The following is a 1,000,846-nucleotide window of genomic DNA, read 5'->3' on the forward strand; positions in this document are numbered from 1 at the left end:
GTGGTAGCGCCTGTTGGTCCCCAGGCTGCTACAGAAGAGAGAGAGAGAAAGGCAGGCAAGTCTCCAAGAGCTCCAGGCAATGGGTACCGCAACAATCTGCACACGAAAGTAAGACCCACAGATTACCCTTCCGGACCCTGCCTCTGTCCTGCCTGGGACCGACCGGAGGCTACAATGGCAAGGACCAGCACCCGGGTGCGACTTTGAACAGACCAGTGAATAAAATAATCTGGAACCCGCACTCGGTGACTATGTGAGTACATGCCGCCGCCCTGTGCCCCGGTGCTTCTGTGGACTGGCATCCCCGTTTCTCACTAACCTACCGGGGCTTCCCAGCTCCACCCGTGGGGAGCAATACCATCCCGGCTGCACCTAAGACCTGCCCCGGAGAGAAACTGTGCAGCGGCGGCTAATCACCTGGCCGCATACCACGGGTGGCGCTGCTAGCAACCCCCATTCCCATCCAATACTGCTCCTGGAAGAGGGAAGAGTTGCAGGGGGAGGAGGTTGGTGGCGGAGGAGGCCGAAACACCAGTCACCGCAGTAACCGGTGACATGATCCCTAGGAACTCCGTCACCCTCCATCCAGTACCCCCTTGTTATACCGGATTATCAAACTCTTTTAATTAAACCCGCCGGGGTCACAGAAGCTGGGTCAGGCCACTCGCAGCTTGACCCCGATTACCACCGGCCTGGTGACTGTGTAAGCCCTGCAGGCTCCGGCGTGGGCATTTCAGATACACTGCTATTTATGGATGTATCTCTATGTAGCAGTAGCTTAATAATTTGCTTGGGGGTTCCCTGCCTGCAATATAGACAAAGGTTATTGAAACCTCTCAACTGTTTGTCTGGCCAGTGGCTTAATGGTAGAGCTACTTCCTATGAATAAGGTGTTCATGAGTTTGAGACCAGTGAAACATTGTTAATTTATGCAACGCAGAGAGATAATGGCCCTGTCCCTGACGAGGAGGAGCTATAGAGCAAAGAGAGAGTCGAGACAAAATCTCTGACTGCTAGGACAGCAGGGCTAAGCCCTCAAATAAAGGCAGACCTGCTGAATCCAGGACAATTAGGAGCTATGAATAAATAAAACATATGCTCAGTGATGAAGAGGAAAACAGGAAATTTGGCAAAGTAAATCTTTAAAGAAGATTTTTAGAAGCAGCTGCACATATTGCTGCAACCTATGTAGATGTCTGTGTTCTACTCTGCAGTGATGTTCTTAAACCTCATTGCATACCAAAGGAGGATCATGGAGCTGGCTGTCAGATGCAGCCTAGCTGCCCATACAGAACTCATGAATAGTTAATTACCATTGTTGCCCTTTTGATCTCTGTATGCACAGCACTAAACACTAATCACTAGACATGAGCGAACCGGTCGCGGTTCGGCTCGAGTTCGGTTCGCCGAACGGACGTCTTGTTTGAGTTCGGTTCAGCGAACGTTCGACGAACCGAACTCGAACCGCATAGGAAACAATGGCAGGCAATCACAAACACATAAAAACACCTAGAAAACACCCTCAAAGGTGTCCAAAAGGTGACAAACAACTCACAACACAACACAAACACATGGGAAAGTGACAAGGACATATACTCATGCGAAAACAAAAGAGCAGGACAAGGAAAAAGAGGAGGAGACACAGATATAGGCATGGCACACCCTTCTAAAATCATGTAAAACACCGCAAGGTGACTCCAAGCGGAGTCTCCCTTTTTTCCAAAAATTGGGCCACACACACACCCACCCCTTCAGTGGCAGCACTTGTGCCCCAGTTGTACACTTCACAGCTAGATTTGCATCAAGCACATTCAAAAATACCCCATACTTAACCGTCCCCAGGATGACACCGGGGTAGGTAGCAAAGTCTTTCCTGATCCCAGCTCTGTGCATCTTGGATCATTTTTAAAAACAATGTAAGCAAGGGTTACTCCAAGCAGAGTCTCCCTTTTTTCCAAAAATTGGACCACACACACACCCACCCCTTCAGTGGCAGCACTTGTAACCCAGTTGTACACTTCACAGCTAGATTTGCATCAAGCACATTCAAAAATATGCCATACTTAACCGTCACCAGGATGACACCGGGGTAGGTAGCAAAGTCTTTCCTGATCCCAGTGCTGTGCATCTTGGATCATTTTTAAAAACACAGCAAGGGTTACTCCAAGAAGAGTCTCCCTTGTTTCCAAAAATTGGGCCACACAGACACCCCATCAGTGGCAGCACTTGTGCCCTAGTTGTACACTTCACAGCTAGATTTGCATCAAGCACATTCAAAATACACAAGCATTTACTCTCCCCAGGATGACACAGGGGTAGTAAATTCCTTGTGGATCCATGACTTGTTCATTTTGATGAACGTTAGTCTGTCCACATTGTCACTGGACAGACGCGTGCGCTTATCTGTCAGCACACACCCAGCAGCACTGAAGACACGTTCAGAGACAACGCTGGCAGCTGGACACGACAAAATCTCCAAGGCGTAAGTGGAGAGCTCTGGCCATTTTTCAAGATTTGAAGCCCAAAATGAGCAAGGCTCCATTTGCAAAGTATGGCATCGATGTTCATTTTCAGATACTCCTGTATCATCCTCTCCAGCCGTTGACTATGTGTCAGACTTGTTGTCTCTGGTGGCCTTGCAAAGGAGGGTCTAAAAAAATTATGAAAAGATTCAATAAAATTGCTGTTACCAGCACCAGATACGGTGCTACTGGTACGGGTAGACTGTTGAAGATGACGAGACCGTCCCATGTTTGTCAAGTTACAACTGGGAGATTCACTCCCTGCACCTGCACGGTTGTTTGGTGGAAAAGCCGAGCTAATATCGAGTAACAGCTTCTGCTGATACTCCTGCATACGTGCGTCCCTTTCTATGGCTGGAATTATGTCACAAAATTTGTACTTGTACCGGGGATCTAATAGTGTGGCAAGCCAGTAGTCATCATCACTTCTAATTTTGACAATACGAGGGTCATGTTGGAGGTAGTGCAGCAAGAAGGCACTCATGTGTCTTGCGCAGCCATGCGGACTAAGTCCACGCTGTGTTTGTGGCATAGAGGTGCTAACCGTTCTTTCTTCCTCTGACATCTCCCCCCAACCTCTTTCAACTGAAATTTGACCAAGGTCTCCCTCATCCGCTGAGTCTTCCATGTCCATGGACAGTTCGTCCTCCATTTCTTCATGTTCTCCTGCCCCTTCCTCAACATTTCGCCTGCTACCATGCGCCCTTGTTGATCCCTGTCCCCCATGGTCCCATGCCTGCCGCGTTGGTGATGATGAACGTCTGGACCTTGGTGATGTTTTTGTGTCTTGCGCATATGAATCCTCCTGTAGTTCCTCCCCTTCCTGTTGTCCAACCCCCTGACTCCGAATAGTGTTTAGCGTGTGCTCCAGCATGTAAATGACTGGAATTTGTCATGCTGATAATGGCATTGTCAGCGCTAAACATATTCGTCGCCATGTCGAAACTGTGCAGAAGGGTGCATAGGTCCTTGATCTGAGACCACTCCATCAGGGTGATCTGCCCCACCTCTGCATCTTGTTAGCCCAGGCTATACGTCATGACGTATTGCACCAGGGCTCGGCGGTGCTGCCACAGTCGCTGTAACATGTGGAGAGTCGAATTCCAGCGTGTCGCCACATCGCATTTCAGGCGATGAACCGGCAGGCCAAAAGACTTCTGGAGCGATGCAGGTCGCTCAGCAGCGGTGGTTGAACGGCGGAAGTGAGCAGACAGTTTTCGTGCCCTGTTCAAAAGGCCATCTAGGCGGGGATAGTGTGTTAAAAATTGCTGGACAACAAGGTTCAACACGTGAGCCATACAAGGCACGTGTGTCACCTTGCCCAGGCGAAAGGCCGCACCCAGGTTTGCAGCATTGTCGCACACGGCCTTACCAGGCTGCAGGTTGAGTGGAGACAACCATTTATTAAACTCAGTCTCCAGAGCTGCCCACAACTCATCCGCTGTGTGACTCCTATTTCCAAGACATGTCAAGCTAAAGACTGCCTGATGCGGTCAGACTTGCGCTATGCTGCCAGCATAGTAATGAGGGGTGCATGATTCCTCCTGCGCAGTGAGAACGCTGGTGGCCTGACCAGGCAGGCTTGGGGCGGAGGTGGAGGACCCAGACGAGGTGGAGGAGGCAGAAGCAGTGGCGGAACTTGGACAGACAGAGGATTGACACACAAGTCGTGGGGACGGCAAGACTTGTGCAGCAGACCCTTCACCATCTATCACCATAGTTACCCAGTGCCCAGTCAGCGACATGTAACGCCCCTGTCCATACTTACTGGTCCAAGTATCGGTGGTGAAATGCACCCGTTCACACACAGGGTTTCTCAAGGAAGCGGTGATGTTGTGTGCGACATGCTGGGGTAGCGCGGGCACACCTTTCTTAGAGAAGTAGTGGCGACTGGGCATCTGGTACTGGGGCACAGCGACAGACATAAGGTCTCTAAAATCCTGTGTGTCCACCAGGCGGAAAGGCAGCATTTCGGTAGACAAGAGCTTACAGAGGGATAAAGTCAACCTCTTAGCTTTATCATGGGTCGCAGGAAATGGCTTTTTATTTGTCCACATCTGAGGGACAGAGATCTGGCTGCTGTGTGTAGATGGTGTTGAGTAGGGTGTCCCTGGAAAAATGCAGGTTTGTGAGGAAAGTGCAGGCGTAGACATGATGTTGCCTTCATCCAACATTGGTGCTATCGATGTCAGAGAGAGCTGTACACACGCACTTGTTTCCCCTTCCAAACCAACTGACCAGTGACGACCTACTAAGCAAACTGCCTGTTGCGGTTACAGTGGTGGAAGTTGTGCATGGAAAACCAGGTGTGACAGCTGTCCCCACAGTGCTAGAAGATGAAGAGCGCGCGGATGCACTGGAAGGGGCAGGCGGTGGATGGTTCGCTCCGCTAGGCCGCATTGCAGCACGGTGAGCTTCCCACTGGGACATATGATATTTATTTATGCGACGATTCATGGAAGAAGTTGTCAAACTGCTGAGGTTTTGCCCTCTACTAACAGAATCACGACAAATTTTACAGATCACATAATTTGGGCGATCTTTTGCTATGTCAAAAAACGACCAGGCTAGGCAAGGCTTAGAGGGCATGCGACCTGCTGATCCACCCCGACTAGTACTCAGAGCCACAGTGGTGGCTGAGGATGCAGTTGTAGACATGCTACCAGTACTTCAACTCTGTCCAGGAAGGCGCAAGGTAACTTTGTCGTCAGTTGCATCCTCCTCCACCGTCTCTGTTGACCTCCTCGAGTGCCTGACTATGGGTTGACAGTAGGTGGGATCTAGAACTTCCTCATCAATTGTTGTGCTTGCACTCCCCTCACCCTCAGACCGAGCCTCTTCTTGCCCTGACCGAATATTTAAGTTGTCATCCCAATCTTGTACCTGCGTCTCATCATCATCAGTATGTTCCTCATTGTCTATTACAACAGGTGTTTCAGTTTGTGAATAAGGGTCAACATTATGCTCAGAAACTTGGTCATCACAGCCTGATTCTGAGTCACAAAGGTTCTGGGCATCACTGCAGACCATTTCCTGGTCTGTACTCACTGTAGCTTGGGAGCAGACCTCTGATTCCCAGGCTATAGTGTGACTGAACAGCTCTGCAGACTCAGTTCCACCATACTGTGCAGGGCGGATGGAGACTTCAGAGCTGGGAGAAAGCAAGTGTGATTGGGATGACAACTCAGAGGACTGGTGTTTTTATGGATGCGGTAGTTGAGGTGGAGGAGAGGGCACTTGTTGGACCACTTGAGATCCATTCAAGCATTTTCTTTTTTTGGCCATCATCTACCTTTGTTCCAGTTGTTTGTGTCCGTAAAAAAGGGAGCACATCGGATTGTCCACGGTAAGTAGTAGACATCTTACTTTTGCTGGAAGATGGTCTATCTTCAGCAGATGTTAATGGAGCTTTGCCACCTTCCCCATGGACAAACCCTTTTTTTCCTTTTCCAACACGCCTCTTCCCCTTTCCACCAGCATCTGTCATTTTGCCACTCATTTTGATTGCGACAAGATTGTGCACTTAAAATGTGGTAGTAAAAATTGAGAGGTGGTGTAGATTGCAGCGGTGGTCTATCTTTATTAACAGCAGAATAAACAACAATAACTATCCCTGACAATGCAACTACGGTCCTTAAACTGGCAGCATAGTTTGCTAGTATAATGGCTTAGTAACAATGATTTTGAGTGTGCAATGCAGAGGTGCTGCACATAGATTTGCACCAGTGGGACACTAATGGAAGTTCAACAGCCACTTTTAGGATGCCACTAAGTTTACTCAGTGTTTGCTAGTATAATGGCTTAGTAACAATGAGTTGGAGTGTGCAATGCAGAGGTGCTGCACATAGATTTGCACCAGTGGGACACTAATGGAAGTCCAACAGCCACTTTTAGGATGCCACTAAGTTTCCTCAGTGTTTGCTAGTATAATGGCTTAGTAACAATGAGTTTGAGTGTGCAAAGGGCAGGAGGGTACAGTGGCAGGGTTGTGGGTCTGGCTAGAGGAAAGGAAGCCTCCCTTTCTATCCCTCCTAATGGGGAAATGCAGCGAGGAAATCCCTGACCTTAGCTACACAGACGCTATCATCTTGTGTAGCTGTTAAAATCTGTTTTCACGGACCTGACTGTCACCTATGGCTCTGACCCTGCCGGTATTAGCCCTTACAAGGACTAATAGAAACTTCTATCCCTATTCTGTATAGCGCTGTGTATAGAGCGTACACAGCAGTATCGGAGACAGGAGCTACGCCAGCGGTGACTGACACCAAGACGCAGAAGGCAGATAATGGCGTGCTGGAGGAAAATGTCCTTTTTTATAATGCATGGACATGTGACATGGACATCCTATCACACATGCCGTTGCTTCTCTGGCTAAAAGTCCACTTAGCTGTGTGTGTGTCTGGGATTGGCTGACATGCTGGCCCGCCCCACTACACGCACGCACTTAGGGAAGGAAGACAAGGGAAAAAAAAAAATGGCGATCGCCATTATCCAAACAGCAGTGATCTGAATGCGCTGTTCCCGCACACTATACGCTGAAATTTCATAATAGTGTGAGTTACAGAGTGACTTACACTATTACAGCGGAAAGCCAGCTAGTAATTAGCTTGTCTTTTTGCTGCTAGAACCATTCTCGAACGTATCTAGAACTATTGAGCTTTAGCAAAAAGCTCGAGTTCTAGTTCGATCTAGAACAGCCCCCAAAATCACTCGAGCCGCGAACTGGAGAACCTCGAACCGCGAACGGCGCTCAACTCTACTAATCACTAATGGCGTTTCATGCTTCTAACCCGCCCCAGGGCCGTGGGGTACTCGGTTCTGGGCGTTGGATAATGGGATTATGTCTAGAGTTGAGCGCGGTTCGCGGTTCTCCAGTTCGCGGTTCGAGTGACTTTGGGGGGGTGTTCTAGATCGAACTAGAACTCGAGCTTTTTGCTAAAAGCTCGACAGTTCGAATTACGTTCGAGAACGGTTCTAGCAGCAAAAGCAGGGCTTTTTACAGCCACAGTGTGCAGGGAGCCATCGCTGGCAGCCTGCGGTAAGCTGGTAACCAAGATAAACATCGGGTATCCAAGCAAAGCGCTTTGGTTAGTAACCCGATATTTATCCTAGTTACGTGTGCAAGAAGCCGACACTTCCCCGCTCAGCTCGCTCCGCCCCCCTCCTGCACGCGGTTTGTACATGTACACACACACACACACTCACCTGTCCCCAGCCATGCAGTCCACGACACTGAAGTCCTCAGCGCCACATGACCCCGCTAGGCTCCACCCACTTCGCACTCCGCCGCCAGCACACATGGCCTCGCTAGGCTCCGCCCACCTGGCACTCTGCACACATGGCCCCGCTAGGCTCCGCCCACCTGGCACTCTGCACACATGGCCCTGCTAGGCTCCGCCCACCTGACACTCTGCACACATTACCCTGCTAGGCTCCGCCCACCTGGCACTCTGCACGCATTACCCCGCTAGGCTCCGCCCACCTGGCACTCTGCACACATGGTCCTGCTAGGCTCTGCCCACCTGGCACTCTGCACACATGGTCCTGCTAGGCTCTACCCACCTGGCACTCTGCACACATGGTCCCACTAGGCTCCGCCCACCTGCACTCTGCACACATTACCCCTCTAGGCTCCGCCCACCTGGCACTTTGCACATATGGTCCCGCTAGGCTCCGCCCACCTGGAACTCTGCACACATGGTCCCGCTTGGCTCCGCCCACCTGGCACTCTGCACACATTACCCCGCTAGGCTCCGCCCACCTGGCACTCTGCTTACATTACCCCGCTAGGCTCCGCTCACCTGGCACTTTGCACACAGGGTCCTGCTAGGCTCCGCCCACCTGGCACTCTGCACACATGGTCCCGCTAGGCTCCGCCCACCTGGCACTCTGCCCACATTACCCCGCTAGGCTCCGCCCACCTGGCACTCTGCACACATGGTCCGCTAGGCTCCGCCCACTTGGCACTCTGCACACATGGCCCCACTAGGCTCCACCCACATAGCACTCTGCACACATTACCCCGCTAGGCTCCGCCCACCTGGCACTCTGCACACACGGCCCCACTAGACTCCGCCCACCTGGCACTCTGCACACATGGCCCCACTAGGCTCCGCCCACCTGGTACTCTGCACACATTACCCCGCTAGGCTCCTCCCACCTGGCACTCTGCACACATGGCCCCACTAGGCTCCGCCCACCTGGCACTCTGCACACATGGCCCTGCTAGGCTTCGCCCACCTGTCACTCTGCACACATTACCCCGCTAGGCTCCGCCCACCTGGACTCTGCACACATTACCCCACTAGGCTCCGCCCACCTGGCACTCTGCAAACTTTACCCCGCTAGGCTCCACCCACCTCGCACTCCGCACACATGGCCCCGCTCGGCTTACCTGCGGTGATGAAGTCCCGCCCTCCCGACCTCAGCGCTGTCACTGTCCTCCATGGCCACCGCTTGTCATATCACCTTCTCTCGCTTCCGACCCGAGACTGTGACTAGCGGTGATGTCACGGGCCGCTCGCTATACTTGGCTGTGAAGGTCATGGAAGTCAGTGACAGGTGCTGTCAGCAGTGCAGGAGATCAGCGCAGGTAATGTACCTCGCTCCTGACAGCAGCACTTGTCATCCCCTGCAGTGACCTGGGCTATTGATGTTAGCTCAGGTCACTGCATTGCTCTCCCAGCCAATGGAGAACATCCTGCTCTTCATTGACTGGGACAGTGTGGATCGTCATGGGAACCCCTTGGATTACAGCAGACCTGGATTTGATTTTCTTTCTAATAAATTGGTGAAAGATGGAATGTGTTGGGCAGTGTTTTTTCAAATAAAAATGTGTTTGTCGTCTATTTTTTTTTATTACTGACTGGGTTGGTGATGTCAGGTATCTGATAGACGTGTGACATCACTAACCCCAGGGCTTGATGCCAGGTGACACTACACATCTGGTATTAACCCCATATATTACCCCGTTTGCCACCGCACCAGGGCATGGGATGAGCTGGGGCGAAGCACCAGGATTGGTGCATCTAATGGATGCGCCACTTCTGGGGCGGCTGTGGCCTGCTATTTTTAGGCTAGGGAGAGTCCAATAACCATGGACCTCCCTAGTCTGAGAATACCAGACTCCAGCTGTCTGCTTTACCTTGGCAGATGATCCAATTTTGGGGGGACCCCCACGTGTTTTTTTTTTAATTATTTATTTAATTTAAAATAACAGCGTAGGGTGCCCTCAGTTTTGGACTACCAGCCAAGGTGAAGTTGCCAGCTGTGGTCTGCAGGCTGCAGCCATCTGCTTAACCCTAACTGGCTACAAAAATAGGGGAACCCCACGTCATTTTTTTTCATTTTTTTGGCTAAATACAACGCTAAGCGCCCCTTAGTGCCACATGAAAGGCACCAAAGGGTGCAAAATTATAAAATGCAGGAGAGTGGGACATTATGTGTCTTTCTGCCATTATAATGACAGAAAAGACTGATATGAAGTGTACAAGCACAAGAAAATCACCAGAGCGCTCTACGCTGTGAAAAGTAGTAGAAAATGGCACTGGAGTGAACATGTGACCGCCTCATGTAGGTTGAAGCTATGGATCTGTACCGCCCTGGGGGCTCGGCTGCTCTCCGCCGATCCGCTCGGATCCGGGCTCGGGTTGTCGGTGGCTCGAGCGCCTCCGGACCGAAGGCCACGTCACTCTGGAAATGGGGGGGGGAGTTCGGTTGTTTGGTTTGGGGTGGACCGATTTCACGGCCGGAGCCGCGGTGACCGGTAACAGTTCGTGACGCCACCCACGAGTCATGGTGAGGTGATGGGCAACACCGCTGCGGTGAGTGTGCGGGGGCTCGTTCGGGATCGGTGGTGGGTCGCAGCTAGGTGTTGACCCCTCCGTGGGTGGGGGGTTTGTTGGTCCCGGGGCCAGGTGGCAGGAGCGGGGGGTTGCAGGACGCAGGGGCTCGCTTGCAGCGAGGTGCCTGATGGCACTGGTGTACTCGCGATTAAACCACACAGAGTCAATTGTAAACCAAGTTCGGTGTAGATCGGTGCCCGCAGCCGGCTGCGTGTGTCCCCAGTGAGGTTGGTGATGTCGCCTTTCTCCTGCACCTTTAAATTTGCTATAGTGACTCCTATGCTTCAGCAACAGTAGTCCGCTCCCCGGTTTTTGGGTACAGGAGGAGCCCTTTTGCCCACAGTTGCTGGCCCTTTGGATCTCTGGCCCTTGGCTTTTGCTCTTATCCAGAATCGGTGGGCTGTTGCCGTCTATCAGGACTTTGGGTGGGAATGAACCCCTGAGATCCAGACCACAATCAGTAGATTTGTCTGAGCCCAGTTGCTTCTGGGCTATAACGGGGTTATGAATACCCTGCCTGGTGCTCCGGTTGACTTGTTAGCTCCCCGGTTCGGGTCCGAAGGGTCACCACCCTCTTCTCGATCCCTACGGTTCCGCAGTTCAGTCCCTGACCGGACTCCTGCAGACAGCCACCACCATCTGCCTGCCTGACCGTTCTAAGGGGTCCTAGGCTCCTTCCTAGGCCCCTGACTCTCAGCTCGCCACTTTTACTCCTCTCACTACTCCTCTCCCCACTCGACTCACTTGTCCTTTCCCTTCCTCAGACCAGCAGACTCCTCAGAGGGCGTGCCTATCCACCTGGCTCCGCCTACCTGGTGTGCCTTGCTAGACCTGAGGGAGGCGGTCAGGACTTGTTGGCTGCTGGTGCCTCATTGGGTTGGGGGTGTGTGTGGTAATGTGTGTTGTTACCTGTGACCCCTGGGGGTCCAGGGCATCACAGATCCTGGGTAAATTTATGTGTTTTCCCTCCTTCTGTTTTTTTGCAGTACGTAAGAAAATGGAAGGCACACGGATGACATACGGACCGTATATGGAACAGAAACGGATGCCACACGGATGCACCCGTATAAAAACCGAACCGTTTTTTGCGGAGCGCAAAAACGGATCAGTCGGGTGAATGTAGCCTTATTCTTATCTTCCATTTATAAACAGCAGGCAGGAATAAGTGAATAGTGCCCCCCAGCGTCAGAAAATCTCCGGGGTTTCAGGGGGTAGCTGAGACCCTGGAGATCATGATTTAGGCCGGTTTATCCGGTCCCCGCTCACGTGATCTCCGGTTTACACCGTATACCGATGATCACGTTACAGTAAATGACAGCGTCGGTAAAAAATTATTTATCTCCCTTCTGGCATGAACAAACATGATAAATCTCCTTCCCGATCCCCTCCGGTCCCTCGGTGTCGCCAAAGTGCCCCCCCCCGACCCCCTCCCGGAAATCCAAGATGGCCACGCGCACAGCAGCGCGCCGGCCGCATTCACCCTACTCCTCTGATTTCTGTCGCATGTGCCATGACACATGCGACAGAAAACTCCTCCCCAGGCCCTGCCAGGTCACCCACTATAACCCCACCGGTGTTCCCCAGTGTCCCACAGTACCTGTGCAGCGTTGATCCCCCGCGGCCCTCTCCTTCACAATAGACGCTGCCGCATGCATAGAGCGGCTGTCAGCTCAGCTTCCTGTGTTCAGACACAGTGAGTGGTGGTTATGCATCCGTAAGCTAAATGGGTGGCATGGTGGCTCAGTGGTTAGCACTGCAGTCTTGCAGCGCTGAGGTCCTGGGTTCAATTCCCACCAAGGTCACCATCTGCAAGGAGTTTGTATGTTCTCCCCGTGTTTGCGTGGGTTTCCTCCAGGTACTCTGATATCCTCCCACACTCCAAAGACATACAGATAGGGAATTTAGATTGTGAGCCCCAATGGGGACAGTGTTCCCAATATATGCAAAGCGCTATGGAATTAATAGCGCTATATAAATTAATACATTATTATTATTACTGCAATGCCCTGCTCATGAGGTAAGGAACATAGTTGATCAGGAGAGCTATTTACTACATTTCCAAATGGAGGGATTTGCTTTTATAGTTTCCCTGCTGAACGATTACCAAACATGAGAGTGCGTTATGCACCACAAGAAAACACATCTAAATAGCGAGCTCTGTTGTTTAGTATTCATTCAGCTGGATAACTGGACTTAAAGGGGTGTTCCATCTCCAAGATCTTATCCCCAAAATATAGTAGGTGGAATAGCAATAATATCAGCAAATACCAATATTTGGAAATAGAATAGTTCTTCTGATTAGGCATGCCCTTACCTCATGAGCAGGGCATTGCAGATTTGGTAGCAACCGTTATGACATGGACTCTGCTGCTGTGTATCTGTGGGTATCTGATAGACGCCATGACATCACAAACTGCTGGGCTTGATGTCAGGTGACTTTACAGCTAGTATCAACCCCATTTATTACCCCGTTTGCCACTGCACCAGGGCATGGGATGAGCTGGGGTGAAGCGCCAGGATTAGCGCATCTAGTAGATGCGCCACATCTGGGGTGCCTGCGGCCTGCTATTTTTAGGCTGTGAAGGCCCAATAACTATGGATCTTCCCACCCTGAGAATACCAGACCACAGCTGTCTGCTTTACCTTGGCTGGTGATCCAATTTGGGGGGGACCCTACTTTTTTTTTGTAATTATTAATATTTACAAAATAATTATAAAAAAGAGCCTGGGGTGACCTCCACATTGGATCCCCAACCACGGTAAAGCTGCCAGCTGTGCTTTTGAGGCTACAGCCGTCTGCTTTACCCTAGCTGGCTATCAAAAATGGGGGGACCCAATGTCATTTTTTTTTTAACTATTTTTTTAAATAGAAAAAATTAATGGGCTTCCCTGTATTTTGATTGCCAGCCAAGGTAACGCCAGGCAGATGGGGGTGGCAACCCGTAGCTGTCTGCTTTATCTGCACTGAGAATCAAAAATACCGCGGAGCGCTATGTCATTTTTTTTAAAGATTTATTTTTACAGCACTGTCATGTCAGACAATCAAATTACAAGGATGCCCATTTTGTTTTTAGTTATTTAAATAAATAATTAAAAAAAATATATATGGGCTCCCGCTGCATTTTTTGTATTGCTAGCTAAGGATAATCCAAGCAGCTACTGGCTGCAAACCCCCATTGCTTGGTGTTACCTTCACTGGCAATGGAAAATCCAGGGAAGCATTTTTAATTTTATTTGCTAAAAAACTTCAAAAAAAATGATGTGCGCTTCGCCATATTTTTGTATGCTAGCCAGGTACAGCAGGCACCTACGAGCTGCCCCCATCCCCCAGCTGCCTAGTTGTACCCGGCTGGGAACTACAAATATAGGGAAGCCCTTTTTTTACTTAATTCATGAATTTTATGAAATAATTAAAAAAAAAAAAAACTCGACATAGGCTTCGCCCCATTTTTGTGTCCAGCCGGGTACAACTAGGCAGCTGGGGATTGGAATCCACAGCACAGGTTAGCCCGAGTTTTCTGGGCCCCTCTGCTGCGAATTGCAGTCCGCAGCCGCCCCAGAAAATGGCGCTCTCATAGAAGCGCCATCATCTGGCGCTGTATCCAACTCTTCCAACAGCCCTGAAGCCGGGTGGCTTGTTGGGTAATCATGAGTTAATACTGGCTTTGTTTTACTAACTAGTATTAAGTCAGAGATTCTTAATGTCAGGCACGTTTGACCCGGCCATTAAGAATCTCCAATAAAGGGTTAAAAAAAAACACCACACAGAAAAAAAAAGGGAGCCCGTTTTATGACAAAATATACAACATGCTGCGATAGGCATTTCTCTGGTGCTCCCACCATTCCTCTATCATTAATAGTGTATATCCTCCACATCCCTTGTGGCTTTCCCATACATGACTGGCTGTCATATTATATATATCCGAGCCATCACATATTGTAGTGATTATCTTACTACTCATCTTTTACTGTGAGCCCCATTCACATTACACGGCAGTATACCACTGTCATACACATTTTTCCTTTTTCCTATACCAAGTGTCTTCCTTGAGTATACAGATACTTTTCTTCAGCCCTCTGGCTTCCAATGTGTTATTAGGACCTTTCTAAAGGCCCCATCACACACAGAGATAAATCTGTGGCAGATCTGTGGTTGCAGTGAAATTGTGGCCAATCAGTGCCAGGTTTGTGGCTGTGTACAAATGGAACAATATGTCCATGATTTCACTGCAACCACAGATCTGCCGCAGATTTATCTCTGTATGTGACAGGGCCTTAAGTCTTACCATACGGCACTCATCTGTCCCTGATGAAGGATCTTGCACGAGCCGCAACGTCGGACAGAATTGTTTATATGTGAAATAATAAAATAACACAAGCATACTACTACACCTGGATCCATTTTCTTAACTGTGTTTCGGGGTAACCTCTTTGAGTAAATAATAACAAAAAATAAATAAATAAATAAAAGTATTTTGTGACGCCACCTACGGTTCCAGTATGGTTACTGGGGCTGCAGATCAGACCTCTGGGGTGATGGTTAGGCAGCCAGTTGTTTACGCTTCCCGTAGGTGAAGCGGGATCCCCAGGACAGTTTTAGTAGTACACAGATATGGCAGTTTTTCTTCACAGCCTTTTCAACTGTCACTTTAGTGCAGAAACCTATGGCTCCTCAGATAAAAGAAATAAAGTATGTCACACCAATTCATTAACTCTGACCAGGTTTTACTTGCAGGTGTTATTAAAAAGGGGTTCAGTTTCTGATTTGACAGTTTTTGGTGATCTGGGAACAGTTCAGGATCTCTATGGCCAATTAGTTGTGTGGCCTCCCTGCTACGCTGTGTCTCTCCTTGGTACTAGGCTGCCTGGAGCAATACCTTGTCCCTCTCTCACTGTCTTCACCTCTATGGCAGGCGGCGGAAGCTTCTCTAAGGGGTACTGCTGTACTCACTGCGGTCCTTAAGCTCTGTGTAGCGGCTTTGCCTTCAGGTGCTGCTGCGGCCAGGAGATCTGGAGTGTCCCTGGCCTCCGGTCTTTATGGCTGGGCAGATTAGATCCCTCACAATCTCGGACGCCGGTGTCCGGTAATCAGCGCTGGTTCTCGGGGATTAATCGATCTGGCTCCACCTCCCCGGTTACTCCTCTTTTGCGTCACTTCTAGATCCCTTAGTCTGTCACACAGCTACTCGTACAGGCTTAGCACAACCCTCTCCATTTTTATGTCTTCCCTCTTTTCACTCGAGCTCAACTTCAACTGTCAACTGTCTGTCTGACTCCACCTCCAAACCTGGATTTAAAGGGGACTTCACCTGAACTCAGCTTGTAGAGCTCCCCCTCCAGGCTTGGAGTGGAAGTGTTGTTTGTGGAATTACCTGATGTGGAGATACTTCCCTGCCCCAAGTACAGGTATATTTGTGGCAACTGAACCCTGGGGTGCCACATTCCCCCTAGTTAAATCCAGTACTCCTGGGCTGGAAACACAAACTTATAAAACATTAGCAACAATAAAGAATAGTACAAAGTCTTAAAAAATAAAAATTACAAAAAACAATAAAACTGAGAAATGCAGTCTTTCCGCTGCAAAATGTGAGTATGGTATATATAAGAAAGTTTATGACCACTACCAGTCCTGTGGTCCATTGGTCCATATGTCAATAAAAGTTCAAGAAATGCAAACGTTCATGCAATAAGTCCTGCAGGCATAATACGCTTGACGGTTACGGATTTACTTAGTTGCAATAAACAAACAAAGAAAACATTTGTACACTTCACTAACTACTACACTTTCTATTTAATATTCTTCTATGTAACGGGATGGGGGCTGACCAAAGTTGCAATGGCTACGTACTGCCTGCTTCTCAACTGGTCGGAGTGGTGCACTGGTACCTAGTGCTGGTGCTATGCGTGTACTATCTACTAGTCTGCATTAGGATCTACGCAATATTGATATGCGTGAATGTTGTCTTAGTCTTACCATAGGACTGGCAGGTTTACCAATAGCAGGGTTCTCTGGTTCTACTGCGACAGGTAGTTCTTCTGAAACTTCGACAGGTTCTTCAGACTTTCTGGGACTTCTACTGGTTGAGCGGTAGTCAATAATGGTATTATTATGGCTCCATTGTACTGGGGCCAACTTTCAGGAAAATCACCAAATACTGTTCGTATCATCTTCTCTTTCTTTTCCTCCTTAGGTTGAAGTGTACAGGGGATGACTTCTTTTGGCTTCAACTGTTAAGGACATTTCTTAAGGTAGTCTCTAGAAACTGCCGCTGATGTTTTTCCCTTATCCTTGCTGATTAAGCAGATTTCTTGTTGTCAAATTTTGGAGGGCAATACTGTGTATGGTTCTGCTTCCCACTGGTCATCAAGCTTATGGGTCCTTCTTTTTCTTTTTAGAACCATCTCTCCAGGTATTAAATGAGCAGCTGGTGCATTCTTGTTATAATCTTTCTCTTCCCGTTCTCTAATTTAATCTAGGTTTCTTGCTACGCACTCCTGTACCTTTTTGTACTGCTCTTGGCGCTTAGTGTCCCATTCAGATTCAGGTAAACTGGTTTCAGGAATGACAATTCCCATCTCTAGGTCAACTGGTAACTTCCCGGGTCTTGCTTTCATCAAGTATGCTGGCGGGCAATTGGTGGAACTCACAGGAATGTTGTTGTACATGTCCACTAAATCAGACAACTTCTCTGGCCACATGCTTCTTTCTTCCAAGGGCAAAGTTTTCAATAGGTCTATAACCACCTAGTTCATTATCTCACACATGCCGTTGGTCTGTGGGTGATTTGGTGTGGTTCGGATTTTCTTACATCCATACAGGTTCCAAAACTCCTGGAACACTTCAGCTTCGAACACAGAACCTTGATCCATCAACACATGTTACGGGTACCCATGTGGTCTGCAGAAGAAGGCTTGAAAGGTTCTCGCTGCGGTTCTTGCTGTCAAGTCCTTTACAGGTACTACCACCAGGAACCTGATGAAAGCAAAGTGGATTTGCTGAAACGCATTGTGTAATAACAGGAGCTCATATTAAAGTTAATCTCTTTATAAAACTGGCAGCTACTTTAATAGCACTCTATCAGACCGAAATACTTATCCTGTTATATGCCTACTCCCTTCAAGGGAAATTCGGAAGAGCTGCTTAGAACATAGGACCTGCCAGGTCTAAGTAGAACATCTTAGCCAGAGGAAAGCACAGGTGCTTCAAGATCCATGGTGCCAGTGGATTCAGGCAGACAAGAGCGATACGAAGCCCGGACTCAGCAAGCACACCAGCGGTAACGTCAGTGGAGAAAGTTCCTCACCTGGAGGATTTATGCACACATCACTGGGGTTGTGCGGAGGCGCACAACCTCCTAAGGTGAGCAGTTCTATATTAAAACCTTAGATTAATTCCACGGGTGCTTCTCATATGCGCTACTTTTCTTTTTTAATCCCACATTACTGGCATCTGTGTACAGCACGAACAATAGATTATAATTAGGGTAGGCCAGGATTTCCTCACCGGTCAGGGCCTACTTCATGTGCTTGAAGGAGTCTTCTTCTTTCTCACCCCATTCAAATGGAGGGCCGGAAGTCTTGCTTTTTTTGGTTTGGCCTACAAGGAGATCTTGCAAAGGCGCCGCTATTTTCGTGAAGTCCTTTATGAACCTCCTGTAGTATCCTACCAGCCCCAAGAACTGAGGCACCTCCTTGATGGTCGTTGGCTTTGGCCAGTCTCTGATAGTAGTGACCTTTTCAGGGTCTGGTGCCACACCATCCACACTGACCACATGCCCAAGATACTGAACCTTTGGCTTCAGCAAATGGCATTTTGAAGGCTTTAGTTTCATACCAAACTTTGACAATGCTTCAAAAACCTCGGCCAGGTGCTGCAGATATTCCTCATATGTCTTGGAATACACGATGACGTCATCAAGATATATCAGTACAGTCTCGAAGTTTCGGTGCCCCAGGCAACACTCCATCAGCCTTTGGAACGTGCCTGGTGCATTGCAGAGTCCAAACGGCATGCTGTTGAACTCACACAGACCCATCGGCATCGTCAATGTGGTCTTCTCCCGATCTTCTTCTGCCATGGAAACCTGCCAATACCCACTGGTAAGATCTAAGGTGGAAAAGAAATTAGCAGCTTTCAGTGCAGCAAGTGATTCCTCAATGCGGGGCAACGGGTAAGTATCCTTGTGTGTTATGCGGTTTATCTACCTATAGTCAACACACATCCTCATTGTGCCATCTTTCCTTTTTACCAGGACAAGTGGGGCTGACCAGGGGCTACAACTATCTCTAATAACCCCAGCCTCCTTCATTTCCCATAACATATCTTTAGCACACTGATAGTGAGCTGGTGGTATAGGCCTGTATCTCTCTTTTATAAGTGGATGGTCTGCCTTGGGTATGCAATGGAGTACCCCTTTTATCCGCCCAAAGTCTAATGGATGCTTACTAAAGACCCATTCATATTCCTTCACCACCCGATAAACTCCGTGCCTTTGGTAAGAAGGGGTGGAATCAGTGCCGACATGCAGCTTCTGACACCAGTCCTCCAGCTTTCCCTTGGAGCTGTTGTCCTCTGCCTGAATTGAGTTGTTGTTGACAGTGAACAACTTGGCAACAGTAGCATATCTGGGTAGCTTGACCTCTTTCTCACCACAGTTTAAAACCCGTACAGGTACCCTCCCTTTGCGTACATCAACTATCCCGCTGGCTGTCAGGACTGTGGGCCTACTATCTGAGTACATGGGCTCTACCATTGCCTGGTAATCCTGCCCTCTGAGGCCTATCGCTGCCCGACACCAAATCATCACTTCACTTCTTGGGGGTAACACAATGGGGAATGGGTCGCTTACCCGTACACTGCCGAACTCCCCACCAGACAACTACCTGTTGTTTCTGCAGAAGGGCCTTGATCTCTTTCTGTAGGACCCTCTGCTGCTCGGTGCTGGCAGTTTCTGCAACCTGCTGCAGCAAGAAAAGAACTTCTCCTAGACAATTTTCAATAACATTAGTGCCTAGTATCATTGTTGGATTTTTTTCACGACAATCAGTATTCACCACAATAAGTCCTTGGCCCTTTAGCTCCTCAATCCCCACCTTTATCGTTACCTCCTTGAACCCTACTTGTGATACTGGCTGTCTGTTAGCAGCATATATAGTAAGGTCTGGGTCTGGGCGAGTGAGCTCAGAATCGGTCCAAAATATTTTGTAAAGGATGTGTGGGATCGTCGTCACCTGTGAGCCAGTGCCCAATAGAGCAAGTGTGGGAATGCCATCTAGCACGATAGATAGGAATGGCCGTCCTCCCACATATCTATCGCGCCTGTTCGATGGGCCTGGTTGTTTTACTCCTGGTGATCGTCTCGCATCCACGGGACGTCCTCAGGGCTGTCAGCCAACTGGATCCTCTCCGACGACTGCGGTTTCTGTTGGAGTTGCATTGCCTTTGAGAGCATGGCCACATCTTTGATCAGCTGCTGTACCTGGGAACGAAAGTCATCAGAGGCATCATGCATTACAGTCTGTCCATTGATTTCTGCTGGAGTTAAGGAAAGGGGTGCCACCTCTGAGGGAGAGGTGATGGCTTGCTGCGGCTGAGGTGCGGGGTCTGTAGTCACAGGGACTCGCAGCGCTCTAATGGCCCGGTTCTTCAGAGTTACAAAGTCTAGACTTGGATGCTCCATGACCCATAGACGCAGCTGTTTTTGATGGATTGGTGAATGTAGCCACTCAAGAAACTGTTCAATTAACATTTTATCTTCTTCTCGTGCACTTTCAGGGTCTACCTGCTTTACAGCGCCTCCTGAAGATTCAATGCATAATCCTGTATGCTATCCTGCGGCCTTTGTTTGCAGTTGTAAAACCTCATTTTTATCTCAGCTACAGTACGAGTTTCAAAAGCAGCTTTTAAATTAGCAAATATCTGGGTTATGGTCCTTTTATCTGTATTCAGCCAGGATTTAACCTCACGCTCTGCTGCACCCGTCAGCTGCCCCAGCAAGGCAGACACTTTTTGCTTGTCAGTCATAGAGTATATATCCAGGAGATTGCATATCTTTTCTCTAAATTCAGCTAGGGTATTGGGTTCCCCAGCATATCGCGGTAACCATGCTGCCACTGGGACATACGGCAGAGCAAGCAGCATGATCGGGGCTACAGCTTCAGGTGCTGCAGCTGCTCCAGCGGCCTTAGCATCGCCATGCGTCTCCATCCTTGCTGTGGTGCAGTTATGGCGGCACAATTACAGTTCAACACAGTCAATACATGGCACACAGTACCCGTTGATTAAGGACACGAATATCCTGTTCGTGACGCCAAAAGCTGACCCGCCCCAGGGCCGTGGGGAACTCGGTTCCGGGCGTTGGATAATGGGATTATGTCACGGGGCCTGTGCCCGGTCCCGTGGCCCTGGTGGTCGCTGAAAGTCAGTAAATAATAAAATAAATAAATAAATAAATAAAAGTATTTTGTGATGCCACCTACGGTTCCAGTATGGTTACTGGGGCTGCAGGTCAGACCTCTGGGGTGATGGTTAGGCAGCCAGTTGTTTACACTTCCCATTGGTGAAGCGGGATCCCCAGGGCAGTTTTAGTAGTACACAGATATGGCAGTTTTTCTTCCCAGCCTTTTCAACTGTCACTTTAGTGCAGAAACCTATGGTTCCTCAGATGAAAGAAATAAAGTATGTCACACCAATTCATTAACTCTGACCAGGTTTTACTTGCAGGTGTTATTAAAAAGGGGTTCAGTTTCTGATTTGACAGTTTTTGGTGATCTGGGAACAGTTCAGGATCTCTATGGCAGGTTAGTTGTGTGGCCTCTCTGCTGCACTGTGTCTCTCCTTGGTACTAGGCTGCCTGTAGCTATACCTTGTCCCTCTCTCACTGTCTTCACCTGTATGGCAGGTGGCGGGAGCTTCTCTAAGGGCACTGCTGTACTCACTGTGGTCCCTAAGCTCTGTGTAGCAGCTTTGCCTTCAGGTGCTGCTGCGGTCAGGAGATCTGGAGTCTCCCTGGCCTCCGGTCTTTATTGCTGGGCAGATTAGATCCATCACAATCTCGGACGCCGGTGTCGGTAATCAGCGCTGTTGCTCGGGGATTAACCGATCTGACTGCACCTCCCTGGTCACTCCTCTTTTGCCTCACTTCTGGATCCCTCAGCCTGTCCCACAGCTACTCGTGCGGGCTTAGTGTCGCGGGCAGAGGGGCCGCACTCGCTACGCTTGGGTCCGGGGCTGCTGCTCGGTGTCTCCAGCGGTGGGCCGGACCTGGGGACTCGAGCAGCGCTCCTCGCCCACGAGTGAAAAGGGGGTGGTTTGTTTGGGGAGAGAGTTCATGAAGCCACCCACGGGTCGTGGTGATAATGGGCACCACCGCTGCTGGTGACGGGGATCCCGGGAGCGATGGCAGGGAGCAGCTAGGATGTTGGTTCCCCCTCCGTGGGTAGGGGTTGGTGATCCCGGGGCCCGGTGGTGGTACGGGGAGGCAGGGTAGCTGTGGTACAGGGTTGCGGAGGCAGAGCGGTGCGGTGCCGGATGGCACTGTTGTACTCACTCAGGCACAGATTCACAGAGTGTCTGTTAAACCAAACGGCCTTGATGGACAGGTCCCGCAGCCGGCTGCAGTGTCTTTGCTCTCCCCGGACAGGTTGATGGTGGCTGTCTTTCCTTGCACCGCTGTGTATGAATTGACTCCAATGGTTTCCCACTGGTAGTCCGCTCCCCGGTGTGTATGTACCGAAGGAGCCCGCTGGCCCTTGGATCTCTAGCCTATGGCGGTGGCTTTTTATCCTCGCTGTGTGGACGGTTGCCTTCTGTCGGGTCTTGGGTGTTAGGGAACCCCTGGGGTTCCGGTCACTATCGGATTTGACCGTTGTCGGCGGCTCCTAGCCTGGTCGGGGTCTGATGGCCCTGCCTTTGTGCTTGGTGCAGCTCTGCTCCCCGGTTCGGTACCGGTGGGCTACCGCCCGTCCCCGGTCCTACGGTTCCGCTGACTTGCACCACCTCCTGCAGATGGCCACCACAGTCTGGCGACCTTGCTGACAGTGCCTGGGCTCCGACCCAGACACTAGCAGTTTCTCCTCTCCCACTTTCAATTACAAATTCCACTCCTCCACTCCACTTGAACTCCACACTCTAACTAACTGCTTTTCCTGCCTCCAGGCCTGTGAACTCCTCGATGGGTGTGGCCAACCGCCTGGCTCCGCCCCACCTGGTGTGGGCATCAGACCCTGGAGGAGGCAACAAGGATTTTGTTTGACTGATGTTGACTATCCAGGGGAGGGGGTGTATGTGATGTTATGTTTGTGACTACCTGGCTAGTCCAGGGCGTCACATTAGCACAGCCCTCTCCATTTTGATGTCTTTCCTCTCCTCGCTCGAGCTCAACTCCAACTGTCAACTGTCTGTCTGACTCCGCCTCCAAATCTGGATTTAAGGGGGACTTCACCTGAACTCGGCTTGTAGAGCTCCCCCTCCAGGCTTGGAGTGGAAGTGTTGTTTGTGGGATTACCTGATGTGGAGATCCTTCCCTGCCCCAGGTACAGGTATATTTGTGGCAACTGAACCCTGGGTGCCACACTTCTGTTCCAGGAGTCATGTGATTGCTGGGTTTGAGCGGGAGCATTAGCTGCTGGCTTTTTGGAGACCCAGTTATCTTTGCTGTGAAATCAGGAAGAGGAATTACTTCTGTAATTGGGATGGGTATACTAGCCCCAGTTATAGCGTAAATTCGATTTTTAGAGAAATATATAAATGTTGAAATGCCCTGTAAAGGCTTTTTATGACTTTATGGGGGTACATAAAGTGAAATAAATAAATAAAAAATAGGTAAAATACAGCAAACACTTGTCTAAATTGCTGTTGCTACCCCCGTCCATGGTTAAAAAAATGTGTCCAATATATATGCCTGCCCAAATTTGACAGCCAACCTCTGTGTTATATTTGAATGCAGATTGACAGACATGAGAGGCAAAGACCCACTCTTATTTCATGTACACTGTCTCTGCTGCTAGTGACGGATTATAGGATTACACGTCAACAGCCACTGGACAGCAGGATATTAGGGAGACAGCTAGTGGTCAGAACTTTTGAGAGATATTTGGGGGTTAAATCACCTCCAGCATTTTTTTTCAGTGCTGAAGTGGTGCTTTAAATCTAAACCCCCTGCCCCCTGTCATATACTCACCATCCAGTGACTTCACCTTCTACCAACGCCACTCTGGTCCCATGGCGCCATCTTCTGACAACAACTTCTACCTGTTTTTAAGTTAGAAGTTACATCACAAGCTCCCAATGCATCTCTATGAGAGCCAGAACAAGGCCAGAATGAGGCTCTAAAAGAGATGTAATGAGTTGTGACCTCCATGAAACACTTGAGCTACTGGCAGGTCACAAATCACCTTAGACCAACTGGAACACCACTGGAACAAGATTAAGCTGCCGTCAGGTGAGTATAACATAGGAGACTAAAGGCTACTTTACACGCTGCGATATCGGTCCCGATATCGCTAGCCTGGGTACCCACCCCCATTTGTTGTGCGACATGGGCAAATCGCTGCCCGTGCCGCACAACATCGCCCAGACCCGTCACACATACTTACCTGCCCGGCGAAGTCGCTGTGACCGGCGAACCGCCTCCTTTCTAAGGGGGCGGTCCGTGCGGCGTCACAGCGACGTCACTGAGCGGCCGCCCAATAGAAGCGGGGGGGCGGAGATGAGTGGCCGGAATATCCCGCCCACCTCCTTCCTTCAGCATAGCGGCCGGGAGGCAGGTAAGGAGAGCTTCCTCATTCCATAGCGATGTGTGCTGCCGCAGGAGCGACGAACTACATCGTTACTGCTGCAGTAACGATAATCGAGAATGGACCCCCATGTCACCGATGAACGATTTTGCACGTTTTTGCAACAATGCAAAATCGCTCATCGGTGTCACACGCAACAACATCGCCAATGCGGCCGGATGTGCGTCACAAATTCCGTGACCCCAACGACTCCGCATTAGCGATGTCGCAGCGTGTAAAGCCCCCTTTAGATTTATAGGAAATCTGTCAGGTGATTTTCTAGTACAATTCACTACTTTATCTTTAAATAGGGCGTAAGGAGACTTTTTAGAATCAGTAACTTTTATAGCTCTTCCTGATACCTTGTTGTAACCTCCGGAGCATTCACTGTGATGTAGTAAATGGTCAAGCATATGTAAATACCAACTGCATATTCACTGCTGCTCACTCCACCCTCTCAGTGGTGGAATCAGTGATAGTAAATCTGAACTGATTTTGAACAGCTGCCCCCGCCCACCTCTCAGCATGGATAGTAAATGTATTTATTGGAGGAGCAGTGAATATTTACATACACTTGACTAGCCTGCAGGAGACACTGAAGTCTATGGAGCTTACAACAAGCTAACAAGATGACGTTGAAATATAAAACTTACTGATTCTAAAGGCCCCTTTACACACTGAGACTTTCTAGCGATCCCACCAGTGATCTCGACCTGGCCGGGATCGCTGGAAAGTCTCTAACAGTCGCTGGTGAGCTGTCAAACAGGCAGATCTGGCCAACGACGCAGCAGCGATACGGACCTGCAGAATGACGTCGCTGGAAAGGGAACGCTAGCACGCCTATGGGCTGGGTCGCTAACGATGTCGTTGTTGTGCCGACCCGTGGCCCCGTTACCTTCAGGTCATCTCAGGGTCTTCACGGACGGCGCGTCCTGGGTCCTTCTGGTCACAGGTAGGTTGACTTCTATAGGATTCGTGACGCCACTCTCGGTATTGCGGTCAGGGCGACCGCCACTGCAGATTATGGGACACCTGGGGCTGATGGTACAGTAGGTGCAGTTAAATGTAGTGGCCTCCCGAGAGTGAAGCTGGCCCCAGGGCCCGGTGTAGGTGTGTAGTACCACAAGTCACAGAAGAACTCACACGCACAGTAGGAATGTCTTTCAGGGTTTTTACTCACTTCAGATGGCAGGGTGAGTAACCCGGGCGATGCTGTGATGCTCCAATAGGGGAACCAAGCTCCTTCAGGCTGACTTAGGGGGTGGCTGCTGACTCGCCTTCCTAGCCCTCTTGTGTTTGTGGTGACCCAGACTTGTAGTCCTACGGGGTCACCCAGTGAAGTTGCTTCCGCCTGTTCTCCCCTTTTTCGGCCCGTCTGCTTGTAGCCTGGACCAGGTCACTCTGGCTGCTTGCCTCTTGTGATCTATGAGCCCTCTCATTGCTACGTGGCTGCGGACTCTGTGGTGTTTTGGTGGAGAGTATGAAGTACCGCCACCTGCAGGTTGAGCAGGCCAACTGAATGGGCCCCTGCTCTGGGGACCTGTAACCCCATGCGGGCCTGGTCCTTGCCTGGCAGTCCTCGTACTCAGCCACCTCTCTGCACTCCGGCCTTAGATGGATTTCGGGCGGCACTACCAGGTGACCGTTCTCCCCTGCCAGCAACCACTGCACCTGCGGTGTCTGACTAGTGACAGCCTCCAGGTTTCCTCCTTGCGACTGCTCTCCCTGAGCTTCACTGACTGACTGGCTCACTTCTCTCTCCCCTCTGTGCCTGCCTACGCAACTTAGCAACCAAACTCTCTACCACACCCATTGAGTGTAGTTGGAGGCCACGCCCCCTCCTGGATTCCCCAGGGGTCCCTTCAAAGGTTAGTGTGGGAGACCTGGTTACTATGCGCCTGTGTAACCACAACCCGGTCAGCCTTCTGGATTACCTGTATTGTTCTGCCCCCAGCATGGGTGCAGTACTGTCACGCTCCCCGGTCCCCGTGCTGTGCTCCCCGGTCCCCGTGCTGCACTCCCCGGTCCCCGTGCTGAGCTCACCGGTCCTCGTGCTGCGCTCCCCGGTCCCCGTGCTATGCTCCCCGGTTCCCGACGGCGCGCTCCGCTCACCACTCCCGCTCCTGGTTCTCCTGCTCCTTCTCCCTCGCCAGGATCCTCCAGGCGTTCCCGCTCCAGGCATCCCTCTGCATCACAGGACACCCTGCCCGGCACTCCTGCTTCCTCAGCGCTGCTTCCTTCCCTGGTATCTGGCACTCAGGCCTCGCGCATGCGCGTTAGGGCGCGCGCGCGGTCATTCACCCTTTCTTAAAGGGCCAGCACCCAGAAACATGATATTGGCTTGCAGGTACAGGGTATAAGTGGATTCTTATTCCAGGTGGGCGGGGCCTGTTCTACGTGTTTGTTAGACTAGGAGTTCAGGTCCCCGTATTGTTTTGCTCTGTATTAACCCTGTCCTGTCTCGTAGAGCATGTCCTGCCACGCCAGCCGCTCCGAACCACGTCCATTACAGTACCCTGACGGTGACTTCGGCGGATGTCCCACCACCTCTGCAGCTCCGCCAGTCTCCAGTCCCTGGCTCCGTTGGGTGACCCGTCCCATCGCTCAGCAGGTTCCGGATCCCGCCTGACCCTTCAACCCGGCCTTGGACCCTGAGCCTCGTCACCCAGACTACCGTCCAGAACTCCGTGTGTTCAGCAACATCCACCTTTCCAGCTCCCCTACAGACTGTCTGGCTACAAATAGTGCTTCGGCTGCCGTGCATCAATACCCTCTGGCGGGGTGACCGACCTGGCTGCCTCCTCAATGGAAACCGGTGTACGGTCCAGAGTTTCCACCACCCGGACGTAACAGCTAGAACAGGCCATGGATCCCGCCGAAGCACTAGCGGCCTTGCAGCAGGAACTCGTACGACAGCTCGAGACCCAGACCCGCATGCTGTCCTTCATGTCTTCTGTGGATACCCGCCTGAACACGCTACAAGCAACGGCCACGTCCTTGGCATCTCAGGTTTCCACTGCACAATCCACGGCCGCAGCTCCTGTGGCAGCCTCCTCGGATACTTCCAAACTCCGTTTGGCCTCACCACCCCGGTACGCCGGAGATCCCAAGACCTGCAGGGGATTCATAAATCAATGCTCCCTCCATTTCAAGCTGCTGCCGCACCTTTTCGCCTCTGACCAAGCCAAGGTCGCGTTCATGATGTCCCATCTAGAGGGAGAGGCACTGGCTTGGATGAACCCCTTGTGGGAGAAGGAGGATCCGGTAACCACCGACATCCAGGAGTTCCTGCAGGCTTTTCGTAGCACCTTTGATGAGCCCGGACGCGCCTCCGCGTCTGCCTGCTCCCTCCTCCGGCTACGTCAGGGGACTCTGACGGTGGGCCAATATGCGATTCGTTTTCGTACCTTGGCCTCGGAACTAGGGTGGAACAATGAAGCCCTAACTGCCGCCTTCTGGGAGGGACTCTTGGGTCGTATTAAAGATGAGCTGGCTGGTCGTGACGTGCCTTCCACCCTGGATGCCCTGATTGCTCTAGCGACTCGAGTGGATCTTCGCTTTCAGGAACGATCCAAAGAGGTGTCCCGTGAGAGGCGTCCGATAAGGCACTCCTCTCCACCCCAGAAGTCCATCGCTCCCCAGTTGGCGTCACCTGGCGCGTCTACCTACGAGCCCATGCAGATTGACCGCCTGAGGCAGTCTGAGCAACGCAGAGCAGAACGACTAGCAAAGGGTCTCTGCTTCTACTGCGGTGATGGAACACACCTGCTACGCTCTTGTCCCGAGAAGCCGGGAAACTCCAAAGCCTAGGCTTGGTAGGAGAGGCCACTCTAGGTGCTGGGACTCTCTCAGACTCCGTTACCTGGACTATTCAAGTCGCTACAGAAGAGACCCGGTTCACGGCAGAGGCGTATCTCGATTCCGGAGCAGCAGGCAACTTCATCCAGCAGGCCACGGTGGATAAGTACCAGGTGCCTGTCCTCCCACTAGAAAAACCGCTGGTGATCGCCTCTGTAGATGGGAGACCCCTCTCTGACACCGTCTCACTGATCACCAAGCCTGTGGAAGTACGGATCGGTGCCCTGCACACCGAGAAGATCACCTTCTACGTCCTCCCGCGCATGTCTCATCAGATCCTGCTGGGACTCCCATGGTTACGGGCACACGAACCGTCGGTCAGCTGGAGTACAGGTGACATTACCCGATGGGGCTCCTCGTGTCACGAGAGATGTCTGAAATCCATCCAGCCCATCCAACGACCTCCGGTTCCAGAGTCTCTACCAGGACTACCTTCTGCCTACTGGTCCTTCTCGGACGTTTTCGATAAAAAGGAGTCAGAGGTACTACCGCCTCATCATCCCTATGACTGTGCCATCGATCTACTGCCAGGAACTACGCCTCCTGAAGGAAGGATATACCCCTTGTCCCCTGCTGAAACACGGGCTATGTCTGCCTATATCATCGAGAGCCTGGCTAAGGGGTTCATTCGGAGATCTTCGTCCCCTGCCGGAGCAGGTTTTTTCTTCGTCAAGAAGAAGGAAGGTGATCTGCGCCCTTGCATTGACTACCGGGGATTAAAGCAGATCACCGTAAAAAACAAATACCCTCTGCCACTTATCCCCGAACTATTCGATCGGCTCCGAGGAGCTCGTGTATTCACCAAGTTGGACCTCCGTGGGGCCTATAACCTGGTTCGCATTCGCTCTGGAGACGAATGGAAGACCGCATTCAACACTCGGGATGGGCACTACGAGTATTGTGTCATGCCCTTTGGTCTGTGTAATGCTCCGGCAGTCTTCAAAGAATTGGTGAACGACGTGTTCAGAGATCTCCTCTATGTCTGTGTCGTGGTATATCTGGATGACATCCTGGTCTTCTCTCCGGACCTACAGACCCACAGAGAGAACGTGCAGCTAGTTCTCCGGAGGCTTAGAGAGAACCGTCTGTACGCCAAGTACGAGAAGTGCGTCTTTGAAAAATCGTCTCTTCCCTTCCTGGGTTATGTAATCTCGGACACTGGCCTGCAGATGGACCCAGAGAAAGTGTCTGCCATCATCAAGTGGCCTCCTCCTTCCGGACTGAAGGCTATCCAACGCTTTCTCGGCTTTGCGAACTATTATCGTCAATTCATCCCGCACTTCTCTGCCTTGACTGCACCTCTCTCTGCCTTGACTAAGAAAGGAGCTAATCCTAAGGACTGGCCACCGGCGGCCGATGCCGCGTTCTGCTCCTTGAAACAGGCGTTTGCTTCTTCCCCAGTTCTCCATCGCCCTGAATTGAACCGACAGTTCACCTTAGAGGTAGATGCCTCCTCCTCAGGAGACGGGGCAGTGTTGATGCAGAACTCCTCCTCCGGAAAGATGGTCACTTGTGCATTCTTCTCCAAGAGCTTCTCGGCACCCGAACGCAACTACACCATCGGGGATTGGGAACTACTGGCCGTTAAGCTGGCCTTGGAGGAATGGCGCTACCTCTTGGAGGGAGCGGTATACCCTGTGATCATATACACGGACCACAAGAATCTGGAGTACCTGCGGTCAGCCCAAAGACTGAACCCGCGACAAGCCCGCTGGTCCTTGTTTTTTGCTCGATTTGATTTTCAACTCCATTTTCGGCCTGCGGATAAGAACGTGCGGGCAGACGTTTTGTCCAGGTCCTTCGTGCCCGTGGAGTTGGAGGAGGAGACGTTCCAGCCCATCATCAACCCCAGTAAAGTCATTCCGGTGACTCCTGTCGCTCTAACTCAGATACCCCCTGGGAAAACCTATGTCTCAGATACTGACAGACAGAGAGTCCTGCACTGGGGCCATGCCTCGAAGATCGCCGGCCATGCTGGTTAGAAGAAGACTTGGAGTACGATTGTCCATCACTACTGGTGGCCGTCCCTCCGTAAAGACGTCGCAACCTTCGTCTCAGCCTGTCCATCCTGTGCCCGGAATAAGACACCCAAGCACCTACCATATGGACGTCTTCTGCCTCTGCCCATTCCTTCCGTTCCGTGGCAACATATTGCAATGGACTTCATTACGGACTTACCCTTATCCTCCGGACACACGGTCATATGGGTTGTGGGGGATCGCTTCTCAAAGATGGCTCACTTCGTTCCCATGGCCGGGCTGCCCTCTGCCCAGGAGCTAGCTGACTCCTTCATACAGCACATATTCCGATTGCATGGCTTCCCCGCACACATTGTGTCCGACAGAGGAACTCAGTTTACCTCGCGCTTCTGGAGGGCTCTCTGCAAACATCTGGGAGTATCCTTGGACTTTTCTTCGGCCTACCATCCTCAGTCGAATGGCCAAGTGGAACGGGTCAATCAGATCCTGACCTCCTTCCTGCGCCACTACGTCAACATCCATCATGACGATTGGTCCACGTTCCTACCTTGGGCTGAATTCTCCCACAACCAACACATCAGCGAGTCCACCTCCAGCTCTTCCTTCCAGGTCGTTTACGGACTTCAGCCTTCTGTTCCGTTGCCAGTATCCTCGGCTTCCGATGTCCCCGCAGCAGATGCTCTGGTTCGGGACTTCTCAGCTATATGGAACTTTGTCAAGTCTTCCCTAGAACGTGCTTCTTTGCGGATGAAGAGACATGCGGACAAGAGGCGCCTGGATCCCCCGTGTTTCTCCCCAGGTGATCTGGTCTGGCTTGCATCCAGATATGTCCGATTGAAGTTACCATCGTACAAGTTGGGTCCTCATTACATCGGGCCGTTTAAAGTCATCAGCAAGATTAATGCAGTCTCCTACAAGCTGCAGCTCCCGGCCACAATGCGGATACCCAACTCCTTCCATGTCTCCTTGCTCAAGCCTGTTGTCCTTGGTCCCTTCTCCGCTGGTCTCGGTACTTCTCCTCCTCCCATCGCTGACGATGACATCTCTGCGGTAAGGGATATCGTGGCCATGAAGACCGTGCGAGGTCGACAATACTTCCTGGTGGACTGGGCGGGTTATGATCCCGAGGATAGGTCCTGGGAGCCCCGGGAGAATGTTGGCACTCCTCTGATTCGTGCCTTCCTGTCCCGGTTGCGGGGAGGGGGGCGTGGGGGAGGGGGTACTGTCACGCTCCCCGGTCCCCGTGCTGCGCTCCCCGGTCCCCGTGCTGCGCTCCCCGGTCCCCGTGCTGAGCTCCCCGGTCCTCGTGCTGCGCTCCCCGGTCCCCGTGCTATGCTCCCCGGTTCCCGACGGCGCGCTCCGCTCACCACTCCCCCTCCCGGTTCTCCTGCTCCTTCTCCCTCGCCAGGATCCTCCAGGCGTTCCCGCTCCAGGCGTCCCTCTGCATCACAGGACACCCTGCCCGGCACTCCTGCTTCCTCAGCACTGCTTCCTTCCCTGGTATCTGGCACTCAGGCCTCGCGCATGCGCGTTAGGGCGCGCGGTCATTCACCCTTTCTTAAAGGGCCAGCACCCAGAAACAGGATATTGGCTTGCAGGTACAGGGTATAAGAGGATTCTTATTCCAGGTGGGCGGGGCCTGTTCTACGTGTTTGTTAGACTAGGAGTTCAGGTCCCCATATTGCTTTGCTCTGTATTAACCCTGTCCTTTCTCGTAGAGCCTGTCCTGCCACGCCAGCCGCTCCGAACCACGTCCATTACAGTACCCTGACGGTGACTTCGGCGGATGTCCCACCACCTCTGCAGCTCCGCCAGTCTCCAGTCCCTGGCTCCGTTGGGTGACCCGTCCCATCGCTCAGCAGGTTCCGGATCCCGCCTGACCCTTCAACCCGGCCTTGGACCCTGAGCCTCGTCACCCAGACTACCGTCCAGAACTCCGTGTGTTCAGCAACATCCACCTTTCCAGCTCTCCTACGGACTGTCTGGCTACCAATAGTGCTTCGGCTGCCGTACATCAAGACCCTCTGGCGCGGTGACCGGCCTGGCTGCCTCCTCAAGGGAAACCGGTGTACGGTCCAGAGTTTCCACCACCCGGACGTAACAAGTACTCAGTGGTGCCTGACCAGGTCAGGGGCGCCACATTGTAACAATGTCAAACACACCGATACATGCTGCGCAGTGGGAAACAAAGGACCAAAGAATGGTCATGAATGACTTGCAGCGATCAGCAACCTCAAAGTGGGGGCCAGGTCGCTGATGCGTGTCACACACTGCAATGATGCTGGGGAGGTCGCTATTACGTCACAAAACTGGTGACGTTACAGCAATATTGCTAGCGATGTTGCAGTGTGTAATGGGGCCTTAAAAGGTCTCCTTAAGCCCTATTTAATGAAAACATTAGTATTGTACTGTAAATTCGCTTGACAGATTCCCTTTAAAGCACCACTCCAGCTGTGCAATAAAAAAATAAATTCTGGAGTGATACTTTAAACAATAATTCATTTTAAATAAAGTGATTTGTTTTAAAATAGATCAAAGTAAAATAACAGTTCCCCTTAAAAGGTTCATGCATACACAGCAATAGTGATGACAGGAGTTACAACTTTATCAAACCCAAAAATCTATTGCAAAAGCAACATGTACAAACAAATGCAATGGCTGTTGTGGGTTACAAGTAACAAAATGTGCCTACATGCTTTCCTTTCCTGCTGTCCATTGTATGCTGGTTTGGACCTACCAGCAGATCCATGCACCCAGAGAATCAAGCAGTTTGGGCGGCAGGTGAGCTGAATATTTCCTTTTTCCTATAAACAAATGCAATGGCTGTTGTGGGTTACAAGTAACAAAATGTGCCTACATTCGTGGCAATGGAAAACCACATTCTAATATAAAATGTGAAAGCTCCAGTTGTGGTGTGCCTTGTTGAAGTTTATCTTATTAAATTGAGAAGCATTCTGAACCTTTTCCACTATGTCAAAATGATCCTATAAAATCTAATTTATATTGAACAACATTGAACAAATATTAGGAGCACTAAAATGCTGCAAAACGTCAGTATGTGCAGGTACCCTAACATAATTCTTTAAACATTTTCATATCAGACGGCTCATTTTGTTCTCAATTTCTTACATATTGCACTGTTTTTTCAGTTCAGGTTTAAAGAGATAATTTGATTTTATGGAAAAATTTGGGTGTAACAAATTATCCGTGCACATTCTATTGTGGAACTTCCAACTGTTAAAACACTGAATTGAGCTTGTTTTCAAATAAATAATTTATGGTAATATCTAGGTTCTCAACTTTGCGAAACAGAAGTTTGGAAACTCAAAATCTGCAATCATTTGCAGTTTAGAAAACTGTTTTCACTGTACATAAAGTAACATTATCCTAATTTACCAGTACTGCTAAAGAGTCAGCAAATAGAGGTGCCATAGCTAAAGCATATTAGATTCATCATTTCTCATAGATTTGATGATTTGGGGATTTTTTTCAGGTTTTCACACTAAACATTTAGAAGGAATAACCAGAACAATACAGGAACATAGTATGCTAGGCACAAAGAACACAGTATGCAGATTAATATGCTAATTAAAAGGAAAAGTACATTTTTCTCTTACTATATGTGTGAATGAGTGACTAGTACAACACTCCTATTCAGCACTAATTTAATCATCAATCTCCAACGAAATCTAGAGGTTTTACTGAATGTGTAGTTTTGTCTCTGTTAAGATTACTTTAATGACAGTCAGCACTTCTTGGTCTTTTTTAGACTGCTATTAGTTCTGGCAAAAGTTTTACTTCTGCTTGAGTCATTCTTCTCATGCACTCTAAATGTTTTTCATTAGCTAAATTATCTCTCCAGAGAGGAAGGAGACAAACTCTAGCGCCACCTATTGGAAGTAGCAATCCTAAAAGTCAAAAGTGGCTTTTTAACATATGACTAAGGATTTATGCCAGATCATAACCGCAATTTGCAGACACTGTGTTTCAGGGTGATTATCCTTTATCAAGCTTTTCTCCCCCCCATTCACTTTTTGTGTCTCCCCTACTTCCTCATAGGCCCCCTTCACACGTCCGTGAAACACGTGCGTGTTTGGTCCGTGTCCGTATGTACCAGAGACACGGACAAACGTGGACCATTGTTATTCAATGTCTGTGGATACACGTACGTTTTTCCATACGCTCCGTGTGTCCGTGTGCGTGACACGTATGTGTATCCGTGCCTCACGGATGCTTGTCCGTTTTTGGCACGGAACACGCACACGCGCATCCAATGATAGTCTATGGGTGCATGAAAACACGTACGTGACACGGATGCATCTACGTGTGGTCCGTGTCCGTTTTTTAAACTATTCTTGTAATTAATGTATCTCTTTATTGCCAGGTGTCTTCAATTTGCTTTGAGCTGTATTTAATGTCATTTTGCAGCCTGCAGGCATTAAGGAAGGAGTGTGAGGCTTAATTTGAGCGTTTCTCTAGTTTGTTTTTGGTTTAGTGATTGAAAAACTAAACATGGCTCCACGTGTGGATACTGGACGCATAATTGCGGTAGTTGAGGGACACCCAGATTTATGGGATACACGCACAGATGGGTATCGTGACCGAACAATTGTAGAACGAACCTGGAAGTCGGTTGCAGCTGAGCTTTATCCAAACAATGGATGGGACCGTTGCTCACCTGGTAAAAGAGCTCGATTTGGTAAGTGGTTTTTTTTTAGGTGTTTTAACCTATTTTTTTTTTTTCCCAAAATTACACTTACAGATGCCAATTGTGAAAAACTTGTTAAGGCTATGTGTACACGGTAGAATGTAACTGCGGATTTTTCTTTTGCGGCAAATCTGCACCTTATTTTTGCCATGGATTTACCGAGGATTAGCCGCGGATTTTGATGTGGAATTTTTTATATCGTATTGCCCATTCTATACCCAAAATCCGCACCAAAATCCACAACAATAATTGACATGCTGCAGATTTATCCGGATCACAATTCGCGGCAAATCCGCCACGGAAAAATCCACAGCATGGACACAGCATTTCCAAAAAGCCATGCCGTTGCTGCAGATTTTCTGAAAATCAGCGGTAACAATAAGGTGCGGATTTTGCGCAAAATAAAAATCATCAAGTACATTCTACCGTGGAGTCTGTGATAGCACTAATTTTTTTTTTTCTTGTTTTTTCCCCCAACATATCCAATTGCCCTTTTTGTTTGTTTAAACAAAAAACCATCATTATGGTACAAATATTCAATTTCAAAACATGGATAAAGTGGAATTAGTGCGAAGGAGATGGAGATCTGCCCGGGACCAGTACAGACGGGAATTTAATCCCATTCCCTCAACTTCCGCCAACACACGCAAGAGAAGATATGTTTATTTTGAGCAGTTAGAGTTTCTGCGACCTATAATGGAGGTCACGCAGTAAGTATATATGTCAATTAACACTTGATAAAATGATTATCAAAATGAAATTAACATAACTAAAGGACAATTTACACGCTGCAACATCGCTTACGCTCATGGTAGTGATAACATAACCCAGATTGCAACGACTTTGGGGGGTGTCACATCACATTTTAAGATCGTCAGCGATGATGCTTCTTGTAAATGGAATTTTTTAGAATTTAAAAATAATTTGAAATTTTTTTCTTGTATTTTTTGACAAAAATAGAACTGATGACAATTTGGACGACTCCGACGACAACCCATCCGCCGCACAGTCAGCACCAGCAACTTCGGCTTCAGAGGTGGAACAGACAAATACAAACAACCCAGAAAGCCAAAACTCAGGAAATCAAAATACAGAACATATCTCAAGTGAGGCAGGAGCCCAGAGCACCACAAATCAGGCAACAAACACACCACAAGACACTACAACAAATATACCTCCATCCTCAATTCAAATTTCAGGGTCACGCTTACAAACATCAACATATCGTGCTAGAAGACTTAGACGACCAGAGGATTTCCGATCCCTCCCAGAAATTATAGACACCAGAGTCATGTCAATAATGAACTCGCTTTTGCCTGAAAACGATACCGAGAGATTTTGTCGCTCCTTAGCACCATATTTGTCCAAAGTACACTCGGACAACCAGGAACGCATAAGGGCTGCCATATTAACCTTAATATCGGCATGCCAAACCAATCCCCTACCAAATCATGTCCTATTAGCCATCGAGCAATGGCGCACTAATTATAATTCACCTATCCCTGATGTTTCTGCTCAACTAATACCACAAACTCACTCCAACCAGCCAACTACTTCACTTATAACCAACTTTGGCAACCAAGCAGCCCAAAATACAGAACTACAAAACATCATTAATAGACCTATACCATCTATTTCTACTATAATGTCTGGCCAAAGTAGCAATATGTTGACACAATTGACTCAACCTACTAATCAAATTGTTCCAATAAATTACCTACAACATCCTTTACAAACACAAAATTACAGAAATACTACTAACATTCAACCAACACAAATACCAAGTCAAATTCCATCATACCAACAGTCATTGTTTTTTGGCCAAACTCCAACACACTCATTCATACAGGGTCAACAATTTCCATCAAATATATCTTACACACAACAACCACACATTCAAAACCCAATAATGTTTTCTCAAAATCTGGCCCAACCAATGTATGCGTCATCGTCACACATGCTACCAACATCATCTTCTCAGGATTCAAATGTTGCCACATGTGTGAATAAGACGCAAACCTCAACCTATGTTTCACAAACTATCTCTGACCCCGAAAATAATATCCCTTCAACACAACAGTCAGTTGCTACTCTAGATGATTTAATTGACTAGGTGCCTATGTTACACATAAGTCTTCTTTCAGTTTTTGTGTTGTTATTTCAAAATATTGTTTTTTTAAAAAACATAATTTCTGGTATGTTGGTCAAACATGGCAAATTTAACGTAATTGTGAAAATTAACAAATGTCTGATTTACAAAAATTTTTTCAAGATTTTTCTTTAATTATATAAAAGAATATAAAACATTTTCTGTGTGTTTGTAATGGAAAAACTTATTGTACTTTAAATGTAAGTAAAAACTATATTTTTAAAAACTATATTCGTCAATGGCCATTCAACTGCTACAATGTATGCAAATTGTTTATTTTGTATGGATATTATTTTTGGTTTATGAACCATACAAAGAATGGTAATATCAAAAAAAATTGGTTTAAACGTTTATCAACCTCTAGGCCCATGATATTTTGGCAAATAAACATAATGACAGGCATCTTTTTTTAAAATGTTTGTGGTGATGTGATGTTTTTTGAAAATGAAACTATGACAAATATGGCTATATTGTTTCAAGTGTCATAAATGTTTTCATTTTTTCCATGACAATAAATGTTATTTTTTTTTTCAAAAATTTGATTCCCAGTTTTTTAATAAACATCATATTTATTTACAAGATATTTAATTGTTATGTTTTAATCCAAATATATAATTACACACATTTTTTTTTTTGTATGAAATTTTTTTTTTTTGTTTTTTTTTTTTTTTTTTTGGATTTTTAATTAGAAAAAAATTTGGCAATCGTAATAAATTATTTTATCAGAGCATAATAAATGGAATATTAATCAATAAAGACAGATTAGTTGATGTCACTAAGTTAACAGGATCATAAATGTTTGGTATACAAAAACAAACGCTCTAACCATGAAAATGTGTTATGTTTACATTGCTAGCATAGCTAATTTAAAAAAAAAAAAAAAAAATTAAAAACAAATTAATTATTGACAACATAATGCATATAGTTATTTCTGATTTGTAAAGCATTCAAACATGGTTGTGTGCTGGAATTCTCATTACGTGGAACATTACTTATATAATGAGATGTAGATGTGTCACTCGTAATGTTTCCCTCATGAATTCTACAAAAATTATGTAAAACAATTGTAGCTTTTACAACTGACGTAACATTTGTTGGGCTCAGTTGTATGGTTGTTAAATATATGCGCCATCTTGAAGCGAGAATACCAAATGTGCATTCAACATATGAGCGTGCTCCCTTTAAACGTGAATTAAAGTTAGATTTTAAATCATCAATTCCACGCCTTGGAAAAGGTCTCATGACATGTGTCGATAAAGCAAAACCCTCATCTGCTACCATAACAAAAGGAACTTGAGGTGTAGAAGTACCAGGCAGTGGTGATGGAGTAGGTAAATTCAACTCATGAGAAACCAAACGTCGGGCCAAGTGTGATGATCTAAATATTCTTGCATCTGATGCACTACCATATGCCCCAATATCAACATAAATAAAATTATAATGTGTGTCTACTAAGGCTAATATGACAACGGAAAAATATTTGTGAAAATTGAAAAATCGTGACCCTGAATTGGGTGGCTTGCATACTCTAATGTGCTTCCCGTCCAAAGCCCCAATACAGTGTGGAAATTTTGTCAGTTCATGAAATCCATGGGCTATGGAGAGCCATTTCTCACATGTTGGTTGAGGCATTACTTGATTGCGGAGATGTTCCCATAATGCATCACAGGTTTGCTTTATAATCACACTTATAGTTGATGTTCCAAGGAGGAAGTCAAAATGTAGCGCACCATAAGACATGCTTATTGCCAGAAACCTATGTAATGTGTAATAGAGAAACACTATTAATAATATTAAAGACTAAACAGGTTAAACAGTCATCATATAGGATAAATCTTGTAATAATTAGGGTTTACCTTATTTTTTATTAAATTTCTTTTTTAAAAAAATAAAAAATCCTTTCTATATGAAAAAGAAATTTAATAAAAAAGGTAATAATCGATATTGTGTTTGAAATTTTAAAATTTTTATAAATATATTAAGTTAAACATTATAAATTTTAATATTTCAAAATATTAATGTAAGAAACCATACCTTAAAGTAACAAGCAATCTTTCTTCTGGAGGAATACATAGGCGCATGCTTGTGTCCTGGAGCTGAATATGAGGCCTTAGTATGTCCAAAATTGAATCAAACTGTTCAACTGATAAACGAGTATATGCCTGGAATTTTGCAGGATAACGCCTTAACTCGAGATAAAGACAATGAAAATGTCCATGTGTAGGACGCATGAGGACAATAGGATACACCCACATTCTTCTATCAGCAATATCCGAAGACGGTATCATAAAACGCCTAACCCCAAATCTTCGAGATATCATCCATGCGAGAAACAACAGAGCCTCATTTGATATGGACATTATGAAAAATTCAACAAGACCCAGTATGGAAGCACACCAAAAAAACAAAATCCGGATTAGTGGCTCATTTAAGTTGGAAAATGTTAATTAACACCAGCATCAACACATTAAATCATTAATGTGATGACAATCCACAGAAAAACGTTCGTGAAAAACGGATGGCAAACGCTAGTGACACGGATCACACACAGACTCTAAAAACGGACAAACGGATGAATCATACGGACATACGGAGGCAACACGGATGTTACACGGAACAAGAATACGGATGAAAAAACGGACAACGGACATGAAAAACGGTCCGTGAAACACGTGCGTGTTTTTAACGGACGTGTGAAGGGGGCCATAGACTGTAAGCTTACGAGCAGGGCCCTCACTCCTCCTGGTATCTTCATTTTGTTTTTTTGTATTGTCTCAAGTTGTCTGTACATGTCCCCTCTGAATTGTAAAGTGCTGCGGAATATGTTGGCGCTAAAAAAATACAATTTAATTATTAATATTATTATAGTGCAAAATATGGGTATTTGACCTGGCTTATGAGAAGCTATAGTGTGGACCACGGGGAAGACTATTCTCCTTGCGGAGACCTGACAAACCAGTCTTGCTGTCAGTGAGGGGACTTATAGCTGCAATGCCTCTCTGGGAAATATTCAAATAGTCTCTTCAGGGAGGAAGGAGACAAGCTCTAGTGTCACCTATTGTAAGTAGCAATCCTAAAAGTCAAAAGTGACTTTTAACAAGCCTTTTCATTCGATTAAGGATTTATGTTAGATCAGAACCGCAATTTGCAGACACGGTGTATCGGGGTGATTGCCCCCCCTCATCAGTGCAAAGTATGAGTATCTGATCTGACTTATGAGAAGCTATAGTGGGGACGAAGGGGAAGACTATTCTCCTTACGGAGACCTAATAAACCAGTCTGGCTGTAAAACTAGCTACAAACTTAAGTATATAGTTTATAAGGCATTATTTCATGACCATGAATTTTAAAAAATATGCCATGGGCTCACCTGGTGAGATGGATTCTCTAAGCGGTGCCCAGCATTGATTGGAGTTTATTGTGCAGCAAAGTGAATCTTAGATGTATATAGGAAAAACGGGTTTTAGCCGCGCTAAAAAAACCACTGCTGTCAGGATATTTAATAAAAATCTCTTTTATTATAGCATTCCAACGCGTTTCAGAGACAGGGACCGTCTCCTTCTTCAGGGAAAAGAGAAAGTATACCTTTTCCCTGAAGAAGGAGATGGTCCCTGTCTCTGAAACGTGTTGGAATGCTATAATAAACGAGATTTTTATTAAATATCCTGACAGCAGTGGTTTTTTAGCGTGGTTAAAACTCGTTTTTCCTGTATACATATATTTTTTACCACGTCTTCACGGGGCCGCTGCTTGAACCATGTGGACACTCGCATGCTCAATAAGGGGTTGTGACTGGCACAACCTCACCAGGTGAGTGTACCTATCTATATCTTCATGCAGAGGAAAAAATCCAGCATCAGAAGGAGAAAAAGTAGTAATAAAACTTGAACTAATAAACTAATAAACCATGACTAAGACCGCAAGGTTGAAACGCGTAGGATAGTCCTGTGTTTCACTGTGTGTCCCCAGCTTCCATGCGTGTTGTTTCCTGTTTTTAATGGATCCAATAAAGTTCAAGTTTTATTACTACTTTTTCTCCTTCTGATGCTGGATTTTTTCCTCTGCATGATTGTGTTTCTCCGCCCGGGCCAGGGCGTTCCGTGCATCGGTGGTGGATCCTAGAGTGAAGAGAGGTGAGCTGAAATATTTTCCTCTTCCCATATCTATATCTTCATACGGTCATTGCCGGGTAAGACCCTATTTGCGCCTTTGTTTTCCCTTCTCCTGCAAAGTCTGCAAAGTGAATCTTGACAGACAACACATACAGTGGATATTGAAAGTTTACACACCCATGTAAAAATAACAGGTGTTTATCATGTATTTTGTCCTCCTTTAATGACTATGACCCATAATGACCCATAATCTGTGTAAATTGATTAAGAATTTTTTTTGAGAGGAAAAATAAATATATTAAAACAAAAATAATGTGGTTGCATAAGTGTCAACATTCTCTTAAAATTAGGGATGTGGCTGTGTTCGGATTTAGTCAATCAAATTTAATCTCATAATAAATAGTAGTCAGTACACAGTTGTCCTCACTTAAAGTTATCCTGATTAGCTCCACCCACATAAAGTTTAGCTGTTCTAGTAAAAGTTTCCTGACATTTTCTTAGTTGCATTTTACAGCAAAATCCATGACCTGCAAACAGCTTTAGGCCTCTGCCACACTCACGTGAAAATCACGCACGTGCCGAGAGACACGTATTTCCCCTGCGTGTTGCGTGCAGGTAAGTACGTGTCTCTGGTACATGCAGGCCACATATGTTCTACGTGTGCTATCCGCGATAGCACACGTAGAACCGGTAATTTACATACTCACATGGTCCTTCCTGCTGTCCGCGCTGCTGTCCGTGGTGCTGATCCTCAGTCTCCAGCCCTCCCGTCTCCCCGCTGCTGCTGCTGCCAGGCAGTGAAGTGAATATTAAATGAGAATAATGAGCGGCGGTCGGCAGCAAGTGGCAGCAGCGGCAGAGACAGGAGGGCTGGAGAAGGTGAGTAAATGTTTTGGTTTTTTTTCACTGACACGTGAGTTTTCTCCGGCGCGTGTCACACGGGACCACATCCACACTACACCCGTGTGGTACGGGTGCGGGCCGTGTGACACCCGTGCTGCCGGAGAAAACACTGACATGCCAGCGTTTAGAAAAACGCACACACGTACAAACGCACACGAACACACGTCCGTGTGGTTTTACGTGTGTGTGCCTGCTACAATAGGGTAGCATTGCTTAACGTGTCTCCGTGCTGCCGGTACGTGCAAAAAATGACAAACACATGCCGGCGGCACGGATGTGTGTCACAGGCCTAAAACACAGGAAAGGGATCTGATTGTTAAAAGTTACTATTCAGGTGAAGGTTATAAAAATTGTCGAAAGCATTAGCTGTACCATGGAATAATATAAACATGACCATCAAGAAGAATTTTAAATTTGGCACAATAGTGCCATTATTTACAACTGGACATTCCTCAAAAATTTATGAAAAAACATGAGGAAAATTGGTCCTGAAGACTACCAAGAGATCAATAGCATCATTAAACGTGCTGCAGGAATTTTTGGATAGTACTGGTTGTGTACTGTATGCGACAACAATCTTCTATATTCTTCATATGTCTGGCTTTTGGGGTAGGATGGTAAGGCAGAAGCCTTTTATTACAAAGAAAAACACACAAGCCTGGCTATGTTTTTCCAAAACCTACATCAAGTCTGCCAAAAGCAGAAAATTTGTTATGGTCTAAAGAAACTAAGGTGGAACTTATTTGCCATAATTCCAAAAGGTATATTTGGTACAAAGCCAACAATGCACATCACCAAAAGAACACCATACCCACAGTAAACCATAGTGGGGACAGCCTTATGCTTTGGTGGTGTTTTAGTCATGAGCAGAGCTATCTATTTATCTATCACATACTGAATATCTATAATTTATTTCCATTTATTTGTCTTTTCATTCTTCTTTCTAGCTGGCTATCTAACTAGCATTTTATAATGTACATAAACCTCTTCACCACCCAGCGATTTTCAGTTTTTCATTTTATCTTTTTCCTCCCTTTCTTCCAAGGGCCATACCTTTTTTATTTTTCCTTCCATATAGCCATATGAGGGCTTGTTTTTGTGAGACGAGTTGTAATGTTAAATGACACCATTCATTCTGTCACATATTCTACTGGAAAGCGGAATTTTTAAAGTGCAGTGAAATTGCAAAAAAGGCAATTTCACGATATGGTAAAACTGAGTATGATTCCCCAGGTAAGTGTGAGCTTGTAGATATTAAACATGTATGTATATATGTTTTTATTTTAAGTGGTGAAACAAAAATCAGAAATTTGCAAAAAAAAAAAAAAAAGAATTGCACTTTTGCAGCCATTTTCCGAAACCCGCAATGTTCTCGTTTTTCTAGATCTGGGGCTGTATGAGGGATTATTTTTTGCATCCTGAGCTGACATCTTTATTTATACTATTTTAGATTATACTATTTATTTTAGATAAGATGTACTGATTGCCTCTTACTGGATTTTACTATAATGTTGCGGTGACTAAAACAAATAATTTTTTACACTTTTTATTGTTTTTATTAGGCCCTTTAGGAGACTTGAAGCTGATATACGCCGATCGCTTCTGCTGTAGAGAGCGGTGCTGTACAGCAGAAATGCTGATCTCATGTGAATGCCAGTGCAGAACTATGTCATGACAGTGACAGGGGTCATCAGTGGATCCCTGACTGTCATGTAAAATCCCATGGCATGTAGCTTTGGGATTGTCATGATAGCACGGACCCTATTTTGGTTAATATGAGGAGGATTTTTCTGCCTGGTAACGTGAGTCAGCTGGCATGTAGCCAATCAGCTGACTGCGTGGGTGTTTATGAAATATTGATTGGTTATTGTCAATTTTGTGTGGAAAGGAGTTTGTATAAATATCTGGGTTTTAGTCAGCTGTGTCAGTCACAGCTGACAGGATCAAGTGATTTGTCATGAATCATGAAGTCACTGCTGCAACAAATTCTCAGGAGAGCTGGAGAGAAAGACGGCAATGAGAGCCTACCTTGGGATGGTACCGCTGAAGTGTCGGGTGGTATGGAGCGGGGCGAGGTGTCCGTAGTACCTGTTCCTGGTTCGGGTGTGACTCCGGTGGAGGTTTCGGTCGGTGCTCGGAGGTCGAGGAAAAGGAAAGAAGTGTACTCACCACCGGCATCTGGAGGAAGATCGGGTCGGAGGTTGGCTGGAGCGAAGAGTAGCGGCGCTTGGAAGAGGTCGGCGGCGGCATCGCTGGACCAGTCCCATGGTGAAGGAAGAGGCAGTCGGGCGAGATCTTCGCGGTCAATCCCAGTGGTATCGCGAGAATTGGGCATCACGGGCTGGCTGGTTGTCGCGTCATCACGAGGTGACCGCCGGCCAGGATGTCTGATGTCTGGCTTCCACCGCTCCAGAAGAAGATGGGTTCTTCAGGCCGCCGGCAGGTGAGGACTTCGGTCTGGGCTGTAGCTTGCCGTCGCTGCTGCAAAAGAGCTCTAGTGCAGCGGCGGCGCTACAGGCCTGGTCTTCGGAGGACTCCGGGAGCGAGAGCGGTGAGGCGGGATGTACTTCAGGGCCTACCGCTGCAGCCGGCGCAGCCATCGCTCCCCAGCTGCTGGAGACAACCAACAGGATTGGTGATCGTCCCTGCAAGTCTGAAGAGCTATCCTATTCCCTCGGTACTAACACTGGAGTAGGTAATAGGGACAGTGTTAGGGAGTTCATTTACAGCGTGCGCGCTGAGTTCATGCAGGGGGGAAGTAGGGTAGACACCATACACGCACATGTACAGCCTGATGCACATGAGGGTAGCTTTAATGGCATCCCTCAAACATTCTTTGAGGTTGCATTAACTTGTCAGGCTTCGCCTTTAGGTTTTCATCTGAGCAATGCGACAAAAGAAGATTTGGAGCAGAGAATATATGGATGGGTTTTCTTTGTCACTGTCAGGTAGGGCTTTATTGTGTTTGAGTGGGCATGAAGCCAAAGGTGAGAGTGAGGTTAAGAGGAAGGTTTTCAGATCCTTTCACATTTGGCTGCAGGCCTTCTCAATTTATGCGTAAGTTTTTAGGAGAGAAATTCCCTGGCAATTGTAGTGGGCTGTTTAAGCATATTGACGTGATTTAGAGGCCTATCGTAGTTTTGGGGGCATTGCTTGGCTTTCATACGATGAATCATTCACAAGATGTCGGTACATTCCAGGATGAGATGGGGTGAGAAGGATGTGGGGTTATGACTGAACTTGATGTTGCCACAGAGGGGTATTTTAGCAAAACAGGTACCTACTCAACAATTGAAAAAAGGAGTGTGTTTTGTTAATAATGAATTGACGTGTAAGTGGCTTAATAATTTCGGGTTCAGGCATGAGTGCTCATCCTGTGGTGGTTCTCCCCTTTTAGCCAGATGTTGTAAACGGGGTGGGTCAACAGGTTTATAATCCTTGGGAGTTTGTGCTTTTGAGAAAAAAAGAAAAAAACCAAAACAGACTCTTGTGAGCTTGGGAAAAATGCTGCCGTGGTTAAAGCGGTACCCAGACAGGGAGAAAGCCAGAATAACATATAAGGGCTTTAAACATGTTTTTTTTGTTCCGTATTTTACAGGTTTAGGATGTGTTTTAGTTAAGAATTTACCGTGTGTTAGCCCTACCGTGTTGTTAAACACATCGGAAAAGAGCTACAGTTAGGTAGGTTAGCAGGGCCTTTCCCTGGACCACCTTTTGTTAATTTTCGTATTTCACCATTAGGGATAGTACCTAGGAAAGAAGCTGGCTCTTTCAGGGTAATCCATCACCTTTCATATCCTAAAGGTGGGTCCCTCAATGACGAGGTGGATACCGGAGTAGCTTCAGTTAGTTATGTGTCGTTTGATATGGCAGTAGAGGTCCTTAGGCAATTTGGTCAGGGGGGCCCTACTGGCAAAATCGGACATCAAGTCTGCATTTCGGCTGCTTCCAGTACACCCTTCAAGGTTTAACTCTCTTGTTTTTCTTTTCTTTAATGGTGAATTTTATTTCGATAGATGCCTCCCGATGGGGTTCGCATTGTCGCGTTTTTATTTCAAATCTTTATCTTTATTGGGTAGTGCAGGATTCAGTATCTGCTGGTGGAGTCCTGCACTATCTTGATGATTTTTTGTTTATTGGCCACGGGGGCTCGAATTTATGTATGGAATTAGTTAAAAAAATTTTAAATGGTCATGGAACATTTTGTGGTTCCCGTGGCCAAGGAAAAAACGGTATTCCCATGCCAGAAAATAGAATTTTTAGGAATTTCAATTATGTGGCTATGGAATACAGCTTTCCAAAGGAAAAATTGTCTCGCTTGCAAAGCTTGGTAGAGGAAATTTCTGCTAAAAGAAAGGTTACCCTTCAAGAGTTACAATCTCTGTTGGGATCGATGAACTTTGCTCTCAGATTTATCCCTATGGGGAGGGTGTTCTGCCGACGGTTGTATGAGAGTATCAAAGGTTTGAATTCGGCAGATGCGCATGTTCGGGTGTCGGCTGAAATGAGGGAGGTTTTATTGGTTTGGCAGAGTTTTTTGTGTGAGCTAAATGGAATTACGTGTTTTCAGGATCGGTTTTGTTCTTCAGAGGATCTTGGTTTGAGCGTGTGCACAGATAGTGGTTTTGGTTTTTTAGTTTGTTTTGGTATGGCTTGGTCAACAGGGACCTGGCAGGAGAAGTGGGTTGAGATTGGTTTAAATAATAAGAGAGATGTTTTGGATTTGTTTTCAGTTCTTGTTTCTGTTTCTATCTTTGGTAGTATGCTTTCCAATAAGAGGATTAGTTTTCGGTCTAGTAGTGAAGGGGTTGTTTTCGGGATCAATACCCTTTCTTCAAAATGTTTTTGGGCAGCGAAGGTTTTGAGACAGCTGGTTTTCAGTGTTTGAAATATAATATTTGGTTGAAGACATCTCTGTTCAGGAGCTAGAGGTTGTTTCACTTTTATCTTGCTTGCAGCGGCTGACCAGTCTGAGGGACGGAGCGCAGGAGGGAAGAAAAGAGTTGCCCTGTCCAGAGCACTTGTGGGGAGTGTTGGGAATTTAATCCCAGTATATATTAAAAATTCTTTAGGTTCGAATACATGGGCAGCATATACTGGCGCATGGGAAAGATGGAGGAGTTTTTGTGAGGGAAGAGTTTTAATTGTTATTGTAGTAATTTATCTGTTGTGTGGGAATATATTCACTTTGAGCTGTCATTTGGTATTAGTTATGCAACACTACACTAAGCTTTGTCTGGGGTTTCCTTTTTTCTTAAATTGTGGGGTTTTGAATCTCTGTTTTCGTTCAGGCAGTTTTTGAAAGGGCTTAAGAGAAGCTCTAGGCAGGCTGATGTTAGACGTCCCATTTTGGGTGGAATTGCTGGAAGAGTTATGGGTTACCTTATGTTCGGTTTGTATGGATGACTTTGAAGCAGCTTTATTTAGGACTGCATGTGTGATAGCATTTTTGGCAGCTTTGCGTATATCTGAATTGGTGTCGCCAAGTAAGAAAGTGGTAGGTGGTCTATTGGTTAATGATGTGAAAGTATTTAGAGGTCATTGTTTGATTTTTATTGTATGTTCAAAAACTGATCAACTCGGCAAAGGGCAATTGGTTAAGCTATCAACTATTAGAAGTTCAAGGGTCTGTCTGGTTGCAAATCTCAGGCATTGGTTTTCGATTTGTCCGCATCTTGGTAATGCTTCATTTTTGCACAGGTCTGGAGATCCGGCTACTAGGTTCCAATTTAATGCAATGTTAAAGCGCTGTTTGGTTAGTTGCGGTAAGAGCAATTTAAAATTGTAATCACATTCATTCAGAATTGGCGCTGCTACAGTAGCAGCTAGCTTTGGTAATAAAAAAAAAAAAAAGTAGAATTATGAAGTTGGGGAGATGGACTTCTGGTAAGTACAAGATATATGTTTGACCGAATTTTTTGTTTAATTAATTATATTTATTTTCTGAACCCTTGATCGTGTGGATTGTTGGGCGTTCGTTTATTTATTTGGCCCAGAAGCGGGCGGCTGTGCGGAGGTACACAGAAAAGCTCTCTTTTTCACACGATCAAGTTAATTATTTTTTGGATTAGTTGTAGAGGTATCAGATGGGAGCACCTGATAGCTGAGCTGAAGAGGAGTGATGGGCTATATCAGTCACCGGATTTTTTAACAATCCACCTGGGAGGTGAAGATTTGAGTAGGGTGAAGAATCTTGAGTTTATCTCTCGGGCTGAAAGGGACATTATTTTTGTTAAGAACCTTTTTTCCTACAGCTTCCGTTGTATTTTTGGAAATCATTCCTGGATTGGTTGGAATTGTTCTCAGTTTGGATTTATGAAAAACATTAGGAGAAGAATAAATGGGGGTTTTGCTAAATTTTTCAATTCCTTGGGTGAGTTTTCATTTAGGCATGTGGATTTAGGGGTTTTTGAGGGTGGCCTTTATTGGCCTGATGGAGTACATCTATCGGACGGACATATGTATTTGTCACGCTCCCCGGGTCCTCTGCTCCGCTCCCCGGGTCCTCTGCTCCGCTCCCCGGGTCCTCTGCTCCGCTCCCCGGCTCACCTGCCACGCTCCCCGCTCCCCAGCCTCCAGTGCCCGCGCTTCCCAGGCCTCCTGGTCCCCGCTCCCGGCGCCCGTCGGCTTCCCAGTCCCTGGCCGGCTCTGCTGCGTCCTCCTCTCAGCTTCCTGCCCTGGCTTCTGACACCCGGGCCGCGCGCATGCGCATTAGGGCGCGCGCGCGGTCACTGACCCTTTCTTAAAGGGCCAGTGTCCACTGACAGGAAATGATGCATACAGGTACAGGGTATAAAGGGGGTTAATGTCCAAGGGAGCGGGGCCTGTTCTTCGTGTTTTCCCAAGCTAGGAGTCAGGTCTCCTTGTGTTCTGTGAGATACTTACCTCTCTGTCTTCTAGAGCCGATCCTGCATCGCCATCCGGTCCTGCTGTATCTTGAACCCCGAACGCTGCCCATCTGCCATCCTGACAGTCCGTACCATCTCGGTTCCCTGCGGTGACCCGTCATCTCGCTCCAACGGTTCCGGACCCCGCCTGACATCATCACGGCTTCCGAACCTGAGCTCCGTCACCCGGACCACCATCAGTGACCTCGTGGTCCCAGGGACTTCTCCATTGTGTTCCAGTGCACGGACTGTCCTGCTACCTAAAGTGCTCCGGCTACCGGACTCCTTTCCCTCATCGGGGAGTTCGGCCCAGTGGATCCACCTCCCGGGTCTGCCCGTCCATCTGGCCCTAACAGTATTGATATTTTCAATCTTGGACTTCAAAGTATGGTGGAAAAATGGCTGTGGTTGTGTGGGGGGTCACTAATGAGGCATTAGTGTCCTAGTGGGGTAAAATCGCCCATTTGCCATGGGTGGATTCTGGTATTCAGTACAGTAAAATGGTATCTTTAAGGTTAAAGTGGTATTTTTATGATGGTTATGGTTTTTATGAGATCTGGTTAAGTTTGGTAACCCTTAATAAAAACAATACGGCCAATTTTTCCAACCATATTCAAGTGTCTGTGTCAGTTTATTGGTATGAGAATGAATGGGTTCTGTGTTATCATGTAAAATCCCATGGCATGTAGCTTTGGGATTGTCATGATAGCACGGACCCTATTTTGGTTAATATGAGGAGGATTTTTCTGCCTGGTAACGTGAGTCAGCTGGCATGTAGCCAATCAGATGACTGCGCGGGTGTTTATGATTGGTTATTGTCAATTTTGTGTGGAAAGGAGTTTGTATAAATATCTGGGTTTTAGTCAGCTGTGTCAGTCACAGCTGACAGGATCAAGTGATTTGTCCCACCCTCCCTCCCTTATTTTATGTAATTTGTTTTTTGTTCGTTTATTTTTTATTTTTGTCGTTTGTTTTTATTAGAGGGGTAAAATCGCCCATTGGCCATGGGTGGATTCTGGTATTCAGTACAGTAAAATGGTATCTTTAAGGTTAAAGTGGTATTTTTATGATGGTTATGGTTTTTATGAGATCTGGGTAAGTTTGGTAACCCTTAATAAAAACAATACGGCCAATTTTTCCAACCATATTCTAGTGTCTGTGTCAGTTTATTGGTATGAGAATGAATGGGTTCTGTGTTATCATGACAACCCATCATGTCTTAGGTGGGGTAATCGAGGACATTTCTGCATTGACATACACATGACTACAGGTATATATGAACATGGAGTAATAGCCTGAATGTAGGGTCTGTACACATTGGCCATTATATTTTTAAGGTAGAGTGAATCCACATTTACTGGCCATTCTAATTATATTTAACTTTATTGGAGATTAGCAATACCTACTCAGTAATGATGTACATTCCCCTTATATGTGATGATTGTGTTGTTCATACTGTTTGATTTTATGCCTTGTGACTGTAGCATGTCACTTTGACATATTATCCTCTTTACCCCTATGTAGTGCATTAATTTTCCCTCATCCTTTCATATGAACCTTTATCTATAAAGTGTTTTAGTGCCATTTAATAAAAATTATTCTTATTTGCATATCTATAATATGTTTTATACCTTAAGGCCACTTTACACACTGCGATATCAGTACCGATATCGCTAGTATGGGTACCCGCCCCCATCTGTTGTGCAACATGGGCAAATCGCTGCCCGTGGTGCACAACATCGCCCAGAGCAGTCACACATACTTACCTGCCTAGCGACGTCGCTGTGACCGGCGAACCACCTCCTTTCTAAGGGGGCGGTCTGTGCGGCGTCACAGCGACGTCACAGCAGCGTCACTGAACCGCCGCAAAATAGCAGCGGAGGGGCGGAGATGAGAGGGACGTAACATCCCGCCCACCTCCTTCCTTCCACATTGTGGCCGGGAGGCAGGTAAGGAGAGCTTCCTCGTTCCTGCGGCGTCACACGTACCGATGTGTGCTGCCGCAGGAACAAGGAACAACTTCGTTACTGCTGCAGTAACGATAATCGAGAATGGACCCCCATGTCACCGTTGAGCGATTTTGCACGTTTTTGCAGCGATGCAAAATCGCTCATAGTTGTCACACGCAACGGCATCGCTAATGCGGCCGGATGTGCGTCACAAATTCCGTGACCCCAACGAGATCACATTAGCGATGTCGTAGTGTGTAAAGCCCCCTTTAGCTTCTTCAAAGTACCCCCTTTTACTCAGATGACAGCTTTACACACCTTTTCATTCTTTTCAGAAGGATTATGAGGTAGTCAACTAAAATAGGTTTCCAACAATCTTGAAGGAGTTCCAAGAAGTGCTGAACACTTGTTGGCTGCTTTGCCTTTATTTTGAGGTGAATGACTGTGGGAGGTTTGTCATTAACGCAGCACTCCATCAATTTGCTCCCTTTGCTTCTTGGTTGCACAACCCTTAAATTGCCTAGAGCTGTATTTTGGGTAATTGTCTGGTTGCAATAGAAATAATAGTCCCACTCAGTGTAAACCAGATGGGATAACATATAATTGTAGAATGCTATGATGAATAAATGTGCCTTGAAATTGTAATAAATCACTAATAGTATCACTAGCAAAGCACAAGAACACTATCACACCTCCTAATTCATGCTTCACAGTGGACACCTGACATGTACAAACCATCCCCTCACCTGTTCTGCATCAATTTTTAACACATCACATCACATTGTAGATTTTCACTCATGCGATGTTCAGTCCTTGTTCTGTTTTGCCCAAACATGCCATGTCTTGCTTGTAGTCTTTACGTAGTGACATCTTTGCAGCAATTTGGCCACAAAGGTTTCGTACAGTCTCCATTGGAGATTTGATGGTGACTCTACATCATTTATAAGGTCTGTTATCTGAGGTGCTGTCACGATATGGTAAATAGTAAAATTAAGTATGATTTAAGGCTGCAACTCTGATGAACTTATCATCTGAAGCTAAGGTAATTCTGAGTCTTCCTTTCCTGGAGCGGTGAGCTCCATTTTCATCAAAGCTATTGATGATTTTTTTGACTGCACTTGAAGATATCTTCCAGCTTCATGCAATTTTTATGAGTGATTGACATACCTTAAAAATTTTAAATAATGATGGACTGTCATTTCTGCTTACTACACTGTGTATTTTTTAATATTCCTGCTTAGAATAGTTGGGGAGTAGGGTTCAGCACTGTATGGAACTGTATACCAATAGTGCCTCTGCAAAATATAGATGATAGTCACAAATACTTTAGAAAGCAGGCAATGACACAAATGAACTCTAGACCAGGCATATCGCTTCATTGGATGACATGTAAGATTACTATCTAGTGATGCTTACTGAGAAAATTCCAAGGTTGTGTAAAGTTACCATCAAATATTTTGAGAAATCAAATGTTTAACATATATTCTGGGTTGTGTCACACATATCATTACTCCTTGTTTTATGTTAATTCCTGGTTTTGCTACCTCCAATCTGAGTCTACAATGTGCAAATCCCAGATCTGCCAGGTCAGTACTTTATCCTGTCCTCTGCTTTCTCTCTCCACGCCAATGTTTTCATTACCCTGAAGATCCCCCGACTCCTTATGGTATAAGGAAGAGAGCGGCATCTTAGGCCTTTTCACACATCAGTTTTTTGCCATTAGTCACACTCCGTTTTGTTACTGATGCGATGGATTCATCTCAGATTGTGGTAAAACTGATGCGACGGATCCTGTAAAAAAGGGATCCGTCGGAACAGGAGAGAGAGAGAGATTTCTTCAGCCAGACACTGTTTTACCCTATCTGAGCATGTTCTGTTTAACAAAACGTAATCCATCGCTGGATTCCGTCATAGGACAGATCCTGTGCCCATAGGCTTCCATTCTAAAAGACGGTGACAAAAAAACGTTCCTCTGGACATTGCTTCCGTCGGCCGCACAGACATTTTTTGACAGATCCGTTGTAAGACGGAATGCAGTGTCAGGTCATCCGTTGCAATCCGTTGCTAATACAAGTGAATTAGAAAAAAACAGATCCAGCGTTGGATCCGTTTTTTTCACATTTTGCCAGATTGCGACTGGTGGCAAAAAACTGATGTGTGAAAGGGAACCTTAGCTCTACACATACATCAGTTACATAAACACTTCTGTTCTATTCATGATCTGATCTCCTCGGAAATTGAACCTGTATCATTGCAACCATAAGCAATGAGCCGCATCTTGCATTGACAGATATAGGAGAATGTTCTATACATGAATCTGCAGTGCAGGCTCTGATCCCACAGGCAGATTATACTGGCATGTAGAGATACACACATCATCAAAATTGTTGGTATTCCTCGTTTAATGAAAGAAAAACCCACAATGGTCAAAAAAATAACTTGAATCTGACATAAGTAATACATTTTAAAATCTCTGAAAATGAACAAATGAAAGTCAGACATTGCTTTTCAACCATGCTTACACAGAATTAAGAAAAAAATAAAACTCATGAAACAGGCCTGGACAGAAATGATGGTCCCTCCTTAACTTAATATTTGGTTGCACAACCTTTTGAGGCACTAACTGCAATCAAAAGATTCCTGTAACTGTCAATGAGACTTCCGCACCTCTCGACAGATTCAAGTTATTTCTGTGACCATTGTGGGTTTTTCTTTCAGTAAACGAGGGGTACCAAGAATTTTGACCACGTGTGTACATTGTATTTCTATGTGTCTTTATTCTAGAGTAAAAATAAAAGTAAGATATTTTTTCTTCTATAAAATTACTAAAAAATAATGAAAAACAAACAAAATTATTATTTTTAAAGTACTCTTTTTAAATATTACAAAAAAAACAAATAACTTATTTGGACTTAATTTGTCTACCCAAAAATCAAACCCACTACCTGTGTTATTGCAGGTAGCACCAAAACCTATGAGTAGTGATGAGCGGACTCACAGATAACTGGAACTAACAGGGACCCAGATAACTGGGTCCCTGTTATCTGGTTTTTAACATCCGTTTCTGGACAGATTCTGGTCCCCATATGTATATGGGGACCAGGATTTGTTGATAAAAAGGTGGTAGCAGGGATAGGGGGATAGGAGCAGGCGTGCTGTAGTTACTGAGGCTCCGTCACTGCTGTAACTGCTTCCAGGCCACACATTCACTTCCAGGGCCGATATTTTACCTTTATTGAATATGCACTGCTTGCGTGACATCTGTGATTGGTTGCAGTCAGACGCACTGCCAGCCTGTGTGACAGCGTCTGCCTACAACAACAGGCACTGTCTGCGGGTCTATATTGTACAGTAAAAATAAAAAAATAAATTAGAAAATTAGCTTAGGGTTCACCCATACTATGATACCCAGCACAGATAAACCATACAACTAGAGGCTGGAGCCCCCAGCCGTGCACTTATCTTGGATGTGTATCAAAGTAAAAGGAACCAGCTTTTTTAAAAACAAAAAATAAAAATAAAAAAATGGCATGCGGTCCTCCCCAATTCAAAATAAGAGGAACCGCATGCGTCTTCTTTTTTTAATTGTTTAAATAAAACAGCAGGTGGCCACCCCCAATTTTGATACCCAGCCAAAATAAAGCCTGACAGCTGGGAGCATGTATTCTCAGGCTGGGAAGACCTAAGGTTATTAGGCCACCCTCAACCTAAAAATAGCGGCCTGCAGCTACCTGGGATTGTTGCATCCATTAGATGTGACAAGCCCGGTGCTTTACCCGGTTCTTCCCGATTGCCCTGGTGCGGTGGCAATTGTGGTAATGAGGGGTTAATAACAGCCCACAGCTGCCACTAAGCCCTAAATTAATAATGGGGAGGGTCTATGAGACCCCTCGTCACTAATCTGTAAGTAAAAGTAAATCAACACAAACACTGAAAAAATCATGTATTTGGAATAAAATACAAAAAACTACTCTCTTTCACCACTTTATTAACCCCTAAAACACTCCTGCGAGTCCGATGTAATCCACACGAGGTCCCACGATGATTTAGATTTGCACTCGAGTAAGTTTGAAACCGCACAGATCCGGACTTTTACAATCCGGGTCAGCCCCTCACTACCCATGAGCCACAACCTGCAATGATAAATATGTGAGCATTTTCTATACTTTAAGCTGCTGGGCAGCCTCTATACCCACAGGCAGATTGTACTGATACATAGAGATTTATTTTATGTATAAATGTATTTCTATATACCTGAATTAAAGAGTTAAAATAAGTCAGAGTTTTTTCTTTCTATAAAATTATGAAAAATAATTAAAAACTGTTACAATAGTGATATTTTGAATGTGCTTTTAAAAATTAATAAACATCACAAATCAGCAAATAAAATGGACATATTTGATGTCCCTGTATTCGTAACAATCTGTACAATAGAGTAATAAAAATATTTAGTGATCGATAAATGGCATGATTGATTTTTTTTCTCCATTAAACCCTTAAAAATGTAATAAAACTGTAACGCTGAGGTTTTCTTCACACATAGTGTATACACAGCGTTATTTCTATTGTTGTTCTGTAGGTGACCACACCACACAATAACAATTTTCTTTTTGTTGCATTTTTTATGTTTATCCTCTTATCTGATGCTCTTTTAATGTAGATGTAAAGCAGCGTTTTTACTACTTAGTAATAATACAGAAAAGCTGTGATTCTACACTTAAAATTGCAATTTTTTTTATTTACATGCGGTGTTTTTTTAGCCTCCACGTATATGCTTATAAAGAAATGAGTCATTAAAACCTCATAAATGAGCAGCATCGGAGGCAGGAGATTTAATGAATATCGATGAGCAGATCTGTACTGGAAAAGTCTAGTTCTGCGTGGGTTCAAGAACCTGAGCACCGATCCTGGGCCCAGAGTTCTCAGGGAACTCCGGATAACTATCCAGGTCCAACCACCTGGGTGATAAAAAAAATATCAACGAAAAAGGTAAGAAAATAAGAATAAAGCAAGCACTTTATACTTGCCATTCTCTGCGCAGCTTTAACTCTGCTTCCGAGGCGGCTCATTATCTTCATGCAAATGCACTGCTTCTCCCGCCCACTGACAGAGCTGGCATCTCTGATTGATTGCAGTCAGACAGCGCCCAGCGTGTTTGTCAAGGATAATGTTATCTATGACAACAAAAATAAAAATAAAGATTTTTTAGTTACAGAAAAGAACACAAATTAATACATGATATCACATCATAAATGTCAAAAATATATCACTTCCACATCGTGCCATCGGTCAGTCGACCTTACAATGACGCACATAATAACAGAAAGAACAAGTTTTCATGTAATATTCTATATAATATTCACATAATATTCACCAATCTAAAGGACAGAATCCAGAGGAGATATACATGAGAACCATCATGAAGAGACAAAAAAATAAAGTCAAACAGACAGATACCCACCTATATGAGTATCAGGATAATGTGTTTTCAGTTGTACATGGTCATCACCAAAATGAGTGAAGTTATGAAAATGTAGTCCTATATCATAAACAAAATATATGAATATCAAATCACAAATCACATGAACATGCGTATGAGAGAAAACAACTCTTTCTATATTCTCCGCTTATGCGCTACTGTAGTATGAACACAACCTAATATCTGTACCTTATGCACTTTGTCAGTAATAGTAAGAAGATGGCGGAGATCTACTCCAAAACTGGAGGCAGTAAATGACTGATTCTAGATATAAAATTCATATAAGAACATGTATCAACATCACATACGGATTATAGCGAGATGGACAATGAACAGGAATGAAATCCTCACCAAAATTAGTCAGAGAATGCTTTTTCAAAGCTTAAAAGGAAGTAATGCAGTTCCCTTGCTGTGGGGTTCAGGATTACCTCAGGATCCCTCAAAACTATAGACAGATGACATAGGGGTAAAGGACGTGTACATAAACAGGGAGAGAAACTATAATGATATATATGATGTTGGATGTACCATATCAATAACAATATTACCCTGAATTAAGTGAAGAAAATGTGATGTCCTCACTGAAGGGCTCTCAGTTGCCTCAAAATCAGGAAGGTACTATAAACAAATGATACCAGGATCAGTGATACTTATGTTAGGAGAATATCAACCATACAGGGTACATTTGTTATAAGCAATATAACATAAATGTTATACTGGGCTTTCAACCAGAAAAAAGGGGGCAAATACTACCTGAGTTCTTATGCGGCAATCAAATAGAAGTTTAAATGAAGAGGGGTAATTCCTTCACTGGAGGGTCACAACACGTTATGAGATCATATGAATGTACTATAGATAAATGATACCGGAATAGAGAATAATCATACATAGGGGAATAACACCAGTATAAGGCACATCCAATATATAACTTATCCCATCTGTATTGCCTTCATAAAGTCTGAGAACATATCATATAGGCACTGATGCCATGAGCAGGGAAAGTGACTCGTCCCAATGGGGCTCTATATGGGACCCTGCAAAAAGCGAATAATCAGTCACCTTGTACCAAGTGCACAGATTGATTTAACCCACATGGGTAGGCTGACATACCTGATATGTAGTAGTGAAAATGTGGGGTCACATAATAGGAAAACACTGTGATGGGAGTCTAGTGAAAAACATAAAGGAGGATGATGAATGGTGATCTGCTATGAAGTCGGCAGGGACCAAGTGAATACACGTACCTCTCAATGGTGATTCAGGGTAAGGGCCCCAGGGAGAAGTGCGTCCTGTTGATGCGGTGGTATTATTTATATCCCATACCGTTGGGCGTGCACCGTCTGCCTTCCTGGACGGTGGAACGCAGTGTGGGGCTGGTGGAGCGCACGCCGCGCATGCGCAGTACCACTGCATGGACTGCGCAGGCGCGGGGAGCGCGACACCCGCACAATGACGCAAGATGCTGTGATTGGATGTCAGGGATCTGGGGGCGTGTGTGAACCCGATGAGTGAGACCATACTACCAACTGGGCTGTGAATTGTACGTGGCACGAGCGCCGTGCACAGCTATTTGCACGACGTATGAGCCAGGCACAGAACACAAGCCAGTGTGTAAAAGTAGTGATGATATGCAGTGAGATCCAAGATCAGTACAGTGAAGTAGTTAGCATGCCAGGTGAAAAACTTGTTTCAAGAGCGTGGCAAGTTGCTGATGAGTGGTCACGTCAGTGCAAGGTGGTGAAGGGATCAAGTGGAAGAAAGTGCCTAGAAATAAAAAGAAAATTGGTTAGAAAAGAGGAAAACCCCACTAGTCCTTATACTGGAGTTGTACAATCACATATATGGAGGAAATGCAATATCACTATGAAAAACATAAAATACCTTTATGACACATGTAGGTGGATCCCAAAAAAATCATAGATATTAGACCCTTTTAATGCCTCCATAAACCATAAGAATAAAATCGACCATACAAACAAGCTACCCCTCCATGGGAGATATTATAAACACATGTCATGCTCCCTATTAAGGCCTCTGGGTTCCAGTGTATTCAGGGTGAAAATCCAATAGGATTCCCTTTCTTTAAGAGTACGTACTCGATTACCACCCCGTCGGGGAAGAGGGACATGTTCCAATACTTGATATTTTAACTGGGCAATTGTATGACCGTATGTAATAAAGTGGTATGGAATGGGTAATAAAACTTGCTTGCATCTTATTGTAGATTTGTGTTTACTAATACGGTCCCGGATATGTTGGGTAGTCTCCCCAACATATCCGAGACCGCAAGGACATTTGATCAGGTAAACAACAAATGAAGAATCACAAGTAAAAAACCCATGAATGGGAAAAACACGGCCTGACAAAGGGTGGGTGAAGGTGTCCCCCTTGGTAAGATTATTACACTGCACACAGTGGTGGCATGGGAAATTCCCCTTTTTTGGAGTACCCAAGAAAGTCTGCCTCTGGATAGTTTTATTGGAACCAATATCCGCTCTAACTAGATGATCACGAAGGTTACGGGGTCTCTTGTTACAAAACAAAGGGAGTGAATTAAATTCACTCACTTCCGGATAGGCCCTGCTCAGGAGTGGCCAATGTCTGCAAATGATACTCCTAATCAGGGGAGAGAAAGGGTGATAGGTGTTAACACAAGGAATCCGTGGAGTATTGCTATCAACTGTGGTTCCTTGGGAGGATCTCTTATTGGCAATCTCAATTGGATATCCCCTTTGGAGGAATTTATTACTCATTTCCGAGCCTCTGATTTCGCGTTGTATTGGATCAGATACAATGCGTTCAACACGCTTATGCTGGGAGATAGGGAGTCCTTGTTTTGTATGACGGGGATGGCAACTTGTATAATGTAAGAGGCTATTACGGTCCGTAGGTTTGACATACAGATCAGTGCTCAAGGTACCAGCTGATAATATAACCATAGTATCCAAAAAATTAATTTTGTATGGATCGGAATGAATGGTGAAAGAAAGACCTTGTCTAAAGGAGTTTAAGTCAATGAAGAATTGAGATAGTGATACAGAATCACCCCGCCAGATCATGAAGATGTCATCAATGTATCTTTTCCAAGTGACAGAGTGCTCCAACCAAAGGGGATGGTTGTAAATGTGGGTCTCCTCGAAATGTGCCATGTATATATTAGCATACGGGGGTGCTAAATTCGAGCCCATCGCGGTCCCCCGTTTCTGCAAATAAAATTGGTCTTGGAATAAAAAGAAATTATTTTCCAAAACAAGTCGGAGAAGATCCAGACAGAACCCATTCTGTAGTGAAGAATAGGAACTGTGCTCGGTCAGGAACCAATCAACAGCCTGTATACCTTCATGGTGTTGGATGCTGGTATACAGACTGTTGACATCAAAAGATACAAGAATGCACCCCGAAGGTAATGTCTCTACAAGTTGTAACTGCGACAAAAAATCGGAGGTATCCTTAAGATAAGATCTAATCTTGGTTATTAGCGGAGTGAGAATTCGCTCAACTGTAATAGCCAGTGGAGATAGGATAGATTCCGTGGAAGCTACAATGGGGCGTCCAGGTGGCTGATTCAAGTTCTTGTGAACCTTCGGTAGTGTATAAAACACTGGTGTTACGGGGTGTACCTTAATGAGATATTCAGCCAATTTCTGGTCAATGGTGTTGTTAGTGAGATAAAGGTCGACAGTATGCTTAATCAATCCCTGTATCCGAGATGTAGGGTCTCGTGGGATGGGAAGATAAGTGTTAACGTCACTCAATTGGCCTAATATCTCACCGATAAAACACCAGTGTTTTATACACTACCGAAGGTTCACAAGAACTTGAATCAGCCACCTGGACGCCCCATTGTAGCTTCCACGGAATCTATCCTATCTCCACTGGCTATTACAGTTGAGCGAATTCTCACTCCGCTAATAACCAAGATTAGATCTTATCTTAAGGATACCTCCGATTTTTTGTCGCAGTTACAACTTGTAGAGACATTACCTTCGGGGTGCATTCTTGTATCTTTTGATGTCAACAGTCTGTATACCAGCATCCAACACCATGAAGGTATACAGGCTGTTGATTGGTTCCTGACCGAGCACAGTTCCTATTCTTCACTACAGAATGGGTTCTGTCTGGATCTTCTCCGACTTGTTTTGGAAAATAATTTCTTTTTATTCCAAGACCAATTTTATTTGCAGAAACGGGGGACCGCGATGGGCTCGAATTTAGCACCCCCGTATGCTAATATATACATGGCACATTTCGAGGAGACCCACATTTACAACCATCCCCTTTGGTTGGAGCACTCTGTCACTTGGAAAAGATACATTGATGACATCTTCATGATCTGGCGGGGTGATTCTGTATCACTATCTCAATTCTTCATTGACTTAAACTCCTTTAGACAAGGTCTTTCTTTCACCATTCATTCCGATCCATACAAAATTAATTTTTTGGATACTATGGTTATATTATCAGCTGGTACCTTGAGCACTGATCTGTATGTCAAACCTACGGACCGTAATAGCCTCTTACATTATACAAGTTGCCATCCCCGTCATACAAAACAAGGACTCCCTATCTCCCAGCATAAGCGTGTTGAACGCATTGTATCTGATCCAATACAACGCGAAATCAGAGGCTCGGAAATGAGTAATAAATTCCTCCAAAGGGGATATCCAATTGAGATTGCCAATAAGAGATCCTCCCAAGGAACCACAGTTGATAGCAATACTCCACGGATTCCTTGTGTTAACACCTATCACCCTTTCTCTCCCCTGATTAGGAGTATCATTTGCAGACATTGGCCACTCCTGAGCAGGGCCTATCCGGAAGTGAGTGAATTTAATTCACTCCCTTTGTTTTGTAACAAGAGACCCCGTAACCTTCGTGATCATCTAGTTAGAGCGGATATTGGTTCCAATAAAACTATCCAGAGGCAGACTTTCTTGGGTACTCCAAAAAAAGGGGAATTTCCCATGCCACCACTGTGTGCAGTGTAATAATCTTACCAAGGGGGACACCTTCACCCACCCTTTGTCAGGCCGTGTTTTTCCCATTCATGGGTTTTTTACTTGTGATTCTTCATTTGTTGTTTACCTGATCAAATGTCCTTGCGGTCTCGGATATGTTGGGGAGACTACCCAACATATCCGGGACCGTATTAGTAAACACAAATCTACAATAAGATGCAAGCAAGTTTTATTACCCATTCCATACCACTTTATTACATACGGTCATACAATTGCCCAGTTAAAATATCAAGTATTGGAACATGTCCCTCTTCCCCGACGGGGTGGTAATCGAGTACGTACTCTTAAAGAAAGGGAATCCTATTGGATTTTCACCCTGAATACACTGGAACCCAGAGGCCTTAATAGGGAGCATGACATGTGTTTATAATATCTCCCATGGAGGGGTAGCTTGTTTGTATGGTCGATTTTATTCTTATGGTTTACGGAGGCATTAAAAGGGTCTAATATCTATGATTTTTTTGGGATCCACCTACATGTGTCATAAAGGTATTTTATGTTTTTCATAGTGATATTGCATTTCCTCCATATATGTGATTGTACAACTCCAGTATAAGGACTAGTGGGGTTTTCCTCTTTTCTAACCAATTTTCTTTTTATTTCTAGGCACTTTCTTCCACTTGATCCCTTCACCACCTTGCACTGACGTGACCACTCATCAGCAACTTGCCACGCTCTTGAAACAAGTTTTTCACCTGGCATGCTAACTACTTCACTGTACTGATCTTGGATCTCACTGCATATCATCACTACTTTTACACACTGGCTTGTGTTCTGTGCCTGGCTCATACGTCGTGCAAATAGCTGTGCACGGCGCTCGTGCCACGTACAATTCACAGCCCAGTTGGTAGTATGGTCTCACTCATCGGGTTCACACACGCCCCCAGATCCCTGACATCCAATCACAGCATCTTGCGTCATTGTGCGGGTGTCGCGCTCCCCGCGCCTGCGCAGTCCATGCAGTGGTACTGCGCATGCGCGGCGTGCGCTCCACCAGCCCCACACTGCGTTCCACCGTCCAGGAAGGCAGACGGTGCACGCCCAACGGTATGGGATATAAATAATACCACCGCATCAACAGGACGCACTTCTCCCTGGGGCCCTTACCCTGAATCACCATTGAGAGGTACGTGTATTCACTTGGTCCCTGCCGACTTCATAGCAGATCACCATTCATCATCCTCCTTTATGTTTTTCACTAGACTCCCATCACAGTGTTTTCCTATTATGTGACCCCACATTTTCACTACTACATATCAGGTATGTCAGCCTACCCATGTGGGTTAAATCAATCTGTGCACTTGGTACAAGGTGACTGATTATTCGCTTTTTGCAGGGTCCCATATAGAGCCCCATTGGGACGAGTCACTTTCCCTGCTCATGGCATCAGTGCCTATATGATATGTTCTCAGACTTTATGAAGGTAATACAGATGGGATAAGTTATATATTGGATGTGCCTTATACTGGTGTTATTCCCCTATGTATGATTATTCTCTATTCCGGTATCATTTATCTATAGTACATTCATATGATCTCATAACGTGTTGTGACCCTCCAGTGAAGGAATTACCCCTCTTCATTTAAACTTCTATTTGATTGCCGCATAAGAACTCAGGTAGTATTTGCCCCCTTTTTTCTGGTTGAAAGCCCAGTATAACATTTATGTTATATTGCTTATAACAAATGTACCCTGTATGGTTGATATTCTCCTAACATAAGTATCACTGATCCTGGTATCATTTGTTTATAGTACCTTCCTGATTTTGAGGCAACTGAGAGCCCTTCAGTGAGGACATCACATTTTCTTCACTTAATTCAGGGTAATATTGTTATTGATATGGTACATCCAACATCATATATATCATTATAGTTTCTCTCCCTGTTTATGTACACGTCCTTTACCCCTATGTCATCTGTCTATAGTTTTGAGGGATCCTGAGGTAATCCTGAACCCCACAGCAAGGGAACTGCATTACTTCCTTTTAAGCTTTGAAAAAGCATTCTCTGACTAATTTTGGTGAGGATTTCATTCCTGTTCATTGTCCATCTCGCTATAATCCGTATGTGATGTTGATACATGTTCTTATATGAATTTTATATCTAGAATCAGTCATTTACTGCCTCCAGTTTTGGAGTAGATCTCCGCCATCTTCTTACTATTACTGACAAAGTGCATAAGGTACAGATATTAGGTTGTGTTCATACTACAGTAGCGCATAAGTGGAGAATATAGAAAGAGTTGTTTTCTCTCATACGCATGTTCATGTGATTTGTGATTTGATATTCATATATTTTGTTTATGATATAGGACTACATTTTCATAACTTCACTCATTTTGGTGATGACCATGTACAACTGAAAACACATTATCCTGATACTCATATAGGTGGGTATCTGTCTGTTTGACTTTATTTTTTTGTCTCTTCATGATGGTTCTCATGTATATCTCCTCTGGATTCTGTCCTTTAGATTGGTGAATATTATGTGAATATTATATAGAATATTACATGAAAACTTGTTCTTTCTGTTATTATGTGCGTCATTGTAAGGTCGACTGACCGATGGCACGATGTGGAAGTGATATATTTTTGACATTTATGATGTGATATCATGTATTAATTTGTGTTCTTTTCTGTAACTAAAAAATCTTTATTTTTATTTTTGTTGTCATAGATAACATTATCCTTGACAAAGACCTAAATGGTCGAAACGTCGGATGATTTATCATTTGTCCTTTCGCACTAATAAAGAATATCCAACCTTTGAAGAATTTTTCCGTGTTATCAATTTTTAGTGTGCCAGAGCTATTTTTATTGAATTGATCACTTTATTTTTCTGTGCACCTACTATATACACAGTGAGCCAGACATATTCATTTTCCATCCAGCGCCCAGCGTGTGTCACAGCGTTTCTGACTAATCAATCAGAGGCGCTGTATGTGTGTGTCTAGATTGATGCAAAAATAAATAAAAACATTGGCATAGGTTCCCCCTGTATTATGATACCCTGCACAGATAAAGTATATGGCTACAGTCTGCAGCCCCCATCCGTGTGCTTATCTTGGCTGTGTATCAAAATAAAAGAAACCATATTTTTTTTTTAACAAAAAAAAAAATGGCGTGCGATCCCCCCAATTTTGATACCAGCAACTATCAAGACGACAGTTGGGAGCTGGTATTCTCATACTGGGGAGGCCCATGCTTATTGGATTCCCCAGCCTGAAAATAGCAGCCTGCAGCCACTCAGGATTATCGCATTTATTAGAAGCGACAATCCCGAAACTTTACCGACTCTTCCTGATTACTCTGCTGCAGTGACAATAGGGGTAATAAGGGGTTAATAACAGCTTACAGCTGCCACTAAGCCCTAGATTAGTAATAGGAGGCGTCTTTGAGACCCTCTATTACTAATCTGTAAGTGAAAAGAAATATACACAAATCCCAAAACAAATCCTTTCTTTGAAATAAAATACAAAAAAAACACCCTCTTTCACCCTTTTTTAACCCCCCAAACACGCAGGTCCAACATAATGCACACGAGGTCCTACAATGATTCCAGCTCTGCTACAACTGAAGTGAAAGCGTGCGGCCATAGAACATGACCACAAGTTGTGAGCTTCATGAACATCGACATCAATCTAAATGCAGACACAGTGCCTCTGATTGGTTGCAGTCAGACACACTGTCTCACAGGCTGGGGGCGCTGTCTGAGTGCAACCGACCAGAGACATCAGGACTGCCGGAAGGTGGGGGAAGTAGTTAATATGCATGAAGAAAAATGAACGGCCCTGAATTAGAGTGAGTAGCTTGGAAGCAGAGTTACAGCCATGTGGAGACCCATAAGTATAATGCTCTTGCTTTATTCTTATTCTATTCCTTTTTTCTTTGATTTTTTATTACCCAGTGGCCATACTCAGATAGTTACCCAAAGTTTCCTGAAAACTCCTGACCTGGGGTTAGTGCTCAGGTTTTGTTTTGAACCGGCGTGATCTGGACTTTTACAGTCCTGGTCCGCTCATCACTACTTAGAAGGCTATTTGGCATCAGAAACTTGTGTTTATTTCTAATGTCATGTTTCCTTCTCATAATTCAATTTAGTATAAAATGTTATGCTGAAAGCCTGAAACACATCCAATTTTCTAATAAGGGGATTGATTGACAAAAATAAGCTTCTAATGAGTAGATCAAGTCCACCTAATGAGTATGGACAAAGTAAAGAAATCTGACCCTTTTGTACAAAGACATTCCTTGCAATTTTTCAGATTTTTCTTACTGTCATTTATTCAAAACCACATTCCTTATGTTTTTTTTAAGGATCTTTACTTGCAGTCCTTTCACATTTATTGGATAAAAATCTGTCACAGCATATCATATCCAATGTATATACATTAGCCTCTACATATCATTTCAAATGTATGTACATTGGCCCCAGCATATCCTATGTGATGTATATACCCCAAACCATAGACACTGATGAGTAAGGGTTAACAATGAAGTATTGACTTTCAGGGTCCATATATCACCATCCCCTACAGCTTTGAGAATGAGACTATTTTCATTTTATAGAGAATCATCTTAGCTCTCTCATACATAAATTTGACTTGCAACTATTTAACATATGACTAGATATACAGATTCCTGTCAAGGCACTGCATTGTTACTGTTTTGCTCCTGGAGTTTAAATTATTGTTTTCTTACTGTATACTACAAATTACAACCTATTCTCACATTCCCTAATTTCTCAATTTATTATTAGGCAGATTTGCAAGCGAAAGAAGATTTCCCAAGAAAAGAGAAACAGCATCAAATAATTCATCAATAGCTGTTTCTCAGACAAGAAAATTACCAAACTACATCATATGAGTGCCATGACAGTTGTTAGAATATGAAATGTATTCCTGTCCATCGATTCAAAAGTCAAGAGGTAGACATCCAGGCAAAATATTGGAGTCAATAAATCAGCTCATCACAAGGTCTATCAGTTCTGCCAAGACAAACATGGCAGTGAAGGTGGCTCGTATACTTCATAATAGTGAGATCGCAGACATCTATGCAAACACTCTGCTATGCATATTACACAGGTCTGGAATGGTGGGCCAAAAAAGGTGAAGCCTTGATTTCAATATCGTCATAAGAAGCGTAAGCTTGAGTTTGCAAATAATTACGAAAAATAGACTGTAAAAGATTGGAGACAAAAGTCAATAGACTAGGCTTTGATGGGTGCAAATGAGTCTGAAAGAAACCAGGGAAAAAGAGGATATTGGACCAATAAATTGAAGGATCTGTCAAGTTCAGTGGAGGGAGCCTGTGGATATGAGGTAATTTCACAGCCACATGTGTAGGATACTTGACCAGAATCGATGGTGGTCTCAGTGCTGACCTATATGTGAGTATCATGCACAATGTGTTACTTTGTACACTTGTGTAGTGTGGGTATGAAAAGGATGACATAGTGTTCCAGCAGGACAACAACCCAAAGCACATCAAGACTGGAGAATAAATCATTCAATGATGATAAAGTATAGGTGCACATCCCCTGACCTCAACCCAATCAAACATTTCTGGGTAGTGTTAAAAAAAAGGCTGCATACATACCCAAATAGGTTGACCAGTGTGCACCATTATTTGGAATGTGCAGAAGAGACCTGTTATCAGATTTCTGTAACAATGCAGTTACATGACAGGAATCTGCATAATTATACATATGCTAAATAGTTACAAGTGAAATTTATGTATGTGATAGCCAAGATGATTGTCTTTTAAATGAAGGTAGTCCCATGTTGAAGCTGTAGTGAATGGAGGGATATGGATTCTGAAACTCAAAAGTTCAAAACATTGTTACTAGCGATAAACGAGCTTGCTCACTAATGCTCGATTCTCGATTGCGCATCAGGGTGCTCGAGTACTAGCATTACTCAATTGAGTATTGGGGCTGCTCGAGCACCATTCTCGAGTCCCCACCCCACATATTTTGAGGCTGTTAGACAGCCAATAAACATGCAGGGATTTTCTGCCATACACGATGATGCCATAGCCATGTTGGTATTACTGTGGTACTACTGGTATTACTGTTGGTACTGTTGGTACTACTGGTATTACTGTGATTGAAAAGAATAAACCAAAGCCGCAGCCAACTTTAAGGGAACCAATATGTTAAGGACCAAAAAGAAAAATTCCCATGAAAAATAACCTTTAATATATAATTTAAAAGGTATAAAATTTACCAAAGTGTAAAGCGGGCTTTACACGTTGCGACATCGCCAACGAGATATTGTCGGGGTCACGTCATTAGTGACGCACATCCAGTGCCGTTAACGACATTGCAGCGTGTAACGCAAATGAGCGACGATCAACGAGCACAAAAACATCAAAAATCATTGCTCGTTGTCACGTCGCTCATTTCCATAATATCGCTGCAGCGACAGTTACGATGTTATTTGTCTTTCCTGCGGCAGCACACATCGCTGTGTGTGACACTGCAGGAGCGACAAACATCTCCTTACCTGCCTCCACCGGAAAAGGAGGAAGGAAGGAGGTGGGCGGCATATACCGGTCGCTCATCTCCGCCCCTCCTTTTCTATTGGGCAGCGGTTCAGTGACGCTGCTGTGACGTCGCTGTGATGCTGAACGAACCGCCCCCTTAGAAAGGAGGCGGATCGCCGGTCACAGCGACGTCGCAGGGCAGGTAAGTGAGTGTGACGCTGCCGTAGCGATAATGTTTGCTACAGCAGTGAGCACCACATATCGGCCATACGACGGGGGCGGGTGCTATCGCGCTCGGCATCGCTAGTATCGGCTATCGATGTCGCAGCGTGTAAAACCCGCTTATCACTCACCCTAATAGCGTAAGGGCAACAAGACAGGCAAATCCAAAAAAGGAGGGGGGGATTTATCCCTAATTTACTCCTAATAAATACCCTACCTATCAATAGAGGTTATGACGCCCTAGGGTTGTGGCGCCCCCATTCACCGACGGGAGACCCTAGAGTAACCATACATTGCTCTTCACTACACTAATATGTGCACAAAACGTGAATTTAAAATGGAAACCTGATAGTAGAGGTTTTCAGCATAATAGTATGACTTACCTGGCAAAAGTGCATCAGATCCTCATAATCAGATGTCGTACCAACGCATTTCTCCCTGTTAGCTTCACGGGGTTCATCAGGGGACAGCTATAGATAGATTCCAGGACTAAAGATACATCCCAGTGGAAGCCAAAGTCCAGGTGGGGAAAATCCCTGTATCTTTAGTCCTGGAATCTATCTATAGCTGTCCCCTGATGAATAGGTAGGTAGGATATTTATTAGGGGTAAATTAGGGATAAATTCCCCCTCTCCTATTGGTATTTACCTGTCTCATTGCATCTACACTAGTGATGAGCGAGTACTAAAAAGCTTGGGTGCTCGAGGCTCGGACCGAGCATCCCAAGATACTCGTGTACTCGGCCCGAGCACCGAGCCCAATGTTATCCTATGGGAGACCCGAGTATTTTTATAAAATGACCCCCGGCAGCATGTAGAAACCCTAAAAATGTCACAAAAGTCTAAGAAGAGTGCTCAAATGACATGGCAACAGCATGGGGAAGACCCCTTGAAGCATTTATCACTCAAAAGTCACAGCTGTGAATAATTTTGTTCGCGTTTTACACCATTTTTACGGACTCACCAGAAAACCTTCCAAAATGACACCAAAATTAATTTTCATGGCAGAAATGTAAAGGGCACATACCCAATAGTGAGATAGAGCTAGTGTATGTTACTTTTGGAGATTACATGAAAGATTTTACGTGAAAACATTGTGTGGCACTTCGATGTCCCTGAGAAGAGACGTACATGAAGGCCTCTTGAGTCTAATGTGCCCATTTTGAGGAAGTGGGTCTATTGTAGTATAGCCCTTTGGCAGGGCAGCCAAAAATTGGGAGGCTCCACATTGTCCCTGGATAGAGACGTGCATGAGGGCCTGTAACCCTGAAGTGCCCATTGTAAGGAAGTGGGTCTATTGTAGTATAGCCCTTTGGCAGGGCAGCCAAAAATTGGGAGTCTCCACGTTGTCCCTGGATAGAAACGTGCATGAGGGCCTGTAAACCTGAAGTGTCCATTGTCAGGAAGTGGGTCTATTGTAGTATAGCCCTTAGACAGGGCAGCCAAAAATTGGGAGGCTCCACATTGTCCCTGGATAGAGACGTGCATGAGGGCCTGTAAACCTGAAGTGTCCATTGTCAGGAAGTGGGTCTATTGTAGTATAGCCCTTAGGCAGGGCAGCCAAAAATTGGGAGGCTCCACATTGTCCCTGGATAGAGACGTGCATGAGGGCCTGTAAACCTGAAGTGTCCATTGTCAGGAAGTGGGTCTATTGTAGTATAGCCCTTAGGCAGGGCAGCCAAAAATTGGGAGGCTCCACATTGTCCCTGGATAGAGACGTGCATGAGGGCCTGTAAACCTGAAGTGTCCATTGTCAGGAAGTGGGTCTATTGTAGTATAGCCCTTAGGCAGGGCAGCCAAAAACTGGGAGGCTCCACATTGTCCCTGGATAGAGACGTGCATGAGGGCCTGTAAACCTGAAGTGTCTATTGTCAGGAAGTGGGTCTATTGTAGTATAGCCCTTAGGCAGGGCAGCCAAAAATTGGGAGGCTCCACATTGTCCCTGGATAGAGACGTGCATGAGGGCCTCAAAACATTGTTCCCATTGCAAAGGAGCGGGTCTCCTGTCGTTGTAATGTCCATTCTGACAGAATGGGCGAAAAAATTTACCACTGGGGGTATACCTGAAACAAAGGCCTAACTATTGTAACGGTCATCATGGTGGCGCATGAGGAGAAGGAGGAGCAGTCCAGCGATTATCCAAAGTCCAGAAGTGTGTACCCATGGGTGAGTGGAGGTACATGGCAAATTCCCGTTACAAACTTTAAATTCCGCTCTCATTTGCTGGTGGTGTAATGAAGTCTGGCCCAATCCAACCCTTGTTCATCTTGTGCGTTTATCTGTAATGATTCCACCTGCGGCACTAAAAACACGCTCTGACAAAACGCTAGCGGCAGGGCAGGCCAGGACTTCCAAGGCGTAGAGAGCCAATTCATGCCACGTGTCCACCTTGGATACCCAATAATTGTAAGGCACAGAGGAATGTCAGAGTACAGTTGTTCGATCTGCAAGGTACTCCTTGAGCATCTGGGCAAACTTAGGATTTCTTGTGGCACTACCCCGCACCTCAGGGGCTGTGGTACGTGAGGGGCTGAGAAAACTGTCCCACATCTTAAAGACTGTTCCCCTACCTCTGGCGGATTGGACTTTTGCCCCTCTCGGCTGTACGCCTTGGTTGTCCACTGATTCCTGACCTATGCCGCTAGCGTTTTGTGAGGGGAATGCTTTGCCTACTTCCGTGACTATGGCCTTCCGGAACTGCTGCATTTTGGCTGACCTCTCCGCCTCGGGAATAAGAGACATAAAGTTCTCCTTGTAGCGTGGGTCTACCAGTGTTACCAACCAGTAATGATTGTCGGCCAAGATATTCTTAACGCGAGGGTCACGAGACAGGCAGCTTACCATAAAGTCAGCCATGTGCGCCAGACTCTTAACAGCCAATACTTCAGTATCCTGACCAACACAATGACTGAACATGCTGTCCTCCTCCTCCTCCTCCTCCTCATCTACCCTGTCCTCTGGCCAGCCACGCTGAACCGAGGATATGACTGGTGTGCATGTCATATCCTCAATTTGGCCGGAGAGTTGCTCCATGTCTTCATCCTCCTCCTCGTCATAGTCCTCCACTGCACGCTGTGATGAGACGAGGCTGGGCTGTGTGTTATCACCCACACCCACTAATGTTTCTTGCTCCAACTCATCGCACTCCGCCTGCAATGCATCATGTTTGTTTTTGAGCAGAGACCGTTTTAGAAGGCAGAGAAGCGGTATGGTGACGCTAATAATGGCGTCATCACCACTCACCATCTTGGTGGAGTCCTCAAAGTTTTGGAGGATGGTACATAGGTCAGACATCCATCTCCACTCCTCAGGTGTTATGTGTGGAGTTTCACCCATTTCCCGACGGCTTAGGTGATGCAGGTACTCAACAACTGCCCTCTTCTGCTCACATATCCTGACCAACATGTGCAGAGTTGAATTCCAACGCGTGGGGACATCACACACCAGTTTGTGAGCCGGAAGATGCAAAACGGCGCTGAAAGCCGGCAAGGCCGGCTGAAGCAGTAGGTGACATTCGAAAATGTGCAGACAGGCGGCGAACTTTTACCAGCAGATCAGACAGCTCTGGGTATGACTTTAGAAACCGCTGAACCATGAGGTTGAGCACATGGACCACGCATGGAACATGTGTCAGCTGGCCTCGCCTCAAAGCCGCCACCAGGTTCCGGCCATTGTCACACACGACCTTTCCTGGCTTTAGGTTCAGAGGTGTGAGCCAGTGATCTGCCTGCTGTTTCAGAGCTGTCCACACCTCTTCTGCATTGTGGGGTTTGTCACCTATGCAGATTAGCTTCAGCACAGCCTGTTGCCGCTTCGCCGAGGCAGTGCTGCAGTGCTTCCAGCTTGGGACTGGTGTGGAGGGTAAAGTGGATGAGGATGCGCAGGAGGAGGAGGAGGCTGAAGAGCATGACATTCCGGAGCTGTAGAGTGTGGGTGAAACCCTGACTGAGGTAGGGCCTGCAAACCTTGGTGTGGGAAGGACGTGTTCCGTCCCTCGCTCAGACTGGGTCCCAGCTTCCACAATATTAACCCAGTGTGCCGTCAACGAGATGTAGCGGCCTTGCCCACAAGCACTTGTCCACGTGTCTGTGGTTAGGTGGACTTTGGGTGAAACAGCGTTGTTCAGGGCACGTGTGATGTTTTGTGACACGTGGTTATGCAATGCGGGGACGGCACACCGGGAGAAATAGTGGCGGCTGGGGACCGAGTAACGTGGGACAGCTGCCGCCATCAGGTCACGGAATGCTTCTGTCTCCACCAGCCTAAAAGGCAACATTTCCAGCGCAAGCAGTCGCGAAATGTTAGCATTTAGAACTGTGGCATGTGGGGCGTTGGCAGTGTATTTGCGCCTGCGTTCAAAGGTTTGCTGAATGGATAACTGAACGCTGCGCTGGGACAAGGACATGCTTGATGATGGTGTTATTTCTGCGTAGGCAACTGCAGGTGCAGGACCGGAGGAGGCTTGTTCGCAGGCAGCATGGACAGGGGATTGGCTCGCATGCACAACAAGCGAAGACGTAGCAGTGACATCAGCAAGCACTGCTCCTCGACTCTGTTGTACTTCCCACAAAGTCGGGTGCTTGGCTGACATGTGCCTGATCATGCTGGTGGTGGTCAGGCTGCTAGTTTTGGTACCCCTGCTGATGCTGGCACGGCAGGTGTTGCAAATGGCCTTTTTAGAATCATCTGGAGCCAACTTAAAAAACTGCCAGACTCGGGAAGACCTAACATTTGTACAGGCACCTTGTGTCGTGTTGTTGTTCCGGGGAACGGTTGCCTGACTTCTGCCTGGGGCTACCACCCTGCTTCTTACTGCCTGTTGGGATGCTATGCCTCCCTCCCCCTGTGCACTGCTGTCCTCGCTCTGCATATCCTCCTGCCAGGTTGGGTCAGTTACTGGATCATCCACCACGTCGTCTTCCTCTTCCGCACCCTGCTCCTCCTCCTGACTTCCTGACAATTGTGTCTCATCATCGTCCACCCCTTGTTGAGACACGTTGCCAACTTCGTGAGAATGTGGCTGCTCAAATATTTGGGCATCTGTACATACGATCTCCTCATGACCCACTTCAACATGAGCTGGCGAGAGGCCAGAATGTGCGAATGGAAACGTGAACAGCTCTTCCGAGTGTCCAAGTGTGGGATCAGTAATGTCCGAGGACGTCTACTCAGCCTTGTGGTAGGAAGGAGGATCAGGTTCTGAAATGTGTGGTGCAGTATCACGGCTACTGACACTTGACCATGTGGAAGACAGAGTGTTTGTGGTGGTGCCAATCTGACTGGAAGCATTATCCGCTATCCAACTAACAACCTGTTGACACTGGTCTTGGTTCAAGAGCGGTGTACTGCTGCGGTCCCCAAGAATTTGGGACAGGACGTGTGAGCGACTAGATGTGGCCCTTTGTTGTGGCGAAATTAGAGCTTGCCCACGACCTCGGCCTCTGCCTGCACCACCATCACGTCCACTTCCTTGTTCGCTGCCAACGCCCTTGCGCATTTTGCAATGCTGTGCTGACGTGTATTCACTAGACTTGTGCGTTATATCCAAGTTTGTGCAAAACGCACACAAGTGCACCTGTACGCTGCCACCGACAGGCACACACGTGCGGTTTTTAAATGCAAGCACGGACGCACTAAGAACCTAACAGGTTTTTAGGAGCGACAATTACTGAGAAGTCTGACACTATCAGACACTGCTGACTGACGTGTATTATACACTAGACTTGTGCGTTATATAATAGTTTGTGCAAAACGTGCACCTGTACGCTGCCACCGACAGGCACACACGTGCGGTTTTTAAATGCAAGCACGGACGCACTAAGAGCCTAACAGGTTTTTAGGAGCGACAATTACTGAGAAGTCTGACACTATCTGACACTGCTGACTGACGTGTATTATTCACTAGACTTGTGCGTTATATAATAGTTTGTGAAAAATGCACACAAGTGCACCTGTACGCTGCCACCGACAGGCACACACATGCGGTTTTTAAATGCAAGCACGGACGCACTAAGAACCTAACAGGTTTTTAGGAGCGACAATTACTGAGAAGTCTGACACTATCAGCCACTGCTGACTGACGTGTATTATTCACTAGACTTGTGCGTTATATAATATTTTGTGCAAAACGTGCACCTGTACGCTGCCACCGACAGGCACACACGTGCGGTTTTTAAATGCAAGCACGGATGCACTAAGAACCTAACAGGTTTTTAGGAGCGACAATTGCTGAGAAGTCTGACACTATCAGGGCTGTTTTAGACTGTGTACACCAGCCCCAGATATGATGAAGGCTGGTATACGGTCACCACTAGGAATGGCTATATACCCTGCCTGCCTGCCTGCCTGTATACAGCAACAATAGTCATGAGAAGGACTCTGCTACTGTACTCCGACCTGGCTATACCCTGCCTGACTGTATACAACTATAATAGTCCTGAGAAGGACTTCTGGTCACACTGTTTGCAGCCCTGCTACGGAAATAACTATAAAGGGCCACAAACCTTTCCCTGAAGCATCAACACTCTCCCTACACTGACTGTCTGGATGGCTGTGTGCAGAGCACAGCGCGCCCGCCGGTATAAAGGCTCGGTCACGCTGTGCGGGCCGGCCAATCACTGCAATTTCACAACTAACAGGGCTGTGGCATTGCAGTGGTCTGCCAGCCAATCCCTGCATGAGGGCTGGCTCTCAAAAGAGCGCCAACATGCAGGGATGAAGACCACGAGTACAGCACGAGTATCGCGAGATTACTCGGTCCCCGCCGAGTAGCCCGAGTACAGTGATACTCGTGCGAGTACCGAGTAGTAACAAGCATACTCGCTCATCACTAATCTACACTATTCAAAGCAAGAAGGCCCGCGGAGACACCATCACATGTTTCTCAACGCTGGCAGGAAACTAGCCAGGTCTTTCACCGGGAAGGAACAACCACGGGAAGGGCAGTCTCCAGTCAAGGAGACCACCTATGCCAAACATGGTATCCATCCACAGACAGCCGTTTCGGGGTATTTGCCCCTCATCAGTGTGGAGTAGGAATCTGGCTAGTGGGACATTGCCTAGTAAAAGACTATGTGAGCAAGGATGGTTGACCTTAGGGAGATCAACATCCACCACTGCGGAGACACCATCACGTGTTTCTCAACGCAGTGATTCTAGAGCAATGCCCCCTGGGAAATATTCAAAGCAAGAAGGCCCGCGGAGACACCATCACATGTTTCTCAACGCTGGCAGGAAACTAGCCAGGTCTTTCACCGGGAAGGAACAACCACGGGAAGGGCAGTCTCCAGTCAAGGAGACCACCTATGCCAAACATGGTATCCATCCACAGACAGCCGTTTCGGGGTATTTGCCCCTCATCAGTGTGGAGTAGGAATCTGGCTAGTGGGACATTGCCTAGTAAAAGACTATGTGAGCAAGGATGGTTGACCTTAGGGAGATCAACATCCACCACTGCGGAGACACCATCACGTGTTTCTCAACGCAGTGATTCTAGAGCAATGCCCCCTGGGAAATATTCAAAGCAAGAAGGCCCGCGGAGACACCATCACATGTTTCTCAACGCTGGCAGGAAACTAGCCAGGTCTTTCACCGGGAAGGAACAACCACGGGAAGGGCAGTCTCCAGTCAAGGAGACCACCTATGCCAAACATGGTATCCATCCACAGACAGCCGTTTCGGGGTATTTGCCCCTCATCAGTGTGGAGTAGGAATCTGGCTAGTGGGACATTGCCTAGTAAAAGACTATGTGAGCAAGGATGGTTGACCTTAGGGAGATCAACATCCACCACTGCGGAGACACCATCACGTGTTTCTCAACGCAGTGATTCTAGAGCAATGCCCCCTGGGAAATATTCAAAGCAAGAAGGCCCGCGGAGACACCATCACATGTTTCTCAACGCTGGCAGGAAACTAGCCAGGTCTTTCACCGGGAAGGAACAACCACGGGAAGGGCAGTCTCCAGTCAAGGAGACCACCTATGCCAAACATGGTATCCATCCACAGACAGCCGTTTCGGGGTATTTGCCCCTCATCAGTGGGGAGTAGGAATCTGGCTAGTGGGACATTGCCTAGTAAAAGACTATGTGAGCAAGGATGGTTGACCTTAGGGAGATCAACATCCACCACTGCGGAGACACCATCACGTGTTTCTCAATGCAGTGATTCTAGAGCAATGCCCCCTGGGAAATATTCAAAGCAAGAAGGCCCGCGGAGACACCATCACATGTTTCTCAACGCTGGCAGGAAACTAGCCAGGTCTTTCACCGGGAAGGAACAACCACGGGAAGGGCAGTCTCCAGTCAAGGAGACCACCTATGCCAAACATGGTATCCATCCACAGACAGCCGTTTCGGGGTATTTGCCCCTCATCAGTGTGGAGTAGGAATCTGGCTAGTGGGACATTGCCTAGTAAAAGACTATGTGAGCAAGGATGGTTGACCTTAGGGAGATCAACATCCACCACTGCGGAGACACCATCACATGTTTCTCAACGCAGTGATTCTAGAGCAATGCCCCCTGGGAAATATTCAACGCAAGAAGGCCCGCGGAGACACCATCACATGTTTCTCAACGCTGGCAGGAAACTAGCCAGGTCTTTCACCGGGAAGGAACAACCACGGGAAGGGCAGTCTCCAGTCAAGGAGACCACCTATGCCAAACATGGTATCCATCCACAGACAGCCGTTTCGGGGTATTTGCCCCTCATCAGTGTGGAGTAGGAATCTGGCTAGTGGGACATTGCCTAGTAAAAGACTATGTGAGCAAGGATGGTTGACCTTAGGGAGATCAACATCCACCACTGCGGAGACACCATCACGTGTTTCTCAACGCAGTGATTCTAGAGCAATGCCCCCTGGGAAATATTCAAAGCAAGAAGGCCCGCGGAGACACCATCACATGTTTCTCAACGCTGGCAGGAAACTAGCCAGGTCTTTCACCGGGAAGGAACAACCACGGGAAGGGCAGTCTCCAGTCAAGGAGACCACCTATGCCAAACATGGTATCCATCCACAGACAGCCGTTTCGGGGTATTTGCCCCTCATCAGTGTGGAGTAGGAATCTGGCTAGTGGGACATTGCCTAGTAAAAGACTATGTGAGCAAGGATGGTTGACCTTAGGGAGATCAACATCCACCACTGCGGAGACACCATCACGTGTTTCTCAACGCAGTGATTCTAGAGCAATGCCCCCTGGGAAATATTCAAAGCAAGAAGGCCCGCGGAGACACCATCACATGTTTCTCAACGCTGGCAGGAAACTAGCCAGGTCTTTCACCGGGAAGGAACAACCACGGGAAGGGCAGTCTCCAGTCAAGGAGACCACCTATGCCAAACATGGTATCCATCCACAGACAGCCGTTTCGGGGTATTTGCCCCTCATCAGTGTGGAGTAGGAATCTGGCTAGTGGGACATTGCCTAGTAAAAGACTATGTGAGCAAGGATGGTTGACCTTAGGGAGATCAACATCCACCACTGCGGAGACACCATCACGTGTTTCTCAACGCAGTGATTCTAGAGCAATGCCCCCTGGGAAATATTCAAAGCAAGAAGGCCCGCGGAGACACCATCACATGTTTCTCAACGCTGGCAGGAAACTAGCCAGGTCTTTCACCGGGAAGGAACAACCACGGGAAGGGCAGTCTCCAGTCAAGGAGACCACCTATGCCAAACATGGTATCCATCCACAGACAGCCGTTTCGGGGTATTTGCCCCTCATCAGTGTGGAGTAGGAATCTGGCTAGTGGGACATTGCCTAGTAAAAGACTATGTGAGCAAGGATGGTTGACCTTAGGGAGATCAACATCCACCACTGCGGAGACACCATCACGTGTTTCTCAACGCAGTGATTCTAGAGCAATGCCCCCTGGGAAATATTCAAAGCAAGAAGGCCCGCGGAGACACCATCACATGTTTCTCAACGCTGGCAGGAAACTAGCCAGGTCTTTCACCGGGAAGGAACAACCACGGGAAGGGCAGTCTCCAGTCAAGGAGACCACCTATGCCAAACATGGTATCCATCCACAGACAGCCGTTTCGGGGTATTTGCCCCTCATCAGTGTGGAGTAGGAATCTGGCTAGTGGGACATTGCCTAGTAAAAGACTATGTGAGCAAGGATGGTTGACCTTAGGGAGATCAACATCCACCACTGCGGAGACACCATCACGTGTTTCTCAACGCAGTGATTCTAGAGCAATGCCCCCTGGGAAATATTCAAAGCAAGAAGGCCCGCGGAGACACCATCACATGTTTCTCAACGCTGGCAGGAAACTAGCCAGGTCTTTCACCGGGAAGGAACAACCACGGGAAGGGCAGTCTCCAGTCAAGGAGACCACCTATGCCAAACATGGTATCCATCCACAGACAGCCGTTTCGGGGTATTTGCCCCTCATCAGTGTGGAGTAGGAATCTGGCTAGTGGGACATTGCCTAGTAAAAGACTATGTGAGCAAGGATGGTTGACCTTAGGGAGATCAACATCCACCACTGCGGAGACACCATCACGTGTTTCTCAACGCAGTGATTCTAGAGCAATGCCCCCTGGGAAATATTCAAAGCAAGAAGGCCCGCGGAGACACCATCACATGTTTCTCAACGCTGGCAGGAAACTAGCCAGGTCTTTCACCGGGAAGGAACAACCACGGGAAGGGCAGTCTCCAGTCAAGGAGACCACCTATGCCAAACATGGTATCCATCCACAGACAGCCGTTTCGGGGTATTTGCCCCTCATCAGTGTGGAGTAGGAATCTGGCTAGTGGGACATTGCCTAGTAAAAGACTATGTGAGCAAGGATGGTTGACCTAAGGGGGCATTGCTCTAGAATCACTGCGTTGAGAAACACGTGATGGTGTCTCCGCAGTGGTGGATGTTGATCTCCCTAAGGTCAACCATCCTTGCTCACATAATCTACACTATTAGGATGAGTGTTACACTTTGATAAATTTCATACCTTTTAAATGATATATTAAAGGTTATTTTTTATGGGAATATTTCTTTTTGATCTTTAACCCCTTCACCCCCGGCCACTAAAACACCCTAATGACCGGGCCATTTTTTGCAATTCTGACCAGTGTCACTTTGACAGGTTATAACTCTGGAACGCTTCAACGGATCCTGGCGATTCTGACATTGTTTTTTCGTGACATATTGTACTTCATGTCAGTGGTAAATTTAGGCCGATATTTTTTGCGTTTATTTGTGAAAATTTAGGAAATTTGGCGAAAATTTTGAAAATTTCGCAAATTTCAAACTTTGAAAATTTATGCCCATAAATCTGAGAGATATGTCACACAAAATAGTTACTAAATAACATTTCCCACATGTCTACTTTACATCAGCGCAATTTTCGAAACAAATTTTTTTTCCGTTAGGAAGTTAGAAGGGGTCAAAGGTCATCAGCAAATTCTCATTTTTCCAACAAAATTTACAAAATAATTTTTTTAGGGACCACATCACATTTGAAGTGACTTTGAGAGGCCGAGGTGACAGAAAATACCCAAAAGTGACCCCATTCTAAAAACTACACCCCTCACACTGCTCAAAACCACATCCAATAAGTTTATTAACCCTTTAGGTGCTTCACAGGAACCAAAGCAATGTGGAAGGAAAAAATGAAAATTTTACTTTTTAACACAAAAATGTTACTTTAGCCATAAAATTTTCATTTTTACAAGGGAGAAAAGAGAAAGTACACAATACAATTTATTGTGCATGTTCTCCTGAGTACGCTGATACCCCATATGTGGTAAAAATCAATTGTTTGGGCGCACGGCAGAGCTCGGAAGGGAAGGAGCGCCATTTGAATTTTTGAACGCAAAATTAGCTGCACTCATTAGCGGACGCCATGTCGGGTTTGAAGACCCCCTGAGGTGCCTAAACAATGGAGCTCCCCCATAAGTGACCCCATTTTGGAAACTAGAGGCCTCAAATAATTTTTCTAGATGTTTGGTGAGCACTTTGAACCCCTGGGGGCTTCACAAAAGTTTATAGCGTTGAGCCGTGAAAAGAAAAAAAAAATTTTTTACCACAAAACGGTTGCTTCAACTAGGTAGCTTTTTTTTTCACAAGGGTAACAGGAAAAAATGCACCATAAAATGTATTGTGCATTTTCTCCTGAGTACGCAGATACCTCATATGTGGTGGAAATCAAATGTTTGGACACACAGCAGTGCTCGGAAGGCAAGGAGCGCCATTTGAATTTTTGAGTGCAAAATTAGCTGCACCTGTTAGCGGACGCCATGTCGGGTTTGAAGACCCCCTGAGGTGCCTAAACAATGGAGCTCCCCCACAAGTGACCCCATTTTGGAAACTAGAGGCCTCAAATAATTTTTCTAGATGTTTGGTGAGCACTTTGAACCCCTGGGGGCTTCACAAAAGTTTATAGCGTTGAGCCGTGAAAAGAAAAAAAATTTTTTTTACCACAAAACGGTTGCTTCAACTAGGTAGCTTTTTTTTTCACAAGGGTAACAGGAAAAAATGCACCATAAAATGTATTGTGCATTTTCTCCTGAGTACGCAGATACCTCATATGTGGTGGAAAGTAATTGTTTGGGCGCATGGCGGGGCTCAGAAGAGAAGGAGCGCCATTTGACAGCAAAATTGGTTGGAATCATTAGCGGACACCATGTCACGTTTGGAGACCCCCTATGGTGCCTAAACAGTGGAGCTCCCCCACAAGTGACACCATTTTGGAAACTAGAGCCCTCAAATAATTTTTCTAGATGTTTGGTGAGCACTTTGAACACCTGGGGGCTTCACAGAAGTTTATAGCGTTGAGCCGTGAAAAGAAAAAAAAAATTTTTTACCACAAAACGGTTGCTTCAACTAGGTAGCTTTTTTTTTCACAAGGCTATCAGGAAAAAATGCACCATAAAATGTATTGTGCATTTTCTCCTGAGTACGCAGATACCTCATATGTGGTGGAAAGTAATTGTTTGGGCGCATGGCGGGGCTCAGAAGAGAAGGAGCGCCATTTGACAGCAAAATTGGTTGGAATCATTAGCGGACGCCATGTCACGTTTGGAGACCCCCTATGGTGCCTAAACAGTGGAGCTCCCCCACAAGTGACACCATTTTGGAAACTAGAGCCCTCAAATATTTTTTCTAGATGTTTGGTGAGCACTTTGAACACCTGGGGGCTTCACAGAAGTTTATAGCGTTGAGCCGTGAAAAGAATTTTTTTTTTTTTTTACCACAAAATGGTTGCTTCAACTAGGTAGCTTTTTTTTTCACAAGGGTAACAGGAAAAAATGCACCATAAAATGTATTGTGCATTTTCTCCTGAGTACGCAGATACCTCATATGTGGTGGAAAGTAATTGTTTGAGCACATGGCGGGGCTCAGAAGAGAAGGAGCGCCATTTGACTTTTCAAACGCAGTGCACTGATCGGCCGCTGCAGGACGCACGGTCGGATGCGATAAAAAAAAGCGTTGGGGATACGTAAAAAAAAAAAGTCACGCCAAAAATTGACCATGGATGCAGATACGTTATGTGCATCCCTGATCAGCGCTTGGCGGGACGCACGGACGGATGCGATACAAAAAGCGTCGCAAATACGGAAAAAAGTCACGCCAAAAATTGAGCAGGGATGCCGATCCGTTATCTGCATCCCTAATCAGCGCTCGGCGGGACGCACGGACGGATGCGATACAAAAAGCGTCGGGGATACGGAAAAAAAAGTCACGCCAAAAATTGAGCAGGGATGCCTATCCGTTATCTGCATCCCTGATCTGCGCTCGGCGGGACGCACGGACGGATGCGATACAAAAAGCGTCGCGAATACGGAAAAAAGTCACGCCAAAAATTGAGCAGGGATGCCGATCCGTTATCTGCATCCCTGATCAGCGCTCGGCGGGACGCACGGACGGACGCGATACAAAAAGCGTCGGGGATACGGAAAAAAGTCACGCCAAAAATTGAGCAGGGATGCCGATCCGTTATCTGCATCCCTAATCAGCGCTCGGCGGGACGCACGGACGGATGCGATACAAAAAGCGTCGGGGATACGGAAAAAAAAGTCACGCCAAAAATTGAGCAGGGATGCCGATCCGTTATCTGCATCCCTGATCAGCGCTTGGCGGGACGCACGGACGGATGCGATACAAAAAGCGTCGCGAATACGGAAAAAAGTCACGCTAAAAATTGAGCAGGGATGCCGATCCGTTATCTGCATCCCTGATCAGCGCTCGGCGGGACGCACGGACGGATGCGATACAAAAAGCGTCGTGAATACGGAAAAAAAAGTCACGCCAAAAATTGACCATGGATGCCGATCCGTTATCTGCATCCCTAATCAGCGCTCGGCGGGACGCACGGACGGATGCGATACAAAAAGCGTCGGGGATACGGAAAAAAAAGTCACGCCAAAAATTGAGCAGGGATGCCGATCCGTTATCTGCATCCCTGATCAGCGCTTGGCGGGACGCACGGACGGATGCGATACAAAAAGCGTCGCGAATACGGAAAAAAGTCACGCCAAAAATTGAGCAGGGATGCCGATCCGTTATCTGCATCCCTGATCAGCGCTCGGCGGGACGCACGGACGGATGCGATACAAAAAGCGTCGTGAATACGGAAAAAAAAGTCACGCCAAAAATTGACCATGGATGCCGATCCGTTATCTGCATCCCTGATCAGCGCTTGGCGGGATGCACGGACGGATGAGATACAAAAAGCGTCGGGGATACGGAAAAAAAAGTCACGCCAAAAATTGAGCAGGGATGCCGATCCGTTATCTGCATCCCTGATCAGCGCTTGGCGGGACGCACGGACGGATGAGGTGTAAAAATGGACAGGGGATACGGAAAAAAAAAAAAAAAGTTATACTCACAGTACCCAGAGGACTAGCAGGAGGATCACTGACCAGAAGAGCTGCAGAGGAACAGATGGCAGAGAGATGGACAGCTTTACAGGAGCAGCAGGCAGATCAGCAGAATGCCCAGGAAGGACCCAGCGATGGACGCAGATGTGATCAGGCCGGTGAAGACAGGTAAGAGGACGTCGGGGGAGAGCAGAGGGGGAGAGGGGGGGGTGAGAGCAGAGGGGGGGGGGTGAGAGCAGAGGGGGAGGGGGGAGAGCAGAGGGGGAGAGCAGAGGGGGAGGGGGGGAGAGCAGAGGGGGAGGGGGGGAGAGCAGAGGGAGAGGGGGGGAGAGCAGAGGGGGAGACCGGAGAGGGAGCTGCAGAAGCAGAATAGAAATAATGGGGGAGGCAGTCAGATCGCAGGGGGAGCGGATCGGGATGTCGGGGGGGGGGGGTGGTTGGGGGGAGCAGATCGCGGGGGGGGCACGGCAGGGGCTATCACGGCAGCGCGCAGGGGCACCACGGGAGCGCGCACGGGCTGCAAAGTGAGCACAGTACTCACTTTGCAGCAGCAGCGGTGGTAGCAGATCGGGATGCCGGGGGGGGCAGATCGGGGCGTAGGGGGGCAGATCGGGGCGTAGGGGGGCAGATCGGGGGGGGGGGCACGGGCAGGGGCCTTCACGGGAGCGCGCAGGGGCCTTCACGGGAGCGCGCAGGGGCCATCGCCGGAGCGCAATACTTACCTTTGGAGCTGGCGCGGTGACAGCAGAGGCGGCGTCTGCGGCGGCAGCAGCGGTGGCGTGGTACCAAAAGTACCAGCCACTCCACGCTGCAGCCATGTTGGGGGAGGGTCCCCAGAGCAGCACAGGCCTGGGGAGGGCGGCCACCGGCAGATCAGACCGCCCCACTGCACACTGATTGGAGCGATTGCGCGTCATAGCACGATCGCTCCAATCAGTGCTGCAGGGGCTGGGGGCGGCATGTTTGAGGTCCACCTATGATATGCTGCAGCAGCTGCGGCATCTCATAGCTGGATCTCACAGGATCGCACTAATTCGGCATTATTTTTGCCGAAATTAGTGCGATCGATGTGGTTGGCGGTTCAGATTTGAACAGCCAATCACATCGATCGTCGATAGGGGGTGGCGATGCCACCCCCCCTGGGGTCAAGCAAAGGTCCCCTGCTGTAAGAAACAGCAGGGGACATCATTTGAAAGCCGTTGCTATGGCCACGGCAATCAAATGAAGTTTAGGCCGTAAAATTACGTCCCTGGTCGTTAAGTCACGTTAAAATAGGACGTAATTTTACGGCCCGCGGTCGTGAAGGGGTTAATATTACTGTGATTGGCCAGCATTATTCTGTCTTATATGAGACCCGGGGGTGCAATGATTGGCACACAGTTCTCTGGAAGCAGTTCAGGAAGAGTTGATCTAGGAAGCTAGGAGGGAGAGCTTAGATCAGAGCAGACATTAAGGCAGGGTTTAATTGCTATTGCAGTACAATGTACAGTACAGACCAAAAGTTTGGCCACACCTTCTCATTCAAAGAGTTTTCTTTATTTTCATGACTCTGAAAATTGTAGATTCACATTGGAGGCATCAAAGCTTTGAATTAAAACATGTGGAATGAAATACTAAAAAATGTGTGAAAGGAATTCCCAGAGATGCTTTGAACTTGTTGGCCCTTTTGACTTCACTCTGCGGTCCAGCTCACCCCAAACTATCTCGATTGGGTTCAGGTCTGGTGTCTGTGGAGACCAGGTCATCTGGTGTAGCACCCCATCACTCTCCTTCTTAGTCAAATAGCCCTTACACAGCCTGGAGGACTGTTTGGGGTCATTGTCCTGTTGAAAAATAAATAAATGTCCAACTAAACGCAAACCGGATGGAATAGCAAGCCGCTGCAAGATGCTGTGGTAGGCATGCTGGTTCAGTATGCCTTCAATTTTGAATAAATCCCCAACAGTGTCACCAGCAAAGCACCCCACATCATCACACCTCCTCCTCCATCCTTCACGGTGGGAACCAGGCATGTAGATTCTATACGTTCACCTTTTCTACAAAGACACGGTGGTTGGATCCAAAGATCTCAAATTTGGACTTATCAGACGAAATCACAGATTTCCACTGGTCTAATGTCCATTCCTTGTGTTCTTTAGCCCAAACAAGCCTCTTCTGCTTGTTGCCTGTCCTTAGCAGTGGTTTTCTAGCAGGTATTTTACCATGAAGGCCTGCTGTACAAAGTCTCCTTTTAACATTTGTTCTAGAGATGAGAAGGTGTGTCCAAACTTTTGGTCTGTACTGTATATTATAATCTTCCACCCTTTAGTGTCTTTAATATGGTACTAAAGGGTTTTAGCCTTTTTTAACCTAATAAATAAATAATAAAAAAAACGGCTTAGTTTTGCCCCTAATTTTGATAATCAGTTAGGGTACAGCAGATAGCTGGGGCTGGTATGAGCCTGGGAAGGCCCAAACTCTCATCAGAGTTGCCAGTTCAATATTGCACTCAGCAAGACTCAGCAATGCTGATAAGCATTATTGTCACTACCCAGGGCCTGTGAATAACTGTACTTTACTGCTATTCACAATCGCAGGAGTTGCATTTAGGGAACGTGAGCTATGGCGGATGAGCTTCATGGGAACATTTTTGATAATAAATTGTGAATTAGGGATAGTGTGGGCAAGTCTTTATTCAAATAAACTATTTTTTTATGTGTGTTTTTTTTTATTACTGGGTTGGTAATGGGGGTTTCTGATAGATGCCACCCCATTACTACCACCAGGGCTTAAAGCCAGCTGATATTACACAGCTGAAATCAACATAAAAAAATATTACCATAATACCCACCTAATCGAGAAGAGACCCTAAAAAAAAACAGCCCGCAGCTGCACTAGAATTATCTCATCCATCAGATACAGAAAATTTATTACACTTAATGGCAGATGGTAAATTAGACTCCTTTTCTTTTTAAAATACACGGTGCAGACTTATGTTACTTACAGTTTGCAGTTCATTGATTATCTGCACTTCTATTTTTAGCTATCGGTAAAACCTTCGTAGATGTTCTTATTGGGTTGTCATGGCAACGAGAAATGAAGGCTACCAGACTTTCTGGAACTATGGAAACTTTCACATATTACATATGAAGTTTTGCTTTGTTTATAACCTTTTGTACTAAATTATTTTTCCTCTGTGATATTTCCTATAGACCGATTACTCTGTAAGGTATTCTTCACCCAGGAGATATTTCAATTAGGACTAAGTAAATACAAAAGGAATATTCTAGCTTTACTTTTTACTTCACAATATAACTAAAGAAATAAAAGGGATAATGTTTTGAAAATTTTTTTTAATCAATTATCCAAATATTTATATTTGCTAATTCGTGAAATTTAATGTTTCAGATCATACAACTAATTTTAATTTAAGATAAAGACAACACTAGGAAACACAAAATGTTTTGAAATGATCATTCCCTTTACTTGTATCTCTCAACTTGGACATGAAGTAAACAGGTATACAAAACTGCAGAATGAATAGCAAGCTACTGCAATTTTTGTTTTAAGGTCCAGTCACACTAAGCAACTTACCAGCGATCCCAACAACGATAGGGATCGCTGGTAAGTTGCTAGGAGGTTGCTGGTGAGATGTCACACTGCGACGCTCCAGCGATCCCACCAGCAACCTGACCTGGCAGGGATCGCTGCAGCGTCGCTACACGAGTTGCTGGTGAGCTCACCAGCAACCAGTGACCAGCCCCCAGCGCCGCGTGGAAGATGCTGCGCTTGGTAACTAAGGTAAATATCGGGTAACCAACCCGATATTTACCTTGGTTACCAGCTCACGCAGCTACACGTGCAGAGAGCAGGGAGCAGCGCACACTGAGCGCTGGCTCCCTGCTCTCCTAGTTACAGCACACATCGGGTTAATTACCCGATGTGTGCTGCAGCTACATGTGCACAGAGCAGGGAGCAGCGCACACCGCTTAGTGCTGGCTCCTTGCTCTCCTAGTTACAGCACACATCGGGTTAATTACCCGATGTGTGCTGCAGCTAAATGTGCACAGAGCAGGGAGCAGCGCACAATGCTTAGTGCTGGCTCCTTGCTTTCCTAGTTACAGCACACATCGGGTTAATTACCCGATGTGTGCTGCAGCTAAATGTGCACAGAGCAGGAGCCGGCACTGACAGTGAGAGCGGCGGAGGCTGGTAACAAAGGTAAATATCGGGTAACCAAGGACAGGGCTTCTTGGTTACCCGATGTTTACATTGGTTACCAGCCTCCGCAGAAGCCGGCTACTGCTGCCTGCACATTTAGTTGTTGCTGTCTCGCTGTCACACACAGCGATCTGTGCTTCATAGCAGGACAGCAACAACTAAAAAATGGCCCAGGACATTCAGCAACAACCAACGACCTCACAGCAGGGGCCAGGTTGTTGCTGGATGTCACACACAGCGACATCACTAGCAACGTCACAAAAGTTGTTCGTTAGCAGCGATGTTGCTAGCGATGTTGCTTAGTGTGACGGGGCCTTTACACTAGGCTAGTACCCTAATCTCGCCGTGTGATGTGTATGTACCACTATAGAAATATTGCTTCTAGTGAAGGCCACTAGTATGTCCACACAATATGGTACTGCTTTAGGGTCTCAAGTACCCAAGCCACACACAGTATAATCTCCCCACGTTCCTCCCAACACACACATAGTATGATCTCCCCACGTTCCTCCCCACACACATAGTATGATCTCTCAACGTGCCCACCACACACACACACAGCATGATCTCGCCACATTCCTCCACACAAACGCAGTATGATCTCCCCATGTGCCCACCACACACACAGTATGATATCCCCATGTGCCCACAACAAACACAGTATGATCTCCCCACATGCCTACCACAAACACAGTTTGATCTCCCTACGTGCCTACCACAGACACAGTATGATCTCCCTACGTGCCCACCACACACACAGTATGATCTCCCTACATACCACTCACAGTATTATCTCCCCACATGCCCACCACACACACAGTATAATCTCCCCACGTGCCCATCACACACACAGTATGATCTCCCAACATGCCCACCACACACACAGTATGATCTCCCCACGTGTCCATGTGACGCCCTAGCAAAATCAGGGTGTCACAGAGCCTGCAGAAATCCAGCAAAGTGCAGGCCATTCTCCTCCTTGGCACCAACACAGTCTTCACACTGACTTGTTGAACGCCGCCGGGGCCGGAACCTTGGTGGGTGCCATCAGGGGTCGGAGCCAATGGTGGAGGACGGCAGGGAGTTAGAGGAGCGAGGACAGTTCTACAAGTGGAGCCCAGTCCACCGTACCCGCACTGCAGGCAGTGGAAGACGGGGCCTTTATTGACAGTGCCGCAGTGAGTGAGTGTGGCATTGGGGACCCGTGCTGCCCTGTGGTGGACAGGGGAAAGTGACTGGAAGAGGCTGCGTCGGCAGCAGGTTGCTTGGGTGGGTGAGCGGAAAGACTCGTTCCCGGTTAATACAATTGTCTTATTGTTAGTATGCTTGTAAATCTGTTTTATCTTTTATTTCAGTCCAGTTACAATAAATGTCGGTGTCCGACAGCCCGAGGACGGGCTTTGTTTTACCAAGGGGTGTGTGACAACCTAGCAAAATCAGGGTGTCACAGAGCCTGCAGAAATCCAGCAAAGTGCAGGCCATTCTCCTCCTTGGCACCAACACAGTCCTCACACAGATACACACCAACCAATCAGTCCCTACTCACCCCCTCCTCAGGAAAATGGGAGGGATTGGAAAGCACTGAGGAAGTGTTAGAGCAGAGTTTAGTCAGTCTGTGCGGAGGTCAGTGAAAAGCTGACAGGGGAGGCTTGCAGCTCCCTGAAGAAAGTGGTAGCTGGGGGTTGGGGCCCTGGACTACCAGACTAGGTGGCTGTAAGGGCCCTTGCTGTGCATCCGTGTGCGGGACCCGAGCACACCCCTGCAGAGGCTACCGGCATCCAGCCTTGGTTCACTATAAGGACTCTGTGTGACTTTAATCTGAATAGTGAGTACACCAGTACCCTCAGGCACAGTGCCGTGCTACGCCGCCCTGCCCTGCACCCCTCCAGCAGCTCCATCGTCATCACCCCAGCGGGCCCCGGGACTCACACCCCCTACCCACGGAGGGGTCAACACCTAGCTGCGCCACAACACCGCCACCCGGGAGCCCCCACCATCATCAGCAGCGGTGGTGCCAACAATCACCATGACCCGTGGGTGGCGTCACGAACGATCTCCATAGCGGCCCCGGCCGCGCACCCACCCGATCACCAACCCAATTCCCATTTTCACTCGTGGACGAGGAGCGCTGCCCAAGCCCCGGGTTTGGCCCACTCGAGACACCAAGGAGAAGGTACCAGACCCGAGCGTGATCTCCCTGGGCAGCCCCCACAACGGGGGATGGGCCCGCGCCCGCGACAACTACCACACACACAGTATGATCTCCCCACATGCCCACCACACACACACACAGTATGATCTGCCTATGTGCTCACGACACACACAGTATGATCTCCCCCCGTGCCCGTCATACACACAGTATGATCTCCCCACATGCCCACCACACACAGTATGATCTCCCTTTGTGCCAACCACACACACAGTATGATCTCCCCCCGTGCCCGTCATACACACAGTATGATCTCCCAACATGCCCACCACACACACAGTATGATCTCCCCTTGTGCCCACCACACATAGTATGATTTCCCTATGTGCCCACCACACATAGTATGATCTCCCAACATGCCCACCACACACATTGTATGATCTCCCTATGTAGCCATCACACACACAGTATGATCCCCCCACATGATCACCACACACACAGTATGATGATAAATCATCGAGTCTTCAAATGAATTTTTTTTGTAGTTCAGCCACTCCTGCAATGCTTTTCTCTGTTCCAAGTATTCTGTGGCTAATAGCCTTCAATGTTTGTCAGGGTAACCATTACCACTGCCAGCAATTTATTACAAACACCACTCACTCGCTACACTCGTGCCTCGGATGCTACTCTAAAAGGGGATTTCACATCCTCCACTCATTCATTTGCTCACCTATCGTATTAGGTTGACAGTGAGTTAAGTGCACACTTCAGCCAGTTCCAACATTTACACTACACTTTTTGCTGTCACCACTGGCCATTTTGATGGGCCAGCGAGACACCTGAACTGAGTCACACACAAGCACACAAGCCACCCAGCTTTCTTCATCATCTGATAGGCACTCTTCTTACACTAACATACACAGCGTAATACAACCAAGCTATTCTTACCCTCACCAGGGTTTATGGTTATGTTAAAGCAGTAAGGAACATACTTATTCAAATTTAGATTTAATAGAGAAAAAGAAGTACAGCGCTTAAAAAAGATACAAAAAAATCAAATCATAAGACATAAATACAGCAAAAACAGTATAAAATAAATGGGATAAAATCCAAATAAGTTTTATGAATTGGATCCGTGAGAGATTATGGTGGAGGACAACACCACTGGAAATATGCACAGATCTGCAGTACTCTTTGCTTCTTCTGGGGTCTGACAATGATATCAATATTCATAAGCTGAAATGTTATAAATAGAGTTGAGCGGACTTCTAATAATCCGGGTCCGGCGGATCCGTCGCGGGTTGGAAAATAAGTCCGGATCCGATCTTGGCCCATGTATGTGAATGGGGAGCGTATCTGGGACGAGGGGAGAGAGAGAGAGAGAAAAAACCCGGATCCGGATCGTGCAGCCAGATTCCCGCGTCCGGGTCGGACCCGGATCGGACACTGAAACCACTCGGATCCGCTCAACACTAGTTAAAAGGATCTTTTCAGACCCCTCATTCCTCACCCTGCTCAGTTAAGATGAGAACGGCTGATTAGATTCCATTCTAATCCAGTTTGTGGGCCATATTTACATGGTAGGCCATTCTTCCTCCAAGAATCTCCTAGAGAAACAATATGGCCATCATCTTACCAAATGTCCTTCAAGCATTTTTTACACACCACACATGAATATGATATATCCATAATTCAGGGAGATATTACATTCATGTGGGTTGCAAGTTACCACAACGTTGGCAATTTCCCCCTTGATCATGGATATATCCATGTATTCTGTAAAACTAGAATTTTATAAATATGGCATGGAAAATTTTGTACTTCTATTGAAATGTGAGGCCTCTGATGTGGAGCTGTTCTGTCTGCCTTCGGCAGGAAGCTTCAGTTTGTATTAATTCATACCTCTTTAATAATTGGGATGTACGCAGTCAAAGTTTGACCTGCCAAAAATTATCAGCTACTTAATAATTACTTTATATAACACTCCATGTCTACTGGCTATCAGATAATATGGTACATTTACCTGTTTACAGCGAGGAGTGCAGGCAGAGATCCAATGCCCTCAGTCTTTAATCTGTATAATTAGAACTCGATTTATGACAATGTAGCTAACTGGAGTCCCAGAGTCTTACCAATGGCTTTGTAAACCCTAGTCTGAGTGGTACATTTTAATGACTTTGTTTTCCATCTGTAATTGAATTTCTTTAGCTTGTAACAGCATGTGCTCCATTTTGAGACTTTCTGGCTTATGTTTGGATGCTTTTTGATTCATCAGGTCTGACAGTAATCATGACTGGATGTGACTTGCAAAATAAAACCTCAATGGTCAATTGAATTTGTTTCAATGGTTGACTTAGTAGTAGTGATGATGTGCAGACCCAAACTGTAAAAGTCCGGATCCGTGCAGCTTCAAAAGTATCTAGATCCTGGTCCCGGGCGCGGAGTTCTCAGGGAATTCTGGCTAATGATCCAGGTCCAGCACTTGGGTAATACAAAAAATAAAGGAAAAATAAAGAAAAAATTAATAATAAATAATAAATAATTCTGGCACAGCTTTAACTGCTCCTGCAGCTGTCCATTCACTTCTGGGGCCACTTATTAGGCTCATGCATATGCACTGCTTTCCCTGCTCATCGGCGTCTGTTATTGGTTGCAGTCAGACACGACCCCACCCTGAGTGACAGCGTGTCTAATGCTTCCAATCACACAGTCGGTGGCTGTATAGCGTACAGTAAAAATAAATAAATAAATTAAAAAATTGGTGAAGGGTCCCCCATATTGATACCCAGCACAGATAAAGCCGATTGCTACAGGCTGCAGCCCCCAACTGTGTGCTTATCTTGACTGTGTAGCAAAATAAGAGGAACCGCATGCTGCATTTTTTTTTAAAAAACAGCTTGTGGTCCCCCCTAAATTTGATACCCAGCCATGATAAAGCCCGACAGCTGGGGAGACTCATGGGTTTTGAGAACCCCAACCTAAAAATAGCAGCTTGCAGTCACTTAGGATTGCCGCATCCATTAGATAGAACAATCCAAGCACTTTACTCGGTTCTTCCCAATTGCCCTGGTGCGGTGGCAATTGGGGTAATAAGGGGTTAATTACAGCCCACAGCTGCCACCTACATTGGTAATGGGGAGGGTCTATTAGACACCCCCACTACTAGTCTGTAAGTAAAAGTAAATAAACATAAATTCCAAAAAAATACTTTATTTGAAATAAAAGACAAAAAACACCCTCTATCACCACTTTATTAACCCCCAAAACACCCATGCAGGTGCACCATGATCCACACAGGGTCCCATGACAATTCCAGCTTTACTACATTACTAAACGCACAGCGCACAATCATGGAACATGAATGAACGCTGTGAGGTTCAGGGAGAGACTGAATTGAATTGAGCAGTGACATCACTCAGGTTAGTTTTGGTCAGAGCTGAAGGTTCCCACGTTCCTCCACCTGTGATTACAGGTAACCTGAGCCCAGGTGACCTCAATGAACACTCAATGAGTTGACAGAACTGCATCTCCTGGCAGAAAACTGCAGTTTTTTTTGCCAAGAGATGCAGATGTAGTGCTGAAATTTGTACACCATCTTCCAGCACCCAATCTACACCTCCTGACAAAAACACCACATCATGAAGAGATAATTATACTTTTTTTGCCAGGAAGTGTAGATTAGGTGCAGTAATAAGGTGTAAACAATTCCGCACCAAATATGCGTCTCTTAGCAAAAATATGCACAGAAACGATTTTGATGCCATTTTGGTGACGTTTTCTTCCAGGAGGTGCAAATTTGGTGCTAAAATGTCTGCACCCCATTTCAATTCCAAATTTGCATATGTGCTGGGTATCAATATGGGGGGGACACTATGCCAGGTTTTTTTTAATTTATTTTTATACCATAATAGACACACGTATCATCTGTGATTTGAAGCAGTCAGCTGACACGCTGAAATTCAGAGTGGTGGCGCGTCTGACTGCAACCTATCACAGATGCCGATGGGCGAGGAAAGCAGTGAATATGTATGAGCTTTTTAAGCAGCCCTGGAAGTTAATGGGCGGCCACGGGAGCAGTTATTGTTGCGCTGGAGCCTTAGTAATATAGCACGCATGTTCCTATTTCCTATCCCTTCTACCACCATTTTTAATTGCCGGATTCTGGTCTCCATAGACTTATATGGGGACCAACGTCTGGCCAGATATCCAGGATCAGTTCCGGGCTAGAACCGGATTATTTTTAAAAATCCGGTTAGGTCTGCCGGTCTCGGTTATCTGCGAGTACTCCCATAACTACTTAGTGGTTAGTGGTAGGGCTGAAAAGATTTTTGATCCTTAACACTCGCTCAGAGCAGTTACACGCAACAACATCGCTAACGATGCCGGATGTGCGTCACGAAATCCGTGACCCCAATGACATCTCCTTAGCGATGTCGTTGCGTATAAATGGGGCTTTTGTCTTTAATATAAGTAGCTTGATTATCTGAAAAATACAAGAATGACAAATATGTAAAAATAGAGGAATTTGGAAAAGGGAAAATACTTTTTTTCACAACCCTGTAAGCCTTTAAAGAGGTTTCCACTACTAATTTGACCCCCTGTGATTTGTCCTAACACTTTTCTAATATACTTCTTCTACCTACCCTGCTCCTGTAAGCTGATCTCTCTAAGGCATCTATATACCTTTATTGATGTTTTAGCTTTAATCCTTTTGGTATGGAGACTGGAATCAGACAAACTGAACCTTGCACGTCACTAATGGAGGGAAGCTTCCTCTCTGTGAGTGACAGCAGTCTGGTCACGCATGCCCAGATCACAATTCATTCTACTCTCAGCTTGCTTTACAGTGCGGTGCTTTGATGTGCCAAGCGCTGCGATGTGCAGATTGTGCGATGTGAAAGCATTGCACTATAGATCAGGCAGAGAGTAGAGTGAAGTCTGTCCTGCGATGTGACGATCATTATATAATATATCACATTGCACAATCTGAACATCACAGTGATTGGCACCACACCGAAAAGCAAGTTAAGAAGAGAGTGAAGTGTGATATTGGCATGCGCAACCGGACTGCAGTCACTCAGAGAGGTGACCTTACCCCCACCAGTGACGCGCCCTGCTCAGTTTGGCGGAATCCAGTCTTCAGACCAGAAGGATTAAATCTAAAACATGTACATAGGAATATACATGCCGCAGAGTTCAGTTTACAGGAGCAGGGAATGTAGCAGAAGTATACAAGGGGCTGCTACTAAGTCTTTGGCTTTGTGATTTTTTTTGTTTCTATGGTAACAAATGTTACATCACATAGAAGCTTTATGTGCCTAATAGATGTTTTCAAAATGTCGTGTTTGTTGCTTATGGCAACAATGTTCTACGCACGCAGGAAAGCAAAATGGCAGAGTCTAATGCGATATTCACAGCAACTGAGAGCAGAGGAGTGATAAAATTCTTGTTTCTGCAAGGAAAGTCTGGGAAGGTTATTTATGGTGATATGTCGCAGACATGTGGGGATCAGTGCCCTTCATATTCCACAGTTAAGAACTGGGTTACCAAATTTAAAATGGGCCAATTCAGCACCAATGATAAGGAACGTCCTGGACAACCGAGTGGTTGCTCTTCCAGAGATCGTCGATGCTGTACATAACTTAATACTGGAGAATTTCAGCTACAACAATAGCAGACATCATGGGGATTTCCCGTGAACATGTTTGTGTCATTCTCCATGAACATTTGGATATGAGGAAGCTATCTGCAAAGTGGGTCCCCAAATGTCTGACAACAGATCAGAGAAGCATGCGAGTGAAAACTTCTCGACTCATTTGTCAGGGTTTCCGGACTGATAAGAACTTCCTGGATTGACTGGTCACTATGGAGAAGACCTGGATTTATTTGCATGAAGAAGTTCAGGTGCAAAAAACAGCCACTAAGGTGATGGCATCTGTGTTCTGGGATAAGAAGGGCGTGCTGCTAGTAGACTACCTTCAAAAGGGTTCCACCATCAATGCAAGGTATTATATTGAACTTTTGGACCAATTAAAGGCAGCTCTGAAAGCCAAAAGGCGCAGCAAGCTGTCCAAAGTAGTCTTGTTCCTGCAAGACAACGCCTCCGCTCACACTTTACAAGTGACTACAGCAAAACTGGCAGAGCTGGGCTTCCAGCTAGTTGACGACCCACCTTATTTACAAGATCCAGCTCCCTCCGACTATCATCTGTTTCCAAATCTGAATAAAACACCTCAAGGGTATCAAATTCCACACCATTTCTGATGTCATGGCTGCTACGGATGCATGGTTTGAGGCACAACCGAAATCCTTCTTTTTGCTAGGTTTACAGCACTTGGAATACCGATATAAGAAGTGTTTTGACATCAGTGGAGAGTATGTGAAAAAAATGTAAAATTTTATCATCCAACCTCGTTTCTTTCTGGGTAAAGCCAAAGACTTATCAGTAGTAAGAAAGTGTAAAGGCTACTTTACATGCTGCGACATCGCTAGCGATCTCATTAGCGATGTGAAATTCTAGATAGCAAGTGCGATCTTTTGAGATCGCACATGCGTCAAATGACCTCGCTAATGAGATCGCTAGCGATGTCGCAGCATGTAAAGTAGCCTTTAGTTAGGAAGAGTTAGGACATATGAAGGGGGTCACATTAGTAGGGGAAAAACCCTTCAATGTTTCAGCTTGCATAGAATCAAGTGTAGGGCTCTTTTCCACTTCCGATTTTCATGTGCAAGTACAATCCGATAAAACATCGGATTGCACTCGCCCTATTATTAAGCAGTGAGGTAGTGTCCTCTTGCTTATTTTTCTTTGACACGAATCGTGGTCTTGGTGCAATCGCAGCATGCTGCGTTTGGCATCGAGTCTCAGCTCACGCACCCCCATACAAGCCTATGGGAGTGTGTGAAACATCGCACTGCACTCGCTTGTTATGCAACTGCAAAGCGGTGCACGCAGAGACAGACAGCGGAGGAGATGGAGATAAAGTGTTCCCTCTATCTTCTCCACACCTGTGATGCAATTGCAAGATCACATCACAGTCACATAACCCTCAGCTGACACCCGCAGAGAAAGTCTTTAGCATATAGCTTCCGATGCTCTCGCATCACAAGCGATATGCAAGTGGAAAAGAGCCCTTAGAAAAAGGGTTGCGAGAAGCACATTATTCAACATTGGTTATGTACAAACTCAAATACGAAAACACCAGAATCTATATAAATAGAATGTAATAGGTGAGATGTTCTGATACAGATTTTGCAGTGCATCTTGCAGGAATACTTTTGATTAAAACAGTACTTCATTTGTATTTGGGAAATGATATTAATGTCAACTGATCATCGAAAGCATTATTTCATGTATACTGACTAGAGATGAGCGAACCAGTCCCGGTTCGGCTCGAGTTCGGTTCGCCGAACAGAGGTTTCGTTCGAGTTCGGTTCGTCGAACGTTCGACGAACCGAACTCGAACCACATAGGAAACAATAGCAGGCAATCACAAACACAGAAAAACACCTAGAAAACACCCTCAAAGGTGTCCAAAAGGTGATAAACAACTAACAACACAACACAAACACATGGGAAAGTGACAAGGACATATACTCATGCGAAAACAAAAGAGCTGGACAAGGAAAAAGAGGAGGAGACACAGATATATGAGTATATTCAAGGAAACATCGATGCCATTACTGTGCAACTTGAGCCCTGCTCATTTTAGGCTTCCAATCTGGATAAATTGCCTGAGCTTGCCACGTACGCCTTGGGGATCTTGTCGTGTCCTGCAGCCAGCGTTCTCTCGGAACCTGTCTTCAGTGCTGCTGGGGGTCTGCTGGCAGATAAGCACACGCGTCTGTCCACTGACAATGTGGACATGGCTCTCAGAGGACTTTTCTTTTCCTGGGTCAGCCAGGGGACGCGAAAGGCACACGTATTTTTGAGAGTGCATCATGCAAAGCATCTTTTTCATTTTGAAAAGGGGGATCAACTGATGCCAGTCAAGTGGGGTGTGTGTGGCCCAATTAGTGGCAACGAGGGAGACTGTGGTTGGAGTCCCCTTGCTGTGTTTCTAAAAGAACCAAGATGAACAAGTCATGGCTCTCAGAGGACTTTTCTTCCCCTGGGTCATCCAGGGGAGGTGAAAGGCATGCGTATTTTTGAGAGTGTTTCATGCAAAGCATCTTTTTCATTTTGAAAAGGGGGGTTAACTGATGGCAGTCAAGTGGGATGTGTGTGGCCCAATTAGTGGCAACGAGGGAGACTGTGGTTGGAGTCCCCTCGCTGTGTTTCTAAAAGAACCAAGATGAACAAGTCATGGCTATCAGAGGACTTTTCTTCCCCTGGGTCATCCAGGGGAGGTGTAATACTATTGTATGTACTGAGGATTTCGATTGCGTTAGGGCAATGACAACCAGAGACGAGTTCTTGGTGCAAAAGACGTTTTATAATATGTAACCGCAATATGTGCACAGAACAGAATATACACAAATATATGTAACCGCAATATGTAAACAGAACAAAATATACACAGTAATATGTAACCGCAATATGTACACAGAACAGAATATACACAGTGGAACATAAACACAGTAAATACCTGCCGGGTTCAGAGCAAAGGGGAATTCCCAGGGCCGCGCACTGGACTCCTCTAGGGAGACCGCCAGAAGCGAACCCCTATACAGGGGCTGTCCGGCAATCACCCCAGAAGGCCCAAATGTACAGCAGCCGGGACACAAAAAGGGCAACAGATATAGTCCAAAAAATTTCCGTACGTGATGTGAGTCCTAGGGTGGATATGAACGGAAGGGACCGGGCAGAAGTGCCGACCAGAGACGGCAGACAGAGTCCGAGCACAGTTGGATGAGAGGTGAAGTCCAGAGCCGGTGTCAGGTGTTTCAACCGGATCCAAACAGCAATCAGGAGATGAGAGGAGCAGGGCAGGAGTACACAGGAAGCAGTATACTCAGGCAACTAGACTAAGCTTAGGGGCGGGCTTTTAAACAGATGAACAGGAAGTAGGGCAACAGAACAGAAAACTCCATGTTAACAAAGGGCAAGATTCTTCAAAAGAAAACTGGAAATCCTGGAACTGTGACAGGAGGTGAAAGGCATGCGTATTTTTGAGAGTGCTTCATGCAAAGCATCTTTTTCATTTTGAAAAGGGGGGTCAACTGATGCCAGTCAAGTGGGGTGTATGTGGCCCAATTAATGGAAACGAGGGAGACTGTGGCTGGAGTCCCCTCGCTTTTGAAAAAAGAACAAAGATGAACAAGTCATGGCTCTCAGAGGACTTTTCTTCCCCTGGGTCATCCAGGGGAGGTGAAAGGCATGCGTATTTTTGAGAGTGCTTCATGCAAAGCATCTTTTTCATTTTGAAAAGGGGGGTCAACTGATTCCAGTCAAGTGGGGTGTGTGTGGCCCAATTAGTGGAAATGAGGGAGACTGTGGTTGAAGTCCCCTCGCTGTGTTTTACATGATTTCCGAAGGGCATGACATGCCTAAGAGGTTGAGTTTCAGCATCTGCAACTTGTTGGCTACAGAAAGGCTGCCTTTACACCCTTTTGAGACCGAGTATTTTCGAGACCTTATGCCCATTGCAGTGCCCCAAGAGCCAATGGCCAGTCTCCACTCCTTCACCAAGAAAGGCGTGCCCGCGCTACCACAGCAGGTCGCACACAACATCACCGATTCCTTGAGAAACTCTGTGTGTGACAGGGTGCATTTCACCACAGATACTTGGACCAGTAAGCATGGACAGGGGAGTTACATGTTGCTGACTGGGCACTGGGTAACTATGGTGAGAGATGGAGAAGGGTTTGCTGTACAAGTCTTGCCGTCCCCACGAGTTGTGTGTCAATCATTTCTCTGTATGTACAAGTTCCTCCACTGCTTCTGCCTCGTCAACCTCGTGTGGGTGCTCCACCTCGGCCCAAACCCTGTGTGGTCAGGCCACCCTTCCTTGTAACTGCGCCCAAGGAATCCCACACACCTCCTTACTATGCTGGCAGCAGAGCTCAACAGCATGATGCGGTCGACTCTTTACTTAGAAATGTCTGGGAAATGTGAGTCAAACCGCTGATGAGTTGTGGATGGTAAGCTCTGGAGAGTGAGACCGAGTTCAATGGTTGTCTCCACTCAACCAGCAGCCAGGGAAGGCCGGGTCCGACAATGATGCAAACCAGTCTGCTACCCTTCTTCAGGGCAATGTGACACACGTGCTTTGTATGGCTCACGTGTTGAACCTGGTTGTCCAGCAATTTTTAAAACACTATCCCGTCCTACATGGCCTTCTGCAGAGGGCACGGTGTAACGCCTGCCTGGATCGACACATTCAGATAGGCTGTAAAGGATAGGCTAGAGGGAAGCCACTCACCAAGCTGGACCCCCAGAACCCTGAAACCCTTTAACCCCTATACAGTAATTTGGAATTACACAGGGCCCAAGTTGATCAATACCTGTGGAAGGCTGCAGTTCCAGAGAATAGTAGTCACGCAGGGTCAAAACATTAATTGAGGAAGAGGAACAGAATGGGATGGCCAGGACTTAATCAGAAAACAAGCAGAGGTGAAATGCGGATCGGCCAATGAGGTACATAAACAGCAAGCAGGAAAAGTAGTCAGGTAACAAGCACACAAAATCATAAAACTGAACTGGGGGTAACAGTAACAAGAGGTTCATAGCTTTGTCTGGCAGTGGTCTGCAGACAGGAGGGGCCTAAAAAATTGTGTGGTGTATTCCCATTGGTTGTAGCTGAATGATGGTACTTCATCTGTGAGATACCCACCACCTACATTCAGTCTGTGGTACTGCATCTGTCAAGGTAACGCAGCCCAGTGGGTAGGCATAACCTGCATCCACCTGCGCTGCTGGCATCGACTCCTTTCCCATCATCAGCACTATGCACGAAAGGAACACGTTGTCACCTGGCGACCGGAGTACAAATTGATTGAGTTCACTACGTTGGTGACTTAACAGCCGTGTGCGGCAATGATGCAAACCTGTCTGTGGCCCTTCATCAGGGCAATGTGACACACGTGCCTTGTATGGCTCACGTGTTGAATCTGATTCTCCAGCAATTTTTAAAATACCATCCCGGCCTACATGGCCTTGTGCAGCGGGCACGCTGCTATGTGCTCACTTTCATCCTTCGCACCCAGCAGCTCAACAACTTTCATCGTTCCGGAAGTCTTAGGGTCTGGCGGTTAAACGCCTGAAATGCGATGTTCCGACACGCGGGAATTGGAATCTGCACATGTTGCAGCGTCTGTGGCAGCACTGCAGAGCCCTGCTGAAATACGGTATGACGTATACCCTGGGCTAACTTGATCCAGAGGTGGTGCAGATCATGCTGCTGGAGTGGTGTCAGATCAAGGACCTATGCACCCTTCTACACAGTTTACAAATGTCGACGAAGATTTTTAGCACTGGCGATGCCATTCTCAGCGTGACAATTCTGGTCATCTACAAGATGGAGCACACTGTAAGCATTTTTCGGAGTCAGGTGTTGGTCCAAGAGGAAGGGGAGGAAGTACAGGAGGAGTCATATGCAGAAGGGATAATAAGATCTACAAGGTCCAGACGGTGAGCGGCACCTAGGCGGAAGTCAAGGGACGGTGGGGGAGAGGGATTAACAAGGGCGCATAGTATCAGCAAAAATTGTTGAGGAAGGTGCAGGAGCCCATGAAGAAATAGGGGACGAACTGGCGATGGGCATGGAAGACTCAGCAGATGAATGAGAGCTTGCTCACATTTCGGTTGTGCGAGGTTGGGGGGAGAGGGCAGAGGAAGGAGGCACGATTCTCACCTCTCTGCCACCAACACACCAAGGACTTGGTCCTCCTGGATGCACAAGACACATGAGCGCCTTCTTGCTGCACTACCTACAACATGACCCTCGGATTGTATGAATTCGAAGTAATGCTAACTACTGGGTTGCCACACTGTTAGATCCCCGGTACAACACAAAATTATGCGAAATAATTCCTGCCATAGAAAGGGACGCACGTATGCAGGAGTATCAGCAGAAGGTGGTACGCAATCTTAGATCTGCTTTTCCACTAAACACCAGTGGTGCACAAAGTGAATCTCAACGCTTTGTCATGGATAGGAGGAAATGGTCTTTTACTTGTCCACATCTGAGAAACAGAGGGCTGGCTGCTGTGCTGAGACGGCGTTGAGTACGGTGTCCCTGCAGAGTTGCACTTTTGGTCATATACAAAATGAGTTGAAAAAGGACAGATGCTGGTGGAAAGGGGAACAGGTGTGTTGGAAAGGGGAAAAAAGTTTTTGTCCGTGGGTTTGGTGGTTAAGCAAAAGTAACATTTGCTGAAGAAACACCATCTGTTACGGTGGGACTGGCAGATTTGGATAAGGTGGTATATACTATGTTACCGCTATATAACGAAAATTAATAAGAAAAGAAAGAGAAAGGTATATATCCCCATCAGCAGTCAGTGTCCACCGTGCTCCCAGATGGAAAAGGAGAGGTTGGCAACTGGAAGGTTAGGTGGAGGATACAGAGCTGTGTGGCTATGAAACTAATAGTAGCCTGAACCGAGTTAGACGCCACTCGGATCTGGAGACTGGGAGCCCTGTTAGCGTCACAGGGTCAACACGCCCACCCAGCCCAGGAACTCCCTGTTAACATCACAGGGGCCATTGAGTACGCTGACCGTGTGCATTGGGGCCACACCTGTGGACAGCAGGCGCATCAGCAGCAGCAGGCCTGTTAATGCCACTGGGCTGCACAAGCAGGACTGGTAGGACAGGAGCTGGTCTTAACCGTTCTGCGTTACCAACTGTGGTGGCGGCCTGCATCGACGCCCTATCCCTGCCTACCTCTGGCCTAAAGCCGCAATGGGTTCAACACATGGAGGTGTTCTCTTTTGGAGCATAATAGAAGACTGCGCACCTCCTTGTTGGCTCCAGCCCGTTTTATAACCTGGTTCCGCCCCAAACCAGGGTGGACCACAATGCACCTCCTGGAGACAAAAGCAGAGTGACACGTCATGAGTGGCATAACTAGCGTCCTATTTGGAACCGCAACTTCAATAATGACCTCATGGCTGCCACGACACAAACACCTCACCAGTCATCGTCTGACCATCAATAATGAGGTGACAAGTCATAGGGGTGGGCCACTGCAAGCCATTTGGGAGTGGCCTGGCCACATCGTCAGGACATCTGATGCCCTGTGGTGTATATGGGCCCCCCACATCAGGGGCAGGGCCAAAGAGTTCATTTCCGGACCTAGTCTCTGATGCAGTAAGTGTCTGAGCATGCTCAGTAGCATGAAGTACAGTCTCTGAACAAAGATCAGCTTTAGCATGGTGTCTAGGCACAAAACAGGACTTAGACCCGGCACGGAGTGCAAGTACCTGCGCAAAGAGGCTTTTCGCACTAAGTGTGGAAGCATGCGCTGTATCCCGAAATGAAGACTTAGCCTCAGGAATGGCACAGTCAGGCTGAGCATACTCACTAGGCAAAACACTGTAGTTAGGCTGCGGCTGGGGTAAATCGGCACACGCATGCGCACTACCTGCCTCTCCACACTTAGACATGGAGGAGAAATTGCTCTTCGGGTGTGGACTTGGAGATGCTGTCTATGAACAGAAGGAAAAGCTAAAGGTGTGTGTTACAGCAAGTAGCCACCGCGGAAACACTTCGTTCAATTGTGAGGGGAGTCATTTTGGAGTGAGCATCCTGTGCCACAGACCAACATTCTTACGGTGCTGTCTATACTGCTTACCGTGAGAGGAGCGTAAAGTCTGTATTTCTGGCAACTGGACATCACAGTACCCGGGTACGGTAGGCTGTGCCCAGACAATAATGCGGGCATGCAACACTTTGTTTTATTAGCAAAACACATATCTGTTCTGGGTAGGCCGACTATTTATAGACAATAAGACTTGCTGCCTCTGCACTGTCAAATTGTCACGTACACTTTAAATCATAGAGGGACAGCGACACATGTTTGCATTGACTGTTGATTTTCAAGATTTCCATGACTGTGTTGCAGAGCTGTGTGGTTTGCATTCACACTGTTAACATCTGCCTTATCTGTGAGGCTTTAGGTAACAAGGGTATTCAGGGGGGGGTAATGTGTTTTGTCTATGTTTACGTAGATAACTGGGAAGCTCTTGTGATGCGCCACTGGTAAGTCGTGTTCGCACACACACACACAAACACACACGCACAAACACACAATTACTGCTACGCAGAGGGATTAGCAGGTAGTAGGCAACAGAATAGATTGTTCAATTATTTAAATTATATGCATGGTTCTTATTGTTTGTTTTGGTAAAGTTAAACAATCATTTATCAACCCAACTGCCTAGAGTCCTTTTCCTGTTGCCTGGTTTTGCTGCATACTGGGGAGCCCACCCTGTACACGACTTAAAATGAAGCATAAGTCGCAATGTGAATTTCACTGTGCTACAATGCGGCCTAGCGTGCCTGTGCAACCACCGCCTGCCCCATTAAGTGTATCTGCATGCTCTTCATCCTCTGTGACTGGGGACAGCAGTCTCACATGGTTTTTCACACTGAACTTCCACCCCTTTACACGCAACAGGGAGTGTTATTGGCAGGTCATCACTTGTTTTGGAAGTGGAAACAGATGGTATTGTTGAGCTATCAGACATCAAGAAAACCAACATTGGATGCAGGCTATATTATATCCACACCTGCACCTTCGTCACAGATTGGCTGGACTACCTGCATTTAATAATTGCATTCCAGAAATGGAAATGAGTGTAGAATGCACATGTGTTATACCTTGCTTGGCAGCAAAGGAACACTAACTTAGTATTACAGACAATTTTAGGAAGGCAGAAAAAGAGTCAGGTCTTTGGGCAAATTAAATAGCGTGGCAAAAGTTGACAGGTGGGTACAGTGGCTGTGTTCTGTGGGTACCAGGACAGTAAAGGAAGCCTCACTTTCTATCCCTCCGAATGATCAAATGCAGCAAGGAATTCCCTGAGTTTGCTATAAAATTAGCGTAGCAAAATGTGCATGAGGGTGTCATGCAGAAGTGCTGCAAATAGATTTGCACCAGTCGGACACTAATGAAATAAAACAGCCAGTTCTTGTATGCCACTAAATGGCAGCATTTTTTGCTATTATTATAGCTTATTAAAAACAGAGCAGGAGGGTATCATGCAGAGGTGCTAGAAATAGCTTGGCACCAGTGGGACAATAATGAAATACAACAGCCAGTTCTTGTATGCCACTAAATGGCAGCATTTTTTGCTATTATTATAGGTTATTAAAAACAGAGCAGGAGGGTGTCATGCAGAGGTGCTAGAAATAGCTTGGCACCAGTGGGGCACTAATGGACGTCCAACAGCCACTTTTAGGATGCCACTAAGTTCACTCAGTGTTTGCTAGTATAATGGCTTAGTAACAATGAGTTTGAGTGTGCAATGCAGGCAGACGTGCTGCAAATATCTTTGCACTTGTGGGACGATACAGAAGTCCAACAGCCACTTTTAGGATGCCACTAAGTTCACTCAGTGTTTGCTAGTATAATGGCTTAGTAACAATGAGTTTGAGTGTGCAAAGGGCAGAAGGGTACAGTGGCAGGGTTGTGGGTCTGGCTAGAGGAAAGGAAGCCTGCCTTTCTATCCCTCCTAATGGGGAAATGCAGCGAGGAAATCCGTGACCTTAGCTACTCAGACGCTGTCATCTTGTGTAGCTGTTAAACTCTGTTTTCACGGCCCTGACTGTCACCTATGGCTCTGACCCTGCCGGTATTAGACCTTAAAAGGACTAATAGAAACTTCTATCCCTATTCTGTACAGTGCTGTGTATAGAGCGTACACAGCAGTATCGGAGATTGGAGCTGCGCCAGCGGTGACTGACACCAAGGACGCAGAAGGCAGATAATGGCGTGCTGGAGGAAAATGTCCATTTTTATAATGCAGGGACATGTGACATGGACATCCTATCATACATGCCGTTGCTTCTCTGGCTAAAAATCCACTTAGCTGTGTGTGTGTCTGGGATTGGCTGACATGCTGGCCCGCCCCACTACACGCGCGCGCTTAGGGATGGAAGACAAGGGAAAAAAAATGGTGATCGCCATTATCCATACAGCAGTGATCTGAATGCACTGTTCCCGCACACTATACACTGAAATTTCATAATAGTGTGAGTCACAGAGTGACTTACACTATTACAGCGGAAAGCCAGCTAGTAATTAGCTGGCATACTATGAAGAAAAAGACATGGATCGCACATCCCAAAAATACAATGATGTAAAGCCGCTAGGCAAAAAATTAAATAGAACATGAGGTTCTTTTGTTACCATTCTGATCAGATTGTATTAAGCCCACTGCCACGTCACGGCAAACCTCTTGAGTGGGTCCCTAACCTGACCTTTTTGTGCGGCACTGTGCACTGACCACCGCCGCAGCGACAAAGCGCCAGCAGGGCGGGCGACCTGGTGCCTCACAGCACCCATGCTGCAAGGCAAAGCCCCCAAGGCTCCAGGCCGCGCCGCCCCACTGACACCACACCACCACAACAGCAGCCACCACACAGCACAAGCACACAGTGAGAGGAGCTGTGCACTCACCTCCCACTGGCTCCCATATGTGAACTGGGAGCAAAAAGAAGGCTGACCCCTCTTGCAGTCTCCTGCTGATTAAAATCGCCTGTGCCAAATGGGGAGAGTGCAGATCCAAGTAAAGAGGGGGATAGAATGATATATATCATACTATGAAGAAAAAGACATGGATCGCACATCCCAAAAATACAATTATCTAAAGCCGCTAGGCAAAAAATTAAATAGAACATGAGGTTCTTTTGTTACCATTCTGATCAGATTGTATTAAGCCCACTGCCACGTCACGGCAAACCTCTTGAGTGGGTCCCTAACCTGACCTTTTTGTGCGGCACTGTGCACTGACCACCGCCGCAGCGACAAAGCGCCAGCAGGGCGGGCGACCTGGTGCCTCACAGCACCCATGCTGCAAGGCAAAGCCCCCAAGGCTCCAGGCCGCGCCGCCCCACTGACACCACACCACCACAACAGCAGCCACCACACAGCACAAGCACACAGTGAGAGGAGCTGTGCACTCACCTCCCACTGGCTCCCATATGTGAACTGGGAGCAAAAAGAAGGCTGACCCCTCTTGCAGTCTCCTGCTGATTATGATTTTTGCTTGGATCTGCACTCCCCCCATTTGGCACAGGTGTTTTTAATCAGCAGGAGACTGCAAGAGGGGTCAGCCTTTTTTGCTCCCAGTTTACACATGGGAGCCGGTGGGAGGTGAGTGCGCAGCTTCTCTCACTGTGTGTTGGTGCTGTGCGGTGGCCGCTGTTGTGGTGATGTCGTGACAGTGGGGCAATGCAGCGTGGAGCCTTGGGGGCTTTGCCTTGCAGCATGGGTGCTGTGAGGCGCCAGGTCGCCTGCCTTGCTGTTGCTTTGTCGCTGCGGCAGTGGTTGGCGCTCAGTGCCGCACCATAAAGGCTTTAGATTAGGGACCCACTCAAGAGGTTCGCCGTGACGTGGCAGTGGGCTTAATACAGTCTGATCAGAATGGTAACTAAGAACCTCATGTTCTATTTAAATTTTTGCCTAGCGGCTTTTAGATCAATGTATTTTTGGGATGTGCGATCCATGTCTTTTTCTCCATGGCTTGTTATATAACAGTCTATCCCCCTCTGTTTTTTGCTTGGATCTGCACTCCCCCCATTTGGCACAGGTGTTTTTAATCAGCAGGAGACTGCAAGAGGGGTCAGCCTTTTTTGCTCCCAGTTTACACATGGGAGCCGGTGGGAGGTGAGTGCGCAGCTTCTCTCACTGTGTGTTGGTGCTGTGCGGTGGCCGCTGTTGTGGTGATGTCGTGACAGTGGGGCAGTGCGGCCTGGAGCCTTGGGGGCTTTGCCTTGCAGCATGGGTGCTGTGAGGCGCCAGGTCGCCTGCCTTGCTGTTGCTTTGTCGCTGCGGCAGTGGTTGGCGCTCAGTGCCGCACCATAAAGGCTTTAGATTAGGGACCCACTCAAGAGGTTCGCCGTGACGTGGCAGTGGGCTTAATACAGTCTGATCAGAATGGTAACTAAGAACCTCATGTTCTATTTAAATTTTTGCCTAGCGGCTTTTAGATCAATGTATTTTTGGGATGTGCGATCCATGTCTTTTTCTCCATGGCTTGTTATATAACAGTCTATCCCCCTCTGTTTTTTGCTTGGATCTGCACTCCCCCCATTTGGCACAGGTGTTTTTAATCAGCAGGAGACCGCAAGAGGGGTCAGCCTTTTTTGCTCCCAGTTTACACATGGGAGCCGGTGGGAGGTGAGTGCGCAGCTTCTCTCACTGTGTGTTGGTGCTGTGCGGTGGCCGCCGTTGTGGTGATGTCGTGACAGTGGGGCAGTGCGGCCTGGAGCCTTGGGGGCTTTGCCTTGCAGCATGGGTGCTGTGAGGCGCCAGGTCGCCTGCCTTGCTGTTGCTTTGTCGCTGCGGCAGTGGTTGGCGCTCAGTGCCGCACCATAAAGGCTTTAGATTAGGGACCCACTCAAGAGGTTCGCCGTGACGTGGCAGTGGGCTTAATACAGTCTGATCAGAATGGTAACTAAGAACCTCATGTTCTATTTAAATTTTTGCCTAGCGGCTTTTAGATCAATGTATTTTTGGGATGTGCGATCCATGTCTTTTTCTCCATGGCTTGTTATAGTAATTAGCTGGTCTTTTTGCTGCTAGAACCGTTCTCGAACGTATCTAGAACTATCGAGCTTTAGCAAAAAGCTTGAGTTCTAGTTCGATCTAGAACAGCCCCCAAAATTACTCGAGCCGCGAACTGGAGAACCTCGAACCGCGCTCAACTCTAATACTGACTCATTTGTGGATCTATAGTATGATTGTGTAAGTACTGTATTATTCAGCAAAGCATAGTATAGTTTTATATAGGGTTTGCTTACATTATGAAAGGCATTCATGATAGATGGGTTTAAGACTTTACATAATCCAATTATGCTAATCAGAGTTTGATCAGAGTGGGATCCTCTTACCTCGGACATGGAGAAAACAAAATTTCAGCCACAGTTTTTATTAGGTCAGTCCATGAAAATCATATTGCACTCGGATATCATCTTAATGCTGCCCGATTTTGTTCACGGACCCATAGACTTGAATGGGTAAGTGGTATATGATTCATAGAGGCAAATCTTGCATGCCGCGTATTTTTATGGATAACTCGGTCCACGAAAAATTCAGACATGTGCACTGCCTTGTTGAATAACAGTGGCCCGAGTGCAATTAGATTTTTTGACGGAAATCACTTGAACCAAAAACACATGCAATAGGCACAGTTCCATCTATACTCATGAGCTTCTTTTATTGCATACTTGTCAACACCAGAGCCTTATGATCACAGTCTAAACTTAGCTTAGAATAATTTAATAAATACATACCTACTTTCTATTTATAATGTGACTCACACATTGCGTCCATATCAAACCTGAAAAGTCTATTCCTACTGAAAGTACACACCAGAAAGTTAACTTTGTGAAAAAGTGATTAATGCTCTTCTGTGGTAGCACTTCTCTTTGTAAATCAAAGAGGGTTACTATTAATAAAACCCAGTGATTAATTTTACACTCAGGTTTTTAATTAGTTTTGCATATTATTTAATATTCCATTTAAACACTAAACAAGACTACAACAGTGTTGTGCACTGCTGCCACCTACTTCTTACATAGAGAATAGCTTTACAGATACTCCACTACTGAACATCACTTAACCTCTCAGACTGCTGCTGCTCATATTTTGTCAGGAGAGGGCTGCAGCCAATCATTGGCTGCTGACATAGTAGACAGTGCTCCGAACTCAGGAGCAGTGCCATGTCAGGAGTAGTGATGGGTGGACCCAGACTGTAAAGTCTGGATCCGTGCAGTTTCAAAGGTGCCCAGGTGCCGGACAGGGTGTTTGATCTGGCACTCAAAAAATTAAAAAAAAAACAAAGAAAAAATAAAGAAAATAAGAATGAAGTGAGCGATTCATACTTACCGAGGCGCAGCTGTAAACTGCTCCCGCTCGGCTTTATGCTGCTCCTGTAGCCTCCCTGGGCCACTCATCATTGCTCATACATATGCACTCTTTTCCCTGCTTTCCCCATCCACCGGCCGGCCTGGCGTTTGTGATTGGTTGCAGTCATTTGTGCCCCCAGCCTGTGTGACAGTGTAGCGCCCCTGAACCAATCAGGGCACTACTTGGTACTGCATCCTCACCAGGATGCAGGGCCTACCCCAGGGACCTGGAACACCAGTGCCAGTGACATCTGCACACACCAAAATCCCAGTTTCCAATCCATACCAGAGGTAATTGGCTAGTCAGACATCAAAGGGATGGCCACCTAGAGGGCGAAGCCAGTCCAGGGGACTAGACAGGCTGCTGGGAGGGGACAGTTTAGAGTCTAGAGGCGAGTAGAGTGAAGTGAAGAGGGTGGAAGTGTAGAGAGACATGCCTAAAGCTAGATCGTGTAACGGTGACCCGAGGGCACAGGAGAGTGATCGCCAGGGTAGGTACATCCGAGTACCACTGGGACCAGAGCACCAATGGGGCACAGGGCCCTAGGTCAGGCGCCAGCTTCATGTGGCCTGGCAAATACCTACACAGTGAGGGGACCTTCACAGACCTCACTGACCCACAGATCTGTTGGCATCAGCAGTAACGAGAGGATCAGGGTTCGGAACACAGTTCGGCCCTACAGGGTCCACACTGCCTGCCATGCGGATGAGGAGACTGCCAAAGGACAGTCGTCCCCCAAACCAGCTCCAATCTATGGGGACCCAACCACACTTAGGGTGCCGGGGACAAAGCAACCGAGTCATCAAACTAGCACTGGAACTACAGAGACCTGAACCAACCGTCCAAGGGTCCAACTGTGAGTAAAGACTGTTAACTTGCAACCCACGGTGTGGCCTCCCTTCTTCGGCGAAAGTCTTCACCATACATCCCACGGGGCTCCGCCCTACTAGCGGAGGGCCTACCACTACAGCTGCCATTACATCCAGCTCTAGGGATAACCAACTCAGCAGCGGCAGTTCCACCATCTTAACCACAACCCGCAGGTGACGTCACACCAATGACATCAATCTCCCCTGTAAATGCTCCCCATTAAAAAAGCGTCCCCAAGTACCCATAGCCCCAGGCGACACAACAGCGTCTGCCTGCTACCAATCACAGGCGCTGTCTGCGGGTCAGAATCTTGATTCATGATGTAGGAGGAAGCTCAGGATGAGCAGAGGAGGAAACATCGCTGGTGCAGCTCATCTTGAGCCTTCTGCTGCATGCAGCAGGAGGCTCAAGATGAGCAAAACAGGACACATCATCGCAGGTGAAGCTCACCCTTAGCCTCCTGCTGAATGCAGCAGGAGGCTCAAGATGAGCAGAGGGGACACATCATCATGGGCACAGCTCATCCTGAGCCTCCTTTTGAATAAAGCAGGAGACTCAGGATGAGCAGAGGAGGACACAATATTGCGGACACAGAGATGTGACCCTTTACCCTCAGATCCTTGCTTCTATTATAAACAACTCCATACCCCGGTTTATTCTAAACTGGGCTGCATTTTGAACATGCCCTCCATCACGTGACAAAATACATCATACCTGGAAGAAGCCCGTACATTCTAGCATCTACCTTCTACAGAACAGGAGAAGGACTTGGGTATTCTTGTTAAAAATAAGCTGAGCAGCAGCACTCAATGTCAGGCAGTACTCAATGTCAGGCAGTAGCTGCTAAAGCAAACAAGATTTTAGGGTGTATAAAAAGAGAGATTAGATCCTGTGATTCCAACGTATTGTTACCCCTCTATAAATCACTTGTAAGGCCACATCTGGAATATGGGATCCAGTTTGGGCTCCACATTTTAAAAAGGACATACAGAAGTTAGAGTCAGTTCAAAGGCGGCTAACTAGACTACTACAAGGAATGGAAGGCCTCCCATATGATGACAGGTTGAAAATGTTAAATATGTTTAGCTTCGAATAAGGACATATCAGAGGAGATCTCATTTATATGTATAAATGCATGTGTGGTCAATATAAAGGACTGGCACATTAATTATTCCTTCCAAAGACAGTACTAAGGACCAGGGGGCATACACTGGAAGAAAAGCAGTTCCGGCAGCTAAATAGGAAAGGGTTCTTTACAGTTAGAGCAGTCAGACTGTGGAATGCCCTACCACAAGAGGTAGTAATAGCAGATACTATAACAGCTTTTAAAAAAGAGCTGGATGATTTCCTCAGTACACAAAACATTGTTGGTTATAAGTGACTAAAGGGTACTTTACATGCTGCGACATCGCTAGCGATCTCATTAGCGATGTGAAATTCTAGATCGCAAGTGTGATCTTTCGAGATCGCACATAGGTTATTTTGCGCATGTGCGATCTCGAAATATCACACTTGCGATCTAGAATTTTACATCGCTAATGAGATCGCTAGCGATGGTGCAGCATGTAAAGTAGCCTTTAGGGACAAAATGTAGAATTGGTGGAGGAAGGTTGAACTAGATGGACCCAGGGCTTTTTTCAACCTATGTTACTATGTAACCTTTATTTTTAGTGCACAATCTAGATGCACGCAGGTCTGAAAGTGAATGTGTGACCTGGAAGATCGGTGAGTACACCGTTTGCACTCCTATCCCTCTATCCCTTCCACCAAAATTTTTAATTGCCAAATTCTGATTCCCATAGACTTATATGGATACCGGATTCTGGTCCAGAACCAATTTTTTAAAAAAAAAATTAGTAGGGACCCGCCAGTTCAGGTTTTCTGCGAGTCCACCCATCTCTAGTCAGGAGGTACGTATAATTTATTTAAATTCTACTAGGCACATTAGGGGGACATTGAAAAGAGGTTGTGCAATACTTTATTTTAAGAAAAAGCTGTACAAGTAAAAGGGCAATATGACAATGGAGACTCTGCAGAATCCATAGTAGATAATGGTGCAATTCAAGGCATAAAGTGTTTTCTATCTGTAATCAGAAGTTGTATTCTTCTTATGGCACCTGGGGTCTGGAGGAAGAGGATCATTTTTTAATTGTTTATACTGTTATTGCTAGATACATGCAGTAATAAAGAATTTGGTTTACTTAAAAAAATAATTAACAAAGGTTTAAAATGTCTATATACTGTATATGTACTTATCATGAGGACAAAGGGTCCTGGTGATGTGTAGAATGAGACTGGACTGAATGTAAAGGTGTTTATAGTGGCAATGTTAGTTTACACACATATCCAGAATTTTCACTTTTCTGTAGCATGCCAAATATACAACACTTGCCCATGACTATTGCCCCATGCTAGGTTATACTTTGCTAGCCATGCTTATGAAATAGCGGGTAATGTAGCAACCATTAACAGGCTTGGTACAAGCAATTCTATTTCCAAGAGCCCTGTGTGTGTACTGGTCTTCACCCTTTAACCCCTATACATGGATCTAGACTTACTTATGGGTCCCTCGACAAGGGTCAAAGAGGTAGCTGGTGTTTGCTAGTGCAAGCTGGTAAGAAAGACAGTCAGGTAGCTGGGTAAAACCCAAGAGGGCAGCAAATGTACAAAATCATCAGGCAGGAGAAATGTTGAGAGGTCATGGTCAAAACAGGAAAACACCATTACTAACAGCAGCAAAAAACACAGACCCTAACCAGGGAAGCACAAAGCTATATCTGGTAGGTCCTAGCAATAACCTGGAAGTTTTATTAGGGTAACATGCTGTCCAATTGGCTCTAGCAGGGAGCACATAACTCAAACTGGACAACACACACACCTATACTGTCAGATTGGACAGCACTGCATGTCCCAGAAACTCTAATCTTCATGGCTGGACAGAGCCTGCATTCCCACATCTGTTCTATCTCATGCGCCACCCGCAAAGTTACGGTGCCTGGTGACAGAAGCAGACATCGCAGGAGAAGGTCCTGGTAGAGATGAGGGCACCCCCTATTTTACAAGTGGTGTCTGGACCCTTCTGACCAGGTTTATTTGGAAAACAAAGATGAAACTTCCTGATCATGTTTTTGCTTCTATTACTTGCCAGAAACCAGGATCTCTCTTTTAGGTCATAACCCCTCTAATGCACCAAATATTGCAGAAAATATCTAACCTTAGAAGAATTCAGGATTCTCTGCACCTCATACTCCAAATTGCCTTTAACTACCACAAGTGGAGGAGGATTTATGACTGGGTGAGCTGGGGAACAATATTATTTAAGGAGGGACTTGTGAAACACATTGAGTGCCTTAGGCCGCTTTCACACTTGCGTTCAGCGCAATCCGCTGCTATGGAGAATAGGGCAGTCCGTTAACGCACTGCGCTATTCTCCATAGACTTGTATTTACGACGCACTGTAACGTAAGTGTCTGCGTTTCATCCGCTGGACGACGCTGCGTCGTTATTTTGATGCAGCGTCGAGAGGAGGAAACGCTACATGTAGTGTATTTTGGGTCGGGAAAATAACGCACCTTGACGGATTCCGTTGGAATCCGTCAAGGTGTCTAATGATTGTTTATGGTGGTGGATTCCACCGCTATGCGCTAAGCGGCGGAATCTGCTGACGGATTCCATCACGTTCTACTGAGCATGCTCAGCATGTCCAACAGAACGATATAAATCATTTAAAAGCACTCCTGGTCTCTCTCCCCCCTCTCACCCCCTCTCCCATACTCACCGATCACGGGCGCGATGCTGCACAGTTGTCACAAAGCTCTGGCGGCTTTTAATCTTTTGAAAATGCCGGCCGCTCATTATTCCATCTAGTATTCACTTCTTCCCCTGCCCACCGGCGCCTATGATTGGTTGCAGTCAGACCCACCCCCACGCTGAGTGACAGAGGTCTCACTGCAACCAATCACAGCTATTGATCTATATCGTGCAGTATAATAAATAAATAAATAATTTAAAAAAAACGTTGTGCGGTCTCCCCTAATTTTGATACCAGCCAAGGTAAATCCACACGGCTAAAGGCTGGTATTCTCACAATGGGGAGCCTCACGTTATGGGGAGCCCCCCTGCCCCCAGCCTAACAATAGCAGCCGCCCGGAATTGCCGCATCCATTAGATGCGACTGTCCCGGGACTCTACCCGGCTCATCCCAAATTTCCCTGGTGCCTTCGCACTTGAGGTAATAAGGAGTTAATGGCAGCAGCCCATAGCTGCCACTAAGTCCTAGGTTAATCATGGCAGGCGTGTATGAGACACCCACAATGATTAACCTGTAAGTGAAGGTAAATAAACACATAAACCCGAAAAAATACTTTATTTGGAATAAAAGATAAAAAAACACACTCTTTCACCACTTTATTAATTCCCAAATACCCCTCCAGGTCCATCGTAATCCACCTGAGGTCCCGCAACGCATCCAGCTCTGCTACATGAAGCTGACAGGAGCGGCCGTAGAACACTGCCGCTCTCTGTCAGCTCCATGCAGCAACTGAAGTGAGTCACGCTGTCAGCGGGGATGTCACTGAGTTAGTGTGTGCGGTGATGATAGGAGCGGTAGTGCTGGTGTGTATGCGGTGATGATGAGTGTGGTAGTGCCTACGTGTGTGCGTTGATGATGTGATGATGGAGGTGGTAGTGCCTGGGTGTGTGCGGTGATGATGAGTGCGGTAGTGGCGGTGTATGTGCAGTGATGATGGGTGCGGTAGTGCCGGGGTGTGTGCAGTAGAGTTGAGCGCGGTTCGTGGTTCGTGGTTCTCCAGTTCGCGGCTCGAGTGATTTTGGGGCATGTTCTAGATCGAACTAGAACTCGAGCTTTTTGCAAAAGCTCGATAGTTCTAGAAACGTTCGAGAACGGTTCTAGCAGCCAAAAAACAGCTAAATCCTAGCTTGGTTTCTGCTGTAATAGTGTAAGTCACTCTGTGAATCAAACTATTATCACATTTCAGTGTATAGTGTGCGTGAACAGCGCCTTCAGATCACTGCTGTTTCTATAATGGCGATCGCCATTTTTTTTTTTTTCTTGTCTTCCTTCCCTAAGCGCGCGCGTCTTGTGGGGCGGGCCAGCATGTCAGCCAATCACAGACACACACACACCTAAGTGGACTTTGAGCCAGAGAAGCAACGGCATGTGTGATAGGATCTGCATGTCACATGTCCCTGCATTATAAAACCGGACATTTTCTTCACGAACGCCATTATCTGCCTTCTGCGTCTTTGGTGTCAGACATCAGTGTCGCAGCTCCGTCCTCCTGAGTCCTATAGCCGATACAGCTGTATGCGCTGCATACACAGCGTTAGACAGCTTAGGGAGAGCACATTCTAGCAGTCCTTTTAAGGGCTCAAAGCGGCAGGGTCAGAGAGCCATAAGTGACAGGTCCTGCAAACAGCAACAGCGTCTGTGTAGCCCAGGTCAGGGATTTCCTCCCTGCATTTCACCATTAGGAGGGAATAGAAAGGCAGGCTTCCATTCCTCTACCCAGAGCACCACAATCCTGCCACTGTACCCTCTTGTCCTCTGCACACTCCAACTCATTCTAAGTAAGCCATTACACTAGCAAACATTCAGTGTACCTAGTGGCATCCTATACGTGGCTATTGGACTTTGCTATAGTCCCACTAGTGCAAAGACATTTGCAGAGCACATCTGCCTGCATTGCACACTACAACTTTTTTAAACTAAGCAATTTTACTAGCAAACACTCAGTGTACCTAGTGGCATCCTATACGTGGCTATTGGACTTTGCTATAGTCCCACTAGTGCCAAGACATTTGCAGAGCGCATCTGCCTGCGTTGCACACTCCAACGAATTATAACTAAGCCATTATACTAGCACACACTCAGTGTACCTAGTGGCATCCTATACGTGGCTATTGGACTTTGCTATAGTCCCACTAGTGCAAAGACATTAGCAGAGCACATCTGCCTGCATTGCACACTCCAAGTTTTTTAAACTAAGCAATTTTACTAGCAAACACTCAGTGTACCTAGTGGCATCCTATACGTGGCTATTGGACTTTGCTATAGTCCCACTAGTGCAAAGACATTTGCAGAGCACGTCTGCCTGCATTGCACACTACAACTTTTTTAAACTAAGCAATTTTACTAGCAAACACTCAGTGTACCTAGTGGCATCCTATACGTGGCTATTGGACTTTGCTATAGTCCCACTAGTGCCAAGACATTTGCAGAGCGCATCTGCCTGCGTTGCACACTCCAACTAATTATAACTAAGCCATTATACTTGCACACACTAAGTGTTTTTTAGTGGCATCCTATACGTGGCTATTGGACTTTGCTATAGTCCTACTAGTGCCAAGACATTTGCAGAGCGCATCTGCCTGCGTTGCACACTCCAACTAATTATAACTAAGCCATTATACTAGCACACACTCAGTGAACCTAGTGGCATCCTATACGTGGCTATTGGACTTTGCTATAGTCCCACTAGTGCCAAGACATTTGCAGCACGTCTGCCTGCGTTGCACACTCCAACTAATTATAACTAAGCCATTATACTAGCACACACTCAGTGTACCTAGTGGCATCCTATACGTGGCTATTGGACTTTGCTATAGTCCCACTAGTGCCAAGACATTTGCAGCACGTTTGCCTGCGTTGCACACTCCAACTAATTATAACTAAGCCATTATACTAGCACACACTCAGTGTACCTAGTGGCATCCTATACGTGGCTATTGGACTTTGCTATAGTCCCACTAGTGCCAAGACATTTGCAGCACGTCTGCCTGCGTTGCACACTCCAACTAATTATAACTAAGCCATTATACTAGCACACACTCAGTGTACCTAGTGGCATCCTATACGTGGCTATTGGACTTTGCTATAGTCCCACTAGTGCCAAGACATTTGCAGCACGTCTGCCTGCGTTGCACACTCCAACTAATTATAACTAAGCCATTATACTAGCACACACTCAGTGTACCTAGTGGCATCCTATACGTGGCTATTGGACTTTGCTATAGTCCCACTAGTGCCAAGACATTTGCAGCACGTCTGCCTGCGTTGCACACTCCATCTAATTATAACTAAGCCATTATACTAGCACACACTCAGTGTACCTAGTGGCATCCTATACGTGGCTATTGGACTTTGCTATAGTCCCACTAGTGCCAAGACATTTGCAGCACGTCTGCCTGCGTTGCACACTCCAACTAATTATAACTAAGCCATTATACTAGCACACACTCAGTGTACCTAGTGGCATCCTATACGTGGCTATTGGACTTTGCTATAGTCCCACTAGTGCCAAGACATTTGCAGCACGTCTGCCTGCGTTGCACACTCCAACTAATTATAACTAAGCCATTATACTAGCACACACTCAGTGTACCTAGTGGCATCCTATACGTGGCTATTGGACTTTGCTATAGTCCCACTAGTGCCAAGACATTTGCAGCACGTCTGCCTGCGTTGCACACTCCAACTAATTATAACTAAGCCATTATACTAGCACACACTCAGTGTACCTAGTGGCATCCTATACGTGGCTATTGGACTTTGCTATAGTCCCACTAGTGCCAAGACATTTGCAGCACGTCTGCCTGCGTTGCACACTCCAACTAATTATAACTAAGCCATTATACTAGCACACACTCAGTGTACCTAGTGGCATCCTATACGTGGCTATTGGACTTTGCTATAGTCCCACTAGTGCCAAGACATTTGCAGCACGTCTGCCTGCGTTGCACACTCCAACTAATTATAACTAAGCCATTATACTAGCACACACTCAGTGTACCTAGTGGCATCCTATACGTGGCTATTGGACTTTGCTATAGTCCCACTAGTGCCAAGACATTTGCAGCACGTCTGCCTGCGTTGCACACTCCAACTAATTATAACTAAGCCATTATACTAGCACACACTCAGTGTACCTAGTGGCATCCTATACGTGGCTATTGGACTTTGCTATAGTCCTACTAGTGCCAAGACATTTGCAGAGCGCATCTGCCTGCGTTGCACACTCCAACTAATTATAACTAAGCCATTATACTAGCACACACTCAGTGAACCTAGTGGCATCCTATACGTGGCTATTGGACTTTGCTATAGTCCCACTAGTGCCAAGACATTTGCAGCACGTCTGCCTGCGTTGCACACTCCAACTAATTATAACTAAGTTACATTGTCAGGGATATTTATTCTTTATTATTCTGCTGTTAATAAAGCTAGACCACCACTGCAATCTTCACCACCTCTCAATTTTTACTACCACATTTTCAGTCCACAATCTTGTCGCAATCAACATGAGTGGCAAAATGACAGATGCTGGTGGAAAGGGGAAGAGGCGTGGTGGAAAAGGCAAAAAAGGTTTTGTCAGTGGGGAAGGTGCCAAAGCTCCATTATCATCTGCTGAAGATAGACCATCTACTAGCAAAAGTAAGATGTCTACTACTTATTGTGGACAATCCAATGTGCTCCCTTTTTTACGGACACGAACAAGAGGAACAAAGGTAGATGATGGGCAAAAAAGGAAAATGCTTGAATGGATCTCAAGTGGTCCAACAAGTGCCCTCTCAGCCACTTCAAGTACCGCATCCAAAAAACACCATTCCTCTGAGTTGTCATCCCAATCACACTTGATTTCTCCCAGCTCTGAAGTCTCCATCAGCCCTGCACAGTATGGTGGAACTGAGATGGCTGAGTCTGCAGAGCTGTTCAGTCACACTATAGCCTGGGAATCAGAGGTCTGCTCCCAAGCTACAGTGAGTACAGAACAGGAAATGGTCTGCAGTGATGCCCAGAACCTTTGTGACTCAGATTCAGGCCGTGAGGACCAAGTTTCTGAGCATAATGTTGACCCTTTGTCACAAACTGTAACACCTGTGGTTATAGACAATGAGGAACATACTGATGAAGATGAGACGCAGATACCCGATTGGGATGACAACTTAAATATTCGGTCAGGGCAAGAAGAGGCTCGGTCTGAGGGGGAGGGGAGTGCGAACACAACAATTGATGATGACGTTCTAGATCCCACCTACTGTCAACCCCCAGTCAGGCACTCGAGGAGGTCAACAGAGGCGGTGGAGGAGGATGCAACCGACGACGAAGTTACCTTGCGCCTTCCTGGACAGAGTCGGAGCACTGGTAGCACGTCTACAACTGCATCCTCAGCCACCACTCTGCCTATGAGCATTATTCGGGGTGGATCAACAGGTCGCATGGCCTCTAAGCCTTGCCTAGCCTGGGCCTTTTTTCACATCGAAAAAGATCGCCCAACTCATGTGATATGTAACATTTGTCATGATTCTGTTAGTAGAGGTCAAAACCTCAGCAGTTTGACAACTTCTTCCATGAATCGTCACATGAATAAATATCATAAGTCCCGGTGGGAAGCTCACCGTGCTGCAATGCCGGCTAGCGGAGCGAACCATCCACCGCCCGCCCCTTCCAGTGCATCCGCGCGCTCTTCATCTTCTAGGACTGTGGGGACAGCTGTCACACCTGTTTTTCCACGCAAAACTTCCACCACTGTAACCGCAACAGGCAGTTTGCTTGTAAGGTCGTCAGTTGGTTTGGAAGGGGAAACAAGTGAGTGTGTACAGCTCTCTCAGACATCGATAGCACCAACGTTGGATGAAGGCAACATCATGTCTCCGCCTGCACTTTCCTCACAAACCTGCATTTTTCCAGGGACACCCTACTCAACACCGTCTACATACAGCAGCCAGATCTCTGTCCCTCAGATGTGGTCAAATAAAAGGCCACTTCCTCCGACCCATGACAAAGCTAAGAGGTTGACTCTATCCCTCTGTAAGCTGTTGGCTACCGAAATGCTGCCTTTCCGCCTAGTGGACACACAGGATTTTAGAGACCTTATGTCTGTCGCTGTGCCCCAGTACCAGATGCCTAGTCGCCACTACTTCTCTAAGAAAGGTGTGCCCGCGCTACACCAGCATGTCGCACACAACATCACCGCTTCCTTGAGAAACTCTGTGTGTGAACGGGTGCATTTCACCACCGATACTTGGACCAGTAAGCATGGACAGGGACGTTACATGTCGCTGACTGGGCACTGGGTAACTATGGTGATAGATGGTGAAGGGTCTGCTGCACAAGTCTTGCCGTCCCCACGACTTGTGTGTCAATCCTCTGTCTGTCCAAGTTCCGCCACAGCTTCTGCATCCTCCACCTCATCTGGGTCCTCCACCTCCGCCCCAAGCCTGCCTGGTCAGGCCACCAGCGTTCTCACTGCGCAGAAGGAATCACGCACGCCTCATTACTATGCTGGCAGCCGAGCGCAACGGCATCAGGCGGTCTTTAGCTTGACATGTCTTGGTAATAAGAGTCACACAGCTGAGGAGTTGTGGTCAGCTCTGCGGTCCGAGTTTAATAAATGGTTGTCTCCACTCAACCTGCAGCCTGGTAAGGCCGTGTGCGACAATGCTGCAAACCTGGGTGCGGCCCTTCGCCTGGGCAAGGTGACACACGTACCTTGTATGGCTCACGTGTTGAACCTTGTCGTGCAGCAATTTTTAACACACTATCCCGGCCTAGATGGCCTTCTGAACAGGGCACGAAAACTGTCTGCTCACTTCCGGCGTTCAAGCGCCGCAGCTGAGCGACTTGCATCGCTACAGAAGTCTTTCGGCCTGCTGGTTCATCGCCTGAAATGCGATGTGGCGACACGCTGGAATTCAACTCTCCACATGTTACAGCGACTGTGGCAGCACCGCAGAGCCCTGGTGCAATACGTCATGACGTATAGCCTGGGCCAACGAGATGCAGAGGTGGGGCAGATCACCCTGATGGAGTGGTCTCAGATCAAGGACCTATGCACCCTTCTGCACAGTTTCGACATGGCGACGAATATGTTTAGCTCTGACAATGCCATTATCAGCATGACGATTCCAGTCATTTACATGCTGGAGCACACGCTAAACACTATTCGGAGTCAGGGGGTGGGACAACATGAAGGGGAGGAACTACAGGAGGATTCATATGTGCAAGGGACAACAACATCACCAAGGTCCAGACGTTCATCATCACCAACGCAGCAGGCATGGGACCATGGGGAACAGGGATCGACAAGGGCGCATAGTAGCAGGCGAAATGTTGAGCAAGGTGCAGGAGAACATGAAGAAATGGAGGACGAACTGTCCATGGACATGGAAGACTCAGCGGATGAGGGAGACCTTGGTCAAATTTCAGTTGAAAGAGGTTGGGGGGAGATGTCAGAGGAAGAAAGAACGGGTAGCACCTCTATGCCACAAACACAGCGTGGACTTGGTCCGCATGGCTGCGCAAGACACATGAGTGCCTTTTTGTTGCACTACCTCCAACATGACAGTCGTATTGTCAAAATTAGAAGTGATGATGACTACTGGATTGCCACACTATTAGATCCCCGGTACAAGTCCAAATTTTGTGACATAATTCCAGCCATAGAAAGGGACGCACGTATGCAGGAGTATCAGCAGAAGCTGTTACTCGATCTTAGCTCGGCTTTTCCACCAAACAACCGTGCAGGTGCAGGGAGGGAATCTCCCAGTTGTAACTTGACAAACATGGGACGGTCTCGTCATCTTCACCAGTCTACCCGTACCAGTAGGACCGTATCTGGTGCCGGTAACAGCAATTTTATGGAATCTTTTCATAATTTTTTTAGACCCTCTTTTGCAAGGCCACCAGAGACAACAAGTCTGACACATACTCAACGGCTGGAGAGAATGATACAGGAGTATCTCCAAATGAACATCGATGCCATGACTGTGCAACTGGAGCCTTGCTCCTTTTGGGCTTCAAACATAGAAAAATGGCCAGAGCTCTCCAGTTACGCCTTGGAGATTTTGTCGTGTCCAGCTGCCAGCGTTGTCTCTGAACGTGTATTCAGTGCTGCTGGGTGTGTGCTGACAGATAAGCGCACGCGTCTGTCCAGTGACAATGTGGACAGACTGACGTTCATCAAAATGAACAAGTCATGGATCCAGAAGGAATTTACTACCCCTGTGTCATCCTGGGGAGAGTAAATGCTTGTGGATTTGGAATGTGCTTGATGCAAATCAAAACATCCTGTTTGCAACTAGGGCCCAAGTGCTGCCACTGATGGGGTGGGTGTCTGTGTGGCCCAATTTTTGGAAAAAAGGGAGACTCCGCTTGGAGTAACCCGTGCTTACATTGTTTTTAAAAGAAGCCAAGATGAACAAGTCATGGGTCAGCAAAGACTTTGCTACCTACCCCGGTGTCATCCTGGGGACGGTTAATTATGGGGTATTTTTGAATGTGATTGATGCAAATGTAGCTGTGAAGTGTACAACTAGGGCCCAAGTGCTGCCACTGATGGGGTGGGTGTCTGTGTGGCCCAATTTTTGGAAAAAAAGGGAGACTCCGCTTGGAGTAACCCTTGCTTGATGTGTTTTTAAAAGAAGCCAAGATGAACAGAGCTGGGATCAGGAAAGACTTTGCTACCTACCCCGGTGTCATCCTGGGGACGGATAAGAATGGCGTATTTTTGAATGTGCTTGATGCAAATCAAAACATCCTGTTTGCAACTAGGGCCCAAGTGCTGCCACTGATGGGGTGGGTGTCTGTGTGGCCCAATTTTTGGAAAAAAGGGAGACTCCGCTTGGAGTAACCCTTGCTTACATTGTTTTTAAAAGAAGCCAAGATGAACAAGTCATGGGTCAGCAAAGACTTTGCTACCTACCCCGGTGTCATCCTGGGGACGGATAAGAATGGCGTATTTTTGAATGTGCTTGATGCAAATCAAAACATCCTGTTTGCAACTAGGGCCCAAGTGCTGCCACTGATGGGGTGGGTGTCTGTGTGGCCCAATTTTTGGAAAAAAGGGAGACTCCGCTTGGAGTAACCCTTGCTTACATTGTTTTTAAAAGAAGCCAAGATGAACAAGTCATGGGTCAGCAAAGACTTTGCTACCTACCCCGGTGTCATCCTGGGGATGGTTAATTATGGGGTATTTTTGAATGTGATTGATGCAAATGTAGCTGTGAAGTGTACAACTAGGGCCCAAGTGCTGCCACTGATGGGGTGGGTGTCTGTGTGGCCCAATTTTTGGAAAAAAAGGGAGACTCCGCTTGGAGTAACCCTTGCTTGATGTGTTTTTAAAAGAAGCCAAGATGAGCAGAGCTGGGATCAGGAAAGACTTTGCTACCTACCCCGGTGTCATCCTGGGGACGGATAAGAATGGCGTATTTTTGAATGTGCTTGATGCAAATCAAAACATCCTGTTTGCAACTAGGGCCCAAGTGCTGCCACTGATGGGGTGGGTGTCTGTGTGGCCCAATTTTTGGAAAAAAAGGGAGACTCCGCTTGGAGTAACCCTTGCTTGATGTGTTTTTAAAAGAAGCCAAGATGAACAGAGCTGGGATCAGGAAAGACTTTGCTACCTACCCCGGTGTCATCCTGGGGACGGATAAGAATGGCGTATTTTTGAATGTGCTTGATGCAAATCAAAACATCCTGTTTGCAACTAGGGCCCAAGTGCTGCCACTGATGGGGTGGGTGTCTGTGTGGCCCAATTTTTGGAAAAAAAGGGAGACTCCGCTTGGAGTAACCCTTGCTTGATGTGTTTTTAAAAGAAGCCAAGATGAACAGAGCTGGGATCAGCAAAGACTTTGCTACCTACCCCGGTGTCATCCTGGGGACGGATAAGAATGGCGTATTTTTGAATGTGCTTGATGCAAATCAAAACATCCTGTTTGCAACTAGGGCCCAAGTGCTGCCACTGATGGGGTGGGTGTCTGTGTGGCCCAATTTTTGGAAAAAAAGGGAGACTCCGCTTGGAGTAACCCTTGCTTGATGTGTTTTTAAAAGAAGCCAAGATGAACAGAGCTGGGATCAGGAAAGACTTTGCTACCTACCCCGGTGTCATCCTGGGGACGGATAAGAATGGCGTATTTTTGAATGTGCTTGATGCAAATCAAAACATCCTGTTTGCAACTAGGGCCCAAGTGCTGCCACTGATGGGGTGGGTGTCTGTGTGGCCCAATTTTTGGAAAAAAGGGAGACTCCGCTTGGAGTAACACTTGCTTACATTGTTTTTAAAAGAAGCCAAGATGAACAAGTCATGGGTCAGCAAAGACTTTGCTACCTACCCCGGTGTCATCCTGGGGACGGTTAATTATGGGGTATTTTTGAATGTGATTGATGCAAATGTAGCTGTGAAGTGTACAACTAGGGCCCAAGTGCTGCCACTGATGGGGTGGGTGTCTGTGTGGCCCAATTTTTGGAAAAAAAGGGAGACTCCGCTTGGAGTAACCCTTGCTTGATGTGTTTTTAAAAGAAGCCAAGATGAACAGAGCTGGGATCAGGAAAGACTTTGCTACCTACCCCGGTGTCATCCTGGGGACGGATAAGAATGGCGTATTTTTGAATGTGCTTGATGCAAATCAAAACATCCTGTTTGCAACTAGGGCCCAAGTGCTGCCACTGATGGGGTGGGTGTCTGTGTGGCCCAATTTTTGGAAAAAAGGGAGACTCCGCTTGGAGTAACCCTTGCTTACATTGTTTTTAAAAGAAGCCAAGATGAACAAGTCATGGGTCAGCAAAGACTTTGCTACCTACCCCGGTGTCATCCTGGGGATGGATAAGAATGGCGTATTTTTGAATGTGCTTGATGCAAATGTAGCTGTGAAGTGTACAACTGGGGCACAACTGCTGCCACTGAAGGGGTGGGTGTGTGTGTGGCCCAATTTTTGGAAAAAATGGAGACTCCGCTTGGAGTCACCTTGCGGTGTTTTACATGATTTTAGAAGGGCGTGCCATGCCTATATCTGTGTGTCCTCCTCTTTTTCCTTGTCCAGCTGTTTTGTTTTCGCATGAGTATATGTCCTTGTCACTTTCCAATGTGTTTGAGTTGTTTGTCACCTTTAGGACACCTTTGAGGGTGTTTTCTAGGTGTTTTTCTGTGTTTGTGATTGCCTGCCATTGTTTCCTATGCAGTTCGAGTTCGGTTCGTCGAACGTTCGACGAACCGAACTCGAACGGGAGGTCCGTTCGGCGAACCAACCTCGAGCCGAACCGCGACCGGTTCGCTCATCTCTAGTGTGCAGTGATGATGAGTGCGGTAGTGCCGGTGTATGTGCACGGATGATGGGTGCGGTAGTGACGGGGTGTGTGCGGTGATGATGAGTGCAGTAGTGCCTGCGTGTGTGCGGTGATGATGAGTGCGGTAGTGCCTGCGTGTGTGCAGTGATGATGGAGGCGGTAGTGCCTGCGTGTGTGCAGTGATGATGAGTGCGGTAGTTCCGGTGGTGTGTGCGGTGATGATGAGTGCTGTAGTGCCTGCGTGTGTGTGGTGATGATGGGAGCGGTAGTGCCGGGGTGTGTGGTGGTGATGATGATGAGTGTGGTAGTGCCAGAGTGTGTGCAGTGATGATGATGAGTGCGGTAGTGCCGGGGTGTGTGCAGTTAAGAGAGGGCTCTCTCTCTCTTCGCTTAACTCAATGCGTTATTTCACAGGAATCCGTTGCCTTTATATCACACTATTTACAACGCATCCGTCACATGCATTACACAACGCATTGTGACGGATGCTGTTCAACGCAAGTGTGAAAGCGGCCTTAGAAGACGTTTCAGCTGCAGGCTTAATGACCTCGATTATTTCATAAGGACCAAAAAATCTGGGACCCAGTTTGGCAGAATGGGCCTTAATCTTGAGATTTTTTTTTGTGGACAACCATACCTTGTCCCCAACTCCAAAGCTTAGGCCTTTTAATCAATGTCTCCTATTAGCTGAATGTCCTGAGCCTTCTACAAGTTCTCTCTTACTTTGGACCAGATAAACATTAATTTATCTTCAGCATTTTCTACCTCTGGAGTATTCAACATGGTGAATTAAAAGGATCCAAAATAAGGATGCAGTCCAAGATTACAAAAGAATGGAAATGTCTTAATGGATTCTTGATGTTGATAGCAAATTCAGCTAAAGAAAATTGTTTACCCAGGCACACTGATAATCAGACATATAAAACTGAAGGTACAGCTTGGGTGGTTGATTAACTTGTTCTGTCTGACCATTGGTCTCTGGGAAGGAGGCAGAAGAAAAAGACAACTCAATATTGATCTTTTAACAGAATGCCCTCCAAAATTTAGAAATTAACTGAGTCCTCTGATCAGAAACTATATTTTCTGGAACACCACATATCTGCATAAGATGATTAATGAACAACTTACTTAGAGTTTTAGGGGTACTTCACACACAGCGAAATCGCTACTGAGATCGCTGCTGAGTCACGGTTTTTGTGACGCAGCAGTGACCTCATTAGCGATCTCGCTGTGTTTGACACTGAGCAGCGATCTGGCCCCTGCTGTGAGATCGCTACTCGTTACACACAGCCCTGGTTTGTTTTTTTATTGTTGCTCTCCCGCTGATAAGCACACATCGCTGTGTGTGACAGCGAGAGAGCAACAATCCTGAATGTGCAGGGAGCAGGAGCCGGCGTCTGACAGCCTGGGGTAAGCTGTAACCAAGGTAAACATCGGGTAACCAAGGTGGTTACCCGATATTTATCTTCGTTACCAGCCTCCGCAGCTCTCACGCTGCCAGTGCCGGCTCCTGCTCCCTGCACACGCTAAGCTAAGCGGTGTGCTCTGGTAACTAAGGTAAACATCGGGTAACCATACCCGATGTTTACCTTAGTTACCAGTGTCCGCATCTTCCAGACGCCGACTCCGTGCAAGCGCAGCGTCGCTTGCACGTCGCAGCTGGCTGGTCACTGGTCGCTGGTGATATCTGCCTGTTTGACAGCTCACCAGCGACCATGTAGCGATGCAGCAGCGATCCTGACCAGGTCCAATCGCTGGTTGGATCGCTGCTGCGTCGCTAAAGTGTGACGGTACCCTTAGAGTTAGGCAACTTAGACAGAAGGACAAAATACTGTTTACAGAACCTGTCAACCACCACTAAGATAACAGTCTTCCCTTCTGAGGGTGGGAGGTCTGTAATGAAGTCCATGGAGAGGTGGGTCCAAGGACTCCGATGAATCGGTAATGGCTGGAGACAACTGTCAGGAAGGGTTCTGGGCATCTTTGGACAGACACAAGTTTCACAAGTGACTTCGTAATCCATAATGTATTTAATTATGGTTGGCCACCAAAAATTTGTGTTTACCAGTTGGATGGTATTTTCAATAATGGTGACCTGCAATCACAGAATCATAAGACTCCTAAAGAATACGTAGGTGATACTGGGTTGAGCAAATAGTTTTTCCGTAGGAGTCATGTTAGGAGCTTGGTCTTGGGTGTTATGCTTGTTTAGTAGGTCCACTGGACCAAAGATACTGTTCACTGGGGGAGCGAACTGGACTAGCTACCGATTCTTCACTACTGCCACTGAAAGTGGCAGCAGGTACATGTGCTGGTAAGCAGCCGGCAGAGGGCAGCCCCAGTTGATCTGTGGTACCCTGCCAGCTGGCACCACTGACACACTACAGTCTCTGTTAGAAACATCAGCGGTGGCAGGTAGAGTAATGGATCCTTTCAGGATGGATGGATATAGCAGCAGCGACCGACGTGGATAGTTGCAGTGACAGTTATCAGGGTAGCCAGCCGGCTTTGAAGGAAGTGGCAGCAGCAGGTCAGCAGACTGGCATAGCACTGAAATATAGATCATTTCAGCAGCAGCACTCAGCACAGCAGCAGTGGCAAATAGCCAAACAGGTCCTTTTGCAAACAGCAGTGGCAAAAGGACCTGAGAGCTAGCAACGTACCTAACTCATTGCCCAGGCACTTCCCATAAGGGAAAGGTGCCTTAAATACCTGCGGCCTCTCAGCTGACTTAAGAGGCACATCCGGGTTATTGTATGCTGGCCCTTTAAGAAAAAGGGCATGGCCATGCACGCACCCTTCAGGCAGAACCAGGAAGCCTGTTATATGTGCACAGCCTCTGGGAAACAACATCATGGGCCGGGGACGGAGTGACCAGATGGGTGAGAGAGCCAACGTCCCCACCGGAGGACGGGAGCAAGACAGTGTGGGGATGCCGGTATGGGCGTTACATTGAGTTTCTTGGTATTTATTCTACAAGATTCTACTAGATTTAAAGAAACAGATGATACAACTATACCTTCAGCTAGAATAGTAACTGGTTCAGAGTCCTCAGACTGAGAAGGACAGAGACTTCAAGAGAGTGCATTGGCTATTATTTTCTTAGTACCAGGTCTGAATGTTACAACAAAATCAAATCTAGAAAAAAACAAAACCCATCTTGCTTTCCAGGGGTGGAGTCTTTGAGCTGAATCCAAATAAGTAAGATTTTTATTATCCATAATAACAGTGACTTTATGTTTGGCACCGTAGAGGAAGTGGCGTCATTCTTCAAAGACCCACTTAACTTACAACATTTCAGAACTACCAATGTCATAGTTATTCTCAGCAGATAAAAATTTTCATGAAAAGAATTCACAAGTTGAGTGAGAGAAGGAGTGCTTTGCGATAGCACTGCTGCAACTCCAACCCCACATGTATTGTCCTCCACAATAAAAGGACACTCAAGATTGGACTGTACCATTATCGTTTATTTAACACATTCCTTTTAACTCAGTTAAGGAATGGATTGCCTCAATCTTTCAACTAACCATATCTGCCCCCTTTTAGTCAAGGAGATAACACCGAGGTGCAAAAAAGTGCAATAGGGTCTTACCCTGTAAGGGAACAAATTACAGAATTAGGCGCACTTACCTATTGCGGTTGTGAAAGTCATAACCCCTGAAAAACACGTGCAGAGATTGTAACAGCCGTAGACCTTAGATTAGTCGTAGACACAATTGAAGAAGTAATCGGGTATATGCCGCGCTATCACCACGGAATCCAATGTTAATTTTGTTCCTTTATTTTTTTATACTGATACTGTTTCTTTGATGTCCTGATGAAGGAGACTGATGTCTCTGAAATGTGTCGACCTGTACAAAGAATAAAGGAATAACATTAACATTGGATTCCATGGTGATAGTGTGGCGTATATCCAATTTCTTCTTCTATTGTGTCTACCCTTTTTAGTCAAGTCAGTAAGTTGTTTGGCTATCTTGGAAGAAAAAAAATGTAATAAAAGAGAAAAAAAAAGAATTAAAAAAATAGTTTGGAAACCCAAGAAAATGCTTCAAGTGTTTCAGAGACTTGGGTTGCACCCACTCCTTAATAGATTGGAACTTAGATGGGTCCATATGAAACCTTTAGCAGACAAAATATACCCAAGGAAATTAACTTCTTGAACTACAAAAACATGATTTTCAAGTTTAGCAAATAATAAATTGTCTCAGAATCTTTGGAGTACAGTATATGCATGTGGGATGTGAGAATTACTATCAGATGAATAATCCAAGATGTCATCGAGACAGACAACCACATATTGACCACCAATATCTCTTAATATGTCATTAACAACATTTTGAAAAACAGCCTGAGCATTACTTAGCCTAAAAGGCATCACCAAACCATCTGGTGTGTTAAATGCCATCTTCCATTCATCTCCTTCTCTTATATAGATCAGGTTATTTGCACCCCTGAGATCAAGTTAGATGAACAAACAGACTCCCAACAGCTGGTTATAGAGAACCGGGATGAGTGGCAGAGAATACTGAATTTTTATAGTAATTGTGTTAACTTCCTGTTTGAGACCACAATATTACTTGTCTGATAGACTCCTTTTGCAAACTAGTTGTGACTGGGTCCTTCTCCCATATCACACAATCAACAGAGCGAGAGATGGCTGTACAATCCAAAGAGCATTTATTCTAAGCAAATCAAATGGTCCATAACATAATCCACCATACAGAGGATAAAAAACACAAATATAGTCCAGTAAGCGATAAATGTCCAGGTCTCTTTGAGGAGCCGCACCTTCAGCTCTGAGGATCAATCTTCATTCTTCAAGTTCTCCAAACAGACTGAATCACTAATTCCTCTGGTAAACAGACAGTTAGGTGGATTGTAGGCCCCCTCCCCCACACTTAGGGACAGAAGCGCTTCAAGGAGTTATTGTTAGGGCCAGGTGGACGGGCAGACCCAGGAGGTGGATCCACTGGGCCGAACTCCTTGATGATGGTAAGGGGTCCAGTAGCTGGAGCACTATAGGCAGCAGAACAGTCCATGCACAAGAGTATAACGGAGAAGTCCCTGGGACCACGGAGTCACTGATGGTGGTCCGGGTGACGGAGCTCAGGTTCGGAAGCCGAGAAGATGTCAGGCGGGGTCCGGAACCTTTGGAGCCAGATGACGGGTCACCGCAGGGATCCGAGATGGTACGGACTGTCAGGATGGCAGATAGGCAGAGTTCGGGGTTCGGGATTCGGCAGGACCGGATGGCGAGGCAGGCTCGGCTCTAGGAAGAGAGAGAGGTGAGTATCTCAGGAACACAAGGAGACCTGACTCCTAGCTTGAGAAACACGAAGATCAGGCCCCGCCCACTTGGACATTAAACCCCTTTATACCCTGTACCTGTTTGCATCATTTCCTGTTAATGGACGCTGGCCCTTTAAGAAAGGGTCAATGACCGCGCGCGCGCCCTAATGCGCATGCGCGCGGCCCGAGTGCCAGAAGCCAGGGCAGGAAGCTGAGAGGAGGAAGCAGCAGGGCCGGGCTTGGGCTGAGAAGCCGACGGGCGCCGGGAGCGGGGACCAGGACGCCGGGGATGCGCCGGCAATGGATGCTGGAGAGCGGGGAGCGGCGGTGACCGGACCGAGGAACCGGGAAGCGAGGCAGGGGAGCCGGGAAGCGTGACAGGTGAGCCGGGGGGCAGTGCAGGGGACCCGGGGAGCGTGACAGTACCCCACCCCCACGCCCCCCTCCCCGCAACCGGGACAGGAAGGCACGGATCAGCGGAGTACCCACATTCTCCCGGGGCTCCCAGGACCTATCCTCAGGACCATACCCTGCCCAGTCCACTAGGAAGAACTGTCGACCCCGTACGGTTTTCATGGCCACGATATCTCTTACCGCATAGATGTCGTCATCGGCAATAGGAGGAGGAGCCGAACTGGCAGCAGCGGAGAAGGGACCAAGGACAACCGGCTTGAGCAGGGAGACGTGAAATGAGTTGGGTATCCTCATCGTGGCCGGGAGCTGTAGCTTGTAGGAGACCTCATTGATCTTGTTGAGGACTTTAAATGGCCCGATGTAGCGAGGACCCAGCTTGTAGGATGGTATCTTCAATCGGATGTACTTGGAAGCAAGCCAGACTAGATCTCCAGGAGAGAAACACGGAGGATCCAGACGTCTCTTGTCTGCGTGTCTCTTCATCCGCAGGGAAGCACGCCCAAGGGATGCCTTGACAGAGTCCCAAATGGTTGCAAAGTTACGGGCTACAGTATCAGCAGCAGGGACGTCCGAAGAAGGGGATACAGGCAATGGGACGGAGGGCTGAAGTCCGTAAACGACATGGAAGGGAGAGCTGGAGGACGACTCACTGATGTGGTGGTTATGGGAGAATTCAGCCCAAGGAAGAAGCGTGGACCAGTCGTCGTGATGGGCGTTGACGTAGTGACGTAAGAAGGAGGTCAAGATTTGATTGACCCTTTCCACTTGGCCATTAGACTGAGGATGGTAGGCAGAAGAAAAGTCCAGAGTCACTCCCAGATGTTTGCATAGAGCCTTCAGAAGCGGGAGGTGAACTGAGTTCCTCTGTCGGATACGATGTGTGATGGAAAGCCATGCAAGCGGAAGATGTGATGTATATAAGCGTCCGCGAGTTCCTGGGCAGAGGGCAATCCAGCCATAGGGACGAAATGAGCCATTTTAGAGAACCGATCCACCACGACCCATATGACTGTGTGTCCGGAGGACAATGGCAAGTCCGTAATAAAGTCCATCGCTATGTGTTGCCACGGAACTGAGGGTATCGGCAGAGGCAGAAGACGGCCATATGGCAGGTGTTTGGGCGTCTTGTTCCTGGCACAAGAGGAGCAGGCAGAGACAAAAGCAGCGACGTCCGTGCGAAGGGATGGCCACCAGTAATGACGTACAATCGCACCCCATGTTCTCTTCTGACCAGCATGACCGGCTGTTTTCGAGGCATGTCCCCAGTGTAACACTTTTTGCCTGTCAGTCTCAGAGACATAGGTCTTCCCGGGCGGTATCTGGGCCAGGGCGACAGGGGCCACCGGAATGATTTTGCTAGGACAGATGATGGGTTGGGTAGTCTCCTCCTCCTGCTCCATGGGCATGAATGACCTGGACAAGACATCTGCGCGTACATTCTTGTCCGCGGGTCGGAAATGGAGCTGGAAGTCAAACCTGGCAAAGAATAAGGACCACCTGGCTTGCCGTGGGTTCAGTCGCTGAGCGGACCGCAGGTATTCCAGATTCTTGTGGTCCGTGTAAATAATCACGGGGTACACTGCTCCTTCCAGAAGGTAGCGCCATTCCTCCAGAGCCAGTTTGACTGCCAATAACTCTCGGTCACCGATGGTGTAGTTGCGTTCAGGCGCTGAGAAGCTCTTGGAGAAGAAACCGCAAGTCACCATCTTCCCGGAGGAGGACTTCTGCATGAGCACTGCTCCGGCTCCCGAAGAGGAGGCATCCACCTCCAAGGTGAACTGGCGGTTTAACTCTGGACGGTGGAGCACAGGAGAGGAGGCAAATGCCCGCTTCAGAGAGCCAAACGCGGCATCGGCCGCAGGTGACCAGTCCTTTGGATTAGCCTCCTTCTTGGTCAAGGCGGAGAGAGGAGCAGTCAGAGCAGAGAAGTGAGGGATGAACTGGCGATAGTAGTTGGCGAACCCCAGGAAGCGTTGGATTGCCTTCAGTCCAGAAGGAGGAGGCCAGTTGAGAATGGAGGAGACCTTCTTTGGATCCATCTGCAGTCCGGTATTGGAGATGATGTAACCCAGAAAGGGGAGAGAAGACTGCTCAAAGACACACTTCTCGTACTTGGCGTACAGACGATTCTCTCTCAGTCTTTGCAGAACCAGCTGCATGTTCTCTCTGTGGGTCTGGAGGTCCGGAGAGAAGACAAGGATATCATCCAGATACACCACCACACAGACGTAGAGAAGGTCCCGGAAAACGTCGTTCACCAATTCTTGAAAGACTGCTGGTGCGTTACACAGACCGAAGGGCATCACGCAGTATTCATAGTGCCCATCGCGAGTATTGAACGCGGTCTTCCACTCGTCCCCAGAGCGGATGCGGACTAGATTGTAGGCACCCCGAAGATCCAGCTTGGTGAACACACGAGCTCCTCTAAGCCGGTCAAACAATTCGGGGATGAGCGGCAGAGGGTACTTGTTTTTCACGGTGATTTGGTTCAATCCCCGGTAGTCTATACATGGGCGTAAGTCGCCTTCTTTCTTCTTCACGAAGAAGAAGCCTGTTCCAGCAGGAGAGGAGGATCTCCGAATGAATCCCCTTGCCAGGCTCTCTGTGATGTAAGTAGACATGGCCCTTGTTTCGGCTGGAGACAATGGATATATCCGTCCTCGAGGTGGTGTTGTTCCCGGGAGCAGGTCGATGGCACAATCGTAAGGACGATGTGGCGGAAGAACCTCAGATTCCTTCTTATCAAAGACGTCCGCGAAGGACCAATAGGCCGAGGGCAGTCCCGGTAGGTTCTCTGGAACCGGCGGTCGTCGGATGGGTTGTATGGTCTTCAGACATTTATCATGGCACGAAGATCCCCATCGGGTGATTTCACCAGTGCCCCAGCTGACTGCTGGTTCGTGTGTCCGTAACCAGGGAAGTCCCAGCAAGATTTGATAGAAGCTGTAGTAGGAGAGAAAAGGCGCAATAGGGTCTTACCCGATTTACAGGGCAGAGGGAAAAAGGGTTAAAACACACTCACCTGGCTGGGTTGTGCCAGTCACAACCCCTTAGAGAACGTGGATGAGTGCTTTAGTGGTTCAGCAGCGGCCCCGTGTCTGAGCAAAGGATATCAAAGTGTAGACTGGAGGAAAAACGGGTTTAAAAACCGCGCTAGGAAACCACGAGCAAGGATGTAAATGAATATTTTTCTTTTATTTAGATAATTCCAACGCGTTTCGGAGACCCATCTGTCTCCTTCCTCAGGGAAAAAGAATCTTACAGTCAATGAGGAGTTGTCCTTATAAAACAACATACAGACAAAAGGAAAAAAAGGGAAAAAAAAAAAAGGGAGGGGGGTGTAACCAATCTTGACGTCATCACTCCATGTGCTGCAGAGTGATGACTCATTTCCACGTAGAGAAAAGCTGCATCATGATGTAAACTTCACATATTAAAACAAATATTTAAAGTGCTCTAAATGTGAAAAGATAAATAAATGAGTATCTTATTTACCCAATAATTTGTCTGTGTCCTTTTTTTTTTTCTTGGAAAGTGAGAAAACTAAAAATGTGCATGTATGTATATATATAAATTATGTGCAAAAATATCATTTTACTACTGTCCCCTATCTGGAACGTATGCAAGTAAATGAGTCTGTGTGTGGGCACTTGTGTGATGTTGCTCTGTCATTGCTACATTTAGGCTGCTAGATGTGTGAGTGAAAGCTCAAAAAAAAAAAAAAAAAAGAAAAGAAAAGGGAAAAAGCAACTAAAAAAATGTGTGTATGTGTCCATGAAAAAATCTATATGATGTGAACATATAAAAATGTGTGATGCGATCTGAAAATAGCAGCATGTAATATATATAAGAAGAGAGAAAAGTATGTAAATATGTGTGATACGATTGAAAATAGCGGTGTGTGATTTAAAACTATAGAGAGGAAAAAAAAAAAAAATGAATTTCTCACTATGTCGGAGTGACTTTGTGAGAAAAGCTGGAGGGATCGTGAAAGGTGAAAAGCAGGCATCTATGTGCAAGTATTTAAAAACATAAAAACATAAAAAGAGGGGGTGGTGAAGTGAAAAAAGAAGAGCAAGTAGTGCGCATGTTTGAAGGAACGAGTACTATGTCAGGAAGAGGTGATGTGAGTTCAGACCGTGGGAAGAAATTCTACCGCGCAAGCACGCGGTACTAGTAAGAAGCAGATTCCTCTTTGCAGAGGGTGATTAGAGTTCAAAACGTGGGAAATGGTGTAGTGCGCAAGTGCAAAGCGCAAAGAAATACAAGAACAATACAAGTGTGAATGAGAAAAATTGAAAGCTGAAAGAGAGGGGGAGGGGAAAGGAAAAAGGGAGTGTTCCTCTAGAGGAGTATATCGTTGACATGTGAAGGTGTGCGCGAAGTTATAAACAATGAAAAATATGCAATATGAAAATGGAAATTTTAAGGGAATGAAAATAAAAATAAAAACTAAAAAGGATAATGAGATATAAAATGTCCATATATAAAAAAGGAAATCTTTTTGAAAGGAAGGGTAAAACAGTTTTTAAATAAGGATATAACCACGTTGGAATATTTAAAACACATAAATGAATACAAATACAGTAGTTTAATACTTATAAAAAAAATTATTATTTTTTTTTTTTTGTAAAAACAACTAAAATGCAGGATAACCTGGGTGATGGATTAAAAAATTGCTACCTAATAAAACTCAGAGACTCATATTAAAACCCAGGGATGGGAATAAAAATATATGAAGATTAAAAACTGAGTGTAAAAAATGATTCAAGAGTGCAAATGCCCTACTGTAAAATGTTTTTGAGAGATTACCAGGAGAACTTGTACCAGATGATTTAGTAGAACAAGTCAGTCACTTCATTCAGGCCAAAGGGTTTCAGGGTATTTAACCTATGTATCCAAAAGGTTTCTTTCCTGCTCAAGGCTTCTGCTCTGTCAGTGATATATATAGGAATCTGTTCTATGGGTGTAATTTTAAAATCCAGACTTTTATTATGGAAAATTGTGCAGTGTTTGGATAACCCATGTTGCAGGAAGCCTGTTTTTATGTTGTAACGATGGGAATTTAACCTGTTATGAAGTGCCTGACTTGTCCTACCCACATATTGCTTACCGCATGAACAGTCCACCAAATATATGACATGGTCGGACTGACATGTCAAGCGAGTTTTTATTTGATATGATTCAGAGTTTCCTGTAGAGCAAAAATGGATCCTTCCATGGCAGATGCTCTTACAGCAAAGGCAGTTTTTAGAGTTGCATCTATAGGATCCGCCCGAGATTATTGGTTTTGGACCCAATGCTTTGGTTCTCAGCCTGCTAGGGGCCACAATAGTCTTAATTGTGGGTGCCCGCCTGAAAGTGACTTTAGGTTTAGAGGGTAAGATGGGTTTAAGTATGGGATCATTGCACAAAATGTCCCAGTGTTTGGAGAGAACATCCTTGATGGTACCATTGTCTCCACTAAAGGTGGTGATAAAATTCAGGGCAAAATCTTGCTCATTTCTTTTTGTTATCAAGGGTTTCTCCCCACTGGGCTGTCCCAAAGTGGGGGGATCCCCAAGCTTCCTGATCAAATCGGATTGTTTGAGCTTGGATGTCTCCTGGTAGGCTCTCCGAACCAAAGACTTCGGGTACCCCTTTTCTGCAAAACGTCCCCTAAGAATCTTTACTTGTTCTTTAAAATCAGTGTCTCTTGTACAATTTCGTCTAATACGTTTGTACTGGTTTGAGGGAATATTGGACAGCCACTTCTCATAATGCTCACTTCCATAATGAATATATGAGTTCGCATCAACTTTTTTGAAATAATTTTTAGTGAGGATTTCACTGTTATGGTGAAAAATGGTCAAATCCAAAAAATTGATCTCCTCCTTATGCATTGTCGGTGCAAAAACCAAACCCCAGTCATTGTTATTTAAATCATCCATAAAAATACTGATATCAGAAATACCACAGTCCCAGATAATAAATAAATCATCAATAAATCTTTTGTATAGCACTAAACTCTTGTCATAATTGCCATTTTCTATAAACAACATTTCAAATAAACCCATAAAAAGGTTAGCGTACGAGCATGCGGCTTTCGACCCCATCGCTGTGCCGATACGCTGATGGTAAAGTTTGTCAAGAAAAGTAAAATAATTATTGTTGAGTATAAAGTCCATGCTTTTAAACAAAAAGTTTTTTTGGGGGGGAGGGATCCTAATGTCGCCTTCTAAGAAAAAGGAGAAGGAGAAGAGACCAAGATGATGTTGAATGTTCGAATATAATGATGCTACATCTATGGTTAGAAACATATATGACTTTCTCCACATGATTTTTTCCAAATATCCTATGAGGTGAGTTGAGTCTCTGAGGTAGCTATTAAGATTTAAAACCTGCGGCTGCATTAATAAATCGACATAGTGGGCTAAATTCGCTGTAAGTGAATTTATGCCCAAAATGATGGGTCTACCAGGTAGATTTTTGAGGTTTTTGTGTATTTTTGGGAGATGATAAAAAAAGGCCATAGCTGGATTTTTCAATTGTAAGAATTTCTTTTCGGATGAGCTGAGTATATTTAAATCGACTGCACTCTGAATCAGGGATTTATAGGCTGCAACAGCGGTGTTATATTTTTCATAGTCTACTGACTCATAATATAGAGGATCTGACAGAATCCTGAGGGCTTCATCGATATAATCTTTTTTATTTTGTATGATAATTCCCCCCCCTTATCAGCTGCTCGGATTACGATATCATCATTATTTCTGAGTGCATCTAGAGCTCTTTTTTCCTTGAATGATAAATTTTGTTTAAGGAGTTTTTTTTGGGTGACAGCTCTTTTGAGATCAGACAACACTAGGTCACAGAACGTTTTGAGAAAATGCCCTTGGCTCGTTAACGGGTAAAATTTGGATTTAGCTTTTACTGCCGTGTGACAGAAAGGACTTGCTTCAGAGATAATCGCTGGCACGATATCTCCTTTTAGAAGAAAGTGTCTCTTGAGTGTCAGTTTCCTGATGAAGCTCTGGACATCTAGGAAAAGGTCAAAATCCTTGGATCTGAATGATGGACAAAAAGATAAACCTTTGCTAAGTACCTGAATTTCTGTATTATCTAGGACATAATCAGATAAGTTGAATATGTTGTTAGTGAAGTTGTTATTACTCTGAACATTATTGTTATAAAAACTATCACCTATATTCAGGTTTTTAGGTTTTTTTAAAAGATTTTTTTGTCTCTTTTGTTGGAGCTTGGATCCTGCTCTGACTCCTCTGTGTTTTTTCTTTTTTTGGTTGAGGATTTTAGGACTAAAAAATCAGTCATCAGATTTGTCTTATGGTTTTTAGCTGACGGGAGAAAAGGAACAAGGGGTTGAGACATGTTTGTGTTGTCTATCACGATTTTCTCTGTGATTCCCGATGTATTTGTCGTAGCGACTGGCATCCGTGTGTTCAAAGGGGAGGCGAGATCATCATGGACAGACAGATCCAATAAATCAATGAAATCGTTATCTTGTGCAACTTCCATATTAGTATTTTCTTCTAATAGAGCCCTTTCTTTCCTGATCCTTTCTATTTGGAGCCTGATTTTCGCTAGGTGTGCTTGTATTTCCTCTGGATTGAGGGAAGCAGAGTTAGTTGGAAGGGGATTAATATTAATTTTGGAAGTAGAGGGATGTAAGGTGGAGGTAGTTTCAGTGATTTTTTGTCTGGAAATATTGGCCTGTGAAAAGACTTCATCGGCCAGCTGATCAATTTGATCTGGTGTTTGGATGGAATTATTTGGTTTGGAACAACTGATTGAAGTTTGTGGGATAGATATGCTCCTGTTGGGATCTGTAACGGTGTTCGACCGGGCTTTTGGCTGTTTGTGAAAACTGCTGTTCACAAAACTTCTTTTACTATTATAGTTATTGTTCATGGAGGAACTGTATCTCCTATGACTATTTGTCCTGGGGGGAAGAGTCTGTCCTTCATCAGGAGAGACAGTTTTGACCCTGTGCAGATCTTGTCTATCTCTTTGGATTTTTTTGGATTTTCTAATGATTGTGTCCTGTTCTAGTTGTAACAGGCGAGTATTTAAGGCAGAATTTAAGTTCTTATAATCAGGGTGTAGTATAAACAAAGTGAGCTTTTCATACAGTTCTGTAATTTTTACTGTGGAATCCACAGCAATTTTGGTATGTTTATCATGCAAACACAGCAACATACCTCTCATGAAAAAAAAAAAAAAAAAGGACACAGACAAATTATTGGGTAAATAAGATACTCATTTATTTATCTTTTCACATTTAGAGCACTTTAAATATTTGTTTTAATATGTGAAGTTTACATCATGATGCAGCTTTTCTCTACGTGGAAATGAGTCATCACTCTGCAGCACATGGAGTGATGACGTCAAGATTGGTTACACCCCCCTCCCTTTTTTTTTTCCCCTTTTTTTCCTTTTGTCTGTATGTTGTTTTATAAGGACAACTCCTCATTGACTGTAAGATTCTTTTTCCCTGAGGAAGGAGACAGATGGGTCTCCGAAACGCGTTGGAATTATCTAAATAAAAGAAAAATATTCATTTACATCCTTGCTCGTGGTTTCCTAGCGCGGTTTTTAAACCCGTTTTTCCTCCAGTCTACACTTAGCAAGATTTGATGGGACATGTGTGGAAGGACGTAGAGAGCGATGTTCTCGGTGTGCAGGGCACCGATACGCAGTTCGACCGGCCTGGTAATCCAGGGGATGGTGTCAGAGAGGGGTCTCCCATCCACAGAGGCAATCACGAGGGGCTTGTCGAGTGGAGTAACCTGCACCTGGTACTTGTCCATCGTGGCCTGCTAAATGAAATTGCCTGCGGCCCCAGAATCGAGGTACGCCTCAGCCGTGAACCGCGTCTCTCCCGTTGTCACTTGTACAGTCCACGTAACCGGGTCTGAGAGAGTCCCAGCACCTAGGGTGGCCTCTCCTACCAACCCTAGGCTTTGGAGTTTCCCGGCCTCTCTGGACAGGAGCGTAGCAGGTGTGTGCCTTCTCCGCAGTAAAAGCAGAGGCCCTTGGCGAGCCGCTCGGCTCGACGTTGTTCAGACTGCCGCACTCGGTCGATCTGCATGGGCTCGTGGACGGGGGCCCCAGATGCGGTTGACTGCAGTACGGAGGGCTTCTGCGGAGGAGGGGAATGCCGTACCGGACGTCTCTCACGGGACACTTCCTTGGATCGCTCCTGAAAGCGAATGTCCACTCGAGTCGCTAGGGTAATCAGGGCATCCAGGGTGGACGGTACGTCGCGACCCGCCAGCTCATCTTTAATTCGCCCCGAGAGTCCTTCCCAGAAGGCGGCGGTTAGGGCCTCGTTGTTCCACCCGAGTTCCGAAGCCAAGGTGCGAAACCGGATTGCGTATTGACCCACCGTCAGAGTCCCCTGACGTAACCGGAGGAGGGATGAAGCAGACGCGGAGGCGCGTCCGGGCTCGTCAAAGGTGCCACGGAATGCCTGCAGGAACTCCTGGATGTTTGTGGTCACAGGATCCCTCTTCTCCCACAAGGGGTTCATCCACGCCAGTGCCTCACCCTCTAGGTGCGACATGATGAAGGCGACCTTGGCTTGGTCGGAGGCAAACAAATGCGGCAGCTGCGTGAAGTGGAGGGAGCATTGGTTTATGAATCCCCTGCAGGTCTTGGGGTCTCCGGCGTACTGGGGTGGTGAGGCCAAACGAAGTCTGGAAGCATCCGAAGAAGTCGCCACGGGAGCTGGAGCCGTGGATTGACTAGTGGAAGCCCGGGATGCTGAAGACGTAACTGCCGCTTGTAGCGTGTTCAGGCGGGCGTCCACAGAAGACATGAATTGCAGCATGCGGGTCTGAGTCTCACGCTGGCGTTGGAGTTCCTCCTTTACGGCTGCTAGTGCTGCAGCAGGATCCATGGCCTGATCTTACTGTTAGGGCCAGGTGGACGGGCAGACCCAGGAGGTGGATCCACTGGGCCGAACTCCTTGATGATGGTAAGGGGTCCGGTAGCTGGAGCACTATAGGCAGCAGAACAGTCCGTGCACAAGAGTATAACGGAGAAGTCCCTGGGACCACGGAGTCACTGATGGTGGTCCGGGTGACGGAGTTCAGGTTCGGAAGCCGAGGAAATGTCAGGCGGGGTCCGGAACCTTTGGAGCCAGATGACGGGTCACCGCAGGGATCCGAGATGGTACGGACTGTCAGGATGGCAGATAGGCAGAGTTCGGGGTTCGGGATTCGGCAGGACCGGATGGCGAGGCAGGCTCGGCTCTAGGAAGAGAGAGAGGTGAGTATCTCAGGAACACAAGGAGACCTGACTCCTAGCTTGAGAAACACGAAGATCAGGCCCCGCCCACTTGGACATTAAACCCCTTTATACCCTGTACCTGTTTGCATCATTTCCTGTTAATAGATGCTGGCCCTTTAAGAAAGGGTCAATGACCGCGCGCGCGCCCTAATGCGCGTGCGCGCGGCCCGAGTGCCAGAAGCCAGGGCAGGAAGCTGAGAGGAGGAAGCAGCAGGGCCGGGCTGGGGCTGAGAAGCCGACGGGCGCCGGGAGCGGGGACCAGGACGCCGGGGACGCGCCGGCAATGGATGCTGGAGAGCGGGGAGCGGCGGTGACCGGACCGAGGAACCGGGAAGCGAGGCAGGGGAGCCGGGAAGCGTGACAGGTGAGCCGGGGGGCAGCGCAGGGGACCCGGGGAGCGTGACAGTTATAACCCTGCAGACAATACAATATACACACACAAGAAATACAAATAATGGATAGTGAACCACGCCTAAACATTAACCCACACAAAATGGTACATAACCCACCATCACAGTCTGCTATACAATCTTTCATGTCCTGATTTTCTGGACCACAAATGTTATATATTTTACCCTTGGGGAGACAGGACTTTGTACCAGGTCTAGAGAACAATCATCTGTCTGACAATCAATCTCTTTGTGGGGGTAATTCTTCAGATTTTGACAAGGAAAATACATCAGCAAACATTCTGAATCCTTTGCCACCTTGGCATCAACAAAGTTTGCTGCAGAACATAAAGGCCTGAAGCAGCACAGATTTTTCAAGGTAAGACTAACCAACTGGTACCAATAATTTTGTACAATCACAGGGAATCCTTGTGCAGGCAATCATCGTAAAAGCAGATAGCTGCCATCTGACATACGATTTCTGCCATACCACATGAGGAATTTATTTGTACAATTAGCATTTGTTCTAATTCTACTGTTTATTCTGAACAATGTCATATAGTTCACAATAAATTAAAACAAAGAGGTTATAACTTATAATAATAAATAATAGTGATGAGCGACCATGCTAGGTACTGCTCGATACTCAATCGAGCATCAGGGTGCTCGGGTTTGCTTGTTGCTCGGCCAAGTATCACAGGTGCTCGAGCGTCATATTCGAGTCCCAACCCCGAATGTTTTGCTGCTGTTAGGCAACCAATCAACATGCAGGAATTTCCTGCCATACACAGTAATGGTATGGCCGTATTAGCTACTGGCATTAATGAAAATGGCCTGCTGCATCGGTCATCAGGTCTTATATTAGCCACGGGGGTGCAACATTTGGCACACGCTCCTCTGGAAGCAGTTCAAGGAGCGTTAATCTAGAAGGCAGAACTTAGATTAGAGCATAGTTTGTACACTGACACCCTATAGTGCCTTTAATGTGGCGATAAAGGGTGTTTTTAGCTTTGTTTAACCTATTAAATAAATATCTAAAAATACAGCATGAGGTGCTCCCTATTTTGATAACCAGACAAGGTAAAGCAGAGAGCTGTGGGCTGGTATTATCAGGCTGAGACGGACTATGGTTATTTGGCCCAACCTAAAAATATCAGCCCATCACTTACATGCGCCTGGGAGACTGTAATTAGCAGTACAGTTATTTACAAGCACCGGATAAAATGCTTCTGTTTAATTGTTGACATTAGGAAGGACATCACTGTCCATTCATGATGAGGAATATATTGAAATTGTGCCATTGCCTCCATACAATATTTGTGATTATTTTAGTGGTGGACTGACATTGAGCAGACTACATGAAAGCAGTATCAACTGTTCTTTGTCTAGTATATCAATAAAATAAAACAAAGGACATTAGATAGTTATGTATTGTGAACCATTGTGATATTACCCATTGGATAAATTACAAAGAGAGGGGAGAGTGAATGTTGTCTCTAGCAGAAATCTTTGAAACATTTTCTATAAGGGATTATCCTCATGGGTCCATCCACACCTCTTCTACTTCTTCATGTCTGCAATGTTTATTGTAAGTTAATCTGACACATTGTCGAAAGATCACTTAGCACTTCAAACATTAATTTTGCTGCTGAGACAGGAGTAGTGGTACTCAGTAATATGTTTTTCTGGTCTTTGATAAGTAGAAGGCACTTCTATAGCTCCTGACATAACAGATCCTTCTAGTATGTTTAAGACCTTGATGATTTATTTCTGTGACGGCCATGACATTTCTGTGCCATTACATTTTGTTAAATATAGTAATTCATCTATTTATGCTTATATGATCATATTCATTAATTTACAAAATGTCATAAATTAAGTGTATTAATGAGAAATGACACAGGGAAAAAGTATTGAGCACTAATATATATATATATATATATATATATATATATATATATATATATACTGTATATATGCACTGCATTTCTAATTGCTCTTACTATTTTGGATCAAGTCCTGTACTTTGGATTTTAATTTTTGGAATAAAAGAAATTCATTTTATGCATTTGGAAGCTGGAGATCTTTTCTATTGTCTTTCTCTCTGTCTCTTTCCCCATCTGTCTCTGTCTCTTTCACCGTCTGTCTCTGTCTCTTTCACCGTCTGTCTCTGTCTGTCTCTTTCACTGTCTGTCTCTGTCTGTCTCTTTCACCGTCTGTCTCTTTCACCGTCTGTCTCTGTCTGTCTCTTTCATCGTCTGTCTCTGTCTGTCTTTTTCACTGTCTCTGTCTGTGTCTTTCCCTGTCTGTCTCTCTCTCCGTCTCTCTCCGTCTCCCCACCAACATCATATTACCTCACACTTATTATTATAGCTTATTATACTAACAATGTCCTTTGTTCCTATTGCAACCAATCACAGTTGCTATTAGTAATCTGTAGTTCCAGCCTCCATTCACTTTAATGGAGGCAGATTTTTTGGAGAGTAACTGTAAAGCGCGGGGTTAAATTTTGCTGTCAAAACATAGTCTTTGACGTTCCATGGGTCACATGAGGCGTCTGTGCAAAATGTCGTGATTGTAAATGCAACGGTGCGGATTCCTTTAGCAGACACATACACACACACACACATACATACACTCAGCTTTATATATCAGACTAGCTGTAGTACCCGGGCGCTGCCCGGGACAGTAACAGTCTCTCTGTCTCTCTCCCAGTCTCTGTGTGTCTCTGATGTCTGTCTCTGTGTCTCTGTTTGTCTGTATCAGTCTCTCTGTCTGTCTCTGTATCAGTGTCTTTGTCTGTCTCTGTATCAGTCTCTCTGTCTGTCTCTCGCTATCTCTGTGTCTGTCTGTCTCTCTGTCTCTCTCTATCTGTCTGTCAGTCTCTTTCCCCATCTGCCTCTTTCCCTGTCTGCCTCTTTCCCCGTCTGCCTCTTTCCCCGTCTATCTCTTTCCCGGTCTGTCTCGTTCCAAGTCTGTCTCATTCCAGGTCTGTCTCTTTCCTCGTCTGTCTCTTTCCCCATCAGTCTCGTTCCAGGTCTGTCTCTTTCCCCGTCTGTCTCTTTCCCTGTTTGTCTCTGTCTCTTTCCTTTTCTCTGTCTCTTTCCCCATATGTCTCTTTCCCCGTCTGTCTCTGTCTCTTTCTTTATCTCTTTACTTGTCTCTCTCTTTTCCTGTCTCTTTCCCTGTCTCTCTGTCTCTTTCCTTGTCTGTCTTTCTCTGTCTGTCTCTTTCCCATCTGTCTCTTTCCCTGTCTGTCTCTTTCCCCCTTTGTCTCTGTCTCTTTCCTTGTCTCTTTACCCGTATGTCTCTTTCCCCATCTGTCTCTTTCCCCATCTGTCTCTGTTTCTTTCTCCCTATATTTACTTGTCTCTGTCTTTTTCCCTGTCTCTTTCCTTATCTGTCTTTCTGTTTGTCTCTTTCCCTATCTTCCTCTTTCCTTGTCTCTTTCCCTGTCTCTTTCCTTGTCTATGTCTCTCTGTCTGTGTCTTTCCCTGTTTCTCTGTCTCTTTCCCTGACTGTATCTCTCTGTATGTTTCTTTCCTTGTCTGTCTCTTTCTCCGTCTCTTTACTTGTCTCTGTCTCTTTCCCTGTCTCTTTCCTTGCCTCTGTCTCTCTGTCTCTTTCCCTGTCTCTCTATCTCTTTCCCTCTGTCTCTGTCTCTCTCTGCCTGTCTCTTTCCCTGTCTGTCTGTGTCTGTGTGATGCCCCTGGCACTATCAGGTTGTCACAGGGTACTGCACACTCTTTCTCTTTAGTGCAGTATTCAAATCCCTCATGGTTCTGGGTCCCCATACTACAGTGCTGCCTCCAACAGCAAATCAAATCCTAGATACACCCTGCACCACACCCACCAGGCACACCAGTGGGCGGCTTGAGTGGAATAGGATCGCCCACCTATGGGTCAGGAAGGGGAGGTGAGGAGTGAAGAGTAGTAAAGAGGAGTTGTAAAGTGGAGGAGTACAGTGGAGGAGGCTGGGAGTAGTGGCTCCCAGGAGAAGCTGTCTAGGTTGCAGACAGTGGTTTGGACCTAGAGAAGTCAGACCCCCGGTCGCAGTGGATTGAAACTAGGTGCTTAGACCTGTTAAAGAGAATGGTCAGCAGCCTGGTCCTATCACTGGTCCGGGACCAAAGGTACGGCAGGGTACAAGGACCCTAGGTCGGGAAGAAGCTTCAGGCAACCCGGCAATTAACCTGCGGAGAACGGAGCCTTCATGGACTGTTCCCACTAGCCCCAGAATCGGGGCACTAGCGCAACAAGGGGTCCTTAAAATCTGAAAACTGCTTTGTCAAAAGTCCTGTTCCTGCCATTTTCCGCCATCTTTGGCATCAAAACGTGTATTCTCAACCATAAATGAGCGAAGCCGAAGCCCCGCCCCTCGTCATGAGAGTTTGCACGGAACCGGAAGTTCTCAGAGGGCCCCAGCGCAGCAGTGAGTAGCTGGCGAAAACCATGGGGACGTGACGGCTTGTAACAGCGGAAGTGGAGCAGGGACGCGAGGACTCTGCCATAACGTTCCTGGGTACCATAGAGACAAGATGGAGGCTGCTTGAGACTGGTCACCGGAGTGTGCTGCTCCTGGGCCTGCGACCTGGATCGCGCAGGAGACAGAACAACTCTGCAGGAGGATGCGGACGCAGTTCCTCTTTATTCTGAACCACTGGAGGGAAGAGATGAGGAGCCTGGCAATGGCTGTGCGAGCCCGTGAGATTGAAGTCCCACGCGAGGAGCGGGTAAGCGGCTACCCAGCCCCAGTTGATCCGGCCTATATGGCTGTGGGGTCCGGTCTACCCTCCTCCGATGCAAGTGCTATGCCACCGTCACCCTCGTCCTCGGCGGACACCAAGCTGCTAGTCCCAACATCGGCAGCGGAGCCTTCAGCCCCCATTTGCCAAGAACAAGCTGCAGAGTTTCCGAGCCAACCAGGCCAGGACAGCGGCTCCACCATCATTGGCCTGACCAGACACGGCCGCATCACCGGGCTTGTATCTTGATACGGAGCACCCGGACTCTGCACCCCCGGCTGCGGAGAAGTCGGTCCCTTTTCCCATTGTGGCGGAGGCGGAACCTGAGGAGCTGCCAGCTCCGCCGTCACGCAAATCCCAGCGGCTACTGGGGTGGCAGAAGTCTATCTCTGAGAGCTACCAGTGAGGCAGGTGAGGCCGGACGCTGATACCCCTTACTGGGAAAGAGAAAAGCAACTACAGAAATTGCAATTAGAAGTGACCACAAGAGATCAGCGACAACGGGAGATTACTGCCCGTAACTCAAAGAAAAAAAGAGAGTGTGAGAAGTGCAGCCTCCCGAGTCCGAGGGCCGTGGTACCGTGGTCTTGTGGAGCACTTTGACCCTGACCAAGGATGGGGTTCATCCGGGAAGCGGGCTTCACGGCTGGGGTGTTTGTGTCCCGGGGGGATGTGGCACAGCACCTCCCTAGGCGGCATCCTGGGCGGAATCTGGAGACGGGACATTGGTCTTATACACCCAGCATGCTGATATGCCCTAGATGTGACCAAACATGTGATGATTGATGAGAAGATCCAGTCGGCATCCGTGGTGCGTGATCACAAGGAATCGTGGTCTCGGGACCCGGCTATCTAAAGTTAAAAATGTTAGACATCTGTGTTTTCTTTTATTCTTTTTCATACCTTGTTATTTTTCTTGAGTAATAATAAGTAGTGTTTATATGAAAAATGATGATTACCTGTTTTAATCAACAGAGTACTTTACCTGATTGAGAAAGTTGATATAATGTTTGCACTAGGTGCATGGACTTCGTTCTTTCCATAGATATATCTTTAGTAGTAAAAATGGACCATGGCTGTGGGACTGGTTGCGGCCAGCACGGACTTGTGCTCATTATAAATAAGTTGCATCTCCTGTACCTACCTACCAGAGTCATCCTTTTAAATCCGGGACTTTAACCCTGTCACGGAACCAATTAGGAACCAGTGGAGTTCAGGTTTGTTTGGGTGGCGGGTTAATGGGATCTGGGATGTTGGGACTGGTCTGTTGCAGGAAGAGGCTGCAACAGAGCAGGTTGAGCTTCCGCTACTAACATAACCGGTAGAGTCGTAATCGTATCATCGGTGTAGCGTCGGTCATTTCCATGAATTGGGAAAGACCGATGTTACGATGTTGTTCCTCATTCCTGGGGCAGCACACATCGATGTGTGTGAAGCCGCAGGAGCGAGGAACATCTCCAACCTGCGTCCCGGCCAGCTATGCGGAAGGAAGGAGGTGGGCGGGATGTTTACGCCCCGCTCATCTCCGCCCCTCCGCTTCTATTGGCCGCCTGCCATGTGACGTCGCTATGACGCCGCACGACCCGCCCCCTTAGGAAGGAGGCGGTTCGCCGGCCAGAGCGACGTCGCAGGGCAGGTGAGTGCATGTGAAGCTGCCGTAGAGATAATGTTCGCTACGGCAGCTATCATCATGATATTGCAGCTGCGACGGGGGCGGGAACTATCGCGCTCGGCATCGCAGTATCGGCTTGCGATGTCGTAGTGTGCAAAGTGCCCCTAAGAGTTAATGCAATGTTTAAGTGATGTGACTCCCCTGTGAGGGAAGTGAACCTGTTGATAAAAATGTTATTTCTTTTTGCTTTTTTTTCATAGTTACAAAATAAACCTCTGGATGTCCTGTAGCTTGAGAATAAGCTACGTTTAACCAAGGGGGAATGTGACACCCCTGGACTATCAGGTCGTCACAGGGTACTGCACGCCCTTTCTCTTTAGTGCAATATTCAAATCCCTCATGGTTCTAGGTCCCCATCTTAGAGTGCTGCCTCCAGCAGCAAATCAAATCCTAGATACACCGTGCACCACACCCACCAGGCACACCAGTGTGCGGCTTGAGTGGAATAGGGTCACCCACCTACAGGTCAGTAAGGGGAAGTGAGGAGTGAAGAGTAGTAAAGAGGAGTTGTAAAGTGGACCAGTACAGTGGAGGAGGCTGGGAAAAGTGGCTCCCAGGAGAAGCTGTCTAGGTTGCAGACGATGGTCTGGACCTAGAGGAGTCATAACTCTGGTCGAAGGGGATTGAGGCTAGGTGCCTGGACCTGTTAAAGAGAATGGTCAGCAGCCTGGTCCTATCACCGGTCCGGGAACGAAGCACGACGGGGTACATGGACCCTAGGTCGGGAAGAATCTTCAGGCAACCCGGCAATTAACCTGCAGAGAACGGAGCTTTCATGGACTGTTCCTACTAGCTCCAGAATCGGGGCACTAGTGCAACGAGGGGGATAGGGCCTTCCACATAAGCAGCAAGTAGTGGAAATTCCTTTCCTAATCCAGCAACACGTCCGAGATAGATGTGAATTAAAAATTAATTTTATTGAAAAATTATTAAAATACCAATCATCAGAATGACATCCAAAAAATTTTCTTTAAAAAGAAAGCGTCTTACGCGTTTCTGGCCATTGTGGCCCTTAATCATAGACATGTGTTATCCAAATGAAACACATAATATATAGAAAAAAAACTGAGAAACAATTGGAGTATATGGTGCCTGAAACATCTAGGATCCCTTTATTCCATGCACTTCCAAAGACCCATAAGGGTGTCTTTCCACCACCCTTTAGGCCAATCGTGTCTGGAATAGGGTCCCTGTTTGAAAACATCGGAACATGGCTGGATGAGAGACTCCAGCCCCTTATGAAGTCCTCTCCAGCATACATCAGGGACTCTAAACATGTTCTTACTGTAATGCAGGAAATTGAATGGCAAGAAGGCTACTCATGGATAAGTAGTGATGTTACTGCTTTGTATTCGTCTATACAAAGTGGATGGGGTTTTTCACTTTTTTTGTGTGTGCATATTACATCTGATCATGCTGGCCGAGTGTGAGCCGTGCATACGGCTTGCACAGGGCTTAGCATTAACCATACCCAAGCACGGCGCTGGTCGCTTGAGTGGCTTGCACTCATAACTCACTCAAACTTTGAAACTTTGAAAAACGCATCACAAAACACTATAAAACTGCAACGTGTGCACATAGCCTTAAGGCCGCTTTACACACAACGACATCGCTAACGCGATGTCGTTAGGGTCACGGAATTCGTGATACACATCCGTTCTCGTTAGCAACGTTGTTGCGTCTGACACGTACGAGCGACCGCTAACGAATCTCAAAAATACTCACCTTAGCGTTGATCGTTAACACGCTGTTCAGTTCCCAATTATCGTTGCTGTTGCAGGACGCAGGTTGTTCGTCGTTCCTGCGGCAGAACACATTGCTATGTGTGACACCGCAGGAACGAGGAACCACATTGTACCTGCGGCTGCCCACAATGAGGAAGGAAGGAGGTAAGTGGGATGTTCGTCCCGCTCATCTCCGCCCCCTCCACTTCTATTGGGCGGCCGCTTAGTGACGTCGCTGTGACGCCGAACAAACTGCCCCCTTAGAAAGGAGGCAGTTCGCCGGTCACAGCGATGTCGCTGGGCAGGTAAGTAGTGTGACGGGTCCAAGCGATGTTGTGCGCCATGGGCAGCGATTTGGCCGTGACGCACAACCGACGGGGGCGTTAATGCACACTAGCGATATCGGTAACGATATTGCAGCATATAAAGAGGCCTTTAGTCTTTGTACAGATTTCTTTGTTTTGCAGTTTACAGTTCTGCATCGAATGTTATCTGCCCCATATAGTATATAACTCTCCCAGACTCTGACAATATATAGATATTTTAATGCAATTTAGTGAAATACCATTGATGTCTAATCATCCATATGTAGGATATATTTCAGTTAAGTAAATAACCGATCTTTAGGCAGGTGTGCCTATGCATTGACCTCACTCGGGGATTTGGCTTTCTCTCAGTTTCTTAGCAACAAACACAGTTTCCTCACAACAGCACGCACCGGCTGCAGAAAGCAGATGTACCTTGACAGACCAAGCTCTTCTGGTGATCTGATGGATATTTTATTTAATTTGCTAATAATAGCACTGGAACTCATTAAATATGTTCTTTCATCACTTCATATTAAAAGTACTTTATTTTTCAGGGTACAATTAAAGCTCTATTTTCAAAACGATCAACAAAAATGCATTTTATATGTGTGTGTGTATTTTTTATGGAATAGCTTTGTTGCAAAGATATTTTTACAAAACACATGGACAAAGGAAAGGGTTGAAGATGAATTCTTACAAAGAAACATAAGATTCTATAAGACATTAGTTCTGTGATCTGGTGTTGGTAAATATGCCTGATTCTGCTTTTTGTTTTGTTTTGTTTTTTAGTGAAGAGATTTGCAAGACAAGAACTCTTGATATAGATTGCAGACTTGTGTTTTTTTTTACAAAATATTGACCAATACCCCATGCATATTATACATTTTTTACATTATTTCACATTTAGTGTTGGCTGATGAATTAGGGTATCTATCCCTGTGGTGGGCATTCATATAGCAGATCTACTAGCATGGGTGACACTAATAGGCTGGATTCACATGATGGTACAACATCCAATGCGAGTGTGATACGCTAATGACCCTCAGCTCCCTCTGTGCTGCCAGTGTGAGCCAAGTGTCATGCAACTGTGATCCGATCCTGTAATTAAATCATTGCTGCAGAAGAGAAGGCAGGAGCTGCGGGGGAGAGGGAGGGATTAACCTCTTAACAAATGCAGGCGGTAAAATTATGTCCTGGCAGTCATACTGTTAATGTCCCCCAGCTGCTGTCAGCAGCTGGGGGAGATTGGCGCACATCTCATCTGATTTCTACATCTGACATGTGTGCTTGCCAGGCATGAGCGGAATCGTTATCCACCTGTGCCTTTTAACCCCTTAAATGGCGCTGTCAATAAGTGACAGCGCCATTATCACCGCGATCACACTTAAAATGTACTTACCGGCTGATACCGGAAGTCACATGATGTGATCACATGACTTCCGGTGGTTGTCATGGTAGCACAGGGTCATGTGATGACTCCCGTGATCAAATGACTAAGGTCCTGTAAATAAATTGCCGAGTACTACCTGTTACAGGAGATGACCATTTCTCTCGGAGTGAGCGATGGTGCTCTGATCAGGAGAAATGGAAGAGTGATCAGACTGCTGATCCATATAGTCCCCTAGGGGACTTAGTAAAATAAAAAAAAAGTTAAAAAAAGTTTTAAAAAAATAAAAAAACCCTAAAAGTTCAAATCACCCTCTTTTGCCCCATTGAAAATTAAAGGGTTAAAAGAATAAAAAATATACACACGTTTGGTATCACTCGTTCAGAAATACCCGATCTATCAAAATATAAAATCAGTTAATCTGATCGGTAAACGGCGTAGCAGCAAAATAATTCCAAATACCAAAATAACGTTTTTTGGTCGACACAAATTTTGCGGAAAATGCAATAAGAGGCGATCAAAACATAGCATCTGCGCAAAAATGGTACAGTTAAAAACGTGAGCTTGAGACGCAAAAAATAAGCCATCACTGAGCCATAGATCCCGAAAAATGAGAACGCTACGGGTTGCGGAAAATGGTACAAAATATATGCCACTTTTTTAACCCCTTAGATTAAAGTATACCTATTCATGTTTGGTGTTTACAAATTCACACCAACCAAAAGCATCACAGTGACACATCAGTTTTACCATATTATGAAAACTGTGAATAAAATATCTCAAAAACAATAGTGCAATCGCACTTTTTTTGCAATTTTTCCGCATTTGGAATTTTTTTGCCGTTTTCCAGTACACTATATGGTAAAACTCTTGTTTTCATTTAAAAGTACAGCTCGGTCCACAAAAAATGAGCACTCACATGACACATGACAATATTTACTGAAAAATAAAAAAGTTACGTCTCTCGGAAGAAGAATGGCAAAAAAAAACGGAAAACGCAAAATCGGCCGGTTGTGAAAGGGGTTAATCTCCAAATGCAGTCTGATGTTTCACTCGCACCCAAAACCTTGTAAGGGTGCGAGTGACATGTTTCTTGCTTACAATCGCAGCATGCTGCGACTTTTTGCTCATCCAGAATCTGGATGAGAAAAAGCTAACCATCTGCTATGCCTCATTGAGTAACATTGGTCCCAGTGCAATGTAAGATTTTCTTGCATTGCTCTCGTCTAAGTCATCTCGTGTGAGCGTACCAATAGACTGTAATGCGGGCTTTACACGAGATGAGCTATCGTGCGATGCATCGCCGGGGTCACGGTTTTCGTGACGCACATCCGGCATCGTTCACAACGTCGTCTCGTGTGACACCTCCGAGTGACGCAGAATCGCTCACAAATCGGGAGTTGTGTACTCGTCGCTAAGTTTTAAAAATTGTTTATTTAACATGCCGCCGGTTGTTCATCGTACCTGGGGTAGCACACATTGCTCCGTGTGACACCCCGGGGATGATGAACACAGCTTACCTGCGTCCCGCGGCACCCGCCGGCTATGCGGAAGGAAGAAGGTGGGCGGGATGTTTACGTCCGCTCATCTCCGCCCCTCCGCTTCTATTGGCCGGCGGCTGTAGACGTCGCTGTGACGCCGAATGTCCCACCCCCGTCAGGAAGAGGATGTTTGCCGCCCACAGCGAGGTCGCTCAGCAGGTAAGTACGTGTGACGGCGGTTTAACGACTTTGTGCGACACGGGCAGCGATTTGCCCGTGACGCACAAACGATGGGGGCGGGTACGATGGCTCGTGCAATCGCACAATAGATCGTAACGTGTAAAGCCCGCATAAGTCAGACACTCTACATCTGTGTGACTGGTGCCCTATACAAACTTTATATTTACAATATTAGGCAAATACCATCTCTATTAGTTTTGTTACCTGTGTAGCTAACTACAGCTGCCTTTTTTCTGTTATTTTAATTTATTTGTATATAATTTGTGTATTTTGCTTTGATTGTAGTATTCAAACTCACAAGACAATGATGACCATTGATGTGGATTACAACCTTGCTTATTTTGCTTAAAATGTGGACCAATACCTTATGCATATTATACTGTACATCTTTTTTAATTTTATTGAACCTTTTCTCATTTCCATACAGAAATAAATTAAACCAGTTACAATATGTGTTGTAAATGTACAGCAGATGAAATAAGTATTGAACACATCACCAATTTTCTAAGTAAATATATTTCTGAAGGTGCTATTGACAATAATTCAAACCATAGATGTCCATAAATTATGTAATGTGTAATTATAAGGAATGAGACATAGAAAAAGTATTGAGCCAAGCACCACATGTGGAGAGGTACACAAAGATCTGGAATCACCAGGAACAATTGTTACAAAAGAAAAAAATAAGTAATTCGCATCTGTGATGACTTAGAATTAATAAGAAAACTCTGGCCTCTTGTACGGAGGTGAACTATTCTTAATGATGTACAAGTTCCTCCACTGCTTCTGCCTCGTCAACCTCGTGTGGGTGCTCCACCTCGGCCCAAACCCTGTGTGGTCAGGCCACCCTTCCTTGTAACTGCGCCCAAGGAATCCCGCACACCTCCTTACTATGCTGGCAGCAGAGCTCAACTGCATCAGGTGGTCAACTCTTTACTTTGAAATGTCTGTGAAATGTGAGTTACACCGCTGAGGAGTTGTGGACGGTAAGCTCTGGAGAGTGAGACCGAGTTTCATCAATGGTTGTCTCCACTCAACCAGCAGCCAGGGAAGGCCAGGTGCGACAATGATGCAAACATGGGTGCGGCTCTTCGCCGTGACAATGTGACACACGTGCCTTGTATGACTCTCGTGTTGAACCTGGTTATCCAGCAATTTTTAAACCACTATCCCGGCCTACATGGCCTTCTGCAGAGGGTACGGTGTAACGCCTGCCTGGATCCACACACTCATACGGGCTGTAAAGGATAGGCTAGAGGGAAGCCACTCACAAAGCAGAACCCCCAGAACCCTGAAACCCTTTAACCTCTATACAGGGATTTGGAATTACATAGGGCCCAAGGTAATCAATACCTGTGGAAGGCTGCAGTTCGAGAGAGTAGTAGTCAGGCAGGGTCAAATCATGAATTGAGGAACATGAACTGAATCGGACGGCCAGGACTTAATCAGAAAACAAGCAGAGGTCAAATGCGGATCGGGCAACGAGGTACATAAACAGCAGGCAGGAGACGTAGTCAGGAAACAAGCGGTAGTCAGCACACAAAATCACAAAACAGAACTGGGTGGAACAGGAACCCGAAGTTTAGAACTATGTCTGGCAGTGGTCAGCAGACAGGAGGGGCCTAAAAAAGGGTTTTGTAGCTGAATGATGGTACTTCCGCTGTGAGACAACCACCACCTACAGTCATCCAGTGGTACAGCAGATCTCAAGGTAACCCAGCCCAGTGGCTGTGCGGAACCTGCGGCCACCGGCGCCGCTGGCATTGACTCCTCTCCCATCATCAGCACTATGTACGAAAGGAACACGGTGTCACCTGGCGATCGGAGTACAAGTTGCTGGAGCGTACTCTGGTGGTGACTTAACAGCCGTGTGCGACAATGATGCAAACCTGGGTGCAGCCCTTCGTCAGGGCAATGTGACACACGTGCCTTGTATGGCTCACGTGTTGAACCTGGTTTTCCAGCAATTTTTAAATCACCATCCCAGCCTACAAGGGCTTCTGCGGCGGCCACGCTCACTTCCACCGTTCACACCCAGCAGCTCAACAACTTGCATCGCTCCAGAAGTCTTTCGGTCTGGCGGTTCATTGCCTGAAATGCGATGTGCCGACACGCAGGAATTTGATTCTGCACATGTTGCAGCATCTGTGGCACCACCGTCGAGCCCTGATGCAATATGTTATGACGGATAGCCTTGGCTAAAGAGATCCAGAGGTGGGGCAGATCACGCTGCTGGAGTGGTCTCTGATCAAGGACCCATATATCCTTCTTCGAAGTTTACAAATGGCGACGAAGATGTTTAGCGCTGACGTTGCCATTAGCGGCATGACGATTCCGGTGATCTACATGCTGGAGCACACTCTAAACAGCATTCATAGTCAGGTGGTGGGACAAGAGGAATGGGAGGAAGTACAGGAGGAGTCATATGCTGAAGGGATAACAAGATCTACAAGGTCCAGACGGTCAGCAGCACAAAGGCGGCAGGCATGGGACGGTGGGGGAGAGGGATTAACAAGGGCACATAGTATCAGCCTAACTGTTGAGGAAGATGCAGGAGCCCAGTAAGAAATGGAGGACGAACTCTCGATGGGCATCGAAGACTGAACAGATGAGGGAGAGCTTGCTCAAATTTCAATTGTGCAAGGTTGGGGGGAGAGGGCAGAGGAAGGAGGCATGATTCTCACCTCTCCACCACAAACACAGCAAGGACTTGGTCCTCCTAGATGCGCAAGACACATGAGCGCCTTCTTGCTGCACTACCTAGAACATGACCCTCGGATTGTCCGAATGCAAAGTAATGCTGACTACTGGGTTGCCACACTGTTAGATCCCCGGTACAAGACAAAACTTGGCGAAATAAATCCTGCCATATAAAGGGACACACGTATGTAAGAGTATCAGCAGCAGGTACGCAATCTTAGCTCGGCTTTTCCACTAAACACCAGTGCTGCACAGAGTGAATCTCAATGCTTTGTCATAGCTAGGAGGAAATGGTCTTATACTTATCCACATCTGAGGGACCGAGGGCTGTCTGCTATGCTGAGACGGCATTGAGTAGGGTGTCCCTGCTGAGTTGCAAATCACGGGTGGACCACAATGCACCTCCAGGAGCCAAAAGCAGAGTGCCACATCATCAGTGGCATAACCAGCGGCCTATTCGGAACCGCCACTTCACTGATGACCTCCTGGCAGTTATGACCCAAACACCTCACCAGTCATCATCTGACAAACAATAAAGAGGTGACAAGTCATAGGGGCAGGCCTCTGCAAGCCAGTCCGGAGTGGCATGGCCACATCATCAGGACACCTGATGCCCTGTGCCCTATCTGAGCCTGCCACGTCACGGACAGGGCCAAAGAGTTCATTACCGGACCTTGCCTCTGATGCAGTAAGTGCCTGAGCATGCTCAGTAGCCTGAACAACAGTATCAGAAAAACGACTATCAGCTTCAGCATTCTCTCTAGGCACAACACTGGACTTAGACACGGCACGGAGTCCAACTACCTGTGCAAAGAGGCTTTTCCCACTAAGTGTGGGAGCATGCGCTGCAGCCCAAACTGAGGACTTAGCCTCAGGAATGGCACAGTGAGGCTGAGCATACTCAGTAGGAGAAACACTGGACTTAGGCTGTGGCTGGGGTAAATCGGCACACGCATACGCACTAGCCGCCTCTCCACACTTAGACGTGGAGGAGAAAGCAGCCAGCTGGACAACCCGAGGCCCGGCCAAAAATGGCAGCTGACGCCTGGGCGCAACTGGAACCGCAGCAGGCTGCAAGCATCTACGGCGGCACCAATTCATAACACCAACTACCAGCCAAAATAAGAGGTGTACTTCTTCTTGTGGATAATCTGATATGATCCCTTTTTTCACGGACATGACCATCGCTACCAAATGTAGATGAGGCACCAAAACAGCAGGTGCTTCAATGGATCTCAAGTGCTACATAAAGTGGCCTCTCCTCCACCTCAAGTTCAATATCCCAAAAACTCCATTCCTCTGTGATGTCAACCCAATTGCACTTGCTTCCTAACAGATCTCAAGTTTCCACCAGCCCTGCTGAGTATGGGGTAACAGAAATGGATGAGTCTGCAGAGCTCTTCAGTCACACTATAGCCTGGGAATCAGAGGTCTGCTCCAAAGCTGCTGTGAGTCCAGACAAGGAAATGATCTGCACTGATGACCAGAAGCTTTGTGAGTCAGGTACAGGCCCCGATGAAGAAGGTGCTGAGCATAATGTACACCCTCATTCCCAAACTGTAAATCCTCCTGGTGGAGACAATGGGGAACATGCTGATGAGACTCAGATACCTTATTGGAACGACAACTTTACTATTTGGTCAGGGCAGGAAGAGGTTGGCTCGGAGGACTCAGGATGAGGTGAGTGAAAAAACACAGGGTGATGATGAGGATGGAGACCCCACTTACTGTCAAACCAAAGTCACCCATTTGATGAGGTCAGCAGAGGAGATGGAGGAGGATGCTACTGACGACAAGGTTACGTTGCGTCTTCCTGGACAGAGACAAAGTATTGGAAGCACGTCAACAACTGAATCCTCAGCTACAACTCTGCCTCTGAGCAGAAGTCCTAGTGGCTCTGCAGGTCGCATGGACTGTAAGCCTTGTTTAGCCTGGGGCTTTTTGATATCGCAAAGGATCACCCAAGTCATGTCATCTGTAATATTTGTCATCAATCTCTAAGTAGAGGCTAAAAACTCACTACTTAGAGTACTTCATCCATGAAGTGTCACATGTGTCACAAGTGTCACATGAGGGTGTATTGATCAGCTTTATCCACTGTGAATGCAACATGCTTACTTGTCGTTCACTGCATGCATTGTTGCAGACTACCACATGGGGCTGCTGTTTTTTTCCATCAGCCTTTGACCGTTTGGTCAATATAGCAATAGCAAAACGGTCTTCGGCTGTGGACTTGGAGAGCGGAGGAGATGCTGTCTATGAACAGAAGGAAAAGCTAAAGGTGTGTGTTACAGCAAGGAGCCTCCGCGAAAACACTTCAGTCAATTGTGAGGGGAGTCATGTTTGAGTTTGGTGAGGAGGATCGTAACGCCTGTGAGCAGCATCCTGTGCCACAGACCGACATTCTTCCGGTGATGTCTATACTGTTTACCGTGAGTGGAGCATAAATCTGCATTTATGGCAACTGGACACCACAGTACTCGTGTACGGTAGGCTGGGCCCAGACAGTAATGCGTGCACGCAACACTTTGTTTTCTTAGCAAAACACATATCTGTTCTGGCTAGGCCGACTATATAGACAATAAGACTTGCTGCCTCTGCACTGTCAAATTGTCACTTAAGCTGGGTTTACATACTGCAACATCTCAAACGACATCGCTGTAACGTCACCGGTTTTGTGACGCAATAGCGATGTTGTTTGCGATGTTGCAGTGTGTGAAACCTATCAGCGACCCGGCCCCTGCTGTGAAGTTGTAATCGTTACAAATCGTTCAGGACCATTCCTAGGTCCTTTGTTTCCCGCTGTGCAGCATGAAGTTTCCCGCTGTGCAGCATGAAGTTTCAGTGTGTGAAGACTTTGCAGCGACTTTGTTAGCAACTTCCCTTTCAAAAGGCTGCTTATCAACGTCCCCAACAACCAGCTAGGTCGCTCTGCAGGTCCGGATCGCTGTTGAGTTGTTGGCCAGGTTTGCCTGTTTGACAGCTCACCAGCGACTTAGCAGAGACTTAGGGAGGTCGCTGTTACGTCACAAAACCGGTGACGTTACAGCGATGTCCTTTGCGATGTTGCAGTGTGCAAACCCAGCTTTACAGTTAAAATCATAGAGGGACAGCAACACCTTTGCATTGACTGTTGCTTTACAAGATTTCCAGGACTCTGCTGCTGAGCTGTGTGGTTTGCATTCACACTGTTATCATCTGCCTTATCTGTGAGGCTTCAGCTAACAAGGGTATTCAGGGGTGTTAATGGGTTTTGTCTATGTTTAGGTAGATAAGTTGTAAGCTCTTGTGATGCGACACTGGTAAGTCGTGTTCACACACACACACACGCACACACACACACAATTACTCCTGCTACGCAGAGGGATTACCAGGTAGTAAGCAACTATTTAGACAGTCCCTTGGTTAGGCAAAAGTTGGTGAGCAGGGGGTATAAATTGCCATTATGAGTGACGCAGCACAGGGGTGTAGGCTTTTGGAATTGTGAATAGATTGTTCTATTCTTTCAGTTTTATGCATGGTTCTTATTGTTTGTTTTGGGAAAGTTAAAGAATCATTTATCAACCCAACTGCCTAGAGTCCTTTTCCCAGTGTGTGGTTTTGCTGTATACTGGGGAGCCCACCCTGTACACTACTTGAAATGAAGCATAAGTCGCAGTGGAAAGGTCACTATGCTACAATGCGGCCTAGCGGGGCGGTGCAACCACCGTCTGCCCCATCAATGGCATCTGCGTGCTCTTCATCTTCTATTTTTGTGGGGACAGCAGTCACACATGCTTTTTCACGCTGACCTTCCACCCCTTTACCCACAACAGGGAGTGTGATTGTCATGTCGTCAGTTGTTTTGGAAGTGGAAACAGCTGGTGGTGTTGAGCTCTCTCAGACATCGAGAGAACCACCTTTGGATGAAGGCAACATTATATCCACGCCTGCACCTTCATCACAGATTGGCTAGACTACCTGCAGTTAAAAATTGCGTAGCAGAAATGGAGAGGAGTATAGAATGCACATGTGGTGTACCTTGCTTGACAGCAAAGAAACCCTAAGGTAGTATCCCAGACAACTGGAGTATGCCCTTAACAGTGGCAGTACATTTGTAAATTAAAATTGCGTAGCAGAAATGGAGAGGAGTGTAGAAGAATGCACATGTGGTGTACCTTGCTTGGCCGCAAAGAAACCCTAAGGTACTATCCCAGACAACTGGAGTATGCCCCTAACAGTGGCAGCACTTTTGTAAATTAAAATTGTGTAGCAGAAATGGAGAGGAGTGTAGAATGCACATGTGGTGTACCTTGCTTGACAGCAAAGAAACCCTAAGGTAGTATCGCAGACTACTGGAGCATGCCCCTAACAGTGGCAGTATAGAAAAAGATGAACTCGGGCACACAGGAAAAAATGAAAATTAGAGTCAAAGTGATGCTTGAATTCAGTTTGCTTGTTTTTATTGGTGCAAAGGTCAAAAAAACAGTTCTAACGTTTCGGCCCTAACATTTGGGCCTTCGTCAGAGATACTATAGAATGGGATATACAGAAAAGAAAGATGTGTTAGCAATCTCATACAAGATACATAGTACAAAATGTACATACCATATTTTCCGCTTTATAAGACGCACCTGATTATAAGACGCACCCCCAAATTTGGTGAAGGAAAAGAGATTTTTTTTTTGTTTTATTGTTAAATGGGGTCCAACTTATAATGCCAGTGTCCGTCTAACAAATCATATAAGGTATATGTCCCTCATAGCCCCCCATCCTAAAATTAGCCCCCTTAATCTGGATATGGCCCCCTTATATTGAATATAGCCCCCTTGTGCTGGGACATGTCCCTCTGTGCTGCCCATGGCCCCTATAGATGGCACATCTCCCCTGTGTTTGATATGGGCCCCATACAGCTGCCCATGGCCACTATAGATGGCACATCTCCCCTGTGTTTGATATGGCCCCCATACAGCTGCCCATGGCCCCTATAGATGGTACACCTCCCCTTTGTTTGATATGGCCCCCATACAGCTGCCCATGGCCCTTATAGATGGGACATCTTCCCTGTGTTTGATATGGCCCCCATACAGCTGCCCATGGCCCCTACAGATGGGACATCTCCCCTGTGTTTGATATGGCCCCCATACAGCTGCCCATGGTCCCTATAGATGGCACATCTCCCCTGTTAGATATGGCCCCCATACAGCTGCCCATGGCCCCTATAGATGGCACATCTCCCCTGTGTTAGATATGCCCCCATGCTGCTGCCCATAATAAAATAAAACACTCTTTCCTTACCTCCTCAGTGCTGTCCGCCCTCGTGTATCCCTCCTTGCAGTTGAGCTCTGGCTTCCTTACTTCCTGGTCCTTGCTGCCGGTCATGTGATCGGCACGGCAGAGTGATATCATCTCTGCGTGCCTTATCACAGACAACAGCAGCAGGAGACCGGAGATCAGCGCTGGAGGAGGTGAGTAAAGCTTTTTTATTTTACTATGGGCAGCAGCACGGGGGCCATATCTAACACAGGGGGGATCATGTGCGATCAAAGGAGGGCGCAGGCACATATAATATGCCCCGCTGCCCCAGCCCCTCAGCGTGATGCAGCTTCAGCACCACGCTGCTGGACAGCGGCTGTGCATATTATATGAGCGGGAGCAGGAGATCTAACGCTGCCTCTCACAGCTTTCCCTGCCCCCAGCAGTGCTCCAGAGCAGACCCTGCAGTATATATATATATATATATATATATATATATACTAGAAGGTGGCCCGATTCTACGCATCGGGTATTCTAGAATTTACGTATTGTGTAGTTCATGTATGATTTTTGTTATATATATATATATATAGATATTGTTGTGTGTAGTTACCAAGTGTTTGTGTAGGGCGCTGTACATGTTCTGGATGTTGTCTGGGTGTGATGGGGGGTGAGAGCGGTGTTGTTTGTGTGTTGCGTTGTTTGTGGAGCGCTGTGTGTCTGTAGCGTTGTGTGTGTGTTGCGCAGTTTGTGTGTGTGTGGTGTGTTTTGGGGGGAGGTATGTTTTGTGCAATGTGCGTGTTGTGCGGTATGTGCGTATATTTGTGTGTGCAGCGTTTTCTGTGTGTGTGGGTGTCTGTGTAGGGCAGTTGTTTGTGGTTCCCAGTGTGTGTGGTGTGGTGTGTTGTGCAGTGCGCGCGCGCGCGTATGTGTGTGTGTGTTGGGGGGAGGTGTGCACTTCCCATCGTGCTCCATCCCCCATGCAGCGCACCCCCCATCGTGCTCCATCCCGTATGCTGCGCACCCCCCATCGTGCTCCATCTCCCATCCTGCGCACTCCCAAACGTGCTCCATCCGCCATGCTGCGCACTCCCAAACGTGCTCCATCCGCCATGCAGCGCACTCCCCATCGTGCTCCATCCCCCATGCTGCGCACTCCCAAACGTGCTCCATCCGCCATGCTGCGCACTCCCCATCGTGCTCCATCTCCCATGCTGCGCACTCCCAAACGTGCTCCATCCGCCATGCTGCACACTCCCAAACGTGCTCCATCCCCCATGCTGCGCACTCCCAAACGTGCTCCATCCGCCATGCTGCGCACTCCCAAACGTGCTCCATCCCCTATGCTGCGCACCCCCCATCGTGCTCCATCTCCCATCCTGCGCACTCCCAAACGTGCTCCATTCGCCATGCTGCGCACTCCCAAACGTGCTCCATCCGCCATGCTGCGCACTCCCAAACGTGCTCCATCCGCCATGCTGCGCACTCCCAAACGTGCTCCATCCGCCATGCTGCGCACTCCCAAACGTGCTCCATCCGCCATGCTGCGCACTCCCTAACGTGCTCCATCCGCCATGCTGCGCACTCCCCATCGTGCTCCATCTCCCATGCTGCGCACTCCCAAACGTGCTCCATCCGCCATTCTGCGCACTCCCAAACGTGGTCCATCCGCCATGCTGCGCACTCCCAAACGTGCTCCATCCGCCATACTCCGCACTCCCCATCGTGCTGCATCCTCCATGCTGCGCACTCCCAAACGTGCTCCATCCGCCATACTCCGCACTCCCCATCATGCTGCATCCCCCATGCTGCGCACTCCCAAACGTGCTCCATCCGCCATGCTGCGCATTTCCAAACGTGCTCCATCCGCCATGCTGCGCACTCCCAAACGTGCTCCATCCGCCATGCTGCGCACTCCCAAACGTGCTCCATCCGCCATGCTGCGCACTCCCAAACGTGCTCCATCCGCCATGCTGCGCACTCCCAGACGTGCTCCATCCGCCATGCTGCGCACTCCCAAAGGTGCTCCCTCCGCCATGCTGCGCCAGCATCAGCCTCTCCGTCTCCAGCATCAGCCTCCCCATCCCAACCTTTCCTAGGTTCAGCCTCTCTCCTCTCAGCCTCCTCCAGCACGCCGTGCTCCTCTGCCGACACTCACAGATCCGATCGCATACACTCACACACACCCACACACACCCACCCGATCGCATACACTCACACACACCCGATCGCATACACTCACACACACCCGATCGCATACACTCACACACACCCGATCGCATACACTCACACACACCCACACACCCCCACCCGATCGCATACACTCACACCCACCCGATCACATACACTCACACACACCTGATCGCATACACTCACACACAAAGACACACACACTGACGATATTGCACATACGCGCTGATACTCACAACATCCGGGGATATCACATGCTTCCGGCCATGTGATCCCCCGGCAGGTCCTGGAAGCTCACAACAGCACAGTATCGCCGCCGAGAAGCAAGCGATATCCCAGGATGTTGTGAGTATTTGGATGCGATGTGATGTGTGAGGTGTGTGTGAGTGTGATCTGATTTGTGTGTGTATGTGTGTGTGTGTGTGCTGTTATGTGTGTGTATGTTCCGCAGCTGCAGGACCTTGATATGTGGATGCGATGTGATGTGTGTGTGAGGTGTGTGTGAGAGTGAGTGTGAGCCGGTGTACACTGGTAACTATGATACACATCGGGTAACTAAGGGACCTTAGTTACCTGATGTGTATAATGGTTACCAGCTTTCACGGCCTCCGTCAAGATCCCAGCATCGCAAGGTTATGTCTGGCGCTGCCGGGATCCTGACGGAGCCGGTGTAGAAGCAAGCGATATCCCAGCATGTTGTGATGTGTGTGTGAGAGTGAGTGTGAGAGTGAGTGTGATCTGATGTGTGTGTGTACTCACCTGGGAATCGGAGCTCCGTGTCAGTTGGGCCAGAGCGAGCGTGCATTGCGTGAGGGGGGCAGGGCCTGCAGAGAGCCGGGGCGAGAGGCCAATCTGTGTGGGGGGGCGGGGCCATGGCGAGCCCAGCGGCCAATCAGCTTTGTGTCACCGTAAGGACACAATTTCGGAGCATGACAGACAGATAGACAGACAGATAGACAGACAGATAGACAGACAGACAGACAGAATAAGGCAATTATATATATATATATATATATATATATATATATATATATATATATATATACACCCCCCACGTATATTCGTTTTTTAAGACGCACCCCCTACTTTCCCCCAAAATTTGGGGGAACAAAAGTGCGTCTTATAAAGCGATAAATACGGTAAATAGCCAAAGTCAATCAATTGTAGCGGGGTGGGGGTCCCCCAGGACTACAAAGACGCCGTGACTCAAATAGTCCGATCCAAACAGCTTTATTGTCCTTGCTGTACATGTAAATTCATCCGGAACACAGCCGGGTTATGCACCGACCATACGGGTCCCGGTCACACAGGCACCCCTTGCCATAGGAGACGGTCTTACGATGCCCCGTTCAGCTGGTCCAGGAGGATCCACAGACTTATAATCGCTCCACGCAGGCCTGGAGCTTTTCCAGGCTTCCTGCTCTGCAGCTTACAGAGCAGACTCTAATACAAGTTCATAGTGGACGTTTAACCACTTTCCTCACTCTCAGGCACCTGGTAGCAGACACCTCTTAGCTGAGGTTCCTTCTCAGCCCCAGGGCCCTCTGCAGACCACGGGTCTGTGTCTCCTCAAGGAGAGGTTCGGCCCTACAGCCCTGGTCTGGCTGCACTCACCTCAGTCTCGGCTCAGACTTAATATCGGAGCCCTGTGTTCAGCCGCCACACAAGTTGCTCCATGCAGAGCTCTCGGCTCTGCTCCGCTCTCACTCTCTCCCAGCACACACGCTGGAAGTCTAGAGCTAGTCTCTATCTAGACTGCCCTAGACACACTCCACCCAGGTTCTGAAACTGGATTGCTTTAACCCCTCGAGCCACACCCACAGGTGGAGGTCTGTGAATCTCAGCCCTGCAGAGCACCTTGGGATTATTAAAGGGAACCTGACCCTTATGTGTAGCAAGAAGCCTTTGTGGACTACATGTCCCATAGCAACCTTTTTCGTCTAGATATCGCAGATACCTTCTCCACTGTGACATATAGCGACCATTTACCACGTTGGTGGTCGCTACGTCACACAATATTAACAAGACATAAATACTGATGCATAGTACCAGATGAAAACAAGAGAAACAATACGTTCAATATTTGTATACAAAGAAGGTATTAAACTCAAAAGAATAGAGGATGAAAAACTCTCCCTAAAGAGAGTTGCATATGAAACAAGAAGACATACCTATATGGTCATAAACAGAATGAATATGTATTCACAAGTGTGGGAAATCCAGAGAAATGGGTGATGATTACCTGAGGCGTAAATGAAAACTTCAAAAACTATACCCGGCATGGGCTGTGTGTGAAATTGTAGGAAAATGACTTTTCCTCTATAGGAACAATGAACAGATGGAAGAGAGGAGAGGGAGAATACGGGGAACAAGAGGAGGGAAAGAGAGAGAAAGCACTAGAAGAATAAAAAATGAAAATAATGAAAAAAATAATGAAAATAATGAAAAAGATGAAAAAAATGAAAAAAATGAAAGAAAGAGATATGGACTAAACTATTGAAAAAATGGGAACAGAGGATAGGATTATTAGAAGACTTCGTATTCTCGATTGAGGCCAAAAGGTTACAGTGTTTTCAGTGTGTATATCCAAAAGGCCTCTCTCTCCTTCAGCTTTTGCACCATATTCCCACCTTTCCTAGGTTGAGATACGTGCTCCAGAAATTGGTACCTTAACTGCACCACTGTATGACCTAATTTGATAAAATGTGCTGGAATAGGTAGGAGTGTCTGCTTACATCTAATGGTGGATTTATGTTACTTATCCTGTCTCTTAGAAACCCTAAGGTAGTATCCCAGACAACTGGAGTATGCTCCTAACAGTAGCAGCACGTTTGTAAATTAAAATTGCGTAGCAGAAATGGAGAGGATTGTAGAATGCACATGTGGTGTACCTTGCTTGACAGCAAAGAAACCATAAGGTAGTATCCCAGACACTTTTAGGATGGAACAAAAAGTGTCAGCTCTTTGGGATAATAAAATAGCGTGGCAAAAAATGTCCAGGTGAGTAGAATGTCCGGGTGCTGTGGGTTAGTGGACAGCAAAGGAACACAAACTTAGTATTCCAGACACTTTTAGGATGCCACAAAAAGTGTCAGCTCTTTGGGGAAATAAAATAGCGTGGCAAAAAATGGCCAGGTGGGTAGAATGCACAGGTGCTGTAGGTAGCAGGACAGCAAAGCCCAGCATGGCGTTTGCACGGACCTGCCCAGCAGCTATGGCTATGAATGCCTGTAAATCAGCCCTGAAAAGGGCTGAAATAACCAGTAGTCCTTAATCCCTAAAGTGATGTGTAGATTGCACTGTATCTCTATAGCGCACACAGCAGCAGTAGCAGTGGGAGCGGGAGCAGTGACTGTCACCCACATGCAGCAGACAGATAATGGCAGCGACGGGGAAAATGGCCGTGTCTTACAGAGCAAAGACATGTGACATGCACAGCCTATGACACAAGCCCTTGCTTGTCTGGCGAAAATCCACTGTGCAGTGTGTGTCTCTGTGATTTGCTGACAGCCTGGCCCGCCCCACTGTACACATGGTTAGGGAAAGAAAAAAAAAATGGCGATCGGCATTCTATCAGCACTCAGCAGCAGCACTGATCTAAATCCCGTTCCCCCGCACACTATACGCTGAATTTTGATAATAGCGTGATTCAAAGTGACTCACACTATTACAGTAAAAAGCCAGCTAGTAACTAGCTTGGCTTTTTGGTGCTCGAACCGTTCTAGAACGTAACTCGAACTGCCGAGCTTTTAGCAAAAAGCTCAAGTTCGGCGAGCCTCTCGAACACCCCCCATAATCACTCGAACATGAAATTGGCGAATCTCGAGCCTCGAACATTGCTCAACTCTACTTATGAGTGACCATTAAATGATCGCAAAAGTGGTCAAAATCATTTGCCGTGGAGAGGTCATCCTGAAACAAAAAATCGTGTTCTGCTTATTAGCGATGTTGTTCGTTGTTCCTGCGGAACCACACATCGCTGTATGTGACACCGCAGGAGCGACGAATATCTCCTTACCTGCCTCCACCGGCAATGCGGAAGGAAGGAGGTAGGCGGGATGTTATGTCCCGCTCATCTCCGCCCCTCCGCTTCTATTGGACGCCTGCCGTGTGACGTCGTTGTGACGCCGCACGAACCGCCCCCTTAGAAAGGAGGCAGTTTGCCGGCCAGGGCGACGTAACAGGGCAGGTAAGTCCGTGTGATGGGGTTAAGCGAGGTTGTGCGGCACGGGCAGTGATTTACCCGTGTGGCAAAACCGACGGAGGCGGGTATGATCGCTTGCGATCTCGCTAGCGACATCGCAGCATGTAAAGCCCGCTTTAGTCCTGTGACCAGTGTCATTTTACAAGTTAGAAATCATGGATCTAGCTAGAGGATTACAGAACTGTTCCACTGCCCAATACTGAGGAAGTTTTCGATTTAGGGCTATAGAAAAAGTGAATAAATCAGACAGAGGGGGAGATTTCCAGCGGAAAGTTCTCAATCGTGAATTCTTCTGGATGTTCAAATTAAATACTAGGATTCCTTCAGGGCTCAATATATGCCAAGATATGATCATACAATATAATTGATCATAAAAAAATAATTGTTCATGTTTACATGTTTTCAATATGTTTTTTTTCACTTTTTGTACACATTTTATGGTGTTTTTCTCTATTCCCTGAGCACAGGTATCCAACAGATGTAGAGTAATTAATTAACTAATTGATTGTGGGATGGACCCTAGGCAAAAGGGAAGACTGTTTGTATTATATATAGGGGTATTGTACTGATTGTTATATATACATGAATAAGAACTAACGACACTACGTTGCTGTCTGTCCGTTTTTAACAATATGAAAATAAAGAAAAGGTTTTAATCTACTTTGCCTGTGATCCACTGGACTTCACTTCTTCTGAACTGCCCAATACTGAGACCAAAAATTTGCTTTAAGTTTGGAACTATCCGGTCACCTGGCTACATACCTTGCTGTGCTTGGTCAGCATCCTAAGCTTGCCGATATCGCTCTCCTGAGTGCTAACAAAAGCAGGATGCTACTGGCTGGGAAAGGTGGCCCTGGATGCTTCAAAGAAACGAAGATTCTAATTCCTGACAGGCCAGTGCAAGGGTGAAATTCTGTCACTTTTATGATCTTGTGTTCTTACTGGGAATGTACTATATGCTGTTTAGTGCTGGTGACCAAACATCTTACCGGTGCTTGGTACTTTCACCCTGTGTTGTTTGTGTAGTGCTCTGTCCATGAGGACGTTCAGTGGAATGAGACATTTTCCATGCAGTCCTTCTAAAGACAGCAAGGCCAGCGAATAAGAGCAACCACTTACCTTCATGTCTCCACAACCGCTATATGAACGCTCACCACATAGACTCCATTGCTGAGCATGAATAGAGTTTCCTGAACAATATTTTGAGAAGTATGTGAAATTATTCTCCGTGAATGCCATAATACACACCATGTTTGGAGGTCAAAAGGCACTGCATACAATCCCCAAAATGCCATACTAACAGTGAACTTTGGACATGGGAACATCATGTTGTTGGGCTGTTTTTCAGCATACAGCATTGGCAAACTTCATAAAATTGAAGGAATCATGAATAATTGTCATGCTGAAGGAATTGTCATGCTAAAGGAATTGTCATGCTGATAATGGCATCGTCAGTGCTAAACATCTCCGTCGCCATGTCAAAACTGTGCAGAAGGGTGCATAGGTCTTTGATCTGAGACCACTCCAGCAGCATGATCTGCCCCATCTCTGGATCTCGTTGGCCCAGGATTTATGTCATAACGTACTGCACCAGGGCTCGGTGGTGCTGCCACAGTCGCTGCAACATGTGGAGAGTCGAATTTCAGCGTGTCGGAACATCGCATTTCAGCCGGTGAACCGGCAGGCTGAAAGACTTCTGGAGCGATGCAAGTCATTCAGCTGCGGGTTGTGAATGGTGGAAGTGAGCACATAGTGACCGTGCCCTCTGCAGAAGCCCATCTAGGCCGGGATAGTGGGTTAAAAATGGATTAAAAATTCAACACGTGAGCCATACAAGGCACGTGTGTCACATTGCTCCAGCGAAGGGCCACACCCAGGTTTGCAGCATTGTCGCACACTACCTTCCCTGGCTGCAGGTTGAGTGGAGACAACCATTGATGAAACTCGGTCTCCAGAGCTGAGCACAACTCCTCAGCTGTGTGACTCACATTTTCCAGACATTTCAACGTAAAGACCGCCTGATGCCGTTGAGCTCTGCTGCCAGCATAGTAAGGAGGTGTGCGGGATTCCTTGTGTGCAGATACAACGTGGGTTGCCTGACCAGACAGGCTTTGGGTGGAGGTGGAGGATCCAGACGAGGTGGAAGAGGCAGAAGCAGTTCAGGAACTTCTACATACAGAGGATTGACGCACAACTCGTGGGGATGGCAAGACTTGTACAGCAGACCCTTCTCCATCTCTCACCATAGTTACCCAGTGCCCAGTCAGTGACATGTAACACCCCTGTCCATGCTTACTGGTCCAAGTATCTGTGGTGAAATGCACCCTGTCACACACAGAGTTTCTCAAGGAAGCGCTGATGTTGTGTGCGACATGCTGGTGTAGTGCAGGCACACCTTTCTAGGAGAAGTTGTGGCGACTGGGCATCTGGTACTGGGGCACTGTGACGGACATAAGGTCTCAAAAATCCTGTGTGTCCATCAGGCGGAAAGGCAGCATTTCTGTAGCCAACAGCTTGCAGATGCTGAAAGTCAACCTCTTAGCTTTGTCATGGCTAGGAGGAAATGGTCTTTTACTTGTCCACATCTGAGGGACCAAGGGCTGGCTGCTGTGCTGAGACGGCTTTGAAGAGGGTGTCCCTGGCAAACCACTGGTCTGTGAGGAAGGTACAGACGGAGATAGAATGTTCCCTTCATCCAAAGGTGGGGCTCTCTTTGTCTGAGAGAGCTCAACACCAGCAGCTGTTTCCACTTCCAAAACAACTGACGACCTGCCAATCACACTGCCTGTTGCGGGTAAAGAGGTGGAAGGTCTGCGTCGAAAAGCATGTGTGACTGCTGTCCCCACAGTCACAGAGGATGAAGAGCGCGTGAATGCACTTGATGGGGCAGATGGTGGTTGGCCCGCCCTGCTAGGTTGCATTGTAGCACAGTGAGATTCCCACTGCGACTTATGCTTCATATCCATGTGACAGTTCATGGATGAAGTACTCAAACTGGTGAGTTTTTGGCCTCTACTTAGACATTAGTGACAAATCTTACAGATGACATGAGTTGGGTAATCCTTTGAGATGTTAAATAAGGCCCAAGCTAGGCAAGGCTTAGAGCCCATGTGACCTGCAGAGCCACCATCACTTCTGCTCAGAGGCAGAGTTGTGGATGAGGGTGCAGTTTTTGACGTGCTTCCAGTACTCCGTCTCTGTCCAGGAAGGCGCAACCTAACCTCGTCGTCACTAACATCCTCCTCCACCTCCTCTGCTGACCTCATCGGCTGCCTGACTGTGGGTTGACAGTAAGTGGGATCTACAACCTCATCATCACCCTGTGTGTTCTCACTCCCCTAGTCCTCCGAGCCAACCTCTTCCTGCCCTGACCGAATAGTTAAGTTGTCATTCCAATCAGGTATCTGAGTCTCATCAGCTTGTTCCTCATAGTCTACACCAAGAGGAGTTACAGTTTTGGAATGAGGATCTACATTATGCTCAGAACCTTCTTCATCTGGGCCTGGATCTGACACACAAAGCTTCTGGCCATCAGTACAGATCATTTCCTTGTCTGGACTCACAGCAGCTTTGGAGCAGACCTCTGATTCCCAGGCTATAGTGTGACTGAACAGCTCTGCAGATTCCACCATCTCTGTTTCCCCATACTCAGCAGGGCGGATGGAGACTTAAGAGCTGGTAGGAAGCAAGTGCGATTGGGGTGACACCTCAGAGGACTGGAGTATTTGGGATGTTGATGAAGTTGAAGTGGAGGAAAGGCCACTTGATGGAGCACTTAAGATCCATTCAAGCACCTGCTCTTTTTGTACCTCATCTACATTTGGTAGCGATGGTCGTGTCCGTAAGAAAGGGATCATATCAAATTGTCCACGGAAAGAAGTAGACATCTTGTTTTAGCTGGAAAATGGTCTTTCTTCAGCAAATGTTACTGTTGCTTTACCACCTACCCCATGGACACAAACTTTTTTTCCCTTTCCAACCTGCCTGTTCCCCTTTCCACCAGCATCTTTCCTTTTGCCACTCTTTTTGTATGTGAACAAATTAGCAACTGTTTATTGCAGTTAAAAATTGGCTACTACAGATGGAGAGGTGGGGTAGCTTTCTTGACAGCAGTGCTACGCCACTGACTATCACACACTGATACTATGCTTAAGGGATTGCCTGGACTAGCTGCAGTTAAAAATTGGCTACTACAGATGGAGAGGTGGGATAGCTTTCTTGACAGAAGTGCTATGCCACTATCACACACTGATACTATGCCCAAAGGAATTGCCTGAGATGATTTGCACAGATGCTGTGAAAAACACTTGCACAGCGCTGGCACAGACCTGCCTAGCAAAAATTGATATGAACTGCTCTAATCTTACCCTGAAAAGGGCTGAAATTACAACTAGTCCCTACTCCCTAAACCGATGTCTCAATTCCCCTTTATAGCACCCACAGTAGCAGCAGCAGCGGGAGCGGTGACTGACACACAACCGCAGCACTGAGATAATGGCGGCGATGGGGAAAATCGCCGTGTCTTATAGGGCAAGGACATGTGACATACACAGCCAATGACACATGCCCATGCTTGTCTGCCAAAAATGCACTTTGCTGTGTGTGTGTCTGTGATTGGCTGACAACCTGGCTCGCCCCACTGGACACGCGGTTAGGAAAAAAAAAATGTCGATCGCCATTCTTTCAGCACTCAGCAACACTGATCTAAACCCCGTCCCCCTCACACACAATATGCTGAATTTGGATAATATTATTATTAACATTGAATGACAGTAGTACTGTGAAAAGCAAGCTAGTAACTAGCTACACTTTTGGTGATTGAACCGTTATCGAACGGTAACTCGAACTGTCGAACGTGAAACTAATCGTTCGAGTTCATCGAACGACTCGAACATCGCCAAAAACAGGTCGAACTTGAGATTGGCAAACAGTTCGATTAGAACACCACTCATCTCTACTGAGAACCCGGATGCGAGCAGCTCGGCTGCTAGCACGGGGACGGCACACTTGTGCAAGGGGGTTGGAGTGAATAGATGTCATCTGAAGAACCATGACAGCTATGTAAGGTGAATAGCACTTAGAATTCTCCTAACTTCAATACATCGATTAATCATCTGCGCCTTTATGAAACATTAAAAGTAGCAGCCTCCATGAAGAATCCCCCATACACATACATCCCCCATACACATACCGTGGGGAAAAAAAATATTTAGTCAGCCACCAATTGTGTAAATCCTCCCACTTAAAAAGATGAGAGAGGCCTGTAATTGACATCATAGGTAGACCACAACTATGAGAGACAAAATGAGAAAACAAATCCAGAAAATCACCTTGTCTGATTTGGCAAAATTGTTTTTGGCAAATTATGGTGGAAAATTGGTATTTGGTCAATAACAAAAGTTCATCTCAATATTTTGTTATATATACTTTGTTGGCAATGACAGAGGTAAAATGTTTTCTGTAAGTCTTCCTAATGTTGGCACACAATGTTGGTGGTATGTTGACCCATTCCTCCATGCAGATCTCCTCTAGAGCAGTGATGTTTTCGGCCTGTCGCTCAGAAACACGGACTTTCAACTTCCTCCAAAGGTTTTCAATGGGGTTGAGATCTGGAAATTGGCTAGGCCACTCCAGGACCTTCATATGCTTCTTACGCAGCCACTCCTTCATTGTCCTGGCGGTGTGCTTGGGATCCTTATCATGCTGAAAGATCCAGCCACGTTTCAACTTCAATGCCCTTGCTGATGGAAGGAGATTTACACTCAAAATCTCATGATCCATGCCCCATTCATTCTTTCATGTACACTGATCAGTCATCCTGGTCCCTTTGTAGAGAAATAGCCCCAAAGCATGATGCTGCCAACCCATGCTTGAAAGTAGCTATGATATTCTTTGGATGCAACTCAGCATTCTGTCTCCTCCAAACACAACGAGTTGTGTTTCTACCAAACAGTTCTTCAGACCATATGACATTCTCCCAATACTCTTCTGGATAATCCAAATACTCTCTAGCAAACTTGTACTGGCTTAAGCTGGGGAACATGTCTGGCACTGCAGGATCTGAGTCCCTGGCAGCATAGTGTGTTACTAATGGTAGCCTTTGTTACGGTGGTCCCAGCTCTTTGCAGGTCATTCACTAGGTCCTCCTGTGGTTCTGGGATAGTTGCTCACCGTTCTTGTGATCATTTTGACCCCACAGGGTGAGATCTTGCATGGAGCCCCAGATTGGGTAAGATTATCAGTGGTCTTGTATGTCTTTCATTTTCTTATTATTGCTACCACAGTTGATTTCATCGCACCAAGCTGCTTGCATATTGCAGATTCAGTCTTCCCAGCCTGGCGCAGGGCTATAATTTTATTTCTGGTGTCCTTCGACAGCTATTTACCATAGTGGAGTTTGGAGTGTGACTGTTTGAGGTTGTGGACAGGTGTCTTTTATACTGATAACAAATTCAAACAGGTGCCAATACTAAAGGTAATGAGTGGAGGACAGAGGAGACTCTTAAAGAAGAAGTTAAAGGTCTGTGAGAGCCAGAAATCTTGCATGGTTTTAGATGACTAAATACTTATTTTTTTTTTTTAAACATCTTTTTATTGAATTTTAACCGAATTTCTTTTACAATCTGCTCTTATACAAAGAGCATTTCATTGATGACATTATAATCAAAACAGTCCCGCCCACCCCTCCCCCCGCTCTGAGTGCAACCAGAAGCAACTTAAAATGGTAACTTATGTAATTGGTATGTGTCCATTGAGCAGTTCAAGAAGGTACCAAGAGGTCTGTCCAAACTGAGATTTAAGTCTATCCTTAAGCACTGTAGCCAAGTTAGGTATAAATAAAGACCATGTTTCAAAGAAACGCTTAGTCAACTTCTCCTTATTCGACAGTGCATCCAGCCAGTCCATTTTGAATATGAACATTAGTTTTGTTTGGATAAACGCTAGAGAGGGTGCTTCAGGATTTACCCAGAGATGTAGGATACTTTTCCTAGTGGCCGAGGCCCAAATAGTTAACATTGCCCTGGTACCTCTCGGAAGACTTTGTTGAGCCTCCTCCAACATGTTAAAAATCGCCCACTGTGGTGTCAGAGCAAACTGAATATTGTATGTGTTTTGTAAGACTGAGTGAACGCTTCTCCATACTCCCTGTATCTGAACACAGTCCCATAAGTGGTGAAACAGGTCAGTGTCTCTTATGCCACATTTAGAACAAGAGTATAAGGCATTTGTGTCCATTTTTGATTGAATTTTTGGAGTAATATATGCTCTATGTAGAATCATCAAGGCCATATCTGTGTAGCTACTGGACGACAGAAATTTACTTGCAACAGCGTGGCTTGTAAAAAATCCTTTACCTCGAACTCTGGCATGTCTACCTTCCATTTTGCTGGACCTGTTGTTTTCCCCTCCCATGTCCAAACTGTACGCAACATTGAATAAACCTGACTAGTCGAGGACGCCTGGCTTCTTGCCCTCCTAAGAAAGTTATCCACACTTCCTCCAAGATCTCCCTTTGGCTTGTCAACAAGATATTTTTGTGCCAAGCTACGCGCCTGAAGAAAAAGAAAAGGCTGACCCACAAAAGCTGGAAATCGGTGTGCCGCCTTCTCGTAAGAAAGCAACGACCAATCAGGCTCCATTAGATCTGCAGCATAAGCACAACCCTGCATTGACAATGTTTCATAAATCCTCGGAGGGCGACCCTGGAGGAATCTCGGATTTCCAATAAACGGTTGAAATGGGGAACTTGAAGTGTTAATTTTACCAAGTTTCCTCACCTTCCTCCACGTTTGTATAGTATGCCATAGTGTTGGATGATCCCTAACCTCACTCGGTATTTCCTCGTTCCCTAAATGCAGCAATGCTGTTAACGAGACTTGTGAACATAGCTGTTGTTCCAATTGTACATTGGCAAAGTGAGATACTCCTCGCACCCAGTCCACCACATATCTAAAATTTGCTGCTAGATTATATCTGCCCAGATCTGGAAGATTTATGCCCCCTGCCCCTTTTGGTAATTGAAGCTTGATTAAGCTGATCCTAGTACGCCCCTTGTGCCCCCAAATGAATTTTCCAAAGGATGAATTTAGTAGCTTAATATCTGATTTGCGTAGAAGCAACGGGAGAGTCTGAAATAAGAACATTATTTTGGGGAATGCTACCATTTTAATTAAGTGGCATCGGCCCGAAAAGGATATTTTCAGATGTTTCCAAGATTGGAGTAGATGTATTAATGAATTTATAAGAGGCTTATAATTAATTTGATATAGTAACAAGGGGTTTGCTGGGAGCTGAATCCCCAAATATTTAATGGACCTGGTACACCACTGGAAGGGAAATAAGTTGTTATCAATTTTACCCGATTTGTACATTGCCAATGCCTCAGTTTTTTTGTAATTTACCCTGAAGCCTGAGGCCTTTCCAAAATTATTCAATGTGTTCATTATCTCTGGAATCGCTTGAGAGGGATTGGCAATAAACAATAAAATATCATCGGCAAAAGCCAAAAGTTTAATTGTTGTCCCACCGACTCTCATGCCCTGAAATATTGCTAAATTATGTAGGGTCCTCAACATTGGGTCCAGAGCCAAATTAAACAATAAAGGTGACAAGGGACACCCCTGCTTCATTCCCCTCTGTACCTCAAATGGCTCAGAGAATGTATTATTTATAGATAGTCTGGATTTGGGTTCTGTGTATATCATCTTGACTGCTTCGCAAAACCAGGATCCCACCTGGCGACATGCCAAAAGATTATGTAAATAGGCCCAAGAGACCTTGTCAAAGGCCTTGTCCGCATCAAGGCTAACTACTATATGTTTGGTACATCTATGCTTCCTGCTATAAGAGATAGCCCCAATAGCCGTCCTGATGTTATAGGTGATGGATTTCCCGTGCACGAATCCCGTTTGGAAGGGCAGAATAAGATCTGGAATCACTTGTTGTAATCTACCAGCTAGTATTTTAGTAAAGATTTTAAAATCAGAGTTGAGTAATGAGATGGGTCTGTATCCCTCCACCTGTAGTGGGTCTTTTCCTGGCTTAGGTAATACTATAATGTTTGCCTCATTGAACCTGTCGGGAATTATTCTATCAGTGACTATCTTATTATACACTGCACATAGATGAGGACCGATAGAGGCTCCCAAGATCTTATAACATTCGTTACTAAATCCGTCGGGCCCTGGGCTTTTGGCTATTTTAAGAGTGCCAATAGTTTTTACTATTTCTGAAACATTTATAGGGGCGTTTAGTACTACTCTTTGTTCCTCTGTCAAGATGGGCGCTACAGTACCATGGATAAAATCAGCTTCCCCGTCAACCTCCCTCGGTTCCGCCTCATACAGCGAGCCAAAGAATGCCCTGAACTCCTCCACTATTTCCTCATCTTTTGTTACCATGGTACCATCTTTCTTTTTAATTTTGTGGATTCTAGTGGTGGTTCTAAAGGGTTTGGTTAAAGAAGCTAGTAATTTCCCAGGTTTGTTGCCCCATTTAAAGTATTTATGTTTCTGGTAGTCCAGGTTACTAAGTGCCATCTCATGGGCCAAGGTGTCCGCCGCCTCCTTGGCCTCTAAGAAATGTTGTTTTGTCGCATCTGTGTTATTATTTTTAAAATCTTTATATGCCTGCGTGAGAAGTTTTTGTGCTGATATAGTTTGTTCCAGGAGCTTTTTTCTCTTATGGCTGACATATGATATTATCTGACCTCTTACTACTGCCTTGGAGGCAGCCCAATACAAACCAGCGTCCCCACTATGCTCGTGATTATCATTCTCATAAAAGCTCCAGTAGTTTTGTAAAGAAGCTTTGAAATCCTCAGATTGATATAAATATGAAGGAAACCTCCACCTTCTTTCCCGTAGTATTGTGGTAGATAATAACAAATTAAAAGTAACCGGTGCATGATCCGAAATACAGATGTCTAGGATGTTGGAGGAAAGTAAATGTGGCATCAGTGCTGGGCTTAGTAGCCAATAGTCAATCCGTGTATGTAAGTCATGGACATGTGAATAAAATGTATAATCTTTATCTATTGGGTGCTGCATGCGCCATGTGTCTATTAGTCCCAATTGATTGACGAGATATTGCAAACCACTATGGAGCGCCAATAGAGGAGATGGCTGGGGACTTGACCTGTCTAAAATTCCATCATGAGCTTCATTGAAATCTCCGCCTACAATTAAATTAGTCATATCCCAACCTGTGATACTTTCGATCAATCTGGCTCTGAACTGTGGATCAGGAATATTTGGTGCATATATGTTTGCTAAGTTGTAGATAGTGCCCTCTATCTTCACTTTCACCAATAATAATCTCCCCATAGGGTCCTCTGAAACCTCCAGAACTTCATGACTAATATGCTTATTGATCAATATAGCTACCCCTCTTTGTTTTCTTGTAAATGACGCTTCTGCGCATACGGCATATTTTCTGCTGTGAAGAAATGGGTGATTGCCCTTCATCCGGTGTGTTTCCTGTAAGAAGACAATATGGCAATTTAAACGATTTAGATAATTTAAAACTTTTTTCATCTTAATAGGAGAGTTTAACCCGTTAACCTTCCAGGAGCACCAATACAGCGATTTAATCGTGGACACATTTGTGCTCTCTGTGTTAGTCATTTATCCTATTCCAGAAGGCGGAATTAATTGTAAAATTATAAACAACCTATTTGGGTTCCCTCGTCCATCCCAGCGAGTAAACGCGACAACCCATATGAGAGCTAAACTAAAGGTACGCACGCAGAGCCCCCTAACCCCTTCCCATCTAAACAAAAACCTTAATCTAATGGCAATGTCACCTGCCTCTCTGGCAGTCCTGACACTGAAAAAAAAAAGGAAAAACAGAATGAACATCAGAACTGTAGCACAGTGACGTCTCCGATTTAAGTGTCTGTGTTGACTGCTGGCGAAGCTCCATTTTCCTGAAGAAGGTAATTTAAAGCCAACTTAGGATATTCAAAAGTCCAATTCTTTCCCCCTGTAGTGAAGCGTAGAACAGCAGGATACAGTAGACTGAAGCGAATATTTTTTTCCGCCAATAGTTTGCATACTGGATTGAAGGCTTTGCGTCTTGTTGTCAAGGCTGCTGAGTAATCTTGGAACAAAAGCAGTTTAGAGTTATTGTAGGTAAGTGAGCGATTTTTTCTAAATGCTGTCAGCAATCTGATCTTGTCGACATTGACGACATTGACGACATTGACGACATTCTATTTGTGTGGCAGGGCTCGGCTGAGCAGCTCGATGAGTTCATGAGGCAGCTAAATACTAATAACTTTAACATCAGACTTACCTACAAAAGCAGTAGATGCAGGATCGACTTCCTTGATATTATGATTACTGTGGATCATAGGGGGTCGATCCAGACGGACGTTTTCCGCAAGGAGACGTCCGTCAACGCATTTCTGCATGCCTCATCCGCCCACAACCCATCAACAATTCGCGCCATCCCGACCGGTCAATATTTAAAGATGAGACGGATCTGCTCATCCAATAAGAACTTTGAGGCTCAGTCGGCTGATCTTAGGGATCGATTTCGTGAGAGGGGCTACAGTGGCAGAAGTATCCGGGCCGGTTACAATCGGGCAAAGAGGACCCCCCGGCTACAGCTGCTTACTGATACCCCAAAAAGGAAAGAACAACATAATGTTGCGGTGAGATTTATTGGAACATACAACCAGGAATGGGAAACCATGCGCCACATTTTAAAGAAACACTGGCCGGTATTAATGACAGATCCGGTATTAGCAGAAATACTTGCCCCGAATCCTTTGATGGTCTCCAGGAGAGCGAGGAACTTGAGGGACCTTTTGGTCCAGAGTCACTACATTCCTCCTAGAGTGAATCCATTTGGGTCTCGCGGACCTCCACAGGGTTGTTTTCCCTGTGGCCACTGTGTGGCTTGCAGTAATGTCCTTCGAAGCAATACATTTTATTCCTCGGATGGGGAAAAAAATTATAACATCAAGCACTACATCACGTGTGGTACAACACACGTGGTGTATTTTGCTACATGCACGTGCCCCCTGACCTATGTGGGACTCACTTCACGGGAGCTCCGCATTAGGGTCAGGGAGCACGTGAGGGACATTTCTGCAGCCAAAACAGAGGAGGATCCGACAATACTCAAGACACTGCCCAGGCACTTCAGATCCCACCACTCCTGTGATCCCTCTAAATTAAAAATAAGAGGGATTGATGTGGTAACAGGAGGGATTAGGGGTGGTGATCTTAAGAAACGCCTGGCGCAGTGTGAGACCAAGTGGATTGTGACTCTGGATACAATGGTCCCAAAAGGACTAAACGAGTCAGTGAGCTACGCTCCATTTTTGTAAACATGATCAATGACTGACCACATTCCCCTCTCCTGTGGTTCCATTGACCCTTAATGACACCCAGCCTGTGTGATTAAAAATTCTTTATAAGTATACATATTTATTCAGATATGTATCTTTTTTTGATATTGTCCTTCATTAATATACTGTGGATTTGCCATCTTTCCCCCTTACCTGCATCCTTTTTTTCCCCTTTTTTATACATTTTTATACATTTTAAAATAGTTTTTATGATTCTTACATTCCCCTTTGTATCCAGGCTTATGTAATGTTTATATGCCCTATGTTTTGATTATAGGATATAGAAATTAAAATCCTTATTTGACATCCGAGCAACAACATCTTCCTGATCTACACAGAGACCTAAGAATGGATTTCCTAATATGATGTATTTCTGTGATAAATATATGATATTGTAGGACTGTTCGGTTCACAGCATTATACACATAGGGACATAACATGGTATCCTTTTACTCTGCATGATACGGTCGTCTCGGTGCGCACGCGCCGGACCCAGGGCTGTTCGCTCGCAGCTGCCGCCGTCTGAGCGTCGCGCGCATGCGCGGGAGCCTAGGTGACGCGTCCCCGCTCCCGCGCATGCGCGAGTATGACGCGACGGCTGGCGTCTCGCGCGACTTCCCTGGTCACCTGACGCGAGCGCTGATAACGAGACTTCCGGGTCCGGACACACTCTACCGCTATTTAAAGCCTGGTGTCAGGGGAGAATGGTAGGAGATGCCTCTTCCCTGATGAAGATTTTATCAAATTGAAACGTACGTAGGCTCCACTGAGGCCCCTCTCTGACGGAGCCTCCCCCCCTATTCTCACCAGCTGATGTGTTTGGCTCTACTGCTATTTTTTACAGCCTGCCTGTACAGGGGTCCCTATGGGACTGTGGGTAATTATACCACATGTATTGCATTTATGGCCATGTTTAATGCTATGCCACAATATAGAAGCTAATATGCTTATGAATGCAGCTTATTTGACAGGCAATGTCTGTACTTTTTCCTGTGACTTGCAGTTTTTTATTGAATTGTTTTGAGCCAACATGTCACAGGCTGTATTACCTTCTATTACACATGGGGGGTCGCTCGTCTATTTTCTTAGCATGTTTTTATGACGTTTTTGGATGTTCACCCTTGCAGTGTATTGAATAAAGTTTTGTATGCTTTTGCACTTTAAAAACTCTTGTCCTCTTTTATATGATCTTGGAACAAAAGCAGTTTAGAGTTATTGTAGGTAAGTGAGCGATTTTTTCTAAATGCTGTCAGCAATCTGATCTTGTCTTGGAAGTCCAGGACCTTAAAAATTACTTGTCTGGGTCTGACCTCTCCATCATTTCGAGGTGGGCCCACTCTGTGGGCCCTTTCAATAGCAATTGGCCCTGACTTTAGATCCAATTTCAAAGCTCCTGGTAGCCATTCTGAAGTGAGTTTCAGTAGATCAGCTTGCCGAACCGATTCAGGGACGCCCACCAACCTTAAATTATTGCGTCTGGACCTGTTTTCAAGATCATCTACCTTGTCCAGCAATACAGCAATGTCCTTATTCCTGCTCTCCAGCATCTCTGAAATTTCCTTTACAGCGTCCTCCATGTCAGAGACCCTCTGCTCCACATCTGTTAGCCTTGAACCCTGGGCATTAACTTGGGTGACTATAACGTCTAATGAAGACTGGAAGGCTGCCAGCCGCCCATCAATCACCGGCATCAAGAGATCCATGATGGCCTTAGCAGTGGCCTGGGGTGGGTCTGTAGTTGCCTCAGGGGAAGCCCCTGGTGATGGGGGTGCATTTTGGTTTCGTCTTTGCGGTCTAATTCCTTTACTTGGTTGTGTGGAATTGCTCTTACCCACAAATTTATCCATAGTAAGAACTGTAAATATGGAGCTTCTTTAGAGACTGTGGTGACGTCACAATAACATAAGCTTAATTACATCTGTGTGGTAAACTTGGCTGTTTCACAATTATTTCCACGCTGTGTATGAGAGTGTATAGATGTTACTTGAAAAAGACCAGTCAGAAGGGTAGGAGGCAGGCCAGATGACTGATCCCACTTCTTTTTGTTTTTCACCCTCTTCTATACTGTCAGTGCTGGTGAAGTGGTGAGGTAGGGGTTAATCAAGTTGAGCTGTGATGCACTTCAGGCTTATCTGCCTCTGTTTACTGTTGCAGATTACAGGCCTTGTGAAGATGAGACCTGCAGGGATGTATCTGCCCCCTCCTCAGCCCCCTGTTTATCTCCTGACCTGCTCTCACAGCCGAATGTCTCCAGGGGCTCTCAGCTCCCTCCTCACTCACAGTATCTCAGATGGTGGGCCTGTCCACGGAGCTCTGTGTGACAGGTAAACACAGCGTGCAGTCCTGTTTGCTGAGCTTGCTGCTGCTCAGTGTTTCACTATTTCTTTTGTGGCAGGGAGGGGAGTGTGTGAGAGTTCACTGAAAACTATGGCTGCCGCTGGAAGCACTTCAGTCCCCTTCTCTGTCTCCTTCTGGATGTTAGTGCCCGATATTTAATCCCTCTCTTACCAGGTCGCGGGTGCTTTCCGTTTGCAGTGGCACAGCTGCAGGGGGAGCAGGGAGGATGGGCAGCGTTCCTCTGTGCAGCACAGCCCACAGCCTGCAGCCTGGTGCTTTGTGTCAGAGCACTCATTTCTTTGTGGTGCAGCATACACCTTTCACCTCCGGAGTATCAGGAGAGCCGGGCCTGATGTGCGCCCCTTGTCCTGGCCTTATCCCTGCAGCCTTGAGATGTTAGGATGGGCCTGGATAACGTTTTTGGCCTAGGCTGCTGCAGGAGCTCATGATAAAAGCAGCTACCTCATAGCTCCGCCTCCCGGAAGTCTAAATACTTATTTTTCACCATAATTTGCAAAAAAAATCTTGCCAAATCAGATAAGGTGATTTTCTGGATTTGTTTTCTCATTTTGTCTATCATAGTTTTGGTCTACCTATGATGTGCAGTACAGACCTCTCTAATCTTTTTTAAGTGGGAGAACTTCCACAACTTGCTCGCACTCGCACTGTACACACAGCAGAAGAATGAGCATCAGAGTGTGCGATATTCTGACTTGTATTTTACATTGAACAAAGTTGCTTACTATACATTTCAACCTTCTTTGATTGTGTCACTTTTGACGCAATCAAAGAAGGTTTTGAATTTCAAACAATGGGGCATATTTATTAAAACTGTCTAATTCTTACTCAGTGTAAACTTTTACTGATAAATTTGGAACTTTTTAGAACTACAGTGGAACCTTGGATTACGAGTATAATTTGTTCTAGGAGTATGCTCTTAAACCAAGCTACTCTTACAGTGGCATGCAAAAGTTTGAGCACCTCTGGTCAAGTGTGGTGCCCCAGGATCTGGTTGCCACAACAGTGTTGCCCCTCCAAAGGGTTAATGCTGAGCCTGGAGGTAATTGGGGAAGTCTATTGGCCAGTAAGTGCTAGCATTCAACACCGTTTCTCCCTCAGGCCAGCAGAGGGAGCTCTAAACCTGGAGTTCCAGGGAGCACTTCCTTAAGCTCTGACCTGAGGGAGGAGTTAAGTAGTCTGTTAGGAAAGTTCAAGGAGAGAGGAGCAGAGTAGACAGTCTTGTGAGCTGGTGTTTGGAGCTAGGCTAGCTCAACCCAGGAAAAGCAGGAGCTGTAGCGAGGCATGTAGAGAAGATTCTAGGGGACAACTGGTCAGAACCTGTTCGCCTGAGAAGAACACACTAAAAATTAGACATCGGAGTCTGTGGTTGCCAGGGCGTTAGATCCCCCAGTAACCGAATCCAAAGGGAACGAGGACTGTAGGTCTCCTGGCCCCCAAAACAACCCAAAGGTACAGCTGGATCACCAGGGCCCAGTGTGGACCCCAGCAGGGAAGCATCAGAGAGGGCCTGCGCAGCCTATCCTACGAGAAAGGGACGTACCACCAGTCCCAGCAGCAAGAGGGCCATTGCTAAACCCAGAGTGCAGGGTCCTCTAGAAGCAAAGGAAGAACAGGGAGTAGGCCTCAATACTCGACTGGCCAAGGAGATCACCCCAGGTACTTCCAGGCCGACCGGATCCCCTTCACCACCTGTGACGGTCTCCCAGGACTGGACTGTTACAAAGTAAAAGAAAAGAAGGTAAAGAGACTGTTGTTTGTGTTGGTTCTTACACTACCTAGTTAGCCCTGCACCATTTCCAAAGCACCATAGACTTTAATAAGCACCAACGGTTGCCCCGGGGTACCGCTTCACCTGTGGGGAGCAGAACCATCCCAGCTGCCATTACATCAGCCCCGGAGGCCCTATCCAGCAGCGGCGGCTCCGTAGCCACAATCCACAGGTGGCGTCACAAATATAATTCTACAAACTTTAATTAAAGTTACCACCCCCACTACTGCCATATTGGTTGACCCCGCCAGGGTAATGGAGTTGGACTAGTCCGGCTCGACACCGGGTGTCCCAAATCCCTTGGGTGGGTGAGTCACAAGTTTACTGATATTCTGAACAATTAAGCAAGTTGAAGATGAAATTATCTGTAAAAGCCATAAAGTTAAGGATAACACATATCCTCTGCATTTTAGACAAAAAAAATCTATATATATTTTTTACATTTTTAAATTCACAACAAAAAATAAAGTTGGCCAATGCAAAATATTGGGTACCCTGCATGGTTAGTACCCTGCAGCACCCCCTTTGGCAAGTATCAAAGCTTGTAAATGTTTTTTGTAGCCAGCCAAGAGTCTTTCAATTCTTGTTTGAGAGATTTTCATGCTTTCTTCCTTGGAAAAGTCTTCTTGTTCTGTAAGATTCCTGGGTTCTCTTGCATGCACTGCTCTTTTGCGGTCTCGCCACAGATTTTCAATGATGTTCAGATCAGGGGACTGTGAGGGCCATTGTAAAACCTTCAGCTTGTACCTTTTGACATAGGATAATGTAGATTTTGAATTGTGTTTAGGATCCTTATCCATTTGTAGAAATCATCCTCTTTTCAACTTCAGCTTTTTTTACAGATGGTGTTATGTTTGCTTGAAGAATTTGTTAAACTTTAATTGAATCCATTCTTCCCTCTACCCATGAAATGTTCCCAGTGCCATTGGATAGAACACAACCCAAAGCATGATTAATCCACCCCCATGCTTAATGGTTGGCGAGATGTTCTTTTCATGACATTCTGTCTCCTTTTTTTTCCAAACATTTGGTTTGATCATTGTGGCCAAGGGGTTCTGTTTTAACCTCATGAGTTAACACGACTTGTTTCTAAAATAATCAGTCTTGTTTAGATGTTATTTTGCATACTTCTGATGCTAAATTTTATGGTTAGGACACAGGAGATGTTTTCTTCAGATGACTCTTCCATGAAGGCCATTTTTCTGTAGGTGTCTCTGAACAGTAGAACAATGTACCACAACTCCAGAGTCGGTTAAATCTTCCTGAAGGACTTTTGCAGTGAAGTGAAGGTTCTGATTTGCCACTCTAGCAATCCTATGAGCAGCTCTCACAGAAATTTTGCTTGGTTTTCCAGACCTTATCTTGACCTCCACTGTTTCTGTAAGTGCCATTTCTGAATTACTTTTCGAACTGAGGAAAGGGCAACTTGAAAACGCTTTGCTATTTTCTTCTAGCTTTCTTCTGCTTTGTGGGCCTTCACCATTTTGATTTTCAGAGTGCTAGGCAGCAGCTTTGAAAAACTGATGGCTGTTGTTTTATTTGCACAAGGTTAGGGAAGCTGGATTTTTATATAGCTGTGAAATTTGCATCACCTGCCCTTTCCTAACTATGATAATGAACAAGCCACAAACCTAACAGGCTAAAGGCCACTTCACACATAACGAGATCGTACAACGAGATCGTTACTACGTCACAGTTTCTGTGACGCAAGAACGACTTCAATTGCGATCTCGTCACGTTTGACACGTACCAACGATTCACCCCCTGCTGCGAAATCGCTGATCGATGCCGAACAGCTTGGGCCATTTTTGGCTCGTTGGAGTCCTGCTGGGCTGCATGAATCTGTATGTTTGACACCCTATTTACGATTTTGTTGACGACCTAGAATGAGATGCACGAAGGCGTGTTGTTGCGTCCCCGTTTCCACGCCCCTTCTGCGCCCATTGGTTGGCGCTGAGAACAATAGTGTGTAGTTACGTCGCCATTTCCGCGCCCCCTCTCTGCAACGATTGGTTAGCAATGAGAACACTATTGCGCTCTGATTGGGTATCGCTTCATGCTTTGTTCCCTTTTGAGTCTTCTAGGAGCAAACCTGTGACTTACCCCAGATTCATTCGTGCTTTGTTCCCGCTTGCTTGGTTTTCGGATCAAAGCTGCATCTTCCCTCATTCGTTCCCGAGCGTGTCGCTGTATTACAGATTCATTCGTGCCCGCTTGCTTGGTTTTCGGATCAAAGCCGCATCTGCACTTGTATATCCCTCATTCGTTCCCGAGCGTGTCGCTGTGAGGATCGAAACTGCGATTATTAATAGATAGCATAGACGGCTGCATTTTCTGGACGTGGTAAGTCATTTTCGTAAAGTTTATGTTACTTGTTCCATGTTTTTGTTATAGTATGGAAAGTATTTGTGTTTATAGATAGTAATTATTTTTGCGGATCATGAAAGTGGTTGGTTGTTATCTGTATACATATTGCCTTTTGTGCGTCCATCGTCCTTTTATGTGTCCTTATCTAGTATTGCTGGTTATTTTGTCTCTCTGCTACAGCCGCCATTTTGTTTCTCTGACACAGTTACAGCCGCCATTTTGTTTCTCTGACACAGTTACAGCCGCCATTTTGTTTCTCTGACACAGTTACAGCCGTCATTTTGTTTCTCTGACAGTTACAGCCGCCATTTTGTTTCTCTGACACAGTTACAGCCGCCATTTTGTTTCTCTGACACAGTTACAGCCGCCATTTTGTTTCTCTGACACAGTTACAGCCGTCATTTTGTTTCTCTGACAGTTACAGCCGCCATTTTGTTTCTCTGACACAGTTAAAGCCGCCATTTTGTTTCTCTGACACAGTTACAGCCGCCATTTTGTTTCTCTGACACAGTTAAAGCCGCCATTTTGTTTCTCTGACACAGTTACAGCCGCCATTTTGTTTCTCTGACACAGTTACAGCCGCCATTTTGTTTCTCTGACACAGTTACAGCCGCCATTTTGTTTCTCTGACACAGTTACAGCCGCCATTTTGTTTCTCTGACACAGTTACAGCCGCCATTTTGTTTCTCTGACACAGTCACAGCCGCCATTTGTTTCTCTGACACAGTTAGAACTGGTGCACTTCTATGGGGGCGGCCATTTTAGTGTCTCTTTTACACCCCCCCAAAAAATGTGATTGGTTTATAGCAACTTTTCTCATCTTTACATGTTTTTTTGCAGTGTGGACAACATGAACGACATGCAGCGTGTTGTGCTGGGTGCTGCATTGATGTTTGAGGCCGGTCGGCTACATGAAGTGGAACAGAGGCGTTCCAAATGAAAGCGCCGCATGTGGACCAGAGAGTGGCTGCAGAAGAGGTACAAATACTCCCACATGCAACTGCTAAGAGAGCTGCAGGAAAATAATCCTCAGGATTTCCGCAATTTTCTGCGGATGTCAGAAGAATCATTTAGCCTTTTACTCGAAAGACTTACGCCAATTATTCAGCGCAAGAATACAGCGATGCGTGCTGCCATCCCGGCAGATGAAAGATTGGCAGTCACGCTGCGTTTCCTGGCCACCGGACGCTCCCTGCAAGACTTACATTTTTCTTCTGCAATTTCAAGGTCCCTGCTCAGCGTTCTTATTCCGGAGACATGTAGAGCAATTTTCCACAGTCTGCGTAACTACATTGAGTTCCCCAAAACTGTGGAGGAATGGCAGAAGATTGCCTCCGATTTTGAACACCTTTGGCAGTTCCCAAACTGTGGTGGTGCTTTGGACGGGAAACATGTGCGGATCACTCAACCACTGAACAGCGGCTCCTATTTTTATAACTATAAGGGCTATTTCAGCATCATCCTAATGGCCCTTGTGAATGCCAATTACGAATTTATTGCTGTTGATGTTGGCATGAATGGCAGGGTTTCTGACGGTGGGGTTTTAGAACACACAGGCTTTGGTGAACGTTTGCAAAATGGTGAACTGCACTTGCCCCCCAACTCTGACACTACCGCAAACCTTAACTTTGTATTTGTGGGCGATGAAGCCTTCCCACTTCATCCCAATCTCATGAAACCATTCCCCCAGAAAAGTCTAACGGCGGAAAGACAAAGGTTCAATTACAGATTATCAAGGGCACGCAGGGTTGTGGAAAATGCCTTTGGGATAATGGCAAATCGCTTCCGCGTTTTCCACACACCAATTAACCTGAGTCTACCATCAATAGACGCAGTTGTTTTGGCCTGTTGCGCCCTTCACAACTTTCTTCGACGGCGAGATGCTATTACGTACTGTCCAACAGGCTTTGTAGACTCTGATGACTTAAATGGCGAAGTGGTGCTTGGCGAATGGCATTCTGAAGATCCCGCAATCGCAGGACTTCAACCATTGGCGCCCGGCAGAAATACCGATGATGCGAAGGCCTGTCGAGAAAAGTACTGCCAATATTTTAATGGTCCTGGTGCAATTACGTGGCAGCATTAGATAAACTTGTATTGAGCACATTTATTATGCTGAGTTTTATTTTCTTGTATTGATTTGTTTTAGAAACTTCCCTTCTTAATTTTAAAATATATGGTTACTTGTATTATGTTCATCACATTTATACTAATTTTAAAATATATGGTTACTTGTATTGTTATGTTCATCACATTTATACTAAAATGTCATTTTTGCAAAATGATTACTTTAATAAACAGTTGTTTTTACTTTCCACAAGATTTGTTTGTCATTCATTCACTATTAAGGGCTACTGTGGGGAGCAGTACCACCATTGCTGCCGTTACATCACCCCCGGAGGCTCCATACAGCAGCGGCGGATTAAGGTGGCGTCACGAATATAAACTACAATCACCCCCACTGAAGCCATGACTCCGGCAACCACTTACGACCCCCAGACTAGTCCGGCCCGGCACCGGGTGTCATCACCGCTATCATTGGGCCTCCTGCTCCGGATCGCACATTGAGAGTGAGCGTAGCGAACAACAGCGTGCCAAAATATGTGCCAAACCAGTTGATTTCAACCACATATTACATATGGGTGCACTAAGAAGAAATTGCACAATATATTTTATGGTGAATTTTATCTTGATACCATAGTAGAAATGCTCAATGGTATGACTAAAATTTGTTTTTGGGTTTAAAAGTAAAATGTTCACTTTTAACTTCAACATTGCTTTTCTTTAGGTAAAACCCTGCAAAGGTTTATTTACTTCCTCAATTTGGCGTCCAGCTGTATGATGAATACATCATTTAGGGCTCTTGTACAATTTTGATTTCCATGTACCAATGCAATTAAAAAAAAAAACACAAATTATGAATATGAAGCCTTATATATATTTTCATTTGGGGTTTTTAAACGGGGACGTTTGTGCGTCCCCGAAACCTTCAAACGACATCTCTTTTTCGATTTTTTTTATAATTGTATGTGCGCTCGCAGTGTGTGATACCACGACCCCTTGACACAGCATTTGCGTCATGGCGCGATCTCATTTCTGCAGCAAAGATCATTCTGATTTGTTAAAAGTGCGTCGCACTTTCACCTTCAATCATAGCAATTGTAATATTTCACAAATCAACAATCCAGCCATGGCCGAAGATGTAATATCGGCGGCCATTGGCTGGAGCAGGATCAACAATGTCCACCCCAATCTGATTGGAGCTAGCATTCACGTGACGCTATCCGTCGAATCAGATGTGAAGAGGCGTTACCGCGGGTGACGCAACTGCGTTTGCTACGTAGACACACCAGCGAACAATGGCGGCACGCAGGAGGGCAACAGCTTGGGGAGAGGCGGAGGTCCGTTACCTAATTAGAGAAGTGGATGCTCGCGATTATGATTGCCGTGAGGCGCAAGAGCATCCACTTCTCCATAAGGAAGCGGTCTTGCGCAGGATCCAACGTGGGTTGAGGAGGAGATTTCATTTGGAGCGCACCTGCGCCCAGATCCGCAAAAAATTAGCGGATCTGCGGTACCGCTCCAGTGCCCGGATCTCTGCCATACAAGCAGAGTTACAAAACCAAGGTAGGCGCAGATGAGTGTGCCTTGGCAACGTATAATGGTGTTCTTAAATATATATCTATTTATATATATATATATTTATATATATATATATATATATATATATATATATATATATATATCTATATATATATATATATATATATATATATATATATATATATATATATCTATATATATATCTATCTATCTATCTATCTATCTATATATATATATATATATTTATTATAAAAATAAATATATAAATATATAATACATATATAAATAATATATATATATATCTATATATATATATTTTTAAATTAAATATATATATATAATTCATATTAATTTTATATAAATATAAATATAAGAAAATATACATATATAATAAATAATAAATATATAGATTTAAATGTATATATTTATGATATATATATCCTTTTACTTAATTAAAATTATATATATAATCTATTTTATAGATCGATAGATTATATATATATATATATATATATAATACATATAAAATATATATATATATATATATATATATATATAGATATATAGATAAAATTTTAAAAATATATTTAGATATATATAATAATAAAAATAAATATATACATATAATATATATATAAATAATATATATATCTATATATAATTATAAAAATATATAATATATTAACTATATATAATTATAAAAATAAATATATACAGATAATATTTAAATAATAAATATATATATTTTAATGTATATATATTTATTATATATATATATATATATATATATATTTTTTTTTTTTTTTTTTCCTTTTAATTCATTAAAAGTATTTATATAATATATCGATCTATGTAATAGATCGATAGATAGATTATATATATATAATATGTAATAGATATATATATATAGATCTATTGCTTTGAACGATAGATAGATTATATATATATATATAATATATATATAGATTATATATATATATATATATATATATAATATGTAACAGATCTATATATAGAGATCTATTGCATAGATCGATAGATACACCGACACTTGTGGTACGGGCTAATTACAATGACACTCGGGACACAGGGAAATTACACAGATAGTAGGCTCTCTACACCAAGATTTCCCATGAACTGACAACCCTCTATCAGCACACAGTTTTCATATGTTCTGATATACCTCTTGTCCTTGGCACCCAGCTTCGCCATGCTTGGCAAAACATCATTCCCTCACCACCCAGCTTTTCCCATATCAGAGAGAGCATGGCAAAGCCGGGTGCTGTGGGTAGTGGGTCTTTTTCCCTCAGCACAAAAAAATTCCATCTCCTGCTTGTATTTTTGTCCTCCCTCATATCTAGTTCTCCAAATACAATATTGGCCCCCACATAGCCTTCCATATAGTATAAAGGGTTCCACATAACCCTTCAGATATTAGAATGCATCCCATAGTCCTCCATGAACTGTAATGAATTTCCTAGAGTTCTCCATGAAGTTTCATTCACCCCAGAGTTCTCCATATATTATACTGCACCACATAGTCCACAATGTGTTCAAATTCACCCCCATAGTCCTTGTATAAGGTAGGCTACGTAGTCCGCCATATATTTCAATGTACCCCCCACAGTCCTATATGTATCATAACGCAACCACATTAAACTTTATATTTTCTTAAGAACCCCCAGAGGAGCAAGGGGCCGCAGAGGAGGGAGAGCATGTGCCCGAGCCCCCGGTGGATCTACAGCCACCAGAGGAGGAGGAGGAGGAGGAGTACCACCCACAGGGGCCACCGGCTGGATCGGCCCCCGGTAATTTTTTAATGTAACATTAACGCCATATAAAGTACAAAACAAAAAGCTGTTGAGCACTATAAAGTGTTTTTTGTTTTCATAGATGCTAGTCCAGGCTCCATAAGTGAGTCTTTATCGGACGAGGGGGATAACCGTAAGTCATGAATCTCCTACTTTGTAATAATAGGCAGAAATAAAAATTATGATTTATTAATTTTACCATTCCCTCCATAGGCATACCCACTTTGGCCGAAATCATGTCCTCCCAAAGAAGGATTATGTCAGCCCACAGGAGGCTGATGGCCAAAGTGGAGCGGCATGCGTCGCTGCTGGCACGTTATGTGGCTGGACAAGGGGAGGGCAGCAGCAACTAACGTTTTTTTTTTTTTTTGGTTATTGTGTACATATACATGTGTTATAAAAAATTTGAAATTGATATCTGCTGTTTGGTATGTCTCATTGCATAAAGCAAGTTAACAGCTATCACCACTCACAAACTCACCACTCACAAACATCATATTACATGTAGGCATCTGTATAGATGCACCAATCCCATTATCCACGAGGGGGTGACTAGGCTTTACTGGTTGTTTGCTGTACATGAGTGTGGGGGTTGTGTGGTGGTATGCCAATGAGGGTGGAGTATGGTACAATCTCTGTAACTACCGTGTTTTGCCAGGGCATCACAACCATATGCTGAATTAAGTAACGCAGGCAGCAAGATTGAACCAACATAAATTTATTATTACAATGAAAATATAACAATCAATTAAAATTAATCTCAAATAACAAAACAACAACAATAACAAAATTTAGTGGCCGTCTTCATATTGGTTGACATATTCAGGCCGGGTGGGAGATGACAGTTGGCTTAAAAATGAATCATTTGAATACCTGGGATAATGTTGGGGGGGAAACTGTGGGGGGGGATACTGTGGGGGGTGGTCAAGCTGCAAGCGTGGTGGATGCATCCTGTTTGGTGTACTTTGCAGGGGCTGGCGAGGAATCCATGTCGAAGAATGATGGGGCTGGTTTAACTTGCATATCGTGTCATTGTCATCAAGTTCTCCTCGGCCTGCCTTTCTTAGGACTTCCAACATTAGTCTTTCGGCTTGCTCCCTCTGTGTGGAATCCAATTTGCAGAGTCTGTCCGATGCAAATGCGGCAAAGCTATCCACTGGAGGGCTTTTTGGCTGTGATAGCAGTTGGGTTGCCAAAGAATAAAATTCAGCGGATGTCACAGGGGTGTTGGCCTTCTTTTTGCGTAACTGTCTTCGCCGCATTTCAGCAGAGGGTGCAGGTGCCTCATTATCCTCCACAATAGGCTCGCTCGATGTGGTGGGGTTCTCATTCAATTGGGGCCTCACCATATCTGTCTGAGGGTTCTGCGGGAACAGAAAAATAAATGTTAATTAAAAGTCATACTTTAATAGTTAGTAAATTTAATTAAAGTGTGACAAAATTGTATTGGAGTGTACTTATCTGAACTGGAAGGGATAACTTTTCCAAACTGCACAATAAATCATGGTAACAATAAGTTACTATTTTGTGTTCCTCAATGGCATGTACATATAAAGTTTGAATGCTATGTACCGTGAAGCAAATAAGGTACTTACATCTACAACAGCGGAGGTGTTGTCATCGATCGGGATGCCATCGTTTTCAATGTCTGCTTCCAGGTCTATGTTTCTTTGGTAGGAGCTTTCCATCATTCGTGGTAGCTCCTGGTCCCTTGTGAATTCCAGGAGATTGAAATACCACAAGGGAGAAACATATACCTGGTCAGTGCCGGCCCCTGACTTTTTTGATTTGTCCACCTTATTTGCTTCTTTCTTATATACAGTCCTCAAGCCTTGTATCTTCTTTTTTACTACTTTGACATCCACCGCCTCACCTCCACTGTGTTTTTTAAAAAGCTCCACCAGTTGGGCATAGGCGGCTTGTTTTTTTTTCTGTCAGAATATTCTGTGGATTTGATTCTCCACAAGCAGGGCAGTGATTGATACAAATCCAGCAGCTCATGCACAAAGTCTTCTTTGTTATAATAAGCCATCTGAAATAAAGAATGAAAAATTTATATGTAAACATAAAAGAAGTTGCAATCAACCGATCACAATTTTTGGTTATGGTGTGGCAGAGACTAAAATGGCCGCCCCTATGTGTGGCAGAAACACAAAATGGCGGCTGTAGCTGAGAGACAAAAGATGAAAAAAATCCAGCACTCAAAGCATTCAACTGAAATTGTTTTATATTTTATTCATGGATCTGTGTAATTATTAAAGACGTTTCGGTCATCCGACCTTCATCAGTTTACACAGAAAAGGTTCTGTAGACAGTATGTGACATTGACTGAAGACCCGGACGGGCAGCTTTTTCCTCTGGTCCAGCTTTTTCATATATTTCTACAGAACCTTTTCTGTGTAAACTGATGAAGGTCGGATGACCGAAACATCTTTAATAATTACACAGATCCATGAATAAAATATAAAACAATTTCAGTTAAATGCTTTGAGTGCTGGATTTTTTTCATTTTTTGATCTGGGGTGGGACCCTATCCAAGCACCAGCGACTATAGAAGGAGTGCCACATTTCTATATTTTATTTAATGAGAGACAAAAGAGCCAGCAATGCTAGGATAGGACACATTACAAACAGCACTATGGAGAGACCCCTCTTTAAAAGGCATTATACACACACAGATAAAAGCCAGCAACTTTAATTAACTCACATAATAAATATTAACATATATCTAACAGCAATCAACTCACATAATAAATATTACCATATATCTAACAGCAAGAACATTATTCCAAAAAAAGCCCACCCCCCCCCAACAAAAAAAAAGACCTACCTTTTCAAAGAAGTGTATATCAATGTAGAATCCAAGCGGAATCGCAAATACGATCTCACCGACACTCGAGAGCACTGCAAGGATACTCCAGGTGCAACTGCGGCTTCGATCCGAAAAACACACCAACAAAGCGACCGGGTACAATGGACGAAGGAATCAGGGTGGAGACGCAGGTTCTATCTCAAAGCAAAGCGCAAAAGAAGTGACAAAGGGTGGACGCGATCCAAAATTTAACCGCTAGATACGCCCCCTGCATGCCCAATCAGAACGCAGTATTGGCCGCCAATGAAAGCGGAGGGGGGTATGGAAAAGGCGACGCAAATGCACGCCTACGTGACTCACTGCATAATGGGATTGGAATCGTTAACATAGTAGCTGTGTGACAGGGTCCTTATCAATCAGAGCGGAGGGGGTGGAAAAGGCGACGCCCGCCCGGCCGCCCAATCAGAACGCAGTATTGGCCGCCAAAGAAAGCGGAGGGGGGTATGGAAAAGGCGACGCAAATGCACGCCTACGTGACTCACTGCATAATGGGATTGGAATCGTTAACATAGTAGCTGTGTGACAGGGTCCTTATCAATCAGAGCGGAGGGGGTGGAAAAGGCGACGCCCGCCCGGCCGCCCAATCAGAACGCAGTATTGGCCGCCAATGAAAGCGGAAAAGGCGACACAAATGCACGCCTACGTGACTCACTGCATTTTACTACGCCCCTAATGGGATTGGAATCGTTAACATAGTAGCTGTGTGACAGGGTCCCAGCGATTTGAAAGATCGTTATACGGGACGCATGCTCGTTCATAAACTCGTTATGTGTGACACCCAACATGCGATTTCAACAACGACTCATAAACGATCCAGAAAGTGTGACGTAGTAGCGATCTCGTTCACGATCTCGTTATGTGTGACTGGACCTTAAGGTCTGAAATGATAGTCAAAGTTATCTGAGCACACAAATCTCCAAGGGTGTTCAAACTTTTGCATTGGCCCATTTTCATTTTTGTAGTTTTTAAAATGTTAAAGATGAAAATATTTTTTTTTTGTTCTTACCTAAAATATAAAGGAAATGTGTCATCTTTAACTTTATGCCTTTTAGAGATCATTTCATTTTCAACTTGATTAACTGTTCTCAATAACAGTAATTTTGACCAGTGGTGCTCAAACTTCTGCATAGCACTGTATATCAAAGCAAATTTTCCCATAGGAAATAATTGAAACACAGACAATTCGTTCCACAACCCAGAAATATTTGCTGTATTTATACAAACTTATTACAGTAATACAGAATAATGTACTGTATTCTTATAAAATTACAATACACTAATACAAAATACTGTACAGTACAGAAAAAAACCCAAAAACAAATTAAACTACACTTTAGCTTACAATAAAATTGTTTGTGTGCGAGAGGTACATTATAAGCAATGTGCTGTACTGGTTTGCAGAAAGAAAGTACGGTACTGTATCCACAAATGCAAATTGATAGACATGCTGTATAGTATATACTGTACGGTACAATGTTCAAATGTTATAAAATGGTCTTTATTGAATAAACATTAAAAAGAAGATGAAAAAATCACATCCTGGGCATAAAAATCCCCATGGAGACAAGGATATGAAGATGGTACGTGTTTTGAGCATTCACCGCTCTTAGGCGGGCTTTGCACACTACGACATCGCAGGTGCGATGTCGTTGGGGTCAAATTGAAAATGACGCACTTCCGGCATCGCATGCGACATCGTAGTGTGTAAAGGCTTGATGATACGATTAACGAGCGCAAAAGCGTCGTAATCGTATCATCGGTGCAGCGTCGGCGTAATCCATAATTACGCTGACGCGACTGTCCGATGTTGTTCCTCGCTCCTGTGGCAGCACACATCGCTGTGTGTGAAGCCGCAGGAGCGAGGAACATCTCCTACAGGCGTCACTGCGGCTTCCGTAGGATATGCGGAAGGAAGGAGGTGGGCGGGATGTATACATCCCACTCATCTCCGCCCCTCCGCTCCTATTGGCCGCCTGCCGTGTGACGTCACAGTGACGCCGCATGACCCGCCCCCTTAACAAGGAGGCGGGTCGCCGGCCAGAGCGAAGGTCGCAGGACAGGTGAGTCCATGTGAAGCTGCCGTAGCGATAATGTTCGCTACGGCAGCTATCACAAGGAAATCGCTGCTGCGACGGGGGCGGGGACTATCGCGCTCGGCATTGCAGCATCGGCCTGCGATGTCGCAGCATGCAAAGTACCCCTAAGTCCCATGGATTGGGATTAGGACTAAGAGCGGTGAACGCTCGAAACGCGTACCATCTTCATATCCTTGTCTCCATGGGGATTTTTATGCCCAGGATGTGATTTTTTTCATCTTATTTTTAATGTTTATTCAATAAAGACCATTTTATAACATTTGGACGTGGATGCTGGAATCTCTCTTCCCTCTTTGGAATCTTCAGCCTGACCGGCTTTCTTCCCGTGCACCTGTCCTCCATTGAAGTCTCCATTAGACTGGGTGAGCTGAACTTTTTTTCCTTTTCTGTACTGTACAATGGTATACTATATACAGTATATAGTACATATGTACAGAAAGTTACTTCCAAAGTGGGTCAGAGCGTGGTGAAAGGATAGAACCAGACGTGTGCACGGTGAGTATTTGCTCTTCTTGCAAAGCATTGCTCTTAAACCAAGTTACAAATTTGTAAAAAGCTTTGCTTATCTTGCAAAACGCTGTCAAACCAAGTTACTCTTAAACCAAGGTTCCACTGTATTTAAAATAATTCAAATTGAGAAATATGTCTAATTTTTAGACTGCAGTCTAAATTTACACCAACTATTAGTGGGTTACCATGTTATTGCTATATTCCTGTAATGCCGCATCCCTTCCTCTCCCCTCCTTCAGGGACGCACTCTGACTCACTGCCATGGCGGGCTCCTTCTGCGCTGCCCGGCATTCTTGCTTACTCCTTCATGTGGTTCCTCCTCCGCCCACCTCCTGGAGTCTCTGCATGCATCACAGGACCTCCGGGAGCGTTCCTAGGGAGTGCGTGCTTGCTGCTGCCATCCTCTTAAAGGGCCAGCGCATCACTCCTAAGAAGTGCCCCTCACCCTATCGCTGAGAGGCACTAGATATTTAAGGCAAGTTCTCACAAGGGGAGTCGCCTGTTTAACACCTCTGTTTAATCACTTGAGTTCTGTCTAGTCAATTGTCAGGTCACCCTGTCCATCCTGTCTAGTAATGTCCTGTCCTGCTTGTTCCTGTCCTGCCCATACCTGGCTACCAGCTCGTCCTGCCTGTTGGCACATAGTTCCAGTCCTGTCTTGCCCGTATCTGCTGCCTGTCCATCCTGCCTTGTTGGTACTAGTGACTTTGCCTGCCTGTCCAGCCCTGCTGGTGCAAGAGACTTAGCCTATCTGTTCTAACCCTGCCATCTGCCTTGCTAGTGACTTTGTCTTTCTGTCCTGCCCTGTTGGTGCTAGAGACTCTGCCTGTCAGTGCTGCCTGTGTTGTCGGGCTTGAACCACCCTGGTGGTACCTATCTGCACTTGAGACTCAGTCCTGTCTGCTCCTGTGTCCACCCCTGTCCTGGGGGTCATCTGCCACAGTCCTGGCCTCTACCCCACGTAAGGGTAAACCCAGGGTCTCCTTGTGGTCCTGTGGGTCAATATCAGCTCACCGCAGTACCATCCTGAGCGTGACAGTTCCCTTCACTGAACTGTTTTTAACCAATACAATCTGTTGATATTTTTCTAAATATATGAGATTCATTAACTTTATTTGATTTTCTTGTAATATTTGTTAACTAGAGAAGCAGCCAAGAGGCCCATGGTCATAGTGGATAGGCTGGAGAGATCCACAGCTCAGGTGGGAGATTGAGTCCACAGTACAATATTCATACTAGTTGTATACTTCACAAATCTGGCCTTTGTGGAAGAGTGTCAAAAAGAAAGCCATTTTGAAAGCAAGTCATAAAAGTCCCATTTACAAAAAGTCATGTAGGGAACACAGCTAGCATGTGTAAGAAGGGGCACTTCTGAGATGAAACCAAAGTAAAACGTTTTGAGATAAATGCTATATGTGGTGGAAAACTAACAATGCACATCACCCTGAAAACACCATCCCCACTGTCATACATGGTGGTGAGTTCAATGCTGTGGGGATGCTTTTCTTCAACAGGTAAGCTGGTCAGAGCTTATGGGAAAATGGATAGAGATTAATAAAGGACAATCCTAGAGGAAAATGTATTAGAGACTGCAAAAGACTTGAAACTTGGGCGAAGGTTCACCTTCCAGCAGAGTAATGACCCCAAACAAACTGCCAGAGCTTAAATGGATTGTTTAGATTAAAGCAAATTCATGTGTGTGAGTGGCCCAGTCACTGTACAGACCTCAATCTTATTGAGAATCTGTGGCAAGACTTAAAAATTGCTGTTCACAGACACTCTCCATCCAATCTCACGGAACTACAGAAGAAATAGATTGCAGAAAAGAATGGAAATTATTTCAACCTTAAGATGTGCAGAGATGGTAGAGACATAACCCCCAAAATTTGCAACAGTAATTGCAGCAAAATGTGCTCCTACAAAGTATTGACTCAGAGGGGTTGAACACAAATGCATGGCAGAATTCTCAAAATTAGGTTTTTAAAATTTTTAGAAAACCATGTATCATTTGCTTCACACTTGACAAATACTCACTTCTTTGTTTTGGTACATCAGATAAAATCCCAATAAACTACATTTAATGAGGTTTTCCACTATTAATTTGACCCATTCTCAAAGGACCTAACTCTTCCTAATAATCAATTTCCCAACATATTTTTGTTACCTGTCCTGTTCCTGTAAGCCTGTGTCAGTGTGGCTATTTTAGTACTAAGTTGTGATGTATTATTGCTAATTCCGATCTGGGGACTGTAATTAGACATATTGAACAGCGCACATCATTGGTGGGGGCACGGCTGCCTCTTACTGAGTGACAGCAGTTTGGGCATGCCTGCTTAGATGAGACCTCACTCTCCTTTTTGCCACTATCCTGCCGATGATTTGAAGTACCGACCCTTCAGCTGATAATCGCTGCGATCATTGGAATGTATATCACAGTGCTTGACAGCAGAAGGCATGGCAAATTAGGGATGATTGAATACTTTGATTATCCGGCTTCACGAATATTTTCCGAATGCCTCGCCACTATTTGACTATTATTCGATGCGCAATGTAAGTCTATGGGAAACCTAAATAACAACTATTCGGAACTATTTGGGCTTCCCATAGACTTACATTGCGCATCGAATAGTCGAATAGCGGCAATGTATTTGGAAAATATTCGCGAAGCCGGATAATCGAAGTATTTGATCATCCCTATTGGCAATTAATTCAGTGGAGTTAGTCTACAGCATGAATGAACGATCTCAGATCAGGCTTTACCCTCTTCTCCCTCGATCATACTGAAGCTTTGAAGTGCCGTACCTTCTGCTGTCAAGCCCTGTGATATGCTTTCTAATAAGAAGCAGCATATCACAATGCTTACCAGCTGAAGAGACAGCACTTCAAATCATCAGTAGGAAAGAGGCAAAAATTAGAGTGAGGTCTGATCTGAGCATGCGTGCCCAGTCTGCTGTCAATCACTGAAAGGTAGTCCCACCAGTGATGTGCCCTGTTCAGTGCGTCCGATTCTGGTCCCCAGATCAGAAGCAGTAGAGCTAGAACAACAGAGTAATAAAACAGCCACACTGACAGGCTTACAGGAGCAAGGCTGGTAATAAAAGTATATTAGGAAATTGATCATTAGGAAGAGTTAGGTCATATGTGAAGGGGCTAAAGAAAATCTGTCAGCAGATTTTTGCTCTCTCATCTCAGACCAGTATGAGGTAGGCAAAGAGATTCCGATTCTAATGATGCATCACTTAGATTACTGGGTGCAGCCATTCTGACACAGTGAAAGATTTTAGATTTTGCATGTAGCAGTGCTGGGAGAGCTGCCTTCACCCACACCAGGCTTTCAGTGTACATTTCCATAGACAGAAGCTGCTAATCACAGAGGCGGGTGGAGTCGAACTGTAGCTCATGCTCTCCTCAGACCCACTAATGATAAAGCTAAGAGGCTAAAGCGGGCTTTACACGCTGTGATATATCAAACGATATGTTATTGGGGTCACGTCGTGACGCACATTATTTGACATATCGTAGCGTGTGACAGCTACGAGCGACTGTGAACGAGCAAAAATACCTTATCGTTGCTCGTTGACACGTCGCTCATTTTCATAAAATCGAACATCTTTCTGCGCGCCGGTTGTTCATTGTTCCCGAGGCAGCACACATCGCTCCGTGTGACACCCCGAGAACGATGAACTGCAGCATACCTGCAGCCGCCGGCAATGCGGAAGGAAGGATGTGGGTGGGATGTTTACGTCTCGCTCATCTCCGCCCCTCCGCTTCTATTGGCCGGCTGCTGTGTGACGTCGCTGTGATGCCAAATGTCCCTCCCCCTTCAGGAAGTGGATGTTCGCCGCCCACAGCAAGGTCTTTTGGAATGTAAGTACGTGTGACGGGGGTTACAACATTATGCGACACGGGCAACAAATTGCCCGTGCCGCACAAACAATGGGGGCGAGTGTGATCGCAAATGCGATCGCATGATTAATTGCAGAGTGTAAAGCAGCCTTTAAACTAACATTGCAAGTAAACAAAAAAAGACTTTGCGATAAGAGACACTGTATAATTACTTTTTTATATTTCTGTGTTTGTGCAATTCCCATTAGTAAAATGCACTCCATTTTTGACAATGCCATCTAGTGTACTTCTTGTTGCATGCATGCAATCCTTAAAGGAAATCTGTCGACAGGTTTTTGCTATATATTCTGAAGACAGCTGTAAGGCTATGTTCACATAGGGTGTTTTTACAGCATTTTTTGCATGGTTATTATATTGGTTTTATGGAAATAGATGCCAAAAAATCGCTGCTTTTATCAGCAAAGCCTATGAGATTCCAGAAATGTCATGCATACACACAAATACTTGCTTTTTTCATGACTGAAATGTCAACCTGCTTGGCTGTTGCTGCATTTTTTAAAGAAGCAGCATGTCAATTCTTTCAGAGTTTTTGCTGCATTTTTTCACCCATACAAAGCAATAAGGAAATGCAAAGACGCTGTAAAAGGGCAGCAAAAAGTGCCAGAAGAAACTGTACAAAAACTGAACCAAAATCACAGGTTATTTCCTGCCACGAGATGAACTTTTGCTACAGTTTAAGGCCCCCTTCACATGTCAGTGATTCTGGTATGTATGTGCTTTTTGTTAAACGTACCAGAACCACTGACATACGCAAACCCATTATAATCAATGGATCTGCTCACACATCAGTGATTTTTCACTGAACGTGTCTCCGTGCAGCGTACATGCATGTCTGTGATTCTGCACGGAGACAAGTCCGTTTTTTTCTGGCATCACTGATGACCCACGGACCACACTATGGTGTGATCCGTGTGTGATCCGTGAAACACGTACCAGAAAAACACTGACATATAAAATAATAAACATTTTCAACTCACCTTTCCAGCGATGCGCTGTGCAGCCCCCGCTCTCTGCAGCTCCTGCCCAGCTCATGAATATTCATGAAAGCAGGAACAGCCAACCCGGAAGTAGCTGCAGAGAGCGGTGGGCGGACGCTGCAGAGCCGATAAGTTCAGCACCATGGACAGCAGGAGCGAAGGCAGGTGAGTAATGTCCATTTGCAATCACGGATCACGGATTGCACATGGACAACCTACGTGTGCCGTGAATCATGGAACACGGAGGGACATGTGCATGTTTTACACGTCAGTGAAGAACGTCAGTGTTTTTCACTGACGTGTGAAGGGGGCCTAACTGTGGAAAAAACACCCTGTGTGAACACAGCCTAAAAGCCGCTTTACACACTGCGATATCGGTACCGATATCGCCAGCGTGCGTATCCACCCCCATCAGTTGTGCGACACGGGTAAATCTCTGCCCGTGTCGCACAACATCGCCCGTACCCGACACATGGACTTACCTTTCCGGCGAGCCACCTCCTTTCTAAGGGGGCAGTTCGTTCAGCGTCACAGCGACGTCACAGCAGTGTCACTGAACCGCTGCCCAATAGAAGCGGAGGGGCGGAGATGAGCGGGACGTAACATTCCGCCCACCTCCTTCCTTCCGCATTGTGTCCGGGATGCAGGTAAGGTGAGGTTCCTCATTCCTGCAGTGTCACACGGAGCGATGTGTGCTGCTGCAGGAACAAGGAACAACTTCGTTACTGCTGCAATGACGATATTTGAGAATGGACCCCCATGTCACCGATGAGCGATTTTGCACGTTTTTGCGACGATGCAAAATCGCTCATAGGTGTCACATGCAATGACATCGCTAAAGCGACCGGATGTGCGTCACAAATTCCGTGGCCCCAACGAGATCACTTGAGCGATGTCGTAGCGTGTAAAGCCCGCTTAAGAGTTAAGATTAAAATTACAGCCCTGTGTCTCTTATCTCAAAGTGTGTTTTTGTTCACCTGCAATGTTAGCTTATGCTTCCTGGCTTTAGCATTAGCCTGACTGAGAAGCCTGTAAACTGAAGTCTGACTCTGACCCCTTCTGAGATTAGCAGCTTCTGTCTATGGAAATGTACACCAAGAGCCTGGTGTGAGCAGGGGCAGCTTGTTCAGCTCTGCTGCATGCAAAAAAATAAATCTTTGAATATATCACAACGGCTGAACCCAGTAATCTAAGTGTTACATTGGTAGATTCAGGGTTTCTTTGCCTACATCATGCTGCTCTCAGATGAGGTAGCAAAAACCTTCTGACACATTCCCTTAAAACCACCACTGTTTTCTTTTTATCTCACCACTGCAGTGTTGCTTTAAATGTAAGTCCCCTGCCCTCTGTCTTGTACTCACATGCAACCATCTTCATCTGTTTCCAGCATCGCTCTGGTCAGTCTCTGGTGATTTGTGATCTGCTGGCAGCTCCGTTGTGTCTTTGAGTGATCCGGAGGTCACAAATCAATGCATCTCTGTGAGATACTCATTCTGCCTCCCATAAAGATGCATTGACATAACTTCTGACTTATGGCAAATCAGAAGTTATGAGGACAAGATGGTGCTGTGAGACCAGATGGATTACGCTGTAAAGGATGACAATGCCTGAGGTTAAGTATAAGACAGGAGGCAGGGGATTTACATGAAAATCACCCCTCCGGTACTCAAAACAATCAAACACTGGAGTAGTGCTTTAACCCCTTCACGATCTATGACACCATTTCCCGCTCCCATCGGCAGTCCCGTGAAATGATCCCAGGATGCTGATAGGTTGCCACAACAGCCTGGGGTCAGCTGATGACCCCTGTCATGAGGTAGTTTCTTTGAACGCCGACTAAGCGCCGGCATTCTTATGAACACAGCATTTCTGCTGTACAGAGCAGTGCAAAACATCGTTCTATACAGCACATCGGGGTACAAATACTTCAAATACCCTTAGAATACTAGTAAAAATAATAAAGAATAAAAAAAAAGTTTAAAACTTAAAAAAACACATAAAAGTTCAAATCACTACCCTTTTGCCCCATACAAAACAAAAGAATAAAAAATACATATATTTGTTATCAGCATGTCCAGAAATGCCCGATCTATCAAAATATAGAATAAATGAATCTGATCGGTAGAGAGTGTAACAAAAAAAATTAAAAATACCAGAATTGTGTTTTTTTGGGCATCTGCAACATTGTAATAAATTGAAATAAGAGTCAATCAAAGCATCATATCTACCCAAAAATGGTATTTGTAAAAATGTCAACTCGGGGCACAAAAAATAAACCCTCACACTACACCAGGTCCCGAAAAATGAGAATGTTACGGGTCTCAGAAAATGGCGACAACAGCACCATTTCTTTTTGACAAATTTCTGATATTTTTTTCACCAATTAAATTAAAAAAAAAATATATACATGTTTTCTATGTACGAACTCATACTGACCTAGGGAATCATATTACCAGATCATTTTTTACCAGAACATGGTAACTAAAAAAGCCCCAAAAACCATTCTGGAATTGCAGTTTTTTCCAGTTTCACCACAATTGACATTTTTTTGCCCACTTTGCAATACACTTTATGGTAAAATTAATGGTTTCATTCAAAAGTACAACTCGTCCTGCAAAAAACAAGCCCTCTTACGGCTATGTTGATGTAAAAATGACAAAGGTATGGCTCTCAGAAAAAGGGGATTAAAAAAAAACAAACGGAAAATTGGCGGGAGTTGAAGGGGTTAAAGAGACATTTGAGGGTATAATCTGCTGTGCTAGATGAGTGTGTATTGAACATTTGGAAGCTCAGGTATAGGGTCTAAATGAGCAGATTGTGATACTGAGATGCCCTGACAATATGGAAAGGAGTTTGCTGTTCACTGAGTAGCTACTCACTTGGGTAGATGTGTGTATGGGGGGTACAGTAGCATGGAGCTGCAGGACAACGAGGAAGCTAGCTGTTTAACAGAAGGCAGGGTAGAGGGAAGAGTGCCAGTTAAACTATTCCTGATTTGGCACACCCTAAGGCGGGCTTTGCACACTACGACATTGCAAGCCGATGCTGCGATGCCGAGCGCGATAGTCCCCGCCCCCGTCGCAGCTGCGATATCTTTGTGATAGCTGCCGTAGCGAATATTATCGCTACGGCAGCTTCACATGCACTCACCTGCCGTACGACGTCGCTGTGGCCGGCGAACCGCCTCCTTATTAAGGGGGCGGGACGTGCGGCGTCACTGCGATGTCACACGACAGGCGGCCAATAGGAGCGGAGGGGCGGAGATGAGCAGGATGTAAACATCCCGCCCACCTCTGTCCTTCCGCATAGCCGACGGGAGCTGCGGTGACGCAGGTAGGAGATGTTCCTCGCTCCTGCGGCTTCACACACAGCGATGTGTGCTGCCGCAGGAGCGAGGAACAACATCGGACCGTCGCGTCAGCATAATTATGGAATTCGCCGACGCTACACCGATGATACGATTACGACGCTTTTGCGATCGTTAATCGTATCATCTAATAATCTTTATTTCTATAGCGCCAACATATTCCGCAGCGCTTTACAATTCAGGAGGATCATATACAAACAAGTAACAATTATAGAAGATACAATATTTAAAGGGAAAAAAGGCAATCTTGCTCATGAGAGCTTACAATCTACAAAGAGATGTGGGGGAACAAGGTACAAGTGCTTATTTACAATAACAATCCGGCCATCTCAAGGAAATGGGGGATAGATAATGGCTTCCTGGACCAATAGGCCAGAGCCTTCTAGGCCAGTGCCATCTTGGATTTACACACTACGATGTCGAGAGCGACGCAGGAAGTGCGTCACTTTCGACATGACCCCACCGACATCGCACCTGCGATATCGTAGTGTGCAAAGCCCCCCTAAGGGGCACTTTGCACACTACGACATCGCAGGCTGATGCTGCGATGCCGAGTGCGATAGTGCCCGCCCCCGTCGCAGCAGCGATATGTGGTGATAGCTGGCGTAGCGAAAGTTATCGCTACGCCAGCTTCACACACACACTCACCTGCCGTGCGACGTCCCTGTGGCCGGCGACCCGCCTCCTTGTTAAGGGGGCGGGTCGTGCGGCGTCACTGCGACGTCACACGGCAGGCGGCCAATCAGAGCGGAGGGGCGGAGATGAGCAGGATGTAAACATCCTGCCCACCTCCTTCCTTCCGCATATCCTACGGAAGCCGCAGTGAGGCCGGTAGGAGACGTTCCTCCTGCGACTTCACACACAGCGATGTGTGCTGCCGCAGGAGCGAGGAACAACATCGGACCGTCGCGTCAGCGTAATCATGGATTACGCCGACGCTGCACCGATGATACGATTACGACGCTTTTGCGCTCGTTAATCATATCATCCAGCCTTTACACACTGCGATGTCGCATGCGATGCCGGAAGTGCGTCATTTTCAATTTGACCCCACCGACATCGCACCTGCGATGTCGCAGTGTGCAAAGTGCCCCTAAGGCTAAGAACACACATCTGTCTCTTCTGACATTTGTCGGATCCGGCGCGCTCCCATACAGTGTATATAGTACAGTGGCTGCACGACAAGCTCCGGTCACGTGCTGTCATGTGACCAGAGCATGTGGCCAGGAAGTTGCAGTGCAGCCACTGTACTGTATACATTTACGGGAGCGCGCCGGATCCGACAAACAGCAGAAAAGATGGATGTGTGTTCTTAGCCTAACAAGTTTGCTAACTTGGCAGATGAAGGGGATTTTGTTACAAGGGTATGTTACTTTCCTGGTGCTTGACTTTCATATATTGCAGATCAGGTTGATGGATTACAGGGTGAACACCCAACACCCAAGGTGCACATTTCTAATGTGCCCAGGGCGGCAGCCGTGGGTGAAGGCCTCAAAGTCTTCACCCCAGCACACTACAGACATTGGGTGTGTGTTTGAGGTAAGCTATCTACTCTTAGAGGGTACCTTCAGGCCGGAGGCCTCTTGCTGCTCCTCAGTTGTGTGCTGCCCCTGCAGCGGTCAAACCGCTCGGATCCAGGGGTGGTGATTACTCGTGGCTCGAGTGTCTCCGGACCTGGGGTATAGGGGTCACACCTAAACGAAGAAGGGGGTATTTACAGGGGAGGTATAGTTTGTGATGCCACCCGTGGTGTACAGTAATTGGGAGTACCGCCGCTGCCGTTGTAAGTACCTGGGGTGATGCAGTGGGGCAGCAAGGTGTCATTGACCTCCAACGACTCTGAATGGTGATACGGGGTGCCATACAGGGGAAGCGCAGGCTCGCTGGTTGCAGGGGTTAATTAGGTACTCACTCAGCAATAAAGCAGACACTGACAACAAGGCAAACCACGTCTCTGACTGCCGCTGCCTCTTGAGGGGAGCTCGTCTGGGTCCCGTCCACTGCAGCACTGCCTGGTGGTCCGTGACCTGCCTCCTGGCACAAAATATAGTGTCCTTTGTGGCCCGTCAGCTTGGAGCTTTCTGGGCCCGGCTCCCCACTTTTAGTAAGTGAAGGAGTCTATCTCAGGAGCTCACGCTTGGGATTTCAGTGGGCCGTTTGTTTGGAAAGCCCTATCCCCCTCGTTGCGCTAGTGCCCCCGATCTCTGAACTTTGTGGGAACAGTCCATAAAGGCCCTGTCCTCTGTAGGTTAATTGCAGGGTCAACTGAAGCTTCTCCCCGACCTAGGGTCCGTGTACCCTGTCGTGCCTTCGGTCCCAGACCGGTGATATCAGCAGGTTGCTGACCATCCTCCAAGACAGGACCCATGCACCTAGCCTCAATCGCCTGCGACCGGGGGTGTGACTCCTCTAGGTCCAGACCACCGTCTGCGACCTAGTCTGTTCTCCCCTGGGAGCTACAACTCCCAGCTTCCTCAGAGCTCCTCACAGCTTGTGGGCTATCACTCGACTAACTTAACACCTCCCAACTCCCTGCCTGACCCCTAGGTGGGCGGCCCTATTCCTGCTTAAGCAGCCCACTGGTGTGCCTGACAGGTGTGGTGTGAGGTGTATCTAGGATTTGTGAATGCTGGTGGAGGCAGTACTGCAGGATGGAGACCCAGAACTATGAGGGTTTGAATCCTGCACTGGAGAGAAAGAGCGTGCAGTACACTGTGACGACCTGATTAGTCCAGGGGCGTCACAGTTGCACATTGTGCGATATTATTTTTGGTACCACTCAGAATCAGTTCACAACACACTGGTAAAACTTCAGGTTTTTTACTTGTGCATACCAGTAACTAACAACATGAATCAAAGTCTAATGCTATGGCTAGTCACCTCCATTCTGCATTGCCACTTTTCAGGGGGCACGTAGAGTTAAATCCCTCGTGTCAGTGTTTTGCAGCTGGGCAACACTTTTCTCCTCAAAGTTCCACATTTTTGGTTGGTCCCACACTGTCTCGCACATTTCATGGTGGCTGGTAGGGACCCCTTTCTCCATTGCCTCTCTGGTGATAACCTTGCTTATTTCACCTAGTGAATTGTTATCTCTTCTCTCTCTCAGTATGCTTGCCTTGCTGCATCACACACTACATTTCGGTTCTAACTCAATCTAACCAGAAACTGCCTTTCTCTTTACTAAGCTCCGAACTTTCACCTTCGCTGTAACGCCACCACTGGCGTTCCCACACTGTGATACCTCCCTATCCCAGTGGGGATGCCGGCACACCCACTGTCCCGGCCACTCAGAAGTGGCTGCTTCATCCCCGGTCCCTGCTGCCGGCTCCCAGGGCCTGCGCATGCCGGACACATCTCCTGGGATGAAACTTGGGGCACGCGCACACCTATTCTTAATGGGCCAGCATACCCTATAATAATAATAAATCTTTATTGCTATAGCGCCAACATATTCCGCAGCACTTTACAATTCAGGAGGTTCATATACTAACAAATAACAGTTATAGAAAATACAATAATTGGAGTAAGGAAAAGACAACCCTGCTCATGAGAGCTTACAATCTACAATGCGATGGGGGAGGACAAGGTACAAGTGCTTATTTATAATGACGAATTAGTCATCTCAAGGAAATGGGGGATAGATAATGGCTGCCTTGACCAGTTAGCCAGAACCTTGAGTTTGCATTTGGGTGCCATGGAATTTGATGTGGGGCTATATTCTGAGAAGACGTGGAGTGGGAGGTTCGGATTAGTGGGGACATTAGTCAAAAGTCTTTTGCAGAGAGTAGGGAACGAGTGAGGTGACAGACAGAGAGGAGAATGGAAATGTAGGGGGGTGCCGCACTGTGGAGAGCTTTGTGGGTGAGAAAAAGCAATTTGAATTGGATACTGTGATATATGGGCAGCCAGTGCAGTGACTGGCACCGAACGGAAACATCTGAGTAGCAGTTAGCCAGGTAGGTGACCCTGGCTGCTGCATTAAGGATGGACTGTAGAGGAGAGAGTCTAGTTAGGGGGAGACCAATTAATAGAGAATTACAGTAGTCGAGGCGGGAGGGCCACAGTGAGGGTTTTTGTCGTTTCCATTGTGAGAAAGGGGCGGATTCTAGACATGTTCTTGAGGTGCAAGTGGCAGGAGCAGGCAAGAGATTGTATGTGGGAGGTGAAGGACAGATCAGTGTCAAGTATAACACCCAGACAGCGAGCCTGCTGCCTAGGAGTTATCATGGTGCCACACACAGAGAGGGAGATTTTGGGTTTAGGGAGGTTAGAAGATGGAGGGAATAGAAGTAGTTCAATTTCGGAAAGGTTAACTTTCAGATAGAAAGCAGACATGACATTGCAAACTGCAGTCAGGCAGTCACTGGTGTTCTGTAGTACAGCGGGAGTGAGCTCAGGGGATGAGGTGTATAGTTGTGTGTCATCAGCATAAAGATGGTACAGGAAGCCACATCTACTGATAGTCTGTCCAATTGGGACAGTGTAGAGGGAGAAAAGAAGAGGGCCGAGGACTGAACCTTGAGGGACCCCAACTGTGAGAGGAAGAGGAGAAGATGTGGAGCCAGCAAATGATATGCTGAATGAGCGGCCAGAAAGATAGGAAGAAAACCAGGAAAGCACAGTGTTCTTTAGGCCGATTGAATGGATCATAGAGAGAAGGAGATGATGGGCAACAGTGTTGAAGGTGGCAGAGACGTCAAGAAGGATAAGCAGAGAGTGGTCACCATTACGTTTTGCTGTCAATAGGTCATTGGTCACTTTGATGAGGGCAGTTTCTGTTGAGTGTAGGGGGCAGAAGCTAGACTGTAAAGGATCTACAAGAGAGTGAGAGGAGAGATAGCGGGTGAGGCGGGAATAGACCAGGCGCTCAAAGAGTTTGCAGATGAAGGGGAGATTAGAGACTGGTCTGTAGTTGCTTGTGCAGGATGGATCAAGAGTCGTTTTTTGTAATAATGGAGTAATGATAGAGTGTTTAAGGGAGGAGGGGAAGATACCAGAGGAGAGAGAGATTGAAGATTTTAGTTAGGTGAGTAGTGATGACTGGAGAGAAAGACTGGAGATGTGAGGGGAAGGGATCAGTAGGGCAAGTGGTAGGACGAGAAGAGGAAAGGAGCCTGGAGACTTCTTCCTCTGTGACTGGGTCAAATGTGGAGAGTGAACCGGATGGGATGTGGAGAGGAATGGAAATCACGACACTTTGTGGCTGGGAGCTGATCTCTTGGCAGATGTTTTCTATTTTCTCTGTGAAATACGAGGCCAGATCATCAGCATGAATGTCTGTGATAGGGGTCTGTACTTTGGGACTAGGAGGGAGTGAAAAGTGTCAAAGATCTTTTTGGATTGTTGGATAGTGAAGAAATAAGGGTGGTGAAGTAGGCGTGTTTGGCGAGGTGAAGGGCAGCGTTGCAGGCTCTTAACATGAATTTGTAGTGGATGAAGTTTTCTAGTGTGTGGGTTTTCCTCCATAGGCGTTCAGCACTCCTAGACCCTAACATGGAAGTGCGTCTCAGCCTATGGCTGAGAGGCACTAGGTATTTCAGGCCCCCTCCCCTTATGGGTGGTGCCTGGGTAATGTGGTCTAATTTTAGAGATGCGTTGCTAGTTGTTCAAGTGCCTTAGTTATGTGCTACTGCTGTGTTACTTACACCTGTCTGTTTCGTAGTACTAGCTGCTCCTGGTGCATCAATCCATATCGGCTGAACCTGCTGTACCGGCCACTCCTTCTGCATTATTCCATACTAGCTGAGTCTGCTGTACCAGCCATACCCTCCACTTCATCTATCCATAATGGCCATGCCTGCCGCATCAGAGCATCAGATGTCTCGGCTGCGCCTACCTTATCAGATACTGTCAGTATCTCTACCCCTGGGCACCGTGTCTCCCAGGCAGCCAAACCCACTGTCAACATCAGAGGCTCTGGTGAACAACCGGTGTGTACTTAACTCACGCCTCTCGATTGTACTGCAGCCCAGTGGGTCCACTCCCCACTCACACCCGCTCCCATTACACATATCAGCTACTTTTCTATAGCTACAACCCTTACTCTCCCTTCAATATATGGGTGGACAACAGGTGGTGGCACCTTGTGGCTATATCTAGTATTGCAGTCTTAGCTGTCTTACATTTACACTACAATACTTAATAATATTGCTATAAAACTCTATACCATACAATTTATATTAGACACTAAAGTTGTTATGTCTTCGGGGGTGTGGCCTGCTCGATGCTGCTGGTAACAGCCTGCCCCTATTATCTGCTTCTGTTCTGTCCAAGAACAAGGGCATGGTAGGGCATGGCCAAATCCCCTGTTCTAGGACTACAGGGAAACATATGATCAGGAGACTGGCTGTTATGAAGGCTAATTTCCATCAGCTAAGAAATTATCTATAGCCATAAAATTGTTGTGATATTTTTTCTGAGTACACAAATACCCCATATGTGGTTGAAAACTACTGTTTGGGAGGACGGCAGGGCTCGAAAAGGAGTACTATTAATATTTTGGACTGCCATTTTGATTGGAATAGATTGTGGATACCATGTCACCTTTGAAGAGCCTCCGACAAGCCAAAACAGCAGAGACACCCCACAAGTGACTCAAGAGACAAGTACAAACAGTACCCCTCAATGACTCCATCTAGGGGTTCAGTTAGCATGCGCAACCCCTAGATGGCGTAACCCCTTCACGACCATGGACGGATATATCCGTCATGGAGCGTGTCCCGTTATGCCCGCCCCCTGCCGCGGGCAGGCGGCGGCGGTTGGCACACATATCAGCTGTTTTCAACAGCTGACATGTGTGCCTGCTAGCCGCGGGTGGAATCGCTTCGACCCGCGGCCATTAACCCCTTAAATCTTGCTGCCAAAGTCTGGCAGCAAGATCTAAATGCGCGCGACCATGTTTTTTACTTACCGCCGCCCCCACCGGAAGTCACGTGCGTGATCTCGTAACTATCGGTGGTTGCCATCGTAGCACAGGGTCATGTGATGACACCTGCAGCTATGATGTTTCACTTTCGTTTTCCCTCGGCACGGAACAGAGGGAGAAAGAAAGTGACTGTATCTGCTGTTTACAGCTGTATAGCTGTGATCAGCAGATAGATAATAGCGATCGGATTGCTGATCGCTATAGCCCCCTAGGGGGACTAGTAAAATAAAAAAAAAGTAAAAAAAAAAGTTTTAAAAAATAAAAAAAAAACAAAAAACCTAAAAGTTCAAATCACCCACCTTTCCCCCATTGAAAATTAAAGGGTTAAAAAATAAATAAATATACACATATTTGGTATCGTCGCGTTCAGAAATGCCCGATCTATCAAAATATAAAATCAATTAATCTGATTGGTAAACGGTGTAGCGGCAAAAAAATTTCAAATGCCAAAATTACGTTTTTTGGTTGCCGCAAGTTTTACGCAAAATGCAATAACAGGCGATCAAAACATAGCATCTGCGCAAAAATGGTACCATTAGAAACGTCAGCTCAAGACGCAAAAAATAAGCTGTCACTGAGCCATAGATCCCAAAAAATAAGAACGCTACGTGTTTCGGAAAATGGCGCAAAACGTGCACCACTTTTATTGGACAAACTTGTGAATTTTTTTTAACCCCTTAGATACAAGTAAACCTATACATGTTTGGTGTCTACAAACTCGCACCGACCTCAGGCATCATACCCACACATCAGTTTTACCATATAGTGAACATCCCAAAAACTATTGTGCCATCACACTTTTTTTGCAATTTTTCCGCATTTGGAATTTTTTTTGTTGTTTTCCAGTACACCATATGGTAAAACTTATGGTTTCATTTAAAAGTACAACTTGTCCCACAAAAAACAAGCCCTCATATGGCAAGATTTACGGAAAAATAAAAAAGTTACGGCTCTCGGAAGAAGGGGAGCAAAAAACAAAAACGCAAAAACGGAAAGTGCCCCAGGGCTGAAGGGTTTAAATGGACAGTGGGATTTGCTGAAATGATTAAAATTACTTTGACAAAAACTGTGTATGGTTAAGGCTGCAAGTGCACATAACACTCAAGATAGCTAACGTGTCATCTGTGGTCATAATAGTCTTTAGTTAGAAAGGAGTAAACTTTTCACAAAAATATGTTACTTTTATATGCCAGATAAATGGACTAAAAGTTATACTAAATTCTCTCCTACATGTGTACAGCAGTTTTAAACCACCTTCAATTACTATGCCAAAGTGTAAGTAGGTTTACACTATGCCTTTGTTACTCTGCTTTCTTTCTGTAGATTTTGTACAATTAATCTGATATAATATTAGGGCAATTTCGAGCAGTCTCTTAGGCCTCTACCACACTCACGTGTAAAAAACGTACGTTTGCAGTAGTCCGTTTTTTGTGTCCGTGTTCCGTATTTGCAGTCCGTTTTTCCCCTCCGTGTAGTGTCCGTATGCATATCGTGTGTCATACGTGTGTACGTGTGTGCGTTTTCCTGTGCGTGAAATACGTCAGTGTGTGTTCCGTGTGCAGTCCGTTTTTTGTGCGTGTTTAACATGTTTCACACATTGAGATAATGGTGATTACTTGGAATTAAATGACACATAGGTGTATGTGATTAGGACATAAATATAAGTTAACTATAAACTGTTTCCTGCTTGTATTTTGCCTTGGAGCACCTATGTGTTGTGACAAAATTTTCGCAATGCCATTATCCACGGAGGCCTTAGTGTTTTTATGTTGGATTATATCTCGTCGTTTTGGCGTTAGACGGCACATGTTGCAATATGATAATGTAAGAAGAACCAGATTGTGGGTGCATCCACTAATGATGATGCGGCCTATGCATGGTCATTTCCATACTTTATTTTTTGAGTTACGGAATTTCCCAGATAAGTTTTTTTCATACTGCCGTTTGTCAGTTGAGAGTTTTGATTACTTACTAAATATTTTACGACCTCATTTGCAACATCAGGACACTTGGATGCGGCTTTCCATTTCCCCAGAGGAGAGATTTATGGTGACTCTGAGGTATATTTTTTTTTTATAATTTTTTGTAAATGTGTTATTTTTCACATTGAAATGTGTAATTGATCTTTATTGATGTAATATCTGTTTTGAATCAATGTTTGTGTTTTCTTTTGATTGCTTTAATTTAAAATAACATATTGTTAATTGTAAATCATTGTTTGTCTTGTTTTCATAGATTCTTGGCGACTGGTCAATCTTTTAGTGCTTTACATTTTGATTTTTTGTTGGGGAGATCAACCATTGCCGTTATAGTACGTCACACATGCGACATGATATGGCAACATTTAAAAGAACAAATGATGCCTCAGCCAAACAGAGAAGATTGGTTGAAAATCTCTAAGGGCTTCAAGGACTCTGTTGACTTTCCTAACTGCATAGGAGCTTTGGATGGCAAGCATTTCAGAGTTAAAAAGCCACCAAACTCTGGGTCACGTTATTTCAATTTTCATAAGTTTTTTTCCGTTGTTATTTTGGCATTGGTTGACACAGAATACCGTTTTATTTATGCAGACATTGGGGCCTATGGTAGTGCCTCAGATGCCCGTATTTTCCGTTCATCAAGATTAGCCCAACGATTGCAAGAAAATGCATTATTGATCCCCCCACCAGTTGCCCTACCTGGTACATCTGGACCGTTGGCATCATATGTGATGGTAGCAGATGCAGGATTTGCATTATCCAAACATGTTATGCGACCATATCCAAGGAGATCCATTGATGACAGGAAACAGTACTTTAATAATCGGCTAACTAAAGCAAGACGTTATGTGGAGTGTGCATTTGGTATTTTAGCTAACAAATGGCGCATTTATCAGACAACTATTCAGTTGCAGCCAAACTTTGTGACATCTGTCCTCAAGGCTACCATAGTGCTTCACAATTTCTGTCGGATACATGAAGGAGGAACTTATGTGGATGATGAATTTCAGATAAACCATGTTGTTAATCCAACAGGTGAACCTATGTCTCATAATTCCGTGACATCTGGTTTACAAATTAGAAATTTATTTACTGATTACTTTAATTTTTTTGATGATAATAATAATAGTGATGTTTGTTAAGATTGGCATGGATTTATTTCGATAAAAATTTATTATTTTTTCTTATACGAAAATGTGTAATTTTTTCTAAACATCTAAGAGCTTAAATCTTACTTGTATTAAAGTGAAAATGCGTTAATCATCAACTGACATTTCTGTTAACAACATGGATTTCTGAATGTTGTATGTATGTTTTTGTAAATTTCTGTGTTACTATCATGTTTTTTTTGTTATTTTAAACTTACAACATTAATAATGTTAAACGTCTATTGAAAAAATGCAATATTATTTATAAATTTAAATAATAAACATGATAGTTTTTTTCACAAACATATTTTTTTATTAATAATAAGCATATTAATCCATAAAGTAATGATGTTATTTTTTCACATCAAAATAAAACATGAACATATTGTTCATCTTCTGTAAAATTTTACAAAATGTAAATTTTTATGGTATTCTTTCTAAAATTAAAAATATACTTTACTTACAAGAGTACATTTTCAAAAATGTGTGCATTGCTTACAATGTTGTAAAATTGTCGACCAATTAAGTTGGTCTCATGTTGGACATTGACATAGACATAATAAATGTAAACTGTGTTTTGAGAATATAAGAAGTAATCTAACCATCAAATTGGTTGGGTACAAATGTGTTCCTAAAATTAAAAAAAAAACCATGCCATCAAACATATATGTGATCCGTCACTAAATATAATCACACATGTTTTTTTTTTTTTTTAAACTCAGAGTTTACACATTTTTGGAAATCCCTCTTTTTTTAAATTTTGACACATTCATCATATTTGTTGTTTGAATGTAAAGATTACCAAAAATGTGTATCATAAGTCAACAAGATCTTCTAGTGAAGTAACCTGAGTGTTGCTGAGTATGTTGTTTTGTGTGGCCTCAGAAATGGTATTTTCAGGAATGGAAGCAGTTGTTTGCTGAACAACATTCCTATTACTAACTACAGTAGTGTGTGGAACAGTCTGTTGCATGCTTGTTTGTCCCAACACATTGCCTGTTGTTGAGTACACCTGTGGATCTACATGGGTAATTGGGTATTGTGTGTGTGTATGTTGTTGACCTTGAGGATAGTTGACTGATGTTTGTAAGTGTGGTGTAGGTAACATAGTTGAGATTGGATAATGAGGCATCATGAATGATTGTGGGTATGTTGAACCAGGAAACAAGTTAGGTAAACCACCAATATTTGTGGGTTGAGTAAAGTAACTAGTACTTGGAGTGGGTTGTAAATTCATATAGTTTATGGGTTGCTGTGAGGTAGCACTTTGTACAGTGCTTAAGGCACCAGTATTGGTTGCAACATACCCTTGTCTAATTGGTGTTGGGAATAACGTACTTGAAGCAATTGAAGGTTGACCAGATTGTTGTAATACTGGATTATTGACTATTACAGTTGCCATTGTTGTTTGTGTTGAAATTGTATTTTGATTGTCTGTTGTGTTTGGGACTGTATGTTGTTGCATAATGGTACGCCAATTTTCTATGGCCTCATATACTCTCACTGGTTCCTGTTCTGCCTGACTAGCTGAAAGTAGGGTCAGCATAGCAGCACGTACACGTTCCTGCCTATCGGATGGAATTTTGGTTAAGCTAGAAGATAAAGACCGACAAAAGCGCTCGGCATCTGTTTCTGGAATTAGAGTGTTCATTATGTGAATAATGCGTGTGTCAATTATTTCCGGTAAGGATCTCATTTCCTCAGGTCTGTGGATTCTTCTTGCACGTAGAGGTTGTGGTGCAAAACGTGGAAGTACATTTGTTTGTGTTGATTGTGTAGCTGGTGTGGTTGTTTGTTGTGTGGATGAGCCTTGGGTGTTGGTTTGTGCACTCTCTGTCCCACCCTCATGTGATTCAGTTGCTGCATCTTGTTGAATCTCTGGATTTTCACTGTCTTCTCTGCCAGGTTCTTGTTCTGATGCTGAGGTGGCTGTAGCAGAGGGACCTGCTGTTGGTTGATCATCTGAATTGTCTAGATTATCCTCCGTTCTATAAGAAATGAGACAACATATTACAATCTTAACATTTATATTTGTACAATTATCTTATCTTCATGAAGTAAATGAATGTAGCATTTTTTTTTTTCTAAAAAAAAAAAAAAAAAAACTTACTGTGTTACTTCTAAGATGGGTGCTAGGAAGCTTATTTGTTCATAATAAACATATCTGCGTTTGCGGCCTTGGCTGGATGAGGATGGTATAGGGTTGTACTCCCTTCGGTACTGATCACGTGCTGAACGCCAACGCCTTTTGACCAAGTCAACTGTGTAATTTTAAAAAATATGTCACTTGCAACATTCACCATAAATCTGCACACATTAATTAAAATAATGTTTGCTAAATGTAATATACAATTTAACAAAATAATGTTGGCCAAATACTTTTGAGGAAAAAACATTTTTTTATATATTCTTCATTCAAAAGCATTTTTAGACATTCACACATAACAAAATAATATTTCTGATAAATTATCTTTGAAGTAATTGTCATATATATTTAAATTTTCCTTTTTTTTTTTTTAGCAATATCATTTGGCAATAAATTAATAGAAATATTATTTAATTAATGTAGGTCATGATATTGAAATGTTATTTAACTAAATTAAAAAAAAATATTAAAAATAACAAAACATGAATTGAAATTGTGATACTAAAATTAGACTAATAAAACAGGGAATTTAAAAACACATGACAGTTTAATCAGTTAATTAATTAACTTCATGAAGAATTTAAAGTCAGATTACAAAAATAAGTATACTTTGATTTTTGTAAGTTATGAAATGTTTGGTTAACTTTTAAAAAATTTAACATGAACTCAATATATAGAGTAGTACATATACCAATTCTTCACAAAGATTTTTTAACTAAAAGACAACATAACTATAACAAAACATTCACAGTTTGTAATTATTTGAAAAATCCTAATATATATATTAAATAAATAAATATAAAAACATACAACAACTTACCATATTTAGCACGCTTTGCAGGCGAACATCTAGCCCATGCATTATTGGGGTACACTTCCTCAGCTACTTGATTCCAATGGCGGTCAACTGTCAGTCGGTCATGGTAACCATCAACACGTGTATCCCATAATGGTGGGTGAGTCTCGACAGCTGTTATCAGTTTCTCCGTGTCCACCCGTGGTGCCATTATTATATTTCGAAGCCGAAATTGTGCTCAAAATATATCTTACAATACACAGAACTACAACTGCTTGCTTGCTCACTCCTTCTGCAAATGCATAGTTAGTTTTGTGCAAAAAAAATATGTTAGCTACGCCACCTGAAAGTATTTGAGATTGTAACAACCTTTCTAATTAAAACACGGACACGGACCACACGGATAGCATACGGAGGCCATCCGTATCACGTACGTGTAAACACGGACCCATAGGATTTAATGGATCCGTGAGGACGTTATGCCGGTGGAAAACGGACATGTCAGCGCTTTTTCGGCACGCTCAAACGTACGCACGGAACGGACACACGCTCCGTGCGCAAACACTGACGTGAGGCTTTTTATATTAAAAATACTGTGTCAACATCAGCACGTGTCTCCGGTACGTGTAAAAAATGCCAAAAACGTACCGGAGACACGGATGTGTGGCGCAGGCCTTAAGCAGTTTTTATGGGTCTGCTGTTTCCCAGCAGATGAGATTTTTTGTCTTTACATTTTGAATAAACTGATGAATTTTTCATTTGTAGAAATCAGTAAGACCCATAAAAGCAATAGAGATAAATGCATGAACATAGTCTTAGAAATGTTGATCCTATTCGTAATATAAAAAGGGTAATAGGGCCATCTAGTGGACAAAAGTAGTTAGAACAAATAAGAGGTAAAATATTACTATTTATATGTTGCCTTTTGTGTTTTTCATGGATATTTTGCTCTTTTGGCATGGCTTATGCTGCAGTTTTTATTTTTTTATTAACTGTCATACATCATGAATGATACATAGAAAAAGATACTATTAATTTATAAAACTGGTTGATGCTCTCATATGTTATACTGTGTATGTTAGACAATTTTTTTTATTTCATTTTTTACATATAGTATAATATACTGGTGTAAATTTATATGCCATTACATTAGATTGTGTAGTAGTAGTACTAAGTTATTAGGAAATATCTATACCATATAAGTATAAAATCTGTCAATCAACATGGTGACCTTCAAAGGATTTTTGGTTATTTGGCCATATGAGATATACCTAGGGTTACAAGATGGGGATCAGAGGTTCTTCTAAACCCTGCCATAACCTGTCTGCGTTTGTGTACTGCTACTGATGACCCTCTCCTAATTGCACGGGAATGCTTGTTTTGTCAGTGCAACAAGCCTGGCAATTATGTTCATGCCTACTCATGATACTCATACTCATAATGTGACCTGAAGTGGTTAATCATTTATTCTATAACATAATATTATCATAATTAGCAGTTGTAAAGAAAGAAGCGCATTTTTGTTCATGCCCAGTGGCCCTCTTTTGCTCATGTTTGCCACTATATAAGCTCCTGTGATAGCACAAATATTTGTCAGATGTTCTGCTGTAACATCAGAACTGGATTTGTTACACAAGACAGTGACATCACAACGGTGCCCAACTTAGATACTGTGACATCACAAGGAGATTCCAGGCTAGTAAGCTGTTGTGACCTGAAAGCTGCCATTCTGCTAGGTAGACTGCTGTGACATAACAGGGAAGTTTTCAATTAAAGGGAACCTGTCATATTGTACATGCAGTCAGATCTGTGGATGTCATGGTATAGAGAAGGAGCAGCTGAGCAGGCTGATTATATATACCGTGTTTCCCCAAAAAATAAGATGTTGCCTTATATTTTTTTGCCCCAAAAAATGTGCTAGTGCTTATTTTTGGGGTAGTGCTTATTCTCCAGGAAACACGGTTAAAGAGTACATTTACCCCCAAAAAAGGCTGAAATCCTCCCCCCAGAAGACTCATACATACCAGACCCCAAATGTCTGCGCAGCTTCCAGGTTCTCATGCGATGATCGGTGGCCGATCTCAGAAGGTACAGTGAAGGAAATAATTATTTGATCCCTTGCTGATTTTGTAAGTTTGCCCACTGACAAAGACATGAACAGTCTATAATTTTAAGGGTAGGGTAATTTAACAATGAGAAAAAGAATATCCAAAATAAATTCCAGAAAATCACAGTGTATAAATTATATTCATTTATTTGCATTTTGCAGAGGGAAATAAGTATTTGATCCCTCTGTCAAACAAAACTTAATACTTGGTGCCAAAACCCTTGTTGGCAAGCACAGCAGTCAGACATATTTTGTAGCTGATGATGAACTTTGCGCATATGTCAGGAGGAATTTTGGTCCACTCCTCTTTGCAGATCTTCTCTTAAGGGGACTTTACACGCAATGACATCGCTAACGACATGTCGTTGGGGTCACGGAATCCGTGACGCACATCTGGCCTCGTTAGCGACGTTGTTGCATGTGAAACGCATGAACGACCGCTAACGATCAAAATTACTCACCTAATTGTTGATCGTTGACACGTCATTCTAATCCCAAATATCGTTGCTGTTGCAGGCCACAGGTTGTTCGTCGTTCCTGAGGCAGCACACATCGCTATGTGTGACACCGCAGGAACGAGGAACAACCTCGTACCTGCATCCTCCGGCAACAAGGTGGGCGTGTCTTTCTTTCGGCTGCTCTCCACCCCTCCGCTTCTATTGGACGGCTGCCGTGTGACGTCGCTGTGATGCCGCATGAACTGCCCCCTTAGAAAAGAGGTAGTTCACCGGCCACAGCGACGTCGCTAGGTAGGTAAGTATGTGTGACGGGGAAGAATGATATTGTGCACCACAGGCAGCGATTTGCCCGTGACGCATAACCGACGGGGGCGGGTGCTTTCACCAGCGACATCACTATCGATGTTGCTGCATGTAAAGCAGCCTTAAATGATAAAGATTTTAAAGCTGTCTCTTGGTGACTCAGAGCTTCAGCTCCCTCCTTAAGTTTTCTATAGGATTAAGGTCTGGAGACTGGCTAGGCCACTCCATGACCTTAATGTGCTTCATTTTGAGCCACTCATTTGTTGCCTTAGATGTATGTTTTGGTTCATTGTCATGCTGGAAGACACAGTCACAGCCCATTTTTAATGTCCTGGCGGACTGAAGGAGGTTGTCACTCAGGATTTTACAGTACATAGCTCAATCCAGTGTTCCATTGATGTGGTGAAGTAGTCCTGTGCCCTTAGCAGAGAAACATCCTCAAAACATAATGTTTTGACAGTGGGGATGGTGTTCTTTATGTAATAGGCAGCATTTCTTTTCCTCCAAACACGGCAAGTTGAGCTAAGGCCAAAGAGCTCAATTTTTTGTCTCATCTGACCACAGCACAATCACTCTCAGAATCATCTAGTTGTTCATTGGCAAACGTCAGATGGGCTTGCCCATGTGCTTTTGTTGCGGGTGGGGGCCAGACCGTAGCTAAGGGGCTGCTCGGGGATGCTCAAATCCGGGGCTTTAAGCGGGCTTTACACGCTACGATTTCGCTACAGCGATCTCGTTGGGGTTACAGATTTTGTGACGCACATCCGGCCGCTGTAGTGATGTCGTAGCGTGTGACTCCTAGGAGCGATTTTGGATCGTTGCAAAAACGTCCAAAATCGCTCCTCGTTGACATGGGGGTCCGCTGCCAGTTATCGCTGCTGTCGCAGGGGCGAAGTTGTTCCTCGTTCCTGCGGCAGTGCACATCGCTACATGTGACGCCGCAGGAACGAGGAACATCTCCTTACCTGCCTCCGGCCACAATGCGGGAGGAAGGAGGTGGGCGGGATGTTACGTCCCGCTCATCTCCGCCCCTCCGTTTTCATTGGGTGGCCGCTTAGTGACGTCGCTGTGATGCCGAACGGACCGCCCCCTTAGAAAGGAGGCGGTACGCTGGTCACAGTGACGTCGCTATGCAGGTAAGTATGTGTGACGGGGGTGCCAGATTTTGTGCGCGACGGGCAGCGATATGCCTTTCACACAAACGATGGGGGTGGGTCGCATGCTAGCAATATCGGGCCGGATATCTCAGCATGTAAAGCCACCCTTACTGTGGCTCGAGTGGATACCGGACCCGGGCTCGAGCAGCAGTCCGTCGTCCACAAGTGAAAAAGGGGTTATTTACAAGGGCAATTGTCTATTACGCTACCCGTAGGTTGCGGTGATGAGATGGTGGTGCCTCTGGGGACCGTACCCGGGACTGATGGAGCGGGGCAGCATGGTGGGATCCCCTCCACGGGTACGGGAGTTGTAGTCCCGGGGCCCAGTTGGGAGTTGTGGTGGTGGCAGGGATTGCAGGGAATAGTACACTCACAGCTCAGTTGTCCTGGTGCTGGATGAGGCTGTATTGATGTGGATGGTCAGTAAACACTGATGTGGTGAGTTTAATAAACACAGAGTCTTTTGTAAACCAAATTGCTGGTAACTGGTGCCCTCGGCTGCTGTGAGGACGGGCCCCTCACCCAGGGGTGTAATACGGGTGCTCTTCTCCTGCCTGAGGTCTATGTCTGCTCCGTGCACAGGTCCGGACCGGGTCCCGACAGTCAGCACCGGGGGGCCACTACCCTTTCCCGGTCCACTTCGGATCCCCACCAGCGGCTGGCCTATTCTTGAGGCCCTTACTGCCCCTCTTCCCAAGCTCCACACCGGAGCTCCTTCCAGGCTCTACGCTTCCTGCAGACTGACTGCTCTACTCCTCCACTTCACTGTAAAAACTGGAAACTCCCTATCAAGTTCCCTCCCAGACACTTCAGACCTCCCTGCTCTGCCCACTGGTGTTGTGTGTCACTGTGTTAGAAACTCCCCAAGAGAGAGTGAGATCTGCACCAAAAAGATGAATGCAGACCTCTGTGACACCTTGGTTTTGCCAGGGCATCACACTTTCTTAAACAGTGGGACTTTGCAGGCATTGCAGGATTTTAAGCCATTTCGGTGTAATGTGTTACCAATAGTTTTCTTGGTGACAAGTGGTCCCAGCTGCCTTGAGATCATTAACAAGTTCCTTCCGTGTAGTTTTAAGCTGATCTCTAACCTTCCTCATGATCCTGGATTCCCCACAAGGTGAGATTTTGCAAGTAGCCCCAGATCGATCTTGATTGACAGTCAGTTTGTATTTTTTCCATTTTCTTATTATTGCACCAACAGTTGTCTCCTTCTCACCCAGTGTCTTACTTATGGCTTTGTAGCCCATTCCAGCCCTGTGCAGGTCTATGATCTTGTCCCTGACATCCTTAGAAAGCTCTTTGGTCTTGCTCATGTTGTAGAGGTTAGAGTCTGACTGATTAATTGAATCTGTGGACAGGAGTCTTTTATACAGGTGACAATTTAAAACAGATATCTTTAATGCAGGTAACGAGTTAATTAGGAGCATCTAAGTGGTCTGTAGGAGCCAGAACTCTTAATGGTTGGTAGGGGATGAAATACTTATTTCTCTCTGCAAAATGCAAATAGATTATTATAATTTATACAATGTGATTTTCTGGATTTTATTTTGCATATTCTGTCTCTCACTGTTAACATTAACGTACCCTTAAAATTATACACTGTTTATGTCTTTGTCAAAATCAGCAATGGATCAAATATTTATTTCCTTCACTGTATGCTCCACAGGGGTCCTCCCCTGCTTCCGGCAGCACTCACACACACATCAGATTGCATGCACACACATTAGATCGCACAAACACATCAGATTGCAAACACATTAGATTGCACACACAATCACACATAGATCGCACACACAGTCACACAAAATCTGATGATACCTATTGTTTCTGGCCAGCAGGGGAACCTTGGACGCAGTGCAGTAGAGCGCGAGGACCTGCTGTGGAACACATTGATGTGTTCCACTGCAGGTCCTCCATGTGTTAAACCACAGGGTCTTGCACTCTGCTGCACTGCATTTCAGGTTGCCCTGCTGGCCGGAAGCAATAGGTATTACCAAATGTGTGCGTATGTAATCTGATGTGTGATTGTGTGTGCGATTTAATGTGTGACTGTGTGTGTGATCTGATGTGTGTGTGTGATCTGATGTGTTAGTGTGTGTGTGTGTGTGTGTGTGAGTGTGTGTGTTTGTGTGTGTTCCCCAGCAAGTCCTCTCGGTTAGGGGATGGGGAGTATGATTGTGGGGTCTTCTTTCTTCTCTCTTTTGGGGGTGGCTACTTTCTATAATGAAGTGTCCTGCAGTAGTCTTCAAATTGTTTAGCTACATGGACACTTCATTATTGAACCACAACTAGGGCTTATTTTCAGAGTAGGGTTTATATTTAGAAGTTTTATACCAAAAAGGCTGAAAATTCCTGTTCGGCACTAAACTCTCTTCAATTAATTATCTCGTGGAAAATTCTCAACCCTACAGTAAAAGATTATACCTTTATATCACCGCCATACAAATTCTATTATAGACTTGATTTTATTATTTTTGCTTTCACTAGTTACATTGGCTCACATCACACCCCCATTTTTCTATAACTATCTCTATTCTACCACAGCCATATTTAAGCTGGAAGCTAAACAAAACTTTAATTGATAATGCACATGACCAAACAATCAAATACACTAGGTTTTCTTTAAAAAATAATACAAGATTCAGGTCCGTAAAGTCCTAGAATATGTGAGGTACACAAATCAGTGCAAAGAGGTGAACTAATTGCCTTAAGTTCCCACCTGAAAAAAAAAGAGATAGAGAAATAACCTCCGTCTTACATCAAATCAACACCCTAGAAACCAAACACAAGAGATCGCTAACGAATAGTACACAGTGCGAGCTCCCCATCCATAGAAATAAACTTACAGATATCCTAAGTCTAAAATCAACCAAACTTTACCAAAGATGCAAACACAAATTATATATGCATGGGAACAAAGGAAGTAAATTTACCTCTTCATCATGAAAAAAAATTCATGGAAAAATCTGTTATGAAGCAAATCCTAATAGAAAAAAAAACTTGCAGGCAAAATGGAGGACATAGCAAATCTTTTTAAAGAGTACTGTGTGTTATGCTTGTCAGGTGAGCAGAGATTTTAGCAAACCCACTGGGTTACAGCAGACAGAAAACCCAGAGGGGCTTAACTAAGAACCCAGACTTGGTTTTCACCAGAGCTTTAAATGGTGAGGGTGTTATGCTGCAGGTGTGAGTCTGGGCGCCACTCAGGAAGACTGATGCTGCGACGACTGGCCCCAATGATACGGAAGCAACATTCTTTCAGATAGACTAAAGCAGCAGCCACTGTCGAGGTTCCATCCGCGATGGATGGATGGATTTGGCAGCAGCAATAGTGATGATACTTTGTGGCAGCGGGCATCGTGTTCGGCAGACGGTGTGGCAGCTCACAGCAGCAGAGGCAAGTTAGGGTTAATTGCAGTAGTACAATGGAATACAAACAGATATTAGCAATAAAACTAGAACAATGTAACACTGGCAGCAGCACAGGGATAGGGGACCTGAGAACTAGCAATATATTAGACTTGTTGCCCAGGCATCTCCCATAGTGCAGGGGTGCCTTAAGTACCTGCAACCTCTCAGATGACCTGCAAGGTACTTCTTGGTTAAGGGTACGCTGGCCCTATAAGAAAGGAGGCGTGGCAAATGTGATCCCCTAGAGCAGAAACAGGAAGTCTGCCATGAGAATGCAGCCTCTGAGAGACACCGCAGAAGGGACAGATGGGTGAATAAACTGACTAGCATGCCAGGGGAGAGGGACAGGACAGAGTGGGGATGCCAGTGTGGGTGTTACACTATGTAAACCTTTAATCTTGAGACCCCTCCCTCAAATAAAGATTATGTAGAATCTTCTAATAAAATGAAAACGTTCTTAGGTTCCTTGTCCTTCTCCAAACCTCAGCCAAAAAACGGTATCTTTCTATCCTGTAAAATTGCATCTCAAGAAATACTAGATACATTAAAAAATATTTTTAATGGTAAAACGACAGCAGTCCCTGATTGCTTCCCTGTCATATACTACAAAAAAATAATTAAAACACTACTCCCTCACTTAGTGACCTTATTCAATTCTTTTTTTTTTTTAGTCTATCCCCTCCCATACAAGCACTAGAGTCCTTTATCTCCATACATCCCAAGGAAGGCAAAAACCCATTGCTGTGCAGCAGCTTTCATCCAATTTCCAAGTAAAACGCAGACACGAAATTATGGGCCAAACTTTTAGCTAGAAGGATAAGTGCTGTCATGCAAAAACTAATCCACACAGACCAAGCTGGCTTCATGAAAGATAGGGAAGGGATCGATAACTCCGCTAAAGTTCTACAGTCTATTTCATTCACTTTTAAAACAAATTCTCCCCTGAGCCTGCTTTTTACATTTTCAGAAAGAATGTAGATAGCACTCCTGCGCCAAAAAAATTGTTGTGTGATATAATGCTGGAAGCAGCAAAGGGTAAAGAATGCTTCTGTCAAGTGTGTACATAGTAGAACACCCACATGCAGATAGACCGCTGAGCTAATGTTATCACAAATTAGTCATACCAGCATACCAGCTGGATATATACCACATCAGTGAATTATCACACTTTAAAATAAATCTAGATAAATCAGAGGCTCATAACATCTCAGCCCCAAAAAGAGATATTACAGTCCTTCAAAATAACTACCTTTTTAAATGACCTTCTAGAAATATCAAATATTTAAGAGTCTAAATTCCCAGTAACCCAAAAGAAATACAATTTTTTCCCCTTACTCAACTACATAAAAACTCTTGCCTTGTCTTGGATTGGCAGGGTAAACGTAATTAAATCTTATATCCTTCCAAAAAATGTATATACTTTGAACATGCTACCTATTAGACTCCCTATGTCCTTTTTCTCTTCCTTTAACCCCTTAACAACCGCAGGCAGTAAAGGTACATCCTAACCTATATAGGTGTAGTCACCAGCCGCTGCTGGCGGTAGCTGCCGGTGATCCACACACATGTCAGCTGATTTGAACAGCTGATATGTGTGCCTCACAAGCACGAGTGGATCCATGATCCAACCACACCTGTTAACCCCTTAATCGTGATGACAAAATGTGACATCGTAATTTAGATAGCCACCACGGTAAATCTTCACTTACCTGGCCCCATCGGTGTCGCTGTGACATGATCACTGTGAGCCGACGGTTGTCATGACAGCACAGGGTCATGTGATGACTCCTGTAGCTATCATGACTCACTTCCTGTTTCACCCGGCCGAGTGCTGATTGTAACAAGAGGTATTTCTGGTGATCACAGCTGTGTAGCTGATCCTTATAGTCCCCTAGGGGAACTAGTAAAATAGAAAAAAGAAAAGTAAAAAAAGTTTTAAAAAAAATAAAAAAAACCCTAAAAGTTCAAATCACACCCATTCGCCCCATTGCAAATTAAAGGTATAAAAATTAAAAAATATACACACATTTAGTATCACCGCCTTCAAAAATGTCTGATGTATCCAACTATAAAATCAATTAATCTGATTGGTAAATGGCGTAGCGGGAAAACAATTCCAAACGCCAAAATTAAGTTTTTTGATTGCCACAAATTTTGCACGAAATGCAATAACAGGCGATCAAAACGTAGCATCTGCACAAAAATGGTACTGTTAAAAATATCAGCTTGAGATGCAAAAAATAAGTGATCACTGAGCCATGGATCCCAAAAAATGAGAACGCTACTAATCATGGAAAATGGTGCAAAACGTGTGCCACTTTTTTTGGACAAACTTCTGATTTTTTTAACCCCTTAAATAAAAGTAAACCTTTAGGTGTTTTGTATCTACGAACTAGTACCAACCTAAGAAATCATACCGACACATCACGGTGAACATGGTGAATAAAATATTCCAAATACCCAAATACAATCATGCAATCGCACGTGGAATTTTTTTTGTAGTTTTTCAGTACACTATATGGTAAAACTTATGGTTTCATTTAAAAGTACAACTGGTCCCACAAAAAACAAGCCCATATTTAATCCCATAATTGCAATAGTGACAGAAAAATAAAAAAGTTACAGCTCTAGGAAGAAAGGGATCAAAAACCAAACAAACGAATAACGGAAATCGGCCGTGGGTGAAGGGGTTAATCAAATTTTCTCTAATTATATCTGGAAAGAAATAAATGCTAGGATGCCATGAAAGCTCCTTATCCTTCCCTAAACCTCAAGAGATCTAGAACTCCCGCACCTCAACTACTATTACATAGTTATTCACCTCATTAAACAGACACAGAAAAAGACTTAGGTGTGTGGGTGGATGGTAAACTTCACTTTAGTGGACAGTGTCAGGCAACTGCTGCCAGGGCTAATAAAATAATGGGATGTATTAAAAGAGGTATAAGTGTTTATGAAAAAAATATAGTTCTACCTCTGTACAAGTCACTAGTGCGACCGCACTTAGAATACTGTGTACAATTCTGGTCACCGATATATAAGAAGGACATAGCTGAACTGGAGAGGGTGCAGAGAAGAGCCACCAAGATTATTAGAGGAATGGGTGGGCTGCAATACCAAGACAGGTTATTAAACTTGGGGTTATTTAGTTTGGAAAAACGAAGGCTTAGGGGGGATCTAATCACAATGTATAAATATATGGGGGGACAGTACAGAGACCGTTCCAAAGTTCTTTTTACACCTAGGCCTGCGACTGGAACACGGGGGCATCCGCTACGTCTTGAGGAAAGAAGGTTTAATCATAATCACAGACGAGGATTCTTTACTGTACGAGCAGTGAGACTATGGAACTCTCTGCCGCATGATGTTGTAATGAGTGATTCACTACTAACATTTAAGCAGAGCCTGGATGCCTTTCTTGAAAAATTTAATATTACCAGTTATGTATATTAGATTTTATGACAGGGTATTGATCCAGGGAACTAGTCTGATTGCCGGATGTGGAGTCAGGAAGGAAATTTTTTCCCCATTGGAACTTGTTTGCCACATTGGGGTTTTTTTTGCCTTCCTCTGGATCAACATGTTAGGCTACGGGTTGAACTAGATGGACTTAGAGTCTCCCTTCAACCTTAAAAACTATGATACTATGATTAGGTGGCTAAAATTAACACACCTTCAAAAACATGACTTCAAAGATATCCTTGAACTTTTGTTACTAGGCAGAGACTATTTATGGTTACTTGCAATACCTCCAAAGAACAATTACTTAGAAATACCATCACAATTCTAAATATTATAAGATACCTGACGAAGGCTCTCTCCCCACAAACTCTTACTGGTTCTGTTCCATATCTTCTTGACCCTAAATATATAGATATAAATGATTTTTGGTCCTATTTGCTAAGATACCCAATCTCCCAACTAAAAGCCACCAAAGTCCCCATGGAAAACTTATGGCCTATCAGAGTTAAAAAAAACACGCCATCAACTTCTTGCAACAAAAAAATGTGAAATGCATTTTTGAACAGATTAAAATCTTCCACCATTGAAGATTGGACCTGGATTGACCTTCTTACAAAATTCCCTTTCCACATTCCAAGGATGAGCTCTGGAATATATTCTCACCTCATCTCCCACACAACCAATTACAAACCTTTATTTTTTATTTCTTGGGAAACAGAACTTAATATTAAATCAGATGCTGAAATCAAAGGTACCAGATGTACACAGCTACAGGGAATTAAAAATATTGAAAATTGGAAAAGCGCAAGCGTGCAAAGAAAGTGAGGGATGCAGTAATCATTGGCGGTGCAGTGGGGCCAAAAATGAGACGCACGCTGCATGCATGGGTCAGGCACACCCACACACCATGTGCCACAACGTCACCTCCGAGGAGGATGACGTATGCAGAGGAGGGTGGGAGGGCCCGGACAGGCGCAGTGCAGACGGGAGTCCAAAAATAGTACCACTTATGCGTAGCATGCGCAATACGAGAGACAATAGGGATGCTTGTAATGTGATGTGGGCGCCGAAAACAGGCCCCAGTCACGCCCCTCTCAAGATGTCAGCGGAGGCATCAGTCAGGAGGGGTCAGAGACACAGGGGAGGCGGCGCTAGCAGTATAAGGGTGGTTTGTGTTAAAATAAAAGTCATTTTCAGTGCGTTTGTTGCTATAATTCACACTGAGACGTCAGCACCATCTGGGGAAGGAATGGAAAGGGAAGAGGGGGGTAGTGGGGAGTGCAGGTAAGGAGAGGGAAAAAGTGAGGGAGGGGTGCCGTGATGGGAGGGGGGGTTAATTGGTGATCGGATGACGGTAACGTCTCAGTGTGAACAAAACAGCATGAAGAATATATGTACAAAAGGGGGGGAGTATGTAAACACAAAAGAAGGGATGAAAACAAAATATATATAGATGTGTATAAGAGAAATGGGTGAAGAAACAATGAAACGAAATATATTACAATAAATATAAATATGCAAATGAGCAGTGGATATATAAAAAATGTTAAAATATTTATAAGAATATATATTAAAAATGTGGAGAAAATGTGTAAAAGAGTGAATATATATATATATATATATATATATATATATATATATATATATGTAAATATATGTATGGGAGTGTAGGGAAAAGTGATAATGTGAGGGGATAGAAGAATATATACATATGATATATGTATGCATATGCATAGAAAATTGTGTACAGTAATAAATATACATCATAAAACAATTACATCAAAATCTAAGAAATTCCCCCCTTTGTCGGCATATTCGAATTTAGACTTATTTGTGAAAATGGTTAGCCGAGAGATAGATATTATCCCTCCTGGCATTAAACATGACAACTTGAGTTTTTCTGAGAGGTGCAGCCTGAAGAGACTACAAAATCTTCCCGATTTAGTCATAAAACCAGCCGACAAAGCAGGGAACATAGTACTCTGGCCCAAAATTATGTATGAATCTGAAGCAGACAATTAAATAACACTACCTGTTACAAAAAATTGACATTTAACCCTCTTATGAAATTTCAGACCAAACTTTTTTTACTTTTAAAAACGGCCAAAGATAATGATATCATCTCCATAGATCTATATCAGGCCTTACTAGTTACCGAACCCACTATTCCGACACTATACCTCCTTCCCAAAGTTCACAAAAACATCAGTATACCTCCTGGCAGGCCCATCATTTCCGGCAACAATAACTACCTTGACAGGGTTGGCAAATTCATTGACTACCATTTACAACCATTGGTAGAATGCTTGTCTTCTTACACCAAAGACACCAGTGATTTTTTAAAAAAAGTTGATGGTTTACACATTGACGCAGAATCCTTGCTTGTTTCTTGTCACGTTGAGTCCCTGCACACCAACATCAGACACAGTGATGGTGTGCAGGCTACCCAATTTTTTCTCAATACTTCCTCACTCACACCTAGGATGACTAATTTCATTTTACAACTTCTTGATTTCTCCTTATCACATAACTTTTTTATTTTCAAGGGCTCCTTCTTCCTACAACGCCAGGGCACAGCTAAGGGGGCGTCTTTCGCACCTTTGGTACTAATCTGTTCCTGGGGTTGTGGGAGAGGGACCTCTTTATATCTGATCACCTGTCATCAATGGACTGTGTCCTCTTCTGGGCACGGTACATTGATGATATTTTTTTCATTTGGCAAAATACCGTTGAATCCCTACACAACTTAATGGCACAACTCAATACCAATAACCCCAATATACACCTTACATATCACTTCGATCCAAACCACGTTGACTTTTTGGAAGTTACTGTTAAAAGGGACTCTAACAACACCCTACAAACAGATTTGTTTCGCAAAGAGACAGCCGTCAATGCAGTGTTACATGCCTCTTCATCCCACTCCCCTGCAACCATCCATTCTGTCCCCATCCGGCAATTCTTATGACTTAGAAGGATTTGCTCAAATAATGATGATTTTGAAAAACAAGCCCAAAATCTGAAGGACAGATTTTATGCATGAGGGTAGAGCCGGAGATCTGTCAAATTTGCTTACAATAGCGCCAGACACACGTCTAGACAAAGTGCCCTTTATTCTTCAGACTTACCAAGATGTTATCCTTCTAAAGTTAGGTTTATTACTCAATTTCATTCTCATTCGGCCAACTTGTGGCAGTGTCTGGACAGATATTGGCCCATACTGTTGGCTGACCCCATCTTTTCTAAATATCTTAATGATAAACCTAATATTACTTATAGGAGATCTAGTAACCTCAGGGATTGTTTAGTGAAAAGCCATTACACTAACAAAGTAACCACATTCTTGAATCAAAATCCATGCCCATGGGGTTGTTCCCCTTGTGGAAAATGTGTGGCTTGTCCCAATATAATCTCTACATCTACATTCACAAATTCAAGTGGGACTAAAAATTTCTAAATTACTCATTCCATCAACTGCAACACTAAATCAGTCATTTATTATGCCACATGTCCCTGTAACCTCATTTATTTAGGTCTCACTTCCTGACAACTGAAGGTCCGTGTACCGGAACACGTGAATGGAATTCTAGCTGCAAAAGAGAATACTGATGTATTTACACTTAAAACTATACCTAAACATTTTAAATTATATCATAACTGTGATGCTACCAAGCTGGCTGTCCGTGGAATTGATCATCTTATTCCTCACATCAGAGGAGGTGATATTAAAAAACAGCTCGCTAAAATTGAAATCAAATGGATCTGGACTCTTAACACTTTACATCTCCTGGGTCTCAATGAAAACTTAAGTTTCGTGCCTTGTTTGTGAATCACATTGGTCATCTGTTTTTAATTGCTTTTATCCATTTTTTATGGGTTTCTATATGTTTTTACTTTTTTACTCATTTTTGTTTTTAATTTTCTTTAGGGCATTTTATTGTGGCTGTCCGTTACCACTTCTTGTCTTGTGGCTTATACCATATCTACGGTCACATGTCTTTTTCATCAACACCGGGTCCTATCTGAGATTCCAACTGGACTCCCGGACGTCTCCTAAGGGAATCCCTCCCTTTTCCTGGCCTTCTCCATCCCAGATGATTAAGCTTTTTGTTACAGTATTCCAGCATTTTAAAAAAAAAAAAATTTCCATATATTTTTTTATTTTCCATATTGATTCACTTACTGTGTGTTTCCCCCAATTTTTATTACCCGTTTTATGATGTATATTTATTACTGTACACAATTTTCTATGTATATGCATACGTATATCATATTTATATATTCTTCTGTCCCCTCACGCTATCACTTTTCCCTACACTCCCATACATATATTTACATATATATTTTTTATATTTTAACATTTTTTTTATATATCTACTGCTCATTTGCATTTACATATTTATATTTATTGCAATATATTGGGTTTCATTGTTTCTTCACCCATTTCTCTTATACACATCTATATATATTTTGTTTTCATCCCTTCTTTTGTGTTTACATACTCCCCCCCCTTTTGTACATATACTCTTGATGCTGTTTTGTTCACACTGAGACGTTACCGTCATCCAATCACCAATTAACCCCCACCTCCCATCACGGCACCCCTTCCTCACTTTTTCCCTCTCCTTAACTGCCCTCACTCCCCACTCCCCTCCCTCTCCCCTTCCCATTCCTTCCCTGGATGGTGCTGACGTCTCAATGTGAATTACAGCAACAAACGCACTGAAAATGTCTTTTATTTTAACACAAACTACCGTTATACCGATAAAACCACCTCCCCTGTGTCTCTGACCCCTCCTGACTGATGCCTCCGCTGACGTATTGAGAGTGGCGTGACCGGGGCCTCTTTTCGGCGCCCACGTCACATTACAAGCATCCCTATTGTCTCTCATATTGCGCATGCTACGCATGCGCGGTACTATTTTTGGACTCCCGTTTGCACTGTGCCTGTCCGGGCCCTCCCACCCTCCTCCGCATACGTTATCCTCCTCGGAGGTGACGTTGTGGCACGTGATGTGTGGGTGTGCCTGTCCCGTGCATGCTGCATACATCTCATTTTTGGCCCCATTGCACCACCAATGATTACTGCATGCCTCATTTTCTTTGCACACTTGCGCTTTTTCTATTTTTCATTCTTTTTAATTCCCTGTAGCTGTGTACGTCTGGTACCGCCCGCCCTCTCTGCATACGTCACTTCCGGTTGGTGGTGGATGTTGCGGTTTAGGCGTGCTGGCCGTCAAATGCTGTCATTAGTGATTTACTGAGCCACCTTTGATCAATGCCCTATTTAAACCCTGCCCTGCTATGATGGCCACACCCCCTGATGAAGGTGACGCCGAAATGTGTGCGTCGGGGTTTGGCGTCGCATGTGCGTGTTGTTTCTCCACTTCCCTCCACGATCAGGTAAATTTTACTATCCATACCTCCTTTCACTTTTTCCTATGTCTACTTACACCAAGTTACAACGTGGGTAATGAGATGCAGTGTGCTCTATCCATTTCTGCTTTACTTTTTCACTGTTCCTCTGCACACCTACATCTCATCTCCCCCATGTAATGTTGTAATAGATTGGTTTGGTCATAATTCCATCTGCTTGAATTGTGTGTTTTTTAAATGGAGTCCCTGCCCCCACACTTTGTCTTTATCTGCATGTGATGCTGGTTCTTCTGTTTTGGTCACCCTGCCTTTTGGCAAATACCTTCTCCCCCCCCTCTTTTTTAATCAATAAAAGATTTATTTTCTGACCTTTAATCGGTTCTCTGTAGAATTTATTTCTACCTATTGGTGTTTCTATGTCACTATATTCTTAGGTCTAATTACATCCATTCAGCTCATACACCCGTATACTATGAATTGGTGATGTATGTCTTTTCCTCCCCTTGGGTGTTGTGCACGGCTGTTACCCTTGATCTCTCTCGGTATTTATCATTTAAGACTAACAGACTCTAATCTCTGTTGGAGATGCGGTGCACAAACAGGAAACTTATCCCCCATTTTTTGGCATTGCCCCAAATTAAATCAATTTTGAGGGGATATTGATATAACCTTAAAATATCTTAGAATAATAGCAGCTGACCTAAAAGTGACTGATGTCCTTCTGTCCTGTCCTCCCACGAACTTTAAAACAAAAAGACATCAGCTCTTACTTTTATTAGTGGGAAAAGCTAAGCAATTAATCCTCATACACTAGAAAGAATCCAGACCTTCTAACTTTTCTGAATGGGTAGAAAAAAATGTACTTGATTTGCAGACTCAAAAAACTTTTTATTTGTAAATCACATACACATCATGTATTTCTGCTAAATTAGGCAACATGATTCAGAAAGTTTGACAAATACAACTAAAGCCTTCCTACTCTTCTCCTGAACTATTCCCCCTGGTACTCTCTATACCCTATTTAATTAACAACTGCTGACGATGACCCACCACTTTTAATAAACCTAAATCCACTACAACATGACAGTCTTGTCTACATGTACAAGCTTAGCTTCCAGATTTGTGTCTTGATTATCTACCTTTTATTTTTCTATTTACTGACTGTGCCTTTCTGTTGTCTATTGTTGATTGTAATGTAACCAAGGAATATTTTGTCCCTAGTTGTTACAACTTTATAACTTGTTTAATAAAGAATTATAAAAAAAGAAAAAAAAAACATGCTCACCCAAGAGCTTCATGTCGTTCGTTATACGGGGGAGCGGGCCAACAGTCTTGAAGACATAACAATGCAAACAGGTGGTCGGTTGGCAGATAATGCTTCTAGTCTGTTTCCTGCAACCACCCTGTTTTCCACACAGTCCAGTATCCCTAGCCAAGTCTGGAGCACATAATCATCACCCTGATCCTCCTTCCTCCCTCCATGGTGAGTCCCAGGAGACAAGTGATCCCATAGTCGGATACTTCGAGGAGCGCTTTACATCTTCATTTATTGATTATTCTTGCCTCTCACCCTGCATGTTTCAAGAGGTACATGAAGAGATCATGTGTAGTGATGCCAAATATTTGAGCAGCCATGGTACGAAGAAGACAAAGAAGGGAATGGCAAATTGTGTCTCAAGAGATTAATGATGATGATGATGATGCGACACAGTTGCCAACAAAAGATGTTGTAAAATCAACAATACAGGAGGCGGATCAGAGTGCAGAAGTGAAAAACGAGGTAGTGGAAGATGAAGTCATTGACACAACCTGCCAAGGTGCTATGCAGAGCATGGACAGCATCTCAGAGAGTGGGATTTGCCTCACCACAACAGGCAGAGGCAGGCAGTGGTTAAGCCAGAGAGAGAGGTGGGCAAACTGTTTCCCAGAGCAACCATACATGGAAAGTTCCCAGACCAAGGGTTAAGTGTTCCCCTGTCTGACACTTTTTTAAAGAAGTGCAGATAATAAAATAATTTGTCATTTGTAACCTTTGCCATACCAAGATCAGTAGGCGCCTGACAACTATCAGCCTGACAACCACCAGCATGCTCAGGCACATGTTATCAAAGCACCTGGCTTGGTGAGCTGAACTTCTGTGTCCACAATCGGTGTCTGCGGGTGACACCACTGCCTCTTCTCCTGTGCTACATGTTTGCCATTCCCCTGACCAGGATGCAGGTGTGAATGCCTCTGTCATTGCACATTCGCAAAAACCATCTACAATGTTCTCGAAGTCTTTGTCCCAGGGCAGTGTTCAGCTGTTCCTAGCCCAGGCCTTGGAACACAAATGCAGAAACCCAGTCATCCATCCATACACAAGCCCAAACACAATGGGTACATTTCCATACTTCTTCACCTGGAAATGTTGCCGTTTTAGATTGTGGACACTAAGGCTTTCTGTAAACTCAAGATGGGGGCCATCCATCAGTACTTGTTCCCCAGCCGCCATTATTTTTCACTGTGGGCCGTCCACGCCATACATCAACACATGTCCCATAACATCACCTGTGCTCTCACCAATGCAGTTACTGAGAAGATCCATTTAACGACCGACACATGGACAAGTATTTGTGGCCAGGGTCACTACATTTGCCTAACATCACACTGGGTGAACCTTGTGGAGGCCAGGTCAGAGTCAGAAGCAGGGACGATGCATGTACTATTGACGCCAAGGATTGAGGCTCTAGTTCCATGAGAGTTTCTTCAACTTTTACACAAGTTGCTGCATCCCCTCCTCCTCATCATTCTCCATCTCCAAATTGTCATCTCAGAATGCCTCATCTATATCAGTCACAAGCTATAAGCACTGCAGCCCTGCCTTTGTGATGTGGCAACAGACTCTGCTGAAACTAATTTGTTTAGGTGATAAACAGCAAACTGCCACTCATCTGTTGAAAGCTATAACAGACTAGACAGAACTTTGAGTCTCTGAATCTCCACTTAATCTACAACCAAGCATGGTCATGTGAAATAATGGCCATAACCTGGTGGTAGCTCTGAATCTTGGCAAGCATCCACATGTACCATACCTGGACCATATGCTCAACTTAGTAATTCAGCGTTTTCTGAAAATCGACACAGATTTGCCTGAGCTACTTGTGAAGGTGCTTATTTCCACAAGTCAGCTCCATCTACCATCATTCTGGCAGTTCTGCAGCAGTGCTTTCAAGTGTCAGTCCACTGACTGGTTTGCAATGTGAACTCATGGTGGAACTCTACATTACATATGTAAGCAAGGCTTTGTGAGCAAGAGATGGCAGTAGTTGAAAAAATGCTCACCTGGCACTTTTCACATGTGGACAGCAGGCCACAAGCAGGGGATCCAGCACAAAACCAATTAGAATTACAGTGATGCTCAGTGAAAAGTGCCCTCAGGTACAGGGAAACAAAGGTACTTCAGCACTGAAGGAAATCCACGGCATTCACTTCCAGTGAATAAAATAGTTTATTGCGACATATTAAAATTCCCTTCTCAATACAGGCCAAAGCAGGAGAGGGGGAGTGGGAGGAGGGGAGGACAAAGTGCAGACAAGTGCAGTTTTGGTCAAACGTCTGGACCGTTTTGCGCGACTGCGCTTCTACAGGTCTGAGTGAACAAGGGTTGGTCAGAACCAGGTTATAACCACTCCCTATAGGTCAGCATTTACAACTGATTAAAACAAGTCCCAATGACTTATACTGAACATACATTTTTTTCTCTAAAATTCAGTAAAGAAAATGCAACACAACAAAATCTGCTTAAATTGAAAAGAAATGGAGACGAAAGACAAAACAGTCAGAGATTAAATGAGCACAGATAAATGATCATTTAAGCCAAGTGGACCCTGTGCTTTTGTCCTGATAATCCATTTAGCCTCCCTTTTCAGTTACTCTTTATGGCGATGACCTCCTCCTTGTAGAGGTTTTATTTCTTCCAACCCCATAAATTGTAATACTCCTGCATCTGAATTATGGAATTCTCTTAGATGTTGAATTAATCTAGGTGACCCCGTTGCCAGTAGTTATTGAGCGCAATGTTCCCTAAATTGTATAAACATATTCACCATATGGTTTTTCCTATATAAAAACAGCCGCAGGGACTTAAGGTCACATATACGAAAAATATAGTTTTACAGGTGATGATATAATTCATTGTATATGTCACATGTCCCAAACTAATAGGATTTGTTGTTAAATGCTGACTACAAAATGTACATGAATTGCATCTAAAATTATCTTTGGGAATAGCTTTGTGCAGTCAGTTGCTATTGGAAACATCACTCACAATTCTATTATTAACCAATGCATCTTTCAAACTCCAGCCACGCCTTAATGAAATTAAAGGTCCTAATGCTGCTGTATCATGCAAATCTGGATTTCTTTCTAATACATATCATTGGCTTCTAATCACTGACCTGATTTTCTTATCCATCATATTAAAGTCAAAACTAACAATGAATATTTTGTGTTGCTCTTATTTTTTGACTGATTTTTACTTGATAGTAAATCATGTTGACGTCTTGTATTTGCTCTTTCAAAAGCTTCATTCAGGATACGCTTTTCTTAAATCTGGAAAGTAGTTCTGATGCCTGCTCCACAAATCCTGAATTTTCGCTGTTAATTTTTTCAAATGGATAAACTGGCTGTAAGGCACCGACTTTTTGACATGCTGTGTGTGGGCACTATTATAGTGCAAGAGTGAATTAGATGCGTTTGTTTTTTCTAGAGATTTTATTATGCACCCTGGTGTTTACTATCTCAATATGCACATCTAAAAAAATCCAAACTGCTTCCACCATAAGCCGCTGTAAATACCATATTCATATCTTTCTTAGTATTTAAATAATCCACAAATTAAAAAAAATTGCTGTTTAGTCCCGGACCAGACAATTGGTACGTCATCTATGTACCGGTACAACTACCACAAAAGACTTCAAGCTGTTATTGATTTTAGAGAGGGCAATACATGGCATTAAGAACTCGGGTATGTAAACTTTTAATCATGGTCATTTGTATGTTTTTGGCTGTCATTATGACTTAAAAAGAGAAAACACAGTAGCTTGATAATAAATGGCTTCACCCAACCACTAACCATGAGTGGGAAAAAAGATTTTGTGTTATCAATTATATTCTCTGAAAAAAAGACCAAGAAAGCAAAAAATCTGCTGGGGTATTTAAACTTTTAAGCACAACTGTAAATTAATTGAATTACCATGTTGGTTAACACGCATATGAATAAGATTTGGTTATCGCCCAAGGCACTCTAGTTTTTAATGAAAGAAATTACCTTTCTGTATTTTTGAGATTTGTTCACATTATATTCTTAGTGTTTTGTGAATGTTTTACACTATGGATCTGTATGCCTATACTGTAGAAGGACTGGAAAGCAATATATCCTGCCTATATTCCTGTAATCCATAACTTTCCCTCATCCAGCAGTTAGCGGCAATATTAGAGAATACAATATTTGTAGACCTGAAAAGGAGTTTTGGTTTTAGGTTGCAGCAGCAAGGACTATAATCCCTGCCTACATGTCTCTAATAAACTATCCTTTCTCTAGCAATCCCTGCCTACACGTCTCTAATACACTATCCTTTCTCTAGCAGCTTGTCCTACACTAATTGCAGATAAGAGCAGTAATATTAGAGACTAGAATAATTTTGAATTAGCATTGAAAAGGACTTTTGGGTTAGCGTAGAAGCAGCAAGGTCTGTAAGGTCAGAATCCCTCCCTACATGTCTCTAATACACTATCACTTCTCTGGTAGCTAGCCCTACACTAACTGCAGCTAAGAGCAGAATTATTAGAGATTAAAAGAATAGATTTGAATTATACCTTAACCCCTTAACGACCCATGACGTACTGGGTACGTTATGGATCATGTGCGGTTAATCCCTGCCCCCTGCCGTGGGCAGGCTGCGGCGATCCACACACATATCAGCTGATTTCAACAGCTGACATGTGTGCCTGCTAGTCGCAAGTGGAATCGCTTCCACCCGCAACTATTAACCCCTTTTATCTCACTGCCAGAATCTGGCAGCGAGATGTATATGCTCGCTGCCATTATGCTGACTTACCCCGCCCCCATCAAAAGTCACATGACATGATCACATGACTTCCGGTGGTTGTCATGGTAGCACAGGGTCATGTGATGACGCCTGTAGCTAGCATGAGTCCCTTCCTCTCAATGCCAGAATACAGCCGGCATTGAAAGTAAAGCAGCATATCTGCAGATCTTAGCTCTGTAGCTGTGATCTGGAGATACCTCCCTTTGGGGACTAGTGAAAGAAAAAAAAAAGTTAAAAAAAGTTTTAAAAAATTAAAAAAAAATTAAAAAACCTAAAAGTTCAAATCACCCCCCTTCCACCTCATTGAAAATTAAAGGGTTAAAAAAATAAAAAATATACACATATTTGGCATCGCCGTGTTCAGAAATGCCCGATCAAAATATAAAATCAACTAATCTGATTGGTAAATGGCGTAGTAGAAAAAAACTTCCAAACGCCAAAATTACATTTTTTTGGTCGCCGCAAATTTTGCGCAAAATGCAATAATAGGCAATCAAAATGTAGCATCTGCGCAAAAATGGTACAGTTAAAAAGTCAGCTCGAGACACATATAATAAGCCATCACTGAGCCATAGAGCCAGAAAAATGAGAATTCTACGGGTTTCGGAAAATGACGCAAAACGTGCGCACTTTTTTGCACAAGCATGTGAATTTTTTTAACCCCTTAGATACAAGTGAACCTATTCATTTTTGTGTCTACAAACTCGCACCGACCTGAGGCATCACACCAACACCAGTTTTGCCATATAGTGAACACAGTGAATAAAATATCCCAAAAACTATTGTGCGATCACACTTTTTTGCAATTTTTCCGCACATGGAATTTTTTTGCTGTTTTCCAGTACACTATATGGTAAAACTTATGGTTTCATTTAAAACTATGAATAGTCCCGCAGAAAACAAGCCCTCATATGGCAAGATTGATGGAAAAATAAAAAAGTTACGGCTCTCGGAAGAAGGAGAGGAAAAAAAACCTGGAAAACCGCAAAATGCCTGGGGGCTAAAGGGGTTAAAAGGACTTTTGGGTTAACATAACAGCAGCCTCCAATACAGTATTCCTTCTCCAGCACCTAGCCTTACACTAAATGTAGATAAGAGAGGTATTATTATAAAATAGCATAGATTATTTATGTAGCAGCAGCAAGGTCTATAAGGCTAGAATCGCTCTCTGCATGTCTCTCATACACTATGTCTTCTCCATCAGCTAGCCCTACACTAATTGCTGCTAAGAACAGTATTATTAGAAAAGAGTTTAAAATTTTAATTACTCTTGAAAAGGACTTTTGTATTATCATAAACTCAGCAAGGTCTGATTTACTAGAATCCCTGCCTAGATTACTCTAATACACGATCCCTTCTCTACCAGCTCTCCCTGCACTAAATGCCGCTAAAACTGGTAATATAAAAGAATAGAAGAAACTTAAATTAGCCCTGAAAAGAACTTTTGGATTAACATTGCAGCAGCAAGGTCTGTAAGGCTAGAATCCCTGCCTAGATGCCTCTAATACATTATCCCTTCTCCAGCAGCTAACCCTACACTAAAGAAAAATACATTATACTAATAAAGACATCTATTTATGCAAAAACAAACATAAACAAAAAAAGTACTTTTGTTACTGCCACGTCAGGAACGATATGATATATATAAAATTATCACACTAGTTTACCCCTTCAGTGAACACCATAAAAAAGAACATGGCAAAAACTATGCTTTTCAGCATACTGCCGAAGATAATGGAATAAAATACAATCAAATGGTATCACTGAAAATGTCATCTTGTCCGCCAACAAATAATCCTCCATACAGTTCTGTCAATGGAGAAATAAAAAAGATACAGCTCCCAGAATATAGCGATGCAAACAAAAAGTGTTTTATTGTATTATGTTAAAAGTGACAAAACTTTAAAACTTAAAAGAAGATAAATAAATGTGGTATTGTTGCAATATTACTGACCAGAAGAATAAATCAGTCTTATCACCTTTGCCTCACTGAACAGTGCAAAAAAAAAAAAGTGAATTACTGGCTTTTGTTCATTCTACCTCCCAAAAATCAGAATAGTAAGCGATTAGGGATGATTGAATACTTCGATTATTCGGCTTTGCAAATATTTTCCGAATACTTCGCCGCTATTCGACTTTTTGCGAATATTCGATGAGCAATGTAAGTCATGGGAAACCTGAATAACAACTATTCAGAACTATTCGGGCTTCCCATAGAATTACATTGCACATTGAATAGTCGAATAGCGGCGAGGTATTCAGAAAATATTTGCAAAGCCAAATAATCGAAGTATTCAATCATTCCTATAAGTAATGTAAAACATGTGCCCCAAAATAGTACCAATAAAAACTCCAATTCATCTCGCAAAAAAACAAGCCCCTACATGAGTCTTTCGGCAGAAAAATAAAAATCTATAGTTTTCAAAATATGGTGATTCAAAAAAGTCTTTATTTTGTAAAAAAGCTTTTTTTTAGCATAGTAGTAAAACCTAAAAAATCCCTATATAACTCTGATATCACTGTAATTGTACTGAACTTAGGAAAAAAGTTGCTTAATGTTTCATACTTCAAGGTGAAAGGCACAAAGAATAAAATAAAGCCAGTTCTTTAACTGCTGTTGATTTGTTCATTCTGCCCCCCAATTATCACAGTAAGGTTCAGCTCATATTTATCCTGCGCTCTACGCTAAACACTTTGGGGTTTCCATGTAACTCTCTGAAAAGTGTGATTCATAGAAAATTTTCACAGAAAAAATCACTGTACTTAAACAGAGGGGTCATTTTGGACTCTTGCTTGACCTGTGGGCCAGCAGTGTTTATGTCTTTTTAGGGGTGTACAAAAATGCGGTTAACAATAATATTGACCACCTATGAAAAGAAGGACACCGCTAAACAGTAAGTATTCTGCCTAATTAGTTAATGAATACATCCAGGGTTTTATGTGAATGATATATTCCGGCAGATTAAAGGAATTTCTGCGCTGCCGGTTTTTAATTGTGCCTGATTGCAGGTCCACAGCAAGGATCAAGCTCATTTGCACCTACTTTCTTTCTACGGCGGAACAGCCGGATTGTGTGTGGATTCAAACCTCCAAAGTTTAACTTTGCTGGAAAGAGTGAATGCCCTAATCAATTCTTCGGAATCTAGAAGGATTTTGTACCTTGGAGCTCTGCTGCAAACTAAAAGCCTTGGCGGTATCTCCACTACAGGAACGCAGGAGCTCACATAGGGGAGGAATCACTGCACCCCCGCTGAAGATTCTGCGATCAGATACCTTTAATAATAACCCACAATATAGAGACTTGTCTACCTGTCAAAGTGTTAATTTACCCGTGGCAGAATAAGTGGACTGTGTCCTTCATTCAAACTTCTTACCCGGGAAGGCATTCATACCCTGGAGTCCCGTGGTTGGTAATCAAGCGGTGTCTGCTTTCTAGGAATCCAGGAGCCTGCACAGGAGAAGTTTACAGTGCCCTGCTGTGGACCTGCAATCAGGCACAATTAAAAACCGGCAGCGCAGAAATTCCTTTAATCTAGCCTGTGTATTTAAGTTGTTGTGTGGATTCAAACCTCCAAAGTTTAACTTTGCTGGAAAGAGTGAATGCCCTAATCAATTCTTCGGAATCTAGAAGGATTTTGTACCTTGGAGCTCTGCTGCAAACTAAAAGCCTTGGCGGTATCTCCACTACAGGAACGCAGGAGCTCACATAGGGGAGGAATCACTGCACCCCCGCTGAAGATTCTGCGATCAGATACCTTTAATAATAACCCACAATATAGAGACTTGTCTACCTGTCAAAGTGTTAATTTACCCGTGGCAGAATAAGTGGACTGTGTCCTTCATTCAAACTTCTTACCCGGGAAGGCATTCATACCCTGGAGTCCCGTGGTTGGTAATCAAGCGGTGTCTGCTTTCTAGGAATCCAGGAGCCTGCACAGGAGAAGTTTACAGTGCCCTGCTGTGGACCTGCAATCAGGCACAATTAAAAACCGGCAGCGCAGAAATTCCTTTAATCTAGCCTGTGTATTTAAGTTGTTATTTAAACACTGAAGTGTTATCTGCTTTTTAGGAATCCAGGAGCCTGCAAAGGAAGAATCTGTGGTGTCCCGTTGTAAACTTGTATTCAGGCACACTTTGAAATCCACAGAGCATAAGTTGTCTTCAATCTGCTGGAGCCTTGCACTGAAGAAACAAACATATAGTGCAGAGACTTTCATTGCCTGCTGAATTGTTACATTTTGGACACATCTGGCGTTAATGCGCTAGATGTGGTGTTAATATTTAACCCTATAAAGGCAACTGCAGCTTATGTGAAGTGCGTGACTCAAAGTGACATTTGAGGACTCTGGTGTAGTAACACAAATTATTATTCATCTATATTATGGGCTTTTGTGTATTTTGTAAAGACTCATATAAAACCCTTTCTTGAGACTTATATTCAGTAGTTTTAAATCATAATCAAGTACTTGTATATTTGTTTTTTATGTTATGTGATGTTTTAGTAGAGGTTCTATATATTTTTTGGTGTGAGTGGAGAATAAAACAGAATAAAACATTATTTCTCAATGCATTGTTGTGGTTCAGCGCAAATTTTTACATATAGGTAATTCTATATTATACAGCCAAATTGACAATAATAGCATTCAATTCAACGCACAAAAGCACAAGTCCCTACTCAGGTCCATCATCTGTTAATGGAAATATAGGGGGCTTCCATATTACTGATAACAAACTCTCTGGAAAAGAACTATGGCTCCCCCAATAAGAAATCCATCAAAATCTGCATTCCTAAATCCAAATGCCCCCATGCCTTCTGAGCACCACAATGACCCTAAAGGGGGCTTTACACGCTGCAATATCGGTACCGATATCACTAGCGAGCGTACCCGCCCCCGTCGGTTGTGCATCACGGGCATATCGCTGCCAGTGGCACACAACATCGCTAATACCTGTCACACGGACTTACCTGCCCTGCGACATCGCTCTGGCTGGTGATCCGCCTCCTTTCTAAGGGGGCAGGTAGTGCGGCGTCACAGTGACGTCACATGGCAGCCATCCAATAGAAGCTGAGGGGCGGAGATGAGCGGGATGTAGCATCCCGCCCACCTCCTTCCTTCTGCATTGCCGGTGGAGGCAGGTAAGGAGATATTTGTTGCTCCTGTGGTGTCACACATAGCGATGTGCCGCAGGAACGAGGAACAACATCGCTACGTACGAGACAATGATTTTTGGTGTTTGGATGACCTCTCCAAAACCAACGATATTTGTCTCTTTTGCGATCACTTAAGGTCGCTCATACGTCTTACACGCTGCGATATCTCTAACGACGCCGGATGTGCTTCACAAACACCGTGACCCCGACGATAAATCGTTAGCGATATCGCAGCATTTAAAGCCCCCTTAAGTCACAGTTAACAGCCACATGTTTGGCATTTTTGTAGTGATGTGGCTTTATTTATGGGGTATGTATCTCCGGAAACGTGAGCTGGGCACAATGTATAGTCACTACAATATATGAGCACTATAAAGGCATATCTGCAATTTTTAGTTCTGCAACATTCACTGTGTTTGGCCCCATGGGTTTTCTCCATAGAAAAAATATTCACTAGACCTGTAGATGAATTCCCAGAGAAGTTTTAATTTCCAAAATTGAGTCAGTTAAGGGAGGATTCTGCTATTTTGGCACTTAAAGGTTACTTTGTGAAAATGTGTGCTCCAAAAGTCAAATGCCGTGTGGCCAAATGGTACTGTACAATCATATATGGAGTATTGCCACAGTCAGTTGAAAATGTGTAACACAATATGGGGCCTTATTTTTCTATTCCCCTTGTGAAAATTGGAAATATGGGGCTAAAACAACATTTTAGTGGTAAAATAGTAATTATTTTTTACACAGCACCCAATAGTATAATATTCTGTGACACACCTGTGCTTTCAATATGCTCACTACACCCCTATATTAAATCATTGAGGGGTGCAGTTTGTAATGGGGTCAGTTATGGAGGATGTCTGCTATCCTGGTACCTCAGGAACATTGTCAGTATGACATGGCACCAGCAAACCATTCCAGCAAATTTTGAAGTCCAATATGGAGCTCCTTCCTTTCTCAACTTTGCACAGTTCTTCAAATTCAAAAGTAGTTCTCAAGTTACATGGAGGCTATAGGCACACTCAGGACAAATTACACAACAAACTGTGTGGTCCATACTTTTTCTTGTTAGCCCTTATAAAAATTAAAAACTTGTTGCTAAAAAAATGTAATTATTCTTTCATCACTGCCCAGTGGTATAAAATTCTGGGGCACACCTGTATTGTTAATATGCTCACTGCACCCCTTGATGAATTCATTACTTTATAAAATAGGTCACTTATGTGGGGAGGATTTACTGGCATGTCAGGGGCTCTGCCAATGTGATATAGCACTCTCAAACCATTCCAACTAATAGTCACTCCAATATGGTGCTCCTATCCTTCTGAGCTTTGCACTGTGATGCAATGTAGTTTTCAACTACATTTGAGGCATTTGTAAATGTGGGAGAAATTGTGTAACAAATTGTATGGTCCATTTTCTCCTATTACCCTTTTTAAAACTTAAAACTTTTGGACCAGAGCAACATTTTAGTGGAAAAAAAATGTAATTTTTTTATTTTCCCAGCCCAATGTTATACATTTCTTTGAATCACATGAGAGCTAAAAATGCTTTGTCATGCCTCAGATTCTGGACTCTATCCGTTCACATTGTGCTGCATGGTCAGTTTCCTTCCATGCTGAATGACAGACTTGTAAGTCTCTGTCCAATAGGGTTATCAATTGTTCTCATTTGCTCATTTTCTGTCCTATCACATCCCAGGTGGGGTTATTTAAACTCTCTTAATAGTAGACTTCTCTGCTAACTATATTCCTATGTGAATTCCACTGAGTTCCAGGGAGTGTTGCCTGTTATGTGTATTTTGATTGTGCTTTCTCAATTATTTTACCTACACTTTTCTCTTGTTTGATGATAGGTTTGTAGGAAGCTTTCCTAGGTGTTGTTGCTATTTTACCGTTTACACTTGAAAATGTGTTTTATGTTTCCTTACCTTGGGCTCCTACCTATCTCTTCATGCTTTACCTATCTTAGTTTATAGTGTGTGACAACCTCTTAGCTGGTTGCTCAGGAGGTATGAAGAGCAACTCAATGGCCTTTTAGGAAGGCAGATATAATTTGTGAGTTTCTAGTGTTCTGGCTAAGGATATTCTGACCTGTGCAGAAGCCATTAGGCGCTATGCAGCTAGCGATACTAATATGTACAGGAAACAGTAACATGCAGGTACGGCTGCATTGAAAAAAGCTTTATTTGCCCCTTTACCCTTCTTGACATACATATGTACATAATATGCTCACTACACCCTTAGATGAATTCCTTGAAAAGTGTATTTTCCAGAATGGGTTCACTTGTAGGGGGTTTCTGTTGTTTTGACATGTCAGGGACTCTTCAAATGTGACATGAAGTCCACAATCTATTCTAGCCAAAATTGTGCTCCAAAATTCAAACGGCACTCCTTCCCTTCTGAGCCACGTCAAGTGCACAAAGAGTAGTTTTCCACCGCATATGGGGTATTTCTGTACTTAGAAATTGCACAACAAATTATATGACCCACTTTATCCTGCTACTTTTGTAAAAATGAAAAAAAATGGGATTAAGGTAATATTTTTGTGGCAAACATGTATTTTTTCATTTCCGCAACTCAACAATATAAAATTCTGTGAAGCACCTGTTGGTTCAAGGTGTTCACTACAACTTTAGATAAATTCCTTGAGGGGTGTAGTTTCCAAAAGAGAATGACTTGTGGGGAATTTTCCCCTATTTAGGCACATCAGGAACTCTGCAAAGGAAACGTGGCATCTGCTATCTATTCTAAACAAATTTGCATTCCAAAATTTAAATAGCGTTCCTTCCCTTCTGAACCCTGTTATGTGCTCAAACAGTAGTTTTCCACCACATATGGGGATTGTTGCAAAACAATTGTATGGTTCATTTTACAATGTTATTATTGTGAAAATTAAAAAAATCTGGGGGTTAAAATGACGTTTTTGTGGTAAAATGTATGTTTTCACAACTCAACGTTATAAAATTTTGTGAAGCACCTGTGGGTTCAAGGTGGGGGATTTCCACTATTTAGGCACATCAAGAGCTCTACAAAGAAGACATGATGTTTGTTATCCATTCCAGCCAATTTTGCGCTCCCAAATTCAATTAGCCCTCTTTCCCTTCTGAGCCCTGCTGTGCACCCAAACAGTAGTTACCAACACATATGGGGTATCCTTGTATTTAGGAGAAAATGTACAATGAATTGTATGGTCCATTTTTCTTTTTATGGTACCCTCATTAAAATGAAGAAATTGGGGCTAAAGCAATATTTCTGGGGAAAAAAGTACAATTGTAATTTGTTTCCTCCAACATTTCATTAAATTCATGTGAAGCACCTAAAGGGTAATATACATCTTGATTGTGGTTTTGAGCACTTTGAGGGGTACAGTTTTTAAAACAGTGTTATTTTGGGGCATTTTCTGTCATATAGGCCCCTCAAAGTCACTTCAAATTTGATGTGGTACCTAAAAATGGTACTATAAATTTTGTTGTTAAAATTAGAGATTTCTGATAAAATTTTAACCCTTCTAACTTCTTAACAAAAAAAATATATTACAAAAATGGTGCTTATGTAAGGTAGACATGTAGCAAATGTTATTATTAATCATTTTCTTTGATATAACTTGCTATTTTCTTCTGTTTTTTTGTCATATTTTCAATACTTTCATGAATAAACACAAATCATATTAAACAAAATTTGCCACTAACATGAAGTACAATGTTTTGCAAAAAAAAAGTCTCAAAAATCATTGTGAAGCATTCCAGAGTTATTACCTTATAAAGTGACACTGTTCGGAATTGTAAAATTTGGCCTGGTCAGGAAGCTAAAAACAGATTTGGGGGTTAAGGGGTTAATGTAATTCTGTTATTGTGCAATATGTTATCATTTGAGACTCCACTCTTATGTTTTCCCAGAGCCACGCTGTCTACAACCGGTCCTGCCCAAGACCTCTAACTGGTTAACTTGTGTCACGTATATACGGACAGGCTCAGGGCTAGTGTTACCTTACCTTCTGGGACCATGCCCTTTAAATGTAGTTTTTTTTCCTTTGGGCACACTAACGGTTAATTCCTTCTCTTGTGCAGCAGCAGACTTGCTCAGCTGGCAGCTGTTAATCACTTCTGGCCTGAATATAAGCCCTCTGCTTCCTTGACTTGTTGCTGGTTTTCCTAATCAGTTAGGACCTAGCCTGGGAGCAGAAAGGACATGGTGGTTACTGCTGTTGCTGTCTGCTGTGTGAAAGTGTTTGTTTTTGTGCTACCTCCTTTCCCTTGTTATTCCTTCCAGTATATCCTTGATTGTTCGGTTTTAGGTGTGTATTAGGTTTTATTTTACCTCTGTCTGTTCTTCATTGTTGATGGGATTTTTGAGATCTCTGACCTGGTCGGACTCCTGAGTGGTGTGGATGGTGGGGACTTTATCATCAGGGTTAGGACAGGAGGCAGAGCCAGGTTGGGGTTCCGGAGCCCCCTACCTTTAAGGGTACCTCCGGGTGTGAGGGTGAGGTCAGGGACCCCAGTTTTAAGGTCTGCATAGAGTTTCCTGTGTCCCCTGCCTATCCATATTCAAATATTGCCAACTAGGTACCCTATTTTAAACCCTATATTTATTTATATAAATGACAGACCTGCATGTATTAAATTGACAGAGAAAGGGATGTTATAAATATTTATTAATTTAACTGGATTACAACCTTTTGTACATCACAATTTGCATAAATTCTCAACTTACATCCTGTGTACAACCACAAAAAAACTATGACATGAATTTTTACATAAAATGAAAACATTAACAGATTTACAGGCATATTCTATACAGCTTGATTTAACTTTTTTTACATCTTTAATTTTTTAAACAAAATAATCTTAAAGGGATTTAAAACAAGAAAAAAATAAATAAAATTAAAAAATACACAATAAAGAGCAGACCTTCATTAATGCATGCAACATTCAATATGAAAACATTTAGTGTAGGACAATACAGAATTTACGTAATTCCATTATAGTTTTTTTTTTTTTACACTTTTCTTTATATCTTTTATATATCAGACTCTCTGTACAGATTCTCAATGGTTGTCGACAAACACACGGATCAGCCGCCGCTGGTTTATCATCTGACCACATCACAGAACACTTCTAGAGTTACAATTGAACAGAATGCTCACATTTACATGCTGAATGCCTAAGGGAAGTAGAACCCGTCAATTCATTTCATCTACAAAATGTATACTTATTTACACAATAACAAAATAAAGGAACTTGCTTCTTACGACCTTTGCATTCAGAATTCATTAGACTAGCAGAGCATTGAACAGTAATTATGATATATAGTTAAAGACAGAATATTCACTTTTTATGGCCGGTTTTGCTTCATATTTTATGATAGCAGGGTGTTTTTTCCTGCAATGTAAGAGTAAAATAAAATGTTTTACCCTTTTCAAATTGAAAAAAAGAAACAATTGTATTTAAAATAGCTGAGCTATGCACCTTAAACATATTTGGGATGTTAACAAAACATCAGGCACTAGTAACGTCTGCAACATTAAGGACCAGGAAGAGTTTGGTTATGAGGTTACATGCAATGTATATGTTGCGTTGAGTTGTAGCATGGTGTTGGCTTCTTGAACATAGCTTTTTACGCTTTATTGTTACGTGTGCTTAACAAAAGCTACATTTCAATTATTGCCAACCTTAAAATATTAATGATACCGTCTCTTCTACAGGCAGACATTGAATATTAAGTTGACTCAAACTTAATATATTTAACTCAAAGTCATCATTTCCAAACTTCTGAACTTAAAGTAATAAGAACAATATAAATCTCATTCACATGTAAACACCCACACTGTGCTTTTTACTCAAACTTCTCAATTCCCATGGATTCAACTGAATTGTAAAATTTGCTTCACTTGCATATAAATAAATATAAATGATTTTATCTTGGCTCTTTATACATAAAATGAATCTTAATGAATAAGGATTTAACATATATTTAGAACTATGTAGATACTTCTAGGAGAAGCAAAAAGTCATAAACACCCTTATTGTGTTTAAATATATGTGCAACGAAAAATACTGATAATTGATTCTTACATACTTTATTTTTTTTTCAAAGTTTTTGTTTTACGACTTTTTTTTAATTATTTTCACTTACAGAAAAAGCATTGAGACATCAATGTTGCATAGAATACTTCCATAATAACTCAAGAATTTGGTTTAATACATCATTGGCACAATTCGGAAGCAAATAGTGCACTAATAATAAGTCAAAGATGCACCGGAAAAGATGTCACTCACTCTATACGACAGATGAAGAATGCATCTGTAAGATTTCATTTGTTCAAGAGGTACTAATTCTAAGAATGTCTGCACTAAGGAAATAGATTTATGACTGCTTGCAGCTTCTATATACAATTTATGACCCAGAAAGAATGAAAGAAGATAGTTTATGGTCGTTTGGAACGATAATGCAGTTCTATCCATGGAATGTATTGCGAGAACAAAGGCAAACCAATGTTAGCCCTGCTAATTTAGTGCTGATTAGAGGTTTCCTAGCAAGAATCGTATTTGTGCTATCTTTCTGACTTGACATTTCTATAGCAACCATTCGCATGCTTTGCAGTCTTTTACAGTAAGTCGCAGCATAAAATAATTACAGTTTAAAGAAGAAATGCACACTTTTCACTCACTTAGCTTGTGAAAAAACCGGTTAGAAAAAAAATAAATGCAGAAACCCAAGACAAATTTCTATCCATTTTAATTGACATTGAATTTGCTTGATTTTGCGAAAAACCACTTACTGCATCGTATGATAGTCCATAGTGATTGTAGTATTTATCGGGGACAATACGTTTTCAGCATACCCATAATCTCAGTCATTCACCTGAGTTTCTAAGAGAACATCATCTCAATCATCGCTCTTCAAATGCTTCTCCTAATTCTAGGTTGGCATGACAGACAAGCCCATACCTTTGCTTCATATCTTGTGTAAATCACCTCTTACTGAAAGCCTCAGTCTGTATTGTAGGACTCATGTTTTAACTCTTACATGTACCTAAGTTAAGTCATCAATGCAAACACCAGCATTTGCAAGATGTGCCATTTTTGGAAGTATTAACTTGTCATCAGCATTTTCTCTATTTGTTTTACAAAAGAAAGGATAGGCACTACACGTTTACTGTACTGATACTGTACATGTGTCGTAGTGAGAACATTACCTGCAACTGATTGGAATCAAATATACTGTTATAAATATTCCATAATCCAATAGACGTACAGTACTAAACTGTAATTTATAGTAGCTATAGATGAGAAACATCAAAGGTGCAAACTAGAGAACACTGATTAGGATGTGGTACTAATATACTTTTTTCTTGCTGTGGTCTGTGGTGCCTGATATTGCCTTAGTTTATAATGATTCTAAGCTGCTCCATGAAAAAAAAAAACATCAAGAAAAAACACTTCTAGATGCTAAACGGGAATCGTTAACATTCTTCTAGACACTAGAGGCCATGTTGTCTTCAGCCCCTGGAATGCATTTTAGCAGACTCCTTGTTCTCCAATCGACTGCAAAACATGTCAAGAAATCCTTCTTTAGTGTAGTCTGAAACATATTTTGCTTCCTGCATGACCTTCAATTTCATTTAAACTCTATCCTGATATTATGCCTCCAGCAAACACTGTTGATCAATGTGTCTGAGTAGAGCTGGCTAAAAGTTTGTGCCAATTTACTATCCGTTTTCTAAGGTCCACTTTGTCCAGCCAGATGTAAGCTTCACCAATCAGGGTTTTCTTCATAAATTTTCCTCCATTTGAGGCAAGTAGGATCTAGGACGAATATAAATTAATAGCAATAAACATATTAGGTAAATATAAAGCAAAAACTGTATATTCAGTAGCATGCATAATTCAATCAATTTAATTTCATCTACATACATGTCAATCCATCTAAAAAAAAATTGAGGCAGCTGTGTGACGAGATGAGAAAATGTGGGTGAAAAACTCTAGACCTTGGTCATTAATCCACACATATAGTCCCCCAAAGGAAGTAAAAAGCAGTACTACAAAAATCCATGTTGTGGTGACAGATATATCTATTTTTCTGTCTATCTATCTGTTTATCTATCTCTTCATCTCATCTACAGAAAAAAGGTAGCACTCTAGGTAATTCAAAAGCAAATAGTGGAAACCTTATTAGCCCAATGCTACAGTGATGGCGAATGTACAACTGGTGGAGAAAGGATGAACATAAAGGGAACCAATCACCAGGATTTTCGTATATAACCTAAAGCCAGTGCTATACTGGCACTATCAGGCTGCGACTATACATACCTTTAGTGGTCAGCTCGGATTTTTAGGTTTTGAAATCCAAAAAAAGTAAATTTTATAAAATCACCAGGTTCTTGATTGACAGCAGCTAAGGATCAGATAATAGCAGGGGGGTATTCGTAGTTATCGCCTCCCCCTGTTAGAATTAGCATAAGTGTTATACAATCAATTTACTTTTTCACTAGCAGGATCTGTGTAAGGTCATACCCATGTGACTAGAAGGGGCAGGGCCTCAGACAACAAAGCTGATGCCAGGAAGCAACATTTTTCTGTTGGCTGAGGCCCCACCCCTTCTGGTCACATGGGTATGACCTCACACATGTACTGCTAGTGAAAAAGTAAATCGATGGTATAATACTTATGCTAATTCTAACAGGGGGAGGGGATAACTATGAATACCCCCCAGCTATTATCTGATCCTCAGCTGCTGTCACTCAAGAAGCTGATGATTTTCGAAACTTTACTTTCTTGGAATTCAAAATCTAAACATCCGAGCTGACCACTTAAGGTGTGCAGAGAATCAGCCTGATAGTGCCAGTATAGCACTGGCTTTAGGTTATATACAAAAATCCTGGTGATTGGTTCCCTTTCATGAACTTGTGTCTTTTCTCAACCCATATAGTGATGTAACTATGCAAAATTTAAGTCCATACAATGTGGACTTTTTTGTTTGTCTGTGTATTCCTCTATGTTGCTGGTTAAGCTTTGAAAGCCCTTGTCTCTAAAAATATCAGCTCAAAATGCAAAAAAATAAGCCGTAGCTGAGTCCCATATACTGAAAAATGAGAACACTATGGGTCACGGAAAATGGTGCAAAAAGTGCACCACTTTTTTGGGACAAACTTCTGAATTTTTTTAACCCCTTAGATAAAAGTAAACCTATATATATTTAGTATCTACAAACTTGTACCAGCCTGAGATATCACATTGACAATCATTACATACAGAAAAAGGACAATGGAGTTTTATAAGTGAAAACATCAAAATACAATTTTATTATAACTACACTTTAGAAATACATGATTATGTGCTGGTTTATATGACACGACATGTTGATAATTTCAAGAATAAATATACAATAAATAGCAAAAAGAAGCATGGTAGGTGGGCAACCCAAATAACACAATCCCCAAACCTAGAAGCACAATGGCATTACACACTGAAAAGGAATTAGGAAGCAGCAGGATTATTATCTAAGGTGCCAGAACACAGAGTGTGCCGGTGGAGGGAGAGCTCCATGTGGAGGACCCGACATACATTTCGCAAAGAACTATGGTTGCTTATTCATGGGTAAGCGACCATAGTTCTTTGCGAAATGTACGTTGGGTCCTCCACATGGAGCTCTCCCTCCATCGGCACGCTGTGTGTACTGGCACCTTAGGTAATAATCCTGCTGCTTCCCAATTCCTTTTCAGTGTGTAATGCCATTGTGCTTTAGGTTTGGGGATTAGATACGCAAAAAATTGACCAATAAACATCTCGTATATTAAATTATATCTAAACTGTAGCCACTCCATTTGAAGCATAAAAAAGGAAAGTAAATAGGAGCATTAGAGGCTAAATATAAAAAATATTTCTTTATTTGTCAAAAAAAGATAAAAATTCACACAATTAATACATATAATAAATAGAAAAAAATGCTAGATGTCAAAACAGGATGACCACCCATATGCTTGCAAGGGAAAATGAAAGGTTAATAATTGATATAGGAAGTCTGAATGGGCGCAATATCCCTTAAAAAAGGAGGGTTGTTTATTCTCTTTGCTAGGGATTTGAATATTTTCCTTTGACTCATGGGTAAGCTGTTGAGCAATTTTTTGATTGTTATGACCCCTTTTGTGATCGCTTTAGTACTAGACTGATGAGTCACTATAGGGGGACTGCACATATATAGAGCCCTGCCTGTGTGACTTTATGTGGGTTCTTTAATTTATTCTTCCTCCCTACTATAGCTACAGCTATTTACTCATAAGGATATACATCATTTTTTAAGGGATATTGCACCCATTTAGACTTCCTGTATCAATTATTAACCTTTCATTTTCCCTTGCAAGCATATGGGTGGTCATCCTGTTTTGACAGCTAGCACTTTTTTTCCATTTTTTCTATTTATTATATGTATTAATTGAGTGAATTTTTATCTTTTTTGACAAAGAAATATGTTTATACTTAGCCTCTAATGCTCCTATTTACTCTCCTTTTTTAGGTTTGGGGATTGTGTTATTTGGGTTGCGCCAGGAGACGGTGTATTTCCTCAGGCGGTAGGTAGTCACTATCTCATGCCCACCCACCGTGCTTCTTTTTGCTATTTATTGTATATTTATTCTTGTAAGTACCATCATGTCGTGTCATGTAAACCAGCACATAATCATGTATTTTTAAAGTGTATTTATAATAAAATTTCATTTTGATGTTTTCACCTATAAATCTCCATTGTCCTTTTTCTGTTTGTAATACTTTTGGAATAGGTCATGGGTTCAACACCTTTATGTCATAGTGTGGTTGGCCCTATACTTTAATGAAAATGTGCCGTAGGTCTCTTTGTTGTACATTGACAATCATGCAATTGCACTTTTTTTAAAATTTTCCGCACTTGGAATTTTTTTTGCTGTTTTCTAGTACACTGTATGGTAAAACTTATGGTTCAATTTAAAAGTACAACATGTCCCGCAAAAAACAAGCCCTCATATGGCAAGATTGACAGAAAAATAAAAATGTTATGGCTCTTCGGAGAAGGGGAGCAAAAAACTAAAATGGAAAATCACCCGGGGGTGAAGGGGTTAAAGAGCAGTACAATATTCACTTTAAGGATCGCTACTGCCAATATATGGCACTGGACCTCAAGTCCTCTTCCTCTCTGAAGAGGCAGTTTGCATGTTTAATTTCCCAGAAGAGTATTGCATGGCATATACTGTAAGCCTCTTTATATTGATATCCAAGGCATGTCACTCTCCACAAGGAGAAAGGTTACTCCTTAGAACCCAATCAATGGGGAGAGATTAAACATGCTTTTCCATACTGGGGGCTAAAAGTGGACAATACTTGGGATAAGGGGAATCCAATCATTCAAACTACATTCATATGAAAAAGTTTGGGCACCCCTATTAATGTTAACCTTTTTTCTTTATAACAATTTGGGTTTTTGCAACAGCTATTTCAGTTTCATATATCTAATAACTGATGGACTGAGTAATATTTCTGGATTGAAATGAGGTTTATTGTACTAACAGAAAATGTGCAATCCGCATTTAAACAAAATTTGACCGGTGCAAAAGTATGGGCACCGCAACATAAAAGTGACATTAATATTTTGTAGATCCTCCTTTTGCAAAAACAACAGCCTCTAGTCGCTTCCTGTAGCTTTTAATGAGTTCCTGGATCCTGGATGAAGGTATATTTGACCATTCCTGTTTACAAAACAATTCCAGTTCAGTTGCGTTTGATGGTCGCCGAGCGTGGACAGCACGCTTCAAATCATCCCACAGATTTTCAATGATATTCAGGTCTGGGGACTGGGATGGCCATTTTTTCTTTTTTCTTTATAACAATTTGGGTTTTTGCAACAGCTATTTCAGTTTCATATATCTAATAACTGATGGACTGAGTAATATTTCTGGATTGAAATGAGGTTTATTGTACTAACAGAAAATGTGCAATCCACATTTAAACAAAATTTGACCGGTGCACCCTTATCACTTTTTTAATTTGAACACTCCTAACTACTTTTTACTGATTTACTAAAGCACTAAATTGGTTTTGTAACCTCATTGAGCTTTGAATTCATAGGCAGGTGTATCTAATCATGAGAAAAGGTATTTAAGGTGGCCACAAGTTGTTCTCCTATTTGAATCTCCTATGAAGAGTGGCATCATGGGCTCCTCAAAACAACTCTCAAATAATCTAAAAACAAAGATTGTTCAACATAGTTGTTCAGGGAAAGGATACAAAAAGTTGTCTCAGAGAGTTAAACTGTCAGTTTCCATTGTGAGGAACATAGCAAGGAAATGGAAGAACACAGGTACAGTTCTTGTTAAGCCCAGAAGTGGCAGGCCAAGAAAAATATCAGAAAGGCAGAGAAGAATGGTGAGAACAGTCAAGGACAATCCACAGACCACCTCCAAAGACCTGCAGCTTCATCTTGCTGCAGATGGTGTCAATGTGCATCGGTCAACAATACAGCGCACCTTGCACAAGGAGAAGATGTATGTGAGAGTGATGCGAAAGCAGGCACGCCACAAACAGAGTCGCCTGAGGTATGCAAAAGCACATTTGGACAAGCCAGTTACATTTTGGAAGAAGGTCCTGTGGACTGATGAAACAAAGATTGAGTTGTTTGGTCATACAAAAAAGCGTTCTGCATGGAGGCAAAAAAACATGGCATTCCAAGAAAAGCACTTGCTACCCACAGTAAAATTTAGTGGAGGTTCCATCCTGCTTTGGGGCTGTGTCGCCAATGCCGGCACCGGGAATCTTGTTAAAGTTGAGGGTCGCATGCATTCCACTCAGTATCAGAAGATTCTTGACAATAATTTGCAAGAATCAGTGACGAAGTTAAAGTTACGCAGGGGATGGATATTTCAGCAAGACAATGATCCAAAACACCGCTTCAAATCTACTCAGGCATTCATGCAGAGGAACAATTACAATGTTCTGGAATGGCCATCCCAGTCCCCAGACCTGAATATCATTGAAAATCTGTGGGATGATTTGAAGCGTGCTGTCCACGCTCGGCGACCATCAAACGCAACTGAACTGGAATTGTTTTGTAAACAGGAATGGTCAAATATACCTTCATCCAGGATCCAGGAACTCATTAAAAGCTACAGGAAGCGACTAAAGGCTGTTGTTTTTGCAAAAGGAGGATCTACAAAATATTAATGTCACTTTTATGTTGCGGTGCCCATACTTTTGCACCGGTCAAATTTTGTTTAAATGCGGATTGCACATTTTCTGTTAGTACAATAAACCTCATTTCAATCCAGAAATATTACTCAGTCCATCAGTTATTAGATATATGAAACTGAAATAGCTGTTGCAAAAACCCAAATTGTTATAAAGAAAAAAGGTTAACATTAATAGGGGTGCCCAAACATTTTCATATGACTGCAAATGATTGTTTTATTTCCTATAAAGAAATCATTTAATTACACATGTAAAAACTTTTGTTCCCCCAAATTTTGGGGGAAAGTAGGGGGTGCGTCTTATAAGCCGAATATACGGGGGGGTATATATACAGTGCCTACAAGTAGTATTCAAGCACCTGCAGATTTAGCAGGTTTGATAAGATGCAAATAAGTTAGAGCCTGCAAACTTCAAACAAGAGCAGGATTTATTAACAGATGCATAAATCTTACAAACCAACAAGTTATGTTGCTCAGTTAAATTTTAATAAATTTTCAACATAAAAGTGTGGGTCAATTATTATTCAACCCCTAGGTTTAATATTTTGTGGAATAACTCTTGTTTGCAATTACAGCTAATAATCATCTTTTATAAGACCTGATCAGGCCGGTACAGGTCTCTGGAGTTATCTTGGCCCACTCCTCCATGCAGATCTTCTCAAAGTTATCTAGGTTCTTTGGGTGTCTCATGTGGACTTTAATCTTGAGCTCCTTCCACAAGTTTTCAACTGGGTTAAGGTCAGGAGACTGACTAGGCCACTGCAACACCTTGATTTTTTTCCCTCTTGAACCAGGCCTTGGTTTTCTTGGCTGTGTGCTTTGGGTTGTTGTCTTGTTGGAAGATGAAATGACGACCCATCTTAAGATCCTTGATGGAGGAGCGGAGGTTCTTGGCCAAAATCTCCAGGTAGCCGGTGCTATCCATCTTCCCATGGATGCGGACCAGATGGCCAGGCCCCTTGGCTGAGAAACAGCCCCACAGCATGATGCTGCCACCACCATGCTTGACTGTAGGGATGGTATTCTTGGGGTCGTATGCAGTGCCATCCAGTCTCCAAACGTCACGTGTGTGGTTGGCACCAAAGATCTCGATCTTGGTCTCATGAGACCAGAGAACCTTGAACCAGTCTGTCTCAGAAACCTCCAAGTGATCATGAGCAAACTGTAGACGAGCCTTGACATGACGCTTTGAAAGTAAAGGTACCTTACGGGCTCGTCTGGAACGGAGACCATTGCGGTGGAGTATGTTACTTATGGTATTGACTGAAACCAATGTCCCCACTGCCATGAGATCTTCCCGGAGCTCCTTCCTTGTTGTCCTTGGGTTCGCCTTGACTCTTCGGACAAGCCTGGCCTCGGCACGGGTGGAAACTTTCAAAGGCTGTCCTGGCCGTGGAAGGCTAACAGTAGTTCCATAAGCCTTCCCCTTCCGGATGATGCTCCCAACAGTGGAGACAGGTAGGCCCAACTCCTTGGAAAGGGTTTTGTACCCCTTGCCAGCCTTGTGACCCTCCACGATCTTGTCTCTGATGGCCTTGGAATACTCCTTTGTCTTTCCCATGTTGACCAAGTATGAATGCTGTTCACAAGTTTGGGGAGGGTCTTAATTAGTCAGAAAAGGCTGGAAAAAGAGATAATTAATCCAAACATGTGAAGCTCCTTGTTCTTTGTGCCTGAAATACTTCTTAATACTTTAGGGGAACCAAACAGAATTCTGGTGGTTTGAGGGGTTGAATAATAAATGACCCTCTGAATAAACTTTTCACAATTTAAAAAAAAAAAAAAAAAAAAAAGAATTAACATTCTTTTTTGCTGCAGTGCATTTAACACTTCCAGGCTGATCTACAGTCCAAATGTCACAATGCCAAGTTAATTCCGAATGTGTAAACCTGCTAAATCTGCAGGGGGTTGAATACTACTTGTAGGCACTGTATATATATATACACTGCAGGGTCCAGGGGAGGTGGGGGCGCTGCTGGGGGCAGGTGAACGCTGCGGCGGCAGCGTTTGATCTCCTGCTCCCGCTCATATAATATGCACAGCCGCTGTCCATCTCCGGTGGTGCGGAAATCGCACCGCAGTGATGGGCTGGGGGAGCGGTGCATATTATATGTCTCTGCGCCCCCCTTTGATCGCACATGCCCCCCCTGTGTTAGATATGGCCCCCGTGCTGCTACTCATTCTAAAATAAAAAAGCTTTACTTACCCCCTGCAGCGCTTCTCCCCAGTGTCCCTGCTTCCACTGTGATCAGGCACGCAGAGATCTCAGTCTGCTGTGCCGATCACATGACCGGCACTAGAACCAGGAAGTAGAGGAAGAGAAGCACGGAGGGAGACAGGAGGGAGCTCAGTGCTGCAGGAGGTAAGGAAAGAGTGTTTTATTTTACTATGGGCAGCAGCTTGGGGGCGATATCTAACACAGGGGGACTTGTGTGATCTATATAGGGGCCAAGGGCAGCACTATGGGGGCGATATCTAACACAGGGGGACTTGTGCGATCTATATAGGGGCCATGGGCAGCACCAAGGGGCGATATCTAACACAGGGGTACTTGTGCGATCTATATAGGGGCCATGGGCAGCACTATGGGGCGATATTTAACACAGGGGGACTTGTGCGATCTATAGGGGCCATGGGCAGCACAGGGGAACGTGTGCCATCACAAGGGGGCTATATTCAATATAAGGGGGCCATATCCAGATGAAGGGGGGGTAATTTTAGGATGGGGGGGCTATGAGGGACATATACCCTATATGATTTGTTAGTGGGACACTGGCATTATAAGATGGACCCCATTTAACATTAAAAAAAAAAAAATTCTCTTTTCCTTCACCAAATTTGGGGGTGCGTCTTATAATCAGGTGCGTCTTATAAAGCGAAAAATACGGTATATACTTTTGGGTATAAGATATTTGAGTATACTCAAGGCAAAATTACAATTTTTAACTTTTTTGACAAAAGATATAATGAAGAAAATAGTATAACAAAATGAAATCAATGGATATTAAGTTATTCTATAGTGGTTAAGGCATTTAACATATACTTACTTGCAAAGAGTGTCCAGCAGGACTCATACTAAATCGAAATGTCTCATTGAATGAGGGTTCCCGATCATGCCTACAAACCCTGGTCTTCTTCTTTATTATTCGCTTCTGTGTTGCTATGTTAATGACGTAGAGCTTCACATACAGATCTGTAAAATAATGTGAATCATCTACATTAGTAGGAATTCAGTTTCTGTTTTGGATAAAACTGTAAATTAAATGGTTCTTTTAAAATAACTATCTAAATAAAGTATTGTTTTCTAGAATTCCTTGACATTTTGTCAAAGAAGTAGCGCAGAGACTTATGAAAGGTGGAAAATGCTACCTATTGTTTACATTTTGGATTGATTGTAAATTCAAATACAGTATGTGTAACTAAATGATTGCATTTATAATTAAAAACATCTGCACTGTCTATATATGCTGGCACCTTTTCCGTGGTTAAAATAGTTGCTTAAAGTTGAATATAACAAAAGAAAAGTTAAAGAACCAATGAGAACAATTAGAAGGTGGAAAACCCCTGTCTCATTCCTATAGAAATATGAGATGTTTGAATTAATTTGCTCCATAATCTCCTTAGAGGCTTAAAAATAAAATCATGTGATTTGACAGTACAAATCCTAGGATTACACTGTTAGGGCATAATAAGGAGCAAACAATCATAAGGGTGCTTTACACGCTGCGACATCGCTAGCGATAGCTAGCGATGTCGTGCGCGATAGCACCCGCCCCCGTCGTTCGTGCGACATTTGGTGATCGCTGCCGTAGCAAACATTATCACTACGGCAGCGTCACACGCACATCCCTTATCAGCGACGTCACTGTGACCACCGAACAATCCCTCCTTCAAGGGGGAGGTGCGTTTGGCGTCATAACGACGTCACTGTGGCGTCACTAAGCGGCCGCCCAATAGCAGAGGAGGGGCAGAGATGAGAGGCCGTAACATGCCACCCACCTCCTTCCTTCCTCATTGGCGGTGGACACACATAAGGAGATGTTAGTCGTTCCTGCGGCGTCACACATAGCGATGTGTGACGCCGCAGGAACTACGAACAACCAGCGGCATGCACCCCCAACGATATTATGAATAGGAACGATGTGTCAACGATTAACGATTTTTGACGTTTTTGCGATCGTTTATCGTCGCTACTTGGTGTCACATGCTGCGATATCGCTAATGGCGCCGGATGTGCGTCACTTATGACTAGAGTTGAGCGCGGTTCGCGGTTCTCCAGTTCTAAGCTCGAGTGATTTTGGGGGCTGTTCGAGATCGAACTAGAACTCGAGCTTTTTGCAAAAGCTCGATAGTTCTAGATACGTTCGAGAACGGTTCTAGCAGCAAAAAGCAGGGCTTTTAACAGCTACAGTGTGCAGGAGCCATCGCTGGCAGCCTGCCACAAGCTGGTAACCAAGATAAACATCGGGTATCCAAGCAAAGCGCTTTGGTTAGTAACCCGATGTTTATCTTAGTTACGTGCAGGAAGCTCACACTTCCCCGCTCAGCTCGCTCCGCCCCCTCCTGCCCGCGGCATGTACACATACATACACACACACACACACACACACGTGGTCCCGCTCGGCTTACCTGCGGTGATGAAGTCCCGCCATCCCGACCTCAGCGCTGTCACTGTCCTCCATGGCCGCCGCTTGTCACATCACCTCTCGCTTCCGACTCGAGACTGACTAGCGGTGACGTCATGGACCTCTCGTGATATTTGGCTGTGAAGGCGGCGGTCATTGAACTCAGTGACAGGGGCTGTCAGTGTGCTGGAGATCAGCGCAGGTAATGTACCTCGCTGACAGCAGCACTTGTCATCCCCAGCAGTGACCTGGGCTGACCCATTGATGTTAGCTCAGGTCACTGCACTGCTCTCCCAGCCAATGGGGAACATCCTGCTCTTCATTGACTGGGACAGTGTGGATCGTCATGGGAACCCCTTGGACTACAGCAGACCTGGATTTGCTTTTCATTCTAATAAATTGGTTAAAGAGGGAATGTTTTGGGGAGTGTTTTTTCAAATAAAAATGTGTTTGTCGTCTATTTTTTTTATTACTGACTGGGTTGGTGATGTCGGGTATCTGATAGACGCCTGACCTCACCAACCCCAGGGCTTGATGCCAGGTGACATTACACATCTGGTATTAACCCCATATATTACCCCATTTGCCACCGCACCAGGGCGCGGGATGAGCTGGGGCGAAGCACCAGGATTGGCGCATCTAATGGATGCGCCACTTCTGGGGCGGCTGCGGCCTGCTATTTTTAGGCTGGGGAGAGTCCAATAACCATGGACCTCCCTAGTCTGAGAATATCAGGCCCCAGCTGTCTGCTTTACCTTGGCTGGTGATCCAATTTTGGGGGACCCCTACGTGTTTTTTTTTTTTTAATTATTTATTTAATTTAAAATAACAGCGTGGGGTGCCCTCAGTTTTGGATTACCAGCTAAGGTGAGGTTGCCAGCTGTGGTCTGCAGGCTGCAGCCGTCTGCTTTACCCTAGCTGGCTACAAAACTAGGGGGAACCCTACGTCATTTTTTCTTTTCATTTTTTTGGCTAAATACAAAGCTAAGCACCCCTTAGTGCCACATGAAAGGCACCAAAGGGTGCTCCACTTTTTCTCCATTTTTTCTCCACTTTTTCTCCACTTTTTCTCCATTTTTTTCTCCACTTTTTCTCCACTTTTTCTCCACTTTTTCTCCACTTTTTCTCCATTTTTTTCTCCACTTTTTCTCCACTTTTTCTCCACTTTTTCTCCACTTTTTCTCCATTTTTTTCTCCACTTTTTCTCCACTTTTTCTCCACTTTTTCTCCATTTTATTCTCCACTTTTTCTCCACTTATTCTCCACTTTTTCTCCATTTTATTCTCCACTTTTTCTCCATTTTATTCTCCACTTTTTCTCCACTTATTCTCCACTTTTTCTCCATTTTATTCTCCACTTTTTCTCCATTTTATTCTCCACTTTTTCTCCATTTATTCTCCACTTTTTCTCCAATATATTCTCCACTTTTTCTCCACTTTTTCTCCACTTTTTCTGCATTTTTTTCTCCATTTTTTCTCCACTTTTTCTCCATTTTTTCTCTACTTTTTCTCTACTTTTTCTCCACTTTTTCTCCACTTTTTCTCCACTTTTTCTCCATTTTTTTCTCCACTTTTTCTCCACTTTTTCTCCATTTTTTTCTCCACTTTTTCTCCACTTTTTCTCCATTTTTTTCTCCACTTTTTCTCCATTTTTTTCTCCACTTTTTCTCCACTTTTTCTCCACTTTTTCTTCACTTTTTCTCCACTTTTTCTCCACTTTTTCTCCACTTTTTCTCCATTTTTTCTCCACTTTTTCTCCACTTTTTCTCCACTTTTTCTCCGTTCTTTTTCTATGGTCGGTCTACCCATTAGCTCTGCCATGCATAGTGTAGCTCTACTCCTACTGCACATGTTACTTTATGATTGACATCTCTTTCGTACCAGAGCTATCTAAGCCTACTCTGACCCCATATTTGTCATTACTATATTGTCCTTGTACTGTATTATGACATTTGTATCATGTGTTTCATTTCTTGCTGTGTTGCAATTTTTTTGCTGCATCCCAATTGTACCTCTACATTGTTCGAGTTTATGTTATTGTTCTCTCACTCTTATGTGATACTGATTATTGTCATTTTTCATGATTACATGCAGATAAGTCCAATCTGACGAAGGCTCAGGCCGAAACGTCATTTGTAACTTGTTTTAGACAAAAACATATATGCTTATGAAAAAAAATTTTTTCTTAATACGGACCAATAAAGAGTGATTTTGCATTACTATCCGTTGTGACTTACTGACTTAGTCTGGGAGATTTAGAGTGCCGAGGTAACTCACTAATTTTATCTATTATTACCTCTGAGCACCTATATACCAGTGAGCAGAGCTTCCTCTACAGGAGTTCTCCTGATTAGGCATGCCCTTACCTCATGAGCAGGGCATTGCAGCTTTGGTAGCAACCATTACGACATGGACTCTGCTGCTGTGGACCCGGGGAGAGTGAGTGCAGATTCATTGCACCCACACTCCTCACATGAAGGGTCCGCACTCCTAGAAAATGGGGGATACGTTCCCTGAGTGTCTCCCCCCCATATTCTAGACGGTCCAGAGTCGTCGTGGGACCCCTTTATTTTTTTTCTTACAATAAATTGGTGAAAGAGGAAATGTTTTGGGGCCTGTTTTTTCAAATAAATTTCTTTTGTCGATTTTTTTTTTTTTTGTTAGTACTGACAGTTTATGATGTTGAGTATCTAATAGACGCCATGACATCACAAACTGCTGGGCTTGATCTCAGGTTACTTTACAGCTAGTATCAACCCGATTTATTACCCCGTTTGCCACTGCACCAGGGCACGGGATGAGCTGGGGTGAAGCGCCAGGATTGGCGCATTTAGTGGATGCGCCACGTCTGGGGTGCCTGCGGCCTGCTATTTTTAGGCTGTGAAGGCCCAATAACTATGGACCTTCCCACCCTGAGAATACCAGACCACAGCTGTCCGCTTTACCTTGGCTGGTGATCCAATTTGGGGGGGACCCTACTTTTATTGTGTAATTATTAATATTTATAAAATAATTATAAAAAAGAGCCTGAGGGGACCTCCACATTGGATCCCCAACCACGGTAAAGCTGCCAGCTGTGGTTTTCAGGCTACAGCCGTCTGCTTTACCCTAGCTGGCTATCAAAAATGGGGGGACCCAACGTCATTTTTTTTTTTAACTATTTTTTAAATAGAAAAAATTAATGGGCTTCCCTGTATTTTGATTGCCAACCAAGGTAACGGCAGGCAGATGGGGGTGGCAACCCATAGCTGTCTGCTTTATCTGCGCTGAGAATCAAAAATACCGCGGAGCGCTACGTCATTTTTTTAAAGATTTATTTTTTACAGCACTGTGATGTCCAGCAATCAAAATACAGGGAAGCCCATTTTATTTTTAGTTATTTAAATAAATAATTAAAAAAAATATATATGGGCTCCCGCTGCATTTTTTGTATTGCTAGCTAAGGGTAATCCAAGCAGCTACTGGCTGCTAACCCCCACTGCTTGGTGTTACCTTCACTGGCAATGGAAAATCCAGGGAAGCATTTTTTATTTTTTTTGCCAAAAAACTACAAAAAAAGGACGTGAGCTTCGCCATATTTTTGTATGCTAGCCAGGTATAGCAGGCAGGTGGTGGAAGAGTTGGATACAGCGCCAGAAGATGGCGCTTCTATGAAAATTCCATTTTCTGAGACGGCTACAGACTGAAATTCGCAGCAGTGGGGCCCAGAAAGCTTAGGCCAACCTGTGCTGCGGATTCCAATCCCCAGCTGCCTAGTTGTACCTGGCTGGACACAAAAATGGGGCGAAGCCTACGTCATTTGTTTTCTAATTATTTCATGAAATTCATGAAATAATAAAAAAAGGGCTTCCCTTTATTTTTGGTTCCCAGCCGGGTACAAATAGGCAACTGGGGGTTGGGGGCAGCCGTACCTGCCTAGCATACAAAAATATGGTGAAGCCCACATAATTTTTTCAGGGGGAAAAAAACTTCTGCATACAGTCCTGGATGGAGTATGCTGAGCCTTGTAGTTCTGCAGCTGCTGTCTGTCTGTATGGAGAAGAGCAGACAGCAGCTGCAGAACTACAAGGCTCAGCATACTCCATCCAGGACTGTATGCAGAATTTTTTTGCCCACCAAAAAAATGACGTGGGCTTCGCCATATTTTTGTATGCTAGCCAGGTACAGCTGGCAGCCACGGGCTGCCTCCAACCCCCAGTTGCCTATTTGTACCTGGCTGGGAACCAAAAATATAGGGAAGCCCGTTTTTTTTTAATTATTTCACTTATTTCATGAAATAATTAAAAAACAAATGATGTGGGCTTCGCCCCATTTTTGTGTCCAGCCGGGTACAACTAGGCAGCTGGGGATTGGAATCCACAGCACAGGTTAGCCCGAGGTTTGTGGGCGCCTCTGCTGCGGATTTCAGTCCGCAGCCGTCACAGAAAATGGCGCTCTCATAGAAGCACCATCATCTGGCGCTGTATCCAACTCTTCCAACAGCCCTGGAGCCGGGTGGCTTGTTGGGTAATCATGAGTTAATACTGGCTTTGTTTTACTAGCCAGTATTAAGCCAGAGATTCTTAATGTCAGGCACGTTTGACCCGGCCATTAAGAATCTCCAATAAAGGGTTAAAAAAAAACACCACACAGAGAAAAAATACTTTAATAGAAATAAATACACAGACACATTAGAGACTCCATCTTTATTACCCCCTGTCAGCCCTCCACGATCCTGCTCTTCTGTCTTCTTTCTTTCTAGTGTAGTAGTACTGACGATTGTAGTGAGGAAGGATGAGGTTCACCAGCTCATCACTTGGGGCTGGGGAACCTCATCCTCACTACAATCCTCACTACAATCGGGAAGCAGCGTGCAGCCTTCACTCCGTGAGTGATTAGTGCTGGCTGTCAGCGGTAACAGCGGTAACGCTGACAGACGCGTTACCATAGCAACGGTGGTCTCGGAGCCGCGGTTAGCGGTGACATCACCGCTAACTGCGTTGCTATGGCAACGGTGATCTCCGTTAATGACCGGCTGTGTCAGCCGGTCCCTAACGGAACGGGGAGTCGACCGTGTGCTAGAGCATGTCGCTGGTACACGGCGATACACATATGTGCACCGTGTACCGGAGAGATGCACTCGCAGGTCCTACATGACGCGTCATAGTCATGTGACCAGTCTGTAGCCAATGAGATAATAGCCACGTGACTGGTCACATGGCTATTTTCACGTCACGATAGGTCCTGCATCTCTGCTGGCAGTGCCGTCACCGGGAGGATTCAGTGATCATCGGATGGAAAAGCGGCAGGAGACAGAGTGCAGAAGGGATCGCGAGGACCGGTAAGTGTTATGGCAATGTTTATTAACTGTTTGTGTACATTTATAATGCATTTTTATGTGTTTGTGATTGCCTCCCATTATAGCCTATACGTTCGAGTTCGGTTCGTCGAACGTTCGACGAACCGAACTCGAACGGGACCCCCGTTCGGCGAACCGGCCTCGAGCCGAACCGGGACCGGTTCGCTCATCTCTACTTACGACGTGACGCTGACGATATATCATTAGCGATGTTGCAACGTGTAAAGCACCCTTTAGGCCCCCTTTACACGTCAGTGATGCTAGTATGTACAATATGTTGCTGTTTTTATTCGTACCATAATCACGGACATACACAGACCCATTATAATCAATGGGTCTCTGAACACTTCAGTGATTTCTCACTGACTGTGTCTCCGTGCAGCGTACATGTGTGTCTATGTGTTCCGCACAGAGACAAGTCCTTTTTTCTCTAGCTTCACTGATATCACATGGACCACACTATGGTTTGATCTGTTGGACACATACCAGAGAAAATACGTATTTTTGGAATAAAATGATTTTCATGTTCACCTGTCACCAGTGATGCTGTCTCTGGCCACTACTGTCTCCTGCTTCCAGGCTGGCTAATTATGCTCATGAATATTCACTGCACCGCAACCCGAAAGTAACAGCAGATGAGAGAAAACGGCAGCCGGAGACAGGAGAGCCGGACACAGCACCACGGAGAGCAGCTACGGGGACAAGTGAGTATAGGAGTGCCTGATCTCTGTGTGCTATCACAGATAGTACACAGAAAACACACGTGTGCCAAAATCACGGCATTTTTAACACGTCAGTGAAAAACGTGTGTTATTGACTGACGTGCGAGCGATACAGATAAAAACATACTTACTCTGTTTTTGGCTGAAGCCTTTTGATTTTTTAGTAATTACTGGACACAATTAATATAGTACACTATTAACCCCTTCATGACTTTTGACGGAAACATCCGTCATGGTGTCCTGGTACTTAAAGACCCATGACGGATATATCCGTCATGGCAAAATCGCGGCCCCGGAGCCCCGGTGACAGCAATCAGTTTTCAAAACCTGTAGATTTGGGAAGGAGAGGAATCTGTACCTGACCTCAGGAGGGGTGGTGTCTCCTCCCCGGACCTACAGAGGCTGAATTGAAAATGGCTGAAAAACATTGAAAATGGTTGAAACATTGAAATCCAGCTATGATCAGTGCAGTTATAGCACTGATCATTGGCTGGAGATTGGTGACCTTTGCTGAGCCTTCTCCTAGCTCTGATTGGATTGATCGGCCTTGTGACGGATCTTTCCAATCACCGTGGATCTGGGACCGGTGATCTGTAGGTAATCACACTCCTCAGCTTCTCCATCTGTGAAGCTGAGGAGAACAATCCCTGCTAGTGACCCTCTGTGAGTCACAGCCCCAGATCATCCGCTGTCCCGATCATCCACCGCCGCAACCACTGCCCCAAATCATCCGCTGCCCTCCATCTGCTCCGCCCCTGCATCACCGCAGCTCTGCTCCGCCCCTGCATGTGACGCCACTGCTCTGCTCCTTCTGCTGCCCCCTGCATCTGCCGTCACCCCCCCCTACATTTGCTGCTGCCCCCCCTGCATCTGCCATCACCCCCTGCATCTGCTGCCATCCCCGCTGCACCTGTCGTCGCCCCCCTGCATCTGTCACCGCCCCTCCTGCATCTGCCACTGCCCCCCTGCATCAGCCACTGCCCCCCTGCCTCAGCCACTGGCCCCATGCATCTGCCACTGCCCCCTGCATCTGCCACTGCCCCCCTGCATCAGTGACTGCCCCCCTACATCTGCCACTGCACCCCTGCATCAGCCAATGCCCCCCTGCATCAGCCACTGCCCCCCTGCATCAGCCACTGCCCCCCTGCATCTTCCGCAACACTCCATCAGCCGCTGTGCCCTCCCCAATCTGCTGCCCGCCCTCCTTCATCCTCTTCACCTGCTGACCCCTCTCCCACCTCTTCCCCTCTCGGATCTGCTGCCTCCTCCATCTGTTGCCTCTTTCATCTGCTGTGATCCTGTTGCCTAGATCCATCCTGTAAGGTAGCTATTCCCAATATCACCTCCCAATCCCCTTCCACCCTCCCCCCATCCTCCGCCGCTCCTGCATCCATTGTGCCCTCTCCCATCCTCCGCCGCTCTTCCATCTGCCATGCCCTCTCCCATCCTCTGCTCCTCCATCTGCCGTGCCCTCTCCCATCCTCCACCGCTCCTTCATCCACCGTGCCCTCTCCCATCCTCCGCGGCTCCTCCATCCGCCGCGCCCTCTCCCATCCTCCGCCACTCCTCCATCCACCGCACCCTCTCTTATCCTCCGCCACTCCTCCATCTGCCGCGCCCTCTCCCATCCTCCAGCCATCCTTTTTTCCATCCAACCTAGTCCCCCCCCTTTTGCAGCACATCCGTGCGTGCGTCCTGATTTTTTTTCTGTAAACTAAGAAAGAAATACAGTTCCTACAAGTAGTATTCAACCCCCTGCAGATTTAGCAGGTTTGATAAGATGCAAATAAGTTAGAGCCTGCAAACTTCAAACAAGAGCAGGATTTATTAACAGATGCATAAATCTTACAAACCAACAAGTTATGTTGCTCAGTTAAATTTTAATAAACTTTCAACATAAAAGTGTGGGTCAATTATTATTTAACCCCTAGGTTTAATATTTTGTGGAATAACCCTTGTTTGCAATTACAGCTAATAATCATCTTTTATAAGACCTGATCAGGCCGACACAGGTCTCTGGAGTTATCTTGGCCCACTCCTCCATGCAGATCTTCTCCAAGTTATCTAGGTTCTTTGGGTGTTTCATGTGGACTTTAATCTTTTGCTCCTTCCACAAGTTTTCAATTGGGTTAAGGTCAGGAGACTGACTAGGCCACTGCAACACCTTGATTTTTTCCCTCTTGAACCAGGCCTTGGTTTTCTTGGCTGTGTGCTTTGGGTCGTTGTCTTGTTGGAAGATGAAATGACGACCCATCTTAAGATGGAGGAGCGTAGGTTCTTGGCCAAAATCTCCAGGTAGGCTGTGCTATCCATCTTCCCATGGATGCGGACCAGATGGCCAGGCCCCTTGGCTGAGAAACAGCCCCACAGCATGATGCTGCCACCACCATGCTTGACTGTAGGGATGGTATTCTTGGGGTCGTATGCAGTGCCATCCAGTCTCCAAACGTCACGTGTGTGGTTGGCACCAAAGATCTCGATCTTGGTCTCATCAGACCAGAGAACCTTGAACCAGTCTGTCTCAGAGTCCTCCAAGTGATCATGAGCAAATTGTAGACGAGCCTTGACATGACGCTTTGAAAGTAAAGGTACCTTACGGGCTCGTCTGGAACGGAAACCATTGCGGTGGAGTACGTTACTTATGGTATTGACTGAAACCAATGTCCCCACTGCCATGAGATCTTCCCGGAGCTCCTTCCTTGTTGTCCTTGGGTTAGCCTTGACTCTTCGGACAAGCCTGGCCTCGGCACGGGTGGAAACTTTCAAAAGCTGTCCAGGCCGTGGAAGGCTAACAGTAGTTCCATAAGCCTTCCACTTCCGGATGATGCTCCCAACAGTGGAGACAGGTAGGCCCAACTCCTTGGAAAGGGTTTTGTACCCCTTGCCAGCCTTGTGACCCTCCACGATCTTGTCTCTGATGGCCTTGGAATACTCCTTTGTCTTTCCCATGTTGACCAAGTATGAGTGCTGTTCACAAGTTTGGGGAGGGTCCTAATTAGTCAGAAAAGGCTGGAAAAAGAGATAATTAATCCAAACATGTGAAGCTCATTCTTCTTTGTGCCTGAAATACTTCTTAATACTTTAGGGGAACCAAATAGAATTCTTGTGGTTTGGGGGGTTGAATAATAAATGACCCTCTGAATAAACTTTTCACAATTTAAAAAAAAAAATAAAAAAAGAAATAACATTCTTTTTTGCTGCAGTGCATTTAACACTTCCAGGCTGATCTACAGTCCAAATGTCACAATGCCAAGTTAATTCCGAATGTGTAAACCTGCTAAATCTGCAGGGGGTTGAATACTACTTGTAGGCTCTGTGCAAATAAACTTAGTTTAGGGCCAGTAAAATGATACTGTAGTAATCGTCAACTACAGTATTTTTTACTGAATATTGTAAGGGTCAGCCCAGTGCCACATAAGAGAGCGATGCACGAGTCTCGCATCGCATCATCCGGCATGGTCGCTTTCTCCAGACAGGAGTTTGTGGCTGTGCCGGATGATGCGATGCGAGATTCATTCATCACTCTCACGTGTGGCACTTGCCTTAGTGTCAGTTGCAGGCGCTCATTTTTTTATTTATTTTTTACTGACGTCCATATTTTTTATTTCGCCAAACTAATATTTTTTGTATGGGGGGGTCTAGTTTTCAAAATGGGGAAACATGTGGGGGAGCTCCACTGTTTCGGCACATCAGTGGCATCTCCAATCGCAACATGGTGCGGCTAACGATTCCAGCTAATTTTCCATTTAAAAAGTCAAATGATGCTCCTTCCCTTTGGAGCTCTGCCATGCGCCCAAACAGTAGTTTTCTGCCACATATGAGATATCAGCGTACTCATGACAAATTGCCCATCAAATTTTGCAGTTCATTTTATCCTGTTACCCCTGTAAAAATTAAAAAATTGAGCCTAAAATAACATTTTGGGGCAAAAAAAGTACTGTTTTGTTTTTATGGCTCAATTTATGAAGCACGTGATGGTTCAAAGTGCTCATTACCCATCTAGATTTATGCCATTGGGGGTCTAGTTTCCAAAATGAGGTAACTTTTGGGGGCGCTACATTGTTTTGGCACCTCAGGGGGTCTCCAAACGCAACATGGCATCCGCTAATAATTCCAACCAATTTTGGGGTGAAAGGGCGCTCCTTCTCTTCTGAGCCCTGCCGTGTGCCCAAACAATTACTTTCCACCACATATGAGGTATCTTTGTATTCAGGATAAATCGCACAATACATTTTATTATGCATTTGTTCCTGATACCCTTGTGGAAAAAAAAGCTACCTGGCTGAAATAACAATTTCGTGGTAAAAAAAATATATATATTTTCACGGCTGAACATTCTAAACTTTTGTGAAGCCTCCAGGGGTTCAAAGTGTTCACTAAACATCTAGATAAATTCCATGAGGGGTCTAGTTTCCAAAATGGTGTCACTTGTGGGGGAGCTCCATTGTTTAGGCTTGTGCTCTGTGTAGCTGAAATCACAATCTTCTATGAATACTGTCTCAGCCAGCATTCACAGGAGGATCGTAATAGACCGTAACAGACACAGGGGTCATCAGATGAACCATAACTGTCATGCTTTAACTGGTTAACACCCACAAGTGGATCTCTGGCTGTTAAAGGCACATGAGAGCTCATCAAACCAACTGTTACTTGTGGGGAAAGATGCGGGCTCGACATGCAAGCATGCATCAAATCAATGGACATGACATGATACTGCAAGTATATGTCATATGTTGTGAAGGAGATAAGTAAACAACAGCACACAATGTGGAATGTGACACATAGTTGAATTCTGTCTTTTAACATATACAGCATGCTGTCCTCAGATTACATAGAAAAATCCATGAGACACATTCATAAGGAATGAATGTGTCTCATGGATTCATGTCTTTTTACATCAGTTAAAAGATGTGCTCCTCTGACCATCTGAGCGTGTCACAGCCCGGACCAGACCCTTATCAAAGGACAATAAAACTTTCACACTGAACTGCAGCAGTATTTATGGCCCCACAACAGTTTGCCCCCCTGCCATAGTGATAGTTCTGTTTCATATAACTTGTTTTTTTTTTTTGTTTTTTTTTTTACTGCACTATTCTAAGTCCTGTTGTGTATAAATATGTGACTCTTCAGATTTTGTGTTATACCATGCCTGATGAAGAGACCTGAGTAGTCTCGAAAGCTTGCAATTATTACCATCTTTTCAGTTAGCCATTAAAAGGTATCAACCACTGAGGACTCTGTTCTTTTAAACAATTTTTTTATCTCTACTGGCTAACACGGTACAAAGATATATTTTACTTGTATATACCTTTAGTTATATCACATTTAGATCAAAAAGTAATAGGAGGACCTGCATTGAAATAGGCAAGTGACCAGGGGCGTACATAGAAATCATGGTGCTCCATAGCAGAAGTCCAAATTGGGTCCGCCACAAAAAAATAATTCTGCGGGATCACAGAAGAGTATATCACACAACTTTGCAGCCCTAACGTGAGTTTTCCTCCTATTGAAGTCCCTTAGTGTTCCCACGCATTAAGGTACCCCTTTCATGGCCCACGCAAAGTATGATGCCAACAAAATTACCCTCCAAACATACTATGATACCATTACAGTAAATTCCTCCACTGTACCTTCCATACACAGATTATGATGACACTACGGTGCCCCCTCTCCACAATGTAGGATGTCCCTATAGTAGCTCCAACACAAAATGATGGCCTAGACACAACCCTCCACACATTATTATAGCCGCCACATAGACCTCCATAAAGTATAATAGCTCTCCATATAGTATAATGGCCTCAACACACCTTTACATTGTATGATGACCTCTACACAAATCTCAACACAGTAAGATGGCCACCACATAACCCTCCACACTGTACAATTGCCCACATACAGTATGATGGTGCTCTCCTAATAGTATACCAATTATGTGTACTTTTTTGTTTATTTTTGCTTTAATACAAAAGTTATGTTTTTAATTGCAAAATGGATTTTTGGGATGCCTGTGCGCTTTTTTGTGTGTTTTATTACATATTTTATGTAACCTTTTTTACTTTTTCTCTTAGTCCCAGTATGGGACATGAACAGGGTCGGACTGGGGTGTCTGGGGCCCACCAGGGGAATTGACTCCAGAGGCCCTATATACTCCCATTAGCTAATCCCCATTATTGTGTTGCTTTGACTGTAAAGCACAGCCGTCTCCTGCACATCTATATTGTGCACCATAACTGGATGTACAATTACAGTAGTTTGCAGTAATGGAGTGATGGGGGAAAAAAAGTTATCACCGATCCACAGGTTAGGTAGGTGATAACTTATTGATCGGTGGAACCAGACCAGTAGAAACCGCACCGATCGGAAGATTGGGGAACTTTTTGCAGGTGGGGTGTGTCACCGCAGCTCCATTCATCCTCTGTTGGGTGGGGTGTGTGACCACAGCTCCATTCATCCTCTGTGGGGTGGGATGTGTGACCACAGCTCCATTCATCCTCTGTGGGGTGGGATGTGTGACCACAGCTGCAGTCATCCTCTGTGGGGTGGGATGTATGACCACAGCTCCATTCCACCCTCTGTGGAGCAGCCAGATAAAAACAAGCACAGCGCTCGCAGCCACTGATGGAATGAATGGATCAGGGGTCAAGTCAGACACGAGCTCCAGTGCAATGGGGGATAAAAGTTGCACGATCGGTGCAGGTCCTAGCAATCAGACCCCACTGATGAATAAGTTATTGTGGCGCCCTGGCCTAGCCAGGTCGTCACAGATAACACTCATACACCCCCACCCCCATTAGACAGGGACACCAGCCAAACAAAAATCCTTGTTGCCTCCCTCCAGTGTCTGATGTCCACACCAGGTGGGGCGGAGCCAAGCGGTTGGCCCCACCCACCGAGGAGTTCACAGACCTGGAGGCGGGAAAAGTGACAGTTTAGTGTTGGAGTTCGAGGAGTGAGGAGCAAGCACTTGGGTGTCTGGGTTTGTGGCCCAGGCACTGACAGCAAGGTTGGCAGACGGTGGTGGCTGTCTGCAGTAGTGGTGGAGCAACGCGGAACCGTAGGACCGAGGTCGGACGATGGCCTGCCGGTACCGACCGGGGAGCGAAGTGAAGCCAGCACACACAGGCAGGGCCATCGACCCCTACCAGGCTTGGAGCCGCCGTCAATAGTCAGATCCAAATGTGACTGGAACCCCAGGGGTTTCACAACAGCAAAAGTCCCGATTGAAGGCAACCGCCCACACCGTGAGGGTATACAGCTACCGCCTAAGGCTAGAGACCCAAGGGCCTGCGCCTGCGGGCAAACGGGCTCCTCTGGTACCCATACACCGGGGAGCGAACTACCGTTGGGAATCCATAGTAGCCAGAATGAGAACATCAAGGTGCAGGGAAAGACAGCCGCCATCACCTGTCCGGGGAGAAACACTGCAGCCGGCTGCGGGACCCGTCCATCCAGCCGTTTGGTTTACGGAGGACTTTGTACCTTTCTTGCTGAGTGAGTACACCCGTACCATCCGGCACCGCGCCGCACTGTCCCTGCAACCCTGCACCTCGCCAACCCTGCCTCCCCATCACAACATCACCGGACCCCGGGACCACCGACCCCTACCCATGGAGGTGGAAAACAACATACCAGCTGCTCCTTACCCGTCATCAGCAGCAGTGGTGCCTATCTTCACCACAACCCGTGGGTGGCGTCACGGACTAAATCCCCCAAACCAACCACCCATTTCACTCACTGGCGAGGAGCGCCGCTCGAGTCCCCGGATCCGGCCCACCGCTCGAGCTACCGAGCAGCAGCCGCAGCAGCGCCGGACCTGAGCGTTAGCGTGAGCGCAGCAGCGACGGCGTCCTCCCCGCCCGCAGTGACCAAATACAGCCACTTACAAGGTAGAAATACCACCACACCATGACCAGGCCGCAAAGTGACCGAATAAAACTGCATACAAGGGAGAAATACCGCCACACCATGACCAGACCACATATTACCACCAAACAATGACCAAATACAGCCCCATACAAGGGGGAAATACCACCACACTGTGCCCAGACCACAAAGTGGCTGAATAATACCACATACAAGGGAGAAATACCGCAACACTATAACCACACCATATAATGACCAAATAATACCATACATGAGACAAATATCAGTACAACATGACTAGAGAACATATTACTACCACACAAGGACATATAATACTACAATAATGATCAATAATAAAAACTACAATGCTAATAACACTAATATTATCATCAGTTCCATAATGCACATGAGCTCTGTATATAGTGTATAGGTAATACAGTGCTCACCAGTGACTTTATACACAGGAGTTATGTATACAGTGTATAGTGTGTGTGTATATTTAATACACTGACTTACCAGTGATGTCTATAGCTGACTTTATTCATCTTCACATTTTTTCTTCATCCGGCACTGACCTCCATCACTTCTTCCTGCCATGACGCGACTCTGCAGAAAATAACAGTCACCTATAGCCGATCGCTCCCAGAGCACATGCCTCACTATTTCCCCAATTTGTCAGACTCTTGTTCCCCCATTGGAGACAGTATCCTCAAAATTAAGTTATATTTCATCAGTAATAATGTCCCCTAATTTGCCCCTACAGTAATTATGCCCCACGTGCCTCCATAAACCAATAATGTATGTCCCTTATTCTGGCCCCATATAGTAATTATGTCCCTTACCCTGACCCCTTTTATTTAATAATGTCTGGGGAAACAAGTGGAATGAGAAGGGGTTCTTAATTGCTTCCTACACAAAATATCATCCACACCATGCTCCTCTCCAAAATAGCCCCACAAAGTGTCCCTTTCCAAAATGTCCCCCAAAAATTTGCCCTTTCTATAATATCTCCCCCAACTACATCCCTGTATAAATCCCCCCCACTGCTTATTATACTATGCTGCCTTCTACAATCTTTGATGCCTCATAATGTCCCCCATTGCCCTATAGTGTCCCAATTTCTTTCATAACGTCCCCCACTGACCTATAATGCCCCAATTTGCTTCATAATGTCCCCCCATTATCCTATAATGTCCCCCACTGCCTTATAATGTCTTCCACTGCCATATAATGTCCCCCACTGCTTTATAATGTCTCCACTGCCTTATAATGTCCCTCACTTCCTTTTAATGTCCCCCACTGCCTTATAATGTTCCCCACTGCCCTATAAAGTCCTCCACTACCTTATGTCTTCCACTGCCTTATAATGTCCCCACTGCCTTATAATGTCCCCCACAGTCCTATTATGTTCCCCACTGCCCTATAATGTCCCCCACTGCCCATTAATGTCCCCCACTTCCCTATTATGTTCCCCACTGCCCTATTATGTTCCCCACTGCCCTATAATGTCCCCCACTGCCTTATAATGTCCCCCACAGCCCTATTATGTTCCCCACTGCCCTATAATGTCCCCCACTGCCCTATAATCTCCCCCACTGCCCTATAATGTCTCCACTGCCCTATTATGTTCCCCACTGCCTTATAATGTGCCCCACTGCCTTATAATGTCTTCCACTGCCCTATAATGTCCCCCAACGTCTTATAATGTCCCCCACTACCCTGTAATGTCCCCCGCTGCCCTATATTGTCCCCCACTGACCCATAATATGCTCTATAAACTCCCCCACCGCTTCTTAATGCCCCTTGTAAAATAACACCGTCCCTCCCCCACCGCAGCCCCTCATGTAAAATTACTTGTTCTCTTCAGCTCCTCTGGAGTGCTTACCTGTGCCTGCGCGTCCTCCTCTTCATCTCTGCAGCTGCGGACCTGGTAATAATGTCATGTCGGTGCAGGACTGAGGCGCGCTCCTCTGCCTCAGTCCTGCCGCGTCCTCCTCCTCTGCAGCCCCGGTGATGACGTCGTAATGCGGGGCTGAGCAGCACTGCTCTGCCTCCTGTCACCGGCCACACTGTACAAATGTATGCGCGCCTCAAAGAAGCGCATACATTTGAATACCGGCACGGTCTCCAAATCCTGAACACCTTATCGGTGCAGGCTTGGGGACTCCCGCAGTACACCGCTAGGACCTTTGGTAAGTCACATGACACACATGATGTTACTAAAGGTCCTGCAACTGCGGAAACTTCAGTGATCGTACAGAACTTGTATGATCACTGAAGTTTACAATTGAAAGGCATGGGGTCCCTTAGAGTGTGGGGGCCCTGGATGAGCTGCTCAGTCTGCCCACCAATAATCGGCCGCCCTGAGAAACAGGGTGCCCTGCTGCCCTGTACAGCCACCCCGCATTACTGTATATAAGGCACGGGGCCCACTGAGGACCCGGGGCCTACCGGGGGATTCCCCGCTACCCCGGTGGGCCAGACCGACCCTGGACATGAATATTTTTTACTTTGATCATTGGTCTCCTGCACTGCAGTACTCCACTACCACAGTGCTGGAGACCTGTCAGTAACGCATGACTGTGCCTGTCAGACCCTGCTCTTAGCAAGATCTAACAGGCCACCATACCCTAAAGTCATCACATGACATTGGGTACCATGACAATGATCTGCACTCACGATTATGATCGCAGGGGGCTGATCCTGCCAATGGGGTCTTTTAACCTCATTTCAACCACTTAGATACTTCGGCATTTAAGGGATTTATTGGCCCCAATCAGTTTAGAAATCAGTCAGAGTTGATGCCCGCAGGAGTCAGCTGTAATGCTGCAAACTAAGCAACCAAATATAACGAACTGACTGTACAATAGCGTCCATTCTATCCATAAAAAAACTAATCTATGTATATCATAAAATTACCCCCTTTATTACTGCAACTAAGAAATAGATGTAGTATAAGGCCAAAAAGTCATAACAAAATAGGTATCAAAAAGTGTTACGTTTGGCAGGAATTGAAAATATGAAAGGGGAGATATACATATAAGACAATGATAGAGCCTCAGGTAAATTTTACAGAAAGAAAAAATACAAAATTGAAATCATAAAGCAAGTATACGTCAAAGTTTCATTAATGCCCTTAGGTTGTAGAGATCCAATCTTAAAGATTCCTTTGATTTATTTTGGAGTAGAGGTCTGTTACAATTCTCAGCTCTTAGATTTGGTCTCACTAATTCAATACCACATAATTTAATAAAATCTTACTGTTCCTTATGGACAGCCCACATGTGCCTAGCAATAGGCATCTCTTTACAATTGTTATTATCCCCAATATGCTCTCTAAAAGCTTTCTGTTTATATTTATTGGGACAGGGACAAATTGCTAAATTGATTACCCCAATAAATTTACAGTAGAGTTTTGTATCAGCTAAGAATGCCCTGTAGTTGCACTCAAAAATGTGTTGCTCACAAATATGGAATTTGAAGCAACAAAAAAGCTTTCTACCTAGTCAACTTTCTTGAGGACATGGGGGACAAAATGACTTCTGATGAGTCAATATTTTGCAATCCCTCCTCTCCAAAATGTAATAGGAGGGCTAGTCATAAGGCCGCTTTACACGCTACAATTTATCGTGCATTCGCATGTGCGATTGCACCCGCCCCCATCGTTTGTGCGTTACGGGCAATTTGTTGCCCGTGTGGCACAAAGTCGGTAACCCCCGTCACACGTACTTACCTCCTGAACGACCTCGCTGCAGGGCTGCCCTCTAATTAAAGCCTGAGACAATCACTGTCAGTTATAAATGCTCTGTATCTGGTCACATCCAAGTGCTCAGCTCCTGCGGCTCTTCTGGTTACTCCTGTTTTGGACCTCAGGCCATTTGCAGACTATTTTACTATAGAACAATTTTGTCACTTTTCTGCCTTCCTGGAATAGACGTTACTATTCCTGACAGCCTCGACCACCAGCCAGCAGCCTACTCCATGGCCCCCAACCCAAAGGCCTCTGTGTAGATGTAGATTCTTAAATAGAGCTTAAACAATGAAGGGCAATCCATGGGATATGGTAAGTGAAAATGTTAGCACTAAGCCTGTCCATGGTAGCCATTTTTAGAGCTACAAGGTGACCACAAACAAAGCCTTTCACAGGAGTATACAATGGACAGATATATCATTTGTAAGTAATTAGAATAGTCATTAATTACAGTTATCCTAGATAGGCTGGCAAGAGTTAACCTCTGCTAGCCTGCTCATTTAAAGCTGAAGGGAAAAAGCGCAATAGGGTCTTACCCAACAGACATATAAGAGTAATAAGGGAATATGCTCACCTTTTGGGGTTGTGTGTAAAGGCTGCTTTACACGCTACGATTTTGTATGCGATCTCGTTAGCGATGTGACACGCCCAGGTCATATTAACGATGTGCCGGTATCGCTTATCGGTCGTTTATTTGATGTCACACGTAACAATCTCAAAAGCAATGCATCAGCGATCAACGATATATTGTTGGACCCAGGCGGTCGTTTGAATGTTGTTCGATGTTGGCAGGGTGTCAAACGGAGCAATATGTCGTCTGATTCCCCAAAATGAACAATTTTTTAAAAATGAACGACGTGTCAATGATCCACAAATTTATCCTATGTGCGATCGTTCAGAGTCGCTCGGAGGTGTCACACGCAACGACGTCGCAAACGATGCCGGATGTGCGTCACGGAATCCGTGACCCCGACAACATATCTCCCGATAAATTGATGCGTGGAAAGTCTGCTTTACACAACCAGAGTTAAAACATGTAATCAGCTGCTGCAGAGTCCCAGTGCAAAAAAAGCCGATGCAGATCAGGAACAAAGTAAATGTGGAACTGTTACTGCGCTGCTGAAGCTATGCCAAAAATCCAGGAAAGTTGAATAAAGGTGGTTTTATTCAATTATTTATCATGAATAGAACACCTTCATTTAACTTTCCTGGATTTATGTTATATGTTCAGCAGCGCAGTAACAGTTCCACATCAACTTTGTTCCTAATCTGCTTCAGCCCGCTCGTTAGGCGTCTTTGATCACATATAATAACAGATTTCCAGAAAACCATACTAAGAATATACCCGGCGTCCCTGTGAGCCCAGGGACCACACAGGTAGCACAAACTCCTAATCATATCCAGGAAAGGAGAAAATGCGAGTTTTTATAGTGCAAGCAATACATAATTTATTAGTGATTATGGTGACAAGGACTTGAAAGAATTAATATGAACACTTAAAACCGGATCAAAGCAAGATATTACATGCACCTGATACGGTAGGCCCAATATATCCACAAAGGATGTCCCTCTGTTTACAACATATCAATGAGAACATACAAAATTGTATTCATATATAATACAGAGGGAACATTTGAAAACCACTAGAGTTGAGCGCGGTTCGCGGTTCGAGGTTCTCCAGTTCTAGGCTCGAGTGATTTTGGGGCCTGTTCTAGATCGAACTAGAACTCGAGCTTTTTGCAAAAGCTCGATAGTTCTAGAAACGTTCGAGAACGGTTCTAGCAGCAAAAAAACAGCTAATTCCTAGCTTGGTTTCCGCTGTAATAGTGTAAGTCACTCTGTGAATCACACTATTATGACATTTCAGTGTATAGTGTGCGGGAACAGCGCCTTCAGATCACTGCTGTTTCTATAATGGCGATCGCCATTTTTTTTTTTTTTTCCTTGTCTTCCTTCCCTAAGCGCGCGCGTCTTGTGGGGCGGGCCAGCATGTGAGCCAATCCCAGACACACACACAGCTAAGTGGACTTTTAGCCAGAGAAGCAACGGCATGTGTGATAGGATCTGCATGTCACATGTCCCTGCATTATAAAACCGGACATTTTCCTCCAGGACGCCATTATCTCTTCTGCGTCTTTGGTGTCAGATATCACTGTCGCAGCTCCGTCCTTTGTCCTATCGCCGATACAGCTGTATGCGCTCCATACACAGCGTTAGACAGCTTAGGGAGAGCACTTTCTATCAGTCCTTTTAAGGGCTCAAACCGGTAGGGTCAAAACCATAGGTGACAGGTCCTGAAAACAGAGACAGCATCTGTGTAGCCAAGGTCAGGGATTTCGTCGCTGCATTTCACCATTAGGAGGGAATAAAAAGGCAGGCTTCCATTCCTCTACCCAGAGCCCCACAATCCTGGCACTGTACCCTCCTGTCCTCTGCACACTCCAACTCTTTTTAACTAAGCCATTATGCTAGCAAACAGTCAGTGTACCTAGTGGCATCCTAAACGTGGCTATTGTACTTTTGTCTAGTCCCACTAGTGCAAAGATATTTGCAGCATGTCTGCCTGCATTGCACACTCAAACTTTTTTTAACTAAGCCATTATACTAGCAAACAGTCAGTGTACCTAGTGGCATCCTAAACGTGGCTATTGTACTTTTGTCTAGTCACACTATTGCAAAGATATTTGCAGCACCTCTGCCTGCATTGCACACTCAAACTCTTTTTAACTAAGCCATTATACTAGCAAACAGTCAGTGTACCTAGTGGCATCCTAAACGTGGCTATTGTACTTTTGTCTAGTCACACTAGTGCAAAGATATTTGCAGCACCTCTGCCTGCATTGCACACTCAAACTCTTTTTAACTAAGCCATTATACTAGCAAACAGTCAGTGTACTTAGTGGCATCCTAAACGTGGCTATTGGACTTTTGTGTAGTCACACTAGTGGAAAGATATTTGCAGCACCTCTGCCTGCATTGCACACTCAAACTCTTTTTAACTAAGCCATTATACTAGCAAACAGTCAGTGTACCTAGTGGCATCCTAAACGTGGCTATTGTACTTTTGTGTAGTCACACTAGTGGAAAGATATTTGCAGCACCTCTGCCTGCATTGCACACTCAAACTCTTTTTAACTAAGCCATTATACTAGCAAACAGTCAGTGTACCTAGTGGCATCCTAAACGTGGCTATTGTACTTTTGTCTATTCACACTATTGCAAAGATATTTGCAGCACCTCTGCCTGCATTGCACACTCAAACTTTTTTTAACTAAGCCATTATACTAGCAAACAGTCAGTGTACCTAGTGGCATCCTAAACGTGGCTATTGTACTTTTGCCTATTCACACTATTGCAAAGATATTTGCAGCACCTCTGCCTGCATTGCACACTCAAACTTTTTTTAACTAAGCCATTATACTAGCAAACAGTCAGTGTACCTAGTGGCATCCTAAACGTGGCTATTGTACTTTTGTCTATTCACACTATTGTAAAGATATTTGCAGCACCTCTGCCTGCATTGCACACTCAAACTTTTTTTAACTAAGCCATTATACTAGCAAACAGTCAGTGTACCTAGTGGCATCCTAAACGTGGCTATTGTACTTTTGTCTATTCACACTATTGTAAAGATATTTGCAGCACCTCTGCCTGCATTGCACACTGAAACTCTTTTTAACTAAGCCATTATACTAGCAAACAGTCAGTGTACCTAGTGGCATCCTAAACGTGGCTATTGTACTTTTGTCTATTCACACTATTGTAAAGATATTTGCAGCACCTCTGCCTGCATTGCACACTCAAACTCTTTTTAACTAAGCCATTATACTAGCAAACAGTCAGTGTACCTAGTGGCATCCTAAACGTGGCTATTGTACTTTTGTCTATTCACACTATTGTAAAGATATTTGCAGCACCTCTGCCTGCATTGCACACTCAAACTCTTTTTAACTAAGCCATTATACAAGCAAACAGTCAGTGTACCTAGTGGCATCCTAAACGTGGCTATTGTACTTTTGTCTATTCACACTATTGTAAAGATATTTGAAGCACCTCTGCCTGCATTGCACACTCAAACTCTTTTTAACTAAGCCATTATACTAGCAAACAGTCAGTGTACCTAGTGGCATCCTAAACGTGGCTATTGTACTTTTGTCTATTCACACTATTGCAAAGATATTTGCAGCACCTCTGCCTGCATTGCACACTCAAACTTTTTTAATTAAGCCATTATACTAGCAAACAGTCAGTGTACCTAGTGGCATCCTAAACGTGGCTATTGTACTTTTGTCTATTCACACTATTGTAAAGATATTTGAAGCACCTCTGCCTGCATTGCACACTCAAACTCTTTTTAACTAAGCCATTATACAAGCAAACAGTCAGTGTACCTAGTGGCATCCTAAACGTGGCTATTGTACTTTTGTCTATTCACACTATTGTAAAGATATTTGAAGCACCTCTGCCTGCATTGCACACTCAAACTCTTTTTAACTAAGCCATTATACTAGCAAACAGTCAGTGTACCTAGTGGCATCCTAAACGTGGCTGTTGTACTTTTGTCTATTCACACTATTGCAAAGATATTTGCAGCACCTCTGCCTGCATTGCACACTCAAACTTTTTTAATTAAGCCATTATACTAGCAAACAGTCAGTGTACCTAGTGGCATCCTAAACGTGGCTATTGTACTTTTGTCTAGTCACACTATTGCAAAGATATTTGCAGCACCTCTGCCTGCATTGCACACTCAAACTCTTTTTAACTAAGCCATTATACTAGCAAACAGTCAGTGTACCTAGTGGCATCCTAAACGTGGCTATTGTACTTTTGTCTAGTCACACTAGTGCAAAGATATTTGCAGCACCTCTGCCTGCATTGCACACTCAAACTCTTTTTAACTAAGCCATTATACTAGCAAACAGTCAGTGTACCTAGTGGCATCCTAAACGTGGCTATTGGACTTTTGTGTAGTCACACTAGTGGAAAGATATTTGCAGCACCTCTGCCTGCATTGCACACTCAAACTCTTTTTAACTAAGCCATTATATTAGCAAACAGTCAGTGTACCTAGTGGCATCCTAAACGTGGCTATTGTACTTTTGTGTAGTCACACTAGTGTAAAGATATTTGCAGCACCTCTGCCTGCATTGCACACTCAAACTCTTTTTAACTAAGCCATTATACTAGCAAACAGTCAGTGTACCTAGTGGCATCCTAAACGTGGCTATTGTACTTTTGTCTATTCACACTATAGCCAAGATATTTGCAGCACCTCTGCCTGCATTGCACACTCAAACTTTTTTTAACTAAGCCATTATACTAGCAAACAGTCAGTGTACCTAGTGGCATCCTAAACGTGGCTATTGTACTTTTGTCTATTCACACTATTGCAAAGATATTTGCAGCACCTCTGCCTGCATTGCACACTCAAACTTTTTTTAACTAAGCCATTATACTAGCAAACAGTCAGTGTACCTAGTGGCATCCTAAACGTGGCTATTGTACTTTTGTCTATTCACACTATTGTAAAGATATTTGCAGCACCTCTGCCTGCATTGCACACTCAAACTCTTTTTAACTAAGCCATTATACTAGCAAACAGTCAGTGTACCTAGTGGCATCCTAAACGTGGCTATTGTACTTTTGTCTATTCACACTATTGTAAAGATATTTGCAGCACCTCTGCCTGCATTGCACACTCAAACTCTTTTTAACTAAGCCATTATACTAGCAAACAGTCAGTGTACCTAGTGGCATCCTAAACGTGGCTATTGTACTTTTGTCTATTCACACTATTGTAAAGATATTTGAAGCACCTCTGCCTGCATTGCACACTCAAACTCTTTTTAACTAAGCCATTATACTAGCAAACAGTCAGTGTACCTAGTGGCATCCTAAACGTGGCTATTGTACTTTTGTCTATTCACACTATTGTAAAGATATTTGCAGCACCTCTGCCTGCATTGCACACTCAAACTCTTTTTAACTAAGCCATTATACTAGCAAACAGTCAGTGTACCTAGTGGCATCCTAAACGTGGCTATTGTACTTTTGTCTATTCACACTATTGCAAAGATATTTGCAGCACCTCTGCCTGCATTGCACACTCAAACTTTTTTTAACTAAGCCATTATACTAGCAAACAGTCAGTGTACCTAGTGGCATCCTAAACGTGGCTATTGTACTTTTGTCTATTCACACTATTGTAAAGATATTTGCAGCACCTCTGCCTGCATTGCACACTCAAACTCTTTTTAACTAAGCCATTATACTAGCAAACAGTCAGTGTACCTAGTGGCATCCTAAACGTGGCTATTGTACTTTTGTCTATTCACACTATTGTAAAGATATTTGCAGCACCTCTGCCTGCATTGCACACTCAAACTCTTTTTAACTAAGCCATTATACTAGCAAACAGTCAGTGTACCTAGTGGCATCCTAAACGTGGCTATTGTACTTTTGTCTATTCACACTATTGCAAAGATATTTGCAGCACCTCTGCCTGCATTGCACACTCAAACTTTTTTTAACTAAGCCATTATACTAGCAAACAGTCAGTGTACCTAGTGGCATCCTAAACGTGGCTATTGTACTTTTGTCTATTCACACTATTGTAAAGATATTTGCAGCACCTCTGCCTGCATTGCACATTCAAACTCTTTTTAACTAAGCCATTATACTAGCAAACAGTCAGTGTACCTAGTGGCATCCTAAACGTGGCTATTGTACTTTTGTCTATTCACACTATTGCAAAGATATTTGCAGCACCTCTGCCTGCATTGCACACTCAAACTTTTTTTAACTAAGCCATTATACTAGCAAACAGTCAGTGTACCTAGTGGCATCCTAAACGTGGCTATTGTACTTTTGTCTATTCACACTATTGTAAAGATATTTGAAGCACCTCTGCCTGCATTGCACACTCAAACTCTTTTTAACTAAGCCATTATACTAGCAAACAGTCAGTGTACCTAGTGGCATCCTAAACGTGGCTATTGTACTTTTGTCTATTCACACTATTGTAAAGATATTTGCAGCACCTCTGCCTGCATTGCACACTCAAACTCTTTTTAACTAAGCCATTATACTAGCAAACAGTCAGTGTACCTAGTGGCATCCTAAACGTGGCTATTGTACTTTTGTCTATTCACACTATTGCAAAGATATTTGCAGCACCTCTGCCTGCATTGCACACTCAAACTTTTTTTAACTAAGCCATTATACTAGCAAACAGTCAGTGTACCTAGTGGCATCCTAAACGTGGCTATTGTACTTTTGTCTATTCACACTATTGTAAAGATATTTGCAGCACCTCTGCCTGCATTGCACACTCAAACTCTTTTTAACTAAGCCATTATACTAGCAAACAGTCAGTGTACCTAGTGGCATCCTAAACGTGGCTATTGTACTTTTGTCTATTCACACTATTGTAAAGATATTTGCAGCACCTCTGCCTGCATTGCACACTCAAACTCTTTTTAACTAAGCCATTATACTAGCAAACAGTCAGTGTACCTAGTGGCATCCTAAACGTGGCTATTGTACTTTTGTCTATTCACACTATTGCAAAGATATTTGCAGCACCTCTGCCTGCATTGCACACTCAAACTTTTTTTAACTAAGCCATTATACTAGCAAACAGTCAGTGTACCTAGTGGCATCCTAAACGTGGCTATTGTACTTTTGTCTATTCACACTATTGTAAAGATATTTGCAGCACCTCTGCCTGCATTGCACATTCAAACTCTTTTTAACTAAGCCATTATACTAGCAAACAGTCAGTGTACCTAGTGGCATCCTAAACGTGGCTATTGTACTTTTGTCTATTCACACTATTGTAAAGATATTTGCAGCACCTCTGCCTGCATTGCACACTCAAACTTTTTTTAACTAAGCCATTATACTAGCAAACAGTCAGTGTACCTAGTGGCATCCTAAACGTGGCTATTGTACTTTTGTCTATTCACACTATTGTAAAGATATTTGCAGCACCTCTGCCTGCATTGCACACTCAAACTCTTTTTAACTAAGCCATTATAGTAGCAAACAGTCAGTGTACCTAGTGGCATCCTAAACGTGGCTATTGTACTTTTGTCTATTCACACTATTGTAAAGATATTTGCAGCACCTCTGCCTGCATTGCACACTCAAACTCTTTTTAACTAAGCCATTATACTAACAAACAGTCAGTGTACCTAGTGGCATCCTAAATGTGGCTATTGTACTTTTGTCTATTCACACTATTGTAAAGATATTTGCAGCACCACTGCCTGCATTGCACACTCAAACTCTTTTTAACTAAGCCATTATACTAGCAAACAGTCAGTGTACCTAGTGGCATCCTAAACGTGGCTATTGTACTTTTGTCTATTCACACTATTGTAAAGATATTTGCAGCACCTCTGCCTGCATTGCACACTCAAACTCTTTTTAACTAAGCCATTATACTAGCAAACAGTCAGTGTACCTAGTGGCATACAAGAAGTGGCTGTTGTACTCCATTAGTGCCCCACTGGTGCAAATCTATGTGCAGCACCTGTGCAGGACACCCTCCTGCTCTGTTTTTAATAAGCTATAATGATAGCAAAAAATACTGCCATTTAGTGGCATCATAGAACTGGCTGTTGTATTCCATTAGTGCCCCACTGGTGCAAAGCTATTTCTAGCACCTGTGCAGGACACCCTCCTGCTCTGTTTTTAATAAGCTATAATGATAGCAAAAAATACTGCCATTTAGTGGCATCATAGAACTGGCTGTTGTATTCCATTAGTGCCCCACTGGTGCCAAGCTATTTCTAGCACCTGTGCAGGACACCCTCCTGCTCTGTTTTTAATAAGCTATAATGATAGCAAAAAATACTGCCATTTAGTGGCATCATAGAACTGGCTGTTGTATTCCATTAGTGCCCCACTGCTGCCAAGCTATTTCTAGCACCTGTGCAGGACACCCTCCTGCTGTTTTTAATAAGCTATAATGATAGCAAAAAATACTGCCATTTAGTGGCATCATAGAACTGGCTGTTGTATTCCATTAGTGCCCCACTGGTGCCAAGCTATTTATAGCACCTCTACATGACACCTTCATGCACATTTTGCTACGCTAATGTTATAGCAAACTCATGGAATTCATTGCTGCATTTGATAATTCGGAGGGATAGAAAGTCAGGCTTCCTTTAGCTTTTCCTTCTGTTCATAGACAGCATCTCCAAGAGCAATTTCCCCTCCACCTCTAAGTGTGGAGAGGCAGCTAGTGTGCATGCGTGTGCCGATTTACCCCAGCTGCAGCCTAATTACAGTGTTTCGCCTAGTGAGTATGCTCAGCCTGACTGTGCTATTCCTGACGCTAAGTCTTCATTTCGGGATACAGCGCATGCTCCCACACTAAGTGTGAAAAGCCTCTTTGCACAGGTGCTTGCATTCCGTGCCGGGTCTAAGTCCTGTTTTGTGCCTAGACACCATGCTAAAGCTGATAGTCTTTTTTCAGAGACTGTATTTCATGCTACTGAGCATGCTCAGGCACTTACTGCATCAGAGACTAGGTCCGGTAATGAACTCTTTGGCCCTGCCCCTGATGTGGGGGTCCCATATAGACCACAGGGCATCAGGTGTCCTCCCAAATGGCTTGCAGAGGCCCACCCCTATGACTTGTCACCGCATTATTGATGGTCAGACGATGACTGGTGAGGTGTTTGGGTCATGGCAGCCATGAGGTCATCATTGAAGTTGCGGTTCCAAATAGGACGCTAGTTATGCCACTCATGACGTGTCACTCTACTTTTGTCTCCAGGAGGTGCATTGTGGTTCACCCTGGTTTGGGGCGGACCCAGGTTATAAAAGGGGCTGGAGCCAACAAGGAGGTGCGCAGTCTTCTATTATGCTCCGAAAGAGCACACCTCCATGTGTTGAACCCATTGCGGCTTTAGGCCAGAGGTAGGCAAGGATAGGGTGTCGATGCAGGCCACCACCACAGTTGGTAACGCAGAACGGTTAAGACCAGCTCCTGTCCTACCAGTCCTGCTTGTGCAGCCCAGTGGCATTAACAGGCCTGCTGCTGCTGATGCGCCTGCTGTCCACAGGTGTGCCCCTATGCACACGGTCAGCGTACTCAATGGCCCCTGTGTTGTTAACAGGGAGTTCCTGGGCTGGGTGGGCATGTGGACCCTGTGACGCTAACAGTGCTCACAGTCTCCAGATCCAAATGGCGTCTAACTCGGTTCAGGCTACTATTAGTTTCATAGCCACACAGCTCTGTATCCTCCACCAAACCTTCTAGTTGCCAACCTCTCCTTTTCCAACTGGGAGCACGGTGGACACTGACTGCTGATGGGGATATATACCTTTCTCTTTCTTTTCTTATTAATTTTCGTTATATAGCGGTAACATAGTATATACCACTTTATCCAAATCTGCCAGTCCCACTGTAACAGATGATGTTTCTTCAGCAAATGTTACTGTTGCTTAACCACCAAATCCACGGACCAAAACTTTTTTCCCCTTTCCAACACACCTGTTCCCCTTTCCACCAGCATCTGTCCTTTTTCAACTCATTTTGGTATATGACCAAAAGTGCAACTCTGCAGGGACACCGTACTCAACGCCATCTCAGCACAGCAGCCAGCCCTCGGTCCCTCAGATGTGGACAAGTAAAAGACCATTTCCTCCTATCCATGACAAAGCGTTGAGATTCACTCTGTGCAGCACTGGTGTTTAGTGGAAAAGTAGATCTAAGATTGCGTACCACATTCTGCAGATACTCCTGTATACGTGCGTCCATTTCTATGGCAGGAATTATTTTGCCAAATTTTGTCTTGTACCGGGGATCTAACAGTGTGGCAACCCAGTATTCTGGATTACTTTGAATTCGTACAATCCGAGGGTCATGTTGTAGATAGTGCAGCAAGAAGGCGCTCATGTGTCTTGTGCATCCAGGAGGACCAAGTCCTTGGTGTGTTGGTGGCAGAGAGGTGAGAATCGTGCCTCCTTCCTCTGCCCTCTCCCCACAACCTCGCACAACCGAAATGTGAGCAAGCTCTCACTCATCTGCTGAGTCTTACATGCCCATCGCCAGTTCGTCCTCCATTTCTTCATGGGCTCCTGCACCTTCCTCAACACTTTTTGCTGATACTATGCGCCCTTGTTAATCCCTCTCCCTCACCATGACTGCCGCATAGGTGCCGCTGACCATCTGGACCTCGTAGATCTTGTTATCCCTTCCGCATATGACTCCTCCTGTACTTCCTCCCCTTCCTCTTGTCCCAACACCTGACTCCGAATAATAATTACAGTGTGCTCCATCATGTAGATGACCAGAATTGTCACGCTGAGAATGACATTGCCAGTGCTAAACATCTTCGTCGACATTTGTAAACTGTGTAGCAGGGTGCATAGGTCCTTGATCTGACACCACTCCAGCAGCGTGATCTGCACCACCTCTGGATCAAGTTATCCCAGGCTATATGTCATAACGTATTGCAGCAGGGTTCGGCGGTGCTGCCACAAACGCTGCAACATGTGCAGATTCAAATTCCTGCGTGTGGGCACATCGCATTTCAGGCGTTTAACCACCAGACCTAAAGACTTCTGTAGTGACAAAAGTTGTTGAGCTGCTGTGTGCGCACGATGGAAGTGAGCACATAGCGAGCGTGCACGCTGCACAAGGCCATGTAGGCCGTGATGGTGTTTTAAAAATTGCTGGAGAATTAGGTTCAACACGTGAGCCATACAAGGCACGTGTGTCACATTGCCCTGACGATGGCCCGCAGCCAGGTTTGCATCATTGCCGCACACGGCTGTTAAGTCACCAACGGAGTCCGGTCCGTCAATTTGTACTCTGGTCGCCAGGTGACAACGTGTTCCTTTCATGAATAGTGCTGATGATGGGAGAGGAGTCGATGCCAGCGGCGCAGGTGGACGCAGGTTATGCTCACCCACTGGGCTGCATTACCTTGACAGATGCAGAATCTCTGGCTGAATGTAGCTGGTGGGTATCTCACAGATGAAATACCATCATTCAGCTACAACCAATGGGAAGACACCACACCCTTTTTTATGCCAATCCTGTCTGCAGACCACTGCCAGACATAGCTCTGCTTTTACCCCCAGTTCAGTTTTATGATTTTGTGTGCTTGTTACCTGACTACTTTTCCTGCTTGCTGTTTATGTACCTTGTTGGCCGATCCGCATTTTACCTCTGCTTGTTTTCTGATTAAGTCCTGGCCGTCCCATTCTGTTCCTGTTCCTCAATTAATGTTTTGACCCTGCCTGACTACTATTCTCTGGAACTGCAGCCTTCCACAGGTATTAATCACCTTGGGCCCTGTGCAATTCCTAATCCCTGTATAGGGGTTAAAGGGATTCAGGGTTCTAGGGGTCCTGCTTGGTGAGTGGCTTCCCTCTAGCCTATCATTTACAGCCCATCTGAGTGTGTGGATCAAGGAAGGCGTTACACCGTGCTCTCTGCAGAAGGCCATGTGGGCCAGGATAGTGCTTTAAAAATTGCTGGACAACCAGGTTCAACACGTGAACCACACAAGGCACGTGTGTCACATTGTCACAGCGAAGGGCCGCACCCATGTTTGCATCATTGTCGCACCCGGCCTTCCCTGGCTGCTGGTTGAGTGGAGACAACCATTGATGAAACTCGGTCTCCAGAGCTAACCGTCCACAACTTCTCAGCGGTGTGACTCACATTTCCCATACATTTCAAAGTAAAACTTTGACCGCCTGATGGCATTGAGCTCTGCTGCCAGCATAGTAAGGAGGTGTGTGGTAGTCCTTGTGCGCAGTTACAAGGAAGGGTGGCCTGACCACACAGTGTTTGCGCCAAGGTGGAGGACCCACACGAGGTTGAAGAGGCAGAAGCAGTGTATTAACTTCTACATACAGAAGAAGGATTGAAACAACTCGTGGGGACGGCAAGACTTGTACAGCAGACCCTTCTCCATCTCTCCCCACAGTAACCCATTGCCCAGTCAGCAACATGTAACGCCCCTGTCCATGCTTACTGGGCCAATTATCTGTGGTGAAAAGCACCCTGTCACACAGAGTTTCTCAAGGAATCAGTGATGTTTAGTGCGACATGCTGGTGTAGCGCGTGCACGCCTTTGTTGGAGAAGGAGTGGCGCCTGGGCATCGGCTCTTGGGGCACTGCGATGGACATAAGGTCTCGAAAATCCTCGGTTAAAAAGGTTGGAAAGGCTGCATTTTGGTAGCCAACAGTTTCCAGATGCTGAAAGTCAACCTCTAAGCCATGTCATGCCCTTCTAAAAGCATGTAAAACACAGCGCGGGGACTCCAACCACAGTCTCCCTCGTTTCCACTAACTGGGCCACACACACCCCACTTGTCTGGCATCGGTTGAGCCCCCTTTTGAAAAAGAAAAAGATGCTTTGCATGAAGCACTCTCAAAAATACGCGTGCCTTTCCCGTCCCCTGGCTGATCCAGGGGAAGAACAGTCCTCTGAGAGCCATGACTTGTTCATCTTGGTTCTTTTAGAAACACAGCGCGGGGACTCCAACCACAGTCTCCCTCGTTTCCACTAACTGGGCCACACACACCCCACTTGACTGGCATCGGTTGAGCCCCCTTTTGAAAAAGAAAAAGATGCTTTGCATGAAGCACTCTCAAAAATACGCGTGCCTTTCCCGTCCCCTGGCTGACCCAGGGGAAGAAAAGTCCTCTGAGAGCCATGACTTGTTCATCTTGGTTCTTTTAGAAACACAGCGCGGGGACTCCAACCACAGTCTCCCTCGTTTCCACTAACTGGGCCACACACACCCCACTTGACTGGCATCGGTTGAGCCCCCTTTTGAAAAAGAAAAAGATGCTTTGCATGAAGCACTCTCAAAAATACGCGTGCCTTTCCCGTCCCCTGGCTGACCCAGGGGAAGAAAAGTCCTCTGAGAGCCATGACTTGTTCATCTTGGTTCTTTTAGAAACACAGCAAGGGGACTCCAACCACAGTCTCCCTCGTTTCCACTAACTGGGCCACACACACCCCACTTGCCTGGCATCGGTTGAGCCCCCTTTTGAAAAAGAAAAAGATGCTTTGCATGAAGCACTCTCAAAAATACGCTTGCCTTTCCCGTCCCCTGGCTGACCCAGGGGAAGAAAAGTCCTCTGAGAGCCATGTCCACATTGTCAGTGGACAGACACGTGTGCTTATCTGCCAGCAGACCCCCAGCAGCACTGAAGACAGGTTCCGAGAGAACGCTGGCTGCAGGACACGACAAGATCCCCAAGGCATACGTGGCGAGCTCAGGCAATTTATCAAGATTGGAAGCCTAAAATGAGCAGGGCTCAAGTTGCACAATAATGGAATCGATGTTTCCTTGCATATACTCATATATCTGTGTGTCCTCCTCTTTTTCCTTGTCCAGCTGTTTTGTTTTCGCATGAGCATATGTCCTTGTCACTTTCCCATGTGTTTGAGTTGTTTGTCACCTTTTGGACACCTTTGAGGGTGTTTTCTAGGTGTTTTTATGTGTTTGTGATTGCCTGCCATTGTTTCCTATGCAGTTCGAGTTTGGTTCGTCGAACGTTCGACGAGCCGAACTCGAACGGGACCTCTGTTCGGCGAACTGACCTCGAGCCGAACCGGGACCGGTTCGCTCATCTCTAAAAACCACAAATGGATAGTGACTGTATCAGGGCCAGTGGCAAGTCCATGCACCTGATACGGTAGGCCCAATATATCGTCAAAGGATGTCCCTCTGTTTACAACATATCAATGAGAACATACAGAATTGTATTCATATATAATACAGAGGGAACATTTGAAAACCACAAATAGATAGTGACTGTATCAGGGCCAGTGGCAGGTCCATGGATATGCAGTCAGGTCATATCACTATATTGTTGTAGTTCATAGTGAGTCTAGAATTTTTACAAACGTAATGTGAAAATCACGCCTGGGCAGAAATCATACCCTTTACTCGGCAAGCCAGCGTCCGACAACAGGTGCTGAGGTATAACTTTGATCCGGAAGGAAGGCCCCAAAATAGCCCGACGTACATTTCGATGAAGGTATTTTAATCTTCTTCAGGGGATGGGATGCCATGATGTTCTCATTGATATGTTGTAAACAGAGAGACATCCTTTGTGGATATATTTGGCCTACCGTATCAGGTGCATGTAATATCTTGCTTTGATCCGGTTTTAAGTGTTCATATTAATTCTTTATTTGATCACATGTTGTATGGAAGCCAATCACTTTTGCTCCTCTCATTTTTAGGCTGGAGGAAAACTTCTACCTACGCAAACTATAGTTTCTGCTGTGTTGGTCTGTGTTGTGGTATCCCAGACTTGCTGAACAAAGAGTTGCTTTGTGCTTGGTGTTGTTGTGGAGTTACTCGTCATCCTGTTGTTTCCACTCTTGTTTTCCTCCTTATCTCTTGTTGTCTTATACCTCTGTGTGTGTGTGCTGTGTGACAGAAATTTGATTTCCCCTGTTTGTCTATTTCTGTGAGTTAAATCACAGTCCTGTCCCAGCCCCTCAGAGGATAGGGGTATAAGATCAGAGCTGGTCAGGAGCCGAGCCAGGATGGAGACTCAGACATCCCCAGCAGTAGGGGTATTTCTGAGAATAGGGATAGCCAGGGCCCCCTAGCCGGCAGGTCAGCTTAGAGGCCCCTTTTTCCTGATATCCACATAGTCCCTTGTGACATTTATAGGCTACAGTAGCTATAAAAACAACCTAATATTACTTACCATTCTTGATCCAGAGCCAGCTTTTTGGAACTTTTTAGGGGCTACTGAGCTCAATGATTAGCTGTATCATTTTAAGGCTATGTGCCCACTAGAGATGAGCGAGCTTCTAAAGGCTTGAGTTCGGTTTGGTTCGTCGAACAAAGGCCGCGTTCGAGTTCAGCTCGACGAACCGTTCGACGAACCTCTCGAACCCCATTGAAAACAATGGGAGGCAAACACAAACACATAAAAACACATAGAAAACACCTTCAAAGGTGTCCAAAAGGTGACAAACAACTCCCAAGACACCACAAACACATGGGAAAGTGACAAGGACATATACTCAGGCGAAAACAAAACAGCTGGATGAGTTAAAAGAGGAGACACATATATAGGCATGTCATGCCCTTCTAAAATCATGTAAAACACAGCAAGGGGACTCCAAGCAGAGTCTCCCTTTTTTCCAAAAATTGGGCCCCACAGACACCCCTTCAGTGGCATCACTTTTGCCTCAGTTGCAAACTTGACAGGTAGATTTGCATCAAGCACATTCCAAAATACGCCAGCCTTAACTCTCCCCAGGATGACACCAGGGCAGGTAGCAAAGTCTTTTCTGAACCATGACTTGTTCATCTTGGCTCGTTTTTAAAAACACAGCAAGGGGACACCAAACAGAGTCTCCCTTTTTTCCAAAAATTGGGGCCCACAGACACCCCTTCAGTGGCATCACTTGTGCCCCAGTTGCAAACTTGACAGGTAGATTTGCATCAAGCACATTCCAAAATACACCAGCCTTAACTGTCCCCAGGATGACACCAGGGCAGGTAGCAAAGTCTTTTCTGAACCATGACTTGTTCATCTTGGCTCGTTTTTAAAAACACAGCAAGGGGACTCCAAACAGAGTCTCCCTTTTTTCCAAAAATTGGGCCCCACAGACACCCCTTCAGTGGCATCACTTTTGCCCCAGTTGCAAACTTGCCAGGTAGATTCGCATGAAGCACATTTCAAAATACGCCAGCCTTAACTGTCCCCAGGATGACACCGGGGTAGGTAGCAAAGTCTTTGCTGAACCAAGACTTGTTCATCTTGTCTCGTTTTTAAAAACACAGCAAGCGGACTCCAAGCAGAATCTCCCTTTTTCCAAAAATTGGGCCCCACAGACACCCCTTCAGGAGCATCACTTGTGCCCCAGTTGCAAACTTGACAGGAAGATTTGCATCAAGCACATTCCAAAATACGCCAGCCTTTACTCTCCCCAGGATGACACCCTTGTTAGTCCCATGCCTGCCGCCTTGGTGAAGCTGAACGTCTGGACCTTGTAGATGTTGGTATCCCTTGTGCATATGAATCCTCCTGTATGTCCTCCCTTTCCTCTTGTCCCACCACCTGACTCCGAATACTGTTTAGCGTGTGCTCCAGAATGTAAATGACTGGAATTGTCATGCTGATAATGGCATTTTCAGCGCTAAACATATTCGTCGCCATGTCGAAACTGTGCAGAAGGTTGCATAGGTCCTTGATCTGAGACCACTCCAGCAGTGTGATCTGCCCCACCTATGCATCTCGTTGGCCCAGGATATACGTCATAATGTATTGCACCAGGGCTCGGCGGTGCTGCCACAGTCAATGCAACATGTGGAGAGTCGAATTCCAGCATGTCGGCACATCGCATTTCAGGCGATGAACCGGCAGGCCAAAGACTTCTATAGCGATGCAAGTCGGTCAGCTGCGGCGGTTGAACGGTGGAAGTGAGCATAGAGTGACTGTGCCTTGTGCAGAAGCCCATCTAGGCCGGGATAGTGGGTTAAAAATTGTTGGACAACAAGGTTCAACACGTGAGCCATACAAGGCACGTGTGTCACCTTGCCCCGGTGAATGGCCGCACCCAGGTTTGCAGTATTGTCGCACACGGCCTTCCCTGGCTGCAAGTTGAGTGGAGACAACCATTTAAGAAACTCGCTCGCAAGAGCTGACCACAACTCCTCAGCTGTGTGACTCTTATTTCCAAGACGTTTCAAGGTAAAGACCGCCTGATGCAGTTGAGCTCTGCTGCCAGCATAGTAAGGAGGTGTGTAGGATTCCTTGTGCGCCATTACAACGCAGGTGGCCTGACCAGGCAGGCTTGGGGCAGAGGTGGAGGACCCAGACGAGGTTGAGGAGGCAGAAGCAGTGGAGGAACTTCTACATACAGAGGATTAACTCACAACTCGTGGGGACGGCAAGACTTGTTCAGCAGATGCTTCTCCATCTCTCACCATAGTTACCCAGTGCCCAGTCAGCGACATGTAACGCCCCTGTCCATGCTTACTGGTCCAAGTATTGGTGGTGAAATGCACCCTGTCAGACACTGAGTTGCTCAAGGAAGCGGTGATGTTGTGTGCGACATGCTGGTGTAGCGCAGCCACACCTTTCTTGGAGAAGTAGTGGCGACTGGGCATCTGGTACTGGGGCACTGCAACTGAAATAAGGTCTCAAAAACTCTCTGTGTCCACCAGGCGGAAAGGCAGCATTTTGGTAGCCAAGAGCTTACAGAGGGTGAAAGTCAACCTCTTAGCTTTGTCATGGCTCGGAGGAAATGGCCTTTTATTGGTCCACATCTGAGGGACTGAGACCTGGCTGGTGTTTGGAGATGGTGTGGAGTAGGGTGTCCCTGGCAAACTGCAGGTCTGTAAGGAAAGTGCAGGCGGAGACATGATGTTGCCTTCATCCAAACTTGGTGCTCTTGATGACTGAGAGAGCTCTACACCAGCACTTGTTTCCCCTTCCAAAACAACTGACGACCTGCCAAGCAAACTGCCTGTTGCGGTTAAAGAGGTGGAAGGTCTGCGTGGAAAAACATGTGTGACAGCTGTCCCCACAGTCATAGAGGATGAAGAGCGCACGGATGCACTGGAAGGGGCAGACGGTGGTTGGCCCTCTCCGCTAGCCCGCATTGTATCACGGTGAGCTTCCCATGGGGACTTATGCTTTTTATTCATGTGACGATTCATGGAAGAAGTTGTCAAACTGGTGAGGTTTTGGCCTCTACTTATAGATTGGTGAAAAATCTTACAGATCACATGATTTGGGAGATCCTTTGCGATGTCAAAAAAGGACCAGGCTAGGCTAGGCAAGGCTTAGAGCCCATGCGACCTGCAGAGCCACCCCGACTTGTGCTCAGAGGCAGAGTTGTGGCTGAGGAAGCAGTTGTTGACGTGCTTCCAGTACTCCGACTCTGTCCAGGAAGGCGCAAGGTTACTTCGTCGTCAGTAGCATCCTCCTCCACCGCCTCTGGTGACCTCCTCGAGTGCCTGACTGTGGGTTGACAGTAAGTACAATCTATAACTTCATCATCAAAAGTTGTGTTTGCACTCCCCTCGCCCTCAGACCTAATCTCTTCCTGCCCTGACTGAATAGTTAAGTTGTCATCCCAATCAGGTATCTGCGTCTCATCATCATCAGTATGTTCTTCATTGTCTCCACCCACAGGTGTTACAGTTTGGGAATGAGGGTCTACATTATGCTCAGAAACTTGGTCATCAGGGCCTGAATCTGAGTCACAAAGCTTTTGGGCATAACTGCAGACCATTTCCTGGTCTGTACTCACTGTAGCTTGGGAGCAGACCTCTGATTCCCAGGGTATAGTGTGACTGAACAGCTATGCAGACTCAGCCATCTCTGTCACACCATACTCTGCAGGGCGGGTGGAGACTTAAGAGCTGGGAGAAAGCAAGTGCGATTGGGGTGACAACTCAGAGGACTGTTGTTTTTTGGATGTTGAAGTTGAGGTAGAGGAGAGGGCACTTGTTGGAGCACTTGAGATCCATTCTAGCATGTTCTTTTTTTGTTACAGTTGTTCGGTTCCGTAAAAAAGGTAGCACATCCGATTGTCCATGGAAAGTAGTAGACATCTTACTTTTTCTGGAAGATGGCCTTTCTTCAGCAGATTTTAATGTAGCTTTCCCACCTACCCCACGGACACAAACTTTTTTTCCTTTTCCAACACGTCTGTTCCCCTTTCCACCAGCATCTGTCCTTTTGCCACTCATTTTGTTAGCAACAAGATTGGACACTTAAAATGTGGTAGCAAAAATGGAGAGGTGGTGTAGATTGCAGAGGTGGTCTAGCCTTATTGACAGCTGAAGAACCAACACTGAGTATCCCAGTCAATTTTATTATGCCCCTAACAGTGGCAGCACAGTTTGCAATTAGATTTGCGTAGCAAAATTGGACAGGTGTGTACCATGCACAGGTGCTGTACCGTGATTGCCAGCAAAGAAACACTAAGGTAGTATCCCAGTAAATTTTAGTATGCCCCTAACAGTGGCAGCACAGTTTGCAATTAGAATTGCGTATCAAAAATGGACAGGTGTGTACCATGCACAGGTGATGTACCGTGATTGCCAGCAAGGCAACACTAAGGTAGTATCCCAGTGAATTTTAGTATGCCCCTAACAGTGGCAGCTCAGTTTGCAATTAGAATTGCGTAGCAAAGATGGACAGGTGTGTACAATGCAGAGGTGGTCTAGCTTTATTGACAGCTGAATAACCAACACTGAGTATCCCAGTCAATTTTATTATGCCCCTAACAGTGGCAGCACAGTTTGCAATTAGATTTGCGTAGCAAAATTGGACAGGTGTGTACCATGCACAGGTGATGTACCGTGATTGCCAGCAAGGCAACACTAAGGTAGTATCCCAGTAAATTTTAGTATGCCCCTAACAGTGGCAGCACAGTTTGCAATTAGAATAGCGTGGCAAAAATGGGCAGGTGGGTAGAATACACGGGTGCTGTGGGTCAGTGGACAGCAAAGGAACACTAAGTTAGTATTCCAGACACTTTTAGGATGGCAGAAAAAGTGTCAGGTCTTTGGGGAAATAAAATAGCGTGGCAAAAATGGGCAGGTGGGTAGAATGCACGGGTGCTGTGGGTCAGTGGACAGCAAAAGAATACTAAGTTAGTATTCCAGACACTTTTAGGATGGCACAAAAAGTGTCAGCTCTTTGGGGAAATAAAATAGTGTGGCAAAAATGGGCAGGTGGGTAGAATGCACGGGTGCTGTGGGTCAGTGGGCAGCAAAGGAAGCTTCACTTTCTATCCCTGCTAATCAAAAAATGCAGCAAGGAATTGCCTGAGCTGAGGTAGTCAGACGCTGTGATCTAAAGTCCTACACAGCATTTGCACGGACCTGCCTAGCAGCTATGGCTATGAATGCCTGTAAATCAGCCCTGAAAAGGGCTGAAATAACCAGTAGTCCCTATTCCCTAAAGCGCTGGGTAAATTGCACTGTATCTCTATAGAGCACACAGCAGCAGCGGGAGCAGTGACTGTCACCCATACGCAGCAGACAGATAATGACGGCGACGTGGAAAATGGCCGTATCTTATAAGGCAAGGACATGTGACATGCACAGCCTATGCCACATGCCCTTGCTTGTCTGGCAAAAATCAACTTTGCAGTGTGTATCTCTGTGATTTGCTGACAGCCTGGCCTGCCCCACTGTACGCGCGATTAGGGGAAAAAAAAATGTCGATCGGCATTGTCTCATTACTCAGCAGCAGCACTGATCTAAACCCTGTCCCCCCCGCACACTAAATGCTGAATTTTGATAATAGCGTGATTCACAGTCACTCACACTATTACAGTGAAAAGCCAGCCAGTAACTAGCTAGGCTTTTTGTTGATCGAACCGTTCTCGAACGCTACTCGAACTGTCGAGCTTTTAGCAAAAGGCTCGAGTTCGTAGAGCCTCTCAAACACCCCCCAAAATCACTCGAAAATGAAATTGGCGAACCTCGAGCCTCGAACATCGCTTATCTCTAGTGCCCACATTGCGTATTTGCATGCAGTTACGCTGCCTATTGCACTGCAGCATAACTGCATGCGTCTTGCGTCCCCTGCACAATCTATGAAGATTGTGCATAATCCATGCCCACGTTGCGTTTTAGAACGCAGCGATTTGCATGCTGCCAAATTGCTGCATTCTAAAAAGAAACATGTCACTTCTTTCGTGCGCTTTGCATGCTGTCTCCATTCTGTCTATAGGGAGAGGCAGCATCCAGAGCGCATGAATTCTGCAGTCACAAAAGTTTCAGAATGGAGCTTTTCAGCTGCGCTCTGAAGCGAACATGCAGTGAGTTTAACGCTGCGGTGCAGAGCGCACACACGTGGGCACATAGCCTTATAGTCACTTCTTCAGACAAACAACAGAGACCGAGGCTGTAACAGGGAGTTTTGAACTGGACCAGTAGAGGGTAAGAAATACTCATTTTTCTAAAGCTACCGAAGCTAAAAAAGGGAACAACAATTTTAGTACTTCTTCACCTTACCTGGCAGATGATCTGGAGACTTAAATTTGTATGTAATATTTCTGCATTGCAGAATCTCCACAATCAGCTGCTCTCCATCTGTCTTCATTTCTTTTTTCAGGGCAATTTTGATTTCACCCATGACCTGGGTTTTACCTGGACAGGAATACAATAAAGCAATAATAAGCGAATGTTATACTACTTTTCATGTGCTGTTTGCACCATAATCAAGTGTGCTACTAAACTCTAACCTATCATTTTTGGCAACTTTCTCCAAAATGAGACACAAATAAGCTTCTCTTAAAGACTTGTGAAGAAAGTAAATGATTGTTCATGGCCTATCTTGATGAGAAATTGCACAATAACTATGAGACATTGCTTTGAGCTGCAACTTGAAAAAGTAAATCAAGCTGTTCAAATTCTCAACAAGCTTGAATGAATTAAAGTTTCCATGGTGAGACATTTTCTATTTATTGCCACCAGAAGCAGTAAACTACATAAGGAATAATATTGCCCATGCTGTGATAAAAGGACAAAATATACTCTTGAATGCACTTGCTATTTTTTTTTAAATCCAGTTTAAAGACAAAGATGCTATAATACTTAGCTATGAAAAGAAATACAAAGAAAAGTATGTATAAAGTCATATATTTGTTTTTTTTTATTATAATTGCATCTTACAATACAGAGAAATCCTTCACTTCATCATCCCACCAGCACATGGAAAAGCTTTGGTAAATGACATTTAACAAAACAATATAATATGGTGAAGCTTTATGTCTGTATAACAATGCACACATCCGTCATCAAAGGCCGACTGCAAAAAATCTGTTACTCATTGCAATTGGGTAAAGTGTGTTGTCATTTATACATCAACCTAAATGAATTCTACTATATTTGGTAACATATTTATGTGAAGTTAATACACGACCTATTGTAGTGGCTGACTGATTATCATATATGCATGAAGTTGGTTAACATCTTCCACAAATCCACAGGAATCAATATATAAAAACAAAGTAAAATAATAGTCTAAGTTTACACGTTTCGAGCAAGTGGCCAAACTATTTTCTATAAAGCTGTTGACCATATACCAAAAATGAACAGTGTTTCAAACCTGGACCATCATAAATGTAAAGCAGGCAGCTTAGCGGGAGAAGGTCAGGTGCCCTATGGTCTGGGAGAGATACTCTGAAGAACAGACACAAGACATCCCTATATAACGTGAGCTTTTCAGGATGTCATGTACAACAAATTCTGTTGGAATATGTTTAGTACTTTATAATGCAATTTTTCACTGGATGAGCTTTGGGGTCATAAAGGGATTGACTGGTTTAGCTACACAGCCAAGCCATATAAATGTTTTGGGGAAGCTGATGCTTCTCACTGGTTTCCTTTAAGGAGTTAAAAGATAAATTTCCAAAGCAGAAAACCTCTTGCTGTTATTAATACAAGAAATATTAGCACCATCATTAAAGGGGTTGGACACTCTATGCTTACTGTTAAGAAATCTGTTTCCGATGCATACATTCAATTATCCCATATAGCTGTCACGCTCCCCGGGTCCTCACCCCCGTTCCCCGGCTCACCTGCCACGCTCTCCGCTCCCCAGTCACCGGATTCCGTCCGTCCCAGGGCTCCGGGCCCCCGATCCCGGCGCCCGACAGCTTCCCTGGACCTGGCCGGCTCCCCTGCGTCCTCCTCGCAGCCTCCTTCCCTGGCTTCTGGCACCCGGGCGGCGCGCATGCGCATTAGGGCGCGCGCGCGCGGTCACTGACCCTTTCTTAAAGGGCCAGCGTCCATTAACAGGAAATGAGGTTGCACAGGTACAGGGTATATAAGGGGTCATTGTCCAAGGGGGCGGGGCCTGATCTTCGTGTTCCCTGAGCTAGGAGTCAGGTCTCCTGGTGTTACTGTGCTCGTACTCACCTATCTCTCTTTGTAGAGCCGTGCCTGCTTCGCCATCCAGTCTGCCGTGTCCTGATCCCCGCACGCTGTCCGTCTGCCATCTGACAGTCCGTACCATCCCGGATCCCTGCGGTGACCCGTCATCTTGCTCCAGAGGTTCCGGACCCCGCCTGATATCACCTCGGCCTCCGAACCTGAGCTACGTCACCAAGACCACCTTCTGTGACTCCGTGGTCCCTGGGACTCCTCCGCTGCCTTCACTTGCACGGACTGTTCTACTGCCCATCAGTGCTTCAGCTGCCGGACTCCCTCCCACCATCTCAGAGAGTTCGGTCCAGTGGATCCACCTCCTGGGTCTGCCCGACCGCCCGGCCGTGACAGTAAGATCAGGCCATGGATCCCGCTGCAGCACTATTGGCCCTGCAAGAGGAACTCCAACGCCAGCGTGAAGTCCAGACCCGCATGCTGCAATTTATGACCTCCGTGGACACCCGCCTGTACACGTTACAAGCATCCATGACGCCTGCGGCACCCAGGTCCTCCAATGGACAATCCACGGCTCCCGCACCAGTGGCAGCCTCGTCGGGTGCTTCCCAACTCCGGTTGGCTTCACCACCTCGTTATTCTGGAGATCCCAAGACCTGCAGGGGCTTCATCAACCAATGTTCCCTTCATTTCACGCAGCTGCCACATCTATTCGCCTCCGACCAAGCCAAGGTCGCCTTTATAATGTCCCACCTAGAGGGCGAGGCACTGGCGTGGATGAACCCCTTGTGGGAGAAGGAGGACCCTGTGACCAAGAACCTTCGAGAGTTCCTGCAGGCCTTTCGCAGTACCTTTGACGAGCCGGGACGCGCCTCCGCGTCTGCTTCATCACTTCTCCGCCTACGTCAAGGAACACTGACGGTGGGCCAATACGCCATCCGTTTCCGCACTTTGGCTTCTGAACTCGGGTGGAATAATGAGGCCCTGACAGCCGCCTTCTGGGAGGGACTCTCGAGTCGCATCAAAGATGAGTTGGCGGGTCGTGACTTGCCCTCCACCCTAGATGCCCTGATTGCCCTGGCTACTCGAGTGGACATTCGTTTTCAGGAGCGCTCTAAAGAGCTGTCTCGTGAGAGACGACCGGTACGGCATTCCTCACCTCCCCAGAAGCCCTCCGCACCTCAGTCATCAACAGCTGGGATTCCCGTCCACGAGCCCATGCAGATTGACCGAGTACGACAGTCTGAACAGCGTCGAGCAGAGCGGCTCGCCAAGGGCCTCTGCTTTTACTGCGGAGAGGGCACACACCTGCTACGCGCCTGTCCAGAGAGGCCGGGAAACTCCAAAGCCTAGGGTTGGTAGGAGAGGCCACCCTAGGTGCTGGGACTCTCTCAGACCCGGTTATGTGGACTGTGCAAGTGTCAACGGGAGAGACACGGTTCACGGCTGAGGCATACCTCGATTCCGGGGCAGCAGGCAATTTCATTCAGCAGGCCACGGTGGACAAGTACCAGCTGCCTGTTACTCCACTTGACAAACCCCTCGTGATAGCCTCTGTGGATGGGAGACCCCTCTCTGATACCATCTCCTGGGTCACCAGACCGGTCGAACTACGTATCGGTGCCCTGCACACCGAGAACATCTCTCTCTACGTCCTTCCACACATGTCCCATCAAATCCTGCTGGGACTTCCCTGGTTGCGGACACACGAACCCTCAGTCAGCTGGGGTACTGGCGAAATCACCCGATGGGGCCCTTCTTGTCATGAGAAGTGTCTGAAGTCCATACCACACATCCGACGACCTCCGGTTCCAGAGAACCTACCGGAACTGCCCTCGGCCTATTGGTCCTTCGCAGACGTTTTCGACAAGAAGGAGTCTGAGGTACTTCCGCCACACCGTCCCTACGATTGTGCCATCGACCTGCTCCCAGGAACAACACCACCTCGAGGACGGATATATCCGTTGTCCCCAGCCGAAACCAGGGCCATGTCTACCTACATCACAGAGAGCCTGGCTAAGGGATTCATCCGGAGATCCTCCTCTCCTGCGGGAGCGGGCTTCTTCTTCGTTAAGAAGAAAGAGGGTGACCTACGCCCCTGCATCGACTACCGGGGTCTGAATCAGATCACCGTAAAGAACAAGTACCCTCTGCCGCTCATCCCCGAATTGTTCGACCGGCTCAGAGGAGCCCGTGTGTTCACCAAACTGGATCTTCGGGGTGCTTACAACCTAGTTCGTATCCGCTCTGGGGACGAATGGAAGACCGCGTTTAATACTCGCGATGGGCACTATGAATACTGCGTGATGCCCTTCGGCCTATGTAATGCACCAGCAGTCTTCCAAGAATTGGTGAACGACATCTTCCGGGACCTCCTCTACGTCTGTGTAGTAGTGTATCTGGATGACATCCTTATCTACTCTCCGGACCTCCAGACCCACAGAGAGAACGTCCAGCTGGTCCTACAACGACTGAGAGAGAATCGTCTATACGCCAAATATGAGAAGTGTGTCTTTGAGCAGTCTTCTCTCCCTTTCCTGGGATACATCATCTCGGGTACTGGACTGCAAATGGATCCTAAGAAGGTGTCCTCCATACTCAACTGGCCTCCCCCTTCTGGACTAAAGGCAATCCAACGGTTCCTGGGATTTGCCAACTACTACCGCCAGTTCATCCCTCACTTCTCTGCCCTGACTGCTCCTCTCTCCGCTTTGACCAAAAAGGAGGCTAATCCAAAGGACTGGTCACCTGCGGCCGACGCCGCGTTTTGCTCACTGAAGCGAGCATTTGCCTCCGCTCCTGTACTCCACCGTCCGGAGTTAAACCGCCAGTTCACCTTGGAGGTGGATGCCTCCTCCTCGGGAGCCGGAGCAGTGCTCATGCAAAAGTCCTCCTCCGGGAAGATGGTTACATGCGGTTTCTTCTCCAAGAGCTTCTCTGCACCTGAACGTAATTACACCATCGGTGACCGAGAACTATTGGCGGTCAAACTGGCTCTGGAGGAATGGCGCTACCTCCTGGAAGGAGCAGTGTACCCCGTGATTATCTACACGGACCACAAGAACCTGGAATACCTACGGTCCGCTCAGCGACTGAACCCACGGCAAGCCAGGTGGTCCTTATTCTTTGCCAGGTTCGACTTCCAGCTCCATTTCCGACCCGCAGACAAGAATGTACGTGCGGATGCCTTGTCTAGGTCTTTCATGCCCATGGAGCAGGAGGAAGAGACTACCCAGCCTATCATCCCTCCTAGCAAGATTATTCCGGTGGCCCCTGTCACCCTGGCCCAGATACCGCCCGGAAAGACCTATGTCTCTGAGACTGACAGGCAAAAGGTGTTACACTGGGGTCATGCCTCGAAAACAGCCGGTCATGCAGGCCAGAAGAGAACATGGGGTGCGATTGTACGCCATTATTGGTGGCCATCCCTTCGCACGGACGTCGCTGCTTTTGTCTCTGCCTGCTCCTCTTGTGCCAGGAACAAGACGCCCAAACACCTGCCCTATGGCCGTCTTCTGCCTCTGCCGATACCCACAATTCCGTGGCAACACATAGCGATGGATTTTATTACGGACTTGCCATTATCCTCTGGACACACAGTCATATGGGTCGTGGTGGACCGGTTCTCCAAAATGGCTCACTTCGTCCCTATGGCTGGACTGCCCTCTGCTCAGGAACTCGCGGAAGCCTATATACATCACATCTTCCGCTTGCATGGTTTCCCATCCCACATCGTGTCCGACCGAGGAACTCAGTTTACCTCCCGCTTCTGGAGGGCGCTCTGCAAACATCTGGGTGTGACTCTGGACTTTTCTTCTGCTTACCATCCTCAGTCTAATGGCCAAGTGGAGAGGGTCAATCAAATCTTGACCTCCTTCTTACGTCACTACGTCAACGCCCATCACGACGACTGGTCCACGCTTCTACCTTGGGCTGAATTCTCACATAACCACCACATCAGTGAGTCGTCCTCCAAATCTCCCTTCCATGTAGTTTACGGACTTCAACCCTCCGTCCCGTTGCCTATATCCCCTTCATCGGATGTTCCGGCTGCTGATACTGCAGTTCGTGACTTTGCTACCATTTGGGACTCTGTCAAAGCGTCCCTTGGGCGCGCTTCCCAGCGGATGAAGAAACACGCTGACAAGAGACGTCTGGATCCTCCGTGTTTCTCTCCTGGTGACCTGGTCTGGCTTGCTTCCCAGTACATCCGATTGAAGATACCTTCCTACAAGCTGGGTCCTCGCTACATCGGGCCGTTTAAGGTCCTCAGCAAGATCAATGAGGTATCCTACAAGCTACAGCTCCCGGCCACGATGAGGATACCCAACTCCTTCCACGTCTCTCTGCTCAAGCCGGTTGTCCTTGGTCCCTTCTCCGCTGCTGCCAGTCCGGCCCCTCCTCCTATTGCCGATGATGACATCTATGCGGTAAGGGATATCGTGGCCATGAAGACCGTACGAGGTCGACAGTTCTTCCTGGTGGACTGGGAAGGGTATGGTCCTGAGGATAGGTCTTGGGAGCCCAGGGAGAACGTGGGCACTCCTCTTATCCGTGCCTTCATGTCCCGGTTGCGGGGAGGGGGGCGTGGGGGGGGGGGGTACTGTCACGCTCCCCGGGTCCTCACCCCCGTTCCCCGGCTCACCTGCCACGCTCTCCGCTCCCCAGTCACCGGATTCCGTCCGTCCCAGGGCTCCGGGCCCCCGATCCCGGCGCCCGACAGCTTCCCTGGACCTGGCCGGCTCCCCTGCGTCCTCCTCGCAGCCTCCTTCCCTGGCTTCTGGCACCCGGGCGGCGCGCATGCGCATTAGGCGCGCGCGCGCGGTCACTGACCCTTTCTTAAAGGGCCAGCGTCCATTAACAGGAAATGAGGTTGCACAGGTACAGGGTATATAAGGGGTCATTGTCCAAGGGGGCGGGGCCTGATCTTCGTGTTCCCTGAGCTAGGAGTCAGGTCTCCTGGTGTTACTGTGCTCGTACTCACCTATCTCTCTTTGTAGAGCCGTGCCTGCTTCGCCATCCAGTCTGCCGTGTCCTGATCCCCGCACGCTGTCCGTCTGCCATCTGACAGTCCGTACCATCCCGGATCCCTGCGGTGACCCGTCATCTTGCTCCAGAGGTTCCGGACCCCGCCTGATATCACCTCGGCCTCCGAACCTGAGCTACGTCACCAAGACCACCTTCTGTGACTCCGTGGTCCCTGGGACTCCTCCGCTGCCTTCACTTGCACGGACTGTTCTACTGCCCATCAGTGCTTCAGCTGCCGGACTCCCTCCCACCATCTCAGAGAGTTCGGTCCAGTGGATCCACCTCCTGGGTCTGCCCGACCGCCCGGCCGTGACAATAGCTCTCTTTAAAGGGAACCTGTCACCAGATTTTTGCCCTCTAAGCTGCGGCAACCACCATTTGGCTCTTATATACAGCATTCTAACATGCTGTATATAAGAGCCCAGGCCACTGTGTACAACATAAAAAACACTTTATAATACTCACCTAAACTTGTCACTGCGGTGGATGTGGCTCAGTTGGGCATCTTCGTCCTCCGGTGCCGGCGCCGCCTCTTTCGGCCATCTTTGTCGCCGCCTCTGTCGTCCTTCTGAAGCCGCGGTGCATGACGCGTCCAACGTCATGCACACTCGCCAGCATTCAGGTCTTGAGCAGGCGCACTTTGTTCTGTCCTGAGCAGGGCAGATCATAGCATTGAAGTGCGCATGCGCGGGACCGGCGAGTGTGTATGATGTAGATGCATCATGCACCGCGGCTTCAGAAGGAGGACGAAGATGGCTGAAAGAGGCGACGCCGGCACCGGAGGACGAAGACTCCCATCTATGCCACAACCACAGCAGTGACTGGTTTAGGTAAGTATTATAAAGTGTTTTTTTATTTTCTACACAACGGTCTGGGCTCTTATATACAGCATGTTAGAATGTTGTATATAAGAGCCACTGGTGGTGGCCGCAGTGTATAGGGTAGAAAACTGGTGACAGGTTCCCTTTAAAGAGAACCTGTCATTAAGATTTCATACCCCAAACTAAAGCCATGAATTGAAAGGTGCTTTAATACTGATTTTACTAGATTACTATTTTGCTAGATTAGAGAAATCCATAGTTAAAACTGAATGCATTCCCAGAACAGTAGGATGGGCCCTGCAGTTACCATTCTATGGCCTTCCTTCTGTTGTCTGCCTCCTGTCACTGACTAAAAGGTGACTGAAACATGGGTGGCCAAAAAGTTAGGCTGGTTTCAGACATCCATGTTTCAGGTATATGTGACATCCGTTTTCTAAAACGGATGCCACACGTACCTATATTATCATTTGCTTTTAATCACACGTCTATGTTTTCACACGGACCGTGTAACCTCTCATGTCCCCGCATGCACACACGCAGGCATGTCTGTTTTTTCTCCGGCAGCACGGGTATCACACGGATCGCACACTGATGTCATCTGTGTGACATCAGTTTGACACGTAACGGAGAAAGCACGGGTCTTTTTAATAAAAAGATTTCTATATTTACCTCTCTCCAGCGATGCTGTCTCCGGCTCTGCTGCCTTCCACTCCTTATCGCCGCTCATTATACTTACTGAATATTCAGTGCCCTGTGGAGCTGGAAGCAGGAGCAGCGCTGGGGAGTTCAGTGCCGGGGACCGCATCGCTAGGTAAGTATACAGCAGAGTGTGTGTGTATGTGTGTGTGTGTGTGTAGTGAGAACCTGGAAGCGGGGACAGCAAAGGGAACTCATCACGGTTCCCAATGAACTCTGATGAACCCCTGAAGCTGTGGCACAGGTGTCGCGGGGGTCATCAGGATGTCATCAGAGTTCATTGGGAACTACAATGACCTCCTGGATGTCACTGTGCTTGCAGAAAACTCACCTGTCCCCGCAGTGCTGTCCTCGGCGGTGCTGTATCCAGCGCTGTCCCCACGAGGCTCTGGCTACAAGGTCCTGAGTGCGGTGAATAATCAATGAATATAATGAACGGCAGTCAGGAGTGGGAGGCAGCAAGGCCGAAGATAACAGATAAATATGGAAAATCTTTTTATTTCACAGACACGTGTTTTCTCCAGTACAAGTCACACGTATGCAAACATGGATGTCACATGTGTGCCACACGTGTGACACGCGTATGACATACGTATGACACACGTGTGACCATAGCCATGCATGTGACTGGTACCTGATTAAACACGGACGTCTGAAACCGGCCTTAGAGACATCATTCAGGTTGGGTGTAACGCTGGCGCCCCTGCAATGTGCCATGTCCTCCGCCCAGCGGAGACATCGGCGGCTCAGCTTCCTGAACAGTCTGCAGTTCCTGTCACTGCCTCCTGTTCCCAGAGTCCGTGCATGCAATGCAGGTCTCCCTTTCACTTCTTTGCCCGGTCTTCCCTCTGCCCCCATGCTTGTGGAGTAATTCATTCAACATATCTTCCGCCTCCATAGTTCACCCCTCCATATTGTCTGTAATACATAGTTCAAGTCCAGATTCTGGAGGGTCACCTTCAAGTTGCTGGACTTCTTTTCAGCCTATCATTCAAAGTCCAAAGGTAAAGTGGATCGGGTCAATAAGATTCACAAATGCACACCACAGCGATTGGGTCAAACTTCTACCTTGGGTGGAGTTCTTCTACAACAATCATGTGAGTCCTCAGCAAATTCTGCTTTCTACATCTTTATGGATAGCAGCTCAATATTCCTTTCCCTATGGCTACCACCTCTGGCATCCCGGTGGTTGATGATCTCACCAGGAGTTTCTCTAATATCTGCGCGGATACCAAGGCCACTCTGGAGAAGTCATCTGAACGGATGAAAAAGCATGTGGATAAGAGACTCCTGGATCCACCCTTGTTCTGGCCTGGAGACAAGGTATGGCTATCTCAAGATGCCCTCCTACAAGTTGGGTCCTTGTTTTATTGGTCCCTTCGAGATCCTCCAGATTAATGACATATCCTACAAGCTTAAGTTTCTGGTCTCTTTACGTATTCCCTATTCCTTTCACATGTCTCTCATCTACATGTCTCTCCTCTAGCAATTCATCTTGAGACGCTTCTTCAAGGATTTTGACATCTCGCTCTTACCAGTTAGCTTGGATAACGACTTTGAGTTAAAAAACATCCTAGCCATGAAGAAGTTGAGAGGTAAAACCATTTTTCTAGTGGATTGGAAGGGTTTTGATCCTGAGTAGAGGTCATCTGAGCCAAAGAAGAATGTTAATGTCCTTTTCTCCTGAAGAGATTCCTTTTGGGTTTGGGAAAGAAGGAATGTAAGAGGGGACGCCGGCAAGCTATTCTTCCTGGCCACTCTGTGGTCCACGTCACTGCCTCCTTTTCCTCTTAAAGGTCCAGCGTGCCATAATCTGGAAGTACCTATCAGCCTACAGCTGAGATTTAATAACTATTTAAGGCATCCACCTTTATGGGAGATGCCCGAGCAACGTGGTCATTCAGTTAGATTCTTGTTTGCTAGTTGTCAGACTCTGTGGCTGCTAACCTGTACCTGTGTACCCATCTGGAATACCTGCATACAAATATACAAATACCAGCCTGCCAGTACCAACCCACCTGACAGTACCAGCCTAGCTGCCAGTTTGTTCCAGCCATCCAGTCGTGCAGTCTGTATTAGTTGTCCAGTCTGTACCAGCTGTCCAGTATGTTCCAGGCCTCCAGTGTGAACCATCTATCCCTAACTTCACCTGAGTCCATATGGGCCTGCCTGTACGAAGAGATCCCTTGGAGTGGTACCTGGTGGCTACCTTTCAGCAGTAGCGTAACCTCACCATCAGAGGCTCTCTCCAGGGTAAGCCTTGCTCTGTGGCACAGTAAGTTCACACCCACCCACGTGACACAAGGTAATAGAGAGAAGTAGAAGAGCTAAAAGTGAAGTGCCCAACAGCAAAATTAATTTCTTCAAGAAAGGCAAGGATCTCTTAACCATTAACCACTTCATGACCGTTTAACTATATTTACATCATACGCTTTGTCTCTGCCTTTGATATGGGCTCACACACTGACAGGTAATTTAATCAGCCATCAAGTGCCTCTAACAGCCATGGGTGGATTGGATATCCACCCTTAGCTGTTTACTAGTTAAATTCCACAGTCAATCACTCACAGCAGCATTTAACACACCCAGACAGGAAGTCAGGAGTGACGGGAGCGAAGCAACGATGGGTTGTCATGACAGTCTGCTGATAATACCCATGCCTATCATCACAATCCACCTGTAAACGCCTGCTGCAAGCCGGCATTTACAGTGGGTATGGAAAGTATTCAGACCCCTTTAAATTTTTCACTTTTTATTTCATTGCAGCCATTTGGCAAAACCAAAAATGTTCACTTTTTTTTCTCATTAATTTAAACTCTGCACCCCATCTTGACAGAAAAAACCCCAGAAATGTAGAAATTTTTGCAAATGTATTAAACAAGAAAAACTGAAATATCACATGGTCATAAGTATTCAGACCCTTTGCTCAGAAAATCATATTTAAGTCACATGCCGTCCATTTTTTTGTGATCCTCCTTGAGATGGTTCTACTCCTTCATTGGAGTCCAGCTGTGTTTAATTAAACTGATAGGAATTAATTTGGAAAGGCAAACAGCTGTTTATAGAAGACGTCACAGCTCACAGTGCATGTCAGACCAAATGAGTAGCATGAGGTCAAAGGAACTGCCTAAATAGCTCAGAGACAGAATTGTGGCAAGGCACAGATCTGGCCAAGGTCACAAAAGAATATCAGCGGTAATCAAGGTTCCTAAGAGCACAGTGGCCTCCATAATCCTTAAATGGAAGAAGTTTGGGATCACCAGAACTCTTCCTAGACCTGACTGTCCAGCCAAACGGAGATATCATGGGAGAAGAGCCTTGGTGAGAGAGGTAAAGAAGAGCCCCAAGATCACCGTGGCTGAGCTCCAGAAATGCAGTATGGATATGGAAGAAAGTTGCACAAAGTCAACTATCACTGCAGTCTGGCCTTTATGGCAGAGTGGCCCGATGGAAGCCTCTCCTCAGGGCAAGGCATATGAAAGCCTACACAGAGTTTGCCAAAAAACACATGAAGGACTCCCAGACTATGAGAAATAAGATTCTCTGATCTGATGAGACGAAGATAGAACTTTATGGTGATCATTCTAATTAGTATGTGTGGAGAAAACCAGGCACTGCTCATCACCTGCCATATACAATCCCAACAGTAAAACATGGTGGTGGCAGCATCATGCTATGGGGGTGTTTTTCAACTGCGGGGACAGGACGACTGGTTGCAATTGAAGGAAAGATGAATGCGACCAAGTACAGAGATATTCTAGAAGAAAACTTCTTCCAGAGTGCTCTTGATTTTAGACTTAGCCAAAGGTTCACCTTCCAACAAAACAATGACCCTAAGCACACAGCTAAAATAACAAAGGAGTGGCTTCAGAACAACTCTGTGACCATTCTTGACTGGTCAAACTAGAGCCCTGACCTAAACCCAATTAAACATCTCTGGAGAGACTTGAAAATGGCTGTCCACCAACGTTTACCATCCCACCTGACGGAACTGGAGAGGATCTGCAAGGAAGAATGACAGAAGATCCTTAAATTCACATGTGAAAAACTTGTTGCATCATTCCCAAGAAGACTCATGGCTGTCCTAGCTCAAAAGAGTGCTTCTACTCAATGCTGAGCAAAGGGTCTGAATACGTATGACTATGTGTTATTTCAGTTTTTCTTGTTTAATACATTTGCAAAAAACTCTACATTTCTTTTTATTCTGTCAGGATGGGGTGCAGAGTGTACATTAATGAGAAAAAATTGAACTTTTTTAAAGTTACCAAATGGCTGCAATGAAACATAGAGTGAAAAATTTAAAGTGGTCTGAATACTTTCCGTACCCACTGTATAGGTGATCGTGAATTTCTTCTATACAGAGCAGTGCTGATGCACATCGCTGTACCTAAGGGAACTATTAAATACAGTGACAAGTTAAAAAAAGTTAGAAAAATATTTTTAAAACTTAAAAACCCTCACAAATGTACAAAAAGTAAATATACATATTTTATATCAGTGCATTCACAAATGTCCAATCTATGAAATTATAAAATAAATTAAATTGATTGATAAACCTCGGAATGAGAAAAAAAATCAAAATGCCAGAGTTCAATTTTTTTGGTCACAGCAACATTGTAATAAAATCCAATAAGAGGCAATCAAAACATTATATCTACCCCAGAATGGTAACACTAAAAATTTCAGCTCAGGGCACAAAAACCAAGCCCTCACACAGCCCTAGATCTAAAAAAATTGATAACATTAAGCTTACTTCACACTGTGTTCCGATCTCTGTTCAGTGGTCCTGTTGGGGCTTTTGTCCGAACCCCCCGCAATCCGGGTTTTGCATGTATGTGCTGACAGGGCCATTGACTATAATAGTGCAGACGGAGTCACCATGTGCTCTGTCGTGCACCATTTTCGGGAGTATAAGCTTACTGGAGGCGGACACCCTGACGTGGTAAACTGTGTCTGGATATCTGCATGCAGTGGGCATATATGCCTAATAAAGGAGCACGACAGATCACATGGTGACTACATCTGCACCATTATAGTCAATAGCCCTGTTTAACCTGAATAACTTTAAAGGGAACCTGTCAGCAGATTTGGGGCCTATAAGCTGCGGCCACCACCAGTGGGCTCTTATATACAGCATTCTAACATGCTGTATATAAGAGCCCAGGCCGCTGTGTAGAACGTAAAAATCACTTTATAATACTTACCTAAATAGTCGCTGCAGTGGAGTTGGGTCATATGGGTGTCTCCATTCTCCGGTGCCGGCGCCTCCTTTTCCGGCCATCTTTGTCGTCCTTGTTTGGAAGCTGGGGTGCATGACGCGTCCCACGTCACCCATACTCACCGGCATTGAGAAAAGGCACAGACGCACTTTGATATGCCCTGAGCAGAGCAGATCAAAGTATTGTAGTGCGCCTGGGCGGGATCTCAATACCGGCAAGTGTGTATGATGCATCATGCACACAGGCTTTAGAAGGAGGACGAAGATGGCCGAAAGAGGAGACACCGACACCAGAGAACGGAGACCTCCATATGACCCAACTCCACCGCATTGGTAGTTTAGGTGAGTATTATAAAGTGATTTTTACGTTCTACACAGCGGCCTGGGCTCTTATATAAAGCATGTTAGAATGATGTATATAAGAGCCCACTGATGGTGGGCTTATAGGCTCCTTTTAAATGTGGCTTGTCCAGCAAAACCATGCAGCATTTCTTAATCAAAGTCAATCACTGCTATTTCGCTATACTTGTCTGCTCTTAGCAGAGTGTTTCTATAGATTATCCACACCACTGCACAGACTAGAATCAAGACGGTTCTTGGTTTGGAATGCACTTCTTGAAATTTCCCTTGGGCTAAAGTTATTTCTGTATCTCCTGAAAGTATTTTTTATTTAAGTACTTTACAAGTGGATTTACTTTTAAAAAAATAGATTATTAAAAACATTTGTGCTAATGGGAAAACCCAATAAAAGTGACTAAATGAAGATGACTGTTTATGTTCCTCGTAGACAGGTTTTCACTTAACAGCAATTCATTACGCTTCGGCTATCCAGAATATTTCTGTGAAAATAGTTTTCTTGTATTAACTATTTAGTTCTTTATACTGCTTATCTATTACAAATATAATCCAAGCAGTACAGATATTGGCTTCTCCCAATTTCATCCCCATCCGGTGGCTTTCAATATGACTCAACCAAATGCACATTGATTTGTTAGGGTGCAAATTAAATTATCAGTATGATTTTGGAGTGTAAGGCTGCTTTCACATGTTCAGTAGTCATCTGTTAGAACGGATCCAGCAGCAATCCGTTGGCAAAAAAATGTGCAAACACAACTTTATTGTCCATTTTGAAAAAAAATGATTTTTTAGTATGCAATTTTTAAACATTGGAGTCTATGGAAAACAGTTAACTGATTGTCAGTTTCAAATGGAAGATAAATAGCAGAGTAAGAAAAAAAGCAGATCCTTTACAAATGAAAGAACAGTGGATGGTTAAATAGGAATCAGTTATTGGATCCATTTTCCATAGACTCCCATGTTAAAAAAACAAAACAGATCATGCAAAAATCAATTTTTTCAAATCATACAAAAAAGTTGTGTTTGCCAACGGATTGCTACTGGATCCGTTCTGACGGATGATTACTGGCTATGTGAACTCAGCCTAAGAGGATGCCAGATTACTTGAAGGAAACCATATATATGAAAAAACAAAAACCAAGTAAGCTGGACCTCATTGTAGCAATAAATCGCATGTACCCCAAATCACGATGAGGACAATCGAAAGAAAGGGGTTCTACCATGCTGGTACATAATGAGTTAAAACCACAATTATGAAAAAGTTGCTTTTATTTGTACAAAAGTGCACAACAATAATACAAGTGGCAATGAAACAATTAATATAAAACAGATAACCAGATACTGAGGCAGGGTGGAGAAAAAAGTTCCACATGAGGGAGAGAGACTCCCCCCAAAAAATAATGTTTTAAGATCGCAATAAAGGAGTACAAATAGTAGGGAAGAAAAAGTCCCACTAACTAATAACATCCATGTAGATGAAAAAAACTAGTAAAGTATGTATACCAGGATGTGCAGTATACAAGGGTCAATCACAGGGCCACATAATTGAACAACCCACCAATGGTAAAAAAGTAATAAAGTGTTTGGGGTTAATAAAGGGGTAAAAAAAGGGTGGCTTTTTTAGTATTTTATTTCAAATAAAGGATTTTTTTCAGTGTTTATTTTTATTTCTTTGCACTTACAGATTAGTAATGGGGTCTCATAGACACCTCCCATTACTAACCTAGAGCTTAGTGGCAGCTGTGAGCTGTCATTAACCCCTGATATTACCCCGATTGCCACCGCACCAGGGCAATCGGGATGAGACAGGTAAAGTGCTAGAATTGTCGCATCTAATGCATGTGACAATTCTTGGAGGCTGCAGGCTATTTTTAGGCTGGGGGGGGCAATAAACATGGGCCACCCCAGCCTTAGAATACCAGCACCTTGCTGTTGTCTTTATCTTGGCTGGTATCAAAATTCAGGGGGACCGCATACCATTTTTTTAATGATTTATTTACAGAATTTAAAAAAAACCTCATGGGGTTCCTCTTATTTCGATACACAGCCAAGATAAGCACACGGCTGTGAGCTGCAGCCTGTAGCTGTATGCTTTATTTGTTCTGGGTATCAGAATATGGGGGTACCCAATGCCAATTTTTTTAATTTATTTTTACTCCACGATAGGGACACACAGACAGGGTCTGTGATTTCAAGCAGTCAGACATGCTGTGACACAGGGTGGGGGCATGTCTGACTGCAACCAATCACAGACACAAGGACTGCCAGTGGGCAGGGAAAGCAGTGCATATGGATGAGGAAAGTAAAATGAGTGGCCCCGGAAGCAGTTACAGCCACGTTGGAGACTCGATAAGTAAAATGTGCTTGCTTTATTCTTATTTTCTTTATTTTTCCTCTATTTTTTTTTATTTCTCGGCTCAGAATCACTACTAAGAGTTCCATGAGAACTCTTGGACTGGGCCTGTCACTTGGATACTTTTAAAACTGCGCGGATCCAGACTTTTAAAATCTGGGTCTGCCCATCGCTAATAGACACCTCTCCTTTACTAAAACGAGGGTTTGATGCCAGCTGACACTACATAGCTAACATCAACCCCATAAACCATTACCCCAATTGCCACTGCACCAGAGCAATCGGGAAGAGCCGAGGCAAAGTGCCAATAACCATTGACCTTCCTAGTCTGGTTATATCAGCTCTCAGCTGTTTGCTTTATTTTTGCCATCTATTATCTTTGCACATCCTTAGAGGGAACCTGTCAGGTGCAATATGCACCCAGAAACAAGATTAGTTCTGGGTGCATATTGCTAACACCTGCCTAACTATCCCTGTATCTATATCTAGTAGCATAGATAAAGGGAACTTTAGAAATAGTATTTCTAAAGATCTTTTATCAAATGCTAATGAGGCCAGCAACTAGTCGCAAGGGCGTTACTTCCCTTGGCTAGTCGGCCCACTTAGCATGTGGGCGTGCTAACATGCTAATGAATGCGCAGAGTCAGAGGAATGGTCGATCTCACCGCTCTCTGTTGCCACCACCCACGATGCTGGATTTCAGCTCAGTGTGCATGTTTGGACGTCCCAGACTTTCAGTCATGTTTTCTGTGAAGCAAGGTGTACGCGTCCAGGCTTCAAACTGGTGTCGTGCGCATGACTGAAAGTGTGGGATGTTCTAATCGTGCGCATTGAGTCAAAAACCAGCGGTGGCAGCAGAGGTGAGCCCAACCATGCCTCTGATGCTACACATTCATTAGCATGTTAACACATCCCTGTGGGCGTGCTAAAATGCTAAGGGGGCCGACTAGCTGAGGGAACGAATGCCCTTGTAACTAGTCCCTGGCCTCATTAACATATTATAAAGCATCTTTAGAAATGCTTGTTATAAAGATACTAGAAGGTGGCCCGATTCTAATGCATCTGGTATTCTAGAATTTATTGTGTAGTTAATGTATGATTTTTGTTCTGGGTGTTGTCTGGGTGTGGGGGTGTGTGAGAGCGGTGTTGTTTCTGTGTTGCGTTGTGTGTGTTGCGTTTTTTGTGGAGTGCTGTGTGTCTGCAGCATTGTGTGTGTGTGGTGCTGTGTGTGTTGCGCGGTTTGTGTGGGTGTGTGGGTGTGTTTAGGGAGAGGTATGTTTTGTGCAGCGTGTGTGTGTTGGAGGAGTAGTCCTGGGGAGAGAGGAGTATAATAGGAGGAGTAGTCCTGGGGAGAGAGGAGTATGATAGTAGGAGTAGTCCTGGGGGGAGAGGAGTATAATAGGAGGAGTATTCCTGGGGAGAGAGGAGTATAAAGGGAGGAGTAGTCCTGGGGAGAGAGGAGTATAATAGGAGGAGTAGTCCTGGGGGGAGAGGAGTATAATAGGAGGAGTTTTCCTGGAGAGAGAGGAGTATAATAGGAGGAGTAGTCCTGGGGAGGGAGGAGTATAATAGGAGGAGTAGTCCTGGGGAGAGAGGAGTATAATAGGAGGAGGAGTCCTGGGGAGAGAGGAGGATAATAGGAGGAGTAGTCCTGGGGAGAGAGGAGGAGTCCTGTGGGGAGAGGAGTATAATAGGAGGAGTAGTCCTGGGGGGAGAGGAGTATAATAGGAGAAGTAGTCCTGGGGGGTGAGGAGTATAATAGGAGGATTAGTCCTGGGGAGAGAGGAGTATAATAGGAGGAGTAGTCCTGGGGGGAGAGGAGTATAATAGGAGGAGTATTGTCACGCTCACCGGGTCCCCTGTCACGCTCCCCGGCTCCCCTGCCACACTCCCCGGCTTACCTGGCTCGCTCCCCGGCTCCTCTGTCCGGCGTCCCCCGCTCCACAGCCTCCAGGCCCCATCACCTGTGATCCCCAGGCGTCCCGGTCCCCGCTCCCGGCATCCGTCGGCAGCTTTGCTCCAGCCCGGCTCTCCTGCCTCCTGTTCGCCGCTCCCTGCCCTGGCTTCTGGCACCCGGGCCTCGCCTATGCGCATTAGGGCGCGCGCGCAGTCATTGACCCTTTCTTAAAGGGCCAGTGTCCTCCAACAGGATATTGAAGGATCAGGTATTGGGTATATAGGGGGATCCTTTCCAAGTGGACGGGGCCTGTTCTTCGTGTTTTGCTAAGCTAGGAGTCAGGTCTCCTTGTGTCTGCTGGTATACTTACCTATCTCTCTCCTAGAGCCGCTCCTGCCACGCCATCCGGTCCTGACGATTCCCGTACCCCGATAGGTGACTGTCCGCCATCCCGTCAGTCCATTCCATCTCTGATCCCTGTGGTGACACGTCTTCTCGCTCCATCGGTTCCGGACTCTGCCTGACAACATCTCGGCCTCCGAACCTGAGCTCCACCATCCGGACCACCTTCGGTGACTCCGTGGTCCCAGGGACTTCTACACTCCACTCTTTGGAACGGACTGTCCTGCTACCTGTAGTGCTCCAGCTACCGGACCCCTTGCCTTCAGTGAGGAGTTTGGCCCAGTGGATCCACCTCCTGGGTCTGCCCATCCACCTGGCCCTAACAAGTATTCCTGGGGAGAGAGAAGTATAATAGGAGTAGTCCTGGGGGGAGAGGAGTATAATAGGAGGAGTAGTCCTGGAGGTGAGGAGTATAATAGGAGGAGTAGTCCTGGGGGAGAGAAGTATAACAGGAGGAGTAGCCCTGTGGGAAGGTGTCTAATAGGTGGAGTAGTCCTGGGGGAAGGTGTCTAATAGAAGGAGTAGTTCTGGGGGAAGAGGAGTCTAATAGGAGGAGTAATCCTGGGGAGAGAGGAGTATAATAGGAGGAGTAGTCCTGGAGAGAGAGGAGGATAATAGGAGTAGTCCTGGGGGAGAGGAGTATGATAGGAGTAGTCCTGGGGGGAGAGGAGGATAATAGGAGGAGTAGTCCTGGGGGAGAGGAGTCTATTAGTAGGAGTAGTCCTGGGGGGAGGAGTCTAATAGGAGGAGTAGTCCTGGGTGGAGAGAAGTATAATAGGAGGAGTAGCCCTGGGGGAAGGTGTCTAATAGGTGGAGTAGTCCTGGGGGGAGGTGTCTAATAGGAGGAGTAGTCCTGGGGGGAGAGGAGTATAATAGGAGAAGTAGTCCTGGGAGGAGGTGTCTAATAGGTGGAGTAGTTCTGGGGGAGGTGTCTAATAGGTGGAGTAGTCCTGGAGGGAGATGTCTAATAGGTGGAGTAGTCCTGGGGGGAGGTGTCTAATAGGTGGAGTAGTCCTGGGGGGCAAGGTGTCTAATAGGAGGAGTAGGCCTGGGGGGAGGTGTCTAATAGGAGGAGTAGTCCTGGGGGGAGAGAAGTATAATAAGTGGAGTAGTCCTGGGGGAAGGTGTATAGGTGCCCAATGTGTGCAGGGGGCATGGCCAAGCGGTCAATGCGTGTGGGGGGCGTGGCCAAGTGGTCAATGCATGTGGGGGGCGTGGCCGGGCGGCCAATGCATGCGGGGGGCGTGGCTGGGCCGAGGCAAGCGGCAAAAGCGTGCGGGGGCGTGGCTGGGCCAAGGCGAGCTGGCAATGTGTGCGGGGGCGTGGCCGGCCCGAGCCGAGTGGACAATGCGACGGTTGTCACTTTAATGACATCATTTTGGAGCAAGACAGACAGACAGAGTAAGGCAATTATATATATAGATCTTTAGGTATGCTACTAGATACAGGTACAGTTAGGCAGAGATTAGAAATATGCACCCAGCTCGTGTGTCTGGCTGTATATTGCACCTAACGGGTTCACTTTAACACATAAAAATCCTGAATGCATTTAATTCTGGTCCGTGTCACACGGACAGCAAATGTATGTTACACAGATGTCATCTGTGTGCTATACATGTTTTTCATGGACCCACAGACTTCTATTGGCCCTTGGCCGTGCAGATGCTAAAAACCTGACATAGCCCTGTGTAGATCAGACAGACAGACGTGTAGTTCACACGACACATGATCCATGTGAAAACACGGAAGTGTAAAAATCAAAGATTTTAAAGCGTATGGGTGAGAATGTGTCTCCAGTCTGTGAGAAACTGGACACCACATGTACTGGAAACATGGACGTGTGAAGGGGCCTAGCTATTGTTCAATCAATAATTAATCACATGTCACACAGAATGTTTATTGAACATTATGAAATACTGTAATCTCTTTTAGCTATTGCTTCTGTTACTAAAATAGGTTTCTGCATCTCCTCCTAAAATATGATTATAGTTTATAACAAGGTTTCTGGGAGACATTATCTTTTACTGGAACCATCATATCATTGTACATGACTTTAATCAGAGATTTCCAATGTTTTTTTTTTGTTTTACATATTTAGTAATTTACAGCGGCATGCACCCCTGGTCAAAATTTCTGTTATTGTGAACAGTTAAGCAAGTTGAAGATGTAATGCTCTCTTAAAGGCATAACATAAAAGATAAAACATTTCATTTGTACTTTAGACAAAAAAAATATTTTCAACTGTTACATTTTAAAATTAACAAAAAAGGAAAAAAGGCAGATGCCAAAGTTTGGGCACCCTGCATGGTTAGTACCTAGTACCACCCCCTTTGGCAAGCATGACAGCTTATAAACGCTTTTTGCAATCAGCCAAGAGTCTTTCAATTCTTGTGTGAGGGATTTTTTTCCATTCTTCCTTGGAAAAGTCTTCCAGTTCTGTGAGATTCCTGGGTTGTCTTGCATCTTGCCTCTTTTGAGGTCTAGCCACAGATTTTCAATGATATTCAGATCACGGGACTGAAAGTGCCATTCTAAAATCTTCAGCTTGCGCCATTTGAGGTAGTCTATTGTGGATTTTGACATGTGTTTAGGATCATTATCTATTTGAAGAAGCCATCCTCTTTTCAACTTCAGCTTTTTTTTTACAGATGGTGTTATGTTTGCATCAAGAATTTGTTGAAATTTCATTGAATCCATTTTTCCCTCTACTCGTAAAATGTTCCCTGTTTCATTGGTTGCAACACAACCCCAAAGATAGATCCACCAGCATGCTTAATGGTTGGTGAAATGTTCTTTTCCTGAAGTTCAGTGCCCTTTTTTCTCAACACATACCTTTAGTAATTGTGGGAAAAAACTTTTTAACCTCATCAGTCCACATGGGTTGTTTCCAAAAAGCATCAGGCTTGTTTAGATGTTCTTTTGAATACTTATGACACTGAATTTTATGGGGAGGATGCAGGAGAGGTTCTCTTCTGATGACTCTTCCAAGAAGGCCATATTTGTACAGGTGTCTGTGAACAGTAGAACAATGTACCACAGCTCCAGAGTCTGCTGAATTTTCCTAAAGGCCTTTTGCAGTAAGGCAGGGGTTCTTATTTGCTTATCTAAAAATCCTACAAGAAGCTCTCACAGAAATGTTGCTTGGCTTTCTAGACCTTATCTTTACCTTCACAGTTCCTGTTAACTGCTATTTCTTAATTACATCTTAAACTTAGGAAGAGGTAACTTGAAAATGCTTTGCTATCTTCTTATAGCCTTCTCCTGCTTTGTAGGCCTTCACAATTTTCATTTTCAGAGTGCTAGGCAGCTGCTTAGAAGAACCCATGGCTGGTGTTTTTTGGCACAAAGTTAGAGGAGTCTGGGTTTTAATAAACCTGTGAAATTTGCATCACCTTGTCTTTCCTAATGATGATAGTGAACAAACCATAAAGTTATCAGGCATATTAAGGTATGAAACTTTGGTCAAAGTTATCTGAGCACACAAGTCTCCAAGAGTGACCATTGTTTTGCATTGGATCATTTTCCCTTTTGTTATTTTTAAAATGTACAAAATTAAGCAATTTTATTTGTCTGAAATTCAAAGAAAATGTGTCATCTTTAACTTTATGCTTTTTAGAGATCATTTCATGCTCAACTTGCTTAACAGTTCACAATAACAGTCATTTTGACAAGGCATGCGAAAACTTTTGTTAGGTGACATACTCCTCTTAAGATATGCTATATCTTTGCATAAACATCAAATTATCATGGTAGTTTTGTCTGTCTGTAGAATTATAACAATTGCCTAAATTACTGCTTAGAATTCCTGTGTTAAAAACATGTGTAAATTGCATTATTTAGCACTGCTTATAGTAGAATACCTCTTAAATGGCATACGCATGAAAAAAATTCCTCTATATGCCTCAGTAATCAAACTGGATGCATAGTTAAGTACAATAGATGGCCACGGTGTACTATGGGTGCGATATTACTGCGTCATAAAGAGGATATATGGAGTTACATTATAATTGTGTTCATGAAGCTTTCACATGACACCTTAACCCCTTTATCCCTAGGCGAATTTAGTTTTTTTGTTTCCCTATTCCTAGAGCCGTAACTTTTTTATTTTTACATCAATATTGCTATATGAGGGCTTATTTTTGGTGGGATATGTTGTACTTTTGAATGAAATCATTAGTTTTACAATATAGGGTAATGGAAAATGGCAAAAAAATTCCAAGTGCGGTGAACTTGCAAAAATAGTGCAATTGCACGATTGTTTTGGGGATATTTTATTCACCCTGTTCATTATACAGTAAAACTTATGTCTCAGTGTGCTGCCTCTCATCGGTACGAGTTCATAAATACCAAACGTATACATTTACTTTTATTTAAGGGGTTAAAACAAATTAGAAGTTTGTCCAAAAAAAGAATGGCACTTTTTTGCGCAATTTTCTGAGTCTCATAGCATTCTCTTTTTTTGTGATCTGGGGCTCTGTGATAGCTTTTTATTTGCATCTTGAGCTGGCATTTTAATACCATTTTTGTGCAGTTGCTATGTTTTCATTGCCTGTTATTGCATTTTAAAAAACTTTTGCGGCGAACAAAAAATGTAATTTTGGGTTTGGAATTTTTTGCTCACTACGCCGTGTACCAATCAAATAAATTGATTTTATATTTTGATAGATCAAGCATTTCTGAATGTGTCAATACCAAATGTGTATTTTATTAACTGTTTATTTTCAATGGGGCAAATAGGGAAAGATTTGAACTTTTAGGGGTTTTTTTTCTTTTACATTTTTAAAAACTTTTTTTTACATTTTTTATTTCTTTTACTAGTTACCCTAGGGAACTTTATGGATCAGCAGTCTATTCGCTTGTTCATTTCTGTTGATCAGAGCTGTACAGCTCTTATCAGCAGAAGTGCAGCGTTCCAGTGTGAGCCGGCATTCTGTCGACTTGCACAGGAAATACATCATGATAGCGACAGGAGTCATCCCATGACCCATCGCTACCATGGAAACCATTGGCTCCCCGTGATTGTGTCACAGGGCTGCTGATGGAGGTGGGGAACAGCACGATGCCTGCTGTTGCCATTTAAATCGCGCTGTCACATTTTGACAGCACGATCTAAGTGGCAAGCAGGTGGGGGTGGATCGCGGATCCATCCGTGCTTGTTAGCCCCACATTTCCACTAAGCAAATCAGCAGACATGTGCAGGGATCACTGCCGGCTCACCGCAGCAGCAGGCAGTAATTACTGCTATATGATTAAGGACGTACCGGTACATCCTTGGTCATAAAGGGGTTAATCCTTATCCAATTCAGACTTTTCAGTGATGGTCTATTTAGGGTATATACAGATGAATACTATAACTACTGATGCAATAAAAAAATTTCAATCCCCATTAAAAATTAGGCTATTAGTAGAGATGAGTGGTCCCATTGAAGTTTGGGTTCGGCAGGTTCAGTTAGACTTTAAATAAAATTCTGTTCAGGACCCGGACTTGACCAGAACCCCATTGGAAGTCACTGATTGCATTTCGGCTCTCTCCCCACATACTGACAGCCATAAACAGTACACTTCCAGAGGAGGGAAGGCAGGGTTTTGTCATTTTTTTGAACGCTCTACATCCAATAACACTGATTTTACCCCCAATGCGGTAATTCAAACACTGCAAGTGGCCGCACTGGGCCGAGCACCGAGTGTTCCCGAGCACAGCAATGCTCGCTCTAGTAGTTTATATACATAAAGCACCTGAACTCTGAACTCGAGCACTACGTTTTTTGTAAAGTCTGTGTTCAATACGAATACTGAACTTTACTGTTTGGGTCCGCTTATCTCTAGTTATTAGCAAAATTGACAAACTTTCTTCTGTTTGCAATGAACCAATGAAACAAGAACAAGTTAAATAGCTCAACACAACTAATATAACAATTGGTTTCTCCAACTTCATCACTTGATATTTGACAACAACCGCATTCTCACAGCAATTCAACCCCTTCATAGCAAGTGTTCTTTGTACTTAGTCGAGCACCCTTTGGCTGTTCTGACCTGCTGCATAACCAGTTTCAGGCTACGCCATTTTGATTGCTACTGTATGCGTGAATATAACCATACATTTATCTACAATACATCCCAGTTCCCATTTTACAAATGATTCCTTATAAGTAAGGATATATCATCTAATATACAAAAGTATGAGGACAATGTGCTCATTAAGTATGATCAGATTAGAGAATAACTGTAGAAGTAGAAGTATAAATCACAGCTTATGTGATGAGGAAAACCCGGATCTAATAAGACACTGAATTACTAGGTGTCGCCAGGCACACTAGTGGAGTGGACCTGCTGGGTTTGTACACCAGGTGTCGCTAAACACACCTAGTGAGGCGCAGTCAAACAAGCTAGGGGTCAAAAGCCAGGAGATAACGTAAATGACAAAAGGAGCGAGAAGAGCTGGAGTCATGGGATGAGCCATGCGCCGGGGTTGGTAAACAGAGAGGTCACATAAGTACAAGGGAGCGAGCAGAGCCTAAGTAATGGAACAAGCCAGGGTTGGTAAATAGAGGGGTCCTGTAAGTACAAGAGAGAGCAGAGCCAGAGCCAGTGGACGAGCCAAGGTCAGGGAATCAGGGAATTAAGACAGTAGGTAAGGAGACTGGAGGGAAACAGTGGAACAAAATAGCAGAACAAGATCAGGTCAGATGCTTACGGGAACCAGAGACGTGCACTGCAAAACAAGAACTATCACTGATGACGTTCTGGGTGTAACAGCTCCCAAATAAAGTGGAGCAATCACCCGGAACAAGGCTCCAAAGAACAGACCCCTCCCACACCATACAGGACTGGAGCGGGAACCAGGGAAAAATATGAAGCCCAGCATAGGCTCTGCAGGAAAGCAGAGCACCGCTGAGCAGAATCATGATAGCTTATACTACCTACATCATTAGTGGAATTTCCTAAAAACTACACTCAGAACCTTGTTAAGCAGCAAAGTCAAGTAGGATACTTTTTAAAATATATTGTATAAAATACACTAAATTGAGATTACCAATTTAAAGTGCTAAAAAAATAACAGCATATAATGCTGGTAATGTAGTAAAGATAGGAATGTCATTGGATATTTCACTGTAGGTATTACCTTCTGTTTCAGTCAAGCCCAATCCAGTCTGGTCTTGTCCATTTTGGTTCATTTTACCACTGTTAAAAAGAAGAACATTATTATCAACTAGTCTGCTATATCGTGAAATCAATTTGCCAATTATCTTAAGTGAGTTGAGGTGAATGGATTGTGCAATTCCTTATAGTGCACTATGTATTGCTAAGTGTACCATTAAATAATTTGAGACTTTTACCACTTACAACAGAGAGGCTGAGAGCCTATAGAAATGGAGACAGAAATAGCAATGATTAATATTTTATGGTTTAACCCTCAGAACCAATTGGGAAATTAACTTCATTAATGATGTTAGTGACTGAAACATTTGAAGATTTTCACTTCTGTGTAGAAATCTAAACCTCTAGATGGCAGAAACTGTTTGTTGGCTACACACCACAAATGCAAAGCTTGCTTTCTGGAACTGGTCAAGTTTTACTAAAAAAATGCTTCAATCTAATTATATTAAAGATATTTTACTTGAGATGTCAATGAAAATGGAATGGCATCATTAGTTTAAGTAACTTCAATTAAAAGTTGCATGAAGGACTTTGATATCTATGCGATATTCTAAAAATGGACCATCAATATCAGATCAGTGGCAGAAGGTTTTGGGGAGTTTGGACATTATTTACCAGACCTAGCTTTTGTTGTGGTGAGTCTGAAATCATAACTCAGTCCCATTTACTTCAATAGATCTGGATTGCATAGAGCTGCATTACAATGAATAGCTGCTACAAAATGTATGGTATTATGCATAGTAAAAATAAAGGGGACACAGTATTGTCCTAGAACACTTCCCCGGGCCAACTTTTAGTGGGGCACCTGGATCCACTGTGCTTACCAAGTGAGGGATAAAACTTCTTGAAAGAATCCCAACAATAAAGGACTAGTAAAGCACAGCAACTCTCTTCTTTTTCAAGACTAATTAATGAGACTCAAAAACTTTCTAAACTTGAGGCAAGGAATGTGCAACAGTTTTTTGTCATAAATTGAGTCAGAATTCTGACATATATAGGTTTGAGAGAAGCCTGTCCTCAGGATTTACTTCTAGAAGGTGATAGAAGCACTTTATCAGCCTCCCAATACCCTGTTTATTTTTGCCTGTATTAGTCTTAAACACTAAAGCTTTGATTAATCATTGTTTTTTCTCCACTTCACGCTTTTTTCTCTATCCAGTTTGCATCACTTTTTAAGTTGTTTTTTATTTACAAGTCTTTTTTTATCTTTCCTTGACAACTTCGCTTATCCAGATATTTTCCATAGAATCAAGAAATGCGACGTTTAGCAAATGTTGCATTTTTTCAGTGCATCTCACTCCAGACCCTTTCTTTAGTAAGTTTTTGAGACTTTTCAAATTGACACATTAGTAAACAAAGGTTTTGCAACTTTTGGTGCTAAAAAGTTCCAAAAACTGATTAAACACAAAAATAAAGAGCATGTTTCTTGTTGTGCTAAATTCATGACCGTTTTGTGTTATTTTGAAGAATTAGGTTTAAAAAGTGGCAGCAAATATCACAAAACAAAAAAAGTGACTTCAGTAAATCACAAATGATGAATTTGGGCTCTAGATGCAAACTAGCTTAACCCCTTCCCAACCTATGACTATATTTACATCATATGTCATGTCCATGTCTTTGATGTGGGCTCACATTCTGAGCCTGCATTTTTTCCTGAACATGGCAGCTAATTTGATCAGCCAACATGTGCCTCTAACAGCTCCGGGTTCCCGCATACAACCTCTGACAGTGACATTTAACATGCATCGGCGGGGAACGTGTCATTTCCCACTCCCATAAGCATGCCCATGACATTATCGTGACACCAATGGTTTGTCGTGACAGCTAGGGGGTCAACTGATAAACCCTATGTCTCTCATGATGATTCTCCTCTGAATGCCAGCTGCAAGCCGGAATTCTTCAAAGATCATGATTTCAGCTATACAAAGAACTGTTGATGCACTACTTTGTATAGCAGAAGCGATCAGACAATCGCAGTTTCAAGTTCCCTAAGAGAATTAGTAAATACAAAATAATTTAAAAAAAAAACAAAAAACGCAAAAGTTCACATCAACCTCCATTTGCCCTATGGGAAATATAACAATTATAACAAAACACACATATTTCTGTGTTCAGAAATGTCCGATATATCAAAATATAAACTACATTAATCCGATCAGTAAACATTGCAATGAAAAAAAATTCAAAACTACCAGAATTACGCTTTTTCAAATGATCATATCTACCCCAATATGGCATAAGTAAAACATCATGTCAGGGTGTATAAAATAAGCCATCAAGCAGCTCCATATCCCGAAAAATGAGAATGTTATGGGTCTCGGAAAATGGTGACAAAAGTGAATTTTTTTTTTTTTACAAATTTTCATTTTTTTTTAATCTGTTAGATAATAAAAAAAACTATAAAAATTGAGTATGTATGTACGTGTACTACTATGGAGAATTGTACTACCTAGTAGCATGTTATATTTAAAAAACAAAACAAAAAAAAACCACATTTTTTTGCAATTGGTCATCGCACTTGGAATTTTTTCCTGTTTTCCAGTACACCATATAGAAAATTAATGGTGTTATTCAAAAGTACAACTTGTCCTGAAAAAAAACAAGACCTCATATGGCTATAGTGACAGACAAATATGAAAGTTATTTCTGTTATAATAGGGGAGGAAAAAACTAAAGCGAAAACATGGAGAATGGACATGACGTGAAGGGGTTAATTATGTTAAAACAAAGCTTGTCTCTTCTCTCTCTGCCTTCTGTCACCAGACTAGTTCGGGATTGGTGCCAATCAATACCACTGGAGAGCATGCCCATAGCAGTACAGTGATGACCAGGGGTGCTCAGTGAGGGCATGGAAGAACAGAAGCTGTCTCTCTTCTCCTCCTCTCTGCTCTACCCTTACACATTATAATATCTTTTCTTCTGCTGTGGGCCTGCTCACGCTGCACAGTTTCATTGATCGACAACGATCCTGAATTTTTCTAGTGACAACAAGCAGGTAGAGAAGAGACAATTAAGCTTAGTTTCGTAATACTTCTGTTTAGAGTTTAGTGGTAACACAGACATCCTTAAAGATGGTAATAAGAGGCCAATAGAGCACTTCTAATACTTTCTGTGAGGCAAATCCCGGGATATGAAGATGAATTATGACTCCAGTCATAATCTCTCATCACTCCCTGGCAGTGCCCCCTCCCTTCTTGTTCTCAGTGTTCCACTTACACCTCCATGGCCATGTCCTGTGATATGGAAATTAGGTGATGTGGGAACAAAGGACACAGGATGACTCCCTGCCGTCACCCTGTAACAAGAGTTGTATCTCATTAGCAAGGCTATGGAACTAGCTAGACAGAACGACTCCAGTAAAAAATGGTTCATATCTCGCAAGCCATATTTCCGATAAATATGGCAACCATAAAAATGGTGTCTCCGCAGGCGGACGATGCCGGCACACCCTTTTTATGGGAGCAGGACATTGGGAAATGCCCCAGGCGTGATATCAGCCAATGGGGAACTGGCAGACAGGTCATGAGTCCCCTCGTTCTGTAGCTAAATTCATAACTGTCACAATGAGAGCATTGGCGTCCGCCTACGACGCTCCCAGGCAAAGTTATGGCCCATATTCCAGGTTGGGATATTGTCCATAACTCAAGCCAGGGGTGGAGCAGTGCTCCCTGTGAGGTCACGAAGGTAGGAGGGGACCTGGATTTGGCCAGGTTGATAACCCTACTTCGGCCATTTTCCAGTGTTCTTTTCGCTGGGGGCACGTGTAGGAAACATCTGTGGGAAGGATCCTAGAAACCTGGGTACAGCGCCCCCCTGTGGCCAGACGCAACAAGGTAACTGCTGGAACTGTGTATGCCTGTTTGTAACCCATGCTTTGATTGTAACTGTACTCTGACATATGTATATTCTGTAGATTCCCTATTGTATATATTGTAGTTTCTAGTGTGCTTTAGGCTGATTAAATTATATAATTAATCTTGGGCTGTTCTGTTATCTCGATCTTGAATCCCACGTCTGTGTGTTCGGCTAATAGTTACCGTAAATCGGTTGGTGGCAGCGAATTGTGCCAAGGATTATTGTGGGGAGGCCAGTGAGATTCGGGGAGATTTTATATATTCCGCCCGCGGAGGTCGGGGGAATATATACCTTACTCTCACCGGGGACCCTTCAATAATCGGCATAAGTAGTATAGCGGCCTCCTTGCTTATTGTCGGGCAATTCCATAATTGGCCTGACTATAAGAGGGGCGCTAGAGAGCACGTCACGTGCTCTGTCTGTCGGTCGGGAGGTATAAAGGAGGGGTGACCCCCACTTGTTACCCCCCGATTGTGACGTACTGGTAGCCAGCGCGGGGGATTTCTGAGTGACCCCCCCGGTGGTTTGTGACATATTGGTGGCATAGCGGTGGGATCGAGATAATAGTGTGTGTGAGTGTGAGACCCATACTCCCAGACACTAAAGACTGCCTGCAGCAGCTGTGGCTGCTGGGGTCTTCAGACCAGCTCAACACTAGAGTGTCAGAGTGCAGATACTGTAAGGTGTGTGGAGGCATCAGGTGTCAGTTCTGTGTCAGTGACCAAAAGTCTGCAAGAATGGCTGATGGCACCAGGAGCAGAGCTATGCAACTGGCCAATGCTAAGGCAGGAGCCGAAGAGAGGGAGGACGGTGCTGTGGACAGCAATGAGGAGGTTGCCCACGAGTCCTCCAGGAGCTCGACGCCAGAAAACCGTTCTGCCGAGGACATTGCGCAACCTGGCACTGCTGGACAAGATGAGGAGGAGCTCACCCAAGGTTCCTCAACGAGCCAGATGCCAGCCCTCCGCTCTGAAAGGGACAGTGAATCGCCTAGCTCTGCAGCGTGCCGCAGATCACCACGTGCCATTCCACCGAGCCTGGGAGGCTCGGATAGCCTTCTTCAAATGGCTATGGCCCTTCTCCAGGCTGGAGACCAGAAGGGCTACAAGGAACTCCTGGCAGAGCGCAGGGCAGAGCGGCAGGCAGCGCGTGACGCTGAGGCTGCGGAGCGGCACGTAGAGCGTGAGGCTGCGGAGCGAGAGCGGCAGGCAGCGCGTGAAGAGCGAGAGCGACAGGCAGACCGTGACTACCAGCTGCAGCTAGCTCAGCTCCGGCCCTCATCAGCCACATGTGACCTTCGAGACACCAAACTTCCAAAGGTCCGTGTTGAGGACTTCCCAGTGCTGGAGAAGGATGGAGACTTGGACTCTTTCTTGACTGCTTTTGAACGGACTTGCTTGCAGCACCATCTGGACAAGGACCAGTGGGCCAAATACCTGACCCCCCGTTTAAGGGGTAAGGCCCTGGATGTCCTTGGGGACTTGCCTGCTGAGGCAGATCAGGGCTACGACACCATCAAGCGGGCCCTGATCCAACAGTACAACCTCACTCCAGAGTCCTACCGCAAGAAGTTCCGGAGCCTACAGAAGGGACCAAAGGACTCCTGGGCTGACCACCGGCGGGCACTTGCCCGAGCTGCCGACCACTGGACCCAAGGCCTGCAGCTTTCCACCGGACCGGAGATCCTGGACTTGTTCATCACGGAGCAACTCTTGTGGAACTGCCCTGAGGATCTCCGCCAGTTCATCCGAGACCAGAAGCCAAAGGGGTCCACGGCTACAGCTGCCCTTGCCGATGACTACACCAACAACCGGGCCCCTGAGGCCAGGAGAGCGGCCACCAGCAGCACCTGGAGAGGGGGTAAGATGAATTCTGCGACTGCCCCACCTGCCCCTAGACTGCAGGGGGTGTCCCCCTCAACTCCCCTCTCCAGGCCCGTGGCGGAACCAAGACGGTGCCACCAGTGCAACCTACCTGGACACTTCAAGGCCATGTGCCCTCAGCGTCCCAAGGCCCCGGCTCCGTCCCCGTCCCAAGGGCCGCCCAAGGTGTATTGTGTGGGTGGGGGTGGTGGTAGGTCCCTGGACAGCTTCCAACCTGTCACCGTCGGCCGGTCTGTGACCATGGGACTGCGAGACAGCACCTCGGAGGTGACTCTGGTGCGGCCTGAGATGGTGTCCCCCCAAGACTTGATCCCTGGAAAAACCCTCGCTGTCTCCGGGATTGGAGGCATTGACCCGGCGCTGCCTGTTGCTGACATTTATGTGGACTGGGGCGCAGGGCGAGGGGTGAGGGAGGTGGGGGTAACTGATCGGATCCCTGCAAACGTGCTACTTGGGACAGATTTGGGGCAGATAACCTCCCAGTTTGGGCCCCCCCCAAGGGCTGAACCTTCAGCCAGTACGGACATGACTCCTGACAATGTTAATGTGTTATCTATGAATGATGTGAGAGAGGGGGGAGTGAACTCTGATATTTCTGCTTGCACAGACACCATAGACACACACGCAGCTGCAGCTGTGACAGGAGGGGAGGGGGTCAGAGAAAGGTGTGACAATGCCTCTACAAGTAATCAGCCTGTGAGCTGGGATCTGTTGCCCTCTGAAGGGATAAGCAGAGAGCAGGGTGCTGCAGGGGGAGGACCAGTGTGTGGGGTGGGGGCTACCACAGCAAATGTGGGGTCCCCAGAGATTTCACAGCGGGGTTCTGTTGCTGCAGGAGGGGAACAGGCAGGTGAGATTGGGGCCGGTCCAGGAGCGGAAGTGCTCCCAGGTAAGATCTCGGTGCATGGTTCCCCCACAACCGGGGTGTCAGGAAGCCAGGTAGGTCTGCCTGAACCGGCGACTTGGTCAGGAACGGAGGAGGAGCAGGCACGACCCACGGTCGCAGCGGCTGTGGCCGCTGTCACCCGCAGTGGGAGTGCTGGAAGCCAAGGGGCCTCCCGGAGGTCCGATAGCTCTTCCCCTTCTGACCAAGTGGCAGCCGAGTCAGGTGGAGGCCAGGACACAGGTCCCGGGGTACTGACTGAAGATGTGACAGTCTCGTCGATTCTGGCCACATCTAGTCAGGGGTTTCAGGCAGCGTTAGAAGCTGACGACAGCCTGAAAGCTCTTAAGGAGCAGGCGGCACAGCCTCCCTCGGACTCGGACCCGGAGCGAGTGGTCTGGGACCAAGGACGGCTGTACCGGGCCACGGTCCAGCAGGGTTCACCGGAGGCGTGGCCCAGGGACCGACAGTTGGTGGTACCCTATCCGTTCCGGACGGAGTTGTTGCGGATCGCACATGAGATTCCGATGGCCGGACACCTAGGGATCGCTAAGACCAAGGCCAGGTTAAACCAGCATTTCTACTGGCCAAAAATGGGGGCCGATGTGGCTGCCTACTGCCGTTCGTGTGAAACCTGTCAGAGAGTGGGGAAGGCGGGGCCACGCCCCAAAGCCCCACTAGTATCTCTGCCAATCATCGATGAGCCTTTCAGGAGGGTGGCTGTGGATCTGGTCGGCCCGCTGGCCATCCCCAGCAGCTCCGGGAAACGCTTCATACTGACGGTAGTGGACTATGCCACCCGGTACCCAGAAGCAGTGGCCTTGTCGTCCATTCGGGCTGACAAGGTGGCCACCGCATTGCTGGAGATTTTCTCCCGAGTGGGTTTTCCCCAGGAAATGCTCACTGACCGGGGGACCCAATTCATGTCCCAGCTGATGGAGGCCCTCTGTAAGCAAGTCCAGGTGCGACATCTGGTGGCCAGCCCGTACCATCCACAGACTAATGGCCTGTGCGAGCGGTTCAATGGCACCTTAAAGCAGATGCTTAAGATGTTGGTCGACTCCCATGGGCGTGACTGGGAGCGGTATCTCCCACACCTGTTATTTGCTTACCGGGAGGTTCCACAGGCCTCAACAGGATTCTCACCGTTTGAGCTCCTGTACGGGCGACGTGTGCGGGGCCCCCTGGCTCTGGTGAAAGAGGCTTGGGAAGGGGATTTGGCCACCCCTGGAGTGTCGGTTATCGAGTATGTCATGCGCTTCCGGGACAAAATGCAGGCCTTGACGCAACTGGTACACGACAATATGGCTCAAGCCCAGGCCGATCAGAAGCGTTGGTACGACCAGAACGCTTGTGAGAGGACCTACCAAGTGGGTCAAGAGGTGTGGGTACTGGTCCCCGTACCACAGGACAAGCTTCAGGCAGCCTGGGAAGGCCCATACCTCGTGTACCAGCAGCTCAACCCTGTGACGTACCTGGTCACCCTGGACCCTGCCCGTGGAAGGCGGAAGCCCTTCCATGTGAACATGATGAAGGCACATCAGGAGCGGGAGGCATGTGCGCTCCCCGTGTGCAACCTGCCCGAGGAGGGAGAAGCGGAAACCCTCTTGGATATGCTAGCCCAGGTTAGGGCAGGCGGATCCATTGAGGATGTGGAGGTTGGCCACCAGCTCTTGGAGGACCAACGGTCCCAGCTGTGGGCCACCCTACACCCCTTCCGGGGGTTGTTTACCAACCAGCCCGGAAGGACTGACTTGGCTGTCCATCACGTGGACACTGGGGATCATCCCCCGATCCGGCGTTCAGCATATCGGGTCTCCCTGGAGGTGCAGCAACACATGCGCCAGGAGATTGACGAGATGCTGAAGCTGGGGGTGATCCAGGCATCCAACAGCGCTTGGGCCTCGCCTGTAGTCCTCGTCCCTAAGAAGGACCGAACCACGCGGTTCTGCGTGGACTACAGGGGGCTCAATGCGGTCACGGTCGCCGATGCGTACCCAATGCCACGCATCGATGACCTGCTCGATCAGTTGGCCGGGGCTCAGTACCTGACCATCATGGATCTGAGCCGGGGATATTGGCAGATCCCCCTGACTCGCAAGGCCAGGGAACGCTCTGCCTTTATTACCCCATTTGGACTGTACGAGTCCACGGTGATGCCATTCGGGATGAGGAATGCCCCTGCCACTTTCCAGCGGATGGTCAACACCCTGCTCAAGGGACTTGAAGGGTACGCGGCCGCGTACCTGGATGACATTGCCGTCTTCAGTCCCACCTGGGAGGACCACCTAGAGCATCTAGCACAGGTGCTTAGGCGGATCCACCGGGCAGGTTTGACCATCAAGCCGGGAAAGTGTCAGCTGGCCATGAGCGAGGTCCAGTACCTCGGTCACCGGGTAGGTGGGAGAACACTGAAGCCCGAGCCTGAGAAAGTGGAAGCCATCGCATCCTGGCCCACCCCCAGGACCAAGAAGCAGGTGATGTCCTTCTTGGGGACCGCTGGGTACTATAGGAGGTTTGTTCCATGCTATAGTAGCCTGGCAAAGCCCTTGACGGACCTCACCAAGAAGAAGCTGCCCTCTGCAGTCGATTGGACAATGGACTGCGAGACAGCCTTCCGGGCCCTAAAGGACGCCCTGTCCAGCCCGCCCGTGCTACAGGCAGCCGACTTCACGCGGCCGTTTGTAGTACAGACCGACGCCAGTGACTTCGGCCTCGGTGCGGTGCTCAGCCAGGTGGACTCTGCGAGCCAAGAGCACCCAGTCTTGTACCTGAGCAGGAAGCTGTTACCAAGGGAAGTTGCCTATTCCACGATGGAGAAGGAGTGCCTGGCCATAGTGTGGGCCCTGCAGCGTCTGCAACCCTATCTATACGGGCGCCACTTCATCGTGGAGACGGACCACAATCCCCTCAGCTGGTTGCACACCGTCTCTGGGACGAATGGGCGATTGTTGCGATGGAGCCTTGCGCTCCAGCAATACAACTTCACCATTCGCCACAAAAGGGGCCGTGACCACGGTAACGCAGACGGGCTGTCCCGACAAGGAGAGGTCGCGGACGGGCGCACGGGGGAACACCGGAGTGTGCTGCCCCCTAGCGCCCTCAAAAGGGGGGAGGTGTGAGGCAAATCCCGGGATATGAAGATGAATTATGACTCCAGTCATAATCTCTTATCACTCCCTGGCAGTGCCCCCTCCCTTCTTGTTCTCAGTGTTCCACTTACACCTCCATGGCCATGTCCTGTGATATGGAAATTAGGTGATGTGGGAACAAAGGACACAGGATGACTCCCTGCCGTCACCCTGTAACAAGAGTTGTATCTCATTAGCAAGGCTATGGAACTAGCTAGACAGAACGACTCCAGTAAAAAATGGTTCATATCTCGCAAGCCATATTTCCGATAAATATGGCAACCATAAAAATGGTGTCTCCGCAGGCGGACGATGCCGGCACACCCTTTTTATGGGAGCAGGACATTGGGAAATGCCCCAGGCGTGATATCAGCCAATGGGGAACTGGCAGACAGGTCATGAGTCCCCTCGTTCTGTAGCTAAATTCATAACTGTCACAATGAGAGCATTGGCGTCCGCCTACGACGCTCCCAGGCAAAGTTATGGCCCATATTCCAGGTTGGGATATTGTCCATAACTCAAGCCAGGGGTGGAGCAGTGCTCCCTGTGAGGTCACGAAGGTAGGAGGGGACCTGGATTTGGCCAGGTTGATAACCCTACTTCGGCCATTTTCCAGTGTTCTTTTCGCTGGGGGCACGTGTAGGAAACATCTGTGGGAAGGATCCTAGAAACCTGGGTACAGCGCCCCCCTGTGGCCAGACGCAACAAGGTAACTGCTGGAACTGTGTATGCCTGTTTGTAACCCATGCTTTGATTGTAACTGTACTCTGACATATGTATATTCTGTAGATTCCCTATTGTATATATTGTAGTTTCTAGTGTGCTTTAGGCTGATTAAATTATATAATTAATCTTGGGCTGTTCTGTTATCTCGATCTTGAATCCCACGTCTGTGTGTTCGGCTAATAGTTACCGTAAATCGGTTGGTGGCAGCGAATTGTGCCAAGGATTATTGTGGGGAGGCCAGTGAGATTCGGGGAGATTTTATATATTCCGCCCGCGGAGGTCGGGGGAATATATACCTTACTCTCACCGGGGACCCTTCAATAATCGGCATAAGTAGTATAGCGGCCTCCTTGCTTATTGTCGGGCAATTCCATAATTGGCCTGACTATAAGAGGGGCGCTAGAGAGCGCGTCACGTGCTCTGTCTGTCGGTCGGGAGGTATAAAGGAGGGGTGACCCCCACTTGTTACCCCCCGATTGTGACGTACTGGTAGCCAGCGCGGGGGATTTCTGAGTGACCCCCCCGGTGGTTTGTGACACTTTCTTAGGGTAAGTCCTGATGACAAGCTACCTATATGATATTTTATATTTAAACCATTTTAATTGACTTTGGTATTGAATAGGTTAATAGCAGTGATGGGCGAATAGTAACTATTCATGTTCAGATTATTCATAATGAATCCCAAAGTTCTAATCCGGTATTCATCACAAATAACAAACCTAATACAAGTCAAGGGGGAAACAAAGCATTTTTCATGAAGATTTGCCAGAAAAATGTTCAGGTTCCTCATGACTTGCATTAAGTTTGTTATTCGTGACAAATACCGGAATAGGGCTAGGTATTCATTACGAATAATCGAAACTGGAATAGTTACTATTTATCCATCACTAGTTAATAGCAATGGTTACTTTTGAACCAATTCATTAATGTTTCTGAAGAAAGACAAGAAAGGGGCTTAAATTGTGAAAAAAGTCATATAATTTTGGATTCGAGTCTGCAAAAATGATGTAATGATATGCCATCTTATGTGGTTAGTAGAATTGGCCACATGGTGGTGCATGAATGTCTCAAGGTCACATCAGCTTGGAATCAGAGGTGCTAAGACATAGAGAGAGCTAGTATACAATAAGAAAACTAAATAAAATAGATGAGAATAATACAAAATAATTTTTCACATTTTATGTCACTACCGTCTCATTTAGCATTGGATATGTATTCTCACTAACAAACTCAATTGCATTGCGAAAACCAATTTTGAAGGATAATTCAAGGTTCACTTTACTATCTTTACTCTGGATAGAATATACTGCAATTATTTGCCATTAGTCCTTTAAGCAAGACATGCGGTTACAGATCTAGCATTATATAAAAGTAAAAACAGCAGCAGATGTGATAAAATACCAAAATAAACCCCATGTGCTTCTCCTTTTTCTTAACAATTCAGCACATAAGTTCTTTGCTACATACAAGAGCTTGTCAGTAACCAGTATGTGACCTCTGCAGCCTATCAGTGGCCATAGTAGTCACATGCCGTATTACTCGCATCATGTTTCCCATTGCAGAGCTGTGATACAAGTAATAGTAATATGTCAGAAATTTTGATGAATAGAAGTCCAGGTTCTGAATCCCCCACCAAAGATGATGGTGTGTACCTTAATTTCTGACTAGTTCTACGCAGTCCTCCTTAGAGAGCTGAGCAAATAGTTTACAGATTCATAAACAGTCTTGGAGAGCAGAAATAAAACACATTCATAGACTTGTAAATGATTCACTCTATTCACTCTAGTCCTAGTAAAGAGTTGATCATAGCACATTGAAGAGGACTTTAGCACCTGGCCCTCACTAATTATATAACTATGACATGTCAAATGATAAGTACCCTCTACACAATTCTAAAAAAGAGGAAAAATTCAAATATTCAAATTGAAAGAAATAAAAATATAATATATTTTACATAAAAATATGTATAAATTTATATAAAAAGACACATTTTAGGAATTATATGTAATGAGAGATTTGCTACACCCAAAATATGGCTTAACAAGACAATATTAGAAGATCAAATTAGAGACTATTTAATAGATAACTCTTGTCCTAAATCATTAGAAGGATGATCTATGAAGCAAAATTGGATTATTTTGTTTTTCTCTAAATTTTATATATTCTGACAAATCTTTGTGGCTACTTGCTGACCTATTCTAGGAACCAGATGTTTATTATTCTAGACAGAGAAGTAAAATCTAATTACCCCTACATCTGGATTGCCTCAGACCCAGTATGAAGTCCTGTGATGGAATATGAATTTTCAAATGATATAATGAAATATGAGTTTGTCAGTGATATAAGCAAGAGCTTTATACACTAATTACTCCACATATATTTAGAATCTACGACTTCCTGAAATTTTGTGCCTCGGATTCTGAGCCATACTGTATGGAATCTCTAACTCAATCCTGTATAGGTTTATATTCAGAAGTTTGTTATTTTTCATATCCATTAGATCAATTACAGTATCAAGAAAAGTGTTACTCTTTTCTTGTTATGTCACTAGGAGGGTCATCAGTCACACCATTGTGGCAAATATTTTAACTAAGTTACTGCACCCTTCTTCTCCTCCCACCATTTAAATTGTGACTATACATTTTTTTCTTTTTACTATTGAATTTTTTTTATACGAAATGTTCACAGTTTTTAAAAAGATGAAATTATAAGATAAATTGTTTATTTTGTTTCAAATGAGCACACAGACTTTTTATAGGATCAAATTTGAATCAAATTTTCTGAAATTCACAGTTTCATGTGAATTCGTACATTTTGAGATTTAATTCATAATTTTGTGTTGTCACTCTGGCCTCTCCGTAATGCATTGAAGCAATGACATCTATTGTATTATTATACCTTGTACAGTGGTGGTCAGTACCTGGGCCATCACAGATCAGTGGATTCCAGTGGGGCATAGTTTGTAAGGCAGTCATTTACCATCTCCAGTGAGTATGTCTCCCTATCTTTTATAAAATGCAAGCTCTTATTCTTAATGGAGTCCTCTCTTTCTCATGTAGAGTTTTAGGTCTTATGACCTGTTGGGTCTTCTCTCGCCTGTAGAGTATAAGCTTTTATAACCAGCGGGGTCTTCTTTCTCCTGCTTAGTCTAAGCTCTTATGACCAGTTGGGTCCTCTCTCTCTTTCAGAGTGTACGTTCTTATGATTAGCGGGGTGCTCTTTCTCCTGTAGCGTGTAATGTATTATGATCAGCGAGGTCCTTCCACTCCTTTAGATTATAAGCTCTTGTGATCAGTGAGATCCTCTCTCCTGTAGAGTGTAAGCTTTTATGATCACTGGGGTTCTCTGTCTCTCCTGTAGAGTGTAAGCTTTTATAATCAACAGTGTTCTCTCTTTCCTGTAGAGTGTAAATTCTTATGGTTAGCAGGGTCCTCTCTCCCCTGTAGAGTGTAAGCTCTTATGATTAGGGGGTCCTCCTGTAGAGTGTAAATTCTTATGATCAGAGGGGTTCTCTTTCTCTCCTGTAGAGTGTAAACTTTTATGATTAATGTGGTCATGGTTGCCATTGCCCTCTCTTTCTCTCTTGTAGAGTGTAAGCTCTTGATGGCTGCATTTCCAGTTGGAAGACTGTCTCAAGTGTGGTACCACAGGGCTCTGTCCTGGGCCCTGTGTTGTTCAAAATCTTTATCAATGATTTAGATGAAGGAATTAAGGGTAAAGTGATTAAATTTGCTGATGATACAAAGCTAGGAGGAATAGCTAATACTAGAGAAGAGAGAGAGAGAGGATTCAACAAGATCTAAACAAGCTGGAACAATGGGCAGCAACTAATAGAATGTTTTTTAACAGGGAGAAATGCAAAGTCATACAGCTTGGCAAGAATAATGAAAAAAGCATATACAGCATGGGAGGAATAGAGCTATCCAACAGCATGCATGAAAAAGACTTAGGTATACTAATAGATCACAGACTGAACATGAGTCAACAGTGTGATGCAGCAGCAAAAAAGGCAAACACCATTCTAGGATGTATTAACAGAAGCATACATTCTAGATCATGTGAAGTCATTAAGAGGAGTAACTCTTTGGTCAGACCTCATCTGAAATATTGTGTCCAGTTCTGGGCACCACATTTTAAAAAAGATATCAACAAACTGGAGCAAGTTCAGAGAAGAGTGACCAGAATGGTGACTATTGTGAATACATTTGAATTAGACTCCAGTTTGGGGCTCCCTCTTTTGGTCAGTGCTGGTAGTGCAGTTTACTTGCTGAGTGAGAAACAGAAAGCTGAGGAGGGTTGGCAATCAGGCCATTTGGATTGGGCCTATATAACTGAGTAGTTTCCTTTTGTTCCTTGCTGGTGCTCAATGTATCTCCTGTGTGCTAAGGACATTCTGAAACCAGCCCTTTTCTCTGTGTCAACCAGAACTCCTCTCAGATAAGTTGGTCTTTGTGCCTCTGCTTTTGGTTTTCACTTTCTTGTTATTTCGCCTGTGTGGAGTTCTTGGTGGAGTTGGATCATTCCCTCCTGGGAGTATCTGTGTACCTTGCTCCATGTTTTGCTATGTATTGTGTTTTGTCATGCTTGGTACTAAATTCAGTCCCTCCTTTATATCAGTGTTTTTCTTGGATCCCAGTAACACCAGAATACTGATACAGTGGGGGAGAGCCTGTGTAGGCTCAGTATTTTTCCATATCAGGCGTGCTGGTATTTACTAGGGTTTTTACGGCTGCAGTCAGTGCTCTTTCCTATCCTTTCCTATGCAGATAGTTTGGGCCTCATCTTTGCTGAATCTATTCTCTAGCTACATATGGTGTTTTCCTATATTGCCATAGTCTTTACATGTGGGGGGGCTATCTATATCTTTTGGGACTGCTCTGAGGCAGATTAGATTTTATAATATTTCTCTCTGTAAGAATATTTAGTTCTCTGGCTGTGTCAAGGCGACCAGGTCATCATGGGCACATCCCACAGCTACTTCTAGTTGTGTGTCAGTATTAGGTCTGCAGTCCGTTAAGGTTCCAGCCATTCTGGTTAGTTTTTGGGTTTCCGAGTTTTCGTCCTTTTTCTGATCCTCCTCGGTCTCTGAATCATAACAGGTGACTGGTCTGCAAACCTTGTCCTATGATGAACGGTTACAGGATTTAGGATTGTTTAGCTTGCACAAGAGAAGACTGAGAGGAGACCTAATAGCTGTCTACAAATATCTTAAAGGCTGTCACACTGTAGAGAGATCAGTTTTTTTCTCATTTTTACAAGGAAAGACTAGAAACAATGGGATGAAACTGATGGGGAGCAGACACAGATTAAATACTAGAAAAAACTTTTTGACAGTGAGGGTGGTCAACGAGTGGAATAGGCTGCCACAACAGGTGGTGAGTTATCCTTCAATGGAAGTCTTTAAAAAGAGTTTGGACAGACATCTGTCTGAGATGATTTAGTGAATCCTGCTTTGAGCAGGAGGTTGAACTAGATGACCCCGGAGGTCCATTCCACCTCTATCATTCTATGATTATATGATTCTTATGATCACCGAGGTCCTCTTTCTCTTATATTGTGTAAATTCTCATGGTTAGCAGGGTCCTCTCTTTCTCTCCTGTACAGTGTAAGCTCTAATGATCAGCAAGGTCCTCTCTCACTGTTAATTTTTTAAAATTCTTATGGTTAGCTGTGTCCTCTCTCTCTCTCTCCTGTACAGTGTAAGTTCTAATGATCAGCGGGGTCCTCTTTCTCCTGTAGAATGTAAATTCTCATTGTTAACAGGGTCCGAGCTCTCCTGTAGAGTGTAAGCTCTTGTACTTAGCAAGGTCTTCTCTCTCACTCATCTATAAAGTGGAAGTCCTTATGGTCAGCTCGGTTCTCTCTCTCTCTTTCTCTCTCTCCTCTTCCCCATGTGTATGTTCCAAGCAATTACAAGCATTCCAGTATTGAATTTCATGCAAATCAAATTTTAAAATTTAAAATTAATTAAAGATTAATATTAGTAAAATTTCAAAAGATCCTCTCATCTTTAGTGCTAATAATCACTATACGTAAGGTCCTGTGTTCTTCTTCAATTGTCTCTATCTCTGAGATCAAACCATCATCCTCATATCCAAAATGGTTACTACAAAGATGTGAGGATGGCTGTAAAAATTAGAACTACTCCTCCTTTTCCTTTCTGTTGGTGAGGGATGGACTGTGCACATAACTCACCATGCCTTGAGGCACCAATCTTAAAAATGGAGGCAGCGGCAGTGGAACACAGAACATTAGGTAAACTTATTATACATTAGAAATGTATAGCCACATTTATTTTTTGGGTGGAGGGTCACTTTAAGGATCCGTTCACATGTGGTTTGTGTTTTCTACTCACAATGGAAATCTGATCACAGTGCTACATCGGTGATGAGTTATACCATTGGAGATAGATGGAACCCACTAATATAACAGGGTATGTGGGGTCCAAATCCTATTTCCATTATTTTAATAGAAGTAATAGTGCTGTTTGTAGTGCTATTTTTCAGCACATGTGACAGAATCTGCAAGAAAAGGTTACTTAGTTAAGTATATGGAATTAAATTTCTCTTCTATAAGAAAAAGATACAATGTACTTGTGTAAATGTGGCAGAAGTGGATGGGTACATATATTTATCTTGAAATGAACAGAAAAGATTGTTACTTACATTCTTGGAACTTGAAACAGATTGTTATCTCCCTGGGTGGTGTTACTATCACTGTCCATACTGTACCCGCTGCCAAAACTACTGACTGATGACGTTGTGGAAACTGTAGATTCAGTAGTCCTGTGCGTTGCTGGTCTTGCTGAATGGAAGAAAGTAAACATTGAATTTTAATGTGTTATCAATCAAGCGATGAGTCTATTGCATAGGCAATAAAAAGATAACATTTCATGAAATGAAATACCTAGTAATAGTATAAATTGCAATAAAATCGTTATACTAGTCCAGAGGTAATAAAAGATTCATATAATATAGTACTTCCAGATGTTCTACTGAATGTTTGTGGTTATTTGTGGTTTTGTTCTTTGTAATCTTACTGGGCACAAGTTACTTCCAACAAAAAATGCTGCAGCTGCTTAAAAAAAGCTTCCCTGTATTTGGAATGATTACACCCCTGCTTAAGTATAATCACATTTAAAATGTTAATTCTTCACTTTCTATGCTAAGATTGAAAAATGACGACATTCATCATTTTACTATCTATATGAATCCAAAATAAACAAGAATCATGTACTGAAAACAAGGCTGTTCATGCTCCACAGATATCGTGGCGTCCCATACTGTCATCAGCCTGATGAAGGGCATACATTGCAGCCGAAACATATCTGATTTTGTCGACCTTCTAAGAATTGCTGCATTAATATGTTATTGCAATATCCTATCAGAAAAGATCTAACCTGACATGAATGCCGTAAGTATAATCATTTGTAACCTGAGACAGAAGCTACTGTAACAAGCACAAGTATACGCTGCCAAGGATCTGGCAAGTGGTGTTGCTATCGATTCTACTGACAATTACATTACAACGCATACTAAGTGTATCTAACAAGGGAATACGTTAAGCAATTTTGACAAAAAATGCATATTCAAGGATCCATACAACTACACACACATTTGGAATTACTTTTCCCTACGAAATATATTTACAGAGATGAAGAACTATAATATTTCAGCCAGTTACACGTATATTTAGTATAGTTAAAAAATACACATCCATTAAGATCTTACTTTTTTTAGCGCTTTTTTTTATGTTTTCAGTGTCTTTCATTACTGTGGTATATCACTGACTACTGTACAAAGAACCTTTTCCAGTATTGATGTCAGCATTGTCTTTCCTCCACACATAAGGATCCTTCTTACAGTTCTCATCATGTGCCATTTGTTTGTATCTTTTGTACCTTGTGATTTTGTATCTTTATATTTTTGCATGATAATTTGAACATTTTTGTCCAAGCTGAAAAAGCCATATTTTCCTAACCTCCCACTGGCTGATCTCACATACCATTTATTAAGCTAGTCAGCCATCCTTTCCAGCTTACACTCTATACTAATTGGTTTGACATCACATAGAAATCGTGTGTATATATGTACAATACATTGGGTGCTGGCAAATAGACCTAAGTTAGAGGCTGCTGTATTATTGAAAGACGTTGATCTATAAAGTGTCATTGCATTAAATTTTTCATTGAAATACATATGAGGGAACTCATCATTCATTCTGGCTCAGAAAACTGACAAATAGCAGTCACAAATTATCTGCAAATGTTGATGGCACGGAGGTGGGAGGTAATAGAGACATGGCCACACTTGATCTGACAAAACCCCTGTAATTTACAGCAAAAATTGGTGTAAATGGCAGCCAAAATCTACTCAGGCTCATAGTGGTAATAGAGTCCTGATTCTGCTGAAAAGGGGCCTCAAATAAATTAAAGAGAACCAACCATCAGGGTTTTCATATATAAAGTAAAGTGCTATACTAGCACTAGGATGCTGCATGTAAGCACAGCTTTTGTTCTGAGATTGCATGTTTTATTTCAGAAATATGTGCAAGGAAAGTTCCAGTAATGCACTGATATTTGATTGATATATACAACAGAAAGGGAAATATGGGTCGGGTTTTGCTATCTATTCCCACCCCTATCTGCTGCCTGGCCCTTAGTAGATGCTAGATTGTATGGGCTGTATTTCGAACAAGCCCCTATAACGTGACAGAAATGACTCATACCTGGAAGGAGCCGATAAAGTCTAGTGTCTACCAAAGCCAGGAAGCAGACAGGGGAGTGAATGACTTGCAAGATCCGATCCACATATTCCTGCACCTGTTGCACCTGTGAATCAAATAGCAGTGCATTCCTGGAACTTTATTTGCACATACTGTACAGACCAAAAATTTGGACACACCTTCTCATTCAAAGAGTTTTCTATATTTTCATGACTCTGAAAATTGTAGATTCACATTGAAGGCATCAAAACTATGAATTAACACATGTGGAATTAAATACTTAACAACGTGTGAAGCAACTGAAAATATGTCTTATATTCTAGGTTCTTCAAAGTAGCCACCTTTTGCTTTGATTACTGCTTTGCACACTCTTGGCATTCTCTTGATGATCTTCAAGAGGTTGTCACCGGAAATGGTCTTCCAACAGTCTTGAAGGAGTTCCCAGAGATGCTTAGCACTTGTTAGCCCTTTTGACTTCACTCTGCGGTCCAGCTCACCCCAAACCATGTCGATTGGGTTCAGGTCTGGTGACTGTGTAGGCCAGGTCATCTGGCGTAGCACCCCATCACTATCCTTCTTAGATAAATAGCCCTTACACAGCCTGGAGGTGTGTTTGGGGTAATTGTCCTGTTGAAAAATAAATGATGGTCCAACTAAACGCAAACCGGATGGAATAGCATGCCGCTGCAAGATGCTGTGGTAGCCATGCTGGTTCAGTATGTCTTCAATTTTGAATAAATCCCCAACAGTGTCACCAGCAAAGCACCCCCACACCATCACACCTCCTCCTCCATGCTTCACGGTGGGAACCAGGTATGTAGAGTCCATCCGTTCACCTTTTCTGCATCGCACAAAGACACGGTGGTTGGATCCAAAGATCTCAAATTTGGACTCATCAGACCAAAGCACAGATTTCCACTGGTCTAATGTCCATTCCTTGTGTTCTTTAGCCCACACAAGTCTCTTCTGCTTGTTGCCTGTCCTAAGCAGTGGTTTCCTAGCAGCTATTTCTTACCATGAAGGCCTGCTGCACAAAGTCTCCTCTTAACAGTTGTTCTAGAGATGTGTCTGCTGCTATAACTCTGTGTGGCATTGACCTGGCCTCTAATCTGAGCTGCTGTTAACTTGCGATTTCTGAGGATGGTGACTCGGATAAACTTATCCTCCGCAGCAGAGGTGACTCTTGGTCTTCCTTTCCTGGGGCGGTCCTCATGTGAGCCAGTTTCTCTGTAGCGTTTGATGGTTTTTGCCACTGCACCTGGAGACACTTTCAAAGTTTTCTCAATTTTTTGGACTGACTGACCTTCATTTCTTAAAGTAATGATGGCCACTCGTTTTTCTTTACTTAGCTGCTTTTTTATTGCCATAATACAAATTCTAACAGTCTATTCAGTAGGACTATCAGCTGTTTATCCATCAGACTTCTGCACAACACATCTGATGGTCCCAACCTCATTTATAAGGGAAGAAATCCTACTTATTAAACCTGACAGAGCACACATGTGAAGTGAAAACCATTTCCGGTGACTACCTCTTGAAGCTTATCAAGAGAATGCCAAGAGTGTGCAAAGCAGTAATCAAAGCAAAAGGTGTCTACTTTGAAGAATGTAGAATATAAGACATAACTTCAGTTGTTTCACACTTTTTTGTTAAGTATTTCATTCCACATGTGTTAATTTATAGTTTTGATGCCTTCAATGTGAATCTACAATTTTCAGAGTCATGAAAATAAAGAAAACTCTTTGAATGAGAAGGTGTGTCCAAACTTTAGGTCTGTATTGTATATCCGAAATAAAATATCCAATTTCAGAACAAAAGCTATGCTTACATAATAATAATAATAATAGTAATAATAATAATTAATAATAATAATATTCATACATTCAATACATTCAGCATCTTAGTGCCAGTATAGCACTGGCTTTACTTTATATATGAAAATCCTGCTGGTTGGTTCTCTTTAAGCTGCATACATCTATTAATGAATATGATGCCTTTTACCCTGGGGAACTTTTGATGAAGACTGATGTAAAATGTGCCAGATTTAATTAATTCCCCTACAAATTTTTTTATTGTAGGTGTATTTTTTTACTAACATTTTTGGCACATACTTGGCAATATATGACGTTATCAATAAGTCTTTATGTAGAAAATGTCATAGTAAACTATGGATATGGCATTAAGCCACATGTTTCCTGGAGAACATTATTACTCCTTGATATCATAGAGCTTTATTGACATTGTTCATAGCATCCATTCATTAAGTTACATAGGCTGCATAGCTTGTGCCAACACTTTTCCCAGCATGTATCACTATCCTTACTGCCAAAATGATGGACACCTTGATGGTATTGCCACTGATATTAGTCAAAACAGTTTATTTGTGATTGTCATACATTAGAATATATCCTTATTATTTTATTAGTTGTGTTCTCTCTAAGCTGTAAACCGACAAAACAGCTAAAAACAACACTCTAATGTTTGGAAACAAAGCTCATAACAAATAAATCTATTTATAGTGGCTTTTGAAATTTTTACCATTAACACATTGAGACCACATCATTTAGAGGGAATATATTGTAAAAAAGTTTTAACACAAATAGAAAATAAAAAAGGAAAATATCGGATTTGTAATATCTGACATCTCGTGCGCCCCATACCCCTCCCATACACAGATACCAATTTTCCTGTCTGATGTTCCACTTACTGCAATTCAGTCAGTTATGGAGGAACTTGTAAACTGGAATTGCTCATAGATTATCCTGTATCATGTTCAGGTCTACTGGTAATAAGATAATCTTTTAAAATAAAAATTATTTTTTTATTACTTTTTAGAATGGCTATATAGTTCTAGAGTCCAGCTAGAGACTACAAGAATTGGTGAGTCTACCTGTTTTCATGAGCTAAATTCAATCTTTGTGACCAGCAGGACTGACAAGCCGCAGGACTGACAAGCTGCAGGACTGACAAACCGCAGGACTGACAAACCGCAGGACTGACAAGCTGCAGGACTGACAAGCCGCAGGACTGACAAGCTGCAGCTCTTACAAGTTGCAGGACTGACAAGCTGCAGGAGGACTGACAAGTTGCAGCTTGTACTAATCAGTGTGAGCATCACCAGAACCAGCAGGGGAGGATGGATCACATTTTCTCAAATTATCTACAAGTTTTGCTGTTTATTTGGCTAATAAAATGTCCATCATTATACATATTTTATTCCATACAGCATATAATTGTATAGGATATCACCTTGGAATTCCAAATATTAAAATCATAAAGTTGGCTTGACACTTTTTAGGCATTATTTTTTTGTTATGGTTTTGTTAATTAATGGCTCATGCTATCACTAGTACTGTAATGGCAAAGTGCATCAGTTTTCCTCTCCTGTATCAGTTACAGTAAATTATATTATGGTAAAATTTGGTAGCTTTGATGTTGACCACAATGGAAGCCAGATAAAGAAAATAAATAAAATTTCCCTTATCTAAAATGGGGAACATGCAGTCCTAAAATACACAAGTAAACAGTCAGTGAATGTCTCATTTCCAATCTAGATTGTAGCTTTAATTAAAACTGAACAAGCAAGAAAAAAATGAAGAAGCGCCAACCTGCTGGATGGTTAGTAAAGTGAAAACTAAGATGTGCGCTACATAAGAAATGCCTTTACTTATTTATTGTCCCCCATTTCCCAGGGTGCCGTCTCGCAACAAACCCTCAACCACAGATGATAATGATGAACATGAGTCTAGGTGTGTTCCAATATAATAAGAGGTTTATTTAAAATCTTGTACAATAAAAAGTCATACACAATAAAATGTATTAAAAAAATCTGAGATATCTATTCATTTCAGATTTCTCCTTTCTCTGGACAAAAAAAAAATTAATAAAGACCACATATTTATAGGCCACAATATCGCTTAACATTGATGCTGAAAACATCACGCGCCCTCCAACTCAAGGGAAGTAACTGCTCAGGATTCTGGCAATGATGCAATGTTAATCTCATGATTTCCAATCCCAGCAGCCCCTGGTACATAATGTATCCTAATAGCTTATAAGAATGCCGTAATTTACACAGGGAAAACACAACCACCTTAAAAACTACACAACCACGCAAAGTGACAGCTTGATTTATAAATACACATTCAAAAACATTGCTTTATAATTCACAGTCAGTAACCGCTAAAGATAAATGTAACCACTTTGGTGCAAAACAGTCTCAATGGAAAATCCAGAACATTTCAATCCTACATAGTTACCTAAATCTAAACAGTGAGTGCTTCACTTGATCAATAGGGGTCACTTTAATACAACTAGTATTTACCCTGATGCTCTAAAATAACATTTTGAAAAACACTAATTCCTAGTGCTATGCCTAATACTAAATCTATATTTATTGAGGCGTTTCTCTAATGTAAGAGTAATTATTCCTATATATTCAAACTACCCACACAGGCATCCCAGCATATAAATAAAAACATTACTACCACAATTTAAAAACTCATTCCAGAAAACTTGCTGCTAAATGTTTTTCGGGTACGTGTAATGAATGATGCTACACGTCTTGCACTCAACAAGATCACATACTGTATATATTACTCCTTTAATGTGTATCCAATTGTCCTCATTCTTACAACTACCTTTACCCTGTAATTTTGGATACAAAGGTGCTATTAAATATTCCATCATTCTCCCCCTTTAATAGACCATTGAGGGGAATCCAAGATGTTACTTAGATATGGGTCATTCCTGATTGCATATATTTTTTAAGAGACAGTATTCAGACACATTTTAGGCAGTAGATGTCAATAATTTTTTACATTTTAATATTAACCATCTGAAATAATGGAAATTCAACATGCCATTTGGACAGATAATTCACTAATTCCAGAGCAGCAGAGAATTGGCTAATGGCTGAAAGTATTCATACTGTGTATTCCTCCTTGTCCTGTGGTTCCAGTGTGTCCAAGTCCTCACTCCTTCACGTGCCCTCTGGCCGTTTGTACCAATGCCCTGGGTCCACGTGTCCAGTCACACCTGCAGCTTTGTGAACCTACCTCAACAGGTGAGTCTAATAAATGATCTATAGAAGGGCAAGAACAATGAACGATATAATTGTACCTTTGTATCTAAAGTTAAAGAGTACAGTTAATGATATGCAAGAGGACAATTGGATATTTAGTACTTGAATGAGTCATATAAATGTGGCCATGCTGAGTGTGAGACGTGTCATCATAACTCATAACCAAAAAACAATTAGGAGCTACGTATTTAAGTAGATATTTGACATCCAACAGTTTTTAATATGTGGTGGTAAGTTGTAATTTTGTTATTTTTGTGCTGGAATGACCAGCATGAAATGTACTGAACATCCTCACTGGAGCATGATGGTAATATTATCACATTTATTCACTTATATAGCGCCATTACTGCCATTGCGCATGGTAGGCATATAAGTACGTGAAATCACTACTTAAGTTTTGTACTGATAAATAAGAACCCTGAAATGCTTAGATATCTCAGATGTATCAATAATTTTTATATTTCCCTTATTGTTTATTGCACAAGTTTTTAAATTAATCACCTATTATATTGGAATACTGTTACATTAACATTCATCATTACCCTTTAAAGTTCAGGGTTTGTTGATAGAGGGTATTCTGGGGCATGAGGGGAGAGAGGTCCGTTGTCCCCTATGAAAGTGAAGGACTTGCTAATTTAGTGCATACCTCCCTCTACATACTGTTGACTGGCGCTCCATCGCTTTTTCTTTGCTTGTTTAGTTGTCCATACAGCATGTAGGTTTTTGAGGTATCGGAGAGTGGAAGCTGATATTCTGGAGACTCTGAAATCTATTTGAGAGGTTTTTTGTCATTCACAAATGAAAGTTCCCTTTTCAAGGTAATTTTCGATATCCTGTCAGTTTTTTTCGGCTTGACCACAAGTGTTCTATAATAGCCTAATTTATACTTTGTAAGCTATAAAGTAACTTGGATTTTGTAATACATTTATTCCACATCTAACTGTTCTGGTGACCATGCATGTGCTAAGCACTATGTTAAAATAAGACATACACTATTTCTGGATAGGTCCATTAACACTTAGTTGCAGTATTGTCAGTTCTATAAAGAGAAAGCTGTCACAAACAAATAAGGGTAGATGTTATTCTAACATATTTAGGTCACTTTACTCCAAGTCATTTCATTTCTGAGGATATGGTCTTTAAAAGGGTTGCTACTACTAGGACAACCCTTTATGATTCCATGTGTTTCCCCAAGGTAACATAATAAAGACTATACTCACCTTCAGTATCGGCGCCATTCCAGGGGTGCTGTATCTTGTGATGACAGGACTCACGTGGGGTTGTAAAGAAAGGAGTAAATACTTGTCACTAAAATAGTTGAATAAACTGGTATTTTATTGAGTAAGCTTGACCACACAGAAGTGTGATCTACACCAGCGCTACTTTCACTCTCAAGCTGAGGAGACCATCTACACTGCACACTGATGAAGGTCTATGTTAGAGCGAAATGTCTGTACTGCATCTGTTCAAGCTTACTCAATAAAATACCAGTTTATTCACCTATATGAGTGACAAGTACTTGCTCTTTGCTAGATACGGGACTGGATTCTACTTGAGCATCTACCAAACAGAAGTGCCATGTTTATCTACAATATCATGTGGGGTTGTGACAGCACACAAACCCCGAGTCCAATCAGCGCAGGATTCTGTCCCCCCGCCTTCAGACCAAACAAGTTAATCAACAGGAAGTAAGCACTGCAACTATGCTCACTTCCTGTTGATTGCTTCTTTGGTCCGAAGGCGGGAAGGAAGCCGGTGCTGATTGGATGTGGAGCTCACAATCTCGTGTGAGTCCCAGCACCCGGACATCACTGGAAGGGAGTCGGTACTGGAGATGATTATAATCTTCATTATTTTACCTGGGGGAAATGTGGAATCAGAAGGAGTTGTCCTACTAGTGGACAACCCAAGAAAGAAAGAAGCAATGTTAAAACACAAGTGAATGTTTGCCTCACCTTCTGCTTTGACGGATCCATCGGACATCGTCTTCTTGAGTGCAAGCTGGCTTTGGTCTTTGCTGTCATTTGCTGGTGAAGGCAGATTGTCAGACTGAGTTCTTTGAATTGGGAGTACTCCTGCTATGGTGTGTCTATGCTGCTTCCTGGCATAATTAGACTGAACGCTTTTATGTGCTGCTGTGGCAGTGTGGGTGAAATGGAAACCCATAGTATGTTTCCTCAGATGGAAGCAGCTTAAATGTTATTCATGCAAACAGAAGTGTTGTTTTCTGTATTCAGATACGTAGTGTTTTCAACACCAAAGAGACACCACATGCACAGCATTAAGGGGCTTTAAAACTGGCTGTTTCTTTTTATTGGTTTAAAAAATGTTTTTTCCCACCATGGCTTTAATCCTGTGAGAACACATGCAAGAACAAGATTCTGCAACAAATACATTTATCTCTCTTGGAAGGTTTTCATTTTTTCATAAACGATTTGCTCTAGGGTGTTGACTGCAATAACAAATAATATGTGCATTCAATATGGTTTACAGTAGCATCACTTAGGACGTCAGTTACTAGTTCCAAAATATTATGTATCAATATAAACAACTGGGATCCGTAGGCTTGGCAAACAAATGGTATTATTTACATTAAAAGTGCTTGGTGAAGGATATACCATGTGGAGCCATCATTTCATGGTACTGTGTCATTTATTTACACAGAAAAAACTAACAGATAAGAAAAAAAAAATCTATTATATACTGCAACACTGAACACATTAGCATTTTAGTGTTTCCAAAAGTGTTTGCTTAGATAATCTAGAAATAGATTGGCCACTATATGTTTTTATTATGGATTCTATATACGGACAATGGTAGTACTTCTACCACGTACTCAAGACATACTCTGAAGTTTGGGAAAAAAAAATCATATTTTGTCTATTTTATAAGATTAGGTCAACCTGCATCACTTCTAGTGTTGAGAAATACTTTTGTTACGTCTTTGTAACTTTTATTATAGATCTATTTGTCTGTTATGACTATAGGAGGGTCAGTGGAGGAAGCTGACCTCTCTATATTCCCAATACTAACCATGTACTCTGCTTATATGTATTACATTTATGTATATACTGTATATTTCACCATAACGTTTGTCCCTATATAGTTTACTATTCTGTCTTCTATTTTCAAAAATATATTTTAAGTATAAACAGTTCTAAAAAAGAATAATATATTGTGTGCAATCGGGCACAAGAATAATTTAGATTTCCTTGTGTGCAATAAGGATAATTTAGATTTATGTATATTTTATGTTTGTTTGTTTTTTACTATAAAGCTCATTTTATCATTTTAGAGTTTATAGAATAGGTATCAATGACCTAAACATGTCATATCCATAGACAAAGCTTTTGACTGTAAAAGTCTCATGGTTTGCACCGTTGATCATCATGCAGAAGTAGTATGTGTGTCTAACTAGAGGTCTACTGACAGTCTATAACAAACAAAATCTAAAGGAAATAAACTTAGGAATAGTTCATTCTACATTCCATAAAAAATACACTTTTAATATTTCATATATGAAGAATGTGGGCATGGGGCGTGCAGTGATGTTAAGCAGTCACTGAAAATGATATGAGTCAATGTGTTTACAAAGGTGTGACTGGTGGTGGTTCAACATTTATTAGTCTTAAGTATGGCTATGGGTTTCACTAGAATGATAATGTATGAACTTTGTAATGTTATTTCTTGGTAAACGTAGATAATGCTCACACACTTTGCATGTATAAAGAATAAAATAGTGAATTCTGGTTTTGTTGTTGTGACTAAAATAAATTTGAGGAGAAATGACACTGAGATTGGACCTACGAGAGTCAGACATGTAATCAACATTATGGGGCATACCAGACATTATACGAAATGAAGACACTTGGATGAAGGAATGAACCAATGAGGAAACAGCCAGTTTCATTAAATCTCAGTAAACAAAAATCGGGTAACATATATTAGATGTGGACAAAATTTTCACAATAAAGGACAGTTAACAAAGGTGAACAAGTAGTGACAACAAATAATGGTCAACAAGGGGGAACAGCAGGAAAAGGCAACAGATGAACATTAAGCTGCCATGCTGAGGAATTTATTTGCGTCTTTTACTTGGTTGAAGACGAAGCTGTTGGACAGCTGCTTCAGCAGCAGCGATGGCTGCTCCAGCATCTTCAAGATGGGTCTGAGTGACACTGCTTTTACTTTGGCTACGTGATGGTCCATGTGAACGAAGGTGTCCCTCAGAAGAAGATTTTGAGCTACCAGGGCTGCTATGAGATTTCTCTATAGTTGGAACCTGCATATCTAAAGGTATAAGGGTAGAAAGTTAGCTGGTTTCCACATTTTTAAAATTAAGAACTAACAAAACTAATTGCATTTTTTGAGGTTTCTTATTCTAAGATCTGGAGCTATTCTTGGCCTGAGTACATATAGTACAGTAATAACCTATATCAAATTCTGAATTATATTAATAAAACAGGTACTAAACCTAAAAGCATACTCTACAGGACATAACAACATTTACAACTATGAAGATCTATGCTCTTCTAATCTTGTCTGCTTTATAATTATTCAAACATATTCTGAATAAGAAAATTATATATATATATATATATATATATATATATATGTATATAAATATATATATATATATATATATATATATATATATATATATATATATTTATATACATATAAATATATATATATATACAGTCAGGGCCAGAAATATTTGGACAGTGACACGAGTTTTGTTATTTTAGCTGTTTACAAAAACATGTTCAGAAATACAATTATATATATAATATGGGCTGAAAGTGCACACTCCCAGCTGCAATATGAGAGTTTTCACATCCAAATCGGAGAAAGGGTTTAGGAATCATAGCTCTGTAATGCATAGCCTCCTCTTTTTCAAGGGACCAAAAGTAATTGGACAAGGGACTCTAAGGGCTGTAATTAACTCTGAAGGCATCTCCCTCATTAACCTGTAATCAATGAAGTAGTTAAAAGGTCTAGGGTTGAATACAGGTGTGTGGTTTTGCATTTGGAAGCTGTTGCTGTGACCAGACAACATGCGGTCTAAGGAACTCTCAATTGAGGTGAAGCAGAACATCCTGAGGCTGAAAAAAAAGAAAAAATCCATCAGAGAGATAGCAGACATGCTTGGAGTAGCAAAATCAACAGTCGGGTACATTCTGAGAAAAAAGGAATTGACTGGTGAGCTTGGGAACTCAAAAAGGCCTGGGCGTCCACGGATGACAACAGTGGTGGATGATCGCCGCATACTTTCTTTGGTGAAGAAGAATCCGTTCACAACATCAACTGAAGTCCAGAACACTCTCAGTGAAGTAGCTGTATCTGTCTCTAAGTCAACAGTAAAGAGAAGACTCCATGAAAGTAAATACAAAGGGTTCACATCTAGATGCAAACCATTCATCAATTCCAAAAATAGAGAGGCCAGAGTTAAATTTGCTGAAAAACACCTCATGAAGCCAGCTCAGTTCTGGAAAAGTATTCTATGGACAGATGAGACAAAGATCAACCTGTACCAGAATGATGGGAAGAAAAAAGTTTGGAGAAGAAAGGGAACGGCACATGATCCAAGGCACACCACATCCTCTGTAAAACATGGTGGAGGCAACGTGATGGCATGGGCATGCATGGCTTTCAATGGCACTGGGTCACTTGTGTTTATTGATGACATAACAGCAGACAAGAGTAGCTGGATGAATTCTGAAGTGTACCGGGATATACTTTCAGCCCAGATTCAGCCAAATGCCGCAAAGTTGATTGGACGGCGCTTCATAGTACAGATGGACAATGACCCCAAGCATACAGCCAAAGCTACCCAGGAGTTCATGAGTGCAAAAAAGTGGAACATTCTGCAATGGCCAAGTCAATCACCAGATCTTAACCCAATTGAGCATGCATTTCACTTGCTCAAATCCAGACTTAAGACGGAAAGACCCACAAACAAGCAAGACCTGAAGGCTGCGGCTGTAAAGGCCTGGCAAAGCATTAAGAAGGAGGAAACCCAGCGTTTGGTGATGTCCATGGGTTCCAGACTTAAGGCAGTGATTGCCTCCAAAGGATTCGCAACAAAATATTGAAAATAAAAATATTTTTTTTGGGTTTGGTTTATTTGTCCAATTACTTTTGACCTCCTAAAATGTGGAGTGTTTGTAAAGAAATGTGTACAATTCCTACAATTTGTATCAGATATTTTTGTTCAAACCTTCAAATTAAATGTTACAATCTGCACTTGAATTCTGTTGTAGAGGTTTCATTTCAAATCCAATGTGGTGGCATGCAGAGCCCAACTCGCGAAAATTGTGTCACTGTCCAAATATTTCTGGACCTAACTGTATATATATATATATTTATATATATATATATATATATATATATATATATATATATATATATACAGTGCCTACAAGTAGTATTCAACCCCCTGCAGATTTAGCAGGTTTGCACATTCGGAATTAACTTGGCATTGTGACATTTGGACTGTAGATCAGCCTGGAAGTGTGAAATGCACTGCAGCAAAAAAGAATGTTATTTCTTTTTTTATTTTTTTTTAAATTGTGAAAAGTTTATTCAGAGGGTCATTTATTATTCAACCCCTCAAACCACAAGAATTCTGTTTGGTTCCCCTAAAGTATTAAGAAATATTTCAGGCACAAAGAACAATGAGCTTCACATGTTTGGATTATTTATCTCTTTTTCCAGCCTTTTCTGACTAATTAAGACCCTCCCCAAACTTGTGAACGGCACTCATACTTGGTCAACATGGGAAAGACAAAGGAGCATTCCAAGGCCATCAGAGACAAGATCGTGGAGGGTCACAAGGCTGGCAAGGGGTACAAAACCCTTTCCAAGGAGTTGGGCCTACCTGTCTCCACTGTTGGGAGCATCATCCGGAAGTGGAAGGCTTATGGAACTACTGTTAGCCTTCCACGGCCTGGACAGCCTTTGAAAGTTTCCACCCATGCAGAGGCCAGGCTTGTCCGAAGAGTCAAGGCTAACCCAAGGACAACAAGGAAGGAGCTCCGGGAAGATCTCATGGCAGTGGGTACATTGGTTTCAGTCAATACCATAAGTAACGTACTGCACCGCAATGGTCTCCGTTCCAGACGAGCCCGTAAGGTACCTTTACTTTCAAAGCGTTATGTCAAGGCTCGTCTACAGTTTGCTCATGATCACTTGGAGGACTCTGAGACAGACTGGTTTAACGTTCTCTGGTCTGATGAGACCAAGATCGAGATCTTTGGTGCCAACCACACACGTGACGTTTGGAGACTGGATGGCACTGCATACGACCTCAAGAATACCATCCCTACAGTCAAGCATGGTGGTGGCAGCATCATGCTGTGGGGCTGTTTCTCAGCCAAGGGGCCTGGCCATCTGGTCCTCATCCATGGGAAGATGGATAGCACGGCCTACCTGCAGATTTTGGCCAACAACCTCTGCTCCTCCATCAAGGATCTTAAGATGGGTCGTCATTTCATCTTGCAACAAGACAACGACCCAAAGCACACAGCCAAGAAAACCAAGGCCTGGTTCAAGAGGGAAAAAATCAAGGTGTTGCAGTGGCCTAGTCAGTCTCCTGACCTTAACCCAATTGAAAACTTGTGGAAGGAGCTCAAGATTAAAGTCTACATGAGACACCCAAAGAACCTAGATAACTTGAAGAAGATCTGCATGGAGGAGTGGGCCAAGATAACTCCAGAGACCTGTGCTGGCCTGATCAGGTCTTATAAAAGACGATTATTAGCTGTAATTGCAAACAAGGGTTATTCCACAAAATATTAAACCTAGGGGTTGAATAATAATTGACCCACACTTTTATGTTGAAAATTTATTAAAATTTAACTGAGCAACATAACTTGTTGGTTTGTAAGTTTTATGCATCTGTTAATAAATCCTGCTCTTGTTTGAAATTTGAAGGCTCTAACTTATTTGCATCTTATCAAACCTGCTAAATCTGCAGGGGGTTGAATACTACTTGTAGGCACTGTATACACACATTATTGATTAAGCAGGAGCAAATAAAAAAGTTGGTAGATAATTGGTGTCAAGACGGTTGTAATATCTTTTGACTGACTAAGGACATGTTCTTTAGAAAGCATAAATAAATTGTAAATCAAAGTATAAAGTAAATTGGCAAAAGTGTCTACTTGAAAAGTACGCAAAGTTATGGATAAAGGTGCAGATAGGGGCTTACCAGATAAATGAAGTGAATTAATCAAGGAGGATGAAATTTCCTATTGGGGTTGTGCCAGTCACAACCCCTGAGTGTGCTTCAGAAATGGCGGCTGCCATAGCCCCGCATGTGCTGAAATCAATACCAGAGTGAAGAATCGGGGTGTATGCCGCACTGTCGCCAGAATAACCAAATGTTGATTATTTCAATATTTTTTTTGATTCAGGTCTAAGCATTTCGGAGAACTCAGTCTCCTTCATCAGGACAACAAAAAAATCAACAATCTGTTGATTTTTCCTGTTGTCCTGATGAAGGAGACTGATTTCTCCAAAACACAAAGACCTGAACATTTGGCCATTCTGGTGACAGCACGGCATACACCTCGATTCTCCACTCTGGTATTTACTTCAAAAGTACAACAGGTGAAATAAGTTTTGAACACGTCACCCATTTTCTAAGTAAATATATTTGTAAAGGTGCCATTGACACAAATTTCTCACTACATGTCAGTAACAACTCATCCAATCCACACAGGCAAATGAATCAAATTATAGATGTCTGTAAATGTATTGATGTATAATAATAAGAACTGACACAAGGAAAAAGTATTGAACACACTTACTGAAATATATTTTTATATATATATATATATATATATATATATATATACCTTCCTACAAAAGCCTTTGTTGGTGATCACAGCATCAGACACCTTTTGTATGGGCAAACCAGTCATTTTGCACTGCTCAGGTGAGATGCTGGCCCTTTCTTCTTACACACAAACACTCTTTAAATCCTGAAGGTTCCATGGGCTCCTTCTATGAACTCTGAGCTTTAGTTCTTTTCATAAATTTTCTATTGGATTCAGGTCAGGTGATAGACTGAGACATTGTAGAAACTCTGTTTTCTTTCTCTGAAACAAATTGAAAATTTCCTTAGCTGTGTTTGGGATCATAGCCTTGCTGAAATGCCCACCATCATTTCATCTTCCTCATTTTGGTAGATGGAAGCAGATTTTTATAAAAAATGTCATGGTACACTTGTCCATTTATCTATTCTTCCTTGAATTGTATGAAGAATCCTAGTGCCATATGCTTAAAAACAACTCCTAACTCCAAACTTTACTGTTGGTGTGGTGTGTTTGTGGAGATATACAGTGCCTTTTGGCCTCCAAACATGGCATCCAAAGAGTTCAGTTTTGGTTCTAAATGTTGTTGAGCTAACTTTAAATCACTTGAAAATTCTTTTTGTTCAGCAATGGAGTCTTGCGTGCTGAGTGTGCATACAGGCAATATGGGTTGAGTGTATTACTTATTGTTTTCTTACAACAATTGTACCTGTTGATTCCAGGTCTTTCTGTACCTCCCGACAGGTGGTCCTTGGCTCTTGTACAACTATTCTGATAATTCTTTTCAGTCCTCTGTCTGAAATTTTGCGCTTGTGGCCAGTTTATGATGAAATTATGTTCTTTCCACTTCTAGATTTTGACCCAAACAGTTCTCACTGGAAACTCCAGTAGTTTAGAAATTCTTCTATAACCAATGCCATCAGTGTGTTTTACAACAATAAGTTTGCAAAGATCTTGAAACAGCTCACTGTTTTTACACATCATGAGATGTTTCTTGTGTGGAAACTTGGTAATGTGAAACCTTTTTATAGGCCATCAAATCAAGCAGCTGATATTATTGTTCACTAAGTGGCAGGATTGCATTCTGACAACTGATATATTTCAACTTGTGTCATGACTTTCCATGGCTTTTTGCACCTCTCTTTCTTAATGTGTTCAATTTTTTTTCCTTTGTCATTTCTCATTATTACACATAACCTAATTTATTAAAATCAATGGTTTGATTTCTTTGCCTGTGTGGATTGAATGCATTGTTACCAAAATCTGGTGAAAAATTCAAGTTAATAGCACCTTTAGAAATATATTTACTTAGAAAATTGGTGAATACTTATTTCTCCAGCTATATATATATTTTTTTTAGTTTCATTCTAGCATATAGTGAAGGTGTCAGAACCTTGCATCCTACTAATGATAACTTGTATTTATGAACTATTATTATTAGGTAGGTGGTTAATATATCATCATATTATATCATGTTCATATCAACATCATTCACAAAAATTTAAATGCAATAATAGAACATTATTATTGGCTACAATAATTTTTCTATTACCTTTGGATGGATCTGGAAAGATTCCATGACTTCTGCTCTTAATGACTGATGGCTTTGGTACTTGTTGACTGCTGTGACTGGCGTGAGACTTGGCATGATCAATACTTTCACTTTGCTCCTTCAGTGGGTACCATCGTGGCATGTTATCAAGATACGAAGCATTTGACAAATCTATCAATACCTAAAAACAGAACAATGTTTTATAACATTAGTACATTGTTGATTTCTGCAAATATGATTATTTTTTTGTTAGAATATGCATTTTTTTTTGCCTATATATTATATATTTTATTCTGATAATATATAATTAAAGAGTTGTCATTAGGTCAAAAGTGGCTACTTTTCTATTCTCACTGCTTACCTGAGTATTTTCTTTTTAATTTTTTAAAATATGAGATACGAGTCAAGAGATATGGACCTTTTCTATGTTGTGCTATTTTTATGGTCTTTACCAAAGAGGCATGGCTTACATGATTCTCTGGGGGTGTGTCTTTAGGGTCCTCTGAATAATTACCCTGAGAGCAATGCACCCCATTACAAAGACCATATAAATGTCCACAACCAAAATGGCTCAAATCTCTAAAATCATATAGTGGGTTGAAGAAAAAAAAGACAGAATACACAAGAAAGCAATGGAAAGAAACTTTTCACCAAAGGAGACAACCATTTTGAGAAACTCTTATAAAAAAAGCCATAGCTTATGTAAAGACCTGCAAGCACCAAAAGTAGGTGCATCATCGTCAGATAGGAAAGTCCAGTCACCCCTGTTGAACCCTAAACCTACACTGTAAAGATCTGCAGAAGCAGCTTTGTGCATTGCATGGTTGCTCTGAATATAGTATCACCCTAACTAAAGCTTAAGGGGTTTTCTCACAAGGTTTATTTTAAAGTTGATTTCATTTAAAATGTGCTTCAAAAAAATTTCTGTGCTGAGATAATCTTATATATCTGTCCCTGCTATGTAATGGTCATGTCTGTCTGTACAAGTATATGGTCTGATCATAACACATCTCCTGAGCAGAGGAGGAAGTAAAAAGTATACAGACATTACAGCAAGTGATTGCAAATTATTCATTCTTTGAAGTAACCATTTTTTAAAAATACGCAGAAAAATGTTTTACCTCACAGAAAAAATCAGCTATGATCCCCTGCTGTGCTATTTGTATACTCTCTTTTGCATCCTCCCCAATCCAGGAGATGTAGTATGATCCGACCATGTCCCTATACGGAGACACAGCCATTACACAGTATATACGTAGCAGGGACACACACACACACACATATATATATATATATATATAGTACAGACCAAAGGTTTGGACACACCTTCTCATTCAAACAGTTTTCTTTATTTTCAGGACTCTGAAAATTGTAGATTCACATTGAAGGCATCAAAACTATGAATTAACACATGTGGCATGAAATACTAAAAAAGTGTGAAACAACTGAAAATCTGTCTTATATTCTAGGTTCTTCAAAGTAGCCACCTTTTGCTTTGATTACTGCTTTGCACACTCTTGGCATTCTCTTGATGAACTTCAAGAGGTAGTCACCGGAAATGGTTTTCCAACTGTCTTGAAGGAGTTCCCAGAGATGCTTAGCACTTGTTGGCCCTTTTGCCTTCACTCTGCGGTCCAGCTCACCCCAAACCATTTCGATTGGGTTTAAGTCTGGTGACTGTGAAGGCCAGGTCATCTGGCGTAGCACCCCATCACTCTCCTTCTTAGTCAAATAGCCCTTACACAGCCTGGAGGTGTGTTTGAGGTCATTGTCCCCTTGAAAAATAAATGATACTCCAACTAAACGCAAACCGGATGGAATAGCACGCCGCTGCAAGATGCTGTGGTAGCCTTAATGGTTCTGTATGCCTTCAATTTTGAATAAATCCCCAACAGTGTCACCAGCAATGCACCCCACACCATCACACCTCCTCCTTCATGCTTCACGGTAGGAACCAGCCATGTAGAGTCCATCCGTTTACCTTTTCTACAAAGACACGGTGGTTGGATCCAAAGATCTCAAATTTGGACTCATCAGACCAAAGCAAAGATTTCCACTGGTCTAATGTCCATTCCTCGTGTTCTTTAGCCCAAACAAGTCTCTTCTGCTTGTGGCCTGTCCTTAGCAGTGGTTTCCTAGCAGCTATTTTACCATGAAGGCCTGCTGCACAAAGTCTCCTCTTAATAGTTGTGGTAGAGATGAGAAGGTGTGTCCAAACTTTTGGTCTGTACTGTGTATATATATATATACATATATATATATATATATATATACACAGTGCCTACAAGTAGTATTCAACCCCCTGAAGATTTATGAAAACAGGAGAAAGACGAGTAGAACTGCTTCGCAATATATGTTTTTTTATTCTATATTATTATCTTACTTTATAAAAGTTGGTAGACAAAAAACACACAATACACATATATAATGTAGATACAATAATGGAGAAAAAAGAGGCAAAGAGGAGGGATGTTAAAAAAGAGGCACAGACAAAACCTTCATGAATAATTGTAAAAATACTATCATACTACCATAATATTGTCATAGAGGTTATATCAGACAAGATGAACAATAATGCTGACAAACCCCTTTCCTGTGTGCTGTCATGTATAATTATCGCACCTGTATGTAATTACAGTAGTGCAGAAATCTCACACAGAAAAGGATCAAACAGAGGGGCATAAAAAAAAAAATCTATCTATGCCAGTTATGTGTCCAATATAACCTCTAAAATGCCCAGAGCAAAAAACCGCACATGTGTACATTTATTTCATCAGGCTTATAACCACACCATCAGCAGGCACCATTGGTAAGTAACCCATTTTACATATATAAAACAGAGGGTATAAAGGGGGTCTGCCAGGCTGGCTATATATCAATACGGCATTTATCACACAATGTGAAAATCACATGTACGTGCATTCAGCTTAGTAGGCATATGACAAATGACAATGAGGTGGTTATGAGTGGAGTCCCGCCAATTCCAGTGTCCCTTACTACTAATCGTGTGTCAATACACTAGATCAGCATTAAAAGGAAGTTACCTCATACTACTGCAGTAAAGGGAACACAGACATAGGCAGGGGCCCCATACATACCACACTGTGCAGTCAGTAAGTGTAAGTCCAGTCAGGAAGGCTTGTCAGGTGTGGAAGGGTTAAGTCTAGAGTTGAGCGCGGTTCGTGGTTCGTGGTTCTCCAGTTCGCAGCTCGAGTGATTTTTGGGCTGTTCGAGATCGAACTAGAACTCGAGCTTTTTGCTAAAAGCTCGATAGTTCTAGATACGTTCGAGAATGGTTCTAGCAGCAAAAAGCAGGGCTTTTTACAGCTACAGTGAGCAGGAGCCATCGCTGGCAGCCTGCCACAAGCTGGTAACCAAGATAAACATCGGGTATCCAAGCAAAGCGCTTTGGTTAGTAACCCGATGTTTATCTTAGTTACGTGCAGGAAGCCCACACTTTCCCGCTCAGCTCACTCCACCCCCTCCTGCCCGCGGCATGTACACATACATACACATCCACCCCCCCCACCCCCCCCCGCCCGCCCGCCCGCCCGCCCGCCCGCCCGCTCGCTCGCTCGCTCGCTCGGCTTACCTGTGGTGATGAAGTCCCGCCATCCCGACCTCAGCGCTGTCACTGTCCTCCATGGCCGCCGCTTGTCACATCACCTATCGCTTCCGACCCGAGACTGACACTGGCGGTGACGTCACGGACCTCTCGCGATACTTGATGTGAAGGCGCCGGTCATTGACCTCAGTGACAGGGGCTGTCGGCAGTGCTGGAGATCAGCGCAGGTAATGTACCTCGCTGACAGCAGCACTTGTCACCCCCCTGCAGTGACCTGGGCTGACCCATTGATGTTAGCTCAGGTCACTGCACTGCTCTCCCAGCCAATGGGGAACATCCTGCTCTTCATTGACTGGGACAGTGTGCATCGTCATGGCAACCCCTTGGATTACACCAGACCTGGATTTGTTTTTCAATCTAATAAATTGGTTAAAGAGGGAATGTTTTGGGGAGTGTTTTTTTCAAATAAAAATGTGTTTGTCGTGTATTTTTTTTTTATTACTGACTGGGTTGGTGATGTCGGGTATCTGATAGACGCCTGACCTCACCAACCCCAGGGCTTGATGCCAGGTGACATTACACATCTGGTATTAACCCCAAATATTACCCCGTTTGCCACCGCACCAGGGCGCGGGATGAGCTGGGGCGAAGCACCAGGATTGGCGCATCTAATGGATGCGCCACTTCTGGGGCGGCTGCGGCCTGCTATTTTTAGGCTGGGGAGATTCCAATAACCATGGACCTCCCTAGTCTGAGAATATCAGGCCCCAGCTGTCTGCTTTACCTTGGCTGGTGATCCAATTTTGGGGGACCCCTACGTGTTTTTTTTTTTTAATTATTTATTTAATTTAAAATAACAGCGTGGGGTGCCCTCAGTTTTGGATTACCAGCCAAGGTGAGGTTGCCAGCTGTGGTCTGCAGGCTGCAGCCGTCTGCTTTACCCTAGCTGGCTACAAAACTAGGGGGAACCCTATGTCATTTTTTTTTCATTTTTTTGGCTAAATACAAAGCTAAGCACCCCTTAGTGCCACATGAAAGGCACCAAAGGGTGTTCCACTTTTTCTCCATTTTTTTCTCCACTTTCTCTCCACTTTTTCTCCACTTTTTCTCCATTTTTTTCTCCACTTATTCTCCACTTTTTCTCCTCTTATTCTCCACTTTTTCTCCACTTTTTCTCCACTTTTTCTCCTCTTATTCTCCACTTTTTCTCCACTTTTTCTCCACTTTTTCTCCATTTTTTTCTCCACTTTCTCCACTTTTTCTCCACTTTTTTCTCCACTTTTTCTCCTCTTATGCTCCACTTTTTCTCCTCTTAATCTCCACTTTTTCTCCACTTTTTCTCCACTTTTTCTCCACTTTTTTCTCCACTTTTTCTCCTCTTATGCTCCACTTTTTCTCCACTTTTTCTCCACTTTTTCTCCACTTTTTCTCCACTTTTTCTCCTCTTAATCTCCACTTTTTCTCCTCTTATGCTCCACTTTTTCTCCACTTTTTCTCCACTTTTTCTCCACGTTTTCTCCACTTTTTTCTCCACTTTTTCTCCTCTTATGCTCCACTTTTTCTCCACTTTTTCTCCACGTTTTCTCCACGTTTTCTCCACTTTTTTCTCCACTTTTTCTCCTCTTATGCTCCACTTTTTCTCCACTTTTTCTCCACTTTTTCTCCTCTTAATCTCCACTTTTTCTCCACTTTTTCTCCACTTTTTCTCCACTTTTTCTCCACTTTTTTCTCCACTTTTTCTCCACTTTTTCTCCACTTTTTCTCCTCTTATGCTCCACTTTTTCTCCACTTTTTCTCCACTTTTTCTCCTCTTATGCTCCACTTTTTCTCCACTTTTTCTCCACTTTTTTCTCCACTTTTTCTCCTCTTATGCTCCACTTTTTCTCCACTTTTTCTCCACTTTTTCTCCACTTTTTCTCCTCTTATGCTCCACTTTGTCTCCACTTTTTCTCCATTTTTTTCTCCACTTATTCTCCACTTTTTCTCCTCTTATTCTCCACTTTTTCTCCACTTTTTCTCCACTTTTTCTCCTCTTATTCTCCACTTTTTCTCCACTTTTTCTCCACTTTTTCTCCACTTTTTCTCCATTTTTTTCTCCACTTTCTCCACTTTTTCTCCACTTTTTTCTCCACTTTTTCTCCTCTTATGCTCCACTTTTTCTCCTCTTAATCTCCACTTTTTCTCCACTTTTTCTCCACTTTTTCTCCACTTTTTTCTCCACTTTTTCTCCTCTTATGCTCCACTTTTTCTCCACTTTTTCTCCACTTTTTCTCCACTTTTTCTCCTCTTAATCTCCACTTTTTCTCCTCTTATGCTCCACTTTTTCTCCACTTTTTCTCCACTTTTTCTCCACTTTTTCTCCTCTTATGCTCCACTTTTTCTCCACTTTTTCTCCTCTTAATCTCCACTTTTTCGCCTCTTATGCTCCACTTTTTCTCCACTTTTTCTCCTCTTATGCTCCACTTTTTCTCCACTTTTTCTCCACTTTTTCTCCTCTTATGCTCCACTTTTTCTCCACTTTTTCTCCACTTTTTTCTCCACTTTTTCTCCTCTTATGCTCCACTTTTTCTCCACTTTTTCTCCACTTATGCTCCACTTTTTCTCCACTTTTTCTCCACTTTTTTCTCCACTTTTTCTCCTCTTAATCTCCACTTTTTCTCCACTTTTTCTCCACTTTTTCTCCACTTTTTCTCCACGTTTTCTCCACTTTTTTCTCCACTTTTTCTCCTCTTATGCTCCACTTTTTCTCCACTTTTTCTCCACGTTTTCTCCACGTTTTCTCCACTTTTTTCTCCACTTTTTCTCCTCTTATGCTCCACTTTTTCTCCACTTTTTCTCCACTTTTTCTCCTCTTAATCTCCACTTTTTCTCCACTTTTTCTCCACTTTTTCTCCACTTTTTCTCCACTTTTTTCTCCACTTTTTCTCCACTTTTTCTCCACTTTTTCTCCACTTTTTCTCCTCTTATGCTCCACTTTTTCTCCACTTTTTCTCCACTTTTTCTCCTCTTATGCTCCACTTTTTCTCCACTTTTTCTCCACTTTTTTCTCCACTTTTTCTCCTCTTATGCTCCACTTTTTCTCCACTTTTTCTCCACTTTTTCTCCACTTTTTCTCCTCTTATGCTCCACTTTTTCTCCACTTTTTCTCCATTTTTTTCTCCACTTATTCTCCACTTTTTCTCCTCTTATTCTCCACTTTTTCTCCACTTTTTCTCCACTTTTTCTCCTCTTATTCTCCACTTTTTCTCCACTTTATCTCCACTTTTTCTCCATTTTTTTCTCCACTTTCTCCACTTTTTCTCCACTTTTTTCTCCACTTTTTCTCCTCTTATGCTCCACTTTTTCTCCTCTTAATCTCCACTTTTTCTCCACTTTTTCTCCACTTTTTTCTCCACTTTTTCTCCTCTTATGCTCCACTTTTTCTCCACTTTTTCTCCACTTTTTCTCCACTTTTTCTCCACTTTTTCTCCTCTTAATCTCCACTTTTTCTCCTCTTATGCTCCACTTTTTCTCCACCTTTTCTCCACTTTTTCTCCACTTTTTCTCCACTTTTTCTCCTCTTATGCTCCACTTTTTCTCCACTTTTTCTCCTCTTAATCTCCACTTTTTCTCCTCTTATGCTCCACTTTTTCTCCACTTTTTCTCCACTTTTTCTCCTCTTATGCTCCACTTTTTCTCCACTTTTTCTCCACTTTTTCTCCTCTTATGCTCCACTTTTTCTCCACTTTTTCTCCACTTTTTTCTCCACTTTTTCTCTTCTTATGCTCCACTTTTTCTCCACTTTTTCTCCACTTTTTCTCCACTTATGCTCCACTTTTTCTCCACTTTTTTCTCCACTTTTTCTCCTCTTAATCTCCACTTTTTCTCCACTTTTTCTCCACTTTTTCTCCACTTTTTTCTCCACTTTTTCTCCACTTTTTCTCCTCTTATGTTCCACTTATTCTCCACTTTTTCTCCACTTTTTCTCTACTTTTTCTATGGTCGGTCTACCCATTAGCTCTGCCATGCATAGTGTAGCTCTACACCTACTGCACATGTTACTTTATGATTGACATCTCTTTCGTACCAGAGCTGTCTAAGTCTACTCTGACCCCATATTTGTCATTACTATATTGTCCTTGTACTGTATTATGACATTTGTATCATGTGTTTCATTTCTTGCTGTGTTGCAATTTTTTTGCTGCATCCCAATTGTACCTCTACATTGTTCGAGTTTATGTTATTGTTCTCTCACTCTTATGTGATACTGATTATTGTCATTTTTCATGATTACATGCAGATAAGTCCAATCTGACGAAGGCTCAGGCCGAAACGTCATTTGTAACTTGTTTTGGACAAAAACATATATGCTTATGAAATTTTTTTTTTCTTAATACGGACCAATAAAGAGTGATTTTGCATTACTATCCGTTGTGACTTACTGACTTAGTCTGGGAGATTTAGAGTGCCGAGGTTACTCACTAATTTTATCTATTATTACCTCTGAGCACCTATATACCAGTGAGCAGAGCTTCCTCTACAGTAGTTCTCCTGATTAGGCATGCCCTTACCTCATGAGCAGGGCATTGCAGCTTTGGTAGCAACCATTACGACATGGACTCTGCTGCTGTGGACCCGGGGAGAGTGAGTGCAGATTCATTGCACCCACACTCCTCACATGAAGGGTCCGCACTCCTAGAAAATGGGGGATACGTTCCCTGAGTGTCTCCCCCCCATATTCTAGACGGTCCAGAGTCGTCGTGGGACCCCTTTATTTTTTTTCTTACAATAAATTGGTGAAAGAGGAAATGTTTTGGGGACTGTTTTTTCAAATAAATTTCTTTTGTCGATTTTTTGTTTTTGTTAGTACTGACAGTTTATGATGTTGGGTATCTAATAGACGCCATGACATCACAAACTGCTGGGCTTGATCTCAGGTGACTTTACAGCTAGTATCAACCCGATTTATTACCCCGTTTGCCACTGCACCAGGGCACGGGATGAGCTGGGGTGAAGCGCCAGGATTGGCGCATCTAGTGGATGCGCCACGTCTGGGGTGCCTGCGGCCTGCTATTTTTAGGCTGTGAAGGCCCAATAACTATGGACCTTCCCACCCTGAGAATACCAGACCACAGCTGTCCGCTTTACCTTGGCTGGTGATCCAATTTGGGGGGTCCCCTACTTTTATTGTGTAATTATTAATATTTATAAAATAATTATAAAAAAGAGCCTGAGGGGACCTCCACATTGGATCCCCAACCACGGTAAAGCTGCCAGCTGTGGTTTTCAGGCTACAGCCGTCTGCTTTACCCTAGCTGGCTATCAAAAATGGGGGGACCCAACGTAATTTTTTTTTTTTAACTATTTTTTAAATAGAAAAAATTAATGGGCTTCCCTGTATTTTGATTGCCAACCAAGGTAACGGCAGGCAGATGGGGGTGGCAACCCATAGCTGTCTGCTTTATCTGCGCTGAGAATCAAAAATACCGCGGAGCGCTACGTCATTTTTTTAAAGATTTATTTTTACAGCACTGTGATGTCCAGCAATCAAAATACAGGGAAGCCCATTTTATTTTTAGTTATTTAAATAAATAATTAAAAAAAATATATGTTAGCTCCCACTGCATTTTTTGTATTGCTAGCTAAGGGTAATCCAAGCAGCTACTGGCTGCTAACCCCCACTGCTTGGTGTTACCTTCACTGGCAATGGAAAATCCAGGGAAGCATTTTTTTTTTTTTTTGCCAAAAAGCTACAAAAAAAGGACGTGAGCTTCGCCATATTTTTGTATGCTAGCCAGGTATAGCAGGCAGGTGCTGGAAGAGTTGGATACAGCGCCAGAAGATGGCGCTTCTATGAAAATGCCATTTTCTGAGGTGGCTGCAGACTGCAATTCGCAGCAGTGGGGCCCAGAAAGCTCAGGCCAACCGGTGGTGCGGATTCCAATCCCAGCTGCCTAGTTGTACCTGGCTGGACACAAAAATGGGGCAAAGCCTACGTCATTTGTTTTCTAATTATTTCATGAAATTCATGAAATAATAAAAAAAGGGCTTCCCTTTATTTTTGGTTCCCAGCCGGGTACAAATAGGCAACTGGGGGTTGGGGGCAGCCGTACCTGCCTGCTGTACCTGGCTAGCATACAAAAATATGGCGAAGCCACATAATTTTTTCAGGGGGCAAAAAACTTCTGCATACAGTCCTGGATGGAGTATGCTGAGCCTTGTAGTTCTGCAGCTGCTGTCTGTCTGTATGGAGAAGAGCAGACAGCAGCTGCAGAACTACAAGGCTCAGCATACTCCATCCAGGACTGCATGCAGAAGTTTTTTGCCCACCAAAAAAATGACGTGGGCTTCGCCATATTTTTGTATGCTAGCCAGGTACAGCTGGCAGCCACGGGCTGCCTCCAACCCCCAGTTGCCTATTTGTACCCGGCTGGGAACCAAAAATATAGGGAAGCCCGTTTTTTTTAATTATTTCACTTATTTCATGAAATAATTAAAAAACAAATGACGTGGGCTTCGCCCTATTTTTGTGTCCAGCCGGGTACAACTAGGCAGCTGGGGATTGGAATCCGCAGCACAGGTTAGCCCGAGGTTTGTGGGCGCCTCTGCTGCGGATTTCAGTCCGCAGCCGTCCCAGAAAATGGCGCTCTCATAGAAGCGCCATCATCTGGCGCTGTATCCAACTCTTCCAACAGCCCTGGAGCCGGGTGGCTTGTTGGGTAATCATGAGTTAATACTGGCTTTGTTTTACCAGCCAGTATTAAGCCAGAGATTCTTAATGTCAGGCACGTTTGACCCGGCCATTAAGAATCTCCAATAAAGGGTTAAAAAAAGACACCACACAGAGAAATACTTTAATAGAAATAAATACACAGACACATTAGAGACTCCATCTTTATTACCCCTGTCAGCCCTCCACGATCCTGCTCTTCTGTCTTCTTTCTTTCTAGTGTAGTAGTAGTGACGATTGTAGTGAGGGGCATCACTTGGGGCTGGGGAACCTCCATCCTCACTACAATGCTCACTACAATCGGGAAGCAGCGTGCAGCCTTCACTCTGTTAGTGATCAGTGCTGGCTGCTAGCGGTAACGCTGACAGACGCGTTACCATAGCAACGGTGCTCCCGGAGCCGCGGTTAGCGGTGACGTCACCGCTAACTGCGTTGCTATGGCAACGGTGATCTCCGTTAATGACCGGCTGTGTCAGCCGGTCCCTAACGGAACGGGGAGTCGACCGTGTGCTAGAGCATGTCGCCGGTACACGGCGATACACATATGTGCACCGTGTACCGGAGAGATGCACTCGCAGGTCCTACATGACGTGTCATAGTCATGTGACCAGTCTGTAGCCAATGAGATAATAGCCACGTGACTGGTCACATGGCTATTTTGACGTCACGATAGGTCCTGCATCTCTGCTGGCAGTGCAGGTCACCGGGAGGATTCAGCGATCATCGGATGGAATAGCGGCAGGAGACAGAGTGCAGAAGGGATCGCGAGGACCGGTAAGTGTTATGGCAATGTTTATTAACTGTTTGTGTACATTTATAATGCATTTTTATGTGTTTGTGATTGCCTCCCATTATAGCCTATTGGTTCTAGTTCGGTTCGTCGAACGTTCGACGAACCGAACTCGAACGGGACCCCCGTTCGGCGAACCGGCCTCGAGCCGAACCGGGACCGGTTCGCTCATCTCTAGTTAAGTCCCCCAGAAAACTCCGACGTACGTTTCACAGATAACCTAGCTTGTGCGCGGTTGCTTCATCAGGGAGTCTGACTCCCTGGGGGACTTAACCCTTCCACACCTGACAAGCCTTCCTGACTGGACTTACACTTACTGACTGCACAGTGTGGTATGTATGGGGCCCCTGCCTATGTCTGTGTTCCCTTTACTGCAGTAGTATGAGGTAACTTCCTTTTAATGCTGATCTAGTGTATTGACAAACGATTAGTAGTAAGGGACACTGGAATTGGCGGGACTCCACTCATAACCACCTCATTGTCATTTGTCATATGCCTACTAAGCTGAATGCACGTACATGTGATTTTCACATTGTGTGATAAATGCCGTATTGATATATAGCCAGCCTGGCAGACCCCCTTTATACCCTCTGTTTTATATATGTAAAATGGGTTACTTACCAATGGTGCCTGCTGATGGTGTGGTTATAAGCCTGATGAAATAAATGTACACATGTGCGGTTTTTTGCTCTGGGCATTTTAGAGGTTATATTGGACACATAACTGGCATAGATAGATTTTTTTTTTTATGCCCCTCTGTTTGATCCTTTTCTGTGTGAGATTTCTGCACTACTGTAATTACATACAGGTGCGATAATTATACATGACAGCACACAGGAAAGGGGTTTGTCAGCATTATTGTTCATCTTGTCTGATATAACCTCTATGACAATATTATGGTAGTATGATAGTATTTTTACAATTATTCATGAAGGTTTTGTCTGTGCCTCTTTTTTAACATCCCTCCTCTTTGCCTCTTTTTTCTCCATTATTGTATCTACATTATATATGTGTATTGTGTGTTTTTTGTCTACCAACTTTTATAAAGTAAGATAATAATATAGAATAAAAAAACATATATTGCGAAGCAGTTCTACTCGTCTTTCTCCTGTTTTCATTCCTACTTGTGAGTAGCTCTGACACACAATGCAGCGTCCCAAGTGAGGGGCAGCTGCTGTGTGTCTCTAATGTAATGTTGGACTCTATGTATCTAACCCCTGAAGATTTAGCAGGTTTGATAAGATGCAAATAAGTTAGAGCCTGCAAACTTCAAACAAGAGCAGGATTTATTAACAGATGCATAAATCTTACAAACCAAAAAGTTATGTTGCTCAGTTAAATTTTAATACATTTTCAACATAAAAGTGTGGGTCAATTATTATTCAACCCCTAGGTTTAATATTTTGTGGAATAACCCTTGTTTGCAATTACAGCTAATAATCGTCTTTTATAAGACCTGATCAGGCCGGCACAGGTCTCTGGAGTTATCTTGGCCCACTCCTCCATGCAGATCTTCTCCAAGTTATCTAGGTTCTTTGGGTGTCTTATGTGGACTTTAATCTTGAGCTCCTTCCACAAGTTTTCAATTGGGTTAAGGTCAGGAGACTGACTAGGCCACTGCAACACCTTGATTTTTTCCCTCTTGAACCAGGCCTTGGTTTTCTTGGCTGTGTGCTTTGGGTCGTTGTCTTGTTGCAAGATGAAATGACGACCCATCTTAAGATCCTTGATGGAGGAGCGGAGGTTCTTGGCCAAAATCTCCAGGTAGGCCGTGCTATCCATCTTCCCATAGATGCGGACCAGATGGCCAGGCCCCTTGGCTGAGAAACAGCCCCACAGCATGATGCTGCCACCACCATGCTTGACTGTAGGGATGGTATTCTTGGGGTTGTATGCAGTGCCATCCAGTCTCCAAATGTCACGTGTGTGGTTGGCACCAAAGATCTCGATCTTGGTCTCATCAGACCAGAGAACCTTGAACCAGTCTGTCTCAGAGTCCTCCAAGTGATCATGAGCAAACTGTAGACGAGCCTTGACATGACGCTTTGAAAGTAAAGGTACCTTACGGTCTCGTCTGGAACGGAGACCATTGCGGTGGAGCACGTTACTTATGGTATTGACTGAAACCAATGTCCCCACTGCCATGAGATCTTCCCGGAGCTCCCTCCTTGTTGTCCTTGGGTTAGCCTTGACCTTCGGACAAGGCTGGCCTCAGCACGGGTGGAAACTTTCAAAGGCTGTCCAGGCCGTGGAAGGCTAACAGTAGTGCCATAAGCCTTCCACTTCCAGATGATGCTCCCAACAGTGGAGACAGGTAGGCCCAACTCCTTGGAAAGGGTTTTGTACCCCTTGCCAGCCTTGTGACCTTCCACGATCTTGTCTCTGATGGCCTTGGAATGTTCCTTTGTCTTTCCCATGTTGACCAAGTATGAGTGCTGTTCACAAGTTTGGGGAGGGTCTTAATTAGTCAGAAAAGGCTGGAAAAAGAGATAATTAATCCAAACATGTGAAGCTCATTGTTCTTTGTGCCTGAAATACTTCTTAATATTTTAGGGGAACCAAACAGAATTCTGGTGGTTTGAGGGGTTGAATAATAAATGACCCTTTGAATAAACTTTTCACAATTTAAAAAAAAAATAAAAAAAGACATAACATTCTTTTTTGCTGCAGTGCATTTCACACTTCCAGGCTGATCTACAGTCCAAATGTCTCAATGCCAAAATGCCAAGTTAATTCCGAATGTGTAAACCTGCTAAATCTGCAGGGGGTTGAATACTACTTGTAGGCACTGTATATATATATATATATATATATATATATATATATATATAAAATTATCTCAGCTCAGGAACATTTTTTTAAACACATCCATTTGTTGACATTATTATTCTTCCAAGATCTATTGATCAAGTTCAACTTTGAAATGAGATTTGTTCATGGGTGAACTCCTTTAAATTATTGTTTGAAAATTTATTTAAGAGATGCATCTGTTTGCTGGTGAAAGTATCACAATCAAATAGTACTTTTGAATGATATAAACACTGCGTGCTGTCATCCTCATGTCATTGACTATGCTTATTTTTCAGCCCCATGGAGAGTATTTATCAGATCTTGGTAAATGTTGATTGGATGATAATGAATTTTCTTACCTCCCCAAGAAAGTCATTGGAGGAGAATCTATCGTAATCCCATACAGTGACTTCCAATGTCTTTTTCTTCAGCTGTATCACAGATTAAAACACAATTAGTACAATGTTACCCATGGTCAGAAATGTAAAGACATTTTTACATGATGATTTTGTATGAAACTGCGGGAGCCTTGATGGCTTATTTTAACCCCATCAAAAGGACAATACTTTACATTCACATTAAAGATACAGACTGACTGATCTAGAGGCCATAGAGCAGGAGGAGCTGAACAGATTTATATTTAGACTTGTGGGGAAAGATTTAGGATAACATATCTTATTTATTTAAATCTATGCTCATTCTGAAATTTTCAGTCAAATGGTTGGTGGTCCTACTGATGGAGTGACAAGTATCAATGTATGCACACTTGTACAAAGAAGATCCTTAGTCACAGATCAGCAACGCTCCCTTGTCTGCTAAGACTAGAATGTGCAAAGATTTAAAGGGACTTTTTCACAAGGTTTATGCAATGTAACCTGAAGACAGCATGCTGCCAGAGTTAAATCAGAAAATTCAGCCCTGCCTCTGTTATCTCAGTCTTTTTTTGTTTACTAGCAATGTTAGTTTAATCCTCTTATTTTTATTATTAGTGGGTCTCAGAGGCAGTGAGGTGTAGTCTGACTCCGCTCCCCTTCTGTGATTAGCAGCTTCTGTCTATAGAAATGTGCACTGAAAGCCAGGTATGGGCGGTGGCAGCTCTCCCAGCTCAGCTACATGCAAAATCTAAAATCTTTCACTGTGTCAGAGTGGCTGCACACAGTAATCTAAGTGATACACTGCTGAATTTGGGGCCTGTTTGCTTCATTCTGCTCTCAGATGGGGTAGGAAAAACCTGCTGACAAATTCCCTTTGTAATTCAATAATTTTTATTAGGCTTTCAAATTCCCTTTAAATAAATTAGGTGTTAGGCTGGATTCACACGATGGTATGGCATCTGATGCTAGTACATCGGATGCGATATGCTAATGACCCTCGGCTCCCACTATGCTGTAAGCATGAGTCGAGTGTCATGCAACTGTGATCGGATCCTGTGATTGGATCACAGCTGCGGAAGACAGGGAGAGAGTTTCCTCCATTGTCAGCTGATGCGATTATCGCACTGCACTTGGATGTCATCCAAGTGCAGTCCGATGTTTCACTCACACCCATAGACTTGTACGGGTGCAAGTGACACATCTCTCGCTGATAATCGCAGCATGCTGTGACTTTTCTCTCATCCAGAATCTGGACGAGAAAAAAGCTGACCATCTGCTCTCTCTCATTGTATAACATTGGTCTGAGTGCAAGCATACCCATGGACTGAATATTTTTCACAATCCTATATATCAATCTGCTTAGGTTCTCCTGCGCCATACCATGCTGTCCACAAGTCTTACTGCATTTTCAATGCGACAGGTTCCCTTTCAATAATGTTGTGATACAGTGAACACTCATTACACTAGAATAGAGGCAGAAGTCCCAATTATTTGATATACTAAAAAGATACATATATATATATATATATATTGTATATTAACTTTGAAATGTATATGACTGCATTGACATTTTGAGGAAAATATCACTATATTCTATAGATACATTTTTCTCAAGAGCGTTTACATAGTTACAGTTATATTTGCCTTTTATGTGAAATCAATTGCTTAAAATAGTAAATTTGAATTGCGAAATGTTCAGAGATGAAAGTGTTCTTATCACATAATTAGCTGCCGCCTTCACACATCAAAAACATGCTATAATTGAAAATGAAATAGAAATATTGTTGAGATAAAGAATACTATAGGTGCACATACACACTGCAATACAATGTTCTTTTTTAATGAATTTGTGAATCCTACACTTGCTGTGGGTTAGAGCCATAGACACTGTAGTGATGTGCTGTTTTCAGAGGAATGAGTAAAAAATAGAGAATTAAAATATTTTTAAGATAATTCTAATCCCTTTACTACTGTATATACCCCTTTCAAAAATGGATACAAAAAAGGTAAAGGATTTATATTATTTCATCCTGCATCAAACTGCAATATGTGAGAATTTAACCTTGAAAATAATATTACATTTGGTATATTACTGCATATTTTTATTGCATAACATTTATATTGTACTAAATTGCCATATTTTAGCTATCCTATGAAATAAAATCACCAAAGGCATCATTTTCAGTCTGCACATTTTTCCACCGTGTAAATTATTTGTCATTATTTGCAGCAGATGTCAAAAAGCTATTTTTTTCCATGTTTTTTCAAAATTTCACAATAAAATCTGCAGCATCTATATATATAATTGCCTTATTCTGTCTGTCTTGCTCCAAAATGAGTCATTACAGTGACAACCGTCGCATTGGCCGCTCGGCTCGGCCCGGCCACGGCCCCCGCACACTCTGGCTGCTCGGCCACGCCGCCCACACGCTCTGCCTGCTCAGCCACGCCCCCCACATGCTCTGTCCGCTCGGCCACGCCCCCCACACGCTCTGCCCGATTGGCCACGCCTTCCACATGCTCTGCCCGCTTGGTTACGCCCCCACGCTGTGCCCACTCGGCCACGGCTCCCACATACTGTGCCCACTCGGCCACGCCCTCCAAACACTGTGCCTGCTCGGCCATGCCCCCTGCACGCTCTGCCCGCTCGGCCACGCCCCCCAGTCTGCCCGCTCAGCCACACACCCCACACGCTCTGCCCGCTTGGCCATGCCCCATCACACTCTGCCAGCTTGGCCACGCCCCCACACGCTGTGCCCACTTGGCCACGCCCAACACTCTCATTGGAAACCTATACACCTCCACCCAGGACTACTCCACCTAATAGACACTTCCCCCAGGACTACTCCACCTATCAGACACCTCCCCCCAGGACTACTCCACCTATTATACTCCTCCCCCCAGGACTACTCCTCCTATTAGACTCTTCCCCCAGGACTACTCCTCCTATTATACTCCTCTCCCCCCAGGACTCCTCCTCCTATTATACTACTCTAACCACAGGACTACTCCTCCTATTATTCTCCTCTTTCCCCAGGACTACTCCTCCTATTATCCTCCTCTCTCCCCAAGACTACTCCTATTATCCTCCTCTCTCCCCAGGACTACTCCTCCTATTATACTCCTCTCCCCCCAGGACTACTCCTACTATTATCCTCCTCTCCCCCCAGGACTACTCCTCCTATTATACTCGTCACCTCTAGGACTACTCCTCCTATTATACTCCTCTTCCCCCAGGAATTTTCCTCCTATTATCCTCCTCTCTCCCCAGGACCACTCCTTCTATTATACTCCTCTCCACCCAGGACTACTCCTCCTATTATCCTCCTCTCTCCCCAGGACTACTCCTCCTATTATCATACTCTCTCCCCAGGACTACTCCTCCTATTATACTCCTTTCTCCCCAGGACTACTCCTTTTATTATACTCCTCTCCCCCCAGGACTACTCCTCCTATTATCCTCCTCTCTCCCCTGGACTACTCCTCCTATTATACTCCTCTCCCCCAGGACTACTCCTCCTATTATACTCCTCTCCCCCAGGACTACTCCTCCTATTATCCTCCTCTCTCTCCAGGACTACTCCTCCTATTATATTCCTCTCTTCCCAGGACTACTCCTTTTATTATACTCCTCTCCCCCCAGGACTACTCCTCCTATTATCCTCCTCTCTCCCCAGGACTACTCCTCCTATTATACTCCTCTCCCCCAGGACTACTCCTCCTATTATCCTCCTCTCTCCCCAGGACTACTCCTCCTATTATACTCCTCTCTCCCCAGGACTACTCCTTTTATTATACTCCTCTCCCCCCAGGACTACTCCTCCTATTATCCTCCTCTCTCCCCTGGACTACTCCTCCTATTATACTCCTCTCCCCCAGGACTACTCCTCCTATTATCCTCCTCTCTCTCTCCAGGACTACTCCTCCTATTATATTCCTCTCTTCCCAGGACTACTCCTTTTATTATACTCCTCTCCCCCCAGGACTACTCCTCCTATTATCCTCCTCTCTCCCCAGGACTACTCCTCCTATTATATTCCTCTCTCCCCAGGACTGCTCCTCCTATTATCCTCCTCTCTCCCCAGGACTACTCCTCCTATTATCCTCCTCTCTCCCCAGGACTACTCCTCCTATTATACTCCTCTCTCCCCAGGACTACTCCTTCTATTGTACTCCTCTCCCCCCAGGACTACTCCTCCTATTATCCTCCTTTCTCTCCAGGACTACTCCTCCTATTATCCTCCTCTCTCCCCAGGACTACTCCTCTTATGATCTTCCTCTTTCCCCAGGACTACTCCTATTATCCTCCTCTCTCTCCAGGACTACTCCTCCTATTATATTCCTCTTTCCCCAGGACTACTCCTCCAAAACACACACACTACACAAAACATACCTCCCCCAAAATACACACACGCACCCCACACACATACACCCTCACAAACCGTGCAACACACACAGCACCACACACACACAATGCTGCAGACACACATCGCTCCACAAACAACGCAACACACACAATGCAACACACAAACAACACTCTCACCCCCCCCCACCCAGACAACACCCAGAATATTTACAGCACCCTACACAAACACTTGGCAACTACCACAACAACATCTATATATATAACAAAAATCATACATTAACTACACAATAAATTCTAGAATACCAGATGCGTTAGAATCGGGCCACCTTCTAGTATATCTATATTTACACAAAAAGAAAATTTATAAATTGCAATGGCAGATTTTTTCTTTACCAAATGTTGTATTATTCTGTTATGGTGTAAGAATTTATCCTTAGTAGTGATGAGCGTATGTGCTCGGCACTCGATCTAGCATTAGGGTGCTCGGCCGTGTATCGCAGGTGCTTGGATATTTCGTTCGTGAAACAACGACCAGAAAGCACAGGCTTGCCTCACTGCATGATGTGTGCAGGCATCCCAGGAGAGCCATTTGCAGTCTATGAATGGCTCTCCCGTGGAATAAAACAATATTCTTGAATGGTAGGGTGACCCAAAAAAAACCCTTGCCCTCTCTCCCCCTGGAAATGCTCTGTTTATATCCGGCTGTATATGGACAGAGAGCCAAACAGGCTATTCATTGGCTTTCCATAATGCTAGTTACTCGCATTGAGCTCGTCTGAGAGTCTTAACCAGCTCAAATCAAGTGGTGAGCATTTGAGCATTTTACTGCTCACTCATCACTAAACAATAGGCTTTATTTACATGTCCATTTTTTTCTTGTTTGTGAAAACAATTGTGTGTCTAAATACAGTGGGTACGGAAAGTATTCAGACCCCTTTCAATTTTTCACTCTTTGTTTCATTGCAGCCATTTGGTAAATTCCAAAAAGTTCATTTTTTTTTCTCATTAATCTACACTCTGCACCCCATCTTGACAGGAAAAAAACCCAGAAATGTAGAAATTTTTGCAAATTTATTAAACTAGAAAAACTGAAATATCACATCGACATAAGTATTCAGACCCTTTATATCTATATATATTTATATACTTATATATATGTTTAAATCACACCTAAAGATATACCTAAGTAGTCTGAATATGTAAGAAATATATACATTGTATTTGTAGAGCAAACAATATATCTAATCAACAAACCTGCTCCATGGAGATACTCTTGTAAATGACTGTTTGATTCCATTCTGGGTTTAGGCTTTTTTGCACATATTTTGTTCTTCTCTTGTATTCAGCACTAAGGCAAAAATAGTAATGTCATAGAATTTCTTATGAACTTGTGACAGATGTAAGACGTGACGGCTCTGTTTTGTTTGACTCCAATTTTATATGAAATTTAAAAGTTAAATTTAAAAACAACTTAGCTTTATTCTTAATAATTTCTATTCCTGTTCTGCAGAGAACCTTTAACCATTTGGAGTATTATGACGTAGAGAAGTCATGTATATATTCTTTTACGGTATTATGGTAGTTCCAGGCACTTCACAGTGATTCCAAAGCTTTGATCATAGCTATTTAACTCCTTAAATTCCAGGGTAAATAGCGACTGTGGCATCTAAGTTATTTGATAGGAAGATTGGACCCACTCTGTCAGTCCATCAGTGCTCTTCAACCCTATTATGGAATACTAATGGGCCAACATGGCAGCAGGATGTGTACCAAAGGTCGTTGGGTGTGACAAAACCACTCACCCGATAGTTTTACTGTAAGTGAAACACTGACAAAAGTGCTTTGTATGACAAAGGATTATACAAGCATGAGTGGTGCTTCAAGTATTCTAGCTAATAAAATGGATTTCAAATAATATAAATTGGATTTAAGTGATATCATATACCCTCAAATAAAGAATAAATTGGTCCTTAGAACAAAAATGACCAAGCTTTCACCATCCTTTGGTTATAAACTGGTAACATAGTTTTCCCTTTTGCCCTTACGACTCAATTTTTCTTTAGTCAAGTACTACAGTGCACAAAAAAGTAAAATATTATAGCTGAATTTAAAAGAAACATATATGATTATACCACTTTTAAAATTCAGTTATTTTATTATTTAAATTTAATTTATTAAAACAAATTAATAATGCTAGAGCCATGTTAACATATAGAACAAAGTCAACCAATTATTTATAACGCACGACACATTACAAAAATCCACATGGCAGATTTGCTAAACAAAAAAATGTATAAGGTTAAGTCTATCAATTATATATATATAAAACAATGTTAATAAATTGTACAAACTTTGCCACATGACCCAGTATCAAGCTTTGATTTGGTTTCCTAATATTCAGTTACAAGAAAGCCCTGAAAAAATTTGTCTTGAAACTCAGAAGCTTGATCCCAGATTGTTAGCAGTGGTGTGCCCAATTTGCACGAGGGTGAAAGGGTATACATTTTGAATCACAAGACAGTACTGTATATGCTAAGAACATTCCAATAATACAAATGAAGCAACTCTCAACATGACTCAACTATCTATGTTATTTGTATAGTAAGGCTATAGTTTACATACTAAGAAAGGATAAATGATGAATACAAGTGGAGATCAAAAGGAGAATACATAAAAGTAGTCAAAAGCAAGATAATTGGTAGAAGCAAAAGGATGAGGGAAAGATGTAAGAAACATGCTTACGGTAATTAAAAAAAAATATGATAAAAAAGGCTATAAGGGGAAATAAGACACACATCAAATAATACATTATGACACTTTCAAAAGGCTTTAAAGGGAATCTGTCAGCAGGGTTTCACACCCCAAACTAATTACATGTGCATGTAGCTCTTTCAAAATCAAGTCCAGGAATACCTTTACATGGCCAGACTGTTCCTCCATTAGTGAGAAATTAGCATTTGAATTAAAAAGATAGAAGCTATGTAGATCTGAGGCCTCTGTCACTCCAGCTCTATTTTTCACCCAGTGTCGCCTCCTTCTACTTGATTAAGTCCCACAGGATAGATGTTGTCAGTCAAGCAGGAGGAGGTGGAGCTAGATGTGGAATAGATCTGGAGTGACAAAAGCTTCAGATTAACAGCCTAATTTGCACATTAATTAAAACACTGATATCTCAGTAATGGCATAAAGGTGCATTTTTGTAATGGTGGTCCAAAAGAAAAGTGTACAAGGAAAAGATTGGTTGTGTAAAAGTAATGTTGGATTTGTCATTGAAAAAAAAAATGTGATACATTCCCTTTACAAACTGGGTGTCACTCTGTGTGTGTAAGATGTGTACCTGCACAGCATTTACCATTTCACGACCTGGCTACTACATTTCCTTTCCACCGAGATCCCCACCATCATCATGGGTGACTTTAACATCCCCATTGACACTTCTCACTCATCTGTCTCTAAACTTCTAACACTCGCTTCCTCCTTCGGCCTCACCCAATGGTCCTCTGCAGCTACTCACAAAGATGGCCACACGCTGGACCTCATCTTCACTCGCCTCTGTTCCCTATCTAACCTCTCTAACTCGCCTCTTCCCCTGTCTGATCACAATCTACTCACATTCTCTTCCCTCTCTTTTCCAAGTACACAACCCCCCCTCCACAAACTTTCACACCCCCGCATAAATCTCAATCACCTTGACTTACACTCCCTTTCTCAGTCCCTTCTCCCTCTCGCAGACATTGATTCTTCACACGATGCAGATGCTGCTGCCACTTTATACAACACCACCATCTCTGCAGCTCTCGAATCAGCTGCCCCCCTCACACACACCAAAACCCGCACAATCAACAGGCAACCCTGGCACACGAGTCAGACAAAAAAATTGAGACAGGCTTCCAGAATTGCTGAGCGCAGATGGAAGAGGTCTCACTCCACTGAGCACTTCGTTACATACAAACAAGCTCTCACCACTTTCAAGTCTGCACTCACTGCTGCAAAACAAACCTACTTCTCATCCCTCATATCCTCTCTCTCTAACAACCCTACAACCCTAAACAGCTATTCAACACTTTCAACTCTCTCCTCCATCCCCCGGCACCACCTCCATCTCCTCTCATCTCAGCTGAAGACTTTGCCTCCTTCTTCAAGCAGAAGATTGACAACATCAGAGCAAGCTTTGGCCCACAATCACCACGGCCACTCCTCACAACTACTCAGCCTTCTTCCTCCAAATCCAGCTTCTCCCCCATGACAGAAGATCATCTTTCCACTCTCCTCTCAAGAGCACATCTCACAACCTGCCTGCTTGATCCACTCCCATCCTACCTCATCCCCAATCTCAACACAGTCTTCATCCCAACCTTAACCCATCTTTTCAACCTATCACTAACAACTGGTGTATTCCCTTCATGCTTTAAACATGCCTCAATCACACCCATCCTCAAAAAGCCCTCCCTTGACTCTTCCTCTGTGTCAAACTATCGCCCCATATTACTTCTCCCCTATGCCTCAAAACTACTGGAACAGCATGTCCCTCTTGAACTGTCCTCTCACCTCTCTTCCTCATTCCACTGAAACTGCCCTGACCAAAGTCACTAACGACCTACTCAACGCAAAAGCCAAGCGACACTACTCTGTCCTCATCCTCCTGGACCTGTCCTCTGCCTTTGACACAGTGGACCACTCCCTTCTACTACAAATTCTCTCATCTCTGGGCATCACAGACTAGGCGCTATCTCCCCCCTATCTGTGGGTGTTCCCCAAGATTCAGTTCTTGGACCCCTGCTGTTCTCCATTTACACCTTCGGCCTGGGACAGCTCATAGAGTCCCCCGGCTTTCAGTATTTTCTCTACGCTGATGATACACAGATCTACCTCTCTGGACCTGACATCACCTCCCTACTAACCAGAATCCCACAATGTCTGACTGCTATTTCATCCTTTTTCTCTGCTCGATCCCTAAAACTGAACATGGACAAAACTGAATTCATTGCCTTTCCTCCTCCTCACTCAACCCCCCCACCTGACATATCCATCAATATCAATGGCTGCTCACTTTCCCCAGTGCCACGTGCTCGCTTCCTGGGAGTAATTCTAGACTCTCATCTCTCTTTCAAGCCACACATCCAAGCCCTCTTCACCTCCTGCCACCTCCAACTCCAAAATATTTCCCGGATCCGTACATTCCTTTCCCAAGAAGCTGCAAAAACCCTAGTAGATGCCCTTATTATCTCCCACCTGGATTATTGCAACCTCCTGCTCTGTGGCCTCCTTTCTAACAGTCTCACACCCCTACAATCTATTCTAAACTATGCTGCACGTCTCATCCACCTGTCCCCCCGCTACTCCCCGACCTCTCCTCTCTGCCAATCCATTCACTGGCTTCCTATTGCCCAACGGCTCCAGTTCAAAACACTAACCATGACATACAAAGCCATCCACAAGCTGTCTCCTCCCTACATCTCTGACCTAGTCTCCCAGTACTTACCTAAACGTAACCTTCGATCCTCACAAGACCTCCTCCTCTACTTCCCTCTCATCTCCTCTTCCCACCATCGCATCCAAGATTTCTCCCGTGCCTCCCCCATACTCTGGAATGCTCTGTCTCAACACATCAGACTCTCGCCTACCTTGACAAGCTTCAAAAGGAACCTGAAGACCCACCTCTTCCGACAAGCCTACAATCTGCCGTAACCCTCAGTTTGATACAGTGGCACACAATCAACTCTACCCTAACCTACCGTATCCTCAGCTATCCCTTGTAGACTGTGAGCCCTCACGGGCAGGGACCTCTATCCTCCTGTACCTGTCTGTATCTTGTATTGTTTATGATTATTGTACTTGTCCCTATTATGTACACCCCTTTCACATGTAAAGCTCCATGGAATTGATGGTGCTATAATAATAAATAATAATAATAATAACCTGACAATGTTAGATTATGTAAGCAGATGAAAATTTAGGTCTATAGGAGTAGGGAAAACCACTGCTGAAACCAAATCAAAATATAAAATTGTATAACTGGCATACATAGTAGCCAGTATTGTATATTAGTACTGATTTTTTTAGTACAAAGAAATATTCTTTTTATAAGAATATAATTGTCAGTTACTGATTTCGCAGATTTTCTGAGAACCTAATGATTTTACAGGCAATTTGGAGGGTGAAATCCTTCTGACAGGTTCCTGTAACTAGTTTTTGACTATTATAGTTCTGAAGTCAATTTTATCACACTGTTCAACACATAAAACACATCTTACTTGGACTAAGATTAATAAATAAAGGGTGTAATTCATAGAATGAAACTAAAAGTTTGCATTATATGCTTTTTTGCAAAAGAATTTTTAATATGAAAACACATGCCAGTAGCCTTACACTTACCCTCCGGCATCTTCATCTATTATACAGTCTTCTCCATATTGTGACTTATCAGCTTGCATTAGTGATTCCTGAAGTGAGTCGCATGTCACAACTCAATACAAGACTGTGAAAGCCTTGATCTGGCCTTGTTATGGCTTTCATAGACTTGTTTTGAGAGCTTGTGATGTAACGTCTGACTTCTGGGCAGTAAGAAGTTGTCATCACAAGATGGCTTTGTGGGACCAGAGCATCGCTGATAATAGGTGAAGATGTCGGAGGGAGAGTATTTTAATAGGGGCAGGGACCTTAGGTTAAAAGCTCCACTCCAGAGGTGAAAAAAATGCTGCAGTGGTGGTCATTTTGCAATAATCTTATGTAGCATATCGAAGATTTCTGTTATTTTGATTATGGTAGGGTAGGCTTTTAGTATGATGCAGATAATAATGTTTTCTAAAACCCAAATAGGAATAAATGGGTATACCCTTTATGAAACAAAACAAAAATATTTATTTTTTATCCATAGGCTCAAATTTTCTTTATCAGTAGTAAAGTTTATTTATGATAAAAATATGGCGTGTCCGACAAAGATGAAAGATGAAAACTTTTCCTCAGGTATAACTAACTATGGAGTCCGGATTCACTATTAAAACCACCAAGCAACTTACTGTATTTAAAGGGGTTCTCTATTTTATTGAAATAGTCTTTTTTTTATCATTATAAGCACTGCATACATAATCTTTTGATATTATATAAATATAGTTTGTATGACGTATAGTTGTCAATAAATTGGGTATAATAAGGTCCAGCTTTATTAGTTTCACAGGGTCTCGTGGGAACAGACTATTACTAAATAATTTAACAAAAAAAAAAGTAATCAATTGTTCATTGACCAATCTTGAATTGAGGGTTAGAAGGTATCATAAGACATGGACAAAAATCTTATCTTATGGGTGAAGGGGGTCTTTGTCTTAAGGAACTGCTTTCGTGACATTTTCACAGTAAACTCTTCCATTCCTCATTTAATTCTAGAAAACCCTCTCATTGAACCCTGCTTTGCATAATCTATAATTACTCTATGAAATGTATTGCTGCAAAGGTGGGCTGCCATTGGTCCCAGAGCTGTGAAGTCACACTTCCCATTCTCTTTTGGGTGTGTACAAAAGGCGAATGGGTGGATATAGTTTAGATTTACAGTTTATCCTATTAGCACCAACAAATAACCGTCATGGCTCTTGTATAATCAATCCCTGTCTGAACCACTCGGAAACTGGTGCTCTAAAAACAGCTTCTGCTTAAAAGTCATTTGCTGAAAGAGATTGTATAGAGCTAGACATAGAGCTGGGGTACAAATAAAAGACGGCAAGCTCACCCTCTTGATATGCATCGCTCATGAGAGATTTCACAAAGCTGGACATAGAATAAAAGGCGCTAGGCTCCCCCTCTTGATGTTCATCGCTCATGAGGGACTGCACAGAACTGGAGATAGAGCTGGGCTACAAATAAAAGGCGTCAGGCTCCCCTCTTGATGTTCATCGCTCATGAGGGACTGCACAGAGCTGGATATAGAGCTGGGCTACAAATAAAAGGCACTAGGCTCCCCCTCTTCATATGCATAGCTCTTGAGAGATTCTACAGAGCTGGATATAGAGCTGGGCTACAAATAAAAGGCACCAGGCTCCTCTCTTGATGTTCATCGCTCATGAGGGACTGCACAGAGCTAGATAGAGAGCTGGGCTACAAATAAAAGGTGCCAGGCTCTCTCTCTTGATATGCATAGCTCTTGAGAGATTGTACACAGATGGACATAGAGCTGGGCTACAAATAAAAGGCGCCAGGCTCCCCCTCTTGATATGTATAGCTCATGAGAGATTGTACAGAGCTGGACATAGAGCTGGGCTAGAAATAAAAGGCACCAGGTTCCCCCTCTTGATGTTTGTCACTCATGAGAGATTGCACAGAGTTGTAAATAGAGCTGGGCTACAAATAAAAGGCGCCAGGCTCCCCTCTTTATGTGCATCGCTCATTAAAGATTGTACAGAGCTGGACATAGAGCTGGGCTACAAATTAAAGGCAGCAGGCTCTCCTCTTGATGTGCATTGCTCATGCCAAAGTAAATGTTCAGTTGTGGTCCTAATGATAAACTTTGCCTCTATATTTTAGGAAATACTAAATGTGCTTACGACATATTTTTACTACAACAAGAAATAATTTGGTTTTCTTTGATATTGTGTATTCATAAATCATACATTTAGTTATATAGCTATATGTATAAAACCCACCATACACTTTAGATGGTTTGGCCAATCATTCAACGCTTCTGGTTTCTCTATGACAGAGCTGCCACCAGACAAGAGGTGGCTTACCTCTGGGAGTCAATACAATCAGCAGTCTGACATCAGACATGCCAGATACATATTACTTTTTGACATTTGGTACCCAAATACACGTAAGAATGTTGGCTGAATCCATCAATATCAGTGGTTTGAGCTATTAGTCTAATGTGTATAGGGGCTACACAATCAAAGTTGTGTCGTCGAACTTGTTTACTGATTGGCGGACAGGCAGACTGCATTTTCTATGATTCGTAAATCAGCAATTCTAGGAATGCTCATTCACAAAAATTGGTCAGTGTATATCCAGCTTAAAAGAGTTGTCTACTACTTGACAACCACTTCTCATTCCCCATGTGTGCCCCAATAAAATAAAAATGGCTTTACTCACCTCCAGTGCCGGCGTGGTTCCAGCGGTGTTGGACCTCGCGTTCCTCATGCCCACGTGAAATTGTTATGACAATCCGACTTCTCATGCCCCACCTTCATACACAGGAGAAAATAACAGGAAGTAAGCAGCAGCCACAGTGCTCACTTCCTGTTAATTACTTAGCAGCCCAAAGGATTGGAGACAATAACAGGTGTTGATTGGTAGCGGGACTCACATGTCATAATAATGTCATGTGAACCTCAGGAACGAGAGCTCCAAGACAGCTGGAACTGCGACAGCACCGGAGGTGAGAATAGGCTTTTTTAATTTTATGAAGTGCATATGGGTAGGGCTGAGCGGATCCGGAGTGCAAAAGTCCAGATCCGCCTGGCTGCGGGCTGAGAATACCAGCCCCCGCCTAGCTCTATCTTGGCTGGGTATCAAAAATATTTTTTAATTATTTATATAAATTAAAAAAAAAAAAAAAAAGCCTCATGCGGTTTCTCTTAGGCCGGAGTGACACTTGTGAGGGACTTACACAAGTCTGACATCGAATCAGCTGCAGAGCCGCACACTCTTCTGAAAGGAGCGGACCCTGCATGTGTTTCTAGGTACATGCAAGCGCATGTTCAGAGACCGTCAGGCCGTGCCGGGTGATGTCATGCCAGACTTGCACGAGTCTGACATCGCATCACCGGAACAGCCGCACACTCTTCTGACAGGAGTGGGCTGCATGTGTTTCTGTCTACATTCACGCTCATGTCCAAAGAGCAGCAGGCCATGCCAACTGTCTTGCCAGACTTGCACAAGTCTGACATCGCATCAGCCGACACAGCCGCACACTCTTCTGACAGGAGTGAGCTGCATGTGTTTCTGTCTACATGCACACTCACCATACTGACCCGCAGACACTTGCTCTGCTTTCCCCGCCTACCGGCCATCCTAGTGCCTGTGATTGGTTGCAGTCAGCTGACACGCTGCCACTCAGGGTGGGTGCGCGTTTAACTGCAACCAATTACACGCGCTGGTGGGCAGACAAAACTGAACTGTCAGCTCCAGAAGGGAATAGTGTGACCTGGAAGGAGTTTGCTGCCATGACAGAGCCTCGGTGAGTATACTGCATGCGCTCCTACCCCCCTATCCCTTCCACCAATGTTTTTAATCTCCGGATTCTGGTCCCAGTTGATTTAAATGGGCACCGGATTCTGGAGCGAAACAGGTTTTTTTTAATTGACCAGTGATCCGCCGGTCCTGTTTTTTTGCGAATCCGAGCAGCTCTACATATGGGTAATGAGAAGGGGTTGTTCAACCACTATAATTATCTATCAAGATTTAAATATCAAAACTATCAAAATTACTATAACTGTAGTTCCTGAATGATATAGAAGAGACTCATAAAACATTAACCTACACCTTACATTTATCCTACTAAATGTAAGAAAAAAAATAAGGACAATGTTTTAAAATAAACTAATAGAAAACCTATTAGTCTTAGTTTACAATGGCCAAAACTGGAGAACCCCTTTAATTCTAAAATGTCTACAAATAAAGATTTGTAATACATTTTCTAACAATTGCCAAGCAATGTTGCTTTATGTGTGGTTTTGTCATGCAAAGTAATATCATTCTTTTTCAATAAAAAAAAATAAAGTTAGACTCTACCTGGCGTTCTGGACAACCATAACTTGACTGTAAAGACCCAGTGAAGGGAAATTACACAAAGATGAGAAAGCATAGGAAGCAAGCAAAGATAAAACAGAAGATACAAGTGAAAGACATAGGACACATATAAAGGTAACATAACTCCTTTCTTTCCTGTTTTGGTCGGCAACATATTGCTTAGGAACATGACATAGACATAGCTAGAGATACACTGTGGGAACATAATGTATCCAAGTTTGAGGAGACATTGACAAAATAAAATAAAACAATCATGCTGGTATATAGCCTCAGAGGTGCAAATGTATCAACATTTTCATTTTATTGTTTGAATAATTGAATAAAGGTCTATCTTCAATAATTTAAAACTTATAATATGTCATAGTGGTTCATGATCCAGCCACTTTAAACTCTCAAACGTCTCCAGAACAATGGCAATAAATCACATAGCATGTCCATATCCATTGATATGTTTTAGCTTTTTTTTGGAAAGCTAACATTGCCTGAACACTCATGAAAGTCCATTAGTTGTCTCTCCTGGGTAGAGTCACAGATCATGTGATCTCTAAAATAATATATACACCATGTGAAATAAGTATTGAATTGAACATGTCGCAAATTTTCTAAGTAAATTTATTTCTAAAGATGCTATTGAATTCCATTTCTCACCAGATCTTGGTAACAACCCATCCAATCCACACAGGCAAAGAAATCAAACCATAGATGTCCATAAATTTAGTGATATGTAAGAATGAGAAATGACACAGAGAAAAAAACATTAAAGACGCTTCCTGAAATTTATTTAATACTCCATTTCTAAAGTCTTTGTTGGTGATAACTGCTTCAAGATGCCTCCTGTATGGAGAAACTAGTTGCATGCATTGCTCAGGTGTGATTATGGCAGCTCTTCCACACAAACACTCTTCAAATTGTAAAGGATCCTTGGGCTCATTCTATGAATTCTAAAGGCCCCGTTACACACAATGACATCGCTAACGAGATGTCGTTGGGGTCACGGAATTCGTGACGCACATCCGGCCTCGTTAGCGATGTCGTTGCGTGTGACACGTACGAGCGACCGCTAACAATGCAAAATACTTACCAAATCGTTGATTGTTCACACATCGTCCATTTCCAAAATATTGTTGCTGCTTTTGGACGCAGGTTGTTCGTCGTTCCTGAGGCAGCACACATCACTACGTGTGACACCCCAGGAACAACGAACAACACCATACCTGCGTCCTCCGGCAACGAGGTGGGCGTGACTTGCATGTGGCTGCTCTCTGCCACTCTGCTTCTATTGGACACATGCTGTGTGACGTAGCTGTGACGCCGCACGAACCGCCCCCTTAGAAAAGAGGCTGTTCCCCGGCCACAGCGACGTCGCTAGGAAGGTAAGTATGTGTGACGGGTACTAGCGATATTGTGCGCCACGGGCAGCGATTTGCTCGTGACGCACAAACGATGGGGGCAGGTGCTTTCACGAGTGACATCGCTAGCGATGTCACTGTGTGTAAAGCGCCCTTAAGATTTACTTTCTTCCATAATTTTGCTATTGGATTCAGGTCAGGTGATTGGCTGGGCCATTCTAGAAACTTTATTTTCTTACTCTGAAACAAATTTAGAGTTTCCATGGCTGTGTGTTTGGGACCATTGTCTTGCTGAATGTCCACCCTTGTTTCATCTTCATTATCCTGGTAGATGGAGGCAGATTTGTATCAAGAATGTCTCGGTACATTTGTCCATTCATCCATCCTTCAATTTTAAAAAGTTTCCTGAAAAACATCCCCAGACCATTGTGTTCCCACCTCCAAATTTCACTGTTAGTATGGTGCTTTTGGTTTAATATGCAGTGTCATTTGGCTTCCAACGATGGTGCATATTTTGGCATCCAAAGAGTTTAATCTCAGTCTCATCTGACCATACCACATTCCCCCTGTATTTCACAGGTTTGTCTAAATGTTGCTGTGAAAACGTTAAATGCACTTCAGCAATGGAGTCTTATTTACTAAGCCTGCATTCAGGCCATGAAGGTTCAGTGATTACTTAATGTTTTCTTTAAAACAATTGTACCTGCTAAATCAAGGCCTTTCTGTAGTTCTCCAGTTTTTTCCAATTACGGATTATGACCCCAACAGTGCTCACTAGAACATTCAGTAGTTTAGAAATGCTTTCGCAAACAATGCCATCAGTATGTGTTGCAACAGTAAGCTTATGGAGGTCTCAAAACAGCTCACTGGTTTTAGCCATCATGAGATGTTTCTTGTGTGGCACCTTGGTAATGATACGCCTTTTAATAGACCATCAGTTGAAGCAGCTGATATTATTTTTCACTAAGTGGCAGGATTGCTTTCTAATTACTGATAAATTTCAGCTCATGTCATAAATTTTCATGGCTTTTTGCACCACTGTTTACTTTTTCCTGTCATTTCTCATTATTAAACATAAGTTAATTTATGGACATCTATAGTTTGATTTCTTTGCCTGATTGTATGGTTTCTTACCAATATCTGGTGACATCTTCTTGTCAATAGCACTTTTAGAAATATATTTACTTAGAAAATTGGTGTCTGTTTTCATTACTTATTTCAACTACTGTATATAATATATTTTCAGTTTCCTTCTAGCATATAGTGCAGGTGTCAGTACCAGCTACCCTCCTAATGATAAGATCTCTTTATGACATATTAGATGTCTTCTATAAGTTGAAGTAGGCTTTAAATAATACTTTTACAAGGCTTAGCCATTTACTCTAAATTTCTATACCTAGAATGTAAATATATTTGCAACCCTGGGGCTTTTTCACATTTAAGGAGAGACATCTTTAAGAAGGCTATAAGAAGACAAAAAATATATTATGATGAATATAGCTCCCTCTGGATTTTTCTGTTGTATTACATTCAATTGATATAAATCTCCAAATCTGGAACACCGTTTAAGTGATTTCAGAATGTTCTAGAAGTTTTATGTTCAAGATAAAAATATTTTTTTAACCACAATATGATGCATGTGTAATACAATTCAAATTATACAGTTATAATTATTATACAGTTGAAATCAAAATTATTTACCTTCACCTAATTACAAATTATGTTTATTAGTGAAATTGACAAACTCTCTGCTGTTTGCAATAAACCAATGAAACAAGAACAATTTATATAGTTGAGCACCTCAAATATAACAAATGGTTCCTCCAAATTTATCATAAAATATCACTTCTAATGACCAATGCAGTCATTATGACCTGCTGGAAATGTGATGCATAGCCAGACATCAGTTTCTGCCAGACTTCATGAGAAATCTTAGGCTATGTCCGCACTTTGCGTCATCGTAGTTGCAGTTCTAAACACTTCCTCTGTCAGAAATTGCTTTTGCCAAAGTTGCTTTTGAGCACAGAAACGCGATAAATACGCGTGCGTTTTTACCGCGTTTTAGCCGCGTTTTTACATGCTTTTCCATTGCTTAAAGACAGATGTGTTTTGAACATAAAGACACTGCTAAATATAGTTTAAACAATCAAACACTATGAAAAAAGGGGAAAAAAAAGAAAACAAATATAATTATTTAAATCATAACGAAAATAGTTATATTTAATATAATTATAGCGGTTTTATACTATTTATGGCTAAAATAACAATAAATTAATATTTTTCATTAATTTAATTGTCGGACTATGTGTGTGTGTAAAGGGACATATCATTCCATTATTTTGATGTCGGAAACGCATGCGTTTATGTAGTCCAAAACGCATGTTTTCTGCAGCTAAAAAGCATGTAAAACGCTGGAATTTTGATGTTGCTTGCTTTTTACAACTTCTCATTGACTTCAATGTTAGCAAAACGCAGCCCAAATGGCAAAAACAATTGACATGCTGCTTCTTTGAACGCTGAGTTTTTGCCCAAAATTATGCAAATTAAATGCAGCGTTTTGAACAGCAAAGTGCGCACAAGAAATCGCCATTTCCCATAGAAATTTTGCTTGAAAATCAAAATGCATGCATTTTGGCATGAAAACGCTGCAGATCAAAACGCTGCTGAAACGCAGGTAAAAACGCAAAGTGCAGACACGGCCTTAGCCCATTCCTCATTGATAATGATCTCCGGTTCAATACAAGGACTTCTGAAAGCAAGCTATGGTGGACTTTGTTAGTATGCTTGGGATCAATAAAGCTGAATTTTCTTGCGATTGTGGATCAGTATAAGGGTATGGTTTGAAGTTTGGACAGAAAGTATGCTCCTTACTGTACAAGCTGTTTCCTTAGTATTCATTGCCAACAAATCCCACTGCAGTCTTTTGCAGGCTGTAGGGTTTGTAGTCATCTGCCTCCTCAGGAATCTAATAACAAACAGTGATAGCTTCCTCTTTTTGCCACATCCAGGTAGTGTAGCCATTGTTCCTTTAACTTTAAATTTGCAAACTATGCATCCTGGTGTATCTCTAGGAACATTCAATGCCTTTTCTATCACTTTGTATCCAATTCTTTTTTTATGCAAGGTAACAATCTCATGTCTTAACTTTATAGACAGCTTTTTTTACTTAACCATAAACAGCCTCAAACACCCTTAGGGCTGGTTCACACTAAGCGACAGCGACAACGAGGTCGCTGTTACGTCACCATTTTCTGTGACGTAACAGCGACCTTGTAAGTCGCTGTTATGATCGCTGCTTAGCTGTCAAACACAGCAGCCAAAGCAGCGATCATAACCACGAGAGCAGGGAGCCGCGCACACTGCTTAGCGCTGGCTCCTTGCTCTCCTAGCTACAGTATACATCGTGTTAATTAACCCGATGTGTACTGCAGCTACATGTGCAGAGAGCAGGGAGCCGCGCACACTGCTTAGCGCTGGCTCCTTGCTCTCCTAGCTACAGTACACATCGGGTTAATTAACCCGATGTGTACTGCAGCTACATGTGCAGAGAGCCGGAGCCGGCAGCACAGGCAGCGTGAGAGCTGCGGAGGCTGGTAACTAAGGTAAATATCGGGTAACCACCTTGGTTACCCGATGTTTACCCTGGTTACAGCTTACCACAGCTGCCAGATGCCGGCTCCTGCTCCCTGCTCGCTTCATTTCGTCGCTCTCTCGCTGTCACACACAGCGATCTGTGTGTCACAGCGGGAGAGCGCCTTTGAAGAAAACAAACCAGGGCTGTAACGAGCAGCGATCTCGCAGCAGGGGCCAGATCGCTGCTCAGTGTCACACACAGCGAGATCGCTAATGAGGTCACTGTTGCGTCACCAAAACCGTGCCGTAGCAGCGATTTCGGTAGCGATCTCGCTATGTGTGAAGCACCCCTTAGTCATAGAGTTTCCAGACATCTCACACACCACATCCTTAGTCATTGAGTGTGCTTGTTCTATAACTAAGACCATGTATAATCAGGAAGGAGATGAGTAATGTGCCGCGCTATCACCAGATGACAGATGTTGATTATTCCATTTCTTTATTTATAATACAGGTCAGGTAAACGCATTTCAGAGATCGACTATCTCCTCGATCAGGACGTCAAGGAACCATCAAACCATCTGCGACTTTCACAACCCTAGTAGGTGAGTGTGATTCTGTTTTTCACCAATTGGTGTTTATCTGGTAAGACACTATTGCGTGCTCTCCCTCCACAGTTATTGTATAACTAAGACCATGTGAGATGTCTGAGATGCATCAAACTTTTCTTTTACTATAATAAGCTTTATTGATTTTAGGTAAAAAGCTAAGCTCTGTAAGGATTTATGCATTTTTTATTGTGCATGCTTTGTACACTCAGTTTGTTAGTTTTGTAAACTATATAAATTGTGATTGTTTCATTGGTTTATTGCAAACAACAGAAAGTCAGACAATTTTTACTAACAAACATAATTTTCTAGTTATGTTGAATAATTTTAATGATGACTGTACTATGTAAATATGATATATATATATATATATATATATATATATAAAATCATTCATTTACAAGAAGTGGAACATTGTAAGTTGGCTTTTAAGAACTGAAATATGAAAATATGAATGGATTCTGTGCCTTACCTAATTCCTTCGTCATACACTATTGTGTAACATACATATGTGTAGTATCTAATATATATCAAATGTGTAAATACTTTACTAGTGAGTCTAAAAGGGAACGTTTCTCTTTATGGAGAGTGCCAAAGTGGCATTATGAGACTCATAGTCCTTGCAATGCTCCTGTGGGAATTTAAATATGCAAATATCCTCTTCAGAGAGGAAGATGACTTGAACTCTAGTGCCATCTATTGGAGGTAGCAATCCTAAAAGTCAATAACGACCCAATAAAGGCCTTATTACATGTCTGAGATAAGAAGCCAAGCCAGAAACTCCATTTTTAAACTCAGTTTCACTTCTTAAGGCCCCGTCACACTAAGCAACATCGCTAGCAACATCGCTGCTAACGAACAACTTTTGTGACGTTGCTAGCGATGTTGCTGTGTGTGACATCCAGCAACAACCTGGCCCCTGCTGTGAGGTCGTTGGTTGTTGCTGAATGTCCTGGGACATTTTTTAGTTGTTGCTGTCCCGCTGTGAAGCACAGATCGCTGTGTGTGACAGCGAGACAGCAACAACTAAATGTGCAGGCAGCAGGAGCCGGCTTCTGCGGAGGCTGGTAACCAATGTAAACATCGGGTAACCAAGAAGCCCTGTCCTTGGTTACCCGATATTTACCTTTGTTACCAGCCTCCGCCGCTCTCACTGTCAGTGCCGGCTCCTGCTCTGTGCACATGTAGCTGCAGCACACATCGGGTTAATTAACCCGATGTGTGCTGTAACTAGGAGAGCAAGGAGCCAGCGCTAAGCAGTGTGCGCTGCTCCCTGCTCTGTGCACATTTAGCTGCAGTACACATCGGGTTAATTAACCCGATGTGTGCTGTAACTAGGAGAGCAAGGAGCCAGCACTAAGCATTGTGCGCTGTTCCCTGCTCTGCACATGTAGCTGCAGCACACATCGGGTAATTAACCCGATGTGTGCTGTAACTAGGAGAGCAGGGAGCCAGCGCTAAGCAGTGTGCGCTGCTCCCTGCACGTGTAGCTCCGTGCGGTGGTAACCAAGGTAAATATCGGGTTGGTTACCCGATATTTACCTTAGTTACCAAGCGCAGCATCTTCCACGCGGCGCTGGGGGCTTGTCACTGGTTGCTGGTGAGCTCACCAGCAACTTGTGTAGCCACGCTCCAGCGATCCCTGCCAGGTCAGGTTGCTGGTGGGATCGCTGGAGCGTCGCAGTGTGACATCTCACCAGCAACCTCCTAGCAACTTACCAGCGATCCCTATCGTTGTTGGGATCGCTGGTAAGTTGCTTAGTGTGACTGGACCTTTACTCTTCTTAAGTCACGTGGTGGCCTTTTAAGAGATGATATTGACTTTTAGTGCTAGCTCCAATGGACTACACACTATATAATCCTACAGAATGTAAGCCCGGAAGGGCAGGGTTTTCTTCCTTCTGTACTAGTCTGTCTACTGTAACTTGTATATGTATTCTGTATGTAACCCCTTCTCATGTACAGCACCATGGAATTAATGGTGCTCATCAAATAAATAATAATAATAATAATAATAATAATAATATAGTAGGAATTTGTTCTTCTAAAAAACTTCTTCAAGTATTTTTTTTATATTTTTGAAACATTTTGTAATATTTTTATGACAGTAACAGATGGTTAACTCCAATGTATTTACACAAAAACGTACTATTTTTCCTTGCTCTACGCACTATGTTGCTTGATATTTCAGTTTGAAATAATAATCACAGTCAGACACTCTATATCTATGAAATGTTTATTCAGCAGAACTAAAAATGACACTCAGCTTACCCTCTTCCAGGAAGAAGATATACTTTCACAAAAGGATCAGAATAACCGTTGTTATCTCTGGGAACAAGATTTCTTGCTTGCAGTATGTGAATTATGAGATTACCAAGATGCTTATCATAATTAACTTGAAGCTACAAAACACAGAAAACAAAGCTCAGATACTTAAATGCAAATGTATGACAAATAGCAAAAAATGTTCTACATGGCAAATCAAACATGTCCTATTGCAGTGAGCAAGAGTTGGGATTTTCTGGCATGTATTCGCTACTGTCTTGTCAAGAGAAAACAAACCAGTGGAGAAATAATATATTCTGCATGTGCAGTCATTGCCAAATTAGCACTGTGTTTTGCATGTGGCTTCAATTAGATAATTGTCTCCATAGACATACAGTTAGGTCCAGAAATATTTGGACAGTGACACAATTTTCGCGAGTTGGGCTCTGCATGCCACTACATTGGATTTGAAATGAAACCTCTACAACAGAATTCAAGTGCAGATTGTAACGTTTAATTTGAAGGTTTGAAAAAAAATATCTGATAGAAATTGTAGGAATTGTACACATTTCTTTACAAACACTCTACATTTTAGGAGGTCAAAAGTAATTGGACAAATAAACCAAACCCAAACAAAATATTTTTATTTTCAAAATTTTGTTGCGAATCCTTTGGAGGCAATCACTGCCTTAAGTCTGGAACCCATGGACATCACCAAACGCTGGGTTTCCTCCTTCTTAATGCTTTGCCAGGCCTTTACAGCCGCAGCCTTCAGGTCTTGCTTGTTTGTGGGTCTTTCCGTCTTAAGTCTGGATTTGAGCAAGTGAAATGCATGCTCAATTGGGTTAAGATCTAGTGATTGACTTGGCCATTGCAGAATGTTCCACTTTTTTGCACTCATGAACTCCTGGGTAGCTTTGGCTGTATGCTTGGGGTCATTGTTCATCTGTACTATGAAGCGCCGTCCGATCAACTTTGCGGCATTTGGCTGAATCTGGGCTGAAAGTATATCCCAGTACACTTCAGAATTCATCCGGCTACTCTTGTCTGCTGTTATGTCATCAATAAACACAAGTGACCCAGTGCCATTGAAAGCCATGCATGCCCATGCCATCACGTTGCCTCCACCATGTTTTACAGAGGATGTGGTGTGCCTTGGATCATGTGCCGTTCCCTTTCTTCTCCAAACTTTTTTCTTCCCATCATTCTGGTACAGGTTGATCTTTGTCTCATCTGTCCATAGAATACTTTTCCAGAACTGAGCTGGCTTCATGAGGTGTTTTTCAGCAAATTTAACTCTGGCCTGTCTATTTTTGGAATTGATGAATGGTTTGCATCTAGATGTGAAACCTTTGTATTTACTTTCATGGAGTCTTCTCTTTACTGTTGACTTAGAGACAGATACACCTACTTCACTGAGAGTGTTCTGGACTTCAGTTGATGTTGTGAACGGGTTCTTCTTCACCAAAGAAAGTATGCGGCGATCATCCACCACTGTTGTCAGCCGTGGACGCCCAGGCCTTTTTGAGTTCCCAAGCTCACCAGTCAATTCCTTTTTTCTCAGAATGTTGATTTTGCTACTCCAAGCATGTCTGCTATCTCTCTGATGGATTTTTTCTTTTTTTTCAGCCTCAGGATGTTCTGCTTCACCTCAATTGAGAGTTCCTTAGACCGCATGTTGTCTGGTGACAGCAACAGCTTCCAAATGCAAAACCACACACCTGTAATCAACCCCAGACCTTTTAACTACTTCATTGATTACAGGTTAACGAGGGAGACGCCTTCAGAGTTAATTGCAGCCCTTAGAGTCCCTTGTCCAATTACTTTTGGTCCCTTGAAAAAGAGGAGGCTATGCATTACAGAACTATGATTCCTAAATCCTTTCTCCGATTTGGATGTGAAAACTCTCATATTGCAGCTGGGAGTGTGCACTTTCAGCCCATATTATATATATAATTGTATTTCTGAACATGTTTTTGTAAACAGCTAAAATAACAAAACTTGTGTCACTGTCCAAATATTTCTGGACCTAACTGTATAATGAATCTTAAAGAAATATTCAGATTTTCTTACAGAAAACAAATAGTGCGTGGTTAACACTGTAGCTTTGCACCACTGGGCTCCTGGTATCATACTTCCGCAAGGAGAACATCTGCAAGGAGTTTGTATGTCCTCCCCATGTTTGGGTGTTTTTTCTCCAAGTACTCTGGTTTCCTCCCGCACTCCAAAGACATATTGATAGGGAATTTAGCTTGTAAGCCCCAAAGGGGACAGGGATGATCATGTCTGTGAAATGCTATTGAAATTAATAATACTATATAATGGAGTAAAATAAGTAAATTAATTAGTACCTGGATTTCCCCAGTGATTGGATGGGAAGGGGCTTTCACAGCTTCAGTAGACTACAAGAAAAAAAATAAAAATATCAAAAATTACAGTTTTATTAATTTTGTTTTAAGAAATGTCAAGCAACTTGAAATGTAGATATTTGGACAATGTTAAATTTAGTTTTGATAAATGAGGTTTATTGTATTTCAATTCGCACACAAACACGGTGGCTGAGATATTGGCATTGTCACATTGCAGTGCTGCATCTGCTTGGAGATTGCATGCACTCCTCTTGCTCACATGATTTTTACTGAGGAAAACCATTTTCCTCCAAAACAAATTAATGGATTGATTTGGAATTAGACTCTGTACCTCACTGACTAAAGGAGTGATGACTATGTATAGTGCTGTTAAATATGGTAGTGCACTATTTGCACATGCAGTCACATGGAGGTTACTCCAAATATCCTAAAGAACTAGCCACAGATGTTTTGTAGATGCAGCCTTATAGAAACCCTTTTGACGCTTCATATGGGGTCCATATCATAATTTCTAGGAATTATTCTTCTTTATACTAAAGATAGTTTTTAATGACATTGGCTCTATGCTTGGGTCTGTTGTCCTGCTGAAAAATTATTGTTGGAGTCAATCAATTGCCTCATTGGATATATTGCATGGTGGATAAGTATCTTGGATGTATTTTTCATCATTGAGGACACCAAGGAATTGACAACGTTGAGGAAAGAAGATGCAGTGTTTGGCCAAGGAAACTTAGTGCACTAGATTAAAAACATACGCTTACTTCCCTTCTAAATCAGAAGGTATCTACCAGTAGATTTCAGCTAAGAACTGGCAGATACTAGCAGGCCCCTGCTATTCCCAACCACTGTTTACAGAAGTCTGGCCAGAAGTGGTCTTTATGGAAGAATTACAGCCAAAATCAATACCTTCAACATGGAATCAAACCAAGCGACTCAACTTTCCATGAAAACAAAGGACCTGGGATGCAAAAAATGGCAAAAGGTGCTCTGAATTGATGTCAAAATGTGATATATTTAGCTGCAAGAAATGGCAGTTGGTTCACAGAAAGGATAGAGAAAGTTGACAGTGTTTGCTGGCTACAGTGAAGCATGGTGGAAGTTCCTTGAACATTTCACGCTGCATTTCTACAAATGTAATGGAGAATTTGGGTACAAATTATTTTGCAACTGAACAACAACCTCAAACATACTATCAATGTCATTATAACAGTCTTCAATATATATAAGAATATGAGTCCTGGAAGATGATGATTTGACCCCTGTAGAGCCCTGTTCTCAACATCATCAAGTCAGTCTGAGATTACATGAAGATACAGAAGGATTTTTGCAAACCTAACAAGAGATTTGTGGCTATTTCTTTATTGTATTTGGAACAACCTCCCTGATGAGTTTCTTCAAAGACTGTGTGCAAGTGTACCTTGAAAAAAAGAAGGCTGTTTTCAAGGCAAAGGATTATCGCATAAAAATAACCAATTAATAATAGCTAAAAATAAAGTAAATACAGTATTGAAACCTCAGTAAAAAAATACCATCATATAGTTTCAGTCTCTCGCTAAACACTTTAAAAACATTGTATCTACTCATACAAGCCTATATTTGCTTTCAGACCTGCTATTCTAGAAGGCAGAGCACTGTACCAGATAAAAGGCAATCCAAGACCTCGCTACCCATATACTGTAAGGCTATGTGTCCACGGTAGAATGTTGCTGCGGATTTTTCTGCATGAAAATCCGCAACTTTTTTTTGCCGCGGATTTGCCGCGAATTTACCGCGGAATTGCCGCGGATTTTGATGCAGATTTTTTTTTTTTTCCCCAATCTATACCCAAAATCCGCACCAAAATCCGCAACAATAATTGACATGCTGCAGATTTTTCCGGATCAAAATCCGCGGCAAATCCGCCGCGGAAAAATCCGCAGCATGGACACTGCATTTCCAAAATGCCATTGAAATGGCTTGGAAGTGCCGCTGCTGCAGATTTTCGGAAAATCCGCGGTAAATCCGCGGCAAATCCGCGGCAAAATCCGCGCAAAATCCGCAGCGTGGGCACATAGCCTAAAAGAGGGAAACAGTTTTTATAGAAACAACATAGGATGATGTATTGGTAAATATATAGTGAGCATCTACTGAATGAGTGTTGCACGTAATGACTTGGGCAGCATGGTGGCACATTGGTTAGCACTGCAGTCTTGCCGTGCTGGGGTCCTGGGTTCAAATCCCACCAAGGACACCACCTGCAAGGAGTTTGTATGTTCTCATTGAGTTTGCATGGGTTTCTTCCCACACTTCAAAGACATACAGATAGGGACTTTATTTAGATTATGAGCCCCAATGGGGACAGTGTTCCTGATGTACGTAAAGTGCTGCGGAATATGTTAGCGCTATATCAAAAATATAGATTTAATGACTCGATATGCTATATATATGTATATATATATATATATATATATATATATATACAGTGCCTACAAGTAGTATTCAACCCCCTGCAGATTTAGCAGGTTTGATAAAATGCAAATAAGTTAGAGCCTGCAAACTTCAAACAAGAGCAGGATTTATTAACAGATGCATAAATCTTACAAACCAACAAGTTATGTTGCTCAGTTAAATTTTAATAAATTTTCAACATAAAAGTGTGGGTCAATTATTATTCAACCCCTAGGTTTAATATTTTGTGGAATAACCCTTGTTTGCAATTACAGCCAATAATCGTCTTTTATAAGACCTGATCAGGCCGGCACAGGTCTCTGGAGTTATCTTGGCCCACTCCTCCATGCAGATCTTCTCCAAGTTATCTAGGTTCTTTGGGTGTCTCATGTGGACTTTAATCTTGAGCTCCTTCCACAAGTTTTCAATTGGGTTAGGGTCAGGAGACTGACTAGGCCACTGCAACACCTTGATTTTTTCCCTCTTGAACCAGGGCTTGGTTTTCTTGGCTGTGTGCTTTGGGTCGTTGTCTTGTTGGAAGATGAAATGACGACCCATCTTAAGATCCGTGATGGAGGAGCGGAGGTTCTTGGCCAAAATCTCCAGGTAGGCCGTGCTATCCATCTTCCCATGGATGCGGACCAGATGGCCAGGCCCCTTGGCTGAGAAACAGCCCCACAGCATGATGCTGCCACCACCATGCTTGACTGTAGGGATGGTATTCTTGGGGTCGTATGCAGTGCCATCCAATCTCCAAACGTCACGTGTGTGGTTGGCACCAAAGATCTCGATCTTGGTCTCATCAGACCAGAGAACCTTGAACCAGTCTGTCTCAGAGTCCTCCAAGTGATCATGAGCAAACTGTAGATGAGCCTTGACATGACGCTTTGAAAGTAAAGGTACCTTGCGGGCTCGTCTGGAACGGAGACCATTGCGGTGGAGTACGTTACTTATGGTATTGACTGAAACCAATGTCTCCACTGCCATGAGATCTTCCCGGAGCTCCTTCCTTGTTGTCCTTGGGTTAGCCTTGACTCTTCGGACAAGCCTGGCCTCGGCACGGGTGGAAACTTTCAAAGGCTGTCCAGGCCGTGGAAGGCTAACAGTAGTTCCATAAGCCTTCCACTTCCAGATGATGCTCCCAACAGTGGAGACAGGTAGGCCCAACTCCTTGGAAAGGGTTTTGTACCTCTTGCCAGCCTTGTGACCCTCCACGATCTTGTCTCTGATGGCCTTGAAATGCTCCTTTGTCTTTCCCATGTTGACCAAGATGAGTGCTGTTCACAAGTTTGGGGAGGGTCTTAATTAGTCAGAAAAGGCTGGAAAAGAGATAATTAATCCAAACATGTGGAGCTCATTGTTCTTTGTGCCTGAAATACTTCTTAATACTTTAGGGGAACCAAACAGAATTCTTGTGGTTTGAGGGGTTGAATAATAAATGACACTCTGTATAAACTTTTCACAATTTAAAAAAAAAAAAAAAAGAAATAACATTCTTTTTTGCTGCAGTGCATTTCACACTTCCAGGCTGATCTACAGTCCAAATGTCACAATGCCAAGTTAATTCCGAATGTGTAAACCTGCTAAATCTGCAGGGGGTTGAATACTACTTGTAGGCACTGTATATACCACAACTGTTAAAATGCAAACTTATTTTGCAGCCAAGCTACTCATACAGTTTAAGCACAATACTACTGCGACCTGCAGTTCTCAGCATTGGCCAATGCTCTTTCAGCTACATTTACATTCTACTGTACATTTGGCCATTTCATGACGAAAACTGTTGATCGATGGGGGTGTAGGACTACCACTTATCTAATATTGATGATCCTAAGGGTCCTAAGAATAAGTCGTGCTTATTATAAACCTGAATATCCCCTTTAATAGTAGATCATACCAAAGAAAGGAGCATTAACAACCACCATTTATAGAATATGCTACATTATTTCCAAACATTCACAACATCATTTTTAAAAATAACGGCGTACCATGAAAGGCAGGTCTTTTCCAGTTTACATTATTTAAACACTATAACGATAGTGTATTTTGACTTTATATTCAATGCAAATCTAGTTATTCTTATATATAATACACTTGCTATACAACCAAACTAAATTTGCTATAAAACCAAGTTTATAACAGTTAGTGATGTGTCTCATCCCCTACATAGCTCTAGGCACATTTCTTCCTCATAGTTGAACTACAAGCTAGAATATTCTAATTCTCCACGTATCATCCATCCAACCATCATCTTGCAGTTACCTTGCTGCTGTGCCTTTTCTTGCTTACGGAAGGGGAGCCAGGTTGTCCAGGACTGGGCACCGCGCTGGAGGCTGCTGATGTTGTTCCTGAATGGATATATGAGCCTTTCTCCATTGCAGAAGACACTACAGAAGGCGTCTGCTGCTGGGAAACCTTCTGGAGTTCAGCAGCTAGTTGTTTAGGATCCACTCCAGGGGACTTTGTTTTTTCCACTGTAATGAGGCATAATGAAAATTGAAATAATTGACACACATAAAAGTGAAGGAAATAGATAAGACTGGAAAAGATTCTTCCCAAACACTGCTCCTCTTATCCACAGGGTTTATATGAAATTTAGGCTCCACATTGTACACGTGGGCTGCAATGCCAGACACAGCCCGTGGCAAGAGTGGAGCTGTTCCTAGAAAAAGACTCTTTGTTTTAGACTTAACTGAACGCTTCATGCTGTTTATTCAACTATTCCAGGAACTACCAATTAATATATTATATGCTCATCTGTATTTCTTACCAGCCTTTCCTGGGTCATGCAGCTCTAAATTCTGTGGAGTTGCAGAATTTGATAACATGCTGATGTCCCTGAAAATAAAATGAAAAAATGAGAAAGAAGCAAATAAGATCTGAAGGATCAAACATTAGGTATAGAAGCAGTGCAATAATTGTAATTGAATAATGTAGTTTAAATATACAGATCTAGCAAAGGTTACCTAGATCGAGATAACAGATCACTGGAATATCACAGCAGGAAAGCTATGATTCAACTAAAGTATTTTCCAAACGACTTTTTAACCCCTGAAAATCTTCTCAAAAGTTGGGGGTCATCTCATACGCCAGGTGTCGTCTGATACAGTGTATAATTAGGTAATTTATAAGGCCTCCCTGTCTCCAAGACTCTGCCTCTCAGATCTCGCAGTGAGGTTCCCACAAAAAAATATTCTCACCTGTTCTCTGTTCCCGCGGTGTCCTCAGCTGCTTTTTGTAGACGGCAGGCACTTAGACCTCTTTGTTATCTCATCCGCTGCCCGGAGCCGCCACTGCAGGCTGCCATCATGGCTTTACTGCAGTTGAATGCTTTACGATGCAACCCTGTGTATTGGATGCGATCATGGAGGGGTTCTATGTGCCTGCGGTCCGCAAGAAGCATTCTTTGATGATCACGTATGGTGCACGGAGCCACTGCTGCTGTCAGCGCTTTACTGCAGTTGAATGCTTTGCAGCGCCGCCGCTGCAAAGCATTCAACTGCAGTAAATCCATGACGGCAGCTCTGTGCACCGGACGAGATCACAGAGAGGTCTAAGTGCCTGCGGTCTGCAAGAAGCAGTTGAGGACACCACGGGAATGGAGGGCAGGCGAGAATAATTTTTATTGTATGTAAACAACAGCATAATGGGGGACAAGAAGGGGACCAGTAGGAGGACATTACTAAACAATTAGTACATTACTGCAGAGGATATTACTAAACAATGGGTACATTATTGCAGGAGACATTACTAAACAATGGGCACACTACTAAACAATGGGCACATTACTGCAGGGGACATTACTAATGGGCACATTACTAGAGGGCCCATGGAAGGGGCACAAGGATGGACACATTACTACAAGGGGGGGCAAGGATGGGCACATTACTACAAGGGAGGACAAAGATGGGCACATTACATTTTATTGGGATCTATTTTTATTTTTGAAATTTTCCAGTAGCTGTTGCAGTTCCTGCCCTAGGCTTACACTCGAGTCAATAAGGTTTCCTAGGTTTTTTTGTGGTAAAATAGGGGCCTCGGTTTATACTCTGGTATTTACGGTATATTCCAAACTCTATATTTTAACTGGAAAAGATGGGGGTCATCTTATACGCCCAGTCACCTTATACTCTGGAAAATACGGCACTAACCTGACATCAGTCAATGGCTTGTTTAATGTTAAAGGGAACCTGTCATGTAAAAAAGTGGCTGTTACCTGCTGATACTGCTGATACAAAGTACTATACTGAACTTTGTAATGAAAGTTGCTTTAGCAGAAAATGTCTTTAGTATTTCCTGAATAGAATGTCACAGTTCATTTTAGAATTGTGGCTTATAGAAGACATGTAATTGCAAAGGGTAATTATAAAAGGCATTTATATCAATTTATATTTAAATTGGTACTTAGGTAAGAAAAATATATCACTGGTTCCCATTAACTTAAAAGTCACATCAACTGAACTGGTAATATCTTTTTTTTTATATATATATATATATATATATATATATATATGTTTATCTTTTATTTATATCAATTGTGGCTTAAAGGGAGTCGGTCTGAGATTGTTCAAACAAAACAGATCACCTTGAGGGAAACATAGCCCTAATAAGAATCCTTTAGTGTCCGAATCAGTTGCTGCTTTCCCCAGAATTTGTTTTTTATTCACGTATGCTAATGAGGTGCTCAGTACACCCTTGACATTGTCCAGCAGTTCAGTGCCCTTTCCTACCTACTTTGCATCTAACTCCACCCTCTTTTTACTGATTGACAGCTCTGTCTTTGCAGGTGTGACAGTTCAGAATTAGATAAAAAACAAGTAGGTGGGAAGGTACCCTGAATTGCTCAGCCTTGCCTTGGGTAATGCATTGTGCAGGTAAGATCCCCTAACAGTAGGGATGGGCGAACCCCCCAATGTTCTCGAGACTCGCCCGAACGTTTTGTAAAGTTCGCGTTCGGGTTCTGATATAACGCGAACTTGCGGCCAAACCCCGAACTTAGACTTTACAGTAATGTGATGGGGCGAGGGTTCTGAAAAAAAAAAAAGAATATAGTTAATAATAAAAATTGTCATTATACGTACAGGTCCCGCAACGCGTCCTGCACTCTGTCTCCCGCCGCATCTCCTTCCTAGTACGATCATCGCTGTACTGCCCAGTAACCAAAGAAGGACCTTCCGTGACGTCATAGCATGTGACCAGTCACGTGTGAATTTTGTATTATCTCATTGGCTACAGACTGGTCACATGGCTATGACATCATGCTAGGTCCTGTCAATGCATCTTGCCAGTATGCGGTGCTCGCCCAAGCATCTCAGTACTCGGTGTACTTGGCGAGTCCCATGCACTGGCGAGATGCTCAGGCACATGCTCGGCTCCCCCTCCCTGCATGTCGGCACTCTTTACAGAGTCAGCCCACATTCAGGGATTGGCTGCTACAGCTGGTGAATCGTGGCGCCGGGAATCAGGTGATCGGAGATCACCGTTGCTATAGTAACCCGCCCGTCAGGTTACTATGGCAACGGTGGCAGTGGTGACGTCACTGCTTACCAACCCACAGCCTCTGCTCACTCATTGAGTGATTACACAGCACAGGGGAGCAGAAGCGTTCCTCCCCTGTGCTTTCTGATATAGCAGAGCTGCATGGGTTGAAGTAGAAAGAAGACAGAAGACCAGGATCGTGAAGGTGTGAGAGGGAGTAATAAAAATGGAGTCCCTGAGTGTGTCTGTATATTTATTTCTAATAAAGTGTCTGTGTATTTATTTCTAATAATGTATTTTTTGTCTGTGTGGTGTCTTTTTTTTAACCCTTTTTTGGAGATTCCTAATGGCCGGGTCAAACCTGCCTGACATTAGGAATCTCTAGCTTAATACTAGCTGGTAAAACAAAGCTGGTATTAACCCCTTATTACCCAGTGTGCCACCTGGCACCAGGGCCGCTGGAGAGTTGGATACAGCGCTAGAAAATGGTGCTTCTATGAAAGATCCAATTTCTGGGGTGGCTGCGGACTGCAATTCGCAGCAGGGGGGGCAGAAAGCCTGGGCCAATCTGCGTTGCCTAGTTGTACCTGGCTGGACACAAAAATGGGGTGGAGCCCATGTTGATTTTTTTAATTATTTCATGAAATTAATGAAATAATTAAAAAAAGGCTTCCCTATATTTTTGGCTCCCAGCCGGGTACACATAGGCAGCTGGGGGTTGGGGGCAGCCCTGCTGTACTTGGCTAGCATACAAAAATATGGCGAAGCACACATCATTTTTTTTTGTTTTTTGGCAAAAAAAAAAGCTTCCTTGGATTTTCCATTGCCAGTGCAGGTAAAACCAAGCTGCTTGGATTACCCTTAGCTAGCAATACAAAAAATGCAGCAGAAGCCCACGCATTTTTTTTAATTATTTATTTAAATAACTAAAAAAAAAAAAGGCTTCCCTGTATTTTGATTGCCTGACATCATAATACTGTAAAAATAATGAAATCATTAAAAAAATGACGTAGCGCTCCGCGGTATTTTTGATTCTCAGTGCAGATAAAGCAGACGGCTATGGGCTGCATCCCCCATCTGCCTGGCATTACCTTGGCTGGCAATCAAAATATAAGGAAGCCCATTAATTTTTTTTAATTTAAAAAAATAATTAAAAAAAAAAATGCATATGCTCCTGCCGTATTTTGATCGGCAGTCAGGTAAAGCCAGGCAGCTGGGGGCTGAGATTCTTGGCAGCTCACAGCTGCCCCTGGAAATGGCGCTTTGTTTCTTAGCTCCATTTCCAGGTGCTTTACCTGGCCCGTCCAGCGGCCGTGATGACGGTGGCTCGCTGAGTAATAAAGAGGTTAATACCAGCTTTGTATTCTCAGATGGTACTAAGCTCAAAATTCATGGTTTCACGCCAAATTAGACATGGCCACCATGAATTTCCAGGAAACAGTAAAAAAAACACAACACAGAGAATTTTTTTTTATTAGAAATAAAACAAAAAAACAGAGACTCCACCTTTATTAGAAAAAAAAGTCCGACGTAATCCAAAAGGAACAGCAAAGTCAGCTTCATCACTCTGTACAGACACAGTCTATACACAGTGAGAAGCAAAGAGCAAAGTTAACTCTGCTTCATCACTGTACACAGACACAGTCTATACACAGTGAGAAGCACAGAGAGCCATGTCAGGTCTGCTGCATCGTTCTGGACAGAGCGATGAAGCAGAGGCTGACAGTGAGGGGATGATTGCACTTGCATCTCGCATTGCATCACCCCATTCTCCCGACAGCAGCGCCTCAGCTGTGGAAATAAATGCAGCTGACCCACTGCCGTAGGGAGATTTTGCACCGTGATGCGATGACACTCTTATCACGAAGCACCAGGACCTTTGATGACGTCATACTCACGTGACCAGTCTGTAGCCAATGATGTAAGACAATATTCACATGTGACTGGTCACATGGGTATGACGTCACAGTCACGGCAGGTCCTTTTAGCCAGAGGTGCTTACCGGGGGAAACAAAAATGATCGGACAGACGCGGAAGCAGAAGTACCGGGAGACGGAGTCTGCAGAACGCGTCGTGGGACCTGTAAGTAGGATCATAATGTTTTTTTAATGACATGTTGTTTTTTTTACAGCCCCTGAAGCCGAACTGTAACATGAACTGTAACACGAACGTCCCAGAAAGCTCGTGTTTAGGGTCATGTGCACGAACACCATGTGTTCGGTACGGACATCGAACTTTACAGTTCGGGTTCGCCCATCCCTACTTAACAGATTAATGAAGGACAGTTTGCACAGATAGTATTAATAGTACTTTTACACAATGAGAATAGTGCAAAAAGGAATATAAGGGAAACTCACAGTCTTACACAAATGTCTGCTTCCCCACTTGACTGACTAATGATACTTTGAACTTCTTCATACGTCTTTGCAGTTAATTGAAAACCATTCCACTCTAATATCAGCATTCCTGGAAAGATAATTCATATAATTTATATAAATTAACACCACAAAAAGTTATCATTTTCAGTTTTAAGTTACTATCATATCCTTATATTCCATAAGACTAGTCACTTTGGTTTAAGGAGTTGTCCAGGAATTGAAAAACATATATAAATAAAAAAAAAATAGATTATTAACAAATTCCTAAATATATTTAATTTGCAACTATGTTGGTTTTGTCCAGGGAGGTAACAACTATAGTATATTAAATGGTTGTCATCTTGTTACACTCATAGAAACTATCTAAGACTGTTAATAGGACACCTGCCTGAGCATGTGCAGTAGGAAGCTCCGCTGCTGTGACCTGGCGGTAACCTACACAACGTATTGTAAAGCATTAGCCAGGTCACAAGTGGCTCAGAGTTATAAGAGAGGGTAGACAGAAGTGTGAGTGGCCCGTTCCAAGCTTCAGCACCAGTTGTCTCCAGTATTAAATCACAATATTAACCGCTGCACATCTTTTAACATATAAAAGCTAGAACTTTCTACTACACATGCTCACATGTACCTGCCCTATTAAAGGTAATCTACCACCAGGTGTTTGCCAGCTAATCTGAGAGCAGCATAATGTAGGGGCAGATATCCTGATTCCAGCTATGTGTCACATACTGAGCTGCTTAGTGTAGTTTTGATAAAATCACTGTTTAATCACCAGTGGATTATCATTAGAGGACTATTTGGCGAGCTGCTGGGTAGCCAGCAAATTCATGAGCTCTGTATAACAATCTCCTTATCACTGATTGGCAGCTTTTTGTGTTCACTACAGAAAGCTGCTAATAAGTCATGTGGGTGGGGTTTTAGAGTTCCACATTAAAATAACTGCTAGATCTACAGCAGAGAAAACAGGGATTATATCTGACAGCAAACAGCTCAGTAAGTGATACCGATGGAATCAGGGTCTCTGTTTCTATAAAATGAAAGCAACAGCTCACCAGACAGCAGGCATATGGGTGCGGTGCTCGGAAACCTGAACCGGCATTCAGGTGTTCACATGAAGAAAAAGTGGTGGAAAAATCCAGCATCCGTCAAATGTAATGAAATTTAAATTTTAATGAAAAAAGTTAAAAAACATGAAACAGTTTCATGGAAGCATGTGTAGACACGCAGATGGACTGCTCTTAAAGGGAACCTGTCATCAGAAATTTAGATTCAAACCTAAAGGTTTACCCCTCTACAGCTCCTGGGCTGCATTCTAGCAAGGTTCCTGTACTTTTTGTGGCCCCTTTTAAACCAAATTAAATACTTTATAAACTTGTACCTTTTGCTATGCAAATTTTGTAAATCGTCCATGGGGGCGGGCTCTCTGGTGACCGTTGCTGTTCCTCCAGCACATTGACGCCGTCCCCCCACGCTCCATTTCATCCATCAGGATGCCGCCCACTGCACCCGAGGTGCCGCCAACGCCAGGATCGCTGGTGACGTGTGTCACAAGCACGAGATTATGGGCGGTGCTGTGATTGCATCGCAAGTGCCCGCCAATAATCTCATGGACGCGCTTTCCCCCACTGCCTCCAGCGTTCTGCGCAAGCGCTCGCCGGCCAAATGACCCGACGTCACCTCCTTCCCATCTTAATGAATAAATAAGTGTCAATGCTCTACCAGATCATGAACAAACAGCCAAGCAATGGTATGAATGATAATGTGGTGACAATTAAAATATAACTTTTAATAATAATTCGTTAAAAAAGTTACCACACAACACGTAAGGTTGTAAAACCAACCTAAAATCAATAATAAAGCAAGTATAGTGTATAGCTCTCACTATCACAACACGGACAATTTGACAGTAAGGGATTCCCCTACCGTACATAAAGATAGACAAGGTGGCAAGAAAAGCGTAATTGCCACACTATGTGTACGCCAATATTGACAGTCGCATACCCAACAGTGTAAAATCACCAGATTCACTGGTTAATAACCACTGTGGCACAGAGATAAATACTGTTCCAATACGGGAGGGGGCAAAAACAGCCTCACAATACTCCTCAGATGGCAACAATCTGACCTTAAACGTTGAATGACCTCCCTACAGGTCATACAATGTTTAAGGTCAGATTGTTGCCATCTGGGGAGTATTGTGAGGCTGTTTTTGCCCCCTCCCGTATTGGAACAGTATTTATCTCTGTGCCACAGTGGTTATTAACCAGTGAATCTGGTGATTTTACACTGTTGGGTATGCGACTGTCAATATTGGCGTACACATAGTGTGGCAATTACGCTTTTCTTGCTACCTTGTCTATCTTTATGTACGGTAGGGGAATCCCTTACTGTCAAATTGTCCGTGTTGTGATAGTGAGAGCTATACACTATACTTGCTCTCTTATTGATTTTAGGTTGGTTTTACAACCTTACGTGTTGTGTGGTAACTTTTTTAACGAATTATTATTAAAAGTTATATTTTAATTGTCACCACATTATCATTCATACCATTGCTTGGCTGTTTGTTCCTTCCCATCTTACCCTGCAGCAGGGCAAGATGGGAAAGAGGTGACGTCGGGTCATCTGGCCAGCAAGCGCTTGCGCAGAATGCTGGAGGAAAAGGGGAAAGTGCGGTCACGAGGTTATGGGCGGCACTTGCCGATGACACTCACAGCGCCGCCCATAACCTCGTGCCTGCGCAAAACGTCACCAGCGGTCACATGTGCACACAGTGCACAGTCCCGCTACAGTCGGACAGCGCATGCGCGGGACCACGGGTGCCCAGGGGCGGCGTCCTGAGATATGTAATTCAGCGTTGGGGGGCGGCGAAAATCTGCTGCAGGAACAGCAACGGTCACCAGAGAGCCCGCCCCCATTGACGATTTACAAAATTTACATAGCAAAGGGTACAAGTTTATAAAGTATTTAATTTGGTTTAAAAGGGGCCACAAAAAGTACAAGAACCTTGCTAGAATGCAGCCCAGGAGCTGCAGTGGGGGAAACTTTTAGGTTTAAAGCAAAATTTCTGATGACAGGTTCCCTTTAATCATGACATGACTAAGAGCAGTCTATCTGCTAGAAACGCGTAGACCTGCGTGTCTACACATGCTTCCATGAAACGGTTTCATGTTTTTAAATTTTTTTCATTAAAATTTTAATTTTATTACATGTGACGGATGCTGGATTTCTCCACCACTTTTTCTCTGTTTCTATATTATGCTGCGCTCTGATGGAGGAGCAAAAACCTGGTGACAGACTGTCTTTAACTTTCCTAGCCAAGTTTCTGTAAAGTCTACAAGACAAAAGCCATTTACCTTCCTAAACAAAAAGAGTGTGATTTGTTAATTAAATGTATTTAGAAATTTAGTTATAACATTTTCTTATTTATGTATTTTTGCCCATTCCCAGAGATTGCCTTTAAGTGTGCACATATTGTAAAATGTGAATCATAAGACACACTTTGTTGGTATGCAAATTAACTCCATTTTGCTCGCCTACAAGGTTTAAGGGGGCTTTACACGCAGCGATATCGCTACCAATAGCGCCAGCAAGCATACCCGCCCCCGTCGGTTGTGTGTCACGGGCAAATCGCTGCCCGTGGCGCACAATATCGTTAGGAGCCGTCACATGAACTTACCTGCCTAGCGACGTCACTGTGACCTGCGAACCGCCTCCTTTCTAAGGGGGCGGTTCATGCGGTGTCACAGCGGCGTCACTAAGCGGCCGCCCAATAGAAGCAGATGGGGCGGAGATGAGCGGCTGTAACATCCCGCCCACCTCCTTCCTTGCTCATTGCCGGAGGACGCAGGTAAGCTGTAGTTCATCATTCCCGAGGTGTCACATGTAGCGATGTGTGCTGCCTCGGGAACGACGAACATGTTTCCTCAATAATCAACGATTTTTTGAAAACGAGCAACGTGTCAATGATGGACGATTTGGTGAGTATTTTCCATCGTTACCAGCCGCTCGTTGGTGTCACACGCAATGACGTCGTTAACGATGCTGGATGTGCGTCACGGAATCCGTGACCCCGGCGATATATCGTTAGATACGTCGTTGCGTGTAACGGGGCCTTAAGGTATGTTTAAAAAAGCTGAATTAGACTTAGTTTCATAATAATTTATTACTCTAAATGTATGCTAAAAATATTCAGATTTAACGAATATACCAAAACATTTTTTTTCTATTTAGTGATTAAAACAAAAATTTTTTTTGTGTCATGCCTATGTCGCTCTACTCATTGCTTTAGAGAGCAGAGCAGGAATTATTTCCATGAGTGTGTAAAAGAAAAAAGTGTATACATTTTGGTGGATGCATGTTGCAGATCAATTTACTTCTAGTAATATAGATTTATACAAACCACAAAATTCATAGTGCACCATGATATAGTGTTTCCTGAGAATATATCAATGAATGTGAATTCTTAAAGTAGCATTCTCTCTCATAATATGAAGAAGAATTTCCCAAAAATGAAAATGTCAAAAACAACGTAATGATGTCATTAAAAATTAAGATGTATGTTAATGGATACTATTGAGTGGAAAGTGCAAAGGGCATATTTCACTTTACTGAGTAAAGAAATAATACGTTTTGCGTAATAAAATTTAGCAAAAATTTGTTTAGTTTTAAATAGTTTTGTTTGCTGCTTTAAGAAGAAATCTCACATTCTCATTTCTCACACAGCAAGCTGAAATATTTAAGGAAGGCACAAAAGGAATGTCCACTGCAAAATGGTACAATCATAACTTACAAAAACTAAAATGGATCTTCGTACATGTTTTGCGGTAATCCTGTGCTGTGGCATAACAAAATCCAAAAATAACAGATTGATAACATTATATAAACCTGCCGCTCCCACCGTACAAACATTTAAAAACAGAAATAAAATGTTCCAGTATATAAATTTTATGGCAAAGCTGTAAAAAAATCATAAAATGTAAGACAAGCAATATCCATAAAGTTGAATTATTGGCACAAACAGTGACTCATGGCTTCTATCAATGTCTGTAATCACACCTACTGTTCTGTGAACCATGTCCTGGTGAGAGTGTGAATGTGACATGTAGGATATCAAGCAACGGTGGTTCCTTGCTTGATATACAGTGTGTCCACCCATATCCTGTCCACCGCCATTAACTTGAGAACGGCAGCAGCTATAGGCATAGAAGTGGTGTCTAGGTATAATAAAGTAGCCATGCGCTACGCAATGAAACTACCTATAGCACCACCTTGTACAAAAAAACGGAGTTAGAATTTTTTTCTTGAAAACGGAACGAGATAGAGAAAAAAGTGAATTACAAAATTGTAGGTCATCATCAATTCAATACGAATCGACACCTTGCATACAGAAATGCTATGATATGAAACCCATGACCCACCCAAAAAAAACATTGAATGCTGGTCACGCATATGGCGCTCATTTAACTTTGATGCTCAAAGTGGCCACCATCAGCTGCAATGCACATCTGGACTCTGGACAGCATACTGTATCTTGCTGCATGTTGTGCAATATGGTAGATGACACGTTTGCACAAGCATCTGTGATACGTCGTCGTAGGTCCTGCAATGTTGGTGGAGGGGTCGCATACACCTGCTGTTTGATGTGACCTCACAGAAAGAAGCCCAATGGGGTCAGGTGAGCGTGGAGGCCACTCCACGCAGCCACCATACCCAATGACTTGTAGGAAGGTCTCCATGAGGTATCGCTTTACGTCCGCAGCCTTGTGAGTTTTACACATTCTAATCATAGCATTTCTGTATTGAAGGTATTGATTCGTATTGAATTGATGATGCCCTACAACTTTGTAATTCACTTTTTTTCTCAATCTCGTTCTGTTTTTGAGATAAAAATGCTAACTCCGTTGTTTTCCACCAGGTGGCGCAATAGGTGGTTTCATTGCATAGCGCATGGCTACTTAACTATACCTAAACACCACTTCTATGCCTATAGCTGCCGCCATTCCCAAGTTGATGGCGGTGGACAGGATATGGGTGGACACACTGTATATATATGTATACATGAATATTAACATGTAGAGATAACAGTGCATTTGAACAAGGCTGACTCATGACAAAGTCCTGGGTAATCAAAAAGCAAAGCTCTATTGAAACCAGCTTTACACTATGCAAGATAAAAGCTATTACTTCAGGAGAATGGCAGTGAATACAAAAAGCAAGTCAATTGTAAACTTACCAGTTTTCATGCTGTTTAACTAACCAAAGCAATTTAACAACCTAAAGCTGGGTTTACACACTGCAACATCTCAAACGACATCGCTGTAACGTCACCGGTTTTGTGACGCAATAGCGATGTTGTTTGCGATGTTGCAGTGTGTGAAACCTATCAGCGACCCGGCCCCTGCTGTGAAGTTGTAATCGTTACAAATCGTTCAGGACCATTCCTAGGTCCTTTGTTTCCCGCTGTGCAGCATGCATCGCTCGAAAGTTTCAGTGTGTGAAAGACTTTGCAGCGACTTTGTTAGCAACTTCCCTTTCAAAAGGCTGCTTATCAACGTCCCCAACAACCAGCTAGGTCGCTCTGCAGGTCCGGATCGCTGTTGCGTTGTTGGCCAGGTTTGCCTGTTTGACTGCTCACCAGTGACTTAGCAGAGACTTAGGGAGGTCGCTGTTACGTCACAAAACCGGTGACGTTACAGCGATGTCCTTTGCGATGTTGCAGTGTGTAAACCCAGCTTAAGAATACCTCTTCTTGTGGTTAAAATAATTTGCCAAACATTTAGGTGATGGTGTGATTCTAAATTGTTGTCTTGACTTGAAGTTTATCATTGTGATTTTTATTGAAGCTTTAGAAATGTTTTGAAACATTATTAGGGTGGTTCCATAATCCTAGTATGGCGCATGCCAGTTGGATTGAACGTGTGACCAATGAGAGAGCAGCTATCTTCACCAATCCTGTAAGGCCCAGTACCTTGAATTGAGAAATGAGTGGTATAAAAGAGCTTTGATCCTGTCACTAGTATTATTATTATTCTATATGCCTCCAGCTGAGGAACTTTGATTACAGCTGGGGAATCACAGAACTGCACCAAGAGAAAGGATTCTACATGATGTCAGCCGAGTAACTTAAGTTCCGAAGAAAGTTCTGAAGAAACACAGAACTGCTTCCTAAGCTTGCAGCTATCTCTTCTGCTGGACTGGGATAGTTGGCTCTGGAAGCCCCAAAGTCCCAAAGACTCTAGTCCCTGGCAGGCCAGCGAAAGGGTGAGACTTTGTTGTTTGTACCATCTTGTGTTTTGCTAGGAATGTACTATATGTTTTTGCCTGTTGGTGAACCAATAAAATCCTTCCAATGTATGGTACACCTACCCTATGTTCTCTGAGTGATGTTTTGCCCAAGGGAAAGGAGATTGAGCATTCAGTGGGATGAGCCCTGGTCCATGCAGTCTTTATAAAGATAGCCAGGTGAGCGGACGAGAGCACCCACTGATCCACAATCACCACATCAGATTGGCAAATACATAAGACACTTTTTGCACCTTTTTTGGAGTGCTGCGTTCACTTTATTACTCTATTTCTTGTGTACATTTCGGTGGAGTAACTTAAGGTGAATTTGACAGGCGACAGAGGTCACTCCCTGTCTCAACCATGCTACACCCAAATTGGTGTGGCTGGCTAAGACAGGGATATAAATGCCAAAATTGCACAACTGCCGAGAACTGCATTCTGCAGATATTGTGGCTTAATAAGGTATTTACACCAGATTTTTGGTGTAAGCACCTTAATGAGTCACCCCATATAAGTTGTGTCCAAAGACGAACCCATCTGTGATGCACTGGAAAAAAAGCAGAGCAATTTGAAGCTTAGATACTTTTATTTTGTTTAAATACATATCACCTTTCAAAAAAGAGATATTTAAACTATCTACTGAATTAATAAAGCATGTATGGAAAACAAATGATGAGCAGAGGTTTAGGTCTCTATCAGGTGTAATGTATAAAATGCAGTTACGGTAACCGGAGCTTTTGTCCTGCAGTCATTGTCAATTTGTAGACAAGTGTTGAGAGCTGACAACAATTAATCTTGTCAGCCATATGAAAACTCACCAGATAAGCTGAGCGTGCCTGCGAGCAGAGGATAGAATTCTAAAGCAGGCAGTCAGAGACAACAGAAATGGATAGTCACATCAGTCTAAATACTAAGTAATAATAAAGGGAATGTCTCAACAACAATAAGGGTTAAAATTACAAAATGCAAGCAAAAATCAGCAGCAACTTTGCAATTTTAGTCTTATTAAAAATCCTCTATTGTCTCACAAATGGAAGGATTTTTAATTTTATTGTTTAATGATTATGTATTATCTAGCGTACCAATCACAGCTGAAGTCTAGCATCATGGCTAAGGAGGTGCAGTGCTTACAAGCTTTTTCCAATAGAGCCCTGTAAGCACTGATCGAAATATGACTGGATTGCTGGGGCACAAAATCAATTCCAGGTTTACTCTCCCTGCTCTTGCGCTATGATGCGGTGGTGTCCAAGACCAAGAGCACACGGTTCAGACTAGAAGCAAAATCATAGCGAGTTTTATGTGCAAAAAACATCTAAATGACTAACATGAAGGTTCCTCTTATACTCAATACATACCATAAAGAGATAAAAAAAACTATGTGTATCTCAAAAAGAGAAACCATTATATAGTGTTAAAAATCTTTTTATTTATTAATGTATTAAAAAAACAAACATATAGAAAAGCCCCAGTAGAGAAAGGCCTAAGATAGCAGCAGAATATACAGTAAATGGAAAGTACCAAAAGAAATCTCATAGTATAACCAGATGTATATATAAGCTTTTGTTCTATATGGACATGTGCCTGGACAGTAATAAGATGCCATATACTGGGAGAATACAAATGCTTCCCACATGCAGTATAAACAGTAATATTAAAAGTAGTGATATATAATTACAGATGATAATAGGATATGGATTTAGGAATAGATCTGTTGGTAATCATGCAAAGTTGCTGTGTGTAACCATAGAACATCAACTTCCTAAGAATAAAATGTGTCACTCACCGCTATATAATTCCCTGGTATGAAGGCTCGCTACCCCGATGCACATGTTGCTAATTCGCTTCATCCGGGAGCAAATTCAATGGTGGGTAGGTGTTAGGCTTATTATTCTAAACCCAGCCAATTAGTGTGTAGGAGGCCTAGAGCTGAGGGACATACCCCATATGATAGGTGCCCAGGATGGGAGATGATTTGTTGCATTGGTAATCATGATGTAGGGGAATGATGGCGCATAGTGTCACTGCTCAGCCCCTTAATGATTGGATTCTCTGTAGCACGGTGTTTAATGTATGCCCTTACACAGTGGTCGCACTCAGAGAAGTCCTGAGTTGCTTGTCAGCCTGCGCATGTGCACTATACCCACGGCATGAGATACGTAACCTCTGTTATGTGTGCGGGTACTATTAAATATCCAATGCTGAGAAAAAGGGAAAGAAGGTATTTGCTTTAGTACGGGATACAATACGCATACTAGACATTATGAGAAGGAAATATAAAGTGAGAATATAAAAATAAAAATAAAAAAAGAATCCCATATAGTGAAAGATAAAAATATAAAAAAGTAGGGCATATGAAGTATTAAAGTGCATAATGATGTGATCAGAGCCATCTTATATGTGACTACCCTATAACAAGGAGATATAAAGGTCCTAAGTGCAAGAACACAGTGAGACGTAAATTAGTGACATACCATAGAGTGAGTTTATGCTTTTATCAACAATTGAAATTCAGATATAATAAAGTGGATATCATAGTCGCTAAAATTAACTAATCTCAAATGAGGACTATAAAGTGTAAGTAGATTTGACAAAGTCAAAATATTAAGAATTATCTCAGATAAAACATGTTGACGTGCTAATAATAAAATTCAACTAATATCCCCAAAATCTTAAGAAACCTATAACAAGGCTAGAAGTCCAACCATGCCACTATTCTGAACCGTCAATCCTCAAGAGTGCACCCTCACCGGCAAATAAAAAGGGGAGGAAGAATGGTGATGAAAAGTGGGAACAATCTGTTTAAGACAGCATTTCTAGTAATATGGTGCCAGATAGAATTAAGACTTGGGATTGTTTATTTGTGTCAATTATGGGAGTTAATACATTTGTTAATATGCATAGAAATAGGCTGACCTCATTTATTGAAAATAGAAAAAGGCTTGGAAGAATAGTAATATTGTTTTCGGAGACCTAAACATTAATGTTCTATGCCTAGGGCAGGTCAACAATATTAAAGGCAGGACCCTAGGATCCATAATGCATAACCCAATGAAGAGCATGCAGCTTTCCAGCTTGCGTTACACTCCCTTTATTTTTTTTTGGCAGGCACTGCACATAAGCTTATGACTGAGCCTGGAACGACACATCAGTCCTATTCATTTACATGGGACAGTGCTGCCATACCAGGGATAGATTACACTATATCTGAGGAAACAGAAAAGAGGCAATTATTTACATGGTAAATAATAGTTTTATCCCAGGAAATGCCATTAGTGACATCTGCAGAACATACAGTCATCAAGTTCTTAGAACACAATAATCAAGGCACCTTGTTGGTCAGCGATGCACAAGAAATAGCAATGGCATCAAATATCATGGCTAGCAAAGCAGTAACAAAGGAAAATATAGATTTTATTATGTAACTACTTTAAAATGAAAATAAAAAAATTGCAGGATTTCATCTCACCAATCAAAGCCACTAGGAGACCAGCCTTTTTTCAATTATGGTCGACATAAAACTGTTTATGTCGTACTGATTATAATTATGAATCCCCATTTGCTCAATATTTCATAAATATGGTGACTACATCTGCATCATTATAGGGAATCTTTTGTCAGGGTTCCATTTGAATCACGTATTTCAGGGATCTACGCAAAAACCCAATTGAAATGCTCAGCGTAAAGCGCAGGATAAATGTGAGTCGAGATCTTTGGGAGGATGAGTCTAGGCTTATTTTTTGTGGAAGAAAGTGACATTTTCATTGCTACCATTTTTATTTACATGCAACTTTTTATTGCATTTTATTCCACTTTTTTTTCAACGGGATGATGAAAAAGCACTGTTTTTTGCCACGTTTTAATTTTTTTATGGTGTTACCTGAAAGGGTTCACTAGTGTGACACTTTTATAGATCTGATCATTCTGAATGTGGCAATACCAAATATGTGTAATTTTTTAGTTTATTTTTGTTTTTACATAAATATATGTATTTAATGGTATAATATTTGTTTCATCTTATTTGTTCCTTATTTTATGATTTTTTAAAAAAAATGTTTTCTATTTTTTTTTTACCTTTATCAACGTTCCCTGCCCTGATCTAATGTTCTGCAATGCTTTTACATTTCAGGGTATTAGATTAGTGACTTGTACACAAGGAGGAAGTGTGTCTCAAGGCAGGACCTCACAGGTCACCGTACCTTGGTGATGCCACAGCCATTATTCAGCCTGAGGTCACCATGGAGACAACTGGCACAACACAATTGCAATCACGTTGTGCCTATAAGGTATATCAGACAGCAGGAGAAAAGCAGGTTTAAATACCGCGCCAAACCACAGGAGTCCAGATGGTGTTAGTAAAATTCTTCCCTTTATTTTCACAGGTCTACGCGTTTAGAGGACATGTCCGTCCTCTTCCTCAGGACAATGTACAGAGAATACCTATAAGTGCAGAGAGAGAGCCATCTCTCTCCACAAACATATCAATGCCACTTTCACTATTGAAAGTGGCATCAGAGGGATTAAACACCGTCGACCAGTGCTAGCACCGATGGTGGGCATTACAGCAGGGTACATAACTGATACATAACTGACATCTGCTGATGATTTCGCCACACGTGAGCCAGCGCGATCCTACCACAATACATATACTGCAAATATCATGAAGGGGATAAAGCTCTAGGAGTGGTTGTGAACAGCAGAAGATGGCATTTGAAGATGGCATATCTACTACAGGTAAGTATCACTGTTAGTGCAGTTAGGGGAGCGTTGTCAGTGTGGTCATGTGAAGCAAGGTGTCACGCGATCATGCTGGCACAGTTCTGACCTTCTCTATGGGCATTTTAGTTCAGTCAGAACTGTGGGCATCTACTTTTTCGTCCTCGTGATGGTGCCTTCATATGTTTGGACATTGTCATAGAGAGCTGAAAGTACAAGCCCACGGATTTGAAAGAAATGGAAAGCCCAACTGAACAAAAATAAGATTGACACCAAGAATTTCAGCACCCTGTGTCTCCACAATGGAGTGGAGAAAAGAAAAGTGAGGGAAAAAATATCCACATTCCTGCTACTATGTGCAATTTATAGCGTCAAAAGTTGTAAAAGTCCTTTTTAAGGAACTGAGTTGTCTACCTGGTTGTACTCCTGTATCCTCAGATCTGATCATTGAGATATTTTTTGGAACTTTAATGTGGGCAATTTTTTATTCTAAAGTTGTAGACTCTAAACAATAAAAATTGTAAATAAGCCATGAAATACACAATGATAAATCTGACACATCATATAATTATTATTTTATGGTCAGCACTGCAGGGTAAGCGCCTTGACACAAACAGACCAGGACCAAGGTCAACAGATGACCCAACCATTGGCCATTAATAAAATTGGAGCAATGGGCAACATTATACTAAAGTATCCAGAGATAAAGTGTAATATTGTCAAGGGCAAGTCTATCATTTGTTGCAAATGTATCATATTCTGTTCACATTTCCAATTTTTAATAAATGGTTTCTGATAATGTCTATTATTAGATATAAGTTATTTTAATCTAGCCCATTTTGCAACAACAATTAATTGACTACAAGATCTTACACAAAAACTAAGCCCTCAAACATGAACACAAGAGGCTTGGATATGAAATCCGGCTGTGATATGATTAAATTATTTTAGTAACGCATGACATGCATTTCAAGCTCTATTATTATTTTTGAAGTGTGCAATGAATGCTACCAAATAAGAAGAAATGTCAGGAGGTAATGAGTCATACTCGATTCTGTCATTCACGCATATCACAAATTCTACAGCCTTTCTAAAAAGTGAGCATTAAACTAAAAAAAAAAATCAAGCCATTTCAATAATGTAAACAAATTTTAAGGCTAAACAAGTAAGATAAATAATAAATGTGAGCAGGTGTGCATATTTACTCAATATCATCAGCCAATGGGACAGCATACAAAAAGGAGGATGACTTTTATCACTATGCAAGACTGACCACAATGGACCTTACAGCTCATATGAGGAGACATACTCATATATATATACACATAAATATATATATATATATATATATATATATATATATATATACACATACAGTACAGACCAAAGGTTTGGACACACCTTCTCATTCAATAAGTTTTCTTTATTTTCATGAATATTGAAAATTGTAGATTCACATTGCAGGCATCAAAACTATGAATTAAAACATGTGGAATGAAATACTTAAAAAAGTGTGAAACAACTGAAAATCTGTCTTATATTCTAAGTTCTTCAAAGTATCCACCTTTTGCTTTGATTACTGCTTTGCACACTCTTGGCATTCTCTTGATGAGCTTCAAGAGGTAGTCACCGGAAATGGTTTCCCAACAGTCTTGAAGTAGTTCCCAGAGATGCTTAGCACTTGTTGGGCCTTTTGCCTTTACTCTGCAGTTCAGCTCACCCCAAACCATCTCGATTGGGTTCAGGTCTGGTGACTGTGAAGACCAGGTCATCTGGCGTAGCACCCCATCACTCTCTTTCTTAAGGGTGCTTTACACGCTGCGATATATCGTCGGGGTCACGTCGTTAGTGACGCACATCCGGCGCCGTTAGCGACGCACATCCGGCGCCGTTAGCGACATCACAGTGTGTGACACCAAGGAGCGACGATCACAAAACGTCAAAAAACATTGATCGTTGACACGTTGCTACTTTACATAATATAGTTGGTGGTGCATGCTGCTGGTTGTTCGTCGTTCCTGTGGCATCACACATCGCTATATGTGATGCCGTAGGAACGACAAACACCTCCTTACCTGTGTCCACGGGCAATGAGGAAGTAAGGAGGTGGGCGGCATGTTCCGGCCGCTGATTTCCGCCCCTCCTCTGCTTTTGGGCGGCCGTTTACTGACGCCGCAGTGACGTCGCTATGACGCTGAACGCACATCCCCCTTGAAGGAGGGATTGTTTGGTGGTCACAGCGACGTCGCTGAAAAGGTATGTGCATGTAATGCTGCCATAGCGATAATGTTCGCTACGGCAACGATCACCAAATGTCGCACGAACGACGGGGGCGGGTGCTAACGCGCACAACATTGCTAGCTATCGCTATCGATGTCGCTATCGATGTCGTAGCGTGTAAAGCACCCTTAAGTCAAATAGCCCTTACACAGCCTGAAGATCTGTTTGGGGTCATTGTCCTGTTGAAAAGTAAATGATGGTCCAACTAAACGCAAACCGGATGGAATAGCATGCCGCTGCAAGATGCTGTGGAAGGCATGCTGGTTGTGTATGCCTTCAATTTTGAATAAATCCCAACAGTGTCACCAGCAAAGCACCCCCACACCATCACACCTCCTCCACCATGCTTCACGGTGGGAACTAGCCATGTAGAGTCCATCCGTTCACCTTTTCTACAAAGACACGGTGGTTGGATCTAAAGATCTCAAATTTGGACTCATCAGACCAAAGCACAATTTCCACTGGTCTAATGTCCATTCCTTGTGTTCTTTAGCCCCAACAAGTCTCTTCTGCTTGTTGCCTGTCCTTAGCAGTGGTTTCCTAGCAGCTATTTTTAAAATGAAGACCTGTTGCACAAAGTCACCTCTTAACAGTTGTTCTAGAGATGAGAAGGTGTGTCCAAACTTTTGGTCTGTACTGTATATATATATATATATATATATATATATATATATATATACATATATATTTATATTTATAGAATTGACCTAAGAGTGAAAATCATACAAATTATAGTCCTCAAAAATCATTTTTTTTGTCGACTTGCTCTTTAGCTTCATATATATGTCACTTGGTTAAGTAGACTACATTGTAATAATCTACTTTTTATCATAAACTAATGCGCAATTTTAATTACTGTAAATTCAAACTTACAATTATTTATGGAGAAAAAAGCTAAACATAAGTAAATAGAAATCTGATACAAATTTTGCAAAAAAGTACAGTCAGGGCCAGAAATATTTGGACAGTGACACAAGTTTTGTTATTTTAGCTGTTTACAAAAACATGTTCAGAAATACAATTATATATATAATATGGGCTGAAAGTGCACACTCCCAGCTGCAATATGAGAGTTTTCACATCCAAATAAGGAGAAAGGGTTTGGGAATCATAGCTCTGTAATGCATAGCCTCCTCTTTTTCAAGGGACCAAAAGTAATTGGACAAGGGACTCTAAGGGCTGCAATTAACTCTGAAGGCGTCTCCCTCGTTAACCTGTAATCAATGAAGTAGTTAAAAGGTCTGGGGTTGATTACAGGTGTGTGGTTTTGCATTTTGAAGCTGTTGCTGTGACCAGACAACATGCGGTCTAAGGAACTCTCAATTGAGGTGAAGCAGAACATCCTGAGGCTGAAAAAAAGAAAAAATCCATCAGAGAGATAGCAGACATGCTTGGAGTAGCAAAATCAACAGTCGGGTACATTCTGAGAAAAAAGGAATTGACTGGTGAGCTTGGGAACTCAAAAAGGCCTGGGCGTCCACGGATGACAACAGTGGTGGATGATCGCCGCATACTTTCTTTGGTGAAGAAGAACCCGTTCACAACATCAACTAAAGTCCAGAACACTCTCAGTGAAGTAGGTGTATCTGTCTCTACTTTCATGGAGTCTTCTCTTTACTGTTGACTTAAATACAAAGGGTTCACATCTAGAAGCAAACCATTCATCAATTCCAAAAATAGACAGGCCAGAGTTAAATTTGCTGAAAAACACCTCATGAAGCCAGCTCAGTTCTGGAAAAATATTCTATGGACAGATGAGACAAAGATCAACCTGTACCAGAATGATGGGAAGAAAAAAGTTTGGAGAAGAAAGGGAACCGCACATGATCCAAGGCACACCACATCCTCTGTAAAACATGGTGGAGGCAACGTGATGGCATGGGCATGCATGGCTTTCAATGGCACTGGGTCACTTGTGTTTATTGATGACATAACAGCAGACAAGAGTAGCCGGATGAATTCTGAAGTGTACCGGGATATACTTTCAGCCCAGATTCAGCCAAATGCCGCAAAGTTGATCGGACGGCGCTTCATAGTACAGATGGACAATGACCCCAAGCATACAGCCAAAGCTACCCAGGAGTTCATGAGTGCAAAAAAGTGGAACATTCTGCAATGGCCAAGTCAATCAACAGATCTTACCCCAATTGAGCATGCATTTCACTTGCTCAAATCCAGACTTAAGACGGAAAGACCCACAAACAAGCAAGACCTGAAGGCTGCGGCTGTAAAGGGCTGGCAAAGCATTAAGAAGGAGGAAACCCAGCGTTTGGTGATGTCCATGGGTTCCAGACTTAAGGCAGTGATTGCCTCCAAAGGATTCGCAACAAAATATTGAAAATAAAAATATTTTGTTTGGGTTTGGTTTATTTGTCCAATTACTTTTGTCCTCCTAAAATGTGGAGTGTTTGTAAAGAAATGTGTACAATTCCTACAATTTCTATCAGATATTTTTGTTCAAACCTTCAAATTAAACGTTACAATCTGCACTTGAATTCTGTTGTAGAGGTTTCATTTCAAATCCAATGTGGTGGCATGCAGAGCCCAACTCGCGAAAATTGTGTCACTGTCCAAATATTTCTGGACCTAACTGTAACTGCAATAAAAAAGCTATATATCAGCAATGTATTAAGCACTACGATAACATTTATCTTTATTTCATTGCTGGAGTGGCACTTTAAATGTAAGTCCCCTGCCCCCCTGTCATAGGCTGGTTTCAGACGTCCGTGTTTTGGGTACATGTGACATCCGTTTTTAAAACCCATGTTATTCTACGCTGTACTCACACGGTCGTGTTTTCACACGGATCGTGTGACCTCTCAAGACCCCGCATGCACACACGCAGGAATGTCCATCTTTTTCTCCGGCAGCATGGGTGTGACACAGATCGCACACTGATGTGATCTGTTTGACATCAGTGTGACACATACCGGAGAAAACACGGGTCTTTTTAATAAAAATATTTTCTATATTTACCTCTCTCCAGCGATGCTGTCTCTGGCTCTGCGCCTCCCACTCCTTATCGCCGCTCATTATACTCACTGAATATTCACTGCAGTGAGGAGCTGGAAGCAGGAGCAGCGCTGGGGACTTCAGTGCCGAGGACCGCATCGCTGGGTGAGTATACAGCAGAGTGTGTGTATGTGTGTTCAGTGTATACATGCATGTGCGCTATGTGTGTGTACATGCTCGGTGTATCCATGTGTGTCTGCTATGTGTGTATACATATGTGTGTATATGTGCTCAGTGTATACACGTGTGTGTGTGTCTGTGTGTGTGTAGTGAGAACCTGGAAGCAAGAGTATAGCGGGGACAGCATTGGGGACTCATCACAGTTCCCAATGAACTCTGATGAACCCGTGAAGCTGTAGCGCAGTTGTCGCGGGGGTCATCAGGATGTCATCAGAGTTCATTGGGAACTCCGATGACCTCCTAGATGTCACAGTTCTTGCAGAATACTCACCTGTCCCCGCGGTGCTGTCCTTGGCGGTGCTGTGCCCGGCACTGTCCCCAGCGCTGCTCCGACTTCCAGGTCCTGAGTGCAGTGAATAATCGATGAATATAATGAGCGGCGGTCAGGAGCAGGAGGCAGCAGAGCCGGAGACAGCAGGTAAATATGGAAAATGTTTTTATTTCACAGATCCGTGTTTTCTCTGGTACCTGTCACACGTATGCAAACAAGGATGACACACGTGTGAGATACGTATGACCATAATCATGCGTGTGACTGGTACCTGATTAAACATGGATATCTGAAACTGGTTTTATACTGATCTGCCTCATACTCATCGTCTTCTTCTGTTTCCAGCTTTGCATTGGTCAGTTTCCGGTGATTTAAAATCTGCTGGCAGCTCAAGTATTTCATGGTGCAAGCCAGAGGGCACATCTCAATACAAGTCTATGATAGCCTCACTCTGGCTCTCATAGACTTCTTTTGAGTGCTTGTGATGTAAAGACTTACTTCTGGACAGTGAGATGTTGCTGGCACAAGATTGCTTTGCGGGAACAGAATAACGCAAAAAGGATTAAGCCCTCAGAGAGTGAGTAAAAGAGTAGGAGCATGAAGCTTAGGTTTAACACACAACTCCAAAGTTGAAAAAAAGAAAAACGCTGGAATGGTGTTTTAATTGCTATGGTGCTTAGACCTTGTGTACAGATTTTAAAAAAAAAATCAACAAATATATTGTAAAATACAGTAGATCAATAAAATTCATACCAGAGATCAATTAAACTATCCTCCCAATATTTCTTACCTTCTGTGAGTCTGCCTGTCTGTTCAGCACTTCCACCAGGGAAAACCTTAGCAATGTAGGCTCCGGTCTCTCCTTGACTTCCAGGAATCTCTTTTCCACCAATAATTCGCATTCCAAATCCATTTCCTATTGATTAAACAAAGAACCTGGGAGTTTATGCTGACTTTATCACAGGCGGCAAACATAATTTATTTTTAATAACAAAAGACTTTTATGTTCCTTGGCTGTTTTCATATCTCTCATTGACTTTAATAGTGATGACCACAAATACATTGCTACATTTCCACTTAGGGGTACTTTGCACGTTGCGACATCACTAGCATCGGCTAGCGATGCCGAGCGCGATAGTACCCGCCCCCGTCGCACATGCGATATCTTGTGATAGCTGCCGTAGCGAACATTATCGCTATGGCAGCTTCACTCACACTTACCTGCCCTGCGACGTCGCTCTGGTCGGCGACCCGCCTCCTTCCTAAGGGGGCGGGTTGTGCGGCATCACAGCGACGTCACATGGCAGGCGGCCAATAGAAGCGGAGGGGCGGAGATGAGCGGGATGTAAACATCCCGCCCACCTCCTTCCTTCCGCATAGCCGGTGGAGGCAGGTAAGGAGATGTTCCTCGCTCCTGCGACTTCACACACAGCAATGTAAGCTGCCGCAGGAACAAGGAACAACATCGTATCTCCTATTGGTGCATTATGAAAATGACCGCCGCTACACAGATCACCGATTTTCAACGCTTTTGCGATCGTTTATCGGCGCATCTAGGTTTTACATGTTGCGACGTCGTTACCGGCGCCGGATGTGCGTCACTTTCGATTTGACCCCGACGATATCGCAGTAGCGATGTCACAGCGTGCAAAGTACCCCTTAGAATGAATCCATCCAATTTAAACACAACATTCTTGTTTTGGCTTGACATCATATGTTACAGTGGTGGCTTATGAGAAAGTGCTGAGTGAACAATTAACAAGTAACAGAAAAACCAGGAAGCTTAGAACAAACACAGTAGAGTTGGGTCCTCTAATGGTAGGCCGCCATTCGTCTTTTGTTTTTACAGTTATTATTTTCAGAAAAATGTTTATTTTGTGGGGCATTAATGTGCATCAGCAAAAAATGTATGGTTAATTTGTGATGGTAGATCCCTCTTAAAGCTTAAAAAAGGGAAAACACTTGAATATAATGACAAAAGTTCAAAATTGTCATATGCCACAATTGTCACATGAAGATCAAAAAACTAACAAGTATCTCCAAGAATAAGACAAGTGTGAACAGGTGTAAGCTGAGACAACTAGTGAATATAACAAAAAAAACATCAGCACTCTGAAATCCTTTAATATGTCAACAATGAATATGTAAAAAAGGAAAGGCATTACTGCTATAACAACTAGGTTACAAAGTAAAGGCCACTTTATACGCTGCGATATCGGTACCGATATCGCTAGCATGGGTAACCGCCCCCATCGGTTGTGTGACATGGGCAAATCGCTGCCCGTGGAGCACAACATCGCCCAGACCCGTCACACTACTTACCTGCCCTGCGACGTCGCTGTGACCGGCGAAACGCCTCCTTTCTAAGGGGGCAGTTTGTTCAGCGTCACAGCGACGTCACAGCTGCATCACTGAACCACCGCCTAATAGAAAAGGAGGGGAGGAGATGATCGGGACGAACATCCTGCCCACCTTCTTCCTTCCGCATTGCGGGCGGGAGGCAGGTAAGGAGAGGTTCCTCGTTCTTGCGGTGTCACACGTACCGATGTGTGCTGCCGCAGGAACGAGCAACAACTTCGTTACTGCTGCAGCAACGATATTAGAGAATGGACCCCCATGTCACTGATGAGCGATTTTGCATGTTTTTGCAACGATGCAAAATTGCTCATAGGTGTCACACGCAACGGCATCGCTAAAGCGACCAGATGTGCGTCACAAATTCTGTGACCCCAACGAGATCGCTTGAGCGATGTCGCAGCGTGTAAAGCGGCCTTAAGGGACTTAGTGCACAGATTGGCCTATTCATGAGAGTCCAACAGCAAGAGACAAGACATACCCCTTTGTTGGGACCCTAACCTTATATGCCTCTACCAGGGCTGAAAGCCTACAATTTTAAGGGCATTCAGGATCAAACTCTAAATAAAAATGCCCTAGGCTGATGGGAGGAGTGCTCAGTCAGAAGGGAGTGTATTACAAATATGAAACACTGACCAGCACTTCTAAAAAATAAATAAGAAAAGTCTGAACAGATGCAAGCTGAGACAACTAGTCAATATAATAAAAAATATCCAAAAAGCAATTTCAATTTCATATATTCAATGTTTACATAGTGTATTATAGCATTTCAGAGTGCAGATGCATTTTTTGGGTTATTTTTGGTTACAATTGTCATATGAATTATTATATCATACAGCGATGCACCTATATTACTAATTGGGCAAACTAATTATTTATGTTGCTGTCACAATGTAACAGGTGCTAAATATATTCACTGTGGATTATACCTGGGTAGGGAACAGAACATCAAAACATATTTTAAATATTCATACTCCTACAATCACCAGGTGTTTCTTCCTATTTAGAAATGCTTGGAAATGTCAAAGAAATAACTTGTACATGTTATTTTCTACCTAGCATAAAGGTCAGAAACCTATATTGTTAATTTTGCCTAGATGATTAAATAACTGTGTATTTAACAAACTTGTATAATTTAAATCTTAACTAGTGATGGCGGACTCGCAAATAGCCGGGCTCGGCGGGTCTAACCAGGGGTTTTTTTTTTTTTTTTTTAAAAACCCGGTTTCGGCCCAGAATTGATCCCATATATTTGGCCAGCTCTTTAAAATGGTGGTTTAAGTGATAGGGGGATTGGAGAAAATGTGTTATACTTACCAAGTCTCCCTGTGGCTCTAATGCTACTTCTATGGCCGCTCGCTATCCTTCATACATATCAGTGCTTCCACCGACCACCCGTAGTCCTGGTGTCTGAATGGTTTCAGTAGGACATGCCCTCACCCTCTGTGACAGTGTGACTGACTGCTTTCAATCAGAAGGAATAACGTTTGGAACACCATTCTAAGTCTGAACTGGGTGCAAAAACCTAAAAAAACTACTATTGTTAGTAGTTTTTTTCGTTTGTGAACCCTCCCCACACACCTATTGCCAATCCATATCATACGCATATATAGCCTGGGTCTCAGCTTCCCATACACGGTAAGTTTTTTAACTGCATGAGAGGACACACACAAGCTAGGGACCCCAACGTAGAGAAATACTTTGGCGTAGTGTTGGGGCTCTATTGCATTGATCAATTCAGTAGCTAAATTTCTCTTTATTCATATGTTCATGGCAGTAATGCAGATTCCATTTTTCACATTTTCACTCTTACATGTAGCTATTGGATTTTTCAAGTCAGTATTCACACAGCAGTTTCTGCTATTTCATGTATTCCCCTTACATAGTCACTGGTGTTGCATACCTTATCTCCCCATAGTGATGTTTTTTTAGGTTTTTGCACCCAGTTCAGACTTAGAATGGTGTTCCAAACGTTATTCCTTATTGTTAGTAGTTTTTTTCGTTTGTGAACCCTCCCCACACACCTATTGCCAATCCATATCATACGCATATATAGCCTGGGTCTCAGCTTCCCATACACGGTAAGTTTTTTAACTGCATGAGAGGACACACACAAGCTAGGGACCCCAACGTAGAGAAATACTTTGGCGTAGTGTTGGGGCTCTATTGCATTGATCAATTCAGTAGCTAAATTTCTCTTTATTCATATGTTCATGGCAGTAATGCAGATTCCATTTTTCACATTTTCACTCTTACATGTAGCTATTGGATTTTTCAAGTCAGTATTCACACAGCAGTTTCTGCTATTTCATGTATTCCCCTTACATAGTCACTGGTGTTGCATACCTTATCTCCCCATAGTGATGTTTTTTTAGGTTTTTGCACCCAGTTCAGACTTAGAATGGTGTTCCAAACGTTATTCCTTATTGTTAGTAGTTTTTTTCGTTTGTGAACCCTCCCCACACACCTATTGCCAATCCATATCATACGCATATATAGCCTGGGTCTCAGCTTCCCATACACGGTAAGTTTTTTAACTGCATGAGAGGACACACACAAGCTAGGGACCCCAATGTAGAGAAATACTTTGGCGTAGTGTTGGGGCTCTATTGCATTGATCAATTCAGTAGCTAAATTTCTCTTTATTCATATGTTCATGGCAGTAATGCAGATTCCATTTTTCACATTTTCACTCTTACATGTAGCTATTGGATTTTTCAAGTCAGTATTCACACAGCAGTTTCTGCTATTTCATGTATTCCCCTTACATAGTCACTGGTGTTGCATACCTTATCTCCCCATAGTGCTTTCAATCAGAGACTTTCTCTATGTGTCTCTATTGGTGTAAAAATAAATAAATAAAATAAACTGACGTAGGGTCCCCCATATTATTATAGCCAGCACAGATAAAGCATACAGGTACAGGCTGCAGTTTCCAGCCATACACTTATGTTAGCTGTCTATCAAAAGAGGGACCACATGTGGCTTTGTTGTTAATTATTTAAACAAATAGTATTTAAAAACTGGTGTGTGGTTTTCCCCCAATTTTGATACCCAGCCATGATAAAGACGACAACTGCAGCTGGGAGCTGTTGTTCTTTGTCTGGGGAGACCCATGCTTATAGGCCCTCCCAGCCTATATATATAGCAGCCTGCAGCCGCCCTCGATTGTCGCATCCATTAGATGATGCGACAATCCCAGAACTTTATACGGCTCATACCGATTACCCTGGTGTGGTAGCTATTGGGGTAATAAGGGGTTAATAACAACTCACAGCTGCCACTAAACCCTAGATTAGTAATGTGAGGTGTCTATGAGACTCCCAATTGCCAATCTGTAAGTGAATAAAAATAAACACAAACACCAAAAAAATCCTTTATTGGAAATAAAATACAAAAAAGCACACCCTCTTTCTCCCTTTTATTAACTCCCAAAACACTCACATAATCCACATGAGGTCCCACAGCGATTCCAGCTCTGTTATATCTGAAGTGACAGCGCGCGGGCACAGAACATGACTTCCCGCTGAGTGACATCACTGCTCACTGCGCGGCTCAGTCTCTGCCTGAAGCTGACAGCAGGTGGTCATATTCCATGCCCAAGTGCTGCCACTTGAGATGTAGCAGAGCCGGAATCCTCATGGGACCTCATGTGGTTTACATTGGGGGTTAATAAAGGGGTGAAAGAGGGTGTTTTCTGTATTTTAGTTCAAATAAAGTTTTTTTTGGTGTTTGTGTTTATTTTTTTCACTTACAGATTAGTAATAAGGGGTCTCATAGACACCTCCCATTATTAATCAAGGGCTTAGTGGCAGCTGTGAATTGTTAACCCCATATTACCCCGACAGCCACCACATGAAGGCAATCGGGAAGAGCCGGGTAAAGTTCTGGGACTCACATTTAATGGATGCGACAAACCTAAGCGGCTGCAGGCTGCTATTTTGAGGCTGGGGGGTGCAATAATCATGAGTCTCCCCAGCCTGAGCATACCATCCCCCAGCTGTCAGGCTTTATCATGGCTGGTTGTCAAAATTGGGGGGGGGCACACGCCGTTTTTTTAAGTTACTTAAACAGTTAACAAAAAAGCCGCATGCAGGTCTTCTTATTTTGATACACAGCCAAAATAATGCGCACAGCTGAGGGCTGCAGCCTGTAGCCATATGCTTTATCATGGCTGGGTATTATAATATGAGGAGACCCTATGTTAATTTTTATATTTATTTACTTATTTTTACACCAATCTAGACGCAGACAGCACCTCTGATTGGTTGCGGTCAAACGCGCTGTCACGTAAGCTGGGGCGCTGTCTAACTGCATCCAATCAGAGATGAGGGGACTGCGGGGGTTGAGGTCGGTGCCTGGGTTCTCTTGAACCCACGCAGAACCGGACTTTTACAGTCTGGGTCCGCCCATTACTAATTTTAACTAACAAAACACTGAGAAGACTTTACATAAAATACATCTAATCAATAATATACAATTAAGGAGAATTGCCCTGAATAAAGGAAATTTTCAGCTTTATAAATGTTTTCTTTTAAAGGGATTGTGCCATGATACACTTTGCTGATGAAAGCTCCTAAATATGCACAAATGTTCACAAGAAACCTTTTGAGTGGATAATTTGAATAAATTTAAATACTCATGATGTCACCACTTGTTACAGCCGCCCACTCTCGTGCCACTTTGTGTGAGAACCGCCGTGGGTGTGTGACCCCCAGGCTGTGACTTTTGGTGCCATCATGAGGTCATCACAGTTCTTGCCGTGGTTCTCACACAGCACAATGTGAAAGATAGCAGTGGCTGCTTTTTCAGCCTATAGGGAACGTTCCATTTTTCAGAGGCTAGGACAGTGATTCTGGGAGCATCGTGGGACCTTCATACGGATTACGGTGGAAAGGATTAGGGTTTGGATGGGTAATAAATTGGTGAATGAGGGTGTCTCTTGTCTTTTTTCTTTAATACTTGCCTTTTGTTATGTCTTTCAGGTTCATGGGTCCTCTTTGTGGATTATGCCAGAATTTAAAGGATTTATTTTTTTAATAAATTGGTGGATGAGAGCTGGTCTCAGGGAGTTTATTATAAATATTTTTTTTTATTTTTTTCCATTTACAACTACTGTATTAGTAATGGAAGTGTCTGATAGATGCCCACTCATTACTAATACCAGTGCTTCATGCAGGTGATCTTATTTGGACGAGACCCGCTGAAGAAGCTGGGTGAAACACGCATCGGGGTGGAGAGAGACGGAGTCAGCTATTGTCATGATTATTATCCTCAGGTTCAATCATAGATGAACTTTGGCACTTTATAACTACTCTGCATTCTTTTTCCAAGTGTACTTAATTGCTTATATACACACTACACTTAATCACCTAGTATACAATTTACTGTATGGTCATACTGACCACTAATTGTAAGTGGACATTGACTAGGTCTTTAAAACATATCACTTTATTCAATGTATTTATACAAACAAGGACTTAAATTTGTCTCATACTTGGCTACTTGGTTTATCATTGCCCTTTATTGCATCTATCATGAAGATGCCGGGCTGTATGGTGTAATGTTCATCATAACTGCTGTGGCAGGTGAACAGAGGAGATGCTGCTGCCATGGTGATGTGCTAGGAACGTCACTATGTAAACAGGCACTCCAGATGCTCCCTACACATGGCACATACCAACTTCAATCATCTGCATAAGAGCTGTCTGGCTGACCTCTACGGCGTCATATATAGTAGAGGTGGCCATTTCAAAGAGAAGGAGAAGGAATTGTGCATACTCAGCCAGTAGAGGAGTGTTAGCTGGACGAACAGAACAGCCAGTAGTACTAACACCAGGAAGCACCATATTAAATGTCATTAGTACATATCTTTTACATAGGGTATCATTTTTAATACATTTAAATTACAAAAACTTGTATTTGCAACACATATGCAGCATTAACAGTATATTGTATCGTGGCACAGCCCCTTTAAAAGTAGAATATGGTATAAATATATAACAAAAAAATTGTGCAATGCTATGAATAACGGTTGTTGGCAAGCCTCTTTTGTGGCCAGTAACTAGAATAGTCATATGTGAAGCAACATTTATTGTTGGAGATGAGTGTAGAAAGACAATTGTTTGTGCCAGAGCAAGGTATAAGTGTGGGAACTACTTAAAGGGACTCTGTCAGCACGTAATGACTGGTCAAACCAAGTACAGGTCGTCAAATAATGCAGTGCACCTTCCCACCTACTTATTTTCCAGATATCTCTCCCTGTCTCTGGGTCTTTGAATCCAGAGCCATCATTCAAAGAAGTGGGGGGAGGGGTGGATATAGAGGGAAAACAAGCAGGTGGGAAGGTGTATATAAATGTTTAGCCACACCATGATGCGCCAAGCGCCTGTACTTGGTTTGAACAGTCATTCTTTTTGGAAAACAAAAACATTAAAAGAGACCGAACAGCAAAAAAAGTACAAATTGCCTAAAGTTTCTTAATACTACACGAGATATGATAAATCTGTTGCATCTCTACGCACATTAGGCACTTTTTATTTTATGCACAACAGTATAGCTGGCATTTATTTACACCATCATTTTTTAGATTTACAACTAAGAACTTACAGTCTATAAAGTGCAAAGGAAATAGAGTAGTAAAAATGTATTATAGTATTAACTTTTTTATTGAAAACTTACCTGATACTGTATGATCCTTTGGATCCCTCAGCAATTTAATTCTTGTATGAGGAAACGGATAGTGGATAGGCTTTCCATTCATCTATTGTGTAAAGAGTGAAGGAAGAAATAGTCCATTGGAAAATCATAAGAAAATAAATTTAGTAACTGATTTGTGTTCTGGATAAATCTAAAGAACAAGTCCTTTTGTAAGCACATACAGTATATGTACTAAGACACTTGTCTATAAGATATTGTAATAACACATATAGTATACTAGTGGGAAAAGAAAAATAAAAGAACAAGCATTTTATCCTGAATGAAAGTTCTCAAGGTAATAGTAATCAATTGTCATAATAATCACCATAAAAATACCAGAGTAAATATTTTGCATTAAAATATACTCAGAATGTTACAATACTAAATTAATATATGAGGGATGAATAAGATTAGATTGTATATTAAGGGCCAGGAATATTACATTATTTATTTTGCAGATCAGCCAGAAGCTTTCATGTTTACAACATCTCTAATAATTTTGAAAATGTAAAATTAAATTTAAGGCATGAGATTGACAGGACTATTTTAAGAAAAGTAAATATAGGACAGAAATGCTAAAAAAAATATATGAAGAGCTATGATTAGCTGTTGCTTCTTTCATATTCCCCAATCATAATGTGAGAAATAATTAAAGGTTTCTATATACGTCTAAGGTTTCGGCTAATTCCCAACTCCGTCTTCTTATAATCCTGTGCTTGGTTGAGAGACAACTAGGAAACTACAAGGGGAGGCTCCCCTCACTGCTGTTATTCAATAGCAGATCAGGAATGCTGAGCCCCCCGGAGCTACGCTCTGCAATTATTCTGCAGAAATTATACCATACTGCCTGTTTCAGCAACATACCTTTTACAGACTGACACATGGTGTGGAAAGGTTTTTGTTATGTTACTTATATAACCCATATATATATATAAAAAACTAATGTAGTTCAAACTAGTTTAATGTGTATGGGGACCTCCAGTCTCACTCCCAAAAGATGATATTGGGAAAGAGAGTGATCTGGCCTGTCGAAATTTAATGGTCAACCCTTTTATTTTCCCTGGAGATAAACCATTGCCAGAAGAGCCTGACAGCAAAGCGCTCTAGTGATCCTGTGTATGGGGGACTCGAGGGACATACCTGTCAGCTGAACAATCATTTGACCAACAAGCTATCTAATGTAAATGAGAACTTTAAAGGGGTTGTTGAGTTTAAATCCACAAGTCTGCAGTCACTATGTGTCACTCTATGTGATTGCGGACTTGTGAATCTTCACATTGCGTACACTGTGTGAATTCTCCAGTGTCAGAGCCAGGAACAGCGACCATGTGGCCATGAATATGCAATATGCATACTCCCTGATAGAATCCGAATAGAGGGAGCGAGGCCCACTAAATACAATTGCATTGAGTAATACCGCACCAATATAGTTGGATTCTGGCCAGGAGTATGCATATTGCATACTCATGGCCATGTGCCCAATTTTTCTGGCTATGACATGATGTATAATGTAGAGATTCACAAGTCTGTAGTCACATAGAGTGACATATAGAGGGACTTCAGACTTATGGATTTAGACCCACCAACCCATTTAAGGGTTGAGTTAAGATGCTGCACTTCCATTTTATCTCTTTATTTCATACCAACTAGAGTTGGTGTGAACTAATTTGCAAGTTCCATGTCATCAACTACGACAGTGGTTTGTGGCCGATGAACGTTAGCATGAGGATCACCTCTTAACTGGTGTCTTCTGTGGCTCTTCTTTTGATTTGCCAACTGGGCATGATATTTGAATTTGTTTTTTGTTTAGTGAATTCATGCCATGTCGGCTTATTAAAATAAAAAACCATGGAAGCTGCCAGGTAGTAGGCAGTACCCACTCTTCTGTCCAGCAGCCACAGAGCAGAGTTGGGTGCGATGGATGGGCAAATAAATTCAAACCCACTTTGGTTACCACCCTAGACAATACTGTACTATCTAATTCTTACAAAATGGTTTTGAGATAACATAATGAATCTTTTTTTGAGCTGTGACTACAATTTAAAGAGGCTTCAATGTATTGGGACATCTAAAATTAGGACCAATTGCTAAATGCTATTTTGGAGAGTGTTTAGAGTGTAAATTCGCAGCTGTCAACTTGCAAGATCTTACTTGTTCCTGTGGATGAGCTGGTCTGGTGTGTGATAATTTGTCTGGTAGCTTTCTCTCGATTCCATGTCCATTTTCCAGTCGGGATTCTCTTGGCTTGTCAAACCAATCTGTTTCTTCACGACGAAGATGATAGGCTTTGGAAATCAATGTAATATTAATATTTCTATTTCAAGCATTGTAAGGAAATGGGAGAAGAAAAAGATTGCCAGTCATGCAAAGGCCAACCATGCAGCTTAGGTCAAGATCAGAAGCACACAAACAAGCAAGCAGATCGGCAGCTAAAAGTACAATCGCAAAGCAAAAATAAGTTCACTGAAATTTGACAAACTAATTGCCATGCCATTAGTGTAATGGAACTGAACATTTCCTAATCATTTTTATTGGGTGCAGTGAGAGGTGACCTCATGTATACAGTAATTTGTGAAGACTGAAATGAACTAAACATGAAGATATGACGTTTCCAAAACTATTGCCACATAAACATCAATAAAAAGAAAAAAAATACCATTGGGTTCATATTTCACAGTGAAGAAGGCTACAGCAGAGGGTTTACTAATCAGCTAAATAAAAATCTTGTACAGTTATATTAGTCCTTATTAAATTATATAGTTTATATACTAGGTAACTAGTTCATATTGACTGAAGACATATAAGATATACATTATGCAAATAAGTAAAAAAAATCCCTTTCTGATATATTTAATGAGAATTACGGAAAATGAGCAATTGATTATTCCAAGGCATTAACACTCATCTATACAGTTAAGTGGAAATCAATGCTTCCATATTCATTTTGTCTATCTGCTTACACTAAAAGACAAATGTTTTATAAACCCACTCACTACTACTAACTGTCCGTATATGTGTTATAGCACATGATTTACAAAAAACAAGCAAAAAAAGGAGAAATACTTTCCAGAACCTGGAGGGGCAGCAAGTGTAATTCAGATGTACTATAGATATATCAATATATTAATCAGTAATATCGAGCAACTCACTAGAATAAAAACTGCATGTTGTATCATTTCATTCATTGATTTAGTCCTGTTCAATATATATATATGCTCTGTGGCCTCCCTTCTAACAGTCTCGCACCCCTACAATCTATTCTAAACTATGCTGCCCGGCTAATCCACCCGTCCCCCCGCTACTCCCTGACCTCTCCTCTCGGCCAATCCCTTCACTGGCTTCCCATTGCCCAACGACTCCAGTTCAAAACACTAACCATGACATACAAAGCAATCCACAACCTGTCTCCTCCCTACATCTGTGACCTAGTCTCCCGGTACTTACCTACACGTAACCTCCGATCCTCACAAGATCTCCTTCTCTACTCCCCTCTCATCTCCTCTTCCCACCATCGCATCCAAGATTTCGCCCGTGCCTCCCCCATACTCTGGAATGCTCTGCCACAGCACATCAGACTCTCGCCTACCTTGCTAAGCTTTAAAAGGAACCTGAAGACCCACCTCTTCCGACAAGCCTACAACCTGCCGTAACCGTCAGTCTGATAAAGCGCCGCACAATGAGCTCTACCCTCACCTACTGTATCCTCACCTATACCTTGTAGACTGTGAACCCTCACGGGCAGGGACCTCTCTGCTCCTGTACCTGTCTGTGTCTTGTACTGTCTATGATTATTGAACTTGTCCCTATTATGTATACCCCTTTCACATGTAAAGCGCCATGGAATTGATGGCGCTATAATAATAAATAATATTAATAATATATATATATAAATATAATATTTTTTTATTTATCTATTTTTTTAAGTCCGCACTTATCACTTTTTTATATTGTGATCCTTGTTTTGGAGTCCTGCTTTTTTTCACTATATTCACCTATTTAACACTTTCAACACTAAATGTCTAAATGAGGGATAAATAACCCATCTGGGTTTTCTTGTACATTTATGGCATATTCGCAGGACTTGGCATAAATGTATTCAAGGTAGGCTTAAGCACATGCTGCTGTCAGTGGTGAGGTGGTCAGAATTCAAGTTTATTTGTCCTGGAGTTTCAAACACTTCTCCACTGAAATCAGAAAACTGCAGGGCCTTGTTCTCAAGACACATGAGGGAGAGATGTGCATTTACCATACATTTATGGCAGATCTCATGGAGATGGGAATACACCTTTAACCCCCTAATAACTTATGACGTGCTATGCACGTCATAAGTCGTTACCCTGCCCTTGATGCGGACTTGCACTCCGAGCCCACATCTTTCCCTGCAGATGAAGGCTAATAGTTGCCATAGTTGGAGTGTCACTCTGGCTGCAGCTGTTAACTTGTTAAATGCGGCTGTCAATCTCTGACATTTAATGCTCACCGACAGGGGGCATGCTCTTTGAGCCCTCATCAAGATGCCCGCGATGCGATCGCAGGACACCCATGAGTTGTCCTGAAAGCCTAGGGTCAGCTGATGACCCTTGTGTCTGTAATCACAGTACTCCTGTGAAAACCAGTCTGTGGCTGGTGTTCAGAGGAGACTGTGACTTTTTCTATATACAGCAATTCTGATGCATTGGTGTGTGTATAGAACAAGTGATCAGACCATTACCGGTTCCATTTACCTAAGTGGACTATTAACTACAATAAAAAGTAGAAAATAAAAGTTTTAAAAAAACCCTGAAAAAATAAATATATACTGTATATATGTGTGTGTGTGTGTGTGTGTGTGTGTGTGTGTAAGTAAATATACCCTCTTACCACATAACAAATGAAGAAGTCAAAACACACATATTTGATATCTGTGCATTCTTAAAAATCTGATCTATCAACATATAAGAAAAATTAATCCGATTGGTTAACATTGTAATGAGTAAAAAAATCAAAAAGCCAGAATTGCAGTATTTTTCCCACTGCAACAACAAATAAAAATATAATAACTGATGATCAAACCATTGTGTAGAGCTAAATATAATATCAGTACAATCATCAATGGGGCACAAAAATCTAGTCCTCTCACAGCTCTATATCGCAAAAATTGAAAACGTTACGGCTCTCAGAAAATTGCAACATAAGGAAGTATTTTGTTTTTTAAAATTTCTGAATTTTATTTTCCACTACTTGAATTAAAAAAAAAAGAAGAAACTATTCATGTTGGGTATCTTTGTAATTGTACAGACCTGGAGAATCATACTGGCAGGTCAGTTTTACGGTAAAATTGAATTTCCCTTTTTTTGCTATTTTACCATACTTGGAATTTTTTCCCCCTTTACTATTACATAATATGATAAAGTAAAAGATGTCATTCCAAAGCACAACTCATCCTGCAACATACAAGCCCTCACACAGCTATATTGACAAAAAAATTAAAAGTTATGGCTCTTGAAATAAAGAGAGAAGAAAAAGCTCAAAAACAAATATTTGATGATCCTTAAGGGGTTAACTACACAGAATTATTTAATTTTAAAGGCCTTATTATGTGGTGTAATAATGGATATATTTCCTACCAGACCCAACACAAAAGGCCCGATTCACCAAAGTGTTTATGCCAGAATTCTGCCGTTTTTGCCAAGATCCAACAAAGTGAGTGGATCTGGGATGTGACAGGGCCATGGCAACCCTCACTCATCAAATTCATGACGAGCGGTGGCATTCCTTATGCCACACATCTTACTGAAGCCCTGAGTGAAGTAAGATTTATGACAAGGCGCACACCACATTTTAAGCACATAAAGTTCATTAAGAGGAATGCACCTACTAAAGGAAACCTGTTATGTATAAAATTGCTATTAACTTTCAGATATGGGGTTAATCTGCAGGTTAATAGTGTTCTGATGCTGTGTGGCCACTACAACTTAGAGTCCCACCTCTGTGAGTAAATAACCTTTATTCCTCCTAGCAGCCTCCAGCTTTCAGTCATATGAGCACTGACTGACAGCTGGCTCTGTACTGACTCAATGCTCAACCAATTACAGCCACCGCCTACTATGCACTGAGTGGAGACTGAAACCATGCCGATTTCGTCTATGTGACTGATAGGTCTCGGCTGTCGAAATTAAGATTATTTCAGTTAGATGGCCGCACAGTATCAGAAGGCTATTAACTCCATATCTGCAGGTTAATAGCATTTTTTTACCTAAGAGATTCCCTTTAATGAGTCAGGATTAGCTGACTCCATCACATCAACTCATCAAGAAGACATTTGTGAAAAACTGGTCTTGATGAATCCTCGCCATAATTGTTACTAACACAAAAGGGATAAAAATTACCACTAAAAGCACCATAAATGTACAATATGGAGACACAATGCCATACTAGAACCCAATGTGATGTAATTTGGTCTATCTAATGTTGAAAGACTGCTTTATTGTTCTATTCAATGGTGCTAATTGTACAGTAGCTCTTATATTGGGTTATATCATTTTATACAACAAGATTTAGTGTTAGGTGCTGGGCGGTAACAACCTCGCCAAAGAACTATGGGCTACAATTCTCTTTCTTTCACTTGAATTTCCCCACCATACTATAACTCAAGCTGTAATATGGCATTACCCTGAAAACATCTAGAATGAATACTGACTATATCGGTTATAGTAGAGGATACCAGTTTAATATTGTCCTTCGAATAAATTGCTCTGTTCTTATTGGGCTGGCAGTGGAAAGCTCTGGTAATAAGTTGGCATCTGCTATTTCTGTACATGGCTTAGTGGACAGATAATTTGTAATTCTAGATATCTTTTATTTATTATATATACAATATGGGTCAATACATGTATGAGGTCATATGAGGTCATATGATTTAGTAAACCTTAAGGCTAAGTGCACATGTTGCAGGTTAGATGCAGAAAATTTCTGCATCAAATCTGCACCTTCTGGCAGAAAAATGCACCAAGAAACGCATGCGTTTTTGTGCCATTTTTCTTAATTAAGTGAATGGGTAGAAAGTCTACAAAACGCAGGAAAAAACGCATCAACAATTGACATGCTGCAGATTATTTTCTGCACCAAATCTGCAAGGAAAAACTAAGTAATGTGCGCACAGCACTTCAGATTTCTCATTGACTTTGCTGGCATAAAGATAGAGATGCAGATTTGGGCATTATCTGCACCAAATCCGCATCAAAAAGCACACTGTGTGCACATAGCCTTACACTATTTTATTGAGGTCCAAAATGATGGGTATGTGTTTAACATAATGTACAGTTATACTAAAAAGCACCCTTTTAAAAATGATATTTTGTAAATTTGCCATGCAATAAAATAAGAATATGCTCAATATTATGGTTTATGCTTTTGTATACTTTTAAGAATGTATAAAATATAGATTTCCCTTTAGTGTTTCACATACTTTATACAAAAGTGCTGGTAAAATAAAGCAATTACTATCCAATGACGCTATACATTGAAATCTCAGTAACTACTACAGTAGATTGAATGTCACAGACCATATCCTAAATTGAAATGCCAGTACCACAACGTTAATTAGGACATTTTAAGAGTTTGTTAATGATTAAAATGCCTTACCGCAAATGGACCAGTATTTCAAGTTTTTCACACAGCAAAATATACATTGAAAATTTAGACCTTTTGGTGGATATCACTTTGAAGTGCAAACCACTACAAACAAATGAGGTGAAATACAATCTAATGATGTACATTATGGGACTTTTGTTGCATCATTCATTTCATTTCCATTGTCATACACTTTAGTTTTGTCCTCTATAAGATACGGAATTTAATCTGCCCTTAGCAAATGTACATATTTGGCAAATGCATATAAATTCAAATAAGGACTTTAATACATTCATATTTTATTTTATGTCCAACATTCTATAGGGAATTTGACAATTAATGCAATTTAATTAATAAAATTATATAGATTTATTTTTTGGCTTTGACTACTTTATTAAGTTATATATTTGTACCTCTACTTACTTTAATACTGAATGTAGATATCTTTATGAATCTATCTTAAATTATTAACTCATGGATTATTAGGAGAGTTTCCCATTTTTTTATATATATAAACAGTATTTCAATAATCATTATATTCCAGTAAGTTCTTATTAAAGAACAAAACCAACATGCAATACAAAGACATACGGTACACGGACTCTACGAGACTGTCAACAGAAGACTCCTACCATCATTAAAGGAATTGTCTGGAGGTTACCGAAAACAAACAGAAAAAACATTCATTTACCAACAGACACATTGCGCACATCACATTTATAGCTGCATTGTCATAGTAGTTAAAGGGAACCTGTCAGGTCATTTGTGTGTTCTAACCTAGTAGCAGTGTGATGTGTGTGCTAGTAACCCCTTCGTACCCATCCCTGTGTATTAGTAATGTGTAATTAGAATGTATAATAATGTGTTTTATTCCTTACATACTCCCTATGTAAATGATCAAAGGCTCTAGCCCCATGAGCATCGCATCATCCTGTGGGCGCTGGCATATTTTTCGTGGTATCATGCCCCTGTGGGTGTGATACCATGGATTTACATCAGCGACGTGACCGTCGCTACTTGAGATCCCGCGCATGTGCACTTACCATTCCCGCAGCCTTGCTTGCTTCTCGTCTTCAGAAGCGCTCTGAGCATGCTCAGAAGACTCCTGCGGTTCTGACCATGTGCAGAGCGCATCTGAAGACGAGAAGCAAGCATTCGGATAACAAGGCTGCAGGAATGGTAAGTGCGTACGCGCGAGATCCTAATTAGCGACAATCACGTCACTGATGTAAATCCATGGTATCACACACACAGGGGCGATACCACGAAAACATGCAAAAGTCCACAGGGTGATGCAACGCCCATGGGGCTAGAGCCCCTGCTCATTTACATAGGGTACACATAAGTAATAAAACACATTTTTATACATTCACATTACACATTAATAAAACACAGGGATGGGTAGGAAGGGGTTACTAGCACACACATCACACTGCTACTAGGATAGAACACATAAATGACCTTACGAGTTGCCTTTAATATTAAGATTTCAGAGATCTTATAAGAGGTAAAATAGACCTCTGAAGGAGACAAGTATGGTATAACGGTAACACATCGATACCAAAAAAAATGCCCTTTGTAGGGGCTTCATTTTAGTAAAATAGAATGTAATGTCTAGCATGGTAGATTTATGTGTATGATTTTTGTAATAGACCACACACTATATATATATATATATATATATATATATATATATATATATATATATACATTCAAATGCATTATTCATTGTAGCAGTCTGAAAAACAATTGTTGTCTCTGCAATAGGAAATACAGTTGCAATCAAAATTATTCACCCTCATTGCGAATTAAAGAGTTATGCCCATCTCCAAGGTCCTATCACAATATGTAATAGGTATCATAATAATAATACTATTAGGAAATACCTCCAAATAGAACTGTAATGTAGTATAGTTTTCCTGATATAGCCAAGTCTCTTATCTCATCTACAGCTCATTGCAGCTTAGGTATCCATGGTTAAGACCACTCATACTTTGTTAGTTGCTGGTGGTCGTAACCATGGATACCTAAGCTGTAATGCCCTGCACATGAGATATGAGGAAAACTAATCTACATTCCTAATTGGAGGTATTTGCTATTATTATTATTATTATTATTATTATTATTATTATTACACCTGCTACATATTGGGATAGGATCTTGTAGTTGGGAATAACTCTTTAAGTTTATCACCGAAATTTACAAACTTTTTGCTGTTTGCAATAAGCCAATGAAATAAGAACAATTTAAATAGTTCAACACACATACAACTCCAATTTCAAAAACATTGGTGCACTGTGTAAAAATTTGAAAAAGAAACAAAAAACAAGAAAGTGATGCTTAAAGCCAAATTGTATTCACGATAGAACATTTACCAAAATCTGACAGAAGTTTTTCCATTTAATTTAAAAAAAATAACTAATTTAGAAATTGATGGCAACAACACATCTCAAAAAAGATGGAACAGGGTTAACAAAAATTTGTCATAACAAGTGACACTAATTAATAACAGCTGAAGGGTCAATTTTCAACTAAGTAACATGATTGTATAAAAAGGAAGTGTTAGAGAGGCGGAGTCTCTTAGAAGCAAAGTTCGTCAGAGGTTCATCAATCTGTGAAGAAGTGCATGTAAAAATTGTGGAACAATTTCAGAAAAATGTTCCTCAATGTAAAATTGGAAAGACTTTTACCAAATAAGCATGCTATATTCCTGCAAATCACTGCATATGCTCAGGAATACTTCTAGAAATTATTGTCTGTGAAAACAGTTCTTTGTGCAATCTACAAATGGAAGTTAAAGGGAACCTGTCACCAGATGTTCATAATACTTAACTAACGGTCGGTGCGGAGCAGACTAGTTGGATGGGCGTCCCTCAAAGTGCGTTTGTGCAAGACCTCACTGTCAGCTAGTATGAATTACGTAGAATGCATCATCCACACTAGCTTCAGAAGGAGGACAAAGATGGCCAAAAAAAGGAGGCACGGGACCTGGAGAACGGAGACGCCCATCCGACCAGTCTGATCTGCACCGACCATTAGGTAAGTATTATAAAAATACGGAGACAGGTTCCCTTTAAAGCTCTATCAGGCAAAGAAGAAACCATAGACTAACACAATTCAGAAACACTTCTGCCTTTTCTTGGCAATGTTAATTTAAAATGGACTGAGACAAAATGGAAAACTGTTCTATGATAACAGAAATCAAAATTTGAAAGTGTTCAGGAAATCATGGATGCCATGTCCTGCGGACTCAAAAGGAGAAGGACTATCTAGTTGTTTATTAGCACTCAGTACAACAATATGCATCTCTGATGACATGGGATTTAATTAGTGGCTCTGGCATGGGCAGCTTACACATCTTAAAAGGCACTACTAATACTTAGGATTATATAGACTTTTTAGAACAGTACATGCTCCCATCCAAATGCCTATTTCAGTGAAGGCCGGCATATTTTAGTAAGTCATTAGGAAATCATATATACATCTATCACAATAGAATGGCTTTGCAGAAGAAGAGTTTGGGTGATCAACTGGCTAACTGCAGTCAAGACCTTTCACCAATAGAAAACATTTGTTCTATTATAAAAGTAAAAAATTAGCAAAATAGACCTAGGACTATTGAGCAGTTCGAACCCTACATTAGACAAGAATGGGACATTATTTCCCAAAACTAAAGTAATTGGTCTCCTCACTTCCCACACATTTATAAGCTGTTGTAAAAAGGAGAGTGGGTGCTACACAATGGAAGGCATGGCCCTGTCTCAACTTTTTGAGATATTTTGCTGACATCAATTTTGTAATCTTTTTTGTTTTTTTCAAATGAAATTGAAAAATGTCTAATTTTCTACTTCTGGTCTGGCTTTTCTATGTTGTCTTGTGAATAAAATATAGCTGTAAGAGGTTTTCAAATCCTTGCATTCTTGTTTTCTTTACATTTACACTTTTTATTTTATTTTTTTTTAAATGGAGTTGTAATATAAGAAGTGTTTCTTCAAATTCTAAACATAATGCCACTTAAATTGACAAATGCAATCTCAGAGTTCAACTCCTTTCTGACAAGTGTCTCTTCTTTGTAGAGCACCCTTTGGCTTTTATGACCTGCTGCAAGCTTTGATGGCTCTTGAGCTGTGCTTGTGATCATTGTCCTATTGTCCACTCAAGCTTCAACTCATTCAAAGAAGGCATGACATTTTCTCATAGGATTTCTTAATACCTAATTGAATCCATCTTGTTATTCACATGCTGCAAGTTTCCAGTGCCAGAGGATGCCCGAAGCATCATTGCGCCACTGGAATGCTTCAATGTAGTGATGATGTTCTTTCGCGTGTATACGCCTTTCTTCTTCCTCATAACATACAGATAATGCGTAGGCCCAAAATACAGATTTTACATCAATGCACTACAACTTCAAATTCCCGAATTACTGCAGCTTATATGGTCTTAAGCATATTACAGTTGTGTTTTCTTATGCTTTTGGGTTAGTAAAAATGATGAATCGGGCATGGAGACCTTCAGCATTTTGTATGTGCTTTATTGCTCAATATGAAACCTCCTTGCCTTATGCCAACAAAATTTGATGCAGGTGTTTTTCAGTCACTTAATAGTTTTTGGTCACTTGCTTTCTTGGGAATGTGGTTGCAGCTGGTGATACCTTCCTTTTTCTGGTAAGTTCAGGCTGTGCAGCCACTCTTCTCTTAACTTTGTACTTAACAACTATGCTTCCAACTTTATCTCTATGAACATTCAATGCCTTTGCTATCTGTTTGCATCTTTTAGACTCATTTCATACACCTTAAAGCCCCACTTCAGCATTTTTGTTTATTGCACTCCCGGAGTGGTGCATAACTCTAAGGGGTGCTTTGCCCGCTGCAACATCGCAGGCCGATGCTGCGATGCCGAGCTCGATAGTACCCGCCCCCGTCGCAGCAGCGATATCCTTGTGATAGCTCCCGTAGCGAACATTATCGCTACGGCAGCTTCACATGGACTCACCTGTCCTGCGACCGTCGCTTTGGACGGCGACCCGCCTCCTTGTTAAGGGGCGGGTTGTGCGGCGTCATAGCGACGTCACACGTCAGGCGGCCAATCGGAGCGGAGGGGCGGAGATGAGTGGGATGTAAACATCCCGCCCATCTCCTTCCTTCCGCATATTCTACGGAAGCCGCAGTAACGCCGGTAGGAGATGTTCCTCGCTCCTGCGGCTTCACACACAGCGATGTGTGCTGCCGCAGGAGCGAGCAACAACATTGGACCGTCGCGTCAGCGTAATCATGGATTACGCCGACGCTGCAGCGATGATACGATTACGACGCTTTTGCGCTCGTTAATCGTATCATCGAGCCTTTACACACTACGATGTCGCATGCGATGCCGGAAGTGCGTCACTTTTAATTTGACCCCACCGACATTGCAGCTGTGATGTCGTAGTGTGCAAAGTACCCCTAAGTGACCTGCCCCCTGTCTTATACTCACTTTCCAGTGACTTCATCATCATCTATTGCTGCTGCTCCAATCGGTCTCCTGTGACTTGTAACCTGCCGGCAACTACAGTATTTACTGGAGTGTACTGGAGGTCACAACCCAATGCAGCACTATGGGAGCCTTGTTCTGGTCTTGTTCTTGCTGTCATAGAGTTGCATTGGGAGCTTGAGATGTAACTTCTAACTTCAAGCCTGTCAAATATTACAGTCACATGATTTAGCCATTGGACTAGAGCGGCATTGGTAGAAGGTGAAGCCACCAGAAGGTGAGCCTTACTTTGTTTATGCAGAACAAAGATATATTTTTATAACTTTTTGGACTACGCGATTGAGAAAACACTTGTTCTTGATTGAGCGGTTTATTGCAAACAGCGAAAAGTTTGTAAATGATTCTAATAAACCTAATATGCAACTGTTGTTTCATAATTGTGTCAGCAACTATATGTATATACATACATATACAGTATATACAGTATATATATATATATATATCTATATATCTATATATATATATATATAGATATATATATATATATATATATATATATATATATATATATATATATCTATATATCTATATATATATATATCTATATATATATAGATATATATATATATATATATATATATATATATATATATATATATATATATATATATAAAAAGAGCTCATTCGTATAGGCATATTGCATCCTTAAGTAACTGTCTGTGTTCTAAAATGTAACCCTCAGACCCTCATGGATGTCACTAACCAAAGTTATTGTACCATATATTCATATGCTTTCAGATGAAGACGGTACAACTGTGTGATTCCCTTGACATCTGGAATACTGACAAGTATATATGGGTACAAAATGACCCTCTATATAACTTCCTGACTTTGAATCTACAAAGGTGCATTGTATACATTGTTTAAATCAAGGGGATTAGCTATAATAAGGTTTAAACAGTGTGTCCACCCATATCCTGTCCACCGCCGTTAACTTGAGAACAGCGGCAGCTATAGGCATAGAGGTGGTGCCTAGGTATAGTAAAGTAGCCATGCGTTACGCAATGAAACCACCTATAGCACCACCTGGTGTAAAACAATGGAGTTAGCATTTTTATCTCGAAAACGGAACGAGATAGAGAAAAAAGTGAATTAAAAAATTGTAGGTCATCATCAATTCAATACGAATTGACACCTTGCATACAGAAATGCTATGATGTGAAACCCATGAACCCCCCAAAACACTGAATGCTGGTCATGCATATGGCACTAATTTAACTTTAATGCTCAAAGTGGCCACCGTCAGCTGCAATACACATCTGGAGTCTGGACAGCATACTGTATCTTGCTATAGGTTGTGCAATATGGTAGGTGACACATTTGCACAAGCATCTGTGATACCTCGTCGTAGGTCCTGCAATGCTGGTGGAGGGGTTGCATAAACCTGCTGTTTGATGTGACCTCACCGAAAGAAGTCCAATGGGGTCAGGTGAGCATGGAGGCCACTCCATGCAGCCACCATACCCAATGACTTGTAGAAAGGTCTCCATGAGGTATTGCTTCACCTTCGCAGCCTTGTACATTTTACACGTTCTAATCATAGCATTTCTGTATGCAAGGTGTCGATTCGTATTGAATTGATGATGCCCTACAATTTTTTAATCCACTTTTTTCTCTATCTCGTTCCGTTTTCGAAATAAAAATGCTAACTCCGTTGTTTTCCACCAGGTGGCGCTATAGGTGGTTTCATTGCATAGCGCATGGATACTTTACTATACCTAGACACCACTTCTATTCCTATAGCTGTCGCCGTTCTCAAGTTAATAGCGGTGGACATGATATGGGTGGACACACTGTATACTATATAAAAAAAATCCAAAAAGTATATTTTGACAATTGAGCCTATATTTTTATACCACATAGTTTCTCAGTGGAATAGCAAGGATTTCAAACACTGTAAGCTAAAGATTTCTTTGGGATTATATAACAATGGCATTTTAGGATCTTTAACCAAAAAGTGGGCAATACAGGTACTATTAAAACAAATTTTGGTTTAGATGGATGGTTATTATTGAGTTTTTTGGTATTTCTATATAGGGCTTTAACAATTAGTTAACATTAATATTTTTAATACATGTTTTAGTCATAGTAAAAAATATGTTTTTAGATGTGGCAGAGAAGGAATGTTGCCTGACAACTTAAAAGTATTTGAATGGACAAGGACTACTTAAAGAGAACCAACCAGCAGAATTTGAATATATATATAGTAAAGCAAGAGCTATACTGGCACTAGGATGCTGAATGTAAGCATACTTCTTGTTCAGAGATTGGATGTTTCATTTCAGAAATATGTGCAATTAAAGTTACAGCAACGCACTACTGTTTGATTGGCAGGAGCTACCGAATAGCTAATATGTGGGTAGAGTTTTGCCATCTATTCCCACCCCAGTCTGCCTTCCTGCCCTTGAAAGATGTTAGACTGTATGGGCTGCATTTCAAAAATGCCCCATCACGTGACAGAAATGATTCATACTTGGAAGGAGCTCATACAGTCTAGCATCACCAAGGCCAGGTATTCAGACAGGGGCGGGAATAGATAGGAAAACCCGACCCACATATTAGCTATTCGGCAGCTCCTGTCAATCAAGTAGCAGTACATATCTGTAACTTTACTTGCACATATTTCTGAAATAAAACCTTTAATCTTAGAACAAAAGCTATGCTTACATTTAGGATCCTAGTGTCAGTATAGCACTGGATATACTTTATATATGAAAATCCTGCTGGATGGTCCTCTTTAATGACTAAAACAGTTGTAGTTATTTAAAATAATAATAATAATATCTATTTTTATATTTTGTTCTATGTAATTGTTTTATTTATAGTTCTGGTACATGATTACAATATGTAGGCTAGCTAATTAATGAGAAATTGACTGATCTTTACTTCACATTGTTTTTTTTAATATTTGTAACACTTCAATTAAACTGATGTCTTATGTTTCTTTCTAATTACCACTTACCCAATTTTTACTATCCCTCAAATTGAATTGTCATTTTGAAGAGTTTGATCATGATAATATTTCCTTGCATACTTATAGTGTGCAATTCATGACAATATTTTATACATTTTAACTTTTTAAGAAAATACTATTGTATAAACCAAAATACTGTTGATTGAATTACCATGCAGTCATTTCATGCGGTCTATTTCTTTTCAATAATCATAAGCAATTAAAAAAAATGCATGCACATATTTATTAAATAGCACACATACATTTATTAAACAAAGGAAAAAAAAGCACAAAAATGAATGCACATATTTCACAAAACATTACAAAGAAAATTCTATCTTAAAATAAAGAAATAAATATTTCAGATTTCAAAGCACCGGCAATAGCCCGTACTTCTCCTTGCTGCTGCTGAGAGCTTGCTAAAGCATGTTGCAAAGCGGACTGTTGCAGATGCCGACAGCAGCAAGGAGTTTACAATTCCATAGTCAGTTGTCTTATAGTCCTTAAATAAGTTTAGCTCAAAATGCATAATGACTATGAATTCTAGTACAGATTTGTATGGAGTGAGATTAGTATAAGAATATTGATACCAAAAAAATACACTTTAAATTTAACAGCTTTTGCGTTTTTAACTTCTATTAAATTTTACAAAATTAACTTGATTAAATATTTTGTCAATTTTTGAAAAAAAAAAAAACTTAACTTTTTTTTTTTAAATACATAATCATTATTTTTTAAATATATCAGAATGCAGATTAGTATATAAGAGTAGGGAACAACTGAGGTGTCTTTTCTTTCTATGTTACACAAAATATTCTCAAACTTAAATTACACATACAATGGGAGTATGCAAATTTACAAATAAGAACAAAACCAACGAGAACAAAAGGAACATGAAAAGAAAACAAAAACATATGTTTAAATAAATCCAAGTAGAAAAGAATTACATAAAGAAAGAACACAAAGAATCCACATAAGAGAGAAAATGTTTTAAGTCACAGAATACATTAATAGCATGCATAGAAATGAAGGTTTGTGTTGTGGTAGTGGCAAAGAATTCTATTTCCCTGATTACCTTCACTATCAGACATTGCATGAAAGTCATCCATGATGAATGCAATGTCTCGATCATAACCACGAGTTCTGGATTCTTCCCTCATGTGCTGTTGTACCTCAGGCAAAGAGTGACTAGATCCAAACTGATCCCTGGTGTCTGCAGATATTGGTGGCAAAGGTCCAGCTGCAGCTCGTGCCATTCCCATTGGTTGGCCAACAGGACTTAATGGACTTTCTTCTTCAGAGTTCTGTGCTACTATTGGAATTCTTCCCCTACTTTGACTAATAGGAAGACTTGATGGTTTTGTTCTTCCAGAAGGTGCTGCATGGCTGAATGTTGTTTCCAATGCTTCTGACTCAGCTTTCTGTCTTAAAGATGAACTAGATAAGTCTCTTTTAATTGATAAATCTAGACCATAAACAGATGATGGTCTGGACGAAGGCCTTGACCGATTTCCACTTACGTAGGGTTTATCGACTTCATCCTGAATTGCAGTTCTTAGATTTGTATTAAGAGTTGAACCAAGGCTTTGAGCTAAAGCAGGACCCAAAAATTTCTGCTGATCTGTAATATTTTTTCGCAAGCCATATGTGATATCATCCTGCAGTAGTCTTACCTTTGAAGATATACTTGGAATTGAAGATGTACTAGAAGAAAGATATGTGGAATAGTCAGGTTCTAGATCTCTACTTTCCTGAATTGGAGAGAACTTTGAAATTTTTCGGTCTATTAAAGATTTTTTATGCTTAGGTTGCTTTTGATACAGTATAGCAGGTGGTAGCTGTTTAGCAGCCTGTTTTTCTAGTGTAAGTCTGCTAATGCTATATTTTTCACTCTTAGGAAAGTGTCTATACAGGCTATCCGAATGATAATAAGGTGAATAGCCAGACAGAGGATCTAAAGTCTCTGTACCTCTACGAAATTCTTGTTTTATTTGATGCTTGAGAAGTTTTAGCTCATAAGGATCTTCCATTGAGTCTTCATCTTTTCCATATGTATGTAACCTGGTAGAAGTTGAAATAGGTGATAAAAAGTCTGTTACTTCTGGAGTTCTTCGACATTCTACAGTTCGAAGTAGACGGTCAGTTTTGGAAAGCTCTTTTTCATGCAGTCCAAATGCAGAGCTCATGGAACCTGAACTTTTAGTAAGTTCCCCAATGTCATCAATTAGAACATAATTTCTAGAAGCATGATGTTCTAGATCAGCATAAAAAGAATCTGCAGATATGCTAGACATTGGACTGCTTGCTATGCTACTTTTTTCATCTAAGCCTAATCGTAAGTCCAAAGTACTATATTTACTGCCAAGATGAGAAACAGAATAGCTGCTATCAGTGGAAACTGGAGCAATTATAAGAGGTTGGTTTCTTAGAACATCATAATGTGATGTTATTTTAGAGTCTAAATCTAAAGCACTTTGCCTTGCCTTTTGCTGCAATAATAGTAACTGTGAAGTGTGTTGATAAGAAGATTGCTGACTTTGTGTTGACTGTGGTTGAGGGGTATAGGACATAGTTGGAACAGCTTGAAAAGTTGGTTGGGTTTGGAATGACGAAACTTGCTGATGATATAAAGGTTGTTGATAAATTGACTGTTGAGGAAACTGTGTTGGAGCTTGAGTAAGTAACGTAGGGGTTTGATATTGGTACTGTGTGTAAGGGCTTGTCTGAGGTGCAAATTGAGTTTCTGTCTGAGTCTGTGGTGGCAAATAAGGAGTGTACTCTGTTTGTGCAACAGTTTGTGGCCTGTCTAAGCCAAGGTGGTTTTCGATTCTAGTTGGCCTTGTATTACTGACTTCACTATCTGACATATAATCACGCTCTTCAGCAACACCTTGTAGATAAGCTCTTTCTCTCTTTTCTCTCTCTTTCAGTAAAGCTTCTTTTCTCCTGTTAATTCCCATTTCCAGATATCTCAGTTTTGCATCAATTTCTTTTTCCTCTTCATCTAACTCAGCTTGTTTTTTCCGCAGTTTAGAAGATTCTCTTTCAACAAGATCTAATTCTCTATCAATATCCTGAAGAATTTTGGCTCGAGCCATTGTTGTGTTCCTACAAATTCTTCGACGAGAAACAGATCCAACTGTGCTATATGTAGACTGTAAACCGCTAACAGCTTCTTCTGGTGGAGGGTTTGGAAGAGTTCTTTTAACCTTCTTTTGAGTACCGCTTTGCATAGTTTTAGTCTATGATGCAGAAATAAGTGAAAAAAGCAGAAATAAGTACACAACCTAACCCTTAATCATTGCATTCTGTATATATAAATGATAACTGACTTTATATCAAACCACAACATATTTGAAAAATACCGGTAAGTAACATTCGAAATAAGAAATCAATCTATTTATTAGAATCTTATGATGTATAGAGCTTTACAAGTATAAGGAGAATTAATCATAGGGGGAATCAGTTTTGCTTGGGCTATGTTGCTTTTATTTGCACCAAAATATTAAAATACACTGTGTGGGGGAAAACTAACACTGCACATCACCCTGAAAACAACATCCCCACTATTAAACATGCTAAGCTATGAAAGGGAAACTAGGCAGAGTTGGTGGGAAAATAAATGAGGCTAAATATAGTGCAATTCTGGAGGAAGACCTGTTAAAAACTGCAAAAGAAACTTGAGACTGGAGTGTAGGTTAACCTTCCAGTAGGACATTGATTTTAAAAATACTGTCAGGACTACAATTGCATTTATTTACATCAAAGCATATTTATTAGGGATGATCGAATACCTCAAATATTCGGCTTCGCGAATATTTGCCGAATAAGTCGCTGCTATTCGACTATTCGCGAATATTCGATGCGCAATGTAAGCCTATGGGAAACCCGAATAACAACTATTCGGAACAATTCGGACTTCCCATAAACTTACATTGCGGCGACCTATTCGTCGGATATTCGCGAAGCCGAATATTTGAGGTATTCGATCATCCCTAATATTTATGTGTTCCTATGGCCAAAGTCCATGCATAAATCCCAGTGACAATTTGTGGCAAGACTTGAACATTCTTGTTCATAGACGTTCTGTATCTAATCTCACTGTGCTAGAGTTATTTTGCAAGTAACAATGGGACAAAAATTTCAGCCTGTAGATGTGTAAATCTGGTAGAGACATACTCCAACATATTTGCAGCAGTAATTGCAGCGAAAGATGATTGTACACTGTATTGACTCAAGGGGGCTTAATACAAATGTATGTCACAGCTTTCAAATTTATATTTTTAAAAGATTTAGAAAACCATGTATCATTTCCGCTACATTGCACTAATACTTGCTACATAGTGTTGGTATAACAAATAAAATCTAAAAAAAAAATATCTTTAACATTGTGAGTGTAATGTGAAAAAATGTATAAAAGTTCACAGTGCATGAATACTTTTTCAAGGCACTCCACATACAGTCTGTAATTTGTTTGTATGCTGTAAAATATAGCAAGAAATAGATCAATAGTCTAGCATCCAATTGAGCAAGCCCCAAATATGTATACCTCAGTACAAAATGTATAGCTGTGTCCTCACAAACTCCCACTATTCATCATGAGATATAACAAAATGTAGGTTTTATTAACTGTTACACTATTTAATCACAGGTTCTGAAAATACCTTGAAAATTGCAAAGGTTAAAGACAGATTATGTATACAAATTATTTAAAGGGTAACTAAACTTTCATGTTTCTTTCCATATTTGTCAGGCACTTTAATTCCCTGCAAATGGTTAGGAATTTTGGTACTGAAAACCCCACTGATCACTCAATAGACCCCACGCAGTGGAAAATGATTCAAATTGGTAATATCGATATTGTACATGTGCTAATTCATGCATGAACAAAATACTCTGGCTATATCTTTTCTACTACGTTTTCTGTGTTTCCTTTGCCTCTGAGTAAGTTTACTTGTCATTAAGGATTTTGCCTCTATATAAGACAGCTTCTTTTCTCATCTACATACATAGGGGCTGCTGATAAGTATTTGGCTTTGTGATCTTTTTTTTTATTTCTATGGTAACGTATGTTACATCACATGAAAGCCTCTATGTGTTTAATATATGTATACAAAATGTTATGTTTGTTGCTTATGGCAACAGTGCTCTACACATGTAGGAAAGCAAAATGGCAGAGTCTAGTACAATATTCACAGCAACTGAGAGGAAAAGAATAATAAAATTCTTGTTTCTGCAAGGAAAGTCCAAGAAGGATATTCATGGTGATATGCCGCAGACATTGGGGGATCAATGCACTTCATATTCCACAGTTAAGAACTGGGTTGCCAAATTTAAAACGGGCCACTTCAGCACCAATGATGAGGCACATCATGGACGACCGAGAGTGGTTGTTGTTCCGGAGATTGTTGATGCTGTGTACAACCTCATACTGGAGAATCAACAAATTTTCCGCTAAAGCAATAGCAAACATCATGGGGATTTGCCGTGAACGTGGTTGTGTCATTATCCATGAACATTTGGACACGAGGAAGCTATCTGCAAAGTGGGTCTCCAAATATTTGACAACAGATCAGCGAACCATGCTAGTGAAAACTTCCAGGTCCATTTCAGCGTTTACAGACTGAGAAGAACTTCCTGGATCGACTGGTCACTATGGATGAGACCTGGATTTATTTGCATAACCCTGAAAACAAGGACCAGTCAAAAGAGTGGAGGAACAGTGGTTCTGCTCATCCAAAGAAGTTCAGGGTGCAAAAATCAGCCCCTCAGGTGATGGCATCTGTAGTCTGGGATAAGAAAGGTGTGCTGCTAGTGGACTACATTAAAAAGGGTTCCACCATCAATGCAAGGTATTACATTGAACTTTTGGATCAATTGCAGCAGCTCTGAAAGCCAAAAGGCACGGCAAGCTGTCCAAAGGAATTATGCTCCTGCAAGACAACGCCTCTGCTCACATTGCACTAGCGACCATGGAAAAACTGGCAGACCCGGGCTTCTATCTGGTTGACCACTCACCTTATTTTCCAGATCTAGCTCCCTCTGGCTATTATCTGTTTCCAAACCTAAAGAAACACCTCAAGGATACCAAATTTCACACCATTTCTGATCCTATGGCTGCTATGGATGCCTGGTTTGAGGCACAACCGAAACCCTTCTTTTTGCTAGGCTTACAGAACTTGGAATACTGATTTAAGAAGTGGATTGACATCAGTGGAAAGTATGTGGAATAAATGTAAAGTTTCATCATCCTATCTCGTTTCTTTCTGGGTAAAGCCAAAGACCTATCAGCAGCTCCTCGTACCTTTATCGGTGACATCATATTGCGCTCTTTTTGTGCTGGTTGTGTCTAGGAAATTCTAGGGTAAACACAGGTTTAGCTTTGATAGCGTGGGTGCGCCACACATGGTAATTAGAGTGCCAACCCCAGCAGCTTAGGCAGGGATAAAATAGACGTAGGGTGTACTAAAAAGTTCCCAGGTGTAATGTTATGATAACTTTGAGGACTAGTTATCCCTCTTTCTGATTTTTCTCACTTTTTACAGCATATCCTAGCTATTTTTTGTGTAAAGTGTTGTATATAGGGTATTTTTATAATATTTAATGATGACTGTATTTTTTAAACTTTTGGTTCTTTTCTCTCTAAGAATCCTGACAACGTGTACAGTGCACACTGTCAGAATTCGGACACAGAGCGTGAAAACTCTTATAAGTTAGGAAAGACCCTTTAAAGGATTATTCTCAACTTGTGCATTCAGTAGCACACTGTTGCACAGACTTTCACTACCTTGCTTTTGAAGGCAGCAGGCAATTGCCCTTCAGTGACATTTCTGGTCAGTATCTTTGTTCTGCTTCGATGACACACTCCAGGATGTCAGTGGTTGTTCTGAAGTATGGTATTTGCATACAGAGCTCACAGGGTCTTTGAACAAGCACTCAGCTCAGGAAAGTGAGAGCTTTGGGAAAGGGATAGGGGGTGAGCGGGTGGTTGGGGAATTGTGATTTTGCAGGATTAATTACAAGTCAGGAACTGAAAGTGGGTGGGGGGAGATGGGCAGCTAACTGCTGAATACTAGTTAGTGGGCTGGAGAAAGGTGGCTGGTATCTCAGGAGGTAATGCCTCTGCCTGGAATGTAACTACTGCCCATACTCAGCTAACTCTGATGGCTTACAGAACTTGGAATACTGATTTAAGAAGTGTGGTGACATAAGTTTCATCATCCTATTTAGTTTCTTTCTGGGTAAAGCCAAAGACTTATCAGCAGCTCCTGGTACCTTTATCAGTGATATAATATTGCAGCTCTTTTTGTGCTGGTTGTGTCTAGAAAATTCTAGGGTAAACAAGGGTTTAGCTTGCTTAGAGTGGGTGCGCCACATATGGTAATTAGAGTGCCAAGCCCAGCAGCTCCTTGGCAACAATCAGCATAATCTTTAAGATAAAATCTCTCATATCAGGAAGATAAAAGAAGATAGAAAAAGGTTAAACTAACTGCAAACTTATTTTTATGCTGTCCAACAAACTAAAACAATATAATAACATGAGAACGTAGATGTTGCTGAACTCAAGTGCTTAAAAAGGAGCATAAATCAATAAATTTCCGTTGTTCACATTTTGCTTACTTAGTTCAACCAAAATTTTATGTTCTATCTTTATATTAAATATTTGTTTCCATAATTGAAGGGTTATTCTCAACTTGCCTCTTGAGCAGCAATAGAGATACAAATGCATTTGAACAAGCACACATCTCACCAAAAGTGAGAGCCATCATTAGAACTGCTCTGAAAGCAGCTGATGCTTGGGGCTGGTAATTTTGCAAAATTTGTAACAGCAGCATGTTAAGAGCTGAGAGCTAAGGGGAGGAAAGTGAGCAGCTAACTTCTTTATAAAAAATCAAAGGGCTGGAGAGGTGGCTGAGATTTTAGAAGTTAACACCTCTCCTGTAATGTAGCTAATCTGCACACTCAATAAGGTACTAGTGGCAAAGCTTCATGGAAACAAACTGCATACTGTCTAAGATAAAAGCACTCATATACAGGAGAAATACAGCGGAGAGGATAAGCAACTCAGCTGCAAACTTGCTTGCTTTCATGCTAACTAACTAATGAACTTTATTAATATGCGAATAATCCATTACGTTTCTAAAATAGTGTTGATGCACAGCTATATTTACATCTTAATGCCACGCTGCTGCTGAATGAATAAACTGTTGATTATGAAAATATTGTTTTTTTATTTCTTAGGTCTACGCATTTCTGGGAATAAGTCTCCTTCTTCAGGACAAAGGAAGAAAAATCAACAATACATCAAATAAAATAAAAGAAATACATGAAATAAAAGAAGAATATTTTAATAATCAACAGTTTATTCATTCGGAAGCAGCGCTGCATTAACCCCTTTCCTCCTCTCTAGCACTGAAGCTTAATGTACATGGGGTTGCGGCAGCCACCACTATCTCAAGCCTTCCTGTGACTATCACAACCCCAGTAGGTGAGTGGAATATCATTCACACTGCACTTTAATTTCTGATAAGACCCTATTTTGCACTCTTTTGTCTTCAGCTTTTTGTTTACATCTTAGTAAGAGATTCCATTGCATGCAGAGGACAGATTTCTGAAATGATGGACACAATCACCGTAAATCCTATATCTTACGGTAAAAATTACAAAATCTGAATAAGAGTTTCTTAAAGATAGTTCACAAAGCCTTAAAATAAATAGGGTGAAAATGAACAAGAAAACTCAGAAAACAAGAAAACTAAGCCAATTTGACAAAAGATTAATGTAGCTGCATCTTTAAGAATTTGCATGCATTCTGGCACATACATCAAGTAATTATATTTCTGAGTTAAAGGGTGGAGGTATGCAAATTATTTTCTTAAATAGTTTATGGAAATTACATTTAAAGAGTACTTATCACATACCTATCATTACTGAAAGAATACAAAATACGACAGCAGATACAATTAGAATATATTTCTCAAATATACAGTATGTCATTAGTAAATCAGATGATTTTACTAGTGTTTCAAGAACACAAGTTTTACTTTCATTCTGACACAGTTAGGGGTACTTTGCACGTTGCGACATCGCTACTGCGATATCGTCGGGGTCAAATCGAAAGTGACGCACATCCTACGCCGGTAACAACATCGCAACGTGTAAAGCCTAGATGCACCGATAAACAATCGCAAAAGCGTCGAAAATCGGTGATCTGTGTAGCGTCGGTCATTTTCATAATGTCACACCAATAGGAGATACGATGTTGTTCCTCATTCCTGCGGGACCACACATCGCTGTGTGTGAAGCCGCAGGAGCGAGGAACATCTCCTTACCTGCCTCCACCAGCTATGCGGAAGGAAGGAGGTGGGCGGGATGTTTACATCCCGCTCATCTCCGCCCCTCCGCTTCTATTGACCGCCTGCCGTGTGACGTTGCTGTGACGCCGCACGACCCGCTCCCTTAGGAAGGAGGCGGGTCGCCGGCCAGAGCGACGTCGCAGAGCAGGTAAGTGCGTGTGAAGCTGCCGTAGCGATAATGTTCGCTACGGCAGTTATCCCAAAATATCGCATGTGCGACGGGGCGAGTACTATCGCGCTCGGCATCGCTAGCTGATGCTTGCAATGTCGCAGCGTGCAAAGTACCCCATAGAGCAAAATATTGAGATATTCAAAATATTGAGATATTAACAAAGTATTTGACACTTAATTGGTTAAGTCTTTTTTAAGTCCAATTGGGGGTTAACAGATAGATTTCACTGGAAATGTGTATTTCCTATCCCTATATGAACTTGAAAGAAAAGATAATGAAGGAGCTTTTAAAGGCTGATTATAAAATATAACAACTTTATTAAATACAAAGAATTATAAAATATTCAGTTTTTACAATTACAATATAATGGTGCTGGATATTATAATGGGTGAAAACCCACATGTTAATGGGGGGCCCAAGCAAACATCACAAGAGCAATGGGAAGTCCAAAACCTGAAGAAGCTATAACTTCTATTGTTCCGCGAAACGCGCGTTGGAGGGTCTTTCTTGTTGATGTGGGACGCCTGGGCGACCACCTGATGTGTACACTCATGTGTAAGTCTTAGGGTTGTTTATTTTTTGGCTGACCTATTTATTGCCTGTTAGATATACTCATGCGGGCGTCACACAGGTCGATAAATCGTGCGATCGCACCCTCCCCCATCAATTGTGCATCACGGGCAATTAGTTGCCCATGACGCACAAAGTCGTTTATCCTCCGTCACACGTACTTACCTCCCGGGTGACGTCGCTGTGGGCGGCGAACATCCTCTTCCTGAAGGGGGAGGGACGTTCGGCGTCACAGCGACGTTACACGGCAGCCGGCCAATAGAAGTGGAGGGTCGGAGATGAGCAGGACGTAAACATCCCACCCACCTCCTTCCTTCCGCATTGCCGGCAGGACGCAGGTAAGCTGTGTTCGTCGCTCCCGGGGTGTCACACGGAGCAATGTGTGCTGCCACGGGAATGACGAACAACCGCCGCGCAGAAGGAGGAACAAGATTATGAAAATGAACGACGTGTCAATGAGCAACGATAAGGTGAGTATTTTTGCTCGTTCACAGTCGTTCGGAGGTGTCACACGGTACGATATCTCTGACAATGCCGGATGTGCGTCAATAACGACGTGACCCCGATGGCATATCGCCGGATATATCATACCGTGTGACGCCCGCATCAGTCTGACACTGGTCAGCTGTATTGAATTGGATGCTTTAAACTGAAATTCCCTTTGGAATTCATAGTGACTAGAGGCTTCTTTTTTGTCAGCCATATGTTTATACATTTTGACAGAGCCCTTTGGTTTTGGACTTCCCATTTCTCTTGTGATGTTTGCTTGGGCCCCCCATTAACATGTGGGTTTTCACCCATTATAATATCCAGCACCATTATATTGTAATTGTAAAATCTGAATATTTTATAATTCTTTGTATTTAACCCCTTCAGCCACGGGGCACTTTCCATTTTTGCGTTTTTTGTTTTTTGCTCCCCTTCTTCCGAGAGCCGTAACTTTTTTATTTGTCCGTTAATCTTGCCATATGAGGGCTTGTTTTTTGCGGGACAAGTTGTACTTTTAAATGAAACCATAAGTTTTACCATATAGTGTACTGCAAAACAGCAAAAAAATTCCAAATGCAGAAAAATTGCAAAAAAAAGTGTGATGGCACAATAGTTTTTGGGATGTTTTATTCACGGTGTTCACTATATGGTAAAACCGATGCATGGGTATGATGCCTGAGGTCGGTGCGAGTTTCTAGACACCAAACATGTATAGTTTACTTGTATCTAAGGGGTTAAAAAAAATTCACAAGTTTGTCCAATAAAAGTGGCGCACGTTTTGCGCCATTTTCTGAAACACGTAGCGTTCTTGTTTTTTGGGATCTATGCCTCAGTGACTGCTTAATTTTTGCGTTTCGAGCTGACGTTTCTAATGGTACCATTTTTGCGCAGATGCTACGTTTTGATCGCCTGTTATTGCATTTTGCGTAAAACTTGAGGCGACCAAAAAACGTAATTTTGGCGTTTGGAATTTTTTTGCCACTACGCCGTTTACCAATCAGATTAATTGATTTTATATTTTGATAGATCGGGCATTTCTGAATGCGGCGATACCAAATATGTGTATATTTATATATTTTTTAACCCTTTAATTTTCAATGGGGGGAAAGGGGGGTGATTTGAACTTTTAGGTTTTTTGGGTTTTTTTTATTTTGTAAAACTTTCTTTTTTACTTTTTTTTTATTTTACTAGTCCCCCTAGGGGGCTATAGCAATCAGCAATCCGATCGCTATTATCTATCTGCTGATCACAGCTATACAGCTGTAAACAGCAGATACAGTCACTTTCTTTTTCCCTCTGCTCTCGGCCGAGGGAAAATGAAAGTGAAACATCATAGCTGCAGGCGTCATCACATGACCCTGTGCTACGACGGCAACCACCGATAGTCGCGTGATCATGCACGTGACTTCCGGTGGGGGCGTCGGTAAGTAAAAAACATGGCCACGCGCATTTAGATCTTGCTGCCAGACTTCGGCAGCAAGATTTAAGAGGTTAATGGCTGCGGGTGGAAGCGATTCCACCCGCGGCTAGCAGGCACACATGTCAGCTGTTGAAAACAGCTGATATGTGTGCCGACCGCCGTCGCCTGCCCGCGGGAGGGGGCGGGGCTTAACGGGACACGCTTCATGACGGATATATTCATCCATGGTCGTGAAGGGGTTAATAAAGTTGTTATATTTTATAATCAGCCTTTAAAAGCTCCTTCATTATCTTTTATTTCAAGTTCATTATGGAGTGGCATATGATGTAGTACGAGATGTGCACTAGACAATTATTAATATGTCCTATCCCTATATGATGCTGACCAATCCTAAGCAGACAGCAAGACTAAAAGAAAATAAGAATCCACACCCACAATTGTTTGGAGAAGGTTTTGCAGTGTGTGATATGTATCATCTCAGACAGCCCTGATCTCCTGGTGTAACCTCCTGCATGAGTTAGTGAGAGGGAGGGCAGTACAGCTAAGTACCGTGTTTTTCCAAAAATAAGACACTGTCTTATATTTTTTTGCCCCCCCAAAAAAGCACTAGGGCTTATTTTTGGAGGAGGTCTTATTCTTGGAGAAACACGGTTGGGGGTAAGTTTACCCCCGAAAAAAGCAGACCCCCCCACTTCCCAGGAAACCCATACTCACCAGACCAGGACGTCTGCACGGTTCCCAGGTCCTCCTGTGATCTCCGGTCGGTGCTGCACGCCGTCCTACCCTGCTGCTAGCTGACACACACAGAAGATCCCAGACACAAACAGCAGATCACACACACAGCAGATCTCACACACACAGCAGATCACAGATATACACAGCAGATCACACACAGCAGATCGCAGGCACACACAGCCGATCACAGATACACACAGCCGATTACAGATACCCACAGCCGATCACAGGTACGCACACACAGCAGATCGCAGATATACACAGCAGATTACACACAGCAGATCGCAGGCACACACAGCCATCACAGATACACACATCCGATCTCAGGCACACACAGCCGATCACAGACACACACATCCGATAACAGGCACACACAGCCGATCACAGATACACACATCCAATCACAGGCACACACAGCCGATCACAGATACACACATCCGAACGCAGACACACACAGCCGATCGCAGAAAAACACAGCCGATCGCAGACACACACACAGCCGATTGCAGACACACACAGCAGATCACACACAAACACACACACACACACACACACACATCACATCACATCACATCCAGCACTTACGGCAGCAGGGAATGAGAGCAAGTCACGTGTCCGGCCGCAGGTCCTGTTCGTCGCGCTGCACCGCACTGCCTCTCAGGATTCTCCCGGCGAGAAGAGATCGGTGTCACTGGATGAGGTGAGTGTGTATGCGATCCGATGTGTGTGCGATCCGATGTTTGTGTGTGTGTGATTTGATGTTTGCATGTGATCTGATGTTTGTGTGTGCGATCTGATTATGTGTGCGATCTGACTGTGTGTGCGATCCGATGTTTGTGTGTGAGATCTGGTGTATGTGTGTGATCTGATTATGTGTGTGTGTGTGTGTGTGTGTGAGAGCTGATGTGTGTGGGTGTGTGATCATTGCAGGTCCTGCTGCTCGGCGTCTGGTGAGTGTAATTGCCGGGTGCCGCTGTGTATAATGAAGTGTCCTGCAGTATCTGTAACTTTTTTAGCTGCACGAACACTTCATTATTGATTTGTGGCTAGGGCTTATTTTCGGGGGAAGGCTTATATTTAAGCCTTTCTCCGAAAATGCTGAAAATCCCTGCTAGGGCTTATTTTTGGGGGAGGTCTTATTTTTGGAAAAACACGGTACTAGCTGTATCACATTATAAACATCCCAAACATTTTTATGAGCTGTCTTCCTCTACTAACATGGTAACCTTTGGTGTGTTGGTATTACCCCTACATTGCAGAGATGAATCAGAAATCACATTCATGTCTTCTGTGCTAAGGAAAAAGGTAATCACTCTGCAATGAGATCAGGACTGTGATTACATCTCACACTAGAGTAACCTGCTTGTTCTAGACTTCTCCTGTGTGAAATATGCCAGTCTGTTCTGATCTCACTGCAGAGCCATTACAATTTAAGCACTGCAGACATAAGTGTCATACGGACATTTGACCTTTCAGCTTTGCACAAGCATTGAGAGAGAGGGGCGATACAGCAGAGATAACCATATCAAACAAGTACACAACCCAAATGAAAACTATTTGATAACACCCCCTTGAACTTATCCTCTTCACGACACATGACATACTGGGTACATGGATTGTGTGAGGTTAATTCCCACCGCCTGCCGTGGGCAGTCCGGGGTGATCTGTGCACATATCAGCTGATCACAACAGCTGACATGTGTGCCTGCCAGGCACAAGTGGAATCGCGTTCCACCCGCGCCTATTAACCCCTTACATCTCGCTGTCAAAATGTGACAGCGAGATGTATCAGCGCACCGCCATAAGTATAACTTACCCAGCCCTATTGGAAGTCAAGTGACGTGATCACAAGACTTCCGGTAGTTGCCATGCTAGCACAGGGTCATGTGATAACTCCTGTAGCTATCATAAGTCACTTTCTCACTGCCGGCATACTGCCGTGTGTGAGATAAAAGCAGCTTTTCTCCAGATCTCAGCTGTGTAGCTGTGATCTGGAGAAATGGAAGAGTGATCAGACTGCTGATTGTTACAGTTCCCTAAGGGGTCTAGTAAAATAAAAGAAAAAGTTAAAAAAAGTTTTAAAAAAATTAAAAAAATCCCTTGAAGTTCAAATCACCCCCCATTCGACTCATTGAAAATTCTAGGGTTAAAAAAATAAAAAAATATACACATATTTGTAATCGCTGCATTCAGAATATAAAATCAATCAATCTGATCGGTAAGCAGCGTAGCGGAAAATTTTTTCCAAATGACAAAATTACGTTTTTTGGTCGCCACAAATTTTGCGCAAAATGCAATAACAGGTGACCAAAAGGTAGCATCTGCGTAAAAATAGTAACATTAAAATCGTCAGCTCAAGACGCAAAATATAAGCCACCACTGAACCATAGATCCCGAAAAATGAGAACGCTACGGGCTTTGGGAAATGGCACAAAAAGTGCGCCCCTTTTTTTGGACACACTTGTGAATTTTTTTAATTTCTTAGATAAAAGTAAACCTATATATATTTGGTGTCTACAAACCCATACCGACCTTAGACATAACACCAACACATCAGTTTTAATCATATAGTGAACATGGTGAATAAAATATCCCAAAAACTATTGTATAATCACACTTTTTTTTGCAGTTTTTCCACACTTGAATTTTTTTGCTGCTATTCAGTACACTATATGGGAAAACTTATGACTTCATTTAAAAGTAGAACTCGTCCCGCAAAAAAGAAGCCCTCATATGGCAAGATTGACGGAAAAATAAAAAAGGTACGGCTCTCGGAAGAAGAGGAAAAAACCCAAAAAGGAAAAATGCCCGGGGGTGAAGGCGTTAATGAAAATTAACTCATTAGAGGCCAAATACTTTGATTGCTAATATCTTCACAATGGAGATGCTTTTTTTTTGTATATGTAGTTTTCTCCCGCATTATCTTTTCGTGGCAGGGTATTACCATTATTATTACTGTTCTTGTACCTTGATGTCACTAATGGGTGCCGGATCTTGTCTGTTGTCATGTTTTAACTGTTTTTAGATTGTATACTGTGTACTGTGAATAAAGGTTTCTCTATTTTTGTCATTGCGGGTTGTGCTTCTATATGCAATGTTCTTTTTCTTTTAACTCTACCCCTTGTGCTCACATTGCATCACAGCACCCCCTTTACCATTATATGCCATTGTGGTGCACTCTTCTCCTTCTTCTATCATTCTCAACTTTTACAATAAGTATCTAGTTAAATATGAAAATTTTGTGGAGAGGTTCTCTATAAGGGTTGATTATAAAGTAGCTGTCAGAAGCTACAATGAGGTGACATGAAAATACTTGGATATGGTCTATAAAGTCTACTTAATAAGTTATATTTTTTGTTTATAACATTTTCATGCACTTCCTATACTGTATATAGAATGTATTCTTTTCTATGAAATGCAGACTGTATGGGAGGATGTTAATTATGCAATACAAGATGATGTCTGGAACTGTGTTATGCACAAAATAATGTAACAATTTCGTGGGATTCCGGTATATGGTCATTATATGAGCAACATGATAGATTAATCAAATGCATATAAACAAGCTTAGAAAATAAGAATAAGTTCTTACTGAATATCCATCTGAGTACTGGAACTGTGTTCTAGCAATGTCTTCTGCCGTTGGACTTAAGGGTTTAGGATCTGACATTGAGCGTTGCATAACCTTTGGAGATTTTGGACTTGGAGGAGGAATCTGTACAATATCAGCATGAGGCTTGTGAGTGCCAATATCATCTACCATTGTCTTATCATAGGGAACAAAAGCAGATTCTAGAGCTTTGCTAGGGGAAACTGGTGAAATTGGAGAATAAAGAACTTTAGGAGACTTAGGAGGAGAAGGTGCAACCTGTAGTGATGATTCAGCCCGTAGATGAGAAGAATAACCTATTTCTAAAGGTGTTGGACGTCGTTTATCCTTTTGTGATAGATCATTTAGATATGGTGGACTTTGTAGATCAGAATCAGTTTCTGTTTGACATCCCAAGCTTTCTCCTTTGTAACTTTTTTCTGGAGCAGAAATATGTTTAATTATTTCAACTTTGGAATCAACTTTTGCTCGTATTGAAGGTGTCCTAATTGTTCCTAATGGTTCAGTTTGTACTGAAATTTCTGCAACAGTTTGCACAGCCATATTGGATACTTTAGAAAATGGTCTAGATTTTTCAGCATCATTGCTTACTTCACTGTATTTTCCTGCACGTGACCTTCTTCTTGATCTTGTGGGAATATCCCACTCATCTTGATCTTCATCATCAGTCTGAACACTTGTATCAACACCTTTTTTAGATCGTCTTCTTCTGCCAGTAAACCTATTATCATTTCCATCCTCATCATCAGTTTGGACTCCACTATCAACAATTAGTTTGTATGATCTTGGATCATCTTGCATACTTCCATCTAGTTCATCATACATACCACATAATCGAGGCATGGAGCTTCTTTTTTTAAGCTGCCTTTCATCGTTAATATCCATGTCTTTTAGAGACAATTCTGAAACTGAATTTAGTATCCCTGGTCTTGAAATATATTGTGGAACACCATCTGACTGTACAGCATACCATGCTTCACTTGGTGCCATGTCAACACCTGCAACCGCTGATGATGTAGTTGCTATTTGATCACCAGTCCAGAACTGTCCTTCCTCTGATGCAGAATATTGACCTTCAATAATCACTTGTTCAGAAGATGTTTGAGGTGGCACATTTTCAGAGTCATAACCATACTGGTACATTTGTCGTATTTTTTGTTCCTCTAACTGCTGATGAAGTTGTTGCTGTAATTGCTGAATTTGCTCAAGATGTAGCTGTTGTTGAGCTAGTGTTTCCTGCCTCATCATGAACTGAGCTTGTCTCTCTTCCTCCTGTTGATACAGCAGATGTTGTTTCATTGATTGTAATTCTTCAAGCTTTTTCTGAACCATAAAAGTTTCTTGCTCTCTGAATCTTTGAATTTCTTGACGTTCCCATTCAAGCTCTTCGGCCAATCTCTGCTGTTTGAGTTTTTCCAGCTCTAGGAGTTCACGCTGCAAATGTAGGTGCTGTTGCTTACCATCATCAGCTGGTATTATAAAAGATGACTCATCTTCAGTCATTTCAGAGAAAGTGTCTGATTCTGATGTCAAAATGGAAACAAGGTCACCTTGTGTACTTGCTACAACATCCACAGGAAAAGTTTGCAAACTAGTGTCAATCACAGACATTACATCAGTTTCATCTTCCACTGACGATGTTAACATGCTATATGTTCTTGGTAGTGGTTGAGCCTGGTTTAAACTTGACAATGAAGTAACTGTGTCGGTGGTAATGAAAGTCGATAAATCTTTTCCAGTTGTACTAAATATAGAACCAGGTTGTGTAGTGATGGCAAACGTTGAAGGAATTGGACTGGTAACTGATGAATAAACAACTCCATTAGATGACCGTAAAACACTTCCCATACCGTATGGTGGAACTATAGAAGCAGTCATACGGGCTTGTGAATATTGGGGGGCACTTATTCCAAGGCCTGAAATGACTTGTCGTGTTTCTGGGTAAGAACCTGTAGTCTTGGTTTGGTAATCCAAAGCCTCACCTGAAATTATAGGGGTACAGTTATAGTCCATTTCCTAAAAACAATGATGTTTAGTGGTTTTGTGACCCATCCAATCTTGATGAAATACATGGATAAAATTGCATGCAAATCTCTAGTTTAATGATTATTTGGACAAGAAGCAAAATTAAATTTGGAACATGCAGGCACATGCATGAACTTGTGAGCAAAACATACAAATAATAATAAAAAAAGGAAAAGAAAATACACCAGTACTCCAAAGTATTTTGCCACAATGTGCCCCAAAAAATAAAAATAAATTAAAAGAAATTAAAAAATGTTACCCAGAAATGAGATGGGGAACAACATAATCACATTTTAAAGAAAGATTTGCTGGCACATCATACTGACCTGTAGTCATTTTCCCAGATGTCAGGTCTACAGCAATGCCATCAGCTATTCCAACTGGGTAATCAAAAGTATTTTTGCTTTTGTACAAAAAGAGTCCTGCTTCAGCTAAATTTGTATCAGACATAGAAGGTTTCATACCCCCAATACCTCTAAAACCTGAAATTCCTGACCGGTCATATTGATAATGGTCATCTCTATATCCAAAACGATCTTCAGGTAAAGTAGTGGATGGCTGTTGTGAAATGCAACTTCTTCCAAATGGCAATTTGTATACCACATCACAACACACAGCTCTTCTACCTGCAGTTAAGTCCACAGGTTTATCATCTTCTATTATTTCAGTTACAACTGCGGAAGCTGCATCATCCACGGTCACCATTGTTCTAAGAAATTTTGTTGTGCTAAGATCCACCACTCCACTGTCTACTGATTCTTGAGAGGTAGAAATATCAGTAGATCCATTAGTTACACTTCCAGATGTAACTTGGAAAGGTTTTGTTGTTGATCCAGCAATCAAGTGTGCTGGGACACCCAGAGATAAGTTGATTGGCACTTCTACATCCACCGGATATGTTACATGTTCCTCTTCATATTGTTTCGAAGTTGTCAGTTTTAATGGTTCCGTCATTGAATTTCCTAAGTCAACCAGACTCTCCAAACTTGATGCATAACTTACAGTTGTTGAGCTTGTCATTACTGTAATGGATTCACTGACTAGTAGCATAGAAGAAACTACTGGAGCTGGAGTACTAAGATTAACTATAGCAGGTTGAACAGCACTTATCGGTCGATTCATAGAACTAAATGCAGAAGACTGTCGCTTTACTTCAGTTGTGGAAGAGAGATCCATGCAACTATCAACTTCAAAATCGTTAACCTTATAGTCTATCTTGTTCAAGGTGCGAAGGTCTATTATATCATTAGACTCAGTAGACTTTCCAACTAGCTTTAATTGAGATTGAGCTGTTACTGTTCTTCCAGTTGGAAAAACATCTGGAATGCAAGTGAATTCAGAGACTGTGCTTTGAGGCAAAGAAACAGTAGCCTTGGTATCTTCCACTGTTATTTGTGATAATCTGTTCAGAATATCTGATGGTTGGCTTACTGACACTTTTTTACTTATACTAAGAGGTGTAGTAGAAAACACTGTTTGTGTTATTTGTGGAACCTGATCATGGACAGTCGTCTCTAAAGGCCAACATGTTGTAGTGTAAATTGGATCATTTTCAGTTGGTGTACCAGGCTCTGATGGCAAAGTTATGACAACATAAGTTTCTTGAGATAGTTTGGATAATCTTGGTGATGATTTATTTGAATGTGGAGAAAGAGGTGATGTTGGGGAAGGTAATTGATATTCTGTAGATGAAACCAAGTTTAAAGTCATACTAGACGGTATAGAATGTGCTTGAGTTTTGTGTTGTGCTTCTGTTCTCTTTTGCATAGCTACTGGGGAATCATAAGTCACAGGTTTTGGTACTTTTTGAGGTTTTGAGCTTTCAATTGTTTTATGACTAAATATCAATCCAGCTGGAATGGAAGATGGCTTTGGAGGGACAGGTGGAGGAGGAGCATGAGGTCTGGTTATAGGAGTTGAACTGGTTTTTAATGGTGACCCTTGTTGAACTCCTTCATTGTTGTATCCTACTGCGGAAGGCTTTGCTTTTGCTGTTGGAATTTTAGGTGCTGGTCTCTTTTTTGAGCTTAATGCTGGTTTTGGGGTTGCTGCTGGAGGTAATGGTGGTGGTGGTGGAGGAGGTGGTCGTGGAGGAACAGAAATTTGGGTTGATACAGGATCAGTAGAATCAGAAGAACGTTTAATGAATGGCATTACCTTTGAGGTAACTGATGGAGCTGATGATATGACTGATTCCAAATTTGGGGTAGCAGTTGTTGCATGGGTATTTGCTGTAGAAGTTACAGTGTGCTTTGTTGACACTATGCATACAGTGGTCATTGGTTGCACATGATTAATAAGAAACGCAGTAACAGCATTTGATGCATCCTTTGGATGTTCTTTGGTTTTATCTTCTAACGGTACATTGCCAGTACTTTCTGTCACCATAGAAGACACAGCAGAAGAAATTTGTTCAGATTGAGCACTTGTAGCTTGTGCAATATCCGGTAGTGAAATTATTACATGATTTGTAGTATATATATCATTAGCTGAACTGGGTGTTGAAGTCTGACTATGCTGTGTGTCAGTTTGTGATATAAAATAGCTAGATACTAAAGCACCGTCAGCATTACAAGATGCATTTGTACTAAACTTGCCATCTGTGGAAACTTCAGTGTTTTTGGAAACAGAATAATCGGAGGCTTTTTCCACATTATAATCAACAACCACATCATCTTCAGGTTCTTCTGCAGTGAAGTGTTGTGTTATTTTAACATCAGGAATGGACATTGAATTAAGAGAGGAAGATTCCACTGAAGCAGTTAGTATCATATCTTCAGTTTTATATATATCTACATTCATAGAAGATGTAGGCTCAGGTTTCATGTTGAACTCATTCTTATGTTGAGTAGGACTGGATCCTGGTGTTAGCTGCATGTCCTGACTCGCAATAATTTCATAAAAACCAGAAGCATCTTCATGACATTGCCTGTCATCTGTGTTTTCTAAAATAATTATTTCATGGCTTTCAGGGACAATGTAAGAACTTGAAACAATGTCTTCGTGAGGCAGCATAGAATGAAATGTTTCTGTTTTGAAGCAATGGCTGTCTACACTAGCAATAGTTTGAGCTGTATTGGTGTTAATGTCACCTGCTGAATTGTTTTTTACATCTTGTAATCGTTGCTCAAATATATGATGCTGGCTACCTATTATGTTAACATCCAAACTTTCATCATAATTCTCTTCAACTAAGGATTCATAGATATAATCTTCAATTAACATTCCTCCATATAAAGGCTCTTTCTCAAAAACGTCTTCTTTTTCCTTGTCACTGTGATATAATTTTGCTTTACATAAAATATCTTCATAAGCTTCTTCTGCACTCTTTAGAGTTTGTTGTCCATTTGTGTTCTCTGTTAAAACAACATTAGAAGTCACTTCGGTAGGAGAATATAATGATACTGATGTGGGTAACTTATAAACCTTTTGAACTTCTAATATTTTTTCAGGACTTATTTCAAAGCCTTCTGGTTCTGACTCAATACTAGGTGAATACTCAGAACATGAAGATCTATGAAGTTCTTCCATTTCAGCTGCTTGACGCAGTTCCTCTGTTGGAGAAGCATCTTCAATAGGAGATAGATTGCTTGGAGGAGTCTTTGGTCTTTCTCTCCTTCTCTGTGCTCTAAGTTCGTCTTTGTCTTTTTTTGATTTTTTACTAGAACTTTTCCTTTGTTGCTGTTGCTGCTCCAATTCTCTTTGCTTTTCCTGCTCTTTCAAAAGTTCTTCCTCTTCTCTCAACTCTTCTTCTTCAGAAGAGTCTTCAATAGTGGGTAGAACTGGCCCGTGAGATCGATGCCTTGCTTTCCTTTGCTGTTTGGTTTCTCCTGACATCTTTTTGTGACTTGGGCTACTGTCACTATCTTCATCTAGAGATGAAACAGAAGTTGGTGAAGTACCTGGAGTAAAACTAGAAGCATGAAGACTTGAAGATCTTTCTTCACGTGATCTGTCTTCGGGAGAATCTGTTAAGCTTTCCATCTCCAACTCTGGTTCCTCATCATAATATAATTTGGTAGGAGGTTTGCTAGTCTCCTCAGTGTAAGTATTAGACATTGTGCTATTAAGTTCAATAGTTTTAAATCTTCTGAGACCTCCACCAGCACTTAATGAAAGCTCTTCATTTTCTTGACTTTTAGTTTCTCTAAATTTTGGTTCTGGGCTTTCAACAAATGTTTCCTCATCTTCATCTTCTTCATCATCATCATGCCATGAGTGACGTCGAATTCCATCATCATCGTAGCTTGCACTGCTTTTTTTAGTTAATCTTTTGCACTTTGTTTGTATTGGTTTTGTTTTTGTTTCCCTTTTTTGGCTTTCATTAGCACTTATTTCCTTTAATTTTGTTCTAATAAATTCTTCATCTTCAGAGCCAGATGCATCCTCATCCGCACTCATTTCAATAATCTGTTTACGAATAAAATCTTCATCATCTCCTGATCCCTGACTATCTTCATGTTTAAAATCATCACTGCTTGATGACCCATTGCTAGTTCTTCTTTTCCGTTGTGGAACTGGTGAATTTTCACTTTCACTACTGTCATCTATTGAATCTTGTCTTTTCCGTACAGTTATATCTTTCATTTTGCTTATGCCCTCCTTTTGAAGTTTTCTCGATTGCAACCCCTTTTTTCCATTTTCGAGTGTCTCGTCTTCCTCTTCTTGAATATCTTCAAGTTCTTCCTCTGAACTGTAGGATTCTGGTGTGATTGGCAGTATCTTAGTTCTACTTCTCTCGTGAGTCTGTCCAGCATATTTCCCATACAAATCATTACCTTTTCTTAACATTTCATCAGCAAGAACACTTGTCTGGGCTTCTAAAATTGATAAAACTGTGCTTTCTAATTTTGCTAAATCTGAAGGACTAGAAGGACTGTATTCATGTGAGAGAGAGTCTTTTTTTGTTGGTTCCTTAAACAAATCTTTTTCATCACTTGGAATTAGACTCGGAATTTCTCCAAGAGAACCAGATATACCATCTGAGGAATAGCCTGTATCACTTAGTCCTTGTGGGCTTTTTTGCTGCTGAGAATTTGAAGTATCAGATTTGTCATCTTCCTTCTCCTACAAAACAGAAAAAAAAATATTTTTTTAAACTAAGAGTAAAAAAATCAAACATTTGTAGAAGACAAAGAACATATTACTTATTTTTTCTTAGAAAAAATAGATAATTAAAAGCACAAAAACACTAGATGGCATTTTATTCTCAAATTCCCATTTGGGTTACATATGTTTTTTTTTTATTAATCTCCATTCTATTTCAGGGGAAGTAGGATAAATAAAAAAAATTAAAACTTTATAGGGTTTTTTAATTTTTTTCTTTAAAACATTTAGCATGGGGGACAGCTGATTTTAATATATTGGTGAGATCTATTATGGTGGTTCCCAATTTAGAGCCTTTTTGTGTTTTACCAGAATTACACGATAAAATCACTTGCAAAATTATCAGTTTTTTTAATACTACTCTAAGGCCCCCGTCACATGTCCGTGAAAATCACGCACGTGTTTCACGGACGTGTCAAAGGTGCGTTTTTCCCTCCGTGTGCCGTGTTTATGGCACTACATGTGTTCTCCGTGTGTTATCCGTGATAACACACAGGGAACGAGAGCTTTCAACTCACCTGACCCTGGCGTCGCTGTCCGTGGTGCTGATCTTTGGTCTCCAGCCCTGCCGACTCCCCGCTGCTTCCGCCGCAGTGAAGTGAATATTACATGAGCATAATGTGCGGCGGTCTGCAGCAAGTGACAGCAGCGGCATAGACTGCAGGGCTGGAGAAGGTGAGTAAAGGTTTGTTATTTTTTTCTCTGACGCGTGAGTTTTCTCCGGCGCGTGTCACACGGGACTGCATCCACACTACATCTGTGTGGTATAGGTGTGGGCCGTGTGACACCAGTGCTGCCGGAGAAAAAAGGACATGCATACGGACACACGTATGCTCCACACGGAGGCACGGGCCAATGGCTGAACACGTGCTTGCACATAAACCCATTGATTTTAATGGGTTTACGTGTGCCCGTGTCTCCGGTACATGTGGGCACGGACCTAGCACAACCGGAGACACGTGCGTGTGAAGGGAGCCTAAGACTGTACTATTTTTGTTGTACAGTGTATCATTATATTAGTTTCAAACAATCTTCAGACCATGTTTCTTGCAGTACCTAGTAGGCTTCAAAAGCAATCAACCCTCTAGATATAGCAGTCAAAAGCAAACACATTATTTAAGTGGTTATAGCGGAAGAGAGGCTTTTATGCAATGCCTTTGGGTTTGGCATGGTTCTTTAACTCAAGGAATTCCATGTCGTCATAGTGTCTTAAGAGCATAAAGGCATCATTTGAAAATGTTTGTTATGTAATATGCAACCCTTAAAAAAGGACCATGCGACGATATGTATTTTTTAATAAATAAATAAACACATGAGGTCAGTTGTCCTACAGTGATAATCTCCTGCTGATAAAACACTAATTGTAGTGAAATAGCAAAACATAGTCCAGTAATTGACATATCACTAGAATCTGGGTCTTTCACAGATTAAATTGCGAAAACCTGTTGAAAGATTCCTTTTAAAAAATGCCATTTTTTGCTCATAAACATGCTACTTTTCGTTATTTTACACTGTTTTAGTCACTTTTAAAAAGCATCTAATTCTTATGTATACAAATTAAGTTTAAAGGGGCTTTCTATCTGTTTTTATATGTCCAAACAAGTCAAAAGAATTGACTTTGCTATATACTTTTATTATGTGATCTTCTCTGAGCACAACTTGCAATAGGCTATGTGATGTAGTGTTTCTGTGCAGTTCCTTCTTCCTGCGCTGGTTTGTCCAGGACACCTCCTCTCTGGGCTATGGATACAGATAAACCTAAAGGAACACAAAGATAATCCTTCTGCTGATGGCAGCCTAGTAATGATTTGTCTGTGGAAGAGGGGCAAATTAAATAGAATAGCAAAGGAGGAAGAAACTGCACATCATTAATACATCATATAACCTGCTGCAAAATGAGCTCAGAAAATCAGAGGTAATAAAAGTAGATTACAAAGTGGATTATATTAACTATGTGAAACCTACAGGTCAAGGAGCAACAAACCTCATTTCACCAGATGTACAAAATGTGACAAAAAAGTCACAAATAAAGATTTCTACCTCCAGTAGGAAGGTGACGGAAACAGTGGAAAATCAGCTCTAGATACAAGGGTTACAAGGGTTATGTCTAAATATTTATCAATATATGAAACATTGTTTAACACTTTGATAAATTTGGTGCACATAAAGGCAATGCACCCAAATTATTTCAAAAACTGATTTAACCTTTTACGTAAGCAACAAAACGCAGTGTGAAAGAGACGCATTGATTAAATCTATGTGTTAACCCATAGAGTAGTGTTTCTCAACTCCAGTCCTCAAGACCCACCACCAACAGATCATGTCTTCAGATTTTCCTCAATATTAATCAGGGAGTAATTCCATCACCTGTGCAACATTAAGGAAATCCTGAAAACCTGATTGAGAAAAACCTGAAAACATGATCTGTTGGTGGGTCTTGAGTACTGGAGTTGAGAAACACTGCCATAGAGCATGCTGTCTCCAGATTACATAGCAAAAATCTGCTGACAGATTCCCTTTAATAGACACCTGACAACTCTAGCCCCCCGCCTCAAACTGTTACTTTATTAATTGCTATCTTTATACCATCCCAACAAAATCTTTTTATTGTTATCTTCGGCTAAGTCCTACATCACTGCTCATTGTCATGGAGGCAGAAATTTGCTAGGAGTCGAAACTCTTGCAAATCATGTTGCCCACAACCACAGGGGCATGATAACCTGATTAGTTGGTTGACTAGTCTGGGAAAACAACACACAGAGGACTAGTAACTCAGTAATTAGCATATGACAACCACAGTTCTAAAATATTTTTTTTGCGTATGCAATAATAAAAGAATAAAAATGACTTCAGTACATTGCAAGAAGTAAAGGATAAAGGGAGAGTGCTCACTGGTAAAACAAAAAGCTTTATATTCCAGCAATAGTATTGGTGAACACTAGAGTTGAGCGCGGTTCGCGGTTCGAGGTTCTCCAGTTCGGGGCTCGAGTGATTTTGGGGGCTGTTCTAGATCGAACTAGAACTCGAGCTTTTTCCAAAAGCTCGATAGTTCTAGAAACGTTCGAGAACGGTTCTAGCAGCAAAAAAACAGCTAAATCCTAGCTTGGTTTCCGCTGTAATAGTGTAAGTCACTCTGTGAATCAAACTATTATCACATTTCAGTGTATAGTGTGCGTGAACAGCGCCTTCAGATCACTGCTGTTTCTATAATGGCGATCGCCATTTTTTTTTTTTTTTTCCTTGTCTTCCTTCCCTAAGCGCGCGCGTGTAGTGGGGCGGGCCAGCATGTCAGCCAATCCCAGACACACACACAGCTAAGTGGACTTTTAGCCAGAGAAGCAACGGCATGTGTGATAGGATGTCCATGTCACATGTCCCTGCATTATAAAACCGGACATTTTCCTCCAGGACGCCATTATGTCTTCTGCGTCTTTGGTGTCAGACATCACTGTCGCAGCTCCGTCCTCCTGAGTCCTATCGCCGATACAGCTGTATGCGCTCCATACACAGCGTTAGACAGCTTAGGGAGAGCACTTTCTATCAGTCCTTTTAAGGGCTCAAACCAGCAGGGTCAGAGAGCCATAGGTGACAGGTCCTGAAAACAGAGACAGCGTCTGTGTAGCCAAGGTCAGGGATTTCGTCGCTGCATTTCACCATTAGGAGGGAATAGAAAGGCAGGCTTCCATTCCTCTACCCAGAGCCCCACAATCCTGGCACTGTACCCTCCTGTCCTCTGCACACTCCAACTCATTATAACTAAGCCATTATGCTAGCAAACAGTCAGTGTACCTAGTGGCATCCTAAACGTGGCTATTGGACTTTGCTATAGTCCCACTAGTGCAAAGACATTTGCAGAGCACGTCTGCCTGCATTGCACACTCCAACACTCCAACTCTTTTTAACTAAGCCATTATACTAGCAAACAGTCAGTGTACCTAGTGGCATCCTAAACGTGGCTATTGGACTTTTGTCTATTCACACTATTGTAAAGATATTTGCAGCACGTCTGTCTGCATTGCACACTCCAACTTTTTTTAACTAAGCCATTATACTAGCAAACAGTCAGTGTACCTAGTGGCATCCTAAACGTGGCTATTGGACTTTTGTCTACTCAAACTAGTAGAAAGATATTTGCAGCATGTCTGCCTGCATTGCACACTCCAACTTTTTTAAACTAAGCCATTATACTAGCAAACAGTCAGTGTACCTAGTGGCATCCTAAACGTGGCTATTGGACTTTTGTCTATTCACACTATTGTAAAGATATTTGCAGCACGTCTGCCTGCATTGCACACTCCAACTTTTTTTAACTAAGCCATTATACTAGCAAACAGTCAGTGTACCTAGTGGCATCCTAAACGTGGCTATTGTACTTTTGTGTAGTCACACTAGTGGAAAGATATTTGCAGCATGTCTGCCTGCATTGCACACTCCAACTTTTTTTAACTAAGCCATTATACTAGCAAACAGTCAGTGTACCTAGTGGCATCCTAAACGTGGCTATTGTACTTTTGTGTAGTCACACTAGTGGAAAGATATTTGCAGCATGTCTGCCTGCATTGCACACTCCAACTTTTTTTAACTAAGCCATTATACTAGCAAACAGTCAGTGTACCTAGTGGCATCCTAAACGTGGCTATTGGACTTTTGTGTAGTCACACTAGTGGAAAGATATTTGCAGCATGTCTGCCTGCATTGCACACTCCAACTTTTTTTAACTAAGCCATTATACTAGCAAACAGTCAGTGTACCTAGTGGCATCCTAAACGTGGCTATTGTACTTTTGTGTAGTCACACTAGTGGAAAGATATTTGCAGCATGTCTGCCTGCATTGCACACTCCAACTTTTTTTAACTAAGCCATTATACTAGCAAACAGTCAGTGTACCTAGTGGCATCCTAAACGTGGCTATTGTACTTTTGTGTAGTCACACTAGTGGAAAGATATTTGCAGCATGTCTGCCTGCATTGCACACTCCAACTTTTTTTAACTAAGCCATTATACTAGCAAACAGTCAGTGTACCTAGTGGCATCCTAAACGTGGCTATTGGACTTTTGTGTAGTCACACTAGTGGAAAGATATTTGCAGCATGTCTGCCTGCATTGCACACTCCAACTTTTTTTAACTAAGCCATTATACTAGCAAACAGTCAGTGTACCTAGTGGCATCCTAAACGTGGCTATTGGACTTTTGTCTACTCAAACTAGTAGAAAGATATTTGCAGCATGTCTGCCTGCATTGCACACTCCAACTTTTTTAAACTAAGCCATTATACTAGCAAACAGTCAGTGTACCTAGTGGCATCCTAAACGTGGCTATTGGACTTTTGTCTATTCACACTATTGTAAAGATATTTGCAGCAAGTCTGCCTGCATTGCACACTCCAACTTTTTTTAACTAAGCCATTATACTAGCAAACAGTCAGTGTACCTAGTGGCATCCTAAACGTGGCTATTGTACTTTTGTCTACTCAAACTAGTGGAAAGATATTTGCAGCATGTCTGCCTGCATTGCGCACTCCAACTTTTTTTAACTAAGCCATTATACTAGCAAACAGTCAGTGTACCTAGTGGCATCCTAAACGTGGCTATTGTACTTTTGTGTAGTCACACTAGTGGAAAGATATTTGCAGCATGTCTGCCTGCATTGCACACTCCAACTTTTTTTTAACTAAGCCATTATACTAGCAAACAGTCAATGTACCTAGTGGCATCCTAAACGTGGCTATTGTACTTTTGTGTAGTCACACTAGTGGAAAGATATTTGCAGCATGATTGCCTGCATTGCACACTCCAACTTTTTTTAACTAAGCCATTATACTAGCAAACAGTCAGTGTACCTAGTGGCATCCTAAACGTGGCTATTGGACTTTTGTCTAGTCACACTACTGCAAATCTATGTGCAGCACCTCTGCATGACACCCTCCTGCTCTGTTTTTAATAAGCTATAATGATAGCAAAAAATACTGCCATTTAGTGGCATCATAGAACTGGCTGTTGTATTCCATTAGTGCCCCACTGGTGACAAGCTATTTATAGCACCTCTACATGACACCCTCCTGCTCTGTTTTTAATAAGCTATAATGATAGCAAAAAATACTGCCATTTAGTGGCATCATAGAACTGGCTGTTGTATTCCATTAGTGCCCCACTGGTGACAAGCTATTTATAGCACCTCTACATGACACCCTCCTGCTCTGTTTTTAATAAGCTATAATGATAGCAAAAAATACTGCCATTTAGTGGCATCATAGAACTGGCTGTTGTATTCCATTAGTGCCCCACTGGTGACAAGCTATTTATAGCACCTCTACATGACACCCTCCTGCTCTGTTTTTAATAAGCTATAATGATAGCAAAAAATACTGCCATTTAGTGGCATCATAGAACTGGCTGTTGTATTCCATTAGTGCCCCACTGGTGACAAGCTATTTATAGCACCTCTACATGACACCCTCCTGCTCTGTTTTTAATAAGCTATAATGATAGCAAAAAATACTGCCATTTAGTGGCATCATAGAACTGGCTGTTGTATTCCATTAGTGCCCCACTGGTGACAAGCTATTTATAGCACCTCTACATGACACCCTCATGCACATTTTGCTACGCTAATGTTATAGCAAACTCATGGAATTCATTGCTGCATTTCATAATTCGGAGGGATAGAAAGTCAGGCTTCCTTTAGCTTTTCCTTCTGTTCATAGACAGCATCTCCAAGAGCAATTTCCCCTCCACGTCTAAGTGTGGAGAGGCAGCTAGTGCGCATGCGTGTGCCGATTTACCCCAGCTGCAGCCTAATTACAGTGTTTCGCCTAGTGAGTATGCTCAGCCTGACTGTGTTATTCCTGACGCTAAGTCTTCATTTCGGGATACAGCGCATGCTCCCACACTAAGTGTGAAAAGCCTCTTTGCACAGGTGCTTGCATTCCGTGCCGGGTCTAAGTCCTGTTTTGTGCCTAGACACCATGCTAAAGCTGATAGTCTTTTTTCAGAGACTGTATTTCATGCTACTGAGCATGCTCAGGCACTTACTGCATCAGAGACTAGGTCCGGTAATGAACTCTTTGGCCCTGCCCCTGATGTGGGGGTCCCATATAGACCACAGGGCATCAGGTGTCCTCCCAAATGGCTTGCAGAGGCCCACCCCTATGACTTGTCACCGCATTATTGATGGTCAGACGATGACTGGTGAGGTGTTTGGGTCATGGCAGCCATGAGGTCATCATTGAAGTTGCGGTTCCAAATAGGACGCTAGTTATGCCACTCATGACGTGTCACTCTACTTTTGTCTCCAGGAGGTGCATTGTGGTTCACCCTGGTTTGGGGCGGACCCAGGTTATAAAAGGGGCTGGAGCCAACAAGGAGGTGCGCAGTCTTCTATTATGCTACGAAAGAGCACACCTCCATGTGTTGAACCCATTGCGGCTTTAGGCCAGAGGTAGGCAGGGATAGGGTGTCGATGCAGGCCACCACCACAGTTGGTAACGCAGAATGGTTAAGACCAGCTCCTGTCCTACCAGTCCTGCTTGTGCAGCCCAGTGGCATTAACAGGCCTGCTGCTGCTGATGCGCCTGCTGTCCACAGGTGTGCCCCTATGCACACGGTCAGCGTACTCAATGGCCCCTGTGTTGTTAACAGGGAGTTCCTGGGCTGGGTGGGCATGTGGACCCTGTGACGCTAACAGGGCTCACAGTCTCCAGATCCGAATGGCGTCTAACTCGGTTCAGGCTACTATTAGTTTCATAGCCACACAGCTCTGTATCCTCCACCAAACCTTCCAGTTGCCAACCTCTCCTTTTCCAACTGGGAGCACGGTGGACACTGACTGCTGATGGGGATATATACCTTTCTCTTTCTTTTCTTATTAATTTTCGTTATATAGCGGTAACATAGTATATACCACTTTATCCAAATCTGCCAGTCCCACTGTAACAGATGGTGTTTCTTCAGCAAATGTTACTGTTGCTTAACCACCAAATCCACGGACCAAAACTTTTTTCCCCTTTCCAACACACCTGTTCCCCTTTCCACCAGCATCTGTCCTTTTTCAACTCATTTTGGTATATGACCAAAAGTGCAACTCTGCAGGGACACTGTACTCAACGCCATCTCAGCACAGCAGCCATCCCTCGGTCCCTCCGATGTGGACAAGTAAAAGACCATTTCCTCCTATCCATGACAAAGCGTTGAGATTCACTCTGTGCAGCACTGGTGTTTAGTGGAAAAGTAGATCTAAGATTGCGTACCACATTCTGCAGATACTCCTGTATACGTGCATCCATTTCTATGGCAGGAATTATTTTGCCAAATTTTGTCTTGTACCGGGGATGTAACAGTGTGGCAACCCAGTATTCTGGATTACTTTGAATTCGTACAATCCGAGGGTCATGTTGTAGGTAGTGCAGCAAGAAGCCGCTGATGTGTCTTGTGCATCCAGGAGGACTAAGTCCTTGGTGTGTTGGTGGCAGAGAGGTAAGAATCGTGCCTCCTTCCTCTGCCCTCTCACCACAACCTCACACAACCGAAATGTGAGCAAGCTCTCACTCATCTGCTGAGTCTTCCATGCCCATCGCCAGTTCGTCCTCCATTTCTTCATGGGCTCCTGCACCTTCCTCAACACTTTTTGCTGATACTATGCGCCCTTGTTAATCCCTCTCCCTCACCATGACTGCCGCATAGGTGCCGCTGACCATCTGGACCTCGTAGATCTTGTTATCCCTTTCGCATATGACTCCTCTTGTACTTCCTCCCCTTCCTCTTGTCCTAACACCTGACTCCGAATAATAATTACAGTGCGCTCCATCATGTAGATGACCAGAATTGTCACGCTGAGAATGACATTGCCAGTGCTAAACATCTTCGTCGACATTTGTAAACTGTGTAGCAGGGTGCATAGGTCCTTGATCTGACACCACTCCAGCAGCGTGATCTGCACCACCTCTGGATCAAGTTATCCCAGGCTATATGTCATAACGTATTGCAGCAGGGTTCGGCGGTGCTGCCACAAACGCTGCAACATGTGCAGATTCAAATTCCTGCGTGTGGGCACATCGCATTTCAGGCGATTAACCACCAGACCTAAAGACTTCTGTAGCGACGAAAGTTGTTGAGCTGCTGTGTGCGCACGATGGAAGTGAGCACATAGCGAGCGTGCACGCTGCACAAGGCCATGTAGGCCGTGATGGTGTTTTAAAAATTGCTGGAGAATTAGGTTCAACACGTGAGCCATACAAGGCACGTGTGTCACATTGCCCTGACGATGGCCCGCAGCCAGGTTTGCATCATTGCCGCACACGGCTGTTAAGTCACCAACGGAGTCCGCTCCGTCAATTTGTACTCCGGTCGCCAGGTGACAACGTGTTCCTTTCATGAATAGTGCTGATGATGGGAGAGGAGTCGATGCCAGCGGCGCAGGTGGACGCAGGTTATGCTCACCCACTGGGCTGCATTACCTTGACAGATGCAGAATCTCTGGCTGAATGTAGCTGGTGGGTATCTCACAGATGAAATACCATCATTCAGCTACAACCAATGGGAAGACACCACACCCTTTTTTATGCCCATCCTGTCTGCAGACCACTGCCAGACATAGCTATGACCTCTGGTTACTTTTACCCCCAGTTCAGTTTTATGATTTTGTGTGCTTGTTACCTGACTACTTTTCCTGCTTGCTGTTTATGTACCTTGTTGGCCGATCCGCATTTCACCTATGCTTGTTTTCTGATTAAGTCCTGGCCGTCCCATTCTGTTCCTGTTCCTCAATTAATGTTTTGACCCTGCCTGACTACTATTCTCTGGAACTGCAGCCTTCCACAGGTATTAATCACCTTGGGCCCTGTGCAATTCCTAATCCCTGTATAGGGGTTAAAGGGTTTCAGGGTTCTAGGGGTCCTGCTTGGTGAGTGGCTTCCCTCTAGCCTATCATTAACAGCCCATCTGAGTGTGTGGATCAAGGAAGGCGTTACACCGTGCTCTCTGCAGAAGGCCATGTGGTCCAGGATAGTGCTTTAAAAATTGCTGGACAACCAGGTTCAACACGTGAACCACACAAGCCATGTGTGTCACATTGTCACAGCGAAGGGCCGCACCCATGTTTGCATCATTGTCGCACCCGGCCTTCCCTGGCTGCTGGTTGAGTGGAGACAACCATTGATGAAACTCGGTATCCAGAGCTAACCGTCCAAAACTTCTCAGCGGTGTGACTCACATTTCCCATACATTTCAAAGAAAAAATTTGACCGCCTGATGGCATTGAGCTCTGCTGCCAGCATAGTAAGGAGGTGTGTGATAGTCCTTGTGCACAGTTACAAGGAAGGGTGGCCTGACCACACAGGGTTTGCGCCAAGGTGGAGGACCCACACGAGGTTGAAGAGGCAGAAGCAGTGTATTAACTTCTACATACAGAAGAAGGATTGAAACAACTCGTGGGGACGGCAAGACTTGGACAGCAGACCCTTCTCCATCTCTCACCATAGTTTGCCAGTGCCCAGTCAGTGACATGTAATGACCCTGTCTATGCTTACTGGTCCAAGTATCTGTGTTGAAATGCACCCTGTCGCACACAGAGTTTCTCAAGGAAGTAGTGATGTTGTGTGCGACATGCTGGTGTAGCGCGGGCATGCTTTTCTTGGAGAAGCAGTGGTGATTGGGCATCTTGTACTGGATCACAGCGACAGACATAAGGTCTCTAAAATCCTGTGTGTCCACTAGGCAGAAAGGCAGCATTTCGGTAGCCAACAGCTTACAGAGGGATAGAGTCAACCTCTTCGCTTTGTCATGGGTCGCAGGAAGTGGCCTTTTATTTGACCACATCTGAGGGACAGAGATCTGGCTGCTGTGTGTAGACGGTGTTGAGTAGGGTGTCCCTGGAAAAATGCAGGTTTGTGAGGAAAGTGCAGGCGGAGACATGATGTTGCCTTCATCCAACGTTGGTGCTATCGATGTCTGAGAGAGCTGTACACACTCACTTGTTTCCCCTTCCAAACCAACTGACGACCTACCAAGCAAACTGCCTGTTGCGGTTACAGTGGTGGAAGTTGTGGGTGGAAAAACAGGTGTGACAGCTGTCCCCACAGTCCTAGAAGATGACGAGCGCGCGGATGCACTGGAAGGGGCAGGCGGTGGATGGTTCGCTCCGCTAGGCCGCATTGCAGCACGGTGAGCTTCCCACCGGGCCATATGATATTTATTCATGTGACGATTCATGGAAGAAGTTGTCAAACTGCTGAGGTTTTGACCTCTACTAAGAGAACCATGACAAATTTTACAGATCACATAATTTGGGCGATTTTTTTCTATGTCAAAAAAGGACCAGGCTAGGCAAGGCTTAGAGGCCATGCGACCTGTTGATCCACCCCGAATAATGCTCAGAGGCAGAGTGGTGGCTGAGGATGCAGTTGTAGACGTGCTACCAGTGCTCCGACTCTGTCCAGGAAGGCGCAAGGTAACTTCGTCGTCGGTTGCATCCTCCTCCACCGCCTCTGTTGACCTCCTCGAGTGTCTGACTGTGGGTTGACAGTAGGTGGGATCTAGAACTTCATCATCAATTGTTGTGTTTGCACTCCCCTCCCCCTCAGAACGAGCCTCTTCTTGCCCTGACCGAATATTTAAGTTGTCATCCCAATCGGGTATCTGCGTCTCATCTTCATCAGTATGTTCCTCATTGTCTATAACCACAGGTGTTGGAAAGGCAGCATTTTGGTAGCCAACAGTTTGCAGATGCTGAAAGTCAACCTCCAAGCCATGTCATGCCCTTCTAAAAGCATGTAAGACACAGCGAGGGGACTCCAACCACAGTCTCCCTCGTTGCCACTAATTGGGCCACACACACCCCACTTGACTGACATCGGTTGATGCCCCTTTTCAAAATGAAAAAGATGCTTTGCATGAAGCACTCTCAAAAATACGCGTGCCTTTCCCGTCCCCTGGCTGACCCAGGGGAAGAAAAGTCCTCTGAGAATCATGACTTGTTCATCTTGGTTCTTTTAGAAACACAGCGAGGGGACTCCAACCACAGTCTCCCTCGTTGCCACTAATTGGGCCACACACACCCCACTTGACTGACATCGGTTGATGCCCCTTTTCAAAATGAAAAAGATGCTTTGCATGAAGCACTCTCAAAAATACGCGTGCCTTTCCCGTCCCCTGGCTGACCCAGGGGAAGAAAAGTCCTCTGAGAGCCATGACTTGTTCATCTTGGTTCTTTTAGAAACACAGCGAGGGGACTCCAACCACAGTCTCCCTCGTTGCCAGTAATTGGGCCACACACACCCCACTTGACTGACATCGGTTGATGCCCCTTTTCAAAATGAAAAAGATGCTTTGCATGAAGCACTCTCAAAAATACGCGTGCCTTTCCCGTCCCCTGGCTGACCCAGGGGAAGAAAAGTCCTCTGAGAGCCATGTCCACATTGTCAGTGGACAGACGCGTGTGCTTATCTGCCAGCAGACCCCCAGCAGCACTGAAGACAGGTTCCGAGAGAACGCTGGCTGCAGGACATGACAAGATCCCCAAGGCGTACGTGGCGAGCTCAGGCAATTTATCCAGATTGGAAGCCTAAAATGAGCAGGGCTCAAGTTGCACAATAATGGAATCGATGTTTCCTTGCATATACTCATATATCTGTGTGTCCTCCTCTTTTTCCTTGTCCAGCTGTTTTGTTTTGGCATGAGTATATGTCCTTGTCACTTTCCCATGTGTTTGTGTTGTGTTGTGAGTTGTTTGTCACCTTTTGGACACATTTGAGGGTGTTTTCTAGGTGTTTTTCTGTGTTTGTGATTGCCTGCCATTGTTTCCTATGCAGTTCGAGTTCGGTTCGTCGAACGTTCGACGAGCCGAACTCGAACGGGACCTCCGTTCGGCGAACCGACCTCGAGCCGAACCGAGACCGGTTCGCTCATCTCTAGTGAACACCATTCTTTACTTCTTGCATTGACTTGTATATATGTATTTTTCTAGGAATTAGAGCACCACCAATAACAGTGGTTTTATTCTGCGCTCATTTGAAGCTAACCAGCCTCTGCACATGCAGTGCATGAACCTAGTCGCTACGTAATGCTGACTCAGTTTCAACGTTTGTTAGGAAGAGTTTTAAGATGGCAATACATGCATGGTGGCAGCTTATGGGCCTGTCTAAGCTGTCAGGTTCCCTTTAACATTGAAATTGCAACACCCCAAGGAAAGACCACAGAATTATTGAAATCACAGGATCGATAGACATGGTAATTATAATTTTTTCAAAACGTCTTGTTTTATTCAGCATCATGAATGAGCATATGTGACGCCCTGGCAAAACCATGTAGTCACACAGTTCAGGCCCCCGCATAACACCATCCCACACAGGGTTACACACAGTCGACCAGAAACCCTAGTCACCCCCCCCAGTGTAGGAAAGGCACACCAGTGGGCGGGACCAGGTGGATGGAAAACGCCCACCTAGGGTGTCTGGAGAACCCGGGACGGGAAAAACAGTGAGTTAAGCTTGAGTAGTCGGAGTTGAAGGTAGAGTGGAAAGGAGTAGTTGAGGAGGAGAAAGTGAAGGCTGAGAAAGAAAGGAAAGGCGTCGGGGTTGGAGCCCCTGCTTGCTGGCTAGGTGGCAGATGGTGGTCCGTATCTGTCAGGAGATGGGAAGACAGCTGCCAGAGATCCGAGGTGGACCGGGACAGGTTGGAGCCCGCCGGTACTGACACTGGAGAACCGACCCGGAAACCATGCACAGATGGGGTACTTGGACCCTGAAGCCAGGACCGGAACCAACGGCATAGCTTATTAACCAGATTATAGATCCTGTCCTAACCAAAGTCCCAAAAGCAGACAACACCCCACCACGGGGGATAGGGCATCCACCAGGGCCCGGTAGATCCCACGGGCCAGCGTCAGCAGGAAGGCTCCCAACAAAAGGACCGGGAGTGGACTCCAGTTTTTCCACCACACAAAAACACAGAGTGCAGAGGAAAGTGACCACCAGCCCGGATGTGGGACCAGACACACCCGACCGAATGGTTTACCATTGGACTTGTGTGATTCATTTAATCGTGAGTAAACTAACATCCCGTCCCCTGCAGTCACCATCCTCAGCATAAAAGACACTGGGCCCCAGGGCATCCATCCCTACCCACGGAGGGGTTGACATCCAGCTGCCATCCCATCGTCCCCCGGGTGCCCCACAACAGCAGCGGTGGTGCCACATTTCACCACACACCATGGGTGGTGTTACAGACAGTTTATGGCAAATCCCGAACAAATACGTCCCCTTTTATTTGAAGTGTCCGCGCGACCCCCGGGTCCGGTAGAATCCCTCGAGCCACACTGCAGATCCGGATTGGAGCAGCCCGGCTGCTGGCACAGGGGCGGCACACATACACACACTTACACCCCATGACGTGCTATAATTAAGGTTTTTAATTGCTGACTGAGGTGTTTTATGCTATTCTGAATACTCCTGGGCACAGAAACCATTAAGATATTCTGGCAGCAGCTCCCTTTGTAACTGACGTCAACCAATGATGTTTCAGATGTGCATGATGGGAAAAAAGTTCGGAGAAACTGCAGTCCTCAGTAATAAGTATGGCCCTGCAGGCTGCTCACACAAACATACACAACATGCATTGGAATTGTCGGTTTTAAAAACAGCTCCTTGGACACTTTAAAGTTATGGCAGTACCACTAGTTCCTTCACAAAATTAATATAACGCTAAGCTGCTAGTTTATCAGGGATAAAAACTTCAGGGATTTGTTTATTGTATTATTGTATATTTCACCCCCTAATACCATAATCCCAAGAATAGGGCCAGTGTGACATTTCCTCATGAAGGCCTCTTCATGGAACTGCCAAAGTGGTCTCCAGACCAATCTCCAGCTATTAATGCATCCAAGATAACAGAAAATGCACTAGGTGTCACCTGTATATTATAGCTGACACCCTGCTGTAGCAGCCATGATTGGTTGTAGAATTGAACGTGGAACTCCATAGATTCCATTGTCAAATGCACCAGTAGCATATAAATGGTAAACAGAAAAGGAGGGCATCATCTTTAACTCTATCACTCGAGATTGTAGTTGTGGGATCCCGATAGTTGCCATGGCAACCTAGAGCCAATTAAAGGCATCTGGGTATAGTGGCCTGATAGGCCCTGCACTAAGCAGGGTCTAACAGGCTGCATTAGTGTAAAACAAATGTCTTGTACACTCAGTACAGAAGTATTGTAGTACATTTAATCAGCAAAGAGAGTAAAAAACCTTCAAGTCCGGTAGTGGGACTAAGCAAAAATTTTTTAAAACTTCAATAAAGTTTGTAAAAACTAAAACAAAATGCACAAAAAGCATGAAAAAAATATCTAGAAAACTGTTTTACATCTAAAAATAAAACTTTTGTGTAAAAATAAAAATAAAAAAACAAAAATCAGTATGCAGAACATCTCAGACGTTAAAACTGTCATCTGAATATTTTAGAGATTTTTTTTTTCTTTTACAAACGTAGCAACACATAAAAACCCTACAGAATATAAAAAATTTGCAGATGCTAAAATAAGAAGATTCACATTACATGCGTGCTTCACTATAGAATGTATTTGTTCATACTAGATTCCACTGTAAATTGCACTAATAGCATATAGATGGTTAACAGAAAAGAAAGTCATCATCATTAACCCTATCAGGACCCACAATTGTGGTTGCTGAGTTCCGAAAGTGGCCACAGCAACGTAAGCCAAGTAAAGGCATCTGGGGTATAGTGGTCTGCTATATTCTGCCCTAAGCAGGGTCTAACAGACTGTGTCAGTGTAAAAACTAATGTCTTATACACTACAGTACAGAAGTATTGCAGTACTTAAAATCTGAAAATAGAGTAAAAAATATTCAAGTCCGATAGTGGGACTAATCAGAAATGTTAAAAAACTTCAATAAAATTTGTCATTTAAAAAAATGTACAAAAGAAGGAAAAATAGAAAAAAAAAACCCGTTAGAACTGTCAATTGTCTATTTTAGATAAAAAAAATAGCTTTACAAAAGTAGTAACACATAAAAGCCCTACAAAATCAACCATATTTGGTAGATACTAGAATATAAAGATGCCGGCATCTCTATAAAATGATAGTATGTACTTGTTCATATACTTAAAGTCACTTGCTGCTCATACAAATTAACAGAACATTATAATGCCCATAAATAAAGCTTATTAAAATACACACAAGGCGGTGAAGCATAAGGAAATCAATATGTTCTTCCTCTCACCTACCATCTGCGCTGCCATAGCTCTCTATGCACAAGTACCACAAGAGGAATGACTTGGAATTTTATTGTAATGTTGCGGAGGCCAAGAAAAAAAAATTGGTGTTTTGAATTTTCTTTTTTTTTCATTACACTGTTTACCGATCAAATTACTTTGTTTTATATTTTGATGGATCAGACATTTCTAAACACAGCAATACCAAATACGTGGGATTTTTTTAATTGTTTTACTTTCAATAGGGCAAAAGGGTATTTTTTACTTTTTTGTTCTTTTTTTCATATTGTTAAAAACTTTTTTATTACTTTTTATTGTAGTTACTAGTCCCCTTAGAGGACTTGAAGCTGTGATTGTCCGATCGCTTGAGCTGTACAGAGCAGTGCATAAGCACTGCTCTGCACAGCAGAGATCATCATCACCTGTGAATGCCGGCTCGTATGACCTCATAAGGCAGATACAGAGGTAATCAGCTGACCCCTGGCTATCATGACAACCCATCGGCGCCCTGCAATCAGATCCGTTGATGGGAGCATGAGATGGCGCTCCCCTGCTAGCACTTGTTAATTCCCACTGTCAGAGATTGACTGCGGGATTTAGCTGGTTAACAGATGCAGGTGGCTGTTAGAGGCACATGTCAGCTGATCAGATCAGCCAACATGTCCAGGAATAGATGCGGGCTCAACGTGCGAGTCTGCATCAAAGGCAGGGAAAATACCTTGGGCATATCAGTATGTCCAACGTTGTGAAAGGGATAAAAGCAATTTGTCAGCAAAATTTCTCACACGTGTAGATGTTTCAAAGACAAGTCCAGCAATACCTTTGGTGAGCCCGTTCTTTAATTACTAAGAAATCAGCGTTTGAATTGATATGCATATGATGCTGAAGAGCTATTTGTAGATCTGTAGCCTCTGCTACTCCAGCTGTAAATCCTCACAGTGCCTCATCCTGCTTGACTGACGACAGCTTTGACTGAATTCATACATCATAGAGGCAGTCAGTCAAGAATCAAGTGGTGAAGCTGGGTGAGGAATAGAGCTGGAGTGACAGAGGCTTCAAATCTACAAATAGTTCTTCAAGCTCATTACCATATCAATTCAAATGCTGATGTCTCAGTCATTGAGGGGAGGCTTGGCCAAGTAAATATATTGTTGGACTACGAAAGAGCTAGATGTACATATAAATAGTTTGGGAGGTGAAATTCTGCTGAAATTTTTGTGATTTGCATCTAATTCAGAAAAATCTTTTTAAAGCGAACCCCCTTTAAAAGGACTTTTCCAAATAAGATGGAAATCACAAAACTGCACACTACTCCACCCTTCTGTTCCTGTAGCAAGGCTGAGCATTGCAAATACTCATGCTATCATTGGAGCAGAAACACTTGTAGCCTATTACCGTTAGCTCTGATAATTTAGTGTAGAAGCTATAAAGCTAGTCGAGGTCATCAGAAACTCTAAGCAAATTACAAGATCACAGTTCTAACATACTAATAAGATTAGGCCACCACCCACGTGTTACTGTGCTTTGTAAGGAGTAATACACTCATTTTTTTTTCTTTCTGCATGTCATTGCTGCATGGTATTTAATGTGAACAAATTCAAAGGGCTTTTTCGTGGGATCAGAAATCTAAGCCACAGTAGCCGTTTAGTTTACCTTGAGAAAATGGAGTCACAAAACTTGTGTCGGTTGAAACTACCAAGTCATATTTCTTTGTAAGCAAATTATTGATTCATTTTTGCTCAATATGCTATGTATTGGATATTATTTTTTTTCAATCCATTTCATGGCCAAAGGGTTTACAAATACCCACATGTAGACCCAATTCTAAAGGCCGCTTTACACGCTGCGACATCGCTAGCGATGTCGATAGCAATCGCACCCGCCCCCGTCGTTTGTGCGTCACGGGCAAATCGCTGCCCGTGGCGCACAATATCGCTAGGACGCATCAAACAGACTTACCTTCCTAGCGATGTCGCTGTGGCCGGCGAACAACCTCTTTTTTCAGGGTGCAGTTCGTGCGGCGTTACAGCAACGTCAATCAGTGGGCCACCAATAGAAGCGGAGGGGCGGAGAGCAGCCGCATTCACGTCACTCGCACCTCATTGCCGGAGGACGCAGGAACGTTATTGTTCGTCGTTCCTGGGGTGTCACACGTAGCAATGTGTGCTGCCTCAGGAATGACGAACAACCTGCATCCAAAATGAGCAACGACATTTGAGAACTGAATGACGTGTCAACAATCAACGATTATTTACTATTTTGCGATCGTTAGCGGTCGCTCATAGGTGTCACACGCAACGATGTCGCTAACGACACCGGATGTGCGTCACGAATTCCGTGACCCAAACGATATCTCGTTAGCAATGTCGTTGCGTGTAAAGCGGCCTTAAGGCTTGTTTGTTGTTTTTTTTGCAGCCATAACCTGATTTCTTGGCAGTAAAAAAAAACTCTAGCAAAAAGGCAGGTTTTGTAGACTTTTTTTGCTTCTTTTCTTGCTGCATTTTTTTCTGTTTTTTTTTTTAAAGTCCTGAAGTTTTGCTTTGCTTTGACGTTGAAAGCATGAACAATACAAGGTGTTAGGCCATTAATGCAAGACATATGTAAAACCATAAAATATTTTTTGGAAAAAGGGCAATTTGATCAAAATATTTAGGAAAAACGTTTTTTATATCACAGAAAACAGTACATAGGAATAGTCCAGCTCACATTCAAAAGAAACTCCCACACTATGGAACAAGGATATGTGCCATTCAGATGTAGTAGATACCAAACAAGGCAAAAATTCCAGCTCTATGCTGTGCAGAAAAATGTATATCATGTAAAATCCGAAGCTTAAAATTCTTATATCATATGTCATATACACAATTCATAAAAAAACAATGTAGATCTTCCTATGAAATAAATCTAACTGCACACAGTAGAGTTGGAATATTTGCCTTGTTTATTAAAAAAATAGTGACTATTCTGAACAAAAAAGCTGGAATTATTTATAAAGTGCAACCATGAACCAAGGCTATGTGATTTCATGAAAAAATACACAATTGTAAAAACAAAAACAGCAGTGGAGAGTTGAATTGGTCGGCATTGTTCATTTAACACCTTGGCCGGGCATTGTCCACTTAACACCCTAGTTGGGCACTTTCACTTAACAGTTTGGTCTGGCATTGTTTAGTTAAAAGGGACCTGTCAGGTGCACTATGCACCTATAACCACGAGCAGTTCTGGGTGTATATTGCTAATCCCTGCTTAACAGTGCCTGTATCTAGTAGCAAAGATAAAGAGATCTTTAGAAAAAATATTTCTGAAAATCCTTCATTATATGCTAATGAGGCCAGTGACTACTTGCAAGGGTGTTACTTCCCTAGGCTAGTCGGCCCCCTTAGCATGTTACCATGCCCCTGTGGACGTTCTAACATGCTAATGAATGCACAGAGTAAAAGGCATGGTTGGTCTCACCTCAGCTGCCACAGCGCCCGACGCTGGATTTCAGCTTAGTGCGCATGATCCCCACACTTTAAGCCTGCGCACTATTAAGCTGAGTGTATGTGTCCCGGCTTCAAACTGGTGTAGTGCGCATGACCAAAAGTGTCGAGGACTTCTGATCATGCGCACTGACTATGCAATGGAAATAGGTACGCGCCTCACTGCCGATGATGACACTGGGCAGTGGGCAATGATATGAAAACCAGGGAAGTAGCAGTGGTTCTTCTGGTCTTCATTTCATGTACACGGTGTTACATTGATTTGGTTGTAGAATTAGTGGTATGGCCATTTCTCCAAATCACTGTGCGTTGCACTCATACTCTTTACTGAATAAATCAAGATATTTTGAAAATGTTGTTTCCATTTTTTATCATTTGCTTATCATTAAAGAGAGTATGTCACTCCTAAAAGTGAAAAGAAACTATTTGGACCTTCATATAGGAGATTTAGCCCCCTATAAAAATGTTACTAGTACAGGAGATTTTATCAAATGTGCTTTATAGAAAAACAGTTGTTTTACACATGTAAATAAGAGGGCTTGGCATGGTGATTGGCAGAACTTGCATTGGAACAATTTCTGATCTAACACCCCAGACCTTGATCATACTGACATTTGGGGGCTGAGCACGTCATTCCTCTCTCCTACGTAAAACAGTTGATGCACACATGATTACAAAGCAGTGACGGCAGATGAGAACAAGCACAATGCCGGTGTATGCATGCTCTCATCTCCCTCTACAATATATACCAGCTGCACACTGGATCACACAGCATCGAATAACTGCTATTAATAAAAAAGGGAGTTGAGAGTGCACATACACTGACATTGTGTGTGATTTCTATCCCTCTCCTGTCAGCATCAGCTGCCACTGCTTTGTAATCTTGTGTGTAGCAAATAGCTGATATACACAAAACACAATGCGAACTCGGCCTCTGCACACACTGACACTGTGTAGGCAAATGATCAGTCCCTCCAGGGTTAAGGTCCAGTCACACTAAGCAACTTACCAGCGATCCCAACAACGATAGGGATCGCTGGTAAGTTGCTAGGAGGTTGCTGGTGAGATGTCACACTGCGACGCTCCAGCGATCCCACCAGCAACCTGACCTGGCAGGGATCGCTGGAGCGTCGCTACACAAGTTGCTGGTGAGCTCACCAGCAACCAGTGACAAGCCCCCAGCGCCGCGTGGAAGATGCTGCGCTTGGTAACTAAGGTAAATATCGGGTAACCAACCCGATATTTACCTTGGTTACCACCGCACGTGCAGAGAGCAGGGAGCAGCGCACACTGAGCGCTGGCTCCCTGCTCTCCTAGTTACAGCACACATCGGGTTAATTACCCGATGTGTGCTGCAGCTAAATGTGCACAGAGCAGGGAGCAGCGCACAATGCTTAGCGCTGGCTCCTTGCTCTCCTAGTTACAGCACACATCGGGTTAATTACCCGATGTGTGCTGCAGCTAAATGTGCACAGAACAGGGAGCAGCGCACAATGCTTAGCGCTAGCTCCCTGCTCTCCTAGTTACAGCACACATCGGGTTAATTAACCCGATGTGTGCTGCAGCTACATGTGCACAGAGCAGGAGCCGGCACTGACAGTGAGAGCGGCGGAGGCTGGTAACAAAGGTAAATATCGGGTAACCAAGGACAGGGCTTCTTGGTTACCCGATGTTTACATTGGTTACCAGCCTATGCAGAAGCCGGCTCCTGCTGCCTGCACATTTAGTTGTTGCTGTCTCGCTGTCACACACAGCGATCTGTGCTTCACAGCGGGACATCAACAACTAAAAAATGGCCCAGGACATTCAGCAACAACCAACGACCTCACAGCAGGGGCCAGGTTGTTGCTGGATGTCACACACAGCAACATCGCTAGCAACGTCACAAAAGTTGTTCGTTAGCAGCGATGTTGCTAGCGATGTTGCTTAGTGTGACGGGGCCTTTAGTATATTTAGGTCTAAGGAGATAGATTAGTGAAAACTCCAAAGTGAACATTGTCCATCACTGTGAAGTGAGGGGCAAAGTACTGTTATTGAAGGGTACAAAGGGTAGAAAGCTGCACCAAGACCTAGGCCATACCAAGGATGACAACCCCTTTATGACCTGGCAATTTTCCTGTTTTTCATTTTTTGCTCCCCTTCTTCCGAGAGCCGTAACTTTTTTATTTTTCCATCAATCTTGCCATATGAGTATTTCTTTTTTGCGGAATGAGTTGTACTTTTAAATTAAACCATGAGTTTTACCATATAGCGTACTGGAAAACAGCAAAAAAATTCCAAGTGCGGAGAAATTACAAAAAAAGTGCGATTGCACGATTGTTTTTGGGGTATTTTATTCACTGTTTAGTATATGGTAAAACTGAAATGTCAGAGTGATGCCTCAGGTCGGAATGAGTTCATAGATACCAAACATGTATAGGTTTATTTTATCTAAGGGGTGAAAAAAAATTCAGAAGTTTGTTCAAAAATAGTGGCACAGTTTTTGCACCATTTTCCATGACCCAAAGCGTTTTTATTTGGGATATGGGGCTCAGTGATGGCTTATTTTTTGCATCTTCAGCTGACGTTTTTAATGGTACCATTTTTGCGCAGATGCTACGTTTTGATTGCCTGTTATTGTATTTTGCGCAAAATTTGTGACGACCAAAAATCGTAATTTTGGCATTTGGAACTTTTCTGCCCCTATGCTGTTTACCAATCAGGCTAAATGATTTAAGGTTTTAATAGATCGTACATTTCTGAATGCGACGATACCAAATATGTGTATATTTTTTATTGTTTAATTTTCAATGGGGCGAATGGGGGGTGAATTGAACTTTAATTTTTAAAACTTTTTTTTACTTTTTTTATTTTACTAGCTTCCCTAGGGGAATATAAGGATCAACAGTCTGATCGCTCATTCATTTCTGTTGGTCAGAGCTGCGCATCTCTGATCAGCAAAAATGCTGCATTTCTGTTACAGCTGCTGCTCTGTCGGCTGTAACAGGAACTATGTCATGATGGCAGCAGAAGTCATCACATGACCCGTCGCTACCATGGGAACCATTGGCTCCCCATGATCGCTTCACGGGGCCTGCGATGGCGGCGGGGAAAGGTGCGTTACCCTCCACTACCATTTAAATTGCATTGTCAAATTTTGACAGTGCAGTCTAAGGGGTCAACAGGCATGGGTGGATGGTGTATCCACCCGCACCTGTTAACTGCACTTGTCTGCTGTTCAATCAGCAGACATGAGCAGGGATCACCGCCGACAAACCGCAGTAACCGACGGTGATTACCGCAACATGATTTAGGACGTATCAGTATGTCCTAGGTCATGAATGGATTAAAGACCCCTCATTTACATATTTAATAAAAAAATTCTATAAAACATATTTAGTAAACTTTACAGTATAAGTATGATTTTATTGGGGCTAAATTTCCTATATTAGCATATAAATAGTTCATTTCTAGTTTGGAGGGTGACAAAGTCCATCCAATGTCACTCAGATTGAGCAATTTTTTAAACAATAATGAACAAAAATGTCAACATCTAGATAGTAAAAGGTGTTTGAGACATACCCCAAAAACTTGCAGCAGCAATTGTAGTGAAGCGATCCTACAAATTATTGACTTAGGGTGAGAACGCACTTTGCGTTCATCTACTTGCAGTTCTAAACGCAAGTTTTGAGCTTAATTGATTTGACCAAAGTTGCCTTTTCCAGAAATTTAGCGCTGAAAACGCATGCGTATTTACCACGTTTTAGATGCGTTTTCAGCGCTTTTTACATGCTTTTTCACCTGCGTTTTGACAGATGCGTTTTGAACATCAAGACACTGCTAAATAAAGTTTAATATGTCAAACCCAATGAAAAAAGAGAAAAAAAGGAACACATATAGATTTTTAGAAATAATAAAGAAAATAGAGATATTGAATAAAATTATAGCGTTAATATACTATTTATTGCAAAAATAGCAATAAATTATAATTTTTTTAAACTTTATTTGTCGGACTATGTGTGTGTGTAAAGGGACATATGAAATCATTATTTTAATGTCCAAAAAGCATGCGTTTTTGAAGTCCAAAACGCATGTTTACTGCACATAAAAAGCAGGTAAAATGCATGAATTTGAAGGAATCTTGGTTTTTGCCATTTCTCATTGACTTCAATGTTAGCAAAACGCACTGAAAATGGCAAAAACAACTGACATGCTGCTTCTTTGAACGCATGTTTTTAGCCACAAAATATGCAAATTAAACGCAGTGTTTAGAAACGCAAAGTGCAGTCTGAAAATCATCATTTTCCATTGACTTTGCTGTAAAATCAAAACGCATGCCTTTTGGCATGAAAAAGGTGCTTCTCAAAACGGACCTAAAAAGCAACTGAAACGCAGGTGGAAACGCAAAGTGCGTTCTTACCCTTAGAGGGGCTGAATACAAATGCACATCACAATTTTCAGATTTATATTTTTAAATATTTAGAAAACCATGTAGCATTTCCCTTAGCCTTCAGGAATACATGCTCTATAGTGTTGGTATATTATAAAAAAAAATCCCAGTAAAAATACATTTAAGTTTGTAAAAAATTGTGACACAGTAATGGGTATAGTGGTAGATGGGATATATATTCCTCCTAGAAAGTGCCTTTTGCACTGGTGAATAGCAGGGAAGAGGTCAAGCCCTATCGTAGAACTTCTCTGCTATTCTGAGGTTTTGAGGCAATGCCCGACTTGTACAGCTGCAAGGTTAGCACAGCATAAATAGACAGCCCTAACTCCTCAGTATGGTGTGTGTTTGGGCTGGACAGCTGAAGCTTTTGTGGGGTAAACATACTTGAATAGACTGGCTTGTCCCGGACCTTGAGGCTATGTGTCCACGTTGCTTTTTACCTGCTTTTTACCTGCTTTTTTGCTGCTTTTTCAACTGCAGCGTTTAATGGCAAAATGGATGTGTTCTGCTTTTCAAGCAAAGTCTATGGGAATTTGGGTTTCTTGTCCGCACTATGCAGTTCAAACTGCAGCCTTTTTCTGGCAGAAATTTGGACAAAAACTCAGCTTTGCAGTGCAAAACCCAAATGGCAAAAACAATTGACATGCAATTGTTTTTGCCATTTGCGTTTTGAACTGCAAAGCAGAGTTTTTGACCAAATTTCTGCCAGAAAAAGGCTGCAGTTTGAACTGCATAGTGCGGACAAGAAACCCAAATTCCCATAGACTTTGCTTGAAAAGCAGAACACATCTATTTTGCCATTAAACGCTGCAGTTGAAAAAGCAGCAAAAAAGCAGGTAAAAAGCAGGTAAAAAGCAACGTGGACACATAGCCTTACTATGTTGTTTGACAAGCTGGACTTTTGCTTTCCATTCCTGTCTGAAGTAAGGCCATGTGTGCACGTTGCGTTCAGTACCTTGCAGAAATGAACGCATCCTCTGGTAGAAATTGTCTTTGTCAAATTTGGTTTTGACCACAAAAACGCTAAAAATACGCATGCATTTTACCCGCGTTTTGACCGTGTTTTGACCGCGTTTTACATACATTTTCCTTGCTTAAAGTCGGAGGCGTTTTAAATACAAATACACTTCTAATGCGGGCTTTACATGCTGCGATATCGGTACCGATAACGCTAGCGTGGGTACCCGCCCCCATCTGTTGTGCGACATGGGCAAATCACTGCCCGTGCCACACAACATCGCCCAGACCGGTCACACGTACTTACCTGCCCGGCGACGTCGCTGTGACCGGCGAACCACCTCCTTTCTAAGGGGGCGGTTCGTTCAGTGTCACAGCGACGTCACAGCTGCGTCACTGAATCACCGCCCAATAGAAGCGGAGGGGCGGAGATGAGCGGGACGTAACATCCCGCCTACCTCCTTATTTCCGCATAGCGGCCGGGAGGCAGGTAAGGAGAGGTTCATCGTTCCTGCGGCGTCACACGGAGCGATGTTTGCTGCCACAGGAATGAGGAACAACTTCGTTACTGCTGCAGAAATGATATTTGAGAATGGACCCCCATGTCACCGATGAGCGATTTTGCACGATTTTGCAACAATGCAAAATCGCTAATAGGTGTCACATGCAACGGCATCGCTAATGCGGCCGGATGTGCGTCACAAATTCTGTGACCCCAACGACTTCGCATTAGCGATGTCGTAACATGTAAAGCCCCCTTAAATAAAGTTTAAACATTCAATCAATATGAAAAAAATTAAAAAAATGAAAACCAATATCATGATTAAAATCATACACAAAATAGCTTATTTTATTTAAAAGATTAATGTTATCTAATATTTATGTGTAAAATAACGTTAAATTATCGTTTTTCATTTTTTTAATTGTCGGACTATGTGTGTGTGAAAAGGGACACATCATGACCTCAATATAATGTCAAAAATGCATGCGTTTATTTTGTCAAAAAGCATGTAAAATGATAGGATTTGGATTTAGGATTTAGGATGCGTTTAGAAAGTTCTCATTGACTCTAATGTTAGCAAAACGCTGCCAAAATGGCAAAAAACAATGACATGTTGCTTCTTTAAACGCAGAGATTTTGACAAATTTTCTGCAACTAAAATGCTGTGTTTTTAACAGCATAGTGCGCTTAAAGAAATCCCTACTTCTCATAGACTTTGCCTGGAAATCAAAACGCATGCATTTTTGCATTAAAACGCTGCAGTTGAAAACGCTGCGGAAACACATGAAAAAAAGCAACGTGCGCACACAGCCTAAGGCCCTGTTCACACGCACGTGCCTCCGGTGCGTGTTAGGTCCGTTCCTGCACATACCGGAGATACGGGCACACGTACTCAATGTTAATCAATGTACTGAGTTACACGTTCGTTTTTCCATACGGAGCGTGTGTCCGTGTGCGTGATACGTTTGTTGGTGCGTTAGACACGAAAGCATGTCCGTTTTTCTCATGGAACACACACACACGCACCCATTAAACTCAATGGGTCCGTGAGCACACGTACGTGACATGGATGCATCTCCGTATGGTCCATGTCCATTTTTAAACAAATATGGCAAAGATTGTATAATTTTGGAGCAGGTGCATGTGATTAGAAAAGGTCACTAGGAAATCACATTTATCTGGCAGGACACAGTGAGGGAAGTTGTGTGTGTTATTGTTCCTCATCTATACCAGTGGAAAATTTAATCATATCAAGACAAAACCATGGCTCCTCGGGTGGACACTGAACGTTTGATAGCTAGATACTCGTACTAACAAAACGGATGGCATACGGATGGAAAACGGATTACAGACGTACTACAAACACGGACACACGCACATCTCATACGAACATACGGATGACACACACATCACACACGGAGCCAGAAAACGGACGTTAAAAATGCAACATGGACATGAAATACAGTACGCATAACACGTACGTGATTTATACGCACATGTGAAGGGAACCCAAGACTGTGTTTTTTTCCTTTTTATTACTAGTGTGAATAAAACATTGAGTTGTGAACTGAATCCCTGAGTGTGCCATTTTACTGTGTCCCTGCCATTGCCTAGCAGGGCTGATTCCCTACAGTATAAGATGAAAAAATGTGAAAAAGTTTATGGGGTAGGAATAAGTTTTCAAGGCACTATACATATACATAGAAATCTGGAAAATTTCACGGGGTATAGACACATTTTGAAGGCACTGTTCATATACATATCTATATATATACAGTTAGGTCCAGAAATATTTGGACAGTGACACAAATTTCGCGAGTTGGGCTCTGCATGCCACCACATTGGATTTGAAATGAAACCTCTACAACAGAATTCAAGTGAAGACTGTAACGTTTAATTTGAAGGTTTGAACAAAAATATCTGATATAAATTGTAGGAATTGTACACATTTCTTTACAAACACTCTACATTTTAGGAGGTCAAAAGTAATTGGACAAATAAACCAAACCCAAACAAAATATTTTTATTTTCAATATTTTGTTGCAAATCCTTTGGAGGCAATCACTGCCTTAAGTCTGGAACCCATGGACATCACCAAACGCTGGGTTTCCGCCTTCTTAATGCTTTGCCAGGCCTTTACAGCCTCAGCCTTCAGGTCTTGCTTGTGTGTGGGTCTTTCCGTCTTAAGTCTGGATTTGAGCAAGTGAAATGCATGCTCAATTGGGTTAAGATCTGGTGATTGACTTGGCCATTGCAGAATGTTCCACTTTTTTGCACTCATGAACTCCTGGGTAGCTTTGGCTGCATGCTTGGGGTCATTGTCCATCTGTACTATGAAGCGCTGTCCGATCAACTTTGCGGCATCTGGCTGAATCTGAGCTGAAAGTATATCCCGGTACACTTCAGAATTCATCCGGCTACTCTTGTCTGCTGTTATGTCATCAATAAACACAAGTGACCCAGTGCCATTGAAAGCCATGCATGCCCATGCCATCACGTTGCCTCCACCATGTTTTACAGAGGATGTGGTGTGCCTTGGATCATGTGCCGTTCCCTTTCTTCTCCAAACTTTTTTCTTCCCATCATTCTGGTACAGGTTGATCTTTGTCTCATCTGTCCATAGAATACTTTTCCAGAACTGAGCTGGCTTCATGAGGTGTTTTTCAGCAAATTTAACTCTGGCCTGTCTATTTTTGGAATTGATGAATGGTTTGCATCTAGATGTGAACCCTTTGTATTTACTTTCATGGAGTCTTCTCTTTACTGTTGACTTAGAGACAGATACACCTACTTCACTGAGAGTGTTCTGGACTTCAGTTGATGTTGTGAACGGGTTCTTCTTCACCAAAGAAAGCATGCGGCGATCATCCACCACTGTTGTCATCCGTGGATGCCCAGGCCTTTTTGAGTTCCCAAGCTCACCAGTCAATTCCTTTTTTCTCAGAATGTACCCGACTGTTGATTTTGCTACTCCAAGCATGTCTGCTATCTCTCTGATGGATTTTTTCTTTTTTTTTCAGCCTCAGGATGTTCTGCTTCACCTCAATTGAGAGTTCCTTAGACCGCATGTTGTCTGGTCACAGCAACAGCTCCAAATGCAAAACCACACACCTGTAATCAACCCCAGACCTTTTAACTACTTCATTGATTACAGGTTAACGAGGGAGACGCCTTCAGAGTTAATTGCAGCCCTTAGAGTCCCTTGTCCAATTACTTTTGGTCCCTTGAAAAAGAGGAGGCTATGCATTACAGAGCTATGATTCCTAAACCCTTTCTCCGATTTGAATGTGAAAACTCTCATATTGCAGCTGGGAGTGTGCACTTTCAGCCCATATTATATATATAATTGTATTTCTGAACATGTTTTTGTAAACAGCTAAAATAACAAAACTTGTGTCACTGTCCAAATATTTCTGGCCCTGACTGTAATTGCCTTATTCTGTCTGTCTGTCTGTCTGTCTTGCTCCAAAATTATGTCGTTACAGTGACAACCGTCGCATTGGCCGCTCACCTCGCCTCGGCTACGCCCCCGCATGGATTGGCCGCTTGCCCAGGCTTCGCCCCCCGCACGGATTGGCCGCTTGCCCCGGCCCTCCGCACGCATCGCCCGCTCGTCCGCGCCCCTTCACCCGAATTCAAACGAAGCCCCGACTCCCAGGTGACTGCTGCACTCCCAGGAGTCCACTCCGGCAACCCAGCCCAGATATAACTTTGCGATGCTGGGATCGGGACGGAGCCGGCGTATGCTGGTAACCATAAGACACTACGGGTAACTATGGGAAGTGCTTCCCTTAGTTACCCAATGTGTATCATGGTTACTAGCTTACCCTAGCTCCCGGAACACATGTGCAGGGAGCCGGCATACGCTGACGCCTCGCCCGCTTGGCCCCGGCCCACGTTTTCCCGCTCGGCACCGCCGCCGGCACACGTTGGCCCGCTCGGCCCCGCCCCTGGCACACGTTGGCCCGCTCGGCCCTGACCCCGGAGGCCCGCTCGGCCCCGACCTCGGCACACGTTGGTCCGCTCGGCCCCGCCCCCGGCGGCCTGCTCGTCTCCGCTTACGGCGGCCCGCTCGGCCCTGCCACCGGCAGCCCGCTCGGCCCCGCCCCGGCACACGTTAGCCCGCTCGGCCCCGGCCCCGACACACGTTGGGTACCTATACACCTCCCCCCAGGCCTACTCCTCCCATTATACTCCTCATTCCCCAGGACTACTCCTCCCATTATACTCCTCTTTCACCAGGCCTACTCCTCCCACTATACTCCTCTTTCCCCAGGACTACTACTCCCATTATACTCCTCTTTCCCCAGGAATACTCCTCCTATTATCCTCCTCTTTCCCCAGGACTACTCCTCCTATTATACTCCTCTCTCCCCAGGACTACTCCTCCCATTATATTTCTCTCTCCTCAGGACTACTCCTCCTATTATAGTCCTCCTATTATACTCCTCTCTGAGGGGTGCGGAGCATGGGGGATGGAGTACAATGGGGGGTGCGCAGCATGGGGGATGGAGCACAATGAGGGGTGCGCAGCATGGGGGATGGAGCACAATGGGGGGTGCACAGCATGGGGGATGGAGCACGATGGGGGGTGTGCAGCAAGGTGGATGGAGCACGATGGGGGGTGCGCAGCATGGGGGATGGAGCATGATGGGGGGTGCGCAGCATGGGGGATGGAGCACGATGGGGGGTGCGCAGCATGGGGGATGGAGCACGATGGAGGGTGCGTAGCATGGGGGATGGTTATGCTAACCAAACATGTTCCACTTCCAAAAAGACTCAAAAAACCCCCCTGTGGGCCTTAACACGATAACAACGGAGGCCAAACGTAACGACGAAAACAAGAGGGGTCCTCCCTCCCAATACAGCTCACAAACACTTTCCCGAGACCACACCAAGGGGCCTCCGTGGCAGCCCCAATCCAGAAGGAATGCGACCCGTAATACTCCGGGCGCCCACCCCCGCCCCTTGCAAGCAAGTCTCCAGCACTGCCAAAACTGGTACCTTAACAAAACGAGGGGGGGGGACACCATCCACATGACGCAACCACAGTCCTGGGCATCCTCCCGACATGATTCTACACCCAGGACCGCGTATAACACCCCCAACCATCACAACCTGCCTGATCCGTTGTTTGTGCGCGACGAAGTCAGCGCTCAACCCCCTGCCCCACCGCAGGCCCAACTGCCAACATCAAACCACCGCCCCTAACCGTAGATGGGCCGGCCAACCCCTGATTTGCATTGCCCCATACAAGGCTAACACCAACTGTTTTGGGCCAAAGGAAACACAGACCCGCTCACAATCAGATGAACATATCAACCTCAAATCACTCCCAAAACGCTTTAACACCACAAAGGAGATCGGACCCTTGCGTCCGGCTCCTTCACACCCTTGCGAAAAACCCTTCAAGGCCTTGCCGCACCCGAAAATCCTCCGAAAACATCCCTCTCACCCCTAAACTTCAACTCAAAACCACAGCCGCCATCCCATGGACCACTGCCGATGCCAACCTACCAACCCGAAAAATCTGTTACTTACCACTGTCAACAACACCACCGGGCCCCCACTAAACCTGGCCCCAAACAACGTTATCCATGCCGCCCACAGTTCTATATATCAGCACCAAGTAACCACAGTCACCGAGTTCCTGACCAGCTCCCAAACACAGCCTCTCCTGACTCCACAAGCCCCCCGGAAACACCGTTCCAACCTCTTCTGCCCCCGGCTTCAACTCCCGAAACCTGCGGAACTGAAACGAAACAAAGCAGCAGCTACCCCTTTGTTGACCCCCGGCACGGGTTGTGCCACACCTAATTTTTTTTTTTTTTTTTTATGATTATACCACATACATTTGAGAACGAAATGCTGCAAGTACACCACCCTTGGCCCAGAATTAGCCAACAAACCAATAATCAAATCCTCCAGCGACTAATAAACACCCTGACAGCACACCTTCCTCTCGCCAAAACTGCTGACCCCCCACGATTCGACCACCACCAAAAATTGGAAGCAATACCCCACCATGCTAAACCAAAACAGCCGGTCCTGCCACATCCGAGGACTGCTGCAACATTCCATCAGGTACCACCTTACCCAGCCACCACGCGCAGCTATTGAAATTGCCGCAAGAAAACATCCTACCATTAGATTGTCCATGATTTCCCTCGTGACCCCCCACAAAATGAGCCGATGGCTGCACCCTTGGCGTAGCCGACGACAGCCGTCCAGCAAACGCACTCCACAATGCCGTATCTCTGCAACCGCAGTTCCACTGCCCCAGCGAAGACCGCACCACCTTAAACCGCACTGCCTTAGGTGATCTACTGCCTCTAGCGCTGCCCGTAGGACCACACTATTACCCACGGAGCCTACGCTCCATAGCCAGAACCATCAATCTTTATCCCCCATAAACCGCATCACTGATGCTGGACCTTCAGTCTTCTCCTGCGCACACGGGATGCCAAAAGAGTAACCGCCACCTTCGGCAATGAGACAACAAACCCCACACGAAACATCGGACCCACCGACCCGACGCACAAGCAAATCATCCAATAATGAATGAGCGATGTAATCCTGGACACACCATGCACAACCCACTTAACAAAGAAATAACCGCCTCAAATAGTAATACGAAATGGAACCACCCAACAGCGAACAACGTAATAATTCCCATCCCCACAGCAACACCAGAAATGATGGCTAGCAGGAGTGGACCAATGACAACCTAAATGCCGCCTCCACAGCCGCCTTTGCCATCAATGCTCCACGGCTCACCGCCTTTACCAAATCCCACACTCCGTCCCACGACACAATAATAAACCGTCGACAAATCTGGAGCAATGCAGGCACACACCGATGACTCCTCCGTATAAGATAAAATTGAATAAGCCGAAATAAGTTTGGCACCTTTTTGCACCACCCCCAACGGAGAAACCCAATCATGACAAGGAGGGCCTCGAATAGCCCCCCCAACCTGCCCAAAGCCACTTCCTTACCCAACTGCCCACTGACCACATTCGGGCCTCCCTTAGCAAAGCGCCAATTCCAATAAGGAGCAAAGATCCCCAACACCGACAGAATGCAAAAATGCGGGAAGTGCTATGTCCCCTTCCACAGCCCGAACACTTGTGCATAAGACGACAGGCGGTGCCAAATTTGCACTGCCCATCACTATACTGCCCACAAACCCCCCCCCGTCATCCGGTTCGCCGGGGTTCCAAGTCTCAAGCACCCGGCTGCACCCTGGGAAAGGGGGGGGTGAGTTGGCCAGGACCCGCCATCACCGCATCCAGAAGGATATGCCCTTATGATCTTACCGCATACTTGTACCCAACACCGTCCCCTGCCAAAATCGCTTGGCGTACAGAAGCCAGGCTACACCGCCAACTGACCTACAAGCACCCCCAAATGCAACCATATAACCAAACAATGCCAAACAATTTCCCAATTCCTGCTCCCCAATACACTCACCAAAAGAACGCAAAACGCCCGCCGCCAAGTTGCAAATATACGAGAGATGACCTATAACGGCGCATCCCCTCCCCCTCCTTCCTGGAGTCACCTAGCTTGCCTCATCCAAGAGAAACTGTTCCAGGGGCAGCAGGGAGAATATTTCAACCATCACCCCTTGCAAATCTTATCCCTCACATCCGCCAATAGGTAAGCCCCCAGCGGGCTTTCAACGCACATACAGTTAGGTCCAGAAATATTTGGACAGTGACACAAGTTTTGTTATTTTAGCTGTTTACAAAAACATGTTCAGAAATACAATTATATATATAATATGGGCTGAAAGTGCACACTCCCAGCTGCAATATGAGAGTTTTCACATCCAAATCGGAGAAAGGGTTTAGGAATCATAGCTCTGTAATGCATAGCCTCCTCTTTTTCAAGGGACCAAAAGTAATTGGACAAGGGACTCTAAGGGCTGCAATTAACTCTGAAGGCGTCTCCCTCGTTAACCTGTAATCAATGAAGTAGTTAAAAGGTCTGGGGTTGATTACAGGTGTGTGGTTTTGCACTTGGAAGCTGTTGCTGTGACCAGACAACATGCGGTCTAAGGAACTCTCAATTGAGGTGAAGCAGAACATCCTGAGGCTGAAAAAAAAGAAAAAAATCCATCTGAGAGATAGCAGACATGCTTGGAGTAGCAAAATCAACAGTCGGGTACATTCTGAGAAAAAAGGAATTGACTGGTGAGCTTGGGAACTCAAAAAGGCCTGGGCGTCCACGGATGACAACAGTGGTGGATGATCGCCGCATACTTTCTTTGGTGAAGAAGAACCCGTTCACAACATCAACTGAAGTCCAGAACACTCTCAGGGAAGTAGGTGTATATGTCTCTAAGTCAACAGTAAAGAGAAGACTCCATGAAAGTAAATACAAAGGGTTCACATCTAGATGCAAACCATTCATCAATTTCAAAAATAGACAGGCCAGAGTTAAATTTGCTGAAAAACACCTCATGAAGCCAGCTCAGTTCTGGAAAAGTATTGTATGGACAGATGAGACAAAAATCAACCTGTACCAGAATGATGGGAAGAAAAAAGTTTGGAGAAGAAAGGGAACGGCACATGATCCAAGGCACACCACATCCTCTGTAAAACATGGTGGAGGCAACGTGATGGCATGGGCATGCATGGCTTTCAATGGCACTGGGTCACTTGTGTTTATTGATGACATAACAGCAGACAAGAGTAGCCGGATGAATTCTGAAGTGTACTGGGATATACTTTCAGCTCAGATTCAGCCAAATGCCGCAAAGTTGATCGGACGGCGCTTTATAGTACAGATGGACAATGACCCCAAGCATACAGCCAAAGCTACCCAGGAGTTCATGAGTGCAAAAAAGTGGAACATTCTGCAACGGCCAAGTCAATCACCAGATCTTAACCCAATTGAGCATGCATTTCACTTGCTCAAATCCAGACTTAAGACGGAAAGACCCACAAACAAGCAAGACCTGAAGGCTGCGGCTGTAAAGGCCTGGCAAAGCATTAGAAGGAGGAAACCCAGCGTTTGGTGATGTCCATGGGTTCCAGACTTAAGGCAGTGATTGCCTCCAAAGGATTCGCAACAAAATATTGAAAATAAAAATATTTTGTTTGGGTTTGGTTTATTTGTCCAATTACTTTTGACCTCCTAAAATGTGGAGTGTTTGTAAAGAAATGTGTACAATTCCTACAATTTCTATCAGATATTTTTGTTCAAACCTTCAAATTAAACGTTACAATCTGCACTTGAATTCTGTTGTAGAGGTTTCATTTCAAATCCAATGTGGTGGCATGCAGAGCCCAACTCGCGAAAATTGTGTCACTGTCCAAATATTTCTGGACCTAACTGTATATACCTCTCACAATTGCCTCTGTCATCCAGACGCACCAACTCATCCCCCTCTTCTTTCCACATCTCTTCCTTTGTCACAGCCCCCCGTTGACTCTGCCAGAACAATCTCCCCCGCCGCCTCATGCGCCCTCACTCTGCCTGCCGTACCTGCGCCTACCACCGCCACTCCCGTCCATGCCGCCGGCGGCGCACACGCACTCCCGGCAACCGTGTCATACAACAAACCCTTACAGGAAGACCCCCTTCCTGGTGCAATATCACAGACCCCCTTGGCGCTGCCGTATCCGCAGCCGCCCCCCCCCCACACTACCCTTTTTTGCACCCCCAGGTGCTCCCAAAAATCCCGCCGAATTCACGGCTGTCTCACCCGACCGCGACCCGGCGGATACTGGAGTAGAAGTCAAGCCATCTGGACATCTGAATCTTCCAACGACGCTGCTCAATCCTCCTCACTGGAGCCGACTGCCTCTGGCTCAGGTAATGCAGGCGCTTCCGAAGCGCCGCCACCACCACGGCCGTCCTCCTGGTACGCCGCGTTGGCACTGTCCTCCAGGCTTCGTCTTCTGCCCTGCGGCAACAACCCTGGACACCACACTGTCCCATGGGCTGCCACCGTGGGCCTCATCATCTTCTGGCCCGACCCCCCCCCTGCCGCCTGCAAGGGAAGGGGGGTACCTGCGGCCCGACCCGCTGCCAGCAGACTCCCCTCTAGAGCCGCCGTCGCATCCTGCCCTCCTGGGCCCAGAAAGTATCCGACTGCCGGGCCCTCCCCCTCCTGGGGGAGACCGCCGCTGCCGGAAGCTGCATGCCAGATCGAGGTGACCAGGCAGGAACCGCAGGGCCCCCGCCATCACCCCCCACTTACTAATGCCTCCCAGGCACCCGTCGCACCAGGCTCGCCTGCCCTGGCGCCGGACCCCCTGCTGGCTACAGCCCCTCGGCCCCCCCCGCCGCCCGCAGGGGGTACTGCTGGCCTCTGTCCTCTGCCGGGCGCTCTCCCTGTCAGGAGCCGCCGCATCCAGCCCTCCTGGGCCCACGCAAGCCTCTGTCCGCTGGGCCCTCCCCCTCCTGGGGGAGACCGCCACTGCCGGGAGCTGCACGCCTGATCTGGGTGACCGGGCAGAAACCGCAGGGCCCCTGCCATCACCCTCACCTGGGCACCCGTCGTACCAGGCTCGCCTGCCCTGATGCCGGATACCCCGCTGGTAGCAGCCCCGCGGCCCCCCCACCGTCTGGGGGGGTAGCGCTGGCCTCCGTCCACCGCTGAGCGCTCTCCTGTCCAGGAGCCGCCACATCCAGCAATCCAGGCCGCGGCTCGAAACCGGAAGTAGGCTGCAGACTAGCCACGCCCCCCTCCCGGCTGCCGCGGCCCGGACGGAGATTCCTCCCACGGCCGGAGCAGCTGCTGGGTACCGCCGCTGCCCACGTCGCTGCCATGGAGGGTCCCCGAAGGGGCTCTCACATCTCCTCCTCGCTCCCCCCGCACACTGCAAGTACCTGAAGGAGAGGGGAGGGGGGATACCGCCGCCCGCTGCAGACCGGGGAGCGAGGGGAAAGTGCCGACGGGTTAACCCCCGGCAGCCCTGACGTGGGACCGCACTGCCAGGGGCCCGTGCACTGCCATGTGATATTCGCCGCTGTTCCTGCATCGCAGCCATCCCGTCGGACGTCCGGATCGCTCCATGTCCGGAATCAAGAGAGGGGGTAAGCCAGATTTCCTATACTTACACCCCTCATCTGTCCCACCACTTCCTCCAGAGAAACTCCTCCTACCCACCAATCCCTTTCTTTGCCCTATACACGACCATTCCTGTTCCTATTAACCCCATCACTCCTTCCCTTCCCTCTAGTCATGTCGCCCCTCCACCCTATGGGTTCCATGGCTTTCTCACCCAGACAACACCCAGAACATTTACAGCGCCCTACACAAACACTTTGCAACTACACACATCTATATATATATATATATATATATATATATATATATATATATATATATATATATATATATAACAAATCATACATTAACTACACAATAAATTCTAGAATACCCAATGCGTTAGAATCGGGCCACCTTCTAGTGCAGTTTATGTGTCTTGTAGTAAGTATCAAAATCCTTTTAGCTGTAAACAGAAATGATACGGGATCTTATAGAGTAGAATGTTTTAGTCAATGAAAGTGGGCAGCCCCAGAATGATCACCAATAATAAAGACCATTGAGAAGCGTTTGTGTTGTAGATCAAAAGGACTCAATATTCTACCAAAAGTTAGGCCTGAACTTCTGGGTTATGGGATCCTGGAATGCAGAACGAGATCCCATAATCCTCCAAACTCGTTCTCATTCTAAAAGAATGAGAGCTCATGTGCTCATTTTTTTTTTTTTCACAACGCTGCTGTGTACTGTTCTAAGCTGTCACTGAATGGTGACCGCTCTAAAGATATGCAGCGCTTGGTGTGAGCACAGAGCGAGAGCTTCACTCCAATAGCGGCCACGGAGGGTAGTGAGATCCTAGTCCCAAAAGATACTCGACTTTGTAGCCAAATCTTGGAACTAATATTAGGTATCTTTCTGAGTAGTTTTGTTAATTGCTGATATTTGTACATACCATCTATATGGGGCTGTCCAATTTTATTAAATAAAAATGGCAACCTCTGATTGGTGATGGGTACTCTATAGGGTAATAGTATTAGGTTAACAGTATTTCGGTTACTTTATTTTAACACAATACTAGATAATTTATTTAGCAATCACTACTTACAGTCTTTTCTTTTCCAGTTTCATGATCCATGAGTTGGCTTGCTTCGGGTTTAATTCTCTCATCACATGTTTCTCCATCAAGTTCCTTCAAAGCTGTAGCTGAAAGGTCAATCATCAAATCTTTCTTTGGCATCATTTTCCCTTCAGACTGTAAATGCTCTGCACCTTCTACGGCAGTGTCCTTTATAGTGTCTTGCTTATGCTCTTTAATAGGCAGTACCTCTGCTATTACAGGGGTCACTAACACCGGATCTTCTTTCGTCACTAGGGGCTTAATGTCTATTGGTTTGATATCTTTGCTTTCTTGATTCAGAACATTATCAATCTGTCCAAGTTTTCCTTCTGGATGTCTAGTCATTTCTTTCTTTAATACTTGATCAGTTATTTTATCATTTAACTTTACATTAGGTGTTGAGCCTGTTAACGGTTTTTGTGGTTGGTCTGCAGGAATATGGTGTTTTGGTGATGACTTAGGTGATAGTCCTAATGGTTGGGGCATCTTGTCTAAATCCCCAAGATGTCCGGAGAGAGCTCTTTGTGTCTGGCAATTTAAGCATAGCCACTCTGCAGCCTGTAGATGAAAAAAAATGACATGATTACATTAGCAATATGAAAGACACCTTTCTGCAGTAATATTATGAGTGAATTTAGATTACTCAACTACTACTCATGCTTTTGTGCATTACCTTATTATTTAATAATTTCAATAATTGTAATGTATTATGCTACACAATGGTATTGTCACATCTCCACCAGTGTCTTACAAAAAATGTTTTTCCTTTACTCTTAGGCTATGTTCACACAGGGCGTTTTTCCAGCATTTCTTAGGCTAGTTTCACACATCCGGCTTTTCGCCGGTTTGCCGGATTCGGTGCACACCAGAACAGTGTATACAGTACAATGGCAGCGCTGTAACTTCCGGGTCACATGCTCCGGTTACATGACAACATGTGACTGGAGCTTGTCGCGCTGCCACTGTACAGTATACACTGTACTGGCGTGCGCCGGAACCGGCAAATTGGCAAAAAGCCGGATGTGTGAAACTAGCCTAAGCATGGTTTTTGCCTTGGTTTTATGCAAATCCATGCTAACAAAACACTGCCTTTCACAGTCCCAGCAAAGGCTATGAAATTTCAGAAATCTCATACACACACACAAATCACCACCAGATTTTTCTTGACCATTTTGTCAACCTCCTTGGTTTTTGCAGCGTTTTTCTAAGAATGAGCATGTCAAATCTTTGCAGCATTTATGCCATGGTCTTGCACTAAAAACCACCAACAGTATAGAAAAAACCACTGCAAAAACGCAACAAAAAACACAAAAAAGCCACAGATGACTCCCAGGAGACATCCTACCACAAGATCAGGTTTTGGCAGGGAAGAAAACACTGCAAAAAACACCCTGTGTGAACATAGCCTTAGGGTATGTGCACACACTGTAGATTTGGTGCAGACATTTTCTGCATAAAATCTGAACCTTCTGGCAGAAAAATGCACCAAAAACCACATACATCTTTGGTGCATTTTTGTTGTGTTTTCGGTGTTTTTTTATGCTTTATTAAAGTCAATGGCTGGAAGGGCTAAAAAATGGAGGAAAAAACACCCAAACAATTGGCATGCTGCAGATTTTTTCTGCACCTACATCTGCACCAAATATGCATGGAAAAAAAGCAACATGTGCGCACAGCACTTCAGAAATCTCATAGACTTTGCTGGTTTCAGGACAGGCATGCAGATTTTTCAAAAAAAGCATCAAAATCTACATAAAAAAACCACACCGTGTAAACATAGCCTTAGGGGTACTTTGCACGCTGCGACATCGCAAGCCGATGCTGCGATGCCGAGCGCGATAGTCCCCACCCCCGTCGCAGCTGCGATATCATTGTGACAGCTGCCGTAGCGAACATTATCGCTACGGCAGCTTCACATGCACTCACCTGACCTGCGACGTCGCTCTGGCCGGCGACCCGCCTCCATATTAAGAGGGCGGGTCGTGCGGCGTCACTGCGACGTCACACGGCAGGCGGACAATAGGAGCGGAGGGGCGGAGATGAGCGGAATGTAAACATCCCGCCCACCTTCTTCCTTCCGCATAGCCGACGGGAGCCACGGTGACACAGGTAGGATGTGTGCTGCCGCAGGAGCGAGGAACAACATCAGACCGTCGCGTCAGCGTAATTATGGAATTCGCCAACGTTGCACCGATGATACGATTACGACGCTTTTGCGATCGTTAATCGTATCATCTAGGATTTACACACTACGATATCGCCTGCGACGCCGGATGTGCGTCACTTTCAATTTGACTCCACCGACATCGCACCTGCGATGTCGTAGTGTGCAAAGCCAGCCTAAGGGGTACTTTGCACGCTGCGACATCGCAGGCCGATGCTGCGATGCCGAGCGCGATAGTACCCGCCCCCGTCGCAGCAGCGATATCTTTGTGATAGCTGCCGTAGCGAACATTATCGCTACGGCAGCTTCACATGGACTCACCTGTCCTGCGACCGTCGCTCTGGCCGGCGACCCGCCTCCTTGTTAAGGGGGCGGGTCGTGCGGCGTCATAGTGATGTCACACGCCAGGCGGCCAATCGGAGCGGAGGGGCGGAGATGAGTGGGATGTAAACATCCCGCCCATCTCCTTCCTTCCGCATATTCTACGGTAGCCGCAGTAACGCCGGTAGGAGATGTTCCTCGCTCCTGCGGCTTCACACACAGCGATATGTGCTGCCGCAGGAGCGAGGAACAACATCGGACTGTCGCGTCAGCGTAATTATGGATTATGCCGACGCTGCAGCTATGATACGATTACGACGATTTTGCGCTCGTTAATCGTATCATCGAGCCTTTACACACTACGATGTCGCATGCGATGCCGGAAGTGCGTCACTTTTAATTTGACCCCACCGACATCGCAGCTGCGATGTCGTAGTGTGCAAACTACCCCTTAGTCTAGAGCATTTTACTCATCAGTCTGATATACTACTTTTATTTAAACCATTACAATTATCACACTATTTTGTGTCTGGTTACATCACTGCAATGTTACATTTGGAGCCACCATTGTCATTTGACACCATTAAGCTCCAGTTTCTCACCATCACTCAAAGTATGAAATGTGGAAAGACAGTGGGAATCATATTCACATGTGCACACCCTGATTTCTCATATAACTGTAGAAGCACATAAGATTGTATGAGCCATAACCGGACACGCTATTCTGCTGATATACGAAAATAGGAGTGTGTACGGTAATTCTGCACAGTTTTCCCAGCCAGAAAGCGCCCATTAGGTACCAGACATAAGTCAGTGCGCTGAATTAAGAAAGAGCATCTCTAAAGTCTGGAGGACATATACCAAACCATAAGGAAATACAGATATTAACATTTTCATTATTGTTTTTTAACACTTATTTCTTTCAAAAATAGAAAATGCAACATTTTCTTCATTTTTATATTAAATAATTAAATACAAACTCTATTTCTGCTCATACTTTTTCTGTAAACTGACAGCCACGGAGTTATATGACCCACTGTTACCATGGCATCACCCTTGGATGCGTCTGTCAAGATATGTGAACATGAGCTGACTGAAATAATTTTTATGTAAGAACAATTCAGAGAAATGGTTATGTCTGACCAGGTTAATTTAAGAACATGACCTCGCTTTTCGTTGTTCTTTTCACTCCTTATTTTGCAGAAGAGACGAGCGCAGAATATGAATTCAGTTTTTCTTATTATATAAACAATGCTAATATTTTTAGAACAATATACACTTCTGATTAGTCACAATCATGTCATTTTCTATATTAAATTCCTACAATAATGATACTCATTACTATATGATCAAGCAAGTACTACAATTCACTCACTATCGTTGTTTTGCACTTTGATGACATCCATTATTGTCATAGATCAAAATCTATTTTGAAAAGCGTTGCTTTTTTTACTAGTAATTTTGTTGTGACCTAAATACCATACTTCTCACTTTATAAGACACACCAAATAATAAGATGCACCCCAAATTTAGAGATAAAAAAATAAATAAATATGTAAGTTCCGTTTTATAAACCAGTTGTGTCTTGCCGAGGCGGTGTGGCGGCAGCGATGGTGGAGCGGACTCACAGGAGGCAGGGGCAGTGCTGGAGTACAGCAATGCTACGGGAGGTGCAGGGGGGCCCAGATATTCACTGTGGGCTACAGCGCTGTGCTGAGCCAGCCAGCGCTGCTCTGTGCTGGGCCATCTGATGCTGCTCTGTGCTGGGCCATCCGACGCTGCTCTGTGCTGGGCCATCCGGCGCTGCTCTGCGCTGGGCCAGCCGGCGCTGCTCTGTGCTGGGCCATCCGGTGCTGCTTTGCGCTGGGCCAGCAGGCTGCTCTGTGCTGGGGCTTCTAAGATGACGGCGGTGCGGGCTTCAAAGAAATGGTGGCCGGAGTAGGCGCGTGCGCAGATGAGAGCTGGAACCGAGAGCTCCATCTGCACACATGCCGACTCTGGGTGCCATTACTTGAATCCCTTACCATCAACATCTTCAGAATGGCTCGTGCCTTGCTGCCCGCCACACAGAGCCTCGCTGCCCACCATACAGAGCAGGGTCGCCCGCCACACAAAGCCTTGCTGCACAGAGCCTCGCTTCCCACCGCAAAGAGCAGGGCCGTCCGCCGCACCGAGCCTTGCCGCACAGAGTTTTGCTGCCTGCCTCACAGATGGGGGCTACCCGCCGCACAGAGCCATGCCACCTGCTACACAGAGCAGCGCCACCCATCGCACAGGATGCACAGAGCTGCGCCGCCCGCCGTACAGAGCCGCGCCGACCACTGAACAGGGCTGTATAGAGCAGTGCCGCAGAGAGCAGCACAGCATATAGCATTGTCCTGCCTGCTGCGACCCCTTTCCGCCACCCCCATGTAAGCTAAATTCGGATTTTAAGACTCACCCCTTATTTTCCTCCTATATTTTTGGGAGGAAAAGTGCGTCTTATAATCCGAAAAATATGGTATTTCATAGAAGTTGCATCTCATATTTCTAGGCAAATATATCAGCCTACAATAGTGATCTTATACAGACATGGCAGAAAATGTTGGCATTCTTGGCATTATTTCAGGAAATAAAGTATTTCTACCATAAAATGACTGCAATTACACATGTTTTGTTACACACATGTCTATTTACATTGTTTGTTACACACATGTCTATTTACATTGTGTATATTGAAACAGCACCGAAAATGACAGAGAAAAAAGGCAAACTGGACATAATTTTAGACAAAACCCCAAAAATGGTCCGTAAAAAATTGTTACCACATTTTCAAAACTGAGGGCAAACAACTTTGTTTCAAGAAAGTGATGCTCATTCAAATTCACCTGTCGCAAGTAACAGGTGTGGGCCATATTAAAATCACACCTGAACCCAGATAAAAAGAGAGAAGTTGACTCAATCTTTGCATTGTGTGACTGTGTGTGCCACACTAAACACAGAGAGCAGAAAAAGGAGGAGAAGAAAACTGTCTGAGGACTTAAGAACCAAAATTGTGGAAAAATACTAACAATCTCAAGGTTACAAGTTCATCTCCAGAGATCTTGATGTTCCTTTGTCCACAGTGTGCAACATAATCAAGACGTTTACAACCCAAGGAACAATAGCTAATCTTCCTGGAAGTGGACATCAGAGAAAAATTGATGAAAGGGTGCAACACAAGATAGTTTAGATGATGGATAAGCAGCCCCAATACAAGGAAATTCAAGCTGTACTGCAGGCTCTGGGTGCATCCTTATCAGTGTGAACTATCCGTCGACACTTGAATGAAGTGAAACACTATGGCAGGAGACCCAGGAGAGCCCCACTGCTGACACAGAGAGACATAAAAAAGCTAGATAACAGTTTGCCAAAATATATGAGGAAGCCAAAATCTTTCTGGAGATATATCTTGTGGACAGATAATCATGGGTCTTCCATTAGGACAATGACCCACAACACGCTTCAAGAAGCACCCAGAAGTGAATAGAAACAAAGTACTGGGGCATTCTGAAGTGACCAGCAATTAGTCCAGATCTAAATCCCATTGAACACATGGGTAAAGATCCTAAAATTGCTTTTGGGAGTAAGCACACTTCAAATATGAGAGACCTGGAGCAGTTTGCAAAGAGAAGAGTGGTCCAAAATTCCAGTTGAGAGGTGTAAGAAGCTTGTTGATGGTTAAATGAAGTGATTGATTGCAGATGTTTATTACAAAGAGTGTGCAACCAAATATTAAGTTCAGGGTGCCAACAATTTTGACAGCCACATTTTTGGAGATTTGTGTGAAATTATGCCCAGTTTGCCTTTTGCTCAGTTTTTTGTGTGGTTCCAGTACAGACAAAGGAAATCAATGTATATAACTGGTTTTCTAGTAATTTTCTTCAAAATTGTGGTGCAGTATTGCATCTCAAGCTGTGCTCCCATTCCCACAAAATAATGCCTGTTTCTGATAAACTATAACCGTTTTGCAAGTGTCTAAAAAGAGATATGGTAAATACCATGTAAGGCCCCCTTCACACGTCCGTAAAAATCACGCACGTGTTTCACGGACGTGTCAAAGGTGCGTTTTCCCCTCCGTGAGCCGTGTTTATGGCACTACGTGTATTCTCCGTGTGTTCTCCGTGATAACACACGGAGAACGAGAACTTTCTACTCACCTGTCCCTGACGTCGCTGTCCGTGGTGCTGATCTTCGGTCTCCGGTCCTGCCGACTCCCCGCTGCTGCTGCTTCCGGCCGCACGGAAGTGAATATTAAATGAGCAAAATGAGCGACGGTCGGCAGCAAGTGACAGCAGCGGCAGAGACAGCAGGGCTGGAGAACGTGAGTAAAGATTTGTTATTTTTTTCTCTGACATGTGAGTTTTCTCCGGCGCGTGTCACACGGGACCGCATCCACACTACATCCGTGTGGTCCGCATGCGGGCCGTGTGACACCCGTGATGCCGGAGAAAATGTGGACATGTCAACGTGTGGAACACACGGACACGCGTATGCGCCACACGTACACACGTTCCATGGCAAAACACGCACGTGTGCGCAGACCCATTGATTTTAATGGGTCTACGTGTGCCCGTGTCTCCGGTGCGTGCAGGAACGGCCCTAACACGTACCAGAGACACGTGCGTGTGAAGGGAGCCTAAGACAGTTTTTTGTGCAAATTAAGCCAGAATACTGGTGTATTTAGGAAAGAATATCTACGAGAATATTTGAAGCGTCAGATATTTACACAATAGCACATTCTATCTACTGGGTAGCAAGGCACAAAGTTCTCCATGCAGGTATTTCTAAGGCGGGCTTTGCATGTTGCGACATCGCAAGCCGATGCTGCGATGTCGCACGCAATAGTCCCCGCCCCCGTCGCAGGTACGATATCTTGTGATAGCTGGCATAGCGAAAATTATCGCTACGCCAGCTTCACATGCAATCACCTGCCCTGTGACCGTCGCTCTGGCCGGCAATCCGCCTTCTTCCTAAGGGGGCGGGTCGTGTGGCATCATAGCGACGTCACACGGCAGGCAGCCAATAGCGGCGGAGGGGCGGAGATGAGCAGGATGTAAAAATCCCGCCAACCTCCTTCCTTCCGTAGAGCCGCCGGCGGCAGGTAAGGTGATGTTCCTCGCTCCTGAGGCTTCTCACACAGCGATGTGTGCTGCTGCAGGAGCGAGGAACAACATCGTACCTGTCGTGGCAGCATAATTATGGAAAAGTCGGAGCCTGCAGCGATGATACGATAACGACGCTTTTGCGCTCCTTCATCGTATCATCTAGAATTTACACACAACGATGTCGAAAGTGACGCCGGATGTGCGTCACTTTCGATTTGACCCCACCGACATCGCACGTGCGAACGTGCAAAGCCGCCCTTAGGGTAGGAGCTATTTTGACCTATCTATTTTATAGGAACTTGTCAGTGGATTCATGCTGTGAAACCACGGGCAGCATGAATCAGAGCCTGGCATGTTCACATCTAAAGATAAACTGATGCATCTAAGGAAAATCAGTGCATAATTAATTAACTAACTAATTAAATCCCTTATACCATGTATTTTACCAAAATACATATATCTTTCTGGACAATGTAAATATATGAAGCCATTTTTCTTTTAAGTCCCCAATTATTTTAACCATTTAGTCCACTGATATTTTTTGATCATAATCTACCATATGTTCTATTAACTGCTTCTACATTTTAGGAATCTTTCTTTGCCCCTGGCATTTTTTTGATTTATTTTAGGTTGCCAAATCAAACTATGTATTATCTGTTAGTAAGATATATACTACTTGGACTTTATTAACATTTAGTGAAGCTTAAAAGGGTTATTATATTACAAGGGCATCTCAATAAATTAGAATATCCTCAAAAAGTTCATTTATTTCAGTAATTCAATGCAAAAAAGGGAAACACATATATGATATAGTCATTACACACAGAGTGATCTATTTCAAGTGTTTATTTCTGTTAATATTGATGATTATGGCTTACAGCCAATGAAAACCCAAAAGTCATTATCTCAGAAAATTAGAATATTATAAAAGACCAACTTAAAAATTGATCTTAAACTCAGAAATGTTGTCCTACTGAAAAGTCTGTACAGTAAATGCACTCAATACTTGATTGGGGCTCCTTTTTCATGAATTACTGCATCAATGTGGTGTGGCATGGAGGAGATCAGCCTGTGGCACTGATTGTGGAAGCTTCACACTAGACCTCAAGGAGCTTGGATTGTGGCCTATCCACTCTTCCTCCAGACTCTGGACCTTGATTTCCAAATGAAATGCAAAATTTACTTTCATCTGAAAACAACACCTTGGTCAACCGAGCAACAGTCCAGTTCTTTTTCTCCTTGGCCCAGGTAAGACGCTTCTGGCATTGGCTATTGGTCATGAGTGGCTTGACACAAGGAATTTGATAGTTGTAGCTCATGTCCTGGATACGTCTGTGTGTGGTGGCTCTGAAGCACTGACTGCAGCGGCAGTCTATTCCTTGTGAATCTCCCCCCGATTTTTGAATAGCCTTTTCTTAAAAAATCCTTTCAAGGCTGCAGTTATCCCGGTTGCGTGTGCACCTTTTTTAAACCATACTTTTTCCTTACACTTAACTTTCCATTAATATGCTTGGATACAGCACTCTATGAACAGCCAGCTTTTTTTAGCAGTGACCTTTTATGGCTTAACCTCTTTGTGGAGTGTGTCAGTGACTGCCTTCTGGGCAACTATCAAGTCAGCAGTCTTCCCCATGATTATGTAGCCTACTGAACCAGACTAAGGGACCATTTTAAACGCTTAGGAAGCCTTTGCAGGTGTTTTGTGGTGATAATTTTCTAAGATAATGACTTTTGGGTTTTTATTGGCTGTAAGCCATAATCATCAACATTAACAGAAATAAACACTTGAAATAGATCACTCTGTGTGTAATGACTCTATATAATATGTTTCCCTTTTTGTAATTAATTACTGAAATAAATTAACTTTTTGATGATATTCTAATTGATTGAGCTGCACTTGTACCTATGTATGTGGTTTATTAGTTGCACGTATATATTTAAGCACATAACCATTAAATTTAAGCAAGATATGGCCCATTTTAAGAGGTTTTTTTCTTGGTTGGGAAGGGAAAGCACCATTTTAATTTTTTCTTTCAAGCAGAAAAAGGCATGTCTAGGTCGAAGCAGAAATTGTGGGCTTATTGATCAGCATTGCTAAGAGGTGTCCCCATATTTTAATTGAAAAAGGTTATCTATTTTTGTAAAGATAACTTATTAAACATTTATTGATTTATGTAATTTAGTGGATTTGCACTATGATTATTTTTTTAACATCAAGATGTTTGCTGCATTCCTGATCCAAGACATTATCAGGATCCAAACTTTTTTGCACAGACACTTAAGAACTTCTCCAAGGATATCACTAGGCAGCAACTGCCAGCATTTCTACATCAAATTTTTTCCCCTGAACTATATGTGGTGGTGAGCGGAAGACGCAATCTGCCCTATTTTTCCCTGTGAATGTATAGCGTTTTAGCAGTAGTTTTCTTTTACCTTTGTTTCTATCATATTGGGATTAGTGTCCTTGCCACATCTTCAAACTATTATTTCTCTGCTGAACTGTTACATGGATTGATGCGGCATCACAGAATCCATATAATATGAGCTTTTAAATAATTATCATTTTCCACGAACTAGCTATTTAAAAAAATATAACTGAAATAAAAGAGAAAAAATAATAGTATGAAACATATTTTCTATATACTGTAGAGTAGTAACCGCCTCAACTCTGAGGACATAAATATACTGGTCCGACAACACAGACTCAAGGTAAAAGCTAATTTATGCTACACTTTGTTTTGGAACTGTTAAGGTTGAATGGCTGCACGGTATTAATAACAAGGATAATTGCAACATTGTCTCATATTTTAAAGGTCAGCCTTTTTTTCAATTATTGTTCCAGCTACCTTTCATATTCAATGCTATTGATAAGATTTACAATTTTAGAGTATGCACAATCAAACACCTGTGGTTATATAATAATAGGGAAAATGACTATATACTGTATAAAGGTAATTAAAAAAAGAAAAAACAAAAAAGCATGACATTTTTGATAACTTTTTTGGTTTTGCTTATACATTTCTTTTTATTAAAGAGGCTATTTGGGACCTTAAAACTAATGGCGGATTGTTAGGCTAGGTCAGCACTATCTGATTGGTAGGGTAGGTGCATTGGTGAGAGACTTGTATATGTATGCCACACAAAAAAGCATGTTTTGGCCCTGTGCGCACTAGAAAATGGAAGTTTCTTTAGAAAATTCCACAGCCTCTGAAAGATTACCGCACCTGCAGTAAAAAAACGCAGCAAACAGCACCCAAAAACCGCACCCGAAAACCGCATCGGGATTTACCGCAGTTTGCTGCGTTTTTTCCGCAGGTTGTTCCCTGCGTTTTTTTACCATGATCTATTACTGTACCTGCGGAAAAGAAGTGACATGTACATTAATTTCGTAGCAGAAATTCCGCAGCAAAACCCGCAGGGACAAAAAACGCAGTGTGCACACAGCATTTTTTAATCCCCATAGGTTTTGCTGGGGAAGGACTGCAGAAATGTTATAAATATTTTCTGCAGCATTCCTTCACCGAAATCTGCGGCATTTCCGCGGAAAAATCCGCAGTGTGCGCACAGCATTTTTTAATTCCCATAGGATTTGCAGGAGGACTGCAGACATGTTATAAATATTTTCTGCAGCATTCCTTTAGCGAAATCCGTGGCAATTACGCGGAAAAATCCGCAGTGTGCGCACAGGGCCTTTAGCAGGAAAAAGCAGCTGAAAAAAACCGCGCATTTTTTGTTGCATTTGTGCGTTTTTCTGAAGCGTTGCCCGCACCACTCCCATCAGTTTAACCCCCTAAATGCCACGATTAGTGCTATCACAGCATTCAGAAGGAAGGTAGAGGAATCGTTTTTCTCTCCCTGGTGATCGGGTCCCTTTAATGTGATCACAGGTACTCAATCGCTGCCACAGTAATCCTGGGTAGTCACCATGATGACTCTGGGTTACAGAGCTATGGAGAGCCTCACACACCATGCTGTATGCATGGTGTGGGATGCAAAGTGCTATAAATCACTGTAGTGTATGGCAGGGGATTATATAAATGCAGGAAATAAATGCAGAAACAGTTGACATGCTGCTTCTTTTTTCAGCAACAAACTCTGCAATAAAAAAGAAGCTGCGTGTGCACAGCAAGTCACAATTCTCATAGACTTTTGTGGGATGCTTTTTCCTTGCTTGCTGAAAAAAACGAAAAAACAGAAGGCAGAAGACTATGTGAGAGCCAGGTCCCCGCTTTAACATCAGCTCCTGAAGCCCGTAGTCACCATAAGTAAAAAAAAAAGTGCAAAAAGAAGCAGGAAAAAATGCATATTAAAAAACGTGCAAATGCAATAAAAAATGTGCGTTTTTTCAGCTGCTTTTCTCCTGCCAAAACATGCTTTTCTGTGTGCAGAAAAGAAGCACAAAACAGCAACGTACCCTTATTGTTTACTCTATATGCTCTATTTTGTGATTCATGATGGCCAAATGGATGGGAAGAGTTACTTTTTGCCACATTTATGAAATGCGACTGTTAAAAATTGCAGAAAAGTTGCATCTGTCAATCACCAGTTGGATGGCATGAAAGAAAAGCTAAACAACAACCAAACCAAATGTACTACACCTTTTCCAATACAAAAGAAAACAAGAAACGGAAGCACATTTTAACATATTTATAGCTAAATAAACTAAACTGTCAAAATATAAAATCCAACAGACCCTCAATACACTAATATGAATATAATGCCTCATTCAGTTGTTTTTTTTCTGTTTTGTACAAATTGCATCTGTGTTTTTCATGTATAGATCTTGTGCCCATTGTAGTCTATGGTGATTCTGTATGCTAATGTAATGTAGAGATGTTCATAGGTGGAATAACTTCCCGATGGAGGGGCAGATATTATTGAATTGCTATTTCTTGGAGCTAAACTTTAGATGAATGCTATATACAATACTGAGCTTATTTTTTTTTAGACTGAAAAACAAGAACTGTATTGTTTTCTATGCCCATTATCATTACATTATTATTACAATTCAGATTTAATGAATCATAGATATTTTCAGTTTAATATTTTAACACATTTTCTGAGATGTAAATTATGGTATTTAATTCAGCTCATTTTACACTCAAAACTCCTTAATGTGAAATTAAGCAACTCTGCCAGCAACTATTTTATGCTGTCTGTTTTTCAGCCTTCAGCTATAGTTGTTCTTTTTCGTGCATTAAAAGATGAAGATTCATTCTAGCAACAAACTGCTTCTACACAGTACAGCAGAAAGACATGCACAGAATTCCAGACAGCATCTTTAAGGAATACCATTTTTCCTATTTTGGATGAAGTAACAGAATATATACTCGTGTATAAGCCAACTTTTTCAGCACATTTACCCCCCTCAGCTTATACTTGAGTGAGGGTCCCACAAAAATGTATTCTCACCTGTCCTCTGTGCACCCGGTGCCCTCTTGCCTGCTTCTTGCGGACCGCAGGCACATAGACCCCCTTGTTGATCTTGGCCGGTACAGGGGGACAAGAAGGGGACCAGTTTGAGGACATACAGGGCACAAATATTGGGCTCAAGGATGGGCACATTACTACAGTAGACAAGGATGGGGCACATTACAACAGGGCACAAGGATGGGGACATTACTACAGAGCACATGGATGGTGCACATTTCTACAGGACAAAAGGATGGACCACAAGGATGGGCACATTACTATAGGAGAAAATTATGGGGCACATTACTTCAGGGCACCAGGATGGGGCACATTAAATCTTATTGGTATTTATTTTTATTTTTTAAATATACCAATAGCTGCTAGCTTTCCCACCCTAGGCTTATACTCGAGTTAATAACTTTTCCAGTTTTTTGTGGCAAAATTAGGTACCTCGGCTTATATTCTGGTTGGCTTATTCTCGAGCATATACAGTATCCTTACAGATTATCCTTTAACAGGATCACAAAGGATGACTGCATTATAATGCAAAAATATTCAAACTATGTAAGTCCTCATTTGGTTGTCTGTATTTCATGGAGACATGCTCGTTAGACAAAATCTCCTATATAAGTCTAGAAAAGATACTGACAGTACACATTGCTTTCCATGCGCAATCGTTTTGCTGTCCGTTTTTAACATGGGTAGAAGATTTGGATTTTTTTCTTTCATACAAGAAAATCACAGAGTAAATACTGAAGGCAAAAACTGAAACACTCAAGTCTAATCTAAAACACTGATGAAAATCTGATCCAAACACCAACAAAAATCAGTACTTTTTTAACATATGTGAAAAAATGGATGCCTGAATTAGGCCTAACAAAGAAGAGACCTAAAGGGGACAAAATAGGATCATGTGACTTTTTAGTAGGTCCTGTAAGGGCTAAAACTAGCATCCCTCTTTTGTGTCTTCCTTCTCGGTGTCTAGCAATCTTATGTGTATGTTACTCTCTTTGACTGCCTCTGTAAGAGTATCACTCAAGAGGAATATCTTACATAAACGTATGAACACCATATCTCCCAACTTTTGAAGAACAGTAAGAGGGACAAATTATGCGTTTAGCAACAAATTTTGACTACATCCTTAACCACACTCCAAGTCACACCAAGTTGCCATTTTTTTGGTCCCTGGCAGAGGGGCGGTGGCAGTGAGGAACATTCAGCAGATGCCCGAGACTGCAGGGTGTAGACCCAAATCTGCAACTGTCTTGCTGTATCGCAGATGGTTGGAAAGATGACTGGATCGATTTATGGAACTCCAGTGCAGTGTCCAGGTCAGTGGTGTTAGGTGGCTGAATGGAATGCCTGCAAATCTCTTAACTTTCGGCTTCCCCAGCACGGCTTCTGATTATCCAGTGCTGATGTTACAGCATCTGTTCATCATGCTCATCTCTGGTTGTGAACTCTGGCTTTATATTTATTGATTCATTCATACTAATAGTAGCCAGAACTTTCTGATCTTGACGTTAGCTTTCCTAACAATATCTAGCGTTTTTGTGCTTTCTGCAGGTGTCCACTCCAAACTACGCAATGACAGTCATCTCTGGTTATTGATTTTTTTCCTGCATTTTTATGCATTTTCCCATTATTGGATGCGTTATTAGTGTAGATATGAAGCTGCGTTTTTATAGTACATAAAAGCTTTTATTCTGCACATAAAAAAGAAACTGCAGCTTTTTAATGTGTTTTTATTTAGGCTCCAAATAGAGCCTCTAGAGCCTGTGGCTAATTGCTATAGCTGTTGATTTAAATTGTAGAGGTTGTGGGGTCAAGTACCAGTGAGACTTTATGTATGTATACCTGTAATAAACAGCTCAAGTATACGAAATTCTCCAATTTTCCTCAATGTAGCTCATAGCAAGAGCTGCTGTCTTCGCACATGGAGGGCATGAATTTGAGTGTCGTGGAGATCAAAAAAGAGAATTATTTATTTAATAAATGTCCATGCAGAGAAATGTCGACCCTGCCCCTGAGAAGGAGCTATTTAGCCGACAAAGACAATGAAGAAATGGGGACAAAAGCCCTGACATTCTGAGACAGCGGGACTAAGCCTCAAATCGGGACAGTCTTGCTAAAAATGAGATGGCTGGGAGCTATGCAGAACATGAATGCTAAAAATTAGGAACACAAACTGCATCTTTCCATTACCAATACAGGCTAAACAGTGCTATAATAAAAATATAAATAGTATAAAAGATTACAAAGCAATTAGGAATATTCTAAATTTTATCTTACTAATGTCAGAATGTTTTTCTGAATATTAGTGATGAGTGAGCACTACCATGCTCAGGTGCTCGAAACGAGCAGGTTGGACGCTTGGATGGGCTCGACTCGAGTACGGAGTATGATTTAAGTCAATAGGAAACTCAAGCATATTTCCGGAAGATCTAATTTTACAGTGGCCAGCCTACAGCACACCTGTGTAATAATCATGCTGTCTAATCAGCACCCTCTAATTGGATTCTGATCAGGAGTATGCATATCCCATACTCGCATCACCTCTACTACGGTTTTGAGTTCTAAAACTGGCAAATCCTCGCAGAGCACAGTGCGGGAGAGGTGAGAGTTTGTAAGTCTTCAGTCACATAGAGTGACACATAGAGGTACTAGAGACTTATGGATTTAGACCGGACAACCCTTTCAAATTATACTGCCATCTGGTATATATATCTTATTTGATTATTTTGACGGTGACATTATGGAGATGTTAACAATTTTTCTATGTTTGTACACCACTTTTGTTTTCAGAAAGTCACAGTCTGCCATCAGTCTTCTGCTCTTTTTTCCCATTTTAAAAGTAAATACTAATTTATCCTTATGACTCATAATTCCACATTTGTATATTATATTCTATATTATATATTCTATATATCATTCAGATAAAATGGTAAACAGAAATCAAAAATGGAATCTGGAAAGATGTGGAAAACATTTTGAAATGAAAGCTGTATTCCAACTGGCATACATCTTACAATTTTCTAATTTATTTTCTGCTGAGCTTTGTGTTAATGCCTAAATTTAAGGACATCTACATGACAGTAATAGCAGCAGACAGCAGTCATATCGTTGCAATCTGTTTTCTTTGTTACAAAACAAAAAGAGAAATACAGCATATGAAAACAATGTATCTCACAAATTTAGTATTTTCTGACCTCCGCTTCTAAAACCAATTTTATTGTTCAAAGAACATGAATTATTCTATTACTCAATTAATTAACACCTAGAACTCTGACCCTCAGAAATCTTTTTAATGGATTTCATTATACACTCAAAATGCCATTGTGCATTGAGGCCTCCCATGTGTGGTCACCCCCATAATCACATACATGTATGTTCATTCAAGTACAAAAAAATCTAAATACCACATACTGAGAAAAAACATAGCTGACCATGTTCAGGAGAACATGAGTCCTGATTTATCAAGACCTTTGTACGCCAGGCAAGATGAAGAGTGTGCTGAAGTAAGACACATTAAATTCATTAAAAGTAGTTTGCATCTAAACTAATTTGGCACATCTTTCATCTGCCGACCATAGGATATGTAGATGTTTGTCATAATTCCAGCCACTTTTGTGGCATAAATTTTTGTGAAACTGTCACCCGTGTTCGGCTACGTCACCTCCCACTTAAACGTTGCTTACTCTCAAAATTTTTGGTGGAGTTGGCTGTGTATTATATAAAAATGCCAAAAGATACAGATTTTTTGTGCAACTACGAGTTGTTGAAAAATTTTATAACATTTCAAATAGTCTTAGGCCCCCTTCACACGTTCGCGAAAAACGTTTGTGTTTTGCATGGCCGTGTTGAAGGTGCATATGGCCCATCCATGAGTTGTGATATTGGCACGTGTCTGCTATCCCAATCTAGATAGCACATGGACATCATGAACTTCTATACTCACCTCTCCTCACTGCTGCTGTGTGCGGCACTGCTGTTACTTTCGGGTCCACGCTGCAGTGAATATGCATGAGCATAATGAGCAGACCCAGAAGCAAGTGACAGCAGTGCCAAAGATAGCAGTGCTGTAGAAAAGTGAGGATAGAAAATAATTTTATTTCAAAGACACGTGTTATCTCCGGTGCGTGTGACACTGATTTCACATGGATCACATCACTGTATGGTCTGTGTGACATCAGTGCTGCTGGAGAAAAATGGATTTATCTCTGTGCGGAACACGCAAACACGCATGTGCTCCATACGGACACATGTTCCTTGCAAAAACACTGATGTGTGCACAGACCCATTGCTTTTAATGGGTCTACATATGTCCATGTCTCCGGTACATATGAAAACGGACATTATTCGTGCTGGAATTACGGATATGTGAAGGGGGACTAATGGCTAAATTCTGTACAAAACTGATAAATTGGGGCCATAAGTTTTACTTAAAGTAAAATGAAAGTGAACAATCTTGCAATTCAATATCCATATAATTAGAATAGAAAATGGCACTGGTAATAGCAATCACGTGATTTAAAAATGATCATTTCACAGATAAAAAACAAAAAAGTCCAGATTATCTCTCTTTGATTTAATATTTTTTTCAACATTTTCAGTTTTGTTTTTTTACCGAAAATAATTTCCTCTTCATTAAATAATTACATAAAAACATAATAAACAAATGACGGTAAACCACTGAGTGCTACAACAGAATTTTAAGTAATGTATTCCAATGTTTTGTAAAAGCTCTGCTAATAAATTTTATGAGAATATAACACAATCATCAGAGTGCACATTACCATATAAATACAAACCATCAACTTGATCTGAGGATGATTTTGTCTTGCTTTATCTAATCTAAGCCTTTATGCCCCTGGGTACATAGCATATGTCCAATGAATAGCAAAACATATGACTACAAAAATCTGTCAACCATACAAGCCTACAGAGGAAAATGTATTTTTCCAGTTGAGCAAGTAGTATTTGTTTTAAAAATCACACAGTATGTACAGTGTATGGAATTAAAAATAACTCCAATAGATATGTTTTAAGCATCTAGATATTATTCATACTTAATAATATTCATTGCCAATTTTGAAATATCACAATATTATATTATAGGTTATCAAATGTTAAAGTTCATCATCAATTTAGAACATTGTGACAAAAAGAATATATATCCCTATTTATTTTTTACATCTATTACTTTAACCCCTTAACAACAATTAGATTCCAAGCCTTTGATATTGGCTCGTACACCAATGCACCCTGAGCCTTAACTGATGCATCCTGAGCCTGCAGGAAAGCTTGCATTTCTTTGGAACTTGATTGGGGCAGGTTAATTACAATCTGGACTATCCTGCATTGTAACCTTTAATCAATTTTTCTCTGCCGTCTACTTCCAGGGAGATTAGCTATAGTGGCATGGGTTGTAAACTTTTTGATTATGTTGCGTACTGTGGGCAAAGGACACAATGCAAAGTCAACTTCTTCCCTCTTCATCTTGTTTCAGGTATGATTTTCATATTGCCCACACTTATTACTTGTCCCAGGTGAGTATTTGAATGAGCATCACATGCTTGAAGCAAAGTAATTTACCCACAATTGTCAACAATTTTGTGTGGCCAAAAGATTGAGGTTTCGTCTAAAATTATGTCAAAGTTGTCTTTTTCTATCTACTTTTTTGTGTTGTTCAATACACACAAGGGAAATAAATATGTTTATGGCAAAACATGTAATTACAATAATTTTCTGAGATAAATACTTCATTTTCTGGGCCAATTTCAAGGTTGCCAACACTTTGGCCATGACAGTATGTATATTTAATATAAGATACACTAGTACCATGGGTTTTCATTGGCTGTAAGCCATAATCATCAACATTAAAGGGTGCTTTACACGCTGCGACATCGCTAATGATATATCGTCGGGGTCATGTCGTTAGTGATGCACATCCAGCGCCATTAGCGACATCGCAGTGTGTGACACCAAGGAGCGACGATCAACGAGCGCAAACACGTGAAAAATTGTTGCTTGTTGACACGTCGCTCCTTTTCAAAATATCGTTGCTACTGTAGGTGCGATGTTGTTCGTCGTTCCTGCGGCAGCACACATCACTGTGTGTGACACCGCAGGAGCGACGAACATCTCCTTACCTGCGTCCACCGGCAATGAGGAAGGAAAAAGGTGGGCGGCATGTTCCGGCCGCTCATCTCCGCCCCTCCTCTTCTATTGGACGGACGTTTTGTGAAGTCGCTGTGATGCCGAACGCACCTTGAAGGAGGGATTGTTCGGCATCAACAGCGATGTCGCAGAACAGGTATGTGCGTGTGACGCTGCCGTAGCGATAATGTTCGCTACGGCAGCGATCACCACATATCGCACCAACGACGGGCGCGGGTGTTATCGCTCGCGACATCGCTAGCAATCGCTAGCGATGTCGCAGCGTGTAAAGCACCCTTAACAGAAATAAACACTTGAAATAGATCACTCTGTTTGTAATGACTCTATATAATATATGCATTTTGTATTGAATTACTGAAATAAATTAACTTTTTGAGGATATTCTAGTTTATTGAGATGCACATGTAGATTGTTTAGGTGCGCTGTGCTAATGCCTATGTGAACCTTGTACACATTGCTATTTTTGCATGAATTTCTGTAGCCTAATCCTTTGAATGCAGAAAGTGGCTTGCAGCTTTTAATGGGACTCTGTAAGAAAGATCAAACCTCCGAAGCTGTTGATATGGACATGCAGGTCTTAGAAAGTTGAGAGAACTAATACCTTGAAATCTGTGATGAGATGATTTTTTGCTGAGAAACCCACTTCTTTCCTAATATGTAAATTAGCTGGTAAATTATAGATGTCGCTGAGAGTCTGCCTCCACAGTATACTTTAATGCTTAGCGACACCTCTGTATATTAACTGATCTCCTTGGGTGGCTGGATGGCTCCTGGACAGAAGGATGTTGACACTAGTAACCATAAAGGGAAAGATACAGTGCAAAATTGAGGACAATGGTGATCCAAGCTTTAATGAACAGAGCCTGATGTCACACATACAACAAGGGAATTAATTTACATACAGAGGCATCACTAAACATTAAAATAAGTCTATCTCATTGTAGATATTAAGCCTGGCCTGGGCTAACAATCTGCCCTGATGGAAAAATTCCCAGTGGACTGCATATACTGTCTGTTTGTCTCTGTCTGTTTGTCTCTGTGTCTGTCTGTCTCTGTGTCTGTCTCTGTGTGTCTGTCTCTGTGAGTTTGTCTCTGTCTGTCTCTGTCTGTATCTGTCTGTTTCTATCCATGTATGTCTCTGTCTCTATCCATGTGTGGCTCTGTCTCTATCAATGTCTGTCTGTCTCTATCTTTTTCTGTCTATCTCTCTGTCTGTCTCTTTGTCTGTCTCTCTATCTCTGTGTTTGTGTCTCTCTCTCTCTTTGTTTGTCTATCTCTCTCTGTGTCTGTCTCTCTCTAACTCTGTGTCTGTCTCTTTTTTATCTCTGTGTCTGTCAGTCTTTTTCCCTGCTTGTCTCGTTTCATGTCTGTCTCTTTCCCCGTCTGTCTCTTTCCCCGTCTGTCTCTTTCCAGGTCTGTATCGTTCCCCATCTGTCTCTTACCCCGTCTGTCTCTTTCTAGGTCTGTCTCATTCCAGGTCTGTCTCTTTCCCCAACTGTCTCTTTCCCTGTCTGTCTCTGTATGTCTTTGTCTGTCTCTGCCTGTCTCTCCCCGTCTGTCTCTTTCCCTCTGTCTCTTTCCCTGTCTGTCTCTTTCTCTGTTTGTCTGCCTTTTTCCCCTGTCTGTTTGTCTCTGTCTCTTTCCCTGTCTGCCTCTGTCTCTTTGTCTGTCTGCCTTTTTTCCCTGTCTATCTCTGTCTGTTAGTCTATTTTCCTGTCTGCCTCTGTCTGTCTGTCTCTGTCTTTTTCCCCGTGTGTCTTTCTGTCTGTCTGGCTTTTTTTTCCTATCTGTCTCTGTTTGTCTCTGTCTCTTTTCATGTCTGTGCCTGTCTGTCTGTGCCTATCTGTCTGTGCCTGTCTGTCTGTCTCTATCCATCTCCCCACTGACATCATATTACTTTGCACATAAGCTTCTTATACTAACAATTTTCTTTGTTCCTATAGCAACCAATACAGCTGGTATTAATAGCCTGTAGCTTGCAGCTCCATGCACTTTAATGGAGGCAGGTTTTTTGCAGAGTAACTGTAAAGCCTGGGGTTACATTTTCCTGTCAAAACATAGTCTATGACGTTCCCTAAGTCACATGGGGTGTCTGTGCACAATTTTGTGATTGTAAATGTGACGGTGTGGATTCCTTTAGCGGACATACACACAGACATACATACACACCCACGTACACACAGATTTATATATTAGATATATATGTATATGAGAAAAATAGGAATGGATCCAGCAAACACTCGGGAAGTCCAGATGGCAGTAAAAATTTTTGTCAAATTTATTAAAAAAAAAAGTGAAAAATGTACAGAGCTGGAGACAATTAATAAACGCAGGACACACGTAACCACGGACAACGCGTTTCGGTGGTGTAAACCACCTTCCTCACTGTCCAAGCCAAAAATATATGTATGTATATATATATATATATATATATATATATATATATCATATTGTATATGATCCTCCTGAATTGTAAAGCACTGCAGAATATGTTGGTGCTATAGAAATAAAGATTTTTTATTGTTGTTATTATTATTATTATTATTATTATATACACTGGTCCACCCCGGTATACTATAGGATGCCCCAGAAACAAGCTCCTGAAGTGTACAGAGTGCACAGGGGCTGTAGTTCCCTGCTTCTAAGAAAATATGTTTACACATGTGCACCTCCTACTGTAATGTTTGGAGGTGATCGGGTAGCAGTACAAAAAGAAGATGATGAGTGACCCAGGTCCTTCCTACTCCACTGTGGAGAGTCTGCAGCGAAGACTGACGTGAGTTGCTAAAGCTTTAATACAGACTACTGAGTACAGTTGCATCTCTGAATGCAGATCCTCTATGTAACATGTAGGTCAATCGATCTGAGTGAGATGAGAGCAGGGTATGATTATATCTCACACAGCAGTAGTCATCTAGAACCTCCTGTGTGATGTAATGACAGCCTGATCTCTCTGCAAAGAGTGCAAGTTGCCTGAGCACAACTGTCATATGTGTGATAATGACACATTTATGGACAGGCAGTATGGGGGGGAAGTGCAGTACAGCAGAGGTGACCATGCTATGAAAGGAGAGCTGAAGAAGTAGGAGGAGAAGTTAAGCTCAGCTGTACTGCCCCTCTCCCCACACTGACTTATGCAGGAGGTTACAATAGGAGATCATGGCTGTCTGACATTATACTTCTTGCACACTAAGAAGTCTGGTCTAAATTAGAGTGAGAACATGATCTTCTTACCCTTGAGTGATGTTGCCTGCTTATTGGTCAGCATCATACAGAGAGAAAAAGTAATCTCCACCAGTGAAAACGCTCTGGTAACACCCAACTGGACTCAAAGGAAACCTGTCACCAGATTTGTCCCCTATAAACTGTGGCCACCAGTAAGCTCTTTTATACAGCATTCTAGAATTCTGTATATAAGAGCCCAATCCAGTCTGTATAACATAAAAAAAATGGTTTTTACTATACTCACATGTGGGACGGTTGGTCCGATGGCCGTTGTTGGTCTCGGTCCGGCACCGCCTATCTTCATGCAATCACCATCTTTCCTCCTCAGCTCCATGTGGATGGCACATCCTACGACATCCGCACAGAGTCTGCCGTTGTATTCCTGCGCATGCGCACGTCTCTCTGCTCTGATGAGGGCAGATCAAAATACTGTAGTGTGCATGCCCGGGTGTTTTTTTGACCTTTGACCCTGCACCTGCATATTACAGTACTTTGATTTTGATTTTTCGGGGAATAACACTTTAATTATCTTAGAAATATTTGAATCATTTTCCTGTCTATGGTGGTTTTATTATTCTATTATTTTCCTATTTATGTATTAGCTAATTAAATCTATAATTCTCCTTACTCAGCCCGTAAATGAGCAAATATTGGAAATGTGTGTTAGTATCCTGATTTGCTTGATTCAATTAGCAGTTTATGATTTCCGGTCTCCGTACATTGCATCGTTTCTGCTGCTCTATCTTCTGGTTGTGGTTTCTATGGCAACTGTCTGCGAGTTCTGTCACGTTTAATATTGTTAAATGTTTTGTTACAGAATTCTGGGCAATGTGCCATGTGCTGGAAAGACCCATACTTCACTTACAATTTTAATAATGTGGATGATGGTTGTCTGTAACACTTTTAGTGATAATGTTAACCAAGCATGTATGTAGATTAACCCTACTATATCTGCTGACCTTTGCATTATTATGGAATATTTCACATTTAAAGCGTAAATAAGGATTAGTGTTCAGAATAAAGTTGTGTATACCCAGAAAACCCTGTCCTGACATAAAGTAGGGAAAATAAATATTTGATACAGACAATTTTGCAAGTTCTCTCACCTACAAAGAATAGAGAGGTCTGTAACTTTTATTGTAGGTACACTACACCTGTGACAGACAGAATCCCCCCAAAAAATCCAGAAAATCACATTATATGATTTTTAAATAATTCATTGCATTTTATTGCATGAAATAAGTATTTGAACACCCACCAACCAGCAATAATTCTGGCTCTCACAGACCTGGTTTTTTTATGAATCTCTCCTACACTGCACTCATTGCCTGTATTAATTGCACCTGTTTGAACTTGTTACCTTTATAACATGACACTTGTCCACATAATCAATCAATCACATTTAAACCTCTCCACCATGGCCAAGACCAAAGACCTGCCTACAATGGGGACAAAATTTGTAGACCTACACATGGGTGGGATGGGCTACAGGACAATAGGCAAGCAGCTTGGTGAGAAGGCAACAACTGTTGGCGCAATTAATAGAAAATGGAAGAAATACAAGCTGTTTTGCCTCTTGAGGTAAGCATGACTCTGAGAACGGTCAGGAATCAGCCCAGAACTACATAGGAGAACCCTGTCAATGACCTGATGAGAGCTGGGATCAAAGTCTCAAAGATTGCCGTTAGTAAAACACTACGCCGTGATGGATTAAAATCCTGCAGGGCACGCAGGGTCCCCCTTCTGATGCCAACACATGTCCAGGACCATTTGAAGTTCGCCAATGACTATCTGGATGATTCAGATTATACATGGGAGAAGGCCATGGGGTCAGATTAGACCAAAATAGAACTTTTGGCATCAACGCCACTTGCCGTATTTGGAGGAAGAAGAGGAATGAATACCACCCCAAGAACACTATCCCAGCCGTGAAGCATTGGAGTGGAAACATCAACATGTGGGGATGCTTTTCTATAAATGGGACAGGACGACTGCACTGTATTGAAGGGAGGATGGATGGGTCATGTATCGTAAGTTTTGGCCAATAACCTTCTTCCCTCAGTAAGAGCATTGAAGTAGGTTGTGGCTGGGCATTCTAGCAGGAAAGTGCTGAAAGAGAAGTGGGTGTCCGTGAGAGATGAGTGGAGTAAGTGGAAGTTGGAAGAGGAGCAAGAGAGCTGAAGGGCAGTTGGTGACCCTTGCCCTCAAAATTCAAAATTCAAGGTTGAATTTCTTTATAATTTCCAAGCTATATATTACAGGCAAGGTAAGATTTGAGGTTAGAAAAGTCAAGGGAACTAAGAATAATTTATATATGCACACAACACAGTTATTTAATGGTATTCAGGCAGAAAGTGCAATATAGACATATTTATATATTGAAGTATTGAACACGTCATCAATTTTCTAAGTAAATTTATTTCAAAAGGTGCTATTGACATTTCTCACCAGATGTTGGTATCAACTCTCCAATCCCCATAGGCAAAGAAATTAAACTATGGATGTCAATAAATTAAGTTTTACGTAATAATGAGAAACGACACAGGGAAAAAGTATTGAGCACGCTTACTGAAATTTATCTAATATTTCGTACAAAAACCTTTGTTGGTAATCACAGCTTCAAGATGCCTCCTGTATGGAAAAACTAGATTTTCACTGTAGTAGTGGTCTAGTGTTTTTTATTATATTTATATATTGGCTCACAGAGAGAATAGAAAAAAAAACTTTTTAAAATGAACAACTTTTATTAATTAGATTAAAAAATGATTTACTGCCTCTACATCAAATGCATGAAACATGTTTCCTTCATACATCCCATATTAGGGTAGGAAATAGATATAGTAGAGAAGACAAATTATAATCAAAGAGAGTAATCTATTCAGCGACTGTTGTTAATCAAAGTGTAGACTACCCATGCGAGGATCTAGATTAGTTACTGGGATATTAATATATTCCTCCTATGCTTAGTTATTGTTTGTAGGTATGTGGTGTAGTCACTGGGGTGTTAGTCACGCAACCGTCACTGGGAAAATGTAATTCAGTCTATATTCTTTGGCTGTCCAGTAACAATGTCATGTAGGAGTGGTGATTATCACCATTCAACGTCTTTCGCTCTAACTTGTTAAATTAACCTTTTTGTTTTCCCTCTGTAGGAAGAGGTTCTTTAGGGGTACAAGCAAAGTGCCTTAATGGATGTATAGCAGATGTCAAACAAATATATCTTATACAATACAAATATATTGTGATCTATCAAGAGGTATTTCTTATTAAGTAAAGCAGACCTCCCCCTAGTGATCGAGGGTGTCAAATACAATAAGTACCAGAGGTTGATTAAGTGGCCATGATTTACATTATTGGATCCCCATCTTCATGATATTTCTCTATTAGCCATCCATTTTGTTTCTATGGATGACCTCTGGTAGGATGGGGACTATAAAACGTTTTAGCTGTGTAATTCCTTAGCAGGAAAATATAGCAACACTACTTGTGTAAGACAGCCACTCTAGCTGTTATTTTTATATGTGGGTCCAGTCTGATATGGCTGGTATGTTAGTGGAGTCTTGAAGCCACGATGTGAAATCTGATATATGGTTCTCTGGTCCCTTTAGTGCAGTATTTTGTCTGATGTGCAAAGATCCTCTTTTGTCTTAGGTCATGGGTTGCAGCTGATGGAGAATCCCATTCCTGCCTAGTCTGTTTTCTGAGACCGACCATCTTTGCACATCAGACAAAATACTCTACTAAAGGGACCATACAAAAGTAAAGGAATTGGGCACAAATAAAAAAAATCTGCGGGCACTACTACTGAGCTCTTATATACAGCAATCCAGAATACAGTATATAAGAGCCCAGGCCACGCTGTATAACGTAGAAAACACTTTTATAATACCTGTGGGGTGGTCTGGTCTGACAGGCGTTGCTGCTCTCCGGTCCGGTGCCTCCTCGCTGCTGCGATGGCCATCCTCCTTCTACGTCATCCTCACAGGCCAACATTGCGGTCCTGCACAGGCAGGCCTTGATCTGCTTTGCTAAGGGCAGGTCAAAGTATTGTAATGCACAGACGCGAGGAAAGGTTAAAGACCGACTGGGCATGCGCACTACAATACTTTGATCAAAGTGCACTTGCACTGGACCTCAATGTCAGCTAGTGTAGATGACGTAGGATGTGTCATTCACATGGGTCTCAGAAGAAGGAGGACGGCGATCGCCGCAGAGAGGAGGTGCCGGACCGGAGAGCAGTGACACCCATCGGACTGCACCGCCCCGCAGGTGAGTATTAGGCTATGTACCCACATTGCGTTGTGTCCCTGCAGAAATTTCTGCAGCGATTTGAACAGCACATGTGCGCTTCAAATCGCTGGAGAAACACTGTGTAATGAATGCAGTGAAAAAGCCGATTTCATGCGCTCTGGATGCAGCCCCCACCATAGACAGATCGAGACCTGCATCCAAAGAGCACTGAATAAGTGACATGTTGCTTTTTAGAATGCAGCGATTGGCAGCAAGCAAATCATTGTGTTCTAAAACGCAACGTGCGCATGGATTATGCACGATCTTCATAGATTGTGCTGGGGACGCATGACGCATTCAGTTACACTGCAGTGCAATACGCAGCGTAACTGCACACAAATACGCAACGAGGGCACAGAGCCTTATAAAAGTGTTTTTTACGTTCTACACAGTGGCCTGGCCTCTTATACACAGTATTCCAGAATGCCGTATATAAGAGCTCACTGGTGGCCGCAGCTTGCAGTCGCCAAATCTGGTAACAGGTTCCCTTTAAAGTGCAATTAAAAGTATAAAGGAATAATCAGTTAAAATGAACATACCAGGCATCATGAGTAAAGGTGTAGTACATAAATTTAAACACAGCAGGATGTCCTTGAGATGCGTCTACCCCGATGTGTCTTTTGGCACTGTTTTCAGCAGGGAGGAATTTAATAAACCCCTTATAGATCACCATTCTCCATTTACAGTATATATAAGTTGGCATGAAAGTTGCACCTAATTGTAAGATTTTCAATAACTTGCCAAACACAGACTGATTTACCACTTTTAAGGGAGAGAAAAACTAGGACAGCACTTCATAGGGTAGTATATGTGCTTATATGAGAGTTTAAATGAAAATAAAGAATAGTAGCTTAACCGCCCACCTTGTCCAGTTGTGATAAAGAGACAACTCTCTTAAAGGGAACCTGTCACCAGGTTTTCCCAATATAAACTAAGACCAGCACCTTTAATGCCTCTTTTACAGTAGTATAGCAACCTATATATGTCTCTCTATCCTGCTCTGCACATCCCAAATATACCTTTTATAATCTCCTTATAGGTCGAATTGGTGCTATGGGCATCGCTGATCTTGCTCAGTGCCTCCTAGATACCAGGTTCGCTGTTCTCCTGCCTTCCTTCATGTGGATGACACATCCTACACTATGCACATAGCACTACTAATCTTGCTCCTGAGCAGGCATACGTCACTCTGCCTTGTAATATACTTTAATGTAATGCCTTTACTTCGAGGGCATCGGTGCTCTTTGGCCTCTCCCTGCAAATGCCCATTACAATACACTAGGTTTTATTCTTAAAAGTGGCAATTCTACATTTGGATTTTACCTTCCTTTCTCTATGGAAACTTTCCATATAATAATAGTCCATGCTTTTCGAATAGTGCATGAGTAAAGACGATTTTCACGGCTGAAATACCTTGTGCACTATTTAAGCACACATTCTGTGCCATATGTGAGGGCATTACTGGGCTCTTAAGAAATGTTCTAGAATACTTGATTGAATTATCAGTCTAATATCACTAGTCATATGAGTAAACATTTTTTTTTTACTTTTTTTTGTATTATTATTTACAGAAATTAGTCACATAAACTAGTTGTAATGAGGCAGCATTTGACATTTTTCTGAGAAATAAATATAAGATTATTTAATAACAATGTGATGCTAATGATAATGTAAATAATGATTTTCCTTCGAGTTTTCTTGCAAGAAGTTCACTATTGTTGACATGGCTGATGTAACAGTTTTTCTATTTGCAAAAAAGCACATCTCTATTTTTCATTGTGCTGTCTACTTCAATTTTCCAGGTCATAAAATGCAAAACCAGACAAACTATTTGCTGGGAACAAATTGTTGTAAGAACATCACACAATAATCCTAATAACAGTATAGCAGACCTGCCATGAACAATACATATATATTTAAATTTATGATGAAATGCGTAAAGGGAATTTGTCGGTAGGATCAACACTCCTAAGTCATCTACATTAACATGCAGGTCATAGAATATGAATAAAATGATATCTTGATACTTGTCATCCAATAATTTTCTCCAGAGTTTTTCTTATATGCAAATGAGCTGTTAAGATCTTTGGGCCGGAGACATATCTGCATGAGAATCTGCCTCCAAAGCTTACTCTAAATAAAATGAGGCGTTACCAGTGTGAGACATGTAATGACGGACACTTTGCTTTTATAATCACACACAACTCTGCAATGAAATTGTGAAGCTACTGCTAGGGGGTGCTAGGACTAAGGTAGAAAGAGAACTCCTGAGTGGAGTAAGACAGAAGGCCACTAGAGGTTGCAACACAAGAGCAGGGATAGTCGCTCAGTCAGGGTCTATGCCTGGATGTCACGTCTGAACTGATGAGAAAACAAGCCAAAGTCAAAGAACAGAGTTGAGGTCGGATACCGGGAGAGCAAATAAGCACAGAGGAGGGAATGCAGGACACGGAACAGGACCGGAGTCCAGAGGACTTGGAGCTATGGAGGAAAGGTCGAGAAAGAGAGACAGAGGTCAGGACGGCCAGGAGGGACCGAGGTAAGGACAGGCCGGGGAAACGGAGGTCAGGTCCAGTCGGGGAAACGGAGATCAAGTCAGGTTGGGCAGGAGGGATGGAGGTCAGAATGACATTACCGGTTAGCAGGACAGGAAACAGAGAACTTCTCTCAGGAACAGTGCATGCAGCAGAGGCGGAAATATTACTGCCGGCATCAATAAACCAAATGAATTAGAAGTGCATATGTGAAAAAACTAAAGCAAAAAAACTCCTGAAAATCACAATTTTATTAGTATCCAATGTTAAAAAGGGGAAGCTATGTCATAGAAATACAAATTAGTTTCAATGAAAATTCATACAGTTCAAGGGGGGCTGACCCTCATATTGCCCTAAAATCGCCCCTTCCTTGCCGCGGAGGTTGGCACCCTAAAGCCTGCGCATTTGGCGCCCCCGCTCAATGACGATTATCCCTTCAGGCCCTAGTATGACCCTAGCAGATATGGAGGTGATAGTACTAACAAGGATTCAATAATCCAATAAACCAATGTAATCATATTGGTTGTAGTTTATCTGTATCATCTATATTAGATCTGACTGTTGGTTCACTGTTGGATTATTGAATCCTTGTTAGTACTATCACCTCCATATCTGCTAGGGTCATATCAGGGCCTGAAGGGATAGTCGTCATTGAGCGGGGGCGCCAAATGCGCAGGCTTTAGGGTGCCAACCTCCGCGGCAAGGAAGGGGCGATTTTAGGGCAATATGAGGGTCAGCCCCCCTTGTACTGTATGAATTTTCATTGAAACTGATTTGTATTTCTATGACATAGGTGTTGGAATTTACTCCTTGCCCTTTTTAACATTGTATACTAATAAAATTGTGATTTTCAGGAGTTTTTTTGCTTTAGTTTTTTCATTACTGGCGGCATCCCGGAGGTAGCAGCAACAAGATATGGCGTCGCGACCCCCGTAACAAGGCTAGAACGAACATGCCCCTCCAAAGGGACCTAAACCTCAGAGGCAGGATATATGCACCTGCTCAGGAACGGCAGAGCCATACATGATTCATGACAGAGAAGAAAACTTACACAGTACTGCAGAAGTTTATGTTTTTCATTACAAAAGCATTTTCAGCTGCAGGTGTCCTCTCCCAGTGCTTCAGCTTCCATCTCACAGTTAGCCAGTGTGGTGGAAGGGTAGTACAACAGAGCTAACAGCTCTGTGAGAAGACAACCGCAAATGTGCTTGCTGTGGTTGTACAGGGACATGGCTCTGCTCTGCTGTACTGTGTTGGCACAGCTCTGCAACAGAACGCACAGCACTGAGAGGACAACTGCTATTGTAAATGTTTGTAATAAGGCAAGGTTCACTTCTGCTGTACTGTTAGTTCTGATGTAGTGTGTACTGTGTTTGATATGCTGTACTATGTTTGTACTGATCTGATTGCAGAGCTGATGGTGATTTTGAGAGCAAAGTGCAAGTCATTACTTGGTTCACACTGGTAATACACCCTTTTATTGAAAATAAACTCTAGAGGCAGAGTCTCAAGAAGATCTCTGAATCTCTGAATTGTAGATCTTAATAGCTGATTTGCATTCGAGAAGGAATAAACATGTGCAGCCACTGCTTTATTCTGATGGGGCATTTCAGAGCCCTGTTTTTAAAAAAAAGTGAGTCTTTCCAGCAGTCAGTCCAACATAAATCAGGAAGCTTTCACCTATCCTGTGCAATGTTGGGAATAACCCTTTAAAACTATTAACTGTGTTATATCTAGGGCAGGGCCAAATAGAGAATGCCAGTCTCCCAGTTCCTGCATGACATAATAGTGTTTTAAAATTGCCTTAAATACACCTTAAAAAAAGAATATTAAAGGGAATCTATCACCAGTTTTGGCATAATGGGGATACAGAGATCCTGATTCCAGCGATTTGTCACTTACTGGGTTGCTTAGTGTAGTTTTGATAAAATAACTTATTAATCAGCAGTAGATTATCATTAGAGGATTGCTTGTCATGCTGCCAGGTGGCATCATATTCATGAGCTCTGCATAACTGCTAGATCTGCAGCAGAGAAAAGTGATTTCATCAAAATGACAGCAAACAACTAAGTGAAACATTGCGGGAATCAGGGTCTCTGTCTCTATATTATTCTGCTCTCAGATGGGCAAGGTAATTTCTTGGTGACAGATTCCCTTTAAGCTCTCCATGTACACTACATTATTGTCAGGAGAACTTGACAATTATGACGGGACTGCATGACCATTTATTATGTATAAGCCTCTGCTGAATTTTCCTAATAGCTGAAGTTAGGTGAGGCAGGACCAAGAATCTTAAGGGCCATTTCACACATCCGGCACTTCGCCGGATTGCCGGATCTGGCACACTCCAGTACAATGTAATGCTGTACAATGGCATCACGGCAAGCTCCGGTCACATGCTCCGGTCACATGACAGCATGTGACCGGAGCTTGCGGCGATGCCATTGTACTGTATTGCACTGTACTGGAGTTGGCCGGATCCGGCAATCCGGTAAAATGCCGGATGTGTGAAACGAGCCTCAAGGCTGCTTTACACGCTTCAACTTCTCGTGCGATCGCATATGCGATCACACCCGCCCCCATCGTTTGTGCGGCACGGGCAATTTCTTGCCCGTGTCGCACAAAGTCGTAACCCCCATCACACGTACTTACCTTCCAAACGACCTCGCTGTGAGCGGCAAACATCCACTTCCTGAAGGGGGAGGGACGTTCGGTTTCACAGTGACGTCACACAGCGGCCGGCCAATAGAAGTGGAGGGGCGTAGATGAGCGGGACATAACATCCCGCCCACCTCCTTCCTTCCACATTTCCGGCGGCTGCAGGTAAGCTGCAGTTCATCGTTCCCGGGGTGTCACACATAGCGACGTGTGCTGCCTCGGAAACGATGAGCAACCGGAGCACAGAAGGACGTTCTATTTTTTTAAATGAGCAACGTGTCAACGAGCAACGATAAGGTGAGTATTTTTGCTCGTTCACAATCGCTCATTTGTGTTACACGCTACGATATGTCAAACGAGGCCGGATGTGCGTCACTAACGACGTGACCCCGACGACATATCGTTAGATATATCGTAGCGTGTAAAGCGGCCTTAAGAGGTGCAGGTTGGTCTAATTCAGATCACATGTTAAAATGGCTGCACAGAGAAAGCAGAATCATATGTGGAGTTTCATTGTTTGCTCTAAATATTTAGGGGGGGAATTACCTAACATTAGGAAACACAACATGCATCCTGTAATAATAGCAATGATAACTACATATTTTTAAAGCATTTGCTCTGATGGAAACTGTTGAAGCTACAGTAATACTGTATGTTAGCTTTTATGTGCAGGGTATTTTTGTTAGTGAGCAGTCACGCAACAGATGCCAGCCATGCTGTTCTCGAATGGGCGCCTATCAAAAAAATCTATTTTTACGACTTCTTAGACTAACCATCCCTCTAAATTCATTAATTCCTGTTTATGGCTTAAAGAAAATATTTAAATATATTTTATATGACCTTCCTGTATAATGTAGTATCCGCAAATCAAATTTACAGTATGACATGCCAACTTATTCAATATACCGTATTTTTCGGATTATAAGATGCACTTTTCCTCCTAAAAATATAATCTGAATGTTGCTTACCGGGGATGATGGAGAGGGGTCAGAGGAGCAATGCTGTGAGGGCTCTGCTGGAGCTGCGCTGTGCAGGGACTGCTGGCCGAGGGCGCTTTGCTGGGCAAGGGTTGCAGGCGCTGTGCTGGAGCTGCGGGCGATGTGTTGGAGTTGCAATGTGCTGGGGCTGCAAGCCAAGGGCGCGGTACTGTGCTGGGGCTTCAGGCTGGCGCCATCCTAAAAATGTTGGCCATGCGGACTTCAAAATAATGGTGCCCGGAGTTGGCGCATACGCAGATGGAGCTCTAGGCTGATAATTTCATATGCGCACATGCCACCTCCGGGCACTGTTTTCCTTAAGTCCGCTGCTGGGAGATCAATGGGCTGGAAGCGGCGCGTTCGCAGATGAGATCTTGTACCGAGAGCTCCAACTGCACATGCGCCGACTCCAGGAGCCATTATTTAAAGTCCGCAAAGCCAACATTTTCAGGATGGTGCATGCAGCCCCAGCACAGCGCCCTCAGCTCCAGCCCCAGCACAGCAAGCTCCAGCACATCGCCAGCCGCTCCAGCACAGTCCCCGCAGCTCCAGCACAGCCCCCGCAGCATCGCTCTATTCCACCACCGCCATTGCCTCTTGTGACCCCACTCCACCACTGCTGCCGCCCTCTCTCCGATAAGATACCACCGGATTGTAAGATGGACCCCTTTTTTTAACATTTTTTTCCCTCTAAATTTCAAGTGCATGCCATAATCCAGTGCATCTTATAAACCAAAAAATACGGTGTCCTATATGGACAAAAAGTATAGTGACACCTATATATTACTCCTATAGTATAATCTATGACATCCCATTCTAAATACAAAGGCATCAATAAAGAGTTGGTTTCCATTTTGCAGCTTTAATAGTTTCCACTCGCCTGTAACAGCTTTCCACAACATTTTGGTATTTTTGGGTGTTTCTTTGGAATGTAAGGTTTATGTTCAATTACGTAGCCATCGAAACCAATAGTATCATAATTATAAATAAACTATATAGTGGTAATGGAGAAAACAACAAAATCAAGACAACGGAGCAATTTTTCAGATATAACACTCTAGGACAGATTTCCGTCAGTGTAACAAGACGGCGGCCATTTTACTTCTATAATGCTTACCTCCATGGACAAAAGCAAGATTTGATAATTAAAAGTATTTAGGACATTATATATGATTACATTTGCTTTATGTATTGTTTTATTTTCAGAGAAACTCATTAAAAGGGTTCGTCAAGGTTCTAGAATTCCTAGTAAGCTATACTTAGTAATGGGAAGCCAGGTGGAAATCCTAACAAAATCCTTGCATGGTAGGATGAACCAAAATCTAGTTGAAGCACATTCATTATTATGCTTTTTCTTACTCATTTTTATAAGGATAATAAACATGTCACACGGAGGTTTTTACAAACAGTGCCTACTGCCATGGCAGTGTTAGGATCTGTTCAGACTACAAATTCTGACACTCTGCCTGATGACTTCTGTGATGTCTGTGAACAGTGCAGGCAGACTCGGGCATGGACCAACAAATTGGTAATTTATAGGCAGACTAGCAAGAGTTAAGGGTGCTTTAAACGAGACGATCTATCGTGCGATAGATCGTCGGGGTCACGGTTTTTGTGACGCACATCCGGCATCGCTTGCGACATTGGGCTGTGTGACACCTCCGAGCAACGCGGTATCGCTCACAAATCGTGAGTCGTGTACTCGTTGCTCGGTTTCATAATCTCGTTTAATTAAAATGGGGCCGGTTGCTCATCTTTGCCGGGGTAGCACACGCCGCTCCGTGTGACACCCCGGGAATGATTAACAGCAGCTTACTTCCGACCCGGAGCACCCGCCGGCTATGTGGAAGGAAGGAGGAGGGCGGGATGTTTACATCCCGCTCATCTCCGCCCCTCCGCTTCTATTGGCCGGCTGCCGCGTGACGTCGCTGTGACGCCGAACGTCCCTCCCACTTTAGGAAGAGGATGTTCGTCGCCCACAGCGAGGCCATCCAAAAGGTAAGTACGTGTGACGGGGGTTAAACGAGTTTGTGTGACACGAGCAGCGATTTGTCCGTGACGCAAAAATGAAGGGGGCGGGTACGATCGCTCGTGCTATCGCACGAGAGATCGACTCGTGTGAAGCAGGCTTTAATCTCTGCTGGTGACCTTTGATCACATGTTATGGGGGAGCCAATCACATATGCTCCCCTCCTAAATATGCTGGCTAGATCCTTCCATCTTTGCCAGCTATGGTTTATCTAAGCTTGTCTTACCAGGTGTTTTGATCCAGACTAACTGTTGGTTGTAGTACTGGTTGCTGTGGGCAGTTGTGAAGTTAACCTTCATGCTCTTGCTTTTCTACTGAGTCTATTATTGCTTGTTCCTGTGTGTTTGCAGTGTGTCAGAGTTTCAGTTTCCCCCTGTGTCTTTTTTTTTCTTTGTTTCCATCTCACTCCTGTCCCTTCCTTCAGGGAGTTGGAGTCAGGAATCAGATTAGTTCTGGTCAGTAGCATAGCCAGGCACGAGACTAGCAATAGACTAGGGAACCCGAGTGTGAGGGACAGCATAGGAGTCCCTGTCCCTCATTATCAATAGTCACACTGTGACAAAACATAAGTATATTTATATATCGTTACATAGAAACAGTCAATATGTAAATTAGGGCCCAGGTTTTAATAGAAGATTCCATTATAGGTATATACTGTATTTATGTATTTTTAGATATGTTTTTTATATATTTTAATAACACACCTATCAGAAGTATTTGCAGGACTTACAATAATTTATGAAAATAATATTTGGATAAAATGCAAATGGTCTCATTTGAAGCATCACATTTAAGCAATGGATCTGTCAGCCTTTGCTTACCTAACTTCTAAGCATGTCACCTAAACAGCTTGTACAGCTAATCTCAGGTTACGGCAGTTCAATCTTTGACAAGCATTCTGGGACCTTTCCTTTAATTTGCTACATGCTGTTATATCAATGTCACGCCAATTTTAATAGTAACAAATGTGATTATTTAAGCTTTGATGTTATCACATCAGACATGAATAATACATGGATCAATAAAATCACCAAATGAGAATACTGTTGCATAGATGAAATATAAAAATGGATGTTTAAAGAATTTAACACTTGTTTTAATTCGTATGTAATAAATCAATAGTACATATGAAAACAACCAACTTTTGAATATATCTTATCAAATAAATGTGCTTCTTTCTCCTCCTGAATTGATCTTTCACTCCAAACTCCTGGGTAGCATTGCACTGGAATCATCTGTCAGTCAGAATCGATGTGCACTTACTAAACAGTGACTGAAACCGTGCCAGCACCAGCCCTAAGGCTAAAGGACAACACCTGCCGGGAGGAATAAAGTTACTTTCCTCCCGGCAGTGGGGCTCTTGGGTAGTTTCAGAATGCTAATGCCTGCAGACTAACCCAATACCTGCAGAGTAAAAGTTTTTTCACATGGCAGGGTCCTTTTACATTTGCTGTTAGGCTATGTGCACACGTTGCTTTTTTTTCAGCGCGGAAAAAAACGCACCCTCTGGCAGAGGGGAGAATTGTAAACAATGTTTTTTGAGAAAAACGCATCGAAAACGCATGCATTTTTCATGCGTTTTTTAGGTGCGTTTTTTAAGACTTGTCAGTGTTAATAAAGTTGGTTGAACACAGACCTTTGGAAAAAAAAACCTGTGATGTCATTTCCTTCTTCTCCACATTCTGTTTGGATAAATGGGAGGGCTTGGAATGGAAGGAGCACCATTTGAATTTTGGAAAAGTTGAAATAAACTTCGCGTACCATGTCACATTAGCAGGGCCCCTTGGGTACCTATACGTCAGAAAACCCCCACAAGTGACCCCATTTTGGAATCTGCACCCCTCAAGGATTTTATTCAGGAGTATATTAAGCATTTTGAATCCACAGCTACTTCACCCAAAATGTTGCTGTAGCAACAATATTCTCACTTTTAGGCTATGTGGCCGTGATCCAGCGACACGGCGTCTAGTACACAGTGTCAGCCTTCCTGCAGAGATGTGAGTGTTGTCCACGGGAGAACGCAGCTGCCCATGCCCATGATTTGGGTTCAGGCTGCTGTGGACTTTAGCTCTATTCTACCTGCAGAGAGCACTCTCGTCTCCACAGCATAAATTGACATGCTGAGGCTCGGGAAGCCACGCCACCGGTCAGTTTATGCTGCGGAGAAAAGAAGCACAGTGGGCATGGGATCTCCAAAAATCCTTCCACTGTGCTTCTACTGCACAACGCAGCGTTATGGACGCAGGGAAAACACTCAGCGCCCAAACCACTGCAAAACCTGATTGTGGGCACACAGCCAAAAAAGCGTCAATGGATGAATGGATGTCAAATATATATAACGTCCCACCCCCGCCTGCATATTCTAAGCTGGCACCTTTAGTACCTTTCATGTGACACTAAAGGGTGCCTAGCTTAGTATTTATCAAAAAAAAACAATGAAAAAATGGCGTGGGGTCCCCCCTATTTTTGATAGCCAGTCAGGGTAAAGCAGACAGCTGTAGCCTGCAAACCACAGCTGGCAGCTTCATCTTGTCTGGTGATCAATTTGGAGGGTTCCCCAGGCTTTTTTTTTTTATTTATAAATAAAGAATTAAAAAAAAATAACGTGGGGTCCTCCCAAATTAGATCACCAGCCAAGGTGAAGCTGACAGCTGGGGTCTGGTATTCTCAGGGTGGGAAGAGCCATGGTTATTGGACTCTTCCAAACCTAAAAATAGCAGGCCGCAGCCGCCCCAGAAGTGGCGCATCCATTGGATGCGCCAATACTGGCGCTTCGCCCCAACTCATCCCGCGCCCTGGTTTGTTGGCAACCGGGGTAATAAATGGGGTTGATACCAGATGTGTAATGTCACCTGGCATCAAGCCCAGCAATTAGTGATGTCACGGCGTCTATCAGATACCAGACATAACTAATTGACAGTAAACAAAAGCAAAAAAAAATGACAAAAAAATTTTTATTAGAAAAAACACTCCCCAAATCATACCCTCGTTCACCAATTTAATCAAAAAATTTGAAAAAAATGGGTCCGAAGAAATCCATTTGGACGTCCCACGTCGGCTCTGGACCTTCTAGAATATGGGGGCACGTTCAGGGAACGTATCCCCCATTTTCTAGGAGGGCAGACCCTCCATTTGAGGAGAGTGGGTGCCAAAAATCTGCACCCACTCTCCCCGGGTCACAGCTGCAGAGTGCGAGCAGCCAGCACAGCTTTCTGAACACAGTGCTGGCTGTCAGCTGCTCTGCTCATGTGACCGGCATCTGCTGTGAAGGAGGAGGGGGCCGCGGGGGATCAGCGCTGCGACCGGACAGGTAAGGGGGAATACCGGGGGGAATAGGGGGTGACCTGGCAGGGCCTGTGGGGCATTTTTCTGTCGCATGTCTCAAGGCACATGCGACAGAAATCATAGGAGTAGGTTGCGGCCGGTGCGCTACTGTGCGCGTGGCCATTTTGGATTTTTGGGAGGGGGTGTCGGGGGTCGGGGCGGGCACTTTGGCGACACCGGGGGCTTTCCAGGACTTTGCCAGGAAGTGAGGTCAACAGGAAACCTCTTGACCTCACTTCCAGGTAAATGCCTGCGTTCTGGCATGCCGACAAAGCCCGCGGACCGCAACAAAAAAGCAGCTCACTGCGGTGTAGCTGCGTTCTGACCCGCATCATTGATTCAATGGGGGAGAGAACGCAGCCACAACGCACAAAAGAAGTGACATGCTGCTTTTCTTTCTGCACCGATTTTTGGCATCCAAAACGTTGCGTTTAGAAACGAAGCGTGTGCACTGATTTTTCGGCTTTCTCATACACTTTGCTGGGAAAGCTGAACGCATGCAATTTGCCGCTGAAACGCTGCGGTTCTAAACGCAGCGTTTCCGCGGTAAAAAAACGCAACGTGTGCACACAGCCTTAGTGTATAACTTTTGAATAGTATTTGAAGCTTGGCGACTAACTAAAACCTGTCTGCCATAACTGATTCAGGAAAAAGTTATATTTATCTACAGGCTCCTCTTATTCAGCTATTTCTAAGCTTGATGTGCTGTGACAATTAATCTTCAGTATAATGTCTAATTTCAGTAATTTAGTGTAATTTTATCTACTCCGTGTCTTATTACCGTATCTTTTAGATTCTACGCTACGTTCTGAGTTATGCTTTCATGTTCTCTGTTATGTTTACCATAGTCAGAAGTCTTCTCTTCAGATCAGAGGACTCTTTTTTTTACCTACTAGGATCGTTTTACTTAGAATGCATACCCCTATGAACACATAGACTGAGTAATTAGAGGGATTTTTATAAGAAGATATATGATACTGTGTTTTTCCAAAAACAAGCTCTCCCCCAAAACTAAGCCCTAGCAGGAATTTTCAGTATTTTTGGAATAAGGTTTAACTATTAACCCCTACCCAGAAAATAAGCCCTAACCACGGTTCAATAATGAAGTGTCCATGCAGCTAAAAAACTTAAAGAATATTGCAAGACACTTCATTATAGAAAGCAGACACTCCCAAACTAGGGAAGAAAGAAGATACAAGATCCCGCAATCATACTCACCAGACGCCGAACGGGAGGACCTGCAGCAGAACGCGCATTCACACACAACAGATTGCGCACATAATCAGATTGCACATCCACACACATCAGATCGCGCACACAATCAGATTGCACACTCACACACATTGGATTGCACACACAAACACACACACACATCAGATCACACACAATCACACATCAGATCGCACACACACTCACCACACCCAGCAATACCGATTGCTTCTGGCCAGCAGAGAATCCTGGGATGTAGTGTGGTGGAATTTATCGATGCATTGGCCTGAAAAAAAGACCTGAGTAGTCTCGAAAGCTTGCTATTATTACCATCTTTTCAGTTAGCCATTAAAAGGTATCAACCACTGAGAACTTCAATTCTTTTAAACATTTTTTTATCTCTACTGGCTAACACGGTACAAAGATATATTTTACCTGATCTGATGTATGTGAGTGTTTTGGCCAGAAGCAGGGGAGGACCACTGTAATGCATATCTACTGGGAGAGCCCGCCAAAGATCCCAGGAGGACCTGGCAGCCACGCAAACATCCGAGGTCTTGCAAGTATGATTTTCCTGAGAAGGGGGGTCTGGTTTTTGAGGGGGTACACTTAACCCCAACCGTGTTTCCCCAAGAATAAGACATATCTGAAAATAAGCCCTAACGCTAACGCAAATGCAAACCAAAAATAAAGTTTGACATTTGTTCTATCAATAAATTCTGTGTCAGCCTCTTACTTTTTCTTTTTGTTGCCGCTTCTATCACTAAATATTTCACTGAAGTAGCTGCATTGCAATTGTGGGAATAAGGCTTTGGTGACACACTTTCTCTACTTGAGTCAATGTTGTCAATCCCATGATTATTCAGCCTCTGTGATATTTTGCCAAGGTGTGATAGGATTCACAGCACAACTCACAGAATAAGAGAAAGTAGGTTTTAATGTGAAATTGAAAATACTGTCAGATCAGAATTCCAAGTCAAAATGGAAAAGAAATGCAAATATAAAATGTAACTTTTATTTCCCTTCAATTAAAAAGTTAGAATTGTCATGTGTCAATCGTATATTATCATGTACCAAATGCTATTGGTGCCTGATATTAACAGCGCAATTCGGCAGATGATGGGATTGTAGAGACAATAGCTGGAGTCAGCTTGTAAAATATTACTAATAAGCCCCTGCCTCTTAGTTTTCCCTGCAGTATAGAAAACGAAAGAAGGATAACCTGTATAGAGTAGAGATATTACTCTCATACATGATATGTAATTCCCTAAAAAAGTAATCAATTCTATTCAACGTTGTCTATTGTAAGTAAGTTGGTTTAAAGGGGTTGTCCGGTCTAAAATGATAAGTCTGAAGTTGCTCTATGTAAGCCTCCCAGCACACACACTGTGTTCTGAGAGGATTCGCTGGTTTCTGAGCGGGGAACGGTCACATGACAGCAATTGTGCGATATGCATATTCCCGGTCAGAACCCGTCTAGTGAGCATGGCCTCACTCAATGCAAGTGTATTGAGTGAGGTCACACCCCCAAAAGTCAGGTTCTGGCTGGGAACACGCATAGCACACAATTGCGGTCATGTGATGGCCATTCCCAGATCAGACACCGGCAAATCCTCACAGCATACAGTGTGTGCGCTGGGAGGCTTCCTGAGTCTACAGTCACATAGAGCAACTGCAGACTTATCATTTTAGACCGGACAACCCCTTTAATCTCGTAGGGAGATATTCTATGAGATAAATCTAGACATTGTTCAAGCAATTACTATGTATACATTTACTCATATCATAAGGAATCAGTGTTTTGAAGGCTAATGTAGTGGATAGGTAGTATCATATATAAATTGTCTCTACATTTATTCTGCAGAAGGACAGCAATCAAAACATAATGCCAACTATCTGCCGCTTAAAAAATAATAAATAGTCCTGAAAGTGATAACATGGCCCTCAGAGAGCCCCAATCTCAACAACATCATTGAGTCTGTTTGGAGTTGTATGAAGAGAGAAGGATGTGCACAAGCCTGTGTCCACAGAGAATCTGTGGTTAGTTCTCCAAAATGATTGGAACAATATCAATGTCATGTTATTCCAAAAACTGTGTGCAAGTTTACCTAGAACCGTTGGTTCTTTGATGATGTTGTGAAAACAGTACTGCATAACTTTAATTTATTGGTGTGATAAATGGAACAAGTCAAGTAGAACATAATGTACAACTGTCAAACAGTATTCTATAGAGCAGAAGAAACTTGGTAGATTGATACACAGATGTGTGGGAAGAAATTCAGTATAACTTGTGATTTCTTTTTCTAAACCCCTTCTTTTTCTATTTATAAAAGTTCAGTGGGTAGTCCTACTTGCTTACTAAATGTCTCTGTGTGATTCTTTGTACACAGATAGCTATAGGTCCCTGACTAGAACCACCAACTTGGCATAAACATAGAACGAGAAAAGGATTAGAGTAGAGTTGGGAGGATCCAGGAATACAGTCTATCGGCCAGGTCTGCCTTCATTGAATGCTGGATACAATGTCATCAATGAAGCATGAGGGATAGTTAATGTGGCCCAAGTCCAGTTAATCAAAAGCCATTACAGATTTCTTGGAAGATAACAGATTTGCGATCCTCCCTTCCAGCAGCTGGAGACTACTGACCTTGTTGATGGGTAGGAATCCTGCAAATCAATCAGCTCAACTATAGTTTAGAGAAGTGTTCCTCAACTCCAATCCTCAAGAGCCACCAACAGTGCATGTTTTCAGGATTTCCTTAGCATTGAAGAGGTGTTGGAATCATCTCCTGAGCAGGTAATTAAAGGGAACCTGTCACTAGATTTGGCGACTATAAGCTGCGGCCACCACCACTGAGCTCTTATATAAAGCATTCTAATTTGCTGCATACAAGTGCTTAGGCCGCTATGTAGAACTTAAAAAACACTTTTATAATACTCACCTACAAGGCAGTCTAGTCCGATGGGTGTCGCTGCTCTCCGATCCGACGCCTCCTCCATCTTGTGCGATCACCGTCCTCTTCTATCCCACCCACCCAGCATTGCAATCCTGCACAGGCACACTGTGATCTGCCCTTGGCAGGGCAGATCAAAGCATTGTAGTGTGCATGCACGGGCGATCTTTAACCTGTCCTTGCGCCTGCGCATTTCAGTAGCAAGGCAAATTAAAGTGCACCTGTGCAGGATCACAATGCTTCCCTGTGTGTATGACGTAAATGCATTACCCACATTGGGCAGGATAGGAGGATGGAGATTGCAGAGGAGAGGTGAGTATTATAAAAAAGTGTTTTTTTATGTTATACATCATGACCTGAGCTCTTATATAAAGCATGTTAGAATGCTGTATATAAGGGCTCACTGGTGGTGGCTGCAGATTATAGGCCTCAAATCTAGGGACAGGTTACCTTTAAATTATCATATGCAATACTAAGAAACTCCTGTAGACATGCACTGTTGGTGGCTCTTCAGGAATGGAGTTGGGGAACACTGCTTTAGAGCATTAAACCACAGGTTACACTACAGCGGACTTTACACGCTGCGATCTCGCTAGCAAGATCGCAAGTGATCGTACCCACCCCCGTCAGTTGTGCAACACGGGCAAATCGCTGCCCGTGCCGCACAACCTCGCTTAATCCCGTCACATGGACTTACCTTCCTTTCTAAGGGGGCGGTTCGTGCGGCGTCACAGCGACTTCACACGGCAGGCGTCCAATAGCAGAGGAGGGGCGGAGATGAGCGGGACGTAACATCCCGCCCACCTCCTTCCTTCCGCATTGCCGGTGGAGGCAGGTAAGGAGATGTTCGTCGCTCCTGCGGGGTCACACACAGTGATGAGTGGTGCTGCAGGAACGAGGAACAACATCACTAATAAGCAGAAAACGTTTTTTGTTTCAGGACGACCTTTCTGCGGCAAAGAATTTTGACCGCTTTTGCGATTGTTTAAGGTCGCTCAAAAGTGTCACACACTGCGATATCATTAATGATGCCGGATGTGCGTCACAAACACCGTGACCCCGACGATAATTCATTAACGATATCGTAGCGTGTAAAGCCCGCCTAAATCTTTAGTTTCAAAAATCTATATCAAACTGTTTGGATTATCCTGGTATATACCATATTGCCTGCAGTCTGGATGTTATCTTCAGCTTGACAGGTTCTCTTTAAGTACTGCTTTTCAAATCCTGGTCTATCATGTAATTACATGTAACTAAAATGCATTTAAAATGCCATATGCACTCATGTGCATTCAACAACAACTACTGCATCTGTTAACTATGTATATAAAATATTTCTTTACTTGTTCACTTGGAAAATGATATGTAAGTTCATGCCAAGCATTTTTGCTGCATGCACTGAAAGCTAGCTCAATATGGTGATAACAGTGCACCCATGGAGAATGCAGCTGGTAAGTTGATTTCGAGAGCCAAAGCATATCTTTTTCATGCTCCTAATATTCACATAGTATCAAACTCAGCCAGTTTTAAAATAAGACAATACCATGTAATTGCATAGGCTGAAAGTATTTGGAGGGATAGCATCACTTGGCAATGTCTACAAAAGCTATCATCAGTTATATGGAAACCATGTATTCATAGTCAGAAAAAAAAAAGAATAAAATATTGAAGGGGATGAACTGAAAAGATTACTAACTAGCCTCCCAGTGCCATCCATTATGCAAGCCTTTTCTTTTCTAAACCTGCAGAAATGGAATTCTGATGAGTTGATAATTATGTATGGGAATTGTTTAGAATGGCTGGCTCAAGCAAAATGAGAATGTAAATGGATTTCACATCATTCAGAAAAATCTCAGTTGCTTACTTCGTTTTTTGTTCGTAAAGCTATTTGTAGTTGGGTCACAATAAACAGCATAGAATATTATAAAAAAGAGAATACGCAGGATCTTCACAGTTCAAAGTAACTACTCGAATATATAAAAATATAAATGTATGGCATCAAAAATGGAAAACTCCAAAAAAGATAACTAAATACAAATGAAAAATTAATTCATAGGGCTAAATGCATGGAGAGCACCTTGCTGTGAAATGCCAACGTCTACCTTTCATTTTGCTTTTTTTGTACTTAAAAAGTTAATAAGCTGCATATTTTTTTCTTAACGGCGTCAAATCCCCAAATGTGTCTTGGAGTTAAAGTATTCCTCCACTTTCACAAGAAAACGATTATAGTTCAGGACTCTGCAGTATAATCATTTTTCTAAATCACTTTATTAGTATTTTGCTGAATTAATTTTTTTTGCAGCATTTTTTATGAGTTTTATGCTTTTTTACAGTAGTACAGTAGCAGCAAAAACTATGAGACTCCACAAATCTAATGCACACGTTTACTTTTATTTCCTAACTGAAATGGAAAACTGCTGCATTTTTGAAAGAAGGCGCATGTCAACTCTTTCAGCAATTTTGAAGCACTTTTAGAGCGTTTTTTCAACATTGAAAGCAATGAAAAAATGCTGTAAAAAGTCAACTACTGCGTTTTTTCTGATTTTGTGGTGAATTAAACTAGCTTTACTTAAACATGTACTGTAGACAAATAAGACTTAAAAAATGCAGCCAAAAAAACGCAATAAAAAACACAGCAAAACCTGCATTTTAGAAGAAGCTTTTTTACTGTCAAGAGAACAGGTTTTGGCTGCAGAAAAAATCAGCAAAAATACAACTTGGGAACATATCCTTACACATTTTTGCTTATAACCTGCATGGACCAACCAAAGTCTGTGCTTCACGCTACAAAAAAACTAGGCTTCTCCTGTTACCATCTTTAGTTTGGGAGCGCACACCATTATTTTTTACACTGCTTGCTCTCACGCTTAAGACGAAAACTAAGAGCTAAGTGACAAGTTTAGTGTAGCTTTCTGTGACAAATCAGGTGATGCCTAGTTTAGTGTAGCATTCTGTGACAAATCGAGTGGTGCCTAGTTCAGTGTTGCCTTTTGTAACAAATCGGGTGGTGCCTAGTTTAGTGTAGTCTTCTGTGATAAATCAAGTGATGAGGAATCGTTTAGTGTTGCCTTGTGTGACAAATCAGGTGGTGCCTAGTTTAGTTTTGCCTTGTGTGACAAACCGGGTGGTGCCTAGGTTAGTGTTGCCTTCTGTGACAAATCGGGTGGTGTCTAGTTTAGTGTTGCCTTCTGTGACAAATTGGGTGGTGCCTAGTTTAGTGTTGCCTTCTGTGACAAATCGAGTGGTGCCTAGTTCAGTTTTGCCTTTTGTAACAAATCGGGTGCCTAACTTAGTGTAGTCTTCTGTGATAAATCAGGTGATGAGAAATCGTTTAGTGTTGCCTTCTGTGACAAGTCAGGTAATGTCTAGTTTAGTTCAGACTACAGCACAAGTGATCCATGCTGTGGATTGTTGGCATTAATGTGTGATTGAGTGATTTTGAAAAATGATTACACCGCAAAGACCTGCACCATAACAATTTTCTTGTGAAATGGAGGAACACTTTGAATAATACATTTCTGGTTGCTTGTAGTAAATAATAGAGCTTTCTTTATGAACGGTAAATTTAGACAATACCCATTAAATCTAATCTGCAGTGAGCTCCTTTGTCCCCCTAGTTCTACAAGGTTTAAAATTTTAGTCTTCCAGGATTACTTAAATGTTGAAAATAACAAAACATATCCTCACATTTATTTATTAAAATAATGGCTACTGCCATTATCTAAATCTCCACTGTTAGTAGTTTCTTGATTTATGCAGTTTTGCACACATTTAGGTGATCTTGAAAAATTGAACACTATGATTTTAGAAAGAAAATCAAGAAAACTATCTATACGTAAATCAGATCTACCAGCCTTGGAAAGATACATTAAATATAATGAAATATTACTTCTACCTTGGGCTAATGCTTCTCACAAAAGCTAGCTATTATATGGCAAGTATACTTTATACTCATTGGATGGAGTAAAAAGTCAATGATAAAAATTGAAAAGGACCTAAATAATTGATGAACAAAGGAAGATAATAATAATCTTTATGTTTATATAACGCCAACATATTCTGCAGCGCTTAACATATACTAATAATTTAATAAAAGTTTACCTCTGACTTAGATATATAGTATTTGGAAATTACATTGTACATTATTATTTAAAGCAGGGGTCTCAAACTCGGCTGAGTATAGGGGACGCACATAGAAAAAAAATATTTGGGAGGTTGCATTCTTTACTGAACCCAGTGACATTTTTGGTGATTGCATATTTTTTTATACACCTTTGGATCACATTTTTTGAACATTTTTTGCCTGTTTATTATAATAAATGCATTTTATTTCAGTTTATATATTAAAAATACTTTTTATGGGGAAAAAAAATCATTCTTTATTTTGATTTTTTTTTTTTACATTTTATTCCCTTCTTGTAAGTAATATCATTTTACAATTACCACCATATAGTAATTTTGGACAACATTTTGTAGTTATATTTCCATCCTGGTCCTCATCTTTTTAGTAATGTCCTCATCCTGTAGTAATGTGCCCAAATTTCCCCCTGTGTTAATGTGTCCTTATTGTCCCCTTCTAGTCATATGCCCATATTGTCCCATGTGGTAATGTGCCCATATTGCCAACTTGTAGTAATGTGCCCATATTGTCCCCTGTGGTAATGTGCCTATATTGTCCCCTGTGGTAATGTGCCCATATTGTCCCATGTGGTAATGTGCCCATATTGCCGACTTGTAGTAATGTGCCCATATTGTCCCCTGTGGTAATGTGCCTATATTGTCCCCTGTAGTAATGTGCCCATATTGTCCCCTAGTAGTAATGTGCCCATATTCTCCCCTTGTAGTAATGTGCCCATATTGCCCCCTTGTAGTAATATGCCCATATTGCCCCCTTGTAGTATGGTGTCCATATTGACCCCTGTGGTAATGTGCCCATATTGTCAGTTGCAGTAATGTGCCCATATTGCCCCCTTGTAGTAATGTGCCTATATTGTACCCTTGTAGTAATGTGCCCATATTGCTCTCTGGTAGTAATATGCCCATATTGCCCCCTGGTGGTAATGTGCCATATTGCCTCCTGTTAGTAATGTGCCCATATTGCCCCTTGGTAGTAATGTGCCTTTATTGCCTCCTGGTAGTAATGTGCCCATATTGCCCCCTGGTAGAAATGTGCCCATATTGTGCCCTTGTAGTAATGTGCCCATATTGTGCCCTTGTAGTAATGTGCCTATATTGTGCTCTAGTAGTAATGTGGCCATATTAACCCCTGTGGTAATGTGTCCATACTGTGCTCTGGTAGTAATGTGGCCATATTGCCCCTGGTAGTAATGTGGCATATTGTCCCCTGTGGTAATATGCCCATATTGTGCTCTGGTAGAAGTGTGCCCATATTGTCCTCTGTGGTAATGTGCCATATTGTGCTCTGGTAGTAATGTGGCCATATTGCCCCCTGGTAGTAATGTGCTCATATTGTGTCCTGTGGTAAAGTGCCCATATTGCTCCCGGTAGTACTGTGCCCATATTATCCCCTGGTAGTAATGTGCCTATATTGTGCTCTAGTAGTAATGTGGCCATATTGCCTCCTGTGATAATGTGCCCATATTGTGCTTTGGTAGTAATGTGGCCATATTGCCCCTGGTAGTAATGTGCTCATATTGTCCCCTGTGGTAATGTGCCCATATTGTGTTCTAGAATTTATGTGGCCATATTGTCCCCTGGTAGTAATGTCCCATCCTGTAATATCCCATTGTGACGTTGTTCACATACAAAAAATAAATAAATAAAATAATTTTCTCACCTTACCTCCATTCCTTCGTTGTCCCTTACCTGCTTCTTAAAGCCGCAGGCACCTAGAGCCCATGACAACTGCGAGGCTGCCGGCATCAGCGCGTTCCTACTGGGGAACGATTTGCAGCACTGCTGCTCTCCTCACATTTTTACTAATGGCAGCCGCGCTGGTCAATCAGAATACACCCACGTTAGCTGCTGGCCTCTGATTGGCCAGCGGCAGCTGCCATTAGTAAAGCTGTGTAGAGACGTGCTGCTCTGTGCGGTGCGCAGATTATACTCGCCGGAAAAAAAGTGCTGACGGTGGCGGCCCCGTCATGTACCGGGCTGCAATCGTCACGTGGTCTAGGTGTCTGTGGGTCACAAGAAGCAGCTTCAGGGGCCACATGCGGCCCGCGGGCTGCATGTTTGATCCCTGTGATTTAAAGCAACCATCTGGTTTTACATAAAAAATATATTTTACATTATCTGAGGAATGTATACTACATGACCCTTATCCCGCATTACAGTACAAGTGAGAATAAGGGAATCAGATCCATCTACTATGTATTTCCCAGCCAATGTTATATCTCTATATAAAACCATAAAACCAGTTCCATTATCTGAATTACTTCTAATACAACCCAAAAAAAAAGAAAATACAGCACGTATGGAGAAAACAAATTCCCCAAGGTCTCCCTGCAGACAATATTTAGCTTTTGTCTAATCTGTACATCACTGCACATGATGGTATATAGTTTACCAACAGGCTCGAATGGCAGCCACACTGAATTTTATATTCTCCCTGAGCTACAGATTTAGCTAATCTGGGCAAGTTATGTAATGGCAGATACATTAGATCTATTATATAAATCGTTATCATTCCAAACAAAAGCTAGAGCGTTTTTCTTTAAACACATTTTGTAATAAGGATATAGGATGAGAAATATGTAATACTAGAGATGAGCGAATAAATTTCAGTGGAATTTATTTCAATTTCAATTTTACAAAAATCTGTAATATCCAAAATCCTGGCTCTGAACCATAAAGGACCATCAAAAGGTTAAAATAATAAAAGAATCTATAAACTCAGAAAACCAACCACCACTTCGGCCCTTCAACTTCTCACTGTCACTTGTCTAGTCCTTGCCGGATTGTTTGATCCCTACCCGCACTGTAATCTATTTGCCTTTCACTTTGTTTTTGCTGGGACTGTTCTAGGCACACTCATATAAGGTCATGTGATGTGATGTTGTGACATCATAATGACGCAACCTTTCATGTGATTGCGTAGAAGCCTTCTGGGACTCATTAGAGCTGGAAGTGTGGGCCCAGCAATATAGTGACAAAAAGCTGCTCAACAGTGCCGATGCAAGGTTAGACCAGCAGGCAAGAGGACAATTGTTCTGTAGTGATAATCTCCTGCTTATAAAATATTGATTCAATGGAAACAATAAAATACTGCCTTCTAAGGCTACTTTCACACTTGCGTTCAGCGCATTCCATCACTATGGAGAATAGCGCAGTCCGTTAACGCACTGCGCTATTCTCCATAGACTTATATGGACAACGCACTGTAACGCAAGTGTCTGCGTTGCATCCACTGGACGACGCAGCGTCGTTATTTTGACGCTGCGTCAGGCGGATGGAACGCTGCATGTAGCGTTTTTCTGTGCTTGGCGGAGTATCAAAAAAACGCTACCTGCAGGAATCCGTTTGGCGTCCGTTGTTTTTATAAAAAGATTCCTTTTTAACTTTCTTTTAAGTGTTTCTACACTAGCACTTTTTTGTTTTTTTCCTACTAAGTGGTTGCAAAATGTGGGGTTGAGACATTTCTCACATTCACTGTGGCTGACACGGACAGGCATTGTACATGTCCCAAGGCAGTGTTTAGACAAGTGGTTTCAAAGGTTCCATAAATGTCAGTGACCACTACAGCCATATTGTATACTAACGCTGAGTACTTGGTTTATTTACCCCCCATAATTACAACTTAGTATGGCTGTCTACATCTTACCCCCATACGTATTACAAGTTTAGCAAGAATAAGCTCAGGCTAATTTAATCTCCAATTAAGATTTCTACTTCACAGCAAATGAAGAGGTTCCTTGCCTGCCTCCTTGGTTAAGCACATGGGAATGAGAAGTAATATATCTATCATGTATTGTTGGCCAAAGTCCCAGAACAGATCTGTGACACCAAGCACAGGTACCAAAATGCTTGAAGCTACCTCTGCACCTCCACCTCTCAGTAGGACTACAGCAACTGTTTTACATTCGGGATATGGAGGTGTCTGTAGACGTCACTGATAGTACAGAAGTACAGAAGGGGAAAGTAGACAATGTTGCCAAAGATTAAATGGCTCAGTTAGATAATGGTGCATTGCTGCATCAGCATCTGAGAGTCTGCAAGTGAGAAGTAAAACCTGAAGTGAGGCTCATTCTACAGAGGTCCTAGCTGAAGTTCCTACAATGTCGGTGTTAGAGATTCTTTAGAATTCTGTGGTGACCACCAGATACATGACTAGCCCATTAGGCTGTAAAACGATTGTCTAGGAAAATGAAATACTTTCAAAAACACTTATCAGACTGGCGAAGTAAGAATGACCTCTACAGAATGAGCTGGTACCACAGTTGGTCAGAACTATTGGGTCCCTTTGGGTGACCAAAGAAGTATGGACCATAATGAAAAAAAGTCCTCATTCATAAAAAAAATTGTCACATTGTGTGCACATAAGAAGCTAGGTAGTTAAAAAAAAATCCCCAGAAACATTCAAAGGTATTTGAGAATTTCACCCACTCAGCTGCCTCATTGCTCATTACTCTCAGTGCTTCTGACGCAGTACCAGGATGCATGAGAGACCGGCTAGTCAAACTTAGGACTGCTCGCAACATTTTTGCCAATAGCAAAGAGATATGAAGTCATACTATTATAACTGAAGATTTGTCTGCTCTTTTCTGTAAGGGATGTAACTTAGAATGCCTTCAACCTTAATATCTTGTTATCTGCATCGGCAGTTGAACACAGATCTTGGGAAAAGGAGGGGTGTTCCCTCTCAGAGTAGTTCATGGTGCCTAAAGGAAACATGATGATTGGCATCCAATGGCTCACAACTCTAAAAGAGGGATGATTGAACTGATACAGCATGATATGTACGATTCTGGATTCACCTCAGCTGTAGTTATTTATTGTCAGTCCTATATAAAGTATCTAAAATTCACTGCTAGAAAAACTATGAAAAGCTTCTCAGAGACATTCACAAAATCCATTATTACAGATTATATATAAAGTGTGATATGGAAGAGTATGGTGTCTGAATGTCTTTCCAGGGTAGATACAATTTACCAAATCCCAAGCCACTGTAGAAATCACCGTTACCTATAAATTTGGGGTACCAGAGTAAATCAAGGTAAGGATAAATGTTATATCTGCATTCTGAAAAGCAAAATTCTTACAGTCTTTGAACAGAGTTTAAATAAAAATGGACATAAGCTGTGAGTTTGGTACTGATGTCTATTTGGCACATACGCTAGGAACTTACAAGCTGAAATACTCTTTCTGGAAGTTCCTAAGACTAACTGTATTTTCCTCATGACTCTGAACAGTTTTTGGCACATGGAACTTTGACTTATTAGGTGATACAGTTACATCAGACACTAACTGATAGGAACAGTAGGTGTTTGCTTCACTTCTGAACTCGGACTTAACTGTGCCTTCTCCTGGTGATTGATTGGTGGTTAAAGACATCTAAATCTCAGTAGCCTAGGTGGGAACGATATTATTAGGTTACGTAGGCTAGTTGTAAAGCGGGATGGTGGGACCAGACCCGCTGCACGCTAGCAAGCGCAATGTCTCGGTCGCACTTGGTGCTAGCCGTTGCACTGCCACACATCCTTAGGAACCGGGGATATCCTTCACTCTCCTGACGGTCCTGGTAAGGGTGGCTTTAACAGAGCCCTCGCCAGGCAGCAAACCGGGCACACAGTGGCAGGTGGGAAAAGCACACAAATAAAATAACCTAATGGAAAAGGAAACAAAACATAAGGCTGAAACCACAACAGAAACCAAAAAGGGGGGGGGGGGTGAAACCAGCTATAACCAAACTAAAGACTGATTCAGAGCAGAAACTAAACAGAAAGCTGAACCCAGCTATAACCAAGAAAAGTTATGACCCACAGCATGAGACACACAAGGGAAACCACAGAGCTTAGCACAAGCAAACCAAACAAACCACCCACACCACTGAAGTAATCAGCAACTCAGGGAGGCAGATTGCAGGTTTAAATCTGCCTCCCAAAGCTCATGTGACTCTCTGAGACAACACCCTTTCCCCACCTTCTATCCACTGAACATCAAAAGGAGAGGAGGAGGAGAATGGAGTGTAGGGAACACCCACCATCTGACTGTATCAGAGGATACAGCTCACACCAGGGGATCCAGCATCATGGGACCCCTGAGTGATACCATTGCTGGGAGCCTCCCAGTGACCCCAGGGTACAACAAGCTTAGTTAGACCGGGCACTCGTGCAAGCTCCGCCACAGATGGAAACATTCCCCCCTCGTGGCCAGCGGAGGGTGACAGGTGACCTGTCTGGGAGCCAGAGCACGCATAGTAGCACAATAGACCCGCTCAAGTGTAGAACCACCAGACCTGACACTACTCATTCCAAAGACAAGACCATCTGGATTCTTGACTCCCACTGCAAAAAAAGTTCACCGCCTCTCTGCCCAGAGGCCTCCTTGGACTGAGAATCTGATGTAAGGAAAACATAACTTGGTTTTGGATCTAATTGATGTGGAAATAGTAATTCTTTGACAGAAATGGACCCCTCATCCCAAACCGAAGGCACTAGAACTTTTTATTCTGTCAGCCTTCTATCGGGTGAAGGTAAAAGCCTCTCTGCTTCCTTTCCATCCACTGCTCTCCAACACTATGTGAATGGAAAACACTTTACTATAACTGCATTGTCTTACAGTTAGGAGTCTAAACATATCTGATTTTTGGGTGTGCAGCCATCTGCCAATAATTGCTACTCGGTGATTTCGTCCGACAGGGGATCACTTCAGTTAAGTTGAAATGATTTTTGTGTAGTAAAATTCTTTTTGTAGAAATATTACTAGATCCTACAAGAGTAAAGCCTAAGATGATAGTATAGTTCTGACCCTGTAGAATGGATTTATTCTTGCATACATGTAAATACTTTCACCCCTCCCCTCAAAAAATCTTTAGTAATCTAGAAGTGATACCTATATTGGCTAACAGGAACAATTCAATTTGCAGGCTTTTAGAGCACATGGGCTCCTTCATCAAGAAGGTTTATGAATGAATTATTGTGACAAGAGCACATTTACGAGATGCTCGGCGTAGTGTGATGCCTCTTAAAGATAAACCAAGGTTGTAAAATAAAGGCTTTTGTTACCAATGGAGAGGTGGTGGGAGTTATGACTTGGAAATCTGTCACTCTGTCTCCCGTTCAAAGAAGTGTTTTCCCTCAGGGGTTTCTAGATCATTTCCTATAGTGTCTGTGTAGATTTATCATGAAGGAAGGAGAGAAGGAACAGCACTGCCATCCAGTAGGATAAAAGCCAAGTTTATTAATTAATTCAAATGCAAACAAGTGACAGGGAGTGCAGGGGATTAGAGCTGACGCGTTTCAGGCGAAAAAACACCCTTAGTAAAAAGCATATATTATGAATAAGGGTGTTTTCTTGACTGATAATGGAGTTATGGAAAAATACTACAAAGCAAAGGGTGCTTTACACGCTACGACATCGCTAATAATATATCGTTGGGGTCACGGTATTTGTGACACACATCCGGCGTCGTTATCGACGTCGCAGTGTGTGACCGGCTGGAGCAACCTAAAACGATCGCAAAAAAGACAAAAATCGTTTGTTTCGGAGAGGTTGTTTAATTACAAAAAATCGTTGTCAGGTAAGTAGCGATGTTGTTCCTCGTTCCTGCGGCACCACACATCACTACGTGTGACACCGCAGGAACGAGGAACATCTCCTTACCTGCGTCCACCGGCAATGCAGAAGGAAGGAGGTGGGAGGGATGTTACGTCCCGCTCATCACCGCCCCTCCGCTTCTATTGGCCGGCCGCTTAGTGACGCAGCAGTGACGTCGCTATGACACCGAATGCACCTCCCCCTTGAGAGAGGGATTGTTTGGCGGTCACAGCAACGTCGCTGAAAAGGTATGTGCGTATGACCCTGCCGTAGCGATAATGTTCGCTACGGCAGCGATCACCAAATAACGCACGGATGACGGAGGCGGGTGCTATCGCGCTCAAAATCACTAGCAATCGCTAGCGATGTCGCAGCGTGTAAAGCGGCCTTAAGAATACTATAAAAAAAGTCTTAATAGTTTATTTTTATCTATTAACAAAGTGCAAAGTGAATGAAGAAAAACTACTACTATCTAACTTGACCACCATCTGTATTTAAGAAAGAATCAAAGCATAAATTTCTCTAGGTGCACCTGCATGGAGTTTATTTAGTAACTCGGCAGGGACATTTCTACAAACATGTGGAAATCAAGGCTCTGAGAGGGCATATCGGCCCTTATAAGACTCCTGATTCTTCTTTATGCGGTTTATAGTTCTAAATGATATTGGATGTATGTTTGTCCTGGTGCATAATAATTTGGAGCCTTCATGATCTGCATGTATTTCTCACCATTGAAGACACCATTAATCCTGCCCACATCCCCAACTCTATTTGCTGAAATGGAACCCTAAACTAGCAGGGGACCTCCACCATGCTTCACTGTTGTCTGCAGACGCTCATGCTACCTTTTTGAGGAATAAACTACATCCTGTTATAGACAAATACTTCACAATTTGCCTGATCAGTCCAGGGCATCTGCTGTCATTTTTCTGTACCCCAGGTCTTACATTTTTGAGTCATTTGGCTTCATTTTAATTCCAAAGATATGGCTTCGTGGTGGCAGTTCTTCCATGAAGGCCATGTCTGGAAAGACATTTTTGAACAGTAGATGAGTGCAGATGTTTCCCACTGGTTGCTGTCACTTTTTAGCTGATGGCACAGCTGAACATCTTCCAATCTCAAAGGAATAAAACTATGTGTTTTTCATCTACTGCACTAAGTTCCCTTGGTTGACCACTGTGTTTATGGTCCTCAAAGTTATCTATTTCCCGCTGCTTCTTTACAAGATTTTAAAAAGCCCATCTTGAAACCCTAGCCATCTTTAATACCTTTTCCTGGGAGAGACCTTGCTGATGCAGTATAACTAACTTATGTGTTGTTGCTGTGCTCAGTTATGTCACGATGTATATAACCTGTTATATGAAATTGCCTACCACAACATCACCTTTGTAGCAGAATTTCTCTGTTCTTCTCGCTGTTTCAGTTAATGACTGCTTTAACCTACATTTGAAAATGGTGATAATTATCACCTTTTATATATAATTGGCTACTCAGAGACCCATCTATAATCCCATAATAATCCTGATTTTGTATATAAGTCTACCTTGAAGAATTAATGGTGTTTGGAAGCCAAGTCAAAAGATGGTCACACCAAATATTGATTTGATTTAGATTTATCTTCTTCATTCACTTTGCATACTTGATAAAAATAACATTTTTAAAGCATTATTTGCAATATTTTTTTCACCTGTCTAAGTCTCTTTCACAGTACTGTCTATGTAACTAAAAAATGATAAATCTTAATAAAATATTTCAGATTTAAAGTTGTTAACATCCTGATAGTACAGACTATAAGAAGTGAATGTATGGTAAATGTCCTGTATTTTAATATGGACTTACAGTATTATTCTTTTGAAAATGCAAGTAACTAATCAGCAACATTGTCCTTGCTGTTAATTACTTTGCATGCATATCTGCTACACAATTCAATTTATCATAGTATGGAAAGAGAAACAGACAGCAGTTATCATTTAGCTGTGGAGCTGAATCTGTTTTTGCTTTTTACAGGTGCTGGGGTCTATTATTTTACCCTTGCAATAAAAAAACTGGATATCAAACATGCATTGCACTATAGTTTTTGTGGGGGGGGGGGGGGTTCTTTCTTTGCTGAAAATTTAATGTAAATGTGTCAAAGGTCATGTATGGTGTTAACTGCAGGAAGCATGATGAATAGTTAATGATGAATAGTTAAAGGGACTCTGTCAGCAGCTTTCTGCTATGTAAGCTGAAGACAGCATGCTGCAAGGGTTAAAACATAAAATTCAGGGATACCTGTATTGTCAAGGTTCGATCTGGTGTTTATTTGCTAAGTTTATTTAACACTAGAAGTCCCAGAGAGGGGTCATTTAACATTTCTACCATTGGAACCCAGAGACGGGTCGAATGACCTGAAGGATTTTAGCTAACATCCTATCATCACCATCTTTTGTTCTGTAATTAAGGCCATTACTGTCGCACCACAGGAGGTTGTTGTTTTCTATTGAGTTTAGCCACTAAGTTTCTAGTTAGTTCTATTCAGTTTGGACTAAGGGTCATTTGACCCTTTTTCGGGACTTCAGGGGGGAGTTCGAAATTTCTGGGACTTCTAGTGTTAACCAGCAGGATTTCTCATTGCGCGCACTACAATGTCATGCACACAGCAGTCCGGCACGCCCCCCTCCTCTGATTAACACTGTCAATGCTCAATCTCTATAGAGAGCCTGGTGTGGGTGGAACACCTCTCTCAGCTCTGCTACATGGCTAAATCTGAAAATTTTGATTGTGTCATAACAGCTGCAGCTAGTTGTCTCAGTGATACATCGTTGGATTCAGGGTCTCTTTGCCTACATCAGGCTGCGCTCAGATTAGGTAGCAAAAATCTGTTGACAGATTCCCTTTAAGCTGAAATAAGTACAATATATATATATATATATATTTTTTTTTTTATAAATTAGTAATTCCTTTAATGGAAAAGAAAAAACACAAATAAATAATAGTGTGTAATGGCTGATCAGAACTTCAGTCAAGAAAAGGGTTGACAATATAACTTTTAATACCAGCCTCCTCTAAACTTTATTTTTTTCTATGCAGTAGGTATAGTGTGGTATTTAATTGTAGGTGAATAAATTTTTACATGGGAAGACAATTTAACTTAAACTTGATGTGGTTCTTACAATTTAATAAAATAAAATTGCCACTTTTTTTAGGTAAGACAAATAAAAGCCACCATGTTGGAGAGGTATCGTCATTTTTGTGATTTGTATTGCTAGTTGTAGAAAATCACTGCGTTATCAGCAGGAGATTATCACTAGAGGACTAGTAAACCTGGTGCCACGTAGTCCAATCACACTCACATCACTGATTGGAAGCTTTCTGTGCATAGGCACTATGCATAGGCAGGAAACTGCCAAAAAGTGGTGTGGGCAGGGTTAGAAAGAGCTCAGCATTCAGAGAACTGTAGAAAATAAAATAGTAATTTTATCAAAACTGCATAAAACAACCCAGTAAGAAAAACATCTCTGGAATCTTGCTGATAGATTCACTTTAAAGGGAAGCCGTCACCAGTTTTTTAGTGTATGAGCTAATACCACCACCTTCCTTAGCACTTATGCTGCATTATAAAAAGTGGTATATTATGCACTGACCCCCTTGCATATCCTAAAAAAACTCTTTTGAATACCTCCTGCTTTATATGCAAATGCGACCAGTCTGGTCCAATGGGCGTCATTGCAGTGGCTCCTGTTGCTCCTCTCTGCTGGTAATCGCCATCCTCCCACTGTGACTGATGTGGATGACACATCCTGCATCATCCATATAGCCGAACATAATCTTGCGCCTGTACAGGGAGATTGCGGTTTGCGCAGGCGCACTTTGCTCTGCCCTGCTGTGGGCTGCTGCCGATGCATGCGCAGTTAGGTTTCAGGGTTTCCTGCAGCAGGGCAAAGCAAAGTGAGCCTGCGTGAACCGCTATTTACATGCACAGACGTGAGAGTTTGTCCGGCTATGTAGATGAAGCATTCACATCAATATCATCGAAGGATGATGAATACCAGCAGAGAGGAGGGACAGGAGCAATGACGCCCATCTGACCGGACCAGTCACATTTGCATATAGCGTGGGAGGTATTTGAAAGGTATTTTCTGGGGCTATGTAGGGGGGTCAGGACATAATATACCATTTTTTAACATGCCTCATAGGTGTTAAGGAAGGTGGTGGTATTAGCTCATACACTAAAAAACTGATAACAGGTTCCCTTTAAAAGTATTTAGGCATTAGCATTAACCAGTACGGCTCAAATTAAACTTCAATGTCCACATTAGTGACAAGTTAGGACAATAATAGAACAGAACCCACTGACGTCTAAAGTTCCACCCAACTACTTGCAGTGCTCAATGCCATCCTACAATATGTATTGTCACTGTAGGTATAAGCAGTTTATTATTATTATATATTTACATGTATATACAGTACAGACCAAAAGGTTGGACACACCTTCTCATTCAAAGAGTTTTCTTTATTTTCATGACTCTGAAAATTGTAGATTCACATTGAAGGCATCAAAACTATTAATTAACACATGTGGAATGAAATACTTAACAAAAAAGTGGGAAACAACTGAAAATATGTCTTATATTCTAGGTTCTTCAAAGTAGCCACTTTTTGCTCTGATTACTGCTTTGCACACTCTTGGCATACTCTTGATGAGCTTCAAGAGGTAGTCACCAGAAATAGTCTTCCAACAGTATTGAAGGCGCTCACAGAGATGCCTAGCACTTGTTGGGCCTTTTGCCTTCCCTCTGCGGTCCAGCTCACCCCAAACCATCTCGATTGGGTTCAGGTCTGGTGACTGTGCAGGCCAGGTCATCTGGGGTAGCACCCCATCACTCTTCTTCTTAGTCAAATAGCCCTTACACAGCCTGGAGTTGTGTTTGGGGTCATTGTCCTGTTGAAAAATAAATGATGGTCCAACTAAACGCAAACCGGATGGAATAGCATGCCGCTGCAAGATGCTGTGGTAGCCATGCTGGTTCAGTATGCCTTCAATCTTGAATAAATCCCCAACAGTGTTACCAGCAAAGCACCCCCACACATCACACCTCCTCCTCTATGCTTCACGGTGGGAACCAGGCATTAGAGTCCATCCGTTCACCTTTTCTGCATCCCCCAAAGACACGGTGGTTGGATCCAAAGATCTCAAATTTGGACTCATAAGACCAAAACACAGATTTCCACTGGTCTAATGTCCATTCCTTGTGTTCTTTAGCCCAAACAAGTCTTTTCTGCTTGTTGCCTGTCCTTAGCAGTGGTTTCCTAGTAGCTATTTTACCATGAAGGCCTGCTGCACAAAGTCTCCTCTTAACAGTTGTTCTAGAGATGTGTTTGCTGCTAGAGCTCTGTATGGCATTGACCTGGTCTCTAATCTGAGCTGCTGTTAACCTGCGATTTCTGAGGCTGGTGAATCGGATAAACTTATCCTCCGCAGCAGAGGTGACTCTTGGTCTTCCTTTACTGGGGCGGTCCTCATGTGAGCCAGTTTCTTTGTAGTGTTTGATGGTTTTTGCCACTGTACTTGTGGACACTTTCAAAGTTTTCCCAATTTTTCGGACTGACTGACCTTCATTTCTTAAAATAATGATGGCCATTCGTTTACTTAGCTGCTTTTTTCTTGCCATAATACAAATTCTAACAGTCTATTCAGTAGGACTATCAGCTGTGTATCTACCAGACTTGTGCACAACACAACTGATGGTCTCAACCCCATTTATAAGGCAAGAAATCCCACTTATTAAACCTGACAGGGCACACCTGTGAAGTGAAAACCATTTCCGGTGACTACCTCTTGAAGCTCATCAAGAGAATGCCAAGAGTGTGCAAAGCAATAATCAAAGCAAAAGGTGGCTACTTTGAAGAACCTAGAATATAAGACATATTTTCAGTTGTTTCACACTTTTTGTTAAGTATTTAATTCCACATAAGTTAATTAATAGTTTTGATGCCTTGACATCTGATGACAGCTCAAGACTTATGATAATGGTTAACTTGTTGTTTTTTGCTAGGAGATTACCGTAAGTATTGAAATTATTGAGGGTAAAAAAAACATTTTTTTATATATATATATATATATATATATATATATATATATATATATATATATATATATGAAAAATATGTTTTTAAAAAACATTTTTATATATATATATATATATATATATATAAAATGTTTTTTTTACGCTCAATAATTTCAATACTTACAGTAATCTCCTAGCAAAAAACAACAAGTTAACCATTATCATAAGTCTTGAGCTGTGCTTTTAAACCATGTCTAGCTTTGTTGTTTTACAATTATATAAAAGTTTAATTTAATAACTACAAAAGACAATCTATTAAGGTCAGAGGGATGTTACATAACTACACATAAAAATGTAATTCACTCTGCCAATTCTTATTGATGTGTGTCAGCTGATTATTAATTCATTATATTTACCCTAGTGAAGATGTCCTTGGGGCCATTACACAGTAACAAACTGATTCTTGATTCATGTGCTGTATCTATGTAATATTCATCTACTTTGAACTGTGGAAATAACTCCCCGGAGTCTTAATAAAATGTAGGACATTCTTGCAAATTATCATAATTTTAAGGGGAAAAATGACATACTTAGTTTAATAGAAAATAAAATATGTTGCCAATTTACTGTATATGTTTCAGCAGTTTAAGATATGTCATTCATGTGTAAAATAGCCATTTATAAATAAATTAGATAAAACCGTAACCACTGTCTGATAGAATGACAAAGCAGTCAAAACTTTCAAAATGGATCCAGCTTTGGGCTCTGCTGTTCTATAAATAAGCCATGAGATGATAGTAGTATGAAGGGATTCATATATATGTATATATACTGTATCTAAACATATACACTTAGGGCCACAAATATATGGACAGTGACCAAATCTTTGTGATGTGGGCCCTGCATGGCACTATTTTTTATTTAAAATGAAACAGCTGAGATACAATTGAAGTGTAGACTTTCATGTTTAATTAAAGGGGTTGAATAAACATATTCTGTGAAACATTTAGGAACAGCAATAATTTTTCTACAAAGCCTCCTCATTTGAAGGGCTCAAAGTAAACTTAATTTTATCATATATAAAATGTTAATTTTTCATTCTTTGTAGAGAACCCTTTGTAGGCAATGACTGTCTGAAGTCTTGAAGCCATGGACGTCACCAAACACTGGGCTTCCTCCTTTGTGATGCTTTCCCAGGCCTTTACTGCAGCTAACTTCTGTGGTTTCTCATTTGTGGGTCTTTCTGTCTTACGTTTTGTTTTAAGCATGTGAAATGCATGCTCGTTGGGGCTAAGATGTTATTATTCACCGGGTCAATGCAGAATATTCTACTTATTTGCGTTAAAAAGCTACTGCATTCCTTTTGCAGTATGTTTTGGGTCATTGTCCATCTGTACTGTGAAGCGCCGCCCAATCAACCTTGCTGCATTTGGTTAAATCTGAGCAAACATTATGGCCCTCTACACTTCAGAATTCATCTGGCTGCTTCTGCCTTCAGTCAAATCATCAATAAACACTGTTGACCCAGTGTCATTGGAAGCCATGCATGCCTATGCCAGCACACTAACTCTACCATGTTTTACAGAGGAGGTGGTGCACTTTGGATCATAAACTGTCCAGGCCTTCTCCATACATTCTTCTTTCCATCATTCTGAAACAGGTTGATCTTAGTTTCATCTGTCGAAAGAATGCTTTGCCGGAACGGGGCTGGCTTCTTTACATGTGTTTTGGCAAAGTCTAATCTGGCTTTTCAATTTTTAAGTCTGATTAATGTTTGTACCTTGTGATGAACACTCTGTTTTTGCTCTTATGAAGTCTTTTGTTTATAGTAGACTTATATACTTAAATAGCTAATTCTTGAGAAGCATTCTTCACTTGGGTGGATGTTATGAAGGGATTTTATTCACCATGGACATGATTCTGCGATTATCCACCACTATTGTTTTCTGTGGACTTCCAGACATTTTTGAGTTCCCAACCTTCCACTGCACTTTTCTTTTTGCAGAACGTACCTAACTGTTGATTTGGCCACACCTAATATTTCTGCACACTCTCTGACGGATTTTTTCTTTTTCTTCAGTCTAATAATGGTTTGTTTCTCTTCCATTCAGGGGACCACAAATTGTGAGTTTGTAGTAACAGCTTCCAAATACAGATGCCACACCTGTAACCATCTACAGACCTTTTATGAGTTTAATTGATGATGGACTACTCAGGGAATAGCCCCTGTGGCCCATGATTTTAAGATTACTTTTGGTCAATTGAAAAAAGAGGCAACTACATATTAAAGGGAATCTGTAAGCAAGTTTTTCATATAATACAAGTTTTTGAAAACAAAATTCAAAGATGCCTCTCTTGTCAAGGTCTGTGCTGTTCTTTATATGCACTGTTTGTTTAAGCAGCTGTCACACAGAGTTTTTCACAAAACTCACTAAATGTCATGGCGGTGTCAGACTCTGTTCACATTGCAGAGTTTGACACTCCATCCAATAGTTTCTCTGGTGTTTCTGATCAACTCAGGCAGATTCAGGTGTTGACCTCCTGTCTGCTCATTCATAGACAGGCTAGCAAGAGTTAACCTCTGCTAGCCTGTTTATTTGGCTTCTTTGATCACACGTAGCAAGGAAGCTAAGCACTTCTGCTCCTTTCATTTGTAGGCTGGATGCAATCTTCTACCTATGCCAACTATAGTTTATTCTGTGTTGGTCTGTGAGTTGAGGTATCCTAGATTTGCTGGAGAAAAAGTTGCTTTGTGCTTGGTGTTGTTTTGGAGTTACCCATTGCCTTATTTTTTCAACCCTGCTCTTGTTTTCCTCCGAAACGTTTACTGTCTTATAACACTGTGTGTGCATGCTGTGTGACAGAGTTTTAGTTTTCCCTGTGGCTTAATTCACACTCCTGTCCTGACCACCCTTATGAAGGGGGTATTAGATCTGGGCTGGTCATGAGCAGGGCCTGGAAGGAGACTCAGAAATCCCCACCATTTGGGGTATCTCTCAGAATAGGGATAGCACAGGGCCTCCTAGACTGAGGGTCAGCTTAGGGTCCCCGGTTTACAGCTCTCTCCAAAGTCTCCCGTGACAGCAGCAGGACCACTGCAGTGACTTGTTCTCTTGGGCCATGTTGTCCAGCAAGCCACTTTCCTCTGATTGGCACCTTACTGTCACTGTATAAAGTCTATTAAGAGCATGGCGTGGGTGGGGACAGCTTGGTATAGGTGGGGGTAGCTTTCTCAGCTCTGTGCATATTAAGTCTAACAATTCTTACTGTGATAGAACTACTGCATCCAGTAATCTAAATGATACATAATTGAATTCAGATCCTTTTTACCTAAATCATGCTGCTCTCAGATGAGGTAGCAAATACCTGCTGACAGATTTGCTTTAAAATGCTGTAACTTTATTTCACTTATTATGTGAATACTCTCAAATGAAATCCGAGAGTCTGCACTTTATCCCATATTGATTATATAATTGTATCTTGAATATGTTTTGGTAAACAACTAGAATGCCAAAACGTGTGTCACTGTCTAAATATTTATGAAATAAACTGAATATACAGTGGAGATCAAAATTAGAGAACAATGTATGATCACTTGCTGTTTTTAGAAGTAATGTAATCTACATTGATCAACATTTGAAGGTTTTTTGTAAGGGGTACACCATGCTACTAGAACAGTGTTTTACAAAAGATCTAAATTATATCACCATAAAACCTTTATTTTGCCCAAAACATGATGATCATAATTAGAGAACAGCAATGATTGTAGCTCAGAGAAAGATAACTAAATGTTCTGAAGGTAGCAACAGTCACTAATCAGTAGGAAGTGTACAGGCCTTTGCTTTGAATGACTTTAGCACATCTGCGGCCACAGGACATCACTAGTCTCTCACACTGCTCTGGTGTGATTTTGGTCCACTCTTCTTCCAGTCTCTACCACAGTTCTTTGACTGTTGTGAAATTCTTGGCCATAACCTTTGTCACCAAGGATTTTTTAGAGGTTTTCTATAGCGTTTAGATCAGGACTCTGGGCGGCCATTTCATTGTTTCAATGTTTTCTGTTTCAAGGAACTCCTTTACCCCTTTTGCTGTGTGACAACGGGCATTATCCTGAAAATTACTGGCTGATTGAGTGATGAACGCAAGTAAGGAACCACGTGTTGTTAAAGATTGTTCTGATACACACTTGCATTTACTCTGCCATGTAGCTGTGTGACAGGTTCAACTTCTGCTGCAAAAAAATATTCCCCAAACTATTACACTTCCTTCACCACCTTTCCCTGATTTCTTAACACACTTTGGGTTGAGTCTTTTCCCAGTTTGTCAATGAACATAATGTTTCCCATCAGACCAAAATAAATTAAACTTGCTTTCATCAGTAAAGTTAATTGTGGACCACTTCTCCTCTGTCCACACAACATGCTCCTCACAAAAGGTGAGTCTAACCTTTTTGTTTCTTTCTGCCAATGAGAGGTTTGGTCACTGCAGAGTGGGCTTTCAGTCCAAATGCTCTTAAACGTCTTGACACTGTATGGCGAGACAGATCCTTACTCTATTATTGGATTAACTAAGGAGCAATTCCAGCTGCAGTGTTGAAACGATTACCCATGGACAGTCTCCACATTATCCTGTCCCCTTGCATTTGTCTTTTGAGCTGGTATTCTATCTTTAATGGAGTGGCCAGCCAGTCACCAGATTTCAACCCTATTGAGCTGTTGTGGAGCAGCTTGACCGTATGGTACGCAAAAAGTGCCCATCAAGCCAATCCAACTTGTGGGAGGGGCTTCTGGAAGAATGGGGTGAAATATCTCCAGATCACCGCTCAAATTAACAGCTGGAATGCCAAAGGTCTGCAAAGCTGGAATTGCTGCAAAGGGAGCATTCTGTGACAAAAGCAAAGTTTAAAGGAGAAAATTATTATTTAAAGTAAAAATCACTATTTCTAACCTAGTCAATGTCTGGACTATATTTTCTATTCATTATGCAACTCATGTGATAAATAAAAGTATGATTTTTCATGAAAAAGACAAAAAAGGTCTGTGTGACCCCAAAGTTTTAAACTGTAGTGTAATGTAAAATATAAATGCAAGACTTTTGTTCAAATTGTCTCTCCAGGAAAGGAGACAAACTCTAGCGCAGCACCACCTATTGGAAGTAGCGATCCTAAAAGTCAGAAGTGGATTTTTAACAATCCTTTGCATATGAATTAGTGTTAGTTATGAGCTCTTCTTCTTTCATTGTGGTATAACAAATATGCAATAGGCTCCCTAGAGAACATTACTGAATAAGTACACAATAAGAACACATCACTACCCAAATGCACAGATCACGTTCACTTTTAAAGATCATAAGTAGTAGCACTGCACAAAAAGAAAAGGTCTAAAAAAGGAGTATTGATGCCGTGTAGGCGAGTGCGGGATTGGAGAGCATGCTCCGACATGGTAAAAAATATCCAGAACACAATTCTAGCTCCAGGATATATTTGTGTTGTAAATATTGCTGAAAACTTGTAGCAAATTCCTCTCTAACCTATTGTAAAAGATGAAAACTAGAGCCTATATGTTTGTCCTGAACTTTGCTGTAGGATCTGTGTCATGTTTAATATAGTTACATTTGGCATTATGCTTCTACTTATAGGCTTGGTAATGTCAGAAATTAGGTTACATGTAAAATATAGGTCATACGACGATTTTCAAGATACACATCTTATCTAAGTTGACAAAACAAATTGATCATATGAAATATAAGAAAGTTCAACAGACTTGTTCAGAGTATGGGTGCAATTAATCCTCCAAGGATACAGAAAGCATTAAGAAATCCAAAAATGAGGCAGTACTGTGACAGTTTCAGAAATAAAACAGCAATGGATTACTTCATCTGTGCAATGTGAAGCCTTTCTGATCGACAAACACGTTTTGCACAAGTCCATATATTTATACGAGACATCGGTAGTAATAATTTAATTAAGAAAGTACATTATCAACATTTTCATTACTCAATGACATGACAGTATATATCTACTTATTCTTAATCGTAAATAGAGCATATGCTCAAAGTTTTTAAGGTTGAAAGTAGACATAAGTGCATCAAGTTCAACTTATACCCTAACATGTTGAGAAAGAAGAAGACAAAACACCTATGGAGCAAATGTTAACTGACGAATATTAGGGGAAGATTCCTTCCCAACTCCATTTACGGCAATCAGACTAATTTCCTAGTTCACCACCCCATCACAAAATCTAGTGCCAATAACCTATAATGTAATATTTTTCAAGAAAGGCATCCAGGCCTCACTTGAATTTTAGTAGTCAATTAACTATTACAACATCAAATGACAAAGAGTTCCATAGTCTCACAGCTCTTACAGTAAAGAATCTGCATCTCTGATTATGTGCAAACCTTCCTTCCTGTAGATATAGAGGATACCTCTTGACAGTACATTCCTTAGTGTTAAAAGATCATCAGAAAGAGCTCTCCACTGTCACCTCACGTATTTGTACATTGTAATTAGAGCACCCCTATCCTTCGTTTCTCCAAACTGAATAACCCCAAGTTTAATAACCTGTCTTGGTATAGCAGTTCACCCATTCCTTTAATAATCTTGGTTTCTCTACTCTGCACACGCTCTAGTTTATCTATGTCCTTCTTATACACCGGAGACCAAAGTTGTACACAGTATTGTAAGTGTGGTCACACTAGTGAGTTGTATAGGGGTAAAACTATGTTCTTGACATGAGTATCTATGCCTGTTTTAATGCATCCCATGATTTTACTGGCTTTAGCATCAACTGGTTGCGGTATTTATGTATCTCTACACATATAGACTCGAAATTATAGGTGTCATTATGACTAGAGAGGAGCGAACTCCTTCGTGCTTGGGTGCCTCGATAAACCTAAATAGCATTTAGATGCTTGGGTGCTCAGTATTCGTTTACAGTGTATAATAGAAGTCAATGGGGAACTCGAGCATTTTACCGGAAAATCTTCTGGAGAAATGCTTGAGTTCCCCATCAGAATGATCATTAGGCTTACCGAGCACCCGAGCAGTTTTGGTCATGCCTAATTATGACATCTCAGAGAAGATAGATAAAATTAAATGTAAACACTATTATTGAGCTGCATGATTCAAAGGAATAAAATATATAAAATTGATGGTAGGCTTGAGCTTTTGAGTTCATGCTATTAAAAAATTTTTTTAAAAGTAAAAGGTTAAATCAATCTTGTCATTTCAGCTGCCAAAGAACATTACAATGTAGTCATCAATTGAGAAAAAAATATCACCTTAATAGTGATGTGACAAATGGTTCATAAGAACAATTAATTAAGTTATATAACAGTAACACCACACATATCATTGCCATTTCAAATGCAGAACTTGAGCGTTAACAGCACTTATTTTCTCCTGACTCTTTTTTGTGCTTGTTTATAGAGTGCTAATATTTTATGCAGCGCTTTAGTTATAGTCAAAGGCGAAACTACAATAGGTAGAAAGGTTGCAAGTGTATGCAGGAGCTGGGGCCTAAGGGGCCCAAAAAGTCCATTTTGCCCATATACAAAGACTCAAAGCTATTGAAGACTTGCAACAATTGGGGCCTCGTTAGAGCTTTTCCATTGGGGCCAATGATCTCCAAATTATGCCACGGTACATAGTTAATGTCATCACTGCATATTTCACTGATTCCTCATTTTTGTACTACATTTATCAGTTTATGCTATGAAAGTATCTATCTACATATAGCAGGGATACAGACCTACTGACTATATGATCATATTATTATCTCATCCTTATTGTTATTGAAAATAAAGAGGATACCTGGATGAATTCAAGCTTTTGCCTTAGGCTTAAGACAGAGGGCGTAAAATATGTCTTCTAAACTTAAGCGAACCAGACCAATATTTCAATCAGAAATTACTTCAGGAAACTCTGAAATACTTTTTCCTGAAGTGTCCTTTGTGATCTTTTTTTCTCGTCATTTTTTGAGTGTTTTTCAGCAGTAGGTCTTTTGGAGTGTTTTCCCATGTTTTTTTGTAAAGTCTTTTTTTTACTTTCTGTTCTTTTTTTTTGTTTTTTTTTCTTTTAAGTTAAAAATGATGAGCAAGCACTACCATGCTTAGGTGCTCAATATTCGTTAAGAGCATTTGGATGCTTGGCTGGGTACGATTCGAGTGCCAGAGTATAATGGAAGTCAATAGGGAATTCGAGCATTTTTAGCTGAGCAGTTTATCCCAGAGCATTGCCAGTCTTAAGGGTGCTTTACACGCTGCGACATCGCTAGCAATTGCTAGCGATGTCGCATGCGATTGCACCCGCCCCGTCATTGTAACGACATGTGATCACACGAACATACCTGTGCAGCAACGTCGCTGTGACCGCCGAACAATCCCTCCTTCAAGGGGGAGGTGCGTTCGGCGTCATAGCGACGTCACTGCGGCATCACTAAGCGGCTGCTCAATAGAAGTGGAGGGGCGGAGATGAGTGGGACGTAATCCCGCCCACCTCCTTCCTTCCGCATTGCCGGTGGACGCAGGTAAGGAGATGTTCGTCGCTCCTGCGGTGTCACACATAGCGATGTGTGCTGCCGCAGGAGCCACGAACAACTCCGGACTGTGATTTGACTATTCACCTGTCTATCCCCTTAATATTGACACACTCTCCTAGAATCTGACCCAAATACCTTCAACTATTCTGCCTCTCAACTGGTCTATGTAGTGACTAGCATCACACATTGGTTACTCATTCAGTCCATAACGCTTTTGGTTGTCTATCACTATTGCCTCCATTATCTAGGATATATGAAAAAAGGAGACTGGTTGACCACATTTTATACTGTTACAGTGCTGATAGCTGTGTGCAATGATCTCCACACAGAATGAAGGATTAAGCAGATAACTGAAGAGTTGTGAATTTGGATTTCTGTGATAACACATCTTTTTTAATCATACTATGCTCTTGTATGAATATACTTATCTCTAAGATAAAAAAAATACAATCCAAATATCACATAGTACACTTCATGCTTCATTTTGTAAACCTCTACGACCGTGTTTTTCCAAAAATAAGCACTAGTTCGAAAATAAGCCCTAATCGCGGTTCAATAATGAAGTGTCCATGCAGCTAAAAAAAAGTTAAAGAATACTGCAGGACACTTCTTATAGACAGTGGACAGCCCGCAGTCATACTCACCAGACACCGAGCGGAAGGACCTTCAGTGGATCGCACACCCACACACATCAGATCACACACAATCACCAATCAGATCACCCACACACTAACCACATTCAGCGATACCGATTTCTTCTGGCTGGCAGAACCCTGAGATGCAGTGCGGTGGAGCACAAGGCCCTGCGGCTGCAGATGGAATGCTTACAGGACCTACGCTGCGGAAGGAATGCTTACAGGACCTGCGATGCATAACTTTCTACCATGTTTCCCTGTACCGCCAGCTGTGCTGAGTGACCAGTGTGAGTGTGTGTGCGATCTGATCGGTAAGTGGGTATGTGTGTGTGTGCGCGATCTGATATACGTGAGTGTGTCGGCTAGAAGCAGGAAAGGTCGTCGTACCACATACCTGCTGAGAGGGCCCACTGGAGATCACAGGGAGGACCTGGGAGACACGCAGACGTCTTGGCTCTGGTAAGACCTCATTTATATGTATAAATACATATGTGACCAATATAAAGGACTGGCACATGACTTATTTCTTTCAAAGACAGTACTAAGGACCAGGGGGAATACACTGCGAGTGGAAGAAAAGCGATTCCGGCAGCTAAATAGGAAAGGGTTCTTTACAGTTAGAGCAGTCAGACTGTGGAATGCCCTACCAGAAGAGGTAGTAATGGGAGATACTATAACAGCTTTTGAAAAAAGGGCTGGATGATTTCCTCAGTACACACAACATTGTCGGTTATAAATGACTTAGTGACCAAATGTAGAACTGGTGGAGGAAGGTTGAACTAGATGGACCTAGGTCTTTTTTCCACCTATGTAACTATTTAACTATGTAAGTATGAGTCTCCTGGGAAGGGATGGGGTATGCTTGTTTGGGGTGATAAACATACCCCCAACCATGTTTCTACAAGAATAAGACCTCCTCCAAAAATAAGTCCTAGTGCTTTTTTGAGGCCAAAAAAAGGATAAAGGCAGGGTCTTATTTTTGGAAAAACATGGTATTATTACACTGTGCTGATTTTTATATTTTATTATTACGTGACATAAAAATAATTAGCATTTTTTAAGCAATGGCATATGAAACTAGGTCAGCATACTGTATGAGTTAGATAATTTAGGAAAATTATTTTTCAGTTGTAGCCAATATATATGTGTGATGATGTGGATTGGATGACGGATTATAAAATATTGACATTGGCTTTTGTATAAATCACTCAAACTATATAGGCTCAAATCAGTTGTGACAAAGCAGAGAAAAACTGTAGAACGATTAGTTCAATGAAGCTGATTCTTCATGATAAATGTCAAATTGGTAAAAAAATGTCTTTACAGTTCGCTTGAGAAAATTTTCCATTAACACTCACTACTAGGATCTTCTCCAATTGATCAGCCTCACAGTGCCTAGCAAATAATCAAAAAGTTGTTTGCAATGATTCCTATAGGAGTAATAGCCACCCAATCTACTGTATATTGATATACTTGAACAATTTAACAAGCCGCTTTTTGCAATCAGAAAGGAAATGACGGGGAACAGACTTGTGTGAGAAAGATATAACTAAATGATAAAATGATATGATGCAGACATGTGCCGGCTGCTGGTAAGGAGAAGAATTCTATAAAAATGAAAAACAGCAGCAGTTTAATGACTTACAACTACTGTCCTGCATATGTTCAGAAAGTAAATGTTTGATATTCTTTGGGCTTAGTTGATACATTTTCATGAAGATATTACTATATAATTTTTTTCAACTAAATAAATAGGGACCACATGCTGTAACTGAGCACTATAACACATATTACGGTAAAATATTGTTACAAAGAACAAACCGAGTCTCTCATTTTGGTTGAAGACTAAAATGACAGAAAGTCATTTTATTTGTTCTCCTTTTAACGTCCTTAGCATGATCCTCCTGCCTATTTCTCCATCAATCTAAAAGGAAACACTGCACTCTCTTTTCTTTCACTTATTCAATAAGACAGAATAAAGGCTCCGTCACACGCAGCGATGGATCTAACGATATATCGCCGGGGTCACGGATTCCTTGACGCACATCCGGCATCGTTAGTGACGTTGTTGCGTGTGACACACACAAATGACTGTTAACGATGGAAAATACTTACCAAATCGTCCATCGTTGTCACGTCGTTCCTTTTTAAAAAGTCGTTGATTGTTCAGCACGCAGGTTGTTCATCGATCCCAAGGCAGGGAAGTGTGACACCTCGGGAACGACGAACTGGAGCTTACCTGCTACCGCCGGCAATGCGGAAGGAAGGAGGCGGACAGGATGTTACGTCCCGCTCATCTCCGCCCCTCCGCTACTATTAAGTGGGCGCTTAGTGACGCCACTGTGAAACCACACGAACCGCCCCCCTTAGAAAGGAGGCAGTTCGCCGGCAATAGCAAAGTCGCTAGGCAGGTAAGTCCGTGTGACGGCTCCTAACGATATTGTGCGTCACGGGCATCGATTTGCCCGTGACGCATAAACGATGGGGGCGGGTGCTTTCACCAGCGATATCGCTGCGTGTAACACCCCCTTAAAGGTTTGTTTGCAAAACAAGTGAGGCTTTTATTTTTTGGCGACAGATAGAAACTTAACGTTTCGGCCTCACAAGGCCTTATTCATATACAGTTGCTCCAAGATAGAAGAGGAAGACTTCAGAAGAGTGAAGAATGAGAAAAAATACCCAAGCAAGATATATTAAGTAGAGTCCCAAAAAATTGGTCTTGCAATTGTTTTACGTGTTTTAAGATATTCAGACCATAGGGGGTTAATGTCCATGCATAGTTGTCAATAGGGGCATCTCCGTCTTACTGCCTCCTTCCCAGGATGTGGCCATGTCATCAATGCACCTAATTATGTAGTTATTCTGCAGTGGGAACTGTAGCGCACATCCCTAAAAATGGCTAAGCAGAACTGGTACCCTCTTTTTTTAAAACACCACTCCAGCGTTTTTTATTTAGAGCTGGAGGGTTGTTTTAAATGTAACATTACAAGCGCTCAATGCAAATCTATGAGAGTCATAACGAGGCTCTCATAGAGTTGCACTGATTTGCGACCTCCGATGCACTCCATGAAACACTAGAACTGCCAGCAAGTCAAAAATCGACGAACAGCAGGAATGATGCTGAAAAAAGATGAGGACGGACAAAGATGGTTGATGAGTATAAAACAGAGGGCAAGGGACTTAAATTTAAAGCACCACTTTAGCACTGAAATAAAAAAAAAAAAACTGTAGTGGTGCTTTTAGGGTTCCAAACCAGCTGCATGGGCTGCACCATTGGTATGTATGCCTATTCTGGAAGTGTGACTGTACAACAGAAACTGTGGATAGGGTCCTACCTGGGTATACACCAGGTTGTTTAAAGGTAATGAACTCACCTAGGAGGGTTGTGGTAGTCACGTAGCAGATATGGTGCACAGCCGCAGACCTAAAGGAGACAATATGTGGAGTGTGGAGGAAAGTCGGGTTTATGCCGCGCTAACACCAAGAAGCGAAGTTGATTAATTCATCTATTTTATTCTTGTACAGGGCTACGCGTTTCAGAGATTTCAATCCCCTTCACCACTTGGGGTTTATCAAAATTTCTGTGTTTTTGTTTGTCCACCTACTTTTAGAGGATGGACCACAGGTTCTTAATCGTTTTAGGATATGGGACTTTTACTGACCATGAACCTAAATTTCAATGTTTTGTTCATTGAGCCACTTGGTTATCACTTTTGATACCTCTGTGATGTATTTATACTGTATATACACTGAACAAACATAAACGCAACACTTTTGGTTTTGCTCCCATTTTTCATGAGCTGAACTGTAAGATCTAAAACCTTTTATTGTGGCCAGCCTAAGGCACACCTGTGTAATAACCATGCTGTCTACTGAGCATCTTGATTTGCCACATCTGTAAGACAAATGCTAATTAACACAGATTTAGACAAATTGGTGAACAGTATTTGAGAGAAAAAGACCTTCTATATAGAAAAAGGCTTAGATCTTAGAGTTCAGCTCAATAAAAATGGGAGCAAAAACAAGTGTTGGGTTTATATTTTTGTTCACTGTAAGTAGACATCCTTACCTTGTTGTTTTATATACTTCAGATCTTGTCATTAGCTATTTTTTGTTTTATGTAATAGAATGGGCTATATTGGATATACATACAGTATATTGCAAAAGTAAGTGCATCCCTCATATATTTGTAACTATTTTATTATATCTTTTCATAGGACAACACTGAAGATATGACATTGATACAATGTAAAATAGTCAGTATGTCAGTGTACAGCTTGTATAACAATATAAATTTGGTGTGCCCTTAAATAACTCAAAACACAGTCATTAATGGTAAAACAACTTGTAACAAAAGTGAGAACACCCCTAAGTGAAAATGGCAAATTGTGCCCAAATAGACATTTCCCCTTCCCAGTGTTCATGTGACTCATTAGTGTTACAAAGTCTCAGTTGTGAATGGGGAGTAGGTGTGTTAAATTTGGTGTTATCACTCACACTCTCTTGTACTGGTCACTGGAAGTTCAACATGTCAACTCATGGCAAATAAAAAGAATTGTTGCTCGACATAAAGATGGGCTAGGCTATAAGAAGATAACCAACACCTTGAAACTGAACTGTAGCACAGTGGCCAAGATCATACAGCTATTTAACAAGACAAGTTCCATTCAGAACAGGCCTCGCCATGGTGGACCAGCATTGCTGCAGACATTAAAGGGGTGGGAGATCAGCCAGTCAGTGCTCAGACCATATACTGGACACTGTAACAAATTGGTCTGCATGGCTGTTGTCCTCTTCTAAAGATGATGCCCAATAAAGGCCACAGTTTCATGAGACAAAAAGACTAAGGACATGGATTATTGAAATCATGTCCAGTGGTCTGAGGAGACCAAGGTAAACTTAATTGGTTTAGATGGTGTCAAGCGTGTGTTGCGGCAACCAGGTGAGGAGTACAAAGACAAGTGTGTCTTGCCTACAGTCAAGCATGGTTGTAGGAGTGTCATGGTTTGTTGTTGCTTGAGTGTTGCCGGCTGTGGAGAGCTACAGTTCACTGTGGGAACCATGAATGCCAACATGTACTGTAACATACTGAAGCAGAGCATGATCCCCTGGAAACTGGGCCACAGGGTGGTATTCCAACGTGATAATGACCCCAAGCACACTCTCAAAATGACCACTTGCTAAAGGAACTGAGGTTAAGCATGTCTCCAGACTTATACGCATCTGTGGGGCATCCTCAAATGCTAGGCGGAGGAGCACAAGGTCCCTCAACATCCACCAGCCCTGTGATGTCATCATAGAGGAGTGAAAGAAGGTTTCAGTGGCTCCTGTGAAGCTCTAGTAAACTCAATGCCCAAGAAAGTTAAGGCAGTGCTTGAAAATAATGGTGGCCACACAAAACATTGACACTTTGGGCACACTTTGGCCATATTCACTTAGAGGTATTTTCCCATTTTTTGCCAGCGATTTAGATTTTGATGGCTGTGTATTGAGTTATTTAAAGGGTGCAACAAATTTACACTGTTATACAAGCTGCACACTGACTATTTTACATTGTATCTTCAGTGTTGCCCCAAGAAAAGATGTAAGAAAATAATTACAAAACCGTGAGGGGTGTACTCACTTTTGTGATATACAGTATATACTAATTTTTACATTTTATAGTTCATCTTTCTTATTAGCAAATTGTTGCTTCCAGCTGCATATTTCTGCACATTCTGTATAGTTATACTCATGTGTCATGGACCCTTGTCCCTTTGTTCATCACGCCATTTTATTTGACTAATAAAGTATAATTGTTTTTGATTTTAAAATTGTGAGTGAGCTCACTCTCTTGGGTGAGAAGTAACCCCCAAATGCTCTCATGCTTTATTGTTGTAATAATAGCAAAAGATTTAATGGTCGAACATAACTTTTGTTCTCTGCATAATAAGGCCTTGTGACCACGTGGCATTTTTTTTAGCATTTGTTTCTAGCATTTTCCTTGCTTTTTTTAATCAATAAAAGCAATGAAAACGCTTCCCAGCAAAGTCTATGAGAATCGTGACTTACTGTGCACATGCTGCTTCTTTTTTATTGCAGATTTTGTTGCTGAAAACAAAAGCAGCATGTCAATTGTTCCTGTATTTAAATATTTATATAAAATCCCCTGCAATGCTTTATCACTAGAGAGGATTATAGCACAGTACTTCGTCTCACACACTGTGCATACAGCATGGTGTGCGAGGCTTTCCGTAGTTCAGTATCCCAGGTTCGTCATGGTGACAACCCAGGGTTACTATGGCAATGATTGGGTCCGAGCACATTCCAGGGCACTGATCGCAGCATTCAAGGAATTAAACTGCCAGGAGAGCTGGCTCCAGGCTGTAACATCAGCCGGAGACCCGGCGGTGCCAGCAGCGGTACAGCGCCTGAACCCCCACAGTCTCCATGATTAAAAAAGGCACAAGAAGAAGCATGGAAAAAAAGCATGAAAAAAACATGCAAACACAATAAAAAAATGCGTGTTTTCTTCAGCTGCTTTTTTCCTGCCAAACTCACTTCTTGTTACAGCCAGCAGAGCAGTGGCTGTAACAGAAGACAAGCATTTCTGCTGATCTGAGCTGTGCAGCTATGATCAGCAGAAATGAACAAGCAATCAGACTGCTGATCCTTATAGTCCGTGAGGGCGACTACTAAAATATATAAAAAAAAGTAAAAAAAGAAAGTTTTAAAAAATTAAAAAAAAAACTTAAAGTTCATATCACCCCCCCCCCATTCGTCCCATAGAGAATTAAAGGCTTAAAAAAAAAAAAAAAATCACATATTTGGTATTGCTGCATTCAGAAGTGCTCAGTCTATCAAAATATAAAATCAATTAACCTGCTAGGTAAACAGCCAAGCGGCAAAAATATTCTAAACGACAAAAATTAAATTTTTTGGTCGTTGCAAATTTTGTGCAAAATGCAATAACAGGCGATCAAAACATAGCATCTGTGCAAGAATGGTATAGTTATAAACGTCAGCTGAAGACACAAAAATAAGCTGTCACTGAGCTCTATATATCGAAAATAAGATTGCTACGGATTGGAGAAAATGATGCAAAAAGTGAGGCAATTTTTTTGGACAAACTTCTGAATAATTTTTTTTTTACTCCTTAGATAAAAGTAAACCTATACGTGTTTGGTGTCTAAAAACTCGTACCAACCTGAGAAATCACACTGACATCAGTTTTACCATATAGTGAACAAGGTGAATAAAATATCCCAAAAACAATTGTCCAATCACACTTTTTTTGCAATTTTTCCACACTTGGAATTTTTTTGCCGTTTTTCCAGTACACTACATGATAAAACTTATGGTTTCATTTAAAAGTACAACTTTTCCTGCAAAAAACAAGCCCTCTTATGGCAAGATTGACGGAAAAGTAAAAAAGTTACGGCTCTCGGAAGAAGAGGAGCAATAAACAAAAACGGAAAAACGGAAAATCGCCCAAGGGTGAAGGATTTGGATATTGAAAATGTAAATCACTTACTATATATTTTAAAATTGGTGTATTTTAGTGTGTCAATCTCAGGGTCCAAGTATAATTATTCCCTCTGCACTCCGTGAATTTGAGGTATAAAATTAAAAAAAATAAAATAAAGCAATACATAGCGCCGATATGGAACAACAAGGGCCTAGAGTTATGTTAAACATTTACAGAAAAAGCTAAAAGTAATTATGAAGAGATCAAACTTCTAAAGTTCGGGCAGCATAATCCACATTGACTGTAGTGATAAAATCGCCTGCTTACACGTCAGAATGAAAAGTGTATATAACAAACTGCTAGCAGGAAAGCGGACAAATGATTAATTGTTTCATGACTGTTCATGCGGCTACAGATCTAATAAGTATTATATGATATTCCATTGATTTAGCAGATACATTTTACATCACAGAGTAAATGGTATAGTTGCCCTTCAACAAAAATTTGTATGTTGAGACAGAGAAGAATATTTTTTAGCTTTCTTTATTACATTTTGTGATCTTAAGTGCAAATCAATGATATAGCAAAGTGATTGGCACTTGGCTACGACTATTTATATATTTTAAAAATTGTGAAAATGTTGAATGTATTTATACGAATGATTGCACTTCTCATACAGTTTCCACTACAAATGACAGGGAGGAAGGAGATAAGCTAACGACAATGATTTATTCATTATTTATTATTATAGCACCATTTATTCCATGGCGCTTTACATGTGAATAAGGGGAATACATAGACAATTGCAATAATCATGAACATTTCAAGGCACAGACTGGTAGAGGAGGAGAGAGGACCCTGCCTGTGGGGCTCACACTTCATCAGCATAAGTGAGCGAATTATCACTGCTCTATCGGTAGGCATAGTGGAAAATATTTGTGAATTATTATTCAGATAGTCATAGCGCCATTTAACAAATCCTAAACCACTTCCCAAGTAAGGACATGAATATAAATCCTGTTCAGGTATCTACAAGTGTGGATGGGCTCTCAGGTGCTGATCCTGTATCACATGTGGGAGAGTCCGCCTGTGTCTAAAGGCCCCATCACACACAATGAGATCGCTAACAAGATCGTTTCTGAATCACAGTTTCTGTAATGCAGCAATGATCTCGCCAGCGATCTCGTTATGTGTGACACCTATCAGCAATCAGGCCCCTGCTGTGAGATCGCTAGTCGAATGGTCTGGACCATTTTCTTAAAAGGCGATGTCCTGCTGGGCTGGACACATTGCTGTGTTTGACACCTACTAGCGACCTTCTACCACGGTCCCAACACCTGCCGAGATCGTTATACAGGTCGCTGATCGTTCGAGTGACATCTCACCAGCGACCTCCCAGTGACTTACCAGTGATCCTTATTAGGTCGTATCGTTGTCGGGATCGCTGGTAAGTCGTTGTGTGTGACTGGGCCCTAACAGGAGCTATTACTGGTGTCAGAGAGCACCACCTTCCATTGGCCCCCATGACATGATTGACAGATAATAAGTTACCATGGAAGCTAGGGAGTCGGGACCCACTGAAGACCCCCATCACCATCATCTTGGTACTCTTGTGGCTGAGTTGCATAAGAGACTATGATATTTCTTACTACATAGTGGTACTGAGATAATGCAGTAAATGGTGCTAGGGATCAAATGATGGTTGGTTCAAGTTCCTTAAAAATGCTAAAAAATAATGTACAAAATTATTTAAAAAGCAAAAATTTTAGCAAAATATAAAAAAGTCAAATCATCTATTTTTACCCCGTTGAAAATAAAAAAGGAAAAAATTGAGTATATTTAATATAAAAGTCTGATCTATCAAAATGTATAATTAATTAACTTGTAAAACAAAAATGCACATACCAGAATTGTGTTTTTAAGCCACCTCACCTTTCTAAGTGTGCAGTAAAAGTTGATTAACGACTGTTGTGTACACCAGTGTGGTACCAATAATAATGTAGTCTCACCACTGAAAAGACAAGCCCTTACTCAATAAAAAAGAAAAAAAAGATATGCAAAATGGCTACACAAAGCAAACATTATTTTAACAAAATTGTGAAGTTTCATATTGCTGTAATCGCACTGAACTGGACAATCGTGTGGCAGGACATTTTAGGATGCACACATTGAAAACTGTAAATCAAAACCCAAAATTAATGGCAGAATGGCATTTTTTTCCAATTTCATCTACATTTTTTTTCAACATTTTCAGTTCTTTATATGATAAAATGAATGTTGTTATATAAACTACATTGCTTAATGCAAAAAAGCCATCATATGTATATGTCAACTGAAAAAAAACTAAGTACAAAAACAAAGTTACCTGGTCATTAAAATAAATATGTCAGCAGATTTTCTGCCAGCAGCATGATATAAACTCTGAGACACTGACTCCTGCTATGTACCACTTTGGGGTACTTTGAACACTACGACATCGCAGGTGCGATGTCGGTGGGGTCAAATTGAAAGTGACGCACATCCGGCATTGCAGGCGACATCGTAGTGTGTAAAGCCTAGATGATACGATTAACGAGCGCAAAAGCGTCGTAATCGTATCATCGGTGCAGCATCGGCATAATCCATAATTACGCTGACGCGATGGTCCGATGTTGTTCCTCACTCAAGCAGCAGCACACATCACTGTGTGTGAAGCCGCAGGAGCGAGGAACATCTCCTACCGGCGTCACCGCGGCTCCCGTAGGATATGCGGAAGGGAGAAGGTGGGCGGGATGTTTACATCCCACTCATCTCCGCCCCTCCGCTCCTATTGGCCGCCTGCCGTTTGACGTCGCAGTGACGCCGTACGACCCGCCTTTTTAATAAGGAGGCGGGTCGCCTGCCAGAGCGACGTCCCAGGACAGGTGAGTCCATGTGAAGCTGCCGTAGCGATAATTTTCGCTACGGCAGCTATCACAAGGATATCGCAGCTGCGACGGTGGCGGGGACTATCGCGCTCAGCATCGCAGCATCGGCTTGCGATGTCGCAGCGTGCAAAGTACCCCTTAGTTTACTGGATGCTTCATTTGTAATAGTTATTACAGTATAATAGTATAATAGTTATATAGTTTTCTCTGTCTCAGATCTAGCACAGCTCAGAATGTAGCGCACTGTGTAAGCCTGCTCACATCACTGATTAGCCAATATATGTGTACATTGTATAGTGACAAAAAGCTGCTAATCAGTACTGGGTTTGTGTTTGGACTAGGGAGCAAGAAGACAGCTTGACCTGTAAGCCTGTGTGCGCATGCTGCATTTTTATGCGTTTTTTTATGTGTTTTTTGGTAAAGTTTTGTCACAAATCTGCAAATCTATCCTTATGCCAGCAAAGTCAATGAGAATAATGAATTGCTTATTTTCTCCTTGCAGATTTGTTGCAGAAAATAAACTGCAGCATATCAATCTTTGGGTGTTTGTGCCTGCGTTTTTCAGCCTTTCCACCCATGGACTTCATTCTGAAAAACACATGAGAAAAAAAGCACCGTTAATGCGACAAAAAATAATGCATTTTTTGGTGCAGTTTTCTGCCAGAAGGTGCAGATTTGATGCAGAAAATTTCTGCACCAAATACTCAGCGTGCGCACATAGTCTAATAATATTAGACTGAAATACTAATTGTATTGAAACTGCTGGAACAGATCATCACAGGGAGGAACAGGCAGGGAGTTAGCAACTACCTGCCGGTAAGATCTAAATAGCCAAAATCTCCCAAAGTCCCAGAAAGCCCCTTAAAATGTACACTTCTATTCACAAACACCGCACAAAGGAAACAAGGATACTGAAGGAGGACAAAATGTAAAGAATAGTTATACACAAATCAGAAACATAAATTAACTAGTACAGCATAACTTTGTAAATAAAGAACAGAGAAAATAAACTTTCATTGTATATCCAAATTAGCTTACAAATGCCCTGTATCTGCTTCAAAGCACAAGCTTATTTGCTTATAAAATAAAAAAAAAAATGTTTTCTCAGCAGTTCTATCAATTGCCACAAATATATTCTCCATGGAAATTTAAAGGGGTTGTCTGGGCACAAGATATTGATGACCTATCCTAATTTAGGTCATTAATACCAGATCAGTCCAACATCCATCATCCCCACTTTTCAGATGTAACTTATCGCTGCTGGATGTAAATATATTGACAAAAACTTCAAAGTATACCTCAATTCAATGTGTAAGGACCACTGCTGGGTACTGCAGAAAAGCTCCCATTCCTCATATAGGAGCTGCCCTGGGTGTTGGACCCCCACCGATCTGATATTTATAACCTGTGCTATGGATGGATGTAGCGAACAAAGAGGAAGACAAGTGCCAGATACAATTCAAAGAAAGGTATCCTTAATTAGATTAGTAAAAAAGTTAAGTAATTTAAAAACTGTCAGAAGGATTAAAAACATGGCTGACTTGGAAAAAAAAACCCATAAAGAATGGCTATTACAGTACACAAATAATACCTAGACTGAGTAATACAAATTTCCTAATACCACATAGTGTTGAAAGAGCTATCATAAGTAGAATAAAGGCTACAGACTCAGATAATGACAAAAAGTATAGGCATGATAGACAATGTGCCAATGTATACTGTAATTACAACAAGAATCATATGTCATCTATCAGACCAGGATAGGTCAAAATACATAGAAATGAGAAGAGTAATAGGCCGACTATCTTATAGTCAATGCGATGGTAAGTAAATAAGCAGACAAAAGTAATAAAAACAGTCCGGAAAAATAAGAATGAAAAAGTTAAGCCATTAAGTGTGAGGTACAAATATCCATCTGCATCCCGATGCGCGTTTCCTCAAGGCATCACTCAGTTCTATGCTATGGATGGGTAATCAATATGTTGTGCCAGGACACCCCCTCCACTTTTATTGGTATTTTAGTAAAAAAGTATCTTTATAAGTGATAGAAAAGAATGGCAAACAAAGCAATATAAACAAACAAGTTACCTGTACCCATTCCTATACCACCACTCACAATAAAAGAGTTGAAAATATATTGATTCAACTTGGCTAGAATGCAACAAATTTTACAGCTAGAATATTGGGTGAACATTATATTTGCCAAAAATATTCTCTGGCATACTACTTTAAAAAAAAGTTTGACTAGAATGATGGGAATTTCACTTTATTCTTCATTTGATACAGTAATTCACAAAGCAAAATCACATTGATGAAATTATTTATATCTTAAGCTAACTGTACTTATTAACTATATTCACAATTGTCACTTTGCAATATTCACAAAATAAAGGTGTGAGGCTGAAATCCAGAGAAATTTCTGTTTTCTCTATTTTGTGGCTGACAGACATCTGAAACCACACTCCAAACCCATCACTGAGCATATTCTCACCTTCACTGTCCAGACCAGATTTTTTCTCACCTTCACTGTCCAGACCAGATTTTATGACAGATTCTTACTTTCATCATATGCTATGCATAGTGGCTGTCTTTTTTTTTATCCCTCCAGCCTTTCTCACTCTCGAAGACACAATTTACTCATTGTCTTATTGTATCTCCCAAACAGAACATCTCTTTGATAAAACATTCCATAATCTAGTCTTAAATTACTGGTGAAATGTATTAAATTCTTTTATTTCTTTGGTATACTTATTTTCTTTTTCAGAGGCTCACCCCTCTTGAAGATGTTTTTTGGGATAGTCATCTAAAAGAGGTTACATGGGTTTTGATTATTATGTTGAATACTTAAGAGGAGTCTGTCAACAGGTTTTTACCACTGTACATAAGCTAAGGATAGCATGATGTAGGGGTTAAAAAACAAAACGCAACTGTGCCTTTCTTATCTGTGTGCTCTTGCTTATTTAAACTAATGGCTTTTTTACACTGTTATTAACATTGCTAGGTCTAGCTGACATGTACATGCCAGTCAGACATGGCCCCTGCTTTGATTGACACCTCACAGACAATGCACAATCTCTATTGAGACCCTGGTGTGGGTGGGGCAGCACCCTGGGCTCAGCTACATGTTTAAGACCCTTGATTGTGGGAGAACAGCTGCATCCAGTAATCTAAGTTATACATTATTGGATTCAGAATCTCCTTGCCAACATTATGTTGCTGTCAGATGAGGTAGCAAAAACCTGCTGATAGATTCCCTTGAATAATTACTGAAGATGTTACATAGATGATAACTTTTACGTTTGCTAACTAATGTTAATCAATGAAGGCGCTTTCATTCAAGCCTTCCCAAAGGTCTTGGGCTCTACTATATTTTGGACCCTGAGTCAAAATGAAACCAGAACATTTTCAATTACCAAGAACTTTTTCTACAAAACATAATATTGTTGGAAACAAGAAAAGCGAGTCACTCAGACTGCATGCAATTAATGTTTGTGAAAGATTTCAGCCTTCTGAGAACGTCAGGAAGTACAGAGAACACTAATCAGCTTAACACCTCTGTGTAATAAGTGTTAGCTGTCAGGTCTCATCTGTGAATGCGTGCTGAATATACCTCTCCTTTCTCCAAGTCACTAATTACTTGCCATAAAAATAAATTCTCTATAAACCCAAGCAATCTGGGGATGTGTCACACATTGTGTCACAAAACTGCAATAGGATTTTTACACATGAAAACCTTACTCAGCCCATCATTAATATGGCAGATTAAAAACGAGATGCAGAAACTCAATGATACCTCCAACTAGCTGTGAATAATTGGCACATCCATAATGCACACCTAACAAAACAACAGTTATCAGCTCACATATGCTCCAGCTAGAAATAGCCAAAACTTGTGATTTATTTGTTTCAATAACAGACAGAAAAGTGCCTCATGCCCCGTTGTGCGCAGCACTATCCTGAAAGTGTAAACATAAAGGGAGTCAAAATGACAAAATGACTGTTCAAACAAAGCCCAGCAGCTGGTTAGCCTTAATGTTTTTGAGTTTCCCAGTTTCATATATGCTAATGAGGTTCTCACTGTACCCTTGGTATGGTCAACCATGCACCTTCTCACATACTTGTATTCCAGTTTACCAGTTTACTTTACCAGTCTCATGTAGTACTAGTCTAAGTTGTGTGCAGCCAAAAAGGATTAGCCCTAGTTTTTGTCTAAATGTGGTGTACTTCTCTCCACTGATGATCCAGAGATGGTGAAACACGTAGGAAGGCACCAGGGCTTTTTTAGAGGGGCAGTCACAGCGAAGAGCTAGATATGGACTGCCCTTGTAAGGGCAGGAGCAATTGTTGGAGGGACAGCAACCCTGTCTTCTTGGTCCCCCCTTTTCTGACGGGAGCAGACAGGACTGTGGCTATATGGACCTACACGACTAGACGGGTGAGATCAATCCATATTTGATATATATAGAGAGAGTGTGGATTTATTGCACCCACTGGTGGCAGGTGAGTTTTTGATGCAGATTTTATATATTATATATATATAATAATAATAATTGTATTCATTTATATAGCGCTATTAATTCCACAGCGCTTTACATACATTGGCAACACTGTCCCCATTGGGGCTCACAATCTAGAGTCCCTATCTGTATGTCTTTGGAGTGTGGGAGGAAAACAGAGTACCCGGAGGAAACCCACGCAAACACGGGGAGAACATACAAACTCCTTGCAGATGTTGTCCTTGGTAGGATTTGAACCCAGGACCCCAGCGCTGCAAGACTGCAGTGCCAACCACTGAGCCACCGTGTGTGTGTGTGTGTGTGTGTGTGTGTGTGTGTGTGTGTGTGTGTGTGTGTGTGTGTGTGTGTGTGTGTGTGTGTGTGTGTGTGTGTGTGTGTGTGTGTGTATATACACACACATATATATATATATATATATATATATATATATATATATATATATAAACTGGCTACTAGTGCCTTCTTTATTGTTTTCCCCCCACTGGGCTTGGAAACAGGTGATTTTGTAAGGGATCATACATTTCAGGTTAATCACCATATCTTATGCAAAATGCATTATACGTGTATACTTTAAATCACATTGGGTTTGCACAAATGTTTTGCAATCTGTTTTTATGGGTCAAATTAAAGGTTATGTTTTAATCATGGTGCTGCTATACATATGAATACATTACCTGTGAGTTGCTTGTGGTAACCCGGTTTGGGGGTTCCCTTACCCTGGGTGCTATTTCTTTACATTTCTAATTGGAGGTATTTGTTATTATTACTATTATTACACCTACTAAATATTGGGATGTTGGAGATGGGACTAACCCTTTAAAGAAAAATTGCAAAAAAAATAATTAAAGCATCACTGCAGAGGGTTTTTACAGCGCTGAAGTGGTGCTTTAACACTAGAAGTTCCAGAAATTTCGAGCTCCCCCCTGAAGTCCCAAAAGAGGGTCAAATGACCGTTAGTCTAAACTGAATAGAACTAACTAGAAACTAAATGGCTAAACTCAATGGAAAACAACAACCTCCTGTGGTGCGACAGTAATGGCCTTCATGACAGAACAAAAGACGGTGATTATAGGATGTTAGCTAAAATCCTTCAGGTCATTTGACCTGTCTCTGGGTTCCAAAAGTAGAAATGTTAAATGACCCCTCTCTGGGACTTCTAGTGTTAAACTTTAGCCCCCTGACCCTGGTTACATACTTACCCTCAGTTGTTTTTATTGTTTTTCGGCGCCCACTTGGTCCTACGGTGCCATCTTGTGCCAGAAGTCGGAAGTTACGTCCCAAGCTCTCATTAAAAGTTTATGAGAGTGAGAACGAGTATTGAGAAGTGACCTCCGGCGAGCTCCATGAAACACTGGCGCTGTCGGCAGGTCACAAATCGCCGGAGACTGACCGGGGCGGCGGCATTACAAAAGAAGACAGCAGCAGGTGAGTGTAAGTATAATATAGGGGGCAGGGGACTTACATTTAAAGTACAACTGTGGTGCTGTAACTTCCAAACGGATTTAAAAATGAAAAATGATTTTATCTGCATGTGAAATAATTTAATGCATGAACCGTTGCACTCACATTTTAACCCCCACAGCAAATTAGTGTGCTATATCGGTATGTGACCACTTCAGAAAATCACTGGCTGCAGTATCCATTGATTGCTGTATTGGAGCTATTAATAAAATTAGGAGTATGGGGTCTTTTTATTACTTTACATTATTTATTATGCTTTTTTTTTTTATGGAGCCTGAATATCCTCTTTAGAACAAATGATCATCTCACATATGTTGAAGAGTCTTGTAATTCTCCAGGAATCTCAAAAACCGTAAAACAAGAAAGAATCTTTGCATAAAGCATGGGATGCCCAAAGCATTTTTTTGCTCTTCGATACAATACATTTTTGCACCTCATTATTTTGTTTTGTTGCCGTCATGCTCTCCCCATGTAAGGACTCTGACTGCGGTCTGACTTCTATAATCTACGATTAAGGCTGCTTTCACAATTGCGTTGTGCGGAATCCATTGCAATCCGCCGGCTTGAGGATTTACGGTAACCGTTGCAGGAATTTGTTTATTACTCATAGGCTTCTATTAAGGACGGATTGCAACGTACGATCTTGCATTGCATCCGCTTCGTGGCACTTCAGTTGTTTTGTCAGTGACCATCGGGCGGGAGGAACGCCCAATATAATGTTTTTTGTTGCTGTAAAAAAACGCACTCCGCAGGGATTCATTCGGGATTTCGTTAAGAGGCATAATGAATGTCTATGGTGCTGGATTCTGTCGTCAATCATGCGTCTAGCGATGGATTCCAGTGCAGGATTCCATCACGTTCTACTGAGCATGCCCAGCAGAATGTTATGAATTGTGTAAAAGCACATCTGGTGTTCTCTCTCCCCCTCTCTCTCTCCTCGAGTTTTGCACCGGAAGTGAAGTATCAATCAGCACACATTTAAATGAAAAGAGAAGCCATATAATGCTTTGAGTTACTGAAAGCAAGGACCTGATTCCAGAAATTTGTCTATTACTGGGCTGCCTAGTGTAGTTAAAAAAAATCACTTTCATCAGCAGATTATGACTACAGGACTGGTAACCCTGCTGCCATGTAACCATCCATAATAAAGACCTCTATATAATCCCGCCCCCACCACTGATTGTCAGCTTTCTGGCTGTGACCACACTCCTGCCAATGACTGACAGCCAGCCCTGTACTGATGCAATGCTGCGGCAGATGTCAGTCAATCAGGATAAGTTATTACAGCTGCTGCTCACTATGTACTAAGAGGACTGAAATCTCACTGGCCACACCCATCTGACTGAAAGTCCAAGGCTGATGGGAGGAATAAAGTTAATTTCTTCCCAGCAGTGAGGTTCTAATTGAGTCAAAATAATATTAACCCCGTACCTCCAGGTTACTAGCATTTTTTAACATGACACGTTCCCTTTAAGGCACATTTTAAAACACAAGTGCATATGACTTCGCTGTTGCTGATTTCTCCATCATACATGCTTTTCTAAGAATGGATTGACATGAATGCAGCCCTCAATTTATATCCAAAATCTAGCAATACAATATACTATTAGAATGAATGACTGCTTTCAGCATCATCACTACTCCCAAAATGGTATATTCAGCAGAATCGCTGAAACAAGGAATGGAAGACAAATATGACACAGAATCGTTCATAGTGAAGGCAGAAGGTAGAGAACACATTTCATATATGATAAGTGGTAAAGTCAAGAGAATACATGAGATTTGTTTCTAAGCCATGGACTGCGGAAGATTTCCTTCAACAAACTGTGGTTCATGATGACAGAAGTATAAGAAAATAAGCTTCCTTCTGCTGTTACGTTTCTGAGCAAAATGCAGTGGTGTGACTTAGTAATGTCTTAGGGGTGTCATGGGAGTACATTTTAGTTAGAAAATGTTCAGAATAGAACATTAAAAAAAAGCAATGCTTCAATAATTCCAAGTGGTTCTCATTCCGATGGTGACTGGTCCCCCAAGGATTTCCATTTCCAGCGGCAAATATAAGTGTGAACCACTACAGTCAGTGATTGGCTGCAGCAGTCACATACCCTGGAGACAGGAAGTAGAGACTGAGGTGGGATCGGTCAGCATTGGCACAGCAAATAAGAGAATTAATCAAGTGAATATTGTGGTTTTTGGGGAAATTACATCACATTTGCTCATTGTCTATTTCAAAAAACAAAGAAGAGCGGTATTGCAATGTATGGGTTAACACCGTACGTTAAGCTTTCAGAATACTGTGTAATAATTAACCTGCAATACCTTAGCTCACCTTAGTAACCCATATGTTGCCAGTTACAAAGATCGTCATGAACAGATAACTCTCATTGCAAAACTGCAGCTCACAGAAAATAAGCAGAAATCAGATTTAATTTAGAAAAAATCATCATTATAGGAACAACGTAGATTTATTCTCTTGGAGGCTATTCATGTTGATTAGATATAATGTTTGCAGTGCTTCTCAGACTAGTATAATATACTAATGAATTATTTATTATGCATTTTTTATATAGCGATATTAATTCAGCAGCATTTTACATACGTCATCACTGTCTCCGTTGGGGCTCAAAGTAAGTCTTTTGTTTATGGGAGGAAATCGGAGTACCCAGAAAAACCCAGGCAAACACGGGTGCAACATACAAACTCCTTGCTGATGTTGTCCTTTTTGGGATTTAAACTTAGGACCCCAGTGCTGTAAAGAACACTACTAACCACTGAGCCACCATGCTACTTATGGTTTATGATACCAATCAGATCAAGCAACAGCATAAGACCCAGTTTTCCTAATAAGTAAGAAAGGAGTGAAAATATCCTTACTTTAAAGAGCTCTTGGAATTGATTTAAAAGGGTTATTCCCATCTTCAAGATCCTATCCCATTGTGTAGTAGGTGTAATAATAATAATAATAATAATAATAATAATATTAGCAAATACCTCAAATTAGAAATGTCGTATAGTTCTCCTGATTATCTATGTCTTTACCTCATGTGCAGGGCATTGCAGGAGCTTAAGTATCCATGGTTATGACCACACAGATTGTCTCAGTTATGCGCTCGTGATCATAACCATGGATACCTAAATTCCTGCAATGCCCTGACCATGACCATGTAGTGAATTAGAAGAACTATACTACATTTCTAATTGCAGGTATTTTTTACAATTATTATTATACCAATTACATATTGGGATAGGATTTTGGAGATGGGAATAACCCTTTAACTATAGTAGTCTATCATGTACTTGGCCAAAAACAGAAAAAATACATATGTCCACTGTATGAATGTATACTAAACCCCAAATAACTTAGGCATCCTAACAAAAATATAATTCTGTAGCATATATGGTAGCTCTTTATATAAATGCTTTCGGGGCCAGTGGCTCTCCCCTGACAGCAGATGTGTCTATATCCTGCTTGCTTCGATATCCCTATTGGAAATACACAGTGACATAGTCAAGCATGTATGTATATAGTGGAGGTTAGGAAGAAAAAGCATCTGCCCCACAAGTGTTTGGCCTACAACTATTTAAGATGCGTGACATTAGTTTGTCCTGTATAAGATGCAGGCTAGGGGTTAAATTTTACATGCCTGTAGCAATGGGACTGAATGAAATCTGAATACATGGATTAAAGCGAATCTGTCAGCAGGTTTTTCCTATCTCATCTGAGTGCACCATCATATAGGCAAAAAGGCTCTGAGTTCAGCGATGTATCACTTAATTTACTGGGTGCAGCTGTTCTGGCACAGTGAAAGATTTTAGATTTTGCATGTAGCAGTGCTGGGAGAGCTGTCAATGCCCACACCAGGCTTTCAGTGTACATTTCCAGACCTAAGCTTCTAATCATAGAAGCAGGAGGAGTCGGCTAGAGCTCAGGTGCTGCTGAGACCCACTAATGATAAAGATAAGAGCCTAAAACTAACATTGCAGGTAAACAAAAAAAGACTGAGATAACAGGGCTGCATGTTATGTTTTCACTCTTAAGCTGGTGTCACACTAAACGACAGCGACAACGACGTCGCTGTTACGTCACCATTTTCGGTGACGTAACAGCGACCTTGTAAGTCGCTGTTATGATCGCTGCTTAGCTGTCAAACACAGCAGAAGCAGCGATCATAAGGTCGCTGTGCTACATGTTCAGAGAGCAGGGAGCCGCGCTTAGCGCTGGCTCCTTGCTCTCCTGCAGCACACATCGGGTTAATTAACCCGATGTGTGCTGCAGCTACATGTCACAGTTCAGAGAGCAGGGAGCCGCGCTTAGCGCTGGCTCCTTGCTCTCCTGCAGCACACATCGGGTTAATTAACCCGATGTGTGCTGCAGCTACATGTCACAGTTCAGAGAGCAGGGAGCCGCGCTTAGCGCTGGCTCCTTGCTCTCCTGCAGCACACATCGGGTTAATTAACCCGATGTGTGCTGCAGCTACATGTCACAGTGCAGAGAGCAGGGAGCCGCGCGCACTGCTTAGCGCTGGCTCCTTGCTCTCCTTGCTACAGTATACATCGGGTTAATTACCCGATGCGTACTGCAACCACATGTCACAGTGCAGGAGCCGGCACTGGCAGCAAGAGCGGAGGCTGGTAACCAGCGTAAACATCGGGTAACCAGGGAAAGGTCTTCCCTTGGTTACCCGATGTTTACGCTGGTTACAGCTTACCGCAGCTGCCAGTGCCGGCTCCTGATCGCTTCATTTCGTCGCTCTCTCGCTGTCACACACAGCGATGTGTGTGTCACAGCGGGAGAGTGACGACCAAAAAATGAAGCTGGACATTCAGCAACGACCGGCGACCTCACAGCAGGGGCCAGGTCGTTGCTGGATGTCACACACAGCGACAGCGACGGGACGTCGCTGCAACGTCACAGAAAATGGTGACGTAGCAGCGACGTCGTTGTCGTCGTCGTTATGTGTGACACCAGCTTTACAGCATGCTGCCTTCAGATTACATTGCAGAAATCTGCTGTCAGAGTCCCTTTAAAAAGAATCTATCTCCAGATTTATACTACCCTATCTGAGAGCAGTATATTATAGAAAACCAATGATGAATCACTTAGTTTATTGGCACCAGCAGATGTGACACAATCAGAGTTCTTAGCAGTAGCAGAGCTCAGAACGCTAACCCCTCCACACCACAGATATTTGTGTACATTGTATAGTGACAGTAAACTGCTAATCATTACTGAGTGCGTGGTTGGACCAGGTGTCACGTGGCACCTAGTCAGGGCAGTGATATTCTCCTATTGATAGCACAATCATTGTATTGAAACAACAGCACACAGGCTAATTAGTGACACATCCCTGTAATGGGTGTCTCAGCCCCTATGTCATGCTGTCCCCATATTACATAGCAAAAATCTGTTGACAGATTACTTTTAAGAGGTATGTTCCAATACTTCTGTACATATAGTGTATATGGATGTGAAACAAAACATCCTTTTCTCCTTGTTTTTCATGGACTATTTTTTTTACTTTCTGCATATTAATAAATTTCAGAAATAGAAATTATGTTCTATTGACATTAAGGTTAATTTATTAAATAAGCAAAATATTTTGACAACTATATATAAATAAGAACGATGAAGGCTGTAATGTGATAAAGAAAACCATAAATAGAGCAATTTATAGATTTGGATTGGAAACATTCAACTAAAGTGAAATGTATACTTCATATTATCTGGCTCTATGGCAGTGTCTTTTCACAGTGTATATATTTAGGACTATTATTCTGAAATATTACACCAACATTAACTGAAGGGAGTTTGTGGCTTAAATTGTATAAGTTGATATATAGCATATTATGTAAAAAATGAAATTGATAGCTCATCCATGTGAAAGGAGCCGATTGTCCTCAATGTGCTGAATAAAAGAAAAAAAACACACATACCGGATCTGAGTCAATCGCTATATCCCCTAGCAATCGTGTGACCTTATTTCTCTTCTTACATAATTTTTAATTGGCCTAACTAAGATCCATAGATGAGACCACTGAAGTAAGTGTGGCAAGTTTAGTGACATAATATATAATGTTACTTTTGACAAGCTAAAAGGTATATATATATATATATATATATATATATATATATATATTTATATATAAAACAAAAAAACAAAAAAAAAATGAGTACACCCCTCACATATTTGTAAATATTTTAGTATATCTTTTCATGGGACAACACTGAAGATATGACACTTTGATGATACAATGTAAAGTAGTCAGTGTGCAACTTGTATAACAGTGTAAATTTGGTGTGCCCTCTAAAAAACTCAACACACAGCCATTAATGAATACACCGCTGGCAACAAGGGAGTACACCCTTTAGTGAAAATGGATACATTGTGCCCCATTAGCTATTTCCCTCCCCGGTGTCAGGTGACTCATTGGTGTTACAAGATCTCAGGTAGGTGTGATGGGGGAACAGGTGTGTTAGATTTGGTGTTATCACTCACACACTCTCTCTCACATGGGTCACTGGATGTTCAACATGGCACCTCATAGGAAAGCTGAGGATCTGAAAACAAGAATTGTTGTTCTACATTAAGATAGCCTAGGCTACGAAATTGCCAACACCCTGAAACTGGGCTGCAGCACGGTGGCCAAGACCATACAGCAGTTTAATAAGACAGGTTCCACTCTTAATAGGCCTCATCATGGTCGACCACAGAAATTGAGTGCATGTGTGGCACCCCAGTGGTCACGGGAGCCACAGTAGTGTTGCTCTCCTTACCAGGGGCGATACTATGCTTGAAAGCAGTGACGAGATCTCCATGCTCCACATAACACTTATTAACTCAGGTCAGAAGGGAGAGCTCAAAACCTAGTTTAGGGAGAGCTTCCCTGTGCATTCTGGTCTGGGAAAAGGTTAGAACACTCACACAAGAACAGGAAGAGATTCACTTCAGAACAGCAGAGGCAAGAAACAAGTACAGTCGCTGAAAGAGAACTGTCAGACAAAGCTTTCCAGGACCAGGCGCAGCAAACAGGAAACTGGGGTCCTCGACTGTCCGGGTACTAACGGCCCACCAGTGAAGCCCAGAGGGCAGGAGATTTCAAGTCCACTGGCCCACAGAACACCCTAAGGCGAAGTAGCAATATAGAGCCCGGGGCTGCAGCTGCCCACCTTAAGGGATAGAACAAACACCAACTAGGAAGAAGGGTCACTGTGCGGCTCCAGGCCACAGAGACTTACACACATAGCGCAATAAAGAAGGCCTCCAACCCACCTTGTAAGGTGAATCCCCTCATTGCCTCCAGGCTGACCGGACCCCCACCATCTTCTGGAACAGACTCCCGGCCCTGTATTAACATCTGCCAAGTAAAGGTAAAGGAAACTACAACCCCCTGTGTTGTCCAGTTATTACTGGCGTCCTCAGTCCTGTAACCCAACGCTAAATCACAGGGACTACCACTCTCATTCTCCCTGGGGCCCAGCTCTACAAGTGGAGTGCTGTGACACCTGAGCTGCGTCACCATCTGCCTCAGAAAAAAGACTCCCCACAGCGGCGGCTCTAATGATAGCCGCATACCACAGGTGGCGTCACGAATAACTACTACCATCATTCCCATCTCCATCTTTATTGACACCACCGAGGTCACGAAACCGGGCCAGGCCGCCGTGACAACCCAAACCGACATCAGCCTGGTGACAAGTTACCCCCGAGACCCCCGAGGGTGTGTCACATGTGCTCAGCATCATATCCAGAGGTTGTCTTATCAAAATATACGTATGACTGCTGCCAGCTTTGTATCAGAGGTTAAAGGGGTGGGGGTAAACATGTCAGTGATCAAATCATATGCCTGACACTGCAACACATTGGTCTGTATGGTTGTGGTCCCAAAACAAAGCTTCTTCTACAGCTGATACTCAAGAAAGCCCACAGTTTCCTGAACACAAGAAGACTAAGAACATAGATTACTAAACCCATATCCTGTGGTCTGATGAGACCAAGATAAACTTATTTGGTTCAGATAAAGTCAAGAATGTGGGGCGGCAACTAGGTGAGGCGTACAAAGACAAGTGTGTCTTTCCTACAGTCAAGCATGGTGGTGGGCGTGTCATGGTTTGAAGCTACATAAGTGCTGCTGGCTAAGGGAGCTACAGTTCATTGAGGGAACCGTGAATGACAACATGAAAATGACCCCAAACAAATCTCCAAGACAACTACTGCCCTGCTAAAGAAACTGAGGGTAAAGGTGCTGGACTGGCCAAACATGTCTCGGGACCTAAACTCTATTGACCATCTGTAGTGCATCATCAAAAGCAAGGTGAAAGAGCGCAAGGTCTATAGCATCCTCCAGCAGATGTTGTCATGAAAGAATGGTAGAGGAATGCAGTGGCACCTGTGAAGCACTAGTGAACTCCATGACCATGGGAGTTAAGGCAGTGCTTGAGAATAATGGTGGCCACACAAAATATTGACACTTTTTACCACAATTTGGCCATTTTCACTTAAGGATGTGCTCACTTTTGTTGCCAGCGGTATAGACGTTAATATCTGTGTGTTGAGTTATTTAGAGGACACACCGAATTTACACTATTATACATTCTATACACTGACTACTTTACAGTTATAGTGTATCAAAATGTCAGATCAGTGTTGTCACAAAAAAGATAAAATAAAATATTTAAAAAAATGGTAGTAGTGTACTCAGTTTTGTGAAAGACTGTGTGTGTGTGTGTGTGTGTGTGTGTGTGTGCGTGCGTGTGTATACAGTGCCTCGTGAAAGTATTCGGCCCCCTTGAATTTTTCAACCTTCTCCCACAATTCAGGCTTCAAACATAAAGATAAAAATTTTAATGTTATGGTGAAGAATCAACAAGTGGGACACAATTGTGAAGGTGAAAAAACTTTATTGCTTATTTTTTACTTTTTACAAAGTTTAACTTTTGTAAAAAAGAATAAACTGTAAACTGGGGCGTGCAATATTATTCAGCTCCTTTACTTTCAGTGCAGCAAAGTGACTCCAAATGTTCACTGAGGATCTTTGAATGATCCAATGTTGTCCTAAATGACTGATGATGATAAATATAAGCCACCTGTGTGTAATCTAGTCTCCGTATAAATACAACTGCTCTGTGATAGTCTCACTGTTCTGTTTGAAGCACAGATAGCATCATGAAGACCAAGGAACACAACAGGCAGGTCCGTGAAACTGTTGTGGAGACGTTTAAACCCGGATTTGGTTACAAAAAGATTTCCAAAACTTTAAACATCCCAAGAAGCACTGTGCAAGCGATCATATTGAAATGGAACGAGTATCATACCACTGGAAATCTACCAAGACCTGGCCGTCCATCCAAACTTTCATCTCAAACAAGGAGACTGATCAGAGATGCAGCCAAGAGGCCCATGATCACTCTGGATGAACTTCAGAGATCTACAGCTGAGGTTGGAGAGTCTGTCGATAGGACAACAATCAGTCGTACACTGCACAAATCTGGCCTTTATGGAAGAGTGGCAAGGAGAAAGCCATTTCTCAAAGATATCCATAAAAAGTGTTGCTTAAAGTTTGCCACAAGCCACCTGGGAGACACAACCAAACCTGTGGAAGAAGGTTCTCTGGTCAGATGAATCGAACTTTTTGGCCACAATTCCAAACTACATGTTTGGTGTAAAAGCAACACAGCTCATCACCCTGAACACACCATCCCCACTGTCAAACATGGTGGTGGCAGCATCATGGTTTGGGCCTGTTTTTCTTCAACAGGGACAGGGAAGATGGTTAAAATTGATGGAAAGATGGATGGAGCCAAATACAGGACCATTCTTGAAGAAAACCTGTTGGAGTCAGCAAAAGACCTGAGAAGGGGACGGAGATTTGTCTTCCAACAAGACAATGATCCCAAACATAAAGCAAAATCTACAATGGGATGGTTCACAAATAAACATATCCAGGTGTTAGTATGGCTAAGTCAAAGTCCAGACTTATACCAATCGAGAATCTGTGGAAAGAGCTGAAAACTGCTGTTCACTATTGCTCTCCATCCAACCTCACTCAGCTCGAGTTATTTTCAAAGGAAAAATGGGCAAGAATTTCAGTCTGTCGATGTGCAAAACTGATAGACACATACCCCAAGCGACTTGCAGCTGTAATCGCAGCAAAAGGTGGCACTACAAAGCATTAACTTAAGGGGACGAATAATATTGCACGCCCCAATTTTCAGTTATTCATTTCTTATAAAAGTTTACAATAAGCAAAACATTTCGCTCAACTTCACAATTGTGTCCACTTGTTGATTCTGCACCATAACAATCCATTTTTATCTTTATGTTTGAAGCCTGAAATGTGGGAAAAGGTTTAAAAATTCAAGGGGGCCGAATAATTTTGCAAGGCACTATATATATATATATATATATATATATATATATAATTATTGTTTGTTTACATATATTTCATATGTAAAACATACCATGTGACAAATGTAAAATATATGCAGCTCTAATACACCCTATAAATACATTGGGATTTGTAGCATTAACTACCGTGGAGAGCATAAGAAAAGGATAATTATAGAAAAGATTAACATTTCAGTACGCTTATCTTAGAATTAGTGTATGTCAGTACAGCTTTAATCTGAAAAGCTGAATACTACAAAAATTCAAAGCAAAGTCGAATAATGGACTTTTATACGCATTAGAAAATTATTCTCAGTTCTGCTGTAGCATATGGGAGAGAGGCAATTCAGAGACGGGAAATAAAGCATTAAACCATGTAGGAGTAGCAATTAAGGCAAAGAATATGTATACTATCTTGTGTATTAATACACAAGTGAGAAATTTTAAATTTGAGTAGGAGACTTTTTGCAGTATATATATATAGTGAGATAGTGGGGGACTCATATGTGAAGGATGGTATGTATCCCCCAGAATGCACACAGAAACATATTAGAGTACTGGACAGTGGTCAGTCCACTCCCTCCGGGCCGGGTTTTGGAAACGGCTCATGACCACTGATTTCATTTAGAAGGTTCCTGCAAAGGTTTGGGAGGGGCAGAGTTTGTTTAGTTGGTTGCAGAGCAGGAAGCTTTGTGTACGGCAGTCTTGTGTGGAGCTAGGGGACAGGTCTGTGGATTCTGTTGTCGCATCGTGAAGCGACCCGGCAGGACTGTCTCCCATGGTAACTGGTATATTCTGTCTGCTATTATATTCGAACTGTGTGCAACCCCGACTGCGACCCGGAGGACATCTATGGTTACCTGTTGTTTCCAAGTGCTGAATAAAAGCCGTGTGAGTTAGACTGTACTGGGTCACTGCCTCTTTATCGCCCTGAGCAAACCCCACAACGTTACAATATATATAAATAAATAAAATACCATTGTGCTGTTTGTGTTCTCTTTGTTTTATTTATATAATATATATATATATATATATATATATATATATATATATATATATATATATATATATATTTATATATATATATATATATATATATATATATATATATATATATATATATATATATATATATATATATATATATATATTTATATATATATATATATATGTTCATATATGTATTTAAATATATATATTATATAAATAAATATATATATATATATATATATATATAGACACACACAGTGGAACCTTGGTTTAAGAGTAACTTGGTTTGAGAGTGTTTTGCAAGACAAGCAAAGCCTTTTATAAATTTGTAAATATATATATATATCTATATATATATATATGGCTATAAAGAAAATCCAGCAAGGACTTGGAAACACCGGCTTTAGCCATTTCCATTGCTGGATGCACTCCTGTCCAGGTCCGTGCAAGGCTTTGTTTACCGGGTGAGTCTAAACCCAGGTGGCTTGTAGGCCGGAGCTGGACTTTCACTTACTTGTATGAATATATATATATATATATATATATATATATATATATATATATATATATTTGTCTAATTCTGTCTGTCTGTAACGGAAATCCGGTGTTGCTGATTGGTTGCGCCAGCCACCCGCAACCAATCAGCGACAGGCGCAGTCCGACCGCGAATTTGTGCGGGATTTGAACCCCGCTTTGCTGATTCGTCGCACACAGACACCGCCGCACACAGAAGCCTCTATATACACCCCAGCAGCCTCTATATACACCCCAGCAGCCTTTATATACACCCCACAAGCCAAAGCCTCTATGTACACCCCAGCAGCAGCCTTGCACTTTCTTCTCTTTTCATACTCTGTAGTACTTTCTTCCTTCCCTCGCTGGCCCTGCAGGCTGGGAGATAAGACTGCTTCTTATTTCCTCCTCGGCATGTCCCGCCCACCTCTCTGCTCAGCTGCTTGCGGATTAAATGTGGGTATTGTTGGGGGAGTGGTGCGGGCAGGCCCCTTAGATATCCGACTGTGGCCTAAGCAATGTGATACAGACTGTCACAGAACTTGTGTTAGAGAGCAAATGGAAGGGAGAGGGGAAATTAGCAAATTAAGGGGAAAATAATAATTGCGGCGTGATGGCACGATGTGTGTGGGCGGCGGTGGGTGCTGACGCTGACCCTGCGTAGTTCACTCATGTTTACTTAACAAGTGTGATGTAATTCAATCACGTTTACTGGACAAGTTCTGTCAGTCACAGTGCCACGCAGCTCAGTCACGTTTACTCAACACGTTCTGTCAGTCACAGTGTGATGTACATTGCATTATTCTTAAATCTTCATAAACTACATCCATATTCTAGAATACCCGATGCGCTAGAATCAGGCCACCACCTAGTATATATATATATATATATATATATATATATATATAAAAAGAATATAAGAGACTACTGCAAAATTGTCATTTTTTTCTGATTTTTCTCTTTATAGGTACATTTTTCAGTAAAATGTAAATTGTTCTTTTATTCAATAAACTACTGACAACATGTCTCCAAATTTCCATGCAATTGTATTTATTTTCTATTTATATTCACACTGCTTTTGGGTGACCTTATGCCACTCCTGTTGCACAAATTTGAGCAGTTCTTCTTTGTTTGATGGCTTGTGACTATCCATCTTGCTCTTGATTACATTCCAGAGTTCAGGTCTGGAGATTGGGTTGGCCATGACAGGGTTCTTCATCCACACATTGATTGACCTAGCTGTGTGGCATGGCACATTGTCCTGCTGGAAGAAACAGTTCTCAGAGTTGGAGAACATTGCCTGAGCAGATGAAGCAACTATTTTTCCAGGATAACCTTGTATGCGGCTTGATTCATACATCCTTTGCAAAGTTTAATCTGTCCAATTCCAGCCTTGCTGAAGCATGCCCAGATCATCACCGATCCTCCACCAAATTTCACAGTGGGTGGAAGACACTGTGGCTTGTACGCCTCTCCAGGTCTCCATGTAACCATTAGACAACAAGGTGTTGGGCAAAGCTGAAAAGAACAATGCGCCTTGGAACACAGCTAGGTGAAGGACCTAGCTGAAAAGAACAATGTGCGTTGGAATACAGCTAGGTCAAGGACCTGTGGATGAAGGACCACCACATCAAAACCCTGTCATGGCCAGTCTAATCTCCAGACATGAAACCTATTGAAAATCTCTGGAATGTAATCAAGAGGAAGATGGATAGTCACAAGCCATCAAAGACGAACTGCTTAAATTTTTGCACCAGGAGTGGCATGAAAGCTGTGATTAAAAATCATGGTTATTCCACGAAATATTGATTTCTAAACTCTTCCTGAGTTAAAACATTATTAATATTGTTGTTTCTAAATGATTATGAACTTGTTTTCTTTGCATTACTTGAGGTCTTAAACGACTGGATTATTTGTTGTTATTTTGGCCATTTCTCATTTTCAGAAAATAAATACAAAACTTATTGCTTGGAAATTCTCTATACATTTCTCTTTTTCAAAACCAGCCCCCGAGGGGCAAACATTCTTTATATATGTAATCTAACCAACTAATTTATCCTTTTTCCATGGGAATTAGATGTTATCCTACAGTACGGAAATCAAGTTTTACCACACCTTTTCGGGTGACTATAACCTATGTCCTTTGTTTTTTTACACCTCCATGTGGCAATGCGTATATGTCTTAAGTGGAACTTTGGGGAGATAAGGGCACAGACAGGACAGATCGGACATGGGGAACTTCCTGGCAAGGCCGGATATACACTCAGCTGCATAGTGCAGTTTTTTATACTCTTATTCAGTCATAGAAAGGAGCAGATCTGACATATAAGACAAATATAAATGAAAGGCATATACGGCACGTTATTTTCTTTTCATATATAAAGTCACTAAAAACTGTACTATGTGAATCTGTGCTAAGGGAATGTGTCACTATGGGAAATTTGAATGAGCTATTTTTTAGTAATAAAAGTGCAGGTAAATTAGCTAAAATGCAGATTTGTGAAGCATCTGCCTTCACGTAAACAAAGCTTAGCTGCAATACTAGATACAACCGGTGTACAGATGTGGCGCTGTTTTTGAAACCACCCTCCACACACACCGAATGCCAACCTTAGTATTCACTTACTTGCTGCCTAATGACAATAAATGCAGGAAAGAAGTCACAATAATGACTACTGTTTAGTCAAATCTTTGTATGATGAGCAGCAGGAAGGTCATGGCTGAGGGCAGTGTGCTATGTGATGCATCTCCCCAGCCAAATCAGGGGACGCAGTTGCACCTCTCCTGACAACCACTTTCCCTGGCTTGATGTGTGATCACAAAGTTGCCTCCTTGTAAGAAGGTGTATTCTTCAATTAGACTTAAGGGGGCTTTACACGCAACGAAATTGCTAACGAGATGTCGTTGGGGTCACGGAATTCGTGACGCACATCCAGCCTCGTTAGCGACGTCGTTGCGTGTGACACGAACGACCGCTAACGATCAAAATTACTCACCTAATCGTTGGTCGTTGACACTGTGACGGGAGTGTACAAGAGAGCAAAGGATGGACGAGGCCGAGGGACGATCCAACAGGTTTATTCACAGGAATACAGGAACAGCACACGATATATCCACGTAAAACAGATTCGGGGGCCCTTCCCGACAATCCTCGGACCGGATAACAAAGCAATCGTCCTTCCAGTAGTCCAAAGAGTTCCACACAATCCCACGGGCCGCCACACAGGCCTAGCTCCGTCCGTGTCCACAGCTACCCAGGCTGGGGCTCCTGCTCTCTTCAAGTTTCAGCTCACTCTGAAGTTACAAAAAGGGAAATGCATTGTCTGTGCTCCTTGACCAGCCCACCATGTTTGTTCAGGGGGTAGGGGTCACACATACTATCATCAATGGTTTGGTCCATCACAGGGCTCCAATATGTCTGCCAGCCACAGTAGATGAAGGGATCCCCTGCTGTAAAGAACAATGACTATTCCTTCACTGGCCAATGCAATTACAGATTAGATACACAACTCTGGAAAGAAGAGGACAGGCTATTTACATAATCACATTAGATGCCAAGACTACAATTGTATGAGAGAGACACATTGAGACCAGTAGCTCCCCCAAGAAAATACATGAATTACAACTAATACAACCAGGGAAATATACATATCATGACATAGTATCACAGCATATACAGTGAGAGGGTAAATTACATCTTCACAATCCCTCCCCCTCCCAACTTGTGTACGTACTAGGGACCTCTACAAGTCACTGGTTAAGTACACACAGGCATAGCGTTACTTACATGTGGCTTCATGCAGCCACGAATTGGCATCGTAGCTCTCCCACATCATTGCCCAGGAGAACAGCCGCAGGCAGACCACCCATCACCCCAACCACACATCGCCTGACCCCAAAACCAAAGTTCAGATCCACAGTGGCTGTGGGAATAGTCCTCCATTGTCCACCAGCCAGTTCAATAACAATCCCAGGTCCTCTATGGATTGCCTCAGGCCAAACCACTCGGGGATCAGCCAGTGTGAGGAAAGCACCCGAGTCACAAAATCCAACAAGTCTCTGTCCATCCAGCACAACCTCCTGCAAGTGCTTACCTCGATGAGCAGAAGTCGTCATAACTGCGGGTCGCACCCCGTAAACTCCTGGTGGTGCAACATGGGGGGCTGAGTCACTAGGCCAGTCCTCACATAACGGTGCCACATCTTCCTCCATGGCACTGGGCTGTAAATAATTAACAATCCGATTGGGTGCAGGATCAGTCCTCATTTGAACAGCTGGGCAGGAGACTTGCCGATGCCCTGGCTGTCCACATTGATAGCATCTGAGCTGGGTCTCCCTCCATCCAAGGCGTCCTCTTGGGTAAGGGGTAGGGGAACTTGGAGGCCGGCTCCCACCTGAAGGTGCTGTAGGGGTTTGAGGATGATTCCTCCATGGCCTGGCTGGGCATGAGGCCTGCAAATGCCCGGGATGCCTACAAACATAACACCTGCGCTCTGTTACTTCCTCTCCCCGGCGTATTCCAGAAAGTGCAGTAGAAGCAACTGGAGGCACATTAACACGGGTATCAACATGTGGTGGCTTAGAGGAACGGGGAACAATGGGGACAGAATAACTGGGGGCATCCGGTGTTGTGGAGCTGTTAGGCGTCTCTCCATCCTCCAACAGAACCCTCCACTGAGGCTTGATGGTGAGAGCCTCATCAGCGAGAGCAGCAGCTTCCTCCACTGTCGCTGGTTTTCTCTCACGCACCCATTCCCGGATCTCAGCGGGGCACTGGGCAAAGAATTGTTCTTTTAGGATGACCTGCAGGAAGGTCTCCCAAGATAAGGCCTCCTCTGCCTCCAGCCAGCGATTACATATTTGTTTGAGTCTATGAGCATATATCTTAAAAGACACTTCCCCATCACAGGCTAAAGCACGGAACTGAGTCCTGTAAGTGTCTGGGGTCACAGCATAATGTTCTAGAATAGTCTGTTTAATATCCGCATACTCACAGTTCCACCGAGGGTCCATAGCTCTATAGGCTTCAGCAGCTCCCCCCTCTAGGAGCCCAACCAGATGCCGGACACGCTCCCTGTCCGGGACTTCCATTAATCGACACTGATGCTCAAAGTCCTGGAAGAAGCCCTCAATGTCGCCTGCAGCCTCATTAAACGGCTTAAAGTCTTTGCGGGACACCCTGGGAAGTTCCCTCATGATGGGTGCTGGGGTTACAGTCTGTCTGGAACCTCTCGCGGCTTCCACAGCGAGCTCCTTATCCAGCAGTGCCATCTCCTCCATCCTGCGCTCCTTCTCTTTAGCTCCACGCATGGCCTCCCTCTTATCTTCTATGGTGGCCTCATCTCCAAGCAGTGCCATCTCCTCCTTGTACCACACAACCCATTGACTTTTTTGGGTATTCACCTCCGGCTGCCGTCTTTCTTCCGTTTGCTGTGAGGATCCTTCCTCCACGTCATTTTGCGAGCAGACTCCTTCTAGCGCTTCAATCAGCTGCTCCTTGGAGAGTCCTTTGAAACAAACTCCTACTTCACGGGCCTTTGATTGCAGGCTCCCCAAAGTCCAGGTCTTGTACTCTGCAGTGCTGGTTCCTGATGTTGAGCCATTGTCCTCCATTCCTTCTGCTCTGATCCCAGCGCTGCCAACCAGTTTGTGACGGGAGTGTACAAGAGAGCAAAGGATGGACGAGGCCGAGGGACGATCCAACAGGTTTATTCACAGGAATACAGGAACAGCACACGATATATCCACGTAAAACAGATTCAGGGGCCCTTCCCGACAATCCTCGGACCGGATAACAAAGCAATCGCCCTTACAGTAGTCCAAAGAGTTCCACACAATCCCACGGGCCGCCACACAGGCCTAGCTCCATCCGTGTCCACAGCTACCCAGGCTGGGGCTCCTGCTCTCTTCAAGTTTCAGCTCACTCTGAAGTTACAAAAAGGGAAATGCATTGTCTGTGCTCCTTGACCAGCCCACCATGTTTGTTCAGGGGGTAGGGGTCACACATACTATCATCAATGGTTTGGTCCATCACAGGGCTCCAATATGTCTGCCAGCCACAGTAGATGAAGGGATCCCCTGATGTAAAGAACAATGACTATTCCTTCACTGGCCAATGCAATTACAGATTAGATACACAACTCTGGAAAGAAGAGGACAGGCTATTTACATAATCACATTAGATGCCAAGACTACAATTGTATGAGAGAGACACATTGAGACCAGTAGCTCCCCCAAGAAAATACATGAATTACAACTAATACAACCAGGGAAATATACATATCATGACATAGTATCACAGCATATACAGTGAGAGGGTAAATTACATCTTCACAGACACGTCGTTCTAATCCTAAATATCGTTGCTGTTGCAGGACGCAGGTTGTTCGTCGTTCCTGAGGCAGCACACATCGCTACGTGTGACAACCCAGGAACGAGGCACAACACCGTACCTGCGTCCTCCAGCAACGAGGTGGGCGTGTCTTTCTTTCGGCTGCTCTCCGCCCCTCCACTTCTATTGGACTGCTGCCGTGTGACGTCGCTGTGGCGCCGCACGAACCGCCCCCTTAGAAAGGAGGCGGTTCGCCGGCCACATCGACGTCGCTAGGCAGGTAAGTATGTGTGACGGGGACTAACGATATTGTGCGCCAAGGGCAGCGATTTGCCCATGACGCACAACCGACGGGGGCGGGTGCGATCGGCAGCGACATCGCTAGCGATGTTGCTGTGTGTAAAGTGGCCATTAGAGACAAGCTGTACATTTTTTGTAGGCCACGTGCTCACATTGAGTATTTGGTGAGTTTTTTACCTCAGTATTTGTAGGAGTGTAGGAGTGGAACAATCAGAGGAAAAGTATAATAAAAACATGGGCTCTACTTCTGTATTTATCACCAACTCCTGGTTTAGGCTACAAATACTGAGATAAAAAACTCACCAAATACTCAAATAATTAACAATGTGATAAAAATAAACTAATTTGCTTTGGATTTTCAAAGCTTTTGTAATTATATACAATAGTGTACATACACCATACTGTATACGAAGCTGTACTTTGCTGCTTAGTATCTTTGGTTCAGTGTCCACACTTACTAACAGAATGTAGCAATACATTGCCTAAATTATATACACGCTTAGTTGAACCACTACATAAAATGAAAGTGATTAATTGCTTTGATAACTAAGACTTATAATGGCTTCTTCAAAGTAATTTATTTCCAGGTGGTGTCAATGATAAATTTCCACATTGGCCAATCGATTAAAATTCTCTGCCATCCAATTTGATTCAGCTTACTTATTTAATAGCCATAAAAAATAGTAAAAAAAAAATCAGAACTGCTTTCCTGATCCTTTGCTGGGTATTTGAATTTATTTTATACTTATATTCAGAGTTCATCCCTTCTATTGTCGATCTACTTTCTGTGGAACGAGGACACTACATAATGTCTTGTACAGATTCACGTCAGGTAACAGTTTTCAGCCTATTGTGCTGACGCTGTGTAGACCATGATGACTTATATACTTGCTTTGTGTCTATGTGATGAAGGCAAATACAAAGATCATTCATTGTACGTCATTGCGGATAGCTATGACTGTGGATGCTCTGTGACTCAGAATTAATCATAGAGCTGTGTTCATATTGTATTTTAACTGAATTTCCAGCACATATTCTCTGACTTGCACACAGCATTACACATAAGGTTGTTTGTTGAAACATACCGTATTTTCCGGATTATAATATACACTTTTTCCCCCAAAAAACTGGGAGTAAAATGGGGGTGTGTCTTACAATCCGGATAGGGCTTACTGAGGCAACGGCGGTGGTGGAGCAGGGTCAAAGGAGGCAGAGTCAGCGATACTGAGGGCTCGGAGGAGCAGCTCAGAGGGGTCACAGGACTGGGTGTCTTGGTGGCGGGTGCATTGATCTTACTGTGGGATCCATTGACTCACCCACGGTTGACACAGCAGTTGAGGCAATGCATGCACAGACTGTCGCGATGGACTTCAAAAAATGGAGCCTGCAGTTAGATCTATGGCACCTGCCGCCAAGACACCCCGTCCTGTGATCCTCCTCAGTCGCTCCACTGCAGTGACACCCCCGCAGCCCATTGACAGATCAATGGCACCCGCCGCCGCCACGACACCCCCAAGCCTGCAGTATCGCCAACCCTCCTGAGCCTGAATACCCCCTTATCTGAGCCTGCAGTATCGCCCTGCCTCATGTGACCTCCCTGAGTCACTCCACAAACTGCCGCTCCCCCCTGGTGAGCATTAGGTTTAAGACGCACTAGGTTTGTAAGACGGACCCTCATTTTCACATTAAAAATAATTTTTCCTATTTTCTTCCTCTAAATTTGTTGTGCAACTTATAATTCGATGTGTCTTATACAGTGGGAACAGAAAGTAGTCAGACCCCATTACATTTTTCACTCTTTGTTTCATTCCAGCCATTTGGTACATTCAAAAAAGTTCATTTTTTTCTCATTAATGTACACTCTGCAACCCCTCTTGGCCAAAAAACAACAAAAAGGAAGACATTTTTGCAAATTTATTAAACAAGAAAAACTGATATCACATGGTCATAAGTATTCAGACCCTTTGCTCAGACATTCATATTTAAGTCACATGCTGTCCATCTCCTTGAGATGGTTCTACTCCTTCATTGGAGTCCAGCTGTGTTTATTAATCTGATAGGACTTGATTTGGAAAGGCACACACCTGTCTATATAAGACCTCACAGCTCACAGTGCATGTCAGACCAAATGAGAATCATGAGGTCAAAGGAAATGCCCAAGGAGCTCAGAGACAGAATTTTGGCAAGGCACAGATCTGGCCAAGGTTACAAAACAATTTCTGCAGTACTCAAGGTTCCTAAGAGCACAGTGGCCTCCATAAACCTTAAATGGAAGAAGATTGGGACCACCAGAACTTTTTCTAGACCTGGCCATCCAGCCAAACTGAGCAATCGTGGGAGCAGAGCCTTGGTGAGAGAGGTAAAGATGAACCTCAAGATCACTGTGGCTGAGCTCCAGAGATGCAGTAGGGAGATGGGAGAAAGTTCCACAAAGTCAACTATTACTGCAGCCCTCCACCAGTCGGGCCAGTCTGGCACAGTGGCCCGACGGAAGCCTCTCCTCAGTGCAAGACATATGAAAGCCCACATAGAGTTTGCAAAAAAACACATGAAGGACTCCCAGACTATGAAAAATAAGATACTCTGGTCTGATGAGATGAAGATAGAACTTTTTGGTGATAATTCTAATTAGTATGTGTGGAGAAAACCAGGCACTGCTCATCATCTGCCCAATAAAATCCCAACAGTGAAACAAGGTGGTGGCAGCATCATGCTATGGGGGTGTTTTTCATCTGCAGGGACAGGACGAATGGTTGCAATTGAAGGAAAGATGCGGCCAAGAGCAGAGATATCCTGGAAGAAAACCTCTTCCAGAGTGCTCTGGACCTCAGGTTTGGCTGAAGGTTCACCTTCCAACAAGACAATGACCCTAAGCACACAGCTAAAATAACAAAGGAGTGGCTTCAGAACAACTCTGTGAGCATTCTTGACTGGCCCAGCCAAAGCCCTGACTTAAACCCAATTGAGTATCTCTGCAGAGACCTAAAAATGGCTGTCCACCAACGTTTACCATCCAACCTGATGAAACTAGAGAGGATCTGCAAGGAAGAATGGCAGAGGATCCCCAAATCCAGGTGTGTAAAACTTGTTGCATTAATCCCAAGAAGATTCATGGCTGTACTAGCTCAAAAGGGTGCTTCTAATCAATACTGAGCAAAGGGTCTGAATACTTATGACCATGTGATATTTCAGTTTTTCTTGTTTGATAAATTTGCGAAAAATTCTACCTTTCTGTATAGTTTTACTTTTATCTAAGTGGTTAATAAAATTCAGAAGTTTGTCCAAAAAAAGGATATCGCTTTTAGTGCCATTTTCTGAGACCTGTAGCCTTTTTTATTTTTCGAGATCTGGGGCTCACTGAAGGCTTATTTTTTGCGTCTTGAGCTGACATTTTTAATTAAACCATTTTTGAGCAGATGATACGCTTTGATCACCTGTTACTGCATTTTAAAAAAAAAAATGCGGTGACCAAAAAAACTTAATTTTGGCTTTTGAAATTTTTTCTCTCCCCATGCCGTGTACCGATCACATTAATTGATCTTATATTTTGATAGATTGGGCATTTTTGAACTAGGCAATACTAACTATGTGTACTTTTCTTATTGTTTTATTTTCAATGGGGCGAATGGGGGGTGATTTAAACTTTTAGGTTTTTTTATTTTTTCATATTTTTTTAAAACTTTTTTTATTTATTTTACTAGTCCCCTAAGGGACTTTATCACTGCACAGTCTGATGGCCTGTTCATTTCTGCTGATTAGAGCAGCATCGCTCTAGTCAAAGGTCTTATTAGCATAGGGAAAGCGAGGTTTATAAGTAGTTTTATTTTAAACATTCATATTAGTGAATAGCGTTATACATGGCTGGTTAGACAGGGAATTTGGGCATACAGGTATGTATGCAGTTCCGTACACTGTTCACATCTTGCCATCACAGCCTAAAGTGGACAACCCCTTTGATTTCTCCATCCGAGACGAGGGAAATGTCTACTAGTGTATTTACAAGCCCAATAGTATCCTCTTGATGGTTTCTTAACCACAACTTTGCAGAAATGTTGTCTTTACACTGTGCAAATAATCTTAAAGTAAAGACAAATGTTCCGATTCATCAAAGTGTTTTCACCAGAAATTTGGATTTAAAAGACTTTGATAAGTTGCTAAATTTTTGCACAACTTAAGGTTGCGAAAACATTTTGCAACTTTTGCCATTTTCACGCTATTAAATTCAATTTTCATCCAGGCAATAAAAGGCAAGAGTGCAAAAATACTGTCCACTTGGGATACAGTATTTCTGCACTCTTGCCTTTTATTGCCTGTATGAAAATGAATTTAAAGACTTTTAAAAATATTTTTCAAAATAAAGCATCAATAATTATCTTTTTTATTCAGTGGCCCGCTGGATATTGTTTCTTCCTTTCTAATTGGATGGTGGCATAGACTCCTGACATTTGGGCCGTCGCAGAGCTGCTCAATGAACTACTCCATACAAGATGAAATTATACTAGTGGTAAGCTGACTATCTTTAAGAATATTTTTTCTTTTCTTTTTTCTTCTGCAAGAAATCTTTCTTATTCTGGTCGCTGAATGGAGTATCACTGATGGCAAGGCATGCACCAATTTTCAGATTCATTTAAAGATGTGTGTCTTAATGAATCAGGAGCATCTGACTCCGACACATCCCCTCATCAACATTGGAACTGATCACATTGGTCTTGCTAAATCGAGGCCAAAATGTTTGAGTCACTTAAGGGCATAAATATTATTATATTAATAATAATAATTAATTATTGAATTGATGGCGCTATAATATTAAATAATAATAATAATAAATAATAATTATTAATAATAATTATGTATTATTATTATTATTTATTATTATTATAGCGCCATCAATTCCATGGCGCTTTACATGTGAAAGGGGTGTACGTAATAGGGATTATTATCGATATTGCTTAGTTACTCATGCATAATAGCTGGCATAACTAAAGGGAATTTCATACATTTACCAATGGGAGTGATTCGATAATAGCATCCTATATTCAGATAATGCATGTATGCAGCATTGGGAAACTTTACTTCCACCCAGAAAAGAAAAGTATTAATAGGTAATAATAATATTTATTCATTTAAAGCATTATTCAGATAAAACGGTTATGCCCTTAAGTGTTTTTTTCCACTGTCGAGAAGGATGGTATATCCCCAAGATCACTTCCACATAGTGGACATACAAACTGCCGAGCACATCATGGCCTCCAGAATAAGGGGGACACAGCAGCAGAGGTAGAACCCCAGTAATGTGAACATCATGAAATATCCCGCAATACCATTAATGCTGGCCTATTAAAATGCTATCCCAAACAAGATGGAAAGAGGCTGCAGGTACTGATTACCTAATTGCTTTAAACTTTCCATTGTAGCCATCAAAAATGACAGCCCGAGGCAGACACCATCTATTGATGTAAGAATAAATGACTAAACTGTAAAAGGAATATTTGACAGTATACTGACAATGTGTTTTATGTAGCACATCATGAAGCATTATGCCATCAGCTGCATTGGATCAAGATTTACAAATAAGTACAAAAGGCACTTTAAACGTCAAGCCATAAACCAAATGTAAACTCGTTGCAGAAAACCTTTAAAGGGAACCTGTCACTAGATTTGTCCCCTATAAGCTGCAGCCACCACCAGTGAGCTCTTATATATGGCATTGTAGAATACTGTATATAAGAGCCCAGGCCACACTGTAGAATGTAAAAAACACATGTATTACTCACCTGGGGTGTCCAGTCCGATGGGAATCACTGATCTTGATTTCTGCATACAACCACCGTTCTTCTTCCCAGATCCGTATGGATGACTTGTCCTATATCATCCACATACAGCTCTGGCAAAAATTAAGAGACCACTGCAAAATTGTCAGTTTTTCAGATTTCTCTCTTTATACATATATTTTTGAGTAAAATGTAAATTGTTCTTTTATTCTATAAACTACTGACAACGTCTCCGAATTTCTAAGCAATATATTTTGTATTTATTTTTTGAAAATGAGAAATGGTCAAAATAACAAAACAATGCATTGCTTTCAGACCTCAAATAATGCAAAGAAAACAAGTTCATAATCATTTATGAACAACAATAATAATAATGTTTTCACTCAGGAAGAGTTCAGAAATCAATATTTTGTGGAATAACCATGATTTTTAATCACAGCTTTCATGTGTCTTGGCATGCTTTCCACCAGTCTTTTAAACTGATTTTGGGTGACCCAATGCCCCTCCTGACCCAAAATTGTTAGCAGTTCTTCTTTGTTTGATGGCTTGTGACTATCTTTCTTCCCCTTGATTACATTACAGAGGTTTTCAATGGGGTTCAGGTCTGGAGATTGGGCTGGCCATAACAGGATTTTGATGTGCTGGTCCTTCATCCACACATTGATTGACCTGTATGGCATGGCGCATTGTCCTGCTGGAAAAAACAGTCCTCAGAGTTGGGGAACATTGCTTGAGCAGAAGGAAGTAACTGTCTTTCCAGGATAACCTTATATGCGGCTTGATTCATACTTCCTTCGCAAAGTTTAATCTGCCCAATTTCTAGAGTAAGGTAATTGTCTCTGATGAGTTTAATTTTCAGCTTTGCCCAACACCTGTTCATCTAATGGTTAGACGGAGGCCTGGAGTATATAAGGGAGTACAGGTGGTGGCTGCAGCTTATAATGGACCAATCTGGTGACAGGTTCCCTTTACATATTATTTTCCAATAAAAAATATTAACATGGTTTAAAAATGATTTTTTTCGCTATTTTTTTCGGATTTATACACCAGTGACTAAAAGGCTCTGTCATAAATGAATACTGAGCTCAATAGACCACATGTAATTTTTCTTGTCAGATTTTCATGAAATCCCCCAAAAAAATCACTTCTGTGTATTCTTGTATTAATCAAAGCCATAATAACAGAAAGGTCATGTATCTTTTATAACAGTTCCTATCCTTTATGGGAGTTATCATTTATGGGAGATCCTAATATGACTCTACATAAACTGAGCCATAATACAGAAATATATATATATTAAGTTTTTGATGTTGTGCAGCCAGAAATGTTGTATACAAGTGGCATATTTAAGTCTGAGGGGGACATACAGGCGGTTGGATATTAAAGACGTTGCCCACTGAAAACAAGTAATTATTTCTCAGCAGGTACTGTAAGATGATAACTTGCTGATTAACAGGCATCCGACTGCTGTGGCCCATATTGATCAGAGATTGGAGAATTTTTACTCCTGACAAGGAACTTTTATCCACCATTACAAGATGGTACTGGAGGATGTCTGACCACCATTCATTCACCTTGAAGCTGCCAGATGTGGTACTCAACACTAGGGAGTAAATGAACTGCAGGTCAAGCATGTGCACTGACGTTCCATTCTAACAGGAATTAAAGTTCCCCGCTCCACCAATTGTGAGGCAGACAGTGGCAAAGCCCGGCCAATCAAAAAGTGTTCACCTATCTACTGATAGGTGATAACTTGTTTTCAATGAACAAATCCTTTAAAGGGAATCTGTCAGCAGGTTTTTGCTACTCCATCTGAGAGCAGCATAATGTAGACAAAGAGAATGCAACAATGTGTCACTTAATTTACTGGGTGCAGCTGTTATGACATAATCAGAATTTTTAGGTTTAGTCATGTAGTCAAGTTCCGGTATCTGTCCTGCCCACACCAGGCACTCTATAGAGAATGTATATCGACACTAAGGTATCACAACAGGGAAGGTGTTGGACTGGCCTGCACATGACTTTGCAGTCAGAGTAATGATAAGGGTCCTGCTGCTTAAACAAACATAGAAAAACAATAGATCAGACTGTGATTGTGACAAGACAGGCAGCCCTAAATTTTCCATGTTAACCTTTGCAGCATGCTGGATTATGTAGCAAAAACCTGCTGAAAGATTCCCTTTAAGGCTATGTGCGTATGCCGAGTATTTGGTTGCAGAAATGTCTGCACCAAATCTGCATCTCTCAGCAGAAAAAACGTGCATTTATGCTGCCTTTTGGAATAGTTTTTGATGCATTTTTGCCTTGCTTTTGATGTGTTTTTTCCATGCATTTTCTATGCGTTCTGGGGTGGAAACGCCTCAAAAATGCTGAAAGAATTGACATGCTGTAACTTTATTCTGCACCAAATCTGCAGGAGAAAAAAAGCAATATGTGCACCACACTTCAGGATTCTCATTGACTTTGCTGGCAAAAGTATTTGCATGCAATTTTGTTACAAAACTGCACTAAAAAAACCCATAACAAAGCGATAAAAATGCATTGTGTGCACATACCCTAAAGAAAACGACAGTTTTGAATACAAAGATGTACTGCTAATTTTACTAATATTCTACATATAATGATGAATAAAATAAATGAACGTAAATAATTAGTACACATTTTCTGAGATTGTACCTATCTAAATGCTCTCAACACTACATCATAAGTTTGCGAGTTTTTGCTTTCCAGCAATTGCCTTTACTCTGCAGCGGTGCCATTGCAAGGAACAATATCACTTGACATTGAATTGACCAACACAATTTGACTGAAACATAACCTAAAAAAACTTTCCTATGACCGGAAAGGGTCCATAACATATAAACCTAAAAAGTTGTGTAGCCCCAGTACAAAGAATGTAAAGATTGCAAAATAGGGGATACAGAATGAGAGAAGGACCACCAAAACATCAGGGTATAATACAAATTGTTTTTATTTAAATACAAGGTGATACAGGGTGCACAGTGGTTGCAGACAAAATGGAAAGCCTGCAAGGAAAAACAGCCCACAGCAAAACCTGGACTGGCCACGAGATGGCATAAAGACCTGCTATCAGACTGCAATGTAAATAACAAAGACCTCAAGAGTATAATAACCCATAGATCAGCATGAATGAGAGGTAATAGATGGTGAAAAAGTATGGAGATCTGAGAAGAGATCTGTAAGATCTCATCCAGTAAGTCCCTAAGGGCCAAATATATAAAGCCTAAGGGCTATTACCTTGCGTCATGTTGGAGCAGGATAGAACGGGCCGTCCAGGCATGGGGGCGGGGCCTCGACGTGCGTTTCACCAGATGGCTTCATCAGGAGGCGTGGCTAAGTGTGATAAGTGAAGGGTATAAATAGGGAAGTGAGGGAGCCCATCAGCCAATCGGCGCGCACAACGGCATGTTGCCACGCCCCCCGGCGGCGGGACTCACCGAGCCCATGAGTCATGAACGCGAGGAGGATGTGACATCATCCCAACGTTCAGCACAAGGGCGCGCCCGAGTCCAGGCAACAGGGGGGAGAAGACAGCGCATGAAAGAGGCGCGTCTGTGGTGGGCGGATGCCTCAAACTGCACGGGGAAAGTGTAGAGGCACGTCAGCCAGTCAGCACATGCAGCGTCATGCTGCCACGCCCCCCAGCAGCGCGACGCGCCAAGCCCATGAGACATGGAAGCAAGGAGGAGGCAACCACCTCCCCGCGTCCAGCCCAGGGGCGCGCCCGGGCCCAGGCCACAGGGGGGAGAAGGCACACACGACCCCCAGGAGGCACCTGCGTACTGGGCAATATAATACCCGTGCTGAGAATGAGAAAGGCAAACTAAACAAGCGTACCGCTTGTCTCATAGAGGCTGATAGTAAGCCACAGAGATAAACAGAGGGTACGCAAAAAGATTGGGCAAATGAGCACCACATATGTCACAAGGGGGAATGTTGATACATATAAGAAAAGAAATATCCGACCCAAAAATTAGTAAGAATACAATTGACAAAAACAGTTCCAATAAGGAGCATCATTAGTCACCCCACAAAGGGGAGAGAGTTTTTGCTTTCCAGCAATTACCTTTACTCTGCAGCGGTGCCATTGCAAGGAACAATATCACTTGACATTGAATTGACCAACACAATTTGACTGAAAGCCTTTCAGCAAGTTTAGCAAAAGAAAAAACAATAGAGAAATAACAAAAATATTTTGGTCATGATCAGAACCAATGCCTGTCTGCTCCCCTCTTTTTATATTGTTTTTGTCTGCCTTACAATTTACCATTGGTTGAATCAGTAAATGCAGAAATAAAGCAACCCAAGAGACTCATACACATGGCAAAGTGGAAACAAAATTACTGGTGTAGTGTATCTGCTCAATTCTAACCAGGGAGAAGACCACTACAATATGGCATCTACAGTAACATTGTCACACTAGGTACAGGGAAGTACCAAGCGAATGGCGAAAGGGAAGGGAAACCCTGTGTCTAGGGAAGGGGGAGATGTTGACGCCTGACCCAACCTACTGCTGGTCCCTGGGGTCCTTCACTACCCAAGTTAGGTTCTGCACCTATGCGCCGAGCCAGATACCTGCTCTCGGTATCCCTAGTGCTGGGCCCTAAATAGGGAACAGATGGGATGAGCTCTTTGGTAATCCCACTAAACACTAAACACTATAGAAGACACAAGAAGGACACAAAGGGGGAAAATATATGAACTACTTATCCACAGATGACACAGGTAGAAGTTCAGCAACGTTTTCAGCAATGATACCACAGACGAGTACAAGTCACCTGCTTGCAACCAAAGCTTGAATTAAATGAATATTATCACCAGCACCAGTCCAAGGAAGGAAGAGGTATTTAAGCACCTAGAGAATGCTGTTGATCAGCAACTGGGAAGAAGGCATGCTCCTGCTGGGCCCAAAAGCGGTAGAGATGAACCCAGCAAGAAAGATACCTATACCAATGAATACTGACAGCAGGAAAAATGGAAAGTCAGGGAACATTCTGCGCACCCAAATGCTGTGACTTTCTATGGCCTGAAACCGCATGACTGTCTGTCACCCGTGACACACATGCCTTGATTTTGGGTCTGTTCAGAGTCAATATGAATCACACAGAAAGAAAAACGTCTATCTATGAATGCAATTAGACTAAGGCCACACGGTAATTACTGCAAGTCCTCGCATGACACTCGGCTCACGCTCTCAGCACAGCGGGAGCCGAGTGTCATGTGAGTGTCATGTGACTGTAGTCCGATCATGCGATCAGACCACAGTTGCAGAGAGGAGGGTCGGCGCTGCGAAGGGGAGGGAGGGATTTATCTCCCTATCTCGTCCATTGCCGTCTGGTCTGATTATCGCACTGCTCTCACTGGTGTAACACGAGAGCAATGTGATGTTTCTCTCCCCCCCCCCCGTAGACTTGAATGGGTGCAAGTGGAACAGAATCGCATTCCACCCGCAGCATGCTGCGACTGTGTTCTCGGTCCGATTAGGGTTGAGAAAACAATCACTCATGGAAGTGGCCCCATAGACTAATATTGGTCCGAGTGGAATGCGATTTTTTTATCACATTCCACTCGCTGCGTATTACTCGCCGTGTGCGCTGACCCTTAAAGGTATTTAGAAGCATACTATAACATAATACATTTTTATATAGAAGTAATATGGTTATCATAAATCACAATATCAGGCATAAATAAGAAGCAATTGTGGATTTGTTCACCATACAAGTAAGCTATATTTAAGTATACATTTATATTTTTGAGCTGTTGATATTTCTCAAATATTGAGATAATTGAATTTAGAATTCAATTGCAAATCGGAGAGTACTTGCACTTAGTGGGGATCCGCTGCGTGATGCATGATTCAGCGTACAGCTGTAATAGAGCTGAGTGCCATGTAATAATTAGCTGTGGTTTCCTGCTACTTTCTGTCCTGGTGCTTGTATCTATTTTGAAATCACTCATAGCATTGATATAGCATTAACTTCCTCTCCATTACACTACATTTAGTGCTATCTGCTGCTGATTGAGAAGCTCGGGCTTAATTATGCGCAGTGATTCATTATTTTCAATATTATGATTCATATTTATTCCATCAAGGTACAGATCTACGTCAGCGAACATGTCGTTGGGGATGTAGTTGCCTAATTAAGGAAAAAGAAAACTAATTCCTTGGAGGTATGTAAGCTAACCTTACTTGCCACCGAGAGGGATTTCTTTCATCTTTATCATGCTTTTCTAGGATGACGAAAATAGAAATCGGTACAGTAGGCACGGGAAATGTCTTGGGCAAAGACCAACAATATATGACAGAAGATTATCCCTAAAGGCTAAGAGTATCCCATTATTGTGCTACTAACGATCTCTTTTGCTTAAGCCAAGATTGCAAATCTTGAGAGTTCCTCTGAATCTCTCTCAGTATAATGTACTTGTAGCATTCATAATGTTTACATCTCATTAGATAGGAAACTGAGGAAGTCTTGGATCTACTTCTAGAAATAAAGGTGAGCAGACATTTGTTTGCCTCACTCACATTTAAAAGGATTGTCTCAAGTTTGCATAGACGAAAACTTGCCGATTGTTGGGGGTCAGAACAAAACGACTCCTTCCGATCCCAAGAACTTGGGTTCCCATTTGACTGGACTGGTAGTCAATCATGTGCACATCCAATCCAATCACTAATGGGACTGTTGAGATCTTCAACACTTCCATTACAAATGAATGAAGTGGTCCTGCACAAGATCAACCGCTGCCTCATTCACACATGGTGGAGAACCTTGGTTCTAGGGATTGGTAGGGATTCCAGTGGTTGGAGCCGAGGCAATCGTGAAGGTTATTATAGGATGACTGTTTCCAATAACCTTATTTAATTTTTTCAAAAGAATTGGACAGTTTTAAAGGATAACCATACTTTTAAGTAACGGAAGCTGTTGTCTGTGTGTACATGAGGAAAAACACTACTTCTGGCCATTACATACTTGAATCCTGCATTTTTAACCAGTTTTCTCCTCTGCAAGCTATATCTCTTAATTTGCAATTCACTCTGAGCTGGTAGGAGAAGACTAGCTGCCATGATCTCCTCTATACACATTACAGCACTATGAGGGGGATTTCTGATCTTCATTCCTTTTTTAGCACATATGATAAGCAGAAATATAAAGGAAATTATACTCAATACTGAGCTGTCTGGATGTGAATTAAGCTTTGGGATAAGGTTAAAAAGACTTAATATAGTGCTCAGCAGGAGTTTTCTGTGCTCTCCTCTGCCTGTTTTTACACTGTTGTCCTCTTCCTCCTACACTCAGTGAGCTGCTAGCCCAGATTGACCGAGTAAGATGGATTTGAGTTAATTTTTCAGAGTGAATGACTAGTTTAGGAGGCACAAGAGAAAGTAAAAGGTGTCCTATAAGTGTGGAAGGAAGCTGATTTTTTTGATAACATATACTACAAATTTGTTTACCTTCTATCTTTAGATTCAGCAGACATACCAGAAATTATCTGTATACTAACATAAATTGTCTAGAAATAAACTTAGTCTGTTAATGCAATACAAAATTTATGATAATTTTTGTTTGTATTCATGAGAAAAAATAAAAAAAATGTAAAAATGCAAACAGCCTGTTCAGAAAGAAAGAGGATGTGAACTCTAGTGCCATCTATCCAATGCACAATCCTAGAAGTTGATATTGACCCCTTGACTTTCAGAATTGCTACAGTAAATAGCAGTAAAGTTCAAATCCTCTTCCTCACTGAAGAGGCTATTTGCATATTTAAATGACCAGCGTAGTAGACTGGAGTGCGCCGAATCCCGCAAACTGGTGAAAAGCCGGATGTGTGAAACTAACCTAAGAGATTCAGAAGGAAAACAAGGCCAGTAGGGAAACTAAAAAAAGACAGCTGGGGTAAACTCCACAACCATACAAAGCAACAATAACTACAAGCAACAGATAGTCTGGGAGACCACAACACAGCAGACCAACTGAGATAAAATTATAGGTAACATAGGAGGAAGTACGGGGAGCTGATGTGATAGGCTCCCTCACAGCAGGTGATCAAATAGATTAAACAACCAGACTAGCAGAGGTTAACTTTTGCTAGTGATGGGCCCCACGGGGTCTTGGGAATACTCGTTACCGCGCTGGTGAGGGTCAGGGGATGTCACGGGTGGCCCTGCCCGGTCACGGGTGGCCCTGCCTGGATTCATGACCCCGTCGGTGTCAATAAAAGGGATGGATGGGGATGATGATGAGGAAGGGGTTGAGGATGTTGGGAGTAGTTGTCTCGTGACGCCACCTGTGGTGTGCAGCCAGGGATTAGCCGCTGCTGCGGGTGATGTCCTCTGGGGCGAATGGTGTCGCAGCTCAGATGGTTTGGCTTCCTACAGGTAAAGCCAGGCCCCAGGGAGGATGATGGTGGTGGTACCGGCCATTGGCTCCTAAGCGGGGAGCCGGCGCCGGTAAGGACGGGCTGACAGAGTGGATACGGTTCAAGGTCTTTACTCACTGTATGATAGCCGCCCACGGAATGCCGGTTTCTGCCGTGATGGGCTCCAGCTGATCCCGGATAAGTCGGAGATCACCATAGGTGTCAGAGTCTGTCCTTTCACAAGGGTTACCCCTTGATGAAGTGAAGAACCTGGGCTGAGCTTCCTGCTCCAAGCCTCAGGCTCTGAGAAGAAGTTGAAGATTATAGTGTCATGTTGCCAGAAGTGTGGTCCCGACTTGACTGACTATTGTTGCTAAGGTTGCTCCTACTTCTACCCCAAGTGGTCCCCGCCCCCCCAGGTGGTTGACCTAGTGACCGGGAAAGTCCCATGCCTCGTGGCCACCCCCAGTCTACCCTAGGTCAGTCCCCAGTGAGAAGGCACCTAAGCTGTATGTAAAGTGAAATGTGGAAACACCAGTGATTAACCTCCTCCTCACCCAAGATGAATACTGCACCTTAAATGAGATGCAGTACCCTGTGGCGACTGAAGCCTCAGGGGCGCCACACTAGCTTACCTATGAATCAGCCCAGACACCACGAAATCTGGTGGAGTGTCAGAATCTGCAATCTGAACAAGATGTGACTCTGCCAAGACAGTCTTCGAAGTTAGAGAAAATCTCCGTGTGACATACTGCTCTTCTGTCTCCATGCAGCACACCTTCAGAAGCAGCAGCATCCAGCAGAAGTACAGAGCAGTGGGCCAGCTAGCACTGATGCGAGCTACATAATTTATTATTAAGCACCAGAATGGGATTGTATATGTCTGTGCTATTTTCTTTAATGCTGCATCTCATTCCTACTCTCTACTATCCTTTCAACAGCCTACAACTGGCATCAGTAATCTGACTCATTAGTGAGCTAGAAGCCTGCCTTGACCAAGAAGAACTTAGCTGTATTTCTGAGTGAATGATGATTTCAGGAGACAGGGGAGAGGAAATGGCTCATAAGTGGAGTAAGAAGCATATTTCTCTGCTAAGATATATATGAAAAAAAATTATATTCACTTATACTCTTGATTTATGCAGTTTGCTGAAAGAATAGTGAACGTTTAAATAAATGACTATGACTATGCTCAGTTTAAAATGAGAGTGAGAAGTTAAATGTCATTGGTTTAAACATGATATTTTGTATCTACAGACTTAACTTTCTACTAATAGAAAAAGGTTCATATCATATTTCATACTTTATGTAATATATACTGTGATCCATATATACAATATGTCAATGCAAAGTGATGATGGTCATCAATTATGATGAAACTCCATTTCTAATCCATTAGTGGATTTTGCTGGCAATGAAATACATACAGAGGGTTTAGCGCTTTAATTAAGATCCATCCTAAAATGGATGCTTGCCATGGAGTCTGCATTTAGTGTATAAATACATAGTTCAGATGACAGACTTCAGGTGTTTAATATTGGTGATCATTAGGTCGCTAATGGAAAACATCTGAGTTGGTTTGGATCCATTTAGCTACTTACTGTTGCTAAAAGTAATACTTGTTACTCTGACTGTAGAAATATTAGGCTATCAAAGGTAAAATACAGTTATAATACTATTATATAAGGGGAGAGGATAGAGGATGTTATTATTACATAACTCAGTAGTTTCAAATAGCCATTTGTAGCCATCACTACTCTAGTCTTTTTGTAGTAGGAGTTGCTTTGGTTACATTGCTGTGTGCAGGGCACCAAGCACAATGTAATCAGTGTGGATGTGATGGCTTCCTCCCACCCCTGTATTGAACTGCCACCATACTATGTATTTCTGTACATCAGCATCAGCACCTTCATTTGGGCACTGATTGTGAGTGTAGCATTAACCACTCTCCAATTTGCTGGGGAGTAGGTGACGCTGCATCGTTCTCTTTCAACTAGTACCACTCCGACTGGAAAGTGTGGGCCACAGTATCTGCTAGATTAGGGGTCTCAATCTTGCCCACAGGCAACGTAGACCTTTTGACAATCGGTCCAGCAGACCACCTACCAATGTATTGAAGGAGCCACTCAGAGACAAGTTCCCTGCACAGCTATACCAATCATAGACTCGCAGCTGATGTCATACACCGACGCAAGCTGCTGGCCTCTGATTGGCCTGTGGCTGCAATTGGGCTGGTTGTGCAGAGAGCTTGTTTCACCATGGCTTCAATAATCCAAGGATGCACATTCAACTGAAAGAAACAGCTGGCATTGGTGGCCCCCTGGGCCAGGCCGTGATCGTCAAGAGGTCTATGGTGCCTGCAGGCCGCATGTACAGAAAAGAGGACAGAGAGGGAAGAGAGGACAGATGAGAAGAATCTTTTTTATGTGAATGTCAAGAACAGCACAATAGGGCACATTTGTACAGGATAAGGACACTATTACAAGAAGGGGACCAGGATTGGGGAAATTAATACAAGATGGGGACAAGAATGGGCATATTAGTACAAGAAGGTGACAAGGATGGAGCATTACTACAAGATGAGGACAAGGATGGAGGCATTACAATAATATGAGGACCAGGATGGAGCATTACTACAAGATGAGGACATTACTACAAGATGGGACATTACTACAAGATGGGGACCAGGATAGGGCACATTACTACAAGAAGGGGACCAGGATGAGGACATTACTACAAGATGAGGACCTGGATGGGACATATTACTACCAGAGGACCAGGATGGGGCACATTACTACAAAAAGGGGACCAGGAAGGGGACATTACTACAAGATGAAGATGAGTATGGGGCACATTATTACAAGAAGGGGAACATGATAGGCACATTACTAAAAGAGGACTAGGATGGTGCATTACTACAAGATGAGGACCAGGATGGGGCACATAACTACAAGAAAGAGAAAAGGTGGGAAACATTACAAAAAGGGGACCAGGATGACCATATTACTACAAGAGGACCAAAATGGGACATTACTGCAAGATGAAGATAAGGATGAGGGACATTTCTACAAGATGGGGGACCAGGATGGGACACATTATTACAAGATACTGGCCAAAATTACTATATGGTGCTAACTGTACGACAATATTACTTACAAAAAGTAAAAATTACAAAATGTAAAAAAAAGGTAATAAAAATAGTTAAAAGAAATTCAAACTATATATATATATATAGATATATATAGATATATATACTGTATATATATATACATATATATATGCAAAAATAAATAGAAGTGCGCATTTGTAATCACCCCATCCATAAAGGCCCAACAAAACTTCTATATCCCATATGTTGAATGCCATTTACAAATATTATAATAAACGAGTACTAAATGTTGTAAAAAATAGAGTGATCAAAAGGTGTATAGAAAAAAATATGGCATCACCCAAAAATTCACTTTGCCTGCAAGGAATGCGGACCATATATCCAGTAAAGTTTGAGGCCCCAGCACTAGAGTAGAAAAAATTAGGTATCAAGCCCCCCTGCTATTAGCTGACATACTGTATATAAATGCCTTAGCGTGTCAAGTGGTCATTCAACCACATGGTGACAATATTTTGGTTATTAACTGATACAAGATATGTTAAGGAGTAGATGAGGCTCGGCTCAACTGCTAAGTAGGTGCTCAGAAGAAAAATAGTCAATAGTGCCAAAGTTTAAACCTTTTTCTACAAGATACGTTAAGGCATATATACAGTATAATATATAATTAATTGATGGTTTCCAAGTTACAAGAATCTAGGTTCTTTCTCCAATTACACCTCACTTATCTGCTTTATGCATAGAATTTTCCTAATATGAGCGGAATAGTTCTGATTATTAAGCATGGAAGGTCTACAAAGAAATCAACTGTTTCACAGCTTCTTTGTGAGCCTGTCAGCAGACACAGACTGTCAGCAACCCTATAGGCTGCAAACATGTTTCTGCACAAGAGAAGATGTAGTCAGAATAATATTAGGAAAACATCCCCAAACAATGTAAAACTGTGTTACGGTCATCCCAAAACAAGGTTCTAAGTGGTGACGCTAACCTATGTACTGTTTTTAAGGAAAAAAAGTGGATTTTTGGCATAATAAACAATAAAATATTACATTTCTTTATTTGTAATCCATTAAAAACAAGCGTTCAAGTATAAAATCTCATCTGTTTCCCATATATAGCAGTACATTAACACTAGAAGTCCCAGAGAGGGGTCATTTAACATTTCTACCTTTGGAACCCAGAGACAGGTGGAATGACCTGAAGGATTTTAGCTAACATCATATAATCACTGTCTTTTGTTCTGTAATTAAGGCCATTACTGTCGCACCACAGGAGGTTGTTGTTTTCCATTGAGTTTAGCCATTTAGTTTCTAGTTAATTAGGTCAGTTTGGACTAAGGCGGGCTTTGGACGTTGCGACATCGCAAGCCGATGCTGCGATGTCGCACGCGATAGTCCCCGCCCTCGTCGCAGGTACGATATCGTGTGATAGCTGGCGTAGCGAAAATTATCGCTACGCCAGCTTCACATGCACTCACCTGCCCTGCGACCGTCGCTCTGGCCGGCGACCCACCTCCTTCCTAAGGGGGCGGGTTGTGCGGCGTCATAGCGACATCACACGGCAGGCGGCCAATAGCGGCGGAGGGGCGGAGATGAGCAGGATGTAAACATCCCGCCCACCTCCGTCCTTCCGCATAGCCGCCGGCGGCAGGTAAGGAGATGTTCCTCGCTCCTGCGGCTTTACACACAACGATGTGTGTTGCTGCAGAAACGAGGAACAACATCATACCTGTCGCGGCACCGGCATTATGGAAATGTCGGTGAATGCAACGATGATACGATAACGACGTTTTTGCGCTCGTTCATCGTATCATCTAGCATTTACACAGTACGATGTCAAAAGTGATGCCGGATATGTGTCACTTTTGATTTGACCCCACCGATGATGTCGCAACGTGCAAAGCCGCCTTAAGGGTCATTTGACCCTCTTTCAGGACTTCAAGGGGAGCTCAAAATTTCTGGAACTTCTAGTGTTAAAGGGGTGGGCTGAAACCTAAAATGTATTTTCTAACTATCTATCTTTACCCCCTAACCACTTTTGTAACTATCTTTATTACACAATTCCATACACTTCTCGATATCTATCTAAATCTAATCCCTAAATATGTTTATTTTACTGCCCTTCTTGTGACATTTTATTTAACAGGAGTTTCAAACAAGATGACCCAGGAGCTGCAGTCACTGCCCATAGTGTTCACTGCCACTCCTAAAACAGGAAGGCACCAAGGTGCGGCACTGCAGTTACTTGCTAGTTTGCCCCCTGAATATGTCCTGGATGATGGATGATGAATACTGTGGCCGAGGTTAGTGGAGCCTCCTACTTCTCTCTCTGTTGCCACTTCCGTTGCTTGTGTGAAATACGTTGCAGGTGGTAGTGCTAGTAGTAAGTGAAACCAGCGCTGCCCCACAGCACCTAGCACCCTGTAGCTCACTACTTCTATCATTGCCCCTTTTTGACAATTCATTTTAGGGAGGTGCTAGAAGCAATGGATGGTGATCATGTCACAGACTACATCTACTACTGCCCCTAGCTGACGTCTTTCACACAAGCAATGAAAGTGGCAGCAGAGAGAGGAGTAGCATGCTGGTGCTGCACTAACATCGCCCATCACCCAATATCTAGGATACAAGTTATCCTCAGGGGGCCACAATGTAAGAAACTAGTAAGTATCTGCAGCGCCGCCACCGGTGACGTCCTGAACCCTGCAGAGAGTGACGGCAGCCTATATCTCCTGTGATGTTACGTTGAAGACTCCACTCAAACGAAATGCCACAGGAAGTGCAGAAAAAAAATACTTTTAGGAATTAGATAGGGATAAGTGTAAAGAACTGTATAATAAAGATACCCGTAATTACAAAAGTGATTAGGGGGTAATAGATAGTTACAAAATAAATTATATGCATTGGACCACCCCTTTAATCATAGTATATCTAAAAGGATCATGGGAGCATTATGTACCCCAATGAGAGCCAATCACATGAAAGAACATGTGAATTACATAATAATATATGCTTAGAAAGAAAAAACAAACACAAAATAAAATGTGCAAACAAATAGAAATACATATAGAAATACAGATAATAGATGAAGAAAAAATTTGTAGTATTCATGCTGCTTGGATATTTGGTATCTAGGAATAGTATCCATAATACTTTCTGTAATACAACTTCCTTCCCTATTGGGACATCTAACTTATACTATTCCATAAAAAAAATCAAGTTGATAGGTCACAACTGTGCATTGTTACAGCATGTTTGACTGCACCAGAATGCAATTTTTCTGCAGCGATGCAATTTTTCATTTTCTACTTGTGCATCACACATATCGCCTGTTACAACTTCTACATTTGATGCAGTAAACTACATGGTAGAAATTGAAGTTGATGAAAGCCTCGATCTAACGGCTCCCAGCCTGTGGCATTAACATAGATTGTTTTTTGTTTTGAGTAATTGCACATTCGTTGCATCGGCTGCCGACACTTGTGAAGAGCCAAGAAAGGTTAGACGGATGTTCACTGAAGAGTCTGGGAGATTAATACCTAAAGGACGATCTCTTCTGTGTAGCTAGATGTATACTTAGAAGAGGTCAATCTTTATATAATTCACATGTTTTAAATGTTTGGCTTGCACTGGTTTAAATAATGTTCCCATGTACCTTTTAGATGTACTATGATTTGGGCCAATCAAACTGCTCAGATTTTGCACTTGTCACGTGGAACTCCAGATTTTTTATGGATTAGAGACAAAATAATTTTAATATTTTATTGGTGGTTGTGCCGTAAATGCTCTATATTACTTTGTACATTCGCGGTCTATCACCACCAGAATCTGGCACCCAACAGACTATCTATGCTCCAAGGCTGTCTATTTACAAACATGGTACGCTAGCTCTTCTTTTTTGTGTTTCCTTTATACTAGAGCTGAATTGTACTGGCTCAGAGTAGGAGGCAGTGAGCAGTGCCTTAAGCTTAGGGTCACCCTTAAAGCATCACTCCAGCGGTTTTGTTTATTTCACCGCTGGAGTGCAGTAAAATTTGTATGCAATGCAGGCAGACTTTGCTATACATACAGTCAGGGCCAGAAATATTTGGACAGTGACACAAGTTTTGTTATTTTAGCTGTTTACAAAAACATGTTTAGAAATACAATTATATATATATAATATGGGCTGAAAGTGCACACTCCCAGCTGCAATATGAGAGTTTTCACATCCAAATCGGAGAAAGGGTTTAGGAATCATAGCTCTGTAATGCATAGCCTCCTCTTTTTCAAGGGACCAAAAGTAATTGGACAAGGGACTCTAAGGGCTGCAATTAACTCTGAAGGTGTCTCCCTCATTAACCTGTAATCAATGAAGTAGTTAAAAGGTCTGGGGTTGATTACAGGTGTGTGGTTTTGCATTTGGAAGCTGTTGCTGTGACCAGACAACATGCGGTCTAAGAAACTCTCAGTTGAGGTGAAGCAGAACATCCTGAGGCTGAAAAAAAAGAAAAAATCCATCAGAGAGATAGCAGACATGCTTGGAGTAGCAAAATCAACAGTCGGGTACATTCTGAGAAAAAAGGAATTGACTGGTGAGCTTGGAAACTCAAAAAGGCCTGGGCGTCCACGGATGACAACAGTGGTGGATGATCGCCGCATACTTTCTTTGGTGAAGAAGAACCCGTTCACAACATCAACTGAAGTCCAGAACACTCTCAGTGAAGTAGGTGTATCTGTCTCTAAGTCAACAGTAAAGAGAAGACTCCATGAAAGTAAATACAAAGGGTTCACATCTAGATGCAAACCATTCATCAATTCCAAAAATAGACAGGCCAGAGTTAAATTTGCTGAAAAACACCTCATGAAGCCAGCTCAGTTCTGGAAAAGTATTCTATGGACAGATGAGACAAAGATCAACCTGTACCAGAATGATGGGAAGAAAAAAGTTTGGAGAAGAAAGGGAACGGTACATGATCCAAGGCACACCACATCCTCTGTAAAACATGGTGGAGGCAACGTGATGGCATGGGCATGCATGGCTTTCAATGGCACTGGGTCACTTGTGTTTATTGATGACATAACAACAGACAAGAGTAGCCGGATGAATTCTGAAGTGTACCGGGATATACTTTCAGCCCACATTCAGCCAAATGCCGCAAAGTTGATCGGACGGCGCTTCATAGTACAGATGGACAATGACCCCAAGCATACAGCCAAAGCTACCCAGGAGTTCATGAGTGCTAAAAAGTGGAACATTCTGCAATGGCCAAGTCAATCACCAGATCTTAACCCAATTGAGCATGCATTTCACTTGCTCAAATCCAGACTTAAGACGGAAAGACCCACAAACAAGCAAGACCTGAAGGCTGCGGCTGTAAAGGCCTGGCAAAGCATTAAGAAGGAGGAAACCCAGCGTTTGGTGATGTCCATGGGTTCCAGACTTAAGGCAGTGATTGCCTCCAAAGGATTCGCAACAAAATATTGAAAATAAAAATATTTTGTTTGGGTTTGGTTTATTTGTCCAATTACTTTTGACCTCCTAAAATGTGGAGTGTTTGTAAAGAAATGTGTACAATTCCTACAATTTCTATCAGATATTTTTGTTCAAACCTTCAAATTAAACGTTACAATCTGCACTTGAATTCTGTTGTAGAGGTTTCATTTCAAATCCAATGTGGTGGCATGCAGAGCCCAACTCGCGAAAATTGTGTCACTGTCCAAATATTTCTGGACCTAACTGTAAATACATATGTGCTGTGTAATAAATCCACAACAAATCCTCTCTGTGTGAATGTACCTATAAAGCACCCCTCCAGTATTTTGTGTTTTTTTAGTGCTGGAGTGGTGCTTGTCCACTGCTTTGACATTGATAGCCTGTCCTTAAGATAGGTTATCAATATCTCATTGGCCAGGGCCCGACAACCCGCACCCCCGCCGATCAGCTGTTCTTATTCCCAGTGGCAGTAGCAGGCAGCCGTAATGCTCAGTTCCGGCGCTGCTCCGTCTTCTGATAGCGGCTGTGGCCGGGTGCGGCACATCTGCCTCCCATTCTAATCAATAGGATGCGTATGTGCAGTACCTGGCCGCGGTCACTATCAGAAGAAGGTGAAGTGCCGGAACTAAGCATTTCCAGCTGCCTGTAGCCACCGCTGGGACCAAGAACAGCTGGGGTTGTGGGGTGTCAGACCACGGCCGATCAGATACTGATTACCTATCCAAATGATGGGCCATCAATGTCTGCCTTATAGTCCCTTTCCGGACGCTTCTCCTATAACTACACCTCTGGTGATTTGTGACCTGTCGACTGCTCAAGTATGTCATGGGTGCCTGATATTCCAACTTAATAAATGTCTATGAGAGCCTCGTTCTGCCCTCATTCTGGCTCTTACAGAGTTGTATTGGGAGCTTGTGACATAGTTTCTGACTTCTGAACAGTCTGAAGTTACTGTCACAAGTTGGTGCCTCAGGACCGGAGTTGTGTCAGTAAAAGGAGAAGCCGCTGCAAGTTGAGTCTATGATAAGGGGCAGGGAATTTAGATTTAAAGTTCGCAAAAACAAAACACTGGAATGGAAACGCAAGTGAATGGGGTTAGAAGTCCTGTGCATCAGATTTGGTATGACTTGCTTGCTGTAGTTGCAGTACCTTCAGAGTCACAATTCTCATGTACTGCAATGTAGCAGCAAAATGTAGCAAACCTTGATAGTGCAACAGGTATCCTGGCCAAAATAGCTGTGTAGCCCCATCTTTCAGTTTACTAAGGGGTACTTTGCACACTGCGACATCGCAGGCCGATTCTGCGATGCCGAGCACGATAGTACCCGCCCCCGTCGCAGCAGCGATATCCTTGTGATAGCTGCCGTAGCGAACATTATCGCTACGGCAGCTTCACATGGACTCACCTGTCCTGCGACCGTCGCTCTGGCCGGCGACCCGCCTCCTTGTTAAGGGGGCGGGTCGTGCGGCGTCATAGCGACGTCACACGCCAGGCGGCCAATCGGAGCGGAGGGGCGGAGATGAGTGGGATGTAAACATCCCGCCCACCTCCTTCCTTCCGCATATTCTACGGAAGCCGCAGTGACGCCGGTAGGAGATGTTCCTCGCTCCTGCGGCTTCACACACAGCGATGTGTGCTGCCGCAGGAGCGAGGAACAACATCGGACTGTCGCGTCAGCGTAATTATGGATTACGCTGACGCTGCAGCGATGATACGATTACGACGCTTTTGCGCTCGTTAATCGTATTATCGAGCCTTTACACACTACGATGTCGCATGCGATGCCGGAAGTGCGTCACTTTTAATTTGACCCCACCGACATCGCAGCTGCGATGTCGTAGTGTGCAAAGTACCCCTAAGTGTAACTATGCAACTATGATAGTGATTACTTGGCTTTGAGAAGCAAATGTCTCATTTTCCTCTTTAAATCCAAAGAATGTGGAGAAACATATTGTTGGAACATGTTGTTTTGTAGGAATCCTCTTTTTAATCTGAATATTGCACTAACAATTGCAACAGATACCTGACAGTCCTGTATAGCTCCAGAAAGGCCTCACTCACATTAGCGTTTATATCGGAAGAGTGCAATACGAGAAAATCTCACATTTCACTCAGACCAATGTTAGTCAATGACACAGAGCAGATCTGTGATTTGGCATGAGAAAACGACTGCAGCCTCCTGCCAGTGACTCGCATTGGATCATGTGCACCCATGCAAGTCTATGGGTGCATGCGAAAATCAGACTGCACTGATGTCATCCACGTGCAGTGCAATATACGCCAATAAGACAATGGAGAAGATGGAGAAATTAATCTCTCCTTCTCCCCACCTATAATCTGATTCTTGCATGTGAGAGAATTGTAGCACAGTATAATAGACATGCTCTAAGCAGAGTCTGAGCCAAGTGTCATTAACATATAGCGTCCGATTCCCTTGCATGGATGCTATACACTAGTGTGACCCCGGCCTAATACACAGGCCAGGATAGTGATAATCATTAGTCATATTTACTGATTGACATTTGGCATTTTTGTTCCATATGATTAAGGCTACTTTCACATTTCCATCATTTTCCCTCAGTCACAATCCGTTGCTTTGAGAAAAAACTGAATCCTGCAAAATAATTTGCAGGATTCATTTTTTTCCCAATAGACTTGGATTAACGACGGATTGCGACTGCTGGCCTTGTGTTGTATCTGTTGCACGATGGATCAGTTGTAGAATAATTGACTGTCGGGCGGAAGCAACGGACAATGTAACATTTTTCGGAGCGTCGAAACAACGCACTACGCAGGATTCTGTCGTAATCCGTCAAGAGGTATAATGGTTGTCTATAGTGCAGGATTCCGCCGTAATCCGTCGCACAGCAGATCGCAGTGCTGGATTCCGTCATTTTCCACTGAGCATGCCCAGTATGTACACATTCACATTGCAAGGCTCCAGATTGGCTTGATATGAATAATCCACATAATTCTGCACAATTTTAGCTATAACACCATTCATTCTGCCCCTTTCTCTCCAAACTGTCACAGATGGCCTGTGAAAACACAGTTATATAGGTCTCCAAAATGTCTGGCACTCCCATTGGGCTGTCCCAAATAAAACAGATCACGACGGATCCGTCGTAAAACGGACGCACAACCGATTTAATGGACACGACGGATCAGTTATTTCACAGGATTCCTGTAAACGGAATCCTGTGCAATAAGGCTATGTTCACATTTCCATTGTTTAGGATCAGTCACAATCCGCTGCTATGATAAACAACACAATCCGTTTAGTGGATTCCATTGTTCCCATAGACTTGTATGAGCGGTGGTTTGGGACTGATGCCCTTGCATTGCATCCGCTGCCTGACTGATCAGTTGTGGAACGACTGAATGTCGGGCGGCAGGAACGCAGCATGTAACGTTTTGTGAGCAGCGGAATCCTTTTGTTTTCACTGCGCATGCTTAGATCTTTTATACTGAAAGCATTTCACCAACGCAATCCACTTTCTCATGACAATTCTTGTACAACGCATCAGTCAAAAGCGTCAAGCAACACAGGTGACTGATGCAAAAAAACGGAAATGTGAACATAGCCTAATTCATCCGTTGCGTCCGTTGACAGCTAAATAATGACGGATTCATCGTTCCGTCGCAACGACAACTTGGTGGATTTGAAACGACGGAAATCTGAAAGTAGCCTAATTTAGTAGCATATTAAGTTAATTTAAATTGTCTTGGCGCTACTTTACAGGTTAAATGAAAAATGAAAAGAATATTTTATTTGTTATAAATTTTCCTGACATGGAAGGATAAAACAATATATAGATACCATCAGCTTGCACTTAGAGTATGAACAAACTTGCACTGCTGGCATAAAATTTGGAAACCCATTGAGACTTGTCACTTCAGGGCCGTTAATGGGGAGTAGCCACTGGGGACGCACCTGTCCAACTAGTCTTCTCTGTGGCTCGATCTTTGTCAGTTAGTAATCTATGTCTTTCTCTGAAACGTGTTTGAGAGTTAAACATACCTGGCTGAGATCATGCAGCCAGCGCCTGATTCATTCTGCCAATGGATTGGGCAGCATTTATCAGCTGTCAGGGTCGCTTTAAAGCAGGGGTTTCAAAATCGGCTGGGTGTATGGGCCGCACAGAGGGAAAAAAATAATTTGGGGGGCCACATTCTTTGCAGGACAAAGTGACATTTTTATTGGTACCATATAAAATTTTTTTTTTTTTTTACACACCTTTGGATCACTGATTTTGAACATTTTCACTTGTCTATTTTAGCAAACGTGCACATTCTTTGTTTAAATATAAAAAAAATATATATATATTTTTTTACATTTTATTTCTTTCTGGTAACTAATAGTCTTACAATTAGCACTATATAGAAATGTATATGTTTTAGTAATGTTCCCCATCTTATTGTAAGGTGCCCATCCTTGTCCCCTTGCAGTATTGTGCCCCATCCTAGTCCCCATCCCACAGTAATGTGCTCATACTTGTCCCCATCCTAAAGTAATGTTCCCCAGCCTTGTCCCCATCTTGTAGTAATGTGCCTCATCCTTGTCCCCATGTTATAGTAATGTGCCCATCCTTATCCCCATCCTATAGTAATGTCCCCATCCTTGTCCCTATCTTATCGTAATGTGCCCATCCTGTAATAATGTGTTCATCCTTGTCCCCATCCTATAGTAATGTCCCCAATCTATAGTAATGTGTCCATCCTTGTCCCCCATCTTATAGTAATGTTCCCCATCCTTGTCCCCTTGTAGCAATGTCCCCATCCTATAGCACTGTCCCATCCTATAGTAATGTCCCCATTCTATAGTAATGTGCCCATCCTATAGTAATGTGCCAACCTTGTCCCTATCCTATAGAAATGTCCCCAATGTTCCCCATCCTTGTCCCCTTGTAGCAATGTCCCCATCCTATAGTACTGTCCCATCCAATAGTAATGTCCCCATTCTATAGTAATGTCCCCATTCTATAGTAATGTGCCCATCCTATAGTAATGTGCCAACCTTGTCCCCATCCTATAGTAATGTGCCCATCCTATAGTAATGTGCCAACCTTGTCCTCATCCTATAGTAATTTGCCCATCCTGTACTAATGTGTTCATCCTTTTTGCCATCCTATAGTAATGTCCCCAATCTATAGTAATATGTTCATCCTTGTCCCCCATCTTATAGTAATATTCCCCATCCTTGTCCCCTTGTAGCAATGTCCCCATCCTATAGTACTGTCCCATCCTATAGTAATGTCCCCATTCTTTAGTAATGTGCCCATCCTATAGTAATGTGCCAACCTTGTCCCCATCCTATAGTAATGTCCCCAGCATTATCCCTATTCTATAGTAATATTTCCCATCTTTGTCCCCTTGTAGTAATGTCAGTAATGTCCTTATCCTGTAGTACTGTGACCATCCTAGTCCCCATCGTATAGTAATGTGCTCACCTTGCCTCCATCCTATAGTAATGTCCCCAGTCTATAGTAATAATGTCCCCATCCAATACTATTGTGTCCATCCTTGTAATGTCCCCATCCTATAGTAATGTCCCCAGCCTTATCCCCATCCCATAGTAATGTGCGCACTTTGTCCCCATTCTGTAGTAATGGGGGGGGCAGTGACTATAACTTACCGATCGCTCCCCTCACTTTCCACAGACTCCGGAGTGAAGCTGAGGGGAGCGGTCTCCGGCCCCAGATCCACAGTGATTGGACAGATCGGTCACAAGGCCAGTCTGTCCAATCAGAGCTGGGGGCGGGTGAAACTGAGGTCACCCAGCTCCAGCCAATGATCAGTGCTACAGCTGCATTGACCATGGCTGGATTTCAATGTTTTAGCCATTTTCAATGGTTGAAACATTACAGTGGCTGTGATTGGCTGACGAATGCCTCTCAGCCAATCACAGCCTCCGTAGGTCCGGGGAGGAGACACCACCCCTCCTGAGGTCAGGCAGAGGTCCCCTCCTCCCTGAATCTAAGGTACTGTATTTGCAAAGCGATCGCAGCAACCGGGGCTGCGATTTCGCCATGACATACTCGGTATGTCATGGCTCCTTAAGTACCAGGGAGCCATGACATACCCAGTATGTCATTGGTCGCTAAGGGGTTAATATGCCGTGCTTCACATACATACACACACACACACACACAATAAAAAAAAACACCATTTTTCTCACCTGTCCCGTGCTCCTTCGGCTGCCTCATCTCAGCTTCGTGCGGCCCCCAGGCCCATGCCCCTGTTCAATATTGCGGGCGGTGCAGGGGCTGCAGCCACTGTCAGTGATTTATGTCAGATGATTGTGTTGCCGGCGCGAGAGCGCAGCGCCTGCAAAACATTCATCTGACATAAAGTGCAGGCACTGGCTGCGGCCCCTGCACCTGCCGCGATAATAAACAGGGGCACGGGTCAGGGGGCCGCACAAAGCAGCCTGAGGGGCCGCATGCAGCCCACGGGCCGCGTGTTTGAGACCCCTGCTTTAAAGGATAACAGTTAACAATGATTAGAGATGAGCGGACCCAAAGAAGTTCGGTTTGGCGGGTGCAGCCAGACTTTTGAAAAAGTTCGGTTTGGGACATGGACTTGACATGAACCCCAACAGAAGTCACTAAATTGGGCAGTTCAGGTCTTCGCCCACATGCAGCCACCCATAAACAAAACACATCCGGGGGTGGATGGGCGGGATTTTTTTTTTTGGGTGCACACTATATCTAATCATGAACTTGATACCCCAAGGCGAGACGATCAAACACTGCAAGCTCTCGCACTGGGTGGAGCACCGAGCGTACCCGAGAACAGTGATGCTCTCGTGAGTGATGTTCATGAGTAAAGGACCCAATCTCCAAATCTAAACTCTGTGTTTTTTGTAAAGTCTGTGTTTGGTGCAAACACCCAACCTCAGGTTCACTCATCTCTCTCAATGATACATTAGGTTAATATTTTCAAATATTCTTTACCTCTTTGTATAAATATTAATTATAATGTGTATATAATTGCAAACGGCTTCCACATTTTACTCCAGAACTGCCAGTTTGTTCATACTCTAATATACATAATCTATTAAATATTTCTTACAGTGATGATTTAAGCATCCAATATCAAATACATAATATGTAGTTATGTATGCTTATTATGATACAGAGAAAGTCACCATCCGAGCCAGTCAAAAGCAATACTCAAAATATAAAAAATGTATTGATCTCTTACCTCAGTCAGATGTGGAGTTGGGTTAAATCCACAAAAATTGCATACCATCTTCTTGCATTCTGTACATGTATTAAAATTAGGAATGTCCTTTGAACCAATATTTAGTTCTGTTTTACAGAGAGGACATAGTGTTTTTGTCTCTTTGATTTTTTCAATAATTTCTGGCTCTGTCTTTGCAGTCTTGTTTACTTCTGGAATGTCTCTCTTTGTTTCTTTCTCTGAAATTTTTTTGTCATCTACCGCTTTTTTCAAAGGACTCGATTTTGGCTCCTCTGATATTTTTGAAGGTACTGGCTGTGTTTCTTTGTTTATCACAGGTAGTTTGGGTGAATGTGGGACTGTAGGCTCTTTTATTGGTTTTTGATTATCAGCTATTTTTTGTGCAGGTGCAGGTTGCTTGGGTGTTGTTCCTTGTGTGCTTTGTGTTTGAGCACCTGGTTGAGCTGAAGTTGATATAAAACTGGAGGCTTGGCTAAATATTGATGCACCAAACCCAAAGAGCTTTCCAGTCACTGTTTCTTGTGGTGTGGTAGGTTGTATTTTTGGGGCTTCAGTAGCACTTCCTAGATTTAAACTGAAACGTCTTCCCTGTTCTTGTGATTTAGGAGGCTGTGCTGTAGGTTGTGCTGCTACTTGTGGAGTTCCAGGTTTAGGAAGAGGACTTGGTTTTGTGGATGCAATAGGCTGTGAAGTTGTTTGTGAAATGACAGGCTTTTGAGGAGGACTAGGTTTTGGACTTCCTGGTGCACTAGGAGGTTGAGCTACAGGCTTCTGAGGAGGACTAGGTTTTGGACTTCCTGGTGCACTAGGGGGTTGAGCTAGAGGCTTGTGAGGAGGACTAGGTTTTGGACTTCCTGGCCCAGAAGACTGTGTGGTTTGTGGTGCTGAAGGCTTATGAAGGGGACTAGATTTTGGACTAACTGTAACAGAAGGTTGTGGTGCTTGTGGTGTTTGTGGAGCTACAGGTTTATGAAAAGGACCAGATTTTGGACTTCCTGGCTCAAAAGGCTGTGATTGTGGAGCTACAGGTTTATGAGCAGGACTAGATTTTGGACTTCCCGGTCCAGAAAGCTGTGTTGATTGTGGAACTATAGGTTTATGAGCAGGGCTAGGTTTTGGACTTCCTGGTCCAGAAAACTGCGTTGATTGTGGAACTGCAGGTTTATGAGGAGGGCTAGATTTTGGACTTCCTGGTCCAGAAGGTTGTGTTGACTGTATAGCTACAGGTTTATGAGCAGGACTAGGTTTTGGACTTCCCGGTCCAGAAGGCTGCGTTGTTTGTGGAGCTACAGGTTTATGAGCAGGGCTAGGCTTTGGACTTCCTGGTCCAGAAGGCTGCGTTGACTGTGGAGCTACAGGTTTATGAGCAGGGCTAGATTTTGGACTTCCCGGTCCAGAAGGCTGTGTTGACTGTGGCGCTACAGGTTTCTGAGCAGGGCTGGATTTAGGACTCCCTGGTCCAGAAAGATGTGCTGATTGTGAAGATGCAGGTTTATGAGTAGGGTTAGATTTTGGACTTCCTGGCACAGAAGGCTGTGAAGTCACAGGTTTTTGAAACAGGCTAGGCTTTGAACTTGAAAGTTCTGGAGATTGTGATGCTTGTTGAGCGACAGGTTTATCCAAAGGACTTGGTTTGGGACTTATTGGCAGAGGCACCTCCTTTTGAGCTAACTGGTTAGCTGCAAACATCTTTTTTGGACTTTTTGAATAATCTTCTTTTAGGTGTGATGTTTCTACTTCTTGAGCAGTTCTTTGCTGTTGACCTGGTAATGCAAACTGTTTCAATTCTTTAGCTGATTGTTCAAAGACTGTCTTTATAGATTCAGTTATTTTAGTTTCTGCTGTTATAGTTGAAGAAAGAGCGGAATCAGGTTTAGTCTGAGGATGTTGAGAAGATACAGTCTGCGCTGGTTCAACTGGCTGCTTCTTTTCAGGTACAATTGGTTTGGATTTTTCTGATATTGTGGGCTTACCTGTTCTACTTTCTGTTGTTGGTTGATTAAACTTGGATGGTGAGTCCGGCGCAGAAAATTGGTTTGGTACCATAGGTGATGTTTTCAGGACTTGTTTATGTAATTTTTCTGGCACTACATTAGGCTCCTTCTTTGGAGAAGAAGCAGATACCCCTGTTGATGGTGCTGCAGGTTTTTGCTTGCCTGGCTGTGGCATAGGTGGACCAGCCATATCCATACCAAGGGCTCTCTGCATCTGACAGTTCAAACAAAGCCATTCTTGCATCTGTTAAAAGAAAGCAACATAATATTGAATACATTGAAGTTCACTGTATAAAATGTCATATATTCAATCTGAATCTTTTTTTAATTTACAGACTATCAGAAACATGTTTTTATTATTTTCATTATTATTACTATTATTACTACTATTCATATAAAAAAAGAATTTCATATGATAAGCAAATGCAGTTTAATTACCTTACTTCATAGCTATTTTTTAATTTTCTAAGTCAGCATAGACCATGCCCTTTTTTTAATTGATTTTAGCATTCTTGCCCTTTACCTTATTCTATGTTGCTTCAATAGCACAAATTAATTGTACTAAAAAATGACATGTGTAAACAGAGTAAGCACAATATGAAAGTTATGTTTTATTTTTCCATTTTCGTGCTAGAGATTTTAGAACAAACAGTATTTTTAAAATTCTGTAAAACATGTGAAATCTTGTAGATTAAAGACAACTATTGTATCCAAAATCTACTGAGCAATATTTTAGAACATTTCACTTTTTAAAGTACACACGAAATATAAAGATTTGTAGTTTCAGATTACTATATTATGCAGGTGCATAAGAACATTTACAATACAAAGCTAAAACCAGAGTTCTACTGGTTTTCTGTCCCCAATACAGAGCCTACATGGATAAAAGAAAGCTAGAGCTTAGCTGAAAGGTTGCATGACTTAAAGGGAACCTATCATGTAATAAAACACTATTAACCTGTACATATGGGGTTAATCTGCAGGTTAAAGGGGTATTCAGGGGAGATTAAAAAAAAACAAAAAAACTTGTACTGTCATTGCCCTCATACACTGTAAAGCTGAGCTGGCCACTGGAGTTCTATTATCTTTATATCATTAATAAATCAATAAAATAGTAGCTGCTCCTGATGCCTCACCCCTCCCATATGGGACATTATGTCACAGACCAGTATGAAGCTTTGTGCTGCAACAGAGAACAGGGGGTGTGGCGGGGTGTTGGTGTCGGCTCCTTGCTCTTCCTACCTGCATGTCCCTTGATACTTGCTTCTATCTAGTCTTAGAACAGAGGGCTTATGTTCTTCCTACCTGCCAGCCCCCTGATACTTGATTTTATCCAGTTTTAGAACAGGGGACTTGGCGGGGTGTTGCCATCATTTCCATGCTCTTCCTACCTGCCAGTCCCCTGATACTTGCTTCTATCCAGTCTTAGAACAGGGGGTGTGGCAAGGTCTGGCCATCGGCTTCATTTTCTTCCTACATGCCAGCTCCTGATACTTACTTCTATTCAGTCTTAGAACAGGGTGTGTGGTGGGGGCGTGGCCATTGGCTCTATGTTCTTCCTGCCTGCCAGCCCCTTGACACATGCTTCTATCCAGTCTTAGAATAGGGAGCATGATGGGGCGTAGTCGTTGGCTCCATGCTCTTCTTACCTGCCAGCCCCCTGATACCTACCTGCCTGTACCCAGTCTTAGAACAGGTTGAATGGCAGGGACATGGCCGCTGGCTCCATGCTCTTCCTACCTACCAGCCCACTGATACTTGCTTCCACCCAGTCTTAGAACAGGGGGAGTAGCCACCAGTTCCATGCTCTTCCTACTTGCCAGTCCCCTGATGCATGCTTCTATCCAGCTTTAGAACAGTGGGCATGGTGGGGGCATGATCGCTAGTGCCATGCTTTTCCTACCTGCCAGCCCCCTAATACTTGCTTCTATCGAGTCTAAGAACAAGGAGCATGGCGGAGGCACGCTGATTGGTTCTATGCTTTTCTTACCTGCGAGTCCCCTTATACTAGCTTCTATTCAGTCTTAGAATAGAGGGCTTGGTGGGGCAAGACTGCCGACTCCATGTTCTCTTTGCTGCCAGCTCTATGCTCTTCTTACCTGCAAGTTCCCTTAGGCTATGGGCCCACGGGGACAGTGTCCTGCGGATATATCCGCAGGACATTCCGCAGGAGCTCCCAGGAAACCGCACCACAACTTCTGTCTGTTTGCATGCTGCGGAATGTCCTGCGGATATGGTGCGGGCATTCTGCATTGAGGATACAGTACCATGGCTTCGGCACTGTATCCTCAATGCAGAACAAGTGCTGCAGTGATCGGGTGTTCAAACTTACCTCCATCATGCAGCACCTCGCTTTCCGGCGGCCGTGTCACTCTGTCAGCGTCTGCAGGAGAAGGTGGGCGGGCCTGAACTAGCTCCGGCTGTCACATGACCGGAGCTCGTGCAGGCCCCACCCACCTCTTCCTTCCTGTACCTGGATTCACCGCGCTCCTGTACACCGGACGGAGAAAGTGACTCCGGTGAGGCAGGTAAGTATATGGGACCCTGCGGAGAAATCCGCAGGAATAATTGACATGCTGCTGATTTTTCTGCAGGGAAATACGCATTATTTCCGCTGCGGAAAAATCCGCAGTGTGGGCACAGCAGTTCCCAAATGCCATAGAAATGGCTGGGGAGTAGCTGCGCTGCAGATTTTTGAAAAATCCGCGGAATTTCTGCCAAAAATCCACGGCAAATTCCGCGGATTTTCCGCAGCGTGGGCACATAGCCTTACACTTGTCTCTATCCAGTCGTAGAACAGGAAGCTTGGTGGGAGAGTGGCAGCTGGCTCCATGCTCTTTCTACCTGCCAGCATTCTGATACTTGCTCCTATCCAGTCTCAGAATAGGGGGCGTGACAGAGGTTTGGCCTCCATTTCCATGCTCTTCCTACCTGTGAACCCCCTGATACTTGCTTCTTTCTAGTCTTAGAACAGGGGGCATGGCTGCCAGCTCTATGCTCTTCCTATATTCCAGGCCCTTGACACTTGCTTCTATCTATTCTTAGAACAGGGGGCATGGCAGGTTGGAAGAGCATATAGCCTGCGACCATGAGCAGTCTTCTCTGCTTCAGCAAAGAGCTGCACGCTGGTTTGTGACGTAACATCCCATACAGGAGGGGTGAGGAGCAGCTACTATTTTATTAATTTGTAAGTGATCTAAAGACACTAGAACTGCAGTGGCCAGCTCAATTTTATAGTGTGTGAGGGCAGGGACAGTACCATTTTTTTATCTCCTTGGAGTACCCTGTTAATCTGAAACTGCCTTGGGCCTACATTTAGGCGGGCTTTGCACACTACGACATCGCAGGTGCGATGTCGGTGGGGTCAAATTGAAAATGACGCACTTCCGGCATCGCATGCGACATCGTAGTGTGTAAAGGCTCGATGATACGATTAACGAGCGCAAAAGCGTCGTAATCGTATCATCGGTGCAGCGTCGGCGTAATCCATGATTACGCTGACGCGACAGTCCGATGTTGTTCCTCGCTCCTGCGGCAGCACACATCGCTGTGTGTGAAGCCGCAGGAGCGAGGAACATCTCCTACCGGCGTCACTGCGGCTTCCGTAGGATATGCGGAAGGAAGGAGGTGGGCTTGATGTTACGTCCCGCTCATCTCCGCCCCTCCGCTCCTATTGGCCGCCTGCCGTGTGACGTCGCAGTGACGCCGCACGACCCGCCCCCTTAATAAGGAGGCGGGTCGCCGACCAGAGCGACGGTCGCAGGACAGGTGAGTCCATGTGAAGCTGCCGTAGCGATAATGTTCGCTACGGCAGCTATCACAAGGATATCGCTGCTGCGACGGGGGCGGGTACTATCGCGCTCGTCATCGCAGCATCGGCCTGCGATGTTTCAGCATGCAAAGTACCCCTTAGAGTCCCGCTGCAGGGAGGAAATAAACTTTATTTCTCCCAGGAACCTCAGGCTTTCAGGCACAGGGGAGGGCCGGTGCAGCTTCAGTTCCTGCTTTGTGCCTAGTGAGGGGCGGCTATAACCACACCCCCAGCACTGACTGAAGGCACACCGGCCCACATCTAAGACTGAAAGCCAGAGGCTGCAGGGAGGAATAAAGTTTATTTCCTCCTGGCAGCGGGACTCTCAGTGCAGACTTAAAGTCAGAGTGCTATTAACAGCAGACTAACCCCATATCTTCAGGTTAATAGTGTTTCTTGCATGACAGGTTCCCTTTAATTTTCATACATAAATCATCAAATTACAGGCAGAAAGATTCCAATGAAATAAAACACATTACATTTTTTTCTTTTACATTTAATGTAAGGACTAGAAAGCATGACATTACTCATAAATATAGTTAGCTGTGGGCATTTACTCAGCTTGTTAGATTTATAAAACCAAAGCAATGTTGTAAAAATGATGTTAAACAGTGGAATGTTTCGTCGAGGGTCCCTTTTCTAAAATGATGCCTGTTGACAAGCCTTGACTCATTATGCTCAATAAGTATTTTCTAATTACATTTGTGGTATATCACTCTGCAACAGCTCTGACTAACAGGGTGGATCCAATGCAGAGAACTCTATTTAAGCTGGATTCAGGCCATATCTTGATCCCTACTCAGAGGTCATCAGTGGCTTCTGTCTAAATACCTAAAAATTGCTATTCAGACTTTCAATTGACAGTACCATTAACTTCAAACAGGCAAACATAGCCTACAATATGAAACTTTAGACCGCCCTTATAGAGGTGTCCATCATTTCAGCTGAACAAAATTGCTTCACAAGCTATGAAAAATGGTATTCAGATGTGATCTGATCGCCTAACAGAAAAGGTACAGTAAGGCTGCTTTCACACATCTGGTTTTTGCAGTACAGCACAATCTGGCTCAAAAACCTATGCAACGGATGCGGCGAAAAAAACTGATCCGTTGCATAAGTTTTTCCCGTCCGTTTTTTAACGGATGCGGCTTGATACTGAGCATGCGCAGTTTAAAAAACTGCATCCGGCAGCAGGATGCGTTTTTTGCCGCAGGACGCCGCATCCAGCGTCCATAGGCTTTCATTGTAAATCGCGCCGCATCGCGCCGGATCCGGTGCTATGTGTTTTTTTCCCCGCAGACAAAAACGTTCACTTGAATGTTTCATCCAGCCGCCGCATCGGCTAAATATGCCGCATCCGCCAAAAACACAACGCAAGGCCATGCGGCACAATCCGGCGCTAATAAAAGTCTATGTGAAAAAAACGCAAAAAAAAAACGGATGCGGTTTTCCCGCAAAGCGCCGTATTGTGCCGCACAGCAAAAAACGGATGTGTGAAAGCAGCCTAAAACTGTGACTGTAGGTTCCTTTTTAAAGAGGATGCTTGGCTATTGCTTTATGGGCTCATGTGATTTGACCAAAAAGTGTACTAAGAACCTGAAATTTATTTTATAGTTCAATATTGTCTACAAAGTAATAATGGAATCCAAAAGTCATGTTCATATATACAGTATGAGTACATAGATTGCATTTATATTTTTTGCTTGTATACTGTAGCAATACAGTCACAGCAACCTGAACCTGTACACAGTGGCGTAGTGTCAATGACGGCAGACCATGTAGCCACTATGGGGCCCATGAGTTGGGAGGCCCGGTGCCAGTGTTCACACAGGCCCCTTCCCCCACCCGTCATCAAACTTTCAACTATATCGGCATCACGAATATCGACACACTTGAAAGTAATGATGAAAGAGAGCGTGAACTGCTGTACACTCCCTCCATAATTCTCCCGCTGCGCCTGAGATCTGACAGATCAGTACAGGTTAAAAAGCAAAAACTGTGATCGAATCAGTTATTCTAACTCATATCTTTCTGAACTTTTCCCCAGTTCATGTTTTTCCAAGTAAAAAAAAATTCTGATATGCAAAATGGAATAGAGAATCAAGAATTCAGCAAATGAAATGGAGACTTGATGATAAGTGCTTATAGCTTGTGATTGCATACAATATTCATCACATATTTACATATTTGTAAATATTTCTTAACCATTTCAGTTTTCCTAAATGTGCATATACCGTATATTACATACAGTAAATTGATTTACTTTATTAAGCAATTTATGATATGTCCATGCTTAAAGTGATTTACATTGGGTGTCTACATTCCCTGTGAGAACACTTGGGAATGCGAGTAGCACGGCCCCAAAATAGATTGTATATATACAAATCTATATGCCTGGAATAAACATACAAAGTATGTATCTAAAACAAATAAGAAACAATAATATTCAATAAGGTCAAACAAGATAAACAACGTGACGGATATTTGTGAAATGTATTCTATACTATAGTACTATATGTACATATACTGTACGTATATACTTTATTTATATACAGCCCTGGCAAAACTTAAGAGACCACTGCAAAATTTTCAGTTTTTCTGATTTTTCTCGTTATAGGTATATTTTTGAGTAAAATGTAAATTGTTCTTTTATTCTATAAACTACTGACGTCTCTGAATTTCCAAGCAATAAATTTTGTATTTATTTTCTGAAAATGAGAAATGGTCAAAATAACAAAACAATGCATTGCTTTCAGACCTCAAATAATGCAAAGAAAACAAGTTCATAATCATTTAGAAACAACAATACTAATAATGTTTTAGTTCAGGAAGAGTTCAAAAATCAATATTTTGTGGAATAACCATGATTTTTAGTCACAGCTTTCCTGTGTCTTGGCATGCTTTCCACCAGTCTTTCACACTGCTTTTGGGTGACCTTATGCTACTCGTGGTGCAAAAATTTAAGCTTCTTTATTTGATGGCTTGTGACTATCCATCTTCCTCTTGATTACATTCCACAGGTTTTCAATGGGGTTCAGGTCTGGAGATTGGGCTGGCCATGAAAGGGTTTTGATGTGGTGGTCCTTCATCCACACATTGATTGACCTAGCTGTGTGGCATGGTGCATTGTTCTGCTGGAAAAAAACAGTCCTCAGAGTTGGGGAACATTGCCTGAGCAGAAGGAAGCAACTGTTTTTCCAGGATAAGCTGATATGCAGCTTGATTCATGCGTTCTTCGCAAAGTTTAATCTGCCCATTTCCAGCCTTGCTGAAGCAGCCTTAGATCATCACCAATCCTCCACCAAATTTCACAGTGGGTGAAAGACACTGTGACTTGTACGCCTCTCCAGGTCTCTGTCTAACCATTAGACGAACAGATGTTGGGCAAAGCTGAAAATTAGACTTATCAGATAAGATTAGCTTACTCCAGTCCTCTATGGTTCAATCGTTATGGCTTTGGCAAACTTCATCCTGGCTCTCCTTTGCTTCTCATTGATGAAAGGCTACTTTCTAGCTTTACATGACTTGAGTGCTGCCTCTAGGAGCTTGTTACGAACTGTTCTTGCCATGTACTTCACCCAGCTGCCATCTACCATTCCTTTTGTAGGTCACTTGATGTTACGGTTGCTGCGAGCACTGGAGACTATGTCCAGATTTCTTGCTACTGCACATGTGCGAGCGCTGGAGACTAAGTCCAGATTTCTTGCTACTGCACATGAGCGAGCGCTGGAGACTAAGTCCAGATTTCTTGCTACTGCACATGTGCGAGCGACGGAGACTAAAGCTGGTGTCACACACAGCGACAACGACAACGACGTTGCTGCTACGTCACCATTTTCTGTGACGTTGCAGCGACGTCCCGTCGCTGTCGCTGTGTGTGACATCCAGCAACGACCCGGCCCCTGCTGTGAGGTCGCCGGTCGTTGCTGAATGTCCAGCTTCATTTTTTGGTCGTCGCTCTCCCGCTGTGACACACACATCGCTGTGTGTGACAGCGAGAGAGCGACGAAATGAAGCGAGCAGGAGCCGGCACTAGCAGCTGCGGTAAGCTGTAACCAGCGTAAACATCGGGTAACCAAGGGAAGACCTTTCCCTGGTTACCCGATGTTTACGCTGGTTACCAGCCTCCGCCCTTGCTGCCAGTGCCGGCTCCTGCACTGTGACATGTGGCTGCAGTACGCATCAGGTAATTAACCCGATGTATACTGTAGCAAGGAGAGCAAGGAGCCAGCGCTAAGCAGTGCGCGCGGCTCCCTGCTCTCTGAACTGTGACATGTAGCTGCAGCACACATCGGGTTAATTAACCCGATGTGTACTGTAGGAGAGCAAGGAGCTAGCGCTAAGCGCGGCTCCCTGCTCTCTGCACATGTAGAACAGCGACGTTATGATCGCTGCTTCTGCTGTGTTTGACAGCTAAGCAGCGATCATAACAGCGACTTACAAGGTCGCTGTTACGTCACCGAAAATGGTGACGTAACAGCGACGTCGTTGTCGCTGTCGTTTAGTGTGAACCCAGCTTAAGTCCTATCTTGGAGCCATTGCACATGTGCGGGTGACATCATCGCTGACACGAGATCACATGTCTCTGACACCTTCTATGCCGATTGGTCGCTGGTCATGTGTGTTACGGGGGGCTGTCTGATAATAACTGAAAGGAGTATCAGACAGTCAGGGTCCACCGTGCAAAGACTTTGCTGCAGACTATGGCAGAGTGCAATACCTCTGTTAACTCACAGAAGGATATAATAAGTAAGTAAAGCAATTCCTCCCTTACTTGGAGGGTGTGTGGGATGATCTCTGTTAATAATCACAGAGACAAAGGCAATGTGTGCGAAATGGCACCTACCTAGGTCCGCTCTTCTAGTGGTGCAAAAGAGACGAACAGCAGCGTAGGCCGCACAAAGCTCCTACCTGCGTTCGCTCCACTAGTGTGCGAGGACACGAACCACTAGATATGGCACCTGCCTAGGTCCGCTCTTCTAGTGGTGCAAAAGAGACGAACAGCAGCGAAGCTGTAAGGTATAAGAACGCTACCCTGCCGGTAGCGCTCACCTAGCATAGACAGAGGAATGCCTAGAGGAACGCGCACAGAGCGTCTACTCATATGCATGAACCAAGAGGACTGAGCACCATGCGGCGTGTGTCAGGGTCTTATATAGACTCTGTGCCTCATCCAAGATGGAGGACACCAGAGCCAATCCGCTGCCAGAACGACAGGAGTGACGTCATGCTGGCCTATCACCGAGCAAGACGTCACAAGCACATGACCAGCGACCAATCGGCATAGAAGGTGTCAGAGACATGTGACCTCGTGTCAGCGATGATGTCACCCGCACATGTGCAATGGCTCCAAGATTGGACTTAGTCTCCGGCGCTCGCACATGTGCAGTAGCAAGAAATCTGGACTTAGTCTCCAGCGCTCGCACATGTGCAGTAGCAATAAATCTGGACATAGTCTCCAGTGCTCGCAGCAACCGTAACAATGTGCTTGTGATGCCTTGCTCGGTGATAGGCCAGCATGACGTCACTCCTGTCGTTCTGGCAGCGGATTGGCTCTGGTGTCCTCCATCTTGGATGAGGCACAGAGTCTATATAAGACCCTGACACACGCCGCATGGCGCTCAGTCCTCTTGGTTCATGCATAAGAGTATACGCTCTGTGCGCGTTCCTCTAGGCATTTCTCTGTCTATGCTAGTTGAGCGCTACCGGCAGGGTAGCGTTCTTATACCTTACAGCTTCGGCTGCTGTCCGTATCCTTACCTCTTAGGGGAGCGGACATAGGCAGGTGCCTGAGGCACATGGTCTGGCTGGGCCTTGTGGTTCGACTCGTAGGTGGACGTTGCCGCTAGGGTAACGTTCCTTATACTGCGTCTGGCAGTTGTTCGTATCCTCGCACACTAGGGGAGCGAACAGAGGTAGGAGCTTTGTGCGGCTTACGCTGCTGTTCGTCTCTTTTGCACCACTAGAAGAGCGGACCTAGGCAGGTGCCATATCTAGTGGTTCGTGTCCTCGCACACTAGTGGAGCGAACGCAGGTAGGAGCTTTGTGCGGCTTACGCTGCTGTTCGTCTCTTTTGCACCACTAGAAGAGCGGACCTAGGTAGGTGCCATTTCGCACACATTGCCTTTGTCTCTGTGATTATTAACAGAGATCATTCCACACACCCTCCAAGTAAGGGAGGAATTGCTTTACTTACTTATTATATCCTTCTGTGAGTTAACAGAGGTATTGCACTCTGCCATAGTCTGCAGCAGAGTCTTTGCACGGTGGACCCTGACTGTCTGATACTCCTTTAAGTTATTATCAGACAGCCCCCCGTAACACTTGATGTCATCCTGTGGTTGCTGGGTGACATTCGAATAAGTTGACGGTCATCCCGATCAGAGTCTCTTTCGCCCTCTGCCGGTCTGTAGCTTTGTTCTCCCCAGTATCTGCTGTTTGACCTTGTTGTAATGGACTGCCGTCTTAGAAATTTTAAGGATGGAGGCAACATGACATTCACTGTATCCCTCTGCTAGTAAAGCCAGACTTGAGTCCTTCTTTTCCTCACTTAAAACTTTTCTTGTCAACTCCTCTAGCATGGTGAAAAGTTATTTTTTCATTCCTATTACTTTTAGGATATTACTAGCCCTTGTTTTGCCCTCCAGCTTGTCCTATTGCAAGAGGATTGTGAAGACCACAGCAGTGTTTTTTATACTTTACCTCGTTAAATAAGATTTGGTTCAGGTGATCACCTAATCAGAAGCACATTAAGTAGAATGAGGTGTCCTCTGGTTGGAATTCAACTTACACTGGAATGGAATGGCTGTCAGACATGAGGAGAAGCTGATTTTTATAAAACTGTGCAGTAGTCTTTAAATTTTTGCCAGAGCTGTATATATATATATATATATATATATATATATATATATATATATATATATATATATATAAAATATACTATATGGGTGGCATGGTGGCTCAGTGGTTAGCACTGCAGTCTTGCAGCGCTGGGGTCCATCCAAATCCCATCAAGGACAGCATCTGCAAGAAGTTTGTATGTTCTCCCTGTGGTTGCGTGGGTTTCCTCCGGGTACTCCAGTTTCCTCCCACACTCCAAAAACATACTCATGGGGAACCTAGATTGTGACCCCCAATGGGAACAATGTTGCCATTGTACTTAACCCCTTCAGCCCCAAGCCTATTTTGACCCTAAAGACCAGGCCATTTTTTGCAATTCTGACCAGTGTCACTTTATGAGGTTATAACTCTGGAACGCTTCAGCGGATCCCAGTGATTCTGAGATTGTTTTTTCGTGACATATTGGGCTTCATGTTAGTGGTAAATTTAGGCCGATATTTTTTGCATTTCTTTGTGAAAAAAATGGAAATTTCGCGAAAATTTTTAAAATTTTGTAATTTTCAAACTTTGAATTTTTATGCTCTAAAACCAACGAGACATATGACACAAAATAATTAAAAAATAACATTTTTCACATGTTTACTTTACATCAGAAAAATTTTGGGAAGAAAAAAAAAAAATTTAAGGAAGTTATAGGGGTTCAAAGTTTATGAGCAATTTCTCATTTTTACAACAAAATTTACAAAGCCACTTTTTTTAGGGACCACATCACATTTGAAGCGATTTTGAAAGGTCTACATGACACAGAACACCGAAACGTGACACCATTCCAAAAACGGCACCCCTCAGGCTACTCAAAACCACATTCAAGAAGGTTATTAACCCTTCAGGTGCTTCACAGTAACTAAAGCAATGTGGAAGGAAAAAATGAACATTTTACTTTTTGCAACAAAAATGTTAATTTAGCCTCAAATATTGCATATTCACAAGGGTAGCAGGATTAAATGAACCCCCAAAATTTGTTGGGCAATTTCTACTGAACACGCAGATACCTCATATGTGGCGAAAAACCACTGTTTGGGCGCACGGCAGGACTCGGAAGGGAAGGAGCGCCATTTGACTTTTTTGAACAGAAAATTAGCTGGAATCGTTAGCCGCACCATGTTGCGTTTGGAGAGCCTCTGAGGTGCCGAAACAGTGGAGCTCCCCCACATGTGACCCAATTTTGGAAACTAGACCCCTCATGGAATTTATATAGATGTTTATTGAGCACTTTGAGCCTCTGGGGGCTTCACAAAAGTTAATAGAGTTGAGCTGTGAAAATAATAAAAAAAAAATTTACCACAAAATTGTTACTTCAACCAGGTAGCTTTTTTTTCACAAGGGTATCAGGAAAAATTGCACCATAAAATGTATTGTGCAATTTCTCCTGAGTACACAGACACCTCATATGTGGTGGAAATAAAATGTTTGGGCGCACAGCAGGGCTCGGAAGGCAAGGAGCGTCATTTGACGTTTCAAACGCAAAATTGTCTGGGATAATTAGTGTATTCCATGTTGCGGTTGGAGACCCCCTGAGGTGCCGAAACGGTAGAGCTCCCCCACATGTGACCCCATTTTGGAAACTAGACCCCCATGGCATAGAAAAAAAAAACAGAGGCAGATGGGGGGGGGCGGCAGATGGGGCGGCAGCAGATGGGGGGGCAGCGGGATATAAAGGGAGCATCTGTGATTGTGAGACGGCTGCTGGGATAGGGTGAGGGCGGATGGGAGGGCGCAGTGGATGCAGGAGCGGCAGAGGATGGGGGAGGGGGGGTGGGGGGGATGGGTGGGAAGGGGAGTGGGAGGTGAGATTGGGGATAGTTACCCTACAGAATGAATCTAGGCAGCTTGATCACAGGAGATGAAGGAGGCAGCAGATCGGGGAGGGTGAGAGGTGGGGGAGGGAGCGCAGCGCAGATCACGGAGGAGACAGGTGAGCAGAGCACAGATCACGGGAGTGAGAGGTGAGGGACAGCGGACAGCAGATCACGGGGGTGACAAGTGAGGGAGCACAGATCACGGGGGTGACAGGTGAGGGAGCACAGATCACGGGGTGACAGGTGAGGGAGCACAGATCACGGTGGTGACAGGGGAGGGAGCGCACATCACGGCGGTGACAGGGGAGGGAGCGCACATCACGGCGGTGACAGGGGAGGGAGCGCACATCACGGCGGTGACAGGGGAGGGAGTGCACATCACGGCGGTGACAGGGGAGGGAGCGCACATCACGGCGGTGATAGGGGAGGCAGCGCACATCACGGCGGTGACAGGGGAGGGAGCGCACATCACGGCGGTGACAGGGGAGGGAGCACACATCACGGCGGTGACAGGGGAGGGAGCGCACATCACGCCGGTGACAGGGGAGGGAGCGCACATCACGGCGGTGACAGGGGAGGGAGCGCACATCACGGCGGTGAGGGGACGAGCAGCCGATCACGAGGGAAAGGGGCCGGGCAGCAGATCGGGAGGACCGGTGGCACTGTGGCAGATGGAGGGCGGCGGCGGCAGATCGGGAGGTGTGGGGGTGAGGGTGCGGGCAGCAGATACGAGGGGTGGGGGTGCGGGTGGCAGATCGCGGCGGAGGGCAGCAGCGGCGGCGGATCGAGAGGTGTGGGGGTGAGGGTGCGGGCAGCAGATACGAGGCGTGGGGGTGCGGGTGGCAGATCACGGCGGAGGGCAGCAGCGGCGGCGGATCGGGAGGTGTAGGGGTGAGGGTGCGGGCAGCAGATACGAGGGGTGGGGGTGCGGGTGGCAGATCGCGGCGGAGGGCAGCGGCGGATTGGGAGGTGTGGGGGTGAGTGTGCGGGCAGCAGATACGAGGGGTGGGGGTGAGGGTGGCAGATCGCGGCAGAGGGCAGCAGCGGCGGCGGATCGGGAGGTGTGGGGGTGAGGGTGTGGGCAGCAGATACGAGGGGTGGGGGTGCGGGTGGCAGATTGCGGCGAAGGGCAGCAGCGGCGGCGGATCGGGAGGTGTGGGGGTGAGGGTGCGGGCAGCAGATACGAGGGGTGGGGGTGCGAGTGGCAGATCGCGGCAGAGGGCAGCAGCGGCGGCGGATCGGGAGGTGTGGGGGTGAGGGTGCGGTCAGCAGATACGAGGGGTGGGGGTGCAGGTGGCAGATCGTGGCGGAGGGCAGCAGCGGCGGTGGATCGGGAGGTGTGGGGGTGAGGGTGAGGGCAGCAGATACAAGGGGTGGGGGTGCGGGAGGCAGATCGCGGCGGAGGGCAGCGGCGGATCGGGAGGTGTGGGGGTGAGAGTGCGGGCAGCAGATACAAGGGGTGGGGGTGCGGTGGCAGATCGTGGCGGAGGGCAGCAGCGGCGGCGGATCGGGAGGTGTGGGGGTGAGGGTGCGGGCAGCAGATACAAGGGGTGGTGGTGCGGGTGGCAGATCGCGGCGGATTGGGAGGTGTGGGGGTGAGGGTGCGGGCAGCAGATACGAGGGGTGGGGCTGCGGGTGGCAGATCGCGGCGGCGGATCAGGAGGCAGGTTTCATAAAGTGCAATTGCAGCGCAGCAACTTCCGGCTATAGCTGCACTGGCCAGGGCTGGATTTCAATGTTTCAGTCACTTTAAGTGGCTGGAACATTACAGTGGCTGTGATTGGTTGAGCGACGTTCGTCAGCCAATCACAGCCTCCGTAGGTCCGGGGAGGAGGCACCACCCCTCCTGAGGTCAGCTACAGGTCCCCTACTCCCCGAATCTGCGGTTTATCCTAACTTTTCGCAGTCACCGGAGGCTCCAGTGCTGCGATTACGCCATGACGGAAAGATCCGTCATGGTGCCCTGGGCCTTAACGACCATGGTCGTGAAGGGATTAAAGCGCTAAGGAATTAACAGCGCTATATAATGAATAAATATTATTTTTTATATATATAGTACAGACCAAAAGTTTGGACACACCCTCTCAAGCAGAAGAGACTTGCTTGGGCTAAAGAACACAAGGAATGGACATTAGACCAGTGGAAATCTGTGCTTTGGTCTGATGAGTCCAAATTTGAGATCTTTGGATCCAACCACCGTGTCTTTGTAGAAAAGGTGAACGGATGGACTCTACATGCCTGGTTCCCACCGTGAAGCATAGAGGAGGAGGAGGTGTGATGGTGTGGGGGTGCTTTGATGGTGACACTGTTAGGGATTTTTTCAAAATTAAAGGCATACAGAACCAGCATGCCTACCACAGCATCTTGCAGCGGCATGCTATTCCATCTGGATTGCGTTTAGTTGGACCATCATTTATTTTTCAACAGGACAATGACCCCAAACACAACTCCAGGCTGTATAAGGGCTATTTGACTAAGAAGGAGAGTGATGGGGCTACGCCAAATGACCTGGCCTCCACAGTCACTAGACCTGAACCCAATCGAGATGGTTTGGGGTGAGCTGGACCGCAGAGTGAAGGCAAAAGGGCAAACAAGTGCTAAGCATCTCTGGGAACTCCTTCAAGACTGTTGGAAGACCATTTCCGGTGACTACCTCTTTAAGGTTACCAAGAGAATAGCAAGAGTGTGCAAAGCAGTAATCAAAGGAAAAGGTGGCTACTTTGAAGAACCTAGAATATAAGACATGTTTTCAGTCGTTTCACAATTTTTTGTTAAGTATTTAATTTCTCATGTTTTAATTCATAGTTTTGACACCCTCAATGTGAATCCACAATTTTCAGAGTCATGAAAATTAAGAAAACACTTTGAATGATGTGTGTCCAAACTTTTGGTCTGTACTATATATATATATATATATATATATATATATATATATACACACAGTACAGACCAACAGTTTGGACACACCTTCTCATTCAAAGAGTTTTCTTTATTTTCATGACTCTGAAAATTGTAGATTCACATTGAAGGCATCAAAACTATGAATTAAAACATGTGGAATGAAATACTTAAAAAGTGTAAAACAACTGAAAATATGTCTTATATTCTAGGTTCTTCAAAGTAGCCACCTTTTGCTTTCATTACTACGTTGTACACTCTTGGCATTCACTTGATGAGCTTAAAGAGGTAGTCACTGGAAATGGTTTTCCAACAGTCTTGAAGGAGTTCCCAGAGATGCTTAGCACTTGTTGGCACTTTTGCCTTCACGCTGCGGTCCAGCTCACCCCAAACCATCTCGATTGGGTTCAGGTCTGGTGACTTTTGAGACCAGGTCATCTGGCGTAGCACCCCATCACTCTCCTTCTTAGCCAAACAGCCCTTACATAGCCTGAAGGTGTGTTTGGGGTCATTGTCCTGTTGAAAAATAAATGATGGTCCAACTAAATGCAAACCGGATGGAATAGCATGCCGCTGCAAGATGCTGTGGTAGCCATGCTGGTTCTGTATGCCTTCAATTTTGAATAAATCCCCAAAAGTGTCACCAGCAAAGCACCCCCACACCATCACACCTCCTCCTCCATGCTTCACGGTGGGAACCAGCCATGTAGAGTCAATCCGTTCATCTTTTCTACAAAGACACGGTGGTTGGATCCAAAGATCTCAAATTTGGACTCATCAGACCAAAGCACAGATTTCCACTGGTCTAATGTCCATTCCTGGTGTTCTTTAGCCCAAACAAGTCTCTTCTGCTTGTTCCCTGTCCTTAGCAGTGGTTTCCTAGCAGCTATTTTACCATGAAGGCCTGCTGCACAAAGTTTCCTCTTAATAGTTGTTCTAGAGATGAGAGGGTGTGTCCAAACTTTTGGTCTTTACTGTGTGTGTATATATATATATATATATATATATATATATACACATATCTATCTGGTCTTTGGTACTGCCACTTGCATCCCCTTTCCTATTTTCAACTGCATGGCAGGGCCCGCAATCACCCAGCCATTCGAGTCAACCATGTAGGCAGGAGTTCTGCTGTACAGGTCAAACCAAAAAGGTAACTCCTAATGATCATAAAGTAATGGCATATCCTAGCGATATGTCATAACTTGTGAAATTGAAATAGTCTTAACATTGCTTCCTTGACTTGACTTAAAATGATTGTCTACCACTGGAGGGGTCTCTAATGCAAAATCTCCGATAGGGTCCAAACTATCTCAGATCTTTATCGGTATTGGTCTAGGGGTTAAAATCACTCCAACCCGCTGCACCCACTATAGTTATGCCCGCAGCTGTTTATGTGAACCCAAGTCATTGTATACTGCTTCATGATCAACAGCTTATTAAAGGAAAAAAAGCTCTGAATGAGGTAGCAGTTATGATGAGTGGCCTACAGGACAGCCAGGCGCAAGAGGACTTGGGTCCTGACAGTGCTACTGCTGCCATATCTTCACACTCATCAGATGAGGAGTTTAACTTTTGACAAGTATTTGGATGACATAGAGCAGGCAAAGCGTTGCCGCAGGGAAAAATATTTTACTCCATCTCCTATAGCATCAGATTGACCATATTTCAGCAACATTTTTCACTTGCTCTCAAAGAAATAGAAAAACTCAACCGTTCATCAAAACTGACTGCATGAGGTATTGGTCTATGGGTTAAAATGACTCCAATCCGCTGCACCCCCGTTTTGCCTACAATTTCTGCTTTTGACTAATACATAACACACATCATACACTGATGCTCACGGATATGGGTACAAACCCCTAGCGGTCTATGGATATAATAATAAAATATTAAAGTACCCTTTTTGTGCCTTCTTAGCATATTGCGGTATAGTGGTCAGTATTATAGTATTATTGCAATAACTCGTTTTAAAGAAAATATTTGTTGATAATAAACTGCCTCTATTTTTAGGAAACTTTACGAGCTTTCCAACTGTCCTGCAGCTTTTTCTCAAGGAAGAAGAAGCATTTCTAATTACAGTGTGCCGCAGCAGCAAGTAACATAATATTATCAGTATTTGAAAATACAGATTATCTTGTCTGTTTAAACAAAGAGCCAAATGTACTTCCTGTGCTGGCTGTACCCGCAGCGCAGCGAGGAGGGTCACGTGGCACATTAGAGTAGTGAATTACAGTTGCCAGGAGACAAAACAAAGGTGCAGATGGCTCACTGTGGTTGACCTCTTTAGCTATGCAGATCAATGTTTTATTTACTCCACTGTTAATAAAACACAAAAAACCCTCCTTAATCTACAAAGAACAAATTCTCAATATTACTGTGCAATCAACAGCCATGCTATATGTAAAGCGGGGATAAGAGAAACAGTCTACAGAACACTAGATATTTAAGCTGCTTAGTTCATTAGTTGGCATGCATTAAAATATTTATACTGTAAGTGTACTTATGCTGGAAAAATATGTTTGCTTGTAGCTGAGCTTATATTTGTTCTAAAAAGCTTTTGTTCTTTAGCTTTGAGGCACATTGCCTGAAATCAAATCATATTTAAAGGGAATGTCAGTAAGGCTAACCCCCCCCCCCCCCAAACCGCATATGTGGGCATTTTTTTTAAAGCTAAATCTATTGACACTTTTATATCATCTATCTGTTGCTGCATTCCCCAGAAATCAGTGTTTTGCTTTATATACAAATGTGGTTTCATGTGGTCTATGCATAACAGAGCACTTCCAGAGCCTTTGCCTCCCGAGGTTGTTTCACTACCTAGCAACAACCTTTTCAGCTTCACTTAGTAGCTCACTGTCTGGGTAAGGTCAGGCACCAGGCAAAAAATTAGACAGCGATCAATTGAGCTAAAGATGTTGATGCTAGGCAGGTAAACAACTGCAGGAGGCAGAGACTTGGCAAGTGCTCTGACACTCAAAGAGTACTTAACACCTCATTTGCATATGAAGCAAAACACTGATTCCAGGGGAGTGCAACAACAGATAGAAGATATAAAGGAGCCAACAGATTTAGCTTTCAAAAAACTGCATGCCCAAATAAGCAGTTTAGGGATTGATTTACTGACAGACACTTAGTAACAGAGATTCGTTATATAAATTGAAGTAAATGTTACTGAGTAGTTAATTGAGAAGTTCATCAATAGAAAGTGATTTCATTTTGTCAATAACTGTCCAATTTAAAGTGTCACATAAAAAATTGACACACTAAACACTTGTTTACACCATGCCTAGTAAATGCAGAAAAGGTACCTTCACACATAACGACTTACCTGCGATCCCGAAAACGATGCGACCTGATAGGGATCGCAGGTAAGTCGCTGTGAGGTCGCAGGTGAGATGTCACACAGTCAGATCTTACCAGCGATGCAGGAACAATACAGATCGCAGTAGTGACCTGTATAACGATCTCAGCAGTCACTGTGATCCTGTTACACAGTGTCAAACACAGCGATGTGTCCTGCCCAGCAGGACATTGCCTTTGAAGAAAATGGCCTGGACCATTCTGCAACGACTAGAGATCTCACAGCAGGGGCCTAATCGCTGGTAAGTGTCACACATAACGAGATCGCTAACGGGATCGCAACTGCGTCACCAAAACGGTGACTCAGCTGCGATCTCGCTAGCGATCTCGTTGTGTGTGACAGTACCTAAAGAATGGCAGATTGTTACCATTCTAGTAAAGGTGGATGTGACGACTCAGCATCAATGAGGAATAGGTGACAACCTGTGTGGGGGTAAACTATTCTTAATTCTGCCAGACATATTATTCCTTTGTTCAGTAAATCAAGATACTGTATTTCAACTATTGTAAGACTGTTTGGTGCCTCTTTCTTTATGTTAATTTGTGGAAAGTCTACTGATTACAGATTGCATTAGCACCCTGCGGTGTACTAGTCTTTATTGAATCAGCAAACAATTAGGGAATAGTTATGATTGTCTCCCCCCCAAACTTGTTAAGTATAATACCCTGAAATGGGAAGTGAGGGATATAGAAAGGGCCTTGCTCCTGTCACCAATATCATTCTACAAGATTTCAGCATGGGGTCCATGGGTCCAGATGAAAGATTCCAGCATTGCTCCAATGCCCAACACTGAGCCCACAAATTTGCTTGGAGAACTCAGGTTGGTATAATCCGGTCACCTTGATTGCTGCTATCACCTCTCAGTAAGTTCCCACAAAAAGTCGGGCGCTGCTGGTGATAGTTGGGCCTGGATTCCCCAAAGTCACAAAGATTCTAATCCCTGACGGGTCAGCGATAGGGTGAGACTCTGTCGCTTGTACAATCTTGTGTTCTTGCTGGCAATGTACTATATGCTGTTAACTGTTAATGACCCAATAAAGTGTTACCGGAGTTTGGTACCTTTACCATGTGTTTTCTGTGTAGTGTTCTGCACATGGGGAAGGAGTATGGGTGTTTAGTGGGATGAGCCCTGGTCCATGCGTTTTTTTCTAAAGACAGCCATGGCAGTGGATGAGAGCACTCACCGACTCTCGTGTCTCCACAGTGGACACAGATAGAAATATTTAAGTTAAATACAGTAGAAAATTGAGACAAAAAGCCTGGAAAGGAAGCTTCTCTAGTAAAGAGTCATACGGCCATCTGTGTACTGACATTTTAATAGAAACAATGCTTCCAACGTATACCTATGAGAATAAAGGCATATGGCAATGGAGAAATAATAGATGTCCCATGCACTTGAATGAGTCTAATTCTATAGCTCTGTATTGTCACGATGGAACTGCAAATGCAAACTGTATGAAAAGAATGGTTGACTACAATTGTCAATGTTACTGTCAAAGACGGTATACCTTGTGGTATATGTTTTCTTTAATGGCAGTCAATGTTAGGCACCCACAGTTACATTCAGTCGTGGACAAAAGTGTTGGCACCCTTGAAACGGTTCCAGAAAATTTAGTATTTCTCCCAGAAAATTATTGTAATTATACATGTTTTGTTATGGACACGTTTATTTCCTTTGTGTGTATTGGAAAAACACAAAAAGTGTCTTTTTACGTGACCCATGAGCTGAATTGTCAGTAAAACTCGGGCGCTTTGCTCTGCCATCCGTAGCGTCTGGCAGAAAAAAAGCACACTCAGTGATTTTTTTTTACATTTTGGGACAGTTTGCACTGCACATGCTCTAAACAGTCTGCCATGTGCAATACAAATAATAGATGCGAAAATGTATGGGCTCCTGGACATCATTTCCGTCACGTGTTGTCAGTGTCATTCACGATCAAGATCACAGCATGCCTATCGGCGGACTGGCTGGGACTCAGGAGAAATGTGACGCTCGCTTCCTATCCTTAGGCCTCTTTCACTGCATCAGAGAGAAGCTGCAGGTGAAAAAGGGCAAAGGGTGGTGAGATTTGAGTGGTCTATGCTGCTGTGTATTCCTGTGTTGTAGTTTACGGGGGTTTGTAGAGATACCTGTCGTCAGATTTTAGGGTGTATGCGATACTGGGGGATGCCTGTGGTGGGATTTTCTGGGTCTATAATGATATGGATATGTTTGTAGTGAAATTTTGGGGGTCTATGATGCCAGTGGTGGGATTAGGGTTGTGTGCAATACAAAAAGAGGACACTTTTGATGGGAATTTAGGTAATGTGTGATTCTGTGGAGACACTTGTGGTGGGATTTTGAGGTGTGTGTAATGCTGGAGGAAGACTGTGATGGTATTTTGGGGTGTGTGTAATGCTGTGGTATTTGCAGGGTGTACAAGGCTGACTGATGCCTTCAGTGAGTTTTTGGCATTCTGTAATGCTGTGGTGATGCCTGAAGTGGGAATTTGGGGGTCTATAATGCTGGGAGAGTCTGTGATGGTAATTTGGGGGTATGCAATTCTGGGGGGATGCCTATGTGGGATTTAGGGTTTGGGGGATGTGCAATGCTGGGGGGATGCCTGTCGTAGGATTTTGGGGGTCTATAATATTGTGGTGGGATTTACACCCCTGGGACAGAGCCCTTAGCCACACAAATACAGGGAGAGTGCCCTTAGCCCTACAACTCAGGGACAGCACCCTTAGCCATATAACCCAGGGACAGCAACCTTAGCCCTACAACCCAGGGACAGCGACCTTAGCCATACAACCCAAAGACATCACCCTTAACCCTACAACACAGGGACAGTGCAATATGCCGTACAACCCAGGGACAGCACCCTTAGCCCTACAACAGAGGGACAACGCCCTCAGAGCCCTACAACACAGGTACAACGTCATTAGCCTTACAAGCTAGGGACAGTTCTTGGATAGCCCTACTACCCTAGCCATAGCACTGAGGGACCGCTGTCATACAATCCTAATAACCAGAGTCAGCTGTTGCATAGCTCTACTACCCAGTGACAGCTGTTGTATAGCCCTACTACACAGGGACACCTCTCTTATAGTTCTACTACCCAGGGATATTTCTCGTATGGCCCCTGCCCAGTTTGTGCATTGCAGTTCATACTCATATCATGTTGCATGGAGAGCTACATGGGCCCTTACAATTACCAGCATCTCTTTGAAGGCAACCATAATGCTGATGTGGCTTTGGTAAAAATGAGTTTGTTTCAAAATGTTTTTGTGAAGAGATGCAGATTTGGTGCTGAAATTTATACACCATATTCCTGCACCAAACCTGCCTCTCCTGACCACAAATTGCATCAAAACTGCATCACTGCATCATAACGCATGTGGTTTTGATGCAATTTTTTGCCACGAGATGTAAATTTGCTACAGGAAAATGGTGTATAAATTTCAGCACCAAATCTGTATCTCTACACAAAAACATTTTTGATGCTGTTTCGGTGCGGTTTTCTGTCAGGAGGTGCAAATTTGGTGCTAAAATGTCTGCATTAGATTTCTGCACCAAATTTGCATCTCCTGGCAGAAAACTGAACCAAAATGGTATCTAAACTGTTTTTGTGTGCTATTTTGCCAAGAGATGCAGATTTGGTGCTGAAATTTTATACACCATTTTCGTGCAGCAAATCTGCATCTCCTGACAAAAAATCTCATCAAAACCTCATGCATTATAAAATGGTTTTGATGCAATTTTTGCCAGGAGAGGCAGGTTTGGTGCAGGAATATGGTGTATACATTTCCGTACCAAATCTGCACCTCTTGGCAAAAAAACACGGATTTCTGCCAGGAGATGCAGGTCTGTGAATTCAGTTCACCTGAGGTGAGGACACTGAGTTCAATGAGTTCCCCTATACAAAATATATTGATGCTTGTAAAGTTTTTTTATTGGTGTATGTAGTAGTTAAATCATTCATGTCTTCTGAGATGCAAACTTTTAATGTACATGTAGTACACCCTACATATTTAAGCTTATGACAAATGTGGATATACAATCATGGGGGGAGGTGTTAAAATGTGAAGCATAATTTTTTGTGGAGTCAGTGCATGTTTTTCATTGCATTTGTCAATACATATTTTGCATGGATGTATGTGACATTTATAAAAACCTTTTGTTGCTAACCAACTACCAGTTTTTTCTGGATTACTGGACAAAAAGCTCACAACAAGGCTCAATGAGTGTGCATGCCAAAAAACCTCCAGCAACTATTTTGTAGCAGTGTGCCAGTGTTTCATCTTTGTATAACAGTGGAAATTTTTTTGAACAATATTTTTTATATGAGCAAATTGTTTACTATGAGTTAGAAATAAAAGATGTGACTATGCTCTTTTTGAATTAGATATAATTCCAATCGGCATTAAACAATTGTTTTCGAGATTTATGTTTGACTATATTATCAGCTCTATGGCGCATTCATTCTTTATTGCCTTGTTCGTATAATATAGATTTTATGGAATTTATTTCCTTATCAAACAGATCTTAACTAATGCTATTACACAGGTGAATTCACTCACTGGTATGGCTCTAATCATGTGTTTGGTATGGTGGCTATTAGTGTATGAAATAGTATTGCTCGATGTCTCCTTTCTGTATGTAGTTGTCAAAATAATTTGATTGGGAAATCCCTTAAATATGGAATCCAAAAAATTAATGTTTGAGATTTTTATTAGAAGTAAATTTAATGTTAAGGGATTAGGATTCGTATGATTAATGAATTTTTGGGTGGGAGACATATTGGATTACCAAATATTAAGCAAATCGTCCATATATCTGCCATATCAAGTGATTGAAGCAGAATAGGGATTATTCGGTTAAAAAAGATTTCTTCCCACTATCACATGACTAAGTTAGAGTAAATTCAGAAGAAGGAACCGGGTATCTTGCCGCACTATTACCACACCAGGATGTAATAAATTATTCCATGTCTTTATTATTTATGCACAGGTCAACGCATTTCGGAGGTTGAAGCCTCCTTCCTCAGGACAAAAGGCAAGAACACAAATAATCTCAGATTATTTGTTTTCTTGCCTGTTGCCCTGAAGAATGAGACTGCCACCTCTGAAACGCCTAGACCTGTGCATAAATAATAAAGACATGGAATAATTTATTACATCCTGATGTGATTATAGTGCGGCAAGATACCCGGTTCCTTCTTCTGAATTTACTCTACTTTGCTCGGGGATGCAGCTGTTCGCCTTTATATGACGCTGATATAGGATTTGTGACTTGCACAACTTTTCTAGGTGAGTTCCTCACTATTATTAACCAATTGTGTTATGTGGTAAGACCCTATTTCACTTCTCCTCCACTGTACTATCTTCTATGACTAAGTTATTCAGGGATGGTGAGTATTTTGCACCCATGGAAACTCCTGTATTTTGGAGATAATATTTGCTAGTAAAACTGAAGAAGTTATTCTTAATAAGAAATGATATAAGGTCCATCAAAACATCACATCCCAACCAAGACATGTTAGATGACCATTGAAAATTTTGCAAAGTATATAAAATAACCCAGTTTCAAGAAACTTTAGCCGTGTAGCTGACTCTATGTCTATTTTTTTTAGTTCTCTTCCCACCTGAGCAGTGGCATTAATCCAAACTATGGTGAGCTACTAGTGAGCTGGTTACTCTTTCCATTTTTAGAGGAGACCAGAGTAACAGGAGGAAGCACACACAAACATGGGGAGAACATACAAACTTAGATATACAGATGTTGTTCTTGGTGTGATTTGAACCTAAGACACTAGCAGTGGAAAATATCTGTGCTAACCACTAAGCCACCATAAGAGATTTTATATTTTTTATCACACTTGGAGAGAGGACACAGGACATGGAGCAGTAATGAATTAGTGAGAGAAATGATATGGACATGGGCTTGCAATGAATTGGGGGGCTGGAGACAGGACAGAGAGAATTGGAGAAGAAAGGACAGGGACTTATATTGAACTGGAGGAGAGATAGCACAGCACTGAGATGGTAATGAATAGCAAGGGACATGCAAAATATTAATTAATTTAACATTTTATTGGGTGAGGTAACAGTGGTTAATTATAGACAATGTGAGGCACAGTGGTGGCTTATCAATGTATATTTTGAATGGTGGGTTGCATAGTGCCTAATTATATGTTACTGGTTTCATGCATATTTGTATTCCGGGTGTAGTTTAAAATATTTTTTATTCAGGAGGCAAACATCATGCAACGTTTCAACATTTATGGTGTACTAATGTGTGCTGCAAACTGCAAAGACAAATCGTAGATGGAAGATGTCGACAAGAAGGTCTGACTGGATGGAGTAAAATCAAAAGAAAAAGATCAGATGAGACATTAGCAGTAAGCTACTGGATGAATGTTTATTCAAAATCTACATGGTATGACTCATAGAGACATGGGTCTAATACTTTTGTTTGTAAAACAAACTCCCATATTATGTAGAGCCCCGTTCCTTAGTACATAGTGTCCTCTCTTATTATGTATTGTGCCATCTCCTTCTAAATAGTATTGATATGTATAGCACCATACTTTATTACTTAGCTTTCTATCTTGCTCCTTTGCAACTATTTAACAGGGTCACGTAAGCAGTAGTGTAACACTTTAAATTGTGGTTTATTTTAAAGAAAAAAATAGTGTGGGTATGACTAATATCCTACTAGTGGTAAGTACATGGATCTGAAAGCACAGGCATGATGACTTTGATCTTATAAATCCCATGCTGCAAAACATAGTAACATAGGACCAAGGTCTATCTAGTTCAACCTTCCTCCATCAATTATACATTTTGTCACTAAATCATTTATACTCGACAATGTTGTGTGTACTAAAAAAATCATTAGCCCTTTTTTAAAAGTTGTAATAGTATTTGCCATCACTACTTCTTGTGATAGAGCAGTCAGACTGTGGAATGCCCTAACTGTAAAGAACCCTTTCCTATTTAGGTGCCGGATTCCTGGGAATAAGGGAGGCTGAAGCACAAAGATGGGGGGTAACCAGGGGCTCCTGCGCTGACCCTGACTCTGTGGGGCCCTGCGCTTGCCCTCAAACCACAGGTACCTATAAGGGTTAGGAGGTGTGGCTCGCCAACGTGCCCCTGTCTCCTAGCCAGACCCTAGGACTAAATCCCACCACCCACCAATCCACGGAGGGAAAAATAAACAAAAATAAGCAGCAAAAAGGGGAAAAAGGAAAAACAATAACTTATTTTTAAGAGGGAATCTTCAGAATGTACAGCAACAGTAGTCTGAAGCCACAACAAGGAAAAACCACCACTTATCTTGAGACGGAATCTTCATAATATACAGCAACAGTAGTCTGAAGCATCATGCACTCTTGAGCAAGTAACTTCTCTAAGTGAAGAGTATAACCCGCACTGGAGGAGTGAGAGACCCCCACGTTATAAAGGCCCTTAATTACCAGCTGGAGGAAAGGCTCCTCCAACCTGGCAAGGAAACAGAAAAAAACCTAATTCAAGCCCTTAAAGGGACAGCGTCCATTAACGTCTGTACGATTGCCGAGCCCTTCTGCACCTGTTTCCAGCAGCAGCACCAGAAGGTCTAGACACATCCGTGACATAAATGCCCCCTGGTCCTTCGTATTGTTTTGGAAGGAATAAGTCATGTGCCAGTCCTTTATACTGACCACACATGTATTTATACATATAAATGAGATCTCCTCTGAGATGTCTTTTTTCTCAGCTAAACATATCTAACTTTTTCAACCTTCCATTCCTTGCAGTAATCTAATTGCTCACCTTTGAACTGACCCTAAGTACTGAATATCCTTTTTAAAATGTGGAGCCCAAAACTGGATTCCATATTCCATATGTAGCATATGCCAAACTCTAGCTTAGTTGTCCCATCGAGCAAATTACCTTCACTAATCAGCTGCTCTCAGTGGTGGCTATTTTCAGTTTCAGAGCTGCTCTATATTCTTAGCTACATAGGTTGAAAAAAGACATAGGTCCATCAAGTTCAACTTTCCTCCACCACCTATACATTTGTAATCTATCTTAGAAATTTGAATATCTGCTAAGTTTTATTGAAAATCTAAAAATAAGGAGCGCTAATAGTGTAATACCAGATGGATAAGTATGGTATATAGGAATATACACTCACCGAATTTAGTTGCGAAAGTCACAACCACTAGTGCGCATGAGATACTGACGTCTGCTGCAGCCCCACGTGGATGAACATTCAAAATGGAGTAGAGAAGGGGTTAACGCCACGCATCAGCCAAATGAAGATGTAGAGATGTTGATGATAATAAACTATCTTTTTATTCCATAGGTCTACGCGTTTCGAGGTGAAAACCTCTTCCTCAGGACCAGTACATCAACAGAAGTAAAACTTCTATTGATGTACTGGTCCTGAGGAAGAGGTTTTCACCTCGAAACATGTAGACCTATGGAATAAAAAGATAGTTTATTATCATCAACATCTCTACATCTTCATTTGGCTGATGGGCGGCGTTAACCTATTCTGTACTCCATTTTGAAAGTTTTATTGAAAACATTTATTCATTCATTCAGTCATACATTCATTCATTCATTCAATTAAATCTTTTTACTATAGATGTAGACATACTTGTTGGTGTCCTTCTGGTAAAGTATGAGCAACCACAATGGTCACTGAAAAAACTGACCAAAGTAATTTGCAATTTAAATTTACTGAATGTCTAAAGAAAATCAGACATTACTTTTGAATTGTGGCTCAACAGAAATTAAAAAAAATAAAAATAAAAAAACTAATGAAAATGGCCTGGATAGAAATGATGATACTTTATAAGGACAAATGGACTATAGGAGCATGTTAAACTAAGGTGTGCTATAATTAGCATAATTTTAGCATAACAGATGTCTATAAACTTATAATAAGCAAGTCTGCTTATTTAATGGAGGAAAAGTAGTCACTCTGCTGTTTGGCATCACGGTGTGTACCACCCAGAAAATGCACCAAAGAAAGCAAAGGAGAGAGTTTTCTCTGGAGATTAGAAAGGAAATTAAAAACAAAATGTGAAAGGTAAAGAATTTAAGACCATCTCCTAACAGCTTGATGTTCCTATTACTACAGGTACACATACAGTTTTATTTAGACGTTTATGGGTAATTGGACTAGCTATCCCTTGAATTAATGACCAATTGAACAAACGGATAATATGAATAGCAACCAAAAAGCCAAGAGCAACTTCCAAAGAGATAAGAGGTGAACTCCAGGGGCAAGGTATCATGTCAAATCACACCATCCATCACTGCCTTGGCCAAAGTGAGGAGGAAGCCACTGTTGAGTGAAAATCATAAAAAAGCAAGACTGTAATTTTCCAAAATGCATATTAACAAGTCACAAAGCTTTTGGGAAATTTCCTTTGGACAGATGAAACAAAACTGGAGCTTTTTGAAAGTCAGAACAGCTGTATACAGTCCATAGATGCAAAAATGAAGCATACACACACCAAAAAGAACATTGTCCCTACTGTGAAATAGGAGGAGGTTTGGTTATGTTTTTGGGCTGCACAATGTGCACAGCATGTTGCACAATGTGTCATCAAACTGTCTGTGCAGAGTACAATACAATTTCAAGACTATCAAAACATTCTGGATTCTGGAGTGAAATATGTTGTCCAGTTTCAGAAAGCTTAGTCTTAATGCCGCTTTACACGCTGTGACATCGCTAGCCATGTCGCTAGCGATTGCACCCGCCCCCGTCGTTTGTGCGTCAAGGGCAAATCGCTACCCATGGCGAACAATATCGGTAGTGCGAGTCACCCAAACTTACCTTCCTAACGACATCGCTGTGGCCAGCGAACAACCTCTTTTCTAAGGGGGTCGATTCATGCGGCGTCACAGCGATGTCACACAGCGGGCCACCAATAGAAGCAGAGGGGCAGAGAGCAGCCGCATAAACGTCACTCCCACCTTGTTGACGGAGGGTGCAGGAACGCTGTTGTTCGTCGTTCCTGGGGTGTCACACGTAGCGATGTGTGCTGCCTCAGGAACGACCAACAACCTGCGTCCAGAACGAGCAACGATATTTTCAAAATGAACGACGTGTCAACAATCAACGATTTGGTATTTGGGATCGTTAGCGGTCGCTCGTACGTGTCACACGCAACGACGTTGCTAACAAGGCCGGATGTGCGTCACGAATTCCGTGACCCCAGCGACATCTCGTTGGATAGTGACAACTTTACCAGCGTTGCTGGGTCTTGCTGAGCACAGAGTTGTCGTGGCTACGAATGTGATCTGCCTATATATGGGGCTGCTGCAAGCTGGTATTTTTAAGCTGGGAAGGACCAAATAATCATGGACCTTCCCAGCCTGATAATATCAGCCCACAGATGTCTGCTTTACCATGGCTGGTTATCAAAAATGGGGGGACCACACTTCTTTTTATTTATTTAGTTCTAAGCAGCGACCTGGGAATCAGAGCTGTGTCCGGGCATCTTTCACATGCTGTTCCCATTCATTTGAGAGCTGTTTCCATGCATTTCACCAATTTTCCTGCTCCCCCCGCCCAACCTTCCTGTTAGCATCTTCTGGAAAAATGCTCGAGTTTCCAATTGACCTCCACTATACTCATTACTCGAATCGTATCTGTCCGAGAGTTTGTGCTGTCCAATTTGAGTATCACAGCCCAGTGTTTTTTAGACTGTGGTACAAGGGACAGGAAGTATCCAATGAACGTATCTAATAAGTATTTAGCTGGAAGATCCACGTGGCAAACGCCTTCCATGACTCATCTATACCCCAAGAAGATCCACTAACCAGACTGCTCGCATCCAAGCACCAATAGAGAGCACATACGGATCAGCGGCACTACCGCTAACATGCAGGACCAGTGTGTACACTGATCTCATCGCGACACCTTCCGTGACACAGGACATACCAAGTGCCCACCTGGCTGACATCCGCAGGACAGGTGTTTTGTGTCGGTTAGAACCCATGCGTACCAGCGGTGCTTCACAACCCAGTACACTCCAATAAGGTCTCAGCTGGCTAAAACATCGCTGAGCATGGGAAAGTCTAAGCACACCAGGGCGGGCAGAGTAAACCAGGTGTCTCACTGTCTGCGGCAATAGGAATCAACGTTTGAACTTTCTTACTACTGGCTTAGAAATTGGTGTGCTGGATCTGGGGCTTCAAACTACATACTATTTACCACTGACTCAAGCTTAATCTGAATAATCAATTTCTTATACTATCCTGTAACCACAGTCGATAGACCAGTAACCCCTTGATTTTATTAATCAATAAGAGATGAGAGCATGAGTATTGACCATGACCAAAAGATGAGTATTGACTATAGCTTATATTATTATAATCTCAAGGTATATAGGTTTTCAAAAAAATTTTAGAATCCATTTTATCTTGGTTGATATCAATTGTGCAATTTATAAGTAATATTTGTATTCTATTCATCTGTCTTTTAGAACTATTTTCGGTCTATTAAAAACTACTTCTTAACAGCGCAGATTTTTTCAGATTTATTTTTACTATGATTCTGTTTTACATTTCCAAAAATTGGGGGATTTTATGGAATCGAAATTTTGAGGAATATAATTTGGGTGAATCCATTAAAATGGCAACAGTCAGACATCATGTTCCTCATGTGAGCCAGGAAGGAAATAAACAACTATAAAATATTTAAAATATTATACTCCACTCATCTGTCCATGTAGGAGTAGAGTAGGAAGAAAGGGGAATTGGAAAATGGCATGATATTTTCTTGATTTTTAACCTCTTCCTGGCCCATCCATTTATATGTTTTGGGGTCTGGAGATCTCAAAGCATAATAAATAATTTTTTTAACTAAAATTGGATCCCAATTAATTCATACTGAACAAAAGCAATAAGGTTTGAAGTTCTAGACTGAATTTGAGCAAATGTGCCAAATTAAAATTTTGCTTAATGCCCACATCACAAGTTTTGAGATATGGGCCGCTAAAGAAGTCTCGTAGAGCTGAACAGTATAATATGTTTAAAATGTAACTAAACATTTATATCATTTTTGATATGTTGTAGCCCATGTTAAGAAATATTGATCATTCGCGGGGGGGGGGGGGTTCTGAGAGTCCACTTTTCATTTCACTTTACAATATATAAAAAAGTATATATATTCCTCACAATTTTGTTAATACTTTACTATATCTTTTCATGGGACAACATGGAAGATATAATGCTTTGATACAGTGTAAAGTAGTTAGAGTACAGCTTGAATAACAGTGTAAATTTGTTGTGCCCTCTAAATAAATCAACACACAGCCATTAAACCAGGAAACGAAAGTGAGTACACTCCTAAGTAACAATGGCCAAATTGTACCCAAAGTGACAATATTTTCTGTGGCCACCATTATTTTCAAGCACTCCCTTAAAGGAGTTGTCCGACATTAGCTTAACAAAATTTTTTGAGTTTATCTGTGCTGTATTGTCATATAAATCACCCCTACATTGTTATTTTTTGTTTTCTAACTTTTGTTCCTCTTGAATTATACCTTTATTCTCTGCAGCTTCTTGTTTACATTCAGCTCTAGCAAACTGACCACTTCCTGTGCAAAACCTCCCAGTCAGAGCTGTCACCGCCCAGCCTCAGTGTCCAGCCCCACCCCAGTGTCCAGCCGCACCCTCTGCCCACCCCCTGCACACATTCCCTGTCAGTATATTCTTCCCCAGCACCTGACCTGGTATCACTACAGCATTGCAAATAACAGCCCCACATCGGACTCTGCACCGTACACGCACACACATGGCTCTGCACCGTACACGCACACACATGGCTCTGCACCGTACACGCACACACATGGCTCTGCACCGTAAACGCACACACATGGCTCTGCACCGTACACGCACACACATGGCTCTGCACCGTAAACGCACACACATGGCTCTGCACACGCACACATATGGCTCTGTACCGCACACGCACACACATGGCTCTGCACCGTACACGCACACACATGGCTCTGCACCGTAAACGCACACACATGGCTCTGCACCGTAAACGCACACACATGGCTCTGCACACGCACACATATGGCTCTGTACCGCACACGCACACATATGGCTCTGCACCGTACACGCACACACATGGCTCTGCACACGCACACATATGGCTCTGTACCGCACACGCACACATATGGCTCTGCACCGTACACGCACACACATGGCTCTGCACACGCACACACATGGCTCTGCACCGTAAACGCACACACATGGCTCTGCACCGTACACGCACACACATGGCTCTGCACCGTACACGCACACACATGGCTCTGCACACGCACACATATGGCTCTGTACCGCACACGCACACACATGGCTCTGCACCGTACACGCACACACATGGCTCTGCACCGTAAACGCACACACATGGCTCTGCACCGTAAACGCACACACATGGCTCTGCACACGCACACATATGGCTCTGTACCGCACACGCACACATATGGCTCTGCACCGTACATGCACACACATGGCTCTGCACACGCACACATATGGCTCTGTACCGCACACGCACACATATGGCTCTGCACCGTACACGCACACACATGGCTCTGCACTGTACACGCACACACATGGCTCTGCACACGCACACACATGGCTCTGCACCGTACACATATGGCTCTGTACCGCACACGCACACATATGGCTCTGCACACGCACACACATGGCTCTGCACCGTAAACGCACATATATGGCTCTGCACACGCACACACATGGCTCTGCACCGTAAACGCACACACATGGCTCTGCACACGCACACATATGCCTCTGTACCACACACGCACACACATGGCTCTGCACCGTACACGCACACACATGGCTCTGCACACGCACACATATGGCTCTGCCAGCCCCCCCATCCCCATCCCCATAGGGAACACATGTGGAGTACATACTCACCTGTCCTCGGTCCCCGCCGCTCCTGCACGTTCGTGCGCTGTCTGTGCTCTGTTCAGCACAGTAGTGACGTCACCGCTGTGCTGCAGATTGCACAGACAGCCGGAGGGACAGTGATGAGAAGCAGCGCTGCGCTGCTTCTCATCAGCACTTTCAAATGTACCGGCATCGGTGATCTGTGATGCCGGTACATTTGAATCTGCGATCCTGGGCAGGGGGCCCGATGCTGGAGCTGACACCACGGCAGCTGCCGCCAGGCCCCGCCCCCAGGTCACGGACCCCCACAGCAGTGCAGGGGGAGGTTACTGGAGGTGCGGGGGAATGTGTGGGAGGGTGCAGGGAAGGGGGCGGTGACTCCTCGCACTGTAGACACCCAGCAGGGAGGTGACATGCTGCTCCACATTTGCATGTCAACATGGCCCTGCCCATGTAGACGTGCAAAGACCGGAAGCAGCAAAATCGCGGCAGGAGCGGTCACATGACCGCTCTGAGCCGGGGGAGAGGGGCTGACAGCGGGGCAGGTAAGTGGTCTCTATCTACTTACCTGCCCCAATGTAGCCCAATAGGGAAATAAAAAAAAAAAGTCAAAGAAGCCGGATAACCCCTTTAACTCTATTGTACATGGAGATCACTAGAGTTTCTCACATTGCCACCGGAATCCTCTTTCACTCTTACATGACAACATCACAGAACAGCTGGATGTTAGAGATCTTGTACTCCCCCACTTTCTGTTTGAGGATGCCCCATAGATGCTCAATAGGGTTTCGATCTGGAGACATGCTTGACCTGTCCGGGCACATTTATCCTCAGTTTCTTTAGCAAGGCAGTGGTCATATTGGATGTGTGTTTGGGGTCGTTACCATGTTGGAATACTGCCCTGCGGCTCAGTTTCCACAGCAAGGGGCTAATGCTCTGTTTCAGTATGTCACAGTGAATGTTGGCATTCATGGTTCCCTCAATGACTCAATGAACCTTAGTTCCCCACACCCGGCAGCACTCATGAACCCCACCACCATGCTCGGCTGTAGAAAAGAAACACTTGTCTTTGTACTTACCTGGTTGCTGCCACACATGCTGACACTGTAACACTGTCTGGATCAAATAAATTTATATTGGTCTCATTAGAACACAGGACATGGTTCCAGTAACCTATGTCCTTAGTCTGCTTGTTTTCAGTAAACTACGAGCTTTGTATCATCATGCAGACCAATTTGATTCTGCGGCGGATAGTCTGAGCACTGAGAGGCTGACCCCCCAACCCCTTTAACCTCTGCAGCAATGCTGATAGAACTCATACTTCTATTTTGAAAAGACAATCTCTAGTTATGATGTTGAGCACATGCACTCAACTTCTTTGGTCGACCATGGCGAGGTCTGTTCTGAGGGGAACCTGTCTTGTTAAACCACTGTATGGTTTTGGCACCATGCTGTAACTCAGTTTCAGGGTGTTGGCAATCTTCTTATAGCCTAGGTCATCTTTTTGTAGAGCAACATTTCTTTTCTCAGATCCTCAAAGAATTCTTTGCCATGTAGTGCCATGTTAACCCCTTCACAACCAATGATGTACTGGTACCACGAGCTCTGGTGACGAGTCCGCGATAATACTTGCACAAGTCTGCTGATATTTCAGCAGAGATGTGTGGCTAACTGGGGCAGGTGGATCAGAGATCCACCCGCGCCTGTTAACCCCTTAGATTGTGCTGTCAAATGCTGACAGCGCAATATAAATGGCCACAGCAGAGATTGCACTGTTCTCCGTCACCATAGGCGGCCCCGTGACGTGATCATGGGGTGCCAATGTTTTACCATGGTAGCATGGGGGGTCAGCTGATGACCACTGACACTTCCATGACTCACTTCCTGTGAGATCCGACAGAGCGCCGGCACTCACATGAAAGCAGTATTTCTGCTAATCAGAGCGATGCTGCTCTGATCAGCAGAGATTAGTAAGGAATCAGACACTGCAGTGATAAAGTCCCCTAGGGGGACTAGTAAAATAAATAAAAAATGTAAATAAAAAAGTTTTTTAAAAATGTGAAAAAATAAGAAAGATCTAAAAAGTTCAATTCACCCCCTATTCGTCCCATTGAAAATAAAACGATTACAAAAAACCCCCAAAAAATACAGATATTTGGTATCGCCATGTTCAGAAATCCCCAATCTATCAAAATATAATATCAAATAATTTGATAAGTACATGGTACAAAATTATGTTTTTGGGCCACTGCAAAAACATTTTTAAATGCAATAACAGGCGATCAAAATATAGGATCCCAACAAAAATGGTAGAATTAAAAACCTCAGCTCAAAACGCAAAAAAAAAGCCATCTATGAGCCTCAGATCCCGAAAAATGAGAAAGCTATGGGTCTCAGAAAATGACAACAAAAGCGCAATTGTTTTTTGAGACAAACGTCTGAATTTTCTTTAACCCCTTAGATAAATAAAAAAGTATACATGTTTGGTATCTACAAACTTGTAATGACGTGTGGCATCTTACGGACACATCCGTTTTACCAGGTATTGAACACTGTGAATAAAAGACCCCAAAACCTATCTTGCAATTGCACTTTTTTTTGCAATTTCACCACACCTCTAATTTTTTTCCCATTTTCCAGGACACTATATGTAGCAAGAAAAGGAAGAAAAATTACGACCATCGCCCATACATAAGATGCAAAAATATTTTATTGAACATTACGCGGGAAAGCAACACCATTGTGATATTAAAAACATAGCACAAAAATACCTGGACATAATCATCCAACAATTGATGGATTAACAGGTAATAAATAATTTCCTAATATGTTCTGTCAATTATCAAAAAGTAACCTCACTTATTAAACATCCACAGCTATATCTGTAAAGGCATATAGAAACTCATTTAACATTAAAGGGGTTATCCGGCTTCTTTGACTTTTTTTTTTTATTTCCCTATTGGGCTACATTGGGGCAGGTAAGTAGATAGAGACCACTTACCTGCCCCGCTGTCAGCCCCTCTCCCCCGGCTCAGAGCGGTCATGTGACCGCTCCTGCCGCGATTTTGCTGCTTCCGGTCTTTGCACGTCTACATGGGCAGGGCCATGTTGACATGCAAATGTGGAGCAGCATGTCACCTCCCTGCTGGGTGTGTACAGTGCGAGGAGTCACCGCCCCCTTCCCTGCACCCTCCCACACATTCCCCCGCACCTCCAGTAACCTCCCCCTGCACTGCTGTGGGGGTCCGTGACCTGGGGGCGGGGCCTGGCGGCAGCTGCCGTAGTGTCAGCTCCAGCACCGGGCCCCCTGCCCAGGATCGCACATTCAAATGTACCGGCATCACAGATCACCGATGCCGGTACATTTGAAAGTGCTGATGAGAAGCAGCGCAGCGCTGCTTCTCATCACTGTCCCTCCGGCTGTCTGTGCAATCTGCAGCACAGCGGTGACGTCACTACTGTGCTGAACAGAGCACAGACAGCGCACGAACGTGCAGGAGCGGCGGGGACCGAGGACAGGTGAGTATGTACTCCACATGTGTTCCCTATGGGGATGGGGATGGGGGGGCTGGCAGAGCCATATGTGTGCGTGTGCAGAGCCATGTGTGTGCGTGTACATTGCAGAGCCATGTGTGTGCGTGTACGGTGCAGAGCCATGTGTGTGCGTGTACGGTGCAGAGCCATGTGTGTGCGTGTACGGTGCAGAGCCATGTGTGTGCGTGTACGGTGCAGAGCCATGTGTGTGCGTGTATGGTGCAGAGTCCGATGTGGGGCTGTTATTTGCAATGCTGTAGTGATACCAGGTCAGGTGCTGGGGAAGAATATACTGACAGGGAATGTGTGCAGGGGGCGGGCAGAGGGTGCGGCTGGACACTGGGGTGGGGCTGGACACTGAGGCTGGGCGGTGACAGCTGTGACTGGGAGGTTTTGCACAGGAAGTGGTCAGTTTGCTAGAGCTGAATGTAAACAAGAAGCTGCAGAGAATAAAGGTATAATTCAAGAGGAACAAAAGTTAGAAAACAAAAAATAACAATGTAGGTGTGATTTATATGACAATACAGCACAGATAAACTCAAACATTTTTGTTAAGCTAATGTCGGACAACCCCTTTAATCATATGAGTTCATACATTCACGGGTATAGTCTATGGAAACCTCCATTGTTCATACATCCACCTATCAAGATCAATACTTGTCAGGGAAATGTCCCCAAATTGACTACAGACTGATTATTGTCCAGTTCTGATCATGATAAGAAGTCAGATGAGCAAACAGAGCATTTATGTATATCATCCACAGTTAGCCTTTAGCATTACAGCATATGCCTAAGGAAGTCACCCTGTCAGAAGGGACAGACAGAACCAAAGGTAAATAAGGAATAATTACCTTTAGTAGTTGGTGGGGATCAGCCAGGTACATAGGAAGCCCTACACATGTTTCGGCACACGCCTTCGTCCAGGGGTGATAAACAGGTGGCAACGATGGATATTTAAACTACCGCGCGCCAATCAGAGTGCGATGATATCATTTTCCAGCTGAATGATCCTTGAATACTGAATATGATCATATATTAACGTATATAGAAATTGATGTGGTTGCAATATTTATTGATTGTATACTTATGTATTGGTAACTTTATTATTTTGGATCAATATAGTTCTGTGTATTATATTTAATTATGATAATTGTTTGCAGCCTATGATGATTTTTTGTATATGACATTGTATTTTTATATGTCTTTTTTTCATTATGTATTCATATGTGATTTATATAAAAATGTGCTATATTATGGTATTTACATAATGTTGGATATTATTGCAACTTGATATGATATTGTATTATTATATGATCCTTATATTATACTTGATTAGGTTAGTTATGTGCTACATTATGGTATTTTGGATATTGCTGGATATCTTACATATTAAGTTCAGGTAGCAGATTAAATCACAATAAAGGGTACTTTACACGCTGCGACATCGCTAGCGATTGCTAGCGATGTCGCGAGTGATAGCACCCGCCCCTGTCGTTGGTACGATATGTGGTGATCGCTGACGTAGCGAACATTATCGCTACGGCAGCGTCACACGCACATACCTATTCTGCGACGTCGCTGTTGCTACCGAACAATCCCTCCTTCAAGGGGAGGTTCGTTCGGCGTCACTAAGCGGCCACCCAATAGCAGAGGAGGGGAGGAGATGAGCAGCCGGAACATGCCGCCCACCTCCTTCCTTTCTCATTGCCGGTGGACGCAGGTAAGGAGATGTTCGTCGTTCCTGCGGTGTCACACATAGTGATGTGTGATGCCACAGGAACGACGAACAACCAGCGGAATGCACCACCAACGATATTATGAAAACGAGCGACGTGTCAACAATCAACGATTTTTGACGTTTTTACGATCGTTGATCATCGCTCCTAGGTGTCACACGCTGCAATGTCGCTAACGACGCCGGATGTGCGTCACTAACGACGTGACCCCGACGATAAATCGTTAGCGATGTCGCAGCGTGTAAAGCACCCTTTAGACCTCCTTTATATGCACCTTTGATTAAAAACAAATGTTTTTGACTAGATTAACTGACGATTTGTGGCCTCCCTGTTAACCTTTATATTCTGTGTGCAGATGCTTTGTACGCATGCGTGCCATGGTCCTACTGGCCCCCTCATGCTGCCGTATCTCTATGGGCGGGTGGCGGTCCAATCATGTTACATGGTCGGTGCTGCCCAGACATGACACTGCGGCTGGTGGGCATCAGAGGCTGCCATGGTAACCCATGCATCACCAATTTTGTCATCACACTCCGATTGGCGTTCAGAGGTTTAAATATCCATCATTGTCACCTCTTTATCTCCCCTGGACGAAGGCGTGTGCCAAAACACATGTAGGACGTCCTGTGTACCCGGCTGATCCCCACCAACTACTAAGGGTAATTATTCCTTATTTACCTTTGGTTTTGTCTGTCCCTTCTAACAGGGTGACTTCCTTATGCATATGTGTGTCGCCCACCTCTTCAGCGGTCGCCTCCGGGACTTCACTCCACCTTCCGAGGCGCCACAGGGGTTCCACTTGATTACCGCTGGCAACAGGTATGTCAGGTTCACTTTCATAGTAGTTGTGATGCCACTCTCGGTTTGCGGTCAGGGTGGTGACCGCCACTGCAGTTTAATGAGCGTCTGGGGCTGATTGTGTTTGCAGTCTGGTGTTATGGCCTCCCGAGAGTGAGGCTGGCCCCAGGGGCTGGGGTGTATGTGCGTGGAACTACAGGTCGCAGAATAACTCAGAGTCCAGAATGTCTTTCAACTTGTTTACTCTCTTTCAGCTGGTTTTGTGAGGTAACCAGGGCGATACTGAGATAGACCAGAGAGAACCAGGTATCCTTCAGGCTGGTATAGGGGTGACTGCTCACTCGCCTTCCTAGCTCTTCTTGTTTCGGACAGCCTCTGACTTAAAGTTCCATTGAACTCATCCAGGGACGTCGCTACTGCCTTTTCTCCCCTTTCTGGCCCGTTTGCTGGCAGTGTGGACCAAGGTGGATAGCTTCAGGCTCAATCCTCCTAATGGGCCACCTCATTGCTGCTGATGCTCGGACTCTGTGTTGGTTGGTGTGGGACTTGTTGTCCACCCCACCAGCAGGTTTAGTAAGTAGTTAAACTTGAGCCTACTTTGGGAACCTGTTTCCCCTGCATGCCTAGCCCTCCAGAAGTCTCCGTACATGACCAGCTGATTCCCTCAGTGTCCTCCAGACCAACTGGCTTCCTCAGCATCTTTCTGTCTAACTTCTGGTGATCGTCTTCCCCCGCCAACAGCCACTACACTTGCAGGGTCTGACTAGGGTCTGACACTTTCAGCAACTTCTGTACACTGCTCCAGACTGGCTTGTGTCCTCCTCTACAACTTTCCTCTGACCGACTGCCACTGCCACACTAGTTTCCAGCCTCTCCACCCACCACTAGCTGAGATGTGGAGGCCACGCCCCCTCCCCCACCTGGGTCTGCCCAGGGGTCCCCTCTAAGGTGTATGTGTGAGACCTGGTCACTATGTGTCTGTGCGTACACACCCTATTCAGACTTTAGGATTACCTCTTTGCACTCACCCAGCGTGGGTGCAGTACTCAGTGGTGCCTGACCAGGTCAAGGGCGCCACATATGCTGTAATGCTAACAGCTAACTGTGGATGATATACATAAGTGCTCTGTTTGCTCATCTGACATTATCATGATCAGAACTGGACAATAATCAGTCTGTAGTCAATCTGGTGACATTTCCCTGACAAATATTGATCTTGAAAGGTGGATGTATGAACAATGGAGGTTTCCATGGACTATACCCGTGAATGTATGAACTCATATGATTATTGTTAAATGAGTTTCTATATGCCTTTACAGATATAGCTCTGGATGTTTTATAAGTGAGGTTACTTTTTGATAATTGACAGAACATATTAGGAAATTGTTATTTATTACCTGTTAATCCATCAATTGTTGGATGATTATGTCCGGGTATTTTTGTGCTATGTTTTTAATATCACAGTGTTGTTTCTTTCTCGATGTTCAATAAAATATTTTTGCATCTTATATATAGACGATGGTCAGTGTGGTACCATGATAAGAGAAAATAAAATATTTACAAAAATGTGAGGGGTGTACTCACTTTCGTGATATACTGTATGCTCCTGCACACATAGATTGGTAAATGAACCCACAGACTTTCTATTGAGCTATACACATTGTAGCACAGGGTCTAGGATCAGTTGAGTTCTTTTGATTTTGGTTTGAGTAATTGGTGGGGTCTCAGCAGACAGACACCCATACAGTTCTGAGGTTCCAACATATCAAAAATTATTTAAATGGTTAATAATATCACACTCCGATTTATAAGAGAAAAAAGTTCCAGGTGGCACTCAAAAATACAGGGTGGGCCATTTATATGGATACACCTAAAAAAATGAAAATGGTTGGTAATTTCAATTTCCTGTTTGTGGCCCATTAGTATATGGGAGGGAGGAAACTTTTCAAGACGGGTGGTGACCATGACGGACATTTTGAAGTCGGCCATTTTGGATCCAACTTTATTTTCTCCAATGGGAAGAGGGTCATGTAACACATCAAACATACACTGTTCATTTAGGAATGCTCGGACCTGTGGTGGTGCACCATCACATTATGGGTGTCAGGTCTGAGCATTCCTACATCAACAGTATCCTGGAAAGTGGATTGGTCATTGTGGGCCAGTAGAATGGCCACCAAGGTCTCCCGATCTGACACTCTTAGGCTTTTATCTTTGGGGTCATCTGAAGGCAATTGTCTATGCTGTGAAGATACAAGATGTGCAGCATCTGAAACAACAGATACTGGAAGCCTGTGCTAGCATTTCTTCTGCAGTGTTGCTATCATTGTGTCAACAGTGGGAGAATAGGGTTGCATTGACAATCCAACACAATGGGCAGCACTTTGAACACATTTTATAAGTGGTCATAACATTTTAAATAACTAATGAACAAATAAAATTAAGTTAAAACCAAGCACACCATTGTTTTTCTTGTGAAATTCTCAATACGTTTGATGTGTTACATGACCCTTTTCCCATTGTAAAAAATAAAACTGGATCCACAATGGCCGACTTCAAAATGGCCATCTTCGTCACCCCCCCATCTTGAAAGTTTCCCCCCTTCCATATACTAATGAGCCAGAAACAGGAAGCAAATATCACCAACCATTCCTATTTTATTTAGGTGTATCCATATAAATGGTCCAACCTGTAGATGGTGCTCAGGTCTATGAAGGCATCCACATTCCAAACGAAAAAAAAAAGACCGGCACTCCTTGTATTCTTTTTAAGTCAAATCCTTTATTTGTTCAATTCCATGCACGGGCAGACTGCACAGTTACGCGTTTCGGATTGAGCACCAGCCTATCCACGTTCTGTTTGTGAAAGGCTGGTGCTCAAGCCGAATTGCGAAATGCCTGTGCAAGGAATTGAACAAATAAAGGATTTGACTTAAAAAGAATACAAGGAATGCCGGTCTTTTTCTTCGTTTACTAAACGATTTATGTGATACAGCCATAAAATTCTTTATCTTTGCTTCAGAATTTTGAGTACTGTGTATTTCTTTTGCACATACTGGCTTGTTCATACATTGTGCTTTTGTCGGATTTATTCCGTGTTTTTTTGCCACGGAAAAAGGAGCAGCATTTGAATATTGCCAGCAAAAACTAATGAGATTTCTGAAAACGTATCCACATTTCTTTTTTTTTTCTTGCAGATTTGAACTTTCAAAGCATTTTTTCAAAGCTGTCAGTTCTTTCAGCGTTTTTGCAGTGTTTTTCACCCATTAAAGCAAATGGGGGAAAAAACAAGTAAAAATGGATCAAAAATGCATAAATAACGTGGAAGGGACTAGTTTTTTTTACACAGCATTTCTCCTGCCAACACTCTGAAAAATCAACTGCAACTACTTAACCTGTACATATACCCATAGTGATTGACATGTTTTAATACAGAAAAGTATTGTTTTATTTATTTTGATAAAGCGAAAAGTTAAGGTACCCACACTAAGCGACGCTCCAGCGATCCCACCAGCAACCTGACTTGGCAGGGATCGCTGGAGCGTCGCTACACGGGTTGCTGGTGAGCTGTCACACAGGCAGATCTCACCAGCAACCAGTGACCAGCCCCCAGCCAGCAGCGATGCGTGGAAGCGATGCTGCGCTTGGTAACTAAGGTAAATATCGGGTAACCAACCCGATATTTACCTTGGTTACCAGCGCACACCGCTTAGCGCTGGCTCCCTGCACTCCTAGCCAGAGTACACATTGGGTTAATTACCCGATGTGTAGTCTGGCTATGTGTGCAGGGAGCAGGGAGCCGGCACTGACAGCGTGAGTGCGGCAGACGCTGGTAACGAAGGTAAATATCGGGTAACCAAGGAAAGGGCTTCTTAGTTACCCGATATTTACATTGGTTACCAGCCTCCGCAGAAGCCGGCTCCCTGCTCACTGCACATTCAGTTGTTGCTCTCTCGCTGTCACACACAGCGATGTGTGCTTCACAGCGGGAGAGCAACAACTAAAAAATAGTCCAGGACATTCAGCAACAACCAGCGACCTCACAGCAGGGGCCAGGTTGTTGCTGGATGTCACACACAGCGACATCACTAGCAACATCGCTGTTGCGTCACAAAAATCGTGCCTCAGCAGCGATGTTGCTAGCGATGTTGCTTAGTGAGACATGGCCTTTAGTGTGAATCTACCCTAAAAAATAAAAGGATACACAATTACAAATATGACACCCAAGCACCTCAATTATTTATGGCATAAGTGTTTGCCAAAATAATAAACTCATTAGTACACAACGACTGTAGATAAAAATGCAGAAAAGTCAGATATAAATATATATAGAAAAATAAGAATACACACTCAGTATAATAACGACAATCTTATCTTTGGTGGGCTAATTAAACTCTCCACTGGCTGGAAAAGACAGAACCTCTCTAAGCTGTTCTAAACAATCCAACTTTCTACAGTTCTCCATGGCATCTCAATTACATTGTTTCCAATTACAACAGCTATGTGAAATTGAACTGTATCTAGTCAGATGGATGGATAGTTTTACATTACCACTGACAGGAGCTATTCCAGCCCCTGCACCTTGGCTCACCTATAACTGCTTCAATATGGGCATTTAGCGGTGTTTTGTAGACATGAAATATATATTTTGTTTACCGTTCTTTAGATAGTTAACGTAATGTGTGAAAGAAATATATTTCTAAACTGTATTCATTAAAATGATCAGTAATTTTACAGAGATGACATCAGAATATTGAACCTATCCCTTCTATACAATTATGGACATAGTTTAAAGATTATGGCTTTTTTAATCCAAATAATGCTAGGTAGATTTCTTTCGGATCAATTTATATGTCAGGCGGTCAGTTTCTATAACTTAGGGCAGTGGTTCCCAACCTGTGGCTTGGTAGCCAAATGTGACTCATGAGCCCTTTATGTGTGGCTCGCTGTTATCTTCCAGTTTGGTGCATAAGCACCAGGTCTAGCAAACAGCTGTGTAGAGTAGGTGTCCAGATGGTGGCTTTTGTGAGTAGACCCACATAGAAGAGCAGATCTGAATGGGAGTAAGTGGGGAACTCCTGGATCTTGGTATACTGCCTTTGTGTGATTGCTGTGGAAAGGCTTCGGCTGTCATTATACCAGTACAGAGGCACTACTGTGAGGGGACAAGAGCTGGATGTGGCTCGCAGCTCTCTTTCGGAGCAGAATGTGGCTCTCAAGGTCAGAAAGGTTGGGGATCTTTTATACAGTTACATAGGTTGGAAAAAGACCTAGGTCCATTTAGCTCAACCTTCTTCCACCAATTATACATTTTGGCATTATGTCATTTATAACCGACAATGTTGTGTGAGGAAATCATCCAGCCCTTTTTTAAAAGCTGTTACAGTATCTGCCATTACTATCTCTTGTGGTAGGGCATTCCATAGTCTGACCGCTCCAACCACAAAGAAACCTTTCCCATTCAGCTGTGTAACGCCTGCCTGGATCAACAGACTCAGATGGGATGTAATGGATAGGCTAGAGGGAAGCCACTCACCAAGCAGGACCCCCAGAACCCTGAAACCCTTTAACCCCTATACAGGGATTTGGAATTACACAGGGCCCTGGAGATCACTACCTGTGGAAGGCTGCAGTCCGATGAGAGTAGTCGTCAGGCAGGGTCAAACCAGGAATAGCAGAACAGGGACAGAATCGGTAGGCAAGGACGTAATTAGAAAACGTAGCAGAGGTCAAATCCGGATCGGGCAGCGAGGTACAAAAACAGCAGGCAGAAGGGTAGTCAGAAAAACACGCAGAAGTCAGCACACAGGAATCACAAAACAGAATAGGGCGGATCAGGAGCCAGGAAATCAGAACTATCTCTGGCAGAGGTCAGCAGACAGGAGGGGAACTAAGAAGGGTGTGGTGTCTTCCCATTGGCTGTAGCTGAACGCTGGCAAATTCAGCTGGAAGACACACACCACCCACAGTCAGCCAGTGGTACTGCAGATCCCAAGATAACCCAGCCCAGTGGATGATCGGAGCCTGCGCCCACCGGTGCCGCTGGCATCGACTCCTCTCCCATCACCAGCACCATCCACGGCAGGAACACGGCGTCGCCTGGCGATTGGAGCAGAAGTCGCTGGAGCGGACTCCGGTGGTGACGTAACAAGCTGTCAGAATGGCTTCCCTTCCACTTGCAGTAAATTCCCCCTGGTCCCTAGCTCGAGAAGGGACAAGCCACGCGCCAGTTCTGTATATTGACCACACATGCAACCATACATATAAATGAGATCTCTTCTAAAATGTCTCCTTTCCAAACCAAACATCTCCAACCCCTTCAACCTTTCATCATATGGGAGGCCTTCCATTCCCCACAGTAGTCTAGCTACCCGCCTCCAAACCGACACCAACCTCTGAATGCTCCTTTTAAAATGTGGATCCCGAAACTGGATCCCATATTCTAGATGTGGCCTTAAAAGTGATTTATACAGGGGTAAAACTACATTGGGATCACGGGATCTATCCTCTCTTTTTATACACCCTAAAATATTTGCTTTTGCAGCTGCTGCTTGACATTGAGTGCTGCTACTCAGCTTACTTGCAACCAGAATACCCAACTCTTTATCCTGTTCTGTAGTCCCGAGTTTACTTCCATTTAATGTATAAGCAGCTATAGGATTACTCTGTCCTGCATTACTGTACATTTATCAACATTAAATCTCATTTGCCAAGTGTCTGCCCATTCCTACATCTTATCCAGATTGTTTTGTGATATTGTACTATCAAGGTCAGTATTTATAATTCTACATAGTTTGGTGTCACCAGCAAAGACTGACACTTTAATCTCAATCTTATCCATGTGCTAGGGCATAGTTGCAGCTATAAGCTTCACACCTTATGCTTTATTTATTCTAGTATAACAAGCCTTCATACAAAAATTGGTGGTGTACTCTATTTTTTAAAAGATACCGTATTTTTCAGACCATAAGACGCACTTTTTTTCCCCCAAATGTTGGGGGAAAGTTGGGGGTGCGTCTTATGGTCTGACTATAGGGCTGCGGCTGGGAATGAGGGTGCTGCGGGTCATCGGGGACACGAGCAGGCAGCAGCAGCGCCTGCCGTGACCACGTGGGCCCGCTCATTACATATGCACGCCCATCCTCCCGCCCATCTCTCAGCGCTGAAGCCGGCACTGACAGGTGGGCGGGAGGACGAGCGGGGACGCGGGCATAGCAAAGAGCCGGCCGCATGATCACCCCTGGCAATTACAGCCTGGAGTGATCATGTGTGGCTGTATTCACTGCCCCCCGCGCGTCATTACCAGCGCGGGGTGCAGTGAATCAGTACACTCACCCGTCCCCGTGTGTGGAGCCGCCCCCCTGCTGCACGCGATGTCTTCCTGCCTGTGCCAGTCAGCTGATCTGTGCTGAGCTGGTCAGCTGATCGGCACAGACAGGAAGACATCGCGTGCTGCAGGGGAACGGCTCCACACACGCAGGTCATTGCCGGTGAGAGGAAGATGATCGGTGCTGGAGGGAGTGAGGAAAGGGTGAGTATAAACGTTTATTTTTTTCTCTGTGCTATAGGATACAGGCCATATACCAGGATGGTATATGAGCACGATGGGGGCATATAGCAGGATGGGAGTATATGAGCAGGCAGGATGGGGGTATATGAACAGGATGGGGGTATATGAACAGGATGGGAGTATATGAGCAGGCAGGATGGGGGTATATGAACAGGATGGGGGTATATGAACAGGATGGGAGTATATGAGCAGGCAGGATGGGGGGATATGAACAGGATGGGGGTATATGAACAGGATGGGAGTATATGAACAGGATGGATGGGGGAATATGAGCAGGATGGATGGGGGGTATACCAATAGGATGGGGGTATATCAGTAGGATCGGGGTATATGAACAGGATGGGGTATATGAACAGGATGGGAGTATATGAGCAGGATGGGGGAATATGAGCAGGATGCTGGTATAGGAGCAGGATGGGGGTTTATAGCAGGATCATATACAAGGCAGGAGGATCATTACCAGGATGGGGTACCTTAGTAGAGAATTTGGGGACATTACCCCCATAACAGTGTCAGCAGCAGATCCTCGCCCCATAACAGTGTGTCATGACCACATTTTTTGCTTAAAGTTTTATTTTCCCATTTTCCTCCTCTAAAACCAGGGTGCGTCTTATAGTCCGGTGCGTCTTATAGTCTGAAAAATACGGTATTTAAGAAAATCACTAGGGAATGCATAGTATATGCCATCACAAGGGGAAGCAAGGTTTTGCACTTTTGTTTTTTGTTAACACAATTAAGTTTTGGTGCATATAAATAAGAGCCAAGTTACATAGAAGAATACATAATAATCTACACTTACCTCAGTTATATGTGGATTAGGATTAAAGCCACACAGGCTGCATACAGTAATTTTACACTGGGTGCAGGTATTATAATTAGGCTTTTTATTTTCATCCAACATCAATTCTGTTGTTTTACACAGAGGACACATATTCTTGGTGGCAGCTTTGGATACTTTCTGTGAAGTGTCTTGCTGTATTTTAATAGATTCTGTCCTCTGGTCTTTTAAAGGCTGTGGCTTTGAGGCAGGCACCGATTTTACTGGTACCGGCACAGGCTGTTTAGTACCACCAAGTGGTGTAGTTTCTGGCTTCTGTGCTAGTTGTTTTGTACCTGCTGTGGGGATACCTTGCTGTGGGGGTCCTTGAGTTTTTGAAGGACTGGATTGCTGTATTGGTTGTTTTATAGGTGATGATTGCTGCAGAGGAGCTTTAGCAGTCCCAGGTTGCTGTGATTGTGGCATTTTAGAACTAGGTTGTTCTTGGAAAGGTTGTTTGGCAGCAGTTGGTGGTTGTGTGGACAGTTTTTCTCGTTCAGATGTTTTGGGTGGCATTGAAGATCCTGTTGGTGGAAAGCTTTGCTTATCCATAGTGGATGGTATTGGTTTAACAGAGATATCTTGTTTCATTGGTTCCTTTTTAGAATCTTGTCCATGGGGTAATGAGGTAGTATGTTTTGGCTCTTGAACTAAGGGTTTTGTGGAGTTTGCAGATCCAGGCAATGGTTCTTTGGGGATAGGGGTGTGTGGAAGTGCTTTTGTGGCAATTGATGGTTGCGTTGATGTCCTTGCAGGGCTCTGTTGTAAGGATGCAGGCTTAATCTCAGACTGCTGTTGTGTAGATTTTGGATGTTGTTGAGTTGGTATAGGGGCTTTAGCATGTTCTTGTTTAGGTTGCATTTGAGGTGAAGCTCTATTAATGCTTTTAGGATCCTCTTTATTTTCTTGCACATTTTCTATTTGTTGCTTAAGTAGATCTTCTTTAGAATCACTTTTTGCTTCAAAAGGATTAAATTTGTTAACAACAGAGGAGACCATATTCATCGGATTACTTTCTGTAAGAAAACCACTCATTATACCAGTTTTTTGGTCTTCCTTAATATCAGGTTTAGATTTAGGTTCTCTCAAACTCATAGCTGAAGGACTTCTGCCAGGTGGTTTGGTTTCAGTTTTAAATGCATCTACTGTTCGACTTTTACTTAGACCAGTTGGCCCTGGATCAGGAGGTTTACTTGGATGTCTTGGAGATTGAGAAGGATCATTGGTTGGATTTCTGCTGTAACAAAAAAAGAAGGATGTATAAATATTGAGAAGAAAATTTTCATAAGTAATTTGAATTCAGTGGTTTGCGTACACATTGTTGAACGTGGCTACATACATAATACATAGGACATCTGCATATGTTTTGTACTGTTTGTTAATGAGCTCATTAAATCCACAGTTGGCAACTTTTATTCCCTAGGGAACATATAGGTGACCTGGATTTTCTCCTTCAGTGGCAAAAAACTGAGCAACCATTATAGATGAGCAAATTGATTCTCAGGATCCTTGCAAGGCTCCCTTCAAATGACCAAGGAATACTCACCTGACCACTGGACCAGGGTCTTCCCAATTTAACTGCTCAGCTCTACCAGCCATATAATAATTGGCTACTCAGAATCTTCATGAGTAAGAACTAGACTTTATAAAGGCTTTCCAATTCATCTATGTGTGAGCCTAAGGGGTACTTTGCACGCTGCGACATCGCTAGCCGATGATAGCGATGCCGAGCGCGATAGTACCCGCCCTGTCACACATGCAATATCTTGTGATAGCTGCGAACATTATCGCTACGGCAGCTTCACGCGCACTTACCTGCCCTGCGACGTCGCTCTGGCCGGCGACCCGACTTCTTCCTAAGGGAGCGGGTCGTGCGGCGTCACAGCAACGTCACACGGCAGGCGGCCAATAGAAGCGGAGTGGCGGAGATGAGCGGGACGTAAACATCCCGCCCATCTTCTTTCTTCCGCATAGCCGGTGGACGCAGGTAGGAGATGTTCCTCGCTCCTGCAGCTTCATACACAGCGATGTGTGCTGCCGCAGGAACGAGGAACAACATCGTATCTCCTATTGGTGCGACATTATGGAAATGTCCGACACTGCACAGATCACCGATTTACGACGCTTTTGCGTTTATCGGTGCTTCTAGGCTTTACACGTTGCAACATCGTTACTGGCGCCGGATGTGCGTCACTTTCGATTTGACCCCAACGATATCACAGTAGCGATGTCGCAACGTGCAAAGTACCCCTAAGAATATGGACAGAGATTATCCAGTTGGGGTAAATCCTTTGAAGTCCAAACAATAATTAGCAATATTTAATATGCATAAATAACAGAGTCTCTTTTTGTCACTAATTTCTCTTGCTATTGCTTCTGATTAGACTACAAAGCATTCACATTAGGCATAAAACAAATCTATCCATTGCTCATTTTGCATGCATAATTTACTTATGTTGTATGCGTAGCTTTGAGTTTTCAATTATCAAATATACTGTATGCTTTTAATGCTCAAATAATATTCATTCCATCAATATTTAATATGTTTTGGGATATTATTTTCAACATGTTGGTTACAACTTGAGAAAATACAGTACAAGAAGTCCCTGACTTATGAATATTCGACTTACGTATGACCCCTAGTTGTGAACGTTGGATATTTAAAAAAAAAAAAAAAACTAACCTATCTCACTGCTGACCTCTCCATCAGGCCTTTTTTCTGCCATTGTGCACTGCATCTCTGGCCTCTACAATATTGTCCAGTCTCCTGACAATGCCCAGGCTGGAGCTCACTGCGCGTTATAAGGTCAGATCATCATCGCAATTTTATGACAAGCAGTAAGCTCCTTCCTGGACCCATCGTAAGTCATGGCTGGAGATGTGGGGTGCCCGATGATGGAAAGCAAAAGACCCCACGGCAAGCAGTGTGGCAGCTGGAGAGCTGCGCATAGCTTAAAAAAATAAATAACTAAATACTCACCTCTATGGCAGCCCCACTCATAATCTGGTTCTTTTTCTTCATTTGAGCAATGTATCTTCAAGGCTTACGGCTGCATTCAGGCTCTGTAGGTCATATTGATGCCACAACCTTATGATACTCAGCAACCTCCAAGGTCTGGAGGTAACCATAAATCCTGCCCTACATTGAAGAAGTTAGGACATGAAGCACGCCTGATATCGAATAAAAGACAACCGTATGGCAGGAGGTGAGCAGCTCTGTACCAACTTACATACAGTATATTACAAAAGTGAGTACACCCCTCACATTTTTTAAAATATTTTATTATATCTTTTCATGGGAAAACGCTGACGATATGACACTTTGATGCAAAGTAAAGTAGTCAGTGTACAACTTGTATAAAAGTGAAAATGTGGTGTGCCCCCTAAATAGCTTAACACAGCCATTAATGTTTAAACCGCTGGCAACAATAGTGAGTACACTCCTAAGTGAAAATGGACAAATTGTGCCCAATTAGCTCTTTTTCCCCTCAATGCTGTCATGTGACTCATTAATGTTACAAGGTCTCAGGTGTGAATGGGAGCAGGTGTTTTATATTTGGTGTTATCAGTCACATAGTCTTTCATATTGGTCATTGGAAGATCAACATGGCACCTTATGGCAAAGAATTCTCTGAGGATCTGAAAAAAAATAATTTTTGCTCTACATAAAGATGGTCTAGGCAATAAGAAGATTGCCAACACCCTGAAACTGATCTGCAACACGGTGGCCAAGACTATACAGCGGTTTAACAAGACAGGTTGACTGTTATGATCTGATCACTGTGGATGATCACAAAAATCCCATCAGCAGAAAAAACACAAGAGTAGTTTGAACCTGAGCTGACCGCAATTTCCTATCTGTAAGATCACACTAGAAGTAGCCGTGGAGCGTTCCTAAACACACCTAGACCCCACGTCACAGCCGGAGAAACTTATTACACCTCACAGATAGAAATGAGGAAACCTATCTTGCCTCAGAGTAGTCCCCAAAGGAATAGCAAGCCCCTAACATATAAAGGCAACGGTGATGTAAGAAAACACAATACACAGATAGGAAATATAGATAAGCAAAGGCGAGACCAGACTTCCTAGATAGAACAGGAAGGAACAGATAACTGATTGCGGTCAGTGCAAAACCCTGTGGAAAAATACCAATCTCCTGATAAGAAAAAATACTGACACAACACACAAACTCTTCCCCACTATATCAGGTACTGTTGTAAATAATGGGAAAAAGAAAATATGAAAAAACCCACAAGAAATACAAAAGTGCAAATAATCAAATAGAACAGGGAGAATCTCCCTTTTCTTGCAGTGGGACCTGCAGAGGGGGAACCCCCATGCTCATCAAAACAGAAAGACAATTCCTCTCCTGCAAGAAAACGGACTTTAAGCAACACAAAAAGAAAAACAAACACCCTTAGGTGTGGATCAAGCAACAAAGCAAATAACTTGCAACTTATTTGGAATGGGACAGGCACAGGATAAATGGAAGGACAACTCCAATCCAATTCAGAGACAGAGGAACAACATCTATAACCGGCCCCAGCCAGCAGACACTGCTCTTTCATATAACCCAGGCTGATGTGCAATTGGGCTTCCCAAACTCCCAATTAACTCCCACACCTGTTGAGGCACAGTCACCTTCACCCCCAGTCCTGACCACCAGAGGGAGCTCCAAACCATCACCCCCTTGGATGACATTCACAACAGTCGACCAAACAAGTTAACAAGAAGTTAAAAGGGAGGGGATGGGAGGTCAGCTTGTCAGTGCTCAGACAATAAGCCGAAAACTGCATCAAATTGGTCTGCATGGCTGTTGTCCCAGAAGGAAGCCTTTTCTAATGATCATGCACAAGAAAGCCTGCAAACAGTTTGCTGAAGAGAAGCAGACTAAGGACATGGATACTAGAATGATGTCCTGTGGTCTGATGAGCGCAGTATTACAGCATTATTACGATTCCAAAGATAAGCAGAGTTTTGCTAAAGAAACTGAGGGTAAAGGTGCTGGATTGGCTAAGCATGTCTTTAGACCTAAACTCTATTGAGCATCTGTGGGCATCCTCAAATGGAAGGTAGAGGAGTGCAAGGACTCTAACATCCACCAACTTTGTGATGTTGTCATGTAGGAGTGGATGACAATCCAGCGACTCCTGGGAAGCTCTAGTGAACTCCATGTCCAAGAGAGTTATGGCAGTGCTTGAAAATAATGATGGTCACACAATTTGGCCATTTGATATTCATGGCTGTGTGTTGAGTTATTTAGAAGCCACACCACATTTACACTGTTATACAAGCTCTACACTGACTACTTTGCATTGTATTAAAGTGTCATATCTTCAGTGTAATCCCATGAAAAGATATAATAAAAGTTACACAAATGTGAGGGGTGTACTCACTTTTTTATATATATACTGTACATATGTGGTTTATAACAAAGCTACAGAACATATCTAGTTTATGAACCTTTAGGCTATGTGCGCACGTTGCGTACAGTCACTGCAGAAATTTCTGCAGCGATCTGAACAGCACACGTGCGCTTCAAATCGCTGCAGAAACAGTCCGTAGTGAAAAAAAAAGCCGATTCCATGCGCTCTGACTGCAGCTTCTCCCATAGACAGAGCAGGGGCTGCAGGCAAAGCGCACGGAAGAAGTGAAATGTCACTTCTTAGAACGCGCGCTTCGGGCAGCAGCTGAATCGCTGCGCTCTAAGACGCCACGTGCGCACGGCTCCTGCACAATCTCCATAGATTGTGCAGGGAACGTAGGACGCATGCAGTTACGCTGCGCTGCAGAGCGCAGCGTAACTGCATGAATTACGCACACGTGCGCACATAACCGTACTGCTCATACTTTTCAGGCAAGTGTAGTAAAATTCTGCAAAGTAAGAATGGTTTCAAAACTAGAAATGTTAATAGTTTATTTTTATCAATAACAAAACATAAAGTGAATGAAATAAAGAGAAATCTAAATTAAATCGATATTTAATGTGAACCCCTTTATCATCAAAATAGCATGAAATCATCAATTCTCGGCAGGGAGGTTATTCCAAACATATTGGAGAACTAACCACAGATCTTCTGTGGATGTAGATGTACGGTAAATCCTTCTGTCTCTTCATGTAATCCCAGACAGACTCTATGATGTTGAGACCAGGGCTGTGTGGAGGCCTTATAGTCACATCCAGGACTCACTGTTCTTCTTTATGCTGAAGACAGTTCTCAAAAAACATTTGTTGAATGTTTGAAGTCATTGTGATGCTGCAGAATAAGTTTGAAGCTAACCATATACCTCCCTAATGGTATTGCTTGTGGTTCGTTCTCTAAGATGTCTGGAACAAGCTCCATGCTGAGTGCCTTCAAAAACTGTGTAAGGCCCCCTTCACACGTCCGTGAAAATCACGCACGTGTTTCATGGACGTATCAAAGGTGCGTTTTCCCCTCGGTGAGCTGTGTTTATGGCACACGTGTGTTCTCCGTCTGTTATCCGTGATAACACACGGAGAACGAGAACTTTCAACTCACCTGTCCCTGGCGTCGCTGTCCGTGGTGCTGATCTTTGGTCTCCGGTCCTGCCGACTCCCCGCTGCTGCTGCTTCAGGCCGCAGTGAAGTGTGCGCAGACTCATTGATTTTAATGTGTCCACCTGTGCCCGTGTCTCCAGGGTGTGCAGGAACCGACCTAACACATACCGGAGACACATGCATGTGAAGGGGGCCTAAGGCTGTGTGTGCACGTGTGCGTTTTGCATGCCTTTATGTTGCGTATTTGTATGCCTTTACGTTGCACTGCAGCGTAAAGGCATGCGTCCTGCATCCCCAGCACAATCTATTAAGATTGTGCATAATCCATCTGCACGTTGCGTTTGAGAGCGCAGCGATTTGCATGCAGAAATTTTGATCCAAATCGCTGCGCTTAAAAAAGCAACATGTCACTTCTTTTCTGCATTTTGGATGTTTTTCCTACTCTGTCTATGGCCCCCTTCACACGCCCATGTCTCCGGTACGTGTTAGGTCCGTTTCCGTATGTACCGCAGACACGGACACACGTATTCCAATGTTATTCAATGTATGGAGTTACACGTGCGTTTTTCCATAAGGTGCATGTGTCTGTGTGCGTTTGTTTGTCCGTAAAACACGGATGCATGTCCGTTTTCTGCACGGAAGACGTACACACACACCAAATGAAAGTCTATGAGTCCGTCAGCACACGTACGTGACACGGATGCATCTCCGTATGGTCCGTGTACGTTTTGTGCTTTTTTGAAGCGATGTCAGTCAATCTTTTTTTTCTGTGTATGTCAGTCAATCTCCCTCAGTCCGTCGGTCGGTCTCTCTCAGTCTGTCAGTCGGTCTCTTTCTCTGGTCTGTCCCTCTCTCAGTCCGTTGGTCAGTCTCTCCCCCTCTCTCATACTCACTGTTCCCCGATCACTGCCGCGGCGCTGCACAGCTGTTAAAAAAAACTCCGGCGGCTTTTACTATTTTGAAAAAGCTGGCCGCTCATTATTCAATCTCGTATTCCCTGCTTTCCCCGCCCACCGGCGCCCATGATTGGTTGCAGTGAGACACGCCCCCACGCTGAGTGACAGCTATCTCACTGCAACCAATCACAGCCGCCGGTGGGCGTGTCAATATCGGGCAGTAAAAAAAATAAATAATTAAAAAAAAATGACATGCGGTTCCCCCCAATTTTGATACCAGCCAGGGTAAAGCCAAACGGCTGAAGGCTGGTATTCTTAGGATTGGGAGCTCCACGCTATGGGGAGCCCCCCAGCCTAACAATATCAGCCAGCAGCCGCCCGGAATTGCCGCATCCATTAGATGCGACAGTCCCGGGACTGTACCCAGCTCATCCCGATTTTCCCTGGTGAGTTGGCAATCGGGGTAATAAGGAGTTAATGGCAGCAGCCCATAGCTGCCACTAAGTGCAAGATTAATCATGACAGGCGTCTCCCCGAGATACTTCCATGATTAACCTGTAAGTTAAAGAAAATAAGCACACACAGCGAAAAATCCTTTATTTGAAATAATTAACAAAAAAAACACCCTCGTTCACCACTTTATTAAGCCCCGAAAACCCCTCTAGCTCTGGCGTAATCCACGGAGGTCCCGCGACGCTCTCAGCTCTGCTACATGAAGGTGACAGGAGCTGCAGTAGAACACCGCCGCTCCTCTCAGCTCCACGCAGCAACTGAGGTGAGTAGCGCAATCAGCGATGATGTCACTCAGGTTACTCGCGTCCACCGCTGGATCCTCCAACTGTGACAGCAAGTCGCCCGAGTGACAGCGATGAAGTCACAGGTGAGTTGCGGTCTCGGGTGGAGGATCCAGCTAGTCGCAGGTAACCTGAGTGACAGCAGCGCTAATCGCGATGTTCACTTCAGTCACTCAGGGGATTAGCGGTCACCGGTGAGTCCTTCATGGGTGACCGCTAATCAGTACGCGACACAGACAGAGCCGCGGGATGATAATGAAATCGGGTGAAGTTCACCCGAGTTCATTCTTATCACGTGACACTGTCTGCTGTCAGCGGGCATATAGCAACGTCATTGTGCATCACACACGGAACATTTCACACGGACAACACATGGACATTACACTTACGTATCTCACACACACACGGACATTCCACACGCACACACGGCTAGCATACACAATCACACGGATGTCACACGTACCAGAAAAAAGGACAAAAAAAGGAACACGGACCCGAAAAACGGCACGTAAGACACGCACGTGTTTTTGACGGACGTGTGAAGGGGGCCTATGGCAGAGCAAACATCCAGAACGCATGAATTCTGCATCCATTCCGCATTCAAAATACATCCAAAATGCAGCTTTTCGGCTGCGTTTTGAAACGCACATGCAGTGACAAAACGCTGCGGAATATTTGTCACGGCAGAGCGCAATGTGCACACATACCCTAAATGTGTACCTAGAAAAATTGATGCCTTGATGCTGTTTTTAATTAGATTAGATATAGATTTCTCTTTTATTTATTCACTTTGCATATTTTTAATTCATAAAAATAAAATATCATCACCTACGTATTTTTAAAACAATTCTTACTTTGTAGCATTTTCTACAGACTTGCCTAACATTTTTGCACAGTACTATATATATATATATATATATACATATATATACAGAGAGAGAGAGAGTCAGACAGACAGAGAGACAGACGTGCAGACAGATAGATAAACACTTAACAAAAATATAAACACAACACTTTAGATTTCGGTCCTATATTTCATGAGCAATTCATTGCACTGTGTGATAAAACTGCACATTTTAGAGTGGCCTTTAATTGTGGCCAGCCCAAAGCACACCTGTGTAATAGTCATGCTGTCTAATCTGCATCCTGATATGCCACACCTATAAGGTGGATGGATTATCTCGGCAAAGGTTAAGTGCTCACTAACACAGATTTAGACACATTCGTGAACAATATTTGAGGGAGAAAGGACTGTTGTGTATATAGAAAAAGTCTTTGATCTTTGAGCTTAGCTCATGGAAAATGGGAGCAAAAACAGAAGTGCTGCATTTATATTTTTGTTCAGTGTATTTACAGGGGTGTAACAATTGTGGTGGCAGAGGTTGGAACCACGACCGTGCCTGGGGTTGGGGTAGCCCGCCAACCCTAACACATCCAGCTGAAATGCATTGCAGCACAGAGACCCGTCGGGTCCCTGCGGTGCAATATACACTGCCAGCTGAATAAAGGCCAACATCTGACATCAGTGTGACCGTGAATGGGGGTGTATGACATCACTGTCATGCGTTGCCATAGCAGTCACACGATGTCAGCTGCCAGCCACTGTGTCGTTTAGAGTGGAAAACACCATGTGACCCGAAATAGCTGGGGAAGCTGAGTAGAATGGGTTTTTTTATGCGTTATAGACAGAACGGGGACAATATATACCAGGAAGGGTCCCAGGAAAAGGACATATATGCCAGGATGGGGGACATGTATACCAGGTTTTTAGATACATACCAGGATGGGCCCAGAATGAGGACATATAAATTAGGATGTGGAACATATATACCAGAGTGGGAACATATATACCACAATGGGGAACATATATATCATAATGGGGGACATACATAGTAGGATAGGCCTAGGATGAGGACATATATACCAGGATGGAGAACATATAAACCAGGATGGGCACATATATACCAGGATGGGAGTCATATACCAGGATGGAGGATATATCTAGTATAATGATATGTAAGATATACCCTTGATAATATGCTTTTTGGTGTTGAACAATATTTGATAAACTCATCATATCTATAAATGTAGGTTTCTGTCTAGAACTGATTTTCCCCTTTTTACGTCACCCTCCTATTGATATGTCTAAAATTACAGTATGTTAATAACGTGCAATACAGGGTAATATTGTGGTAACGTTTTAGCCAGAAAAATCAATTGAAATACTATGTCCCAAGAATGACAAAAGTATATTAGGAGTGATACCTTTATAGGCTAACCAGAAAAATTATATAATTTTTCTGGTTAGCCTATAAAGGTATCACTCCTAATATACTTTTGTCATTCTTGGGACATAGTATTTCAATTAGTATGTTAATAACTAAGACTCACCTCTTTTGAAGATATCTAAAAAAAAATCATGGCCCATAACTTTTAGACATGTATCTAAAAACTACAAGTATCATGACAAAATTCTGGTGCGAAACATAAGATAAAGTTTCCTACTTTGCCTTGTTCTTATATATCAGAGCATTTACAAAGATTATCTCTGACTCCAGAGGACCTGAAATGACCGTGCATTACGCAAACAGACCATTAATGTCAACTCGTATTGCACAATGCTTTCGTCCTCCAGAGATCATGGCTGATTCCTGGGGTCCAAGTAGTTTAGGGACCAGTCTAAAGTATACATCTCATTTGAATTAGTTTAAGGGGATATGAAGCTATGTATGATCAACAATGGGACACCCAATATAAAAGCAAAACAATGGTGACACTGTCAATGATAGCTAACCAGCTGCCTGATCCTTATTCTTGACACAGGAACCTATTTGATAATAACTATACAGTTACAGTAGATATGTCATATTTTCATAGCTGTCAACATCTTTACCCAATCAACCATTAGTTCTTGTGAATATTTATTGAATATATACCTTGTACCATTACAGAAACATTTCTGTATATACGGAGTTATTTATCCCATGTTTTACTTTACTGAACTAATGGAAAATTAAAGGCGTCACTGAGTAAAATTGCAACACATAGCTATCTATCAGAAACACCAATGAATTCAATTAATCTTGAAACATTCAACATATTGCCGACATTTCTAAAAAGACTTCATTTCCTGTGCCTCCCCGTCACATCCAGCTATAGCGATTTCTTTATCAGCAATAAGCACATGTCCAGCCAAGTCAAAGTCGAAACGATTTGCATTAAATATTCATTTAACCCAGCCTGTAAGCTCCAAACTCAACAAGACAAAAAAAACAAACCGTTTACACTTTTGTTTAAATAAATAAAAAAAAAAAACACAAAATCAGGTACAACTATTTATTCCCTGATATATTCCACCAGCTCTTCTTTTCTTACAAGGCATATGTCACCTAAGCGCAGCAATCAATCACCTCCATCCACGGTGACCTGTTGTTTATAGTGATGTCATTTCAGGCGGTGATTATTTGTTGTCAAGTGATGCATTGACCTTGTGAATGACATTTATACACAGTCTAAAAAATGAAAAGCCCAATGATGTGGAAACATGCACTAATAATGGAAAACTCTATTACTTTAGTAATTTGGTCCAGGTGAATGTTATCCACAAAGTCCATATAGATTTTAGAAACATTTATTGATATTGATATAAAATATATAAAAAATTGCCAAATTCCCTACCATGCAGAGATGGATAAAACAGATGAAAGAGCTGCTGAAAGGGATTGTCCGGTCTAATTCCATAAGTCAGCAGTCTTACACCATCCCAGCCTAAAAATATCAGCCTGCAGCTGCCCAGAATTAGTGCATCCATTAGATGTGTCAATTCTGGAGCTTTGCCTAGCTCTTCCCAATTGCACTGGTGCAGTGGCAATTGGGTAATATTTTTTGGGGTTGATGCCAGCTGTGTAATGTTAGCTGTCATCAAGCCCAGAGGTTAGTAATGGAGAGCCATCTATCAAACAACGCTGGCTCAACGCTGCACTGCAGTGAGATCCAGTGACACTGATGAGTTTGACATCACTACCTGGCGCACTGCTTTACTCCTATTAACTGTCGCCAGCTGCATTTGTGGATCATGGACTATGAAGGAGCAGTTTCGTGGGAACATTTTTTATAATAAATTGGTGAACGAGAGCTAGTTTGGAGGAGTCTTTATTCAAGTAAACTATTTTTTCATGTTTGTGTGGTTTTCTTTTGAGGAGGAATACTGGGATAGCAATGGGATTGTCTGATAGATGCCTCTCCATTATAACCCCTGGGTTTGATGCCAGCTGATACTACACAGCTGACATGAACCTCCAAAAATATTACACCAATTGCAAATACACAAGCGCAATTCTTGAGCGGCTGTGGCTGCTATTTTTAGGCTGAAAAGGGGCAAATATTCATGGATATTCCCAGCCAGTTAATATCAGCCCCCAGCTGTCTTCTTTATCTTGGCTGGTTATAAGAAATGGGGGAGCCAAAATGTTATTTTTTTCAAAAATCTTTTTAAGAGAAGAAAACATAATCCATGTACATTCGTATAGGGTGGGAATAATACAATAATAGAAGAAATACGCAAACACATCTTGCCCCTCTCCTTAGTTGGAAGGGGCGAATGTAGTGGCCACATAATATGCTAAAGCCATAAGACATCCAACTCTCTTAACTCGAAACTGAATTATTTTCTTACAACAATTATATGAAGAATTGCAGTGCAGAGGAAGCAAAGAGAAAAAGAAAAGAGAAAGGGAAGGGGGGAAATAGGTGTGAAGGAAAAGATTAAGAGAGAATAGGGAAACAAGGGCAAGGTAAGGTTAGGCCCACTCGGTGCTAATCCACTCGTTTACATGACTGTCTGCAATCTTTGTGTAAACTACTTAGAGACTATAGGTCCAGTCACACTAAGCAACTTACCAGCGATCCCAACAACGATAGGGATCGCTGGTAAGTTGCTAGGAGGTTGCTGGTGAGCTGTCACACTGCGACGCTCCAGCGATCCCACCAGCAACCTGACCTGGCAGGGATCGCTGGAGCGTGGCTACACGAGTTGCTGGTGAGCTCACCAGCAACCAGTGACCAGCCCCCAGTCTCCTAGTTACAGCACACATCAGGTTAATTAACCCGATGTGTGCTGCAGCTAAATGTGCACAGAGCAGGGAGCAGCGCACACTGAGCGCTGGCTCCTTGCTCTCCTAGTTACAGCACACATCGGGTTAATTGCCTGATGTGTGCTGCAGCTATCTGTGCACAGAGCAGGAGCCGGCAGCACAGGCAGTGAGAGCGGAGGAGGCTGGTATCAAAGGTAAATATCGGGTAACCAAGGACAGGGCTTCTTGGTTACCCGATGTTTACATTAGTTACCAGCCTCAGCAGAAGCTGGCTCCCTGCTCACTGCACATTAGTTGTTGCTGTCTCGCTGTCACACACAGCGATCTGTGCTTCACAGCAGGACAGCAACAACTAAAAAATGGCCCAGGACATTCAGCAACAACCAACGACCTCACAGCAGGGGCCAGGTTGTTGCTGGATGTCACACACAGCAACATCGCTAGCAACGTCACAAAAGTTGTTCGTTACCAGCGATGTTGCTAGCGATGTTGCTTAGTGTGACGGGGCCTTTAGTCCTCAAAACCCCAGAATATTCCAGGGAGTCCCTGAATAGAATCCAGTCCTGCCAAGTCTGAAAAAAATTGTCTAAGTAATTGTCAGAGTGTGTTAAAAGTTTCATCATTCTGCATAGAAAGTCCATTTCCAGAGACCAATCTACAACCGTTTGGGCCGTTTTTGAGCACCAAAGACATGGGATAATAGATGTAGTAGCTGTAATGCAGTGTCTATGCAACCCCCTCTTTATTTTTTTTTTTTAAAGATCCTGGTAGCATGGAGAGCAAGCCAAGTTGGGAAGTAATGTGGATATCTTCTCCTGCGATATGCTTAAAGATTTCAAAGATTCTGTGCCACAGATGGGCTATTGGGGGTCAGTCCCCACAGCTGACTCACATCTCCAACATTTATCAGAGATAGAAGCATAGAATCCATGTAAATCCACAGGGCAGCTGTACCATCTGGATATGACCTTATAATTGATTTCCTGCATTTTGCAAGCCCTCAGTAGTTTATGTGTGCATATAAAAGGCCTTACTCCAGTCTTGATCTAAGAAGGAAGCACACAGTTCCTTCTCCCATACTCTAGTAAACCATTTAGACCTGAGGTCTGGTTGGGAGATAAGGATATTACATAATTGCGCAATTGTATGTTCTGGGACTGAGGGTTGGGTCATCAGAGTATCAAAACCTGAGTAAGGTGCACAAAGCCTGGGAACTGGATGGACAGTGTATAAAAGAGCTCAATTGCAAGTATGAGAACCAAGGGTCCAGGCAATTTGGCACAGCTAATTTAAGTGCTTGTAAGGACGGCAGGAAAGAGGAACCTAGGAAGACCTGCTGAATTCTGGTCTTATGACTGAAGGGCCATATGAGGAATTTATCCACCCCTATCGCTGGGGGGAAATCCGGGTTATCAAATAAAGGAGTCATGGGGCTGATGATGTCAGAGAATGCAAATTTGGGGTGCACCCTGTCCTAGACTCGAATTAGATCATGTCAGTAATGAGAGAGTCTTTGCCTTGTCGTGAGTTTTTTGGGATCTATGGCAAGGATGTTAGGTGGAGCTTAGAAATAGAGGTTCGACTGACACCCAGCGCCTCTTTGCATCTCCATAAAACCAGTCCGCTACTCGGGTAAAAACAGAAGAAACATAACAGGTAGAAAATAGATACACGCCTGCCTCCCCTTTGTTTGGGTCTAGTAAGGACTTTATATAACAGTCGCGGTTAACTCATTCTCATGATCAATTTGTTACAACCTCTTTTAAGCTGATTGAAAAACGTTCGAGCAAGGGTCATCGGGGTTGACTGAAATAAGTAGAGTAGCTTTGGAAGAATGTCCATTTTCAGGACATTGATTCTACAGAATCAGGACAGTCTAACCTTATTGTAGGAAGCAAGGTCTGAGATGATATGGGTCAGAAAGGGTTTGTTTTTCAGGTTGTAAATCTGGGCTAAATCCAAGGAAATGTTAATCCCTAGGTATTTTAAAGATGAGTTGCCCCATTTGAAGGGGAAGGAGGTCTGCAAGGTTTGCTGTCTTGCCAATGGTATGTTAATGTTCAATATTTCCGATTTGGCGAGATTAACCTTAAAGTTGCTAACCCACTACACTACAGTTCAAAAGTTTAGGGTCATTTAGATATTTCCTTATTTTTGAATAAAAAGCACATTTTTTTCAATGAAGCTAACATTAAATTAAACAGAAATATACTCTATACATTGTTAATGTGGTAAATGACTATTCTAGCTTAAAACATTTGTTTTTTTAATGCAATATCTACATAGATGTATAGAGGCCCATTTCCAACAACCACCACTCCAGTGTTCTAATGGTACATTGTGTTTGCTAATTGTGTTAGAAGGCTAATGGATGTTTAGAAATCCCTTGAAAACCCTTGTGCAAGTATGTTAGCACAGCTGAAAACAGTTTTGCTCATTAGAGAAGAATAAAACTGACGTTCCTTTGAGCTAGTTGAGAATCTGGAGCATTACATTTGTTGGTTCCATTAAACTCTCAAAATGGCCAGAAAAAGAGAACTTTCATGTGAAACTCGACAGTCTATTCTTATTCTTAAAAACGAAGGATATTCCATGTGAGAATTTGACGAGAAACTGAAGATTTCCTACAATAGTGTGTACTACTCCCTTCACAGGAGAGCACAAATAGGCTCTAACCAAAGTAGAAAGGGAAGTGAGAGACCCCGCTGCACAACTGAGCAACAAGAAAAGTACATTAGAGTCTCTAGTTTGAGAAATCAACGCCTCACAGGTCCTCAACTGGCAGCTTCTTTAAATAGAACCCGCAAAACACCAGTGTCAACGTCTACAGTGAAGATATGACTCCGGGATGCTGGTCTTCAGGGCAGAGTGGCAAAGAAAAAGCCATATCTGAGACTGGCTAAAAAAAGGAAAAGATTAATTAGGGCAAAAGAACACTGACATTGGACAGAGGAAGATTGGAAAAAAGTGTTATGGACAGACAAATCGAAGTTTGAGATGTTTGGATCACACAGAAGAACATTTGTGAGACACAGAAAAACTGAAAAGATGCTGGAGGAGTGCCTGACGCCATCTGTCAAGCATAGTGGAGGAAATGTAATGGTCTGGGGTTGCTTTGGTGCTGGTAAAGTAGGAGATTTGTACAAGGTAAAAGGAATTTTGAATAAGGAAGGCTATCACTCCATTTTGCAACGCCATTCTATACCCTGTGGACAGCGCTTGATTGGAGCCAATTTCATCCTACAACAGGACAATGACCCAAAGCACACCTCCAAATTATGCATGAACTATTTAGGAAAGAATCAGGCAGCTAGAATAGAGTGGGCAGCCCAGTCACCAGATCTCAACCTTATTGAGCTGTTGTGGGAGCAGCTTGACCGTATGGTACGCAATAAGTGCCCATCAAGCCAATCCAACATGTGGGAGGAGCTTCTGGAAGCACGGGGTGAAATATCTCCAAATTACCTCTGCAAATTAACAGCTAGAATGCCAAAGGTCTGCAAAGCTGGAATTGCTGCAAAGGGAGCATTCTTTGATGAAAGCAAAATTTGAAGGAGAAAATGATAGTTTCAAGTAAAAATCATTATTTCTAACCTAGGTAATGTCTGGACTATATTTTCTATTCATTATGCAACTCATTTGATTAATAAAAGTATGATTTTTTTATAGAAAAGACAAAATTGTCTGGATGATTCCAAACTTTTGAACGGTAGTGTATATAGATTAAACTCCTTGAGAATAGACGGCAGGGAGATTTCGGGGTCAGTAACATATATTAGAAGGTTGTCAGCATAGAGTGCGATCCTATGCACAGTAGTACCGATACTAATGCCGTGAATAATAGGGATCTGCCTTAAAACAACCGCTAGGTGTTCCATCACAATTGCATATAGCAAAGGGGAGAGAGGACACCCCTGCCTAGTCCCGTTTTTTTATGTCAAAAGAGTCTGAATAGGTACCGTTACATCAGACCTTGGCAGAAGAGTTTTGATAAAACTCCAGAATTCTACCTACTAGTTGCGTACCTAAGTTAATCTGCTCGAGCGCACTCCTAAGAAAGGCCCAAATAATCTGGTCAAAGGCCTTTTCTGCATCGACAGATAGAACGAGAGACTGAGTGTTTTTTGTGCTTGGGAAATAACAAGCATAGTCTTAAATGTGTTATCTCTCGCTTCTCTGTGTGGGACAAACCCAACCTGGTCGCTCGCCATCAGTCGAGGCAGAAAAGGCACAAGTCTAGTGGTAATAAGTTTAGAAAAGAACAATACATCCAAATTGATCAGGGAGATTGGCCGGTAACTCTGACAGAGTTCAGGGTTCTTTCCTTCTTTCAGGATGATGGAGATGTGGGCTTCGAGGGTTTATTTGGGAAAGGGAATGTTATTATTATTATTATTATTATTATTATAATAATAATAATATTTATTCATTTATATAGCGCCATTAATTCCACAGCGCTTTACATACATTGGCTGCACTGTCCCCATTGGAATTGAAAATCTAGAGTCCATAACTGTATGTCTTTGGAGTGTGGGAGGAAACCGGAGAATCCGGAGGAAACCCCCACAAACACGGGGAGAAAAAACTCCTTGCAGATGTTGCCCTTGGTGGGATTTGAACCCAGGACCCCAGCGCTGCAAGACTGCAGTGCTAACCACTGAGCCACCGTGCCGCCCAAATTGAGCAAGTCAGTCAGACTCTCAGATGACTTCTACTCGAGTAACCAGTATAATGGAAGTCAATGGAAAACTCAAGCAGAAGAGCTGGGAGAAGAACTGGAAAATCGCTGAAATAGTTGTGGAACAGTGCTCAAATAGAATGGCTGCTTAGAACTAGATAAATAATTAAAAAAAAAATAACATTTGCAAAGTAATCCCAACCCCGGACGTTCTTATCAAAATAAACATACAAAAGGAGGATCTCAAAAATTGTCTAGACCAGGCTTATTTACACCATAGAAAAAGGTCACAACAATGTTTCTGTGAGTTTGCTGATAAGTGTGGAGAGGCTCTCTCTAGAGTCATCCACCTTAGAGCATTTGATCGACACCGCGTTCAATACCTTAGTGAGGAATGCTACAAGGTGGGCCACAAATGTTTTATGAAATGTAGCCGTATATCCGTCAGGCCCGGGACTTTTATTCACTGGGGCTTCTTTAATTACCTGAGATACCTACTCCTCCGATAACGGCTGCTCTAATGATAAGGACACCTCATCTGGGAGGACAGGTAGGGCAGTGTCATGCACATAAGAGTCAATTTTGGTTTGAAGCCTGGAGAGAGACGCATAAGCGTATTGTCCACTGATATTGCATAGCGAGCTGTAGTAGTCTTTGAAGGCATTGGAGATCTGTCTAGAGTCATGAACCATGAATCACTCCATTCGCCGTGGAGCGACTAGATGGGAAAAATGAAGTAAATGCTCTAGGGTGGATGACTCGATTTTCCAGTCCTTCTCCCAGTTCTTTTGCTTGAGTTTCCCATTGACTTCCATTATACTGGTTACTCGAGAAGTCTTGCTCAATTTGAGTACTGAGTACACAACCATTGTAGTGCTCGCTCATAACTAAACATTTTAGAAGTAACTGAGTAATCAAAAAAGTATGAAATAATGGCTTGGGGCAAACTGGTGAATTGTGCAAGTCATTTCCACTATATGGGTAAAAAAACAAGATGTTTTATTCAATTTGCTCTAATTATACACAAACTTTGTTACAGTGCATATTTTATCTAGGTTAAGACATTATCAAGCATTTGTTTTAATAACATGCCCTAGTTAAATGGAATCTGTCAGCAGGTTAGCTATGCAAGCTGAGGACATCATGATGTAGGGGTTAAACAGCAAAAAGCAACTGTGCCTCTCTTATCGGTGTGTGTTTACTTAAACTAATGGCTTTATTACCCTGTGATTAACATTGTAGGACTAAAAACACAGGTGCATGGGAGTCCAACATAACCCCTGCTGTGATCAAGAACTCACAGTCAATGCACAATCTCCATTGAGCACCTGGTGTTGGTGGGACAGCTCTGTCAGCTCAGCTACATGCTTATAGTGAACTTGTCAGGAGCAAAATGCACCCAGAACTATGAGCAGTTCTGGGTGCATATTACTAATCTCTGTCTAACAGTTCCTGTATCTAGTAGCATAAAGGGATATTTAGAAAAATTATTTTAAAGATCCTTTATGATATGCTAATGAATGCAGGGACTAGTCACAAGGGTATTAGTTCTTGTGCTCATTCCACCCCCTTAGTATATTAGCACGCCCACAGGGTACCTGTGTCCGTTGCACTGCCAGTGCGTATGACCAGAAGTCCCCGGCACTTCTGGTCATGCACACTACACCAGTTTGAAGTCGGGACACGTACAGCCGGCTTCATAGTGCGCATGACCGGAAGTCCGAGGATCATGCACACTGAGCCAAAATCCAGCGTCGGGCGCGGTTGCAGCAGAGAGGTGAGCGTGACCATGCCTCTGATGTTGCGCATTCATTAGCATGTTAGCCAACCCACAGGAGTGAGCATACATGCTAAGGGTGCTGACTAGCCAGGAGAACTAATGCCCTCACGACTAGTCCCTGCCGTCCCTAGCATATCACAAAGGATCTTTAGAAATACTTTTTCTAAAGATCTCTTTATCTATGCTACTAGATGCTGGGACTACTAAGCAGGAATTAGCAATATGCACACAGAACTGCTCGTGGTTCTGGGTGCATATTACACCTGACAGGTTCCCTTTAAGACCCAATTCCTTGATTGTGTGAGAACAGCTGCACTCAGTATGTAATACACTGATGGATTCAGAATTTCCTTGCCTACATTATGTTGCTGTCAGATGAGGTAGCAAAAACCTGGTGACAGATTCCCTTTAAATTATTTTGAATTATTACATGATATGCAAGTTTGAAAGCAACGTTTCCTATGATATTTAGTGCAGTTTAAACAGGCAATGCCAATAAAGAATATGAAAGATCAATATACAAAGGAAAAAATATCTCTAATATTAAAATAATGTCAATATGTTCTTAGTCTAAATTAGTATCACAGCTGTAATGGCATACACTGTACATGTGAAAACTGATAGTAGGGGACACACGGTTGCACATGCTACACAGGCTGATAAAATAAAGATTTGGGGAGATTTTAACTACCCAGGTATTGACTAGGGAAAGTAGTTCTGCTTCAACTAGCAAAGGGGAGACAATTCTTCAGCTTGTTACAAGATAGTATTATGGGCTAGTTAGGGGAAGACCTGACAAGAGGCGATATTCTGCTGGATTTGGTCATTTCTAACCATGCAGAATTTGTTGGAAATGACACTGGTTGCAAAAAACCTTAGTAATACACCACCAGAATAAAATGTCATTTTGCTTATACCTTAAAACATAAAGTAAATAAATAAAATAATTAAATTAATATATTAAAGAACCAATTTTCTCAAGTTGTTGGACAGATTGCCTGTGAGCAGCTACTTTCAGATATTGATACAAATGATAAATGGGAGCTCTTTTAAGCGGGCTTTACACGCTACGATACAGTTAGGTCCAGAAATAATTGGACAGTGACGCAATTTTCGCGAGTTGGGCTCTGCATGCCACCACATTGGATTTGAAATGAAACCTCTACAACAGAATTCAAGTGCAGATTGTAACGTTTAATTTGAAGGTTTGAACAAAAATATCTGATAGAAATTTTAGGAATTGTACACATTTCTTTACAAACACTCCACATTTTAGGAGGTCAAAAGTAATTGGACAAATAAACCAAACCCAAACAAAATATTTTTATTTTCAATATTTTGTTGCGAATCCTTTGGAGGCAATCACTGCCTTAAGTCTGGAACCCATGGACATCACCAAACGCTGGGTTTCCTCCTTCTTAATGCTTTGCCAGGCCTTTACAGCCACAGCCTTCAGGTCTTGCTTGTTTGTGGGTCTTTCCGTCTTAAGTCTGGATTTGAGCAAGTGAAATGCATGCTCAATTGGGTTAAGATCTGGTGATTGACTTGGCCATTGTAGAATGCTCCACTTTTTTGCACTCATGAACTCCTGGGTAGCTTTGGCTGTATGGTTGGGGTCATTGTCCATCTGTACTATGAAGCACCATCCGATCAACTTTGCAGCATTTGGCTGAATCTGGGCTGAAAGTATATCCCGGTACACTTCAGAATTCATCCGGCTACTCTTGTCTGCTGTTATGTCATCAATAAACACAAGTGACCCAGTGCCATTGAAAGCCATGCATGCCCATGCCATCATGTTGCCTCCACCATGTTTTACAGAGGATGTGGTTTGCCTTGGATCATGTGCCATTCCCTTTCTTCTCCAAACTTTTTTCTTCCCATCATTCTGGTACAGGTTGATCTTTGTCTCATCTGTCCATAGAATACTTTTCCAGAACTGAGCTGGCTTCATGAGGTGTTTTTCAGCAAATTTAACTCTGGCCTGTCTATTTTTGGAATTGATGAATGGTTTGCATCTAGATGTGAACCCTTTGTATTTACTTTCATGGAGTCTTCTCTTTACTGTTGACTTAGAGACAGATACACCTACTTCACTGAGAGTGTTCTGGACTTCAGTTGATGTTGTGAACGGGTTCTTCTTCACCAAAGAAAGTATGCGGCGATCATCCACCACTGTTGTCATCCATGGACGCCCAGGCCTTTTTGAGTTCCCAAGCTCACCAGTCAATTTCTTTTTTCTCAGAATGTACCCGACTGTTGATTTTGCTACTCCAAGCATGTCTGCTATCTCTGTGATGGATTTTTTCTTTTTTTTCAGCCTCAGGATGTTCTGCTTCACCTCAATTGAGAGTTCCTTAGACCACATGTTGTCTGGTCACAGCAACAGCTTCCAAATGCAAAACCACACACCTGTAATCAACCCCAGACCTTTTAACTACTTCATTGATTACAGGTTAACGAGGGAGATGCCTTCAGAGTTAATTGCAGCCCTTAGCATCCCTTGTCCAATTACTTTTGGTCCCTTGAAAAAGAGGAGGCTATGCATTACAGAGCTATGATTCCTAAACCCTTTCTCTGATTTGGATGTGAAAACTCTCATATTGCAGCTGGGAGTGTGCACTTTCAGCCCATATTATATATATAATTGTATTTCTGAACATGTTTTTGTAAACAGCTAAAATAACAAAACTTGTGTCACTGTCCAAATATTTCTGGCCCTGACTGTATATCTAACGAGATGTCGGCGGGGTCACGGCGCAAGTGACACACATCCGGCATCGTTAGTGATATCGTAGCGTGTGACAGCTATGAACGAGAAGAAATACTCACCTTCTCATTCATCGCTGACATGTCGTTCATTTTCTAAAAATTGCACGTCCTGTTGTTCATCGTACCCGGGGCAGCACACAACGCTCCGTGTGACACCCTGCGAACGATGAACTGCAGCTTACCTGCGGCTGCCAGCAATGCTGAAGGAAGGAGGTGGACGGGATGTTTACGTCCCGCTCATCTCCGCCCCTCCGCTTCTATTGGCCGGCCGCTGTGTAACGTCGCTGTGACGCTGAACGTGCCTCACTTTCAAGAAGTGGATGTTCGCCGCCCACAGCGAGGTCATTTGGAAGGTAAGTACGTGTGACGAGGGGTTACCGCATTGTGCGACACGGGCAAGAAATTGCCCGTGTCGCACAAACAATGGGGGCGGGTGCGATCGCAAATGCGATCGCACTATTAATTGTAACATGTAAAACAGGCTTAAGTCTATATTGGTCAAAGTGGAAAACATAGTATAAACATCAAAAATTAACCTACACATGGCTTACACCTTCAGTTAAAAAAAGATATTAAAGACACAAAAGGCGCTTAGATTTTAGAACTCTAAGAGGTCAGCTCTAGCATTTAAAAACTATAAAGAGCTGAGCAAAATCCATAAAAAGTTAACAAATCAAGTAGCGGCAGGCAAGACGAATCACAAGAAACTCTTTAAATTGAAAGGCAGAATTACTAAATGGGTTTTTAACACATACCGAAAAAGAGAGAGTGGCGGATGTGGTTGATTCCAGTGCTCTTAATATGTCATTTACAAAACTCAGCTGGTTAAAACTAGATTTGGTCAAAGCGAAGTTACAAAAAATCAATGTGAATAAAGCCCCGAACCAGACGGACTATATCCAAAGGTGTTAGAAGAACTCAGCCCAGTAATTACTGTGTCCCCATTCATAATCTATAGAGACTCTCTAGTGACTGGTATTATTATTATTATTATTATTATTATTATTATTATTATTATTATTATTATTATTATTTATTTATAGAGCACCTTTAATTCCATGGTGCTGTACATGAGAAGGGGGTTACATACAGAATACATATACAAGTTACAATAGACAGACTAGTACAGAGGGAAGAGGGCCCTGCCCTTGCGGGCTTACATTCTATAGGATTTTGAGGAGGAGACAGTAGGTGGGGTGTAGATTGGGCGGCAGCTCTGCGCGGTGGTCTGGCGGCAGCTCCGCGCGGTGGTGTACAAAAAAACAATCAAAGCTAATGTAATGCCCATTTTCAAAAAGGCTCCAGGCCTTTTCCTGGAAATTTTAGACCAGGAAGCTTAACATCTATTGTGGGAAAATGATCGAGGGGCTTGTGAGGGATTATATACACTAGTTTGTGGTAGAAAAAAACATTACAAATTATAGCCATCACAGTTTTAACACCTTCACAACTGGGCTAATTTTCATTTTTAAATTTTCGATTTTCCCTCCTTCTCTTCCCAGAGCCATAATTTTTTTATTTTTCTGTCCACACAGACATAGGAAGGACTGTTTTCTGCGAGATGAGATGTACATTTGAATACCACCATTCTCTTTACCACATAGAGTACTGTAAAACGGGGGAAATATCCAAATGTGGAGAAACTGTGAAAAAAAAAAAAATCTGACATTTTTGGGAGAACTGTTTTTACGATGTACATTTTGTGGTAAAAAATGACCTTGCAATATGATTTTCCTCACCAGTACAATTACAGCGCAACCAAATATGTCCTTTTAAAAATTATTTTAGTGGTGAAAAAAAATTTGAAGTTTTTCCCCCCCAAAAAATTTCAGGGGTTGTGACTGCATTTTCCAAGACCCTAACGGTTTCATTTTTTTGTCTATGGAGCTGTGCAATGCCTTATTTTTTGTGGGGGAAGACGACATTTATATTGGTACCATTTTGGAATAGATATGAGATTTTGATTAGAGATGGGCGAAACCGTAAATGTTTGGGTTTGGTTGGTCCAGGTGGACTTTAAAAAAAATCTGGTTGGGGATGAGACTTAAACATCTGCCCGGACGCCGAACCCCATATAGGTCTATGGGAACCCGAACATGCTGCTGTAAAATGGTGGTAAAAAAGGGCTAGGGGGATTAGAGCAGGACAGTTATATTTACCGAGTCTCCCGCAGTAACACTGCTTCAGGGTCCACTCATTAACCCTCATACATAGTCACTGCTTCCTCCACCCACCGTCAGTCCTGGTGTCTGTGATTGGTTTCAGTCAGACAGCGACTCAACCCTGTGTGATAGCATCAGTGATTGGTTGTAAAAATAAATAAATAAATAAATTGGTGTAGGGTCCCCCATATTGTGATACCCAGCACAGAAAAACAATACGGATAAAGGCTGCAGCTCCCAGTCGTGTGCTTATCTTGGCTGTGTATCAAAATAAGAATGACCAGGGCAACCGAGATGAGTCAGGTAAAATGCCAGAATTATCACATCTAATGGATGCGACAATTCTGGGTGGCTGCAGGCTGGTTTTTTTTAAGGCTGGGGGGCCCAAAAACCATGGGCATCACCATCGTGAGAATACCATCCCCAGCTGTCGACTTTATCATGGCTGGGTATCAAAATTGGGTAGGGGAACCGCATGTCATTTTTTAAAATTAGTTATTTTAATAATTTAGAAAAAAGCCACGTAGGGTCCTTTTTTATTTGATACACATCCAAGATAAGCACACAGCTGAGGCTGCAGCCTATAATTGTATGCTTTATCTTCACTGGGCATCACAATATGGGGAGATCCTACACCAATTTATTTAATTATTTATTTATTTTTACACCACCACAGGGAGGCAGTGTGTGATTCCAAAAAATCACAGAAACTGTCACACAGGGTGGGGGCGTGGTCTGACTGCAACCAATCACACATGCAGGGACTGACGATGGGTGGGGGAAGCAGTGACTATGTATAAGAGTTAATGAGTGGACCTAGAAGCAGTGAAAGTATAACGCTCCTGCTTTATTCCTTATTTTCTGTTTTTTTTCCTAATTATCCGGTTGGCCGAATCCGAATAGTTCCCTGAGAACTCCGTGTTCAGGGTTTGTGCACAGACACTAGGTGTACTAGCTGCACTTTACAGTTTGGGTTCATCCATCACTAGCTTTGATCACTTCTGAATGTGGCAATACCACATGTGTATTTTTTTATTAATTGTATTTTTATTAGATCAAAAGGGGGGTGATTTGAAATTTTGTTTTTTGTTTTTTTATTTTTCATATTTTTTAATACTTTTTTTTTTTACTTTTCACTGTTTTTAATCGTTTTCCTATGGGACTATAACCTATAATTATCTGATTGATTTTGCTATATACTGTACAGCAATGCCACAGCAGAGGAAGATCAAAATGGAGAAATCTCAAATTATGAGCATGGGTACTAATAATCTGTGGGCATCATATGTTCTACGAGGAGGAACACTAGGAAAGTCACTTTAAGAGAAAGATCTGGATGTACTTGTAGGGCACAGATAACAGCATTCAATGTCAATCATCGGCTTGTAAAGCCAGCAAGATATTGTCATGTATGAAAAGAGGTATGAAGTCACGGCACAGGGAGGTAATACTGCCATTTTACAAAATGTTACTACGGCCTTATCTGAAAAATACAGTTCAGTTCTGGGTACCAGTTCAAACAAAGGATATCCTGGAGCTAAGAAAGGTACAAAAGGCACAAAACTGATAAGAGGCATGGAGAATCTTAGTTATGGGGAAAAATTAAAGGATTAAACTTATTTATTCTTCAGAAGAGACAGCTAACTTGTACAAGTATCTAAATGACCGATACAAAAGAAATGGTCAAAAGTGGTTTCATGTAAAACCCCCTCAAAAGACAAGCAGGCACTCCCTCCACCTAGAGGAAAAAAAGTTCAGTCTCTAGAGAAAAGCATTATCATTAGATATATGAACTGTGGAATAGTCTTCTATAAGAGGTGGTCACAGTGGGAATCATTGATGGTTTCAAAAAAAGGCTTAAGGCCGCTTTACACGCTGCGATATCGTGACCGATATCGCTAGCGTGGGTACCCGCCCCCCATCGGTTGTGCAACATGGGCAAATCGCTGCCCGTGGCGCACTACATTGCCCAGACCTGTCACACTACTTACCTGCCCTGCGACGTCGCTGTGACCGGCGAAAGGCCTCCTTTCTAAGGGGGCGGTTCGTTCAGCGTCACAGCGACGTCACAGCTGCGTCACTGAACCACCACCCAACAGAAGCGGAGGGGAGGAGATTAGCGGGACGAACATCCCGCCCACCTTCTTCATTCTGCATTGCGGGCGGGATGCTGGTAAGGAGAGGTTCCTCGTTCATGCGGTGTTACACATACCGATGTGTGCTGCCGCAGGAACGAGGAACAACTTCGTTATTGCCGCAGCAACGATATTCGAGAATGGATCCCCATGTCACCGATGAGCGAACGATGCAAAATCGCTCAAAGGTGTCACACGCAACGGCATTGCTAAAGCGACCGGATGTGCGTCACACATTTCGTAACCCCAACGAGGTCGCTTGAGCGATGTCGCAGCATGTAAAGCGGCCTTTAGATGCTTATATAGTATAAAATAATATTTATGTAAATGTGTAAAGTAAATGCTTTTCAGATTGTTTAATCCATTGATTCGACAATTGGGATTAGGAGGGAAAGATTAGTTCTTTTCGAGAAGATCGGATCAGATCCTGGATCACCAATACAGCTAGGAGAATTATTTTCCTTTGAGAGCATATACTCAATGTACTACCGGCTCAATAAATGGCATAGGCTAGTTTTCTTTATCCACTACGGCATCATTTACAGACAGCCAATCATTTAAGGAACCAAGGTTAAACCTTGGTATATATCCCCTTATGAACCCCAAAGATATAAGAGGGGGAAACGCGTCAGGATCTATATGAGTACTTGTTTTCAGCTAAGTACCTCTTTATTTACAGGACAGAAAACTATGTCATTTTCAGATTGTTCTACTCTACAGTGAGATTTATCAATACACATTGTAAGAGGGGGACATTGATCTCCATATGACTGTAGTCTCTGAGTAAGACAGCTGTAAGGATTATTATATTATGAAAGACTGACTGTACTTTCATTGTCTTGGGACTTTTATTGGAACATAGCACTTTATGGTTTCTTTGGTGATGGATGCTACATCTGTAATAAGTAAGTATGGGCACCATAAAAACTAGGGTGAAAAATCTCTACAAATACGTAGGAAAAAGAATAGGGACAGTTATTTTATCCTAGTACTAATCTCGAAAAAAGAATTAAGCTTCCTACACCCCCACGCTCCTGCGCTTACTACCACTATTAGGCCCTGTGCGCACTTACCGTTTTTTGCCACGGATTTCCTGTGGATTTGTTGCATGTTTCGCTGCAGAAAATGTTCATAACATCTCTGCAGTGATTCACCAGCAAATCCTATGGGAAAAAAAAGCTGTGCGCACTATGCGGATTTTGACAGCTGCATGTTTTGCTGCGGGATTCCCGCAGCAAAAATAATTGCATGTCACTTATTTTCCACAGGTAGCTGCGGGATTTCACTACATTGACTGTAATGTAATCGTGAAATCCCGCAGGGAATAACGCAGGTAGCAAATTCTGTGCGGTTCATTGCATTTTCCTGCATTATTCCCTGCGGTATTTCGCGTTTTCGGGACATAATGTTCATCACTGCCTGCGTTTTGAAGGGAAGTAATGTCATTATGACAGGAAGAGGAAGCGGAGCAGAACACACACACATCACACTCACACACAGACATATAGAATACACATACAAATCAAACGGACATATAAGAATAAAAAAAACAAAACAAAAAAAAAACTAGGGCTCCGCCGTATTTTTACCGTCCAGCCGAGGTAAGCACACAGCGGCGGCCCGGTATTCTCAGGCTGGGTAGGGCAAGGGCCCTTTTTCTTTTTATTTTAATGTGCTTTATTGTATTAAATGCGTTAAAACACATGTACCAACCCGCAGAAAAAACGCACCAAAACCGCACCAAAACGCAATATAACGCATGCGGATTTCGGTGCATTTTTCTTGCGTTTTTTTTTACCGTATGTGCGGTAATCTTTCAGTGCCTGTGGAATTTTCTTAAGAAAATTCCATTTTCTAGTGCGCACAGGGCATTTTTTGGTGTTCACAGTTTACAACACACCTTCTTTTGACTTTTTTGATTTGCTGTCTCCTTACTTAACTGATCTTAAGTTATATGAATAAAGTGAATTGTTTTTAGAGGATTTTGTGGGTTTAGCAATAGTTTACCTTTATAGAATATCAGTTGTGGGTGATTTATACACTGTAGATCCGCTCTGTCTCATTGATCTTACACCCATATACCATAGGTGACGGTGTAGATGGCCAAGATTAATGTGTAAGAGCCAAATGTTGCAATGTTTTTGTGCAACTTCTGTGTTGCGAAAAAATATTGACTTATGAAGGTGGTTTTCACCAAAATTTTGGGGAAGGAATCTTAAAGGGAACCAAACATCAGGATTTTCCTATATAAGCTGCAGCCAGTGCAGTACTGGCACTATCAGGCACAGGCTGTACATACCATTAGTGGGCAGCTCGGGTGTTTAGGCTGTGAAATTCAACTTTATAAAGTTTGAAAATTCATGCACTTTTTGATTGACATGTGCACCTCGCTGCTAATGTCCGGACGGGTTATGCACGTGTATCCCCGCCCCTCCGCCGTCTGTGTCTCCCTCCCTCTGGCCGTATGTAAATTTCTAATCTTCAGTTACACGCCGTCGGATTTAGCGCCTGCGCATAGCGCTCATCTCCGGCGCCATGTTTCTGATTCTGAAGCCCACAGTATTATGGTGCATGAGAGGGCAGCGCATGCGCCCTCGCTTCTTCAGATCTGTTGTGACCGTGGGAGCGCTCGCGGTCACAACAGGACTAGAAAACAGCTGATCTTACCGATTAGCTGCAGCAGATGATATCATAGCAGACGTCTGCTGCAGCTAATCAGGGTAAGATCAGCTATGCTCCAGTCCTGTTGGGACCGCACGCACTCCCGCGGTCACAACAGATCTGAAGAAGCGAGGGCGCATGCGCTGCCCTATCATGCACCATAATACTGTGGGCTTCAGAAACATGGCGCCGGAGATGAGCGCTATGCGTAGGCGCTAACTCCGACGCCGTGTAACTGAAGATTCGAAATTTACATACGGCTAGAAAGAGGGAGGAACAGGCGGCGGGGGGAGGGGGGGCGGGGATACACGTGCATAACTCGCCCGGACCTTAGCAGCGAGGTGCACACGTCAATCAAAAAGTGCATGTATTTTCAAACTTTATAAAGTTGAATTTCACAGCCTAAACACCCGAGCTGCCCACTAATGGTATGTATAGCCTATGCCTGATAGTGCCAGTACTGCACTGGCTGCACCTTAGGCCTAAAACCCATTTCCGCAAAAAACGTGCGTGTGACACGGTACGTTTTTCGGGTTCCTTTTTTTGGGGCGTTTTTCCGGTACGTATAGCATCCGTGTGATGGCGTATGCGAGCCGTGTGTACGTGTAAAATGTCCGTGTTTGTGTGTAAAATGCCCGTGTATGTGTACGTGGAATGTCCGTGTGGAATGTCCGTTTGTGTGTTGCACAATGTCGTTGATACATGTCGACTGACAGCAGTCAGAGTTGTGCGATGAGAATGAACTCGGGTGAACTTCACCCGACTTCATTGTCATGCCGTGGCTCTGTCTGTGTGCCGTGTACTGATTAGCGGTCACCTGTGAAGGATTCACCAGTGACCGCTAATCCCCCGAGTGACTGAAGTTAGCAGCCCTCTCTCATACTTACCGCTCCCCGATCACCAGCTAGGCGAGGAACAGCTGTGCAGAGAATACAATGGAAGGTATCTCGCGGAGACGCCTAACATGATTAATCTAGGACTTATTGGCAGCTATGGGCTGCCAAAAACTCCCTTACTCCTATTTGCCAACGCACCAGGGCAAATCGGGAAGAGCCGGGTACAGTCCCAAAATAAAGTGGTGAATGAGGGTATTTGTTAGTGTTTATTATTGCAAATAAAGGATTTTTTCACTGTGTGTGTTTATTAACTTTAAATTACAGGTTAATCATTGTGGGTGTCTTATAGATGCCTGCAATGATTAATCTACTACATAGTGGCAGCTATGGGTTGCTGCCATTAACTCCTTATTACCCCGATTTGCCAACGGACCAGGGCAAATCGGGAAGAGCCGGGTACAGTCCCAGAACTGTCGCATATAATGTATGCGGCAATTCTGGCGGCTGCTGACTGATATTGTTAGGCCGGGGGCTCCCCATAACGTGGGGCTCCCCATCCTGAGAATACCAGCCTTCAGCCGTATGGCTTTATCTGGCTGGTATTAAAATGTGGGGGGTCCTCACGCCGTTTTTTTTAATTATTTATTTATTTATTTTATTGCACAGTATAGACACGCCCACCGGCTGCTGTGATTGGGTGCAGTGAGACATCTGTCACTCAGCGTGGGGGGCGTGTCTGACTGCAACCAATCACAGGCATATGTGGGTGGGGAAAGCAGGGAATACGAGATTGATTAATGAGTGACTGGCATATTCAAAGTAATTGTTGCCGCGTATTCTCTGCACAGCTGTTCCTTGCCGCGCTGGTGATCGGGGAGCGGTATGAGCCGGGGGAAGAAAAAAACCGAGCGCCAATGTAAGTATGACTGAGAACAGCAGAAAAAAAGGTAAGTATACTGATTTTAATTAAAAAAAAAAAAAATAAGATCGCTAGCGTAAAAACGCACACGCACGAAACGTGCTGAACACGGACATACTCCGTGTGCGGTACGTGCAGGCACGGACCCATAGACTAAAGCGGGTCCGTGCCTGCGTGCTGCCGGCCAAAAACGGACATGTTGTCCGTGTAGAAAAGCGCACACATGTACTTACCTCACGGACACACGTTCCGTGCGATTTTACGTGTGTGTGCCATCTACCATTGAATAACATGGGTCTCCGTGTGTACATGTCTCCGGTACGTGCAAATACGTACCGCACACGTACAAATTAAACGGATCTGTATTACAGGTCTAAGCCGGAGAAGAGAGAGAGTTGCTAACAAGGGGATGCTCTAATTCAAGCAATCCGATGATAAATTACTTAATAATATGGCCAGGTAATAATAAGTTTTGACTTTGTCATTTGTTAGAAAGTTGGGTCCTTTAGTTTGGTATTAAGGATTCTTGTTGACATTTTATTTTTTAAATTATTATTCATATCATCGGTCTGCTTCTGCCCACCGGCTCATTACATATAGAGGACTGGCATATGCAGGGGAAACGCTTTTTAAATTTTAGATTACCTGTCCTTATGTCCTCTTACATAATCTGTCAGAGGAGAGATACCGTAGTAGGCTGCTATACTAATAAAATGGTCATCTTGAGTGTGTGTGGGGGCTTTATGTTTTTAATTCAATATTGCTACAGGGAAAAAAGCAAATCTTTTCCTATTTTTATCAATGTTAAACACTGACATTACCTCTATTAGGCTGTGCGTACACTGTAGATTTGTTTCTTCAGCAAAAAACGCACCCTCTGGCCGAAAAAACGCACCCAAAAACGCATGCGTTTTTACCACATTTTGGTGCATTTTTGGTGCATTTTTGCCTGCGTTTTTGTTCCTGCGTTTTTTAAACAATATCAATGGCAAAACACAGAAAAACGCAGGAACCTGCAGAAAAGAAGTCACATGCTGCTTCTTTTTGCTGTAGAAAAACTGCAGCAAAACCTGTAAGGAAAAAAGAAGCAACGTGCGCACAGCATTTGGGATTTCTCATAGACTTTGCTGGGGAAGGACTGCATGAAGTTTATGAACACAAACTGCGCTAATTCTGCACCAAAAACGCCGCAAAAAAAGCAGTGTGCGCACAGGGCCGTACAGAGAAAAACTCTAAATCAATTTATCTTTCTATGCCTTCAGTCATATATTATTATATTGATTCATAAAGTAAATACAATCATGTGCCAGCCCTCACTACTAAATTAGGCTTCAATTAATCTGTGCTTGCCGCATGTAGGTGGGAAATAAAATGTAAATGGAGCAGCTTGAGTGCTAAAGGAACTTAGAGGGGTTGTCCACTTGCAGAAAATCTTGCTCCCCGTGTTCAGTTCATTATAAAAAACAAACTACTCTTTATTTAACACTCCCAGGTCCAGCATTGCTCCCAGCCAATCAGTGACCTCAGCATCCCTGAGTAGGGTGTTCTGTGTATTCGGCTAGAGCCAATGAGGTCCCAGTTTGGCTGATGCCCCCTGCTGGCATGATGTCAGTGCCGCAGCCAGTACAGGAGCACTGAACCCGGAGATACTGGTGGGGATCTCACTTGTCAGTCAAAGGAGACTTAAAATTAAAACAGAACTTCTGAGTGCAAGATACAATTGTACAAAATTGTAAGAACAACAGCCTGGACTGCAGGTAGGAGCAATTTACCTTTGTTGATATTTCAGATACTGTATAAAACTATTTCTGCAAAAATATTACGGATTACCTTGACTGGGTACAAGTTTAGTGACATCTCAGCAGTGAAGAACACTCAATCTGTATACCTTTTCTGTCTTCAAACTAAAATAGTAATTTTTCCTGTGACTTGGTTGCAAATTCAATATAGTACATTGGTTACTTAAGGGGTTATTCCCATCTCAACCTATAAACGCTGCATAGATCAGCCACTCTCAGTTATTTCCATTTTCTAACCTCAAGTGGTTGGAGCCTGATCAGGCATTCCAGGTGCCGGCCGGAACTACTCAATTGTGCGACTGCACAGCACAGCTCCGTCAGCTGTATAGTGGCCACAGCTGGGTACAGCATAGCCACCAATTTGAATCAACTATATAAATGACAGAGCTGTACAGCTCCGCAACAGAGTAGTTCTGGTTGGCAGCGGCACCAAGAATAGCTGATCAGTAGGGGTGCCATGTGTTGTACTTTCACCAATTAGATATTGATGATCTATCCCAGTGTTTCCCAAACTCCAGTCCTCATGGCCCCCAACAAGTCATGTTTTCAGGATTTCCTTACTATTGAACAGGTGATGGAATCATTATCAAGGCATCACCTGTGCTATAATAAGGAAATCCTGAAAACATGACCTGTTGGGGGGCGTATGGACTGGAGTTTGGGAACCACTGATCTATCCTGAAGATAGGCCATCAATGTTGAAGTCTTGGGGGTACTTTGCACGCTACAACATCGCAGCTGCGATGTCAGTGGTGTCAAATCGAAAGTGACGCACATCCGGCGTCGCTGTTGATATCGGAGTGTGTAAATCGTTTTTGATACGACTAACGATCGCAAAAGCGTCAAAATCGTATCATCGGTGTAGCGTCGGTCATTTCCATAATTTCGGAAGGACCGATGTTACGATGTTGTTCCTCGTTCCTGCGGCAGCACACATCGCTGTGTGTGAAGCCGCAGGAGCGAGGAACATCTCTTACCTGCGTCCTGCGGCTCACGCCGGCTATGCGGAAGGAAATAGGTGGGCAGGATGCTTACGTCCCGCTCATCCCCGCCCCTCCGCTTCTATTGGCCGCCAGCCGTGTGACGTCGCTGTGATGCCGCACGACCCGCCCCCTTAGGAAGGAGGCGGGTCACCGGCCAGAGCAACGTCACAGGGCAGGTGAGTGCATGTGAAGCTGCCGTAGCGATAATGTTTGCTATGACAGCTATCACAAGATTTTGCAGCTGCGACGGGGGCGGGGACTATCGCGCTCGGCATCGCAAGCATGCTTGCGATGTCGTAGTATGCAAAGTACCCCTTGGTCAATCCCTTAAAGACTATTGCCTTTTGTGATATAGTCTCTTATAAATAACTATATTAAATATATTATACATTATGTTGCCTACACAAAAGTATCAAATGTCGACCAAAAGCACTTACATACAGTTGCCTAAATAACAAAGTTATACAGTGCCACGATCACACACTGTAAAAATAATACACTGCTCAGAGTCTAAGTAGCAGGATCATAAAATGCTTCAATAACAGTCAATGACGAAATGTGAGCATCGAACATGGTATCCTCATCAAAGTGATGTAAGAATGTATGAGGCCACTAAGCAAAGAAAATACTATTCACTGAACTGAAAACAGCTCACTGTGTAACAGCTTGAGTATCATTACAGATTGCTCGTATGGTTCACTAAAAAGTTACCATGTACATTTTTGATTGTTTCAGTACAACATTCAGCCACTTTTGAATGTAATACACATCATTTCACATGCTTACAGATTTACAGCACCACTCCAGCATTTTTTTTCATGCTGAAGTGTTGCTTTTATTTATACTCACACTCCAGCAGCTTCACCTTTTACTGAGTCCCATGGCACCATCTTGTCACTGCAACGTTTGACTGACCAAAAATCCGAAGTTATATCACAAGCTCACAATGCAAGTCTATGAGAGCAAGAACAATGCACTTATAGACTTATATTGATTTTTTGAGATTGGGCTCGCTCCGTGAAACAATGGAGCAGCTGATAGATCAAAATATGCCTGAGACCTACGGAAGGGTGGTGATCACAGATGAAGATAGCGGCATGTAAGTATAAGAGTAAAGCTGGTGTCACACACAGTGACAACGACTACGACGTCGCTGCTACGTCACTATTTTCTGTGACGTTGCAGCGACGTCCCGTCGCTGTCGCTGTGTGTGACATCCAGCAACGACCTGGCCCCTGCTGTGAGGTCGCCGGTCGTTGCTGAATGTCCAGCTTCATTTTTTGGTCGTCACTCTCCCGCTGTGACACACACATCGCTGTGTGTGACAGCGAGAGAGCGACGAAATGAAGCGAGCAGGGAGCAGGGGCCGGCGTCTGGCAGCTGTGGTAAGCTGTAACCAGCGTAAACATCGGGTAACCAAGGGAAGACCTTTCCCTGGTTACCCGATATTTACCTTCGTTACCAGCCTCCGCCCTTGCTGCCAGTGCCGGCTCCTGCTCTGTGCACATGTGGCTGCAGTATACATCGGGTAATTAACCCGATGTATACTGTAGCAAGGAGAGCAAGGAGCCAGCACTAAGCAGTGTGCGCGGCTCCCTGCTCTCTGCACTGTGACATGTAGCTGCAGTACACATCGGGTTAATTAACCCGATGTGTACTGTACCTAGGAGAGTAAGGAGCCAGCGCTAAGCGTGGCTCCCTGCTCTCTGCACATGTAGCACAGCGACGTTATGATCGCTGCTGCGTCGCTGTGTTTGACAGCTAAGCAGCGATCATAACAGCGACTTACAAGGTCGCTGTTACGTCACAGAAAATGGTGACGTAACAGCGACGTCGTTGTCGCTGTCGCTTAGTGTGAACCCAGCTTAAGGTCAGGAAACTGAACATAAAATAAAAAACACTGGAGTGGTGCTTTAAGCTTTTCACAACCAAGGACGTATATATATATATATATATATATATATATATATACGTCCTTGGCCGTGTTTGTGCCTTTAATGCAGGCTCGCAGTCATATACATGTCTGCTGAAATGATCAGCAGACATGTGCAGCTAACAGACATGGGTTGATCAAAGATCCACCCGTGCCTGTTAACCACTTAGATCGCACTGTCAAACTCTGAAAGTGCAATCATCTAACACATTTTGGTGGGGATCACCCTGTTCCCCGCCACCATCGGCGGCCCCATGACTTGATCACAGGGCACCAATGGGTTGTCATGAAAGCACGGGGTCAGCTGATGTCCCTGCTGCAGTCATGACTCACTTTCTGTGAATGCTGGAAGAGCGCCAACACTCACAGGAATACAGAATTTCTCACCAGAAGTGATCAGATAGTGCAGGCATAATGTCCCCTAGGAGGACTAGGAAAATCAATAAAAAATGTAAAAAAAAAAGTTTTCAAAAATATGAAAAAATACCCTAAAACTAAAACTTCAAATCACCCCCCTTTTTCCCCATTAAAAATAAAAACAATAAAAAAATACGCATATTTGGTATCACCGAGTTCAGAAATGCCCGCTCTATCAAAATATAAAATCAATTAATCTGATCGGTAAACGACCTAGAGAGAAAAAATAAATCAAAACACCAGAATTACGTTTTTTGGTTTCTGAAACATTGCATTAAAATGCAATAAAAGGCGATCAGGATATAGCATCTACCCAAAAATGGTATAATTAAAAACATCAGCTCAAGATGCAAAAAATAAGCGATCACACAACCACAGATCCCAAAAAATGAGAACACTACAAGTCTTGGAAAATGGTGATAAAAGCACAATTCTTTTTTTTTTAAATTCTGAATTTTTTTTCACTTCTTAGGCGGGCTTTGCACGTTGCAACATCGGTAACAATGTGTTACCGATGCTGCAGCGATAGTCCCGCCCCCGTCGCACGTTCGATATATAGTGAAAGCTGCCGTAGCGATTATTATCGCTACGGCAGCTTTACACGCACATACCTGCCGTGCGACGTCCCTCTGGCCGGCGACCCGCCTCCTTCCTTAGGGGGCGGGTCGTGCGGCGTCACAGTGACGTCACACGGCAGGCGGCCAATTGAAGTGGAGGGGCGGAGATGAGCAGGATGTAAACATCCCGCCCACCTCCGTCCTTCTCATTGCAGCCGGGAGGCAGGTAAGGTGAAGTTCCTCGCTCCTGCGGCTTCACACACAGCGATGTGTGCTGCCGCAGGAGCGAGGAACTACATCGTACCTGTCGCTCCCCCGGCATTATGGAAATGTCGGAGGCTGCAGCGATGATACGATGACGACGATTTTGCGCTCGTTCATCGTATCATCTAGGATTTACACACTACGACATCGCAAGTGACGCCGGATGTGCGTCACTTTCGATTTGACCCCACCGACATCGCACCTGCGATGTTGTAGTGTGCAAAGCCCGCCTTAGATAAAAGTAAAACTATATGTGTTTGGTATCTACAAACTCATACTTACCTGGGAAATCATAATACCAAGATACTTTTACCATATAGTGAACATGGTAAATAAAAAACCCAGCAAACAATTGTGGAATTGCATTTTCTTGGGAATTTTTTCCCGTTTTCAAATACAATATGTGGCAGAATGAATGGTGTCATTCAAAAGTACAATTCGTCCAACAGAAAAACAAAAAACAAGCCCTCATATAGCAATATTGACTGAATAATAAAAAATGTATGGTTCTTAGAAGAAGGGGAGGAAAAAACTTAAACGAAAAACAGAAAATCGCCCGGGGGTGAAGGGGTTATCTAAGCTTATCACATATCAAAAAGAAAAAAAACAAAACATGGCTGCCAATATTGTAAAATAATAAAAGCGATACCACTGACTGAGTCTCTTTCCCAGTGATCCAATGTTGATACTGATAAGGAAGTTAGATTGTGAGCCCCAATGGGGACAGTGGTAATCCCATCTGTAAAGTGATGCGGAATTAATAATGCTATATAAGTGAGTAAAATAAATAAATACATTCTCCTGCAGGCAAATGCAGAGCATGGACTGGAAATATTGCAGGAGGTTAGTGTTAGATCTCTGGGGGAAAGAATAGATTAATACCTATCAAAACTTTTATTATTTTACGAAATGGGCAGAATATGCATATGTTTAATAATATCTTTAAAGTAATGTAATACATTATATTAGTTCCTAATTAACTGGAAATTTAAACAACTATTGACATGTAATACAGGTCTAAGAGCTACTGCGATCTCGTCGGGGTCAAATCGAAAGTGACGCACATCCAGGGCCAGTAACGACGTCACAACGTGTAAAGCCTAGAAGCACCGATAAATGATCGCAAAAGCGTCGAAAATCGGTGATCTGTGTAGTGTCGGTCATTTCCATAATTTCACTGCAGCGACAGGTACAATGTTGTTCCTCGTTCCTACGGCAGCACACATCGCTGTGTATGAAGCCGCAGGAGCGAGGAACATCTCCTTACCTGCCTCCACCGGCTATCCGGAAGGAAGGAGGTGGGCGGATGTTTACATCCTGCTTATCTCCGCCCCTCCGCTTCTATTGGCCGCCTGCCGTGTGACGTCGATGTGACGCCGCACGACCCGCCCCCTTAGGAAGGAGGCAGGTCGCTGCCTGAGCGGCGTTGCAGGGCAGGTGAGTTTGTGTGAAGTTGCCGTAGCGATAATGTTCATTAATGCAGCTATCACAAGATATCGCATGTGTGACGGGGGCGGGGACTATCGCGCTCGGCATCGCTACAATCGGCTAGCGATGTCGCAGCGTGTGTAAGGGGTGGACGGACCCCTGGTGGTGAAGAAGACGTTTTCCCCCCCTGAAGACGCCCCAAACTGTGGTGGCCAGTGGTACAAATATAATGTTATTTGTGGTTTTAGTGATAACTGGTTCCCCCACTAGGTGTCAGGGTGAGCAGTGGTCCCCATGGGAATAGTGACAGGAAAGAAAGGGGCAGAACAGCCTAGGTGGGGAAGGGAGGGCTCTGAAGCAGAGTGAGAGTAGTAGTTTTAGAGGTGACAGTAGAAGAAGAGAGAAGCGACGGGGTAGAGTGTGGGAGTGATACGTGGCAGATAGCCAGAGAGAGAGTACCTTGACAAAAGAAACAGAAGTACACGGGTAAGACCCGTATCAGCCAAAGTACAAGTGTAGACTAAGAAGCAGAAGTATACGGGTAAAGCCCGTAGCAGCCAGAGTACGAGTATAGACGAAGAAATAGAAGTATACGGGTAACGCCCGCAGAAGAGGAAAAGAAGTAGTCTCCCGGCAAGAACTGTGTTCTGAAACTGAAGTGTCTGTTTTGCTGAAACTGTAGGAAAAATGGAAGCTACGTTCAATAAAGTGTCTCTTGGTTCACCAGCTGCTTGTCTGTGGCTCTTTACTGAGAGTGGCAAAGTGTCCTGCGGATGGAAAGGGAAAAGTGTCACCGCGAGCCAAGGTACCGACATGCAGGTGCCCCTGCCATCCACACTCTGCCCCACAAACAACACCTCCGATTTAACAGTGACGGCCGGGGGTCAGTCTGCCGCCCCCTGCCCCCGTTACACGTGTAAAGTACCCCTAAGGCTATGTGCCCTCGGGAGATTAAACCTGCGGATTTATCTGCGGAAAATCTGCGGATTTTCTAGATTTACCAGATAAATCCGCAGGTTTCAGCATGTACAGACACTCCCCATGTTATCCTATGGGACATGGGAAGTGCTGTGTCCATGCTGCGGATACGTGCGGCTGCGGAATATGCTGCGGATGTCCCGCAGCCGCACGTAACTGCATGTCAATTATTCCTGCGGAATTACCTGCGGAAACCCCGGCCCTCCACTATGGAGATAGAGATCAGGACTTCCGCAGGTAAGCCGCACGAATGCCCGCAGGTTTACCGCAGATATATCGCTGTACTACCGGTCTACCGCAGCTTAAAATAGCTGCGGATTCCGGCAAGCAGCTGTGGGAAACCTGCGGACGTACCTGGGGATATATCCACAGGTACAAACTCCCGTGGACACATAGCCTAATACTAAAAATGTGCATAAATATATATACTGTATAATATATTATATTATACAAATAACATAAGATAATAATAAAAAAAATAGACTCACAATTCAACACTATCCCCACAAATAGGGAAAAAGTGAACTATTCGACACCAATTCAAAAAAATAAAAACTATTTTTTATTGATAAACATTACAACATTAAAACCCTTTATAGCATATATTAATGATGAAAAAAGGGAAATTGCTACCAATATAAAAGTAAAGGAACAGAGGCCAGTGTACAAAAACTTATATTAAATATTACTTATCTCATACAATGGAGAAATACCAGCTAATAATACCACTTGTAATAAAAAATATCTTTACAGTTAAAAAAAAATGTATTTAAAGTGCACAGTGCCTTATCTTAAACACCTGCCAGTGTTAGGCATTAAGCCCTGATACTTTCTGGCTACAAAACATGCTTAAATGGAAAAGCACTGATTAACAAGCAGATGACTGTTTCTACACTCACTAAGTAAAGTGGATAAGTGTAAATACACTATTCCAAGTGCTGCACGCAGGAGAAATCATATGCACTTACATTTAACAAAGGACTTCTGGCCCTCGCGTCTACCTCTTGCCTCCGAGGCGCATTTCGTCACCTTCATCAGAGGTACAAGTCAGATAGGATGTAAATATTGATGAAGGTGCTTTTGGAATAGAAATGTATGTATAAATATTTCATGATTGTCAAAGCATCAATTGATGATTGTATCATAGTAATATATAGAGGCTACTTTGCAGAAGTTTGAGGCAGGAGTGTAAAAAATCAGCAAAGCAAGAATACAACAAAAAAAGTGTTAGTTGTTTATATTTAGCAATTAACAAAATGCCAAGTGAATCTAAATCAATCAATATTTGGTGTGATGACTCTTCCCCGTCAGAACAGCATCAAAGCATTAATTTGTCTTCGTTCACTTGCACAGTTTTTGAAGGACCTCGGCAGGGAAGGTGTTCCAAACATCTTGAAGAACCATAGATCATTTGTACATGTAGGCTTGTGCACATCCTCCTGTCTCGTCATGAAATGCAAACAGACTTTATGAGGTTGAGACCAGGGCTGTGTGGAGACCATATCATCCCTTTCCAGGACTCCTTGTTTACACTTGAGATAGTTCTTAATAACGTTGGTTGCATGATTGGAGTCCTTGTCCAGCTGAACAATAAATTTGGAGCATAACAGATGCTTCAGTGATAGTATTAGATAGTGAAAAATTATCGTTTTGTGTCTCTCATCAATGATCAGACCAAGGAATAGCAACTTTGAGGACTATAGGCATCGTGGTTGACCAAGGAAACCTAATACATGAAAGACACATCATGCTTACTTCCCTTCAAAATTAGATGTCAAGCAGTATCATCAGCTCAAATCTGGAATCAGCCAGTGGGACCCCACCACAGTAAACTACTGTTCAGAGAAGTCTGTCTAGAAGCCACGTCAGAATTATGGCCAAAAACTATACCTTCGACGTCGAAATAAGAACAAGCAACTCAACTACAGACATGGCCAAAAGTAATAATAATATTTATTCATTTATATAGCGCTATTAATTCCACAGCACTTTACATACATTCGCAACTCTGTCCCCCATTTGGGCTCACAATCTAAGGTCCCTATCAGTATGTTTTTGGAGTGTGGGAGGAAACCGGAGTACCCAGAGGAAACCCACGCAAACACAGGGAGAACATACAAACTCCTTGCAGAATTTGTCCTTGGTGGGATTTGAACCCAGGACCCCAGTGCTGCCAGACTGCAGTGCTAACCACTGAGCCACGGTGCCACCCAAGTATTGACACTGACTCAAATTTTTGTTTTCACAAACCCCAGTGTTTTTCGAACTTTCTGTCAGATGTTTCTATGGTTACTACAGTACAACTATAAGCATTTCATAAGGTTTTAGACTTTTATTGACAGATACATCGAATTTATGGTCAAAATTTACAATGTTGACTCTTATTTTTTAAGACTTTAACAATTCTTTCCAGCATGCTAGATATGCACTTTTGGAACAAATTATGGCTGATGGCAACCCATTATTTTCCAGTGGATCTATTGTAGCACAATTTCTGTGTTTTGGTTTGTCCACCCGCTTTTTGAGGACTGACCGCAAGTTCTTAATGTGATTGAGATCTGGGGAGTTTCCTGGCCATGAACCCAGAATGTCAATGTTTTGTTCACTGAGCAACTTCATTATCACTTTTTTCCTGTGACATGGTGCTCCATCATGAAGGAAAAAGCATTTTCATCACCAAATTACTCCTGAATCAGTGAGAATTTGTTCATGGAAGATGTTTAGATCCCATTCTTTATTCATGGAAGTGTACTTTTGCAACATTGGGAGTGAGCCCACCCCACTCCTTTGGATGAAAAGTAATCCCAAAATAATAGGATAAAGAGTTGCACACCAGTCATAATGTATAGGTAACGCCAAGGTAATCTCTATTTTTGGGGTCCTTATCCTATGTGTAACCTCACCTTAGGTTAGGGACCCCAAAAATAGAGATTACCTTGGCGTTTGGTTTTGGGGCTCCTTTGCATTGATTAATACAATGGCTAAACATCTCTCATTCCTATTATTCATAGCAGTTATGCACATGCCATTTTTATGTTTTTTTCTTTTGTCAGATAGTCCATTGTATTTTTCAGTCTAGTATTCCCATAGCAGTTCTGCTTTTCATTATTCCCATTTTACATTGTGACTGGTGTGCAACTCTTTATCCTATTGTTTATTTGTATATTTTTGAGTCTTGCACCTTGTTCACACAATGATGTTCCAGACGTCCATTCTTTAATTGAAAAATAATCCCAGACATGAATGGTCTCAGGATAGTTGACTGTTTTCATGATACAGGACTCATGGTAGCGTTTTCCTTTTCTTCACCAGAGAATCATTTTTACAAAAGTACCAAACAGTCTGAAGGGGGCTTTATCAAAGAAAAATATTAATAAATCAAACTTTGACAACCATACAATATTTATACATAAATTAATATTTGAAAAGCACATTCATCAATATCTACATCCTACCTGACTTGATTAATGGCAGTTATACAGTATGTGTTATATATGGACATTTATGTGAATGGGGGTTTAAATATACATAAGGCTTTCTGTTGTACCTTTACCCATTTCACCACCCGGTGGTTTTCAGATTTTTTCTCCCTTCCCTCCTAGAGCCATACATTTTCTATTTTTCTGTCAATATAGCCAGACAAAGGCTTGTTTTATGTGGTTTTATGCGGGATAAGTTGTATTTTTGAATGCCTCCAGTCATTCTGCCCCATATTGTACTGGAAAATAATTCTAAGTGCAATGAAATTGCTAAGAGTGCATTTCCAAATTTATTTTTTGTGTTTTTTATTTACCATGTTCATTTTATAGTAAAACTTAACCAGAAGTATGATTCTTCAGGTTGGTACGAGTTTGTAGATACCAAACATGTATAGTATTATTTTTATTTATGTGGTGAAAGAAAATTTTGAAATTTTGGAAAAGATAGAATTGAGCTTTTGTCACCATTTTCCAAGACCCTTAGCGTTCTTATTTTTTGGGATCTGTGTGACGGCTTATTTTTGCATCCTGAGCTGATGTTTTTAATTATAATATTTTTGGGTAGAGATGTCATAATCGCCAGTTATTGCAATGCGACCAAAAAAAGAAATTCTGTCGTTTATGATTTTTTTTTTCTTGCTGCTTCTTTTACTGATCAGATTAATTTATTTTAGATTTTGATTAATTGGGCATTTCTGAAAGCCAAGAAACCAAATATGTGTATTTTTTTTCAATTGTTTTATTTTCAATGTGACAAAAGGGATGATTTAAACATTTGTGGTTTTTTTATAATCTCGTATTTTTTAAAACTTTTCTTTAACACTTTTTATTGATTTTACTAGTCCTCTTAAGAGACTTGAAGCTGACACAGTCCGATCGCTTCTGCTGTTCAGAGCAGTGCTTCAGCATCCCTCTGAACAGCAGAAATGCTGATCTCCAGTGGATGCAAGTGCTCTGTCGGCGTTTACAGGAAGTTCATCGTGACAGTGACAGGGGTCATTAGATGAACCCCAGCTGTCATACCAAACTGGACCGATGATGGCGACAGGGAATGACGTGCCCTCCGCACATTAAAACCTGCTGCCAAAGATTGAAAGCGGGATTTTATTAAATTAAAGCTGAATACCCTTTAAATAATATAAATAAGACCATTAACTGAAATACCACATTAATATATATCAAAGGAGCCCGAAAAAGTATTACGCCTATGGGAAAGGACGGATCAGCTGGCTTATACAAATAGTTTAACTGGTATCTGTTTGTTGATTTAGCTCTTTAGCTTTTTGGAGCCACTTCACTTGTGTTCCTACTTAGGACCATTACAAGCCAGATGGCCCTTTGATTCTCCTTTTTTTTAGCCAAATTAACATATTTTAAATGTGTTATATGTACAAATTAGAACACATATTTTCTTAACCCTAGACACATACCCATTTAATGGTTGGGAACTATATATCCCAGGCATTTTTTCAATAGCAACTGTGATTTAAAGGTGTATATTAGGATTCTAACATTTATTTATGTGTCCTGCTAGCTTCTGTTTATTCTCTTGCCTTATTTAGCATTCAATGTATTTTTTATTGAGCTAGATTTTAACACTACTTTTTTGTGCTCCTTTTTTGTGTAGCAGGTTTTAACTAGTTAACAGGTGTGGGTGGATATCTGATCCACTTGCGCCTCTTAAGGTACCGTCTCACTAAATGACGTACCAGCGATTCCGACCACAATATGACCTGGTCAGGATCGCTGGTGCGTCGCTACATGGTTGGTGGTGAGCTGTCAATCAGGCAGATCTCACCAGCGACCAGCCACCAGCCACCAGCGACTCTGCGCTTGGAAACCAGGGTAAATATCGGTTAACTAAGCAAAGCGCTTTGCTTGGTTACCCGATATGTACCCTGGTTACCAGCGTACACCGCTTAGCGCTGGCTCCCTGCACACGTAGCCAGGGTACACATCGGGTTACTAAGCAAAGCGCTTTGATTAGTTACCCAATATTTACCCTGGTTACGTGTGCAGGGAGCCAGCGCTAAGCGGTGTACGCTAGTAACCAGGGTAAATATCGGATAACCAAGCAAAGCGCTTTGCTTAGTTACCCGATATTTACTCTGGTTACCAGCGTATGCTGCTTACACAGAGTTGGTGCTCATTGGTCTCCCGCAGTCAAACACACCGATGTGTGCTGCACAGCGGGAGACCAATGAGCAAAAAATGAACCAGAACAGTGTGAAACGATCAGCGATTTCACAGCAGGGGCCAGGTCGCTGCTTAGTGTCACACACAGTGAGATCGCTGATGAGGTCACTTGTACATCACAAAACCTGTGACTCAGCAGCGATCTCGCTATGTGAGAAGTACCCCTTAGCTGCGCAGTTTGCTGATCAGATCAGCCAACATGTGCAGGGAAATGTGGGCTCAGCGTGGGAGCCCACATTAAAGGGAGAAACATGACCTTGGATGTACCAGTATGTTCAAGGTCGTTAAGGTGTTAAACAATCCTATGTCAGATGTGACTGACTACTCAGGCATCTTAGTTCATGGAATTACCTTCTTTAGGTAAGATACTTGGTGCAGAAAGCGCTCCAACATAGTGGAATATTGCTTCAACTGCCTTCACTCAGCTGCATTATCTTCATACACACATGAAAACAAGTAACATAATAACACAAAACTAACAGCTCAGATGCCTGGTCATCTTGTATCACATAAATAAAACATCGGAGTACTGGGAATATTGGACTTCTCCAGTAAGTCCACATGACTTTGCACCTTTCTTTCTGACTCTCAGCAGTTGGATTCTATAATAGCAATATATACAGACAAGAGTGAAAAAGTTCTCTGTTAAAGCAACCACTAAGATGTGTGAGAGCTACAAAGCAAATTTTGGGGTGCCTGTTGGGGATCAAGCCAAACCATGGGCACTTAATTTCATGTCTAAGCTTGACAAGAAAACGTTTGGAGGTAAGCAGACAGTCGACTGCTGCACTCTTAAAGTGCAGATTTCTATTTTTATTTTGCAAACTTTTGAGATCTAATAAACTTTAAAAGAGCTGTAATTAAGACTTTTTTTCACAAATTCTTCAATGTTCTAGCAAAATATACAAAATAAATGTATATATGTTATTAATATCTTGCATATCACTCATCCTGTGTGAAAAAAAAAAATCAAATTCTCAATCCAAATTTTTATTTGCTTATAGGTTAGTACAGGGGAGAAAAGAGAGCCATGCATTTGCTATCCCAAGAATTTGGCGTGAACCGACTGACTAATCAACTGATTGCTACTTCTGCACCCTTCCAAATGCTGAACTGGTAAAAATGCACCTCCTGTCACATACTTCTTCCATCGCCAAAGTACCGCAATGCTCTCAGCTCCCTGTATCAACTCCTCCAGAGATCAACCACCTTCAGAAGAAAGCAGCAAGTCACCAAGATCCCAATTTCGATTTTTCAGATGCAGCTGTGAACAGAAGCCATACTACCATAACCAAAAAGACCTCAACAATATTATCAGAGACCTTGGTTTCACCAAGTCCAACGCTGAGCATCTAATTACATCAAGGCTCTATCAGTGAAAGCGTCAAAATCACAGATTAGAGGAAATGTCAACAAGCTCTCTCCAGCTTCTTCAGCTGTCAAGATGGACTGTGCTTCTGCATCAATGTGGTCAGTTTATTCAAGGTTATAAGTGTGATGCCCTGGCAAAAGCAGGTAGTCAAAAAAGGGTAAAGGTACCGTCACACTAAGCGACGCTCCAGCGATCCCACCAGCAACCTGACCTGGCAGGGATCGCTGGAGCGTTGCTACACGGGTGGCTGGTAAGCTGTCAAACAGGCAGATCTCACCAGCAACCAGTAACCAGCCCCCAGCCAGCAGCGACGCGTGGAAGCGATGCTGCGCTTGGTAACTAAGGTAAATATCGGGTAACCAACCCGATATTTACCTTGGTTACCAGCGTACACCGCTTAGCGCTGGTTCCTTGCACTCCTAGCCAGAGTACACATCGGGTTAATTACCCAATGTGTAGTCTGGCTATGTGTGCAGGGAGCCGGCACTGACAGCGTGAGAGCGGCGGACGCTGGTATCGAAGGTAAATATTGGGTAACCAAGGAAAGGGCTTCTTGGTTACCCGATATTTACATTGGTTACCAACGTCCGCAGAAGCCGTCTCCCTGCTCACTGTACATTCAGTTGTTGCTCTCTTGCTGTCACACACAGCGATGTGTGCTTCACAGCGGGAGAGCAACAACTAAAAAATGGTCCAGGACATTCAGCAACAACCAGTGGCCTCACAGCAGGGGCCAGGTTGTTGCTGGATGTCACACACAGCAACATCACTAGCAACATCGCTGTTGCGTCACAAAAGTCGTGCCTCAGCAGCGGTTGCTAGCGATGTTGCTTAGTGAGACGTGGCCTTTAATCCTCCTTGTTACCACCTGATCCCACACTGGTACAATCCAACAGACACCCCCCCCCCCTTAGAAGAGTAGGGATGCCCACTCAGGGGATATGAAGTGTCTGGGGAGAAAACAAGCAGTTGGAAGTAGAGAGCAGAGCAGAGCAGGCAGGGGTCGGAGCTCCTGGGCTGCTGTGGAAGCGTACAGTGTGAACCAAGTTCTGGGAGCTGAAGTGAGGAGTAAGCTCAGGGAACTGTAGTGAGCTCCGGGACCGCTGGAACAAGTTGCTGTAGGAAGGAACCCGAAGTGGATCGGGACAGGGTAGTGGCCTGCCGGTATTGTGAGCGGGAATCCGGACTAGTGCAGAGAAGTGGACTTCCCCCATTCCAAGCAGAGGAGTTAAAGTGACTTTCCACTGTGTGTAGGAGAGAGGGCTCTGCTTCATTGTACCGGGTGTGGGATCCGAGCACCACCCACTAAAGGCCCACGAACACCGGCAATTTCTGTTTTACCTTATGGACTTATGTGAAGTTACTGAGTCATCCTCAGAGTGAATACACCAGTCCCCTCTGGTCCAGTCCTGCAGACGGCGTTCCGCTGTGCTCCCTGCAATCCCTCACAATTCCCTGGGCCCCGGGACTACACCTCCCCTACCCGTGGAGGGGATCTCATCTTGCTGCCCCGCTCCATCAGCCTCGGGAACCCACATCACCAGGCAGCGGCAGTGTCACCATCCCTCACCGCAACCCATGGGTGGCGTCAAGGACAATTCCTCCTGTATATAGCCCCCTTTTCACTCGTGGGCGACGGACGGCTGCGTGAGCCCCGGATCCGGCTGCTACTCGAGCCACAGCCACTGCCCGGATCCGAGTGCCCCGAGCGGCCCCCCGGTTGTGATCTGTCCCCCACCCGCGACATAGGAATCACTTGAAACCTCAAGGTGTGGCACCTGTTCATAGATAATTCATGCTGGAGCCTGAAAGCCATGTTCCTTCACAACTGGAGCAAGTATCTGTCTATTCTTGTGGCTCCTTTGTTGCACATGAAAGAGGAATTCTCCGGAGTCAAGATGGAGCTAGACGCCTTGAAATATAATGACTATGGCTGGGAGGTTATTGCAGATTTCAACATGGTGTCATTCCTGATGGGTAACCAAGGCAGTCTTACAAATTATCCATGCTTCTTTTGTCTATGGGACAGCTGGGACACTCAGGTGCACCGTTACAAGAAGATCTGTCCTCAGCGAACAGAGTTCTCTGTTGGGTAGAACGTAAAATATGAGCCACTGGTGGACTCCCACAAGGTGCACCACTGCACATCAAGTTATGACTCATAAAATAATTTGTCATGGCTCTCAATAAGGAGTCAACAGCTTTAAAGTAGCTCCAATATCTTTTCCCTAAGCTGTCTGAGGCAAAGGTCAAAGCTAATGTCTTCTTCGGACCAAAAATCAAAAAGATCATAGAGTGCCGCAAATTTCCAAGAAGCTGAATAGGAAGCAGAATGCAGTTTGGACAGTTTTCTTGCAGTGGTTCATGGCTTCGTAGGCAATCACCAGGATAAAACTATGCAAAGATTGTACAAACTCTGAAAAAGACCTATGCTGGACTGGGCTGCAGGATGTCACTCAAAGTCCATATCCTTGATGCCCATCTTGATAAATTCATACAGAAAATGGAAGCTTATTTAGAAGAACAAGGCCAGCAGTTCACCATGACATACTGAATTTTGAGCGCCGTTACCAAGGACAGTATGATGAGAACATGATAGTAGACTATATTTGGGGACTGATTTGTGAAAGAGATATACAATACAGGGTGGGCCATCTGTATGGATACACCCTGGGTGGGCCATAAGTATGCATACACCCTGATAAAAAAAGAGTAAAGTTGAATTCAAAATGTCATCTTTGCAGATGGCCGCCATGGGCGTCACCCGGCCTCAAATGTTTTGCCCATCCCATGTACAAATATGCCACAAATGGCAAGATGATATCCGCAACCAGTTCAATTTTATCAGGATGCATCCATACTTATGGCCCACCCAGGGTGTATCCATACTTATGGCCCACCCTGTACAGTCACAAATCCAGAAAATATTATCATTTTTGAGCTATTATATTCAGCATTGATTGATTTTCATAATAATTGCAAATTTGTAGTGAAATGCTGCGTATTTCAATGATGAAACAAAAGCAGAAGTCAAAATGTTGTGTTTTATCTCAATAAATACAAAACTAGTGTAGGCCATTGTCACAAAATCAAAGTTGATGAGTAGAGAGGAGGGACCCATGGAAGTTCAGTTCGGTGGATTCAGCTGGACTTTTGAAAAAGTTTGTTTTGGGACCTGGACTTGATCTGAACCCCAATGGAAGTCACTAATTAGGTAGTTCTGGTCTCAACCCGCATGTAGCCAGCAATAAACAGATCACTTCCAGGGGCGGGTGGCTGGGGGTTTTTTTGGGTTTTTTTTGAGGGGTTGCACACTACATCCGATCATACTGTTGTTACCCACAGTGTGGGCTGATCAAACATTGTAAGTGGCTTGCTCTGGACTGAGCACCGAGTGTACCCGAGCACAGCGATGCTTGGCGAGTGGTTTGCATATGTAAAGCATTCAATCTCCGAACTTGAACGCTAGTTTTTTGTAACGTCTATGTTCGATAAGAACACCGAACCTCAGATTCGCTCCTCTCTATTCATGAGGAATGTTGGTGACTTTTTATCATGTTTATATGTGAGCAGTTGAAATATAATAGTTAAAACTCGGGAACAAATACTGTGGTACATCGTGTTATAGGCTCTATAAAGTCCACTAAGTAGTCCTACAGCTTCACCATCCCTTTAAAACTTCAGGCCCACAAAAAAAAACACTTATTAAAGGCTCTGTATAATGATTTCACAATGCAAACCTGGCTTTCCTGTACTTTTCCATTTAATCCGGCTATATCTGGATGATATATACATTCCCTCTAGTGCTTCTACTGCTACTGGCTCACACATCCTAGAAACATTGCATGCATAAAAAGGTTTCACATCTTTAATGGGCACTAAAGTGCCTCTTATAAACTCCTCCTGGTAAGTCTCCATTAAATATAAATTACTTTTCACAAGTGAGATATTTTGCAGCAGAGTACATTCAGTGCTTAGAGACAATCTTATTTTTCTTTAAATACATGCAAAATATTTTACTTATTCACACGCCGTAAGTGGTGTATGCCTGGTCTATACTCTGGAAAATGTTCCTGACGTATGTGCTGAAGATAGCTAGTTTTTCAGGCATCTGGCTAATGCATCGACACTACTTTTGGCGTATACCTGGTTAGTGTGCATTAAAATCTTTTTTATTTTTTCTGAAACCCAATTCTTATTGAAAATTTTTTATTGCAAAATCATAAATTAAGTTAAAGGGGTTCTATATTTTTAGGCATGGCTTGTTTGGAAATAATAGCTGGCACATACTCACCATGTAGGCCCTGCATGGATTCGTCACAAGTTGCTCTGGATGGTCTGTGCCGGCCTTTTTACGTGTGAAGCAATGGTTGCAATTTATGTATTGATTAATCAGGTGTGCCGATGCATTGTGTATATGCATATATATGTTTGTATATTGACCACAATTAGGGCACCTGCATATTCATTTTACACTATAGGTCTTTACGCTTTTTTGTATTGTGCATTGGTGGGTATTACCCTCTTCTGGGTCTAGCATTTTTATCCACACAACTTATCAAAATGGTTTAATTAATAGGTAAGCCTAGAGTTCATCACTTCACTAGCTCATTGAAGGCCTGGTTGGACACATGGAGAGGTGAGTCACTACAGTTAGGGTCCATCCATGAGGTCACCTTTTCTGATTGGAAGCTGTCTACGCTTTTTGATCAAAAAATGTTAACTATTTTACATTTTTTACCTCTATAGGAACAGAGGAATTTATGTGTAATGCCATTACCAGCGTGCCCGCACTGTACTGCCCTCCTCCCCCGGAGGGGACGCCGGCACACTCATCCTCCTGCCCGCTCAGCAGTAGCTCCTGCACCCCTGGTCCCTGCTGCCTGCTTCCAGGGTCTGCGCAGAACACGCAGATCTCCTGGGAGTGCAGATAGGGTGCATGTGCACGCCTATTCTTAATGGGCCAACATGCCCTAACCCAGAAGTGCTTCTCAGTCTATGGCTGAGAGACATTAGGTATTTAAGGCATCCTTACCCTATGGGAGTTGCCTGAGCAATGTGGTCTATCCTTTAGAGACACGTTGTCAGTTGTCAAGTCCCTTGTGCAGCTGCTGCTGTATCTCTAAAGCCAGTTTGTATTCCAATATTTGCCATACCTGCTGCTGCCCCTATCTGTACCAAAAGTATCTGCCATGCCCACTACTGCACCTATCCGTAACTGCTGTAACTGCTGCACCCATCTACACCAGCTGTACCTGCCATACCTGCTGTTGCATCTATCTATACCGGCTGTGCCTGCCACATAAGCTATCCCAGCTGTATCTGCCTTATCAAAGACTGTCAATATCCATACCCCTGGTGTTGCAGCACTGAGTCTCCCTGAGTGGCACCTGGTGTATCTGCCTTATCAAAGACTGTCAATATCCATACCTCTGGTGTTGCAGCACTGAGTCTCCCTGAGTGGCACCTGGTGGCTACCACCAGTTAAGCCCATCTTCACCATCAGAGGTTCTGGCGAATACCTGCTATGCACCTAAATCACGCCCCTCAGGTGTACCATGTGCTGCAGGCCAGAAGGTCTACTCTCACTCGCACCCGTGAGTATTACATTATGAATTCCTTAATCATAGTGTGGATTGGCCATAGCCAACTGGTGCACCTGTACATTAACTTAATACTATAGGTTTGCTTACCTATTTAGGAGTCACAGTACCACTGCAGCCTGTGATTGGTTGAAGTAGTCAGGTGATTGAAAAAGCGTGCCATTGGGGAAACTGCCAATGACGCACTCTTCTAATCAGTTGACCGTTGCAGTGGTACTGTGACTTTGGAGTGGTACAAACACTGCTTCTACAGCATACAGATCTTCAGAGAAGCCAGTGCTGGATTCACAGGAGCCCTAGAAGGAGAGTATGCTGCTTGTTATTATTAAACAACCCTTGGCTAAAAATAATTATTTTACTGTCGGAGAATCCCTTTAAATCAAATATGACAGGAGAAAACCAAATAGTAACAACTTTTATGGCACAGAGAACAGTACTGCAAAGTACAACAGGATACAAAAAGGAAGATTAAACTGAATGATCAAGAGGTTGTTCCAAAGTAGTAGAGAGGGCAGATTATATGTCTAGTGTGTATATGGATGTGCTGGCACATAACAGGCACTGAAGATATAAAGTAGTTAACAAAGTAAGTAACACATTGGGAAAAAAAGTAATATTCCACATAAAATTGAAAAATAAGCCACGACTTTAGGCCGCTTTACACGCAACGACATCGCTGAGATGTCGTTGGGGTCACAGAATTAGTGATGCACATCCGGTCTCGTTAGGGACGTCGTTGCATGTGAAACGCACGAACGACCGTTAACAATCAAAATTACTTACCTAATCGTTGATCGTTGACGCGTAGTTCCTTTCACGATTATCGTTGCTGGTGCAGGACGCAGGTTGTTCGTCGTTCCTGCGGCAGCACACATCGCTACGTGTGACATTGTAGGAACGAGGAACATCACCTTACCTGCAGCCACCTGCAATTAGGAAGGAAGGAGGTGGTTGGGATGTTCGGGCCGCTCATCTCCGCCCTTCCGCTTCTATTGGGCAGCCGCTTAGTGACGCCGCTGTGACGCTGAATGAACCGCCCCCTTAGAAAAAAGGCGGTTCGCCGGCAACAGCGATGTCGCTAGGCAGGCAAGTATGTGTGACGGGGACTAACAATATTGTGTGCCGCGGGCAGCGATTTGCCCGTGACGCACAAAGGACGGGGCAGGTGCGATTGGCAGCGACATCGCTAGCGATGTCACTGTATGTAAAGTGGCCTATAGACTTGACACTTGCCCTGCAATTTTCTCAGTGCCCAGAAATGTTAATGACAGTGACTGGTGATGGAACCACCTTTCATGTCTTCCCAGTTATACCTGCATTTATCATACATTTATAGTATATCTTATGTATATGTTATAAATGTAGAAGATGGGAATAACCATTCCATATTAATCAATCCCAGTTAGTCTCCTGAAGGGGGGTAGGCATGACGGAAACATGGAGCAATTCACTCTCAGTGTTCCTATACTGGATTCTTGAAGGGTAGCTGGCTTAGAAAAGGGTGGCTAATGGAGAACAGCATGAATATTTGTGACTAGTTCAGGCTGTATATTGGCCATGGCTTATTGTTATGTGGATAATCAAGGAACATGTAAAACAAGGAACGGGAGGAGCAGATCCAATAAGATTCACAGACTGGGTGCGGCAGGTGACTAGGACGGCTGTAGTCTGAATCATGTCACAGGCGCCAAGTTTATTATATTCTTGGAGAACCCCTTTAAAAATCCAGTGTAATGCAGCTTAGGGAAATGTTAAACGTCACTGACTTAATGAAGAACAAGGGTGGGTTACAAAAATTAAGGCCACATTTAAGATGAGTGCAAAACTCCTTATAATATTGTTGTTTTCTAAAATCATATTCTTATCTTCATGTAAAATTATCAGGCATAACATGAACACTGTTAAAATTTTGTTTTGTTAAATTAAAGGGACAGCTATAACGCCTTATCGATGGAGCCCAGGGTCTGTATAATGTAAATACAAAAATTTCTTATTTATCTCGGGTAGAGGCGCCATTGCTACCTCTATGTGTTCCGGTCAGGTTCCTGACATAAACAATGTGACGTGTCTCCTGCGACCAATCAGTGGCTGTTTGCTTGCAATGCTCAAATTGTTTTGCTTGGCCAAGCCTCAGATGGCTGCAGGAAATCAGCAGCCACTGATTGGTGATTGGCCACATCGGTCATGTAACATTGCTTATGTCAGGTGCCAGAACCAAAAAATGGGCTGAGGGTAGAGAAGTGGCGCCAGTCTGGGATGTAAGTACAGATGTTTTTCCTTTAGTAATCACCCAGGGGCCACTGATAAGGGGTTGTCAAGGGGTGGAACACCAAGTGCCTCATTTTGTGCTGTTTGTGGTTTTATTGCATGTTAATAGTGACTAGGGCCTGCCACAATGTTCACATAAGCGTTCTAAAATGGCAAATTCATGCTGCTCCGGCTGACTCCATCTTCAGCTCCTCTGAGATAAATTGCTCAAGCCATTATGTACAATTAAATGCTGTAGTGATTTTGACATTAAAAGCCTGTAAATACTATCACAGGATCAGTGCCACCGGTTTTTTAAATATTGATTAAAACCATGGCCTCCACATAATTAAAGTGAACCTGTCTTGGCCCCAAAGACTTTTAACCTGCATCAGATATTTATTTGCAGGTTATTAGTGGCTCTACGTTGTTCAGCTACCTACTGAAAGCACTTGGTAAAAAATAATGTATTCTTCCAGGGAGCTGCTGGCTATCCGTCATAGAGGTGCCCCACAGCGGATACAGACACTGTCTGTGCACACTGTCAGCATGTCCCACTGTGATTGACAGCTCGTACAGTGTATCACTGCAGAGTGAGCTGTCACTCAGAGTGCCGGGGCGAATGCTGCCTGTAACTGCTCTGTGCACCTCCCCATGACTGAAAGGAATAAAAGGTAGGAATAAAGTTCCTTTTCTTTCACCCAGTAAGCGCTCTGAGTGCAGCAACCGGACAGCATTATAATGCTAGAAAACTGCAGATTAACCCCATAGCTGCAATTTAAAAGACTAAAGGGGGCTTTACACGCAGCGACATCGCTAGCGATGTCGCTGGTGAAAGCACCCGCCCCCGTAAGTTGTGCGTCACGGGCAAATCGCTGCCCGTGGCGCACAACATCGTTAGGACCCGTCACACGGGACTTACCTGCCTAGAGACATCACTGTGGCCGGCGAACCGCCTCCTTTCTAAGGGGGTGGTTCGTGCGGCGTCACAGCATCGTCACTAAGCGGCCGCCCAATAGAAGCGGAGGGGCAGAGAAGAGCGGGCGTAACATCCAGCCCACCTCCTTCCTCCCTCATTGTAGGCGGCCGCAGGTACGAGGTTGTTCCTCGTTCCTGCGGTGTCACACATAGCGATGTGTGCTGCTGCAGGAACAACGAACAACCAGCGTTCTGCAACAGCAACGATTTTATGAAAATGAACGACGTGTCAACGATCAACGATAAGGTATTTTTGATCGCTAACACTCTCTCGGAGTTGTTACACACAACGACGTCGCTAACGATGCGGGATGTGCGTCACAGAATCTGTGACCCCGGCGATATATCGTTAGATACGTCATTGCGTGTAACGGGGCCTTTAGGGGACATAACAAGTTCCCTTTATGAAAAGAAATAGATCCAGTAAGCCATAATAATGAAGACCATGTTATTCATTGAATTACTGTTTTTCAATGCTGTTTTTGTTCATACACTATATGGAGAAAAATTACAAGATTTATTTTATTGGAACTTCGAATAGAAACAAACCAAAGACTTTGGGGGCAGTGATGGGGCCGTAACGTGTTTTTATTTTTGCCCATTTCCATTAGTCAGTCAATCTACTTTTCCTTTTACCCAGACCTATCTCTATATATCACACCTATATTTAAAGAAGTGGTTCACCCATATTATTTGCTAGATCAACATTATGTTGAGAAACTATGTTTCTCTCAAATACCTTATGTTGTCAATAGTGCCTGTGAGTGGCGCTATTGCAGTCCGCTCTTCCCCATCGCATGACCCCGGGCTCCGTGACCTCGGGAATCCGGTGATGTGACATCAACTTCCTGATCACATGACACCACCACGACCAACCCCAGTCTAACTGAGTCACTGGTCTGTGGGCGGAGTTTCAATGTTCGTCACAGCCCAGCGTGTCTCCTGCTTGCAGCGCTCAGCTGTGAGGGAGGAGGGAGCAGGGAGCTGAAGGGCTGTCACGCTGGGCTGTGCTAAGCGGTGAAACACCGCCCACAGCCAATCAATCACGGAGACTGCAGCTGGCCATGGTGATGTCAGGTCAGCAGGAAGTTGACCTGACATCATCGGAGATCAGGTGATGGGGAACAGCAATCCTCATTAGCACCTCTCACAGGCACTATTGCCAACATAAGGTATTTGAGAAAAACATTGTTTCTCAACATAATATTGATCTAGCAAATAATAAATATGGGTGAACCACCCCTTTAACTGCTGTGTTTTAGCCTCAGCCTTTTATCTAGCTGTCCATGTTTTACTCTTTGTAGAGTTCAGCACTTTTGCTTAAACACCAGGGAACTACTATAAGTTGTGCTGAGTTCCTTAATCTAACGGTAAGAAGCTGGGACTCTCTAAACACAAAGATAGGAAGCTGCCCGGAATAATGATCCATCCAATAGTCAAACGTTGGATATGCAGTTGGTGCTCTCCATCAGTTGGGCTTCCATATTATATGTACACCACTGCAACATATTTGCATTAATATTTTAATGTTATAACTCCATGAATCTCTTGGAAGGATACAAAAAGATAAAAGCATGATACTGATTATAGTTTTTTTGTTCCATTTTTTAACAAGGTAACCGACAACCACTGTGGCACACCATAAATTAACAATGAAAAAAAAAGATGCAGAGCTTCCTACTCAGCATCAACCAAAGGAGTTAGAAATGTTGGCAGATTGTCCTATCACTTCTGATGATAGCCCTGAAAATACAAATATAGATAAAAAAAAACAGATAAAAAAATGTCTTCAATAAAAACTTGGAAAAATAAAGATTCCATATGGAGTATCTCATTGATCAGCCCAACCAAAGGTTTCGCCCACAATTTTGGCTTATTCTGGGAATGATAAAGAAGCCAACATTTTGGGAAAAACTCTTGATTTGGCTCATTGTTGCCATGAGGTGGCGCCATATGGCACATTGTTTTACCAAGTTTTTATTGAAGTGCTTTTTAACTATGTTTGTGGTTATAACTACATATTTGTTACTTCACTATTTGGTAGATTTGCGCTCTTCATTTTTTCATTAGCTAGATGTTTGCTGCTTACTTGATACCTCATCGTATCCAAAGCTTTTTGTATAAGTACCTAAGGATTTTTTTAGTAATTTCTACAACAGATTTTTTTTCATCATAAGATAATAGTGAGTGGAGCATACTTCACCGTTTCTTCCCGATAATGAATATACGGCATTATAGCACTGGACTCTTAACGTCCCCCAGTTTTAGTTGGGATTGGGGGACTTGCCCTTTTTTAATCTGCTGTTGCTTCGATGTTCTGCAAAATGGATTAATGACACAACACAGAGTCTATATAAAGATATGATACTGGTCTATTATCATTCAGATGTGAGAACCTTCATAGCTATTATTAAGTTTGTAGTTAACTGGTTACAAACCATGGCCAGTGGTACCATCATGGCCACTATACTGGTGTCATGAATCCATGCCGATAATTTACAGATAACATACAGTATTATTAACGTTTTCCTGCCTGGAATAAGAGACCCAAACAGTAGCGTTCATTGCCCATCTCCCGTAAAGCATTTTCTAGTGTTATGTTATCAGTACTTGCTGTTTGTTTGTTTAGTTTTTGTTGTTGTTGGGGTTTTTTTGTGTTTGTGTTTTACTTTAACAAAACATGTTGGGTTATACTGTTTTTTTAGGTGTTAGGAATAAAAAAAAAGTATTCTGATAGATCGCAAAGGAAAACAACAGGGAAGTGGAATTTCCTCTGCAGCCTAGCAACCTAGATGTGCCATTATTATGTTCTTTTTTAGATTCTGAATCCACCATAGGGACCCTGAGGTTTTGTGGATTCCTCTCATAGGACACAAGCAATCCCGCCTATGTATTGGATCAGAGTGTGTGTCCCAAGCTCCTTTCCCCTAATGAACCTGACTGATCAGTTATGCACATAGAAAAGTAGCAGACGTCACCCTCCCAGCTGTCACCGGCTATGTTTGCTGGCACGGAGCCAGCCTAGTGCTATCAGGTAGCGCTCTGTTTTCACAGTAAAAAATCAATGTGTTTCCATTGAAGTACACTACATCTGTAACAGACATAAACCTAAGCATTTTTGGCTGGGATTTCCTGTAATGTATGGAGTCTACAAGTCTCACACACTATTGGATCTGCCTGCTGAAGAGTAGCAGCACATAATAAGTATTGCTTACTATAGGTGGTGACCACATTATAATTTAATTACTATTTACAGTGGTGACATTTCAGATTTTAGCATGAATCATGAAGAAATACAAAAACACTGATAAAATGACTGCTCTGTGTGCATAGATGATTCCAGTTTCTCGAGAATCGTCCTTTACGCAAGGCATCATCCCTAAGAAAATCAGTATTGACAACAACGTTAAATGGACTTTCAAGCAATTCTTAAAGTAAGCTCTTGAAAAGGAAAAGTGACTTATAAACAAGAATTTCCCAGCTTATTTCTTTCTTACCTCTATTTGTTTCTTTGTTTTGTAGAGAAAAGAAACGATAAAAATATACCGCAATCATCCTTTACTAAAAATACAGAATAGAAACCTATCTATGGCTATATGTTACACTAAGGAAACACATTTATATACATTGAGAATCTACTCCGACATTCAGACGTTACTTTAACAATTATTTTCAACTTATCGCCAGAATATTGTAGAATTCAATGAGAAATATTCCAGCTTCTCAGCTGGTGTCAGGACGTAATTCCTGCAGTGGAATTCTAAGTCAAACCAATAAAGGATTGTAGAGGATAAGCTTTGCTGGGTAAGAGAAGCAGCCTAAAACTACAGAATACAGAAAAGGAAAGCAGTGTATAATCACTAGCAGTTAGCTTAGCACCATGTTGTATGGATCTACTGAGCGCATATGATACTGGACACTTTAATTATAGAGTCTTAGCTGATAAAGAATGAAATGGAAAAGACTTATGTAGCCAAATAAAAAACAACAGGTCAAAAAGTGACAAACAACATAAAAACAATTACCACCCATCTTCCCAGATACTGTATGATAGAAGGGGGATTTTGTGCTATTCTAACCTGAGCTCATAATATTATACAAGTTGACAGCACCATTGATATTATTATATCCCCCCCACGCTAAGAGCTCAATCAGACATCGGTGATTTTTCTCATATGCAATAAAAGAAAAAAAATGTCCAAGTTGTATCATCAGTGTTTTGATCAAAGCTTGGTCAGTGTCAGCTTTTACCACCAAAGTTTAGTCAGTGTCAGCTTTTACCACCAAAGTTTGGTCAGTGTCAATTTTTACCACCACAGTTTGGTCAGTGTCAGTTTTTACCACCACAGTTTGGTCAGTGTCTGTTTTTACCACCACAGTTTGGTTAGTGTCAGCCTTTACCACCACAGTTTGGTCAGTGTCAGTTTTTACCATCAGAGTTTGGTCAGTGTCAGATTTTACCATCACAGTTTGGTCAGTGTCCGTTTTTACCACCACAGTTTGGTCAGTGTCAGTTTTTACCATCACAGTTTGGTCAATGTCAGCTTTTACCATCACAGTTTGGTCAGTGTCCGTTTTTACCACCACAGCTTGGTCAGTGTCAGCTTTTACCATCACAGTTTGGTCAGTGTCAGCTTTTACCATCACATGGTCAGTGTCAGTTTTTACCATCACAGTTTGGTCAGTGTCCATTTTTACCCCCACAGTTTGGTCAGTGTCAGTCTTTACCATCACAGTTTGGTCAGTGTCCGTTTTTACCACCACAGTTTGGTCAGTGTCTGTTTTTTCCATTAAAGTTTGGACAGTGTCCGTTTTACCACCACAGTTTGGTCAGTGTTAATTTTCACCACCACAGATTGGTTAGTGTCCGTTTTTACCATCACAGTTAGGTCAGTGTCAGTCTTTACTAAATAGCAAGATACCACTGAACATGGAATAAAGATTCCTAACAGCACAAGAGTTGGTATAACACAATAGCAGATAGGTGTGTAATGCAGAAAAAAAGACTTAAAATATAAATTTTAAAAGATTAATTTAAAAACCCACTAAACGAACATGAAGCATTATAAAATAGACCACCAAGCTCAAATGGGTCCAAGTGTAAGCTGTGGCATAATAAAAGGGGACTGACCTCAAAACAAATGTACTAGACCCGCTACACAGTTGTGCTATTAAAGGACCAACAGTTGTCCCATTCTAGGATCAAAAGACTCAAATAATCTCAAATTAACAATAAAGAGACATGAAGTTTCATAAACCTATGGGAACCGCCCATCAGGTGAATGTATAACTAGATACACGGCCAGTACATATTAATAACACCCTGAGCAGAGCTGCCTTCACGGAAATGATACTTGTCAATCACTCATTACATTATATAGTAAAGGAACGCTGCTCTCAGCCATGTGTATAACTGTGATCCCAGCAAAATTTCCCACATTCATAGAATCACGCTTAGGGACGAAACAAAGGATGGTATAAATGCTCCCGAGTTGTTTCTTCTGGGCAGATTCATCAGGGGAGCAAAACGCTTATGCGCTTAAACTGCGCCAATTTCAGCCATATAACAAGGTCACCGCTTGCTGGGCTGTGGAAGACATGTACCAGAAACAAGGCTAATTATAGCCACTGAACAAACTATGGCACATATTAACACACTCAAGCAATCAAATGATCACAGTGTCAAAGTGTCAGTTTTTACCACCACAGTATGGTTAGTGTCCGATTTTACCATCACAGTTTGGTCAGTGTCAGTCTTTACCATCACAGTTTGGTCAGTGTCAGTATTTACCACCACAGTTTAGTCAGTGTCCGTTTTTACCACCACAGTTTAGTCAGTGTCCGTTTTTACCATCACAGTTTGGTCAGTGTCAATTTTTACCATCACAGTTTAGTCAGTGTCCATTTTTACCATCACAGTTTAGTCAGTGTCAGTCTTTACCATCACAGTTTGGTCGGTGTCAGTTTTTACCATCACAGTTTGGTCGGTGTCAGTTTTTACCATCACAGTTTGGTCAGTGACAGTCTTTACCATCACAGTTTGGTCGGTGTCAGTGTTTACCATTACAGTTTGGTCAGTGTCAGCTTTTATCATCAGTTTAGTCAGTGTCCGTTTTTACCATCACAGTTGGGTCACTATCAGTTTTTACCATTGAGCTTGGTCAAAGTATCATCAATTTTTCTGGGAAGAAAAAAACTGATAGAGGTCTCTCAAGCTCCTCCAATGAAACAGTCCACAGAAAATGGACAACACATGGATGGCATCCAAGTGCTGTCCATTTTTTTCATGGACCCATAGACTTACAATGGTGAATTTGATCCCAGAGTCAGATGAATATTGGACATATCATGTGAACAGCTCCATAGACCATAAATAATTGTAGGTTCTATGCATGAAAACAAGGATTAGAAGTTGTAAGAGAAAAACTGACGTCTGAATCTGGTGATTCAATATATTTGAAGACTACAATAGCTTCTTCAGAATCTTGTAAAATACTGAGTACTAAAAAACAAAATTATTATTATTATTTATTATTATAGCGCCATTTATTCCATGGCGCTTTACATGTGAAAGGGGTATACATAATAGGGACAAGTACAATAATCATAAAAAATACAAGGCACAGACTGGTACAGGAGGATAGAGGTCCCTGCCCGCGATGGCTCACAGTCTACAAGGGATGGGTGAAGATACAGTAGGTGAGGGTAGGGCTGGTCATGCGGCGCTGTATCAGAGAGAGGGTTACAGCAGGTTGTAACTCAACTAGTGTCCAAATAAGTAGCTTGTTTTTCTGGCGCATGAAGAGAGCACTACGGTGCATGCATTTTAGAATAATCCCAATTTAACCAAATCAATTCTTTACTCTTCTACAGTTAATATTATATCCAGAACTGTTGGTGAAAACCACAGATGAAAACTTTAAACCTATGACAACAACATTTTAGGGCCAGGACCATTTATCCCACCTTACAGCACCACTCGAGCAGTTTTCTTTTCTTAGCACTGGAGTGGCACTTTAAATTTAAGCCCTCTGGCCCCTGTCATATACATACCTACCAACGCCTCTCCAATCCCGCAGTGCCAACCTGCGACAGTAATGTCTGAGTGGTTGGAAGTCAGAAGTTAATTCACAAGCACTCAATGCAAGTCTAGGAGAACCAGAACAAGGTCAGAAGGAAGCTCTCATAGAGCTGTATTGAGTTGTAATCTCCAGGGCACCCTAGCAAACAATAGAGCCGTCAGCAGGTTGCAAATTGTAGAGACTGACAAGTGCGTCAGCGATAGATGATGAGGCTGCGGGAAAGTGAGTATTAGACGTATTAGACCAGGGGGCAGGGGACTTAGATTTAAAAAAAAACTTTCCAATTACCAGTCGAAAGAGTTTAATATGAATAGGTATAACTATTACCATATAAATAAAAAAAACCTATATATGAAAAATTGTTTTATTATATGTTTAAAAAGACATACAAACATTGTGCACCAAATTCATAAATGGTGAAAGTTGTTATATGTGATTTACTTAAAAACATATGAATATCAAAGGTCAAGAAACTGTGATATAGCTACAAAGTTTATGTCTGCCCCTATAAGTATAGGATGAGTATTCTGTCAAGGTGTATATTATATGGATGCAAATAGAGGATACTTACATGTATACGTCTGTTAGGTCAGTCCCATCACCAATCAGTTAACTCAAGGATTTAGTAGGAAGAGCCAACGTGGAGTGGGGGCGCCACTGTACATTATGGCGTGTAATACCTCCCTTAGTAGATAGGTCCTATTAGGGACAGCTATATCAAGGGAACAGTATCTCCAGTTACGTATATGTGTAATTCTAATGAATTCACATGTCGGTATTTGTCTATGAATTTGGTGCACAACTTTTGTACGTCTTTTTAAACACATAATAAAAGCAATTTTTCATATATGGGCATTTTTTGCTTATAAAGAACCAAACCAGCAGTAAAAAAAAGAAACAAAAACAAAAAAGAACAAAACAAAAGTGGTTCCTTCAGGTCAAATGTGGCTAGTTTTGACTCTAATTTTATTCCTGCTGCTCCAGATTGGGCCTTTTTTTTACCTGCAACAAAAACCCAAAATCCGGAATACTCAGGGAAACAGTAGAAAAAAAATCCTAGTAAACACTGGCCACTTTTGATCTGGTATCACTTCCTCTTTAAATCTTTAAGCATATTTTACGCTTGTCGCTCACAGTAAAGGCCGCTTTACATGCTACGATTTATCTGACGATATGTCGTCGGGGTCACAGTTTTCGTGACGCACTTCCGTCATCGTTAGCGTCGTCATTGCGTGTGACACCTACGTGCGACTCTGAACGATCGCAAATAGGGTGAAAATCATTGATCGTTGACACGTTGTTCAGTTTCAAAAATTTGTTCGTTGTTTGGAACGCAGCAGACATATTGCTACGTTTGACACCCTGCCAACAACGAACGACATCCACACGACCGCCTTGGTCAAACAATATATCGCTGAACGATGTAGCGTTGTTTGTGAGATGTGTACGTGTGACCGCTACAAAACGACCTATGAGTGATCTCGGCAAATCGTAAGAACGATCTGGGCGTGTCACATCGCTAACGAGATCGCTAGCGATATCGTTGTGTGTAAAGCAACCTTAAGTGTTGATGGATTCTCTTGGTTATTGTATATGAGGGCAGTCTTATTATCAGTCATCCTTGCTTATGCGAGAATCTTGAGAGCTCATAGTTCCTTGAGCTACCTTGTATGTATGGTAAGTTTTAGAAACCATAGACCTATAGCATATTGTAAGGCCAAGGGACTGAAACACAGATTACCCTGCAATGGTGGATAAAACCAAAAAGAGCAGAAGAAATGAATCCCTGATTTTAGAATAGTGGAAGGAGACAGATCACCAATAGCTAAGGCTACTTTGACACATCAATTTTTTTGCATCAGGCACAATCCGGCGTGTGCCTGATGCTACGGATCCGGTGCAGAATATGCAAAAACGGATGCACTGGATTCTTTTTTTTTTTACGGATCCCATATACCGGATATATTTTGCATCGGTTTCGTCCATTTTTTTGCTGGATCCGTTTCTTTACATTAAAACTGGAGCATGCGCAGTTTAAAAAAACAGATCCGGTGGCCACATTCGGTTTTTGCCGCATTACACTGAATCCAGCATCTATAGGCTTCCATTGTAAATCACGCTGTATCGCGCCGGATTCGGCGCCAAGCGTTTTTTTTGTCAGAGACAAAAAACGTTACAAGAGACGTTCCATCTGGCTGCAGCATTAGCCAATTAAGACGGATCCGGCAAAAGCAGGTTGCAACACAATGCCATTCAGCACAATCCGGCGCTAATACAAATCAATGGGGATAAAACGGATCCGGAGCCGGATCCGTTTTATCCGTTTTTATCCGGATTGTGCCTGATGAATAAAACTGATGTGTGAAAGTAGCCTAAGGCTATGTTCACATCTGAGCTGTCCATTTCCAAAATGTCCTTCATTCTACCTGATGGAATAACACAACAACCTGTGTATTGGTTTTGTAAGGTTTATGGAGCCTCCAGCACAGATGTGAACAAGGCTCTCTACGTTGCACTGCTGCTCTTACAAACGCAGCTTTATGATATATCAACAATATCTATTGATAAAAACTGCACATATAGGAAGAATTTGATTACACTGGATAAGTAAAAAAAAAACAAAGTAATCTAAACATTGTACTGAAGCCTGACCTTTGTTGTTCTTTCAATTGGTATTTATATACCACTTTTTATTGAACAGAAACAAAAAAAATTATTCTGGCACCTAGAGTGGTCTTCTAAAGTCAACAGAAATCTTGCTAACGTTGCCCACAAGTACAATCTCTCTAACCTTGCCCATAAGTATAATCTCTCTACCTTTGCTTATAAGTATATTTGACCAACAGAAAGCAATTTTCTGTATTGTTTTGCAGTGTACTAAATGGAAATTGTTTTAGAGCTAGAGATTGTATTTTCTGAAATGCTTATTCCTTGTGATGACATGATCTGTGTGAGCCTGTTTCGGTCAAAGAACATTACGCTTGTCGCCATGTCACCAGGACATTAGTGTCTTTACTTTTCACACAGTATCTTTCATCACTAGGCGCACAAGAGCCTGCTCCCCTCCAATCTACTGTATATGAATTATTACATGGTGGAGTCATACTGTGAGATACGAATATTGACTGAAGCTTTGGTCAGGGGCATCTGTATAACCATAACATGGTAATATATGATACTATAAAGTATTATTTCAGATTATTTACCATCTCTGACTTAATTCCACTTTTATATGGCTAATCCAATGTAAAACTTACGGTAATTTTGTTTAATGTTGTGTTTAGCAATAATATCAAGAAAACAATAAAAATGACGCAAGTTTGTTCTTAATTTACAGAAGTAAAGAGCCACTTTACCGTACCAATAAAGCTATGAGTTCTATGAGGTAGGCTGAATGGTTGGGTCACTAGATGGGTTGATGTTCTTTCTGGTGTTTGGTACTAATCAATGACTGTTATGAATTAGGGAAATGTGGGAAATTTATATTTTCTCCATTTGTATAGTCATAGTCTTATTATATTACTTTTTTCTCCTTGTGGTATCTACATCATGGCTCTACCTCCCCAGATCAAAAGTCAAAAATCATTTGTTTATGGAGCATGAATGATTAATTGCTATGTGTAAGATATGGATCTGTTTTATTGAAGAAATTCTCCCATGTTGTCCCACCTTTATATTGACCTGTGTTAGATCTTTTATGTAGCTGCAGTAATTGTGTATATATATATATATATATATATATATATATATATATACTTGCACATGATCTTCTTTATGTTCAGAGCTACAAAGGTTTAACGCATTGGTTACAAATGTCCAACATGAGAATTTCATGGTGTTTATCATATTTGCCATTGCCTATCGCTTATATTCCCCCAGCTGTGTAGATTGGATTAACCACCTATCAGACCAATAGTTGACGAAACTGGAAACATGCTAAATCTACATGATGGTAGTGGTTTCAACAAGTGACTGACTTTCTAACCAGCAGATTTGAAACTGCATTAATCTGTGGTGACAACAAGAGGAGTCAGCCCCGTTGTCGGTTAGACAGGCGGCATTGCCTTGTCTGTGTAGGGTTAGAACATGTGAGAAATCTAATATGAGGCATACATTAGGAGGAGAACCATGTGGACAGAAATAAAACGAGAAGGTTTACAGTGCTGGCCAAAAGTATTGGCACCCCTGCAATTCTGTCAGAGAATAGTCAGTTTCTTCCTGAAAATGATTGCAATCACAAATTCTTTGGTATTATTATCTTCATTTAATTTGTCTTCAATTTAAAAAAAACAAAACTGTCATAAAGCCAAAATACATATAATTCCACACCAAACATACCTGTGGCACCTAACAGGTGTTGGCAATAACTAAATCACACTTGCAGCCAGTTGACATGGGTTAAAGTTGACTCAACCTCTGTCCTGTGTCTTTGTGTGTACCACATTGAGCATGGAGAAAAGAAAGAAGACCAAAGAACTGTCTGAGGACTTGAGAATCCAAATTGTGAGGAAGCATGAGCAATCTCAAGGCTACAAATCCATCTCCAAAGACCTGAAAGTTCCTGTGTCTACGGTGCGCAGTGTCATCAAGAAGTTTAAAGGCCATGGCACTGTGGCTAACCTCCCTAGATGTGGAAGGAAAAGAAAATTTGACGAGAGATTTCAACGCAAGATTGTGCGGATGGTAGATAAAGAACCCCGACTAACATCCAAAAATGTTCAAGCTGCCCTGCAGTCCGAGGGTACAACAGTGTCAACCTGTACTATCCGTCGGCGTCTGAATGAAAAGGGACTGTATGGTAGGATACCCAGGAAGACCCCACTTCTTACCCCGAGACATAAAAAAGCCAGGCTGGAGTTTGCCAAAACTTACCCGAGAAAGCCTAAAATGTTTTGGAAGAATGTTCTCTGGTCAGATGAGACAAAAGTAGAGCTTTTAGGCTGGTTTCACACATCCGGCTTTTCGCCGGTTTGCCGGATCCGGCGCTCTCCCGTACAGACAATACAGTACAGTGACAGCGCTGTAACTTCCGGGTCACATGCGCCGGTCACATGACAGCACGTGACCGGCGCTTGTTGCGCTGTCACTGTACTGTAGTCACTGTATGGGAGAGCGCCGGATCCGGCAAACCGGCAAAAAGCCGGATGTGTGAAACCGGCCTTAGGGAAAAGCCATCAACATAGAGTACAGGAAAAAAAAAGAGGCATTCAAAGAAAAGAACACGGTCCCTTCAGTCAAACATGGCGGAGGTTCCCTGATGTTTTGGGGTTGCTTTGCTGCCTCTGGCACTGGACTGCTTGACCGTGTGCATGGCATTATGAAGTCTGAAGGCTACCAACAAACAAATTTTGCAGAATAATGTAGGGCCCAGTGTGAGAAAGCTGGGTCTCCCTCAGAGGTCATGGGTCTTCCAGCAGGACAATGACCCAAAACACACTTCAGAAAGCACTAGCAAATGGTTTGAGAGAAAGCACTGGAGACTACTAAAGTGGCCAGCAATGAGTCCAGACCTGAATCCCATAGAACACCTGTGGAGAGATCTCAAAATGGCAGTTTGGAGAAGGCACCCTTCAAATCTCAGGGACCTGGAGCAGTTTGCCAAAGAAGAATAGTCTAAAATTCCAGCAGACCATTGTAAGAAACTCATTGATGGTTACCGGAAGCAGTTCTTCGCAGTTATTTTGGCTAAAGGTTGTGCAACCAAGTATTAGGCTAAGGGGTACTTTGCACACTACGACATCGCAGGTGCGATGTCGGTGGGGTCAAATCGAAAGTGACGCACATCCGGTGTCACTGTCGACATCGGAGTATGTGAATCCTTTTTACTACGATTAACGAGCGCAAAAGCGTCGAAATCATATGATCGGTGTAGCGTTGGTCATTTCCATAATTTCGGAAGGACCAATGTTACGATGTTGTTCCTCATTCCTGCGGCAGCACACATCGCTGTGTGTGAAGCCGCAGGAGAGAGGAACATCACCTTACCTGCGTCCCGCTCATCTCCGCCCCCCTGCTACTATTGGCCTCCTGCCGTGTGATGTTGCTGTGACGCCGCACAACCCGCCCCCTTAGGAAGGAGGCGGTTCGCCGGCCAGAGCGACGTCGCAGGGCAGGTAAGTGCATGTGAAGCTGCCGTAGCGATAATTTTTGCTACGGCAGCTATCACGAGATATCGCAGCTGCGACGGGGGACTATCGCGCTCAGCATCGTTACCATCGGCTTGCGATTTCGTACTGTGCAAAGTACCCCTTAGGGTGCCAATACTTTTGTCTGGCCCATTTTTGGAGTTTTGTGTGAAATGATCAATGATTTGATTTTTGTTTCATTCTCTTTTGTGTTTTTTCATTGCAAGCAAAATAAATGAATGAAGATAATACCAAAGAATTTGTGATTGCAATCATTTTCAAAAAGAAACTGAGTATTATCTGACAGAATTGTAGGGGTGCCAATACTTTTGGCCAGCACTGTATATATACAGTACAGACCAAAAGTTTGGACACACCTTCTCATCTCCAGAACAACTGTTAAGAGGAGACTTTGTGCAGCAGGCCTTCATGGTAAAATAGCTGCTAGGAAACCACTGCTATGGACAGGCAACAAGCAGAAGAGACTTGTTTGGGCTAAAGAACAAAAGGAATTGACATTAGACCAGTGGAAATCTGTGCTTTGGTCTGATGAGTCCAAATTTGAGATCTTTGGATCCAACCACTGTGTCTTTGTAGAAAAGGTGAACGGATGGACTCTACATGGCTGGTTCCAACCGTGAAGCATTGAGGAGGAGTTGTGATGGTGTGGGGGTGCTTTGCTGGTGACACTGTTGGGGATTTATTCAAAATTGAAGGCATACAGAACCAGCATGGCTACCACAGCATCTTGCAGCGGCGTGCTATTCCATTCGGTTTGCGTTTTGTTGGACCATCATTTATTTTTCAACAGGACAATGACCTGAAACACACCTCCAGGCTGTGTAAGGGTAATTTGACTAAGAAGGAGAGTTATGGGGTGCTATGCCAGATGACCTGGTCTCCACAGTCACCAGACCTGAACCCAATCGAGATGGTTTGGGGTGAGCTGGTCCGCAGAGTGAAGGCAAAAGGGTCAACAAGTGCTAAGGATCTCTGGTAACTCCTTCAAGACTGTTGGAAAACCAATTCTGGTGACTACCTCTTGAAGCTTATCAAGAGAATACCAAGAGTGTGCAAAGTAGTAATGAAAGCAAAAGGTGGCTACTTTGAAGAACCTAGAATATAAGACATATTTTCAGTTGTGTTCACACTTTTTTAAGTATTTAATTCCACATGTTTTAATTCATACTTTTGATGCCTTTAATGTGAATTTACAATTTTCAGAGTCCTGAAAATAAAGAAAACTTTGAATGAGAAGGTGTGTCCAAACTTTTGGTCTGTACTGTACGTCAGAGAGTCAGAATGCAAGAGCGACCACACAGGACCATAGATATTGCGGCCTTAGAGAAGTAAAGTTTACTTACAGATACTTATTGGGCTTAAAGGTAATCTATCAGCAGGTTTTTGCTATGTAATCTGAAAACAGCATGCTACAGAGGGTTAATACAGTGATTTCAGTGACACCTCTCTTATCACATTGCATGCTATTGTATATCTGCGAAGTTTGTTTTAGCTTCAGGAGATTATCATTGCCAGACTAGGTCAGCTAGAGTTCAGCTAGTCTGGCATACCCCCTGCTGTGCTAAGCAGCTCATTGTCTATAGATATTGTATGTAGAGAGCCTGACACAGGTTGGGACAGCATTCTTAACTCTGTTTAATTGGTAAATCTACAAACTCTGATTGTGCCACAACGGCTGCAGCCAGTAAACTAAGTGATACATTGTTGGATTCAAAGACTTTGCCTACATCATACTGCTCTCAGATTACGTAGCAAAATCCTGATGACAGCTTCCCTTTAAACAGATGGCTCTAGTGCTAAGTCATAGCAGAAATGCAGTGCCAGGGTTTCCAAATGAAGGTGTGGATCCAAACTAGTGAGATGTACTTGTGCTAGGTGACTAATAAAGGCAAGTGGATTACAAACATCAGTTACTGTAGCAGCAAAAAGGTAATATAGTCTGAAGGATATTTAGAGAAAAACAGAGAAGTGCCTCACAGGCAGATTTGTGAGAGAAACCCCCTGCGACCCACCCATTGACTCTTGATTTATTGCTGCCATGTTAAAATATTGAACACTCCTATGGATATATTACAAAGTATTGAGTAAAGTTAAGAGGAATCTGTCCGCAAGATCCAACCCTCAAACTACCTATACGAGCATGTTGCTCTGTGAAAGAAGATGTCATCTATACCTTTACTTATGCAATCTGTTGCTCTCCGAGTGAAAAATTGTAATTCATATGCAAATGAGGCTTAAGTGCTTTGGGTGGGCTCCCTAGTGCTAACCCCTGCCTAGCCCCACCTTCTCTACTTGATTGACAGCACACTGATTTTACTAATACAGCAAAGGAGCTGGGACTGAATGGGAAATAAAAGTATGGAGGCAGAGGAATTGGAAGTGCTTTCACACTCCCAGAGCACTTAAGCCTCATATGAATTAAAACAGCCATATTTCACTTAGAGAGCAAGAGATTGCATCTGTAAATGTGTGGATGGCATTGTCTTTCAGAGAGCAACATAAAAATATGAGCATTGGGAGGTTGGATCATGCTGGCACAATCCCTTTAACTGTCTGGCAACCTATATTTGGCCATTACATACACTTTATCCACACCGATCCTGTTGACCAGCACTCAGCTTGTATGTCTGATCAGCTTTTCTACTTAATCAACATAATGCTTTTTGTAATCACAGAAGGTACTGCTGGGCCCATATTGTTATTATATCTGATTTCAGCAATGTGCTCAAAAGACGCTTGATTACATTCCCAGGCACCAGATTGCTTGAGCACGACATACATTACAACACTATTCTGCAATGGACAGCCACAATATTATCATATTGGAATGCAGGGCTAACAGAAGACAGCAGTATACTAGAACACCATGTATACCGCAGATACATCATGGAGAAACATGCAAAAACTGTATCCATATGCGCTCCATTCTGCCTTGGAGAAGTAGAAAATAGAAAGCCATTCTCTACGATTAGCACCTGTTCTGCCAAACATGAAATTTCCTTTTCTCCATAGGCAGCCATTCATGCATCTTCTCTTAGTAGTCTAAGGGGTACTTTGCACGCTGCGACATCGCTAGCATCGGCTTGCGATGCCGAGCGCGATAGTCCCCACCCCCGTCGCACATGCGATATCTTGTGATAGCTGCCTTAGCGAACATTATCACTACGGCAGCTTCACACGCACTTACCTGCCCTGCGACGTCGCTCTGGCCAGCGACCCGCCTCCTTCCTAAGGGGGCGGGTCGTGCGGCGTCATAGCAACGTCACACGGCAGGCGGCCAATAGAAGCGGAGGGGCGGAGTTGAGCGGGACGTAAACATCCCGCCCACCTCTTTCCTTCCTTCCGCATTGCCGGTGGAGGCAGGTAAAGAGATGTTCCTCGCTCCTGCGGCTTCACACACAGCGATGTGTGCTGCCACAGGAACGAGGAACAACATCGTATCTCCTATTGGTGCGACATTATGAAAATGACCGATGCTACACAGATCACCGATTTTCGATGCTTTTGCGATCGTTTATCGGCGCATCTAGGCTTTACACGTTGCGACATCGTTACCGGCGCCGGATGTGCGTCACTTTCGATTTGACCGCAACGATATCGCAGTAGCGATGTTGCAGCGTGCAAAGTACCCCTAAGAGAAGTAGTCTGCCAAAGGTGCAGAGAACGTGACTTGTGGAGACAACACCCTCAACAATTTCGGCCTACATGAATGCAGCAACTTATGGCACATAACGAGATGTCAATACATGAATTTTCCATCACTAGGCTAAGCCTAAGCAATACACAAGAGAGGAGATCCATTTCAATCCTGTTTTGTCATAATCACCTAGAAGTATGTGGAACCACAAGTGACAACCATTAGAGCAAGAAGCGACATTATCGTCTATGTGCAGTAATTAAAATCAATGAAAATCCACAAAACCCAATGCCAAAACAAATATACTCCGCAAAAAGTTTCCAGTAAATATGATTTCACTGAACAGTCTGCACTACATCACCTATACTGCAACTCCGAACGTCTCGCTATGTACCAGCTCCATATTCTGATCATTATTGAAAGGTGAAACACTGAGAGGGCTTTCCCTGCAAATCACCCACATCTCGAAACCAATAAAGGCTGCTGGCTTTAGAGTAGATGGAATTCTCTTCTACTGTCCCCAGGTCTCCAAAATCTGGATCAAGTATTACTTTAAATAATAGATAGATAATAGACAGATAAATCATAGAACGATGATAGATAAAGATAGATAGATAGATAGATAGATACATAGATACATAGATAGAGGGATAGATGGATAGATAGATAGATAGATAGATAGATAGATAGATAGATAGATAGATAGATAGATAGATAGATAGATAGATAGATAGATAGATACATAGATAGATAGGTAATGGATAGATAGATAATAGATAGATAGATAATAGACAGATAAATCATAGAACGATGATGATGATAGATAGATAGATAGATAGATAGATAGATAGATAGATAGATAGATAGATAGATAGATAGATAGATAGATAGAAAAAAATGAAAACAGAACAGCACCACTTCAAATGACACTGGGTGCCAGGCCTCACCACAACCGTCCAGAAGTTGCAATATGTAAATCCAAGAGATCTAGATAGATAATAGATGTTTTTCTCTTAGTTATATTATGCATTAGGCTGGGGCCACATAGGGATTACTGCGATTCCCTAGTATGACACTCGGTTCACGCTGGCAGTACAGCATACACAGCAGTACAGCATAGCCAAGTGTCATGCGACTGAGGTCCGACCGTGCGAGCAGACCTAAGCTGCGGGGGGCGGGCCGGCACTCAGGAGGGGAGGGAGGGATTTCTCTCCCTCTCGCCTGTGTAGCCGGCTATAGACATTCTCGCTCTGCACGCACGGTACACCGGTGTACCGTGAGTGCAGTGCGATTTTTCTCTCGCCCCATTCACTTGAATGGGTGCGAGAGAAAGAGTCTCGCATTACACCGGTAGCATGCTGCGATTGTTTTCTCGGTCCGATTAGGGCTGAGAAAATAATCGCTCATGTGTGCTGACACACAGGTTAATATTGGTCCGAGTGGAATGTGATGTTTTATCGCATTCCACTCGCACCGCTTTTCTCGACGTGTGTCTTAGGCCTTATGTATAGATACACACCTGTTCACATTATTAGGAGTGCTGCCAGTCTTCTCTTTTTTTGTTATATACAGTATATATAGAAAGGAGTGATTACCTTTATACAGCCCTTGCACCGCCTCCCCCACCTTGCCCACAAACCTCATGGGTTTTTAACTTCCATGGTTACTTACTGATCATATATCTAGGTTTTTGGAAGCCCAGACAGATGCAGTATAGAGTAGGACCCAGCAATAAAGGCTGCTGTGACGTGGCTGCTGGGAATGTATTACAATGACCATTCTAATATGCCAACCACCTCTAAATGTGTTTATATTAGTTTTTTTTATTAGTTTGCCATTACAGTGTGTGATTGTTTTTCTCTTAGATAGAGGGATAAATAGATAGATAGATAGATAGATAGATAGATAGATAGATAGATAGATAGATAGACAGATAGATAGATAGAGATAGATAGATAGATAATAGATAATAGATAATAGATAGATAGATAGATAGATAGATAGATAGATAGAGATAGATAGATAGATAATAGATAATAGATAATAGATAGATAGATAGATAGATAGATAGATAATAGATAGATAGATAGACAGATAGATAGATAGATAGATAGATAGATAGATGATAGATCGATAAATAGATAAATAGATAGATAGATAGACAGATAGATAGATAGATAGATAGAGATAGATAGATAGATAATAGATAATAGATAATAGATAAATAGATAGATAGATAGATAGATAGATAGATGATAGATCGATAAATAGATAAATAGATAGATAGATAGATAGATAGATAGACAGATAGATAGATAGATAGATAGATAGATGATAGATCGATAAATATATAGATAGATAGATAGATAGATAGACAGATAGATAAATAGATAGATAGATAGATAGACAGATAGATAGATAGATAGATAGATAGATAGATAGATAGATGCACCCCAGTGGTCTGGTTGCCACAGTAGCATTGCCCTGCTCACAGGGGGTAATGTTATGCTTGGAAGCAAGAGGGGGTCCCCCACGCTAGGTAGCCCCAGCAGTCAACACTTTCCCTGACTCCATATCAGAAGGGGAAGCTCTAAAACCCAGTTCATGGGGAGCTTCCCTATGCATTCTGGCCTGGGGAGGAGTGAGCTGAAAGAGCTGAAAGGGAAGGAGATGAGACAAGGAAGTGAATTCAGTGTGTCAAGCAGACAGTCTCTGGAGAAAGTGCCTGGGGAACAGAGCTGTGACAGAGCTCGCCCCAGAGCGGAGTACTAGTGACAGGACGCCGGAGTCCTTGGTTGTGCGGGTACTGAAGTCTTGGCAGCTGAATCCGGAGGGCAGGAGACTGCATGTCTCTGTCCATACACAAAACGTCCGGCGGCACAGCAGCTAATGAGAGCCTGGAGCTGCTACCAGAGCAGCGGCACCTGTAAAAGGCTCGCACTGCCTGCCATACGGGTGAGAAACAGTACAAACACCAGGAAGAGGGCCGCAGCATAGCTTTAAGCATCAGGGACATACAAAGGACAGCACAGAAGGGAGGCTTCCGAACCCACCTGGCTAGGTGGATCTCCAATTGCTTCCAGGCTGCCCGAACCTCCGTTACCATCCGAACTAGTTTTCCTGGCCTGCACCATCCACTAACAAGTAAAAAGGTAAAGGAAACTACAATCCCTGTGTCATCCAGTTATTGGCTGCGTCCTTGGTCCTGCATCCCAAGGATAATTCCTCCATCATAGACTACACCGATTGCCCTGGGGCGCTGCTCCACCTGTGGGGAGCTGTACCATCATTGCTGCATCATCATCTGCCCTCGTGGTCCCATCCAGCAGCGCCGGCCAGACATTGCCGAATATCACAGGTGGCTTCTCGACTCATCCCCCTGTAAATATCCCTCCTTTAAATGACAATGCCAGGGTCACGGAGTTGAGCCCTGCCGCCGTGACCTCCCAACAGAACCGGCCAGGTTCCAAGTGCCCCACGGCCCTGGTGGGCATGTCAGACAGATAGAGAGATATAAGGATAAATAACTAGATTACAGATAGATAGATCATAGGATAATAGATAGAATAGATAGATAGATAGATAGATAGATAGATAGATAGATAGATAGATAGATAGATCATAGGATAATAGATAGATATATCATTGGATAATAGATAGAATAGATAGATAGATAATAGATAGATAATGGATAGATAGCTAGATAAATAGATAGATCATAGGATAATAGATAGATAGATAGATAGATAGATAGATAGATAGATCATAGGATAATAGATATATAGATAGATAGATAATGGATAGATACTGTAGATAGATAGATAAAAGGATAGATGATAAACAGACAGATATATAGGTAATAGACAGATAGATGGATAATAGTTAGAAAGATAGATAGATAGATAGATGATAGATAGATAATGGATAGATAGATAGATAGATAGATAGAGGGATAGATAGATAGATAGATAGATAGATAGATAGAGGGATAGATGGATAGATAGATAGATAGATAGATAGATAGATAGATAGATAGAGGGATAGATAGATAGATAGATAGATAGAGGGATAGATAGATAGATAGATAGATAGAGGAATAGATGGATAGATAGATAGATAGATAGATAGATAGATAGATAGATAGATAGATAGATAGATAGATAGATAGATGGATGGATAGATGGATAGATAGATAGATAGAGGGATAGATAGATAGATAGATAGATAGATAGATAGATAGATAGATAGATACATAGATAGATAGATAGATAGAGGGATAGATAGATACATGGATGGATGGATGGATGGATAGATGATAAATAGATAGATATATAGGTAATTGATAGATCCACAAGAAGGTTGTATATTGAATTCCATTGTTTGCTTTGGATCTCCCTGTTCCGCTTCTGACATAAGCCGATGACTGATCTACGTTACAGTAATTGCAGGTTTTGTTTTCTTGCCAAATTATTTCAATTAACTCGTAGTTAAATTAATTAAATGAAAAGTGAAGTAAGTATTGCAAGGCAAGGAAACAGGACACTGTGCACTCCGTATCCTCGGCTGTAATAATCAGGTGTAGACCCGTCTTGTGTATTTTTTATTTGGAATGATTGCTGTAGAAATAACACAGTTCCCAGCGGACGCTGCTGAGAATTGGGCCCTATAGGGCTGCGGAGGGAACCTGCTGTACTGTGCACTACACACTGTTTTCTTCAGCAAGTTTACGTTTTAACACTATCACTCCCAGATCCCTCCGCAAGAAACAAGGATTTTGTAATGAACTAATTTGACTATCAAGCAATGTGACTTGTATTAATGCCAGTAAAGCAAGACACTGCTGCAAAGCCTAAACTGCATACTTAGACATTTAATGGGTAGAATATTTGTAGCCTCCTGGCAAACATTTATTCCCCTCCCCATTCCCACCGTAAGGCATGTAATGCAAAGGCTTGATCGGACACAGGACACATAAAACGATGGCTTTCATTTAGCGGAGTGTGACATGCAAATTGCCATTTCCAATGGTTCTCAGCCTGCACAGCAGAAGAAATGAGAAATAAGGCAGAGAAGAAAGGCCAGCCATCATGAATAGACAAGAACTGCAATCAATATGTATTCTGCCAGTGACGGGGGACTGTGTCCATTCACAGCAGTGATGTATAGCAATATACAGTGCCTGTGCTAGCGATCATTAATGACTGACAGGCAGGTATAGCCACTATGGCCACCAAAGCCCAGTATATATTATATACAGCACGCACAATGCATTGCTATGGCAGGTATAGCCACTATGGCCACCATAGACCAGTATATATTATGTACAGCACACACAATGCATTGCTATGGCAGGTATAGCCACTATGGCCACCATAGACCAGTATATATTATATACAGCACGCACAATGCATTGCTATGGCAGGTATAGCCACTATGGCCACCAAAGCCCAGTATATATTATATACAGCACGCACAATGCATTGCTATGGCAGGTATAGCCACTATGGCCACCAAAGCCCAGTATATATTATGTACAGCACGCACAATGCATGGCTATGGCAGGTATAGCCACTATGGCCACCAAAGCCCAGTATATATTATGTACAGCACGCACAATGCATTGCTATGGCAGGTATAGCCACTATGGCTACCATAGCCCAGTAAATATTATGTACAGCATGCACAATGCATTGCTATGGCAGGTATAGCCACTATGGCCACCATAGCCCAGTATATATTATGTACAGCACGCACAATGCATTGCTATGGCAGGTATAGCCACTATGGCCACCATAGCCCAGTATATATTATATACAGCATGCACAATGCATTGCTATGGCAGGTATAGCCACTATGGCCACCATAGCCCAGTATATATTATGTACAGCACGCACAATGCATTGCTATGGCAGGTATAGCCACTATGGTCACCACAGCCCAGTATATATTATGTACAGCACGCACAATGCATTGCTATGGCAGGTATAGCCACTATGGCCACCATAGCCCAGTATATATTATGTACAGCACGCACAATGCATTGCTATGGCAGGTATAGCCACTATGGCCACCAAAGCCCAGTATATATTATGTACAGCACGCACAATGCATTACTATGGCAGGTATAGCCACTATGGCCACCATAGCCCAGTATATATTATGTACAGCACGCACAATGCATTGCTATGGCAGGTATAGCCACTATGGCCACATAGCCCAGTATATATTATGTACAGCACGCACAATGCATTACTATGGCAGGTATAGCCACTATGGCCACCATAGCCCAGTATATATTATATACAGCACGCACAATGCATTGCTATGGCAGGTATAGCCACTATGGCCACCATAGCCCAGTATATATTATATACAGCACGCACAATGCATTGCTATGGCAGGTATAGCCACTATGGCCACCATAGCCCAGTATATATTATATACAGCACGCACAATGCATTGCTATGGCAGGTATAGCCACTATGGCCACCATAGCCCAGTATATATTATGTACAGCACGCACAATGCATTGCTATGGCAGGTATAGCCACTATGGCCACCATAGCCCAGTATATATTATATACAGCACGCACAATGCATGGCTATGGCAGGTATAGCCACTATGGCCACCATAGTCCAGTATATATTATGTACAGCACGCACAATGCATTGCTATGGCAGGTATAGCCACTATGGCCACCATAGCCCAGTATATATTATATACAGCACGCACAATGCATTGCTATGGCAGGTATAGCCACTATGGCCACCATAGCCCAGTATATATTATATACAGCACGCACAATGCATTGCTATGGCAGGTATAGCCACTATGGCCACCAAAGCCCAGTATATATTATATACAGCACGCACAATGCATTGCTATGGCAGGTATAGCCACTATGGCCACCATAGCCCAGTATATATTATATACAGCACGCACAATGCATTGCTATGGCAGGTATAGCCACTATGGCCACCATAGCCCAGTATATATTATGTACAGCACGCACAATGCATTGCTATGGCAGGTATAGCCACTATGGCCACCAAAGCCCAGTATATATTATATACAGCACGCACAATGCATTGCTATGGCAGGTATAGCCACTATGGCCACCATAGCCCAGTATATATTATGTACAGCACGCATAATGCATTGCTATGGCAGGTATAGCCACTATGGCCACCACAGCCCAGTATATATTATGTACAGCACGCACAATGCATTGCTATGGCAGGTATAGCCACTATGGCCACCATAGACCAGTATATATTATGTACAGCACACACAATGCATTGCTATGGCAGGTATAGCCACTATGGCCACCATAGACCAGTATATATTATATACAGCACGCACAATGCATTGCTATGGCAGGTATAGCCACTATGGCCACCAAAGCCCAGTATATATTATATACAGCACGCACAATGCATTGCTATGGCAGGTATAGCCACTATGGCCACCAAAGCCCAGTATATATTATGTACAGCACGCACAATGCATGGCTATGGCAGGTATAGCCACTATGGCCACCAAAGCCCAGTATATATTATGTACAGCACGCACAATGCATTGCTATGGCAGGTATAGCCACTATGGCTACCATAGCCCAGTAAATATTATGTACAGCATGCACAATGCATTGCTATGGCAGGTATAGCCACTATGGCCACCATAGCCCAGTATATATTATGTACAGCACGCACAATGCATTGCTATGGCAGGTATAGCCACTATGGCCACCATAGCCCAGTATATATTATATACAGCATGCACAATGCATTGCTATGGCAGGTATAGCCACTATGGCCACCATAGCCCAGTATATATTATGTACAGCACGCACAATGCATTGCTATGGCAGGTATAGCCACTATGGCCACCACAGCCCAGTATATATTATGTACAGCACGCACAATGCATGGCTATGGCAGGTATAGCCACTATGGCCACCATAGCCCAGTATATATTATGTACAGCACGCACAATGCATTGCTATGGCAGGTATAGCCACTATGGCCACCAAAGCCCAGTATATATTATGTACAGCACGCACAATGCATTACTATGGCAGGTATAGCCACTATGGCCACCATAGCCCAGTATATATTATGTACAGCACGCACAATGCATTGCTATGGCAGGTATAGCCACTATGGCCACATAGCCCAGTATATATTATGTACAGCACGCACAATGCATTACTATGGCAGGTATAGCCACTATGGCCACCATAGCCCAGTATATATTATATACAGCACGCACAATGCATTGCTATGGCAGGTATAGCCACTATGGCCACCATAGCCCAGTATATATTATATACAGCACGCACAATGCATTGCTATGGCAGGTATAGCCACTATGGCCACCATAGCCCAGTATATATTATATACAGCACGCACAATGCATTGCTATGGCAGGTATAGCCACTATGGCCACCATAGCCCAGTATATATTATGTACAGCACGCACAATGCATTGCTATGGCAGGTATAGCCACTATGGCCACCATAGCCCAGTATATATTATATACAGCACGCACAATGCATGGCTATGGCAGGTATAGCCACTATGGCCACCATAGTCCAGTATATATTATGTACAGCACGCACAATGCATTGCTATGGCAGGTATAGCCACTATGGCCACCATAGCCCAGTATATATTATATACAGCACGCACAATGCATTGCTATGGCAGGTATAGCCACTATGGCCACCATAGCCCAGTATATATTATATACAGCACGCACAATGCATTGCTATGGCAGGTATAGCCACTATGGCCACCAAAGCCCAGTATATATTATATACAGCACGCACAATGCATTGCTATGGCAGGTATAGCCACTATGGCCACCATAGCCCAGTATATATTATATACAGCACGCACAATGCATTGCTATGGCAAGTATAGCCACTATGGCCACCATAGCCCAGTATATATTATGTACAGCACGCACAATGCATTGCTATGGCAGGTATAGCCACTATGGCCACCAAAGCCCAGTATATATTATATACAGCACGCACAATGCATTGCTATGGCAGGTATAGCCACTATGGCCACCATAGCCCAGTATATATTATGTACAGCACGCATAATGCATTGCTATGGCAGGTATAGCCACTATGGCCACCACAGCCCAGTATATATTATGTACAGCACGCACAATGCATTGCTATGGCAGGTATAGCCACTATGGCCACCATAGCCCAGTATATATTATATACAGCACGCACAATGCATTGCTATGGCAGGTATAGCCACTATGGCCACCATAGACCAGTATATATTATATACAGCACGCACAATGCATTGCTATGGCAGGTATAGCCACTATGGCCACCATAGACCAGTATATATTATGTACAGCACACACAATGCATTGCTATGGCAGGTATAGCCACTATGGCCACCATAGACCAGTATATATTATATACAGCACGCACAATGCATTGCTATGGCAGGTATAGCCACTATGGCCACCAAAGCCCAGTATATATTATATACAGCACGCACAATGCATTGCTATGGCAGGTATAGCCACTATGGCCACCAAAGCCCAGTATATATTATGTACAGCACGCACAATGCATGGCTATGGCAGGTATAGCCACTATGGCCACCAAAGCCCAGTATATATTATGTACAGCACGCACAATGCATTGCTATGGCAGGTATAGCCACTATGGCTACCATAGCCCAGTAAATATTATGTACAGCATGCACAATGCATTGCTATGGCAGGTATAGCCACTATGGCCACCATAGCCCAGTATATATTATGTACAGCACGCACAATGCATTGCTATGGCAGGTATAGCCACTATGGCCACCATAGCCCAGTATATATTATATACAGCATGCACAATGCATTGCTATGGCAGGTATAGCCACTATGGCCACCATAGCCCAGTATATATTATGTACAGCACGCACAATGCATTGCTATGGCAGGTATAGCCACTATGGCCACCACAGCCCAGTATATATTATGTACAGCACGCACAATGCATGGCTATGGCAGGTATAGCCACTATGGCCACCATAGCCCAGTATATATTATGTACAGCACGCACAATGCATTGCTATGGCAGGTATAGCCACTATGGCCACCATAGCCCAGTATATATTATGTACAGCACGCACAATGCATTGCTATGGCAGGTATAGCCACTATGGCCACCAAAGCCCAGTATATATTATGTACAGCACGCACAATGCATTACTATGGCAGGTATAGCCACTATGGCCACCATAGCCCAGTATATATTATGTACAGCACGCACAATGCATTGCTATGGCAGGTATAGCCACTATGGCCACATAGCCCAGTATATATTATGTACAGCACGCACAATGCATTACTATGGCAGGTATAGCCACTATGGCCACCATAGCCCAGTATATATTATATACAGCACGCACAATGCATTGCTATGGCAGGTATAGCCACTATGGCCACCATAGCCCAGTATATATTATATACAGCACGCACAATGCATTGCTATGGCAGGTATAGCCACTATGGCCACCATAGCCCAGTATATATTATATACAGCACGCACAATGCATTGCTATGGCAGGTATAGCCACTATGGCCACCATAGCCCAGTATATATTATGTACAGCACGCACAATGCATTGCTATGGCAGGTATAGCCACTATGGCCACCATAGCCCAGTATATATTATATACAGCACGCACAATGCATGGCTATGGCAGGTATAGCCACTATGGCCACCATAGTCCAGTATATATTATGTACAGCACGCACAATGCATTGCTATGGCAGGTATAGCCACTATGGCCACCATAGCCCAGTATATATTATATACAGCACGCACAATGCATTGCTATGGCAGGTATAGCCACTATGGCCACCATAGCCCAGTATATATTATATACAGCACGCACAATGCATTGCTATGGCAGGTATAGCCACTATGGCCACCAAAGCCCAGTATATATTATATACAGCACGCACAATGCATTGCTATGGCAGGTATAGCCACTATGGCCACCATAGCCCAGTATATATTATATACAGCACGCACAATGCATTGCTATGGCAGGTATAGCCACTATGGCCACCATAGCCCAGTATATATTATGTACAGCACGCACAATGCATTGCTATGGCAGGTATAGCCACTATGGCCACCAAAGCCCAGTATATATTATATACAGCACGCACAATGCATTGCTATGGCAGGTATAGCCACTATGGCCACCATAGCCCAGTATATATTATGTACAGCACGCATAATGCATTGCTATGGCAGGTATAGCCACTATGGCCACCACAGCCCAGTATATATTATGTACAGCACGCACAATGCATTGCTATGGCAGGTATAGCCACTATGGCCACCATAGCCCAGTATATATTATATACAGCACGCACAATGCATTGCTATGGCAGGTATAGCCACTATGGCCACCATAGACCAGTATATATTATATACAGCACGCACAATGCATTGCTATGGCAGGTATAGCCACTATGGCCACCATAGACCAGTATATATTATGTACAGCACACACAATGCATTGCTATGGCAGGTATAGCCACTATGGCCACCATAGACCAGTATATATTATATACAGCACGCACAATGCATTGCTATGGCAGGTATAGCCACTATGGCCACCAAAGCCCAGTATATATTATATACAGCACGCACAATGCATTGCTATGGCAGGTATAGCCACTATGGCCACCAAAGCCCAGTATATATTATGTACAGCACGCACAATGCATGGCTATGGCAGGTATAGCCACTATGGCCACCAAAGCCCAGTATATATTATGTACAGCACGCACAATGCATTGCTATGGCAGGTATAGCCACTATGGCTACCATAGCCCAGTAAATATTATGTACAGCATGCACAATGCATTGCTATGGCAGGTATAGCCACTATGGCCACCATAGCCCAGTATATATTATGTACAGCACGCACAATGCATTGCTATGGCAGGTATAGCCACTATGGCCACCATAGCCCAGTATATATTATATACAGCATGCACAATGCATTGCTATGGCAGGTATAGCCACTATGGCCACCATAGCCCAGTATATATTATGTACAGCACGCACAATGCATTGCTATGGCAGGTATAGCCACTATGGCCACCACAGCCCAGTATATATTATGTACAGCACGCACAATGCATGGCTATGGCAGGTATAGCCACTATGGCCACCATAGCCCAGTATATATTATGTACAGCACGCACAATGCATTGCTATGGCAGGTATAGCCACTATGGCCACCATAGCCCAGTATATATTATGTACAGCACGCACAATGCATTGCTATGGCAGGTATAGCCACTATGGCCACCAAAGCCCAGTATATATTATGTACAGCACGCACAATGCATTACTATGGCAGGTATAGCCACTATGGCCACCATAGCCCAGTATATATTATGTACAGCACGCACAATGCATTGCTATGGCAGGTATAGCCACTATGGCCACATAGCCCAGTATATATTATGTACAGCACGCACAATGCATTACTATGGCAGGTATAGCCACTATGGCCACCATAGCCCAGTATATATTATATACAGCACGCACAATGCATTGCTATGGCAGGTATAGCCACTATGGCCACCATAGCCCAGTATATATTATATACAGCACGCACAATGCATTGCTATGGCAGGTATAGCCACTATGGCCACCATAGCCCAGTATATATTATATACAGCACGCACAATGCATTGCTATGGCAGGTATAGCCACTATGGCCACCATAGCCCAGTATATATTATGTACAGCACGCACAATGCATTGCTATGGCAGGTATAGCCACTATGGCCACCATAGCCCAGTATATATTATATACAGCACGCACAATGCATGGCTATGGCAGGTATAGCCACTATGGCCACCATAGTCCAGTATATATTATGTACAGCACGCACAATGCATTGCTATGGCAGGTATAGCCACTATGGCCACCATAGCCCAGTATATATTATATACAGCACGCACAATGCATTGCTATGGCAGGTATAGCCACTATGGCCACCATAGCCCAGTATATATTATATACAGCACGCACAATGCATTGCTATGGCAGGTATAGCCACTATGGCCACCAAAGCCCAGTATATATTATATACAGCACGCACAATGCATTGCTATGGCAGGTATAGCCACTATGGCCACCATAGCCCAGTATATATTATATACAGCACGCACAATGCATTGCTATGGCAGGTATAGCCACTATGGCCACCATATCCCAGTATATATTATGTACAGCACGCACAATGCATTGCTATGGCAGGTATAGCCACTATGGCCACCAAAGCCCAGTATATATTATATACAGCACGCACAATGCATTGCTATGGCAGGTATAGCCACTATGGCCACCATAGCCCAGTATATATTATGTACAGCACGCATAATGCATTGCTATGGCAGGTATAGCCACTATGGCCACCAAAGCCCAGTATATATTATATACAGCACGCACAATGCATTGCTATGGCAGGTATAGCCACTATGGCCACCATAGCCCAGTATATATTATATACAGCACGCACAATGCATTGCTATGGCAGGTATAGCCACTATGGCCACCAAAGCCCAGTATATATTATATACAGCACGTACAATGCATTGCTATGGCAGGTATAGCCACTATGGCCACCATAGCCCAGTATATATTATGTACAGCACGCACAATGCATGGCTATGGCAGGTATAGCCACTATGGCCACTATAGCCCAGTATATATTATGTACAGCACACACAATGCATGGCTATGGCAGGTATAGCCACTATGGCCACCATAGCCCAGTATATATTATGTACAGCACGCACAATGCATGGCTATGGCAGGTATAGCCACTATGGCCACCATAGCCCAGTATATATTATGTACAGCACGCACAATGCATGGCTATGGCAGGTATAGCCACTATGGCCACCAAAACCCAGTATATATTCCATGAGCACGTACAATGCATTGCTATGGCAGGTATAGCCACTATGGCCACCATAGCCCAGTATATATTATGTACAGCACGCACAATGCATTGCTATGGCAGGTATAGCCACTATGGCCACCAAAACCCAGTATATATTCCATGAGCACGTACAATGCATTGCTATGGCAGGTATAGCCACTATGGCCACATAGCCCAGTATATATTATGTACAGCACGCACAATGCATTGCTATGGCAGGTATAGCCACTATGGCCACCACAGCCCAGTATATATTATGTACAGCACGCACAATGCATTGCTATGGCAGGTATAGCCACTATGGCCACCATAGCCCAGTATATATTATATACAGCACGCACAATGCATTGCTATGGCAGGTATAGCCACTATGGCCACCATAGCCCAGTATATATTATATACAGCATGCACAATGCATTGCTATGGCAGGTATAGCCACTATGGCCACCATAGCCCAGTATATATTATGTACAGCACGCACAATGCATGGCTATGGCAGGTATAGCCACTATGGCCACCAAAACCCAGTATATATTCCATGAGCACGTACAATGCATTGCTATGGCAGGTATAGCCACTATGGCCAATATATTATGTACAGCACGCACAATGCATTGCTATGGCAGGTATAGCCACTATGGCCACCACAGCCCAGTATATATTATGTACAGCACGCACAATGCATTGCTATGGCAGGTATAGCCACTATGGCCACCATAGCCCAGTATATATTATATACAGCACGCACAATGCATTGCTATGGCAGGTATAGCCACTATGGCCACCATAGCCCAGTATATATTATATACAGCATGCACAATGCATTGCTATGGCAGGTATAGCCACTATGGCCACATAGCCCAGTATATATTATATACAGCACGCACAATGCATGGCTATGGCAGGTATAGCCACTATGGCCACCATAGCCCAGTATATATTATATACAGCACGCACAATGCATTGCTATGGCAGGTATAGCCACTATGGCCACCATAGCCCAGTATATATTATATACAGCATGCACAATGCATTGCTATGGCAGGTATAGCCACTATGGCCACCATAGCCCAGTATATATTATATACAGCATGCACAATGCATTGCTATGGCAGGTATAGCCACTATGGCCACCATAGCCCAGTATATATTATATACAGCACGCACAATGCATTGCTATGGCAGGTATAGCCACTATGGCCACATAGCCCAGTATATATTATATACAGCACGCACAATGCATTGCTATGGCAGGTATAGCCACTATGGCCACCATAGCCCAGTATATATTATATACAGCACGCACAATGCATGGCTATGGCAGGTATAGCCACTATGGCCACATAGCCCAGTATATATTCCATGAGCAGGTACAATGCATTGCTATGGCAGGTATAGCCACTATGGCCACCAAAGCCCAGTATATATTATATACAGCACGCACAATGCATTGCTATGGCAGGTATAGCCACTATGGCCACATAGCCCAGTATATATTCCAGGAGCAGGTACAATGCATTGCTATGGCAGGTATAGCCACTATGGCCACCATAGCCCAGTATATATTATATACAGCACGCACAATGCATTGCTATGGCAGGTATAGCCACTATGGCCACATAGCCCAGTATATATTCCAGGAGCAGGTACAATGCATTGCTATGGCAGGTATAGCCACTATGGCCACATAGCCCAGTATATATTCCAGGAGCAGGTACAATGCATTGCTATGGCAGGTGCTGCCTGACAGTCACTGGCACACAGAGCATGTACATGTATTTATACAATCTGGGCAATAATAGTAAATATTTATTACTGGATATCTCCTCCATACACCATGGACAGGGCTAATCTAGAGGTAATAATAACAGCCCAGCATAATCCCTGGCCATGAGATCAGCCCGGGCTCCCTACACTGGCACCACAACAGTGCCCACCATCTGATCAATATATTCTCTTATAGGGGCCTTATTATTGGATAACTCCTCCATACACCATAGTAATTTTGCTCCAGCACCATGGACAGGGCTAATCTGGAGGTACTGAAAATCCAGCATAATCCCAGGGCGAGATCAGCCTGGGCTCCCTGCACTGGCATCACACCACATCAGTGCCCACTACAAGAACCCATATATTGATTTATAGGGGGTTTATTATTGGATACTTCCTCCATACACCATAGTAATTTTGCTCCAGTACCATGGACAGGGCTAATCTAGAGGTAATGACAGCCCAGCATAATCCCTGGGCATGAGATCAGCCTGGGCTCCCTGCACTGGCATCACACCACATCAGTGCCCACTACAAGAACCCATATATTGACTTATAGGGGGTTTATTATTGGATACTTCCTCCATACACCATGGCTGTGCTCCAGCACCATGGACAGGGCTAATCTAGAGGCAATAATGACAGCCCAGCATAATCCCTGGGCACGAGATCAGCCTGGGCTCCCTACACTGGCACCACAGCAGTGCCCACCACCTGAGCCAATATATTTTCTTATAGGGGGTTTATTATTGGATACCTCCTCCATACACCATGAAATGGACAGAGCTAATCTGGAGGTTATGACAGCCCAGCATAATCCCTGGGCATGAGATCATCCTGGGCTCCCTGCACTGGCACCACAACAGTGCCCACCATCTGATCAATATATTCTCTTCCATACACCATGGCTGTGCTCCAGCACCATGGACAGAGCTAATCTGGAGGTAATGACAGCCCAGCATAATCCCTGGGCACGAGATCAGCCTGGGCTCCCTGCACTGGCATCACAGCAGTGCCCACTACAAGAGCCAATATATTCTCTTATAGGGGGCTTCCTACAATGCACAGTACACCCCGAATCCTAAATCTCATCCATTATTAATCAGGATTCTCAGCACTGTTTTGGGGAGGGGGTATTTAAAGGGACAGGAGGCTCGGTATGCAGGCGGTCCCTGTGAGCAGCATACTCATCCATGCAGAACATGGACACGTCCCACCATCACACATCATCCACCCCTGTATGTACCATCTGCCTCAGACATTCGCCGATCCGGGGGAGAAGGGATCTAATGGGGGATCACACAGAAGGGGAGGAAGGGCAGTAGATCCCGTCTCCAGTGATCAGACATATTGTGGCGGGGAAGGTGTAGTGGGACCCACCCGTGCTCAGGGACACAGCACTTGCCTTATCGCTGAGCGATCCGTCGGCAGCTCCTGCGCCCTTGACATGACAGCTGCGATCTGCTTCCTCTCCTCCTCGCTGAGCCGGCTCAGATCAGCCTCCATTCCTGCAGGGATCTGGGCGAAGCCTCTGCCATCGCCCTCCGCATGCCCACCCAGCCCTTCTCCTCCTTCTATGCTGCCCTCGTTGCCCATGATGAGCTGCCTGCTGCCCGGTGTGTACGACTAGCACTGCCCTGCTCGTTATTCCGCGGTCATCTAATCCTGCGCGGCTTCTTCCATAGTGACGGGCTCCGGCGACAGTGATCCGGGCTGCCCGGCTACAGATGTACGGCTGCAAGTCTCCTCCTCTCCTGGGCAGGGAGCATGCTCGGCTCCGGCAGGTGATCAGCGCATCATCATCATCACCACTGCCATCCATCGCTTAAAGGGGCATGGAGAGCGACCGAGCACAGAGCATTGGAGGGAGAGCAGTACACCGACCGAGCACAGAGGCAGAGGACTGGAGGGAGAGTGGTGCACCGACCGAGCACAGAGGACTGGAGGGAGAGCAGTACACCGACCGAGCACAGAGGACTGGAGGGAGAGTGGTGCACCGACCAAGCACAGAGGACTGGAGGGAGAGTGGTGCACCGACCGAGCACAGAGGACTGGAGGGAGAGTGGTGCACCGACCAAGCACAGAGGACTGAAGGGAGAGCAGTGCACCGACCAAGCACAGAGGACTGGAGGGAGAGTGGCACACCGACCAAGCACAGAGGACTGGAGGGAGAGCAGTGCACCGACCGAGCACAGAGGACTGGAGGGAGAGTGGTGCACCGACCAAGCACAGAGGACTAAAGGGAGAGAAGTGCACCGACCAAGCACAGAGGACTGGAGGGAGAGTGGTGCACCGACCAACCACAGAGGACTGGAGGGAGAGCAGTGCACCTACCAAGCACAGAGGACTGAAGGGAGAGTGGCACACCGACCAAGCAAAGAGGACTGAAGGGAGAGCAGTGCACCGAACAAGCACAGAGGACTAGAGGGAGAGTGGTGCACCGACCAACCACAGAGGACTGGAGGGAGAGCAGTACACCGACCGAGCACAGAGGACTGGAGGGAGAGTGGTGCACCGACCAAGCACAGAGGACTGGAGGGAGAGCAGTACACCGACCGAGCACAGAGGACTGGAGGGAGAGTGGTGCACCGACCGAGCACAGAGGACTGGAGGGAGAGCAGTACACCGACCGAGCACAGAGGACTGGGGGGAGAGTGGTGCACCGACCAAGCACAGAGGACTGGAGGGAGAGTGGTGCACCGACCAAGCACAGAGGACTGAAGGGAGAGCAGTGCACCGACCAAGCACAGAGGACTGGAGGGAGAGTGGTGCACCGACCAAGCACAGAGGACTGAAGGGAGAGCAGTGCATCGACCAAGCACAGAGGACTGAAGGGAGAGCAGTGCACCGACCAAGCACAGAGGACTGGAGGGAGAGTGGTGCACCGACCAACCACAGAGGACTGGAGGGAGAGCAGTGCACCGACCAAGCACAGAGGACTGATGGGAGAGTGGCACACCGACCAAGCACAGAGGACTGAAGGGAGAGCAGTGCACCGACCAAGCACAGAGGACAGGAGGGAGAGCAGTGCACCGACCGAGCACAGAGGACTGGAGGGACAGTGGTGCACCGACCAAGCACAGAGGACTGAAGGGAGAGCAGTGCACCGACCAAGCACAGAGGACTGGAGGGAGAGTGGTGCACCGACCAACCACAGAGGACTGGAGGGAGAGCAGTGCACCGACCAAGCACAGAGGACTGATGGGAGAGTGGCACACCGACCAAGCACAGAGGACTGAAGGGAGAGCAGTGCACCGAACAAGCATAGAGGACTGGAGGGAGAGTGGCACACCGACCAAGCACAGAGGACTGAAGGGAGAGTGGTGCACCGACCAGAGAGGACTGGAAGGACAGTGGTGCACCGACCAGAGAGGACTGAAGGGAGAGTGGTACACCGACCAGAGAGGACTGGAAGGAGAGTGGTGTACCGACCAAGCACAGAGGACTGAAGGGAGAGTGGTGCACCGACCAGAGAGGACTGCAGGGAGAGCGGTGGACCGACCAGAGAGGACTGCGGAGCCGACCAAGCACAGATGACTGGAGGGAGAGCAGTGGACCGACCAAGCACAGAGGACTGAAGGGAGAGCAGTGCACCGAACAAGCACAGAGGACTGGAGGGAGAGTGGCACACCGACCAAGCACAGAGGACTGAAGGGAGAGTGGTGCACCGACCAGAGAGGACTGAAGGGAGAGTGGTACACCGACCAGAGAGGACTGGAGGGAGAGTGGTGCACCGACCAAGCACAGAGGACTGAAGGGAGAGTGGTGCACCGACCAGAGAGGACTGCAGGGAGAGCGGTGGACCGACCAGAGAGGACTGCAGAGCCGACCAAGCACAGATGACTGGAGGGAGAGCAGTGGACCGACCAAGCACTGAGGACTGGAGGGAGAGTGGTGCACCGACCGAGCACAGAGCACTGGAGGGAGAACGGTGCACCGACAATAGAGGACTGAAGGGAGAGTGGCGCACCGACCAAGCACAGAGGACTGAAGGGAGAGTGGCGCACCGACCAGAGAGGACTGAAGGGAGAGTGGTGCACCGACAAGAGAGGACTGAAGGGAGAGTGGTGCACCGACCAGAGAGGACTGAAGGGAGAGTGGTGGACCGACCAGAGAGGACTGCGGAGCCGACCAAGCACAGATGACTGGAGGGAGAGCAGTGGACCGACCAAGCACAGAGGACTGAAGGGAGAGTGGCACACCGACCAAGCACAGAGGACTGAAGGGAGAGCAGTGCACCGAACAAGCACAGAGGACTGGAGGGAGAGTGGCACACCGACCAAGCACAGAGGACTGAAGGGAGAGTGGTGCACCAACCAGAGAGGACTGAAGGGAGAGTGGTACACCGACCAGAGAGGACTGGAGGGAGAGTGGTGCACCGACCAAGCACAGAGAACTGAAGGGAGAGTGGTGCACCGACCAGAGAGGACTGCAGGGAGAGCGGTGGACCGACCAGAGAGGACTGCGGAGCCGACCAAGCACAGATGACTGGAGGGAGAGCAGTGGACCGACCAAGCACTGAGGACTGGAGGGAGAGTGGTGCACCGACCGAGCACAGAGCACTGGAGGGAGAACGGTGCACCCACAATAGAGGACTGAAGGGAGAGTGGTGCACCGACCAAGCACAGAGGACTGAAGGGAGAGTGGCGCACCGACCAGAGAGGACTGAAGGGAGAGTGGTGCACCGACAAGAGAGGACTGAAGGGAGAGTGGTGCACCGACCAGAGAGGACTGAAGGGAGAGTGGTGCACCGACCAAGCACAGAGGACTGGAGGGAGAGCGGTGCACCGACCAAGCAGAGAGGACTGGAGGGAGAGTGGTGCACCAACCAACCACAGAGGACTGGAGGGAGAGTGGTGCACCGACCAAGCAGAGAGGACTGCAGGGAGAGTGGTGCACCGACCAGAGAGGACTGGAAGGAGAGCGGTGCACCAACCAGAGAGAACTGAAGGGAGAGCAGTGCACCGACCAAGCACAGAGGACTGGAAGTAGAGCGGTGCACCGACCAACCACAGAGGACTGGAGGGAGAGCGGTGCACCGACCAACCACAGAGGACTGGAGGGAGAACGGTGCACCGACCAAGCACAGAGGACTGGAGGGAGAGCGGTGGACCGACCAGAGAGGACTGCGGAGCCGACCAAGCACAGATGACTGGAGGGAGAGCAGTGGACCGACCAAGCACAGAGGACTGAAGGGAGAGCAGTGCACCGAACAAGCACAGAGGACTGGAGGGAGAGTGGCACACCGACCAAGCACAGAGGACTGAAGGGAGAGTGGTGCACCGACCAGAGAGGACTGAAGGGAGAGTGGTACACCGACCAGAGAGGACTGGAGGGAGAGTGGTGCACCGACCAAGCACAGAGGACTGAAGGGAGAGTGGAGCACCGACCAGAGAGGACTGCAGGGAGAGCGGTGGACCGACCAGAGAGGACTGCAGAGCCGACCAAGCACAGATGACTGGAGGGAGAGCAGTGGACCGACCAAGCACTGAGGACTGGAGGGAGAGTGGTGCACCGACCGAGCACAGAGCACTGGAGGGAGAACGGTGCACCGACAATAGAGGACTGAAGGGAGAGTGGCGCACCGACCAAGCACAGAGGACTGAAGGGAGAGTGGCGCACCGACCAGAGAGGACTGAAGGGAGAGTGGTGCACCGACAAGAGAGGACTGAAGGGAGAGTGGTGCACCGACCAGAGAGGACTGAAGGGAGAGTGGTGGACCGACCAGAGAGGACTGCGGAGCCGACCGAGCACAGATGACTGGAGGGAGAGCAGTGGACCGACCAAGCACAGAGGACTGAAGGGAGAGTGGCACACCGACCAAGCACAGAGGACTGAAGGGAGAGCAGTGCACCGAACAAGCACAGAGGACTGGAGGGAGAGTGGCACACCGACCAAGCACAGAGGACTGAAGGGAGAGTGGTGCACCAACCAGAGAGGACTGAAGGGAGAGTGGTACACCGACCAGAGAGGACTGGAGGGAGAGTGGTGCACCGACCAAGCACAGAGGACTGAAGGGAGAGTGGTGCACCGACCAGAGAGGACTGCAGGGAGAGCGGTGGACCGACCAGAGAGGACTGCGGAGCCGACCAAGCACAGATGACTGGAGGGAGAGCAGTGGACCGACCAAGCACTGAGGACTGGAGGGAGAGTGGTGCACCGACCGAGCACAGAGCATTGGAGGGAGAACGGTGCACCGACAATAGAGGACTGAAGGGAGAGTGGTGCACCGACCAAGCACAGAGGACTGAAGGGAGAGTGGCGCACCGACCAGAGAGGACTGAAGGGAGAGTGGTGCACCGACAAGAGAGGACTGAAGGGAGAGTGGTGCACCGACCAGAGAGGACTGAAGGGAGAGTGGTGCACCGACCAAGCACAGAGGACTGGAGGGAGAGCGGTGCACCGACCAAGCAGAGAGGACTGGAGGGAGAGTGGTGCACCAACCAACCACAGAGGACTGGAGGGAGAGTGGTGCACCGACCAAGCAGAGAGGACTGCAGGGAGAGTGGTGCACCGACCAGAGAGGACTGGAAGGAGAGCGGTGCACCAACCAGAGAGAACTGAAGGGAGAGCAGTGCACCGACCAAGCACAGAGGACTGGAAGTAGAGCGGTGCACCGACCAACCACAGAGGACTGGAGGGAGAGCGGTGCACCGACCAACCACAGAGGACTGGAGGGAGAACGGTGCACCGACCAAGCACAGAGGACTGGAGGGAGAGCGGTGCACAGACCAGAGAGGACTGCAGGGAGAGTGGTGCACCGACTAAGCAGAGAGGACTGAAGGGAGAGCAGTGCACCGACCAACCACAGAGGACTGAAGGGAGAGTGCTTTCCCTACCATAGAGAACTGAAAGAGTGTGGAGCCGGCCACAAGGACTATAGGGAGAATGCAGAGCCGCCCCAGCACAGAGGACTGCATGGAGAGTGCAGGGCGGACTACAGGGAGAGTGCTGGCTAGACCTAGCAGAGAGGACTGGAGGGAGAGTGATGCACCGACCAAGCATAGGGGACTAGAGAGAGAGTGTGGAGCTACCAAGCACAGAGGACTGCAGGCAGAGTGCGGAGCCGACCAAGCACAGAGGACTGCAGGCAGAGTGCGGAGCCGACCAAGCACAGAGGACTGCAGGCATAGTGCGGAGCCGACCAAGCACAGAGGACTGCAGGCATAGTGCGGAGCCGACCAAGCACAGAGGACTGGAGGAAGAGTGCAGTCCCGACTACAGAGGACTGCAGGAAGAGTGCGGAGCTGACCAAAGTGGACTTGTGTCTCCCAGGGATATGGGGTACTCGATCCCGAGCGGTGTACTTCTGGAAGGTGTCACGGTGGAGGCCGTTGCCCAGTTCCGTGTCCTGGGCCCTTTTTGTAAAGGGGGTATATTTACAGGGGGTTATAATGTTCACATGTGACGCCACTTGCGGTGTTGCGGCTATGTGTATGGAGCCGCCACTGCACAATGTCCACTGCTGGGGCTGGTGTTAGTGGCAGCCTGGATGATATGATAGGCCCTCCGCAAGCAGGGCCAGGCCCCGGAGGGTGGGTGTTGTGACAGATGCTAGAAGAAGGGAGACCACACAAAGGTTCAGCGCAACTGGTTTTACTCACTGTCCGGTGATGGTAACTGGGTACCCGAGGCCGGCTGGTTTCACCTCCAGGTTCCCTTCTGCCCAGTGCCAGTTAATATCTGGTGCCTTCTTCCTCTGCACCTGTCTCTGGTTAGTGGGTCCCCGTGGTGTAAAGCAACTGGGGATCCCCGTCTGGTGGTATTGTTCCACTGCTGTCCGCCTGACGGTAGCATGAACCCTGGGGCTGGTTTCACCTCCAGGTTCCCTTCTGCCCAGTGCCAGTTAATATCTGGTGCCTTCTTCCTCTGCACCTGTCTCTGGTTAGTGGGTCCCCGTGGTGTAAAGCAACTGGGGATCCCTGTCTGGTGGTATTGTTCCACTGCTGTCCGCCTGACGGTAGCGTGAACCCTATGGGATTGGAGTCTCTGGTCCTGTCCCTGGTTCTCCCTTTGCTACTGAGTCTTCGGATTCTTAGCGTCAGCAAGGTCCTTGATGGTCCCATTGCTGTGAAGGTGTTATCAAGCCTGCCTGGAGCTTCTGCTTGTCCTAGGGTCCTGTACCCCATCGGTGCATAGCTCTGGAAGTACTCCACCGTACTCCACCGGCAACTACCCTCCTGCTCACTACAGGACAGTCCGTCTCCACACCTTCACAGTCTTACTCCTACTCCATTACTGTTTCTTTCTCCTTCACCACAGTCTGCCTCTCCCACCTGGTCAACTAGTAGACTGGACTGGCTCCACCTCTAGGCGGCCATCCATTGGTCCGACCCTAGCTGGATACTATTATATGGGGGATTGTTGGGGAAAACTGGGATTGTGTGGTGTTTGTGTAGCACCGACACTAGGTTTTCGGGTCTCTAAGGGGGTAGGCCCTGCATCCCGTAGGGGATGCAGTACCTTGTAGCTCTCTGATGGCTTCAGGGGCGCTACAGACTACAGGGAGCATGTGGAGCCGACCCAGCTCAGAGGACTGGAGGAAAAGTGTGAAGCTGATTAAGCACAGAAATCTGGAGGGAGGGTGTGGAGCCGACCACAGAGGACTACAGGGATAGTGTGGAGCCAACCTAGCACTGGGGAATATAGGGAGAATGCAGAGTCGCCCCAGCACAGAGGACTGCAGGGAGAATACGGAGCCAGCCCAGCACAGAGCACTGCAGGGAGAGCAATCCCGACCACAGAAGACTGAAAGAAGAGTGAGGAGCGAACCACAGAGGACTATAGGGAGAGTGCGGAGCCGATCCAGCACAGAGAACTGGAGGAAGAGTGCAGAGCCGACCCAGCACTGAGGACAGCAGGGAGAGTGCGGAGCTGACCCAGCACAGAGGACTGCAGGGAGAGTGGTACATTGACTCAGCACAGAGGACTGCAGGGGAATGCAAAGAGAGTGCAGAGCCAACCTAGCACAGAGGACCGGAGGAAGAGTGCGGCACCAAACCAGCACCGAGGACTGCAGGGAGAGCTGTCCCGACCAGAGAAGAGTGGAGGAAGAGTGTGGAGGGAACGATAGAGGACTTCAGAGAGAGAGTGCAGAGCCAATACAGCACGTAGGACTGGAGGAAAAATGCGGAGCCGACCCAACACAGAGGACTTCAGGGAGTGCGGAGCTGACCAAGCACAGAGGACTTGGAGATTGCGAAGCCGACACAGCACAGAGGACTGGAGGGAGAGCAGTACACCAACTCAGCACAGAGAACTGTATGGAGAGTGGGGAGCCGACCAAGCACAGAGGACTGGTGTAGACTGCTGACCTGACCAAGTACAGAGGACTCGAAGGAGAACGGTGACATTATTAAGCAGAGGACTGGAGGGAGAGTGTGGAGTCCACCACAGAGGACTGGAGGGTGAGTGCTGACCCAGCCAAGCACAGTGGAGTGAGAGTGGTGACCCGACCACAGAGGACGGTAGGAAAGGTCCAGAGCCAATCACAGAGTAATGCAGGGAGAGTACAGAGCCGACCACAGAGTACTGGAGGGAGAGTGCTGACCCGACCAAGCACATAGGACTGGAGGGATAGCGGTGACTCAATCAAGCCCAGAGGACTGAAGGAAGAGTGCAGAGCCAACCCAGCCCAGAGGACTGGGGGAGAGTGCTGACCCAGCCAAGCACAGAGGAGTGGAGTGAGAGTGGGGACCCAAACACAGAGGACTAGAAAAAAGGTGTGAAGCTGACCATAGAGTAAGAGTGCTAAGCAGGCCAAGCAAAAAGGACTGCTGGGAGTGTGTGGTGCTGACCCAGCACAGAGGACTGCACAGAGAATACAGAGCCAGCCCAGCATAGAGAACTGCAGGGAGAGCAATCCCGACCATGGAGGACTGGTGGAAGAGTGCAGAGCCAACCACAGAGGACTGTAGGGAGAGTGCAGAGCTGACCAAGCACAGAGGACTGTAGGGTGAGCATTGAGCCAACGCAGCACAGTGGACTGCAGTGTGATTGCTGACCTGACCCAACACAGACGACTGTAGGGTTAGCAGTGAACTGACCCACTGCAGAGGACTGTAGGGTGAGCACTGACCCGACCCAGCACAGAAGACTGCAGTGTGAGTGCTGACTCAACACAATACAGAGGAGTGCAGGTAATGTGCTTACCCGACCCAGCACAGAGGAATGCAGGGAGAGTTTTGACCCAACCCACCCGAGAGCACTGCAGGGTGAGTGCTGACCCGACCAGCTCAGAGGACTACAGGATGAGCGCTGACCCGACGCACCACAGAAGACAGCAGGAGGACTGCTGAACTGACCAAGCACAGAAGACTGCAGGGTGAGTGTTGACCCAACCCACTGCAGAGGACTGCAGGATGAGTACTGAGCCGATACACCACAGAAGACTGCAGAGTGAGTTCTTACCCGATTCACCTCAGACGACTGCAGGATGAGTGGTGACATGTTCTCTAATATGGCCCCAGCCATCTACAAAGTGGACTACAGAGTGGATGATGACCTGATCTCCTCCACCATGACAACAGCCAACCACAGTAGACTACAGGGTGAGTGATGACCTGACGCCCTCAAAATTGGCCACAGTGGGCTGAAAGGTAAGTAATGACCTGACTCCGAGCGTGGATAGCAGCATTGAATTCAGGATGAGTGATCTGATGATTCCCTACATGGCTGCAGTCACCTACAGTCATTGGTAAGGTGAGTGAGGATTCAAAACTCAGCATGGCTGCATCCACATACAGTGCAGTGTAAGGTGATGATCTGACCTCTTGCATGGCCACAGCCATCTTCAGTGATCTGCAGGGTGAGTGATGACCCTACACAACCCCAGCATTCCCACTCACCCCTTGTGAGTGGATGATGACCTGATCTCCTCCACCATGACAACAGCCAACCACAGTAGACTACAGGGTGAGTGATGACCTGACGCCCTCAAAATTGGCCACAGTGGGCTGAAAGGTAAGTAATGACCTGACTCCGAGCGTGGATAGCAGCATTGAATTCAGGATGAGTGATATGATGATTCCCTACATGGCTGCAGTCACCTACAGTCATTGGTAAGGTGAGTGAGGATTCAAAGCTCAGCATGGCTGCATCCACATACAGTGCAGTGTAAGGTGATGATCTGACCTCTTGCATGGCCACAGCCATCTTCAGTGATCTGCAGGGTGAGTGATGACCCTACACAACCCCAGCATTCCCACTCACCCCTTGTGGACTACAGGGTAATTGATGACTGACCCCCAGCATGGCTAGCCACATACAGAGTACTGAAGCATAAATGATGACATGACTTTCAGCATGGCTATAGCCACACACAGAGGACTGCAAGATGAGTGATGACCCAACCCACAACATGGATGTAGCTATGTTCAGTGCACTCCGTAGTGAGTGATGACCCAACTCCAATTTATGCCACAGCCAACCACAATGGACTGCAGGGTGAGTGATGACCTGAGATCCATCATGGTTGCAGCCACCTATAATGAACAGCAGGGTGTGTGAATTACCTAATCCCCCAGCATGGCTGCACTTATGCTATTTGCACACAGTTTCATACCATCTAGCTGCTCTTCATAGTTCTACAGCACCTGTTTCATTGAGAGGTGCAGGAAGAGAAGCTACTTCCAGCCACATTCCAGCATACCTGCGGATACATGACATCCCGCTCTCACTGTCGACATCATAGAATCCTGTCAGCGTGCATTGCGCACATTGTGTAAATTCAGAAATCTGTAGACACAGAGTGATTGAGAAATGTAATCACAAACTTGGACATTCCCTTTAATGCTCTTAAAATAAATACAAATGTAGTAACCCTTGCCAAATGGCACAATACTTTATTATGATGCTCCTCCATGTAATCTTACAAGTTATGGATTGTTACAAGTTGATTACAAGTTATGGATTGTTACAGGAGTACAGGTTCAGAACCATTAACACCACAGGAGTATATCACCAGAACCACCAACAGTACAGAAATACATTACCAGAACCGGCAGCAATACAGAAATGCAACACTTGAACCCCCATCAGTGTATCGGTACAGAAATACAGAATCACAACTCACATCACTACAGAAATACATCACCAGAACCATGATAATTACACAAATACATCACCAGAATCACCAAAAGTACAGAAATACATCACCAGAATCACCATCAATATAGAAAGATCAAAAAAATTACAGGCAGCCCTCCAGTTTTTTATGGGAAAGTAGAGGACTTTATTGAGCCCAGTGGCAACATTTCAGATCATCAGAACCTTCATCAGAAACGTTTCCCCTCATCAGTATAGAAATATATCTCCAAATCTATTATTGGAACAGATCCACCTTCAGAGAAATACAATACCAGGACCACCATCAGTACTGAAATACATAATGACAACTAACAGCAGTACAGAAATATATCACTTGAATGCTATCAGTACAGAAATACAGCAACAGAACCCCTATCAGCACAGAAATAAATCACCAGAACCACCATCAGTACAGAAACACAGCTTCAAAACCCCCATAAGCATAGAAATACATCACCATAATACCCATGAGTACAGAAATATATTACAAGAACTGCCATCAATACATAAATGCATCACCAAACTTACTACAGTTATTAATTGCAATGTCAGCTCAGTGCCACATACAATTATACCCGATGAACCTACAACTCCCCTTATGTTCTTAACAATGGTAAAGAGATGCTGGCAATTGATACCAGCCATCATCAAAATGTGGACCATTCAGGAACTACAGTACTGATGAGACAAAGGCAGTATCAAAAATAAATATTTACACCCATGTACCTTATAGATCATCTTCTCTGATTGGAGTTGGTCTCCTTTTTTTCTCCATCTGGTCCAGATGCTTTGATGACTATTCACATCCACAGCTCGTCTCTGCAGACGTCTACCTTCTCCAGTCCTCTGCAGCAAATCCTCACACAAAGCTCTTAGGGGTACTTTGCACGTTGCGACATCGCTACTGTGATATCGTCGGGGTCAAATCGAAAGTGATGCACATCCGGCGCCGGTAACGACGTTGCAACGTGTAAAGCCTAGGAGAGAAGATGAACGAGCGTGAAACAGTCAAAAATCGCTGATCTGTGTCACGTCGTTCATTTTCATAATGTCAGTGCGTCCGCAGGTACGATGTTGTTTGTCGTTCCTGCAGCTCCACACATCGCTGTGTGTAAACTCGCAGGACCGACAAACATCTCCTTACCTGCGGCCACCGTCCACCGGCAATGCGGAAGGGAGAAGGTGGGCGGGATGTTTATATCCCACTCATCTCCGCCCCTCCGCTTCTATTGGCCGGACGCTTAGTGACATCACAATGACGTTGCTGTGACGCCGCACGACACGCCCCCTTAGTAAGGAGGCGAGTCGCTGGCCAGAGCAACGTCGCAGGGCAGGTAAGTGCATGTGAAGCTGCCGTAGCGATAATGTTCGGTACGGCAGCTATCACAAGATATCGCATGTGCGACGGGGGCAGGTACTATCGCGCTCGGCATCGCTATCATCGGCTAGCGATGTCGCAGCGTGCAAAGTACCCCTTAAAAATAACTGTAGGATTATAACGCCCCTGAATAAAAATAAATATACTGTATCCCTGAATGATTTCTCCTCACTGTGCTCGCTGCACATTATATGACCACTGCCCTTTCTTTTCCAGACTGGGCCCCCTTTTTATACTGTCCTCTCACACTGTGCTCGCTCCTCACATCCCCCTCATTGGCATACTGTCCCTTCATGCTGCTACCTCTCTATACTGCCTCCACACAAAACCAAGTCTCTATATTGTGTTCGCTTATACTTTTCCCCCTCCTTCCCTCCCCATACTGTCTCCTCAGACATCCCCAATCCCCATTACTCACAAGTTCCTTTCCCATACTCCTCATTCTGCTTTCCCCATAGTGTATACTCAACCCCCCTCTTCCTATACTGTGAACTTCATCATTGCAATAAATCTTCTGCATTTTCAGCTCCATTGGAGCTATTACCCTACCGATGTTCATGCTATGCGGCGCAGGAAAGTGATTTCAGCAGCATAATCAGATGAGCTGATCATGCTGCTGATGTTGCCCTTACCCAGAAGTGACAGTGGTTAAAGGCCGCTTTACATGCTACAATAAATCTTACGATGTGCCGGTGGGGTCACGTCGTAAGTGACGCACATCCGGCATCGTAAGTAGGATTGTAGCATGTAAAACCTCCGTGCAATTGCGATTGAACGAAAATCCGTTCATCGCATGCACGTCGTTCATTCCTCAAAGATTGAACGTGTGGTTGTGCAATGCTCCCGAGGCAGCACACATCGCAGTGTGTGACACCCCGGGAACATTGAAAGACAGCTTACCACCGTCCGCGGCTCCCGCCGACAATGCGGAAGGAAGGAGTTGGGCGGGATGTTTATGTCCCGCTCATCTGCGCCCCTCCGCTTCTATTGGCTGGCTGCCGCGTGACGTCGATGTGACGCCGAACGTCCCTCCCACTCCAGGAAGTGGACGTTTGCCGCCCACATCGAGGTCGTATGGACGGGTAAGTACGTGTGACGGGGGTTAATCTTTTGTGTGGCACGTTCAACAAATTGAACTTGCCACACATACGATGGGGGCGTTGCAAATTGCATACGATATCGTATGCGAAATTGCAACGTGTAAAGCAGGCTTCAATTGTATTTTCACCTGAAAGACGAGAGTTCAATTGAAAGCTGTTACACCTTCTCTGAGCTTGCTGTCAGCAAAATGCAGCCTCCCGGGAAACATCTCGGACTGCCACATCAGGTGACCCAACAGCATCCCCCTATCCTTCCTTTCAGAAGTAGCAGAGGTATACATGCTCAATCTCTCTTTTACCCAGTGGTAAGATACCCATCAATCAGGAAGATATTCCTGTCCTGTAGATAGGTAATTGATTATTATTATTTATTATGCATGGCCTATATAGCAACGCTTTAGAGAAATTATCGTCACTGTCTCCATTGAGGCTCACAATCTAAATTTCCTGAAACAATATGGTAAAAAAGAGAGATCCGGGTTTAATGCTGCGCTAGAAACCACAAGAATACAAGGATATATAATGAAATCCCTTTTCTTTATTTCTGCAGGTCAATGCATTTCAAAGACATATCCGTCTTCTTCATCAGGACAAAAAGCAAAAGGAACATACAGTTAGGTCCAGAAATATTTGGACAGTGACACAATTTTCGCGAGTTGGGCTCTGCATGCCACCACATTGGATTTGAAATGAAACCTCTACAACAGAATTCAAGTGCAGATTGTAATGTTTAATTTGAAGGTTTGAACAAAAATATCTGATAGAAATTGTAGGAATTGTAAACATTTCTTTACAAACACTCCACATTTTAGGAGGTCAAAAGTAATTGGACAAATAAACCAAGCCCAAAAAAAAAATTTTTATTTTCAATATTTTGTTGCGAATCCTTTGGAGGCAATCACTGCCTTAAGTCTGGAACCCATGGACATCACCAAACGCTGGGTTTCCTCCTTCTTAATGCTTTGCCAGGCCTTTACAGCCGCAGCCTTCAGGTCTTGCTTGTTTGTGGGTCTTTCCGTCTTAAGTCCGGATTTGAGCACGTGAAATGCATGCTCAATTGGGTTAAGATCTGGTGATTGACTTGGCCATTGCAGAATGTTCCACTTTTTTGCACTCATGAACTCCTGGGTAGCTTTGGCTGTATGCTTGGGGTCATTGTCCATCTGTACTATGAAGCGCCGTCCGATCAAGTTTGCGGCATTTGGCTGAATCTGGGCTGAAAGTATATCCCGGTACACTTCAGAATTCATCCGGCTACTCTTGTCTGCTGTTATGTCATCAATAAACACAAGTGACCCAGTGCCATTGAAAGCCATGCATGCCCATGCCATCACGCTGCCTCCACCATGTTTTACAGAGGATGTGGTGTGCCTTGGATCATGTGCCGTTCCCTTTCTTCTCCAAACTTTTTTCTTCCCATCATTCTGGTACAGGTTGATCTTTGTCTCATCTGTCCATAGAATACTTTTCCAGAACTGAGCTGGCTTCATGAGGTGTTTTTCAGCAAATTTAACTCTGGCCTGTCTATTTTTGGAATTGATGAATGGTTTGAATCTAGATATGAACCCTTTGTATTTACTTTCATGGAGTTTTCTCTTTACTGTTGACTTAGAGACAGATACACCTACTTCACTGAGAGTGTTCTGGACTTCAGTTGATGTTGTGAACGGGTTCTTCTTCACCAAAGAAGGTATGCGGCGATCATCCACCACTGTTGTCATCCGTGGACGCCCATGCCTTTTTGAGTTCCCAAGCTCACCAGTCAATTCCTTTTTTCTCAGAATGTACCCGACTGTTGATTTTGCTACTCCAAGCATGTCTGCTATCTCTCTGATGGATTTTTTCTTTTTTTTCAGCCTCAGGATGTTCTGCTTCACCTCAATTGAGAGTTCCTTAGACCGCATGTTGTCTGGTCACAGCAACAGCTTCCAAATGCAAAACCACTCACCTGTAGTCAACCCCAGACCTTTTAACTACTTCATTGATTACAGGTTAACGAGGGAGACGCCTTCAGAGTTAATTGCAGCCCTTAGAGTCCCTTGTCCAATTACTTTTGGTCCCTTGAAAAAGAGGAGGCTATGCATTACAGAGCTATGATTCCTAAACCCTTTCTCCGATTTGGATGTGAAAACTCTCATATTGCAGCTGGGAGTGTGCACTTTCAGCCCATATTATATATATAATTGTATTTCTGAACATGTTTTTGTAAACAGCTAAAATAACAAAACTTGTGTCACTGTCCAAATATTTCTGGACCTAACTGTATGATATTGTTCTTTTTGGAATCGGAAGTGTGTGCGGTATTTGCTCGTACAGCAAAGCTTGCTCGTAGCTGAGTTACAAATTTATAGCAAGCTTTGCTCGTATAGCAAAATACTGGCACACCAAATTACTCGTAAACCGAGGTTCCACTGTACTTGATACAAATTCTTATTAGAGATGGGCGAACCCAGATTGTAAAAGTCCAGATCCGCATGGTTTCAAAGTTTCCAGGGTTCCAGGCCTGGGATTCTGGCTGTTTGATCCCTATCCGGTACTCGAGAAGTTAAAGGAAAAATAAAGAAAATAAGAATGAAGAGCTTCATACTTACTGAGGCTCCGTCGCAGGTGTAAACTGCACTCGTGCGGCCTCTACTCATCATTGCTCATCCATATGCACGCAGCACTGCTTTCCCCACCCACCGGCCGGCCTGGCCTCTGTGATTGGTTGCAGTCAGACGCGCCCCCAGCCTGTGTGACGGGTCTGACTGCAATCAGTCATCGCTCAGCGCGGCTCATTCATTCTCTGGAGTGCTCAGCGGGCAATCATGCTCTATGGCCACTTGCTGTGACAGAGATGTAGCAGGGCTGAATCGCAATGGGACCTCATGTGGATTACTTCGGACCTGCACGGTGTGTTAGGGTTAATAAAGTGGTGAAAGAGGGTGCTTTTTGTATTTTGTTCCAAATAAAGGATTTTTTCTGTGTCTGTGTTTATTTACTTTCACTAACAGATTAGTGATTAGGGGTCTCATAGATGCCTGCTATCACTATCCTAGGGCTTAGTGACAGCTGTGGGATGTTATTAACCTTTTATTACTTCGATTGCCATCACACCAGGCCAATCGAGAAACGTTGAGTAAAAGCAACGAGATTGTCACATCTAATGGATGCGACAATCCTGGGCATCTGCAGGTTGCTATTTTTAGGCTGGGGGCGACCAATAACCGTGGCCCTCCCCAGTCTGAGAATACCAGCCCCCATTTGTTGGGCTTTACCTTGGCTGGGTATCAAAATTGGGGGAACCGCACGCTGTTTTAATTATTTAAATGGTAAAAAATGAAAAAAAAAAGCTTCATGCAGCTCACATCTATGAGTTTGTCCTCAGCTCTAATCAGACTTTGGAAAAAAATCGCAGCATGCTGCGATTGTGGCCAGTGTTACAATTGCAAGTGAATCACGCTAGTTTTAAGTTGCATCACCTGGCCTGCCACTCTCCGGACACGAGCGTGGAGCTGCATACAAATACATGCAGATGCACGCTCTTGTCCAGAAAGCAGCAGGCCGTGTCGGGTGATGTGATTCAATACTCACAAGTGTAACGCCGGCCTGTCTACGAGTCTCCTAATACTTGTACCCATATAAGTCTGTGGGTGCAAGAGAAACATCGGACTGCACTCAGATGTTATCCGAGTGCAGTGCGATATTCGCACAGGCTAACAATGAAGGAGAGGGGGTATTAACCCCTCCCTCTCCTCCACAGCTGTGTCCCGATCACAGGATTGAGTCACAGTCACATGACACTCAGACCAAGCTCACAGCAGAAAAACAAAAAAGTGAGCCGGAGTATGAGATGGTATACATGGAACTTGTGAGACCATGTTCACACTGGCCATGAGACAAAGAGAAACCAAGGAAAAAATTGTGAAAACATACCCTGCTGTAACTAAATAAAAGCATAGTGCATATAAACATAGGGTACTTAGTAAACACTGTTTTTGATCAAAAAAGCATAAAGCTATCCCACCAAACGTCAAGGTGTACCCAGTTGGGATAGTACCTACACTCTCTAATACTTACCATGGGTCTAAAATAGGCCTCAATGTGGCTAAGGGCTGAGAGCGACCGGGTCCCAACAGGACACACACAGTCTATTTTAGACCCATGGTAAGGTTTCAATATTAGAGAGTGTAGGTACTATCCCAACTGGGTACACCTTGACGTTTGGTGGGATAGCTTTATGCTTTTTTGATCAAAAACAGTGTTTACTAAGTACCCTATGTTTATATGCACTATGCTTTTATTTAGTTACAGCAGGGTATGGTTTCACAATTTTTTCCTTGGTTTCTCTTTGTCTAATGGCCAGTGTGAACATGAGCTCACAAGCTCCATGTATACCATCTCATACTCCGGCTCACTTTTTTATTTTTATGCAGTTTTTTTGTATTCAGTACAAACAGGGAGTGGCCCCCTTCTCAGCGAGCTGGACATTTCATTCTGTGAATCCCCCTGACTGTGTGTGTCCTGTTGGGACCCGGTCGCTCTCAGCCCTTAGCCACATTGAGGCCTATTTTAGACCCATGGTAAGGTTTTAATATTAGAGAGTGTAGGTACTATCCCAACTGGGTACACCTTGACATTTGGTGGGATGGCTTTATGCTTTTTTTGATCAAAAACAGTGTTTACTAAGTATACTATGTTTATATGCACTATGCTTTTATTTAGTTACAGCAGGGTATGTTTTCACAATTTTTTTCTTGGTTTCTTTCAAGCTCGCAGCAGAGCCTGAGCTGAGGCTCATTAGCATATCACATCCAATGCACTTGCATCGAATGCCATACACCAGTGTGACCTCGGCCTACAATATAGACGTGCATAGAGCCTGTGAATGGATGCATTCAGCTGACATGCAGACATGCTGCCACTCAGTGTGGGAGCACGGCTAACTGGAACCAATCACAGGCACCGGTGGGTGGGGAAAGCAGTGTATATTCAAAGAAGGCTGCTCCAGAAGAGAATATGCAACCTGGAAGCAGCTTGTTGCCATGACATAGCATGAGTTGAGTACAGCGCGCCCGCTCCTATTTCCCTATCCTTTTTACCAACATTTTTAATCTCCGGTTTCTGATCCCCATAGACTTATATGGGGACCGGATTCCAGATCGGAAACGAGATTTAAAAAAACAGATAACAGGGACTTGCTGGTTCTGGTTTTCTTTGACTTCGCCCAGCTCTAATCCTTATACATTTTTCTAAGTCTTCTAAAAAAAACACTGCAGGTCCAATTCATTATTGCATATGTGCCTATTTTTTTTTTCCTTGTGTGTTTAATGTTTTTCATTGTATTTATATTTACGGGTCTTTTTTAACCTCCGTGTGGAAACATGGGGGTTCATGGGTGCTCTCGTCCGCTGACCCGGCCGCCTTTAGAAAGACAGCATGGCCCAGAACTCATTCCAACTGAATGCCCGACCTCCTTAACCATGGGCAGAACACTACTCAGACAACACAGGATGAGGGAATCACAATATTAAGACTTTATTGGATCCCCAAACTATTAACGGCACATAACCAGCAAAACACCCAAATTTAACAGGCAACACCCTTCCGCTGGCTCACCAGGGATTTACAATGTCCGTGCCCCAGAGCTTCCGGGGCTACTTACTCCAATCCAGCAGCACCCCGCTTTCGGCGGGCACCCACTGAGAATGGAATAAAGCCAGATTTAAGAAGCTGGCTGAGGACTGCAAAGTCTGTAGTCAGATGACTGGATTGTCCCAAGCTGGATTCCTTCCTTAGGTAGTCCTTGATAGCTCAGCCGAATCCTTGCATTCGATGCTGAAGTCCATATAGTGTTATAATCCAGGTTTGGTTATGGCTTGCCAATTGTCTCCGCAGGTCCTAGATTGGTAGCATGTAGCAAGAGTCCCTGGGCAATGGACAGTCCTCCTTCTTATACACCTGAGCTCTCCATTCAGACCACTGGGGTCTTCACAATTGGTGGAAAAGACTGGGCTCTTATTGGCTAGATTTCAAGCCATATTCAAATATCCAGAGACAAGGGAGAGACAGGTAAGTTACATCACATCTAGCAATTCACTTAGTAATACAATGGGAAGTTTACATAATTGATTTATCTGTGTGTCTGGCCTTCATAAGGGGTGCTTCACACACAGCGAGCTCGCTGCCGAGATCGCTGCTGAGTCACGTTTTTTGTGACGCAGCAGTGACCTCATTAGCGATCTCGCTGTGTGTGACACTGAGCAGCGATCTGGCCCCTGCTGCGAGATCGCTGCTCGTTACACACAGCCCTGGTTCGTTTTCTTCAAAGGCGCTCTCCCGCTGTGACACACAGATCGCTGTGTGTGACAGCGAGAGAGCGACGAAATGAAGTGAGCAGGGAGCAGGAGCCGGCATCTGGCAGCTAGGGTAAGCTGTAACCAAGATAAACATCGGGTAACCAAGGTGGTTACCCGATATTTACCTTAGTTACCAACCTCCGCAGCTCTCACGCTGCCTGTGCTGCCGGCTCCGGCTCTCTGCACATGTAGCTGCATTACACATCGGGTTAATTAACCCGATGTGTACTGTAGCTAGGAGAGCAAGGAGCCAGCGCTAAGCAGTGTGCGCAGCTCCCTGCTCTCTGCACATGTAGCTGCATTACACATCGGGTTAATTAACCCGATGTGTACTGTAGCTAGGACAGCAAGGAGCCAGCGCTAAGCAGTGTGCGCGGCTCCCTGCTCTCTGCACATGTAGCTGCGTTACACATCGGGTTAATTAACCCGATGTGTACTGTAGCTAGGAGAGTATAGCTAAGCGGTGTGCGCTGGTAACTAATGTAAACATCGGGTAACCATACCCGATGTTTACCTTAGTTACCAGTGTCCGCAGCTGCCAGATGCCGGCTCCGTGCAAGCGCAGCGTCGCTTGCACGTCGCTGCTGGTTGGGGGCTGGTCACTGGTGAGATCTGCCTGTTTGATAGCTCACCAGCGACCATGTAGCGATGCAGCAGCGATCCTGACCAGGTCAGATCGCTGGTCGGATCGCTGTTGCATCGCTAAAGTGTGAAGGTACCCTTAGCCAAGGCAATTACATGAGTCAACAAGAGTCTTGTAAAAACAATGAGGGCTTATCCCCCGTCTATAAACAAACTATCTTCATGTCTGGCTGAATTTTAAGAAATGTAAACCCTGCTAGGCACTGACAGAGTCCAGGTCGTCACATTCCTTCCCCTTCCTAATATTAGCCAGACATGATAGGCTTCTGATCACCCTACTCCTCTTGACGGAAATTTCCTATTTAATGGTGAGGTCAGCAACAGAAGCTCGCATCTATACACCTGCCCCTGATTACCTCCCCCAGGTTGAGTAGCCATATTACAGACAAGCACTAAGGTGGGGCCAATGAGTTGGGCTTGCATAAATTTCTTACTATCAATCTTCCCCCAGTCAATGGCCACAGTTGGGTCTGATGTACTCACATTTGATGGCTCCGAGGAGGAGGCTGAAGATTGAGGAGGAGGATTCTCCTCAGAAGGGTTGGTAGAAAGATCTGCACCAGGATGGTGTTTGGCTTGGCTGCGGGTGATGGCGGTGACAAACTGGCTGGATAGTCCTTGTCCTAGGTCATACTCCAAAATAACTGGTGTGAGCAGGTAATTCACAAGCCCCACTTCCACTTCCCTCTTGGTGGTATCCGAAACAACATGCTTGGTGGGACCATCCATGAACCCCACTTCAATTTCCTCCTGGTTAGTCCCCGAAATAACAGAAGTGGGGAGACCATCCATGAGCCCTACATCAACTTCCTCCTGGTTAGTCCCCGAAATAACAGGTGTGGGAAGGCTGTCCATAAGCTCCATATGGACCTCTTCCTGGTCAGACCGCAAAATAACAGGTGTGGGGATGCTGTTAATAAATTCCACATTAGCCTTGCTCTGGTCAGTTTCCACAATGACAGGTATGTGGAGGCTGTTCACAAGTCCCACATCGATTGCTTTCTGGTTGGTCCCCAAAATACCAGGCTGTCCACAAGTCTCACATCAACCTTTCCATGGTCATTTCCCAAAATAACTGGTGTGGGGACGCTGTCCATAAGCTCAACCTCGACCTCTTCCTGGTCGGTCCTTAGGTCCAACTGCACACATGCCAGAGGGATGTCCGAACGCTGGACCTCAGCCAGGGAGATGGATAATTTGGAATCTGGTAAATGGTCTTCTGCGGAAACAATAATTGGGCTTACCAGGCTAAAGGAGGAACCAGTGTCTCATAGTCCCTGGCTCTGTATGTCACAGACCTTGTCCGGCTGAGCTGGCGGATGGGCTCCAAGCATGGGGCCTCGGTTTTGGAGACAAACTTTATCCATATCTCCAAGGCGCCCACATGTATAACAGTGACGTAGATTGGGCAAGTCACAGGCCCTGTTTGTAGGCCTTTGTTTTGGTGCAGCTTCTGCAGGGTAGCGGGACCATCCTTCTTGAGTGGCTGGTGTTAGCAGTACGGCAGCTGGAGCCCCATAAACAAATTCTAGAACACAAACCCTCTCTTCTCTTGAGGATTTAGGCCCCAATGAGGCCAACAATTCTGTGGCTCGGGCTAATTGTGACCAAGTTGATTCCCGATTGTCACTAGATCCATGATGTGGCACATAGTTTAAATCCTCTGGGTCAATATCGGCGGGATCCTCATCGTCCTCTGCATCATTCTAGGCATCCCAAAAGACTAATTTCCAGGTCAAGTCTGACCGAGTGTCAGCGTTCCTGTAGACAATCTTTTGCATCTGGCACAGAACCTGTAGCATCAATTTACTGCTGCGGTCGTAACTCCTCTCCGGTCCTTGTCCCATGGCTGAGCTGGTGGGGTTGGACATTGCAGTGTCCGAAACCTGAATGCCTCCCCTATGGCCTGCTAGTTATGCTTATGTGTCTCCCTGGTTGTTGAGCCCTGGATGGTGTCCGCGAACACCAGTCCTCTGCAGCACCCCTGGATAACCCAGGCTGAGTAGTATCCCACTGCTGCCACTAATTGTGGAGACAGGGGGGTCCATGGGTGCTCTCGTTCGCTGGCCCGGCTGCCTTTAGAAAGACAGCATGGCCCAGGGCTCATCCCAACTGAACACCCGACCTCCTTAACCGTGGGTGGAACACTACTTAGACAACACAGGATGAGGGAATCACAATATTAAGACTTTATTGGATCCCCAAACAATTAACGGCACATAACACATAACCAGCAAAACACACAAATTTAACAGGCAACAGAGTCTCACCCTTCTGCTGGCTCACCAGGGATTTAGAATGTCCGTGCCTCAGAGCTTCCAGGGTTACTTACTCCAATCCAGCAGCACCCGGCTTTCGGCGGGAACCCACTGAGAATGGAATAACGTCAGATTTAGGAAGCTGGCTGAGGACTGCAAAGTCTGTAATCAGATGACTGGATTGTCCCAAGCTGGATTCCTTTCTTAGGTAGTCCTTGATAGCTCAGCCGAATCCTTGCATTCGATGCTGAAGTCCATATAGTGTTATAATCCAGGCTTGGTTATGGCTTGCCAATCAGATACACAGGTCCTAGATTGGTAGCATGTAGCAAGAGTCTCCCTGGGCAATTGACAGTCCTCCTTCTTATACCCCTGAGCTCTCCATTCAGACCATTGGGGTCTTCACGATTGGTGGAAAAGACTGGGCTCTTATTGGCTAGATTTCAAGCCATATTCAAATATCCAGAGACAAGGGAGAGACAGGTAAGTTACATCACATCTAGCAATTCACTTAGTAATACAATGGGAAGTTCGCATAATTGATTTATCTGTGTGTCTGGCCTTCATTAGCCAAGACAATTACATGAGTCAACAAGAGTCTTGTAAAAACAATGAGGGCTTATTCCCCATCTATAAACAAACTATCTTCATGTCTGGCTGAATTTTAAGAAATGTAACCCCTGCTAAGCACTGACAGAGTCCAGGTCGTCACACCCCGTACCAAGGATGTACTGGTACACTCTTGGCACATCCCTCTGGTTACCGCAGGCTCCGGCGGCGAGACTGCAGTATTCCCTGCACATGTCTGCAGAACTGATCAGCAGACATGTGGCTAACAGGCACAGGTGGATTAGAGATCCACCCGCATCTGTTAACCCCTTAGATTGTGCTGTCAAACACTGACAGCACAATTTAAAGGGCCTCATCGGGGATTGCGATCATGAGGCGCCAATGTATTGTCATGGTAGCATGGTGTCAGCTGATGACCCCTGATGCTACCATGACTCACTATCTGTGAGAGTGCCGACGCTCTCAGGAGATGAGCATTTTTGCTGATCAGAGTGATGCTGCTCTGATCAAAAGAGATGCACAGGCGATCCATCTGTGCAGGCATAAAGTCTCTTAGGGGACCAGTAAAATAAATAAAAAATGTAAAAAAAAGTTTTAAAAATATGAAAAAATAAAAACCTATAAGTTGATATCACCCCCTTTTGCCCCATTGACAATAAAACAGTTAAAAAAAATAATACATATATTTTGTATTGGTCCACTCAGAAGTGCCTGATCTATCAAGATATAAAATCAATTCATTTGATTGGTACACGGTGTCTCGAGAAACAAAAATTCCAAACGCCAAAATTAATTTTTTTTTGGTCACCGCAACAATTATTTACAATGCAATAATAGGTGATCAAAACAGCACATCTACACAAAAATGATATAATTAAAAATATCAACTCAAGACACCATTAATAAGCCATCACTGAGCCCAAGAACTCAAAAAATGACAACACTACGGGTCTCAGAAAATGGCAACAAAAGCGCTATTCTTTTTTTGAACACACTTCTGAAATTTTTTCACCAGTTACATAAAAATAAAAGTATACATGTTTGGTATCTACGAACTCATATTGATGTATAGTCTCATATGGACACATCAGTTTTACCATATAATGAATGTAATAGATAAAAGACTTCAAAAACAATCATGCAATAGAACTGTTTTTGCAATTTCACCGCATTTGGAATTCTTTTCTCATTTTCAGTACCCTATATGGTAAAACTAATGGTTTCATTCAAAAGTACAACTCATCCCACAAAAAAAAGCCCTCATATGGTAATAATAAAAAAGTTATGGCTCTCGGAAGAAGGGGAGGAAAAAACAAAAATGAAAAATGGTAAATCGCTTGGGACGAAAGGGTTAAAGGCTATTTTATATGTTTTTACCTGTTTTTTTTTTCTTCTAGTTTGCCACTTTAGGCGGAGTTTAGCGTTTCCATATTTTTGACTGATTCATCATCTATGACTGTTCTAAAGGTCGTAAAATTTGCTGCAAAAAAAGTTAGACTTTTTGCACAAAGATTATGAACTCCGTGAGCCATTTTGAAGATAAAAAGTAACGAATGTCATGAGCCAAAAATTTTAAGTGTCTTTGTAAAGGCACACCAAGCAAGGCTGTTGAGTGGGCGAGGCAGAAATTTAATGCTGACTGCAAGGTAAGTATATAGCATAGTTGGACATAATATCAAAGTTTGGCACAAGAGCATAGTTTGGTGTTACTTTTCTAGTTTTCCATTGTTTTTATCTTTACTGTTTACCCCCATTTAGTATGTGCTCCATGGACAATGCTACTAAGGCCTAAGACACACGGCATGAAAATCGGAGCAAGTGGAATGCGATGTTTTATCGCATTCCACTCGGACCAATATTAGCCTATGTCCCAGCACCCATGATCGATTATTTTCTCAGCCCTAATCGGACCGAAAAAACAATCGCAGCATACTGCGACTGTAATGCGAGACTCTTTCTCTCACACCCATTCAAGTCTATGGGGCGAGAGAAAAATCGCACTGCACTTGCAGTACACCGGTGTACCGCGAGTGCAGTGCGAGAATGGCAATAGCCGGCTACTGAGGAGAGAGGGAGATAAATCCCTCCCTCTCCTCTGCAGAGCCGGCCCGCCCCTCCTCAGAGCAGGCACTCCCTTCCTCAGTGACGGCCCGCCCCTCCTCAGAGCCGGCCCGCCCTCCGCAGCTGAGGTCCAATCACATGATCGTACCTCAGTCGCAGTGACACTTGCATGACACTCGGCTCCTGCTGTGCTGCCAGTGTGAGCCGAGTGTTATGCGAGGATCGCAGTAGATCCCCGTGTGGCCCCGGCCTAAGTGTGTGTCTTATGAAATGTATACATGCCTTGCACAGCTGTTCGAGGGTGAGTATGTCTGCAGTCAATGTCAGCTTGTTACATATTTGGAAGCCCAGGGAATGGATCTAAATATGCAGCTTGAAACACTCAGGAGCATGAAAACCTGGAGAGGAGTTTGAACCTCACTGAGCGTGCTCTTACTGGAGCAAGTAATATGGAGGAGGGTGGAGGTGGGGAAGTTCAAGACCCAGAAGTAGGTAGCTGGGTAATAGCAGAAGGGGTAACGTGTCAAGAAGCCTAGTCCTGATGTGTTCTAACCTAGTAAATAAGCCTGTTTGGCCGATATTGGGGATGCAGGCCTAGGAGTAGAATCACTACAGCAGGACATTGCTCCTAGTAACCATGAAAACGACTGCTGTAGGAAGCAGCAGGCGAGGAAAAGCCAGACAGATGGTGGTAGAGGACTTAAAAAATAGGCATACTGACAGCTTCATCTGTCACCGAGACTGTGAATGCCGAACAGTGTGTTGTTTGCTGGATGCTCGGGTTCGGCATATTGCCGATTGTATAGACAGATTGCTGGGTGGGGCTGGGGAAACTAAGTGGTCATGCTGCACATTGGTAGGAATGACAGAATTAGTGGGAGGTGGAAGGTCCTTGAAAGTTATTACAGGTAAGTAGGAGAGAAGCTGAAGTCCAGGACCTCCAAGGGGGTGTTTTCAGAAGTACTATCGGTGCCATGAACGTCGCTAGAAACACATAGTGATCTTAGGGAGATAAATACGTGGCTTAGAAATTGGTGCAGGAAGGAGAGGTTTGGATTCATGGGGAAATGGGATGACTTCTCTGTCGGCTACATGCTCTACGGTAGTGATGGGCTGCAGCTCAATGGGGAGCGTGCAGCTGTGCTGGGGAAAAAAATGGTGACACAGCTGGAGGAGCTTTTAAACTAGGATCTGGGGGGAGGTAGGGTAGTTGTGCAAAAAAGAGAATAGAGTAGACAGAGAGAGTGAGACAGTAGTGGTCAAGGCAGATTTGGGGGTCAAGGACATGCAACTAAATTATGGAAGCTAGGAGTAATGAATGTGTTAATGGTATTAAATGTCTGCTGGAAAATGCAAGAAGTCTTGTAGACAAAATTAATGAGTTGGAAACTCATGTCAGCCACGGATTACGATGGGGTGGGCATTACGGAAACATGGCTATATGAGAGCCATAACTGCATGACAAACATAGAGAGTTACACACACATTCAGAAAGGACAGGAAAGACCAAAAAGGTGGTAGGGTGCATGTATCTATCAAATCTAACAAGACCTGTGCTCATTGACGACATTGGTGGGAGCAGCATCAATGTAGGGTCAGTATGGGTAAATGTACACAGGGAGGGCAATAATGGAAAGCTGCTAATTGGCGTTTGCTTAAGCCTCCTAACATAGCTGAACAGGTAGAGGATGAAATGCTGCAACACATTGAAAGGGCAGCTAATAATAATAATAATAATAATAATAATAATTCTTATTATTATTATTATTATTATTATTATTATTATTATTAGTTCCTGATTATGGGGATTTCAACTATCCAGACATTCAGTGGGACATAAAATGTACTGGTTGTTCTAAAAGGTGCAAGTTCCTATCTACAATTCAAGACAATTACCTCTCTCAAAGGGTAAATAAACCAACCAGGGGAGATAATTGCTGGATTTGGTCCTGGCAAATAGACCAGATATAATTTCAGATATACAGGTACGGGAGCACTTGAGTAGCAGTGACCATAATATGGTAAGTTTCAATGTATTTTGAAATGGGAAATGCTAAAACTGGATTTTTAGAAAAGCTAATTTCAACAAATTAAGGGAAGAGCTTAATCATGTAGATTGGGGCAATGTCATAGTAACTGGGGATACCGAACATAAATGGTGCTATTAGAGTCCTGTAAAAAACTTATACCCTTTGATAACAAAATGTCCAGGAATAAAAATAAACTACTATGGATAAAAAAGAAGTAAAAAGTATAATAAAACAAAAACAAAGGGCATTCAAAATATGGTAGGCTGAGAATACAGAAATAGCATTTCAGGAGTATAAAATTCTCAATAGGAAATGTAAAAGAGAAATCGAGCTAGCGAAATTAGCTACTGAAACAAAAATCAGCACAGATATTAAAATAAACCCCCAAAATTTTTTTTATAAATACATCAATGCTAAAAGGAAAAAAAGATGGTATCGACCCCATAAAAGATTATAACAGGATAATTATAGAGGACAAAGAAAACGATGAGATATTAAGCAGGCACTTTTAATCGGTGTTCACCAAATAACTAACTGTTCCAGGGATCATTCAACAAGGCAGAAATCAAAGTCCCCACCCCCTGATATAACTAGTTTAACAAATGAAAAAGTATGCCTATGTCTTAGTTAATTAAACATTGACAAATCCCCCGGACCAGATTGCATTCATCCAAGGATATTGATGGAATTAAGCTCAGTCATTGACAGACCGCTGTATCTTATCCTCTTTGACTCTCTTCTAACAGGGTTGGTACCTCAGGATTGGAGAATGGCTGACATGGTACCAATATTTAATTAAGGCACACCTGATTCTGCCATCCACATTTTTCTCTGTGTAATCACCCTGGCCAAACTTGATGCCTAGGACTTTGGCAAATTCCTGGGGCACTGGGAGAATGTCCAGAAGACTAAAATCAGGCTCTTCTCCACCCAGCGAGAGACGTTCGCATTTTTCCTAATTGATCTTGGATCCAGATGTCTCTGAGTAGTGCTGCAATTCTGACATCACCTCCCATGCCTCCCCTTTCGAGGAGACAAATACCGTGACATCATAAGCATAGGCCACTACCCTCATGATTGTATCCTGCGTGCCAGGGCTGCCAATCTGCCACATACCCACAATCTATCCTTCTTACGAAAGGGTCGATCGCAAAAGCGTAAAACAGGTGTCTAAGAGGACAACCCTGGTGAACACCTGACCCAACCGCAAAGGATTGTCCAGTTCAACCATTTACCAGCATTAATCTCTCAGACCCTCTATATAATATTTTTAGCCAGTCCACTAAACCACCCGGCAGACCATACCTCAGCAGAGTGGACCATAAGGACTTATAATCGATTGTATATAAATTCTGTAGCGCCTCCTTTCCAGCATCATGATTAAGGGTGAGTGTTTCACCTGAAACGCGTAGTGCTGGTCATGTTTTTCGTGGTATCTGCATGATGAATTAAAGACCTTGGTTTCTCTGCCTGAAGAGCTGGACATCCCTTCTTTTTTATCTACAATACTAGGCTGTGGCAGTGCCTGTCCGTGCTCCAGGGGACAACCAGGAGTGAGCCTACACACGGTGAGCTGATATATATATTACTGACTTATAATCGATCCTGTCAAAAGCTTGGCCTGGTCCAAGGACAGCATGAATCCCTTCCAGAGGCCCACCCTACCCTGCTCCATGGCCTCCTGGACACTGAGAACTGTGCTACAAGTGCTATGGCCAGGAACAGTGCAGTGCTGAGACCCCGTAAAGAGCTGTTGCATAAACTTCACCAACCTTGTAAACAGTAATGAATTAAATGAGGGGCACCACTAATATCAAATAATATAGTAGTCGCGGTGCTCTATGCTTGTAAAAGAACCATTTAGAAAGAGAAAAGACAAAGCATAGAAGGAGCACACCACCAACAGTCACAATAAATTATTACATTTTATTAATATGAAATACACATGGGTTAAAAACACGTAAAATCACTAAATGCCAAAGATGTTACACATGAACCAATTGCAGATAACAAGAAACCCCATCAGTAGTACAATGCTATAAGGGATACCATATTTCGACCTCCATTATTGTCAAAAAATAGAATAAATGCTGGACACCATGGGAAAAATATATACTCCATAAATAGTACTATAATACACTGTATGTATAAACAGACAGACCCTCCAAAAGTCTGACTAAATGAGCAGACCTTTAAATGAATTCATACCTGCTGGTTGTGCCCTGTACAGGAGAGAAAATCCAGTGTGAATAGAGGAGTAAAGCCCATTTGTGCCCAGGGATCCCCCTGGATATGGGGGATCCAAAAAGTGGCCTAGAGATCCGCAATACTAGGGACCCAAGTAGCTATAGATTACAGAAGGGGCTGCTGAGGCATAATCATCCTCCGACACGTATCTGCAAATGTGACTTCGTCAGGGTGAGGCATCTACATACAGTGTATTATAGTACTACTTGTGGAGATGGCTATTGGCTCATGTGTAACATCTTTGGCATTTAGTGATTTTATGTGTTTTTAACCCATGTGTGTTTTGTATTAATAAAATTTAATAATTTGTGATTGTTGGTAGTGTGCTCCTTCTATGCCTTGTCTTTTCTCTTTCTAAACAACCTTGTAAACAGCACTTTTGACAAGACCTTCCTGTCTTAATTGAGAAGTGCTATGGGTTGCCAATTCTCAATGTGTCACGGATCTTTACTCTAACAGGAGGATCAAAGCGGACCTCTTCATTGACCTTGACAAAGTGCCCTGGAAAAACACTTATTAAATACCCTAGTCAACAAGGGGACTAAAGAGTCTTTAATGGCCTTGTAAAACTCAGATGTTAAGACCTGGACCCTTCTTTCTCTGCTCTTGCCATTCCTTTGCATCCTCATCCTGACACTGGATGAGGACTGAGAGGTGTCGGCCTCCTCCTCTCGACTTAACCTCCTCACCTTCTCATCCAGCTCACCATCCTCAGACATCAGCTGCTTGTGTCCACATAGACATAACCCTCTGTCCCCTTTTGTTTTGGTGATGTTCTTGCCTCCTCACCTTTGAAGCACACCTTTTTCATCTGCACAGGTCCCTTGTCCTTTTTGCCTTTGCTAGTACCTTCCCCAGCAGAGTCTGATTTATCCTGAAATACACTCACCAGGAGAAGGACCGCATTGGCAAAGGAACGTGGATGGCGTCAAATGGGTGACCAAGATCCCCACACAAGTTATACCTAATGGCCTTACACGATGCGGCAAGGTGGTTATGTGCCCTGCACAACACACACTTCAGCAACTTACAACCAACTCTGAAGTGGATGGGGCTGCCGCATTTGTGGCAGATCTTTAGCTTCTCCCGATGCAGCATGGCCCTATCCCTACCCAGGAACATTGAAAAAGGGATGTGGGTAACTGTGTTCTTGAAACCTTCAATTTTACCATGAAAGTCCAGGACCCTGTCCAGAAATCAAATCGTCCCAAATTTTTTAAACGTCCTGGACCACCTCCCCATAGTGGCTCCCCAGGTCATAATATCTACACATGAAAGTGTCTATTTTGCTGTTATTATGGTCACTTTCTTTACCATATTGTGGCATGTTACGTCTTCAACTACAAGGTTTTTCCACTGACATTCCGGGTCAGCTCGTAATGAGACCAGAAGAATTCCATGCCTTCCAGTTTCACAAAACTAAACTCAAAATAGGTAGTGGCATAAGGCTGGATCAGTGCCTCCACATAGTGGTTCTTAAACCCCATCCCCTCCAGGAGCTCAGCTATTTTGTCCCTGCAATCCCAGGGAAATGCCTCACAACTTGTGAGATGCTGCAGCCGCGCCACCTTCGAGGACTTCCCCTCCAGCACGCCTGCAGCTCCAGCCGGCGCCATCTTGCCTCTGCCCGCACCGGAGGATGCTGCTGCTGGAGAAGAGAGGAGTCGCGTCAGGCCTCCTGAGGGTCTCTTGCCAGGCGCCAAGTCAGGTACTGGAGGTGGTCTCTTCTTTGAGGACATCGTGCTTCCGTATGACTGGCGGGGGAGTGGAGAAAAACATTGCAGGCCTAGGAGCTCCGACGACGTGCATCCTCACTCCTCCTTGACAAGGACCCACCCCCTGCTCTGCAGGTCTTGATTAGAAGTGCACCTGCAGAGTTTTGCTAAATAGCTAGGAAATGGGTTCTCCGGGAGCATCAGTCTATCAGTCTGCTGAATGTAGTAGACAGGAGTGTTTAAACCAACAGCCAAGATTTGAGCTGGGAGATAGACACGATATGATCTCTCTCTGATTCAAGTGATTAGGGAGACAGCTGAGGAGCTGAGAATCTTTGGTACTAGAGAGAAAACGGACCATTTAATGGTGAACAGTTTATCAGAGTGTGGAAGCTGGAGAAATCTCATACTGACCTTGGTGGATGAATAACTGCCATAGTATTGAAGGGGTAACCGCTAGAGTATCGGACATATACCTGCTGGAGTATTAACCTGCCTTATGTACTATTCTGCTGTATTTACCTTTTGTGCTGGAGCACAGCAGTTTTGTGTTATAATCCCTCCGGGATTTATGGTGCTAATAAATATTGCCTTGTTGGGCTAAAAAGATTGCAGGTGTGAATACTGTCCAATACCTAATTCCTTCCTGAGCGAACCCCTACCATTGGTGGATGGAGTGCGGGTGTGAGGTCCAGGGGTGTCATGGAGGATTGCACAGAGATGATTCCTCGTGTGTGTTAAGTTCCACTAGCGGTGGCCATGTCTCCAAGCTGGGTTGCACCCATATTGTTACATGGTCAACAATCTCTGGAAAGAAAATGGTTAGAAGTAAAAATGGGGAAGCTGACCAACTCCCAGAACCAATTGGCTGTTCCATTTGCAATGCAGCGCCTACTTGCTTAACCTGCCTGCAGCACTGTTCCTCATCATGGCGAGGGGCCACAGGTATGGTCTGTAACCGTGAATGGACTTCACTAATTGTGGAACGTGCTGATTCTGGAAGGCGCCACACTTCCGTATGTATTAGTCCCTGGGTTGGGCGATAAAGTGTGTACATGGAGATGCTGAAAACTGTCCCGTGGTGGCTTTGCACTCCATGAAGTGCAGTGTGTAGGATTGTATATGGTATGTAGGACTGTGAGCAGTGAGGTTGCAGCTTCATGATGTGCCAGCACTGGTGGTGCAGTGTGCATACCTCCCAACTTTTAAAGAAGGAAAAGAGGGACAAAGTTTGCGGCGCGCGTAGCGCGCCGCGGCAAATTTTTAGGCCACGCCCCCTAACCACACCCATTTCACAGTCACGCCCATATCCACTCCCCATCCACACCCATTCAGCACAAACACGCAGGCAGCCGGCGGGCCTCCAGCACGGACACGCAGGCAGCCGGCGGGCCTCCAGCACGGACACGCAGGCAGCCACAGTGAGGCGGCCGGTCGCCCGCACAGTGAGGCGGCCGGTCGCCTTCACAGACAGGCGGCCGGCCGCCTTCACAGACAGGCAGCGGGCCGCCCGCACAGAGAGGCGGCCAGCCGCCCGCACAGAGAGGCGGCCGGCTGCCCGCACAATGAGGCGGCGGGCCGCCCGCACAGACAGGCGGCGGGGGGCGCCCGCACAGACAGGCGGCAGGGGGGCGCCCGCACAGACAGGCGGCAGGGGGGCGCCCGCACAGACAGGCGGCAGGGGGGCGCCCGCACAGACAGGCGGCAGGGGGGCGCCCGCACAGACAGGCGGCGGGGGGCGCCCGCACAGACAGGCGGCGGGTGGCGCCCGCACAGACAGGCGGCAGGGGGGCGCCCGCACAGACAGGTGGCGGGCCGACCGCACAGACAGGCGGCCGGCCGACCGCACAGACAGGCGGCCGGCCGACCGCACAGACAGGCGGCCGGCCGACCGCACAGACAGGCGGCCGGCCGACCGCACAGACAGGCTCCGGCCGGGGGTGAGGGGGGAGGGAGGGAAATCAGCGCTGGGGAGATTAGTTTACTGTACCAGCAGCAGCACAGGCAGCGCTCCTCTCTATGCCACGTCTACTAGGATGGTAGGAGGGAAAAGCAGGGAGGCGGAGAGAGAGTGGGTGGGCGGAGCCCGGGAGCCGGCCGTCCCGCCCGTGGCAACGGGACAAACAACGTAAAGCGTGAAAGTCCCGCTGTATCCGGGACGGTTGGGAGGTATGCAGCATGTTAGAATGTGTACATAAGATCCCGCTGGTGGTGGCCGCAGCTTATAGGCCCCAAATCTGGTGACAGGTTCCCTTTAAAGTGAACCTGTCAGGTGCAATATGCACTCAGAGCCAGGAGCAGTTCTGGGCACATATTGCTAATCCCTGCCTAACCGTCCCTGTATACACTAGCATAGATAAAGAGATCAAGAACAAATATTTTTAAAGATCTTATATCTTATGCTAATGAGCGCGGGGACTAGTCCGAAGGGCGTTACTTCACTTGGCTAGTCGGCTCGCATAGCATGTTAGCATGTTATTACGCCCCTGTGTGAGTACTAATACGCTATGTGAGCCGACTAGCCAAGTGAAGTAACGCCCTTGGGACTAGTCCCCGCGCTAATTAGCATAAGATATAAGCTCTTTAAAAATACTTTTTCTATAGATGCCTTTATCTATGCTAGTGTATACAGGGACAGTTAGGCAGGGATTAGCAATATGCACCCAGAACTGCTCCTGGCTCTGAGTGCAGATTGCACCTGACAGGTTCCCTTTAAAGGGAAACTGTCACCAGAAATTTAGCAAAAAAAATAAAAGATTCCCCTCTGCAGCTCCTGGGCTGCATTCTGGAAAGGTTCCTGTTGTTATTGTGCCCACTTTGAGACCTAAAATAATACTTTATGAAGTCTTACCTTTTTGTATGCAAATCTGTTTTTATGGTCACGGGGGCGGGCTGCCTGGCGTCCGTTATTCCCCCTCCTGCCGCTGTACGCCGTCCCCCATTGCTCATTTCCATACATGAGGACGCCTTCCTCATGTAACTGTCCTCCTGAAGTTTTGTGCATGCCCAGTGCCACTCTCGCGGGACTGAGCACTGTGCAAAGTGTGAACGCTTTTGAGGTGATTGCGCAGGCGCGAGATTATGGGCGGCGCTGTGATTGTCATCAGCAGCGTCATCCAAGTACCCACCCATAATCTCGTGCCCGCGCTTCTCACTCTGCCTCCACCGTTATGCGCAAGCACTGGCCATATGAACCACGTTACCTATTACCATGGGCGCGAGATTATGGGCGGCGCTGTGATTGTCATCAGCAGCGTCATCCAAGTACCTGCCCATAATCTCGTGCCCGCGCTTCTCACTCTGCCTCCACCGTTATGCGCAAGCACTGGCCATATGAACCACGTTACCTATTACCGTGGGCGCGAGATTATGGGCGGCGCTGTGATTGTCATCAGCAGCGTCATCCAAGTACCTGCCCATAATCTCGTGCCCGCGCTTCTCACTCTGCCTCCACCGTTATGCGCAAGCACTGTCCATATGAACCATGTTACCTATTACCATGGGCGCGAGATTATGGGCGGCGCTGTGATTGTCATCAGCAAAGTCATCCAAGTACCCGCCCATAATCTCGTGCAAGCGGTAATAGGTAACATGGTTCATATGGCCAGCACTTGCGCATAACGGTGGAGTCAGAGGGAAAAGTGCGGGACGAGATTATGGGCGGGTACTTGGTTAACGCTGCTGATGACAATCACAGCGCCGCCCATAATCTCGTGCCTGCGCAATCACCTGAAAAAGCGTTCACATGCGCAAATCTTCGGGAGGACAGTTACATGAGGAAGGCGTTCTTGTGTATGTAAATGAGCAATGGGGGACGGCGTACAGTGGCAGGAGGGGGAATAACGGACGCCAGACAGCCCGCCCCCGTGACCATAAAAACACATTTGCATACAAAAAGGTAAGACTTCATAAAGTATTTTTGTAGGTCTCAAAGGGGGCACAATAGCAACAGGAACCTTTCTAGAAGCAGCCCAGGAGCTGCAGAGGGGAATCTATTACTTTTATTGTGAAATTTCTGCTGACATGTTCCCTTTAACTGGTAGGGCAGCCAGGATAAAGCAGAGCTGAAGTTGTTGGGAAGCTAGGACCCAGCAGCTCTGCTCCACAGGCAGGAGACCACTGATCGGTAAGCTAATAGAAGCCTGCAGATGTCACTCTGCATAGGTTATTACTGGCCAGTGCTATCTGCAGGAGATAAGTGCTGATTGCACGGTCTCCTCAGCTTCCTGACTCCCCGCGTGTCTGCAGCAGTGAGAAGCCGCACACGGGGAATCAGAGAACAGCTGCAGACAAACGCAGGCTCCAGGACTGGGGGGGTCGGCTCTGGGGGAGGGGGGATCGCTCTGCTGCAGGGAGGGGTCGCTCTGCTGCAGGGGGTGATTCATACCTCAGCAGCAGTCACAGGAGTAGGTGCGCGGTCGGCTCTGTAATGAATAGAAGGGAGAAACAGCGAGGCGGGGCTACAGTGGGTGGGTGGAGCCCGGGATAAACAGCCTCACGGGCGGGACCCGGGATCAAAGGCTCAGAAGAGGGACTGTCCCGCTGTATCCGGGACGGTTGGGAGGTATGGCAGTGTGCACTGTGTAAGCCTATGTGTCTGCAGAACAGCATGTACGTGTGCAGGTGGCAGAGCTTGTGTGCATGATATACAGGCAGCAGAGCCTGTGTGTGTAATATGCAGACAACACAGCTTTTGTTTGTGATCTGAAAGCGGCAGAACATTGCATGTAGTCTGTAAATAGCAGAGCCCTGCGTGAAATCGGTGAATAGTGTTCCCCAGGAGAGGGAGACAGTAATCTCTCTAGGCAAAGTGACCCCCCCCCCCCCGCTATTGGCACTGTCAGTTTTTCAGAAAGTGCAAGCCTTCAGCTTTTGGCAGAGCTAGGGGTTATGTAGCATAGCTTGAAAGGACAAGTTTAATCCCAGCTCTGCAGGTCTTGATTAGGAGTGCAAGTGCAGAGTTTTGCTGAAGAACCAGGAAATGGGTTCAGTGTTTGCAGCTGGTGAGTCAATCTGCTGGATGTATTAGAAGGAAGTGTGTATGTTATGGTCTGGGCCTCAGTTGTTGGTATTGCAACCACTAGGTTTTGTACAGGCAGGTAGTGTAGTCAGAGAAGGCTGAGGTCAGTACACAGGAGCAGCAGTATTGAATGGAGGATAGGCAGGTAGCATGAGCGCTTGACTAAGCACGGGTAGCTCAATAATCTCTCATGGAATAAAGTACAAGGACAGGTTTAAATATGGTGTTCAATCAGAAGATCACAGGGTGGGAGGCAATCAGGAACAGCGCAAGAACTGGTATCTGATTTAGGGTACACTCACACGAGTGTATAAATTGGATGAGTGTAATGCAAGAAAAGCTCGCATTTCACTCGGACCAATGTTATTCAGTAAGGGAGAGCAGTTGATCAGCTTTTTTTTCTCATCCAGATTCTGGATGAGAGAAAAGTCGCAGCATGCTGCGATTGTCAGCGAGAGATGTGTTACTCGCAACCATACAAGTCTATGGGTGCTAGTGAAACATCGGACTGCACTCGGATGACATCCAAGTGCAGTGCAATAATCGCGTCAACTGACAATGGAGAAGATGGGTACATTAATCCCTCCCTCTCCTCCACAGCTCCCTCTCTCTCCTCTGCAGCTGTGTTCATATCATAGGATCGGATCACAGTTGCAGGACACTCGGCTTACACAAGTCTGGAATGGTGGTCCAAAAAAAGGTGAAGAAGCCTCAACTTCAATATCGTCATAAGAAGTGTTGGTTTGAGTTTGCAAAAAAGTATGAAAAGTGTACAGTAGAAGATGGGAAATGTGGGATTTGGAGCAATGAGACAAAAGTCAATAGACTAGGCTCTGATGGGTACAAATGTGTCTGGAAAAAATATGGTGAAAATGGGCTAACGGATCAAGAAATTGAAGGAACTGTCAAGTTCGGTGGAGGGAGCCTGATGTTATGACGTTGTTTCATAGCTAAAGGTGTTGGATACTTGACTAGAATTAATGGGGTCTCAATGCTGAGGTATATGTGAGTATCCTACAAGATGAATTACTTCACACACTCGAGTACTATGGGTATGTAAAGGATTACATAGCCTTCCAGCAGGACACTGACCCAAAGCATTCTTAGAGATTGGCAAAGAAATGGTTCAATGACAATGAAATAGAGGTACTAGTTTGTCCCCCACAGTCCCCAGACCTCAACCCAATCAAACACTTGTGGGTTGAGTTGAAGAAAATTCTGCATATATACCGAAGTGAGTCAACCAATATGTACCAACTATGGGAACGTGTAGAAGATACCTAGGATCAGATTTCAGTGGATACATACTTGAATATGATCAAGAGCTTGCCCAGAAGGATTCAGGCAGTGTTGAAAGCCAAAGGTGGATTTACAAAATACTAAAAAAATAATAAAAATTTAAATATAGATATTTAGGAGCAAAACAGTAACAATTCAGTGATATGATGAAAATCTGCATAACTAATTAATGCTAAATAGTTGCAAGACACATTATGTATGAGATAGCCAAGATGAGTATCTATAAAATGAAGGTAGCCTCATGCTCAAAGCTGTAGGGGATGGTGATATATGCAGCCTGAAAATAAAAAGTTCTGAACATTGTTACCATTTTGCTTGTCAGTGTAACTTAAAGGGAACCTGTCATCTGTTACATGCTGCCCAAACCTTTGACATTTCAGAGAAAAACATACTTTTAATACTATTAATAGCTGTTGGGGACCAAGCTGCACTATTAACTTGTCGTACAGGTTGATGCCTGGTGGCTTCTCCCCTTAGAGTTTCAGAGTTAAATATACATGGCTGTGATTGTACAGTCAGTGGCTGATACATGCTGCCCACGGTTTGGGCAGCATGTATCAGCTGATAGGTTGTCTTTAATGTATGGACATCTATGGTTTGATTATTTTTTTTTGCTTTTGTGTATTGGTTGGGTTGTTACCAACATGTTGTCACACGGTATTCGGCTCTAAATTTACCAGGTGTCATGGCATCTTCTGACTGTTCACACTGCAGAGGCTGTATCGCCACCTGCTGTTCTTTGAGTTGCTCAGTTAGAGACAGGCGTTGACCAGTTGTGAGTTTACTGTTGGTCAGTCTAGCAGGAGTTAATTCCTGTTCGCCTGTGAATTGCTGCTTGGGTCAGGGGTTTCTGGAGGCCTATCACGGCCTTTTAAAGATGGTGGAACCTGTTCTTAAATACTGATAATAGTTTATGCGATTCAGGTCATTGTGTATGATGATCCAGCTTTTGGTGTGTTGTAGAAATACTTTTGTCATTTGTTATTTCCTCCCTTTTCTTTATTTCTTCCTGAGCAGGTTTTGTCTGTACCTTTGTGAGTAATTGCTGTGAGTTTGCATTTTGTTTTCTCTCTGTCTGTGTTTTGTGTGGGATTAACCACTCCAGTCCCAGACCTCCCCTGGGTTGGGGGTGAGGGGTGTTAGACGAGGGCTAATCAGGAGTTAGGGCTATACTCACGGAATTGACCTTGCCACCATCAGGCTTACCTCTAGGATAAGGTACAGTTAGGGTCTCCCCTAGCCTACGAGCCAGTTTAGAAGTTACATCCTCAGTTCTATATCACCCATCGTGACACATCTGGTGAGAAATGTATGAGAATAACACCTTTAGAAATGTATTTATATAGAAAATTGGTGACGTGTTTGATACTTATTTGTCCCACTGTAGATATCAGAATTTGTCACATGATCCGCATTTCTGAGTAGTGTAAGGGGTACTTTATATGCTGCGATATCGGTAACGATATCGCTAGCGAGCGTACCCGCCCCTGACGGTTGTGCGTCACGGGCAGATCGCTGCCCGTGGCACACAACATCGCTAACACCCGTCATACGTACTTACCTTCCTAGCGATGTCGCTGTTGCCTTTGAACCGCCTCCTTTCTAAGGGGGTGGTTCATGCGGCGTCACAGCGACGTCACACGGCAGCCGTCCAATAGCAGAGGAGGGGCGAAGATGAGCGGATGGAACATGCCACCCACCTCCTTCCTTCCTCATTGCCGGTGGACGGAGGTAAGGAGATGTTCGTCGCTCCTGCAGTGTCACACATAGCGATGTGTGATGCCGCAGGAATGACGAACAACTTCGCTACTCACCAGACAACTGTCGCGGGCGGAGGAGGGGACGCCGCGCTCTCCCACGGCTGCTCGGGTCCGGCTGCCGCGGCTGCTGCGGCCTGCTGCTGCTCGGTGGCTCGAGCGATGGGCCGGATCCCGGGGACTCTAGCGGCGCTCCTCGCCCGTGAGTAAAAGGGGTTTTTTGGGTGTGGGGATTGTTTATTGTCTGTGACGCCACCCACGGTTGTGGTGATTTGTTGACACCACCGCTGATCTGTATGGGGATCCCGGGAAGGATGGTATGGAGCAGCCAGTTGTTGTGTTGCCCCTCCGTGGGTAGGGGTTGGTGATCCCAGGGCCCAGTGATGAGGTGGGTGATGCAGGGCTTGGTGGGCGCAGGGACGCGGGGGCAGCGCTGTGCCTTGCGGCACTGTGGTACTCACTCAGCCTGAGACGATGACACAGTTCTCGGTAAAACACACGGCTGGATGGACGGTTCCCACGGACGGCTACACTTGCTTTCCCCAGTAGGTGACGGTGATGTCCCTTTTCCTGCACCTAATGTTCCTGTGTTGGTAGCGATGGGTTCCCACCGGTAACCCGCTCCCCGGCTTGGATATGGGCCGGAGGAGCCCTACTTTGCCCGCAGGCGCTGGCCCTGAGAAACTGGTGCCCTGGCGGTGGCGGTGTCTCTCCTCAATGGTTGGACTGTTGCCTTCAATCGGGACTTGGTTGTTTGGAGACAGACGTCCCCTTCACTGACGGATTTGGCAAATTTACGGCGACTCCTAGCCTTGCCGGGATCCGAGAGGCCCCTGCCCTGGTGTTGACTGTTCTTCGTATACTGCTCCAGACCGCCGGGCCTCTACCCGTCCGCGGTCCTTCCAGCAACCTCCGAGCAGTCCCCCTCCAGACTGTCACCGCCGTCTGCTGACCTTGCTGACACTGTCCTGGCACACAGCCGGACCAACTTCAGGCTTTCTTACTGACACTTTCACTCTTTTCTTCTGCTCCTCTACTACTTCACTTCCACTTCACTCCTAAACTCACGCTGTTTACTTAGCTCCTCACTCAAGCTCCCCCTGAGCTAATCTCTGTTCTTTCCACTTCCTCCTCCTTTCTCTATCTTGCTTCCTCTCACTTTTTCTTCCCTCACTTGACTGCCTGGTTCTTCCCGCCTCCAGGGCTGTGTACTCCTCGGTGGGCGGAGCCAACCGCCTGGCCCACCCCCTGGTGTGAACATCAGCCCCTGAAGGAAGGCAACAAGGATTTTGGTAGCCTTGGTGTTCCTAACTGGGGTGTAGGGTGTGGTGGTGCAATGACCTGTGACCCCTGGCTTGCCCAGGGCGTCACATTCCCCCTTAGCAAAATGCAGACCGTCCGCGGGCTGCCCGTCCAACACCGGTTTTATTTTCTGGAAAATGTAAAAGGTAAACGGTAACATATAAACCATAACACCATCCCACAACGGGAGGCACATTTCTTAAACGTTGCTAAACGGTTTACGGCTACGGTTTCCGCTCTCTCCCACCCAAGCAACCTGGCCCTGATGCTGCCCCTAAAACCCAGGCAGCACCCCTTGATCCAAGTCCAGCACAAATTACCCGAGCGGGATCTGTCCTTCCCCTCCAGAGGGTAGCCACCGGTTCCTGTGGTGGCTGGGCCCCAGCCTGCTCTGCTGAGGGCCCTCCCTCCAACCTGCCTCTCCGAAGGCGGTAACTGCAGAAACGGTAACGGTAAAACAACTTATTTACAAGCCACTAACGTTTGTGGTTGCCCTGCAAGTTCACGGGCTTGTCCATGGAAAGTCCTCCATGCAAAACTTTCAAACGGTCCCAACGGGGACTACGGTGCCGGCAACGGCCGGTTTTCTCTCAATCACGGTTGTAGACAATCTGATGAACTTCGGTAATCATTTTTGCTTATCATTCTTTTTCAACAAACTTTCTCAAACATACACAAACAGGTGGTCCCAACGGGGACTGCTGCAGCGGGCATCCGCTGCCCTACTCCGGACTTTCAGCTTCATCTGAGGGAGAGGGTGCAGGACTCACTCGGCTCTCCTGACTGCCCCGCAGTTTGGCATCTAGGGCGAACCACCCCCTCTCTCCACAGTGCCCGGTATACTGCACTATGTCACCCGGCATCAGGTTACGGCCGGGGTGCTCCTCAGGCAGGTGGGCATTCACATCCCGCCAGGCTATAAACACTTCGGCCTCCAGGCCCGGTTCGTAGATAAACCCATAGCCCCGGTGGACATCAAACCGCCTCACCTGTCCTTCATACAGCGGTCCCCGGACACGGAATGTTGCTTGCCGGAGGTTCTCCTTTTCTCTAATTGCTCGGGCCACCAGCTCCGCCTTTTTCCTCTCTCTCTCACTGATCTCCAGGCCCAGCGGTACCGGCTCCCTGTCCCAATACGGCGCTGCTGCGAGCTCCGGCGCACGGGTCGGGCCCCGCGGGACATTCTGGACGTTGCCCACTGTCAGGGATCTGGGCGAAAAGTCCCGCGGTGTCTTGGCCTTGGGCGCCACCTTGCATCAACAACCCGGCGCTACCTCAGCCGAGGTGTGGGGGATGGGCACAGGGGATTTCCGCAGCTGGGCCTCCGGCTTGGAGCGGGTCATCGGCTCCGGCTCGGGGACTTGCTCCGGAGATGCCTCCGGTGCGGTTTTCGGAGCCTTCCAAGGCAGCATCTCCGGTCGACTACGGGCTCCGGCTACAGGTCGGCCCGCCTGGGCGGGGATGCTGGGTATTGCTACCGGTTGCGGTGGTAGCAGGCCTAGTGGCGGGGTCACAGCTTCCGAGACGGGTGGCGAGGGAGGCAGCGGGGGGAGAGGGCTTGGACCGGGTCCCGCAGCCGCGATGACCGACCCTTCAAGGGCATCGGGGCGAAGGTCACTCACCCTCCCTTTCTCCGCTTCCTCCTCACGTCTCCGCACGGTCGCTATACCGTCCGCCATGTCGGTCTCCCACTCCTCCATGAGGAGCTGCATCTTAACCTGCAGCCGTTGGTAGAGCTGCGCGGTCCGGATCTCCGCCCACGCCGCGGTTCCAGGCGCGGGGGCTACGGTGTTGCGGGACGGCATCCACATGCTGCTGGCGGCTTCTCCCAGGAACAAGATGTCCGCAGAGTCCTGGCGTCCCTGCTTTTATAGCTGCTCTCACATGCAGCCAGCCGCCATCGCGTCCCCCTTAGCTTCTTTTCGGCCCCTCCTCTCTTGGGGCGGAGTTTTGGCCTTCGCGCCTCTGCTACTTGAGAAGACGCTCGAGCGGGAAATTTTCGCGCCAAAGATGGCGACTTCCGAAATTTTTCAGCCGGATACCTCCAGCGGTCACAAGGTGCACTTCTACCCAACGGCAGAGCGGTAAGATCCTGTTCGTGACGCCAAGTTGTCGCGGGCGGAGGAGGGGACGCCGCGCTCTCCCACTGCTGCTCGGGTCCGGCTGCCGCGGCTGCTGCGGCCTGCTGCTGCTCGGTGGCTTGAGCGATGGGCCGGATCCCGGAGACTCTAGCGGCACTCCTCGCCCGTGAGTGAAAGGGGTTTTTTGGGTGTGGGGATTGTTTATTGTCCGTGACGCCACCCACGGTTGTGGTGATTTGTTGACACCACCGCTGCTCTGTATGGGGATCCCGGGAAGGATGGTATGGAGCAGCCAGTTGTTGTGTTGCCCCTCCGTGGGTAGGGGTTGGTGATCCCGGGGCCCAGTGATGAGGTGATGCAGGGCTTGGTGGGCGCAGGGACGCGGGGGCAGCGCTGTGCCTTGTGGCACTGTGGTACTCACTCAGCCTGAGATGATGACACAGTTCTCGGTAAAACACACGGCTGGAAAGACGGTTCCCATGGACGGCTGCACTTGCTTTCCCCAGTAGGTGACGGTGATGTCCCTTTTCCTGCACCTAATGTTCCTGTGTTGGTAGCGATAGGTTCCCACCGGTAACCCGCTCCCCGGCTTGGATATGGGCCGGAGGAGCCCTACTTTGCCCACAGGCGCTGGCCCTGAGAAACTGGTGCCCTGGCGGTGGCGGTGTCTCTCCTCAATGGTTGGACTGTTGCCTTCAATCGGGACTTGGTTGTTTGGAGACAGACGTCCCCTTCACTGACGGATTTGGCAAATTTACGGCGACTCCTAGCCTTGCCGGGATCCGAGAGGCCCCTGCCCTGGTGCTGACTGTTCTTCGTATACTGCTCCAGACCGCCGGGCCACTACCCGTTCGCGGTCCTTCCAGCAACCTCCGAGCAGTTCCCCTCCAGACTGTCACCGCCGTCTGCTGACCTTGCTGACACTGTCCTGGCACACAGCCGGACCAACTTCAGGCTTTCTTACTGACACTTTCACTCTTTTCTTCTGCTCCTCTACTACTTCACTTCCACTTCACTCCTAAACTCACGCTGTTTACTTAGCTCCTCACTCAAGCTTCCCCTGAGCTAATCTCTGTTCTTTCCACTTCCTCCTCCTTTCTCTATCTTGCTTCCTCTCACTTTTACTTCCCTCACTTGACTGCCTGGTTCTTCCCGCCTCCAGGGCTGTGTACTCCTCGGTGGGCGGAGCCAACCGCCTGGCCCACCCCCTGGTGTAAACATCAGCCCCTGGAGGAAGGCAACAAGGATTTTGGTAGCCTTGGTGTTCCTAACTGGGGTGTAGGGTGTAGTGGTGCAATGACCTGTGACCCCTGGCTTGCCCAGGGCGTCACACAACGATATTTGTTTTTTTGATGATGTCTCCAACACCAACGATTTTTACCACTTTTGCGATCGTTGAAGGTCGCTCGTACGTGTCACACACTGCGATGTCGCTAACGACGCCGGATGTGCGTCACAAACACTGTGACCCTGACAATAAATCGTTAGCGATGTCGCAGCGTGTAAAGTACCCCTTAGTCTCTTCAAGTTATTACAATTTGGCTACAAAACTGTTGGTTGATAAAAAAAGTTTAAAGAAGTTTGGTTTGAACAACCTCTTAATAGATACAGCTTTTCTCAAAGCCACCTACCCAACTTGCCATTATTAGATGATCCTGAGTGTAGGTTGTACGTAATTATCCTTTAAGCACATATCATGGAAGTTTGGACCAATAAAATCAATATGTTTCTGTTAGACTTCAGAATAAACTCGCAGACATCTAAATAGGACAGCATCCATTGACAGAACTCTTGTCTCTCGCAGGTAGAAAGTAAAGTGGATCCCCGATCTGAACTATCTCTCAGCTTAGCCTGCCCGGATATCAGCAGTCAGGTTTGTATTCCTCCGATGTTTCATTGGGTACATAACCTGATGTAAGCAATTATGTTCACAGGTGAGACCAAGTTTAGATAATCTGATTGACATTATGGGTCCCCTTTAAAACAAAAAAATAAGTTCTGCATCTGTGCCAGGGTCCTCAGTTATGGAAGCAGGCTCAGAAATTATACACCCAGCATCGCCCTGTAACAGAATCAACAAAGGCTAGCTCAAATTGCTGCAGTTTAACCATTTAGAAGCTGCTGACAATCAGAAAGAAAAAGTTGCCATTGCTACCGATGTCTCACATAATTATTCACAGCAATAAAAGGTCTCCCATTACTGCAATCTTGTTCCTAATATGAGTCCCAGTCAGGGGCGTAGCGACCGCGGTCACAGAGGTCATCATCGCGACCAGGCCTGGCAGGTTAGGGGCCCGGCGCTTGACCTGCAAATCAGCAGCAGGCTCCTCTCTGTGAGAGAGGAGCTACGCCGTTCTGTGGCAGACCACACAACCGCTATATAGCCCATGAGTCAGGGGGGACCAGTATCAGTGGGCCCCCCTGTCGCCCGCTGACACCGGACCCCTTCAGTGCACACAGCACTTATGACGCTTATGATGCTTCATCATTCTCACCTTGTTCCTGTGCTAGACGTCTCAGTGTAGAGGGCGGTGACATCACCACTGTGTGCTGCTGCTGAGACTGCAGAGCTCAGAACGCAGAATGGGAGGACACTCTGACCGGAGCAGCGAGGGAACGAGTAGAGGTGAGTACTTGTTGTTTGTTTGTTTTTTAATCAGTGAGTACACATTGGTCAGAGGCCTATACAGCTGCATTATACCTGGAGGTCTTTGGGGCTGCATTATACCGGGAGGTCTATGTGGCTGCATTATACATGGAGGTCTATGGGGCTGCATTATACATGGAGGTTTATGGGGCTCCATCATACATGGAGGTCTATAGGGCTGCATTATACATGGAGGTCTCTGGGGCTGTATTATACATTGAGGTCTATGGGGCTGCATAATGGAATATGAAGGACACCTTATACATGGACTATAGGGGTGGAATATACATGGAGGACTATAGGACTATGGGGCTGCATAATGCAATATGAAGGACACCTTATACATGGACTATAGGGATGCATTATACATGGAGGTTTATAGGGCTGCATTATACATGGAGGTCTATGGGGCTGTATTATACATGGAGGACTCTGGGCTGCACAATACAATATGAAGGACATCTTATACATGAACTATAGGGGTGCATTATACATGGAGGAGTATGGGGCTGCATAATGCAATATGAAGGACACCTTATACATGACTGTAGGGATGTGTTATACATGGAGGACTATGGGGCTGCATAACACAATATCAAGCACCCCTTATACATCACTATAGGGGTGCATTATACATGGACTATAGGGGTCCATTATACATTGACGTCTATGGGGCTGCATAATGCAATATAAAGGACACTTTATACATGGACTATAGAGATGCACATGGACTATGGGTATGCATTATAATATATGGAGTACTATGGAGTGCATTATAATATATGGAGAACTATGGGGTGAATTATAATACATGGAGGACTATGGGAAATGCATTATAATACATGGAGGACTATGGGGGTGCATTCTAATATATGAAGGGTTATGTGTGACCCTTTATACTATATGGAAGACTATGTGGGGGCCATTATTGTATTTGGAGAACTGTACACAAAAGGGACAAAGATACAAGCATGGTATGGGAAAGTTTTGTGCTGAGGGAAAAAGACTCATTCCCTCAGCACCCAACTTTCCCATACTCTGCTATACATCTTCTCTCAGCACCCAGATTTCCCATGCTCTGATATGGGAAAGCTGGGTGCTGAGGGAAAAATGTATAGGAGAGCATGGGGAAGCTGGGTGCCGATGAGAAGATGGATATTAGAACATTAGAAATCTGGGTGCTGATAAAGTGATTTCAGATCAGGGGAAACCTGGGTGCTGAGGGAAAGAGCCAAATGTCGGCGTCATTATTTTTTCCCCCCGCTGTCTGCGTAATTATCCCGTATCCCGAGTATTGGTGTCATTATCCCGTACCCTGAGTGACTGTGTACGTGGCGGGGGGGGAGGTCCAAACATTGCACTGGGGCCCATCAAGCTCTAGTTGCGCCACTATTCCCAGTCTTTGGCCTCATAGGAGAACATCAGTTTTACTATATATATATATGAGACTGCAGACTGCAGTATTGCAGATTCATAAATAATAATAAAGAGAAGAGTGAAAAACAAATATTTAGAAATTGAAGAAGTAACATACATTTTCCTACCCCCAATCCCTTTCCTGTTAAAAATACAGAAAATAAAAAAAGAACATATTTCTTATTTCAACATCAACAAAAGTCTGATGTATCAAAATCAAAAAATATTTAACCCATTCCGTAAACTCTGTGAATAAAATAAATCAAAACACCGGAATTGGTCTCTGTACTTCCCCTCAAAAATGTAATAAAGCAATTAAATTATTGTATGTAGCCCAAAATGGTATTAATAAAGACTTGTTTGCTATGCAAAAAACGAGCACACACACAGTTCATTTGACAAAAAAAATACCAAATTATAAGATTCAAAGAATGAGAACAGAATCCAGTCTTTCTGTTTAGTTTACAAATTTCTGATTTTTTTTTTTGTTTTTAAATCACTTAAAGTGAATTTTTTAAGGTAAGTATTGCTGTTATTAAACTGACCCAAATAATCATGTTGTGGGATCATTTTTGTATTTTTGTTACACAATGGAAACTATTAGAACACTCTCTACCCCCCAAAAAAAAACCAAAAAAACAACAATCACGGAATTGGAAATCTTCACCATTTCATTGCACTTGGAATTTTTTCCCCTGATTTACCAAAGCAACATATCGTCTCACAAAAAACAAGCCATAATACTGCTGGGCTTGAAAAAATACAAAGTTATCAGTCTTGGAAGAAAGCAGAAAAAAATGGTCCCTGCTGGAGGGGGTTAAATTTCACAGTGGTAATAATAAATGTATTTTCCTGGCTGCATTTCTTTGTATTTTGGCTATTGTATGAGTACGTCTTTGTAGGTCATTGAAATCGGTTGAAAAGCTTTGTACTATTCAACTAAACCTTCATTTTTTTCCTTTTAACAGTTTGGCAGGAGTATTTGTGTGCCATTTTTTTTTAAGCCTGAAATTTATTTATTTATTTATTATTATTTATTTATAGAGCACCATTAATTCCATGGTGCTGTACATGAGAAGGGGGTTACATACAAAATACATATACAAGTTACAGTAGACAGACTAGTACAGAGGGAAGAGGGCCCTACCCTTGCGGACTTACATTCTATAGGATTATGGGGAGGAGACAGTAGGTGGGGTGTAGATTGGGCGGCAGCTTCACACGGTGGTCGGGTGGCAGCTCCACACGGTGGTCGGGCGGCAGCTCCGCACGGTGGTCGGGCGACAGTAAGTTCATTGTAGATTGTAGGCATTTCTGAACAGGTGGGTTTTCAGGTTCCGTTTGAAGTTTGCAAGGGTATGGGATAGTCTGACGTGTTGAGGCAGCGAGTTCCAGGAGACTGGGGATGCTCGAGAGAAGTTTTGGAGTCGGTTGCGTGAGGAGCGAATGAGAGAGGAGGAGAGAAGGAGATCTTGGGAGGACCGGAGGTGACGTGTTGGAGTGTAGTTGGAGATTAGTTCGGAGATATACGGAGGAGAGAGATTATGCACAGCTTTGTAGGTCAGTGTTAGTAGTTTAAATTGGATACATTGGAAGATTGGGAGCCAGTGGAGGGACATGCAGAGGGGAGAAGCGGGGTGGTATTGAGGAGAGAGGTGGATCAGTTGGGCAGCAGAATTAAGGATGGACTGGAGAGGGGCTAGCGTGTTGGCAGGGAGGCCACAGAGGAGGATGTTACAGTAGTCGAGGCGGGAGATGAGGGCATGCACTAGCATTTTAGTAGATTGCGAATTGAGGAAAGGGCGGATTCTGGAAATATTTTTGAGTTGAAGACGGCAGGAGGTAGTGAGGGATTGGATGTGTGGTAAGAAGGATAAGGCAGAGTCAAAAGTCACTCAGACGCAGCGAACTTTGGGTACTGGCGAGAGCATGGTGTTATTTATTGTAATAGATAGATCAGGTGGAGAGTGTAGGTGAGACAGAGGAAAGATGATTAGTTCAGTTTTGGCCACATTGAGCTTTAGGAAGTGAGAGGAGAAGAAGGAAGATATAGCAGATAGACATTTCGGGATTTTGGACAGCAGAGATGTGGCATCTGGGCCGGAGAGGTAGATCTGGGTGTCTTCGGCATATAGGTGGTATTGGAAGCCATGGGACTTTATGAGTTGTCCCAGGCCAAATGTGTAGATAGAAAAAAGTAAGGGTCCTAGGACAGAGCCTTGAGGCATGCCAACAGAGAGATGGTGGGATGAAGAGGTTGTGTGGAAGTGGGAGACACTGAAAGTGCGATTTGAAAGGTATGAAGAGATCCAAGAGAGGGCAAGATCTCTGACACCAAGGGAAGAGAGGGTCTGTAATAGGAGGGAGTGGTCAATGGTATCGAAGGCTGAGGACAGGTCTAGAAGTAGTAGTATAGAGAAGTGCTTGTTAGCTTTGGCAGTAAGTAAGTCATTCGTAATTTTAGTCAGGGCAGTTTCGGTAGAATGATGTGGACGGAAGTCGGACTGTAGGTTGTCAAAGAGAGAGTTAGAGGAGAGGTGGGAGGAAAGTTCAGCATGGACATGCTGTTCCAGGAGTTTTGAGGCAAGTGGGAGTAGTGATATGGGGCGATAGCTGGTAGTAGAGGTTGGATCGAGGGAAGGTTTCTTTAGGATAGGTGTGACTGTTGCATGTTTAAAGGCAGAGGGGAAGGTACCAGTCGTTAAAGATAGGTTGAAGAGATGGGTTAAGGCTGGAATAAGAATGGTGGTGAGGTTGGGGAGGAGGTGGGATGGCATGGGGTCAAGTGCGCAGGTGGTGAGGTGCGCTTTTGAGAGAAGACGTGCAAGCTCTCCTTCGGTGATGGTGGGGAGGAAGTTTATGGGAGAAGGGCAGTGGTCAGTTATAAGAAGGGGTTGTGGTGGCTGAGCAGAGAAGACTTGCCTTATTAGGTCGATTTTGTCTTGGAAATAAGTGGCAAAGTCTTCTGCAGAAATGAGGGAGGTTGGAGGGGGCAGTGGTGGGCGAAGGAGGGAGTTGAAAGTGTTGAATAACTGTTTGGGGTTGTGTGTTAGAGAGGATCTGAGGTTTCTGAAGTAATCGTGTTTAGCGGAGGCGAGGACTGAACGAAATGTGTGAATTGCATTTTTGAATGTGGTGAAGTCTTCCTGGGAGTGCATTTTCTTCCACCGCCGCTCTGCAGCCCTAGACCTTTGCCAAAGTTTTTTAGTGAGGTTGTTGTACCAGGGCTGTCTATTGATTTGTCTCACTCTGCCATGCACAAGGGGAGCGACTGAATCAATAGCTGATGTGAGAGTGGTGTTGTAGAAAGTGGTGGCACTGTCTGTGTCGTGGAGGGACGGTATGGAGGACAGTGGAAGGATAGAGTCGGCGAGGGTGTGCATGTTGAGGTGTGCAAGGTTTCTGCGGGGATGTGCTAGGTGCTGGACAGGGGGGGCAGGTGAGGAGGACAGGGCTGGAAAGGTCAGAAGATGGTGGTCAGATAGGGGGAGGGGGGAAGTTGTGAGGTCAGAAAGGGAACAGAGGCGGGTGAAGATAAGGTCTAATGTGTGTCCATCTTTGTGGGTGGCAGAGGTGGACCACTGAGTTTAGCCAAAAGACGAAGCAAGGGAGAGGAGTTTGGAAGCAGCTGATTGGCGGGTGTCGGTGGGGATGTTGAAGTCACGCATGATGATGGTGGGAATGTCAGCAGAGAGAAAGTGTAGAAGCCAGGCAGAGAAGTGGTCGAGGAAGGCAGTGGTAGCACCCGGGGGTCTGTAAATGACAGCCACTTGGAGGTTGGAGGGAGAATAGATTCGGACAGAGTGCACTTCAAAGGAAGGCAGGACAAGGGAGGGTAGAGGTGGGATTGTGGTGAAATTAGCAAGACCTCCACCACAGACCCTATCCTCACTACTGGGCAGAAGACTTTTTATCAACTTTTTTTGTCATGAGCAAAGAGTAACACTTATCTTTTGTTTTGAAACACATACGTTTTTTAAAGAATTTTACCTGAAGCAAATTATCTTTAAAAGGGTGGTTCACCTATATTTCTTATTTTCTAGATCGATATTATATTGAGAAATTATGTTTCTCTCAAATACCTTATGTTGACAATAGTGCCTGTGAGAGGCACTATTGCAGACCGCTGTTTCCCATGCCTGACCCCCGGGTTCCATGACCTCGGGGATCCGGTGACATCACGTCAAGTTCCTGACACCGCGGCCGGCTGCAGTGTCCGTGAGTGATGGGCTGTGGGCGATGTTTCACCGCTCATCACAGCCCATCTGCTCCCTCCTCCCTCCTCCCTCACAGCAGAGCGCTGCAAGCAGGGGACACGCTCGGCTGTGACAACCGGTGAAACACCGCCCACAGCCCAGTGAGTCAGGAAGACTGGGGCCGGCTGCAGTGTCCGTGAGTGATGGGCTGGCTGTGGGCGGTGTTTCACCGCTCGTCACAACCCATCTGCACCCTCCTCCCTCACAGCAGAGCACTGCAAGCAGGAGACACGCTCAGCTGTGACAAGCGGTGAAACACCGCCTACAGCCCAGTGAGTGAGGAAGACTGGGGCCAGCTGCATTGTCCGTGAGTGATGGGCTGTGTGCGGTGTATCAATGATCAACACAGCCCAACTGCTCCCTCCTCCCTCCTCTCTCACAACAGAGCGCTGCAAGCAGGAGACATGCTGAGCTGTGACAAGTGGTGAAACACCGCCCACAGCCCGCTGAGTCAGGAAGACTAGGGCCGGCTGTAGTGACCGTGGGTGATGAAATGTGGGCGGTGTTTCACCGCTCATCACAGCCCATCAGCTCCCTCCTCCCTCACTGCAGAGCACTGCAAGCAGGAGACACGCTCGGCTGTGACAAGCAGTGAAACACCGCCCACAGCGCAGTGTGTCAGGAAGACTGGGGCCGGCTGCATTGTCCGTGAGTGATAGGCTGTGGGCGTTGTTTCACCGCTCATTACAGCCCAACTGCTCCCTCCTCCCTCACAGCAGAGCGCTGCAAGCACGAGACACACTGGGCTGTGACAAGCCGTGAAACAACGCCCACAGCCCAGTGACTCAGAAAGACTGGGGCCGGCCGCAATGATGAGACGTGAGCAGGAACTTGAGATCACTGGATCCCCGAGGTCATGGAGCCCGGGGGTCAGGCATGGGGAACAGCGGACTGCAATAGCGCCTCTCACAGGCACTATTGCCAATATAAGGGATTTGAGAGAAACATTGTTTCGCAATATAATATCGATATAGAAAATAAAAAATATGGGTGAACCACCCCTTTAAGTGGTAAACAGATTTTTTGTGTACAGTACACAAAGTGTACAACACTAGTATTCAATATTAAAGGGAACCTGTCCTGTCCGATGTTTTCTGCATGAAATTTGCACCTTCTGTCAGAATAACACACCAAAAAAATGCATGCTCTTTAATGCGTTTTTGTGCCATGCATTTTTATTAATGAAGTCAATGGGTGGAAAGGCTAAAAAAAATGCAGGCAAAGACACACCAACAATTAACATGCTGCAGATTATTTTCGCTGTCGCTGTGTGTGACATCCAGCAATGAGCTGGCCCCTGCTGTGAGGTCGCCGCTCGTTGCTGAATGTCCTGCTTCTTTTTTGCTCGTCGCTCTCCCACTGTGAAGCACACATCGCTGTGTGTGACAGCGAGAGAGTGACAAACTGAAGCGAGCAGGGAGCAGGAGCCGGCGTCTGGCAGCCTGCGGTAAGCTGTAACCATGGTAAACATCGGGTAACCATGAAGCCCTTTCCTTGGTTACCCGATATTTACATTAGTTACTAGCACCGCGCTCTCACGCTGCCAGTGCCGGCTCCCTGCTCCCTGCCCACGTAGCTGGAGTACACATCGGGTTAATTACCCGATGTGTACTCCAGCTACGTGAGCAGGGAGCCGGCACTGGCAGCGTGAGAGCACACCGCTTAGCGCTGGCTCCCTGCACACGTAGCCGGAGCCGCAGTACACATCGGGTAATTAACCCGATGTGTACCCTGGCTGGGAGAGCAGGGAGCCAGCGCTAAGCGTGTGCGCTGGTAACCAAGGTAAAAATCGGGTAATGGTTACCCAATATTTACCTTAGTTACTAAGTGCAGCATGGCTTCCACAGCGACGCGTGTCATTATGATCGCTGCTGCTTCTGCTGTGTTTGACAGCTAAGCAGCGATCATAACAGCGACTTACTAGGTCGCTGTTGCGTCACAGAAAATGGTGACGTAACAGCGACGTCATTGTCGCTGTCACTATGTGTGAACCCAGCTTAGGGTTCACTCACATCTGTGTATAAATACACTGAGATCAATGTGATAAAACATCGGATTGTATGTAAACCAATTTTATTGAATGAGGTAGTGCTGATATGATATTTATTCTTTAGTAGTGATGGGAGGACTCAGACTTTAAAAGGAGTAAAAAAGTAAATTCTCAGGGAATGCCGGCTAATGATCCAGCACAGAAAAAAAAAAAGGAAAATAAAGAAAACAAGAATGAAGCAAGTGCTTCATACTAAGGGCTGTTTCACACATCCGGCATTTTGCTCCAGTACAGTGAAATACAGTGCAATGGCATCGCGGCAACCTCTGGTCACATGCTGTCATGTGACCAGAGCATGTCACCAGAGCTTGCCGCGATGCCATTGTCCAGTATTACACTGTACTGGAGTGTGCCATATCTGGCAATCCGGCAAAATGGCAGATTTGTGAAACGGCCCTTACCGAGGCTCTGGCGTGGCTGTAACTGCTCCGGCCACCACTCATTCTTCTTCCGGGACCACTCATTATTGCTAATCCATTTGCACTACTTTCCCCACTCACCGACAGTCCTGGCGTCTGTAATTGGTTTCAGTCAAACGCACCCCCAGCTTGTGTGACAGTGTCTGACTGCAACCAATCACAGGCACTGTCTGTGGGTCACAATTGTGGTGGAAAAATAAATAACTAAAACAGTTGGCGTACAGTCTCTCCCTAGTATGATACCCAGCACAGATAAAGCATACGGCTACAGGCTGCAACCCCCAGCCCTGCGCTTATCTTGGCTCTGTATCAAAATAAGATAAGTGTAACCGGATGCGGCTTTTTTTTTAATTATTTAAATAAATAATTAAACCCTGTGTGTAGCCCCCTAATTTTAATACACAGCCATGATAAAGCCTGACAGCTCCTGGCTGGTATTCTCAGACTGGGGAGACTCATGCTTATTGCACCCTAGCCTAAAAATAGCAGCCTGCAGCTATCCAGAATTGTTGCATCCATTATATGCGACAAGTCCAGCGCTGTACCCAGCTCTTTCCAATTTCACTGGTGCGGTGGCAATCTGGGTAATAAGGGGTTAATAGATCACAGCTGCTATTAAGCCCTAGATTTGTAATGGGAGGCGTCTATGAGACCCCCCATTACTAATCTGTAAGTGAAAAGAAATACACACAAACATCGCACCAGGACAATCAGGAAGAGCTGGGCAAAGTGCTGGGATTATTACATCTAATGGGTGCAACAATTCTTGGTGGCTGCAGGTGCTACTTTTAAGCTGGGGGAGTCAATAAGCATGGATCTCCTCTGCCTGGAATACCAGCCCCCAGCTGTCGGACTTTACCATGGTTGGGTATCAAAATTGAAGGGGGGACCACACGCTGTTTTTTTAAATAATTTATTTAAATAAAATTATATAAAAAAATATTTTTTAACAATATTCACTTTCTCTGGTATTTTGCATTCATTGTTTTGTCTTACTCACTCTGGAATAATTTTCTACTTCACCACAACTTCCTTTCTGTAGTTAATTTTTACTCTTCTCTGCCCTCTTGTTCCTTAGGAGGATAGTGATGTGCTCGATTGCTGATCAGGCAGCATAGGACCGAGTTGCCATTGTTTAGTCTGTGGTCATGGCTATTCCAACTCCAGCAGGAACCACTAGGGACTGCAAGGTTAGGATCTCTAGTCATTACAGGAACTGGCAGGGTCAGTGTTTTTTTTTATTGTGTTAATTTTACCCCATTGTAAGTTTTTGTTCAAACATAACCCTCTCTTTGGCCACCCACTGCCTCTTCCTGCCATTTGCAGTGCTGCTGATCTCGCCACCTCTGCATTGCTTCGCCCTGCATGGCCCCTTACCAGGTTGCGTGAGTGACTTCATCATCCACCACCTCATCTTCCACTTCTACTCTCCAGTCCTCCTCCTGACTTGTTGACATAACATCACTTGTTAACAACTGTGTCTCATCATCATTGTCGTAAACTGCTGGGGAGTTCACATAGAGACCCCACCTCTGTTCTTTCAGTTTGTCATATAACAGCCCTCTGATGCCCCCTTATTTTTAAGGCAATTACAGAATTACAAAATTGAATTGACAGACAATAAAAAATGAGGTTGCCGTTCCTCTATGCCGGTTACTGATGGTCTTACAGTGAGGGTAATGCGTAAATAAATATATATATATATATATATATATATATATATATATATATATATATATATATCACTGGTTCCAGCTCATGGAATATATACAGTACAGACCAAAAGTTTGGAAACACCTTTACATCTGTAGTACAACTATTAAGAGGAGACTTTGTGCAGCAGGCCTTCATGGTAAAATAGCTGCTAGGAAACCACTGCTAAGGACAGACAACAAGCAGAAGAGACTTGTTTGGGCTAAAGAACACAAGGAATGGACATTAGACCAGTGGAAATCTGTGCTTTGATCTGATGAGTCCAAATTTGAGATGTTTGGATCCAACCACTGTGTCTTTGTAGAAAAGGTGAACGGATGGACTCTACATGCCTGGTTCCCACTGTGAAGCATAGAGGAGGAGGTGTGACGGTTTGGGAGTGCTTTGCTGGTGACTCTGTTGGGGATTTATTCAAAATTGAAGGCATACTAAACCAGCATGGCTACCACAGCATCTTGCAGTGGCATGCTATTCCATCCGGTTTTTGTTTAGTTTCACCATCATTTATTTTTCAACAGGACAATTACCCCAAACACACCTCCAGGCTGTGTAAGGGCTATTTGACTAAGAAGGAGAGTGATGGGATGCTGCACCAGATGACCTGGCCTCCACAGTCACCAGACCTGAACCCAATCAAGATGGTTTGGGGTGGGCTGGACCGCAGAGTGAAGGCAAAAGGGCCAACAAGTGCTAAGCATTTCTGGGAACTCCTTCAAGACTGTTGGAAAACCATTTCCAGTAAATACCTCTTGGAGCTCATCAAGAGAATGCCAAGAGTGTGCAAAGCAGTAATCAAAGCAAAAGGTGGATACTTTGAAGAATCTAGAATATAAGACATACTTTCAGTTGTTTCACACTTTTTTAAGTATCTCATTCCACATGTTTTCATTCATAGTTTTGATGTCTTTAATGTGAATCTTCAATTTTTAGAGTCATGAAAATAAAGAAACCTCTTTGAATGAGAAGGTGTGTCCAAAATTTTGGTCTGTACTATATATATATATATATATATATATATATATATATATATATAATATATAAAGCTGAATGTGTGTGTGTGTGTGTGTGTTTGTGTGTGTGTATGTCCGGGATTGGCATCCACACAGTCACAGCTACAGCCACAAAATTTTGCACACTCACACTTCTGGGCCCCGAGAGCGTCATAGGCTATGTTTTGAGGGGAAATTTTAACCCCGCTCTTTACAGTTATTCGCCAAAAAACCTGCCTCCATTAAAGCAAATGGAGCTGGGAGCCACAGTGCAGCCAGAACTTCAGAAGAATGCGCAGCCACGCCCTTATATGGAATGTTGGCATGTCACAATGCAGCCAGGGAAAGAGACAGACGCAGACAGGGAAAGAGGCAGACACAGACAGGGAAAGAGGCAGACACAGACAGGGTAAGAAACAGACATAGACACAAAGAGACAGACACAAAGAGACAGACACAAAGAAACAGACACAGACAAAGAGACAGGCTGAGAGGGAAAGAGACACACAGGGAAAGAGAGGGAAAGAGAGAGACGGGTTAAGAAACAGACACAGACAGGTAAAGAGACAGACACAGACAAAGAGACAGAGAGACACAGGGAAATAGAGAAACAGGGAAAGAGAGGTAAAGAGACAGACAGGGTAAGAGACAGACAAAGGGAGGTAAAGAGACAGACAAAGAGACAGACACAGGGAAAGAGACAGAGGGAAAGAGGGAAAGAGACAGGGAAAGAGAGGGAAAGAGACAGACAGGGAAAGAGACAGACAGGGAAAGTGACAGAGATAGATAGACAGACAGGGAAAGAGATAGATAGACAGACAGGGAAAGAGATTGAGACAGACGGAGAAAGAGAGAGAGACAGTCAGAGACAAACAGGGAAAGAGACAGACAAAGTGATAGAGAGAGAGACAGAGAGATATATACAGAGGGGGAGACAGACATTATAATTACATTTATATCTATTTGTTTTGTGGTTTTTGTGTGCAGAATACATTTTTGTTAATACATTCTATTTTGTTAACAGCAGTTAATAACTCGGGTAGTACAGCTATTATATATATATATAAGTGTATCCGCACCATCGCATTTACAATCACGAAATTTTGCACAGACACCTCATGTCGTAAACTATGTTGTGACAGGAAAATGTAACCCCGCGCTTTACAGATACTCTCAAAAAAACATGCCTTCATTAAAGTAAATGGAGCCTGGAACTACAGGTTATTAGTAGGAGCTGTGATTGGTTTCTATAGGAACAAAAGACATTCATAGTATAAGAAGCTTAGTGTATATGTGACGTAATAAGATGTCGGTGGGGAGATGGATAGAGAGAGACAGACAGAGAGACAGAGACAGACAGAGACAGACAGGGATAGAGACAGAGAGACTGAGACAGACAGGGGAAGAGACATACAGACACAAACGGTGAAAGAGACAGACAAAGTCAGACCTGGAAAGAGACAGACCTGGAAAGAGACAGACCTGGAAAGAGACAGACGAGGAAAGAGACAGATGGGGAAAGAGACAGACAGACATGCAGACAGGGAAAGAGACAGGCAGACAGGGAAGGAGGAGACAGCCAGAGAGACAGACAAAGATAGATGGGGAAAGACATAGACCTTGATTGAGACAGACGAGGAAAGAGACAGAGAAATAGAGACAGACAAGGATAGAGACAGACAGAGACAGGCAGATAGGGAAAGAGACAGACAGGAAAAGACACAGACAAAGAGACGGGGAGACAGACGGGGAAAGAGACAGACCTGGGAAAGAGACAGACCTAGAAAGAGACAGATGTGGAAAAAAACAGAGAGATAGAGACAGACAAAAGAGAGACAGAGAAAGGCAGACAGGGAAAGAGACAGATGGGGAAAGAGACAGACGTGGAAAGAGACAGACGGGGAATGAGACAGATGGGGAAAGAGACAGACGGAGCACATTACTTGGCCAATTTAGTTAAATCTGTGTGGAATATCTGTGGTGTTGAAATATATGTTGTGAAATGCTTCTATTAGCTTAGTTTTTGCCTTTTAATAATTACATTTCTATCTATTTGTTTTGTGGTTTTTGTGTGCGGAATAAATTTTTGTTAATACATTCTATTTTGTAAGCAACAGTTATTAACGCGGGCGAAGCCGGGTAGTACAGCTAGTATATATATATATATATATATATATATATATATATTATATAAAGCTGAATGTGTGTATGTATGTATGTGTGTGTGTATGTCCGGGATTGGCATCTGCACCGTCACAGCTACAGACACAAAATTTTGCACACTCACACGTCTGGACCCCGAGAGTGTCATAGGCTATGTTGTGAGGCGAAATTTTAACCCCGCGCGTTTCAGTTTACCAATCAATTTTGCCCCTATCTACATAATGGGGAAAAAGTGAAACAAAGAGTGTATCCGCACAAGCATTTACAATCATGAAATTTTGCACGGACACCTCATGTGCCCAAGGGAATGTTGTAGACTATGTTTTGACAGGAAAATGTAACCCCGCGCTTTACAGTTACTCTCCAAAAAACATGGCTCCATTAAAGTAAATGGAGCCTGGAACTACAGGTTATTAGTAGGAGCTGTGATTGGTTGCTATAGGAACAAAAGACATTCATAGTATAAGAAGCTTATATGAGAGGTAATAAGATGTCGCTGGGGAGACGGATAGAGAGAGACAGACAGAGAGACAGACAGAGAGACAGACAGAGAGAGACAGACAGAGACAGACAGAGAGAGCCAGACAGAGAGAGACTGACCTGGAAAAAGACTGACCTGGAAAGAGACTGGAAGACAGGGAAGGAGGGGACAACCAGAGAGACAGACAAAGATAGATGGGGAACGACACAGACCTTGATAGAGACAGAGAAATAGAGACAGACAAGGAAAGAGACAGACAGAGACAGGCAGACCTGGGAAAGAGACAGACCTAGAAAGAGACAGATGGGTAAAGAAACAGAGAGAAAGATACAGACAAAAAAAGAGACAGCCAGAGACAGACAGACGGGGAAAGAGACAGACGGGGAAAGAGACAGATGGGGAAAGAGACAGACGGGGAAAGAGACAGACGGCGAAAGAGACTGACCTGGAAATAGACAGACGGAGCACATTACTTGGCCAATTTAGTTAAATCTGTTTGGAATATCTGTGGTGTTGAAATATATGTTGTGAAATCCTTCTATTAGCTTAGTTTTTGCCTTTTAGTAATTACATTTCTTGTTTGTTTTGTGGTTTTTGTGTTCAGAATAAATTTTTGTTAATACATTCGATTTTGTTTACATATATATATATATATATATATATATATATATATATATATATATATATATATATATATATACATATATACACCTCTGGTACTGTCTCTGCCAAGCCCCACAATGACACAAGCAAAATACTTGCTGCTATCATGTGGATTTTTTTTTTTACACCATTCACTGTTTGGTAAAAGTAATGACTGGTTTATTATTCTGGTCAGAATGATTATAATGATGCCACATTTATATAATTTTATTATGTTTTGCCTGTTTTACACATATAGAAGTTACATAGGTTGACAAGACAAAGGTCCATCTAGTTCAACCTTCCTCAACCAATTACACATTTTGTCACTCACTCATTTATAACCGAAAAGTTGTGTGTACTGAGAAAATCATCCAGCCCTTTTTTGAAAGCTGTTAAGCCTGCTTTATACGAGACGATAGATTGTGCGACAGCACAATCGATCGTACCCGCCCCCGTCGTTTTTGCGTCACGGGCAATTAGCTGCCCATGGCGCACAAACTCGTTTAACCCCCGTCACACATACTTACCTTCCGGACGACCTCGCTGTGGGCGACGAACGTCCACTTCCTGGAGTGGGCGGGACGTTCAGCATCACAGCGATGTCACACGGCAGGTGGCCAATAGAAGCGGAGGGGCGGAGATGAGCGGGATGTAAACATCCCGCCCACCTCCTTCCTTCCATTAAGCCGGCGGGTGCCGTGGGAGGCAGGTAAAGCTGCTTTTCATCGTTCCCGGGGTGTCACACGGAGCAACGTGTGATGCCATGGAAACGATGAACAACCGCCGCCATTTTAATTAAACAATTTTATAAAACCTAGCGACGAGTACACGACTCACGATTTGTGAGCGATACTGCGTGGCTAGGAGGTGTCACACGAAACCACGTCGTGTGGTATGCCGGATGTGTGTCATGAAAACCGTGACCCCAACGACATATCGTACAATCTATCGTCTCGTGTAAAGCCCGCTTTAGTGTTTGCCATTACTGCCACTTGCAGTAGGGCATTCCACAGTCTAACTGCTCTAACTGTAATGAACCCTTTCCTACTTAGCAGTGGAAAATGCTTTTCTTCCACCCACAGTAGGTGTCCCCTGGTCCTTAGTATTGTCTTCGGAAGGACTAAGTCATGTGCCAGTCCTTTGTATTGAACAAATATTTATACATATAAATGAGTTCTCCTTTGAGACGTCTTTTCTATAAGCTAAACAATTCCAACTTTATCAACCTCTCATCGTATAGGAGGCCTTCCATTCTTTTTAATAATACCGTATAGTACCGTATTTTTCAGACTATAAGACACACCTGACCATAAGACGCACCCTGGTTTTAAAGGAGGAAAATAGGAAAATCAAATTTTAAGCAAAAAATGTGGTCATGACACACTGTTATGGGGCGAGGATCTTCTGCTGACACTGTTACGGGGGTAATGTCCCCAAATTCTCTAAGAAAGTACCCCATCCTGGTAATGATCCTCCTGTCTTGTATATGATCCCCATCCTTGTATATATGTCCCTCATCCGGGTATAGCCCCCATCCTGCTATATACCGCCATCCTGATAAATACCCCCATCCTGATAAATACCCCCATCCTGGTATAGCCCCCATCCTGCTATATACCCCCATTCTGATATATACCCCCATCCTGATAAATACACCCATCCTGATAAATACACCCATCCTGATATATACCCCCATCCTGGTATAGCCCCCATCCAGTTAAATACCCCATCCTGATATATATCCCCATCCTGATAAATACCCCCATCCTGCTCATATACCCCCATCCTGCTATATACCCCCATCCTTCTACTGACCTGTCCTCTGATACTGTATCGTGGTCTGCTCTTTTCTGATTATTGCGGCCTGCAGGCACCTGGACCCCCTGAAGATTGGGGCCGGTGCAGGGGGCTGCCCCCTTCAGCGCTTTATTTCAGTTGAATGTATCTCCGGAGCCGTACAGACAAGATCTCTGCACCGCTTTACCAATGCCTGTGGCCAGTCAGAGGCAAGCAGGTGGTAATGCTTCTTGCCTCTGATGTTGCTGTGCAGAGAGCTTGTCTCTGCAAGTCACTGGCAATATGTTGATTCAACTGAGATAAACAGTGACAGCCCCCTACAGTGCACCACTATCGTCAGGGGGTCTATGTGTCTGTGGGCCACAAGAAGTATCCTCAGGGGCTGCATGCAGCCCACGGGCTTCGTGTTTGAGACCTCTGCTCTAAGGGCTATAGAACCTGATTTACAGGTTGGCTGCCTTCCAACTGTTCAAGATTCTTACCTAAAGGCCTTCCCTTTGACTCTAAGGTTATTTTGTCAGTTCCCTTATTTCTCAGAAGTCTGACATTGCATCCATGATCTATTTTGAACTGTCTAGTAATAATTTTTATCATAGTGATGTTCTGTACTGTCAGTGCTTTCTTAGATGTTTGTGAAATATAGAGTTTGCGAGTAGAAAATCCAATATGGGTATTCTTACATTGGCATTGTGCATGAAATATAACCCCCTTGGAATTGCTAGTATTATGTGTAATGTAAAAATCAGTAAATGAATACAATAACCAAACGGAAGCCATCCTTATGCTATTTCATGATGGATAAGTATCTGCCTGTATTTCTCAGCATTAAGGACACTGTTAATTAATCTTGACCAAATGTTCAGCTCCATTTACAGAAATGCAGCCCAAAGCTTGCAAGAAACCTCCATCATGCGGCTCCTGAAAGCACTCATTATTGTACCATTCTCCAGCCCTCTGGTGAACAAACTGTCTTCTTGCACATTTAATATTTTGACTCATCAATCTAGAGAACCTGCTGCCATCTTCCTGCACCCCAGTTCCTAGGTTTTTGTGCATAGTTGAGTCACTTGTCCTTGTTTCCTTGTTTTTGGACCTAATTCTTCAACATCTGGTCAGACCTCTCTGAACAGTAGATAAGTATAACAGGATCCCATTAGTTGCTGACAGTTCTGAGCTGATGCAAATCAAAAGAGTCTGTCCAGCCTCTGTTAGGAGTCTCGACACAGAAACTAGCCAGATATCCCTCCGGGAAGGACCTAGACAAGGAGTGGCTCTTTTTAGGAAACCACCGTAACCACAATATTAAGTGGCCCTTTTAGTCAATATCCAACTCTTTGACAATTTTAAAGATATGACAAGGGAATACCAAGGCCAGGTATCCATCCACAGACAGCTGTTTTAGGGTATTGCCCCTCATCAGTGTGGAGTAGGATTCTGGCCAGGTGGGAGCAATGCCTAGTAGACCAACAAGACAAAACAATCACTGATCTTGGGGAGACCAGCCAAGAGAAAACACTGCCGGCAGCCAAAGAGGGTGCTCAACAAAGTGAAATCCTAGGTTCATTGCCCACGGGAAATATGTAAATCAAAAAAGTCTGTGGAGCCTCTCTTAGGAGTCTCGATACAGTAACTAGCCAGATATCCCTCCGAGAAGGGCTTAGCCAAGGAGTGGCTCTTTTTAGGAAACCACCGTAACCACCATATTAAGTGGCCCTGGCTATGAGCTCCTGTGATCTACATGCTATACCCCTCGGTGTATTGATACCAAGTATATATTTCTTGAACTGTTTGGAAAGGACGACGGGGATCTGACTTTCTTCCCTGTTGTCAGCTTTGATCCCCTGATGAACCCCAGGCACAAATGGGGGTAAACGCATTGGGAGAAGGGCGAGGTCAAAGACACAACTGAGCGTTGCTGACATATGAATTGTCATTCTTTGCTGACATGCATGGCTCGACAGAAGGCCTGTAGGCGCTACCAACAAATCGTAAAGAACCCAATGGGTGTATTCCTTTTTCTCACCCACCTATCTATAGTCATCTGATATGATTCATGCCTCTTTCTAGGGATGTTTCTCGGGGCATGTTATCCTTGGAATAATGGAGAATGGAGCTTTATCCTTTATATGTGAACTATAATTCCTGGATTGTAGACATTCAACCAGTGAGCTGTATGTTATTTTGCATCTCTTTCTTTGGTAGTGAATTTAATGAGTGACAATCTAGAGCAGGGGTCTGAAACTCGGCTGGGTGTATGGGCCGCACAGAGGAAAAAAATAATTTGGGGGGCCTCATTCTTTGCAGGACAAAGTGACATTTTTATTGGTACCATATATTTTTTTACACACTTTTGGATCACTGATTTTGAACATTTTCACTTGTTTATTATAACAGATGTGCACATTCTTTGTTTAAATATATAAAAAAAAATTAATGGTAAAACAGAAAGTCATGCCTTATTTTTTTTTTACATTTTATCCCTTTCTTGTAACTAATAGTGTTATAATTATCACTATATAGAATTTTTGGCCAACATCTTTTAGTAATGTTCCCCATGCTTGTCCCCTTGTAGTATTGTGCCCCATCCTAGTCCCCATCCTACAGTAATGTGCTCATCCTTGTCCCCATCCTATAGTAACATCCCCAGCCTTGTCCCTATCTTATCGTAATGTGCCCATCCTGTAGTATTGTGTCCAGCCTTGTCCCCATCTTATAGTAATGTTCCCCATCTTTGTCTCCTTGTAGCAATCTCCCTATCCTGTAGTACTGTAACCATCATATAGTTGTCCCATTCTATAGTAATGTGCCCATCCTACAGTGATGTCCCTATCCTATAGTAATGTGCCAATGTTGTCCCATCCTATAGTAATGTCCCCAGCCTTGTCCCCATCTTATCATAATGTGCCCATCCTGTAGTAATGTGCCCATCCTGTAGTATTGTGTCCATCCTTGTCCCGATCTTATAGTAATGTCCCCAGCCTTATCCCTATCCTATACTAATGTTTCTCATCCTTGTCCCCTTGTAGTAATGTCCCTATCTTGTAGTACTGTGCCCATCCTAGTCCCCATCCTATAGTAATGTCCACAGCCTTGTCCCCAATCTATAGTAATGTCCCCATCCAATAGTATTATGCCCATCCTTATAATATGCCCATCCTTTAGTAATGTCCCCAGCCTTGTCCCCATCCTATAGTCATGTGCCCACTTTGTCCTTATCCTATAGTAATGTTCTCACCTTTTCCCTATCCTATAGTAATGTGCCCACCTTGTCCCTATTCTATAATCATGTGCCCACCTTGTCCCAATCCTATAGTCATGTGCCCACCTTGTCCCTATTCTATAGTCATATGCCCACCTTGTCCCTATGCTATAGTTATGTGCCCACCTTGTCCCCATCCTATAGTAATGTGCTCACCTTGTCCCCATCCTATAGTCATGTGCCCACCTTGTCCCTATCCTATAGTAATGTGCCCACCTTGTCCCTAGCCTATAGTAATGTGCCCACCTTGTCCCTATTCTATAATCACGCGCCCACCTTGTCCCTATCCTATAGTAATGTGCCCACATTGTCTCTATTCTATAATCATGTGCCCACCTTGTCCCTATTCTATAGTCATGTGCCCACCTTGTCCCCATCCTATAGTAATGTGCTCACCTTGTCCCCATCCTATAGTCATGTGCCCACCTTGTCCCTATCCTATAGTAATGTGCCCACCTTGTCCCTAGCCTATAGTAATGTGCCCACCTTGTCCCTATTCTATAATCACGTGCTCACCTTGTCCCCATCCTATAGTCATGTGCCCACCTTGTCCCTATCCTATAGTAATGTGCCCACCTTGTCCCTAGCCTATAGTAATGTGCCCACCTTGTCCCTATTCTATAATCACGTGCCCACCTTGTCCCTATCCTATAGTAATGTGCCCACCTTGTCTCTATTCTATAATCATGTGCCCACCTTGTCCCTATTCTATAGTCATGTGCCCACCTTGTCCCTATGCTATAGTCATGTGCCCACCTTGTCCCCATCCTATAGTCATGTGCCCACCTTGTCCCCATCCTATAGTCATGTGCCCACCTTGTCCCCATCCTGTAGTCATGTGCCCACCTTGTCCCTATTCTATAATCATGTGCCCACCTTGTCCCTATTCTATAATCATGTGCCCACCTTGTCCCTATTCTATAGTAATGTGATCACATTGTCCCTATTCTATAGTAATGTCCCCATCCTGTAGTCATGTGCCCACCTTGTCCCTATTCTATAGTCATGTGCCCACCTTGTCCCTATTCTATAGTCATGTGATCACATTGTCCCTATTCAATAGTAATGTTACCATCCTGTAGTAATGGGTGGGGGGGCAGGGGCGCTATAACTTACCGATCACTCTCAGCTTCCATAGACGCCAGAGTGAAGCTGAGGGGGCAGACTCCGGCCCCAGATCCACAGTGATTGGAGAGATCAGTCACAAAGCCGGTCTCTCTAATCAGCGCTGGGGCCGGGTGAAACTGAGGTCACCCAGCTCCAGCCAATGATCAGTGCTATAGCTGCACTGATCATGGCTGGATTTCAATATTTTAGCCATTTTCAATGGCTGAAACATTACAGTGGCTGTGATTGGCTGACGAACGCCGCTCAGCCAATCACAGCCTCCGTAGGTCCGGGGAGGAGACACCACCCCTCCTGAGGTCCCCTCCTCCCCGAATCTAAGGTATTTGCAATGGAAAGCGATCGCAGCCATCGGGGCTCCGGGGCCGCGATTTCGCCATGACGTACTGGGTACGTCATGGGTCCTTAAGTACTATGGAGCCATGATGTACCCAGTAAGTCATAGGTCGCTAAGGTGTTAATGTGCCGTCCTTCACACAAACACACACACACACACACACACCATTCTTCTCACCTGTCCCGCGTTCCCTCGGCTGCTTCATCTCTGCTTCGTGCGGCCCCCAGGCCCGTGCCCCTGTTCACTATCGCGGCTGGTGCAGGGGCCGCAGCCCCTGTCAGTAATTTATATCAGATGATTGTTTTGCCGGCGCTGCGCGCGCAGAGCCCTTAACTCTGAGAGCGCACGCCGGCAAAACATTAATCTAATGAAGTGAAGACAGTGGCTGCGGCCCCTGCACCGGCCGCGATAGTGAACAGGGGCACGGCCCTGGGGGCCGCACGAAGCAGCCTGAGGGGACGCATGCAGCCCGCGGGCCACGTGTTTGAGACCCCTGATCTAGAGTGCCTTGATATCATATTGTTCAATTTCAATAGAGCCAGTGAATTACTGATGACACCAATCCTGGGTAACTCTAAGGTGTCACTTAGTGTAAATATTTATTGCAGTTGACTCTTTGGGTAGCAACCGCTCTACTAATTTGTGTCTGTTGTATGTGTATATGTGGTTTTGCACATAGCACTTTATTCTGGTAATTTGGTGATGGTTATCTCCAAGTTAGTAAGAGATACAATAGTGGCAGCTGCCGTGGAATGGGGGCATCAAGAAAGTTAGGGTGCTTAAAGCCCCATTGCTAGGCAGGGACCAATTAAGGGTGAGTCATATACCCTAGGGACCAGCATCTGAATCTATTAGGCTTATTTACCATTGTTCTGCACAGCCCCTAGATACAATTACCCTTAGGGGCACTTTGCACACTACGACATTGCAGATGCGATGTCGGTGGGGTCAAATCGAAAGTGACGCACATCCGGCGTCGCAGTCGATATCATCGTGTGTAAATCCTTTTTGATACGATTAACGAGCGCAAAAGCATCGTTATTGTATCATCGGTGTAGGGTCCGGCATTTCCATGAATTGGGAAATACCGATGTTACGATGTTGTTCCTCGTTCCTGCGGCAGCACACATCGCTGTGTGTGAAGCTGCAGGAGCGAGGAACATCTCCTACCTGCATCCTGCGGCTCACGCCGGCTATGCGGAAGGAAGAAGGTGGGCGGGATGTTTACGTCCCGCTCATCTCCACCCCTCCGCTTCTATTGGCCGCTTGCCGTGTGACGTCGCTATGACGCCGCACGACCCGCCCCCTTAATATGGAGGTGGTTCGCCGGCCAGAGCGACGTCGCAGGGCAGGTGAGTGCATGTGAAGCTGCCGTAGCGATAATGTTCGCTACAGTGGCTATCACCATGATATCGCAGCTGCGATGGGGGCGGGGACTATCGCGCACGACATCGCAGCATCGGCTTGCAATGTCGTAGTGTGCAAAGTGCCCCTTACACTTTCCATCCGGTGTATCTAACACTTTATGCACATTGTGTGTCTCTGGTTGCATGAATATAACCTTTTTAATTGATAGAGAAATAAATTATACATTTTTATTAGGAGTTTTTTTTTGTTTGGTTTAATTACACTGGACAAAAGGCCTGATGAGCGGGTCTGATCCCTCAAATTGGGACAGTACCAATGAATCCAGGACAGTTGGCAGCTGGGCTTCAAGACATGTTTTATTTTAAGTTTCAATACTGTTCTAAATACAATATATGGCAGAGGCATATGCTATTAAGAATTATGTTAGTAATATTACACAGAACTGAAGAATCATTTATGTTTTCTGCCACTTAACTGTTAAGGTGTGCCTTCAAGGTTCAGCATCAGCGTGAATGCTTGTTTCCAGAGCAACAATTTCTCCAGAGATTTCTATATATTCATCCTCCGATAGGGCACAGAACTGTGATAATTTTGCTGATGTACTCCCGCGTCAACCCACTTGTCAGGTAGATGACTGTGCACGAACATATGACTGCAAATGACTAATAAAGTCCTCATATTTAAAAAATATATGCAATATTGCAATAAAGGTAATACAGTTATAGTCAAAAGTAAAAAAAATGTTGAAAAGTAAGAATGCTTTCGAAAATAATAGTATTTAATGTTTATTTTTATCAATTAATAAAATTCAAAGTAAATGAACATAAGAGAAATCAAATCAATATTTGATGTGACCACTTTTTGCACTCTTTGCTTTCATTGCAGCACAAATTGTTTTGGTACACTCACACAGTTGTTGAAGGAACTAGGCAGAGTCGGAATCTCTCTGCAGTGCATAAATATACTAATAATTCTCCAAGACTCAAACATGTGAACTTCTTGACCATAGGAAGCAGCTCCACCACTGAGCCACTGCCGAGATTGAGAGAGCATCTGGTATACTTGACCAGTAGTGCAGGCAGGGATCCCAGAAACAAATTATACAGATACATAGGAATACATCTGCACATAGCAGTGTATCTCTATGCCCCTGTATTCTAGAGGTGAGAAAAAAAACTCAGATTTTTTTCTTCTTATAAAATGGTCATTTTGTTTTATTACTCCTCCTCCTCACTGGGACTTGACCCAACAACCTTCAAACATTTCAGCAGGGACTAAGGCAGGCTTTGCACACTACGACATCGCAGGTGGATGTCGGTGGGGTCAAATTGAAAATGACGTACTTCCGGCATCGCATGCGACATCGTAGTGTGTAAAGGCTCGATGATACGATTAACGAGCGCAAAAGCGTTGTCATCGTATCATTGGTGCAGCGTTGGCGTAATCCATAATTACGCTGACGCGACGGTCCGATGTTGTTCCTCGCTCCTGCGGCAGCACACATCGCTGTGTGTGAAGCCGCAGGAGCGAGGAACATCTCCTACCGGCGTCACCGCGGCTTCCGTAGGATATGCGGAAGGAAGGAGGTGGGCGGGATGTTTACATCCCGCTCATCTCCGCCCCTCCGCTCCTATTGGCCGCCTGCCGTGTGACGTGGCAGTGACGCCGCACGACCCGCCCCCTTAATAAGGAGGCGGGTCGCCGGCCAGAGCGACGGTCGCGGGACAGGTGAGTCCATGTGAAGCTGCCGTAGCGATAATGTTCGCTATGGCAGCTATCACAAGGATATCACAGTTGCGACGGGGGCGGGCACTATCGCGCTCGGCATCGCAGCATCGACTTGCGATGTCGTAGTGTGCAAAGTGCCCCTAAGCTTTAAGCCACAATCTCTGATGATTTCTCATTCAAATACCTGTATACTTGATGCTTCATTACAGGCTCTGACTCCATAGGCAGATTAGACTGGTACATAGAGATTAGAGATACATTGTACAAAGTAGTATATTTCTATATTCTGTATTATAGAGGGAGAATAAAAGAGATATTTTTTTCTTCCTATAAAATTACTAAAAAATAATAATAAAAAATGACTAATGTAATTTTGAATGTGCTTTTTAAAAAAAATAATAAACATCACAAATCCGCAAATAACATTGTAATCATAAGAACTGGAACAACACAGCAATCAAATAATTCATGGTGATCGGTCAATGGTATAACAACATGGCGTGATTGATTATTTTTCTCTTCTTTTTTTTTTTCAGCGCTGGGCAGAGCCACAGATGAAGGTGTTAGCGCCCCCCCTGAGTGGGCTGCCTCCCTGTCATGAATGGTAGCTGACCTAACCAAAGTCTCGCATTCTCTGGTTTCGGTCTTACAACACCTTACACCGCCTCAGGAAAATGACTCCGCAGATACCCAGGCTGCCTCGGAGGACCAGAGCAACGCTGTTCCCCAGGCTCAGGATAAGGTTCCCTCTAGAACCTAGAGGAAATCTTCTAAATGGGTATACAGTCCTCCCTCATCCCAGGATGATTCCCAGTCAGATTCTGCGTCAGAGTCTGCCTGTAAGGATATGTCTCCAGAGTCGGACTCCGACCTGGAACTGGACGCATAGCAGTTGTCTAATATCCCGGAGATGGTTGACAGCTTACTCTCAACAGTTCACCAGACTCTATCGGTAGAGGAGGATACGCCTACAGAGGCTTCAAAAACGGTGGCTTTCAAAAAACCTAAGCGAGCCCTGAAGGTTATTTCTAACAATCCCGAATTCACCGTCATTCTGGTTAAGCAAAGAGCTCACCCATAAAAATGATTTGCTGGCAAATGATGTCTTGCCCTTCTCTATCCGTTCTCTCTGGAAATAGTGAAGGATTCAGCAGAGTCACCGGACGTCGATCCTCCTGTGGATCTGGCCAAGCAAACTGTACTCTCCATTCCTCTCTCAAAGAACCCACTGACCGCTCTGTTGAGTCTTTGGCTAGGTTTATTTTTGAGGCAGCAGCTACCTCCCTCTGTCCTTCATTTGCTGCAGTGTGGGTTGCCAAAGCTCTTGCCGTTTGGTGTACGAGCTTACGAAGAGGCCTTCAGGCAGAAGGTTTACCTTCCGAGTTGGTTGAACTGACCGACCAAATTTCCATGGCGGCCAAATACCTTATATATGCTTCGCTAGATTTGGCAAGTTATGCCGCCATGGCAGCCAGCAATTCAGTAGTAATCCACTGGATTCTCTGGCTTAAAGCCTGGAGTGCAGATGCAGCATCTAAGAAATCCCTAACCGCATTACCCTTTCAAGGGTCTCGCCTTTTCAGCAAAACCCTCGACAAAATCATTGCTGACAAAACAGGGGGTAAGAGTACTTCTCTACCACAACAGCGCCACAAGCGCGCTCCTTGCAAGAGATTCCCCTGGCGTTTTCAATCCTATCGGAATGTTACCTCTCAGTCTCAGCCACCTGCCCAGTCTGAGCGATCCTCCAGGCGTTGCGAGCACCAGCCGGGGCCCTCTAAGACAAACAGGTCCTGGCGCTCTCATCCCAGACAGCCCAAGTCTGAAGGTTTCCGTGCCCATCATTCCTCCTCGGCATGATGCTAGGCCTCTCCCGACCACCGTAGGAGGTCGTCTGCTTCTGTTCTAGGATATCTGGCTTTCCTACATAAACGACACCTGGGTGCGAGAACTGGTATCCACTGGTTACAATATCGAGTTCACCTTTCTCCCTCCGAGATGTTTCATGCAATCACGTGTGCCCAAATCCGCGACCCGAGGTCGGGCCTTGTTTCAGGTTATCACGGTACTCCGCGATGAACGCAATGATCTCAAGAGGCTCAACAGGGTTGTGAGGACTGGCTTTTTTCACATGGAATCTCTAAGATCCGTAGTGGCGTCCATGGAACCGGGAGAATTCCTGGCATCCGTCGATATTCACGACGCCTACTTACACATTCCAATCTGCAAGGCTCACCAAAAGTTCCTTCGGTTCGCTTTTGGAGACGAGCATTTTCAATTTACAGCTCACCCCTTCCGTCTAGCCTTTACCAAGGTCACGGCGGCTGTCATGTCCGTGCTTCGTCCCAGAGGTATAGTAGTCATTCTGTATTTGGACGACCTCCTCATAAAGGGGCAGTCATTTCTTGCCTGCTCGGAGAGAGTGTGCAAATCTGGTTTGACACTCTCTCCAGGTTGGGCTGGCTCGTCAACCACCAAAAGTCCTCCCTAGTTCCATCTCAACATCTTGGTTTTTTTGGGCATGGTTCTAGACACCTCTCGAGCCCCGGTGTTTCTACCAGATGACAAACAGACCTCCCTGAGACAGGGTATTCAGGTCCTCCGGTGCAAGCAACGTCTTCTTCTGCAGTTTGGGATGAAAATTTTAGGGAAGATGGTGGCGGCAATGGAAGCCGTTCTGTTTGCTCAATTTCATCTTCGTCCTCATCAGCTAGCTGTTCTTGCAGCAGGGGACAAGAACCTGGCGTCCTTGGATCACCCGGTTCGCCTCTCCCAGAGGGTGATTCACTCCCTTCACTGGTGGATTCTTCTCTCTCCAAAGGGAGATCCTTCCTTCTGATTCACTAGCAGGTAGTCATGACTAGAGATGAGCGAACTGGCGGTGGTTCGGCTCGAGTTCGGTTCGCCGAACGGAGGTCTCGTTCGAGTTCGGGTCATCGAACGTTCGACAAACCGAACTCGAACAAATAGGATATAATGGGAGGTAATCACAAACACATAAAAACGCATTATAAATGTACACATACAGTTAATAAACATTGCCATAACACTTATTGGTCCCCGCGATCCCTCCTGCACTTTGTCTCCTGCCGCTATTCCATCCGATGATCGCTGAATCCTCCCGGTGACTAGCACTGCCAGCAGTGATGCAGGACCTATCGTGACGTCAAAATAGCCATGTGACTAGTCACGTGGCTATTATCTCATTGACTACAGACTGGTCACATGACTATGACGCGTCATGTAGGACCTGCGAGTGCATCTCTCCGGTACACGGTGCACATTTGTGTATCGCCGTGTACCGGCGACATGCTCTAGCACACGGTCGACTCCCCGTTCCGTTAGGGACCGGCTGACACAGCCGGTCATTAACGGAGATCACCGTTGCCATAGCAACGCAGTTAGCGGTGACGTCACCGCTAAACACGGCTCCGGGAGCACCGTTGCTATGGTAACGCGTCTGTCAGCGTTACCACTGTTACCGCTGACAGCCAGCAGCACTGATCACTCACAGAGTGAAGGCTGAACGCTGCTTCCCATGCAGCTTTCACGGAGTGAAGGCTGCACGGGAAGCAGCGTCTTCCCCCATGCAGCAGTGATGGAGCAGAGCTGCATTTGTTGAACAGAAAGACAGAAGACCATGGATCGTGGAGGGCTCACAGGGGGTAATAAAGATGGAGTCTCTAATGTGTCTGTGTATTTATTTCTATTAAAGTATTTTTTCTCTGTGTGGTGTCTTTTTTTTAACCCTTTATTGGAGATTCTTAATGGCCGAGTCAAACGTGCCTGACATTAAGAATCTCTGGCTTAATACTAGCTAGTAAAACAAAGCTAGTATTAACTCATTATTACCCAACAAGCCACCCGGCTTCAGGGCTGTTGGATGAGTTGGATACAGCGCCAGATGATGGCGCTTCTATGAAAGCGCCATTTTCTGGGGCGGCTGCGGACTGCAATTCGCAGCAGAGGCGCCCAGAAACCTTGGGCTAACCTGTGCTGCGGATTCCAATCCCCAGCTGCCTAGTTGTACCTGGCTGGACACAAAAATGGGGCGAAGCCCACATAATTTGTTTTTTAATTATTTCATGAAATAAGTGAAATAATTAAAAAAAACGTGCTTCCCTATATTTTTGGTTCCCAGCCGGGTACAAATAGGCAACTGGGGGTTGGAGGCAGCCCGTGGCTGCTTGCTGTACCTGGCTAGCATACAAAAATATGGCGAAGCCCACGTCATTTTTTTGGTGGGCAAAAAACTTCTGCATACAGTCCTGGATGGAGTATGCTGAGCCTTGTAGTTCTGCAGCTGCTGTCTGCTCTTCTCCATACAGACAGACAGCAGCTGCAGAACTACAAGGCTCAGCATACTCCATCCAGGACTGTATGTAGAAGTTTTTGGCCCCTGAAAAAATTATGTGGGCTTCGCCATATTTTTGTATGCTAGCCAGGTACAGCAGGCAGGTACGGCTGCCCCCAACCCCCAGTTGCCTATTTGTACCCGGCTGGGAACCAAAAATAAAGGGAAGCCCTTTTTTTATTATTTCATGAATTTCATGAAATAATTAGAAAACAAATGACGTAGGCTTCGCCCCATTTTTGTGTCCAGCCAGGTACAACTAGGCAGCTGGGGATTGGAATCCGCAGCACAGGTTGGCCTGAGCTTTCTGGGCCCCACTGCTGCGAATTGCAGTCTGCAGCCGCCTCAGAAAGTGGCACTTTCATAGAAGCGCCATCTTCTGGCGCTGTATCCAACTCTTCCAGCACCTGCCTGCTATACCTGACTAGCATACAAAAATATGGCGAAGCTCACGTCCTTTTTTTGTAGTTTTTTGGCAAAAAAAATAAAAAATGCTTCATTGGATTTTCCATTGCCAGTGAAGGTAACACCAAGCAGTGGGGGGTAGCAGCCAGTAGCTGCTTGGATTACCCTTAGCTAGCAATACAAAAAACGCAGCGGGAGCCCATATATATTTTTTTTAATTATTTATTTAAATAACTAAAAACAAAATGGGCTTCCCTGTATTTTGATTGCTGGACATCACAGTGCTGTAAAAATAAATCTTTAAAAAAAATGACGTAGCGCTCCGCGGTATTTTTGATTCTCAGCGCAGATAAAGCAGACAGCTATGGGTTGCCACCCCCATCTGCCTGGCGTTACCTTGGTTGGCAATCAAAATACAGGGAAGCCCATTAATTTTTTCTATTTAAAAAATAGTTAAAAAAAAAATGACGTTGGGTCCCCCCATTTTTGATAGCCAGCTAGGGTAAAGGAGACGGGTGTAGCCTGAAAACCACAGCTGGCAGCTTTACCGTGGTTGGGGATCCAATGTGGAGGTCCCCCCAGGCTCTTTTTTTATAATTATTTTATAAATATTAATAATTACACAAAAAAAGTAGGGTCCCCCCAAATTGGATCACCAGCCAAGGTAAAGCAGACAGCTGTGGTCTGGTATTCTCAGGGTGGGAAGGTCCATAGTTATTGGGCCTTCACAGCCTAAAAATAGCAGGCCGCAGGCACCCCAGACGTGGTGCATCCACTAGATGCGCCAATCCTGGCGCTTCACCCCAGCTCATCCCGTGCCCTGGTGCAGTGGCAAACGGGGTAATAAATCGGGTTGATACTAGCTGTAAGGTCACCTGACATCAAGCCCAGCAGTTTGTGATGTCATGGCGTCTATTAGATACCCAACATCATAAACTGTCAGTACTAACAAAAAAAAATCGACAAAAGAAATTTATTTGAAAAAACAGTCCCCAAAACATTTCCTCTTTCACCAATTTATTGTAAGAAAAAAAATAAAGGGGTCCCACAACGACTCTGGACCGTCTAGAATATGGGGGGGAGACACTCAGGGAACATATCCCCTATTTTCTAGGAGGGCAGACCCTTCATGTGAGGAGTGTGGGTGCAATGAATCTGCACTCACTCTCCCCGGGTCCACAGCAGCAGAGTCCATGTTGTAATGGTTGCTACCAAAGCTGCAATGCCCTGCTCATGACGTAAGGGCATGCCTAATCAGGAGAACTATTCTACATTTCCAAATATTGGTATTTGCTGATATTATTGCTATTCCACGTACTATATATTGGGGATAGGATCTTGGAGATGGAATACCCCTTTAAGTCCAGTTATCCAGCTGAATGAATACTTAACAACAGAGCTCGCTATTTAGATGTGTTTTCTTGTGGCGTATAACGGACTCTCATGTTTGGTAGTCGTTCAGCAGGGAAACTATAAAAGCAAATCCCTCCATTTGCAAATGTAGTATATAGCTCTCCTGATCAATTATGTTCCTTACCTCATGAGCAGGGCATTGCAGTAATAATAATAATTTATTCATTTATATAGCGTTATTAATTCCATAGCGCTGTATGTCTTTGGAGTGTGGGATGAAACCCACGCAAACACGGGGAGAACATACAAACTCCTTGCAGATGGTGTCCTTGGGGAGAATTGAACCCAGGACCTCAGCGCTGCAAGACTGCAGTGCTAACCACTGAGCTACCGTGCCACCCATTTAGCTTACAGATGCATAACCACCACTCACTGTGTCTGAACACAGGAAGCTGAGCTGACAGCCGCTCTGTGCGTGCGGCAGCGTCTATTGTGAAGGAGAGGGCCATGGGCGGATCAACGCTGCACAGGTACCGTGGGACACCGGGGAACACCGGTGGGGTTATAGGGGGTGACCTGGCAGGGCCTGGGGAGGAGTTTTCTGTCGCATGTGTCATGGCACATGCGACAGAAATCAGAGGAGTAGGGTGAATGCGGGTGGCGCGCTGCTGTGCGCGCGTCCATCTTGTATTTCTGGGAGGGCATCAGGGGGGGCACTTTGGCGACACCTGGGGACCGGAGGGGACCGGGGAGAAGATTTATCATGTTTGTTCATGCCAGATGGGAGATAAATAATTTTTTACCGGCGCTGTCATTTACTGTAACGTGATCATCGGTGTACGGTGTATACCTGTGATCACGTGAGCGGGAACCGGAAAAAACGTCCTGAATCATGATCTCCAGGGTCTCAGCTAGCCCTGAAACCCCGGAGATTTTCTGACGCTGGGGGGCGTTATTCACTTATTTCTGCCTGCTGTTTATAAACGGCAGATCAGAATAAGGCTACATTAACACGACCGATCCATTTTTGCGGTCTGCAAAAAACAGTCCGTTTTTTTTCACGGGTGCATCCGTGTGGCATCCGTTTCCGTTCCGTAGACGGTCCGTATGTCATCTGTTTGTCATCCGTGTGCCTTCCGTTTTTTTTGTGTACTGCAAAAAAACTGAAGGAGGGTAAATGCATAAATTTACTCAGGATCCATAGCTTCATCCTACATGAGGCGGTCACATGTTCACTCCAGTGCCATTTTCTACTGCTTTTCACAGCGTAGAGCGCTCTGGTGATTTTCTTGTGCTTGTGCACTTCATATCAGTCTTTTCTGTCATTATAATGGCAGAAAGACACATAATGTCCCAGTCTCCTGCATTTTGTAATTTTGCACCCTTTGGTGCCTTTCATGTGGTACTAAGGGGTGCTTAGCTTTGTATTTAGCCAAAAAAATGAAAAAAAAAAAATGACGTAGGGTTCCCCCTATTTTTGTAGCCAGCTAGGGTAAAGCAGATGGCTGCAGCCTGCAGACCACAGCTGGCAACCTCACCTTTGTTGGTAATCTAAAACTGAGGGCACCCCATGCTGTTATTTTAAATTAAATAAATAATTAAAAAAAAAAAACACGTAGGGGTCCCCCCAAAATTGGATCACCAGCCAAGGTAAAGCAGACAGCTGGGGTCTGATATTATCAGACTAGGGAGGTCCATGGTTATTGGACTCTCCCCAGCCTAAAAAAATAGCAGGCCGCAGCCGCCCCAGAAGTGGCGCATCCATTAGATGTGCCAATCCTGGTGCTTCGCCCCAGCTCATCCCGCGCCCTGGTGCGGTGGCAAACGGGGTAATATATGGGGTTAATACCAGATGTGTAATGTCACCTGGCATCAAGCCCTGGGGTTGGTGAGGTCAGGCGTCTATCAGATACCCGACATCACCAACCCAGTCAGTAATAAAAAAAATAGACGACAAACACATTTTTATTTGAAAAAACACTCCCCAATACATTCCCTCTTTAACCAATTTATTAGAAAGAAAAACAAATCCAGGTCTGGTGTAATCCAAGGGGTTGCCATGACGATCCACACTATCCCAGTCAATGAAGAGCAGGATGTTCCCCATTGGCTGGGAGAGCAGTGCAGTGACCTGAGCTAACATCAATGGGTCAGCCCAGGTCACTGCAGGGGGATGACAAGTGCTGCTTTCAGCGAGGTACATTACCTGCGCTGATCTCCTGCACTGCTGACAGCACCTGTCACTGAGTTCAATGACCTTCACAGCCAAGTATCGCGAGAGGCCCGTGACGTCACCGCTAGTCAGTCTTGGGTCGGAAGCGAGAGAAGGTGATGTGACAAGCGGCGGCCATGGAGGACAGTGACAGCGCTGAGGTCGGGACTTCATCACCGCAGGTAAGCCGAGCGGGACGGGATGTTTGCAGAGTGCCAGGAGGACGTCAGTGTCGTGGACTGCATGGCTGGGGACATGTGTGTGTGTGTACATGCCGCGTGCAGGAGGGGGCAGAGTGAGCTGAGCAGGGAAGTGTGGGCTTCCTGCACGTAACTAGGATAAACATCGGGTTACTAACCAAAGCGCTTTGCTTGGATACCCGATGTTTATCTTGGTTACCAGCTTCTGGCAGGCTGCCAGCGATGGCTCCTGCACACTGTAGCTGTAAAAAGCCCTGCTTTTTGCTGCTAGAACCATTCTCGAACGTATCTAGAACTATCGAGCTTTAGCAAAAAGCTTGAGTTCTAGTTCGATCTAGAACAGCCCCCAAAATCACTCGAGCCGCGAACTGGAGAACCTCGAACCGCGAACCGCGCTCAACTCTAGTCATGACAGATGTCAGTCTGATAGGTTGGGGAGCTGTGTTCTCTCATCACACGGTTCATGGCAGCTGGTCTCCTCCAGAACACACTCTCCCGATCAACATTCTGGAGTTAAGAGCCATATTTCTGGCCCTTCAGGGTTTTTTCCGCTGCTCTCCAGCCTCCCCGTTCGGTTTCAATCTCACAATGTCACGGCAGCGGCCTATATAAATCATCAAGGGCTCAGCAGCGATAAAAGAGGTCTCCAAGATCCTTCGTTGGGCAGAGAATCACGCCTCTGCTATCTCCGCGGTTCACATCCCGGGAGTAGAGAATATAGAGGAGCGAGGTTCGAGGTTCGGCAATTTCATGTTCGAGTGATTTTGGGGGGTGTTCGAGTCGTTCGACGAACTCGAACGATTTGCTAAAAGTTCGGCAGTTCGAGTTGCGTTCGAGAACGGTTCCAGCACCAAAAGCATGGCTTTTCACAGTAAGTATGTGCGCACCTTTCGTATCTGCATGCGTCCTGCGTCCCCAGCACAATCCCTCTCTCTTTCTACTCACCGATCACGGGCATCTCGCTGCACAGCTGTCACAAATCTCCAGCAGCATTTCCTCTTTTGAAAATGGCTGCTGCTTCATTATTCAATTAGTTATTCCGTGCTTTCCCTGCCCACCGGCGCCCATGATTGGTTGCAGTCAGACACAGCCTCACGATGAGTGACAGCTGTCTCACTGCAACCAATCACAGCCGCTGGCGGGCAAGTCTATATCGTGCAGTAAAATAAATAAATAAATAATAATAATAAAAAAAAATAAACGGTTCCCCCCATATTTGATACCAGCCAGGATAAAGCCACACGGCTGGAGGCTGGTATTGTCAGGATGGAGAGCACCACATTATGGGGAGCCCACCACTCTAACAATATCAGCAGGCAGCCGCCCGTAATTGCCGCATCCATTAGATGAGGCAGTCCCGGGACTCTACCCAGCTCATCCCGAATTGCCCTAGTGCGGTGGCAATCGGGGTAATAAGGGGTTAATCATGATAAGCGTTTCCCCGAGACACCTTCCATGCTAAACTGTAAGTGAAAGTAAAGAAACGCACAAAACGAAAAATCCTTTTTTTGGAATAAAAGACAAAAAAACACCTCATTTACCTTTTTATTACTCCCCAAACAACAATCCAGGTCCGAAGTAATCCACACAACACTGTCAGCTCTGCTACAAGAAGATGACAGGGAGTGATCTGTGTCCTCTCCACGTAGCACCTGAAGTGAGCCGTGCTGTCATCAGACTTCACTCTGCAATGTAGACGAAAAAGATTATGAAATCTGCCTATGTTTCTCATTAGAGCAAGTGGCTCAATGGTTAGCGCTCTCGCCTAAAAAGCATTAGTTCACGAGTTCAAGTCCCGGCCGCCCCAGTAAAAAATGTAATTTATTTTAAATTATAATTATTATTTATTTATAATTATAATTTAATTTAATTATGCACTGAGGGGAGGAGCCAGATATCAGCTGTGAGCCACGAGACACACCTCTAAAATCGGAGCAGTTCACGGAATAAAGCTGCATGGCTCTCTCATCTCTCTCTCTCTCTCTCTCTCTCTCTCTCCCTCTCTCTCTTTTTCTCTCTCTCTCTTTTTCTCTCTTTCTTTCTCTCTCTCTCTTTTTTTCTCTCTTTTTCTCTCTCTTTTTCTCAGTTTCTCTTTTTCTCTTTTTCCCTCTCTCTCTTCTCTCCCTCTATTTCTCTATTTCTCTCTCTCTCTCTCTCTTTTTCTCTCTCTCCACTCTCTCTCTCTTTTTCTATCTCTCTCTTTTTCTCAGTCTCGCTTTTTCTATTTTTCCTCTCTCTCTTCTTTCTCTCTCCCTCTCTCTCCTCTCTCTCTTTTTCTCTCTTTCTCTCTCTCTTTTTCTCTGCTGACACTGCTATGGGGATCTGCTGCTGACACTGTTATGGGGGTTCTATTCATGTCAAGTGTTTTATTATTACAATATCTTCTTGCCTATAAGCAGAACTATAACTCCAACATGTCCTGTATGGCATGCTTGGCGTTCTAGTTCAGCACAGTAATGGGATTTTTACTATAATGTACGGTACTTTATTAGGGGGAGGGGGTACTTATACTTTATTGTACTGTAACGGTTACCAGAGAAGACTCCAGCTATGATAATGATGTACATTAAAGCCTGGCCCTGTCGCCGCATCAGAAACGAGGAAGTACGGTAACAGTGATGAAGAGGCAGGGCCAGTGGGGAGGAGGGAGGGCTGTGCTGTCCTGGAGGAGGAGACTGTCCACTGTACTGAGCGCAGGTAACGTGCAGTGGCAGTCATTTCATCACCAGAGTGGTGATGATACATTAGCCGCTGCCAGCACTGCTCCCGCTCCCACCGCCATCACCGCTCCCGCCGCCAGCACCGCTCGCGCCACCAGCACCGCTCCTGCTCCCACCGCCAGCACCACTTCTGCTCCCGCCGCCAGCACCGCTCCCGCCGCCAGCACCACTCCTTCTCCCGCCGCCAGCTCTGATCCTGCTCTGTAATAGCAAGTAGACATCTCCCCAGCAGCTGCTGGATGCCGGCCGCTGTGGAGAGACCATGTGTGCCGGCTGTCACAGAGCAGGAACTATCATAAATAACGCGGTGCCTGCTCCCCATGTCCCATGTCCACTCTCAGCGCCGTCCCTTTGCCCCTCAAGCCCCATATATTCCACATATAATACACTATTCAGACCATAAGACGCACCCCCACTTTCCTCCAAAATTTGGAGGAAAAAAAGTGCGTCTTATGGTCCGAAAAATACGGTAAGTCGAGCGGTGAGGCCGGCTTTTTACTGCCCGGCCGGCTAAACTATCAGCTAATGCTGTCGGACAGGAGTCTGCCCATAAGTGTGTAGTTTTTTGGGTTTTTTTTGCACTGATGCATCAGTTGATTGTTTAAAAGCCGTTTATACAATCAGCTGCTGTGTCATGTGATTCAGGCTCTTGAACCTGACACATAATCTGATCGCTTTGCCAAACTGATCAGATGATATTGGATCCGGATTAGACGGCGTGGATCCCTTGACCCAGGATTACTGCAGAGAGGGGGTTCTTTATTTCAATAAAGATGGAGTCAACTAATTGTGTTGTGTTTTATTTCTAATAAAAATATTTTTCTGTGTTGTGTTTTTTTTATCTGTACTAGAAATTCATGGTGGCCATGTCTAATATTGGTGTGACACCATGAATTTTGGGCTTAGGGCCAGTTGATAATATACAGCTAGCCTTAACCCCATTATTACCCAGCGAGCCACCCGTCACCAGGGCAGCTGGAAGAGTTGGATACAGCGCCAGAAAATGGCACTTCTATGAAAGCGCCATTTTCTGGGGTGGCTGCGGACTGCAATTCACAGCAGGGGTGCCCAGAAAGTTTGGGCACCCTGAGCTGCGGATTCCAATCCCCAGCTGCCTAGTTGTATCTGGCTGGACACAAAAATTGGGCAAAGCGCACGTCATTTTTTTTATTATTATTTCATGAAATTCATGAAATAATTTAAAAAAAAAAAGGGCTTCCCTATATTTTTGGTTCCAAGCCGGGTACAAATAGGCAGCTGGGGGTTGGGGGCAGCCTGTTGCTGCCTGCTGTACCTGGTAGCAAACAAAAACATGGTGAAGCCCACGTAATTTTTTGGGGGGCAAAAAACTCCTGCATATAGTCCTGGATGGAGTACGCTGAGCCTTGTAGTTCTGCAGCTGCTTTCTGCTGTCTGTATGGAGTAGAGCAGACAGCAGCTTCCGAACTACAAGGCTCAGCATGCTCCATTCACTAGTATATGCAGGAGAGCAGACAGCAGCTGCAGAACTACAAGGCTTAGCATACTCCATCCAGGACTGTATGCAGGAGTTTTTTGCCCCCCCCAAAAAACGTGGGCTTCGCCATATTTTTGTATGCTAGCCAGGTACAGCAGGCAGGTACGGCTGCCCCCAACCCCCAGATGCCTATTTGTACCCGGCTGGGAACTAAAAGAATAGGGAAGCCCTTTTTTGAATTATTTCATGAATTTCATGAATTAATTAAAAAAAAATCGACTTAAGGCTACTTTACATGCTGCGACATCGCTAGCGATCTCATTAGCGATGTGAAATTCTAGATCGCAAGTGCGACCTGTCGAGATCGCACATGCGTAAAATGACCTATGTACGATCTCGAAAGATCGCACTTGCGCTCTAGAATTTCACATCGCTAATGAGATCGCTAGCGATGTCGCAGCATGTAAAGTAGCCTTTAGGCTTTGCCCCATTTTTGTGTCCAGCCAGGTACAACTAGGCAGCTGTGGATTAGAATCCAAAGCACAGGTTGGCCCAAGCTTTCTGGGCGCCTCTGCTGCGAATTGCAGTCCGCAGCCACGCCAGAAAATGGCGCTTTTATAGAAGCGCCATCATCTGGCGCTGTATCCAACTCTTCCAGCAGCCCTGAAGTCGGGTGGCTTGCTGGGTAATAATGAGTTAATACTAGCTTTGTTTTACTAGCTTGGATTAAGTTCCCAACTTATCAAACAATTTTGAGGGTCATCAAATATCAGAAATTCCAAAAAATTCAAATGACCCAAATTCTCATGAAACATTAAATTCTTTATTATTTTATTAGACAAACACACAAGAAAAATATTAAAAAGCTGGATAATGATATAAAAATATCCTGGGTTCAACAAGTGTTAATTTTTCTTTTTTTTATTATTGTACATGATAAATTCACACAGGTTCATCACACAATTTTTTTGAACAATTTTTTTTTTTTGTACATATGTTTTTGTGAGGTTGGTCTCTTGCAAAAGTATTCAACCCCTAATCCGCCCGCATCAAGGTCAATTAAAATATGTCATTTGTGATCTATAGGAAAGTGCTAGTGCATTAGCATACAGCTAAAAATGAATAAACAATTTGAGAGACCAAAGATACATGAGATGAATGAGGGGTTGAATAGTTTTGTTTAGGGGTGGAAATAATCTGCTTATTCCAAAGAATCTATGCAGATTTATTATCTCTAAGGCAAGCCATAAAAACTGCATCAGAAAAAATTCTTTATAAACACGTTGTTCTTTATTATTTTATTAGACAAACACACAAGAAAAATATTAAAAAGATGGATAATGATATAAAAATATCCTGGGTTCAACAAGTGTTAATTTTTCTTATTTTTAAAATTGTACATGATAAATTCACACAGGTTCATCACACAATTTTTTTGAACACATTTTTTTTTTTTGCACATATGTTTTCGTGAGGTTGGTCTTTTTTTTTTCTTGTGTGTTTGTCTAATAAAATAATAAAGAATTTATGTTTCATGAGATTTTGGGTCATTTGAATTTTTTGGAATTTCTAGCTTGTATTAAGCCAGAGATTTTCATGTCAGGCAAATTTGCCATTAAGAATCTCCAATAAAGGGTTAAAAAAAAAGACACCACACAGAGAAAAAATACTTTAATAGAAATAAATACACAGACACATTAGAGACTCCATGTTTTTTACTTCCTGTCATCCCTCCATGATCCTGCTCTTCTGTCTTCTTTCTCCTTCAACCCATGCAGCTCTGCTACATCAGACAGCACTACATGGGAGGAAGACACTGCTGCTCCCCGTGCAGTCTAATCACTCAGTGAGTGAGCAGAGGCTGCGGGCTGTAAGCGGTGACCTCACTGCTGACAGGCGGGTTACCATAGAAATGGTGCTCCGATCACGTGATTCCCAATGCCACAATTCACCAGCTGTGGCATTAAGTCCTTGTATGTGGGCTGATTCTGTAAAGAGCGCCCACATGCAGGAATAGGGAAGCCGACCATGTGCCAGAACATTTTGCCGGTTCACGGAGATGCTGGAACGATCACCGCGTACCAGAGATGCACTGACAGGACTTAGCATGACGTCTAGCCATGTGACCAGTCTGTAGCCAATGAGATAATAGACACGTGACCAGTCACATGCTATTTTGACGTCACGATAGGTCCTATCATCAGTGCTGGTTACCGGGAGGACGCAGTGATTATCGGAAGGAAAAGCGGTGGGAGACAGAGTGCAGGACGCATCACGGGTACCTGTAAGTGTTATGGCAATGTTTATTAACTGTATGTTTACATGTGTAATGTGTTTTTATGTGTTTATGTTTGCCTCCCATTGTTTTCAATGGGGTTCGAGTGGTTCATCGAACGGTTCGTCGAACGTTCGTCGAATGAAGCCTCCGTTCTATGAACCGAACCAACCTCGAATGCTAGGAGGGTGGCTCATCTCTAGTAGAGAACTGAGCAGCGGAGTTCCTAAGCCGACAAGGTCTGGCAGCAGGAGAATGGTCCCTCCACAACACGATGTTTCAGCAGATATGTCACAGGTAGAGTCCTCTGGACGTGGACCTCATGGCATCTCGCCAGAACACCAAGGGTCATTTCTTCATGGCACGCTCCCGCGACCCACACGCAATAAGCTCCAATGCTCTGGTCCTGCCGTGGTCGTAGGTTCGTCTTCCGTCCTCCGCTCCCCCTCATTCCGAGGATGATCAAGAAAGTCAAGGTGGAGGGAGTCTCAGTGACTTTAGTAGCTCCAGATTGGCCCAGGAGGGCATGGTACTCAGAACTCATCCAGCTACTAGGCGACACGCCCTGGCGGCTGCCCGACCACCCAGAACTTCTGTTGCAGAGGCCGATTTACCACCAGAATTCCGCTCGACTATGTTTGATGGCGTGGCTGTTGAATCCCAGATTCTAGCTAGGACTGGTCTCTCCCCCGGGTCATTTCCACTATGATCAATGCTAGGAATCCCTCCTCGGCTTGCATTTATCATAGAACCTGGAGATAATTTCTTTCCTGGTGCGAACGGCATGGGAAGGCTCAGTTTTCCTTTTCCCTGTCCAACATCCTGACTTTTTTGCAGCTAGGATTGGATTGGGGGCTAGCCTTCAGTACCCTCAAGGGACAGGTCTCCACCCTTTCCATTCTTTTCCAGAGTCGGTTAGTGATACGGCCGCAGATTTGTACTGTTCTCCAGGGATAGCCCATCTGGTTCCCCCTATCGTCGGCCCATGGATCCATGGGACCTTAATTTGGTTTTAGTGGTGCTTCAACAATCTCCCTTCGAACCTCTGCGAGAAAGCTCGCTTTCCTTGCTCTCCTGGAAAGTCGCGTTCTTAGTGGCTATCACGTCGGTGAGGCTAGTTTTTCACCAGGACAAAGTTGTTCTTTGGCCCTCTCCATCATTCCTTCTAAATGGTAGTTTCTTCCTTTTATTTCAATGAAGAAATCATATTACCTTCATTCTGCCCGGCTCTGGTTCATTCTTTTGAGAAGTCTCTACATAACCTGGATCTTGTCAGGGCTCTGAGGATCTATATATCTCGAACTGCGCCGTTTCGAAAGTCAGACGCGCTCTTTGTACTTTCTGAAGGGCATAAAAAAGGTGCTGCAGTCTCGAAGTTCACGATTGGTCTCTGGATTAGATCAGCTACAGTGCCTACAAGTAGTATTGAACCCCCTGCAGATTTAGCAGGTTTGATAAGATGCAAATAAGTTAGAGCCTGCAAACTTCAAACAAGAGCAGGATTTATTAACAGATGCATAAATCTTACAAACCAACAAGTTATGTTGCTCAGTTAAATTTTAATAAATTTTCAACATAAAAGTGTGGGTCAATTATTATTCAACCCCTAGGTTTAATATTTTGTGGAATAACCCTTGTTTGCAATTACAGCTAATAATCGTCTTTTATAAGACCTGATCAGGCCGGCACAGGTCTCTGGAGTTATCTTGGCCCACTCCTCCAAGCAGATCTTCTCCAAGTTATCTAGGTTCTTTGGGTGTCTCATGTGGACTTTAATCTTGAGCTCCTTCCACAAGTTTTCAATTGGGTTAAGGTTAGGAGACTGACTAGGCCACTGCAACACCTTGATTTTTTCCCTCTTGAACCAGGCCTTGGTTTTCTTGGCTGTGTGCTTTGGGTCATTGTCTTGTTGGAAGATGAAATGATGACCCATCTTAAGATCCTTGATGGAGGAGCGGAGGTTCTTGGCCAAAATCTCCAGGTAGGCCGTGCTATCCATCTTCCCATGGATGCGGACCAGATGGCCAGGCCCCTTGGCTGAGAAACAGCCCCACAGCATGATGCTGCCACCACCATGCTTGACTGTAGGGATGGTATTCTTGGGGTCGTATGCAGTGCCATCCAGTCTCCAAACGTCACGTGTGTGGTTGGCACCAAAGATCTCGATCTTGGTCTCATCAGACCAGAGAACCTTGAACCAGTCTGTCTTAGAGTCCTTCAAGTGATCATGAGCAAACTGTAGACGAGCCTTGACATGACGCTTTGAAAGTAAAGGTACCTTACGGGCTCGTCTGGAAGGGAGACCATTGCGGTGGAGTACGTTACTTATGGTATTGACTGAAACCAATGTCCCCACTGCCAAGAGATCTTCCCGGAGCTCCTTCCTTGTTGTCCTTGGGTTAGCCTTGACTCTTCAGACAAGCCTGGCCTCGACACGGGTGGAAACTTTCAAAGGCTGTCCAGGCCGTGGAAGGCTAACAGTAGTTCCTTAAGCCTTCCACTTCCGGATGATGCTCCCAACAGTGGAGACAGGTAGGCCCAACTCCTTGGAAAGGGTTTTGTACCCCTTGCCAGCCTTGTGACCCTCCACGATCTTGTCTCTGATGGCCTTGGAATGCTTTTTTGTCTTTCCCATGTTGACCAAGTATGAGTGCTGTTCACAAGTTTGGGGAGGGTCTTAATTAGTCAGAAAAGGCTGGAAAAAGAGATAATTAATCCAAACATGTGAAGCTCATTGTTCTTTGTGCCTGAAATACTTCTTAATACTTTAGGGGAACCAAACAGAATTCTTGTGGTTTGAGGGGTTGAATAATAAATGACCCTCTGAATAAACTTTTCACAATTTAAAAAAAAAAATAAAAAAAGAAATAACATTCTTTTTTGCTGCAGTGCATTTCACACTTCCAGGCTTATCTACAGTCCAAATGTCACAATGCCAAGTTAATTCCGAATGTGTAAACCTGCTAAATCTGCAGGGGGTTGAATACTACTTGTAGGCACTGTATATGAGAGGCGCACAGGGTCAAAGGCATCACCCTTCCAGGATGGGTGAAGGCTCATTCCACCCGAGCGGTGGAGGCTTCTTGGGCTGTTCGCCATGAAGCTACAGCTATTCAAATCTGTAAATCCGCTACCTGGTCCAGCGTCCACACATTCACCAGGTTCTATAGAGCACATATGCAGGCCTCTGCGGATGCTGCCCTAGGGACACAAGTTTTGCAGGCAGTGGTGGCTCATCTCTGACTCAGAAAAGCCCTGTCTTCAGTTACTTCCTGTTTGGATTAGTCATGTTATCATTCTTTACTTGATTTACGGCTTCAGCTTCTCCTACTACTTTTACACTAAACTGGCTTACTTCCTGTCCAGTCATAGGGTATATACTGTGAAGGAGGATCACTGTTGTTCTTAAGTTTTTTTGCATAGTGTCAACCTCCTGGCAATGGCAGCATACATCCGTGGTTCTGTGTCCCCCAATGAAGGCTCAAAGAAAAAGATTTTACGGTGAGTAGCCAAAAATCTTCCTTTTTTACCTGTGTTTTTTTCAGGCTCCTCATAGAAGTCTATAGAGAAAAATATAACACCAAAACAGCGCAGTTCAGCAGAGTCTTTAGACGCACAGAGGGTGGAGATTTCATGAAATCACATGCACTTTGCTTGGACATTTAGGACGCGTTCACATGTAGTGTAAATGCTACATTTTCAACTGCTTTTTTGCACAGAAATTCTGCAGTGTTTAACTGTCCAAATAAAGTATATGTGATTTAATGAAAATTGTGTCCACTGTGCTCAGACACTCAGAAAGCGTCATTTTAAGTGCTGAAAAACTGGAAAAACTGCAGTTGCTTTTAGTGCAGAATCAAAGCTTTTCTGCACTATAAAAACCACACTAAAACCCGGCTTCACATCTGCACTAAAAAAAGCCTCAAGTAAGTGAGAAAAGGCATAACAAATGCAGCAAAATGCAATAACCGGGGTAGAGTGTTCTTGTGTAGTTTGGTGCTGACACCTACAGAAAACATAAAACACAGTATGTATGCAATATGTGAACATGGCCTTAGAGACACAAAAAAGCCAGATATTGTATAGTGAAGCTACATACAGATGACAACATTCTGGCTGCTGTGAATATAATGAATGAACAGTCTTGGATATCTGCTGAATGTTCCTCACTTTCAAATGGGTGTGGCTAGGGGCAGTTTAATAATTTGCTGTGGCGCACTGCACGCGCCTCATACTTAGTCTCTTTTTTTGTTTTCAAAAGTTGGGAGGTATGCTTTAAGCATAGACAAAATACTATAAGTGGGGTTAATTTACACTGTCTCCACTGGTTTTTGAAAAATAGAACTGGAGAAATGTCATCTTATTTAGTCCTCTGACCTTGGTGCAAAAAAGACAGAATGAGGTTTCAATTCAACTCGATTCAGACAGTTCATTGTTGAATGGTGTCTTTAGGGCCTCCTTCACACATCTGAGTAAAACACACATGTGTTTCATGGTCCGTGGTGTAGGTATGTGGTGCTACTGAGGATCCAGTTGCCACAGAGGTACTGCACCTCAGCAAGAGGTGTGGTATCCCATTTCTGGGTAAGGAAGAGGTCACAAGTCGTTGTGCACTGACACACACTGGTAATTTAGCGACTCTCCATTAGGCTGTGGTTAGGGCGAGTTGCACCTTAGGGAAAGCACAGTCCCAGAGCAAGTCTGGAGGGGGGGTTTAGTTAGTGGGAGCAGACTGTAGAGCATTAGTCAGTCAGAAGTAGACATAGAGGAAAGAGGTTCCTTGGACTGGAGCTGGAGCAGCTCCTCCCATCCAAGGGCAAGGATGAAGAAAGGAAGAAGTAGTAGGAGTAGTCTTCGGCTAGGTTCGCACACTGCGTCTTTTTGACGCTGCGTTTTTGTGCGTTTTTGGCTGCTAAAAACACATAAAAACGCACCTGCGTCGAAAAAACGCATGCAAAAACGCATGCGTTTTTGACGCGATTTGGTGCGTTTTTGGCTGCGTTTTGCTGCGTTTTTGATCTCTGCGTTTTGCTGTGTTTTTCAAATGCATTGCATGGGCGGAAAACGCAGAAAAACGCAGGAAAGAACTGACATGTCCATTTTTTTTTTTTAACTCAAAAACGCAGGTAAAAAAACCAGATGTGTGCGGACAGCAAAAATGAAAACTCATAGACTTTGCTGGGGAAGCAAAGTCCTGGAGTTTTGAGGCCAAAAATGCACCCGAAAAACGCGCAAAAATGCCGCGAAAAACGCACTGTGCGCACATAGCCTTAGAGCCAAGGGAAGTGAGAAGTCCACCTGTGGGCTCGCATCCACAGCCGGCATACCGGTGTGGAGGGACTTGGCCGCAAAGGGGACCGGTCTCTAGACTAGTGGAGAACAACCAGGCTCAGCTAACAAACCGGGGGCTGAGGTTACTGCACCACAAATAATCCGCTGAAAAGTTGACCACATAAGACCAAGGAGACAAGGCAAGAAAGCCACCCATAAAAGGGATCCGCGGAGACCAGCTCAGGGCACTCTATGTGAGGTGTGGGGTAGGCAGGAGAGGCCAGCTCAGGAAGACGACCAGGGAAGGAACACAGAAGAGTGTACTGGGTTGTGCCTCCGAACTATCCAGGGATCGCCTGGGGCCCATCACAGCGGAACCCATCACTCCGAGGGCAGTATTTGACTAGTCATGGTAACCTGGAACTATTAACTGTGAGTCTGTGAGTAAAGAACTTGTGACTGCATTCCTGTGTTGCCCAGTGATTACCTGCGCCTCCGACCCTGCACTCTTCCATTTACACCATCACCAGCCCTGTGGATAAGCTCTACCTGTGGAGAACTGAACAACCTCTGCTGCATCACCACCAACCCTAGGGGAACTGAAGGCAGCAGTAGCCCATACCTGGCCGCATACCATGGGTGGCGTCACGACTCATCCCATGTAAATATCCCCTACGTGATTTTAAACGACACCACCAGGGTCATGGCGTCAGGCCCTGCTGCCGTGACATGCTCCCAAACAGAACCGGCCCAGTTCCGAGTGCCCCCACGGCCCTCGTAGGTGTGTCAGGTATGCATGTTTGTGCATGTGTGTTCCATGTGTTGTCTCTGTGCTACCTCTCTGACATCTAGATAGCACACGGACAGCATGGTATACTTACCTGTTCACAGCGCTGCTGTCTCTAGCGTTGCTGTTACTTTTGGGTCCGCGGTGAGTGCAGTGAATATGCAATCAGCATAATGAGCAGGCCAGAAGCAACAGCAGAGGCAGAGACAGCAGCGCTGGAGACAGGTAGGTATAAGAATTCTTTATTATTCTGTCACCTGTGTTTTCTTCGCTATGTGTCACACTGATGTCACATGGATCACATCACTGTACGGTCCGTGGGACATCGGTGCTTCTGGCAGAAAATGGACATGTCGCCGTTTGGAGCACATGGACATCCGTGTGCTCCACACAGATACACTCTCAGTGTGAAAACACAGACATATGCGCAAAACCATTGATTTTAATGGGTCTACATGTGTCCGTGTATTCAGTACGTGTGAAAACGGATGTCCCTCGTACCAGAGACTTAGATGTGTGAAGGAGGCCTAAAACAAATACCACACCACTTGCAGAAATAAATCTGAAATCACATTTTTTTCTGTGAAGGTTTTTTGACCTTACCATCTCTCACCTATGCATTTCCTTATCTTTCTTCATCCTTTTATTTTAAGTATTTTTATTTATTTATAGACAGGGAGATAATGTGCATTTTGTGAGCTCCAATTTAAAACATCTATATCTCAAACTATTTTAGGCAATATGTTTAGAAGAAATTAGTTTTATTTTTGTCTGCGGGTTTTCCCCTGTCACATAATGCTGATTCAGCCAATCATTAGCCTATTTGAATTGGAAGTCTTTTTATATTTTGGGATAGTTCCAATTAGGTCCCCTTCACATGTCAATGATTCTGGTACGTAGGGTACAGTGTTTATACATACCAGAATCACGGACATATGCAGACACATTAACATCAATGGGTCTGCATACACATGAGTAATTTCTCACTGAAGTGTTTCCGTGCGGCATACACGCGTGTCCATGTGCTCCGCACGGAGACAAGTCCATTTTTTTCTGGCATCACTGATGTCCCAAGGAGCTCACAATGGTGGGGTCTGTGAAACAAAGAACCAGAAAAATCACGTACATTTAAAATAAAAAGCTTCTTAAACTCACCTGTCTCCAGCGACGCTGTCTTCAGCTGCTGCTGTCTTCTGCATCCAGGCCGGCTAATTATGCTCATGAATATGCACTGCACAGCTGACCTGGAAGTAGCTGCAAAGGGGAGACAGTGGTGGCCAGACACAGCATCGTGGGAAACATCAGCACCATGGACAGCAGCAGTGTGGACAGGTGAGTATAAGTGCCTGATCTCCATGTATTATCATGGATAGCACATAGAGATCACACGCACCTTTATCATGTCAGTGAAAAACATGTGTGTGGTTTTCACTGACGTGTGAAAGAAGCCTTAGAGATGGTCTAATCTTTTGAAATTCAAATTTGTCAGGTTTGACAAATTTTTCACAAACATTTAATTTGTAGTTAATAGGTTCACTGTGAATTGCAAAACTGCAAAGAGGTCTATTAGGACAGTATTCACCCTTTACTACTCTTTAACACAAACCCAGCCTTACGCATAACACTTCACCACTGAAACTAATGGTACATTGGTAATAGCTAATAGTTCTTTAATAGCACTAATCAGACTTTTCACTAGTTTAAATGTAAAAAGTAACCCAAAAATTATCTCTCACAATCATTTTTTATCAGACTGTTCTGTGCAGAACCCTAACTCAGTTTGATGGTGTCGCTGTTAGAGGTAACATCCTACTGTGAGTGGGAAATGACTGATGTGATTTATATTCCATAACGTCTTCCACTTTCTGCTCACTAGTACCGTTGCCAGAAGTAAGACAGATCAGTTGTGACCTTTGTTTGAAAGTACTATTACCCAAATGGCAAGTGTTAGGCCGGTGCCACACGGTACAATCTATCGTGCGATCGCACGAACGATCGTACCCGCCCACGTCATTTGTGCGTCACGGGCAATTAGTTGCCCATGACGCACAAAGTCGTTAACCCCCGTCACACGCACTTACCTCCCGAACGACCTCGCTGTGGGTGGCAAACATCCTGAAGGGGGAGGGACGTTCGGCGTCACAGTGACGTCACACAGAGGCCGGCCAATAGAAGCGGAGGGGTGGAGATGAGCGGGATGTAACCTCATTCTTTCCGCATTGCCGGTGGGACGCAGGTAAGCTGTGTTCATCGTTCCTGGGGTGTCTCATGGAGCGATGTGAGCTGCCTCGGGAACGATGAACAACCGGTGCAGAGAAGGTGGGACGATACTATGGAAAAGAACGACGTGTCAACGAGCAACGATAAGGTGAGTATTTTTGCTCGTTCACAGTCATTCAGAGGTGTCACACGGTACGATATATCTAATGATGCCGGATGTGCGTCACTAACAATGTGACCCCAATGACATATCGCCCGATATATCATACCGTGTGACGCTGGCCTTAGTCCTTAGTATGGGATTTTTTTCATTTACACTCTCATATCCGTTGCCATTGCCAGTTTTTCTTTTATTCTCTACAACACTACAATTAAGTTTTAAACCTCTGGTATTTAAAGGGATCTGTCACTCTTTTACATTTTTTTTTAGTTATTGTCATGCTCCCCGGGTCCCCTTCCTTGCTTCCCGGCTCCCCTGCCACGCTCTCCGGCTCCCCTGCCTTGCTTCCCGGCTCCCCTGCCACGCTCCCCGGGTCCCCTGCTTTGCTCCCCGGCTCCTCTGCCAGGCGTCCCTCGCTCCACAGCCTCCAGGCCCCATCACCTGCGGTCCCCAGGCGGCCCGGTCCCCGCTCCCGGCGCCCGTCGGCAGCTCTGCTCCAGCCCGGCTCTCCTGCCTCCTGTTCACCGCTCCCTGCCCTGGCTTCTGGCACCCGGGCCTCGCGCATGCGCATTAGGGCGCGCGCGCGGTCATTGACCCTCTCTTAAAGGGCCAGTGCCCTCCAACAGGATATTGAAGGATCAGGTACTGGGTATATAGGGGGATCCTTTCCAAGTGGGCGGGGCCTGTTCTTCGTGTTTTCTAAGCTAGGAGTCAGGTCTCCTTGTATCTTGTGATATACTCACCTATCTCTCTCATAGAGCCGCTCCTGCCTCGCCAACCGGTCCTGACGATACCCGAACCCCGAACGGTGACGGCCTGCCATCCCGTCAGTTCCTACCATCTCCGATCCCTGTGGTGACCCGCCTTCTCGCTCCATTGGTTCCAGACTCTGCCTGACGTCATCTCGGCCTCCGAACCTGAGCTCCGTCACCCGGACTACCATCAGAGACGCCGTGGTCCCAGGGACTTCTTCACTCCACTCCTCTGAACGGACTGTCCTGCTAGTGCTCCGGCTACCGGGCACCTTGCCCTCGGTGAGGTGTTCAGCCCAGTGGATCCACCTCTTGGGTCTGCCCGTCCACCTGGCCCTAACAGTAAGAACAGGCCATGGATCCCGCCGAAGCACTAGCGGCCCAGCTGGGCACCCTGCAGCAGGAACTCGTACGACAGCGCGAGACCCAGTCCTGCATGCTGGCCTTCATGTCCTCTGTGGATACCCGCCTGCACACGCTGCAAGCATCTGCCACGTCCATGGCGTCTCAGGTTGCTACTGCACAGTCCACGGCCACGGTTCCTGTGGCGGCTACCTTGGAAGCTTCTAAACTCCACTTGGCCTCTCCACCCCGATATGCCGGAGATCCCAAGACCTGCAGAGGATTCTTAAACCAGTGCTCCCTCCATTTCAAGCTGCTTCCGCACTTGTTTGCCTCCGACCAAGCCAAGGTGGCGTTTGTGATGTCCCATCTGGAGGGTGAGGCACTGGCCTGGATGAAATCCTTGTGGGAAAAGGAGGACCCTGTGACCACTAACATCCAGGACTTCCTGCAGGCATTTAGAAACACCTTTGACGAACCCGGACGTGCCGCTACATCCGCCTCATCACTCCTCAGGCTACGTCAGGGGACCATGACGGTAGGGCAGTATGCCATCCGCTTCCGCACTTTGGCCTCAGAATTGGGATGGAACAATGAAGCCCTCACCGCCGCCTTCTGGGAAGGACTTTCCAGCCGTATTAAGGACGAGCTGGCAGGCCGCAATGTTCCTTCCACCTTGGATGCCCTGATCGTACTAGCCACCCGCGTGGACCTCACATTCCAGGAACGATCCAAAGAGGTGTCCCGTGAGAGACGTCCGATACGGCATTCCTCTCCTCCGCAGAAGCCCGCCGTACTTCAGTCAGCGTCGTCTGGTGTCTCTGTCCACAAGCCCATGCAGATTGACCGTTTGCGGCAGTCTGAATAACGCCGAGCAGAACGGCTCGCCAAGGGCCTCTGCTTCTACTGCAGAGAGGGCACACACCTTCTACGCTCCTGTCCAGAGAGGCCGGGAAACTCCAAAGCCTAGGGTTGGTAGGAGAGGCCACCCTAGGTGCTGGGACTCTCTCAGACCCGGTTACGTGGACTGTTCAAGTGACAACGGGAGAGACGCGGTTCACGGCCGAGGCGTACCTCGATTCCGGGGCAGCAGTCAATTTCATCTAGCAGGCCACGGTGGACAAGTACCAGGTGCCTGTTACTCCACTCGACAAACCCCTCGTGATTGCCTCTGTAGATGGGAGACCCCTCTCTGACACCATCTCATGGATCACCAAGCCGGTGGAACTACGTATCAGTGCCCTGCACACCGAGAACATCGCTCTCTACGTCCTCCCACACATGTCTCATCAAATCTTGCTGGGACTCCCCTGGTTACGGACACACAAACCGTCAGTCAGCTGGTGTACTGGTGAAATCACCCGATGGGGCTCCTCTTGCCACGAGAACTGTCTGAAGACTATACAGCCCATCCGATGACCTCCGGTTCCGGAGTCCCTACCGGGACTGCCCTCGGCCTATTGGTCCTTCGCGGACGTCTTTGATAAAAAGGAGTCAGAGGTACTTCCACCACATCGTCCTTATGACTGTGCCATCGACCTACTCCCGGGAACAACACCACCTCGAGGACGGATATATCCGCTGTCTCCTGCTGAAACAAGGGCCATGTCTGCCTACATCACGGAGAACCTGGCAAGGGGATTCATTCGGAGATCCTCCTCTCCTGCTGGCAATTTCATCCAGCAGGCCACGGTGGACAAGTACCAGGTGCCTGTTACTCCACTCGACAAACCCTTCGTGATTGCCTCTGTAGATGGGAGACCCCTCTCTGACACCATCTCATGGATCACCAAGCCGGTGGTCCCCTCGTCCTTATGACTGTGCCATCGACCTACTCCCGGGAACAACACCACCTCAAGGACGGATATATCCGCTGTCTCCTGCTGAAACAAGGGCCATGTCTGCCTACATCACGGAGAACCTGGCAAGGGGATTCATTCGGAGATCCTCCTCTCCTGCTGGAGCAGGCTTCTTCTTCGTTAAGAAGAAAGAGGGCGACCTACGCCCATGCATTGACTACCGGGGATTGAACCAGATCACCGTGAAAAATAAATACCCCCTGCCGCTCATCCCCGAATTGTTTGATCGGCTTAGAGGAGCTCGTGTGTTTACCAAGTTGGATCTTCGGGGTGCCTATAACCTGGTCCGCATCCGCTCTGGGGACGAATGGAAGACCGCATTCAATACTCGCGATGGGCACTATGAATACTGTGTGATGCCCTTCGGTCTCTGTAACGCACCAGCAGTGTTTCAGGAATTGGTGAACGACGTGTTCTGGGACCTTCTCTACGTCTGGTGGTGTATCTGGATGATATCCTGGTCTTCTCTCTGGACCTCCAGACCCACAGAGAGAACGTGCAGCTGGTACTACAAAGACTGAGAGAGAATCGTCTGTATGCCAAGTACGAGAAGTGTGTCTTCGAGTAGTCTTCTCTTCCCTTCCTGGGTTACGTAATCTCCGATACCGGTCTGCAGATGGACCCGGAGAAGGTCTCTTCCATTCTCAACTGGCCCCCTCCTTCCGGATTGAAGGCAATCCAACGCTTTCTGGGATTAGCAAACTATTACCGTCAGTTCATCCCTCACTTCTCTGCTCTGACTGCACCTCTCTCCGCCTTGACCAAGAAGGGGGCTAATCCAAAGGACTGGTCACCTGCGGCCGACGCCGCGTTTGGCTCCCTGAAACAGGCATTTGCTTCTTCACCTGTGCACCACTGTCCTGAGTTAAACCAACAATTCACCTTGGAGGTGGATGCCTCCTCCTCGGGAGCCGGAGCAGTGCTCATGCAGAAGTCCTCCTCCGGGAAGATGGTTACTTGCGGTTTCTTCTCCAAGAGCTTCTCAGCGCCTGAACGCAACTACACCATCGGTGACCGAGAGCTATTGGCAGTCAAACTGGCTCTGGAGGAATGGCGCTACCTTCTGGAGGGAGCAGTGTACCCCGTGATCATTTACACGGACCACAAGAACCTGGAATACCTGCGGTCCGCCCAGCGACTGAACCCACGGCAAACCAGGTGGTCCTTGTTCTTTGCCAGGTTCGATTTTCAGCTCCATTTTCGACCCGCGGACAAGAATGTACGAGCAGATGCCTTGTCCAGGTCATTCATGCCCATGGAGCAGGAGGAGGAGACATCCCAGCCCATCATCTGCCCTAGTAAGATCATTCCGGTGGCTCCTGTCACTCTGGCCCAGATACCGCCCGGGAAGACCTATGTCTCTGAGACTGACAGGCAAAAAGTGTTGCACTGGGGCCATGCCCCGAAAATAGCCAGCCATGCTGGTCAGAAGAAAACATGGAGTACAATTGTACGTCACTACTGGTGGCCATCCCTTTGCACGGACGTCGCTTCTTTTGTCTCAGCCTGCTCCTCTTGTGCCAGGAACAAGATGCCCAAACACCTGCCATATGGCCGTCTTCTGCCTCTGCCTATACCCTCCGTTCCGTGGCAACACATTGCAATGGACTTTATTACAGACTTGCCCCTGTCCTCCGGACACACAGTCATATGGGTCGTGGTGGATCGGTTCTCCAAAATGGCTCATTTCGTCCCTATGGCTGGACTGCCCTCTGCCCAGGAACTCGCTGACGCTTACATACAGCACATCTTCCGGTTGCATGGCTTTCCATCTCACATTGTGTCCGACAGAGGAACTCAGTTTACCTCCCGCTTCTGGAGGGCCCTCTGCAAACATCTGGGAGTGACTCTGGACTTTTCTTCAGCCTACCATCCTCAGTCGAATGGCCAAGTGGAACGAGTCAATCAGATCTTGACCTCCTTCTTACATCACTACGTTAACGCCCATCACGACAACTGGTCCACGCTTCTTCCTTGGGCTGAATTCTCCCATAACCACCACGTCAGTGAGTCCTCCTCCAGCTCTCCCTTCCATGTCATTTACGGACTTCAGCCTTCCGTCCCATTACCTGTATCCTCTTCCTCGGATGTCCCTGCTGCTGATGCTGTAGTCCATGACTTTACAACAATTTGGGACTCTGTCAAGACGTCCCTTGGACTTGCTTCCCTGCGGATGAAGAGACACGCAGACAAAAGGCGTCTGGATCCTCCGTGTTTCTCTCCAGGAGATCTGGTCTGGCTTGCTTCCAAGTACGTCCGATTGAAGCTATCATCATACAAGCTGGGTCCTCGCTACATCGGGCCGTTTAAAGTCCTCAGCAAAATAAATGAGGTCTCCTACAAGCTGCAGCTCCCGGCCACGATGAGGATACCCAACTCCTTCCACGTCTCCCTGCTCAAGCCGGTTGTCCTTGGTCCCTTCTCCGCTGCTGCCAGTTCGGCTCCTCCTCCTATTGCTGATGATGACATCTATGCGGTAAGGGATATCGTGGCCATGAAAACCGTACGGGGCCGACAGTTCTTCCTGGTGGACTGGGCAGGGTATGGTCCTGAGGATAGGTCCTGGGAACCCCGGGAGAATGTGGGTACTCCTCTGATACGTGCCTTCCTGTCCCGGTTGCGGGGAGGGGGGCGTGGGGGAGGGGGTACTGTAATGCTCCCCGGGTCCCCTGCCTCGCTTCCCGGCTCCCCTGCCACGCTCTCCGGCTCCCCTGCCTCGCTTCCCGGCTCCCCTGCCACGCTCCCCGGGTCCCCTGCCTTGCTCCCCGGCTCCTCTGCCAGGCGTCCCTCGCTCCACAGCCTCCAGGCCCCATCACCTGCGGTCCCCAGGCGGCCCGGTCCCCGCTCCCGGCGCCCGTCGGCAGCTCTGCTCCAGCCCGGCTCTCCTGCCTCCAATTCACCGCTCCCTGCCCTGGCTTCTGGCACCCGGGCCTCGCGCATGTGCATTAGGGCGCGCGCGCGCGGTCATTGACCCTCTCTTAAAGGGCCAGTGTCCTCCAACAGGATATTGAAGCATCAGGTACTGGGTATATAGGGGGATCCTTTCCAAGTGGGCGGGGCCTGTTCTTCGTGTTTTCTAAGCTAGGAGTCAGGTCTCCTTGTGTCTTGTGATATACTCACCTATCTCTCTCGTAGAGCCGCTCTTGCCTCGCCAACCGGTCCTGACGATACCCGAACCCCGAATGGTGACGGCCTGCCATCCCGTCAGTTCCTACCATCTCCAATCCCTGTGGTGACCCGCCTTCTCGCTCCATTGGTTCCGGACTCTGCCTGACGTCATCTCGGCCTCCGAACCTGAGCGCCGTCACCCGGACTACCATCAGAGACCCCGTGGTCCCAGGGACTTCTTCACTCCACTCCTCTGAACGGACTGTCCTGCTAGTGCTCCGGCTACCGGGCACCTTGCCCTCGGTGAGGTGTTCAGCCCAGTGGATCCCCCTCTTGGGTCTGCCCGTCCACCTGGCCCTAACAGTTATTGTATACTTTATTAAATTTTAAGGGGTTTACAGTAACAGGGGAGGGGGTAATTGAAGTATTTAAAATGCATTCTTAAAAATATTGTTGAAATAACAAAGAAGGGGAAGAGGATGGGAAGAAAGGGTAGGCTAAAAGTGGATGGGAAGGGGTATTGGAGGGGAAGTGGGAATGGAAGGAGTTAGGGAATATAAAGGGGGAGGAGAAAGGGAAGGAGGAAGACGTTGAGGCAATTTGTTAAGTTTCAAAGTCAAGCAAGATTATAAACTCATATTCATTTAGCACAGTATATAAACACATTCAGAAATAACATATTACATTTATATTATTTAGATAATGTCAAGGAACTAAGTCAAAACAAGGTTTGGCATATACATCTGGGACCAAAGAGACCATCTTATTTTATATCTTTGATAGTTTTTTTCTTTTAACGCAATATTATACTCATATAAATTATGAGCTGAAACCCTGTCTGTAACTTCTGAAATAGATGGGATTCTTTCTCCTCTCCAGCTGGCTGCTAATAAATTCTTAATAACTAAGAAAATGTGACAGACAATGTATCTATACTTTTTCACATATTCTTCTAACCCTATGGAAAGAATAACCAATTTTGGAGTAAGAATTATATCTTTTGTAGTTAATTGCTTTAAGAGGTCTCTGACTTTCTTCCATAAGGGTTTAAGTAAAGAACATCCCCAGAAAATGTGGATAAAGGATCCATTTTTCCCGCAACCTCTCCAACATAGTGGTGAGTTTTCAGCAGAAAACTTGCACAACTTTAGAGGGGTATAGTACCATCTGGAATACACTTTATAATATGTCTCCTGAAAAGAAGCACAGGTTGCAGTTGCATAAGTTGTTTCCATGTACTTATAGGGAATTCCTTGTGCAAATCTTTCTCCCAATTATTTAGGTTAAGCTTTTTCTCCAATTCATAATCTTCATTTAGCAAGGAATATATATTACTGGTTTTCCAAATAATTTGGTTTAGTGGATTATTCAATAAATTTATTAGAGGTTTAGGAAGCTGAAATCTAGGTTTTTTGTTTGTAAGAAAATTTTCTATACAGTACCAAATTTTTTTCTCTTTATTTGGGATGTTGAATTTACTTTGTATGTTTTTGAAGGGCAAGATTTTGTTAGTTTTTTTAGTTATTGATATGGGCATAAAGGTGGCATAAAGGTTAAATTAGCCATACTGTATGCATCCTGGATGATGGGTCTTTTGTTAAAAATCCTCTTTTATATCTATCTTCCAGGTTATGGGGCATGTGTTGCCCAGAAGATAATATTGCCTTTGGTCTTCATTATACAGGATTCCTCCTCCCCCTTTTCTTCCCTGGTGTCCCTGTGAAGTCAGGTGCACAGCCAGAAAACCTGTGCATGCACATTCTGCCTGACATCTCTCCCCTGCACTGTGAAGCCGCAGTGACTTCATGGTGGCTGTGCACAGCAAAGTTGAAACCTGCGCCCACAGAAGAGTGTACGGCTCAGGGAGAGAACCTTCAGTCTCCCATAAAACCCTTTTTAATATCCATTCTATTGTAAACACCCCCCCCTCAGTATCCTCAGTGCCTACCACTCTGCAGTATACACGAATTGCCGGCACTTCCTAAATCTTATAGTCTGAACTGGTGCAAACTGAACATAGCATACATTATCAAAATAGCAGCTGTACTCAAGTAGAGGGAGGGGGAAAAAGCAAAGAGATTTCTATGGTGAACACTGGAATGTAAAAATGCACTACTGCAAAGAAAACATGAAAAATATGAAAAACATTTCGGGGAAAAAAGTTATTTTGCAAATAAAATTGGCCAAGTTTAATTGAGCTCAGTTACCACGCCAAGGTATAACTCTCAACTGGGTCCTACTCTAAATTTCTGCCTCTTTTCATGTCATTCCAGACCTCTTTAGAAGGGATAGAGAAGAATCTGCAAAAGGAAAATTAAAATTGAGGTCACTGAGAGAAATGCGCAGACAAAGGACATGACTTCATAATACAAAATACAAGAATTGCTGGAACTTCCTAAATCTTATTGTCTGAACTGGTGCAAACTGAACATAGCATGCATTATCAAAATAGCAGCTGCACTCAAATAGCCCTTATAAAGAGGTCAGTAATGACACGAAAAGAGGCAGAAATTTAGATTGGGACCCAGTTGAGAGTTATACCTTGCCGTTGGTAACTGGGCTCAATTAAACTTGACAAATTTTATTTGCAAAATAACTCATTTTTTCCCCAAAAGTTTTCTTTGCAGTAGTGCATTTTCACATTCCAGTGTTCACCATATACATCTCTTTGCTTTTTTTCCCTTGCTCTACTTGAGTGCAGCTGCTATTTTGATCATGTACCACTCTGCAGTGATGTCAGCACTGTGACCATGCCACGGGATATTGCGGCATGGAGCTGATTGGATCTCTTCTGCCCTCCACCCTTTCCTTCCTCCACAGACACAATGGTATTGTTATGTGGTCTGGAGGAGGGAAATAATTATTATTTTTTATTTTAGTTTACTCTTGGTCCTGTTATACCAGCAGGGGTAGAAAATGTCAATAAAATGTAATTTTAGTTAATAAGTCATTAAAAAATACCCAAGAAGGGGCAGTAAAAATAACTACACGCAGCAGTGTGAATAGGTGTCAATAGGTAAACACCATATTTTGAGAAATACAATAGGTACTCTATAATATCACCACAGACCTAGATTGGTATTCAAATTTATAGGCGGAGGTAAATGTTTTCACTTCCCCCTCTTGGGTATTTTTTAACGATATATTGAGTAAAAGTTTTATTCACATTTTCTACCACTGTTGACAGAACTAAAAGACTAGTAGTCTCTCATTTGAATTTTGCCAAGCTTATTTAATTACTCTTGGGAACTGCATTGCTTCTCGAGACCCAACACCCTAAGTACTGCGCCTCCGATGACAAGTGGCAAATATGGACATGGACCAAAGACTACCAGGCAGACCACAAACTCCAGACCTCACAACATACAACAATAGAGGATTTCATCAAAATACAAAATAAAAGAGCTAACAAATGTGAATGCAATTTGTCTACATTTTACAGTAAAGATTCTCCAAAACTATTTTATCCAATTATTCTTTATTCACAAACTAAAGCAGAGTGAGAAAGCACAAATCTTACTTGGTATTTCTTAGCTTCAGGCTGTAAATGTATTGACATGTATGAAAAGTTCTAGCTGTCAAATGCAATATCAGGTTTCCAGTCTGTTCTACAAGCCTATGTACAGACGATATGATGAGTATTTTGCTTAGCATGGTCTAGAACTTATTAATATTTTAGTCCAGTATTTTCTAGAAGCAAAATGTACTGTAAAATGCCTAAAGCACCTTATCACTTTGCAACTGAAGGATATCAGCTAGTTCCAATTTCTTGTAGATGTGTGTTTTGATCAGGAAGTCATCAAGCATGCAGTGTGGGTATAATGTACTGTCCCTTCTAGAAATGGTTATCTTAAACTCAAAAATCGTTTCGGGGAGATACCATATATTACTGGTTTTACATTGTCATTCCTTGCCTAAGAATCCAGCAGAGGTCACACCTGAATGCTCAGATTAAACTGCTAAAGAGGATAAATTCTGAGATGAGGATTTAGCAGCACACACTCCTGTTTGTATATCTCTTGGATGTGGCTACATTGGTCACTTTGTACTGTTTCTGTTTTCGAGATTTCAAAGCTACGTTTTCCTCTTTTTCATATAGCCGTGGATTAAATTTCTAACATTTTGTCCAACAGCCAAAAGGGAAATAAGTATCTCACCTATAACAGCCGGAAGGAGTGTATCCTTGTAAGGAGGTGGTCCAGCTCCTTCCCTCGGAGATGTTGATCATATTGTTGTTATATAATGTTGCATGAAAATATGTCTTTATAGCAATAAGGTATAGATGATAGGCAGATGTAGATGTGGAAGTGCTAGTCATATTAGTTAGTGAAATAGATGGTAAGGTATTGCTATGTAGGGTTCTTGTATAGGTAGCCCTAACTGTAAAAGTAGTTCAGGGGCATTAATACCTGACAATAGAATTAGTTTCTATAGTAGTGGCTAGTGAGAGGATAGAGAAAGCTTTCTGATAGGTTAGATAAGGAAGGCTAGGTAGTGCTGCTGAGGAAGTTATGTCCTTATGCAGAACGAGCTGTTGCCCTAGTAACAGCTGGGGCAGATGGAGGCTCGTCAAGAGTGGCAGTTGGGAGACCGATCTCTGAAAGAAAGGATGGATGTCTAACTGTGGCAGGGGTAGAAAGAATATTCCAGAGGGTTTCATGGTCTTAGGACTGAAGGACCTGGCTACTGTAGTGTTCAGTGAGCACAGCAGTCTAGGAAGATTTGAAGGATTACATTGAAGTGTAACACACCATTTAAATACCTGTTAACAAGTTGAAATCAAGTAAAGAAGTGCTGTTATCTACTACAATCAAGTGCCGCCTAGTTTGTATGGGACAGACCCGCAACCCTAATTTATGTAAGAGTACCAGGGTGCGCTATGGAGGACTACACCCAGCAAAGATTACTGCGCCCTCAGGCATCCCTTACATTTTGGCAGGATTGACCCCAGCATGGTTCAACCGATTCAAAGGCAGGAAAGATACTCAAAAACTTGAAGAAAGAAGGCTAATGTAACAGCAAAAACCCTTAGTCAGTTAAAAATGGAACACTGTTGCGCAGTGTGCTGCAAGAACACAGAAGATCATGTGGGATGTTACCTGAGAGAAGTGTGAGGTTTGGAATGGTAAACATCAGACCTGGGAATGAAGAAACACCATTGGATGAACATTGGCCACCTCCCATGGGTGCGACAAATGAAAAGGACCCACCTGCCACAAGAATCTGATGGATAATGGGTGGCGGCAATGAAGAAAAGGGCATTGGAGCCAGCGGAGGCTCCATCCTTGGAGGTGTGTGGAGTGACAAAGTTGATCTCACTGAAGAGCAGGTCAGAGCCATTTTTGGTACAGGAAGAAAGTGAGATGGAGCAACACAGAATAAAGTCCGAGAGAGAGTGGCATTTTCTCGGGTCTCCTATCTGCTGAGGTCCTGGATATGTGTCCTGGAAAAGATGGCTGCCAGTAAGAGAACCAAGTGGTTGCAGAAGGGATTTTCGCTGCAGCACTCCTTATTGTGATAGTTGCACCTAGTAGAAAATCAGGGACTGTTCCATGTTCCTGATGGAGTGGTTCAGGAGGCCTGGCTCAGTGGACAATCCCCAAAGTTGGGCAAATGCAACTGAAGTTGTTTTTTGTTTTGATTTCCCTCTCCAAGTTTTATTTGCGCATTTTGAACACCCTTTTTGCCCCATGGACTTTGCTCTTCAGAGACTGGTGCTCACATAAGAGGGAGGAGGGACAATGGGTGACCCAAAGGGACTGCTGAGTCGAATGGACATTTGCAACATTTGAAATATCATGCCCAGGGAATAGACTCATATGTATGAGCCCCTGTGAAATTTGAGCCCCTGTTGAATGGAGGGCCCAAGTTATTAAACTTAATTTTCTTTTCATGCTTCCCAAGTCAGTGGTTCCGGGATCAGACGGGCCTGAAGAGAGAAGAATAGAAGTTGTTAATTGATATATACTTCTTGTGCAATATAATTTACAGGCTCTTATGTCAAGGATGACCATGTTCAAAGGAGGGAAGAGTGTAAGGGGGTGGTCGAGGTCCTTCCCTCAGAGATGTTGACCATATTATTGTTATGTAATGTTGCATGAATTAATATCTTTATAGCAATAAAGTATAGATGTAGGCAGAAGTAACAGTAGCAGTGTTACTCATTTTAGTTAGTGAAATAGTTGGTAGGATATTGCTATGTAGTGTTCTTGTATAGGCAGCCCTGATGGTAAAAGTAGTTCAGGGGCATTAATACCTGACCATAGAATTAGCTTCTATAGTAGGGGCTAATGAGATGATAGAGAAAGCTTTCTGATGGTTGGATACTAAAGGCTAGGTAGTGCTGCTTGAGAAGTTATGTTCTCATGCAGAACGAGCTGTTGCCCTAGTAATGGCTGGGCAAATGGAGGCTTGTGGAGAGTGGCAGTTGGCAGCTGGGAGACCGATCTCTGAGAGAGAGCATGGATGTGTAGCTGCAGCAGGGGTAGAAAGAATATCCCAGAAGGTTTCACGGTCCTAGTACTGAAGGATCTGGCTACTGTCGTATTCAGTGAATGCATAAGTCTAGGAGAATGTGAAGATGTAAATACCTGTTGACAAGTTGATGTCAAGTGAAGAAGTGCTATTATCTACTACAGTCGAGTGCCGCCTGATTTGTATGAGATAGACCCGCAACCCAAATTTATATAAGAGTGCCAGGGTGCACTACTGAGGACAACACCCAGCAATGACTACTGTGCCCTCAGACACCCCTTACATCCTCAAAGGCCCTAATTTACTAAAATCGCTGCTCCGACATTCTAGCAAACTTTGCCCCAAAATTCTGGTCGAAAGTGTTTTGGACAGATTTGACACAAAAACTAACAAGAGTGTGTGCCATACTAGACCATTTACTTTTTTCAGCTTGAAAGTGGTGAGACTGTCATGTTGACATTTGCACATATATATCATTAGCCAGTAACTATTATTGTCTGCAGCACTGATGTCACATCGATAGTGCTGCAGGCAATCATTGAGCTCGATTATTTTGCCTGAGTTGCCAGCATGAGCTGTTCAGAGCCACTGAACTCACTGACTGGCTGCAGTGCTGTCAATATGATGTGCCTGCTGCAGACAGTAACAGATGCCAGGAACAGCAGCAGAGATTCAGCCCTGGACCTGGTGAGGATGAGTAAGGCACAGTCAATGACAAACTTCAGCAAGGGAAGAAGTGTTTTTTGGAAACCAGATAACCCTTTTAATCATTAGCACAGTTTTGAATTTTTTGTTAAATATTTTTCTTCCAGAAAAAAAAAATATTAGAAAGCTAGACAATCTGTAATAATTGTACAGATGTATCTGCCTTACATATTGGCAAATCTCAACAAAATATTTCCTGCACTTTGCAAAGGCAATGTAGAGGAATTACAATACTGACTGACCTTCCTTATTTCGTGCGATCAACTCTATGAATAGGCAGAACCACTAAGGAAAGTAGAACATTGTGTTTTTTACATAACATTACTGTTTTCTGGATTGTAGATGATAGAGGTGGGGAGACAGAAGGCGCAAATAGGGTCTTACCCGGTAAAAAAAGAAATGACGGAAAGGTATGATAACACTCACCTGATCAGGTTGTGCCAGTCACAACTCCTGAAATCGCATGTGAGTGTCAGCTTGGTTAAAAAGCAGCGGCCCCGTGAAACAGCAAGAGTCATATATAAATATAGGAAACGGGTTTTAGCCGCGCTGAAAAACCACTGGTGCAGGATTAATAAAGAAGTTTCTTTTTTATTTCAGCATTTCCAACGCGTTTCAGAGACTGGAATCGTCTCCTTCCTCAGGGAAAAAAGAAATCATCATGATTTCTTTTTTCCCTGAGGAAGGAGACGATTCCAGTCTCTGAAACGCGTTGGAAATGCTGAAATAAAAAAGAAACTTCTTTATTAATCCTGCACCAGTGGTTTTTCAGCGCGGCTAAAACCCGTTTCCTATATTTATATATGACTCTGGATTGTAGATGAAGCATAGCTTAATGTATTACACTGTAACTTTCCTTAAAGGGAACCTGTCACTTGAAAAATGCTATTAACATGCAGGTATGCTGTTAATCTGAAGGATAATGGCATTTGGAACCTGCAAGACGCCTGCACCCCACTGCACGGTTTCAGTTATTGGGGTGGCGCAAGCACAAATTTAGTCACCGCTCTGTGTATCAAGAATGGCTGCAGTAACCACACCCTCCGCACTGACTGACAGCTGCTCAGCATTAGAGGAGGCTATTTGGAGAAATAAAGTGTATTTAATACCAGCAGTGGGGATCAATGTGCAGGAGCCAAGCAGTTTCCAAACACAATTTGACTACAGAATAATCCTATATCTTTAGGTTAATAGGTTAGCAGGTTCAATTTAAGGAGTGTAAAAGGGAACAGAAGTTACAGAAACAGTGTAGCACATTACACGCTTTAGCATACTATTAATGAGGATATTAATGATTGTCTTAGGAATTGTCATGCTGGTCTTTTGCCAACGAGACTCGTCCTCATTTAAATGGACGGTTTTTCCTTTTAGCATCTGAGGGGTTAATGCTTGTTTTGTAAGTTTGTTTGGAGGCATTCCTTCAGGCGCTCTAAGTTACTATTAGGCTGGGCCTTTAAAAGGTCCCAGCATCCTTCACACAGTGCTGGTTATTTTCTCTGCACAGTTGATAGAGACAGCCTGTGTGTTTGGTCGTGCTATATGCTAGTTCCTGTAGCCTTCTGCAGACTAGGTGTAGTTCGCAGAAGCGACATTATTTTGTTGTTTTTCTTTTTTTTATTTTTGTGCTCTTCCCTGTAGCTATCCAGTTGAACAGGTAGGGGGTCTCTAGACCAGGGTCCGTGTAGGTGACAAGGACAGGTCGCAGGGTCACGTCTTGCTACCTTCAAGCGTACCAGTGAACCATATCCCCTGGGGAAACTGAATTTATTAAACTCCTTGTCATGTTATGACTATTGCAAATCCTACCATTTTTTTAAAAAAAAGCTGTTGAGAGTTATTGGGAGTACCTTCTGATGCTGTGCTACATGGTGTCTGAACCATCACGCCCTAGGGGAACTGAATGTATTAAACTCCTTGGCATGTTATGCCCTGTTGAAAATCCTACCAATTTTTTTAAATCCTCAGTGTTAGCTGGTGGAATAAAGCCTGAGTTCCAGAGTGAAACAACTGCCACTTCCACGGTGCTACATGCTTCACAAACTGCGGTCTAGGAAGCAGGCGATGATGCCTCCTGCTCCCAACCTGCTTTTGGTTAGATGCAATTATCATCAACAACATCAGCTTCGACGTCCCAGTGTGGCATTCATTTGTCCATATAACATACATTACTAAATCATTTGAATAGAATTTGAATAGAGGGCCACTTTAGCCAGTGTTTTTTGTGGTGGAGGAGGAGAAGGGCAAGGCCAACACCCAAATGGCTACATTGGCAATAGCACTGTAAAGTGTTATGGAGTACGTATTCCAATTTTCACACTAATGATATAGGGGACGCAGAAAACTACAAATGACTGCCATCCCTCCCCAATGTATGTTACAGGGCCCACCTGAGAGCCCTAAGAAGTCTGAGATTTGAGGACAGCCAGTGGCCCTTCCTACATTTGAGTAGAGGGTCACTGGAGCCGGTGGTGCAGTTGGAGGAGGAGGGCAAGGTCAACATCCCAACGGGTACATTGTGGCTGACCTTTTAAAGGGCTGTAAAATATGTCCCAAAAAAGGAGGTGTGAGATAGACACCAATATAATGTAAAAGTTACAGCCCTTTCTAATCGAAAAAGAAGGAAAAATGTAAAAAAGGAAACGTGTGAACATATGCTAAAGTGTTTTTTTTTGGGAGATCGGGGCTAGATTTGACGTTTTATTACAGTGATTAGTAGAGTTGAGCGCGGTTCGCGGTTCGAGGTTCTCCAGTTCGAAGCTCGAGTGATTTTGGGGGCTGTTCTAGATCGAACTAGAACTCGAGCTTTTTGCTAAAGCTCGATAGTTCTAGATACGTTCAAGAACAGTTCTAGCAGCAAAAAGACCAGCTAATTCCTAGCTGGCTTTCCGCTGTAATAGTGTAAGTCACTCTGTGACTCACACTATTATGAAATTTCTGTGTATAGTGTGCGGGAACAGCGCATTCAGATCACTGCTGTATGGATAATGGCGATCGCCATTTTTTTTTTCCTTGTCTTCCTTCCCTAAGCGCGCGCGTGTAGTGGGGCGGGCCAGCATGTCAGCCAATCCCAGACACACACACAGCTAAGTGGACTTTTATCCAGAGAAACAACGGCATGTGTGATAGGATGTCCATGTCACATGTCCCTGCATTATAAAAATGGACATTTTCCTCCAGCACGCCATTATCTGCCTTCTGCGTCCTTGGTGTCAGTCACCGCTGGCGCAGCTCCTATCTCCGATACTGCTGTGTACGCTCTATACACAGCGCTGTACAGAATAGGGATAGAAGTTTCTATTAGTCCTTTTAAGGGCTAATACCGGCAGGGTCAGAGCCATAGGTGACAGTCAGGGCCGTGAAAACAGAGTTTAACAGCTACACAAGATGACAGCGTCTGTGTAGCTAAGGTCAGGGATTTCCTCGCTGCATTTCCCCATTAGGAGGGATAGAAAGGCAGGCTTCCTTTCCTCTACCCAGACCCACAACTCTGGCACTGTACCCTCCTGCCCTTTGCACACTCAAGCTCATTGTTACTAAGCCATTATACTAGCAAGCACTGAGTGAACTTAGTGGCATCCTAAAAGTGGCTGTTGGACGTCTGTATTGTCCCACTAGTGCAAAGATATTTGCAGCACGTCTGCCTGCATTGCACATTCAAACTCATTGTTACTAAGCCATTATACTAGCAAACACTGAGTGAACTTAGTGGCATCCTAAACGTGGCTGTTGGACTTCTGTATTGTCCCACTAGTGCAAAGATATTTGCAGCATGTCTGCCTGCATTGCACACTCAAACTCATTGTTACTAAGCCATTATACTAGCAAACACTGAGTGAACTTAGTGGCATCCTAAACGTGGCTGTTGGACTTCTGTATTGTCCCACTAGTGCAAAGATATTTGCAGCACGTCTGCCTGCATTGCACACTCAAACTCATTGTTACTAAGCCATTATACTAGCAAACACTGAGTGAACTTAGTGGCATCCTAAACGTGGCTGTTGGACTTCTGTATTGTCCAACTAGTGCAAAGATATTTGCAACACGTCTGCCTGCATTGCACACTCAAACTCATTGTTACTAAGCCATTATACTAGCAGACACTGAGTGAACTTAGTGGCATCCTAAACGTGGCTGTTGGACTTCTGTATTGTTCCACTAGTGCAAATATATTTGCAGCATGTTTGCCTGCATTGCACACTCAAACTCATTGTTACTAAGCCATTATACTAGCAAACACTGAGTAAACTTAGTGGCATCCTAAACGTGGCTGTTGGACTTCTGTATTGTCCCACTAGTGCAAAGATATTTGCCGCACGTCTGCCTACATTGCACACTCAAACTCATTGTTACTAAGCCATTATACTAGCAAACACTGAGTGAACTTAGTGGCATCCTAAAAGTGGCTGTTGGACTTCTGTATTGTCCCACTAGTGCAAAGATATTTGCAGCATGTCTGCCTGCATTGCACACTCAAACTCATTGTTACTAAGCCATTATACTAGCAAACACTGAGTGAACTTAGTGGCATCCTAAACGTGGCTGTTGGACTTCTGTATTGTCCCACTAGTGCAAAGATATTTGCAGCACGTCTGCCTGCATTGCACACTCAAACTCATTGTTACTAAGCCATTATACTAGCAAACACTGAGTGAACTTAGTGGCATCCTAAACGTGGCTGTTGGACTTCTGTATTGTCCCACTAGTGCAAAGATATTTGCAGCACGTCTGCATTGAACATCCAAGCTCATTGTTACTAAGCTATTATACTAGCAATTTATGCTGCCAGTTTAAGGGCCGTAGTTGCATTGTCAGGGATAATTATTGTTGTTTATTCTGCTTTTAATAAAGCTAGACCACCGCTGCAATCTACACCACCTCTCAATTTTTACTACCACATTTTAAGTGCACAATCTTGTCGCAATCAACATGAGTGGCAAAATGACAGATGCTGGTGGAAAGGGGAAGAGGCGTGTTGGAAAAGGAAAAAAAGGGTTTGTCCGTGGGGAAGGTGGCAAAGCTCCACTAACATCTGCTGAAGATAGACCATCTTCCAGCAAAAGTAAGATGTCTACTACTTACCGTGGACAATCCGATGTGCTCCCTTTTTTACGGACACGAACAACTGGAACAAAGGTAGATGATGGCCAAAAAAGGAAAATGCTTGAATCTATCTCAAGTGGTCCAACAAGTGCCCTCTCCGCCACCTCAACTACCGCATCCAAAAAACAGCAGTCCTCTGAGTTGTCATCCCAATCAAACTTGCTTTCTCCCAGCTCTGAAGTCTCCATCCGCCCTGCACAGTATGGTGGAACTGAGATGGGTGAGTCTGCAGAGCTGTTCAGTCACACTATAGCCTGGGAATCAGAGGTCTGCTCCCAAGCTACAGTGAGTACAGACCAGGAAATGGTCTGCAGTGATGCCCAGAACCTTTGTGACTCTGATTCAGGCCGTGAGGACCAGGTTTCTAAGCATAATGTTGACCCTTTTTCACAAACTGTAACACCTGTTGTTATAGACAATGAGGAACATACTGATGACGATGAGACGCAGATACCAGATTGGGATGACAACTTAAATATTCGGTCAGGGCAAGAAGAGGCTCGGTCTGAGGGTGAGGGGAGTGCAAACACAACAATTGATGAGGAAGTTCTAGATCCCACCTACTGTCAACCCACAGTCAGGCACTCGAGGAGGTCAACAGAGGCAGTGGAGGAGGATGCAACCGACGACGAAGTTACCTTGCGCCTTCCTGGACAGAGTCGGAGCACTGGTAGCACGTCTACAACTGCATCCTCAGCCACCACTCTGCCTCTGAGCACTAGTCGGGGGGGCTCAGCAGGTCGCATACCCTCTAAGCCTTGCCTAGCCTGGTCCTTTTTTGACATAGCAAAAGATCGCCCAAATTATGTGATCTGTAAAATTTGTCGTGATTCTGTTAGTAGAGGGCAAAATCTCAGCAGTTTGACAATTTCTTGCATGAATCGTCACATGAATAAATATCATATGTCCCAGTGGGAAGCTCACCGTGCTGCAATGCGACCTAGCGGAGCGAACCATCCACCTCCTGCCCCTTCCAGTGCATCCGCGCGCTCTTCATCTTCTAGGACTGTGGGGACAGCTGTCACACCTGGTTTTCCACGCACAACTTCCACCACTGTAACCGCAACAGGCAGTTTGCTTGGTAGGTCGTCAGTTGGTTTGGAAGGGGAAACAAGTGCGTGTGTACAGCTCTCTCAGACATCGATAGCACCAACGTTGGATGAAGGCAACATCATGTCTCCGCCTGCACTTTCCTCACAAACCTGCATTTTTCCAGGGACACCCTACTCAACACTGTCTACACACAGCAGCCAGATCTCTGTCCCTCAGATGTGGACAAATAAAAGGCCATTTCTTGCGACCCATGACAAAGCCAAGAGGTTGACTTTATCCCTCTGTAAGCTCTTGGCTACCGAAATGCTGCCTTTCTGCCTGGTGGACACACAGGATTTTAGAGACCTTATGTCTGTCGCTGTGCCCCAGTACCAGATGCCCAGTCGCCACTACTTCTCTAAGAAAGGTGTGCCCGCGCTACACCAGCATGTCGCACACAACATCACCGCTTCCTTGAGAAACTCTGTGTGTGAACGGGTGCATTTAACCACCGATACTTGGACCAGTAAGTATGGACAGGGACGTTACATGTCGCTGACTGGGCACTGGGTAACTATGGTGATAGATGGTGAAGGGTCTGCTGCACAAGTCTTGCCATCCCCACGACTTGTGTGTCAATCCTCTGTCTGTCCAAGTTCTGCCACTGCTTCTGCCTCCTCCACCTCATCTGTGTCCTCCACCTCCGCCCCAAGCCTGCCTGGTCAGGCCACCAGTGTTCTCACTGCGCAGAAGGAAGCACGCACCCCTCATTACTATGCTGGCAGCAGAGCGCAACGGCATCAGGCGGTCTTTAGCTTGACATGTCTTGGAAATAGGAGTCACACAGCGACTGAGTTGTGGGCAGCTCTGGAGACTGAGTTTAATAAATGGTTGTCTCCACTCAACCTGCAGCCTGGTAAGGCCATGTGCGACAATGCTTCAAACCTGGGTGCAGCCCTTCGCCTGGGCAAGATGACACACGTGCCTTGTATGGCTCACGTCTTGAACCTTGTTGTCCAGCAATTTTTAACACAAAATCCTGGCCTAGATGGCCTTCTGACCAGGGCACGAAAACTGTCTGCTCACTTCCGCCGTTCAACCGCCGCAGATGAGCGACTTGCATCGCTCCAGAAGTCTTTCGGCCTGCCAGTTCATCGCCTGAAATGCGATGTGGCGACACGCTGGAATTCGACTCTCCACATGTTACAGCGACTGTGTCAGCACCGCCGAGCCCTGGTGCAATATGTCATGACGTATAGCCTGGGCCAACGAGATGCAGAGGTGGGGCAGATGACCCTGATGGCGTGGTCTCAGATCAAGGACCTATGCACCCTTCTGCACAGTTTCGACATGGTGACGAATATGTTTAGCGCTGACAATGCCATTATCAGCATGACAATTCCAGTCATTTACATGCTTGAGCACACGCTAAACACTATTCGGAGTCAGGGGGTGGAACAACAGGAAGGGGAGGAACTACAGGAGGATTCATATGCGCAAGACACAACAACATCACCAAGGTCCAGACGTTCATCATCACCAACGCGTCAGGCATGGGACCATGGGGGACAGAAATCAACAAGGGCGCATGGTAGCAGGCGAAATGTTGAGGAAGGTGCAGGAGAACATGAAGAAATGGAGGATGAACTGTCCATGGACATGGAAGACTCAGCGGATGAGGGAGACCTTGGTCAAATTTCAGTTGAAAGAGGTTGGGGGGAGATGTCAGAGGAAGAAAGAACGGTAAGCACCTCTATGCCACAAACACAGTGATATAGAAGGGTTAATAGTTTCTCTTTTTCTTTATTAAAGATTTATTGTTATTAGTAAGTATATCTGATGGTAGTTCATAGTCATTATGGAGCCTACGGAATAAGAGACAGACTCAAGGATTATTATGGTTTCTAAATGTTCTTCTTATCTCATATGCATGACTCTACATTTTTGTTTTGCTAAAACTTAAAGGTCATATGAACAATTAGTAAAGTTCAGCTCGAAGTTTTTTTCTTTTTCTTTTGCAATATCACATTGATCTGTAAATGGTATAAATAAACTGTACTTTCATTAAATAAACAGAAGAAATTGATCATGCCCACATGGATGCTGGTCTTTTCTCTCCGAGCGCTCGATCTTGATTAGGTCTGAAGAGGCCTAACTCAAGAGAACCTCACTGGTGATCCCATAAGCTGACTTGTGACAAAACAGAACAGCTACAACAGTTTGGTGCCCAACGTGGAGCCGTGGCCAACCAGCCTATTCGGAAGAAGTTTTGGGGACTCTTGAGACAGTGAAATTTCAGCTGCAGCAAGGTGAGAAGCTTTATTCTTACACTTCATTTCACTCTCTCTGATTTCCCGAATATTCTGGGTAAGGCTGTACACACGGTTCAAGAACTCTGGCATCACCAGTGAGTATTGTTTTTTTCATGCATGTCTGAATGAGAGTTGAAATATAGAGTAATAAGATAATCTGTTGTCCGTCCATTAACTGATTGCATAGAGTGCATAGCACGGAATTTGGGACAGTCTCTGTATAATTGCATTTGCTGTGTTGCTGTGTTTTGTGTTTTTGTGGCAATACTCTGGTCTAGGGATATGTGTTCATAAGTGGTTTCATATTAATGCCTAGATAAAGTAGGGAGGCAATAGGTTGTTGTATATTGATGAGAAGCCTCTGAATAACAAAGTGACAAGTAATTGTGATAAGAGACTTGGTGAAATAATATGTATGTATAAGTCTAATGGTTATATGTCATACTGTGGACTGTGAAAAGATGTTCCGGTTGTGAAATGTCACAGGGCATAGCCATATAGAGTATTTGAGTGGATACCTGACATATGTATTTTTTCCCATCAGTATCAAGAGCGGTTTAGATAATTTTATTTGCATGTGAGGTTAACTGATCCTTGGAAGGTGTATTGTTACCTATGCTTCTGGAATCAATGAATGAGTAAGACAAGTGGTCCTGGGATCTGTCCTTATAGTGAGATATTGTGTGTTTCTTCCCCTCAAAATGGGGATGAAGGTTTTATAGTAAAGTAGAATATTAGTGCTGTGAAGGTATATAAGTGGTCTCAATTTTCTGCAGGGATTGTGTGTTATACCAGTGGGTATTAGGATTGTGTTTTGGAAGCTGAATCTGAACGAGATAAGACTCTTGCTAAACAAACTGTGCGCTGGCTGACATTCTTTTGGGAGGGGTCAAGTGAACAGCTGCGCGATTTTCTGCCCTCTGTGAGAAGTCAGCTCTGTTAATTGTTTTGGTTTAACTCTTACGTTTGTTGCTGAAATACTTTGTAAAGGACCAGCATGGAGTAGCCAAACTGCACACATCAGGTCAAGTGGGTTAGAGAGCCGTGTGGCCTTCCCACTTACATGGAGGTGGTCTAGCAGGTGAGAGGACTATCACACCTGGTCCTTCCTGCTTTAGTCATCTGGTCTATTGGGTGAGAGGTGTTTTTTAACCCTTCCCAATACGCCCTACAAGTGTAGCAGGTGAGAGTGAATGCTGATTGAGCCTTCTTGCTACCACTTGAGAGCCCATTCTGACTTGCCAGGAGACGTGTGGCCTGTTAACAAGGTTCAGGGACACTGAGAGGGCATTTGCAGAAAGGTGGGCTGTGTGGGAATAAGTTGAAGCCATGGGCAACTTGTTCAGTGTGCAGCGTGGGGCTCCAGCAGGATCCAAAACAGCCAAACAGATAGTGCAAGAAAGAGAAGGCAAAGAAGCAGTGAAAAATGTCAGACCGATACTCAAAAAGGCAGACATGCCAGAGTACGGATGTTTGGATGTTGAGAAATGGCACAGATTCAGGGAAGAAAAGAGAGGTTGGATAAAAGACAAGAGGGTAGAGCAACAAGTAAATAAATGGTGTCGTGTGGCTGAAGAGGTGCAGCATTGTGGATATAAAGAGACCACAGCGGGAGATAAGGTGTATTATGAATGTTTTAATGCACCAAAAGCAGGAATTGTGACTGCTACCGCCCCCCCTTCTCATAAGCAGAAACCCAGACCAGATGAATGGACTTGTAAACATTGTAGTCAGAAAAACCCAGACTGGAGAGGTACTTGTGCTACATGTAATGTTACTCGCCCTAAGCGGATTGCACTAAATCCTGTTCGAACCAGATCACATGTGATGACAGAGGACGCTGACACTGAGACAGAGGTAGTGAAGGAATTGAGTTTTGCGGAGGAAGCTGACGGTGAGGAAAGGAAAGAACACGCTGGGACCAGTACAAAAAAATCAGATACATCCCGACCGAGGAAGGTCACAAGAATCAGACAGACACAGGAATATTACCCCTGGAGCCCCTCTGACCAGCTAGCTATGTTGAAACAGTTACCTGACCCTGAAAACCAACCTTTCCCATTTTACAGGCAAATACAGACAATACAGGTGACTTATAAATGCACTTGGGCAGACCTCGAGAGTTTGGTGACTGCAAAAGCAGGTGACGTGCTGGGACACATAATTAAGACGCATACTGATATGATGAAGGAGCAATCATGGGTCATGGACGTTGAGTCTGAGAGGTCTGGAATGACGTACTGTGAGGCATTGAAAGGATGGGCTACAAAGAAACAAACAGAGCAGTCTGTACTGATGACTGACGTGACACAGCAAAAAGGGGAGAGTATAGAGACGTACTTTGGGAGGTTACAGCTGAAGTGGACAGACATGGGGTACAGTGCAAGAAACGACCTTGATATCAAAATATTGGTGAATGCATTCATTGACGGTATGAATAAGTTTTTACGAGAAGCAGTACAGACAGCCAGACCTGAGTGGAGAAACATGGACCCAACAGACCTTCTGCAAGTAGCTAAGGGGGTTGAACTGACAAAATGCAAGCGACCAGTTATGTATGCTAGAGCACAAGGAAGACAGTGGAAACAGAGGGGGGGGGCACCAGGTGACCGAGCGACCGTACAGTGCTGGAATTGTGGACAGAATGGACATTATGCCAGACAGTGCAAAAACTCCAAAAAGGAGAGTGAGCAGACTGATTTCCCTCCTCCCTTGCCTCTGACCTAGGAAACTGGCAACCCAGTGACAAATGTGTACCCTGTTTTCGTTCCCTCAGGACCTGGTCCCACCTTACTTACGACCATAACCATGCCAGGGGGGAAAGAGGCAGAATTTTTAATTGACACTGGGGCAGCCGGCACTGTGGTACATAAAGACCTGATAAAGCCAGATATGATCACTGACGAGACTGTGGAGTGTGTTGGGGTGGAGGGATTGGTGTCTGAAACTCCCTTGACAAAACAGATGAAGCTGAGATTACAAGATAGCCAGGAAATTCTCACAAAGCTTATTGTTAGTGAAAACACTCCTATGAATTTGCTGGGGGCTGATGTGTTAAGTGCTATCCAGGCTACCATACAATACACCCCAGAAGGTATTACAGTCACAAGTCCCCTCTCTGACAAACACTTGTGCAAGATTGCAGCAATGGTGTACATGTCCAAATCTGCGAGAGTGTCCGATACCAGAACTAGTGAAGACATAGCAATGCAACAAGTTCCAGACATTGTATGGGCAAAGGGAAAAACTGATGTTGGTCGGCTTCCTATTCCCCCAGTCATGATAAAATTAAAAGAAGGCTCCACTCCTCCTTGTTTAAAACAGTATCCCTTAAGTCCAGCCAAATCAATGGCCCTGACCAGAGATATAAGAGAATATGTGGAAGCAGGGGCTCTAGTACAAAGGTCCTCCCCCTGTAACACTCCCTTGTATCCAATCAAGAAAAAAGGGCCCAAAGGTTCCCCTGACACGTACAGAATGGTGCATGATTTGAGAGCTGTCAATGCTGTCACTGAGAGTGTAACACCAATTGTTCCAAACCCACATACCTTACTGTCACAAATCCCAGGGACCTCCAAATGTTTTACAGTAATTGATTTGGCAAATGCCTTTTTCTCAGTGCCTCTACACCCTGACTGTCAGTATCTTTTTGCCTTCACACATGAGGGGAAACAGTACATGTGGACAGTCCTCCCGCAAGGAGGAATGAATTCACCTACCATTTATTCTACAGCTATGGCAGGAATTCTGGAGCAGTGGCAACCGCCTCATCCACAGGTTACGCTATTGCAGTACGTGGATGACCTTTTGCTCTGCTGTCCAGACCAGACGTCCTGCAAGGAAGCCACAATTTCTTTGTTGTGTTTTCTGGCAGAGAATGGTTGCAAAGTTTCACGTGAAAAATTACAGTACTGTAAGCAAAAGGTAACATTTTTGGGTCACTGTATCTCTGAAGGTACGAGACACCTGACTGAGGAGAGAAAACAAGCAGTCCAAAATCTCTCCTTACCCAGGTCCCACCGGCAACTGCGCACCTTTTTGGGCTTAGTGTCATACTGCAGGCCTTGGATAAGGTCTGCCTCGCAAATGATGCAACCCCTCTATGATTGTCTGTCATCTGACCCCTTTGACCTCACTCAGGAAGCTATTGATTCCTTTCATTCCCTTAAACTACTCATTGTATCTGCCCCAGCCCTGGGTATTCCAAATTACGATCAACCATTTTTCTTGTTTTGCACAGAACAGGGAGGGCATGCGACAGCCGTCCTCACACAGCAACATGGTGACAAACAAAGACCAATAGCTTACTACTCAGCGCGATTGGACCCAGTTGTCAGAGGGTCACCCACGTGTGTCCGTGCTGTAGCGGCTGCTGCAGTACTGCTAGGGAAAGCTTGCGAGATCACATTGACATTTCCCTTAACAATTTACTCCCCGCATGACATTCATGCTATACTTGTGCAAGTCCAACCAAAACACCTGTCTATGGCCAGACAGCTCAGACTTGAATGTGCCCTTCTGATTCCTGAGTATGTCACCCTCAAGAGGTGTAATGTTCTGAATCCAGCCACCCTTGTGCCAGTAGATTCAGAAAAGGGGGAATTGGTGACAATGGTAGCAAGTGAGGATGAATACTTTGACATGACGCACGAGCATGACTGCATAGAGCTGATGAGTCAGGAGACAGCAGGTTTTCCACATGTCTATGATACACCTATTACTAATGCAGATTTTGAGTTTTTTGTAGATGGCTCCAGATACCACCTGGATGGGAGATTCTACACTGGATATGCAGTAGTATCCTCGCATGAGGTAATCCGAGCTGAACCACTCCCGCCGCACATGTCCGCGCAGGAGGCGGAGCTAACAGCGCTCATTGAGGCGTGTAGAGCGGGGTCAGGTAGGAAAATTAATGTTTATTCAGACTCAAAGTATGGATTTGGGATCTGTCATGATTTTGGCCCTATCTGGAGAAGTAGAGCTTTTCTTACGTCAGCTGGTAAGCCTATTAAAAATGCAGAATTGGTAAAACAGTTAATGGAGGCACTAATGTTACCAGTCCAGGTTGGCATCATTAAGGTGAAAGCACACACAAAAGGTGACTCACTGGAGGTAGCGGGCAATAGAAGGGCGGATGCGGCTGCGAAAGCAGCGGCAAAGAGGCCTAGGGATCAGAGGATAGTGGCAGGGAGCCAGCAAGTCCCAGCCACAGTGAGTCTGGATGTCCTGAAATCCCTCCAGCATCAGGCTGCCCAAACAGAGAAGGAACACTGGGGGAAAATGGGAGCTGGGCTGAACTCGAATGGAGTATGGGAAAGTAAGGACAGGTTGTGTTTACCAAGGTCCCTGTTCCCTATGATGGCACAAGCAACACATGGCCCCACTCACGCCTCAAAAAGTCACATGTGTAACCAGGTGAATGCCTTCTGGATCGCTCCTGGCTTCAGTTACGTAGCCTCCAAACACGTACAATCCTGCATTATCTGCGCACAACACAACCCAGGTAAAACAGTAAAAGTCCCTAAGAAAGCAACACCCAAACCGCTCTATCCGTTTCAACGACTGCAGATAGACTACATACAACTACCCAAGGTAGGAGTGTATGAATACGTCCTGGTATGTGTAGATCTCTTCTCAGGATGGGTTGAGGCCTATCCAGTAAAATGTGCAAATGCTAAAACAACTGCAGAAAAACTGATGAAGGAACTAGTCTGTCGGTATGGCATCCCAGAAGCCATAGAAAGTGACAGGGGTACACACTTCACTGGAGAAATAATGAGGGACATTATGCAGGCCCTGGGAATAGAGCAGGCATTCCATACCCCTTATCATCCACAGAGCAGTGGAAAAGTAGAGAGATTAAACGGGACACTTAAACTAAAAATTCAAAAGGCCATGGCAGAGACAGGAAAGAATTGGGTAGAGTGCTTATCCCTGGCACTCTTTTCAGTCAGACACACTCCAAATAGGAAGACAGGCTTGTCTCCTTTTGAAGTCCTTTTTGGTAGTGCCCCAAAAACAGGTCTCTACTTTCCACAAGTGTTACAGATGCAACACGGCACTATGACAGCCTACGTCCAGGCCTTACAGGAAAGACTTAATGTGGTGCATAAACATGTCTTTTCATCCATTCCAGATCCCAATGCAAGTGCAGATGTGCATCAGCTGAATCCAGGTGATTGGGTGGTCGTGCGCAGACACGTGAGAAGGAGCCTAGATCCACGCTTTGATGGCCCATTCCAAGTCCAGCTGACCACATCCACCTCAGTGAAACTTGAGGGAAAACCCACCTGGATCCACGCCAGTCACTGTAAAAAGGTCACTCCACCGGCAGAATGACAGTCTTGCTAATTATCCTGCTAGGTGTAGCAGGGTTGCTGCAACAAACAAAGACACTGAGCGAACTTTTTAATACGGACTGGGATAATAAACTCATTCGCCACCATATTTCTCTTACTGAGGACATGGAAGGAGAAAAGCCAAAAGACTGTTGGATCTGCACACACAGTCCTATTTCTTCAAAGACTATGCCTTATTTAGCCTTACCTCTGGAACCACAGGAGGTATTGGTACCAGACTGTATACACAATGAAACCTGGACTCAATCTAGATTTTTGGGAGAAGATGTACCTCGTGATGTATCTGCTACATTGACTATAGTTGGATGGGTCACTAAACCCTGGTTCCAGCTAAATATCACTCGACCCGATGGATACTCGTGGTGGATGGAATACGATTCAGACATGGGCATAATTGCCAAAATAAAGACTAAGATTCCTCATTCGGGCCCCATTCCCCATGATGGATTATGGTTCAGTCTTCAATACAATGGTGTTGGAAATTGTGGAGAAGACAATAACTGTTTCTATATACATACACATGACTCAACCAAGGACAATGAGACAGTATATCAGAAGGGTATTGAGGGCTGTACATCATCATTTATTAGACGGACTTTTAGGAGGGAGCGGGGTAGCTGTATCTCGGGTATGACCGGAAAACAAATGAACAATACGTGGTGTGCTCATAAAGTCATGAAGGGGCTTCTGAATCTGCTTTATTGTGTACAAAGTCAAACTCACTTTTGTATTTTCCCAGAGGGAGTGTTTTTGGTTTGTGGGAATCGTGCTCACAAGTGGGTGAGCCCTGACATGAGAGGGGTCTGCACACTTGCCAGACTTACACCAGCCACTTTCATAGTTCCTCATAGTGAAGTAGATGTAGCAGCTGTCCCAATTCATACCTTGTATAAACGAGCAGCAGATAATAAACCCCGGCCAAATGGTAGGCCTCATGTAGTAGAATTGGGAAAAGCAAATAAGGTATTTAGTGCTATTTTCATACACCCTTTCTTAATGCAAATGTGGGACAAGCTAGTAGAGTCCACTGACTACCTGGATGATCAAATCTTTCGGGTTCTTGAGATTCTAAATGCTACCAATGCTATACAAAAACAATTAATTGTAGTCACTAACCAGCATACTATAGTGCTAGACTTTGTGACAGCAAAAGACGGCGGAATGTGTCAAATAATTGGTCCTGCCTGTTGCCATTACATTGACCCTGCAGGCAACCTCCAGGTTAGAGCAGATATACAGAAAACAAGTGAACTTAGGGATAAATGGTTAAAAGAGCACGATGCCAACAAGGACTCCTGGTGGGGAAATACATTTTCTTTTATGAATCCAGCCAATTGGTTTAAAGGCATAGCAGGTTGGGTTTCTGGCATTATACAAACCTGTATGCAAATATTGTTGTTCTGTCTACTGCTTTATATAGCTGTAAAAACATTGATATATGCATTACCTAAACTATTGAATAATGTATGTTCTAAGAGTCCCAGCATTGAACCCTCTGTAGTTTACTACGGACCCCAAATGGCCTCTGCTGACCGGGAGTAGGTGTCCACACTGAGGGTGGATGGGTGAAGTGGTAGGAAGACCCCTCATGGGTACTAGGCCCATGAGCCAGCAGCTCCTGTTTGGACGCCTACTGACCGTGTAGTGAAGGTTATACCATTTACAAAAGGGGGAAATTGATATAGAAGGGTTAATAGTTTCTCTTTTTCTTTATTAAAGATTTATTGTTATTAGTAAGTATATCTGATGGTAGTTCATAGTCATTATGGAGCCTACGGAATAAGAGACAGACTCAAGGATTATTATGGTTTCTAAATGTTCTTCTTATCTCATATGCATGACTCTACATTTTTGTTTTGCTAAAACTTAAAGGTCATATGAACAATTAGTAAAGTTCAGCTCGAAGTTTTTTTCTTTTTCTTTTGCAATATCACATTGATCTGTAAATGGTATAAATAAACTGTACTTTCATTAAATAAACAGAAGAAATTGATCATGCCCACATGGATGCTGGTCTTTTCTCTCCGAGCGCTCGATCTTGATTAGGTCTGAAGAGGCCTAACTCAAGAGAACCTCACTGGTGATCCCATAAGCTGACTTGTGACAAAACAGAACAGCTACAACAACAGCGTGGACTTGGTCCGCATGGCTGCGCAAGACACATGAGTGCCTTCTTGCTGCACTACCTCCAACATGACCCTCGTATTGTCAAAATTAGAAGTGATGATGACTACTGGCTTGCCACACTATTAGATCCCCGGTACAAGTCCAAATTTTGTGACATAATTCCAGCAATAGAAAGGGACACACATATGCAGGAGTATCAGCAGAAGCTGTTACTCGATCATAGCTCGGCTTTTCCACCAAACAACCGTGCAGGTGCAGGGAGTGAATCTCCCAGTTGTAACTTGACAAACATTGGACGGTCTCGTCATCTCCAACAGTCTACCCATACCAGTAGCACCATATCTGGTGCTGGTAACAGCAATTTTATTGAATCTTTTCATAATTTTTTTAAACCCTCCTTTGCAAGGCCACCAGAGACAACAAGTCTGACACATAGTCAACGGCTGGAGAGGATGATACAGGAGTATCTCCAAATGAACATCGATGCCATTACTTTGCAAATGGAGCCTTGCTCATTTTGGGCTTCAAATCTTGAAAAATGCCCAGAGCTCTCCAGTTACGCCTTGAAGATTTTGTCGTGTCCAGCTGCCAGCGTTGTCTCTGAACGTGTCTTCAGTGCTGCTGGGTGTGTGCTGACAGATAAGCGAAAGCGTCTGTCCAGTGACAATGTGGACAGACTAACGTTCATCAAAATGAACAAGTCATGGATCCACAAGGAATTTACTACCCCTGTGTCATCCTGGGGAGAGTAAATGCTTGTGGATTTGGAATGTGCTTGATGCAAATCAAAACATCCTGTTTGCAACTAGGGCACAAGTGCTGCCACTGAAGGGGTTAGTGTCTGTGTGGCCCAATTTTTGGAAAAAAGGGAGACTCTGCTTGGAGTAACCCTTGCTTACATTGTTTTTTAAAAGGAGCCAAGATGAACAAGTCATGGTTCAGCAAAGAATTTGCTACCTAACCCGGGATCATCCTGGGGACGGTTAAGTATGGCGTATTTTTGAATGTGCTTGATGCAAATCTAGCTGTGAAGTGTACAACTAGGGCACAAGTGCTGCCACTGAATAGGTGGGTGTGTGTGGGGTCCAATTTTTGGAAAAAAAGGGAGACTCCGCTTGGAGTAACCCTTGCTTTCTGTGTTTTTTTAAAGGAGCCAAGATGAACAAGTCATGGTTCAGCAAAGACTTTGCTACCTAACCCGGGGTCATCCTGGGGACGGTTAAGTATGGTGTATTTTTGAATGTGCTTGATGCAAATCTAGCTGTAAAGTGTACAACTAGGGCACAAGTGCTGCCACTGAATGGGTGGGTGTGTGTGGGGCCCAATTTTTTGGAAAAAAAGGGAGACTCCGCTTGGAGTAACCCTTGCTTACATTGTTTTTAAAAATGATCCAAGATGAACAGAGCTGGGATCAGGAAAGACTTTGCTACCTACCCCGGGGTCATCCTGGGGACGGTTAAGTATGGCGTATTTTTGAATGTGCTTGATGCAAATCTAGCTGTGAAGTGTACAACTGGGGCACAAGTGCTGCCACTGAAGTAGTGGGTGTGTGTGTGGCCCAATTTTTGGAAAAAAGGGAGACTTCGCTTGGAGTAACCCTTGCTTGCTGTGTTTTTTAAAAGGAGCCAAGATGAACAAGTCATGGTTCAGCAAAGACTTTGCTACCTTACCCGGGGTCATCCTGGGGACGGTTAAGTATGGTGTATTTTTGAATGTGCTTGATACAAATCTAGCTGTGAAGTGTACAACTGGGGCACAAGTGCTGCCACTGAAGGGGTTAGTGTCTGTGTGGCCCAATTTTTGGAAAAAAAGGGAGACTCTGCTTGGAGTAACCCTTGCTTACATTATTTTTAAAAATGATCCAAGATGATCAGAGCTGGGATCAGGAAAGACTTTGCTACCTACCCCATTGTCATCCTGGGGACAGTTAAGTATGGCGTATTTTTGAATGTGCTTGATGCAAATCTAGCTGTGAAGTGTACAACTGGGGCACAGGTGCTGCTACTCATGGGGTGTGTGTGTGGCCCAATTTTTGGAAAAAAGGGAGACTCTGCTTGGAGTCACCTTGCTGTGTTTTACATGATTTTACAAGGGCGTGCCATGCCTATATCTGTGTCTCCTCCTCTTTTTCCTTGTCCAGCTCTTTTGTTTTCGCATGAGTATATGTCCTTGTCACTTTCCCATGTGTTTGTGTTGTGTTGTGAGTTGTTTGTCCCCTTTTGGACACCTTTGAGGGTGTTTTCTAGGTGTTTTTCTGTGTTTGAGATTGCCTGCCATTGTTTCCTATGCGGTTCGAGTTCGTTTCGTCGAACGTTCGACGAACCGAACTCAAACGAGACCTCCGTTCGGCGAACCGAACTCGAGCCGAACCGGAACCGGTTCGCTCATCTCTAGTGATTAGGCACTAGAAACTGTTTCTTAGCAATTTCCCCTCTTTTACTTTGGTTTGAGAGCTGTTCTGGCGACTACATAAAAATATAAAAGTGTGTTCCAAAAAATGACTTGATTAACTTTCTTAGGATAGACCATCAATTTAAAATCAGTGGCATTAATCCTCTGTAGCCTCCACCACCGTTCCACAGAGCAAAGTGGTGGTAGATAGTACTTTCTGCAATACTGTGTGTAAAGCCTGCTTTACACGTTGCAATTTTGCATACAATATCGTATGTGATTTGCAACGCCCCCATCGTATGTGCAGCACGTTCAATTTGTTGAACGTGCCGCACATACGATTAACCCCCGTCACACGTACTTACCTTCCATACGACCTCGATGTGGGTGGCGAACGTCCACTTCCTGGAGTGGGAGGGACGTTTGGCATCACATCGACGTCACGCGGCATCCGGCCAATAGAAGCGGAGGGGCGGAGCTGAGCCGGACGTAAACATCCCGCCCACCTTCTTCCTTCTGCATTGTGGGCCGGGAGCCGCAGGAGGCAGGTGAGATCTTGTCATCGTTCCCGGGGTGTCACACACTGCGATGTGCGCTACCCCGGGTACGATGAACAATCTGACATTCAATTCATCAGGAATGAACGATGTGCATGCAATGAACGGTTTTTCGTTCAATCGCAATTGCATGTCGCTGTCACACGCTACAGCATACCTTACGGTGCCGGATGTGCGTCACTTACGACGTGACCCCGCCGACACATCGTAAGATATCTTGTATCGTGTAAAGCAGGCTTTAGAAAGTACTTGGAGCAGAACTCCAGCATTTTTACTTTACCGGTACAGTGGAGTTTTAAATCTAAGTTTCCTAACTCTACTCATATATTTACCTGCCGCCGTCTTCATCTTCTATCACGGCCACTCTGGACTATCTTCTTCAGTTCTTGCCCTGTCGGCTGCTCCAGGGTTTCATGGAGGAATCCGAAGGTCACTCCTAAATACAAGTCTATGAGAGCTTTGTTCTTTCTCTCAAAGATTTCCATTGAGCATTTGTGAACATTTGACTTCAAGGCCAGTCAGAAGTTGTGGTCAAAAGATGCTGCCATGGGACCGGAGCGGCGTTGGTAAAAGGTGAAGACACCAGAGGGTGAGTATAAGACATTATATTTTAATTCCTAATAGGAGCAAATAAAGTTAAATATAGTCTAGATATTTAAGTTAACTCGAGATGATTTCAGATTCTTCAGAAAAAATATATTTTCAAAACTTAAAATCATTTTGAGCATCATTGCTTTACCTTCAGTGTTTGTAACGACTTAGCATTAAATGAAAAAACATACAAAGCTATTCAACATAAAAATTACCGTGTACTAAATATTGTTGAAAGCAGATACCTGTCTTGATTGCAGTTACATAATGGGACAGTTTTAAGTGTCTTTTTACATAAAGAAATTTCATTAAACAGGCAAAAAATGTGAAAAAGGAGACATGGAATAATACAAAATATTGATTAGGTTCAAGTCAAGAGCAGTACAATACTGTGCAGTCCTGAAAAAGTGTCAATAGAGATAAATTACAGAGATAAATTATAGCGAAGCACTATATTAACTCTATATTTTCAATATCCCCATTTTGTTTTATTACATGTTTTATGATTCATCCTCTTTGAATAAAAGAGGAAAAGAATAAGCTGCCTATATGTTTAAGCCTTTGTCAGATTTCCACTTGTCTGAAGCCTCCGTCTATCTTTTTCTCATGACCAGCTGAGGGAGTATTCTCCGGTCGTGATGTCTGTATTACCCAAACCCTTATCCTAAAAATAAACACACGGACTGCATGCGACTTGGTTCAAAAATGGCCACAGCAGCCTTTATTGCCTATTGTTCACAAACTAAGCACCTTAGGGACGCCGTCCAACGGGCGACCCAGAACAACAACACACAGATAACAATAGACAATGCCAATTACATGACCCTCCCGGGGGCAGGCCCAGTCCATAACTACTACTCCCCTTGCCCCTGGCCGCAACACACCGACCCAGAGACGAGGTGCCAATCACCCACGGATTGACACCCCCACACTTTAGCAGAACCCCGTGCCTGCCACATCCCGGAACCGAGAGCCACCATACCCAGACAATGACTCCCGGTCCAGTTACCAGTCACTTCCAACCTCTGGACCAGACCTACCCCCCCGCCGCTGTGACAAATAGCATCCCAACATCCCAAACCACGTCTCCCAGATGACAACACAAAAAGGGAGGGTGGGCGGGGATCTCTTGGTGTCCGGAAGAAGAAGAGGAGGTAACCCCCTCCTCTCCCAGACTAACCCTTTCCCTACTCCTCCTCTTCCTCCCAAGCTAAACCCCCTTAATGCCATAATAGGCCTGCCTACCAAACTGTCCCTATTAACCCCATCACTCCCTAACTCCCCCTTGGTCATGTCGCCCCTCCTCCCCAAGGGGGGATCCATGGCTTTCTTGATGGAGATTCTGGACTGAGAGTATCAAGATTACACCACTTATAGTGTCCTATGACTCTGTAAGTGACAACTCAGCCGCCCTATAGGATATGGGGCATGCTGGGCTGTCAGTATGGTGAGTGACAGCCCAGTTGTTCAAACTGTGTCAGGGGAGTGCCGGGTGTGTCAGTATTATTGTAAAAAGAGAGAAGAATTACGCAGAGATAGCTGTATCACCAAATAGAAAAATCTTTATTCAGTGAATCATCAGTTTGAAAACATTCAAAATCAAAATGGAAACACAGATAAGCTGTAGTGCCCTCAGTTAACTTTCCTCTGCTGTGTCAGTATTATTATTTACAGTCCAATTGCAATATCTGTCCAAGCCTATGGGGTTTTCTCCTGGTGTCACTCATTTGGCTATTCAGCTTGTTGGCAGTGATCAGATCACTGCCAGTTGTAGCTTTAGCTTAGTGGTGTCTGTGTAGTTTGTCTTGTTGTGCTCAGTCTCTGATCTATAGTTGAGTGTCCTTTGACCTTGCTTCTGACGATCCATTTGCCTTGCTGCTTTGTCTTGATCTGCTAACTTCCTGTAATTTCAACCTTGGACCGTGACTTGACTATGCCTTTGTCTCACCACTTTGTTTAGGATAAGCCCTCCTGGTATCTGACACCGGACCTCTTAACTACGCAGCTTCATGGCTAGCCTGTGAGTAGTGACTAACATCACAGAGACGTTAGAGTGATGTCTGTGGACACCTACGGCCAACTAGAGTTCTGGCGTAACTAGAGTTTGATGGGCCCTGGTGCAAAATTTGGACCGGGCCCCCTCTCCACGTACACCGACACTTAGGGTACGGGATAATGACACTGACACTCGGGATACAGGATAATGATGCTGACACTTGGCTCTTACCCTCAGCACCCAGATTTCCCATAATCTGAAATCCCTCTATCAGCACCCAGCTTTCCCATGTTCTGATATCCATCTTGTCCTCAGCACCCAGCTTCCCCATGCTCTGCTATACATGATTCCCTCGGCACCCAGCTTTCCAATATCAGAGCATGGGAAAGCTGGGTGCTGAGAGATGTACAGCAGAGCATGGGAAAGCTGAGTGCTGAGGGAATGAGCCTTTTTCCCTCATCACAAAACATTCCCATCCCCTGATTGTATCTTTGTCCCCCCTCGTAAATAGTTCTCCAAATATTATAATGGCCCCCACATAACCTTCCATATAGTATAAAGGGTCACACAAAACCCTTCATATATTAGAATGCACTTCCATAGTCCTCCATATATTATAATGCTTTTTCCATAGTCCCCCATGTATTATAATTCACCCATAGTTCTCCATATATTATACTGCACCACAGTCTTCCATGTTTTATAACGCGCCCCTATAGTCCACCATGTATAAAGTAGCCTCCATAGTCCTCCATATATTATAATGTAGCCCCCATAGTCCTATATGTATTACAATGCAGCCCCATAAACCTTCATATTGTATTATGCAGCCCCATACTCCTCCATGTATAATGCACCCATATAGTCCATGTATAAGGTGTCCTTCATGTTTATTATGCAGCCCCATAGACCTCCATGTATAATGCAGCACCATAGACCTCCATGTTTCATGCAGCCAGCCCCCCCAGGTCCTCCATGTGTCATGCAGCCAGTTCCCCCAGGGCCACCATGTGTCATGCAGCAAGCCCCCCAGGGTCTCTATGTGTCATGCAGCCAGCCCCTTCCCAGGGCTCCATGAGTCATGCAGTCAGGCTCCCCCAAGGACTCCATGTGTCCTGCAGCCAGCCCCCTCCAGGGCCTCCATGTGTCGTGCAGCCAGCCCCCCCAGGGCCTCCATGGGGCTTGGCTGCAGGACACATGGAGTCCTTGGGGGGGGACCTGGCTGCAGGACACATGGAGTCCTTGGGCTGCAGGCTCCCCCAAGGACTCCATGTGTCCTGCAGCCAGCCCCCCAGGGCCTCCATGTGTCCTGCAGCCAGGACCCCCCCAAGGACTCTGTGTGTCCTGCAGCCAGGCCTCCCCTAAGGACTCCATGTGGTCTGCAGCCTGCCCCCCCCGCTCCTCCATTTGTCCTGCAGCCAGGGGCCCCCCAATGGCTCCATGTGTTCTGCAGCCAGGGCCCTCCCAAGGACTCCATGTGTCCTGCAGCCAGGCCCCCCCCAAGGACTCCATGTCTCCTGCAGCCAGCCCCCCTCAGGGCCTCCATGTGTCCTGCAGCCAGCCCCCCTCAGGTCCTCCATGTGTCCTGCAGCCAGGGCCCCCCCAAGGACTCCATGTGTCCTGCAGCCAGGCCCCCCCCAAAGACTGTATGTCTCCTGCAGCCAGCCCCCCTCAGGGCCTCCATGTGTCCTGCAGCCAGGGCCCCCCTCAGGTCCTCCATGTGTCCTGCAGCCAGGGCCCCCCCAAGGACTCCATGTGTCCTGCAGTCAGGGCCCCCCCAAGGACTCCATGTGTCCTGCAGCCATGCTCCCTCCAAGGACTCCATGTGTCCTGCAACCAGGGCCCCCGCAAGGATTCCATGTGTCCTGCAGCCAGGGCCCCCCCAAGGACTCCATGTGTCTTTCAGCCAGCCTCCCCGTGTACTCACTGATTTATAAAAAAAATAAAAAAACAAGTACTCACATCTCTTCTCCTTCCACCGCAGTTCTGTCCCCTCACCTCTACTTGTTTCACCTTTGCCCGTCCTCACTTATGTCCTCGTTCCCCCGTGGCGTCGGTCAGCATCCTCCTGTGCTCTGTGCTCTCACCACACACAGCAGTCGCACAGGAGTGACGTCACCGTGCAGTCACGGGGAAGACTGATGATGCATAGAGCGGTGCCGGCCGCTCTATGCAATATCAAAGCAGTGCACGGTGACGGGAGCACGGTGATGGGAGCGCGGTGAGTGACGGGAGCATGATGACGGGAGCGCGGTGAGTTACGGGAGCGCGGTGATGGGAGCGTGGTGACGGGAGCGCGGTGAGTGACGGCAGCGCGGTGATGGGAGCGCGGTGAGGGACGGGAGCGCGGTGACGGGAGCATGGTGACGGGAGCGCGGTGAGTGACGGGAGCGCGGTGAGTGACGGGAGCGCGGTGAGTGACGGGAGCGCGGTGAGTGACGGGAGCGTGGTGAGTGATGAAGCGCGGTGACGCCACCGCTTACACCAGGCAGGGGGGCCCGGTGTCTCTCAGAAAAAGGAGCTGGCTGCTGATCTGCCGGGTGGCCGCAGGCCCCTAACCTCCCGGGTCCAGTCGCAATCGCGACTGCTTTGACCGCGGTAGTTACGCCCCTGCCTACTGCAAAGGCCCCTTTGCAAGAAGTATGCCTAATCCTTTTGCCAATTAAAGATCACTCCCACCTATATTTGTTTTTAGTAAATGTATGTATGTATGCATGTAATGTAGTATGAAGAGATGTATATACTACTCTACTTTCTCTGCTCTCCAACAAGTCAAAATTTTCAGATTTTTATTTTTTAAATATTTAGAAAACTGTGTATAATTTACTTCACATATACTTGCTACTTAGTGTTGGTATATCACATAAAATCCCAATAAAATATATTTAAATTTGTGTGTCTAGCATGAAAAATGTTACAAAAGTGGGGTATGAATACTTTTACAAGGCACTGTAAGTATATATATATATATATATATATATATATATATATATATATATATATATTCTTTTTTCTCAATTGTCACAGGTGAGTGACCTGAAGGTTGGGGTAGCACCCAAGTAGTGAGAAATTTTCTTTAATTAACTATTTCCACATAAAGTTTTTATGTTCTTGGTTTTGACTTTTTTGGTGCCACGTGTAAGCATAAGCTCAGGCACCAAGTGCATTAGTATGATTTAATATTGTATTATAGCACAACCATGAATTGATGAAAGTGCTTACCTACAACCTGGTACGTTCTAAATCTACTTGTTTGATGTAAGCTATAAAATGCTGCGTCTCTTCCAGAGAAAATTGCAATAGGAACTAAGGTTAAAAATAATGGTTTATATCTTGTTTTAAAAAATATACTGATGTAAAACTTATGTAACTAAAATATTAAATGTACTATTTTTTTAAATAAATCTATACCTATTGTAAAACTGAAAATTATAGGCTGATTTACACATAAATGATGGATAATGAATAATAATGGGTTCATATCTTTCACAGAGATTTATGATCTTATTTTCAGGCATGGTTTTACAAGGACATTATAATTCTCACGTAAGTATAGCATGCTACAGCTATAGCGTTAAAGGGGCTGTCTGATATAGAAAACTCATTTTCCAATGCCCTGTTCGGGAATTCTGCGTTAATAGAAAAGAGTCCCTTGTTCAATAACTTCATTTATCAACAAGAGCAGGAGCTGCATGAGGATTGAATACTTTTATTGAATTTTCCCACGGATTTCAGCTGATGGTAGAGAATCTAGGCAGCTAGACACTCTGTAGTCAGCTAAGACCACATTCACATGTTCAGTATGTGGTTATGTACATCATGTTTGTAAGCCAAATTTGGGAGTGGAACAATTAGGGCTGCTTCTCACTTGCGAGTTTCTCGCAGTAGAGCAATGCGAGAAAAACTTGCATTGGAATCGGACACATGTTAGTGAATGATTCAGCTCTCATCTGCGATTTTTTTCTCAGTCCAAATCGGACTGAGAAAAAAATCACAACATGCTGCTTTTTTGCGAGTTTTTCGAACCATTTTTCTCAATGATTCCCTATGGAAGCGGATTAAAAGAAGGATCACACACGCGCACCAGCGTTCACATTTGCGAGTGTGGCAGGAACTATGCTCATTAAATATTCAAAAGATGAATGTGACATCACACTCCCAAAGGTAAATTAACTGACACATGTGTAATCACTTTTATCTAGTTAAGATGTTGCAGGAAACTAGCATCGCAAACGCGACACACACGCGTCGCACACGCGAGCAAAATCAATAATTTATTCAGAAAAAGCATCGCACTTGCGTTGCACTCGGACCTAACGTGAACTAAAATCAGCCGAGTTTTTTTCAGCCCAGTCGGACCGATTTTACTCGCATAAATGTGTTTCCAGCCTTAGAAGAAAAGTATATTGGAAACACGGGCACCACTTCTGCATTCTTCACCCACTCCTGGTTTTGGCATACAAATACTGATGTAAAATACTGACCAAATAATGAAAGTGAGAACATGGCCTAATTCTAGGGGAAACTATGTAACAAAAAGTGTTATCCATAATGGATAATTTATTTAAAAAGATTAGTTTAATATGTGCGCCAAATTATGCCAAAATTCAGGTGCATAAAAGGTGGCGAAGTCTAATGTAGTGTAATGAGGTGAAAAGGGCCCAATATGGTTTTTGGTGTTTTAAGCCTGTATTTGATTTGCTCCAATTTTTTTTAAGTCTAATTTGTACTTGTTTACCTTTTACAATGTTCTTTATTGTAGATGTGTTTTTTGTTTTCTAGATATTTGTGTCTGATTCTAGATGTCTATATGAAAATGTACTCTACTCCATCCATGGAGAGGTTTTTTTGCACAAATTTGACAACATTTTAGCAAATTATGGGATTTTTCGCTGTAAAATAACACAAGAAAAGTAAAAGACACAAATAATCATTTTTTAGATTGTGGAACATTCATGAAGCCACGGGCACCTTATTGAAGTTTTTCACACAAAAAAACGCAATGAGTAACCCAAGACAAACAAAAAAATATCTGCAAATGATTAATTGGGTGCAAATTTGCTAATTTAATCATCCATCATGAACTCACGTGATAAATTTAGTTCCACTTCAAACTGTCTATTCTAATTTTGCGCTGTCTATTTTTAGGACCGGAATGGAATATCTGCTCCATACTCCAAAATAAACTAAACTGCAAATTTGAATCCCTTTTCGCCACATGACGTACTTTTACTAGTTATGAGTGAGCACTGAAATCGTCGAGTCCTCGTTACTCAAATCGAAAGGACTTGTTTGATTCGAGTAACAAGTATAATGGAGTTCTATGGGGAACTCAAGCATTTTTCAGGCAAACCCCATAGGAGGGGAAAATGCCTGGACACATATTTGACTCCCAGGTCATTACTGGGAAGTTAAACAATAATCTTAACAAAAAGTACTGGGTCCACTTCATTTTTGACAAATATATTTACAAATATATAAATTATTTAAAAATAAAAATGGAGTGAAGTTCCGCTATTTTGATCATCAGCCAAGGTAGAGCAGACAGCTGAGAACTGGTATTGTCAGGCTGGGATCTTTTCAACCTAAAAATAGCAGCCCAAAGGTGCTCTAGGATTGGTGCATTACATTAGATACATCAATGCTGGTTCTTTTCCCCGATTCTTCTCGGTTGCCCTGCTGCGTTTGCAATTGGGGTAGTAGTTTTGGGGTTTGATGTCAGCTGTGAATTATTAGCTGGCATCAAGCCTATTGGTTAGTAATGGAGAGTTGTCTGTCAGATACCCCTATTACTAACTGAGTAGGTGTAAAGTTAAAAGAAACAGACACACAAGAAAAATATTTTATTTGAATAAAAACTCTCCCACACTATCCCTGGTTCACCAATTTAATAAAAAAGTAAAAAACATAAAGTTTCAACATAATCCATTGTTTAGTGGTCCCACGACATCCACCAAATCCATACTCCAACTTTTAGAGCGTCCTTCATCAGCACCAGACCCAGAGTTTCTCATGCATGTCAATAACTCAGTGACATCATTGCGCATGATATATTTTGGGTATTGTGCTGACCGAGAGTGGCCTCTGGTATCCCTCCAAGTCAGTGCCACACTTGGAATTTCTGACACTTAATGACATCACTGAGTTACTGATTTCATCCTGCTTGAGAAACTGCAAGTGTAGCACTGACCGGGAGTGACCTATGGAGTGACACTGTGGAATTTCTCACACACAGTGACATCAGTAACTCAGTGATGTCATCGCGCATGATAATCTCTGGGTCTGCTACAAACAGGGAGTGATGTATCAAGCCTTGTTCTGAGAACAACAGACAGGAGTACAGCATTGGGAGATGTCCAGGAATCACTACAGAATGGATTACAATGGACCTCCATGGTTGCTTTTTTACATAGGTTATGCAAGGGATAGTGGGAGGGAATCTTTATTCAAATAAACTGTTTTTCCCTGTGTATGTGTGTTTTTTTAACTTTACACGTACTAGGTTAATAATGTGAATGTCTGATAGACCCCCTATCCATTATTAATCCCTGAGCATTATGTCAGCTGATAATTCACAGCTGACATCATCCATAGAAAATATTACCCTGATTGCCAATGCACCAGGCAATTGGGAAGAGCTGTTCATCGATGGGCCAATTTCAAAGTGGATGTGGTCTGGTATTTTGCTCTGTCAATATGTCATCATCAGAGCCAAGTAAGTTACCAGTAGAAACTGCTTTGACTTGGTAGAGATCATCTCCAGCTGGAATAGGCAGGTAGTTGTCCACTACCTGCCGATAAGTTCTTAGCACCTATATGAAAGGCTAACAAAAATCCTGGAAAACCCAGTTGAATGCAATGAGTTTGAAAATGATTGACTCTGGAGACTTGTAAAATCAATTGCAACAGTCATACTACTAGTATATTTTATATAAAATATATCATGTATAATTTGGACAGGATGGTAAAAAAATAATGTAATAGAGAAACATGACAGAAATATGAAGTGTTGAATTAAAAAACAAAATTTTACTTTACAGACTAAGCTATTAGGATTTTATATGACGTATGGGTGAACTTAGAAAACCATGTATTACAGTGACAGCCACATCCCAAGTCTAGACTGTTTTATTGCCTCATTTTATTGTGGCCTTTTTAAATAGTCATTTACTAGATACATGATAGTGTGGAAAAAGAAATTGAATAAATAGTGAGTAAAATATTACTACAATTTTATTCAATATCATGTGAATTACAAACTGGATGAACCAAAGTTTTCTGGAAAATGAAGCGAAAAACTTCATGGGCTAATGATTTATACCTACTGTAACTTGAGACATTTAAAATAGAATGATGTACAATATATAACTGTAGCTTTTAATAAATCATCAGATTTAATCCCTAGTTATTTAGTTAGCACAGGTAGTGCCTGCAGACAGTGATTTCTTTAACCAATTTGGTACTTAGTAGCTGAATTAATGTCTTCTAAAAGTTTGAGGTGTACATACATACAAACATTGCTGTTTGCAAAATCAGGATGTTTAAAGGGGCATTCCCATCTCCCAGATCCTATTCCAATAAGTAGTAGGTGTATTAATAATAATACTATTGTGTTTTTCCTAAAATAAGTCCTCCCCCAAAAATAAGCCCTAGCAGGGATTTTAAGCATTTTTGGAGCAAGGCTTAGGTATAAGCCCTCCCCAGAAAATAAGCCCTAGTCACAGTTCAATAATAAAGTGTCCATGCAGCTAAAAAAGTTACAGATACTGCAGGACACTTCATTATAGAAAGCGGGCACCCCATAATGACACTCAGTAGATGCTGAGCGGCATGACCTGTAGCGATCACACCCCCGCACACATCACATCACACACACAATCACACAACATCACACACACAATCACACATCACATCAAACACACAATCACCCTTCAGATCACTCACACACACTCACCACATCCAGCGATACCGATCCTGAGAAGCCGTGCGGTGGAGCGCAAGGACCTGGGACACGTGACTTCCTCCCATCCCTGTGGCCGGAGTAGATGCTAGAATGTACAGGCTCCTGACCGGCATAACCTAACGGAAGCACTCTGTACCGCTGGATGGATGGAGTGTGTGAGTGTGTGTGTGTGTGTGTATGTGTGTGTGTGTGATACCTGATGTGTGTGCATGAGAGTCTGTGTTATCAGTATGTGTGTGTGTCCATCCAGCAGTAGGAGGCAGTGTGCAGCATACTTGCTGGCAGCGGCTGCTGGAGATCACAGGGAGCACTTTGGAGTCACTGAGCCGTCTGGGGTCTGGTAAGTAAGAGTCTCCTGGGAAGGGGGAGGGGTCTGGTTTTTTTGGGGGTGGGAAACTTACCCCGAACCGTGTTTCTCCAAAAATAAGACCTCCTCCAAAAATAAACCCTAGCACTTTTTTGGGGGCAAAAAAAAAGTATAAGACAGTGTCTTATTTTTGGAAAAATACGGTAGCAAGTAGAAATGTACTATACATTGGAGATCAAAATTAGAGAACAATGTATGATCACTTGCTTTTATTTTTTAGCATTAATGTAGTTTACATTGATCAGCATTTGAAGTTTTTTTTATGTAAAGGGTACACCATGCCACTAGAACAGTGGTTCACAAAAGATCCAAAGTTTATCAACATAAAATCTTTATTTTGCCTAAAACGAGATCATAATTAGAGAACAGCAATGACTGTAGCATAGAGAAAGATTATAACTAATTTTTCTGAAGGTAACAACAGTCACCAATCAGTAGGAAGTGTACAGGACTTTGCTTTGAATGACTTTAGCACATCTGTGGGCACAGCACATCACTAGTCTCTCATACTGCTCTGGTATTATTTTAGTCCACTCTTCTTCCAGTCTCTTCCACGGTTCTTTGACTGTTGTGGGTTTCTTGGCCAAAACTTTCTCACCAAGCATTTACCAGAGGTTTTCTATTGAGTTTAGATCAGGACTCTGGGCTGGCTATTTCATTGTTTCAATGCTTTCTGTTTCAAGGAACTGCTTTACCCGTTTTGCTGTGTGACAGAGGGTATTATCCTGCATGAAAATTGCTGGCTAATTGAGTGATAAATGCAAGTAAGAAACCACATATTGTTGAAGAAGGTTCTGATACACACTTGCATTCACTCTGCCATATAGCTGTATGAGAGGTTCAACTCCTGCTGCAGAAAACATTCCCCAAACCATGACACTTCCTCCACCACCTTACAATGACTTCTTAACACACTTTGGGTTCAGTCTTTTGCCAGTTTGTTGACAAACATAATGTTTCCCATAAGACCCAAATAAAAGTTGCTTTCATCAATAAAATGAACTGTGGACCACTTCTCCTCTGTCCACACAACATGCTCCTCACCAAAGGTGAATGTAGCCTTTTGATTCTTTATGCTAATGAGAGGTTTGGTCACTGCAGAGTGGGCTTTCAGTCTAAATCTCTTAAACGTCGTGAGACTGTATGACGAGACAGATCCTTACCCTTTTCAGTGCTGATCTGGCGAGCAATTCCAGCTGCAGCGTTGAATCGATTACTAATGGAGATTCTCCGCATTATCCAGTCCTCTCTTGCATTTGTCATTCGAGGATGACCAGCCTTGTTGGGGGCTTGAAAGAGTTTGTGATGTTGTAAAAGATGCAATATTCTCGAAATCACAGACTTGAAATGACCAACTTCTCTTGCCATGGCTGATAGTGTCACCCCATTGGTCTTCATCTGGACAACCTGCTGCCTGAGGGTTTCAGTCACTTTGGAACGGCACATCATTTTTGCAGTCAGTGCAAACTGGAAAATTAGGTTGCCTGTTAAATAGGGTTTGTCAGATAATTAAGGAAATTAGCACCAAGTGCCAGATTAACACCAATAATTTGCAGGTATCTGGAAGTGTTCTCTAATTTTGATTGGTGTTCTTTTTCATTTACCTCATTTACATTTTTATTATGTGCATTGGAATAAATTCAATTTATGAAATAAGCTTAAAATACTGCTAGTTTACTCATGTTACGATATAATCACATAGGACTACACAATGACCTTAACCTTTAGGAAATTATGTGTTGTTCTCTAATTTTGATCTCAACTTTAGTTCTCCTAATTAGCTATCATGTACAGGGTATTGCAGTAGGTATCCATGTTTATAACCACTCATATGTAAGGATAATTTACCTTAGGGAGATCAACATCCACCACTGCGGAGACACCATCACGTGTTTCTCAACGCAGTGATTCTAGAGCAATGCTCCCTGGGAAATATGCAAAACAAGGAAGCCGCGGACACACCATCACATGTTTCTCAACGCTGGCAGGAAACTAGCCAGGTCTTTCACCAGGAAGGAACAACCATGGGAAGGGCAGTCTCCAGTCAAGGAAACCACCTATGCCAAAACATGGTATCCATCCACAGACAGCTGTTTCGGGGTATTTGCCCCTCATCAGTGTGGAGTAGGAAACTGGCTAGTGGGAGCAATGCCTAGTAGAAGACTACATAGGTAAGGATGGTTGACCTTAGGGAGATCAACATCCACCACTGCAGAGACACCATCACGTGTTTCTCAACGCAGAGATTCTAGAGCAATGCCCCCTGGGAAATATGCAAAACAAGGAAGCCGTGGAGACACCATCACATGTTTCTCAATGCTGGCAGGAAACTAGCCAGGTCTTTCACCAGGAAGGAACAACCACGGGAAGGGCAGTCTCCAGTCAAGGAAACCACCTATGTCAAAACATGGTATCCATCCACAGGCAGCTGTTTCGGGGTATTTGCCCCTCATCAGTGTGGAGTAGGAAACTGGCTAGTGGGAGCAATGCCTAGTAGAAGACTACATAGGTAAGGATGGTTGACCTTAGGGAGATCAACATCCACCACTGCAGAGACACCATCACGTGTTTCTCAACGCAGTGATTCTAGAGCAATGCCCCCTGGGAAATATGCAAAACAAGGAAGCCGTGGAGACACCATGACATGTTTCTCAATGCTGGTAGGAAACTAGCCAGGTCTTTCACCAGGAAGGAACAACCACGGGAAGGGCAGTCTCCAGTCAAGGAAACCACCGCGGCTTCCTTGTTTTGCATATAACCACTCATATAATATATAATAATTTTTATTCATTTATATAGCGCTATTAATTCCACAGCATTTTACATACATTGGCAACACTGTCCCCATTGGGGCTCACAATCTAGCGTCCCTATCTGTATGTCTTTGGAGTGTGGGAGGAAACTGGAGTACCCAGAGGAAAGCCACGCAAACACGGGGAGAACATACAAACTCCTTGCAGATGTTGTCCCTGGTGGGATTTGAACCCAGGACCCCAGTGCTGCAAGACTGCAGTGCTAACCACTGAGCCACTGTGCCACATAGTTGCTAGTTGTTGTAATCATCGATACCTAAGCTATTGTAATGTCTTGCACATGAGGTAAGATAAATAGCAAATCAGGAGAACTATACTACATTTCTAATTGGAGGTATTTGCTAATAATATTACAACTCCTAGTTCCATTCTAAACACCCAAATCCTGCACCCCTAAACTCTGGGGCAACAGACTTCTAGGGAGGTTTACATTATACTTGCCCCTTTTTGCCTTGAGCAAATCTAAGTTTGCCAGGGTTGGTTTTGAAATATAACGACAGTCAATCCAAATTCAGGTTGTTGGCAACTATATTGGAATTAAAATGTCCTATAATAATGTGAAAGAAAGTAGGAACGGTTTCGTGTCTCTACTGGAGTTTTTCTTTGGAGCTGGATAAACATGAGATCGAATAGTATTCTGGTGATATTATATTGTTAACCCCATAGCGACGGCCTAACGTCTCAAGACGTCAGAAAAACAGGATACTTATTCTGTTCCGACGTCTTGAGACGTCAGGCCGGAAAAAGGTTGTAGCGCCCCCCAGTGACGAAAAATCTCGGGGGTTTCAGCTACCGGGGGTAGCTGAGACCCCCAAGATTATGAATCGGGGTGTTTTTTTTGTTCCCCGATAATGTGATCGCCGGTATACACCGTATACCGCCGGTCACATTAAAAAAAAAAAAATGGCAAATACTACTAATTTCTTTCTCATCTGACATGATCAAACATATCAGACGATAAAGAAATATAAGCCCCTAGTGCCCCCAAAGCCCCCGGTACCGGAGAAAATCACCCCCCACCCCCCCCCCGGACATCCAAAATGGCGCCGACGCGCGGCGAAAACTCCCGCCGCCGCCGGCTCTGCATTCATTTCCCTCCGATCTGAAATGATCAAACATTTCAGATCGGAGGGAAATGTCCTCCCCCTGATCCCTGCTCCGGTCCACCGGAGATCTCTGGTTCCCCGGAGCCCCCTCCGGTTCTCCAGACCTTGCAAGATGGCGCCGCCGCGCTGAAAACTGCTGCTGCCGCCGCCGCATTCATTTCCCTCCGATCTGAAATGATCAAACATTTCAGATCGGAGGGAAATGTCCTCCGCCTGATCCCTGCTCCGGTCCACCGGAGATCTCTGGTTCCCCGGAGCCCCCTCCGGTTCTCCAGACCTTGCAAGATGGCGCCGCCGCGCTGAAAGCTGCTGCTGCCGCCGCCGCATTCATTTCCCTCCGATCTGAAATGATCAAACATTTCAGATCGGAGGGAAATGTCCTCCCCCTGATCCCTGCTCCGGTCCACCGGAGATCTCTGGTTCCCCGGAGCCCCCTCCGGTTCTCCAGAGCCCTCCCTCTGGTCCACCGGGGTCCGATCCGCTAGATCCCGGTATCTCCCACCCGATCTGGGATCCCCCGTTACCCCACCGCCCCCGCACAGTACCTCAATAAAGGATCGTTGGGCCCCCCGGTCCCCCGCGGCCCCCCTTCCTCCCTTCTCCTGGAAAATGGCGGGCGCATGCGCAGTGTGCTTGGCATAATCTGCCTCCTGCACCCGGCAACAAAAAAAAAAAATCTGATTGGCTGTTTAGATTTGAATACTGTGATAGATCCTATCACAGTAGTCAAAATGCCAATATTTGATAAATATGGCAGCATTTAGGTCTGCCTTTCTCCTCTCTCCCTTGTAGTTGATCTGGGAGAGAAGAGAGAGAGACTACGTGCTGCCATATAGAAAGAAAAAGTTATAAATTCACAAAGATCATCATATTCCCAATTTTTCTGATCACCCCCCTGTGATCATCCCCTCCTCCATCATTCCGTCATCCCTCGCTGCGTCATTCCCCTAAATATTTTTTTTTATAATCTTTATAAAAAAATTTAGGGTTTATATAAAAAAAAAAAAAATACTAGTGTTAGGTTTTTTTTATTTTTTGTTAGCCAGGGATAAAAACAAAAACCATGGCCCGCAGGATGTTTACGGCAGAGCAAGCGTACTCACTGCTTGCCTCCGGAAGTTCTGGGTCAGAGACTGAATCGGCCTCAGAAAGAGATTTTTCGGATAGCGGTGACGATTCGGCTTCCTCCACGGGGTCCCACACCCCGCTGGTCGCCGCTGCTGAAGCGTCAGGGGCAGGACCTAGTTCTGCAGTCCCCCATGCTCTCTGGAACCCCGACCCGTCCTTTACCCCACAAATTCCCCCTTTCATAGGAGACCCTGGCATAAAAATAAATGTCACCAATTTTGCCCCACTGGATTTTTTCCAAATTTTTGTTAACCAACAAGTACTTGAGCATATCACCCACCACACCAACTTGTACGCCCGTCAATATATTGCCCAAAAGCCAACATCTGTCCATTCCTGTTCCTGGATCCCCACAAGCGTCCCGGAAATCAAAAAATTTTTAGGCATTACCCTCAACATGGGAATAGTGAAAAAACCCAGTTTACGCTCCTACTGGGCAACCAAATCTGTCCACGCCACCCCTGTATTTGCAGCCGTAATGCCCAGAACCCGATATGAGACCCTATTGAGATTCCTCCATTTTAGTGATAATTCCCAAGTCCCCCCAAGAACTGACCCCAATTATGACCGCCTTAATAAATTGAAACCCCTAATATCCCTCCTGAAAGAGTCCTTCCTAACTTCCTACAGCCCAGAGGAGAATGTTTCGGTTGACGAGTCCCTAATGAGTTACAAGGGCCGTCTCTCATTCCGTCAGTTTATTCCCTCCAAAAGAGCCAAGTATGGCATAAAATTATATAAAGTGTGCGAAAGCACCAGCGGGTACACGTGTAACTTTATCATTTATGAGGGTAGGGACCGCCAAATAAGCCCACCCAACTGTCCCCAGACAATTAGCATCCCAAGAAAAATTGTCTGGGAGCTAATGACGCCATTTCTTGGTAAAGGTTACCACGTGTACACCGACAACTACTACACTAGTATCCCCCTATACCAATCCCTCCATGCTGCAAATACAGGGGCCTGTGGGACAATAAGGAAAAACCGTGTTGGTTTGCCGGCACAGTTAGTGTCCAGACGTCTAGACAAGGGGGCGTCATTCGCACTGGCAAGTGACAAACTGCTTGCCGTAAAGTGGAATGACCGCAAGGACGTCTACATGCTCACCACCCTGCATGAGGACACCACTGTGTCGGTCAGAGAGAGGGGAGCCACCAGGGACAAACAGAAACCCTTCTGTGTGACCCAATACAACAGGTTTATGGGTGGCGTGGACCTGTCTGACCAGGTGCTCCAACCATACCTGGTAAAGCGGAAAACGAGGGCCTGGTACAAAAAGGTAGCAATCTACCTGATACAGATTGCTACCTACAACAGTTTTGTACTGTATAAAAAATCACAAGGGGCCCTCGTATTTCTGCAATACCAGGAAAAAATTATTGAGTCCCTCATGTTTGACTCAGCGGCACCAGAGGCAGCCTTCGAGTCAGAGAATGCCCGGAGACTAACGGAACGGCATTTTATGCGTCTCATGCCTCCTACTCCCACCCAAAACCGTCCTAAAAAAAGGTGCCGGGTCTGCAGCAAACAGGGCAGTAGGAGCGAATCTAGATATTACTGTCCCATGTGCCCTTCCCAGCCAGGACTTTGTGTTACCCCTTGCTTCGAGATCTACCACACATCCCACAATTATTAGACATCATACACTATTCCAAAATTGTGTGGTAGGGTTTTTCTTTCACAACATTTATATTTCCTGTGTAGTGAGCCCCTGTGTTACTTGTCAAATAAAATTTACTATTTTCATCAGTAAAACACATTTTACCCCATTTCACAAATAATTCCAGGACTTGATCACTCACATACCGAAGTGTTATGCAGACAAATTCTCGTCATATGCCCACGTCTGCGTACTCCAGAATGTGGACCCCGCAAATGTTCTTGAAACATCTGATCATCTGACAAATAATTCCAAGATTTGATCACTCACAAAGTGTTAGCACCAGTCATCTTAGTCTGACTGCTATTACAACTACGTCTTGGTGATACGGGCATGATAATTTTATTGGAGGATCTGAAGCTGTTCTGTAATTTTACACCATGGGCTTTACTGCATGGTTCTTGCCGAACCTCCTGCACTGGACAATACTTTTATAACCCTGTGGGGGACTGGTTGTTTTGTGCATAAAGCGGTTCCGACCTTGGCAGGTAGGAGCCTGTTATGATGTACCATGTCGGCTGGCACAATTGTCCCTCATATAGGGATTGATGATGCTAAACAGACATTGTACGACCAGTCTCTGAAAAATTAACGTGTCCTTCTAGCCCTCCTGGTGTTCCTTCATCTCTGGAACAAGCACAAGTCTGCCATATAATTGGCGGTATTTTCCTCCACATTTTGCCCTTCACTCCAAGATAAAATGTACAAAAAATCCATTTATGTGGGTTTTCAGTTGTTCTGATAACACATAGGCTCTGCAAATCAAATAATCCAAAATTTGAAAAGTGCACCTTCCCTTCCAAGTCCTGCCGTTTGCCCAAACAGACGTTTTTGACTACATGTTGGGTATCGCTGGACTCGTAAGAAAGTGGGTAACAAAATGAGGGGTCCACGTTTTGGTGTTACATCTTGTAAAAGTGGAAAATTTGGTGCTAAAGCATCACTTTTGTGAAAAAGAAGAACATTTTCAATATGACAACCTATTGTTATAAAATTCTGTGAAGTACCTGTGGGTTCAAAATGCACACTATACCCCTAGTTAACATCCTTGAGGGGTATAGATTCCAGAATGGGGTCAGTTGTGGGGGAGCTCTACTGTTTAGCCACTTTAGGGGGTCTCCAAACACAACATGGCGTGCGCTAATGATTCCTGCCAATTTTGCAGTCAAATGGCGCTCCTTTCATTCCGCACCCTGCCGTTTACCCAGACAGTTGATTTCCGCCACATATGATGTATCGGCGAACTCAGGAGAAATTGCACAATACATTTTATGGTGTTTTTTTTCCTTTTACCCTTGTGAAAAAAAAAGCTACATGGTTGAAGTAACAATTTTGTGTTAAAATTTAATTTTTTTATTTTCATGGCTCAACGCTATAAAGTTCTGTGAAGCCCCTGGGGGTTCAGGGTACTCACCAAACATCTAAATAAATTCCTTGAGGGGTCTAGTTTCCAAAATGGGGTCAGTTGTGGGGGGTTTCTGCTGTTTAGGTACCTTAGGGGCCCTACAAATGCAACATGGTGCCCACAATCTATTTCAGCCAACTTTGCTTTCCAAACTTCAAATATTGCTCCTTGTGTTCCCAGCCCTCCCATTTGCCCAAACAGAGGTTTCTGACCACATATGGGGTATCACCGCGCTCATAAGAAAGTGGGTAATAAACGTTGGGGTCCAATTTTTGGAATTACCTCTTGAAAAAGTAAGAAAATTAATGCTAAAGCAACATTTTTGAGAAAAAAATGAAAATTTTCAATATGACAACGTAACGTTATCAAAATCTGTGAAGTACCTGTGGGTCCAAAATGCTCACTATACCCCTAGATAGAAGCCTTGAGGGGTCTAGTTTACAGAATGGCATCACTTGTGAGGGGTTTCTGCTGTTTAGGTACCTTAGCGGACATGTAAATGCAACATGGTGCCCGCAATCTATTTCAGCCAAATTTGCTTTCCAAACTTCAAATATTGCTCCTTGTGTTCCCAGCCCTCCCATTTGCCCAAACAGAGGTTTCTGACCACATATGGGGTATCACCGCGCTCATAAGAAAGTGGGTAACAAGTTTTGGGGTCCATTTTGTTGTGTTATTTCTTCTAAAATTGATTACATTTGGGGTAAAGCAACATTTTTAGGTAAAATTTTATTTTTTGCTTTTTTCATTCCACATTGCTTTAGTTCCTGTGAAGCACCTAAAGGGTTAATAAACTTCTTGAATGTGGTTTTGAGTACTTTGGGGGGTGCAGTTTTTAGAATGGTGTCACTTTTGGGTATTTTCTGTCATCTAGGCCTCTCAAAATCACTTCAAATGTGATGTGGTCCCTAAAAAAATGGTTTTGTAAATTTTGATGTAAAAATGAGAAATTGCTGATAAACTTTGAACCCTTCTAACTTCCTAACAAAAAATATTTTTTTTTCCAAAATTGTGCTGATGTAAAGTAGACAAGTGGGAAATGTTATTTATTAACTATTTTGTGTCACAGAACTCTCTGGTTTAACGGAAAAAAAATTCAAAAGTTGAAAATTTCAAAATTTTCAAAAATTTTGCCAAAATTCATATTTTTTCACAAATAAACGCAAAAAATTTTGTCCAAAATTTGGTACTAAAATGAAGTCCAATATGTCACGAAAAAACAATCTCAAAATCAGTGGGATCCGTTGAAGCGTTCCAGAGCTATAACCTGCTAAAGTGACACTGGTCAGAATTGCAAAATTTGGTCTGGTCATTAAGGTGAAAATTAGCTCCGTCACTAAGGGGTTAAAGCACAACTGTTGTTTTTATTTTTATTTCATAAATCTATAGTAGTAGTATTAAAATAAGCAACTTTGTTATCTCTTATCAGACACATTTGCTTCTTTCTCTGCCAGAATGGATCAGTCATTATCAAAATTCTCACTTCTGAGGTAAAATCTGTATTCAGTGAAGTCTTTCCCCCTCCTCCCTTTTCTATTTACATAGAATCTAATCAGTAACAACTGATGTCACCTCAGAAGTGAGAATTTTGATAATGTCTGATCAATTCTGGCAGAAAGAAAAGCAAAATTTGTCTAATTAGACAAATCTATGTAAGAGTTGCTTATTTTTATGTGTATTATTGATTTATGAAGTAAATTTTAAAATGACGGTTATGCTTTAAATTTAGAAGTGTGGACTTTAGAAGATTGGTGCTTTGTAAATGTAATGCAAATGTCTTCTTTGAATGGGGATTGTGAGTAAAGTACCGTATTTTTCTTTTTATAAGATGCACTGAATTATAAGATGCATCCCAAATTCAGAGAACAAAAAGGTAAAAAAAAAAAAATATATGGGGTCTGTTTTATAATCCGGTGGTATATTACCGCTGTGCTGGGGCTGCAGGCTTTGCTCCGCGCTGGCTCTGCTCCATGCTGGCTCTGCTCTGCTCCATGCTGGCTCTGCTCCATGCTGGCTCTGCTCCGCACTGGCTCTGCACCATGCTGACTCTGCTCTGCCCCATGCTGGCTCTGCCCCATGCTGGCTCTGCTCTGCCCCATGCTAGCTCTGCCTTGCCCCGTGCTGGCTCAGTTCTTTGAGGGAGGCGGCAAGGCATGGGTTATTCTGAAGATGTGCTCAAACAAAAGGCGCCCAGAGGCAGCGTGTGCGCAGATGGAGCTCTTGAACCAAGAGCTCAATCTGCGCACATGCGGACTCTGGACGCCATTATTTGAAGTCCTTACCACTGACATCGTCAGAATAGTTTGTGCCTCGCTGGCCGACACCACCGTCGACCACAGCAGAAGAGCCGGCCACCGCCGACCACAGCAGCTGCGCCGGCCACCACCAACCACAGCAGAAGCGCCGGCTGACGCAGACCACAGCAGGAGCGCCGGCCGCCACTGACCACAGCAACTCCGTCGGCCACCGCACAGAGCTCCTGCCTCCTGTGACTCCTCTCAATCACCACCCGGTAAGCTACATTCTGATTTTAATATGCACCTCCAATTTTCCTCCCAAATTTTTGGGAAGAAAAGTGCATCTTATAAACCAAAAAATACGGTATATGTATTTTCCAAGGAAAGGACGGGAAAGGTGTCATTTGATAGAATGAGACACTAAGTGAAAGAAATCCAGAACTAAAGTTTATCGCACATCAAATGAGAACTCCAGAACATACATGTTTGAAGGCGCAGCAAAATGAAAAGAGAAAATAGATGTTTTATAATGTATAGCATTTCCATTTATGTATCATAATATTCTACAATAATATTCTTGTAAAGTGAGATAAGCAAAAGCTCAGGTTCCTGAAATGGAAATGACTAAAAGTATAGTAAGCTGTGGAAGCTCAGGTTTTAATTGTTATTTTTTATGAACTCACTTTTACTAACCTGCAATGAGCCAGTAAACACTCAGTGCTGTGTATGGTCATGAAGCATCTAGGAGTCCTCCTGTACTATTTATCTGAGCTTATGAGTAGAGTTGAGCGCGGTTCGCGGTTCTCCAGTTCGTGGTTCGAGTGATTTTGGGGGCTGTTCTAGATCGAACTAGAACTCAAGTTTTTTGCAAAAAGTTCGATAGTTCTAGTTACGTTCGAGAATGGTTCTAGCAGCAAAAGCAGGGCTTTTTACAGCCACAGTGTGCAGGAGCCATCGCTGGCAGCCTGCCACAAGCTGGTAACCAAGATAAACATCGGGTATCCAAGCAAAGTGCTTTGGTTAGTAACCCGATATTTATCCTAGTTTTGTGTGTAGGGAGAAGACACTTCCCCGCTCAGCTCGCTCCGCCCCCCCCCCTCCTGCACGCGGCATGTACACACACACACACTCACACACACACTCACACTCACCTGTCCCCAGCCATGCAGTCCACGACACTGACGTCCTCAGCGCCACATTGCCCCGCTAGGCTCCACCCACTTCGCACTCCGCTGCCCGCACACATGGCCCCGCTAGGCTCCACCCACCTGGCACTCAGCACACATGGCCCGCTAGGCTCCGCCCACCTGGCACTCTGCACACATGGTCCCGCTAGGCTCCACCCACCTGGCACTCTGCACATATTACTCCGCTAGGCTCCGCCCACCTGGCACTCTGCACACATGGTCCCGCTAGGCTCCGCCCACCTGGCACTCTGCACACATTATCCTGCTAGGCTCCGTCCACTTGGCACTCTGCACACATGGTCACACTAGGCTCCGCCCACCTGGCACTCTTCACACATGGTCCCGCTTGGCTCCGCCCACCTGGCACTCTGCACACATTACCCCGCTAGGCTCCGCCCACCTGTCACTCTGCACACATTACTCCACTAGGCTCCGCCCACATGCATTCTGCACACAATACCCCGCTAAGCTCCGCCCATCTGGCACTCTGCACACATTACCCCGCTAGGATCCGCCCACCTGGCACTCTGCACACATTACCCCGCTAGGCTCCACCCACCTGGCACTCTGCACACATTACTCCGCTAGGCTCCGCCCACCTGCACTCTGAACACATGGTCCCGCTAGGCTCCGCCCACCTGGCACTCTGCACACATGGTCCCGCTAGGCTCCGCCCACCTGGCACTCTGCACACATTACCCCGCTAAGCTCTGCCCACCTGGCACTCTGCACACATGGTTCCGCTAGACTCCACCCACCTGGCACTCTGCACACATGGTCCCGCTAGGCTCCGCCCACATGGCACTCTGCACACATTACTCCGCTTGGCTCCGCCCACCTGGCACTCTGCACACATTACCCTGCTAGGCTCCGCCCACCTGGCACTTTGCACACATTACCCCGCTAGGCTCCGCCCACCTGGCACTCTGCACACATTACCCCACTAGGCTCCGCCCACCTGGCACTTTGCACACATTACCCCAATAGGCTCCGCCCACCTGGCACTCTGCACACATTACCCCGCTAGGCTCCGCCCACCTGGCACTCTGCACACATGGTCCCGCTAGGCTCTGCCCACCTGGCACTCTGCACACATTACTCCGCTAGGCTCTGCCCAACTGGCACTCTGCACACATGTCCCACTACGCTCCGCCCACCTGGCACTCTGCAAACATTACCCTGCTAGGCTCCGCCCACCTGGCACTCTGCACACATTACTCCGCTAGGCTCCACCAACCTAAACTCTGCACACATTACCCCGCTAGGCTCCGCCCACCTGGCACTCTGCACACATGGTCCACTAGGCTCCGCTCACCTGGCACTCTGGACACATGGTCCTGCTAGGCTCCGCCCACCTGGCACTCTGCACACATTACCCCGCTAAGCTCTGCCCACCTGGCACTCTGCACACATGGTCCCGCTAGGCTCCGCCCACCTGGCCCTCTGCACACATGGTCCCGCTAGGCTCCGCCCACCTGGCACTCTGCACACATTACCCTGCTAGGCTCCATCCACCTGGCACTCTGCACACATGGTTCCGCTAGGCTCCGCCCACATGGCACTCTGCACACATGGTCCCGCTAGGCTCCGCCCACCTGGCACTCTTCACACATGGTCCCACTTGGCTCCGCCCACCTGGCACTCTGCACACATTACCCTGCTAGGCTCCGCCCACCTGGCACTCTGCACACATTACTCCGCTAGGCTCCGCCCACATGCACTCTGCACACAATACCCCGCTAGGCTCCGCCCATCTGGCACTCTGCACACATTACCCCGCTAGGATCCGCCCACCTGGCACTCTGCACACATTACCCCGCTAGGCTCCGCCCACCTGGCACTCTGCACACATTACTCCGCTAGGCTCCGCCCACCTGCACTCTGAACACATGGTCCCGCTAGGCTCCACCCACCTGGCACTCTGCACACATGGTCCTGCTAGGCTCCGCCCACCTGGCACTCTGCACACATTACCCCGCTAAGCTCTGCCCACCTGGCACTCTGCACACATGGTCCCGCTAGACTTCACCCACCTGGCACTCTGCACACATGGTCCTACTAGGCTCCGCCCACCTGGCACTCTGCACACATTACTCCTCTAGGCTCCACCCACCTGGCACTCTGCGCACATTACTTTGCTAGGCTCCGCCCGCCTGGCACTCTGCACACATTACCCCGCTAGGCTCTGCCCACCTCGCACTCGGCACACATTGCCCCGCTCGGCTTACCTGCGGTAATGAAGTCCCGCCCTCCCGACCTCAGCACTGTCACTGTCCTCCATGGCCGCTGCTTGTCACATCACCTTCTCTCGCTTCCGACCCGAGACTGTGACATCACGGGCCGCTCACGATACTTGGCTGTGAAGGTCATTGAAGTCAGTGACAGGTGCTGTCAGCAGTGCAGGAGATCAGCGCAGGTAATGTACCTCGCTCCTGACAGCAGCACTTGTCATTGCCTGCAGTGACTTGAGCTATTGATGTTAGCTCAGTTCACTGCATTGCTCTCCCAGTCAATGGGGAACATCCTGCTCTTCATTGACTGGGACAGTGTGGATCGTCATGGGAACCCCTTGGATTACAGCAGACCTGGATTTGTTTTTCTTTCTAATAAATTGATGAAAGAGGGAATGTTTTGGGCTGTGTTTTTTCAAATAAAAATGTGTTTGTCGTCTATTTATTTTTATTACTGACTGGCTTGGTGATGTATCTGATAGACGCGTGACATCACTAACCCCAGGGCTTGATGCCAGGTGACATTACACATCGGGTATTAACCCCATATATTACCCCGTTTGCCACCGCACCAGGGCACGGGATGAGCTGGGGCGAAGCTCCAGGATTGGCACATCTAATTGATGCGCCACTTCTGGGGCGGCTGCGGCCTACTATTTTTAGGCTGGGAAGAGTCAAATAGCCATGAACCTCCCTAGTCTGAGAATATCAGACCCCAGCTGTCTGCTTTACCTTGGCTGGTGATCCAATTTTGGGGGGACCCCACGTTTTTTTTTTTTTAATTATTTATTTAATTTAAAATAACAGCGTGGGGTGCCCTCAGTTTTGGATTACCAGCCAAGGTGAAGCTGCCAGCTGTGGTCTGCAGGCTGCAGCCGTCTGCTTTACCCTAGCTGGCTATCAAAAATAGGGGGAACCCCACGTCATTTTTTTTTCATTTTTTTTGGCTGCATACAAGGCTAAGAACCCCTTAGTGCCACATGAAAGGCACCAAAGGGTGCAAAATTACAAAATGCAGGAGAGTGGGACATTATGTGTCTTTCTGCCATTTTAATGACAGAAAAGACTGACATGAAGTGTACAAGCACAGGAAAATCACCAGAGCGCTCTACACTGTGAAAAGCAGTAGAAAATGGCACTGGAGTGAACATGTGACCGCCTCATGTAGGTTGAAGCTAGGGATCTGTACCACCCTGGGGGTTCAGCTGCTCTCCGCCGAGCCGCTCGGATCCGGGCTCGGGTTGTCGGTGGCTCCAGCGCCTCCGGACCGGGGGCCATGTCACTCTGGAAAGGGGGGGGGTTTGGTTGTTTGGTTTGGGGTGGACCGGTTTCATGGCCGGAGCCGCGGTGACCGGTAACAGTTCGTGACGCCACCCACGGGTCGTGGTGAGGTGATGGGCACCCCCGCTGCGGTGAGGGTGCGGGGGCTCGTCCGGGATCGGTGGTGGGTCGCAGCTAGGTGTTGGCTCCTCCATGGGTAGGGGGTTTGTTGGTCCCGGGGGCCAGGTGGCAGGAGCAGGGGGTTGCAGGATGCAGGGGCTCGCTTGCAGCGCGGTGCCTGATGGCACTGGTGTACTCATGATAAAACCACACAGAGTCAATGGTAAACCAAGTTCGGTGTAGATCGGTGCCCGCAGCCGGCTGCGTTTGTCCCCAGTGAGGTTGGTGATGTTGCCTTTCTCCTGCACCTTTAAATTTGCTATAGTGACTCCTATGCTTCAGCAACGGTAGTCTACTCATTGGCTTTTGGGTACCGGAGGAGCCCTTTTGTCCGCAGGCGCTGGCCCTTTGGATCTCTGGCCCTTGGCGGTGGCTCTTATCTGGGATCGGTGGGCTGTTGCCATCTATCGGGACTTTGGTTGGAATGAACCCCTGAGGTCCAGACCGCAATCAGTAGAATTGTCTGAGCTCGGTTGCTTCTGGGCTAGAATGGGGTCTGAGTACCCTGCCTGGTGCTCCGGTTGACTTATTAGCTCCCCGGTTCGGGTCCGATAGGTCACTACCCTCTTCTCGATCCCTACGGTTCCGCAGTTCAGTCCCTGACCGGACTTCTGCAGATGGCCACCACCGGCTGCCTGCCTGACCGTTCCAAGGGGTCCTAGGCTCCGTCCTAGGCCCCTAACTCACAGCTTGCCACTTTTACTCCTCTCACTACTCCTCTCCCCACTCGACTCACTTGTCCTTTCCCTGCCTCAGGCCAGCAGACTCCTCGGAGGGCGTGCCTATCTGCCTGGCTCCGCCCACCTGGTGTGCCTTGCTAGACCTGAGGGAGGCGGTCAGGACTTGTTGGCTGCTGGTGCCTTACTGGGGTGGGGGTGTGTGTGGTGTTATGTGTTGTTACCTGTGACCCCTGGGGGTCCAGGGCATCACAGATCCTGGGTAAATTTATGTATTTTCCCTCCTTCAGTTTTTTTGCAGTACGCAAACAAACGGAAGGCACACGGATGACTTACGGACCGTATATGGAACAGAAACGGATGCCACACGGATGCACCCGTAAAAAAAACAAACCATTTTTTGCGGACCGCAAAAACGTATCGGTCGTGTGAATGTAGCCTTATTCTGATCTGCCGTTTATAAACAGCAGGCAGAAATAAGTGAATAGCGCCCCCCAGCGTCAGAAAATCTCCGGAGTTTCAGGGGGTAGCTGAGACCCTGGAGATCATGATTTAGGCCGTTTTTTCCGGTCCCCGCTCATGTGATCACGATCACCGGTATACACCGTATACAGATGATCACGTTACAGTAAATGACAGCGTCAGTAAAAAATTATTTATCTCCCATCTGGCATGAACAAACATGATAAATCTCCTCCCCGGTCCCCTCTGGTCCCCCGGTGTCGCCAAAGTGCCCCCCCTGACCCACTCCTAGAAATCCAAGATGGCCACGCGCACAGCAGCGCGCCGGCCACATTCACCCTACTCCTTTGATTTCTGTCGCATGTGCCATGACACATGCGACAGAAAACTCCTCCCCAGGCCCTGCCAGGTCACCCCCTATAACCCCACCGGTGTTCCCCGGTGTCCCATGGTACCTGTGCAGCATTGATCCCCCGCGGCCCTCTCCTTCACAATAGACACTGCCGCATGCACAGAGCGGCTGTCAGCTCAGCTTCCTGTGTTCAGACACAGTGAGTGGTTTTAACCGTGCATCTGTAAGCTACTGCAATGCCCTGCTCATGAGGTAAGGAGCATAGTTGATCAGGAGAGCTATACTACATTTCCAAATGGAGGTATTTGATTTTTTAGTTGCCCTGCTGAACGACTGAGTGGTGGTTATGCATCTGTAAGCTAAATGGGCGGCATGGTGGCTCAGTGGTTAGCACTGCAGTCTTGCAGCGCTGAAGTACTGGTTTCAATTCCCACCCAGGACACTATTTAAAAGGAGTTTGTGGGTTTCCTCCGGGTACTCTGGTTTCATCCCACACTCCAAAGACATACAGATAGGGAATTTAAATTGTGAGCCCAATAGGGACAGTGTTCCCAATGTATGCAAAGCGCTATGGATTTAATAGCGCTATATAAATGAATAAATTATTATTATTACTGCAATGCCCTGCTCATGAGGTAAGAAACATAGTTGATCAGGAGAGCTATATACTACATTTCCAAATGGAGGTATTTGATTTTATAGTTGCCCTGCTGAACGACTACCAAACATGAGAGCCACAAGAAAACACATCTAAATAGCGAGCTCTGTTGTTTAGTATTCATTCAGCTGGATAACTGGACTTAAAGGGGTATTCCATCTCCAAGATCCTATCCCCAATATATAGTAGGTGGAATAGCAATAATATCAGCAAATACCAATATTTGGAAATTTAGAATAGTTCTCCTGATTAGGCATGCCCTTACCTCATGAGCAGGGCATTGCAGCTTTGGTAGCATCCGTTACGACATGGACTCTGCTGCTGTGGACCCGGGGAGAGTGGGTGCAGATTCATTGCACCCACACTCCTCACATGGAAGGTCTGCACTCCTAGAAAATGGGGGATACGTTCTCTGAGTGTCTCCCCCCATATTCTAGATGGTTCAGAGTCGTCGAGGGACCCCCTTATTTTTTTTCTTACAATAAATTGGTGAAAGAGGGAATCTTTTGGGGAGTGCTTTTTCAAATAAATTTTTTTTGTCGATTTTTTTTGTTAGTACTGACAGTTTATGATGTCAGGTACCTGATAGACGCCATGACATCACAAACTGCTGGGCTTGATGTCAGGTGACTTTACAGCTAGTATCAACCCCATTTATTACCCCGTTTGCCACTGCACCAGGGTACGGGATGAGCTGGGGTGAAGCGCCAGGATTGGCGCATCTAGTGGATGCGCCACATCTGTGGTGCCTGCGGCCTGCTATTTTTAGGCTGTGAAGGCCCAATAACTATGGACCTTCCCACCCTGAGAATACCAGACCACAGCTGTCCGCTTTACCTTGGCTGGTGATCCAATTTGGGGGGAACCCTACTTTTTTTTGTAATTATTAATATTTATAAAATAATTATAAAAAAAGAGCCTGGGGTGACCTCCACATTGGATCCCCAACCACGGTAAAGCTGCCAGCTGTGGTTTTCAGGTTACAGACATCTGCTTTAAGTGGGCTTTACACGCTACGATTTCGCTACTGCGATCTCGTTGGGGTCACAGATTTTGTGACGCACATCCGGCCGCTGTAGCGATGTCGTAGCGTGTGACTCCTAGGAGTGATTTTGAATCGTTGCAAAAATCGCTCCTCGTTGACATGGGGGTCCACTCCCACTTATCGCTGCTGTAGCAGGGGCAAAGTTGTTCCTCGTTCCTGCGGCAGTGCACATCGCTGTGTGTGACGCCGCAGGAACGAGGATCATCTCCTTACCTGCCTCCGGCCATAATGCGGAAGGAAGGAGATGGGCGGGATGTTATGTCCCGCTCATCTCCGCCCCTCCGCTTTCATTGGGCGGTCGCTTAGTGACGTCGCTGTGACGCCGAACGGACCGCCCCCTTCGAAAGGAGGCGGTACGCCGGTCACAGCGACATCGCTATGCAGGTAAGTACGTGTGAAGGGGGTGCCGGATTTTGTGCGCGACGGGCAGCGATATGCCCGTTTCGCACAAACGATGGGGGTGGGTCGCATGCTAGCGATATCGGGCCGGATATCGCAGCATGTAAAGCCACCCATACCCTAGCTGGCTATCAAAAATGGGGGGAACCCAACGTCATTTTTTTTTAACTATTTTTTAAATAGAAAAAAATAATGGGCTTCCCTGTATTTTGATTGCCAGCCAAGGTAACGCCAGGCAGATGGGGGTGGCAACCCGTAGCTGTCTGCTTTATCTGCACCGAGAATCAAAAATACCGCGGAACGCTTTTTACAGCACTGTCATGTCAGGCAATCAAAATACAGGGAAGCCCTTTTTTGTTTTTATTTATTTAAAATAAATAATTAAAAAAATATATTTATGGGCTCCCGCTGCATTTTTTGTATTGCTAGCTAAGGGTAATCCAAGCAGTTACTGGCTGCTAACCCCCACTACAAAAAAAATGACGTGCGCTTCGCCATATTTTTGTATGCTAGCCAGGTACAGCAGGCAGGTACAGCTTCCCCCAACCCCCGGCTGCCTATTTGTACCCGGCTGGGAACTACAAATATAGGGAAGCCCTTTTTTTACTTAATTCATGAATTTTATGAAATAATTAAAAAAAAAAAAACAACGATGTAGGCTTTGCCCCATTTTTGTGTCCAGCCGGGTACAACTAGGCAGCTGGGGATTGGAATCCACAGCACAGGTTAGCCCGAGGTTTCTGGGCCCCTCTGCTGCGAATTGCAGTCCGCAGCAGCCCCAGAAAATGGCGCTCTCATAGAAACGCCATCATCTGGCGCTGTATCCAACTCTTCCAACAGCCCTGAAGCCGGGTGGCTTGTTGGGTAATCATGAGTTAATACTGGCTTTGTTTTACTAGCTAGTATTAAGTCAGAGATTCTTAGTGTCAGGCACGTTTGACCCAGCCATTAAGAATCTCCAATAAAGGGTTAAAAAAAACACCACACAGAAAAGAAATACTTTAATAGAAATAAATACACAGATACACTTAGGGACTCCATGTTTATTACCCCCTGTCACCCCTCCACAATCCTGCTCTTCTGTCTTCTTTCCCCTTCAACACATGCAGCTCTGTCTGCTCCATCAGACAGCACAGCTGCATGGGGGAAGACGCTGTGCTCCGTGCAGAAATCACTCTGTGAGAGTGACCACAGGCTCCCGGCTGTAAGCGGTGGCACGGGTTGCCATAGCAACGCTACTCCGATTACGTGATTCCGGTGTCGCTGCGTGCTGGTAGCGAGACATCCCCGTCACCGCTACCAAGCGCGTTGCTATGGCAACGGTGATCTCCGTTATTGACCGGCTGTGTCAGCCGGTTAGGAGCCAGCTTCTGCGGATGCTGGTAACTACGGTAAACATCGGGTAACCAAGAAGCCCTTTCCTTGGTTACCTGATATTTACCTTCGCTACCAGCGTCCACCGCTCTCACGCTGTCAGTGCCGGCTCCCTGCACACATAGCCAGACTACACATCGGGTTAAATTTACCCCATGTGTACTCTGGCTAGGAGTGCAGGGAGCCAGCGCTAAGCGGTGTGCGCTGGTAACCAAGGTAAATATCGGGTTGGGTACCCGATATTTATCTTAGTTACCAGGCGCAGCATTGCTTCCACGCGTCGCTGCTGGCTGGGGGCTGGTCACCGGTTGCTGGTGAGATCTGCCTGTGTGACAGCTCACCAGCAACCCGTGTAGCGACGCTCCAGCGATCCCTGCCAGGTCAGGTTGCTGGTGGGATCGCTGAAGTGTTGCTTAGTGTGACGGTACCTTAAGGGAACGGGGAAGCAGAGCGGGGAGTCGACCGTGTGCTAGAGCATGTCTCCGGTACACGGCGATACACAAACGTGCACCGTGTAACAGAGAGATGCAATGACAGGTCCTACATGACGCATCATAGTCATGTGACCAGTCTGTAGCCAATGAAATAATAGACACGTGACTGGTCACATGGCTATTTTGAGGTCACGATAGGTCCTGCATCACTGCTGGTGTTCCCGGAGGACACAGCGATTACCGATGGAAAAGCTGCAGGAGACAGAGTGCAGGACGCATCCCGGGGACAGGTAAGTGTTATGGCAATGTTTATTAACTGTATGTGTACATTTATAATGCGTTTTTATCTGTTTGTGATTGCCTCACATTGTTTCCTATTGATTCGAGTGGTTTGCCGAACTGGTTCACCGAACCGAACTAGAACCAGACCTCGGTTCGGCGAACCGAGCTCGAGCCAAATCGCGACCGGTTTGCTCATCTCTACTTATGAGTCCTGGGGATGAAATACAATGCATTTCTGAACTTAATGCAGGGGAATAAAATAAAGTGTAGAAATATAAGTTAAATTGTTGGCATTTGTATATTTTCAACTATCAACACAATATAGTAGTTCAGGACTATTTTTGATGGTGACAGATTCTCTAATTTGAAGTTGTCTCACCACATGAGTGGTTTCCTTCTACTGACTACATAGATATCAGACAAGTGTGACGCCCTGGCACCGCCAGGTGGTCACAGAAGAATATCACACCCCACATAACACCTTCCCACACCAGGTCCCATCAGCCACAAAATCCTAGCCACCCCCCTCAGGGTAGGAAGGACACACCAGTGGGCAGGACCAGGCTGATTGGGAGCGCCTACCTAGTTTCTAGTTGGAGTCGAAGTTTGGAGGTCAAGTGGAAAGGAGTGACAGTTACAGACTGTCAAAAGGAAAGCTGAGCTTAGTGAAAGGTAGCCAGGATAGTGGCCCTGGTCTACTGGCTAGGTGGCAAGCAGTGGACCATGTCCAAAGGCGACGGGGGTCCAGTCATGGGAAATCCAAAGTGGACCGGGACAGGGTTGGAGCCCGCCGGTACCGACAGCGGAGATACGGTCCGGCGGGGTACCTGGACCCTAGTTAGAAGACAGTTGCAAGCCCCTTCTCTAATTCACCAGGCTGGGAGCAAAGGTTTCAGACATTGCTCCAGAAGTGTTAGCCCAGATAGAGCAAAACGGCAGCCCACCGCGGGGGATAGGGTATCTGCAAACACCCACTGAGATCCCAAGGGTCAGTTTTCGCGGGCACATTTCCCAACCAGAACATACCATGAGCGGACTTCCCCATTCCATATGGAGTCGTCCAGAATTGGGAAAACTACAGAGTGCCGGAGAAAGGGACATCGGTACACCAACCGGGTGTGGGACCCGAGTACGCCCGAACGCGGCAGCCGGCCACTGATACCTTGGTTTACCAACAGACTTGTGTGCAATTATTCAACAGTACACCAACATTCCCCGGTTCGGCCCGGCGCACCACCTCCGGCCTCCATCACTCCCCGTGCCCTGTACACTGAGCCCCGGGGGCATCCACCCCTACCAACGGAGCGGTTAACATCCATCTGCCATTCCATCATCCCCAGGTGCTCCCCAACAGCAGTGGTGGTACTCCATATTACCACACACCGTGGGTGGTGTCACAAAGTATCTACAGCAATCCCTGTACATATACGTCCCCTTTTATTTGAGTGTCCGCACGACCCCCGGGTCCGGAAACCCCTCGAGCCACTGCGGATCTGGATCCGAGCAGCCCGACTTTTGACTTGGGAGAGGCACACAAGCAGCAAATATAGTCGAAGAAAAAAAATAAATATTATGCAAAGCTCTTGGGAGTTCAGACCTGGGGCCTTATACTGCCCCTTCTCGAAAGTGGCAAAGTAACACAGGCTGCTTCCATAAGGCCTCATGCTTTATGGAGGCAGTCATTGGCACTTAGCTTGGTGGTTAAAGGCTTTACTACACAACTTGGTCTTTATTTTTTATGGTGCTCAGTTTGACAGTTACAGTCTATGGTAAGTTTTTGTAATTCATTGAAACACAACTTAATATCTTAAGGCAGCACAACCTCAGCAACTCAGGTGTCATGAAGACAAGGGTTCTGTTTTGTTCTCTCTGGACCTTGCTTGCAATGGGCAACACGTTCACTTGATATAACCTAAAGCATCTCGTCCTCCTCAATAAACAATTTTCTAACAGAATTCAATAATGTTATTCTAGCATGTCCAAATATGTTCTTCACAGCAGTTTACACTGCATTTCTACCCATTCTACTGCTTGCTCTCTGTGCTACACTTGTGACTCCCCAAATACACCCAAACACTCTATTTATAGATTGGACTTCTCCCTAATGGAACTGTGCACTCTAACACATGAGTACTTATTAGGAAATCTCACTTGCCCTTCCTGTGCAAGCACAAATAATAATTTTAAAAGCAAAATACCTTCTAAAAATATGTTAATAGTGGAAATGGGTAGATAGATTCATGGGACTGTGGTCCAAGGACCAGGGAAGTAGTCTTAAGGTTTCTGGATGGGAGTCTCGAGAATTTCTAATGTACCGCAACGCGGCCTCGGCTGCGGCCGCCGAGCCGCTCGGATCCATGCTCGTGTACTGCGGGTGGTGGCTCGAGCCTCTCACGGACCCGGGGTCACGTCGCTCTGAAAGGGGTAGTGGCGGTGCCCGCAGGGGATTTGGGTGGAATAGGTAAAGTTCGTGACGCCACCCACGGGTTGTGGTGATTGTATGGTGGACACCACCGCTGCCGTGAAGGTACGGGGCTCCTGGGAGCGGTGTAGTGGGCGCAGCTAGGTGTTGACCCCTCTGTGGGTAGGGGGTGTTGGTCCCGGGGCCCGAGGGAGGTTGCAGGGCGCAGTGTCACGGTGCGGTGCCTGATGGCACTGTTGTACTCACGATTAAACCACACAGAGACACTGGTAAACCACGTTCGGTGAAGATTGGTGCCCGCAGCCGGCTGCGTGAGTCCCTAGTAAGGGTGGTGATGTCGCCTTTCTCCTGCGCCTCTAATTGTGTGTTTTGACTCCTATGCTTCAGCAACGGTAGTCCGCTTCCCGACTTTTAGATGCCAGAGGAGCCCCTTTGCCCGCAGGCGCCGGCCTGTTGGATCTCTGGCCCTTGGCGGTGGCTCTTATCCGGAATCGGTGGGCTTTTGTCGTCAATCGGGACTTTGGGTGGGAATGAACCCCTGAGGTCCAGACCGCAATCAGTGAATTTGATTAACCTAGTGGCTCCTAGGCTAGTTCGGGGCCTGAGTACCCTGCCTGGTGCTCCATTAAACAAGTTAGCTCCCCGGTTCGGGTCCGGCGGGCCACCACCCGGTCACGGTCCCTACGGTTTCGCAGTTCTGTCCTCCCGGACTCCTGCAGGCGGCCACCACCGTCTGCCTGCCTGATTGATCGGGGGTCCTAGGCTCCAACCCAGGCCCCTCACAGAACTGTACTCCTCTTAGCTCCTCTCACTAACCTCTCCAAACTTAATCTGCTTGTATTTCCTGCGTTTCAGCAAGATACACTTGCCATCCTCAGGTGTCCTGAGGATGGCAAGTGTATCTTGCTGAAACGCGTTGTGTTAATACAAGAGCTTTATGTTATTAATAATAAAGCCAAATTTCTTAAAAGATCAAAGACCAAAGATCTATTACTAGCGCTCACAAAGACCGGAATCTTTTTTCTACATGCCTACTCCCATAAGGGAATCCGGGTAGAGCTGCTGTGAGTAATAGAATCCATCAGATCATTTGAACTAACAGCGGGAGGACACAGGTCCGCACAGAGCTCCAGGATTCAAAAAGTCGGTGATTCTGAAGCCAGCATCGGCAACAAACCTGGATCCACCCAGCAAAACAACGGATAACGCCAGCTGAGACAGTCCCTCATCCCCCAGAGGAATTATACATCTAACACCGGGGTTGTGCGAGGGCGCACAACCTAACCAGGTGAGCAATTCTATAATATATATATACAGAAATCACTCCACGGGTGCTTCTCATATGCGCTATATTTTTATCTCTACAGAATACCCAGCATAGCTTTTGATTTTCCAAGTTGGCATGATGTTATCATTGTGATGTGACACACAAATTAAGACATTCCTGCCTGGGTAAATAAAAACTGTGCTTGGGATCCCAGAAGGTATGATATATGTAACCCTCTCATTCAGCAGCCAGGGACTGGAATCCCAAGAATTGATCTTTCCTTCTCTAGTTAATAATGTTTGACCTCCCTTTGCATACCAGGAATTACATACAAGGATCTTCCTTGTTGTACTATTAGGATCCGTTTCCTTAAATCTGACTTTTAACCTAATAATTAAAAAAAAACACTTTCCAGTAATGTATACTCTCTCGCTTCCCCCCCCCCCTCTCTCTCATTATATATACAGTGCCTTGCGAAAGTATTCGGCCCCCTTGAATTTTTCAAACTTTCCCCACATTTCAGGCTTCAAACCTAAAGATAAAAATTGTAATGTTATGGTGAAGAATCAACAACAAGTGGGACACAATTGGGAAGTTAAGCGAAATGTATTGCTTATTTTAAACTTTTTTAAAAAATAACTGAAAAGTGGGGCGTGCAATATTATTCATCCCCTTTACTTTCAGTGCAACAAACTTACTCCAGAAATTCATTGAGGATCTCTGAATGATCCAATGTTGTCCTAAATAACCGATGATGATAAATATAATCCACCTGTGTGTAATCAAGTCTCTTTATAAATGCACCTGCCCTCTGATAGTCTCAGTGTTCTGTTTAAAGCGCAGATAGGATCATGAAGACCAAGGAACACAACAGGCAGGCCCGTGATACTGTTGTGGAGACGTTTAAAGCCGGATTTGGTTAAAAAAAAAAAAATCCAAAACTTTAAACATCCCAAGAAGCACTATGTAAGCGATCATATTGAAATGGAAGGAGTATCATACCACTGCAAATCTACCAAGACCTGGTCGTCCATACAAACTTTCATCTAAAACAAGGAGAAGACTGATCAGAGATGCAGCCAAGGGGCCCATGATTACTCTGTATGAACTGCAGAGATCTACAGCTGAGGTGGGAGAGTCTGTCCATAGGACAACAATCAGTTGTGCACTGCACAAATCTGGCCTTTATGGAAGAGTGGCAAGAAGAAAGCCATAGCTCAAAGATATCCATAAAAAGTGTAATGTAAAGTTTGCTACAAGCCACCTGGGAGACACACCAAACATGTGGAAGAAGGTGCTCTGGCCAGATGAAACCAAAATCAAACTATTTGGGCACAATGCCAAACGATATCTTTGGCGTAAAAGCAACACACCTCATCACCCTGAACACACCATCCCCACTGTCAAACATGGTGGTGCAAGTATTATGGTTTGGGCCTGTTTTTCTTCAGCAGGGACAGGGAAGATGGTTAAAATTGATGGGAAGATGGATGGAGCCAAATACAGGACCATTCTTGAAGAAAACCTGTTGGAGTCTGCAAAAGACCTGAGAATGGGATGGAGATTTGTCTTCCAACAAGACAATGATCCCAAAGATAAAGCAAAATCTACAATGGAATGGTTCACAAATAAACATATCCAGGTGTTAGAATGGAGAGTCAAAGTCCAGACTTATACCAATCGAGAATCTGTGGAAAGTGCTGAAAACTGCAGTTCACAAATGCTCTTCATCCAACCTCACTCAGCTCGAGCTATTTGCAAAGGAAGAATAGGCAAGAATTTAAGTCTCCCATTGTGCAAAACTGATAGACACATACCCCAAGCGACTTGCAACTGTAATCGCAGCAAAAGGTGGCGCTACAAAGTATTAACTTAAAGGGGATGAATAATATTGCATGCCCCACTTTTTAGTTATTTATTTTTAAAAAAGTTTAAAATATGTAATAAATTTTGTTCAGCTTCACAATTGTGTCCCGCTTGGTGTTGATTCCTCACCATAACATTAAATTTTTTATCTTTATATTTGAAGCCTGAAATGTGCCTGTATATGTGTGTGTATATAAATATATATATATATATATATATATATATATATATATATAGAGAGAGAGAGAGAGAGAGAGAGATAGATAGATAGATAGAGAGATAGATACAGTCCCTGACAGAAGTTCTGTCACTTATCCATATTATGTAAATAAAAGCTTATAACCTGACTTTAAATTCATCCATTAGTTTAATAAATTACTGTTTTGAAAGCTGAAACTCTCCCAAATTTGGTTTATGTTATGAAAATAAATTTGCTGCAAAGCTAAAATATTAATCATTTAATAAACACAGAAAGGTCAGATTTTGGCAAGACAAAAGTTTTGTCGCCTTGTCATATAATGCACCCAATCCTAATTTACATCATCACTTGTGCTCACTAAATGATCGGTTAATTAGTGGGTGTGTATAAAAAGAAACCCAGCACCCCAGACCTTCACTTGAACTGCAACTTGACCTCTGACAACATGCCAAAAATCAACCCTGCGACCAAAACCTTGATTACCAAGAGGCTGAAGACCAGATCCACTGCAGAGGTGGCTGGCACCTTTAATGTGTCTCAGCGTCAAGTATAAAGAATTAAAAAAAGATTTGAAGAGACTGGAGATGTTTTTGACAAGCCCAGGTCAGGCAGACCCCGCAAGACAACCGCTCAGGAGGAACGTTTGTTGGTTAGAAAATCCAAAGCCAGCCCCTCTTCCACACCAGCAGAGCTCCAACAGGCCTGGTCACCTAATGTCCCTGTGTCAACTAGAACAGTTTGTAGTATTCTGTCTCAAAAAGGCCTCCATGGTCGAATCAGTGCCCAGAAGTCAGCACTAAACAAAAGGCAATTAAAAAACCATGTGGCATTTTGCAAGTCCCACAGCCTGCTAAACAGATGGATGCTGGAAAAGTGGCAGAAAGTAGATTTTTCTGATGAATCTTCAGTTGAATTACACCACAGCCACCGCAAATACTGCAGGAGACCTACTGGAGCCCGTATGGATCCAGAAAACAATTAAGTTTGGTGGTGGAAAAATCATGGTCTCTGGTTACATTCAGTATGGGTGTGTGCAAAACATTTGCAAAATGGAAGGCAATATCAATAGCCTAAAATATCAAGAAGTATTTTCTACCTCTTGCATTCCTAATCATAAAATGGGTCAAATTCTGCAGCAGGATGGTGCTTCCTCTCATTAATTCATCTCTACAACAAAGTTCCTCCTGGCAAAGAAGATCCAGGTGCTCAAAGACTGGCCAGCCCAGTCACCAGACATGAACATCATTGAGCATGTTTGGGGTAGGATGAAAGAGGAAGCTTGGAAGACAAACCAAAGAATCTAGATGAACTCTGCGAGGCATGTAAGACTGATTTCTTTGCTATTCCTGACGACATAATCAATAAATTGTAGGAATCATTGTTGATCCGCATGGATGCAGTCCTTCAAGCTCATGGAAGTCACAAAAAATATTAAATATGACTCTAATAGCACCACAACTTCTTTCATCAATGTTATGCAACATATCTTTGTATTACAAGTTAATTATATGTTTTAATTTTACATTACTTTCTATAGGCGACAAAACTTTTGTCTTGCCAAAATCTGACCTTTCTGTGTTCATTAAATGATCAATATTTCAGCTTTGCAACCACCTTATTTTAATAATCTAAACCAAATTTCGGAGGGTTTCAGTTTTCAAAAGAGTAATTTATGAAACCAATGGATGAATTTAAATCAGGTTATAAGCTTTTATTTACATAACATGGATAAGCGACAGAACTTCTGTCAGCGACTGTAGATAGATATAAATTTATATTAATGTACAACCCACAAGCAATCAAAATATTTTAATAACATGAAAGTTTACCCAGCTTGTTCATTAGCCTTATCTCAGACCTGTTACACCTTCATGTTTCGACATGAAGCCTTAATCATGATTAAGCTTCATGCCAAAACATGTGAGTCTGACAGACATAAGGCTAATGAACAAGCTTAGAATGCGTTCATGTTTTTACAATTTTTTGAATAAAAGTGAAGTTCTATACTATTTATGCTCACCAGTTCATCGCTAGATTTTTTTCATCTCTTTGAGGATTGTTTTGTTTGAGGCCTGGCTGGACAGTTCCGTGTGAATATAATGTGCTGAGGACAAACATTATAAGAAAAACTGATGAACATGGACTTCTCAGGGAAGTCCGTATTTCTGTTCAGGTTCGGCGTTCTGCATAAAGGGCTAGAGGACTGGAAAAGGAAGCAGAATAGAGTTTAAAGCAGGATAATTGTACTTACGAATATTCCATGGAGCTGTGACTGCTTTCAGGTCCGCTCATTAAGCCTTATGAATATTCCCCGCTTCTCTCACCCATACTTTGTGACATCATATGTGATTGATTGCAGTTAAACTGCGCCCCTACCCTTTGTGTAAGCATTTATGATTGTTTGCTCTCACACTAACTAAATAATGACATGCGGTACCCCGTATATTGATATCCAGTACAGATAAAGCAGACAGCTGCAGGCTGCAGCCCTCAGGTGTATTCTGGTGGCTGTGTATAAAAAAGGGACCTTAAGCAGATTTTTTAAAATCATTTACATAAATAATGTTTAAAAAAGGCATAGTGTCTACCCCAATTTTGTTATTTAATCAAGATAAAGCCAACAGCTGGAGGCTGGTATTCTCAGGCTGGGGAGGCCCATAGTTATTGGGCCCTTCCCAGCCTAAAAATAGCAGCCCACAGTCACCCCAGAATTGGAGCATCCTGATTGCTCTGGAGGGTTGAGTAATATAAGAGGTTAATGACAGCCGTGAATTGTCAAAAAAATCACAGCTGCCATGAAGCCCTTGATTGGTAATGGGGAGACTCCCCAGTACTAATCGTGTAAGTAAAAAGAAATAAACACAAAATAAATTGAAAAATCCTTTATTTAAAAAAACACCTTCTTTCTCCAATTTATTAACCCCCAAAACACCCAAGCAGGTCTGACGTAATCCACACCACAATATCCCATGCCAATCCCAGCTATTCTACATCCTGAGGTTGCAGTACATGATCAGATTAGAAAATATGACTGATCATTGCAGCCTGCGAGACACACTGATGGAGCCACAGCCCAGAGAATGGCAACAATAGTAAATTTTCCTCAGGTCACCGCTGTCAGTTACCACGGTACTCCAGGTGTGAGCTCAGGTGAGCTCACCTCATGTGAACTCATTTAATACAATTCTGTTAATCCGCTATTAAGTTCAATGTTCCTGGATTACCAGATTATTGACTTCAATGGTGCCGGATTACTGTTTAACCAGCACCATTGAATTTAATGCTGGATTACCAAAATGCGCATAAATTCCGGTAATCCAGGATTGAGTTCAATGAATTCACCTGAGGTGAGTTCAGTGATTTTACCTCAGGTGAGTTCACTTAAGTTCACAGCTGTCGGTTCACACGGTATCCCAGCTGTGATGTCAGGTGAACTCACCTCAGCTGAACTCCATAAACACACCTCAGGTGAACTCAACTCACCTCAGGGGAACTTATTGAACTCAATGCCAGGTTACTGAATTAGGCTAGGTGTGCACATTGAGTATTTGGTTGCAGAAATTTCTGCACCAAATCTGCATCTCCCGGCAGAAAAACACACCAGCAATGTCATGTGCTTTTGACTCATTTGTCTGTCAGGAGATACAGACTTGGTGCAGAAATTTCTTCAACCAAATACTCAATGTGTGCACATAGAGTAATCAGATGAGTTCATTGAGTTCCCCTCAGGTAAACTCACTGATATCACCGCTTTCACAGCTGCAGCTCCATTAGTGTGTCTCACAGGTCAAAGTGACCTATCACGTTTTCTAATGTGACCGCACACTGCGACCATAGAATGTAGAAGAGCTGGGATCATCGTGGGACATTGTGGTGGGATTTACCTCAGACCTGCAGGGGTGTTTTAGGTGTTAATAAATTGGAGTAAGAGGGTGCTTTTTTTAAAGGAGTTTTCTCTATGTTTTGTGTTTGTTTCTTTTTACATATATGGTTAGTTATGGGGGTCTCATAGACCAATACCATTAGAAATCTGGGGCTTTGCAGCAGCTAGGATTTTTTTTTACAAATCACAGCTGTCAATAACCTTTTATATTACCCCAATTTCCACCACTTTAGGCCAATCAATATGAGTTGGGTTATCACCAGGATTGGTGCATCTAACGTATGAGCCAATTTTGGGGCGGCTGCAGGTACTATTTTTAGGCTGGGAATACCCCAATAACCCTAGACTTCCCCAGCCTTAGAATACCAGTTCCCAGCTGTCGGCTGTATCTTGGATGGCTATCAAAATTGGGAAGATGACTTTTTTAAAAAAAATAACTAAATAATTGTAAAAGACCCAAGTGAGACATACAGGTAAGACATTTTCAGCATTGTATAACCTGTATGCTCATATTAATAGTTTAGATTGTCAAATATGGTGACAAATTCCTTTAAACTCTGGACCCCAAACCAGACTTTTACTTCACGTCCAGCCAGACCTGGTGACCCCGCACATCTGTGGGTTCACCAAATTCTACTGGTGAGCTGACTTTCTCCCCCTCCTTTTTTCACAATGATAGACACATATCTTAGAAATCATCTATGACCTACAGAAAACGCATATGATTTTCAATTACCGGTAAAGAATCCAATTCTATTTTAACTTACAAAGCACAGTATGTATTTCTATTTTAACTTATAATTGTTTTCTGTAATATCAGCTTCAAACATCTGTGTTCTTTTTTAATAAGATTGTACACATTTCTTTATATCGTTTATTAGCTGTAAGCTCTCGAGGTTAAACCCATTTGATTCCTATCCAAAATCAATATCAATTCAGAAGTCCTCTGCCTTTTACCAGAGGCAAGCTCATAACGTTTTCTTTTTTTCCATCTGCAGAGAAAGGTAATGTTTTAGTGGAAAACCAGAAATTCACAGTTTAGTAATAGTGAACATAGCACTTTGAAAAGTAAATCTCATAATGCGTTATTGTAGATAAACTCATTCTAAGCACTCTGTTTTAAGTCAGAACATTGTTTTCTACAATACGTTTCCACTTTTATAAAACCTTTATTAAATGATATTACTGTATATGTAGAAAATGTGGTGTCAACAGCCATATCAAATGTAGCATTACCTTTAATTTTGTTGCCTTTAACTGCCTTTCATCCAGCACCATAGGAGACGGAACTTCCTTTTTCTAACTTACCAGGATGCATTGTGCTTGTCATTATCCAATAGTTTGCTTCCCCTGAACTGAAAGCCCACCTCTCTGCTCCTACACTCCTGTCTATCAAAAGCCATACAAATGTAATAGAGAGACATTGACCTACCCCTACTTCCAGTATAGTGACACTTTGCACTTAATGAACCGTGAGTAAACAGCAAGAAAAGAGATACCAATTTTGGAGTTATTATTAAAGATCAACGCAGCATTATTTGTGAATAAACTGATATGCAGATTGCCTACTTAGTTAAATATCAAATGAGATTGAACATGATTTTTACCATATTTGATAATGCGAATCATCAGATCTCTCAGTAGATCTCTCATGGCTACTATAAACTGAGCTGGTCACTTAATCTCTTTGATATTGGCGGGATCATCCTACAAATTAATGTAGGGGAGGCTGCAGGTGCTGTTTTTAGGCTGGGAAGACCCCAATAACCCTGGACCTCCTCAGCCTTAGAATACCAGTTCCCAGCTGTCTGCTGTATCTTGGATGGCTATTAAAATTGGGGAGGCGCCTTTTTTTTAAAAAAAAAAAAAAATAATTGTAAAAAACCCAAGTGAGACATACAGGTAGGACATTTTCAGCATTCTATAACCTGTATGCCCATATTAGATTGTCAAATGTGGTGACAAATTCCTTTTAACTCCGGGCCCTGTTCTCCTGACTCCCTGTGGACAAATGATGTTGCGGAAGAGGAGGATCAGCCCTGTTGGATTTCCAATAGCCGAATCTTTTGTTCTCCAAGGTAACAGCTGCTAATTCAAATAAACCTAGGTTTCCTTTTTATGGCGGTTCAGGAGAGACAGCAATCACACAACAGCTATCTAATGCATATGTGGGTCTTTACAATTACTAAAGATTATGTACTTACTTTGAAAAAATGTCAGTATTGCCCTATAATCCTTTTTGAAAATTTCCCTTCTCATTTTATTATGAGTTTTTTGGCTAGACTAAAATAATTGCCTTTAAATCAGGCAGAAAAAAATGCAAGACAGGATAATACAGCCCTATCGACACATAAGTACACCAGCCTCACCTTGTCATTATTATCTACTAGCTGTAGTGCCCGGAGTTGCCCAGGATAGTAACTGTCTTTCTCTCTATCTCATTTTCTTACTCTCCCTGTCTGTCTCCCTGTCTGTCTCCCTCTCTGTCTGTATCTGTCTCTCTTTGTCTGTCTCTGTCTGTCTGTCTTTGTCTTTCTCTGTCTGTCAATGTCTCTCTGTCTGTCTCTATCTCTCTGTCTGTCTCTATCTCTGTCTGTCTGTCAGTCTCTCTCTGTCTGTATCTGTCTGTCTCTCTATCTGTCTGTCTGTCTCTCCCTGCCTCTCTGTCTGTCTGTATCTCTTTCTTTTTCTCCACCGATATCACATTACCTGACACATAAGCTTCTTATACTAAGGGACACTTTGCACACTACGACATCGCAGGTGCAATGTCGGAGGGATCATGTCGAAAGTGACGCACTTCCGGCGTCGCACTCGACATCGTAGTGTGTAAATCCTAGATGATACGATTAACGAGCGCAAAATCGTCGTAATCGTATTATCGGTGTAGTGTCTGGGAATTCCATAATTACGCGACTGCGACAGGTACGAAGTTGTTCCTCGTTCCTGCGGCAGCACACATCGCTGTGTGTAAAGCCGCAGGAGCGAGGAACATCTCCTACCTGCGTCCTGCAGCTCACGCCGGCTATGCGGAAGGACAGAGGTAAACATCCCGCTCATCTCCGCCCCTCCGCTTCTATTGGTCGCCTGCTGTGTGACATCGCTATGATGCCACACGACCCGCCCCCTTAATAAGGAGGCGGGTCGCCGGCCAGATCGACATCGCAAGGCAGGTGAGTCCATGTGAAGCTGCCGTAGCGATAATGTTCGCTACGGCTGCTATCACAAGATATCGCTGCTGCGACAGGGGCGGGGACTATCGTGCTCAGCATCGCAAGCATCGGCTTGCAATGTCGTTGTGTGCAAAGTGCCCCTAAGAATGTCCTATAGCAACCAATCACAGCCCCAATTAATGACCTGTAGCTACCAGCGCCATTGACTTTAATGGAAGCAGGTTTTTGGTGAATAACTATAAAGCGCAGGATTAAATTTCCCCTCAAAATAGTCTATGACTTACACTGAGTCAAATGAGGTGGCTGTGCAAAATTTTGTGATTGTAAATGCAATGGTGCAGATTCTTTACACACACACACACATATATACACATACACACATAGACACATACATACACTCAGCTTGATATATTAGATTTAATAAAGCATGCTGCCTGTATTGTTAAAGCTACTCAATAGTATCGTTAGGAAACTAACTCCCATCTTGAGTCCTGGATGGAGTGGATAAAATACTCTTCCTGATAAAATTACTGAATTAAAATCTACATGTCTGAATTTGTTCTTCCAGATCTGAATGTTGTTCTTATTGAATTTCGTTTTATGGTGGTATTCTCCAATGGTGGTACAGTGAGTCTCTTGTGACTCTACTTATTCCTGCACATAACTATGTAGTTGTTACGTCCGGGTGGTGGAAGCACTGGACCGTACACCGATTTCCCCTGAGAAGGCAGCCAAGCTGGTCACCCCGCCAGAGGGTCCTGATGCACGGCAGCCGGAGCACTATAGGTAGCTGGACAGTCTGTAGAGAAGCAGAAAAGGTGGATGATGCTGAACCCACGGAGTTCTGGACAGTAGTCCGGGTGACGAGGCTCAGGGTCCGAGGCCGGGATATAGAGTCAGGCGGGATCCGGAACCTGCTGAGCGATGGAACGGGTCACCGAACGGAGCCAGAGACTGGAGATTGGCGGAGCTGCAGAGGTGGTGGGACATCCGCCGAAGTCACCGTCAGGCTCCAGGGATGGACTTGGTTCGGAGCGACTGGCGTGGCAGGATAGGCTCTACGAGATAGGACAGGGTTAATACAAGGCAAAGCACAGGGCAAGGCAATACGGGGACCTGAACACTAGCTTGCTAAACACGTAGAACAGGCCCCGCCCACCAGGAAAGAGAAACCTTATATATACCCCGTACCTGTCTATGCAATATCCTGTTTCTGGGTGCTGGCCCTTTAAGAAAGGGTCAATGACCGCGCGCGCACCCTAATGCGCATGCGCGAGGCCCGTGTGCCAGAAGCCAGTCCAGGAAGCGGTGAGGAGGAAGCAGGAGCGCCCGGCTGGGAGTCCCATGTCACAGAGGAGCGCCGGGAGCTGGACGCGTGGAAGCCGCAGGCGGGGAAGAGGAGACCGGGACCGGAGTGGTAAGCAGGGGACGCCGCCGGGGAGCGGGGAGCGGGCCATGGGAACCGGAGGACGGAGCCAGGGGACCGGGAAGCGTGACAGTAGTGTGCATGAATCTCTCCTAAATCTGGCCATATGTATGAGATTGTTGGCAGATTCCATAGGACCTACTGGCAATCTAAACTAAACGGGGTAACCTAGCTGTCCCTTTATTCATATTGTAAAATGTTAAAGAAAAAAAATACTTCGGTATGTAAGGGCATGAAATCCTGTGTCTCTCTGGGGGTTAAAAAAGTTAAATAGGATACAAACTTTTGTAGTGAATAACCATGTTGAAAGCCACAATTTATGGTTTAGGTTTTATTTCTATTAAACCTATCAAATCAACAATGTTTTGATCAGATGACTCCGAAGGAGCTGTACAACATGATATATATCAAGACGGTGGTGGCTGCAGCTACTGTACAACAGGTCGTAGCAAACCAAGGATAAGAAGATCTTACATTTATAGCCAAGAGTCAATTATCCTGCCTCAGTGATGTTTTTGTGCTTACACATGACAGAATGCATTATGTTAGAGCTTTAAAATGGAAACCAGGACATCCTTGGGATATAACTAAATAAGTCATTTCTTTCCTGACTTGGCATCATTTTATTTTGCTTTGCAATGCCACTTATATAGATTTTAATGTACTTTTTATAAACTCAGTGTATACACATTTTACTCAGCTATAAAGCAAAGCCCTCTGGGAGGAAACTTAAAAATAGTCCATATATTGTGTTCTGATAATTTAGGCTGCAAAGTAAAACAGCGAGACATCTGTAATCCTCACCTTGGCAGGTCCAGATGCAAATGTTGCTTACAAAATGTTCATGGGCTAGGTTTTGTCAATTATAAAGATATGGTGTCTGTACTGTATACCATTTCCTATATCAGTACCCATAAAGAAAAAATTGCATATGTAGCACCCCTGAAGCCAACAGGGAGCTACAAGATACTGCATCCCCACCAGGATGCAGTGCCTACCCCCTAGGCACCCAGAAGACCAGTGCCGGTAACAACCAAACACTCCAGATAATCCCTGTTTGTCCCCAATTTCCCCCATAGACTTGTACCAGTTGGACCAATTGATGGCTGCCTAGAGGTGGAGCCAATCTAGTCCACTAGACGACAAGGTGGGAGGGGCAGATAGTGGACAGTGAGTTGGTGACAGAGAGGAAGGACTGCCAAGAGTGAACAGTAACCTGCGGGCCCAGGCGGTTGGTTGCCGGTGGAGTGCATGCACCAATGGGGTACAGAATCCTAGGTCAGGCAAACGCTCAAGGAACACCTGATAAAATCTGTGAGGGGATCATCAAGGACCTCACTGACCTTGAAGTTCAGGACACAGTAGCAACGGGAGAACCAGGGACCAGGACCAGAGACTCTGACCCCACAGGGTTCACGCTAATGTCATATGGACTACCGTTAAGAAACTACCTGGAGGTGACTCCCAGTTGCTCAAAGTCATAGGAACTCACCAACCAAAGAGAGGTGCAGGGGCAAGAAGACACCAGGTCACTAAACTGGCATTGGGACTGTTGTAGCTGTTCTGTTTTGTCACAAGTCAGCTTATGGGATCACCAGTGAGGTCTTCTCAATTAGGCCTCTTCAGACCTAATCAAGATCGAGCGCTCGGAGAAAAAGACCAGCATCCATGTGGGCATGATCAATTTTCTGTTTATTTAACCAAAGTACACTTTATTTATACCATTTACAGATCAATGTGATATTGCAAATAAGGCTTCTAAGCTGGACTTTACAAGTTGCTCATATGACCTTTAAGTTTTAGCAAAGCAAAAATGTAGAGTCATGCATATGAGATAAGAAGAAGATAAGAAGAACATTTAGAGACAAAATAATCCTTGAGCATGTCTCTTATTCCGAAGGCTCCATAATGACTATGAACTACCACCAGATATACTTACTAATAACAATAAAATATCTTTAATGAAGAAATATAGAAACTATTAACCCTTCTATATCAATTTCCCCCTTTTGTAAATGGTATAACCTTCACTACAGGGTCAGTAGGCGTCCAAACAGGAGCTGCTGGCTCATGGGCCTAGTACCCATGAGGGGTCTTCCTACCACTTCACCCATCCACCCTCAGTGTGGACACCTACTCCCCGTCAGTAGAGGCCATTTGGGGTCCGTAGTAAACTACAGAGGGTTCAATACTGAAACTCTTAGAACATACATTATTCAGTAGTTTAGCTAACGCATATATCAATGCTTTTACAGCTATATAAAGCAATAGACAGAATAACAATATTTGCATACAGGACTGTATAATGCCAGAAACCCAACCTGCTAGGCCCTTAAACCAATTAGCTGGATTCATAAAAGAAAATGTATTTCCTCACCAGGAGTCTTCGCTGGAGTCATCCATATATATACATATATACATATAATAGGAGAACAGACAAAAACTGGTGACCATGTATGTAGATACACACATAGACACAAACACACGGAAACAATCATTGTCCTTTCCACAGATAGCAACATCATTATATTGAATACTGAACCATAATCCATCGTAGGTAATGGGGCCTGAATGAGGGATCTTAGTCTTTACTTTGGTAACTGCACCCTCAATGTCCGGATTGTATTCCATCCACCACGACTGTCCCCTAGGCTGTGTGATATTTAGCTGGAACCAGGGATTAGTGACCTTTCCAGCTATAGTCAAGGTGGCAAATACATCTTTTCACCAGAATATCGATAGAGTCCAGGTTTCATTGTACATACAGTCTGATATCAACACCTCCTGTGGTTCCAGAGGTAAGGCTAAATATGGCATAGTCTTTGAAGAAATAGGACTGTGTGTGCAGATCCAACAGTCTTTTGGCTTTTCTCCTTCCATGTCCTCAGTAAGAGAAATATGGTGGCGAATGAGTTTATTATCCCAGTCCGTATTTAAAAGTTCGCTCAGTGTCTTTGTTTGGTGTAGCAACCCTGCTACACCTAGCAGGATAATTAGCAAGACTGTCATTCTGCCGGTGGAGTGACCTCTTTACAGTGACTGGCGTGGATCCAGGTGGGCTTTCCCTCAAGTTTCACTGAGGTGGATGTGGTCAGCTGGACTTGGAATGGGCCATCAAAGCGTGGATCTAGGCTCTTTCTCACGTGTCTGCGCACGACCACCCAATCACCTGGATTCAGCTGATGCACATCTGCACTTGCATTGGGATCTGGAATGGATGAAAAGACATGTTTATGCACCACATTAAGTCTTTCCTGTAAGGCCTGGACGTAGGCTGTCATAGTGCCGTGTTGCATCTGTAACACTTGTGGAAAGTAGAGACCTGTTTTTGGGGCACTACCAAACAGGACTTCAAAAGGAGACAAGCCTGTCTTTCTATATGGAGTGTGTCTGACTGAAAAGAGTGCCAGGGATAAGCACTCTACCCAATTCTTTCCTGTCTCTGCCATGGCCTTTTGAATTTTTAGTTTAAGTGTCCCGTTTAATCTCTCTACTTTTCCACTGCTCTGTGGATGATAAGGGGTATGGAATGCCTGCTCTATTCCCAGGGCCTGCATAATGTCCCTCATTATTTCTCCAGTGAAGTGTGTACCCCTGTCACTTTCTATGGCTTCTGGGATGCCATACCGACAGACTAGTTCCTCCATCAGTTTTTCTGCAGTTGTTTTATCATTTGCACATTTTACTGGATAGGCCTCAACCCATCCTGAGAAGAGATCTACACATACCAGGACGTATTCATACACTCCTACCTTGGGTAGTTGTATGTAGTCTATTTGCAGTCGTTGACACGGTAGAGCGGTCTGGGTGTTGCTTTCTTAGGGACTTTTACTGTTTTACCTGGGTTGTGTTGTGCGCAGATAATGCAGGATTGTACGTGTTTGGAGGCTACGTAACTGAAGCCAGGAGCGATCCAGAAGGCATTCACCTGGTTACACATGTGACTTTTTGAGGCGTGAGTGGGGCCATGTGTTGCTTGTGCCATCATAGGGAACAGGGACCTTGGTAAACACAACCTATCCTTACTTTCCCATACTCCATTCGAGTTCAGCCCAGCTCCCATTTTCCCCAGTGTTCCTTCTCTGTTTGGGCAGCCTGATGCTGGAGGGATTTCAGGACATCCAGACTCACTGTGGCTGGGACTTGCTGGCTCCCTGCCACTATCCTCTGATCCCTAGGCCTCTTTGCCGCTGCTTTCGCAGCTGCATCCGCCCTTCTATTGCCCGCTACCTCCAGTGAGTCACCTTTTGTGTGTGCTTTCACCTTAATGATGCCAACCTGGACTGGTAACATTAGTGCCTCCATTAACCGGTTTACCAATTCTGCATTTTTTTAATAGGCTTACCAGCTGACGTAAGAAAAGCTCTACTTCTCCAGATAGGGCCAAAATCATGACAGATCCCAAATCCATAATTTGAGTCTGAATAAACATTAATTTTCCTACCTGATCCCGCTCTACACGCCTCAATGAGCGCTGTTAGCTCCGCCTCCTGCGCGGACATGTGCGGCGGGAGTGGTTCAGCTCGGATTACCTCATGTGAGGATACTACAGCATATCCAGTGTAGAATCTCCCATCCAGGTGGTATCTGGAGCCATCTACAAAAAACTCAAAATCTGCATTAGTAATAGGTGTATCATAGACATGTGGAAAACCTGCTGTCTCCTGACTCATCAGCTCTATGCAGTCATGCTCGTGCGTCATGTCAAAGTATTCATCCTCACTTGCTACCATTGTCACCAATTCCCCCTTTTCTGAATCTACTGGCAAAAGGGTGGCTGGATTCAGAACATTACACCTCTTGAGGGTGACATACTCAGGAATCAGAAGGGCACATTCAAGTCTGAGCTGTCTGGCCATAGACAGGTGTTTCGGTTGGACTTGCACAAGTATAGCATGGATGTCATGCGGGGAGTAAATTGCTAAGGGAAATGTCAATGTGATCTCGCAAGCCTTCCCTAGCAGTACTGCAGCAGCCGCTACAGCATGGACACACGTGGGAGACCCTCTGACAACTGGGTCCAATCGCGCTGAGTAGTAAGCTATTGGTCTTTGTTTGTCACCATGTTGCTGTGTGAGGACGGCTGTCGCATGCCCTCCCTGTTCTGTGCAAAACAAGAAAAATGGTTGATCGTAATTTGGAATACCCAGGGCCGGGGCAGATACAATGAGTAGTTTAAGGGAATGAAAGGAATCAATAGCTTCCTGAGTGAGGTCAAAGGGGTCAGATGACAGACAATCATAGAGGGGTTGCATCATTTGCGAGGCAGACCTTATCCAAGGCCTGCAGTATGACACTAAGCCCAAAAAGGTGCGCAGTTGCCGGTGGGACCTGGGTAAGGAGAGATTTTGGACTGCTTGTTTTCTCTCCTCAGTCAGGTGTCTCGTACCTTCAGAGATACAGTGACCCAAAAATGTTACCTTTTGCTTACAGTACTGTAATTTTTCACGTGAAACTTTGCAACCATTCTCTGCCAGAAAACACAGCAAAGAAATTGTGGCTTCTCTGCAGGACGTCTGGTCTGGACAGCAGAGCAAAAGGTCATCCACGTACTGCAATAGCGTAACCTGTGGATGAGGCGGTTGCTCCAGAATTCCTGCCATAGCTGTAGAATAAATGGTAGGTGAATTCATTCCTCCTTGCGGGAGGACTGTCCACATGTACTGTTTCCCCTCATGTGTGAAGGCAAAAAGATACTGACAGTCAGGGGGTAGAGGCACAGAGAAAAAGGCATTTGCCAAATCAATTACTGTAAAACATTTGGAGGTCCCTGGGATTTGTGACAGTAAGGTATGTGGGTTTGGAACAATTGGTGTTACACTCTCAGTGACAGCATTGACAGCTCTCAAATCATGCACCATTCTGTATGTATCAGGGGAACCTTTGGGCCCTTTTTTTTCTTGATTGGATACAAGGGAGTGTTACAGGGGGGGAGGACCTTTGTACTAGAGCCCCTGCTTGCACATATTCTCTGGTCAGGGCCATTGATTTGGCTGGGCTTAAGGGATACTGTTTTATCAAGGGAATTTCAAACACCAATCCCTCCAGTCCCTTCGTGGTCACCAGTTTCCTAGGCCAGAGGCAAAGGAGGAGGGAAGGAAGGGGGAGAGTCAGTCTGCTCCCTCTCCTATTTGGGGTTTTTGCACTGTCTGGCGTAATGTCCATTCTGTCCACAATTCCAGCACTGTACGGTCACTCGGTCACCTGGTGCCCCCCCCCCTCTGCTTCCACTGTCTTCCTTGTGCTCTAGCATACATAACTGGTCGCTTGCATTTTGTCAGTTCAACCCCCTTAGCTACTTGCAGAAGGTCTGTTGGGTCCATGTTTCTCCACTCAGGTCTGGCTGTCTGTACTGCTTCTCGTAAAAACTTATTCATACCGTTAACAAATATACTCATCAGTATTTTGTCATTAAGGGAGGTTCTGACTTTGTACCCCACGTCTGCCCACTTCAGCTGTAACCTCCAAAAGTACGTCTCTATACTCTCCCCTTCCTGCTGTATTACGTCAGTCAGGGAAAGAGGGAAAGGTTGGTCTTCAGGGTCAGATAACTGTTTTCTTTCCTCACCGTCAGAGTAATGTCCAGCTTCCTCCCCAAAACTCAATTCCTTCACTACCTCTGTCTCAGTGTCAGCGTCCTCTGTCAGCACATGTGATCTGGTTCGAACAGGATTTAGTGCAATCTGCTTAGGGCGAGTAACATTACACGTAGCACAAGTACTTCTCCAGTCTGGGTTTTTCTGACTACAATGTTTACAAGTCAATTCATCTGGTCTGGGTTTCTGATCATGTGAAGGGGGGGCGGTAGCAGTCACAGTTTTTGCTCTTGGTGCATTAAAACATTTATAATACACTTTACATAACAATAATATAATAATACATCCCACTGTTATTTCTTTACATTCACAATGCTGCACCTCTTCCCTGAATCTGTGCCATTTCTCAACATACAAATACCCACACTCTGGCATGTCTGCCTTTCTGAGTATTGGTCTGATATTTTTCACTGCTTCCTTGACTTTCCTTTCTTGCACTATCTGTTTGGCTGTTTTGGATCCTGCTGGAGCCCCACACTGCACACTGAACAAGTTGCCCATGGCTTCAACTTATTCCCACACAGCCCACCTTTATGCAAATGCCCTCTCAGTGTCCCTGAACCTTGTTAACAGGCCACACGTCTCCTGGCAAGTCAGAATGGGCTCTCAAGTGGTAGCAAGAAGGCTCAATCAGCATTCACTCTCACCTGCTACACTTGTAGGGCGTATTGGGAAGGGTTAAAAACCTCTCTCACCCAATAGACCAGATGACTAAAGCAGGAAGGACCAGGTGTGATAGTCCTCTCACCTGCTAGACCACCTCCATGTAAGTGGGAAGGCTACAATGCTCTCTAACCCACTTCTTCAAACCTGATGTGCAGTTGGGTACTTCATGCTGGTCCTTTACAGAGTATTCCAGCAACGAACGTAAGAGTTAAACCAAAACAATTAACACAGCTGACTTCTCACAGAGGGCAGAAAATCGCGCAGCTGTTCACTTGACCCCTCCCAAAAGAATGTCAGCCAGCGCACAGTTTGTTTAGCAAGAGTGTTATCTCGTCCGGATTCAGCTTCCCAAAACACAATCCTAATACCCACTGGTATAATACACAATCCCTGCAGAAAATTGAGACTACTTATATACCTTCACAGCACTAATATTCTATTTTACTATAAAACCTTCATCCCCATTTTGAGGGGAAGAAACACACAATATCTCACTATAAGGACAGATCCCAGGACCACTTGTCCTACTCATTCATTGATTCCAGAAGCATATGTAACAATACACCTTCCAAGGATCAGTTAACCTCACATGCAAATAAAATTATCTAAACCGCTCTTGACACTGATGGGAAAACATACATATGTCAGGTATCCACTCAAATACTCTATATGGCTATGCCCTGTGACATTTCACAACCGGAACATCTTTTCACAGTCCACAGTATGACCTATAACCATTAGACTTATACATACATATTATTTCACCAAGTCTCTTATCTCAATTACTTGTCACTTTGTTATTCAGAGGCTTCTCATCAATATACAACAACCTATTGCCTGCCTACTTTATCTAGGCATTAATATGAAACCACTTATGAACACATATCCCTAGACCAGTGTATTGCCCATCAAAGATGCAAAGATGACCAAAGCAAAACACAAAACACAGCAACACAGCAAATGTAATTATACAGAGACTGTCCCAAATTCCGTGCTATGCAATCTATGCAATCAGTTAATGGACGGACAACAGATTATCTTATTACTCTATATTTCAACTCTCATTCAGACATGCATGAAAAAAAACAATACTCACTGGTGATGCCAGAGTTCTTGAACCGTGTGTACAGCCTTACCCAGAATATTCGGGAAATCAGAGAGAGTGAAATGAAGTGTAAGAATAAAGCTTCTCACCTTGCTGCAGCTGAAATTTCACTGTCTCAAGAGTCCCCAAAACTTCTTCCGAATAGGCTGGTTGGCCACGGCTCCACGTTGGGCACCAAAAACTGTTGTAGCTGTTCTGTTTTGTCACAAGTCAGCTTATGGGATCACCAGTGAGGTCTTCTCAATTAGGTCTGAAGAGGCCTAATTGAGAAGACCTCACTGGTGATCCCATAAGCTGACTTGTGACAAAACAGAACAGCTACAACAGGACTAAGGGGACCTGCGGTTGCGACCAGCTGGCCTCGGGTGAAATGTTTCCAGCTTACTGTGAGTAAAGGAAACAGTTACACTGCAACCCCTTGTGTAGCCTATCTTCTTTCAACACCAATCTACATCACCTATCCTCTGGGGCCTGGCCCTGCTTGCGGAGGGCCCAACATCCAGGCTGCCACTAACACCAGCCCCAGTAGTGAAAACTGTGTAGTGGCGGCTCCATCCACATTGCCGCAAACCGCAAGTGGCGTCATGTGATAAATTGTAATTTAATTCCTTTGTAAATATTCCCCTTTTAAAAAAAGCACCCAGGGCACAGAACTGGGCAACGATCACCAAAGTGGCATTTTCCCCAGTTATACGGACCGAGTACCCCATAACCCTGGGCGACACACATACAACAGCGAGGATTAAAGGGAACCTTTCATGTAAAAAAAAAATGCTATTAACTTGCAGATATAGGGGGAACTCTTCAGATTGATAGCATTCTAAAACTGTCCGGCAGCTTCACTGGAAGCCTGGCCACTGGGAGATATATTAACTTTATTCCTCTTGACAGTCTCGAGCTTTCAGTCATAAAGGTGTAACTTGAATAGTTTCAGTCACCGTTCAGTGTCACAATATGATTGCAGGTGTCACACAAAGTACATGAGAACTCCTGGTAAGCCGCACAACACAGAGGGAATAGCAGGGTAGCAATAGAATAAAAGACCCTGGTATTAGGGAAAGGGGAGTAGGGTCACCTTCTAAAACTCTCATGAGGCTGATCACTGCACTCCCTAACATCCCTGGAAGGGTCCTTACCCTCATGCATCATCCTGTGCCTAGGCCTTTGCTGGCCCTGAACTCACCCTGACAAGTGAAGGCCAGCAAGATGCTAGTCTCGCCATGGCAATAAGACAATACTAGGAAGGTAAGACAAACAGGTGGGGAGAGACACAAGAAATAACACGCCATGGCTTCTCCAGCAGAAAATAAATTCTCAGCTGAAACAGAAGGGACAGCTCAGCTTCTTCAGAGACTGGTTTCTTGAAAGTGTACAGCATAAATTTGAGCTATAGCCGGCATAGAGAGGAGTGAGGAGCGTATATATAGCAGATGTGAGTGGTTAAAGCTGAGGTTACAACTACCTGTTAGATCACTGATAGAAATGACTCTTAACCCCTTCAGGACTGTATAGAATTAAATATGCTCCAATATGGGGTAAACTATGAGCTAGCATTAAAGCAGTTCTGCAATCAATCAATACGATGTGACCTTCTGATCACAGATCCCCCCCAGATCACATCAGGCTGTGACACATTCATGACACTCAGCACTTAGTGAACGACTGCAAAGCAGATGCAATGCAGAGCCAGCTCCGTCCATGCTAGGGCATAGTGACAGCCACTGCTCACAATGGACTGAGTGGTGATTGAAGCCATAATGGCTGTGCCTCTATAACTAAAATCCCACGTCTACCGGGAAGAAAAAAAGTTATTTTCCTTGCAGTAGCTGGGAATTTTTTAGAACACTATTAACCAGTAGATTAACCCTATATCTGCAAATTAAATGTGTTTTTTTTTATGTCAGGTCCCTTTCTATCCCTTCTTAATTTGCATCTAGTGTTCTGTAAGTGCTTTAAAATATTTACTGAATGCTTTTTCCCCAATTTTCAGTACTGCCAAAGTCCTCTACTGGACCACATGACCGATGTTCAACTTTGCTGGCTCATGATTTGTCGGGCAGTACTTCTTTCTCAATAGAAGTCTAAGAGACTCCAAAGAAGGCTCCATAGGTTTACATTGAGAAAGTAACTTCTGGTCCATACCAAAGTCCCTGTGTGAGCTCGCTAATCTTATTTGAGGTTATCTGGTGCAAAAGAGGGCCAGAATCAAACTGGTACATGGAAAAGACATTGATTGGTAAGTATATTAATGCAGTCTAAGGGACAGAGTGCAATGGTGGCATAATGAGACTTATAGGCCCTGCAGTGCTCCTCTAGGAATTATGATATTCAAATAGCCTCTTCAGAGGGAAAGGGGACTTGAACTTTAGTGCTGCCTATGAAGTAAAAAGTAAAGGATTTTGGGTGCTTGTGGGCCACAAGAAGCAAAAAAGAAGACACTGAGGGAACGGAGGACAGGTGACAAGAATATTTTTTTGTTTATTTGAAGGATGGCACAGTAAGGGACATTACTATAAGAAGAGGACCAGCATGGTCACATTACTAAAGGCGGACAAGGATGTGCACATTACTACAGGATGAGACATTGCTACAAGAAGGGGACATTTCTACAGGATGGGGACAAGAATGCACACATTACTACAAAGGGGCCAGGGTAGGACTGTACTACAGGATGGGGACAAGGATTAGCACTTTACTACAAGGGGACAAGGATGGGCACATCACTACAGGATTAGGAAAAGGATGGGCACATTACTACAGGATAGGGACAAGCATGGGTACATTACTACAAGGGGACAAGGATGGGCACATTACTACAAGGAGACAAGGATGTGGACATTAGTACAAATAGACTAGGATGAGGATATTACTACAGGATGATGACAATGATGGGGACCCTACTACAGGATGGGTACAATGATAGGCATGTTACTACAGAATGGGGACAAAGATGGGCACATTACTACAGGATGAGGACACATGGATGTGCACATTACTACAGGATGAGACATTGCTACAAGAAGGGGACATTTCTACAGGATGGGGACAAGAATGCACACATTACTACAAAGGGGCCAGGGTAGGACTGTACTACAGGATGGGGACAAGGATTAGCACTTTACTACAAGGGGACAAGGATGGGCACATCACTACAGGATTAGGAAAAGGATGGGCACATTACTACAGGATAGGGACAAGCATGGGTACATTACTACAAGGGGACAAGGATGGGCACATTACTACAAGGAGACAAGGATGTGGACATTAGTACAAATAGACTAGGATGAGGATATTACTACAGGATGATGACAATGATGGGGACCCTACTACAGGATGGGTACAATGATAGGCATGTTACTACAGAATGGGGACAAAGATGGGCACATTACTACAGGATGAGGACACATGGATGGGCACATTACTACATGGGGCAAGGATAGGGACATTACTGCAAGGGGACCAGGATGGGGATATTAATATAGGATTAGGACAAGTATGGGCACATTACTACAGGATCAGGAACAAGGATGGAGCACAGTACTACATTAAGGAGACAAGAATAGGGCACATTACTACAAGATGGAGATAAGGATAGACACATTACAAGATGGGAACCAGAATGGGAAATTACAACAAGGAAACAAGGATGGCTTATTACTACAAATGGACACGGATGGGACATTACTACAGGATGGGGACAAGGGTGGGCACATTAATACAGGATGGAGGCAAAGATGGGGCACAGTACTGCTGGATAGGAACAAGGATGGGTACAGTACTATATAATGGGGACAAGGATGGCACAGTACTATAGGATGGGGAAATTACTACAAGATGGGGACTAGTATGTGCACATTACTACACAATGGGGACAAATATCGGCACATTGCTACAGGATGGGGACATTACTACAATGAGACAAAGATGGGCACATTACTACAGGATGGGGACTAGGATGAGCACATTACTACAAGATGAATACCAGGATTTTGCATATTTCTACAAGAAGGGTAACAGAATGGAAACATTGTTAGAACATGGGGACCAGAATGAGAATATTCCTACAAGATGTTGGCCAAAAATACTGTATGGTGCTAATTGTGAGACAACATTACTTACCAGAAAGGGATAAAATGTAATAAAAAATGTAAACAAAATTTCAAAATATAGCATGAATTTTTTTTAGCATTAAAAATTATTTTTTTATATATGATAAAATAAGCAAAAAAGTGCACGTCTCTTATCGCCACATCCATAATGGCCCAAGATATTAAACCATACCATAACCTACGTGATGAATTGCATTTTAAAAAATAAAATAAATGAGCAAAAAATGTTAAAAAAAAGTGATCCAAATGTGTCTAGAAAAAAATATGTTATCACTAAAAATATCACCTTATTCTACAAAGAATGCAGCCCTCAACATTCAATTGTTTTGTATTTGAGGTCCATATACCCAGTTGAGTTTGAACCCCTGTTTTAATGCAACATGTACTTTATAACCAACATAAAGAACCACATAAAGAACTACCAACAAAACTCTTTTTCTTTTTGTAGCAAAAATTGATGCACATTTCTACAGTATTTCACATGCACTTTTTTATAACATAAAAGGGTTTTGGCCGTATGTTGGTTGTACTGTAATAAGAAAATATAAACTAATTGTAAACAGTGCATTTCTTTTGTACTTTTTTTTTCACCCCCATCGGTACTTTTCATATTTTCCTACTGACAAAGGTTGGAAAGAAAACTAGAAAGACAGCATTTGCAGTAGAGTGAAAAAGCTTACATAAATTCTTTATTCTGCCATAGCAACATTTCGACCACACAAAGATAAAGACCCTGTGTGGTAAAAACGTTGCTTATGGTGGAATAAAGAAAGGATGGAAGTTTTTTCACCCTATTGGAGACGCTGTCTTTCTCTTTTTCCTAATGTATCTTACCAAGTAGACTCCATGGTATATTTTGATATTGCGTCCACCCGAGCACAGCAATGTTCGGTATAAAGGTTTGCATATGTAAAGTACCCGAATTCTGTCTTTTTTTGGGAAAGTCTTTGTTCTGAACATCAAACTCTAAACCTCTGGTTCGCTCATCTCTACAAATAAAGATTTAAATATTATGTATCAACTAGCTGTAGTACCCAGATTTTGCCCGGGATAGTTACTGTCTCTGTCTCGCTCCCAGTCTCTGTCTGTGTGTCGATGTCTGTCTTTCTCTGTCTGTCTGTTCCTATCTCTCTGTCTGTCTTTGTATCAGTCTGTCTATTTCTGTGTCTCTGTGTCTATCTCTCTCTATCTCTATGTCTGTGTCTGTCTTTCTCTTTCCCCGTCTGTCTCTCGCTTTCCTCATCTGTCTCTCTCTTTCCCCGCCTGTCTCTCTCTTTCCCCGTCTGTCTCTTTCCCTGTCTGTCTCTTTCCCCGTCTGTCTTTTTCCATGTCTGTCTCTTTCCAGGTCTCTCTCTTTTTCAGGTCTGTCTCTTTCCTCGTCTGTCTCTTTTCTTGTCTGTCTCTTTCCTCATCTGTCTCTTTCCCCATCTTTCTTTTTCCCCATCTGTCTCTTTCCCGGTCTGTCTTTTTCCATGTCTGTCTCTTTCCAGGTCTCTCTCTTTCTCCATCTGTCTCTTTCCCCGTCTGTCTTTGTCTGTCTCTCTCTGTCTCTTTCCAGGTCTGTCTTTTTCAAAGTCTGTCTCTTTCCCCATCTGTCTCTTTCAGGTCTGTCTCTTTCCAGGTCTATCTCTTTCCCCATCTGTCTCTTTCCCTGTCTGTCTTTGTCTATCTCTTTTTTTTTGTCTTTTCCTGTCTGTCTCTTTCCCTGTCTGGCTGTCTCTGTCTGTCTCTTTCATTCTCTTTCCTTGTCTGTCTCTATTTCTCTGTCTCTTTCCTCATCTGTATCTATCAAGGTTTGTCTCTTTCCCCATCTATCTTTGTATTTCTCTCTTGCTGTCTTCTCTTTCCCTGTCTGTCTGTCTCTTTCCCCGTCTGTCTCTTTCCCAGGTCTGTCTCTTTCCCAGGTCTGTCTCTTTCCCCTTTTGCCTTCGTGTCTCTTTCCCTGTCTGTCTTTGTCTATCTCTTTGTCTGTGTCTTTTCCTGTCTGTGTCTTTCCCTATCTGCCTGACTCTGGCTATCTCTTTCCTTGTCTGTCTCTATTTTTCTGTCTCTTTCCCCATCTGTCTCTATCAAAGTCTGTGTCTTTCCCCATCTATCTTTGTCTGTCTCTCTGGCTGTCTCCTCTTTCCCTGTCTGCCTGTCTCTTTCCTCATCTGTCTCTTTCCCCATCTGTCTCTTTCCAGGTCTGTCTCTTTCCAGGTCTATCTCTTTCAAGGTTTGTCTCTTTCCCCATCTGTCTTTTTCCCCATCTGTCTCTTTCACCTTCTGTCTCTTTCCAGGTCTGTCTCTTTCCAGGTCTGTCCCTTTCCCAAGTCTGTCTCTTTCCCCATCTGTCTTCCTGTCTCTTTCCCTGTCTATCTTTGTCTATCTCCTGGAATGAGACAGATGGGGAAAGAGATAGATGGGGAAAAAGACAGGCAGATAGGGAAAGAGGAGAAAGCCTGAGAGAGAGGCAAAGATAGATGTCTGTCTCTTTCCCTGTCTGTATCTTTCCCTATCTGTTTCTTTCCCTGTCTGTCTCTTTCCAGGTCTGTCTCTTTCCAGGTCTGTCTCTTTCCCCATCTGTCTTCCTGTCTCTTTCACTGTCTGTTTTTGTCTATCTCTTTGTCTGTGTCTTTTCCTGTCTGTCTCTTTCCCTGTCTGCCTGTCTCTGTCTGTCTCTTTCCTTGTCTCTCTTTATTTCTCTGTCTCTTTCCCCATCTGTCTCTTTCACCATTTATCTTTGCCTGTCTCTCTGGCTGTTTCCTCTTTCCCTGTCTGCCTGTCTCTTTCCTCATCTGTCTCTTTCCCTGTCTGTCTTTTTCCCCATCTGTCTCTTTCCCCATCTGTCTCTTTCCAGGTCTGTCTCTTTCCAGGTCTGTCTCTTTCCCAAGTCTGTCTCTTTCCCCGTCTGTCGTCCTGTCTCTTTCCCTGTCTATCATTGTCTATCTCCTGGAATGAGACAGACAGGGAAAGAGACAGATGGGGAAAGAGACAGGCAGACAGGGAAAGAGGAGACAGCGAGAGAGACAGACAAAGAAAGATGTCTGTCTCTTTCCCTGTCTGTATCTTTCCCTATCTGTTTCTTTCCCTGTCTGTCTCTTTCCAGGTCTGTCTCTTTCCAGGTCTGTCTCTTTCCCCGTCTGTCTTCACGTCTTTTTCCCTGTCTGTCTTTGTCTATCTCTTTGTCTGTGTCTTTTCCTGTCTGTCTCTTTCCCTGTCTGCCTGTCTCTGTCTGTCTCTTTCCTTGTCTCTCTCTATTTCTCTGTCTCTTTGCCCATCTGTCTCTTTCACCATTTATCTTTGTCTGTCTCTCTGGCTATCTCCTCTTTCCCTGTCTGCCTGTCTCTTTCATCATCTGTTTCTTTCCCCATATGTCTCTTTCCAGGTCTGTCTCTTTCCAGGTCTGTCTCTTTCCCCATCTGTCTCTCTCCCTGTCTGTGTCTGCCTGTCTCTTTCACCATCTGTCTTTATCTGTCTCTTTCACCGTCTGTCTCTGTCTGTCTCTGTCTGTCTCTATCTGTCTCTTTCACTGTCTGTCTCTGTCTCTCTCTTTCACCATCTGTCTGTCTCTATCTCTTTCTGTCTTGCTCTGTCCATCTCCCCACTGACATCATATTACCTCACACATAAGCTTCTTATACTAACAATGTATTTTGTTCCTATAGCAACCAATCACAGCTGGTATTAAAACCAGTAGTTCCAGGCTCCATTTACTTTAATGGAGGCATGTTTTTTGGAGAGTAACTGTAAAGCGCAGGGTTAAATTTTCCTGTCAAAACATAGTCTACGACTTTCCCTGGGTCACATGGCGTATCTGTGCAAAATTTCGTGATTGTAAATGCGACGGTGCCTATTTCTTTAGCGGACATACACACACACACACACACACACACATACACACACACACATACATACATACAAACACACATACATACATACACACACACATACATACATACATACACACATACATACACTGAGCTTTATATATTAGATAGTTATTAAAATGAACTAAACCCTTATGTAATTTACACCTTTAGGGTTCGCTCACACTTGCATATCAATATGAGTGTACAAGCAATAAAGGACTCCAATTGAAGGCCAGTTGTCTCAAACTAATCTCACCTATTAAATCATTATGCAAAAATCAAGTAGTAAGTATTATTTAATACATAACCTATACTAATAAATTGTAAAATAGACACACTTGGTAAAAAACCTGATTAAACATGTACTAAAAGACTACTCAAACTACACAGAAAAAGAATAAATGGTATAAGAACTAGTGATGGGCGGACCTGGACTGTAAAAGTCCGGATCCACGCTGTTTAAGACGTATCCGGGTGCCGTACTTGGGCCTGGCATCCTCAGTGAAATCTAGCTAATGATCGGGGTCCAGCAGCTCGAGAAATAAAAAAAAAATAAAGGAAAAACAAAAATAAAGCAAGCACCCTATACTTAAGGCCGCTTTACACGCAATAACATCGCTAACGAGATGTCGTTGGGGTCACGGAATTCGTGACGCACATCCAGTCTTGTTAGCAACGTTAAATACACGAACGACCGTTAACGATCAAAATTACTTACCTAATCGTTGATCGTTGACACGTCGTTCCATTCCCAATTATCGTTGCTGTTGCAGGACGCATGTTGTTCGTCGTTCCTGCGGCAGCACACATCGCTACGTGTGACACCGCAGGAACGAGGAACAACCTCGTACCTGCGGCCGCCCGCAATGAGGAAGGAAGGAGGTGGGCGGGACGAATATCCGCCCCTCCGCTTCTATTGAGCGGCCGCTTAGCGATGTCGCTTTGAAACCGAACAAACCGCACCTTAGAAAGGAGGCGGTTCACCGACCACAGCGACATCGCTAGGCAGGTAAGTATGTGTGATGGGTGTTAGCGATGTTGTGCGCCACGGGCAGCGATTTGCCCGTGACACACAACCGACAGGGACGGGTACGCTCACTAGCGATATTGCTTGCGATATCGCAGCATGTAAAGTGGCCTTTACTGAGTCTCCAGTGCAGCTGTAACTGTTGTCGAGCCACTCACTTTTTTCCGAGGCCGCTTATTAGCCTCACACATATTCACTGCTTCGCCTGCACACTGGCAGTCATGGCATCTGTGATTAGTTGCAGTCATACTTGCCCCTAGCCTGTGTGACAGAGTGTCTGCTTACGATCACAGATGCTGGGTTGAGTGTTACTATTATGGCATAAAAATAAATAAATTTGCATAGGGTCCCTTGGTATTATGATATCCAGTACAGATAAAGTATATGTCTACAGGCTGCAGCCCGTGCACTTATCTTGGCTGTGTATCAAAATAAGAGGAACCACATAATGCTTTTTTATTTATATAAATAATTTAAAAACCTGTGTGCTGTCCCCACTAATTTTGATACCCATCTATGATAAAGCCCGACAGCTGGGGGCAGATATTTTTAGGTTGGGGAGGCCCATGCTTGGACCCCCAGCATAAAAATAGCAGCCTGCAGCCACCCATGATTGTCGCATCCATTAGATGAGACAATCCCGCCACTTTACCAGGCTCTTCCCGATTGCCCTGGTGCGGTGGCAATCGGTGTAATAAGGGGTTAATAACAGTTCACAGCTACCACTAAGCCCTAGAATAGTAATGTGAGGCATCTATAAGACCCCCTATTATTAATTACGATTATTAATCTGTAAGTGAAAAAAAAGAAACACAAACACTGAAAAAATCCTTTATTTGAAATAAAATACAAAAAACACCCTCTTTCCCCAATTTATTATCCTCCAAAACACCCAGGTCTGACGTAATCTACACAAGGTCCTACTATGATTCCAGCTCTGCTACATCTGAAGTGACAGGTGGTGGCCATAGAACAATGAACTCCCGCTGTGAGCTTCCCACAGAGAATGAATGAGCCGCATGATCAGCGGTGATGTCACTTAGGTTATTTGCAGTACAGTTGGAGATTTCCACAGTCTTCCACCTGTAATCACAGGTAATCTGACCTCATATGACCTAAGTTTCTGGTTCACAGACCTGCATCTCCTGGCAGAAAACCATGTATTTATTGCCAAGAGATGCAGATTTGGTCCTGAAAATTTCAGCAGCACATTCCTGCACCTAATCTACACCTCCTGGCAAAAAACCTGCATCACTACCCCATGTGGTATGATACAGTAGTTTTGCAATTTTTTGCTAGGAGGTATAAATTGGGTGCAGTAATATGGTGTAAAAATGTCATCACCAAATTTGCATTTCTTGGCCTAAAAATGTTGCCAAAGCTGTTTTTGTGGATTATGGATTACGATGGATCTTTAAGGGTTATTGTTCAGGAAGCATTTCGGATTAATGTAGGTGTCAAGGACACAGACAGAGACACACAGATATCTCACTGCTGTTACTAATTTGCCCTAACAGCACTGGTAGGCCAGCTATTGGGGAACTCAGTAAGTCTATTGTAAATATGCGACCAATTCCAACTCATCGAACATATATACCTTGGTAAAGTTTCTGTCAAATTGCACAATAACCCAAGAAAAAGTATTAGTTGCTACCACCAATTGTTTATACAGGTTGATTGGACAATGAGGTCCTGCGCAGGTGCACTTTGATCTGCCCTGAGTAGGACCTCAATGTTGGCTAGTGTAGATGACGTAGAAGGCATCATCCACACTAACTTCAGAAGAAGGAGGACAAAGATGGCCGAAAGAGGAGGCACTGACCCAGAGAATGGAGACGCCCATCCGACCAGTCTGCTCCACACTGACTGTTAGGTGAGTATTATAAACATCCAGTGGCAGGTTCCCTTAAATTTTACTGTTCTGCCAATGTAACCACAGTTTTATTGTAGTCATAGCACCACTATATTTGCATGCAGTGCTATACACTTCTAAAATAACAATTATGCTTTAATGTATTTTTTTCCTGAATAGTTTACAGTTGCAGAAATGATGACAAATGTTGTTATGAATATTACACCAATGTTCAAACTGCTGACCTGTGACTCAGAGACAAGACAACAGATGTGCCTCCTTCCCACAAATGCTAAATTTATTTCAATTTCTTGAATTCATTTTCACATTTACTGTACAAGTAAGCGTTTCTACTCATTGTTCCAATGATTCAACCTCAGAGAAGCTGATGTTTGGAAAAATGGAACTGAGCATCATTTTTTACATGTTAAGACAAAAACTAAACCTTCACAAAGAACTGAAGAAATCTGTTATTACCATTGCATATACTGGATATTATCGACCTTACCTTTTCTTTTATAACTTTAAAGATATGAGCTGTGTGACACAAGTATTAATATTTGTAAAATACTGTGCGTAACAGATTCTGCAACATATTACTGATGTGCCACCTTGTGGCTTTATATGGAATTCTCTGATGTAAAGTATGGAAACAGTATGATATATTTTCAATTCAGTAATTTTTAGGCATACATTTCCATGTTTAAAATTTTCAAGAAGTATTTTCAGACTAAATTTACAAATTTTTTTATGGCTGCTATTTCATGAGGTCAACATTTAAATACTAATTAAGATAATTCAATCTCTAGCTTTTTTACACTGTCATTAAAAATAGGTTGTTTGTAAGATCAATTCCGCCCCTGCCTCCACCCCGCTGAGGAAGCGACAGCGACACGCGTACGGGACTGGGAGCTCCAATCTTTCCCCCACTCTGTGTGCCCTTTGCCAGCACTGTCCAAATATGGGTAAGTCTTAGGCTATGTGCGCACGTTGCGTCGGAGTACCTGCAGTTTATTCTGCACGTTTTCCTTCACTTGGTTTTTGACCAAATGGCTTTTGACCATTTTTTAGCGCTAAAAACGCATGTGTATTTACCGCATTTTTAGTGCATTTTCAGCGCTTTTTACCTGCGTTTTCACCTGCGTTTCTGCAGATGCGTTTTGTAGATCAAAACACTGAGAAATAAAGTTGGAATAGTCAAAAAGAATGAAAAAAGAGAAAAAAAGGATAAAATTAACTTTTAATAAAACTATATTGAAAATTATCAATTTTAATGAAATAATAGTGGTTATGCACATTTTAACAGAAAAATAGGTAAAGTTTATTATTTTTTAGCATTTAAATTTTCGGTTATTGTGTGTGTGTAAAGGAACATTATAACCCTTTAATTTTATGCCAGAAAAGCATGCGTTTTTGTAGCCAAAAACGCAGTGGAAAAGCAGGTAAAAAGCATGAAAAACGCAGGAAAGTTGATTTTGGTTGCATTTTGCCATTTCTCATTGACTCCAATGTTAAGGAAACGCTGCAGAAATGGCAAAAACAACTGACATGCTGCTTCTTTTTCAGCATGGTTTTTGACCCAAAATATGCAAATTAACGCTGCAGAAAAAAAAGCAAAGTGCAGACAGGATTTCATCTTTTCCCATAGACTTTGCTGGAAAACAAAAACGCATGCGTTTTAGCGCAAAAACGCTGTCGCTAAAAACGCTGCAGAAACGCGGGTAAAAAACGCAACGTGCGCACATAGCCTTATATACATTCCTTAGGTCACGGTGTTAATCACTCTGACTAAGCCTTGCTCTTGGCCAGTGCTGGTGTCATTATGTTTTCCACTTGTATGCAGCAGATTTCAGGATACATGCATAGCTTCAGTGATTGATAAAATTATATCTGCTGCTCACCTTTGTGATTCAAGCATATTTGATTCCTTGAATCCTACATTTGGGCACTTGATTACTTATATGTGGGAGATGATTGCTTGGTAGAAGTCCTCCTTTATATATACCTACATATTGATGAAATTATTGTATTTTAACAATTGTGTGTTTTTTCTACATGTTTAATAAAATTACTATTTTTAATGAAAAAAGTACTCCAGTGTGTATGTGTTGCTCTGACACATCCTTTTTGAGATTATGTAAATGGAGCTTTTTCGGAAACTAAATCCTAATATAACTGAATTTTAAGGAACTTGATGTTTGCATCATGCTTTTTCAATTGTCTTCCCTTTGGTCTTTGATCGTTTTTGTATTGTTTGTAAGATCCATAGTATCATTTTATTAAACAATTTATGTCAGTTCTATGACATAGAACAAGTTATAAATTTTGATGCACAAAATAAAAGAAGAGTGGTCAACACTGTAGGGAAGAATAATTTTCCAGGTGGACACCTTTTTGGTGGTCTAAATATAGATATATAGATATCTAACAAAGGGAGAGTTGAAGCAACACGTAAGGCTCCATTACATGCAACAACATCACTAACGAGATGTGGACGTGATTTTCATGCAGCTGCTCTCCGCCCCTCCGCTTCTATTGGATGCCTGCCGTGTGACGCCGCTGTGACGCCGCACAAACCGCCCCTTAGAAAAGAGGCTGTTCGCTGCCCACAGCGACGTTGCTAGGAAGGTAAGTATGTGTGACGGGTACTAGCGATATTGTGCGCCATGGACAGCGATTTGCCCGTGATGCACAAACGACGGGGGCAGGTGCTTTCACGAGCGACATCGCTAGCGTTGTCGCTGCGTGTAAAGCCCCATTTATAGAATACATTTAATTCAATCCAGTAGATATTATAAAATGTATTCGAGTGGAATTGAATTCTACTTGAATTTTACAAAAAACCACAATTGTGAAAATATATATACTTTTTGTATTTCGCTTCGCTTATTTCATTACAAGCCATTTTCAAGAATTATATTTGGGCCATATCCTCCATAAAATGCTTGATAAAGGCTTATTGGTGAAACTTTACATCTATTTTTAAACACCTGGACTGAGTATCATCTATTCTACGAGTGCTGCCTCATCTTTGCATTTGTTAAGTTTTGTTCCATGTCAAATTAGCTCTAAAATGTGTGCCTTCAAAAATATCTAACCACTTTAAAGAAACAAGAGAAGAATGCAGGGTTCGATGGAGGCATCATTTAACCTCTTCCCGACCGCCAACTGTAGATAAACGTCTTGTTGGGCTTTGTGCAGTGCCGACGATTTCCTGTAGATTGTGACGCCCGCAATCCAGCAGGCGCTGGGGCAGAATGGCAATTCTGAGCAGAAACCTCATCAGGACCTGGATCAGATCCCGATGATGGTAACCCTTTCTTATCCTCTATATGCCATGATTATTAGTGATCGCGGCACATAAACGTTTGTGAGAGGGAGTGCGCTCTTACTTCACTCTGGCAGCCCCATAACATGATCATGAGGAAACCAAGGGTTGTCATTGCAGCTAGATGTCTGAGAGCAGGGTCTGACATGCGATCTGCCAATCTGACACTGGCAGTATAATGCATTGCCATACCAGTGCATAGCAATGCATTATACCAGTGATCAGACTAATAAGAGTTAAAATCCCATAAAGGGACTAAGTAACAAAATGTATAAAAAAACCTTGCAAAATATATATATATATATATATATATATTTTTTAAAAAATATTATAACCAAAATACATTTATTTATGTAAAAACAAAAATAAACAGAAAAATTTGGTACTGCCACACCCGGAATGACCTGTTCTATAAAAATGTTGAATAATTTAACCCCTTCAGTGAATAGCTTAAAAAAAATAAATAAAAAAAAGTTGCAAAAAACTATGTTTTTTATCATACTACCACAAAAAAAGTGGAACAAAACACGAATGTAACAAAACGCAAAAAAAAATTATATAGCTTGAAGCGTCATCTTGTAATGCAAAAAAGCCCCACTATAGAGCTCTGCCAGAGGAAAAATAAAAAAAATTAACACTCTGAGAATAAGGCAATGCAAAAACATTTTTTTTTTTAAAAAAAATTGTTTTTATTGTGTAAAAATGGCAAAACATAAAAAGTTATATAAATGAGGTATTGTTCTCATCATACTGACATGAAGAATAAACCTGTGGTATGACTTTCACCAAACAGTGAGCAATGTAATAAAAAAAAAACAAAAAAAACCAATCCTGAATTGCTATATTTATTCTGCCTCCTAAAAATAGGAAAACAAACCCACAAAACAATCTAAAAATGTTATGGGCCTAAAAATGGCATCAATAGAAACATCAACTCATCCTGCAAAAAACAAAGTAGCAAGAGAAAAGTTCTGCTCACCTGTTCCCTGAGTGCAACGGATATGAAGGTTCCAATAGTATAGAAAAGATCTAAGGAAGTCCGGCTCTTCAAAAAGGGGTAGGCTTTATTTAAAAAAAAAACCATCATGTACAAAAATGGGAAGCAGTGAAGCAGGGTAGTAGTGAATATATCCCAATGCGGTTTTCGCATTTCAAGGCTACATGCCTACAGGCATGTAGCCTAGAGGCATGTAGCCTTGAAACGCATAAACCACATTGGGGTATATTCACTACTACCCATCTGTTTTTTGTACAAGATGTGTTTTTTTGTTTGTTTTTTTAAATAAAGCCTATCACTTTTTGAAGAGCCCGGATTTCCTTGGATTTTTGCAAAAACCAAACCCTAACATGATGTTGTTGGCATAAATCTAGAAAAATTATAGCTCTCAATATATGTTGATGCAAAAACTTGTGTTTGCAAAAAAAAAAAAATAATAATTTTTAGTAGCCAAAACTAAATTGATAGAAATCTGGATCTGGATCTGGTATCTCTGTAATCGTATCGACCAGGAGAATAAAGACATCTAATCACTTATACCGCATGGTGAGCAGGGTAACAAAATAAATGTAAGAAATTCTTGGCCTTCTGTTGATTTATTCACTTTTCATCCCAAAGATCGTAGTAAGGCTCTGTTCACATTTATACTGCGCTTTTAATTGAGCACTTACACTGGTGTTTACAATCTCTAATTCATGATTCAGACGAAACCCCTGACAGAGCATTCCCTATAATGAGTCATGTTGGACTGTGTCTCCCTATGATCCTCCCTCTTTTCAGTGGTGCATAAAAGCACGGTTAACCTGTTTTGTGAACTTCTCAAAAGACTGCTGAACAGTGGCCAAAAAAGTAACTTTGCGACATCATTACAGTAAATGGATTCTTCAGGGCTGTCATTTGAAACATGTAAGGCCCCCTTCACACGTCAGTGATTCTGGTACATATGTGCTTTTTTTATACGTACCAGAATCACTGACATATGCAGACCCATTATAATCAATGGGTCTGCTCACACATCAGTGATTTTTCACTGAACGTGTCTCCGTGCAGCGTACACCCGTGGCCATGTCTCTGCACGGAGACAAGTCAGTTTTTTTCTGGCATCACTGATGACCCACGGACCACACTATGGTGGGATCCATGTGTGATCCGTAAAACACGTACAAGAAAATCACGGACATATTAAATATTTTCAACTTACCGTGCCTGCGATTCGCTCTGCAGCCTCCGCTCTTGGCAGCTCCTGACTGGCTCATGAATATTCATGAGAGCAGGAACAACCGACCAGAAAGTAGCTGCTGAGAGTGGTGGGCGGACGCTGGAGAGCCAAGGAGTTCAGCACCATGGACAGCAGTAGTGAAGGCAGGTGGGTAATGTCCATATGCAATCACGGATCACGGATCACGGATTGCACATGGACAACCCACGTGTGCTGTGAATCACGGAACATGGAGGGACATATGCGTGTTTTACACGTCAGTGAAGAACGTCAGTGTTTTCACTGATGTGTTAAACGGGCCTAATTTACAGATTTAGATGGAAACTGTCATGTAAGTGCTCAGAGTAGAGCACAGGAAAAATGTGATCCAAAATGTTATGTAAAGTGTCCCCAAAAAAAGCTTTAACTCAATCCCACAAAAAAATAACAAGTAAATACTCAGCTTTGTCATCTGTCAATGGAAATGTAGAGTGTTTTCATATTATTGTTAACACACAGGCTATGCTATGGGTCCCCCCAAAAGAAATCCAGCAAAACCATATGCCCCCCTCCTTCAGGGCCAGACAGTGTGCCTAAACAACATTTAGCGTCCATGTTGGGAATTACTGTAGTGAGGAAAGCCTGACTAATTTACAGGATGTGTATCTCCAGATATAGAAGCTTGGAACACTGTACGGGACACTAAAATGGCAGATTTGCAATTTTCACTCAGCAACTCCACTGCGCGTTTGTTTCTGGAAAACACCCATGGAGTCAAAATCGTCACTACATCTGTAGATAAATTCCCAGATGGATGTCACTTGGGGGGGGATTCTGCTCTTCTAGTACTTAGGGCTCTGTATATGGAGTCAACTATTCTAGAAAAATCTGTGGTCATATAGTTGAATAGCACTTTTTACCTCCTGAGTCTCACTGTGTAGGTAAGCAGGATTGTACTGCCCCATGTGGGGTATTGTCATGTTTAGCAGGAATTTTGACAAAAATTTTAGTAACATTTCCCCATTTAAAAATCAAAATTCTGGGGTTAAAACCTAATTTTTGTTGTAAACATTTAAATATCTTTTCTTCACGCCCAATGGTCTAGAATTCTTAGACACATCTGTGGTATCAAATCTGTTCACTTTACATCTAGATGAATTCATTGAAAGGAGTAGTTTGCAAAATCTAGAAACTTGTGGTGGGTCCTGCCATTCTGACACCTCAAGTGCTCTACCAATGTGGCATGGCACCAGCAAACCATAACAGCAAAATCAGCGCTATAAAATGGCACTCCTTCCCTTCTAAGCTTTGCACTGTGCCATAAAAGTAGTTTCTGACCATATACAGTACAGACCAAAGGTTTGGACACACCTTCTCATCTCTAGAACAACTGTTAAGAGGATACTTTGTGCAGCAGGCCTTCATGGTAAAATAGCTGCTAGGAAACCACTGCTAAGGACAGGCAACAAGCAGAAGAGACTTGTTTGGGCTAAAGAACACAAGGAATGGACATTAGACCGGTGGAAATCTGTGATTTTGTCTGATGAGTCCAAATTTGAGATCTTTGGATCCAACCACCGTGTTTTTGTAGAAAAGGTGAACGGATGGACTCTACATGGCTAGTTCTCACCGTGAAGCATGGAGGAGGAGGTGTGATGGTGTGGGGGTGCTTTGCTGGTTACACTGCTGGGAAATTATTCAAAATTGAAGGCATACAGAACCAGCATGCCTACAACAGCATCTTGCAGCGGTGTGCTATTCCATCTGGTTTGCGTTTAGTTGGACCATCATTTAATTTCCAACAGTATAATAACCCCAAACACACCACCAGGCTGTGTAAGGGCTATTTGACTAAGAAGGAGAGTGATGGGGTGCTACGCCAGATGACCTGGCCTCCACAGTCACCAGACCTGAACCCAATTGAGATGGTTTGGGGAGAGCTGGACCGCAGAGTGAAGGCAAAAGGGCCAACAAGTGCTAAGCATCTGTGGGAACTCCTTCAAGACTGTTGAAAAACCACTTGTGACTGCCTCTTGAAGCTCATTAAGAGAATGCCAAGAGTGTGCAAAGTAGTAATGAAAGGAAAAGGTGGCTACTTTGAAGAACCTAGAATACAAGACATATTTTCAGTTGTTTCACACTTTTTTAAGTATTTAATTCCACATGTTTTAATTCATAGTTTTGATGCCTTCAATGTGAATCTACAATTTTCAGAGTCCTGAAAATAAAGAAAACTCTTTGAATGAGAAGGTGTGTCCAAACCTTTGGTCTGTACTGTATGATGTTCTGATCTAGTCAGGAGAAATTGTACAACAAACTGAGTGTTCTATTTTTCCAATTGGCCCTTTTAAAAATTTAAAAAATAACATTAAAACAACTTTACTGCCCAATGATATAATATTCTATGAAACACGTGGTGTTAATTTTCTCACTGCACCTAAAAATGAATTCACTGAGGGTTGTAGTTTGTAAAATGCCATGACTTCTCATGCTGTTTTGGTACCTCAGAGGCTCTGCCAAACCATTCCAACAAAATCCGTGCTCCAATGTGGCGCTCCTTCTATTATGAGCTTTGCAATGTGCCTCAAAAGTAGATTTCAATCACATATGGGGTACAGATCTGTGATGCCCTGGACCCCAGGGGTCACAGAATAACACCACATACACACACCCCCTCCCCTGGTCAGGAACACCAGTCAAACAATACCCTTGTTGCCTCCCTCCAGGGTCTGATGTCCACACCAGGTGGGGTGGAGCCAGGCAGTTGGCCCCGCCCACCGAGGAGTTCACAGGCCTGGAGGTGGGAAAAGTAGTTAGTTTAGTTTTGGAATGGAAGTGGAGAGGTGAAAGTGAGAGGAGCAAAGACTGTGTGTGTCTGGGTGGGAGTCCAGGCATAATCAGCAAGGTCCGCAGAAGGTGGTGGCCGTCTGCAGGAGTTGGTGGAGGTCAGCGGAACCGTAGGACCGGGGTCAGGTGGTGGCCCTCCGGTACCGAACCGGGGAGCAGATTGAAGCCAAGCACCAAGGCAGTGTACTCAGACCCCGACTAAGCCGCCGTAAAGGTCAAATTCTCTGATTGCGGTCTGGACCTCAGGGGTTCATTCCTAACAAAGTCCCGTCAGAAGGCAACAGCCCAACCCGTCCGGATAAGAGCCACCGCCAAGGGCCAGAGATCCAAGGGCTAGCGCCTGCGGGCAAAATGGGCTCTCCCGACACGTACACGCCGAGGAGCGGACTACCCGTGGGAAGCCATAGGAGTCAAACACATACACATAGTTGCAGGAAACGACAGCCACCATTAACCCATCCAGGGAGCGTGACAACACCGCAGCCGACTGTGGGCCCCGTCCATCCAGCCGTTTGGTTTACCAGAGACTCTGTCCTTGTCTACCTGAGTGAGTACACCAGTGCCATCCGGCACCGCGCTGCACAGCAACGTTGCACCCGCGTCCACGCTGCCTCCCCGCATCGGCACCTGCACCTATTCCCTTCTCCCTACTCCCCAACCGGGGCCGCGGGACCAACAGCCCCTACCCACGGAGGGGTCAACACCTTAGCTGCTCTCCGCCATCGCTCCCGGGATCCCCCATCACCAGCAGCAGTGGTGCCCACCATCACCACAACCCATGGGTGGCATCACAACCGGCATCCCACCACAAACCTTCCCCCTTTTCACTCGTGGGTGAGGAGGCGCTGCTCGAGCCCCCGGGTCCGGCCCCGTGCTCCAGCCACCGAGGAGCAGAAGCACCGGACCCAAGCACCAGCGATTCCCAGGCAAGCGGCGTTCCGAACCCCTCCGCCCGCGACAGATCTACTCAGGAAAAATTGCACAACAAATTGTATGGTTCACTTTCTCCAGTTACCCTTGTTAAATTAAAAAATAGGGGGCTAAAGGCACATTTTTGAGGGAAAAATTCATTTTCATGCTTCAACAATATAAAATTCTGTGAAGCACCTGTGGGTTTATGGTGCTCACTATACCTGTAAATAAATTCTTTGAGGTGTATGTTTTCCAAAATGTGATCTCTTGTGTGGGATTTCTACTCTTTAGGCACATCACTGGCTCTGTAAATGCGACATGATTTCCGCTATCTTTTCCAACCAAATTTGCACTCCAAAAGCCAAATGGTGCTTCTGTCTGCTGAGCACTGCCATGTGCTCAAACAGAGGTTTTCTACCACATATATGGTATTGGTGTACTCAGAAGAAATTGCACATCAAATGGTATGGATGATTTTCTCCAGTAACCCTTGTAAAAATAAAAAATATGGGGCTAAAGTAACATTTTTCTGGGAAAAAATCTTTGTTTTTTTCATTTTCATGGCTCAATGTTACAAAATACCAAACATCTAGTAAAATTCGTTGAGGGGTGTAGTTTCCAAAATAACATCACTTCTGGGGGTTTCAACTGTTTAGGCACATCAGGGCTCTGCGAATGCAACATAGTTTATGCTATCTTTTCTAGCCAAATTTTCACTCCAAAAGTCAAATCGTGTTCTCCCATTCTGAGCACTGCCATGCACACAAACAGTAGTTTCACACCACATTTAAGGTAGTCCTGTACGCAGACCAAATTGAACAACAATTTTGTATGGTAAATTTTCTCCATTTACCCTTGTAAAAATGGAAATTTTGTGTATAAAGTTAGATTTTTGTGTAAAAAAAATGATTTTGTTTTCATTTTCATGGTTCAACATTATAAAATTCTGTGAAGCACATGTGGGTTCAAGAATACTCACCACACCTTTAAATAAACTCCTTGCAGGTGTAGTTTCCAAAATGGGGACAATTGTGGGGAGTTTCCACTGTTTAAGCACATAAGGGGTTTTTCAAATGAGACATGGTGTCCGCTATCTTTTCCAGTCAATTTTGTATTCCGAAAATGAAATAGCACTCCTCCCCTTCCAAGCCATGCAGTGCACCCAAACAGTAGTTTTTCACTACATATGGGGTATTGACGTACTCAGCAGTAATTGAACAACAAATTGTATGGTCCTGTTACCCCTGTAAAAATGAAAAATTTGTGGCTAAAGCAATAAATGTGTTGGAAAAAGTAAAATTTTCATTTTTTTTCTTTCATATTCCCTTAGTTCCTGTGAAGCACCTAAAGGATTAACACTATTCTTGGATGTGGTTTTGAACAGATTGAAGTTTTTAGAATGGTGTCACTTTTGAGTGTTTTCTGTCACATAGGCCTCTCAAGTTCACTTTAAATGTAATGTGGTCCCCCCAAAAAAATGGTTTTGTAAATTTTGTTGGAAAAAAAGAGAAATTGCTGATAAACGTTTAACCCTTCTAACTTCGTAACAGAAAATATGTTTAAAAAAAATGATGCAGAAGTAAAGTAGACATTTGGTTAATGTTATTTATATTGATGAACAAACTCGAACTGTAAAGTTTGGGGGTCATACTGGACCCCTGGTGTCAGGGGCTTGAACTTGAAGATGGTCTTTCAAAAAGTCAACATCCAAGTATGTAGCTTGGGTGCTGTTTGTAAGCTAATAAAGTTTATTGAAAGCAGACAGATATTGGCTGCAGCCCTCAGCTGTCTGCTTTAATGGTTATCAAAAATAGAGGGGACCACTCACTGTTTTTTAACATTATTTAAATAAATAATTAAAAAAAAGGATGTGGAATTCTCCCTATTTTTCATAATTATCCAAAGTAAAGCAGACAGCTGAAGACAGGTATTATCAAGTTTGGGAAGGCCCATTGTTGTTTGGTCCTTCTTAGCGTAAAAATAGCAGCCCACAGTTGTCCCAGTAGTGGCACATCCATTAGAATACATCTGTGGTTTATTTGTATGGCTTATGAGCATTTTATAGCTGAGTTTATTTGTGCTTTTGACTCAGTAGAGGTGTGCTTCTTGGAATGTGGGCATGGAGACCCTCAGCATTTACTGTGTTCCCTATTGTGTAAGCTGAATCTTCAGTGCCTGGTGTCACAAAATCTTACTGCAGGTCTTGTGCAATCACACAAGAGTTTTTTTTAACCTCTCTCTACTCAAAAATATGATAGCAGCAGCTAGCAGATAGCTTCTTCTTTCTACCATATTCAGTTAGTATAGCAAGTTTTCCTTGTACTTTGAAATTATTCTTCTAATCCATTTTTAGCATTTTCCTTGATTATGCAAGGCAATGATCTTCTCTTCTGTTAATTTTTTAGATCATTTTCTTAACTTAGATATATTTAAACCTGCAATCAAATATGACAGACAATGAACCCCTAGCTAGTCCAGTTATTTGATGTTTGTTTGTTCTTGTGGTGATTGTTTAATCTCTTGTTAGGTTTCATTGTGAGTGCTTGATAATTAATTTGATTTGCAAATGTGTTTTCTTACAAGTGATTCTATTCAGGGTGTTGCATAATTCTGACTGTCAAGATGGAAATTAGTTTTGGCACTGTGATTGTTTTTAACAGGATTTTTTCTTTATTAGGAAAATTCCATAAAGATAGCCATCATAAAAAAGCACATAATGGATGCATGAGACTCACTCTAGTATACGCATTTCAGGAGTAAATACTTGGTCAATCCTTAGGGCCTCCTTATAATGCCTGCAGTTGTAATCTTACAGATTATCATACCTTCAATAGTGGGAGTCAGTACCTTGGCAGTATTTACCAGTGGAACATGGCTTGTTGGTTACCATCTTCAGAATCACTGTTAAGGCTTTTTCTAATATAGAATGTAAGCTCTTATGGTTTACCGGGTCCTCTCTTTTTTTATTCTCTTCTGTAGAGTGTAAGCTCTTTTGGTTAGCAGGGTTCTCTTTCTCTCTCTCACCCATAAAATATAAGCTTGATGGTCAGTAGAGTTCTTGCCTTTCCCCAAGCATATTTTCCAAGCAATTGCAATCTTTCCAATATTGAGATTGACATAATTTATTCAGTGCAAATTACATTTTGGGGAAAATTCAGGTAAGTCAGCAAATTTGAATTTTAAAAGATCTGCTCATCTCTAGTTGTTACCATTCTCTTTTATTATTAGTGTGCGTGTCTGCATGCTCTGACCATTTCAGTAATAATTTGACACTGACTTATTAGGCAAATGCCACATTACCAAGTGGAATGTTAGCACCGAGTTGTCAATTAATTAATACATTTTTAGAATTCTAAGAAAAGATGCCCCAGAACTGAAAGCTTTAGAGAATACAAGTGATTCACAGAAAAAAAAAAAAAACATGTCAGGGAGGTTGATAGGTCCACATTGTTGCATTTAGCTTCCGTATTCATTGTCTATTGGAATACAGAAATGAACGTCGGTTTGTGTCTATGTCTAAGGGTCAGGAATGGTAATGGAGAATCATTGATGATGCCTTGTAGAGCAGGGTTAAAATAATAAGCAATTCAAAATTACTTTATTTTGTTAGTTAATTTGACCTTTTTGACCTTTATTTTACCTCATCATTAAAGTATTTTATTATACAACTCCTCCATATAGAGTGATAAAGTGATAATAATGAAGTCATTTAAGATAGAGATGTATAATCAGACAGCTCAGTTGTAGATAACTGCCTGGATTATGTGTCAGCGCTATACACAAGAGACAATTTTAGAACTTGTAGGGCTTAGTCATAGGTGCTCTTCAACTGTTTTAAGTGCCATACAAAATACATTGTAGATACTGCTAATATTTTTTAATACCTTTTCAGCACTGTGCCATAAAGAGTTGACCTTCTATCGAGAACGGGATAAAAAGAATAGAATTTTTTTTATACTACTAAAAATACAATATTATGAAGTTAATTATATAATCAGCACTACAAATATGAGCTACACATTAGATTACAACTTTCTGTACAATATAAAAGAGGACTTCAGGGGAATGAGGGGCAGGCAGGTTTTCTGAACATTTTGAAAGAACTGAGAAATTATTGCTCACAAAAGGAAGAGAAAACTTTGTTTTTAGACCTCACTTAGACCTTGTTTGTCCTAATGTGTTTGGTTTTAGAATGTACTTACAGTTTATAGTGAATTATCGATAAATAAGATAAAAATAACATTTTCCAATAAAAATTAGCTGCATTGTAGGATTATGAAAGACTGTGAATGATCTCGTAATCATTTGAAAGATTTATTGTGAACAGAGATGGCATAACTATGTCGGTAATGAAAAAACAACCCACAGCTGTCTGCTTTATTTTAGCTGATTATCAAAAACATTGGGGACCCAGGCCTTTTAAATTGTATTATTTATTTATAAATAAGTAAATAATTTGAAAGAAAAATGGCCTAAAATTAACAGCTTGCATCCTTCCCGGAATTGGTGCATCCATTAGTTTTGCCAATTCTGGCTCTTCGCCTCGACTCTTCCCAATTGCCTTGGTGCATTGGAAGTCAGGGTAAAATTTTTGGAGGTTGATGGCAGCTGTGAATTGTCAGCTGACATCAAGGCAAGGTTAGTGATGGAGAAGGTTCTTTCACACTTCCCCATTACTAACCCAGTATGTGTAGAGTTAAAAAAACACAGATACACAGGAAAAAAAAAAGCTTATTGCTGACAAATCGGGTGTGCACTGTGCTACGCCATCAGTTGCAAAATCCACATTACCACCAATATATATCAATAAGCATGTGCAGGGATGTTATATCTCCCTAACTGCCCACTGAGTAAATATAGTGGCTGCTAACCATAAGGCGGAAGGCCTTCTGGTGCATATGCTATCCCCACCAAGGATTGCTGTATGTTTATTTGTCCATGTTGCCTTCTCCTTATACTCCATTTTCTCTACCACCTTTTCACCTGGGCAGCGGAACACCGGCACCACCAATGTCAGCACAGCCAGAAGAAAACAACAGCAGTCTGTTCTAAAACCCTTCCCAAACCGCGCAGGACCGGCAGTCGGGGATCATACAGCAAACCGATGAGTGATTGGTACCACTGAACCTCAAAGCCTGCTTTGAACAATATTGTTTACAAAGTAAATGCTTTGGGTCCCCGGTACACTCAGTCACAGCATCTGGGAGCCGTCTGAAGGTAAAGGGGCTGGGACTGGTGGAAGCAAGCTTTGTAGTGGACTGCCAGCTTAATCCCGAATATGACTACAAACTTTAATTTTAGTAGCTCTAGGGTACACTACTGGCGCTGAAATCTTGGCTCTGTGGGGAAACTGAAAACAGGTTTTGTGGCAGCACTCACAATTTTGACTCTGTGGGAGAGCTGTGAAATCAGTCTCATATTTTATTTATTTACTTCCAATATAACCATGATTGCTATGGTAACATAACCCCTTTAAGTAGTTTCCCAATCTACATTTGTTTGCGGGGCAATTGTCCTGCTCTTACCCACATTATGCTTCCTTTTGCAGCTCCATAGCCCTTACTGAGACTATTTTATAGCATTTAATAGCACGGAAGTTCAGATTTCCATTGACTTCTATGAGGGTTCAGATTAAACTTCAGGTCAAGTTTCAGGAACGAACGGAACTTTTAATTTAAGTCTGGCCGATCCCAGCGAACCCAAACCTCCATGAGTCCACTCATCTCTACTAATTGCTTCTGCCTAATCATTTTAGCCAATAGAGAAGGTCACTTTGGTCCTGGGTTCTAATCCAACCAAGGACAACATCTGCAAGGAGTTTATACACCATGTTCCAAATTATTATGCAAATTGGATTTGTGTCATAGTGATTAGTGATAGTAATAGTGATTATTATTTTTTTTTTTTTCAATGAAACTCATTGATGGTATTGTGTCTCAGGGTTCTTTGGATCACTGAAATCAATCTCAGATACCTGTGATAATTAGTTTTCCAGGTGAGCCCAATAAAAGGAAAACTGGATGTTCAACTATATTAAGCAGGCCATAGTTTTCAAGTAACATGGGAAAGAAAAAGGATCTCTCTGCTGTCAAAAAGCATCAAATAGTGCAATGCATTAGACATGGGGTGAAAACATTAGATATTTCACGAAAACTCAAGCATGATCATCATACTGTGAAGAGATTTGTGGCTTCTCAAGAGATTTGTGATCAGCACACACGTGTTTGTGCTGATAAAGGCAGAATAAGGAAGGTTTCTGCCAGGCAAGTTTCATAGTTTCATAGTTTTTAAGGTTGAAGGGAGACTCTAAGTCCATCTAGTTCAACCCGTAGCCTAACATGTTGATCCAGAGGAAGGCAAAAAAAAACCCAATGTGTCAAATAAGCTCCAATGGGGAAAAAATTCCTTCCTAACTCCACATACGGCAATCAGACTAGTTCCCTGGATCAACACCCTGTCATAAAATCTAATATACATAACTGGTTTTATTATATTTTTCAAGAAAGGCATCCAGGCTCTGCTTAAATGTTAGTTCAATAGTATGAATCAGCTCACCGTGGAAAAAGCTCAGTCTTGATTTCGTCCTGGAGCACGGACAGGCACTGCCACAGCCCAAAATAATGCAAAAGATGAGGATGTCCAGCTCTTCAGGCAAAAAAATCACGTCTTTATTTTATCATGCAGACACAAAGAATGACATGACCAGCACAACGCCACATACGGCAATCAGACTAGTTCCCTGGATCAACACCCTGTCATAAAATCTAATATACATAACTGGTTTTATTATATTTTTCAAGACAGGCATGCAGGCTCTGCTTAAATGTTAGTAGTGAATCACTCATTACAACATCATGCGGCAGAGAGTTCCATAGCCTCACTGCTCGTACAGTAAAGAATCCTCGTCTGTGATTATGATTAAACCTTCTTTCCTCAAGATGTAGCAGATGCTCCTGTGTTCCAGTCGCAGGCCTAGGTGTAAAGAGATCTTTGGAAAGGTCTCTGTACTGTCCCCTCATATGTTTATACATTGTGATTAGATCCCCCCTAAGCCTTTGTTTTTCCAAACTAAACCCCAAGTTTAATAACCTGTCTTGGTGTTGCAGCCCACCCATTCCTCTAATAATCTTGGTCGCTCTTCTATCTACTTGTAAGATTATGCTATTTATAACCTTCTATACTTTTGCTATCAAGAAAAGCATCCATTCCTCTCTTAAATTCATTCAGTGAGTTGGCCATCACCACTTCCTCAGGAAGAGAGTTCCAGAGCCTCACTGCTCTTACCGTGATGAACCCTCTTCTATGCTGATGTAGGAATTTTCTTTCCTCCAATCGAAGAGAATGCCCCCTTGTTCTTGTCATAGTCCTTGGTACAAACAGATCATCAAGTTATTCAGATTCAGAGAGCAGCTGCTAAAAAGCCATTACAAACCAGCAAACAGATATTTGAAGCTGCTGGTGCCTCTGGAGTCCCTCGAACCTCATGGTGTAGGATCCTTCAAAGGCTTGCTGTGGTACATAAACCTACTATTTGGCCACCCCTAACCAGTGCTCACAAACAGAAATGGTTGCAGTGGGCCCAGACATACATGAAGACTAACTTTCAAACAGTCTTGTTTACTGGATGGTCCAGATGGATGTAGTGGGTGGTTGGTGGACGGCCACCATGTCCCAACAAGGCTGCGATGTCAGCAAGGAGGTGGAGGAGTCATGTTTTGGGCCGAAATCATGGGAGACATTTGGTAGGCCCCTTTAGGGTTCCTGAAGGTGTGAAAATGACCTCTACAAAGTATATAGAAATTCTGACTGACAACTTTCTTCCATGGTACAAAAAGCAGAAACGTGCCTTCAGGAGCAAAATCATCTTCATGCATGACAATGCACCATCTCATACTGCGAAGAATACCTCTGTGTCATTGGTTGCTATGGGCATAAAAGGAGATAAACTCATGATGTGGCTACCAGCTTCCCCTGACCTCAACCCTATAGAGAACCTTTGGAGTATCATCAAGCAAAACATCTATGAGGGTTGGAGGCAGTTCACTTCAAAACAGCAGTTCTGAGAGGCTATTCTGAAATCATGCAAAGAAATTCAAGCAGAAACACTCCAAAAATTCACAAGTTTGATGGATGCAAGAATTGTGAAGGTGATATCAAAGAAGGGTTCCTATGATAATATGTAACTTGGCCTGTTATGATGTTTTGGATTTAAATAGCCTTTTATTTCAGTGAATGTGACCACCTAATGCTGCAAATTCCACAAATGAGCATTTTCAGTTCTTTAAAACATATAAAATGTTTAGAAACTCTACTGTGCCTAATAATTTGGAACAGTGCATTTTGATTTTTTTTTTTAATTTTGAAGATTATACTGTTATCATTGGGAGGTTTCTTCAATAAAATTTGATGTGTACTCTAACGGGTGATGACTTTTATTAGACTGACTGTCATTTGCCCCGATCATTTAGGAAACTCAGAGAAAAATGTAATTTGCATAATAATTTGGAACATGGTGTAAATTATTCCTGTGTATGAGTGGGTTTACTCTGGTTTCCTCCTGCATGCCAAAGACACACTGATAAGAAATTTAGATTGTGAGCACCAATGCTGATGATGATGTTGGTAAAGCGCTGTGGAATTAATGGGCTATATATAAATCAATTATTACAGCATTTTTATTAGCTATTTTTTTCCATTTTAGAAACTAATTGAATTATGCAATGTAAAACATAATGCTTCACACATTCACAAAAATAATAAAGACATGAAAAATGTTATATACACTTTATAGCATAATTATACACAAAGAAAAGCTTTAGCCATAAAAGAAATATGCATACTTTTTTTGCATGTGGGAACACAAAACAGTAACTAAAACTAAAAATGACTTTATATAAAAATATAAAAATTCATTATTTCATTGTTCTGTCTAATATAATAAAAAGATAGTAATGTACATAACATTGAACTTAAACACACCAGTGTAAGTATTGCATTCTCTTTTTAAAATAATACTTATTGCGCTTTGCTAATCCATCTGTTTATTATCGTATTTTACAGTGAAAAACACTAATGGAAAATTCATAACTGAACAAAAATATAAATGCAACACTTGTTTTTTGCTCCCATTTTTCATGAGCTGAATTTTTAAATCTAAGACTTTTTCTATGTACACAAAAGGATTTTCTCAAATATTCTTCACAAATTTGTCTAAATCTGTGTTAGTGAGCACTTCTCCTTTGCCGAGATAATCCATCCATCTTATAGGTGTGGCATATCAAGATGCTGATTAGATAACATGATTTTTCCACAGGTGTGCCTTAGGCTGGCCATAATAAAAGGCCACTCTAAAATGTGCAGTTTACAACATTAGTTGGTCCAAATGGTCAGAAAACCAGTTAGTATCTGGTGTGACCACCATTTGCCTCACGAAGTGCAATCTCTTTTGCACATAGTTGGTTATGTTGCTGATTGGGGACTGTGGAGTGATGAAATGAAATGAGAGCAAAAACAAAAGTGTGGCATTTATATTTTTATTCAGTGTAGAAGAAATAGCATAGATATTAAAAATATTGAATGATACTAGTAACCTTTGTGACACTCGATCTTCATAGAATTAGCATTGCTAAGTACACTGAATCGTGAGCAATGATCTGACAGTATGCACGTTTAACAAATGAGCTTTCAGCATTATATAAAAACTAGGCAATTAATGCAAACATCCACATCATCTAAAAATTAGAAATTCCATTGGCATATCACAAACTATCCTAATTTACAATTTACAAGCCATAATTATGTAATTTTCTAACTGATGTCGTTGTCTTGAATCTGGTGTTTTTTGTTCTGATACTTCACCATTCTTGGCATTTTGTCTCCTTTTCCCTGAACATAAGTCTAGTCTCATTAATCAAGAAGTGAGAGGTTCTCCACTCTGGTCTTCTTCTTGACTCTGATAGAAGAGGACCCCACACAGTTGGCTAAATTGGGTAGACTTATGCATAGGTAAACATTGGCCATATCTCAGGAATTAAGAGGCGCAGGAACATAAATTAAACAATGCAAGATTCAGGAAAGCAATGACTTTACACCAAGTAAAAAATGCATCTTCATGGCACTTGACAAGTCCTTTTAAAAACAGGAATCACAAATGCAGTTTTTTGGCATTAGAGCCAAACAGAGAAGTAGATTGAAAAAAAGAAATGTGTATAAGGAACATTTCTATTTCTTCTCTCTTGTAACCAGTCCTTTATCACGCTCAAAGCATTACATTAAAAGTTGCATATGCAATCTCAGCTGAAAAGGTCTTGGAGGAACTAATAATTAATTGAGTTCCATATATAATCGATAGCAGGAGGAAACAGTTATGAACCTTGGACCCCACCAATCAGCAATTGATTGAAAATCCTGCAAACCCCTTGATCTAGACATAACTTTAATTTTGACAATCAGTGAACCAGGCAATACTGTTATCAAGGGA

General features: G+C 43.9%; 1 protein-coding gene across 5 annotated transcripts; it reads right to left on the bottom strand.

Moving 5' to 3' along the window:
• Positions 1–250,440: 250,440 nt before the first annotated feature.
• On the bottom strand, positions 250,441–790,779 carry PCLO (piccolo presynaptic cytomatrix protein). Of its 5 annotated transcripts, none has more exons than XM_075345226.1 (27): positions 790,432–790,779; positions 700,875–702,126; positions 651,762–653,999; positions 517,619–518,188; positions 475,139–479,879; positions 472,770–474,769; positions 457,511–459,677; positions 448,586–448,603; positions 442,494–442,627; positions 440,325–440,406; positions 432,079–432,204; positions 413,528–413,636; positions 408,463–408,530; positions 407,955–408,166; positions 403,248–403,298; positions 400,903–401,033; positions 393,084–393,110; positions 383,622–383,715; positions 377,987–378,058; positions 363,774–363,954; positions 357,498–357,692; positions 355,358–355,429; positions 346,261–346,399; positions 329,083–329,141; positions 303,316–303,450; positions 262,063–262,208; positions 250,441–253,613 (listed from the first exon to the last, which is right to left on the bottom strand). In XM_075345226.1, exons 1-27 carry the CDS (start codon positions 790,620–790,622, stop codon positions 253,473–253,475), a joined length of 15,351 nt encoding a protein of 5,116 aa, XP_075201341.1. In that variant the 5' UTR covers positions 790,623–790,779; the 3' UTR covers positions 250,441–253,472. The 5 variants fall into 5 exon arrangements, with proteins under 5 accessions (XP_075201341.1, XP_075201337.1, XP_075201340.1 ...); XM_075345222.1 differs by having other exon boundaries at positions 355,358–355,537; XM_075345225.1 differs by having other exon boundaries at positions 700,875–702,129.
• Positions 790,780–1,000,846: the final 210,067 nt, after the last annotated feature.

The sequence above is a fragment of the Anomaloglossus baeobatrachus genome, chromosome 4 (genome assembly GCF_048569485.1).
Source record: "Anomaloglossus baeobatrachus isolate aAnoBae1 chromosome 4, aAnoBae1.hap1, whole genome shotgun sequence".
NCBI lineage: Eukaryota > Metazoa > Chordata > Amphibia > Anura > Aromobatidae > Anomaloglossus > Anomaloglossus baeobatrachus.

What these genes read in the sequence shown, in the direction of transcription:
- PCLO (XM_075345221.1), bottom strand. Translation starts at nt 790,622, where the DNA reads ATGGGCAACGAGGGCAGCATAGAAGGAGGAGAAGGGCTGGGTGGGCAT. An exon ending in AGTACTCAGATGGATATTCA is followed by an intron (nt 459,678 to 472,769) that starts GTAAGAACTTAT and finishes TCTGCATCATAG; the next exon opens with ACTAAAACTATGCAAAGCGG. An exon ending in CTGCTGGACACTCTTTGCAA is followed by an intron (nt 253,614 to 262,062) that starts GTAAGTATATGT and finishes TATTCGTCCTAG; the next exon opens with ATCCTACTTGCCTCAAATGG.